Source organism: Scyliorhinus canicula, chromosome 3, assembly GCF_902713615.1.
Source record: "Scyliorhinus canicula chromosome 3, sScyCan1.1, whole genome shotgun sequence".
In the NCBI taxonomy this organism is placed as follows: Eukaryota; Metazoa; Chordata; class Chondrichthyes; order Carcharhiniformes; family Scyliorhinidae; genus Scyliorhinus; species Scyliorhinus canicula.
The window spans coordinates 257,534,840-258,512,339 of NC_052148.1; the positions used below are offsets into that span (position 1 = coordinate 257,534,840).

At 48.1% G+C, this 977,500-nt stretch overlaps 4 protein-coding genes, 1 long non-coding RNA gene and 1 pseudogene across 7 annotated transcripts in view; 4 read left to right on the plus strand and 2 right to left on the minus strand.

Moving 5' to 3' along the window:
• The window catches only part of LOC119963477 (chondroitin sulfate N-acetylgalactosaminyltransferase 1-like), a 232,650-nt gene extending 131,094 nt beyond the window's left edge, over positions 1-101,556 (plus strand). For both annotated transcript variants that reach the window (XM_038792649.1, XM_038792648.1), the window contains exons 3-8: positions 32,368-32,584; positions 73,879-73,980; positions 79,851-80,029; positions 95,573-95,667; positions 96,902-96,983; positions 99,814-101,556. In XM_038792649.1, coding sequence (XP_038648577.1) covers positions 32,368-32,584; positions 73,879-73,980; positions 79,851-80,029; positions 95,573-95,667; positions 96,902-96,983; positions 99,814-100,103 — 965 coding nt within the window. In that variant the 3' untranslated portion in view covers positions 100,104-101,556. The remainder of the gene's footprint in view (positions 1-32,367; positions 32,585-73,878; positions 73,981-79,850; positions 80,030-95,572; positions 95,668-96,901; positions 96,984-99,813) is intronic.
• A 7,947-nt stretch (positions 101,557-109,503) lies between these two features.
• On the minus strand, positions 109,504-160,522 carry sh2d4a (SH2 domain containing 4A). Its single transcript, XM_038792651.1, has 9 exons — positions 160,370-160,522; positions 155,347-155,643; positions 145,571-145,730; positions 137,521-137,677; positions 130,930-131,077; positions 120,689-120,890; positions 115,811-115,941; positions 114,932-115,152; positions 109,504-110,154 (listed from the first exon to the last, which is right to left on the minus strand). Exons 2-9 carry the CDS (start codon positions 155,510-155,512, stop codon positions 110,062-110,064), a joined length of 1,278 nt encoding a protein of 425 aa, XP_038648579.1. The 5' UTR covers positions 155,513-155,643; positions 160,370-160,522; the 3' UTR covers positions 109,504-110,061.
• On the plus strand, positions 112,423-112,644 carry LOC119963982 (annotated as a pseudogene).
• Positions 160,523-268,504: 107,982 nt separating the features above from the next.
• On the plus strand, positions 268,505-773,999 carry psd3l (pleckstrin and Sec7 domain containing 3, like). 2 transcript variants are annotated; one of them, XM_038792652.1, is made up of 16 exons: positions 268,505-269,162; positions 425,023-425,134; positions 524,748-525,696; positions 544,964-545,428; positions 611,491-611,688; positions 619,425-619,505; positions 622,558-622,670; positions 628,823-628,881; positions 644,258-644,347; positions 694,416-694,459; positions 726,422-726,615; positions 732,291-732,361; positions 750,648-750,805; positions 751,451-751,595; positions 755,297-755,440; positions 771,938-773,999. In XM_038792652.1, exons 1-16 carry the CDS (start codon positions 268,554-268,556, stop codon positions 772,142-772,144), a joined length of 3,639 nt encoding a protein of 1,212 aa, XP_038648580.1. In that variant the 5' UTR covers positions 268,505-268,553; the 3' UTR covers positions 772,145-773,999. The 2 variants fall into 2 exon arrangements, with proteins under 2 accessions (XP_038648580.1, XP_038648581.1); XM_038792653.1 differs by lacking the exons at positions 268,505-269,162; positions 425,023-425,134 and adding an exon at positions 491,892-492,068 and having other exon boundaries at positions 628,823-628,883; positions 644,257-644,347.
• Positions 345,847-346,606, plus strand: LOC119963480 (ubiquitin-conjugating enzyme E2 N-like). The gene has a single exon (XM_038792654.1). The coding sequence runs from the start codon at positions 345,891-345,893 to the stop codon at positions 346,344-346,346; it is 456 nt and encodes a 151-aa protein (XP_038648582.1). The 5' UTR covers positions 345,847-345,890; the 3' UTR covers positions 346,347-346,606.
• Positions 544,004-568,910, minus strand: LOC119963481. Its single transcript, XR_005460113.1, has 3 exons — positions 568,416-568,910; positions 553,542-553,635; positions 544,004-544,473 (listed from the first exon to the last, which is right to left on the minus strand). It is a non-coding gene; the product is annotated as an uncharacterized LOC119963481 (long non-coding RNA).
• Positions 774,000-977,500: the final 203,501 nt, after the last annotated feature.

Here is a 977,500-nt window from a genome sequence, read left to right on the forward strand (position 1 = left end):
TCTCCGACCCCCCGCAGTTGGGGAATCGCCCGGGCCGCCGTAAATCCCGCCCCCGCCGTAAATCCCGCCCCTACCGTGGCCGCAATTCTCCGCCACCCGGGAATCGGCGGGAGTGGGAATCACCCCTGCCGATCGGCGTGCCCCCAGCGGCGATTTTCTGGACCGCGTTGGGCCGAAGTCCCGCCACTGACAGGCCTCTCCCGCCGGTGGGAATTGGAGCACCTCTGGTGCCGGCGGGATTGGTGGCGCGAGCGGGCCCCCAGGATCCTGGGGGGGTCGCGGGGTTATTGGACCCTGGGGAGTGCCCCCACGGTGGCCTGGCCTGCAATAGGGGCCCACCGATCGGCGGGCAGGCCATGCCGTGGGGGCACTCTTTTTCTTCCGCCGCCGCCACGGCCTCCACCATGGCGCAGGCGGAAGAGACCCCCCCTACCTCGCATGAGTTGGTGGTGACATCAGCGGCCGCTGACGCACCGGCGCATGCGCGAACCGGTGAAGGCCTTTTGGCCAGCCCCGATGCCGGGCGGCGGGCGTCAAAGGCCGTTGGCGCCGGTTTTGGCCACACCTCCGCACCTTTGGGGAGGCCCGACGCCGGAGTGGTTTGCGCCACTCCGCTGCGCCGGGACCCCGTCCCGCCCGCAGGAGAGGATCCCGGCCATGGGGTTGAAGTTACAATCCAATCAGCCATGATCTTATTGAATGGCGGAGCAGGCGAGGGGCCGAGTGGCCTATTCCTGCTCATAATTCGTATGTACGTTGTAAGGAACTTTTTTTAAATTAACTTGGCCAACGGAGTAATGGAGACAAAAGTCTTGGAATCATGACTTAAAGCATTACATCGTTCAGTGGGGTAATGTTAGTTTCAGGCTGGATGCATGAATCTTCCTCATCTCTACTTTCTTGTAATTTGGTGGCATATTATGAGTTGCGTTGAAGCACAATCAATGAACAAATGTGGCCCTTTGTGCACTCAGCAAGATCGCTCAAATAGCTCCGAAAAATTATGACAAGTGAATTGAATTCAGGTGGTGTTGGTCAAGATGATAATGTTGGAGAGGATGCCAAGTGATCTCTTTGCTCTTTGAATGCAATATGAAAACATCAAATCTGGCAGTATAATTAATCAACCAAGCTGGGTTAATGCCATACCGAAAAAAAACAATTTGCCCAATATTGTTGCATTCACATTAGTTCTGCACTGTGCTACCAATCAGAATTTATGGGTTCAAGTTTTGGTGTGGGGTTTTAACCCATTAGAATTGAACTAGCATTAAATTGATGGTGGTGTCAAATAAGATGAGGATGTTTTGCCACCTACTTGGTATTGTACTTTGAGGTTTGCTTTAATACTGAAGCAATAGAACATAGAACATACAGAGCAGAAGTAGGCCATTCGGCCCATCGAGCTGCACCGACCACTTAAGCCCTCACTTCCACCCTATCCTCGTAACCCAATAACCCCTCCTAACCTTTTTTGGTCACTAGGGCAATTTATCGTGGCCAATCCACCTAACCTGCACGCCTTTGGACTGTTGCAAGAAACCGGAGCACTTGGAGGAAACCCACGCAGACACGGGGAGAACGTGCAGACAGTGGCCCAGCGGGGAATCGAACCTGGGGCCCTGGCGCTGTGAAGCCGCAGTGCTAATCACTTGTGCAACCGTGCTCCCCATATTTTTCACATGATACACCGACAACTTGAAACAGTGCTGCAGTATTTTATTTTCTGCAGCCAAGGATAGAGATTGAGTTCAAGGCTGTAGCTGAATTTCTCTGAGTAACTTTGATCAGAATATTCTGAACTTTTGACTCAAAAATATGCAAAAATAATCAGCGCATAGTGGAGTTTTTTTGCTGAATATTTGAGCCTGTTTAAAAACCTTGCTGAATTTGTAAGCCGAAAGCATGAATGGGTATCAATTCAATGGGATTCTCTCTCCCACCCTCTCCTCTGTACTCAGCAACCCATTTAACAGGATCAGTGTCAACCTGATAGAGTTTCCCTTTGACCTCAGCAGAAAGGACTGTTCTCAAGTCAATTTGACGAACATGTGCCTCATTAATGCCCAACCATCTCCAATTTTGCCTGAAGCCCTGATTAACTCTTATCAACTCTCTATCCCCATGTCGATGGAACAGCAGGATCTTTGCGCTTTGATTCCTCATTTGCCGTTTTCCTCACCATGGGCTGCAGCAGAAGGGTTGGGAAATTCAGCACATGCAGCTCCCTAAACCTAACCAATGATTGATGTCGGCCTGTCTCCCCCTGGAGAATGGGGCAGGGAGATCCAAAGGGGAAAGAGATGAAGAGGTGAAAAATAGCACTTGGAAGCGATGCAGCATTTCAACCAAAGATCAGTCCAAAGAACCATAGAAATGATACAGCACAGAAGGGAGCCATTCAGCTCAACTTGTCCATGCCGACCCAAAGACACATAGAGGCCCTTTCTAATCCCATCTTCCTGCACCAGGCCCATAAACCTGAAGCTTACAGAATTTTAGGGGCAGATCCAGGTTACCTTTTGAAAGAGTTTAGTGCCTCTGCCTCCTCCACCAACTCAGGGAGCAAATTCCAGACACCCCCACCCTCTGGATAAAAAGGTTTCTCCTCACATCCCTCAAATCCTTCTGCCACTTGGCTTGAATCGATGACCCCTGGCTTTTGAACTCCCAGGCATGAAAACAGGTTCTTCCTGTTCACTCAATCTCTACCACTCAATTTTGTATACCTCAATCATAAGACCATAAGATATAGGTGCCGATTCTCCAAAATGGAGCCCAAGTGTTCGCGCAGTCGTGAACGCTGTCGCATTTCACAACGGTGCGAAACGGGACGGCGACCGATTCTGACTCTCACAGGGGGCCAGCACGGCGCTGGAGCAATTCATGCCGCTCCAGCCTCCTTTCCTGGCGCCAAACGGGCGGCGCGCCAACCTGCGCATGCGCAGTTGGGCCGCTTAATCTGCGCATGCGCGGGGGACTTCTTCAGCGCGCCGGCACTAACTCAACATGGCGTTGGTGTTCAGCGGCCGGCCGCGCAAGGAAGTAGGCCCGGGGAGGAGAGGCCGGCCCGCCAATCGGTGGGCCCCGATCGCGGGCCAGACCCCATCAGAGGCCCCCTCCAGTGAAGGATCGCTTTTTGCCGCCCCCCCGACCCTTCGCGCAGAGTTCGCGCAGGGTGAACGGCGCCGGCGGGGCTCTGTCGTATCCGCTCCGCCCATGCGGGCCAGAAAATCGGCGGTCCCGGGAGCAGAATTAGGCCATTCGGCCCATCGAGTCTGCTCCGTTTTTCAATCATGGCTGATATTTTTACCATCCGTATTCTCCTGCCTTCTCCCCATAACCCCTGATCCCTTATTAAGCAAGAATCCATCTATCTCTGTCTTAAAGACACTCAGTGATTTGGCCTCCACAGCCTTCTGCGGCAAGATTCCACAGATTCACCACCCACTGGCTGAAGAGACTCCTCCTCATCTCTGTTTTAAAGGATCATCCCTTCAGTCTGAGGCTGTGCCCTCTGCTTCTAGTTTTTCCTACTCGTGGTAACATCCTCTACACGTCCACTCTATCCAGGCCTTGCAGTATCCTGTATGTTTTAATAAGATCCCCCCTCATTCTTCTAAACTCCAACGAATACAGACCCAGAGTCCTCAACCGTTCCTCATACGACAAGCTCTTCATTCCAGGGCGCATTCCTGTGAACCTCCTCTGGACCCTTTCCAAGGCATCACATCTTTCCTTAGATACGGGGCCCAGAACTGCTCACAATACTCCAAATGGGGTCTGGCCAGAGCCATTATATAGCCTCAGAAGTACATCCCTGCTCTTGTATTCCAGCCCTCTCAACAGGAATGCTATCATTGCATTTGCCTTCCTAACTGCCGACTGAACCTGCACGTTAACCTTAAGAGAATCTTGAACAAGGAGTCCCAAGTCCCTTTCCGCTTCTGATTTCCTAGGCATCTCCCCATTTAGAAAATAGTCTTTGCCTCCATTCCTCCTTCCAAAGTGCTTAACCTCACACTTTTCCAAATTGTATTCCTGCTGCCAGTTCTCAGCCTTCTCTGTTCCAAGGAAAACAACCCAGCCTCTCCAATCTCTCCTCATTGCTACAGTTCCCCAGTCTTCAAAACAATCTAGTAAATCTCCGCAATCTCTTCAGAGCAATTACATCCTTCCTGTAATGTAATGACCAGAACTGCGCACAATACCCAAGTTGTAGCCTCACCAGTGTCTGATAGCGTTCCATCATTGTATCCCTACTTCTGTATTCTGTACCTCTGCCAATGAAGGAGAGCATTTCATTCTTGGGATGTGGGCATTACTAGCAAGGCTGCCATTTGCTGACCATCCCGAGTTTGCCTGAGAAGATGGTGATGGATTTGTTCAGGGGCCTCATGGAGCTATATTAAGAACCAGTGATGTATGTATGGGACCAGAGTTATATGTAGATCAGACGATGTAAGGACAGCAGATTTTCTTGCATAAAATATGTTTGGTTTTTGCAATAAAAAATAATGCAACTTCATCATCGTAGTTTGCTGATAGTAGATTTTCAATTCACAGATTTAGATTTTAAAAAAGCTAAATTTAAATTCTCAAACAGCCATGATTCAAATTCACTTTCAAATTACTGGTCCAAGGACACAACCATTACACTGGCATGTTCTCATGTTATAAATGACGCAAGAGATAATTCTGAAAATGGCAAGTGATAAACCTACAGTCTCAATACGATGCAACGGGAAAGTTACAATTTTCAATCATTTTTGACAGCTTCTGATTTGAAACGTTTGATCTAGAACTAAAGGCTCGTTGAAAGAAGATCCATTGTGTTCCTCATGTATTATAGAACAGACCGAAGCAACCTTGTTGTATTTGAATATTCTACTACCTTTAAAGGTCATGGGCCTAATTTCCACCTGCTGGTGTTAAGGGGGGGTCAGGCCTGCTGCCCCTAGCAACCGTGCAGAGGCACCCACAATGTCAGATGCAGGCGCAGGTTGGTTAAAAGCCTGGCTTGGTGATCTGGAAGTAAAGCCAAAGCATTTGAGCACTTGCCCCTCATCCCACACACCTCCCCATCCATGCCAAATCATGCCACCTTAAGCCCCCCCCCCCCCCCACCTATCCCCATGGTTCCTCATTCCCTCTATGTCAACTTTTGCCTCCCTACCACCCCATGACCCCTCATGCCCTCCACACCAGCCTATGTTCTCTACCCATCTTCCCTAGCCACTCATACCTTCCATGCCAACCTAGGCCCCCCACTGCCCTGTGCCCTTACACATGTCATGTAAACTCACCCAGTAACCAGTATCAGGAACTATTTTAGACAAACACTTAAACATTATTTTGTTTTATTAGTAACTGCAGCATGAAACAAATATATTCTCATTGATAGCAACACATTCACTCAAGTTAAATTTCTTCAAGTACATGAAAATGCACATTTGTATTCATAATCACACAACAAAGACAAGGGGCGGGATTCTGCCGTAATCGGCGGGGCGGGCAACTCCGGCGGGACGGAGTAGCGTGAACCACTCCAGCATCGGGCCGCCGGGCCTTGGCGCCACGTCAACCGGTGCCAAAGGGACTCCGCCGGTCGGTGTGAGTTGGTGCATGCGCGGGAGCGCCAGCATGTGCTGGCGTCATCCCGGCGCATGCGTGGGAGGGTTCGTCTCCGCATCAGCCATCGCGGAGGACCACATTGGCCAATGCGGAGGAATAGAGTGCCCCCATGGCACAGGCCCACTCGCGGATCGGTGAGCCCCGATCGCAGGCCAGGCCACCGTAGGGGCACCCCCCGGGGCCAGATCCCCTCGCGCCCCCCCGGAACCGGAGGCCCTGCCGCGCCGCTAGGTCCCACCAGTGAGGACTACTCCAATTTATACCGGCGGGACTGGCAAAAATGGGTGGGACTTCAGCCCATCGCGGCTGGAGAATTTGGGCGGCCCCGGGGTCCATTGAGTCACGCCGGTTCCCGCCATTCTCCGAGGCGGCGGCGCAATTCACGCCGGGCCAATTTTTGGGAGCCAGAATTCGGAGGACTGCGGGGATGGGATCAAGCCAACCCCCGTTCTCCGACCCGGCGGATGGGGGGGGGGGGGGGGGTCGGAGAATCCATCCAAGGAGCTGTCCATCAAATTGTAAACTTACAGGTTTGGTAGGTTATGAAATCACTTTTTTAAAATAAATTGAGAGTGCCCAATTCTTTTTTCCAATTAAGGAGCAATTTAGCATCGCCAATCTACCTACCGGCAACTAGGGGATTTTCTCAGTAACTTCATTGCAGTGTTAATGTAAGCCTGCTTGTGACAATAATAAAGATTATTATTATTACCATGCACATCTTTTGGGTTGTGGGGTGTGACCTGCGCAGACATGGGGAGAATGCAAAATCCACACGGACAGTGACCGGGGCCGTGATTGTACCCAGGTTCACGGCACCATGATAGAACCCGGGACCTCGGCGTTGTGAGGCAGCAGTGCTAACCACGCCACCAATTTTTTAGGTTATGAAATCACTTATTCAGCACTAATCCTACAATGATACCCCTCATTGAAATTACAAATAGTCACAGCAGGCTGTTCTTTTTCATTGAAGCGATTTAAATGCCTTCATCGTTCTAATGGGTTTATTCCTACTTTAGACACATCCTTGTCTCCATTTTACAATCCTAAAGGGCCATTAGCCTCATCCAAAGGGTGCCCCTGAAAGGGGTCCCCGGGCCTACCCAAAAGGATACTTTACATCTCTGCAAGGAATCCTTCGAGAACCTTTGCTCAAATGTCTAAAATGCAGAAACTGTAGTTTTCACGTTCCACTAATGAGAAGTGGACCTGTTTGAAGGATGTCACATATGTGCATATGTGCATCGACCACAGATGAGTGAACTACAACCCCTTTCCCCCGTCAAAATAGTGGTTTCTGGGTTGGGGGGTGGGGATTTCTGGAATCGGGGTTGTGGTGTCTTTTTGGCAACGTCAGAGACCCTTTCTGTCCCTTTGAAAATTCAGGTGGCACAGTGGTTAGCACTGCTACCTCACAGCTCCAGGGTCCCAGGTTCGATTCCGGCTTTGGGTGACTGTGTGGAGTTTGCACTTTCTCCCCGTGTCTGTGTGGGTTTCCTCCGGGTGCTCCGGTTTCCTCCCACAGTCCAAAGATGTTCAGGTTAGGTGGATCGGCCTTGCTGAATTGTTCCGTAGTGTCCACAAGGATAGGTGGGGTTATGGGGATAGGTATAGGCGTCGGCTTTAGTAGGGTGCACTTTCCAAGGTCCAGTACAGGCTTGATGGGCCAAACAGCCTCCTGCACTGTAAATTCTATGATATGTATGTGAATGGGTATTTGCCTGTGTGTGCTATGTGGTTATATGTTTGTGTATACGGTGGAATTAAAGCCCTCCCTCCCATATCTTCCGATTGTTAAAAATCCAAAATTCCTGCATTGTGTATTTGCAGTTTTAACTATCAAAGGATTCCTTTCTATTGGGTGAATGTCAAATATAGGGGCGGGATTCTCTGATCCTGAGGCTAAGTGTTGACACCGTCGGAAGCGCCGTCATGTTTCTCGACAGCGTCAACACGGCCTCAAGATCAGCAAATCTGGTGCCTACAGGGGGTCAGCACGACACTGGAGCGATCCACGCCGCTCCAGCTGCTGATCCTGGCGTGAACTGGGCGGCGCTGGGTCCGCGCATGCGCAGTGGGGCCGTCGCCAACCCGCACCTGCGCCGTGGCACCGGCGCCAACGCGCACATGTGCGATATCTCCCTTCTCCGCGCCGGCCTTGGCACAACATGGCGCAGGGGTACAGAGGCCGGCGCGGAGGAACGGAACACCCAGCCAGTGAGGCCGGCCCGCTGATTGGTTGGACCGATCGCATGCCAGGCCACACCTGAGGCCCCCACCCCCCGGGTTGATCCCCCCCCCCCCTCCGCCCCCACAGGCCGTCGGAGCCGTCCCGTCGAGGCTGAGAGCAGGTTACAATGGCGCCGGCAGGACTCTGGCTTTTTGCAACGGCCTCTCGGCCCACTCCGGGCTGAGTATCTGCGGGGGGGGGGCATAGAGCGGAGAATCGCGTCCCGGCGTCGGGGCTGCATGGCACGATTTGCGCCGGTTGCGGGGATTCTCCTGCCCGGCCCCAGGGTGAGAGAATCCCGCCCAGGAGGTGAGAGCTGGATAGTAGTGCAAGTCCATTTACTGTGGCATGGTGGCATAGTGGCTGTCTATGTGGAGCTTGTGATGTGACCATCAATTCATTAAAGACACGATTGGAAGTAAACTGTGGTTTTAATAGTCTTACAACTGTGCCAGCCTGCGACCATGGAACTGAGAGCAGGCTTACCGCTGCAGCACTTTATACTTCTGGTAGTGGGAGGGCCATGGGCAGAGCCATGGGCGGAGCCAAGGGTGGAGCCCTGTACAGCTCCTCATCTCCCCCTATGGGCAGAGCCGTGGAACGGCTCACATACAGAGCCCACAAGGACATAATATAATGCAGTGGAATACAGTGTGAATTACCATACAGTATAATTCACCACAGCTTGCACGTTCTCCCTGTGTCTGCGTGGATTTCCTCCGGGTGCTCCGGTTTCCTCCCACAGTCCAAAGATGTGCAGGTTAGGTGGGATTATGGGGCTCAGGGCCGGCTCAAGGTACCGGCAACTCGGGCAGTCGCCCGGGCACCATGTGCTAGGGGCGCCAACACGAGTGCGTGACCGGCGTCAGAGACCTGCTGACAGAGAGACCGGCCCGCCGATCAGTGAGTCCCGATCATACCAGTCACTCCGGCCCGACCCCCCCCCCCGACCCGACCCCCCCCCGCCCCGACCCCGTCCCGACCACACCGACCCCCCCCCACCTCGACCCTCCCCCCGACCCCGAACCCCCTCGACCCCGACCCCCCCCGAACCCCCCCCGACCCCCCCAGATCCGACTCCGACCCCCCCGACCCGACCCGACCCCCCCGACCCCGACCCGACCCCCCCCCCCGACCCGACCCCCCCGTCCCGACCCGACCCCGACCCGACCCCCCCCGACCCCTACCCCACCCGACCACCCCGACCCCGACCCCCCCGACCCCGACCCCACCCACCCCCCACTACCCCGACCCGACCCGACCCCCCCCCGACCCACCCGACCCCCCCCCCCCCCCCCCCACCCGACCCCCCCGACCCCCCCCCCCCTACCCCCCCCCCGCCCCGCCCCCCCACCCCCCCGACCCACCCCCCGACCCGACCCTGACCCCCCTGACCCGACCCCCCCCCCCCCCGACCCGACCACCCCCCCGACCCCCCCGACCCCCCCCCGACCCTGACCCACCCCCCCCCCACCCCCCCCACCCCCCCCCGACCCCGACCCCACCCACCCCCCCGACCAACCCCCCCCGACCCCGACCCACCCCCCCGACCCCGACCGACCCGCCCCCCCCGCCCGCCCTGACCGACCCTACCCACCCCCCCGACCCCCGACCCGAAAAAAAACCTCGCCCCCCCGACCCCTACCCGATCCCTACCCCCCCTACCTCCGAACCCCCCTCCCCGCCCCCGACCCCCCCCATCCGACCCCCGACCCCCCCCCGACCCGACCCCCCCTACACCGACCCGACCCCCCGACTCCGACCCGACCGCCCCCCGAACCCTGACCCGACCCCCCCCGACCCCAAGACCCCGACCTTACTCTCACCCCGACCCGACCCGCCCCCGCCCCCCCCCGACCCCGACCCGACCCCGACCCCTACACCTACCCCTCCTACCCCTACCCTAACCCCCAGTACCCCGAACCGACTTCCGCCTACACACCCGCACCCACCCCCACCCCTACCCTACCCCACCCTTACCCCGACCTACACCCCCTACCCCGACCTCTACCCTACATACCCTACCGCGACCGACCCGACCCCCCTACTCCTACCCTTCCCCCCCGCCTACCCCCCTTACCCTACCACCCCCCCCTGTTACTACTCCCCCCCAGTACCACCCTCCCCCTTTACAACCGCCCCCCCCCTGACACCCCCCCCCCCGCCCCCCCCCCGGGACACCCCCCCCGCCCCCCGTCGGACACACACCCCCCGCCCCCCCCGGGGACACCCCCCCCCCGGACACCCCCCCGCCCCCCCCCCCGCAAGCCCGGCCCCCCTGGACACCCCCCCCATCCACACCCCCCCGTAGGGCGCCGAAGTTCAGCTTGGCCGGGGCGCCAGCAACCCTAGGGCCGGCGCTGATGGGGCTAGCGCGGGAGGGTGCACCTGATGGATGCAGACTCAATGGGCCGAATGACCTCCTTCACTAGACGGATTTTATGACATTACGAGAAATAACAACTTGTGATAGCCTCCAGATTGGCCAGTTTCTAACCCCTTGCAGCTCCTGCAACCCCTTTGCAGCGGCAGTAGGGGGTTGAGAGACTTAGGCCCAATCTATTACCAACATGGTCTGAAAATCAATATAAACAATAACTGAGTAATCCAGGAGAGGATTAGTACTGTCTTGATAATGGGAGTGCAGAGTATCCTCAGAGCCATGTGTGATTTACCCTCAGAAGTATCTGTCACAATGGATGCTGCCTAATTCTGACAGATATTTTCACTTACACAGGAGGGTTTACAAAGGTCATGTTGTGTGGCGCTGTGCAATTAACTAACCTTTCTGCTGTAATTTCAAAAGGATCTAATTGCATTATGCGTCATCCACTGTTGCTAAAACAAACCTTTGTAACAGCAATGCTGCTGCTAGTGGATAATAAAATCTGCCCAGCAGCTCCAGCTATGTTGCACACCGTGGGGCCGATGGAAGATTGACGGATGAGACATCTCTTGCAATTGCTTTTGTTAATGATGGCCTATTGATCGGCCCTGCCAAACTCTTCACCATGCCAACAATTTACTGGCAGCCTCAGTTAATGATACACTGCCCGTCCCAGAGAGGCTTTTTCATTCCGTCAGTTCTGAGGGCCTGACTGGGAGCTTGGGTATCCTAATGCATACTCTTCTCTGTATATTAATCTTGACTTGATGCACAATTGAGACAATGATGATGCTGGGAGGGGCAAGGGGGGATGATGGGGGTAGAGTGTGGTGAAGGTGGGGAGCGTCAAGAAGGAGAGACACAGAATGCAACTACAAACCGTCACGCTGTTCTTGCATGTGCTGGGGTGGGATTTATGAAGCCAGCCACGAAGCTGCTTTTTTTTAAAGCTGCAGGAATTGTATCAGTGAGGGAAATTGGATTAAAGATAAACCTTGCATTGATATAGTGCCTTCTACAACCCTGGGATGTCTCAAAGTGCTTTACAACCAATAAAATGCTTTATAGTGTAGTCACTTTTGGAATGTAGGAGCTGGCAATTTTCCCAACACAAGGCCCCCACTAACAGCAGAAAGATAATGGTCAGATCCTTTAGTCTTATTAGAGTGACGTTGTCGGAGGTAGTTGGCCAGGAGACCAGTATTCTTTAACACCCCTCCTGAGAGCAGGAGACAGAGCTTCAGTTGAGGCAGCCTTTCTGACAGTGTAGCACTCCCTCAGTGCTGAGTTCAGAGACTTGAACCCCCAACCTTATGCTTCGGAGGCAAGAGAGCTACCGAATGTACAACCTCAGCAAGTGATCGGTACATCATTCTCAGCTCTCTGAACTAGCAGCCTTTCCATTCAGATTAGCAGGAAAAAACGATTGTGTCAATTAATTATTTTCTTTTGAAAAAGATTTGTTAAGCCTCGCTCCTTACTTGTTGCCGTTTCTCTCTTTCCGGACGAGATTGGGTCCGACCTTCCTCTGCTGTCCTTCCTGAAATTCAGTTGACTCCGGCTCTAAGAAGTTCCCGCATTTCCCTCACTCCGTTGGTAGTGACCTTGCATTCAGTGGCCCAAGGCCCATACTTCAGATTCCTTTCCGAAATCCCATCTGCCTCTCGTCCTTAAAGAATTTCCTAAAATGGCACCATCTTGATCAAGCTTTGCTTGTCCCATCTGTTCTTTTGGGGGGGCTTGGTGTTTGTTTGCCATATTCCTCTGTTGAACTCCGTGGTTGTGTTACTACATTAAAAAAATCATGCAGTTGTTGTCAGTCATGTAAATGTTGTGGCTACAAGAGCAGGTCAGAGGTTGGGATTTCTGTCCAGGGTAACTCACTTCCTGACTCCCCAAAGCCTGTCCACCTCTAAAAGGCACAAGTCAGGAGTATGTTTGTGAATACTCTGCACTTACCTGGCTGAGTGCAGCTTGACCAGCACAATCGACACCATCTAGGACAAAGCAGTCTGCTGCTTGATCAACAACCCATCCAGTGTACTTCAGTAGAGCCCACAATTCCCATATGCTGAGATTGAGGTGACATTGCCCCCATGCACTAAAGGCTGCACTGGGCTGAAATGCTTCAGGAGAGTTGACAAAAAAAAACAAAAAAGAGTCTTCAAAACAAAAGCTAACAGAACAAATACTTCAGAAGAAAACAGAAAAAGGGTCGGAAATCTCAGTTAAACAGCAGCAAACTCTCATCTGAACTCCTAACAACTCACCCAGCCAATGCTTCAGCCAATGTTCTCATCCCACCCTTGGATGAGAAAAGTGAATAAACAAAATGGCTGCCTGCACGTGTTGTCCCTGCCACGACTGGTAAATCACATGGGCGTCGTAAAATTTCCTTCAATTGCCTTTAGTGGCTGATTCATTGTCAGTGGACATCCACTTTCCCAACTGCAATATAGTGCAAATAGGCGATGACATCAGGACGCATGCCCCATGTCTTATTGTGAGACTTTAGGCTCTTTCGGGTGAGATGGTGGCCATTACCATTGTGTAAAATGCTGGCCCTAGTTTATGACTGGAAAAGGAAGAGCAGAGATTTCTTTTTTTAAACTTATTTTTATTAAGGCATTTATAAATAAACATCAAACATGACCAGAACCAAGATCAAAAAGAAACAAATATAACAGACAGGAGATCACATCGTAACACAATGAGTAACCAACAACTGTAGCTCACCCACCCTACCATACCCCCCACCCTCTCTGCCTCCACTTTTTCTTGTTAATCCTAACCCCCCCCACCACCCTGCTGACTTAACTCCCCTGGAAGAAGTCAATGAACGGTTTCCATCTCCGGGCGAACCCTTCCATTAAATTTTCTCCAGCCTAAGGAAATCTGCGAGGTCACTCACCCACACTCCCGATTTTGGAGGCTCCGAGTCCCTCCATCCCAACAGGATCCGTCTCCGGGCTACCAGAGAAGTAAAGGCCACGTCGGCCTCTCTCACCCCTGGACTCCCGGATTTTCCGACACTCAAACACTGCCAATTTGGGATTCGGGACCATCTTCACCCTCAGTACCTCCGACATCATGTCAGCGAACCCCAACCAAAACCCCTGCAACTTCGGGCAGGCCCAAAACATGTCAACATGATTCCCACCCCCCCCACCACCCACCCTATCCTCCACCCCCCCAAAGAACCTACTCGTTCTAGCCACCATCATATGCGCCTATGGACTATCTTAAATTGAATGAGACTCAGCCTGGCGCACGAGGAGGACCCATTCACTCATCTCAAAGCTTCCTCCCATAGCTCAGCCTCCAGCTCACCCCCCAGCCCCTTCTCCCACTTTTGCATAACTACTCCTATCGGGGCGCTCTCCCAGTCCATCAATTCCTTATATACCTCTGACACCCTGCCCTCTCCAATGTCTGTTCTCAATGGCACCTTGTCCTACAACCTAGGGGGCAGTAGAGCAGGAAGGACCTGTTTTCTCACATAATTCCGCACCTGTAAGTATCGCAACCCGTTCCCACTGGGCAGCTCATACTTCTCTACCAGTCCTTCCAAGCTCGGGAAGCTGCCCCCCCATGAATAAAAGGAAGAGTAGAGATAACAAACTATAAAAAGAGAGAGAATCAACATAAGCCATCCCAATTACCCATCAGTAATCATCGTCAAATGGAAAGTGAACCACTGCTGAAATGTAACATTAACCAATCCAGCTGTCTCCTGAACAAATGTTAATGACCTCTTTTCTTGCAGATAAACCACATAATTGTTCCACTGTGGTGAATTATAAACCTAGTAATTCACACTGTGTTCTATTATATGTATTGTGTCCTTGTGGGCTCTGTATACGAGCCGTTGCGCGGCTCTGCCCATAGGGGGAGATGAGGAGTTTGTACTGGGCTCCACCCTCGGCTCCGCCCATGGCTCCGCCCATGGCTTTTCCCACTAACCGGAAGTATAAAGCTCTGCAGTTGTGAGCCTGCTGCCAGTTCATCTCGTCGCAGGCAGGCTCCGTTGTAATATTATTAAAATCACTGTTCACTTCCAATCACGTGTCTTGTGAATTGATGGTCACATCATCCACTAACTACATCATTTTGTTCATCAAGGTGCCAATTGAGTCCATCTCAACTGGAAGTTATTGCTAGCACAACAATACACTGTTTTTGAAGAGAACTATTTCATTTTGTATGCAAGAAATAGAGATCCACTGAGCAGATAAACTTTGTCCCATTAAGGGAGGCCTAAACGCATGTTTGTGGCAGTGGAGTGGGGACGACAGTACAGTGGTTATGTTACCAGAAAGATCAACATCACCTAATTGAACACTGAATTCATCTTTTTTAAATGGGAATTAAAAATTTGGCAACAGTAAGAGGAACCGTGAAGATGTTGGACAGTCATTAAAAACCCAACTTGTTCACCGATACAAGAGAAGACCATCTGCTGTCCTTACCCGTCTGGCACATACGTGACTCCAGTCCCAATCCCGAATGTTTGGCTCTTAGTGGCTGCTTGAAATGACTCAGTTGTAGCAAACTGTTTCGAGGAGAAGGCCCACCACCACCCTCCAAAATATAACTTTAAAACAAATTATTTCATGGGATGTGAGCATTGTGGGCAAGGGCGACATTTATTGTCCATCCCCAATTGTTCTCGAGAAGATGGTGCCAATTTGCCTTCTTGAACAGTCCATGTGGTTTATGTACATCCGCAGTGCACTAAGGAAGAAAGTCCCATTGGCTCAATGACAGTGAATAAACTGGGATATATTTCCAAGTCAGGATAGGTTTGTGACTGTAGAAGTTACAGGTTGTGGTGAGCCCATGTCCTTTGTCCTTCATAAGTGGGGGGGTTTGGAAGGTTCTGTCTAAGGAAACTAGACCGGCTGCTGCTCTACATTTTGCAAATATCACACTGTTGCCACTGTACATTGGTGGTAGATGGTGGCAGGAGGAAGAGGAGAATAAGGAAGAGGGCCAGGTGTTCCAGGTAGCGTTGCGGGGAGATATCTGAGAGGAAAGATGCAGGCACAGGGGCTGCAGAGACAGTGAGACAGACAACACCACAGAACACTCCACTATCCTACTGCCAGAGTGTACAGGCAGAAATCCAGCTACCTCAACATGTCTGAGGTCCAGTGCCTCAGGAAGCTCCGCCTCTCTAGGGACACCATGACATCATCATGTCACATGATTGGGCCGGAGATCACCTCCAACAGTGTGGGTGGGCACCCAATGCTACCGACTCTGAACGTAACAGACCTTTCCAGGGGTCAGTGAGGGATCTGTGTGGAGTGTCCCAATCAGCTGTCCAAAGCTGCGTCAAGCTCATCACTGTTGCTCTGTTCAGACAGGCCCTCACGTTCATTCATTACCAGATGGACCAAGTCAGCCAGGCTGTGCAAGGCAGAGGCTATTGCTGGGTTCGTCTGCATCCAGGGTACTATAGACTGCACTCATGTGGCCATCAAGGCCTGAGTCAACCTTTGTGAATAGGAAGGGTTGCCGCTGCATGAACGTGCCGATAGCATGTGACCACAAGAACCAGATTCTGCAAGTCTGCGCAAGGTATCCTGATAGCTCCCCACCAACCTCTAATTCTGTTACTAGAGATGTCTTCACATGAGAGTCATTGGAGGGCAGTGCAACCAATGCTACAGTCAGTGCAGTGCCCTAGCTCTTCATGGACTCCCACATGACGGAGACCATGTGATGCAGAGTCTCCGGGATCTCTGCCAGACCTTCCCATGCATCTCACTGGATATCTGGCATCTGCTGCCCGATGCACAACTCCTGAGGCTCAGCAGCTGCCTGAGACTCATCTTTGTCCTGGGTTTCTGCTGCACTCTGTGCACTCTCTGCCCCTGCCAGCTCCTCATGCCCTCCCACAGTCCACCACCATCTGAGCTGACAAACTAAACCCCACTTATGTGCCTGTGCCTGAGCTGGTGCCTGGTATTGAGAAAGGGTGTGACACGGGTGGATGCGTGCGTGTGATCTCGTCCGGTGTCAATGGAGGGTCCTCGGGGTCCTGGCAGCCTCTGGAGGGAGGAAGACAATATTTCAGTGGTATTAATCGTCACACATTGAATGTGCACCCTTGGCAACATAGTGAGACTGTGGACAACAAAATCCTGGTGGCACCATTACTGAAACACTTGAGACTCTTGTTTAGAATGTAAGCTTTTCAGTTGGGAGGACCCAAACATTGTTTGCAGTCTCCAACTGTCAACTCATCTCTTACCTTCCTCCGAAACGTCTGCCTCTCCGCGACCTAATGACCTTGTGCTCTGGGACATCCCCATCTCACATTTGCTCAGGAGAGGCAGGTTGGCCAACCCAGCATCCATTCTTGTGCCATCATGGGAAATATGGACTCCCTTCTCCGTTACTGACAAAGGTCCATTCTTAGCCCACCCCCACCCCCGTGAGCCAGGATGAAGTGCTGATCATATTTACTCACCTGACCCTTGTCCCTCCCTCAGCAGGCATGGGTATATATGCCTTTGTCACACAGAACCTTACAATCTGACACCCCTGAGAGCCACAAGAATGGCCACCCCTCTAAGGTTATCCTACAACAGCTAACCGGTTACCCAACTGCTATCCGGTTACCCAACACTATCCGGTTACCCAACAGCTAACCGGTTACCCAACAGCTATCCGGTTACCCACTGCTGTCCGGTTACCCAACAGCTATCCGGTTACCCACAGCTATCCGGGGTTACCCAACAACTATCCGGTTACCCAACTGCTGTCCCGGTTACCCAACTGCTGTCCGGTTACCCACTGCTGTCCGGTTACCCAACAGCTATCAGTTTACCCAACAGCTATCCGTTTACCCACGGCTATCCGTTACCCACGGCTATCCGGTTACCCAACTGCTATCCGTTCCCAACGCTATCCCGTTACCCAACACTATCCAGTTAACTAACAGCTATCCAGTTACTCACGGCTATCCGGTAACCCATGGCTATCCGGTTACCCAACGGCTATCCGGTTACCCAACAGCTAGCCGTTACCCCAACAGCTATCCGGTTACCCACAGCTATCCGGTTACCCAACGGCTATCCCGTTACCCAACGGCTATCCGGCTCCCCGAAGCCTATCCGGTTACACAACAGCTATCCAGTTACCCCACAGCTATCTGGTTACCCACGCTATCAGTTACCCACAGCTATCCAGTACCCAACGGCTATCCGTTACCCAACTGCTGTCTAGTTACCCAACTGCGACCTAGTTATCAACTGCTATCTAGTTACCGAACTGCTGTCCAGTTACCCAACTGCTGTCCAGTTACCCGACAGCTATCCGGTTACCCAACAGCTATCCGGTTTCCCAAAGCCTATCCGGTTACCCAACAGCTGTCCGGTTACCCAACAGCTATCCGGTTACCCAACTGCTGTCCGGTTACCCAACTGCTGTCCGGTTACCCAACAGCTAACCGGTTACCCAACGGCTATCCGGTTACCCAACGGCTATCCCGTTACCCAACGGCTATCCGGTTACCCAACAGCTATCCGGTTACCCAACAGCTATCCGGTTACCCAACAGCTATCCAGTTACCCAACAGCTGTCCGGTTACCCAACTCCTGTCCGGTTACCCAACAGCTGTCCGGTTACCCAACTCCTGTCCGGTTACCCAACTGCTGTCCAGTTACCCAACGGCTATCCGGTTACCCAACAGCTAACCGGTTACCCAACTGCTGTCCGGTTACCCAACAGCTAACCGGTTACCCAACGGCTATCCGGTTACCCAACAGCTAACCGGTTATCCCAACTGCTGTCCGGTTACCCAACGCTATCCGGGTACCAACAGCTATCCTGTTACCCAACAGCTGTCCAGTTACCCAAACAGCTTATCTGGTTACCCAACAGCTATCTGGTTTACACAACTGCTGTCCAGTTACCCAACAACTATCCGGTACCCAACGGCTATCCGGTTACCCAACTGCTGTCCGGTTACCCAACAGCTATCCGGTTATCCAACGGCTATCCGGTTACCCAACGGCTATCTGGTTACCCAACTGCTGTCCAGTTACCCAACAACTATCCGGTTTACCCACGGCTATCCGGTTACCCCCAACTGCTGTCCGGTTACCCAACAGCTATCCGGTTATCCAACGCTATCCGGTTACCCAACAAGCTATCTGGTTTCCCAACAGCTATCTGGTTTCCCAAAGCCTATCCGGTTACCCAACAGCTATCCGGTTACCCAACAACTATCCAGTTACCCACAGCTATCCGGTTACCCAACAGCTATCCGGTTACCCAACAGCCTATCCGGTTACCCAACGGCTATCCGGTTACCCAACTCCTGTCCGGTTACCCAACTCCTGTCCGGTTACCCAACAGCTGTCCAGTTACCCAACGGCAATCCGGTTACCCAATTAATTTCCAGTTACCCAACTACTATCCAGTTACCCAATTACTTTCCAGTTACCCAATTAGTTCTCTTTCCAACTGCTGTGGAATCCACATCACAGTGTTCATGGGGTAGATTCCTGATTGCTCGCACTGTGAGGCATTGTTGTTGATCTTGAAGTGCAATGTAAAGATGCTATCAATCAAACTCCATTGAATCTGCTGTTTGTGTTAAGAGGGAAAAGCTCTGTATTAATGTTCACAGCCCAGGACAATGGGAATGCTGCAATACAAGGGGAAGATGTATATAGGCACAGAAAACTTGGAAACCGTGAACACAAGGAAAGGAATATACATGCACAGGACATTAGGAAACTTGGTATACAAGAGGATAAATCGATAGGTGCAGGACTGTATGACCTATATGCTTCTGTATGCTTCACCCGATGTCGGTGTCTATGTATTTACATTGTGTACCTTGTGTTGCCCTATTATGTATTTTATTTTTATTTTATTTTATTTTCATGTACTAAATGAGCTGTTTGAGCTGCTCGCAGTACAATATTTTTCGCTGTATCTCGGTACACGTGACAATAAACAAATTCAACATATCCAACTTCGGGAAATCTTGCCTCTAACTGAGGAGCACTGTTTTCCAAAATTGTCCAGTATTTTCTGTTATGCTCTCTATTCTGCTTTACCTGGATGGCTCGGATGTGTAGTGTTGAATAAAGAACACAAAGCTTTGTTAACAAACAAAACTAGAAATTTATTACACCACTAGCTAAGATTCGTTCAGATTCTTAAAGTAGAAGGTTATTGTATAAATCTATGCTATCTCTAACTTACAGAACTCTCAAGTATACAACTGCTCTCTATGCCTGACCCTCTTCTAGGGGCTGGTTTAGCTCACAAGGCTAAATCGCTGGCTTTTAAAGCAGACCAAGCGGGTCAGCAGCACGGTTCGAACAGCCTCCCCGGACAGGCGCCGGAATGTGGCGACTAGGGGCTTTTCACAGTAACTTCATTGAAGCCTACTCGTGACAATAAGCGATTTTCATTTCATTCCAGCTCTCTACTAACTCTCAACTCTTAATCATCTAACCCCAGAATCCCCGAAGTCAGTTATATATATATATATAACTGCTCTGTGGTTCCCTCTAGTGGTAAGAAGCATTACCATTAACCCTTTACGTCCCAGTCAATATCCACATCATTACCTTTTCCTGTGTTGTTTTAAGCAGTTTACTTTGTACCAGGGCAATGTGAACTGCTAAATATAGACTTTGAAAGAAGAAAGTCACTTGGTCTATTTAGCTAAATAGTTATTATAGTTCATTTGTGTTGGAAATTCAGCGGTTATTCAATTGTTCAGTCCTCCTTTGTGGAGTGAGTGTATCACATCCAGCCATGCGGAATATCAACTTACACATTTATTAAATATTGGTTTTAGTTGCTTTCTGAAGCATTAACAGCTTGCTGTGAGATTTTTTGAAATTAATTGAATAGTGGCTTTATTGCCTTGCACATTCAGGTCTTTCATCCTTGTGATTTATTGATATCCTTGGCAATGGTTATCCGACAATATCTTCAATATAATTGTAGCGGTTTGTTCAATACTACCTGCAGAGTGTATTTTTTTAAAAAAGATATGAGTGCGGTGAAAGCTTTTTAATAAACCGTTCTGGCATCAAGAAAGCCTCGACCTTGGCTGTAAAAATATGATGAGGACTTTCTTGAATTATTTACTTTCCATTCAAACTTTAATCCTGATTCCGAGTTGTGTCAATCACTAGGTCAAGATTTTCGAGAAAGCGTTGTTTATCTTGCACCACCATAATGTCAAATCCAAATAGGGAAGCAGAGCCTTGTCATCTACCCCACAGCATGTGCCTGGGATTTACAATAGGAGTGTCAGTCTTGTAACGTTTTCAGCTAAAAGCCTGCACCAGGCACCTTGATGTGCTCTTAATGACTGATTTACTTTCTCGTACATCTCTTGAGTTGAAGGTGGATTATCTTTGATTCCTGTCTCATTCATGCTGTCTTCCCTTTGATTATATTTTCCCCACAGTGACTTGTGTCTCTGGGAGTTGGCTGCCAGCAATGATTTGGTTTGATCTATAATTCTGTTGGAGAATAAGCTTATTTCAGTGGAAATTAAATTGAAGTGCAATGATTGGAAAAAGCCCAGCCCACCTACCTTTGCTTAAACATGGTAATCATCTGGAAAACCGAGCAAGAGGACATTCCTTTTTGGTATGTTTCACTCAGACTTCCTCACTGCAATGGGTTTTGTTAAAAAAAAGAGACCAAAAGCTTGCCCCTTGACCCGTCGAAGATGCTTCTTCTGGGGCGTGTTCCAGAAGAGGTGATGTGTGGAATGTTCCTTTACTTGGATATCCCTGCTTGCCTCCACCTTGTCCAGTGAATTAAATGAATGGACAAATAGCTGGAAGATGGGGTTCATATCAAAATCAGCATTCCAAGGGTTATAAACAAAACTCAAAGGTAAATATCTAGTGTTAGAATTTGCCCTGCCCGATAGATGTTTGTAAAACAGGAAACAACAGGTAAATGCAAAGATCTCAGATTGTAAGGTTGATGTGCGTTTTGAACCCAAGGAGTCTGCATTAGAGCCACTTTTATGGCTACGATGTACAAAAATGATCTGGACTAATGAATCGAGGGGATGAAATGCTGGTGACACCAGATTGAGGCAAATTGTGATCTGTGCAGGTGGACCTAGGTATATCTAACAGGATGGGCAGAGAGCTGGCAAATACAGTTCAATGTAGAAAAATGTGAAATAATCCTGTTTGGGACTGGGAATAGATGAAGGAAGTGTACTTTAAATGAACAGAGTCCTCTTGCCGATCCTTCCTCTTGCTCAGAGATGCCAATACAAACTGACTAATTCCTCTATTCTAAGTTATGCCTCGATCGGGGGGGGGGGGGGGCGTGAGGCGTGGGGGTGGGGTGGTCACCTGCTCATCCGCACCTAACTGTTTTTGTGATTTCTTAACTCATACAAAATACTTAAACAAAAGCTCGCACTGGTGGAGTGCCTTTCACGACTCGCTAATGAAGTACTTTTCGAAGTGTAGGCACAGTTGTGATGTAGGAACCACTGCACTCTAGCACTATAATATTTCTGAAACCTTCTGTGAAGTAATTTTACATAATATTCAAAGAGCACAAGGCCTGCACTTCTGTGCTATTAGTATGAGCTGCATGATGAACACATACACACGTAGAGACATTCAGCAGACTTTGATCTTGACCGTTCGCAACTTTGCTACACCTTTTTTTTATCTGGGGAAATCCTGTTTCCTGAACTCTCTGAAGCATCTGCCGGAAATGTTCAGGTTTTGAAATTCTCCTGTTGTTTTCATGCGACCATTTCCTTGATCATTTTACCTCAGAAACTGAGAGTGTCCAGTTGCTTTCCTTGTGCCTACTCCAGTTGCCAGTAGAAATGACGGTGTTCCCCGAGTCACATCCGACTCCCATTCTCTTTTGAAAAGATAATCATAGATTCTAGTTCCTAGTGTCAACAAAAGTCGTATGAAGGGGTCAGTTACTCTTTTGAGAACTGGAAAATAAATTAAAGCTGCAGGTTGAAAAAGGGCCAGTACAGATTTGTGTAGCTTAGAGGGAGAATTTTGATGGACAGCATCCCAGCCCCACTCTTTGCCCCCCCCCCCCCCCCCCCCCACCTAGATTATACAATTTCAAAAGTTTTACCCTAAATCTTTCCCAGCGTTGCTCAAACATTGTATCTTATCTGGAGGATTGTTGTCATGTTTACATGTTACTGTGGCATGAATCTTTAAGGCCACATCACTGGCTAACCAAATCCTCTCATTAATTGTTGCGGTCAATCAGAGGGCAATTGTAACTGACTGTAAATTTCAGGCTTCAGTTCCAAGGGTTGAAGATTTATTTGTTGACAACTGGTCATCGACTTGGAATGTTTGGCTGAATTTTAGCCCCAGGTTCTGAGCCTGATACCGGGCTGAATTCCAGCCACCTCTGAGAACCTTGTTCAATTAAGGGCGGAAGGAGGGGGCTTCTGAAGCTGGGAGGATCAATGGGCGCGCCCGGCTCTGGGTGGCTGCTCGGAAATGATGGGTATTGCCACTGTTGGTGGGAGATCACAAGGCTTGAAGATGGAGGCGCCCTGTGAAGACTTGTAAATGATGCAAATGATATTGTGCCACAGCTGCCAAACCACCATAGTAGAGGAGGAATCCATGCCATCCATTGCATCTAGGCTGAACTGTTTTAGGTAATCTCTGGGGGGGCCCTTGCCCATCCGCCTCCCTCTCCACCGTGGCCTGCCACAACTAGGCTGCCAGAATTTCATCCGCGGCTGTATCTACATGGAAAATCAAGTTCCCAGCGGCATCCCATTGCTCCTGACCGGAAGTGGGAAGATTCCCACCTATTATTTTAAACGACTGCTGGACACTTCATGCCTCTTCACATTTCAGTACAGTTAGTTGAAATGCTCCTTACGGGTTTGAGATGAACACCAAATTGAACGGGCCCTTTGGAGTTAATGGCTAGCACACCGAAAGCCAATTGGTTAACTTTCAAACAATGCCCTTGAGTGAAGGAAAGCTGCCATCTTTACCCAACCAGGTCTTTATGTGATCTCAGTCCCACAACAATAATAATAATCTTTATTATCACAAGCAGGCTTACATTAACACTGCAATGTTGCTGTGAAAAGCCCCTAGTCGCCACATTCCGGCACCTGTTCAGGTACACTGAGGGAGAATTTAGAATGTCCAAATGACCTAATAGCACGTCTTTCGGGTCTTGTGGGAGGAAACCGGAGCACCCGGAGGAAACCCACGCAGACACGGGGAGAATGTGAAGACTCCGCACAGACAGTGACCCAAGCTGGGAATCGAACCTGGGACCCTGGCACTGTGCAGCCATAGTGCTAAGAACTATGCTACCGTGCTGCCCCATGTAGACTCTTCAACTGCTCTCAAAAGCAAGCCGCACGGTCGTATTAAACTGCTGTCTGCAGCGGTTCACAAAAAAGAGCCATCATCCATCAGAGAATTTGGGTATGGTCCATGGTTGCCCACATCCCGGGAAGTGTGTGTGTGTCTGTGCGTGTGTGTGTACATCTTCATTTTGTAGAGTTGGCTACATAGTGGCAGGTGACGCAATTCCTGAAGGATCCGGTGTAGGTTCTCCAGTCCTATGCTGCACATGTTGAGTAGTGAAGCTACAACACACGCTCATGCATCTGTGCTCCCCTCATACACAGCTCCCTGCTTAGACTATGGGATCAGTGAGTTTACTCTCAGATGCCGATTCATGTTACCTTTATAACTTAGTTTTGCTTGTGACTGGTCCCCTGGCTGTGCTTTCCTTTTTTTTAAAATAATTTTTATTGGAATTTTTTACAGAAAATATAAAATATAACAACAAACAATGAAATGCAACAAAATAACCCATAACAACTGTAACACCCCCCAAACCGTATCAACGCATGTATCACATCCCCCCCCCCCACCACCCCCAACCCCCAACAATTGAACTTAAAAATAAATTAAAATTAAACAAACAAACATAGTCATCGTCCCCCCCCCCCTTTCCCTCCCCCTTTCCCCCCCTCCCCCCCCGGGTTGCTGCTGCCACTTTCCCAGTACCCTATCGTTGAGCCAGAAAGTCGAGGAAAGGTTGCCACCGCCTAAAGAACCCTTGTACCGACCCTCTCAGGGCGAATTTGACCTTCTCTAGCTTAATGAAACCCGCCATGTCATTGATCCAGGTCTCCACGCTTGGGGGCCTCGCGTCCTTCCATTGTAGCAAAATCTTTCACCGGGCTACTAGGGACGCAAAGGCCAGCACACCGGCCTCTTTCGCCTCCTGCACTCCCGGCTCTACCCCAACCCCAAAGATCGCGAGTCCCCATTCTGGCTTGACCCTGGATCCCACCACCCTTGACACCGTCCTCGCCGCCCCCTTCCAGAACTCCTCCAGTGCCGGGCATGCCCAGAACATATGGGCATGGTTCGCTGGACTCCCCGAGCACCTGACACACCTGTCTTCACCCCCAAAGAACCTACTCATCCTCGTCCCAGTCATGTGGGCCCGGTGCAGCACCTTGAATTGGATGAGGCTAAGCCGCGCACACGAGTAGGAAGAATGAACCCTCTCCAGGGCATCAGCCCATGTCCCGTCTTCGATCTGTTCCCCCAGTTCCCACTCCCACTTAGTTTTTAGCTCCTCTACTGACGCCTCCTCCACCTCCTGCATAACCTTGTAGATATCAGATATCTTCCCCTCTCCGACCCAGACCCCCGAAAGCACCCTGTCACTCAACCCCTCGCGGGAAGCGAAGGGAATCCTTCCACCTGCCGTCTAGCAAATGCCTTTACCTGCAGATACCTGAACATGTTTCCCGGGGGGAGCCCAAATTTCTCCTCCAACTCCCCCAGGCTCGCAAACCTCCCATCAATAAACAGGTCCCTCAGCTGTCTGATGCCCACTCTGTGCCAACCCTGAAATCCCCCATCAATGTTCCCCGGGACGAACCTATGGTTCCCCCCTCCATCGAGCCCCCCACTTCTCCCCTATGTCGCCTTCACTGCCCTCAAATCTTGAGGGTAGCCGCCGCCACCGGACTCGTGGTATACCTCGTAGGAGGAAGCGGCCACGGCGCCGTTACCAGGGCCCCCAGGCTTGTATCTCCACAGGACGCCCTCTCCATCCATTTCCATGCTGCCCCCTCCCCCTCCATCACCCACTTGCGCACCATCGACACATTGGCCTCCCAGTAGTACCCCGAGAGATTGGGTAGCGCCAGCCCCCCCCCCCCCCCATCTCTACCCCGCTCCAAGAAGACCCTCTTCACCCTCGGGGTCTCATGCGCTCAGACAAAGCTCATGATGCTGCTGGTCACCCTTCTAAAAAAGGCCCTAGGGATAAAGATGGACAAACACTGGAAGAGGAACAAGAACCTTGGGAGAACCGTCATTTTGACGGACTGCACTCTACCCGCCAACGATAGCGGCACCATGTCCCACCTTTTAAATTCCTCCTCCATCTGCTCCACCAGCCTGGTAAAATTAAGCTTATGGAGAGTCCCCCAACTCCTGGCCACCTGCACCCCCAGGTATCTGAAACTCTTCACTGCCCTCTTAAACGGGAGCCTCCCACTTCCCTCCTCCTGATCTCCCGGGTGTACTACAAATACCTCGCTCTTGCCTAAATTTAACTTATAGCCCGAGAAGTCCCCAAATTCCGCTAACAGCTCCATCACCCCCGGCATTCCCCTTCTGGGTCCGCCACATACAACAGCAGGTCGTCCGCATACAGCGATACCCAATGTTCCTCCCCACCCCACACCCTCCATTTCCCTGACTCCCTCAACGCCATAGCCAGAGGTTCAATCGCCAGTGCAAAGAGCAAGGGGGACAGGGGGCACCCCTGCCTGGTCCCACGGTAGAGCCTAAAGTACTCCGATCTCCTTCCATTTGTGACTACACTCGCCATCGGAGCCGCGTACTGCAGCCTCACCCATTTGATGAATCCCTCCCCAAATCCAAACCTCTCCAGCACCTCCCACAGGTACCCCCACTCAACTCTGTCAAACGCTTTCTCTGCATCCAGCGCCACCACTATCTCCGCCTCCCCCTCCACTGCCGGCATCATGATAACATTTAGCAGTCTCCGCACATTCGTGTTGAGCTGCCGTCCCTTGACAAATCCTGTCTGATCTTCGTGTATCACCCCTGGCACACAATCCTCTATCCTGGTGGCCAGGATCTTCGCCAGCAACTTGGCGTCAACATTGAGGAGCGAGATAGGCCTGTATGATCCACACTGCAAGGGGTCCTTATCCCGCTTTAGGATCAGAGAGATCAGTGCCTGCGACATCGTCGGGGGCAAAGCCCCCCCCCTCCCATGCCTCATTGAAGGCTCGCACCAACAGGGGACCCACCAGATCCGCATACTTTTTATAAAATTCCACCGGGAACCCGTCCGGCCCCGGGGCCTTACCTGACTGCATTTGTCCAATCCCCCTGACTAGCTCCTCCAGCTCTATCGGCGCCCCCAGCCCATCTACAAGCTCCTCTTGAACCCTTGGGAAACATAGCCTGTTCATGAAGCTCTCCATCCCCCCTCTCCCCATCGGAGGTTCCGACCGGTACAGTTCCTCGTAGAAGTCCCTAAAGACCCCATTTACTTCTGTCCCCTTCTGCACTACATTCCCACCCCCATCCGTCACTCCACCAATTTCCCTAGCCGCATCTCGCCTACGGAGCTGATGCGCCAACATCCTGCTCGCCTTCTCCCCATACTCATATACCGCGCCCTGCAACCTCCTCCACTGTGTCTCCGCCTTTCTGGTGGTCAACAAGTCAAATTTGGCCTGCAAACTACGCCGTTCCCCCAGCAACCCCTCCTCCGGTGCCTCCGCGTATCTCCTGTCCACATCCAGGAGCTCCCCCACCAGTCTCTCCCTCTCCTTCCTCTCCCTCCTTTCCATATGGGCCCGGATGGAGATCAGCTCCCCCAGGATCACTGCTTTCAGAGCATCCCAGACCATCTCCACCCGGACCTCCCCCATGTCATTGGTATCAAGATACCCCTCAATGCTCTCCGGACCCTCCTACACACCTCCTCATCAGCCAGCATCCCCACATCCAGGCGCCAGAGCGGGCGCTGGTCCCGCGCCTCCCCCATCTCCAGATCAACCCAGTGCGGAGCATGGTCTGAAATCGCTATGGCCGAATACTCGGCATCCTGCACCCTCGGGATCAATCCCCTGCTCAGGACGAAAAAAATCTATTCGGGAATAAACCCTATGGACATGGGAGAAAAAGGAATACTCCCGTGCTCTCGGTTTCCCAAACCTCCAGGGATCCACCCCTCCCATCTGGTCCATAAACCCCCTCAGCACTTTGGCTGCCGCCGGTCTCCTACCCGTCCTTGAACTGGATTGGTCCAGCACTGTGTTAAAGTCTCCCCCATGATCAGGCCCCCTGCCTCCAGAATGCGGCCCAACAAGCGCCTCATAAAGCCAGCATCATCCCAATTCGGGGCATATACATTAACCAGCACCACCTTCTCTCCCTGCAGCCTACCCTTCACCATAATATATCTGCCCTCCTTGTCCGACACCACCTCAGCCGCCTCGAACACCACCCTCTTCCCCACCAGAATCGCCACCCCCCGGTTCTTCGCGTCCAATCCTGAGTGAAAAACCTGCCCCACCCACCCCTTCCTCAGACGAACCTGGTCCGCCACCTTCAAGTGGGTCTCCTGGAGCATAGCCACGTCCGCCTTCAACCCCTTCAGATGAGAAAATACCCTAGTTCTCTTAACCGGCCCATTCAGCCCCCTCACGTTCCAGGTAATCAGCCGGATCAGAGGGCAACCCGCCCCCCTCTCCCGCCGGCTAGCCATAGCTTATCGACTGCTCGCCCCAGGCCAGCTCGCCCCGTCCGACCCGTACCCCATGGCGTTAACGCCTCTCCTCTACCCCCCGGCCCACACCAGCTCCTTCCTGGCCATTCCAGCAGCAACCCAGTATCCCCCCCCCACCCCCCCCCCCCAGGCTAGGACCCCTCCTAGCCGCGACGCACCCTCCATGGTACTTCCGTGAGTCAGCTGACTTCTGCTGACCCCGGCAGCTCCCGCCAAAACCCATCCCCTCCCGGCATGGGGTCATCCCCCTCTTGCCACACCTCCTTGGCACCGCTTCAGCGCGGGAAAGAAAACCAGTAGAGGCCACGTCCCCACCTCCAGCTCCGCCCCCCTGCCCCACGGCGCGGGAAACCAGAGGAAAGCCCGCGCTTTCACACTGACACACCCCACCCGTCTGACGCAGCTCCCCAAAATCCAGTTTCACCCCAACCCCCAGCTCCGTACAGAAGAGAACATATTAAATACAAACCCCCAACATTCCCCACATACCCCACACCCATACCCAACAGACAGACCCACCCGGAAACAGAGCAAAAAGAAAACCAGCATAAAAAACACACATGTCAAAGTTGAAGAACAGCAACAGCGAAAACAGCAACGGCCATAGTATGTCCCCAGACCCTAGTTCGAGTCCAGCTTCTCCGCCTGTACAAAGGCCCACGCCTCCTCCGAGGACTCGAAGTAATGGTGCCGGTCCTTATATGTCACCCACAGGCGCGCAGGCTGCAGCATTCCAAATCTGACCTGCTTGGCATGCAGCACCGCCTTCGTCCGGTTGAACCCGGCCCGCCGCTTAGCCACCTCCGCACTCCAGTCCTGGTAGATTCTCACTACCAAATTCTCCCACTTGCTGCTCCTCTCTTTCTTGGCCCAGCGCAGCACACACTCCCAGTCGCTGAATCGACGGAACCGCACCAGCACCGCCCTCGGGGGCTCATTTGCCTTAGGCCTCCTGGCCAGCACTCTGTGAGCTCCCTCAAACTCCAGGGGCAAATGGAAGGACCCCGCCCCCATCAACGAGCTCAACATCGTGGTCACGTACCACAGGAGATCCGACCCCTCCAGCCCCTCCGCCAGGCCCAGGATCCTCAAATTCTTTCACCTCGTGCGAACGTCCAGCTCCTCCAAGCGGTCTTGCCACTTTTTGTGAAGTGCCTCGTGCAACTCCACTTTCCCCACGAGGACCACGGCCTCCTCCCTCTCAGCGGCCTGCTGCTGCAACTCCCGAATGGACGCCTCCTGGGCCTCCTGGGTCCCAAGCAGCTTGTTGGTAGTCGCATTCAGGGAGTCCAGCAGCTCAGCCTTCAGCTCCGCAAAACAGCGCAGAAGAGAGGCCTGCTGCTCCTGCGCCCACTTCCACCAGTCCTCGGGTGTTCCGCCGGCCGCCATTTTGTCCTTCTTCCCCCGCTTTTCTTGGGGAGCTGCTGCAGCTTTTTCCTTTGCCCCACTCCGGGTGAGCACCATAAATTATGGGGAATGCTCCTCTAGACACCTTCCCCCACCGGGTTTCGTCGAAACAGCGCCGTTTGGGGCCCTCAAATTGGCCCAAAAGTCCTTAAGTAGCGGGAGCTGCCGAACGTGTGGCTTAGCTCCGCATTGCCGCAACCGGAAGTCTCCTGGCTGTGCTTTCCTGATGCTACCTTAGACGGACGCTGATAATTATGTCGTCAAACACCTCTGAAGTGTTGCAGTCTCCTGACACCGACCAATAAAGAACAATCTGATAGAAAGTTTCTCCTTTTGGTGTCAAGGTTTGCCCTTGAATTTGATTGAGTTCTGTTGTGGTTCAATTCATGATTAGCACTGCACTGGGATCTGTCACTTCCATTGCTTGTGACGAAAAGGAAACTGCCACAAACATCAGTCTTTCCATCCAGATGCCTTGTCAAACATTTATCAGTTTTGCTGCAAACTTGTCATGTAGATTCAGAGGGACTGATACATCTGTCATGCAGAACAATGTCGAGTAGAACGGTGATGTTTTTAACAATTCTAATTTGTTGCTTTTTCTTGCTCTAAAGCAGTTTATGTGGGGGGATTGTTTGTGATTCTGTACATTGAGCAATGCCATGCTGTGTAATCATAGAATTACATAGAATTACGGTGCAGAAGGAGGCCATTCGGCACGTCAAGTCTGCATCGGCCCTTGGAAAGAGCACCCGACCTATCCCTGTAACCCATAAACCCCACCTAACCTTTTGGACACTAAGGGGCAATTTAGCATGGCCAATCCACTTAACCTGCACACCACTGGACTGTGGGAGGAAACCGGAGCACCCAGAGGAAACCCACGCAGACAAGGGGAGAAAGTGCAAACTGCACACAGACAGTCACCCGAGGCCGGAACTGAACCTGGGTCCCTGGAGCTGTGAGGCAGCAGTGCTAACCATTGTGCCACTGTGCCGCCAGAGGAGCAGGTGCAGGCCATTTGGCCCCTTGAGTCTGTTCTGCCACCCAGTTAGATCATGGCTGATTTGTATCGTAACTCCATTTTCAGTAACAATAAACAACAGTATCCTGCATTGATAGAGGAACTTTAACAAAGAAAAAAATGCCTCTGAGAGTTTACCAAGAGCGTTACCAAAAAAAAATTGTGACACAGGGATTGAAGGAGACATCAGGACATAAGAAAAATGTGGTCAAACTGGTAAGTTATAAGGAGCATCTTAACAGAGCCGATAATGGAGGGAATTCAAGCAATTGGGACTCAAGCAGCTTAAAGCACAATGGATGGAGCAATTAATATCAGGGTTACACAGGATGCTAGAGATGGAGACATTTGGAGATTGAAGTCTTGTGGGTTTGGAAGAGTTTGCAGAGGTAGGAAAGAGCAACGGTCTGCAGGGAAGGAAGCCAGTAGAGATCAGCAACTTCAGTGATGGGCGAGGCAATTTAAGATATGGGCAGCAGAGCTTTGGATAATGGGAGGTCAAGCAGAAGAGCAGGGGAATAATCAAGATCAGAAGTAAAACAGGCACGAGTGAGGGTTTCAGCAGTAGATGAGCTGAAGTAAGGGTCCTGTCTGCAAGGCTGCAGAGGTTGAAGTATGCAGTCTTGGTGGTGAAATGGATATATGGGCGGCACGGTAGCACAGTGGTTAGCACTGTTGCTTCACAGGCGACCAGCGCCGGCCCGAGGGTTGCTGGCGCCCCGGGCAAGCTGAACTTCGGCGCCCTTGCGGTGGGGGGGGGGTGGGGGGGGGGGCGAGAGGGGGGCGGGGCCGAGGGGAGGCGGACCCGGGGGGGGGGGCGGACCCGGGGGGGGGTACCCGAGGGGCGGGCGGGGGGAGCGGACCCGAGGGGGGGGGCGGGGCGGGGGGGCGGACCCGAGGGGGGGCGGGGTGGGGGGCGCGGACCCGAGGGGGGGGCGGGGGGACGGACCCGAGGCGGGGGGGGAGCGGACCGAGCCGGGGGGGGCGGACCGAGCGGGGGGGCGGACCGAGGGGGCGGACCGGGGGGGGGGGGCCGCCCTGGGGGAGTGCGGCCACACTGGGGGAGTGCGGCCACCGCGCATGCGCTGGTTGGCGCCGGCCCAACTGCGCATGCGCGGGACCCGAGTCTGGCGCCCCCTAGCACATGGCGCCCCGGGCGACAGCCCGAGTTGCCGGTGCCTTGAGCCGGCCCTGTTCACTGCACCAGGGACCCAGGTTCGATTCCTGGCTTGGGTCACTGTCTGTGCGGAGTCTGCACATTCTCTTTGTGTCTGCGTGGGTTTCCTCCCGCAAGTCCCGAAAGACGTGCTTGTTAGGTGAATTGGACATTCTGAATTCTCCCCCAGTGTACCTGACCAGGCGCCAGAGTGTGGTGACTAGGGAATTTTCACAGTAACTTAATTGCAGTGTTAATGTAAGCCTACTTGTGACACTAATAAAGATAAAGATTATTGTTATTATTATATGGTCAAAACACAGTGCAATCCACCTGCCTTAGTTTCCTAATTCTTAACACCTATGCCTGACAAAAATATATCGATCTCGGCATTAAAATTTCCAATTGACCAATTCTTTTATGGGGAAGAGAGCTCCGGTTTCCCCATGTCTGTGCGGAGAATTGCTTTGTGACAGTAACACGGAACAGCCTAGCTCCAACTTTGAGAGGTGGTGTCCCCTTTTGCTGGACAAGTGGGAACTGTGGTAGAGATTGGCACTCATCACGCTGTTCATGATGATCAGAGCGGTACCTCAAGCAAATTGTTTCTCCAGTGCTGCTGTGCATTTTTCTCTGTCGAGTCCCATTGCTGTCACACTGTTTTCAATTTGTTGTCATTCCTGCAGGTATTTATCGCACAGAGAAGGATAAAGGCACTTTGTACGAGCTGACATTCAAGGGGGATCGAGCTCATGAGTTCAAACGCCTAGTTTTATTTCGTCCCTTTGGCCCTGTCATAAAGTTGAAGAAAGCAAAGGTGGACACTTCCAACATGCTGATTAACATCATAGTGCCTCTGGCAAAAAGAGCCGATAAATTCCGACAATTTATGCACAATTTCAGGTAAATTATTAGTTTTATTTCCATTCGTGCAAAAGCTGTTTGAGGTAGAAGTTGTGGTGGTATGAATGGAGCACTGCCATTGGTGCAGAGCACTGGTTTCCCATTGGCTCTGGCTGGTCATGTGCCTCTCGGCTGATTGGCTGGGACTAGTCATGTGACTGCTCGCCAATTGGTCGAGAGGCAAGTAGACCCCGCCTCCGAGGCGGGGTATAAGTACCCAGAGTTCCCGGCGGTCGGCCTTTCTCCGTAGTCGACTACCGGGCTAACATCTAGCTGATTAAAGCCTAAGTTTGGACCTTCATCGTGTCTCGCGTCCAATTGATGGTACATCAGAAGTCTAGTCAAATAAGAGAAGTGATTTGCTCACCCCCAACTCCACAATGCATGATTCATGAAGAAATGGTAATATTGTTCCAAGCTCATTGGCTAATTAATGTGTTTCCTGTACCATGTGGTTTCTCAGCTTCTTAATGATTGGGGGAAATATCAATGGCCGGAGCATTGGCTGCTGCACCAGAAATAGGTGTCAGATGGAGTAAAATCCTAACGTGTTCAGATGTCCATCTCTGCTGCTTTCATTTCGCTGTAGAAACTGACTACAAATGGTTTCAAATTCCTAGGGGTGCACATCACCAAAAATCTGTCCTGGTCCACTCACGTCGACGCTATCACCAAGAAAGCACAACAGCGCCTATACTTCCTCAGGAAACTAAGGAAATTCGGCATGTTCACATTAACCCTGACCAACTTTTACAGATGCACCATAAAAAGCATCCCATTGGGCTGCATCACAGCCTGGTATGGCAACTGCTCAGCCCAAGACCGCAAGGAACTTCAGAGAGTCGTGAACACAGCCCAGTCTATCACACGAACCTGCCTCCCATCCATGGACTCCATCTACACCTCCCACTGCCGGGGGAAAGCGGGCAGCATAATCAAGGATCCCTCCCACCCGGCTTACTCACTTTTCCAACTTCTTCCATCGGGCAGGAGATTCAGAAGTCTGAGAACACGCACGAACAGACTGAAAAACAGCTTCTTCCCCACTGTCACCAGACTCCTAAATAACCCTCTTATTGACTGACCTCATTAACACTACACCCTGTATGCTTCATCCGATGCCAATGCTTATGTAGTTACATTGTATATCTTGTGTTGCCCTATTATGTATTTTCTTGTATTTTCTTGAATTTTGTTTAATTCCCTTTTCTTCCCATGTACTGAATGATCTGTTGAGGTGCTTGCAGAAAAATACTTTTCACTGTACCTCGGTACACGTGACAATAAACAAATCCAATCCAATCCAAGGACCATAGCCTTAAAAACAGTATACCTGGCCACTCTCATAGTGAAACACTAAAGCCCTGTCCTGGGTTCCGCAAATAGAGGAAGGAGAAATAAACTCAGAAAATGCTGGAATGACTCAGCAGGTCTGATAGCATCTGTGGAGAGAGAAACCGAGTCAACGTTTTGAGCCCTTGTGACACTTTTTCAGAACTGAAGAGGGGTAGAAATGTGATGGATTAAATGCAGTAAGAAGTCTTACAACACCAGGTTAAAGTCCAACAGGTGTGTTTCAAACACTAGCTTTCGGAGCACTGCTCCTTCCTCAGGTGAATGAAGAGGTATGGTCCAGAAACATATATATAGACAAATTCAAAGATGCCAGACAATGCTTAGAATGCGAGCATTTGCAGGTAATTGAATCTTTACAGATCCAGAGATAGGGGTAACCCCAGGTTAAAGTGGTGTGAATTGTCTCAAGCCAGGACAGTTGGTAGCATTTTGCAAGCCCAGGCCAGATGGTGGGGGATGAATGTATTGCGACATGAATCCCAGGTCCCGGTTGAGGCCGCACTCATGTGTGCGGAACTTGGCTATAAGTTTCTGCTCGGCGATTCTGCGTTGTCGCGTGTCCTGAAGGCCGTCTTGGAGAACGCTTACCCGGAGATCAGAGGCTGAATGCCCTTGACTGCTGAAGTGTTCCCCGACTGGAAGGGAACATTCCTGCCTGGTGATTGTCGCGCAATGTCCGTTCATTTGTTGTCGCAGCGTCTGCATGGTCTCGCCAATGTACCACGCTTCGGGACATCCTTTCCTGCAGCGTAGTGTAACACATTAAAGAAGCCATCCCCTATGGACAAGCCCTCTGTATATACAGGATCTGCTCAGACGAGGAGGAGCATAACAGACATCTACAGACGCTGAAAGATGCCCTCGTATGAACGGGATATGGCGCCCGATTTATCGATCGACAGTTCCAACGCGCCACAGCAAAAAACCGCACCGACCTCCTCAGAAGACAAACACAGGACACAACCGACAGAGTACCCTTCGTCGTCCAGTACTTTCCCGAAGCAGAGAAACTACGACATCTTCTTTGCAGCCTCCAACACGTCGTCGATGAAGATGAACATCTTGCCAAGGTCATCCCTAAACCTCCACTACTTGTCTTCAAACAACCGCGCAACCTCAAACAAACCATTGTTTGCAGCAAACTACCCAGCCTTCAGAACAGCGACCACAACACCACACAACCCTGCCATGGCAATCTCTGCAAGACACGCCAGATCATCGACATGGATACCACCATTACCGAACACCACCCACCAGGTACGCGGTACATACTCATGCGACTCGGCCAACGTTGTCTACTTCATACGCTGCAGGAAAGGATGTCCCGAAGCGTGGTACATTGGCGAGACCATGCAGACACTGCGACAACGAATGAATGGGCATCGTGCGACAATCACCAGGCAGGAATGTTTCCTTCCAGTCGGGGAACACTTCAGCAGTCAAGGGCAATCAGCCTCTGATCTCCGGGTAAGTGTTCTCCAAGCCGGCCTTCAGGACGAGCGACAACGCAGAATCGCCGAGCAGAAACTTATAGCCAAGTTCCGCACACATGAGTGCGGCCTCAACCGGGACCTGGGATTCATGTCACATTACATTCACCCCCCACCATCTGGCCTGGGCTTGCGAAATCCTACCAACTGCCCTGGCTTGAGACAATTCATACCTCTTTAACCTGGGGTTACCCCTCTCTCTGGATCTGTAAAGACTTGATTACCTGCAAATGCTCACATTCTAAGCATTGTCTGGCATCTTTGAATTTGTCTATATATATGTTTCTGGAACAAACCTCTTCATTCACCTGAGGAAGGAGCAGTGCTCCGAAAGCTCGTGTTTGAAACAAACCTGTTGGACTTTAACCTGGTGTTGTAAGGCTTCTTACTGTGCTCACCCCACTCCAACGCCGGCATCTCCACATCATGGATTAAATGGTTGGCAAGGGGGTGGGGAGAAGTTGAGCAGAGTAGAAGGTCACGGATAGGTGGGAGCTAAAGAGAGATTGACGAAGATGTCATGGGCACAAGGCAAAAGGAGTGCTAATGGTGATGATAGCAGAACACAGGTCAGCAGTATATGAAAGCAAAACAAGTTACAGATGGCCCTGTGTGTGTGTGTGTGTGGGGGGGGGGGGGGGGGGGGGGATTGAGATTTTTAGAAAAATCAACATGGGGATGATAGTTTATGTTCTGAGGTTGTTGGCCTCAATGTTAAGTCGCAAAGGCTGCACAGTCATTAATTGGAAAGTGAAAGAAAGCCTTGCAGCAACCTCCCCTCCTTCCGAGAATTACCTTCCAAAGCTTTCAAACTTGAAAGTCTTGTTTTTAAGCTTTGGAGTGTGGTGCTATTTTAAGCCCGCTTGTTAGTACTTCTGGTTTTGTGCTACAGTCACATGCCCCCTATAGGTGGGTGTAAAAGAGCAGCAGTATTTTTGAGATGAGCAAGGAAGACCACCCTCCCAGTTCTGGCCAATATTTATCCTTGAAGCTTGAAGCCTTTAGGGCAGCACGGTAGCATTGTGGATAGCACAATGGCTTCACAGCTCCAGGGTCCCAGGTTCGATTCCGGCTTGGGTCACTGTCTGTGCGGAGTCTGCACATCCTCCCCGTGTGTGCGTGGGTTTCCTCCGGATGCTCCGGTTTCCTCCCACAGTCCAAAGATGTGCGGGTTAGGTGGATTGGCCGTGATAAATTGCCCTTAGTGTCCAAAATTTCCCTTAGTGTTGGGTGGGGTTATTGGGTTATGGGGATAGGGTGGAGGTGTTAACCTTGGGTAGGGTGCTCTTTCCAGGAGCTGGTGCAGACTCGATGGGTCGAATGGCCTCCTTTTGCACTGTGCAAAATAGCTGCAGACCACAAGTGACTATTCATTTGAAATGATTTAACCGACTGTGAAGCACATCATGACGCCATGAATTTGTGAAAGCTGTTATGCAAATACTGCCTTTTCTTTCTTCCGCTTTTGCACTCTTATTCTGCACTTTCCATTGACAGGCTCCTACTTGAAGGGAGGGAAGTGAGTCTAGGTTAAGGTGAACATGAAGAGTCACCCTCAAGTATCACCTACTGAGGCTTCCAGGGGCTGGTTTAGCACAGTGAGCTAAACAGCTGGCTTGTAATGTAGAGCAATGCAGAACAATGCCAGCATTGTGCGTTCAATTCCCGTACCGGCCCCCCTGAACAGTCGCCAGAATGTAGTGACTCGGGGCTTTTCACAGTAACTTCATTGAAGCCTACTTGTGACAATAAGCTGTTATTATTATTCACTCAGAATCCTCTGTTGCATCAGCATCATCCAATTCAGTTAAGAACAGGAGATATTTTTTAGTCAACTGGGGATTTGAATTGACTGCCATACCGATCCATTAGTAGGAAGAGTCACTATCATTGGACTAGATACTGGTAATGGTGAAGTTCTTGGGGCGCGATTCTCCGCAAAGGCGGAGAGTCGTGAAGGCTGCCACGAAACCGGCCGTGTTTCACGGCAGCCTCCGCGCCCCCTCCCGGGACCCGATTCTGCTCCCCGGTCGGGGCTAGCATCGCGGCCCCGTGAACTCCGGCATCGCGGGCTTAACGAATTTCGCTAACCCCGCGCGCCAAAGTTAGCGACGGCTGACGCATATGGTGACGCCAGCCGCGCATGCGCGGATTGGACGACTCCAACCCACGCATGCGCAGATGACGTCATCCGCGCATATGCGTCAGACCCGCGCATGCGCGGTCCGTAATGCCCCTCAGCCGCCCCGCGGACTTATCCTGCAGGGCGGCGGAGGGAGAAAGAGTGCGTGGGAATCGGACCCGCTGCCCGCGATCGGTGCCCACCGATCTCGGGCCCATGCCACCCTTGGCACTGCCGTGGTGCGGCCGTGCCAATCGGTGGCATGGTTATGCAGAACGGCACTTTGCGGCCGTTTTCACGAACTGGTATAGCAGGTGTATTTAAATCGTGAAAACGGCCGTAAAGGCCTTGGAAATTGGCCCATCGGCCAGGGGAGAATCGCTGCTCGCCGTAAAAAAAAGGCGAGCAGCGATTCGTGTCGGGGGGCGGGCGTGGGGGGGGGGGGGGGGGGGAGGGGGGGAGGGGGGGGAGAATAGCGGGAGGGCATCGGACCAGTGTCGCCGTAAAAATTTGCGCCGCCCGCTATTCTCTGCCCCGTCGTGAGTGCGGTGAATCGCGCCCTTGATGTGGGATCTCTTTACAAGAGAGATTAGGGACCTCCGATCCCAAGAGAGTGGCCCAGAGTTTTCAGCTGCAAAGTGATGGCGCTGGATGCTAACCTCAAAAGAAAGCTGCCCTCAAAGATCCAGTCAGCCCCTCTGTGCTGTCTCGCTGATAACTTCATTTCGATGGCCCACAGGAGTGATGTCATCAGGCATAAGTGGCCAATCGCATTGACAAATTCTTAAAGATTGAGACATACGATTAAAGTTGAAACTGAAGTATCGCACACTTTAAAAAAAAATGTCTGCCGCTTGTTTTTTTAACATACTGGAGAATTTTGACATTCCAGAAATATGGGCCGGGATTCTCTGATCCCGCGCCGTGTCGGAGAATCGCCGGGGGGGGGCCCCAAGGCTCGAACCATGCCGCTCCGATGCCGGCCCGCCGATTAGAGAATTTGCGCCAATTGCGCCCACGCGGTCGCCACCGTGCCGGTCGGGGGCCATTGAAAGCACCCCCCGTGCCAATTCTCTGCGCTCGGCGGGCCAATTGCCCGCCAAGTTCGGCCGAGTCCCGCCGGCGTGGTTTACATATGGTTCCACCCAGCGGGACCTCGGTGTTCTGGCTGCAGGTGCCGTCCTGGTTTGGGGGGGGATCCAACTCCGGGGGAGGCGGTCCCACGGTGGCTTGGCCCGTGATCGGGGACTACCGATCGCCGGACGGGCTCATTCCGGGGGGGGGGGGCTATGTACCTCCGCACCAGGCACCTGTAGGGCTCCGCCATGTTGCCCAGGGGTCGGCGCAGAGACGGCAATCTACGCACATGCACCGGTGCAGAGACGGCCGTGGCACGCATGAGCGGACCTATGCCGGCCGTGTCGGGCCAGCTTGCGGCGCCAGAGCAACACACAGCACTCCGGCGCCGTACTAGCCCCCGAGGAAGGGGAGAATGACTGGGCCTGGAGGCCCGTTAATGCCAGCGCCGCTCACGCCGGTTTTGACTCTGGCGTCAACACTTGGCCGGGATTTCGGAGAATCCCGGCCATGAAGTTCGGTTTACAAGGCCAGGTGAGATGACTGCCCTTGACATCAAAGCAGCATTTGATCGAGTATGGCATCAAGGAGCCCTAGCTAAACTGAAGTCAATGGGAATCAGGGGGAAAACTCTCCACTGGTTGGAGTCATACCTGGCTGGTTGGAGTCATACCCGGCACAAAGGAGATGGTTGTGGTGGTTGGAGGTCAATCATCTCAGCTCCAGGACATCACTTCAGGAGTTCCTCAGGGTAGTGTCTTCGGCCTAACCATCTTCAGCTGCTTCATCAATGACCTGCCTTCCACCATAAGGTCAGAAGTAGAGATGTTTGCGGATGACTGCACAATGTTCAGCACCATTCATGACTCCTCAGATAATGAAACCGTCCATGTCCAAATGCAGCAAGACCTGGACAATATCCAGGCTTGGGCTGACAAGTGGCAAGTTACGTTTGCGCCACACAAGTGCCAGCCAATGACCATCTTTTACAAGGGAGGATCTAACCATCACCCCTTGACATTCAATGGCATTATCATCGCTCAATCCCCACAATCAACATCCTGGGGGTTACCATTGATCAAAAACTGAACTGGTCTAGCCACATTAATACTGTGGCTACCAGGGCAGGTCAAAGGCTAGAAATATTACGGTGAGTAACTCACCTCCTGACCCCAAAGCCTGCCCACCATCTACAAGGCACAAATCAGGAGTGTAATGGAATACTCTCCAGTTGCCTGGATGAGTGCAGCTCCAACAATACTCAAGAAGCTTGACATCATCGAGGAAAAAGCAGCCGCTTGATTGCTCCTCCTTACACAAACGTTCAATCCCTCCACCACCGACGAACATTGGCAGCCTTGTGTACCATCTACAAGATGCACGGCAGTAACTCACCAAGGTTCCTTAGACAGCATCTTCAAAAACAACCACTACCACCTAGAAGGACAAGAGCAGCAGATACCTGGGAACCCCACCACCTGGGGGTTCCCCTCCAAGTCACTCACCACCCTGACTTGGAAACATGTCGCCGTTCCTTCACTGTCGCTGGGTCAAAATCCTTTAACTCCCTTCCCTAACAGCATAGTAGGTGTACCGACACCTGAAGGACTGCAGCGGTTCAAGAAGGCAACTCATCACACCAGCTTTTAAAGGGCGACTAGGAATGGACAATAAATGCTGGCCTAACCAGTGACGGCCACATCCCGTAAATGAATAATAATAAAAATTTAGTAATTATGACTTTTTACACAGCTACACCTCATTCAACAAGTGTAGCATTGTGAAGTCCCTTTACAGAGGTTAACAGGTTAAAAAGTGGAAGTACATGCCAAATCAAGTGATTTTTACGATCTCCCGGTGGTGAATCACGTACAGCAACTTCTGAATTTCCACATGCGTGCGCCAGAAATTGCCGTCAATTTCCTGTTGAAATAACAGCAAGCCCGACAGTTTCTCCACCATTGCAATCGCAAAATCAAGCCAATATCTCAAGTGGAGGCAACCGTTGTAACCACAACTTTAAAGGGAAGTGTAGCAGATTGACGTTGGAGGTTATGGCTGCCTAATGGTTATAGCACTGGACAAACGACCTACAGGTTGTGTGTTCAAATCCCACCGTGGCAAGCTGTGGAATTGAGTTGGAAGAACCTGGTGATTGGTGGGGTGGTAATGAATGACAATGAAAGGCAGCAGATTGTTGTAAAAACTCAAGCTCTCCGTCTGGACGCACTCTGTTTCAGTAGCGAAGCAACAGAACAGATGCAACTATGGTGTCATAAGCCAAAGAGGCCTTGCTGGAATCCATCTGCTTCCTGACAGCTATGTCAGTGCCTTAGTCTGTTTGCAAAACACTTTGTAGCCTTCTGTTTCCTCCTGGCTTCACATATTTTTGCAAAAATAACTTGGCCGATAGAGAAGGAAGCAAAATCGTTCCAGCCTGCTGATGCATTTTTAAAAAAATTCTGGATGTGGATGTCACAGGCAAAGGTGAAAATTATTGCTCTTGTTTAGTTGTCCTGAGAAGGTTGAACTGCTGTCATCTATGATCCTTTGTAGCGGTTTGCTAGTTCACTTCAGCTATTGGATAGGTACATGGATTACGGTAGAATGATGGGGTGTAGATTAATTTGTTCTTAATCTAGGACAAAAGTTCGGCACAACATTGTGGGCCAAAGGGCCTGTTCTGTGCTGTATTTTTCTATGTTCTATATTCTATGATCAGGAACATAGGAATAAGGAGCAGAAGTAGGCCATTCAGCTCTTCGAGCCTGCTCCATCATTCAATCAAATCATGGCTGATCTCTTCCTGGTCTCAAATCCACCTCCCTACCTGTTCCCCGCATCCCTTTAACCCATTTTAAAAACCAGAAATATATCTATCTCCTTCTTGAAACCATTTAATGACTCAGACTCCACCGCACTGTGGGGCAACGAGTTCCACAAATTCACCACCCTCTGCGAGAAGTAGTTCCTCCTCATCTCAGTTCTAAATCTACCGCCTCTCAACCTATATCTCTGACCTCTCGTTCTAGAACTGTTCTAGACCTCTCGTTCAGAGGGCAATTATGAGTCAACCATGTTGATGTGGGACTGCAGTCACTTAGGTCAGACCTGCTAATGACAGACGGTTTCTGTCCCTGAAGGATTTTGGTGAACCAGTGAAGCTTTTGCAACAATCCAGCAGCTACATGGCTCCTATTGCTAACACTTCTCAAACTAGGATTTGCGCGGGCACTGCTTGGGTACTGCACGGTCATCACCCCCTCCACCCTGAGTGACGCACTCACCTGAGCTCCTCCAGCGGGTCTGCGCTCCATGTGCATGCCATGGGAGACCAATGATAATTCACGCTGGCATGCAATCTCACCCACATGAATGGATCATCTAACAGCAGAGGGATGATCAAATGTAGAGACTTGGTAATGACATGCAGATTTACTCTAATGGGTTCCTGACGTTGAACCCATTACGGTGGTGGTGTTGGGGGGGTGGGGGGGGGGGGGGGGGTGGAAACGGATGATGACAATTACGATGAGCTTCCTGTCACTGTAAAACATGGCTAGGGCCTTTTAAACCTAGAGCTAGACTAGTGAGTAGTGAGTAGGGAAGGGAAAGTGAAAGCGACAGGGAGCATGGAGTTAAATGGCAAGATACGCAGGAGGGTAACATGTAGGCAGGTGGATTTAAGCTTGAGGAAGACTAGGAATTCAACAAAAAGGAAGGATAACTTTGGACATCTTAGGACTTCCAATATCTGTAATGATAAGAAAGTTAGCATTAAGGCACTTTACCTGAATGCTCGTAGCATTTGTAACAAAGTCGACGAACTAATGGCACAGATCATCGTGAATGATTATGATGTGGTAGGCATCACAGAGACATGGCTGCAGGGGGTTCAGGACTGGCAGTTAAACATCCAAGGATATACAACCTATCGAAAAGACAGGGAGGTGGGCCGAGGGGGTGGGGTTGCCTTGTTAGTTAAGAACAAAATTAAATCTATGGCACTAAACGACATAGGGTCGGATGATGTGGAGTCTGTGTGGGTAGAATTGAGGAACCACAAAGGCAAAAAAACCATAATGGGAGTTATGTACAGACCTCCTAACAGTGGTCAGGACCAGGGGCGCAACATGTACCGGGAAATAGAAAAGGCATGTCAGAAAGGCAAGGTCACGGTGATCATGGGGGACTTCAATATGCAGGTGGATTGGGTAAATAACGTAGCCAGTGGATCCAAAGAAAAGGAATTCATGGAATGCTTACAAGATAGCTTTTTGGAACAGCTTGTCATGGATCCCACAAGGGAGCAGGCTATTCTGGACCTAGTGCTATGTAATTTAGATTTAGATTTAGATTTAGAACAGTACAGCACAGAACAGACCCTTCGGTCCTCGATGTTGTGCCGAGCAATGATCACCCTACTCAAACTCACGTATCCACCCTATACCCGTAACCCAACAACTCCCCCTTAACCTTACTTTTTAGAACACTACGGGCAATTTAGCATGGCCAATCCACCTAACCCGCACATCTTTGGACTGTGGGAGGAAACCGGAGCACCCGGAGGAAACCCACGCACACAGGGGGAGGACGTGCAGACTCCGCACAGACAGTGACCCAGGAATGAACCAGACTTTATAAAAGATCTTAAAGTAAAATCGACTGGAAGCAGACCCGAGTGGGGAAGACAGCAGAGCAAAAATGGCAGGAGTTTGTATGCATAATTGAGGACACTGTACAGAGGTTCATCCCCAAGAAAAGAAAGATTATCCGGGGAGGGATTAGACAGCCATTGCTGACAAAGGAGGTCAGGAAATGTATCAAAGAAAAAGAGAGATCCTATAAAGTGGCCAAAAGCACGGGGAAATCAGAAGATTGGGAAGGCTACAAAAACAAACAGAGGTTAACAAAGAGACAAATAAGGAAGGAGAGGATCAAATATGAAGGCAGGCTAGCCAGTAATATAAGAAATGATAGTAAAAGTTTCTTTCAATATATAAGAAACAAACGACAGGCCAAAGTAGACATTGGGCCATTTCAAACTGATTCCGGAAGGCTAGTGATGGGAGACAAGGAAATGGCTGGAGAACTTAATAAGTACTTTGCGTCTGTCTTCACAGTGGAAGACATGAGTAATATCCCAAAAATTATAGAGGGTCAGGGGGCTGAGTTGAGTATGGTTGCCATTACAAAAGAGATGGTGCTAAAAAAGCTAAAAGGTCTTAAAATTGACAAATCTCCTGGCCCCGATGGGCTACACCCTAGAGTTCTGAGGGAGGTGGCTGAAGAAATAGCGGAAGCGTTGGTTGAGATCTTTCAAAAATCACTGGAGTCAGGGAAAGTCCCGAACGATTGGAAGATCGCTGTTGTAACCCCCTTGTTCAAGAAAGGATCAAGACAAAAGATGGAAAATTATAGGTCAATTAGCCTAACCTCGGTTGTTGGTAAAATTCTAGAATCGATCGTTAAGGATGAGATTTCTAAATTCTTGGAAGAGCAGGGTCGGATTAGAACAAGTCAACATGGATTTAGTAAGGGGAGGTCGTGCCTGACGAACCTGTTAGAATTCTTTGAGGAGGTGACAAGTAGGTTAGACCAGAGAAACCCAGTGGATGTGGTCTATCTGGATTTCCAAAAGGCCTTTGATAAGGTGCCACACAGGAGGCTGCTGAGTAAGGTGAGGGCCCATGGTGTTTGAGGTGAGCTACTGGCATGGGTTGAGGATTGGCTGTCTGACAGAAGGCAGAGAGTTGGGATAAAAGGTTCTTTTTCGGAATGGCAGCCGGTGACCAGCGGTGTCCCACAGGGTTCAGTGTTGGGGCCGCAGCTGTTCACCATATATATTAATGATCTGGATGAAGGGACTGGGGGCATTCTAGCGAAGTTTGCCGATGATACAAAGTTAGGTGGTCAGGCAGGTAGTGCTGAGGAAGTGGGGAGGCTGCAGAAGGATCTAGACAGTTTGGGAGAGTGGTGCAGGAAATGGCTGATGCAATTCAACGTGAGAAAATGTGAGGTCTTGCACTTTGGAAAAAAGAATCCAAGCATAGACTACTTTCTAAACGGTGAGAAAATTCATAATGCCAAAGTACAAAGGGATCTGGGAGTGCTAGTCGAGAATTCCCTAAAGGTAAACATGCAGGTTGAATCTGTGATTAAGAAAGCGAATGCAATGTTGTCATTTATCTCAAGAGGGTTGGAATATAAAAGCAGCGATGTGCTACTGAGCCTTTATAAGGCTCTGGTTAGGCCCCATTTGGAGTACTGTATCCAGTTTTGGGCCCCACATCTCAGGAAGGACATACTGGCACTGGAGCGTGTCCAGCGGAGATTCACACGGATGATCCCTGGAATGGCGGGTCTAACATATGATGAACGGCTGAGGATCCTGGGATTGTATTCATTGGAGTTTAGAAGGTTAAGGGGAGATCTAATAGAAACTTACAAGATAATACATGGCTTAGAAAGGGTGGACGCAAAGAAACTGTTTCCGTTAGGTGAGGAGACAAGGACCCGTGGGCACAGCCTTAGAATTAGAGGGGGTAAATTCAGAACAGAAATGCGGAGACATTTCTTCAGCCAGAGAGTGGTGGGCCTGTGGAATTCATTGCCGCGGAGTGCAGTGGAGGCCAGGACGCTAAATGGCTTCAAGGCAGAGATAGATAAATTCTTGATGTCGCGAGGAATTAAGGGCTACGGGGAGAATGCTGGTAGGTGGAGTTGAAATGCCCATCAGCCATGATTGAATGGCGAGTGGACTCGATGGGCCGAATGGCCTTACTTCCACTCCTATGTCTTATGGTCTTATGGTCTTATAGTGAAATCGGAAAGGACCATTTCCACAAAGGGCAATCTGGAACTATTTCCTTTAAAATGTTGTAAATGTTGGGGGTCAATTGAAGTGTTCAAGCCTGAGGTCCATAGGATTTTGGCAAGAGTATCCAGGCGTATGGATCAAAGGTGGCTAAATGGCATTGGTCTAATTGAATAGCAGAGCAGGCTCAAGGGGCTGGATGGTCCCCTCCTGTATCCTGGGCGGGATTCTCCGCTGTATCATCAAGGGCCAAGCTCAATCAGGAGCCCACAAGATTTCTGGTGTGGCACGCTGGTGGGATTCTCCGTTTCGTCGACTGGCTAATGGGGTTTGCCATTGTGGGGCAGCCCCACGCCGTTGGGAAACCCCCGGGCTGCCGGCGCAACAGAGAATTCCGACGGCGGAGGATTCAGCCCCTTGTGTCCGAGTGAGCAAATCTTGCCCATGGCCAGTTGTTTCCTGGTTGCCCTGAAGTGCTTTAAATTCTGCCCACAGCGGGACATGTTTCAGAGAATGACGAAACAACAAGCAAAATTCTCCGCCTAGCAATGCCACAAGCATGAACCGCAATCGGCAGAGAATCAGGAATCCGGCCAAAATCAAAGTCAGCACCTGGCGCCAATTCAGGCGCCATGCTCCAGTCCCTCGCTAATGGCAATAATGAGGTTTGAGCCCCATGAGGTGGTGGCATGCAAAACCGGCATTTGCAGGCACTAAATATGATTAGAGGGTTGGACACAATATGCTCCGCCCTTCCACGATGCTCCACTCCTCTCAGGTGGAATATTACAAACGTGGACTGGGCACCATGGCTGTGGAGGGGGAGCTGGAGGCTAAAAAACACTGAAAACAGTGTTGAAAACAATCAGTGCTCCGAGATTATTGGTCGAATCATTTTGGAGCAGTATTTTTGCCTCCATGCTGACGCCTGACCATTTTATTATACTCCACAATATTTACTAGCGATAAGCACTCAATAAATTATCTCACATCCCTTCATACATGCGAAGATTTATTCATTTAAATCATTTTCTTTCTGGGGTGGGTTTAGAAGTAGATTCATTGACGTTTGCAGCATGAAAACAGACCCTTCGGCCCAACTTGTCGATGCCACCCAATTTGTGCCACGAAGCTGGTCCCAGTTGCCCACATTTGGCCATAACCCTCTGTACCCAGCTTTCCCATATAACTGTCTAAATGCTTTGTGAAAAACAGAATTATAGCCGCCTCTACTCCTGCCTCTTGCAGCTCATTCCAGACACTCACCACCTCTGCGTGAAAGAATTGCCCCTCTGGATCATTTTGTATCTCTCCCCTCTTACCTTAAGCCTATAACCTCTAGTTTTAGACTCCCCTACCTTTGGGAAATGATGTTGATTATCTTTCTTATCCATGCCCCTCATTATTTTTTAGATTTCTACAAGATTACCTCAAAGCCTCCTACGTTCCAGGGAAAATAGTCCCAGTCTATCCAGCCTCCCCTTATAACTCAAACCATCAAGTCCTGGTAGCATCCCAGTAACACCATTTTACAGAACATATCCAAGATCTCGCTGATATCTAAAATAAAATTTTAACTTTATCTTTAGTATACAATGAGACTTTCTTCCTGTTTGAATGCAGTGCCACTAGGAATTATCATTTCCTTTATGTTTTCTCTACTGAATGAAAAATAAGGGGCGGGATTCTCCCAGCCCTGCGCCGGGCCGGAGAATCCCCGCGAACGGGCCACGCTGCCCCGGCGCCAGCACGCGATTCACCGTAGTGTGGAGAATCGGCGGCATTGGCGCGGCGCTGGACGCGGGCCGCTCTACGCGGTCGGCCCGCCGATTCTCCAGCCCGGGTGGGCCGAGCGGCTGTAGGATAAGAGCCGAGTCCTACCGGCGCCATTCTAACCTGCTCTGGGCCGGTGGGACCTCGGCGTGTAAGGGTCGCGTGGCAGACTGGGGGGGGGGGGTCCGACCTTGGGTGGGGGGGGCCTCCGATGTGGCCTGGCCCGCGATTGGGACCCACCGATCGGCGGGTCAGCCTCTCTGGCTGGGGGCTTCCATTCCTACACTCAGCCCCTGTAGCCCTGCGCCATGTTGCGTCGGGGCCGGCGCATTGAAGGAGGCCACTGCGCATGTCCACCTTGGCGCCAGCGCACTGCGCATGCGCGGATCCCACGGTGCCCAGTTCGCGCCGGTATCTGCAGCACGGGCCAGAATTAGATGTGGGAGCGGCCCGTTCACGCCGTCTTAAAACGTGACAGCTTTTACGACGGCGTGGACACTCTGCCGCCGGATTGGAGAATCCCGTCCAAGGTTTTTAAATGGAGCCAAACGATAAATAAAATCTGTAAATAGTTTATAAGAAAATATCCAATTACTTCAAGATGGCTTTTGCTGGAGGGTGGCTTTATTCTCTTCTGGGCTAACATTAGTATCTGCGGGTTAGCTCAGGGGGCTGTGCTGAGAATTTTGGATTGTGTGGAGTGATAGGATGACTCCTGCCCCCCATTGCTCCATGGATGGGCGCTGCCAGTCACGCCAGGCTGTGCCATGTATAATGTGAAAGGTCTCATTCCAAAGCAGAGCCGCAGGCTGAGCAGATGGTTTCCCAAGTGGATTTCTAGACTTATTGTAAACAAGGGCTTCTTGAAACAGCCTGGATAATGAATAGAAGGGAAATGAGAGAAAACCCAGCATGTTACCTCCACACGAGAGGGAGAAATCTCCCTGCCAGGGAGCTGGTAATCTACACGTTGGTGTTTTGAAGACTGTACTGATGTGCTGTAATTTGTGATCTGTGAACGTTCATTTGGTATTTTTCCAGAACATGTCGTTTATTTGTCATTTTCTCTTGTGTTGAAAAGATTCAATGAACAAAAAGAAAGACTTGCATTTAGAATTTAGATTTAGATTTTTTGTCACGTGTACCATAGAATTATAGAATTTACAGTGCAGAAGGAGGCCATTCGGCCCATTGAGCCTGCACTGGCTCTTGGAAAGAGCACCTACTTAAGCCCACATCTCCACTCTATCCCCGTAAACCAGTAACCCCACCCAGCGCCGGCCCTAGGGTTGCTGGCGCCCCGGGCAAGCGGGGCCGGGGGGCGGGGCCGGGGGGGGGCGAGACCGAGGCCGTGGGGGGGGGGGGCGAGACCGAGGCCGAGGGGGCCGGGGGAGGGGGGGGGGGGGGGGGGGGGGCCGGGGGGGGGGCGGGACGGAGGGGGGTGGGGCCGGACGGAGGGGGGACGGGGGGGGGGGGGCGGGGGACGGAGGGGCGGCGGACAGAGGGGCGGCGGACGGAAGGGGCCGCCCTGGGGGAGGGCGGCCACCGCGCATGCGCTGGTTGGCACCGGCCCAACTGCGCATGCGCGGGACCCGAGTCTCTGGCGCCCCCTCGCACATGGCGCCCCGGGCGACTGCCCGAGTTGCCGGTACCTTGGGCCGGCCCTGACCCCACCTAACCAAAGGGAAATTTAGCATGGCCAATCAGCCTAACCTGCATATCTTTGGACTGTGGGAGGAAACCAGAGCATCCGGAGGAAACCCACGCAGACACGGGGAGAACGTACCGAGGTACAATGAAAAGTATTGTTCTGCGTACGGACCAGGCAGATCGTTCCATACATGAAAAACATGGGACATAGGATAAATAAACACTGTAAACACATAGAGCATGGTTAGAGATAGTATTGGTTTTAGAAATCAGCTTTAATTAAGTTTATAAAGATTATAAGAGTTGTAGGAAGAGGATCAGAATTAAGTTTTAAGAGCTTAGTACGGTTATAAGAGATGGAGGAAGAGGGTCTGTGGGGGAGAGCTCGTAGAGACGTGTCCCTCTCTGGGGCCATCTTGATGTCCTTTTTTGGAGCAGTATATATCGGGCTGGATTCTCCGCAGCCCCGTGCCGATATCATGTTCGGTGAGGGGGCAGAGAATGGCTGTTTACGAGGAAATCGGGACCGGCGCCGCTGAAGCGAATCTCCAGTCCCTGGAGATTCGCCCGCATGTGATCTATGCAGCGCAGCTAGGGGGCCATTGACACAGCCCCCCCCCCCCCCCCCCCCCTCCCGTGATTCTCCACACAAAGCTGGCCGAGTTCCCACCAGCGTGGTTCTAACCCACGTATCGGCCCTCAGGAACCTCGGGTGGCAGCTGCTGATTCAGTCCGTGGCCGCCCTGGTGCAGGTGGGGGGATCGATCACCGGGGCGGCCGGGGAGTGATCGGGAAGCACGGATCCACTTGCGCACGCGATCTCAGGGGAGGGCCGACATTTTGGATGACGGTCCGCGGTCCGAGTCTGCCATCGCACACAGCGCGGCCGCTGCAGGACCGTGTGTGCGCATGTGCGAACTCCCGACCAGAAGTGCAGGGCCCCGTATCCGCAACCAGAGCTGCGAGGAGCACTCCGGGGCCCTGCCAGCCCCCTACAGGTAGGGGAATCGCTGAGAACTTTCTTAAGGAAAGTCAAGAGTGAAACACCAGCGTGGGGACATAGCCCCATTTTTGGAGAATCCAGCTCCCATCTTTCTTTTTTTTTCTTTTCATAAATTTAGAGTACCCAATTCATTTTTTCCAATTAAGGGGCAATTTAGTGTGGCCAATCCACCTAGACTGCACGTCTTTGGGTTGGGGGGGTTGCGAAACCCACGCAAACAAGGGGAGAATATGCAAACTCCACACGGACAGTGACCCGGAGCTGGGATCAAACCTGGGACCTCAGCGCCGTGAGACTGCAGGGCAAACCCACTGCACCACCATCTTGCCCCAGCCCCCCATCTTTCATAATGTTCTAATACTTATTGAGTCAATAATGTTCTTTTGAAGTGCTGTAATTGTAGAAAATCTGGCAATCAATTTGCGCATGGTAAGGTCGCACAAACAACAATACGATAACGACAGGATTGTCTGTTTTAGTGACGTGGGTTGACGGAGAAATGGGGAACTCCCTTGTTGTTCCTCAGAATACTTCCATGAGATCCTTGATGCCAACCTGAGGCAAGAACTTGGTTTAACATGACAGAATCCTCTGACAGTCGAGCGCTCAGTACTGTGCAGGAGTGTCAGCCGAGATATTGTGCTCAAGTCTGTGGAATGGAACATAAAGCCACAATGTTCTGACTCAGAGACGAGAATGGGACTACCAGAACCACAGCTGCAATTAGGAGCACTAGACTGTTTGGTCTATGAATCACATTGACTCCTTTTAATAATGTGCACATGGTGTTTTTACAATGATATAAAGGCACTGATAACTTTTAAGGGATTGGATAGGCAAGTAATGGGTGCATTTATTAAGACCAGGTACCATAAGAACAGCTATACAAAAGGTAGAAATCAGCAGAAGTGCGGCATGGTGGTGCTGTGGTTAGCACTGCTGCCTCATGGCGCCGAGGACCTGGGTTCGATCGCGGCCCTGGGTTCGATCGCGGCCCTGGGTCACTGATCACGGGAAGTTTGCACATTCTCCCCATGTCTGCCTGCGTCTCACCCGCACAACCCAAAGATGTGCAAGGTAGGTGGATTAGCTACGCTAAATTGTCCCTTAATCGGAAAAAGGTAATTGGGTACTCTAAATTTAAAAAAAAGAAATCCGCAACAGAGCTGTGCGTGCTGTGTTCCGCTCGCTCATAGATCAAATTGAAAATGAGACTGGATCACAGGTTGCACTTTCCTTCTAATGCTGCTATCCTTTTAAGACATATTACAACAGTGCAGTGCTTTTTGGAAGAAGAGATTTGACCTCGCCATGAGGGTCAATAACTGCTGTAACGGTCTGTTAAGTGAGAGATATATCCTGTGGCACTGGGATGGAGCCCATTATTTTGGGTACAGTCCTGATGTACCCTTACATTTCCAACTGTGTACAACATTCTTCCAGGCTGCTCCCAGGAAGGGAAAGGGATCACGCAGAAAAGATGGGAACACAAAGGTTGCAACATGTTGGTGTGACACAGGAGTGACTGTTGCATTTCCATTAACGTTCCTGGCATTTGGAACAAAATAATGACCCACTCACCTTGTGCTGGTGCAGACGCTGTGGTGTATCTGATCAGAACTAGTTGAGGTACATATTATGTAAAAGTGAAGAATTTGAGTTTGTATGTGAGGTCAGTGTTGAATATGACATGCACTACTGCTCCGGTACTCAATTAGCGGAAAATATTTAAGAAAACAAAGAAACAGTATCCTGTTTTCTGATATAAGCACTGACTGCTCCTAAACCATTTGCTGCTGTCAATCCTAAATTTTCTCTTAACCTATTTATCTGTTCATCACGTTACCAACTGACAGATGAGTGATAGTGATTTCCAATTCTTCAGTTTACTTCAGTCTGGTTTTGACTCACTTTTTTCTGGTGAGGCCTGAAGTTACACACGGGCGGAATTCTCCATTGCCTGACGCGGATATCGTAGGCGGAGAATCCTTTTTGATGCCGAAATCAGGGGCGGCGCCTGTTTTCGGATGCTCCACCCCCTCCAAAACGGCGTCATCGGGGAGTACGCCGCACGTCGTTGGGACAGCCTCAGGACGTCAGCTGAAGGCCTTCCTCCGATGCTCTGCCCCTGATGAGCAGAGTTCCCGACGGCGCGGGACGTGTGTGCTCTGAGTTTTTGTCAACCTTGTGTGGCGGCTCCGAACCATGTCCAGCGCCGCCACAGTCGAGGAGGGAGCCGTTCCGTTGGCCGGGGTGGGGGGCTTCGGCGGGGGCTGGGTGGACTGCTGGGGGGGTGATCCGAGGGTTGCGTTGGAGGGTACGGGGGGGCACTATCTGGTAGGCCAGGCCCACGCGCAGCCTGCGCCATGTTGTACGGTGCGACCGCTGCAGGTTGCCGCTGTGCGTATGCGCGGCCACAGACCCGGCAATTCTACAGCCGTTAATGTCGGGAACGCTGGGAGATTTCCGTGGCACGGCTGCTAGCCCCCCGTCGGGCGGAACATCGGTGCGGGGGCGTCGTTGACTTTTTCATTGTAAAACTAGACACTTCCTCTGGACATAGCCTCAAAATCGGAGAATCCAGCCCTGTGTGTCTGTGCCCCTTGTTTCTACGGTGAAGTATTTGCTTAGAGCCCTTGCATCAGTCCAGCTCACATTTCTCTTGTCACCGTTGTCAAGCTATTTAGATTGAGGAGTAAAATTCATAATCTTACTTATAAAGTAATTTGCATGCAACTGGGCATCACAAACAGCAATGTGACGAGGAGCAGATAATCTGTGTTAGTGGTATTGCCTGAGCAATAAATATTGGCTCAGAGATTGGGGAGGACTCCCTCTATTCGATCACTGGAGTGTCAGTTTTGTATTCAAGTCTCTGGAGTAACATTGCTATTCACTGATCCACAGCAATCATATGGTACAAGCACGGAGCCAATGAGAAATACTGGGAGGGAATAACACAATATTAGAAAGAGTGAGGAGGTGGAGAACTGAGAACTAAAGTTCAGTAATGTTTAGGATTGTCGGGTGATACATTGGAATTTCTCTCGACTCACTTCCCCCTCAGGCCAACAGGGAGGTCCTGATAGGAGGCTCAGGTACTTTCTTGCAGAAGGGTAAAATGTGCGGTGTTATCCCTCTGAAGCACTGGTGTTTACTGGGGTCGGTTCCGACGGACTGGAAGCAGTCTGATCATACTGCTCAGCAACAACGTTAGCAGGGTTAGGCGGACTGGGATAATTTATGTTTAAATATGTAAAATTGAAAAAGACGATAATATTGGGGACCCAGATAAAAGTTTTCAAAAAAAGGAATGATTAGAAAGAAAAAAGATGAGCGGCACGGTTGCGCCATGGTTAGCACTGGTACCTCACAGCGCCGAGGACCCGGGTTCAATCCCGGCCCCGGGTCACTGTCCGTGTGGAGTTTGCACATTCTCCCTGTGTCTGCGTGGGTCTCACCCCCACAACCCAAAACAGCAACTCTGTACAATTGGCAATACACATAAGTAGGCATCTATTTGTGGGGGTTGCAGTGGGGGGGGGGGGGGGGGGGGGGGGGGGGGGGTGAAACTGGGGAGGTACATATACGTTTGGGTGTCAGAGAAGCAAATTACAGATGGCAATATGTGAATGGATCTGGTGTTGGTGTTGTCACTTGCTTCTCCCGGACGGATTTTGCTGCCGTTGTCGTCTCGTGTTCACCTCCGCTTCAGCCGTTCGTCCTGTCTTTCGCCCATATTCTCCCTCCCCCAGGTCTAGCTCTCCCTCTCACGACCTGGCTACTTTCCCGTGATTCTTGGCTACCTGGCTATTCTTCTGCTTGTTTGTTGGCCACAAACAGGTCCTGGAACAATTGGGTAAATGGCTCCCAAGTTCTGTGTAAGCCATCGTCTGACCCTTGGATGGCGAATTTGATTTTCTCCATTTGGAGAGATTCTGAGAGGTCGGACAGCCAATCTGCAGCTTTAGGTGGTGCTGCTGACTGCTGACTGCTGACTGCCAGCCGAACAGGATTCTCCGGCAAGCGATCAGGGAGGCAAAGGCAAGGGCATCCGCCCTCCTCCCCAGGAATAGATCTGGCTGGTCTGATAACTTGAAGACCCCCATTTTCGGGCCTGGCTCCACCCTCATCCCCACCACTTTGGACATTGCATCGAAGAAGGCTGTCCAGTACCCCGCGAGTCTGGGGCAAGACCAGAACATGTGGGCATGGTTGGCCGCGCCTCCTTGGCACCGTTCACATCTATCCTCCACCTCCGGGAAGAACCTACTCATACGGGTCCTTGTTAAGTGGGTTCTATGTACCACTTTTAGTTGCGTCAGGCTGAGCCTTGCGCATGTGGAGGTGGAGTTGACCCTATTCAGTGCTTCGCTCCAGAGTCCCCACCCTATTTCAGTCCCCAGGTCTTCCTCCAATTTCTTTCTTGTTGCGTCCAGTACAGTTTCAGCCCTTTCTACCAGTCGGTCAGACATGTCGCTACAGTTCCCTTTATCTAGGATGCTTGCGCCCAGTAACTCTTCCAGTCCTGTCTGTTGTGGGTACATCCTTGTTTCCTTTCGTAGGATGTTTTTGAGTTGCAGGTACCTTAGCTTGTTCCCCCTGACTAGTTGGAATTTTCCACAACACAAAGATGTGCCGGGTAGGTGGATTGGCCACAATAAATTGCCCCTTAATTGAAAAAAAAATAAATTGGGTACCCTAAATGTATAAAAAGAAAGAAAAACAAATGATGGTGAGAATGATAAATAAGAATAGACTGAGTCAAAGAAAGGGAAAGGTGAAAAGGCAAGTGCGCTGCAGGCTGAAATATTGGGGGAGGAATAAAAGGCTATGTTAGCTTTTCTTCAGCCATTCCAAAAGATCAGTAAGAAAGAATTTCTCGCTGTAGAGGTGGAACTGACAATTAATTAACTCAAGTGGCATTAATTTCTTCATTTTGGCCTTCCAGTGACACGCTGTCTTATCTCTGCCTTTGTCTTGTTGAAGTTGTATCAGAGCTTCCTCTTTCTCATTTGCTGTCAATATCTCTGGTGTGATTAGAAGGTTCTAGAGGGACTGGAGAGTTGCAAATCATTGTGTGTTTTTATTATTGAACAGTTAGGCATCCGGTATTAGTGGAAACCCAGCTCCAAAGTTTCCAAATAAACTACTGAGGAAACCGCACAGAGGATACGTTTCTGTTTGCCCAATCGAGATTGCACATTCCTTCCCCCTTGATGAAGCCCAGAGTGTTGAGACGATTAGCAATAAAAAAAAAACGAGCCTTTGGATCCTCCCACTGGGTAATGCTGGAGATTATCCAACTAAAACCATAACAGTACCAGCACAAGGGACACAATTAGCATTGCTGTAACTTAGTTGGTAGCACGCTTCCAAGTTGGAAGGTTATCGGTTCAAGTCCAGTTCAGAGACTTGAGCAAGTAATTTCGGCAATGTACTCCAGCAGGGATAGGTGCTATTTTTCAGATGAGGTCTTAAATTGGTGTCCCATGTACCCTCACAGGTGGATGTGGAAGATCAAATGGTGCTCTTTGAAGAACAAGAGAATTCTGGTGTCTGGACCAATATTTATCGTTCCCAAACATCACTAAGGCAGACTGCTGTTTGTGGTTGGCTGTACCTAAATTGGCAGTTGGATTTCCAACATTACAACAGTGAATACATTTCAAGAGCACTTCACGGACCAAAGCCCTTTGGGATATTCTGAGGTTGCAACAGTTTCCATATAAATCTAAACCGTGCTTTCCTTAATCATTCAGCAACAGAGAGAGCGGGTAAATGGAGTTGAAATCAACCATGATTGAATGGTGGAGTGGACTCGATGGGCCGAATGGCCTTACTTCCACTCCTATGTCTTATGGTCTTATGGTCTAACAGTGCCTGACCCTATTGCAGACCTGCCTGGCTCAGACCACAGATTAGCGAGCCAAGCCTCCAGAATTTGGTTATGACCCCTTGCCTTGGTGTGTGAGCAGTGTGTGTTGGCTCTAAGCTTATCAGCCCTGGTAAAAGCTAAAGCCTCCACCTTGACACCTCTGAATCAGCCAGTCATGGGCTCTCCCAACTTGAGAGTTCTCCAGCACGTAACCCAGGCTGGCATTGCAGAGCAGGACTGAGGGAATGCCGTACTGCTGGATGTTAACCAAAGGCCCCATCTACCCAACTGGATGTGCTCAGTGTCAATTGACTAAAAACAGAGGTAGTTCCCTCTTTATCTGAGTCACTATCAACCAACTATCAACCACTATCACTATCAACCACTATCCCTCAACCAACATCATTCTTTACAAGGAAGGGTGATCAGGTAATTTATCTCATTGCTGTCTCTGAGAGCTCGCTGTGTTCCTATTGGCTGTTGTGTTCTCTACCTAGCAGCGGAGATTACATTTCAAGTGTATTTGTTGGCTGTGAACCACTCTGATACATAGAATTGAATCCCTACAGTGCAGAAGGAGGCCATTTGGTCCATCGAGTCCGCACTGACCCTTCAAAAGACCACCCTACCTAGGCCGGATCCCCGGCCCTATTCCCGCAACCCCATTCTAAGGTAATTTATCATGGCCAACCCACCTAACCTGCACGTCTTTGGACTGTGGGAGGAAACCGGGTGCTCCGATTTCCTCCCACAGTCCAAGCAGGTGCAGGTTAGGTGGATTGGCCATGCTAAATTGCCCTTAGCGTCCAAAGGGGTTGGGTGGGGTTGCTGGGTTACGGGTAAGGGGCGGTGTTCTTTCCAGGGGCCTGTGCAAACTCGAAGGGCCGAATGGCCTCCATCTGCACTGTAAATTCTGTGTACATATATGGGCTGCAGACTTGTGTGGAGATGGTGGCACAGTGGTAATGTCACTGTAATCCCAGAGGCCCATGCAAATGATCTGGGGACATAGGATCGAATTCCACCACGGCAGCTGGTGGAATTTAAAGTCAATTAATAAATTTGGAATTAAAAGCTAGTCTCAGCAAAACATGGTGGGCGCGATTCTCCGCTCCGCACGCGGCGTGGGAGAATTGCAGGAGGACCCCCGACAAAATTCGCGCCCCCCGCGATTCTCCTCCCCCCCGCTCGGAAGAATCGCCGCTCACCGTTTTCCACGGCGAACGGCGATTCTCCGACCCAGATGGGCCGAGCGGCCTGCCGTTCACGGCCATTTCACGATGGCGGCAAATACACCTGGTCGCTGCCGTCGTGAAACGGGAGTGAGAAGCCCATTTAGAGCTTGTAGGTAGCCTAGAAAGAAAAGAGCCCCACGACTGTGCTTGGGAGGGGACAGGCCCGCGATCGGTGCCCACTGATCGCTGGGCCGGCGTCCAAATCGGACGCACTATTTCCCCTCCGCTGCCGCGCAAGATCAAGCATCTTGCCGGGGCGGCTGAGGGGAAAGACGGCCACCGCGCATGCGCGGGTTCGTGCCGTCAGCGTCAAGACGTCAGCCGCGCATGCGCAGGTTGGAGCCGGCCAACCTGCGCATGCGCGGCTGACGTCATTAGGCGCGCCAGCCGCGTCATTCTCGGCACGACGCCCCCGCGGCCGAGATTTACGGAGCGCCGCTCCTAGCCCCGCCTGGAGGGGAGAATAGGGGGTGAGGAGCAGCCTCCGAGGCCGTTGTGAAACTCGGCCGAGTTCACGACGGCCCTCCCGATTTTTCCCGGGAGCGGAGAATTCCGCCCACCAACTGTCATCACTTGTTGCTGAAAACCTGCCTGGCTCACTCATGTCCCTTGGGGCAGGAAATCTGCCATCCTTACCTGGTCTGGCCAACATGTGACTCCAGACCCACAGAATGTGCTTGACTTTTAAACTCCCTCTAAGATGGTGCAGCAAATCAGTAATTTCAGGGGGCAATTAGGGGCAACAAATGCTGATTTTGCCAGTGACGCCCATATTCCGCAAAAGAATTAAAAAAAGACTCCACAGTCAACGCTCGACATGTCAGTAGGTTAAAGAGCGAGAGCATGTTAGTACGGCTCAGTGTCTGGCGCCATTAACAAACAGCCATTGCATGTCAGCTTTGGTTGGATTAACAAGATACTGAAGAAGCTCATCTTTCTTCCTGAACCTGAAGTGCTTGTCAATACTCGATCAATACACGATGTAGCTGATTTAGCAACTGGCTGAGTTACGCAGCAGAGTGGTCTTACTATGAATAAAGAGAACATCATTACGGTATGCCCCTTTTGCCTTTGAAAATATAATGAGGTTTAAAAACCAAGCCAGTTTTGTCTTTGTTTGTGTTCCTACCCTTTTCCCAACACGACCTGTCTCGGATAAGGTTCCATTCAATACTGTGCCTTCTCTCACACCTCAGAAGTTAGGTTGGCCAGGAATTCACTGATTTTCCAGATATAAAACTTGAAGGAGAATTGATTCATGTAATCAGAACCAATAGCAGGAATCCAATTCATCGTACGGTGCATTTCATTTTGACCTACCACTCAAGATGTTTGCACATTGATTGATATTTCACCTAAAGCCTCTTGTACCATTTATTCCTAAAGTCCCCCTTCCCTCACATTTGTTCACCTAACATGGCTCTGTAAAACAGAGAGGTTAAAGGAGAATGTGTTAATCTCCCGCACCCTGCTGCATCTCCTAAACCATTTCCTTACCACTGTCGGCGAAAGACTAGGTTCAGACTGTGGCAAAGGTTGGAGCTACTCTATGCCCCACTAGCTTTTCCTGAGTTTTCTCTCTCTCTCCCTTCTTCCTCCCCCTGCCCCCCCACCCCACCACCATCATACACACACACACACACACACGTACACACTCCCATTCTCCCTGTCCCTCTCCCTATTGCCAAGAAACTTACACACACACACAGACACACACACACGCACACTCCCATTCTCCCTGTCCCTCTCTCTATTGCCAAGAAACCTACACACACACACACATACACACACACTCCCATTCTCCCTTACACACTTACACTTAAGAAACTTACACACACACACACACACACTCCCATTCTCCCTGTCCCTCTCTCTATTGCCAGGAAACTCAGGGTAGAATTACGGAGCGCTTTACCATGGAGTCCTGTAGGACAACGTCAATATTTTGTATCTCCACTATATTGTATTTGGCTACCTTTTCCCCATATTTCGTCATTCATCTGTCCTGGTAGGCGGCACGGGGGCACTGGTTAGCACTGCTGCCTCAAGGCGCCGAGGATGCAGGATCGATCCCAGCCCCGGGTCACTGTCGGTGTGGAGTTTGCACATTCTCCCCATGTCTGCATGGGTTTCACCCCCACAACCCAAAGATGTGCAGGGGAGGTGGATTGGCCATGCTAAATTGCCCCTTAATTGGAAAAAGAATAATTGGGCACTCTAAATTTTTTTTTCATTCATCTGCACTGGCGCAGTGCATTAGCGAGTGATTAAGCAGTCTGCTTGCAATCTCTTGCACACTAACAGGAGGCTCCCAATAGAGCCTCTGCCTTGCACTTGTTTCTTCCTCCTGCAGTCATCATTGCCAATTTTTGATTGATGTCTCTCAATTCAACATGGCTCAGCTCAGGAACTAAACTGCACCCCGCTGTGTGCTACTGAAAGCTTATGGGCGACAGTGTCACTGCTCCATTGTGGCGGGGTCCTTTTTGGGGACATTTTAAAACATAATTTCTAATTACTCGGAACAAATCTTAAACATATATTTAATTAGTGGAGAAATACTTGTCCTGGTGTATAAGTTTTCCTTTTAATTTTTTATCTTGAATTAATCAACCTGTAAACTTTCAGTTACCATCCAAGCTGATTCCCTATCCCAGCATGGCTGTAACCATGCTGGACACAGTAACACTTGTTTATTATATATTCTATCAGATCAAACGAGGAAGATTAAGAGTTAAACTGTAAAAAATTATGCTGACCTTATAAAAGCAAGGCCTCCAGGAAACTGCAAATGTAAAACTCTCCAATTATTCTTTGCAAATCTCTTTAAGATTACACGGTAAAGGGGCGGCACGGTGGCACAGTTAGCATTGCTGCCTACGGCGACGAGGACCCGGGTTCGAATCCCGGCCCTGGGTCACTGTCCGTGAGGGGTTTGCCCATTCTCCCCGTGTCTGCGTGGGTTTCACCCCCACAACCCAAAGATGTGCAGGCTAGGTGGATTGGCCACGTTAAATTGCCCCTTAATTAGAAAAAATGAATTGGATATTCTAAATTTATTTAAAAAAAGATTACATGGTAACAACAGTTAAAGGCAGCTAGGCCTACCCATAAAAGGCTGGCTGAAAATCACTGTTGAAAGCCTCTCTGCTTGTGTTAGTCAGGCAGGAATATAAAAACATTGGGTGCGATCTGACTATAAAAAAGAGTCCGTTCTGGGCAGGATTAACGGCACTGTTATTTTTCAGTGCCCTGGCAGGACCCTACCCCCAAGGCTGCACTCAGCATCATTCCTTGCACTGAGGACTCCATGCAGGAAGAGATCCGTCCCGGCCTCTCAGCATCCTGGCATGGGCCTCGGACCCCCTCAATGCCCCAACTCAGCTATAAGGAGTTCATCGAGCCCCTCCATGCCACACCTGACACAGACGGGGCCCGATCCCAGTACGAGCAAAATGCCAGCCTGGCACCATGGTGGCGGTGCCAAGCTGAAATTGTCAATGTGCCCAGGTGGCACCAGCACTGCCAGGGTGCTACCCTGCCTAGAGGCCATCACCCGGGGGCCTCCGATCTCCTGGGAGATGCTCCCAGGTACCTTACATCCTGGTCCCGTTTATGGGGACCTGTGCTGAACAGCGCCCAGCTGGGGCTTCCTCGGTGAGGCCGATAGACGACGGCTGGCAGTTAGATCTGGCGCGAGCACGGATAAGTGGGTTCTTAAACTCACTTAGCCATGCGAGACCGGGTCCTGCCATTGTGGACAGAACCCACATCACGATGCTGCGCAAGATCTAATTAGATCTAACCAGATCTCGCGAGGTGTAACGCCCATCAGGAATCCCAGGGGAAGCCTCTCCCTGGATCCACTGGCCGCGTCACGCCTCGGTTCTGATGGGACGCGGCCAGTCAATCATGGCCAATGTCTTAATTATTGTGGCTGCCTTAATGGAGGAGTTGCTGGGCCTTTGGTTGTTCAGCTGTCCAAAGGAACAATACCAGAAGAGTAAATGTGCACTTGAGCACTTGAGCCAAATTAATTCCAGATGCCTGTGCAGCCTTGACATGTTATATATACTTCCTGAAAGCTCAAGAACAGCTCCCGAGTAAATGTAAATTTACATACCCAACCTCATTGTAGAGCTGCCATAACGCTCTCTCTCTCTCTCTCTCTCCATAAGCGCCGGACATTGCATCTCAATTTAAGTACTCGGTGAAGACAATGCCATTTTTCTCTGACCTGTCAGAATTGCCTTCGCTATCCTGGTTACCTCTTGAAGCACAGATTGCTGGACAGTTCTGGCATCCACCAAGCTCCTTTGTACACTGGTATCCGAAGCATTCGTCTGAACTTGGCAGTAAGCTGAGCGTGCTTGAGGGCAGTCTGGACTTCCACCACAGTGGCCTCTGTTTGTGCTGTAATGGAAGATGAGACATTGGTCAACACGCACACGCACACGCTCCAAACTCTGGGCAATGCCACCATGCACATAAGCTTTGTCATTTGTATAGAAAGCTGGGCATTTACGCTGTCCTTGCTCTCTGCCCAGACTGGCCATTCATGCCCAGTGTTTCCTGCTATCCTTGAAATTATGAACTGTGTCAACATCTGGGCTGCTGGCTGTGAGTGTGAAATCGAGAGATGACATTTGTTCCTCATCACTGTTCTTCTTTCTCCACAACCTACTGTCCCTCCACCACTACCTCGCCAGAAGGCAGATCTTGGGGATTCGAAAGGCGAACATCACAGGTTATGATGCGGGGTGGTTTTTGGGGGGGGGGGGGCAGCTTCTCAGGATCACAGAATCCTGAAGGGAGGTCATTTGGCCCATTGAGTCTGCACTGACCCTCTGAAAGAGGCCCCTACTTCCTTGTACCCCTCGTCATGTCCTCCAGAGGCTTCTCCGGCCCTCAGCCATTGAGATCTCAGGGCAGGGATCACAACACCCAATGGAGATTCCGATTGCAACTCTGCAGTACGCCAGGAACCCACCCCTAGGGGTCCATCTTCAGGTGCATGGTGTGCACGTAACTTCATCCCATATATGGTTGTGGCGGGAAATCCAGCTGTCAGAAAGTCTGACATCATCTGGGAAATTCACACCAATCGATCCATTTGAATGGAACCGATTATCTTCTGATGTCTTGTTTACAGGGCAGGCCCAGATTTGCCCTGGCTGTCTGTCTCTGTCCAGTATATTCTTGGCTGTTCAAATTCCCATCAGGCTTGTCTGTGGTTCTGACTGTGAAATCTAAAAGATATCAGAGGACACCACCACATTAAGTAGTAAGCTTTCAATTGGCAGGTGACTAACAAGTTAGTTGCCATGGATCTAAAAGTATGGAAGAAAGATAGAAATATTTTCATGCCATGCGTTTTTAGAACGACAGCCAGATTTTGTCTTTTTTGTCATAGGGCAGCACTGTAGCACAGTGGTTGGCACGGTTGCTTCGGAGCTCCGGGGTCCCGGGTTTGGTTCCCGGCTTGGGTCGCTGTCTGTGCGGGGCCTGCGCGTTCTCCCCGTGTCGACATGGGTTTCCTCCAGGTGCTCCGGTTTCCTCCCAAAATCCTGAGGTGGGCAGGTTAGGTGGCCGTGCTAAATTGCCCTTAGTGTCCAAAAGGTTGGGTGGAGTTACTGGGTTATGGGGATAGGATGGAAGCTTGGGCTTAAGTAGGGTGCTCTTTCCGAGAGCCGGTGCAGACCCGATGGGCCGAATGGCCTCCTTCTGCACTGTAAATTCTATGGTTCTACGAACATGTCATTAAGGGCAGGCCCACATTGACAATGCTTTGGTAATTGTCTTCATCTGGCCACACGCTGCTCTCGCTTCTCCTGGGCCCTTGTAGTTGAATTGAATCTATACATTTACATAATTATCAAGGGCCTTGTATGGTAATAACCTTTCATAAGTCTTTGTATCGAGGCGTCTGGAGATGTCAAACTCCTGATTAAGTTTGTAATGAAATAAAAAGTTTGGGCTTCGCAGGCTGTAAGTAACATGATCTTAATCTTCTCCCCCCCGTCCCCAATTTTGTTTTCCTGGAAAATATACTGCAGACGTTCAACATATTGAACGCAATCTTCAGAGTTAGAATCATCACAACTCTAATTTGCCATAAAGAGGCATTTTGCTGACTCACTGGTTGTCGACTGGCCTGACCTGAATAATTTGGACACAATGTCTGTTTTCTCTTTTGTGTGGCAATTCAAAGGCACTTCCGATGATCCTCATTGTCACTGTGATCTCTGAGTGATTGACGGCCACCAAGTTTGAATAACGACAAACTATTAAAATAAGTAGAATGGAGCGCTCGGATGTACTACCGATTTCTTTTTTGAAACTAAGAGTACCCAATTTTATTTCCAATTAAGGGACTATTTAGCATGTCCAACCAGGCGCAATTTTTGGTTGTGGGGATGAAACTCACGCAGGCACGGGGAGAACATGCGAACTCCACATGGACAGTGACCGAGGGCCGAAAACGAAGCTGGGTCCTCAGCGCTGTTGGCAGCAGTGCTAACCACTGCGCCACCATGCCACCCATCCTACCGATTTCTACTACAGGATTGATTCTGCCGGGAAAGCCTGCGTTCAGCAACCCCCAGTTCTGACTGATTGGGTCACATGATCCTTTGAAACCCCGCCCTTTTAAGGGGCCCACTACTACAAAAAAAGCTTGGGGATTCTTGCTATTCCAGGCAGAGAAATGCATTTCTCAAATTAAAATACTAAATATTTCGGATCAGACCCTTTATCCATCTGCCATTGGGTCTTGAATATTGAAATTGAAAATTGAAATTGAAAATCGTTTATTGTCACGGGTAGGCTTCAATGAAGTTACTGTGAAAAGCCCCAAGTCGCCACATTCCGGCGCGGCTGGAACGGGAATCGAACCGTGCTGCTGGCCTCCTTTAAAAGCCAGTGATTTAGCCCAGTGAGCTAAACCAGCCCCTGGTAAGGACAAGACATCTGAAAACAAAATTGAACATTGTCATCTCCTTTTTGGTAATATGCTGCTCATTTCTTGGAAGTTTATGTTGAGAGTAAATCAGATCGGTCTACCGGAGAGTAGGATTTGTCGTCGTGGTTGGCTGACCCTTGATTGGTGGATGACTTATCGTGAGTTATGATCTGAGTAATCTGGGGGTCATGGGATTTTCATGGGAATGAACAGGCCGTCTCATCCCATCCCCTCATGGGCAGGATGTCCCCTCAGGTAATGGCATCCCGAGTGCAGGAGTTGCTTCCTTTTCTGCCCTTCTCTGCCATCATTCTTCTGCCTCATTGTGTTTTTTTTTAATTTAAATTGAGAGTACCCAATTCTTTTTTTTCCAATTAAGGGGCAATTTAGCGTGGTCAATTCACCTACCCTGCACATCTTTGGGTTGTGGGGGTGAAAACCACGCAGACACGGGGGAAATGTTCAAACTCCACACGGACAGTGATCCAGGGCCGGGATTCAAACCCGGGTCCTCAGTGCCGTGAGGCAGCAGTGCTAACCACTATGCCACGTGCCGCCCGTTCTGCCTCATTGTTAAGAGGGCTGTTGCTTGGTGGACAAGAAATCGCCATTTTGGACGATTGGTAGCAAGCGCCGTTAATGCGAACGCGGTTGCGCTTCGAGGAGAACTTCAGAGTGCCTTTGTCCCTCCCTGGGAGGATGGCCATTTGAGAGTTGAGAAAACAGCACCTGGCCTGAGGGGGGCGGGTGGGGGGGGAGGGGTGGGTGAACACCTTTCAGCCGTTTGGACATGGTGTCCAATCCAACGAGAACCGAACAGCATGCAAGAAGCTGAGGAGATTGTGTGGCTTTGAATTGAAATACCATGGAAGAATTTACAGGTAGCAGCAGCACCAAGAAATAAAACAGAAACTCCCTTTACTATTGGACAACGTTGCTTAGGCTGAGACTCAACAGTCCAAACCAAAACGCTCCTTGACCATTGAGGTGACAAAAATCTAGCTAGGCCTGCTGCCCAATCAAACCTATATACACAGCTCAGTTGAGGAGCACAGGACTGCCCATTAGGAGCAGAAATCCTGGCCTATTTTCCTTTTCTAACCCAAGGTCATTGAGGCCAATTGTAATTCTTCTACAGTTCCACTGAGTTCAGCAACAACAACTTGCATTTACATAGCACCTTGAATGGAGTAAAATGGCGCCAAGTGCATCACATGAGAGTTGTCAGGTAAAATCTAGCTGAGATACGTAAGGGGCTATGAGGAGAGGTGACCATAAGCTTGGTTAAAAGAGGCAGGGGAGAAACAGAAGAGTTATTGGAAGGAAATTCCAAGCATTGGGTCTGGACAGTTGAAGGGGCGGCCATTAGAGTTGAGTTATTAAAATCAGGGATTTGAGAGAGGCCAGAATTGGAGGTGCACAGAGATAGGACAAAGCAGCCCACTTGAATCGCATCCCATCCACTCACATTCACTCCCTTCACCGCTGATGCACAGTGGCAGCATCGGCAGCATGCACTGGAGGAACTCGCCAAGGCTCCTCAGGTGAACATTCCAGACCCACAACAGCAACTGTCTGGAAAGACAAAGCAACAGACACATGGGAACACCCACCACCTGGAAGTTCCCCTTCTATTCACTCACCATCCTGAGGGACTGCAGCGGTTCAAGAAGGCGGCGCACTAGCACCTTCTCAGCAGGGGCAATTAGGGATGGGCGTAATAAATACTGGTCTAGCCAGTGACGTCCTGGGCGGCATGGTGGCGCAGTGATTAGTACGGAGCTGAAGACCAGTGTTCCATCCCGGCCCTGTGTCACTGTCCATGTGGAGTTTGCACATTCTCCCCATGTCTGCGTGGGTTTCACCCCCACAACCCAAAGATGTGCAGCTTAGGTGGATTGGCCACGCTAAATTGCCCCTTAATCAGAAAACAATAATAATCGGGTACTCTAAATCTATATTAAAAAGAATAAAAATAACCAGCGACATCCACATGCCTTAAATGAATAAGAAGAAGTGAGGTCGTGGAAAGATTTGAAAGCAAGGATGAGAATTGTATTGCTGCAGGCAAGTAATCAGTTGATAGTCAGAAGATAAACTGCAAATGTGGAACTGAGTATTTGACCCACAGTTACAGAGTAATGGGCAGCATTACCTTGATGATTGTTACATTATTAATTATAGAGCTCGCTGCGAACCGATGGAGAGCTGCCCTCTTCCAGCAGAACATCTGCATGTTGGCATACTGTTCAATGTAAGTGAGCCCGGGCAGTGTTTACACTGATTATAATAACATGTCATGATTCTAACAGCTGTATCCATTCTGACTCTGACGTAATGTGGACATAGGCAGCTGTCAGGATCTGAGCATCACACATTGGTGGATTCTCCCCAGACCTGCATTCAGCCCATCCAGTTTCCTTTGACCTGACGTTGACTTGCGAGCCCTGACACATCCATCCTTTATCAAAATTGGCTTCTTTTTACAAGTGCGAGGATTCGCTGGCCTTTTACTTTACAATAAAATAAGCTTTGATAGTGGTCAGAACGGCTAAATGTCGTTGTCATTGAATTATTGTCGCTGCAGAATAGTAAAAAAGGCTTTATTTCAAAAACATGGCAAAGTGCCAATCCACAGCAGCAGCTCAGCCAGCTGTTTCAGCTGGGAAGTACGGCTTTAATTTGAGGCCTTGTTGTTTCTGGACATTTTATTTGGGAGGTTGAACTGATGCATATCCGCCTGCAATTTTGTAGCTTGGCACAGATGCATTTAATGGGTTAAGAGAAGGCTTGCGCTCCTTACTTATTTAATTACTTGCAGACATCCTGTGGCAAGGGCTTTGGATACACACAGGCATTTCTCTCTCTGTTCAAAGAGGGTTGAAGACAAAATTGGAGACTTGAATCTCGTGTGTTGGTGGAGGGATTTAAGGTCGCTAATGCTGCCTGACGGGGCAAGGCGTTATGAGCTGAGACAAATTTACTTCTGTCAGGTTTGACGAGGCTTCATCTGTCAGGCTACAAGTTACCGCCAGGGCCATGTTTTACAAGCCACTGAGCTTGCCTTCTAACCCAACATTCATCACTAGAGGCATAAAGGTCAGCTGTCACCGTGGTAAAATGTGTTCTGGGATGTGCAAGTCGGAAGAAGAGCTCATTCAGTCTCGCTTTGTTGCTGCTTGATCTGCTTTCAGCTTGTGACATTAAACTTCCAAAATACTGATCACCTGCAAAATACCTGATTGGTTGATTTATTGTCACATGTAATGAGGTACAGTGAAAAGTATTTTTCTGTGGCCAAGGGAAGATACACGGTAGACAAAAAGAATAATCGACAAAGTACATCAGCAAATAAGTAATTGGTTACAGGGCGGAACAAGGGACAAACAAAGCAAATACATGAGCAAGAACAGCACAGGGCATGGTGAATAGTGTCTGACAGGGAACAGATCAGTCCGAGGGGGAGTCGTTGAGGAGTCTAGTAGCTGTGGGGAAGAAGCTGTTCCTGTATCTGGATGTGCGGGTCTTCAGCCTTCTGTATCTTCTACCTGATGGAAGGGTCTGGAAGAGAGCAATGCCCTGGGTGGGAGGGAGGTCTCTGACAATGCTGTCTGCCTTCCTGAGGCAGTGGGAGGTACAGACAGAATCAATTCAAACCATTTCAGCTTATACAGAACTTTTGTGGTTCAGCTGTGTGAAGAGGTTGTGGACTCAAGTCCCACTCCAGTTATTAGAGCACATAATATAGTCAATATCATATTGTTGTTGGTGAGCGCCCTGTTTTTATATTTATATAAAGGCACTGATCACCTTACAAGGGATTGGGTAAACATATTGCGAGTTCTTTTATTAAGAATAGGCATATGGATATATTTATACAAGGTTAGAAAGCTTGAAGACATCAGCAGCAGAGCTGTGTGTCCTGTGTTCTGCTCACAGACCAAAGAGAAACTGAGACTGTGCATAAATTGACTTCTGTGTTTTGTACAATACAACAACACGTACGGCTTAAAAGCATTTCATTGACTGTAAAGTGCTGACGTCCTGAGGTTGCAAAAGGTGAATATATAAATAGTCTATTTTGTCTTTGCATGAAGTAATTGCACTCCTGTGAGGATATTCTGTTCGTGAATGTAAGATGTGGCCAATGTGCATGACAGTTAACTATTCAACTGTGTCGCGAAACCAAACAAAATGCAACTAGATGTTTCTTGGGCTGGATTCTCCGGTCCCCGAGCCACGTGTTTCTCGATGGTGCGCTGTTCCCTGGTGGCGGGATTCTATCTTCCCACCGTGTGTCAATGGGGTTTCCCATTGAAACCATCCCACGCCACCGGGAAACCTACGGGCGGGATTGCACTGCTGATGGGAAAAGAGAATCACGAGAGCCGGAAAATTCCGGCCTTTATCTTGTATTAGATATTGCATCTTGCAGTACAAATAAATCAGCTTTGCATCATGTTTTAGGAGTTGGTAAGCAGTTCCTGAGGGATTCGGGAGTAATTGCTATACTGATGAAAAGGTCACTGGGGTGATGGTATTGGTCCAATATCCTAACACTAAGGAAATAAATGCTACTGATTGCTATCCAGTGACCCTGTGGAAAAGGTCATATGGGGAAGATGGGTATTAGTGCCAGCTGTGATACCCCTGCTCTCAAAACTCACTGTCACTCAAAATAATTCTCCATCACCCTCCACAACCCACCTTCTCTCACAATAACACTCCATCACTCTCGATAATCTACCGCCATTCACAATACTGCTCCATCTCTCGCGGTAGCCGAGGGCGACATGGCGGCAAAGTGGGTAGCACTGCGGCTTCACTGCGCCAGGGACCCAGGTTCTGGTGACAGTTGTACATTCTAACCGTGTCTGCATCCAAAGATGTGCAGGTTCGGTGGTTTGGCCACGCTGAATTGCATTAGGGTGGGGTTGCAGGAATAGACGAGGGGTTGGGTTTAGGTAGGATGGCCTTTCAAAGTGCCGGTGCAGACTTGATGGGCCAAATTACTTCCTTCTGCAGTGCAGGGATTCTATGATTCGATGAACCCACCGCCACTCACAATAATGCTCCATCACTCTCGATAGCCCACCATGACTCATAATAATGCTCCATCACTCACAATAATGCTCCAATAACTCACTGTAGTACTTGAAAACCCATCATCGCTTAACACTCCATTAGTGCTAATAACTGTCCAGCATCCTTAATAACTCTCCAGCTTCCTTGCTAACCTGCGAATATTCTCACTAACCTGCCAACCCCCTTGATAATTTCATTTACTCACCCTGCACCATATCGCTTGATACTGTGACTGAACAGAAATTTATCAATCCTCAGTCTTAAAAATTGCACTTGACCCGAACTTCTGCAAACTTTTGGCCAGAGTTTCACCATCCGTTGTGTGACAGAGTGCTTCCTAATTTCAATGGGCTCTAATTTGGAATAGTATCTCCTTGTTTTAGTCTCCCCACGAGACGATCAAATTGTTTTTCTACTTTAAGCAGCTCTGTTAGATCCCCCTTCAGTCTTTGAAAATTTGGAATAATAGACAAGTTTATGCAACCTGTCCTCATAATGTACCCCTTTAGAGCTGGCAATACAAACAAATTGGGCTCCAGCAAGGAGTCAGAGCCTTTGGGAGAGGATTGGACTGAAATATTCAACTTCTATCAAATCTAACATGTGGTTCTTTCTTCTTTTGGTATTTTAGTTGTTAGTTAATTGAATATTGGGCTTTGCAAGCAGCAAGGCACTGCTGAATTTTAGAGCCCAATCTTCTCTTATCTTTCCTGTTTGAAGGAACATGTGATATTTTGAGGTAGGAAGCTGTTAATCACTGGTCGAGGTGGTTATTCCATTCCTCATGCTGTCTTGCTAGCTCTTTTTCTGTCCACCCCTCTTTCATTCCCTCTCCCTCACTTTCTCTCCATCTCTCTACTTCTTTCCCTCGCTCCCTTACATTCTCACTCGCTCCTCACTCTTGTCTTGTTCTCCCAGTTGCTTGCAGACATGGTGGAAATTTCCTTTGGATCTGTTGAATTAGTTGTTCGCTAATTGCGTCATGGCACCACTTAGGAAAGAAGGGGCGGATGCTTAAGACATTGTCGTAAAAATCCCTTGTCCATGGATACTTGCCACTGTGTGTGCCATAATTAAAGAACGTGTTTACCTACACGGGCGGCACAGTGGTCAGCACCTGCTGCGTCACAGCGCCAGGAACTCGGATGCATTTTGAAGCCTTGGGTCACTGCCTATTTGTGGTTCGCACTTTCTCCCCGTGTCTGCATGGGTTTCCTCTGGATGCTCCGGTTTCCTCCCACAGTCCAACGATGTGCAGGTTAGGTGGATTGGCCATGCTAAATTGCCCCTTACTGTCCAGGGATGTGCAGGTTAGGTGACGTTGTGAGGATAGGGTGGGGTAGTCGGCCAAGGTGGAGTGCTCTTTCGGGGGGTCGGTGCAGACTCGATGGGCCGAATACCTCCTTCGGCATTGTCGAAATTCTGCACATCCTTTAGCCATGTGTTACCTGAGAGGAAATGAATTGTTTCTTGGTGAAACAAAATAAGCCTGTCTAATTGTGGCTCTCCAACGCAGTCAGAATGTGAGACTCTGTTATAACTCCACCGTTTCAATCTGTTTGTTCCGAAATCAGCCTTCACTGCCAAATATTTAAAAGGTGACATCTGATCTCGGGCCAGATAGCGGCTCTGTTTCACACTGGTACCGAGACTACATCAAAGGGAAGCTGATACTCATCGCATGTGCACATCTTGAGTCACTCTTCATCCCTTCAGGCTGCTTTCACGTGGGGTCTGACGGACCCTGAAGAGATTCTGTTCACTGTTCCATTCAGTGATGTGACACAGAGAGTGATTAGAATGTGGAACTCGCTACCACACGGAGCCATTCAGGATAATAGCATGGATGTGTTTCAGGGGAATCTGGATAAACACTTGAGGAGAAAGAAACAAAAGGATATGTTGGGGAGGTTAGATGAATTAGGCTGGGGGACGCCACACATGTGGAACACAAATACCTGCATAGACACGTTGGTGGGAATACCCTGTGTCCGTGCTGTACGTTCCACACAATCTGATTTCCAAATATTTCCTCATTTCCTTTCTGCAACTGTTGGCATTATATCGTAATCCCATGTGATAATTCATGTCTGCAGTTTGCAAACATTATTTACCACAGTCTGATTACAAAGGTCACTTAACTGGAAACAGGCCTTTAGTGGTATTTCTAGTGGATCCGATGACCAAATTGTTTCAAATTGTATCATTTGATTTTTTTTTGGCTACTTGGATGAAATATTAAAAATTTGACAGAATTGTGGAGGTGGCTGAGTCACTCTAAATTTAAATATTATTTCATGATAAAAATGAAACACCATTCCAATAATATGAACATACAATGAGGGGAATGCATTGCCTGTTGTGACACATGACCAAAAGGTAGGTTAACGTCCCATAAAGAGACTTACCTCACAGATTCTGCTTCAGGTGAAGGATCCAAACACAAAATCAGTCACTTTGTCCCCTTTCCTTTCAAGTGCCGACCGACCTGCTGAGTGTGTCCACCATTTTCTGTTTCTACCTTGGGTTTAATGTCACAGGTTGGAATCTTGCACTCTCGCTGGGGGTGAGCCTGTAGGTGGGGAGGGCATTTATTTATGTGTGATGGTCGTTACCGAAGACCCACTACCTTCACACCTCTGCCAAAATTAATTACTAGGTGTTTAGGCCCATGGTTGACCTGCCCATCCCACACCAATTAAGGATCATCAGTGGCCAATTAATGACCGCCCAAGAGTCCGATTGCCTCTGCCGCTTGTATTAACCAAGCTGCAGGCAGGCTTGTCACCATGCGGCATGTGATTGGCCGGCAGCTCTCGGTAGGCGAGACCTCTGTCACAGGGGTCTTGAATCCAAAAGAAGGCCCATCATTGACCTCGCCAATGCCTGATTGGGGGGCAGTCGAGACTCTGATATGACCAACAAGATACTATCCCCGTCACAGTTTCAGGCAAGAGAAAACCCATGGCACATCCAGGTCACCTATCCACAACGTTCTATCGGCGACATTTTAAAACCCATTTGTTAACAAGAACTAGTTCCTTATTCGTCCATCACCAGTGTTAGTAATTGTTTACACACACTCGGCACCCTTTAATTGGTTTCCTTCATTTATAAATATGACCTCCTGTCCTTAAATTCTGACCATGGCAACAAAACCTTACTGGATCCAATTTATCCAAACCCTTCACAATTTTAAACATATCTCTCATATCCCCAGGGTAGTCACTCTTTCCCCATACGTCATTCCCTTAAATCCTAGGATCAGTCATGTGGACCTGCTTTGAACCCCGTCTAATAACTGAATGTCTTTCTCTATACCCCCACTTGTAATTGAGAATATGTGGCCAGTCTCTGGGAAATGCCACCTGTCTCTCCTTCAGAACACATCATGAAAAACATTTGACATGACCAAACATGTCAACTATTGCGAATACAGTGGAATTTACTCTATAGTGAAGGTGACTAAGGAACCTGCAGGCAAGTGTGGAATGTGCCTCCTTGCTGTAGTCAAGACCACACATACCTGGGCCTGGAAACTGCCCTGCACCTCAAAAAGGACAGGGCCAGAATTCTCCGGTCATCGGGATTCTCTGTTGCTGCTGGTAGCGCATCCCCGTCCTGGGTTTCCCAGTGGCGTCTTGTGTCTTCAACAGGAAATCCCATTTTGACAAGCGGTGGGAAGAGAGAATCCTGCCGTGAGCGAGCCGTGAGCTGGGGTACCGGAGAATCCAGCCCGTCAAAATTAGACGTGATTTGATTAGATAGAATTATAGTTAGCATTCGGAGTCCTGTGTAAGCTCTCTTGTTTTTAAATCACCACTCTTTCAGGTATGGGCTTCCGTTAGAAGGAAAGATTTGCATTTATATAGCACCTTTTTCGACCTCCGAATTCCAAATCACTTTACAACCAATGAAGATGGGAGGTACGGTGGCACAGTGGTTAGCGCTGCTGCCTCACAGCACCAGGGACCCGGGTTCGATTCCGACCTCAGGTGACTGCCTGTGTGGAGTTTGCACATTCTCCCCGTGTGTGCGTGGGTTTCCTCCGGGCACTCCAGTTTCCTCCCACAGTCCAAAGATGTGCAGGTTAGGTGGACTGGCCCTGCTAAATTGCCCCTAGGTGGGGTTATGGGAATAGGGTGAGGGATTGGGCCTAGGTGGTGTGCTCTTTCAGAGGGTTGGCGCAGACTTGATGGGCTGAATGGCCTCCTTCTTCATTGTAGAGATTGTATGGTTCTATGAAGTTCTGTCGGTGCAATTGCAGTGTGAACCCATTTTAGTGATTCAACAACGATTGAGGGTTAAGTATTAGGAGAGTATTCCAGGGCGAATTCCCACGCTGTTCTGCAGAGAGTTCCGTGCATATTTTTTATATCTCAAACTAAGAAGGCTCCTGGCTGCTATTTAGTATCTCATTTAAAAGTCAACACGCCCAGCCATGCTTTGCTGAAGTATCGGCCTGGAGTGGGGATCGGGCCTATAACCTCATGGACCAGAGGCAGATGACCAAGCAACCTAGCCAATCCTGGTGTATGACAATTGGTAGGTTCCATTTAGGTTCAGTTGCATGTTTTCCCTAACTGAAGAAGATGCTGGTCCTGATGAAGTGCCATCATCATCGACCCGAAACAATATTCCCTCCACAGATGCTGACAGACCCGCCGGTATTTACAGCATTTTCTGTTTTTATTTCAGATTGCAGATTTCATCACCTGCAGTATTTTGGATTTTGTATGTTATTTTTGGTATTTACAGTGCATTTTTATACTTTGCATGCAGCAGGGTGACTACAAACCATGTGTACGTTGGGCTGAAGGTGACTTCTTTCGGTGTTTGTATTGCAGGGAGGTGTGTGTTCGACTGGACGGCCGAGTTCACCTCACTGTGGTTTACTTTGGGTCAGAACAAATGACAGAAGTGAAATCCATACTTGAATATATGTCCAGGTGAGTGCGGTCTATTGGACGGTTAGGCATCAGTTACAATTCCTTGCGACACACCACACAATGAGTAACCCAACAATATTAGCAGCTGAGTGAACATGTTGAGAGTGGCCACTTGGGCACATTACAGCAGCAGAGCTGACACACTTACAATCACAGAATCCCTACAGTGCAGAAGAAGGCCATTTAGCCCATTGAGTCTGCACCAAACCCTGGGAAAGAGCATCCTACCTAGACCCACTCCCCCACTTTATCTCCGTAACTCCACCTAACCTGCACACCTTTGGACTGTGGGAGGAAACCGGAGGAAACCCACGCAGACACAGAGATAACATGTAAACTCCACACAGAGAGTTACCCAAGGTTGGAATCGAACCCGGGTCCCTGGCGCTATGAGGCAGCAGTGCTACTGAGCCACTTCTTGTGCCATTGTGCCCAACAAGGAGTCAAATGAACTTCAGGAGGGTGACACAGAGGTGTTTGGAGTAAAGTAATGGGAAAATATATTGACAGGGACAGATTTTGCTCTGGTAAGGAAATAGATTATTTTAACAGTGCTTTATATGTATGCAATGGGAGCATTCCATAAACTCTCTCAAAGCAGGAGTGTTAGCTCTCAGGCAACTAAATCCCTGCCTTAGTGCTTCAAGAATGGAGCTGTGTTTGATTTGTTGACAAAATTCCCTGGGCGCAATTCTCCGCTCTCCACGCCGGGTGGGAGAATCGCGGGAGGGGCCCCCGACTAATTTCACAACCCCCTGGCACCCCCCACGATTCTCCCACCCCCTGCTCGGAAGAATCGCCGCTGGAATCATAACTGGATCGGGGTTTTCTGTGGCAGTTTCCAATTTCAGGCTCTCAACACCGCCACGTCTTGCGGGGCGGCTGAGGGGAAAGACGGCTACCGCGCATGCGCGGGTTCGAGCTGTCAGCCGTTGTGATGTCAGCCACGCATGCGCGGGTTGGAGCCGGCCAACCTGCGCATGCGTGGCCGACGTCACATAGGTGCCGCTGTCGCGTCACTCTCGGCGGCCGAGAGTTACGGAGCGCCACTCCTAGCCCCGCCGGGAGGGGAGAATAGGGGGCGAGGATCGGCCTCCGAGTTTTCCCTTTCCCTTTCCCTAAGACCGGATTTTTAAGCCTGTCTCACAGCAAAACAAAGCTCACAGTTCCTCTGCTGGTTGCTGGATACTTCTTCAACTTAAGCAATAACCCCCTGAGTTTCACTCCTGCTGGTGTTTACAGAACAGTGTGCTGCTGTCTTACAACTCTCCCTGTCCAATGCCTTATTCAAAATGTGTCACAGTGTTGAGAGCCTGAAATTGGAAACTGCCACAGAAAACCCCGATCCAGTTATGATCCCAGACATGGTGGCACTCTCATTATTGCAAAATTTGATTGTTCACCCCTCGGAAAATTCAGGGACCTGAAGAAACAGTGCTCCCTCTTGGAAAATTGAGACGGACAAGTTTTTTCCAAAGCCATGTTAAACTCTCCAATGTCCTCAATGGACGACTGATTCCTTGTTCCAAACTGATAGCATTCAGCAATCTCCAATTAATTGGGAGTGTAGTGCAAGCTTAGACAAAATGTCTGACAGCGGTGTGTCTTTTAACTTAGCGGGAGGAGAGCAAATTCTTGAGAATTTCATATATTTCTATAGGCCTGCTTCCATTAAAATCTATCCCTTTTCCCCACTGCCTGATTACTAGCTAGATTATCAGGATCTTCAAGGATATTATTAGCAGTCAAAAACATCTCAAGCCATTCCGCATACACACTGAAAAACTCTTGGTCATGGCTGTACTCTCCCTGACACTCAATAATGCCTGTTGATCTTTGAAGGTTAGTCCACCCACATGTACAAACAACCCTTTCCCTGAGACCGGATTTTTAAGCCTATCTCACAGCAAAACAAAGCTCACAGTTCCTCTGCTGGTTGCTGGATACTTCTTCAACTTAAGCAATAACCTTTCCTTAATCATTTCAACTCAGTTCTACCTAAAAGCAAAATTTAAAAATAAAGCTGCAAATTCTAATCAGTAATTTTAGGAAATTCCAACGTGTTGGGAGCTCATCAAATCTACTCTGTGATCTATGTGGACAAATAGGCATTGTGTTGAAATAAAGTAAATTTACCAGAAGAATGGGGTGAGATGAAGGAACACTCTTTCTGAAGAAACTGTTCTGTCCAAAGTGAGTTGCACCTACTTTGTCATAGAAGCATAGAAAATGGGTGCAGGAGTAGAGCAGCACGATAGCACAAGTGGCTAGCACTGTGGCTTCACAGCGCCAGGGTCCCAGTTTCGATTCCCCGTTGGGTCACTGTCTGTGCGGAGTCTGCACATTCTCCCTGTGTCTGCATGGGTTTCCTCCGGGTGCTCCGGTTTCTTCCCACAGACCAAAGACATGCAGGTTAGGTGGATTGGCCATGATAAATCGCCCTTAGTATCCAAAAAGGTTAGGTGGGGTTATTGGGTTACGAGGATAGGGTGGAAGTGAGGGCTTAAGTGGGTCGGTGCAGACTCAATGGGCTGAATGGCCTCCTTCTGCACTGTATGTTCTATGGTCTATGAGTAGACCATTCGGCCTTTCAAGACTTCACCAGCATCCAATATGATGATGGCTGATCAAGCAAATTCAGTATCCCACTCCGGCTTTCTCTCCATAGGCCTTGTACCCTTTAGCCGTAAGGGCCATGCCCAACTCCCTCTTGAATATATCCAACGAACTGGCCCCAACAGCTTTCTGTAGTAGAGAATTCCATAAGCTCGCAACTCTCTGAGAGAAGAAGTTCTTCCTCATCTCAGTCCTCAATGGCTTACCCCTTATTCTTAGGCTGTGACCCTTAGATCTGGACATCCCCATCAGGAACATTCTTCCCGCATCTAGCCTGTCCAGTCCCATCAGGATTTTATATGTTTCTTTGAGATCCCTTCTCATTCTTCTGAACTCCAGTGTGGACAAGCCCAGTCGATCCAGTCCTTCTTCATATGTCAGTCCTGCCGTCCCGGGAATTAGTCTGGTGAACCTTCGCTGGACACCCTCAATAGCAAGAATGTCCTTCCTCAAACCAGGAGACCAAAACTCAAGGTGTGGCCTCACCAACATATAACTGCAGCAAGACATCCCTACTCCGATACTCAATTCCTCTGGCGAAGAAGGCCAGCATGCCATTAGCTTTCCTCACCGCCTGCTGGCCCTGCATGCCAACCTTCAGCGACTGTTCCACCATGACACCCAGGTCTCGTTGCACTTTCCCTTTTCCTAAACTGCCACCATCCAGATAATAATCTGCTTTCCTGTTTTTGCCACCAAAGTGGATAACCTCACATTTACCCACATTATATTGCATTTGCCAACTATTTACCCATTCAGCCAACCTGCCCAAGACACCCTGCAGCCTCTCTGCATCCTCCTCCCAGCACACACTGCCACCACTTAATGTCTGTAAATTTGGAAACACTGCATGAAATTCCTCCACCCAAATCATTAATGTATATAATGAACAGCTGGGGACCCAGTACTGAACCCTGTGAGACCCCATTTTAACTGCCTGCCACTCTTAAAGGGACCCGTTTATTCCCACTCTCTGCTTCCTGTCTGCTAACCAGTTCTGTATCCACGTCAATACATTATCTCCTATACCATGAGCTTTAATTTTGCTCACTAATCTCTTGTGTGAGACCTTGTCAAAAGCCTTTTGAAAGTCAGGGTACACAACATCTACTGTTTCATCCTTGTCCACTCTACTGGTCACATCCTCAAAAAATTTCAGAAGAAGGGCAGCACGGTAGCATGGTGGTTAGCATAAATGCTTCACAGCTCCAGGGTCCCAGGTTCGATTCCCGGCTGGGTCACTGTCTGTGTGGAGTCCGCACGTCCTCCCCGTGTGTGCGTCGGTTTCCTCCGGGTGCTCCGGTTTCCTCCCACAGTCCAAAGATGTGCGGGTTAGGTGGATTGGCCATGCTAAATTGCCCGTAGTGTAATAGTAAGGTTAAGGGGGGGGGGTTGTTGGATTACGGGTATAGGGTGGATACGTGGGTTTGAGTAGGGTGATCATGGCTCGGCACAACATCGAGGGCCGAAGGGCCTGTTCTGTGCTGTACTGTTCTATGTTCTATGTTCTATGTTCTATTTGTCAAGCATGATTTCCCTTTAGTGAATCCACGCTGACTTAGACCGATCCTGTCCCCACTTTCCAAATGCTCAGTTATTTCATCCTTAATAATTGACTCCAGCATTTTCCCCATGTCAGGCTAACCGGTCTATAATTCCCCATTTTCTCTCTCCCACACTTTTTTTTTTAAAAAGTGGGGTTACAGTAGCTACCCTCCAATCCATTGAAACTCTTCCAGAGTCTATAGAATGTTGGGAAATGATCACCAATGTATCCGCTATTTCTAGGGCCACTTTCTTAATTACTCCGGGATGCAGAGCATCAGGTCCTGGGGACTTATCGGGTTTTAATCCCATCAATTTCCCCAGTACAATTTCCTGACTAATAAGGATTTCCTTCAGTTCCTTATTAATTCTCAGGGTGCGGGGGTAACCGGCAAGGGTGGCATTTATTGTCCATCCCTAGTTTCCCTATAGAAGATGGACCTTCTTTTTGAACCACTGCAGACATTTGGTGATGATGCTGCCCAGAAGATGTTAGATAGGAAATGCAGCTTATTGAGCAGTGACAATAATGGATCAGGTAAGATAACCCAAGTCACGAAGGTGTGTGTATTGCAAAGGAATTTGGTGCTGATAAGTTCACATGACATTGCTGCTCTTGGCTGAAATGCTTTTTGCAATTTTTGGCAAAAATTGTTTTCTATTTTAAGTTTCCCTTCTTGCTCACAGCAGGCTCAAATCTAATGGCCGGGATTCTCCAACCCGACGGCGGGTCGGAGAATTCCCGGGGGAGGGGGGGGCCAGAATCGCACCCTGACGCTGGCTTCCCCATTCTCCGGTGCCGATTCAGTGGTGCCCGCGGGATTCCCGCCACGCTGGACGGGGGCTGTTGACAGCCGCCCCCCTGGCGATTCTCCAGTCTCCGATGGGCCAAGTGCCCGCCGAGGTTGGCCTGGTCCCGCTGGTATGGGTTACTCAGGTCCAGCGCCGGCCCTAGGGTTGCTGGCGCCCCGGGCAAGCTGAACTTCGGCGCCCTTGCGGGGGGGGGGGGGGGGGGGGGGGGGGGCCCGGGGGGGGGCGCCCTGGGGAGGGCGGCCACCGCGCATGCGCTGGTTGGCACCGGCCCAACTGCGCATGCGCGGGACCCGAGTCTCTGGCGCCCCCTAGCACATGGCGCCCCAGGCAACTGCCCGAGTTGCCGGTACCTTGGGCCGGCCCTGCTCAGGTCCCACGTGCCGGAACCTGGAAGGTGCGGGGGACGTCCTGGAGGGTGGGGTGGGGGCCACGGTGTCCTGGCCCGCGATCAGGGCCTACCGATCGGCGGGCGGACTGGTTCCGTGGGGACCTAATTTACTCCGCGCCGTCCCCCTGGAGGGCTCTGCCATATTGCCTGGGAGCCGGCGCGGAGAAGGGAACCCCCACGCATGCGCATAAATACGCCCGTCTTTCCGCACCAGCTGGAGCTGCGGGGACCACTCCGGCGCTAACCTAGTCCTCTAGGAATGGGAGCATTCCTCATTATCGAGGACCATTGACACCGGAGTGGTTGGCGCCGCTTTTCACGCCGGAGTGGGGACATAGCCCCATTATTGGAGAATCACGCCCATGATGTTTTATTATTCAGATAAGTTGTGATTCACATGCAGTTGTGACATCCTCTTCTTATTTCGGAACAATAACTGCTGAATATTTATGCCGGAGAAAGTAACAGTGCTGGAGTGAAATGTTCACGATTTATCTTTCGAATATAGAGAAGCAAATTACAGGAACTACACGTTCATCCCATTGAAAGAGGATTTCTCTCGTGGGAAAGGATTGGATGTAGGTGCTCGGGCTTGGAAGGGGAACAACGTCCTGCTGTTCTTCTGCGACGTGGATATTCACTTCACCGCGGAGTTCCTGAACACGTGCAGATTGAACGCCCAGCCAGGTATCTCACTCATTCCATAAGAGGGAATAAAACCCTAGCTCTGTCAAAAAGCCAGCATGGGAATGATGGGCTGAATGGCCTCCTTCTGGCTGTGAGATTCTATGGCCACAGCATTTGGTCATTAGCACCTGCATGTCAAGAAGTGTAGGTACCATTTTGTGTGCAAAATGGTGTCAGCGCCAAACACGGGCGTTTCCAGTGTGGGCTGCATGGACGGTATTTTGGTGAGGGTATTAATGCTGGAGTTAGAAGAGGGAGTGTTGGGAGTCGATCTGTAATGCTGATTTGAGGCCAGTAGTTGCTATTTTCGATCTTGATGCTTTAGTTCATGCCCTCTCTTATGCATGCACAATTGAACATTCATTCAGGAGCAGGAAGGACCCCCCACCAGAGCAATTTAAAGGGATCACCAACCCCTTTTGGGCCTGTTGCTGCTTGACTTCTATTGGGTGTGGCTGAGTTTGTGAAAGTGCAACTTAAAGTTGGTGAAGTCAACAGGAAGTGTTGCTGAACACGGTGAGAGACTTTCTTCTCTTCAAGGGTTCTGCTCAGACCACTTATTCCTCATCGTGGGTTCTGTTGTTAACAGCGGCATGACCAGGAAATTGAGCAGACGTAACACAGAGGAGGACAAGCTGCTTGAAGGGAGAGGGGGGAGAAAGTGGGAGACCATATTCATTTAGAGTCTTCATTTATCACATTGTTTGCCTGTAACTTCATTTTTTTTAAGGATACGCTCATTGAAAGTCCCACTGCAGAGCTGCAGTCTGAGAGTAAGATCCACTCCGTCAGTGGCTGTAAAGGTGGCTTTGGCCATGAACGTCTACATGTTGGGATCCTATCAGGGTGTGACAGGTGACATCATTAACATCTCAATTCGCAGTCCACTGCCGTATAAAGGAGGTCACTGATGCTCTGTAGGAGAGAGGAATATGGCCCATTTTCTTTTTGCAAAGTGAAACAGGTGGAATTTGATTCAGTTTTCCAGATGCAGCTTGCCACTGCTGAAGAAACGTTACATTGTGGGCACCGCTTCGAATTGGAGGGAGGTGCCCCAAACACAAAGAGATCCACTGCCTGACTATGCAGTTGGTGTGCGAATGCCTGTTATCCTGACAGCGGTCCTGATGACCTTATTTAGACCTCTGTATTGGAGCCACCAGAAGAGACCAAAGGGCAGCTCATGGTAGACAAGGGCTATTGAGACAATGTGGGTGTTGCTGGCTAGGCCAGCATTTATTACCCATCCCTTTTCGTCAGTATTCACTCAGGAAAAAGATAATATTGTGGAGGAGAATGCTGAGACCCAGGCTATTAGAATAGATGGCATTGAGGTGCGTAGGGAAGAAGTGTTGGCAATTCTGGACAAGGTGAAAATAGATAAGTCCCCGGGGCCTGATGGGATTTATCCTAGGATTCTCTGGGAAGCCAGGGAAGAGATTGCTGAGCCTTTGGCTTTGATTTTTATGTCATCATTGGCTACAGGAATAGTGCCAGAGGACTGGAGGATAGCAAATGTGGTCCTTTTGTTCAAGAAGGGGAGTAGAGATAACCCCAGTAACTATAGGCCGGTGAGCCAAACGTCTGTGGTGGGTAAAGTCTTGGAGAGGATTATAAAAGATACGATTTATAATCATCTAGATAGGAATAATATGATTAGGGATAGTCAGCATGGTTTTGTGAAGGGTAGGTCATGCCTCACAAACCTTATCGAGTTCTTTGAGAAGGTGACTGAACAGGTAGACGAGGGTAGAGCAGTTGATGTGGTGTATATGGATTTCAGTAAAGCGTTTGATAAGGTTCCCCACGGTCGGCTATTGCAGAAAATACGGAGGCTGGGGATTGAGGGTGATTTAGAGATGTGGATCAGAAATTGGCTAGTTGAAAGAAGACAGAGAGTGATAGTTAATGGGAAATGTTCAGAATGGAGTTCAGTTACGAGTGGCGTACCACAAGGATCTGTTCTGGGGCCGTTGCTGTTTGTCATTTTTATAAATGACCTAGAGGAGGGCGCAGAAGGATGGGTGAGTAAATTTGCAGACGACACTAAAGTCGGTGGAGTTGTAGACAGTGCGGAAGGATGTTGCAGGTTACAGAGGGACATAGATAAGCTGCAGAGCTGGGCTGAGAGGTGGCAAATGGAGTTTAATGTGGAGAAGTGTGAGGTGATTCACTTTGGAAAGAATAACAGGAATGCGGAATATTTGGCTAATGGTAAAATTCTTGTTAGTGTGGATGAGCAGAGGGATCTCGGTGTCCATGTACATAGATCCCTGAAAGTTGCCACCCAGGTTGATAGAGTTGTGAAGAAGGCCTATGGTGTGTTGGCCTTTATTGGTAGAGGGATTGAGTTCCGGAGCCATGAGGTCATGTTGCAGTTGTACAAAACTCTAGTCCGGCCGCATTTGGAGTATTGCGTACAGTTCTGGTCGCCTCATTATAGGAAGGACGTGGAAGCTTTGGAACGGGTGCAGAGGAGATTTACCAGGATGTTGCCTGGTATGGAAGGAAAATCTTATGAGGAAAGGCTGATGGACTTGAGGTTGTTTTTGTTAGAGAGAAGAAGGTTAAGAGGTGACTTAATAGAGGCATACAAAATGATCAGAGGGTTAGATAGGGTGGACAGCGAGAGCCTTCTCCCGCGGATGGAGGTGGCTAGCACGAGGGGACATAGCCTTAAATTGAGGGGTAATAGATATAGGACAGAGGTCAGAGGTGGGTTTTTTTTGCGAAGAGTGGTGAGGCCGTGGAATGCCCTACCTGCAACAGTAGTGAACTCGCCAACATTGGGGGCATTTAAAAGTTTATTGGATAAGCATATGGATGATAAGGGCATAGTGTAGGTTAGATGGCCTTTAGTTTTTTCCATGTCGGTGCAACATCGAGGGCCGAAGGGCCTGTACTGCGCTGTATCGTTCTATGTTCTATGTTCTATGTTCTATCCCTAATTGTCCTTGAGAAGGTGGAGGTGAGCCGCCCTCTTAAACCGTAGCAGTCCCTGTGGTGTAGGTACAGCACAATGCTGTTAGGGAGGGAGATCCAGGATTTTGACTCAACGACACGAAGGAATGGCAATATATTTCCAGGTCATTTTCATAGAATTTACAGTGCAGAAGGAGGCCATTCAGCCCATCGAGTCTGCACCGGCTCTTGGAAAGAGCACCCTACCCAAGGTCAACACCTCCACCCTATCCCCATAACCCAGTAACCCCACCCAACACTAAGGGCAATTTTGGACACTAAGGGCAATTTATCATGGCCAATCCACCCAACCTGCACATCTTTGGACTGTGGGAGGAAACCGGAGCACCCGGAGGAAACCCACGCACACACGGGGAGGATGTGCAGATTCTGCACAGACAGTGGCCCAAGCCGGAATCGAACCTGGGACCCTGGAGCTGTGAAGCGATTGTGCTATCCACAATGCTACCGTGCTGCCATGATGGCCAGTGGCTTGGACGGGAACTTCCAAATGGTGGTGTTCCCATTTATCTGCTGTCTTTGTCCTTGTACATGATCTGGAGATGCCGGTGTTGGACTGGGGTGGGCACAGTAAGAAGTCTTACAACACCAGGTTAAAGTCCAACATGTTTGTTTCAAACACTAGCTTTCGGAGCACTGCTCCTTCCTTAGGTCGTTCACCTGAGGAAGGAGCAGTGCTCAGAAAGCTAGTGTTTGAAACAAACATTTTGGACTTTACCCTGGTGTTGTAAGACTTTTGCATGATGGTGGTTGTGGGTTTGTAAGGTGCTGCCTCAGGAGCCTTGGTGCGTTGCTACAGTGCATCTTGTAGATGGTACAATTCAGAATGTCCAATTCACCTAACAAGCATGTCTTTCGGGACTTGTGGGAGGAAACCGGAATACCCGGAGGAAACACATGCAGACACGGGGAGAACGTGCAGATTCCGCACAGACAGTGACCCAAGCCAGGAATCGAACCTGAGACCCTGGCGCTGTGAAGCAACCGTGCCAACCCTATGCTACCGTCCCGCCCACGTGGCGGCGGTGGCGATCCCAGGACATTGATGCTCATGTCTTTCCCGATATGGGCCACAGGGGACAGAGCTGCTGTTGAATTAATCTTGGAGAGTTATTATAGTGCATTCAAAAAATATTACGTAACAGGGTTGTCCAACTTACAGCCCTTGGGGCAGAGTCTGACCCGACAATGTTTCCGATCGAACTTGCCAAACCTTTGTAACTTGTGCCGACTGGTGCACAAGAGGGTTTCTGAATTTTCTTTTTTGAACACAACTGCTGAGATTTTCCTTCTTATTAACGGCAAAATAATTTTGCTATCAGGGTGACTAACCAACTCCTTTGAGGTTGTCCTGCATTTAAATTCACTCTCTCATTTCCCGGGTCAAATGCTGCTGGGATTCTACTTTTCCCTTTTCCCTACTTTGGTCCTTTAAATGTTGCATGTACGCAATACCCACTCATCTGCTGGTGGTTGCGCTCTCACAGATCTGGCAGCGCCCCCCCCCCCCCCCCCCCCCTCCCCTCCCCTTCTCCCCCCATCCGCCCCCTGCTCTAATGGACCCTTAAAAGAGTCCCTTAATTTGCTATGCAAGTGTTGGCCACCAAGCTATAGTACTTATCGAAAAAAAGCTGGCGGTTTCCTTGATTGCAGGCAGGAACTTGACGTCAAGTCTTCAATTGGTTCTTCGACCATTTGTTCTTGAGCCTCACTCTGTCTGAAATGTCAAGAGAAGGTATCTGTTTTCGTGCAATAAAATATCAAGTGACGTTATTCTACAAAACATTCTGGCCAATTTGATAGCCTCATGAGTTAGGTGGGAATCAATTGAGTGAACTCACTGAAACAAAATGTTATTGGGCAACAATCTTCTTTCAAAGCTGTTCTGACTAAGATGTGTTTTGTTTCGAACATCTGAAGTAATAGCCAAGAGAGGAAACCGTTTTCTGATAGGGAATTTGTGAAGAATACTTGGACATGTTTACATCTCTGCCATGTCCTCATAAAAAGTAAATGGCAGTGAAATTAATGATTCACATCAGGCCATTGCTACAAGGGCTGATCACAGTAAGAAGTCTTACAACACCAGGTTAAAGTCCAACAGGTTTGTTTCAAACACGAGCTTTCGGAGCACGGCTCCTTCTTCAGGTGAAGAAGGAGCCGTGCTCCGAAAGCTCGTGTTTGAAACAAACCTGTTGGACTTTAACCTGGTGTTGTAAGACTTCTTACTGTGCTCACCCCAGTCCAACGCCGGCATCTCCACAACAAGGGCTGATGACCAAGCATCCAACATTCAGAATTCTCTGATCAAAAAATCTAATGTCTGTCAGTTTTACAATTTAGGGCTCAATGACGGCAGGGATGTGATTGTTATAGCGGAACTGGGAGTTATCATAGAATTTACAGTGCAGAAGGAGGCCATTCGGCCCATCGAGTCTGCACCGGCTCCTGGAAAGAGCACCCTACCCAAGGTCAACACCTCCACCCTATCCCCATAACCCAGTAACCCCATCCAACACTAAGGGCAATTTTGGACACTAAGGGCAATTTATCATCTCCAATCCACCTAACCTGCACATCTTTGGACTGTGGGAGGAAACCGGAGCACCTGGAGGAAACCCACGCAGACACGGGGAGGATGTGTAGACTCTGCACAGACAGTGACCCAGCGGGGAATTGAACCTGGGACCCTGGAGCTGTGAAGCAATTGTGCTATCCACAATGCTACCGTGCTGCCCTATCTATGTGCGAGGAGGCACCCAAACCTTCAAAGTCGATGAGGAACTCCTTGACCTATGTCCAATGAAAGGCACCACAAAAGGGCAAGATATTTTCAATTAAGTGAACGTGTCTTGTTGAAATTCAAACTTCTATTGGTTAGGCTTTGCGATCCAGCAAACTGATGGAGCTCCTGCACTGACGGGCACGCACAATGTATTTGTGGGTCTAATGTTTAAATCAGTGCCTCAGGAAAGCATTACCCATCACTGCATCATTCACCAACAACAGCTGTGTGCAAAGACCCTGGAGATGAGACATGTGATGGAAAGATTGTTTCTATAGTCGATTTCATGAGGCCCAAAGGAGCTCAATCACAGTCAGTTCAAAATCTTTCTTACAAAGGTAGGAACAGACCACGATGATGCCATTTACTTCAGCCGTGTTCGCTTCACCAGATTCTGGCCACAACTTGACAAAATTAAACACCTTCATGACAAACAAAGGAAGAGAGTCATAGATGATGATCAGCATTTGGCTTTCCTGGTTGACTTCACCAACTGTGTTCTAGTATCTACTAAGGAATTGGAATTGACGAGGAAAGATTTGGTCATGGAGAAAATTGTCCCTTTCGCAAAGCTCTCAGGAAGGCATGCCGAGATAGTAAACACGAGGATTATTCGGCACAGATCGGCAGACTGAGAAATGAATTCAAACAAGGATTTGAGGAACACTGTGATGAACCATTTGGAACTGATGTCATTGAGGCTCAGGCCTACATTCCAATGGGCACTAATTGAGAATCAAAGTGACAGTGACATGAAAAGAGCTTTTGCAGAGTATGACCTTCTGACATTTCCCAGTCAATATGTTCTCTCATAGTTGTATTCAAATCGATCAAAACATGCCTCTGATTCGTTTCACTGTTTGGCAGCACATTTTGAACAGCTTTTCTCAAGAATGAAAAATGTCAAAACAAATGCAAGATCACTCCCGGCTGATGAACAACTATCTGGAATATTCCACGTCGTTACATCATGTGTGTGGGCAGACATTGACTACTCGTACAAGCAAAAATGATGCCAGATATCTTACTAACTAAGTGTTCAATATAGTGATGAGAAAGCAAGCTAATAAATTAGTTTTCTCATTTGACACTTGCTCATAAAAATATTTTGATTGATAGGGACATGAATTTCTAATCACTCATCTTTCCGAAATTTACAGGTCCTGTGAGTGAGGAATAAATTGAAATGCGGCCCCTCACACAAAACATTCGGACACCACTGTTATACAGGTGCTGTTGAGGGAGGGGATGAATATGGAATTAATAGTCGAATGACCATGACTCCATTGTCAATTGTTGTAAAAACCCATCTGGTTCACTAATGCCCTTTAGAGAAGGAAATCTGCCGTCCTTACCTGGTCTGACCTACATGTGACTCCAGACCCACAGCAATGTGGTTGACTCTTAACTGACCCCTCAAGGGCAAAAAGAGATGGGCAATAAATTGTGGTGTTAGAAGTCACACATAGTTATAGAATTTACAGTGCAGAAGGAGGCCATTTGGCCCATCTAGTCTGCACCGACCCTTGGAAAGAGCACCCTACCTAAGCCCACACCTCCACCCTATCCCTGTAACTCAATAACCCCACCCAACCTTTTTGGATTCTAAGGGCAATTTAGCATGGCCACCTAATCCACCTAACCTGCACATCTTTGGACTGTGGGAGGAAACTGGAGCAGCCGGAGGGAACCCACGCAGACACGGTTTTTAATATCCTGGCTTCTTCCAATCAGCTAAGTGGTGAGATCGCCTGACACCCAAACCCCTCACTTGAGAGCTTAACAGAAGAAATGATCAGCTCCTTATCTACGCTGCACCTTGACTCCACCGTGCTATCATGTTGATGTGGCTTGTCGATTTCAACTTCTGGTCGTATCAAATTCAAAATAATGCAAGGGCTAAGACTCCGATTACCACGCTGCTTGCCATTTCCATATAACGTAGGCGACATCTGCACTGTCGTAGTCCTTCCTGAGACATTGCCACTTGGGGCAAGAACAGCCGCCAATTCCAACAGCACAGATTAATCCCACAAAAACCCTGCTTGTTTTACTGCAGGAGAAACTGCAGCAAGTCCCTTCTCTCCTTCCTCCCCATCATTTACATCAGCTTGCGGCCACGTAGCTGAACTAGAAGCGAAGTTAAGTCTGTCATGACCAGCGTTACATTACAAGATGCTTACACAGTGAATTCCAGTGTTAGGTGCAGAACAAGATTGCAATGCTGGGATCTGCTCAGTTTACCCACACATATAAAACACACCGGCCGACATTGCGACCCACACCGGCCGACCATCAGGACTAACGCCCGTCAACGATCCCGACCCACACCGGCCGACAATCGTGACCCACGCCGGCCGTCCATCACGGCCCACACCGACTGACAGTCGTGACCCACATCCCCTTAACTTCATAAACCCGCCATTTTCACTTACCTTTAATGCGACAGGTGAGCCTGCTTGGTCCTTGCGGTCTCACTTACTTTGTCATTCAGTGTTACATTTCTGCATAGGTTGTACATCAGAGATCCTGGAGCTCACACCACCACTGCTTTGTCCTGCTGTGGATTCTGCTGAGCCACTCTCTCCAGCAGGTTTAGTTGTGAGATCCCGGCCTGTTTGTGTCTCTGGTCCTCTCTTCCTTATTACAAAATGATCCATTTTAAGTTCTCCAGTCCTGTTGTTTGCTTGCTGCTAACAAACTGGAGAAATCGCAATTGCGCCCTCAACACGTGACGTCAGTGTTCGGGGCGCGTGACCTGCCCTCTGCTGCCGCTTGAATTAAAAATAAAATCTTCTGGGCCAGCGCACTGACGTGAGGAGGAGGCGGCCTTTCCCACTGGGCTCCAGGCCTACTCTCTGATGAATGGGCATGCATGTGTGGCACAGCTGGCATTCTGAAAGCCGGTCGTGGCCGTCATTTTTAAAAGCTGGCCATAGCCATTGGGCACTGCTTCCCGTGATCGGGAATAATGCAGCGCATGGCTCCGTTACCCTCCCGACACCCACCCGTGACCCACCTGCAGTCCGCGACCCCGACCTTGATGAAAATGACTGCTTTGGACAATTAATTGATATTGAATTCATTGGCACAACCCGCAACACCCCGAATCCCTGCTAGTTCGATGAGTGAGAATAGACACAAAGGGGGCACTTCTCGGTCCGCATTGCACCTGGTGCAAATCCTGCTATGTCGGGCGAATTTCAGGAGGACCCAAAATGGGATTTGCGCCAGGTGCCGAACAGTTTCCGATGCTCCCAGGCCCTCCCAATAGATGCGATTTGTTTCATGCCCTCGCTGGGAGTGAATCAGATTAGCATGTTTAAATAGTCATTAAAATATGCAGGATCTAATATAAGCCGTATTCTCCATGCTCCTGCAATTCTCCCACCCACGGGTGCTACGTTGGGTTGGAGAATCGCCGGGGGGGGCGGCGCAAATCCCGCCCCCGCCGGCTGCCGAATTCTCCGGCGCCGGGGATTTAGTGAGGGTGGGAATCGTGCTGCGCCGCTCACAGCGGCCCCCCCCAGCAATTCGCCAGCCCGTGATGGGCCGAGTGGCCCCCCCATTTTCGGCGGGTCCCGCCGGTGTACGTTACGACAGGTACTTACCGGTGGGGCCTAGCTCCACGGGCGGCCTCCTGGGTCCTGGGGGGGGGGGGGGGGGGGGGGGGGGGGCGCGCGGGGGGATCCGGCCCCAGGGGATGCCCCCATGGTGGCCTGGCCCACGATCAGAGCGCACCGATCCGCAGGTGGGCCTGTGCCATGGGGGCACTCTATTCCTCCGCACCGGCTGGTGTAATGGTCCGCGATGTCCGGCGCGGACATGAACCCCCCCCTGCGCATACACTGGGATAATGCCAGCACACGCTGGCCTTCCCGCGCATGCACCAACTCGTGTCGGCCGGCGGAGGCCCTTTGGCGCCAGTTGGCGTGGTGCCAAGCCCCTTCCGCGCCGGCTGGCATGGCGTAAACCACTCCAGCGCTGGCCTAGCCCCTGAAGGTGCAGAGGATTCCACACCTTTGGGGTGGCCTGACGCCGGAGTGGTTCACGCCACTCCTTCGTGCCAGAGTTGCCCGCCCCCCGCCAGTTTCCAAAGAATCCCGCCCATGGTCTCCACAAATGGAGACCAGACGTGATGACCACACCCAGGGGGTGGTGGGGCGGGGGGGGGGGGGCAATGAAGGCCATAGAAACCCTGGGGCATCAGGGACATGGCAGGGCAGTCCTCGACACTGCTAAGTTGACACTGCTAGGATGCCACAGGGCAATGCCAAGGGGTGGGAACTGAAGAGGGCAGGGCAGATGCCATAGCGGGATGTCACTTACCGGCGGAGGGGTGCAGATGCCGCTGGTACCGGCGATTGGGGTGGGTCTTTGCCAGCGGGATGGGGTGTTCTTTGGTGTTATTCTGAGATGGAGCCATCCCGATCTCTGAGGAGCCAGTCCTGTCGCTGCGTTCCGGCCCCACCCCTCTCAATTCAGCTGCAAATCTACGTGTGAATAGATTGCAACCTGGATTGCATCAACCCGCCCAACGGGAATCACACTGCATTTCCCGCCGGAGACCATACTTAGAAATCTTTCAGGAGAATAAAATCAATTGAAAACGTTACTGCTTCAGTACTCAAGGCTATGTGTCTCAAATCATCTGTAGAAATGGCAGCCAAGACATTGAAATGTAAATGTTTGATTCCAAAAGTAGGCCAAGCTTTGTCCAAAGATTTTTACTCTGCTACGCTGATTAATCATGGAACCCAGGCTCTAAGCTTATTGACGGTTCTGGTTTGTGACCAGCTTTAACCATTTCCTGGTTTTATCTACACACCCAGAATTCAGGACGTTACAGAGAAGTAGGATTACTTACTTTCCATCAGCTTTGTTCAATCCTGATTGTTTTTGTGGAGTTCTCTGTATTTTTGTTGTTGTTGTAGCCTGGCTTTTCACTGCGTTGTGTTGACTCAGGTGTCTTTTAAAAATGGTGAACGGGTACCAATTCTGATATTCCCAACCCCATTCCCAAAGCTGTCTGATCTTCGGGAGTACGGAAAGAGTGCGGCTGGTTCCTGTCAAAAACCTGCATCTGGCACTCTCAATCTGGCCAACTCCATTGAGGGGAAAGCTTGTCCTCCTCCTTTGGTTCATGCCCCTCAGAGGAGCCGTGAACCTTAGTCACCAAGAAGGGGCCTTTTAAATGGTTCGGTCAAAAGGACCTCCTCACGTCCCCGATACCAGGTTCTGACCTTCCGTCCACCCCTAAGGCCCCTTCTGTCCCCAGGACAAGCTCTGCCCTTCCATGGAATCCTTACAGCACAGAAGGAGGCCATTTGGTCCATCAGGTCTGCATTGAGCCTCCGAAAGAGCACTCTATCTAGGCCCACTCCCCTGTCCTAGCCCCATAACTCATGGCCAATCCACCAAAGCTGCACATATTTGGACACTAAGAGGCAATTTAGCATGGCTATTTCACCTAACCTGCACATCTTTGGACTGTGGGAGGAAACTGGAGCATCAAGAGGAAACCATGCAGACACGGGGAGAACGTGCAAACACATCGGGGGTCACCCAAGGCCAGAATCAAACCTTGGTCCCAGGTGCTGTGAGGCAGCAGTGCTAACCACTATGTCACTGTGCTGCCCACCCACTCCCTATGGCTCTCATGCTGCCTCTGCCTTGCTATGGCACTTCCATGCCCATACACTATCTAGAACCAATGAGACATTTTTGTAAAAGAAAAAGGTTTTACAAATAATTAATTCATAACTTTTTCCTGTGTTTGAAAAAAAGTGATTTCACTGCTAGCTAATAAATGTGTCAATCACCCAGACCCTTTGAAGTATCAATAACAAAAACCACAAACCTTTGAAACCATTTAACCTAAGTAAACAAACATTGTGAAATTGACAGCAGAGATCAGAGAGCAGGAGCAACTAATTTCGACTTTGGTGATCAACAACTGGACTCTCCATCCTTTCCGTCTAAGGGGCCACATTTCAAATGTTTTCTCACTCAAGTAGTCAGTGAGTAAATTTCGGAAAGATAAGGCATTATAAATTCATCTCAGTATTAATCAAACATTTCTATGGGCAAGGGCCAAATGCGAAAACTAATTTATTATCTTGCTTTCTCATCACTATATTGAATACTGGTTTAGTAAGATATCTGGCATCGTTTTTGCTTGCAAAGTTGTCAATGTCTGCCCGCACACATGACATAGCGATGTGGCGTATTCCAGATAGTTGTCCATCAGCTGGGAGTCTTCATAAATTTGTTTTGACATTTTTCAGTCGTGAAAAAAGCTGTTCGCAGCAATATGTGTGCCAAACAGTGCAACAAATCAGAGGCATGTTTTGATAGATGTGAATAGGAATCCGAGGGAACATATTGACTGTGATATGTCAGAAGGTCACACTGTGCAAAATCGCTCTTTCTTTCACTCTCATTTTGATTCTCAATTAATGTAAGGTGGAATATGTCATAAGCCTCCCGAAAGTGGATCTGCAAACAACTTCAGTTCACCCACTTTCCCGGAAATCCGCAAGACTTTGTTTGAATTTATCTCTCAGTCTGTTGATCAGTGCAGAATACATCTCATGACTTACTGCCTCAGCATGCCTTGTTTATAGCATTGTGAATTGGGACAATTTCCTCCATAGTCAGCTCTTTCTTAGTGAATTCTAACTTCTGAATGAATGCTTGGCCATTCTCGTTCACTTTGTTGACAAATTGGTCCTTTCCTTGCAGTTTCACACTCAAGTCTGCAAGATACTTGGTGATGCCAACCAGGAAGGAATGCTTGCTTGAATGATGAGCCATTCAAGCACTCATCATCATCCATGAAGCTGGCGCCTTTCCCATTGTTTGTCATGAAGGTTTTTATTTCTTTAAGCATTGGCCAGAATTTGGCAAGTCAGGCTACCCTGCTGAGCCAGCGCACATGGCTGAAATGAATGATATCATGGTCTGTTCCTACCAAGTAAGGTAGGCTTGGAACTGTCTGTGATTGAGCTCCTTTGGGCTAAATGAAATTGACTGTAGAAAATTTCACCAAGACACGTTTGCTTAGTTGAAAATGTCTTGGCCTGTGGTGCAGGTCATAGGTCAAACAGTTCCTCAGTGACTTAAAATGTTTTGGTGCCTCCTCGTACAATGATTGACAATTTGATCAGAGAATTTTGAATGTTAGCTGCTTGGTTGTCTACTCTTCTAGTAATTACCTGATGTGATAGGTGCGTTTTCTCTGCCATCAACCTTTTATAGGACATGCCAGAGAGGTAAACATGTCCAAGCACTCTTTCACAAGTTCCCCATCAGACAATAGTTCCCCTCCCTTGGTTATTGCTTCAGCTGTTTGGGGAAAAAAGGTTCTCAGTCGCTGCCTCATTGCTTTGGCTTGCAGCTTTGAAGGCCGATTGTTGCCCGATAATGTTTTTTTTCCCAGTAAGTTCACTCGATCGATTCTCGCTTGACCCATGGAGCTGTAGAATTTGCCACCACATTTTGTAGAAAACTGCCATTTAGTATTGTATTCCTTGAAAACAGCTTCACAGCGCCAGGGTCCCAGGTTCAATTACCAGCTTGGGTCACTGTCTGTGCGGAGTCTGTGCGTTCTCCCTGTGTCTGCCTGGGTTTCCTCCGGGTGCTCCGGTTTTCTCCCGCAAGTCCCAAAGACGTGCATGTTAGGTGAATTGGACATTCTGAATTCTCCCTCAGTGAACCTGAACAGGCGCCAGAGTGTGGCAACGAGGGGCTTTTCACAGTAACTTCATTGCAGTGTTAATGTAACTTGTGACAATAAGAAAGATTATTATCATACAATGCATTCACCCATTGTTATTGCTTCTCTTTCCACACCTAGTATTGCAGAAGGCAGACTTTCATCATCGTGAGCTTTTACCTGGAGCGAGTCGCTAGCCTACCTGTAGCTTGAGGGGTACCACTCCAAACCAAGCATGGCTGACCAGGAGTCTCCCCTATTCGTGCCATCTGCAATTGACGGGTTGGAAAGGTTTTGCAGTTTGATACTCAACCTGTTGGCCACATTATAAACACAACTTCATTGGCCATTAAGTCCTGGGGGGTGTGATTCAAACCCAGAGCTTCTGGCAGAGAGGCAGGGGTGTGACCACGGCACCAGTAATCAATGCTCCTGTTGTGCTCAATATGGATGTTTTGATAAGCATTAAGGGTGGTGGCCAAGTCGACCAATTATCCCTTATTTTACCAGATTGACCCATAGTTGAGTCTACTGTTTGTCCCATAATCTGGACCTTTAAATTTCACACGGTCACAGTACCCACTCCTTCTGCTTACGCTCTCCCATCTCTTGCAGTCCCCCCCCCCCCCCCCCCCCCCCCCCCCCGCCTCCAGCCCCCCCAATTCTCACATCTCTGGAAACAACCCCCGCTCTCACAGCTCTGGCAGCACCATGCCACCCCGCCCCGCACCTCCCACAACTCTCACGGGTCTGATACCTGCCCCACTGTACAAACCACCATGGCAGACCTGCCCGCTGATTGTGTTCGAGTGTTGGTCACTCTGGGCGCTGTTCAGGATAGGTACAAGGTACATATCAAAACTCGAATTTTGAAGTCGAGAGAATGGAAATCTTAGCAGTGGGGTTCAAAGAGAAAGAAGTAAACTCTGACACTCAGTTACCTTCCATTTTTCACTGCAGTCGAAGGTTGGTAGGCCAAATAGAAACCTTTTGGTGGACTGGACCCTGGCCTATGGGCTGTATGCTGGACAACACTAATATAAAATAACTCAATTAAAGATCTTTAGGCATTAAACCTTAATATCCCAGCAAGGCCAGGAAGACGGATAGAGAGCCAATGAAGAAAGGTGACGGTCTGATGCTGGAAAGGATTGATTCTTTCTTTCGCCTTTACATGCATAACTCCAGCTGTGCGATCTGGGATGCCACAACTGGAAAATACCTTGTCCGAGGTGATGGCCAGAGAGGATAAACATATGAGACGCATTGGAGCAATTAGAATGGCCCTTAATCAGATCTGTGGGGCATTCAGCAACCAAGAATACAAAACAATATCTACTTCACTAGCTGATTAGTGGATTAATTGGCAAGTTATCTAAGGCCTTCATCTCATATGGTGCAAATAATCGGCAGGATACTCTAAATTAGATGAACATAAAAACAAAATATTCTCTCCACATTGGCATGGTGTCACTTATGATCTTCTTCCAATTGACAGGGATTAATAAAACATGGTATAACAATCTCATTAGCCAAATGAAACTATGAGGCCACCTTAGTGAGTCCACAAGTAACTGTATTTTCCTGCCAAGGTGCCAAGTTCCTCTATTTCCTTTCACTTCTTACCTCCTTTACTCTCCTTTCTGATCGCTCATCTCATTTTTGTTCCCTTACTGCGTCAGATCAGTTACTTTGCCACAGAAATATTTACTCTGAGGACGGTGGTTCCAGATTTAGTGAAATGGTGTCTATCCATCCTGTACTGGCCACTCTGGCTCTTGGGCTCCTCTTAGTGCGCCAGTGAACTGAACCCATCCCTTTGTACATCATTGCTGCAACCACACATTTACCCTCGTCTCTGCTGGTTCCCTTCCCTCTCTCAACTCCTTTGGCACCCTATCGTATCCTTTAGCTTGCTACCTGAATGCCACTCTGCAATTTAGGCGCCACTATTGGAGTGAAACTAGATGGCCTTCTTTTGACCGAGGAAATGTAGCACCCTTTCAGCATCCTGCTAAGCATTTCTCAAAAAGTTTAACATTTTATTTCTGTCTTGCAGGAAAGAAAGTTTTCTATCCTGTCCTCTTCAGCCAATACAATCCTGCCATTATTTATGGTCATCATGACTCCATTCCATCCATTGAACAGCAGTTGGTAAGTATCGTCTTGAGGTGTACGGTATGTTGAGTTCCAGGGCTGCTGGTCACATAAACCCAGCCATACACTGTTGGAAGCAAGTTCTCTTTATGCCCTCCTTACTGTGGTGTGGGAATGTGTGGCTTCTTCATTTCTTGTCACTGGTGATTCACAATCAATGGGCAAGAAGTGCAGACATCAATGTGGCAAGTTAGTGAAAATAAAGTATCTTCTTCCTGCTTCTAAAGTATGGTTCACAGTCCTCAGTACACTCAAAGTGGCTCTGTCCATGTCTGGGGTGTACCTACACCTCAAGGACTGCAGTGGTTCAAGAAGGAACTCACTACCACCTTCTGAAGGGCAACTAGGGAGGGCAATAAATACTGGCCTAACTAGCAATGCGCACATCCCAGAAAAAAAAAACATGGGGCAGGAAGGCATCAGAGTTCCTGTTCTCCCTTGATACTGATGCACGTTATTGTTTTCAGAAAACACTGACCCTTGTTCTGCTCTTAACATATTCTGCTAAATAGCTTTCAGACAGGGCTGACCTTTATGACGCTATTAACAGCTGTTTTAGTTTTTAATAGTATCATTACCACTCCCTTTGCCTTTTGTCAATGACATCTTTGTCATTTAATCTCTCCTGACTGCCAAACTATTCCTGATCTTCTATTTTGCTCCTCTTGCCCCACACCACCTTTTCAACAGCATAAAACTCATCACATTTTTGCCTCTCTGCGGTGACTCTTCTTTTCTCTTCACAGTTGCCGCCAGTCCTGCTGTGTTTTTCCAGTATATCCTGTTTTTTTGAATTTCCTTTCCAGCAGGGATTGCTTGATTGTGATTAGGAGCAAGAATCCCGGCGGTCCCGATCCTTCTCTCACCTGTAGGTGCTGAAGGCAGCTGACCCCGTTCTGTTGTCAGCCGAAACGAGCTACTCAGCAGAGTCTGCGTTTCACAGCTTCCCGGTGTATTTGTGCCATTAAAGACGAGGATGAATGACTAAGAGCGAGAGTCCTTTTTAACAGTGTGTGCTACTGGCAACTAGCGATGTTCACAGGCACATGCAGGATGGGCAGAATGGCCTCCTTTGTTGTATTGTTGCATGATTTTAACTGGAATATTTTTTGAAGTATAAGTAAACTGATAAACATTACCTTCATGGTACTGTGAAAGGGAGCAGAGTAAGAAGAGGCTATCAAAAACATGAAGTATGAAAAGTTAACTTGGATTCTTTGTTTTGCTCAAGGTGATTAAGAAGGATTCAGGCTTCTGGAGGGACTTTGGCTTTGGAATGACTTGCCAGTATAGATCAGACTTTATCAACATCGGTAAGTGTACATACAAGTGGACTTGCTTTCGGGAGCGACGCCAGTAGAGTGCTTCTTCAACCAGTAGCAACACTGCCACCTACTGCATTGTTGCCATATTGCAGGATGTAATCTGGCATGGTTGGGGCTACAATATTGGGGTCTTGTGAAGAGTACACAGATCTCTGCTGAGCCACAACAAAGAGGCGTTTAATTTTTTGAGACCCAATGAATGCCATTTGGTCTCAAATCCTCCATCCCTGTTCAACCACATTTAACTCACAGGTACCCACAGAACCAATAGTTAGATAAAATATATTTGTCTTTCTCTGACCCATTTTCACCCATGGTGAACCCCCCTCCCCCATCTCCACCCCCCCCCCCCCCCCCCCCCCCCCCCATCACAACCTGATCCATTCTCACTTCCCTTACCAAACGGTCCACTAAACTGGTCGGACCTGCATTTACATAGCGAAAGGAAAAATGCTGGAAAATCTCAGCAAGTCTGGCAGCATCTGTAGGGAGAGAAAAGAGCTAACGTTTCGAGTCCAATGACTCTTTGTCAAAGCTCATTTACATAGCTCCTTTCACATCTTCAAGAATTCCTAAAGCACTTTGCAGCAAATTAAGTACTTTCAAAGTATAGTAAGAAGTCTTACAACACCAGGTTAAAGTCCAACAGGTTTGTTTCAAATCACTAGCTTTCGGAGCACTGCTCCTTCCTCAGGTGAAAGGAGGTGTGATAAAGTACCAGCAGAGGGGACTATGTGGTAGACACAGCACTGCCACCATGGCGCCCCATTTTATGCCATCCTTGCCTGTCAAGCTGCTCACTGGAATGGGGCAAAGAAAGTTGCGCCCCTTATTCCCATTCCCTCCCGCCAGTCTCATCCCATCTCCCTCACCCCCACCCCCGCCACATTCAGGTGCAGGCACCAAACCTGTGGAATGATGTGTTGGCAATGGGAGAGTTCCAGCACACACTTGCCAGACTGAAAACAAGGTGCAAAGGGTTAAATTGTGAGGCTGCAGGAACCTGGTTTGTATTCCTTGTGTAAAATCGATGTGTACTTTAACCGGGCGCGGGTGAGGGAGCGGGAGTTAAAACAATAAGTGTTTAACTGGTTTGTTCCACAGAAACTATTTTGTTTGGTTGGGGAACCTACAATAAAAGGGACACAATCTTAAAATTAGAGCCACGTTATTTAGGAGTGGAAGCTGGAAGAACTTCTCAAACACAGGGCAGTGGAAATCTGAAAATCTCTTTCGCAAAAGGCTGTGGATACGGTGGGTCAACTGGAATTTTCAGCACGGAGATGAGTCAAGAGATTTGAATTGCATCATTGAATCCTGGAATAGGGTCAAAGGTCGAAATGGCCTACAAAGTTAGGGTGGGATCTTCCTCCCCCTCCGTGGTGTGTCTCATGCCAGCGGGATCTTCTGGCCCCACCGTTGTCAACGAGGTTTCCTGTTAAAAGCTACCCTCACCACCATGAAACCCAAGAGGAGGTGCGCTGTCGGCGGCACTATAAGATCCTGCCAGTTCCAGATCCCAGGTTCAAATCCCGGCCCTGGGTCACTGTCCATGTGGAGTTTGCACATTCTCCCCGTGTCTGTGTGGGTTTCACCCACACAACCCAAAGATGTGGGTTGCACGTTCTCCCCGTGTGTGCGTGGGTTTCCTCCAGGTGCTCCGGTTTCCTCCCACAGTCCAAAGATGTGCAGGTTAGGTGAATTGGCCAGGCTAAATTTCCCTCAGGGTCCAAATTGCCCTTAGTGTTAGGTGGGGTTACTGGGTTATGGGGGATAGGGTGGAGGTATGGGCTTGGGTCAGGTGCTCTTTCCAAGAGCCGGTGCAGACTCGATGGGCCGAATGGCCTCCTTCTGCACTGTAAATTCTATGAAACTATGAAACTTCTATGTGCAGGGTAGGTGGATTGGCCACGCTAAATTGCCACATACTTGGAAAAGAAAAATAATTGAGTACTCTAAATTTATGAAAACAATATATATATTTCTCTGCCCTTTATATTTTAATTGTTTGCCTTAGGCCACATTTGGAATACCGTGTCCAATTCTGGTCACCGCGCTACCAGAAGGACATGGAGGCTTTGGAGAAAGTACAGAAAAGTTTTACCAGAAAATGAAAAATGAAAATCGCTTATTGTCACGAGTAGGCTTCAATTAAGTTACTGTGAAAAGCCCCTAGTCGCCACATTCCGGCGCCTGTCCAGGGAGGCTGGTACGGGAATCGAACCGTGCTGCTGGCCTGCTTGGTTTGCTTTAAAAGCCAGCGATTTAGCCGAGTGAGCTAAACCATGCTGCCCAGTATGGAGGGTATTAGCTATGAGAGGAGATTGAATAAACTGGGATTGTTCTCCTTAGAGAGACAGAGGCTAAGGGCCGACCTGATAGAAGTTTATAAAATTATTAGGGATATAGATAGAGTGAACAGTTGGAGGCTTTTTCCCAGGGTGGAAATGACAATTACAAGGGGGTACAAGTTCAAGGTCAGGGGGGAAAGATTCCGTGGAGATGTGCAGGGAAGTTTTTTACACAGAGGGTGGTGGTAGCCTAGAATACATTGCCAAGTGAGGTGGTTGAGGCAGATACATTAGCGACCTTTAAGACTTACCTGGATAGGCACATGAACAGACAGGGTATAGAAGGATACAGGCAGTTGGTCTAGCTAGGAGACCTGATTGGCACATGCTTGGAGGGCCAAAGGGTCTTTTCCTGTGCTGTTTTCTTTGTTTATAACCTATCTCACAACTTTTAATTGGAGTGCGGATTTTTGGTAATCTTTTTGGTCAATCATCAAGTGTCTGAACCTAAGTGTTTGCTCTTCCAGGTGGTTTCGACTTGGACATAAAAGGGTGGGGGGGTGAGGATGTTCACCTTTACCGCAAATACCTCCACAGCGACCTGATCGTGATTCGAACGCCAGTCCGCGGACTATTCCACCTGTGGCACGAGAAGCGGTGTGTGGACGAGCTGACTCCTGAACAGTACCGCATGTGCATGCAGTCCAAAGCCATGAACGAGGCCTCCCACGCCCAACTGGGAATGCTGGTCTTCAGGCACGAGATTGAAGCACATCTCCGCAAACAGCGACACAAGACCAGCGTGAAAAAAACATAAAGAGACGCCCAGGCCGCTTTGGCTTCAGCATCAAGAACCTGATACTGACGGTGAACGCACCACGGAAGCAAATTTCATTCAAGCCGTTTCCTGCAACGTGAAATACCTCTGTGACATGTGTCGTTCTCCTTCAACCTGAGGGAATGTCAGGCATATGCTACTGGTGGGATTTATGGTTTGGAATGTCCACAGCTTCAGGTTCAGTCAGAGGTTAATACAGGTCATTTCCACTGCTCACGTGAGACACTAAAGTGGATGGTGGCTCTTCCGATACTGACAATTACAGCACAGCAATGTGTGCATGTGTATAGTATTTATATATCCTCATTGAAAGACTGAGTTATTTTTATTAAGGCCTTGCTCTGAAAAGTGAATCAACAGTTCATGGTCTGAAGGGGTCAGTTAAGCCAATCATTGGGTAGATATGAAGGAGGAAGCCCATTTGGACAGTTCTAGCTTATTCACCACAAACCGCCGTAACCATTCCGGTCTCTGCCATCAAACTCCGACGTTCACCCCACCTGTTGATCACTCCTAAATGGGTCTTTACCTGTGACCCCCCCCAAGTCCCTTTCACAATTTAATTTACATTCTCTATTCTATTTGCCGTCTTGTATGTCTCTGTAAGAGCACCACAGTAACTTTTTTTTAATACTTGTTTAATGGATGTGGGGTGGCGCTGGCTGGACCAGCATTTATTGCCCATTCCTAATTGCCCGTGAAAAGTTGTGGTGACCTGCCTTCTTGAACCGTCACAGTTCATGTGGTGTAGGTACACCCACAGTGCTGTTAGGAAGCAAGCTCACGGATTTTGATCTAGCGACAGTGAAGGAACGGCGATATAGTTCCAAGTCAGGATGGTGAGTGGCTTGGAGGGATATTTGTAGGTGGCGGTGCACCCACGCATTTGCTGCCCTTGCCCTTGTTGGTGGTAGAGGTTGCGGGTTGATTTGTGCTGGGCCTCCTTTTAAGGCGGAAGAATGCACGTTTCTCAAGGCCTTCTTACGATAGGGATCAGCCTCCGGCTTCTGCTCTGCATTGTCTACAGCAGCTGCAGGACTCCCTGTGTCCCAGAGACCAGAACCAGATGTATGAGTCAAGGTGCGGTCTGACCACTGTACTGTAAAACAATTGTTTGCTATTATAAAGCGCCTTATTGCAGCTCTCCCATTGGCCCAAAGTGTTTCATGGACAATAATTGACTTTGAATAGGTGGTCAGTGAAGTATAGGTGGTCAGTGAGGAAGTGTGGCAGCGAACAGATTAATGAACAATTGACATGTTTTTGGAGGTAGTGGCTGAGGGAGGAATGTTGACTTGAATACTGGAAGATGCCTTTGCTTTCCTTTTAAAATCTGAAGAGTTTATGAATGACTTGTTCTCTACAGTTTTGTCAGTATTGTTGTTTATTGCTCCAGTGATTGGACCCATTAAAATGTCCAGTCTACGAAAAACCAATTAATCCACCTCATCCGTGGCCAATTTGATGCATCACTCATGAAGTACTCGTATTGCTAATTTTCTTCCTTCCGATGTGCAATATTCCATATTCAGTTTCATCTCCTGCCATTTGTGTGTGTTATCAAGCCTATTTTGTAGGCTGCGGTGTCCTCAGATAAAAGCAGACTGACTGTTTGGACCTGCTTCCTGGCAAAAGTAAAAAGTGCAGCAAACCATCAAAGTGTTGAGCTTAAACCCAAAGTGAAAGGATCAGAAGGCCTCGCAGATTCCAGGCTTAGCAAACTCCGTGTGTCCCACAGACTCAGCTGCCAGAAGTCGAGCAGCGAACCTATTCTCACCCATCCAGGACACGTTGGGGCTACTTTCAGTCCAATATATTCCATGTGGATTAACAACTCTGAAAAGGTTCCTCAAACCTTGAATTGCACTTTTCTGCTCATTCGCTTCATGATCTGTAGCAGCCTGCGATGTATGAAGTGGAAGCCTTACTAACAAAGCCTCCTTGTAGAGTGCAGTGAGACTATATATTAATTATACTGCCTTAGAAGTACTTTCTCAATCAGTCCAGTGGTATCTCCAGTGTACAAGTTACTTCACAAGATACACATCATAAGCACCTTTTGTTCTTGTCTTTCTACAATCGGGTAGAGCGGGAAATTGTTTCAGTAATCAACCATAGCATCGGTTACATTTCTACGGGAATCATGAAATTAATTCCGGAGTGGAAAACATTTAGATGTAGTCAGCCATTTTCTGCTGATGTGTTTGTATCAAGTCACGACTGTGTATGAAAAGTACTGTTGCAGTCCCACCTTATCATAGTTCTGAGGTAGACAAAGGAGATTACAAGTAGTACAGGAACTCAAAACAGGTTTGTTTATAAACGTTCATTCTTGGGCAACGCGATTCCTACTTGTCCTCGAGAAGCTGGTGGGGAGCTAGCTTCTCCCAGCGACACAGATGCTGTTACCTTCTTCACGTGATGAAGATACTGTTGAGTGGGAAATTTAAGGATTTTAACCTGACGACGACAATGAAAGAACGATGGAATATGTCCAGGTCAGGTTGATGTGTGACTTGGGAGGCAATGGCATTGCCGTGGCCTTGCTGCCCATCATTCTAGGTGGGTGGGGTTTATAGGTTGAGGATGTGCTGCAGAAGAAGCCTCGGTGAATAAATTTTTGTTTCATAAATTTAGAGTACCCAATTTTTTTTTTCCAATTAAGGGGCAATTTAGCATGTTCAATCCACCTAGCCTGCACATCTTTGGGTTGTGGGGGCGAAACCCACGCAAACACGGGGAGAATGTGCAAATTCCACATGGACAGTGACCCAGAGCCAGGATCGAGCCTGGGACCTCGGCGCCATGAGGCAGCAGGGCTAACCCACTGCGCCACCGTGCTGCCTCTTGGTGAATACATTTGAGTTGGCTTCAAGCAGCAAAGAAAAAATAAATGAATGTAACAACCGTTAAACTTAAGAATATGTCAAGGTTAGGACAGAAAATGTTGGGAAAGGCACAGCAGATTGAAGGACATTAGAAAGTGTTAACTACACTTCAACAGCAGATTTCCAGCATTTTTTTGTTTGTTGCACATTTGAAACTATGACAGTAGGCTTCTAGTGCTCAGTGGCACTGAATTAACCAATATCTGGCAGAAACTTTGGGCTGGATTCTCCGATTTTGAAGCTACGTCCGGAGGAAGTGTCTAGTTTTACGGTGAAAAAGTTGGTAGCGCCCCTGCACCTATGCTCCACCCGGTGGGGGGGCTAGCAGCCGCTCCACGTAAAACCCCTGGCATTCCAGACAGAAACGGCCAGAGAATTGCTGGGTCCGTGGCTGTGAATGCGCACGGCGGCGACCTGCAGCGGTCACGCCATACAACGTGGCGCCGGCTGCGCACGGACACGCCTGCCAGATAGTGTCCCCTGGTGCAACCCCGGGACCACCACCCTAGTCGCCTCAGCCCCCGCCGAAGCCCTCCCCCGACTTTTGCGGCATTGAAAACAGTTCGCAGCCGCCATGTGAGGTTGACAAAACCTCAGAGCATGTGTCCCATGTGCGGCGTACCCACAGATGATGCCGTTTGAGGGGCGGAGCATCCGCAAACAGGCACCGCCCCCGATTTCAGCATCAACAGGGATTCTCCGCCTAATTGCGGAATACGATTTTAGCATTGGCAAGCAGAGAACCCCGCCCATGGTATTGCTAAAGCTGAGAGGCCAGTTGTGTGCATGCATATAGGGACTATTTGGGTAGTGGCAGGCAATCAGAAGTTGCAACCCCGCCCCTCATGTCCAGATCACATTCACCAACCGCTGAAAGATTTTAGGTTTGAGATTTTCAGGAACAATAAAGCCTTAAGGATAGCAACCTTTCCTTAGGAACTATTATTTACAAGGACCATAGTACCTGTGCTCATACTCATTCTCAGGAGAAGGTGGGGTTGGGGTGGAAGACACACAAATTGAGTTACCAAAGGCTGTGTGATTGAAACCAGATCTCATTAAATCTAGTTTGCACTTTTACGATTGTAAAATCAATGCTTGTGAAAAATTAGAGCCTCGTATACTTCCAGGCAGAATGAGTATCTCTGATTTCTTAAGGCACAATAGTCAGCAATAGTGATTGACATGGAACCTGCGAGGGAAGGGTGTGATTACAATCTGTTCCCTTTATACCCTCATCGTAACCATGCTGACACCAATGCCCTCCCCCGCCCAGTAAAAATATCGACCCCCCACTAATCACAAAAACAGAGGCCAAGCTTTTCTTTTCCTGTCAGAATGAACTGCTCCATCGCATTTGCGAGTGTCAGAAAGAGAGGCGGAGAGGAGGAAATAGCAAGAGAGACGCTTTACCCTCGCGAAGAAAATCAGCATCACAAATTTGAGACATAGATCATAGAATTTACAGTGCAGAAGGAGGCCATTCAGCCCATCGAGTCTGCACCGGCTCCTGGAAAGAGCACCCTACCCAAGGCTAACACCTCCACCCTATCCCCATAACCCAGTAACCCCACCCAACACTAAGGGCAATTTTGGACACTAAGGGCAATTTATCATGGCCAATCCACCTAACCTGCACATCGTTGGACTGTGGGAGGAAACCGGAGCACCTGGAGGAAACCCACACACACACGGGGAGGATGTGCAGACTCCGCACAGACAGTGACCCAAGCCGGAATCGAACTAGGGACCCTGGAGCTGTGAAGCGATTGTGCTATCCACAATGCTACCGTGCTTTATGGATATCCAGGATATCTTTTGCAAAGTGAATTTTGTAAAATACATTGGACCAAACAAGTAAAATCTATGCAGCATTTGTACAGTCAATCTGTTGATTTCAGGTTTGTGGATGCTGTTAATTTTTAAAAATTGTTTATAGCTTCAGTGTTTGAAAAAAAAGTGTTGTGTTTACATTAACTGGATTTTATTAATGCTTAAAAGTAGGGTTGGGCATTCTCAACTTAACAAATATCATACCTAGATAAGAACCTATTCATCAAATAGACCACTGTGGTCACTTCCGCTCCAGTCCATTCCTACATACAAGGCTCATACATAGTACACTTCACAACTTAGAAAAGTATTGAATCATTGGCTTACGTAATAGGTGGGCCATTCGGTCCAGCCTGCAGGTGCTGGCTCTTTAAAAGGCGTATCCAATTAGTTCCACTCCCTTGCTCTGTCCCCATAACCCAACAAATTTTCCTTTTCAATCCAATTCCCTTTGGAAAGTTGCTATCGACTTGGCTTATAGACAGTGGTCCAGATCAAAATACAGTCCATAAAAAAATGTTCATTTCCCTTTTAGTTTTATTTTTAAGACTTGTGAAGGCTTCCCGAATCGAGATACGCATGAGGAAGACAAAGCCAGTGCTTGCATCCATTTTGATAACGTGCATTTGCGGCAACAGATCATTGGCTTGAAGCCCGAGTCTATATTGAGGGGTGTCACTCCATATCAAGCATGGCTAAAAGCATGTGTTGGGAAAAATTGCAGGTTGATAATCAACCCATTTGGCAGTGGCGGCACGGTCGCACAGTGGGCAGCAAGGTAGCACAGTGGTTAGCACTGCTGCTTCACAGCACCAGAGACCTGGGTTTGATTTCCGGCTTGGGTCTCTGTGAGCAGTCTGCACGTGCTCCCTGTGTCTACGTGGGTTTCCTCCGGGTGCTTCGGTTTCCTCACACAAGTCCCGAAAGAAGTGTTTGTAGAATTATTATAATAATCGCTTATTGTCATAAGTAGGCTACAATGAAATTACTGTGAAAAGCCCCTAGTCGCCACATTCCGGCACCTGTTCGGGGAGGCCAGTCCAATTTTAGAATTGAACCCGCGCTGCTGGCCTTGTTCTGCATTACAAGTCAGCGATTTAGCCCCCTGTGCTAAACCAGACCCTTGTGCTTGTTTGGTGAACTGGACATTCTGAATTCTCCCTCAGTGTACCCGAACAGGTGCAGGAGTGTGGCGACTAGGGGATTTTCACAGTAACTTCATTGATGTTAACGTAAGCCTACTACAGTAGTACAATAAAGATTACTATTGTTATTAATGCATCTTCTACGGTCATCTAGACCCGAGTGAGATTTGAACCAGAAACTCCTGGTTCAGGAGGAAGATACGCTATTCACTGCAGCACAAGACCTCCACCACATTCTTTTGCCAATTATATTAAATATTGCTCGTTGCCTGCTAGTTACTGACCTTGCTGCCAATAGAAAGTTTCTACCCAGCTACTCATTCTAAATCTTTCTTAGACCACACTCCACAGCCAAGCTAATTTCAATTTAAAGTGACACTCGAAAGCTTGCCTTGAGCAATGGCACAGCACTCAGATTGAATTTGTTCAAGATCATGCAGTGTGTTGAGAACACAAGCAGGAGGGTATGACTAAAGTTTCTATCTATCAACAGAATGTGACTCAACCAGATTATATAGTCAACTATGTGGCAAATGCAATCTTTTTTTGTATCCCTGTGTTAATGTGAAGGATAGGATTGTATTGCACCGATACCGAAACACACATGGCCTATAGAAGAGCCTCAATTCCGGCCTCAGGTCACTGTCTGTATGGAGTTTACACTTTCTCCCCGTGGGTTTCTTCCGGGTGCTCCGGTTTCGTCCCACAGTCCAAAGTGGGCAGCACGGTAGCATGGTAGTTAGCATAAATGCTTCACAGCTCCAGGGTCCCAGGTTCGGTTCCCGGCTGGGTCACTGTCTGTGCGGAGTCTGCACGTCCTCCCCGTGTGTGCGTGGGTTTCCTCCGGTTTCCTCCCACAGTCCAAAGATGTGTGGGTTAGGTGGATCGGCCATGCTAAATTGCCCGTAGTGTCCTAAAAAAAGTAAGTTTAAGGGGGGGTTGTTTGGGTTACGGGTATAGGGTGGATACGTGGGTTTGAATTGCTCAGCACAACATCGAGGGCTGAAGGGCCTGTTCTGTGCTGTACTGTTCTATGTTCTATGTGCAGGTTAGGTGGATTGGCTATGCTAAATTGCCCCAGAGTGTCCAAAAGGTTAAGTGGGGTTACGGGAGTAGGGTAGAGGATTGGGCTTAAACAGGGTGCTCTTTCCAAGGGCTGATGAAGACTCGATGGGCCAAATGGTGCACTGTCAATCCTATGATCAGGCTGGGTTGCTTTTTAAAAAAAAAAAATTGATGAATGCCATCAATGAAGATGTCAAAAATAGTACAGATCTTACCAAAGATTTATGGGATGTGTCAAATGGAATGCATAGAATATTCTTTACTTAAAATATGGGTGACAGAACAAAAGTATAAAGTCCCATTGTGAGTTTTAAAAATCAGCATCGACATAAGTTAATTTTAGTCGTTTGTTAGTACAGAACTGGAGCATCGCTGTAAACAGAAGGGAAAAACATCTATTTTTCAGGTCACAATTAGAAAGCCCATGTGTTGATGGAGATGGAAATATATATATAAGGGTGAAAACAAGCTCCAAGTGAAGCAGGAATTGTACACAAAAGCTTTCCGGCACAGCACTATGTTTGACCAGTGGCGCTTTTAAACCTGATACAGAATTACTGAATGGGATTGCCCAGCCCTACTGAATGGGATTGCCCAGCCCTATCAAACACATTGCTGAAGGGTTTGTGTGTGTGTGTGTGCGTGCGTGGCGAGTTGTAAAGTTTGAGGGTTCCTTTGCTGTTGTAGATTTCAATGCCTTTACTTTTTACATGTTGATAACGTAACGTCTCTGTACAATACTGTACAGTAACTGAGTTCAGGTAAACTGTGCTGGCTGGGGGAGCGTTGTTTTGTATAATTGCTGGACAACGAACAAATTTCACAATAAATGTATAAACCCCTTCTCCATGTTGGGAGTGTACTTTTCTTCTCCTGAAGTGGCATTTTCAGCCAAGGAAATATTTCATCCCCACCTGGTTTTCTTGATGGCGACAAATCAGGAATAAAGTTTTTAATGGCAAGAGGGACAATCCAGCGGGAATAAATACCATTAGTGCTGGATCACGCTTGGTAAACAAAGGGTACAGCCAATGTTGTGGATGCGGCGTGGCTTTTTAAAACCATTGCCAGGCATTGGGAGTCCTATAGTAGGATAACTTAAATACACCATATTACAGACAGTTTCAGAGAATTTACAGTGCAGGAGGTGGCCATTCAGCCCATGGTGTCTGTACCAGCCCTTGTGAAGAGCACCCTACTTGAGCTCACGCTGCCACCCTATCCCCATAACCCAACCTAACCTTTTTTGGACACTAAGGGCAATTTAGCATGGCCAATCCACCTAATCTGCACATCTTTGGACTGTGGGAAGAAACCGGAGGGCCCGGAGGAAACTCACGCACATGGGGTGAACAAGTAGATGCCGCACAGACAGTGACCCAAGCTGGGAATCGAACCTGGGACCCTGGAGCTGCGAAGCGACTGTGCTATCCATAATGCTACCGTGCTGTCCTTTATAAATATTTTTTAAAAATAACCCAGGAATCAAGCACCACCAAATCACTTTCTCCCTGGCTTTCAGTGCAAGGTGACACATTCAGTTAAGACCAGTCAAAAAGGGGCAGCACGGTGGCCTAGTGGTTAGCACAACCGCCTCACGGCGCTGAGGTCCCAGGTTCGATCCCGGCTCTGGGTCACTGTCCGTGTGGAGTTTGCACATTCTCCCCATGTCTGCGTGGGTTTCACCCCCACAACCCAAAAATGTGCAGAGTAGGTGGATTGGCCACGCTAAATTGCCCCTTAATTGGAAAAAATAATTGGGTAATCTAAATTTAAAAGAAAAAAAAAAAAAAGACCAGTCAAAAAGAATAAGGCCAGCCAGTTACCATACCTGCTGGTGTTGGTGAAAAATCACATGGTGATAATTCCACTTTATTAAATAGCAAGCCCAATGATGATCAGTGGGGCATTCCAAATGGCTTAAGTTTGGAACCTACTCGACTATCTGGAACAATGGTCCTCAAAATGGGATCCTCCGTGGAGGCCTGCCAGAGGATTTGCAACATGTGATCAGTCTTGCGTGCGGACGAGCGACCCGAGGGATCACCAAGGATGCAGGGGTCAAGGGTTGCCAAATGAGCGGTGGCTGGAGTTGTGCACCAGTGTTCCTGTTCTCCACATGGTCCCCGAGTGCTTTTCCAGCTCCCTGCTCTTAGTCAGCTTTCTGCTGTCCTTGAGCCTCCCTATTGTGTTCCGAACTCCTATCTTCTTCAGGCTCCTGCGAAGGATAAACAGACGCTGTGGCAGGGAGCATCGGACTGATATTTGAAAGTAAATACCTTGTTTTCATAAAACACACTTTTACATGCAGAATGTCCATGTTATGAGTATTATATAGTACAGGTATTAAAAACTTGGGTTGAGCAAGAGAGGGTGGGATCTGTGGTTACTAATCCATTTGAAAAGGGGTTCTTCAACCAAAACAGTTTGAGAACAGCTGATCTAGAATACAGGCATGGTTCTGGATAGATTTTATTTTTTAAAAATCAAGTAAATGTCACAGTTCATCTTCAAATTGGCAGTTGTATGAAAATACATTTCTTCCATTATATATGATTAAGAGGCGTACATCGCTATTACATTGTCAAAAACTTGGATATAACAGAAGCAAATCAACTTTACAATATATCCAGTATATATATTAGTAAAATAAGTGGACTTAACAGTTTGCATACTTCGCTCACACTACCTGCAAGGAATCCCAATCTACAATATACAAAAATGTGTCCCATAAGACCTTGTGAATGAATACCTCACGCCTCAAAAACAAAATGGCAACAGCTATAACCCTGAACGCAAATTCATTTGTTCTTAAATAAGTAGGTCAGGTAGAATATTGTCCACTTTTGAATGTGATCAATATTCTTCTTGCATAGTGAAGAATCTTCTCAAAGGATGTTTCATTTTATTGCTGGGCCTCAAGTTACCTTACTCCACTGTCCACGGAAGTGAACATTTTGAAGGAAGACTACAATAGACGTGGCAGCAGCTCCCGGTTTGAGACGCTCAGTTGAAGAGATGGGCATAGTCTGGGGGATCCTTGAACTGGCCACATGGTTCAAGTAAAAGTTCAGCACCCGCTAATGTGATTGGTTCCTCCTGCCAACAGCAAGACTGAGGTTTAGGAAACAGAGCAGTTGTATATATTGCTTACATGAGGACAATGTTTAGTAAATCAAAACATACAGTACACACCTTCATATCAAAGAACAGGCTTATTTTTTCTTCACATTTTCAATCAGGTGGTTTAACCTTTCACCCAAGCATTGGTTTGTTAATACCAGCACCCCTGCCCCCTGCCCCCCACCCCTCCCCGTTCTAAACCTCAGTCAGACACCAACAAAAGCATCTAACACAATCCAGTGGCAAACCAATATCATATTGAGTCACAAAAATAGCATGCTGCCATTATGATATTCCAAGGCCCTCTAGAGTGTTAACCCCCTGCCCCGCCCCGGCCACAAATCCCAGCCTCCCAATGCCCGTGCCAGGTCCTGCCAGCTTGATGCCCAGGGAGACAGAGTCACCTGCTGGACTGGATCCAGCGCAGCTTGCCTCCTTAAGCCCAAAGTGCAGTACCAGCACAGACCCCCGCTCCCAGCAACACTGCCAGTACTAGAAAGCTAATCAGACTCATCAGTAACTCTTATGAAGCAGGACTGCCTGATTCAGAAGGGCAAGAGTCCCACCCACAGCATATCAATGGCTAATTGGCGGATAAATGGTTGTAGATGAACTCTTGGCAGGCTCACCCCCGACTTTTCACCGAGGGAGTGGGGAATTCAGCACCCTGTATAATTCAGGTGATAATGTAGATAATTTGTAGAATGGGTTTGGTGAGCAGTTTTGCAGTTTTATGGTTTAGGAGCTTAAAAGTTCCTCACTTGACTTTTGCTGATGGTTTTAGAATACATTCTCGGAACAGTAATGGAAATTTGATTTGTTAAATAAATCTGGAACAAAATGTGTGACCGTGAAAACACTGAAATTTTGTTTAAAAAACCCCATCTGGTCCACTAATGGCCATACAGAAAGAAAACAGCTGTCCTTACTTGCTCTGCCTTAAATGTGACTCAGTTCCATATAAACGTGATCGACACTTAACTGCCCTGTGAAATGGCAAGTCACTCGAGTTGCACCAAACTGCTAAGCTGGCAAGACAGTAGTTCACCAACATCTAGGCGGTTTGGAATAAATGCAAGCCTTGCCAATGATGGCCACATTCCATGAAGGGTTTAAATAACATGTTCAATCAGATGGTTTGACCCTTCACCCAAGCATTGGTTTATTAATACCAGCACCCCTGCCCCCCCCCCCCCCCTCCCCGTTCTAAGACCTTCTGGCCTGAGCCCCTGGGCCACCAGACATTCCCATTCACTCTTAGTATATCCAAACAAAATTGTTTCCATCATAGAATTCACAGAGCAAAAGGAGGCTATTCGGCCCATTGAGACTGTACTGACCCTTGGAAAGAGCATCCTACCCGAGCACATACCTCCACCCTATCCGCTTAACCCCACCTAACCTTTTTTGGACACAGGGGAATTTGGCATGGCAATCTACCTGACCTGCACATCTTTGGACTGTGGGAGGAAACCGGAGCACCCGGAGGAAACCCACGCAGACACAGGGAGAACATGCAGACTCCGTACAGACAGTGACCCAAGCCGGGAATCGAACCTGGGACCCTGGAGCTGTGAAGCAACTGTGCTAATCACTGTGCTACCCATAAAAAGGACATTAGAGAACCAAGTGGGATTTTACTACAATCGTCTTATGGTCATTATTAATTCCAGATTTTTAAAAAAAATTTGAATTTCTTTATTGAATTCAAATTTCACCATCTGCAGTAGCAGGATTTGAACCAGGGACCCGAGAGTACTCCGGATTACTAGTCCAGTGACAATACCACTACGCCACTGCCACCCCATCATTAGGAAGTGTGGTGTTCCTTGTGTTGCTTATTTCAGGATGGTTGGCGTAGTGTTCACAAAGACCACAAAGTAGCTTTAACTTAAACAAAGCTATATATTTATTAACACTACTAATTTAGATTAGACACGTACTCCTAAAGAATACACGGTTGATTATTAACATTTAAACTACACTCACCTACAGCTAATCTTAATACTGATATAAACTATGATCTGCTCTCACTTACACTATTTGTACTTCTGACTCTCTCTAGCTAACGCCTGCACACACTCTCCCACAAGGCTTAGCATCACTGCCTTCTATACTTTTAAATATAGCTCTCTCTAGTGGCTTTTTAGACACTTCATAACCCTTGCAGTTCAGATAATACCACAGGAAGGACAGTCCGACTCTAACCACTTCCCAAAATCCACCAACAGGAATGCTCAGGGAATCGTTTCTTGGCCTTTTGGCTAATATCAAGTGTAGTATCTGTTCTTGAGCGCGAGGTCAGGTGTAATGCCTGCATCTGGTATGTCTCTCTTGTGGGGACCATGAATTGTATTCGATTTGAATTGTTTTTTGGAGCAGGCAAGGAGCTGGATTAGGGGTTTGCCCCTGTCCACACACTGAGCTTGGCTTTGTAACTCTGATAAAGTATTTTTTTAAAAAAAGGAATGCTCAGGTAAAAATAAAATTAAAAAATCCGCAGTATTTTGCTTTTATTTCTAGGTGGCACGGTGGCGCAGTGGTTAGCACTGCTGCCTCACGGCACCGAGGGCCCGGGTTTGATCCCGACCCTAGGTCACCGTCCGTGTGGAGTTTGCACATTTTCCGTGTCTGCGTGGGTCTCACCCCCAGAAACCAAAGATGTTCAAGGTAGGTGGATTGGCCACGCTAAATTGTCCCTTCGTTGGAAAAAGAAAAGAGCGTTGGGCACTCTAAATTTATATATTTTTCAAACAATTGCTTTTATTTCTTAAAATGTCCTCTGCTGTGAACAAGCTCTGCACAGAAGGGGATAATGAGCAGAGGTGGTGATAAGATTTCACTCCCTGTGCAAGTGTCACATATTCCATTTTCTCCTGTAACTTAGCGAATTGTAAAGCAATCCCTAGGAATGAGCTTGAAGTGGTATCTCGGTTACCAGCTGGGGTTTCATTTTGCTTTACTTCTCATGCTGACTATTAGACTAGTGAGACGCGCTAATCTGTGCCACATGGGTTTTATCGACCTTCACAGGGGCCTGTTAATCTTTCAGAATACCATTAAAATCTCAACCCAAATATTGACAGAACATTGCTGGTAACATATTTAATCCTGCGACTGACCCAGGTTGCAAAGTGTAAAAAGTGCTTGGGTCAGAGAAACACACACACAAAAAAAAAAGAAACACAAGTCAGGGTCATTTTAATCACACTTTGAGGAATTTCCCCAGTTATTCCATGGGCAAAGTCTTGTTGTAGCTGTTTGAAGTTGAATGTTTACCCAGTTACACTGATGTTACAGCTTTTCAATATAGTCACTTAGTCCCGGGGGGTTTTCCTGACAACAGGTTCCACCTGGGTGTAATTCTCTGCAAATTTGGATAAAAGTTGTTCAATGCGTATAGCAAAAATACACGGGAATGGCACAACAATTTCAACACATCTTGCATCACTAATAACACTGGTCCAACTACGAATGAAATCTCTTGGTTTTCACCTCCCCTGCCACCCCAAAAACAAAATTCTCCCCCTTTGCCGACGTCTGGTTCTCCCTTTATATCAGAAACCTCTGACCTGGTTCTGCAGAGCTGCCGCTAGGTTTTGCAATCAGCGAGTCATTCGGTATTGACCACTCTCCTTGCGTATAGAAACAAAGGCTAATGACCAAAAGTGGACAGGCTCCCTTGATAATAGCTTTGCCAAGTTGGAGGGCAGCAGAGCAGCCAATGCACCCAGCGAATGTCAAGACGTCTATCACTCGGGTTAACGGAGGCTACTGAACCAGAGAGGCCACTACAGTGGAATCTAAAACATCCTTCCTTCGCCCAACGCTCAAATGCGTGCGCACACTGCCAGTGAGATCTACTGGAAAGCAATCAGGAGCAGAATCCCCTCTCCAGCTTCCCTCCTCCCTTCCTTTGCTACAGGGGTTGACCTAGCGCATCAAAGAATAGACCGGATACCAAAAAAGAAGTCTTCCCTCGCCTGATGCAGATTGCATGGTGGCACAGTGGTTAGCACTGCTGCCACACAGCTCCAGGGACCTGGGTTCAATTCCGGCCTCGGGTGACTGTCTGTGTGGAGTATGCACTTTCTCCCAATGTCTGCATGGGTTTCCTCCGGGTGCTCCGGTTTCCTCACAGAGTCCAAAGATGTGCAGGTTAGGTAGATTTGCCATGCTAAATTTGCCCCTGAGTGTCTTAAGGTTAGATGGAGTTACTGGGATAGGATGGAGGCAGGAAGTTAAGTAGGGTGCTCCTTCCAAGGGCCGGTGCAGATTTGATTGGCCGAATGAACATAGAACATACAGTGCAGAAAGAGGCCATTCAGTCCATTGCGTCTGCACCGACCCACTTAAACCCTCACTTCCACCCTATCACCATAACCCAATAACCCCACCTAACCTTTTTTTGGACACTAAGGGCAATTTAGCATGGCCAATCCACCTAACCTGCACGTCTTTGGACTGTGTGAGGAAACCAGAGCACCTGGAGGAAACCCACGGAGACACGGGGAAAATGTGCAGACTATGCACAGACAGTGACCCAAGCCGGGAATCAAACCTGGGACTCTGGAGCTGTGATGCCACAGTGCTAGCTATTTGTGCTACTGTGCTGCCCAAGAGGAGGATGGTCCCCTTCTGCACTGGAAATTCTATGATATCTACCCCACACAGCCGGAAAAGGAGCAACTGACCAGCTACTCAAGAATCCCTTGAGCAACATAGGAATGGAGGGGAGAACCTTGTCATTTACCTTGTGATAGTCCACCAGGTCCACTAGCGTTGCGTGCTGTAACTGGTCTACACCAAAGAAGGTGTACGAGTCATTCGAGGAGTCGATCAGGAAGTGTTTAAACCCATCACTGCTTCGGTAAGACAAGCAATAACCAATTATCCGCTCACTGATACGGATTAGAAATGCCCCAGCCCCTTTCTTGCTCAGAAGCTCCTCTGTCTCTTGCCTGGTTATAACACCTGAAAATAAATCCCGGCAGTCAGTGAAAATAAACCGAGCAATATCTTACGGTTTGACAAATAAATGTCCCCATATAGTCAGAGGACGATAGGCTGCTCTCGCCTTTGGAGAGAGCTGACTGGTGGCGATGTAACCCCACTTTAGGCGAGGGACAAGGTTGAGAGGGGAAGGGATCTTCATGAATGACCTCAGCCAGTACGGGAATTGAACCTGCGCCGATGACATTGCCCGGCATCACGAACCAGCCGTCTAGCCAACTGCGCTAATTCGTACTGTATACAGTAAAGTGAGCTCCTGGCCAATCAGGCTAGCAGCTCTGCAGGATTGTAAATGTCACTGTCGGTACGACACCCCATCTACCATGAGGACCACCAACAGACAGAGGAGAGTGTGGGCAGTATGAGGGACCACCTACTTGCTCCCTTCCCGGTGCTGGGTCCCCCGCTCAGGCACAGAGCACCTGGGGTGCAGTGCCAAACCCCGAGATATCGCAGACCCTGTCCCACTGCAGGGTGTGCAGGATAGGGTGACACATAGATGGAGACGAGTGAGAAAGGGACAAAATAAGGACCACGGTGGAGGGAGGGGAGAGAAACATAAAAGTCAAAGTAATGAATGCCGCAATTTTTAAAAAGTGACAAAAATTTAACGGTTTACCATGAAACCAGGGCGCGATGAGGTCACAGTCTTTTTCATAACCTGCTCGGAGTGGCATTTGCTGCTCTCTGAACCATCTGATGGTTTTCTCCTGGCCGGTGTCGCTCGATTTCTGGGTTCGTCCATCTTTTCTATAAAGTCAATAGAAAAAGTCACATCATTGGTCACAAGCAAGGGCATCCTCCTCTTTCGTTGTGACTACACTTCAAAAGTTGGCTGTAAAGCACCTCAGAACATAGAGGTCTGAAAAGGTGCTATACAAATGCATCTTTCTTCCATTGTTTGATTTGGCCGATTGATGCATCTTTGAACGATGTCTGGACTCTTGTGCTTTCCAATTTCATCGAATCTCACAATCCCTACAGTGCAGAAGGCGGCCATTTGGCCCATTCGAGTCTGCGCTGACCGTTCAAATGTGCACTCTACCCATACCCACATCCTCCCTCTATTCCCGTAACCCCATAACCCAAGGTGCACACCCCTGGACACCAAGGGGCAATTTAACATTGCCGATCCACCTAACCTGCACATCTTTGGATTGTGGGAGGAAACCCACACAGACAGGGGGGAGAAGATTGCATAGAAAGTACAACGCAAACAGGCCATTCAGACCAAATGACCCATTTACGTCAGGCCATTTTCATTCATCATTTGCAAAATTAACAAGGCTCCAGATAGCGTTTTGGGGAGTGCAGCACTGTGCAGTTAGTCCATCCCTCTGAACCGTCACAATGGAAACAAAATATACTGCTGGCAATCTCCGCCCTCTTTCTCCCTCCACAAGCTGCTGCACCAGTTGAGTTAACAGGGAGAGTAAAAAGGTTGGGGGAGGAGCTGCAGTAAAGCTATATTTAATGCCTCATATAAAAGCAAAATACTGAGGATGCAGAAAATCTGAAATGAAAACAGAAAATGCTGCATAAACTCAGCAGGTCTGGCAGCGTCTGTGCAGCAAGTTAACATTTTGGATTGAAAATGATCCTTCTACAGAACGTTGTGTTGGCTCCTAATTCATATGTCCTCCCAATACCAGGCTGGGTGGAAGAAATTTAACAATGCACCCATAATAGCATGGGGACAGTTACTTCGCAAATTTTATTGGCACCTTAAGACGTGGCTTAGTTTACATTTTAAAATGCAACCCCCATGTTTGCTCTAATTCGGGAACAGATACATTAAAGTGAGACATCATCCACAACTCTCTGATAAAGGAAATGGGCAACAAACATTCCGTTGAAGACCTCCTGTCTCCTTTGTAATAACAAGAGGAAATAATGGTAAAAGTCTCACGTGACTTAGACGTCAAGCAAGCTCAATCCGTCACTTGACAATAAAAGCATTAAAAAGTTAACAGAATTGGGTCAAACTGGCCCAAAACTTGTGAAAACTCACTTGGGACAGACGATAACACAGAAAGTGTGCATATTGCACTGACCTGCAGGACATCCATTTGCACAGATGAGCCAAAATATGAAACGGTCAAATGTGTCCCTCCAGAGCATGAAGCAGATTTATTTAAAACAAAGCCAAAAGGAGCAGAGGTCATGGAATCCCTGCTCACAGAACCATCCCTCCAATCCATTTTGGATGGAAATTTCGCCCCCCTGAAGCTCCATTCCAATAGGATAAAACTATCAGAAATCCACAGAATGTAGACACAAACTTGGAAATTGCAACACCTCCCCTCCTTCCCCCAAAACAAACCTCGGATACTTAGTTACAGATCTATATGTAGCTATGTCGCATTCAACTGGGTAAAACATGCACTTAACAGCTCCAAAAGGGAGATGTCAGACAGAATGGGGCTGTGATATCTGCTGGCGAGTGGACAGCTGTAAGAGAGAAATTAAACGCAGACTCTCAGATGCTCAGAGGATCGATTCAATGCAGTGTTGCTCTTGGAGGGGAGAATTCGATGCAGCCAAATTAGTAGGCGGCACAGTGGGTTAGCACTGCTGCCTCTCAGCACCAGTGACTAGGGTTTGATTCTGGCCTTGGGTGACTGTGTGCGCTTTCTCCCAGTGCCTGCATGGGTTTCCTTCGGGTGCTCTGGTTTCCTCCCACAGTCCAAGATGTGCAGGTTAGGTGGATTGACTATGCTATATTGCCCCTTGGTGTCCAAAAGATGTGCAGGTTAACTGGGGTTACAGGGTTATGGAGATAGAGTGAGTGAGTGGGCGTAGGCAGGGTGCTCTTTCAGAGGATCGGTGCAGATTCGATGGGCCAAATGGCCTTCCTCTGCACTGTAGCGATTCTACGGATTGAATTAATGAGCTTGCTACTTTTTGTGCTCACCTTGTGACTTAACTTTATCTTTAAAGTCTAGGAAGGGTTGAAAACGTAGAAGCTGCATCCAGACGCTTTTATTTTGCTGGAACATGATCAGGAAATAAGAGCAGTATTGGAAAATAATTAATTAGCAGAAAGTACCTACCAATGGAAAAAAATCCTTGCCAACAATGTCATTGAGCTCTGCTTCCGAGCCTTTGGCCACAAGATTCAAAGCTATAATACTGGATATGCAATCAATGGTTAGGAATCAATAGGGAACTTTGCTCCAGTTCTAAAACTCAGTCTTTATTTCACTGCAATCCCAGAGTTTATAAATTCCCACAAATGTTTTTCTGAATCTGCCCAGTGAGCGAGACTGTGGCAAACCTGCTTTGCCATTCAAGCATTTCAGCACAGCTGCTTGCTTCATAGGCCCTGCTGTTTATCTTCGTGGTCCCTCACACTGCACCGTGTGACGGAAACTGGTGATTATTCATCGGCCTTTCAAACATATCCAAACATACACTGCATTCCTTTCCACTGAGCACACGACCGGTTATCTTTGCCCACTGGGCAAACAGCCCCATGGCTGGAGTGCTAATGTCCCAAGTGTACGGACTTGCCAATCTGTCCCAAGTGCAAAAGCAAAGAACTTGGGCTTTTACGTGGGCACAAGACGTTTAAGCTTTGTTTTGAAATATAGAACATAGAACTTACAGTGCAGAAGGAGGTCATTCGGCCCATCAAGTCTGCACCGAACCAGTTAAGCCCTCACTTCCACCCCATCCCCATAACCCAATAACTCCACCTAACCTTTTTTGTCCACTAAGGGCAATTTATCATGGCCAATCCACCTAACCTGCACGACTGTGGGAAGAAACCAGAGCACCCGGAGGAAACCCACGCAGACACGGGGAGACCATGCAGACTCCGCACAGACAGTGACCCAGCAGGGAATCGAACCTGGGACCCTGGCGCTGTGAAGCCACAGTGCTGATCACTTGTGCTACCGTGCTGCCCACAGTACAGTGGTGACATACAACGGTAAATAAAGTACTTCTGGACCAGGAAGATGTGACTGATATGGCTCGGTATGTTTGCATGTACACACACACACAGGCAAGTCAAAGGTATTTTGCAGCAGTTCCTAATTATCCAACTTGGGGGATATTAATAGAGAGGCTCCCAGCCAGCCCTCCCACCCCGACGAGCAACAACAAAAAAAAAAGATGGCACAAGTTGCTCCCTTCATAGGTTGATTTTAACCTTGACTTTGTCCCATCCTCTCTCTCTAATCGCCTCCAGCTCTACAACCCTTTGCAATCATCCCATTCTGGCATCTGGATAAACCCAGTTTTAAATCGGTCCACCACTGACGGATGTCAGTGGCTGCCTGAGCCCCAAGCTCTGGAATTTCATCTCTGAACCACGCATCTTTATTTCCTCTTTCAAGACATTCCTTAAAACATGCTACCTTTGACCAAACTGGTGTTCATCTCTCCTAATGGGCCAAATTGTCTGGCATCCGGATTGTTGGGAAACTGGATGTACTACTGAAGATGCCAACTTTTCCATCTCTATTTCGCTCCAATGGAGTCCCCCCCAAGACTCACCATGCCGCTCATTTCGCGAAAGCTGGGCTCGGAAAGAATGCACAGCAGCGTCGAGTTGGGAGAAGTTTCCCCGAGTGCAGCAACAGTTTGACTATCACTGGCATTGCTCGGAAGATCCAGAGGGCAGCACGGTAGCACAGAGGTTAGCACTGTTGCTTCACCACTCCAAGGTCCCAGGTTTGATTCCCGGCTTGGGGTCACTGTCTGTGTGGAGTCTGCATGTTCTCCCCGTGTCTTTGTGGGTTTCCTCCGGGTGCTCCGGTTTCCTCCCACAGTCCAAAGATGTGCAGGTTAGGTGGATTGGCGATGATAAATTGCCCTGAGTGTCCAAAAAGGTTGGGTGGGGTTGCTGGATTAAGAGGATGGGGTGGAAGTGTGGCCTTAAGTGGGGTGCTCTTTCCAAGTGTCGGTGCAGACTCGCTGGGCCGAATGGCCTCCTTCTGCACTGTAAATTCTACAAAAAAAAAATTCCATGAGAATTGTCTTCCTGCTTGGCTCAGTGCCAGACCTAGTCTGATAACAGTCCTGTGAAGAGGGTTGGGGCGTTTTACTATATTAAAGGTGCTATACAAATGCAAACGTTTGTTCACTCCAGAGAACTTGTGATTAAAAGGTTGATTCATGGTTAACACTGTCAGATACTGCAGTCATCCTTCCAAAGGGACAGAGCTAACCACTGAACATGGATATACCCACGCTGGACAATAACAAAAATAGGTTCTGCGTTGAGAGCATTTTAAGAACACTCGCAGAAGAAAAAGTTATTCGATCAACAGACAAGCTCCAGTGTTTATTTTTCCAAAATCACCACAGGGAATAGGTTTGAATCAAGATGAACCTACTGTTAACCCACTCTCCATCCTCAAATACTGAACACCAGCAACACTGGGAGAACTAAATGTCCTGCCAACTCGGTTGTGAACAACATGGCTTGGGATGTGTACAGCAAAAGGATCACTGTTAACCAATACTTGTGGCTTCAGAAACTGCTCACCTCACATGTTCCTCCTTTCGATGAATTGCATTTTTACGCTGGACGACAGTAGGTTTCACCAGAGGCGGGGAACTTTGGAAATTCTGTGTCATCGCACACACTTTCCCCCTCTCAATCGCCTTGAGAGAGTGGCGTTTATAGTCAGCTCGTGCCTGCTTAGCTATCGACCTCCGCCTTTCATCGGCTGCCTTGGATTTCCTTACTGTTGGAGAAGTACAGTTTGATTAGCAAGATTTGTTCTGCACTGTGAAGGTCAGTTGCCATAAGATTTCTCTCAGTCAGACATCACAGATAAAAAAGGTTTTCCACAACAGACAAAAGAAACCTCTTTGGTATGCCCAAACTCTTCAGATATCAAGACTAAAGATAAACCAAGTCATACCATGGGCAACTGGGAGAGTGGGTTTTAAGACTCACAAACAGCAATCACGGGTGGCATGGTGCCTCACAGCGCCAGGAACCCAGGTTCAATTCCTGCCTTGGGTGACTGTGCAGAGTTTGCACATGCTCCCAGTGTCTGCGTGGGTTTCCTCCAGACGCTCTGGTTTCCTCCCACAGTCCAAAGAGGTGCAGGTGGATTGGCCACGCTAAGTTGCCCTTAGTGTCCAAAAAGGTTAGGTGGGTTTACTGGGTTACAGGGATAGGTTGGACGTGTGGGCTTAAATGGGGTACTCTTTCCAAGAGCCGGTGCAGACTCGGTTAGCCGAATGGCCTCCTTCTGCACTGTAGATTCTATGATTCTATGAGACTCACTGTGGGGATTCTATTTTTAAAACAGCTAAAGAAAAACTGGGCGTGATTTGACTTGTGCAGCAGCCACTCCACTTTTAAACATGTTAAACTGCACAAATCAGATGGGCAATGGCAGCCTAGATGAAGACTTCATAGAATCTTTTTGGCATAATTTCTTAGAACAACACATTCTGAAGTTGGCCGATCTGCTTGTGCAACAAGATAGGATTAATTAACGCCCTCATTGTGAGGGAATCTCCAGGTCGCAGCGATATGATTGAAATTTACACTGGTTAGCACTGCTGCCTCAGGGCAACTAGGACCCACGTTCAATCCCGGCTCCGGGTCACTGTCCATGTGGAGTTTGCACATTCTCCCCGTGTTTGGGTGGGTCTCGCCCCCACAACCCAAAGATGTGCTGGGTAAGTGGATTGGTCACGCTAAATTGCCCCTTAATTGGAATAAAAAAAGAATTGGGTACTTTAGATTTATAGAAAAAAAAAAGGTTTTTACATTCAGTTTAAAGGAGAAAAGAGTGAGTTGAAGGCTAGTATTGTTAAACTTATATTGGGTAAATAGGAGTGCATGAAAGCTCAGCTAGTTAACATGAACCCGCAAATTAAGTATATGGGATTAGATCAATAGAGATGCAGTGGTAGACATTTAAAAAGGGATTTTTCAGAATACAGAGAAATAGATACATTCCAACGGTGAAAGACCCAATATCCGTGGTTAACGAAATAAGTTTGATGCGATCTTAAATTTTTAAGAAAGCGTATCTTTGCACAAGGACGAGCGGCAGGACAGAAGATTGAACAGAATATTAAAAAAGCAAAGAATGTGACTAAAAGATTAATAAGAACGCTATCTAGAAATATAGAGATCGCAAAAGTTTCTATAGATATTGAAAAAGAAGAATAAACAAAGTGTGCACTGGTTCTATAGAATGTGCATCTGGGGAATTAACAAATGGAAAACAAGGAGATAGTAGATTAATTGAGCAGGTATTTTGCAGCAGTCTTCACTAGAGATGACAAGTCACATCCCAGAAATAGCTATAAATCAGGATATGGAAAGGGAGGGAGGAACTGAAGAAGATTACAATCACCAAGGAACTTGTACGTAGTAAATTGAGGCGGCAGGCTGGCAAGTCCCCACGTCCTGATGGACTTCATCCGAGGGTTTTGAAAGGAATGGCTAGTGAGATAGTTGGTGTATTGGTTTTAATTTTCCAATTCGGGGAAGATTCCATTCGAGTGAAATTCCTTTATTCAAAAAAAAAAGGAAGTCGGCAGAAAGCAGGAAACTACAGGCCAGTTAGTTTAACATTTTGTTAGATGCTACTCCAGACGTTACAGCAGAGCACTGGGAAAATTCAGAGTAAATGGCTGAAATGGTTTTGTGAAACAGAACTCACGTTTAACCGATTTATTGAAGTTTTTTGAAGTAGTAACACGTGAGGTAGATAAAGGGGAAACGGCAGAAGCACTGTATTTAGATTTCTAGACTACATTTGCCTCACAACGCCAGGGCTCGATTCTGGGTGGCTGTCTGTGTGGAGTTTGCATCTTCTCCCCGTGTCTGCATGGGTTTCCTCCGGGTGCTCCGGTTTCCTCCCACAGTCCAAAGATGCGCAGATTAGATGGGGTTGCGGCCTGGGTAGAGTGCTCTTTCAGACCCAATGGACTGAGTGGCCTCCTTCTGCACTGCATGGATTCACAACAAAGGTCATTGAAGAAAATAAAAGCTCATGGTGTAGGGGTAACCTACTGGCATGGAGAGAAAATTGGCTAGCTGGCTGGAAATATTGGATATAAATGGGACATTCTCTAGTTGGCAGGACATAATGAGTGGTGTGCCACAGGGATCAATGGGGGGACCTCAACCTTTTTACCATTTAAACAATTTGAATTAAGGAACAGAAGGTATGGTTGCTAAATTTGTCCATGATATAAAGAGAGATAGGAAAGTATGTTGAGAAGAGGACATAAGGAGACTACAAAGGGATATAAATAGGTTAAGCAAGTAGGCAAATGTCTGCAATATGGAGTATAATGTGGGAAAATGTGAAAGTTCATTATGGCAGCAAGAATTAAAGCGTACGATCTAAATAGGGAGAGATTGCAAAGCTCAAGATGAAGAGGGATCTGGATGTCCAATGCATGAATCACTACCGATTAGCATACAGGGACAGCAAGTAATAGGGAAAGCTAATAGAATGTTTTCAATTATTGAATGCAAAAGTACGGAGGTTATGTTTCAGTTATACAGGGCCGGACCGGTGAGGCCACATTTGGAGTATTGTTTATAATATTGGTCTCATTAGTTAAGAAAGGATGTAAAGTGGGCAGCACGGTGGCCTAGTGGTTAGCACAGCTGCCTCGTGGCGTGAGGTCCCAGGTTCAATCCCAGCTCTGGGTCACGGTCCGTGTGGAGTTTGCACATTTTCCCCGTGTCTGCGTGGGTTTTGCCCCCACAACCCAAAGATGTGCAGGGTAGGTGGATTGGCCACACTAAATTGCCCCTTAATTGGGAAAAATAATTGGATAATCTAAATTTTTTTTAAAAAAGAAAGGATGTAAGGACATTGGAAGCATTTCAGAGAAGATTTACCAGACTAATACCAGGAATGAGAGATAGTCAGTATGAGGAAAGGTTTGTAGCCACTTTTAGAAGAGTAAAGAGGCAGCTAGATTGAAACATACAAAGGCCCAAGAGGTCTTGCAGGGTGGTGGTGGAGAGGATGTTTCCTCTCGTAGGAGAATCTAGAACTAGGAGGACACTTTAAAAAAAAAAGCTGTCATCCATTTAAGACAGAGATAAGAAGAATGTTTGAGGGTCATGGGCCTTTGGAACGTCCATCCTCAAAAGGCAGTGGAAGCAGAGTCTTTGAAAATATCTACGGCAGTACTAGATACATTCTGGATAAACTTTTATCAGAGTACATGGGAATTTGGAGATAAGCAAAGAGGCAAAACGTTATCAGTTGTAGGCAGGAATGTGGAGCTCAGATCAGCCACGATCCTACTGAATGGTGAAGCAGACACGAGGAACCAAGTGGCCAATTCCTGCTCCGAATTAGTGTGCTTGTAGAAACTGGAGGAGGAGAGGTCCCACCCCTGCTCGCCTTTCGACACAAAAAAAAGCTATAAAGGCAAACGAGAAACAAACGCTGCCGTGAACTTACAGAAGTCTTCTCCCCACAACAATCAGAGTTCAATTTAAATAACGAATGGACAATTTTAATTCTGGCCATTTCTTTTTTTTTAATGTATTTTATTAGAAACTTGTAGCAAAACAGGTTACAGCAGATAAACACCCTGGAAAACATACTTTTCAGCAATCAACTATGCAGTCTACAGATTTCTCCCCTTTTTCGCCCTCTTTCCCCCCCTCCTCCGTGACGATCAGCCTCTCAAACACCGGTCACAAACAGCCCCCACAATTTCTCAACCCCCTCCTTGCAGAGCCCCACTCATACTTTATCTTCTCTAACCGCAGGAAGTCTCACAGTTCACCCAACCAAGCCACTAGCCCCATGGCGATGCCGACCGCCACTCCAGTAAAATTTGCCGCTGTGCAATCAGAGAGGCGAAGACCACGACATCGGCCTACCTCCTCTCCATGAGCTCCGCCTTCTCTGAAACCCCCAAATATCGCCTCCAAAGGGTCTGGGTCCACCTCCCCCTCCACTATCCTGGCTAAGACTGCGAACACTCCCACCCAGAATCTGCCCAATTTTTCACAAGCCCAAAACATGTGCGTCTGATTTGCTGGCCTCCGCCCACACTCATCTGCTACCCCCTGAAAGAACCCACTCATTCTTGCTCGAGTCATATGCACCCTGAGAGTTCTGGCCATTTTTAAAGGATGTTTGGAAAAGTACATCTGCTCATTCACTGACTGAATAGCCCTGTTGTGACCATTCTTGATTTTCAACAGATATTTGCAAGGCAGCTTCTCCAAACAGAAACATACTTTTATTGATGTTCGACATGTCTCAAAATGCTTTGGCAAACTAGTGAAGTCAATGAAAGGAATGAATGTGTACAAGGGGACCCGCAAACCGAAATAAGGTAGTGAACAGAGGACAATCTGTTTTAGCAATGTTGGTCGAGGGCTACATATTGGCCCTGCTCTTCTGAATCGTGCTACGAGATCTTTCCCATCTACACAAGACCTCAGTTTTAATGTCTCATATGATGGACAACACCTCTGACCATACTGCACTTCATCAGTACTGCAATGAACTGCCAGCCTAGACAACGTGCTCAGTTCTTTGGAAGGGGGTGTTAAGGCCAGGACTGACTGGCCCAGAGGGAACAGCACTAATCATCAAGTCAAGAAAACCCCCCAACCGGTCCTTAGATTGCTTAAAGAAAGATGACACGCATGTGTGTCATGCTTTAACCTCACGCTCAGGCTATCTGTGAGCCACAAGGCCACGGTATAGTTGCACCCGGAGCATAGTTGACAAAAAGAGCAATTGTGTGATGATATTCAGGGCAGATTTGCTGATCAGTAACCATGGTAACACCACGAATTGGTAACAGAGCAAGCCTCACATCCCTTCAAGTTTTGCTTCTACTAATTTGGATAGCTTCCCACAATTCAGAATGCAACAAAGGACATTTTACAATCTGGTCTGAACCCTCATGAAAAGTCCACTTTGCTGCAAGAAAGGTCAGTTACAAATGTCTGGGACACTCTCGAGTTTTCTTGACCAACAAATCCCAGGTTTGGACTCCAAGCACTCGTGCATATCGTGTGGTTGACTATACCAACAAGTTTGATAAGTTTTAGTAAAATTAACCTTTAAGTTAAAAGTCTGTTCCTGCTCTAAAATTGGATAAAGGAGGGGAAAAAACACTTTATTGGCTGCTGTATTTTCCCATGTTGTAGCAAACATTTGTAAAAATAAACTTGATTGGCTGTAGAGACATCCTGAGGGTGCAAAGTGCTACATAAATACAACTTCTTTTCAAATAAATGAAAACAATTGTCGACAATTAATGACTGGACACTTGTGACTGATGCCATGTATTAATTCGCAGCAAAATCTGTTCTCCTATCACCCCTGTGCTTGCTGATCTCCATTGCCTCCTGGTCAAGCAAAATGTTTCATACAAAATCAAATCGTCCCCCTTAAATCAGAATTATTACGGTTCAGCATTCATGACCAGTTGTGGGACTTTGGAATATTTCATGCACTTTTTTGTGAATATGTCGTACACACCACGGCATTGCTGGGAAGGCACAAATTGAGAACGTGGGGTTTAAAGGTCCACTTGCTGCCCACAAACACCCAAGACTAGGAATTTAATGAGAACAATACCAAATCAATGCATGTATCAATGAACAAGTAAAACAAAAGGCAGAATATGTGCTGGTGGCAACATTACAACAGAAACAGGTCTAAAAGAAACTTGGGCAAAACGTTAGCTGCCAGATATATAGTATTTTCACAGATCAACGGATGAAATCAGAAAATAGCAAAGTTTTGGCTCTATTTAACTCTGACCCAGAGATCAAAACTTTGTTTCTGCCTCATTTGCATTGGTCTTTTTTTTTTAAATATAAATTTAGAGTATCCAATTCTTCTTTTCCCCCGCAATTAAGGGGCAATTTAGCATGGCCAATCCACCCATCCTGTACATCTTTTTGGGTTGTGGGGGGTGAGACCCATGCAGGCACGGGGAGAAGCTGTAAAGTCCACACCGATAGCGATCCGGAGTCAGGATCGAACCCAGGTCCTCGGCTTCGTGAGGCAGCAGAGCTAACCACAGCACTGCAGTGTGGCCCACATGGATTGGTCTTCACCATCAGGGAAGAACACTGCTGTAAATTCAGGTCTATGTTCAGCAAAGCTACATTGATACAAATCCCCAGCTACCTTTTAGTCATTCGTTGCTCTATAACTCCAGCTTCAAAATCCTTCTGGGGGACAGGTTTTGGACCTCGAACTTTTCAACTGAAGCTCCGCAGCCCAAAGTGAATATAATTCTAGAGCCATCTCTTGGGAAAATCCTGGAATTTTCTTGCCTGCTCCAAGGTGGCACCGCGGCACAGTGGTTAGCACTCCTGTCTCACAGCACCAGGGACCCGGGTTCAATTCCAGCCTTGGGTCACTGTCTAGGTGGAGTCTGCATGTCCTCCTCGTGTCTGCGTGGGTTTCCTCCGGATGCTTCGGTTTCCTCCCATGGTCCAAAGATGTGCAGGTTAGGTGGGGTTATGTTGATAAGGTGGAGAAGTGGTGTAGCCATCTCAGATGGCCACCTGCAAAGGACCATGGGAATTATGGCCAACCCAGGACTCAGACAGACTCAGAGCTTGTGGGTGTATTTGCAACCCAGATAGCTAGACGCGATCGATACCCCCACTCATTTGCATTCTAATGGCCCATTTCCCCAGAACAAAAGAACTGTACTCAGGTAACCGATACAGATACAGACTAATCGGCACCACTCTCTTTACTCAGGGAGCCCAAACAAGGTCAATGACCGCTAAACTACACACCCAGCCATCATGGCACCAACCCCTTTATTGGCCAAAAACAGAGGGATAAGAAAAAGACACAGCCATGTGCTCAGTCTCTCTTGGATCCGGCCGATGCCAACCCAAGTGCAGCATAACGACCAGACAGACAAGTTCAAGACCAACGATCGCTACCAGACGGATGAGCCCAGCAGAAACAGCCACTTCTTCCACCCAGCCACGCAAGATCCGGACAAAGGCCTTGTCCATCTGCATAGAGCCAGTTGCCCCGAGTTAGTATAGGTTATTATAGTTGTTAGGTGTAGTTTAACTTGTAGTGTTTTGTCTTGCATGTCAAAGTAATCCTCGTGTGTAAATATAATATTTTAGAACTTGAACTGACTAACTGGTTGTGTGGTCCTTTGATCGATATCCGGTAAAGCCTTGCGGTGGTATCATTTGATACCTGGCGACTGTAAAGTGCATCATTATTAATTGGCAACATTATTGGCGATTCCGGTGCCAATTGGCAACAGTGGGCCTGGAAAGTGTATCTTTCAGAGGATCAGTGCAGATTCAATGGGCCGAATGGCTTCCTTTTGCACTGCAAGGATTTTCTCTCTGGCTTTGGTCACCATCTGTGCGGAATCTGCACGATCTCCCCACGTCTACGTGAATTTCTTCCGGGTGCTCTGGTTTCCTCCAACAGGTCCTGAAAGACGTGTTTGTTAGGTGAATTGGACATTCTGAATTCTCCCCCCGTGCACCCGAACAGGCGCCGGAGCGTGGCGACTAGGAGATTTTCACAATAACTTCATTGCAGTGTTAATGTGAGCCGACTTGTGACACTAATAAAGATGATTATTATTATTAGTTGTCAGTGGGCCTCCACGTGCATCTTACGTGGAGGAGAAACACAAAGTACTGCCATGGTTACATGAGAAACCATCACCACCCACATAACCAGCGATGATATTAACCATAGAAAAGTATTACTGCTGTTTTGAACAGAAGATCAGGCAGAAGCTAGATGAACTTCAGTATTTTGTGTAAAAAAAAACGGATCAGGTAGAGATAAAAGATGCACCCTGGAAGGTTTAAATTCCAATTACTCCCTTTCGAAATGAGTCCGGTCTAGCCAGTGAACCACTGGGTCGCTTTTTCATACACCACAACCCTAAAGATCCTTCACGATAGAATATTGCAGCCATCTCCTTCAGTATGTACACTTAAGATAGTTGCAAATCTACCCTGTTCACATGCACTCAAAATTCCTTTTATTGCTGCGCTGTTTTTTCCCCTCACTAGATGACTGGTCAGTGGGTCACTGGTTTATACTGCTCTGGGCTCAACCAACAGGTGACCCCAAGTATCAGAAGACTGATGGAGGTTTAGGGTTTCCCCTCCGGACAGCAGACCTCCCCAGTCAATAGAGCCGCTACAAATATTAGCTGGTAGATATCAACGTGAATCAAGCCTCCAAATTCAGAGCCAATTTGAACCTGAAGACAATCTTCAAGTGGATTATTTTCAAATCAACAAGTTTACATTAAGACTCTCAAATCCCCGAGCAACCAGACAGCCCCACACGAGCAAGAATCTTAATTGCTGACATGCAGTGAGTGAAGGGAGAATCCTTTCCTGCTGCTTTCAGGAACAGTATGTTGTGATTTTGTGCACCTCGTGTGTCAAGGGAGTCCTGGCCAGGTGTTAACCCCCAGTGAACATCACAAAAAAACAGACTATCTTGTCATGAATATATTACTGCCTGTAAAACCTTACTGTGCACAAATCTGTTGCTGCGTTTCCTTCATTGTAACAGTGACAAACTTTCCAAAGTAAAGTTCTTTTGGACAACCCAAGGTTGCAAAATGTACAATTGTTAAGAATTGGAAAGATTAAGATTAAAATATGAAGGGGCGGCATGGTAGGGCAGTGGTTAGCACTGCTGCCTATAACACAGAGGACCCGGGTTCGATCCCAGCCCTGGGTCACTGTGTGGAGTTTGCACATTCTCCCAGTGTCTGCGTGGGTTTCATCCCCACAACGCAAAAGATGTGCAGCTTAGGTGGATTGGCCACGCTGAATTGCCCCTTAATTGGAAAAAAATAATTGGTCAATTGGATTAAGAAAAAGATTGAAATATGAATATGAAATTGGAATTGAAGCGTAGCTGAATGAAGAGATTTTGATATACCAATTAGCATATCAGTTAGAAATGGAAGGGACTACCTCTGTGACTAGGGGAAAACAATAGGGTATTGAAGAGGTAACATCAAAGTGGCGAGATAAGAGAATTGACACATATATGCTAAAAGCCAGGGCCAGGGTGGGCAACATCAAAGGGAAAGGAAGATATACCCCGAGCAAAATAACAGGAGAAGAACACAGTAGCAGCTACCATCACAGCCAGCTGCAGTACCAAACAGCCTCCCGGAAATAAGTTATTGCTGAACAGCAAGTCGGCTAAGCTCCAAAACTCAAGCAGAGAATATTTCACCTTCGCTGAAACTGAAGACGGTTTACCCCAAAGGTAGCCAAACAACTTGTACATGGCAATTATCTGCTGGACATGGCAATTATCTGCTGGATTTCGCTCAAAGTTATATAATATTTGATGTTGTTTGGGAGCTAAGGTGTCTCAAGAGTTCAGGAAATGTAGGTTTTTGGGGACCATGGGGTAACCTGGTCATACTGCATGTTTATTGCCATCGGTGTAATTCAGTGTAGTTGTGTATTATAGTCCTTGTCAGGTGTGTTTTAAGTTAATAAATATTTTTTATTAATTGATCACAATAACTGGATTATTCCTTCCTGGCTCGCATATCTTTTCTCAGACTTTGGTGGGATATTCTGGCCCTCCCCAAGTCTTCTCACACCTGATCCCTTTAGAATTTTAGAGCTTGGGAGCCATCTTATGACCTTGGTTCATGTGTTATTCTGGAGAAAGGCAAGAAAAACAATTGTGCAACAATGTAGGTCAATGGCAAGTTGGATTCCTGAATGACGTAGTGCTGGCGGTAATTTGTACTTACAGCTCTCACGCCATTCTGGATCTTCCTTTTCATTCCTTTGTACCATTTCTTGAGCTTCCTTCAAGTTAATGTACAGCTGTTGGGTTCTCTCCTCTTCCAGACGTTTGATCTCCTCCTCCTGTCTCTTGCGTTCCTCCTCCTCTTTCACCTTTACAACAGATACATTCCATTACTTATTGCGAACGTCCATAAATGAGCAGGAAATAATTCTGACAAAAGATTTTATTCAAGTAAATAAAGAATCAGAGGGGGGGGGGGGGGGGGGGGGGGGGGGGAACTGCTCTTTGCACCATGAAGCAGTGCAGAGTAAAGTAGCAAAAACTGTCCAGACATCCCAAAAATGTGCTAACCAAATAACCAATAACAAGCAGCAGGATAATTCTTTTTAAAAATTGAGTACCAAATTCATTTTTTTCCAATTAAGGGGCAATTTAGCGTGGCCAATCCACCTACCCTGCACATATTTTGAGTTGTGGGGGCAAAACCCACGCAAACACGGGGAGAATGTGCAAACTCCACACGGACAGTGACCCAGAGCCAGGATTGAACCTGGGACCTCAGCGCCCTGAGGCAGGGGCTGGTTTAGCTTACAAGGCTAAATCGCTGGCCTTTAAAGCAGGCCAGCAGCACGGTTCGATTCCCGTACCAGCCTCCCCGAACAGGCGCTGGAATGTGGCGACTAGGGGCTTTTCACAGTAACTTCATTGAAGCCTACTCGTGACAATAAGCGATTTTCATTTTTTCATTTTTCAGCAGTGCTAACCACTGTGCCACTGTGCTGCCCTGACATCATAGCATTTAATGCCAACTGTCCAATGACCACTTGCAGATCAGCTTCATAATCAAGATTTTTAATTCATTGCATTGAATCATGATTCGGCTATTCTAAAAAAAAAACTGGCAACCAACAGAGAACAGTTTACTGCTCAAGAAACTGTATAAAAACGGAAGAGTAGTGTGCTGAAATGAGGCAATTGTATAGAGAATTTGTTGCTGTACTTTGACTGAAGGACTTCCACAACTGTTGATTTGGAGGCAAACATTGTGATGTTAGGTTTTAAACTAAGATTTCCATTCAGAATTTCTCTCTTAAGGGCACGAGTGAGGGTTAGATTTCAATGCCTTGTCACGTAAAAATGGGCTTGGGTTCGATCCGGAAAAATAATAAAATTCAAAACTGAACCCTTGTCTAAATTTGCAACAACAGGCCTTTTGCAAAGTCCTGTCTGATACAATCCTCGCTACACTCCCCGCTACACCCTTCCAACATGCTCCTGAGCAAAAACAACATACCCACAATCTTTGTTGAAAGCAACTTAGTTCCCTAAGTAAACAGACTGTGTGTCAATATTTACAGTATCCACACTGGGGAATAATGGTGCAGGTTATTATACATCTCAAACCTCCGTACATATGAATGCAAATTTCACATTGGAATTGAAAACCTTGTCCACTTCCAGACAAACTTTCTGCTTCATTATTGGGAGGGGGGGGTGGGGGGGCGCTGACTCAACTAAGGGGGTTGGGGAAACAGAACTGACAGGAAGGTTATTTCACAAGTCCCCAATGTACTGGGGGTTAAATATTTATCCACTCAACAAGCAATTAAAAGGGAGCCATTGGGGCAGCTGGTATTCTGATCACTACTTTGGTTTGAGGGCCACATGTGGGATTTCATTCCCCTTTTGCGATGGTTATCCAGCAGAGCAGAAGAGGGTCACCTGGCTTTGAGGGACCAATTGGGGAGGAGAGTGGGTACTCATCCCAGTGGGTGGAGTCCTCTTTTAGGAGAAGACATGCAGGGACCAGGGCTGCTGGTCTCTGTACAGTTTTTCTTATTAATAAATACCATTCCTGTTTCCAATAAAGAAACGTGCGTCATTCATACTTTTGATGCTATGTTGTTAATACAATAATCGGGGTCAAAACATCCCCAGAGATTTTAGTCATTTTCTTATGGCTAGGTTTGAAAGATGTTCAGTAGGATGACAATCGAGGCCCATGGACTGAAAAAAAAAAAATGATCGCTGGCGGTGAAAGATTAATGGTTTGCTTGTGTTCAGATAAGCAAAGATGCATTCTGAACAAATTTAGGAAAATAAAAATAGTTTTCAATCTTATCAGGCCGAGACGCTGAAAATAAAAATAGTCCCAACCCAACAGTGAATTGCAATACACTATTAATCTGATTAATCTGTTATAGTAGAATTTGCAGTAACAAGCTTCATAGCAAACTTCATGCAAGGAAGTCAAAATTCACATGACATGAAATAAGTGTAAGATAGATACCTAATCGTCATTTACTTATGGTTTTTAATGAACAGAAATGCTTCTTGCACTGATGAAGGGGTAACTTTTTTTTAAATAGATTTAGAGTGCCCACTTATACATTTTTTCCAATTAAGGGGCAATTTAGCATGGCCAATCCACCGAGCCTGCACATCTTTTTGGGTTGTGGGGGCAAACCCACACAAACACGGGGAGAATGTGCGAACTCCATACGGACAGTGACCCAGAGCCGGGATCGAACCTCGGACCTCAGTGCCTTGAGGTAGCAGTGCTAACCACTGCGCCGCCATTGATGAAGGGGTAACTTAATGAAACCAGCAACGCAATGGCTTTCTAACTGAATAGTTAACTGATTAAACATTTAGGGCACGATCGACCGGCCGCATCGCACCCGAACGGGAGCGGGACGCGTCCGGTAGATGCCCACCCGTGGGCTTTGTGGCAGTTGGTATGCCTTTCAAGATCTACCCAGACCTTGCGAGGCATTGTGATAAGGATCCCGCCCACAACAGGCAGGACCAAGCCTCAGGTGCCTAAGTCGGTTTGAAACGCACTCAGGCATGCTCACCCGGGATCTACAGGGCTCCCGGCATCCTTTCAAAATGGTGGCCCGATTGGAGAGAAACTCCCCAGGGCCCACAATAGTGACTAAGTGTGGTTAGATAGCGGTGAGGAACTCAGCGACAGAGCCAGCAGGAAACTGCCAGTAAAACCCGCCACAAATGACACTTAGAAACCTTTCCGTTAGATCGCGCCCCAAGTCTATAATTTCTGGTTTTCGGCGATGGGAGAAGGGAGTCAGAGCATTAGGGGTTTGTTTCTGTGTGTGTGTGGGTGTGTGTGTGTGTGTGTGGGGGGGAGGTGCTTTAGGTAGATGCAGGTTTGAGATTTCACCAAGGAGATACAGAGCTTCCCGGTGGTGCGGCCTACACACTGTTGGAGGAGGTGCTGACGGCAGGGGGAATGGAGAAGGGAGTAGCGTCAGCGATTTATGGGCCAATTCCAGGAGAAGAGAAGGCCCCGCTGGAGGGGATTACAGCAAAGTGGGAGGAAGAGTTGGGAGAGAGCATGGAGGAGGGGTTGTGGTGTGAGATGCTCTGGAGGGTAAATGCCTCAACTTTATGCACGAGGTTGGGGCTGATACAGCTGAAGGTGGTATATAAGGCGCACCTCACAAAGGCGAGGATGAGCCGAATCTTTTGAGGGGTTAGAGAATGTTTGTGAATGTTGCGGACCCCGGCAAACCACGTTCATATGTTTTGGTCCTGTCCAAAGCTGGAGGAGCATTGGAGGCAGGTGTTCAGGGTAATTTTGAAGGTGGTACATGTGGGGCCCGAGCCGATCCTTTGGAGGCCATATTCAGTGTGTCTGATCGGCCGGGGTTGGAAGCGGGTGCGGAGGCAGATGTTTTAGCCTTCGCCTCGCTGATCGCCCGAAGGCGGATCCTGTTGGGGTGGAGGTCAGTTCCTCCACCCTGTGCCCTGGCGTGGCGGGATCTGTTGGAGTTTTTAAACGCTCGAGAAGGTAACGTTTGAGTTGAGGGAAGAATGGAAGGGCTCTACAATTCATGGGCTTTGTTTATTATGCACTTTCAAGAATTGAATGACATCGAACATTAGGTGGGAGTGGGGTGTGAACGGTTTATGTTCTTGGTGACTATGTATGTATGGGTGGATGGTGGATTCCGGAATCCTTTTCTTTGATGTTTGTATTTAATGTTTGTATTTAAAATGTTGAGGGTTATTTGGGGGTTGGAGGGAGGAATTACCGTTGATGGTTTGTTGGTGGGTGCACATTTGGATGAAAATATGAAAAAGGAGAATAAAAATTTTTTTCTTTAAAAAGTCTATCATTTCTGGACAATTATCTTAGAATCAAGGCTGCAAACATTTTTTTTTCTTTTTATAAATTTAGAGTACCCCATTATTTCTTCCAATTAAGGGGCAATTTAGCGTGGCCAATTCACCTAACCTGCACATCTTTTGGGTTGTGGGGGCGAAACCCACGCAGACACGGGGAGAATGTGCAAACTCCACACGGACAGTGACCCAGGGCTGGGATTCGAACCTGGGTCCTCAGCGCCGTGGGCAGCAATGCTAACCACTGTGCCACCGTGCTGCCCAAGGCTGCAAACATACAAATTACAAACTCATCAATAAAACCTGAAAATTGAAACCTGATAATCAGGGATTCTTTTGAAATGTAAAATTGCTAACACGTTTGTGAATCAACACATTCCGTTTGAAAATCACTTATTGTCACAAGTAGGCTTCAATGAAGTTACTGTGAAAAGCCCCTAGTAGCCACATTCCGGTGCCTGTTCAGGGAGGCCGGTACGGGAGTTGAACAAGCGCTGCTGGCCTGCTTTACAAGCCAACGATTTAGCCCTGTGCCGTTTGCTATATTAATTACATTTTTTGCAACACCTTTCAGAATATCCAGATTATTGAAGGGAACCCAAGCATGTTTTGACTAAGTGACAACTCTAATTTAGGAATTAAAGCACTTGTCAGGAGAAAGTTTGCGTTGACACATTAGCAAAAATAGTTGTTGGAAATGGAAACCCTTGAATCTGGCCTCATTCCCTGTGTGGCCTTCAATAACCAGGCCAGAAGCTAAAACCAAACCATAGCTGGTCATCACCACCTTCTTTCCCACAATATGGTGGCACAATGGCTCGCACTGCTGTGTGGGTTTCCTCCGGGTGGTCCGGTTTCCTCCCACAGTCCAAAGATGTGCAGGTTAGGTGGATTGGCCACGCTAAATTGCCCCTTAGTGTCCAAAGATTTGGTAGGGTTATGGGGGAATAGGGCAGGGGAGTGGGCCTAGTTCGGGTGCTCTTTCAAAGGGTCAGTGCAGACTCGGATGGGCCAAATGGCCTCCTTTTGCACTCTAAGGATTCTCTGAACACCACTGCAGAGAATGGGAACCCAGGATTTGATGAGCTGAAGGAATATTTTAGCACAGCCCTGGGAGATTGAGAGGAGCAGCAAAAATGGAGCCTCTGACCTGGCAATCTTAAAATCAAAACAACAGAAGTGTTTCTACTATTAGGACTTCCTGACCTCAAGTTAACCTGGAGTGAATCTTGCATAAGTGGACCGGAAGAGGCAGCAGCTCCTAGTGTGGCTCGTGTCTCTCCCTGGACCAAAACTGCCCCATTTCTCGGCTTCATGAATATGGAAGAGAAATGGGGAAACTAGATGCTGCAGATTATATCCTTGATATTCCAGAGATGGACAAATTCTGACTGGGGTTTGAGTGTGGGCAAAAAGCTTCTGATCGCTATCTAATAAGGGCAGCAGGTGGCACAGTGGTTAGCACTCACAGCGCCAGGGGCCTGGGTTCAATTCTGGCCTTGGGTGACTGAGTGAAGTTTGCATGGTCTCCACCCAGTGTGTCCGTGGGTTTCCTCCGGATGCTCCGATTTCCTCCCACAGTCTAAAGATGTGCAGGTTAGGCGGATTGTCCATGCTAAATTGCCCCATACCGTCCAAATATGTGCAGTTTAGGTTGGGTTGCAGGAATAGGGCAGGGGAGCGGGCCTGGGAAGGGTGCTCTTTGAGGGACGATGGCCTGCTCCTTCACTATTGGGATTCTATGGAAAATGTCATTATCTGGCAATGGTGATATCAGGAAGAGAAGCGACATCCTCCACATCCCCAGTCTTCACATACCCCCTGTCTTTATTCTCGCACGGCCGACATTCATTGCCCAAGCCAACATTCATTGCCCATTCCTAATTTCCCTCAAGCTGGTGGGGGATGAGCTGCCTTTTGGACTGCTGAGGTCCAGCTGCTTTAGATACACTTGCAGTGCCGTTAGGAAAGGAGTTCCAGGATTTAGACTCACCCACTATGAAGGAACAGTGATACTGCTCCACAGTTAGGATGATGTGTGCCTTGGTGGGACACTTGCAAATGCTGGCGTTTCCTGAAGTAGCGTAGTGGTATTGTCACTGGACTAGGAAGAGACGCAAGGTAATGCTCTGGGGATTAGAATCTCACCACGGCAGATGGTATGTTGGAATTCAATAAATATCTGGAATTTAAAAGTCTAATGATGACCATGAAACCATTGTCGATTGTTATAAAAACCCACCTGGTTCATGAGTGTCCTTTGGGGAAGGAAATCTGCCGTGCTTACCTGATCCGACCTACAAGTGACTCCAGAGCCACATCCACTAGGCCCTCTGAAATGGCCTAGGGAGCCACTTCTTTCAAGGGCAATTAGGGATGGGCACTAAATGCTGACCCAGCCAGCGACACGCCCACATGCCCTGAACAGATTTTTAAAAATTACCTTAAGTTCCATTTGGATTCGTTCATCTTCAGCGGCAGCCTTTGAGGCCTCGTCTGCTTCAGCTTTCTTTTCAACCTCTTTCTCTCTCTTGTTGCCCCTCTGCCCCAACTTAAGCGAGGTGGAGAATCTGCGAATCAACTCCTTTTCTTTCACCTTCCTGTCAAACAAAGAGATTAATAAAAATAAAGTTCAGTGCTGTTTTGACACTTAATTGTTCCTCTGCAATAGCTGAGTGCCTAGGCCATTAAGGGCAGAATGAATCTACCTTCAAACCGAAGTCAATTACAGGACAGCATTCCAGAGGTATCATTACTGATCTCAGCACCAATAATTCAGGCTGTGGAAAGATCAGCCAGGTTCCTGCTGCTTAACCGGACACTACTGCATATGCGCAGGTGAACATCAAGCAAGCACACAATACAATACCTGGTTTCCTTTATCCCAGAGGATTGTTCGTCCCTGTGCTTCCTTCACATAAAAAGGAGAGGCTTCAAACTGCCCCTACCCCTAACACAATCATCACCACCATTCCCAAAATAAACAATTCTGGATCCTTCGACTCTGGATCAAGGGAATCTCCGCCCCTTAAAGCTGTCCCTTTCAGAGCAGGTGGGGGCTGTGCCAGCCGATGTCTAGCCCAGAAGCATCTGCACAAGCTGGGGCCTGGAGCTGTAGTTCTGTTGGTGGTTCTTCTTGCAGGCCCCTCTTACTCTTTAGAAAAGGGCATCCACGGAATTAGCCGTCGATAAATTGCGAGCCATAATGAATTATTGCCCCAGGCAAGCCTGATAATTAGTTATTTCCTTTTGACACCCTACTGTTGTTTCAAGAACCATTACAGACTATTGTTGGCCAGACATGTAACAACTAGTTTTACAGAATGGATGAGGTAAGAGGAAGGAACAAGAACATAAATATGACTCGACAGCTATCAGGACTTAATCTTTGAATGCCGGTCCAACATATACAAGAAATGCTTTCATATTTCTCCCACCAACTTAAACTTCCATGCAACTCACTTCCAATGGAACAGCAAGAGACCAGACAGTTCCTGATTCTCCTCTCCCTCACCACTGCAAATATACTACGTGGGCGGGATTCTCCTTTCCGTGGACTAAATCCCCACGCCGGCGAGAAAACCAGCGCCAACGACTCCAGCGTCAATGGGCAACCAAGGTGAGGAATTCCCACCTGTCTCGGGGGCTAGATGGACGCCGGAGGGGTTGGCGCCACTCCAGACGGCTCCAAAGGGACGGCGCGAGTTCGCACATGCGGCAAGGACTCGCGCATGCGTGGAACCGCCGGCGTGTTTTGCCACATGCCCGGGGGTTCTCTTCTCCGCACCGGCCATGGCGGAGCCCTGCAAGGGCCGGCACGGAAGAAAGGAGTGCCCCCCCAGGTACAGGCCCCCTGATCGGTGGGCCCCGATCGCAGGCCTCGTATCTTTGAAAATAAAATATATTTATGCAGATCAGACTCAATGGCGTGCTGTCAATGCATCATTGAACCGGCGCCCGGGCTGCTGATTCTGTATGACGCTGATAAATTCCACTTGGAAATCAAGGCCAATCCTCCCTGCTCTAAATAAGGGAGCAGGGAGACGGGGAGCGATGGGGAAAGGATGCGAGAGTGGGGTGGGGGACACACATCCCCTATCTCACCAGGGGCGACACCACTCTTGACCACTGCTAGTCAAAAATCAAGGGTGCCTACCGTTCCATCCCCCGACCGCACTTTTCAGACCATAAGACTGTGCTCCTTCTCCCGGCATGCAAGCACAAACTCAAGCGGGAGAATCCAGCTGAGAAGGTTGTGCGGTGCTAGTCCAAGGAAACAGCAGAGCTCATCTGTGATGAGACAGTGGACTGGTCCATATTTAAGAACTCCGTGACCAACTTAAATGAGTATGCCACCACCGTCACAGACTTCATCAGCAAATGTGTGGACGACTGTGTGCCAAAGAAAGCAGTACAATAAATTCCCCAACTGGAAACCATGGTTCAATCGCATGATTGACTCCCTACTGAAGGACAGGTCTGAGGTATTCAAGTCAGACTACCCTGACCTATACAAGAAATCAAAGTACGACCTCCGCAAGGCCATCCAATATGCCAAGAGAGAATATCAGACCAAGCTAGATCACAGACTAGCATTACAGGCTCTTGGTGGTTGTGGCAAGGCCTAAACAACATAACGGGCTACAAAGCGAAGCGGAGCAGTATCTCCAGCAGCAGCACACCCTTCCCAGATGAACTCAATGCATTCTATGCTGGGTCCAAGAAGGAAACCAACGATCCACTGTTGAGTGCCCCAGCAGCTCACACCCACCATCACAGCATCGGCCTTCCTGAAAGTGAACCCTTGGAAGGTGACGGGTCCAGATGGGAGTCCTGGTCGTGAACTCAGAACCTGCGCGGACCAGTTGGCAGATGTATTCGCGGACATCCTTAACCTATCCCTACTCTGCTCCGTGGTCCCCACCTGCATCAAGAAGACCATCATCATACCGAATTAGCCCTCAATACCGAGGTCCCGCGAGGCTGCGTACTTAGCCCCCTGCTATACTCCCTGTACACACATGACAGCATGGCAAAATTTGGTTCAAACTCCATCTACACGTTTGCTGATGATACGACCAAAGTGGGCCAGATGTCGAATAAGGACGAATCAGAATACAGGAGGGAGATAGAGAACATCGAGTAGTGGTGCAGTGACAACAATCTCTCCCTCAATGCCAGCAAAGCTAAAGAGCTGGTCATTGACTTCAGGAAGCAAAGTACTGTACACACCCCTGTCAGCATCAACAGGGCCGAGGTGGAGATGGTTAGCAGTTTCAAATTCCATGAGGTACACATCTCCAAAAATCTGTCCTGGTCCACCCACATCAATTCTAGCACCAAGAAAGCACAACAGCGCATATACTTACTCAGGCAACTAAGGAAATCCGGCATGTCCACATTAACTCTTACCAACTTTTACAGATGCACCATGGAAAGAATCCTATCTGGCTGCATCACAGCCTGGTATGGCAACTGCTCGGCCCAGGACCGCAAGAAACGTCAGAGAGTCGTGAACTCTGCCCAGTCCATCACAGGAACCTGCCTCCCATCCACTGACTCCATCTGCACCTCCCGCTGCCTTGGGAATGTGGACAACATAATCAAAGACCCCCTCCCACGAGTCTTACTCACTCTTCCAACTTCTTCCATCGGGCAGGAGATACAAAAGTCTGAGAACACGCACAAACAGACTCAAAAACAGCTTCTTCCCCGCTGTTACCAGACTCCTAAATGACCCTCTTATGGACTGACCGCATTAACACTCCACCCCTGTATGCTTCACCCGATGCCGGTGTTTATGTAGTTACATTGCATACCCTGTGTTACCCTATTATGTATTTTCTTTTCTTTTCATGTATTTAATGATGATCTGTTGAGATGCTCACAGAAAAATACTTTTCACTGTACCTCGGCCCACGTGACAATAAATAAATCCAGAAAAGGGACGGCGAAGAGAAGAAACAAAGATAAAATGCAAGATTATTACTTTTATTTTTAAAAGCAACTACCCACAGGGAACAATAAAAGTCAAAACAGGAAACAGCAAGCATCTGAAATGTGGGAGAGGGAGCGGAGATCAAACGAAAAAAAGTTCCCCCAGCCCACTCCCGAAATGCCGAATTCGGCAGATACTGTGGACTAGATCACGATCGAATCGAAAATGAGATCTATAGATAACAGTTTTCAAAGACTAAGCTCAAAATCATCTCCTACGGTGATCACACGCTGACGAGTGTGTGATTGTCCACCTAAGAAACTGTGTGACGGGACAGGAGAGTTCTTGCATAGCTGATGAGTCAGATCCTGAAGCAACGTCTTCAACCGGACTCTTGGTAGGCGTTTCTGGGAGGTGGGAAATGTCCTTGCATTCTGGATCGCTGGTGTTCCTTTCTCCGGCTCCTTTTCTGGGCCTCCTCTTGCCATCAGGTGACCTTGAAGAATGGTGTCCCTTCGAGCAGGAGGTTACTCCAAGTAGGTCTCTTCTGAACAGGATTCTCCCAAGTGTTGATGTCTATGTTGCATTCTTGAGGCAAGCCTTCAGGCTGTCTTTGCGATGTTTCCTTTGCCCTCCTCTCATTCCGAAGCCTTCCTTGAGCTGGGGAAAGAAGATTTGCTTTGGCAGTCGGGTCTCTGACATCCTAAGCGCATGGCCAACCCAGCGGAGTTGGTGTCACATGATCATGGCCTCTTTGCTGATGCTCTTGGATCCTTCGTGAATGCTAATGTTAGTACACATGTCCTGCCAACTGATATGGAGAGCCTGTCTCAGACAACATTGAGGGTGCCTCTCCAGAGCTTAGAGGTGACGTCTGTATGTCGTCCAGGTTTTTGAGCCATGTAGAAGTGTTGGAAGGGTGACTGCCTTGTACACAAGGATCTTGGCTACCAGCATGGATGTCACGGTCAAAGACTCTGTTCTGAGGCATCCGAAGGAGTCACTTGTGGATTGGATACAATGTTGGATCTCTGCATCGATGAAAGGTGGCTCCCTAGCTAGAAGAAATGTTCTACGTTTGGTAGGGTGTCGTGAGGGGAGCCTGCTGATTTTCTCTAGGTAGACGCCTGTGCAGGACATCTTCAAATGTGGGTTGCACAATTTCAGACACACAGTCCTTGACAGAGGGTAGGTCCAGTTCCAGTGGCAAGGGAATCTCGAAGTCTGGGGATCTCCCTACTGCTGCAGCCTTCATCTGCCATTGCTGCTTTGATACCATACGAGTACCTTCCACCTGTTCCGCCATTGAGGACTGGTTTTGGATTACACTTTCTCCAGTTCCTCCCCTCTGACCTCACCATCATGGGTGACCCTGCCACGAGTTTAAGACTCCCGACAGTGTTGCTCTTGGCATCAGCTCAAAATGCATGAATTGGTAACCTCGTCGCCACATGTGTTAACAAATTTAATTACTTCACCATCAAATGCTGGTACCAGTCAAAAGCATAAATTGAAGTGCTTCAAGCTTCCATATCTTCACACCCTTCCCTTGGAGAAGAGAGAGAAATACTGGAACAATTTTCAGGTTGACTAACAGCCTGACAGGCCAGGACGTGACTGCTCCTTCCATAGTAATCTTTGTACTAATACAGGGAGGGAGTGTTTTATGGGTTATTACAGCCCAGACCAAATGGGGACAAGGGGACAGTCACCACACTCGTGGCATGAGCGCCCAATTGGATAACTAAGAACTCAAAGCTGCCTGGTCTCCAACTATTAAGACTGTTTGGAGTGGGGTTTGAACTGTCCACCTTCTGACTAAGACGCAGGAATGGTGCCAGTAGACCAAAGACTCACTCCAGATTATCAAGGAAGAACTACAGTGTAATTTGGCCAACAGCTTGAAATACTAACCAAACCATCAACAGCAGAGTGGGGGCAGCAATTGCACTCTCAATTGTAACAAATGCAGAATTGGGCTCAATTCATACAGGTACTGAGGCTCTACAAGTGAATGTCTTCGGATCTACAAGTGACCTCAACAGGACAATAATACAACGGGGAGGATTCGCCAGTCCGCCAGCCACGTTTTCCTGGATGGCGTGCCCTGGCAGGCAGTGGGATTCTCCGTTCCAGCCACCTGCCAATGGGATTTCCCATTGTGGCCACCTCACACTGCCGGTGAAACCAGGGGTGCGGGTGCACTATCACGCACCAGAGAATCCTGCTCAACATCTTTCAAAACGCCATTTTTCCATCTGCATCTGTGAAATTGCAAGAGAGTGAGTGCTTATTCTGGGGAAATGGATTCATACAAGATATCTTTTTTTTGAAAAGCCAAGTCGCTTTGATATGCCAAGATCTCAGCCGTAACAGGGCAGATGTTGGAGAATTAGAATTATTGACTTGCATCCAGGAATAAACTTGAAAAGGATTCAGAATTTGAGATTTTTCATGGTTTCATTTCTACAACAGTAAAAGTCAGGACTAGAATGCAAATCACCTCTTACAACAAATTATTTTTCTTCCCCCACACTCACCTCTTCAGGATTTTCCAAGCTACGCACCTATTACCTAGCTTAGATAGCAGGGATGTAGCCAGACAACAGGAATATTTGAGATAGGAGCCCGGAATTATTTTTTAAATAAATTTAGTGGACCCAATTAATTTTTTCCAATTAAGGCGCAATTTAGCCTGGCCAATCCACCTACCCTGCACATCTTTTGGCTTGTGGGGGCAAAACCCACACAAATACGGGGAGAATGTGCAAACTCCACACAGTGACCCAGAGCTGGGATCGAACCTGGGACCTTGGCACCATGAGGTTGCAGGGCTAACCCACTGCACCACCGTACTGCCCCTCGACAGGAGCCCAGAATGACCTCAGCCTTATATTTGAAACCATTCCCTTAAAGCTCCACAGCTAATGCTCAATAACACAGTCGGCTAGTTCTAGCAACAGTGACTCACCTAGTGTATCAATGTATCAGACTGCTGTGTTACTGGGCCACTGTCAGTATTCCATTTCAACATACGTATTGAATTAGTCGCTTTTAGATCCAAAAGCTCTCCCCCCAGCCCCCCCTCCCTCCCCCCCGCCTTGAAATACATGTATGAACCAAGTGTTAACATACTGAATTCACAATATCTTTCACCCAGATTAACACTGAATTTTCATTGCCTTTTCAAAGTCTGAGGCTCAAAATGTAACAGCTTAGTTTTCATCTTATGTCAAAATCTCCATGAGCATGGGAAGATTTTTGACATACAAAGACCAGTCGATACTCTCTACAGTATATATATTTTTTTAAATCCCAATTCTTTGTTCCAATTAAGGGGCAATTTAGCATGGCCAAGCCACCTAACCAGCACATCTTTGGGTTGTGGGGGTGAAATGCACGCAGACACGGGGAGAATGTGCAAACGTTTGGAGACTTGGGCGGCGAGATGGCAGATGGGGCTTAATCCGGACAAATGTGAGTTAATACATTTTGGAAGGTCTAATACAGGTAGGGAATATACAGTGAATGGTAGAACCCTCAAGAGTATTGACAGGCAGAGAGATCTTGGCGTACAGGTCCACAGGTCACTGAAAGGGGCAACACAGGTGGAGAAGGTAGTCATGAAGGCATACGGTATGCTTGCCTTCATTGGTCAGGGCATTGAGTATAAAAATGGGCAAGTCATGTTGCAGCTGTATAGAACCTTAGTTAGGCTACACTTGGAGTATAGTGTTCAATTCTGGTCGCCACACTACCAGAAGGATGTGGAGGTTTTAGAGAGGGTGCCGAAGAGATTTACCAGGATGTTGCCTGGTATGGAGGGCGTTAGCTATGACGAGAGGTTGAATAAACTCGGTTTGTTCTCACCAGGAACGAAGGAGGTTGAGGGGGCGACCTGATAGCGGTCTACAAAATTATGAGGGGCATAGACAGAATGGATAGTCAGAGACTTTTTCCAAGGGTAGAGGGGGCAATTACTAGGGGGCATAGGTTTAAGGTGCGAGGGGCAAGGTTTAGAGTAGATGTAAGAGGCAAGTTTTTTTTTTTTAAACACAGAGTAGTGGGTGCGTAGAACTCGTTGCTGCAGGAGGTGGTGGATGCAGGGACAATAGTGACGTTTAAGGGGCATCTTGACAAATACGTGAATAGGATGGGAATAGAGGGATACGGACCCCGGAAACGTAGAAGATTTTAGTTTAGACGGGCAGCATGGTCGGCATGGGCTTGGAGAGCCAAAGGGCCTGTTCCTGTGCTGTACTTTTTTGTTCTTTGTTCCATATGGACAGTGACCCAGGGCCTGGATTCAAACCCGTGTCCTCAGCGCCGTAGGCTGCACTGTTAACCACTGTGCCACGTACTGCGCTTTGGAAGATGGGAAGATTTTTGACCTACAAGGACCAGCTGATACTCCACAATATTTTGCCTTTTGAGGACAGTTCAAAAGGGCTTTCTGGTACTGTAGGTTTGATGTTTATATCTAGTCACAAAAGGCTGGAAATAAGAATGTCGTTGCTACACAAATGCTCAAAAGGGACAAGGGGGTATTTCGTACCTCAGTTCTCCTGCCTCTTTTTGAGCCTGTTGTCTTGCTCTCTCTGCAATTATTTCATCACAAACTTGGTCGTAGGGTTTGTCTCCAGGGCCCTCGCCCATTACCCAGACCCACACATCACTATCTGCTGCCAGCAACCAGCTCACGGACTTCCCATTCTCTGTAGATGAACAAAAAAAAAAGCTTGAAGGCCATTTTAAATATTTGCTAAAGGAAAGCAGAGAACTCTTTGAGCAATTGTGCGGCGAGGCTTTTCATTCTGCTGCCTCTCAAATACCACAGCTGAGAGGAGTGTACCAATGCAGAACGCAGCGAGCATGCCCGTGTACAGCATGTGCCAATGCGTCGGGCGAGTCACAAAGTGTACCGACAGTTTAAAGTAGCAAGAGATAACATGGGGTTTAGGAAGGGGTGGAATTGGGAACGGAGCCACTGAACATTGCAAGTCATGCTTTCCCCACTTGCCTCGAACCCCCCCGCCCCGGTTTCTCCGCAATCACAGTCCCGTTTTCATTTTCCCTTTCAGGTGGGAGGTGTGGCAAGGAAAGGGCCTGGGGGTGCTCTCGGCTGCCTTTGACAGTGGGGATGGATGTGGAAAATATATGACGTGCAGTCCTTGATGCCCCAAACAAAGATTCCCCATTCAGAAACCATCCATTGAAAAGCAACTGCTTCCGGGCATTTGTTACTTTGAATGGTTTAAAGGCCGTCTCAAAACTTTCCATTAAAGGGACAGTACTGTTTGCCACAAGTGCACAATAAGTCTATCATTCTCCATCATAGTGTCACCGCTATTTGTTGAGGGAAACCCGATCTGATCCTCGGTGAATTCACATTATAGATTTTGTAAAATCATCCCATCATAAACAGATCTTGGTGAAAGAATCATCTATACTGATGGGCTCACAATACCCATTTGAAAGTTTAATTAAAGGTTTCTTCCTGCAGTTCTATCCTCCCTGCCTCTCCTGGCAGTCGCAAACTGTACAGGCGTGTGGTCCCAGAGAATCCAACACACCTACAGCACAGAGCTGAACTGGCTGGCCTTTCCTACACCAGCTAGCCCCCTCCCAACCGCAAAGGACGTCACCGCATCTTCACCACATGTCATCCCCATGTGAGGGTTGATGAGTGATTAACAGGAACTGAGCCTCCATTTTGTGTTAGCCATGGCTCTGTAGATGGCTCGCTTGCCTAGGAGTCAGGAAGCTCAGAGTTCAAGTCCCACTCCAAAGGCTCAAGTTTAAAATCAAGGCTGATCGTCCAGTGAAGCATTGACGGAGTGATATAATGTCAGAGATGCCATCTTCCTGATGGTTGCGGCACTATTTTGAGGAGGTTTACGGATCTGCAGAGGAACTTTACAAGACAGAAACTGGCATTTTGACCCAACTGGTCTATGCTCCACACAAGCCTTTCTCCACCCAACTTGATCTCAGCTGATCAGCAATTTCCCTCGCCCTCATTTTCCCTTAAATGGATCAGTTCTGTTTAGAATTATACAGCACAGAAGAGGACCTTCAGCCCATCAAGTCTGCACTGACAAAAATTACTATTCTAATCTACACAAATCCCACTTCCCAGCACTTGGCCCATTGCCGTGAATGTTAGGACATTTCAAGTGCTCATCCGAGAACTTTGTAAAGATGGTGAGGTTCCCTGCCTCAACTACCCTACCAGGCAGCACATTCCAGACTCCCACCATCCTCTGCGCAAAATAATTGTTCCTCAAATCCCCTCGAAACCCTGCCTTTCACCTTAAAATTATGCCCCCTCATAATTGACCCTCCAATAATAATAATCTTTATCAGCAATAATAACCTTTAATGTCGCAAGTAGGCTTACATTAACACTGCAATGAAGTTACTGTGAAAAGCCCCTAGTTGCCACGCTCTAGCATCTGTTTGGGTACACAAGGGAGAATTCAGAATGTCCAATTCACCTAATAAGCACGTCTTTAGGTCTTGTGGGAGGAAACCAAAGCACCCGGAGGAAACCCACGGAGGCACGGGGAGAATGCGCAGACTCTGCTGGTGGTGGGCGTAACCAAGACCTGGACCTCAACCAATGGGGGAAGCACAATACTGAGCCCAGTCCCATTGATCTGGGAAAATGGGAATAAGAGTTGGCCATTCTGCCTCTGACACCTGCTTCACCCTCAATTAGGCCTTGACCGATGACACAAATCCATTCAGCCACCCTAACTCCACATTTCTTGAAATCCTTATCAAACAAAAAAAAAATCTATCAATCTTAGTCTCATAAGCTCTAATTAATGCCGAATCCCTAGCCTTTAGTTGGAGAGAACTCCAGATTTTTTTTAACCAGACAACATTAATCCCTCAACTGACATCACTTAAAATTGGATAAAAGCAAATTACTACGGATGCTGGAATCTGAAACAAAAGAGTAAATGCTGGAAAATCTCAGCAGGTCTGGCAGCATCTGTAGGGAGAGAAAAGAGCTAGTGTTGAGTCCAGATGACCCTTTGTCAAAGCTTTGACGAAGAGTCATTGGACTCGAAACGTTGGCTCTTTTCTCTCCCTACAGATGCTGCCAGACCTGCTGAGATTTGCCAGCATTTTCTCTTTCGTCACTTATAATTGATTTTCAGGACATCATTGCACTGTTGTTTGTGGCAACTTCTTGTGTATAATTTGGTTGCTGTGTTTACTGTAGTGCCTACACCCCGGAAGTGCTTAATTGGCTGTAAAGTGAATAACGAATGCCCCCACAGAAATCCAAGCACCTTCTTTACTTCAGCCCTCTGTTCTTCCATCAAAGTTTGAGGCCCCCCCACCCCCGAGATTGGTTAACTCAGCACTGATGGCTTAAACCTAGGGTTGACACATCAGTTTGCTGGGCTGACATGTTTATCTCTGGCAAATGAAAGCTTCACTTCTTCCCCGTCTGATATTTTCACACTGGTCTGGGCAATTTCAGTCCAAATGGAAAATTGCATAGCACTGCACCACAAGTCTCTATTTAACTTCAGTTCCTGATTAAATTACACACTGGGATAAGCAGCACCGTGTAAACCACACACACAAAAATGATAGCTTTGGCAGAGAAGATAAATTTTCCCTTTACAGCTTCCTTCAAATCAGGAGAGGGCGAGACGTTCGTCTTGACAAAGCAACAACAACTCTACCCCTCGAGCCTTTGCTTTTTCTGCAGCTTGATTTTCCAAGGAAACTCATTTTTGTTTAAATATATAAAGCACACAAAGTTTCCAATCACTCAAACTTCACCCTTTTTACTTCACCAGGCGACTCGAAAAAAGGGCTAACTATGGGATTACTTACTACATGTTCAAAGCTTTGCCTGAAACACCAACTGGAATCAAATCTAGTCATTGAACTAACTCCCCCCAATCCCTTCCCCATGCTGCACTTAGAAAAAACTAGCACAGGGCAGATTTGGAAGCTTCTGGCCACATAAACCAGCATTTCAATATTTATCGTCCAGTAGTTGAATGCAGAACAATGGGGAAAAGAGTAAAGGAGTGGGACTAATTGGGTAACTTTCAGACAGGTGGACCGGTATTTAAATTTGCTGCCAATTAAATGCTTTTGACATGTAGTCACCGTTATAATGTAGGAAACGCGAGAGCTAATTTGTGCACGGCATGCTCCCATAAACAGCAGTGTGACGATAACCAGATAATCTGCTTTACATAGAAAATATAAGTAGTAGGAGGCCATTTGGCCCTTCGAGCCTTCTCCGCTATTCATTATGGTCATGGCTGATCATCAAGTTCACTCCCTGTTCCAGCCTGCACCCCCTTTACTCCCAAGAGCCATATCTAACTCTTTCTTGAAAATCCACAGCGTTTTGGCCTCAACTACATTTTGTGTTAGTGAATTCCAGATTCACCATCTCTGGGTGAAGAAATTTCTCCTCACCTCAGTCATAGAATCATAGAATTTACAGTGCAGAAGGAGGCCATTTGGCCCATCGAGTCTGCACCAGCCCTTGGAAAGAGCACTCTGCCTAAGCCGACACCTGTACTCCATCCCCGTAACCCCACCCAACCTTTTTGGACGCTAGAGGCAATTTAGCATGGCCAATCCACCTAACCTGCACATCTAACCGGTTTACCCTTAAAAGGTTTACCCTTATCCTCAATCTATGACCGCTAGTTCTGGATTCCCCCACCATCGGGAACATTCTTTCTGAATCTACCCTAATCAATCCTATTAGAATTTTAATAAGTTTCTATGAGATCCCCTCTCGCTGCTCTAAACTACAGTGAATATAAACCCGACCGATTTAGTCTCAGTTAGGATTATTTTAATGATGCTGATTGAGGGATAAATATTGACATGGCATAACTCCCCAGCTCTTCTCTGAACTAGTGCCACAGGATCTTTTAAAACCACCCAAGCAAACAGGTGTGGCCTCAATTTAACAGCTCTTCTGAAAGAAGGCATCTCCAACAGTGCAGCACTTCTGCAGTATTGTACTGGAGTGATAGCCTTGATTTTAGTGCTCAAGTCCTAGGGTCCAACTTGAACCCAGAACCTTGTGACTCAGAAGCGAGTGTGCTACCAAATGGACCACGGCACACGCATGCTAGCGAATGGTCGACTTCAGTGTTTTATATTATAGTTGTAGTTACTGTACATACAAATGCATAGGCAGTCTACTTATAATAGGACCGTTTCCCTTTTCCAAAAACGCAATACCTACTGCCAACATGACAGAGCTCATCAAAATTCTTATTTGAGTCTCACTAAAGCGTTTATTGCCCATCCCTAGTTGCCCTTCAGAAGGTGGTGGTGAGTTGCCTTTGTGAATCGCTGCAGTCCTTGAGGTGTAGGTAAACCCACTGTGCTGTTAGGGAGGGAGTTCCAGGATTTTGACCCAGCAACAGTGAAGGGGCGGCAATATATTTGCAAAATAAATATTTCCTCATTGTTTTGTCGATTCAAATAGCTTCGATTAATTTTAAAATCTGGTTTGCTCTTCAGTCAATGTGGGAACACAGGGCGCAATTCTCCCATCGGGAGACTAAGTCCCGACACCGGAGCGAAACCCAGAGTGTTTCACTCCGGCGTTGGAGGCCGCTCCCAGCCCCCGGGGGGCTAGGAGTGGCGCCGCATCATTTGCACGCGCCGGGCCTTGGCGCCGCGTAAAAGCGGCGCCACGTAAATGACGTCACCCGCGCATGCATGGATTGGCCAGCACCAACCCACGCATGCGCGGTTGCCGTCCTTCCCGCGGCTGCCCCGCAAGAAGATGTCGGATGGACCTTGCGGGGTGGCGGAGGAAAGGAGGTCCTCCTTCAGAGACGCCGGCCCACCGATCGGTGGGCACCGATCGTGGGCCAGGCCCCTTTTGATGCCTCACCTGGTGCAAGAACCCCCCTCCCCCCAGCATTCCCACGCTGTTCCCGCCGGCACCGACCAGGTGTGGACAGCTCCGGCGGGAACCTGTCGTGTTGGGCAGGCCGCTCGCCCGTTACAAACGGCGAGCAGCAATTCTCCCAGCGGCCAGCCGTGAATCTCGCAGCGCTGGTTTTGGGGGGGGGGGGAAGAAGAGAATCGCGTGCCGGTGTGGCGTGGCGGGACTCGCTCGGCGCCCCGGCGATTCTCCCACCCAGCGTGGGGGGGGGGGGGGGGGGGGGGAAAGAGAGAGTATTCCGCCCACAATCTCTCCCCTCCAATTACAGTGCAGACTCCACTGATTTGAAATTTATTCTCAGTGTCTATATTCTGCCTGGCCACACCCAGTTTTCAAAACTCACAGGAAAAGCAAAGAATGCTGGAAATACTGAGTAGCTTTAGACAACATCTGGGGAGAGAAACATAGTTAACATTTCAAATCGAGATGACCCATTATCAGAACATATTTTTATTTTCAGGACTTCCAGCATTGGCAATATTTGGCTTTTGTATTAGGTGTTCAAAATCAGCGGCCAGGAGCAGCAAGTGAAACGAAAAGAGAGCAAGACATACTGCTTTAAAAAGCAATCTCACAGCATTGGAGCAGTGAAGCGTAAAAAAATGCATTTGCTCTAAAGGCACTCCGACGGAATAGATAAGAGAGAGAAAAGAATTCAGTCTACCCATAGCAGGTACACCAAGGTGAAAGCAAATTACTGCGGATGCTGGAATCTGAAACAAAAACAGAAAATGTTGCACAATCTCAGCAGGTCGGACAGCATTTGTGGAGAGAGAAGGAAGCTAATGTTGCGAATCTGGATGGTTCTTTAACAAAGCTGGAGGGAACTGGAAATAGGGTCAAATTTATACTGTTATGGGGGTCGGGGGCATAGAGCAGTGGGACTTGTTAGCGGGCCAGCAGTAGGTAGAGATAGACAAAGGTGTCATGGACAGAAAGATAAAAGAAAAAGTAATGATTAAGGCTAGGAAGGGTGCTGATAGTGGCACATGGAGATTAGAATGCGACAGAACAAAGGTGAGCATTGTCAAAGGGAAACGAGGAACAGTTTGCCCAAGTGGGGAGGGAATAATTGTGAGGGAAAAATAGATCAATGGAAGAAATGAAAATAAATTGATAGAAATAAAAATGGGGTGAAGGTGGAGGAGAGAGTTCACAGTCTGAAGTTGTTGAACTCAAATGTTAAGTCCATAAGGCTATAACGTGCCTAATCGGAAGATGAGATGCTGTTCCTCCAGTTTGCGCTGGGCTTCACTGGAACATTAGCTGATTAGAATGCACTTCATGCAGCCACAAGGAGCAGCTGAGGTTAATAGGATAGATTATTCAAGGAAAAGCTAAATAAACACACGAGGGAGAAAGGAATAGAATAGTGGGCAGATAAGGTTAGATGGAAGAAGTGGGAGGATGCTCGCGTGCAACATAAATACCGGCTTGTATCAGTTGCAGCGAATCTCACGTACCACACCAAAACAGGTCATGCAAGTCAAAAGGCAGCTCAGGTAAAATGGATATAGGGAGAGAGAGTATAGCAGGAGTCAGGACAGAGTCATTGCTCAAAATAACAGGGAAAAGTGCCTCGGTGTAGAAACTCAGCCAGGAGAGAAATCAGACAGCAGGAAAACGTAAGCAAGGATAAAACAACCCTCTATGTTTAACCCAAAGACATCTCCACATCATTACCCAAAGACAGCATAATCACTGGTTTATACGTAAATACTGCACTTTGTTTTTTTTTCCTGCTTGAGCCTTTTAGAAAAGGTTCATCTTTTTAAGAGAACATGCTGGGGGAAAAAAAGGCAAGGATCCAATAAAGCATAATTAATTTGGGACTGCGTGGCCCAGTGTACAAACACACCCTGGCTTTCTGACCTCAAAAGGCCCAGTTTAAATCCAGCCCAGATCACCAGAGTGAATCCACCCTCCCTGCTGCCCAAATGAGCAAAAGAATGAATGATTCAAATATTGATTTGCATCTGCTCATCATTCTATTGACTTAGTCCGAACAATATTTTTGTTCAACTGGTGAATACGAACAGGATATTAGCTTCAGGAAGTTTCAGAATTAATATTAAAAATCAGCAAATGCATGAAATTCAAAAATGTGCCTTCAATACTCAGTGCTGTCTGACTCAGTGATTAAAATATACAAATATTCCCTCCCAGACAGAGACCCTTCTTCCAAGTACCTGAATGCTTACCTGGAATCCAACAAAATGAGACACCACTGGCTTATTTTTCCCTTTAACAACCTGGATCAATGTTTCAAAACTCTAAAAGGCATGAAACAGCCTCAAAACCTACTCTCGGCCGTCACAAAACACATGGACCGCACGGTGGCAGAGTGGTTAGCCCTCTGCCTCACAGAGTCAGGGACCCGAGTTCAATTCCAGCCTTGGGTGTCTGTCTGTGTGGAGTTTGCACGTCCTCCCTGTGTCTATGTGGGTTTCCTCCGGGTGCGTTGGTTTCCTCCCACAGTCCAAACACGTGCAGGTGGGGTTAAAAGATTACGGGGTCAGGGCAGATGAACATTGCTCAGACGCCTATGGTTAGAGGTGACCTTTGGGTGGGGCACGGAGTCTGAGATACTTTTATTAGTCAGACCACCCATCTTGCTAAATACAGAAAAAAATGACAACTTATAAATTATACAAAGTCTTTAAAGTAGAAAAAAAACCCATTGTGATTTACAGGAGCTCATCAAGTACACATGAGGGGTTGTGAAGCTTATTTAAAGAAATGGGTTTTAAGGAGTATATTAAAAAGGGGGAACGGTCATGGGGTTAAGGGAGGGAATTTCACATTGTATGAACTTGATGGTTGAAGGATCAGCCACCAATAGTTGGGTGATACAGAAGAAGCCATAACTGGAGGTATGACGTCTGTGGGGGAGGGGGGGTTATTGTGATGGGGAGGGGAGGGGAGGGGGGGGGGGGCGCAAGGCCACATATAGGAGGGTGAGAATCTTAAATTGGAGGCGGTGGCTGACTGGCAGCAAATACAGGTCAGTGAGGACATGGATGACATGTGAGTTGGGCTTATAACAAATGTTAATTTATCAATTGTTCAATTATAGGCAGGTGGAAGCAGATGTAGAGAGACAATTACTGAGATGCATATGCTTGTAATGAATGTTAGGCTGAGTAAAGATCAGGCTCCAATTTTATCCTTTGATTGCTGGCTTTCTTCAATATAACATGCAGCAAAAAGAAATGGATGAGCTGAAGTTTATGGATGGCGGTGATAACAGCATTTGGGATAGACAGTCTGGTGATAATAAAGGAGGATGAGAATTTTGGGGGCAGATGGGCAGAGGTAGGGGCAGAGATGTGGATGGCGAGGGGTTGGAAGGTTGGCTTGGGGTGAAACATGCACACTTGAGGCTACAAGCGGTCAGCCAAGACCCCAAATAGTGCATCAAGACGGGAAGCCAGTAGTTGTCAAAATGCCATCACCCAGGAAACAGAGAAAAGGCTGTGATGCAATAAATCCAATGCAGCAGTCTGCAAAAGACCAGCAGAAATCTCTGTTCCTCAAATGGAGGTGTGCTTTCTGAGGACATCTCTGCTCCGAAGCAGAATATTGCCCACAGTAAATTTATTCCAGTCATTTCCTTATCCAGATTTGTCAGTGCACTAGAAAATGAATCTAAGGGGCAGTCTCACGGCGTCGAGGTCCCAGGTTCGATCCCGGCTCTGGGTCACTGTCCGGGTGGAGTTTGCACATCCCCCAGTGTTTGCGTGGCTTTCGCCTCCACAACCCAAAGATGTGCAGGTTAGGTGGATTGGCCACGCTAAATTGCCCCTTAATTGGAAAAAATGAATTGGGTACTCTAAATTTTAAAAATGAAAATGAATCTAACACTGCTGGTAGCTGTGAGCGATCAAGCACAAGAGGAGATTTGGAAGGCTAGTAATTCTAGAATCTTACAGCATAGAAAGAGGCCATTCAACCCCCAGTGTCAGTGACAGATATTTGAAAAAAAAACTAATTAGCTCAACTTGCCCACTTTTTGCCCATCGTTCTGCAAAGATTTCCTTTTCAAGGTTAGATCCAATACCCTCTTGAAAGCTACAACGGAATGTGCTTCCAACATCCTTTCAGGCAGTGCATTCCAGGTCAAAGCGACTTTACTGTGTCAAAAAAATTTGCCTCCTACATTAAATCTGTGTTCTCTCGCTACTAACCCATCTACATTGGAAACAGTTTTTACTGAAGTAACATCTTCATGATTTTCCATTCTGTGTTAAATCACTCATTAACCCCTTCCATTCCAGAGAGAACAACCTTTAAAAAATGCAATACATTTTACATAATTTTTCTCTAAAACATCTTTGGGCTCAAGTGATGAGCCAAAAAAAGGCGCTTACTTGTCGGGGGCTCTCGTTCCTTCGGTTCCTGTTTTTCTTCCTTCTCCTTCCACCTTCGAATCTGTTCCTGTCTCATTTTAAAAAACAGGATCTGCTTTTGCTCTTCGTTTAGTTCGGCCAGAAGCTCTGGTTCAATGCACATGGTCTCCAATATTTGCTGCAGCATTTTCAACGTGTTCGTTTAACAGCTCCTCCAATGCGAAAAAGAACAATCCCAAAGGTCACAGTCCGTTGGAAGGCTGGAGAAATCAGCCGGAGTAATCCAAAGCTAAAATTAGGCGTTTCTCTTCTGGTCAGCTAAAAGGTGAAAACAAAGCATTTTTCTTTTGTTAATCATTCACATTGACAAGGGCATTGCTGGTGAGGCCAACATTATGCCCATCTCCAATTGCCCTCGAGTACATGGTATCAGGGATACAACCAAGAGCCTTGCATTTGAGAGGGCAGTTAAGTGTAACTACATTTCTTTGGGTCTAGAATCATATACAGGTCACACCAGGTAGAGACGGCAGATTTCCTTCCCCAAAAGTACACTGTGAACCAGATGGATTTTTCATGCTCACAATTACTGATTGCTGTTTCTTTTCCTGCATCTCATGTCGCACAAGGCAGATATTCATCTTTTCCCCCACAGTGAGATTTTTCCCGGATCTGGTCGCCAGAGGCTTATAGCTGGAGAGGCACGATGCACGTCAAGCGTGGCTGACCAGGAGCCTCTCCTGCTTTTACCGCCAGCCATTGGCACATTGGAAGGATATTGAAGGTTTATTCTCATCCCGTTTGGCCGCATTATGAGCGCACCTTCCTTGGCCTTCAAGTCTGGGGTGGGACTCAAACCGTCCGACTCAGAGACAAGCACACCACCCACTGTGACACAAGACCCGCAATGCAATTACTGACGCCTGCTCTTTGAGATTCTATTTAATCAACTGAATTTAAGTTGCCGTGGTGAAGTTTGAACTCACAATCCAGGATCATCTGTCCAGCCCCTCTTATGCTACAGCCTAGCCATCCTGTCAAAATGCATGTTTTAAGGCTAACAATTTTGTTGTTCTTGCGCCAAGTTGAATTGGAGGAAAAAGACCCACCATAGGCAGTGCCTTTCAAGACATCTGGCTGTAAACTACATTGGGACAACCCATCAAGTACCTTTTGTGTAGCCACGGTTTTGAATTTGGGAAATGCAGCTGCCAATTTGCATACAGCAATGCAATAATGACCAGATAATCATTTGTTTCTGATGTTAATTGCCGGAGCACTGGGGATAACTCGCTCTCCTCAGAAGGAATGTCCACCTGAGGGGGCAGATGGGGTCTCAGCTTACATATCTCATCTGGAGCAATGCTACTTCAGAGTGCAGCACTCCCTCTTAACTGCACGAGTGTTAGCATTGATTTTTCTGCTCAAGTCTCTGGAGTGAGATTTAATGCACAGCCTTCTGACTCAGAGACGAGAGATGCTAACCCAGTGAGCTTGCATCAAGTAAAAACACTGTGGGTGGGGAGTAGGAGGTGGGAACGAGTCAAAGTAATATTCTAAACTCATGTGTGCAAACATTGCACAATCTGTTATTAAAAATCCAAGTGCAGTAAAACTGCAGAGTGTTGATGGGATTCGAGGAGCAAGGCTTAATATCTAGCAACTTGCACAACTGTCACGTAGGTGGGGAAGAATTATAGGGCAGTACCCCATTAGCTCATAGACACCTCCTAATAAAGGTGCGTAAAAGAGCTTCAGCAGACATGGGGTCAGTCACGGCTCTGCTGCAGTAATTGCATTCAGACATTCAGTACGGTAGAGAAGGAGTGTTGCACTGTCGGAGAAGCTATCTTTTGGCTGAGAGATTAGGCGATGGATGGCTGGCTCCTATTTTTATGTTACATAGAAAATGGGAGCAGGAGGCCATTCGCTCCTTCGAGCATGCTCCTACATTTATTATGAACATGGCTCATCATCCAACTCAATAACCTAATCCCACCTTCCCCTCATGTCCTTGGATCTCCTGCGCCCCAAGTACTGTAGTTGAACTGCTTCTTGAAAACATACAATGTTTTTGCTGAAACTACTTCCTGTGGTAACAAATTCCACAGCCGCACGACTCACTGGATGACCTCATTTTTGCTCATCTCTGTCCGAAACGGTCTACCCCTATCCTCAGACTGTAACCCTTGGTCCTGGACACACTCACCATCAGGACAATCCTTCTTGCATCTACCTTGTTTAGTCTTGTTCAAATTTGATAGATTTCTAAGAAATTTTCACCCCCCCACCCCCCTGATTCTTCTGAACTCCTGCGAATATAATCCTAACCGACTCAATGTCTCCTCATACATCAATCCTGCCATTCCAGGAATCTGTCTGGTAAACCTTTGCTGCACACCCACTGTATCAAGAACATCCTTCCTCGGATAAGGGGACCAAAACTACACACAATATTCCAGGTACGGCCTCACCAAGGCACTTTACAAAATGCAGCAAGACATCCCTGCTCCTGTACTCGAATCCTCTCACTATGAGGGCCAACATATTATTTGCCTTCTTTACCGCCTACTGCACATGCATGCTTACCTTCAGTGTCTGGTGTACGAGGATACCCAGGCCTCATTGCACATTCCCCTCTCCTAATTTGTGGCCATTCAGATGATAGTCTGTCTCCTTGCTACCAAAGTGGATGACCGGCATTGCATTTATCCAAATTATACTGTGTCTGCCATTCATTTGCCACTCACTTGTCAAAATCACATTGAAGGATCTCTGCATCCTCCTCACAGCTTACCCTCCCACCCAACTTTGTGTTATCGGCAAATCTGGCTATATTACATTTAGTTCCCTCATCTAAATCACGTTGTGAATAGGCGGGGTCCCAGAACCGGTCCTTGCAGTACCCAACTAATCACTGCTGCCAATTTGAAAAAGACTGGTAATTCCTACTCTTTGTTTCCTGTCTGTCAACCAGTTTTCTATTCATCGCAATACACTAGCCCTAATCCCATCCATTTCAATTTTACATCTCTTATGTGGGACTGTCAAAAACACTATCATTTACAATTACATAAATGCCCTACACAAATTCTTGCCAGACAACCACCCAAAATATCCAATGATTCATCAGAATAGAATGCATTAAGTTGCAGGACTCTCCAGTAACATCAAGCTTGATGATACCAAAAGTATAAGATGAAAAACACATGAAACAAATAGATGATCTTAAGGTTGTTAAAAACTCAAGAGATTCAGAGCAAAGCTAAATACTTTGATGTATCCTAAACTGCAAGAACAAAGGTTTTCACGTATTGAGTTACACCACAAGTGTGTAACTCATTCCTATGTTTTCACAATGCTAAATTCAATTGGAACTCTGTTAACTTGGCATGAGCCCTCTTAATGTGCAATCATATAATGGAACAACATTCTTCAGGGGGTCATCACTGCCAATGGAGTGTTCTTCATGAACAGTGTGAGTCATGGCTGCAAGGGGCCAGGGTGAAGAAAGTCACATGCTACATTCTGCTTTCACTCCCATTTAAAGAGAACATTTTCATGAAAATGTGACTAAGCCGAACAATTGTAATTGGAAACACACAGCACCATCAGGCCTCTGTAGTTTCTGCCAAAACTTCGATTTAAACTGCAAATTTTATTTAGCAATTTATTGAGTTTAAAAATTGAAATTCTTCCTCTGGCTGAACTGTAATGAACTCTCTGTAGCATTGTTGAGTTGTGGACGGGCAGATCAACCAGGCAAAATCATCTGAAACCTCAAACAAACCTATTCTCACCTTAACTCCTCTACCTGAGGAAGGAGCATGATTCACCTGAGGAAGGAGCAGTGCTCCGAAAGCTAGTGATTTGAAACAAACCTGTTGGACTTTAACCTGGTGTTGTAAGACTTCTTACTGTGCCCACCCCAGTCCAACACCAGCATCTCCACATCATGGCTACCTCTAATAACAGAAGATCAGCATTTCCCAAATGTTGTCAAACCTGTTGAGCATTCCCAACACGGTTTACATTAGTGCACTTTCAGTTCATTTTAAGCATTGTTCGGGGACTATAAAGCCAGCGCACTAAAACGATACATCAATTAGGTGATTGTAGTCTCGCATGTCACACTCCTGTTTATCTCACACACAGATTTAAAGTTATTTATAAACCCACCCACCCCTCTTGCCATCTGCAAGCGAACGAGCAATGCCACCGAATGGCCAGGAGGGGTTTAACTTGTCACAGGAGACACCCCAAGTGCCACCTCTCTGGAGGTGCGATGGTTTTACAACTTGTAGTTGGGAATGTGTGAACGCTCAAGGGCAGACAGTCCACGATTCAGTCGGGCAAGGAAAGAGCTTTCACGTTGCAAGGGAAGGGGGGGGGGGGGGGGGGGGTGGATTTCGCCAAATCCATCCCAGTGTAAAATCAAACACAAAATCGGACTCACAACGGGACTGAGAACAAACTCAGCACACCACACCTTGTGCAAACTCCCCCCTTCTCTCCCAAACTTCCTGCACTCCAGAAGATCAGGAAGTTCGATTAATCGCCAACCCCCTGGTCGATTTCAACCAGCACATGACACTGTGCAATATCGGTGCAGTCCCTGGGTATGATCAGGCGATGAGGACAGACGGTGCAGTCCGGGGTGCACAGGGAAGGGAGCAAAACTGACCCCCACCCACCACCCCGGGTGCACAGGGAATGGAGCAAACCTCACCCTCCCCCCCCACCCCCACCCCCCGGGTACACAGGGAAGGGGGCAAACCTCATCCCCCCACCCCGGGTGCACAGGGAATGGAGCAAACCTCATCCCCCCACCCCGGGTGCACAGGGAAGGAGGCAAACCTCACCCCCCGGTACACAGGGAAGGGGGAAAACCTCACCCCCACCGCCTGTGCTGCTGCAAATCTACTCTCCCCTGTGGCCAAAACTCTCAACAAGAGACTCCAAAAGTCTGTTTGATGGGAGGGCGACGCCTGCGAGAAATTATTTTAAAAGGCAAACGTGGCCGGGATCTACCCTACACACATACCGGCTGCCAGTGCAAACCTCCAATCCAGCCGGAGCCCGGGCATGCGGCGTGGCTACTCCCTCAATCACTGCGCCTTCCGATGGGGAAGCAGCTCTCCAGCAGCCCCGACCCCTCCAACAGCAACATTCCCCACATTCCAGCTAGCCGCCTCATTAGCATAGCCACGCCCCATTCCCCCCCCCATTGGCTGACCACTCAGACACCGGCCCCGCCCAACCCCTCCTCTTGTTACACCTTTACCTGCGAGCGGGGCGGGTTTCCCCCAGTCTCGTTCCTGAGTGGCCAGGCTGAGCTGATTGACAGCCCGCTGTAGCCAATGGGCCTGGCGACACGCTGTGTATCCAGTTGAGGTGTGTGTGTTTCTCCCCCCCCCCCACTCCCTGTTAAAAGCACACTGTGCCAGGCGGTGGGCACAATGTCAGGCAGCAGGAAAACTTGCCGGCAGCAGAGGAATCCCAATTTCCAGATTCTGCATCAAAGAGAGGCGAGGGAGGGACGGAAACCACACAGGGGCAAAGACAGAGGGTGATATCAGTGTTCAGTGAGCTCATGGAAAGTGCATTAAAATAATTACAGAAACAGAGAAGGTGTCAGTGACTGAGGTACAAGGTGGGGGAGGGGTGGCTCATAGGTTAGGTTTGAATTTTAAATAAATCATAAATAAAAAGTGGGGGAGGGGGACCTACCAGTTCCGAAAGAAAATGGAATAAACTATTGGAGAGAGCACTGTTCAGGTGGATGTTGGAGGAAGGCATGGTTCAGGTTCATGGGGGGTGGGGGGGGGGGGGGGGGTGTGGTGACGGTGCGCGGTGCAGTCCAGGTTAAATGAGGGCACAGTCTACATTGACGGGGACAACTTCTCAGTGGGATGTCCAATCCAATTCAGTCCAGGTTACTGTCTGGACACAGTCCAGGTTAATGGAGGTACGATAGAGGTTAATGTGGGCACCGCCCTGGTTAATGGGGGCACAGTCCAGGTTAATGTAGGTACAATAGAGGTTAATGTGGGCACAGCCCTGCTTAACGTGGGAACAATCCATATTAATTTGGGCAGAGTCCAGGTTAATTTGGGCACAGTCCATGCTAAAGTAGGTACAATCCAGGATACTGTAGGGACACTGTCCAGATTAATGTAGGTACAATCCAGGTTAATGTGGGAACAGTCCAGGTTAATTTGGGCACAGTTCAGGTTAATGTAGGTACAATAAAAGTTAATGTGCGCACAGCCCAGGTTAATGTGGACACAGTCCAGGTTAATGTCGGTACAATCCAGGTTAATATGGGTACAATCCAGGTTAATGTGGGCACAGCCCTGGTTAATGTGGGAATAGTTCAGGTTAATGTGGGCACAGTCCAGGTTAATGTAGGTACAATAGAGGTTAATGTGGCAACGGTCCATGGCAATGTGGGCAAAGTCCAGATTAATGTGGGCACAGTCCAGGTTAATGTAGGTACAATAGAGGTTAATGTGACAACGGTCCATGGCAATGTGGGCACAGTCCAGGTTAATGTGGGCACAGTCCAGGTTAATGTAGGTACAATAGAGGTTAATGTGGCAATGGTCCATGGCAATGTGGGCACAGTCCAGGTTAATGTAGGTACAATAGAGGTCAATGTGGCAACGGTCCATGGCAATGTGGGCAAAGTCCAGATTAATGTGGGCACAGTCCAGGTTAATGTAGGTACAATAGAGGTTAATGTGACAACGGTCCATGGCAATGTGGGCACAGTCCAGGTTAATGTAGAGTGATACAGATTAACATGGACACAGCCCAGGTTAATGTAGGTAGAAACCAGGTTAATGTAGTCACAATCCAGATTAATGTGGGCACGGCCCAGGTTAGTATTTGCACAATCCAGATTAATGTGGTGTTACGCCACCCTGATCAAGTGTGTGGTCAATTCCTGCCCCATGTGTCCTGGAGCCATAACACAAGTGAATTAACCAATACTTTTGATAAAGATTCCCCTAATCTTTGATGCTTGGCTGCCCAATAACTAAAGTCACCAGGTTTGGAAGTTGAAGCACAATTACTGTTTAATTCTAATCAGATTAATGGTGCAATATGTAGTGAATGCAACTGAATAATGGCAAACTAACCCCCTCCCCTCCCTTAATTGCCCACCCTCTACCCACACACACAAGACAGGAAAACACAGAGGGGGTGAAAATAATAAGAGTCAAGATCAAAAGATAAGAGTCATTTCTTCAAATGGTGGATTGCAGCATGCTTTCTTCACAGCATGCTATGTGATAAAATCCTCTGGTCTACAGGTGGTGATGGTCTTCCTGGTGGAGTCATTCACTCAGTACAGTACCTAGACGCAGTAGACCTTCTGGAAAATCACTTTAGTTTTTATAAATCTGGGCCTTGAGCTAAAATGTTCACTTTCTGGCCTATTTCTTTCCTAAGACACTATGGGTGGGATTCTCCATCTTGTGACACCAGAAGTGCTTTTCCCGAAGTGACGGAGAATCAGGCATCATGAGGAAATCGGGATCAGCGCCAATCCGAATGCAATGTTTCGACTCCCTGTTGGCGCCGGGATCAAGGTTCATGACCGCACACCAGTGGGAGGATGTAATGCGTGCAGATTGGTCTTAATGACCCATTTGCATACATTTAGAGCCCGGCACCAGAGTTTCCAGCCCTCCATGATTCTCTGGCACCCTGGGACAGGAATCTCATGAGCGCGGATCACTTCTGGCATTTACCAGCGTGGCCATGATGGTGGACCTGACAGAAGGCCAAGGATATAACCACGTAGGGGTGTTGTCCCCAAGATCCATCCGAGGGCCACCCTACCGCCACAATGCACTACCTGCCCACCCTTCTTCTACCAGACCCTTCCCCCATACCCTCCCCCCAGGAACCCCTTTAGTAGGGAGACCCCCTCAGGAACCCCATGAATAGGGAGATCCCCCCAAATGAAGGAACCCCACAGTGACCCTCTACCCTTTAGCTAGGGGGACCCCCCACAGAAACCCCCGACATAAAGGGACCCCCACAGAGACCCTCCTACCTAAAGGGACCCCCACAAGGACCCTGAACTAAAGGAACCCCCATCCTTCTGCAGGCCAACCCCCAAAAATGGGGCCCCTGTCTAGAAGCTAGAGCAGTCTAGACAGGCGCAATGAAAAAAAAATACAGCTGTACTGCTTAGCTGGAAGCCAAACATGTCGATCCCTTGAAAGAGGACAGGTGTGACCGATGTTTCAACCCCGCAGATCCATTATCTGCAAGCCATTCATAATGTTCTAGTAGTGGGCTGTGATTGACAGCTTCCAGAAATCAGCTGCAGCCTTGATTGATTCATCTTCCTTCATGGATCAGTGACTCTAAGTGGTAAAACCCCAATGTTTACAAACATTGACCACATCAAAGAGAGGTAGGTGTATTCCAAGCACTAAGTGCATTCCAATCACTCAAGCGAGTGGGGTGGGGCCTGCTTTACGGTGCACAGAGGGGTTCACGGTTGATTTGCGGTGTGGGGAGTGTTGGCTGGCATGGGACTTCACTATCGGGTCGCCTGCTATAAAATGGTGGCCCGATAGCAGGATTCCCTTGAGAATCCCTTATATTCTTCGCCATGCATAAATTTGGGGGAATACAGGGGGATTGTAAATCGATTGCAATTCTCCTCCATTGGGTGAACATAGGGCGGGATTCTCCATTGCCCGACGCCAAAATCGTAATCGGCGATCAGGCGGAGAATCGATTCCGACGCCAAAATCAGGGCCGGCGTCATTTTGACACTGCTATGCTCCACCCCCTCCAAACCAGCATCATCGTGACATGTGCAGTCGCAAGGCCATTGGTGCCTCATCAGCCGGCCCACACACGATGCTCCGCCCTCAATGAGCTGAGTTCCCGATGGTGCAGGACACATGCGGTCTGAGCTGGTGTGCCAGCTGGGGACTGTATCCAGCACCGCCACACGTGACCTGGATCCATGTCGCTGGCCGGGTGGGCGTCTGCTAGGGTTGGGGGGCATGGTGGGGGGGGGGGGGGGGGCAGGGGGTGGGCTGTGGGATCGCAGAGTGCGGGTTAGGTTGTGCGCATGGCTGGTGCCATGTTGTATGGCGCGACCGATGCAGGTCGTCAGCTGTGCGCATGAGCGGCCCGGGATCCAATCATTCTCCGGGCATTTCCAGCACGAACCGCAGGCGTTTCACGAGGCGCTGGCGCTAGCCCCTAACTGGTACTGGAATCGGTGAGGGGTTTTGGCTGAATTGCCGGTCGTGAAACACCATGGGACCCGCGCCAGCGTCGGCACTTAGCCGCAGAAACGGTAAATACCGCCCCATAGTCTCCCAAATGGAGAATTCACCCGTATATCTCACATCCAACCCTACGTCCAGCTCATGTTTGACCTCAAGGCTTTGTACCTTGACAAAATGGCACCCGGGGCGGGATTCTCCGATCGGCGATGCCGAAATTTCATTTGGCGATCAGCCGGAGAATCCCCGTTTACACCGGAATCAGAGGCGGAGCGTTTTTACGATGCTCCTCCCCCTCAAAAACAGCACACTCGGGGAGTCACCTGAGGCCCTCCCCCGATGCTCCGCCCCCGATGGGCTGAGCCCCTGATGGCGTGGGACTCGTATGCTCACACCTTTCGGGGACCTCGCGTGGCGGCTGTGGACTGAGTCCAGCGCCGCCACAGATGGTGGTGAGCCGTTCCATCGTCACGAGTCTCTTTGGTGGGGCTGGGAGCACTGGAGGAGGGTTGTCCGGGGGGGTAGTGAAGCTGACCACTGTGGGCGGTATTTGGTAGGATGGGTCCGCGTGCTTCCAGCGCCACGTTGCACGGCGCAGCCGCCCCAGACCGATGCCGTGCGCATGCGCAGCCATGGAGCCGGTCATTTTGCGGCCGTATCAGCAGGTAAAGGGGGCTTGACACTGCGTGGCTGCTAGCCACCCACCAGACAGAGGATCAGTGTGAGGGTGCCGCCGACTTTCTGGTTGTAATACCAGACCGATCCTCTGGACATAACCGCAGGATCGTAGAATCTAGCCTCCTGTCTTGCTGAAGGGAGAATCAGTCCTCACTGTTGCCCTTTGGAGAGAGTTTAGCTGGATCTTTTGGGACAGAATTAATTGAAATCCTCCACCCAGATGGCAGAACTAAAAGTGAAATTAAAATGGAACCTCGTGGCTCTGAGAAACATCCAGAAGGATAATATCCAATCACCACCTGTTACCAGGCAGATCACAGCCTTGTGGGCCAATTCATTGGCCACCAGCCACATCAATCAATCCAAGTCATTGTTGATGTCAGTCTGAAACAACACAGCCTTCTGGATTTTCCTGTTTGAATTAAAGGTGCAGGCTGCTTTGCCTTAAAGTCACAGGCCCATTAAACATCCATGGATCAAAAAAATGTAACAGCAGAAATAAAAGAATGGGGAGGCATGGCAGCTTAGTGGTTAGTACTGCTGCTTCACAGTGACAGAGACCCAGGTTCAATTCAGAGCTTGGGTATCTGTGTGAAGGTTGCACTTTCTCCCCGTGTCCACAGATTCACCACCCTCTGGCGGAAGAAATTCCTCCTCATCCTGTTTTAAAGGATCATCCCTTTAGTCTGAGATTGTGTCCTCTGCTTCACGTTTTTCCTACAAGTGGAAACATCCTCTCCATGTTCACTCTACCCAGGCCTCGCTGTATCCTGTAAGTTTCAATAAGATCCCCCCCTCATCCTTCTAAACTCCAACAAGTACAGGCCCAGAGTCCTCAACCATTCCTCATAAGACAAGCTCTTCATTCCTCACACTTTTCCACATTGTATTTCATTAGCCATTTCATTGCCCACTTTCCTAGCCTGTCAAATCCTTCTGCGGCACCCCTGCTTCCTCAATACTACCTGTCCCACTACAGATCTTTGTAACATCTTTTTTTTATCTGCAAACTTAGCAACAGTGCCTTCAGTTCCTCCTTCCAGATCATTAATGTATATTGTAAAAGGTTGTGGTCCCAGCACCGACCCCTGAGGTACACCACTAATCACCGGCTGCCATCCAGAAAAAGATCCCTTTATCCCCACTCTCTGCCTTCTGCCAGTCAGCCAATCCTCTATCCATGCCAGGATCTTACCCTGAACACCATGGGTTCTTAACTTATTTATCAGTCTCCCATGCGGAACCTTGTCAAAGGCCTTCTGGAAATCTAAATAAATCATGTCTAATGGTTCTCCTTTGTCTAACTTCCTTGTTACCTCCTCAAAGAACTGTAACAGATTTGTCAGACATGACCTCCCTTTGACGAAACTGTGCTGACTCAGTCCTATTTTATCATGCACTCACAAGTACTCCACAGTCTCATCTTTAATAATGGACTCTAAAATCTTGCCAATGACCGAAGTCAGGCTAACCGGCCTATAATTTCCCGTCTTCTGCCTCCCTCTCTTCTTCCACAGCGGTGTTACATTAGCCACTTTCCAGTCCTCTGGGACCCTTCTTGCCTCCAGTGATTCCGGAAAGATCAACACCAATGCTGCCACAATGTCCTCAGCAATCTCTTTTAGGACTCTGGGATGTAGTCCATCTGGTCCAGGTGATTTGTCCACCGTTAAAACTTTCAGTTTCCCCAGAAGCTTATTCTTAGTAATAGTCACTGCACTCACCTCTGCCCCCTGTTTCTCCTGGAGCTCTGGCGTCCCAATGGTGTCTTCCACCGTGAAGACTGATGCAAACTAACTAATCAGTTGATCTGCCATTTCTTTGTTTCGTATTATAACTTCTCCAGCCACATTTTCCAGTGGTCCATTGTCTATTTTTGCCTCTCTCTTACATTTTATATATTGAAAAAAAACGCTTCCTATCATCTTTTATATTACTAACTAGCTTGCACTCATATTTCATCCTCTCCCCCGTTTTTGCTTTTTTAGTTGTCCTGTGCTCGCTTTTCAAGGCTACCCAATCCTCTGGCTTGCATGGGTTTCGTCTGGGTGTTCCTGCTTCCTCCCACAGTCCAAAGATATGCAGATTAGATGGATTGGCCATGCTAAATTTCCCCTTAGTGTCTAAAGATGTGTAAGTTAGGTGCGGTTATGAGGATAGGGTGGAGGAGTGGACCTAGGCAGGGTGCACTTTCAGAGGGTCAGTGCAGACTCGATGGACCAAATGGCCTCCTTCTGCACTGCAAGCATTCTCTCATTCTAAGTAAGGGAATAAATAGGAACCAACGGGAAGTACCCTCACATACCTCCCCCCTCTCTCCCCCCATAAAATAATGAAACTTCAGAGCATGGGGATTTCATTGTAAGGTATTCAAGACATAAATCACAAAAACATACCCATCTAAACCACATAACCACATAAACCATCCCCTTCCCACTCTCCACATTGATAACTAATCAGCCTTTAAACATGCGACAGTGGGCAGCACGGTGGCTCAGTGGGTTAGCCCTGCTGCCTCATGGCACCGAGGTGCCAGGCTCGATCCCGGCTCTGGGTCACTGTCCTTGTGGAGTTTGTACATTCTTCCCGTGTTTGCATGGGTTTCGCCCCTCCAACCCAAAAGATGTGCAGTCTCGGTGGATTGGCCACGCTAAATTGCCCCTTAATTGGAAAAAATGAATTGGGCACTCTAAATTCATTTTTTAAAAATTAAACATGTGACAGAGCATCCATGATCACATTACCATATACAACTTCAACATTGAGCTGCTGCAATAATATATTCCAACAAAATAATCTTGCATTCTGGGCTTTAAACCTCTCTATAAACGTAAGTGGATTATTGTCTGTAAAAGTCCGGGCGGCCAGCACCGGTTCATCCCCCAACGTGACTGGCAATCTCCCGGACTACTTGCCGTTCTATGGACCACAGCGGTTTCATCTGATTCTGCAACATGTCCAACATGCATTGCATTTTAGTCTCCAGTTGAGCCAATTTTAGTGGTTTTAGTCGAGATGGTTGTGACTTGGTTGGTTCAGAGTTTCTTATGTCTGTACCATGGGTAGCTAACAGAGTGCCCCCTGGTGTTTCCCTATAATTCTGTCTGTGCTCTTTCAGTATCTCAGGTAATGCAGTCAATCTTCCTGATTATCCAATGAATACGTAATCAAATATCGAGGATCTTCTACAGTCAAAGTACAAGCAGTATTGTCAATGCTGAGGGAAAATTTGGTTCAGTTTTAACTAATAACGCCCTTTAACCCCTCCAGCTTTACATTCTCTCTTGTCCTTCACATAATTACCTTCAGCAACAATTACAGCCGAGGGTTCAATTCTCTCAGAGTTGATTGACTGCACATGCACCATTCTGCATTTTACAGCTTTTACCTCCTCTTTGGAGTTTTTGTAATCACAGCCCTTATCCCCATTTAGTAATACAGACAGAATCAACTTGTGCTTTCCAGATTTCAATTTTTCCTCTTCACTTTCAGAATCAGATAGGCTCCATGAACATTCTGTTTGTTGTTGACAGATATGGTGGTAGAACCACTTCATGGTTCTCCCATCTACCTTCTTCTTAAATTTTAAAAGGCATTGATTACTGACTGTCTCATCTTCTTTTCTGTTTGCTTCTTTTACCTCGAAGAGGCTCTGTGGACCTTTAGAAGGATGTGGGTGAACCAGCCGTTCGCATGGTGTCACTTCACAGTCCTTACTGTCCTAGTACTGACTAATTGATACCATGCCATCATGCATACCTTCCTTTGAAGCAGGCATGCTTTGGGAAATATTTGCACCTGAAGTGAATGGCAATGGATTTACCACAAGAGGCGGTAACAAATTACTTTTAGAACATTTCCAGTCACTCTTCTCCTGCTTAGCTGGCTTCTTTACGAGCTTTGGAAGAATTTCTTGCCACTTGGTCAAGTTAGTGACAGGTTTATTCGGCAGCAGTTGTTTATCATTACTTCATAATCAGAATGCAAATCAAATTCAGAACTCTCGTCCGAATCTTCAGCACCGTCACTACTATAATTTTGGACTCCTCTTCCTTATGATCACTTTTGGTTTTAGATTTCTCAGAATCTGGCTGTCTAATGGATTTGGGGCTGGATTCTCTGATTCTGTGGCTATGTCTGCAGGATCTGTCTGGTCTTACCACCAAAACACAGTGCCGCCCCCGCACCCAGGAAATTCTTAAACCCCTCTAAGAGAATGACTTCTCTTAGAGCCTCATAGGTAGTTGCAAATCTCAATGCTCATACCCACCGATCAAAATTGTTCTGATTAACCCTTTCAAATTCTGCATAAGTCTGTGCCGGCTGTCTCCAAATGTTCTGAAACCTTTGCCTTTCCTCCCCGGGAACCAATTCATATGCATCCATAATAACCTTTCTTATCATGTCCCAACCACTCCCCCTCTGATAGGGAAGCATAAATGTCCTGTGCCCGCCCAGCAGTACAGTCTGCATGGGTAATGCCCACTTTTCTCTTGGCCACTTCATTTGGGTTGCTATTTGCACAACACCTCTAAAAAATGTTTCTACCTCATTCTCATTGCATTTTGGGAGGGCCTGTGTAAATTAAAACTCACCGCCTACCCCCACTGGGTTCTGTTCTAGGATTGAGTTCCCCTCTACTTTGCGACAGCTTCCCACTCATTTGTGGTGCTTAAGCTGGACGTCTCTCTCTTTCTCCTCTCCCTCTTTTTATTTTTCCTCTCTTTCTTTTCCTTCTCTCTCTTTTTCTCTTTCCACTCTCTTTTACTTTGTCCTCTCTCCTCATTTCCGCCTCTATTTCTTCTTGCTTCATCTCCATTTCTTTCTCTTGATCTTTTGCCTCTGCTCCATTTCTTTCATTCTTTCCTTTTGCTTCACTTCCCTTTCCTTTTTCTGCATCTCCATTTCTATCCTTTTTAATTCCCTTTCATGCTCTAACTGCAACTGAGTTCCCTCCAGCTCAACAACCTCACCAGAAAACAGCCCTGATGCTGCACTACCTTGTGGGTTCCCCGGTGTTCCTAGCATCTCTATCAAATTTAAATGTTGAGCAATTGCTTCAATTATGTCTGCCTTCCGAGCTCCAGCTGGTAGCTCTATTTTTTAATTCACCTACCCATTCAACTAGCTTGTCTTTGAGAAACTTTTAAAAATTAAACCAGAATTAAGTTGTCCACCTGAAGAAAGAAGGAAGCCTTAGAAGCTTCTAAAGCCATCCTGTTATATTGCTGCAAACCTGATGTGTCCCTTAATTTACACTGTTCCCTAAATTCTCCATCTAGCTTTCCAAAAATCCCGGATGAGCCCCTAATTTATTTTACGCCACCCTGGTGTCATGAGAATATCGCTTTAAGAAATGTTTGGCTGCTCATGTTACTGCAGTGATGTCAGAGTGTGGGTGGAGCTGAGCTCTGGCTCTGCTTTTTAGTTTCACTTTGAGAAAAGCTTGGGTGTGTCTGTGTTTTTTTGGTTTCGTTTCAGTGTTGGAGCTGAAGCCAGACAAAGCAGCTGTACTGTTGTTCTCTCTGCCATGAAAAGACTATCTCTTGATCATTTGGTGAATTCAGAATTATACATGTTCTCAGTAGTGAATTTAAACCTGATGTGCTTCTGTTAAAAGGTGTTTCTTTTGTCTTCTGGATGTTGTATGGGAATTTATTAAGGATTACTTACTGTTGTATTCTTTGGGGGTTGTATTTGAATTAATGGTTGCTGAGATGTTCACTACGTTTTAAAAAAGGTTAACTTGAGTTCATAGAATAAACATTGTTTTGCTTTAAAAAATACTTTTTGATTTCTGCTGTACCACACCTGTAGAATGGGCCGTGTGCTCCCCATACCACAATCTATCAAAAGTTGTGGGTCAGATGAACTCCATGATGCACGTTGGGGTTCTCTAAACCCTGGCCCATAACACTGGGAAAGTGTGTGGTAAATTCTAGCCCCACCTCTCCCGGAGTCACAGCACAAGTGAATTAACCAATCATTCTTATAAAAATTCCCAAAGTCTTTGACCCTTGGCTGTCTAATAGTTACACTCACCAGGTTTGTAAGTTGAAACACGATTACTGTTTATTTGTAACAAGGTTAATGGTGCAATGGGCAGTGCATATAATTGAATAATGGCAAACTAAGCTACTAACTGTACCATCCTTTAACCCCCCCCCCCCCCCCCCAACACACACACAAGACAGACAAACACAGAGAGGGGAAGGGGTGAAAATAATAAGGGTGAAGGCCAAAAGATAAGATTCTTTGTTTCAAATGGTGGTTCGCAGAATGCTTTCTTCACAGCACAATGTTTAATCGAAGCCTCTGTTTTATAGCTAGTGATGGTCTTCTTGGCAGAGTCATTCATTCAGTACATCCGCACAGACAGCAGGCATTCTGGAGAGTTACTTTAGTTTTTAGGGGGGGGGGGCAGGAATCGCGCCACACCACTCTGACGCCGGGCCGCCGATTCTCTGGTCGCCAATCGTGCCCACTCAGTCCCCGCCGCAACGGTTGGGGGCCATTGAAAGCGGCCCCCAGGGCGATTCTCCACGCTCGACCATCCGAGTGTTCCGCTGAACCCCTCCGCCGTGGTTTACATATGGTCCCACCCGGCGGGACCTCGGTGTTCTGGCTGCAGGGAACGTCCTGGTGGGAGAGCGGGTGATCTGACTCCGGCAGGGGCTCCCGATAGGTGGGTGGGCCCATTCCGAGGGGGGGGGGGCTATGTTCCTCCGCGCCGAGCCCCTATAGGGCTCCGCCGTGTTGCAACCCACGCACATGAGTGGACCCGCGGCGGCCGTGTCGGGCTGGCTTTCGGCACCAGAGCAGCACACAGCACTCTGGTGCCATACTAGCCCCTGAAGAAGGGGAGACTGAATGGGCTTGGAGGCCCATTGACCCCGGCGTCGCTTGCGCCGGTTTTGACGCCGACGTCAACACTTGGCTGGGATTTCAGAGAATCCCGGCTCATATCTCACATCAAACCCGGCATCCAGCTCAGGGTTTGACTTCAAGCCTTTGCTGTCTTGAGAGAATAACAACCAGTCTTGCTGGAGAGAGAATCATCACTCACAGTGACCTCATCAATAGAGTTTAGCTGGATCCTTTGGGAGAGAATTAGTGGCAATCCTCCACCCAGACTGTAGAACCAAAAGTGAAACTGAAATGGAACCTCATGGCTCTGAAAACATTCCAGAAGGATAATATCCAATCACCACCTGTTACCAGGCAGATCACAGCTTTCTGGGCCAATTCATTGACCGCCAGCCACATCAATCAATCCGAATCATTGCTGATGTCAGTCTAAACCAACCGCAACCTTCTAGGTCTTCCTGTTTGAATTAAAGATGCAGGCTGCTTTGCCTTAAAGTCACAGACCCATTAAATATCCATAGATAAAAAATGTAACAGCGGGAATAAAATGAAGGGGCAATAAAGGAATAAACAGGAACAAACAGGAAGGACCCTTACAGTGGGCACAGTCCAGTTTAATGTGGGCACAGTCCAGGTTCATGTGGGCACAGCCCAAGTTAATGTCGGTACCATCCAGGTTAATGTGGGCACAGTTCAGTTTAATGTGGACAAAGTCCAGCTTAATGTGGGCAAACTCCAGGTTAGGGGGACGAGGGCAATCCCAGGTTGTACTCTGCGCTGACCACAGTTCTGGAGCTGAAACGTTGTCTATTGGTTCCAGTGAGATTCACAATGTTTCCTGGTGTAATTTGATGAATGGATCAGATGTTCCTGACACTCGGAACACCTGTTGGTTTTGTGATGTTTAGACAATGAGTACACACGCCCACCAGGGTGAATCTGTGAAAACTGATTCTTCCCCACCCCCCCACCCCCCGCCAACCTTTGTTGACTTCAGAAGCACAATTAGTGAGGAACTTCCAGCAGCTTCTCTTTCTTTTAAAAAAATGTATAAGGATATTTGCAAGTTTTTATAATAATTACGATAACAATGACATAAACATGGGATAATAAATATTTCCACCCCCATCCCAATCTTGACACACCCCAACCATAAAACAACAATCCGTCCCCCCCTTTGGAATACTGCATCTGCTGACATTTTCATTTTCCCCGAGAAAGTCGACGAATGGCTGCCACCTCCGGGTGAACCCGACCATTAACCCTCTTAAGGCGAACTTTATTTTCTCAGGACTGAGAAACCCAGCCATGTCACTAACCCAGGTTTCTACACTCGAGGGCTTCGAGTCCCTCCACATGAACAAGATCCATAGGGGCAGCATGGTGGTGCAGTGGTAGCACTGCAGTCTCACGGCACCGTGGTCCCAGGTTCGATCCCGACTCTGGGTCACTGTCCGTGTGGAGTTTACATATTCTCCCGTGTTTGCGTGGGTTTCGCCCCCACAACCCAAAGATGTGCAGGGTAGGTGGATTGGCCACGCTAAATTTCCCCTTAATTGGAAAAAATGAATTGGGTACTCTAAATTTAAAAAGATCAGTCTCCGGGCTACCAGGGAGGCAAAGGCCAAGACGTCGGCCTCTTTCGCCCCCTGAACTCCCAGCTCTTCCGACACTCCAAAGATCGCCACCTCCGGACTCGGCACCACCCGTGTTTTTAGCACCGTGGATATAGCCTTAGAAAAACCCTCGCACACCTGTCCTCTACCCTGCAAAACCTGCTGATCCAGGCCACTGTCATGTGTGCCCGATGGACTACCTTAAATTGTATCGGGCTAAGCCTGGCACATGATGAGGAGGTATTAACCCTGCTAAGGGCATCCGCCCACAGACCCGCCTCTATCTCTCCTCCTAGCTCGTCCTCCCACTTGCCCGTAAGCTCCTCCACTGGAGTTTCTTCCGCCTCCGAAAGCTCCTGGTAAATATCTGGGGCAAGATTCTCCGCAAATGCGGAGAATCGTAAAGGCTGCCATGGGACAGGCCGTGACCCATGGCAGCCTTCACGCCCACTTCTGGGGCCGATTCTCCCCCCTGGGCGGGGCTAGGAGCGCGGCCCCGTGCGTCACGGCGGCACAGCCTTGACGACAGTCGTCAAGGCCGCCCGTCAAGCACCACGGCGGCTGACGCCGCCGTTGACGTCAGCCGCGCATGCGCAGGTTGGACAACGCCAACCCGCACATGCGCAGTTGGCGTCTTTCTCCTCAGCCACCCAGCAAGACGTGGCAGCTTGATCTTGCCGGGCGGCGGAGGGGAAAGAGTGCGTCTGTTTTGGACGCTGGCCCGATGATCGATGGGCACCGATCGCGGGCCTGTCCCCTCCCGAGCACAGTCGTGGTGCTCCCGTGCCAATCGGGCCTCTAGATGCTCCAAACGGGCATCTGGCGCCCATTTCACGACGGCAGTGAGCAGGTGTGTTTGCTGCCGTGTTGAAACGGGCGTGAAGGCCCAGCCGCCCGGCCCATCGGTCTCGGAGAATCGCCGCTCACCGTAAAAAACGGCGTGCGGCGATTCGTGGCGTGGGTCGGGCGTTGGGGTGGGGGTGGGGGGGGGAGAATAGCGGGAGGGCGTGAAAAATGTCGGGAGGCCGTCCTGCTATTCTCCCACCCGGCGTGGGGGGCGGGGAATCACACCCCTGATACCTTCCCCTCTCCCACCCAAGTACTGGAGACTACTCTATCCTGTATCCCCCATGGCAGCAGCAGCAGAAAGGCCAGAACCTGCTTTCTCAAGAAGTCTTGCACCTGCAAATATCTAAACCCATTCCCTGTTGGCAATTCAAATTTATCCTCCAAGGCTTTCAAGCTGGGGAAGATCCCGTCTATAAATAGATCACCCATCCTTCTAATTCCTGACCTTTGCCATCTCCGGAACCCACCATCCAGCCTACCCGGTACAAACCAATGATTTATTATAAATCGGGGTCCAAACCGATGCTCCCTCCACTCTCTTATATCTCCTCCACTGCCCCCAGATTCTCAGAGCTGCCACCACCACCGGGCTTGTGGAGTGTCGGGCCGGCGGGAACAGAAGAGGTGCCTTTATCAGTGCTCCCAAACTTGTGTCTTTACATGACGCCGCCTCCATCCACTCCTATGCCGACCCCTCCCTCTCTACCCACTTCCTAATCATGGCTATATTAGCCACCCAGTAGTAGTTGCAGAAGTTCGGCAGCGCCAACCCACCCTCCCTCCCCCCGACTGTGCTCCAGCAGCACTTTCTTCACTCGCGGGGTTTTACCCGCCCATACAAAGCCCGAAATAACCTTATTCACCCGCTTGAAAAAGGCTCTCGGGATGAAGATGGGGAAGCACTGAAAGACAAGCAGAAATCTGGGGAGGACCATCATTTTGACGGTCTGTACCCTCCCCGCCAGTGATAGCGGGAGCATGTCCCATCTCTTAAAGTCCCCCTCCATTTGTTCTACGAGCCGGGATAGGTTTAACTTGTGCAGTGCCTCCCATTCCCGGGCCACCTGGATTCCCAAATACCGAAAGCTCTTTCCTACCATTCTAAGCGGCAGCTCCCCCAGTCTCTTCTCCTGCCCTCGTGCCTGGATCGCAAACTTCTCGCTTTTCCCCATGTTCAACTTATACCACAAAGAATTGTCAAATTCCTCCAGGATTCGCATAACTTCCCCCATCCCCTCCAATGGGTCTGAAATATACAAGAGCAGGCCATTTGCGTAAAGCGAGACCGGTGCTCCAGCCCCCCCACGCCCCGAACCAGCCCTTTCCAGTTCCTCGTTCCTAGAGGCTCTTAACGCCATGGCCAATGGCTCTATGGCCAGAGCAAACAGTAGAGGAGAGAGGGGGCACCCTTGCCTCGTCCCTCGGTGTAGTTTAAAATACCTCGACCTAAGCCGGTTCGTACACACTCACTACTGGTGCCTGATAGAAGCCCTCACCAAACCCAAACCTTCCCAGCGCCTCCCACAGGTAATCCCACTCCACCTGATCAAAAGCCTTCTCCGCAGCCATCGTGACCACCACCTCCATCTCCCCTCCTTCTGAGGGCATTATAATGACATTTAAAAGCCTTCGAACATTGGCCTTGAGTTGCCCGCCCTTTATACATCCCGTCTGGTCTTCCCCTATCACCCCCGGGACACAATCCTCTATCCTTGTGGCCAGTATCTTAGCCAGCAGTTTGTCATCCACATTCAGCAGAGAAATTGGCCTGTATAATCCGCATTGCTCCGGATCCTTCTCCCGTTTCAGGATCAGTGAAATCGAGGCCTGTGACATTGTTGGGGGGAGGACTCCCTTCTCTCTTTCTTCATTAAATGTCCTCACCAGCAGTGGGCTCAATATTTCTGAAAACGTCTTGTAGAATTCCGTCCGGCCCCGGGGCCTTGCCTGACTGCATGCCCTGCAGCCCCTCGATTATTTCCTCAATTTCAATTGGGGCTCCCAGTCCTTCCACGAGATCCTCATCAACCCTCGGGAACCTCAACTGATCCAAAAACTACCTCATCCCCTCCACCCCCGCCAGAGGTTCCGACTCATATAATTTACTGTAAAAGTTCTTAAACACCTCATTCACCCCCACTGGGTCCAGGACAGTATTCCCACCTCTACTCTTTACTCTCCCTATCTCCCTAGCCGCCTCCCTTTTTCTGAGCTGGCCCAGCAGCTACTCTTTAACAATTACTGTGACCTTTTGGATAGAATGAGTGTGTGGCTTTGCAGCAGCCACTCAGTAAGCGTTCAGTCTCCTTGTGACCACCTGAGGGAGCTCAGAGCCAGTTAACCAGCCGGTTCCTCCGAAATATCCAATAGCAGTTCATTTCCTCCGTGATAAACAATGCTTCTTGAAAGTGCACTTCTTAAACTTGAAAGCAAATGTAGTTCGTGGGACTGCTGGTCGGATAAAGAAAATGCAAGTCGCAAACTGAGTTCTTTCATACTGATAGTACTGAGGTATTGTACAACGTAAAACACTTGGCTGGCAACACCTTTCCCAATAAAATAGAATCAATTTCTGTGATTCTGCAGATGACAGATGACAACTCAGATTAGAAGTTCTGGAAAGAAGGGGTTTCAAACAATGTATCACATGTTGATGAATATGGTAAAGTCTCACGATTCTCGACACCATCCAGGACAAAGCAGCTCGCTTGACCAGCAACCCATCCACCAACTTAAAGATCCACTCCTTTCACCACTGGTACAGAGTAAGTCAAGTCAAGTCGCCATAGCCCCAGCCGACCATAGGCTGCTTTTTCCTTTGAGGGGGAAGAGGTGACTGGTGGTGATTTAACCTGAGGATCACCAAGCAAGGTTGAGAATAACCTCAGCCAGTACAGGAATTGAATGCTTCTAGCCTCGCTCTGCATCACGGGCCAGCTGTCTAGCCAACTAAGTGAAGCTACTGGCATACAGTGTCAATGACAGTAATGCATCCACCTACACGATGCAATGCAGCAACTCGCTCAGGATCCTTCCAAGCCCATGACCGTTACCACCGAGAAGGACAAGGTTGCACGGTAACACCGCTACCTTACCTCCAACATCCTGACTTGGAAATATATCACTGTTTCTTCACCGTCGCTGGGTCAAAATCATAGAATCCCTACAATGCAGAAAGAGGCCATTCGGCCCAGTTAGTCTGCACCGACCCTTTGAAAAAGCACCCTTCCTCGGCCCAATCCCTGTAACCCCACTTAAGAGTGGGGCACCAAAGGGGAATTTAGCACGGCCAATCCACCTAAGCTGCTCATTTTTAGATTGTGGGAGGAAACCGGAGCACCTGGAGGAAACCCAGGCATACACGGTGCGAATGTGCAAGCTCCAAAGAGGCAGTCACCCGAGGCCGGATTTGAACCTGGGTCCCTGGCGCTCTGAAGCAGCAGTGCCACCGTGCCACCGTGTCACCCCACTCCCTCCCTAATAGTACTGTGGGTGTACCTACACCATGTGAACTGCAGTGGTTCAAGAAGGTGACTCACCATCACCTTCTCAAGGGCAATAAATGCCAGTGATATTTACAATCCTCACATGAATAAAACAAATTCCCACCCCAGGAATGTTCATCCACTGGGCCCCGCCCCTGGAGTGTTCTTCCACTGGGCCCCGCCCCTGGAGTGTTCTTCCACTGGGCCCCGCCCCTGGAGTGTTCTTCCACTGGGCCCCGCCCCTGGATTGTTCCTACACTGGGCCCCGCCCCTGGAGTGTTCCTACACTGGATAATCTCCTCAAGAACATTCTTTCACTTGATCCCAATCCCCCGACTATTCAGTCGCTGGATTCCCCCCCCCCCCCCCCCCCTGGCATTTTCTTCCGCGGGATTTCCACCCTGGCGTGTTCTCCCACTGGACTGCCTGCTCAGAAGGAAGACAACTTAATTTGAATCTATTTCAGACCTGAAATGGTTGGCATGCTGGGAGCACGTGCCAGAAATTTAATTCTCGCGTCTCACACGAATTTGGCCTCAGGCTCCTGTTTAGAGCCGCAAGCTGTAAACCTCAAGGGACACCGTGAGCAGCTCGTCAATTCCATGAGGATAAAGTATGGCTCACCGCTTCCCCAGCATTCACTGCAGGTGGGTCTCGGGAGGGAAGGGGAGGGTGCTTGGGTGGCATTCGGCGTTTTAGCCAATTACTCACATTTACACAAATTCACTGTAATATTTTCTTCATTCATCAGTGCATGTACACAATAGAATTATCCCATCAGAACGGCTAAATGCATCGCGCGTAAAGTTGCCCACAATGATTTATTTCTGACAGTTTTGCTTAAGAACCATCATTCTTCGTGTGAGTAACAGTGGCTGACCATGAGCAAATGATCGCAGATTTTCATGGATTAAGTGTTCCAGCTTCATTCTTATGCCAGGTGTCAATTGCAAAATAGCATTAGCACAAAACAAGAAGACGTTGAGATGTCTTTAAGTCTGGTCCATGTGGAAGCTGCAGGCTAAATGCCCTTTTTGATCTCGAGGTAGCACAATGAGGTGAGCGACAACAAAGCTGGGACTGGAGTTCTGAGGTCTTACACCTTGAAGGCAATCTATCAAAGCAGCTACAAACCAACTGAGTGTCAGGGTACCTGTTTTCTGTGTCCATCATAGTCAGCTCTGTGTGATTCCTCAGATCCCATTACACCAATGTCCAGCCCAGCGAATTAGTCAGATGCAATTTTGTGAAACAAAAGTAACTTTTGGCAAACAAGTGGTGAGACCGGTTGGAAGGCGCTTGTTCTTTGCATTTCTGGCAAACACTTAAATCTTTTGTTGAAATAAGTTTTGAGTACCCAATTAATTCTTTTTCCAATTAAGGGACAATTTAGTGTGGCCAATCCACCTAGCCTGCACATCTTTTGGGTTGTGGGGGTGAGATCCACACAGACACGGGGAGAATGTGCAAACTCCACATGGACAGTGACCCGGAGCCGGGATCGAACCAGGGTCCTCGGCCCTGTGAGTCAGCACTGCTAACCACTACGCCACCATGCCTCCAGCAACCACTAAAACCTAAGGTGAAAACAAGCAAATCATTATTTAGCAACCCTGTCCTTTGCAAAGGAGGTTGAGCATTCTGATTGAAAAATTGCTTTCTCTCTGTGGTTCAGCTGCTACATACCTGTCATTGCATGCTGCTTGGCTGGGCCTGCCATTTCACAGAGTATAAAAGGGTCTGTCAGAAGGAGACACAACAAAGATAGGCCATCAGGTGGTATAAAGACAATGACCACTCAGCTTTTGACGACAACTTACTGTCATTTCTTTTTGTTTCCCCCTTTGCTGCTGAGTGGCTCAAAGTAACTGGGAGACTATCCTGGGTGAACAAGTCCGGCTTCCCTGGCATGACTTTGAGATTGCAGATGCTCGTTTGCAAGGCTTGCCATTTAAGCACCGTATTGTTTGAGCGGAACTCCACGAGAGGATGCTCTGCATGTAAAGTTAAAGAAAGATTTCCCTGATAAGTGACCATTCTAAACCGTCGTTCCAGCCGGAATCCTGGAGGAGTGAGCTCCATCAGGGGGAGGCGAGGGAGTGGCGAGGGGTGGGGGACAGGGTGGGTGGGCGGAGGTTGGGGTACCTTGCAAACGAGAAATTACAAACGTTGTCTCGGCCACTGTTGCAAAGAGGCGGAAGCCCAGCTCTGCTTTGTGGTTTTCCGAGGGTCCCTCTTGCTCCAGTTGGAAGGCCATTAGGCCTCGGTTCACTTAGGATACTGTCTCACTGATACTGTACCAGGCCGGAGAAATCCAGAAAAAACTGACCAAGTAGCTTTCGTCTGAAGATACAGATTTTTGAGGGTTTTTTGCATGCTCATCAAAGTGACGGGTGAATGAGGTGTGGATATTCATACCCCTGTAAAAGGCTTTTTGTATTAAACCTAATATTTTGTCTTATTTGCCAAATGCACATAGCAGATGCTATGAATTATTTGAGGTGAGGTAACTCACACCACTTCTATATTATTGTATCACTGCGGCCAATCTTTACCAGCTGCAGCTTCAGGACGTGCCCAGCATTGTGGTTGTGCAGATACTGGGTTGGTGGACAGAGATTATGAGCTATGTTAACTCAAGCACTGGTGTGACTACCTCCCAGAACAATTAGCGTGGCATTCCCGATGAGGTCCCGGATTGCAACAGAGTCCCGTTCGAGAGCATGGTCTTTCTCGGTGCTGAGTGCCAGGAAGTACCCGGCTTAACGTGCTCGACACGGGACTCTTGCAATTTGGTTAGATTGTGCCCTTTAACCTCTTTTGACTTCAGAGTATTCCTGGGACTTTCCTCTCTCCCCTTCCCTAGTTTCTAGGATGTGAGATTGGTTTTCTGTCCCTGTGCATTGTCCTGCGAATTTTAGCAGTTTCTATGGAATGTTTCTTGGCTCGGGGTTACCTGGTTCCAAACTGAAACTGGAGTGCTTCTGCGATTCACTATTGGCCTCTGGTTGTTAAGCAGCAGCTTAGTCTACCGTGGTTCCAAACTGAAACTGTAGTGCTTCTGCGATTCAGTATTGGCCTCTGGTTGTTAAGCAGCAGTTTAGTCTTTTCTTAAGAACCTGAAATTGCTTTTATATCATAGCACCTTCATTACAATGAAGGCAAAATTTAAAGTGAAACTAAACCTACAGACTTGCAGGCACCTTTGTTTAACATGGAGCTAAATTGAAGTTTGAACTCTTTCTTAGCACACGAATAAAGAGACATAAATTAAGCTTACTTAAGCATTTGCCTCATTCCTAATACACACAATACAACTATAAATTGCTTAAATAATCTCCGTGTGACTGATGGCAGTAAATACACAAATATGCAATACACAAAATTGTGTACACAATACACAAAATTCCTCCCTGCAGAATTAAAGTAAATGATGTGAGTAATAGACAGTGGAATAATATGGCAATCAAGCACTAACATATCTTTTCTCTCTCTGTCCTTGCAATCTACCGAAGTGGAGGAGCCGGACCCGGCGCAAAAGCAAAGCAGGAGACCCATGATTCACGAGGACCATGGGGGCTCCTCGGACTTTGGGGAAGGGGGGGGTGTAATGACTTAGGCCAGGCCTTTGAGATTGACCAATTAGAATACCAGTTCCCTGATTAGTGGCCCAATTAGGATACCCCTTTCTGTGTATATAACAGGGAGTGTCAGATCCTCTGCACTCTCGGTGTAGACAGCAGACTGAATGGTCATGGTTGCTCAGCTGTTGGGTTTGTAAATTAAAGGAATTCTGGTGACGGGACCTCTGCCTCCATGGACCTATTACATTTACCAAGTCTGCTTATATTTTCCTGGCAGTGCCCAGCTCAGACCCTGCTCATCTACTGAAACTCTCATCCCTGCATTTGTTACCTCTAGATTTGACTATTCCAATACTGTGCTGATCTCCCACCCTATGAAAAATTGGAGCTCACTCAAACACTGCTGCCCATAATCTTACCTCGCTCGAAAACACATTCATCCATCGCCCCTGGGCTTGCTAACCTTCACTGTCTCCAGCCTGAAAAAGTTTCAATTTAAACATCCTCATTTTAGTTCATGGCTTGGTCCCCTCCCTGTCTCCCCCACATTTCGGATCTCAACCGGCCAAGTTCTAGCCTCTTGCACATCTCTGATTTTAACTTCTCTACCATCATTGGCCAAGTTTTTAGTTGTCTTGGGCTTAAGTTTGATAATTTCCACTCTAAACCTCTTCACCTCATTGCCTCTCTCTTCTCCTTTAAGATGCTTCTTGAAACATATCTCCGAGCAGCATTTGGTCATCTGCTCTGATAGCTCTTTCTGTGGCTTTGTGTCAAAAATGTTTTCACAGATACAGTTAACTCTGTTAACTGACACCCTACCAATCAGAATTCTCCACAAACTAGAATTTCTGATGCTTCCCCTAATGCACATCATTACTGTGCCAATCAGACACAAATGCAAACTTATCCAGAACCTGGACCTCAATGCTGTCTTATTTTATACTTTAACTTAGTTATAATATACTGTTGAAAAATAGAAGTAAAGAAGAATATTGTTCTTCCTGAGTACATCATATTGGACGCGATCAAAAAGTCTTGCCACACCCGACTCAGTGACACAACGAGGATGTTGAATTACGACGTTCGGAATGCCTCGTGAGATTTATCGAGATCTCACATTTAGCAAAAGCAATGCAGTAAAATCGGGAAATGGGTGATGCCGGTTAATCATTAATAGTTTGGGATAGTTTTGGACAGGGATAGTGGGATGTATCTCAGCCCCTGCAGACCTAGAATGACCCCGCTATCAAATGGGACTCTGGTTTTCTTTGGTCTCGGCGGGGAACACCCTGCTAAGGCTGCAGTTACCTAACTTCCTGCACTGAGTGCTCAGCTAGTGTGAGCTCAGCTCATCTGTGCAAGAAGAGGTCAGGGCGCCATTATTAAATGCTACATCAATTTTGCAAACCGTCAGACTCCTCACCGCGGTCTCCAGACAGGAATGTGTCAGAATGAACCAGACGGTTCTCATCCTATTAGATCACTTTGATGCAGTTGATGTGGCAGGCATCATGTGACATTGGAGATGGTGAGAGTGTGGCCCTCGGACTGTGTTATTACTGTGCTGCTCCGTCAACTGCAGAGTCAATGAGTACAAGTGGAGGGCAATTAGCAACTCCCCATTGCATGCAGCACTGTGCGTAACGATGACTGATCTCCATGGGTTGTGAACGATGAATACACATATCAGGTTTAAACGTCAGAGCTTCCCTGCTTTACCACACTCATGTTATTCAGGCTCCATGCTGCAAAATGTCACCCTTTCACCTATAAATATCAGGCGTATTCCTTCAGAATTTTCCTTCCGTTCTCTATTCTTCAGAACTGGCCGCTTCTCTCATTCAGCCATGAATACCTCAGATGTGACGGTTGCTAAGAAACTTTCCCCAGGAGACTGCTTCTCATACTTTTGAAAGGAAGTGCACATGTCAAAGGAGTCCTTATTCTACCCTGCAGACTTTCCAGACAGTTCCACACATGAGTCGACGGGTCCACATTACCACTGGAGCAAACAGATAACTTCCTGAGAGCTGAAAAGCCAGAACTAATGCCAAATAAAAATGAAAGTTTGCCACTCAGGATTGCGGAGAATTTGAAAGGCAAAGAATTGATTTAGCCAAAGGCGAGAGCTAAATAAGCGAAATGTTCATTTATCATTTTTATGGCAGGAAAAGGAGGAAAATGGTTCAGAATTGCTGCGTGTTGTGAACTTAAAATTTGCCTTTTGCTTTGAGTCAATGAGCTGAAGAACTGCAGTTTTTACAGCACACACCCAGCCTAGCACTATCGATAGTATGGCAGACGGGCCGTGAATTGGACTGGAACCTGAGTAAGTCATGTTTTGATGCAACGCCAAGGCTCCTGGAATGGCCTTGTAGGGGTAGTGCTTTGGCCTACCCCAAACAAGGCCTACGGCTCAGGAGGTGCTAGGGTCAGTATGCAGGGCTGGGGAAGTGTTTAGTGCCAGAGTGGAACTGGGCCAGGGCCAGTGCTTTCAATACAGAGCTTGTCACGCCTCAGTTCCCAGAGGGATTGGCCGTATCATTGATAATGATGTGTTCAACGATGCCAGACTGTTGATTGGCAGTCACTGGTCCCACCTAGTGCAAGCTGGGACCATAACGTGGACACCCTCAAAAAATATTATTGTTTCACATTATTCATTCAGGAGGGTCCACTTGTAAAAGGGACCACGTGGCAACAGTTACCCTGGTGACAGAGCTAGAACCACCTCCGGCCCCAGCTGACCACTGTTCCACCATTGGGCCACTTTGATGGCCAGTGTATGTCTTGGTCACCAAAAACAGCCATGAAGAAATGGGGACATCCTTTGGTTCCACAAACATATGAAGGCCGGCACTGGAAGGACTGGGAAATGTGAGATGTAAGGCTGTAAGGCACCTCCCTGCTGTTGATTGTCTGCCCCACCATTTATCTGTTTACCGCTATCTGAGATCTCCAATCAGCCCCACCCTCAGAAGAGTGCTCCATGGTACCTCTTATTTTTAAACTGCAAAGATCTTCAGGGATACGTTGCTCAATTAGGGGTAGGTTTGAGCTATAACCCACAAACGCACACTCACAGACACACACATATACGCGGCACAGACACGATGGTCTGGATTTTCGTCCTCAAGTCAGGGAGGGAGAGTTAGAAAAATTCCAGTCTCAGACCTCTTACCTTGGGCGAAAGTGCCTGCAGAGGTGGGATCTTCACTGCTGGGGGCTGGGGAGGGGTGGAGGCAGGAAGACCCGTCTGGGTGCTGTGGGTGAAAAGAAAACACAGAGGCCCTCACACTGGCTTCACCCGCCAAACACTCCCCATGCTCCAGCCATGCCATCTCATGCCCCCCCGCCTACCCCTTATGTCCTCTCATGCCCCCATGCCATTCTCTGCTTCTTCCACCACTCCCTAATCCCCTCAGCATCCAATCCAAGTTTTGCCCTTTTACCTCCCCCCAAGTCCCCTCACGCCCCTATGCCAAGCTCTGCCTTGCCACCTAATCTCTATGGCCCCACATTTCTCCCATGCCCTGCTCTGCCCTTCCCCACCAACCCACCCCGCCCCCAGCACCTCATGCTCCTTATGCCAAGCTCTGCCTTCCACCTACCCACATGCCCACCCATGCCTCCATGCCAAGCTTTACAAAACAATAGGAAACTGTGGCCAGGGCTTTCCATTCCTGCCACCAATGGGCATCTTCATGGGCGGAATGGAAATATTTGGAGAGCTGTTGCCTTTTTAACAGCTCTCCTAAAATTCCTGGCCTGACCGTGACAATGCCTATCGGTGGCGGGGTGGGAAATCCTGCCCAGTACCTGTTATATGTTTATTGAGCAGTGTTAAATTTTCTCTTTGAACTTCCACGAAGTTGCAGAAAATGGCTCTGGACTTCAACAAGTTCTTCCTCTCTGACATCTGCTCAGAGTGGACTCAAATGCAGGGTTTTATATTAGTAGGGATCACGGCCTGGCTGTTGTTCAAACAGGACAGAGTTCTGCATAAAGACCTGATTTCCAATTGAAATTCACTGTCCTTCCAGTGAGTCTGAACTGTGATAGTGTTGTCTTAGTCAAAGGCAAAGTTGATTCTGTAGCATAAGGAACACTGACAAATGTGTTGAAGGCTGTGAAATAGTCCCTTCACTCTGGAAAAACTCTGTTTATAGACAAATAGCTCTTTCTGCTTCCTCTCGCAGAGGGGAAATAAAAAGATAGTGCAACTCAACTCTCGCTGCACAATCCTTAGTTCTACCACATGTTTCAAAAGTTATAAAGGGACCAAACACAGAGGGGTCAGGTTCATTAATGGCTTCATGAGAAACTGAAAACAGAGATACAACCTTACATTCACTCCCATAAATAGCAGTTGAAGCTAGACTGGTTGTTAATTTTAAATCTGAGATAGATAGGTTTTTGTTATACAAAGATATTAAGGAATGTGGGCCAATGGCAGGTATAAGGGGCTGGATTCTCCAATTGTGGAGCTATGTCCCCACGCCGGCGTGGAAATAGTGGGAAAACTGGCGCAAAATGGCCATCGATTCCCCGTTTTGCTGGGGGCTAGCAGGACAGCAGCATAGACCACCTGTGTCTAGCTGATACGCCCTGGAGAATTGCTGAGTCCGTGGCCGCGTATGCGCATGGCGGCAGCCTGCAGCGGCTATGCCGTGCAACATGGCAGAGGCCGCTCGCGGATGTGAAATAGTCCCCCCCTTCGGTCGGCTCGTGCATCCCGGACCACCCCCCACAGTGCCCCCAGCCCCAAATATGTCCCCCCCGCCCGCGGATCGGCCCTGCCCCGACTGTGGCAGCGCTGGACTGAGTCCGCAGCCGCTGCGCCGAGTTCGCGACGGGTGAGACCATGAGAGACCCACGCCATCGGGAACTCAGCCGGTCAGGGGCGGAGCATCAGGGGGGCAGGCCTCAGCCAATGGCCTGAGGCCGTTGATAAGTGGCGCAGGTGGAGCATCGGGAATTTGGATTCCACAGCCATTCACTGAGCACAATTTCAGCATCGGCGACCGGAGAATCCAGCACCTGGAGTTAGGCCATAGGTCAGCCATGATCTCAATGGATGATGGGACAGGGTCGAGGAGCTGAATGCCCTAATCCTGGGCAGGATTCTCTGATCCTGAGGCTAAGTGTTGACGCCGTCGTAAATGCCGCCGCATTTCCCGTGGCGTCAACGTGGCCTCAGGATCAGCAATTCTGGCCCCTACAGGGGGCCAGCACAGCACTGGAGTGACCCACGCCGCTCCAGCTGCTGATCCCGGCATCAACTGAGTGCTGCAGGGTCTCCGCATGCGCAGTGGCACCGGCGCCAATGTGCGCATGCGCAGTGGCTCTCTTCTCTGTGCCGGTCCCGATGCAACATGGCGTAGGGCTAGAAGGGCCGGCGCGGAAGAAAGGAGGCCCCCAGCCCGAGAGGCCGGCCCGCCAATCGGTGGGCCCTGATCGTGGGCCGGGCCATAGCGGAGGCCCCCCCCACCGGGGTTGGACCTCACCTCCCCCCCCACAGGCCGCCCCTGGACCCTTCCACGCAGAGGCCCCGCTGGGTAAGACCACAGGTGGACGGAGCCGGCGGGACTCGGGTTTTTCGTTACGACTGCTCGGCCCATCCCGGGCCGAGAATCGGCGGGGGTCATGTAGAACGGCCCCCGATCTGTGCTGCACCAACCACGCCGGCACCGGAGAATTGCGTCCCGCTGTCGGGGTGGCGTGGCGCGATTTTGCGCCTGTCGTGGTGATTCTCCAGCCCAGACCCAGGCTGAGAGAATCCCGCCCCCTGTTCCTTTGTTCCTACGTTAACATACTTTTTACCACTGCTATCAAATCAAACAGCAACTTCCCTATTTTTCAACTATTGCTATGCATTAGCAAAAAAAGCCAAAGAAAATATGGCATTTAACTGCAAGGTGAGGAATTCTCAAAGATTATAGATTGATGACTAAAGGAAGATGAGCAATTAGACATGACAAAGTAATCTTGTGTGATATAATGGTGCGTGTGACATTATAGGCAAGGGCTGGAATTTAGTCTGTGGTGTGCATCACATTGAGGGTGAATAATGCAGATGTGAGCATGGCTTCAGGGGGAATTTCAACAGAGGGTGGTTCCCACAGGAAGTTGTTTTGATGCATGGGAAGGCAGACTGTGAATGGTGTGCAGAAGTGGCGAGCTTTATCGACAAATAGCCCTTTTCTCATCCTACTCTTTCTTGTATCTGGGAAACCAATTGACAAACAAATGGAGCCTCACAATTCTAGATGTTGAGGAAACCATGGATGGAGACAGTTACTCTGGCCAGCATTTGATGTTCGTTCTCCGACTAAGATGGAACTTAAAGCCCTACAGCATAAAATGTGGCTCCTGGATGATAAAGGGACAGTTTTACATATTGTCTCATATTGTAACATGGAGGATTGAGCAACAGCCCAGTGGAAGTCAGAGAAATTGAGCAGTTAATTCGATTGAACTCCGACAATGTGTTTCAAGTCCTGAAATATAAATTTTGGAAGAACATTGCTCCCAAGTTTTCACTATGTTAACCTTTGTAACAGAAAATACACAATATGACTCAAGTCAATGCTTTACGCCACAACTTAAAATCTATCTCTGGAAGGATTCCAAATTGGATCTGTCATTTTGCTGGAAAGGGCAGTCAAACATTTAATGAAAAAGGAATTCTTATGAATACCAAAAGCGGCACTGAGGAAGTAAAAAGTGTTAAATGGTTCACAAAGTGCTGAAAGGTCACTTAACTTTGGCTACAGTTCAGCCGACCCGCACATTGTGAAAAATCAATGCATCTCACTGTGCCCGTTATGAGTAAAAAGAACATTGAAGTGTTTTATTCTGTTTTAAAATAAGGGAGAACGCTTTGATCTTTCTGAAGGAAGCTGACCTCAGGCTGTGGGCTCCAAAAACTGATTTGGACAAGGCAAGATAAGGGAGAAAGCTTTATCCTGATGATTCTGAAGTTACATTTTACTTGCAGGTAAAGCTGGAGGGCAGGATTCTCTGATCATTGAGTTTCCCGACGGCGTCAACATGACCCCAGGATCAGCAATTCTGGCCCCTACAGGGGGCCGGCAGGGAGCTGGAGTGGTTCACGCCGCTCCAGCTGCTGATCCGTGGAATGGGCGCCGGGGGATGCGCGCATGCGCAGTGGGTCCCGTGCAAACGCGCGCACGCGCAGTCCCACCGGTTAAATTTCTGCGCATGCGCGGTGTCTCCCTTGTCTGCGCCGGTTACGACCCAACATGGCGCAGGAGTACAGACGCCGGTGCGGAAGAAAGGAGGCCAGAAGACAGCGAGGCCGGCCCGCCGATCGGTAGGTCCCGATTGCAGGCCAGGCCACACTGGAGGCGCCCCCCCCCCCCACCCGGGGTCGGAACCCCCCTCCCCCCCACAGGCCGCCCCCGAACCCTTCAATGCCGAGGTCCCGCCGGCTCAGAGCAGGTTAGAACGGCGCCGGCGGGACTTGTTTTTTTTTACGGCCGCTCGGCCCAGTCCAGGCCGAGAATCACGCGGGGGGGGTGGGCCGCGTAGAGCGCCCCCCCACGACCGGCGCCGTGCCCACCACTCCGGCCCCAATGGCGCCGATTGTCCGCTCGGCGGAGAATCGCGTCCCGACGTCAGGGTGGCACAGCGCGCAGTCGGAGAGTCCCGTCGCAGTTTCTGTTTGGTTGATAATTTTGGTTTGTTTGATTGGACTGATGACACAGAGGTTCACAGACCAGAAGCACTCAAGGCCTTTCCTGCAGTAACTCAAGACTAACCCACAAAGCTAAGGGGCAGGATTCTCTGGCGTCCAACGCCGAAATCAGGAAAGGCGGTGAATCGGTCATGACGCCGAAATCGTGGTGGGCGTCGGGTTCACCCCAAATCGTGATTCTCCGGTGCCTCGACAGCGGCGTCAGTGCATTCCACTCCCCAAGAACAGTAAACGGCGTTCGCATATCATTAGCGTGACTGACCCTGTATTCTCCGGGGTCTCTATGATCCTCCGCCTCCGCTGAGGGGAATTCCTGACAGCGAGGTTCACTTGCGCTTTTAAAAATCAGTAAACAGAGGGCGGCATGTGGCGCAGTGGTTAGCACTGGACTGTGGCGCTGAGGACCCAGGTTCTAATCCCGGCTCTGGGTCACTGTTCCATCTGGAGTTTGCACATTCGCCCCATGTCTGCGTGGGTTTCATCCCCACATCCCAAAGATGTGCAGGTCAGGTGGATTGGCCACGCTACATTGCCTCTTAATTGAAAAAAAAATAGGGTACTCTTAAATTTATTTTTTAAAATCGGGAAACAGGCACCATGGCTGTTGAGGGATAGAGAGAAAAGTGTCCAACATCGCCTTAGTGTGTTGACAGTTGTGCCGCTGGCTGGGGGTGGGGGGGCCTCTGCCACGGCCGGGGGGAGTAGCTGGGTGGTGACTGTGGGGTCGGGATGGACGGGCATGGAACACCATTTCCGCAGCCTGAAAGGCAGCCATGCAGCTGTGCATGCCACTGACTGCACAGTGTCACAGGTCATATTGGTGTCCCCCCAGGCCACCCCCCTAGGTGTCCTCTGGCCCCAGCCGACCCATCAACAGGATGGGCTCGCTCCAGCGTAACCAATGTCATCTTGTTTGCTGGGATGAGTGTGTGTGGGAGTGGGGTGCTAATATGTGGCTGCAGCTTGTCAGCCTCTCAAGTGGCAATCCCGACACGGACGAATCCGACACAGTTCGTCATTGGAGTCGATCGTGTTCCACTTGGCACCAGTGCTAGCCCCTTAACGGTCAGTGAATTGGTCCAGATGTGGCGTCAATTTTGTTGTTGTAAACACCCACTAATCCTGCCCCGGTGACAACACTTAGGATTTTGCTGATGCCAAAATCGCATTCGGCGATTGGCCGGAGAATCAGTTTTGATGCTGAAATCGGGAGCGGCGCTGTTTTTAGAATGCCCCGCCCCCTCAAAAACGGCATAATCACTGAGTACACCACATGCCATTGGGACGGCCTCAGGACTCCACCTGAGGCCCTCCCCTGACGCTGCCTCCCCCTATGGGCCGACTTCCCGACGGCGTGGGACCTGGCCATTCTCCGGCCTTTTTCGCCGCGATCCGCGGGAGTTTCATGCTGCGCCGGTGCTAGACTCTCACCGGTACCAGAATCGGTGAGGGATTTGCGCTGATTTTCCTGTCATGAACCTCCCGCGGATTCTCCGTTCGCACCGGCACTTAGCCTCAGGAGAATCCAGCCTATGATCATTTTTACTAAACTTCCATCTTCATGCTTGGGCAGCACGGTGGCACAGTGGTTAAGACAGCTGCCTCAACATCTTCCTGTTTCAATTCTGGCCTCGGGTGACTGTGTGGAGTTTGTACTTTCTACCCGTGTCTGTGTGGGTTTGCTCCGGGTGCTCTGGTTTCCTCCCACAGTCCAAAGACGGGCAGGTTAAGTGGATTGGCCATGCTAAATTGCCCCTTCATGTCCAAAAAGTTAGGTTGTAAGGGGTAATTTAGCATGGCCAATCACCTGTGCAACGTTTGCACTTTCTCCCCGTGTCTGCGTGGGTTTCCTCTGGGTGCTCCGGTTTTCAAGGGCTGGTGCATACTCGATGGGCCAAATGGCCTCCTTCTGCACTGTAAATTTTATGATTTTATGAAAATAATCTACCTCTATTCGCCTATCCTTCACCATTTAAAAAACACCTTTCAAATCTCCTCTTAGCCTTCTCCACTTGAGTCCTAGTACCTCAAGTCTCTAGTATAACAATTTGATTTGACAAGGGAGAATGCCATGTTTTTGAGGTACAGCCAGACATTTGTCGAAGTTAAAACAATGCTCCCTGAGGTTGCTTTCACTGGACTTGCATGGTCCATATCAAAAATGGTGACAGAAACCTGGAAGATGCGGGTTCTTTCCCTCTCTTTTTATTTTACTATTTTACAACCTTTTCAATTTCCCAGCAGGTTTCCAAAGCTGGCTCCTTTTCTCCTCCCCGATCTTTAGCCCACTTCCTGCTCTGATTCCTTCCTGCTCTGTCACTTGACCCATTTCCTGGAGGGCCATTGGCTTCTGGTGTGGCCTTCATGCCCAGGATCGCCTTCACTGGCTGCTGAGGCAGATAAGGCTTCATTCTTTGCTTCCGTGATTCAATCGTCTCCCTCTTGTTTCCTCTCCAACCCAGCTGGTCATAGCCTCACCCTCTTTCTCCATCCAGCTCAACGCTAGGTTCCTGCTCCTTCAGGTGTAAAACAGCAGCATTTGAAAACTCATGCCCGAATTTTAATTCTGGGAATGTTGTGGATGAATGGATAGCGAGATGATCAGAAAGAGGGGCGAGAGAGGATCAAGATGGGGAGGGAAGGATCCAATGGGAGAGGGGAAAGAGGGAGGGTAGAGAGAATGAGGTAAGGCAAGAAAAGAAAGACTTGCATTTATATAGCGTTTTTCACAGCTACCAGGCATCTCAAAACACTTTGCAGCCAGTGAAGTTCTTTTTGAAGTGTAGTCGTTGCTGTAACATACAAAGCCATTCTGTACACAGCAAGCTCCCACCGTCTGGAGTATAACAAGCAGATCATCTATTTTTGTGATGTTAATTGAGCGATAAATATTGGCCAAGATACCAGGGGTAATCCATGTCGTCTTTGAAATAGTGCAGTAGGACCTCTTACATCCACCTGAACAATCAGGTAGGGCCTTGGCTTAATATTCTACTCAAATTACAGCATCTCTGACAATGCAGCAGTCCCTCGGTACCTTCATGTTCAAGGTTCTAGACTTAAACCTAGAACCTTGCGGCTTAAAAGTGATCTAACTGAGCCAAGATTGACAAGAAGGGGCAGGAAGGGGAGAAAGAGAGATGGGGAGGAGGGGCATGAGAAAGATGGAGAAAGGTGAGTGTAAATCCTGCTCGGGGCCTATGGAGTGGGAATGCTTGGTGTCCTCCTTGTGGATGACGAACTGCCCCGCGAGCGGGGGGGTATCTCAATTACCCAGAGCATATAAGGTCGGCCATCAAGGCACTGACCAGAGAGTTACCCTGTAATGGTCTAGCAGGGAGTGTAAATATATTGTATGTAAATAAAACTTTGTTCTTCCTTTTACTCGGTTTGGACTCCCGTGTCCTTGTTAAAGTGAGGGGAGGAGAAAGGATAGAGGAAAGAGGAAAGTAGGAGAGAGAGAGGGGTGATGGGACGGAGCGCAATCAAACCATATCTACAAGAACCACAAATAAAAGCTGCATTCTTTTTGAAGCAAAGCAGATCCCCAATATATCCAAGGCATTCCGCATCATTTACACTGACGTGGCAGTGGTTGAGAGGAGGTGGGTTTACATGATGTTGTCTCAATAGGGATGAATGACATACTGGAAGCCAAAGGAAACTGAGAATCTTTCCTGTGGTTACTCCACTAGGAAGCCAGGAAACAGCCTACATTTCACTGGGGATCTGAGTAAATGTCGGAGTCATTTATGGAGTGTGATTGTAATTTGTGTCAGATGATTGGTCATGGATGGAGGATTTACAGCAATGACCTAAGCTCTCAGCTAGCTTCTGCCAGGCACCCAGACTCCTGGAAAACAATTTTCATTTACCCTCATTTTTAACTGATTACAGGTCCAATTTTTAAGGACTGGGTTTGGAGCCTGCGTGCTTGTTACCAAATCTCATTTCAAATCTAGATGGCTGGACCTATAATTGCCGAATCTGACTGAGCATGTGTCGAGAGGGAACATGCCCGATCCGTGGTGATCCCCTCGTCCAGATCAGACCACTGGCTGGATTTGAAAGCTGAAGTGAAAGTGCCGGACGATTATGTGAATCAAAGCAAAAGGCGAGTGGTCATATTCATCGAGGTGGATGTTGAAAAGCTTAACTTCGCAGGAAATTGCCAAACTAAAGAATTAGTCACAAAATTTCAATTTAGGAATATAAGAGTTGCTCGATGACAAAAGGTCAAGACCCATCCAATTCACAATTCTGCTAGCCACATGATACAATGACAATGGAGTTTCTGACTAATCGTGGCAATCAATCTCTATTAATGAGTTTACAACGGGCCCAGACCGGAGGTTAAGAAAATCCCCAGTGGTGGAAAGCTTTAGGAACCATAGCCCTGCCAAACATGCTACATTTACCACATGATAGGCCTCGAATTGCTCATTACCAGGATCCCAAAATGTTATATTCTGAAACCTCTCATAAAAATGACCATTAAAACCGCCATCACTGATTACTATGAATTCCTATGTGCTGATAAAATTGAACCAGGGGCTCCAGTTTATTCATGGAGTGGTTCCCATAGGCAAAGCTGGTGTGATTTCCATATACTCTCCTCGACTGCTAACAGCTAGACCCAGTGCTGTAATTGTAGCTCAGCAGGGAGTGGGTCTGTAAGAGGCACAGTGCAGGGGGAGTCTTCATCCTGTTATAAATCAAGGAGATGGCTACATCCCATTAAGAAGCAGGGAACTCATTACTGCCAATCACACCGTGTTATATATCCTGCAGACGGGGTCCCAATTAATGTCAGAAGATTGTTTGTGATCAGTGAGGACCATTCCAGTCAGAGACCATCTGAATATTATTATGCTGTTCTATCATTTAGCGCTTTCTGTTCCTTAGGTTTGTAAAAACCTTTGCGCACATTTATTTTTCTCTTTTTTAAAAATTGGCCTACAACCATCCTTAGCTTTCTTTCTACGTTCATCCGACCCGATTTCTTTCTTATTTTTAATCATTATTATTTCTTACTTTCACAGGCTCAGTGCATTCGAAAGTACTTCTGAAGTGTCACGGTGTGGGGAAATGTGGCAGTCGGTTTATACACAGCAAGATCCCACAGACAGCAATGCGGTGAACGACCTGGAGAATCTTTTTAAAAAAAAATATAGTCACCTTGGTTGAGGACTAAATGTTGGAGAGGACACGGGGAGACATCCTCAGCTTTTCTCTGAGCGGCGAAAGGATTTGGATTGGTTTATTGTCACGTGTACCGAGGTTCAGTGAAAAGTATTTTTCTGAGTGCAGCTCAGACAGATCATTTATACATGAAAAGAAAATACGGGATAGGGCAACACAAGGTACACAGTGTAAATACATAGACACCGGCATCAGGTAAAGCATACAGGAGTGTAGTATTAATCAGATCAGTCCATAAGAGGGTCGTTTAGGAGTCCGGCAACAGCAGGGAAGAAGCTGATTTTGAATCTGTTTTTGTGTGTTCTCAGACTTTTGTGTCTCCTGCCCGATGGAAGAAGTTGGAAGAGTGAGTAAGCCGGGTTGGGGGGGGGGGGTGTCTTTGATTATGCTGCCCGCTTTCCCCATACAGCGGGAGGTGTAAATGGAGTCAATGGATGGGAGGCAGGTCTGTCTGATGGACAGGGCTGTGTTCACGACTCTCTGAAGTTTCTTGCGGTCTTGGGCAAAACAGTTACCATACCAGGCTGTGTCGCAGCCAGATAGGATGCTTTCGAATGTTCACCTGTGAAGGTTGGTAAGAATCAATGTGGACATGCCGAATTTCTTTAGCTTCCAGAGGAAGAGGATCCTTTACATGTGAAAAGGGCGAACAGGGGCCTTGGGTGAAAAGTCTCATCTGGGAGATGGTGCCTCCGACAGTAACAACACGCCCTCAATGTCGCACAGAGATGTCCACCTAGATCATGTGCTCAAGGCTCTGGCATAAGACTTGGACATGGGACATTTTGAACTGGGCAAGAGAGCTGCTAGTAAATCACAACTGATTCTCTGCATAGGAAGATTTCTCTGTTGAGTAGCTTTATCTTAACGTTTCTTTTGCCCTCTGTCCTGTCAACAAAGGTCTTTTTGCAACGTAAATGCTTTTACTCTCGTGTTTCTTTCTTTTCCTCTCATTCCAGATGGTGCCAGTATGAAAAGCATGATGAAGCTAGGAGAGGATAATCATGGAGGTGCTGCTGGATCTGCTTTTGTGTAATAAAATCCATTGCATAGTTCACTCTCTAATTTATCAATACATTCTGAGGTAAATATTATCAAAGAATGCTGAAATTTAGTATCGTGGAGCATTACCATTTTTTAGGGGCCATCCCCTCTCCTGACATGTGGATTTGTTCCCCTCTGCTTTTTGGTATTCATCATTCCAATGATCTTTTTGAGACAGGAGAGAAAATATTTGATTATTTGTTCCCGGTATCTGGGCAGAGCTTCTGAAACAACTTACCTTGAGGGCACTAAGTATGAATCGCACAGTTATGGGACTGGAATCATTTGTCAGCCCTATTCGAGGGAGAGGAGACAGATTCCATGCCCTGATGGACATTGATGACGCTGCCGGGTTTCTATAGAATCTGTCATTTTCCCTACTTGTCGGCCACAGATTACCACAAGTTTATTCACATTCATTTCAGAATTTATTAGGGTGGGGTTTGCATTCACAACCTCCAGTGTTGCCAGTCCAGAACCCTTTGGGAAAGCGTCAACACATCACCCATTTTCCTGAAATTCCTTCTTCGACAACTGAGTTTAGTTTCCATGTGCTAATGCCCCCCACCCCTAACGTAACAGGAACGCAGCCCAGAGGGAGACGGTATCAGTGAGATTTTGCTTGTACTCCCCAATGGAAGCTGCAGTTAAAATTGCCCAGATTACTGATTATCTTGAGGACCAACAGGAATTTACCATTCCGACTTTGACCCTGTTCCACTAAGCAAGGGGCAAAATCGCCCGTCCAAAACCAGCAGCACCTTCTTCACACATGCAGCATTTTAGGACCAATCAGCGCCATTGCAGTAATAATCATAATAATATTTATTAGTGTCACAAGTAGACTTACATTAACACTGCAATGAAGTTACTGTGAAAATCCCCTGGTCGCCACACTCCGGCGCCTGTTCGGGTACACGGAGGGAGAATTCAGAATGTCCAATTCACCTAACAAGCAGGTCTTTGGGGACTTGTGGGAGGAAACCGGAGCACCCGGAGGAAACCCACAGACACGGGGAGAACGTGCAGACTCCACACAGATAGTCACCCAAGCCGGGAATCGAACCCGAGTCCCTGGTGCTGTGAAGCAACAGTGCTAACCACTGTGCTACCATGCTGCCCATTGCACGTTCCAATTACAAGTGGTGACCTAAACGGTGACGATATCAAGAAGCAGAGCCAGGGCCAGAAGACAACCAAACAGATAAATGTTTTCACTTTCTTTGTGGGACCAAGGGATAATTTAAATTGATAACCCTCATCCTTATTCTCCCTGTAATCCCAAAGGAGGTTTATGCCGTTTCTCTGGAGTTGGTTGGTGCTGAGTTTCTGCCGATTTCCACCAATTTTGGGGACAGAGGTTTGGGAAAACGCCACAGAAATTGAACCTCAAATGGGGTTATAATTCTCAGCCAATAATTTGGTAGATTTGGCCCTGCAGTGTCACTTTAACTGCAATGTGTTCAATCCGTCATATGGTGAAATATGTGGAGGCAAATATGTTTATGTCTTTTTTTTAATTAGCCTTATGCCTTTTTTTTAATTAGCCAATTAGGGCATAAATATGGAATGGTTAATGACCAAAGCTGTTTGCTGTAAACACATGGCGATTTGAAAGGTCACATTTTCGATATAGTTGCTGTTATTTCACTGGACACTACTCTGCAATGCTTTGCATGAAGTCATTGTTAGTCTCCAGCATTCAGGAGTCTTCCAGAAGGATGTTATTTTTTTCTTTAACTTAGCTCCATTTATAGAATGACAGAATCTTGCAACTCAAAAGGAGACCATTCATCCCATTGTACCTGTGCTGGTTGTTTGAACTATCCAATGGTCTGAGTCCCCCCACCCTTTCCTCATAGCCCTGAAATTTTCTCCCATTCAAGTGCAGATCCAGTTAGCGTATCTTTGAAGAGTCACTATTGGATCTACTTCCACCACCCTTACAGACAGTGCATTCCAGATCCCACTTCTACCCCAACTATGTCTGTGGCGGGAAGGCCTCTGAGCAGTCTTCCCATCCTGCTACCAATTGATAAGCGGCAATTAATGCCACTTAAGGGCCTCTTCCTGCTTCCACTGGTATTAATACAAGAGCGGGCAGGGGCAGATCTGTTGCCATGCCGGAAGCATGACATGCAAAGCTGTGCCCTTTGCATCTGGTTTCCGAGTACAGCTCCTAGTTCACAGGCACTTATTCAAATGTCAGCTGAAAGCCACCCCCTGGCCTTGCTGCCGGCCTCCATACACCCCCTCCTCTGTTACCCTCTCCCCCACCCCTCGAGATGCTCTTCGACTGAAAGAGTTATGGAATTCTGGATACATGTTGCTGTGCACACATCTGCAGCACATAGGAATGGAACAGAAGAGATTAGAAATGTAAGTTGAATTTCTTATCGCATGAGCTACTTTCCTGAATAATCACTGCATTCTCATGTGTTGACTGTTCTTTCCAGCTTGCGCATGAGTGACAATTATTTCCTGATGTATCCGTTGTATTGAAGTGTTGTGAGGCTGGTTCCAAACATTTGTTTGTTGGAGGGGGGGGGGGGGGGGGGGGGGGGGGTGAAAAATCACAAGTCCTAAAATAGTTTCAGTTGTGTGTTAACAATCACTTGGAGATTGGGGGGAGGGAGCATGGGGTGTGGGAAGCGGTAGATTCTACAAGTAATCCGGTTTACATCAGATCAACTGAAACTGTATTAAGTGTAATGCCTTTGCCTTTAATAAAGATTGCAGAATCTCTCAAGCTGTTTACATTATTGAAATACATCATGCAAAGCATTGCACTCTATTCAGCTGCTCAGAGAGCTTTTATGACCTTCCAACAAAATACAATATAAACAATACAGATATTTTGTAAACTCATCTCAAGTGTCTGTGAAGAGTATATTATAACTGATTCATAGATCTCCATATCTTAATATTTATACCTATTAAAATTCACTAACGTTTTGTGACTAACATTTAAAAAAAACATGGGCGGGATTCTTCGAGAATGGCGATCGAGCGGAGAATGGCTCCCAATGCCGAAATCGGGGCAGGAGCCGGTTTGACGCTGGTTCAAGATTCTCCACTCCCTCCAAATCAGCATCATCAGGACACGTTCCGCTCGCAGTCGCAATCCCGCCGGAGCACCATCAGCTGGCCCACCTGCGATGCTCCGCCGACGATGGGGCAAGTTCTCACCGGCACGGGCTGCCACGTGTAGTTGCAGTGGTCGGGGGCCTGGCGTGCTGGCTGTGGACAGTGTCCAACGCTGCCACTCTCGGCCGAGATCCGTGCCTCTGGCACGGGAGGGCTTCTGCCGGGCTGGGGGGAGTGGTGGGTGGTGGCCAGGAGGTGGGCTGTGGGTTCAGGGTGGGCAGGTACGCAGTCCAGCTCGACCAGCGCCATGTTTTCCAGCGCGACAGGTGTATGCGCGGCTGCAGCTTGTCAACCCTGCGCATGTACGGACCGGGACCCGGCGATTCTCCGGCCGTTTTCCACGCGTTCCGCGGGTGTTTCATGTAGCGCTGGTGCTAGCCCCTCACCGGTACCAGAATCGGTGAGAGATCTGCGCCGCTTTTCCTGTCGTGAATTACCACGGATCCTCTGTTGGCGCTGGCACAGCCTCAGAAACGGAGACTCCATCCTCATATTTCTACAATTAAGAAGAACTTTGACGAGAAAGCAGAGTTTTTGTAGTTGCTTCTGTCTGAACCTATCCGATATCTCTCTCCCAATCCTCCGACCCTTTTCCCCAATTATTTTCCAGATCGATCCAACGTGGCTGTGGGTGCTGTACAATTTGGGATAAAGGTAATTAATGCTTGGCAGCACCAGTCCACCTTTTGATTGCCTGTTTTGCCAATCTTTGCCCAGAGCAAGGTGCCTTTTCCCTCAGACCTGTGTTGTGAGGAAGATGTACATTTATACAGCGGGTGGGATTCTCCGGTCTCCCAGCCGCTGTTTCTCGGAAAATCGCATTTCGCTGGTGGCAGGATTCTCTCTTCCCGTTGCTTGTCAATGTAATTTCCCATTGAAGCCGCCAGGAAACCCACAGGGTTTCCCACATTGCCAACGGGAAAGGAGAATCCTAAGGGCTGGAGAATTCTGACCAGCATCTTTTAGGATGTCAGCCAATTTTACAGCCAAGAAAGCACTTTGGAAGTGCTGTAGTGATAAGAAATGTGGCAGCCAATTTGTGCACAGCAAGCTCCCACAAGCAGTGTCTGCATGGTTCTCACCCCCATAACACAACGATGTGCAGATAGGTGGATTGGCCATGATAAATTGCCCTTTAATTGGATAAAAATGAATTGGGTACTCTAAATTTATTTTTTAATAGTGAGACTAAGGAACGGGTGGTTGTTTCATTCGGGGTTCAATAATATGGCTCGGGGGGGGGGGGGGGGGGGGTGGGTGTGGCGATATTGGTGGGGAAGAGGGTGTGTTTTTAGATGGAGAAGTTGGCGGCTGACCGGGGTGCAGGTACGTTATAGTGATGGGTGCTTTGGAGGGGAGGTTGGTGGCGTTGGTAAGCGTGTATGGCCCCAATGGGATGTTGCGGGGTTCGTGCAGAGAGCGCTCAGTGCCATCCCGGACCTGGATACCCGTGAGCTGATAGAAGAGGGAGATTGGAACATAATGGTGGAACCAAGGACGGACAGGTCCATGCTGTGCTCGCTGACCCAGTTATATGTGTCGGGGGTGGGGGGGGGATTGACCTTATTGTGGTGTGGTTGGCCGGAGTTAAGAGGTCAGAGTATTCGGTAATTGTGATCTCGGATCACGCACCGCGTTGGATGGAGGTGGTTTTGGGGAACGAGGCAACCCAGAGGCCGGGGTGGAGAATGGATGTAGGGTTACTGGCGGATCGGAGCTTCTGTGACAAGATAGGGAAGGTGATTGAGGAGTAGTTGAGGTTTAGTTGCACGGGGGAGGTCTTACTGTCAGTGGTCTGGGAGACTCTGAAGGCGGTGGAGAGGGTGGGCATGATTTGTGGATTGGGAGGAGAGAGAGGGATGCCAATGACGGATCGAAGAGATTTTGGAGGTAGATGGGAGATACACGGGGGACCCCGACTTGGGTCTCTTGGCAAAGAGGAGGGAGTTGCAGGCGTGGTTTGACCTATTGTCCACAGGGAAAGAGGTGCATCAATTGAGAAGGTCGACGGGGTAGTTTATGAGTACGGGGAGAAGGCAGGGCGTATGTTGGCAGGTCAGCTCCGTAGGGAGGCTGCGGAGAGGGAGATAGTTTGGGTGCCCGGGACAAGACGGGGGAATTGGTGGTGGCTCCAGAACACATTAATAAGGTGTTCAAAGAGTTCTATAGCGACCTGGATAGGTCAGAGCCACTGGAAAGGGAGCTGGAGCTAAGAGAGTTTTTCGGTGGGCGAGAGTGCCCGAGATTGGGGGAGGCGGAGAGGGCAGAGTTGGAGGAGCCGGTGAAGGAGGAGGAGGAGGTGAAGGTGGTGATTGAGAGAATACAGACAGGGAAGGCGGCAGGTCCCAACGGATTCTTGGCTGAATTTTATGAAAAATATAAGGATAGGTTGGTGCCATTGCTGGTGGGAATGTTTGAGGACACAATGGGCAGGGCGGTCTTGCTGACAATGATGAGGCAGGCCTTGCTCACATTTCTGCTTAAGAAGGATAAGGATCCGGTGGACTGTGGATCGTAGAGGCCCATATCTCTGCTGAATGTAGACGCCAAGATATTGGCAAAGGTGCAGGCGTTAAGGTTGGAAGGGTGCCTTCTAAAGGTGATTAGGGAGGATCAGACGGGGTTCGTGAAGGGAAGACAGTTGTGCTTGAATGTCGTATTGTCTCCAGCAGAGGGAAGGGAGATGGAGGAGGTCGTAGCGCCGGATTTGGAGAATGAGTTTGACCAGGTGGAGAGGAGTTATTTGATGGCGCTATTAGAGAAATTTGAGATTGGCCAAAGTTTGTGGCGGGGGTATAGCTCCTATACAAGGAGCCGATGAGGAGCGTGTGCACCAATAGTATGAACTCAGGGTATTTTACATTGTCTGGAGTACGAGACAGGGTTGCTCCATATCTCCCCTTCTGTTTGCACTGGCAATAGAATCCTTGGCCATTGCGCTGAGGAGCTCGGGGTTATGGAAGGGGATAGTGAGAGGGGGTGAGAGTGGAACATCGGGGGTTGGATTCTCTGATTGCCAATGCCGGAATCGCGTTTGACGATTGGTCGGAGAATCCGTTTTTACGTCGAAATTGGGGGCGGCGCCCTTTTCGGATGCTCCGTCCCCTTAAAAACGACGTCATCGCTGAGTACGCCACATACTGTTGGGACAGCCTCAGGACGGCACCTGAGGCCATTCCCCGACGTTCCGCCCCCAATGGGCCGACTTCTCGACGGCATGGGACATGTGTGCTCACAGTTTCCGGGGACCTCACGTGGCGGCTGCGGACTGCGTCCAGCCCCGCCACAGGTGGGGGGAGAAGCTGTTCAGCTGATCAGGGGGGCTTCGGCGGGGGCTGGGGGGACTGGTGGCAGATGGGTCAAGCCTCCCAAACTTGATGTGTTATTATTGGGCAGCAAATGCAGGGAGGAAGCAGGGAGGGGTGGGCTTTGTGGGTTAGGATTGAGGCGGGTTCTTGCAGGGGGGCGTGGTTGCAGGTGTTGGCAATGGCGCCGCATCCGATGGCCCCAGAATAACAGAATCACAGAAAAATACGGAGCAGAAAAGGACCCTTGGCCCATCGAGTCTGCACTGCCACAGGAAAGACACCTGATCTACCAATCCTAATCCCATTTCCCGGCACTTGGCCCATAGCCTCGAATTTTATGACGTGCCAAGTGTTCATCCAGGTACTCTTTAAAGGGCGTGAGGCAACCCGCCTCTACCACCCTCCCAGGCGGTATGTTCAGTGTATTCGGTGAGTCAGGTGGTGGTGGCCATCTTGAAGATCTGGATGCAGTTTAGTCAGCATTTTAGGTTGGGAGCTGGGTCAGGGGGGGGGATGGCAATTAGGGGGAATATGGTTTTGAGCTGGGAAGGATGGACGCAAAGTTCTGGGGATGGGAAGAGAGGGGACTTAAGAAAATGAAGGATCTGTTTCTGGGAGAACAATTTGTGAGTTTAGAGTTGGGACGAGAAGTCTTTGCTGGCGCGGGACGAAAGTTTTAGAACATAGAACATACAGTGCAGAAGGCGGCCATTCGGTACATCGAGTCTGCACTGACCCACTTAAGCCCTCACTTCCACCTTATCCCCGTAACCCCTCCGAACCTTTTTGGACACTAAGGGCAATTTAGCATGGCCAATCCACCTAACCTGCACGTCTTTGGACTATGGGAGGAAACTGGAGCACCCGGAGGAAACCCACGCGCACACGGTGAGAACGTGCAGACTCCGCACAGACAGTGACCCAGCGGGGAATCGAACCTGGGACCATGGCGCTGTGAAGTCACAGTGCTAGCCACGGTGCTACCGTGCAGGTGCGGGACTTTGTGCGGAAGGTCCTCCCAATCTTCCCGATGGTGCCTGCCTCCTCGTTACTGGAGACGGTGCTCTCAGCAAGGGAGGTTGGAGAGGGGGGAGGTCGTCTCGGCGCATTATGGGAGGATTTTGGAGGAGGACGGCGTGTCCATAGACGGGGTTAAGGTAAAGTCGGAGGAAGCGTTGGGGTGGTACGGGAGGAGGGTCTGTGGTGCGAGCTGCTGCGGAGGGTAAATACCTCAAATTTGTGTGTGAGGCTGCGCTGATACAGCTGAAGGTAGTGTACAGGGTGCACCTCACAAAGTCGAGGATGAGCCGGCTATGCGGGGGGTTGGAGGATCATAGAATCATAGAATTTACAGTGCAGAAGGAGCCCTTTTGGCCAATCGAGTCTGCACCGGCCCTTGGAAAGAGTACCTGACCTAATCCCACACCTCCACCCTATCCCCGTAACCCCACACAACTTTTTTTTTGGTTACTAAGGGCAATTTAGCTTAGTCAATCCACCTAACCTGCACATCTTTGGACTGTGGGAGGAAACCGGCACACCCGGAGGAAACCCACGTAGACACGTGGGGAACGTGCAGACTCCGCACAGATGGTGACCCAAGCCGGGAATCGAACATGGGACCCTGGGGTTGTTAAGCAACTGTGCTAACCACTGTGCTACCGTGCTGCTGAGGATGTCTGTGAGCAATGTGGGAGGGGGCCCCATTAACCATGTACATATGTTTTGGTCCTGCCCGAAGCTGGAATGGTTTCGGAGGATGGTGTTCAGCACCATTTTGGGGGTTTTACACGTTAATGTGGAGTCTGGTCCCCGGGAAACCATATTCAGGGTGTCGGACCGTCGGGAGCTGCAGTCGGACGCGGGGGCAGGTGTTTTAGCTTTAGCCTCGCTGATTGCTCGTAGGCGGGTCTTGTTGGGGTGGAGGTCAGCTTCTCCACCCTGTGCCTTGGCATGGCGGGGGGACCTGCTGGAGTTTCTGACCCCGGAGAAGGTGAAATTTGCTCCAAGGGGGGAGTGATCGGGTAGACAATCGTTTGGGTTTGTTTATTGTGCACTTTCGGGAGTTGGTTACCGTTGACTGTTGAGGGTGGAGGGCGGGAGATTTTGACGGGTTGTGGGGTTGTCGTGAATTGTAAAACTGTTGAACATTTGTTGAATAAAAATACTTTCAAAAATAAATATTCATACCTCGCCAACATGGCGTCACATCAGTGAGGTTTACAACAGGTGTGGACAGACATGAGGCAGTCGAGGGGATCCTTCCATGGGTGCAGAGGTACATAGAGCCCCCGGGGGCAGATGGACATGCCCAGGCAGTGCCCTGAGACCTGTCCAGGCAGTGCCCTGAACTGCCACCTGACACGTGTTGGCATAGCCAGGTTGGCACAGTGCCATCATGACAGTGCAAACCTATACCGGGGCAATGGATGGGGCGAACCTTTGTGGGAATTTCATTGGAGGGGTGCATTGATATGTGCTGATGTGGTCGGGGGGGGGGGGGGGGGGGGGGGGGGGGGGGGGGAGTGGACACTGAGGGTGGGGAGCCGGGGGCAGTGCCAGCTATATTTCCACAGCGATGGGGGAGGGGGTGGTGGGAGGGGAGTGGAATGCCTGCGATGAATGTGTGTGCCATAAGGATTGTCGGGGGGGGGGGGGGGGGGGGGTGAGCCCCCGAAAGCTCCATGATGGGGTCTGCGGGCTGTTAGAGGGGCAGCACGGTGGTGCAGTGGGTTAGCCCTGTTGCCTCATGGCGCCGAGGTCCCAGGTTTGATCCCGGCTCTGGGGCACTGTCTGCATGGCGTTTGCACATTCTCCCCGTGTCTGCATGGGTTTCACCCCCACAACCCAAATTTATAAAGAAAAAAAAATTATTGTCACATGTAGGCTTACATTAACGCTGCAATGAAGTTACCGTGAAAAGCCCCTAGTAGCCACACTCCGGCGCCTGTTCGGGTACACAGAGGGAGAATTCAGAACAACCAATTCACCTAACAGCACGTCTTTCGGGACTTGTGGGAGGAAACCGGAGCACCCGGAGGAAACCCACGCAGACATGGGGAGAATGTGCAGACTCCACACACACAGACCCAAGCGGGAATCAAACCTGGTACCCTGGCACTGTGAAGCAACAGTGCTAACCACTGTGTTATCATTAGCGGGCCTGACCCGGTATTATCCGGGACTTCTGCAATTCTCCACCTCCAATGGGCCAAGTTTCCGGCCGTGCGGTCCACTTGCGCTTTAAAAAATTGGGCAACTAGATTAGTGGCTGCTGAGGGAGAGAGAGAGGGGGTACGGAAAGTGACCAACCTCGCCATAGTTTGCTGACAGTTGTGCCACTGGCTGGGGGCTTCTGACAGGGCCGAGGGGGGTAGCGGGAGTGGCTCGGAGTTGGGTTGTGGGGTCGGGATGGGCGGACTTGGAACATCATTGCCGCAGTCAGAAAGGCAGCCACGCCGCTGACTGCCCATTGTGAAATTAGTGCCATGGGTCGTATGGGTCTCTCCCCAGGCCACCCCCCCTCAGGTGCCCTCTGATCCCAGTCAACCCATCAGCTGAATGGGTGCACTCCAGCACAACCAGTGCCATCTTGTTGGCTGGGATGAGTGTGAGTGGGGAGTGTAATGTGTATGTGCGGCTGCAGCTTCTCAGCCTCCTGAGTGTCAATCACCTACCCAGTGAACCCGTACCGTTTTCATTGGAATCGATTATGTTCCACGTGGCGCCAGTCGCCCCTCTACAGTCGCTGAACTTTACTGTGTGAACGACCACAAATTCTGCGTTGGCATTAACACTTAGGGCGGGATTCTCCGTTCCCCGACTCCGATTTCGTAATTGGCGACCAGGCGGAGAATCCCTTTTGATGCGGAAATCGGAGGCGGCGCCTGTTTGACGCAGGTTTCGTATGCTCCGCCCCATCCGAAATGGCATTATCGCATCACGCGCCGCACGCCATTGGGACGGCCCCAGCACATCACCAGAAGACCCTCCCCTGATGCTCCGCCCCCGGTGGACTGAGTTCCCGACAGTGCGGTTCACTTGTGGTCTCAGCCATGCGGGAACCCGCCATGGTGGCTGCGGACTGTGCCCAGCGCCGCCACAGTTGGGCGGGAGCTGTGCTGCTGGCTGGGGAGGGGGGGGGCTTTGCGAGGGCTGGAGGGACTGGTGGGGGGTGGCCAGGGGGTGGCACTACCTGGCAGGTCGAGTCTGCGCACGGCCTACGCCATGTTTTATGACGCGACTGCGCCGTGCGCATGCGCGGCCACGAACTCGGCCATTTTCCTACCGTTTATTTCGTGGAGGCCGGGTGTTCCTAAAAATAAATTTAGAGTACCCATTAATCTTTTCCAATTTAGGGGCAATTTAGCATGGCCAATCCACCTAACCAGCACATCTTTGGGTTGTGGGGGCGAAACCCATGCAAACACGGGGAGAATGTGCAAACTCCACACAGACAGTGACCCAGAGCTGGGATCGAACCTGGGACCTCGGCACCGTGAGGCAGCAGGGCTAACCCACTGTGCCACCGTGCTGCCCTAGGCCTTGAGTTTTATGTGGCGCGACTGCTAGCCCCTCACCGGTGGCATATTGGGGAAGGGGGTAGCGTCGCATTTTTCCACGTTAAAACCCCACTGATCCTCTGCACGTAGCCTCAGAATTGGAGAATCTGGCCCTATTAGTCTCAGAAATAGAGAATCCCGCCCTATGTTCTCCCCCTGTAGTTGAATTGGAACTGATTTGAGCTCGCTGGACAGCCGATTCTCCGGTCGATCGCGATCCACGTTGCCGGAGTTACGGGGTGGAGAATCCAGCCCAGTGTTAGATGGATTGAAGTGTATTTTAACTCCAATATGGACAAAGGAATGCACAATTGGGAGTGATTAGATGATGCTGCCGGGTAAAGAAGATGAATAAATAGAAAGTTTTTTTAAATTTAGAGTACCCAATAATTATTTTTTTCCAATTAATGTGCAGTTTAGCATGGCCAATCCACCTACCCTGCACATCTGTGGGTTGTGGGGGCGAAACCCACACAGACACGGGAAGAACATGCAAACTCCACACGGACAGTGACCCAGGGCCGGGATTCGAACCCGATTCCTCAGCGTTGCAGTCCCAGTGCTATCCACTGCGCCACATGCCATCCCATAAATAAAAAGGCTAATCCAAGCATTCCACATGGAACTGCTGCTGTTTTCAATGTTACGAGCTGTGGTGATCTACCACTGTATATATATATGTGTGCTTGTATTAGGAGATGTACGACAGTACCTGTATTACAGGTTTTCCGGTAAGCCCCTGCCGGCTAACTCCGCCCACAGGGAGCAGTATAAATATTCATCAGTTCCCCTGAGCTGCCATTCTACAGCTGCAGCCGAAGGAATAACATCTCACGGTAATAAAGCCTCTCTTGTACCAATTCGTGCCTTTGTATGCAATTGTTAGCGCATCAATATATATTACCGTGAGATTTTTCCAACATCATGGACATCAGAATTAAGCCTGATCGCCTGCAGCTGGATCCGCAGTCGCCACACGCCAGGAAATACTTTAACCACTGGCTGGCTGTTTTCGAGGCCTACATCACCTCAGCGGACCCTACACCATCGGAGGCTCAGAAAGTTCAGCTCCTATACTCAAGGTTGAGCTCAGCGTGTTCCTGCTGATACAGAATGCGCCTAACTATGCTCGAGCCATGGAACTTCTCAAAGAGAATTACGTCCAGTCGACGAACACTCTGTTTGCGAGACATGTACTCGCCACTCGCATCCAGCAACCGGGTGAGTCGATTGAGGACTCCTGGCGGGCTCTTATCCCTCTAGTACGGGACTGCGAGTGCCAGGCCGTCTCGGCTACGGAACATTCCAATCTCCTCATGTAGGATGCCTTTGTGATGGGTATTACATCAGACCCCATCCGGCAACGACTGCTGGAAGGGGCCGCTCTCGACCTTGCGCTCTCTATGATGGCCGCTTCCCGTAATGTGCAATTCTACCCTGCCCGCCGCGCGGCCCACCCACCCTACCCCTCGTGGACCCTGCAACCAACCTCCCCGACTGGGGCCGCTCCCGTGCAGTATGCCTGCGCTGCTCGCCGCACCGCGCACTCTGGGGGTCCCTGCTGCTACTTCTGCGGCCAGCAGAAGCAGCCCGCCAGCGCTGCCCGGCCTGCACCGCGACCTGCAAATCCTGTGGCAAGAAAGGCCACTTTGCAGCGGTGTGTCAGGCCGGCGCAGTTGCCGCTATCGCGCCCGAACTCGCCCCCTCGCCTCAGCCAATCGTGCAATGGGCCCCGCCGTCCACTGCTCCCGGGGCAACGTGTGGTCAGTGGGCGCCGCCATCTTCCTTCTCCGACTCCACGTGCAATCAGTGGGCGCCGCCATCTTGTCCCGCCCCCGCAACGTGCGCTCCACGGTCGCCGCCATCTTGCCCCACCCCCGCAGGTACTTCAGACGCCGCCATTTTGTCCTCCCCTCGGGACTGGACCACGGGACCCGGGTCGCTGCCGCTACTCATCTACAGACTCTTCGGACGATTATCCGCTACTCGCCTCCATGACACTCGACCAATCCCGTCCTCGCAACCTGGCCACAGCTTCTACGATGATGCTCGTCAACGGCCACGCGACCTCCTGCCTCATCGACTCCGGGAGCACAGACAGCTTCATCCATCCGGATACGGTAAGGCGCTGCTCCCTCGCGGTCCATCCCGCCAACCAGCGGATCTCCCTGGCCTCCGGATCCCACTCTGTCCCAATCCAGGGTTTCTGTCTGGTCAAACTCACCATACAAGGCGTTGAATTCAACCGTTTTCGCCTGTATGTTCTCCCCAACCTCTGTGCGACACTTTTACTGGGCCTGGACTTCCAATGTAACCTCCAGAGCCTCACCCTCAAATTCGGCGGACCCCTACCCCCACTCACCGTTTGCGGCCTCACGACCCTCAAGGTTGACCCTCCCTCCCTCTTTGCCAATCTGACTGCAGTTTGCAGGCCCGTCGCCACCAGGAGCAGACGGTACAGCACCCAGGACAAGACCTTCATCAGGTCCGAGGTCCAGCGGCTGCTTCGGGAGGGTATTATCGAGGCCAGCAACAGTCCCTGGAGAGCCCAAATGGTGGTGGTTAAAACTGGGGAGAAACACAGGATGGTCGTAGACTACAGACAGACCATCAATTGGTACACGCAGCTCGAAGCGTACCCCCTCCCTCGCATATCTGATATGGTCAATCAGATTGCACAGTACCGGGTCTTCTCAACAATTGACCTGAAATCCGCCTACCACCAGCTCCCCATCTGTAAATTGGACCGTCTCTACATTGCCTTCGAGGCGGACGGTCGACTCTATCAATTTCTTAGGGTTCCCTTCGGGGTCACTAACGAGGTCTCGGTATTTCAACGAGAAATGGACCGAATGGTTGACCGGTACGGACTGCGGGCCACGTTTCTGTACTTAGACAATGTCACCATCTACAGCCACGACCAGCAGGACCATGACACCAACCTTGCAAAATTTCTCCACACCGTATCTCTCCTCAACCTCACTTATAACAAGGAGAAATGCGTATTCAACACAGACCGCAATGCCATCCTCGGCTAGGTAGTCCAAAACGGACTACAGGGGCCCGATCCTGACCGCATGCGCCCCCTCATGGAGCTACCCCTCCCCCACTGCCCCAAGGCTCTCAGACGATGCCTGGGGTTCTTTTCTTACTACGCCCAGTGGGTCCCACAATACGCGGACAAGGCCCGCCCACTGATCCAGTGCACGCAATTTCCCCTCACGGCTGAGGCACAACAGGCCTTCGCCCGTATTCGCTCAGACATAGCCAAGGCCGGGATGCATGCAGTAAACGAGACACTGCCCTTCCAAGTAGAGAGCGACGCTTCAGATGTCGCCCTTGCCGCCACCCTAAACCAGGCAAGCAGACCCGTGGCATTCTTTTCCCGCACCCTCCATGCCTCCGAAATTCAACATTCCTCTGTTGAAAAGAAGGCCCAGGCAATCGTTGAAGCGGTGCGGCACTGGAGGCATTACCTGGCCGACAGTAGATTCACTCTCCTCACTGACCAACGGTCGGTAGCCTTCATGTTTAACAACATGCAGCGGGGCAAGATCAAAAACGACAAAATCTTGCGGTGGAGAATCGAGCTCTCCACCTATAATTACGAGATCTTGATTCGCCCCGGCAAGCTTAACGAGCCCCCAGACGCCCTCTCCCGAAGTACATGTGCCAGTGCACAAGTGAACCAGCTCCGTGCCTTGCACGAGAGCCTTTGCCATCCAGGGGTCACTCAGTTGTACCATCTGGTCAAAGCCCACAATCTGCCCTACTCCGTCAAGGAAGTACGGACGGTCACCAGAGAATGCCAGGTCTGTGCGGAGTGCAAGCCGCACTTCTACCGACCAGACAGCGCGCACTTGGTGAAAGCGTCCCGTCCCTTTGAACGCCTCAGCGTGGATTTCAAAGGGCCCCACCCCTCCACCGACCGCAACACTTACATCCTTAGTGCGGTCGATGAATTCTCTAGGTTCCCCTTCGCCATCCCATGCCCGGATATGACGTCTGCCACCGTCATCAAGGCCCTTGATTCCATATTCGCTCTGTTCGGTTTCCCCGACTATATCCACAGTGACAGGGGATCCTCATTCATGAGCGATGAGCTGCATCAGTTCCTGCTCAGCAGGGGTATCGCCTCCAGCAGGACGATCAGCTACAACCCCCGGGGAAACGGGCAGGTAGAGAGGGAGAACGGGGCGGTATGGAGGGCCGTCCAGCTGGCCCTACGGTCCAGGAACCTCCCAGCCGCTCGCTGGCAGCAGGTCCTCCCTGACGCGCTCCATTCCATTCGGTCACTGCTGTGCACCGCAACTAACAACACACCCCATGAACGTGTTTTTGCCTTCCCTAGGAAGTCTACATCCGGGGTGTCACTTCCGACGTGGCTCGCAGCTCCAGGGCCGGTCCTACTTCGTAGGCATGTCAGACTCCACAAGGCAGACCCTCTGGTGGACAAGGTACGCCTGCTCCACGCGAACCCCCAGTATGCCTACGTGGAGTTCCCCGACGGCCGCCAGGATACAGTCTCGCTCAGGGACCTGGCCGATCCCATGCCCACACACGTCCCTACCCACGCGCCACCCTCCTTTTCCCAGGCGCCCCCAACATCAGCCCCACCAGGTCCATCCTTCGTTCCCCTGCCCACACTAGAGGACATGGAAGATTTTGGCTCGCTCCTGGAGTCATCCAGCCACTGGCCAGCACCAACACCGCCAGCACCAACACCGCCAGCACCGACGCCGTCGATGGCGACACCGCTTGTGCAGACATCGCCACCAGTGCTCAGTCGCTCTCAACAAACCGTCTGACCGCCGGTTCGACTCAACCTGTGACGGGCACCGGGTTGCAAAATGGACACTTGATTTTTTTTCCCTTCCCCCTCTGTAAATAGATCACGGTTCTGTATTATAGTTTCACATCAACCCCGCCGGACTCATTTTTAACAGGAGGTAAATGTGGTGATCTACCACTGTATATATATGTGTGTGCTTGTATTAGGGGATGTACGACAGTGCCTGCATTACAGGTTTTCCGGTAAGCCCCTGCCGGCTAACTCCGCCCACAAGGAGCAGTATAAATATTCATAAATTCCCCTAAGCTGCCATTCTACAGCTGCAGCCGAAGGAATAACATCTCACGGTAATAAAGCCTCTCTTATACCAATTCGAGTCTTTGTGTGCAACTGCATCACGAGCCAATCTTTTCCTGTGGTATTGTTCATGCTTTATTTGAGACTTAAAATCAGGGAAAGCCCATTCTATTCACTTAGAAACGTTACTCTAGTGTTCTGGGAGCAATTGGAAAGCTGAATGATGAATGTTTATGTCAGTGGTAGAACTTTTTCCGCTAAGTCAGAAGCTTGTTACATGAAGTCCCACTCCAGAGACTTCCCCAGGCAGACACACCAGTGAAGTACTGAAGGACTGTTGCATATTCATCGATTCTGTCTGAATTTTCATCAAGATGGAGAGGGCCTCCGGCTAAGCCAAACTGGCGGAGGATACTTGATTCCTGAAGACCTCCGAGAACCCGGCACCGACCATTTTTGCCAAGGGACGGGTTGGAGTTTGCATATCTGCAATTTACAGAGGCAGCTGCACATGTAAATGTGTAGTTGCCTTCAAACAGATCCAATTTCTATGACTGGCATCTTCAAAATATGGCTTGTGAACTTTAGGGGCAGGATTCTCCCAGCCCAGGGCCAGGCCGGAGAATTCCCGCAACCGGGCCACTCCGTATCAACGCCAACACGTGATTCTCTGAGGAGTGGAGAATCGGCGCCATTGGCGCCGGCTCGTTTCGCGTAGCGCGGTCGCGGGCCGCTGTTCATGGCCGGGCCGCCGATTCTCGGCCCGTGATGGGCCGAGCGGCCGCTCTAAAAAGGCAGAGTGCCACCAGCACCATCCACACCTGGTCGAATGCCGGCGGGAACTCTGCGTGTAGGGTCGGGGGGGGGGGAGTGGGGGCCTGTGGAGGGTGGGGAGGGAGGCTCCGACCCCGGGGGGGGGGGGGGGGGGGGGGGGGGGGGGGGGGGGGGGGGAGGAGGGGGGGGGGGGAGGGGGGGGGGGCCTCCGATGGGGCCTGGCCATGAGTTTAGTTTTATTAATTGTTTTTTACAGCTGGAATGAAGTCCAAGACCACCGAGATGGGCCTTTCCAACAGCCGCCTTCCCCACCTGAGAACCACTGCGGCGGCCTCCACACCATCTCCAGGGTTGGCAGGTCTGGCCGCAACTGGAAAATCATGCAGCAAAGGGGCATGCCTGTAAAAGAGGCTTCGCTGACATTAGTTGTGCATTGGCGATCCACTGTCCTTGAGTGCAGGCCCTCGAAACTTTCGCCTCATTTTTCCTAAGGCGGTTTACTTAAATGTTTACATTGCTAGTAGCTGCTCTGAATGGGGCAGTATACACAAGATTAAATGAGCATGAAGACATTAAATGGACTTGAAGACATTTGTTGGGTTGGACGGTTTCTTTGAGGAGTTGAAAACGTTATGTTGACTTGAGGGTATTTACAGCCCAGAACCGCACTCGAGATTCAGGTTTATCCTGAGAGCCGGGGCAGAATAATATATCCTACAGAAATATGTGAGTAGGACACACTTTATAATGGAAGTATTGCCCAGTACAACGGCTCCTCTACCGCTGCCGCCGGCCAGACGGCTCCGCTACCGCTGCCGCCGGCTAGACGGCTCCTCTACCGCTGCCGCCGGCCAGACGGCTCCTCTACCGCTGCCGCCGGCCAGGTACTCCACCAGCCCGGTAGTGGTGGCGACCCTGCGGATATGGGGCCAGTGGAGGAGGCATGTAGGGGAGACGGGGGCGTCGGTTTGGGCGCCAATCTGCGGCAACCATCGGTTTGCCCCCGGGAGTATGGATGGGGGGTTTCGAGTATGGCGGCGGGCGGGGGTGGGAAGGGTGGGCGATATGTTCCTGGAAGGGAGCTTTGCGAGTTTGAGGAGCTTGGAAGAGAAATTTGGGCTGGTAAGGGGAAATGATTTTAGGTACCTACAGTTGCGGGAGTTTGTTCGTAGACAGGTCCCATCTTTCCCACGCCTCCCGCCAATGGGGATCCAAGACAGAATAGTCTCTAGGGGGGGAGAAGGGGAGGGTAGAGTCTCTGATATTTATAAGGTGCTCATGAGGGAGGAAGGGTCCCAGATGGATACACTGAAACTTAAATGGGAGGAGGAGCCAGGCGGGGAAATGGAGGACGGGCTGTCGCAGAGGCCCTGAGTAGGGTAAATTCGACCGCGATATGTGCCAGGCTTGGGCTGATCCAATTTAAGGTCGTTCACCGGGCACACATGACGGTGGCTCGGATGAGCAAATTCTTTGGGATAGAGAACAAATGCGCTAGGTGCGCGGGAGGACCAGCGAACCACGTTCACATGTTTTGGGCATGCCCTAAGCTTAGGGGGTACTGGGAGGGATTTGCGGGCGTCATGTCCCGGGTGCTAAAAACAAGGGTGGCGATGGGTCCAGGGGTAGCAAGTTTTGGGGTTTCAGAAGACCCGGGAGTCCAGGGGGAGAAAGAGGCCGATGTTTTGGCCTTTGCTTCCCTGATAGCCCGGCGACGAATACTATTGGCATGGAGGGACTCAAAGCCCCCGAAGACTGAGTTGTGGCTTGCGGACATGTCGAGTTTCCTGGGGATGGAAAAAATTAAGTTCGCCTTGAGGGGATCTGTACAGGGGTTCGCCCGGAGATGGCAACCATTTATTGACTTCTTTGCGGGAGAGTGAGCATCAGCAGGGGGTGGGGGTGGTGGGGGGGGTGGGGGGTGGGGGTGGGGGGGTAGGGGGGGGGGGGGGCCATGGTGGGAGAGAAACCATTTGGTTTTAATAAGGAGTTCTGTTGAAATGATCAGAATCAAATTTGTAAAAATTCTGACATTGCGAGTGAGTATTTTTAATAGGTTTGTTTCGACTCACTAGATTAATATTATTAAAACCGAGGTTAAAATGCTTACAGATAGTGGGCGGGATTCGCTGGTCCTGAGGCTAAGTGTTGATGCCGTCGTTAAACAGGCCCCCAGGAGCAGCGATTCTGAGCCCTTCAGGAGGCAGGCATGGCACTGGAGCGACCCACCGACTTCAGCTGCCGATACCGTTCTGTGCATGCGCACTGAGATTGGCATGGTTGCGCGCAAGTGTGGTGCCTCCCTTCTCTGCGCCGGCCCCGACGCAACATGGCGTAAGGCTACAGGGGCCGGCGCTGAGCAAAAGAGGCCCCCAGCCCGAGAGACCGGCCCCCCGATCGGTAGGCCCCAATCGCGGGCCAGGCCACAGTGGAGTGGAGTGGAGTGGAGTGGAGTGGAGTGGAGTGGAGCCCCCTCCCCCCCCCACCCCCCGGGATCGGACTACCCCTCCTCCCCCACCAGGCAGGCACCGGAAGGATGCACGGTGAGGTCCCGCTGGGTAAGACCAAACGTGGACGGCACCGGCGGGTCTCGGATTTTTTTTGCGGCCGCTTGGCCCATCCCTGGCGGAGATTCCCAGGGGGGGGGGGGTGGGGCTGCGTAGAGCGGCTCCCGACCGGCATTGCGTCGACCGCACCGGCGCCAATGGCACCGATTCTCTGCTCTCCGGAGAATCGGCAGACCGACGTTGGGGCAGCGTCGTGCGATTCGCGCCCGGCCCGGCGATTCTCCGGCCCAGCGTGGGCTGGAGAATTTCGCCCAGTACATCTGCTGGAGGTGCGATTAAATGTGAGGTAAGCAGTGATTTTTGTAGGCAAAGTGTTTGCTAATAGATATTAAAAACCATTTTACCTTTTTGCAAATAGGAACATAGGAACACAAAATAAGGAGCAGAAGTAGGTAATTCAGCCCTCTGAGCCTGCTCCGCCATTCAATCAGATCTTTGCTGATCACTTCCTGGTCTCAAATCCACCTCCCTACCTGTTCCCCGCATCCCTTTAACCTGGTTTTTAAATCAGAAAAATATCTATCTCCTACCTGATACTATTTAATGACTCAGACTCCACCGCACTAGGGAGCAGCAAGTTCCACAAATTCACCACCCTCTGCGAGAAGTAGTTCCTCCCCAACTCAGTTCTAAATCTACCGCCTCTCAACCTATATCTCTGACCTCTCGTTCTAGATTGCCCACAAGGGGGAACATTTGGTCTACATTTAATGTATCAATCCCTTTTATTACTTTATATATCTCAATCAGATCGCCTCTCATCCTTCTAAACGCCAGCGAGTATAAGCCCATGGGGGAAAAGCGGAGACAGCCACGATCGTAATGAATGGCAGAGCTGGCTCGAAGGGCCGAATGGCCTCCCCGTGCTCCCATTTTCTTTGTTTCTGATACCAGAAATGTGTGGGTATACATGTCAAGAAAGAATTGACAGACTAAGTCTCTTTTCTCTTGAAAACAATTAGGCTGAGGTTGACCTCTGGATTTATTTAGAATTATGATAGGTTTCGATAGAGTGGATACAGAGAGAATGGCCAGGATTTTCCAGTCCCAGTTGTGACGGCAATTCTTTCAGTGGGACGGAAACTTTGACGGATCAGCCAAAGGTCTGTTGACTACGGATGGGGATTTCTGGTCTGTCAGACGGGGAAATCCCGGTCAGTATCTCCTCCTGTGGGGATGAGCAGTAGAGGCCATCGATATAAGGTAGTCAGCAAGAAATCTGATAGAGGCGTGGAAGAAACCTCTGTACCCAAAGAGTGGTGAGAATGTAGAGGCCACTACTACAGGAAGTGGTTGAAGCAAATCATACGGAAGCATTAAATGGGAAGCTAGACAAGCATTTCAGGGAGAAGGAAATAGAGAGTTATGGTGGTACATTTAGACAGGAGATGCTGGGGGGGGGGGGGGGGGGGGGGGGGTGGATATACAAGTAAAGGATGAACAATGGCATTGACTGGTTTGGCTGAATAACCTGTTTCTGTCCCCTAGAACCAATGCAATCTTATTCATCCCTCTACAACAATATGGCCACACTAGTGAAGGTTGGAAAGTGGTGGAGGAAGCTGTTCTAATTTGCCGCCTTCTCCATCCCCCCAGGAAGTTACTTTGCTGCAGTGTATTCTCTGGCCGAATCCCTGTGAAATTGCATAACCTGGAAATTAGGGCCAATCCGTTTACCCAATGAATTAGCAGCCTTAATTAATAGGCCATGTTTTCTTCCAGGCCAGTGACGATCAGTTCAGTTGACGTGCTTGCTGCAGTAATCTCCTATTGTCTGCCATTAAACTGATCATGTGGAACAGTACCGCCTCTGCTCCTGGGCATCATTCTAACTCACCGACCTGGCTGGGCGGCAGAGAATTTTTTTTCACCTCGAATTTAGAGCACGGAAATAGGCCACTGATCAGAATAAGTCTCACTCCCCACAAGAGCCTCTTTCCACCCTCCTCCATCTCACACATCAACATTACCATCTACTCCTTCCTCCCTCATGCGTTTATCCAGCATCAATGCTATTACCCCCAACTGCACCATGTTATAGTGAGTTCCACATTCTAACCACTCTCTGAGTGAAGATCGCTCCTTAATGCTTTATTGGATTTATTGGTAACTACCTTATATTCATGGTCCCTAGTTTTAAACTCCTTGACAAATGAAGCACCTTTTCGACATCAATTGTGTCATCATTTTAAAAAGATTCATTACTGTATTCGTAGCCACCTAAGATGGACACTGGGCTACAAAATGGAGAACTGCTAAGGCTGCAGGGAGAAAACAGTCTTAGCAAGGACAAGCAGTTTGCAGAAGGCTAATTAGCATTCTGCACGTACAGAAACCAGTTTATGGCCAGGTGCAAAATCTCAGCTAAAGGTGTAAATGGCAACAACGATTTGCATAGTAATGAGGTGATCTAGATCCAGGCCCACACAATAGAAACATTTAGGTTTGAATGGATACTTTGAGTGGATGCCCAGACGAAACGGCACCATAAGTATCCATCACAAAGCACCATAGAGACCGCCCCACCCATCGAGAAGCGACCCTCAGATTGGGGGGTTTGGAAAATATCGATTGGGAGAAGACCCAATCGATATACAGCAGGTAGAGACCGCCCCGAAGAGGCACGGACTTTGGGGAGACCTATAAAAGTAGACCCCGCACATGGTCCGTTCTGTTGGCTCCGGCTCTGCTGTTGTTTTGGCTCCGGCTCTCTGCTGTCTTCATCGCTTGCTGATACATCGCATCCTGACTCCAGTTCCATCACCAGCCGTTAAGCCACCAGCCATCGAACTGTAAGTTTCACCACGACGCTCGCTACGTGAACCAGACTTGCTAGACCCTGACGACCTTTAACACTTTGAGAGTTGCAGACCAAGAACGGGACGAAGGCCTCGCTCCCTGACCTTGCCTGTTCCTGTTTAGATAAGTATTTTAGTCGTTTAGTTTAGAAGTAACTTAGTCTCTTTAGCGTATGCATGTGTATTTATTATATTTGTTATAATAAATATCAATCGTTTGAACTTACTAATCGGTGTACAGATTTATTACTTTGAACCTGACCTTGATATACTTGTGAGGTGTCTAAATACGGCACCTGGCGACTCCGAGCATAATTACATACACAGAGCTGTAGTAGTGTTAAGCACACGGCCTTTAAACGGAGGCATGTTAATACACTCCAATAAAAAGTGTAATACACTCAAGTAAAACGTGCAACAATTCAGGTTCCAGTGCAAGATGGCGGCGGAGCATGGCGACTCTGTGCTAGCTCTCCCGAATAGATCCTCTTTTTACATATCTTATAATCGTGCTAATCTTTTAAAATTTAATTCTAAGTCTAACATTATTACTAACCTTTCTCTTTTATCTTACCTTGCAGGTTTGAAGATCCTCCGCGACCCGTGGAAGAGACCTTTTAATATCATCATAGAATTTACAGTGCAGAAGGAGGCCATTCGGCCCATCGAGTCTGCACCGGCTCTTGGAAAGAGCACCCTACCCAAGGTCAACACCTCCACCCTATCCCCATAACACAGTAACCCCACCTAACACTAAGGGCAATTTTGGACACTAAGGGCAATTTATCATGGCCTATCCACCTAACCTGCACGTCTTTGGACTGTGGGAGGAAACCGGAGCACCGGGAGGAAACCCACGCACACACGGGGAGAACGTGCAGACTCCACACAGACAGTGACCCAGCGGGGAATCGAACCTGGGACCCTGGAGCTGTGAAGCAATTGCGCTATCCACAATGCTACCGTGCTGCCTTAAACAACAGCAATGAAAAGATCAATGGTATATAGGGCATGAATGGAGAAATGGAACCTGTGTGCTAAACCAGCCCCAGCGGATCTTTTTAAAAAAATATTTTATTAAGGCATATATAATTTTAAATAGAATTTTCAAGAGGAAAAACAACAGAACAAATAACACCCACCCAACCAATAAGCAAACCCAGCCAACATGGCTTACATACACAGTTCCCAAGTGATCGGACCACCTCCCTAGCAAGTGGTCACCCGGGCACTACCCAGTGCATCTATTTAAAAACAAGAAGCCAGCGTAATGACTGCTGTGGGGATCTGAGGAGGTGAGCAGCCATCTTCAAAATCGGGCAGTCAGCCTGGGGACACTAGGGCCGCTGTCCCAGCGTGCGAGGGGGTTGGGAGCCCCTGGGGGTGAAGGGCTCATCTGGGGGTGTGTGGGGCGGGTTGCCAACGGTGGTTGGGGTCACCCCTTGGCTGGGGGAGGGGCAGGTGGTCCAGCACCCGTGAGCCCGGCATGCCATCTCCTGGATCATGTATACCCCCGCCTATCTGGTAGAGCCTCAGAGGCCTGCTGAGCATTAAAAGGACACAGAGAGAACTCAGCAGTGTGAGCAGCCAGGAGCTGGTAAATAGCACAAAAGGGTGCGTTTAAAAGCAGCAATAGCGGTCTGAACCAGGCCACCCTGATCTTGAGGGTGCCAGGCCCATGGACTTGGCACTATATCACTACCCGCTACTGCCCCCCCCCCCTCCCCGATTCGGGAATCCACCCCCAGCAGGCATGACCATTTTCAATGGGTTTTCAGTGTTTTTATAGCCTCCACTCCCCCTCCGCAGCCATGGCGCCCAGTCCACATTTCTAAATATTTGTAATATTCACTCCGCGAAACTTCCACCTGAGAGGAGTGGAGCAAGCGGAAGGGCAGAGTATATTGTGTCCCTACTAATCATATTTAACTGCATGCAAATACTGCTTTTGCATGTTGCTGGCAGCGCGGGGCGCAAACCTCACTATCACCACCAGCGAAGGACCCGAATTGGCACCGAGCGTAGATATCGATTTTGGCCGGACACCTGATTCTCCGTCTGATCGCGGTTCGTGTTTGTGTTGTCACGGGGGGGGGGGGGACTTTCGCCCATAGACTTTGATTCCCCGTTCTTTTGCTCTGACGGAATTCTCCGTTCTTTCCTGCCAGCGGGATTCTCCATTCCTTCGTGCCGGCGGGATTCCCCGTTCCCGCTGCGGTGAATGGAGATTTGGCTGAGCACCAAATTCTTTGTCCTCGCCGGCAGTGGTAGCGAGACGGACTAGCAGCGGAGAATCCCGCTCATATAATCACCTTCGACACTTCTACGCAGTTTAGGAAAGTATTCGATTTCAAATTTGGGAGCTCCTACCCTGCCTCAAAACCTAATTCAAGTCCCATTGCAACAATACTTCGATCAAGTTCCATTTCCGTTTATTCCATCCCCAAGTAGAAAATGGTCCCTTAACTCTTCTTTCACAATTCCCTGGTGCCCTGTCATCAATTCACATCACCGTCCACACCAGGTCGTATGGAAGTAACTACCCTGTGTGATACTGAGCCATCAGGACAAGCACTGAAAGCAGGGCTGCAAAAAATGCTGGATACATCATTAGATTGGGCAACAAGAAGTGCCAGAGAGAATCAGTCTTTATCCCAGCCATTTAAATTATTGCAGCATGCTGATTGTAAAAAAACTAATTTTGCCGGCTGCATTTTGCATGAAGGAACATGCCCATCCTCACCACAATATCATTTTAAAAAAGATTTTAGCTTTGATTAGGGTATCATTCTGACTCATTAAGACCTGAGATCGAGCAATAAAAGATCTTTGTCTGCAACACACCCCTCGGGGGACCGGACAAGTTTACTTCAAGACAGACTAGTTGAGTAGTATGAAAGGCCTGGATTGATGGTATTTTCCAACGCGCTGAGTGGGTGACTGAACTTGTTTACTCAGCTTATCATCTTTATCAGAGCAAATAAATACTTGCCATTTTCTCGTATTTAGACTCATAAGTGGGGTGGCTCATAAATGAAGCTGCAGAAGAAAGTTTTGAAGATGTTGTGGGTTAAATGTGCTCGCTCATGATTGATCTGTGATAGCTGCAAATTCCTGGACGTTTTTAAGCCGAACCTAGATCAGCATCGAGCTTCAAAGGCTTCTGAAGCATTTGATAATTGAAAGAAGGCAGGAAACGTGAGGCAGTTATTCCCACGAACCAGTTCGATGGGAGAAATCTGTTTTCAATGTGGAAATGGCACTTAGCAAATATTATAATCAGTTTACAACTGAACAAAATAAAAATGCAAATGAATTAAATATCTTTTTAGGTGGATGCACTGAAAGCAGAAACACACATAAATGTTTCAGTCTTACATGGTATTGGAGGTAGTTTGGTATTTGTAAACCAGGAGTGTTAAATACTGTTTCACCTCCAGCAAATGGCAGGTACAACCCAATACTTTGAATACCTGACATGCAGAGTGATGTGTTTTTCTGTGTCTTTTTGAGTTTAAATACCATGCTATCTTTCTCTTCAGTTTCTTCCTTTGATGTGCTGAGCGACACAGTGGCAGGCATCTTTCCTTCTGGCTTTTCCCATGTCCATTACTCACCAGTCAATCAGAGCTACCACAAGAGTACTTCAGGCACACAGTCGCATAAAATAGCAGTGTGAAACAGGCCAGCCAATCTATGTTGTTGTTGAGCATTCACATGAGTACGGTTCCTAATCCTCAATGTTTCCTTTATCGCCCTTTTCCTCAACTAACACATCAAGTGTCAGCTTCGGCTCAGTGCCTTTGAGTTAAAAGGTAAGTCTGAGTCCAGTAATTTGAGCATTAATTCCAGATTGATACTCTGGTGCAGTCGTGAGAGAGTGCTACATTGTTGAACATGCCATCATTCAGGTGTGCGCCGGGATTGTCCATTTCAGAGACTATGGGCAGGATTCTCCGTTGCCCGATGAAGATATTGTAATTGGCGATTAGGTGGAGAATCGACTCTGACGCCCAAGTTGGGGCCGGCGCAAGTTTGACGCTGGTCAGCCATGCTCCGCCCCCTCAGAAATGTCATCATTGCGTTGCATGCAATGGCGTTGGCACATCATCGGCCGGCCCTTCCGTGATGCTCCGCCTCCGATGAGCCGAGTTCCCGACGGCGTTTGGTCTCAGCAGTCAGGAAACCAGCATGGCGGCTGCGGACTGTATCCAGCGCGCCACACTCGGCCGGGATCCGTGCGGCTGGCCATGGAGGCTTCCGCGAGGGCTGGGAGGACTGGTGGGGGTGGCCAGGGGGTGGCCTGTGGGATCGTGGATGGCGGGTCAGGTCTGCGAACAGCCAACACCATGTTGTACAGCGCAACCACTGCAGGCCATCAGCCATGCGCCTGTGCGGCGAGGGACCTGGCAATTCTCCGGCTGTTTCCAGCACCGCTGCTAGCCCCTCACTGGTCCTGGAATCGGTGGGGGGTTGGTGCCGGTTTTCCATCGTAAACCTCCGGCGGGGGTGGCATGGTGGCGAAGTGGTTAACACTGCTGCCTACAGCACTGAGGACCCAGGTTCGATCCTGACCCTGGGTCACTGTCCTTGTGGAGTTTGCACATTCTCCCCGTGTTTGCGTGGGTCTCACCCACCCTCTCCCAACCCAAAGATGTGCAGGGTAGGTGGATTGGCCACGCTAAAATTCCCTTTCATTGGAAAAATTAGAAAAACAAAACACTGGGATCTTGACGTCAGGAGCTGTGGACTTGTGTCTGGTTTCACTACATTCTGCTTTGGTGTTTTAATGCATTTTAGCCTGTGCAGGGAATGGTGTGATGCTACCCATTCCTATGCTCACATATGAATAAAGGCGATACTTAAGGTTCAGTGATGGCCACTAAGCCCACTCCAACAATGCACTCCTGACAGACAGCACAGAAGGAGGCCTTATTGATGGTTCCAGTTCCTTCAAAGCACTAGCCAATTGGATCCACTCCCCTCTTCTTTTCCCATGGCCCTGCATATTTTTCTTCAAGTATGCGTCAAATTCTCTTTCGAAAGTTACTTTTTAAAACATTATTTGCAGAATGTGGGCGTCACTGGAAAGGCCAACATTTAGCACTCATGCCTAATTGTCTTTGGGAACACGGTGGTGTTGAACCACTGCAGGTTTAGCAGTTGGGTACAACCAAATGGTTTGTTCAGCCGTTTCAGACGGCAGTTAAGGATCAACTACATACTGTGGGTTTGGAGTCACATATCGGCTGGACCAGGTAAGGACAGCAGATTTCCACCCCAGAAAGGACAATAGAAAACCAGATGGGTTTTTCAACAGTCTAGTAGTGTCAAGGTCACGATCACTGGTCACTGCCACTTTATCCCAGGTTTGTTTAATCGAGTGGATTTAAACTCCCATTTGCCATGGTGGCATTTGAACTCACCTCCCTGGATCATTTTTTCAGGCCTCTAGATCAGGCATTGTCAAACTCGGGTGCGCGACCCGCGGGTGGGTCGCGGGCGGGTGTCGGAAGGGTGGGCAGAGCCGTCCGTCGCAGCGCTCCCGATCGCGCAAATCTGCACACAACAGCCAGAGCAGCCGACTGTTAAAAACGCTGGCTGCAAGTGGCCTTCAAAATGGGCGCGAACATGTAAAGAAACTGTGGCCGCACTGCGCATGCATGCCAGATCACCGGCGCGTATGCGCAAAACTATGTGCATGTGTGCCGATGATCGGACACGCATGCGCAGTGCGGGCGCTTTTTTTTTTAAACGGTCGCAGCTTTTTGTTTTACAAGTTCGGGGAGGTTTTATTCATTGAATTTTTATTTTTTTCATTTCACTTATTCATTTTCGTTTTCTTTTTTTACAAGTTCGGGCGGAGGGTTTATTTGATAAAACTTTACCGAGAAAAAATGCAGAACTTTGGACCGATGGAGACTCCATACTTTCCGACACTGGAAGGCTTCACCTTCATCCAACAGGTTCCATTAGAGGAGCGTGTACGAGGGCCAAAGGGATCCAAAACCATTTCCTCCATTTTTGTCAGCAGCAAACAAGGTAAGAGAAAATGGTGGGTCGCGCAGGTCAGCCGGCGCGGGTCGCGAAGGTCGGCCGGGTTGGGTCCCGAAGGTCAGCCGGCGCGGGATGTGAAGGTCAGCTGGCGTGGGTCGCGAAGGTCGGCCAGTTGGTAAAAATGGGTCCCCGGAAAAAAAGTTTGAAGAACACTGATCTAGATTACTCGTCCAGCAATCTAACCGCTCTGCTACCATTTATCAAGTCTCCTCCCACCACCCTTTCAGGTGGTACGTTACAGATTATAACCCCATGTGTTAAAAAATTGCCTCAACTTGCCCGCTCGGGTCCTTTTGCAATGGTCATAAATTAGCTCCTCCTTGGGGTGGCACGGTGGCGCAGTGCTTAGCACTGCTGCCTTGTGGCGCTGAGGACGCGGGGTCAATCCCAGCCCTGGGTCATTATCCTTGTGGAATTTGCACATTCTCCCCATGTCTGCGCGGGTTTCATGTCCACAAACTTAAGGTGTGCAGGGTAAGTCGATTGGCCACACTAAATTGCCCCTTAATTGGGAAAAAAAAAGAATTGGGCACTAAATTTAATAAATAAATAAACAAATAGATAAATAAATATAGCTCCTCCGGTTATCAACCCAGATCCTGTCACTGGAAACAGGCTTTCCTTATTTACTCTTATCAAAACTCTTTCTAATCTTCAGGAACAAGACGGAGGGGGAAAAAGCTATTTAGTTAGGAGTCTTATTGGGCTATGGCTGAGAGATTAGTGAGTTAGTTAGTTTAATGTATTGAACCATGATAAAGAATTTAGAAGCAAGCGGTGCCATTTCAAAAACAAAACACTTGAAGCATGTTTGCACAGCGGAAATCCCAAATTATAGCTTGTGTTTCCGTTAGTCATCAACTAGTCGTCTGTCTGGGCACCACACTCTTGGCTGAGCCACTGCAAGTTGTTTACTTGCTGATCATTTTTGGTTGGGAGCCATGAGCCACTGTGTTGAGCTTTGAATCCCATCCATCCCATCAGGATTTTTGGGTGGGAGTCATATTGGACTTGAGGCATTGGTCGGAATTTTCCGGAAAAATGGCAAGGTGTCATTTTCGGTGTGGAAATCGGTGTGAACCCTGCCAGCCCCGGTGGCATGATGCGGATTGCAATCTATAGGCACTTTGAAGAAGTTTTTGCCCAAGGCACAAAGCGTCTGATTCGTCCGCCTCAAGGGTGATCTGAGCACTTCAATCCAGCGTGGGCTGCATTTAAACGGCTCCATAGCACTTGATCTCTTTCAAGCCTGGCGGACGGCAGCTATACATCAAACTCCCAGACTTTTGGAGGGGGCCCCCTTTCGATTGCTGGATGCCATGGAGGAGAGGCAGGCCTCAATTGACCCATGGGTTGGCAGGAGGCCCTCCAGCAAGGTGACGAGTCCCACCTGGGTCATGGTGGCAACACCGACTGGTCAATGTCAGCAGCATGACCAATAGGACGGGTGTGCAATGTAGGAAAAAGATAAATGACCTACATCCACCCTTGGTATGCCACCCATCAACACCCGGAATGTCACCTTGGACCCACATGCCACCACCTCTTAGGTCCCCAGCACTTAGCTTCCCTGCATTATCCTCAACTCCCACAACCGCCCCCCGCAACACTCCCCATCAGAGCCCCTCCCTTCTTAAGTGCAGTGCACATGACTGTTGTCCTCAACCCCTGCCCCATCAGGTGTCCAGCTCATTAGTCCCTTTTGAGTCACTGCCAGAGAAGATTGCCCACAACCACAGAGAAAGAAAGAGAAAGATTGTGGTTGGATTGGCCATGAGTGGCCCATGAAACCAGCAGTGGGGAGGGGGGACAAGGATTGGACCTGCACAGAGACCGAGGTAGGCCTGCGACAGAAAAGTGAGGATCGGGGCTTCCGGTGTGCACCATGGAGTAAGTGGTCACACAAAAGGCAGCTCCTGCCCAAGGTTACAGAAAAGAGCTCTTTTTTAAGCAATACGGGGTGGAATTTTGGTGAAAAGTCGTAGGTGAATATTGGAGGAGTATTTTTCCCCAGGCATGGTATGTTTCTTGGTTACCAGACCTGCAGAAACAGTGAAAGATTTGGCTGAAGCTACAGTAGAGACAAAAGCCTCTTCCAGCATGCAGGCGGGGGAAGGGTGAGCTTAAAGGCCTCAAGCTGACTTGAGGGTCTTTATGAAAGCTGAATTCTAGCAGCAGAGGGAACAACGGTAACAGGGAACAGGGAACAGGGCCTCACGGTAGCATGGTGGTTAGCATCAATGCTTCACAGCTCCAGGGTCCCTGGTTCGATTCCCGGCTGGGTCACTGTCTGTGTGGAGTCTGCACGTCCTCCCCGTGTGTGCGTGGGTTTCCTCCGGGTGCTCCGGTTTCCTCCCACAGTCCAAAGATGTGCAGGTTAGGTGGATTGGCCATGCTAAATTGCCCGTAGTGTAAGGTTAATGGGGGGGATTGTTGGGTTACGGGGTTACGGGTATACAGGTTGCGTGGGTTTAAGTAGGGTGATCATTGCTCGGCACAACATCGAGGGCCGAAGGGCCTGTTCTGTGCTGTACTGTTCTATGTTCTATGTTCTAACTGCGAAAAGATCTCACCAAGGCCATTGAAGAAGCGGTGACGGCTGACTTCCGGTGACGGCGGGCGGGAGGCAGCCGCGCGTTGGAGGGCTCCCATCCGGGAACGGCATTGTCGGGGATTGACGCCTGGTCCTAGGGGCAGCAAAGGCGGTGAAGGCCAGGAGAAAGTACAGGGAATGGATATGTCGAGGTCCAGTAAGAAAACGGCTGTGAAAACAGCTGAAAGTTCGTCGGGGAGTGGAAAGGTCACCGCGGGGTCACCAAGGAAAATGGAGGCTGGAGCATGGGGAGGCCGCATTGCTTACGGGTGAAGAAATAACGAAGGTGATGGCTGCGGAATTCGAAAGGCAGTTTACAAAATACATGGAGACAATGAGGAAGGCGATGAGGGAGGTTTTGAGTGTGCTGGTGGAGGAGGCAATTTCCCCGGTGGCGACGGTGGTGCGCGAGCGCAGTGGCAGAGGTGCGGGAGCAAGGGGAGACGCGGAAGGAAGTGGAGGAGATATTATTGCAGCACTCGATGGGGAAGGAGATGTGGAAGGTGATGGAGATTAACAAGGAACTGCAAGGAAAAATGGAAGACCTGGAAAAAAGGTCCAGGCGACAGAATTTGAGGATTGTGGGGCTGCCCGAAGGAGTTGAAGGGCCGAGACCGACTGAGTATTTTGCTGCGATGCTGGCGAAACTATTGGGGGAGGAGGAGGATCCCTCCCGATATGAACTGGGTCGGGCTCATTGGTCGTGGAGGCCTGCACCAAAGGCGAGTGAGCCGCCAAGGGTAGTGACTCTGTGCTTCCGTAGGTACAGTGTGAGGGAGAAGGTCCTGTGCTGGGCCAAGCAGAAGCGGGTGGTGCAGTGGGCTGGAGCTGGTATGCGTGTATACCAGGACTTGACGGTGGAGCTGGCGAGGAGGCGGGCTGCTTTCAACCGGGTGAAGAGGGCACTGTACATTAGCAAGGTGCAGTGCGGCATTGTATATCCAGCGAAGCTGAGGGTGACTTACAAGCTCAAGGACTTTTATTTTGGAACGGCGGAGGCAGCAGAGGAGTTTGCGAAGGCAGAAGGACTGTGGCAGAACTGAGAAATTGATAAGTAGCCATGTGCCGATGTAACCTCATGACTGTATTTTCTTTTTTTTTGTTTGTTTGTTTCACTGTGTCCGGGTGTATGGGGTACAGGAGCCAATGTTGTATATATTTGGACAAGGGAAGTGATGGGACTTTCACTCGAAGTGAGGGCTCTTTGGGGTGTAGGTGGATCTGTGGGGTTTGTGTGCTAAAAGAGGGATTTTTGGGCTTTCCTAGGGTCGGGCAAGGGGAAAAGGGACCCGGGCGGGGGCCTCCACGCTGGCCGGTCTATCTATGCCGGCCAGTGAACGGGTGTGAGGTGGGGGGAGGGGCTGCGGCCATCGGAGCCTGGCAGAACAGGGTCCGAGTGGTCTAGCCGGGGTGGAAAGTTGGGGGGAAGGAACCGAGGTTGAGGGGAGGAGTTTTACAAGAGGTAGTGGACGGGAGGAGTTGGGAAGAAGTGGGGGGGGGGGGGTTTACAACTCTTGGGTATCATGTACGGCACTCTTTCAGAGGTTGGACGGCGTTGAGTGTGTGTGTGTGTGTGTTGGGGGGGGGGGGGGGGGTGGACTCTATGGTGACCTGGGTGGTCCCGGACTCCATTTTTCTTTTTCTCCTTTGCTTTTTGTTTCCACTGTGGGAGGGTTTGTTTTATCGGATGCATATCTTGACAGGTGGGCCGTTGTTTGGGGTGGTGGGAGGATGGGATTGTTGTTATTGTTAAGGGGATTGATTTTGTATTTGTTACCGTTTACTGTCTGTGGGTGGGGTGTAAATTTTGGAGGGAAATGTGAAAATGGAGAATAAAAACATTTATAAAAAAAAAGAAAAGTGAGGATCCACTGCACCATCATCCAGATGGCCAATCTCAAATGAGTTCATTGTTGTCCAAACCCTTGACTAGGCCACGTACTAAACCCACGTCCCTTGCCTTGCAGGAACATCAATCAAGAAGCCTCGTTTGTCAACAAGAAGTGCCCCCGGCCATCCTTGACAGCGCCGAGGAAGAGATTTCCGAGGAGGACATGGATGACATGTCACAGCTGTTATGGGCCAGGGTTTAGAGAACCCCAAGGTGTATCATGGAGTTCGCCTGACCCTCAACTTTTACTAGATTGTGGTATGGGGAGCACACGGCCCACTCTACAGGTGTGGTACAGCAGAAATGGAAAAGTATTTTTTAAAAGCAAAACAATGTTTATTCTATGAACTCAAGTTAACCTTTTTAAAACATACAGTAAACATCTTAGCGACCATCAATTCAAATACAACCCCCAAATAATACAACACTAAGTAATCCTTTAAGCTTTCTTTTAACATCCATACAACTTAAAACACCTTTCAATAGAAGCACATTAGGTTTACATTCACTACTGAGAAAATTTATAATTCTGAATTCACCAAATGATCAAGAGATAGTCTTTTGATGGCAGAGAGAACAGCAGTACACCTGCTTGGTCTGGCTTCAGCTCCAACACTGAAAACAAAACTAAAACATACCCTGCAGCCTTCTCAAAATGACAGTAAAAAGCTGGCAGACAGCCCAGCTCCACCCACTCTCTGAGATCACTACAATAATAAACTAATTTATTGAAGGTGTGCTCACTACAGATATTTATATACACACACATTTATAAACACCCATTTCTTAAAGGTACTCTCACAATGCACAGCTATCACCCATATCATCCACCATCGCAGAGACAAGCGCTTCAGTGGGCAAACTTAACAGAGAGGCTTCTGAGTTACCATCTGGTAAACACCACACAACGTCTGATGCACGTCAGGCTGTTCTCTCTGCCATCAAAAGACTATCAATTGATTGTTTGTTGAATTCAGAATTATAAATGTCCACAGAATCGGACAGGTGGAGGCCTGTGACTGGGAAGCCGAATGGAGTCGCAAAGTCTTCAGTTGCAGGAGGTGTTGCCCGCATTGCGTGGCATCCAGGTCAGCTGCAAGGGTGGTGCCCGCAATGGAAAGCCTGGGGCAAGACTTCAGAGCCATGGCTGGAGAACTCTGAAGTATGGCTCAGTCCCTGATGACCATGGCTGAGCGATTTGATACGTCCAGGACTGGCGACGCCAGATGATGTTGAGTGTTCTGGTGCTCACTCCAGCTGCCCCTCCATTCCATGTAGATGCCCAGGGGCCCAGAGGGAGGAATAAGCACTGGAGCAAATTGCGGGGCTTTCCACCCAGGAGAACCTGGGAGTGACCAGCCCTTCTGAATCAATCCTTCCTAATACCTGCACATCTCAGGGGCAGTGAGCCGATCAGGGTGATGCAGCTACATCAGTGCCACCCAAACGTAGGCCGGGCCCCCTAAGTCCCGGACCTCCAAAGGACGCCTGCCAAGGCAAAAGGGCATAGAAAGTAGCAAACCGCCTCCACTTCAGATGTGCATTCTGGGAATACACCGAGGCAGAGTGGGATGGTTCGCAAGAATAAGGAGTTGCAAGGGCACAGAGTGAGTACAGGTGAAGTTAGGCACAGATAGTTGGGGGTCATAATTAAAAGTCAAAATTGTACTTCTGCACCTTTGGCAGACCAGCTTTGGTTCCAAAACCCGCAACCCTCTCACCCTGATGGGCCTTGTCCAGTTCAAAAGTAACGTAGTCTGATTGCCTGGCATGGAGAACATCTGTGACCTCCTGGATACATTTGACGCCTGTGGGATGCCACACAGGTCACCTGTTGAGCCCTGGAACAATCCCCTGGCATTGAAGTTTAGGGCTGCCATGACTTTCACAGCCACAGGGAGTGGGTGCTCCCCTCTTCAACATGGCGCCAAGTTGGCAAGAATGTCGCTCAGGTGCCACAGTGCCTCCCTGTTGAGGCGCAGTCTCCTGTGGCACATGTTGTCTGACAGCTCTATGAAGGACACTCGGGTCCTGAAAACTCTTGGCCTCCTTCTTCACCATCGAGCTCCCTGCTCGGCTTGTGCTGCATCCGGCCCTGAAGCCACCCATGTGGCCCCCTGACCTTTTGCCACTGTTTTTTCCCTGGATGCAGCTGCTTGTTGCTGCTGGAGTCTGTGCTACTCCAACGCTGTTATAAACGGAATTGCCTGCTCCACGGGCTCCACCCCAAAATTTCTCAGAAAGCTGAGAGGGGTGAGGGATAGAGAGAGGAAGAGAGTCAGGTTAAGTGTTCTTGCCGCTTACCTTCAACCCTCCCATCGCCCTTTGTCCTCCCTGGAAACAGCCATTCCTACACCTTATCTCGCGGCTAGCGCTCACTCACATATCTTGTGCCCTTCTGTCTTTATCATTTGACCGGCCCCCATCAATGCTTTCATCCCTTACGAGTCTCCTGTGGACTCCTGTCTGGTTGTTCCCTCCCTTAATATATACATCACTGGGGGTTCTGACAGGCTGTTTCAATGGCCGTCCATCCCTCATGGAAGGGTCACTAGCCGCTTATGTTTACCTTCAGGGCTAATGGATCCTCTATAACAGGCCCTGGGGTCCAGCAATCTGTATACACATTCCCTCTCGATCCTCGACACCCAACCCTTTATCCTAATAACATGAATTTTAACCCATAGCCTTGACTTTGAGAATGTGGACAGCTGACATTGTTCAGGATTAACTCCTGCTGGTGAATTATTTTGACGAGTATGGCTGGAATTGTCCGTCGTTGGGATTCACTTTTCCTCTTGGCAACGCAACCCCGCCCATGGATATCCCGGCGGCGTGGGTGGTCACAATGGGAAATCCCATTGACAAGTGGTGGGAAGATAGAATCCCGTCACTAGCCGATGGCACGCTGCAGAGAAACATGCGGCTGGGGAAGCGGAGAATCAGCTGCAAGAGTCTCAGGAATGTTAGAGGGTGCAGTAACTCTCTGCACCTGGGATAGGCAAGACTAAGAAGCACCATTCTTACTCAGGCTACATCATTCCGAAATCTCATTGATGTCAGGCCTTTACACTCAATACTGGACAAGAAAATTCAATGAGGTCTGAACATTAAACTTTAAACTTGCCAATTAGATGAAAATGCATTCAAATTCATTCATTCAAATCAGGGGAGTGAAGCTGATCACGTCATCGGGGAGAGCCTGGGAATATCGCAATCGGAAATCGCGTCGCCGCAAATTCTGCTTTTATTCAATTCTTGAAAGTGCATAATGAATAACGCCCATGAATTGTAGAACCCCTCCATTCTTCCCCTCAGTTCAAACTATACCCACGGCATACCAGAGGTCCTCGTATGCAATAATAACCCTTTACCAGTGATGCTCGATCAATGACTCCAGAAGCAAGATTGGATGAAAATTGAAGGCTTCATTGGACTAGATGTTTCCCCCAGCAGCGCAGGTACAGAATGCAGCAGCTGGGGAGACACAGACTCTTATACTCCGCCTTACTGGGCGGAACCAGCAGGCAGGCTTCACCAATGAACTTGCTGTCTCAGGTACCTCCCACACCAGTGGTCTTACATCATCAACATGGGTACCGTAATACCCCTAATACCGACTACCGCAACCAGTGGTAAATTTCAGGCAGTCATGAAGTCGAACGGCATTAAGCACATCTGAATGGTGCCACACCATCCATCGTCTACTGGCCGGATTGAATGGGCAATTCAAACATTCAAACAATTCAAACAAACGGCACCATCTTTCGGACGCGATCGGTGCGTGTGCGGGGGTGTAAGTGTACGTGCAGCTGCAGCTTGTCAGCCCTGCGCATGTCCAGCACGGACCCGCCGATTCTCCCACCATTTCCCCCGACTTCCGTGGGGAGTTTCACGCTGCGCTGGTGCTAACCCCTCACTGGTAGCAGAATCGGTGCGGGTGCGGTGCCGATTTTCCCATCATGGAATTCCTCGGATCCTTTGTTGGCGTCAGCACTCAGTCGCAGGAACAGAGAATCCGGCCCAGTGTATTTTGAATTTCATTTTGGTGGAGCAGTCCTCCCCACTTTTAAAGTTGCACATTTTGGTAATTCATTTCATTTTCTCTTCCTGTTTCCCGTCTATTAGAGGTGAGGGAAGGCAGCAAATTCACTCGGAGCACTGCTTGGAACTTTGAGAGTGCAAATCTAAACTGTGTCGCTTCTACATTCTGTATCCCAATTCTTTTTGCTTCTTGTTTCTCTCTCTCAATCTTTCTTTGTTTAAACTCACTACCTCTCTCCACAACCCAGATATAGTTGGGAAGGTTACTCAGGAGTGGGGTCAGGTCTCATGTGTGTGGCCCTGACAGTGTACCCTTAAAATGTGGCAAACATTTTAGAAGCAGAAGAGAAAAAGAATAAGCAGTGGTGTAAGCTGGTTCAGTGAAGCAAGCGCCACACCTGTGAAGCATCACTCCAGCAAAGCAAGGACTGTAAAGTCTATTGCCACAAAGATTTACGTCTGTGTAAACTGAGCATGACAAGCTGTTCCACATTTCCCTCCGTACTCATCTCCGGGGATCTGAATAATATTGCGTCTCTAATATACTGTGGCTCAATTAGGGCTGACCTGTTCAGAGAGCACCATCTGTGTCAGTGTTTGCTGTCAGGGAGAACTAAATAGATTTGGTGACATTGCTGATATGTGGGTCACGAGAGCTGTGGGGAAGGAGTTGTTCTGCCAGGCATCGGTGCCCTTTTTGTGTGCAAGACAGGGACAGATCGAGCTCCGTCCTCTTGACAATGACAAATAAGCTAGACAAGCTACTTTTCCTGTCTGAAATCCATGGCTCCTGCCTGCGCTGTCATCAGTTGAAATTCTACTGTAACACCAACTTATTTTACATTGAGCCTTCAACATAGCAAAACATCCGAAGTTCCTTCATAGGAGCATCATCAAACACAATTTAACACTGAGCCACATAAGACGATATAGAAGAACTAGGGACCACAAGCTTGATCAGAGGAATAGGTTTAAAGAAGCATCTTGAATTTGGAGAGTGGGCCGCAGAGGCAGAGAGGTTCAGGAAGGGAATTCGGAGCTTGGAGCCAAGGCAACTGACGATAGCTGGCATCCATCACCATGAAATTCCATCTGGTACTGAAAACTACCTGTCAAAGAAAATCTCAATCCAAAACTGAAGAAGGTCACTTTCATTAAAAAGGGATAAAAATTCAGGGCTTCACTTACATCACACTTTTCACCACCACCAGTATCTCAAAGTGCTTCACAGCCTGTGAAGTACTTCTGAAGTGTAATCACTGTCGTGCTCCCCACTTGAAAGACTGACTTTAAGGGTGTCAATTTGTGGTGGGACGTGAAGGTTGTTCACACAACCTCCTGCATGGATTAATCGGGATGGTGCAGGAAAGCAGTGTCATCCCTCCCTGGCACCCTTCCAGCTGATTAAATGCCCCCCCCCCCCCCCCCCCCCACCATCAACCCCCCCCTCCCTGTATTTGGGAGCAGCAGTAAATCACCCAGCATCTTGAGCCTGCTCCGCCATTGACTAAGATCATTACTGATCTGATTGTAACCTCCTGCCCGATAACCTTTTACCCCCTTGCTTTTTTTTAATAAACATTTTCTTGAGGTATTTATGGTTTTATAACAACAGAAGAAACAATGTACATACAAATATAAACATAGTGCAAAAGCCATCTTCCTCCCTCACAGGTCCCACTTTTTCTAACTCCCTTCTCTAATCTAAACTCACCCCCCAACCCCACCCCCTTCTGCTGATGGTTAATTTTCCCCAAAGAAGTCAACGACGGCTGCCACCTCCGGACGAACCCTAACATTGACCCTCTCAGGGCGAACTTGATTTTCTCCAGGCAGAGAAAGCTAGCCATGTCAGTAAGCCAGGCCTCCGACTTTGGGGGCTTTGAGTCCCTCCAAGCTAATAATATCTGTCTCCTGGATTCCCGGGTCTTCCGACACTCCGAAAATCGCCACCTCTGGGCACGGTGCCACCCTTGTTTTTAACACCTTCGACATGACATCCGCAAACCCCTGCCAGAATTCCCTAAGCTTCGGGCATGCCCAGAACATGTGGACATGGTTCGCTGACGCTCCCACACACCTTGCGCACCTGTCTTCTACCCCAAAGAACCTGCTCATCCGGGCCACTGTCATGTGAGCCTGGTGAACGCCCTTAAACTGTATCAGGCTGAGCCTGGCACATGTTGTGGACACGTTGACTCTACTCAACGCGTCCACCCAGAGACCATCCTCTATCTCTCCTCCTAACTCCTCTTCCCATTTGTGTTTCAGCTCCTCAGTCTGCGTTTCCTCTGACCCCATGAGCTCCTTGTAAATGTCCGAAACCCTCCCTTTTCCCACCCACACTCTGGAAGCTACCCTGTCCTGTATCCCCCTTGGTGGTAGGAGCGGGAAGGTTGAGACCTGAATGCGTAGGAAGTCCTGCGCCTGCAGGTACCGAAACTCATCCCCTCCCATCAATTCAAATTTCTCCTCCAACTCCCTCAGGCTGGGAAAGTTCCCCTCTATAAACATATCTCCCATCCTCTCGATCCCTGCTCTGCCATCTCCGGAACCCACCATCTGATGGAGCACCATGCTGGCGGGAATGGCAGAGACGCCATTACCAATGCCCCCAAACTAGTGCCCATGTATGATGCCCTCTCTACCCGCTCCCACATCGACCCCCTCACCACCCACTTCCTAATCATGGCTATATTTGCCTCCCAATAATAATTACTAAAGTTCGGCAGTGCCAGCCTGCCCTCCCCCTGGCTACACTCCAGCATCCCCTTTTTAACTCACGAGGTTTTACCTGCCCGTACAAAACCCAAGATCACCTTATTGATCTGTTTAAAGAAGGACGGTGGAATAAAGATGGGGAGACACTGAAACACACACAGGAATCTCGGGAGGACCATCATTTTCACTGTCTGTACTCTCCCAGCCAGTGACAATGGGAGCACGTCCCACCATTGAAATTCCTCCTTCAATTGGTCAACTAGTCGGGCCACATTTAACTTGTGCAGCCGTTCCCATTCCTGCACCACCTGAAGGCCTAGGTACCGAAAGCTTCCCCCTACCACTCTAAACGGCAGCTCCCCCAATCGCCTCTCCTGCCCCCTTGCCTGGATAGTGAACATCTCACTTTTCCCCATGTTCAATTTATAACCCGAAAACCGGACAAAATCCCCCAGAATCCTCATAATTTCTTCCATCCCTTCTCGTGGGTCTGAAACATATAGGAGCAGGCCGTCTGCGTATAGCGAGTCTCTGTGTTCCACCCCTCCCCAAACCAGCCCCTTCCAGCCCCCTGAGGCTCTCAACGCAATTGCCAGTAGTTCTATGGCCAGTGTGAACAACAGCAGGGAGAGGGGGCACCCCTTACCCTGTCCCCTGGTGCAGCCTAAAATAGCAGAATGTCAACCTGTTCGTCCGTACACTCACCACGGTAGCCTGATAGCAGTCTGACCCAGTCAATGAAGCTCCATCCAAATCCAAACTGCCCCAGTACCTCCCACAGATATTCCCATTCCACCCGATCAAATGCCTTCTGTGCGTCCATTGCGACCACTACCTCTACGTCCCTACCCTCTGGGGGCATTATGATCACGTTCAGCAACCTTCTTACGTTGACCGCCAACTGCCTCCCCTTAACAAATCCTGCCTGGTCCTCCCCAATCACCTCCGGAATGCAGTCTTCAATCCTAAAGGACAACTTTTGGCCAACAACTTGGCATCAACATTTAGTTGGGAGATCGGTCTGTAGGACCCGCATAGCTCCGGGTCCTTGTCCCGCTTCAGGATCAATGAGATAGTGGCCTGTGTCATCGTCGGGGGAAGCCCCCCTCTCTCTCTTGCCTCATTGAATGTCCTCATCAGCAGCGATCCCAGAGAACTTTTTATAAAACTCCACGGGGTACCCATCCGGACCCGGGGCTTTACCCGACTGCATGGCCTTCAGCCCATCTGCTATCTCTTCCAACCCGATCACAGCCCCCAGCCCTTCTACCAACCCTTCGTCCACCTTCAGGAACCCAGCCCCCCTAAGAATTGCCTCATCCCCTCCGGCCCAGCTGCGGGTTCCGACTATTACATTCTGCTGTAAAACACTTTGAATGCCTTATTGACCCCAGCTGAATCTCCGACCAGGTTCCCATCCCCATCCCTTACTTTCCCAATCTCCCTGGCTGCCTCCCTCTTTCTAAGCTGCTGTGCAAGCATTCTGCTGGCCTTCTCTCCATATTCATAATCACCCCCCTCGCCTTTCTCAGCTGCTCTAACGCCTTCCCTGCTGTTAACAAGCCAAACTCCACCTGTAGCCTCTGTCGTTCCCTTAAAAGCCCTGCCTCTGGGGTCTCCGCATACCTCCTGTCGATCTGTAGTATTTCCCTCAGTCGGTCCATCTCTGTTCTGTCTACCTTCTCCCTGTGGGCCCGTATCGAGATCAGCTCCCCTCTGACCACCGCCTTCAGCGCCTCCCAAACCATTGGCAGCCGAGACTTCCCCTGTGTCGTTAACTTCCAGATAGTTGTGGATACATTTCCTCACCCACCTCCTCATCCACTAAATTCCAATATCCAGCCTCCATTGCGGGCGCTGGCTACGTGCCTTATTCATCTGTAGGTCAACCCAGTCCGGGGCATGATCCAAGATCGTGATCGCTGGTACTCAGTGTCCATTACCACCGTCAGTAAAGCCCTGTTCAGGATAAAAAAGTCAACCCGGGAGTACACTTTATGTAAGTGTGAGTAGAAGGAGAACTCCTTCACTCTCGGCCGCCCAAATCTCCATGGGTCCACCCCCCCCCATCTGCTCCATAAACCCCTTTAGCTCCTTTGCAATTGCTGGCACCCTGTCTGTACTTGAGCTCGACCGGTCTAGCCCTGGGTCAATGACTGTGTTGAAATCCCCCCATGACCAACTTATTCGAATCCAGGTCCGGGATCTTCCCAACATCCTCCTTATGAACTCCACATCATCCCAATTCGGCGCGTACACATTCAGAAGCACCACTGGCAGCCCTTCCAGCTTCCCACTAACCATAATGTAACGGCCTCCCACATCTGCAACTATTCTTCCCGCCTCTAATGATACTCACTTGTTAATCAGGATTGCGACCCCTCTAGTCTTAGAGTCCAGCCCCGAGTGGAAAACCTGTCCCTTCCTTAATCTAATCTGGTCAGTTACTCTAAGGTGCGTCTCCTGCAACATTGCCACGTCCGCTTTCTGTCCCCTCAAATGCGCTAAACGCGTGCCCTCTTAACTGGCCCATTTAGCCGTGTTACGTTCCATGTGATCAGCCTGGTTGGGGGGCTTCTCGTACCCCCCCACCCATCACCTTTCTTGGGCCAGTCTCCAGCCCGCGCGTCCGCAGGCCCGCCGCCAGGCAGCCTCCGTCCCCGTACTCCTTTTTGTCCCACAGCAAAAGTCCCTCCCCGTCAGAAGAACATTTCCCCCCCTTCCCCCCTCCACCCCCCCCCCCCCCCGAGTAATAGCATTACGCAAACTACCCCCTTCAACAGGCACAACAGCTGCCCACCCCCCACTGCGCTTCTGTGAGCTGGCCCACCCAGCTAGCTTGGTGGCCCCCGCCCATGGTGCCAGACATTTCCCACCTATTGTTCCCTCCCCCCCCCCCCGCCCCCCCCCCCCCCCACCCCCTCGTTCGGACACAGATATGCAAAAAAAAAAAGCAATCCCAAACCAATTGCCCGAAAGAAACACTGGTTTAGCACAAGGATAAATAGCTGTCTTTTAAAACAGATCAAGGCAGGCCAGCAGCGCGGGTTCAATTCCCGTACAAGCCTCCCCAAACAGGTGCCGGAATGTGGCGACTTTAAATTTAACCAAAGCCTGCTTGGTCCTCACGATCTCACTCCAATTAGGTCCACAGGAGGAGAGGGCAATGCACATATCAGGTGCAGAGTTCAGCAAGTTCCTTTGTGAGGACAGAAAATCCAATCTCGCACATGCAGGACGCTGTGAAGGGCAGCAGCAACAAAATGCTTGTTTTATTCAGCACTGAATGCTCCTGGAAATGCTACTCTAGATAGCTGACAGCCTCATGGGCTATGGTGTGTTTTTAATGTGGTATTACAGGTCAGATACAACAGCGTTCTCTTTTCATTTGGGGTCAGCAGGACGTTAATAACTGACTCTGGGATCTTAACCTCAAAAGGGATTTTTCACCCACCACTTCTCTTTCAAACTCTGAAACTTCTCCTCTCATTTACCCTTGCTTCCATGCATATAAAACACATGGGTTTTGCATTCTTATTTGCATTGGCACAATTGACAAAAGTATAACTCAAGAATTAATCTTGATACTGCTTTGTTCCTGAGTGAAGTTTCTTCTTTGTAGGCTGCTAACCAAAGGCCCTTGGGCTCTGTACAGAGCTAACACCAGCTCTGCTCTTTCTTGCCTTGGACTCTCCTGTGCAACTTTCTCCAGCAGTTTCAGAAGTGAGATTCTGGCCAGTAGGCACACTGCCTATTTGTGTCACTGGTTATCTCTTACTTGTAAGAAAATGATTCAACTTCACAGTCCTCTTGCCTTGCAGTTAGCAAATGATAGAAGCTCTCTTCCGTGATTTGGCATCGAAAGCACATACATACAGGTTATTTAACTTGTATGTGTAGGGCGCATGGCCTGCTTACTGCTGCTGCCTCTGGCTGGAAGGCTGCACAAACTCATTTCCTTATTATTTAAAAGACGGAACCGGCTGCAGTTCTCAATAAAAAGGCCGATAGTGGCCATTGGGCACTTCTCCTCTGATCCAGACCATCGTGGGAACGCCGCCATGGATTACTCCGTGACCCTCCCGACACCCTTCCATGGCCTACACACGGGTCACGACCCGCACTTTGAAAACCCTGCTCTAGTGAATACAAATCTAACCTCTCCAACTTTTCCTCATAAGAAAACCCAACCATTCCTTATATTAGCCCAATAAACTTTCTCCAAACTGCTTCTTATGCATTTACATCTTCCTTAAATAAGGAGGCCAATACTTTACGCAATACCCCAGATGTGGTTTCTTCAATGTCCTGTACAAGTGAAACATTATGGGCGGGATTCTCAGTTGCTCGACACCGAAATTGTGGAATGGCGATCGGGCGGAGAGCAGCTCCTGCCGCTGAAATTGCGGCAGGCGCCAGCTTGCTGCCGAGTCGCGATGCTCCGCCCCCTCCAATTCGGTAGGGGCTGGTTTAGCACAGGGCTAAATAGCTGGCTTTTAAAGCAGACCAAGGCAGGCCAGCAGCACGGTTCAATTCCCGTACCATCCTCTCCGAATAGGCGCCGGAATGTGGCGACTCACGGCTTTTCACAGTAACTTCATTTGAAGCCTACTTGTGACATTAAACAATTTCTTTTCATTTCATTTTTTCATTTCAGTTGCGACCGCATTTACATCTCATTATCGGGTCCACCCCCAATGCTCCACTCGGCCGAGCTTCTGACGATGTGGGCCATGTGCTGTCTTAATAGTCGTGAGCCTGGCCTGGTGGCTGCGGAATGAGAGAGAGAGGGTGTACGGACAGTGTCCAGAACTGCCACATGTCGTCGACAGTCGTGCCACTGGCCGGGGGGGCTTCTGCCAGGGCTGGGGAAGTAGTGGGGAGTGGGCGGGAGGTGGGTTGTGGGTTTGGCGTGGGCGGGTAGGCGGTCCAGCACAACCAGCGCCATCTTTTCAGGCGCGATCGGTATGTCTGTGGGCGTTACAGCTATATGCGTGGCTGCAACTTGTCAGCCCTGTGTATCTCAGGCATGGACCCAGCGATTCCCCCACCGTTTCTCACGTGTTCTGCGGGTGTTTCACATGGCGCCCTGCGAGCCCCTCATCGGTACCGGACTCGGTACAGGTGTGGCTCCGAATTTTCTGCCGTGGAATTCCATGGATCCTCCTCGAGCACTTAGCCACAGGATCGGAGATTCCAGCCCTATGTACCTCTATGCCTAATAATTTGGAGGTGTCACTTATACTGGCACAATCTATAGTTTGCAGTCTAATCTACAGCACCAGCAAAAAGACTTATATTTATGTACAGCAGACCCTTTGCCAATTTTGAGAAATTCTAAAACACTTTACCGACAGTTAAGGACATTTGAAGTATAGTCACTATTGCCTAGGAAACACGGCACCCAATTTGCCCAAAACGAATTGTGATATTGAGCATATGATAAATTTTCAATTGTTCTCGAGGGGTAAATATTAGCTAAGGATGCAATCTCCTGCACTTCTGCTCATTATCATTATGCTATGGGAGCCTGGCCGTGAGACAGGATAGACCACTGATCATGCAAATTACAGGATCATCACAAATTGATGGGAGATATAAGTTATATTGCTAGATAACATTTTGACCTCTTTAGGAAAAGCTTTCAAAAATTACTTCTCAATATATGTCCAGAGGTGGCATGTTTGACATTTAGAACATAGAACATAGAACAGTACAGCACAGAACAGGCCCTTCGGCCCTCAATGTTGTGCCGAGCCATGATCACCCTACTCAAACCCACGTATCCACCCTATACCCGTAACACAACAACCTCCCCCTTAACCTTACTTTATTAGGACACTACGGGCAATTTAGCATGGCCAATCCACCTAACCCGCACATCTTTGGACTGTGGGAGGAAACCGGAGCACCCGGAGGAAACCCACGCACACAGGGGGAGGACGTGCAGACTCCACACAGACAGTGACCCAGCCGGGAATCGAACCTGGGACCCTGGAGCTGTGAAGCATTTATGCTAACCACCAAGCTACCCTGCTGCCCCAGGATATTCTTGAATATCCTGAGTATTAGGATATCGGACCAGACCCTAGTTTTTGTTTGGATGCAGGTGAGAAACATTTCACAATTTGTAAAATTGTGAGGAAAGGATACTTCACCCAATGAGTGATGACTCTGACTAGCAAGTAGTTTTTATGTTAAAGAAGCTTTAATTTAAGCATAGAATTAACCACATTAATGTCAAATAAAAATCTTTACAACTAACAGTCAAACAATTCTTAAATAAAAGGAAAAAATGGTAACTCACTATCTATAACTGCCACTATATATTTTCCAACTAAGCAATTCACTACTGTTCAAACTTCATTCATAAATAAAGTTAGCATACATGCATTGATACTGTCTTGGGGGTGTTACAGTTATTATGGTGTTTTATTGTTGCTTTTCATTGTTTGTTGTTATATTTTCTGTAAAAAATTCCAATAAAAATTATTTAAAAAAAATAAATAAATAAAGTTAGCAATCAGGATTACTTGCTATGCTTTGTGCAGAAAGATCCTTTGGAGAAAGATCCTTTCAGGAACAACCTGAAAATCCTTCTGTATTATCAGATTCAAATCCTGTAACAAACTGCCAAAAACTGCAGACAGGCCTGACTCCTCCCATTAATTACATCATCGGTATTCCACTAAGATGTCTCATGACCTGCCTAGCTAGGATAAAATACAACCCCTCAAATTATCTACACCCCAGGGAATCTCCTGCAATCAAAACAATGTTTTATTTGCCATCGCTCTGTAAACAAGTGAATAGTTAAAATGAAAGATTATCTCACCTTTTATGACTCCTTAATCACACTTTTAGTAGACACACTGGGCGCGATTCTTCGCAACCACGATGGGTGGGTGAATAGCGGGAGGTCCGCTCCCGCACCTCCCACTATTCTCCCACCCTCCCCAAAATGGCGTGTCCGGTTTTGCGACACGCCGCTCGGAGAAACGTGGGACGCCGTTTTTCACGGTGACTCGCGATTCTCCGGTTCGGATGGTCCGAGCGGCCTGCCGTTCCCGACCTGTTCACGACGGCGGCAACCACACCTGGTTGCTGCCATCGTGAACATGGCGCGCCAGGTAAGTGTGGGGCCTGTGGGGGGCAGATCGGGGATCGAGCACCATGACCGTGCTCGGGAGGGGACGGGCCCGCAATCGGTGCCCACCGATCATCGGGCCGGCGTCTCAAGGGGACACACTCTTTCCCCTCCGCCGCCCCACAAGATCGGGGCAGCTGAGGGGAAAGACAACAACCGCGCATGCGCGGGTTTGAGCTGTCCAACCCGTGCATGCGCGGCTGACATCGTTAGGCGCCGCGGCAGCATCATTCTTGGCGCGCCAGGCCTTGAAGCCAGGGACAAGGCCCGGCGGCCGGGTTTCCCGGTATGGCACTCCTATCCCCCCGGGGAGGGGAGAATAGGGGGCCGGGAGAGCCTTCCGGCGCCGTTGTGAACCTCTCCGGGTTTCCCGGTATGGCACTCCTATCCCCCCGGGGAGGGGAGAATAGGGGGCCGGGAGAGTCTTCCGACGCAATCGTGAACCTCTCCGGGTTTCACGACGGCGTCGGGCCTTGCGGAGAATTCCACCGACTGTGTGTATTTTGATCCAGAGTTTTAATAACATTACTGCCAGAAAAAAAAAAATACAATATATAACAATTTTTACATTCACCACATGTAATAAATGTAGGAATTTCCGGTACATTGTTCAATAGGTATTTGGTGAATGAAGGGTTAAAAGCCTGCATTAGAGTGTGTTTGACTGCTGAATGCTGAACTTTTAAGATTCTTAGGTTGAAAGGTGCAATTAACCATCGTAAAAGGCTGGATAGTGTAATTTTGTTTTGATTAATGGGATTCCCTGGGGAATTAAATAGTTTTTCAACTTTGTAAGATGACATCATTGCTAGGTGGAGCTAAAACATCCGGCTTTTTGAGAACGTTTTCTCAGTTCAGTTCTGGATGAAGCCGAGACCACAAGTCAGGTTTTGCTCTCTGCAGTTGAGTTAAAAAGCGCTCAACAGTCTTAAAAGCAGTGCAGAGCTGAGAACAAGCTGGGGTGGGGGGGGTGGGGGGGGGGGGGGGGGGGGGCTGAAACAAACCAGTTGAAACAGCTTTTGAATCTCCCCGTGTTTACATGGGTTTCACCCCCACAACCCAAAGATGTGCAGGGTAGGTGCATTGGACACGCTAAATTGCCCCTTAATTGGAAAAATTAAATTGGGTACTCTAAATTTATAGAATAAAAAAAAGAAAAAAGAAACAGCTTTTGAAGACAGAGTTTCTGCTTGGGTCTGACAGGAGTCAGATCTTTTCTGTAAAACAGTGTCAAGAGGTCTATCTCAAAGAATACTTGTAAAGCAAGTATTCCTCTTTGCCATGGATTGAGAGCGGAGCTGGTCATTTTCTTGGGAATAAAGATAGTAATTAAGGGTATTGAATTCACTGCATTGTGTAGTATTGTTTGACGGGTAATTTTAAGCTCTTTTCTGGAGTGATGTTAACAATTTTAATACTGTGATGGAATAAAGTTTGTTCTAATAAGCTATATCCCTATTTATTTGTGCAATCACTCCTGGGACGTAGTACCCTTTACTCAGAGACTAGCAAAATTAAAATATAATGTTGAGGTTTCTGTCCAGTATCCTAGCCATGTTGAGGTCTGGTCTGGGCTCGTAATATACAAGAGAAGGTGGTAGTGAGTGTTTCTGACGGTAGTGGATGTGGATGTGACAAGCAGGGCCCGCATTTCTTGCCCATCCTCAATTGCCCTGATTCTGAGTGGCATGTGTTATGACAGGGAGATGTTAGGAAATTGGATCGAAGATGTAGTGCGCAATTTAGGGGTCAACAGACTGAGAATAAAACTGCTAGCACCGAGTCAGTGATATACACCCACACCTGGCCTGAGTTCATTGTCCCATTCAGACTTAAACTTGTTAATGGGAATAAACAGGATATCCCTGTTCAGCCAGGCTGATTCACTCAAGATCCATTGTCCTCTGAGACACTCTGATTTGACCAACCATTATCCCAGAGTCTGATGTCCTCTTTTGTCCGTAAATTGGATGTTAATTGCATATTTACAGCATGACCCTTTTTTTTGTGTAAATGGGAGTGGGCAACCAAAAGCCCAGATAGTGATGATGAGTTCACGTTTGGTCACCCCAAGATGGAACCATTGTTTGAGGGGCTGTGTGGAGCTCAGAGAGAGAAAAAGAATCCTGTTCGAACAGGTGAGCGAGGATTTGGAAAACCACCGGGAGAGGTCATGAAAAGCTGCCACAGAGACAGGTTTTGAAAAGGGGGTCTGAAGGTGCTGCATTAACAGCAGGGATATGTTCTGTAAATGCGAGTATCAATTTTGCCTGCCTGCATGAGTGGAGTTGAGAACTGTATGTTCATCTTATGTGCTGTTAATGGGAAATTGTGTGTTAGGGTTAAGACATACATGTAATCTGTTCTTGTTAGGTTTGAGGTTTAAAAGTTGAAATATTGTTTTTCTTTTGTTTTAATAAAGTTTTGTTTGGAAAAATAACCAAGCCCTATTTCTTATGTAAACATCCCTGGAGCCAATTGCTCTTTCCGCACAGTCTTAACATTTTTTAAAAAATGTTGGGGTTCTGGTCAAGTATCTTAGCTACTGTTGGGATCTGACCAGGTGTCCGTAACACACGCTCGACAATTTCAGAGAGTCAACCACATTGCTGTGGATCTGGAGTCACATGGAGGCCATGCCAAGTGAGGATGTCAGATTTCCTTCCCTGAAGGATATTACCAGATGGGTTTTCACAACAATCCCAGGCACTATTACAGAAACTAGCTTTATATTCCAGATTTTATTAGATTAATTTAAATATTTCCAGCTGCTATGGTGGGATTTGAACCCACGTCCCGAGAGCATCAGCTCGGATCTCTGGATGTCTAGTTTAATGACATTAAGATGACACCACCATCTCCCCTGTTCTGGGGCTACCGAAGGTGACAATGCTCCCAAAGCAACAGAAGAGGTAGCTGGCTGAAATAATGAACTAACAATCCAAAAGAGTCTTTTGTACTTGGCTTTGATTAAGACCAATCAGGGTCGTAGCAAGTTGTGCTCCAGGTCAAAGTGCCTCATGCGGTGCCAGACAGGTCTTTGACCTTCTGGAATGAGTAATGGCTCAAGGACTGAAACGAGCAACGGATAATGACCTCAGGCACGCACCGCGGCCATAATATTAAAAGAAATAATGAATGCTGGCGTTTGTATATTAAAACAATGTATGCTCGAGTGACACCTTAGGTCAATCAGAATCTGAAGGATGACAATTAGCTTTACATATCAGATGGGACCTTTCAACAGCCTCATAGGCGCTCATTTGTATCTGATGCACTTTGGCAACTTTTTCTACCTTTGACGGTGAAGCAATTTTATTTTGAAAAGCGGGAAGCCTGCACATGGAAAGTCAGGTGCTGGTCTTTAATCTGAATGCTGACTTAAATGGGCTGTTTATATATTTATTATTGCGTGTGTGCATGTTCCAGGCATATTTCGTGAGAGCTCATTTTTATTGTAAAGATGCGGGGAGATCAGATGTGACTCTCTGTCAAATCTTGCTGCTCCCTTTTTAAAGTATCGTCGGGACCATGTGGCCTCTGCCTCTGCAGCCGTCATTCTGTTTAAAACCCTTTGTTTTGATAACTGACACAGGCTCCGGTATTAATTCACTTGGAAGTGTTTCAGCAAAGCATCGGTCATGGTGAATAATCACTTGAAGATTGCAACATAATGGCAAGATATTTGCACAGAATAAATGAGAGTAATGGAAGTGAACACTTTTAGGTGTAAATAGAGTTTATCCAGTGTTAATGTAATTGCAGGACCCGTTCTTTCCCATCGAGGGCTGTTCTATGTTCTATGTATGATTAGCAGGGCCTCAGGAAAGGAAACTGACTTCCTGTATTCAATTTGATCAGGCTGGATAGGGATCACAAGTTGGTACCTACAAAACACAGAGACTCTGTTCCACCCTTAAATTTGATCACATGCGGTTATAAAAGAACTTTGATCCAACTGCAAAGACTGCCCTTTATGTTGAATTGCCAGCCCCATCAAATGAGTGTCACAGCATCTGAACATTTTGTATTGTTAAATTTGCCTTTCTGCTTAATCTTTTCAGTGGTTCTATGTGAATTTTAATAACATAAAGAAAGTTCCCCTCTGCTCGTATCCTGAGCCTTTATTACGGTTTAAAGCAGCATCCCACAACCACCCTCTCCACCCCCACCGTATGGCTGGTTTAGCACCAAGGCTAAATAGCTGGCTTTTAAAACAAACCAAGGCAGGCCAGCAGTGTGGGATCAATTCCTGTGCCAGCCTCCCTGTACAGGCACCGGAATGTGGCGACTAGGGGCTTTTCACAGTAACTTCATTTGAAGCCTACTTGTGACAATAAGTGATTTTCATTTCATTTCATTCATGACTCTTCTCTGTTCACACCTCTCACTCTTTGGGGGCAGCACGGTAGCATGGTGGTTAGCATAAATGCTTCACAGCTCCAGGGTCCCAGGTTCGATTCCCGGCTGGGTCACTGTCTGTGCGGAGTCTGCACGTCCTCCCTGTGTCTGCGTGGGTTTCCTCCGGGTTCTCCGGTTTCCTCCCACAGTACAAAGATGTGCGGGTTAGGTGGATTGGCCATGCAAAATTGCCCGTAGTGTCCTAAAAAAGTAAGGTTAAGGGGGGGGGGGTTGTTGGGTTACGGGCATAGGGTGGATACGTGGGTTTGAGTAGGGTGATCATTGCTCGGCACAACATTGAAGGCCGAAGGGCCTGTTCTGTGCTGTGCTGTACTGTTCTATGTTCTATCCCACAACCACCCTCCCCTCCCCCCCACTGCCACCCCCACCACCCTCCCCCACCACATCCTACCACTACATTCTCCCCCACCACCAGCCTCCCCCTACCACCACCACATCCCCCCATCACCACCACCCTCTACCCACCACTGCCATTCTCTCCCAACCATCTACCCCCCTCCCCGCCTACCACCCTTCCCCATCACTGCATTCGACTCCCGCAGCCCTGCCCCCGTCACCACCACCCTCCGCCATCGCCACATCCCATCACCGTATCACCCCACCTCCACTTTGGCCGCAGGCGTCCGATTGCTGTTGCACCTCAATAATATTTTCTAGATGCTACTTTTTAAATGCACAAGTGTCTGCCCAACAATTTATGGCTCCACATGACTTTTTGGGCTGGATTTTCAACAGCCCTCAGGCCAAGGTTGGTTCTGGATGTACTTAGAAAGTTGTGCACTGGCTTAGCTCGCAAGTCTTCCGATTCCTCTGGGAGTTGCAGGAATGTTTAAAGGGGGGTTGGTGGTTGGGAACCAGCAAGCCGCCGCCTCCATTTAACTTGCTGTTATACTCATTGAAGAGCTTGTTAACAGGCTGGAGAGGAACAAAATCCAATGTGCAAAGTTAATAGTGGGAAGAGGGAATGTCTGGGGTATGTTACTGCGCAGCTGTCAGTACAGCTACAAGCTTTTGCTCATTGTGTCTGCTGATGAAAAAACATACACACACAAAAAGAGAACTATTCCAACCGAGGTGTTCATGCAGTGATGCCAAGTTGCCATCGGTAAGCAGGGCAGTTTGAGCACTTGAGGAGTGAGCATTCGGACACTGTGCGTAGACTGTGAGGCTGCTCACCCTCTGCTCTCCTGCCTAGTCCATTCCTCCCATCTGCTTTTTTCAATCTCCCTCCGTTATGCGGTCCCATATTCAGCCCAACCAGGACCTTCGGCTGTCCAAATTGTGTTGCGTTATTGGTGTGGTGGTCAGGAAAATCCCACCCCTTTTGTTTCTGCAGCAAAGGAGAGAGGAAGGACTTGCATATCTCTAGTGTATTTCACATCCTCAGGACACTCCGGAATGCTTTGTAGCCAATGAAACATTTTGGAGATGGAGCTGCTGTTGTGACTTGAGAAAACAAGGCATCCAATTTGTGCACAACAAACTCCCACAAACAGCAAGGTGGCAGTGATTGGACAATCTGGTTTGCGTAATATTGGTTGAGGGACCAAACGGGGTTCGTGAAGGGGAGGCATCTGGCGGCCAACATTAGGAGATTATTAAATATGATAATGATGCCACCCGAGGGACGGGATGTGGAGGGGGTTGGTCACCATGGACGTGGAAAAGGCCTTTGATCAGGTGCTGGGGGATTTGTGGGATGTTCTGGTGTGGTTTAGGTTTGGGCAGGGTTTCGTGGACTGGGATGAGCTGCTGTACCAGGCACCGGTGGCGAGTGTGCCGACAAACCAGGTGAGCTCAGATTATTTCAGGCTGCATCGGGGGACGAGGCAGGGATGCCCACTCTCCCCATTGCTCTTTGCCTTGGCTATAGAGCCATTGGCAATGGCATTGAGAACGTCGAGGGACTGGCAGGGGATAGTATGGCGGGCTGGAGCACAGGGTCTCTCTTTACGCGGATGATTTGTTGCTGTCCATTTCGGACCCGTTGGGAGGTATTGGGGGGATTATGGGGATCTTAGAGGAATTTGGTCGGTTTTCAGGGTATAAGTTGAACATGGGGGAGTGTGAGGACTTTCCAATCCAGGTGAGGCGGCAGGAGAAGAGAATGGGAGAGATGCCATTCCAGGTGGTGGGGGGGGGGGGGGGGGGGGGGGGGGCTTTCAGCACTTGGGCATTCAGGTGGCGCCGGGGGTGGGAGCAATTGCATAAGTTAAACTTGGCTCAGTTGGTATAGCAGATGAAGAGGGACTTTAGGAGGTGGGATGCGCTCCCATTGTCATTTGCGGGGAGGATTCAGACGATAAAGATGACGTTCCTCCCAAGGCTCTTGTTCGTATTTCAGAGCCTTCCAATTTTTATTCCCAAGGCGTGTTTTAGGAAGGTGAACACTGGGGCAGCAGGGTAGCATGGTGGTTAGCATAAATGCTTCACAGCTCCAGGGTCCCAGGTTCGATTCCCGGCTGGGTCACTGTCTGTGTGGAGTCTGCACGTCCTCCCCCTGTGTGCGTGGGTTTCCTCCGGGTGCTCCGGTTTCCTCCCACAGTCCAAAGATGTGCGGGTTAGGTGGATTGGCCATGCTAAATTGCCCGTAGTGTCCTACAAAAAGTAAGGTTAAGGGGGGGTTGTTGGGTTACGGGTATAGGGTGGATACGTGGGTTTGAGTAGGGTGATCATGGCTCGGCACAACATTGAGGGCCGAAGGGCCTGTTCTGTGCTGTACTGTTCTATGTTCTACAGTGATCTCAGGATTTGTGTGGGCGGGTAAAACCCCGCGGGTGAAGAAAGCGCTGCTGCAGTGGGGTCGGTGGGATGGGGCGGTCTGGCTCTTCCGAACTTTATAAATTACTACTGGGTGGTGAAAATTGTACTTGTCAGGAAATGGGTAGTGGGGAAGGGGTCGGTATGGGAGTGATGGAGGCGGCCTCATGTCGGGACACGGGTTTGGGGGCACTACTAACAGCACCTATGCCATTCTCGCGGCCAGCTACTACAAGCCTAGTAGTGGTAACGGCCCTGAGGGTGAGTGGACAGTAGCAGCAGCTCATGGGACTGGAGGGATCTTCGGTGTGGGCACCGATATGTGGCAACCACCGGTTTGCTCTGGGAGGGCTGAATGGGGGGGGGGGGGGGGAGTTCGGGGGTGGCAGCGGGTGGGGATCGAGCTGTTTGGGGATCTGTTTCTTGTGCTTGGAGGAGTTTGAGCTGCCCGGTTGAAATGGGTTCCACTATTTTCACGTGAGGGACTTTGTACGAAGGCAGGCATTGACCTTTCTGCACCTGTTGCCCCAGGGCTGACAGGATAAGGTGGTATTGAAAGCGGGAGTAGGGGAGAGGAAGGTATCGGAAATTTTTAAGGAGCTGATGGACTGGGAGGGAGTTTCAATAGAGGAGGTGAAGTGGAAATGGGAGGAAGAGTTGGGTAGGGAGCTGGAGGCTGGGTTGTGGGAGGATGCCCTGAGGAGAGTGCGCCAGGCTTTGCCGTGGACAATGTAAGGTGGTCCATAGGTCACATATGACTGTGGCCCAGAGGAGCAGCTTTTGGAAGGGGTGATGGGGTGGGCCTGCGAATTACATCCATGTGTTTTTTAAAAATAAATTTAGAGTACCCAATTCATTTTTTTCCAATTAAGGGGCAATTTAATGTGGCCAATTCACTTACCCTGCATATTTTTTTGCGTTGTGGGGACGAAACCCACGCAAACACAGGGAGAATGTGCAAACTCCACACGGCAGTGACCTAGAGCCAGGATCGAACCTGGGACCTCAGCGCAGTGAGACTGCAGCACTAACCACTGTGCCACTGTGCTGACCCACATCCATATGTTTTGAGCTTGTCCGAAGCTTGGGGGATTCTGGCAGGGGTTTATCGGCTTATGTCGGAGGTTCTGAAGGTAAGGATGGTCCCGAGTCCAAAGTTGGCGATTCTGGGTGTGTCAGAAGACCCGGGAGTCCAGCGGACGAGAGAGGCCGATGTTTTGGAATTTGCCTCCCTGGTAGTCCGGAGTCGGATGTTGCTAGAATGGAGGGACCTGGATTCCCCGAAGTCGGGGTATGGGTGAGTGATATGGCTGGGTTTCTCAGGCTTGAGAAAATTAAGTTCACCCTGAGGGGCTTGATGGAAGGATTTACTCGTAAGTGGCAGCCGTTTATCGACTTCTTTGGAAAGAATTAAACTGTCAGCGGGGGCAGGGGACAGTTAAAAAGGGGAGGCGGGGGAAGAGGACAAGATGGGGGCGGATTGGTGGGGAATTTATTGTTGGGGTGTTCGTTATGTTAGCCACGTTGGCTGGTTTTGGGGTATGTGGTTGCCCATTGTGTTAAAATTTATAATATAAATGCCTCAATAAAATTTTTTTTTTTTTTAAATTTGGTTGAGGGATAAATATTTACCAGGATCCTGGGAGAGATCCCGTGCTCTTCTTTGCGCCATGGGAACTTTTCTGTACATCCAAGAGAGGAAAACAGGCAGGGAAACAGTAAACGTTGGGCAATCTCAACGGGATTTATAGCATCTGTGGAGAAAGAAGGGGGCTGATGTTTTGAGTCTCAATGACTCTTTGTCAAAGCTGGAGATAACTGGAAATAGGGTCAGATTTGTACAGTCGTAGAGGGGTGGGGGCGGAACATGGAGCCGTGGGGCTGGACAGAGGGCCAGTGATAGGTGGAGGTTGACAAAGATATCATGGACAAAAGGGGATGTGAATGGTGGAGATAATGGCTAAGAAGGGTGCTGATAGTGGAACATTAAGAGATCTGAGTGTTAATGGCACAACAAACCTGAGAAGTGAGTGAAAGGACAACTAGGAACAGGGAACAGATGGCCCTGGTGGGGTGGGGTGGGAAGGGGGGAGACAGTTGTGAGGGAGAAATGGATCGATGGAAGAAATGAAAATGAATGGATAGAAATAAAAATGGGGTGAAGGTGGAGGAGCGAGTTCACAATCTGAAATTGTTGAACTCAATGTTGAAAAATCAAAAAAAATGAAAATCGCTTATTGTCACGAGTAGGCTTCAATGAAGTTACTGTGAAAAGCCCCTAGTCGCCACATTCCGGCGCCTGTCTGGGGAGGCTGGTACGGGAATCGAACCGTGCTGCTGGCCTGCTTGGTCTGCTTTAAAAGCCAGTGATTTAGCCCAGTGAGCTAAACCAGCCCCTGTTAAGTCCAGAAGGCTGTAATGTGCCTAATCGGAAGATAAGGTGCTGTTCCTCCAGTCTTCACTGGAACATTGCACCTGGCCCAGGACGGACATGTGGACATTAGAGCAGGAGGGCGGGTTAAAATAGCAAGCCACAGGAAGGTCTGGGTCCTTCTTATGGATGGGATGATGGTGTTCTGCAAAGTGGTCACCCTGTCTGCGTTTAGTCTCTCCAATGTAGAGGAGACCACATTGGGAACAGAGAATGCAATCGGCCAGACTGAAGCACTGCCTCACCTGAAAAAAGCATTTGGGTCCTTGGATAGTAAGGAGAAGTTAAAGGGGCAGGTGTTGCACCTTCTGCGATTGCATGCAAAGTTGCCGTGGGAAGAGGGTGAGGTGTTGAGGGTGATGGAGGAGTGGACCAGGATATCCCAGAGGGAATGATCCCTGTAGAATACTGACAGGGGAAGTGAAGGAAAGATGTGTTTGGTGATGGCATCATATTGGAGTTGGTGGAACTGGCGGAGGCTGATTCTTTGAATGAGGTAGCTGGTGGGGTGAATAGTGAGGACAAATGGGACCCCAGCCTTATTCTGGGAGGGAGGGGAAAGGGTCAGAGCAGCATTGTGGGAGATGGGTCGGGCACGGTTGAGACCCATGCCCACCACAGCTGGTGAGTAAGCACAAATAAGCAAGGTGGAAGATGGAAGGGGAAAACTGGCCTCACTTTAGCTTCTCAACTGAAAGCTGACACTTGCGACAGTGCAGCATTCCATCAATGCTGTGTTAAGTTAAGTGCTCAAATGTCTGAAATGGGCTTTTCATCCATAAGTCCCTCTCAGAGTGAGATTCCTACCAATAAACCAAAGCTGACATTTCTATAGGAACGTTTCTGCCTTTTGCCCATGATGGACTGTTATCCCAAACATAGAAACATGGGCTGGATTCTCCGATTTTCAGACTAATGCCGGAGAGGGAACAGTGGGGTTTTACTCCAGAACAAACGGCGCAAACGCTGCACCGATCCTTCCTGCGGTGGAAGGCTAGCAGCAGCGTAGCGTAAATCTCTCTGTTTACCTGTGGATACAGCCAGAGAATTGCCGGGTCTGTGGCCATGCATGCACACGGCGACAGCCTGTGGCGGCCGCTCCGTGCAACATGGCGACGGCCACACGCGGATGGAGCCTGCCAAATACTGTACGTCAGTAACCCCCCATGCCACCTCCGTACCACCCCCCATCAGTGCCCCCAGCCCCCACCAAAGGCCCCCCCTGCCCACAGAATGGCTCCCCCCGACTGTGGCGGTGCTAAACTCAGTCTGCGGCCACACACAGGGTCCACGAAAGAAAATAGCATGAGTGATCCACGCCATCGCAAAGTCGCCTCATCGGGGGTGGAGCCTCAGATGAGGGCCTCAGCTGACGTCCTGAAGCCGTCCATACGGCATGCAGATGTGGATGTTGTCTACATGGACTTCAGTAAAGCATTTGATAAGGTCCCTCATGGCAGGCTGGTGCAAAAGATTAAATCGCATGGAGTCAGGGGTGAACTGGCTGGATGGATTCAGAACTGGCTTGGCCATAGAAGATAGAGGGCAGCAGTGGAATGGTGTTTGTCCGAATGGCGATCTGTATATTGTGGTGTTCCACAGAGATCCATACTGGGACCTCTGCTCTTTGTAATATATGTAAATGACTTGGAAGTAAACATAGCGGGTCAGATTAGCAAGTTTGCGAATGTTACTGAGATTGCAGGAGTTGCGGACAATGATAAAGATTGTCAGAGAATACAGGATATAGATAGACTACAAAATTGGGCGGGGAAATGGCAGATGGAATATAACCCGGACAAATGCGAGGTGATGCATTTTGGTAGATCCAATTCAGGTGGGAGCTATAAAATAAATGGAAGAACTATCAGGAGCATAGAGACACAGAGAGATCTGGGCATGCAGGTCCACAGATCCTTAAAAGTGTCAGCAAAGGTGGAAATGGTGGTAAAGAAAGCAGATGGCATGCTTGCCTTCATAGGACGGGGTATTGAGTATAATAGCTCGAAAATTATATTAAAGTTATATAGAATGTTGGTTAGGCCACATTTGGAATACTGTGTCCAATTCTGGTCACCACATAGCAAAAGGACGTGGAGGCTTTGGAGAGAGTACAGAAAAGGTTTACCAGGATGTTGCCTGGTGTGGAGGGCATTAGCTATGAGGAGAGATTGAATAAACTGGGATTGTTCTCCCTAGAGAGACGGAGACTGAGGGGGCGACCTGATAGAAGTTTATAAATTTATTCGGGATATAGTGAGGGTGAACAGTTGGAGGCTTTTTCCCCAGGGCAGAATTGAAAATTACAAGGGGGCACAAGTTCAGGGTGAGGGGGAATAGGTTTGTGGAGATGTGCGAAGGACGTTTTTTACACAGAGAGTGGTGGTGGCCTGTAATGCACTGCGAAATGAGGTGGTTGAGGCAGATACGCTAGCAACCTTTAAGACTTACCTGGGTAGGCACATGAACAGACAGGGTATAGAAGGATACAGGTGGTTGGTCTAGTTGGACAGTGATCAACGCAGGCTTGGAGGGCCGAAGGGCCTGTTCCTGTGCTGTATTGTTCTTTGTTTTCTCTCTACCTCCCTTTTTGAACAGCAAGGTTATATTAGCTACCCTCCAATCTGTAGAAACCATTCCAGAGTCCAAAGGGTTTTGGAAAATGACCACCAATGGATCTACTATTTCTAGGACGACTTATTTAAGTGCATAGGGACGAAGGTTATCAGGCCCTGGAGATTTATCCATCTTCAGTCCTATTAATTTCCCGAAAACCATTTCTCCATACCAAACTAATACTAGTTTCCTTCAGCTCCTCACTAAAACTGGTGTTACACAGAACTTTGGTAAATTATTCATGTCTTCCTTTGTGAAGATAGGAGCAAAGTATGAGTTTAGTTCCTCAGCCATTTCTTTGTTCCCCGTTGTGCATTCCCTCATTTCTGATGTAAGGGGCCTACATTCATTTTTATCGATTTTTTTCTCTTTACATACCGATAAAAACTTTTACAGTCAGTTTTTATGTGCCCCGCTAGCTTACTTTCATATTGTATTTTCTCCTCTTAATCAATAACTTGGTCTGCTTTTGCTGAATTTTAAACTGTTCCCAATCCTGTTTTAACACATTTTAACTCGTTATATTAAATGGAGACTGCTTCCATTGAAAATAATTGAGAGAAATGTGAAACATCAACCGGCAGTGAATCCTGATTGTTCAGGCTTCATTCATTTAACCCACTCCTGAAGGTTTTCTTTCTCTGCTGAATCTTTTTCATGATTTTCTTTATGTAAAAAAAGAAATAAAGTATATGTTATTGTTTTAAAGATGACTGTCTCAGTGAAAAGTTATTCCCTTGTTCTTGGGTAAGCAATGGATCCTGAAACAGCTCAATAAAGTAATCCAGAAATGAAGGCTTAAACCGCGTGGGGTTGGGACGTGATGACATGAACACATGCTGATAAGCAAACGCTAGTTACGATGTGGGCATTTCAAAAGTGTCTTATAATTGTAACCCAAGATAAGAGGTATTGTTTAACTTGACGGATCAATGAGATCATTACCATGAAAATCTTGCCAAAATGCTCTTTTGTTTATAAATATGTTAAAAGAATTTCCATCTTCACAGAGTTCTTAAACTCCAACTCCCCATTGGCCATGCTAAATTGCCCTTTGTGTCCAAAAAAGGTTAGATGGGGTTATTGGGTTACGGGAATAGGATGGAAGTGAGGGCTTAAGTGGGTCAGTGCAGACTCGATGGGCCGAATAGCCTCCTTCTGCACTGTATGTTCTATGTTCTAACTCTGCATTCTTATTATTCTTACAAATATACATACAAACATGTGGATTAGGAGCAGGAGGAGGCCACTCAGGCCCTCGAGCCTGCTGTGCCATTCAAAGAAACATGGCTGATCTGACTTTACGTTTCCAGCAAGAATCGATTATGTTTTATTTATTCACGGATGTGGACATTGTTGGCTCGGCCAAGATTCATTGCCCATCCCTAATTGCCTTTGAGAAGTTGGTGCTGACCAGGAACCCCTGCAGTCCATGTGGTGTAGGTACACCCACAGTGCTGCTAGGGAGGTCGTTGCAGGATTCTGCCCCAGTGACAGTGAAGGAACGGCGATATGTTTCCAAGTCAGGATGATGAGTGACTTGAAGCAGAACTTCCAGGTGGTGGTGTTCCCATGTATCTGCTGTCCTTGTCCTTCTAGATGGTAGTGGTCATGGGTTTGGAAGAAGCTGCATCGGAACCTTGGTGAGTTCCTGAAGTGCATCTTATAGATGGTACACACTTCTGCCACTGTGCGTTGGTGATGGAGGGAGTGAATGTTTGTGGAAGGGATGCCAATCAAGTGGGCATGCTTTGTGCTGGATGGTGTCCAGTTTCTTGAGTGTTGTTGGAGCTGCACTCCTCCAGGCAAGGTGCGTGCATTCCATCACTCTCCGGACTTCTGCTTTGCAGATTGAGGATAGGCTTTGGAGAGTCAGGAGGTGAGTTAACCCATCCCCCCTCACCCCCCTTAGGATTCCTAGCCTCTGATTTGTTCTTGTACCTACAGTATTTACCTGGCTGGTCCAGTTTAGTTTCTAGTCAATGGCAAGCTCCAGGATAGCAAGGGATTCAGTGATGGTAATTCCACTGAATGTCAAGGGGCAATGGTTAGATTCTCTCTTGGAGGAGGTCACTATTCCCCAGCACTTGTGAGCCCAAGTTTGGATATTGCCCATGTCTTTCTGCATATGGACATGGTCTGCTTCAGTATCTGTGGAATCGTGAATAGTGCTGAACATTGTGCCATTATTAGCGAACATTGCCATGTCTGACCTTATGATGGAAGGAAGGTCATTGATGAGGCAGTTGAAGATGGTTGTGCCTAGGGCACTCCCATGAAGAACTCCTACAATGATTTCCTGGCGTTGATATTACTGGCCTCCAACGACCACAACCATCCTCCTTTATGCTGCTTATCATGCCAGCCAGTGAAGCGACTTCCCTGATTCCCATCGACTCCAGTTTTGTTATGTCTCTCTGATGCTGCACTCTGTCAAATGCAGCCTCGATGTCAAGGGCACTAATTCTCCCCTCAACTCTGGTGCTCAGCTCTTTTGTCCATGGTTGAACCAAGGCTGTAATGAGGTTAGGAGCTGGGTGGTCCTGGCAGAACCTAAACTGAACATTCATGAGCAGGTTATTGCTGAGTAAGTGCTGCCTGATTGCACTGTTGATGGCCCCTTCCAACACTTTACTGATGATTGAAAGTCGACTGATGGGGCAGGAATTGTCCATTGCCAGTGTTTTGGAGTCAGAGATCTACAGCACAGAAAAGGCCTTTTGGCCCATCACGTCTGTGCTGGTCAAAAACCAGCACCACATATTCTAATCCCATTTTCCAGCACTTGGCCCATAGCCTTGTATGCCTTTGTGCGCAAGTACACATCCCATTGTGAATGCAGTATCAATGATTAGCAGAATTCAGTACATCAACTCACCAAGTTTTCCTGTGACCTCAACCATCCAAAACACCAAGAGCACCCAATGTCAAGGGAACTCTCACACCTCAAACTTCTCCCACTGTTCCGGACACAAACATTCATCCCCATTCTGACATCTTCTCCTCGAATCGCTGACCTAACACCATCGGAAGGGCACCATGAGTTCAGCGATTCCTGGAAAAGGCCTGTCACCCTCTCCTCAGAATAAAATTTCAATTCAGCTGGCAGCACATTTCCCTCTGAGGCAGAACGTTGTGCCCTCGAACCCCTCTTCAGAGATGCTGAGTGTGAAAATCTAAGGGGCTGGGGCTGGATCACTGGGGCTGGATCTTCATTGGTCACTTGGTGTCTGTTGGGATGTCGAGGGAGTTAACAATCAATTGTGCTTCCCTTCATAATCCAGGCTGCCTCTTCAGTGCCCTCCGATGCAGCAATACTGGATGGCCTGAATTTGTGACAGGTGCTTTACAAATTCTTTTTTTTATAGCTAAATGAGGACAGGGAATAAAACAATCCTGCTAACATCGCTTATAAAAAGGACAGTCAAGATGAAGCAGAAAATATTCACCTCTCATCTGTTGAGAGCTTGAATGAGCCTTAACTTCACCTCCCTGCCTCTTCCTCCCTCCCCTCCCCCACTCGATGCCAGCATCTCTACCGCCACCTAATACTGTGCACCGAATTTACAGTCCCAGTCTCATTCAGATCAGACTGTTTGGTTTGAACTGCCCTCCCTATGAGAACTGCTTATACTATAAAGACACGCAGGCTCCTTTAATTACTGGGCGGGCAAACTTCAGTGAAGCAAATTAAAATTCCAGGAATATTGGAGACGGGAAAATAAGTGAGCAGCGAAGAACAGAAACATTTGTTAAATGCACCAGTGCATTTTAAACTCGATTCCCCTGCATTGTCAGCACATATCAAATGCTGTGATTTGTCAGCATTTTTAACTAAATAAAAAAGATCTGGCAGAAATCAAGTTTTTAAAAAGAAATGATTCCCTGCAAGACGCAGGTAGCTCTCTGAGGGGGTCTCCACACACAGTGTGGTTGATTTGAGCTGGTCAGTATGAATGAAGGAACTCTGGCGGCGGCGGGACAATGCGGTGGGGAGAATCTGCTGGAGTGTAAATGCTTACACTGCAGCCAGCCAGCTAATGCTTTTGGCTGCAGAGTGGCGACTCTATCGTTAATTCCGGTGTATTCTGTCTGGCTGGCACTGGTAGGTTCGCACAGGGAGAACGTGTAACCCTTGATGCTTTGGCCTGGCCTCAAGTGGAGGAGGAAGGGTTTGGGGAGGGGATGGGATGGGGAGGGGTGGGAGGCAGGCTGCTTTAAGGTAGAGCGACACTAGGGGCCGGGGGGTGGTCTCTGAGGCCTCAGGAAGAAACAGGGAAAGGTTTGACAAGGAGAGTCTTGTCAGAATGACTGAGGAAGGGGCCAGAACTGTGCAGCTGTAGTGAACTGTCCCTTGCTCTGCTCACCACTTGTCCTGGACGCTTCGCGGCTGTTTTGTTTTATTTGAATGGGAACTTCCAATTTATTGCACAGGAATAATCGAAGTTGCATGGGAGTCCTTTAAAACTGCTGTGCTGTGGACCAACAACAAAAGCAGTATTTGGCAAAAGGCTGCACTCCTCAGGGATATTTTTTCCTGGTTTGGGGGGGGGGGGGGGGGGCGAGAAGACGACTTTTTCTAACTTGGCTAAACCTTTCTCAACATGGTAAGTGTTTGTTTCATCACTGAGTCTTGCTGTCAAATTCACCTTATGGACCCGGGGGGCAGGAAACTGTCTTGAAATATGTTTGTTCACATTCATTGGGGACCATTGCATTAAGGAGGCAGAGAAATGATTGCACCCTCCAAATGTTGCTTTGTGACTCCTGGACCGTTTACTTAACTGTGCTGACACCTTTGAGCGGGAGTTGAGATGTAAACAAAATAGTGGTGGAAAACAACGTTAGGCTCACGTTTAAAACGTGTGTGGACGCCTCCATTATTATTATTGTGGGGAAATTATTTTCATTTTTCACTTGTATTTAAAAATGGCATTTATAAGGACGGATTTACATATCTGTGCAAAGTAACAAAAGGTTTACCTCATGACTGCGAGGACAGATTTAACCACATTGCAACCACAATTATCTGAGGGTTTAAGGTTTTTTGTGGTGGTGGTGGGTGGGGGTGGATCGAGCAGGCTTTAAACTCCAATTGTGTTCGTATTTCTGGCCGGGCTCTTTTGTCAATCTTTGTGTGAGGATTGCAGACACAGAGCGGGCGGGACTGTTGCTGTGAACTCTCAGGTTTACATTCCCCTAGGCTGCCTAATGGGCTTTTTCAGTGGACCACGAGGAGGGGGAAGAAAAACGTTATCCAGTCATCGAATAACAAAGTTTCCAGACTACTGCTGACACTGAGCTCCTGTCGGGGCAGAATCATTTCTGCTGCTTGTCTGTAAAGCTGGCCTGGAGATGTGAGGCTTCCGACTCCCCATTCCTATCCGAGCTCTTGCCTTCTTTAAAAAAAAACACACATTCGAGTTGTAATCAAAGGATGATGTATGTGTGAATGAGAAAAAGGTTTCAGTGGAAAGTTGGACAGAGGGACCCATTCATGGGGCACGACTGTCCATATGGGTGGGATGAATTAGGGTGGGAGGCAAGTGGAGCACAATCACCAGCATGCACCAGCTGGGCCGAATGGCCTGCACATTCTGTGTCATTCGATGTGAAGGAAACAGTTTTTCTTTCGATTAACAACAACTTTTTGTTCAGCCTTTACTTGGTCGGAATGTAAACTCAGTCCTAGCTCATGTTGCCTCCAGCACTTTTGCCTCGCTCAGCATTTGTGGTTTGCAGCAGGGGAGACTGCCGTTCGGCCCATTGTGTCTGTGCCAGCTCTTTGCTAGGAGAATCTAACACTCTAATTCCCATTGCCCTGCTCTCCTCATATCATCGCATCTTCCACTGCCTCAGATATTCATTCAACTTTCCCCTTAACAGTCGTTATGCTCTCTTAAACAACCACACCCATGGCAAAGCACCCCGCGCTCCAATAGCCCTTGATAGAAAGAAATCTTCCCCTATCCCTCTCCCTATTTTCTTGGTAACCATTTCAAATCAATGACATCTTGCCCTTTTCAACTCAAGACTTTTTAAAAACCTCTCAAACTTTCTCCTCACTTACTCTGCTCCAATGGAAACAGTCACAGGGTCTCATGCCTCTCCACTAGACCATATATTTCCCCTCCCTGGCGTTGTCCCTTGATGGATCTACACTTTCCAAACTCCTTATTCCAAGAAACCAAAGAAATATAATGCATAAATTCATGATCACTTCTTAAGTCTCATGTTCTGCAAGGTAGAAGTTCAGCTTTGACACCAAGATCGAATGGGTGGCATCACATTTTGTGTCCAATATTCCCATTAAGTCAATTGAATATCATGCAGGGCATCAAACTGCCGTGAAAGCAATACTGCCTATTTTGCATTTCCTCCCAAGATGACTGTCTACCCCTGCGTCTTTTTATAAAACCTAAATTACTCTTGGTCTTTTTCTGGTTTTACAGGTTTTTCCATTACCTTGTTTGCATTTTAAGAATTTAAAAATGTGTTTTGAAGACATCGAGAACACCAGCCCAAGCAGCAGGCATGGGGTAGAATGGTATTAAAGCCTACCTTGGACAAGTACCATTGAGGAGAGCCAATGGTGAAAGTGGGCACCTGTACCACTGTGGGTGAATTTCTGTTATTTGCCTGCCCTGTACAGCTGCCAAGTTCTGCCATTGGGGTGAGGTTGTCGGGGCCCATTACCCGAAACAATTGACTCATTTCCTCAATTTCCCTTGGGGGCTGATCTGATAATTTAAGAAAAATCCTATTTTTTACACAAGAAGACAGGAGTTGAAGCGTGGTCATATGGCCTCTTGAACCAGTAATGCCACTCAATAAGATCATGGCTGATCTTTCTCCAGGGGTCCCCTGACCTGAACTCAATGGTCCAGTTACATCTATCCTGCACTCGACCCTGAATGGGTTGGTGAGGTGGCAACTCCGAGTAGGGGGCATCACTACCTCATCCCTTATATTGTTGCCCTTTCCACCACCCCCTTATAAGGTTGACTGAACATTGCCAGAGTTGGCAGGGTTCTGTTCTGTTGGTGTGTGTCTGTCAGAAGCTCTGAGGAAATAGATGGCTGCTTCTGTTTTTAATCTTTTCATTTCATGTTCAAGCAACTGGGGGATGGAATATTTTTCCATTTCAAGAACCTGGTGTCTCTTTCAAATACTTCTGTTGCATGCTTAGCTGCAGAGCAAAACCTCCTCTGCTGTCCCCACAAATGTCCCTCAATCCAACCATCGGCACCAATCTGACCTTTCTTCCACTTTCCATTTTGCCAAATTCAGGATACCTTTCTGCCATGGGTTTGTGTTCACCAGGAGCTGTATCCTGATGCTTGAACCAATTCCATGTCTTACCCTTTCAGTCTAGAGCCGACATTTTCATCCATTTTGGGCTGGTTCCAGACATCAGTGTGTTAGCCCACAACTAGATACTCTTTATCTAATTTGCAGATACTTGTGAAGAGTTTCCTCTATTGATTAAAGTCATGGAAGTAGGATGTAGAGATGTCGGCGTTGGACTGGGGTGAGCACAGTAAGAATTCTTACAACATCAGGTTAAAGTCCAACAGGTTTGTTTCAAACACTAGCTTTCGGAGCACTGCTCCTTCACCTGAAGAAGGAGCAGTGCTCCGAAAGCTAGTGGTTGAAACAAACCTGTTGGACTTTAACCTGGTATTGTAAGACTTCTTACTGTGCTCATGGAAGTAGTTTTTGTTGCTGTAATATTAAAACCATCTCTGCTTTTATAAAGGCAGTGAGGCAATTCTCCAACAGGGGCAATCATACTAAGGACATCTACCCCAACAATGAGTTGGATAATCCATGTGCCCTTACAGATATTAAATTAAACAACTCAGAAATTGCAAAAACCTAAATTTTTGTCCCAAAGGCATTGACTCCTTTTGTAGTTCAATTTCATGAATGCCAGTTTCTCTCTGATACTTTGCTCAAGTGGACATTATTCTTTTTTCTTTTACAGTGCCCAATTCTATTTTTTTCCAATTAAGGGCCAATTTAGCGTGGCCAATTCACCTACCCTGCACATCTTTGGGTTGTGGGGGTGAGACCCACACAAACACGGGTAGAATATGCAAACTCCACATGGACAGTGACCCAGGGCCGGGATCGAACCCAGGTCCTTGGCGGCATGAAGCAGCAGTGCTAACCACGGCACCACTGTACCGCCTGGCTATTAGGTGGTTATAACTACATCAATCTCACATTCTGCACACTGGTCAAATAATTTTAATGTTCGATATTGATGTAAAATGGATGATATTGAAATAGCTGTCCATTATATCACAGGCCCTACCTTCCTCTTCATTACAGTCAATGGAAGAGAATACTGGGCAGGCACATAATGGCAACCAATTTAATGTGGTCACTGTTGCACTATTGCCCAATGATAGAATTACCCTCGAAATTTCCATGACCGACCTTGAAACTAACAAAATGAAGCAACAAAATTCTGAAAACATTGCAAACTGTAAAGTAATGATCCCATTAAGCAAAAAGAGTTGCAGACAGTGAGTTAAGCTTTACAAGGTAGGTGCCAATAGACTGGAAAGAGCGGTTGGCTGTATTTCACAAATGGCTTAAAGGTAATGGTAACTTCATGACATTCTCACAAAGTGTCTGAACCAATAACAGTTAATCTCCATTTTCCTCAGGAATTCACCAGTTCTTTATATAAGAGTGAACCGTGAAAATCTCTTTGCTCACCGAAATGTCTTCAATACAATTATCTACTTTTCCTAAGCAGGGATCTGCGAGATATATACTGAGGTTTCTTTTACAACAATCAATGATAAGTTTCACGATTACCACTATTAACTTATTAATTGCAAGTTTTATTGAGTGAATTTAAATTCCACCAGCTGCTGGATGGGATTTAAACCCTTGTCGCCTGAACTCGTTCAGCAACATTACAAATGTTTGATGAAATACATAAAAACATTTGTCTATGTTTTGAACTGGCATATTGGATTGAAGAGTGCAGCTAATGGAATTAAATGATGACTGGTTGCGCAGAATTTGTTTCTATCCTGATAAGTATAGAAATGAAAACTTAATCTATTTCAAGTGTTTAAGATGATTAAAACATTTAAGCGGCTATATGGAGAGATATTGGTGGAGGAGTCAAGAACAAGGAGAGTTTTAAAAAATATATAAATTTAGTGTCCCCAATTCTTTTTTTCCAATTAAGGGGAAATTTAGCGTGGCCAATTCACCTACCCTGAACAACTTTTTGAATTGTGGGGGTGAGACCCACGCAGACACGGGGAGAATGTGCAAACTCTGCATAGACAGTGAACTGGGGCCAGGATCGAATCCAGGTCCTCGGCACCGTGAGGCAGCAGTGCTAACCACTGTGCCACCATGCTGCCCTAGAAGAAGGGGAAATAAGCTTAAAGTTAAATATAGTCTTTCAAAAGTAATGTCGGGGACAAATATTCAGTGGAAATATGGAACTCTCTCCCTGATTCCCTCAAAAAAGCGGTTGAGGCTGAGGGTTAATTGAACATTTCAAGCTAAGATTGAGAGAACTTTGATCAACAAGGGTATTAAGGGTTGTGAACCATGAGGAGAATGGGTGGGGGGGATAATGGAGTTAAGATATAATAGACAGGCAACAATGGGACAGGCTCAAGGGGCTGACTGGCCTATTTCTGTTCCTACAATCCTGTAAGATGATAAAAGGTATTAACAAAGTAGACGTAGAGCGGATGCTTCCTCTTGCGGGGCAATCTAGACCAAGTGGTCTCAGATTTAGGATAAAAGGCACAAGATTTAAAACCGAGATGAGGAGAAATTACTTCTCTCAAAGGATCGTTAATCTGTGGAATTCACTACTCCAGAGTGTGGTGGATGCGGAGACATTGAGTAAATTTGAGGCGATAGACAGATTTTTAATCAGTAATGGGTTGAGGTTTATGGAGAATGGGCAGGAAAGTAGATTTGTGGCTTAGAGGAGATCAGCCATGATTGTATTAAATAGCGGCGCGGGCTCAATTGCCCACTTCTGCTCTGCGTTGTAATGTTCTTATTATATTTGCCTTGCTGGCCTACAATGAGCACGGTTAATTTTGTGAAAATAACTGAACCACAACGTGGTGACTTGAGGTTTTGTGGCATATGGAGCAGCTTTCAGTTGTTAAATCAGCTTCAGTAATCTACAATGGGTGGAATCCCGGCTTAGCTGACTGGGATTGCTGGCAGGCTCAAATCAAGCTTAGACCTTTCTCACTGCTCCCACCAGTTTTCTCTGATCCTGTGCGAGCTGCCTTCATGGGAGACATGTGATAAAGAAAGAAGAGAAGAAGCAACAAAGTGAAGTAGAGGTGGGAGAGATACAACAGAGAGCGTTGTTATGGGACAGAGTTTAGAGAACCTCAAAGTGTATCATGGAGTTCACCTGACCCACAACTTTTACTAGTTTGTGGTATGGGGAGCACACAGCCCACTCTACAGATGTGGTAGAGCAGAAATGGAAAAGTATTTTTAAAAACAAAACAATGTTTATTCTATGAACTCAAGTTAACCTTTTTAAAACATACAGTGAACATCTTAGCAACCCATCAATTCAAATACAACCCCCAAAGAATACAACACTAAGTAATCCTTAATAACTTCCCTATACATCCAGAAGACAAAAGAAACACCTTTTAACAGAAGCACATTAGGTTTACATTCACTACTGAGAACATTTATAATTCTGAATTCACCAAATGATCAAGAGATAGACTTTTCATGGCAGAGGGAACAGCAGTACACGTGCTCTGCTCTGCTCCAACACTGAAAACAAAACTAAAACACACCCTGCAGCAAAAAGCCTAAAACAAAAGTAAAAAGCTGACAGACAGCCAGCCCAGCTCCACCCACACTCTGACATTACTGATAAACACCCATTTCTTAAAGGTATATTTCTTAAACACCCATTTCTTAAAAGTACTCTCACATGACAGAGTGCAAAGAAAGTCGAAGAGAGTCAAACACACACAAGCAGAGAAATGCAGAAGCAGAGAAATACAGAAATAATAGTATAGCACTGTTAACATAACAAAGTGTCCTAAGACGCTTCACATACCAAATCCAAGATAGCATTAGTTGAATAGGTCACTAAAGATATTGGGGAAGACGTATGTTTTGAGGGACATCTTAAGGAAGAGGAGAGATAAAAAGGGCGTAAAAAGGGAGAGGGAAATTCTGGGCAGAAATCCTCTTGTGGTTGTTGAGGTTTTGAGCTAGTTCTGGAAAATACTGCATGTTTAAAGAGTCCTGTGTCTTTTCACCCCTGCCACCATGGTTCAAATTCACTTGATAATCCCCAACTTGTTGACACTGTTTCAATAGCATGATGAGGGTTACTTTGGTGAATCCTAGCACTTCATCATACCTGGGTTCAGCTGGTTGCTGTTGAGTTGCTGGAGCCATGACTGCTAAGATAAGTTTGATTGACCAGGAGCCATCTTTCAGAGAATTCATAGAATTTACAGTGCAGAAGGAGGCCATTCGGCCCATTGAATAGTTGTCAGTTGGATATGAAATTAAAACAATGTAACAGTGGCCTGGACTTTTTCTTGCAATACCGATAAATGCAAAGCAGTTGAACATTTGAGGTGGAATTATTTCCTTCCAATTGATGTAAATGCTGTACAAGTGAGAATGTGAGGCCCTATGACTGCAATGTGTCAGCTGTAGCTCAGGGGCAGCACCCTCACCTCCATAAGGTACTGAAAGAAAATCACACTGCCAGAGATGCTAGCGTTGGATGAGACTTTAAACCAAGACCTCATCTGCTGTATCTCGAGTTGTTGCTCAAATTGCTCTGACTTGATTTCTTCATGAGTTCTGGTCAACATTTATCCCTTAGCCAACACCTAAAAAAAAAGCAGATGATCTAGTCAATTATCTGATTGTTGTGGGAACTTGCTGTGCATAACTGCTACATTACAACAACAAATACACTTGAAGTGCTTCATTGGCATTTCAGTGCTATGGGATGTCCTGTAATTGTGATAGGCACTGAATAGATACAGCCTTTTTATTTATTTCTTGCAATGTAGAACTCCACGGAATTTTGCAAAATCTGCCAATTGCACAGCCCTCCCAGGCTGCAATTAGTTGACATGAGGAAAACGATGAAATTGCTTGCATGAGTAAACAAGGCTTTGTGCACTTCATTTTACATCGATGAGCAGCTGCTTGGCTTCAGTTGGCTGGAATGAAGCCGAAGCATAAAAGGGCCAGGGTTGACTTTAACAAGCACGGGCATTGCCACGCTGGTGGGATTTGGCTGCGAGTCAGCCTGGAGTAAGTGGTGCAGCTTTCCCAACTCATTCCCAATACTGTTCTCACACAGAAAATCCTTATCAGACCGTTCAAAACCTGAGCTCAATCTCAGGCATGTCCACCTTAATTTGCCCAATATAATTTAACCCCACTCTGAAACAGTACAAGACATGATCCAAATCTCACCCAACCCAATTTATACCCTTGCTCAAAAAGCACCCACCTCAATCTTAACCATCAGTCAGTACCTGATTTGACCCTAATCTCAGACAATCCCTTCAGGACCTACTATCAGGTATTACCTGACTGTGATAATGTTCTGATGCGTTACCTGACCTGACCTAATGGCGTTTGGTGTGTGGGAATCCGATTAACTGACCTTCTGGAGGACGACTTGGCAATATTTTGTTAAAGCATCTCAGGGAAGTTATTCATAATCTCGAATTATTTACTTAAATAGTCTCTCTTCTGATCAAATCAATATATGTATAAAACTATCTTAATAATAACTGATGTGTGAATTTAACTGCTTCAAATTTAACTTGGAGCTGTGCCTTGTCTTTACATTCTGGTCAACCACCAAATATGATTGACGCTGAGAGGAGCTGAACTCAGATCCCAAGCTAACAGAGGCTCGATTATGCCAAAAGTCATAAATTTGGCAGACTGTCCCTAAACACCCTTTCTGTAGAGGCTGCTTTCTACAAACCGTCTTGTAAGCAATCAGTAAATATTATTCATCAACCTCTTCCGCCCCCCACCCCCACCCACCCGCATGCCAGTTTGTCCCTGGAGATTATTTTATGGCTGTTCAGTTCAAACCAAAGCGGAGGCGCGTTCTCAATGAATGCCAGATGCAACCAGGCCTGTTGTACTGTGTGTGAGCTCTCTGTATGTAGCACCCCAGTCTTTCATATTTAGGCTGCAGACCCTGAACACACACACACACACACAAAAACTCCCTGGCCTGCAAAGTAAGTAAATTCACTTTTTACAAGTTGCACTAAACGGTGAGCAGCCCTTATTGTGTACCAGCCGCAGTAAAGCGACTCTTGTTTTGTGGGAGTGGATGTATTTTTTTTCCCTTTAAGGGGGAAACTTGCACCATCATCTTGGAAAGTGCTTACACTCTCCGCTCATGTCAGTTGCAAGGAGGTCTTTCCCAGAACAATTGCGAATGCACTTTATACTTAGCCCTTGTTCATTTCGTTCAGCCACGAAATCCACATCGGGTGGATTTCGCAAGGGGGTTTGTACCAAACGTTCTGGGCCATTCGGGGGGAAGGAGGGACAAGCAATGTGGCACAGTCCCGAGAGTGAGGGCTAATGGTTTCTAACCAGGTCTGGTCCCTACAATTGCAACCCTCTTATCTCCCTCTTATCTCCAAAGCGTTTCTTCAGGTCGCGACGGGCAGCTGTATTCACATCAAACTGAATTTGAGAATCAATGCGGAGGGACAAGGCAAGACCGAGATTGCAAATTTCGAGCATCAACCTCTATTCAAAGTTTTAAAAAAAAACTTTTAAAAGTTTTACGTCTGTTCTATTTTTGTTTTAATTTGAAGTTTCCAGGTCTCTCCGTTGACTAAACCTTTCTTTTTGTGTCTTTTTTCTCTCTCTCTCTCTAATTCTCTCCAGGAACTTTCCCCCCTTCGCCTGACTCTGGGGGCAACGACATGAGCAGGAAATGGCCGAGAGGCATCAGGTCAAGACTTCCTTCCTCTATGTGCGTCTGCAGCCTCCCACCCAGCCAGCTGGTCAAACAGAGCGGGCCACCTCTGCAAATGCTGCTGTGATTGACAGCGAGGGAGTTCCTGGCGGCTGCCATGGCAACCACAAACAGTTCTGCGGTGGCTGCCGGTGTAACAATGGGCAACGTGAGCGAGGGAGTGCCCGGTGCCCAAGCGGCTCAGGTCCCTGCCCCAGCATCGCTCCCGGGGACGGCTGCAGGGTCCTGGACCCCGGCCGTGGCAATGTGCCTCCCTGCGGCGGTGTAAACCTCCTGGATCCCCGCCAGGCAGCAGCGCCCCCGGCCACCGCCAACAACTGCTGCCCCTGTCCCTGCACAGCCAGCGCCCCCAGCTCCAGGAGGGACGGCGTCAGATGGAAAGTGCAAGTGAGCAAACCCAACGCGGTGGAGGCGCCCCTCCTCTGCCAAAACCCCCGCCCAGGGAGCCAGCGGTTTACCTCTAGGCTGGTGGACTGGTCGCCGATGCTGGCTGGCACACCGCAGGAGAGCAGGGCACCCCACTCTGGGACAAGCACCCCTCCAACAAGTCCAAACACACTGCAGAAGGTAAGGCTGTTAGCAACATGCTGTACTCTAACCTACTGTCAACGCTAGAGGACTTCTGAAAATGTGTTCCAGTGACACTGGGAAGATGTGTCTGTTTAAGACCATGTGCAATTTTGCACAGTTAACATCATCCCTGTTGATATTCTGTGTGCACAGTAAGAAGTATTACAACCCCAGGTTAAAGTCTAACATGTTTGTTTCAATCATTAGCTTTCGGAGCACTGCTCCTTCCTCAGGTGAACAAACCTCTTCATTCACCTGAGGAAGGAGCAGTGCTCCGAAAGCTAGTGATTCGAAACAAACCTGTTGGACTTTAACCTGGTGTTGTAAGACTTCTTACTGTGCTCACCCCAGTCCAACGCCGGCATCATGATATTCTGTGTATAAGCACACATTTTCAGTTACAACATCAAACTATGTACAGCACATTGCAGTCAGATTCCTTCAACACACTGTTAGAATATTGTTCACATGTAATTAGCTGCTGTGGAGTTCAATGCTGTGAATGTCAGGTAGAATTTATGGGGACAGTGTGACTACATTAATTTGAAACAACAATCTGTGGGGGTCTAAATCAGATTTTTTTTTTAACCTAACCCACCATGTGGGAACGATATGGCTTTAGGTCGTGTTCCCGATGTACCATCTGGAGCACAAAATCCGGCCTGCTCCTGACAAATGTCTCCGGTTAAAATCCGGGCTTCAATGTGCCAGTTGTTGCCCAGTGGTGTGACTGAATGGTATCAGAAGGAGATCAGTGCAGGTATCACAGAGCCACAGTGGAATGTACACCGTTCAGTTGTGGGCAAATACTGTGAATTGGCCGCTCCGAAGCCAAGTGTGAAAATGTGGGATTCGTAAGGCTGTGCGTCCAGTGCACTCAATAATTCAGACTCGTGTGTCGGCAGAGATGCTGCTTTGTGCAAGAAATCTTGTTCATTTAATCTTGGAGCAGAGTTGTTGTTACCTTTCCTGTATAGACGTCAATCTCATTTCTGTTTGTTCCGTGGTTTTATGGTATAGGGAACACATAGCCACAGATGCCTGAGTGATACAGTAAACTGGTCAAAGGGCAATAGATTGTGTTGCGCTAAAGTCATTGCTACAGTAAGATATGATTCTTATTTTGAAGTTTTGGCGGCATTGTGGGATAATGGGTGGTATGGTGGCTTTCCATCTGATTGGTTAGCACTGCTGTCTCACAGCATCAGGGACCCAGGTTCGATTCCAGCCTTGAGCTATCTGTGTGGAGTTTGCACATTCTCCCCGTGTCTGCGTGGGTTTCCTCTGGTTTCCTCCCACAGTCCAAAGATGTGCACGTTAGGTGGATTGGCCATGCTAAATTGCTCCTTAGTGTCAGCATAAACAAAGGCCCCTCCCATCCGGCTTACTCACTCTTCCAACTTCTTCCATCGGGCAGGAGATACAAAAGTCTGAGAGCACGTACAAGCAGATTCGAAAACAGCGTCTTCCCCGCTGTTACCAGACTCCTAAACGACTCTCTTATGGACTGATCTGATTAATACTACACTCCTGTATGCTTCACCCGATGCTGGTGTCTATGTATTTACATTTTGTACCTTGAGTTGCCCTATTACATGTTTTCTTTTCATGTACTGATTGATCTGTTTGAGCTGCACGCAGAAAAATACTTTTCACTTTACCTCGGTACACGTGACAATAAACAAAATCCAATCCAATCCAGGGATGTGTAGGTTAGGTTACGATGGGGTGGACTGAGTAGACCTGGGTGGGGTGCTCTTTCAGAGGATTGCTGCACTGTATGTGTCCTGAACTGTATGGAGGGTCTATCTAATGTGTAAATAAAATCATTTGTCGGAATTCTCCATTTGAGTGACTAAGTGCTGATGCCGAGACTGAATCGTGAGTGTTCTACGGCGGCGAAAACGGCGCTGGTCCCAGAGCAATTCAGGACACATTGCTGGGCCAGCACCGGTGACACGTGGAACTAGTGCAATTCCAACGCATGCCAGCATGTGATACAATGGGTTCGGGATCATCACTGGAGAGCCTGGCAAGCAGGGGCTTGTATAAGCACTCCACTCCCCACACACCTTCATCCCTGCAAAGAAGATGGCACTGGTTGCGCTGGAGTACGCTCATCCTGTCGGGGACCAGAGGGTACATAGTGGAGTGGCCTGGAGAGACACCCCAACCCCATGGCGCTAAGTTCACAGTGGCTGTCAGTAGCCTGCACAGCCGCATGGCTGCCTTGCAGGCTGCAGCAATGGTGGTCCGTGTCCGGCCACCCCAACCCCATGGCGCTAAGTTCACAGTGGGCTGTCAGTGGCGTGCACAGCCGCATGGCTGCCTTGCAGGCTGCAGCAATGGTGGTCCGTGTCCGGCCACCCCAACCCCATGGCCCACCTCTTGACTGATCCCCGCTACTCCCCCGGCCCTGGCAGACACCCCTGGCCAGCCCCCCAACTGTCAGCACACAGGGGGCAGCACAGTAGCATAGTGGTTAGTACTGTGTATTCACAGCGCCAGAGTCCCAGGTTCAATTTCCGGCTGGGTCACTGTCTGTGCGGAGTCTGCATGTTCTCCGCATGTCTGCGTGGGTTTCCTCCGGGTGCTCCGGTGTCCTCCCACAGTCCAAAGAAGTGCAAGTTAGGTGGATTGGCCATGATAAATTGCCCTCAGTGTCCAAAAAGGTTAGGAGGGGTTATTGGGTTAGGGTGGAAGTGAGGGCTTAAGTGCGTCGGTGCAGACTTGATGGGCCGAATGGCCTCCTTCTGCACTCTGTTCTATGTACAGCGATGTTAGACACTGTTCATAGAAACATGCATCGAAACATAGTAAAAAAGCAGGAGGACACCATTCGGCCCTTCGAGCCCGCTCCGCTATTCATTATGATCATCGAGATCAGTACGCTGATCCCACCTTCCCCCTCCATAGCTCTTGATCCCTTTAGCCCCAAGAACTATATCCAATTCATAGAACATAGAACATAGAACAGTACAGCACAGAACAGGCCCTTCGGCCCTCGATGTTGTGCCGAGCCATGATCACCCTACTCAAACCCACGTATCCACCCTATACCCGTAACCCAAACAACCCCCCTTAACCTTACTCTTTTTTTAGGACACTACGGGCAATTTAGCATGGCCAATCCACCTAACCCGCACATCTTTGGACTGTGGGAGGAAACCGGAGCACCCGGAGGAAACCCATGCACACACGGGGAGGACGTGCAGACTCCGCACAGACAGTGACCCAGCCGGGAATCAAACCTGGGACCCTGGAGCTGTGAAGCATTTATGCTAACCACCATGCTACTGTGCCTCCTTCTTGAAATTACACACTGTTGCACAATGTTTGTACCCCACCCCCTCTCCCTCAGCAAGCATAGCGCCTGATTCCCGATTCTCAATACTTCAAGTTAACCTCATCATCGGTAATTCCACCTGGAGGAGGCGGAGCTTCGCGTGCGGCCTGGAGATTGCCAGATCGGGCCGGTTAATGATATGTCAACGGCCTTTACTGTACAATGTGCATGCCCACGCTGGCGTGCGGTGTGGAACGCATTGGCACTAGAGCATGGCATGCTGTTGCGTACCCGGCGCCGGCCTCAATTTACGGCGAACACATGTTCCTCCGTCCAATCATGTTTTCGGCGTCGCTGGACAGAGAATCCCGCCCTATGTTTTTTGAAAGATAAGAGCACAAGAGTTAAATTCAATGCATTTGTGTACTTATTCCACTGCCAGTATTGTGGTTTAAGACTGGAATCTGCTCAATTTGAAGTTATAACAAGCACACCTACGTTTTACCTATAATTAACTTCTGGAGGGAAATGCCCATTGCAACTTCTGATGAGAAAAACAGAAGGAAAATGCATTTCACATTAGACGGGAACACAGTGTGACTACAATAAGCGAACATGAGAATTTACTGGAGCAAGAAGATTAAACAGAATTGTGGACTGGGAGATTGTAGTGTCACTGGGTTAGTAATCCATGGGTCCAAGCTAATGCTCTGGGGACACGGAGTCAAATCCCACCACGCCAGTTGGTGGAATTTAAATTGAATTAATAAAATCTGGAATTGAAAAGCTCGCCACAGTAACGATGACCCATCTGGTTCACTAATGTCCTTTCGGGAAAGGAAATCTGCCATCTTCACCTGGGCACCAAACACACAGCAATGCGGTTGACTCTTAACTGCCCTATGAAATGGGTTATTAAGCCACTCAGTTCAAGGGCAATAAATGCTGGCCTTGCCAGTGATAACCGCATCCCATGCAATAATAAATAAAAAAGTTCATTCGTTCCATGGGCTTTCGGGTGGCACAGTGGTTAGCACTGGGGCCTACAGCGCTGGGGACCCGGGTTCGATCCCGGCCCTGGGTCACTGACTGTGTGGAGTTTTAACATTGTCCCTGTGTCCATGTGGGTCTCACCCCCACAACCCAAAGATGTGCAGGTTAGGTGGATTGATCACACCAAATTGCCCCTTAATTAGGAAAAAATAATTGGGTACTCTAAATTTTATTTTTTAAAAGTTCCACCGGCTTTGAAAGAAGACATGTATTTTATGGCACTTCCATGCAGTTCTGTCACTGTCAGTTTCAAACCAATTGATACAACATTGGGAAAAGGTGTAAACTAGGCTGTTGACTCTCTATTGACTCTCTGTTGGCTGCTTTACACTATTTCACAAAGTCTATCAGAAGAGCGCTCGTACATCACAGTTCCAGAAAGCAGACTGCCCTCTTTGAACACTTTTCTTCTTCTCTATTCCCTTCACATACTGTCTTCCATTGGGTAATGTGTGGAAGTGTCGCTGCTGAAGCTGGCCACCGTGCGTAGGCATCAGGGAAAAGTGAGTCGCGTTTCTCAGCTGGAAGATTTATATTTCACTGGTGTGATGGGGCCGGCAAAACTGAGACCCACCATATCATTTAATCAGAGTCTCTCCTTCAAGCGCACCACAGATAATAATAATAATATTCTTTATTGTCACAAGTAGGCTTACATTAGCACTGCAATTAAGTTACTGTGAAAAGCCCCTGGTTGCCACACTCTGTTTGGTGCCTCCACACAGACAGTGATCCAAGTCAGTAATTGAACCTGGGACCCTGGTGCTGTGAAACAACAGTGCTAACCACTGTGCTAGCGTGCTGCACACAAGGGAAGGGGTCAGATCAGTCCAAACTGATACTTAGAGAGCATACTTATAAGATACAGAATTCTGATTAACACCAGCTTAATGTGTTCAATTCACATGCTGTGGTGTTCCTTGTTTGAAGAATACTTCTGGTCAACCAATATTTGCCTGCCAGTGTACCACGTTACCCTGAGCATGCTCAGAGGCACAGAACATTAGCAGGGATTTGGAGACATTTTTTCTGGGCTCGCATAAGTCAATTTAATTTTGGTTTTCAACTTCTCTGATATACTGACACACACTGGGGTACAGTCACAAACTGACACACACTGGGGTACTGTCACAATCTGACACATTGAAGTGTAGTCATACCCTGTTACACTAGGGTACGGTCACACTTTGACTCACGCTTTGGTAGAGTCGCACTCCGAAATATCAGGGTACAATTTCAAAATTACAGTGTCTCACCTGTACACACACTGGTTTTCAATCTAGCCTTGTCTGACTCTGGGGTACAGTTTCACCCTGACATATTGGGACACAGTCTCACTCGGGTACAGTCTCACCCAGACTTACACTGGGCTTTACTTCCATCCTAACAGACTGAATTATATTGGGATAACATTTTTCCCTTCCCAAGCCAGTTAACTGGTTATATGTCTGAGGCGATGATGGAAATGTTGGGTCGGATCCAAAGGAATGCAATTTCTTCCCTCATGTAACACAAACTATTTGGAGCAGGACCTCTTGAAAATGACCTCATGCAGAAACCTTGGCTGATCCTTTCCTCTAATTAACTTTGCAGTGTTAACATTGATTATACTTCCCTGTTGCTGCTCTCGCCTGACCCTGTTAACTCAGTGCAGACTAGTGCTTGAAACCTTGAACTCTCCGTCTCAGTGTGCCTCAGTTCCATCCTTGCAGGGGGGAAAAAATAAACTTCTATGATTATAATTATTTACATTAAATGCACAAGAGTTCAAGACATCCTTTTCCTCAGGAACTCCAAACCGCTTATTGGAATAAACTCTAGTCGACTGCTGTGCCTTCTCGAATAAACTGATATTGCAATGAATACTTGCAACATACCAAAACATTGCTGAGATCAAGAAAATTCAAACGACATTGACCTTCTCCCTGACATGTATTTGCTTGATATCAAGCAATCACCTCAAACGATTGGGATTAATAGAAATTGGCGGCATCATTGACAATTTCCAGCCCCTTCATCGCCGTCATGTGAACTGTCAAGGTCGGCCTTGATCTTTCTGGATTGTTAACCTATTGCCCGGAGCTTCGGAAAGACCGGAACTTCTATGACCAGCAAATATGATGAGAGATCAGATATCTCTCAATGACACAGGCAGCTGGTGAATAAAAAATAAGTCATCCAAACCTGCTTAAGACGGGGATACTGGAGAAAAATCCTTTCCTCCTTCCATCATTTATCATTTTGGCTCCTCCCTCCTTGACCCTTTGGCAAATCTTTCCTCTCATGATCAGATCAATAAGGGGTGGTTATTTAGATTGAGAAGAGGGGAATTCACTCAGAGTTCTAAATCTCTGGAATTCCCTACCCCAGGGGGTCGTGGGTGCTCCATCATTGAATATATTCAAGAGAGAGAGAGAGAGAGAGCGATTATATTGTTAGATACAAAGGGAATGGAGGGAATAGGGAAGGAAAATGGGGCAGAGGAAGAAGATCAGGCACGGTTATTGTCACTGGTGGAGCAGATGCATAGCACAGACTGGCCTGTTTGTTCCTGTACTGTTGTGGTGGGGCCAGTTAGCTCAGTTGGCTGGACGGCTGGTTTGTGATGCAGAGCATGGCCAACGGCTCAGGTTAGATTCCCATCCCGGCTGAGGTTATTCATGAAGGCCCTGTCTTCTCCACCTCGCCTGAGGTGTGGTTACCCTCACCACCAGTCAACCCTCCCCCTCAAAGGAAAAGCAGCCAACGGACTATCGTTACTTTGCTGTTGTAGTGCCTAAACTGCACCTTTAGTTAACTATTTTTCAGATGCCGCACAACTACTTTTAGGCACCAGTAAACCTCTCTGGGCTTCATCCTGTCCGGTGACATTTGCGTGCAAATGCAGCTGAGCAACTTCCAAAGTTATGACGATGAAGCGGGAGGAGGCCCAAGAAATTCTCGGTGAAAGATATTTCACAAAATGATCCTCTAGTTATCAGCCGGCCATTCTGATGTGTTGGGAACATTCTTAACGCGGGGCCATTAGGTAGCGATGAGGAGCTGGGGTCCTGGCTGACTTCCCGTTTCCTGTTGAACAATACTGATAATGTTATACTACTTCATTGCCACTAATCCTAATCAGACTAGAGATCACAGCTAATGAGTGTGCTTCAGTCCCGTACCTGGGATGAAATTCTCCGACCCCCAGCAGGGTCGGAGAATCTCCTCGGGCCGCCTAAAGTCCCGCCCCCGCCGTGGCAGAGATTCTCCGCCACCCAGGAAGTGGTGGGGGCAGGAATCTCGCCACTCCGATCGGAGCGGCCCCTGCGGCGATTCTCCGGCCCGGGTGGGCCAAGGTTCCGCCGCTGGGAGGCCTCTCCCGCCGCCGAGGTTTAAACCACCTCTGGAACGGCGGGATCAGCGGTGCGAGCAGGCCCTCGGGGGGCGGGGGGGGCGATCGAACCCCGGGGGGTGCCCCCACGGTGGCCTGGCCCACGATCGGGGCCCCCCGCTCAGACTCCGGGCCAGTGCCCTGGCTGCACTATTTTCCTACGCGGCCGACACGGCCTTCGCCATGGCGGAAACGGAGGAGAACCCCACATCGCGCATGCGCCGGCAGTGACGTCAGCGGCCAGCTGCCGCTGACATCACTGTCGGCGCATGCGCGGACCGGCGAAAGCCTTTCGGCCAGCCCCGCTGCCGGGGGCGCCGGTTTTTTGCGCCGGTCTTCTGGTGGCAACCGCTCCAGCTGGCCCCCAAAGGTAGGGAGAATTCCCCACCTTTGGGGAGGCGCGACCCCTGAGTGGTTGGCGCCACTCCCCTACTCCGGGACCCTCGGTCACGCCGGGTAGGGGAGAATGCCGCCCCTGATCCTGCATTTCCCCAGTTGGAAGTGTGTTCCATTCATTCTGTAGGCGGGAGCTTGTACAATAGTGCTCGGAAAGTAAATCATTAGTGGAAATCCTGATCAGCACATTGTGGATAGCAAATTCCTGGAATCTATGCTCTCTCCCTTTTAAATAAGCAAATTATCGAACTGAATAAGGGGCAAAACAAGGGTTATGAAAATATTGAATATTTCTACATTTAAAAATAAAATGTTTGACACCAACAGAAGGGTACAGTTTTGCTTAAATTTGCTGGATCCCCCAGAGTTTATTAGTCTTGGAAAGATATTGATGGGCAAATTCTTAATGCATTCAGGCGATTTTCCTCTGTTTGTTATTTTAGTGGCTCACTCATTTGTTTATTTAATATTCAACAGGAAAATATTCTTCCAATGTGTTGAGAGATCATCCACTAAGATTGCCAACTTTGATGCCATCCGTTGTATCTGCATTCTTAGTCATTTGCACTTTTTTAAGGGTGCTCGGTGTCTCTATCTGTATTGTGAATTAATCTGTTTCGATCAAATTTTCCTTAATGTACTAGTGTAACAATGTGCCTAGTGTACAAGTGGGGGGATTAAGGCACGCTGTGGGGATTAAGGCAAAACTGTATCCTCTTTCCCCTGGAGAGAGATCTTGTGGCATTGTGGGTAGCTTCCCTGCCTCTGTACAAGACGCTCTGGGCTCGGGTTCCATCAGACATAGGACAGAATTTGGCCATTCGGCCCATCGAGTCTTCTCCATCATTCAATTAGTGCTGAAATGTTTCTCATTCCCATTCTCCTGCCTTCTCCCCATAACTCTTGATCCCCTTATTTATCAAAAACCTATCTATCTCTGTCTTAAAGACACTCACTGATTTTGCCCTCCACAACCTTCTGCGGCAAAGAGTTCCACAGATGCATCACCCTCTGGCTGAAGAAATTCCTTCTCATCTCAGTTTTAAAGGATCATCCCTTCAGTCTGAGATTGTGTCCTCTGCTTCTAGTTTTTCCTACGAGTGCAAACATCCTCTCCATGTCCACTCTATCCAGGCCTCTCCGTATCCTGTAAGTTTCAATAAGATCCCCCCTCATCCTTCTAAACTCCAATGAGTACAGACCCAGAGTTCTCAAACGTTCCTCATATGACAAGCTCTTCATTCAAAGTATCATTCTTGTGAACCTCGTCTGGACCCTTTCCAAGGCCAGCACATCCTTCCTTAGATACGGGGCCCAAAACTGCTCACAAAAGCCTCACGGTAGCATGGTGGTTAGCATCAATGCTTCACAGCTCCAGGGTCCCAGGTTCGATTCCCGGCTGGGTCACTGTCTGTGTGGAGTCTGCACGTCCTCCCCGTTTGTGCGTGGGTTTCCTCCGGGTGCTCCGGTTTCCTCCCACAGTCCAAAGATGTGCGGGTTAGGTGGATTGGCCATGCTAAATTGCCCGTAGTGTAAGGTTAATGGGGGGGATTGTTGGGTTACGGGTATGCAGGTTACGTGGGTTTAAGTGGGGTGATCATTGCTCGGCACAACATCGAGGGCCGAAGGGCCTGTTCTGTGCTGTACTGTTCTATGTTCTATGTTCTAATACTCCAAATGGGGTCTGACCAGACTCTTGTACAGCCTCAGAAGTACATCCCTGCTCTTGTATTCTAGCCCTCTTGACATTAATGCTAACATTGTGTTTGCCTTCCTAACTACCGACTGAACCTGCATGTTAACCTTAAGAGAATGCTGAACTAGGACTCCTAAGTCCCTTTGTGCTTCAGATTTTCTGAACCTTTTCCAATTTAGAATAGTCTAATAGTTCCAGTCAGTGGCCATGGAAGGATGCATTCGTAATGTGGCTTAACAGGTTGACTATCAACATGCAGGCAGTAAGACTGGTCACAGCCATGATTGGTGTAGAGGGTTGCCCTTCAATCAATAGTCTCTGGCTTCAGGCTAGCAACTTGTGACTTGTTCCAGGAAAACCAAGCTACAAAAACAGACATAAGCATGTGTTTCATCTGCTTCATACATCTCTGGACATAGGATGTCTTATAAATATAAACCTTTCTCCCAAGGTACTGATGCCATGGGAGTGTCCCTTTAAGAAAGATTTTTGTCTTATCACATGGCTTCAGTGATGTCATTGTGTGGGTGGAGCTGGGCTGTGGCTGTGTGAGCTATTTTGAGTTTCACTTTCAGTTTTTGACTGCTGTGGGTTACAGACAGGAGAAAGAAGTGTTTTGGCCTGTGTCTCTCTATTTTCATTTTAACTATCTGTTCCAGAAGTAAACAGGTTGTGACTACCTGCTTTGGCAACTTAAAATATATATTCAGGGAAAGCCAGTCTCATAAAAGTGAGAATGCAGAGTGCTGGGCCACGCACTTGAATAGAGGTTTTTGATTTATGGGATTTTGTTTTTGAATTGGAACAGTTAAGGGGGAATTCATTCATTGTTATACATAGATTACTGTAGCTGTCTTTATGCTTGGGATTGACAAAAATTCTTGCTGTGTGTTTATATAAATGTTAACTAAGTTCTTAGAATAAAGCTTGTTTTCTTGTTTTGATTAAAGTGTCTAGGAAGACTGTTGAATCACGTCTCTTGTGTAATAATAAACTGAGCTGGCCTCCCAGTGGCTACCCAGCAGAGGGGGCTTCCTTCCTTCCCAGAGATGGCTTGTCCCATGGAAGGGCCTCCCAGTGGCAATGGCTATACCCATTGTCCTGATGCTGCCATTGGAGGATTCACCTCTCTGATCATGGGGGCTTGCTGCCTACCTGGCCTAAGCACATCAGAGGGCACCTCAACCTCTTAATTGGCCAACACCAGTAAGATTCCCTCTGCAGCCTTGACATCTACGTACCAGCCTCCCCGAACAGGTGCCGGAATGTGGCGACTAGGGGCTTTTCACAGTGATTTCATTTGAAGCCTACTTGTGACAATAAGCGATTTTCATTTCATTTCATTTCATTCATTTCGCTTGGTCTGGCTTGAGACTGCTATTTGGTCCCTGCAGCGGAAGTGTGTCGGTAAAACTCAGGTGATTGCATTAGAAAGTGGAGGACAAGTGCAAAAGACAGACAGTGCTTTGTCCTCATTCTTTCTCTCTTCCGCCATTTCCACAGGCATTGACTAATGCTCCAGTACAGTTCCATCCAGGGCATAGATTGCCCTGCAATATCTCCCCATTTCATTCATGCGTCTAACACAGAAGGTCATCGCAGCCAACAGCGGCTCTATCATTGGCCAACATTCATGGTTCGACATGTTGTGGCAGGAGTGGTTGGAAAATAATCCAGACCAGGAACCGTGGTTGCTTTTTCCTGACCCTCTCCCACACAGTAGGCATTGGAGTTAGCTATCACTCTCCTGCTTCTATCCCAGATGGGATCAGCTAAGTCAAACACAGAGCTCATCTGCAAGACTAAAGAGCATGCTTGGCAATTAATTGATCTGATAAGTCATTGGGGAATGGACATTCCCATCTTGCTTACCCTTCTATATTTTTACGATGTTGTGTTTTGCTGTTGAAGGCACAAAACATTCTACACTCAAGCACACAGAAGGGTAAGCCCTTCATCAGAGTGCCTGTTCTGAGAGTTCCTTGTGTGTTTGAGTGCAGAAGGTTTTGTGCCTTCAACGGCAAAACACCACATCGTAAGAATATAGAAAGTGGAGTAGGCCCCTCCGTTCAGCCCCTTGTGCCTGCCTGCATGTTCTGCCACATGAGTAGATCATGGCTGATCTGAAACTCAACTCTATTTACCCACCATGATTTCACTTTCCTTAACTTTTGAGCTGAACAAACATGTATAAATCTCAGTTTTGAAATTTTCATGTGGCCTCGTTTCAACAGGTTATTGGGGGGTGGGAATTCCAGATTTTCCCTTTCTGTGACAGTGTTTCCCAATATCGCCCCTGAGTGCCTGCCTGTAATTTTAATGTTATGCCACCTGACCAGAAGGAATGACCTCTCTCTATCTACCCCCCCATTAATCACCTTAAACACAACAATTAGATCACCCTTCAATCTTCTATGCTCAAGGGAAAGCAGGCCTCGTCTATCCAACTGTCGTTGTAATTTAATCTGGGTATCGTATCTGTTACACTTTCTTAGCAGCCAATCCATCCTTCTTGGACTGTGATGTCGAGAACTAAATGCAATACTCCAGTGCTGTACGGTGCAAAAACAAAATCCCACAGGAGGACGTTCTCAGGTGATGGTGATAGTCACGCAAATGGCTGTCAGGGGCACCGTATCGGCCATCATGGATCTGGCAGCAGATGGGTTAATTTGCTGCCGGAGTTCACCTTTCAGATCTTCCCCCAACAATCTAAGTGAGAAACAAAAAAATAAAATACTGGCCACTCTCAGCAGGTCAGGCAGCATCTTTAATTTGATTTGATTTATTATTGTCACATGTATTAGTATACAGTGAAAAGTATTGTTTCTTGCATGCTGTACAAACAATGCATATCGTACATAAGGAAGGAAGGAAGGAGAGACTGCAGAATATAATGCTACAGTTATAGCAAGGTGTAGAGAAAAGGTCAACTTAATACGAGGTAGATCCATTCAAAAGTCTGATGGCAGCAGGGAAGAAGCTGTTCTTGAGTCGGTTGGTACGTGACCTCAGACTTTGGTATCTTTTTCCTGATGGAACGAGGTGGAAGAGAGTATGTCTGGGGTGCGTGGGGTCCTTAATTATGCTGGCTGTCTTTCTGAGGCAGCGGGAGTTATAGATCGAGCCAATGGATGGGAGGCTGGTTTGCGTGATGGACTGGGCTACATTCATGACCTTTCGTAGTTTCCTGCGGTCTTGGGCAGAGCAGACTCCATACCAAGCTGTGATACAACCAGAAAGAATGCTTTCTATCGTGTATCTGTAGAAGTTGGTGAGGGTCGTAGCTGACATGCCAAATTTCCTCAGTCTTCTGAGAAAGTAGAGTCGTTGGTGGGCTTTCTTAACTATAGTGTCGGCATGGGGGGACCAGGACAGGCTGTTGGTGATCTGTACACCTAAAAACTTGAAGCTCTCGACCCTTTCTACTTTGTTACCATTGATGTAGACAGGGGCATGTTCTCCACTACGCTTCCTGAAGTCGATGATAATCTCCTTCGTTTTACTGACATTGAGGGAGAGATTATTGTCGTTGCACCAGTTCACCACATTCTCTATCTCATTCCTATACTCTGTCTCGTCATTGTTTAAAATCCGACCCACTACTGTGGTATCATCAGCAAATTTGAAAATCGAGTTGGAGGGGAATTTGGCCACACAGTCATAGGTGTATAAGGAGTATGGTAGAGGGCTGAGGATACAGCCTTGTGGGGCACCGGTGTTGAGGATGATCGCGGAGGAGGTGTTGTTGCCTATCCTTACTGATTGTGGCCTGTGGGTTAGAAAGTTCCGGATCCAGTCGCAGAGGGAGGAGCCGAGGCCAAGGCCACGGAGTTTGGAAATGAGTTTTGTAGGAATGATGGTGTTGAAGGCTGAGCTGTAGTCGATAAATAGGAGTCTGACATAGGTGTCTTTGTTATCTAGGTGTTCCAGGGCAGAGTGTAGGGCCATGGAGATGGCGTCTGCTGTGGACCTGTTGCAGCGGTAGGCGAACTGTAGTGGATCAAGGCAATCCGGGAGGCTAGAGTTGATTCATGCCATGACTAACCTTTCAAAGCACTTCATGATGATGGATGTCAGAGCCACTGGACGAAAGTCATTAAGGCACGCTGCTTGACATTTTTTTGGTACAAGGATGATGGTTGTCTTCTTGAAGCAGATAGGGACCTCAGATTGTCGTAAAGAGAGGTTGAAGATGTCAGCGAATACCCCCGCCAGCTGATCCGTGCAAGACCTGAGTGCTCGTCCGGGTACCCCATCCAGGCCAGTGACTTTCCGTGGGTTGACCTTCGAGAAGGCTGCTCTGACGTCTGCAGTGGTGATCTCAGATACAAGTTCATCCGCGGCTTCTGGGGTGGAGGGCTCGCTCTCGCTGACCTCTTGCTCAAAGCAGACATAGAATGCATTGAGCTCATCAGGGAGGGGTGCGTTGGAGCCGACGATTTTACATGCCTTCATCTTGTAGCCTTTGTCATCTTGTAGACTTTGACTCTTTGTCAAAGTCATTGAGACTCAAAACGTTAGCTCCCTTCTCTCTCCACAGATGCTGTCAGACCCGCTGAGATTACCCAGTATTTTCTGTTTTTGTTTCACATTCCAGCGTCTGCAGTCATTTGCTTTAATCTAAGTGAGAATCTGGCCAAAACCGTACAATACTAGGTTCGATTCCTGCTTGGGTCACTGTTTGCGCGGAGTCTGCACATTCTCCACGTGTCTGGGTGGGTTTCCTCCGGGTACTCCGGTTTCCTCCCACAAAGTCCCGAAAGACGTGCTGTTAGGCAAATTGGACATTCTGAATTCTCCCTCCGTGTACCCGAACAAGTGCTGGAGTGTGGCGACTCGGGGATTTTCACAGTAACTTCATTGCAGTGTTAATGTAAGCCTCCTTGTGACAATAATAAAGATTATGTATTTACTTAATTACTAACACCACCACCCTCTAACAACACCCCCCTTCCCCCCCATCCTTCCGCTATCATAGCTGAGATCAGTCAATCCTGAGGCATGTTAGCTTAACTCATATATAAGTCAAAATGAATGCTAAAATGTTAATAGCTAACCTTCTGCTGAAATGATAGCCTTGCCCTCTGACACAGAGTGATGAACCCAGTGCATTGTAGAACAGACTGATGTTCTGAAGTTGGTATTTAAAAGGTGTTCTAAAGTGAGGAATGCATTGGGTTTGAATGTAGGAACAGACATGTTGACCTTAATATTCAACTTCAGGGCTGAACTGAGGACGTTGCTCACAATCTGCTGCTTCAATGAGTATTGGAACCCCTATGTCAGAATAACGAGCCTCTGTAGGATTAATTGGCACATTGCCTCATGTCACAGCAGCACTTTGCATGCAGCATGTGAGAGGCATTGAAACATGGGTTGGCCTCTCATGATTTTGTGTGAATGGGAAGCTGGAAAACAAAGCAAACAGAAATCAGCATTTTAAACCAGGTGGTGCAGGAACAATGAGAATGCTCAGAACTGACTAGTCACACAGCTGCATTCAGAAGTTTGCCCAATCCCGTGCAATGCCGCTGCAGACTGAAATCCTGACTGAAAATTAAAACAAAGGTAAAAAGTGGCCAAAAAATATTATTGCACCACAAATAATGTAAAATGCCACAATCTAAACTGTTACTTAATGGCATGTTCTCGCCCTTTTCGAATCAGTGGCATATAATTCACTTTGGAAGATAATTCAGAACCAACCACTTGTTGTGGGGTCACGTGCAGGTCCAGATCAGGTCGGAGTTGATGTGTTAAGTGAGTTAGTTCAACGATGACTGCAACTGGATGCAGTGAAACTAGAAACAGGCTTCCGACATAGGAGATAGTCCAACACTGTTTTATTGAACTTGCTGATTGCTGTATGTAATCTGCTGTGGGTTGACACTCTATTAATCTAACTGATAACCTCTTACTGGCTTGACCAGACTCGCTCTCTACCACATGGAGATGATGCTCACTGGCTTGTGCACTCTAACTATCTCAGTAGCTGTGTCCTGTGAGAGAGGGAGAGTCTTAATGCCCTGTGGGCTTTCTAGTGGCGGTGTCCTGTCTGGTGATTGGTTGTTCTGTGTCGTGTGTGTTCATTGTTTATCCTGTGTGTCCATCACTGTCTGAGGTGGATACATGAGTGGATATTATGACAGGAGTGGCAGGTTTCCTGAGGATGTCTGTGAACCAGTTGGGCTTTCACAACTTCTCAGAGTAATTTAAAAGAAAAATGTTACACAGGGGGCTGGATTCTCCGTTTCAGAAGCTACGTGCCAGTTCGAACGGAGAATCCGCTGGAGGTTCCTGACAGGAAAATCGTTGCGAACCCCTCATCCATTCAGGTACTGGTGAAGGCTAGCACTGACACCGTGTGAAACTCCCGCGGATCACGGCGAAAATGGGCGTAGAATGGCCGAGTCCTGGGCTGTACATGCGCGGGCTGACGTTCTGCACGGGTCGTGCCCTAAAACATGGCGCCGGCTGTGCTCAAACCCTAACCTGCCAACCGCCACACCACAGCCCACCCACCAGTTCCCCCCAGCTCCAGCAGAAACCCCCACCAGCCAACGGCATGGATCCTGGACGATTGTGGTGGCACTGGAAACAGTCCGCAGCTGACACGCCGGGTTCCCGACCACTGGGACAACACGTGGCATGTGCCGTCACGAACCTGGCCCATCGGGGGTGGAGCATCTGGGTGGGCCGCTCGATGACACGCCAACGGCGGTTAAACGCGCGTGGTGTACGTCATGAATGCGCTGGTTTGGAGGGGGTGAAGCATGGCGGACCGGCGTCAAACCGGCGCCGGCCCCGATTCTGACGTTGGAATCCACTCTCCGCCTGATCGCCGATCACGATTTCTGAGTTGGGCTACGGAGAATCCAGCCCAGGATGTCTGCGTGCTGGTTCGGCCAGTATTTATAGGCCATCCCACAGGTGGAAGTGAGCCACCTTTATAAACCCCTGCAGTCCATGTGTTGGAGGTAGACCTACTTTTAGGGAGGGAATTCCAGGATGTTGCCCCAGCGACAGTGAAGGAACGCCGATATATTTCCAAGGCAGGGTGGTATGTGGTTTGGAGGGGAACCTCCAGGTGGTGGTGTTCCCATGCATCTGCTACCCATGTGCTTCTTGGTGGTAGAGGTCACAGGTTTAGAAGGCCCTGTCAAAGGAGCCTTGATGAGTTCCTGCAGTTCACCTTGTTGATGGTACACACTGCTGCCACTGTGTTTCTGTGGTGGTATCAACCTACAAACCAGCAGATTTATTCAATTCACTTTTATGATTGTGCAACGGTGGGCTTTGAACTCAACCACTGCCCCCCCCCCCCCCCCCCCCCCCCCCTCCCAGCCTCCAAGACTTTTAAAACAAGAGCTTAGCGAGTCTTCTAGACAAAATAAATTTCCAATTCGGTTGCAGAAAAGTTTCGCTTTCTAAGAGGAAACTCAAATCACCAAGAATTTGTCTTTCTGAGGCTGCCTTTTGCATTCAAACCTTGATTTGATTAAAATATATTGTATTCAGTGACAGCTACCATAACATTTCTTTTTCATGAATGCACACATTGATTTCTGGTGGGAAAGTGTTGACGCTCTCTGAGCTCCAGTAAAATATACCTGCTCTTAAAGCAGGAGTTTGTTTTAGATCCTATATCAGTATCTCATTGCAATGATGCCCCCTGGTGCTCAAAGTTAGATGTTGTCAGAAAATGGAAACCAATGTGTTTTAACGGGTGCAAAAATAGCAGACGCGATCAAATATATGCATTATTCTCAAATTAAAGCAGTGATCATTCTTTGTATTGATCCTTTTTTTTGCTATTGCACTGACTACGGTCCAATGAGTAATTGGTTCAGATAATTGATAATCTAGATTGTTTAAAGATCATCATAGTGGCATTAACCAAATTGTGATCACGTTACAAATGAACCTGGTAATCGGGGAGGCTGTGGGATAGTGGTATTGTCATTGGATTAGAAATCGAGAGACCCAGGGTAACGCTTTTCTCATCCCATCAGGGGCAGCCCAAGATTGTACATTCTCCCTTCTTCCTTCTCATTACCCAGCCTCTAAAACACTATCCCTCACCCAACTCCCTCACTCTCGCGAGAGTCGGCCAGGCAGACCTGTCCAAAATCCCTGGATTTACCTCATCTCCATGATCCCTGGCCGGGATTCTCCCTTCCGGGGACTGATTCCCCCCGCCAGCGGGAAAACCGGTGCCAACGACTCCGGTGTCAACGGGCCACCAAGGTGAGGAATTCTCACCTGTCTAGGGGGCTAGGTGGATGCCGGTGGTGTTGGCGCCGCTCCTGCCAGTGCCGAAGGGACTGCACGAGTTTGCACATGCACAGAACGGCCGTCGTGAAATCGCGCATGCGCGGAATCGCCGCCGTAATTCTGCACATGCGCAGACCGGCCCTCCTATTTTGGCGCATGCGCAGGGGGTTCTATTCGCCACGCCGGCCATGGCGGAGCCCTACAGGGGCCGGTGCGGAAGGAAGAAGTGCGCCCACGGAACAGGCCCGCCCGCAGATCGGTGGGCCCTGATCGCGGGCCAGGCCCATCGTTCTTGTGGGCCCCCGACCGGGGTTGGATGCCCCCGCGTCCCCCCGAGCACCGCCCACGCCGACTTACCTGACAGGTCCCGCCATGTGGGACCATGTGTAACCCAAGGCGGCGGGACTGGCCAACAACGGACGGCCGCTCGACCTATCAGACCCGGAGAATCGCCAGTGGGGGGGGGGGGGGCTGCCAAAGGCCCCCGACCGGCATGGCGTGAGTCCCGCCCACGCCTGAAAAACGGCGCCGGAGAGTACGGCAGCCATTGGCGGGGCGGGATTCGCGCCACGGTCCGTGCATGCGCAGTTGGGCCGGCGCCAACTAGCGCATGCGCAGTGGCCGCCTTCCCCGCGCCGACCCCGACGCCAAATGGCGCAGGGCTACAGGAGCCGGCATGGAGGAAAGGAGGCCGGGGGGGGGGGGGGGGGGGCAGAAAGGCCGGCCTGCCGATTGGTGGGCTCCAATCGCGGGCCAGGCCACTACGGAAGCCCCGCCCTGGGTTCGGACCCACCCCCCCCACAGGCCGCCCCCGACCCCTTCAATGCCGAGGGCGGAGAATCGGGGCACCGACCACGGCGGACCCAATGGCGCTGATTCTCCGCTCTGCGTCCCGACATTGGGGCGGCGTGGCGCGATTCATGGTGGGGGGGGGGGGGGGGGGGTGGTGTCGGAGAATTCCGCCCCAGATTTTCCATGAGGGGTAGAAGTCCCATTCTTAAGGTTTTCTCCAGTCTGTTCATCCAAGTAATTTGCATAAATTGTAAAAGTTGTGGCCCCAGCACTGATTCCTGTGGCACATCTCTTGTTAGATCTTGCCAATCAGAAAAAGACCCATTTATGCTGTTCCCAGTTAGCTCGCCAATCTTCTATCCATGCCAATACCTTACCCCCTACGCTGTGAGCTTTTATTTTCCACAATAACCTTTGATGTGGCACCTTCTCAAATTAATTTTGTAAATCTAAGTACAGTACAGCCACCAGTTCCCCTTTGTCCACAGCACATGTGACTCCTTCAAAGAACTCCAATAAATTGGTTAAAAGTGCTTTCCTTTCCACAAAATCAGTTGGGATTGGTTCAGCCACCGTGTTGCGCCTGGCGCCCATGGTGAATCCGGGCTCTGCGCCCGGCCAGTTGCGAGTCACCTGACTGGCTCTGTCCTTCGTGATCTGGTTCACGCCCTCACTGGGTTTGATCCAAATCAGCGTGCTGTTTTCACCCGTGGGGTCAACGGCCATGCCTGAGGGACCTCACCCCGGCGTCGTTTCGCCCTGGTTGCCACAAATGCGGACCAGACGCAATGGCACCTTGGGAGGTCCCGTATGTGACCAAGGGGATTTGGGGACAGGGCAGGGTGATACCCTGGCAAAGTGTCGGTGCATAGCGGTGTGAATCTCCGCCTCCAAGGAACACCCCGCCAAACGCACCCGAAAGCGGACTTTGTATCATGTCCGCTGAGCCGCGCCCGTTGACTCTGACTGATTACCTTGAACTTATTGAAGTGCCTTGCTGTAACATCTTTTAATAATAGTTTCTAACACTTTCCCGATGACAGATGTTAAGCTAGCTGGTGTGTAGTCTTCCTGCCTTCTGGAATAAAGGAGTTACACTTGTTATCATCAAATGGAACCTTCCCTGAATCTAGGGGATCTTGGAAAATTAAAACCAATGCATCAACTATCTCACTCGCCGTTTTTTTCAAGACCCCAGAATGAAGCCTATCTGGTCTCAGGGGCTTGTCAGCCTGCAGCCCCAATAATCTGCCCAGTACAATTTCCCTGAGATCCTCCCCCCCCCACCCCCCTCCCCCCCTTCCATTTCCTGATTTACAGCTATTTCTGGGATGTTACTTGTATCCTTGGCAGTGAAGACTGATGCAGAATACCTGTTTAATTCCTGCTTTCTATTAACAATTCCTCAGATGCACTTTCTATGGGACCAATGTTAATTTTGTTAATTTTTCTTATTTAAATACCTAGAGAAACTATCTGGGCGGAATTCTCCGCACTCACGACGGGGCGGAGAATAGCGGACGACGTAAATTTTTACGGCCACGCTGGTCCGACGCCCTCCCGCTATTCTCCCCCCACGCCCGCCTCCCGACACGAATTGCTGCCCGCCATTTTTTTACGGCGAGCAGCGATTCTCAGCTGGCCGATGGGCCGATTTCCAAGCCCTTTACGACCGTTTTTATGAACGTAAATTCACACCTGGGGCGTGATTCTCCGACCCCACGCAGGGTCGGAGAATTGGCGGGAAGCGGCGTGATTTCCGCTCCCGCAGGTCTCCTAATTCTCCCGCCGGTAAAAAACCGGCGTTGTGCAAATCCCGCCGGCAGCCTGTGAAAACAGCTGGCGCCGGCGGGATTTCTTTTTTTAACAACTAACCTTAAATCTCCGGCCCGGATGGGCCGAAGTCCCGCCGCTGGGAGGCCTTCTCCCGCCGCCGAGGTGTACACCACCTCGGAAACGGCGGACTCAGCGGCGCGAGCGGGCCCCCGGGGTCCTGGGGGGGGCGGGGGGCGATCGGACCCGGGGGGGGTGCCCCCACGGAGGCCTGGCCCGCGATCGGGGCCCCCCGCTCACTCCGCGGGGCAGTGCCGTGGGGGCACTCTTTCTCCTTCCGCGCCGCCACGGCCTCCGCCATGGCGGACGCGGAGGAGAACCCCGCATCGCGCATGCGCCGGCAGTGAGGTCAGCGGCCAGCTGCCGACATGCGCATGCGCCGACCGCCGAAAGCCTTTCGGCCAGCCCCGCTTCCGACTGCGCCGGGTGTTTGCGCCAGTCTACCGGTGCAAACTGCTCCGGCGCGGGGCTGGCCCCCAAAGGTGGGGAGAATTCCCCACCTTTGGAGGAGGCGCGACCCCTGAGTGGTTGGCGCCACTCCCCTACGCCGGCACCCTCCGTCACACCGGGTAGGGGAGAATCCCGCCCCTGGTCTGACCGTTCGTAAAAACGGCCATAAAGTCCCGATCTGGGGAACCATGGCACCGAATGGCACGGCTGTACTACGGCTGTGCCAAGGGTGCCATGGGCCCGCGATCGGTGCCCACCGATCGCGGGCAGCGGGTACTTACCCCGCGCACTCTTTCTCCTTCCGCCGCCCCGCTGCATCCATTCACGGGGCGGCTGAGGGGCATACCGGCCCGCGCATGCGCGGGTTTCACGCATATGCGTGATGGCGTCATCCGCGCATACGCGGGTTGGAGTCATCCAATCCGCGCATGCCCGGCTGACGTCATCTGGCGCATCAGCCGTCACTAACTCTGGCTTGCGGGCTTAACGAAATTCGTTAAGCCCGCTATGCCGGAGTTCACGGCCGCGCGATGCTACCCCCGACCGGGGAGCAGAATCGGTTCCTGGTTGGGGGGGGGGGGGGGGGGGGGGGGCGGAGGCTGGCGTCAAACCCGCCCGTTTTTGACGCCAGCCTCACGATTTTTCGCGGGTGCGGAGAATCACGCCCCCTGTCTTTATATTTCTAGCTAATTTACTCTCGTATTCTAATTTTTCTCTCCTTATTAATCTTTTTGTCATTCTTTGCTGTTCTTTGTAATCTCTCCAATCTCCTGACCTGTCACCCACCCGTCTTGCGCCTTTTCTTTCAGTTTGATACTGTTTTTAACTTCTTTAGTTAATCATGAATCTTCTCTTTGGAATTTTTCCTTCTCATCGGAACGTCTCTGTTCTGTATATTCTGAAATATCCCTTTACATATCTGTCTTTTCCTATCTTCCTCTCTTTACGAAGTGTCACATAGCTTTGAATATTCAGGTGCCAATCTATGTTATCTGGTAACCATGCCTCTGTAATGGTTATTGGATCACACTTATTCATTTCTATTTGCACTATCAGTTCATCTCTTTTATTTCAAAGGTTATGTGTGTTTATCATAGAATTCTTGAAGTACAGAACAAGGCCATTCGGCTCATTGAGTCTGCACCGACCCTCTGAAAGAGCACCCTAACTAGGCCCAAAAGCCCACCCTATCCCCGTAACCCACCTCGGGGCAATTTAGCATGGCCAGTCCACCTAACCTGCCGACCTTAGATACAGAGCTCATAGTTTTACCCTTTTTTTTTGTAGTGCCTTGCCTTATATGTTGATTTATTCTATCTCTTCTTTCTGTGCCTTCCTGTCAGGGTCTGTTTATCATCTCCCATCTTAGTACCAACCTTTCTTGCCTTGTTGCTCCTCTTTGGTTTACCACATCTTCAGAAATTTGATCCCTTGCCCCCACCTTTCAGTTTAAAACCCTCTCCTTTATTATGAGGCTCGCTGGAACACTCGCCCCAGCTTGGTTCAGGTACAAATCCCACTTTCCCCAACACAGCTGCCAGTGCCCACGAGCCACAACTTACTTCTGTCACACATGTGGCCTTTGAGCCACCCATTCATTCCTCTAATCCTATTTGTTTTATGCTAATATGCAAATGGCTTGGGTAATAATCCAGAAATTATTACCTTTAAAGTTCTGCTTAATTTGTTGCCTTGAACCCCTCATACTCACTATGCAGAGCTTCCTTCCTGTTCCTGCCTATGTTGCTGGTACCTATATAGACAATGGCCACTGGGCCCTTCCCCTCCCACTGTAGGTTCCTCTCCAGCCCTGAGCAAATGTCTCGAACCCTGGGGCCGGGCAGGCAACATAACCATCTGGACTCTTGTTCTTTGCTACAGAGAACAGTGCCAATCCCCTCACTATAATGTCTCCTACTAACGCTACATTCCTTTGTGCTCCTCCCTCTTGAATGGCTTCCTGTACCACAGTGCCATGGCCAGTTAACTCCTCCACCCTGCAGCCTCCACTCTCACCAAACAAGCGGAAAGAATCTCAAACCTGTCGGGCAATTGCAGAGGCAGACACTAGTGCTCGCTAGGTCCCCTTACCTGCCTCAGCTGCAGTCACACCTGCAGAGTCTGCAGCTCAGCCTACAGCTCAATGGCTCTTGAGCCGAAACTCTTCGAACCACAGATGTGTTTGCCTTGGATCACACTGGTATCCAGGAGCTACATCCTTCACATATCAACTGTCTTGCCATACCTATGTGCTTTAGTTAATTATTTAATTCAATTATTTATTTTCTTTTATATATTTAATGATCTCATCACAAATTCCTGTAATACTTTAAACCTTCGGAATGGAATAGGACTTGACCATTTACCGGATACTCACCAGATACTCACTAAACAGCTCACTTCTTGCCCTGTAGTAAAGCAAGAACCAATCCTACAGGGTGAAAAAGTTAGGAAAAGCAAAGCAGTACCTCCCTTCCCTCCTCATCGAACCCCCTCAGCTCAGCAACCTCTCACACTCTGTTGAGGTCTCACTTCATTGCTGGTTACACTGGGAATGTCTGAATCTATTTGTTCCAAACAGAGGGACTTGCCAAACCCAGGTGCAGCAAAGCCCAATTCAATCCAGTTTCCTTAATTAACTATTTCTCCTGCTGCCAGTCGATGGCTTCTATCTATCGCCTTGTTTCGCCCTCTGGATCTGACTCAGAATTTAAACAGTACTTGCAGTTAAATGTTAAATGTGGACAGTGTTACATTTGAGAAGGATATTTAAATTTCACTCAGCTCACAAAAGTCTTAGGGCGTGATTTTTGCACCACTTTACGTCTGATCCAGATGTGCCGTGTGCTTTGAGGGAGAGGCCCAAATCGGCCTTGGTGCGGGGCAAAGCCCTAAGTGAGTTAGCCGACCCACCCATGCTGGGTGTCATCCAGGTAATTATATTTAAATGATCGTTAGTCGGGGTCTGAGGGTGGCCAGGCCCATGGAAGGAGGGCTGAAGGGTGGGTGGGGGGAATGAAGGGGATATGAAGGAGCTTCATAAAGGCTGAGGGAGTGACGGGGGTGGGGGGTTCTGAAAAGGGTACTTGAACCAATGGGGCCTTCAGTGACCCCATAGCGGGCTGTGTTCACGTCTGTCTGTGTGTAAGTGTGGGGGGGTTTAAAAGCCATATATGAGGGGGTGGCATTGTCCATAGGTGGGGAGGTGGGGGACCCTCAGGTTCACTTAGAGACAGAGCATCCTTTCAAAATGGCGGCCCGTTCTCTGAGGACCCGGGCTTGCTGGTGAGTCCAGCTCCCCACTGCTGAAAATAATTTCTAAGTGCGGGTTGGACCAAGGAGAAACTCCCCAATACTCAAGAATGAAATTCTCCTGTTGTTGCGATTCACTTTTCCCGCTTGCAGTGCACTCCCCTAGGGGGTTTTTCCGGGCGGCGTGGGGTGGCTACAGTGGGAAATCCCCCCCCCCAAACTTGCCCAAAGGGACACCGAGTCGTTTGATTGGGTGAATCGCACTCTTACACTCAGTCGCGTACAACCTGAGCCAGGCGGTTAAATACTGAGCCGGGCGGTTAAATACTGAGCCGGGCGGTTAAACACTGAGCCGGGCGGTTAAACACTGAGCCGGGCGGTTAAATACTGAGCCGGGTGGTTAAATACTGAGCCGGGCGGTTAAACACTGAGCCGGGCGGTTAAACACTGAGCCAGGCGGTTAAACACTGAGCCGGGCGGTTAAATACTGAGCCGGGCGGTTAAATACTGAGCCAGGCGGTTAAACACTGAGCCAGGCGGTTAAACACTGAGCCAGGCGGTTAAATACTGAGCCGGGTGGTTAAATACTGAGCCGGGCGGTTAAACACTGAGCCGGGCGGTTAAACACTGAGCCGGGCGGTTAAATACTGAGCCGGGCGGTTAAATACTGAGCCGGGTGGTTAAATACTGAGCCGGGTGGTTAAACACTGAGCCGGGCGGTTAAATACTGAGCCGGGTGGTTAAATACTGAGCCGGGCGGTTAAACACTGAGCCGGGCGGTTAAACACTGAGCCGGGCGGTTAAATACTGAGCCGGGCGGTTAAATACTGAGCCGGGCGGTTAAACACCGAGCCGGGCGGTTAAACACCGAGCCGGGCGGTTAAATACTGAGCCGGGCGGTTAAACACTGAGCCGGGCGGTTAAACACTGAGCCGGGCGGTTAAACACTGAGCCGGGCGGTTAAACACTGAGCCGGGCGGTTAAATACTGAGCCAGGCGGTTAAATACTGAGCCAGGCGGTTAAATACTGAGCCAGGCGGTTAAACACTGAGCCGGGCGGTTAAATACTGAGCCAGGCGGTTAAATACTGAGCCAGGCGGTTAAATACTGAGCCGGGTGGTTAAACACTGAGCCGGGCGGTTAAACACTGAGCCAGGCGGTTAAATACTGAGCCAGGCGGTTAAACACTGAGCCGGGCGGTTAAACACTGAGCCAGGCGGTTAAATACTGAGCCAGGCGGTTAAATACTGAGCCAGGCGGTTAAATACTGAGCCAGGCGGTTAAATACTGAGCCGGGTGGTTAAACACTGAGCCGGGCGGTTAAACACTGAGCCAGGCGGTTAAACACTGAGCCGGGCGGTTAAATACTGAGCCAGGCGGTTAAACACTGAGCCAGGCGGTTAAATACTGAGCCAGGCGGTTAAACACTGAGCCGGGCGGTTAAATACTGAGCCAGGCGGTTAAATACTGAGCCAGGCGGTTAAATACTGAGCCAGGCGGTTAAATACTGAGCCAGGCGGTTAAACACTGAGCCAGGCGGTTAAACACTGAGCCGGGCGGTTAAACACTGAGCCAGGTGGTTAAACACTGAGCCAGGCGGTTAAACACTGAGCCGGGCGGTTAAATACTGAGCCAGGCGGTTAAATACTGAGCCAGGCGGTTAAATACTGAGCCGGGCGGTTAAATACTGAGCCAGGCGGTTAAATACTGAGCCAGGCGGTTAAATACTGAGCCGGGCGGTTAAATACTGAGCCGGGCGGTTAAATACTGAGCCGGGCGGTTAAATACTGAGCCAGGCGGTTAAATACTGAGCCAGGCGGTTAAACACTGAGCCAGGCGGTTAAACACTGAGCCGGGCGGTTAAATACTGAGCCGGGCGGTTAAATACCGAGCCGGGCGGTTAAATACTGAGCCGGGCGGTTAAACACTGAGCCAGGCGGTTAAATACTGAGCCGGGCGGTTAAACACTGAGCCAGGCGGTTAAACACTGAGCCGGGCGGTTAAATACTGAGCCAGGCGGTTAAATACTGAGCCGGGCGGTTAAATACTGAGCCAGGCGGTTAAACACTGAGCCGGGTGGTTAAATACTGAGCCGGGCGGTTAAACACTGAGCCAGGCGGTTAAACACTGAGCCGGGCGGTTAAACACTGAGCCAGGCGGTTAAATACTGAGCCAGGCGGTTAAATACTGAGCCGGGCGGTTAAACACTGAGCCGGGCGGTTAAATACTGAGCCGGGCGGTTAAACACTGAGCCAGGCGGTTAAACACTGAGCCAGGCGGTTAAACACTGAGCCGGGCGGTTAAATACTGAGCCGGGCGGTTAAATACTGAGCCGGGCGGTTAAACACTGAGCCAGGCGGTTAAACACTGAGCCGGGCGGTTAAATACTGAGCCGGGCGGTTAAATACTGAGCCGGGCGGTTAAACACTGAGCCGGGCGGTTAAACACTGAGCCAGGCGGTTAAATACTGAGCCGGGCGGTTAAATACTGAGCCGGGCGGTTAAATACTGAGCCAGGCGGTTAAATACTGAGCCGGGCGGTTAAATACTGAGCCGGGCGGTTAAATACTGAGCCGGGCGGTTAAATACTGAGCCAGGCGGTTAAATACTGAGCCGGGCGGTTAAATACTGAGCCGGGCGGTTAAATACTGAGCCAGGCGGTTAAATACTGAGCCAGGCGGTTAAATACTGAGCCAGGCGGTTAAATACTGAGCCAGGCGGTTAAACACTGAGCCGGGCGGTTAAACACTGAGCCAGGCGGTTAAATACTGAGCCGGGCGGTTAAATACTGAGCCGGGCGGTTAAACACCGAGCCGGGCGGTTAAATACTGAGCCGGGCGGTTAAACACCGAGCCGGGCGGTTAAACACCGAGCCGGGCGGTTAAACACTGAGCCGGGCGGTTAAATACTGAGCCGGGCGGTTAAACACCGAGCCGGGAGGTTAAATACCGAGCCGGGCGGTTAAACACTGAGCCGGGCGGTTAAATACTGAGCCGGGCGGTTAAACACCGAGCCGGGCGGTTAAACACCGAGCCGGGCGGTTAAACACCGAGCCGGGCGGTTAAACACTGAGCCGGGCGGTTAAACACCGAGCCGGGCGGTTAAACACCGAGCCGGGCGGTTAAACACCGAGCCGGGCGGTTAAATACTGAGCCGGGCGGTTAAACACCGAGCCGGGCGGTTAAACACCGAGCCGGGCGGTTAAATACTGAGCCAGGCGGTTAAATACTGAGCCGGGCGGTTAAACACTGAGCCGGGCGGTTAAACACCGAGCCGGGCGGTTGAACACCAAGCCGGGCGGTTAAACACCGAGCCACCGAGCCGGGCGGTTTAACACCGAGCCGGGCGGTTAAACACTGAGCCGGGCGGTTTAACACCGAGCCACCGAGCCGGGCGGTTTAACACCGAGCCGGGCGGTTAAACACCGAGCCGGGCGGTTGAACACCGAGCCGGGCGGTTGAACACCGAGCCGGGCGGTTAAACACCGAGCCGGGCGGTTTAACACCGAGCCGGGCGGTTAAACACCGAGCCGGGCGGTTGAACACCGAGCCGGGCGGTTTAACACCGAGCCGGGCGGTTTAACACCGAGCCGGGCGGTTGAAGACCGAGCCGGGCGGTTAAACACCGAGCCGGGCGGTTGAAGACCGAGCCGGGCGGTTGAACACCGAGCCGGGCGGTTGAACACCGAGCCGGGCGGTTAAACACCGAGCCGGGCGGTTAAACACCGAGCCACCGAGCCGGGCGGTTTAACACCGAGCCGGGCGGTTTAACACCGAGCCGGGCGGTTTAACACCGAGCCGGGTGGTTAAACACCGAGCCACCGAGAGCCGGGCGGTTTAACACCGAGCCGGGCGGTTAAACATTGTGCTAAAGCAATAAACTCTGAACTATGTGTTAAACTCCGAGAATTCACAGCAAAAGTATTGCAGACTGAACTTCTTATCCAGTGTCATTCCTTCCCTGTGGTCATTCTTCATGACACAAGATAGAATTACTAATCTTTTAAGAGGATTGCTCTCGACCTGGCTAGAAAAATTTATAAATCTGAGTAATTTAGACAGCTTAAAAGATGGAAGTGTAAAGAAGTGCCCACATCACTGTATAATTTCCCAAATCATTAAGTCAAAAAGGAAAGGCATTAACCGATCCAGCAGAATTATCATCTTCAATATGATTATGTTTTACTGCAGATGTCTTGGCTATGTTAAAAAAAGCTGGATGATAGTAGTAACAAGAGAAATATTGAACAGCACAGAATTCTGAAAGTAGAAAGTAAAAATTATTGGTTCTCTAGAATGTCGGCCTAATTAACAGAGACGTATAGAATATTATGGATTTTTGCAAAACCTGGAGTTATGAGGGTCTAATCTAGGGGTGTAATTTTTTTTTAAAGTGTGCCTCTTTCATTTGAATTGAGAATAATGATAAACTTACCTTAAGTTCATTTGATGCGTTTTACAAGGAATAGGAGTCGGCAGTTTAGCCTCTGGAGTCTGGGATCTGGGTGTTGATGGCTGAACTGTGACCTAATTCCACATACCTGCCTTTCCCCTTAATCCCATAATAGCTTTGGCTAACAGAAGTCTATCAATCTCAGTTTAAGAATTAACTACTGAGTCATCAAATATCACTTGCGGAAGAGAATTCCAAACGTGGAATCCATAGAATTCCGACAGTGCAGAATGAGGCCATTCGGCTCATGGAGTCTGCACCAACCCTCCGAAAAGGCACTCTCCCTACACCCACTCCCCTAGCCTATCCCCAGAACCCTGCGCATTAGAACATACAGTGCAGAAGGAGGCCATTCGGCCCATCGAGTCTGCACCGATCCACTTAAGCCCTCACTTCCACCCTATCTCCGTAACCCAATAACCCTTCCTAACCGTTTTGGACACTAAGGGGCAATTTATCATGGCCAATCCACCTAACCCGCACGTCTTTGGACTATGGGGTGAAACCGGAGCACCCGGAGGAAACCCAAGCAGACACTGGGAGAACGTGCAGACTCCGCACAGACAGTGATCGAGCGGGGAATTGAACCTGGGACCCTGGCGTTGTGAAGCCACAGTGCTATCCACTTGTGCTACCGTGCATTGATCATGGCCAACCCACCTAACCTGCACACCTTTGGACCTCTTAATTTGTGTTCTTAGTTTCACTCCTGAAACGTTTGGCTGCAATGTTTTTGACAATGTCCACCAGCCCTAGGCCCTCCAAGCACCGGAAATAGTTTCTATCTCGACCCTCTCCATTTGGCACAATATCTCGAAAACTTTGATCAAATCACCCTTACCCTTCTAAATACCAGGAATATAACCATGATTTATGTAATGTATCCTCATAGTTTAATGCTTTGTGTTCAGGTAGGGTTCTGGCTGCTTTCCCTCCGAGACCAATATGTCCTTCCAAGGTGTGGTCCGGGCGTGGGAATTAAAGGTAAATCTGCAGATCATTGAAAAACCAATGGGGACATCGGATTATTTTTCATAAAGCAGCTTTTGTTTATTAGTTTGAAAAAATCTTGATTAGGGTTGCGGCAAGCACTGTGGAGCAGTTGAAAGAGGAAAATAATGTTCAGCTAGAGTTGGCAATCCTAAAAGACTGCAGTGTTCCCTCCGCCCCCGCGCCTCCTAATCTGAGATCTGTTGTGGTTAACTTAGTGACCTGCCGTCTGATTTGTGATGTTAGGGTGTTGGTAATTTTTCTTCCTTGGACAGACAAACGTGCTCCACTTGCAACTGTAGATGGTCATGATGCCGTTCTCGGTCATCGCCATGGCAGCCAGTGAGGAAAAAAAAAAGCAGCTGGTCGCAGGGCTGCTTCAGTCAAGGCAAGGGAGCAGTTTGACAATTGCCTGTTCGTTGCTGCATTAGGGAGGGATTTTTATTTTCAAATTTCATAGGATGTGGGCATTTCTGGCCAGGCCGCGTCTGTTATCCATCGCTAATTGCCCTTGAGATGGTGCTGGTGAGCCACTTTCTTGAACCGCTGGAGTCCGTGTGGTGTAGGTGCACCCACAGCGCTGTTAGGGAGGGAGTTCCAGGATTATGACCCGGCGACAGTTAAGGAAATGGCAATATTGTTCCAAGTCAGGATGGTGTGGAATTGGGGAAAAAAGAATTGGGTACGTTAAATTCATTAAGAAAAAAGAAATGCAGGTTCTCCATTTATTTGGTAAGCCTCACTGCATTTCGGCTGAACAACACTTTTACTGACATTCTTTTAAACTCCAATATTTAATTTAGCACAGAAGTTAATTGGATGAGACATGCTGGGCGGGCTTCTGCAAACTAGTGTTGACGCCGACGCAGAACACGTGGGCTTTCACGACAGAAAAACTGGCACCAAACCTGGACCGATTCAGCAACTGAGGAGGGGCTAGCCCACCGGCGCCACGTGGCTCGTAGTGGGATTCGCAGGGTCATGATTGACACTCGGGAGGTTGACAAGCTGCAGCGCATATGAAATGAAATGAAAATCGCTTATTGTCGCAAGTAGGCTCCAATGAAGTTACTCTGAAAAGCCCTTAGTTGCCGCATTCCGGTGCCTGTTTGGGGAGCCTGGGATGGGAATTGAACCCGCGCTGTTTGGCCTGCTTTAAAAAGCCAGCTATTTAGCCCTGTGCTAAACAAGCCCCAATATACACATTAATACACATTGCATACATTGTACACAATATACACATTGTAATTATACACATTACACTCCCCTTACACACTCATCCCAGCCAACAAGATGGCACTGGTTGCACTGGACTGCACCCATACAGCTGATGGGTCAGCTGTGGCCAGCGGGCCCTTAGGAGGCTGGCCTAGGGGGACACCTATATGACCCATGTTCACAGTGGGCTGTTAGTGGCGTGCGCAGCTACATGCACGTCCACCCCGACCCCAAAGCCCACCTCCTGACCACCCCCCCCGCTACACCCGCCGGCTTTGGCAGAAGCCCCCCAGCCAGCGGCACAACTGTCAGCGAACTACGGCGATGTTGGACACTTTCCGTACCCCCCTCTCTCTCCCTCAGCAGCCATGACACCGGTTTCATGATTTTTAAAGCGTGGGAAAGCGTCTGGAATTCGGCCCATCGGAGGCGGAGCATCGCAGAGGCCCCGGCGAATAATGGGTTGAGCCTGCTAATGACATGCAAACAGTGTTTACTGTATGTGCGTTCCGGAACCCATTGAAGCTGCTGTCAAGGTGACAGAGAATAGCGATTTGGCGTCAAATTGGTGCCCGCCGCGATTTAACGTCGGAACCTATTCTCCGCCCAATCATGTTCTGCGATTTCAGCATCTGCTAACGGAGAATCCAGCCCGCTATTCCTTCTGACATTAAGAAAGAGATTCTGTTAGAACCCTACCATTCATCAGCTTAGTACTTTTGAGATATACCTTGTTATGTGATAGATTTATCGATTTGCTTTATTGAGTGTTTTATTTAAAATCACAGTTCTCAAATTGCTTTTGTCCCAGTACATGATATTGTTGTAAATAAAGAGACAGCTCATCAGATATCAATCAATAAGTTCCATTACAATCAATCCTCGTTTTATAGAAAAAACTGTGCTTTGTATTGCTTAGTGATCTCAGCCAGGCTGATGTTGGGCATGAAAGTCGATGGGCGCGATTCTCCGACCCCCACGCCGGGTGGGAGAATAGCGGGAGGGCCTCCCGACATTTTTCACGCCCTCCTGCTATTCTCCCCCCCCCCCCCCCCCCCCCCCCCCCCCACACCCGACCCACGCCACGAATCGCCGCTCGCCGGTTTTTACGGCGAGCGGCGATTCTCCGAGGCCGAGCGGCCGGGCCTTCACGCCCGTTTCAACACGGCAGCAAACACACCTGCTCGCTGCCGTTGTGAAACGGGCGGCAGATGCCCGTTTCGGGCATCTGGGGGCCCGATTGGCACGGCAGTACCACGGCCGTGCCAAGGAGGGCATAGGCCCGAGATCTTGCGGGGCGGCTGAGGGAAAAGATATCAACTGCGCATGCGTGGGTTGGCGTTGTCCAACCTGCGCATGCACGGCTGACGCCATCGGCCGCGTCAGCCGGCGTGACGCTTGACGTGCCCGTCAAGGCCGCACCGCCGTGACGCACGGGGCCGCGCTCCTAGCCCCGCCCGGGGGGGAGAATCGGCCCCGGAAGTGAGCGTGAAGGCTGCCGTGGGTCACGGCCTGTCCCACGGCAGCCTTTACGATTCTCCGCATTTGCGGAGAATCTCGCCCAATATGTCAATGTAATTTCATTTAAGTTTTAGGAATGTCCCAAAGCAGATGACAGCCAATGAGTTACTTTAAAGCATAATTGCATCTCTTTCAATTGGCAAATCTGGCAGTCAATTTGCGTACACCATGGGCGGGATCCTCTGATCCTGAGGCTAAGTGTTGACGCAACGCTGTTCCGTTTCTCGACGGTGTCAACACGGCCTCAGGATCAGCAATTCTGGGCCTTACAGGGGGCCAGCATGGCACTGGAGTGGCCCACGCCGCTCCAGCTGCTGATCCTGGCGTGAACTGGGCACTGCGGGGTCCGCGCATGCGCAGTGGGGCCGGCACCAACCCGCGCATGCGCAGTGGCACTGGCGCCAACGCGCACATGCGCGGTGTCTCCCTTCTCTGCGCCGGCCACGACGCAACATGGCGCAGGGCTACAGGGGCCGGCACGGAAGAAAGGAGGCCCCCCCCCCCCCCAACAGGCCGCCCCCCCTGATCCTTCCACGCTGAGTTCCCGTAGGCTGAGAGCAGGTGAAAACGATACCAGAAAAAACCTGGCACTCAGGTTTTTTGACACGGCCGTTCGGCCCATCCCGGGCCGAAAATCGGCGGGAGGTGCCCGTAGAGCGGCCCCCAGCCGGCGACGCGCCGACTGTGTCGGCACCAATGATGCCGATTCTCCGCTCTGCCGAGACTGGCGACGGGGCGGCGTTGCACGATTCGCACCGGTCATGGAGATTCTGCGGCCCGGCCCCGGGCTGAGAGAATCCCCCAAGTGGCACTCCAATAATAACTCAGACAAGTGGCTCGTTAATCTCTGCTGGTGATGTTGGTTGAGGGCTAAACATTGACTGAGACATTCCTGCTCTTTTCTGATCCAGGCCTTTTTTTTAGGCAGGGAGATGGGGCCTTATTTTAATTCCTCATCCAAAAGAAAAGACTCCTCCCAAGCAAAGCGGCACTCGCTCAGTACTGCTCCGGGAGTGTCAGCCCAGAATATGTACCAATGCCCCTGGAGTGTTTGAACCCACAGCATTCTGATTCCGCTGAGAGTGTCCAACCATTACCCTCGACAGCCCTCATCCGAGATGGAGAAGAATTAGGCAGGGTTCCCAATCCCCATCACAAGCCTGCTGGAAAGTGTGTAACCATCCAAATGGGTTGTGACATCTCCAATGTTGACTGTGCAGGATCATGCAGGAGGCTGACGACCCAGCATCTGAGTACGAGAGAGAAGGGAGGGGATAAATAGAAACCTGCGGGAAAAGCAAGAATCGGCTCCAGAGTTCTCATAGGAAATAAAGTTTTAATGATATGTCGCACATTCATTAGCTGACACCTCAGAGCTTCATGTTAGAATAGCATACTGCAGTGTACTGAAATACAAAAATCATCGCCTTTTGGATGAGAGAGTATTTTCAGGGAAATTGTGAAGCATGCGATGTGTTCCAATTATAGATACCGCGTGGAGAAAAATTGTCTATTTAAGTGCATCTCACTTTATTGTTCGTGGGGTGAGAGCATCGCGGGCAAAGTCAGCATTTCTCACCCTTCCCTGAAATAAATGCCATCAAATCAGGTCAGCCTCTCCTACCCTCCTTGTGGATCCAATGGAATCCTGCACGCTATTGCTGCTTTCACCCCGTAGCCATCTCAACCTCAGCTCATGTCCACACCATCACCACTGGTCTCATAACAGAGATCGGGAGAAAGAAGGTTGGAGAATTCTCCCCTCCTTAATCTGGGGCACCCGGCTCTTTCAACTCCCATTGCTACATTTCCTGAGACCCTCTTAGCACACAACATGGTGATTGAGCTTAATGCCTTGCTACTTGTGAAGATTATGAGGGATTTTGATGGAGTAAGTAAGGAAAAACAGATTCCACTTGAAGGAGCATCAGGGTGGGGAGAGGGGGAGGTGTCACGGTGGCACAGTGGCTAAGTGGTTATCACTGTTGTCTCACTGCGCCAGGACCCGGGTTTGATTCTGACCTCCGGTGACTCTCTGTGTGGAACTTGCACATTCTTCCCATGTCTGCGTGGGTTTCCTGTGGGTGCTCTGATTGCCTGACACAGTCCAAAGGTTTGCAGATTAGGTGGATTGGTCATGATAAATTGCCCCTTAGTGTCCAAAGATGTGGCAGGCTAGGTGGGGTTACAGAGATAGGGCAGGGATAGGTCCTCGGGCCGGTGCAGAGCCAATGGCCTGCTTCTGCATTGTTGGGATTCTATAGTGGTGGACATCCTGGTGGAGGGGGTGAGGGGATCTGACTCTGGGGGGGGGGGGGGGGGGGGGGTCTCCACGGGGTCCAGGCCTGCGATCAGGGGCTTCCGATCGGTGGGCGCTTGCGATCTGGAGGGGGCCTACCTCCTTCTACGCAGGCCCGCTGTAGGTCCACGCCATGTTGCGCGGAGACGGCATCCACGCACAAGCCGGAGCCGCGCAGGCCATGCAGGGCCGTTTCGGCGCCGGAGCAGCGCGCAGCACTCCGGCGCCGTGCTGGCCCCCTGAAGACCAGGGCCAGGAGGCCCATTGACGCCAGTGTACACCACTCCAGTGTTTACGCCGGCGTCAACACTTGGCCAGGATTTCAGAGAATCCCGGCCCATGAATCTATGCTTCCAAACCAGTCACAGACTTAAGATAACTGGCAAAAGGGAGAGATGATCAGAAATTTAGTTTACACAGCGACTTGTTATGTTCGGAGTGCTTTGCATAAAAATATGATGGAAGAAGGTTCAATATTAACTTTTAAAAGGAAGTAGAAAATGTATTTAAAGTGGAAACAAATGCAGGGCTATGGGAAAGAGGGGAATCTATAAAAGTAATGATCTGTATATTAAATAAGTACTTCAGCATTTGTATAGACTGATAGCAATAGTTTAATTTTTTTGGATTTCCATTTCTATTGATAATATGACCGCAGCTGAATAATCTGTGTGGTAATGTTCCAAGAATCTGCAGTCTGTATGGCTCATCAATCATTGACTAAACCCATTGAGAAGCTGACAAAATGGCTGCATGATGCCTTGGTTCTTTCATTTTTTCAGTGCCATCGATTATTTATGCACACAGATTGTTTTTTACCTTAGATATGGCACACCGATAACACACCTGGACTTCACCTCTTCTATATCAGAGCCTGTGTTTAACGAGCCACAAGATTAACAAAGAAGCAACTTAATCAGTCACATTTTTCTGCTTTCCCTCCCAGTGACAAATCGGATGCGTTCAGGCAATTCCCTACTCAATTCAAGGCCTGGAATTCAGATTGAATTTTAAATCCCAGGTAACTGCAGGAGGCAGATAATGTGCTTTAGCACTTAGGCATTTCAATTTGGGTTATTTCTTCAGTAAAGCGCTGTCAACATACGCCACAACATTGTCAGTCTCCACACTGCATCCGTGGCATTTTAAAGCCAAATTTAAACATAATTTTCATGAGCCTTTTAACGTTTGAATCTTCAGGACACGGTGTGTGTGTCAATCCTCCCTCGTTTACGCTGAGTCAGAATTTCCCTGGGTGACTCAATCGTTCTGCTCCATTGCCGCAGGCAGAGTCATAGGGTATTATAAACCTCGCTGGCCATGTGCCAGTTTTGCAGGTGTAAAATAGGCACCTAAGCATCCAATTTGGAAGATTGGATTAGATTTGTTTATTGTCACGTGTACCGAGGTACAGTGAAAAGTATTTTTCTGCGAGCAGCTCCAACAGATCATTAGTACATGAAAATAAAATAAAAAGAAAATACATAATAGGGCAACACAAGTTACACAATGTCAATGGCACAATGAAGATGGCATACAAGCACACATTTTGCCCAGAAAGTGCGACATCCACCGTATTGGCGCCCTATGAATACTGGTCGTAATGCCTGCTTTAGATGACCTCTCCAAATTTGCTTACTGACTGACTGTGGCATGCACCAAGCAAGCTGTGGTCAGCCAGGAAGATGGTTATGGTTGTTGGAGGTCACTCATCTCAGTTCCACGATATCACTGCAATGATTCCTCAAGGTAATGTCTGAGGCCCAACTAACTTAAGCTGCTTCATCAATGACCATCCCTCCATCACAAGGTCAAAAGGGGGGATGGTCACTGATGATTGCACAGTGTTCAGCACCATTCGACGACTCAGATATTGCTCAAGATGTCCATGTCCAAATACAGCAAGATCTGGACAATATCCATGCTTGGCTCTCAAGTGTCAAGTAACATTCGTGCCACACCGGTGCCACAAAGTAACCATCTGTGACACGAGAGAATCTAACCATTGCTTTTTGACATTCAATGACATTACCATTTCTGAGTCCGCCACTATCAACATCCTGGGGCTTACCATTGATCAGAATCTGAACTGGACTAGCCACATAAATACTGTAGACGACACGGTGGCACAGTAGTTAGAACCCCCATCCATCCTCGTCAGCATCACCCTCCCACCCCAAGTGAGCCCGCCATGTGGTCGCCACTGGTCAGGCCCCCTCTCCATGCTCTGCCCTCACACCCCCCTTAATGCTCCCCCCTTCATGCACTCTCTCAGTTCCTCCCCCCTCCCCCCTTTTATGGCCATGGCCCCTCTCAGGCCATGTCCCATGGTATCCTGGCAATGCTAATCTGGCACCGTGGCAGTTCCAATCTGGAATGCTGGATTCTTCGGCCCAATTGCGATCCATGTATCTGCCGTCACGGGGCGGAGAATCCAGGCCACTGCAATGCTTGGACTTCCAGATGGATTGAAGTCGAGCAAATGCATTGTGAGCCTTGCAGAACCTTGCCTTGATTTTCCTCTTGGCTCCACTTAAGGGCAGCACGGTAGCATTGTGGATAGCACAATTGCTTCACAGCTCCAGGGTCCCAAGTTCGATTTCGACTTGGGTCACTGTCTGTGTGGAGTCTGCACATCCTCCCCGTGTGTGCGTGGGTTTCCTCCGGGTACTCCGGTTTCCTCCCACAGTCCAAAGATGTGCAGGTTGGGTGGATTGGCCATGAAAAATTGCCCTTAGTGTCCAAAATTCTATGATTAACCTAGGACAAAAATTCGGCACAACATCGTGGGCCGAAGGGCCTGTTCTGTGCTGTATTTCTCTATCTCTATCTATCTCCACTGATGACATTTCCCAAGTAAGTAAAATCTTCTTCTGCCTCCAGAGGAGTTCCATTCACATTTACAGTTGTCGTAGTCTTGGCATTGATGGTCATTATCTGTGTCTTGGTGGTACCTATTTGTAGACCAGTCCTACAGCAAAGCTGACTAGACTGTCAGTCTTCTCCTGTAGATGAGTATGTCTGAATGACAGGACAGCTAGGTCATCAGCAAAGTCCTGAGGTCTTCTAGCTGGGGAAAAGGGTCCACTGGATGCCTCTGGATCTGTCTCAAGTGGTGTTTCTCATGATCCAGTCAAAGATGGTAAGAAAAAGGATTGGCAACATTACACAGCCCTGCTGAACTCCAGATTTTATGGGTAACCATTCAGATAGTGAGCTATTCACGATAACACTTCACTCAAAGTGTTGTTAGAATTTGCTGATTTGGATGACCATCTACAAAATGTGACACATCTTCTTACTGCTCTGAATCCTGAATTTGTTCTTGCTTCAGCCTGATGTCAATAGATTTATCAATCCTATTTAACAAGGTCTTGCAGAAAAGATTGCTGGGGATAGAAGGAATAGCCTTGGTCACTCTTCTTTGGCTGTTGAGACAATGAGGCCTTTAGTCCAGGCACCTGGGATGGTATCCTTGGTCCACACTGTCTTGAAGAGGTTGATGTGCATTTCAACAGTTAAGCGTTTATCATTTTCCTCATTGTGGAGGGATTTAGGGATGTTCCTCTGCTCCATATTAAATGTGCATGACGCTGCTGTCTTCACAACCGCAACACCCCCCTCCTCTTCCTGGCTTCTTGCACCGGCTGAAATTTGAGTGACCGGTCGTAACTCTTGCTGATGTCAGAGAGCTACCTGTGGGGCTGTGACTGGCACCTGTAACTCATTGGTAATAAACAATCAATGCCAATTAACCAATTTTATATGGTGCTTCCTTCGGCTGTCAGTGGAGACATGTAACAGCACGAGGATCATGGCCTGATTTGCGCACCACCCAATTTCTAGCCCTTTTGTTTCATATATTCTTTAAACCCGGCACGGTGGCACAGTGGTTAGCAGTGCTGCCTCACAGGATTGGGCCTGTACGGGGTGCTCTTTTGGAGGTCGGTGCGGAACCGATGAGCCGAGTGGCTTCCTTCTGCACGGTGGGGATTCTATGGTTAAAAGTAACTGTCACAAAATGGGAGTCAAGAATCCGTTCGGGTAATGAAGAGTAGGTTTACTTTCCAATAGGTGTGGGATGGCGTTGAGCAGTAAGAATGGCATGGCTGGTGGCCATTGGCGAGAGCATTGGGACAGAGGGTGGAAGCAGGAGGCCATGTGATGGCACCTTTCAGATGACGTCTGACCCGAGTTAGAAATGTTGTGAGGCATAGACCACTGAGACCGCACTTTCCAACTTTGCTGTGTGTCATAGATCATAGAATTTACAGTGCAGAAGGAGGCCATTCGGTCCATCGAGTCTGCACTGGCTCTTGTAAAGAGCACCCTACCCAAGGTCTACACCTCCATCCTATCCCCATAACCCAGTCACCCCACCCAACACTAAGGATAATTTTGGGCACTAAGGGCAATTTATCATGGCCAATCCACCTAACCTGCACATCTTTGTGACTGTGGGAGGAAACTGGAGCACCCGGAGGAAACCCACGCACACACGGGAAGGATGTGCAGACTCCGCACATACAGTGACCCAAGCCGGAATCGAACCTGGGACCCTGGAGCTGTGAAGCGATTGTGTTATCCATGCCGGCCAGATTTTAGCCACCTGACGATGTCACAACAACCTGCCCAACCGTCCCTTTAACGAGAGAGGGTTCCTGCTTACCGTGCAGTGACCCAGTTTAGTGTCAGGTTTATATTGAGGGAGCCCATGTTCAGTCTCACATCAGTCACACCCAGTGGCGTGCAGAGGGGGGGGGGGGGGGGCGATGGTGCGCTGGCCCCGGGCATCGATTGGATGGGGGCAGCAGCGTGAAGAGAACGGAGCGCGCACCGCGGTCGGCCGGAGCGCGCCTGCGCACCGCGGTCGGCCGGCCGGAGCGCGCCTGCGCACCGCGGTCGGCCGGAGCGCGCCTGCGCACCGCGGTCGCCGCTGGTGAAGAGGCGGCTTTGCACTCGGCGGCTGGAGCGTGAACAAGAAGGGCGCGAATTCTCCTGAATCGACGGCAATCAATGCCACCATGGGTGAGTTTTATTTATTCTTTATCTTTATCTTTTGATCCATTTTTAAACTCTTCTCTGCACCCTCTCTATAGTTGTCAACTTACTAAACTGTCGTGCCCAGAATTTGACATTTGGGCCAGGGGCACCCATTTGGGACAGAACCAGTATTTTATGAAGATTCATCATGGCCTCTTAACTTTTGCCCTCTTACCCTTTATACTTAAAGCCCAGGGTCCTGTAAATGGGAGATTCTCAGAGACAGGGGCAGCACGGTAGCATGGTGGTTAGCATAAATGCTTCACAGCTCCAGGGTCCCAGGTTCGGTTCCCGGCTGGGTCACTGTCTGTGCGGAGTCTGCACGTCCTCCCCGTGTGTGCGTGGGTTTCCTCCGGGTGCTCCGGTTTCCTCCCACAGTCCAAAGATGTGCGAGTTAGGTGGATTGGCCATGCTAAATTGCCCGTAGTGTCCTAAAAAGTAAGGTTGGGGGGGGGGGGGTTGTTGGGTTACGGGTATAGGGTGGATACGTGGGTTTGAGTAGGGTGATCATTGCTCGGCACAACATCGAGGGCTGAAGGGCCTGTTCTGTGCTGTACTGGTCTATGTTCTATGTTCTACTTGACTGCAAGCTGCTGGAGTTCGGATCTTGAACAGAGCTTTATATCTGGATTTGGGGACCCTTTATGCACTGGCATAGTGCACAAACAGGCCCCACATGACCAGGGTTTTGTGAAGAAGAAGGGATCTGGAAATGTGTCGACTGTGAAAATTATATTTGTGGAAATTGGGTGAAGTAATGCCGGTGTTTGATGAGACTTGGTGCTAAAGCTTTAGAGAAATGAAGATGGAATTTGATTTGAAGAAGTTCAACGTTTTGAAGGATATTGTGGCTGAAATGAATGCGATACGTGCTGAATGGGCTGACTGAGAAATGTGTGAGATATGTCTTTGTATCTGCTATGTGTAATTTATCGGTCATATTATTGCAATTTTCCTGTTAATTCATGTTTAATTTACGTTGATTTTGGTGTGATTGCTAATATAAAAGTGAAGTCTTGTATATTGGTCTTAGTTGGGTTGTTTGTAGTTTGTTTCCACAAGGGTCATAACAGTATTTCCATGACGTTGCTGCTCTTATCCTTCTCCATGGGGGTTGCAGAGGAGGGAGGCACAACTTTCGAGACATAACATCTCACCCATTGCTGCAAAGCAAAATGACTGAAGAAGAGAACAATATCCCTAGAATCCCAGCGCTAAGGGGAAATTGACTAACTCTTACAGCGCAATTTAACCTCAGGCAGCCGTCCTATACCTTAGAGATGACCTAGAGGCAGCTTGGGGCCTGTCGTGAAGGTGAGTGAGTGCCTTTAAATTTGCTTACCTTTCACCGGGAGCAGGGTTTGAGGGAATATCAGGTAAGCTCTTCGTTTCTTTTTCTTCTTCTTGTTTTTTTTTAAATCTAGAGGTGATGTCAGGGAAGGCAGTACAATGCTCCTCCTGCAGAATGTTTGAGGTGAGGGACGCCGTCAGTGTCCCTGCTGATTTCATCTGTGGGAAGTGCACCCAACTCCAGCTCCTCAAAAACCGTGTTAGGGACCTGGAGCATGAGCTGGATGAACTTCGGATCATTCGGGAGGCAGAGGGGGTCATAGATAGGAGCTTCAGGGAAGTAGTTACACCAACGACTGGAGATAGATGGGTAACTGTAAGAGGGACTGGGAAGAAGCAGTCAGTGCAGGGACCCCCTGCGGTCGTTCCCCTGAGTAACAAGTATACCGTTTTGGATACTTGTGGGGGGGACGACTTACCAGGGGTAAGCCATGGGGTACGGGCCTCTGGCACGGAGTCTGTCCCTGTTGCTCAGAAGGGAAGGGGGGAAAGGAGTAGAACATTAGTAATTGGGGACTCAATAGTCAGGGGCACAGATAGGAGATTTTGTGGGAGCGAGAGAGACTCACGTTTGGTATGTTGCCTCCCAGGTGCAAGGGTACGTGATGTCTCGGATCGTGTTTTCCGGGTCCTTAAGGGGGAGGGGGAGCAGCCCCAAGTCGTAGTCCACATTGGCACTAACGACATAGGTAGGAAAGGGGACAAGGATGTCAGGCAGGCCTTTAGGGAGCTAGGATGGAAGCTCAGAGCGAGAACAAACAGAGTTGTTATCTCTGGGTTGTTGCCCGTGCCACGTGATAGTGAGATGAGGAATAGGGAGAGAGAGCAATTAAACACGTGGCTACAGGGATGGTGCAGGCGGGAGGGATTCAGATTTCTGGATAACTGGGGCTCTTTCTGGGGAAGGTGGGACCTCTGTAGACAGGATGGTCTACATCTGAACCTGAGGGGCACCAATATCCTGGGGGGGAGATTTGTTAGTGCTCTTTGGGGGGGTTTAAACTAATTCAGCAGGAGCATGGGAACCTGGATTGTAGTTTTGGGGTACGGGAGATTGAGAGTATAGAGGTCAGGAGCACAGATTTGACTTCGCAGGAGGGTGCCAGTGTTCAGGTAGGTGGTTTGAAGTGTGTCTACTTCAATGCCAGGAGTATACGAAATAAGGTAGGCGAACTGGCAGCATGGGTTGGTACCTGGGACTTCGATGTTGTGGCCATTTCAGAGACATGGATAGAGCAGGGACAGGAATGGTTGTTGCGGGTTCCGGGGTTTAGGTGTTTTAGTAAGGTCAGAGAAGGGGGCAAAAGAGGGGGAGGTGTGGCGCTGCTTGTCAAGGACAGTATTACAGTGGCGGAAAGGATGCTAGATGGGGACTCTTCTTCCGAGGTAATATGGGCTGAGGTTAGAAACAGGAAAGGAGAGGTCACCCTGTTGGGAGTTTTCTATAGGCCACCTAATAGTTCTAGGGATGTAGATTGCAAAGATGATTCTGGAAAAGAGCGAAAGTAACAGGGTAGTTGTTATGGGAGACTTTAACTTTCCAAATATTGACTGGAAAAGATATAGTTTGAGTACATTAGATGGGTCGTTCTTTGTACAATGTGTGCAGGAGGGTTTCCTGACACAATATGCTGACAGGCGAACAAGAGGCGAGGCCACATTGGATTTGGTTTTGGGTAATGAACCAGGCCAGGTGTTAGATTTGGAGGTAGGTGAGCACTTTGGAAACAGTGACCACAATTCGGTGACCTTTACGTTAGTGATGGAAAGGGATAAGTATACCCCGCAGGGCAAGAGTTATAGCTGGGGGAAGGGCAATTATGATGCCATTAGACATGACTTAGGATGTGTAGGTTGGAGAAGTAGGCTGCAAGGGTTGGGCACACTGGATATGTGGAGCTTGTTCAAGGAACAGCTATTGCATGTTCTTGATAAGTACGTACCAGTCAGGCAGGGAGGAAGGGGTCGAGCAAGGGAACCGTGGTTTACCAAAGAAGTGGAATCTCTTGTTAAGAGGAAGAAGGAGGCCTATGTGAAGATGAGGCGTGAAGTTTCAGTTGGGGCGCTTGATAGTTACAAGGAAGCGAGGAAGGATCTAAAGAGAGAGCTAAGACGAGCAAGGAGGGGACATGAGAAGTCTTTGGCAGGTAGGATCAAGGAAAACCCAAAAGCTTTCTATAGGTATGTCAGGAATAAAAGAATGACTAGGGTAAGAGTAGGGCCAGTAAAGGACAGTGGTGGGAAGTTGTGTGTGGAGGCTGAGGAGATAAGCGAGATACTAAATGAATACTTTTCGTCAGTATTCACTCAGGAAAAAGATAATATTGTGGAGGAGAATGCTGAGACCCAGGCTATTAGAATAGATGGCATTGAGGTGCGTAGGGAAGAAGTGTTGGCAATTGTGGACAAGGTGAAAATAGATAAGTCCCCGGGGTCTGATGGGATTTATCCTAGGATTCTCTGGGAAGCCAGGGAAGAGATTGCTGAGCCTTTGGCTTTGATTTTTAGGTCATCATTGGCTACAGGAATAGTGCCAGAGGACTGGAGGATAGCAAATGTGGTCCCTTTGTTCAAGAAGGGGAGTAGAGATAACCCCGGTAACTATAGGCCGGTGAGCCTAACGTCTGTGGTGGGTAAAGTCTTGGAGAGGATTATAAAAGATACAATTTATAATCATCTAGATAGGAATAATATGATTAGGGATAGTCAGCATGGTTTTGTGAAGGGTAGGTCATGCCTCACAAACCTTATCGAGTTCTTTGAGAAGGTGACTGAACAGGTAGACGAGGGTAGAGCAGTTGATGTGGTGTATATGGATTTCAGTAAAGCGTTTGATAAGGTTCCCCACGGTCGGCTATTGCAGAAAATACGGAGGCTGGGGATTGAGGGTGATTTAGAGATGTGGATCAGAAATTGGCTAGTTGAAAGAAGACAGAGAGTGGTAGTTGATGGGAAATGTTCAGAATGGAGTTCAGTTACGAGTGGCGTACCACAAGGATCTGTTCTGGGGCCGTTGCTGTTTGTCATTTTTATAAATGACCTAGAGGAGGGCGCAGAAGGATGGGTGAGTAAATTTGCAGACGACACTAAAGTCGGTGGAGTTGTAGACAGTGCAGAAGGATGTTGCAGGTTACAGAGGGACATAGATAAGCTGCAGAGCTGGGCTGAGAGGTGGAAAATGGAGTTTAATGTGGAGAAGTGTGAGGTGATTCACTTTGGAAAGAATAACAGGAATGCGGAATATTTGGCTAATGGTAAAATTCTTGGTAGTGTGGATGAGCAGAGGGATCTCGGTGTCCATGTACATAGATCCCTGAAAGTTGCCACCCAAGTTGATAGGGTTGTGAAGAAGGCCTATGGTGTGTTGGCCTTTATTGGTAGAGGGATTGAGTTCCGGAGCCATGAGGTCATGTTGCAGTTGTACAAAACTCTAGTACGGCCGCATTTGGAGTATTGCGTACAGTTCTGGTCGCCTCATTATAGGAAGGATGTGGAAGCTTTGGAACGGGTGCAGAGGAGATTTACCAGGATGTTGCCTGGTATGGAGGGAAAATCTTATGAGGAAAGGCTGATGGACTTGAGGTTGTTTTCGTTAGAGAGAAGAAGGTTAAGAGGTGACTTAATAGAGGCATACAAAATGATCAGAGGGTTAGATAGGGTGGACAGCGAGAGCCTTCTCCCGCAGATGGAGGTGGCTAGCACGAGGGGACATAGCCTTAAATTGAGGGGTAATAGATATAGGACAGAGGTCAGAGGTGGGTTTTTTACGCAAAGAGTGGTGAGGCCGTGGAATGCCCTACCTGCAACAGTAGTGAACTCGCCAACATTGAGGGCATTTAAAAGTTTATTGGATAAGCATATGGATGATAAGGGCATAGTGTAGGTTAGATGGCCTTTAGTTTTTTTCCATGTCGGTGCAACATCGAGGGCCGAAGGGCCTGTACTGCGCTGTATCGTACTATGTTCTAAAGATAAAGAGGTCAGTGAATAGCTCTAGAACGGGTGCAACTACGTTTTCTATAGGTTTTTTGGTGATATTTAATGAAATATTTACGTGGGGCTTTGGGGCATAAAGATTTGCCCCGGGCATCACCAGATCTCTGCACGCCACTGGTTGCACCTTAAAATTACTGTCAAAACAAAGCCACATTGGATTGGATTGGATTTGTTTTTGTCACGTGTACCGAGGTACAGTAAAAAGTATTTGTCTGCGAGCAGCTCAACAGATCATTAAGTACATGGGAAGAAAAGGGAATTAAAAAAAATACATAATAGGGCAACACAAGGTACACAATGTAAAAGATTAGAACAAGTATAAGTTAAGTAAAAAGTAGATCTGTTGGGGAGAGCTCCGGCGCCATCTTCAGAAACATTCTACCTGAAGTTGCAGTCATCTGAGAGCTGAGTGACACAGTTGAGGTAACGTACAGTTTTAAAATTGTGTGCTGCGAGGAACTGCCAAGTGAAATCATTTTTGTCATAATTTGTTTTCCAAATGGAGCAGCGGCCAGGTGATGAATGCTGCAACTGATATTGGGTTCCTCCAGTCCCCATCTGCTGTTTCAGACTTGGTCATTGCAATCTCCTCTATTGCTTAACGGCAACGAGCAATCCTCATTAGCTGCAAAACATCTGAGGTGGGGAGCATTTATATGCATGAAATGTTGTAAAGGAACTAAAGCTTTGATTCTGGGAAGGGATTGAATGCAGTCTTTGTTCATGATTTTGAAGGTGCCTGCTGGAAGATTTCTGTCATTCACCGTTGCGCAAGTGTACAGACATATTCTTTATCTTTGTGTTTAAAATTTCAAAAGTGTCCAAAGAAAGCTCTCTTCCCCGTTGCGCTAATTTACAAAACCACGCTTAACTGTCGCTAGCTGATGAGAAACTTTGATATGCATGTGGAACAAAGTGGAACTGTGTTTGACTGTGTGGGCGAGACAGATATTTTGTTAAAAGGATTACGGTCTGATGTGTTGGGTACTCTGGATCAGTGGAGACAGCGTTTACCTCAGCAGTAACACATACAGGCTACCAACACTTGAAATAGTACAACACTATTTTATTAAGCTAGGAACTGTTGAACATACTTTCACTCTGGGTCGACACTATGTTAGATTAAACTAAAGACCTATGCCTATCCTCACCAGTCTAGACTATCAGCACATGGTGAAATGAAAATGAAATGAAATGAAAATCGTTTATTGTACCGAGTAGGCTTCAATGAAGTTACTGTGAAAAGCCCCTAGTCGCCACATTCCGGCGCCTGGCCGGGGAGGCTGGTATGGGAATCAAACCGTGCTGCTGGCCTGCTTAGTCTGCTTTAAAAGCCAGCGATTTAGCCTTGTGAGCTACAGGCAGAAGATCTGTGCTACAAGCTGTGAACTCCGTCCTTCTCAGAGGCTGCATCCCGAATGAGCGGGAAAACTAGTGCCCTCTGGCTTTATAGTGAGCATGCCCTAACTGGTGATTGGCTGCTGTGTTGTGTGTGTTAATTGGTCTTGCAGTGTGTCAGTCAGTGTGTGTCTGCACCGTTATATACTGGTGTATATTATGACACGCTCTTCAGTTTGCCAGAAATTTTGTCTTGGTTATTTGGGGAAAGAACAGTCACGTGGGATGTTCCAAGTCATTTATCAAACTTTTGGATGCCATGAAATGGAGGAGAGTAAAATGTGGAATGAATAAGGTAGAAGTGGATTGAAAGGTCTTCCTGATGGAATCAGTCAAAAAAAAATGATTTGCTCTACGACTCCTCTTTACTTTCTCCCAGTTTCCTTAACTTTTCTTGGTAATTTAAATTCCTGACACTCAATGATCGTCATCATTGCTCACTTCTGGGCAGCACGGTGGCGCAGTGGGTTAGCCCTGTTGCCTCACGCGGCTGAGGTCCCAGGTTCAATCGCGGCACTGTTTGTGTGGAGTTTGTACATTCTCCCCGTGTCTGTGTGGGTTTTGCCCCCACAACCCAAAGATGTGCAGGCTAGGTGGATTGGCCATGCTAAATTGCCCCTTAATTTGGAAAAAATTAATTGGGTACTCTAAAAATTTTTTTTTTTAAGTCTTTCTCACATCTGTCTCTTCCCAGAACCAATAATATCCGTCTCGTGGTTAGGAACCCAGAACTGCACACGCTGTTCCATATCAGGATCGAGGCTACAGGAGCAGCATAACCTCTTTAGTTTAGCCTTATCTGCTAATCCAACCAAAAACTCTATTTGCTTTTTCTTTAAACTGTAGCAAGGCACAATGTTAATATTTATCCTGTATTCCTTTACCTGAAGAAAGCAACGGCACTCATTGGTTGTGGACGAGTTTTCAGACTGCTTTCTGGAATTGTAAGGCTTCCTTTTTTCTGGGTTGATCTAGATATATTTCCTTTGTTTTTTTTTTCTTGGGATTTGCGTGAGATTGGCGAGGCTGGCATTTATTGTCCACCCCAAATTATCCTGAGAACACAATATTGACTGCTCGCCTTGAATTGCTGTGGTTCTTCGGTAATGGCGCTCCCATCACAGAGTTAGGTAGGGAATGTTCAAGATTTTAATTCGTCATCTATGAAGGAATTCTGCTATTTATGCAAGTCAAGGTGGTGTGTGCCTTTTGAGGGGAAGGTGGAGGTGGTGGCATTGCCATGTCATCGCTACTCATGCCTCTCAGACTGGTGATGATGGCATGACAAGCAGATAAGCTTCTCCCTTCTGAATGACATTGAGATTCTTTAAATGCTGTGGTCCCTGATGGCTGATGAATATGTTGCTTCACAGCTCCAGGGTCCCAGGTTCGATTCCCCGCTGGGTCACTGTCTGTGCAGAGTCTGCACGTTCTCCCCGTGCCTGCGTGGGTTTCCTCCGGGTGCTCTGGTTTCCTCCCACAAGTCCCGAATTGGACAATCTGAATTCTCGCTCCGTGTACCTGAACAGGCGCCGGAATGTGGCGACTAGGGGATTTTAACAGTAACTTCATTACAGTGTTAATGTAAGCCTACTTGTGACAATAAAGATTATTATTATTAGACATAATATTTATACATGTAAGATCAGTTGAACCTCTGTGGTATTGTTCACAGGGAACTTAGAGAAATTACAGTCTGCAGCTGAACCAGAGTTAAATGTTAATCGATAATGAACCAGAGTATACCAATCTAATTTAGTTCACATGTTGAAAACATATGCTTTGTCCTAGCTTTTAATTTTACATTATTTTATACAATTAAACACAATAGGACAATTTGAGAACCAGGGAGGCAGAGTTGATTCCAGTGTTGGAGTTTCTCTACAGTACAGGGTGAGAAACTACACATTGTAGGGTGCAATAATAGCATATGGGAGCTGGAAGACACCATACTCAGGGACTAGGAGGCCCATTACTATTTGGAGGGTATCTTTATAGCATGCCGCATTTACATTGGTAATTTCCATTATAAATCCGGACAGAAGAATTGATCACGGAAGTTTGATGGGACGTGCACACAAGCAGAAGGTGCAGAAGTCTGAAGACTCCACATCCAGACATAGGAACAGCTTCTTCTCCACAGCTACAAGACTCCTCAACGATTCCCCCTTGGACTGATTGCAGTGTTAATGTAAGCCTACATGTGACAATAAAGATTGTTATTCTTATTATATCCCACGACAGAATTGACTTCAATCTGGAAGGTGGTGGTGAAGCTGGAAGGGATCATGAGGCGAGTCACTGATTACAGAGTACCCAGTTTCTATCCTGCCCTTGTAACCACAGTGATGAAGCTTTAGGTCGGTGGTAACCAGCAAGATATTAGTCAAGTGAATTTGATGATAGTGATGCCATTAAAAGGCAGGAAGAGGTTGTTTTAAAAAAAAAATCTTATGTTGTCATTCCCTGGCATCTCCTCCTCCTTCGGTATCATGGCCCTAAGAACCATGGACTCCATTGAATTGATCCGTGATTATGCTTGGCAAAGTACTGCAGTGTTTTGCCTTTGCCTTCTATGCTATGGGTGATCAACACCTGCCAAGTCCTGCAGTTGAAGATGTGGCTCTAGGATTGGGCTCAGCAGCCACACACGGACCCATGAAACCCATGACCAGTAACATGGAGTTTCTTAGGTGGACAATTATACTCGTCAGCGAGTGATCGCCAAAGAAGATAGCTGACCACGGACCTCTCCCGCTCTTACCATCTGCCATCAGTCATATTGGAAGGATTGACCAGCTGATGATCAACCTGTTTGGCCTTGTTATCTATGCACCTTCTGTGGCCATCAAGTCCTGAAGTGGGACTTAAACCCTGAGCCTCTGTCCCGTAGGTAGGGGCGCTATCACTGCACCACAAAACCTTCCCCTGGCATCTCTACAGCACAAATACTACCTGCCATTGTGAGTTATCCAAGTCCTACTGTAGGTTGCAACGGATGGTCTGCTTCATTAATAGAGGAGTTATGAATGAAGATGAGCATTGGATTAATCAGAAAACAGCCTTGCTCAAATTATAAATGAGAGAAAAGTCATTTCTGAAGCAGCTACAGATAGTTGGATTGAGGATACTGTCCTGAGGAACTCTTAACAGCAATACCCCGAGGGTGTGAAAAATTATTTCTGACAACCACAGCCACCTTCCTTTGTCAGGCACAATGACAGCCACTGGAGAGCTTCCCATTGAATTCGGTTATGTTGAGGGTAATTACTTTCACCTTTTATCTGCTATTCAGCCCTTGCTTCCAGACCAAGATCACAGCAGTGATGAGGTTTGGAGCCAAGTGGATCTGGAAGAACCTAAACTGAGCTTTGGTGAGCAGGTTGTTTGCGAGCAGAAGCTGCTTGATGGACTATTGATGGTTCCTTCCATCATTTTCCAGATGATTGGAATGAGCAGATAGCATGGTGATTGCCTTGGTTAGATTAATCCAACTCTTTGTCAATAGAAAATATTTGCGCAACTTTCCACATTGCCAAGTAGTTGCCATTGTGTGAGCTACACAGTAACAAGTTTTTGGGGACAAATCTTCAGTACAACAGCCAGACTGCTGTCAGTGTATATAAGCTTTAATGTGTCATTTCCATTTAGCTGCTACCAGGGCCGGCCCAAGGCACCGGCAACTCGGGCAGTCGCCCGGGGCGCCATGTGCTGGGGGCGCCAGAGACTCGGGTCCCGCGCATGCGCAGTTGGGCCGGTGCCAACCAGCGCATGCGCGGTGGCCGCCCTCCCCCCCGCCCCCCCCCCCCCCCCCCCGCGCCTCGGTCCCGCCCACATACCCCCCCCCCCGCCTCGGTCCGCCCCCCCCCCCCCCCAAAGGGCGCCGAAGTTCAGCTTGCCCGGGGCGCCAGCAACCCTAGGGCCAGCGCTGGCTGCTACTTAATGTTGCAGGGAGTGGACCAAGTTGACTAAGACGCTGGGATCATTGGTGGTTTCTTACTTTTAATTAATTGACAATGGTAAACGTTGATGTATAGACTCACTGTTTTCACTTGAAAGACGGAGGATGAGGGGTGACCTGATAGAGGTCTACAAGATTATGAGGGGCCTGGTTAGAGTGATGGGCAGGCACTCCTTCCCAGGTTAGAGGGCCAGTCTCTAGGGGGCATAGGTTTAAGGTCCGTGGGGCAAAGTTCAGAGGAGATATGCGAGGCAGGTTTTTTTATGCAGAGGGTGGTAACTGCCTGGAAGGAGTTGACAGGGGAGATTGTGGAAGCAAATACATTAACGGCGTTCAAAAGGCATATTGACAAATACATGGATAGGATGGGAATAGAGGGATACAGCACAAGGACGTTCAGAGGGTTTTGACCAAGGTTGGTATCATGACCGGTATAGGCTTTTAGGGCCGTAGGGCCTGTTCCTGTGCTGTATTGTTGTTCTTTGTTCTATATATCATTACTAATCCAGTCCCCCAAAAGACCAACATCCTTGCAATACCCTTGCCTCATGGAACTGGAAGATTTTGCTTAAAATGCCCTTGGTCAAGTCATTAATTAAGTATATTGTACATTCCTGTAATGTCCTTGTAGTTTGAAAATCCTCCATTTCATGTCTTATGTTAGCTTTCAGTGTAACTCTACACTTTACCTGCTAATCTGCATTAGTCATTCATCACTGACACACAGCCTTGTCAAAAGTGTTCTGAAAATTCAATTCACTGACTTCATTTGTTCTTTTGTGAGTGATGAGGTGAATTCAGTTTCATTGTGTGGGTGGTCACCTTGCAGGGCACTAGCTTGCAGCAGATTGGATCACAGGCCCATTACAGAAGCCTGATCATTTTTATTTCATTGGTCTTACACATAATTGTGATAACAATCCAGCCCAGAAATTCAGTTGATTGGTGCCCAAGTCTAGGTCACTATTATGGTAAATGGCACATTTACAAAAAACTCAATGGAAAATAAAGAACTCATTTGAGACCGTGGTACAAAATTCCACTTTCCGTAGTAAAGAACAAAAGACATAGGGTGAGGCATTGTGATCAATCGCAAGCTTTACCAATGAGGATAGGCTTCTGTTTAGTTGTGATGGCTCATTCGGCTGAATGGTTATTGCCTCAGCTCACAAATTCTAAGAGGAGTCATTTGTTTCAGAGGAGGAGAGAAAGGAAGAAGATATAAATGACACAATCTTGTTGAGTCTAAACTCCCTGCTCGACTTAGTAAAGTGTCGTTGACTCCTTCTAGTCGACCCTGTACCACATGAACTATCATTGACTCTTTCCAAATGATTTAACTTTGTGAGGGAAGGCGTGTCATCACAGATTGAATTCAAAGAGGTTTCCCCCGGATTCTTGAGGATCATCAAGTGAAAACCTGTGGATGCCTGTTCAACATCTCGATCTACATTCCTCAACCCTGACCATCGATACCTCACAGTTGCCGTTTCTATGGTCCTAGCAGAACTGTAAACCAGAGTGTCTCATGCTTTCTTGAATTATTTTCATAGAATTTACAGTGCAGAAGGAGGCCACTCGGCCCATCGAGTCTGCACCGGCTCTTGGAAAGAGCACCCGACCCGAGGTCAACACCTCCACCCTATCCCCATAACCCAGTAACCCCACCCAATACTAAGGGCAATTTTGGAAACTAAGGGAATTAATTTTGTATCTACTTATTCTTGAGCCTGGGAGGCGGTGGTGTAGTGGTATTGTCACTGAGCTAGTAATCCAGACTCCCAGTGTAATGCTCTGGGGTCCCAGGATTGAATCTCACCACGGCAGATGGTGAAATTTGAATTCAAGGTAAAAGCAAATCTGAAATTAAAGTCTAATGATGACCATGAAACCATTGTCGATTGTCTTAAAACCCCATCCGGTTCACTAATATCCTTCAGGGAAAGAAAACTGCCACCCTTACCCTGGCCTACATGTGACTCCAGACCCAGGCAGCAATGCGGTTGACTCTGAACTGCCCCCCACTGAAATGGCCGAGCAAGCCACTCAGTTCAAGGGCAATTTAGGAATGGGCAACAAATGCTGGCCCAGCCAGCGATGCCCACACCCCAAAGAACGAATAAAAAAACCTCTGCTGCAAATCAAAAGAGTTAAGCGACAGACCATTGGATACTTTTGCAGAGCCGATTTGACACATTGGTTATTCTGTGGGAAGGAGAATTCTTCTAATCTCAAATTCTGTTGTGGTTTTTGTATTTAACCTCGTTCTAAATTGGTCTTCCCATATAGAGCATAGAACATACAGTGCAGAAGGAGGCCATTTGGCCCATCGAGTCTGCACCAACCCACTTAAGCCCTTACTTCCACCCTATCCCCGTAACCCAATAATCCCTCCTAACCTTTTTTGGACACTAAGGGCAATTTATCATGGCCAATCCACCTAACCTACACGTCTTTGGACTGTGGGAGGAAACCGGAGCACCTGGAGGAAACCCACACAGATACGGGGAGAACGTGCAGACTCCGCACAGACAGTGACCCAGCGGGGAATCGAACCTGGGACCCTGGCGTTGTGAAGCCACAGTGCTATCCACTTGTGCTACCGTGCTGTTAGTTATGATATACTTCTATCTACAATATTCAGGTATTTCAGTTTAAAGACCTTATTAATACATTATTAATTATAGGTTGCATATTTGGTCTTGCAACAGTAGTAGACTCGGCAACTTTAAGGGCATTTAAGTGGTCACTGGATAGACATATGGATGAAAATGGAATAGTGTTGGTCAGATAGGCTTCAGATGGTTTCACAGGTCGGCGCAACATCGAGGGCCGAAGGGCCCGTTCTGCGCTGTAATGTTCTAATGTTCTAATGGTCTTAAAATAGAAGCACCACGCTCAGCTAAGTGGCCAGGAGAGCACTCTGTATCCAGGCTCCTTCGATATCATTAGACCAACTGGTGGGATATGTGTGGAAATACGCAGGGACAGTTGGTCTTTTAATCTTTCCTCCTCTTGTGTGATGCCTGTCCATAATAGCCGAGAGAGGAAACTCAGCCGATGAAGCATGATGTCACAAAGCTGTGTTCCACCACAGCGTTTTGGCATTGGCACGACAGGTTCCTCGCTAGTGAAAATAATTTTGCTCTGTCACTGGTGTTGCATCAGGTTTCCTCAATGGTTCAGTTGGTTGAGACACTGAGTAGCTTTCCAGTTCATACTAGAAAAAGCCAACTTCTGTCCCTTGTCCGAGCTGTGTCGGGTAACGTGACTCACTACAGGATCCTCTGTGCCCTGAAAATCTGCCAGGGTTTCCTGGTCCCAATAATTATCCGAGGATTCCTGATGCATGTGAATGTTGGGCGGGGATGGAACCAGCCCTCAGTTATGATGCCTCTCATGGTCCGCCAATACCAGACTCGCACATGAAGAATGTATTTGGCCAAGATGTGCTCAGTACCTGTAGATCGGCAAGTAGTCAATGCCTTACGTGAAAGCAGAGGGAGTAAAATAAAACATTTATATAGCAATCGCCTTTATTGTTTGACAAAACATTTTAAAGGTCAGTTTAATTTATTTTGAATGTGACTTGTTTCGCCAGAACTTGTGCTCATACAGTTACATTTCAGTTTTCCTGACACAGCCAGACTGTGTAGTCATTAATGAAAAGTACAATGATCTAATTGTGCAAAGTTGCTTTTGGCAGACTGCGCTGTGCGGGGTCGAATGTCTGAAGTTGTGTCAGATAGCAGTGGGTTAGCACTCAAAATGTTTATGTAACTGAACCTTAATGCCTAGCGAATGTATTTTTTCCGCTTATTTTATCCTCCTTTGTTCTGAAGGTGCTGAGTATCAGCAAGAAATGGTTGTATGTAATCTTTCGGTTTTACGTTTATGTTTAATCCAGGCCAGCTGAGTTTTAACCCGAGAAAAAACAAGGTGAGCACTCTTTTCCTTTGTAAAAGATTAACATATTCAGCAACCTGTGTTTGCTCCCAGTGAAAGACGACGAGCCAAGATTGTAAGGAGGCAGACATGTGATCAAACACGAGCCCTGTGTCACATATGTGGCCCACTGTGGGAAAGAAGTGCAGCGCATCTTTAATGTTCTCGAAAGATACAGAAAGCTGTGAAGTTCACCTAAAGGAGAACTGTCTGCCCACATCTATGCTCAGAGGGGCAAAGAGCATAGCGGCCACAAAAATAATGTAAAAATCGCCACAAAATCTCAGATCCAGACATTTTCCAGCAAGGAAGCGACTCATCTTTGGCAATTTGTTGATAGATTTGGAAATTTATTAATTGAAGTTGAAAATTGAGTGTATTTTCCATCGCAATGACATATCCATAATGATCGAGTGCGGGCGAGATCTTCTGTCTGGTCCCACCGACAGCCCCCCCCCCACCCCCCCACCCCCCCATCACTGGATTCCAGTCGGTGTGGGGTGGATTCAGTGGAAATCCCATTAACAGCAGTGGGACCAGCCAGATGATCCCTCTGCCGGTCAGCGCCGTCCGCCTCCCACTGCCCAGAAACATACCTGCCTCGACAATATTTACACTCCACCAATGAAGGTACGGAGAATATAGCAGACACTTTCACAGGCTTGTCGACCTCTGCAATCTAGAAGAGGATTGAGGGCAGCAGGAACACTATCACCTCAAGGTTCCTCTCCCTAATCACACCATCAACTGTAAGGGGCTGGTTTAGCTCACTGGGCTAAATCGCTGGCTTTTAAAGCAGGCCAGCAGCACGGTTCGATTCCTGTACCAGCTTCCCCGGACAGGTGCCGGAATGTGGCAACTAGGGGCTTTCCACAGTAACTTCATTGAAGCCTACTCGTGACAATAAGTGATTTTCATTTCATGTCATCTTGACTTGAACATACTCGTTCCTTCACTGCCACAGAGTTCTGGAGCTTTCTACTTACCAGTGTGGGATGCAGTGGTTCAAGGATAAGGCTCACCTCCACTTTTCAGGAGCAGCTAATGCTGATACCCCAAGAATTATTAATTTAAAACACACATTAACACGTTTGAAAGGATTTCTTTTGTTGCTATGTTAAGACAAGCTTAGGCCTCCACTGGAATACTAAGAGTAAATTAAACGGAACAGGTTAATCCTTTGGCATCATTGACCTTACATTCTAGGCTGTAAATATTATTGAGCTATGACCGTACGCGATTAAATACCTGGTCAACTTGGCAACCTAATTGAGACATGAATTGACCTTTAAGATACATGATGAAAATCAGCATGACTGAGAAAACAGTAAGTTGAGATGACCTTTTGTAATAAATTCTGCATTTTAAGATCTTCCAGGCCATTGCTATAATGAAAAAACAACTCTCTTGGGGATAAATAAATGAGCTCTGTCACTGCCGTAAAATTCTGTCCCCTCTGTGTTTGATTCACCGGTGAAAGGTATGCTTTCCTTGTCTCACTGATGTCTGTGCAGTGACCTGTTTGATTAGTTCTCATTCGGCGCCTGTGGTTAGGATTTCTGAAACCATAAACTACTCAAATCACTTCTCTTCTTACGGTCCAATTATACTTTTTCCTGATTTGGCAAACTGCAGCTATTTTGTGGCCAAGTGCAATGGCTTCACAGCTCCAGGGTCCCAGGTTCGGTTCTGGCTCGGGTCACTGTCTGTGCGGAGTCTGCACATCCTCCCCGTGTGTGCGTGGGTTTCCTCCGGGTGCTCCGGTTTCCTCCCACAGTCCAAAGATGTGCTGGTTAGGTGGATTGGCCATGATAAATTGTCCTTGGTGTCCAAAATTGCCCTTAGTGTTGGGTGGGGTTACTGGGTTATTAGGATAGGGTGGAGGTGTTGACCTTGGGTAGTGTGCTCTTTCCAAGAGCCGGTGCAGACTCGATGGGCCCAATGGCCTCCTCCTGCACTGTAAATTCTATGAAAAAAGTGGCAGAGCCTGTGTTTTTCTCTCTTGCAGCCTTGGGCAGGGTCAACTTTCACACTCAGCTGCCCTCAGCTTTGACTTCTGGAGGCTCCTGTTGTTGCCAATGAATTGATCCTCTCCAGTGGATAAGAAGGTGACAGCTTGTCAATCCTGCAACAACCTGCCTCTTGCTGACTTAACCCAGTACCTGTAGTAATAATGGCCAGTGACAGTCATTTTCCTAGCAGGGGAGGCTTACCAGTGGCTGAGAAGAATAAGGGGAAAACAATCATAATGTTTTGGCTGTGTAACTGGTGGGATTTTCAGCACAGGTCGTGTTTTCAGCACAGTGCTTTGTGTAGTATCTTAATTATTTGCTTTGCTTTCTTTTCACCCAGTCTCTTTCTCATGGTGTATATAATGCGCTTCTATGAAATGATGCAGCCCCATTTCAGGCTGGGTAGGAAAGTTTCAGGTCTGGTTGACTTTGACCTTGAGAACTCTCAGAGGTATCATGCTTCCATTAGCAGCAGCCCCAGAGGCGAAGCTACAGTAGGTACAGACTGAGACCTTCCAGTGGGGAATGAAATCCAGGTTAACGGTGTTGTCAAGGGCTGTTCAGTGCTGATCACTGAAAGACAAGTGCTCCTAATGGGATTTTAAATCATCTCAGCTGCTGGAAAAACTGCTCCCCTTCCCCCTCTCCCCACCCCCTAACCCCCCCCCCCCCCTCCCCCCCCTCCCACAAACAGAGCTAGCGTAAAGCAGTCCTTTGTTTGAAAGCAAATAAAGGAGATTGCTGAGGGCAAGCGATATGTTCAGGCCATGAACAGCTCACTTGGTGTCTTTGCTATATTTGCCTACACCCAGTAGGGTTTATTCACAGAGAATTAAATTAACAAATAGCAACTTCTCCTTTCAGGCCAGATTGAGCCAGCTCTGTCACCGGGGCGGGGGGGGGGGGGCTTCTCCCTTCCCCATTTTAGAAGTTGTTTTCCCTTCATCGTCACCTCTGCCACCGTCTCCCCTCCCACGGTCCCAATGTACAAAGCAGCGGTTGCTGATTGAGAAGCTGTATGTATCTGTCAGCAATTGGTTTAGCGGAGGTACAGAAAAGCAAATTGTGTAGCTGCTGCTCACTGGCTCTGCACCTCTGAGGATCAAATTTTCTATGTTCTATGTTCTAACCTCAGGACACTGGCATAATAATAATCTTTATTAGTGTCACAAGTAGGCTTACATTAACACTGCAATGAGGTTACTGAGAAAAGACCCTAGTCGTCATATTCCGGCATCTGTTCGGGTACACGGAGGGAGAATTCAGATTGTCCAATTCACCTAACAAGTACATCTTTCAGGACTTGTGGGAGGAAACCCGAGTACCCGGAGGAAACCCACACAGACACGGGGATAACGTGCAGACTCCGCACAGACAGTGACCCAAGCCGGGAATCAAACCCGGATCCCTGGCGCTGTGAAATAACAGTGCTAACCACTGTGCTGCCCATAAACCACTTTGTGCTGTGTCCATCTAGAAGAGTGACAGAGTCAAACAAGGTCATTAATAATACAAACAGAAAATGCTGGCTAAACGCTGCAGGTCCAGCAGCGTCTGTGGAGAGAGAAACCTGTAGCCATCTAAGATGGCCACCTGCAATGGACCATGGGAATTATGGCCAACCCAGGTCTCAGACAGATACACAGATTATCTGTATCTAAAACACAGGTAACCAGACCTGATCAAATCCCCTGCTCATTTGCATTTTAATGGCCCATTCTCCCAGGAAAATAAAACTCCAATCAATACAGCCACAGACTGACCGGCACCACTCGCCTTACTCAGAAAGCACAACTGCCAAGGTCAGTGACCGCTAAGGACCCGTCCAGCTACCAAGGCACCCGCCCCTTATTGGCCGAAATCGAAGAGAGTGATCAGAGCCCCGTCGAACTATTGGGCCCAAAGTTAAAGGCTGCCCTAAAGAGCATGAAATCCCAGAGGGATAAAAGACAGCACAGCCATGTGTTCTGTCTCTTTTGGATCCAATCTGTGCCAGCCCAATTGCAACAGGAACAGCCAGCTAAAGTTCAAGACCAACAATCGTTACCTGACGGATGAGCCCAGCAGAGACAGAGCAACTTTCTTTGAACCAGCCAAGTGAAATCCAGATAAAGGCCTTATCCATTTGCACAGTGCCGGTCGCCCTGAAGTTAATTATAGGTTATTGTAGCTGATAGGTGTAGTTTAACTCGTAGTAGATACTGTGTTTGCATGTTGAGATAACTCTTGTGTATGTAAATAAACCATCTTTTGAACTAACTAACTGGTTGTGTGGTCATTTGATCGATATAAGGAAAGGCTTGTGGTTCACCGAGATAAATAGAAATACCCACAGTATTGGCGACGCTGTTGGGATTGAAAACAGAGCAACAAACCAAGTTAACATTTCAAGTCCATGGGCTGGATTCTCCGATTGCCGATGTCAAAATCGTCTTTGGCGATTGGCTGGAGAATCTGTCTTTACGCCAAAAACGGGGTCGCCGCCATTTTTCGAATGCCCCGCCTCCTCAAAAAGGCGTCATCGCTGAGTATGCTGCACGCCATTGAGATGGCCTCACGATGTCACCTGAGGCCCTCTCTTGATGCACCGCCCCCGATGGGGCGGCATCCCAACAGCATGGGACACGTGTGCTCACACCCCTCGGGGACCTCGCATGGCGGCTGTGGTCTGTATCCAGTGGCGCCACAGTCGGGGGGAGCCATTCCGCTGGCCAGGGGGCTTTGGCGGGGGCGGGGGAGACTGTGTTTCTTGCTCCACAGATGCCGAACTTGCTGAATTTATCCAGTGTTTTCTGTTTTTCTTCCAGATTTCCAGCACATGCAGTATTTTGCCTTTATTGAAGGTCATTACTAAACAAGGACAAAAGATTTGTTTATCGTTATGAGTGGCATGGACGGCACTGAAGCACAGTGGTTAGCACTGTTGCTTCACAGCGTCAGGGACCCAGGTTCGAATCCTGGCCTGGTGACTGTCTTTGCAGAGTCTGCACGTTCTCCCCGTGTCTGCGGAGTTTCCTCCCACAAAGACCCGGAAGACGTGCTTGTTAGGTGAATTGGACATTCTGAGCGATGACGCCTCCCTCAGTGTACCCAAACAGGCGCCGGAGTGTGGCGACTGGGGGATTTCACAGTAACTTCACTGCAGTGTGAATGTAAGTCTACTTGTGGCACAAATAAACATTATTCAAAAAATAATTGGGAAAACAAATATGGATATAAAAAAAGCAGTGCAGTTTTTAAGGTATGGACAAAAATGCTGTGATCACAGAAACATTGGCAGGATATGTTTGGCAGGTTCAGTGCGTGTTTGGATATTGGTTTCCCAGACAAAACTACTGAACATGAAAAAGTCTATTGTTCAAATTGAAATTTCACAATATGGTTTCAATGGAAACATTGTGACTTCTATTAACCTAACTGTTCAAATAAAGAAAGTGAAAAAAGCTGCTTGGTTCCAAAAACCCAAAAGTACAAAGTCTGTGCACCAGTTATATTTTGCAAGTATTTCAATGACTTCTTATCGACCCTTCATTCTTAATGTCCCACTGGACTATTAGAAAAACAAAAGACAAATTGGTTTTCAGTGATTGAATTATGGAACTGAATGGCTCTGTAAGAAGACCTCTTCTTCCTTAAGGCAGGTACTTGCAGGCCATTTGGCCCATCATGTTTGTGCTAACTGTTTGAAAAATCTATGCAATTCATCTGCCCTGCTCTTTCTCCACAGCCATGCAAATGTCCCCTCTTTCCCCAAACATTCAACTCCTTTTTAAAGTTACTGTTAAATCTGCCTCCACTACTCTTTTAGGCAACACATTCCGTGTTATCAATGGTAACAAATTGCTGTAATGTTCCATACATTGAGCAAAGAGGCACTGCCTCACTCTCTTACGTCTCTCTGGATTTTGTTGCCAGTTGTCTCAAACCAGTATCCTCTGGTTACTGAAACTTCTCCCTATCCTATCAAAGGTCCTCATCATTTGGAACAACTCTATTACCCTCCTCTGCTCGCTCTAAGAAGAGCAATTCTATCTTTCCTACAACTTCCTTCTATTTCTTTGTTGTTGTGCATGGTCCATTGATTTGAATCAATAGGGCACTCACCTGACGATGGAGTTGCGCTCTGAAAGCTAGTGTTTCGAGAAACAAACCTGTTGGACTTTAACCTGGTGTTGTAAGACTTCTTATTGATTTGAAGGCATGGGTGCTGTACATCATTTTGTGCAGCAGTACCTGTGTGGTCACTCAAAGGGGCTAACTTGTGCTTGGCCTGCGTGGGAACCTCTGGATTGCGGCATGGTCATGTGACTGTGCCACCAGGAGGGAATATTGCTTCTCTAGTCTCTCCGCCTAGCTGAAGTCCATCAGCCCAAGAGGGTGGTTCGAAATATAAAAACAGTCAATGATATTTCACGGGATTATTTGAAATAAAGAATTAAGTTTCCCTTTCGTCAGACTGATGTTCAGATACTCACTGAGGCGTAGTTCATAAAATCCCTGCAGCGCAGAAGGAGGCCATTCGGCCCATTGAGTCTGTACCAGCTCTCTGAAAGAGCACGCCACGTAGACCCAGTCCCGCGCCCTATCTCCGTAATGCCGCCTAACGTTTGGACACTAAGTGGCAATTTAATGTGGACAATCCACCTGACCGGCACATCTTTGGATTCCATCGCTTGTGCTTCCTCTTTACAGAAGTTGACTGACTGACCATCTATTTCAATATTTACTGATTTGCTTATTAGATTCCTAGCGTTTGCAGTTTTTTTTCTCTTTATATGAAGGTGCAATTTTAACTTCTTCATTGCGTGGCTCAAAGGCATTAAAACAACTTCTCCAGGATAAGAAGTCTATTTCAGCTGTGCTGTAAAACACTAACAGTATCTGTTTATGGCTGGACCAGAAGTTGATACTGTGCAAATTGTGTTCAACTAAAATAAAATCTCAGTCCTGGTGCAGATTTGAATTTGCTCTCAAAACCCTTGTTTCAGATTTTGTCGTTGATCGCTTCTGTGGGCATCAGCGGCTGCATTCACTCTTTTAAGTGGTCTGAGCATCTTTTACGAGAGTCGTCACACAGCTGCACATCCACTTCTGCATTAGCATAACTTGGGCGTGTAACAATAAAGCCGTCCTGTCACTTGGGCCACATATTCACGCCTTTCACATGTGTTCCTTTCCTCGCTTTCTAAAGGGCACATTAGCGAGCATTTTGTATGATAAGGCTTTCTACAATACATTAAGCTGCTTTATTTCATAGTGAGTGAATGGGCAGTGTTACAGTACCCTGGGTTAGTGCGCGGGCCAATTCCAGCCCCCCCCCGCCTTGACCCGGAGTCGCAACACAATTGAATTAACCAATAATTCTTTAAAAAAATAACCAGAGTCTTTGGCCTTTGGCTGCCCAATAATTACAATAACTACTTTAAATTTATACTATCATGAAATATGCAGCAAATACAGCTGGGTAACTATTATCTAATTCCGAATCCTCCCCCACTTCAACTTGCCCCACCCTCTACACACACACACATAAGAAGACATGCACAGAGGAGAGAAGAGGGTGTAAAATAATAAGTAAAGTAAAAAACATAAGTGATGAAAATCTCCATCCCGCCGTACCCATTTTCTGGTGCCCCCCCTCGGGCAGTGGGATTCTCCGTCCCGGCAGCTGGCCAATGGGGTTTCCCATTGTGGGCACCCCCACACAGTCGGGAAATCCGTGGGCGTGAGTGCGCTGCTGGCGAAGCAGAGGATCCTGCCGACGGAGCACTCCACCCAAGAGTCTTTGTTTCAGGTGGTTGTTTCCAGCACACCTTCCTTCAGGGGTGGCACGGTAGCACGGTGGTTAGCACTGTTGCTTCACGGTTCCCGGTTCGAATGGGTCACTGTCTGTGTGGAGTCTGCACATTCTCCCCGTGTTTGCGTGGGTTTCCTCCGGGTGCTCCGGTTTCCTCCCACAGTCCAAAGATGTGCGGGTTAGGTGGATTGGCCAGGCTAAATTGTCCAGTGCCCAAGGGTTAGTTGGGGTTACTGGGTTACGGGGACAGGGTGGAGGTGTGAGCTTAAGTGGGTTGCTCTTTCAGGACCCTGTGTAGACTTGATGGGCTGAATGGCCTCCTCCTGCGCTGTTAATTCCGTGAATTCAAGGCTTTCAGTTCAAGATTTCTGTTTCCAGTCTGTAATGTTTTGACTGTAGATTCATTCTGGTGTCTGTAGTTTCAGAAATACAGCAGCTTTCCTGGAGAAAACACGAGGGAGAGCAGGTTCCTTTTTTGCGAGTGTCCAGGTTTCCAACTAGTCACCTGTCTCTCTCTGAAAATCATCCCATTCAGACACGATCGGATCATACCTGTTACCCTGCAGAATATGGCCTTTTGGCCAATTCATGGGCCACCATTGAACCCAATCCCTCCGATCTCTCTTGGGGCCACAGTGATGGAGTTCTGCTTCCGAAGCTAGCAATGTTCTCTTTTGCAACTTTTCAATTTCTCACTTCCCCTGCTCAACTTAAAGGTATATGAGGTGGAAGGAAGTGGGGCTGGTCAAGGCGAGGGATTTGTATTTGGAGGAAGGGTTCGCCAGTCTGGAGGAGCTGAGGGAGAGGGTGGAGCTGCCGAGGGGCAGTGAGTTCAGGTATCTACAGGTTAGAGACTGCGCAAAAGGTCTGGAGGGGTTCCCTAGGTTGCCGGGATAAACCCACCTGGAACGACTGCTGCTTCCGGATGTGGAAGGGGAGGGAAGAATTGGGGATGTATACAAGTGGCTGGGGGAGCAGGGAGGCGAGCGGGTGGTGAAGATCAAGGAGAAATGGGAAGCGGAGTTAGGAATGGAAATCAATTGGGGAGTATGGAGTGAGGCACTGCGAAGAGTAAACGGGACCTCTTGTTGTGTAAGGATGAGCCTGATACGGTTTAAGGTGGTGCACGGGGTGCATATGACTTGGGCGAGAATGAGTGGGTTCTTTCAGGGGGTAGCAGATGAGTGTGAGAGGTGTGGGTGGGGCCAGCGGATCACGCGCACATGTTTTGGAGTTGAGAAAAATTGGGAAGATTCTGGGCGGGAGTGTTCGTGGTCTTAGCCAGGATAGTGGAGGGGGAGGTGGACCTGGACCCTTTGGTGGCGATATTTGGGGTTTCTGAGAAGCCGGAGTTCATGGAGAGGAGGAAGGCCGATGTCGTGGCCTTCGCCTCTCTGATTGCATGGTGGCAGATTTTACTGGAGTGGCGGTCGGGGGTAGCGGTTTGATTGGGTGGCCTGTATGACTTCCTGTGGTTGGAGAAGATAAAGTATGAGTTAAGGGGCTCAGCAAGGAGGGTTTGAGAAAAGGTGGGAATGTTTGTGACCAGGTTTGAGTCGCAGTGGGGTGGAGGGTGGGGGGAGGGGAGGGGAGGGGGGGAGGGTGAAAAAGGGGGAAAATCTGTACAGACTGTATAGTTGATTGATGGGAAGTATGCTTCCTGGGATGTTTATTTGCTCCAACCAGTTTTGATACATGTTTGTAATAAAATACATTATTTTTTAAATTAAAGAAAAATGTCCAACACGTATCCATGGATCAAATGATAACAGCAAAAATAAAGAAAGGGGAAATGAGGGAATCATCAGGAAGGATCCTTACAGTGGAATGTTACTGCCCCTTGCGCTGGCTGGATATTCCGCACGCCAAAGACAATGGACCTTTGAATGGCTCATCACATTTTGAAGCTAAGCCCCAGCACTGACAGGAATATAGGGCGGGATTCTGTGATCCTGAGGCTAAGTGTTGAGACCCTCGGAAACGCCATTGCGTTTCTCGACAGCGTCAGCACGGCCTCAGAATCAGCAATTCTGGCCCCTACAGGGGACCAGCACGGCACAGGAGCGGTTCATACTGTCCAGCTGCTGATCCCGGCGTCAACTGGGCGCCATGCGCAGTGGCTTCCTTCACCGCGCTGGCCCCGACGCAACATTGCGCAGGACTACAGGGGCCGGCGCGGAAGAAAGGAGGCCACCAGCCAGAGAAGCCAGCCCGCCGATCGGTGGGCCCCGATCGCGGGCCAGACCACATCGGAGGCCCTCCCGGGGGTCGGACCCCCACTCCCCGCCGACAGGTCGCCCTCCCGACCCTTCCACGGCGAGTTCCTGCCGGCTGAGAGCAGGTGTGGACAGCGCCGGCGGGACTTGGCTTTTTTACAATGGCCACTCGGCCCACCCCGGGCTGGGAATCGGCGGGCCGGCCGTGTAGGGCGGCCCTCGGGGCGACGTGGCGTGATTTGTGCCGGTAGCGGGGATTGCCCGGCACCGGGCTGAGAGACTCCCGCCCATAAAGTTCCACCCCATGCATCGATCAAATTAACGTAGTTAAATCAGCACAACTTGTCCTTGCAAAATAATGTAAAGATAATGTAAATGCTATGCTTGCCCACATCAATGGGTTTTCTTTTATTAATTAAATTTGTTTTTGTGAATATTCCAATCTGCCTTCCTACCTTTCACAACATCTGCTGCCTGCCTGCCTAACCAAAAAACCTGGCTGCTATTTTCTGAGTTTTGTTTCTGGCGGCACCGTTTTAATAACGACCAAATACTTTCCAATACAGTGGCTTTGCTGTATTTCTTTCCAAGTGGCAAGATGATCAAACAAATTGCTTGTTATAAAAGTCTAATAATATAAATGGAAGGGCAGCACGGTGGCCTAGTGGTTAGCACAACCGCCTCACGGCGCTGAGGTCCCAGGTTCGATCCCGGCTCTGGGTCACTGTCCGTGTGGAGTTTGCACGTTCTCCCCGTGTCTGCGTGGGTTTCGCCCCCACAACCCAAAAAAAAAATGTGCAGAGTAGGTGGATTGGCCACGCTAAATTGCCCCTTAATTGGAAAAAATAATTGGCTAATCTAAATTTATATAAAAAAAAAATAATATAAATGGTAACTTTTTAGTATCTTCTTAACTATCCTGTCTTCTCAACATTTTAAAAACATGCCGACATACACTGAACTTTCAAAATGCCTTAACGTGAGCTTTTTCTCCCCAAGTCCTTTCTGTGGTAAAATTATTTTTTCAAGTTCCCAAAACGTCTTCCAGAAGGACTCCGAGGATTTGAACCCCATGGGAAGACCGGAGGCTCCTTTTTCCATGTGACCCACGTGTACATCCTTAGACCCAGCCAGGGAGCAGCTTGCACCCTTCAGGGAGATTACTCAAACCGAGAATCCCTTGATTATTTATTTACCCAGACAATTAAACAATGTCAAAAACAAACTGCTACTTCTTGAAGATATCAAACTCAGGCAATGCATATTTACAGTGACAAATCTTCAAATATTGACCAGTTCTGAACCATTTGGCATCCGGCGCAGACATGGAGACAAATAAATCCTTCAGAAGAATAGCCACGATTGGCAAAAGACACAAATCAGCATAACAATGGGCTTCCATGCCTAATTGACAACCTATAACACAAATGGTCACTCGGCCAACAAACCTGAATGTTAATGTGGCAATTTGTTTCCAAAATATATATGTTTTCATATAAATTTAGAGTACCAAATTCATTTTTTCCAATTAAGGGGCAATTTAGTGTGGCCAATCCACCTATCCTGCACATTTTTGGGTTGGGGGGGAAACCCCACAAAGAACAAAAAAAAGTACAGCACAGGAACAGGCCCTTCGGCCCTCCAAGCCTGCGCTAACCATGCTGCCCGTCTGAACTAAAATCGTCGATACTTCTGGAGTCCGTATCCCTCTATTCCCATCCTATTCATGTATAAGATGCCCCTTAAACGTCACGATCGTCCCTGCTTCCATCACTTCCTCCGACAGCGAGTTCCAGGCACCCACTACCCTCTGTTTAAAAAAAACCAGTCGCACTTCTCCAGTCAGCGGCTTGTGTGGGGAGATGCAAAATCATTTGAATCACAGTCGCTGCAAACACAGGGAGAATGTGCAAACTCCACACGGGCAGTGACCGTCTGGCCCGTGAACAGGGCCCACCGATCGGCGGGCTGGCCTCTCCCACCCCCGGGCCTACTTTCTGGCGCGGCCGCCCCCTGAACACCGACACCACGTTGAGTCGGGGCCGGTGCGCTAAAGAAGTTCCCCGCGCATGTGCAGGTTGGCGTGGCCATCTGCGCATGCACGGGTTGGCACGGCGCCCATTTGGCGTGAACCGCTACAGCGCCGTGCTGGCCCCCGAATCGGTCGTACCTGGGTCCGGTTCGTGCCATCGTGAAGCGCGACGGCATTGACGACGGCGCGAACACGTGGCTCCATATCGGAGTATCGCCCCCCTCATTCTGAGATCTCCCCATCGCAAAGCGCGTCATGGTCACTTGCGAGAGTTTCTGGTCCTGATGGGATTTGCACCGGTGCCCAACGGGGCCGTTGGTGGGGGCGAGGGGGCTGCTGGTGTCTATCATCCCAACATGTACAAATTAAATGTTTACAAATCTCCTTTGCCGAGCAACAAATGAAATATCTTGGGCGAAATTCTCCGACCCCCACGACGGGTGGGAGAATAGCGGGAGGGCCTTCCCGACATTTTTGCCGCCCTCCCGCTATTCTCCCCCCCCCCCCCCCCCGCCGAGGTCCCGACCCGAATCGCTGCCGCCGTTTTTTTACGGCCGGCAGCGATTCTCAGCTGTTAGATGGGCCGAAGTCCCAGCCCTTTCCGCCGTTTTTATGAATGGCAAACACACCTGGTCTTGCCGTTCGTGAAAACGGCGTCACAAACTCGCTATTAATAACCATGGCACCGATTGGCACGGCAGTACCACGGCCGTGCCAAGGGTGCCATGGGCCCGCGATCGGTGGGCACCGATCGCGGGCAGCGGGCCCGATGCCCGCGCACTACTTGTCCTTCCGCCGCCCCGCAGTATCCATTCGCGGGGCAGCTGAGGGGCAACCCGGCCCGCGCATGCGTGGGTTTCGCGCAAAAACGTGATGACGTCACCCGCGCATTCGCGGGTTGGAGTCTTCCAAACTGCGCATGCGCGGCTGACGTCATATGACGCGTCAGCCGGCGCTAACTCCAGCAAGCGGGCTTAACGATTTTTGTTAAGCCCGTCTTGCCGGAGCCTACGGCGTCGGGCTGCTAGCCCCGACCGGGGACCAGAATCGGTCCCCGGTCGGGAAGGGGCGCGCTGCCGTAAAACCCGCCCGGGTTTTACGGCAGCTTTACGATTTCTCCCGTTTTGGGAGAATCTCGCCCCTTCTTTCCCCATCTTCCCATCTGCAAAATGACTATCGTATTGTCCACATTGCGGCAATGGCTCTACTTCAACAATGTTGTGAAACATTTCTTAGATGTTCTGCGGTTCTGTTAGGTGCTATATGAAGGTAAGTCTTTCGAGAGTTTTCTTTCTAAGTCAAACTAATTAACAATGGGCGAGATCTTCGGGCTCTTCGCACTGATGGCCCCCCCCCCCCCCCCCCCCCCCAACGTGTTTCCCGGCGGCGAGGGACGGAATCAATGGGAAATCCCATTGATAGTGGCGGGAACAGAAAGATCCTGTCACCGGCGCCTCCCGCCGCCAAGAAACATGCCGCGGGAAACCCAGAGAATCTCGCCCAATGTAATTTCATTGACTTTACACAAATTGGGGATTTTAAACAGCTAACAAACATACAGCCACAATCTCAGTCATTGTCTTGCTTTAGAAAGCGTATCAGGATGTTGCTCCTATGATCCAGAATGTAGCAAGTTCCAGACTTTAGTCACACCACCATTCCTTCTAAGCGGCGATCAGACACTTCCCAACGGTGCAACACTGCTTTTCCCCACGGTGGGAAGAAAACGGGCTTTAAGACCAAGAATTGGACGGGACCTCTTTACGGAAAACAATGAAAAGGAAAGGAAGAAAGGAAGCACAACTCCCCCTTCGCTCCAGCAACATCCCACAGATAGCAGGACACAAGTGGAGGTTCCGATAGATGTACATCGGACAGCAGCATGTCTACCGAAGGCTAGCAGTAACGGGGAGGTGGGCTACGAGCAGCTTCAAACTGCGTTTGTTACCCCAAACCAGGGTCTCGAACTCCCTTTTTCATTCCCCTGCAGATAAGTTCAATTATTTCCATGATGGAGACAGCTTTATCTAGACATTTGGTTAATAGCTTGCTCCTTGGAAATGTGCTCAGGTTCCATGTGGAATTGCTCCCCCCAGGTAGCACGGTGGCGCAGTGGTTAGCACGACTGCTTCACGGCACCGAGGTCCCAGGTTCGATCCCGGCCCTGGGTCACTGTCCGTGTGGAGTTTGCACATTCTCCCTGTGTTTACATGGGTTTCACCCCCACAACACAAAGATGTGCAGGGTAGGTAGATTGGTCACGGTAAATTGCCCCTTAATTGGGAAAAATTAATTGGGTACTCAAAAGTTTAAAAAAATGAATTGCTCCTCCGACTTGATGAGCAGATGCTCTAAGCTTTCTCGATACAGATGTTCCAAATGTTCCCAACAAAAGGATGGTTTATCCCACCCACTCCTGTGCACCAGCTGCTACTTCTGTTTGGTGCTAATGTTGTGTATTTAATTTATCTGGGAACTGTGCTGATCAAGGTTAGGAAGAAATAATTATAAATGTAAGATAACAGCCCTAGAATTGTGCCAGCCTGCATATCAGTATGTGTAAACCCCACTTTCCTCACTCCTCCCACCCTTACACACCCAAACGCTGACACTTCAGATGCTTGTTCTCTTCCTCCTTCCTTTCCTCATTCATTCTCTATCTCAAACTCTCACTGTCCCTCATCCTTTAACCCTCTCTTGTCTGGGGCTCTCTCTGTCTGACTCGCACCCTCTCTCTGGTCCAGAAAATCAAATCTCCTATTATTAGAGCAGACTCAATCCATTGGAATATCATGGCTGAGACACGCAGAATTTGTACTTTTAAAAAATTTGTCCAAGGGACTTGTGCGCCTGCAGGCTGTGCCAGCATTTATTTATCACCCCTGGTTGCCTTTGTGGGGGCAGTAAAGAGTCAACCACATTGCTGTGAGTTTGGAGTCACATGTAAGCCAGACCAGGTAAGAATGGCAGATTTCTTTCCCAAAAGACATTAGTGAACCAGATGTTTTTTTTTTACGACAATTGACAATGGTCTCACGGTCATCATTAGACTTTTAATTTAAGGTAATTTATTGAGTTTAAATTACATCACCTGTGGTAGTGGGATACGAACCCAGGTCCCCAGGTCATTATCCTTGGTCTCTGGATTACTCGTTCAGCGACGATAACACTATGCCACCGCCTTCCTGTGACCTATGGGATGGTATTATTTGAGGGTGATGACTGCCCACTAAATGGAGGACGATGCCACAGTGAAATTATCTGTCCTCTCAGATAAACATGAAAGATCCTGTGGCACCATTTGACGAAGAGGAAAGTTTGCCTGGCGCCCTGACCAATAGCTATCCTTCAGCAGCACCTTAAGTATCTGCCCATTTACCTCTGTGCTGCTTCTCAGACCTTTGTGTGCACATATTTGTTGCCATCCCCCACTCCCTTGTGCATTTTGATAGTAATTCACTACCATTGAGGCACAGCCCAAGATTATGCAAGGTGCAACGTAAATGAAAGTTATTTCTTTGTGTCGGTGAAAATGTACGTACTGTGAAAGCTGCAATGGGTGTTGAATTAGTTAAGCTTTTCACCCTGCCTCTCAAACTCAAACATCCTTCAATTCGGTCCAGACGTCAGGGCTGAGGAAATGTTCCCTGAGCTGCCTCAGAGAGCCAAGTGTTATATTCATCTACTGCTAACTCCCTGATGCAAAAAGCAGGCACAGTAAGCAGGGAGTAGCTGTCAGAGTGTCATAATTGGACATATCTTCAAAACCACTCGACCAAATGTTGCAGGAAAATTGTGCAAATATGAGCCCATAACAGTTAAATATTTATTATGTGCTCCCTATGACTGTTGACTTAACAGTTTACTGGGTTCGAAAGAGATGAATACTGATCCATTTTGACGGCGATGGAATATAAATTGCTACCAGGAGGTTTAATTCTCTCTATCTGTTATTCTTAATGCACCTCTTTAAGTGTTTGCGTTAATATCCTATCTCCGCTTTATTAATACGTTTGTTAACCTGTCTATGGCAACTACGAATAGCATGTGGATGGAATAACGCCCCCTTTGCCCCATTTAACTGTCAGTTAAAACCAGTATTAAAAATAAAATTGTGAGTTACAAAGCTCAAAGAAAGGCAAGGGTTGATAGCAATGGAAACCCAATCGTAGGCACGGGGTGGGATTCTCCCGTACCCGGCGGGGCGGGGGGTCCTGGCGCACCTCCAGGGGCTAAGCCGGCGCCAGAGTGGTTTGTGCCCTGCCGGCTGGCGTGGAAGGCCTTTCGCGCCACGCCAGCCGGGGACGAATGGACTCTGCCGGCCGGGTCCGCGCATACGTGGGAGCGTCAGCGGCTGCTGACGTCATCCCCGTGCATGTGCGGGGGGTTCACCTACGCGTCGGCCGTCGCGGAGGCTGACACGGCCGGCACGTAGGAAAAGAGTGCCCCACGGCATGGGCCATCTGCGGATCGGTGGACCCCGCCCCCCCAGGACCCCGGAGCCCGCCCGCACCGCCAGGTCCCGCCGGTACGGGACCTAGTCTAATCTATGCCGGCAGGACTGGCAAAGAACCAGCGGGACTTTGGCCCATCATGGGCTGGAGAATTGCCGGGGGGGGCGCTGTGAGCGGCTGCTGACCCGCTCGGCGCGATTTCCATCCCCGCCGAATCTCCGGTGCTGGAGAATTCGGCAGACGGCGGGAGCTGGATTCATGCCGCTCCCCGGCGATTCTCCGACCCGGTGGGGGGTCGGAGAATCCCACCCACAGTGTCAACATTTTAAGGTCAGCTATAGCACAGCCGAATGTAAAGGAAAGCTTCCCATTTGTTTGTGTCTTCGGAATATCACCCTCCACTGATGTTTCCAGTGAGCAGACTAGCCTTCCTCCCTGAGTGAAGCTGATAGTCACAGTTGTGCACTGGAGCCCCTGGAGCAATCTGCAGCCCCCAAACTGTCCACACTGTTTTTCTTGAGGACTTTAACTGGCAGTGGAGAACAAACATTTTTGTTCCACTATCTCGACTGGATTCAAACCCAAGACCCATGATAACAATAATCTTTATTTTTATTAGTGTCACAAGTAGGCTTACATTAACATTGCAATGAAGTTACTGTGAAAAGCCCCTAGTCGCCACACTTCAGTGCCTGTTGGGATTCACAGAGGGAGAATTCAGAATGTCCAATTCACCGAGCAAGCACGTCTTTTGGGACTTGTGGGAGGAAACCGGAGTGCCCGGAGAAGACCCACACAGCCACGGGGAGAATGTGCAGACTCCGCACAGACAGTGACCCAAGCTGCGAATCGAACCCGGGTCCCTGATGCAGCTATGAGTCACTGAACCCACTGAATGTGCCACCCAGCCCTCCACTTCTAGTTTAATACTTCTATTTCTGTGAAACTTTTCATGATGATGCTTATTTTACTTCTGTTTTCAATGTCGTTTTGCAGCAGTGCTGACCAACACATTTGTGTAGAGCCATTCTGATTGATATCAATTGTATATATACAGCGGGAGGCACCCCCCCATATGCATATATTATGTACAATATGTTACAAATATACATACTTACAAACATACATACTTTCATAAATATACATATTGTATTATACTATTGTTGTACCATCAATTGGACTCGAGTCGTGAAGTAGTTCCATATATCGGGCTTTAATCAACTAGTTGTGTGCCCGACAGTCGACTTACAGAGAAAGGCCGACAGCTGGGTCCTACGGGTTCTTATACCCCGCCTCATAGGCGGGACTACTTGCCTCCCGGTCAATGGGTGAGCAGTCACATGACTAGCCTCAACCAATCAGCAGAGAGGCACATGACCGACCTGAGCCAATGGTAGATAGGTACCGTAAACCTCCTAGTTATACCACCACAACTATATAATGGGTCAGCTCTGCTTCTGAGCCAGAGGTTGTGGATTCACATTATACTCCAGGACTCGAGCACACAAATTATGCCTGAACACTCTGCAGTACTGAGGGAGTGCTGCACTGTTGGAGGTGCTTTCTTTTGGATGAGGCATTAAACTGAGATCTGGGTTTACTGCTCCCACACCCCACCGCCTGCCACCCCTCTGCCTTGATGGGATCCCCTGCAGTGAGCCATTCAGATGTCCATTGACTTTGGCGGAACTGGAAGATTCCACCGGGGAGGGGGGAAGCCTGTTTGCTATGTCAGGGGAAAGATCACATGACACACGTTCGAAGCAGAGCAGGGTAGTTATCCTGCCCAATATTTATCTCTCAATCAAAATCACAAAAACAGATTATCTGCTCATTATCACGTTGCCGTTTGTTCGGAGTTTGCTGTGCAAATTGATTTCTGTGTTTCTTGCATTCCGTCAATGACTACGCTTCAGAAGTTTGTCATTGTGCATAAAGCTCACCCAGAGATGGTGAAAAGCACGATGTTAATGCAAGCTTTTCTTTCTTTACACAGATAGTCCCTACGTAATATTATTTCCTTGCTGCTGCTTTTTGTTATTTTCTTCCTGTCCTCCTTCCATGAGGCACAAAATCGGAAGTTGAAATTTTGCTTTCAGAAATCTTGAGGGAACAGACTCGAGTAAACGAGACCACACACGCTCCACAAGGAAACACATCAGGAAGTGCTATTAGGGAGCTTATCTTGAGTTGGTTGACCGAGTCAATTTGGTATCAGCAGAAAGTGGAGAACAACATGATGCCATTCTTCCAAATGACTCCAATCCTATTTAATTGTTTGGGAATGTCTGGATTGTGTGTACGATATAATTACTGCTGCTTGACTGGTAATCTGCTGACAGAATGAATACTTTGTAATTTGCAATCTGATTGCTTTAATGCCTGCCGTTTTAAAGATGTAAAGCAAGGAAATTATTGAAGCCAATTGGCCAAAGTGGAAGGGGGAAATGTTGAGAATCATTTTCACACAAACCATTATGATCTGGATGGAAAACCGCCTTGATGTACCATTAATGCACTGCAAGACGATGAGAGTGAGTGAACATAGGCTTTATTAACCAAGAACTTGCCTGCCTGTGTCTGCTGCACAAATGAACGCCGTCCCCAGGCGGCTGGTCTATATACTGTCCGAGGGGGGGCGGAGCCAAAGGCGGAGCCCACCAGGTTCCAGTACAATACCTGTAAGGAGATCACATTACCATTGGGTGACAGTACTACACAGACAGCTTATACTATGGTGAATACATTCACCACACGCCTGTTGATGCTCTGTACCCAACCTAAGTCAATATTTATTTCCCCAGGGGACCATTTTAACTCTGAACTCCTTATTAGTATCTCCATCTATTACCTATTTCCAGTTTTAAAAAAATTTAGTGTACCCAATTCATTCTGTTCCAATTAAGGGGCAATTTAGCATGTTCAATCCACCTACCCTGCACATCTTTGGGTTGTGGGGGTGAAACCCACGCAAACACGGGGAGAATGTGCAAACTCCACACGGACAGTGACCCAGAGCAGGGATCGAACCTGGGACCTCAGCGCTTTGAGACTGCAGTGCTACCTCTGTGCCACCGTGCTGCCCTCCAATTTCCAGTTTTTGTCATTTTTTTTACGTATCCTAATTTTTATATAACTGACCCTATGTGACTTGAGCTCTCCCTGCACGCACTCACATGCCCGTTTGGGCTCCAGCTTCAGACCTGAGACCATCACTCTGTTTGCACTTCACTTTGTTATTGTAAACTTTTTTCTCTCCACCGCTCCGAGACTCTATTCTGTCGTCATGCCTCCTTTCACTTCTCCTCTCTCAAGAACTCTGACCTCCCAATTCGCCACCCCAATCCTTCAGTACTATTTGATCTTGTTCTGTAGAAGGGTCATATGGACGTGAAATGTTAAGTCTGTTTCTCTCTCCACTGATGCCGCCAGACCTGCTGAGTTTTTCCAGCATTTTCTGTTTTCATCTCCTTGATCTTCCTGTTTTCATGCAACTGATTCAGGCTTGACTCCTGTTAAATGAGCCTCCAGCTTCCCTTGATGCCTATCCATGTGCAAAATGTGGGAGGAGGGGCTGGTTTAGCTCACTGAGCTAAATCGCTGGCTTTTAAAGCAGGCCAAGGCAGGCCAGCAGCACGGATCGATTTCCGTACCAGCCTCCCCAGACAGGCGCCGGAATGTGGCGACTAGGGGCTTTTCGCAGTAACTTCATTGAAGCCTACTTGTGACAATAAGCGATTTTCATTCATTTCATTTCATACAGGAAGCACAAAGGAAGTCATCTTTGACAAAGGGTCATCTGGACTCGAAACGTTGACTCTTCTCTCTCCCTACAGATGCAGTCAGACCTGCTGAGATTTTCCAGCATTTTCTTTTTGCCCTCTACAAAGACACTCAGCAAAGCTCATTACAGCAGCACGCCAGTTGCTCCTCCCCCCCATTCTCTTGCTGATCTTCCCTCCTACTGCACCTGCTAATCTTGCCAATCTTCTTTCTGTCGAAACTCACGCCTCCGGCTGCCGACCCTGTGGACTCTGCCAGCCAATCAGCTCTCACCGCCCCTTTCTGCTTCTCCCTCCAGAATATCCGTTCACTTGTGAACTCATTGAAGGTGATTGCAACGACATCATGGCCTTAACTGAAACTTGGCTGAGGGATAATGACATCTGTCCTCTTGATGAAGCCTCCCTGCCTGGCTACATCTTCGAACATTTGCCCCGTTATCCCAAGTTTGATAAAAATGCTATCACTGAGTTACCTTCACTGCTTTCCTCCCTCAGACTCTGCACCAAATTAATTTGCATCATCTGTGATTTCAACCTCCAGCTCAACTCACCATGCTCTCTTTCCTCGGATTCACTGTTCTCTCAATTTCTCAGTAACTTCATTGCAGTGTTCATGTAAACCTACTTGTGACACAAATACAGATTATTATTATTCATTTCTCTCTCTATATAAACACCTTGCCACATATTTACGACTGCCCCCTTGACCGTGTTATCTCACGTGGTTTGATAGCCCCAACATAACAGTTATAGATGAGGCCAACTCTGATGACGTCGTTGCATCGCTCACCACACAACCCGCATTCCATGCACCAACCCCACTTCCTTCTGTATCTGCCCCCGGAAAGAAAATATCCCCGATACACTTACAACGGCACTTTCAAAATCGCAAATATATGGAGGACAACTGGTTTAGCTTTTTGTCCGCTGCCAGATCAGGCTGGACCACTTCAACACGATTTGTTCCTTCTCTCATCTGCTTGAACTGCTCACCGTCCCAGGGATCTCTGACTTATTTTCTCTGTGGCGATGTGCATATGCATAGTAATGTATATAGTTAGATATACGACCTCCGACCAGCAGGTTGGGACGGTGTTCCACCATGTGACTCCACAGATTGGCAGTTGGTAGTAAGTCGCACTAGAGGACAGTCACATTAGAATTAGCTCCAGGAGAATTCACTTATTGTTATCGTTTTTATCATCGTTCATTAGTTATCTTTCCACGTGCCCATTTTGCCAATAAACTATCTTACTAGTAAAGAACTAGATGTTCTATGTGCATCTTTACAACGCCCACAACACAGAACATAACACCCTCCACCCTCAATTCCAACATTAAATGTAAGGAGCTCATGGAATTGTTTTTCTCCACATTTGAGACAATCCGATCAGTTGCCACTGGCATGTCTCTCGCTTCCATTGGCCCATTTAGCCAAAGTTCCCATAACTCTCCCCCCCTGCCCCAGCCCGGAACTTGCATTTTTCTCTTGTTTCTTTCCTAGCTTCCCCCATGCCTTTCTGATCACATATTGTCCATGAGTTCCACCTCCTTAACTCTATTCCACTAAACTCTGACTTCCTAATTACTCCGACTTGCCGCCACATTAATTGGCACATTAAATGGGTATTGTCCTCTTCTTTAAATTGCCTTTCATCATCCCTATTCTTAGAAAAAACAACCCTTGAGCCCTCCATCCTTGCAAACTTCCATCACGTCTCCAACCTAGATATAGAAGATATAGAATTTCTACAGTGAAAAAGCAGGCCATTTGGCTCATCGAGTCTGCATCGCCCCCGAGGGCCGGGCTCCCAGTCAGTGTCTGTCAGTCAGCTCCAACCGGGTGGACATGGCTGGGCTTCCGCGGCGCATTGTGAAGGAGACACAGCGACTGATGGCAGAGCAAGTGCCAGGAATCCAGGCTGAAGCCGATGAGGCCAACGTTCGATACTTCCACGTGGTGATTGCCAGGCCCCAGGACTCGCCCTTCGAAGGTGGCAATTTCAAACTGGAGCTCTTCCTGCCTGAGGAGTACCCCATGGCAGCCCCCAAAGTCCGCTTCGTCACCAAGATCTATCGCCCCAATGTGGACAAGCTGGGCAGTCTCTGCCTGGACATCCTGAAAGACGAGTGGTCTCCCGCTCTGCAGATCAGGACAGTCCTTCTCTCCATCCAAGCTTTACTCAGTGCGCCCAACCCTGATGACCCACTGGCCAATGACGTGGCGGAACAGTGGAAAAACAGCGAATCACAGGCAATAGAGATCGCCCGGGCATGGACTAAATTGTACGCGACGAGTGGTTAATGTGATGCTGCCTGTGAGATGTACTTTGGAATGTCACCTCGCCCTCCTCCTCCCAACTGCACTCCACCTGCCTCGGTGACCTTCGCTGCACCTCTCGCCATCTCTCCAGTTGTACAGTGGCCGCCGAGGTCCGGAACCTGTTCCCATTATTTATGACCCGGTTCTGTACGGAAACGCCGGCTCTCCCGTTTATCCGGAGATCGGCCTTCCACTCTGTATGATGTACATATCAATATATCATTGTAATGGTTAAAAAAAAAGTCTGCAACGACCCTCTGAAAGAGCATTTCACCCAGGCCCATGCCCCTGCCCCATCCCCGTAACTTCACCTGCGCAACTAACACCAAACCTGCACATTCCCAGGCCCCTAAGGGCAATATCAGCACAGCCAATCCACCTAACCTGCACCTCTTTGAACTGTGGGAGGAAACCAGAGCATCTGGAGGAAACCCACGCAGACACAGGGAGAACGTGCAGACTCCACACAGACAGTCACCTATGGCTAGAATTGAACCCGGGCCCCTGGCGCTGTGTGGCGCTGTGAGGCAGCAGTGCTAACCACTGTGCCACCGTGCTGCCCTCTCACGTGCCTTTTATCTCCAAAGTCCTTGAACATGTTGTCACCTCCCAAATCAGTTCTCTTTTCCTGGAACACCCATGTTTGATTGTCTCCAATCATTCCACTCTTGCCACAGTATTGCATCAGCTCTGATCAAAGTCACAAATGACGCCCAAAGTTATTGTGACCAAGGTAAACTTTCCCTCCTCATCCTTCTTGACCTGACTCCAGCCTTTGACACAGTTTACTGCACCATCCACCTCCAATGCCTGCCTCTCTGCTGTTGTCCAGCTGGGTGGGACTCCTCTCGCCTGGTTCCATTCTTACCTTTCCACTAGCCAGCCAATCACTTGCAAGGCTTCTCTTCCTGACCCTGAACTATTGCCTCTGATCTCCCAAAGAATCTGTCCTTTGGCCCCTACAATTTCTCATCTACATGCTGCCTCTCGGCATCATCATCTCAAAAGACAACACTAATTTTCATATGTACTCTGACAGTACACAGCCCTACCTCGCCAACACCGAAATCAAAGGCCCCACTGCTGCTAAATTACTAAATAGCCAGAGTTGGATGAGCAGAGATTTTCCTCAGTTAAATATTGGGATGACAGAAGCCATTATTTTTGGTCCATACTCCGACCTCTGTTCCCTAATTACTGACGATATCCCTCTCCTTGGCAACAGCCTGAGATTAAGCCAGTCTGGTGTCATAATTATCCCTGAGATGAGCTTCTGAACTCATATTTATACCATCTCCAAGATCACCTGTTTCTAGTTCTGCAGTGTGGCCTGAATTTTCCCATCCCAGCTCCTCTACTGCAGAAACCCTCATCCCTGCCTTCGCTATCTCCAGACTTGACTATTCCAACGCACTCCTGGCTGGCCTCCGACATTCTACCCTTCTTAAACTTGACACTTTGCTGCCCATGTCTTTACTTGCTCCAAGTTCCATTCCCCTATCACCGCTGCACTCGCTGACCTAGATTGGCTCCCCAGTCAAGCAACTCTCATCCATGTTTTCAGATTGCTCCATGGCCTGGCCACTCCCCATCTCTGTAATCTGCTCCAGCATCCAAAATCTCTGCGCTCCTCAAATTCTGGCCTCTTGTGCCCCCAAAGGAGGAAGTGAGAACACTGGTGAGGGTCTCTGTTGGTAGAAACATAGAAACCAGAAGCAGGAGGAGGCCATTTGGCCCTTCGAGTCTGCTCCACCATTCATTATGGTCATGGCTGATCACCACGTTCACTACCCTGATCTCGCCTTCCCCCCCATATTCCTTGATCCCATTAGCCCCAAGAGCTATATCTAATTCCTTCTTGAAATGACAAAAACTTCCACCCTATCTCTGGTGGGGTCTGTGTTATGGGAGGACTCTGGTATGGGAGGGGGGCAGTAGAGGAGTCTGGTGGGGGTGGAGTGGGAGGTTTTGCATTGTGGGGGGGGGGGGGAGAGGGAGCCTTTCGACAAACTTTGGGAGCAAGTCCATAAAAGAGTTACCCCCCTTGGCCCACCGCGAGATCCACCACACCAGGGCCATGCTGGGAAATACCTGCACCAATTTCCACCCACCGTGAGTTCTGGCCCAGAGGACCAGACATTCACGCAGGCTTGGAGAATCTGGTGCCCAGCCCGTTAATAGGATGCAAGTGAGTCAATTTGATATATTTCCATCCTCCCACTGTCGCGGAACGCAAACTTTGACACCACCGCCAGCAGGGCATCGGGGCATCGGCAGGGCACCAACCCGTTTTTGTACAACGCTAGATTCTTCGGAAGCTCTGCTACCGGCTGCTGGCGGTAGAGGATCCAGCCCAATATCAGTACACCCTGGGCGAAATTCTCCAACCACACACAGGGTCGGAGAATCGCCTGGGGGCGCCTAAAATCCAGCCCCCGCCGTGGCAGAGATTCTCCGCCACCCGGGAAGTGGCGGGGGCAGGAATCTCGCCCCGCCGATCGGAGAGGCCCCTGCGGCGATTCTCCGGCCAGGATGGGCCGAAGTCCTGCCGCTGGGAGGCCTCTACCGCTACCGAGGTTTAAACCACCTCTGGAACGGCGGACTCAGCGGTGCGAGCAGGCCCCCGGGGTCCTGGGGGGGGGGGGGCAGGGGGCGATCGAACCCCAGGGGGTGCCCCCACGGTGGCCTGGCCCGCGATCGGGGCCCCCCGCTCAGACTGCGGGCCAGTGCCCTGGCTGCACTCTTTCTCCTTCCGCGCCGCCACGGCCTCCGCCATGGCGGAAGCGGAAGAGAACCCCGCATCGCACATGCGCCGAGAGTGACGTCAGCGGCCAGCTACCGCTGACGTCACTGCCGGCGCATGCGCGGACCGGCGAAAGCCTTTCGGATGCCCCGCACCGGGGGCGCCGGTTTTTTGCGCCAATCTTCTGGTGCTAACCACTCCGGCGCGGGGCTGGCCCCCAAAGGTGGGGAGATGCGACCCCTGAGTGGTTGGCGCCACTCCCCTACTCCGGGACCCTCCGTCACGCCGGGTAGGGGAGAATGCCGCCCCTTGTTACTCCAGTAAATAGTTAATGGGGTATAAACCACAGTAAAGCTGTTTTGCAAAATAGCTTTCTGTTTGTTTGCCAAACACGTCACAATTTGTGCCAAAACTACATGGCCAAAACATTGACAAGACATTGGTTGTTCCAGCTCCTCTCCATGATACCGCACATATCGCCACAAAGGAGCTCCTTTTAAATAGAACTACAATGCAGCCACATAATGTGGAAAATCTTGATGCTGCATGTATTTCACATCCAATGGAACCAGTTGGACTTGATTTGACTTGGATCTTCATTTTCAGAATTTTAATTGCTGAAGTATTTCCCTAATTTGTGGATAGATAAGGAATGACAATGTATTTGTGGCCACTCCGAAGTGGCTTACATTACAGTTTCCCTTTGGCTGCCATCCAGACTCGGTCTTCATCCCTGAGGCAAACCTCAAGAATGTGTAACTGTTTAGCACACTGAATTAATTGGGCAACATTTCTCACTGGCTGCTAAAGCCGTAGAATAGCTGGTGCCTCTATCCTAGGGAAAAATTAGATGAGCATTGAATGGAAGCCCAGAAGCGAAAAGGCAGGAATAGGCCATATGGTTCATTGATCTGGTTCCACCATTCAATAAAACCATTGCTGATCTTTGACCAGAATTTCATTTTCCCAGCAATAGAGTTCCAAAATATATTTTTCTCTATCTACCCTTCAATATATTGCTTTCAATGACGAATCATCCGCAACCTTCTTCTGTGTGAAGAAATTCCTCCTCATCTTAGTCCTAACTGGTCGACAACCATGCCCTAAGATTGGGCCCCTGGTTCCAGACTCTCAAGCTAAGGAAATAGTCACTCTATACTGTACCCACCCTCTCGGGCCCTCTCAAAACCTTGGATTTTCAATAAGATCATCTGTCATTCTTTTCAACTCCAGGAAGTGCAGGCCCATTCTACACAACCTCTTCTCAAAAGATAACTTTCCTATCCCAGGAATCAATGCTGTATATCTTCATTGCACCCCTTTTCGGGAAACTACATTTTTCCTTATACACGGTGGCCAAAGCTATACACTGTACTGCAGGCAGTGATGGGCAACCTGTGGCCTGGGGGCCACGTGCGGCCCATCTGGGTTCTGAGTGCGGCTCACAAGACATTTAGTTGACTGTTGCCCACGTGTGGGGCTGCCACATTCCGTTGATTTCCGTCCATGAAGTTTTTTTCCGACCGGAATGACTGAAGTGATTTGCACGGAAAGCAAGGGCAGGTGAAGTGAGGTGTGTGCTGATTGCTCACAGCATTGATTGGGAGAGCCTTGCGCTCCCTCTGTGTCCAAAGTGTAAATATTTATTTTGTTTTCACTATTTGAAGCTGATGATAGTTCTATTACTGTATAAATGATTAAGCATTTTCTATAACCAATGAAATGTTTGGCGTGTATTAAATGTATTTGATCTTAATTTGGGGCAGCATGGTAGCACAGTAGTTAGCACAGTTGCTTCACAGCTCCAGGGTCCCATGTTCAATTCCCGGCTTGGGTCACTGTCTGTGCGGAGTCCGCATGTTCTCCCCGTGCCTGCGTGGGTTTCCTCCGGGCGCTCTGGTTTCCTCCCACGGTCCAAAGATGTGCAGGGGGCGGCAATAACACAGTGTTATGGAACAAGTCATAGGAAGGGGCTGCCCATTACTGGCCAGCTGGTCAGTATCACACAGGGCTGCTTATATCAGCGGAGTAACTGCAATGACAAGAATATATCATTAAAGACACACACTTTGTGTATGCATCAACCTTCCTTCTGGTGGGAACATACCTGTCATGAGCTTTTCCAACCTTTCGACCAAGAATGACAGGGAGTGGAATCCTCAAAATAAACAACTACCCTGTGCTACAATGTATAATCTTTCGCAGAAGCAGAAAAATTGCTGCTTGCCAATTCTGTGGGTTTTGGTATCAATTCGTATGAAGGAAAATATTCCAAGATGCAGTGTCAGGAAATAACAGGAAGACCTGGTTAAACTTAAGACTGGAGACATCCTTCCAGCTGATTGCAAAGCTCCCTTGACAACTGAGTAATTCCTTTTACTCCAACCCAAATTTTATCCAGATTTCTTTCCATTTTGGTCCAGCTGTCACTTGCAATGAATTCTAGCTCTCTCAATGTAGAGTGCTGACAATGTGGAAGGTCGGAAGGTGACAGGGAAAGTCTGTAGTTCCTGCATTATTGGATATTAATGGCACCAGTCTCAATAATTCATTCCATCTGTTGGCAATGTGAATTACAGTCTCTCATGCTCACTTTAACCCGGTTTATTCAGAGCCTTGGCATTCTGGTAGAATCCAGTTTCAAAACTGACGTTGAATTTACTGTCGATACATGGGACATTGCTAACACTGCTATCTCAGAAGAAAGATTTGGGTTTGAACAGCTCGAACACAATGAACATAGCATATTTTCCTTTCGTTGTGGGAGTGTCAGATTTAATTGGCCATACCTCTGGAGGTGTCATCACATGACCTCTCATCGCCAATTGCTCTGTCCTCATGCTCCCACCATTGTCATTCGTCATGTCTTCACTCATGGCGTCCATGCCAATTAACAAATGGACAAACATTTCATTGTCTGATGTTACAGTACTGGACCAGACTCCAAATTTATATTATGAAACTGGCAATTTTCCAATTTCTAAACTGTGAGGAAAGGATACTTCATCTTGCTAGTGATTCCACTGACAAATAGGGATTTTTTTTAGTATTTAAACAAACTTTATTATTAACACAGGGGGCCTCACGGTAGCATGGTGGTTAGCATCAATGCTTCACAGCTCCAGGGTCCCAGGTTCGATTCCCGGCTGGGTCACTGTCTGTGTGGAGTCTACACGTCCTCCCCGTGTGTGCGTGGGTTTCCTCCGGGTGCTCCGGTTTCCTCCCACAGTCCAAAGATGTGCGGGTTAGGTGGATTGGCCATGCTAAATTGCCCGTAGTGTAAGGTTAATGGGGGGATTGTTGGGTTATGGGTATACGGGTTACGTGGGTTTAAGTAGGGTGATCATTGTTCGGCACAACATCGAGGGCTGAAGGGCCTGTTCTGTGCTGTACTGTTCTAATTCTAATTCTAATTCTAATTAACCTCATTAATATTCAAGGAAAATAACAGCTTTCCAATTAACAGTTAAACATTTCTTAACATAAATTAAGAAAGGTCTTTGAGCTTACTTTCCCATCTACTTCTAAAATTTAACTTGAGCAAAATCTACATACAGGTCAAATGATACTTATTAATAAAGTTAGCACTAGTGGCTTCCAGATTTATTCACAAAGTCCTGGGAGAGAAGCTTTCAGAAGTCACTCGGACACACACAACTTCATTTCTCAGATCCCAGAGCTGAACTCTAAAATGAAACTAAAAACAGACCCAGCCCCCCTATGAGGGACATCAAAGCTTGCTTAGCTGTTAACCCCTTAATCACAGCTTTAGCAGACATATCGGGTGGGATTCTCTGTTGCCCGGCGCTTAAGGGCAGCACGGTAGCATGGTGGTTAGCATAAATGCTTCACAGCTCCAGGGTCCCAGGTTCGGTTCCCGGCTGGGTCACTGTCTGTGCGGAGTCTGCACGTCCTCCCCGTGTGTGCGTGAGTTTCCTCCGGGTGCTCCGGTTTCCTCCCACAGTCCAAAGATGTGCGGGTTAGGTGGATTGGCCATGCTAAATTGCCCGTAGTGTCCTAAAAAGTAAGGTGTGGGGGGGGGGGGGGGGGGTTGTTGGGTTACGGGTATAGGGTGGATACGTGGGTTTGAGTAGGGTGATCATTGCTCGGCACAACATCGAGGGCCGAAGGGCCTGTTCTGTGCTGTACTGTTCTATGTTCTATGTTCTATGAAATTGTGATCGGCGATCAGGCAGAGAATAGATTCCGACGTCAGAATTGGGTCTGGCGGCAGTTTGACACCGGTTTATGATTCTCCGCTCCCTCCAAACTGGCATCACCTTGATGCGCACCATGCGCAATCGCAAGGCCGTTGGCGCCTCATCGGCCGGCCCACCTGTGATGCTCCGTCCCCGATGGGCTGAGTTCCCGACGGCGCAAGACACCATTTGAAGCCAATTTGCCAATTATCTTATGTTTGTGTTCTCTAGTCACTGACCCTCCTGCCATTGCAAACAGATTTACTCCATCTATTCTCCCAAAACTCCTACTTATTTTGGGCACCTCTTTTGTGGATCACACAAAGATAGTTGTGTCATCCACGAGGTGGTTAACAGTGAGGCTGACAATCTTGGGTTACAGGAAGATATAGACGGGATGGTCAAATGGGCAGATAAGTGACAGATGGAATTTAATCCTGAAAAGTGTGAGGTTTTATAATTTGGAAGGAGCAATTTGACAAGGAAATAGTCAATGAATGGCACCATACTGGGAAGTCCTGAGGAACAAAGAGACCTTGGCGTGTTTGTAAATAGATCTCTGAAGGCCGAAGGGCCGGTTAATAGGGTGATGAAAAAGGCACATGGTAAACTTGCGTTCATCAATCGTGGCATAGATTACAAAAGCAAGGAAGTCATGTCGGAGTTGAATAGCACATTGGTGAGGCCACAGCTGGAGTACTGTGGGCAGTTCTAGTTGTCACATTATAGGAAGGATGTGATTGTACTGGAGGGGGTGCAGAGAAGATTCACCAGGATCTTACCTGGGATGGAACATTTAAGTTATGATGAGGTTGAATAGGCTTGGGTTGTTTTCGCTGGAGCAGAGAAGACTGAGGGGCGACCTGATCGAGGGGTACAGGATTATGAGGGGCATGGGCAGGGTAGATAGGGGACCAGCTGTTCCCCTTAGTTGAAGGGTCAGTTACGAGAGGACACAAGTTCAATGTGAGGGGCGGGAGGTTTAGGGGGGTTTGAGGAAAAACCCTTTTACCCAGAGGGTGGTGACGGTCTGGAATGCACTGCCTGGGGGGGAGGGGGGGGGGGGGGGGGGTGGGTGGTAGAGGCGGGTTGCCTCACATCCTTTAAAAACTACCTGTATGATCAATTTGGGATGTCTTAACATTCGAGGCTATGGGCCATGTGCTGGCAAATGGGATTAGGTAGGCAGATCACGTACCTTTCATGCGATGGTGCAGACTCGATGGGCTGAAAGGCCTTTTCTGCACCGTATTTTTGAGATTCTGTGATTCTAACAAATCTCCCCAGAATCATCTTTGCTCTGAGGAGAACGATCCCAGATTCTCTTGTCACTCCACATGCCTAAATACCCTCCTCCCTGTTACACAGTTCCTGGTGTATCTCTTCTGCACACTCCAAGACCTTGATACACTTTCTAAAGTGTGGTCTCCAGAACTGGACACAATACTCTAGTTGAGGTCTAACCAATGATAAAGATTTGTCACCATCCCGTTGCGATTGTACTCTATGCCCCTAGTTAGAATGTCAAGAGTGCCGTATGATATATTTTTAAATCTCTATATACTTCAAAGAACATAGAACATACAGTGCAGAAGGAGGCCATTCGGCCCATCGAGTCTGCACCGACCCACTTAAGCCCTCACTTCCACCCTATCCCCGTAACCCAATAACCCATCCTATCCTTTTTTGGTCACTGAGGGCAATTTAGCATGGCCAATCCACCTAACCTGCACATCTGGACTGTGGGAGGAAACCGGAGCACCCGGAGGAAACCCACGCACACACGGGGAGAACGTGCAGACTCCGCGCAGGCAGTGACCCAGCGGGTAATCGAACCTGGGACCCTGGCGTTGTGAAGACACAGTGCTAATCACTTGTGCTACAGTGCTGCCCTAAAGATTTGTGTAAGGCAACTCATCTCTGTTCCTCATCACGACCCTTTAAAATTGTACCGTTTATATTTCCCTTTTTATTCTCCTTCCACCTTCCAAAACATAAAATTTCACACTTCCCTGCATCACATTTAATCTGCCATGTCACCCCATTTCACTAGTTTACATCCTCCTGGAGTCTGCTCCTCACTATTTACTACATTTCCAAGCTTTGTGACTTCCCAGTCTCTTCCCCAGTATCTATATATATCTATCTATATATATATCTAAATAGATTAGAGCGAGAGGGAACTTCAGCCAGGATTCCTGCTCCTTGTCCTTACCCACTCACCTAGCCTATGCACACACAGTTTTAAGCAAGATAGCACAGTGGTTAGCACTGTTGCTTCACAGTGCCAGGGTCCCAGGTTCGATTCCCGGCTTGGGTTACTGTCAGTGCGGAGCCTGCACATTCTCTCCGTGTCTGCGTGGGTTTTCTCCGGGTGCTCTGGTTTCCTCCCACAAGTCCCGAGAGACGTGCTGATAGGTAATTTGGACATTCTGAATTCTCCCTCCGTGTACCCGAACAGGTGCTGGAATGTGGCGACTAGGGGCTTTTCACAGTAACTTCATTACAGTGTTAATGTAAGCCTACTTGTGACAATAAAGATTATTATTATTAGACATAATATTTATACATATAAGATCAGTTGAACCTATGTGGTATTGTTCACAGGGAACTAAGAGAAAGTACAGTCTGCAGCTGAACCAGAGTTAAATGTTAATAGATAATGAACCAGGGTATACCAATTTAATTTAGTTCACATGTTGAAAACATATGCTTTGTCCTGGCTTTTGATCTTACATTATTTTATACAATTAAACATAATAGGACAATTTGAGAGGCAGAGTTCATTCCAGTGTTGGAGTTTCTCTACAGTACAGGGTGAGAAACTACACATTGTAGGGTGCAATAATAGCATATAGGAGCTGGACGACACCATACTGAGGGACTAGGAGGCCCATTACTATTTGGAGGGTATCTTTATAGCATGCCGCATTTACATTGGTAATTTCCATTATAAATCCGGACAGAAGAATTGATCATAGAGGTTTGATGGGAAGTGCACACAAGCAGAAGATGCAGAAGTCTGAAGACTCGCACATCCAGACATAGGAACAGCTTCTTCCCCACAGCTACAAGACTCCTCAACAACTCCCCCTTGGACTGATCTGTTCCCTGTAAGAGCACTATTCACAATGCCCTATGCTGCTCTCGCTCATGTATTTGCTTTGTTTGGCCCCTTGTTCCACACTGTAACCAATCACTGTTTTTTTGATGTACCATTTGTCAATGTTCTCTGTTGATTATTCTTGTGTCTACTATCTACGTATTGTGTATGTTCCTCGGCCGCAGAAAAATACTTTTCACTGTACTTCGGTACATGTGACAATAAATCAAATCAAATCAAATGAGATTTCAAATGATCAAACCTGTAAGTATTTGAAGCTGAGAATATTCAGCAAACCTGTTTGTAGATTTGTCAGTTGGAGGTAGACGTCTGAAATTTAGTTTGCTACATCGAATGAAAAAGCTGTGGAATTCTCTACCAGGGCCAGTGGTTGAGGCAGAAACTATAAAGGTAGTTTCCATCGATGCGTCCGATGCTAAACCGATGGGATCAGGTGCGACCCTGCCAATGAATCACATCTCCATGGTGATCAACTGAGAATAATTGATGTGCTGAATAACTGGCATTCGGCCTGGTCCTGTGGTTTCCCACCCAGTGGCTTAGGTTAATGTGACCTGCCGTTTCACCACTCCAAGTTAGATTATGTGGGTGGATGATGGGATATGGATAAAGGGACGTAAGTGTGATTAGAACTATTTGATTATGTGGAGGTTGAATACTTGGCTAGGTCGAATGCCCGTTTCTTTGTTGTTATTTATCTGTACTTCCAGATCTCAGTAAATGGGCGACACGGTAGCACAGTGGTTAGCACAGTTGCCTCACAGCTCCAGGGTCCCAGGTTCGATTCCTGGCTTGGGTCACTGTCTGTGTGGAGTTTGCACGTTCTCCCCGTGCCTGCGTGGGTTTCCTGCGGGTGCTCCGGTTTCCTCCCACAGTCCAAAGATCTGCAGGTTAGGTGGATTGGCCATGCTAAATTCCTCTTAGTGTCCAAAAGAAAGGTTGGGTGGGGGAACTGGGTTACGGGGATAAGGTGGAGGTATGGGTTTTGGTAGGGTGCTCTTTCCAAGGGCCGGTGCAGATTCGACGGGCCGAATGGCCTCCTTCTGCACTGTAAATTCTATGATTCTATGATAAATGTACCATAAATCATATATTAAAAAGCACATGATAAAATAACTTAAACAAAACAGAAGCAACTTTACATCTCTTAGATTGCTCATTCTGCCAGGAATACTTTCACAGACTCGTTGAAGGGCATACATTTTCATTCCTCAGAGGAACGTCTGCTGGCAGTCAAATGACTGCAGAGCAAGGGAGCTGACTTAGTGAAGCAGTGGTTTCACAAACAGGAGATATATAGTCATCTCTATCCTTTGAGATCTCAGCATTATGAGGTGGTTGAGTGGTTTCGCCCCTAGGGTCAGAGAGTTCAATCAGCGAATAGCGAAGCTGTTCAGAGCAGGATGTTCCAAGTTTGAAGCGCTGGCCTTGTGTTGAATTAGCTGTGGAAGAATATGTAATTGGCTCCGGGCATCCCTGGGCTCGGGAGGGTACAGTTTCAGCTGGGTGCCCGTTTCTGATCACTGCCACCCGGTGCTCGCTTCTGCAGTTGAACAGCAATGATCAGAAATGGGCACCCAGCTGAAGCTTTACCCTCCCTCGCTCAGGCATAAACGATGATCAGATGAGGGAAGGCATTGGAGGGGTTTGCAGCCGGGAGCCTGTAGTTCACGGGGAAGAAAATTGGAGTGGATGGTATTAACGCTGGCCTTATGACAAAGAGGTTTGAATGTAAAAGTTTGATCAGGCTGCTGAGCAGATGGAATCGTACATTATGATTGGAGGCTTCAATTTGCTACACTCCTGGTCACAACACGACCAGAAGGATGAGGAAGCTTTGGGGAGAGTGCAAAGAAGGTTCATCAGGATGTTGCCTGGTCGCGAGCGTGTTGGTTATGAGGAGAGGTTGAATAAACTAGGATTCTATTCACTGGAAAGACAGAGGCAGATGGGAGACCTGATCGAGATCTACAAAATTATGAGAGGCATAGACAGGGTGCATAGCCAAATCCTAGGGTGGGAGTGTCAATTACAAGTGGGCACAGGTTGAAGGTGAGAGGGGTAAAGTTTAAGGGAGATGTGCGGGATAAGGTTTTCACGCAGTGGTGGGTACCTGGAACGCGCTGCCAGAGGATATGGTGGAAGCAGGCACATTAGCAACATTTTAGAGACATGGGGATGGGTACATGAATAGGTGGAAATAGAGGGATACGGACCTAGTAAGGGCAGAAGGTTTATTTAAAATTAGCACATCAAGATTGGCACAGGCTTGGAGGGTTAGGGTTAGCCTATACTTTTCTTTGTTCTTTGTTCTAAAGGCAACATTATATAAATCTGGTTTCATCTAGAAATTCTGGAAAAATGCTCCTTTAAATATTATGTCTCATGTATTTATCACAGATTATGTGTGTAATGGAGTTATACAGAAGTCTGGGGTATTGGTGTAAAGCAGTTTCTTTGACTGGAATTTATAGATTCTGCCACTATCAGTTAGAGCAGAGCATCTTACGTATGGGAGAATATAATGACACATATCGCATCAACTCCACAATTGGATTAACTGCATGTTGAAGGCAGTCTAGAAACTTCTGGAACTGAACCCCACTTTGGCTGCATTCCTGCATTCAATTTCCTTTGATTGGTAAGAACACTGGGGTTGTATGAAGTTGACCATTACTCAGTCAAGCACATTTCACAGTGGTACAAGAGAAGGTTCCGACAGACTGAGGTAAAGCCAAGAACACGAACCAAGTTGTTTCTGACATCAAGTCAATCTGTGGACACAGAGGAGGTGAAGTTGATCTTGAGCAGTCGTGCAAGGCAGGAATAAGGATGTATCCCCATTTCTAAGACAGGAGGAGGATTTAAAATCCCAACCTCTGTGCACTCAGACTCGTGGTGCGAAAAGTCACAAGGGATCCGCTCTTAAGAATATATGGGCTAAAGTACAATCTCTTCAAAAATTAATTTAAAAAACATCTTGGGCGGGATTCTCCCAACGGGAGACTAAGTGCCGATGCCGGAGTGAAATCCGGAGTGTTTCACTCCAGCGTCGGAGGCTGCTCCTCTTCCCCTATTCTCCCACCTCCGGGGGGGGTTGGTGCGGCGCCGCGTCATTTACGCGCGTCATTTGGGCAGGCCACCCGGATCATGCGGGCCGGAGAATTGTCGCTCGCCCGTTACAAACGGCGAGCGGCGATTCTCCGAGTGGCCTGCCGTAAATCTCAGCGCGCTGGTTTGGGGGGGGTGGGAGAATCGCGTGCGGGTGCCAGGGCGGCATGGCAGGACTCGCTCGGTGCCCCCGCGATTCTCCCACCCGGCGTGGGGGGGGGGGGGGAGAATTGCGCCCCTTAACTACTTAACTATAACCCTTATTAAGTACCGAATGCAACAATTTCCACACTGCCTTCTGCTGAATTGGTTTATTCTTCAAACAGTTACGACCCCACATATTTCTTACATCCATCACTGAATGTGTGTGAAGATAATGAGCGCGATTCAACAAATCCATTTCTTGTGTCATTTTGGGCGGGTTTAGTGGGGTGCTTTATGTGGGCCCCATTGGAGAGATCGCAGCCTGTAATCAACGGCACTTAGTGCCAAAAATAAACCCCCCACCCCCATGTATCTCGACATTAATGGCTCCGTCGCCGTCGGATTCACCCGACTCATGCCTCAGCTGCTTGCCGCTAACAAGGAGGAGCTGCTTTTAAACTCTCCCTCACCACTCTCTCCCAGTCACCTCACAAGCATGGCAACGTGCAGACCTGCTGCTTATTTTGGCGATACCGACCAGACCAGGTTTCTCGACACAGAGTTTGCGGGGCGGGGCATCCTGTTCCCCGGAGGGGGTCGGAGACCCAGCAGCCGAGTCAGCATTGCTACCTGGGAGGCAGTGGCAGCGCTGTCAGTGCCGGCAGCATGACCAGGAGGACCGCCGGTCAATGTAGGAAGACCAATGACCTCCAATGAGCTGCAAGGGTAAATTACCACCTCTCTCCTGGCATTAGTTCCACCTGCCACCCCTCAATTTTCCAACCCCCCCACAATTGGCTGGCTGTCCCCTTGCACCTTCCCAATATCCGATTTTCAAGCTTGATCCTCAGAAACCCTGGCACCCACCAGCACAACCCCTTCATGTCCAGGTGCAGTGCCCACACATGCCACCCCCCACCCATCAAGCGTGTGGCTCTATGTCCTCCCTTTTTCCTCACAGGAGAAGATAGCCCTAATAAGAGGCAAAGGGTGAAGACGGGGGAGGAGTCCTTGAGGAATGAGCCCTGGAGATTGTGGGGAGTTGCACAAGGAGAGAGCAGCGACCAACAACGAGGTTAGCCTTCGCCAGAAAGGTGACGATACACGGCCCCTCCACCCAGATGACCTGCCTCAAGTGAGTTGTTGATGTCCCAGAAAATGATCCTTCACTCTCACTGACCACAGGCTGGACTCTCCGACATCCGACGCCAAAATCGCATTCGGCGACAGGGCGGAGAATCCCTGAAGACGGTGAAATTGGGGGTGGCGCCACGTTTGCAATGCTCCGCCCCCTGAACAGCAGCATACTCGCAGAGAACACCACACGCTGTAATCATGGCCTCCATACGTTGGATGAGGCACGTCCCCCGATGCTCCGCACTATGACTGGCCAAGTTCCCTGCGGGGTGGGTCTCTCATCGTCTCACCCGTCGGGAACACAGCATGGCGGCTGCGGAGTCAGTCCAGCGTGGCCACAGTCGGGGGAGGGCTGATCCACGGGCAGGGATGGACATATTCGGGGCTGGGGGAACTGTGGTGGGGCGGTCCGGGGCGCGCGAGCCAGCCAAAGGGGGAACGATTTTGCGGGCCAGGTCCGCGAGTGGCATTCACCATGGGGCACGGCGCAGACTATGTGCTGAGGCCGGGCCTTCCGGAATTGTACCCCCCCCCCCCCCCCCCCCCCCCCACCGAAGTGACCACCTCAGAGGAGAGATAAGTCACCCTGGCGCCCTCCGACTCAAAGCCCTCCAGTGGACGTCTGCCAAGGGTATCAAAGGCAGAAAGCTGCAGGCAGCTTCTATCTCTGATGTGCATCCTGGGGACACACCTGGACATAGTACTAGACCACGAAAGATCAAGAAGAGAGAGGATCACTGAGTGGCACTGGTGAGGTCACTCTCTGTAGCTAGGGGAATGGAAATCTGTCGCAGTAAAATGTTCACTGTTAAAATATGTCACACCTTAAACATGTGAATCCTGTGTCACGTTAATCTTCACAGTGGGCCAGCCCCTTGTTACCCCCCCCCCCCCCCCCCCACTCCACCTCAGCAAAATGGTCCAAGATCAAAAGCCTCCGTCATGAGGATGGGTGTGAGTGCCCTGTCAGCAGAAAGACAGGAGTCACATTTTATGAGATCCTGAGGTGTGGCAGAGTTTTCCCTCACAGAGAGTGCTCATCATTGTATAATGACCCGCTGTCAGTGCCGACACCGGCCCACCCAGTGAGTGATTTTAGACAGATCCTTGAGGGGGGAACAAGGTGGTCGAGGAGGGGGCAGTGTGATTTGGGAGAGTGAAGGGGAGGGGTTGCGGGGGAAGAGGAATTGGGGGAAGTGGGAAATGCGGGGTGGTGTTGTGTTGATGGACAGAGCCTCATCCGAGGAGAATTTTGAGATGATGAGGGCCTGGAATGTCGGACACTCACCACAGCCTGTCCTTCATCCTCTGGCTCCTCCTCGGGCTTGTCCTCCAGCCCCCCTGGTCTACCTTCTCCTCAGACAATAATGCAAGCCCCTCCTCCTCCTCATCCAGCATGTTACCTTGCTGCTCTGCAAGACTGGAGGGCACAGCAGACCACCATAACGTGGCAGACCCTCTGGGGGTGGGGGGGGGGGGGGGGGGTGGTACAGCAGGGCACTGCCAGAGCTGTGAAGGCATCGGAACTGCATTTTTAGCATCTGATGTGCTGCTCAATGACAGCACGGGTGGTAATGTGGACCTCATTATACCGCGTCTCTGCCTCAGTGTCAGGCCGCGGCACCAGCGCCTAGCCTTCATCTCAGCAAATACCCCTTGTCCTCCACAAGCCAACCCTTCATCCTGGGGTGGTCCTTGTAGACACCAGGATGTAGCTGTCATGCATGTTCTCACGGTAGCAGACAAACATGTGCATGATTCTGAGGCGGTGGTTGCAGACGATCTGAACATTTAGGGCGTGGAACCCCTTCCTGTTAATATCGGGCACTCCCTCATGCCCCAGTGCTCGCAGGGTGACATGCGTGCCATTGATGGCCCCCTGGATTTGGGGCATCCCTGCGAAGGCAGCAAATCCTGCAGCCCGGGCACCTTGGTGGGCCTGCTCCAGATTGAAGGTGATTATTGTGTGATACACGGGCAAACACAGCATCTGTCAACTCCTGGATGCACCTGCTATACCACACAGATCCCAGCTCGAGCCCTGGAATGATCTGGTGGCACAGATGTTTAGGCCTGCAGTGACCTTCACGGCCACTAGGAGCAGATGTCCTCCTCCTCCACTGGGTGGCAAGTCCGCAAGGAATGGCAGAGATGCTGCACTGTCTCTCCGTTGAGATGGGGTCTTCTGTGGCATATGCTGCCTGTCAGTTCATGAACGTACCAATGGCGCCTGTACACCATGGGCCATTGCTGGTCACCCTTCTGTCCCCCGCCTCAGCCTGATGGCTGGCTGGGTCTTCAGGGTTTGCGATGGCATCCTGCACATGTGGTGCCGTGTCCAACCTATGTTGGCGCTGCTGCCTTCTCTGGCGTCTGCCCATCCCGGCTGCCAAAAACACAGCAAGAGCAGTCTCCGCGGGACCTACACCAGCGAACAATTTTCTCAATGGAAGGAATTAAAGGAAGGAGACCGACAATCAGTTAGGGCTTCCATCCCGGGACCCCCAAATCCCCAACAATCCCCATGACTGTCCCACCTTCTCTCGAGTGTTGTGCTGGCTAACCTCGCTCTGCACACTCCCCAGCCAGGGAACATTAGGGAGGCCGTGCTCGGCAACTCACCGTTCATCCAGACACTTAGCCTTTGACCACGAGAGTGCTGAAGCCCTGCTCTTTAGTGTTTGATTGTTGGCAGCTGCCTCTAGAACATAGAACAGTACAGCACAGAACAGGCCCTTCGGCCCTCGATGTTGTGCCGAGCAATGATCACCCTACTTAAACCCACGTAACCCGTAACCCAACAATCCCCCCATTAACCTTACACTATGGGCAATTTAGCATGGCCAATCCACCTAACCCGCACATCTTTGGACTGTGGGAGGAAACCGGAGCACCCGGAGGAAACCCACGCACACACGGGGAGGACGTGCAGACTCCACACAGACAGTGACCCAGCCGGGAATCGAACCTGGGACCCTGGAGCTGTGAAGCATTGATGCTAACCACCATGCTACCGTGAGGCCCCTATTCTTTTTAACAGTACAGCACAGAACAGGCCCTTCGGCCCTCGATGTTGTGCCGAGCAATGATCACCCTACTTAAACCCACGTAACCCGTATACCCGTAACCCAACAATCCCCCCATTAACCTTACACTACGGGCAATTTAGCATGGCCAATCCACCTAACCCGCACATCTATGGCGCTGACACTCCTAGAGTACAGACTCACTGTTCAGGCATCAAAGGTTGCTGGACATGCAGTGTGGTAATTATCCTCTGAGACATGTCAACATGGTCGTCATGAATCTACCTGACTCCTTTTCCATCGACTCATTGTCTTTATCATCCTCGTCTTCCCCCGAGGTGTTCTTCGCGTGGCGGGGGGGGGGTGTGTTTGTACTATCCCGCACAGGGCATACGGGACAGGCTTGATGATAGTCCCCGTGTGGCTCGAGGAGTATGCACTCCCCAGTTATCCATGGGACGGGGACTGCTGTATATAAGACTGGCCTGACTAGAACAGGCCTCCAGAGAGAATGGGCCGGTGAAGCCTTACCGGGTCACACAGGTTTCTGTTGTGAATAAACCAGTACTTTATTTTTACTCGAATTATTCAGTTGCCTTTACTAAAATATCAAGATTGTAAGCAATCTGACTTAGCCAGAGACAATGGCCAAGGGAGTCGCTGATTAGGCCCAGAGTTTGTGCTGGAGTCTAAAGTCAGTCACAGTCTGGAGAAAGTGACAGCGCACCGAAGGCTGGATGTTGGACCAGCAGTGTGACAGCAAACAAGCACCACACTCTGTTCTTGAAGGCCGTATCGAGAGTTCAAAGCACAAAGTCCATTTAGAAGCCTCCTCGAACCAGCAGTTGTAAAGTATTAAATACAGATAAGTGTGCGGTTAGCTCCACTTAATAAGATTTGGAAATTATGAGGTAATTCAGTTGATTACATTTCTCCTTTTCGGCCCATGATGTGACACAATGTGATTTTTATTTAGTGAGATGGTTGTTTTCACCCACTGGTTAATCGGGTATGTGACCCTATTAGCAAATGTTTCCTGGCAGAGAATTCAGTGCAGTATTGAATTACTTTATAAGCAGTAATATAAGCCTGGTGACAAGAGAAGCTTATTTGTGTTTATTGTATTAGATTAGGGGCCGATATTAAACATACATCTCTGGCGGAGGCTGATCAGTAAACAGGATTGGGTGTAAGACTGTTTACCAATGGCTATTTTCAGCACAGCAGTCCACATTTTCACTCTTTAAGCCCACCCACTCCTTTGTTTCCTGATATCTGTGAGAGTTCACTAACATTGTTACCTCCTGTCACCTGTTAGAATGGGTTCAGTGTAATCAAATGCTGCCCATCTCAGGGTGCAGTTCATTGAAAATCCTCGGGCTGGATTCTCCGTCGGCAGGATCCTCCGCTTCGCCGGCGGCGCACTCACGCCCGCGGATTTCCCAACGGCGTGGGGGTGCCCACAATGGTAAACCCCATTGGCCGGCTGCCAGGATGGAGAACCCCACTACTGGCGGGGGCGCGCCCTACCAGAAAACGGGTGCGGCGGGACGGAGAATCAATCTTCACAGATAAATCCTTCATGACCCTGCCTCATCTGACCTCTGACCATGACCTCTTGTCCATCTCAGGGTGGCAGTCGTGGCTGTCGCCTCTGAGACAGAAGGCCATGGGTTCGAGTCCTACTCTGGGAATTTGAGCTGGTGATTCGGGGCAGTTCTTCAATAGTCCTGCGCTGGAGGTGCTGTCTTTCGGGTGCGACTACAAGCTGACTCAGTCAGGCACATGTACAATATGCCCCCATTTGAAAATCAGGATAGGACTCGGATGAATGTCGTAACCAGTATTAATCCCACAACCAACAGCACCGATAATATTTGTCTGCTGATTTATCTTAATTCTGTCTGTGGGTCTAAGCTCAATGTCTAAGTCCTTCTGCATGGACTATGTGTATGCCTATGTTTCTTTATATTGCGACATAGATTAAACTTCAAAAGTACTTTGTTGAAGTGAGAGTCTTTGGGATGGTCGAAGGATTATGAAAAATGCTGCATCAATGCCTAGTTCTTCCTTCCTGGCTTGGTGGCAGAGATTTCACATCTGATTCCCAGCATCTTTCGAAAGAACTCTCCCATGCCATTTCCCTTGACACCTTCAAAAGCCTCAAAATCCTACCAATCGCCTCTGGTGGCCCCTCCTAATTCTCTAACTCACCATTCCATCCATTCTCTCGGACGTGACGCACTGTGGGATGCTTTATGCCCTTCAACATCTGTTGTCCCGAAATAAGCGAAAGGGTTTCAGAGTTTGGGCAAAGCTCTCTTCACTGCCCCATTATTTTTGGTCATGGTTTATTTCCTTTAGTTCCCTTTCTCTTCCCCATGTTTCAAAGCCTGGAATTGCCCCTGATGTCTTTCACCCTTTTCAATCTGGCTGCACTGTTATCACTTGGGTACGGAAACAGCAAGACCTAAATGATGCGTTGATATGCATATGCATAGCAATGCATGTAGTTATCTATTAATGTATGGCGTTATCTATACAACCTCCGACGAGCAGGTGATCCACCATGTGACTCCACAGAATCGGCAGTTGGTAGTAAGTTGTACCAGAGGACAGTCGCATTAGCTCCTGGAGAATTCAATTATTCGTTACCATTTGTTAGTTATCTTTCCACATGTTCATTTTGTTAATAAACTATCTTAGCAGTCAAAGAGCTAGATGCTCTGTGTGCATCCTTACCATGGCCACAACATAGAACATAACAAATGACAGTTTGTTCAACATTTCTTTCGGGCTGTGACCTTGGGTGGGATTCTCCGACCCCCCGCCGGGGTGGAGAATCCCCGGGGGGGGGGGGGGGGGGGGGGGGGCGCCGTGAATCCCGCCCCACAGCCCCTACACCGGCTGCCATATGCTCTGCCGTTGTTTTTTGGGTGGGGGCGGGATTCACACGACGCTCGCCGGGGGCCGTTGGCAGTGCCCCCCCCCCCCAGCAATTCTCTGGGCCCCGATGGGCTGAGCAGCCATCTGTTTTTGGCCAGTCCCACCGGCGTGAATCACTTAACTCGCGTACCAGCGGGGCCTGGCAGGTAGGTCGGCGGGGGCAGTCCTCAGGGGGACGAGGGGCATCCGACCCCGGGGGGGGAGGCCCACGCGGTGGCCTGGCCCGCGATCACGGCCCATCGATCTGCGGGCGGGCCTATTCCGTGGGGGCACTTCTTCCTTTAGCGTCGGCCGCTGTAGGGCTCCGCCTTGGCCGGCGCGGAGAAGAGAACGCCCTGCGCATGCGCCAAAATACGCCGGACGGTCTGCGCATGCACGAGATCACGCCGGCCCTTCGGCGCATGCGTGAGCTCGCACCGTCCCTTTGGCGCCTGCTGGAGCGGCGACAACCTCTCCGCCGTCCATCTCGCCGCCGATAGTGCAGAGAATTCCGCACTTTCGGGGGCTCTTGACGACGGAGTGGTTGGCGCAGGTTCTCCCGCTGGCGTGGGGACTGAGTCCTCAGAAGGGAGAATACCGGCCCTTATTTTAGAAAAAAATAAATTCAATATGACCTCCATCCACTCTAGTAGATATTACTCATATTTCACCTGGCTGATTAATTCAAATATCAAAATGGAGAATTCATAACCGTATCCATTTAAATGATCAGCAGACAAACATACAACATTGATTGTTACAACCAGCCCCGGGTGAGGTTCCCCATAAGCTGTTGATTCAGGTGAGACCCCTCAATGTGTCACCATCCAGCTGGGATACCCCCAAATTGTACAAACCCGGGTGAGGAGGAATGACTGGCTCCGACTCTTTATACAACCCACTCTCTGCTGGTAGCAACAATCTCGCAAGGTTCCCTTTCGCGTGGATATTTTTCACAGACCAAATAGTTATATTTAATAATAATATTCTTTATTAGTGTCACAAGTAGGCTTACATTAACACTGCAATGAAGTTACTGTGAAAATCCCCTAGTCGCCACACTCTGGTGCCTGTTTGGGTACACGGAGGGAGAATTCAGATTGTCCAATTCACCTAACAAGTCTGTGTTCTGGGAGTAAATTGGAGCACCCAGAGGAAATCAGTACCTGCTGCTCCTCTGCAGTGAGGGGCCACATTTCCAGTGGCCCTCCTCCAGTCTTCTCCCGCTCCTGGCCGTTGTGGGCCACCTTGTACTGGGGAGCGGGGCGGTGCGGAGAGACAGGAAGTGCACAGTGTGAGACAGTCACACTTGGGAAGCACAGGGGGTGGACAGCTAGTGGCCTTCGGGATCAGGACACCCAGCCATAGCGGCAGGCATGGGTGCTGCCATGTGGTGCAGTGTGGGGAGCGAGCATACTTTCGCATGGTGGGGTTCGGTCACCCTCTGGGTGCGGGATCATGTTATGGGTATGTGGGGCAGGGGCTGGTGTCAGGAGCACGGTGCTGTCTACTCACTTTGGCTGCCCTGGGGAGGTCGTGCAGCTTCTTCCTGCAATGCTGTCCGGTCCTGACGGTGGGACGCACGGCGCTCACGGCCTCTGCCACCTGCGCAAGGTTTATGGTGGAAGGTGGTAGCCTCCTTCCCAGCCCAGGGAACATGGTGGTCAGGCTCTCCTCCACGGCGCCCAGCAAGATCTCTAGCTCGGTGTCCGCAATCTGGGGTGCCGCTCTCCGTGCTACCATATTGTTGACTGGGATGAGTGTGTGTGGGGAGAGGATTGGTAATGTGTGGCTGCAGCTTGTCAGCCTCTCGAGTGACAATCCCGAACCCGGCGAATTAGACACCGCTGTTCATTGGAATCAATCGTGTACCATGTGGCGCCGCCCTTTAGCGGATTATGAATTGGTACGGCCCTGGTGCCAATTTAGTTGTCTTAGAAGTCCAAGATTCAGTCCCGGTGTCAACACTTAGGGCGCGATTCTCCGCTGCCCACGACGGGTCGGAGAATAGCGGGAGGGCTTCCCGACAATTTTCACGGCCTCCCGCTATTTCCCTCTCCCCACCCCCCCCCCCCCCCCCCACCCCCCCACCCCGGCCACCCCCCGACATGAATCGCTGCTCGCCGTTTTTTACGGCAAACAGCGATTCTCCGCAGGCCGATGGGCCGAATACCGCGGAGTTTACGGCCGTTTTCACGGCCGCGATCACACCTGCTTTCAACGTTCGTGAAAACGGCTGCAAAGTGCCGTCCCGGACAACCATGTCACTGATTGGCACGGCCGCACCACGGCCGTGCCAAGGGTGGCATGGGCCTGCGATCAGTGGGCACCGATCGCGGGCAGCGGGTCCAATACCCACGCACTATTTGTTCTTCCGCCGCCCCGCAGGATCAGTCCGCGGGGCGGCTGAGGGGCATGACGGCCCGCGCATGTGCGAGCTTGACGCGTCTGCGTGATGACGTCATCCGCGCATGCGCGGGTTGGAGCCGTCCAACCCGCGCATGCGCGGCTGATGTCATCGTGCGCGTCAGCCGTCGTGACGCTTGGCGCGCGGACCTAGCGACGGTCACTAAGGCCACGATGCCGTGCTTCACGGGCCCGCACTGCTAGCCCCGCCCGGCCAGTTTCACGGCAGCCTTTACGACTCGCCACGTTTGCGGAGAATCGTGCCCTTAGTGTCTGAAACTGATAACCCTGCCCAGTAGTTTTGCTCCTTACATTTCATTTCCTATATTTATCAAAGAGCGTGAAGGGAGCCAGGAGTTTAGAGTACAGCTGACTGGAAGCAGAGTCGGAGGGCGGAAGTCCAGTTGGTCCACGGGGCGGCTAATTCTGTAAAGTAAGAGGGGATGGAGGCTAGGGCAGTTGCATGCTCCTCCTGTAGGATGTGGGTGGTGAGGGATACCACTGGTGTCCCTGCTGACTATACCTGCGGGAAGTGCACCCAACTCCAGCTCCTCAGAGACCGTGTTAAGGGACTGGAGCTGGATCTGGATGAACTTTGGATCATCCGGGAGGCAGAGGGGGTTATCAAGATGAGTTACAGGGAGGTAGCCACACCCAAGGTACTGGACAAGAGTAGCTAGGTTACAGTCAGGGGAAAGAAAACTAACAGGCAGACAGTGCAGGGATCCCTCGTGGCCGTTCCCCTTCAAAACAAGTATACCGTTTTGGATGCTGTTGGGGGGATGACCTACCGGGGGAAGGCCCCAGCGGCCAGGTCTCTGGCACTGAGTCTGGCTCTGGGGCTCAGAAGGGAAGGGGGGAGTAGAAAAGCAATAGTAATAGGAGATTCAATGGTTAGGGGAATAGATAGGAGATTCTGTGGTCGCGAGCGAGACTCCCGAAAGGTATGTTGCCTCCCGGGTGCCAGGACCAGGGATGTCTCGGATCGTGTCTTCAGGATCCTGAAGGGGGAGGGTGAGCAGCCAGAAGTCGTGGTGCACATTGGTACCAACGACGTAGGTAGGAAAAAGGGTGTGGAGGTAATAAACAAGTTTAGAGAGTTAGGCTGGAAGTTAAAGGCCAGGACAGACAGAGTTGTCATCTCTGGTTTGTTGCCGGTGCCACGTGATAGCGAGGCTAGGAATAGGGAGAGAGTGCAGTTGAATACGTGGCTGCAGGAATGGTGTAGGAGGGAGGGCTTAAGGTATTTGGATAATTGGAGCACATTCTGGGGAAGGTGGGACCTGTACAAGCAGGACGGGTTGCATCTGAACCAGAGGGGCACCAATATCCTGGTGGGGGAGGTTTTCTAGTACTCTTTGGGAGGGTTTAAACTAATTTGGCAGGGGAATGGGAACCGGATTTGTAGTCCAGCAACTAAGGAAACCGATATTCAGGACGCCAAAGCACGTAGTGATGCAGTGGGGAAGGTAACACTGACAAAGGAGAGTACTTGCAGGCAAGGAGATCGGTTGAAGTGTGTATATTTTAATGCAAGAAGCATCAGGAATAAGGTGGGTGAACTTAAGGCATGGATCGGTACTTGGGACTACGATGTGGTGGCCATCACGGAAACTTGGATAGAAGAGGGGCAGAAATGGTTGTTGGAGGTCCCTGGTTATAGATGTTTCAACAAGGTTAGGGAGGATGGTAAAAGAGGTGGGGGGTGGCATTGTTAATTAGAGATAGTATAACAGCTGCAGAAAGGCAGTTCGAGGGGGATCTGCCTACTGAGGTAATATGGGTTGAAGTCAGAAATAGGAAAGGAGCAGTCACCTTGTTGGGAGTTTTCTATAGGCCCCCCAATAGCAGCAGAGATGTGGAGGAACAGATTGGGAAACATATTTTGGAAAGGTGCAGAAGTCACAGGGTAGTAGTCATGGGTGACTTCAACTTCCCAAACATTGAGTGGAAACTCTTTAGATCAAAGGATGGGGTAGTGTTTGTGCAGTGTGTCCAGGAAGTTTTTCTAACACAGTATGTAGATTGTCCGACCAGAGGAGAGGCCATATTGGATTTAGTACTTGGTAATGGACCAGGGCAGGTGATAGATTTGTTAGTGGGGGAGCATTTTGGAGGTAGTGACCGCAATTCTGTGACTTTCTCTTTAGTTATGGAGAGGGATAGGTGCGTGCAACAGGGCAAGGTTTACAATTGGGGGAAGGGTAAATGCAATGCTGTCAGACAAGAATTGAAGTGCAGAAGTTGGGAACATAGGCTGTCAGGGAAGGACACAAGTGAAATGTGGAACTTGTTCAAGGAACAGGCACTGCGTGTCTTTGATAAATATGTCCCTGTCAGGCAGGGAAGAGATGGTTGAGTGAGGGAACCATGGTTGACAAGAGAGGTTGAATGTCTTGTTAAGAGGAAGAAGGAGACTTATGTAAGGCTGAGGAAACAAGGTGCAGACAGGGCGCTGAAGGGATACACGATAGCCAGGAGAGAACTGAAGAAAGGGATTAGGAGAGCTAAGAGAGGGCATGAAAAATCTTTGGCAGGTAGGATCAAGGAAAACCCCAAGGCCTTTTACACATATGTGAGAAATATGAGAATGACTAGAGCGAGGGTAGGTCCGATCAAGGACAGTAGCGGGAGATTGTGTATTGAGTCTGAAGAGATAGGAGAGGTCTTGAACAAGTATTTTTCTTCAGTATTTACAAACGAGAGGGGCCATATTGTTGGAGAGGACAGCGTGAAGCATACTGATAAGCTTGAGGAGATACTTGTCAGGAAGGAAGATGTGTTGCGCGTTTTGAAAAACTTGAGGATAGACAAGTCCCCCAGGCCTGACGGGATATATCCAAGGATTCTATGGGAAGCAAGAAATGAAATTGCAGAGCCGTTGGCAATGATCTTTTCGTCCTTGCTGTCAACAGGGGTGGTACCAGAGGATTGGAGAGTGGCGAATGTTGTGCCCCTGTTCAAAAAAGGGAATAGGGATAACCCTGGGAATTACAGGCCAGTTAGTCTTCCTTCGGTGGTAGGCAAAGTAATGGAAATGGTACTGAGGGATAGGATTTCTGAGCATCTGGAAAGACACTGCTTGATTAGGGATAGTCAGCACGGATTTGTGAGGGGTAGGTCTTGCCTTACAAGTCTTATTGACTTCTTTGAGGAGATGACCAAGCATGTGGATGAAGATGAAGCAGTGGATGTAGTGTACATGGATTTTAGTAAGGCATTTGATAAGGCTCCCCATTGTAGGCTTGTGCAGAAAGTAAGGAGGCATGGGATGGTGGGAAATTTGGCCAGTTGGATAACAAACTGGCTAACCGATAGAAGACAGAGAGTGGTGGTGGATGGCAAATATTCAGCCGGGAGCCCAGTTATCAGTGGCGTACCGCAGGGATCAGTTCTGGGTCCTCTGCTGTTTGTGATTTTCATTAATGACTTGGATGAGGGAGTTGAAGGGTGGGTCAGTAAATTTGCAGATGATACGAAGATTGGTGGAGTTGTGGATAGTGAGGAGGGCTGTTGTCGGCTTCAAAGAGACATAGATAGGATGCAGAGCTGGGCTGAGAAGTGGCAGATGGAGTTTAACCCTGACAAGTGTGAGGTTGTCCATTTTGGAAGGACAAATATGAATGCGGAATACAGGGTTAACAGTAGGGTTCTTGGCAATGTGGAGGAGCAGAGAGATCTTGGGGTCTATGTTCATAGATCTTTGAAAGTTGGCACTCAAGTAGATAGAGCTGTGAAGAAGGCCTATGGTGTGCTAGCGTTCATTAGCAGAGGGATTGAATTTAAGAGCTGTGAGGTGATGATGTAGCTGTACAAAACCTTGGTCAGGCCACATTTGGAGTACTGTGTGCAGTTCTGGTTGCCTCATTTTAGGAAGGATGTGGAAGCTTTGGAAAAGGTGCAAAGCAGATTTACCAGGATGTTGCCTGGAATGGAGAGTAGGTCATACGAGGAAAGGTTGAGGGTGCTAGGCCTTTTCTCATTAGAACGGAGAAGGATGAGGGGCGACTTGATAGAGGTTTATAAGATGATCAGGGGAATAGATAGAGTAGACAGTCAGAGACTTTTTCCCTGGGTGGAACACACCATTACAAGGGGACATAAATTTGAGATAAGTGGTGGAAGATATAGAGGGGATGTCAGAGGTAGGTTCTTTATCCAGAGATTAGTGGGGCATGGAATGCACTGCCTGTGGAAGTAGTTGAGTCGGAAACGTTAGGGACCTTCAAGCGGCTATTGGATAGGTACATGGATTAGGGTAGAATATTGGAGTTTAGATTAACTTCTTAAGGGCAGCATGGTAGCATTGTGGATAGCACAATTGCTTCACAGCTCCAGGGTCCCAAGTTCGATTTCAACTTGGGTCACTGTCTGTGTGGAGTCTGCACATCCTCCCCGTGTGTGCGTGGGTTTCCTCTGGATACTCCGGTTCCCTCCCACAGTCCAAAGATGTGCAGGTTGGGTGGATTGGCGATGAAAACTTGCCCTTAGAGTCCAAAATTCTATGATTAACCTGGGACAAAAGTTCGGCACAACATCGTGGGCCGAAGGGCCTGTTCTGTGCTGTATTTCTCTATCTATCTCCCAGTATTACTGCATCTTCAAGTATTACTGACTCTCAGTATTGCTGAACCTCACAATATTGCTGAATCTCCCACTATTATTGAACCTCACAATATTGCTGAACATCATGGGCGGGATTCTCCGTAGCCCGACTCCGAAATTGGGATCGGCGAGCGGGCAGAGAATAGCTTCCGACGCCGGATTCGGGGCAGGCGCTGGTTTGACGACAGTTCGGGATGCTCTGCCCCCGATGGACCTGGTTCCCGATGGCGTGGGCCACGTGTGGTTTCAGTGGCCGGAAACCTGGCGTGCCGGCTGCAGGCAGTGTCCAGCGCTAGGATCCGTGCCGCTGGCCGGGGTGGCTGCGGCTAGGGCTGTGGGGGATTGGTGTGGTGTGGCCAGGGATTGGCCTGTCAGGTCGAGGTGGACGAGTTAGGTTTCCAGCATGGCCGCGCCATGTCTTCCGGCGCGACGGGAGCAGCTCATCATCCCTGCACAAGCGTGGCCCGAGACCTGGCAATTCTCCGGCCATTTTACCCACGATCGGCGGGTGTGCCACACGGCGCTGGTGCTAGCCCTCAGTGTTACCAGAATCGGTGAGGGGTTCCTGCCGATTTTCTCATCGTGAATCACCAGCGGATTCTCCGTTGGCGCCTCAGGAACGGAGAATTTCGCCCCACATTATTACGGAATCTCACAATATTACTGAATCTCCCAGTAGTATTACTCAACCTCGCAATATTCCCTAACCTTCCAATGTTACTGAATCTCCCAGGGTAAGAGGTGCTCGCTGAGTGGAGCACAGTGGTTAGCACTGTTGCTTCACAGCACCAGAGACCCGGGTTTGATTCACGGCTTGGGTCACTGTCTGTGCGGAGTCTGGACATTCTCCTCGTGTCTGCGTGGGTTTCCTCCGGGTGCTCCGGTTTCCTCCCGCAAGTCCCAAAGACGTGCTTGTTCGGTGAATTGGCCATTCTGAATTCTCCCTCAGTGTACCTGAACAGGCACTGCAATGTGGCGACTAGGGGATTTTCACAGTAACTTCATTGCAGTGTTGATGTAAGCCTACTTGTGACAATAATAAAGTTTATTATTATTACTTGCATGATGGAATCTCCCAGTATTACTGAATCTCCCGATAATACTGAAACTCCCGATATTTACTGAATCTCCTGATATTATTGAACGTCACAGTATTACTTAACTTCCAATATTACTGAATCTCCTGATATTATTGAACGTCACAGTATTACTTAACTTCCAATATTACTGAACCTCACAATTTAATTGAATCTCCCAGTGTTACTGAACATTCCAGTATTACTGAATCTCACCATTAATGTGACTACACCTTGGCGTTAATGAATCCGACATCATTCCTAACTCTCAGTGTTACTGAATCTCAGTATGACTGAATCTCAGTGTGACTGAATCTCAGTGTGACTGAATCTCAGTGTGACTGAATCTCGGTGTGACTGAATCTCAGTGTGACTGAATCACAGTGTGACTGAATCACGGTGTGACTGAATCTCAGTGTGACTGATTCTCAGTGTGACTGAATCTCAGTGTGACTGAATCTCAGTGTGACTGAATCTCAGTGTGACTGAATCTGTGTTACTGAATCTCAGGGTGACTGAATCTCAGTGTGACTGTATCTCAGTGTGACTGAATCTCAGTGTGACTGAATCTGTGTTACTGAATCTCAGGGTGACTGAATCTCAGTGTGACTGTATCTCAGTGTGACTGAATCTCAGTGTGACTGAATCTCAGTGTGACTGAATCTGTGTTACTGAATCTCAGGGTGACTGAATCTCAGTGTGACTGTATCTCAGTGTGACTGAATCTCAGTGTGACTGAATCTCAGTGTGACTGAATCTCAGTGTGACTGTATCTCAGTGTGACTGAATCTCAGTGAGACTGAATCACAGTGTGACTGAATCACAGTGTGACTGAATCACAGTGTTACTGAATCTCAGTGTTACTGAATCTCAGTGTGACTGAGTCAGTGTGACTGAATCACAGTGTTACTGAATCTCAGTGGGACTGATTCTCAGTGTGACTGAATCACAATGTGACTGAATCACAGTGTTACTGAATCTCAGTGTGACTAAATCACAGTGTGACTGAATCTCAGTGTGACTGAATCACAGTGTGACTGAATCACAGTATTACTGAATCTCAGTGTGACTGAATCACAGTGTGACTGAATCTCAGTGTGACTGATTCTCAGTGTGACTGATTCTCAGTGTGACTGAATCACAGTGTGACTGAATCACAGTGTTACTGAATCTCAGTGAGACTGAATCTCAGTGTGACTGAATCTCAGTGTGACTGATTCTCAGTGTGACTGAATCACAGTGTGACTGAATCACAGTGTTACTGAATCTCAGTGTGACTAAATCACAGTGTGACTGAATCTCAGTGTGACTTAATCTCAGTGTTACTGAATCTCAGTGTGACTGAATCACAGTATTACTGAATCTCAGTGTGACTGAATCACAGTGTGACTGAATCTCAGTGTGACTGAATCTCAGTGTTACTGAATCTCAGTGTGACTGAATCACAGTGTAACTGAATCTCAGTGTGACTGAATCTCAGTGTTACTGAATCACAGTGTTGCTGAATCTCAGTGTGACTAAATCACAGTGTAACTGAATCTCAGTGTGACTGAATCTCAGTGTTACTGAATCTCAGTGTGACTGAATCACAGTGTGACTGAATCACAGTGTGACTGAATCACAGTATTACTGAATCTCAGTGGGACTGAATCTCAGTGGGACTGAATCACAATGTTTACTGAATCCCGGTGTTGCTGAATCTCAGTATGACTGAATCTCAGTGTGACTGAATCTCAGTGTGACCGAATCTCAGTGTTGCTGAATCTCAGTGTTGCTGAATCTCAGTGTGACTGAATCTGTGTGACTGAATCTCAGTGTGACTGAATCCCAGTGTGACTGAATCTCAGTGTAACTAAATCTCAGTGTGACTGAATCACAGTGTGACTGAAGCACAGTGTGACTGGATCACAGTGTTGCTGATTCTCAGTGTGACTGAATCTCAGTGAGACTGAATCTCAGTATGACTGAATCTCAGTGTGACTGAATCTCAGTGTTGCTGAATCTCAGTGTGACTGAATCACAGTGTGACTGAATCACAGTGTTGCTGAATCTCAGTGTTGCTGAATCTCAGTGTGACTGAATGTCAGTGTTGCTGAATCTCAGTGCGACTGAATCTCAGTGTGACTGAATCTCAGTGTTGCTGAATCTCAGTGTGACTGAATCTCAGTGTGACTGAATCACAGTGTTGCTGAATCACAGTGTTACTGAATCTCAGTGTGACTGAATCTGTGTGACTGAATCTCAGTGTGACTGAATCTCAGTGTTACTGAATCTCAGTGAGACTGAATCTCAGTGTGACTGAATCTCAGTGTTGCTGAACCTCAGTGTGACTGAATCTCAGTGTTGCTGAATCTCAGTGTGACTGAATCTGTGTGACTGAATCTATATGACTGCATCTCAGTGTTGCTGAATCTCAGTGTGACTGAATCTCAGTGTTGCTGAATCTGCGTGACTGAATCTCAGTGTGACTGAATCTCAGTGTGACTGAATCTCAGTGTGACTGAATCTCAGTGTTGCTGAATCTCAGTGTGACTGAATCTCAGTGTGACTGAATCTCAGTGTGACTGAATCACAGTGTGGCTGAATCTGTGTGACTGAATCTCAGTGTGACTGAATCTCAGTGTGACTGAATCTCAGTGTGACTGAATCTCAGTGTTGCTGAATCTCAGTGTGACTGAATCTCAGTGTGACTGAATCTCAGTGTGACTGAATCACAGTGTGGCTGAATCTCAGTGTGACTGGATCACAGTGTTGCTGAATCTCAGTGTTACTGAATCTCTGTGAGACTGAATCTCAGTGTGACTGAATCTCAGTGGGACTGAATCACAATGTTGCTGAATCTCAGTATTACTGAATCACAGTGTTGCTGAATCTCAGTGTGACTGAATCTCTGTGTGACTGAATCTCAGTGTGACTGAATCTCAGTGTGACTGAATCTCAGTGTGACTGAATCTATGTGACTGAATCTCAGTGTGACTGAATCTCAGTGGGACTGAATCACAATGTTGCTGAATCTCAGTATTACTGAATCACAGTGTTGCTGAATCTCAGTGTGACTGAATCTCTGTGTGACTGAATCTCAGTGTGACTGAATCTCAGTGTGACTGAATCTCAGTGTGACTGAATCTATGTGACTGAATCTCAGTGTGACTGAATCTCAGTGTGACTGAATCTCAGTGTGACTGAATCTCAGTGTGACTGAATCTCAGTGTGACTGAATCTATGTGACTGAATCTCAGTGTGACTGAAGCTCAGTGTTGCTGAATCACAGTGTTGCTGAATCTCGGTGTTGCTGAATCTCAGTGTGACTGAATCTATGTGACTGAATCTCAGTGTGACTGAATCTCAGTGGGACTGAATCACAATGTTGCTGAATCTCAGTGTAACTGAATCACAGTGTTGCTGAATCTCAGTGTGACTGAATCACAGTGTTGCTGATTCTCAGTGTGACTGAATCTCAGTGAGACTGAATCTCAGTGTGACTGAATCTGTGTGACTGAATCTCAGTGTGACTGAATCTCAGTGTGACTGAATCTCAGTGTGACTGAATCTGTGTGACTGAATCTCAGTGTGACTGAATCTCAGTGTTGCTGAATCTCAGTGTGACTGAATCTCAGTGGGACTGAATCACAATGTTGCTGAATCTCAATGTGACTGAATCACAGTGTTGCTGAATCTGAATATGAAAATGAAATGAAAATCGCTTATTGTCACGAGTAGGCTTCAATGAAGTTACTGTGAAAAGCCCCTAGTCGCCACATTCCGGCGCCTGTCCGGGGAGGCTGGTACGGGAATCTCGGTGTGACTGAATCTCAGTGTGACTGAATCTATGTGACTGAATCTCAGTGTGACTGAATCTCAGTGTTACTGAATCACAGTGTTGCTGAATCTCAGTGTGACTGAATCACAGTGTTGCTGAATCTCAGTGTGACTGAATCTCAGTGTTACTGAATCACAGTGTTGCTGAATCTCAGTGTGACTGAATCACAGTGTTGCTGAATCTCAGTGTTACTGAATCACAGTGTTGCTGAATCACAGTGTTGCTGAATCACAGTGTTGCTGAATCTCAGTGTTGCTGAATCTCAGTGTGACTGAATCACAGTGTTACTGAATCTCAGTGTAACTGAATCTCAGTGTTACTGAATCACAGTGTTGCTAAATCTCAGTGTTGCTGAATCTCATTGTGACTGAATCACAGTGTTGCTGAATCTCGGTGTTGCTGAATCTCGGTGTTGCTGAATCTCAGTATGACTGAATCTATGTGACTGAATCTCAGTGTGACTGAATCTCAGTGTGACTGAATCTATGTGACTGAATCACAGTGTTGCTGAATCTCAGTGTTGCTGAATCTCAGTGTGACTGAATCACAGTGTTGCTGAATCTCGGTGTTGCTGAATCTCAGTGTTGCTGAATCTCAGTGTGACTGAATCACAGTGTTACTGAATCTCAGTGTGACTGAATCTCAGTGTTACTGAATCACAGTGTTGCTGAATCTCAGTGTTGCTGAATCTCAGTGTGACTGAATCACAGTGTTGCTGAATCTCGGTGTTGCTGAATCTCGGTGTTGCTGAATCTCAGTATGACTGAATCACAGTGTGACTGAATCTCAGTGTGACTGAATCTATGTGACTGAATCTCAGTGTTGCTGAATCTCAGTGTGACTGAATCACAGTGTTACTGAATCTCAGTGTTGCTGAATCTCAGTGTGACTGAATCACAGTGTTGCTGAATCTCGGTGTTGCTGAATCTCAGTGTTGCTGAATCTCAGTGTGACTGAATCACAGTGTTGCTGAATCTCGGTGTTGCTGAATCTCGGTGTTGCTGAATCTCAGTATGACTGAATCTATGTGACTGAATCTCAGTGGGCGGCATTCTCCCCTACACGGCGTGACGGAGGGTCCCGGAGTAGAGGAGTGGCGCCAACCACTCAGGGGTCGGGCCTCCCCAAAGGTGGGGAATTCTCCCTACCTTTAGGGGCCAGCCCCGTGCCGGAGCGGTTGACACCAGAAGACCGGCGCAAAAAACTGGCGTCCCCGGCAGCGGGGCTGGCCGAAAGGCTTTCACCGGTCCGCGCATGCGCCGGCAGTGACGTCAGCGGCAGCTGGCTGCTGACGTCACTGTCGGCGCATGCGCAATGCGGGGTTCTCTTCCGCCTCCGCCATGGCTGAGGCCGCGGCGGACGCAAAAGAAAATAGAGCAGCCAGGGCACTGGCCCGGACTCTGAGGGGGGCCCCGATCGCGGGCCAGGCCTCCGTGCGGGCACCTCCCAGGGTTCGATCGCCCCCGCCCCTCCAGGACCCCGGGGGCCTGCTCGCGCCGCTGAGCCCGCCGTTCCAGAGGTGGTTTAAACCTCGGCGGCGGGAGAGGCCTCCCAGCGGCGGGACCTCGCCCATCCGCTCCGATCGGAGTGGCGAGATTCCTGCCTCCGCCACTTCCCGGGTGGCTGAGAATCTCTGCCACGGCGGGGGCGGGATTTTAGGCGCCCCCAGGCGATTTTCCGACCCTGCTGGGGGTCGGAGAATTTCGCCCAGTGTTTCTGAATCTCAGTGTGACTGAATCACAGTGTTGCTGAATCTCAGTGTGACTGAATCTGTGTGACTGAATCTCAGTGTGACTGAATCTCAGTGAGACTGAATCTCAGTGTGACTGAATCTCAGTGTGACTGAATCTCAGTGTTGCTGAATCTCAGTGAGACTGAATCTGTGTGACTGAATCTCAGTGTGACTGAATCTATGTGACTGAATCTCAGTGAGACTGAATCTCAGTGTGACTGAATCTCAGTGAGACTGAATCTCAGTGTTGCTGAATCTCAGTGAGACTGAATCTCAGTGTTGCTGAATCTCAGTGAGACTGAATCTGTGTGACTGAATCTCAGTGTTGCTGAATCTCAGTGAGACTGAATCTGTGTGACTGAATCTCAGTGTGACTGAATCTCAGTGAGACTGAATCTGTGTGACTGAATCTCAGTGAGACTGAATCTCAGTGTTGCTGAATCTCAGTGAGACTGAATCTCAGTGTTGCTGAATCTCAGTGAGACTGAATCTGTGTGACTGAATCTCAGTGTGACTGAATCTGTGTGACTGAATCTCAGTGTGACTGAATCTATGTGACTGAATCTCAGTGTTGCTGAATCTCAGTGTGACTGTATCTCAGTGTGACTGAATCTATGTGACTGAATCTCAGTGTTGCTGAATTTCAGTCTGACTGAATCTCAGTGTTACCAAGTCTTCCTCGCTATCCTCCTGAGGGGGCTGGCCGGTGGGAGGGTGAGGGGGCTGGCAGGGGGCGGGTCAGGGATTGGTGGGCGGTGCGGTGGCTGGTGGGGGTGAGTGGGCTGGAAGGGGCAGGGTGAGGGGGCTGGTGGGGAGGGAGGGGGCAGACGAGGGGTCTGGGGGAGAGGGTGAGGGGCTGGTTGGTAGGGGGGTGAGGGGGCTGGCAGGGGGTAAGAGGGCTGGCAAGGGGGCTGGCAGGGGGGAGGGTGAGGGGGCTGCCTGGGGGGTGAGGGGGCTGGTTTTTTGGTGAGGGTGCTGGTGGGGGGTCAGGGGGCTGACGAGGGGGCTGATGGGGGGAGGGCATGGGGGCTGGTGGGCAGTGAGGAGGCTGGTGGGTGGGTTGAGAGGGCTGGCAAGGGGTTTGGCGGGGCGATGGGTGAGGGGGCTGGTTGGGGGGGGGGTGAGGGGGCTGGTTGGGGGGGGGGTGAGGGGGCTGGTGGTGGGAGGGCGTGGGACAGGCTCCTCTGAGCACCTTCCTTCCAGTGGCAGGGTCCCAGGCAGTGACATCCACTTATTAACACAGCCAGCCGGGTGCGGGGGGTTTGGGGGGGCTGGGGGGGGGGGGGGGGGGGGGGGGGGGACAAGAGTGAAACATTGCACAGAGAACCACAATGGCTCAATGTGGGCATCAACATACAGAACGCACAGGGGTAGGGAGAGACACACATGCGGTGTGGGTGTAGAGAGGAGGGGCTGAGTGTGAAGATGGGGGGGACTGGAGAGAGAGAGGGACTGTACAAATAGGGACACTGTCAGAAAGACACTCAGACTGGGAGAGAGAGAGAGGGGGAACTGTACAAATAGGGACTGATGCTCGCTCAATGACTCCAGAAGCAAGATTGGATGAAAATTGAAGGCTTTATTGGACTAGATGTTTCCCCCAGCAGCGCAGGTACAGAATGCAGCTGCTGGGGAGACACAGAAATGAAAATGAAAATCGCTTATTGTCACGAGTAGGCTTCAATGAAGTTACTGTGAAAAGCCCCTAGTCGCCACATTCCGGCGCCTGTCCTGGGAGGCTGGTACGGGAATCAAACCGTGCTGCTGGCCTGCTTGGTCTGCTTTTTAAAAGCCAGCGATTAGCCCTGTGAGCTAAACCAGCCCCTAAAACAGGCTCTTATACTCCGCCTTACTGGGCGGAACCAGCAGGCAGGCTTCACCAATGATGTTGCTGTCTCAGGTACCTCCCATACCAATGGTCTTACAGCATCAACCTGGGTACCGTAATACCCCTAATACCGATTACCACATTCAACCCCTGTTTAAAAAACGAGTCCAGAGGGGGTGGTGGTCTTGCGTTATACAGTGGTAGAGGTTGAGGTTATGGTGGTACCCAGTATACATTAGTACAATCTTTTGCCTCGTTACATGGCGCAACTATTTCCAGTATTTATTTACATTCAAAATGAAGCAATTAGTCGATTGGGGGCCCTGGTCGCCCTCTGCGATCGTCGCGGTTTCAGCGGTGATGCAGGCGCCGACTCGGGCATCCGTGGGAGCATGGCTTCGGCTTCTTCGGCAGCTTCATCACCCCTGGATGGGACCGGGACCGATCCACCTGGGAAGGGGGCGGCTGTGGGGTGCGCCAGTGGGAGGGAGGGTGGGGTGGTGGTGGGGTTGTGGGTGGGGATCCAGCGGGCGCCAGGTCCCGAAGGGAGACTGTATCCTGTCGGCAGTCGTGGTACGCCACGTAAGCGTATTGAGGGTTAGCGTGAAGGAGGTGGACCCTCTCGACGAATGGGTCCGACTTGTGCGCCCGCACGTGTTTGCGGAGCAGGATGGGTCCAGGAGCTGCCAGCCAGGTTGGGAGCGAGGTCCCGAAGGAGGATTTCATTGGAAAGGCAAGGAGACGTTCGTAAGGTGTTTGGTTGGTCGTGGTACACAGCAGTGATCAGATGGAGTGGAGAGCATCAGGAAGGACCTCCTGCCAGCGGGAGACTGGGAGATTCCTGGACCGTAGGGCCTGCGCTGCTGGGGGAAACATCTAGTCCAATAGATTGATGCTCGATCAATGACTCCAGAAGCACGATTGGATGAAAATTGAAGGCTTTATTGGAGTAGATGTTTCCCCCAGCAGCGCAGGTACAGAATGCAGCTGCTAGGGAGACACAGGTTCTTATACTCTGCCTTACTGGGCGGAACCAGCAGGCAGGCTTCACCAATGATATTGCTGTCTCAGATGTCTACAAATAGGGGCACTGTGCAGAGAGAGAGACACACAGACTGGGGTAGAGAGAGGGACTGTACAAATAGGGACACTGTGCAGAGAGAGACACTGAGACTGGGGGAGAGAGAGGGGCTGTACAAATAGGGACACTGTGCAGAGAGAGACTCGGTATACAGTTAGGGACACTGTGCAGAGAGACACAGACTGGGAGAGAGAGAGAGCCACTCAGACTGGGAGAAGGAGAGACACTCAGTGTACAGTTAGGGACACTGTGCAGAGAGACACAGACTGGGAGAGAGAGAGAGCCACTCAGACTGGGAGAAGGAGAGACACTCAGTGTACAGTTAGGGACACTGTGCAGAGAGACAGACTGGGAGAGAGAGAGAGAGACACAGACTGGGAGAGAGAGAGAGAGACTCAGACTGGGAGAGAGAGAGACTCAGTGTACAGTTAGGGGCACTGTGCAGAGACACAGACTGGGAGAGAGAGACACTCAGTGTACAGTTAGGGACACTGTGCAGAGAGACAGACTGGGAGAAGGAGAGAGAGACTCAGTGTACAGTTAGGGGCACTGTGCAGAGACACAGACTGGGAGAGAGAGAGAGACTCAGACTGGGAGGAGAGAGAGACACTCGGTGTACAGTTAGGGACACTGTGCAGAGACACAGACTGGGAGAAGGAGAGAGAGACACAGACTGGGAGAAGGAGAGAGAGACTCAGTGTACAGTTAGGGACACTGTGCAGAGACACAGACTGGGAGAGAGAGAGAGACTCAGTGTACAGTTAGGGACACTGTGCAGAGAGCCACTCAGACTGGGAGAAGGAGAGACACTCAGTGTACAGTTAGGGACACTGTGCAGAGACACAGACTGGGAGAAGGAGAGAGAGACACAGACTGGGAGGAGAGAGAGAGACACTCAGTGTACAGTTAGGGACACTGTGCAGAGAGACACAGACTGGGAGAGAGAGAGAGCCACTCAGACTGGGAGAAGGAGAGACACTCAGTGTACAGTTAGGGACACTGTGCAGAGAGACACAGACTGGGAGGAGAGCGAGACACTCAGCGTACAGTTAGGGACACTGTGCAGAGAGACAGACTGGGAGAGAGAGAGAGAGACTCAGACTGGGAGAGAGAGAGACTCAGTGTACAGTTAGGGGCACTGTGCAGAGAGACAGACTGGGAGAAGGAGAGAGAGACTCAGTGTACAGTTAGGGGCACTGTGCAGAGACACAGACTGGGAGAGAGAGAGAGACACAGACTGGGAGAGAGAGAGACTCAGTGTACAGTTAGGGACACTGTGCAGAGACACAGACTGGGAGAAGGAGAGAGAGACTCAGACTGGGAGAAGGAGAGAGAGACACTCAGTGTACAGTTAGGGACACTGTGCAGAGAGACACAGACTGGGAGAGAGAGAGAGAGACTCAGTGTACAGTTAGGGACACTGTGCAGAGACACAGACTGGGAGAGAGAGAGAGAGACACTCAGTGTACAGTTAGGGACACTGTGCAGAGACACAGACTGGGAGAGAGAGACACTCAGACTGGGAGGAGAGAGAGAGACTCAGTGTACAGTTAGGGACACTGTGCAGAGACACAGACTGGGAGAGAGAGACACTCAGACTGGGAGGAGAGAGAGAGACTCAGTGTACAGTTAGGGACACTGTGCAGAGAGACAGACTGGGAGAAGGAGAGAGAGACTCAGTGTACAGTTAGGGGCACTGTGCAGAGACACAGACTGGGAGAGAGAGAGAGAGAGACAGACTGGGAGAAGGAGAGAGACACTCAGTGTACAGTTAGGGGCACTGTGCAGAGACACAGACTGGGAGAGAGAGAGAGACACAGACTGGGAGAGAGAGAGACTCAGTGTACAGTTAGGGACACTGTGCAGAGACACAGACTGGGAGAAGGAGAGAGAGACACAGACTGGGAGAAGGAGAGAGAGACTCAGTGTACAGTTAGGGGCACTGTGCAGAGACACAGACTGGGAGAGAGAGAGAGACACAGACTGGGAGAGAGAGACACTCAGTGTACAGTTAGGGACACTGTGCAGAGAGACACAGACTGGGAGAGAGAGAGAGAGACACAGACTGGGAGGAGAGAGAGACACTCAGTGTACAGTTAGGGACACTGTGCAGAGACACAGACTGGGAGAGAGAGAGAGAGACAGACTGGGGGAAGGAGAGAGAGACACTCAGTGTACAGTGAGGGACACTGTGCAGAGACACAGACTGGGAGAGAGAGACACTCAGTGTACAGTGAGGGACACTGTGCAGAGACACAGACTGGGAGAGAGAGACACTCAGTGTACAGTGAGGGACACTGTGCAGAGACACAGACTGGGAGAAGGAGAGAGAGACTCAGTGTACAGTTAGGGGCACTGTGCAGAGACACAGACTGGGAGAGAGAGACACTCAGTGTACAGTGAGGGACACTGTGCAGAGAGAGACAGACTGGGAGAGAGAGAGAGAGACTCAGACTGGGAGGAGAGCGAGACACTCAGTGTACAGTGAGGGACACTGTGCAGAGAGACACAGACTGGGAGAGAGAGAGACTCAGACTGGGAGAGAGAGACTCAGACTGGGAGGAGAGCGAGACACTCAGTGTACAGTTAGGGGCACTGTGCAGAGAGACACAGACTGGGAGAGAGAGAGACCCAGTGTAGAGTTAGGGACACTGTGCAGAGACACAGACTGGGAGAGAGAGAGACTCAGACTGGGAGGAGAGCGAGACACTCAGTGTACAGTTAGGGACACTGTGCAGAGACACAGACTGGGAGAGAGAGAGACTCAGACTGGGAGAGAGAGAGACACTCAGTGTACAGTTAGGGACACTGTGCAGAGAGACTCAGATTGGGAGAGAGAGAGACTCAGACTGGGAGGAGAGAGAGAGACTCAGTGTACAGTTAGGGATACTGTGCAGAGACTCAGACTGGGAGAGAGAGAGACTCAGACTGGGAGGAGAGAGAGAGACTCAGTGTACAGTTAGGGATACTGTGCAGAGACTCAGACTGGGAGAGAGAGAGACACAGACTGGGAGAGAGAGAGAGACACAGACTGGGAGAAGGAGAGAGAGACACAGACTGGGAGAAGGAGAGAGAGACTCAGACTGGGAGAAGGAGAGAGAGACACTCAGTGTACAGTTAGGGACACTGTGCAGAGAGACACAGACTGGGAGAGAGAGAGAGAGAGAGACAGACTGGGAGAAGGAGAGACAGACACTCAGTGTACAGTTAGGGACACTGTGCAGAGAGACACAGACTGGGAGAGAGAGAGAGAGAGAGACAGACTGGGAGAAGGAGAGAGACACTCAGTGTACAGTTAGGGACACTGCACACACACTGCGTGCAGAGAAGGAGAGAGCGAGAACAACTGATTGTACAGAGACAGTGCTTGCAGAGACTTTGCTGAGAGACCGCGGACACGGAGCCATACCCGGAGCACGGAAGGGGACGGCACCGAGAGATCAGAGTGGTGAAGACGATGCCAGGGTAGGAGGCTGTGTGTACTCGCTCGATGCATTGTTTCTCACAACACCCCCCACTCCGGCAATCTGTGCCGGCCGCTTCCTTTCAGCTGCCAAGTGAGGCTCCACAAAGCTCTCTCTGTGTCTCCCCTGTTTGTGCTGTTGTTAGTGTGGCTATCTGGAACTCAGCACGGCTGGGGTATGTGTGTGTGAGCAGGGGGTACGTGTCAGGCCAGCCCCGGGGTTGAGGATCAGAGAGTGTATCAATCCATCTGTCACATTCTGGTGTGTGTGTGCAGATCAGTGTGTGTTGATCAGCTCCTTTTCAGAAGCAGCCCAGTCTGCCACCCTGGCTGCTTTTTCAGACTTGCTGCTTATTCAGCTCAATGGGACCACAATGCTGCCATCCCATTAAGTAGGTAAATGTGGGGGCCCTGGTCGCCTGGGTTCTAAACTACACAAGTGCCAGTGTAACTGCCCATGATCTATTGGAGTTGCCAGTCCAGCTCCTGCTCTCCGGTGTACTGCATGGTGAGTGGGGGGCACAGGAGGAGCTGATGAGTGCCAGTTTGCTTCGCCCCCAGTGCTGCTGGCTCAACGTGGAGCGACAAATACAAAGAATCCAACAGTTTTGACAAAGAGTCACCGGACTCGAACCGTTAGCTCTTTTCTCTCCCTATGCTGCCAGACTTGCTGAGATTTGCCAGCATTTTCTCTTTGGTTTCAGATTCCAGCATCCGCAGTAATTTGCTTTTATTAAATAATCCAAACTGCTGCTCTGCATTAACCGATGGCCAAATGGCCTCAGACAGAGGTGCCCCACAGAGTCAAATAGTCCGCTGACACTGCCTCAGCCCAACAGGGGTGTGTGTCAACCATGGATCTGTTGGCAGCACTTTCGCCTTTGAATCACAAGGTTCCTAGTTCAAGCCCCACTCCGGGGATTGAGCACAGGAATACAGGCTTCCACTCCAGTGTGGCAGTGAGGGCAGCCTGGCATCATTGTCTTTCGGGTGAAAGGTTAGACCTGGGCTAGTCAGTGGGCCACATCGGAGGCCTTCCTTGATCTCAGTGGGGCAGCAAGATTGAACTAACTATGACCCCATGAAAAAGCTTAAATACATTTAATACACGCCAAATATTTCATAAGTTATAGTAAATGCTTAATCATTTCCAGATCAATAGAACTGTCATCAACAAGTGGTAAAAACAAAATAAATATTTATACTTTGGGCCTAGAGGGAGTGCACGGCACTCAGTCAATGTTGTGAGCAATCAGCATGTACCCCACTTCACTTGCCCTTGCTTTACACTTGAATCACTTCATCATAACGGTCAGAAAAAATGACATGGATGGAAATCGGGAGTATGTGGCAACCTGATCTTGGGCACCGGTCAACAAAATGTCTCCTGGGCAGCACTCAGAACCCAGATGGGCAGCAGATGATCTGACCACTATGACATGGCTCTTTGTGGGGGCTTGCTATGCTGCGGTGTTTCCCACATAACAATAGTGTTTACACTTTACAATGTGTTTGATTGGCTGTGAAGCACTTTGAGATGACTGTTGGCCAGGGAAAATGCAAGTCTTTATTTTATCAATGTGAACAATGGTAACCTTGCTCGGATTCTGGAGACTATCCATTGATAATAGCTCAGTGCATTCAGACTGATACCTAGAAGACTTTCCACATCTGGAGACAAATGAGGCAGACACAACGTATGTTAATGACAGTTTTCTATAACTTGTTCTTCTGGAACCAGTCTGAAGCCAGAGGCTATAACTTGATGGGCCACCACTCTGCATTGCACATTAAGCGTGCCCGACTACTCCCATTCTTACCACCTGCCATTGGTGTGTTGGAAAGATTGACACTCACCCGGTTTAGGACCATGTCATGAAGGCACCTTCTGTGGCCATCAAGCCTTGGAGTGGGTCTCAAACCTCTGGCTCGGAGTTGGGGATATTATCCACTGCTCCACAAGACCACCCCTTTGTAAGGGGGGGGGGGGGGAGAGAAGATGACAAAATTGGGCAGAGGGAATCTGCAAATTCCGTATTATGAACTACGTGTCTCAGATGCACGACTGAGGAAAGATCTGTACTCTCTGTGCTGCACACCGGTATGTGCTGTCCTTTAACAAGGCACAGTCTATATTTTGTGCATTGCTCGTCTGAGACTCAAAATGAGCTTCAAAGACCATCACTGTGTCCCCAGTGCTCAGACACAGTAATAATCTTTATTAGCGTCACAAGTAGGCTTACATTAATACTGCAATTAAGTTACTGTGAAAAGCCCCTAGTCGCCACACTCTGGCGCCTGTTTGGGTACACTGAGGGAGAATTTAGAACGTCCAATTCACCGAAAAAGCGCATCTTTCGGAACTTGTGGGAGGAAACCAGAGCACCCGGAGGAATCCCACACAGACACGGGGGAACGTGCAGACCTCACACAGACAATGACCCAAGTCGGGTCATATGAAGGCAGAGATGGTGGTTTTACTGTTCCATGTCTCTTTGGCTAGATGCAAACCCTCCGGACACTTTGGGGAGATTCCATAAAGGGCACTGTTAGTCCTGAGAAAAATAGTGGAGAGGTAGAAAAATAATTTAAAAGGTTACTAGTGTCGGTATTTATCCCAAATGAGCTGAAATACTAAGTGTTGGAATTTATGGCATAGTACCTAAATATATTTAAATCTCTGGCAAGGCATTATTTAGAGTACTGCGATCAGTCTGTGCACTACACCCGAAGAAGGACATATTGGCCTTGGAGGGGTTGAAGAGCAGTTCCACCAGAATAAAACCTGATCTAAAAGGGTTAAATTATGAGGACGGGTTGAATTCTTTTGAGCAGAGAAGATTAAGGCGCGTTCTAATTTCGGTGTTTCAGATGATTAAATAACTTGAGCGAAAGAAACGACTTTAACTGAGGCTTACAAATGGAGCTAGGCCTTTTAGGGCGATGTCAGCACAAAGGCAGATGGAAATCTGGAACTACTCCTGTCTCCCAGAAAAAAAAAATAAGGCTAACTGAAACTGTGATTGAGAGATTTTTGTTAGAATAATCTTTTATTAGTGTTGCAAGTAGGCTTACATTAACACTCCAAATGAAGTTACGGTGGAAATCCCCTAGTCGCCACACTCTGGCGCCTGTTCGGGTACATGGAGCGAGAATTCAGAATGTCCAATTCACCTAAAAGCACATATTTTGGGACTTGTGGGAGGAAACCCACGCAGACACTGGGAGAACATGCAGACTCTCCACAGACAGTGACCCAAGCTGGGAATCGAACCTGGGTCCCCGGCGCTGTGAAGCAACAGTGCTGACCACTTTGCCACCGTGCTACCCCGTTAAGCAAGGGTATTGGGTGATGTGGAAACAAGGAGATAAGTTGCAGGTGGGGTACATGATTTATAATTGAATGGCCTATTCCAGTTTCTACGTTCCTGAATTAAATAATTAAGCCAGTCCAGTGCACAGACTGTTATAATGCGCAAGTCTATCTGATGAGAGATGCTCAACATTTTCTCAGTCGCCCATTCTCCAGAAGTTCATCCAAGTTGTTCTTCATGTTGAAACAAGACTTGCGGGGCAGCAAATCTGAGTGCACCGCCTTACTGTGAGAGGCAACTGGTTGAAACCATTTGAAATACATCAAACAAAGTGGGTTTGATCACTAATTGGCGAATGGCCATCTTTGATCAAACTGTGTCTTTTGCCAATTGAACATATGAGGCCACCTATTCCTTACGCCACAAACACATTTGGATGTTCAGTCAGAGGGGCAAATTGTCTAGTCGCTGTGACAGATTCAGACATGCGTGCTTTTCCAGTCAAGGTTTGTTGTTTCTCCTCTGAATACCTGAGTTCTGGATACTCTAATCATGAATATTAATCCTTGGTCTATATTAGCCTTGGATGAACTGCTGTATAATGATCTGCATCAATACACTTTGTAGCAAGCAGTCGGCTAATGATTTCCAAAAGTGAATGGAGTCCAGAGGTATTGTTGAGCCCTTTGTCACTGAGCATAAAGATCAGAAGATGGACGGACAATGTTTTTGATCATGGTTTTTGTAATGCTATTGACTTAAATAGTTCAAACCTTTTAGAAATAGTTCTTTGTATTGTTACTGATTGCGTTTCTTCTTTACATCAATGATGACAAATTGTGAGTTCAAGTTCTTTATTAATTGTGTGTGTGTTTGTGTGCCTATATACTTCTTTTGAAAATTACATTTAAAACATCTGTTTTGAAATCCCATAATTTCCCAGAATTGGACAGCTTCTTGCTCATCCTGCCTTTAATTACAATCCATTGCTGGAAAATATAAAAGTTGGTGACAGAAAATTGCTGTCAGCAGATTGATTGAAATCACTTAGACACGAGGTAATGCTGAGTAATCTTGAATTATTGCCATAGTATAATTGTTTTTATTTCCGACCACTCTTGTTTCCAGTCTTCCTCAACTGAAGGCACTTACTGACGTTGGTTCATGGATACTGGATCCCCTCAGGAACCCAACTAAATGGCCACTCTAGACCATAAATATTCATAGGCTATTTGGCCACAGGGCAACGCAGCTGATCCTCACCAGCATGGAGTTGCTGGGTGCTGGTCAGGAACAGGAACCGGGGCTGAATCAAGCCTCAGCTCGAAGGCTCGAGCACAGTTGTAGCTCACCTGCTGCTGCCTTGGCTGTTAGCAGCTTGAATTTGGGGGTCCTCCATGTGTGTGTATCGATCCTCAGCATGCCAGGCAGCATATTAAACTAACTGATCCAGCAGGTAACCATCTGCCATATTGGCGAGGAGAAGAGAGCATCATTTTATTCAAGTTAACATCACTGGGGCATTATACTGTGGCACCTTCACCACCTCCATTACATTGCACGTAGTGTGTAGCTCATAAATAAATCTTGAAGAAAGCTTAAACTGGTTAGCCTAGGCTGGTTTAGCTCAGTGGGCTAGACAGCTGGTTTGTGATGCAGAACAAGGCCAGCAGCGTGGGTTCAATTCCCGTACCAGCTGAGAATTCTGAATTCTCCCTCTGTGTACCTGAACAGGTGCCGGAGTGTGGCGACTAGGGGCTTTTCACAGTAACTTCGTTACAGTGTTAATGTAAGCCTACTTGTGACAATAAAGATTATTAATGGAACGATCTGACTGGACTGTACGCAGAACAATACTTTTCACTGTACCTCGGTACACGTGACAAATCAAATTCAATCCAATCCAACAAGATCTGGTTTCTTCATCCAATCCGATAGTAACTCTTACTCCTGAAAATGTTGATTGATTAAAAAAACTGTAAAATATACAAAAATGCTGCATCAGACACAAGCTTAAAACGTGTTCAGATGTATTAAATGTTTCCATGTCTGCTCTCATTAAAGGAAAAATCTGCACTGACGAGGAAAGGACAGAGGTGTGGGGCAAATTGGATAATTCTTTCCAAGAGCTGGCACAGGCACAATGGGCTGACTGGCCTCCTATGCTGTACGACTTGCTGATTCATAAAATATTTGCCAAATGAAACCCTTTCTGGATTAGTTTTGATTTAAATCACACAGTGGCATCCTCCATTTAACGAGACTGACTATTATTTTAGTCAACCCAGTTCAGTGACTTTGTATCAGGATAATGATTATTCCCTGAAATCTGAAGTAGGTTTCCACTGCGGCACACGGTTGAAATTTACTTGTGATGAAATGAGGTAGCAATGCTTCAGAGAGCATGTTGTCCTTCGCAGTCAGGGAAAAGAATGGTGTGTGTAAAGCACAAATTGAAGGTTGATTTGATCTCTGCTGTGAGATTCTGTCAATCTGACAGCCTGTACAATACCATTGTCGTCCAAATTGTACCCTGCACTGATTTTATTTCAGTACTGATCTTGCTAATGATTGATCTTGTGTCTCTGTTATTCAGTTGTTTTTCTGGGGGGGGGGGGGGGGGGGGGAGAGGAACTGACTTGTACGTATGTATTTGTCTTTTAATGACTTGTACATATATATATTTGTCTTTTATGACGCCTTGAATTACCTCATAGCCAATGAAATCCATTTGAAGTGTCGTCACTGTTGTACTGCCAAGAAATGCAGCAAGCAGTTTGCGAACAGCAATACCCCACAAACAGTAATGCGACAATATGGGCGGCACAGTGATTAGCACTGTTGCTTCACAGCGACAGGATCCCAGGTTCAATTCCTGGCTTGGGTCACTGTCTGTGCGGGGTCTGCAATTTCTTCCCATGTCTGCGTGGGTTTCCTCCGGGTGCTCCGGTTTCCTCCCACAAAGTCCCGAAAGACGTGCTTGTTAGGTGAATTGGACATTCTGAATTCTCCCTCTGTGCACCCGAACAGATGCCGGAATGTGGCGACTAGCGGCTTTTCACAGTAACTTCATTGCAGTGTTAATGTAAGCCTACTTGTGACACTAATAAAGATTATTTTAACTAGACGATGCTTCTCAGTGATTTTGGTTGAGGAATAAATATTGACTCATCATTCATAGAATTTAAAGTGCAGAAGGAGGCCATTCGGCCCATCGAGTCTGCACCGGCTCTTGGAAAGGGCACCCTACCCAAGGTCAACACCTCCACCCTATCCCCATAACCCCACCCACCACTAAGGGCAATTTTGGACACTAAGGGCAATTTATCATGGCCATGATGTGCATGGCCTAACCTGCACATCTTTGGACTGTGGGAGGAAACCGGAGCACCCGGAGGAAACCCACGCACACACGGGGAGGATGTGCAGACTCCGCACAGACAGTGACCCAAGCTGGGAATCGAACATAGGATCCTGGAGCTGTGAAACAATTGTGCTATCCATATTGCTACCATGATCGGAATAACGCCCTTGCTCTTTTGGAATTGTGCCGTGGAATCTTTAACATCCACCCGAGACTAAGGTCAGACATGAATGACGACACCTCCGACCGTGTGGCTCTCCCTCAGTACCGCACCAGACGGTGGTATTTGAACTCGCAACATTCTGCCACCAGGAGGCGAGACTGCCCCCCCCCCCCCCCAAGAGTCAAAGCTGAAACAGTTTTTGAGGGACTGTCGGTTTCTTTTATTGCAAGCTATCAGCGTCACTTGCATTTTCAAACAGCTACTAATATAGTTGGGCAGGAGTGTATCCATCTGTCGTGGTAATTGCTGCAAAATCTAAACTCTAAATTGGAAATGCCGCTGCAAGCTGAGAGAACCAATCTAAGATTTCCGATGTGACACATCATCCACACATTAGCCAACACACCAGCCAGCAGTGTCTGTTTTAGACATTAGTGTCACCTTGTGCCAAAAATAACCTCTGGCATTGTCTTACTAACTCAATTCTCTCTTATGTTGCTTAAGCTGCAAATACCACGGATTCACATTGTCTGTCTTAGCTCTCGTGTTTAACCTGGTGTTGTAAGACTTCTTACTTAGCTCTCGGGCCATGAGTACACTTCATTTGTGCACTTCCGTGCGACAGATCTAGTACTTGCTGAAATGAATTATTTGTTGAGCAAATGCATTGGTGCATTTAATGTGCAGCGCATTATGGACGCAGGCTGTATCCTTTGCAGCAGGTTCTATCGAAATGGTAGCAATGGAAAACTCTTCCTTCCCGGGAAACTCGAGGGGATTAGATTTGCAGTGAGATTACTGAATTCTTGTTCCTGCAGAAATTTAAGATGCGCTGTTGCAACACGTCCACCAGTAAGTTATGTGGAGGTTAATGATGCTCCCTTTGTCCCAGCAGAGTTCATCTTTACTCTGGGGAATGAATCCAATTAGTGGTGTTTTATTTAAAATATGCAAATAGTGTCTGTAAACCCTGCCAGTACTCCCAAAAGCAGATGATGATTTTGTATGGCAACTTTCTTTTGTGTTAGCAGTCTGGGCCTGAGCTCCTTCATGACGTGACGGTGGAAAGCGCCAAGTATTAACTAAGCAATTTCTTTCAAGGGTGGAAGGGACTGTGCCATTAACAGGGGAGACTATTTTCCAATCATTGCCATACGTTTACTCTGCTACTCCTATCGTTCAAAGTCTATAAATGCTGCATATCAAAGCTTCGTAATTCTGAATGTAAAGCTCGGTCTAAAGGACTTCCTGCATAGACCTGGTCTATGGCCAAGTTTGAGCTCACGCATATCTTGTGACTTTGCAAAGTCATTTCGAAAATCCCAGTACCTGTTACTGTGAGCCTGTTGGGGCCAATTTAAAGATCCCTCATGATAAAATGTGAGGAGTACTCTGCCACCTTCTCAAATGTGAGGGTGGGGGGTGTGTGGATGAGGGGTGGTGGTGGGTAGGTGTGATTCCCCTGTTGGTTTTACAGTCATCCGGTTTTGTCAGGAGGAACTTTGTCCTCCTTGTACTAATTTAGACAACACAGTCAGAATTACAGTGCCAGATTTTTGCCAAAATACAAAAGTCATGGGCAGGATTCTTTCTCTGTTGCCCGCGCCGATATCGTAATCGGCGATCGGGCGGAGAATCCCTTCCGACTCCAAAATTGGGGGTGGCGTTGGTTTGATGCCAGTTTTTGAGTCACCACCCCCTCCGAAATGGCGTCATAGCTTCGCATGCCGTTCCATGGCTCGGCACAACATTGAGGGCCGAAGGGCCTGTTCTGTGCTGTACTGTTCTATGTTCTATGTTCCAACGGCATTGCCGTGTCATCGTCAGGCACTCCCCCGATGCTCCACCCCTGATAGGCTGAGTTCCTGACTGCTCAGGCCACACGTCAACTGCGGACTGTGCCTGGGCAGCACGTTGGCACAGTGGTTAGCCCTGCTGCCTCACGGCGCCGAGGTCCCAGGTTTGATCCCGGCTCTGAGTCACTGTCCATGTGGAGTTTGCACAATCTCACCATGTTTTCATGGGTTTCCCCCCCCCCCCCAACACAAAGATGTGCAGGCTAGGTGGATTGGCCACGCTAAATTGCCCCTTAATTGGAAAAAAATAATTGGGTACTCTAAATTTAAAAATAAATTAAAAAAGAACAGACAAAACCTGCAGACTGTGTCCAACACCGCCACACTCGACCAGGATCTGTGCCACTGGCTTGGTAGGGAAGGGGGGGGGGCTTCCGTGAGGGCTGGGAGGACTGGTGAGGGGTGGCCAGTGGATGGCCTGTGGGGTCGTATTTGGCGGGCTGGGTTCACGCACGGCCGACGCCATGTTGTACGGCGGGCCGCTGCAGGTTGTCACCGTGCGCATGCGTGGCCACGGACCCGGCTATTCTCCGGTTGTTTTCGGCACGGGAGCCGGGAGTTTTACCCAGCGCTGCTAGCCCCTCACCGGTCTCGGAATCGGTGAGGGTTTGGCACCGATTTTGGCGTCGTAAAACGCCTGCAAATTCTCCGTCTCAGCAGGCACTTGGCCACTGAAACGGAGAATCCAGCCCCTTTCTCTAAACCATGAATGCTGCGATGAAGGAAACTAACTGCAATAGTTTGGCAGCGGTAATGGAATCTTGTGTGGATGATTCTTTGAATGATTAATCTGACCAAATGTGACACTATACATTCACACTTTCTGCCTTTGAAGGCACCGATTATTGCTGTGCTATAGTTTATTGAGTGATTGTTACTTTCTGCAACCTCTTGCAAGCTCTCATTCTTCATGGGTTTCCCCAGATATTGAAGAGTGCTGACCGACAGACAACTCAACCATAGTGGGGGTTGTGGGGTGGGGGGGGGGGGGGGGGGGGGGGGGAGGGTTCATAGCTTGATCCAAACTCTTGATCTGTTAACTTGGCTTATTTGGTTGCTCAGTTGCCCCTGAGCCTGAAATTGGCAGGTTTAAACTTCTGGAATTGAACACATAACCTAGGTTGACATGTCAGTCCAGTACTTGAGACAGAGGTGCATGATCGGATGTGCTGTCTTTCTGCTGAAATGTTAAACTAAGTCCGTGCTTCCCCATACCTTTTGATGAAGAATAGGCAGATATTCTGATTGATGTCACCTCTTTGTCTTCACTAGCAAAAGCTGATTAACTGAACATTCATCTCATTTACTCTTTGTTGGATTCTGCTGTGCAAAAGAATTAACTGTCGCCTCTTTCTACAAAGTAACAGTGACATCTCTGCAAAAGTAATTCGAAGGGCTGTAAGATGCTTCAAGATCTCCTCAACATGCGCCAGTATTGCTTCCAATGCTCCTTCCTCCCTTCTTTCAAGCACTCTCTAGCAGAGATTATTGTAGTGATATCTAGTATATTATCTTTGTATATATGAATGATCATGTAGAATAGTGTGTAATTACAGCATCCAGCCACTAGATGGTGTAAGAGCACATCTCACGTGCCACACGGTGGTCCACGTGATCTTGGGGAGTGAATTAGTAGAGAGGGTTGAAGACAGTCATGCTTTACAGTAGCTCTGTGTATTGTAATTATTTACTCTAATACTTAGCTTTTTTGGCACACTTATGAATTCACAATTCATAGTGGAGTGTAAATAAATTAGCTTTGATTTAGTACAAAGTCTGAAACACTACAACCTTAATAATATTAATATCCCTCAGTGTACCCAAACAGGTGCCAGTGTGGCGACTGGGGGATTTTCACAGTAACTTCATTGCAGTGTTAATGGAAACCAACTTGTGACAATAACAAAAATTATTATTATTATTTGAACAACCAAAGAACATCACAATTATTTGTAGCATCTCAGTATCAGAGACCAGCTAATTTGGCACTAATTAGGAATCAAGTCTGCAACCTTCCTGATCTCTAAAGCTCAGCTTCTTTCTGGATTCTGTTCTCCAGTGAGTACCTGGGAACAATGCACTCGTAGTAACCCTGGGATTCACTCTCAGCAGCGCATTCCAGACCCAAATCACTTGTTGTGTAAAAAGTTTTTTTTTTGTCATGTTGCTGATGGTTCTTTTGCCAGTCACCTTAAATTTGTGTCCCTCTGCTTCGGAACGTTTCCACCAATGGGAACAGTTTCAGTTCGTCTACTCTGCCTGGACCCCTCGTGATTTAAAAAAAAAAATTTTATTCAAGTTTTTCAACAACAAATTTTCTCCCCACAGTTAAAGTAAACAAGGTGTGGTTCTACACCGAAACAAGAAAAGAACTCAACCCCCTGCAAAACAGAATAATAAATAATAACAAACAACAATACAAGAAAGAAGTAAATAACAAGCCCACCGTCGCAAAAACAAACCCCCTTAACCAGCCCCGAACCCCCCCCCCCTCCGTACCTTGTCCCCCCCGCCCCCAGGTTGCTGCTGAGATTGACCACCCTCTACCCCTTCGCCAGGAAATCAAGAAAGGGCTGCCACCGCCGAAAGAACCCCTGTGTACTGACCCCCTCAGGGCAAACTTAACGTTCTCCAGCTTGATAAACCCAGCCATGTCGTTGGTCCAGGCCTCCGAACTCAGGGGCCGTGTGTCCCTCCACTGTAACAGAATCCTGCGCCGGGCTACTAGAGACGCAAAGGCCAGAATGCCGGCCTCTCTCGCCTCCTGCACTCCTGGCTCTGAAGCAACCCCAAAGATCGCGAGCCCCCAGCCCAGCCTGACCCTAGACCCAACCACTTCAGACAAAGTCCCCGCCACCCCCTTCCAAAACCCCTCCAAGGCCGGACAAGCCCAGAACATATGGGTGTGGTTCGCTGGGCCTCCCGAACTCCTCCCGCACCTGTCTTCCCCTCCAAAGAACCGGCTCATCCTGGCCCCTGTCATGTGCGCCCTATGCAGCACCTTCAGCTGAATTAAGCTGAGCCGTGCGCAAGAAGAGGACGAGTTCACCCTCTCCAGGGCATCCGACCTCGTTCCATCCTCAATCTCTTCCCCTAGCTCTTGACCCCTCGTGATTTTGAATACCTCTATCCAATCTCCTTTTAACCTTCTCTTGTCTAAGGCGAGCAGAATGAGGCTGGTGGTTATAAACTTTGAATCAGGTGGTTAGCACTGCGGCCTCACAGTGCCGAGGATCGGTGGTTCAATCCCGACCCCGGGTCACTGTCAGTGTGCAGTTTGCACATTCTCCCTGTGTCTGTGTGGGTCTCACCCACACAACCCAACGATGTGCAGGGTAGGTGGATTGACCATGCTAAATGAAAATGAAATGAAATTGCCCCTTAATTGGAAAATTTTTTAAAAGCCTTTGAATCAACCTCTGCACTAAGTCCTTTTGAATAGGTCTATGCCAAACAGATCGGAATTATCACTGACAGGCAGGTAAATTTACCAACTCCCACACATTGTAAAGGAGTTGAAAGGAGGCAGTTGAATATGTGGGATGTTTAGAGTTTAGAATGTGTCCTTTAGTTTCTCCTCTCGAAAGCATATTCCTCTCGATAATATTTTCACTATAAATCAAGTTGTAGTCTTCTTACTTCTTTGCACAGGAGCAAGAAATTTGCTAGTTTGAAAGTAGAAAATGAATGGATGTGATGGTTTGTCATTTATTGAAGATTAGCGAGAGGCCACATGGAGGCCGAGGAGTGATTCCAATAGTTTCAAAATAATTTACAGATGAAGATTTTCTTAGGGGCGGTGCAGTGGTTAGTATTGCCGCCTATGGAGCTGAGGACCCGGGTTCGAATCCTGGCCCTGGGTCACTGTCCGTGTGGAGTTTGCATGTTCTCCCCGTGTCTGCGTGGGTTTCACACCCACAACCCAAAGATGCGCAGGGTAGGTGGATTGGCCACACTCAAATGACCCTTAATTGGAAAAAAACAATTGGGTATTCTAAATTTATATAAAAAAAGATTTTCTCATCATGCTAATTAGCGAGAAGGAATACATTAGAAGAAATGAGAATAGATTGAAGAAGACGATGCCACACTGGGACAAATTGACAAGTTTGTCCCTGTAGATGGTAGATGCGATGACAAAGTCAGCAGAAGGAGAAAGACAGTCAGAAGTGGTTTTGTGAAGATGAAGGATCTGTTAACAAGATAACTCAAGCTTGTAACAAGGAAAAATCTCATGTGATGCTGCATTCTACCCACTTTCCTGTACAATAAATACAGGACAATAACCTGGGCAATAAGTAAAGATCTGGGGAAGCTGAGCTGTATACTTAAAATTCCATAGACAGACCAGAAAACAAATGAAGAGGTGCTTGAAATTGCTTGGCTTATATGAAGGCAGGACTGTCAACTCTTGATCATAAAGTTGCGGACAGGTGCGGGGGCAGATGTCTTGGCCTTCACGTCGCTGACTGCTCGTCGGCGGGTCCTCTTGCCGTAGAGGTCACCCTCAGAACGTTCAGTTTAATTCCTATTCCAGATTGTGTACAGGCTGTCACTTCTGAAAGAGTGCTGCACTGTTGCTTGATGAATCATTTGTTTGGGATATTGGGCGCAATAAAACAGCCACGCTGCGCCCGAAAAGCAACGCACAGTGGTGCAATGTGACCTGATAGAAGCCGGGAGATGCCGCTCCTGGTATCTACCCGGCTCGCAACGCACCACTGTGGGCAGAATCACTGCATATTAGATAGAGTGAGACAGCTAGCCTGACTCTGATATGCAGTTTCCTGAGGCACCCAAGGTGTTGGGATATTTCCCCTTTGCTGTGGAGACCTCGGGTGAGTGCCATACAGTGCTGGGCTTCACAATATGGGGACCAGATAGAATGTCACTCGTGGGGGTCTCCCAGGCCTTTTGGGCAGGGTGGTACCCTGGCACTGCTGGTGCCACCAGGGCACCCTGACATGCCAACTTGTCACCCTGGTATCAGCCTGGCATTGCCAAGGTGCCCAGCTGGCATGGGCACTGCCAGAGTATCAAGCTGCTACTGCCAAGGTGCCAAGCTGGCATTTTTCATGCCATGGTGATCAGGCTGTCTGGTTGTGGGACGGGTGCAGGGGGCCTCGGTCCCCCTCATAGTCAGTTGGGGCCAGGGGGCGTTGGTGGTCGCATCAGGGGCTCCAGAGATCGGGACGCATTTAAAACATTTTTTGAAAGTACTTTTATTCCACATTTTTAACATTTTTACAATTTACCACAATAACAAAACCCACCCAACCCTCCCTCTGCAGTCAGTGGTAACCAACTCTCCAAAACGCAAAATTAATAATCCCCAACTTTTGTAGAACCCATCACTTGCCCCACTGCCTTAGAGCAAATTTCACCTTCTCCAGGGCTAAAAACTCCCAACAAGTCCCCCTCCCGCCACGCCGAGGCACAGGGTGGCGATGCTGACCTCCAACAAAACCCGCCTACGAGAAATCAGTGAGGCGAAGGCTAAAACACCTGCCCCTGCACCCGCCTGCAGCTCGGGCCGATACGACACCCTGAATATGGCTTCCATGGGACTGGACATCAATATTTGATGCGCGCTGCGAGCGCGGGGAAACACACAGCTAAACGTGCTCACTATGGGACTTTGTTCCCATTTAGTTAAATCGCGTCCAGTAAATTTGGGATCCTGTCTTGAGGTGGACACCGAGGATCCCAAGGCATTGTTTCGAGCAATGCAGAGAGTTGTGCCAGGGGCCGAGCCAATATCTCTCCCTCCACCATAACAGATAGAACATAGAACAGTACAGAACAGGCCCTTTGGCCCTCAATGTTGTGCCAAGCTTTTTCCGAAACCAAGATCAAGCTATCCCACTCCCTGTCATTCTGGTGTGCTCCATGTGCCTATCCAATAACCGCTTGAAAGTTCCTAAAATGTCCGACTCCACTATCACAGCAGGCACACCCTAACCACTCTCTTGAGTAAAGAACCTACCTCGGACATCCCTCCTATATCTCCCACCCCGAACCTTATAGTTATGCCCCCTTGTAACAGCTACATCCACCCAAGGAAATAGTTTCTGAACGTCCACTCTATCGATTCCCCTCATCATCTTATAAACCTCTATTAAGTTGCCTCTCCTCCTCCTTCACCGAGTGCTCCAGTTTCCTCCTACAGTCCAAAGATGTGCAGGTTAAGTGGTGTGGTGGGGATTGGGCTCGGGTAAGTTGCGCTTTCGGAGGGTCGGTGCAGCTTGGATGGGTCAAATGGTCTCCTTCAGCACTATAGTGATTTTATGTGCTGTGGATTACATGTGTGTCTACATTGGAAATGTTTGGAACAGTAACGTGCCAGACTGGGTGGTGGTTGTGGTGGTGGGGCAGAGAGATAAGGAGGTCCCACGCAGCAGCTGAAACTGTTCTCTGGACTCAGGGAGCGGTCCCTTTAAGAGGACCCGCCTCACCCTGATTGACAGCCAGAGAGGAGCTATCAGACAATCAGAGGTTGGAGCTGGTCCTTCCTACCATTGTTATTAGTGGGAAGCTATTGATGCAGAACTCCTATTGCAATTGCCTAAGAAACAGATGAATAGTAATTCCATGTCATTGCAATGTTCTGATATGATGAGATGCTATATTGATGCAAATTATGATTTGTATCCCTGAGGTGAATTAGTACCTTGAAATCAATCGGGCACTATTCTTTCTTGAGTTTTAACTTTTTAACCTGTGGGAGCATTCATTGTTGAAATGGCTGATTTAAACAAACCTCAAGGTTAGCGATCTTAAGCCCCTCGCATGTGAAGAAGAATTTAGATGATTTGTGTCTGCTTTTTTCTTCTCCAACTTTGTCACAACCCCTGCTACACTGACCGGTGCAGTATGGATTGTCACAATTGCCACTCAGGGAATGGAGGAAGTTGATTACCGACTGGGTCTTGAAGCAATAATACTACAGAGGGAGAAAGCATGCAATTTTACATTCCAACGTTGAACATCAGGAATGTGCAGAGAGACACGTTTAGTAGATGTTTTGTGTGAAGAGAAAAGAAGAGAGTGGTGGGTTTGGAAGATTACATTTAGTACTCAGTGCAGCACAGAAGGAGCCATTTGGCCCATCATGCCCATGCTGGCCCTTTAAAAGTATCCTCCAATTAATACCGACCTCTGCTTTTTGCCCAGAGACCTGCAAATCTCTCTCTTGCAGCGTGTAAGAACACACTTCGACTGTTCAACTCTGGTGTTTACTGTAGTTGGAACCTAATCTTACTGGAAGTGACACAGATTGTAAGCACACATTGTCCCTTCCAAAAAATAATACATCATAAAATTCTGCCCAAGTACTTGACATAATGGTTCCGGTTTGACTTTATGTAAAGTTCAACTTCTTTCAGTTATGGTACATATACATCGAGGGATCCTGCTGCATTTATAACAGGTTATATTTGCAACATTCACTTCCTGTCAAACATGCTGTGGCATGTCCAGCCCAAGGGGCTTTCTGCAGCTTCCTACACCTTGATGCATCATGGCGGAAGGGTCTAAGATTGGTAAGCACACTGACCTATCGTTATCATAGTTATCATAGAACTTACAGAGCAGAAGGAATCCATTCGGCCCATCGAGTCTGCACCGGCTCTTGGAAAGAGTACCCTACTTAAGCCTACGCCTTCACCGTGTCCCTGTATCCCAATCTAACCTCAGGGCAATTTAGCATGGCCCAATCCACCTAACTCGCACATCTTTGGACTGTGCGAGGAAACCGGAGCACCCGGAGGAGACCCACGCAGACACGGGGAGAACGTGCAAACTCCTCACAGACAGTGACCCAAGCGGTAATTGATCCTGGGACCCTGGAGCTGTGAAGCCATAGTGCTGATCACTGTGCTACTGTGCTGCTCACAGTATGGGGCCTACTGTTTAAACTGATTTTAAAAAACCTTGGATAAAGGGTCACGGTCAAGGTGCGATCAAGAGCAAAAATAATAGGAATGGAAGATGAGATAAATCAGGAAGTATTGGTAAGGCAATAAACTTCATTCTAGCCAATACAAAGAACTCTAACCTTTCCTGTTCATAGAATCATAGAATTTACAGTGCAGAAGGAGGCCATTTGGCCCATCGAGTCTGCACCGGTCCTTGGAAAGAGCACCCCACTTAAGCTCACTTCTCCACCCACTCCCAGTAACTTCACCTAACCATTTTGGTCATTGAGGCCAATTTAGTGTGGCCAATCCAGCCAACCTGCATATCTTTAGACTGTGGGAGGAAACCGGAGCACCTGGAAGAAACCCCACGCAGACACGGGGAGAACACGCAGACTCCGCACAGACAGGGACCCAAGCCGGGAATCAAACCCAGGTCCCTGGCGCTGTGAAGTAACAGTGCAAACCACTGTGCTACTGTGCCACCCCTATTATACTGTTCTACTTATGCCAGCCTCGTGGACGTGCTTTAGTACTGCACTCATTACAGTACAGTTTGTTTACATGCAGGCAATGAAAATTCATTGTGCTGCGGTTCGACTACAATTATGCTGCAACAATGTCTGGAACTTTCTCATGTGCATGAAGTTCTTTGATGAATGTTGCAGTGTAATTTTTATAGTTTTCTCTGAATGTGTTATGCGTGCAATTCTGATTAGTCAAGAGCGAATAATTAGACTGTAATCAGCGGCAGGGATTCGGATGGTCAACCGCAGAGCTTGTTTAGAGCTTTAAATTTACCCTCATGACATCTCTCTAATTTTGTAATTTGCTGTTATCACAGTAAAATGGAGGGAGTGTTAATTGTAGACAGGAATGTAAAATAATGGTGTGCCACATTGATATGTAGCTATTTGCTCTGAGCAAATTGGGGTAATTATGTTGAACATGGTGAGGCTTGTAGTCGATGCTGGTGGGTTTCTGAATCTGAGTGAGCTGAGCTTGGAAGGAGGGGCCATGTGCAGGCGGCAAACAAGGAGTGGAGTACGCAAGGAATGGAGAACTATTGCTGAAATTACCAGAGGTTTCCACAAAAAAAGCTATATTGGAAAGTAACTGACGACTCGTTAATCTCCTGTGGCATTTCACATTGGGAGTCGAGACCAGGGAGGGTGATTTTCAGCCTCTCTCTCCATCCGTGACAAAGTTGATGCGGCCTCAAAATCCAGAGAGAAGCGAAAAACGTGATTCACGCTGGCTTGATTAGCTTTTGGAATCTTCACCCCACTCTCCAGTGGGGTAGTGCAAATCGTGCGGCTAAAACCCGGGAATCACGGGCGCAATTCTCACCCCCCACATGCTGGGTGGGAGAATCGCGAGTTCCGCCACACCGCCCCGGCACCTGCGATTCTCCCACCCCCGTCAAACCGGCGAGGCGAGATTTACGGCAGGCCGCTCGGAGAATCGCCGCTCGCCGTTTGTAACGGGCGAGCGGCGATTCTCCCGCCCGGATGGGCTGAGCGGCCTGCCCAATACGACGTGTTCATGCCGTCGCCAACCACACCTGGCCGCTGCCAGCGTGCACAGCGCGGGAACGCTGTGGGGGCGGCCTGTGGGGGGGGGGTTCGAGCACCGGGGGGGGCGCTCAAAAGGGGTCTGGCCCGCGATGCCCACGGATCGGCGGGCCTGCCTCTCTGACAGCTGCACTCCTTTCCTCTGCCGCCCCGCAAGATCACTCCTCCATTTCTTGCGGGGCGCCCGCGGGGAGGACGGCAACCGCGCATGCGCGGGTTGGTGCCGGCCATCCTGCGTATGCGCGGGTGACGTCATTTACGCGGCGCCAAGGCCCGGCGTGCGTAAATGACGCGGCGCCGCACCTAGTCCCCCGGGGGTGGGAGAATAGGGGGCTGGGAGCGGCCTCCGACGCCGGAGTGAAACACTCCGGTTTTCACTCCGACGTCGGCACTTATCTCCCGTTGGGAGAATCCCGCCCCTCATTTTTAATACATGAGCATGTCATTAGCGGGCATGCTGTCCAGACCCCCAAGTCTGGCCAGGCGTGAGGCAGTCGAGTTGTACCTCAGCAGTCGCCAATCCCTTCAGGAGAGTAGGGAAGAATAGGCGGATGGTGTGGGGATACATTAACCTTTGTTTTGTGACACTAAAGGCTGAATTTTTCACCCTACCTGCCGGTGGAATCTTCCGGTCCGGTCGATGGCGATGTCGATGGTGGGTTTCCTGGCGAACATCGCGAAACACCGGAGACATTCGTGGGACCAGAAGATTCCGCTGCCGGCCAATGTCGAGCCACCTCCGCCGTCAGAAAAACACGCTGCGGGGGGAGGCGGAAAATCCCACCTCAGAATTCTTCTTTCACTTGTTCCTTTTTCTTTTGGAATTCCTCATGCCACAACCCCTCGGAGAAATATGCAACCAACATGAGACATATTTCTGTCCCATTTTTTCTTCCGATCTGTCTTACCAACAACAGCGTATTTGAGATTACTTGCTGTGTACGGTTTGTCAACTGTCCAAATTTGCGAAGGGATATTTTCAGCGCCATGAGGAATGGGCAGGGGATTGGGATGAATTGGATAGTTCCCTCAGAGAGCCAGCATGGGATTGATGGGATGAATGGCCTACTTCAGTGATGTACTATTCCATGATTCTATGTGCAATCACATAAGGTTATTCTGTAGTAATATTAGTGCCTTAGGCCGTTGAAAATTGCTTTGTAGTAACCTTATTTCTCTTAACAGTGCAGATGTACTTCTGGAGACCAGGGCGGGGTTCTCCGACCTTCCACACCAAAATCGCGTTCGGTACGGGGGTGGAGAATGGGCAATCGCGTGGGAATTGTGGCTGGCGTGCGCGGTCTATTCGGCGTGGGTACCCCCCCCCCCCCCCCCCCCCCGGCAATTGACCGAGGGTAACTGGCCGAGTTCCCGATGGCATGGTTCTAACCACCCTGGTGGAGGGCGGTGGGATCCTTCACCGGTGGGGGTGTCATGGACGGCCAGGCAGGCCATCAGGCGGCACCTATCCGCGGGCGCGCGCAATCTCGGGGAGGACCCACTTCTTCCATCCAGGTCCGCGGTGCGAGTCCGCCATGTCGCATTGGGCGGCCGCTGACTTTCTTAAGCAAAGTCCAGAGTGAAACGGCAGCGGTTTGATGCTGGTGTGGGGGACATAGCCCCATTATTGGAGAATCCAGCCCCAGTTTTCCCAACCACTGTATAAAAGTTGATCTCGCAATCATGGGTCAAATACGACAGCGAATATATATTTGCCTTTAGCCTGGCTTGACTCCTTACATTTTTCTGGAGGCAACCCAGTTATTGAAATCATAACTCAACATTAATAGATACCCTGAAGAAAATTTCAAACGTGACCATTTACTAAGTTGTTCTCTTGCCTACAGCCTAAAGGCTGTTAACAAGAAATACCTTTTATTCTCATTCTTGGGATATATATCAATCTATATAATATATATATACACATGTATATACTCACACACACATGTATACATACATGTATATATAAACACAGACATACATGTTCATACACAAATACATACAAAGATGTATATACCTATCTATCTATCTCTCTATCCCTCTATAGATAGATAGATAGATAGAGAAATACAGCACAGAACAGGCCCTTCGGCCCACGATGTTGCGCCGAACTTTTGTCCTAGGTTAATCATAGAATTTTGGACAATTTTTCATGGCCAATCCACCCAACCTGCACATCTTTGGACTGTGGGAGGAAACCGGAGTACCCGGAGGAAACCCACGCAGTCACGGGGAGGATGTGCAGACTCCACACAGACAGTGACCCAAGTAGAAATCGAACTTGGGACCCTGGAGCTGTGAAGCAATTGTGCTTTCCACAATGCTACCGTGCTGCCCTTAAGAAGTTAACCTACACTCCATTATTCTACCCTAATCCAAGTACCTATCCAATAGCCGCTTGAAGGTCCCTAACTTTTCCGACTCAACTACTACCACAGGCAGTGCATTCCATGCCCCCACTACTCTCTGGGTAAAGAACCTACCTCTGACATCCCCTCTATATCTTCCACCATTTATCTTAAATTTATGTCCCCTTGTAATGGTGTGTTCCACCCGGGGAAAAAGTCTCTGACTGTCTACTCTATCTATTCCCCTGATCATCTTATAAACCTCTATCAAGTCGCCCCTCATCCTTCCCCGTTCTAATGAGAAAAGGCCTAGCACCCTCAACCTTTCCTCGTATGACCTACTCTCCATTCCAGGCAACATCCTGGTAAATCTCCTTTGCACCTTTTCCAAAGCTTCCACATCCTTCCTAAAATGAGGTGACCAGAACTGCACACAGTACTCCAAATGTGGCCTGACCAAGGTTTTGTACAGCTGCATCATCACCTCACGGCTCTTAAATTCAATCCCTCTGCTAATGAACGCTAGCACACCATAGGCCTTCTTCACAGCTCTATCCACTTGAGTGGCAACTTTCAAAGAACTATGAACATAGACCCCAAGATCTCTCTGCTCCTCCACATTGCCAAGAACCCTACCATTAACCCTGTATTCCGCATTCAGATTTGTCCTTCCAAAATGGACAACCTCACACTTGTCAGGGTTAAACTCCATCTGCCACTTCTCAGCCCAGCTCTGCATTCTATCTATGTCTCTTTGAAGCCGACAACAGCCCTCCTCACTATCCACAACTCCACCAATCTTCGTATCATCTGCAAATTTACTGACCCACCCTTCAACTCCCTCATCCAAGTCGTTAATGAAAATCACAAACAGCAGAGGACCCAGAACTGATCCCTGCGGTACGCCACTGATAACTGGGCTCCAGGCTGAATATTTGCCATCCACCACCACTCTCTGTCTTCTATCGGTTAGCCAGTTTGTTATCCAACTGGCCAAATTTCCCACTATCCCATGCCTCCTTACTTTCTGCATAAGCCTACCATGGGGAACCTTATCAAATGCCTTACTAAAATCCATGTACACTACATCCACTGCTTTACCTTCATCCACATGCTTGGTCACCTCCTCAAAGAATTCAATAAGACTTGTAAGGCAAGACCTACCCCTCACAAATCCGTGCTGACTATCCCTAATCAAGCAATGCCTTTCCAGATGCTCAGAAATCCTATCCCTCAGTACCCTTTCCATTACTTTGCCTACCACCGAAGTAAGACTAACTGGCCTGTAATTCCCAGGGTTATCCCTATTCCCTTTTTTGAACAGGGGCACGACATTCGCCACTCTCCAATCCTCTGGTACAACCCCTGTTGACAGCGAGGACGAAAAGATCATTGCCAACGGCTCTGCAATTTCATTTCTTGCTTCCCATAGAATCCTTGGATATATCCCGTCAGGCCCGGGGGACTTGTCTATCCTCAAGTTTTTCAAAACGCGCAACACATCTTCCTTCCTGACAAGTATCTCCTCAAGCTTATCAGTCTGCTTCACGCTGTCCTCTCCAACAATATGGCCCCTCTCGTTTGTAAATACTGAAGAAAAATACTTGTTCAAGACCTCTCCTATCTCTTCAGACTCAATACACAATCTCCCGCTACTGTCCTTGATCGGACCTATCCTCGCTCTAGTCATTCTCATATTTCTCACATATGTGTAAAAGGCCTTGGGGTTTTCCTTGATCCTACCCGCCAAAGATTTTTCATGCCCTCTCTTAGCTTTCCTAATCCCTTTCTTCAGTTCCCTCCTGGCTATCTTGTATCCCTCCAGCGCCCTGTCTGAACCTTGTTTCTTCAGCCTTACATAAGTCTCCTTCTTCCTCTTAACAAGACATTCAACCTCTCTTGTCAACCATGGTTCCCTCACTCGACCATCTCTTCCCTGCCTGACAGGGACATACATATCAAAGACACGCAGTACCTGTTCCTTGAAAAGGGAAAGGTTCCACATTTCACTTGTGTCCTTCCCTGACAGCCTATGTTCCCAACTTCTGCACTTCAATTCTTGTCTGACAGCATTGTATTTACCCTTCCCCCAATTATAAACCTTGCCCTGTTGCTCGCACCTATCCCTCTCCATTACTAAAGTGAAAGTCACAGAATTGTGGTCACTACCTCCAAAATGCTCCCCCACTAACAAATCTATCACCTGCCCTGGTTCATTACCAAGTACTAAATCCAATATGGCCTCCCCTCTGGTCGGACAATCTACATACTGTGTTAGAAAAGCTTCCTGGACACACTGCACAAACACTACCCCATCCAAACTATTTGATCTAAAGAGTTTCCACTCAATGTTTGGGAAGTTGAAGTCGCCCATGACTACTACCCTGTGACTTCTGCACCTTTCCAAAATCTGTTTCCCAATCTGTTCCTCCACATCTCTGCTGCTATTGGGGGGCCTATAGAAAACTCCCAACAAGGTGACTGCTCCTTTCCTATTTCTAACTTCAACCCATATTACCTCAGTCGGCAGATCCCCCTCGAACTGCCTTTCTGCAGCTGTTATACTATCTCTAATTAACAATGCCACCCCCCCACCTCTTTTACCATCCTCCCTAATCTTGTTGAAACATCTATAACCAGGGACCTCCAACAACCATTTCTGCCCCTCTTCTATCCAAGTTTCCGTGATGGCCACCACATCGTAGTCCCAAGTACAGATCCATGCCTTAAGTTCACCCACCTTATTACTGATGCTTCTTGCATTAAAGTATACACACTTCAACCCATCTCCTTGCCTGCAAGTACTCTCCTTTGTCATTGTTACCTTCCCCACTGCATCACTACGTGCTTTGGCGTCCTGACTCTCGTCTACCTTAGTTGCTGGACTACAGATCCGGTTCCCATTCCCCTGCCAAATTAGTTTAAACCCTCCCGAAGAGTACTAGAAAACCTCCCCCCCAGGATATTGGTGCCCCTCTGGTTCAGATGCAACCCGTCCTGCTTGTACAGGTCCCACCTTCCCCAGAATGCGCTCCAATTATCCAAATACCTGAAGCCCTCCCTCCTACACCATTCCTGCAGCCACGTGTTCAACTGCACTCTCTCCCTATTCCTAGCCTCGCTATCACGTGGCACCGGCAACAAACCAGAGATGACAACTCTGTCTGTCCTGGCCTTTAACTTCCAGCCTAACTCCCTAAACTTGTTTATTACCTCCACACCCTTTTTCCTACCTACATCGTTGGTACCAATGTGCACCACGACTTCTGGCTGCTCACCCTCCCCCTTCAGGATCCTGAAGACACGATCAGAGACATCCCTGGCCCTGGCACCCGGGAGGCAACATACCTTTCGGGAGTCTCGCTCGTGACCACAGAATCTCCTATCTATTCCCCTAACCATTGAATCTCCTATTACTATTGCTTTTCTATGCTCCCCCCTTCCCTTCTGTTCCCCAGAGCCAGACTCGGTGCCAGATCTCTCTATCTCTCTCTCTATCTATCATATACTCAAGTCAGCATGTGTTGAAAGAATGAGTGGGACTGTGAACAAGAAAGACCTTTTATTCTCATTCTTGGGATATAATATATAATGAAATGAAATGAAAATCACTTATTGTCACAAGTAGGCTTCAAATGAAGTTACTGTGAAAAGCCCCTAGTCGCCACATTCCGGCGTTAGTTCGGGGAGGCTGGTACGGGAATTGAACCCGCGCTGCTTGGCCTGCTTGGTCTACTTTAAAAATTAGCTCTTGAGCCCTGTGCTAAACCAGCCCCATACGTACATATACATGTATATACTCAAACACGCATGTATACACACACACACGTGCATATACACACATACACATAAATATTATATATATATATATACACATGTATACACACAGACTCAAATAGACATGTATTAAGCCTATATGCACATATATCATATATATTGTGTGTATATCTCAAACCAAGACCTTGCCGCCACAAATCCCGTTAAGGCCTCTAATGAGATTTAGCGGCCATAACAAGATTTGTGCCCGTGGCGAATCGGCCATGAGAATTGCGCCCTTTGTGTTTGTAAACCTGTACCGTTGCCATCCAATGGAGTTTGGACGGAATTTCAACACCATATATACCAGGGGTGGGCAAACTACGGCCCGCGGGCCGCATGCGGCTCGCCAAAGTTCTTTATGCGGCCCACCAAGATCAAGTCATTAAAAAAAATATATATATTTTTTAAAATTTAAGGTTAATGTGGGGGGACTGTTGGGTTACTGGTATAGGGTGGATATGTTGACTTGAGTAGGGTGATCATTGCTTGGCACAACATGTGTTTCATGTGAAGTTTCTACTTTAAAATATTAATTAATAAAAATTAATTGCTTTTTTTTCTTTAAACTGAGTTACTTTGTTTTTCAAATAAATGTGTTTCATGTAAAGTTTCTACTTAAACTATTAATTAATAAAAATTAATTGCTTTTTTTCTTTAAAAACCTTTTATTTTGGCTATTTTAAATATTAATTATTTTACTTAATATACTATGCGGCCCTTTAAAATTGTGAATTTCTGAATGTGGCCCTTGCACGGAAAAGTTTGCCCACCCCTGATATATACGCTTGTGTTGGCCAAACAGTTCCAGGGTTGGTTTCTGCCCTCCCCCTGGTCGTTGGTCTCAGCTGGGGTAGCTACAGTTATCGACACAGGGGAACAAAGTCATTTCTTTCTTTTATTCGCACATTCTTCCAGCAGTAAAAGGATGAATTGAATAAACAAGTCACGGTGGGTTTTGTATCTGTGAACAAAACTGTGTTGAGCATTTATGTTTCTTCTTGAGGACAGACGGGAGCGCGCCAAATTTCTGCCTTTGCCGTTTGTTACTTGCCAGCTATCTTTCTTGGCTTTCCAAATCTACTTATATGCTTTAACTCATTTACCTTTTTCTCAGAAGACAGAGACAGAAAATCTTATTCAATTTCCAATCACCTGAGCCTGATGTTCATTCTCTGCTACCATGTTAAAGTCATCACTCATACATTGAGGAAAGGACAAATCTGGAGGCAGTCTTTTCCTCAACACAGGTTTAATTACAAAATCACAGGAACAAACTTCTTTCTTCCCCTCACCAACCCTCCCTGTAAACCCAGCTCTTATATACGTAAGAAGAATTTCTTTATCGCCGCCCAATTATTAACAGCTGCCTTCCTTCAGAAATCAAAGCCCACACTTCATTGTAACAGGATTTCAATATGAACAGATTCCCTTCTTAAAGCAAAACAATTCACGATTTTTTTATTTCCACGATGAAAGAGAAATAAATCTCATAAATCTCACATTTTCTCCACTCGCATCACGTCATCCTTCTTCCAATAATTTCTCGCTCGATGAAACATGAGACAGAGCCTCTGGCAAGAATACATAAGAAGAAACCAAGCAACAGCAACTTCATAAACATGTGTACAATAGGTTGTCACTTTCCCTGTGACCCAGGTTCCCGTGCTTGCATTCTCTTATTTACATTTAGATTTACAATCAGTGCCAGAATTTTTTTACTTCATTTATATTGACAGTTGTTTTGATGAGGCGGGTTGAGGGGGGGCGGGGTTCTGTTCCCCCATTGGGTTTTGGAGGGAGGTTCGGATGGTCCGCCTCCTTGGTTTTCCATGTGTGGGAGGGGTCTGTGTCCCCTCTGGTGAGTGGCTTTCCTCCCTGTCTCTAATTGGCTGTACGTGAGCTCCCTTCCATTTCATACTCCCTTGCCCCTTCCCCCCTCCATGCCCTCCCTCCCCCTCTTCCAACACCCCCCCCCCCTCCCCCCCCCCCTCCCTAACCACCCCACCTAGTTAGTTGTTGGTCGCGAACAGGCCCTCAAAGAGGTCTGTGAACTTCTTCCATGTATCGTGGAATGTCTCCTGGGACCCTCTGATCGAGGATTTTATCTTCTTTAGTCTCAGAATTCGGCCAGGTCTGAGAGCCATTCCGATTTCCTGGGTGGCGCTGCCGACTTCCACCCTTGGTGAAGTGCCTGGAGATCAGTGAGGCGAAGGCCAGGACGTCCACTCCCCCTCCCGATTTAAAGCTTTCCTGTCCGCATCTAAGGCATTCAAGTGGGCAGGGAGAATAGAGCCAATGGTAATTCCTTTTAGCGCACCTGACATCACAGAGGCTATTTCGGATTCCGATCATATACCAATTGATACTGACCATATGCCCGCCTGACACCATTTGCCAAGGATCTTTTACCACGTACTGCCCTTGTCAGCTTCGTTTGCAACTTGCAGGTCAGTTGGTCAGCCAATATCTTACATTTCATAAATTATTATATAATTTCTCTCTCTTAAAACATTGCTGAAAAGGCTCTCAGTTGCAGTATTTAAGCCAGTAAGATTCATATTGACATACATGTCCCAGAATTTATCATTTGCGAATTCTCCCCCATTATCCATCAACATTTTTGTGCGTATTCCTCATCAGATTTTCCATGACCTTGCCTACAATGATCTGTTCGTCCTTGTCATTTATAGTAGATTAGTAGATAAAAGAAGATAAAGTAGATTTTCTGAATCCACAAAGTGCAGCAAAAACATCGATGCTTGTCCCATATCTATAGGTGCATTGCCACTACATCACTAAATTCCCTGGTCAGTGGAAGGCTTAGAACCAGATGTGTTGGTGTACTCTGGTATTTGATGCAAATGTTACATAGAGGCGTACCTCACTCAATAAGATTTTTATATCCCCTTTCAATCACTCCAGCACCCCACAGCAGAACCTTTCATTTCTGTGCCAAATGATGTGTGAATTGTCTGTAACTTATAAATACTTACTTTCTTCTTGACGAAACTCTCATACACTGAAGTCAACAATGTGGCCTGGCTTCAAGGAGTAATATCTGCCTTACTAACTTGTGTGTAGTAAGGTCCTAATTTTTAAAAAAATATTTTTATTCTCCTTTTTCACATTTTCTCCCAAATTTACACCCACCAACAATAAACAATAATCAGCAACAGATATGTCAATTCCCATATCAATAACAGCGATCCCATCCTCCCACCAACCCCCAAACATCAGCCCGCAAGTTTACATAAACAAATGACAAAAAGGAATCAAGGATTACTCATAGTCATCCTTAATATGCACAGCCCCACTCCCCTCCCACCCAGCCCCCCCCAACTAATATTCGATGTTATCCAATTCTTGAAAGTGCATAATAAATAATGCCCATGACTTGTAGAACCCCTCCGAGCTTCTCCTCAGTTCAAACTTCACCTTCTCAAGGGTCAAGTATTCCAACAGGTCCCCCCCCCACCACGCCAGGGCACAGGGTGGAGAGGCTGCTCTCCATCCCAGCAGGGTCCGCCTTCGGGCGATCAACGAGGCGAAGGCTATGATATCTGCCTCCGCACCCCTTTCCAACCCTGGCTGGTCCGACACCCCGAATATGGCTTCCCGGGGATCCGGGTCCAGTTTCACACGCACCACCTTGGAAATTACCCTAAAAACCAGTAATCTTCTAGCTTTGGACAGGTCCAAAATATATGAGTAATGTCCTCATTGAGTGACATGTAAATTCACAGCTTTCCTGAGTCCAAGTGCCGTGTCATTCTCCACATCTGTGCTTTTTGTCATTGAGGACTTGCTCCACAGTAAAGGTATCTCACTGGAGACCGCATCAAAACCAATGAAGAGACTTAACCCAGCTATCTTGCATGCGATGGCCACTCTTTTGAAAGATTTTAGCATATTGTCATCTCCAAAACACAAGCAGGTGGAGTTTTCATACTCTATAACCTTGCGCCAATCTTCCTTGTTAGGAGATTGCAATTCAGCCAATCCACCCCACACACTGTAGAATTGCAGCCGCCATTCAGCACTGCGCAGTTGAATGAAACAGCTGGACTCGAGCTTCCAGTAACCGATACAATTCGTTCAGGCCAGTCACCATCATCACTCTCAGCGTCAGAATTGTCTGTTTCATGCGCTAGCTGAGAGAGCCGATGGCTGGGATTTTCCGCTTCTGTTTGTGTCGGACGGGTCAGATGGCGGGAGTGGATAATATCGTTAGAACTGCAAAGTTGAAGGGCGGCACTGCAGCCTCACGGCGCCGAGGTCCCAGGTTCGATCCCGGCTCTGTGTCACTGCCCGTGTGGAGTTTGCACATGCTCCCCGTGTTTGCGTGGGTTTTGCCCCCACAACCAGGGTAAATGGATTGGCCGCTCTAAATTGCCCCTTAATTGGAAAAAATGAATTGGGTACTCTAACTTTATTTAAAAAAAGAAGAAAAAAAACCAGCAAAGTTGCGTTTTACGCCCACAAGAACCTTTTTTTTCCCGGAATTTGAATTCCCCCATTAATACCAGAAGTCTGCCGATATGTGAAATCTGTGCACAATCCAGTAATTTAAATGAAAGAACAGATTCCAGGATTTCTGGGTCAAACTTTATCAATCTCTTTCCAACCTATCAAAGTCCATGATATCCTGTTCTATGGACTGATCGTCTTCTGAAATTTATCTAAAGTTGACCATCTTTGGTCGACTTCCAACAAATTATCTTTCTGGTAAATCTTATCCATAAACTGTAACAGAAGAGTTAATCCCCCTTCGGTATCCAAATCACCCAGATCCAGCTCTGAAAATACTTGACTTCTAATCTTACTTTTTTCTGGTAATGACAAAGACAAAGTGATACCTTGCTTCTTCAGGGATAACGAGGTAACCCGAGTCTACATTTTCACCTCAGCTTTCTACTGCTCATATAGTTCCGCTGCAGAAAAACTGGTGAATAATCAAAGCTTGAGAATTTGCTCCGCGAATCAGCCATTCTGCAGCTGAGGTTGCCAGGTGTAATATATTTATTTATTTTCCTCAGAAGACCGAGAGAGACAGGAAAAAAAACCTCTTTTATTCAACTTCCTGTCACCAGAGTGTGATGTTCATTACACATAGGTCGAGGAAAGGACATATCTGAAGACAACCTTTTCCACAACACAGGTTTATTCACAAATAACACAGGTTTATTCACAAGGCACAGGCGCGCGCTTCTTCCTTCCATTCTGCGTGGGTTTCTTCCTGGTGCTCCGGTTTCCTCTCACAATCCAAAGATGAGCAGGTTAGGTGGATAGGCCATGCTAAATTGCCCCTTAGTGTCCAGGGATATGGAGGTTAGGCTATGGAGTTACAAGGATAGAGCGGGTTGGACAGGAGAGTGGACATAGAACATAGAACAGTACAGCACAGAACAGGCCCTTCGGCCCTCAATGTTGCGCCGAGCATCGTCCGAAACCAAGATCAAGCTATCCCACTCCCTGTCATTCTGGTGTGCTCCATGTGCCTATCCAATAACCACTTGAAAATTCCTAAAGTGTCTGACTCCACTATCACAGCAGGCAGTCCATTCCACACCCTAACCACTCTCTGAGTAAAAAACCTACCTCGGATATATCCCTTCTATATCTCCCACCCTGAATCTTATAGTTATGCCCCCTTGTAACAGCTACATCCACCCGAGGAAATAGTCTCTGAACGTGCACTCTATCTATCCCCCTCATCATCTTATAAACCTCTATTAAGTCGCCTCTCATCCTCCTCCGCTCCAAAGAGAAAAGCCCTAGTTCCCTCAACCTTTCCTCATAAGACCTATCCTGCAGCATCCTGGTCAAACTCCTTTGCACCCTTTCCAATTCTTCCACATCCTTCCAATAATGAGGTGACCAGAACTGCACACAATACTCCAAATGTGATCTCACCAGGGTCATGTATAGTTGCAGCATAACCCCGCGGCTCTTAAACTCAAGCCCCCTGTTAATAAATGCTAACACACTATAAGCTTTCTTCACAGCTCTATCCACTTGACTGGCAACCTTCAGAGATCTGTGGACATGAACCCCAAGATCTCTCTGTTCCTCCACATTCCTCAGAACCCTGCCGTTGACCCTGTAATCCGCATTCAAATTTTTTCTACCAAAATGAATCACCTCGCACTTATCAGGGTTAAACTCCATCTGCCATTTTTCAGCACAGCTCTTCATCCTATCAATATCTCTTTGAGCCTACAACAGCCCTCCACCTCTTCCACTACTCCACCAATCTTGGTTGCATCAGCAAATTTACTGACCCACCCTTCAGCCCCCTCCTCCAAGTCATTGATAAAAGTCACAAATAGCAGAGGACCCAGCACTGATCCCTGTGGTACACCACTGATAACTGGTCTCCAGTCTGAAAAATTTCCATCCACCACCACCCTCTGTCTTCTATGTGATAGCCAGTTACTTATCCAATTGGCCAAATTTCCCTCTATCCCACACCTCCTTACTTTCTCATGAGCCGACCATGGGGAACCTTATAAAACGCCTTACTAAAATCCATGTATACAACATCAACTGCTCTACCTTCATCTACATATTTCGTTACCTCCTCAAAAAATTCAATCAAATTTGTGAGGCAAGACTTACCCTTCACGAATCTGTGTTGACTATCCCGAATTAAGCTGCATCTTTCCAAATGGTCATAAATCCTATCCTTCAGCACCTTTTCCATTAACTTACCGTCCGCCGAGGTAAGACTAATTGGCCTATAATTACCAGGGTCATTCCTATTCCCTTTCTTGAACAGAGGAACAACATTTGCCACTCTCCAGTCCTCTGGCATTATCCCCGTGGACAGTGAGGACCCAACGATCAAAGCCAAAGGCTCTGCAATCTCATCCCTTGCCTCCCAAAGAATCCTAGGATATATCCCATCTGGCCCAGAGGATTTGTCGACCCTCAGGTTTTTCAAAATTGCTAATACATCCTTCCTCAGAACATCTACCTCCTCCAGCTTACCCGCCTGTATCACAGTCCCATCCTCAAAAACATGGCCCCTCTCCTTGGTGAACACTGAAGAAAAGTATTCATTCAACGCCTCTCCTATTTCTTCTGACTCCACGCACAGGTTGTTGTGGAGGTGTTGACCTTGGGTAGGGTGCTCTTTCCAAGAGCCGGTGCAGACTCGATGGGCCGAATGGCCTCCTTCTGCACTGTAAATTCTATAGTAAGAAGTCTTACAACACCAGGTTAAAGTCCAACAGGTTTGTTTCAAACACGAGCTTTCGGAGCACGGCTCCTTCTTCAGGTGAATGGAAAGGCTTGTTCCAGAAATGTTTATATAGACAAAGTCAGAGATGCCCCGGAATGCGAGCACCTGCAGGCAATCAAATCATCAAAGATGCAGAGAGAGAGGTAACTCCAGGTTAAAGAGGTGTGAATTGTCCCAAGCCAGTTCAGTCGGTAGGCCTCTGCAAGTCCAGGCTTGTTGGTGGGGGCCGAATGTAATGCGACATAAATCCCAGATCCCGGTTGAGTCCGCATTCATGCGTGCGGAACTTAGCTATAAGTTTTTGCTCAGCAATTTTGCGTTGTCGCGTCTCCTGAAGGCCTCCTTGTAGAATGCTGACCCGGAGATCAGAGGCTGAATGTCCTTGACTGCTGAAGTGTTCCCCAACTGGAAGGGAACAGTCCTGCCTGTTGATAGTCGCACGATGCCCGTTTATTCGTTGTCGTGGTACATTGGCGAGACCATGCAGACACTGCGACAACGAATAAACGGGCATCGTGCGACTATCAACAGGCAGGACTGTTCCCTTCCAGTTGGGGAACACTTCAGCAGTCAAGGACATTCAGCCTCTGATCTCCGGGTCAGCATTCTACAAGGAGGCCTTCAGGAGACGCGACAACGCAAAATTGCTGAGCAAAAACTTATAGCTAAGTTCCGCACGCATGAATGCGGACTCAACCGGGATCTGGGATTTATGTCGCATTACATTCGGCCCCCACCAACAAGCCTGGACTTGCAGAGGCCTACCGACTGAACTGGCTTGGGACAATTCACACCTCTTTAACCTGGAGTTACCTCTCTCTCTGCATCTTTGATGATTTGATTGCCTGCAGGTGCTCGCATTCCGGGGCATCTCTGACTGTGTCTATATAAACATTTCTGGAACAAGCCTTTCCATTCACCTGAAGAAGGAGCCGTGCTCCGAAAGCTCGTGTTTGAAACAAACCTGTTGGACTTTAACCTGGTGTTGTAAGACTTCTTACTGTGCTCACCCCAGTCCAACGCCGGCATCTCCACATCATGTAAATTCTATGATTAAGTTCCCACTACTGTCCTTGACCGGCCCTACCCTCACCCTGGTCATTCTTTTATTTCTCACCTAAGAGTAAAAAGCCTTGGGGTTTTCCTTGATCTGACCCGCCAAGGACTTCTCATGCCCCCTCCTAGCTCTCCTAAGCCCTTTTTATTAAGCTCATTCCTTGCTGCCTTATAACTCTCAAGCGACCCAACTGAACCTTGTTTTCTCATCCTTACATACTCTTCCTTTTTCCTCTTGACAAGACATTCAACCTCTTTTGTGAACCATGGTTCCCTCACACGGCCATTTCCTCCCTGCCTGACAGGGACATTCCTATCAGGGACACACAGTATTTGTTCCTTGAACAAGCTCCACTTTTCATTTGTGCCTTTCCCTGACAGTTTCTGTTCCCATCTTATGCTCCCTAATTCTTGCCTAATCGCATCATAATTACCCCTCCCCCAATTATAAACCTTGCCCTGCATATGGCCCTATCCCTCTCCATTGCAATAGTGAAGGACACCGAATTGTGGTCACTATCTCCAAAGTGCTCTCCCACAAACAAATCTAACACTTGGCCCGGTTCATTACCCAGTACCAAATCCAATGTGGCCCCCCCTCTTGTCGGCCTATCCACATATTGTGTCAGCAAATCCTCCTGCACACACTACAAAAACTGCCCCATCCAAACTGTTCGACCTATATAGGTTCCAATCAATATTTGGAAAGTTAAAGTCACTCATGACAACTACCCTAAGACCTCCACACCTATCCATAATCTGTTTTGCAGTTTCTTCCTCCACATCTCTATTACTATTTGGGGGCCTATAGAAAACTCCTAACAAAGTGACCGCTCCTTTCCTATTTCTAACTTCGGCCCATATTACCTCAGTAGGCAGATCCCCTTCAAACTGCCTTTCTGCAGCCGTTAAACTATTCTTGATTAACAATGCTACTCCTCCACCTCTTTTACCACCTTCCCAACTCTTACTGAAACATCTATACCCCAGAACGTCCAACAACCATTCCTGTCCCTGTTCTAACCATGTCTCCGTAATGGCGACAACATCGTAGTCCCAAGTACCAATCCACGCTCCAAGTTCACCTACCTTATTCCGGATGCTCCTTGCATTGAAGTAGACACACTTCAACCCACCTTTGTGTCTGCCGGTACACTCCTGCGACCTTGATGCCCTCCTCAGTACCTCACTACTCTCAACACTGGCTTCTGGACTACAGCTCGTTTTCCCAGCCCACATGGGCAGAGTGCTCATTTGAAGGGTCAGTGCAGACTCAATGGGTCGAATGGCCTCTTTTGGCACTGTAGGGATTCTATGATACACCAGTGTAAACCAAAGAACAAAGGAAAGTACAGCACAGGAACAGGCCCTTCGGCCCTCCAAGCCTGCGCCGACCATGCTGCGCATCTAAACTAAACCATTCTTATATACCTAAGAATAATTCCCCACTCTTTTCCACATTAGTAAAAGCTGCTCTCATTTACATAACAAAATATGTATTTCATTGAAACAGAACTCAAACATTAACACACTGTACACATTGAGTTGGTGCTTCTGTATTTATCTCTTGTAGCAATGATAAACTGACCTCTGTGCACAGAAATTTCTAAGTCAACCTCTAGTGGGCCTTTAGGCGAGATGGAGGCCCAGGATTACGAGACCTTGTACGAAAAAATCTATCATTGTTTCTTGCATAAGAATTGTCACTGCACTTCAACTCATTCATCGTATGAAGTGTTTCAGGACATTTCTGAGAAGCTTCCTTCCCATTTTTACTCTTCGTGTCAGTGCGATATATTTCTGGCCTTTGTTTAATTTTTAGTTCATTCTTGGAACACAGATAATGGCTACAAAACAATATTTATTGCTCACCCCTGGTTTCCGTGAACGTATTATCATAGATATCATAGAATTTACAGTGCAGAAGGAGGCCATTCGGCCCATCGAGTCTGCACCGGCTCTTGGAAAGAGCACCCTACCCAAGGTCAACACCTCCACCCTATCCCCACACCTCCACCCTATCCCCATAACCCAGTAACACCACCCAACACTAAGGGCAATTTTGGACATTAAGGGCAATTTATCATGGCCAATCCACCTAACCTGCACATCTTTGGACGGTGGGAGGAAACCGGAGCACCCGGAGGAAACCCACGCACGCACGGGGAGGATGTGCAGACTCCGCACAGACAGTGACCCAAGCCGGAATCGAACCTGGGACCCTGGAGCTGTGAAGCCATTGTGCTATCCACAATGCTACCGTGCTGCCCTATTAAGTCAATTGTCGGAGTCATGCAGGCCAGATTTCCTTCTGCAAATTATTTTGTTTTTTCCAACAGTTCTCATTGCTGTTTATCTGGCAATAGACCACAAATGAGCAGATTTATTGAAGTTACTTTAATTTCTCACCTTGCCACGGTGGGATTTGATCTTGCGCTCTCTCTCAGTTGCTAGTTTGGCACTATAACCATGAGGCTACTGTGTTCCTGGCAACTGACTATGCAAATCACAATGTGTATCCTTTCCCAGCCATTCAGATCCAGTGCAGAAGCCACTATCTCAACTGGTACCCGTGAGTATCAGCTGGGAGTGGGAACCATTTCTGGCTTCCCTCTTCCCCATCCCAGAGACAGCACTCAGTTGTAACATATCTCCTGCCACTTGGCCGTGTTCAACTGTTACAGCACAGATTACGGATTGGACTTGGAAGCTTTTTGGAAGAAGATTGCTTATCCCATAATTTTTGTGCTTGCTCTTTGAAAGAGCTGTCTAAATAGGCTCACTCCCTTGCTCTTCCCCCTTCGCCCTTCAAATATTACTTGAAGTAACTTTGAAAAGGAAATTAATCTGCTTCCATTGCTCTGTCAGACAGCGCTTTCCAGATGATCATGCCTCATTGCGTAAGACAATTTATCCTTATTTCCTTTTGCCCTTAGCTCTCTGGTTCTCATGCCAATTACCTTAAACTTTGGTGCTAGGGAAGCCATCGTAGATTGAGCCAACTCAGGAGCTAGGTGTCTCTCTAAGCTGCATGCCATCCTTTCCAGGAATCAGTGCTGAGATGCGAAGCACAGTTTTTACAGTTATAACCATCTCTGTTGTGCCCAACTTCACATGGGCTCATTGAGCAGCACGGTAGCATGGTGGTTAGCATAAATGCTTCACAGCTCCAGGGTCCCAGGTTCGATTCCCGGCTGGGTCACTGTCTGTGTGGAGTCTGCACGTCCTCTCCGAGTGTGCGTGGGTTTCCTCCGGGTGCTCCGGTTTCCTCCCACAGTCCAAAGATGTGCGGGTTAGGTGGATTGGCCATGCTAAATTGCCCGTAGTGTAAGGTTAATGGGGGGATTGTTGGGTTACGGGTATAGGGTGGATACGTGGGTTTGAGTAGGGTGATCATTGCTCGGCACAACATCGAGGGCTGAAGGGCCTGTTCTGTGCTGTACTGTTCTATGTTCTATGTTCCTCTGTGAGAAATAATAAATGTCCCTCTTTGCAGGGTGAAGAAGAAATTAAACATGCAGAGACTTAACTCAAAAACTTCTTGATAGCAACAATGAAGCATATTGTTGACCACATGGGAATCCCCATCATGGAGGCCACCATTTGCAACTCTTAATAACTTTACAATTATATAAATACATCGAATTTCAAATTGGTATGGTTTCTACCCTTGCGATATTGCAAATAGCTGAATTTCATGCTATAAATTAACCATTCACAAAAACAATATCATTACACAAAACAACTGGGCGCCACATGTGAGTGACATAAAATCAGATCCAGATGTTGCTGTGGCTCAAAGTTGGAATGTGGTATTGTTTTAAAGCAGCAGGGATTTTAAGATCACTTCCTCTTTTAGAATTGGCCCTTTGAGTATTTGGAGACCTTTTCAGTTGTTTAACCCATTTCCCTCTTCTCATTCCTTCAAAGCACTAACTCACGTTTGTGTGCAAATGCAGAGCATCCTCTGGGGGTTCCTCAAAGTGAACATTGCTTCAGCCCTTCCAGCATTGATCTTGCTTGACAAATTTCCTCCATTCATAGAATCATAGAATTTACAGTGCAGAAGGAGGCCAATCGGCCCATCGAGTCTGCAACGGCCCTTGGAAACAGCACCCTACTTAAGCTTAAACCCATGCCTCCACCCTATCCCCGTAACCCAGTAACCCCACCTAACCTTTTGGTTTCCCCCTAAAGGGAAATTTAGCATGGCCAATCCACCTAACCTGCACATCTTTGGACTGTGGGAGGAAACCGGAGCACCCGGAGGAAACCCACGCAGACACGGGGAGAAACTGCAAACTCCACACAGTCACCCGAGGCCGGAATTGAACCCGGAACCCTGGTGTTGTGAGGCAGCAGTGCGAACAACTGTGCCACCGTGCCACCCCATTCCTTAACCTACAGAGCCCTGACGACAACTGTAGCACTCACTGTCATACCAATTGAAAGTGGACAGGGTATTTGTAGTTCGGCTACGGGATTCTCCGTTGGCGGGATCCTCCCATTTCCTGACGGCATGGGGTGGCCCACAATGGGAAACCTGCCCCGGATATTTCTCCTCTGTTTCCCTCACCTTCTCCTGAGGTGCAGGTCGCCGTTGGTTGATTGAGAGAGATTGAAGAGATCCTGTCCGCCACATAAACTCTTGTTTATCATAGAATTTACAGTGCAGAAGGAGGCCATTCGGCCCATCGAGTCTGCACCAGCTCCTGGAAAGGTCAACACCTCCACCCTATCCCCATAACCCAGTAACCCCACCCAACACTAAGGGCAATTTTGGACACTAAGGGCAATTTATCATGGCCAATCCACCTAACCTGCACATCTTTGGACTGTGGGAGGAAACCGGAGCACCCGGAGGAAACCCACGCACACACGGGGAGGATGTGCAGACTCCACACAGACAGTGACCCAAGCCGGAATTGAACCTGGGACCCTGGAGCTGTGAATCAATTGTGCTATCCACAATGCTACCGTGCTGCCCGTTCTGTCATTCAGCAGAATAAAAATGTCCACTGCTGTATTTCACCTTTCTCAAAAACATTTTGCAATAAATATGCACTCGACAAAAGATTACATTTTTATTTGAGAAAAGATTTAGCGTTGACTGTTGAACAAACTGCCAGAAGTTTTCAATACTAGGTCGTCTTGAAAGAGGATTTCACTGGGATTTTGTGCCCTTTTCTCATACTTTATTTTCCTATGTTTCTATTTTTACCCTTTTGATAAGTGGAGATAATCTTCAGATTTCCAGAGAAGCAATAGTGGGTGGCAGCTGGGGTTTGGGGGGAGGGGTGGGGGCGATTGAACAGAAACATTGAAGGAAAAGCATGTTTGAGCAGTTCATCGATCTTTCGGGATCTGAGGCCTGTGTCTGTTAATAATCAGAAGCTAGAATCCGAAGATGTTGCAGTTTTAAAAAAACCTTCCAGTGCATGTCTGTGCCTGTGGTGTTAGCAAGTTGATTAAAATTGGTTAGAATTTCAGTGGGCCTGTGTGAAAGTGGCAAGTGAGATTTGCGGAGAGTTTTTTTTATTGATGTTTCCAACTCAATTATGTTGCTCCTTTCTCTCTCTCCACAGACTGAAACATTTGTTTGGCTCAATCGGACATCTCCACATGCGCAGAGTGTCGCAAAAGCTAAATATCAATTCTTATTTGGCACGCCTGCAGAAGACAACTCTTTGGACAGAGGTAAGATTCAAATCAAGAGCTGCTATGTCACAGAAGAAAGCCATTTGGCCCACTGAGTCCATGCTGACTCTCTTGAGAGCCATTCAGTCAGTCCCATTTCTCCATATTATTCCCGTAGCCCTGCAAGTTATTTCCTTGACGTTACTTTTCTCTTGAAATTATTAATTGTCTCCTACTCCTATCAGCCCCCTGAGCAGTGAACCTGATAACCAATTCCGGGGGAAAGACCACAGAAGCCTGTGTTTTAGGGGGGACGGAGGGGGTTACTGGCGAGTCGACAAGAGTGGGCACTGCTTGGGATGCTTGGACCCCTTCTCCTCCACAAATAAACATGTCTCCACAACCTGTCCGGATCCCATTCTACCTCACCAGGCCAACATGGAACAACTATCCCCACTCTCCCCCGGGCTGCACAAACGTCCTCTTCACGTCTGCCTGCAGCCCTCTTTTCCTTAGTCCTGTCCTGCCCACCCACAGTAGACCTGACAGAATCCCGTGGACCTGTAGTTAGGTCGTTGGGTGACCAGGGTTACCAGCTGCACATCATGCACGCCTGCGCCTGATACTCAGGCAGCATGCGTGACACTTACATCCTCACGCACTCTGATGTTCCTGGCACCAGCGAGGCGTTCCCTTGGGTGAGGGGTTGGCTATTGGGTGACATGGGTTACCTCTGAGGTCATGGCTAATGACACCCTTATGACGATGCCCATGCAACATCCAGGAGCGTCATTGAGCGGTGCATCGGCTTGCTCAAACTGCGATCCTGATGCCTGGACAGCTCTGGTGGAGCTGTCCAATATAGTCCCCAGAGGGTTTCGAACGTCATGGTGACCTGCATACAGAATCCCCCTTCCCTGGCCTCAGAGTACTGTCTCTGCCGGACCGGACCTTTCCGCACCCCACCCTTGCTCCCCCACCCCCTCAACCCCGCCACCAGACTCCTCCAACTACCTACCCACCAGTCCATCAACACTCAAAGGAGAGTGCGGGCCAGTGCTGCTGATCCCTGTGGCTGCGTCTGCACATGCACACCATGCTGGCTCAGTATGCATGTGCGCACAGTCTGAGCTCTTTCCTCACTCACTGTGGGCGGAAGCTGGGACAAATGGTATTCCAGGATGCAGGACACCAAGCCAAATTCCAGAACTATCCTGGAAATCCGGTTGGTTGCCCTGAGAGTTCCCGGGTGATTACCATTAGCTGTGTAAAAATATGTTTTTCCTTAAATCGCCTACCTTTCATTTCTCTAGCTCAATGCTAATGGCAACATGTTTATTTTGGTTATTCTGTGGAAATAATTTTTTTGGCAGATTCTCTGAGAGGAAATCATATGCAACCCTGGAACCTTGTTCTTGTTACATTGAAGGCACATTTGTAGCAGTATTGTTATTAATTGTTATTAAGATGTCGACCATCTGCATTTGAGATAATGGTGGTGGCCGCCATCTTGAACTCCTGCTCTCTGTGTGGTCAAGGTCCTTGATTCCCGTTCCGTTTGATAGAGTACCAGCATTTTAACTCCTTGACAATGAAGGAGCAGCAATATTTAGCCAAGATGTGATAGGTCGGGTTACTGGGTTACAGGGATAGGGTGGAAGCCTGGGCTTAAGTAGGGTGCTCTTCTCAAGGGCCAGTGCAGACTCGATGGCCTGAATGGCCTTCTTCTGCACTGTAAATTCTATAACTCTATGATTCAATGGGATGCTGTGTGATTTGGAGGGGAACATTGTCCCAAGCTCATTGATGTGAATCCCCCCATCAGTGCAAAATGAGGCGTGAAGTGTGTCGATGTTGGGTGAAAGTTGCGCAGCATGTTGGAATCGGATAACTGTCCAACTGACTGGGAAATGTTGCACTGTGAACTGCATTTTTTGAGCTGAACTGTGTGTTTGTGCCATCTTTATCTAGGTTTGATCCTTCACTCAGTAATTCAGTCTAAACAGAGACAGAACTCTGAGCAAACAGCTCGTGTTTTGTACAGAGTGCGTTGGTCTGTAAACTACTGATGTGGTCTCCAGGAGGTAGTTGATAGTTTGTGCAAAAGGAAACAGTGAAGAACTAATAAGCAGGGAGGTTAACAAGGATATGGGAAATGACTTGGGGAGTGATCGCAGAGAGAGGTAACTGAGGTTTTTGTTGGTTACATTATTCTCAACAGCATGAATGGAATTATATTTTACTTTTAGCATCTTCCAAGTTAGTTATTACATCGATATCAATGATAATAAATGGCAATTTTTAGTTAATAAAGTTAATGATGGATGCATGATTTTGGGGGATGTTGAAGTATTTCATTGGATGGTTACGGGGTGGGGTTGGGGGGGGGGGGGTGGTTGGGGGGTTTGGGGGGGGGGGGGGATGTGGAGGCGCAATCTGATCCGGCATGTTTGAGCCAGCTCTCTGTGAGAGTAACTTGGCTGGTCCCATTCCCCCAGCCTTTCTCTGCAGCCCTGCAGATCTTTTCTCTTTGGATAACTAAACAATTCTCTTTTCAGAGCCACGATTGAATTTACCTCACACACACTCAGGTAGTGCATTCCAGAGCCTTCTATTTCATTTTTATTTAATCTCTATTTAGCCAGGTGAGTCAATTGAGAACCCATTCTCATTTAGAAAAATGACCTTCCCAAGAGGCCAACGCCCGCAGCAACAGAACGTACACAACAGGACAATACACTAAAATTCAAATTCACAGTGAAAGAGAATTGACAGTTTATCAAGTACAGTCAACAGAGCCTTAACCCTTAATCCTGATCAGCCATTGAGTGAAAAAACGATTCCTCATGTCCAGTTCTTTCGACAACCGCTTTAAACCGGTGTCCCCCAGATCTATACCCTTCTGTCACTGGGAACAGTTTTTCCACTATTTCCTCTATCCAGATCTCTCAGGATTTTGATCACCTCGATGAAGACTCCCCTCAACCTTCTGTTTCCCAAGGAAAACATTCCCAGCTTTGCCAATGTGTCAAAGTGATTAAAATCCCTCATAAAATCCATACTTCGGCCCATCAAGTCTACACCGACCTTCCAAAAGAGCACCACACCTAGGCCGACTCCTCCACCCTATCCCGTAACTGCATCTGACCTGCACTCCTTTGGACTGTAGGAGGAAACCGGAGCACCCAGAGGAAACCCACGCAGATATGTGCAAGCTCCACACAGACAGTCACCCAAGGAACCATCTCTGGAACCATTCTCATAAATTCTTTCTGCACCATTCTCAATTCCTTCACATCCTTCCTAAAATGTGGTGGCCAGAATTTGGCACACAACCCCTGTTACTTAATTATTTCACCTGAGGCAACAGGTAATCCATTGACTCTACCATCAGATGTATGTTTCAAGTATGAATGCTTCCCTCACTTGGATCAGAATTTCATGTCAAGCATTGCTTTCGCAATTAAGTACTTTTAACCTTTGTGCTCTCGTCTTCTCCCAGGACTAATATAAACCATTGTGTTATTTTCAAAAGCTCCTTGATGTTTATTTTGGCAATCAAGCAGGTTTGTTAAAATATGAAAAGCAAAAATCAAAGCCAACAGGATTATGTTTAAGCAAACTGCAGATGTTGATAACCTGAAATAAAAGCAGAAAATGCTGGGAGATCTCAGTGTGTCTAGCAGCATCTGTGGAGAGAGAAACCGAGTTGATGTTCCAGGCTGATGAGCTATCCTCAGACCAGATCAGACTTTGTGTTGATGCGGAGAGCTTTCTGGTGTCTGTCGGTTGATGCTGTGGTTTCTCTCGGATAGGAAGGCACAGGTGCATGTTCCCTTTAATCACTAAAGGCTTGGATCCAGCTCAAACTGGAACCGTCGGCTGGAATACTCAGGAAAACGAGGCCATGCCGTCCGGGGACAGGGGAGGGGTGGGAGGTTTCAGGGATGGGGAATTCTGAGCATTTCGGGTGGGCAGGGCAATGTTGGGAAAGGGCGGCGGAGCTGCCGGGGGCCTGGCCTCCTAATTGGTAAATCGGTGGGTGATGAGGTTGTCCCGTTTGCGGCCGCCCTGGATTACATGGGCAGTCTGCAATTTGACTTTTTTTTAAAAATCTTTATTGTCATAAGTAGGCTTACATTCACACTGCAATGAAGTTACTGTGAAAAACCCCTAGTCGCCACATTCCGGCACCTGTTCGGGTACACGGAGGGAGAATTCACAATGTCCAATTCACCTAACAGCACGTCTTTCGGGACTTATGGGAGGAAACCGGAGCACCCGGAGGAAACCCACGCAGACACAGGAAGAACGTGCAGATGCCACACAGACAGTGACCCAAGCCGGGAATCGAACCTGGGACCCTGGCGCCGTGAAACAACAATGCTAACCACTGTGCTACCGACGTAGCAAAGTGATGGCACTAAGGTGAAAGGTTGATTGGAAACAACTTCCTGCATTCAGGCAGAGAACTCAGCAGTAGCTCCCGTCATTGTCTTCAAAATCAATATTGTACGAATTAGCACAGTGAAGTATTAAAGATGGTGAGCTATTCGAACGTATCAACGTTAGTCTTTTTTATAGCAGATATGTCTGAGGTGTTGACATCCACGGCACTAATTTGTTGAAGAGCAGAGGAGTTCTCCTCGGAGGCCTGGACAATATTTATCCCTCAAATAACTTTAAAAAACTGGTGACCTGGCTATTATCACATTGTTGTTTTGGGAGCTTCCTGTGTGCAAAGTGGCAGAAGCTTTTATGTGAGAACTGTGACTGTACTTGCAAATGACTTGATTCATTGTAAAGGCCTTTGGGCCACCTGTAAAGGTCATTAAAGATACGCTGCGGGATCCTCCAACCTCCCGCCGGGTCAGAGAATCCCCGGGGGGGGGGGGGGGCAGCGTGAATCCCACCCCACCGCTCCGACGCCGGCTGCCGTATTCTCCGGTGCCGATTTTCAGGCGGGGGCGGGGATCACGCCACGCCGGTCGGAGGCTGTTGGCAGGGCCCCCCCCTGGCAATTCTCCGGGCCCCATGGGCCGAGCGGCAGTCGGTTTCTGGCCAGTCCCGCCAGTGTGAAATGGACGTGGTCCCACATGGTGGGACCTGGCTGGTAGGCCGGCTGGTGGGGTCCTCGGGGGGAAGCGGGAGGATCCAGCCCCGGGGGGGGCGGGGGGCCACGGTGGCCTGGTCCGCGATCGGGGCCCACTGATCTGCGGGCGGGCCTGTGCCATGGGGGCACTCCTTCCTTCCACGCCGGCCTCTGTAGGGCTCCGCCATGGCCGGCGCGGAGTAGACACCCCCCCCCCCTGCGCATGCGCCAGAATATGCCGGCTGGTCTGCGCATGCGCGGAACCACACCGCCAGTTCTGCGCATGCGCTAACTCGCGCCGGCCCTTCGCCGCCGGTTGGCGCGGCGCCAACCCCTCCGGCGCCAGTGTAGCCCCCGGAAGTGCTGAGGATTATGCAACTTTCGATTGGCCTGACGCTGGAGTGGTTTGCGCCATTATTTTACACCGGCGTCGGGCCATTGGGAGATTCGGGAGAATCCCGCCTATCGGGCTGAATTCTCCATTTGGGAGACTAGACGGGATTCTCTGATTGCCAATGCCGAAATCGCGTTCGGCGATTGGCCGGAGAATCCGTTTTTATGCCGAAATTGGGTGTGGCACCGATGCTCCGCCCCCTCAAGAACACCGCACGCCTTTGGGTCGACTTTAGAACATCACCTGAGGCCCTCCCACGATGCTCCTACCCCGATGGGCCGACTTCCCGATGGCATGGGGTGCTTGACTTCTCAATTTTCGGGGACCTCGCATGGCAGCCGCGGACTGTGTCTAGCACCGCCGAGTCAGTTTGGGAGGCGGGGGGGTCCGGGGGCTGACGATAGGGCCCCAATCCCCTAGAGACTAAGTACACTCTGCCTGCCTTCATCTCCCTTACATACCATCATCTACCAAATCCCTACATATGTATTGGTCTCTTTTCCCAGGAGCCTTTCACATACATGCCACCAGCTACAGAACCTACCTCCCAGTGCCTCACTATGGGCGAGATTCTCCCAAAACGGGAGAAATCGTAAAGCTGCCGTAAAACCCGGGCGGGTTTTACGGCAGCGCGCCCCTTCCCGACGGGGGACCGATTCTGGTCCCCGGTCGGGGCTAGCAGCCCGACGCCGTAGGCTCCGGCAAGACGGGCTTAACGAAAATCGTTAAGCCCGTTTACCGGAGTTAGCGCCGGCTGACGCGTCATATGACGTCAGCCGCGCATGCGCAGTTTGGAAGACTCCAACCCGCGCATGCGCGGGTGACGTCATCGCGTTTTTGCGCGAAACCCGCGCATGCGCGGGCCGGGTTGCCCCTCAGCCGCCCCGCGAATGGATACTGCGGGGCGGCGGAAGGACAAGTAGTACGCGGGCATCGGGCCCGCTGCCCGCGATCGGTGGGCACCGATCGCGGGCCCATGGCACCCTTGGCACGGCCGTGGTACAGCCGTGCCAATCGGTGCCATGGTTATAAAAAGCGAGTTAGTGACGCCGTTTTTACGAACGGCAAGACCAGGTGTGTTTGCCGTTCGTGAAAACGGCGGAAAGGGCTGGGACTTCGGCCCATCTAACAGCTGAGAATCGCTGCCGGCCGTAAAAAAACGGCGGCAGCGATTCGGGTCGGGACTTCGGCGGGGGGGTGGGAGAATAGCGGGAGGGCGGCAAAAATGTCGGGAAGGCCCTCCCGCTATTCTCCCACCCGTCGTGGGGGGCGGAGAATTTCGCCCAAAGTCTTTTCTGAGTCCCCAATGAAAAAGCGGCGAATAATAGCCAGGACGCCAGAAGACAGGAGGGGGCATCCCAGACCTTCAAGTCCAGACCTCAGCTGAGGAGAAGGCCCTGCAATCTGCAGGTGAGGCTGAAGAGAGGGCAGTGGCAGTGAAGTTGCCGTAAAAATGCCAGGAACCTTAGAGTGTGGCAGGATGAAATCGTCATGGGTGCTGCTTGGATATTGGGAGCAGACATGTAAATGTACAGCTGGTGTTCTCACACTAACTGTACATTCAGGGAGTGGAACTTCATCCTACTGATGAAGGGCACCCCCTGTTGAACCTGTGCTCGGAGGGCAACTTGTGTGCCATTGATCATCAGGGCCTCCTGGACCTGGGGAATGCTGTGATGGTGGCAGATCCTGCTGCCAGGGCATCCTGCTGGGCCTGGTCCAGATTGAAGGTGATGCGGTCTGATGCCCAGGCACATGAGACATCTGTAATAGCGCGGATGCACCTGTGGGTAAACTTTTGCGAGATCCCTCACACGTCCTCCTCGAGCCCTAAAATGAGCAACAGGCATTAAAGTTCAGGACGACCGTCATCTTGATGGCCACCGGGAACGGGTGTCCTCCTGCAGACCCCCACGGTGCCAGGTGCGCCACCATCTGACACAGGTGGCACATGGTCTCCCTGGTGAGCCGGAATTGGTATCTGCACACGTGGCCTGCAGCTCCACGTTGGAGAAGGTGTCGGTGGTATACATGTGGCCTGTTGCGGCACCTCCTTCGCACCTCCTCCCCGGCCGGTTAGACGGCTGGCACTTGAGCCTCACAGACTGGCCCCTGCTCTTCTGGGGCAGGCTCCTCTTGTACACGGTCCTCCAGCCTTGGTGCATCTGCAAAGGTAGCAGAGGCCAGATAGACAGAGCTGTAATCTGAAACCCATGTCCCTGCGGAGGGTAGGGAGTGTAGCACACAGGATGTGACAGAGAACTGGTCAGGCTTCCTGGCCGGGGTGAAGGATGGATGGGAGCGGTGGCGGTGTGGCCAGCCAGTGCTTGTGATCCTGAGGGGTGGGTTGGCTGATAGTGTCACTGGTGAGACTTCTACTCAAAGGGGCTGTGTGCCAGGGCGGGTTCCAGCGAGCACGGAGTTTGTGCCCTTTGTTTAGGGTGAGACCTGCTATTCCCCTGCTTCCTCGATGGTAGTGCTGTGTTTCTGAGGAGTGCACTGAGGAGTACCAACACCTGGTGGGCCAGTGACTGAGCATAGACATGGCCATCCCTTTGATGATACCGCTGGGGTCCGAGGGTTTCCAGATTGGCCGGCTGGGTGGGTTCCCACATGACCAGCGACTCTCTGATACGTCATACAGTGAGCAGTCAGCCTGTAAGTTACAGCAAAGGAGTGGGTTTGAATGGCGGGTTGAACCAGGCCACCCTGATCTCAAAGGGGAGACCCTGAGTGCATGACCTTGCCACCACGCCGTTCCCCGTTACTCCCTGAGACCCAGGCAGACCACCCCCCTCCCCCCAACAAGGTCAAAGGGCTTTGAGAGTTTTCTTCCCTTCTTGCTCCCCCTCAATAGCGATGGTGCCCTGGTCCTCGCTCGTAAATACTTGCACCAATTCAGGCCCGTGTCACTCCTACCTGAAAGGGGTGGAGCATCGCGGAGGGTTAGAGCGTTCGGTATCCAATCCGTAATCCATGCAAATGATGGATTTGCATGGGGCTACTGCGTAGGGGGCGTGAACCTCACTGCCGCCACCAGGGGGTGGGGGACTGGAGCATCGCTTTGGCATCGGCGCCGGGCGCCAATCCCGTGTTTTGCTCCACACGACATTCTCCTCCCGATCGCGATTCTCGCCGTCAGCGTCGGCAGCGGAGAATCCAGCCCATGATATAAATGCGTGAAATTTTTTAAAAATGCAAGTGAACACGTGCGTACTGCTGATGACCAGCGCTTTAGGACAAATTGTGAAATGTTATCTGAAGTGTTGTGCGTGGGAGGCAGCAATGAAAGCATTTCAGAGTTGAGCCAAGGAGCCTCTGGAGGTCCTTGTGACATTTATTTGGGCCAGTCTATTGAGCCATGGGCCCAGAATAAATTTAATTTTACAAAAGAGCAGCACTCTTAAAATTGAATAAGTTGAGAGTGCTCCTTTTGGAAGAAAGATTGAGGCATGAAATTCAAGAGTTGCCATGGAAACACAGTCGAGTGGTTGTTGCTTTTCCAATTCGTTTGCCATAACTCTCGCGCAAAGAAAATTTGAAAAGCTGCTCATCAGGGCTGAAAAATTAATTGCGCCTCAACTTGCTTGAAAATGACCATGTTGGGAAAGTCTTCCTTTCGCCGCAGAGTTGGATATGCAGCAGGAAAGAACGCAGTTCTGGGGGAGGGTCCCTCTGCTCCCGCTGCGGTGAACGGAGCGCCAAACACTCCGCCCTCGCTGGTAGCGGTATAGCGAGGTCTGCCGCATCACAGCAGAGAATTCCGGCCCTGGCCAAATCACCGATAGCGAAGAATAAATCTGCTGGTGAGACTGGGGCAAAGTTTCTTTTTCTGAATGGAAAACAAAAGAGAAAGTAATTCTCACAATCTCTTTGCACGGAATGACAGCATTCATTCTATAATTGGACGTTGCTATTGCACACTGAGTTCCAGTTTCGGGAAGCATTTTGCGCCTTTGACCTTTGAAATAGAATTGAATAATTACCCGAGGAGAGAAAATTTGCAGGGCTACAGGGAGAAGGCAGGGCAGTGGAGCTGGCTGAGGTGCGGCTGCAGAGAGCTGGCAACGATGCGACAGGCTGAATGGCCTCTTGTGCTGTAACCATTCATTGATTCTATCTCGCAGGCTAATCTCGGTTAAGTCTCCATTCCAGCTCTCCCCGATTCCCTGCGCATTCTTTTTAAGCTAGGGACCCCGCCCTCCCGTGCCCCCCCAGCTCAACGAAAAAACTGCAAATCTTTCTCCTCAAATAATTAAATGCCCATCCTTCATGTGGACAGTTAATTGTTAAATACACTACAGATTTATTTATAGGGAAGCTAGATAAATATATCAGGGAGAAAGGAATAGAAGGATATGTTGGTGAGGGTTAAATGATTAGTCTGGGAGGAGATTTATGTGGAGAACATGGCTGGGTCTAACGCTGGGGAACCATGGCAGCCAAGCTCACTCCATCACAGGGGAGACGCCCCATTTCATTTCCCGGCAGAAGGAGTCTCCCCCTCCTTAATTGAGTAAGAGGGCAGGAAGACTGACACGGAATTCCTGGCTGCTGTCGGTAGGGTGTCTGTCAGGCTCGGTGATTGAGTCAGTTGACACCCATTATGCCTGATCCCACTGCAATTCAGTGGTGGCTCAGGAATTAAATCGGAGCTGCACATCTTCCCCGTGCCACCCAAGGACCGGGTTTGCCAGCAGCCTCCACGGGAGAAGGGTGGGTGACAGACGCTCTCCTTATTGGACACTCATTGCTGGATCGAGGAACTCGGAATTGGGAAGTGGAAGAACTACTGAAGCCCATATTCCAGCCCTTGCCTCTGATTCCAAACTACCCCCAACCCACCCTCACTCATCTTTTGACCTGGGTTTTCTCAAGGGTCATGAACATCCACTTGCTGCATTACCAGTAGCTGCCACAACTCCCAGTGGCGCAGACGAGCAATGGAGCAATGAATCCTGGGGTAGGCCCCGACAGTGACCACTTAAGTGCCCGAAGGACACTTAATACCGTTGATTCTCCCCCGTTGGAACTGACAGGAGGTCCCGCTGGAACACTGACCTATGAGCATGACCCCCCCCCCCCACTCCAGACTGACTAAATCTGGCCAATAGACACTGGATCTGATGGGCTGAATGGCCTGTTTCCCTGCTGTAAACCCTGTGTTGTTTTATTTAAATGCTTGAGAATTAATTTGCAATCAATCTCTTCATGAACAAAATAGATCAATAATATCACCAGGAATGCCCTTCGAAAGAAGAAGAATTTGGGGCCAATTCATGTTATTTTCCTTCAGCCAGGAACGAGTGTGCCCTTTTTGGCATCACAGTATTGAGTGGTTTGCTGGAAGGTGGTCTTGCGTTGACGTCAGGAAAAGACAGTGAGCTGGATTCTCCGGTCCCCCAGCCGTACGGTTCTCAGCCACGTGCCATTCGCTGGCAGCGGAATGCTATACTGGGAAAAGAGAATCCCAACGGCTAGAGAATTCCAGCCAGGATCGGGTAGCTTGTAGAGAACCCACTGTTCAGGAAAGGAGGAACTTGCATTTGTAATAGTATCTTTAATATCTTTGGGATATCTCAAAGGGGTTTACAGTCAATGAAGTACATCTTGAAGATTAGTTACTCATTATCAGCAAGCAAGGCAGCCAATTAGTGCACAGCAAGCTCCCACAGGAATAAGATGCCAGATCCAGATAATCTATTTTGGTAGTACCGGTTGATGAGGTGAAAGTTCCGTGTTGGCTCCATGGAAACTCACCCCATTAACCACACTGTCTTCAGGAGAGGAATGGAGAAAACTAGGCGGGGGGAAAAGAAATTCAACGCTTCAAACCTCAGGATAAGTGTCCCTGCCCTGAGATGTCAACAGGTGACAGGTGTGGCCTGATTACCTAGCCGGTGACTGAACTTTTAATCTGCCAGATATGTTTCTAGTATGAATGCTGGCAGAGAGGCTGGTAAAACGGATAGAGGTTAAGCTTGTCACAAAGGGTTTTATTGGTTGACTGTTCACATGAACTTTGGTTCTGACCCTGAGAAGTGTAAAGACCTGTGTGTTGGCTTACACTGTCATGGACAGTTTGTGCTTTTGGATTTTACCCAAAAGCAAAGGAATTTTAGATAAAATGATTTTCATTGGAATTAAACTGCTACTGTAAGCCAGAGAAATGCCTTGTGATTTTTTAATAATTAACCGGATATGAGGAGAGAGAGACATTCAGAGGAAGAATCCCCTGCCCCGGTAAAGCCCATCTCACCCACTGACGGCGCCGACTCCTTTTCGATACAGTTGAACGGGTACTTTTTCTTGCCGACTTTGATATCTCATGTAAGTGACTATTCTTCAGGCCTAAGCAGGGATAGGGAGAGCCAACAGCTTATCGGGCTGTGATGGCGGCCATGGTCGGAGACCCTTTTTTTCTATTCTGCCTGACGTCAGCTCCTCAGTTTTGTACCAGGTAACCCAACATCAGTGCGCATTTTAACCTAATTAGTTAAATTTTTTAATTGGGCCGTGCATTCACCAACTGAGCCATTACCAGAGTTATGGCCCGTGTTTAGATCAATATGCAGTGCTGGCTTAAGACAGCACATGGTGAATGAACTGGCTGTGCTTCACACAGTAGGTAAGTAGAACCCCTGTTATGGGTTATGGTTATAACCCACTCTCCTTGTCATAATAACATGCCAAAGTAACACTGGTGACTGGTGACTTTGGGAAGGATATTTCACCCTCGCCCCACCCCTCCTCCTGGTGGTGGAGGTGGCTTGCTACTGGTGGTTGGCAGGTTCACCTGCCCCCCCCCCCCCCCCCCGGGCCGGCCTCACATTCTTTTGCAGGCAAAACTGGTGTTGGTAGAAAACGTAAACTGTCGATGGTGCATAGGTCAGATGGTCAGTTAGCCTTTGGCCACGATTGGGTTGACCCCTGGGCCCTTCGAGTGGCTTTGCAGGAACTGCCCATTTGGGCGGTTGGTGCTTGCCTCTATAATTTGAGAAAAGTTCAGGAACAGCCATAATTACCTCGTTAATGGAATTGAAATTCTGATTTAATACGACCCTCTGACACACGTCGGGACACTTTATGTTAGGATTACAAAAAGAAAGTTCCACTCAGATGCAAGTATAGAACATAGAACATAGAACAGTACAGCACAGAACAGGCCCTTCGGCCCTCGATGTTGTGCCGAGCAATGATCACCCCACTCAAACCCACGCATCCACCCTATACCCGTAACCCAACAACCCCCCCCTTAACCTTACTTTGAAGACACTACGGGCAATTTAGCATGGCCAATCCACCTAACCCGCACATCTTTGGACTGTGGGAGGAAACCGGAGCACCCGGAGGAAACCCACGCACACACGGGGAGGACGTGCAGACTCCACACAGACAGTGACCCAGCCGGGAACCGAACCTGGGACCCTGGAGCTGTGAAGCATTTATGCTAACCACCATGCTACCGTGCTGACCCATTATGTTTCTAATTATGTTTCTAATGAACGGGCTAGTGGTCTCACCACTCAAAGTACATCACCCTCACTGTTGTTTTAATGACTTCAATCTGACACAAACAGAATAAGATATAGGTGCAGAATTATGCCATTTGGCTGTTATGTTTCCCATCCCCATTCTCCTTCCTTCTCCCCATAACCCCGATCCCCTTATTAATCAAAAACCAGTCTATCTCTGTCTTAAAGACACTCGGTGATCTGGCCTCCATAGCCTTCTGTGGCAAAGAGTTCCACAGATTCACCACCCTCTGGCTGAAGAAATTCCTCCTCATCTGTTTTAAAGGATCGTCCCTTCAGTCTGAGGCTGTGCCCTCGGGTTCTAGTTTCCCCTACTAGTGGAAACATCCTCCCCACGTTAATTATCCTTCTAAGCTCCATTGAGTACAAACCCAGAGTCATCAACCGTTCCACATACGACAAGGCCTTCATTCCGGGGATCATTCTTGTGAACCTCCTCTGTAACCTCTCTAAGGCTAGCACATCCGTCCAAAATAGCTCACGATATTCCAAATGGGGTCTGACCAGAGCCTTATACAGCCTTGGCAGAACATCCTGCTCTTGTATTCCAGCCCCCTTGACATGAATGCCAATATTGCATTTATCTTCCTAACTGCCAACTGAACCTACATGTTAACTTTAAGATAATTCTGAACTTGGACTCCTAAGTCCCTTTGAGCTTCTGATTTCTGAAGCATTTTTCCACTTAGAAAAATAATCTATGCCTCTATTCCTACCAAAGTGCAGAATTTCATACTTCTCCACATTGTGTATCTCCTAACCTGTCCAAGTCCTTCTGCAGCCTCCTGCTTCCTCAGCACTACCTGTCCCTCTACATATGTTTGTATCATCTGCAAACTTAGCAACAATTCCTTCAGTTTCTTCTTCCAGATTGTCCCCACACTGACCCCTGCGGAACACCACTAGTCACTGACTGCCATCCTGAAAAAGATCCCTTTATCCCTACTCTCTGCCATGTACCAGTCAGCCAGTCATCTATCCATGCCATTTCCCCTAACACCATGGGCTCTTACTTTATTTAGCAGTCTCCTGTACGGCACCTTGTCAAAGGCCTTCTGGAAATCCAAATAGATCACGTCCCCTGCTTCTCCTTTGTCTAACTTCCTCATTCCCTCCGCAAAGAATTCTAACAGATCTGTCAGGCATGACCTCCCCTTGACGAATCCGTGCTGACTCAGTCCTATTTTACCTTGCAGTTCTAAGTACTCCGTAATCTCATTCAATAATGGACTCCAAAATCTTACCAACAACCAAAGTCAGGCTAACCGTCCTATCATTTTCTGTCTTTTGCCTCCCTCTCTTCTTAAACAGCGGTGCTACATTAGCCATTTTTCAGTCCTCCCTGCTTCCAATGATTCCAGAAAGATCACCACCAATGTCTCCACTTTCTTTTTTTATTACCAGCTAGTTTAGAGTCATATTTCATCCTCGCCCCCTTACTGCTTGTTTAGTTGCCCTCTGCTCGCTTTTAAAGGCTTCCCAATCCTCTGGCCTCCCACTAATCCACGCCACTTTGTATGTTTTTGCCGTTGCTTTTATACTGTCCTTGGCTTCCTTTGTCAGCTATGCTCTGAGAATCTGGAAGGTCAAGAGCACAAAGAAATAGGCGCAGCAGAATTTTGATTTTTACCTATTTTCAAATTTAATGTAGTGTAATTTATTTTTGATATTTATTATTTATTTGTCTCAAATTCAACCAATTTTGATCATCCTGCTGATGGGAAATCTATTTTATCAAATTATACAGCAGGGAAGGAAGCCATTCGACACATTTTACCTATGCCAGCTCTTTTGAAAGAACTATCAAAATAGTTCCATTTCCCCTGCTATTGCCCCATGGCCCTGCAATGGTTTTCTTTTCCAAGTGAGTTCCAATTCCTTTTTGAAAGCAACTATTGAATCTGCCTTCACTGTCATTTCAGACAGCACATTCCTAATCATGAGAACCCACTGTCTAAAATAAATATCTCCTCTCTGCTTCCTTTCAAATTACCTTCAATCTTTGTTCTGTTTTTCGCAGACCGCAAAGAGACCCCTCGCTTTCTGTCCTATCAAAACTTTTCATAATATTTATTAAGCAATCACCCCCCCCCCCCCCCCCCCCCTCGGCCGACCTTCCCTGTTCTGAGGAGAATAACTCCAGCTTCTCTAGACACTCCACAAAACCGACGTCCCTCGTCCCTGCAAGAATTCCAGTAAATCTCCGCCTACTCACTCTCCAAGGCTTCATATTGACTAATTCGGTGGCTAAGTAACCTTCTCCAAAGAGGTGTTCAACAAGCCAGATCTCAGCATATTTACAACAGACAAACAGGACATTCGGCTCAACCTCTCCATTGAGGTATTTATGTTCCAGCATGAGTTTCTTCTCAACCTACGTCATCTGATCTGATCAGCATACCGTCCTATTCCACTCTTTCTCCAATAGGCGCCTAACTTCCCCTTAATGTATCAATGCTACTTACCTCAGCTACTCCATGTGGTAATGTTCCACTTCCTCAGCGAAGTAGTTGCTCCTGAATTCCCTGCTGAATTTATTAGTGACTGTCTTACTTATGTTCTATGCTTTTGTACTCCCCAGAAGTAGGAACATTTTCCCGACATCCAATTTGTCATGGACAGAATGTATTTGCTCTCTTACTGTCCGTTGATCGTTTTTTTTTGGTGGTGGAAAGAAATCAGTACTTTCTTACCCTTAGAGTATGCGTTGCAATTCAATAATTCAGCAGCAAGCTTTCATGAGTTCAAAATAAATAAAGATTATTTATTCTCACATACCTACCCCAAATTAACACACACACATATATACACACACACACACACACACACACATTGGATATAGATAAATATAGTGCATTTTTACAGATTACAGTTAATTCAGGTCTCCCAGATGTCAGACCTGTGGTTTCTTGAATGCATTTGACGATTAAGTTGAAGTGAAGGTCTTATGAAGCGATGTGTTTACAGCAAGTTGTGAGGTTTCTAGTCGTCAGATATCTACGGTGTTGGTTCTTAAATGAATTTTGAAACTGGAGCAGGTTGTGTGGTTTTTCTTCTGAATGACTTGCAGCTAGTTTCAAAATCTGGTTCTCGGACTGGCTGATGACTTATGGTTCTCAGAAAACAAAGACGATATTGCCTGTTCTTGCAGCTACTGTTTCTGTAGTGTTTTTTGTGGACTTCCCTGGTCTCTGTGTTAAGGTAAAACTTGCTATCATAAGCCGATTTCAATTGCATGACAATACAAGCATCGTCCAACAGGATGGTTTGGAAACTTTCAGTACACAATATAAAATAGATGGTGGTCTTTCACACTTAACATGTGGATAACTGGCCTCATCACCTTTCTTTTGTTAGATTGCAAACCTGGAAACATTGAGCCTAGGAGCCCATTGGTTCTGTGTTTTGAGTAAGTGTCGAACAAGCACAGGCGTGAATTCCACAGAGGGATGCTGTTTGGATGTGTCCATTCCAGAGATGCGTCACACACCCAGGGTGATTCAATTAGGCTATCAAGCTTCTGAAAGTTCCATGCTGAATTAGCAAAGGTCACATGACCCCTTGGCCGCCATCTTAACAATTCTTCAGTGTTCATTTTAAACAAATAAAAGACAGTTCCATACAAGTTATGTATAGGGCATGTCTTTACCCATTGGACATGAGAATATTATCAAACCACTTCGTAATGTGAAAGAAATTTCTTGGATAATGCCTCAGCCTTCTCTTTTCTAGAGAATATTTTCTAAGGACTGTTCAGTCTTTCATGATAGTTATTGCTACTCCACAAGCTCGCAGAAGAACTGTGCCTGAAACAATGTCAAAAGGGACTGGGATCTGAGAGCTGGGGCTGACGCAGTGGTTGGTCCATTGCATGTTGTGGAATTGGAGGAAGGGAGGTAAGCAGGAGGCCCATGATGACTGATTGAATGGCATCAGTTAGTGCATGGGGCTGAAATATTATGGTGCAACGTGAAGACCAATAGAAATGGTTTGGCCAGCTTTGAAGTAAGCGGCTCCATCCATTGTAAACTCGTAAACACATGGCCAGTCCACCAGCTACAATACACAGGTCACGAGTGTGATGGGTACTCTCCACTTGCCAATGACTGGATGGGTTCGACACCGACAACTATGAAGAAACTTTACACCACCCAGGATAAGGCAGACTGCTTAATTGGCCCCCATCAACCACCTTAAACATTCACTCCCTCCACCACCAATGCAGTGACAGTCATGTGCATCATATACTAAAAGCTTTCCACCAGCTCACCAAGGCTCCTGCAACAGCATTTTCCATACCCATGGGCCATAATTCTCCTTTCCCGCTCACAGCACACCCCGGGCCATGGGTTTCTCAGTGGTGTGGAGTGGCTTCAATGGGAAATTCCATTGACAGGCGGCGGGAAATAGAATCCCGCCGCCAGCAAGCAGCGCGCGGCAGAGAAACACTCGGCTGGTGAATCGGAACATCTAGCCCATAGGGCGGGATTCTCCGAACCCCCACTGGATGGGAGAATTGCAGGGGGTCGGCGTGAATCCTGCCCCCGCCGTCCTCCCAATTCTCCCGCCCCTCCAAAGCCGGCCCGGCGTGAGTCGTGCCGCCCGCCTCGGAGAATGGTGGGGTCCGGCGCGACACAATGGGCGCCGGGGCCGCCCGAATTCTCCGGCCCATGATGGGCCGAAGTCCCGCCCATCTGTAGCCGGTCCGGTCGGCGTAAGTTAGAGTAGGTCCCTTACCGGCAGGACCTGGCGGTGCGGGCGGGCTCCAGGGTTCCTAGGGGGGTCGCGTGGGGATCTGGCCCCAGGAGGTGCCCCCACAGTGGCCTGGCCCGCGATCAGGGTCCACTGATCCGCAGGCGGGCCTGTGCTGTGGGGATACTCTATTTCTCCTCATCGGCTGCTGTGGTCCTCCGCGATGGCCGATGCGGAGACGAATCCTCCCACGCATGCGCGGGGATGACGCCAGTGTGCGCTGGCGCTCTCACGCATACGCCGACTCGCGCCAGCCGGCGGAGGCCCTTCGGTGCCGGTTGACATGGCACCAAGCCCCTATCCCGCCGGCCGGCGGGGCACCAACCACTCCGGGGCGGGCCTAGCCCCTGAAGGTGCGGAGGATTCCGCACCATTGGGGCGACCCGAGGCCGGAGTGGTTCACGCCACTCCGTTCCGGCGGGACCCCCCGCCCCGCCGGGTATGGGAGAATCCCGCCCATGGTTTCTATCACCGAGAAGAACAAGGGCAGCAGATGCATGGGAACTCCGCCACCTGCAGGTTCAGATCCAAGTCGCACAGCGGCCGGGATTCTCCGGTCTGCAGACGGAGGTGTGCTCCCGGTGGGAAAAGAGAATCGCAATGGCCAGGGAATTCCAGCCGGCATCTTGACTTGGGAACACACCATTCCTTCAATGTCGCCATTCTGAAAAGCACCGAGGGTGTACCTACGCCACGCGGACTGCAGCTTTTCAAGAAGGCAGCTCATCGCCGTGTTTTCAAGGGCAATTAGGGGTGAGCTGTAAATGCTGGCTGAGCCAACAACGGTCACATCCTGTGAGAGAATTGAAAAAAAAAATGCGAGCCCTCAGTTAGAAAAATGTTGGAGTATGTTTAGCCTGTGGCGCGATTGGAGCTGCTAAAGAATGATAAATGGATGTGTCTATTGAGGGCGGAGAATTCACATTGTAATCCCAAGAAGATATTTGTAGACGAGAATTAGGACTTGTGATACAATCACCTTTATCCAGTGTGGGATGGAATTAAGTAATTATTGGTTTGATTTTCTGTCCTTAATATTTCTAGATCAATAATATACTGGTGCCAGCACAGCAAGGCTTTGTGTGAGTCTGTGACTACATCAGGGTGAGGCTGTTTCTATTTAAATCAACATTTGCATGTTTTCCAGCCACTACTGAGGCAGCCTTGTTCTGGGTAAATAGAGTTGGCATTAAGCAAATGATGGATTGGTGGCTTATGGGGGGGGGGGGGGGGGGGGCATCAGTAACTTCAGCAAAGGAAACAAAACAGTTGAAGGGGAAGGGGAGTTTGGGGTTGTGTACTTTCTCTTCAACGCACAGCTTCCATTTCAGTCATTTTCAAAACAACTAATTTTGGATGTGCAGCAATCCCTTCACAAAATATCACAATAGCAGAGCCCTGCGATTTTAATCCAGTTTACTCTTGAGCTGTCGCAGTGATGTATGCTGTGGTGAGTGACCCCGCTCACATCGTCGAGACCTGCCAGTTGAAGCCAGCCTCGGAGCTGGTCCTAATGGAGTTTGGCCTCGGATGACTGGCTGCGCACACCTGTAATTGTAGGGAGCCCTGTGCAAGGTTTGGGAGTTGTGCAGGTGTCTCTCAGTGGATTTACGAACCAGGTTTATGTTAATAATTCACTGATTATTTGGGTAGACATCAAAACAGAGCAATAATCACTGCTTGGGAGATCAGGAGAGGCTACTGGTCCATTTTGTACCCTGGCAATTGTTAAAGCACGCTGTGTTGCTAGTGTTAAATTGTCTGAGACTGTCCTGAGAGTGTATCCGGTTAACCCTTCACGTGGCAAATAAAATTTAAAGGGAAAGTTGAGTAAGGCGTAAGTACAGAGAATGGTGTTTACATATTCCTACGTAAGGCATATTTAATACATAATTAATGCTCTGTTGGTTTCTTTCCTAATTTAGTTTATCATAAAGTTGGTTCTGATACACAAAAGTGCTCCAGAAGCTGTGTATGCTGAACCAGATATAAATTTTGTAGGTCTAATCCCAGTCTGGGCTTGATATCTAACTTAGGTCGAGGTGATGTTGGCTTCAACGGCCCTGGTCCAGGCAGAAGGGGAAACCCATTCAGGAATATCTCTTGTTGTCTACCTCAACCCATTGTTGCACGCATTGCTTACGGGTGAGGGAAGGGTTGGGATAGGTTCTGCCTCTGCCCACAGTTTGATAGCCTGCTCCATGCCAAGACTGGCAGGTGAAGAGTTGTCTTCTGCGCAAAGAGGCGATTTGCCACCCCCTGCTGTGCAGTTTTCCCCAGGCTCAGACAGTTGTCTTCAGTAGAGGAGGAACTGGGGTAGGTAGAACGTTGCCAAATGTCGCTGCCTAAACTCAGATGAAGAATAGCTACCTGATCGCATTCCTACTGGGGAATTTGTACCTGTAGAACAGTCGGTCAGCAAGAGTGAGTGCTATTTGGATGTGATGTAGGGGAGGAAATTGAACTAATTCCTGGCTCTGGTAATTGCGAGTAAATAGCATTGTCCTCCTCAACCAAAACCACAAAAGAAACCAGAATGATACAGTACAGATAGATGGAAGCTCAATCATTGAGCATGTGCTACACAGATACCGATAGATTTCTGGACACGAATGATATCAAAGGATCTGGGGCTGGTGGGGAAAAATGGAGTTGAGGTAGATGTTTGAGTGCTCCAGCAGGCACGATGGGAGGAATGACCTGCTCCTATGTTCCTGGTCATGCAGCCCAACAGACATGAGCGGATTCTTTGAAGTTCCTTCAGTCTCTCCAAAGAACTGTGTTGCCTCATCCTTGGTGCCTTTCTGGTCCATTCTCCTTTGCAACCCCTGGAATGCCTTCTGCTTGACTTCCCCCTCACATTCTGTTGCATTGGAGTGTTACTATAGGTTAGCTGTCCGGATGAGAATTCAATATGAAAGCTTTGGCCCAGTTAGAACGGTTGAAGCATCTCTGGTCGGCGGGGGAGTGTTCTTCATTTTGAAAAAAGAAAGTGGGGACACAAATAAGTAACTTAATTGAAGCCTACTCGTGACAATAAGCGATTATTATTGAATAGATTTCGAGAAGTGGCTTTGTGCTTTGGGGAAGTGAGGAGCTGTGCTCGACCCTTAGAGAATGTTCCTTTCTAAGAAGTGATTGAAATGAAATGAAAATCGCTTATTGTCACGAGTAGGCTTCAAATGAAGTTACTGTGAAAAGCCCCTAGTCACCACATTCCGGCACCTGTTCGGGAAAGCTGGTACGAGAATTGAACCGTGCTGCTGGCCTGTCTTGGTCTGCTTTCAAAGCCAGTGATTTAGCCATGTGCTAAACCAGCCCCTAGATCCTGGCCCATTTAAAGGAGAGAGGAGTGGACGAGGGAGCCTAGGCCAGGTAATCCACAGGGGAGGTGTATGCAGGAGCAGGTGAGAAGGGTGAGGGTGGGCATTCCAGCGGGCCAGGTGGTGCTCTTAAAGCTCAGTCCTTTTCTTTAAGTGCTGTACTGCTCTGCCCTCCAGTATCAAGTCAATACAAAGTTGACTAGAAAACAATCTGTCTGGAGCTGAAATGTGTAGTCACAGTGAAAACTCCTCCGAGGCTTGCAAACTCTAATATCTATTGAAGCACGTTGACACTTTGAAGAAATTCAGTTAAAAGATTGATCGAAGACCCCAGGTGATGGCTTTAATGAAGATAAATGGTTGTGCTTTCAGAGGTGCCATTTATATATTTACTTGATGGGGCCGGCAATCGTACTTAACCCTTTCAATGCTGCTTGGCTTTCAGAGATACCTGGAGGGAAGAGGCCCTCTCAAAGAGTCATTGTGGCAGGGTTCCGGAAGAACAAATCATGGGAAAGCTCCCCATCTCTCGCTGGTGACTTAGAGTAGCCTGTGAATCAAAATCAAAGCATTTTGAAAAACTAAAGCATTATTTGCCATATTTGTTTCTCTCATGGCCGGGGAATCTGGACTCTGGGATCACAGGGCGGAATTCTCCGCTCCCGGGAAAAATCGGGAGGGCCGTCATGAACTCGGCGAGTTTCACGACGGCCTCGGAGGCCGCTCCTTGCCCCCTATTCTCCCCTCCTGGCGGGGCTAGGAGCGGCGCTCCGTAACTCGGCCGCGGGGGCGTCGCGCCACGAATAACGTGGCCGGTGCGCCTAATGACGTCAGCTGCGCATGCGCAGGTTGGCCGGCTCCAACCCGCGCATGCGTGGCTGATGTCATGACGCTGACGGCGCGAACCCGCGCATGTGTGGTGGCCGTCTTTCCCCTCAGCCGCCTCACAAGATGTGGAGGCTTGATCTTGCGGGGTGGCGGAGGGGAAATAGTGCGTCCGATTTGGACGCCAGCCCGACGATCGGTGGGCACCGATCGCGGGCCTGTCCGTTCCCGAGCACAGTCGTGGTGCTCTTTCCTTGCTAGGCCACCTACAAGTCCCAAACGGGCTTCTCCCGTTTCACGACGGCAGCGACCAGGTGTGTTTGCCGCCGTCGTGAAACAGCCGCGAACGGCAGGCCGCTCGGCCCATCCGGGTCGGAGAATCGCCGTTCGCCGTGAAAAACGGCGAGTGGCGGTTCTTCCGAGCCGGGGGGGGGGGGGGGGGGGGGATCGCAGGGGGTGCCAGGGAGGCATGAAATTTGTCAGGGGGCCCTCCCGCAATTCTCCCACCCAGCGTGGGGAGCGGAGAATCGCACCGACAGTATCCGAATAAGGGGTAGGCAATTGAGTTGAGACATTCCTTTGCTCACAGGGTTGTGATTCTTTGGATTTCCCCGCTTCGGAAAGCCGTGCATGATCAGTTGATGTGCACACTCGGGATTGAGTTTGATGGATTTTGGGTTCTTGTCGGATGGCCTGATTTATATTACAAGAACACTTGCAGCTAAAGCTATAAATGATTTATTAATATTAACTGTGGGTCAAACATATACAAAACAACAGATGAATGACAGTATGCACAAGCAAACACTCTACCAGCTCCCTGGTCAGTCTGAGGTCACCTGACTCTAGCATTCACTTATATACTAATGAGACTCTTAGTGGTCAGTCGGTGAATTACAACACACCCATGATATCAGTACATTGGGGTATTAAGGGAATTGATGGTGTGGGAAGGTGGATTTGAAGTAGGCGATCAGCCATGATCCTGTTGACTGGTGGAGCAGGCTTGAAAGGCCAAGAAGCTTACATCCTGCTCCTATTTCCAATGTGGTTACATTCTTGTTTCTGCATTTGGAAAAGGGCTGAGAGGGACTGGGGTGGAAGGGAGGATTCACATGAAAAGTGGCAGTGGGGTAAAGGGTAAAAGGGAAATTCAGATTGATCGGAGGAAGTTTTTTTTTCCAACGCACAGTGGGATCAACATGAAAAGGGAACAATTTGAGTCATTTAAGAAGTTGGAGGAGGAAATACAGTTCCTGTCAACGCGGCTGATACGCAATGGACCTAACCATGTCTATCTTGTGAGACACACCAGAGTTTTACGTCTGGTCTCTGAATCAGACAAAGACTTCCTTCCTCAATTTACTGGTCATTTTGTTTAATATTCAGTGAGCAGATCTTACTGGTATTGATAAAAGAATTGTCCTTTTAGCGAACATGTGGTCTTAATGCGTGCCCTGTTTTCTAGGAGCCTACGTTGTAGAAACACGACTTTGGAAGAATGGCTGATTTTCACTAATTTCAAATAATATATGGTTAATAAATCATTGTGAAAAACAAAAACATCCAAACATTTTAATGGGGTGGTGATGGAATGTGGTCATTAGCTCTCTCTAGTTTGTAAGGAGGTCATACGTGTGCTGTGCAACAAATACATTCCTTGCCAGATGATCTTTGCCAGCCCTCCAATTTTCGCCAATCCTACAATTCTCCAAGAACTTTGTATTCCCCTAAGAGTGGTCTGTAGTGGATCCTCTAGGTCTTCTCCAGCCTCCACTGTTCACAGCCCCCACCCCCACCCCGGCTCTAATTACATGTTGTCTTGGCTGCAAGCTCCCGAATTGCCCCCCAAAATTCTTTGCTTCTCCACCTTTGCCTCCTCTTCTTTTGAAACCTACCTCATCCTACCAACCTTTTTCCCACTGGTTTTAATGCACCCCCTTCAGCGTTGCCTTCAGTTTTAGGTTAATTATGCTCCTGTCACTGCATGCCCTCTAATGCCACGGCCCATCATTTGCAATCTTCCATAAAGACTATTATAACCTAGTAACTGTTAATTATCACCCAGTACATTTACAGTGATTACTCTATGATCCATTTATTCCACATTGTGAATAGCGACTTGATTAATGGCAGGAAGCACATTACCTGTTAGCATCTGGTACGACAGCTGCTGTTGCCCATAAAGGGGAAATTTAGTTGAATACACTTGAGCTCACACAGCCTCACAGGATGTGTGCTCTCTGAAAATAACCAATATCCTGAAGTGGCTGCATGGCAGTCCTCTGATTTGGGGTTCAAGTAACTCTGCTGAAACTTCATTTGTGGTTTGTGCTGTTCTGTGAATCTGAAATGAGGTGACTGCCTCATATTCATTCCTCAGTTTGCGTCTATGCTGCATGTACTGTCATCACATTGTTTTTGTAGCCCTTTCCATCTTAATATATAACCTTGAGCTTTGTATTATCTAATGCACAAATAATTGATGTGCCAAGGTATTCTGTACTGCCTTTTTTGTAATGTATTTTTGTCCTGGAACAGATTTTTCTGTGTGCATAAAGAACATTTTATTATCTAATTGAGACAAGTTGAGCACTGAGGAACCATTTCAGAATCTGCTGGGTATGTTGTAGGAGAGAAGCAAGCTAACTAGAACTGACGTGAGTGAGGGGCAGGATCAATTAATGGCTGCTTTACATTCTCCAACATTGACGGTCGGTCATTGTAGAGGACAATTTGAGGAAATGGCTTGTCCAACTTGAGTAATTTTTCAAAATGCTGCCAATCTCTCCGAACATCTTTTTTTCAAAAGGCAGATGACTCGAGGAAAAATAAAATTCTCACACAGCCTCTTGTGATTCAAGGCGTAGTGTCAAAGGAACGCTGTTCTTTGTTGGCAGGGCGGCGAAAAGAACTGGACATCATTTTGTTACGATTAGTTCAAAGCAGCAGCAGCGCAGTGAAGCTTTTGCAAACGAGCGGTGATGTTTCAGTAAGTTTAAGATCTGATGAAAGAATGAAACATAGAAGATAGGAGCAGGAAGAGGCCATTCGGCCCTTCAAGCCTGCTTCGCCATTCATCACGATCATGGCTGATCTTCCAACTCAATAGCCTAATTCTGCTTTCTCCCCATAACCCTTGATTCCAAAGATGAAGCTGCCAGAAACTTGGAAACTGAAACACAGAACAGTATGGACACAAAGACATGTCAGCATCCAAAGAAGGGAAATAGGTCTTGGGCTGACCGAGAGCTCTGGATACTGGTGGGCCTTTTTAAAAAAAAAAAATTTTTTATTAAGGTTTTCACAAAATATAAACAACAAATCAATATTAACAGAACAACCATGGTAAAAACCCAAGAACAACCCCCACCCCACTACAAAAGCAACTACTAAAACAAAAACAAAAAAATAAGCAAACAACAGAAAGGAAAGAGATAACACCCGCCACATCCAGCAAACCCATGTATGCACTTCTCCCTCCAACCAAACCCAATCCCCCCCCCCCAGGTTGCTGCTGCTGCCGGCCTATTTCCCTATCGTTCCGCCAGGAAGTCCAGGAAAGGCTGCCACCGCCTAAAGAACCCCTGTACTGATCCCCTCAGGGCAAATTTCACCTCCTCCAATATGATGAACCCCGCCATATCATTGATCCAGGCCTCCACGCTTGGGGGCCTTGCATCCTTCCATTGAAGCAAGATCCTCCGCCGGGCTACTAGGGACGCAAAGGCCAGGACACCGGCCTCTTTCGCCTCCTGCACTCCCGGCTCCACTGCAACCCCAAAAATTGCGAGTCCCCATCCTGACTTGACCCTGGATCCCACCACCCTCGACACCGTCCTTGCTACCCCTTTCCAAAACTCCCCCAGCGCTGGGCATGCCCTAAACATATGGGCGTGGTTCGCTGGGCTCCCCGAGCACCCAGCACAACTGTCTTCGCCCCCGAAAAACCTACTCATCCTCGTCCCAGTCATGTGGGCCCTATGCAGAACCTTGAACTGTATGAGGCTAAGCCTCGCCATGGAAGAGGAGGAATTCACCCTTTCAAGGGCATCCGCCCACGTCCCCTCCTCAATCTGATACTGGCCAGCCTTAACCCCCATTCTCAGGCAAGGTGGCATGTGTTCGGTAAACAGGAGGAGGTTTGTAAACTTGCGGCCAATACTATCAATGTGATGGCTCCTCATCACCTGGGGTAATTTGATACTGCCATTACTGCTCGGATATAACAAATAAGATGGTGCGCTGTAGCGTACCGTGTTTTTGCTGTTTGTACTCTCCCATCAAGGCTTCCCCAGTACCGCAGTGTAGAAACGCACTGTCTCTGTGGCACTGGGACTGAAGTTAGAATAGTGACTCTGGTTTGCAAGACTGCTTCAGGAAGGATGTCCAAACCATGGAGAGGATACAGAAGCGATTTGGTAATGAGAAGCAGAGACCAAGAAATAGAAATACACATGCATACTGTCCTTCACGGCCTCAGGATGTCCCAGAATACTTTACTAAAGTACTTATGAAGCACTGGTGGAATGCAGGAACAATGTCACTGAATGGCGATGGCTAAGAAAGAAGCTGATGGAGGTGTTAATGTTTATGGAGGGTTTTGCTCAGGTAAATTAGGGAGAAGCTCCTTTCCCTGCTGAATGAATCAGTCATTGGAGGGAATAAAGTTAAAATTAATAATAATAATAACCTTTTATTGTCAGAAGTATGAAGTTACTGTGAAAAGCCCCTGGTCACCACATTCCAGCGCCTGTTCGGGGGAGCTGGTACGGGAATTGAACCCGCGCTGCTGGCCTTGTTCTGCATCAGAAACCAGCTGTCTAGCCCACTGAGCTAAATCAGCCCTTATCACCAAAGCATTGAAGTGAGAGGTGAGGAGAAATTTGTTGAACCATGGACCATGTGACAAGAAACAGTTGAGGTAGAAGAATTCCTAATTTCTTATTTAAAGCATATTGACAAATATTTGAAAAATTGGAGTTTAAGAGTAAGGGATAAGGTTGTTCATTACCACCATCTCAAGGGCAGTTAGGGATGGACAACAAGTGTTGGCCTTCCTAATGACATTTACATCCCATAAAATAATTTTTTAAAGGGCTAGTTCTTTAAGAGACCAGATACAGGTGGCTTGACTGTTTTCATCATTATGGGTATTCAATGGGGCCGATCATGGTTTGGACTTAGGTAATGCTGGAGGCAAGGCTGTTGGTAAAAGGCACCCTTTATTGAACATGATCCTATCAATACGCAATGCAGACTCATCACGAGGCTCTACAGGGAACTATATTTCCATGTCCTGTTGTCATGTGATCTTATGTCAATGATGATGTTGGCTATATATTTACATGTTCACCCATTATACTACACCTCCCTTAAGTCTCTGACTCCCATAAATACCATTTATAGAATCCAGTATCTCCCCTTGAAGTCTCTGCCTTCATCTCGGGTTCACAGAGATCACTAATCTCCCAACCTGTTCTCTTTCAGCGATTGTATAGAGTTCACATTCTCCATGTTCTGTCTTGAATTCTGCGTGGCAAAGTGTAAATCTTCTAAGACTATGGTTCTCAATTCAGTTTGTCTTCTGGATCATATGGGTAGTTAGTCCATTCCATTGATGGTGGTCTTCTTGTAGGTAACTTCATATGTCTCTGTCTCTTCATTTATACACTGTCTGACCATAATGTTATCTGCACTAATGCCCATGGGATAGAGTAAGGTGCTGACCTGTTGCTTGCTAGTCTTCTCTGCTGGTCCTGAAGCTATTCTGTAGCTGGTAAACTGCACCAGTTTTGCTACTTCTCGACTTGTGGTCTTCTATGTGGTCAAAGCACTCTGGTAAAGGTAGGATTTTCTCTATGGCTTCCTAGCCTTTTCGGGGGTTCTGTTGAAGATTTTCCCAGGCCGTTCTTGTCCTTCAATCATCTTTCCTGCTGCTCTTACAACCACCGGGCTCGTCACTGGTTGCTTCTTTCATCGTGTATTCTGCTGCCACTGTCTGTTATCAGCATTGTGGATCTTAGGTGGGGTTGTTTATGATCAGGAGAACAGGTACGGCTGGAGGCCAGGTTGTTGATAAAGTCAACCTTTTGTTGAACATTATACTAACAGTATGCAATACAGACTCAGAACAAAGCTCTATATAGAGCTATCTCTCATGCTCTATTATTCTGTAATCTTATGGCAGCGATGATTTAGCCTATATATTTGCATATGTAACATTAACCCTTTATACTACATCTCCTCCCACGTTCCTGACTCCAGCAAATACTATTTACATTATCCTGCAACAGGGCGGCATGGTGGCGCAGTTGTTAGCACTGCTGTCTCACGGTGCCGAGGACCATGGTTTCAATCCTGGCTCTGGGTCACTGTCCATGTGGAGTTTGCACATTCTCCCCATGTCTGCGTGTGTCTCATCCCGCAACCTAAAGGATGTGCAGGGTAGGTGGATTGGCCACGCTAAATTGCCCCTTAATTGAAGAAAATATACATTATCCTGCAGCTTAGATCAAATGCCTCCTTAATTGTGAAAATGTATGATCCTAGAAATAGGGGGGGGGTGTCCGAGGTTTAATAGCTGATTGGTCCTGAGTTAATTGATCTCCTACGCAACACTGGAAAGCACTACAACTAGCTCCACTTAGCTGGCTGATGAGGGGAAGTAGTACCCAGATCGAAGCCCCTGATCACTGTCCAATGTGGACATGTGGATGGATATTAGTGTCAGGTTTTGAACGGCTTGTCAAATGTCACTGCCGAAGCTCGCCTGAAGAATGGGCTGCTTGATCATGCTCCTCCTGGACAGCTTGTACCTGTAGAACAGTCACTCAGCAGGAATTAATGCCTTTTGGATGTGATGTCGGGAGAAAATTGAACCTATTCCTGGCTCTGGTAATTGCGAGTAAATAGCATAACTCTTCTCCGGCAAAACCACAAAAGAAATCAGATTAGCCAGCTGTACGCCCGCCTTGTTTACTGTTTGTGGAATTATATACAATTTTCTGTCACATTTTTTCCTACAGAACAGTACCTGCACCTCACAAATAATTTCTTAGCACTGAAATATTTTGGATGTCCTCAAGATGCGATGAGGTGCTCCTTAAAGGGAACGTGTTTCTCTTTTTTCTAATGAGGCTTTCACACGGTGTTTCACAGTCAAAGGCTAATTTCTATGGGTCGTCTGAAAGCAAGGAGAGAGCGCCTCAATAAAACGTCTTTGGATTTTCTGCCGACATTGTCCTGGTTTTAGATAGTGTTTTTGTGTCCGATATAAACACTATTCGCTCCCCCTCCAATCAATGAACCATAACATTGCAGAAATTAGGACACATCATGTGGTGGTATGAATGGGAGCACTGCCATTGGTGCAGAGCACTGGTTTCCCATTGGCTCTGGCTGGTCATGTGCCTCTCGGCTGATTGGCTGGGACTAGTCATGTGACTGCTCACCAATTGGTCGAGAGGCTAGTAGACCCCGCCTCCGAGTTCCCGGCGGTCGGCCTTTCTCTGTAGTCGACCACCGGGCTAACATCTAGCTGATTAAAGCCTAAGTTTGGACCTTCATCGTATCTCGCGTCCAATTGATGGTACGAAAGAGAACAACTTAGTAAATGGTCACGTTTGAAATTTTCTTCAGGGTATCTATTAATGTTGAGTTATGATTTCAATAACTGGGTTGCCTCCAGAAAAATGTAAGGAGTCAAGCCAGGCTAAAGGCCAATATATCTTCGCTGTCGTATTTGACCCATGATTGCGAGATCAACTTTTATACAGTGGTTGGGAAAACTGGGGCTGGATTCTCCAATAATGGGGCTATGTCCCCCACACCAGCATCAAACCGCTGCCATTTCACTCTGGACTTTGCTTAAGAAAGTCAGCGGCCTCCCCATGCGACATGGCGGACTCGCACCGCGGACCTGGATGGAGGAAGTAGGTCCTCCCCGAGATTGCGCGCGCCCGCGGATAGGCGCCGCCTGATCGCTTGCCTGGCCGTCCATGACACCCCCAGCGGTGAAGGATCCCACCGCCCTCCACCAGGGTGGTTAGAACCACACCATCGGGAACTCGGCCAGTTACCCTCGGTCAATTGCCCGGGGATACCCACGCTGTGTAGACCGCGTGCGCCGGCCATGGTTCCCGCGCGATTGCCCATTCTCCGCCCCCGTACCAAACGCGATTTTGGTGGGGAAGCTCGGAGAATAAGCGATTTTCATTTTCATTTCATTTCATTTATTCACAAATAGCTGGCACATTGGCAGCAAGGTGTAAAAGTAAGGAATTGCCATCAGTCTAAAACCTACATTCTGCTGCCAGTTCATGAAGGATGAAACCATTGAAACCTTTCTTTTCCGACAAGTATGATTCAGAGAGAGCTCATCATAGAACCATAGGATAATGCAGCACTAGAGAGAGGCCACTCCTGTGCCACTCTGAAAATGCTATCTCCTCTTTCCCCTTAGCCTTTGCAATTTTTCCCTTCTAGGATTTATCCACTTTGTCTTTTAAAAGTTATTATCCTATCCAGGACTCCAACGTGGTCTTGATATCAGAGAAATCCAAGAAACATGTCAAGGCCAACAGGAACTCTTGTGTTAACATATCTAAAGTCAGCACTTCTCATTCCTCTATCAAGATCAAAGGCATACTCTAAAATTGGTTCATAACTTTTTTTTTAATGTGTTCATGGGACATGGGTGTCGCAGGCTGGGCCAGCATTTATTGCCCCTCCCTAATTGCCCTTGAGGGGGGAGTTAAGAGTCAACCACATTGCTGTGGGTCTGGAGTCACACGTAGGCCAGACCAGGAAGGAGAACAGATTTCCTTCCCTCAAGCACATTAGAGAACCAGATGGCTTTTTAAGACAATGGACAATGGTTTCATCATTAGACTTTTTTAAATTCCAGATTTGTACTGAATTCAAATTTAATCATCTGGAGTGGCAGGATTTGAACCTGGGCCCTCAGAGCTTTACTCTGGGTCTCTAGTTTACTAGCCCAGTGACAATACCACTACACCACCATCTCCCCTGTTCTGAAAAAGGCTTCAACAATTACACAAGTGAAACCTGTAAATTGGGCACACCTCAGGGACTTGCATCAAGTGTCCATGGGCAGCAGGGTGACACAGTGGTTAGCACTGCTGCCTCACAACGCCAGGGACCCGGGTTCGATTCCGAGCTCAGGTGACTATCTGTGTGGAGTTTGCACGTTCTCCCCGTGTCTGCCTGGGTTTCCTCCGGGTGCTCTGCTTTCCTCCCACAGCCCAAAGGTGTGCAGGTTAGTTGGATTAGCCATGCTAAATTGCCCCTTAGATTGCGGTTGCAGGAATCGGGCGGGGGATTTGACCAAGGTAGGGCGGTTTTTGACAGTTGGTGCAGAGTCGATGGGCCGAATGGCTTCTTTCTGCACTTTAGGGATTCTAGAATTCTTCATTGTATTCATCAACCTGACTACCAAAGCACTTGACACAATCACAAGGCGCACTGGAATCTGCACCAAGGGTTTGAATGTCCAAACAAAGGTCGACACGGTCCAGCAATTGCTTCAAGATGATATGCCTGTTTTGTGTAGGAGATCTGAAACAGAAGCCTTCAAAATCTGGATTGAGGTCAAGCAAGGTCGTGTGATAGCCCTCATTCTATTTACAATCGACCTGAGAGTGACTATTCACCTTGTCAGAGATTAACCTCCCTCTGGTGTCAGTATTAAACACCATTTAGATGGAAACCTCTTTAACCTCAGTTGCCTTCATGTCAAGCATAAATTGATCACCATAGTTACACACGGTCTACAATTTGCGGAGGTTTGCAGTATCATTATCAACTCTGTACCAGATTTACAAAACACACCTGATCTCTTCAGTTCTGCATACAAGAGACTCGCCCTGTCCATGAATGTTTCCAAAACTAAATTCATTTTTCAACCTGCACATGGTCAGCCATTCCAACTCCCGGATATGTTGAAGGAGACTGTGGAAAATGTTGAGCATTTCTCAGGCCGCTCCCTCAAAGGCCAACATGGAAGATGAGATCCAATACTGGATCAGATGTAACAGCTCAGCCTTCTGCAAGCTGTCGCAAAGAGTGTTTGACAACAAAGGTCTCTCTCTGCCCAGGACCACAGGAAACTACAAAAGGTCGTGCAGCCCAGTCCATCATGCAAACCAGCCTCCCATCCATTGACTCTGTCTATAATTCCCGCTGCCTCAGAAAGGCAACCAGCATAATTAAGGACTCCACGCACCCCGGACATACTCTCTTCCACCTTCTTAAGTCAGGAACAAGATACAAAAGTTTGAGGTCACGAACCAACCGACTCAAGAACAGCTTCTGCCCTACTGCCATCAGACTTTTGAATGGACCTACCTCATATTAAGTTGATCTTTTCTCTACACCCTAGCTATGACTTTAACATTACATTCTGTAGTCTCGCCTTCCTTCCCTGTGTACGGTATGCATTGTATGCATGCAAGAAACAATACTTTTCACAGTATACTAATACATGTGACAAAAGTAAATCAATTCAAATCTCCACAAGTCAACAAAGGTCCTAGCCACACCCCCCCCCCCCCCCCCCCCCCCCCCCAGTAAGATATTACCATCCCACTGAACTGAATGGAGATTTAAATTCTGACTGTACCTGCCGAGGGGTGGGTGGGGTTGGGGGGGGGGGGGGGGGGGGGTAGAGCAGTTGTCATCATCACACTCCTGTACGGCAGTGAGACCTGGACTGTGCATCAGCGACACATAAGAGCACAAGAGAAATTCCACCTTATAAACACCGAATTATAATAATAATCTTCATTGTCGCAAGTAGGCTCACATTAACACTGCAGTGAAGTTACTGTGAAAAGCCCCTAGTCGCCCCATTCCAACACCTGTTCAGGTACACGGAGGGAGAATTCAGAATCAGGAGCAGGAGTGGGTCATTTGGCCCCTCGATCCTGCTCTGCCATTCATACCTTTTATTCCCTTGTTATTCAAGAGCCTATCTATGCCTTAAAAAATATTCAATGACTCTGTCTCCACCAGAATCTGGGATTGGTCAGCTCAGTTGGCTGGACGGCTGGTTCGTGATGCAGAGCGGCACCAACAGCGCGGGCTGAATTCTGAATTCCCGTAGTGGCTGACGTTATCCATGAAGGCCCCGCCTTCTCAACTTTGCCTCTGGTCTCAGGTGTGGTGACCCTGGGGTTAAATCACCACCAGTCAGCCCTCCTGCGTAAAAGGGGAGAGCAGCCTTTGGTCCCCGGGACTTTCATTTCACCATTCTCTGGGGCAGAGTGTTCCACAGATTCACGATCCTGCAACAGAAAACATTCTATTTGTGGGGGGGGGGGCAGCATAATTTTCGCAGGCGGCATGCCATTGGACTTTTCCAGTCCCTCCGTTGTCAATGTGGTTTCGTGTTGTTTGCACCCTCTGCTGCTGGGGAACCACTGTTGGCAGGACTGGAAGATCCTACTGGCAGGAAGGGTTGGAAAATCCCTCCCCTAATCGCCATCATAAATGGGAGACCCCTTATTTCTAAATGATGGCCCCTAGTTCAAGTCTCTCCCACAAGGGAAATCATCCTTATGGCATTCATCCTGTCAAGTCCCATCAGGACCTAATGGGCGGGATTCTCCGACCCTCTGCGCCGGAAGCTCACCCAGCGCGGGGGCGGAGAATAGCCGTTCACGCCGGTAATCCGGCGAGACAGCGCTTCCGCAGACACGCCAGTCACCGCGCACGTGGTCCATGCGGCGTCAGTCGGGGGCCGTTGAAAGTGGCCCCCGCAGCAATTCTTTGTGCTCGACGGGCCAAGTGCCCATCGAGTGCCGCCGGCGTGGTTCACATGTGGTCCCACCCAGCGGGACCTCGCCGTTCTGGCTGCGGGGTCTGTCCTGGTGGGGAGGCAGGGGGGATCCGACTCTTTGGGGGGGGGCCTCCACTGTGGCCAGGCCCACGATCGTGGGCTACAGATCGGTGGGCGCGCTCATTCCGGGGGGCTATGTTCCGCCGCGCTAGGCCCCTGTAGGGCTACACCACGTTGCTCAGGGTCCGTCGCGGAAACGGCTGTCGCGTGCATGGCAGACCTGCGCTGGCCATGCAGGGCCGCCTTTCGGTGCCGGAGCAGCGCGCAGCTCTCCGGCGCCGTGCTAGCCCCCTGAGCAGCAGTGCATTGCTGGGCCAGCAGGCCCGTTAACACCAGCGTCCATCAGTCTGGTGTTTACGCCAGCATCAACACTTGTCCGGGATTTCGGAGAATCCCGGACAATATGTTTCAATAAGATCATCTCTAATTCTTCTCAACTCCAACGGTGGAGGTTCAATCTGTCCAATCTTTCCTCATCAGATAACAACCACTCCCCCCCCATCCCAGGGTGAACCTCCTCTGTGCTGCTTTTAATTCTTTGAATCCTTTCTTAAATAAGGAAATCAGCAATGCGTCCACTACATCCTCTAGATTTAATAGGAAGTGTGTTGGGTGTGTGTGTGTTTGACTGCATGTACGTGCTTGTGCTGTTTATGTGTGTGTGCATATATATGTTTATCTATGTTATTTGTCATTGTCCCATTGCCAGAAAGGAAAATAGATCCCGCTAATAACTGGCAGTGCTATTGCTCAAGATTTTTTTTGGGTGTGAAAGCATTCTTGGCAATCTGTCTCGATGAGTTTCACTGTGCAAATATCCAAACAATTCAATAAGGTAATGAGCTAACCATCTGTCAGGACCAATGAATGGGCAGCTGGACTCAAAGAGTAATTAAGGAAGGACTCTAGTGGGACATTGACACTTAGCAGCTTTACAATTAAAATATAAGCAAATCAAACTGCATTGTCCCCTTAAAATAGTTATTTATTCACTCAGGTGAGCTTGCTCCCAGAAGGCAGGCTGCTTTACAAAGAAAGACCAACTCATGCCTTTAGAAGAGTGTTGAAAGACAGCTCTTCCAAACTGAAGACCACAGTAAAGACAAAAATAAGCTGTGGACAAAATATTCATCTTTTCCATCTACAATAAAAAGGTGAAGTTCCATTAGCAGCGCATGCCTCCTAGCAATTGAAACAATTACTGCCTGTTGTACAGTAGTAATAGCATTTTGCACTGGAGAAAGATGGTAAGTACCAGCACTGGCGCGCTGAAGCATGCCATTGCGCATGCGTGCGTTTGTGCTGGCGCCACTGCGCATGTCCTCATTGGTGCCGGCGCAACTGTGCATGCGTAGATCCCGCCGTGCGAACCACTCCAGCACCGTGCTGGCCCCCTATAGGGGCCAGAATTAGACGTGGGAGTGGCCCGTTCACGCCGTCGTAAAACGCGACGGCGTTTACGATGGCGTGGACACTCTGCCGCGGGATTGGAGAATCCCGCCCCATATTCTCACTAATGTTCACGCTAAATCTGCGAGTTAGGTTTATTTTCAAGTTAAGATTGCCACAGAGAAGCAGTCGAGGCTCAAGGTTTAGCTCAGTTGGCTGAACAGCTGGTTTGAGATGTAGAGCGAGGCCAACAGAGCGGGTTCAATTTCCGTACTGGCTGAGGTTATTCATGAGGGCCCTGTCTTCTCAATCTTGCCCCTCGCCTGAAGTGTGGTGATCCTCAGATTAAATCACCACCAGTCAGCCCTCCCCTTGAAACTGGAAAGCAGCCTGTGATCATCTGGGACGATGGTGACTTTTACTATACCATCTTACTTAGTACTGGATTTGTCTATGTGCAGATGTTCTAGTGAAGAGCTTGAACCACAATTTATTTGACGCAAAAGCAGGAACTCTACCAACTGAACCAAGATGCAACTACAATAATGCATTGATAATTTAGTACATGGCAATTTTTGAATGCATACAGGGATTGCAGAACTAAACAGAGCGTTTATTAAGTTCCCATTTTGACTCAGTTGGGAGTAGGTCAAGCCGTGGAAATGGCAAATTATGTAGTTGGGAAAAGGGTTTTGCATAAGGTTAGCACAGCTTGGATTTTATAGTATGGAAAATGATTCAGGGACAGTCAGTGAATCAAGGGATAGGGTGGGGGGGGGGAGGGGGGGGCGGGTGGTGAGGGAGGAAAGGGGGGGGGATGGTGTTGAGGGAGGAAAGTGGAGTTGAGTTGGAAGAGGAGCCGTGATCTTATTGAATGGGAAGACTCGAGGAACCGGTGGCCTACTCCTGCTCCTATGTCTTTTATATTAAGAAAAAGTTGATGGGTGACTAAAACAAAGATGATTGAAGATGTAATTTGGTTCAAACACTGAGGTTTGACAACCTGATAATCTGTGGGTTGCAATTCTTAACCTCCGAATCCAACTGACCCTGTCAGAGTTTACAGGGTCACCTCCTTACCGTGCGACACTTCAGGAGCATCTCTGGCACCAGCATATGGAGACTGTGCCAGTGGGCCCAGCTGAACCTGAGGAGCTGGGTACTCGCAGCTGGAGGACTGCTCACATCTGGTTCCATCCCTTGTTGTTCCATCCTTGTAATGTGTGGGATAGAGGTCAAGTCCTGTATAACTGGCAAAAGGGACCACCACCCTTTGCTGAGGAGTTCCCATTGGTTTCCTGCAGCCAGAATTATGATGGGTGCTGGTAGAATCACTGAATTTCAGGGCCTGAGTGTTTTGAGCCAAAGATTCTTGGACGACAGCCACTGGAATAAGTGCTGGAAAAGCTTTCAATGTTAATAGGATCCAAAGATACCGGTTTCAGAAGCAGTGATGACTCTTCTTAGAAGCTCCTGTTACTGGGAGCTGAAGAGCTTGTTAATAATGTGGGACTTAATGGCCTTTCACAACTATGTCATAATGTACACATCAGTATATAACGGTGCAGACACACACTGACTGACACACTGCAAGACCAATCAACACACACAACACAGCAGCCAATCACCAGTTAGAGCATGCTCACTATAAAGCCAGAGGGCACTAGTTTTCCCGCTCATTTGGGATGCAGCCTCTGAGAAGGACAGAGCTCACCGCTTGTAGCACAGATCTTCACCATGTGCTGAGTGCATAGACTGGTTAGGATAGGCACAGGTCTTCAGCTTAATCTAACATAGTGTCGACCCATAGTGAAAGTATGTTCAACAGTTCCTAGCTTAATAAAATAGTGTTGTACTATTTCAACTGTTGGTAGCCTGTATGTGTTACTGCTGAGGTAAACGCAGTCTCCACAGATCCAGAGTACCCAACGCATCAAACTATAGCCAAACGTAGTGCTGAACTATGATCTGTCTGCAGTGGTTGTTTAACGTCTCTGACTCCCAATGCTGTGGATTACGCTGGTGGCGTTGCTGAGCAAGTTCCATTAACGCTGGCAGCAAATGCGAACCAAGTGTTCTCTGCGGGCGTGCACGTGTACAAATTGCCACGGACTTCAATTTCTAACCGCCAGGTTTTTGAGCTGCCCACACAGGCGAGCAATGTGCAAAACAACGCGGTGCTGCCCTGAGCCAGTGGGCTGGCACCTCAGGCTCACGTGGCTGGGAAACCTGGCAACCCAGAACCGACAGCAGCAACTCCTCCAGTGCAGCGTTGCCGGTGCTGTATTGCCGCACTGCAGTGTTAGTGCACCCATGGCGAAATGGGACTCCGCGCCATCCACTGCAAGAGTGAAGATACATTTATAACACAGTGAAGCCGCTGGAATCTGAGCCACCCTTGGACTGAGCACTAGAATGTCAATGCAGCATAAAGGCCCGTGCCAACAAATGGACTTCCATGTGATTGAGCTGCACACTGGACAAAAGTAGATGTGGAGGAAATGTCATTACGGTGCTTTCAGAGCAGTCATTCTTTTTTTTCCTGCCCTCTCTGCTTTTTGTATTGATCCTGCACTGTTCTACTGAATGCATTTAACAAGCTCTCTGTAGAATTAATTCAACATGTGTGTGCATTTTTAGATTTTACGCTGCACTCTGATCTTCTCCATTGCAAGTGCCCCCGTAATGTCTGCAGTTGGCAGAAGTCTGGGTGACTATCGATCGATGCACACAATTGTTACCTGGGACTGCAGCATTTGGAAACAAGTGCAAACAAAGGTCATTGGGACACTTATCCTTGTACAGCAATCTGTCATTTTGATCTGTGATTAGAGGATGCCTTTTTTTCTTATTTTCTCCTTTGATCGTAAGCCATTAAAAGCAAGATAATGATCTTCCCTCTATGATGTGCCAGAAGCCATGCAGTGCAGAGTGAAGAGAGGGACCCAATCGATAAGGAACTGAAATGAACCTGGTTTTGAAACTGGTTGAAGTGGGATTGGTGAGGGAGTGTGTGCCATCCCACTTACCATCAAAAAATACCCCAATTTTCCCGTGGGTCTCCACTTGCACGATTGATGCTACGTGGGTTTCGCACTGAACTTAAAAGAGTTTCCAAATGATGGGTGCCGCTGATGTGCCCTTGAGAGCAATGTGCTGCCTGTGGACCCTGAGCATGTGAATAACCTCAAAAAAAAGAACCTTGCCTTGGTTAAATGGAGACTAAGTCGCTCCAAGAAACCTCTGGTGGAAGATGCCTATCGCAATCTTGGGCCCAGGGTGTGCAATGATAACAGAAGGGCAGCACGTGGCGCAGTGGTTAGCACTGGCACTATGGCGCTGAGGACCCGGGTTTGAATCCCGCCCCTGGGTCACTGTCCGTGTGGAGTTTGCACATTCTCCCCGTGTCTGAGTGAGTTTCACCCCCGCAACTCAAAAGATGTGCAGGTTAGATGGATTGACCATGCTAAATTGCCCCTTAATTGGAAAAACAAATATTTGGGTACTCTAAATTTATAAAAAAGCAAAACAAAAAAAAAGTGGCACGGTAGCACAGTGCTTAGCACTGTTGCTTCACAGCACCAAGGACCTGGGTCCTATTCCCAGCTTGGGTCACTGTCTGTACGGAGTCTGCACGTTCTCCCCGTGTCTGCGTGGGTTTCCTCCGGGTGCTCCGGTCTCCTCCCACAGTCCAAAGATGTGCAGGTTAGGTGGATTGGCCATGCTAAATTGCCTTCAGTGTCCAAAAAGGTTAGGTGGGGTTACTGGGTTAAGGGGATAGGGTGGGCTTGAGTAGGGTGCTCTTTCCAAGGGCCAGCACAGGCTCAATGGGCCGAATGGCCTCCTCTGCACTGTAAATGCTATGATTCTAAAGTGGGACCGGTTCGGTTGCAGGCACTTTCAAAACCACCTTTCTAACATGGTGGGTACACCTATCCTGGGTCCTTATTGCAGTGTCTGACTTCTGCTTTAGTTGGGTTGGGATCATAGACTAATATTCTTTATATGATTAGCACTAGTTAAAGCAGACAGGAGCTGCTGGGATGGTAGCCCTGATAATGAAAACTTTTAAATGGAAATAATCCAAAGATGGATCTTGAAGATTTCCAGTGACGGTGCTGACTATTTCCTTTGGCAGCTTGTTCCATTGTGAGATTGACCGTGGGAAGAAAGTTTGTTGATACACAAGCTGGAATTTTCCACTCCCATTTGTGACAGGTGTCATAGCGGGTGGGGGTGTAAAATATTGTAATATTGCAAAAAACGGTTTCATCTCATCGTGAAAGCAGTTTGTGATTGGCCACTTCACTCGTGAATGGCGGGCCATGTTTCCACATCAGGAAGCTCATTTCATTCCATTAATGTCCTGCTCACTGAGATCGTTCCTCGCCCCCTCCCCACGCTGGATCATGAGATCACGCTGACATGGTTCACAACGGTACACTACTTGCCGATTTGTACTTCGCTCAGGAATATGAGGTTAGTTTGCCTGCCTTGTTTTGGGCAGTATGCATGGTCATCAACACCACATCACTTCTGAGGGGGGCTCACGACAAGTCTCCGCTTACCAGACCAGTGGTAAGGTGGGGGTGGCTTTTCAGTGGCTGCAGGGAAAGAGCTTGCTTGGGGAAAGGAGAGAAGTGGGCCTCCCTCAAGGGAAGACGAGACCCTGGGAGGGCTGTATTGGGGAAGGGGATGTATGGGGGCTCATGTTGACCCGTGCAAGTGGCTTCAAGATGGTGAGGGCTGAGGAGGCTATCTCCAAAGGAGATGAGGCAAGATAGGAATGTGAGGCTGCGTGTGAGAGAATGAGTAGCGATGTCCCTATATCTGGCTGTGAATGAGTGTGTGGGTTTAGAGTGATGAGGTGGTAGACTTTCCCTGATGGCACAGAGGTGATCATTCATCCTCCTTTTCCACTGGCTGGCCGACCTCTTTGTGACCACCACTGCCTCCCAAGCCAGAGTGGCGAGATTGCTGGACCTCCTGCGGCCGGAGTGAGGCTAGAGGACGTCACAGCGGACCTCTAAAAGGCTTTCCAGTGATCTCTTTCCTTTCAGGGTCATGTTTTCACTGGCGCAGTCCCAGGCTGCAGACATTGTGAACTGTGTGCTTGACTGCAGCTTAGATGTGGCAATAGAAATGGCGAGGTAATGGCACTGCGGCGATTCGGAGGTCACCTGCCTGCGACACGGCATGTTTTCTGTGGCTGCATACTAAATGAGGCGGGAAGTGGATGATTGAGTGCAAAAGCCAGCCTTTGCGGCTGGCGGTAAAAGAGATATTCACGTTTGCCATCGCTGGTAATGCAATTCAGGGAAAATTCCACCCACAGTCTTGGAAACAAGTAGTCTCTGTAGTTCTTTTTTGCCGAAGGGGACTTGGTACCAGTCCATTCCATATTTTGTAGAACATGGTCAGTTTGATTTTTCTCCCTGCTTTGCTGTAATGAATTCCAATCCCTGCACAGAAGCTAACACAGCAGAGGGCGTGATCAGTTCTGCTGAAATGATTCACTTTGGCTTTAATTTGAAGAAACATGTACTGGTGCTGGCAGGCAGGTTAAAGGTTATCAGAAGTATTAGCCCCCTTACTCGAGTCCCCAGTGATCAATTGCTCGCCTTGGTGGAATCGGTAGTGCAAGAATCCATAGAATGCCTACTGTGCAGAAGGAGGCCATTCGGCCCATCGGGTCTGCAACGACCCTCAGTACCCTACCTAGGCCCACTCCCCCACCCTATCCCCGGAACCCCACCTAATCTGCACATTTTTGCTCTGTGGGAGGAAACCTGAGCACCCGGAGGAAACCCACGCAGACACGTGGGGGAACACGCAAACTCCACAGTCACCAAAGGCTGTAATTGAATCCGCGTCCCTAATGCTGTGAGGCAGCAGTGCTAACCACTGTGTCACCGTGCCGCCCTATGTTGCCGGATTGTATATAGCTATTAAACGTTGAATATGTTGCATGTTAGTTTTATTCACCAGTTTGTGACCCAGGATGCTGAGTATTATATTTGTCCTATTGACATTTCATCTTTATGTTTCTGCATGCTTCTCTAGTATGATTCCAGCCCTGTCGTTTTGTTCAGGTAACATCCTGAACATGCAAGCCTCATTCTTCAATCCCTGCTGCATTTAAATTTTACTTGCACGTTGCAATATTAATGTAGAAGGGCATGATAGTTCATGTGCTGTGCATTGGAATGAGGTGCACCCGGAGTTACACACGGTCTGCAGGCCTGTTAGAATACAGTGTGCTGTCTGGCATGTGACTTTCCAGCTGTTTGGAGAGTGTCGTAATGCAGGGAGCGAGCTGTGTCATTTTAAAAAGCAGCATTAATATTTGAATAAACCCTGCATCACAGCAGCAGCTCTAGCCCAGAGGTAGGAAATGCTATTTCTGGCTGAGTGGCTAGCTCTGTGCGAGAAGGCAGAGCTGGCTTCCCTTGTTTTGGGCCGGAGGACGAGGTGGCTGCGAAAGTGGGAACTGGAACTGATTGCAGTCTTTTGCAGCATGGAGGTAGTTCTTCAGTTCCACTTTGCTGGTAGTTTCTGATCTATGATTAGCAGGGAGGGATAAGATCAATGAAGAGAGGCGAGTGCAACGGACTGCTGCCCTTTGCTACACTGCTGGCAATTAGTGATGGTAAAAGGACAGGTCTGAGACTGATGAATTTCTAAAAGATGCACAGTGTTTAAATCTACAGGACACAAGTGAGTGTAATATGCTTGTTTTTTATTGTTAACGGTCGATAATGATGTTGGTATTTGTTCAAGATTATTGAACGCTTGTTTAATGTGTAATGGGATTTGTGTATCATTGGGAGGTATGTGCTTATTCTGAATTGAAGGTCAAAATTGTCAGGTGGGATTAAAAGCAATAAATTGCAATATTTAAATTTTTTTTAAAACTTGTATTTTTGGTGTATTGCAATTCCTCGAAGGAAGAAAGCTCCCTTCATTCTTTCTGCCGAATGCAGCCTAAGAAAGATAAGAAGAGCAGTAGAAATGCATTATGCCTGTCGACATGTTGATGCCTTTTCAAGCACCGATAACTCTCTCCCTTACAGCTTGTAAGCAGAGATTTTTGTTTGATGGAACTGCTTTGGTTTATCCTGTTTTAAATTGACTCCTGGCTCTCTTTCCATTAAAATTACATATGAATGCTCAGACATGCTGGCTAACCACCAGAGATGGACTTGGAACGGTTATGACTTGTACTTGAGAATTTGTGACCATTGGCTGTTGACTTCTCAGTGTTAAATAAGTCGGGAGGTGGAAATACTGTGGGGGAGGCGATTGAACCTGTGGAGGTGATCTATGGGATGGTGTTGTGCATGCTTTGCATTCTCCTCTCTCTCGCTCTCTCCTTCTCTCTCTCTCTCTCTCTCTTTCCTTCTCTTTCGCTCTTCCCTTTCCCTGTGTGGAAAGCTCCTCTGCCTTCGTCCGCACTGCTCTCAAAGTAGCCTCACATGCACTGGGAGGAGTCTGCTTTAAGTGCAACGTCAACCCCAGTGACACATGCCTGAGATTGAGAATATACTTTACAATGTAAATTGTGGGCACAAAGCCCTGGTACTGAACACCAGTGAGACAGCATGGACATATTTGGTTGGACCCTCCACAAAGAATCTTTCTTCACTGATTTCTATTCTTTTCTTTAATTTAGAGTACCCAATTCATTTTTTCCAATTAAGGGGCAATTTAGCATGGCCAATCCGCCAACCCTGCACATCTTTCGGGTTGTGCGGGTGAAACCCACGCAGACACGGGGAGAATGTGCGAACTCCACACGGACAGTGACCCAGGGCCGGGATTCGAAACCGGGTCCCACTGCGCCACGTGCCCCCCCATTTCTATTCTGCCCTCACTGCCTCTCCTGTAGAGAGGCCAGTCTACGTTCTGGTATTATCCATGCACGCCAAGATGGACTTGGAACGGTTATGACTTGTACTTGGAGAATTTGTGACCATTGGCTGTTGACTTATCAGTGTTAAATAAGTTGTGAGGTGGAAATATTGTGGGGGAGGCGATTGAACTTGTGGAGGTGATCTATGGGAAGGTGTTGTGCATGCTTTGCGTGCTCTCTCTCTCTTTCTCTCTCTCTCTCTCCCTCTCCTCTCTCTCCTCTGTCCTCTCGGTCTCTCTGTCTTTCTCTCGGTCTCTCTTCTATCGGTCTCTCTCTCCTTCTCTCGGTCTCTCTCTCCTCTCGGTCTCTCTTTCCTTCTCTTGGTCTCTCTCTCTCCTCTCGGTCTCTCTCTTTCCTTCTCTTGGTCTCTCTCTCTCCTTCTCTTGGTCTCTCTCTCTCCTTCTCGGTCTCCCTCTCCTTCTCTCGGTCTCTCTCTCTTTCTCTCGGTCTCTCGCTCCTTCTCTCGGTCTCTCTCTCCTTCTCTCGGTCTCTCTCTCCTTCTCGGTCTCTCTCTCGTTCTCTCGGTCTCTCTCTCCTTCTCTCGGTCTCTCTCTCCTTCTCTCGGTCTCTCTCTCTCCTTCTCTCGGTCTCTCTCTCCTTCTCTCGGTCTCTCTCTCCTCTCGGTCTCTCTTTCCTTCTCGGTCTCTCTCTCTCCTTCTCTTGGTCTCTCCTTCTCTCGGTCTCTCGCTCCTTCTCTCGGTCTCTCCTTCGCTTTTCCCTTTCCATGTGTGGAGAGGTCCTCAGCCTCTATCCGCACTGCTCTCAAAGTAACCTCACGTAGCCTTGGAACTTCCTTGTGTGTACATTTTCCAAGTGTTTTGCCTGTCATCAGCTCGTTTGAAAAACACTTCCCTCCTGTGTCTCATGCCCAAAGTGAGAGAGCTCCCCTGATATCACTGCTCCTCTTAGCCCAAGTTTTCACAAGCATTCAGCAACTGGATAACACAGTAGCCCTGTGAATCACACCAGTATGTGGGCACTTGGACATGTAGTCTCTTTGATCTCCTGGTTGTTTGAAGATTAAGAACATGTCGCTCCACCGGTATTTCACTTTGATATCTAAACCAAACCTGCTGGGTATATTTTCTTTCACTGTTTAACACTATTCTCTCACTTTATGCTCACTCCTGATTTCTCATTAAAGTGAGCAAATGGAGGAAAATGTAGCTCTTAATTGCTGAAATGTGTTAATGTTGTGGACTCCCTGTTGGGTCAAGGTTAAGGGACATTCGTTGCAGTTGTCAGTTTGCCCTTTGAATGGAAAACAAGAGGTGGTAATAAACACTGGAAGCTGTGTAGAATATGAATTTGATTTGACGTTTATACTCTCTGAGCCTTAGTAATAACACAGGTGGCATCATCTGTTCCTAAAACAGGCTGACACAATAGTCAGTGTTAGAAACGTTCCTGCCAAAGACAGCTGGTAATTCTTTGTGTTGCAGGATACAAAGCGGGTGTTCTTCGGCCTACCTTCTGCTGCCCAATGGTGATTGGCCACTGAATAGCAACTCCTTTCGCATATTCGTAGAAACAGGAAGAACTGGAGGAGATTACTCAGCTCTTGAGGCAGTTCTGACATTCAGTTAGATCATGGCCGATCTGCATTTCAACTGAAATTACCTGCCTTTGTTCCATACACTTTAAAAAAAAATTTAGAGTGCCCAATTCATTTTTTTTCCAATTAAGGGGCAATTTAGCGTGGCCAATCCACCTACCCTGCACATCTTTGGGTTGTGGGGGCAAAACCCACGCAGGCACGGGGAGAATGTGCAAACTCCACACGGACAGTGACCCAGAGCCGGGATCGAACCTGGGACCTCGGCGCCGTGAGGCAGCAGGGCTAACCCACTGCGCCACCGTGCTGCCCTTTGTTCCATACACTTGATGAAAATCTACATGATGAAAATCTTACCTACCCTAGAATTGAAAGCGGCAATTGACGTGGCATCTGCAGCTTTTCGGTGGGGGGGGGGGGGGTTGGGTTTGACAGGGCTGGTCAGCCGTGCTGGATGCAGAGTGGTGTCCCTCTTGCTTCAAGCTAGCAAACTATTCCAGGAAATGCAAGCCATAGGAAGCGAGGCGTAAGCATGTGCTTTCTCTGTCTCATGTGACTCTGGACATGGGAAGTCTTCTAAGTGTAAGTCAAAATCTACCCCCAGCCATTTGTGTCCCAATCCTCTATCTTGTCCTTTCACATATGTGACGGTGTCTCTCTTCGCCACTGCCGATGTTACTGGTCACGGAATATCTTAAGGTGAATATATGTTGTGTCAGTTCCATTCTCCGTGCCTCCTGTTACTAAAGTGGGGATACGAAGAACCATTAAAAAAAGATCCAGACAACACTCTCGCAATTGTTCAAGTTAAATCTCATTGTCCGGTTTATTTTCAAGTATAATCAGTACGGGGAACCAGAAGAACCCTCAAGTAGCTAAAGTTACTCGAAGTATAATGCAGAGATCTTTGGGAATTTTTAACTGAGTCTATATTGAAATATTGTGTGAGCAAAAGCAATTGAGGCGAGGTTTGAAAGAGATGTGCAAGACTACGACAAGTGTAGATAATGTAGACAACAAAAAGCTCTTCTCATTAGCTGATTGTCCATCGATTAGGGGGGAAATATTTCAGGATTTGGGCAAGGATGTGAGGAGGAAATCTTTTACCCAACAAGTGGAAATAACCTAGAACATGTTCATGGGGGTGGGAGAAGTGGAGACCTTGCACAATTTTGAAACGTAATTGGATGGGAACATGAGGGAAATTATTATTTGTTCTTTATTTGTTCATGGGATGTGGGCATCGCTGGCTGGGCCAGCATTTATTACCCATCCCTGAGGGCATTTAAGAGTCAACCACATTGCTGTGGGTCTGGAGTCACATGTAGGCCAGACCGGGTAAGGACGGCAGATTTCCTTCCCGAAAGGACATGAGTGAACCAGATGGGGTTTTACAACAATCGACAATGGATTCATGGTCATCATTAGACTTTATCATTCCAGATTTTTATTGAATTCAAATTCCACCAACTGCCATGGTGGGATTCGAACCCGGGCCCCCAGAGCATTATCCTAGGTCTCTGGGTTATTAGTCCAGTGACTACCACTACGCCACTGCCTCCCCGAAACTTGCAGGCTACGGCGATTGAACGGAGAAATGGGACTGATCGGATTGCCCCATGTTGGGCCAGCATTGATTTTTATGGGCCGACTGGCCTCCTTCTTTGCCACAATTGTCAGGATTATATGCTGACTGTCGGCTCCTCGTACCTCATCGCTATTGTCGGGGGCAAGCCTGTCTCCGTTTGGTTGGGGCGTCCTACTTTAACTTTTTGGGCGATGACCTTTTAATTGGATTGGATTAGATTTGTTTATTGTCACGTACACTGAGGTACAGTGAAAAATATTGTTTTGCGTACAGTCCAGACAAATCATTCCACATTGAAAAAAAAATAGGGCAAACATAAATACACAATGTTAATACATAGATACAAGCATCAGGTGAAGCATACAGGAGTCTAGCAATACTCAGTAGAGAAGATGTGTGAAGAGATCAGATCAGTCCATAAGATGGTCATTCGGGAGTCTGGTAACAGCGGGGAAGAAGCTGATTTTGAATCTGTTCGTGCGTGTTCTCACTTTTTTGAAAATCTCCTGCCCAATGGAAGAAGTTGAAAGAGTGAATAAGGCAGGTGGGAGGGGTCTTTGATTATGCTGCCCATTTTCCCAAGGCAAGTGGGAGGTGTAGACAGAGTCAATGGATGGGAGGCGGGTTTGCGTGATGGACTGGACTCTGTTCAAGACTCTGTCGTTTCTTACAGTCTTGGGCTTGCAATTGCCATACCAGACTGTGATGCAGCCAGACAGGATGCTTTCTATGGTGCATCTGTAAAAGTTGGTAGAGTTAATGTGAACATGCCGAATAACCTTAGTTTCCTGCTGTGCTTTCTTGGTCGTAGGGTCTGCTACAAGATTTGGGGGGGGGGGGGGTTGCCCCGATCTCCAAGTGAGCTTTGAGGGTTGCCCACACTCCCCACCTGTGGGCAATGCCATCCCCTGCAGACATGGGCATTACTACCCCCCAAAACCTTTTAAAAATATATTTTGTATTCTCCTTTTTCACATTTTCTCCCAAATTTACACCCACCAACAATAAACAATAATCAGCAATAAATATGTCAATCTCCATGTCAATAAAAACGATCCCATCCTCCCACCAAACCCCAAACATTAACCCTCATGTTCACACAAACAAATGACAAAAAGGAATTAGGGATCACCCATAGTCGCCATTAACACACACAGCCCCCCCTCCCCCCCAACCCTCCCACACACACGCCCCAACTAATGTTCGATGTTATCCAGTTCTTGAAAGTGCATAATGAATAATGCCCATGAATCCCTCCATCCTTCCCCTCAGTTCAAACTTAACCTTCTCAAGAGTCAAGAATTCCAACAGGTCCCCTCGCCACGCCAGGGCACAGGGTGGAGAGGCTGCTCTCCGTCCCATCAGGATCCACCTTCGGGCGTTCAACGAGGCAAAGGCTACAACATCTGCCTCCGCACCCATTTCCAACCTAATTGTGTGTTTCATCATCTCTCAAGTTGTTCACCACTCCTGGTTACCATTAAAAATCTCCAACAACCAGTGTATCAATGTCGCGCAATGTGCTTTTCAGCAGTCAAGTACACACAGTGTGAAAAATACACTGAAGTGCTCATGCCAGGTAATGCATCAGAAAAATAGCACCTTGAGACAACACCTGTCATCTCGCACCAGTGGCCACACTGGTACCCCCGTCAACACTGACGGTGAGGACCAAGGCATGTTTCGGAGATTGCCTGGAGTGATCTGTTCCATTTCTAATCTGTCCATTATTATTGAGAACGCCCCAAAAACGTGTTTTTTTTTTTTGTTTTTTTTTTACCCCTTGAATAGATGTTGTGACTCCCAGACACTGTGCACCACTGACATGCAGAGAGCACAGACCTAGCTCTAGGGTGAACTTTCTGTTGTCTGTAGTTACATTAGTGTTGCTCGAGGAATGTTGAAAACCGCAACATATCCAGTCATGGTGATTTTGACACAGCATTCCATCCATTCTGTAGGGGATGGGGAATTCTGGACTTTGAGAGGACAGGGTTGTGGTTAATTGCATCACCTGTGCCAATACTGAGCGAACAGCTGTCCAGTGTGATCCGTTGGTTATACAGAGGTAGGAGATCTCAAGGACAGCTCTGTTGGGGATGCTGCAGTTGGTCTCGGTTGCCCTTGGAGATCAGGTAGCCTCTGCGTTCCTGATTTGCTAACTGGTAAATGTTGCACCTGGACAGCTTAAAGCCCTGCTCTGTTATCCTTCAAGGTGACTGGCCTGCTCAGCTGGCTTGAATTTGAAGAATGACCACTTTGGCGAAGTGACCTAAAGGTTGTTGGAGCCCGAGAAACAGGAGGCCCATCTCCTCGCCTGGAATATACAGAAGGGCTGCTTAACCTCAACAAACGTTCAGCCCGTAGTTCATTTCTGGTAACCTCAGCAGAACAGTGCTGCATTGTTAGTGCCCGTGAGGCGTAAATGTTTCAGAGTTTAACATTCCCCTTCTCTCCCAACCTTCACAGCAAGGTTCACACAGACACTGCAATGTGTAACCAGTCGCCCATTTCCCAAGCTTTCATTGAAGGTCAGGGCAATCACATTTGCTGAATTTTCACCTTCTTCCCTCGTGAAGACACTGAGAGCCCTGCAGTAACCCAAGTGATTTTCCTTATCTGTTAATCTAGATTACAAGTTCAACCTTCAAACCAACCATGAAAAGCAGAGCAGCTAGAAAAATATATGTTTAATAAAATCCTATTTATCTTTTTCCAAAGCAAAAAGTTATGAGAGCGAGCCAGTGTATGAGACGATTAACAGTTTGAAGCAGGACTGAGCGAGTTGAGAGGGTCAGTTTTTCTGATGAGAGATTAAACCGAGGCTCCACCTGCCTTGTGGGGAAAATAAATTCAGAGGGCTTTTCAAAAGCGTCCTGCCCAACATCGATTCCCCACGCAACACCAAACAAAAATAATTAACTGACGATTTACCTCATTGCTACTTGTGCGATATTGCTGTGCAGGAACGGTCAGCTGCATTTGTCTACAAAACAACAGTGACTACACTTTGAGAGTAATTCAGCATTGACTTCGAGCCTCTTTGGATGTCCTTTGGCCATGGCAGGTGCTGCATGATCCAAGCGAAGGTGGACTTGAGGTAAAAGTCAGAATTGGACGCCATTTGGTGCTCGCGATTGATGACCAGCGATCCTCGCATTTTAACCTGTTATCGGTAGCTGGCCTTTACCCCAGTGAACTCGGCTAACGGCCAATTTGTGTGTTTTTGCCACTTGTAAATAATGTTGTAATGGAATGCAGTAGAAAGCACTCTGGGTTATAACACTGCTGATTGCAATGAGAAAGTATTGACAGAACAAGATGAGGAACTTTTTCCATCTTCAGTTTGTTCATTCAAGCATCTCATTCAATACTGTTTATGGATAAATAAATACCACTAGGTGCATTAAACTTAATGCAGGTTCACAGCTTCGGGACTTTGGCCTGATTTTTAAAAGCAATCTTGTTTGTTGAACCGATGCCTCTACGCTTTCAAGGTCAATCCTTCCCCCCCCCTCCCAAACCGCCGACCAAACAGCTGAGGAAAGGGTTCACCCTCTGATCCATTGAGGAGCCAAACGAGTGAGGTGAACACGAATTGGCTGATGTCATGCATATTATTCTCAAAGTCCAGCTCTCTTTTCCCTCCGCCCTGCTGCCAGCTCCTGGTCTTGTGATTTCCCAGAATGTCAGCTACAGCTGCCCACAAGCATTTTGTGCAGAGGTGGTTGTGAGAATTGGCTCGGTTTGAAAGGTCGGTTCAGCACCTGTACAAAAACTCTGGCAACTTCAGAGATGGAGCACAGCTGGGATTCTACATAAACGGTAGAGTTTCATATTTAAATTTGTCACTATTCGAACTCTGCTTTAATAATTTATCTGTTGACAATCGTATTTGTGTTGAAATGTGTTGCCTTTTAACTGTGTTGCATGATAATTTAAAAAATTTCTTTCATGGAATGTGGCTGGCTAGGCCAGCATTTATTGCCCATTCCTAATTGCCCTTGAGCAGGCGGTAGTGAGCTGCCTTTTTGACCTGCTACAGTCCATGTGGTGTAGATACACCCACCGTGCAGTTAGGGAGTGAGTTCCGGGATTTTGACCGAGCGGCAGTGAAGGAACGGCGATATATTTCCGAGTCAGGATGGTAAGTGGCTTGGCGGGGAACCTCCAGATGGTGGAATATTCATACATCTGCTACCTTTGTCCTTCTAGGTGGTTGAGGCCTCGGGTTTGAAATGTTCTGTTCAAGGAGCCTTAGTGAGTTGCTGCAGGGCATCCTGTAGATGGTACACACTGCTACCATTGTATGCCAGTGGTGAAGGGAGTATTGTTCACTGTGGTGGATTGGGTTCTAATCAAGCGGGCTGCTTTGCCCTGGTTGGCGTTGAGCTTCTGGAGTGTAGTTGGAGCTGCACTCGTCCAGGCAAGTGGAGAATATTCCATCACACTCATGCATTGTGCCGTGTAGGCGGTGGTCAGGCTTTGGGGAGTCAGGAGGCGAGTTACACGCCACAGGATTCTCAGTCTTTGACCTGATCTTACAGCTGCATTATTTATATGGCTAGTCCAGTTCAGTTTCTGGTCAATGGTAACTCCCAGAATGTTGACAGTGGGGGATTCAGTAATGCCATTGAATGTCATGGGAAAATGGTTAGATTCCCTCAGTGGACATGGTTATTGCTTGGCACTTTTGTGACATGAATATTACTTGTCTCTGTCAGCCCTAGACGTGAACACAGCCCAGTCCATTGCGTGACATCACCTCACATCCATTGTCCCTGTCTACACCTCTCGCTGCCAAGAGAAAGCGGGCAGCATATTCAAAGACCCCTCCCACCCAGGTTGTTCTCTCTTGCAACCTCTTCCATTGGACAGGAGATACAAAAGTCAGAAAACGTGCACTAACAGATTCAAAAACCGCTTCCCGCAGTTACCATGCTCCTCAATGACCCTCTTATGGACTGAACTGATCTCTTCACACATCTTCTCTACTGAGTAGTACTACACTCCGTATGCTTCACCTGATGTCTATGCTTGTATATTTACATGGTGTATCTATTGTTTGTCCTATGTTTTTTCTTGTATGGAACCACCTCTCTGGACTGTACACAGAACAATACTTTTCACTGTACCTCAGTACACGTGACAATAAATCCAAATCCAATCCCAAGCCTGAATGTTGTCCAGGGCTTGCTGCATATGGGCCCAGACTGCTTCACTGTCTGAGGAGTTGTGTATGTTACTGAACATTGTGTAATCAGCGGCAAACATCCCCACGTTTGACCTTTATAATGGAAGAAAGGTAACTAATGATGCAGCTGAAGGTAGTGGGGCCTAGGACTCTAACTACCCCGAGGAACTCCTGCAGTAATGTGCTAGAACTGAGATTATTGACGTCCCAAAATATACAACCATCTCCCTTTGTGCCAGGTATGACTCCAACCACCGGAGAGTTTCTCTCCTGATTTCCATTTTACTGGGGTTCCTTGATGCTACAGTTGCTCAAATGTTGCCTTGATGTCAAGGGCAGTCATTCTCCCCTTTTGTCCATGTTTGAACCAATGCCGCAATGAGGTCAGGAGCTGAGCGGCCTTGGCAGAACCCAAACTAAGCGTTAGTGAGCAGGTTATTGCTGAGTAAATGCAGCTTGATGGCACTGTTGGTGACCTGTTCCATCACTTTACTGTTGATCAAGAGTGGACTGATGGGGTGGTAATTGGCCAGATTAATAGAACATAGAACAGTACAGCACAGTATAGGCCCTTTGGCCCACGATGTTGTGCTGACCACTTATCCTAATCTAAGATCAACCTAACCTACACCCCTTCAATTTACTGCTGTCCATGTGCCTGTCCAAGATTCGCTTAAATGTCCACAATGACTCTGACTCCAACACCTTTGCTGGCAGTGAATTCCACACGCCCACCACCCTCAGTCTGACATCTCCCCTATACCTTCCCCCCACCTTACAATTATGTCCCCTCATGACAGCCATTTCTGCCCTGGGGCAAAGTCTCTGGCTATCCACTCTATCCATGCCTCTCATCACCTTGTACACCTCTATCAAGTCACCTCTTTTCCTTCTTCTCTCCAGTGAGAAAAGCTCTACTCCCTCAACCTTTCTTCATAAGACATGCCCTCCAGTCCAGGCAGCATCCTGGTAAATCTCCTCTGCTCCCTCTCCAAAGCATCCACATCCTTCCTATAATGAGGCGACCAAGACACAATATTCCAAGTGTGGTCTAACCAGGGTTTTATAAAGCTGTTCGATTAGTCTTGCTCCAGGAGCTACTTCCAGATAATGTCCCAAATACAGTTTTTAAAAAAAAGCAGCTACAGTCGAATTGTTGGTTTGCACAAGTTAACTTTAATCAGCTGGATGTTGCTTGGTTTAAATGTATTCCGAGATACTCCTGACCCTTGAGCGAGACAACAGACTGGGATTTCCTTAGCTTTATGGCACCTGCGATAATACTATATAGAGATTCCTTTTGTACTGAATTTCTGTTTTTAAGAAGATATATGTCAGCACGTTGTCGGACACCAGCAAGGCGCAAAGGATAGAAGAAATCATAGATTATCATAGAATTTACAGTGCAGAAGGAGGCCACTCGGCCCATCGAGTCTGCACCGGCTCTTGGAAAGAGCACCCTACCCAAGGTCAACACCTCCACCCTATCCCCATAACCCAGTAACCCCACACAACACTAAGGGCAATTTTGGACACTAAGGGCAATTTATCATGGCCAATCCATCTAATCTGCACATTTTTGGACTGTGGGAGGAAACCGGAGCAGCCGGAGGAAACCCACGCACACACGGGAGGATGTGCAGACTCCGTACAGACAGTGACCCAAGCCGGAATCGAACCTGGGACCCTGGAGCTGTGAAGCAATTGTGCTAGCCACAGTGCTACCGTGCTGCCCTTATGAGGAGATTATTTTTAGAAGCCTAAAGCAAGTAGGCCAATGGAAAGCTAAGGGAGGTGAGATTTCATAGAATGTACAGTGCAGAAGGAGGCCATTCGGCCCATCGAGTCTGCACTGACCCAACTCAACCTCACGCCTCCACTCTATCCCCATAACCCAGTAACTGCACTTTCCCTTTTTGGACACTAAGGGGCAATTTATCATGGCTAATCCACCTAACAACACATCTTTGGACTGTGGGACGAAACCGGAGCACCCGGAGTAAACCCACGCAGACATGGGGAGAACGTGCAGACTCCGCACAGTCAGTGACCCAAGCCGGGAATAGAACCTGGGACCATGGAGCTGTGAAGCAACTGTGCTAACCAATGTGCTGCCCCTACTGTTCAAAGTTGGTGGAAACACATTGGAGGTGGCACAGGATAGCGGTAGTAACCATAGAATCATAGAATTTACAGTGCAGAAGGAGGCCATTCGGCCCATTGAGTCTGCATCGACCCTTGGAAAGAGCACACTACTTAAGCCTGTGCCTCCACCCTATCTCAGTAACCCCACCTAACCTTTTCGGACACTAAGGGGCAATTTAGCATGGCCAATCCACCTAACCTGCACATCCTTGGACTGTGGGAGGAAACCGGAGCACCCGGAGTAAACCCACGCAGATGCGGGGAGAAAGTGCGAACTCTACACACACACCTGAGGCCAGAATTGAACCCGGGTCCTTGGAGCTGTGAGGCAGCAGTGCTTCAAGAGGGTTATGGATAATTCTGGCAGTTAATAGTTTTCAACAGTTAAAGTTGTGTGCAATGGTGACAATTTGAAGCGTAGCTGCTGTCAGCTTTTTTTTTGGAGGAACTGAATGAATATTCACAAATTTCTAAGAATAGAAGGTTAACTTAGCAGTAAGAGGTCAAAGAATCTACACAGGCAATAGACGGAAGAATAGTGGGAACATCCCATGGGAAATGGGAGCTGGAGGCGGCCATTTGACCCCTCAAACCCTTTCTGCCAGTCATGGCAGATCTGATTCGGGCCTAATTTCACCTTGCTGCCGGTCCCCATACCCCTTGGTTCTCTTGTCAAACTAAAAGCTGTCCAACTCAACCTTGAATATATTAATTGACCTACATATTAATTGACCTAACCTCCTCTGCTTTTTGAAAAAGAGAATTTGAAACATGACCGACCCTCTGAGAGAAGAAATTTCTCCTCATCTCCATCTTCAAATGGTTGAAATTGTTTTGAAATTGTGCCCCAGAATTCTAGATTCCCCCATGAGGGGAAACATCCTTTTAGCATCTACCCTGTCAAACTCCCTCAGAATCTTGCATGTTTCCCTCAGGTCGTCTCTCATTCTTCTAAACTCCGACAAATATAGCGTGGATGGAATTGAGGTGCAGATTGGCCATGGTCTAGTTGAGGGGTAGATTGGAGGGGCTGACTGGTCTATTCCTGTTCCTATAGGACCAGAGGTCGGCTAGATATCCAGGTTGGGGAAGGATGCGCTGCACCTGAAGATAGTGTGACCCAACCGGATTGTTTTAAACAAAAGTGGTTCTGCTTGACTTGGCTGACAGTGGTCTGAAGTTTGTCCTGTTTTCATTACAAGGCACACTCTAGAGCCGTGGTGGGCAACCTGCGGCCGGGGGCCATACGCGGCCCATGATGCTTCAACCTGTGGCCGGGGGCCATACGCGGCCCATGATGCTTCAACCTGTGGCCGGGGGCCATACGCGGCCCATGATGCTTCAACCTGTGGCCGGGGGCCATACGCGGCCCATGATGCTTCAACCTGTGGCCGGCGGCCATACGCGGCCCATCAGTGCGGCCCACGAGACATTCTGTTGACCATTGTCCACACACAGGGTTGCAGATTCCCCTGGTTTCCGTCCACGTAGTTTTATTCCTACTGATATTACTAAAGTGACACACAGGTAAAGCAAAGGCGCCTGAGGTGAGGTGTGTGCTGATTGCATATAACATTGACTGTGAGGGTTGGGCACTCCCTCTGCGTCCAATCACAGTGCACCGAGTATGATGTAAGTAAGAGGAGTGTAAATATTTATTTCCTTTTTACCATTTGAAGTTGATCATAGTTCTATTAAATACGAATGATTAAGCATTTTCTATAAATGGTTATGAAATATTCACAGCATGTTAAATGTATTTGATCCTATAATTCCCAGGGTTATAGTTTGTGCACAAGTCCCATTTTAAACTTGCGGCCCGCAGAGATGAAGGAGGGCCAGGCCACTGACACAGCCCACTCACTAGCCTAGATTGCCCATCACTGTTCTCAAGCACCGACTGTGACCCCCTGTGACCCTATTATACTAGATAATATGAGCTGCTCGTGTCTAGTTGTTTCCAGCTTGAGTCTGGCTTGCAGTTTTATTTAAATTGCAGGCAGTGCATGATGCAAACTGTAACCCTAAACCATTTATAGAGAATAGAAGGCTTTACTTTTCCAAAAGGTAATTGAATATTAATGAGGCATTATTTACTCATGTTTCTCCTTCTACTCAGTACAACTTAACGAGGTTAGGTAAACACATCTATTTCTGCCCAAAATACGATGAAACATTTAAGACACAATAGCCAAGAACTTTAAATCGATGTTAACGCAAATGTATAATGATTATTGAAATTTGAGCAACAGGTGAAGCTAGCCATTTGACGCTGCGATTACGCAATGGCAACGTGAGTGGTATTCACCCCCACCCGGGGGGCAAGGAGCGGCGCTCCGTTATTCGCGGAGCGCCGGGCCTTGATGCTTGTGTCAAGGCGGCGCGCCGAGAATGACGCGACGGCGGCGCCTATGTGACGTCAGCCAGGCATGCGCAGGTTGGCCAGCTCCAACCCGCGCATGCGTGGCTGACGTCACGACGGCTGACAGCTTGAACCCGTGCATGTGCGGTGGCCGTCTTTCCCCTCAGCTGCCCCGCAAGACGTGGCGGCTTGATCTTGCGGGGCGGCAGAGGGGAAATAGTGCGTCCGATTGAGACGTCGGCCCGACGATCGGTGGGCACCGATCGCGGGCCTGTCCCCTCCCGAGCACAGTTGTGGTGTTCATTCCCCACCAGGCCCACTACAAGCCCTAAAACGTGCATCTCACGGTGATTTCACGATGGCAACGACCAGGTGTCGTTGCCGCCGTCGTGAAACAGTCGCGAACGGCAGGCCGCTAGGCCCATCCGGGTCGGAGAATCGGCGGTTGCTGTGAAAAACGGCGAGCGGCGATTCTTCCGAGTGGGGGTGGGAGAATCGCGGGAGGCACCAGGGGGTCGTGAAATTAGTCGGGGGGGGGGGGGCCCTCCCGCGATTCTCCCACCCGGCATGGGGAGCGGAGAATCGCGCCCTTTGTCTGCCACATAAATGACTAATGTGATCTACAGATTTTAGTGTCAGTGTGATGCCAGCTACATCGGCCATGAGTCACAACGACTGGTGGATTGTATCAAACAGACTGGCCCTTCAGCTTTTCGCAATAGGCAGATTGCTGACTGTACTCAACCAGCCCATGCTAGCAAAACTCAAATCATAATTTCTAACGTTACATGTGATTCTGTGATTAGACAGCACTTGCTGAACAATCCTTACTGTGCCAAGATTTACACTGACAACCAATTTAAGATTATCATTTGGACTTGCAAAGTTATGCTTGCTAGAAACTGCATATGTTCCTACACGGGGACGTGCCCTCTGCAGGCAAAATGAATATGTCCCAACACTGCGCCTTTTGAATTAAACAGAAAGCAGTTAGATAATTTGCCTTTCTGTTTTTCGGCCAAAATAGATAACCTCCCACGTATCTACATTAAACTCCATTTTAGCTCAATCTCCTAGCCTGTCTATATATATCTGTAAAATCTTTATATCTCCTCTTCATTGCCTACTTTCCCACCTATTTTACTATCATCAGCAAATTTTGCTATGTTACACTCTGTCGCTGCTTGCAGATCATTTATATAGATTGTAAACAGTTGAGGTCCGAGGACTGACCCTTGTGGCACCCCGCTAGTTACAGTTCGCCAGCCAGAGAAGGACCCATTTATCCCGACCCTCTGCTTTCTGTCAGTCAGTCAATCCAATCTAGTACTCGACCCTCAATTTCCTGCGGTCTCACTTTCTGGATTAGTCTTTTATGCGGCACATTGTCAAATGCCTCCTGGAAGTCTGGATATACCACATCCACAGGTTCCCAATTATCCACTTTGTTGGTGACATCCTCAAAGAATTCAAGCAAGTTTGTCAAGCATGACTTACCCTTCATAAAACATTGCTGACAATAGTAGATTGAGCTTTGTCTTTCCAAATGTTCAGTCATCCCCTCCTTAATGACTGATTCCAGCAACTTCCCCACCACAGGTCAAGATAACCGTTCTATAGTTTCCTACTATTCGCCTCTCTCCCTCTATGAATAGGGACATAACATTAGCGTCTTTCCAATCCAACAGGACCCTTCCAGAATCCAGGGAATTTTGAAATATCGTAACCAATGCTTCCACTATCCTTGCTGCCACCTCCTTTAATACCCCACGGTGCAGGCCATCAGGTACTGGAGACCTATCTGCCTTTAATTCCATCAGTTAATTCAATACCGTTTCATGAGTGATGGTTATTGCACCAAGTTCCTCGGCATTAATTGTAGTTTTTGGACACTTTTTATTATCCTTACTGTGAAGACCAAGGCAAAATATTGGTTCAGTGTCTCCATCATCTCTGTGTTCCCGATTATTACCTCACCAGTACTGTCCTCTAAAGGGCCAACATTTGCTTTAGCTATTCTCTTCCTCTTTATATAATTCTAGAACCTTTTGGTATTAGTGTTTCATGTTTTCTACTTGGCTCCTTTCATAGTTCATCTTATCTCTTTTGATTTTATTTTAAGTAGCCTTTTGCTGAACCTTAAAAGTTCTCCCAATCCTCCAGTTTACTGCTGGCTTTTGCAGTATGGTATGCCCGAGCTTTTACCTTTGTCTGCCTTGACTTCCTTTTTTTAGCCATGGAATGTTTTTCTCCCTTTTACAATTCCTCTTCCTCTCAGGAATGTATTCTAATTGAGAGGTGTTTAATTTCACCCTGAACGTTTGCCATTGTTACTTACCTGTCCTGCCCTCAGTTAATTGTGCCCAGGCTACTTGGGCCAACTCTTTCCTCAGGCCTGAATAATTACCTCTGCCCAACGCTAAACCTCTAGTATGGCACTCTGTCCTCTATCGCTCAATCTGAATTTGAAATTCAAACGTGCTGAGATCACTTATTCCAAGAGGATCCTTAATGACAAGACTATTTATCAACCCTGCTTCATTTCATAATACTAAATCTAAAATAGCCTGCTCCCTGGTTGGCTCCATGACATATTGCTCAAAGAAACAATCCCTCATTCACTCCATGAAATCTCCCTCGAGGCTATTCTTTCCAATTTAATTAATCCACTCAATATGCATATTAAAATCACCCATGATTACCATGGTGCCCTTCTCACAAACCTTCATTATTTCTTGGTTCGTATTATGTCCCACTTTAGAAGTATGGCATTTCAAACATATTGGTTTGCTTAATTGGAATTTAGTGGCAGGTTTAGAAAGTAAGTTAAAGTTTTCTTAAGAACTGTTCTAACTGTTAACTCTAAAACTGTTTCTTTGTTGCGAATATGGTTAATTCTGATTTAAATTAACATTTTTGAACATAAAAAAGATACCTATGGCCTATGGGACAGTGTTATCATGCCTGTGTGCAGTAATGTTTACTCACAGTTTTGAAAAGTTGCAAATAGTTGGGTTCCCAGCTGGGATCCTAACAGAGGTATAGAAGTCAGAGCTGAAGTTACAACTTGCTTCTAATGCATCACTCTATGGGGTTGGTGCAGTTGTTTAACACACAATGCCTTCAGGAGAGGATCGACCAGAAGCATTCAGACCTCAAACTCTTACTAGTGCATAAACAAGTTCTGCTCAGCAAGAAAAAGAGGCTTTTGAGTATTATTTACGGGGTAAGAAAGTTGCACAAATACGTTTTTATGTTTGCCATTTTACTCTTTTAATGGATCATCGACCCTTGACGACAATCTTTGGGCCGTATGAAGGTATTCCTTCTTGGCAGCTAGTAGGTTACAACGATGGTCTTCGATATTGTCGGCACATGCGTACGATATCCAGTATCGCAAGTCGGAGCAGCATGCAAAGACGGATGCGTCGTCAAGATGGACATTACAAGTCATGCATCAACCTGAAGAACATTTAGTCAACATGGGCAGCATGGTAGCACAGTGGGTAGCACTGTTACTCCACAGCTCCTGGGTCCCAGGTTCGATTCCCGGCTTGGGTCACTGTCTGTGCGGAGTCTGAAGGTTCTCCCTGTATCTGCGTGGGTTTCCTCCGGGTGCTCCGGTTTCCTCCCACAAGTCCCAAAAGACATGCTGTTAGGCGAATTAGACATTCTGAATTCTCCCTCAGTGTACCCGAACAGGTGGCGGAATGTGGCGACGAGGGGCTTTTCACAGTAACTTAATTGCAGTGTTAATGTAACCCTACTTGTGACAATAAAGATTGTTATTATTATCCTGTATTTCTCGCATGTGAATAATGTATCTGTGACTTCATCTCCAGTTCAAAGATAGACAGGAATTGACCCAGTGATGGGGAAGGTGATGGAATTGGTCCAAAAAGGAACGCTGCCAAACATTCATAGGAAAAATCCAGACCTCAAACCTTACATTGCACCAGGACTTGAGTTGACTGTTCAGAATGGAGTTTTATTGTGGGGAATCCATGTAATTATTCCTCAGTGTTTATGTAGAGTCCTTGACCAACTGCATGAGGGGCATCCTGTTACGGTGAGGATGAGGGAACTGGCACACAGTTGTGTTTAGTGGCCGGGATTAGATGCTCAAATTGAGGAGAAAATGGGGCAATGTCAATCCGGTGCAAAACTGAGAAACACAGCACCATTACATCCGTGCAAATGGCTGACACAACTATGGCAGAGAATATACATAGACTATGCTGATCCAGTGGAGGGTCACATGTTCTTCGTGATTGTGAATGTTTGCTTGAAATAGCCGGAGGTTGGGGTCATGAAATCCACGATGACAGAGCAGACCATTGAAAAACCAGACAAAATAGTCACAAGATTCGGAACACAGGAACAGATTGTAAGTGACAATTGTACTCCATTCACTTCGAAGGCGATCAAGGACACAGTTTGATTTGTTACTACCACTGATACTTCAGAGGTTGTCAAATGACAACTACAAGCATAGATTGAGTGGAGGGAGCAAAACTCTAAAAAGCGAGTATTCAATCAAGGAGAGCAAGTGCTGGCCAGAAGCTAGACCACCAAGGGAGAGATGGGTACTTGCGGTGATCCTAGTAAAAAGGGGTCCAATTTCATACACCGTACAGACGGGTGATGAAAGAGTTTGGCAACATAGAACATTGAACAAACAGTGCAGGCCATTCAGCCCATTTAACCCCCACTTCCACCTTGTCCCCATAACCCAATAACCCCACCTAACCATTTTGGTCACTAGGGGCAATTTATCATGGCCAATCCACCTAACTTGAATGTCTTTGGACTGTGGGAGGAAACCGGAGCACCCGGAGTAAATCCATGTTTTCCACTTGTGCTACCGTGCTGCCCAACATCATGCTGATCAGCTACTTGTTTCACAAAGTGAATTCGCCGAAACGTCTCAAGGGGTTCTTCCATTGGAAAATCGAGACAGTGATACTTCAGAACAGAGACCAGGCATAGAGACTAGTTAAGATTCTGCTTCTGAGGACTTTCCAACGCTATAGTGACAGATACTGGGGTAACTTCTAAGGGAGTACCACCTACTTAAGGAAATGAGGACACTTCCAAGGTCTTGAGTAGCCAGGTTCCAGAAAGCTGAATTGAACCCAACCGGAATAGATGACCACCTGTCTTATAGATTTGTATACATGTCTCGAGACAATGCAAAAGTGGACCTGTTATATAAATGAGTCATTGTTGCATTAATGAAATAAAGGGGATGGGTGTTCTGTATCAGAGAATACATCACTGCCGTTGAAGTGTCACGTGATGTGTAGTGAAGTCAGCAGAGTGTTTTCGCGGGCTGCAGTTCTCCATCTTAGATTGGATTTAATAAAATCTCATTGTTTTTGAAATAATCCAGAGAGGGGCTCCATACTTCATACTTTTTGTGGAGGGCAAAATATAACAGTACCCCAGAAGCCTGTTCACCATCAACAAGGCTAAATCAGAGTGAGATGGAATGTTCTCCACTCGCCTTGATGAGTACAGCTTCAACAACACTCAAGAAGCTTGGCACCAACCAGGGCAAGGCAGCCCATTTGATTGGCACCCCACCGACCACCTTCAACAGTCACTCCCTCCGCCACCGATGAAAGTGATCCATAGCATGTCTGGAGAATGAGGGAACGTGCCGATAATGAGATCATGTGACTGTCGGCAGAGAGGTTGTGATGGAAACCGAGACCAGATGGCGGTGAAGACACACCTGGTTTGGAAGGGTCAGTGAGCTCAGTTTTGTAGCTGTGAGTTGCCATAGCCCCTCTGGCAACCTTGCACGCTCCGGGCTCAATGATGTCCATGATCTGTAAAGTGTTCCCTCAAAGAGTAATAGGCCAAAAATAAAAGAACACATCTCCATATAAACAAAGTGAATCGGAACAACAGCTAAAGTAAATTGTCCTCTTTTTATTTTTTAAAGGTGTATTGATGGCACGATCCACTCATTAAGTCAACCAAAAAACTAATGAATCACAGATTGACTGAATAAGCAGTGATAAAGCTCTTCCAGGCAAGCGACTTCTGTTAAGGTTTAATTTGTGGTACTTCTGCTGCAGTTATTGAACACGGCTAATGGAATTAATAAAAGCTTTAATGGATTAAAGATGATGCTATCTAATCAGCCTGGATAGATCTTAATTGCTAATAGTTTGCTTGCTGGTAAGGAACCAAACATTGCAGTGGGAAGGGCGGCAATGATATTTTTGTAGATCCTTCAGGTTGATTTTTTTTGCTGCTTCATTCCTTGCATGTTTTTTGAATTTTCAGAGCCCTATGTTAGTCAAACCAAAACATATTAAAACCACACGTTTGAACCATTTGAATCATTGAGATTTACTTTGCACTGTCAATTTGCATGGGTTGCAAGTGCCATCTAGTGGCAATCAAAGTCTCGGACTTTGCTTGCATTTAGTTTATTAAATTGACACTTAACGTGTCTATGAAGAGCCCACTCAGAATGACATTGACAAGCGGCACTGAGGAGAGTGGGTGGCATTACTTGCTGGGCATAGACTGATGCACAGAGTGAGGAGCAATGTGGATGTTTCTTACCGTCTGTAGCATCATACAGCATGGTAGCACAGTGGTTAGCACAATGGCTTCACAGCTCCAGGGTCCCAGGTTCGATTCCCAGCTTGGGTCACTGTCTGTGCGGAGTCTGCACGTTCTGCCCGTGTGTGCGTGGGTTTCCTCCGGGTGCTCCGGTTTCCTCCCACAGTCCAAAGATGTGCAGGTTAGGTGGATTGGCCATGCTAACTTGCCCTTAGTGTCCAAAATTGCCCTTAGTGTTGGGTGGGGTTACTGGGTTATGGGGATAGGGTAGAGATGTGGGCCTGGGTAGGGTATTCTTTCCAAGAGCCGGTGCAGACTTGATGGGCCGAATGGCCTCCTTCTGTACTGTAAATTCTATGATTCTATGATATACTGGGAAGCGAGATTGTGTGAGGGCCCAACCAGTAGTAGAGAATGTACATTAGTGTTGGGAGTAAAATGGGGAGTGTTGAGAATGTGATCCACTTTGGCATTTGGGAATGTACTTCGCAGTGAGTGGCAGAATTACATTTCTCTAAGTTAATAGATAAATGTACCAATCTATACATAGAATTATTTTTTCAACTCTATTACCATCATGTGCGATTGACTTTGAAAACTAATTCTCTGTAGTCCAGGCAAAACAATCAGATGGAAATTATTTGCATCACTTTTTTTTTACTGAAGTGAAGCATCTTAATGAGCTTGTGTGTCTGCTTGTTAAACATTCTCTCATGGGATGTGGGCGTCACTGGGTGGGCCACAATTTATTGCCCATCCCTAATTGCCTTGAGAAAGTGGTGGTGAGGCGCTGCCTTGAACCGCTGCAGTCCAAGTGGTGTAGGTACACCCACTGTGCTGTTAGGGAGGGATTTTCAGGATTGTGACCCAGCGACAGTGAAGGAACGGTGATTATATTTACTGGCTTCTCTGCCTGTCTGCCTCTTTCTGCCTGTGTCAATCATTGGATGTGTGAATAATGGATTTGATATTTTTCTCGTTGAAGCGTGGCTGGAAGACCTGATTCATCCTCTGGTTCAAAGATAGCACCTCTTAGATTGAGTGCTTGTGCATGCCACACTGAAACCTATTAGGTGTTCTTCATTTTTGAAAAGTGCATCAATTAGTCTTTGTTGAAGTAGCTTCTGAGGCCAAATGTAGGAAGTTACTTCTTTTTACAGCTCAATGTTAATAGTGCCAGTAATATAACTTTGTAAATTTTGAGAGCGGACACGGAGTAATCACAAGGTAGCACATTGGTTAGCACTGTTGCTTCACAGTGCCAGAGTCCCGGGTTCGATTACCGCTTGGCTCACTGTTTGTGGGGAGTCTGCATGTTCTCCCTGTGCCTGCATGGGTTTCCTGGATACTCCGGTTTCCTTCCATAAGTCGCAAAAGACATGGGGCAGGATTCTGTGATCCTGAGGCTAGTGTTGACGCCGTCAGAAATGCCGCCGATCCAGCTGCCGATCCCGGCGTCAGCTGGGCGCCGCGGGATCTGCGCATGCGCAGTAGCACCAGCGCCAATGCGCGCATGCGCAGTGGCTTCCTTCAATGTGCCCGCCCCAACGCAACATGGCACAGGACTTTAGGGGCCGGGGCAGAGGAAAGGAGGCCCCCCGGCTATAGAGGCCGGCCCACCGATCGGTGGGCCCCAATCGCAGGCCAGGCCACATCGGAGGCCAACCCCCCTGACCCTTTCACGCCGAGTTTCCGCCGGCTGAGAGCAGGTGTGGATGGCGCCAGTGGGACTCGCCGTTTCTACGACGAGCCGACTGCATAGAGCGGCCCCCGACCTTTGCCGCGCCAACCACGCTGGCGGAGAATGGCGTGCTGGCGTCGGGGCAGCGTGGCGCAATTTGCACCGGTTGCGGGGATTCTCCGGCCCTGCCCCGGGCTGAGAGAATCCCGCCCATGAATTGGGCGTTCTGAATTCTCCCTCAGTGTACTCAAACAGGCGGAGTGTGGCGACTAGGGGCTTTTCACAGTAACTTCATTGCAGTGTTAACGTATGCCTACTTATGACAATAATAGATAATTTATAGGTCAAGGAAATTTGCAATAAGGCTTTGACTTTAAATTCACAGTTAATGTGCCTCCAGTTTTCATCCCTATTTTCAGTCAATTGGCAAAAGTGCCCTTCCAGCCATGGAGGATGTCTGATTTGACCTATAAATCTTGCCAATTCTATGTAAACTGAGCCTATTAGCTGTGGGGAAAACATATTCTAAGTAGAACCAAAATCTGCAAACCTTATTATGAATTCATAATTACCAAAGGGCTACGGTGACCTTGGTCGTCCTGGGAATGCTTGTGATACAGTGCAGCACAGCGGAGGATTGAACCTGGAGGAGTTTGCTTGATTATGTCTATGGTGAAATACAGGGATGTTTCTGAACAACGCAAACACCAATCGTTATCAGTCAATTGGGAATCTAGAACAAGAAGACAGAACCTTAAAAATGCTCATTTTCTCTGGGCACCTCCACAAGGAGTCAATAGTTTCTCTCCAACAACACTTCTGAATCCCTTCAATCATTTTACAAGCTGCAAACTTCCACTGAATTCACAATGATTCCATTGCCGCTTTAATATATTCCCTCGATGCCAGTACATCACTACTCCCAGAAGATCGGAATATCTACCGTAGAACAAAATCAGAATAGACAATATAGGGGAAAAAGTGAAAGACAGTAATTAAGAATAGTCTGGAGTCATTGGACCTTTCAAAACAGAGATACATCAACATGTCTAACGCACCCAGTCCCTGGGCAGGCCGTTTAGAAGGTAATCCCTGATAGTCAATCTGGATGGATTATGATGAAGCTGACAGCCTTCTTCAACCAAGATCTTGCTATTGCTTTCAACTATTTGATTCAAGAAAGCTAATTCTAAATCTTCAAGATAATCCAGAAATGCCAGCAATGCTAAACCCGATGCTCACTTGAAATTCTAGAACGTACTATCGAGATGGATGAAAGATGAGACAAAATTTGAAATGCTTAAAGCAGGGGTTTTGTTTTCTTGCAAAGTGACATTTACTTAATTTCATTAAATTTATGAAGCACAGCTTTGGGGGTTCTTGGTTATCATGACTATCACAATGATAGTTAACTAGAACACACCGTGACCTATTTTCATTCAAGGCTAGGTGGTCAATCATAACTCTCCTGTCAGTGATGTTGTGGCAACGCCCTGCCTTGGCAAGCTGTGTCGGTGTTTCCAAAATGAGTTTCCATTTATTGACGATCTATTAGGCAACGGGTATCTTTTGTCAACTTACAAACCAAGGGTTCCAGGCCAATCGGTTCAATCAAAGTTTGAAGACTGCACTGGTAACCATGATGTTGAAAGACACCTAGGCCACATCCTTTGTACCATCATCCGAGTAAATAGGGAGGGTGAGATAGTGGATTATTAGTTGAGGGAGCTCCTGATCGACAACAGAACATAATTAGCATCAGCCTTCTTGACCATGGCGTGAAACCCGGTGAGAATGTCCACTCCCGGTTGTTGTCCAGTGACTCCAAGTTGGACCACTGTGCACGCAGATATCTGATGAGGGAAATACTTGTGGATGAACAGATTGGAATAGACCCCAATCAATGGGAAGAACCAAATCATTGACAGGAGATGAACAAATCAGGCAACAAAACAAACTCTTTGATTGAAGCACCAGTGAATACTTCAAATGGTGCCCCAGGCCTCCTCCACAACACATTTTCCAGACATTTACAACATCATACAGGCAACTCCAGGAATACAAATAAGCATTTTGTTCTGAACGGTTTGATTTTAAAAAAAATTATAAGATTACAATTCTTCATTTTTCAAGTACATTTTCAGATAAAAGTTTGAAGAAAATTAGTTCCAGCCAGCTTCACCACAAGACATTGATTGGTTGGCTTCTGTTATTGTCCTTCAAATTCACTTTACTTCCAAAAAGGAACATGAGCAATTTGATTTCTCAGTTTTCTGCCAATCCTTCTTTAGCGATTAATTTCTGACTGAACCAGACTGCTGCCTTCACTGAGTTTATTTGACAATGCGATGTGTAAGGCTCCTCGTCAGCCAAGAGACACATGGCATGTGGTTTTCAGGTATCACGTGATTGATAACCAGGATATTTAATGATATAAAAGCTGACTGGATAGTTGGCCTGTTGATGGCGTGGTGAGAAAGTCTGTTCCGTGTTATCTCTCAGGCAAGCTTTCACATCCATAGCATTTTACCTCACTGCTACATCACAATACTATTATGACTTGGCTGTACCTTCCCAACTTTGGGCCAACATGCAGTCTGCTGTAGTTACATCATTGGTTCACTGTTCATTATTTGTAAATACATGTAATTCCAGCTTACTGATTTCAGTATTGGTTTACATCTTAAGAGTCATGTAAATCACCAGCGTCCTGTCTTAAGACTTCTCCAACTGAAGTCTTGTGTTTGGGAATGTTTAGGGTACGCTCGTGATCAGTGATGAAGTGCTTTCGCTGTTTAAAGCCCAGTAAGTATCATAATTCGTTTCCATAAGTGTTGGCTTTGTGTATGCACTGCAGTCCGCTTCCCACAACAGAGTTTCTGGTGTCCTGTGTCGAGAAATAAATTGATGCAAAAGACTACAGAGCCAGGCATCACTGATAGGTTACAGTTCAGGTTTTCAAAGAGGGTTCTTGTTGGGGTCTTTGGGAGGTACACATTGTCAATTTGCACCAGATTTTGATTTGGCACTAATTTGTTGAGTTAACAATTTTCTGTAGAGAGGAAATCCCAAGAAGTATCATTCTGTACATTCTATAATCTTGCATAGAAAATAAATGAAACTAAATTGACTAACGTGAAGAGCTACTTGAAATCATTGCATTGGAATATAGACCTGGATGGAGCATAGCAAGCTGGCTACTGGATTCCAGCACAGAGCTAGCAAACAAGTCCTTGGAATGGAGCACAGAGCTGGTGAACAGTCAATGGAACGGAGAAGCATCTTGTGCACCAGATGTTTACAGAGTGAATTGTCATTATTTGCTGCTCTTTTCGTAGTTTGCATCAGTGTGGGTTTTCGATAGAAATTGACTTTTGGTTAGATCCACTGAATCTGATGGAATTAAGTTTGAAACAGCTAAACGTTTAACCTGTGGACACAATGCTGAGCTGGATTAAATTAGCTGGGACAGGAGCACAAGGATTGAAGGTGAAACTGCTGAAATTGAGTCCAAAATAGAAACACCTGTTTGACATTTTTGGGAATAGGGTGGCTGGTGTTTTGATTCAGCATCATGGAACTTTACGCATTGACAATGAACTCCCCTGCTGCGACATCTCCATAACTGGTCGGCAATATGTGCCCATATGCTGGCAGGATGACAGGATTGTGCATTTGTCCCCACAGTCATTGCCCCAAGATTATAAAATGAGTCCCTTCTTCTACTCCTGCATGAATTCAGATACTTAACCTCCCACAAAACAAATGGGAATCAATTTTTAGATCCAGCAAACATGTAGACTTGCAAACACTGGCCAGGGACTGGCACAATAATGTGTAATAGTTTTAGAATTGTCAGTAATCTATAATACTTTATACCTTCTTACTCGATGGAGATTGTTTCTTTTTAAGTCATTTGGCACCATGTCGTATTAAAATGTCAACAGCACTCACTGCCTCTGCTATTTTGACCTAAACTGCATACTTGATGTCATTATATCCACGCTTGTTGAGTTATCCGATAATCCTATCTGGAAGCACATTTAGATCATTTATTTCAGGTCGGGGAGACGAGGGGGCAGATAGATTGAGAGTCCGCGTCCTGCGCTCCCAAGCCACCTCCACCTACCCAACTTTGGAGGGGCTCTCTTTCCAGTGCTAATGGCCCACAACTGAGGTTCAAACCTAATATACCCCCCAACACAAGAGGAAAGCAAAAGACTTTGCATTCTTGTTGAGGAGGAAGGCCAGTCTCAATCCGTTCCTCCTGTCGTTACTTTGGTGCGATGGAGACGCAGCCGCAACTGATAAGCCTTTGCATCCGTGCACAAGCACCAAACTCTCGATGATTGGAATCTATTTCCTCATTCTCAGAGACAACGAGAAAGAAGCAGAAAAGCACAAAGTCTAGGTTGTTGGCCTTGGAAAATCATCAAGCCGTTTTGGAAGATAGCATAACTGACCTTAAGAAGAGGATTTCTTTGCTTGAAAGAGCAGTCAGCATGCAGCGCCTTAGGTTGGTTAAGTTTGAAAATGAACCAAGATGGAGCAATCTGAGACCAATAGTTTCTGCAATCACTAAAGGTAACCCTGCTGATTTCTTTTTCAAAAGTGCATTTAGTTCTGGAGCTGCAGTTACCCATCCTGGGCCCCCAGCCAGGCTCGGCAGACATCTCCGAACGTTATTCCCAGTTTTCCTCCGATTACCTTGATGCCAACACTGGAACTGTTCTCTTCTAAGCACCTACCAAAGTGGTTGAGGCTGGACTGGTCTCCTTTTGAGATTTTATTTACTGAACTGATTTGTGGGACTCCAGTTAGCCCCACCCTCCCCTCTGTATCCTTTGCTCTGACTGCTGTACAAAACATTTTTGTTCTTTCTTGGATGACAGGATTGGATTTGTATCTGATGCCTTTCTCTCTGCTGATGTGCCTATGACACCCATTAAGAGTCCTCTCATGAAAAATCAGCATCTTTAATATTACGTTTTTCTTTTGAGCAGTTAGGATAGAGCTTAATTACGTTTCGGCCTTTCATGAATAGAAATTTAGGTAGGCAGGGAGCATTTAATTCCAGTGGTTACTTTGTGAGATCCGCCGTGGAGGCCACTCAAGGTGAATTAGTTTTGAGAACCAATGTGAACTTGCTGGTTTGATGGTCATTCAAGGTTCTCCTGCAGGACACTTTGGGCAGGATTCTCCATTTGGGAGAATATGTTCTCCCCCCCGGAGCTGAAGTGCACCAGTTTTACAATCCCCTTGTGGTCGTAAAGCAGGGTGCAGTTCAGTGTTCCACGCCAATGTAAATATATTCATGGTGTGGAATACGAGGGATTCTCAGGGAAACCCTCTATGGGGCCGGCATCTTGAGCGGACGCCCCGAAAGCGAAGTCCCTCAGCTGTCCATCACCCCCCACATCGCAAATTGACCCCCGCACCACAAATCTGCCCCGTCGACTGCACAGCAACCACCCCTCCCCCCACCCATGGATTGTAATCCGGCCCACCCAGGGACCACTGTAATTGGGAGACCCCCTCCCCACACACAAGCAGACCCCACTCCCCCAAAGTATCTCTTTGTAGCCAATGTTTACAAACATTGGGGTTTCACCACCGAGGCCACTGAGCCGTGAAGGGTTAAAAGCTGTAGATGGTTTTTACAAGCTGTTAATCACAGACCAATCACTACTGAAAAGCTATGAATGGCTTGCAGATAATAGATCTGTGGGAACCAGATGCTCTCTTTAAGGAATAGACTTGTGGAGTTGCAAGGTAAGTAATGCAACTGTAATGCTTCCCACTGCCCCTGTATGGATTGCCACTTTTCTTTGGGGGCAGGATCAGTGGAGGGTGTTCCTTTTGAGCAGGATCTCTTGGTGGGGTTGTCCCCATATAATGGGGGGGGGGTCCCATTATTACAAGGGGTCCCTGTGGTGTCCCTATTACAGGGTTCCCCCTCTTACAGGCATCTGTGAAGTGGGGGAGGCGTGGGCAGGCAGTGCATTGTTTGCGGAGGGATGTGGGGCGCTGGTCTGGCTCTCGGATGGCTTCTGACAGCGTGGCCCTAGTGTGGTGGACCTCGCGGTGGGATAAGGGAGCAACCATTGCCCCCTTGTCCCACCATTAGGTCAACCACATTAGAACCACGCTGGTAAAAACCATAAGTGATTCGGGCACACATGATTCCCGGCTACATGGACCGAAGAATCGCAGGCAGCTGGAGCATAGGGTGCTGGGCCCAGCAATAGCTGCAAATGGGTCATTAGATCCATTTGCATTTATTTACATCCCCCTGTTGGTGTGCATTGTGGACCTCCCAAGCTTTATAGTTGCATTACTTACCTTGCAACACCACAAGTCTACTCCTTAAAGAGAGCATCTGGTTCCCACAAATCTATTATCTGCAAGCCATTCATAGATTTCCAGTAGTGTGGTCATTGTTCACGCTGCCAACGCGGGCGGGAGGTCGGAGCATCGCATTTCGACTGGCACCCAACGCCCAATTTCTTGTGTCCCATCGAGGAACGCATGGCCCAGGATGGAGAAACCCGCCCTTTATTTTTGACTGTTCTCTATTCTGACTTGGATAGATGTAGAAGATGTATTCCATTTTCGTTACCGTAATGTTCAATACTGGTTTTGTCTCTCCACTGTACCCTGAACATTTGTCATCACTGGCTGATTGTACATTGAATAAATTTTGCCATCAGCTGGTTCTTCTTAACTGTGTGGGCAACATTGAGTGGCAGAACTTGTTTGGTGAAGTTTCTGTCACCTGAACATTTCGATCCAACGCTCAAATCTTAAAGAAGATACGGTAGGAAGAAGCACTGAGGAAAGTTGCTTGTGTTTCCTATTTTTGATTTGAAGCAAGGAGATTTTCCAAGATCCAGGAGATCAATTGGTCATATGGTGGATTGTAAAGCAGATTTAGTTCATTTGATGTGCTTCTGTAACCAGAGATTCTTGTGTTTATCAATCCTCCTAATTTTGGGGATCCTGTTTATTGTATCATTTTACATTCTGTCCATTTATCCATTGGGTTTAAAAGTTTAAAAAACATATATTTTGCTTTATATGTAATTATATTGGAATATTTAAGCAATAGGTTGTTACCCTTTATCAAAAGCAAGCTCACAAATTGCAGTGGGGTATGGCCACGGAATCGACCTGCTTCTAGCCTTCCTACTGTCTCAGAATATATTTTTCTGATGTACAACATCATTATCGCAAATGATTCTTTCCCTTCGGTTTTTCACAGCTGTTCAACACTTGTCTCAAAAGATCTATTATTAGACCCAAAGTTGAACTACACTTAAAAATTAATTTGGAGGAAATTTACAGCCCATCCCTCCCCCAATGTGGGTCTATTTGCAGGCTGGGGTCGTGGGACATTAATTGACACAAAACCCAACCTACTTAGGTCTTGCATCAAGAATTCAGGGAGCTAGGCAGCAGATTAAAAAGGCAGACCTCTAAGGTTGTAATCTTTGGATTACTCCTGATGCCACATGCTAGTGAGCATAGAAATTGGAAAATAGAGCAGATGAATGCGTTTCTCCAGAGTTGATGTAGGAGGGAGGGTTTTAGATTCTTGGAGCACTGGCACTGTTTCTGGGGAAGTTGGGACATGTACAAGAGGGATGGTCTGCCCCTGAACCACACTGGCACCGCCATCCTTGCAGGTAAGTTTGTTTGTGCTGTGGGCGGGAGTTTCAACTAGTTTCGCAAGGTGTGTGGACACAGTATTAGTAAAATAGAGACACATCATGCTCTAGCAAAGGGAGCAAGTGAGAGTGAGCTTGATTATGTTGAATGTCAAGAAAGTGGATGGTCTTTCGTTTAATGCTAGGAGTGTAATGGGTAAGACTGATGAGTTAAGGGCGGATTAAGACATGGAATTGTGACATTGTTGCCATCACATAGACATGGTTAAGGGACTGGTAGATTGGCAACTGAACATTCCTGGGTACAGGATCTTTAGGCACGACAGAGGAGGGTGTAAAAAAAGCTGGTGGTGTTGCACTATTAATTAAGGATTCAATTTGGGTGGCACAGTGATTAGCACTGCTGCCTCACAGTGCCAAGGACCCCGGTTCGATCCCAGCCCCGGGTCACTGTCCGTGTGGAGTTTGCACATTCTCCCTGTGTCTGTGTGGGTCTCACCCCCACAACCCAATGATGTGCAGGTTAGGTGGATTGGCCATGCTAAATTGCCCCTTAATTAGATAAAAATAATAATTGGGTACTCTAAATTTATTTTAATATAATTAAGGATTCAATTACTACAATGAGAGGCGATGATATCTTGGAAGGGTCTTCAAACGAGGCTCTGTGGGTAGAATTTAGGAATACAAAGGGGGCAGCCACATTACTGGGAGTGTCTTCTAGGCCCAAAGAGTCAGTGGGAAAAAGAGGAGCAGCTATGTAAACGGTTCACTGAACTGTGTAAGAATAATAATCAGGTAGTTATAATAGGGGATTTCAACTTCCCCAACATAAATTGGGATAGTCAAAGCCTAAAGGGTCTAGAAAGGACGGATTTCTTGAAATTTATTCAGGGGATTTTCTGTATCAATATGTAGAAGGACTAACTAGAGATGGATCTGGTTCTGGGGGACGGAGCCGGACCATTGTTCAATGTGGCAGTGGGGAAGCATTTTAGTGATAATGACTGCAACACAATATGAGTCAACATTGTTATGCACAAGGAAAAAGATGACCTGCAAAAGATGGTTTTGAATTGGGACAAGGCAGGTTTCACTAAAATAAGGCAGGATCTGGTCAGATTGGATCTGGTCAGTGGAGCAGTGGAGAGCATTCAAAAAGGAAATGGGGACAGTACCGGTCCAACATGTTCCTCACAGGGGAAAATGCAGGAGCAATAAGTTCAGGGACCCTGGATGACTAGGACAATCCAGGACTGGATTAGCAAGCCCAAAGGGAGAAATTCAATTGCGGCCCTAGAGGAATATTGGAAATGCAAGAGGGAACTTAAGAAAGCAATTAGAAGACTCAAAAGGGGGCATGAAAAAGGACTTGCAACTAAGATTAGGGTGAACCCTCCGATATTCTAGAGCTATATCAAGGAGAACAGGTTAGCCCGGGAAAGAATAGGGTCCATTTAGAGACCAAGGAGGCAATCTGTGTGTGAAGCTGTAGGATATTGCTCGGGTGTTAAATGAATACTTCTCATTGGCCTTCAGCCAGGAGAACGGGGACATAGGTAGAGAATTCAGAAATGGGACTGGTGAGGACTTTGAGCAGTTTGGCATAGAAAGTGAGGAGGTTTTGGAGGCTTTGATGGGCTTAAAAATATAGAACATAGAACATCGAACAGTACAGCACAGAACAGGCCCTTCGGCCCTCAATGTTGTGCCGAGCCATGATCACCCTACTCAAACCCACGTATCCACCCTATACCCGTAACCCAACAACCCTCCCCCCCCTTAACCTTACTTTTTAGGACACTATGGGCAATTTATCATGGCCAATCCACCTAACCCGCACATCTTTGGACTGTGGGAGGAAACCGGAGCACCCGGAGGAAACCCACGCACACAGGGGGAGGACGTGCAGACTCCACACAGACAGTGACCCAGCCGGGAATCGAACCTGGGACCCTGGAGCTGTGAAGCATTTATGCTAACCACCATGCTACCCTGCTGCCCCAAATTTAAATCCCCAGGCCCGGATGAATTGCATCCCAGGCTGCTGTGGGAGGCGAGGTGGGAAATTGCACGGTCTCTGATGCAAGTTTTTAAATTCCCCTCTGGCCATGGGGAGAGTGCCAGAGGACTGGAGAATAGTTAAAGTTCCACTTTTCAAGAAGAGTGGTAGAGCTAAACCATGGAATTACAAACCAGTGAGTCTCACACCAGTGGCTGGGAAACTATTGGACAAAATTCTGAAGGAGAGAATTAATTCTCATTGGAAAGGCATGGGTTGGTTAGGGATGGTCATCGTGGCTTTGTCAGAGGGAGATCGAAATCAAATTTGATAAAATAGTTTGATAAAGTGACCAAGTGTGGGGATGAAAGAAGAGCAGGTCATGTAGTTTATATGGATTTTAGCAAAGCCTTTGACGAGGTCCCACAAGGGAGACTGATTGAGAAGGTTGAAGCAAATAAATTCAAGGAAACTTGTCGATATAGATCCGAACCCCAGGGTAGCATGGTGGCACAGTGGGTTAGCCCTGCTGCCTCACGGCGCAGAGGTCCCAGGTTCGATCCCGGCTCTGGGTGACTGTCCGTGTGGAGTTTGCACATTCTCCCCGTGTTTGCCTGGGTTTAGCACCCACAACCCAAAGATGTGCAGGGCAGGTGGATTGGCCACGCTAAATTGCCCCTTAATTGGGAAAAATGAATTGGGTACTCTAAATTTAACTTACAAAAAAAAAGAGATAGATCCGAAACTGGCTTAGTAATAGGACACAAAGGGTGGTGGTAGAAGGCTGTTTGAGTAACTGGAGGCTGATATTCAGCAGCGTACCACAGGGATCAGTGATGGGTACCTTGTTGTTTGTCACATATATATAAACGATATATATAAATGATATAGATGAGAACGTAGGGGGAATAATTAGTAAGTTTGCAGATGACAGAAGATTGTTGGGATAGTTAACAGTGAAGAAGAGGGACAGAGGTTACAGGAAGATATGGATGGGTTGGTCAGATGGGCAGAGCAGTGGCAGATGATCTTTAACCCTGATTTGTGCGAAGTGATGCACTTTGGCGGAAGAAACAGGACAAGGGAGTTTGTAATGAATGGCAGGACAGGAGGAAGCTCGGAGGAACAGAGGGATACATGTTCACAGATCCCTGAAGGTGGCAGGACAGGTGACTAGCGTAACTAAGGCGTTTGGGATACTTGCTTTTACCAGTCATGGCATAGAATATAAGAGCAAAGAGGTTATGTTGAAGCTGTACAGAACATTGGTTAGGCCACAGCTGCTGTACAGGGTGCAGTTCTGGTCAGCTCACTATAGGAAGGAGGTGTTTGCACTGGAGGGGGTACAGAGGAGATTCGCCAGGATGTTGCCTGGGATGGAGCATCTGAGCTATAAGGAGAGACTGGATAGGCTTGGATTGTTTTCTGTAGAGCAGAGAAGGCTGAGGGGGATATGATTGAGGTTTTTATGATTGAGGGGTTTGGACAGGGTAACTAGGAAACAGCTGTTGAGGGGTCAATCACAAGGGGTCACGTCTTTATGTGAGGGGCTGGAGATTCCGAGGAGATTTGAGAAAAATAAACTTCACTCTGGAGGGTGGTGAGAATCTGGAATGCGTACCTTGGAAGGTAATGGAGGCCGGAAACCTCACAATCTTTAAAAAGCACTTAGATGAGCACTTGAAACACCATCACATTCAAGGATAAAGGGACAAGTGGTGGTAAGTGGGATTAGGGGTAGTTATTATTGGTGCAGTCTCAATAGGCCGAAGAGGCTTTTCTGTGCGGTACAACTGTGACTCTACTTCCTCCGAGCTGTTCCCCATAATACGGTGGCAGGGTAAGGCATCAATCAGCCAGTCTCCAAGCCCTGAAGGGCCTGTTTTTGATCCTGCCCAATAAAATGTGCAGCTGGGGAAGGTGGAATGAAGCAGGCCAGCCTGTTAGTTTGCCATCTCAGTTGAAAAGGTGGGACATTGGGGGGTGGGGGGGGGGGGGGGGGGGTGTCCTGTGCCCATTGGGGGCAGCCTCCCAAGATGTTATCCCCTTTTGTGACTCTTCCCCCTGGCCTATTGGCCTGTAAATACTGACCCACACACCCATCCTCCCTAGGGACCCCAATCCCCCCTTGACCAACAACCCTGGACTTATGAATCCTCTCTTCTGGACTGCTGGAAGTCCCAACAGCAACCACTATTGTGAGTTCTGGTGCTCCAGAGACTACTTACATATTGATGGATATCTGAGGCTAGGGCTTCCTGAGGGACAGAGTCCCACAATTCCAGCATGTTCGTGCTGTGGAGCAGCCTTCTCTTTAAAGTTATGTGCCCCCCTCCCCACCGGCCATATTGTAATATTCAGCATATTGATGTTTCATTCTTGTATTTAAATTCCTTCCTGGCCTCGCCCTTCCCTATTTCCATGACCACCTCCCTCCTACAATCCTCAGATAATTGTGCTGCTCCAGTTTAAATAATAAGCATCTTTATTATTGTCACAAGTAGGCTTACATTAACACTGCAATGAAGTTACTGTGAAAATCCCCTAGTCGCCACACTACGGTGCCTGTTCGGGTACACAGAGGGAGAATTCAGAATGTCCAATTCGCCTAACAATCACGTCTTTCGGGACTTGTGGGAGGAAACCGCAGCACCCGGAGGAAACCCACGCAGACACGGAGAACGTGCAGACTCCGTACAGACAGTGACCCAAGTGGGAATTGAACCTGGGACCTTGGCGCTGTGAAGCAACAAATGGCGCCCCAATCTCTCGCTGCACTGAGGAGTTTGGGTATGTGTGGCCGCACAATCCCCGCTTAGGCCCCTTATTTAACGCGGGTGGCGTTTTATAGCCATTTTACTGCCGGGTATTACACGGCTATGCACGCTCGTTATTGGACTTGATTCCTTTTCAGTTGAATTGGGCTCCCATATGTCGTATTTTTCTGATATTGGGCAGTGTAACTGATCCTACCAGAAAATTCCTGCCATTCTTTCTTCATATTTTTACATTTGATTTTGGAATTTTAAACCAAGCAGTTGGAAGCGATATTTTACGCATTTTAACGGTAAAGCTCAGCCAACAGCTCCTTCCAGCTTCTAGGTACTATTTTGAACACCATGAATGGTTTGTATTACACAGGAAAGCACTTTTCAACACCTCATTCAAAGTGCCTCGGATACTGTAAATGCTGAGAGATTTACAATGGTTTTTAAAATGCTATTTACAGTTTATTCACTGGGGCTATTTACAGCTTTATTCACGGGTTATTTACAGTTTTATTTGCCGGGCCATTTGCAGTTTATTTATGGCACTGTTTACAGCTCTGTTTATTGCTGAGATCTAAATTGCTATCTCTTCTGGCCACCAAAGGTTATCGGGCTGTTGAAGGATAGTGCCTGTGGAGGCACGGTTAATATATAAACCAAAGGAGTTAAATATAAATTAAGCTCCAAACTTGCCCACTTGAATAGTAAAAAAGAAAATGGTTGACGTTAATCATGTCACACAAGTACTGTAATGTGATGTATCTCTCTCATTATTCAATGGGCCATAACATGTCTTTGTTGATAAGAGTGTCAGTGCTGAATTGTTGCAGTGTAGTTTGGGTAATGATGTGCCGCGATTGATCAGTTATGACAGCTGCTACATCATCATTAGTTGGATATCGTCAAGAGATCCTGTAACTGATCCTCACACCTGTGAAGCCTAGGGACTGAAACCTGGGGGTGGGGTTGCTGTGTGTTAGACCGTCCATGGTCACTTTTTCAGTGACCTGTTCTGTACCGTGGCTGTAGCACATGTGCCGGCTGCGGATGCCGTGAATACTTCAAAGATTAGCTCCTCGATCATTTCCTCCATCACACATTCCGCTGCCCTCCCCCTGGTGCTCATTCGCCCAGAGCTGTTGACACTATCATGGGTTATTTAACCAGTCGCCGGTAACAGTGTTGTTGTGGTAGCAGGTTTTGACATTGGCTTGGTTCCATGCCATCTGTCTCGAAAGAGAAACACATCATTTAACAAAATCGTAATGATTCAACAGGAAAATACATCTTCCATTCCTATAGTGTCTTTTAGAACCACATCTATACCCAAGCCCATTCCAGTCAATTAAGTACCTTTTGAAGTGTATTCACTGTTGTAATGTTGGTATCCCACAAACAGCAATGTGATAATGACCAGAAGTCTATTTTAGTGATGTTGATTGAAGGTTAAATATTGGGTGGGACACCGGAGAAAGCTCCCCTGCCCATATTCGAACCGTGCCGTGCTCCGACCTGAGACGGAGATGCCGTTTAGCATCATAGCGGAAAGGCTGGACCTCTGACTGTGCTGCAGTCCCTCGGTTCTGAGTCAGAACACCAGACTAGAGTTTGGTGAGTGGGACTTGAACTCACAATTTTTCAAATGACTGTCGAGAGTGTTATCCACCTGAGCCAAGGTCGACACCTTTGAATAATCAAATGCTATAATTTCAGTAATATTCTGGCTTTTCTTTTGAGTTATCCTCCTGTGATTGCTGGCCCGTATTATTCTACACCGCCAAATTCGCAACAAGCTGTTACTGTTCAGCCAAAACAATTGTGTCAAATCTATTAATTGCAGAGATTGTTGTGTTTTACCTGGGAGAATGTGACAAAGGGAAGCTACTAAGCAAATAAGGAGAAAGGACTGACATAATATAATGTAAACCAATTTAGTGTTGCTGTTTTGGCAGATTTTAGTGACTTAATTTGTGAAGCTGGCTTTGAAGAATATGCAACCTGAGAAATATGCAGTGATTTGTAAGGCCCCAGGCAGAGTGTTTTTTAAAGTAATATTACTGATATTTAATATCCACCTCTTCAATCACTGCTGCACTTTGGCTGCAGTATGTGTACTGGAGCAACTCACCAAGGCCACTTCAATATCACCTGCCTCATTGCAACCACTATTACATCAGAGAACAAGAGCAACAACGTTGGGGAGGCAGCACGGTAGCATTGTGGATAGCACAATTGCTTCACAGCTCCAGGGTCCCAGGTTCGATTCCGGCTTGGGTCGCTGTCTGTGCGGAGTCTGCACGTCCTCCCCGTGTGTGCGTGGTTTCCTCCGGGTGCTCCGGTTTCCTCCCACAGTCCAAAGATATGCAGGTTAGGTGGATTGGCCGTGATAAATTGCCCTTAGTGTCCAAAATTGCCCTTAGTGTTAGGTGGGGTTACTGGGTTATGGGGATAGGGTGGAGGTGTGGGCTTGGGTAGGGTGCTCTTTCCAAGAGCCGGTGCAGACTCGCTGGGCCGAATGGCCTCCTTCTGCACTGTAAATTCTATGATAATTTATCTATGATAAATTTATCTATGATAATTTATCCATCGCCTCAATCCCCCCCTCTCCAAGTCTCACACAATCCTATCAGGGACATATATCACCGTTCTTCATCGCCACTGTGTCAATAAAACTCCAATTCCTTCTCCAAAGCCAATGTGGAAGCACGCTCACCACGGTCATGAAAGTGGTTCTAGAGGGTAGATCACCTCCACCTTCTCAGTGTGATCAGGGCTGGGCAGTAAACAAAAGCAAATTACCGCGGATGCTGGAATCTGAAACAAAAACAGAAAATACTGGACCATCTTAGCATTCTGAGAGCATCTGTGGAGAGAGAAGGGAGCAAACGTTTCGAGACTGGATGGCTTTGAGGACACCCAAAGACCGGGGAGAAATTAAGTTTGTGTTTTCTGTTTGAATAATACAAAGCTTTAAGGATATTCTTTTAATGAAAATGAAATGAAAATCGCTTATTGTCACGAGTAGGCTTCAATGAAGTTACTGTGAAAAGCCGCTAGTCGCCACATTCCGGCGCCTGCCCGGGGAGGCTGATACAGGAATCGAACCGTGCTGCTGGCCTGCTTGGTCTGCTTTAAAAGTCAGCGATTTAGCCTGGTGAGCTAAACCACAGCTTCTTGAAGATGCCTGGTTCAGTATTCATTGTAAGAGGGTAAAATTCAGTGTGATCGTGAATAAATGCAGTGTTTACAGGGAACGTTTTAATATATACCCCGGCAGTGCCACCTGGGTGCCATCGTGGCTCTGCCAGCTGGCATGGGCACTGCCAGGGTGCCCAGTTTGCACTGCCAAGCTATCATTTTATTTGCGAGCGATTGGGCCGGGGGTATCCTGCGTGAGTGTTGGGGGGGTTGTGGGTGGTAAGGACTCTCCCATAGTGCGTTTGAGCTGGGAGGAGGTTGGGGATCACTTCTGGGGGCCTCGGAGATCGTGGTGCCATTTAATAATGGCGTACCGCTCTCTCACTACTCTGGGAAGTTCCAACGTGCGGAGCTCCCCAGTGTTCAAAACAGGGCTATGTACAGCCTTGGCTTCCCCACTGAGGCACCTACAACGGGTCAGGTCGAATAGCCATGTGTTTCTCAGCACTACGAGCACCGGGATACTCGCAGCTAAATGCACTCGCTATAGGACTTTATCCCCATTTTGTTGAATCGTGCCCAGAATGTTTGTATATCATGACAATGTGTTTCGATATCTGTTTCCCACCGTGTATGCCGTGATGTAGCATTGTGACTTTCTTCGTGCACTCGTGCCATGTGTTTCTGTTTGTCCACCTGAAATCTCCCCAGTGCTCCCAAAGCTCCCTTGGTGCTTATTTCTCCAGTCGATTTCTTTTTGCTCACACTTTCCCTATCCGGGGCCTGATTTCTACCTTTATATTGTTTGCGTGCCGTGACTTTGTTTTGTTTATCCATGCACTGGCTGTGGGTGTCGCTGGCTCGGCCAGCATTTATTGCCCATCCCTAGTTGGACCAACAACGTAATGAGGCCAGGAGCAGGGTGGCCTTGGTGAGACCTGCGCATCAGTGAGCAAGTTATTGCTAAGTAAGTGCCGCTTCATAGCGCTTTTGATGATCCCTTCCATCACTTTGCTGATGATTGAGAATAGCCTGATGGGGCGGTAATTGGTTGGAATTGTCCTGTATCTGATGTGTAGGACACACCTGGACAATTTTTCACATTGTTGTTTAGATTTTTTAAAAATTAATTTACTAGATGTGGGCATCGCTGGTTAGGCCAGCGTGTATTGCCCACGCCTAGTTGCTCTCAGAAGTTAGTGGTGAGCTGCCTTATCGAACCACTGTAATCCTCGATGCCGGTATTGTAGCTGTACTGCAACAGTTTGGCTGGGGGAGTGGCTAGTTCTGTAGCACAGGTCTACAGTATTATTGCCGAAATATTGTCAGGGCCCGTAGCCTTTGAAGTATCCAGTGCCTTCAGCTGTTTCTTGATATCACGTGGAGTTGATTGAATTGGCTGAACACTGTGATGCTGGGGACCTCCGGAGGAGTCCAGGATGGGCCATGCACTCTCGATTTCTAGCTGTGAAGATAGCTGCAAATGCTTTAGCCATGTCTTTTGCACTGATGTGCTGGACTCCCCTATCTTTGAGGATTTGGATATTGGTGGAGCCTTCATGTTATATTTGTTTAATTTTCCACCCCCATTCATGGCTGAACCGTGGCAGGACTGAGTAACTTAGATTTGATCAGTTGGTTGTGAGATTGCTTAGCGCTGTCTGTTGCTTGCTACTTCCAACTGTGCTGTGTTCCAACTTCACCAGGTTGCTTGCTTTTCTCCTGACAAGCTCTCTTACACTTTTTGTTGAACCAGGATTTATTCCCCAGCTTGATGATGATGGAAGAGTGGATGCAATGTTGAGCCGTGAGGTTAAAGATTGTGGATGGGGCGGCACGGTGGTACAGTGGTTAGCACAGCTGCCACACAGAGCCAGGACCCAAGTTCAATTCCGGCCTTGGGTGACTGTGTAGCGTCTGCACCTTCTCCCCGTGCCTGCATGGGCTTCCTCCGGGTGCTCCGGTTTCCTCCTGCAGTCCATAGATGTGCATGTTTGGTGGATTGGCCATGATAAAAAAAATTGCCCTTGGTGTCCAGGGATGTGCAGGTTAGGTGTGGTTGTGGGAATAGGGCGGGGGACTGGGCCTGGGTAGGATGCTCTTTCAGAGGGTCAGTGCAGACTTGATGGACTGAATTGCTTCCTTCTGCACTGTTATGGAATCTATGGTACTAATTCTGCTGCTGTTGATGACCTATAACACCTCATGAATGCCCAGTTTTCAGTTCATAAATCTATTCAACATCTATCTCATTTAGCATGGCAGTAGTGCCACACAATGATGGAAGGTATCCTCAATGGGGAACATGGGATTTTGATTCTGCAAGGACAGTATGGTGGTCACTCCATCCAAGACTACAATAGACAGATGTATATCCGACAGGTAGATTTGGTGAGGACAAGGTCGAGTAGTGTTTTTCCCTCGCCACCTGTTGAAGATCCAGTCTAATGGCCATGTCTGTTAGAATTCAGCCAGCTAGGTCAGTAATGGTGTTACTGAGACACTCTCGTTGATGGAGATCAAAGTCCCCCAGCCAGCATACATTCTGTGCCCATACCACATTGGTATCAAATTGGTGGAGGAGGACCGATTCATCAGCTGAGGGAGAATGGTCGGAGGTTTCCTTGCCCATGTTTGCCACGATGCCATGAGCCTTCATGCAGTCCAAAGTCAATGCTGCATGTCGACTATATACCATGCACGCTGCCACCTATGGGACAGGATAGTGATGTCTGTGTTTATGACTATGTCAGGCTGTTGCTTGATCAGTCTGTGGGACACCTCTCCAATTTTAGCACCAGTCCCTTGTAGGGTTGACAGGGCCGTTATAATTTCCATTGCCTAGGTCCATCTGGTTTCATTTATGTTTGGAGGCTTTGTATTGGTTTGATGCAACTGAGTGGCTGGCCATTTCAGAGGCCATTTAATAGTCCAATTGCTGTGGGTCTGGCATCCCATGTAGGCTGGTCTAGGTAAGGGTGACAGTTCCTTTCCGAAAGGGCATTAGAAACTGATGGGTTTTTACAACAGTCAATTCACAGTCACTGTGATTAGTTTTTAATTGCAGAGTGTGGTGGGTGGGATTTGAACCCATGTTGACAGAGTATTCACCTGGGCCTCTGGATTACTAGCCCAGTGACATACCAATTGTGCCACCACCTATTTTGTCTTTGTAAACTGCTGATTTGTGTGTGGAGAAGAAAGTGGAAAGGAAATGATTGACTTCGGACACAGTTGGGGGTGGGAAATAAAATGGCAAGGGAGAGAATGGGAGGGTAGGGTGGGATTGAAAGGTGCACGTCCAGAAGGCATTTGATAAAGTTCCTCATAAGAACTAAAGCTGAAGCTCATAGCTGTAGGCAAATTATTGACCTGGTTAAGAAATTGGCCAAGGCGGTGGGAGTCGGAGACTAGGGGGATAATCGTACGTGTTCAAATTGGCACAATGTGACCAGCAGTGTCCTGCAAGGACTGATCTGAGGGCCTCAGTTATTTGATGTATTCATGAACAATTTCAATGATTGGATAGGAAACCACATATTCAAATTTGCTGATAACACAAAGATATTTGGAGGCGGTACATTACCAAGAGACATTAATAGATGAAGGGAAGAATAATTGATATCAGCATAGACAGCTGTGAGGTTATAGTCTTCCGACATTAGAAAGGTGGCAAAATGCTAATAATGGGTAAGGGTGCAAAAAGACTTTGGGGTCTATGTGCGCAGATCATTAAAATATCAAGAACAGGTGCAGAACATAATCAAAAGGCTAATGGAACTTTTTACATAGAGAAGTAGAATGAGAGAGAGAGAGAGCAGTGTCGATTTATTGGAATGATATCTGGACTGCAAAGGTTAAGCTACAAGGAGAGATTAAACAAACTAGGGCTGTATTCCCTGGAAGTTAGAAGGTGAATTTAATCAACATTTTCAAGGTCTTAAGGTGAGCAGATAGGTTAGATTGGAAAAGCTATTTCCAATTTGCTAGAGAGTTGAGGATCAGACTTTTGTTAACCAAAGGTATTAAGGGATACAGGGACTAGGTGGGATAGACAAGAGTTAGGATGCAAATAAGTCATGATGTCTTTGGGCTGAATGGCCTCCTCCTGTTTCTATGTTCCATTGGCGAGAAGGGAGGTACTGAGCCGCAGTGAAGGAGGGAAACATGACTGGGTATTTGGGAACGAGAAGGTGCTGGGCGGGGGGGGGGGGGGGGGGGGGGGGTGTTGGGACAAGAAATTAACAGAGTAAAAACCGAATAGCAGGTCGCTGCTTTTGAGAAACCAGGATTGTGGGGTTATTCTGTAGTGTTCACACATCTCAAGGCAGAGACCAGGGTAAGCAGCAAAGTGGGAGAAATTATGGAGAGCTTGTCAGCCACAAGTGGCAAAGAACAAAGATCAAACAATTGGAGAGGAAGAGGGGTATAGAAGAGAAATAGAGAATTGAATAGTGGGGGGGGGGGGGGGGGGGGGGGGCGGCGCACAAGACTGGATTGAGGGAGATACAGGATGAAAGAACAGGACTTGCAATCATTTAGCAGCTTTAACGACCACCAAATGTGTCACAGCACATTGACCACAGGCATTTGTGTACTTCTGGTGCATACACTCTGTTGTAATGTCAACCTGCACGTAGCAAACATCCCACAAATCCTCTTGAGTTCTTTACCCGAAGGCAGGTCCAATCCGCAGTGCCGCCACCCACCATGGATAGGGCAAGGTCTTGAATCCACCCCATTCAGAACAGAGACTGTACCCCCATGCTGTTAGCAACAATCAAATCTGCCCAGGCATTCCAGACAGCTGCCCCCACAAACCTCCACCCCCATTCAGAGTTGCTGCGGCAACCTGCATGCTCCAGACTCAAGTTATGGATAGTGATGGCAGAGGCTCCAAATGTGTTGGAAGGATTTACAAGTTTGGCTTGGGTTGGGGTGTCTGACTGAGTGGTGAGGATTCTAACCTGAGGCACAAGGCCCTCCCACAAATAGCAACGCGATAATGACCAGATCGGTTGATTTTTTTTTGCGCTGTTGATTGAGGGATTGGTGTTAGCCAGGAAACCGGAGATCTCTCCTTCAAAATAGTGCCGGCTGTTGCTTTTCTTCTTTACATAAGAGGTCTTGTGGTACGATGAGTAGCTGCCTCTGAGTCAGAAGCTCGTTCAGGTCCCACTCCAGGACTTATTGGCCACAGAAGCTGCCTTCGTACAAGGCCGAAGAGGTTGATCACAAACTTTGCAAACCGCACTGATGGCAGGCGGTCAGGGCGGGGGAGATTCCTGGTCGACCATGTTTATTGCAGCGTGGTGTCCCTCAACCCATAGTCTCTGGCTTCAGGCTTGTGACCTGTTACAGGAAAGCCTAGCTACGGAAAACAGAAGTGTGCACTCTTTGTCTGCCTCATGAATCTCTAGATGTTGGAAGAGAGTATTACGTTTTGTACGTCCACCGGAGAAGGCAGATGGGGCTTCAGTTCAACGTTGCATCTGAGAGATGGGACCTCTGACGGTGCAGCTGCCGCTCTGTGCTGCAGAGGAGTGTTCGCCTCGATTCTTGTGCTCATGTCTCTGCCGTGGACCTTGAACCCGCACCGTGTGTGTGTCAGAGGCCAGTTTACTCCCAACTGAGCTGCGGTTAACACTTTAACATTCTTAAAGGGGTAGGCCTCAATCGCTGTGAATTCAGTGAAATCCGTGAATTAATATCGAAGCAATGGGTTGTATTGACAAAATTAATGGCTCCAAAAACAACTTCATGGCATGGTGGCAGAGTGGTTAGCACTGCTGCCCCACAGCACCAGGGACCGGGTTCAATTCTGGCCTGGGTAACGGTCTGTGTGGCCTTTGCACGTTCTCCCTGTGTCCGTGGGGGTTTCTTCCGGGTGCTCCGGTTTTCTGCCTCTCAGTGTTGAAAGATGTGGGGGTTACGGGGTGACGGATAGGGCGGGGCAGTGGGCTAAGATAGGGTGTTCTTTCGGATGGTCGGTGCAGATTCAATGGGCCGAAGTACCTCCTTCTGCACTGTAGGAATTCTGTGGTTCTTTCGAGTCTGGATTTTGTTGAGAAGGCTGCCCAGTTGGACTGGACAGCAGTGCCACCTGCTGGAAAGCAATGGGAAATGCAGTGTGACCCAGTCACAGCAAGCACACATTCCCAATGCCTGTGAAGACAGGGCAGGCGTTGAAGAGAATACAATCACCTGATACCTCTTTTGCTAATTTTCACCAAACTCAATGAAATTATATGTCATGGTGAATTTGCACAATATTTTCAACTCAAAGCTCAAAGGGGAAGAACAGGTTAGCTCTGCTGCCTTATAACTCCAAGGACCTGGGTTCAAATCTGACCTTGAGTGACTGTGTGGAGATTGTACTTTCTCTCCAGGTCTGCGTGGGTTTCCTCCGGGTGCTCCAGTTTCCTCCCACAGTCCAAAGATGTGCCGGTTCGGTGGATTGGCCATCTAAATTGTCCCTTAGTGTCCAAAAAAGGTTAGGTGGATGATGAGACCATCAATTCACGCGACACGTGGTTAGAAGCGAACAGTAGTTTTAATCGTCTTACAACAGAGCCTGCCTGTGACGAGGTGAACTCGAGATGAACTGGCAGCAGGCTCACAGCACTGATCGTTATCCGGTTGGAGGAGCCATGGGGGGAGCCATGGGCGGAGCCAAGGGTGGAGCCCAGTACAAACTCCTCATCTCCCCCTATGGGCAGGGCCGCGCGATTACACACAATCCGGTACAGAGTACAGGCTCAATACATGTGGTACAATACAGTGTGAGTTATTGGGATCGGGTGGATGTGTGGGCCTAGGTAGGGTAGTCTTTCCTTGGGTCGGTGAAGACTCGATGGGCCGAATGGCTTCCTTCTGCACTGCAGGGGTTCTGCCTATAGATGAGGCAGAAAGTGCTGTAAATAAACATAGATGATGTCCTTGTTTCTTTTTAGAGTAAGCCACGGATATTAGGTTAGCTAGTGTTTAGCTACTGCCGATGGCCAGTTTGCCAAAACAGAAATAATTTTAGGAAGCAGTCATTATGAGAAGCAGATCATGAAAAATATGTTATGAATTGTCAGGAACAGAGTGGAAAGTTTATTATGATTTGAGGAAGGAAGGGACTGAGGAACTGGGTGGTAGGTGTGGTGAGGGAGTGAAGATTCAGAACGAGACCCAGGTGGAGGATGAGAGACAAAGGAGAGAAGTTGGGAGAGCCAAAGGCATCATTCGGGAGGAATTTTTAAAAAAACAACAAAATATGAAACAAAAAGAAGCCAGGCCTTTCGGGAAGGGAAAGTACAGAAATCTTTCACAACAACAGAAAAAGGAGAGAACTGAAAGATCAGAATCGTAAGATCGAGAGGGAAACAGCGGACTGTTTGGGGAAATGAATTAACATGAGGTGGTGGTGAGGGGGGTGTGTGGAGAAAGTTAGTGTTCCACTGTGTGGTGGTATGACTAGGAGGTTTACGGTACCTCAGAGTAGTGCTGCCATTGGTGCAGAGGACTCGCTGCCCATTGGCTCAGGCAGGTCATGTGTCTCTGCCAATTGGCTGAGGTCAGTCATGTGACTGCTCGCCTATTTGGCCGAGAGGCCAATAGCCCCTCCTACGAGGCGGGGTATAAGAACCCGTAGCAGCCGGCAGTCGGCCTTTCTCTGTAAGTCGACTGCGGGCACACAACTAGTTCATTAAAGCCTGATATTTGGAACTTCTTCACGACTCGAGTCCAATTAATGGTGCATCACACTGTCAATACAAAAGCAAAATACTGGAAACTCTCAGCTGGTTATGACAACATCAGTGGAGAGAGAGAAACAGGGGTGGGGCAGGATTTTACAGCATCTCCCACTTCCTGCTGAAGTCAAATGAGTTTTGAATGGCTCACAGCGGGGGTGATTCTCCGCACTCACGACGGTGCGGAGAATAGCGGGGGTCGTAAATTTTTACGGCCACGCTAGTCTGACGCCGTCCCGCTATTCTCCCCCCCCCCACGCCCGCCTCCTGACACGAATCGCTGCCCGCCGTTTTTTTACGGCGAGCAGCGATTCTCAGCTGGCCGATGGGCCGAAGTCCAAGCCCTTTACGACCGTTTTTAGGAACGTCAAACACACCTGGTCTGACCGTTCGTAAAAACGGCCGTAAAGTTGGGATCTTGGGAACCATGGCACCGATTGGCACGGCAGTACCACGGCCATGCCAAGGGTGCCATGGGCCCGCGATCGGTGGGCACCGATCGCGGGCAGCGGGTACTTACCCCGCGCACTCTTTGTCCTTCCGCCGCCCCGCTGTATCCATTCGTGGGGCGGCTGAGGGGAATCCCGGCCCGCGCATGCGCGGGTTTCGTGCAAATGCGCGATGACGTCATCCGCGCATGCGCGGGTTGGAGTCTTCCAATCCGCGCATGCGCGGCTGACGTCATCTGACGCGTCAGCCGTTGCAAACTCTGGCAAGCGGGCTTAACGAAATTCGTTAAGCCCGCGATGCCGGAGTTCACGGCCGCGGGATGCTAGCCCTGACCGGGGACCAGAATCGGTTCCCGGTCGGGGGGGCGGAGGCTGGCGTCAAACCCGCCCGTTTTTGACGCCAGCCTCACGATTTCTCCCGGTTTGGGAGAATTTCGCCCCGCATTTCTGGTCCCGCTCCGACGCCCCACCCTGGGTTAATGTTTCATACCTGTGGCCTTTCATCAGAATGGGGAAATGTTCAAAAGTGTGCACTTCCTATTTGTCCTGGTCCACCCCCACTGTGTTTTCCATTTCTAATGGTCACAGGCCTGAAACTTTTAAAAAAATACTCAATTCATTTTTTTTTTCCAATTAAGGGGCAATTTAGCGTGGCCAATCTACCTACCCTGCACATCTTTGGGTTGTGGGGGTGAGACCCAAGCAAACACTGGGAGAATGTGCAAACTTCACACGGACAGTGACCAAGAGCTAGGATTGAACCTGGGACCTCAGCGCCGATAGACAGCAGTGCTAACCACTGCGCCACCGTGCTGCCCATGGTCTGAAACTTTATCTCTCTCTCTCTCTGTCTGTCTTTCTCTCTGTCTGCCTGTCAGTGTCTCTCTCGCTCTCTCTCTCTCTCCAGAGATGCTGCCAAAACCTGAGCATTTCCAGCATTTTCTTTCAGATTTGCAAAATCTGCAGCATTCTGCTTGGCGATTGAGTGTTCAACTATTCAGATAAAAAGGAAGTAAAGTGGAGAAAGCCTGGACATTTTTTAAAAGTTATAAACTGGGTGAAAACCTTTTTCCTCACACATTACGTTATTTTCAATCTGTGCCCTCTCATTCTTGATGCTCTCCTGGGAGGGACAGTTTCTCACTTTTTACCCTGCCCATCCCCGTCCGGATCTCGGATACATCTATCAAGCCTCCGCTTGGCCTTCTTTTCTACAAGTGAACTTCCTGGGAGAGTGGTGGGGGCAGGTTGGGTCGAGGCATTCGAGAGGGAGTTGGATTGCTATTTGAAAAGAGAGAAAGTGCAAGGTCACAGCGATAAGGGGAGCGGGACTAGTTAGAATGCTCTGTCAGAGAACCAGTGCAGAGCCGATGGGCCGAATGGCCTCCATCTGCATTGTAAAGATTCTGTGAAGTGTTCCTGTCACATAGTGTGTGCCAGTAATACGTGTGCCATCTATTCAGAATGGGTTCTTGTTTCCGAGGCTTATTTTCTCCCTACAGCTTTACCCCAGGAGTGCAGTTGTTGGTTTCCTAACTGGGGGAGGAGGAGAGAGGGGGGAAGGGTCTGGTGGGGGAGGTGTGGAGGGACGGTGTGTCACCAAAACAGAGACCCTGTGCATCTGCCAGCTATGCATTGCACATCAGCAACTCTTCGCTGAATGTTTAACAAAATGAGACCACCAGGAGAGGGAGTGACTGGGTCAAATTTGTAATTGTGTTCTTGTTGGGAATTTGGTGAGCTCTCCGGTGATCAGTGTTCTGCCTGCTGTGGTTGGTGCAGTTGTTGTTTTCAATGTGGAAGTTAATACAGAAATAAATTCCTCATGTGTTCTTCTCTTCCTCTTTTTGTGCTTGACTCAGTCGAGAACCTGGAAGTCAATATCCACAAGCTTCCCTCTGACACAAAGAAAGAACTTGAATTTCTACAGCGAGTTCCATGACCTTTTACAGCCAATTAAATCTGTTTGAAGTGTAATCCGTGTTGTAATGTAGGAAACATGATCGGCAATTGCACACTGTGGGCTGGATTCTCCGGCCCCCGCCAGGTCGGAGAATCGGCGGGGGCCGGCATGAATCCCACGGACATTCGGCGGGGGCGGGAATCGCGCCGGTCGGCGCCCCCCCCCGCGATTCTCCGGCCCGCGATGGGCCAAAGTCCCGCTGCTGTAATCCCGGTCCCGCCGGCGTGAATCAAACCACCTCCTTTACCGGCGGGACTGGCGGCGCGGGCGGTCCTGGGGGGGGGGCGCAAGGCAATCTGGCCCAGGGAGGTGCCCCCACGGTGGCCTGGCCAGCAGCCACCGCGCTCCCGTGCATGCGCGGACTTCCGCCGGCCGGCGAAGTCCCTTCGGCCCCGGCTGGCGTGGCCCTAAAGGCCTTCCATGCCAGACGGGAACCACTCTGCACGGGCCTAGCCCCTCAAGGTGGGGGTTTAGCCCCTAAAGGTGCGGAGAAATCGACACCTTTGGGGCGGCCCGACGCCGGAGTGGTTCACGCCACGCCAACACGCCGGGACCTCCCGCCCTGCCGGGTAGGGGAGAATCCAGCCCTGTATCTCCCACCAATAGAAATGTGACAATGACGAGATCCACAGATTTTTTTTTATTGGTTTTGTTTGAGGGATGAATGTTGGCCAGGTCCTCCTGCTTTTCTCTGAGTAGTGACACATATCTGACTAAGCAGGCAGAAAGGGCCCAGTTAAAGGCCTCTATGATAAAGGCTGCACCTCCAACGGCACAACTCTCCCTCAGGACTGCACTCAAATCTCTGGAGTGAGACTTGAATCGACGCCATTCTGACTTGAGGTGAGGGTGCTACCATAGCGCTGCCGACAGTTAACAGATCTTAATTGGGAGACTGGAGGCGCAATACCTCGATCGAGCAGGCGGTTGCCCTTTAATCCGCAGCGATCGCACGAAGGGCTGGAATAGCTCACAAAGCCCAACCATTGAAGAGTGGACTGAAATACGTAAAAACAATAAAACACAAACCGTAAAACATTGCAAACAAAGCTATTTAGCAGCATCTTACATTTTTACTGAATCTTTGACACATCCCAGTTTGCTTATAGAATCATAAAGTCATAGAATGAGACAGCCTTCTGTGCGCACACTGACTCTTATTCAGTTATTACCATTCCCTTGCTCTCTCCCTGTAGCTCTGCAAACTTTACCACTTTAAATAATTATCCAATTCCGTAATGTTGACTCTGTTTCCACCACCCTTTTGGACAGGGTATCTGATGCTAGTGTTCGTAGAATCATAGAATTTACAGTGCTGAAGGAGGCCATTCGGCCCATCGAATCTGCACCGGCTCGTGGAAAGAGCACCCCACCCAAGGTCCACACCTCCACCCTATCCCCATAACCCAGTAACCCCACCCAACTCTAAGGGCAATTTTGGACACTCCGGACAATTTATCATGGCCAATCCACCTAACCGGCACATCTTTGGACTGTGGGAGGAAACCGGAGCACCCGGAGGAATCCCACGCACACACGGGGAGAACGTGCAGACTCCGCACAAGCAGTGACCCAAGCCGGGAATCGAACCTGGGTCCCTGGAGCTGTGAAGCAATTGTGCTAACCACAATGCTACCGTGCTGCCCTGTTACGACCCCCTGGGCTAGTGAGCGGTCAATTCCAGCCCCACTTGTCGCAGAGTCGTAACACAATTTAAATTTATAAATGTTTCTCAGAAAAAGACCCAAAAGTCTTTGGCCCTTAGCTGCCCAATAACTACAGTCGGCAGGTTTGTAAATTTACACACAATTCAGTAACTATAATTAAATATGCAACAAATACAACAGGGTAACTATTATCTAATTCCTTACCCCCCCCCCCCCCCCCCCCCCCCCCCCCCCCCACCCACATAAACTCACCCCACCCTCCACACTCGCACACAAGAGAGACAAATACAAGAGGGGAGAAGAGGGGTGTAACATAATTGATGTAAAAAGGATTAGAGTCTTTGTTTCAGATTGTTGTTTCCAGCACACCTTCCTTCCAGGCTTTCAGTCCCAGATTTCTGTTTCCAGTCTCTGATGGTTTTCACTGTCGATTCATTCAGGTCTCAGCAGTTTCAGACATACAGCAGCTTTTCCAGAGAAAAGACGGGAGAGAGAGCAGGCTCTTTTCTCTGAATGTCCAGGTCTCCAATGGCCTTTCCCTGGCTCTTTGAAAGTCACCCCACTTAGGCAGGACCCAACCGCTGCCTGTTACTGGGCAGAATGCGGTCTTTTGGTCAGTTCATTGCCCACCAGCCAACAAAGCGAACGGAGTCCCAATAATCTCTCGGGAGCCGATAAGTCTGGGTTCTGCTGTCCAAAAGCTAGCAGAGTGTCCTCTTTTGTAACTTCTGAATTCTTCATTTCCCCTGCTTGGCTTAAAGATATAGGGGCTGATTTAGCACAGTGGGCTAAGACAGCTGGCTTGTAATGCAGAACAAGACCAGTAGCGCGGGATCAATTCCCATTCCAGCTTCCCCGAACAGGTGCCGGAATGTGGCTTTTCACAGTAACTTCATTGAAGCCTACTTGTGACAATGAGTGATTATTATATCCACTTAGCATCTGTGGATCAAAATGATTCCAACAAAAATAAAGGGAAAACAGGGAATCAGCAGGAAGTGCTCTTGTACTAATCTGATCAAAGCTGAATGATGGAAATGACCATTTAAATGTATTATATTCCCAACGAGTACTTGTTACTCGCTGGATAGTTTCTGATGATGATAGGCATTGGTATTTCACTTTTACCACTGTGGTTGCCCAGCAACTTTAATGCCGGCACAGTTTACATTTGGTTGCCCTTGAAGTAGCAGTTCTAGTGTCCAATAGCTGGACAAGTTTCAGTTTTGTGTAATTGTTGCAGGCCCGTGACTGGTGAAGGAGATAGGAGTATTACAGACTCTGCGACCTTTGATCAGGCCTCTCCTTTTCCCTCCTGTCACCTGGTTGCTGATTGCACATTCAGCTGTTCTCTCCCGGGGCGCTTGCTGTTTGCCAGAGAAGGCAGTTGTGCTGCCTGTTGACTGTAAGTACTTCCAATGTCCTTCTGCTCACGGCCGACTTTTGTCCCAACTTGTGGCTACAGATCCGAAGAAGCGAAATGCAGCCACCTTCTGCTTCCCCACCTCAGCCTTTCCCTGTCAACCTATTTCAGTCACTAGTGGGGCGATTGTCCGTGCCCCGTGTCGGGCGGGAGAATCACCGCAACTGCGCCCCGACGGCGGCGTGTGATTCTCCGAGGTGCAGAGCATCGGCGCCATTGACACCGGCGCTTTTGGCGCGGGGGCCACCGATTCTCCGGCCTGGAGGTGCCGAGCGGCTGCCCTGATACGACAGAGTCCCGTCGGCACCGTTCACCCCTGGTCGCTGCTGGCGGGAACTCTGCGGGAACGCTTGGTGGGTGGCCTGTTTGGGGGGGGGAGGCTCCTTCACCGGGGGGGGGGGGCCTCCGATGGGGTCTGGCCCGCGATCGGGGCCCACCGATTGGCGGGCCAGCCTCTTCTCTTCCCCCCCCCCCCTTTCCGGCGTGGCCGGCTCCTGAACACTGACCCCATGTTGGGCCGGGGCCGGCGCGCATAAGAAGTTCCCCGCGCATGCGCAGGATGGCGCGGCCCAACTGCACATGCGCAATATTGAGCTGGCCCAACTGCGCATGCGCGGGTTGACGCGGTGTCCATTTGGCACCGCATAAGGAGGCTGGAGCGGCGTGAACCGCTCCACAGCCGTGCTGGCCCCCTGTGGGGGCCAGAATAGGTCGTGCTCACGATGGCGTTCACGACGGTACGAACACTTGGCCTCCAAATCGGAGAATCGCCCCCCAAGCTACCTATGGCCCATGTATGTTCACCCAGCCTTGCTTGTTGATTCACATTCATTGCGGTGTCCAGAGCTAAGGTCTTGTCTTTGGAAGAAAGAGAAGGACATGCTGCACTTTCAGGGTATGGATGTGGTGAGCATACCTTGCTCAAAATGTTCCTTCTGTTTTTACTCCATTCTCTCCACACTAGGGTTGGGGGGGGGAAGGAAGGGGGAAAGGGTGGCCGGTGTGCTGGGGAATGGGGGAGGGGCCTGGCTAGCAGGGAAACTCTACCAGTTGTAGTGGCTGTGCAGTAGGTGACGAAACGGGAGTGTTGCTCTGAAATGGTTGCAGTAGCCGGCGATTGTAGCATGATTGTAATCAGAGCCAGGGAAGAAGGACCTTTTCCTGGGCATTGGAGAAAAGCCCCAAGTTTCCTTGTGTGGCCCTGGAGTCAGCTGAGGCTCAAAAGAACAAGAACAAAGAAAATTACAGCACAGGAACAGGCCCTTCGGCCCTCCCAGCCTGCGCCGATCCAGATCCTTCATCTAAACCTGTTGTCTATTTTCCAAGGTCTACTTCTCTCTGTTCCCCACCCGTTCATATATCTGTCCAGATGCATCTTAAATGATGCTATCGTGCCCGCCTCTACCACCTCCGCTGGCAAAGCGTTCCAGGCACCCACCATCCTCTGCGTAAAACACTTTCCCGCACATCTCCCTTAAATTTTCCCCCTCTCACCTTGAAATTGTGACCCCTTGTAATTGACACCCCCACTCTTGGAAAAAGCTTGTTGCTATCCACCCTGTCCATACCTCTCATAATTTTGTAGACCTCAATCAGGTCTCCCCTCAACCTCCATATTTCCAATGAAAACAATCCTAATCTACTCAACCTTTCTTCATAGCTAGCACCCTCCATACCAGGCAACATCCTGGTGAACCTCCTCTGCACCCTCTCTAAAGCATCCACATCCTTCTGGTAATGTGGCAACCAGAACTGCACACAGTATTCCAAATGTGGCCTAACCAAAGTCCGTTACAACTGTAACATGACCTGCCGACTCTTGTACTCAATACCCCGTCCGATGAAAGCAAGCATGCTGTATGCCTTCTTGACCACTCTATCGACCTGCGTTGCCACCTTCAGGGTACAATGGACCTGAACTCCCAGATCCTTCTCCACATCTATTTTCCCCAGGACTCTTCCATTGACCTTATAGTCTGCTCTTGAGTTAGATCTTCCAAAATGCATCACCTCGCATTTGCCTCGATTGAACTCCATCTGCCATTTCTCTGCCCAACTCTTCAATCTATCTATATTTTGTTGTATTCTCTGACAGTCCTCCTCGCTATCTGCAACTCCACCAATCTTAGTATCATCTGCAAACTTGCCCATCAGACCACCTATACCTTCCTCCAGGTCATTTATGTGTATCACAAACAACAGTGGTCCGAGCACGGATCCCTGTGGAACACCACTAGTCACCTTTCTCCATTTTGAGACACTCCCTTCCACCACTACTCTCTGTCTCCTGTTGCCCAGCCAGTTCTTTATCCATCTAGCTAGTACATCCTGAACCCCATACGACTTCACTTTTTCCATCAACCTGCCATGGGAAACTTTATCAAATGCTTTACTGAAGTCCATGTATATGACATCTACAGCCCTTCCCTCATCAATTAACTTTGTCACTTCCTCAAATAATTCTATTAGGTTTGTAAGACATGACCTTCCCTGCACAAAACCATGCTGCCTATCACTGATAAGTCTATTTTCTTCCAAATGTGAATAGATCCTATCCCTCAGTATCTTCTCCAACAGTTTGCCTACCACTGACGTCAAGCTCACAGGTCTATAATTCCCTGGATTATCCCTGCTACCCTTCTTAAACAAAGGGACAACATTAGCAATTCAATTGCTTAGCACTCTCGCCTTCGAACCTGTAGGTTGTGGGTTCAGTTCGCACTTCAGGAACATATGCACGTAATCCAGGTTGATTATTCTCATGTAGCACTGAGGGAATGCTGCACTGTTGGAGGTGCCATCTTTCGGGTGACACTTTTTAAAATCAAATGAGACTCCTGCTGGAATGCTCCATCATCTGGATTCACTCTTCCCTCTGGCAGCGCACCCCTGCCCACGTGGGGTGGTTACAATGGGAAATTCCATTGCGAAGCAGCAGGAAGATAGAATCCCACCATCAGTGACTGGTGCGCTGCCGAGAAACACGCAGCTGGGGAAGCGAAGAATCCCCCTCTCTGCCCCCTCAGATAGATGTAACCAATCCCACAATAATAGTTGAAGGAAGAACAAGGGGATTTTGGCCTGATATTTACCCCTCGGGCAATTTTTCTAAATCTGATTGTTGATGATGATCAAATTGTTGTCTGCGGAACCTCGCTGTGCACTCTATATGTTACTCATTAAGCTGTAAAGGGCTTTGGGACATCCAGAGATTGTGAAATACATGATTTGAATGAAAAGTAGTTCGTTTGGATATTTTTTAATTTGCAAAGAAAAGGTTAAAACCTCCATTCTGCCTCGCAATTATCTCTGGGGTTCTGCAAGGCTCTCCCCTTGGTCTCTCCCTCTTGCTCATCTACGTGCGGCCTCTTGGCAAGAGCATCTACAGACAAGGAACTAGCAACTGCTTCTGTTGAACCCTGTGCTATCGACACGTTCGTGAGCGGCCATGGAGTGAGTAGTTGCACATTTTGGTGGCTCCTGCTCAAGGCACACTTTGGTCAGTCTTTTCCTGCCTGACGAGCAAGGTATTTTTTTATTTAAAAAACTTTTTTTTTTAGATTACCCAATTATCTTTTCCAATTAAGGGGCAATTTAGCGTGGCCAATCCACCTAGCCTGCACATCATTGGGTTGTGGGGGCGAAACCCACGCAGACACGGGAGAATGTGCAAACTCCACATGGACAGTGACCCAGAGCCGGGATCGAACCTGGGACCTCAGCGCCGTGAGGCAGTTGTGCTAACCACTAGGCCACCGTGCTGCCCACGGGCAAGGTATTTGAGCGCAAAAGTTACAGGAGTGCCTGGGGAAGGTCATACTCCTCCAGTGTGGCTAGTGGATGGATCCACAGACCAGGAGTGGTGCAAGGAAGAGAGAGCTGCTGGAGCAGGAGAGTCTTTGTGGTGCACCACAGGTAAAGATGGCAGCGGACAAAGGGACTGCCCGCTCAGTGGTTGACAAAGCAGTTGGTGGAGTTCTTGAATGATACGTTTCGGCAGCAGAGGAAAGAGGCCCTGGAAGACCTAGCCAAGGTGGTGGAACCGCTGAGACCTGGGATTGAGCGAGAGGAACAGAGGCTGGCATCTCAGGGCCTGGCAATTTAGAAAGTGGAGGAGGAGATGGGTGAGCACAAGGTGCAGTTGGCCTTGTTGATGGCTGAAGTGGGAGTCATGCGGGAGAGCCAGAAAAAGGGTGAGGGGGAGAAGGTGGCCGATTTGGAGAATCCAGAAGGCAAAACCTAAGGATCGTCGGGAGGATTGTCGGGATGCCTGAAGGCATTGAAGGTGTGGAGGCCGTGGTGAATGTGACAAGGATGCTGGAGAAATTGACGAGGGAGGGGAGCTTTGATTGGCCCCTAGAGATGGACCGAGCGCACAGGGCGCTGATGAACCGGCGAGGGCGATGGTGGTGCGGTTGCACTACTCTCTGGACAAGGAGAAGACCCTTTGATGAGCGAGGCAGACCAGGAAAGGTACCTGGGAAGGGAACGAGTTGCGGAGAAGGCGAGTTGGATGTTGGTCCATTAGTTGAGACAAGCAAGAGGTGGCGAGGGAGATTGGCAGAATTAGGGATGATAAGGGCAATGTGGTAAGGTACCTAGAGGGGGTGACTGGCATGTTCGAGACTTTACGAGTTGGAGCCCCCAGCAGGGGAGGAGGGGTTGCAACAGTTTCTGGATGGGGTAGTGTTTCCCAAAGTTATGGGGCTGTTCAGGGACCTGGGGCCCAAATTGGACTGAGGGAGGTGATGGAGAGTATGGGGATGCAGGCAGTGAAGGCCCCGGGGCCGGACAGGTTCCCTGTAGAGTTCTATAAAATGTTTGGGACAGACCAGGGGACACTGTTGGTGAGGGCGTATAATGAGGGAAGGGAGAGGGGGGGATCTCCCCCCTACATTGTCACAGGCTACCATCTCCTTGATTTTAAAAAAGGATAATGATCCAGAGCAGTGCGGGTGTTGACCCCCGATATAATTTTTGAACCTGGACGGCAAGTTGTTGGCGAAGGTGTTGGCGTCGCGAATTGTGGACTGTGTCCTGGGCGTGATAGACAAAGATAAAATGGGTTTTGTGAAGGGGAGGCAGTTGTTGGCGAATGTGAGGAGGCTACTCAATGTAATCATGATGCCTTTGGAGGGGCAGGAGGTGGAGGTAATAGTGGCGATGGCCGTGGTGAAGGTGTTTGATTGGGTGGAATGGGCGTATCTGTTGGAGGTTGTGGGTGGTTCGGGTTCGGGCAGAGATTTGTAGATTGAGACGGGTTGCTGTATAAGGCGCTGGTTGCGAGTGTGCGGATGAACCGGGTGAGTTCGGGGAACATCGGGCTGCATTGTGGAACGAGGCAGGGGTGCCAACCTCCAGCCTCTGCAAACTTTTAGTATGTCAAACAATCTCCACTGCCTGAATCCCATCCAGCATCAAGTTTTTCCCACCTAGTTACAAATCTTGCCATTGACCACCACCGTCCTTGCAACAGCTCCGATTTAAAATTCTCGTCCATGTCTTTAAATCGCTTCACGATCTTACCCCTATCTATCTCCTTGACCTCTTCCCAGTGCTGGAGCCCCACACCCTCTCCTTCTGTCGCTTTCTTGTTGTATGCGCATGACCCCTTCCCCTTCATTTCCTGCCCCCTTGGTGGTCCTGCTTCAACCATGGAGCCACTGTATCAGGGTCGGGTGTGGCACCTCTGCCACACAGCTCATCGAAACACCGAGGAAGAAATTATTATTTTTTTTTAGCGTATTTTGATTCCAATTGGATATACAATCCATTCTGATTGACTTCCCAGTGTTGGTATAGCACCCATTGATTTCAGTTCACAGAATCTCATAATTGTTGCAGCGCAGAAGGAGACTATTCGGCCCATCAAGTCTGCGCCGGCTCTGCGAAGAAGCATTACACCAAGTTCCACTCTCCTGTCTTCTCCCCGTAAATCCTGCCGATTATTTACTTTCAGAATAACCATCCAATTCCATCGTCAGCGCCTCTCTGGAATCTATCCACCAAGTCCCGAACCACTCACTGTGTGAAAACAGTTTTTCATCTGTGACTTTTGCTTCTTTGAGAAAGAAACTTTCTCAGCTTATGTACCTTTTCCTGAACAATATTATTCACTCTCATTGGTTACAGAGTTGTGTATTACTGAGCTGCACTGTTCATTGCTTAGCAACAAGAAAGGTACACGAACTGAGAGGATGCAAGAAATGTTCTAGAAGTTGGGGTTTATTCTCTAGAAATTCAAAGGCAGTGATGGTGATGACCAGGTTTAATAGGAGAGGCATCAAAAAAGACGTTTTCGCTTGTGGGGAATTCCAAAATTAGAGGTTATAGGTATACGATAGTAAAGAATTCGGACGAAACACCTTGTTGCAGAGAGTGGTTAGAATGTGGAAGTTGCTACCACAAAGAGTAGTTGAGGAGATTGGTATGGGTATATTTCAGGGGAAGCTTGTTAAGCTCGAGCGAGAAAGGAATAGAAGGGTTTGTTGATCAGTGAGATGAAGCACAAGTGACAGGAGCCTCTTGTCGGGATTAAGCACCAGTTTGGGCCAATACAGGGCTGACGAGCCAGTTTCTGTGCTGTGGACTTGATGTGACGTAAATGCTGTTTGCAGGCACTGAGTACAAATTAACCTTCTTTTCCTTTATTTCTATGTCCTCTGCAGGTTGCTTCCAGTCTCCCGCAGAAGAACGGTGCATGAACACCATATCACTTACAGAGCAGGCACTCAGACAGGAGGCTGACGAGGCCCAGCGGAGAAATTGGGACCTGCTGCCTCGGGAAGTTGTCGTGTGGGAGCCGGGCCAGATCAACAGGCCACAGGACATTGGGTACGAGCAGAAAAAGGCCAGGCCTGAATCCCAACCAGGATGCTCTGGCCCTTCCATCAGCGTGGGATGCATGGTGCCAGATTCCGACGGCGGATGCACAGTGACTGACACAGACGAGGACCGTTCAAGTGATCTCAGCGAAGACCTCTCGCCCAACCACCCTGAGAAGCAAACCGGTGTGCGGGAGTTTGCGACTGCACTTGTCAGCTCCCCGCAAGTAATGACGGCTCCTGCGTTCGCAATCGGCCAGGGCCAGCAAGCTGAGCTGCTTCACTGGGGTAAAGAGGTGGCTGCTTCCGGAGAGAACGAACTCTCACGAGCCGCATCAGACGAGAGGGTGCAGCAGGAGCTTGCTGCTGGCGACAGGGAAATGCCACAGAGTCCATTAGTGGCGCACAAAGACATTGGACTTGTCGTGCTGGAGGAGAGAAGCCCCGAGGCTGCTGACCGAATGTCAGAGAGGCACACAGGAGCTGCGGCAGAGAGGGACCCCGACAAGCAGAAGGCAAAAGAGAGTGAGAAAGGGCCGGCCCTGATTGAGCATGGGGCAATGAAGCAATCGAGTGCAAACTTAGACCAGTCCAGTGAGACGGAAAAGGAGCAAGATGGCCATGTTAAAAGCGATGAAAGCAGTGGAATGTCTCAGGATAGCGAGAAGAGGACGTCTTTAAGTACAGCTCAGTCCGACACCCGGAGTGATGAGGATGACGATGTCTTTGTGAGCGCGAGAGAAAGTGAAGCGAGCGTAACGAGCAAAAGTTCCCTGGGAACGAAATCAGCAAAGTAATTCTATGCCATTTATTGTTACTAGAATCTATTGGATTGCAATGTGTGCTTACGACAGACTGCAGTGAATTAAAGGAGCTTTAACTGTGTGATAGAAAGAGAAGATGTAAAAGCCGTCTCAGATTCCTGATTTTAGGAACATTAGTTTGAGCAACCAGTTCACGATCCGTCCCCCATTTCAAATGAATATCAGTCGATAACGTACCCCCATGGAGGTCAAAACAAGAATCATCATTATGGCAGAGAAGGAGGCCATTTGGCCCATCGAGTCTGTGCTGGCTGTCTGTAGAGCAACACACTCAATCCCATTCCCCCATCCTATCTTCATAGTTTGTTTCCCTCAAGTGTCCATCCAATTTACATTTGAAATCATGAATCGTCTCCACATGCACCATCCTTGTCGGCTGTGTTAACAATAGAATTAATCCCTCTTTTAAATTACTTCCCAGTAGTAATGTTGATCCAAGGATTTGTTGCATTTAAAATCCTGCAAGAAAAGGGGCACAGAAAGACATTCTTAAAATCCAGTGATAGTCAGAGAGAAACTCTGATGTCAATCTGGGGTGAAATTTGCCCTTTCAGGGCATTGGCAGCCTGATTTTCCCCAGTGCCCTTAAGATTAAAATGTTTTCCCGCAATGTTTCTGAAAGAGTAAATTGATAATAATGGCCGAGTGAGAGGAAGAGTCAACAGGCTAACTCCCTCAAAACAAAATCAGATTGAGGATTGAGAAATAAACACAAGGAGGGGAGTGAAGAAAAGGGGAGCAAATTCAATATCGAACCAGGGAGCAGAAGAGAAGCAAACAGGAAGGAACGATTAGATTGAGAGAGAAAGATACCAGAAAGGGAAAATAAGAAAAATCATTTCAGATTTACAATCTGACATTTTTAAAACCCCTCAAAAATATTCAAAACCTAAAGGAATTTAATGCCAGCAAGGCTTTTAATAATAATCTTTGTATTGTCACAAGTAGACTTACATTAACATTGCAATGAAGTTACAGTGAAAAGCCCCTAGTCGCCACACTCCGGCGCCTGCTCGGGTACACAGAAGGAGAATTCAGAATGTCCAATTCACCTGACAAGCACGTCTTTCGGGACTTGTGGGAGGGAACCGGAGCACCTGGAGGAAACCCACGCAGACGCTAGGGAGAACATGCAGACTTCGCACAGACAGTGACCTAAGCCGGGAATCGAACCTGGCACTGTGAAGCAACAGTGCTAACCACTGTGCTACTGTGTACACATACATAAACTTGGTGACATTCATTTCCTGTCTGTGGAGGGGCAGAGACAGCAAGGTACTCTTTTCAGGAATCTAACAGGAGAGTTGTGCAACTCGGACACAAACCTCTGGGTAATGACATTTTATTGCACATCAGCTCCTTGCCTGAATTGGCTGCAACATTTTCCCATGACTAGTGGAGAAGGCCATTAGTCTCACTGTTACTTTAATAGCAAGTTCTGGATCATTTTCTTGTGTTGGATATTGGAAGCACGCCATGATGGCACAGTGGTTAGTATTGCTGTTCACAGCACCAGGGACCCGGCCTTGGGTCACTTTGTGTGGAGCACCCGTGTCTGCGTGAGCTTCCGCCGGGTGCTCAGGTTTCCTTCCAAAGACGTGCAAGTTCGATGGATTGGCCATGCTAAGTTGCCCTTAGTGTCCAGGGATGTGCAGGTTAGGTTATGGGTTCAGGGGATAGGGTGGGGTGGACAGGGGAGTGGAAATGGGTGGAGTGCATTCGAAGGGCTGATGCAGACAATGGGCCAACTGGCCTCCTTCTGCAACGTACAGATTCTATGTTGACAGCTCAAGTATGAAGCTGACACATCGGGATGAGAGTTCCTGAGTGTCACTACAGTACCTGTCTCAAATCCAACTCGCGACAAACCAGAATTGCAAGAAAACTGGACATTTTTAGAATGTGCTGTGCATCAATTTTAATAGTGAAATATTTCTTTTAAAACATACCTGGACAATTTGGTGTTGGTGTGGTGTCCGAATGGTTACCTCCTTCACCAATTGCGCGCAGTTCTACTTCCACTCTCCGAGCAACCCGTGGTTATTTGTTACGTATCTAATCTAATTAAATCTAATCCAATCTAATTAAATTGGGGAGCAATTTCATTTCTTATGAGTTTATTATCAGTAATAAATTTCAGGTCACCATCTTTTGACAACATCTTGGGTCGCCCCATTCACACATTGCTCTAGGTCCTGCTCCGTGTCCATCAAATCCCTTTGATATCCCCATGACATCTATTCATCTCCTCTTTTATTTGAGGAGTACAGTACTCGTGTAAGCAGTTGGGGTTTAAAGTGTGTAACATGTCGCCTATAAGTACTTACTAATTAAAACTGTTGCTCATCCAGTGATTGCTCCCTCTCCATATGTGCAGATAGATTTACTGCCTGCCCATTGGCTGATTTATCTGAAGGGTGCCGATCAGTCCAATTTTCAGTTTTGTTAAAAAGCAGCCAATGAAAACCACAAATTTGAAAAAAAACACCCCACCTCCTCAGGAAAATCTCCCGTTCATAGAAAAGTTACCATCCAACAATGCTGAACATTTTTACAACTTTGAATAGCTACATTGCCCTTTTTAAAAAAAAACAAACAAAATCTTATTGGGATGAAGGGTAAACAAAGATATCGGGACTCTGGAGAAAAAAACAAGAGAATGGAATAAATTGGATACTTCTTTGAGCATTCAGAAAAAAATGGCCTCTCCCCTTTACTGTTTCATCAAATTTACATCAATAAATAATCAACAATAACAAATACAATGGCAATCCCTTGGCCAACAATCCCTTTATCCCACCCACCATCAAACAGTTCCCAACATTTTGAATACAGAACACCAATAAAAAAGAATCAGGAATCCACCATCAACCCATACTTGCTCACAAATAACTTGTACATTCCAACACCCCTCCCCCAACGTTCGACGTCATCCAATTCTTGAAAATGCATGATAAACCCATGAGTTGTGAAACCCTTCCATCCTTCCCCTCATCTCCAACTTCACTTTCTCGAGCGTTAAGAACTTCAGCAAGTCTCCCTCGCCACACCGAGGCACAGGGTGGAGAAGCCGACCTCCAGCCGAACAGAATCTGCCTTTGGTCAATCAGCGAGGCGAATGTTAAGACACCTACCCTATACTGTTATGTGATTTCATATGGGAAACACTGACAAGTCAGTGTTCATTCCTAGTTGCCCTGAGGGCATTAAGAACCAACTGCATAATCAGAGACGGAAGACACATGTAGGCCAGGTAAGGGTGGCAGGTTTCCTGAAGAAAGTTAGTGTAGCAACTGGGTTTGTACAACAATCCAATAGCTGTCGTGATAATTTTATCCGGTGCCGGTCTGTAGGTCATTGGGCTTAACAACTTGCCATGGTGGGATTTGAACTCATGGCCTCTCCGTTTCCAGTCTAGTACATTAACCAGCAGGCTACCATACCCATTAAGCCTTGACCATGACAGGTACCGTACCTAGTATAACAGACATGATGTAAAGGTTATAGATTCTGAGATTGTCAAAGAATTTAGTCTTCCCTTTACCCCGGGACTGCCTGCCCACCCCCAACTCGACAGAGGACCAAAGGCTCCTCGTTGAAAATGGAACCATTCTGCACAGAATGGACAATAGTACAGGATTGAAATAAATGGAAGGAGTAAAGGTGACCTCAAATAAAACCAAGGGAGCGTAAACAAAAATACCCAAAATGTCAAGAAAAGCAAAGGAAATGGGGAAGCTTAACAAGAACGCACAAAAGCAATGAGTAAAATGCACCTGAATTGTTTTAATTTTTTTTCCACTTTGAGCAATGTCCTGGGTGATCTGAATGCTATGTAAGTGAAATGGCTTTCTGAGCTACCGGCAGCGCGAGGGAGCAAATTTACCTCATAAATAGGCATGTTTTAATGATGTTGGGGCATGATCAAAAGGAAAGGTTTTGTGTCATTTGCGACAGCTTTTTGCTGGGAGTTTCTCCCTGGCCCCGTCGGTGAGTTCCTCTCTGCTATCTAATCACACTTGGTCCCCTTTTTTGGGCCCTGGGGAGTTTTTCACCAGTCAAGCTCACACTTAGAATTATTTTCATGACTGGGGAGCTGAAGTCGCTGGTCAGACCGGCTCCTCGGAGATTGGGCCACTGTTTTGAAAGGGTGCCCCGATCTTTTTTTAAGTGGGCTTGTGGTTCCTCAGCCCTCCCCCATGCATGGGCAATGTCATCCCTCCCCCCCCCCCCCACTCAACACACACATGGGCATTACTCCTCCCGCCACCCTCCCAAGTGATGATACGCTGCCTATGGGGTTGCTGAGGGTGCCCCTTTTCAGGCCTTCCCACACCCCATTTCGGGCTTCCCCACCCTTCACTCCCTCCAACCTTCTGGAGGCCCTTTCATATCTGCCCTGCACCGCCCTCCCTGCTATGCTTCAATACCCCCCTCCACCCTCCATTCATGGGCAGAGCCCTCCTCAGGCCATGGCCTTTTGCCGTGCCACCCTGGCACCGGCCCTGGCAGTGCTCCTGCCTGCTTTGCAGTGCCAGTTGGACACCTTGGCAGTGCTGGAGTGGGAGTGCCGAGTTGCCAGGCTGATAATGCCTGTGTTCAAGAAGGGGGCCAGGGGCCACCCTGCCCTGTACCTGATTGCCCATGGGCTTCTGATGGCCTGGGAGACCCCCCCCCCCTCCCCCGCTGTTGCCTCATTTCACATTTGTGTGGACCCAGTACTAAATGGCGCCAACTGGGGACTCCCTGGGGAGGTGGGTAGATGCCGGGAGAGTCCTGGTCAGCCCACCTAAGTGTTTTTAAAACCAACTTAGAGGAGTGTGAGGCTTGGTCCCGTGCATTGTGGTGGGGTCCTGATTGTGACGTCTCGTGAGACCTGGGTAGATCTTGTGAGGCGACCTGACTGTTGGGAAGCCTGGGGGAGCCCTCACCTGGCATCTGCCGGCCGTGTCGCGCTCCCTTTTGGGCGCAACGCCTGTTGTTTGAGAGATAGATCTTGGCTTGGACGCTTGCAGTCCTTTGAAATAATACCTTGAGGACTTCCGGTGGCGGCAATGAGGAGCTAAGTCGCACATTCGGCAGCTCCCGCTGAAAACGGACTTTGGGGCTCTTTTCAGGGCCCCCAAAGGAGCTGTGTCAGCAAATTCCGACGTGGGAAGAGGACAGGAGTCGACCCCAACGGTCCTATGGTCTGGACCAGGAGTGGGGTAAGGAGAAAACCGGAGAAAGCACTCCTGAAAAAGCGGGGGAAGGAAGACAAAATGGCGGCCGGCGGAGGCCTTGAGGAGCTGAGGCAGTGGGCTCAGGAGCAGCATGCGTCTCTGCTGCGCTGCTTCCAGGAGCTTAAGTTGGAGCTACTGGAGTCGCTGAAGGTAACCAACAGGGAGCTGATGGAGACCCAGACAGCCCAGGGGGCTGCGATCCGGGAGCTGCAGCAGCAGGCCTCTGAAAGGGAGGATGAGGTCGTGGCGGGGAAGGTGGAGATGCACGAGGCGCTCCATAAAAGATGGCAGGAGCGGTTCGAGGAGCTGGACAACCGGTTGAGGAGGAAGAATTTGTGGATCCTGGGCCTCACGGAGGGGCTGGAGGGGTCGGACCTAGCGGCCTATGTGGCGGCTATGTTAAACTCGCTGATGGGGGCTGGGTCCTTCCAGGGGCCCCTGAGTTAGAGGGGGCCCACAGAATTCTGGCTAGGAGGCCCAAGCCGAACGAGCCGCCGCGGGCGGTGTTGGTGCGGTTTCATCGGTTCGTGGATCGTGAGTGTGTGCTCCGGTGGGCCAAGAAGGAGCGGAGCAGCAAGTGGGAGAACACGGAGGTGCGGATCTTCCAGGACTAGAGTGCGGAGGTGGCGAGGCGGAGGGCCGGGTTTAACCGGACGAAGGCGGTGCTCCATAGACGGAGTGTGAAGTTCGGCATGTTGCAGCCGGCGCGTCTGTGGGTCACCTATAAAGATCGGCACCATTATTTTGAGTCCCCGGAGGAGGCGTGGGCCTTTGTGCAGGCCGAGAAATTGGACTCAAACTGAGGGTCTAAGATGGGGGATGCTGTATAATACTGTATTTGTATTTGCTTGGTTTAATGTAAGATGTGGGTTGGCCTTAGGGTGGGTGGGGTGATGTCGATTTGTCTTTTCTATATGGGTTTTTATGCAGGGGTCGGGTGGACGGGTTCGGGCAGAGGGGTAAACGGGGAGTTCGGGGAGCTGGTGGGGGGGGGACTGACAATGGGAGTAGCCCTGGAGGAGGCGGGGCCGGGCAGGGCGAAAGCGCGGGCTTTCTGCGGGTTTCCCGCGCTGGGAGATGGTGGGGGCGGGGTCAGGGCTGGGAAGGGCAGTTTTCTTTTCCCGCGCAAGAGCGGGGGGGGGGGGGGGGGGGGGGGGGGGGGAGGACCCGATGACGGGCACGATGGAGGAGGGGTAGTCCCACGTGGGGAGGAGTCGGAGGTAGGGCGGGAGTCGCCGGGGTCAGCAGAAGTTAGCTGGCTCACGGGAGTGCTATGGAGGGAGGGGCGTGGCTAGGAGGGGTCCTAGCCTTGGGGGGGGGGGGGGTACCGGGTTGCTGCTGAAACGGGCAGGAAGGAGCGGGGGGATGCAGGGGGGGCTGGGGGGGGGGGGTTGCCGCAGTGGGAAACTGGCAGAGCGTGGGACACTGGCCGGTGGTGGGCAAGCGATGGGGTACGGCTAATCGGCAGGGGAGCGGGGCAGGGCGCCCTCTGATCCGGCTGATACCCTGGAATGTGAGGGGGCTGAATGGGCCGGTCAAACGGGCCTGGGTATTTGCGCACCTGAAGGGGCTGAAGGCGGATGTGGCCATGCTCCAGGAGACACACCTGAGAGTGGTGGACCTGGTTCGGCTGAGGAAGGGATGGGTGGGCCAAGTATTTCACTCAGGGCTGGATGAGAAGAGTAGGGGGGGTGGCGATCCTGGTGGGGAAGAAGATGTCGTTTGAGGCGTTAAATGTGGTGGCTGACGGTGGTGGGAGATATGTGATGGTGAGTGGTAAGCTGCAGGGGGAGCGGGTGGTGTTGGTGAATGTTTACACCCCAAATTGGGACGATGCGGGGTTTATGCGACGTATGTTGGGCCGCATTCCAGACCTGGAGGTGGGGGGCCTGATCATGGGGGGGGGACTTCAACACGGTACTGGATCCCCCATTGGATCGATCCAAGTCCCGGACGGGTAGGAGGCCGGCGGCGGCTAAGGTGTTGAGGGGATTTATGGACCAGATGGGAGGGGGGTGGATCCCTGGAGGTTTGCGAGGCCAAGGGCCAGGGAATACTCATTTTTCTCCCACGTACATAAGGCCTACTCGAGGATTAATTTTTTTGTCCTGAGCAGGGGGTTGGTTTCGAGGGTGGAGGATGTGGAATACTCCGCCATTGCCATTTCAGATCATGCCCCGCACTGGGTGGACCTCGGGCTGGGGGAAGAGAGGGACCAACGTCCGCTTTGGCTCTTGGAGGTGGGGCTGCTGGCAGATGAGGAGGTGGCCGAGAGGGTTCGGGGGTGTATCGAGAGGTACCTTGAGGCCAATGACAACGGGGAGGTCCGAGTGGGGACGGTCTGGGAGGCATTGAAGGCGGTGATGAGGGGGGAATTGATCTCCATCCGAACCCATAGGGAGAGGGGGGAGCAGAGGGAGAGGAAGAGACTGATAGGGGAGATGGTGGGGGTGGATAGGAGATATGCGGAGGCTCCAGAGGAGGGATTGCTGGGGGAGAGGCGTAGCCTTCAGGCCAGATTCGACCTATTGACTACCAGAAAGGTGGAAGCTCAGTGGAGGAAAGCACAGGGGGCGGTGTATGAATATGGGGAGAAGGCGAGCAGGATGCTGGCACACCAGCTCCGAAAGCGGGACGCGGCCAGGGAGATTGGGGGAGTGACGGATAAGGCTGGGAAGGTGGTGCGGAGGGGAGTAGATGTTAATGGGGTCTTCAGAGACTTCTATGGGGAACTGTACCGGTCGGAACCCCCGGTGGAGGGGGGTGGAATGGGGCGCTTCTTGGACAAGCTGCGATTCCCGAGGGTGGAGGAGGAGCAGGTGGAGGGACTGGGGGCGCCGATCGAGCTGGAGGAGGTGGTCAAAGGGATAGGGAGCATGCAGTCGGGGAAGGCGCCGGGGCCGGATGGGTTTCCGGCGGAATTTTATAAAAGGCATTTGGACCTGTTGGGCCCCTTGTTGGTCCGGACCTTTAACGAGGCAAGGGAGGGGGGGGCTTTGCCCCCAACTATGTCACGGGCGCTGATTTCCTTGATCCTGAAGCGGGACAAGGACCCTCTGCAGTGTGGGTCATATAGACCGATTTTGCTGCTAAATGCTGATGCTAAGCTGCTGGCAAAGATCCTGGCCACTAGAATAGAGGATTGCGTGCCCGGGGTCATTCATGAGGACCAAACGGGGTTTGTGAAGGGAAGGCAGTTGAATACGAACGTGCGAAGGCTCCTCAATGTCATTATGATGCCGGCCATGGAAGGGGAGGCGGAGATAGTGGTGGCATTGGATGCGGAGAAAGCCTTTGATAGGATTGAGTGGGAGTATTTGTGGGAGGTGTTGGAGAGGTTTGGGTTTGGGGAGGGGTTTATCCGCTGGGTGAGGCTGCTCTACGAGGCCCCGATGGTGAGTGTAGCCACAAATAGGAGGAGGTCGGAGTACTTTCGGCTGTACCGGGGGACGAGACAGGGGTGCCCCCTGTCCCCCTTGCTCTTCACGTTGGCGATTGAGCCCCTGGGCATGGCATTGAGGGAGTCAGGGAACTGGAGGGGCCTGGTGCGGGGTGGGGAGGAGCATCGAGTGTCGCTGTATGCGGACGACCTGTTGCTGTATGTGGCGGACCCGGTGGGGGGGATGCCGGAGGTGATGAGGATTCTTAGTGAATTCGGGGGTTTCTCTGGGTATAAGTTGAACCTGGGCAAGAGTGAGTTGTCTGTGGTGCATCCGGGGGATCAAGAGGAGGGGATTGGTAGGCTCCCACTGAAGCAGGCAGGGAAGAGCTTCAGGTACCTAGGGGTCCAGGTGGCTGGGAGCTGGGGGGCCCTGCACAAGCTCAACCTCACAAGGTTGGTGGAGCAGATGGAGGAGGAGTTTAAGAGGTGGGATATGTTTCCGCTGTCACTGGCGGGGAGGGTGCAGTCCGTTAAGATGACGGTGCTCCCGAGGTTTTTGTTCCTGTTCCAGTGCCTCCCCATCCTTATCCCGAAGGCCTTTTTTAGGAGGGTCAACAGGAGTATCACGGGATTTGTGTGGGCGCATGGGACTCTGAGGGTGAGAAGGGTGTTCCTAGAACGGGGCAGGGATGGGGGGGGGCTGGCGTTGCCCAACCTCTGCGGGTACTATTGGGCTGCCAATGCAGCGATGGTGCGTAAGTGGGTAATGGACGAGGAAGGGGCAGCATGGAAGAGGATGGAGGCGGCGCCATGTGTGGGCACGAGCCTGGAGGCGCTGGTAACGGCGCCGTTGCCGCTCCCTCCAACGAGGTATACCACGAGCCCGGTGGTGGCGGCTACCCTCAAAATTTGGGGGCAATGGAGACAGCATAGGGGAGAAGTGGGGGGCTCGATGGAGGCCCCGATACGGGGGAACCATCAGTTTGTCCCAGGGAGCATTGATGGCTGGCACAGGGCAGGGGTTAGGAGGTTGAGGGACCTGTTTGTGGAGGGGAGGTTCGCGAGCTTGGGGGAGTTAGAGGGGAAGTTTGGGCTCCCCCCGGGGAACATGTTTAGGTACATGCAGGTGAGGGCGTTTGCCAGGCAGCAGGTGGAGGGGTTCCCCTTGCTGCCCCCACGAGGGGTGCGGGATCGGTTGCTCTCGGGGGTGTGGGTTGGAGGAGGGAGGATTTCGGACATATACCGGGTGATGCAGGAGGTAGAGGAACTGAAGGGTAAATGGGAAGAGGAGCTGGGTGAGGAGATTGAGGAGGAGACGTGGGCGGATGCCCTGGAGAGAGTGAATTCCTCCTCTTCCTGTGCGAGGCTTAGCCTCATACAGTTCAAGGTGCTGCATAGGGCCCACATGACTGGGACGAGGATGAGTAGGTTTTTCGGGGGCGAGGACAGGTGTGCTAGGTGCTCAGGGAGCCCAGCGAACCACGCCCATATGTTTTGGGCGTGCCCAGCGCTGGGGGAGTTTTGGAAGGGGGTAGCAAGGACGGTGTCGCAATTTTTGGGGTTGCAGTGGAGCCGGGAGTGCAGGAGGCGAAAGAGGCCGGTGTTCTGGCCTTTGCGTCCCTAGTAGCCCAGCGGAGGATCTTGCTCCAATGGAAGGATGCGAGGCCCCCAAGCGTGGAGGCCTGGATCAATGATATGGCGGGGTTCATTAAATTGGAGAAGGTGAAATTTGCCCTGAGGGGATCAGTACAAGGGTTCTTTAGGCGGTGGCAGCCTTTCCTGGCGGAACGGTAGGGAAATAGGCCGGCAGCAGCAGTAACCCGGAGGGGGGGTTTGGATCGGTGGGAGGGAGAACTGTGTACATGGGTTTGTGGGATGTGGCGGGTGTTATCTCTTTCCCTTTTGTTGTTTGGGTGTTCTTTTGGTTTTTTTTCTTTTGTTTGTAGTTGCTTTTGAAGTTGTGTGGGTATTGTTCTTGGGGTGTTACCGCGGTTGTTTTGTTAATAGAGTTGAGATGTTTATATTTTGTAAAAATTTCAATAAAAATTATTTTAAAAAAAAGAAATAATACCTTGAGATCTTTGGTATCCAAACAAAGAGGCAGATGGGGCCTTGGTTTAATTCTTGACCCTAAAGGCGGCTACTCTGGCTATACAATGAGGAAGTATAGTGGATATGTCATTAGACCAGTGAGCTCAATTAATGATCCAAAGAAGTGAGTTCAAACCTCACCATTGCAGCTGGAGAATCTTAAGTTCAATTGAGTTTAAAAAACAGGATAAAAAAGCTAATGTCAGAAATGGTGATCGGGAAGCTACTAATTTGTTGTTAACAATCCATCTGGTTCTCGAGGGAAGGAAATGTGTCATACTTGGTCTGGCCTGTATGTGAATGTAGATCCGCGGCAATGCCTAACTACCTACCGACTCCTAACTACCCTCTGGGTTAGCCTCTCAAACCTCTTGGTTACATTCAGGAAGATAGCTCACCTCTACCTTCACGAGGGTAATTAGCAACGGGCAATAAATGACACTGTCACATCCCATGAATTAATTTTTATAAATGCAGCACATCCTCAGCACTCCACTGGAGTGTCAGCCTGGATTATAGGCTTAAATCTGTGGAGCTGAATTTGAATTTATGATTATTTTGACTCCCAAGACAAGGGCTATACCTAGGGTGACAATTAAATTTTGGAACAGTTTGTCAGCAGAAAAGGACAGTTTGACAAATCAGATCCTGGCCTTTATTGACATCAAGGTCTCTAACCAAAGTATTAATCCTTTGGACTTGAAATTCCTGTTGAAGGTCAGGCACAACTGGGATGGATTATCACTGGAGGAATTGAAATTGGGATGGCAGTAGGCTGCTCTGGGATAATCACAGCCATGGAGCGGGCCATCGCTCAGATTCTCAGGAGGAGGTTCTATGCCAGAGGAGGAGCACTGCCAGGGCCAGTGCATAGTGTTCTCAGGAGGAGGTTCTATGCTACAAAGGGAACCTGGTCCTTCGTGTCCAACAGAGTTCATGGCAGCTATGACCCAAGTACAGCCAAGGGCTCCAGAACTTGCTGTAGAAATAAGATACTGGATTCAAGAGTGTTTGATTACCTCACTGGACCAGTGTTGGGGTTCCCCTTTTATGCACAAATCCATCCTGTTTAGGGGAGGGGTGGACATTGCTGGCTAGGCTAATATCCAGGACGATGGGTAGCCTGGGTGCTGGGGTTGTGTGCTCTGCCAGCAATATACTAGGAACCAAGGATATTGGCATTTTTATGTTCACCGCTGCTGTGAGACCTCCATATTCCCAGCATGCTTTCCTCTTCATTCTTTCATTGAACAAGTCAGTACTGTTGATCCCATCCCTTGGTAGGTCAGATGGATGATCCGTAACTTGTCTGACTTGGTGTGCTGCTTGGAACAGTAATTTGGATCAATCAGCACAAGTTGCCTTTCTATGGGAGAAGGGATTGAGGTGAGGAACATCCTGCAAAGGCGATTAGGTGAGTTACAGTCTATTCAAAAACGGAAGTTTGTTGAATTTTTATAAATGCAGCACATCCTCAGTACTTGGCGCAGCATGGTGGCACAGTGATTAACAGTGCTGCTCCAGTTCAATTCTGTGCGGAGTTTGCACTTTCTCTGTGTGGGTGTCCTCCCTCAGTCTAAAGATGTGCAGGTTAGGTGGATTGGCCATGCAAAATTGCCCCTTAGTGTCCAAAGGTTTAGGTGGGGTTACTGGGTTACGGGGACAGGTTGGAGGCATGGGCTTAAGTAGGGTGCTCTTTCCAAGGGCTGGTGCAGACTCGATGGGCCAAATGGCTTCCTTTTGCACTGTCGGGATTCTATGATTCTATGAATATTTTCCTCTCCTTAAAATTCAAACATTTATGTGCAACATAGAATCGTTGCTCAATGAGGTGAATCTGATGGTAATTGGTTTGTGTTGTGAATCAGAGGCTAGTTAGTAGGTGGTCTAGCTCGTGGTTGGCAGGTGTCAGGTGCGGGTTAGTGAATGACGTGAGTCGGGCACAGGTTAATGGATGGTTTGCCCATTTGGGTGTTAATTAGTTAATGGTGTGTCATTTTGAGTGCTGTTTGGTTGATGGCGTGTCCATTTGGCAGCTAATTAGTGAGCATAGTGGCAGTTTAGCTTCTAGCTCGTGGATGATTTGAAAATTTGATGCGTGTTAGTGGATAACATTGTGATTTAAGGAGTATCAATACTGTGTTAATTCAGCTGCTAGTTTAAGGATGATATGGTGATTCAAGTGGAAGTTGTGGATGGTATTACGATCAGATGCAAGGTAGTGCATGGCCCTGCAGTTCAATCACTAGTTAATGGATGAAGTCAGGTGCTAGTTAGCAGAGGTGCTGTGGAAATTTGAGCAGTGGTTCTTCAATCCAGGAAAGTGAATTGGTCACCATAAAATGTTTTTTACAACTGTAACAAAATTGTAATTCTTTGACCATTTTTCATTTAATTTTCTCCTCTTCGCGATTTGTCTTCCAATTTCTCTGGGCTGAGGGCACAGGACAGTGTCATGTGAGAGTGCCTTTAAAAAATAGGTGTTTATCAAATAGCCGGAGTGGGTGTACCTTTAAGAAATGGGTGTTTATCAAATAGCTGCAGTGATGTCAGAGTGTGGGTGGAGCTGGGTTTTGGTCTGTGACTTTTTACTTTCGCTTTGAGCAAAAAGTGTTTTATCTGTGTTTTAGTTTAGTTTTCAGAGTTGGAGCTGCATCCAGCCAAACAAGGTGCAATTTTGATCTCTCTCTGTATGAAAAGAATGTCTTCAGATCCTTGCTAATTTAAAAGTGATAGCTGCTCTCAGTAGAGAATTTAAACCTGCTGTCTTTGTTAAATAGGGTATTTGTCTTATGGATGTTGCTAGGAAAGATTTAGGGTTACTTATAGAGTACTGTATTCTTTGGGGGGGGGGAGTATTTGAGTTGATAGTTGCTAAGATGTTTACTGTGTGTTTATAAAATATTAACTGGATTCATAGAATAAACATTGTTTTGTTTTAAACATACTTTAGCTCTTTTGCATCACATCTATAAAGTGGGCCCTTGTGCTTCCCATAACCAAAATCTATTTAAAGTTGTGGGTCAGGTGAACTCCATGATATAGTTTGGGGTTCTCTAAACCCTGGCCCATAACAACAGAGATTTACTCCGAGGCCTCTGCCGTGATGTCCTGGAGAAAACTTCTGCCAGATTGTGGAAACAGCTGTGGCTGATCCCAATCTTCCCTCCATAGCTGTGTGTATGTGGGGGGAGGGGGCTCCCTAGTTTGGGGAGAGGGGGAGGGGCTCCGCTGTTCTATTAGCAGAGATAATGGGGGGGGGGGGTGATTCTCCAAACCGTCCTATTGACTCTTGTGTAGAACATACATCTGTTGGATTTTGGACAATCAGACAATTCAACTTGTGATGCCCTCCATGATCAAAAAGCTACTACCTGGACCAGTTGCCATTGGGTGGGATCCTCCAACCACACTGCACCGGTGCAGCATCTCGCCGTGGCACAGCATGCCAGAGAAAGCAGGGAGACCCCGCTCCCAGGATCTACCCAGCTCGCAGCGCCTCGCGAGTTTCAATGCAATCTTGCCAGACATTGCGAAAGGAATCCTGCCCACAATGGGTGGGTCAGTTTTTGGCCAGACTGCATATTAGAGCGAGGCAGTAAGCCTTACCCTAATGTGCAGATTCCCAAGGTATCTGAGGCTTTGGGATTCAATCCCTTTGCCCCATTTAGGCCCCTTATTCAAAGCGAGTCGTGTTGAATAGCCATGTGTTTCTCGGCACTGCGAGTGCCGGGAAACACGTGGCTAAAGCTGCTCTCTCGGAAACTTTGTTCCCTTTTGGGAAGATGCGCCCCTTGTAACCAGTCTTCAGTAAGTCAAGATTTCTAGACGAAAAATAAAGCCACATATCCAAAAGAAAGATCTTTTCATGTTTAAAAGTTTGAGGCAGAAGCTCCAAAAATGGATAAGTTGAGCCATGCATGGCCTGTCTTTACAACATATTTTGCAAAAATAAATATTGTTGGTAATTTTAAATATTCTCACATATGTAACTTGATAGTAGATAAAGCTTTCAGAATGTCCTCAGATGCCTAATGAAACAAAAGTGTAGTAACTGCACCTGTCGACAGACATGGTGATCTTCGTACCCACAGCAAGATCCCACAAATAGCACTGACATAAAAGCCGGGTCAACTTGAGTGTGCCGGCTAAGCGATGGATATTGGGAGAATCTCCTTCACCTTCTTGAAATAATTCAATGGGATCTACCCAATAACCCAATATTTGCTACTGTATAACAGTGTGTGAGGAATTCCGCAGTTTTTCTGTTTTCAAAAATACTTTAATTCAAGATTTAATACTTTAACATTTTAAACACATAGCATAGCAAAGAAAAAACAAACCAAAGCCTTGAACCCTCGCCCCCAGTAACCTCAACCAAACCCCCCATTTTGTTCCCTCCTCCCTCTTAAAAGCTGATGGCAACCAGCTCCTTGAAAAGTAAGACAAACAAACCCAATCTCTTGTGGAACCCCTCACTCACAATAGATTCTCTAGCCACACGCCGAGGCACAGGATGGAGCAACTGACATCCACCCCAGCAGTAACCTGCCTGTGAGCGATCCGCGAGGTAAAGGCTAAAACATCTGCACCCCCCCCCCCCCCCCAGCCCTGCTCCCGTCTGCAGCTCCGGCAAGTCTGACACCCCGAATCTGGTCTCCAGGGGACTGGGCTCCAAATCCACATACAGGACCGCCGACATGGTGCTGAAGAACAACCTCCAAAATTTCAACAACTTAGTGCTGGACCAGGTACGTGATTGGCTGGGCCCCTCCCACATCGCTCACAACTATCCCCCATGCCCTCAAACAACCGGCTCATCCTTGACTTCGTCAGGTGTGCTCTATGTATTACCTTTACCTGTGAATTCTGCCAGTTTTTTTAAACTCCCAAAGCAATGTGGTCTTTAATATTCCATCCCACCCTTTCCAGTGGTTGAGTTCAATGTCAATCACACCACCTTAATGAAATTGCCCATCTTCACTTGAAGTTCGCAATTGTGAATAGGTTAAGTACCAAACATAAATGTAACAAACTGCTGCAACGGAGAGGTTTTCTGGTTTTTCTCAATTCCCGGCCTTATTTAAACCCTGACTAATATATGAGCGTTGCTTGCTTGATTTTGCTTAGCACTCACCCTTATGTGACATCATAAAGATTGCTATTGGTGACATTGGGTTTGTGGTGGAACACTAGCGACTTACATTGAATTCATGTTGTGATGATCCCTGCACTTTTGTCGGTAACTTCATGATGCAACATTACTACACATGTATCTGTTTCTGTGATGCATCTAACCAAGCAGGTTTTATATCAAGGAGAATCAGTGGGGACAAGTGGATCAAAAGTTAGAGCATTAATAACTTAAAAAACTGCTCACAATTTCTGATTTTATTATTAAACTAATATGTGCTAGAACAGTGCAAGAAAAAAAACATTCATTCAGACTCTCAGTCTTGAAAGAATGGCCCCAAGTACTCTTGAAGTCCTCACAAAATACCAATTGGTTTTAGGAAATTGTCCAATTTAGTTCACACAAACTCCACAGCCATTTATATTGGCCCCAGGATAGGCAAAAAATTTCTGTTTGCAAAACAAATGAAACTTATCTTGGTCGAAAAACGAAAACGAGCTTTCATGTTTTCTTTGGACCATCTACATGTGCCAAGTATCTGATTTCCTCCCGCCCATTGTTTGTGAATTGAAATAAAAAACTTTTGCCATGTTGAGGACGAAGTGGCACAGTGGTATTATCCCGGGGCCAGTAGTAATCCAGAGACCCAGGGCAGGATCTGGGAACCCTGGTTCGAATCCCACCATGGCAGATGGTGAAATTTGAATTTAATAAATGAATCTGGAATTAAAAGACAAATGGTGACCATTAAACCATGTCTGGGCTGCAAGCAGAATAATACTTTTAACTGTGACAATAAACCAATCCAATCCAATCCAGATCCACAGCAATGTGGTTGACACTCCAATGTCTTCTGAAATGGAGGGCAGTTTGGGATGTACAATAAATGCTGGCCCAGCCAGCGATGCTCCCATACTGTAAAATGAATGAAAAAAGGTGAGTTGCGAGTATGGTACATCGATAAACCCCTGATATGGTTTATGCCATGGTTAAGCCGTGTATACTGCAGTCAGGCATATATAAGGTACAGAATCTAGCAGCTAAAATGAAACACCATCAGATTCGAAACCTTGACAGCTGAGGGGGAACTGCTAACTGAGCCTCAATTATGAGGGTAATGTACATCTTTTCCCCCCAGTTTTGTTGCCCCTCCCAGGAAATAACATGATGTGGAGATGCCGGCGTTGGACTGGGGTGAGCACAGTAAGAAGTCTGACAACACCAGGTTAAAGTCCAACAGGTTTGTTTCAAACACGAGCTTTCGGAGCACGGCTTCACCTGAAGAAGGAGCCGTGCTCCGAAAGCTCGTGTTTGAAACAAACCTGTTGGACTTTAACCTGGTGTTGTCAGACTTCTTACAGGAAATAACATGGCAGTGGGATGGTGGTGGTGATGTCACGAGTGTGCGTCAAACTGTCCAGCTGGACTTTTCCTGCCCTTGAACTTCGTACTTTGAAACCTGGTGGTAGATAGATCATTGATTTTTTTTTTAAATCACCATGGTAACAAATGTTAAATTGTGATGATGATACTCATGAAACAGGAATCATAATTCATAACACAGCTATAGTTAATCATTAAGATAAAAATTAAAAATTTACATATAAAAGGATTGCACATTCATGAAAATTTCAATATACAAATAATTACAATATGTGCGGTCTCATTAATTTACAGAATAAAAAATGAAAGATCAATTGCATTCTGCATTTTGTATTGAAGTGGAAAGATCATATGTTGTCAGGTTGAATCATTAAATTCCCAATGGTAAACACTATTTGAAAGTTTTAGAAAGTAGGGGATTGGGCTGTCGCCTAGCCTATGAAAGAATAAGAATTCCCGGTACTTTTGAAGACCATCGTTCTTGGTAATGTCGGTGAAATCAATCAGTGACATTAGGTGGAACAGTGGCTGTTGATAACAGACCCTCTCCCATTGATTATATCTAATAATCTTATTATTGTTACAAGTAGGCTTACACATTTACACTGCAATGAAGTTACTGTGAAAAGCCCCTAGTCGCCACATTCCGGAGCCTGTTCGGGTACACAGATGGAGAATTCAGAATGTCCAATTGACCTAACAGCACATTTTTCGGGACTTGTGTGAGGAAACCGGAGCACCCGGAGGAAACTCACGCAGACATGGGGAGAACGTGTAGACTTTGCATAGACCGTGACCTAAGTGGGAATCGAACGTGGGTCCCTGGTGCTGTGAAGCAACAGTGCTAACCGTCTTGCATGATTGATTGAGGTCTGCACATGAACCTTGTGGTTTAAGAAAATCCCTGGTTTTATCTGCACTGATAGTTAATAGAATTACATTTGTCCTCAAGCCCCTCTGCATTCCAGGGAAATAAATTGCCAATAGTCTCCGCTTTGATGGCAATTATGTGAACACTATTGGAGAGTATATCTTTGTGGATGTTGGGTGAAATAAGAGCAGATTTGGCTAGGAGTGACCCTGCCCTCCCCAACCCCACCAACCCCCCCAATGTGTAAATATAAATGATGATCATTTGTGCAGTGAACTGAGGTACTCCCAGCACACAGACAATATCCAAACAGGAGTGGGATGTCTTCCGGAGAGTAAAATGGTCAGGTGTTCCTGAGTGTTTGTACTTGGTCTGTGGTCTATGACTCCCAGTGAGTTCCTGATCCTAAGTGATGTCTTCTCAGCAGTCATGATATCCCAGATAGGGTTGAAAGGAAAACAAGAAGACCAATCAATTTTCTATCCGGTTGCTCATGATCTCCGTAAATGGCACTGACAATGCACTATTGGCAGAAGTGCACTGACCACACATTGGTCAGGGCTGAGCTGACCACTTAATGGTCCAGTCTGACCGTCCACTGGAATGACAGTTCTTGTGTTGACCACTCAGTAGCCTGGCCTGATCTGTGTGCAGAATGAGAACCTACAATGGAACAAAAGGAAATACAAAATGATCTTTTCTTAAAAATGAGAAAAAAAGCAAAGTTTTAGAGAAGGAAATCAATGTTCTAAAAAAAAAGCATCTTCTTCACAAGATCATAAAAATTAGGAGCAAGATTAGGCCATATTGGGCTCGGTGAGCCTACCTGCTATTTAATAAGATCATGGCTGCTCTGACCTTGTTCTCAATTCCACTTTTCTGCCTGCTCCCCAAAGCCCTCGACTCCCCTTTCGATCAAAACCTTGCCTATCTCAGGCTTGAACATATTCAATGGCCCAGCCTCCATTTAAGAAGGATGTACAGTATTTGTTGAATAAAATAGAACAGTGAAGTTCCAAACATAATGGGTACTACTGGGAGAAGGTAATAAGTGAGATGTAGATGATAATTTCTACAGCTGTATTATAGAGGAATGAAATGTGCTGGATTCCCCGTGTTGTCTTAACTGTTCTTCTGACTGTTATCTCCTCAGCCTCCTGCTATTGACAGTAACGAACAAGCCAGAATTTGAGTGTGCGTGGACTTCACCCAGTGAGGTGACTGATATCTTCAGCTCGCAGTTTGAACATATTATGGAGTGCCAGCGATTGAAAGGCACCTCGTACAACAGCCTGGACTCCCTGGACGTGATCTCTTCCACGGACGAGAGCGAATGTGGCTTCAGCTTTGAAATGCCCCTCACCCCCATGATTCAGCAGAGAATCAAAGAAAGCAGCCAGTTCATGGAACTTGGGATTGTGGAGACTGCCTCTGGCACTCGGGCATTGCAGCCCTGCATGGACACAAATGACTCTCTGGGCGGTGGGCTGGAGGAATCAGTGAGCAGCAGTACATCGGACCATTTATCTCATAAACCCTCTTTGTATGCTGTTGTAAACGGATCACCTCGGCTCTCGGAGTTGTTTCAGGAGGAGCAGAAAGAGCCCTCCACCTCCAGGTAAGAATGTTTTATTCATACCCCCACCCTCACCCCACTGTTGAACTGACAAGGAAATAGCCATGATACCAGATATCACAGATCTATATAGTGTATTCAAAAAATAGTTAACCCAAGTGTAAAATCGAGGACAGGATAAAGCCAAAATGAAATGAAATGAAAATCGCGTATTGTCACAAGTAGGCTTCAAATGAAATGAATGATTTTAAAAGAGAACCATCTTTTATCAGTTTGAGACTGCTCGTGGGTTGTTGATGATACACCAGCCGGGTTATCACCTCTGTTACAATGTGAATATATGCACAAAGACACCAAGTTTGCACTTTTTGTGTGCGGTTGATGCGCAGTTTGAGCTCTGAATTATCACATTGTGTAAAGCACACTATTATTCTGTTATTAGGTCTGTGTCTCTCCAAGGATGTTTCTGTTAAATGATTTGTGAACGAAGCACGATGATTCGGAGCTTAATTACAGATTAAGGAGTTCAAGATTTTGGCTTTGTCTTTTTTTAAATTGTTGCATCTTCATATAAATTAAGAGGCTGACGTTTTGCTTCCAATGTGATCATGGATAGTTTCTTTGAACATTCCACATAGTTTTTCCGTATTTTTGCTTTTAATTGTTGTCATGTGAGTATCTTTAAGAAATGGGTGTTTATAATTGGGTGTGTACATAAATATCTGCAGTGAGAGTACCTTTAAGAAATGGGTGTTTACTACTGCAGTGATATCAGAGAGTGGGTGGAGCTGGGTTGTCTGTTCGCTTTTTACTTTCGTTTTTGAGCAGGCTGTCAATTACCACAAAGACGAGAGTAGTGGAATAATCGAGGCTTTATTGAGCAAAGATGTTGTGCCTCCTGTAGCTGCCACCAGAATGGCTGCAGCACCGGCGAGCACACACATTTATACACCACCTACTGGGCGGAGCCAGCAGGCAGGGATTTACTCATGTACCTCTATTATACATGTCTTACCGTAATACACATAATACTGCTAGTGATGACTACCACAGGCTGCAGGGTGTGTTTTAGTTCAGTTTTCAGTGTTGGAGCTGAAGCCAGACCAAGCAGGCGTACTGCTGTTCTCTCTGCCATCAAAAGACTATCTCTTGATCATTTGGTGAATTCAGAATTATATATGTTTTCAGTAGTGACTTTAACCTGATGTGCTTTTGATAAAGGTTTTGTTTTTAAGTCGTATGGATGTTAAAAAGGAAAGCTTAAAGGTTTACTTTGTGTTGTAGTCTTTGGGGGTTGTATTTGAATTAATGGTTGCTAAGATGTTCACTGTTTGTTTTAAAAAGGCTATCTTGAATTCATAGAATAAACATTGTTTTGCTTTAAAAAATACTTTTCCATTTCTGCTGTACCACACCTGTAGAGTGGGCCGTGTGCTCCAGATACCACAATCTAGTAAAAATTGGGGTCAGGTGAACTCCATGATACACTTTGGGGTTCTCTAAACCTTGGCCCATAATATTGTGAACTTTGAAGTGTGGGAGGTAGTGTCTGAGCGCTCTAAGTGCCATTATTCGTTATTACTGGCAGGTCTCCCATGGTGTCATAATAATAATCTTTATTGTTACAAGTAGGCTTACATTAACACTGCAATGAAGTCACTGTGACAATCCCCTAGTCACCACATTCCGGTGCCTTTTCGGGTACACTAAGGGAGAATTCAGAATGTCCAAATTACCTAATAGCAGGTCTTTCGGGACTTGTGGGAGGAAACCGGAGCACCCGGAGGAAACCCACACAGACACAGACTGTGTAGACTCCGCACAAACTGTGACCCAAGCCGGGAATCGAACCTGGGACCCTGACACTGTGAAGCAACAATGCTACCCACTGTGCTACCGTGCCGCTCATATGGTGTTGCTCATATGTTGGTTGTTGCACTTTTGTTCGTTGGGCTATCGTACCATGCAATGGCAGAATGTTTTGGTCTTCTGACAGGGTAGAATCGGCAGTCCTGTGGTGCAGTGAGTAGAGTCACAGGCAATAAGCCAGAAGCTGTGGGTTCAACTCCTACTCCAGGATCTGATGGCCAAGGAAGATGCGTTCATAATGTGGCCAGAGTACCAACGTGGTGTTGGCCGTGTGTGGATCAGATTTGTGCCAACAGCATGGAGTTCGATCCCCATTCCGGCTGGGCTGCTGAGACCCTGTCCTTCCCATGGTGGAGGGCGTCGGGACGAGTCAGACCTGCCTTCATGCAGAGAACTCGAGAAGAAGAAAGATAAAATTAATTGCTTTTAAGGCCACGGAATTAGAATGGTGAAGCAAAACATGTCCCGCCCCCCCATCGTCATTGCTTAATCATTGTTTGGTTGGCGAACTTTGGAAATTGGAAAGTGGTTGGCAGTTGAAGCTTCCAGCGAAGAATTTTGAGTTTTTTATGATCGTTTCGTATGTAAGAAAATGTGACATTTTGTCAATTTAAATATATTACCACTGGATCTTCAGTGGCAATGCTGATGGTAATTCAGAGATTGTTTCCAGTAAAATAAATAAATCATAGATTTTCATATATTTTCTTTGCTGTTGGATAAACTAGTGAATAAATCTTGCTATGCACAATTGCTATCTTTAAATGTAAGAGTCTGCCTCTTCGGTGCTGAAAAGAAAGTTTCTCTAAGCCGATCAGGGTAGATCACACCGAACCAGGCTCCACTTGTATACAGGACGGCCTTGGGTCTATTGAATACAGCTCTCTTCTTTGGCAGTTCCGCACGCACATCTTGATAGAACCTGATGGGGCAGCCTGCCCTCCTTAAAGTCACAGTGTTCCTTCGCCCATCTTAGAACTCTCTCTTTCTCCTTAAACCTGTGAAACCTCACTAGCACCGTGCGTGGTGGATCCTCAGGACGAGGCCTCGTCCGGAGTGTACAATGGGCTCGATCTAACTCTGGAAGGGGTGTGAATCCACCCTCACCCACCATTTTACCGAACGTATCTGCCAAGCTCTCCGTGGGCATTGGGCCTTCCATCCCCCTGGCAGCCACTTTCGAATACCTTGCCTTCTGATCCTTCCTGTCCTCCAGGTGATTCATCTTGCAACGTAATTGGGGTGGCACTGTGGCGCAATGGCTAGCACTGCTGTCTCATGCCACCGAAGACTCGGGCTCGATCCCGGCTCTGTCTGTGTGGAGTTTTCAAATTCATCCCGTGTCTGCGTGACTCACGCCCTCACAACTCAAAAGTTGTGCAGGTTAGGTGGATTGGTCATGCTAAATTGCTCCTTAATTGGGGGAAAAAAAATTGGGTACTTTAAATTTACAAAACAAAACCCTGTCACTTGCTGTTCAATTAATGAAAATAATTAATCTTGATTACGGCGCGTGTGCTTCTGAATCAGGCCCGTTGACTGAAATGTCGCGCGAGGGGACGATGGCGTTGGGACACATGCTCAACGTCTCCTTGAGGGCTTTTTCGCACTTTCGTGTTGGGCACACTCCCACCTGAGCAATTTAAAATTCCGGCCAAGGTGTTAAGCAATGAGGATGGATTGACTGTCTTGGCTGACGTGAATGGCGCTGTTGGTGGACATAACAAGTCAGAAGGAGTTGGCAAAGTGATTTTGTCACCACTTTTTCTACTGAACGATAAAGAGGCGGATGATTTATTCTGAAGAGAACTGGTAACCGTGAGAAGGAAATGGCACGAAATGTGCCTGACGCAAAATGCATTCTAGCATGCAGTTGAGTATGCAGCAGCTTAGCATGTGGTGAGTAAGCCCAAATGGAATGCAATGGTGTGTGACTGAGGCAGTAAATTGCACGAGCGGAGGAGGGTAAAGTGGAGGCTTTTACCCCACAGGCAGAGCTGCCAGGTTTGGTGATTATGTCACTTCATGTTGTGGCTTTTTTCAGCAGTTTTCAGGCTTCGTGCTTTGTCAGCTAGTGAGCAGCGGGGGCTGCTGTCTGTGTAAGCAGGGTGAACATCAGGCACATGTCAGCCATCGCTCTCACCTCTGACTTAGAAGGTTGCAGGTTCAAGTCCCACTCCAGGACTTTTTACATAGAATTTACAGTGCAGAAGGAGGCCATTCGGCCCATCGAGTCTGCACCGGCTCCTGGAAAGAGCACCCTACCCATGGTTAACACCTCCACCCTATCCCCGTAACCCAGCAACCCCACCCAACACTAAGGGCAATTTTGGACACTAAGGGCAATTTATCATGGCCAATCCACCTAACCTGCACATCTTTGGACTGTGGGAGGAAACCGGAGCACCCGGAGGAAACCCATGGACACACGGGGAGGATGTGCAGACTCTGCACAGACAGTGACCCAAGCCGAAATCGAACCTGGGACCCTGGAGCTATGAAGCGATTGTGCTATCCACAATGCTACCGTGCTGCCCATTGAACCGAAAACTCAAGTCTGACACCCCAGTGCAGCACTGAGCGTGTGCTGCACTTTTGTGGGTGCAATAGTTTAAATCCTGGCTTCCACCTGCCCTGTCAGGTGGATGTAAATGATCCCATGGCACTATTTTGAAGAAGAGCAGGGGTGTTATCCCTAATGTCCTGGCCAATAAATCCCTCATTACAAACAAACAGATCAATTGGTCATTATCACATGGCTATTTGTACACATTTGCTGTGCACAATGAATCTGCCGTGTTTTCGACATTACAGCAGTGACTGTACTTCAGAATATTTTTCATTGGCTGTAAAGCAGTTTGAGAAATCTAACGGTGCATGATGTTATATGAGTGCAATTCCTTCCTTCAGTCCTGAAGAGACAAATGTTTTGGTTGAAGGCATCATTCCAGGCTGCATTCTGGCAGAAGGCTTTGTATCATTCATGAGTAGTGAAGGCCCTTGCCACCAATGTGAATGAACTTCTGTGATCTGATCACAAACAGGCCCTTATTGAACCGATTGAGTGAAGCTAGAAATGATCCCTGTGGGCTCTTCCACCAGCCATGTGAACAATGGGACCGTGGCACGGGAGCGGTAATTCAGCCTGTCGGGTGGTCCAACGTAGCAGGACATCTTTGCCCGAAGACCAGTGGAGCGGAGAGCGAGCCGCCACCAATTCGGGAAAGGCAAGGCGAGTCTTCAGATTGTTCTGAAAATCCTACTCAATGAAAATGGTTCGGGAGAGTCTTTCCTCACGAGGGCTGAAACCGCAGCAGAAACCAGCTCGGTCTGGGCCTAGCCGTGCAGGAGCACCGGAGATAATGAAATGTGAACTTGTAGTATAGAGTGTGTGCTGTTTTACAATTCCCCACTGCACAATGTTGTAGGCATTGTCCACCATTTTCATTCTTAAATTCAAGTGTTTTCTCTAAAGGTGGTGTGTGAGAACATTAGAACACAAGAGAAATCTGCCCTGTCGTAGTTATCACTGTTTCACTATTTTTCCCATAAGGTGTGCGATTTAACAGAGATGAAAGAGTCCCGTGTCGAGTGTATTTAGCTGGGTGTTTCCCAATGCTGGCAGTGCCAGGAATGACCCCGCTCTTAAATGGGACTCTGCTTCATTTCTGGGCCTCAGCGAGGAATGGCCCACCAAGGCCTGGCCCACCATGGCCTGGCCCACCAAGGCCTAGCCCACCAAGGCCTAGCCCACCAAGGCCTAGCCCACCAAGGCCTGGCCTACCAAGGCCTAGCCCACCAAGGCCTAGCCCACCAAGGCCTGGCCTACCAAGGCCTAGCCCACCAAGGCCTAGCCCATCAAGGCCGCACTAAGTCCCGATATCTAGAACCCCACCTCCACCCCCAACCGCTGCCTCTGGACCATCCCCAACTCAACTGTAAGGGGGCTATCGAGCCCCCTGCACCCACAAGAGCAGGGCACCACCAATGCCGAGCAAAACGCCACCCAGGCACTGTCACCTGGGGGATCCAAATCGCAATGTCTCATGCCCTTAGAGCACACGAGGCATGGTGAGCCAGGTAAAACCACTGCGTCATGTTCCGTGTCCGACGCCTGTTTCCCGATTTTTGAAACCACAAGTGAAACTCTCCAATCGGTAATTCCTCCCGGCGGAGGAAGAGAATCGTGGAGCTCCAGAGAATACCGGGTCAGGCCTACTAATTGTATGTGGACGGCATTTATTGTATTTGCGGAGTAGAACGCATTGAGGTCGCTGTCGAGGAACCGGAACATGGCATTCTGGCGGGCGCCCGGCATCGGCCACGATTTTGACCTCACGACCGATTCTCCGCCTATTCGCAATTCCGGCGTAGCCGACGGAGAATCCGGCCCCAAGTCTTTTTGTTTCTTCGTTCTTTGCTGAGAGTGTTTTTGTTCAGCCCAGCACCACACAGGAAGGAATATTGATAGTGTTTACAACAAACGCAATGGGAAAGGATTTGTTTGAACACCTCGTTGACCAAAGTTGCAGCCAGTGAGAGAAGTAGGGGCTCAGTAAAGATTGTGACCGGAATTTGGGCTTTTGCGTGGTTTGCCCGCCTCTCCGTTGGGGAACCTACTGCGAGGTGTCAACGTTGAGGGGACGGGAAGATCCCATTCTATGGATATGTAACACTTAGACCACACAATGACCATCTCCAACAAGAGAGACTCTGACTATCCCTCTTTGATGTTCGACAACATTACCGTCGCTGAATGTTACCATTGATACGGGGGTCACCATTGATCAGATATGGAACTGGACTAATCGTATAAATGCTGTGGCTACTTCACATCAACTGCAGTGGTTCAAAAAATTGGCCCACCAGCACCCTGCCAAGGGCAATCCAGGTTGGGAAATAAATGCTGGCATTGCCAGCAATGTCTACAAGTCAGGAATGAATTAAAAAAAAGTGAAAACTGAATTTTTAAAAATGAAAACCGCTGTGTTTTGAGCAAAGCTATCTATGGCAGACAGCCAGGGGTGTGTAGATAGTTTTGCAGAGAGCCTGGTTAAAAGCCAGCCTTTTGAATCTATGCAGTAGCTTTTCTTACTGCTCAAAGAACAAGAACCAATCATTTAAATCACTCTTGCTCCCAACCCAATTAGAAGTGGCCATCCTGTTCTCATGGAGAAGCTATAAATTGCTGTGTTTAAAAATAGGCAGATCCGTTACGTTCCATTTGAGTTGATTGTCGAATGCTGTGTCAAACTTCTGGAATATTCTGGAGAGGCAGAGAATTTGACATCATAATCTTAATATTTCTCCTGTTCACGCGTTCCAATTTGGCTTTTACTTTACACTCTGACTTGATGCTGACGAGAAATATATTCCAGTTTACCCATCCAGGACCCTCCAATTCGCCTCATCGTACAGTCTTCATGGTTTCTTAAAGATCAGGGCTTAAAGAGTGATGAAGAATACTTGTGTAAGATCAAGATTAGCATGCTTATTTTCCCACGAGTTTAGAAGTTGAAGAGTGAACTAACTGTGGTGTTGAAAATGATGAACGGATTTGATCGGGTAGATGAAGAGAGATTGTTTCTTCTGATGGGGAATTTCAGAACAATGGGACATAGGCCTGGATTTAACTGAGAACCCTTTGGAAATAGCAGCCTCTAAGAGATCCAAACCCCATTCCCAGGATTTCTGATTTCAGGCTGGTTCCGGTTATGAGCCTGCACCCTGGCATGTATGACTCCTCCACAATTATTATGGAGTACGGCCAGGTTTTCAAAGAATCGTGGTTCACGGCACCTCATGAGAGGGCCTTTTGAGAGGGAATTTCCAATGTCCATTGCCAAAAAATGCCCCACTCCAACAATCCCAGTGGCCATTCGTGCCCCCAGGGCAAGCTATGTGCCCCGATCAAGCTCTGTGGTCTGCTATGCCCCCCCCCCCCCCCCCCCCCCCCCCCCCCCCCCATAACCAACCCCTATGGCCTGTCATACCCACCATGAATAAATCCTATAGTGACAGTAGGATATGTAAAAAAAGCATTTAAAAAATCATTCATTCATCACTTTAAAAAATCCCTCCTTTTTACTACAATAAAAGTGTCAATCTTCCAGACCTTTTCAAGTTTCAATAGAGGGGAGAGGCATGGGGGAGAGGAGGGTCAGTTGAAAGTTTCAAGTCTGCGAGTCTCAGATGTTTATTTGATAATACAGCATTGTTACCACAATTTTACAGGGCCTTAGTGAGACCACACTTGGAGTACTATATGCAGTTTTGGTCATCTTACCTGTTTCTCCTAGAGAGCGTGCAACCAAGATTCAATAGACTGGTTCCTGAGGTTTGGAATGTGGAGAGCTTGAATAGACTCCGACATTTATTCCCTGGAATTTAGAAGGTGAGAAGTAATTTCATTGAAAATGGCTTGGCATAGTAAATGGGAAGATGTTTCCCTTGGCTGGGGAGTCCAGAACATGGGGCCATTTTCTTAGGCTAATCATAGAATGAAGTACAGAAGGAGGCCATTCAGCCCATCAAGTGTGCACCGGCCCTCTGAAAGAGCATGCTACCCTGGCGCACACCCCCGCCCAATTCCCGTAACCCCACCTAATCATCCTCAGACACTAAGTGGCAATTTATCATGGCCAATCCAACTAACCTGCGCACCTTTGGACTGTGGGAGGAAACCAGAGCACCGGAGGAAACCCACAAAGGCACGGGGAGAATGTGCAAACTCCACACAGACAGTCACCTAAGGCTGGACTAGAACCCGGGACCTTGGGTCTGTGAGGCAGCAGTGCTAACCACTGTGCCGCTTACAGAAAAGTCTCTGAAAAGGTCTTGGACGGGATTCTCCTGGGCCGGGCGAGAGATTCCCCGCCACCAGCGGGAATCGTGCCACGCCGCCCCGACACTGGGACGCGATTCTCCGCAAATCAGTGCCATTGGCGCCGGCATGGTCGCCGCCGGTCAGGGTCCGCTCTACGCGGCCCTCCCACCGATTCTCAGCCCGGGATGGGCCGAACGGCTGTAGCAAAAAACCTGAGTCCCGCCGGCGCTGTTCTATCCTGCTCTCAGCCAGCGGGATCTCGGCGTGGAATTGTCTGGGGGCGGCCTGGGGGGGATCGACCTCGGGGAGGCCCTTCGTTATGGCCTGGCCCGCGATCGGGGCCCACCAATCGACGGGCCGGCCTCTCAGGCAGGGGGCCTCCTTTCTTCTGTGCCGGCCCCCTGTACCCTTATGCCATGTTGCATCAGGGCTGGCATGGAGAAGGGAGCCACTGCGCATGCACGCGTTGGCGCTGCCCTGTTAATGCCGGGATCAGCAACTGGAGTTGCATGGGCCGCTGCAGTGCCTTGCTGGCCACCCTGTAGGGGCCAGAATTGCTGATCCCGAGACCATGTTGACGCTGTTGAGAAACGCGATGGCGTTTCCGACAGCGTCAACACTTAGCCTCAGGATGAGAGAATCCCACCCCTTGAATCCAACAATTCTGGAGGAGGTATCTGCCCAACTATCTTTCAGGCTCCAGTGAGGGGTGAATACTTTTTCCAATTTCTTCCTTGAGTTTCCGCTATATTCTAAGGAGTCAATTATTTATGGCATGAAGAGTAATTTCTTCACACAAAGCTTTGTCAATCTTTGAAATTCTTTATCTCGCACACCTGCGGATGCTCAGTATATTGAATATATTCAGCTCGAAGATTGATAGATTTTTTGAAAAATGGAGTTGAGGGATAGCATCAAGCATGATCTAATTGAATGGTGGAGTTGGATTGAACGGCAGAGTGGCCTTATCATTCTTTTGTTCCCATGGTCTTATGTAATCATACCAAAGGATATAGAGGAAAGGATGATGAATACTATTGAGTTACACACCAGCCATGATCTAGTTCATAGAATCCATAGAATCTTTGAAGTGCAGGAGTAGCCCATTCGGCCCATCAAGTCTGTAAACCTCCAAAAGAGCACCCGATCCAGGCTCACTCCCCCGCCCTACCCCCACAACCCCACCTAACTGGCACATCTTTTAATATTAAAATTAATTAATAAATAAAAACTAATTAATAATCGCTTATTGTCACAAGCACTGTGAAAAGTCGCTAGTCGCCACGTTCCGGCGCCTGTTCGGGGAGGCCAGTACGGGAATTGAACCCGCTCTGCTGGCCTTGTTCTGCATTACAAGCTAGCTATTTAGCCCACTGTGCTAAACCAGCCGTTTGGACTGTGGGAGGAAACCAGAGCACCCGGAGGAAACCCACACAGACACGGGGAGAATGTGCAAACACCACACTGTCGCACTAGGCCGGAATGAAACCCCAGCCCCGGATGATGTGAGGCGGCAGCAGTACTAACCACTGTGCCACCGTTCTGTTGAATGGCAGAGGAGGCTCGATTTGATTTTAATGGTCTATTCCAGTTCCCACGACAATATGATTCCAGGTTATTTGGCGAAAAGACCTGTATGTTCGGGCAGAAATAGTGTGGTTGCCAATGCCTGAGTAGTCCGGAGGAAAAACCATGGGGCAAGAACTTCCAGCTGCTCCCTCCGGTGGGATCTTCTCATCCTGCCGATGGCACATCAGTGTCATGGGTCTCCCAGAGTGGAGCAGAATCAATGAGAAATCCCATGACCAGCAAAGGGACCAAAGGATCGTGCCACCTCCCACATCCAAAGAAGGCCAGAGAATCTTGCCCATGATCTATTCTTGAGCTTTGCTGCTCCAGCTTTGCTGCTCTGTCCTTGCATATTGGAAGCTACACAGGGGTGGGCTCTCAGAGGTCTTCATCTGTACTTGAGGAATGCTACAGATTTTAGCTAGTCGAGTTTTGGAACTAGTTTCTTTTGCTGGAGTCTACTATTACAGCACATCACTTCATGGGAGCATGATCGAACATTATTTGACACTGAACCACATTGCAGGTATTAGGGCAGATGACCAAATGTTTGGACAAAGAGGTAGCTGTCATCATCAGAGTTTAGATAACCACTTGGGGCAGCACGGTGACGCAGTGGTTAGCACTGCTGCCTCATAGCGCTGAGGTCCCAGGTTCGATCCCGGCCCTGGGTCACTGTCCGTGTGGAGTTTGCACTTTCTCCCCGTGTTTGCATGGGTTTTGCCCCCTCAGCCCGAAGGTGTGCAGGGTAGGTGGATTGGCCATGCCAAATTGCCCCTTAATTGGAAAAAATGAATTGGGAACTCTAAATTTTAAGAAAAAAAATATAACCACGTGGGGTGTTTTAATCGATTTGTGTTGCTCAGTCCAAGTTATACATGGAACAAGTTCAATTAAAATTACCTTCAAATCACTGTGGTCCCCTGCTAGGGCGGCACGGTAGCACAGTGGTTAGCACTGTTGCTTCACAGCACCAGGGACCCGGGTTTGATTCCTGGCTTGGGTCACTGCAGAGTCTGCACGTTCTCCCCGTGTCTGCGTGGGTTTCCTTCGGGTGCTCCGGTTTCCTCCCACAAGTCCTGAAAGACGTGCTTGTTAGGTGAATTGAACCTTCTGAATTCTCCATCTGTGTACCCAAACAAGCGCCGGAGTGTGGCGACTAGGGGATTTTCACAGTAACTTCATTGCAGTGTTAATGTAAGCCTACTTGTGACACTAATAAAGATGATTATTACATCATGGGAGACCTGCCAGTAATAATGAATAATGGCTCTTGAAGTGCTCAGCTACTATTGTTATCAGGGATTCAATTTTTACAGGGGTTAAACAGGTTGTTTGCCCAGCAAGCTGACTGCGAGTTCACTGCCAGTGACTTCTCGGTTGATTGATGGTGCACGATTGTTTGCAATAAATCCCCAATTGTAAATTAAATCAGAATCTAAAAGGCTGAACCAACTGACAAGAATAACACTCTAAATGATAAATTCAGAAGATTTATTAGCTATTAGAATGAAGAAAGGCAATAAGTTAGAAAGATAGAAACCAAAGGGGCGGCAAGGTGGCACAGTGATTAGCATTGCTACCTCACAGCGCCAGGGACCGGGGTTCAATTCTGGCCTTGGGTGACTGTGTGGAGTTTGCACTTTCTCCCCGTAGCTGCGTGGGTTTCCTCCGGGTGCTTCAGTTTCCTTCCACAGTTCAAAGATGTACAGGTTAGGTGAATTGGTCATGATAAATTGGCCAACGTATCCAAAGATGTGCAGTTTAGCTGGAGTTACGGAGATAGAGCGGGGGATGGGCCTCAGTAGGGTGCTCTTTCACAGGGTCGGTGCAGACTCGATGGCCAAATGGCCTCTTTCTGCACTGTAGGAATTCTATTTTAGGATTTTTCAAAGTTTCAATTAACTTTAATTAACAGTAATTAGCAGTAGGAGGCGAAAGCTTAACTTTAACAACTAAACGTACTTTTCATAATTTTGCTCGGTTGAACAGTCTGAAGCCATGAAGTGATAACCCAAAACGTAGATAACATGTGAACAAAAATGACATCTAAAAACCTTTATTTTACACTTACAAGATGTTGTAGGCCCACCTTAGTCATGTTGTTGGAAATAGCTAATTGGTCTATAATTTGTGAAGGATAAGATGAGTAAACCCCATTGGTTCTAACCAATTTACACACATTGTCTTAGCCTTAGGACAATGTAGAGCGGCACGGTAGCACAGTGGTTAACACAATTGCTTCACAGCTCCAGGGACCCAGGTTCAGTTCCCGGCTTGGGTCACTGTCTGTGCGGAGTCTGCACGTTCTCCCCGTGTCTGCGTGGGTTTCCACCGAGTGCTCCGGTTTCCTCCCACAGTCCAAAGGTAGGCAGGTTAGGTGGATTGGTCATGATAAATTGCCCTTAGTGTCAAAAAGGTTGGTGGTTAGGTGGGGTTACTGGGATAGGGTGGAGATGTGGGCTTATGTGGGGTGCTCTTTTCAAGGGCTGATGCAGACTCGATGGGCCGAATGACCTCCTTCTGCACTGCAAATTCTATGATTCTATCTATGTCTTTAAACCATGTCTATTTTCTTGAGTTAGCCGAAGTATCAAACAATAATTGGTTAACTTAACCATCTGCTGATTTATAATTAGCTCCTGACATCTGCTGGCATCTTCTGATCTCTTAATACAAAGGCCGACTGAAGAATGAGACAGCCTGAATAAGACTGGAGAAGGGAGAATTTCCGCGCCCCCTACGGCTTGTTCCTCGGTCGCGGGATGCGCCCGCTGTTGGCCAGTGGTGGGATCTTCTGGTCCTGTCACTGTCAATGGGACTCCCCATTGAATCCATCCTCTGCTGTCGAGAAACTCGCGGTGGGTATTCCCCATCGGCGGGACAGGAAAATCCAACTGGCGGGAATGGCTGGAAAATCTCACCCCAAGTGTTAATTATGTGTAATGAAACATTGCAGACTTTGTGTTACAGGTTATATTACCAACACTTCTGATACATCTATTGATTAATTACTCATTCTTCAATTGCCTCACAATTAATGCTCTATATTTGATTAATCTGGCTGTTTTCCAATATGCTGTAACGGGTTTAGTTTAAAAATGTCTCCCAAACTTCTGACCATGTTAATTTACACTGCTATTGGTAACATATTGATTCAAACAACAATAATCGTTGTTATACTAAAACTATTGACTTTCAAACTATCAATACTGACACTTCAAACATTCCGAGTTCCACATCCTAACCGCTCCTTGGGTAAGCAGGTTTCTCTCAAGTTCTTAGCTCTTGCTGACCCCAGAAAGGGATGGAGCAAGATTGCCTTTGTGCCATCTTCTGGGGTTCGTCATCTTCCAACTCCTTTCGGATGGCGTAAAAAAATTACTGTTGGCTTCCCTGCTTAGGCCCGAGTTAAAATTGCAATCTAGCCCTGATGACATGCAAAGAGGATCTTGCTGTGTTTTTTTGGGTAAGTTCCTTTGCTTGCGCTGGGTGGGTATGGTTAATGTCAGCCTCCCAGAATAGAGAGAACGGCCAGAATTTTCCAGCCCCGCCACGGTGGGTTCTCCCATGGCGGAGGTGGTGAGCCATTCAGACGTGGTGGGCCTGGAAGATCCGGCTGGCAGGAGGGGCTGGAAAATGCCGGCCAACGTTAGTTAGCACCGAACTATTGCAGTTCCTGACGTACTGTCTGATGTGTTGGGTACTCTGGATCAGTGGAGACAGCGTTTACCTCAGCAGTAACACATACAGGCTACCAACACTTGAAATAGTACAACACTATTTTATTAAGCTAGAAACTGTTGAACATACTTTCACTCTGGGTCGACACTATGTTAGATTAAACTAAAGACCTATGCCTATCCTAACCAGTCTATGCACTCAGCACATGGTGAGGATCTGTGCTGTAAGCTGTGAGCTCTGTCCTTCTGAGAGGCTGCATCCCGAATGAGCGGGAAAACTGATGCCCTCTGTCTTTATAGTGACTGTGCTCTAACTGGCGATTGGCTGCGGTGTTGTGTGTGTTGATTGGTCTTGCTGTGTGTCAATCAGTGTGTGTCTGCACCATTATATACTGGTGTATATTATGACACTGTCTCTACTACAAACTGTGTTCCATATCCACTGATTCCATCCCTCTCTCTGACATCTGTCGGACACTAAACTAGTCTGTTTGCGACCTTGCTGATTTGACTCCAAGTTAGTTTTCTGGCCACATATTCAAACCTTCAGTAAGATTACCTTTCTCCATCTCTGTAACATTGCCAGACCCCACCCGCCCGTCTCAGCTCATCAACTACTGGACCCCTTATTCATGACTTTGCTACCTTTATTAGTACAATGCACCCCTTCGATCCACCCCCCTTCATATTCCACCCTCTCTAAACTTAAGATCATCCAAGAATCTGCCCTTCCTTGCAGCGAGTCTGGTTTACCTGTGCTCAGGTTTACCTGTGCTCACTGACCTACACAAGCTCTCGATCAAACAACACACCAATTTTTAAATTCTCACCGCTGATTTTAAATCTCTCCTTGACCTCTCGCCCCTTGCCAATCTCTGTAATCTCCTTCAGCCCCACAACCCTCTGAGATATCTGTGCTCACCTAATTCTGGTCCCCGCTTTTAATTGCACCACCTTTGATGGTCATGGCATCAAACTGCCCAGGCTCTTGGCTCTGGAATTCCCTCCTTATACCTTTCTCTCCTTCCTCCTCTCCTTAAAACCAAACTTTTGGCCATTTGTCCTAATGCAGTGATGGGCAATCTAGGCTTGTGAGTGGGCCGCAGGAGTGGCTCTCCTTCATCTCAATGGGCCGCAAGATTGATTATTGGGCTTGTTCAATAACCATGACCCTTGCATAAGATTGAATACATTTAATGGAAGCCGAATATTTCATGACGAGTTAAAGAAAATGCTTAAATCATTTTTATATTAATAGAACTAACATCAACTTCATGTGGTAAAATCAAAATAAATATGTACACTTTGGACACAGAGGGAGTGCATGGCTCTCGCAGTCAATGCAATCAGCACCCACTTCACTTCCCTTGCTTTATGTGCGAATCACTTCAGTCATACCGGTAGGAAAAGAAAACTACCCGGATAGAAACCAGTGGAATGTGGCAACCCTACGTTTGGGCAACGGTTAACAAAATGTCTGGTGGGCCACACTCCGAACCCGGATGCGCCGCATGTGACCCCCGGGCCACAGGTTGTCCACCGTTGCCCTGATATATCACCCTCTGCGGCTCTGTGGCAAACTTTACTTTAGCATCTTCCTGTGACGTGCCTTGAGAGGAGCAGTTATGTTAAAGACACTACACAAATACAAGTTGTTTCTTTTAGAGAGTTTGGTGTAACCAAAGTGGAAATGTGACCCACTCGCTCCTACATCGAACAACTTGGATGTGTGGCAGAATTTTTAAAAGGCAGGAAGTAAAGTTTTTGTTTTATTTTAATTTTTCCAATAAAGGGGCAATTTTAGCGTGGTCAATTCACCTACCCTACACATCTTTTTGGGTTGTGGGGATGAAGCCCACACAGACACGGGGGGAATGAGCAAACTCCACACGGACAGTGACCTGGGGCCGGGATCGAACCCGGGTCCTCGGTGCCGTGAGGCAGCAGTGCCATCCACTGCACCACTGTGCTCCCCTGGCAGCAAGTAAAGTTGATATTTTATGAGTGTGCTTCTTTTTATGTTTGAGACTTTAAAGTTACAGTTCGATAATTGAATTGAAAGTGATTTAAAAAAAAACATTTAGTGTACCCAATTATTTTTTTCCAATTAAGGGGCAATTTAGCACGGCCAATCCACCTAGCCTGCATATCTTTGGGTTGTGGGGGCGAAACCCACGCAAACACGGGGAGAATGTGCAAACTGCACACCGACAGTGACCCAGAGCCGGGATTGAACCTGGGACCTCGGCGCCGACATGCTGCCCGAAAGTGATTCTTTACTGGAATCTGAGATCTTGCTTTTGTTTGGAAAAGGAAGACCATTCAATTGTAAACAGTGTCCGGCATTTTCAAACTCTCACAAGCAAACCTGGTCAGGGAGAGCCAGACTGAACTGTGTCCGCTGCTAAAGAATCCTCTTAATCTCTGGGAGTTGAAGTGGCCAATCGTGGTTCGAATGCTGTAAGCGTGCAGTGGTTCTGTCTCCAGACCAGCAGGCAGGATTTAAGATCTGGTGCTGTCTGCAGCTTAGTAAACAGAATCCTGCTCGTGGTGGGTCAGGCTATAGAGCAGTCACATGGGTCCTGAATTTAGAAGTGCAGAGTGATTAGAGAATCCCCCCTGTCTGACTGCAATGGCCTGCTTTGTGTATGGTTGTTTCCCGCAGCCCAGGTTTTCTGCTGCCGAGAATGACCTGACTCAGTAAGTCTTGACCCTCGACTCTGCGATGACTTGATTTGTTTCTATGACGATGCTAGCTATTGGTATTCTGCGTGACAGCCACCTCGTCTTGTCGCTGTGCTTTATTGGGGATCATTGTAACCTGCTTTAAGCAATTTGCCGACAGTCACAAGCGGAACTGGTGCTTTCAAGGCTCAAACAGCAGACGAGCACCTCTTGTTTTGTAATTTGCTGAGGAGAGGAATCAGTTTATAGTTCACTGAGGATCTCTGCCCTGGCCAGGCAGGTGGATGAGACCTGGGTGCCACTAGCAAGCCTGGGTTAATTAACTCCAGACTCCTGATTCCACTGGGTGCCTGTTTGAAGTGACGGGACATGTGTGTAAAATCTGGGCTCGCTGTCTCCCTGTAGACCCTATTATCGAGGTCATAAATTGTAATTTTAGATTCTAACTATTGATCACTGGGAAAAGCCTTTGCCCAGAGTGGGGAGAGGAGATAAATTTGTATCGTCCTTAATTTATTAAAATTCAGTGTCTGAATTGCAGTTCAGTGCAATGTCTTCCAGAGGCGACTTATTAGTTTAACCGTATACTGTTGTATGTTTAATATACTTGCTACACAGAATACCAGAACTCTGCACCTTCAACCCAACTGTCGGGTTGTAGGCTATAAATGCATGGATCTTACTGCTGCACTTTGCAGTTCTAAATGAATTAAATTGTTTGCGAGAATCCCAATTACCTCAATCTCTTGTTACGAGTGACCTTAATTGAAAGGAGCAATAACTTGCAATTTTTTTTGTCACATACCTCACACGTTGCATTGGATGCTGTAAAATGTACAGCACAAATTCAGGCCACTCAGTCCATCTAGCCTATTTTGGCCAGTTTTATGTCACACGGGCATCCACCCACTCTGTAATTCCCCACTCCGTCCTGTATCCTGCTGTACCTTTCACTGTTTCAGTATCCCAGCTGGAAGGTGATCCTCCAAGAATCCAGGTGCAATGCCACTCCTCCTTGACAGGGAGAACTGTGAGTGGCCTGTTCAGCTTAGCTGGATGTGGAGATGCCGGAGTTGGACTGGGGTGGGCACAGTGAGAAGTCTCACAACACCAGGTTAAAGTCCAACAGGTTTATTTGAAATCGCTAGCTTTCGGAGTGAACCTGATGAAGGAGCCTGCTCTCAAATGCAGTCTTTTGCTTCAGTTTTGAGCTGCCTGGTGTACTTGGTGCACTGCTGTCAGAAGGTTACATCCTACTCTCGCTTCCTGCTGACCCTGTTGGTTAGGAGAATATCATAGTCCAATGATGTCCCCTCCCTCCCCCGAATGAGCTCTTTTTAAAAATTCATTTTTACGGATGTGGATGTCGCTGGCTAGGCCAGCATTTGTTGCCCATCCCTAATTGCCCTTGAGAAGGCGGTGGTGAGCTGCCTTCTTGAACCACTGCAGTCTATGTGGTGTAGGTACACCCACTGTGCTATTAGGGAGTTCCAGAATTTTGATCCAGCAACAGTGAAGAAATGACTAAATATGCAGGGGATGGTATAGCTCACTGGGCTAAATCGCTGGCTTTTAAAGCAGACCAAGGCAGGCCAGCAGCACAGTTCGATTCCCGTACCAGCCTCCCCAGACAGGCGCCGGAATGTGGCGACTAGGGGCTTTTCACAGTAACTTCATTGGAGCCTACTCGTGACAATAAGCGATTTTCATTTCATTTCATTTCAAGTCAGGGTGGTGAGTGACTTGGAGGGGATCTTCCAGGTGGTGGTGTTCCATGTACCTGCTGTGCCTGTCCTTCTAGATGACAGTGTCGTGGGTTTGGAAGGTGCTGCCTAAGGAACGTTGGAGAGTTACTGCAGTGCATCTTTGCTGCTACTGTGCATCAGTGGTTGAGGGAGTGAATGTTTGTGGAAGGGGTGCCAATCAAGCGGGTTGATTTGCCCTGGAAGGTGTCGAGCTTCCCGTGATGTTGGAGCTGCCCTCATCCAGGCAAGCAGAGAATATTCCATCACACTCCTGACTTGTGCCTTGTAGGTGATGAATAGGCTTTGGTGGGGTGGTCAGGAGGTGAGTTATTCATTTAAAAAAATTTATAATCTTTATTGTCACAAGTAGGCTCACATTAACACTGCAACAAAGTTACTGTGAAAATTTAATTCTCATTTCATTTTTCATTTTCAAAATCCCCTAGTCGCCACATTCCGGTCCCTGTTCGGGTACACAGAACATAGAAAACATAGAAAAATACAGCACAGAACAGGCCCTTCGACCCACGATGTTGTGCTGAACTTTTGCCCTAGATTAAGAACAAATTAATCTATACTCCATTATTCTACCGTAATCCATGTACCTACCCATTAGCCGCTTGAAGGTCCCTAATGTTTCCGACTCAACTACTTCCACAGGCAGTGCATTACATGCCCCCACTACTCTCTGGGTAAAGAACCTATCTCTGACATCCCCCCTATTTCTTCCACCATTCACCTTAAATTTATATCCCCTTGTGGTGGTATGACTAGGAGGTTTACGGTACCTCAGAGTAGTGCTGCCATTGGTGCAGAGGATTTGCTGCCCATTGGCTCAGGCAGGTCATGTGTCTCTCTGCCAATTGGCTGAGGCTAGTCATGTGACTGCTCGCCGATTGGCCGAGAGGCCGGTAGCCCCGCCTACGAGGTGGGGTATAAGAACCCGTAGCAGCCAGCAGTCGGCCTTTCTCTGTAAGTTGACTGCCGGGCACACAACTAGTTCATTAAAGCCTGATATTTGGAACTTCTTCACGACTCAAGTCCAATTGATGGTGCATCACCCCTTGTAATGGTTTGTTCCGCCCGGGGGAAAAGTCTCTGACTGTCTACTCTATCTATTCCCCTGATCATCTATCAAGTCGCCCCTTATCCTTCTCCGTTCTAATGAGAAAAGGCCGAGCACCTCAACCTTTCCTCGTAAGACCTACTCTCCATTCCAGGCAACATCCTGGTAAATCCCCTTTGCACCTTTTCCAAAGCCTCCACATCCTTCCTAAAATGAGGTGACCAGAACTGCACACAGTACCCCAAATGTAGAGGGAGAATTCAGAATATCCAATTCGCCTAACAGCATGTCTTTCGGGACTTGTGGGAGGAAACTGGAGCACCCGGAGGAAAGCCACGCAGACACGGGGAGAACGCACAGACTCCACACAGACAGTGACCCAAGCTGAGAATTGAACCTGGGACCCTGGAGCTGTGAAGCAACAGTGCTACCCACTATGCTACCAATCCACCCATGAAATCACAGGATTCCTAGCCTCTGACCTGCTTTTGGAGACACAGTATTTACATGGCTAGTCTAATTCAGTTTGTGGTCAATGGTAACACCCAGGATGTTGATTGTGGGGGACTCAGTGATGATTATCTCTTATAAGAGATGGCAATTGCCTGGCACTTGTGTGGCACAAATGTTACTTGCCACTTGTCAACCCAAGCTTGGGTATTATCCAAGTCTTGGTGCATTTGAACATGGTCTGCTTCAGTGTCTGAGGAGTCGTGAATGGTGCTGAACATTGTTCAATCCTCAACGAACATCCCTACATCTGACCTTAAGTTGGAAGGAAGATCATTGATGAAGCAGCTGAAGATGGTTGGGCCTAGGATACTACTCTGAGGAACTCCTGCAGTGATGTCCTGGGACTGAAATGACTGAATTCCAACCACCACAACCATCTTCCTTTGTGTCAGGTATGCCTCCTATCAATGGAGAGTTTCCCCCCTGATTCCCATTGACTCCAGTTTAGCTCGGGATCCTTGATGCCAGCTTGATCAAATGCTGCCTTGATGTCAAGGACAGTCACTCACACCTCACCTTTGGAGTTCAGCTTTTTTGTCCACGTTTGAAGAAAGGCTGTAATGAGGTCAGAAGCTGAGTGACCCTGGCGGAACCCAAACTGAGCATCAGTGAGCAGGTTAATGCAAAGTAAGTGCCGCTTGACAGAACGGTTGAAGATCTCTTCTATCGCTTTAATGATGATTGAGAATAGACGAAAAGGATGGTAATTGGCCAGGTCGGATTTGTCCTGCTTTTTGTGTACAGGACACACCTGGGCATTTTTCCACATTGCCTGGTAGATGTCAGTATTGTAGCTGTATTGGTCAGCTTGGCTAGGGGTGTAGTAAGTTCTCGAGCACAAGTCCGCAGTATTATTGCCATAATATTATCAGGACCCATAACCTTTGCAATATCCAGTGCCTTCAGCCATTTCTTGATATCATGTGGAGTGAATCGTATTGGCCAAAGACTGACATCTGTGATGCTGGGGACCTCTGGAGGAGACCGAGATGGATCATCCACTCAGAACTTCTGACTGAAGATTATTGCGAATGCTTTAGCCTTGTCTTTTGCACATGTGCGCTGAGCTCCTCCATCATTGAGAATGGGAATATTTGTGGCGCCTCCTCCTCCTCCAGTGAGTTGTTTAATTGTCCACCACCATTCACGGCTGGAAGTGGCAGGACTGCAGAGCTTAGATCTGATCTATTGGTCAGTATGCCGGGTGTTGCTCCTGGCATGCTGTCCTGCACTCTCCATTGAACCAGGGTTGATCGCCTGGGTTGGTGATAATGGTAGAGTGGGGGATATGCCGGGCCATGAGCTTGCAGATTGTGGCTGAGAACAATTCTCCTTTGCTGAAGGCTCACAGTGCCTCATGGATGCTGGATCTGTTCCGCATCTATCCCATTTACCACAATGGCAGTGCCACAAAACCTGATGGATGATATCCTCAAGTGCAGATGGGGCTTTGTCTCACAAGGACGGTGCAGTGGTCACTCCTAACAATACAGTCATGGACAGATGCATCTGCAGCAGGCATGTTGGTGAGGATGAGGTCTAGTATGCTTGTCCCTCTTGTTGGTTCCCTCGCAACCTGTCGCAGACCCAGTCTTGCAGTTATATCTTTTAGGACTCGACTGGCTGGGTCAGTCGTGATTCTACCGAGCCACTTTTGGTGATGGACATTGAAGCCCTCCCCCCCCCCCCCCCCCCCCCCCCCCCCCACCAGAGTACATTCTGTGCCGTTACCAACCTCAAGTGTTCACCATGGAGGAATACTGATTCATCAGCTGAGGGTGGATGATGCATGTTAATAAGCAGGAGGTTTCCTTGCCCATGTTTGACCAGAAGCCATGAGACTTCATTAGGTCCAGAGTCGATGCTGAGAACTCTCAGGGGGCGCAATTCCCTCCTGACTGCAAACCACTGTGCGTCTGACCTGCCGGTGGGACAATATATCCCAAGGGATGTGATAGTGGTGTCTGGGACATTGTGTGTATGGTATGATTCCATGATTCTGACTATGTCAGGCTGTTGTATGAATAGTCTGTGAAATAGTTCTCCCAATTTTAGCACAAGCCCCCAGACTTTTCAGGGTCTACAGGGCTATATTTGCCATTGTCATCTCCAGTACCCAGGTCCAGTTTCTTTCTTTGTAGCAGTTTAATACAACTGAGTGGCTTGCTATGCCATTTCAGAAGGCGTTTAAGTGTCAATCTGCAAGTGTCAAGTAGGCCAGACCAGGTAAGGATGGCAGATTTACTTTCCTATAAGACCATAAGACATAGGAGCGGAAGTAAGGCCATTCGGCCCATCGAGTCCACTCCACCATTCAATCATGGTTGATTTCAACTCCATTTACCCGCGCTCTCCCCATAGCCCTTAATTCCTCGAGAAATCAAGAATTTATCAATTTCTGTCTTAAAGACACTCAATGTCCCGGCCTCCACCGCCCTCTGTGGCAATGAATTCCACAGACCTACCACTCTCTGGCTGAAGAAATTTCTCCTCATATCTGTTCTAAAATGACTCCCTTTTATTCTAAGGCTGTGCCCCCGCGTCCTAGTCTCCCCTGCTAATGGAAACAACTTCCCTACGTCCATCCTATCCAAGCCATTCATTATCTTGTAAGTTTCTATTAGATCTCCCCTCAACCTCCTAAACTCCAATGAATATAATCCCACGATCCTCAGACGTTCATCGTATGTTTATCCTAAAGGACATTAGTAAACCAGCTTTTTTTTCTATGTCAATGGTTGATTAATTCCAGATATTCATTGGATTCAATTGGGTGGGATTTGATCCTGGATCCCCATTGTATTACCCTGGGTCTCTGGGTTACCAGTCTGATGACAATGCCACTATGCCGCTACCTTCCCTCGTGCTATTGAATCGATAGATTAAAAAGAAGGCTGTGATTTGATCAGGATTTCAACTGAATCTTCAAATGTTCAAAATAGAGCATCTTTCTATTGGACCCTTCAAATTGAAGTTCCTCACACTCCTGTCTGTTTCAGCCCATTAGCACAGGGTTAAACATTTTCAATATAATCTATTGCTTTCCTTCTACAAAATTGGAGAAATCGCCTACCTATTTATATTCGTTCTCACCAGGGACGTTGCTCAATTGGTAACAGTTAGGGACATGTTAGAATCCACGGGGATATTAGGTTCTTGGATTAGTTGGGTGCTTGACGAGGAACCAACCGAGTTGTAAAAAGTCGAAGCACGAGCTAAAAACTCAGCTGTTTCTGGGGTACGATTATGGGATGGCTTTCTTCACTTAGTTACGTCCACTGCAGACCATAGACCTGTATTCAGTCATAAAGGCACAAGAGGTCAGAGGGCAAATCACGTTCTCGAAGAAAGCGGCTCACAGAAAATTGTTCCGACTCAGTGCAGAATAGTGTATAACACAACACTCCTGTGGGCAACTCGAGGAGAATCATGTTTTCATCTGCATCGGACTGACGTGACCGAGACACAATCACGTATAGAGAAGCAGGAAAAGTGCTAATTTCACTTCATGTGGTGGATAGGTCATGTCATAGTTGGCTTTGTGACTCAGTGTATCTCCACTGGTAAAACCCTTGTAAGTTGAAATATACATTGTGAGGTATTTTGCTCAGCTGATGTGATGTCAGAGGAGGCCATTTTCTGGTGGATCTGTTTTCCAGTAGTGCTCAGCGATGCAGGTTCGCTCTGCTGCTGCCGCCAATTTTCTTCACTCTAATCTTTGAAAAGAGACAGGAAGGTGCAGTGAAACGTACAGATGCGTTTGTGAAAATATCAGCAGGCAACCATCAAAACTTAACAAACCAAATCCAAAACAATACTTGCATCGGCCGCATTCAAACCCACCATAATCCTCAACACAAGCTGCACAATTGTGTGTTGCCACTGAATTCCTCTTCAGTGACATGCATGTGTACGAAACAAATTCTTCAAAGTTTCACTGAGAATTGATTAGACCAGTTTGTTTGGCTCACTATCTTTCCTAACTAAAACTACTCTCAACTAACTTACCTAGTGATAGCACCGAGCTGGAACAATAGGTGGCCATCAGTGGATGCTGTGACTCATTAATGCAGTGCACAACCTAGTCTGCCACGGGCATGCCAGAAAACCAGCTCTTCTCAAATTGTACGGGATCCCATGTGATAAATGTAATCGATCACATTGCAGGCAGGAATCAGAAACCATTGGAGGGGTTTTCTTCGGCCTCTGCCCGGGTTCAGCTAACCTGGGAAAATTGGACACTTCCTCTGTGCTCTGACCCTTCTGCATGATCAGTGTTCTGGGCCTGCATGTTCAGAATCTTCCTGTTGTATCTCAGTAGGTCTCTTCCTTGTACGGTGCCGAGAACATCTCCTCTTCGGATCCTCCCGTCCCATTGTCGGTACATTCTGCTGCAACACCTTTGTTTTCCCGTGACGCAGACATGCCTGACGTGCTGTCCTCAGACTCTGACATGGAGACGCAAACACCTGGAATCTTCGAAGCTGACATCATGGTTCTTCCGTCCTCGGCCGATGATCAGCCCAGGCATTCTAGCGGTAAACATTGTTCAGCGGCAAGGTACATGCTGGCCGATCCTACTCCTCCGCTTGACACTGACCTGCCGGAGCTGAAACGTCTTCCTCATCCTGTGCCGCACTGGTTTCATAATTGTAATCTTTATTGGTGATGTACCATCAATTGGACGCGAGACACGATGAAGGTCCAAACATAGGCTTTAATCAGCTAGATGTTAGCCCGGTGGTCGACTACAGTGAAAGGCCGACCACCGGGTCCTCTAGGTACTTATACCCCGCCTTAGAGGCGGGGTCTACTTGCCTCTCAACCAATTGGTGAGCAGTCACATGACGAGTCTCAGCCAATCAGCCGAGAGGCACATGACCAGCCAGAGCCAATGGGAAACCGGTGCTCTGCACCAATGGCAGCGCTCCTAGTCATACCACCACATTCACCCCTTGTGGAGAAAGAAGCCGGGGGGGGTATGGGAAAAGAGGGGGAGGGCCGAGGACTGGTGGTATGAGTAGGGAAAATTGAGATAAAACGGTGGCTGCCCACTGGCTCGTGGCGAATGCGAACAGAATTAATCACAGTTGAATGCAAAGAAAATGGTACAATAGAGTCCGACAAAGTCCAATGGTGGCATCAGATGGACTCGATCAGCCTGTCGGGTGCCCATGGTGTTCTGGCAGACTGCTGTGGTGGAGCCGGTGACGTTGGGCTGGTGATTGTCCTTGACTCCGGGAGCGTCGGTCGTAGGTCTGTCTCCGTACCCCGGGCTGGTGGTGGAGACGCTGTGATCGGGGAAGGGGGGCCCTGTGCGCTAGTTCGTGGGGGCGCTGGGGGGAATCGGGATAGGGAGGGGGGTGACGATGTAGAGGGGGGAGGCCGCACGCCGGCGGGTGCCAGGTCCCGAAGCGAGATCGTATCCTGCCGACCGTCTGGATACTCCACGTACGCATACTGCGGGTTGGTGTGGAGTAACTGGACTCATTCAACCAACGGGCCGGACTTGTGCACCCGCACATGCTTCCGGAGCAAGATGGGCCAGGGGGTGGCCAGCCAGGTCGGGAGCGGGGATCCTGAGGACGACTTCCTGGGGAAAACAAGAAGACGTTCATGAGGTGTTTGGTTAGTGGTGGTACAGAGGAGAGACCGGATTGAATGGAGGGCGTCGGGGATGACCTCTTGCCATCGGGAAACTGGGAGATCTCTGGACCGTAGGGCCAGTAGGATGGTCTTCCAGATGGTGCCATTCTCCCGCTCGACCTGCCCGTTACCCCGAGGGTTATAACTGGTCGTCCTGCTAGAGGCGATGCCCCTGCTGAGCAGGAATTGTCGCAGTTCGTCACACATAAAGGAGGACCCCCGGTCGCTGTGGATGTACGCGGCGTAACCAAACAGGGAGAAAATAGACAGGAGGGCCTTGATGACGGTTGTCGTGATCATGTCGGGGCAGGGGATGGCGAAAGGGAAGCGGGAGTACTCGTCAATCACACTCAAAAAATATTTGTTGCGGTTGTTAGAGGGGAGGGGACCATGAAGTCTATACTGAGACGTTCGAAGGAGCGGGACGCCTTGATTAAATGCGCTGGGTCGGGGCGGTAGAAGTGCGGTTTGCACTCTGCGCAGATGTGGCAGTCCCTGGTGACAGCCCTGACTTCCTCAATGGAGTAAGGCAGGTTACGGGTCTTGATGAAGTGGTAGAAACGCGTTACCCCTGGATGGCAGAGGTCCGCGTGGAGGGCGCGAAGGCGGTCGACCTGTGCGCTGGCGCAGGTACCGCAGGACAGGGCATCAGGAGGCTCGTTGAGCTTCCCAGGACGATACAAGATATCATAGTTGTACGTGGACAACTTGATCCGCCACCGCAAAATCTTTTCGTTCTTGATCTTGCCCCTCTGTGCATTGTCAAACATGAAAGCTACTGACCGTTGGTCTGTGAGGAGGGTGAACCTCCTGTCGGCCAGATAGTGTCTCCAGTATCGCACAGCTTCAACTATGGCCTGTGCCTCCTTTTCCACCGAGGAATGGCGGAGTTCGGAAGCGTGGAGGGTCCGGGAGAAGAAGGCCACGGGTCTGCCTGCATGGTTCAGGGAGGCTGCCAGAGCTACGTCAGGCGCGTCGCACTCGACCTGGAATGAGAGGGACTCGTCGATAGCACGCATCGTGGCCTTTGCGATATCCGCTCTGATGCGGCTAAAGGCCTGGCGGGCCTCCATCGACAGGGAAAAGGAGGTGGATTGGATGAGGGGACGGGCTTTGTCGGCGTAGTTGGGGACCCACTGGGCATAATAGGAGAAGAAGCCCAGACAGCGTTTGAGGGATTTGAGAGTGTTGGGAAGGGGAAGTTCCATCAGGGGGCGCATGCGTTCGGGGTCGGGGCCTATCACTCCGTTACGCACTACGTGGCCAAGGATGGCTAGGCGGTCAGTGCTAAACACGCACTTATCCTTATTGTAGGTTAAGTTAAGGAGCTTTGCGGTTCGGAGGAATTTTGAAGGTTGGTGTCGTGGTCCTGCTGGTCATGGCCGCAGATGGTGACGTTATCGAGATACGGGAAGGTAGCCCGTAAACCGTGTTTGTCGACTATTCAGTCCATCTCCCGTTGGAAGACCGAGATCCCATTTGTGACACTGAATGGAACCCTTAGGAAGTGATAGAGGCGCCCATCTGCCTCAAACGCGGTGTACTTGCAGTCACTCGCGCGGATGGGGAGCTGGTGATAGGTGGACTTAAGGTCCACCGTGGAAAAGACTTTGTATTTCGTGATCCTGTTAACCAGGTCGGAAATGCGGGGGAGAGGATACGCGTCCAGCTGCGTAAACCTGTTGATGGTCTGACTGTAGTCAATGACCATCTGGTTTTTCTCCCCAGTCTGAACTACCAGCACTTGGGCTCGCCAGGGACTGTTGCTGGCCTCGATTACTCTTTCCTTAATGAGCCTCTGGACCTCGGACCCGATGAAGGTCCAGTCCTGGGCACTGTATTGTCTGCTCCTCGTGGCGACGGGTTTACAATCTGGGGTGAGATTCGCAAACAAGGAAGGGGGGTCCACTTTGAGGGACACGAGGCTGCAGACAGTAAGTGGGGGAATAGGGCCACCGAATTGGAAGGTCAAGCTCTGCAGGTTGCACTGGAAATCCAGTCCTAAGAGTGCCGGTGTGCAGAGACGGGGGAGGATGAGGAGTATGTAGTCTTGAAAACTCTCCCCTGGACCGTGAGGTCCGCTATGCAGCACCCGGTGATCTGGACGGAGTGCGAACCTGAGGCTAGCTCAATCTTATGTTTGACTGGATGGACGGGGAGCGCGCAGCGTCTTACCGTGTCGGGGTGGACGAAACTCTCTGTGCTCCCGGAGTCCAGCAGGCAACTTGCCTTGTGCCCGTTGAGCTGGATCTGCGTCATCGTCTTGGCGAGCTTGCGTGGTCGCGACTGGTCGAGGGTGATTGAAGCAAGTTGTGGCGAGAGTTCCTGGTCGTCATCGCTGGCAGAGTAGTCGCTGGCAGGGCCTTTGTGTCGGCCCAAAATGGCGGTGCCTGGGACCCGCACGTGGAGTCGGGCCCCAAGATGGCGGCACCCAGGGCCCGCACGTGGAGCCAGGGCCCCAAAATGGCGTGGCATGGGACCCACCTGCGGCGTCCAGGGCCCAGGATGCCGGCACCCGCGGGACCCTCGTGGCGGTTGGGGGCAGGGTCAGCGGTGTCTGCAGGCCAAACGGGGCAGCCTGGAGCGGGGGCAGGGTGCCCCGTGGGCTGGATGGCGGGGTGGAGAGAGCCTGTGTGTCGCGCTGGGCCCGGGGGGGGGGGGGGGGGGGGGGGGGGGGGGGGGCGATCCGCGGTCGCTGCGCGGGATAGCAGCGACCGACTTGGTCTGGCAGACCACAGCATAATGGCCCTTCTTCCCACAGCTCTTGCACAGAGCGGAGCGGGCCGGGCAGCGCGGGCGGGGATGTTTAGCTAGGCCGCAAAAATAACAGCGGGGCCCCGCAAGCTTGGCGGGGCGTCTCGCAGCGCAGGCCTGAGGGGGGTCGGGGTCAGCGGAGGACAGGGAGGGTGCGTGCCATGAAGCCCAAGGGGTTGCCGCGTGGTCGGGGGCGTTTGCGCGGGCGTTCAGGTCGGCGACCTCCAGGGAGGTTGCAAGGGTCCGTGCCTCAGCTAGGCTGAGGGCGTCCTTTTCCAGTAATCGCTGGCGGTTGGAGGAGGATTGCATGCCGGCAACGTAAGCGTCTCTGACTAAAAGTTCCATGTGCTCTGTCACAGAAACTTGGGGACAGGCGCAATTTCTCCCCAGAGCCGTGAGGGCCCGGTAAAACTCGTCGAGGGACTCACCAGGGAACTGTTGTCTAGTAGACAGGAGATGCTGTGCATATACTTCGTTGACCGGCCGGAGAAAGTGTCCTCTCAGGAGATCCATAGCCGCGTCATGAAAAATGAAAATGAAATCGCTTATTGTCACGAGTAGGCTTCAATGAAGTTACTGTGAAAAGCCCCTAGTCGCCACATTCCGGCGCCTGTCCGGGGAGGCTGGTACGGCAATCAAACCGTGCTGCTGGCCTGCTTGGTCTGCTTTAAAAGCCAGCGATTAGCCCTGTGAGCTAAACCAGCCCCTGTTCGTCATAGTCTTGTTCGTCCTCAATCATTGAGTATACCGCCGTGACCACGCACGACTGGAGGATGTGGAGTTTCTGCTCCTTGGTGGGCTTGTTAGCTGCAGTCGTCAGGTAACTATTGAAACACGACAGCCAATGTTTAAAGGTTGCAGGCGCGTTTGAAGCGTGCGGGCTGATGCGGAGGCAGTCAGGCTTGATGCGTAGCTCCATTTCAAAATTCTAGCTGATTAAATTGATGTACCATCAATTGGACGCGAGACACGATGAAGGTCCAGACTTAGGCTTTAATCAGCTAGATGTTAGCCCGGTGGTCGACTACAGTGAAAGGCCGACCGCCGGGACCTCTGGTAGGCGGGGTCTACTTGCCTCTCGACCAATTGGCGAGCAGTCACATGACTAGTCTCAGCCAATCAGCCAAGAGGCACATGACCAGCCAGAGCCAATGAGAAACTGGTGCTCTGCACCAATGGCAGCGCTCCTAGTCATACCACCACATTTGGTGTCACAAGTAGGCTTACATTAACACTGCAATGAAGTTACTGTGAAAAGACCCGATAGACTCCATCACCTGTTCGGCTGCACTGAGTGAAAATTCAGATTGTCGAATTCACCTAACAAGCACGTCATTTGGGATTTGTGGGAGGAAACTGGAGCACCCGGAGGAAACCCACGCAGACGCGGGAAGAATGTGCAGACTCCCCACAGTGACTCAACGGCAATCGAACCCAGGCCCCTGGCGCTGTGAAGCAACTGTGCTAACCATTGTGCTACCGTGCCACCCATATTCATCTTCTTCTTCGTCGTCTTCTCCTCATCATTGTCCTTTGAGGGGTCTTCCAACTTTGGGGGGGGGGGGGGGGGGAGGAATTTAATAGCCGGTACGGGACGTACGGTGTGGGGATGAATGTTTCCCCCGCACTCCTTGAGGAAAACGAGCTCCCCCACTCGGGGCGGGGTAGCTTACCCATACTTGTATAAAAGGTCGGCAGGTCTAGAATTGACCACCAGGAGAGCGAGTACCTGGTGAGGTTCTACTATTCATGTATATAACGGTTGTAAAATAAATGTTGTTTACTTTTGCTTACTTATTTCCCCGAGCATTTTCAAAGTTCCAACTGCTGTGAATGTTCCCTCTCTCTCTCTCTCTCTCTCTGGGCACTGCACCGGAAAGCAGCTTGCAGCGTGGCTGTTTAAAGCTGGGAGACCTTGCTCCCAGGATCTACCTCGCTCCCAGGATCTACCAAGCTTGCAACGCCTCGCGAGATTCAGTGCAATGTTGCGAGCCGTTTGCAAGGTGAATCCCGCCCACAATAGGCGGGATCACCTTTTGGCAAATTAGGGCGAGGCAGTAAGCCTGACTCTAATGTGCAGTTTCCTGAGGTACCTGAGGCTTTGAGATTCAATCCCTTCACTTGCGGGGGTCTCCAAGAGGATTCAGAGGCCCCGGCTGCATGCTCGTTGGGAAGGGACTGGCACTGCCAAGGCGCCCAGGTGGTACTGCCAGCTGACATGTGCAATGACAGGTAGAGACCCTTCCATATTTTGGGTGGCGGGGGTGGGGGTGGTGGGTGGAGGTCAGGGATTATTTTGGGGGCCTCAGCGATCGGGACGTCATTTAAACATGGCGTCCCGATCTCTCGCTACAACGGGAGTACCGGCGAGCGGAGCTCCCCATTGTAAAAAAAGGTGCGATATGTGGCCTCAGCCTCACGTTCCCTTATTCAAGGCGAGTGGTGTTGAATAGCCATGTTGTTCTCAACACTGAGAGTGCCGGTAAATACTCGGCTAAATGCCCCCCCCCCCCCCCCCCCCCCCCCCCCGGCACTCCGTTTTTATTTGCTGTTGGACATTGCTGCTGATTTTAGTACTTCCGAGGGGAGCAGGCAGTTCATATTTCCAAACTTACCTGCTGCTCTTCCCGAACAGGTGTGCTCTGCCAGGACCAGCAGGGACAGGCTGGGCCGAATGGCTTCCTTCTGTGCTGTTTTTCGAACCATTGTGTCATTCTGTGATATTCCTGCTTCTGGTGTTTAGCTGTGCATTGTTCGGGAAAAGAGGAATAACTGGCCCCATGGCCCAGATCTCTGCTTCCCTCCTGGCTGATTTTGAACTCCCACTCTGCAATCCCACTGATGGGAAGAACTCTGGGAATGTGGTGATACCTGCTTTTGCTGGTTGCACTGTCATCCCACCATAGTTCACTGCTCCAGCAAAACAATCTCCGCAGCATCGAAATACATTCTCTATATTTGTCTCCTTGCTTTCCGGTAATTTGAGTCCTCAGTACAGCGAGATGCATTAACCTTTCCATTGTGGCTCTGCTGGTGCTGTATTACAGTACTGCAGTGTAATTATATATCCCCCGCCAATCAGACCTAGTGTTTGGGCCTTCAGATTGAAGGTCAGAGACAAGATTCTGATTTGAGAATCTGAATGTTGCTTCATGTTCTCCTTTCTCTTGTACGTTATCTTGTTCAGTCAGTTTTACATGGAATTAGATAGAACATCCAGTGCACAAACAGGCAGTTCAACATGACCGGAGTTTATGCCTTTTTGTGCCTGATCTCGTGTCACCTCATCAGCGTCTCCTTCTCCTGATTTTCCCCTTGTGCCTTTGTCTAAAAGATCATAAGAAATTAGGAGCCGTTTGATCCCTCAAGCCATCACCACTATTCAATGAAACCATGGCTGAGCTGATCTCATTTTGGCCTCAACTCCACTTTCCTGCCTGATCTCCCCCCGAGGTGTAGGTACACCCACTGTACTGTTCCAAGATTTTGGTCCAGCGACAGTGAAGGAACGGCGATATATTTCCAAGCCAGGGTGCCAAGTGACTTGGAGGGGAACCTCCAGGTGGTGGGGTTCCCAGGTATCTGCTGCTCTTGACCTTCTAGATAGTAGTGGTCGTGGGTTTGGAAGGTGCTGTCTAAGGAACCTTGGCAAGTGCCTGCAGTGCATCTTGTAGATGGTACACATAGTTTCTACTGTTCGTCGATGGTGGATGGATTGAATATTTGTGGAAGGGGTAGCAATCAAGCGGGTTGCTTTGTCCTGGATGGTGTCAAGCTTCTTGAGTGTTGTTCGAGCTGCACTCATCCAGGCAAGTGGAGAGCATTCCATTATGCTCCTGACTTGCGCTTTTTAGGTAGTGGACAGGCTTTTGGGGGGGGGGGGGGGGGGGGGTCAGAAGGTGAGTTTCTTGCCCTGGTAGCCACAGTATTAATATGGCTCGCAGTTCAGTTTCTGATCAATGGTAATCCCCAGGATGTTGATTCAGCGATGGTAATGCCATTGAATGTCAAAGAGCGATGATTAGAACTTCTCTTCAGGAGAGAGTCATTGCCTGACTCTTGTGTGGCACAAATGCACTTGCCACTTGTCGCCCAAACCTGGATATTGTCCAGGTACTGCTACATTTGGACATGGACTGCTTCATTATCTGAGGAGATGTGAATGGTGCTGAACATTGCGCAGTCATCTGCAAACATCTCCACTTCTGACTTTATGATGGAATGGAGGTCATTGATGAAGCAGCTGAAGATGGTTGGGCCTAGGACACTACCCTGAGGAACACCTGCAGTGAGGTCTTGGAGCTGAGATGATTGACCTCCAACCACCGCAGCCATCTTCTTTTGTGCCAAATATGACTCCAACCAGCAGCGTTTTCCCCCTGATTCTCATTGACTCCAGTTTTGCTAGGGCTCCTTGTTTCCATACTTGGTCAAATGCTGCCTTGATGTCAAGGGCAGTCACTCTCACCTCACCTCAGGCACTCAGCTCTTTTGTCCATGTTTGAACCAAGGCTGTAATGAGGTCTGGAGCTGAGTGACCCTGGCGGAACCCAAACTGAGTGTCCATGAGCAGATTATTGCTGAGTAAGTACTGCTTGAAAGCACTGTTACTTTGCTGATGATGGAGAGTAGACTGATAGGACAGTAATTGGCTGGGTTGGATTTATCCTGTTTCTTGTGTACAGGACACACCTGGGCGATTTTCCACATTGGCGGGTAGATGCCAGTGTTGTAGCTGTACTGGAAAAGCTTGGCTATGGCTGCGGCAAGTTCTCGAGCACAAGTCTTCAGTACTAGTGCTGGAATATTGTCAAGGCCGATAGCCTTTGCAGTATCCAGTGCCTTCAGTCGTTTCTTGATATCAGGTGGAGTGAATCATATTGCCTGAAGACTGACATCTGTGATGCTGGGGACCACCAGAGAAGACCGAGCTGAATCATCCACTCGGCACTTCTAACTGAAGATTGTTGCGAATGCCTCAGCCTTGTCTTTTGCACATATGTGCTGGGCTCCTGCATTATTGGAGCTGGTTTAGCACAGTGGGCTAAACAGCTGGCTTGTAATGCAGAACAAGGCCAGCAGTGCGGGTTCAATTCCTGTACCGGCCTCCCCGAACAGGCGCCGGAATGTGGCGACAAGGGGCTTTTCACAGTAACTTCATTGAAGCCTACTTGTGACAATAAGCGATTATTATTATTATTATTATTGAGGATGGGGATACTTGTGGAGCCGTCTCCTCCAGTGAGGTTTTTAATTGTCCACCACCATTCACGGCTGGATGTGGCGGGACTGCAGAGCTTAGATCTGATGCGTTTGTTGTGGATCGCTTAGCTCTGTCTATTATTTGCTACTTATTCCGTTTGGCACACAAGTAGTGGTTGTAGCTTAACCAGATTGACAACTCAGTTTTTGGTATGCCAGATGCTGTTTTCCCTCTTGTTTCTCGGTACTCCCTCTACCATTTTAAAGGAAGCATGGACTTCATAGCATCCTTTTTCATTTGTTTTCATTTTTTGAAACAATCATGGATTGTGGTACTGCTCTGAGTACATGTACAGTGCAAACCCCGTAATGGCCACTAAATCTCGTGAGAAGGCCAAAAGAGGAATTGTGCTAGTGAGATCTAAGTTTGAGATCTCCCCTGGCCTCCGCTGGTGATGTGATCAGATTCATGCCCCAAAAGGGTGTGGACCTGATTTCCATACATCATAATAAATTAACACGTACTTACTGGCCTTGATGCCATAATGTCTACCCACACTTTATGTTCCCACCCAGTCTGTATGGTGCCATGCCGACACAAATCACTACTGGCTTTCAAAATGAAAACCCATGTGTGCTGGGGGAGGGGGGTTGGGAGAGAGAGAGGGGAGGGGGAGGGGGGAGTGAGCTCCGATGGCTGCGAGAGAGTGTGTGTGGACTGATGTTGGCTTTGTGGTGGTGGGGAGCAAATCCAACGTTGGCATTGTAATGGGGGGGGGGGGGCGAAGTTCTCCAATGTTGATGTGGTGGGGGGGGGGGCAGATAGTCTGATATTGGCATTGTGGAAGGGGCTTGCCCTGATATTGGTGTTGTGGTGGTGAGGGGGAATACCCCGATATTGGCATTGTGGTGGGAGAAGTAAAATACCCTGACGTTAGTGTTGTGATGGTGGGAGGTAATGCCCTGATGTTGGCTTTGTGGTGTGGGGGGAGGTGGGGGGGGGGCGATGTTGTCATTGTTCTGAGGAGGGGTGGGTGCCCTAATGTTGGTGTTGTGATGGGGGGGGGGGGGGGGAGGGTGGATGGATGACCCAATGTAGGTGTTGTGGGGAGGGTTAGGGGGTTGCCCCGATGCTTGGGGAGTGGTCCTGATTTCCCGGGGTGGGGGAGGTGGACCTTCAATTTAAGTCTGAGATCTTTGATCTTGGGATCCCTGGCCCCGCCCCTCCACCTGACTGTCTGAATCTTGCTTCAACTTTTAAAGTACACAGTGCTTTTCAATACGCTGGGAAAATCCAACAGTGCACCATGCCAGCTTCACACTGGTTTACTCGTCTGAGCCAACACTGCATTTTTGTAAAATTTCCCCCCATAGTCTCATTTCTGATGAAGGGGATTATTAGTCAGTAGTGTCAGCAGCCACAAGGACACCTGTAGCACTGGTTATTGAAGTACTGGGATTGTTTGAGAGGTTGATAAATGATGGCAGAGTCAGGTGCACAGACTGTGGATTTGTTTGATTCATTTCTTTCCACTTGGTTTAAACAAAAGAAAACAGATCACAGGGATATAATATAACTTTGACTTGGGCTTTGAGGAAAACTGTTGGTCCTGGCCAGTTATTAAATTAATTATGTTGTGCAATGATCATGCCCCGAATTGGAAGCCTTGTGGCACAGCGGATAGTGCCCCTACCTCTGGACCAGAAGCTTTGGGTTCAAGTCCAACTTGGGTTCAAGCAGCACTTTGTTGGCAACGGAAGGAGCGGGTTAATGGGCTGATAACTAGCTTGGGAATCTTTCTCCCAACATTCCCTAATGGGAAAAAGTTTGTTTGTGAAGATATGCTAAACAAAATGCCCTGAATGAATATATACATTAATATTTATAGGTGGGATAACATTGCCGGCAGCCAAGGTTGTAACCTATGAGGGGATAAAATGTTGCTTGAAATGTGAGAAAATGTTGCTTGAAATGTGAGCCTGAGGATCAAACCTGCATTTATTTAGTGCCTTTTGCATCCTCATGCTTTACAAAAAAACCGACTATTTTCTTGGAAGAAGTTTGGAAACCAAAGTGAACTCCAGTAAATTCCCACGAACAGCAATTGAGATAAATCTGTTTTGGCAATGCTGGTTGCGTTGTAACTTGGCCAGGACGTGAGGTGAACTCTCAGCTGCTCGTCTTTGAAAAGTGTTTTAAGATTTTCAGTTTCATCTGAACAGACAGATGTGCCTTTGCTTCAATGTCACAACCAAATGACGGTACACCAACAATGCAGAACTCCTTCGCTACTGCACTGGAGTGTCAACCTGGATTGTGCGCTCAGGTCTCTGGAGTGGGTTTTGGAAGCCACAATCTTTGACTCAGATGAGGTTGACAAATGGAGCCAAGCTGCCACTTTCCAATCTCACTTTAACGCCAAGATGTATTGCTGTCCAGAAGCAATTTCCAGAGTTCCTTATTTTCTTTTTAATAACCTGCACAAATTCAATATTGCTAACAGACCGCCAGCAGTTGGTAGCATTCTTGCTCTGAGGCAGAAGGTTGTGGATTCAAGTCCTCCTTCAGATACTTGAGCACAAAATCCAGGCCGACATTCTTATGATACACTGATGGAAGACTGTGCAATTGGCGGGTGTTAAACCGGGGTCCCATCTACTTTTTCAGGTGGATTCCCAGGATCTCATGACACTGTGGGCAGCATGGTAGCACAGTGGTTAGCAGTGTTGCTTCACAGCGCCAGGGTCCCAGGTTCGATTCCCGCTTGGGTCACTGTCTGTACGGAGTCTGCACATTCTCCCCGTGTTTGCGTGGGTTTCCTCCGGGTGCTCCGGTTTCCTCCCACAAGTCCCAAAAGACGTGCTTGTTAGGTGAATTGGACATTCAGAATTCTCCCTCTTGTGTACCCGAACATGCGCCGGAATGTGGCGACTAGGGGCTTTTCACAGTAACTTCATTCCAGTGTTAATGCACTTGTGACAATAATAAAGATTATTGTTTCACAAAGAACAGCGGGGCGGGGCGGGGGGGGGGGGCTCACTGGTGTCCTGCCAAATATTTGTCCCTCAACCAGCATTGCGAAAACAGATTATCTGTCTTTAGGACATTGCTATTTGTGGGATCTTGCTACGCACAGGGTGCAGCTGCCACTTTCGGATCCGGCAGCAGAGGTTGACATTTGAAGACCGTGGCGTATTTTTGAGGTAAATCTTTTGAGGTATTTTTGAGATGGAATAAGCAAAAATTACTCCATTGCACCATCAACGGCAGGGGCCCCTCACCCCCTCTGAAAGAAACGCCCTGGCTGTTTACCTCTTCACGGGTGCTGCCCGACTTGCTGAGTATTTCCAGCAATTTTCGTTTTTGATGATCTTATTTGTATCTTTAAATACCAAAAAAAGGGGCTGAAGTGAGATCATAACAGCTGCTGTGGCTGGGTGGCCAAGAGTTAACTGGATCCACCACTGCACTGCCTGGCCCTGCATGGATCGGTGACTCTACAATCAGCGTGTCAAGTCTGTGGGACAGCAAGTCAGTTTTGTTTCGAACCTATCAGCAGGGACAGGATGGGGTGATGGGGAGCCAGCTGTGAGCAGCCCTGGTACCAACGTGGCAGCTGATGAGGGGCAAGTGTGTGTGGGGTGGGGGGGGCAAGCCTGTCACTGCAGCAGCAACACGTGGACAGTAACAACTTCAACGGCCAGAGTGGCACTGACACACACAGCTGAGGAGTCAGCCAGGCAGTCAGTCAGCCAGTCAGTGAGCACTGACTGACATCTGAATGGCAACTTGTTGGCATCACTGAACCTTCCTTGCTGGCCTGGAATTTGACTGACTCTGGGGAGGGGAGGGCCTCTGTAGTGTTTTTTCTTTTCAACAAAAAGCCGAAAAGACAGCTGATGGGAGGTGCACAGCCTCGCAGGATTGTGGGAAAAGCCTCTGCCTGTCTGGATGTGCAGCAGCTGGATGGCAAGCGGCAGGATTTGGGAATGACAGGCTGATGATTCCGTTATGGGCTGTGTCTGCTTGGCCAAGGTACCGCTTCTCTTCTCTTCTCGACTGCACTCAGTGGGAAATGCTGGGACCTGAATCCAGATGAATCGGAGTTAGTCACTAGTTTAAAAGCGTTGACTTTTTTTATTTTTGAAGGGGGGAGGGAGGGTTGCTGGAATTTACGAGTGACCCTCTTTTTTTTTTGACTGAAAACGCCACGCTTTGACCCCCGCCCCTCCCTCTGTAAAAATGTGAGAGAGGCGCGGAGAGCCCGGGCGAGTGAACTTTGAAAAGAGTTGTGTTTCTGTCAGAAATGAGAAGGACTTCTGCTTTTTCCGTCCCTGTGGGATTTGTGGCAAGGGGCGTGTGTGTGTGTTTTTTTTATATATGTTTAGGAGTCTGTGCTGTTCAGGGTCATGCTGGCGGCGGGATTCTCGCCCGGGGCATTCCACGCCTTGTTTATCCTGGATGAATGGGCATGAATTCCAGTCCGAAAGGCTGTGGCTAAAGTTATGGCTTCGCTTCTGGGAATGTGATGAACGTGCATTCAGAGTGCAGAGCAAAAAGGGGTAAAGTACTTGAGATTTTAACGCGGGGTTTGAAAAGGGAAATGTCTATGCACTTGCCTGCCCTGCAAAAACTCCACGCTGCCTTGGCTGTAGTTTTCATTGGGTTGGATCGCTGTGGGCTGTGTGTGATTTTTTTCCTGCACTTTGTCGCATCCTCAAGGGTTTTTCATTCTGTTCCTGCTGCTGTCAGACACCCACTGGTGCAGGTGGTGCCCAGGGGCTGCACATACAGCCCCATTTTAATAATTTTTAAATGGGTTTTATTTCCACTCTGGCTTCTTTAAAAGCAGACTTTTCATCCCCTTCCTGATGATTTACAGAATGCCTGATCATCCTTCAGCACCTTTCTTTAAATAGCCAAACAGCTGTTCCTCACATCTGACCCTCCCCAGTGAGAGTAAGTGTGCTATTGAACCTTGGGAGGCATCGGCAGCCTGCCCAACTCTTGCCTGTACCTAGTGTGGGCACACCATCTAAGCAGGGATTTCAGCTGAGTAGCATTCTGGGGTTAGGTGCCTTGATTCTCGTCCCCTTCCACCCTGGACTGAACAGCTTTGAGTCATCACGGAGCAGAGATTGAACTCGTGTCTCTCTGGTGTGGCTGTGGGACAGGCTGCATCTCAGTTTTGGTTTGATTGTCCTCTAGTCATTCATTCCTTGTGCAGGAGCCATGGCTGCAGAGCGCTCTCTCGGAAATGTTGACACAAGTTTTTGGAAATTTTCAGGACCAAGGGGGGAGATTGATGGGTAGTTTGTGAGTTATTGTCCCTCTGCTTTTAGTCACTCAAATATTTGTTCCCCTGCATCCTTTAAAATTAGGTGAAAATGTTTTGCACCTGTTCAGTGGTAATTCTCCTTAAAGGTGAAAATAATGATCATGCAATGCATGAGGCCATTCAGCCCATCCACTCATTGAGATTAATTTAATGCTTCCCGCAATGGGTCTGAAGGCAGGGCGGGTGCTTGTAAAATGCAGATCATGGCCTGCATGTCGCCTACCTGCCAACCCTGACCTGTCTTCAATTTGACTGGGGCATTGTGGAGGCATAAGGTGGCCAAGCACCCTTGAGGCCCTTATATTTTTAATATTTTTTCCAATTAAGGGGCAATTTAGCATGGCCAATCCACCTACCCTGCACATCTTTGGGTTGCAGTGAGATCTACGCAGACACGTGGAGAATGTGCAAACTCCACACGGACATTGACCCGGGGCCGGGATCGAACATGGGTCCTCGGTGCCGTGAGGCAGCAGTTCCAAAACTGCGCCACAGTGCTGCCCCATTGAAGCCCTTATTATTAGCTGCTCAATGGCCCCATCTCACCTCCACTGCTATTTTGCCTCTGTCTCAAGTGGGTAACCCAGCTGTGTTGGCTGTTCAGCCTCGTACTAGGCAAGGCAGAGGGGAGACATCCCCTCATACACTCCCTTTAAGTCTCGCCTTAAGACAATTAATGCTGCTAAGTGTCAAATTGCTGTAGGGCAGTTGGCTTTATTGTGGTTGGGCTGACCCACCGACAGCTTATCCTAGTGGGGGGTGTGCCCTGTAAACTCCAGCCATTCTGAGCTGACTTTTTTTGGAAAAAGTTGACTAATCCGCCCCCTTTCCCTTCTGCACAGCCCTGCACAATTCTCCCCGACAAGCAAGTATCCAATTCCAACGTGAAAGTTACTGTTTCCATCATCCTCTCATGTTGTACACTCGAGATTATAGCAGCCGGTTTTCAAAATAATTCTCCTCATCTGCAGCCTGGTTCTTTTGGCAACTACCTTGAATTTGTAACCTCTCGGTATCAACCCTCCTGCCTGTAGAAACGCTTTCTCCCTGTGTAATCAAAATCCTTTCAGAGTTCGGGTGACCTTAATCAAAATGCTCCGTAACCTCCTCCACTCTAATGAGATCAATCCCAGTTTCTCTCGTCTCTCCACACAATTGAAGTCCCTCGTCAGTGGTACTATTCTAGTAAATCCCTTTTTACGCCCTCTGCAAGGCCTTCCTAATCTGTGGTGCTGGTGAAGGCTTGTCTGAGAAGACCTGACAGCTGTGTGATAGCACATTTGTATTACAGTTGTTGCTCCTGAGGTTATTAGCTGCAGTGTGGGCTGGCTCCGACTGGAACTCTCTGAGCTGTCTGCAAAAACCCGTCTTCCCAACAGCGAAAATCTGCAACATTTGCAGACTTCCCGCAGGAATGTTACTGCACAAAGGGAGGCCTTTCGGCCCATTGTTCCTGTGCTGGTGGAGCGATCCAATGAGCCCCACTCCCCTGCTCCTTCCACCCAGCCTTGTAAAATGTTTCCTCTGCGAATATTTATGCAATTTACTTTTGAAAGTTATAATTGAATCAGCTTCCCTTTTTAGTCAGTGCATTCCAGATCACAGCAACCCACTGTTTTGAAGAAGTTTTCTTTCTCCTGCCTTCACGGGCTCATTTCAGCTTAAATCTGTGTCCTCTGGTTTACTGACTCTTCCGTCAATTAAAGCCGTTTCTGTCAAAATCCTTCATGATTTCTTCTCTTCATCGAATTTTTTATATTCTTCATTCTAAGGAGAGCAGCTCCCAGCTTCTCTCATCTCTCCGCAGAATCGAAGCCTTTCAGCCCTGGTATCGTTCTCATAAATCTCTCTACACCCTCTACAAGGCCTTAACATCCTTAAGTGTGGCTCCAGAATTGAAGACAATACTCCAGCTGGGGCCTAACCAATGTGTTAGAAAGGTTTACCATAAGCTTCCTTGTATGTGTGCGTGTGTGTGTCCACTCACCCACCCACCCCCAGGTGCCTTTCCCTTACGGCACCCCCAACCCCCTTTTTAATAGTCTACAATTTGCTTTGTTACGTCTCCTCATTCCCGACTCCAAAATACATCACTTCACTGTTCTCTTCTGTTAAATTGTGCAATGTGTCTTCCCATTTAACCAGTGCTCTTGAAATCTGACACTATTCTCTTTGTTGCTTGCTGCATTCTCGAGTAGTATCGACGAGAGGGAAGTTTTTAATCAGCTGAAGGGAAATTTTAAATTGCAGTGAACATTTTTATATGTTGTAAGTTGCGTTTTGCTCCCTATTCTATGGAGCTTGCCAGTGTCCCAATCTGAATTTGGGCTCATTTTGTGTCCTGGCAGAAGCAGCTTATATTTCCTCCCACGTTCTGGCCTGGGATACTGACAGAGTAGTGGGGGAGGGGGGGGGGGGGGCGATGTTTGGGGAACAGGTGGGTGGGGGAATGAGGGATTTTCATTTATATTAGAGCCTTTCACAAGCTCAGGATATCTTTAGGACTTTACAGCCAAGAAAGTACCTTTTGATATGAATATACAACACGCAGCAGCCAAACTGGACGATCCTACAAACAGCAATGAGGTAATGTCCACGTCATCTGTTTTCAGTATTGGCTGATGGATTAAAAAGTGGTAAGGGGGGGAGAGAGCTCCCCTGCTCTTCTTCAGATGTTGCTGTTGGGGATCTTTTACATCTACCCGAGGGGGGCAACTGGAGCCTCGGTATAATGGGTCATCTGGGGAAAATGGCACCTTCAAAGGTTCAGCAGTCCCCTCAGTTCTGTATTGAATTGTCAGCCTAGATCCTGTGCTTCCTCCAATCTCTGGAGTTCAATCCCCAATCTCCTGACCAGGCGAGTGTATTACCTTTAGGGGACAGCTGACCCTGCAAAAGCAAAAGGAAAAATAGGAAAGTGTTTTTTGGGCCTGGGTAGTTCATTGGCTGTAAAGCATTTCTGGAATGCCCTGAGATACTGAAAAACCCTCCTCTTGTCAAGGCTCTTTAAACGCCTAATTTCCTTCTCGTATGTGGCAAAGTCACTTCAGCTTTGAATGGTGAATGGCTCCCTGTTGGTTGCAGTTATTGTGCTTGGAGGCCTCGCCTTATTGCAATATAATAATAATAATCTTTATTATCACAAGTAGGCTTATATTAACACTGCAATGAAGATACTGTGAAAATCCCCTCAGAGCCACATTCCGGCGCCCGTTCGGATTCACAGAGGGAGACTTGAGAATGTCCAATTCCCCTAACAAGCACATCTTTCGCGATTTGTGGGAGAAAACCGGAGCACCCGGAAGAAACCCACACAGACACGGGGAGAACATGCAAACTCCGAACAGACAGTGACCTAAGCGGGAATCGAACCGGTACCCTGGCGCTGTGAAGCGACAGTGCTAACCACTGTGCTACCGTGCCGCCCTACACTGGAGTGAAGAAAATGGGTCCAGGGTTCTGCTGGGGTCACAGTGGTAAAGTGTCCTTTGGTTAATGGCACTGGCACTGCAGCCCCACTATTGCCTCAGCTGAGACCACCCAACCTGGGGATCTAATGTTATTGTACATTTAGCCCATCCTGTGCCAACACACAATGTCTTCATCCACTGAACAATACTGCAAACACTGTTGAGAAAATACTACGCTGGTGTCCGAGGTTGAGGGAGTTTTGGAAGGGATTTCCGGACTTACTAATGTCAAAGATTTTGGGAGTAGAGGTAGCTCCGAGTCCGGAGGTGGCGATATTTGGCATGTCGGAGGACCCGGGAGTACAGGTGGGGAGAGAGGCCTTTGCCTCCCTGATAGTCCAGAGACGGATTTTGCTGCGTTGGGAGGACTTGGCGCCACCAAATTTGGCAGAGTTCCTGCATTTGGAAAAAATTTAAGATCGCCCTTCGAGGAGTGGAGGAGGGGTTCACCTCGAGATAGAAGCTGAGTACTGAGTCGTCGGGGTGGGGGTGGGGGGGGCGAAGGGGGGAGAGGGCTTACTTTTTGTTTGGGGTGAGAAGTTGGAAGACGGAGGCAGGTGCCAGGATGACAGCAAGATGAGTGGGGGCTGTTGCTGGAGGGGGGCTGGGGGCGGGGGGGTTCTAACCTGTTGCCGCGGTTGGCTTTTTTTATTTTGGTGATTATGTATATATTTAAAATGCCTCAATAGCAGCACGGTAGCATTGTGGATAGCACAATTGCTTCACAGCTCCAGGGTCCCTGGTTTGATTCCAGCTTGGGTCACTGTCTGTGCGGAGTCTGCACATCCTCCCCGTGTCTGCGTGGGTTTCCTCCGGGTGCTCCGGTTTCCTCCCACAGTCCAAAGATGTGCAGGTTAGGTGGATTGGCCATGCTAAATTGCCCTTAGTGTCCAAAATTGCCCTTCGTATTGGGTGGGGTTACTGGGTTATGGGGATTGCGTGGCGGTGTTGACCTTGGGTAGGGTGCTCTTTCCAGGAGCCGGTGCAGACTCGATGGGCCGAATGGCCTCCTTCTGCACTGTAAATTCTATGATAATCTATGAAAATCTTTTATGAAAAAAAAGGTAAAATACTAGAGTAACCCTTTCACATTGTTTCACGGAGCTGTCAGCAGATCATCAAATTTTAAATTGTAGGAATGAAATGATAAAGTGAACCACAGAATGTCTGACATGACGTGTCTTGATAGCTGAATGTTTTAACCAATCTACATAGTGTGCTTGACAATTGAGTAATGGTGTGCTGGGTGCTACTAATGTGCTCTGTTGCGCTTTAGGTTGCTGTCTTGAAGTTTTTGAATCTTCTTTCTCTATATACTGCGGTACAACCCTGATCAGTGGCTAACGTTAATGATCTGGGTGGCGGTGTTGACTCTATTTTTGGTGCGGAAACAGTTTGAACATGTTAAACTGATTCTTTACATAAAGCCCCCCTCCAAAAACATTTGAATCCCCATAAGTCACGAAAAAAGAAATTTTGTTTCTTAATAATTTATTCATTATTCCTGTAGAGCATGTTTCCCAATGGGGGGGGGGGGGGGGGGGGGGGGCTGTGCTTTTGCCTTTCACACGGAGAATTTAAACTGCGGTGGATCTAAAAGATTTCTTGTCACCATTCGAAGTAACCTAGGGGAGCTTGCACGGGCACTCTTTAAAGTTTTTCTCTTAAATCAACATCAATAAAACCGATATCTGGCCATTGCTGTTTGTGAGAGTGTGCATGTGTAAATTGGGCTGTTGTGTTTCATCTATTGCAAAAGTGATGACACTTTAAAAATACATAAATCACTTTCAGATATCCTCGGGTCATGAAGGACGCCATAAATTGCAATTTATTTCTTCTGTGAACAGGCAGCAAGTTTTACATTTTTAAAAATGCGTTCATTCTTGGGTTTGGGTGTCGCGAGCAAGGCTGGCATTTATTGTTTATCACTGGTTACCCTGAGAAGATGGTGAGTGATGGACTTTCTTCTTAAACTGCGGATGAAGGACTAATACAATTTAACGGCTTTCTCGGCCACTTCAGAAGCAGCTAAGAGTCAATGGGGAGTTGTGTCACCGGACACGTCACACAGAGGTCAAGGCTGATGCTCTGGGGTCGGGGTTCGAATCCCACCATGGCGGCTGCTGGAACTTAAGTTCAATTAATCAAGCTGAATTGAGAGCGAGCTAGTCTCATGAAACTATAATAGAGTGCCATAAGATTCAACCTAATTCACTGATGTTCTTGAGGTCTGGCCAACGTTTTGCTCCAGCCTTTTAACTGCCCTCCATGGCGCCAAACTGTCAAGAGGCAAAGGGACTGCAGTAGTTCCAGAAGCTGACTCACCCACCATCTTCCCTAGGGCAGTTGGGCATGGGAAATGTTTTCCTTGTCAGTGGTGCTGCCGTCACATAAAAGTGATTTAAAAAAAAACAAAATGCTGATGAGAGACTGAAGAGATTCCAAGTATGGATCAGATCGAGGAAAGTTCCCACCCCCAAAAAACTGATGTTTTTTTTATGATGGTTCAGCAAAGCAGCGGTCATTTCTACCAGCTCTAATTCCAGATTTATTTTCTTAAACTGAAATCAGATCCCCGAAATGCCGTGTTGGGATTTGAACCTGTGTTCTCTGGGCTATCAATCCAGTGCTCCGATGACGAATCTAGCAACCGCAATCACTATACTTCTCTCTGCTCACCTTGGGTGAGCTGTACTGGCAGAGGATTGAGTGTCATGTCTGAATTTCCATGGAGTGAAATGTGGAGGTGAGGCTGGGTGGATTGAAGTGGGCTGCCTATTGGGTATCTCCAACGGCGACAGCTCAAAAGACAATGTGAGGGAGGAGCTTGAGGGGAAAATGAGTCTGGGTGGTTCATTTGTTGATTGTCATTGTAGCCGTGGTGGGGCCGTTTTCATTATCTTAATGATTCTTTGGTTCCCTTTGAGCCTTCCTGAGTCTCCATCTCCTCAGTCTTATCCACCCATCCGATTTTTCTTCCTCCTCTGTTTTTGCCCTCAACTTTCCTTCAGTTGTTGCCAGAACAAGGCTTGTCACTTCTTCATTTCCAATCTCTGTTATTTGATGTTCTTTCTCGCTGTAACTGTACTTGGCAACCCATTTTGGTTCCTGAACTTTTTATCTCACCCACACATTTGTCTTCCTGCCCATTCAGCTGATTCTGACCATCCTCCTCCATCACCTACACTTCAAAACCTGTGTTTCCTCCTCATCCTCTTTCTTCAGAGTCCAACTCTCACATCTCGAGTGGTAGCGCAATTAAATTCCTAATGGATTCCTAAATGTTCCCAAGTAGCACGAGATCTCTGCCAAACCAAATAGGACGTTGACCAGAAATTATTCAGCTGAACTCTTTCAAACCTTGGCGATGAAGACGGATTCTTCAACGCAAATGTAAAGGCAGTAGTCATGCCAGCAGCATAAGGCCTTGCCATGCTGTGTGCTCTGTTTATTTGCTTTGTAGCACTTAAGACTCAGCAATGTTCTAAACCTTTTCAACTGGCGCCTGGTGGGAAGGAGGAGATTAGGACACAGAACAGCAGAGAGTGGAGGAACTTAATCTCCTTGCCTCCTTGCACAAGCCCTTCATCTGATCTGTCCTTTTGAAAATGCTAAGAGAACCTGTGACTGAATATGGACTGGATTCATCACTATTAATTTCACAATTTTGGATTTTTATTTGGACAAATGCAAGAATGCCAAATTTCAAGCAATCGCGTGCATTCATAAACAGGGGACATGTCCTCTGCGAACAAAGTACTATGATCAAGCCTTAATCTTTTTTTGATTTATCCAGGAGCCTATAGTTCCTCGTTGCCTCTTCCATGGCAAGGCCTCCGTCAGTTGACTTGCCAACCAATCAACATCCTTTCTCCTGTGTTATAAATTGTTGTGATTATTTGACATTTGGTATTCTTGTGTTTGCCCTGATGAGTGCAAGACAAAAAACTTTGGCAGCACTTTTCTCTCTCTTCAGCAATAAGATGAATTATAGTTTTTCCAACTCTTACTATTTTTCCACTCCCTTGTTGCTAAGTCTCTGACCTTGTAAATGTGTATAACATGACGATATTACAATGTTTTTAAAAAACTATTCCTTCTAAAATGGACCCATTAAATGTAAGATGGATGCTGGGGGTGGGGAGGGAACTTTTGCAATTTCAGCCTAGCATGAATCACAAAAGTATACCGGTTGTGAGGACCCTTTCTCATGATTCTCTTATTTCTCCTTCCTTTCTTTATGCTGTTATCATTTTTGATCTATGGACGCTGAATGGACAATCTTTAAGTCAAGCAGCAGGGAGAATGGAAAAATTCAAGAAGTTGCAACATAGTATATGGTGCTACTAGCTTTGGATAGGAAGACTCAGACATTTTGGCAGCTGAGGAAATGGGGGTGAGACTTGTTTCAATTGATTGGCTGGTGGCCAATGAATTGGCCAGAAGGCTGTATTCTGCCCGGTAACAGGTGGTGATTGAATCCTGCCTGTGTGGAATGATTTCAGAGACCCAAGGTGCTCAGTTTGACTTCTAGAAAGGTGGAGAAAAGGACCTGCACTCTCTCCTTCGTGCTTTCTCCAGAAATGCTGTGAGCTGCTGTATTTCTGAATCTGCTGAGATCTGAATGAATCAACAGTGAAACCATTACAGGCTGCAAACCGAGATCTGGATCTGAAAGCTTACTTTGAAGGAAGGTCTGCTTAAAGACAACCATCTGACTTTTTTGTTTCCTTTTATTTTTTTGTTTTCACCCCTCTCCTCCCCTCTGTGTGTGTGTGTGTGTGGTGGGTGGAGGCAAATTAAAGTGGGGGATTAGGAATTAGATAATAGTTGACCAGTTGTACTTGCTGCATATTTCATTATAGTTATTGTAATGGACCAGGGTATAGAAAACTATATTAAACAGGAGTTCACCTGACGTACAACTGTTTATTGATTTTGGTTTCGATGAGCACAAGGGCCTGCCTTTCAGGTGTTATTCAACAGAGGCCTTAAGCACTTTTAATCATAATCTATGAATTTAGTTAACATTTTTATCAACACACACAGTAAGCATTTTTATCAGCTACCAATATAAATATCCCACACAGTTACAATACTCTATGTATAACCCTTAATAAATTCCCCCTTTAGCTGTTGCAATTTAATAACAAGATCCCATAGACCAGAATACCCTTTTCAAAGGTGTGGCCCAGCACACAGCACTCAAAACCTGATATGGACGTTCCTGCTTCCTATCCAAAACAGCCGAAAAAAACCTTCTGTCAACCTGTGCAGATCAAAACCAGTTTAAACTCAAAGTAAAACCAACTCCCAGAGCCACAGCCCAGCTCCATCCACACAATGACATCAATAACACAATGAAGTCATGTGATAAGACAAAAACATTTCTTAAAGGGACACTCCCATGAGAAATGTGGCTGACTCTTAACTTCCTTCAAATGGTCGAGTAAGCCACTTGACTTGAAGACAATTAGAGTTGGACAACAAATACCGCTCTTGCTCACATCCCATGAAAGAATAAAGAAAGCACAACTCCATAGGCGCAAATCTCCAGCCCCGTTGAGCTCACGCTTGTGCGCTCTACCTGTGCGGGATCAGCGGCCTCCCCCGATTCCTCAGCCTCCGCAGTGAGGCTACAACCGAGCACCGATCAGTGCTGGTCCACACAAATCAGCCTTTACTTCAAAGGAACCATTCAGTTAATCTGGATTTGACTCCGGACTGGTGGAGGTGGGGTTAGAAGCGTGGGGGAGTGCAGGGTAGGTAAGTAGGGCCCACCGGGACCTTTGAGTTCAGCTCCCCAGTGCTTAAAAAAAAATTCTAAGTGCAGGCTAAATTGGTGAGAAACTCCCCAGGGCCCAAGAAAGTGACTAAGTGTCATTGAATAGCGGTGGGGAACTCGCCGGCAGAGTCAGCGGGAAACTCCCCGAAAAACCCGCCACAAATTAACTTTAGAAATGTTTTGGGAGAATCGGGCCCCTTGTTTGAATCCCTGGAATTCCACTATTGGTGACTTATAATTGGGAACGCACAGCAGCTTTATCAAAATTAAACGGCACTGATTATGGACAGAGAGCACTTGTGGATTTCAGTCCATCTCCCTCCCCTGTCCGTAACAGTTGTTCCAAGTAAGGCAGTTATTTACTAGTCATACATGTGTGGTTTTCCTGGGTGTCAGATTGCCAGTTTCTGTATTGACCTCGGGGGCTGTTTCTGTACATTGTAGCCGTGATACCGCTGATTGAGCTCAAGAACAGGATGTGAGGCTATTAACCAGAAAGAGCAGAGAAGGCTGCAGCATATAGGATACAATCAACAATTTTACTTTTTTTTAAAAAAAAAGAGCTGGTCCAAAAATGAGTATCACAGTGCTGTGAAACATAGTCGTGTTGTTTAAAATTTGGAACAGCGGATTATCATGGGAAATTCTGCAGCGGATTCTGTGTAAAATTGGGAAAATCCAATCCTTGGGCCAGATGTGCTCTGACTTACTGCATCCTTCAAATCACTGAGTCATTTGTTGGATGGCGAACTGCACTCTATTGGGTTAGGCAAAGAAATAGCACCCTAAACATTTTTTTTCTGAACCAAATATCGTCGTCGTTGGTGTACAGGTCCACAGGTCACTGAAAAGGGCAACACAGGTGGAGAAGATAGTCAAGAAGGCATACGGCATGCTTGCCTTCATTGGCCGGGGCATTGAGTATAAAAATTGGCAAGTCATGTTGCAGCTGTATAGAACCTTAGTTGGGCCACACTTGGAGTACAGTGTTCAATCTGGTTGCCACACTACCAGAAGGATGTGGAGGCTTTAGAGAGGGTGCAGAAGAGATTTACCAGGATGTTGCCTGGTATGGAGGGCATTAGCTATGAGGAGAGGTTGAATAAACTCAGTTTGTTCTCACTGGAACGACGGAGGTTGAGGGGCGACCTGATAGAGGTCTATAAAATTATGAGGGGCATAGACAGAGTGGATAGTCAGACTTTTTCCCAGGGTAGAGGGGTCAATTACTAGGGGGCATAGGTTTAAGGTGCGAGGGACAAGGTTTAGAGGAGATGTATGAGGTAAGTTTTTTTACACAGAGGGTAGTGGGTGCCTGGAACTTGCTGCCTGAGGAGGTGGTGGAAGCAGGGACGATAGTGACTTTTAAGGGGCATCTTGACAAATACATGAATAGGGTGGGAATAGAGGGATACGGACCCTGGAAGTGTAGAAGAGTTTAGTTTAGAAGGCAGCATGGGCGGCGCAGGCTTGGAGGGCCGAAGGGCCTGTTCCTGTGCTGTACTTTTCTTTGTTCTTTGTCCTGGCCCTCCCCCATCTCCAGCGTGAGCCCTGTCCCTCATTGGACCCCGCTCCCTCTTTATTTTTCTCATCCTAGTTTGCCCAGAGGTGGTGTAATATCTTTTAAAGTTACCCTTGAAACTCCTCTTGAACTCTTACAGACGCAGAATGGTCTGCATGTGCCTGAGGTTCACCTCTGCCTTGAGCCTCCATCACCACTGTGGTGAGCTGCAAGTGTTTGCATGGTGGTCTGGAATCGATGACCATAAGACATAGGAGCATAATTAGGGCACTCGGCCCATCGAGTCTGCTCCGCCATTCAATCAGGCTGATATTTTTCTCATCCCCATTCTCCTGCCTTCTTCCCATAACCCCTGATCCCTTTATTGCTCAAAAACCTATCTATCTCTGTTTTAAAGACACCCAGTGATTTGGCCTCCACAGCTTCTGCGGCAAGAGCTCCACAGATTCTCAACCCTCTGGTTGAAGAAATTCCTCCTCATGTCTGTTTTAAAGGATCGTCCCTTTAGCCTGAGATTGTGTCCTCTGCTTCTAGTTTTTCTTACAAGTGGAAACATTCTCTCCACGCCCACTCTATCAGGCCGTGCAGTATCCTGTAAGATTGAATCAGATCACCCCTCATCCTTCTAAACTCCAACGGGTACAGACCTAGAGCCCTCAACTGTTCCTCATACGACAAACTTTTCATTCCAGGGATCATTCTTGTGAACTTCCTCTGGACCCTTTCAAAGGCCAGCACATCCTTCCTTTGATACGAGGCCCAAAACTGCTCACAATACTCCAAATGGGGTGTGACCAGATCTTTTATAGCTTCAAAAGTACATCCCTCGTCTTGTATTCTAGCCCTCTCGACATGAATGCTAACATTGCATTTGTCTTCCTAACTGCCAACTGAACCTGCACGTTAACATTAAGAGAATCGCGAACAAGGACTCCCAAGTCCCTTTGAAAACAAAACGAAAATAGTTTATTGTCACAAGTAGGCTTCAAATGAAGTTATTGTGAAAAGTGCCTAGTTGCCACATTCCAGTGCCTGTTCGGGGAGGCTGGTACGGGAATTGAACCCATGCTGCTGGCCTGCCTTGGTCTGCTTTAAAAGCCAGCTATTTAGCCCTATGCTAAACCAACCCCTTTGTGCTTCTGATTTCTTGATTTGCTAAGCATCTTCCCATTTAGAAAATAGCCTATGCCTCCATTTCTGATTTCAAAGTGCATAGCCTCACACTTTTCCACATTGTATTCCATCTACCACTTCTTTGCCCACTCTCCTAGCCTGTCCAAGTCCTTCTGAAGCCCGCCTGCTTCCTCAATACTACCTGTCCCTCTATAGATCTACAGATCTTTGTGTCATCTGCAAACTTAACAACCATGCCTTCAGTTCCTTCCTCCAGATCATTTATGTATATTGTGAAAAGTTATGGTCCTAGCACAGACCCCTGAGGTACATCACTAGTCACCGGCTGCCATTCTGAAAAAGACCCCTTCATCCCCACTCTCTGCCTTCTGCCAGTCAGCCAATCCACTAGCCATGCCAGGATCTTTACCTGAACACCATGGGCTCTTAACGTATTTAACAGTCTCCTATGCGGCACCTTGTCAAAGGCTTTCTGGAAATCTAAATAAATCATGTCCACTGGTTCTCCTTTGACTAACTTCCTTGTTACTTCTTCAAAGAACTCTAACAGATTTGTCAGATATGACCTCCCCTTGACAAAGCCGTGCTGACTCAGTCCTATTTAATCTTGCACTTCCAAGTACTCCGCAATTTCATCTTTAATAATGGACTCTAAAATCTTATCAATAACCAAAGTCAGGCTAACCGGCCAGTAATTTCCCAACTTCTGCCTCCCTCCCATCTTAAACTGAGTGTTACATTAGCCACTTTCCAGTCCTCTGGGAACCTTCCTGCCTCCAGTGATTCATGACAGATCATCACTAATGCCTCCACAATTTCCTCAGCTATCTCTTTTAGAACCCTGGGGTGTAGTCCATCCAGTCCAGGTGATTTATCCACCTTCAGACCTTTCAGTTTCCCTAGAACCTTCTCCTTAGTAATGGTCACTGCACTCACCTCTGCCCCCAGGTTCTCCTGGAACTCTGGCATCCCACTGGTATCTTCCACCATGAAGACTGATGCAAAGTAACTATTCAGTTTGCCTGACATTTCTTTGTTTCCTATTATTACTTCTCCAGCCACATGTTCCAGTTGTCCAATGTCTATTTTTGTCTCTCTCTTACCTTTTATATATTGAAAAAAAACTTCCTATCTTCTTTTATATTACTAGCTAGCTTGCACTGTTATGTTAGAAAACCCCAAAGTGTATCATGGAGTTCACCTGACCCACAACCTTTAATAGATTGCGGTACGGGGAGCACAGGGCCCACTCTACAGGTGTGGCACAGTAGAAATGGAAAAGTATTTTTTTTAAAGTAAAACAATGTTTATTCTATGCACTCAAGTTAACCTTTTTAAAACATACAGTGAACATCTTAGCAGCCATCAATTAAAATACAACCCCCAAAGAATACAACATTAAATAATGCTTAAGCTGTCCTTTTAACATCCAGAAGACTTAAAAAATCTTTAAAACAGAAAGACATCAGGCTTAACTTGACTACTGAGAACAGTGACCACGTTGAAATCAGCAAATGAACATTCATAAGCTTGCAGAGATTCACACAGACATCCTGCTGTGATTGCAGCTTCTTCAAAACTAAAATGAAGCCAAACGCATCCTGCAGCAAACGCCTAAAATGAAAGTAAAAAGCTGACAGACAGCTCAGCTCCACACTCTTTGACATCACTGCAATAATAAACACCCATTTCTTAAAGGTACTCACTACAGATATTTATATACACCCCCATTTATAAACACCCATTTCTTAAAAGTACTCTCACATGACAGCACTCACACTTCATCTTCTCCCCCTTATTGCTTTTTTAGTTGTCCTCTGCTCGCTTTTAAAGGCTTCCCAATCCTCTGGCTTCCCAATAATCCTCGCCACTTTGTATGCTTATTCTTTAGCTTTTATGCTGTCCTTGACTTCCCTCATCAGCCTTGTCCTCCCCTTAGCATGTTTCTTCCTCCTTGGGATGAATTTCTGTTGTGCCTCCTGAATAACCCCCAAAAGCTCCTGGCATTGCTGTTCCACTGTCTTCCCTGCTAGGCAATCTTTCCAATCTTTCCAATCACCTCTGGCCAGCTCCTCCCTCATGTCTTTGTAGTTACTTATTTAATTGTAATACCGTTACATCTGATTGCAGCTTCTCCCTCCGAAACTGCCGGGTAAATTCTATCACATTGTGGTCACTACTCCCTAAGGGTTCCTTCAGTTTAAGTTCCCTAATCAAATCTGCCTCATTACACCCTTGGCTGGCTGTTCTGCCAGCGTGGGTCTCAGTTCAGGTTTGGGGGTGGGGTGCGGTAGACAAGACGAGGAAACAAAGCGGGTGAGCCGAAGCTGGAAACCATCCACAGTAATGAGCGGCCAACAACCTGAGTGGAGCAGCTCTCCGATCCATGCTGAATGGCGTACTAACCAATACCTGGATCCTGAACAGGCACTCGATTCAGCTCTTTGTGAATAAATGACAGGGTGGGGGGGTGGTGCTAATGCCATTTTTAAATGGCTACCAAGATTGAATTGGTCCAACCCAATACAGGAAGTCCGTGGGAGGTGGCCTGTGTTCTGTGCCTGACGAATGGGTCTGATTTCTAGGACAATAGGAATTGCTAAGTGAAAAAGACCAGAGTCTGGTGAGGACAGGTGTGTCAGGTGCTCGGGGAGTCCAGCGAACCATGCCCATATGTTCTGGGCATGCCCGGCACTGGAGGAGTTCTGGAAGGGGGTGGCGAGGACGGTGTCGAGGGTGGTGGGATCCAGGGTCAAGCCAGGATGGGGACTCGCGATTTTTGGGGTTGGGGTGGAGCCGGGAGTACAGGAGGCGAAAGAGGCCGGTGTGCTGGCCTTTGCGTCCCTAGTAGCCCGGCGAAGGATCTTGCTACAATGGAAGGATGCGAGGCCCCCAAGCGTGGAGACCTGGATCAATGACATGGCGGGTTTCATTAAGCTAGCGAAGGTCAAATTCGCCCTGAGAGGGTCGGTACAAGGGTTCTTTAGGCGGTGGCAGCCTTTTCTCGACTTTCTGGCTCAACGATAGGGTACGGGGACAGCAGCAGCAGCAACCCGGGGAGGGAAAAGGGGAGGGAAAAGGGGGGGGCCGACAATGACTATGTTTGTTTATTTAATTTTAATATTTTTTAAGTTCTTTTGTTGTTCATTAGGGTTGGGGGGGTGGGGGGATGTGATACATGCGCCGATACGGTCTGGGGGTGTCACAGTTATTATGGGTTATTTTGTTGCATTTCATTGTTTGTCGTTATGTTTTATATTTTCTGTAAAAAATTCCAATAAAAATTATATTAAAAAAAAAAGAAAAAGACCAGAGTCAGTCTTATCCGTAGCTATGTGATAAAAGAGTTCTCAGGCATTCTGTTCTGGGTTAACACTCACATCGTTACCTCTAGTCAATGCTTTTACACTTCCTCATCGTTGTAGTCTTTGGAAAAAAATGTTTATATATTTCAATTGTTAGTTTTGGGGCATTTGAGGAGCTGAGGCTCATTGAGAGGAAGCAACATCTCCCTGTACTTTCGGTCTTCCTGCTGTGTGTGTTTGTGTCACTTGTGAGGTGCTAAATAAAATAAGGAATTATAGTTAAATCCGAGCTCTTTTGTGTGCAGTCTACATCAAATGTAATTATTTGGTGTGTGTCTATGTGAGTGTATAATGAAATGAGCTTTTATCTGTTTTTTAGACATGGCAATTGATTCTCTTTCCTCTCCCTTGTGTGCATATGCACCCTTCTCTCTTCTCTCTCCCCTCCTCTCTCTTTCTTCCTCTCCTCCATCACTCTCTATGTCTATGTCTCTCTATCCTCTCTCGCTGTCTTTCTCTCTCTCTCTCCCTCTCTCTCTCCCCACATCTTTTCCTAATTGTTCTTTTTGATTTGAGTCATAGGGTTTATCGCACAGAAAGAGGCTCTTCGGCCCATCATGCCTGTGCCAGCCATCAAGCACCTATCTATTCTAATCCCATTTTTCAGCACTTGGTCCATCGTGCTTTGGCATTTCAAGTGCTTATCTAAATGTTTCTTAAATGTTGTGATTATCCCACTTCTACCATTCTTTCAGATACCCACCACCCTCTGGGTGAAAAGGTTTGTCCTAAAATTCTTTATAAATCTGCCCATTACCTTAAATCTATGCCCCCCCCCCCCCCCCAGGTTATTGACCCCTCAACTAAGGGGGGAAAGTTTCTTCCTATCTATGTCCTTCATAATTTTGTACCTTCAATCAGGTCCCCCCTCAGCCTTCCCTGCTCTAAGGAAAACAAGCACAGCCTCTTCATAGCTGAAACGCTCCAGCCTATTGTTTCTACACTTCTCTGAGATTTGCCTACGTATCTGCTCTTCTTTTCTCCCTGACCTTTTGGGGGCCTATAGTACTCTCCCAACAATGTGATTGCCCCTTCTTTTGTTTCTAAGTTCCACCCTTATGGCCTCAATTGAGGAGCCTGCTAACATATCATCCCTCCTCACTGCACTAATTGACTCCTTGATCAATATTGCGGCACCTGCTCTCTTACAGCCACCCCCTCTCCCCAACAGCAAAACCCCCCCACAAGGATACATTGGTTCAAGTCTGATTCAGGTGCAACCCATCCAACTTGTACAGGTCCCACCTTTCCCAGAAATGGACCGAGTGATCTTGGAAACTAGAGCACTCCCTCCTAAACCATCGCTTTAGCCACACATTCATCTGCTATATTCTCCGATTCCTTTACTCACTCGAACATGGCACCAGGAGTTGTCCAGGGATTAGAGCGTTTGTGGTCTGGCTTTTCACTCTGCTACATAGCTCCCTAAATTCTGACTGTACGAGCTCACCTGTCTTTCTGCCTATGTTGTTGGTACCAATGTGAACCACTACCTCTGGCTGTTCACCCTCCCCCTTCAAAATGCCCTGCAGCTGTTCAGTGACAAGGGCAGCACAGTAGCATTGTGGATAGCACAATGGCTTCACAGCTCCAGGGTCCCAGGTTCGATTCCGGCTTGGGTCGCCGTCTGTGCGGAGTCTGCACATCCTCCCCGTGTGTGCGTGGGTTTCCTCCGGGTGCTCCGGATTCCTCCCACAGTCCAAAGATGTGCAGGTTAGGTGGATTGGCCATGATAAATTGCCCTTAGTGTCCAAAGTTGCCCTTAGTGTTGGGTGGGGCTACTGGGTTATGGGGATAGGGTGGAGGTGTTGACCTTGGGTAGGGTGCTCTTTCCAGGAGCCGGTGCAGACTCGATGGGCCGAATGGCCTCCTTCTACACTGTAAATTCTATGATCTATGACATCCTGGCACCAGGGAGGCAACACACCATCCTGGAGTCACATCTGCAGCTGCAGGAATGCCTGTCTGCAGCCCTCACTCTCGTATCCCTCACTATTGAATTTCCTACCACTATTGCTGTTCCACTCTTGCTCCCCCGGCACATCTGAGCCACCAGCAGTAAACTTGGTCTTGGCCCCACTCCCTGGATGTACCGTCAGTCTCACCGTTTTCCAACATAGTAGAAGTGTGATGCACTCTGGACTTTCTTGACTGGATGAGGAAAAAATAAACACCATCAAAAGTTGGGCGGGAGCACAATGAGAGCACATGTTGAAGTTAGGGGTCAGAGACAGGATGGCGGCAGAGGGGGAGGATAATGCCTTTCCAATCACCGGATATCCCGGCGCTTTACAGCAAATGAAGCACTTTGAGTGTCGTCACCATTGTAGGAAATGGGGCAGCCATTCTGCGTACAAGAATTTCCCACAAACAGCACCGGGATAATGAGGGAACTTTTCTTTGTGATGTTGAGGGATAAATATTGCACACCCCAGGGATAATAACTCCGTGTATTGTTATGGAATCTTTTTGTGCCTACCTGAGAGGGCAGTTAAGCCCCAGTCTAACATTTCAAACCAAAGACACCTCCGACAGCGCAACACCCTCTTCTGTTTTGGAGTGTCAGCCTTAACTTGCCTCCTCAATCCTTGGAGTGTCTCCGAGGTGAGAATGGCACCAACTGAACCACAGATGACAATACACAGAGGACAATGGTATCTGTCTTAGAAAAGGGGTCAAGATTGTTCTTTTGGCCTGACCCGGTATAGTGGCATTTTCCATCCAGGGAAATGGCTGAGCGATGTGGAGAATGTAATCAGCGTAACAGCGGCCCAGTTTACTGGGCTTGGGCTTTCCCAGTTGATCACAGAATCCTCAGGCGTAAGTAAGTTGGTTTGTATCCAATATGCAGCAGTCTCCTCTGCCACCACCTGTGAATAATCCGTGCAGTTCACACCCGGTCTGTCAGTACAATCAGCAGCATCACATTCTGCAATGTGCATAAACAGGACTGAGGTCAGTAACAAAAATGGCAATCTGGCAACTATCTATCCTCCACCCATGAAGACCACACCTCCATGAGTAATGCCTTCACTGTCTTTGTTTTTGGAAAACAAGGGAGCAAACACCACTCTCTTCAGCTCCAAGTCATTGTCAAGAAGTGTAAAAAGAATGAACTGAGTAGAGTGTGTGTGAAGAGTGCTTGAAACAAGTGTGGTTTTTAACCATTATAAAATAACTCTCTGAGGATCAAGCTCCATTTACAAAACAACTTGCATCTAAATAGCGCTTTCACAGAAGTAAAACATCCTGTCGTGCTTCATGGAAGCCAAAGTTTGATACCGAGCCACATTAGGGGACACAAACAAAATGTCTTGTCCAAGAGTTGGGTTTTGAAGAGAGCCTTGAGGAAGGAGAGAGGTAGAGGTTAAGGAAGGAATGAAGACAACTGCAGCAGGGGTTGGCAGATTATTGTCATACTTTTTATGGCCTGGGTTACTGGAAGGGGTTTGTTGGAACTTGCACTTCATTTTTAAAGCCTTGGCTTGAGTCAGTTATAAGGGGGTTAGAACCAACCTTCCTGTAACAACTGTTGGATCCATTGGGGAAACGAGCCTTCACGTAGAAGTAGTCCAGCTCACAATACTCAAAAAGGTGACTCATTTTGGGAAACGTGAAGCGTTCTTTTGTTGACCCGAGATTAGGATTACGATACAGTTTTTTTTTGTTCCCGAACTACTAACTTCATTGCTCTCCCTGGCAACAGCCTGGGATTAAACTTGTTTGCAATTTTGGTGTTGATTTGATCGCAAGACAGGCTGCCAACCTTGTATTTGCACCACCACCAAGACGGCCTATTTTCACCTCCGTAGCATCGCTCAACTTCATCCCTGTTTCAGCTCATCTGCTATTGAAACTCCTACTCCTGTCTTCTTTCCCCTCTAGATTTCACTATTCCAGCACAATCATGGCTGATCTCCCACATTCTAGACTCTGTAAATTTAGGTAATTCAAAAAGCTGCAGCCTGCAGTCCCCCTCCCCCACCCACATTACCAAAAATAATAAACTCTTTTATGTGTAAGAGTTCAGTATTCTTGACTGCTATTGGGCAAGATCTGCCGGCCGTGCTATGCTGAAAGTCGGCACGTCGCAATGCGACAGGTAGATGCCGGGTGATCCCTCTTCCAGGATCTAATTAGCTTGCCACGCGGGCAAGACCTAACGCTATCTCGTGAGACTTTGTGATGTGAATCGTCCATTGTGGGCAGGATCGCTTTTTGGCAAATCTGCATATTAGAGTGAGACAGCTAGTCTAACATGCATTCCCATGATCTAACCAAGGCGTTGGGATCGAGCTCCCTTGCCTTGGAAATCTTGGGCGAGCGCCGTTCCGTGCTGGTCTCCACAAATAGGGATCAGGCGCAATGGCACTTGTGGAGGTCTCCCAAGTGATTGGAGGCCCCCAGGTGCTTGCTGTCTGGGCATGGTGGCACCCTGGCACTCGTGCCACATGGGCACCTTGGCCCTGAAACTTTGGCAGTGCCAGGTTGCCAGTGCCAGTGTGTCAACCTGCCCAGAGGGCACTGCCAAAGGTCACAGGTACCATTGCCAGCTGGTAAGGGCAATGCCAGTCAGGCTGGCATTTCCCATGTTGGATCCGACCTGGGGTGCCCTGTGTAGAGTGATGGGGGGTCTTGGGAACCCCGTTATCAATGGATTGGGCTTGTGGGAGCGGGGTTCGGGGGTCGCGTCGAAGGGTCGAGAGATCGGGACGCCATTTTTAGATGGTGTCCCGATCTCTCCCTGCACTGAGGAGGTCCGGCGAGCGGTGTTCCGGCGAGCAGAGCTCCTTCGTGCAGAATACAGGCCTAAGTGCAGCTTTGGCCGAGCAATCCCCTCTGAGGCGCCCAAACTACCCAAATGGCTGTTCGATAGCGTGGTGTTTATTGGCACTCCGAGTGCCGGGAAACACCTAGCTACTCGAGCTACGGGACTTTGTTCCCGTTTGGGTAGATCGCAGCCATTGTCCCTGTGCATATGATTCATTATATTGAATAATTTTAAGGCAGAGGTAGATAGTTTCTTGACTAACAAGGGAATCAAAGTTTATCAATGGGAGGCAGAATGTGGAGTTGTGGTCACAATCCGATCAGCCGTAACCTTATTGAATGGCGGAGAGGACTTGAGGGGCTGAATGGCCTACTTGTGCTCCTACTTAGTGTGTGTGTGTATGCATGTTGTTATTCTCCCTGCTTTGTTATTGCTATTGAGTTTAATCCCATTACTCCTTAACCTATCTGCAAAAATATTAGCACATAAAGTAATTCTAAGAGTTTCATTTTACGTGTAACACATAGCCAATACATTTCATCGAGTGCCTTTTCTGTGCTATTTTAGCATTTAACCTTACCACCACTAAACCTCCCATCATCACCAATCGCACCTTGGACCCATGGAATACCAGTTCTGTTCAGTGATTCATGCCACTGGCCTGTTTCTGTTTTAAAACTGCTGTCAAAGTACCAGGCTCCTAATCCTTTCCAAGGACTGTCCAGTTGTTTGTGTTGAGGTTACTAACATAGAAATGATCGGTTGTCATCTGAAAACATGCAGGCTATTTATTCCGCTCATGACGACATTTTAAACAGTTAATTTCTCCACTCACTTCACTGAAGAAACATCTGACCAACACTTGGTGCCACAAGATATTTATAAATGAGGAAGTTCATGTGGTCCACTTTCGTCCATTCATTCATCAAGAAATAACTTTCCCTTGCTCTCTATTAATGCAGATTTGAATAGTTTCTTCACTATCTATCAATCTATTCCACATGCTCATTATTCTGTGTGTGAAAGGAAACTTCCCTGCTGTTGGTCCTAAACTTGCCTTTTTACCAGTTTGAGCCGATATGTACTTGGGTCCTTGGTCCATTGTCAGGGTGAGGTGAAGAGTTTGTTTGCCTTGTTGAAGTCCAATTTCTCACTTCCCCTGCAATAACCTTGGGGGAGGGGGAATCTCTAGGCAAATATGGGAAGTCTCCGCTCGTCTCTAGACCTGTTTGCCTGGCTGTTGGTTTGAGTTCATTTTGAGATGGCAGCAACAACTTACTTTTATATTGTGCTAAATGTGCCTTTTAGCACAATGGAACCTCCCACTTCACGGGAGCATTATAAAACACAGTATGCTGCAGAGGCACATTAGAATTTACAGTGCAGAAGAGGCTATTCGGCCGATTGAGTCTGCACCAACCCTTGGAAAGAGCACCCTACTTAAGCTCACACCTCTACCCTATCCCCGTAATCCACTAAATCCACCTAACCTTTTTTTTTTGGAAACTAAGGTAATTTAGCATGGCCAATCCACCCAACCTGCACATCTTTGGACTGTGGGAGGAAACCAGTGCACCCGGAGGAAACCCACGCAGACACTGGGAGAGCGTGCAAACTCCACATGGTCACCCGAGGCCGGAATTGAAACCGGGTCCCTGGAGCTGTGAGGCAGCAGTGCTGACCACTGTGCCACCATGCCGCACACATAAAGAGAAATTAAGTCTTGGTCAAAGAGGTAGATTTTAAGGAGTGTCTTAAAGGAGGGAAGGGAGATAGAGAGATGTGGGAAGGGATTTCCAGAGCTTTGGGTGTAGGCAATTGAATGCACAGCCACCAATAGTGGAGTGATTAAGATCAGGAGTACACGAGACCAGAATTAGAGGAGCACAGATTTGTATAGAGCTGTGTGGGGCTGGAGGTGATTACAGAGATAGGCAGCACTCTGCCACATTCCTTTACTTTTCTAGAGATTATTTCAATTTATTGAAGTTTTACAGTTGCAGTTTAAGCTTTGTGACGCTATTGTCATAATGATTACTCCATTTGGCTCTGTATCATTCAGTGGTGCTGGGCAAAATTGGATAACCTTGATGCTGGACAGGAATATAAAAATTGAAGGAAGGAATTTGAAGAATTAAAGAGTGCTGGGCCTAGGTGGCTGAAACAATATCCACCGGTGGTGGAACGAAGGAAGTAGGGTAAGCACAAGAATATTTAATTTTTATTTTACTTGTGCAAGACTTATTAATTTAAATGTGTTCTTTAAATCTTGCCCCACAACGAATTAAAGAGCTGACTTGTCTTCATCCGGCATGGGAGCGCCAGGTTAGGGGCTATCTTTAACAAGAGTATTAGAGGAAAGTATATTCCATTAAAGGCTCAGAGAGCTAGATGCTAAGGTAGTGATGGACAAAGCCATGAAAGATTTCAAATATAAAGGTGAGATCTTCAAATATGATCCAATTTAGATCAATGAGTGGAGGGGTGATGGATTTGTTACGAGCTCGAATATAGACAGCAGCGTTTTGGCTGCACCAGTGTTTATGGAGGATGGAAGATAAGGAACCGGCCAGTGTAGCATTGGAGTAATTGAATAATCAAAGCTAGTGTGACAAAGGCATGGTTTCAACAGCTGTTGGACTTGAAGCAGTGTCTGAGGTGGGCGATGTTATGTGGGTGGAGGTAGGCAGTCTTTATGATGGAGCGGAAATAGAACCAATGCAATATAACTCACTTAGCAACACGGAATGAGGAATTATTGCATTATTTGTTGAACAGCAATGATTGACCTGTTGTGACATCATCAAATTGGAACAATGAATAACCTAAGGTTTTACCACAAGAAGTACAGTAAAAGTGTCGGATTGTGTTTAAGGCGAGCTTTCACCGTCCATAGCAGAGTTCAGAATGAAAAACATGAGGACACAAATTGTATGGGAGGGGATACAGAGGTGTCACTGATGACATTTAATGAGTAAGTGGAATTTAAGATGGACTTGATATTAATTATGATATTCTTGGTATTCATCACACCAATGATCTTTGCCATTCTCTGAGCTGACTAAACAGCACCAAAGTTTATAGTTTGCGGCAATTCTATCTTCTACTGGAGAAATTCACAATTTTCTTAAGTTTCCCTGACACATCACATACCGCAGGAGGTTAAATGAAATGAAAATGAAATGAAAATCGCTTATTGTCACGAGTAGGCTTCAATGAAGTTACTGTGAAAAGCCCCTAGTCGCCACATTCCGGCGCCTGTCCGGGGAGGCTGGTACAGGAATCGAACCGTGCTGCTGCCTGCTTGGTCTGCTTTAAAAGCCAGCGATTTAGCTGAGTGAGCTAAACCAGCCCCTTGTTTAGGGGCTTTGATCTTTTGATCAGTGATGATGTGAAGGTTGTCCAGTTTCTTGAAAGGGACGTGGGCTCAATGAACCAAATGTCTTTCTGTGTAAGAATTACTAGCCGAATAAAGAAAGTCCATCTGGCTTGCTTTTTACCATTGTATGATACAACAATGATCGAGTTGTCACTAATTATGGAAGTTGAATACCATTGGCTAGAAATACCAGCCATGTATGGGCTACAGCAGGGTCAGAAGCTGGGAATTCAGTGCTGAGTAACTCGCCTCCTGACTCCCCAAAGCCTATCCACCATCTACAAGGCACAAGTGAGGAGTGTGATGGAATACTCCCCACTTGCCTGGTTGAGTGCAGCTTCAGAAACACTCAAGAAGTTCGACACTATCCAGGGCAAAGCAGCCCGCATGATTGGGGTTCCAATTCCTCCACCACCAACATGCAGTAACAGAATTGGCTACCATCTACAAGCTGCACTGCAGCAACTCACCAATCAACTCTCATCCCAACAACACCGTGGTGCACTACACTAGATGGACTACAGTGGTTCAAGAAGGAGACTCCGAACCAATCTCTTGAGCAGTTAGTGATGGGTAATAAATGCTGACCTAATCAATGATACCCACATCCTGCGAAAGAATTCAGTCTGCCCAGCTGTGCTCCATGCCGTAACACTTCATGTTCCGTGAGATGATTTATCAGCTGCTATTTCATCATGTCTAGTAAGTATTTTATGCGGATGCAACTTCCTGGCTTCGTGGCTTTAACTTGGTCTTTGAATTGAAATATTGTCACGAGAACACTTAAGTTTTTCAGCAAGTATGTGTTTGCTAATCAAGATGATACCTTGTATAGAAGCAAAGTACTGTGAATGGTGGAAATCTGAAATACAACCAGAAAATGCTGGAGAAACTCAACAGGCTGGCAGTATCTGGGGAGGGATAAACAGTTAAAGTTGTCAAGTCCGTTTGAACTTATTCCTTGGAACCTCTGGGCTATCGCTAACGTAATGTCTAGCCAGCAGTTTTTTTTATTTTTTGTAGGTGTTGATCAATTGCTCCATTAGCTGTTTTTGATAATATGTCCATGTATGCAATGGCATGGATTGGAAAAACGGGAGAATATTAACCAATAATCTTGCTTCTTAATATTGGGTTTGAGTACGGCCGTGAATATTTAAATTAACAAACGTGTGTCCATTCCCCCCCCCCCCCCCCCCCCCCCCCCCCCCCCACACACACACACACACACAAAGGGGTTGTTGTAGTTCATCTTGTACATACTACACATACTGCAGCCATGGATGATCCGTGGTGGGGCGAATGAAAGCTGAAGGAGGTTGTTGGTGTACCAATCAACCGTGCTGCTTTGATCTGGATATTGTCGAGCTTCTTGTATTGTTGGAGCTGCATTCATCCAGGCAAGTGGGGCGTATTCCATCACGCTCTTGACTTGTGTTCAATAGATAGTGGTCAGATTTTGGGAAGTGAAGAGGTGTGCTCCGGTTTTCTCCCACAGTCCAAAGATGTGCAGGTTAGGTGGATTGGCCGTGATAAATTGTCCTTTGTGTCCAAAAAGGTTGGGTGAGGTTACTGGGTTATGGGGATAGGGTGGGGGCGTGGGCTTAAGTAGGGTGCTCTTTCCAAGAGCCGGTGTAGACTCGATGGGCCAAATGGCCTCCTTCAGCACTGTAAATTCTATGATTCTATGAGTTAGTCACCACGGAATTCCCAATCTCTGACCGCCTCTTCTCGCCACTCTGTTCGTGTTTCTGTTAAATGGTAAGTAACCCTCAGAATGTTGATGGAAGAATTCAGCAATGGTAATGTCATTGAGTGTTGAGGGGAGATGGTTAGTTTCTTCCTTTTTGGAAATGTAATTTCCCTGCTTTGTGTGACGTGAATGTTACCTGCCATTTGTCAGCTCTATCCTGTATGTTATTCAAATGTTGCTGCATTGGGGCACAAACTGCTTCATTATCGGAGGAGTTGCGCCATGTCCAGTCCCAGTGACCATTCCCGTTTCCGACCTTACGGTGGAGGGATGGTCATTGCTGACGTGAAATGCTTGGGTCCAGGACACTATCCCGAGGAACTCCTGTGGCGATTGTTCTGGCGCTGTAATAATTGGCCTCCAACAAGCATGACCATCTTCCGTTTTTCTAGTTATGTCTCCAACCAGGGGAGAGATTTCCCCCTGATTCCCATTGATTTCAGTTTTACTCGAGCTGACGGCGTCCAGCTCCATCTTATTTCCACCTCTCTCAACTCTTCACTTGTTGCTAAATTATCGGACTGCTTCTGTGAGACGCCGTACCAGATGAGCAGAAATTTCCTTGAATTAAATTTGATCCAAACCCCATTCCCTATCTATCGACTCCACCCATCCCCATGCAAACTGAGTGATGTACCATCAATTCGACTCAAGACACATTTAGGATCTGAACTGTGGCTTTAATCAGCTAGTTGTTAGCCAGGTGGTCGACTACAGAGAATGGCCGACCGCCAGGAACTCTGGGTACTTATACCCTGTCTCGGAGGCGGGGCCTACTTGCCTCTCGACCAATTGGAGAGTAGTCACATGACTAGTCCCAACCAATCGGACGAGAGGCACATGACCAGCCAGAGCCAATGGGAAGCCAGTACTCTGCACCAATGGCAAGCCAGTGCTCTGCACCAATGGCAGTGCTCGTATCCATACCACCACACTGAGACCAAACCAGCTTGTATGCAATCTTGGTGTCATATTTGACCCAGAGATTCCGACCAGATATTCGCACAATCACTAAGACCAACCTGATTCCACCTGATTTTGGCCCTATTCCAGTAACAAATGAGCTGGAACCTTCGTTCATGCCTTTCTTGCCTCTAGTCTCGACTATTTCAACACATTCCTGCCTGCTCTCCCACATTCTACCCTCCATAAACTTGAGATCACCCAAAGCCCTGCTGCCCGCATCTTAACTCACACCAAGTCACATTAATCTATTGCCCTCGTTGCACGCCGACTTACATTGGCACCTGTTCACAGCAAGATCTTGATTTTAAAACTCTATAATCTTTATTTTTTAGATTTCTCCATGACCTCACCGCACCTCGTGATCTCCAGCAGCCTCGCAACTCTCTGGGGTATCTATGCACCTCATTCTGACCCCAGATTTTAATCGCTTTGCCATTGGTGGCTGTGGTTGAGCTGTGTGAGCCTGAACCTGCCGGGTTCGGTCCCCACATCTCTCTGCCTCTCTACCTCACTTACCACCTTTAATACCCTGCTTAAAAACCAAAGGGTTTGGCCACCAGACCTAATGTCACCTTATGGGGCAAAGTGTCAAATTTAGTTTCCTAACGCTGATGTGAAGCGCTTTGGTGAATTTTATTATGTTAAAGGTGCTAAACAAATATAGGTGGTTTCCAGGTTCCTTCAAGCCATACTCTGTCAAATGTTGCCTTGGTCTTGAGGGCATTCACACTCACCTCACCTCTTAACCTCAACGGAGAGTAACATGAGGCGGGATGTATAACAACCGACCAATCTGCTACCTTCAGTTTTCTGACGGGCAGATCTGTTAAATTGGTTCCTTTTGTCAACTTTGTTACTCACCCAGGATGATGCCTGCGTTCATGGGTATTTCCAGCATTTTCTGCTTTTTACCTCCGTATCACAAGCTTGTCTCCACAGCTTTCCCACTGGTCATTGCATATTCTGCCCTTGTTTTGAGTGGTGTTAAAATGTCGATGATTTTGGAAGCAAACGTGATCACTTCGCCTCACCTCCACCTTTTTTCTTTTAATATCGCAGCGAGCGTGGCCTGAAGGAAATGCTTCCTGATGGGGACCTTGAAGTGGACAGCATGGAGCAGCTGGAACTCCATGGCAGCACTGAAGTGGTGACCAATGGCAATAAGAGTGACCTGGAGGCAGCCAGGAGGCTGGCCAAGCGGCTGTACAATCTCGAAGGGTTCAAGCGGTCTGACGTTGCACGGCACTTGGGGAAAAAGTAAGTCTGCGTGTCACTGTCTGTTGACCACGGTACCCAGCAAGCCTTTGCTGATCTGAATTTGATTTGATTCATTATACATATCCCTTGGACTTTTAGAAGACTACTGGATAGTCTAATTGTGGTGCTTAAGATGTTTGAAGGAGAGAGAAATTATTTCCTCAGGTAGCAAGGCCAAACAAGGAGACACTGCCGTAAAATTATAACAGAACTGTCCAGAGATGATGACAGAAAGTTGTGGAAATCTCCAACTCTGTCTCCCCCCAAATTGCTGTTGAGGTTTGGTCAATTAATTATTTCAAACTTGAGATGAATAGATTTTTCTTAGGTGAGGTTAACAAAGCTTCCATAGGTGGGTAGATAGAGTTACGATAAGGATCAGCCAAACCTTGATTGGCAGAAAAAGCTTGAGGGACTGAATGGCCCATTATCACTCCTATCTTCCGATAATAAGCCTGAGAGCTCAATGATCAGGGCTGCATTTCCTGTGAGAATTGGAACAGTCTTGTATAACAATGTAGCACCTCGCTCCCGGTACAGTCCTTGCTGGGAGAACTTGCCACACAAGGCCCTGTCCTGGGCCGGGGTTTATGTTCATTTGTAACGAGCTCCAGCTGGATGGCCTTTTCCTCCTATCTGGGAAGCTCGTATCCACGTGTCCTCCGGGGAGATGAACAATGGTTTCCCCCTGGCCCTGGTGAGGGTCAAGTGATGCTAAACCAGGCTTCATCCACCCCTTCATACCGTCAAACGACCCCATGACACAATTTGAATTGGAGCAGGAGAGTTCTTCTGGTGTTGTGTCAAATATTTATCCCTTAACCACCATCACTATTTTTTTTGGGTCATTACCTCATTGCTGTTTGTGGGATGTTGCTGTGTGCAAATTGACTCCTGAATTATAACAGTGACAGCAATTCAACAGTATCCAGTAGACTGTGGAGTACTCAGTCCTGAGGTCAGGAAAGATGCTTCATAAATAAAAGTCTTGACTTTTCCCCATTTTTTTCACCCCTAGTTTCCCTTGCCCTGTCTTCTTTCATAATCATCACCATTCAGGGACAAAACTCACAATGACTAAAAGATATATTCATTTTTTTCAAGCATTGTATGAAGAGAGCCTGAGGACATGGTTGTTCGCTTATAAAGGCCTGCATGACCCGCTCACTATTCCGTGACTGCTCGCATGGGATAAACAGTGGACGACTGCTTGCTTTCCCCTCCCATATCCTCTATTTGCTATCTGTGATCAAGAGTCCCAGACTTGCTTTCATGTTAAAGACGATCATAATTTATTTCCTTCTGTGACGCTCCCAAATCACGGTGCTTCCTGTTTCAAGAAAGCCTGTTATAACTCACTGTCACTTAGGAGTCATCCTTTGTACATCAAGGCTGAAGTTACTAAAATTGTAAAGGCCTTCTTGGTAACCAATAACCGTGCTTGCTTTCCTTTTCATATCTATTTATTTGTAATGACAGCTACTTCTATTTGATCTCAACTGGCTCCTTAATTGAAACCAGGGCAAGCCTGGTAACATTATGGCATTATTGTGTTGAAAAGTGAAACCTAAGACATTCAGGCCTTTTGATTTACTTTTAATCAACTTATACCTTTCAATTAAAAACATATGTCATACATTATTAGGGTTGCAGGATGGTTTGTTTCATTATCTCACATGGAACGACTGTTGTGCAGTTGTAAGCTGTGCACGGTAATTACTGCCTTGTCGTTTGGATTTATTACGTCCAAAATAGATTATAAACGCTTAGCAAAACCAGAGTTTTGGTGCAAATGTGTTGCCTGGGAAGAGAATGGGAATGAAGAATCTGTGTTTAAAGGAGTTCAGCACCTGGGCTGTACCTACGCACGGAGGATCGGATTGTACATTCCCTGATGTGATTCACTACACTGCTCTCACCATGCTATTCATTACCCAATGTCCCCCATACGGAGGCCCCTCCATCCGTTGGTTAATGAGGACAAAAAGTAAGCATTCTTCACTTGTCTGTCCCCCTCCCAGGCACCACCAATATGAAAAGCTGTTGAGGTTGGGAGATGGCCAGTGGGCACAATTGAAAGTTTCGAAACTGAGATTGATAGATTTTTGTTGGGCAAGGGGTATGGGGGATTGTGGAACAGAAATGGTCGAGAGACCAAGCAGTCATGATCTTACTGAGTGGCAGAGCAGAATCGAAGGGCTGAATGGCCTATCCCTGAATTCTTGTTGCTACAGTCCCAGAGAGACATAGGCTGCTCTCTCCTTCATTTGGAGAGGCAGGGATTAATCAAGAACGGTCAACATGGTTTTGTCAAGGGGAGGTCATGTCTGATCAAGTTGATTGAATTTTTTGAAGAGGTGACCAGATGTGTAGATGAGGGAAATGCATTTGATGTTGTCTACTTGGACTTCAGCAAGACTTTTGATAAGGTTCCACATGGGAGATTGATAGTGAAGGGAAGAGCACATGGGATCCAAGGAAATTTGGCAAATTGGATCCAGAATTGACTGAGTGGCAGGAAGCAGAGGGTGATGGCCGAGGGGAATTTTTCTGGCTGGAAGCCTGAATACAGTGGGGTCCCGCAGGGATCAGTATTGGGGCTTGTGCTGTTTGTGGTTTATATAAATGATTTAGATATGAATTTAGGAGGGCTGATCTGTAAATTTGAGATGATCCGAAAATTGGTGGGGTGGTAAATAGTGAGGAGGATAGACCTTAGACTTCAATTACAGGAGGATATAGACGGAATGGTCAGATGGGCTGATCAGTGGCAAATGGAATTCAATCCGAATATGTGTGAGATGATGCATTTGGGCAGGACAAACAAGGCAATGGAATACACGATAAATGGCAGGACCCTGGGAAGCACCGAGGATCAGAGGTACCTTGGTGTTGTATGTACACCGGTCCCTTAAGATAGCAGAGCAGGTGGAAATTGTAGTTAAGAAGGCATATGATATACTTGCCTTTATTAGCCGAGGCATAGAGTTTAAGAGCAGGGAGGTTATGCTGGAACTGTAAAATGTTGGTTAGGCTACAGCTAGAGTATTACGTGCAGTCCTGGAATTCGCATTATAGGAGAGCTGTGATAGCACAGGGAAAGTTGCAGAGGAGGTTTACCAGGATGTTGGAAAGGGTGCGCAGGAGGTTTACCAGGATGTTGGAAAGGGTGCGCAGGAGATTTACCAGGATGTTGGAAAGGGTGCACAGGAGGTTTACCAGGATGTTGGAAAGGGTGCACAGGAGATTTACCAGGATGTTGGAAAGGGTGCACAGGAGATTTACCAGGATGTTGGAAAGGGTGCACAGGAGATTTACCAGGATGTTGGAAAGGGTGCACAGGAGATTTACCAGGATGTTGGAAAGGGTGCACAGGAGATTTACCAGGATGTTGGAAAGGGTGCACAGGAGATTTACCAGGATGTTGCCTGGGCTGGAGAGTTTTAGTTATGGAGAGAAATTGGATAGATTTGGATTGTTTTCCTTGGAGCAGAGGAGACTGAGGGTGGACATGATTGAGATATATAAAATTCTGAAGGGGCATAGATAGAGTAGGAAGGAAGAAACGTTTCCCACTGGTGGAGGGATCAATGACCAGGGGGCATAGATTTAAGGTAAGGGAATTAGGTTCAGAGGGGATGTGAGGAATTTTACCCAGAGGGTGGTGGGAGCCTAGAACTCACTGCCTGAAAGGGTGGTGGAGGCAGAGACCCTTATATCATCAAAGAAGTACTTAGATGTGCACTTGCGATCACAAGACATACAAGGCTCTGGGCCAAGTGCTGGAAAATGGGCTTGGAATAGTTAGGTGGTTGTTTCTGACCGGCGCAGATGAGATGGGCTGAAGGGTCTTTTCTATGTTATGTGACTCTAGACAGGAATTGAACCCATGCAGTTGGCGTCACTCTGCAACATGAACCAGCTGACCAGCTAACTGAGTCCCCTTCTTAGGTCTCAGTTGGTATGGGGAAATAGGGAATAGTATAGTTGGGAGAGGCTGTGGGGGTTGATGGATCTCTGCAGCTGAGAATATGGGTCTAGACGGCTGTGTTGCCAGCCGGCTGACAGGCTTTGGGAACATCTGCTCCGGGTTGAGGAGGAACTTGCAGTGGGAGGGGAAGGATCCAGTTGTCGCAGTCGACGTGGGTATGAACATTATAGATGGGACTAAGAAAGAGTTTCTACTTCAGAGATTATGAGCAGCTAGGGGCTGAATTGAAAAGCAGAACCACAAAGGTGCTAATCTGGATGTCCACCTGAACCGCAAGCAATTGACTGAGGGTAAATAAGATGAGAGAATTGAACGTTTGGCTCTGAGATTGGCGTGGGAGAAATGGGTTTCGATTGATATACGGCACTATCACCAGTTTTGGAAATGTGGGAGCTGTATTGTTGGGATGGTCTTCACCTGAACTGTACTGAGACCATTGTTCCAACGAGTCGCATGACTAGGGTGATAGAGAGGGCTTTAAGATAAGTGGAAAGAAGAGATGAGATGAGGAGAGATGTGATAAATTAAAGAGAGAAAAACGGGCAAGAGAGCAGGATGCATAGGGGCAATGAAGATCAGTGTGACAGGAAGGGGCAGAGCCTATAAACTTAAAAGTTCTCCAATAGAAAAAGTCAGTGTTTGCAAGATGGGTGAGAAAAAAAGGCAGAATAATAATACTGTAGTAATCTTTATTAGTGTCACAAGTAGGCTTACATTGAAACTGCAGTGACGTTACCGTGAAAATCCCCTTGTTGCCACATTCCCCGCCTGTTCGGACACAGAGGGAAAATTCTGAATGTCCGATTCACCTAACAGCACGTTTCGGAACTTGTGGAAGGAAACAAGAGGAGAGCCACACATACACGGGGAGAATGTGCAGACTCCACACAGACAGTGACCCAAGCCGGGAATCGAACCCGATTCCCTTTGAAGCAACAGTGCTAACCAATGTGCTACCACGCCACCCTTAAGTAAAGGGCTCTGCATCTGAATGCATGCTGCATTTGTCACGAAACAGATGAATTGATGGCACCAATAGAAATAAATATGTATGACCAGGTAGCCCTTCCAGTGTTTGCAAGGTGATCAAGGCTAGAATTTAAATATGCAAGGGGAAACTCGGACAAGTTGTGGGGTTGTTGTATTTATTAGCAATGACATTCGTACAGTAGCCAGAGATCTTAGTTCATAAGATAAAAACATGATTTTGTGACAGGAAAGTCTTCTTTGATTAATTTCTAAGAGTTCTTTTAAGGAATTAACAAGCAAGGCAGGAGAAGGGAATCTGTGGATATGGTGTACTTGCATGTCCAAAAAGCATTGGATAAGGTGCTACATCAAAGGTTACTACTCAAAATAAGAGCTCATCGTATTGGGGGAGGGGGAGGGGGGGGGGGGGGGGGGGGAGGGGCGCACTCACGCCTGCAGATTTCCCAGCGATGTGGGGTGCCCACAATGGCCGGCTGGCAGGACGGAGGGTCCCGCTGCAGGCGGGGTTGCGCCGCACCAGAAAGCAAGTGCGGCGGGACGGAGTAGTCCGACCCATAACTTTCACTTTTCTTTAGAAACGTGGACGGCTCCTAATGAACAGAGTCCTGGGAATCTGCTGCTGATTTTTTAGCACAATTTTAAACATTTATTAAGCAGGAAATGATTAACTGTATTGCAATACTCCTTCACCCCTACTTCACAGATACAGGTGAACCAACTGGTTCCACAGAAACTCTGTGTTCACACAAGGATTTCCACTCTCTAAGAACTCGCCTAGAAATTTCACCTCAAACTGTGCTTTCTCTTGACATCTTCAGCAAGGAGCCACTGCTCCTTCTGATTTTCTGATCGCCACGTGCGTCCAAGCTTCACTTTCCCCACGCACACACACACTCAGCTACAGCCATACCATCACTACAGTGTCACAGGCCCGTAGAAAGGATATCCCGGGACATAATTCCAGGCTGCAGTATTACTCCTGGCCACTGCAGCGCTGTGCCTGGCCGGGTTAAGGCTTCTGGCCAATCTGATTGGCTGATTTGTGGGTGGGGCCTCCTTCCAAGTACAGACAGAAGTCCCGCCCACTGCCTGTCAACACTCAAGTGAGTATTAAATGGCAATGGGCTACCGAAAGTCGGCGGCAGCGTATTACATGCCAACTCTCGGGATGGTGCGTGCCGATCTCTCGCCATCCTTAAAGTTCTAAACTATGGTACAGAGCCATCTGGGTATCCGAGCACATGAACAGCAAAGGGTTAGTATGCAGGTACAGCAAGAGATTAAAAAGGCAGATAGAATGGGCAGCACGGTAGCATAGTGGTTAGCATCAATGCTTCACAGCTCCAGGGTCCCAGGTTCGGTTCCCGGCTGGGTCACTGTCTGTGCGGAGTCTGCACGTCCTCCCCGTGTGTGCGTGGGTTTCCTCCGGGTGCTCCGGTTTCCTCCCACAGTCCAAAGATGTGCGGGTTAGGTGGATTGGCCATGCTAAATTGCCCGTAGTGTCTTAAAAAGTAAGGTTAAGGGGGAGTTGTTGGGTTACGGGTATAGGGTGGATACGTGAGTTTGAGTAGGGTGATCATTGCTCGGCACAACATCGAGGGCCGAAGGGCCTGTTCTGTGCTGTACTGTTCTAATAATTCTAATATTGGCACTTATTGTAAGGGGAACCGCGTATAAAATAGGGAAGTGTTGTTGCAGCTGTATAGGGCCTCAGGGAGACAGCGTCCAGAGTACTGCGTACAGTTTGATCTGGTTATTTAAGAAAATATATCATTGTATTTGGAACAGTTCAGTGAAGGTTCACTTGACTGATTCCTGGGATGAAACGGTCATCACGTGAGGAAAGGTTGAACAGGTTGGGCCTATAACCATTGGAACTCGGATGAATGTTGTGATCTTATTGAAGCATATAAGAGCCTGAGGGAACCTGACTCGATGGACGCTGGGAGAATGTCTCCCTTTATGGGGAAGTCCAGAACTAGAGGACAGATTAAAAAATGAGATGGGCAGAAAGTTTTCTTCTCCTGAGGATTGTTGGTCTGCCTAATTCTCGTCCCCAGAGAGGACAGGCAGGATCGTTTAATATATTCAAGACCGGGTTAGATAAATTTTCGATCAATGATGGATCCATGGGTTAAAGGGGAACAGACAGAAAAGTGGAGTTATGGCCACAATCGAATAAGCCATGATCTTCTCAATTGGCGGATCAGGCTCAATGGGCCCTGTGGCCTACTCCTCCTGATTCTGAGTTCTTGTGTTCTTGTAACAGAGCTGCTGAGATCAAAAGACTCATGTTTAGTTCCTGGACTTGCTGAGATATTTCTTCTCCAGTTAACAGTAACAGTCCCAATAACAGTGGAGTTGGCTAATGATCTTGGCATTACTGCCATATGGCAAGAAATAATACTTGGGTCTTTTTACTGCTGATGTTTCCTGTAAGTTGCACAAATGTGGATATTGGACAAGGATGATTTTGAGCTGAACATCTGGATTGTCTATACTCTCTGATGAATGGATGCTTTAATGAGGTACCTGGCCTCGATCAGTGTTCGTGAAACTGTGTTCTTTGGAGTGGAGCGATAGCTTTTCACAGACAACTTGGGAAAGAACGCCATTTTCACATTGATTTAAGAAAAGCTATTTTGTATTTAGTTGCAAGTCTCCAGTTGAGGAATGTGGTGTTGTTCGCAGGGGACAGAGGCTCATTCTGACCATTACATATGATAAACTAATCAGCTCACTCTTCCCTTCACAGTAATGACTTCAGCAAGTTGGTGGCTGAAGAATACCTCAGATACTTTGACTTCACCGGTTTGACCTTGGACCAATCTCTAAGGTAAGCTGGAGGTTCTAACGCCTGGTTTTGTCTTGATAATTGACTACTGTGGGCATTCCCAAAGGCTAGGTCAATTCTATTCAGCCTTTCAAGAACAATGATGCTGTGCTACTATGCCTGACGTGCCTATCGAGTGCCATACTGGAGCCAGTATGAGAGAAGGTGCTGGATGTATTGCAAGATCAAGTATTTCACCGCTGGCTACCCAGCCTACCCCCACAACACAGGGGAGCGGCTTCAAGATCTACAGTGGGAGTCTTGCATTTATCTAGCACCTTTCACAACCTCTGGGTACCAGTAAAAGTGCTTCGCAGCCAAGTAAATCCTATTCTGAAGTGTGGCCACTGTTGCAGTGTAGGCAGTTCTTCCCCTTGCGCCCCACCACCAGATTTGTTCGCCACATAGTGGAACTGAATTCTTGCCCTTAGTTCTGGATTGCTTCAGATGGTGATAAGAGTTAATCCTCTTTGACACACAGGAATTTCAGAGTTACAGGATTGCAGCAAGGCTGACCAACACAACAGAAGGCTTTCATAAGTGACGATGGGAATTATAGCACTTAGAATTGTACATGATTTCTCTGCCACCCCCAGCCTCTCCTCGCCTATCCCACACTATCTGCCACTTGCCAGAAAGCAAACGGTACTCGTTGATTGAAGGGGCAATATCTTCCTTTCTTCTTCCTGTGGTGTGACTGTGCATTCTGAAAGCATTCATGCTGCCGACTCCAGTTCGTGCAGAGAGTCAGTTTGCTGTGAGAATGTGCAAGTTCTATTAGTAAGTCTGGAGGTGTGACATCTGAGAGATGTGACAGTGACAACTACTGGTCGCACATCAATACTACACCCCTTTTCGCAAGCTATCTCATCTCAATCCTTTCGATTCGTCCTTGGATCTGATTGGATGTTAGCCCGTTTTTGCGGTCACTTTGCTCTCCCTCTTTGGTGAAGGGGCAGGGATTGGCTTGACCCCTGACACCTCTGCAGATGCGACTAAATTCCTGCAATAAGTGACGGCTGGAAAGAGGCTGAAGCTTCATGGTGCGAGGTTCTCCATTGGCCGATGCCGGAATAGCGAAAGGGTGGAGAATCGGTTTTGATGCCAAGATCGCGGCCGGTAACGTGTTTCATGCCAAATTGCAATTCTCCATTGCCTCGACAGCGGTGTCAACACCTTCCACTCTGCACGTACAGTAAATGTGTTGGCATATCGGTAGCATTGTGGATAGCACAATTTCTTCACTGCTCCAGGATCCCAGGTTCGATTCCAGCTTGGGTCACTGTCTGTGCGGAGTCTGCACATCCTCCCCGCGTGTGCGTGGGTTTCCTCCGGGTGCTCCAGTTTCCTCCCACAGTCCAAAGATGTGCAGGTTAGGTGGATTGGCCATGATAAATTGCCCATAGTGTCCAAAATTGCCCTTAGTGTTGGGTGGGGTTACTGGGTTATGGGGATAGGGTGGAGGTGTTTCTCTTTCCAAGAGCCGGTGCAGACTCGATGGCCTGAATGGCCTCCTTCTGCACTGTAAATTCTATGAATATCGTTAGCAGGCCTGACCCGGTATTCTCCAGGACCTCCGCGATTCTCCCCCTCCCCTGGGACAAATTCCCGACGCCAGGGTTCACTTGTGCTTTTAAAAATCGTGAAACTGGCGCTATGGCTGCTAAAGGAGAGGGGGTATGGAAAGTGTCCAACGTCGGCATAGTTTGTTGACAGTTGTGCCACTGGAAGGGTGGGCATCTGCCAGGGCTGCGGGGGGGGGGGGGGGGGGGGGGGGGGGTTGGTCAGGAAGTGCGCTGTGGGATTGGCATGGACGGGCATGGAACACCATTGCTGCAGCCTGTAAGGCAACCATGCAGCTGCGCATGCCGCTGACAGCCCACTGTGAACTTCGGACCACGGGTCGTACAGGTGTCCCCTCAGGTGCCCTCTGGCCCCAGCTGACCCTGTATGGGCCCGCTCCAGCATAACCAGTGCTATCTTGTTGGCTGGGATGAGTGTGAGTGGGGATTGTAATGTGTATGTGCGGTTGCAGCTTGTCAGCATCCCGAGTGTCAATCATGGATCCTGCGAATCCCGCACTGTTTCCTATTGGAATCAATTGTGTTCCACGTGATGCAAGTGCTAGCCCCTCAACGATCGCTCAATTGGTCCAAATGCGGCGCCGGTTGGTGTCGTGGAAGTCCACGAATCCTGCTCCGGCGTCAATACTTACTCTCAGGAACAGAGAATTCAGCCGATGATGTTCTCTAAAATGTCCTTTGTTACTGCGTCATTATACAGCTGGATGGGAAATCCCTTCAGCTGCACGCAGGTAAATGATAAATGATAATATCTGCACGCAGGTGTTATTCATCCAGCTGCTATTAAGCAGCCAGGTGATTTATTTTTGCCTCAATAATATTGTAAGTTATACCATTTCAAGAGTAATGAGCTGGAATTTGAATCTACCACAGCTTCCTGAGATGGTTTAATGTCATAAAATAATTATAATTGGAATTTGAACACTGTGACCTGCAAAAAAGCATTACAACTTCCTTTGGTTAGAGTTGACTTCTCCAAGTTTGCTGCATGTTAATTGGGAGGCTTGGCACCACTGGGTGAGGTGCTAGAGCTCAGTCTGAGGGCACATACTGTGAACCTAATGCAAACAGTCCCCGATTACGCTATTTAGCACAGGGCTAAATCGCTGGCTTTGAAAGCAGACCAAGCAGGCCAGCAGCACGGTTCGATTCCCGTCACAGCCTCCCTGAACAGGCGCCGGAATGGGAGACTAGGGGCTTTTCACAGTAACTTCATTTGAGGCCTACTTGTGACAATAAGCGATTTTCATTTAATTTCATTTCATTACCTCAAGGTTAAAAACTTGTACCAGAATTGGTTTAGAAAAAAAGCCTCTGAGATTTGACGATTGTGCTTTGGGGAATCTGCTTAACTAGATTATATGATTAGCTCGTCTAGTCTCTGGTGTCTCATGTTAAAGTTGTGCCTCAAATATTTATCGAAGAGGTGCATCAATGCTTGTTCCTTTAATGCCTTTTTTGTTCTGTTTCAGATTTTTCTTGAAAGCGTTTGCACTAATGGGGGAGACTCAGGAGCGAGAGCGGGTTTTAATCCACTTCTCCGACCGATACTATCAGTGTAACATGGGCACTATTCCTTCTCAAGGTAGGCCCTCAGACCAGCGGAATGTGCAGGTGCAGGTCTGCGCCAGCACTCAAATACAGAAGTTGGAATAGTCAAAACGAGATTGGGTCAGGTGAACGGGTTTAAGCAAATATGATCAGTCCAGCCTGTCACGTTCCAAAGTAGTGCAACCTACTCGCCCCATCCGACATCGCCGCTCTGTATCCATGGGACCTGTCCCATACCCAACAGAACAACTGTGTGCATCAGCCAATGGTGAACACAGCACTGCCTCCGTGTGTAAGCATACCTGGGGCACGTTTTGTGCACAACAGCGCCATCTTCTGTTTTAAGAGGTCCAGTTCTAGCAAGGTCAATGTATCATTTTTTACACGCTGATTTTTAAATGATCAATAAAGCAATGAAAAGTTATGCCACTCAGCTATTTAAAAGCTCAGTTATAACCTGGGACTCAATCCAAATCTACGCTACAGCGATTCTTCAATGTCTCTGGCTCCTGCCACAGCTAGACATATCCCTCAGCCTCTTCACCAATGCCCCTTTAGAACATAGAACATACAGTGCAGAAGGAGGCCATTCGGCCCATCGATTCTGCACTGACCCACTTAAGCCCTCGCTTCCACCTTATCCCCGTAACCCAAAACCCCTCCTAAACATTTTGGTCACTAAGGGCAATTTATCATGGCCAATCGACCTAACCTGCGTGCCTTTGGACTGTGGGAAGAAACCGGAGCACCCGGAGGAAACCCACGCAGACACGGGGAGAACGTGCAGACTCCGCACAGACAATAACCCAGCGGGGATTCGAACCTGGGACCCTGGCGCTGTGAAGCCATAGTGGCTATCTACTTGTGTTGCCCGGTCAGTCTGACAGCAGAATACACTGCCAAATCTGAAAGAGACTTTTACTTGCAAGAGTTGTTAACCTTGCACTGATTTGAAATATTTCCCTGCAATAATTGATCTATCTTGGGACACATTTTTAAAAAATCGTTCATGGACGTGGACGTCGCAGGCTGTGCCAGCATTTATTGCCCATCCGTAATTGCCCTTGAGGGGGCAGTAAGAGTCAACCAGATTGCTGTGGGTCTGGGGGTCACATGTAGGCCAGACCAGGTAAGGACGGCAGATTTCCTTCCCTAAAGGACATTAGTGAACCAGCTATGTTTCTAAGACAATCAACAATGGCTTAATGTTCATCATTAGCCTTTTAACTCCAGATATTTTATTGAGTTTAAATTCCATCACAGCTGTGGTGGGATTTGAACCGGGTCCCCAGATCATTATCCTGGGTTTCTGGACTTCTATCTGTAACAGAATGGTTTTGAATGTATCCCATTTTTCCTCTAACCCACAGTCAGCATGAACCGAATCAGCTGCCATATTGCATATTTAAACTGGTACAGACATCACATCACATTCACTACTGCCTCGATTGAGCTGGTCAAGTTGAATCTAATCATATTGCCGTGATTGTTGCCCAAGTGTCACCCAACATGGAGAAGGGTGGTTTAAAGTTTATTTTCCAATCTAGCTATTGTATATTTTAATGCCCCTCAATTTAAAGAAAAATCATAATTAAATATCTCTATATTGCATATAAAACAAATGTAGATTTCTGTTTTAACTCTGGGAGTCTGCTAATGATAGAGAACAAGCATTGATGACCATAAAGAAAATGTACATTTACATTTATATGTATTTACCAGGTATTCTCAACCATTCAATGTTTGCATTGTTTCTTTTAATGTTCCTTTTAAAAAACAGACGAGGAGGAATTTCTTCCGAGGGTAGTGACTCTGTGGAATTCTTTACCACCGAGAGCTGTAGAGGCTGTGTTGTTAAGTATGTTCAAAGCTGAAATATTTAACGCGTCGTGGCTGGCATTGTTGCTTCACCAGCACCAGGGTCCCAGGTTCGACTCCATGCTTGGGCCACTGTCTGTGCGGAGTCTGCACATTCTCCCCGTGTCTGCGTGGATTTCTTCTGAGTGCTCCGGTTTCCTCCCACAAGTCCCGAAAGACGTGCTTGTTAGGTGAATTGGACATTCTGAATTCTCCCTCTGTGTACCCGGACAGGCGCCGGAATGTGGCGACTAGGGGATTTTCACAGTAACTTCATTGCAATGTAAGCCTACTTGTGACAATGATAAAGAGTGTTATTGTTTAATTAGTACGGGAATCGAGAGTTATGGGGATAAGGCGGGAAAGTGGAGTTGAGGATTGATGCAACATCAATTGGACTCGAGTCGTAGTGAAGTTCCAAACAACAGACTTTAATACGCTAGATGTGAGCCCGGCAGTGGTCGTACAGAGAAAGGCCGACTGCCAGCCAACACAAGCTCTTATATCCCTCCTTGTAGGCGGAGCTACCAACCCCTCAGCCAATCGGCGGGGAGTCACATGACCAGCCACAACCAATTGGCAGAGAGGCACATGACTTGCCTGGGCCAATGGGCAGCGAGGCTGCTGTACCAATGGCAGCCTGGTTCTCCGGTAATATGATCTCTCTAGCCATACTACCACAAGGATTATCACATCAGATCAGTCATGATCTCATTGAATGGCGGTGCAGATTCAATGGGCTTAACGGCTCCTACATTTTAAGTCCTATTTCCATGGGATCTGGCATCACCATATTTGTTGCCCGTCTCTCATTGCCCAACTTGGTTAAGAGTCAAGCAAATTGCTTTGGATCTGCAGTCACCCGTGGGCCAGACCAGCTAAGGACAGCAGATTTCCTTCCCCAAAGGGACACTAATGAGCCAGACGGGTTCTTACAACAATCGATTATGTGGTCAGCATTACTGAGACTAGCTTTCAATTCCAGATTTATTAATTCATTGAATTTGAATTCACCACCTACTGTGGTGGGATTTGAACCTCTGTCACTGGGGCATTATCCTGGGCCTCTGAATTACTAGTTGAGTGACATTCCGACTACGCCACCATCTCCCCCACTTAATGGCGTGACTTAAGGATATTGGAGACTCTCCTTGGACAGCTGTGGTCACCTTCACACAAGGACTAGATGCTGTAGGGCTATTGCTTTCCATTACATAGAACATAGAACGATACAGCGCAGTACAGGCCCTTCGGCCCACGATGTTGCACCGACATGGGAAGTCAAAAACTAAAGGCCATCTAACCTACACTATGCCATTATCATCCATATGCTTATCCAATAAACTTTTAAATGCCCTCAATGTTGGCGAGTTCACTACTGTTGCAGGTAGGGCATTCCATGGCCTCATCACTCTTTGCGTAAAAAACCTACCTCTGACATCTGTCCTATATCTATCACCCCTCAATTTAAGGCTATGTCCCCTCGTGCTAACCACCTCCATCCGCGGGAGAAGGCTCTCACTGTCCACCCTATCTAACCCTCTGATCATTTTGTATGCCTCTATTAAGTCACCTCTTAACCTTCTTCTCTCTAACGAAAACAACCTCAAGTCCATCAGCCTTTCCTCATAAGATTTTCCCTCCATACCAGGCAACATCCTGGTAAATCTCCTCTGCACCCGTTCCAAAGCTTCCACGTCCTTCCTATAATGAGGCGACCAGAACTGTACGCAATGCTCCAAATGCGGCCGTACCAGAGTTTTGTACAGCTGCAACATGACCTCATGGCTCCGGAACTCAATCCCTCTACCAATAAAGGCCAACACACCATAGGCCTTCTTCACAACCCTATCAACCTGGGTGGCAACTTTCAGGGATCTATGTACATGGACACCGAGATCCCTCTGCTCATCCACACTGCCAAGAATTTTACCATTAGCCAAATATTCCGCATTCCTGTTATTCTTTCCAAAGTGAATCACCTCACACTTCTCTACATTAAACTCCATTTGCCACCTCTCAGCCCAGCTCTGCAGCTTATCTATGTCCCTCTGTAACCTGCAACATCCTTCCACACTGTCTACAACTCCATCGACTTTAGTGTCGTCTGCAAATTTACTCACCCAACCTTCTGTGCCCTCCTCTAGGTCATTTATAAAATGACAAACAGCAACGGCCCCAGAACAGATCCTTGTGGTACGCCACTCGTAAATGAACTCCATTCTGAACGTTCACCATCAACCACCACCCTTTGTCTTCTTTCAACTAGCCAATTTCTGATCCACATCTCTAAATCACCCTCAATCCCCAGCCTCCGTATTTTCTGCAATAGACGACCGTGGGGAACCTTATCAAACGCTTTACTGAAATCCATATACACCACATCAACTGCTCTACCCTCGTCTACCTGTTCAGTCACCTTCTCAAAGAACTCGATAAGGTTTGTGAGGCATGACCTACCCTTCACAAAACCATGCTGACTATCCCTAATCATATTATTCCTATCTAGATGATTATAAATCGTATCTTTTATAATCCTCTCCAAGACTTTACCCACCACAGACATTAGGCTCACCGGCCTATAGTTACCGGTATTATCTCTACTCCCCTTCTTGAACAAAGAGACCACATTTGCTATCCTCCAGTCCTCTGGCACTATTCCTGTAGCCAATGATGACATAAAAATCAAAGCCAAAGGCTCAGCAATCTCTTCCCTGGCTTCCCAGAGAATCCTAGGATAAATCCCATCAGGCCCCCGGGGGCTTATCTATTTTCACCTTGTCCAGAATTGCCAACACTTCTTCCCTACGCACCTCAATGCCATCTATTCTAATAGCCTGGGTCTCAGCATTCTCCTCCACAACATTATCTTTTTCCTGAGTGAATACTGACGAAAAGTATTCATTTAGTATCTCGCTTATCTCCTCAGCCTCCACACACAACTTCCCACCACTGTCCTTGACTGGCCCTAATCTTACCCTAGTCAATCTTTTATTCCTGACATACCTATAGAAAGCTTTTGGTTTTCCTTGATCCTACCTGCCAAAGACTTCTCATGTCCCCTCCTTGTTCCCATTGTAGCTTAACTATTAATTCCAGGGAGACCGGCAAGGATTAAACACTTGACAACAAGATAATATTTTGGGAATGGCGTGTGAGTAATTTGAGATGCGATGCGTGCACGGGAGGAATATCTATGGTTCCCAAACGAAAGGGAAAATGCTGGAAAATCTCAGCAAGATTTTCCAGCGTTTTCCCTTTCGTTTCAGATTCCAGCATCCGCAGTAATTTGCTTTTATCTATGGTTCCCAAAGCTCTCTACCACTGTGGTTTTTGTTCCTCGCCTCCTTATCTGGGTCTGTTGTAAACCAGTTGATAGTGAATGACTCATGACGCTATTTAGTATTTTCTGTCTCGAATGTCACTCGTAGAATGGTGGAAGGCAGTCTTTGTGTCTGGCAAATTCCTTTGTTGCTATCCAGAGTAGGTATCATGCTCTCAATTTTTTTTAACCTGGTCCCGAGGGACATAAAGGGATTAAATTAATGATTATTTCCTCTTCAATAGAATCTCTTCCCCTCTGTGCAGTGTGGCGTGCTATTTTCCCACGATGGCAGTGGCTGAGATTTAGCCTTTTTCACAATTTATTACCGGTTTTCTCCAGGAAATTAGTAATTTAAAACAGGAAAGTGAACCGTCTGCTAGTCCCATCACTTTATTTAAATGACTATTGCCATCTAATTATTGCAGATTGCTGAATGGCGATTAATTTCTATCCAAAATAAATCGTACCGAGTTTTTTGGCATTACAGGATGAGTTAGACAACTTGGCATTAATGGGACCGTTTGCTCCGTAGCTTTTACAGCTGATCTTCCGTGGTATTGGTGTGTGTTTACCATTATTTTCTCAAGCGAATGTCAACCTAGTTGGGCAAATGCATCTCTGAGGAAATGGATTAAAGTCAAGTTGGCATGAAGTGGTTTGACTGGAATTTGTGACTGTGCTGTTGAGGATTGTTTTCCTTCATTGCGGTTCCAAGCTTTTTGCCAATGGCTGACTGGGAGCTGGGTCCTTTCAGCCCATCCTCGTCTGCTCATCCCTGAGTTCGGCGGTGAGAGTGGAGGGGACAGGAGACCTGCATAAACCCACTGACGATGCACTTTGCATCAGGCATTTTTAATCAGCGGTGCCGACCAATGTGAATGCCGGGTGATTGGCCCATAGACAGCCCGTCGCCTTGATCTGAAGTTGTCATGGCCGGCCAAGCCTTGTCGAATTGGGTGGTTTTGATGTTGGATGCTGGAATAAGCCTTTCTCTCCTTTTACAGATGGAGTCCATTGCCTTACTTGTGCGATGATGTTGTTGAATACAGATCTTCATGGCCATGTGAGTAATGGAACTCTTTGAAGAATAAACCGACTTTGTTAAATGGAACATGAAGCAGGTTTATATCGGGCATAATGTGTAGATCTGATAGGAAGGTGTAAAATATTTGCCACTCGTGAGATATAATCAGATCTGGTTCAGTAATGCAGTCTGTTGGGTATTTCAGTTTCTTAACAGTCAATTCAGTTCACTTGACTGAAATTAATTTGCAATCCACTGCAATCCAATCCATTGCAATCCCAAACTCCCAATGTTGCTGGATCGATGAACAGTTTATATTCTGAAGAATGCCAATGATGCACTTGTTTATTCAGATTGGGCAGACCCATCAGAATGGTTATCTGAGTGTATTATTAGCTGCCTGCACGTTCTCCACGTTAGTTGCCTCATGGTGCTACGGTTTCCTCCCACAGGTCCTGAAAGCTGTGCTTGTTGGGTGAATTGGACATTCTAAATTCTCCCTCTGTGTACCCGAACAGGCGCCGGAATGTGGCGACTAGGGGCTTTTCACAGTAACTTAATTGCAGTGTTAATGCAAGCCTATTTGTGACACAAATACAGATTATTATTATGAAATAAGTTTGTCTTCCAGTTCACTGATTCTGACTGAAAGTCATTGCTATCAATCTAGAACAAAGAAAATTACAGCACAGGAACAGGCCCTTCGGCCCTCCCAGCCTGCACCGATCCAGATCCTTTACCTAAACCTGTTGCCTATTTTCCAAGGTCTACTTCTCTCTGTTCCCCACTCATTCATATATCTGTCCAGATGCATCTTAAATGATGCTATCGTACCCGCCTCTACCACCTCCGCTGGCAAAGCATTCCAGGCACCCACCACCCTCTGCGTAAAAAGCTTTCCACGCACATCTCCCTTAAACTTTTCCCCTCTCATCTTGAAATCGTGACCCCTTGTAATTGACACCCCCACTCTTGGAAAAAGCTTGTTGCTATCCACCCTGTCCATACCTCTCATAATTTTGTAGACCTCAATCAGGTCTCCCTCAACCTCCGTCTTTCCAATGAAAACAATCCTAATCTACTCAACCTTTCTTCATAGCTAGCACCCTCCATACCAGGCAACATCCTGGTGAACCTCCTCTGCACCCTCTCTAAAGCACCCACATCCTTCTGGTAATGTGACGACCAGAACTGCATGCAGTATTCCAAATGTGGCCTAACCAAAGTCATATACAACTGTAACATGACCTGCCGACTCTTGTACTCAATACCCCGTCCGATGAAAGCAAGCATGCTGTATGCCTTCTTGACCACTCTATCGACCTGCGTTGCCACCTTCAGGGTACAATGGACCTGAACTCCCAGATCTCTATGTACATCAATTTTCCCCAGGACTCTTCCCTTAACCATAGAGTCTGCTCTTGAGTTAGATCTTCCAAAATGCATCACCTCGCATTTGCCTGGATTGAACTCCATCTGCCATTTCTCTGCCCGACTCTCCAATCTATCTATATTTTGCTGTATTCTCTGACACTCCGCCTCGCTATCTGCAACTCCACCAATCTTAGTATCATCTGAAAACTTGCTCATCAGACCACTTATACCTTCATCCAGATCATTTATGTATATCACAAACAACAGTGGTCCGAGCACGGATCCCTGTGGAACACCACTAGTCACCTTTCTCCATTTTGAGACACTCCCTTCCACCACTACTCTTTTTCTCTCCTGTAGCCCAGCCAGTTCTTTATCCATCTAGCTAGTACACCCTGAACCCCATACGACTTCACTTTTTCCATCAACCTGTCATGGGAAATTTTATCAAATGCTTTACTGAAGTCCATGTATATGACATCTACAGCCCTTCCCTCATCAATTAACTTTGCCACTTCCTCAAAGAATTCTATTAGGTTTGTAAGACATGACTTTCCCTGCACAAAACCATGCTGCCTATCACTGATAAGTCTATTTTCTTCCAAATGTGAATAGATCTTATCCCTCAGTATCTTCTCCAACAGTTTGCCTACCACTGACGTCACGCTCACAGGTCTATAATTCCCTGGAATATCCCTGCTACCCTTCTTAAACAAAGGGACAACATTAGCAATTCTCCAGTCCTCCGGGACCTCACCCGTGCTCAAGGATGCTGCAAAGATATCTGTTAAGGCCCCAGCTATTTCGTCCCTCGCTTCCCTCAGTAATCTGGGAAAGATCCCATCCGGTCCTGGGGACTTGTCCACCTTAATGCCTTTTAGAATACCCAAAACCTCCCCCTTCCTTTTGCCGACATGACCTAGAGTATTTAAACATCCATCCCTAGCCTCAACATCCATCATGTCCCTCTCCTTGGTGAATACCGATGCAAAGTACTCATTAGAATCTCACTCATTTCCTCTGACTCCACGCATAAATTCCCTCTTTTGTTTTTGAGTGGGTCAGTCCTTTCTCTAGTTACCCTCTTGCTCCTTATATACGAATAAAAGGCTTTGGGATGTTCCTTAACCCTGAAAAGATATTTCATGACCCCTTTTAGCCCTCTTTATTGCGCGTTTGAGATTTGTCCTACTTTCCCGATATTCCTCCAGAGCTTCATCAGTTTTGAGTCGCCTCGATCTTATGTATGCTTCCTTTTTCATTTTAGCTAGTCTCACAATTCCACCCGCCATCCATGGTTCCCTAATCTTGCCATTTCTATCTCTCATTTTCACAGGGACATGTCTGTCCTGCACTCTAATCAACCTTTCCTTAAAAGACTCCCACATTTCAAATGTGGATTTACCCTTAAACAGCTGCTCCCAATCCACATTCCTGAACTCCTGCCGAATTCTGTTATAGTTGGCCTTTCCCCAATTTAGCACTCTTCCTTTAGGACCACTCTCGTCATTGTCCATGAGTATTCTAAAACTTATGGAATTGTGATCGCTGTTCCCAAAGTAATCGCCGACTGAAACGGCAACCACCTGGCCGGGAGCATTCCCCAATACCAGGTCCAGTATGGCCGCTCTAAAAAACTCTCCTGGATGCTCCTCACAAATTCTGCTCCATCTACGCCTCCAACATTACATGAGTCCCATTCAATGGTGGGGAAGTTAAAATCTCCCATCACAACCACCCTATTGCTCCTGCATTGTTCTATAATCTGTCTACATATTTGTACCTCTACTTCACGCTCGCTTTTGGGAGGCCTATAGTAAAGTCCCAACAATGTTACTGCACCCTTCCTATTTCTTAGCTCTATCCATATTGCCTCAGTGCTCGAATCCTCCATCGTGCCCGCCTTAATCACAACTGTGATATCATCTCTGACCAGTAATGCAACTCCTCCACCCCTTTTATCTCTCTCTCTATCCCTCCTGAAGCATCTAAACCCTGAGATATTTAGTTGCCAGTCTTGCCCAACCCTCAACCAAGTCTCAGTAATACCAATAACATCATATTCCCAGGTACTAATCCAAGCCCTAAATTGATCTGCCTCACCTGCTTCACATCTCGCATTAAAACAAATGCACCTCAGACCACCTGTCCCTTTGCAATCATCATCTCTTCCCTGTCTACTCTTCCCCTTAGTCACATTGAGTTTATTATCCAGTACCTTACTGGCTTTAGTTGCTGCTTCTTTACTGACCTCTAACTTCCTAATCTGGTTCCCACCCCCTGCCACATTAGTTTAAAACCTCCCCAACAGTGTTAGCAAAAGCACCCCCGAGGACATTGGTTCCAGTCCTGCCCAGGTGTAGACCATCCGATTTGTAATGGTCCCACCGCCCCCAGAACCGGTTCCAATCTAGTTAGGTGTGAGCTTGATGTGTAAAACTTTAAAAATATAATTGGATTGGAGTTATTTTCACTACAAAAACCATTCATTCATTACTGTATTTGTGCCATGTTCTTTTGGCTATAATGCTCAGTGCTCACTTATGTACACCACATAGGTGCCCAGAACCATTCCCTTTTCCATCCTAGATTACTAGTAGCAATGTCACTGTTGATAATCTTTATTAGAGTCACAAGTAGGCTTACATTAACACTGCAATGAAGTTACTGTGAAAATCTCCCAGTCGCCACACTCGGGCACCTGTTCGGGTACACTGAGAGAGAATTCAGAATGTCCAATTCACCTAACCAGCATGTCTTTTGAAACTTGTGGAAGGAAACTGGAGCACCCGGAGGAAACCCACGCAGACATGGGGAGAATATGCAGACCCTGCACAGTGACCCAAGCCGGGAATCGAACTCGGGTCCCTGGGGCTGTGAAGCACCAGTGCTAACCACACTGCTACCGAAGTGACAAAGTGACCCTCTAGGTGTAGAAGGAACGTTAAATGGACCGTTTTCTCTTCCTCCCTCTTTCAAGAAATTAATTGTTGGGAATAATCAAACTCCTTTCTACGGCATTTGCTGCTTCAAGATGTGTTTCAACTAAAGTATCACTGGGTCACTCAGTGGCACCAAATTTGCTAGAACGTGGCATGTGCAGAGTGTACAAAGCAAACTTCACTTAAGGTTTGGTCCAGTGATAGTTGATGAGCTTGACAATATTGAGTTCTTTACCCATCAGTCTGGCCTCAATAAAACTCGAGATAGATTTGTAGGTATAATATTATTTATTTTGAACCAACTTGCAAGGCTGACTTGCTCCACAGAGGTTCAGAACACACACGCGGGCATCTGAAGCCCCAGAACCGAGTGAAATCGCAGACAAAGAAATCTCTGCAAATATCATTCAAATGGCATCAAGTTTCACATACAAGATTCCCATAGGTCATCCTATACACCTCCTGACCTGCCCATATATCCTGATTTGCTCACTTCGCATTCCTCAACCCTGGGCCTTTGTTACCCAGCATCCTTTTCCCCATCCTCCACAAGGCACCCCTCCCCCCCTTCCTGGCCATGCTTTCTGAATCCCTTTGTCCTTTGTTTGCGAGCTCACTACTATCAGACTGGCTCACATCTATATTATTCTAACTAATATTTTAACTAACTATTTTATATCACATTCGTTTGTTCAATTCCTCAAGCTTTTCCTTATTGAGTAACTTCAGAGTTCTGACCACAGGCCAGGAACGGAGAAGATGTTTCACAAGCAGGACCATCAATCTTCTGATAGACCGTTCGACAACTGTTTTCCATCTAAGTAGTAGTAGTAATAAGTAATTAACTGGAGTGGATGTAGGAGAACGAAAGAAGTCAAATAACCCCCAACTATGCCCGGCCTTGTTGCAATAAAGTATTTTCAGTCCACCAATTAGGAAGTTTGAGAAATGGAAGACAACTCATCTGTGTGAAATTCAGATTACAAGGGAGTCTTACTGCTACATCATCCCCAACTCCCTCATTATCCTTCTTAAAATCTTTCTTCAGGTCAGTGTTTGACAATGCCCATCCTCCCACCATCCACCGGGTGCATTCCCGCTTCATTAAGATCATCTTTCATTCTTCCGAACTCCAGTGGCTCTAGGTTCAACCCGTTCAACCATTTCTCACATCAGGAATCTCTGAACTGCTGCAATTTTGTCCTTTCTTAAGTTGAGGCCTTTCTTCAATGGAGGCATTGTTACATTAGATATTTTTCGATCTGCGGAGACCTTCTCGGAGAATCTAGGGAATTTTGGAAGATCACCTCCTATCTCTTCAACCCCTTTTAAGACCTGAGAATGCCGGCCCTCAGACCCCCGCGGACTTGTAAACCTTTGCTGTAATAATTGTCCCAGCACCTTTTCCCTTGTGATTGTGATTGTTTTAAATCCTTCACTTCTTAATTTTCCTAGTATTCTTTGGTTAGTTTTTGTATATTCTCCAGTGTAGACCGACACAATATACCCGTTCAACGCTTCTGCCCTTTGTTTGTTTTCCATTCATAATCAGACATATTGTCTCTGAATCTGTACTTAGTTCTAACTGGAAAAGGTAAAGATTAGTGTATTGCAATCAGTGCTCTCCTACAGCTTTAGCTGATTGCCGGCGGTGGAGTTTACTTGGGATAAGCCGTTTGATCAGTAGTGACAGATCGACTTCAGCCCCTAATCCAGCTCATTTCTTCAAAGATAAAGTTGATCTTGTCCCAATCAGCTGACAAAATAAGCAGCGGAAAGTGCCGTCAATCAGAGTTGTACCTGTAGGTGGCACACTACTTCCAAGTCTTTCAGTTATTTAGAAAAGGCTTTATGAAGCTCGATGTTTCCATAGCTGTTGTTGAGTGCAATTATTAACCTCGGGCAGGGGCTGGGGGAAGGGTCCGATGTGGCACAGCATATTTCTGTACCCGGGTGTTGCACCATGAGGTGCTACGCTGTGTTTTAATGAGTGGGAGACTGGTGAGGCTCGAGTTGCTCTTGGGCTTTCCCTGGCAGCAGGCGCAAAATTGGAACTAGTGAGAGCTTTGTAGAAGGTTACCCTTTTTTCTCATCGTTAGGAAGATGGGAGCTGGAGGAGGCTATTCGGCCCATCGAACCTGCTTCACCATTCATGGCTGATCACCTCCCTCAGTGCCATTTTCCTGCACCATCTCCATAACCCTTGATGCCATTAATGTATAGAGATCTATCACTTCTGTCGAGAACAAGCTCCGTGATTGCGTTTCCACAGCCTATGGGATCATCCTCTGAGTGAAGAAATTCCTTCTCAGCTGGGTGTGAAATGGCCTATCCCTTATTCTGAGATAGCCCTTTGGCTCACCAGCCAGGGGAAACATCCTATCTACATCTACCCTGTCGAGCCCTGTGAGAAGTTTGCAAATTTAAACAAGATCACCAACAATTCTTTTGAATATAGGCCCAATCTTCTCCATCTCGCCTCATTAGACAACCCTGCCATCCTAAGGATTAGACAGGTGAACATCCATTGCTCTCCCTTTCTGGCATGTATATCCTTCCTTGGGTAAGGAGACCAAAACTGTACACAATCATTCTTTGTGATTTGGAGATCACCGGCAAGGCCGGCGCTTGCTGTCCATCCCTGGTTGCCCTTGAGAAGTTGGTGAATCTCTGTCTTGAAGCCTGTGTGCTCATGACGCACTCCGTTTGGTATTAGGTCAGAGTTCCAGGATTTTGACTCGCTACCTGCAGCAAAAGGGTGATATGCATCTGTGTCTGGATGGTGTATGATGTGGAGGCGATGGTATTCCCATGCACATACTGCCCGTGCCCTGCTAGGTGGTTGAAATGCTGGAAAAGGGAGATGCCTTTAAATGAATGTTGGCAGCTTCTGTAGTGCAGCCTGTAGACAGCACCCACTTCATCACTAAACACACGTGGGGATCATAGGAAGGCCATCAACATTGTTGCCTGATCTAGAATCTCATACTCGCATTGAACAGCTTACAAGATCTGTGCATCGCTGGCAAATCCGACATTTATTGCCCATAGCTATAAAAGTAAGTCGTTTGCTAGGCCATAACAAAAGGTATCTAAGAGTCAACCGCATTGCTATGGGCAAAACTACTGGGATGTAAAAACCCACCTGATTCACTAATGTCCATCAGGGACTTTTTACAAAATTCCAGTATTTTCATGATAACCATTACGGACATTAGCTGTATTTATTCGATTTGTTCAATTAATTCAACTTAAATTTCTGAGCTGTCATGACGGCATGAGATCTCGTGCATCAGGATTATGGCTGTACTGAAGTGGTAATACAGTTAAAAGGTTTTACTCTTAACAGGGAACACCTCTGGCAACAAGGCTGAAATGTGGTGCACCAATTATCACTACCACCCTTATGGTAGAATGTCCCATTTGGCCCAACGCTTTGACTCCAACTCCTATTTTTTAACATTTTTAACAGCCCCTGGACTCCCGGATCTTCTGACACTCCAAATATCGCCACCTCGAGACCACATGACATCCGAGAGCCCCTGCCAGAACCCCCTCAGTCTTGAACACTCCCAGAACATGGGGACGTGATTTACGGGCCCCTCCACACACCACCTGCACTATCCTCTACCCCCTCAAAGAACCTACTCATCCTCGCCACCATCACCTGAGCCCTATGTACCATTTTGAACTGAATGAGGCTTCACCTCGTACACAACCAGGATGCTTTCACCCTCTTCAAGGCCTCTTCCCATCTCTCGGCCCCCACATCTCCTCCCAGCTCCTCCTCCCACTTGTGCTTAATGTCCCCACTAGGGCTCCCTCCCACTCCATCAACTCCTTATAGATATTTGACACCTTCCTCTCCCCTATTTCATGCTTCAGCCCCTTGTCCTGCAACCCCAGGGGTGACATCTCCTCCTCTCTTCCCCCCCCCCCCCCCCTCCACCACGTGTAATCTCATGTCCAGCCCCGCCAGTGCAAATCTATGGTTATTGCAGATCGGTGCCCACATCGAGGCACCTTCCAGCCCCAGGTGCTGCTTCCACTGCCGCGTGGCCTTTAGGGTCGACACCTCCACTGGGCTCATGGAGTACTTGGCTGGAGAGAATGGTATAGGCGCCAACAACAAAACCCTTAAACACGTACCCCTGCACAAGTCACCTCCATCCGTCCCCTACCGACCCATTTCATAACCATAGTGATATTTGCCGCCCAGTAGTCATTCGTCATATTCGGCAATGTCAGACCCATCCCCCACTCCATGAAACCTCTCCTAACCCACAGGGTCTTCCCCGTCCATGCAAATCCAGAGATGAGCGCTTTGGCCTTCTTAAAAAATGACTTGGGCACGAAGATTGGGAGGTTCGGGAACACAAACACAAACCTTGGCAGCACGGTCATTTTTACTGTCTGCACCCGCCCTGACAGCGGCAGGGCCGGCTCAAGGTACCGGCAACTCGGGCAGTCGCCCGGGGCGCCATGTGCTAGGGGGCGCCATCAACGAGTGCGTGACCGGCGTCAGAGACCTGCTGACAAAGAGACCGGCCCGCCGATCGGTGAGTCCCGATCATATACCAGGTCACTCCGGCCCCCCCGACCCGACCCCCCCCCCCCCCCGACCCGACCCCCCCCCCCCCCCCCCCGACCCGACCCCCCCCCCCCCGAACCGACCCCCCCCCCCCCCTGACCCGACCCCCAACCCAACCCCCCCCCCCGACCCGACCCCCCCCCCCCCCCCCCCCCCCCCCCCCCCCCGACCCGACCCGACCCCTCCCACCCCCCGAAGGGCGCCGAAGTTCAGCTTGCCCGGGGCGCCAGCAACCCTAGTACCGGCGCTGGACAGCGGCAGCACAACCCACCTCTTAAAAGACCGCCCTCAACAGCGGACCCGATCAACAAACCCCTGCCAGAAACGCCCCAGCACCTCCAACTGATCCTTTTCCTTGTCCATCACCACCATTCCCCCACCTCGCTTCCCCTTCACAAAACCCATTTTGTCTTCACCTATCACCCCCGGAAACAGTCCTCAATTTGCGATGCCAACACCTTCGCCAGTAGCTTGGCATCCATGTTTAATAATTATATTGGGCGGTAGGACCCGCACTACTCCAGATCCTTGTTCTTCTTTAAAGGGAGCTGGGAGCCTGTGAAAATGTAAGGTGGAGTTCCCCCTTCTCCCTTGCTTCATTATACGTTCTCACCAGCAGTGGCCCCAGGTCCGCCCCAAACATTTTATAGAACTCTACTGGGAACCTGTCCGGCCCTCTGGCTTTCCCAGCCTGCATCGTCTCCATACTCCCCAGTCCCCGAGCCAGCCCGTCTTCCACTTTAGAAAACTCTATCCCATCCAGGAACCATCGCATCCCCTCCCCCCCCCGGCTGGGGGCTCGAACTCATAGAGCCTTCTATAAAACACCTCGAACACCCCATTCACCCTCTCCGGGTCCATCACCACCTTGCTCTTATCATCCCTTACTCTGCTAATCTGCCTTGCAGCCTCTTGCTTCCTCAACTGATTGACCAACAATCTAATCTGCCTCTCCTTCAACATCCTGCCTCCGGCACCTCGGAAAATCTCCTGTTCACTGTCAAAATCTTGTCCACCAGTCTTGCCGTCTCCTCCCGTTCTGTTTTCACCCTATGCACTCGGATTGATATAAACCCCCCCCCCCCGATCAGTCACAATACTCCCCACTTCACTTCAAACACAACCCGTTTTGTAACCAACACCGCCACCTCCCCCGTCTTCATATCCAGCTCTGATTGAAACACCTGTCCCACGCATCCCTTTCTCAGCCTTGTCTGGTTCCATCTTTAGGTGCGTGTCCTGCAAAAAAGCCACATCCGCCTTCAAACTCTTCGGATGCGTGAAACCTCCCAGCCCCCTCCCCTGCTTTTTGAGCCAGCCCGAGTCATGCGACCCTCCAGGCTCACCCTCGGATGTCCACCGTCATCGATCTCTTCCCAATTGTGCCACACCGACCACACCCATGTCAGCGACTCCCCTCCCCCAATCCTCAAAGTAAAAACCAGCTCCTTCCCCCTTTCCCATGCTTTCCTCCTGGCAACCCCCCACTTCACCCCCATTAACTAACCTGCGAAAGGCCTCCAACCATCCTTCCTCCCTCACCCACCCCCACCAACCAACCCAACCACCTATCCCTCAAGAGTAACAAAAGGCACACTCGCTATCGTTGCTCTCCCGACAAAACATGTCCCCGAAAAACCCATCACCGACACTTTAAAGAGCACCCAGAACTCCTCCAAAGTTCAGCTGCCTCACACTCCTCCCAGTCCATTCAACGTCCTCACACTCCTCCAGTCCATTGTCCATCATAAATTCCATCGCCTCCTCTGGGGTGTCGAAATAAAACTCACTTCGGGAAAGCCACATACAGGCGGGCCAGATACAGTATCCCAAACATCACCCCTTTCTTGAAGAGGGCAGCCTTAAATCTGGTTAAACCCGGCCCTCATCTTCGCCAGCTCCGCACCCAAGTCCTGGTACACCTGCAGCTCGTTCCCTTCTCGGGAACATTTCCTGGTCTGCCTCGCCCATCAAAGGATCTTCTCCTTGCCCATGAAGTGGTGCAACTGCACCAGCATCGCCCTCGGCTTGCCCGCTTGCGGCCTTCTCCGCGCCCTGTGCGCTCGGTCCACCTGCAGGGGCCAATCAAATGCCCCCTCCCCCATCAATTTCTCCAGCAACCTTCCCACTGCACCTTCAATGCCTTCAGGCATCCCAACAATCCTTAGGTTTTGCCTTTTGGTTTTCCAAATCCTCCATTTTCTTCGTCAGCTTTTACTGGCTCTCCTGCATCACTCCATTCTCGGCAATCAACAAAGCCAATTGCTCCTCATGCTCCCCCACTCGCCCCTCCACCTTCAGGATCACCAGGTCCTGGGACTTCAGCCTCTGCTCAACCCGCTCGATCCCAGATTTCACGGCTCCACCGCCTTGGTCAGGTGCTCCAGGGCCGCCGCCTCTATTGCTGAAACTTGTTATTCAAAAACTATACCAGCTGCTCCGTTGACCACTGGACGGGCAGTGCACCCCCCTTGCCCTGTGCCATCTTTCCCTATGGCGAACCACAAAAACTCTCCTCCAACTACAATTTCTTTCTCATAAAGCTCCTCATCCACTGATCCATGCACCAGCCACACCAGAGGAGTATTGCCTTCCCTGGCACTCCTGTACCTTTTGCCCTCAAATACTTTGCCCTTTGAGCGGGGCAAAGACCAGAGAGAGTTCTAGATTTTTACTGCTCTATGTATGAAGAAATGCTTATTGATATCTCCGCATTCGGCCCGTCGAGTCTGCTTTGCCATTCATTATGATCATGGCTGATCATCAAGTTCAATACCCTGATCCCGCCTTCCCCATATCCCTTGATCGCTTTCACCCCAAGTGCTATATCTAATTCCTTCTTGAAATTACACAATGTTTTGGCCTCAACTACTTTTTATCCTAGTGAATTCCATGGGTTCACCACTCTCTCGGTGAAGAAATTTCTCTTCACCTCAGTCCTAAAATGTTTACCTCCTATCCTCAAACCATGATCCCTAGTTCAGGACTCCTCCACCATCGGGAACATTCTTTCTGAATCTACCCTGTCTCGTGCTGTTAGAATTTGATAAGCTTCTGTGAGATCTCCTCTCACTCTTCTAAACTCCCAATGAATATAATCCTAACCGATTTAGTCTCCTCATATGACAGTCCCGCCATCCGAAGAATCAGCCTGGTAAAGATTACTGCACTCCATCCATAGCAAGAAATGGGAGCATTGGACAGATGGGGTGATTACTAAGTAATGACACCAATGTTAACAATGACATTACCCCAAGTCTTTATGGAGAAAAGGCAGCGTTGCAGAATTCTAACTCTAAAACACTGATTTAAGGAGTCCACAAGCCTATATGTAAGTTTAAGGGATTTACTCTGTCATCTTAAAATAGTGGCCCTTATCTGAGCTGATTTAGGCTGAGTGGTGAAATCACTGCCCTCGATCTTGTCTGTTGTTCTGGTGATTTGTTGACATGAGGCTTGCCTTATTGTCCATAGCACTTCACCGGGTGGACAGTAACAGATTGCTCATTTAATTCTATTCTAGTGCGGCATAGTAGCGCAGCGGTTAGCACTGCTGCTTCACAGTACCAGGGTCGCAGGTTCGATTCCCGGCTTCGCTCATTGTCTGTGCGGAGTCTGCACTTTCACCCCGTGTCTGCGTGGGTTTCCTTGAGGTTTTCTCCCACAGATCCTGAAAGGCGTGCTGTTAGGTGAATTAGACATTTTGAATTCTCCCTCAGTGTACCTGAACAGGCGCCGTTGTGTGGCGGCTAGAGGCTTCTCACAGTAACTTCATTGCAGTGTCAATAATAAAGATTATTATTATTTACAATGAGTCGAGATCGTAGTGACTATTACAGGGAAACCATATTTAGATTACTTATGCTCTGGCTTTGTGTTTCTCAAATGCATGGCTTATTAAAGGAGACCTCTGCCACGTGCACAGTCTGTTGCATGTTCTTTTGGAATGAAGCAAGATAATTGCATGAAGTACTAACTAAATTTTGTACCTGTTTTCCTCTCCCTCTTCACAACCCCCCTCTCCCTGGACTTCTGCTTGTCTGCTTGTTTGCCTGGCTTGCTAGGTGGTAAGTTTTGCTTTAATCACGCTCTTTGACTTGCGTCTGGGTTAACCTGCATATCTTTTACCTTGCTGCAGCTGTGATTGTATCGACGTGTGCGTTTTGTGTCAGTATTGCCAGCCCCTGACACTTGTTCAGCCCTGCAGGAAACTTGCTGGATTTGATGATGATGCTGAAGGAAACGTGCTAGATTTGTTTTTTTTTTTAAAAAGTGGGTGGGAGAGAAATGAGGGGACCTTGTTTTATTTTTAAACCAGGGATTTTTGGTCGCCAAATTAGCTGATGGGGCAAGTCTGTCATTGAAGCTGGCCGCAGGAGACTGGACTTCAGGAGCTGGTGGTACTGTAGCAATCGGTGTGAAGCTGGAGACTATAATGCTGTAGCCATACTGCGATTGGGCCAGAGTTTGGCCTTTGTTTCTGAAGTTGTATGCTTAAGTTGCTGTTGGCCAAATTCACCAACCACGGTGCTGTTCCTAAGATTTGTGTGGCATTTGACTCTGGTACAAACAAGAAGGGATGGGAAAAGACTGATATGTCTCACACAATGATGACGCTTTGTGATCTCCCGGAAGAGACGCCAAACTATATTAACCAGTCTGGCCATAGAAGCTAGTCAAGGTGATCATTCCAGCACTGGTAATGTTAAGCAGGGTAGCTGTCCTTTATAGAGGCTGAGCTCTGCCCTAGCCCAAAAGAGTCCTGCTCTTGTCAGCATCTTACCACGTGCTATAATATGGCAAGTCGACACAGACAACACTGTTGCAAAGCGGAGTTGAAGCTGGTTGAAGTTGTGCTAAATTTTTCCAAACTTCCAAAGTTGTTGATGGGCACAGTGGTTAGCATTGTTGCTTCACAGCGCCGGGGACCCAGGTTCGATTCCCGGCTTGGGTCACTGTCTGTGTAGAGTATCATGTGAGAGTACCTTTAAGAAATGGGTGTTTACTACTGCAGTGATGTCAGAGAGTGGGTGGAGCTGGGCTGTCTGTCAGCTTTTTACTTTCGTTTTTGAGCAGGCTGCAGGGTGTGTTTTAGTTTCGTTTTCAGTGTTAGAGATCAAGCCAGACCAAGCAGGTGTACTGCTGTTCTCTCTGCCATCAAAGGACTATCTCTTGATCATTTGGTGAATTCAGAATTATAAATGTTTTCAGTAGTGACTGTAACCTGATGTGCTCCTGATAAAGGTTTTGTTTTTAAGTCGTATGGATGTTAAAAAGGAAAGCTTAAAGGTTTACTTAGTGTTGTAGTCTTTGGGGGTTGTATTTGAATTAATGGTTGCTAAGATGTTCACTATGTTTTAAAAAGGTTAACTTGAATTCATAGAATAAACATTGTTTTGCTTTAAAAAATACTTTTCCATTTCTGCTCTACCATACCTGTAGAGTGGGCCGTGTGCTCCCCATACCACAATCTAGTAAAAGTTGTGGGTCAGGTGACCTCCATGATACACTTCGGGGTTCTCTAAACCCTGGCCCATAACAGAGTCTGCACGTTCTCCCTGTGCCTGCGTGGGTTTCCTCCGGGTGCTCCAGTTTCCTCCCACATGTCCCAAAAGACGTGCTTGTTAGGTGCATTGGACATTCTGAATTCTCCCTCTGTGTACCCGAACAGGCGCCTGAGTGTGGCGACTAGGGGCTTTTCACAGTAACTTCATTGCAGTGTTAATGTAAGCCTACTTGTGACAATAAAGATTATTATTAAGTTGGGGGTCTCTGAAATCCTGGCAGTACCTACACAAAGCAGTAGCAGTAACTTGCAATTTTAATAAGCGTCGTCAATGCAAGTTAACTTTAATATATTGGATCAATCCAGTGAGAAGCTTGTCCTTGTCCTAATATTAAGCACCAATCTCTCTGATCTGAATTGAAAGGTTCACTAATTTTGAAAGAAAGCTCACACTTTGATCGGTGCATGGTTATCACAATTGAAGGCTTGTGTGGAAAACTGAAAAGCGAAAGATATTTCCATTCTCTTTCCAAACCAACATTAAATTTGTGGCAGAACCATTTTTTTTTCCGCCTAGAGAGAGGTGAAGCAGATGTAGTGCTTCTGACTATGGCCTTCAGGTGAGACACATCTGCAGTCGGATCCCGCAATCGCCTGCTTGTTCTTTTGTTTGTGGGCAGTTTTTATGGTGCTTGTGGGTTATTTTAGTTTTACTGCAATGCATTTGGGATCGTAACCTTTGTATGCTTTTCATAAATTGAAGATATATTGATTTTGTGACGAGTTTGTGCACTAATTCTGTGATCCGGGTGATTAGCACTGGGTTTGAATGAGCACTTCTATACTTCACTGGAAAGCTGTCCATTTGTATAACTTTGCAGTTTGCTTTCTGAGGTTTTGTTTTTGCTGTTTGTAATTTTACGATAAGCACCTACTTGTCAGATCGTCAATCCTGGCTCCACTGCATGTTGATGTTAAAATGAAATTCTTTCCACGTTGCAGAATATTGGGAAGAAGATGACCTGCCAAGACTTCATTAACAACTTGGATGGCTTGAACGGAGGGAAGGACTTTCCAAAAGATCTACTGAAGGTACGGGATATGGGACTGCTTATAGTTCATGGCAGTACTGAAAGGGACAGAAGTAAAACATTCCCTTCATCTTTCACCTGAGTAATTGTCTGAGATGCTGTCATAAGTTGGGGGTTCCAGTTGTGTTTTTGTGGAGGATGGTGACAGTGCTTGTACCTGTGACTTTAATTGTTATGCTTGTGCGCACATCTGATCACCAAAAGGATGGGCATGTGTTAGCATGAGGTGCCACAGCATTCTTTAACCAGTCTGCTGGGGTCATTACATATGGCAAAATGTCCAGACTACTGTGTGTTTGCATCCTTCCATCTGGTGAGATGTTTTCTCTTCCCTCACCACTGTCCTTCTTATTTTGAGAATATAAATTGACCAGGCAAATCCCTGCAGCCCTTTCCCACCACTCGGTACTCACAGTTTGCCTTTTGTCTCTGAGTCGAAGTTCTGCTTTGTCCTGACGAGCCTCACCTCTTCCATCCTCAGTAAATGTGAACTCACCCAAAGCGAGTATGCTAACTTGAACCAAAGTCCTGTGCATTCGGGGCAACACGGTAGCACAAGTGATTAGCGCTGTGGCTTCACAGCGCCAGGGTCCCAGGTTCTTATCCCTGCTGGGTCACTGTCTGTGCAGAGTCTGCACATTCTCCTCGTGTGTTTCCTCCAGGTCCTCCGGTTTCCTCCCACAGTCCAAAGACGTGCAGGTTAGGTGGATTGGCCATGATAAATTGCCCTTAGTGACCAAAAAAGGTTAGCAGGGGTTATTGGGTTATGGGGATAGGGTGGAAGTGAGGGCTTCAGTGGGTCGGTGCAGACTCAATGGGCTGAATGGCCGCCTTCTGCACTATATGTTCTAATTAACATCCCAGTGCTCGCTTACTGGCTCCAAGTCTGGCAATGCCTCCTTTTCCAAAAAAAACATAATTTGTTTTTCAAATCCCTTCATGACCTCACCTCTCCCTATCTCTGTAACCTCCTCCGTCCCCACAATCCTCTTGAGAACTCCTCTAATTCTGACCTCACCTGTGTCCCTGATTTTAATGGCTGCATTATTAGGTTGTGGAATTTCCTCACTAAGCCTCGTCATCTCTCTGCCTTCCTTTAAGGCGAAAACCTATCCCTTTGACCCCGATCTGACGTGTCTTGGTAGCTCAGTGTCAGATTTTGTTGCATAATTTTCCTATGTTAGTGCCTTTGGGATGTTTTTATTATTTTGGGGGTGCCATACATGTAAGTTATTGTTCAGCTTCCTTGTTTTCATCAGATGAAATAAAATGGCAAGGGAACATAATCCAGATCTTTGGATATTGAAGGTATTCAGCATGTTATTTAACTTTGATTGTGAGAGCAGAACAGGAAACACAGCTTCAAAATTAACAAGTTTCCAGTGAGATTGTGAAAAATGAAGAATTTTGTCTTCCCCGCCGGGTGTCAGATATATGTGAGACACACTCTCAGTTAAAGGAATTAATGGTATGTCAGTTAAAAAGGAACAGGGTGAATAATTTGGTCAGGAATGGGACTAAATATTATTGAATATGTGCGGCTTCATTTGTGAATGCTGTAGCCAGATTCTGACTATAAGAAACATTCGCACCTCGCGTGCACATGTCGCTATCCTAAAGAACCCACTGGCTTCCCTTCCATCCTGATCCGTGTGAGATTGAAGCGTATTTATTAAGGAGCGGGGCAGCATGAGTATGGGACTGATTTCAGAGCTGCCGCAATATGTAGAGCTGAACTTGGTGTCAAGTTCAGACAGAAAATGGAGAGAGACAGAGAGAGGGCAAGGGAGCTGGAGTTCACAGCTCCTGACTTCTGCACTCGGAGCTTCGGGGATCATTTAGATTTGACCATTGTTGTCAGACCCAAGTTCGTTTTAAGTGTAAAATGTCTATTAAATACCGAAATTTGTTCTGGGGTTTCTAGCAGCTAATAGCTTTTTAAAAAATTTGCTGCAACAGCTATGTTGGAAACAGCATAATGAGACCCAGGCCCAATGTGCCTTGTATGAAACTGGGCAGCTTTTGAGTTTCCTAAGGCAATAACAGCTAAGCACATGAATCATATTCATCTTGTGAAACCTCTGTGCTTTAAAAGGTGTAATGCCAATGCTGGGGCATCAAAATCTCATTCCACTCTCCCTTTGCATCACAAATATGCACAGGAACTCGCAGCTACTGTTCCCTAACCCTGCTCCCTCCATTGTGTTTGCCCCCTCTGCACTGCAGGCAGTGTGGCATTTGTGTTCTCCGTACTAGCTACAGTTGCAGCTTCTCGACCAGAAACTGTTGATGGCTGACTGATTGTGGACCGCTTTCATGCTTTGATCTTGTGCCCACTGGCCTGTCCATCAAGATGAGAAGATATAATTTCGCTGTATCCATCAAAGGATGGTTTGATCCCATTAGTTCGGGCTCCACAGCAGAAATTTTAAAAGGTCATGCTGCGATAGCTGTACTACACAGTCCCATCCTCACAGACATTCTCTTATTTTTGGTCGTGTGGAATGCTAAAACACACAACGAATGCTGGGCAGCAGGTTGGGCCCATTATCACTACAGTGGCAAAAGTGTGGTGAATGTATAATGCATAATTCACACTGTGTATCACTGTGAACCTGTGGGCTCCATCTGTGAGCCATTGCGCGGCTCTGCCCACAGGGGGAGATGAGGAGCTTGTTCAGCGCTCCACCCTTGGCTCCGCCCATGGCCCCTCCCACTACCGGAAGTATAAAGTGCTGCGGTTTGTGAGTCTGCCCTCAGTTCTTCTGGTCGCAGGCAGGCTCAGTTGTAAGTCGATTAAAGCCACAGTTTACTTCCTCTCGTGTCTTGAGTGAATTGATGGTCGCATCAAAGAGCCTTACAGTTTGTCCCGCACAGTAAACCATCATCGGCAAATTCATCCAAAACGGGTGTTCATTTTATTGTCACGTGACGTACTGACATCGGACCAACCAGCCCGTGCTGGTGCTTCGGCCCCACATGAGTTTCCTCCCCACCCATCCTCATCTGCTCGGCCAGCATTACCCTCGATTGCCTTCTCCCTCAGATGCTCATCTCCTTAAATAAATCTATTCACTTCAACCACTCCCTGAGGCAGCGAGTTCTACAACCTCGGCACTCTTTTTGGGTAAAGATCTTTCTTTCTGAATTCTGTTCGATTGAACCTGTCAGCCATTGAATCAGAGTGAATGTACCTTGGGGCTTGGTCTCAATACTCTGCTTGGAGGAACTCTTAGGCCACACTACTTCCTTCTCCTCCTCATCTCCCCCGCCCCATGCACCTCTTGTACAACACTTACTTACTCTTGAGCTGAAGGGTGAAACTTAAATTTGAACCGCAAGGTGATATAAGTTCTAGTTATACACGCTTGTGAGGGCGTGACCATTTTGATGCAATAGAGTTTATATTCCTTCTGCCAGTACAGAAACTATGCTGGTGTAAAAATCAGGATGAGAGGAAGAAAGCAGTTGTGTGGTGACTGGTGTCTATTTTCTTTGGAGTGCACCACAGAATAATTGAGGGAACAGCTACCGATAAATTTGCACAGGAATACATTTTCGTTACAGTTTAAGACCAGTCTCACATGTCCACAAGGAAAGTTGGACTGAGTTTGGCTGAAGATCAGTTTGTGGGTAAAAGCAATATTGGTTGCAAGGTTCACAGCTGTTCCTCTTTAAGTTGGGATGTCAAGCACTTGTTGGACCCGGACTGTTATCTTGTTCCCGCTGGTTCCTCTCGTCATTGAATACAATGAAGGAAAATGACAGCTGGACTGGAATCTGCCCTTCGAGTTAGATTGGATAGCTTCCACTTGGTACGTATGTGCATCATTGCCTTAGATGTTCTTTGCAAATCAATTTGTGAAGATTAATCTAACTCTACGGTATGCACTAAATCCAAAGCAATCCATGTAATCAAAGCTTACAATTTGGAACTTCAGTCTTTTTTTTTAAAGATCCCTTTCCCTCTAAAGCCCCTGATTATTTTTGGAACTGGCGTGTGTATTTGAGTGAGCGTGTGAGGGTCCTACCCTGTCAAGCTGCACACCACTCCATTGCGATAAGTCTCCTCTTTATTTTCTCAGAAAAGGCAGGTGCATCGAGTGTGTGCTCCTCGGTGGCACAATCGAGATCAAGAGGCGCAAGTGTAGGAAGATCTGAATATACGAGAACATGAAAGACCATGTTGTCCATTTAGCTGACCCCAGCTGGGGGAATAACAATAACTATTTGAAACGAAATGAAAATCACTTATTGTCACGAGCAGGCTTCAATGAAGTTACTGTGAAAAGCCCCTAGTCGCCACATTCCGGCGCCTGTTCGGGGAGGCTGGTACGGGAATTGAACCATGCTGCTGGCCAGCCTTGGTCTGCTTTAAAAGCCAGCGATTTAGTCCAGTGTGCTAAACCAGCCCTGCATTTCTAAAGGGCCTTTTAAAGCAGTAAAATATCCCAAGCTGTTTTGCAAGAGCACTATCAGTCACAATTTAAAGCAAAGCAATATAAAAGGGCAGCACGGCGGCACAGTGTTTAGCACTGCTGCCTCACAGCTCCAGAGTCCCGGGTTCAATTCCAGCCTTGAATGACTGTCTGTGTGGAGTTTTCACTTTCGCCCCGTGTCTCTCTCCGGGTGCTCTGGTTTCCTCTCACAGTCCAAAGATGTGCAGGTTAGGTGGATTGGCCATGCTAAATTTCCTTAATGTCAAAAAACGGTGAGGTGGGGTTACTGGGTTACGGGGATAGGGTGTAAGTGTGGGCTCCTTCCAAGGGCTGGTGCAGACACAATGGGCCGAATGGCCTCCTTCTGCACTATAAATTCTATGATTCTCTGAAAAGTTGTTGGGACAGCTGATCAATGCTGAGTTGTAGAAGTACGATTTATGGCGCATTGGTATGGAGAAGGGAGAGGTTTAGGCAGGGAATTCCAGAGCATAGGGCTCAAATAGCTAGAGGCACGGGAATGCAGGAGTATCATAGTCTTTGTACTCTATTGAATTTTGATCCCAGAAAATAGAAAACCTGCGCTTTGTGCGGGGGTGGATTTTGCCACCAGTGTACCGTTCCTGTTGGCGTAGCCAGCTGCTGCTTCCTCGCCTCTTTACCGTTCCTGTTGGCGTAGCCGGATGCTGCTTCCTCTCCTCTTTGCCATTCCTGTTGGCGTAGCCGGATGCTGCTTCCTCTCCTCTTTACCGTTCCTGTTGGTGTAGCCGGCTGCTGCTTCCTCTCCTCTTTGCCATTCCTGTTGGCGTAGCCGGATGCTGCTTCCTCTCCTCTTTGCCATTCCTGTTGGCGTAGCCGGATGCTGCTTCCTCGCCTCTTTACCGTTCCTGTTGGCGTAGCCGGCTGCTGCTTCCTCTCCTCTTTGCCATTCCTGTTGGCGTAGCCGGATGCTGCTTCCTCTCCTCTTTGCCATTCCTGTTGGCGTAGCCAGATGCTGCTTCCTCGCCTCTTTGCCATTCCTGTTGGCGTAGCCGGATGCTGCTTCCTCTCCTCTTTGCCATTCCTGTTGGCGTAGCCGGATGCTGCTTCCTCTCCTCTTTGCCATTCCTGTTGGTGTAGCCGGATGCTGCTTCCTCTCCTCTTTGCCATTCCTGTTGGCGTAGCCGGATGCTGCTTCCTCTCCTCTTTGCCATTCCTGTTGGTGTAGCCGGATGCTGCTTCCTCTCCTCTTTGCCATTCCTGTTGGTGTAGCCGGATGCTGCTTCCTCTCCTCTTTGCCATTCCTGTTGGTGTAGCCGGATGCTGCTTCCTCGCCTCTTTGTCATTCCTGTTGGCGTAGCCGGATGCTGCTTCCTCTCCTCTTTGCCATTCCTGTTGGCGTAGCCGGATGCTGCTTCCTCTCCTCTTTGCCATTTCCCTCGCGATTGCAATTAAGATTTAAGTTCCGGTGGTGTGTGCATGGGGCAAACATCTGATCGCACGGCGGGGGAAGCTTTTCAGTGTTGAAATCCGCCATTAGCTGACATATGTTGCAACTACAAGTGGGCTGTAAAGGAGAGCTTCGTGAGCAAACAGGGGAGCTCTGCATCACAGCCAAAACTCTTCTGTCCTACTTCATTTCCATAAACATAAGACTGGAAAAGGTGGCACAGGTGTTCATCAAAATATTTCACTTGTGTATATTTTGCACTACATTGGCATCACTTTATTCATGATGTGCATCGTCATTACTCATTGAGACCAGCTTAGAAATGAAAATGACAGGAAATGAAAATCGCTTATTATCACAAGTCGGCTTCAAATGAAGTTACTGTGAAAAGCCCCGCGTCGTCACATTCCGGTGCCTATTCGGGGAGGCTGGTACGGGCTTAGAGAACTGGCATGTATGAAAGGAACTACAATACTCTTGCGTGACTTTAATTCATGGGTAAGTCAGATGGGTAAAGGTAGCCTGGAAGAGGAGATCATAATCGGGACAATTTCTTAGAGCAGTGCCAACCAGGAAACAGGCTATTCCAGACCTGGTAATGTGCAATAAGAAAGGAGCCTCTGGGCGACTGTGATCATCATATGATAGCATTTCACATTGTGTTTGATAGTGAGAAGTGTGGGTCTAAGACTAGTGTTTTAAACCTAAATAAACTCAGGTAAGAAGGTTTTGTGATGCAGTGGGCCAGAAGGCCACGGTTCAAGTCCCACTCCAGGGCTTGATGGCCAAGGAAGGCGTGTTCATAATGTGGCCAAATGGTTATCAACTTGTAAATCCTACTAAAATACACCAATGGCAGGTGTAAAATCGGGAGCAATTCCTGGCTAGCCATGAGTTGGAATGAATTTGGAGCCTTGGCCATGGCTATCCATAGCTGCAGGCTACAACATGCATGTAAACGTGTATGGTGCCGCTGCAACCCCGGAACTCAGAAAGCTCCAGACCCCCACAATCCCCCACATCTCCCCTCTAACCTTTCTACCAATCACTTCAAATCCGTGCCCCCTAGTTACTGACGCCTCTGCTTAAGTAAATAGGCCCTCCCAGGAGGAAAAAATAAGCAGCAAAATGAGCAAATAAGGATACTGGTCTTGTATACTTTAAAATGGGACACCAGTAAAACCAGGAACTAAGATTACTGGTCTGAACTGTTTCTCTGCTTTAAGTAGGCCACTCACAATATTATGGGTGCTATCTACCCGAATGCTTCCGCATCCCCACAGCTGATGCACCTAGCCGGAGTCCCATAGAATGCGCGATTAGTCGGGTGTTTCCGGGCGCACAGAGCGCAGAGAAACATCACGCTATTAAATGGCCATTCGGGTAGGTTGGGGGCCTCACCGGGGAACACATGGCCAAGGCCACATTGAGCCCTGTTTTCTGCACTTTGGAGCTCAACGCGCTGGAAATCTGCAGTGCAGGGAGGAATGGGAACATCATTTTTAAATGGTGTCTCAATCTATTGACTCCCCCCGGCGTGACCCCTAAACTCACTCTCTCCCCCTCCCGCCCCACAAGCTTCAACTCTCCTATAAGTGGGTCTTCGGCATCCCTCCCACACCCGCGCAGCACACCCCGGGTCTGATCCCAGCTTGGCACCGCCAGCCTGGCAACCAACCTGGCAGTGTCCCTGGTAAGTGCCAGGCTGGCACCCACCTGGCAGTGCCCAGGTACCACCAGAGTGTCAGGCTGCCACCCTGCCCAGAGGGCATGCACCTGGGGGCCTCTGATCCCTGCGAGACCCCCATGAGTGCCATTCCATCTGGTCCCTGTTTGTGGAGACCAGCACTGAACGGCACTCGCATACATCTCCAAGGCGAGGGGGTTGGTTCTCACGCCTTGGTTAGATCTCAGAAATGCATACTAGAGTGAGACTAGCAGTCTCTCGGGGTTTGTGTGGGTGGGTGCAGGCGTAACACCATCACCCTCGACGGCTCGTTCCCCTGCGGCTTCCTCATTAGTGCCCTCTGTGCCCGGTCCACTTCCAAGGGTGTTGCAAATGCCCCCTCTCCCAGCATCTTCTCAAACATCCGAGCCACATGCGTGCCAGCGGGCCAGGCCCTCCAAATTCTCCTTCCTCTGCTGGCTGAACGTCTCGTTCAGGAAGCCCACCAACTGCTCCGTTGACCACTGGGCGGGTACGATCATTCCCTGACCCTCCACCATCTTCACCTGTGTCACAGGCACCACTCCAACCTTCACCGACTGTTCCCTTCTTTTTCGACCACTACTGGTCCACGAATCCATCCCCCGGTGGGACACTTTGTCCAACCACCCCTCCTGCCCCTTTTTCAGTCACAAAATCCACCCGTTAGCCGAGAAAAAGGTCTGAAAACTCCACCACATGCGAGAGCCGCCAAATGTGCAACCACTCACACCATGGCCGCTACGGGAAGTCACCCACATAACACAAAGTTGTGACATAACTAAAGTTTTTATAATTCCAACACAACCTCCCCGTGCCCTTTTATTCAATGCCTCGGCTGATAAATTAAAGGATTCCAGATTCCTTGTCGACCTGTCTTGCGACCTTCAGCGATCTGTGGCCGTTCACTGCAAGGTCCCTCATTTCCTCCACATCTCTCCATATTCTTTAATTTATTGTGTAATCCTTTGCCTGTTTCACCTCCCCAAATGCATCATCTCACACCTTTCTGGCTATTTAAAAAAATTCTTCCAATTAAGGGGCAATTTAGTGTGGCCAATCCATCTACTCTGCACATCTTTGGGTTAGGAACAAAGAACGGTACAGCACAGGAACGGGCCCTTTGGTCCTCCTGTCATATACCGGTCATTATACCAACCTTGGCCAAAACCTTCAGCACTTCCTCGACCCATATCCCTCCAAACCCATCCTAAATATGTATTTGTTGAGATGTCTTTTGAACATGGTTAATGTATCTGCTTCCACAAAATCCCTTTGGCAAAGTGTTCCAGGAACTCCCCACCCTCTGTATACAAAAACTCCTCTTAACTTTGGCCCAAGGACCTTAGACCAATGCCCCCTGGTGACTGACCCCTCCATCCTGGGAAAGAGTGCCTGCCCATCCACTCTATCCATGCATCTCATAATCTTGTAGACCTCTATCAGGTCGCCCATCAACCTCCGTCATTCTAATGAAAACAGTCTGAGTCTATTCAGCCTCTCCGCACAGCTAACACCCTCCAGACCAGGAAACCAGGTTGTGGGGGTGAGACCCATGCAGTCATGGGGAGAACGTGCAAACTCCACACAAACAGTGGGCCGGGATCGAACCCAAGTCCTCGGCGTTGTGAGACAGCAGTGCTAACCGCTGCACCACTGTGCGCCCCCGCCCCCCCCCCCCCTTTTCTGGGTTGAATTCCATTTGCACTTTTCTGCCCTTCTGACCAGTCCATTGATATCTTTCTGCAGTCTGCAGGAACCATCATCGTTATGTACCACATGGCCAATTTTTGTGTTGTTTGCAAACTTCTTGATCATTTACATTCAACTCATTAATACATACCACTAAATGCTGGGTACCTAGTACTACCAGTTGAAACAGCCTTCCAGGCCCCAAAATATTCACCATCAATTACCCTCTGTTCCTGCCACTGAGCTTCCTACATGATTAGTATTTTTTTAGCCTTGCTAAAATCCACATCAGTTGCACCAGCCTCATCAATCCTCCTTGTTACCTCCTCAACAAAATTCAATCAAATCAGTCAGACGTGACCTTGCCTCAGAAAATCCATGCTAAATGTCCTTGATTATTCCATGCCTTTCGAAGTGACAGCTTATTCTGTCCACCCCCCCAGAGTTGATTCCAATAATTTGCCCACTACCGAGGTCTGACTGACTGGCCTGTAATTATTCGGTCAGAAATAAAAGAACAGTGTTAGCAGATATTCAATCTGCCAGCACCTCGTCTTTATCCAGTGAGCGTCAAAAAAATTATGGTCAGATCCTCCTGACTTATTTCAACAGCCGGGAACTGTCCCATCTGGAGTACTGTGAACAGTTTTGGTCTCCTTATTTGAAAAGTTTAGAGAGGGTTCACCCAATTGGTTCTTGAGAAGAAGGACTTGTAACAATGAAGAAAAGTTGAACAGGTTGGGCCTTTACCCATTGGAGTGTAGAAGAATGAGAGATGATTTCATTGAAACTGATTCTGAAACAGGGCCTTGATAGGGCGGATATTAGGAAGATGCATATAGACCATATGTATATAGGTAAGGTGGCAAGCTCCTTAAAGGAGATTTGGGCAGTACGGTAGCACAGTGGTTAGCACTGTTGCTTCACTGCTCCAGGGTCCCAGGTTCGATTCCCAGCTTGGGTCACTGTCTGTGCGGAGTCTGCACGTTCTCCCCATGTCTGTGGGTTTCCTCCGGGTGCTCCGGTTTCCTCCCACAAGTTGCAAAATACATGTCTGTTAGGTACATTGGACATTCTGAATTCTCCCTCAGCGTACCCGAACAGGTGCCGGAGTGTAGCGACTAGGGGCTTTTCACAGTAACTTCATTGCAGTGTTAATGTAAGCCTACTTGTGAACTGATAAGGATTATAATTATTATTACTAGTGAACAGATGCGTTTTTACAACAATCAACAATACTTTCATGGTCACCATAAGACTTTTAACTCAAAATTTTTATTGAATTCAAATTTCACCACCTGCCGTAGTGGGATTCGAATCTGTGCCCCCAGAGCATTACCCTGGATCTTTGGATTACTAATCCAGTGACAATACCACTACGCCATCACCTCCCCCTTAGTGCAGAGTTTGGTTCAGGGCCGCGATTAGAGCTCGAACCAAAATGTCTGAAGGAAGCTTTGATCCTTAAATTCCTACAATTTGCATTCCTGGCATTCTCCCCGATTTTGTTTTTTCCCAGCCCCTGAAATCTTCAGGGGCAAGAGTAGATCAGAACCGGTGCTGATCCTGTTCTGCTATTCAATTGGATCATGGCTGATATGTGATTTCACTCCATATCTACCTTTGCCTTATATCCCTTATTAATGTTTTGCTCAACAGAAAACTATCAATCTCAGACTATGAAATTTTCTAACGATTGACTTTGCTTCAATTACCATTTGCGGAAAAGAGTTCCAAACCTCGACCATCCTTTGTGGCTTGAAGTATTTCCTCATTTCATTCCTACAAAGTTAGCTCTGATTTTTTGACTGTGTCTTAGCCTTTCCAACCGGTGGTAATAGTTTCTATCTATCCCATCAGTTCCCTTTAACATCTTGAAAATTTAATCATATAGCCTTTATTCTTCTAAATCCGAGGGAATACAATCTGCGTGTCTGTAATCCGTCTGTGTGATTTAATCCTTGGGAGTCCATGTGTCATTCAATTAAGTAAATCTTTGCTGCACTGCAGTATATCTTCTGATCTTCCCAAGAAGAGGATCTTCTTTGCAATTCCCAAATGGTTTGAGATCCTTGATTGCTTTGCATTTTGTTTGATAACTTTGGGAAATAAAGGGATCATTGCTTGAATCTTCAAATGGGTTGCTGAGAGATAATTAGCAGACGTAATTTGAGCTGCTCTTATTACAGAGGTGGCAAAGAAACCCCCGTTTGCTGTGGTTCAATTTGATACATGGTCAAGGAAGCATGAAGTATGGTGACTTTGAAGTTCAGAGTTTTTTTTTCTCTATTGGTGGGCTGGAACATGCAAAACCCCCATCCGATCTGTCTGAAGTTATAAATATTAGACTGACCGGTTTAACTCTTCAGCTATCTGTGTCTGTTACCAGGTAGCGTCAAAGTCCATCGCGTTCAGGATTAAGAGAAAAATGCTTTGGAGGTTTCTGTGAGCTTCTCCGAGCCAACACAATCAGAAAAGCACCGGGGCTTTGTTTTTCGAGACCCCCCCCCCCCCCCCCCCCCCCCCCAACCTTAATGGAAAACCAGGTTCTATACTGCGTTTTGAACAATGCGGTCAGAAATCTGGGTTACATGGAGTCGGTTGGTTCTATTAAGTTTAGAGGTCAGAATAATTCTCTAATTTGGATTAAACATAGAACATAGAACAGTACAGCACAGAACAGGCCCTTCGGCCCTCGATGTTGTGCCGAGCAATGATCACCCAACTCAAACCCATGTATCCACCCTATACCCATAACCCAACAACCCCCCCTTAACCTTACTTTTAGGACACTACGGGCAATTTAGCATGGCCAATCCACCTAACCCGCACATCTTTGGACTGTGGGAGGAAACCGGAGCACCCGGAGGAAACCCACGCACACACGGGGAGGACGTGCAGACTCCGCACAGACAGTGACCCAGCCGGGAACCGAACCTGGGACCCTGGAGCTGTGAAGCATTTATGCTAACCACCATGCTACCGTGCTGCCCATAAAACATTCACTGGAAACCAAATGCAATTTTTTTAACTTTGTAATTTCATTTACTTATTATTATTGGTGGGAGATTTAATGCTTCTCTCTTCTCTCACCCACTGAACAGGTGCAATTTATAACGTTTAAGGGGAAAGGCAATAAAAACCCATTGAATGCAATTGTTCACTTGACATTAAAGGAAAATTGCAAACTAATGAGAATGAAGTGGATTCTTAATCTTCAGTCAAGGACATTGAGTTGGCTGTCAGTCGACAGGTTGCTTAGCCATTGGGTAAAAGTATTTTTTAGTTAAGAGCTTAAAGGTCAAATTAAACCTTTATGTTGATGGCGTACTTTCCTGTGCTTTAATTTGCTGTCCGTTTGGAGCTGTGATTAGAGGTTGATATGGTTACATTGGTACATCACCCCCCAGAGCACATGGTAATTAAAGTGCTATTTAAGCTACCTAAAATTCAACAAAGCTATTTAAGATGTCATATGAGTGGAGGGAGCAAAGTGAAATTTAATCAACGTGCTATTCCCTACAGGTATATTGAGATTAAACCAACAGACCTGTGCTTTGATCTCTATTGTGTTAATCTGTTATCAGTGAGAGAGTTGTAGCATGCGAGTTGAGTGTGTCTTAATGTTTGATGCAGTGGCAGAACCATAAAAGGAAGAGAGATGTGCGTTAATATAGCACCTTTCACAACCTCAGGACATCCCCGAGCAATGATGGATTGTTTATGTGTATTTGCATTTGTAATGTAGGAAATAGGGCAGTCAATTTGCATACAGCAAGCTTCCACTATCAATAATGTGGTAATGACGTGATGATCTGTATTTTTACTGGTGTGAATTGGGGAATAAATATTGGCCAGTGTACTATTCCCTGGTTTCTTCTACATCCATGATATGGCAGACAGAGCCTCGGTTTAACGTCTCATTCAAAAAATGGCATCTCTGTCAGTGCAGCACCTCCTCAACCTTGATCTAGGAGCTGAGGTTGATTTCCTTAGGGCAGAGAGGCCTGAGGGGAGACCTGATGGAGGTGTACAACATTATGAAGGATATAGATAGGATAGTTGGGAAGAAACCGTTCCCTTTAGAGGAGGGGGTCTATAATCAGGGGGCATAGATTTACGGTAAGGGATAGGAGGTTGTGGGCATCTGCAACTCGCTGCCTGAAAAGGTGGGAGAGACACAAACCCTGACAACATTTAAGAAGCATCTAGTTGAGCACTTGAAACACCATAGGTCACAAGGCTACGGACCAAGTGCTGGAAAATGGGATTAGAATAGATAGGAGCTCGATGGTCAGCGCAGACATGATGGGCCGAAGGGCCTCTTACAGTGCTGTAATGCTCTGACTCTAGAACATTGGCCCACAACTTCCTGACACAGAGGCGACCAACTGAACTACTGCTAACACTAGTGAGCCTGTGAGGGGCAATTGGCGAAGTATCTAACTGGGAAATGCAGAGATCCAAATGTAACGGAAGGGCCTGCTACTGCTGTGCCTCACCAGCACACTGTGTTTGGGAGGTTGGTCTATTCCCAGGACTTCATTCAAAGCCTTCAGCTCAACGCTGTGATTTCACCTGAGGTTTTCTCATTGCAAATTTCTTTAAGTATTTAGCGACTGAACTTTGTGTGCACTTAAATTCAATGTGGAATTAGGTCCCAGCTGGCCAGTCTTGTTTCCATTCTTGCTGCTTTTTCAGTCTATAGACTGAGAAATATTTTTTTTGTAATTACTCAATAGAGTGTGGAAGGTCACTCTTGTCTTGCAGGATGATGGGGTGTTTCCCAGTTTCTTGAGCAGGAGCTTGCGGTCAAAGGGAATATTGGGGCATCGGTGAGAGAGGTGAAATAAGGATTCAGCAGACTAATGAGAGGGGAACTGGACTGTAACTCAAGCAGGGAAGGTAAAGTGAGGCTTCCCCTGGATTGCCCACCTGAGGATGTTGCTTAAGACTTGTGCTGCAGGCTTCTTGTTACATTGGACTTATTACAATTTGAAGTGTGCTGAATTCAGCTATATGTGTGACTATCATTGCCGGAATGATGCATCTTCTATTAACTGCACGGAAGAGAATGTGTGTAAAATTCACACCTTTCTTTTCAAAACCACAAGGCTTGGAGGAGGCACACCTCTGTTTAACATGCCAAGAGCAATCGCTTTCTCTCAATCCTGAAATGATGCAATTTAAACTAGTCATGCAAAACATTATGAAGGACTTGTTCCTTATGCCAAGGTGCAGGTCGCACAGGTCTTCAAAAGTGGAGTGTCAAGTAGCGGATGAGAGGTGAACAAGGTTTAAAATCGGGTGCCATTTTCTTATTATCATGGTTATGATTTAACTGAGACAGGTATATCAGGTATTGCTTGTCTAAATTGCTTCTGTGTTAAATGTACCTTAGACATGTGGCAGAGGAGGGAGCTTACCAGCGCAGCAAAGAGGCTCGCATCTCATTTCTGCGGTAGTAGCTTGTAGCCAAAGCTTAGCATGACCATTAAATCCACCTTGAGAGCACTGAGCTCCAGAGGTCATTATCCTACTAATTGACACGGTGCCAACCTTGGCTAAGGTCAGGGGTAGGCACAGTATTTGTTTCTCTGTCAAAAGGTAGGCTGACTTATATAGGCTGCTGTGGCCTCATTTGGACGGGCATTTTGTGATCTTTCCTTTATCTGCCTCGCTGTTGTGCAGGGAGTGAAAATGAATGAGCAGCAAAAAGTCAGAATCCGAATCCTCTTTGAGTAATACATTGCTGGTTCTGAAATGCTACTATCAATTTGTTTTAGATTAGTGAGGATGTGTGAGGATATTTCCCATTTTCAAAATCAAATTTTACCTCTGCATGCATTTCCTGTCCGAAAGCCCTTGCATTTTTCCATTTTTGTGGCATACTTTTGGCGCACACTTTTCTTTCAACAATATATTCTTGGCGTTGCAATTTTGTGGTTGTAATTCTAGTAAAAATTCTGATAGGATTCAGAAGGTACGAAAGAGGAACTGGCGTAAGTCATATGGCCCTCTCTGCCTGCTCTGATGTTCAGTGGTATTATACCTGATCTTCAACCTCTGTTTTCAACTGACCCCCCTCCTCAAGTCCCCGATTCCTTTAGAATGCAAATATCTATCATTCTCCGCCTTTAATATACTCAACAGTTGAGCCTCCAACAGTCCTCTCAGGGAGAGAAATTCAAATACTCGTAACCCACTGAGTGAAAAACATCTCTTCGTCACCATCTTAAATTGTAAGGGACTGGCAAATCTCCTGGGGGCCATGTATGAAATGCCCATTTCCATCATTTTCCTGGGGTTCCCACGATCTGGCCAACAGGCGGCACTTGAAAATACTTTTGGGAACCTTTTGTAATTTGAAAATTTTTGATCCACCATTTTTTCTCAGTACTGTAATGAAATTTCTGTTTGCTAACATAATGGCTTAATCGAGATAGAAATATAAAAAAAAATCACCTATTTCACAATCACATGGTGTCTTCTGTGTTTCTTGATGCCTCTGAGGCAGTTTTTCTTTTAAGGGGCAATTTGCCCTGGCTAATTCACCTTCCCTGCATATCTTTTGGGTTTTGGGGGGTGAGACCCACGTAGACATGGGGAGAACGTGCAAACTCCACACTGGCCGCGATCGAACCTGGGTTCTCGGGGCCATGAGGCAGCACTGCTAACCACTGTGTCACTGTGCCACCGTTCCTGATACTTCTTAACTGGGTGGTCATTGGCAATCGTGAAAGTCTTGGTCTAAACTTGAAATCTTTACACGGAACTGAGAGATATGGGCGGCATAGTAGCCTAGTGGTTAGCACTGCTTCACAACGCCAGGTTCGATTCCCGGCTGAGGTTGCTGTCTGTGCGGAGTCTGAACGTTCTCCCAGTGTCAGATGCTCCGGTTTCCTCCCACAAATCCCAAAAGCCACGCTGTTAGGTCATTTGGACATTCGGAATTCTTCCTCAGTGTACCCGAACAGGCACCGGAATGTGGCAACTAGGGGTTTTTCACAGTAACTTCATTGCGGTGTTAATGTAAGCCTACTTGTGACAGTAAAGATTATTTTTTAAATTTATTTTTAGATTGTAAACTGAGAATGTTGATTTTATTGCCTGCGCACTTGCCTAATTTCCCTGCAATATCAAAGGTTGTTGTGTTTTTTTTATGTGGAGTTTTCTTTTCTTGGTGTCTTTGGTCATTTGTTCAAAATATTTGAAGGAGGAAAAAAGAATTTTCAAAGCTTTATTTACATGCTGTGGTATTGTGTTTTCTTAAAAAAGCAATAGCCCAGAATATTTCTGTGAGGAGGAGTCAGAAAAGTATGACACTCCTGATTACCCATCTATTGTAGCTTTTATGTTATGTTCTTAAATTCCAGAAAGCTATTAAGCTGAGGGGGAAAATATATTTGCTTCTGTTAACGTTCCTTTTTTAGAATTAATTTGGAAGTCATCTTGCAAATGTTTTGATGATCGCACAGGTAAATGCTCACGTTGACTACCTGCTACATGTAGAAGCCGGTATGGTGCAGGAGCCCACTTTCTTTCTGACCTCTCTCTTTGTGTTGCCACTATCTCCACTTATCTCTGGGAATGCCACCAGAAGACAGCTGGATAGCCTCGGCATAATGGTGGAAAGGTCCCTTCCCTCCACCGATTTACTTCCCACCCGGCCCTCCCAAAGCTCACTGGACGGAGAGAGAAGACCAGATCCCTACCTATGGAAGGCCCAGCCCAGTACGATGTAAAAGGTTGTCCGACGTTACAGTCTTCGGGTTCCTGCTGGTGCCGTAGCTTCCACACCCAGCCAGGGTTAACTCCCTCATTGTCCTGGAGAGAAGCATAAAGTGAAAACAGAATGGAAACAGCAGAGGAGAAGGAGAGGGGGAGAAGAATGGTAACGGAGAGCAGAGGAAGGGTCAAGTGTGGTCTTCGTGTGAAGCAAGGCTGGTGGATCGGGTTCATTTTATAGTGCATTCTAAATTCCTGTGCGCATATTTATCATGGAAAGTGCCTATGTGAACATGTCACAGAGACGTGCAAACATCAAGAATTACCTGAAGAGGGCCTGTGGCTTCCTCCGGAGTTTGGGATGAAGGCCGCCAGTGACCCTGAAACACCACAGCAGTGGGTTGGGGGAATGGACCTACCAGGTGTATCATCCAGCATCAATGTCTTTGAGGAAGGCCATCTTCTAGCCTTGGAGTATTCCAAGAGATCCATCTCCTTTCTTCAGGAGATCCATCTCCTTTCTTCAACTGCAGCATAATTTGGATATGTGTGAGGTTATTCATTTTAGAAGCAAAAACAGGAAGGCAGATTATTACCTGAATGGTTGTAAATTGGGAGAGGGGAGTGTGCAGCAGGACCTGGGTGTCCTTGTGCACCATTCGCTGAAGGTAAGCATGCAGGTGCAGCAGGTGGTAAAGAAGGCTTAATAGTATGTTGGCCTTCATTGCAAGAGGTTAGACAGAATTTACAGTGCAGAAGGAGGCCATTCGGCCCATCGAGTCTGCACCGGCTCTTGGAAAGAGCACCCCACCCAATGTCCACACCTCCACCCTGTCCCCATAGCCCAGTAACCCCACCCAACACGAAGGGCAATTTTGGACATTAAGGGCAATTTAGCATGGCCAATCAACCTAACCTGCACATCTTTGGACTGTGGGAGGAAACCGGAGCACCCGGAGGAAACCCACGCACACATTGGGAGGATGTGCAGACTCCGCACAGACAGTGACCCAAGCCGGAATCGAACCTGGGACCCTGGAGCTGTGAAGCAATTGTGCTATCCACAATGCTACCGTGCTGTAGGGATGTGTTGCTGCAATTGTACAGGGCCTTAGTGAGGCCATATTTTGAGTATTGTGTGCAGTTTTGGTCTCCTTCTCTGAAGCAGGATGTTCTTGCTCTCGAGGGAGTGCAGTGAAGGTTTACCAGACTGATTCCAGGGATGGCGGGACTGTCATATGAGGAGAGATTGACTAGGTTGGGATTGTTCTCGCTGGAGTTCAGAAGAATGAGGGATATCTCATAGAGACTTAGAGGCGGGTGTGTCCAGAACCAGGGGTCACAGCCTGAGGATTCAGGGTAAACCATTTTGGACAGAGATGAGGAGACATTTCTTCACGCAAAGAGTGGTGAGCCTGTGGAATTCATTACCACAGGAAGTAGTTGATGCTAAAACTTTGAATATATTCAAGAGGCGGCTGGATATAGCACTTGGGGAGAATGGGATCAAAGGCTATGGGGAGAAAGCAGGATTAGGCTATTGGGTTGGATGATCAGCCATAATCCTGATGAATGGCGGAGCAGGCTCGAAGGGCCAAAAGGCCTCCTCCGGCTCCTATCTTCCATGTATCTATGTAACGGTAGGTCTGTGATGTCAGGACTTTTTAAATAAGATACCCAGATATGGCATGTACCATCTGGCCCACCCCACCATGGAAAACGGCACTATCTCCGGATACATAATGAATTACAGCGGAAGATATGCCATTATTTCTCATCGACCTCTGAAACAGGAAACACTCCCTGTCTCCGTCATGGGTTCTAGATGGGAGAATGCTGCCCAAGGTGTGGTTAATCCAGTGTGGCTAAATAACAGGCCACTCAGTGGATACTCTTAAATCACTTCTATACCTGTATTGTTAGACTTGTGTTTAAGTCCACGTGCTAAGAAACAGCGAGCTGTAGTAAAAAATATCTGTTGAACCATTGATCAAAAATGTTTGCTTTATTAGACTTTCTGCTGTTCAGGCTTAAACAATATGTGGCTACAAAGCAAAGTGAAGTAGAATTTTTTGCAACAGAGCACCCCTTCCTGATGAACTCCATGCATTCTATGCTCATTTTGCGCAGCAAGTCAACAAATCGATGCCACCTGCCCCAATAGCCTCGGACACACCTATACCTACCGTCACAGTCTCAGAAGACAGATCAGCCACCTTGAAAGTGAACCCGCGGAAAGCAACGGGTCCTGACGGAGTCCTTACTCATGCACTCAGATTCTGTGAGGGCCAGCTGGCGGGTGTTTTCGGGACATCTTTTATTTTCTTTTAAAAAAAATTTAGAGTACCCACGCAAACACTGGGAGAATGTGCAAACTCCACACAGACAGTGACCCAGGGCCGGGATCGAACCTGGGACCTCAGCGCCGTGAGACTGCAGTGCTAACCACTGAGCTGTGTTCTTATACATCTTTAACCGCTACCTACTGCGCTCTGAGGTTCCCACCTGCTTCAAGAAGACCACTATCATACTGGTGCCAAAGAAGAACCAGGCAATGTGCCTCGATGACTACCAATCGGTGGCCTGACATCTGTTATTATGAAGTGCTTTGAGAGGTTCGTCATGACACACATCAACTCCAACCTTCTAGATTGCCGTGATCCACTGCAATTCACCTACTGCCACAACTGCTCCACTGCAGACATCTCCATGACCTTGCACTCATCCCTGGAGCATCTCGACAACAAGGGCACCTATGTTGGACTCCAGTTCATTGACTACAGCTCCGCCTTCAACACCATAACCCCAGCCAAGCTCATATCCAAACTCCAAAACCGAGGACTTGACTCCTCCCTCTGCAACTGGATCCTTGACTTCCTGACCCACAGATCGCAATCAGTAAGGATAAACAACAACACCTCCTCCACCATAGTCCTCAATAAGGGGGCCCTGCAAGGCTACGTACTTAGCCCCCTACTATATTCCCTATACACACACGACCGTGTGACACAATTCAGTTACAACTCCATCTACAAGTTTGCTGATGACACGACCGTAGTTTGTTGGCTCTCAAACAATGACAGGAGGGAGATAAGAGAATCATGGTGCAATGACCACAATCTCTCCCTCAGTGTCAGCAAAACTAAGGAGCTGGTCATCGACTTCAGGAAGTGGAGTGTCGTCCATACCGCTGTCTGTATCAATGGTGCTGAGGTGGAGATGGTGGACACCTTCAGATTCCGAGGTGTGCACATCATCAACAATCCTGGTCCACCCACGTCAACACTACGACCAAGAAAGCACAACAGCGCCTATAGTTCCTCAGGAAATTAAGGAAATTTGGCTTGCTCACAATGACTCTTGCCAATTTCTATAGATGTACCATAGAAAGCATCCTATCTGGCTGCATCACAGCCTGGTATGGCAACTGCTCGACCGAAGATTGTAAGAAACTACGGAACACAGCTCAGTTTATCACGCGAACCCGCCTCCAATCTATTAACTCTGTCTACACCTCCCGCTGCCTTGCGAAAGCGGGCAGCAGAATCAAAGACCACCCGGGTTATTCTCTCTTCCAACCTCTTCGATCAGGCAGGAGATACAAAAGTCTGAGAACACGCACCAACAGATTCAAAAACTGCTTCTTCCCCGCTGTTACCAGACTCCTGAATGACCCTCTTAGGGTCTGAACTGATTTTATGGACTGAACTGATGTTTCTACACCTTCTCCACAGATGTTGCACTCTATACTGTATACTTCACCTGCTATGTTTATGTATTTTCATTATTTATCCTCATGCATAATCCTCCGCATTTTCACCAACTTCAGCATGATGCCACCACCAAACACATCTTCCCTTCACTCCCCTTTCAGCATTCCGCAGAGATCGTTCCCTCCGAGATAATCTGGTCCACTTCTCCACCGTACCCAGTATCTCTCCCATCACCCATGGCACCTTCCCATGCAATCGCAGAAGGTAAAACACCTGCCACGTTACCTCTTCCATGCTTAACATCCCAGGCCCAAAACACTCATTCCAGATTAAGCATCGTTTCACTGGAAACTCTTCCAATCTGGTCTATTGCATTCGCTGCTCCCAATGTGGTCTCCTCTATATCGGAGAGACCAAACGCAGACTGGGTGAAAGCTTTGCTGAGCATCTTCGGTCTGTGCACATTCAGGACCCGAACCTTCCCGTTGCTTGCCATTTTAACAAAAGGCCCTGCTCCCATGCCCACATGTCTGTTCTTGGCCTGCTGCAATGTTCCAGTGAAGCTCAATGCAAACTGGAGGAACAACATCTCATCTTCAGGTTAAGCACGCTACAACCTTCCGGTCTCCACATCGAATTCAACAACTTCAGATGATTAGCTCTACCCCACCCAGACCCATTTGTTTTCATCCCATTTCATTTCAACTGTCTCTTACCATTTCTTTCTTTCTTATCTTTCTTAATATATATTTAACCCTCCCTCCCATCTTATCCACATTTCCTTACTCCTTCTCCCCTTTGCTTCCCCCTTCCCCTCCCCCCACATCTCCATGTCACAGTTTATCCTCTGATGTTAGTTTCTCTGCTATTTGGCCTCTCACATCTTTTGTTCTCTCTGGGGACTGCCATTAGCACTCTTTTCCCTTGGTTTCTGTGGCTATTAGCACCCCGTTTCCCTGGGTTTCTGTGTCTATGACTCATCATTCATTCTCACTCCACAGTATAAATATTCCCCACATTCTCTGACTGTTAGCTTTGGCAAAGAGACATTGGACTCGAAATGTTAGCTCTTTTCTCTCCCAACAGATGCTGCCAGACCTGCTGAGATTTTCCAGCATTTTCTCTTTCCTTTCAGATTCCAGCATCCGCAGTAATTTGCTTTTATCTCATTTAGTTGTTGTATGTTCTATGTTTTCATGTACGGCATGATCCGTCTGGACTGTATGCAGAACAATACTTTTCGCTGTTCCTCGGTACACGTGACAAATCTAAATCTAATAATGAGCTGATTCTCCATTTTATCACATGAGGGAATAATAACTCTGCAGAGTTTGAGGAAAATGAGCTGCTTCATTTTTTTTTTAAATTTCAAACACCAGGTGGCAACATTGGTCCCAGAGTGAACCTGGATTCCGAGTGCCATAGCAACAGTGACAATGATGTATTAAAAAATGCTGGAACATTTATTAGCTCTGGTTCTTTCGTGTAACCTTTCCCACTCTCCCAGCAACAAAAGATGCAGGCCAAAATAGTGCAGTTTGTAAAATGTACTCCACTTACTGCCTCCAGTTCCATCTGAAACCTGTGGTCGCAGCTTCTTTCCAATATTAGTCTATCAGAACTTTTAACGTGAGGAATGAATCCCCAGAACCTCAAAAAGGAGCATTAAGCTCTTGGCAGGGATTATGATTCAATGGGAGATTGAAAATGGTAACAATTATAATAGGCAAGGTGGGGAAGAAAGGGAACCGTGCATTCTCCAGCTGAAGAGCCAGTTAGTTGTCTTCTGGACACTCCGTGCTGACACTTTGACCAGTCCAAAAACAGATTTAGAGCCGCAGTGTTTTATATTTTAAAAGAATAGCCTTTTGTGGGCATGAAACTGATCTCATCGTGTAGCTGCAGCCATCGAAAATAGACTTTTCCCGTTTGATTTGAATTTCTGGGCAAACTGGCTTGTGCAAAATATTAAAGGCGTTCCCTGTCTAATCTGGTGTCATGCCAGATAGATGAGTTCTGACACTCTGCACGCTTAATGGATGGGGAAGGATCCCCTGCCTGAAACTGCACTGAATTCGGTGTCTGAGTTGGAAGCAACCTTTATCGAATGTGTGAAGTACAGAATTTCACGTGAATGCACCCAACATTTCTATTGAAGGCAAAACGCCAGCAGTGTTCAGGTCTACCACATGGCAGCCTCCTCCGTAAGGGCCAGAGAATTGTGTATCAAGCAACAATTCATGCTCTTTGCCCTATTGTACCACAGGGTTGTGCTTCTGGAGGCATATGTTTCAGCATCTGTACAAATAGCAAACACAGTCTGAGAAGACTTTGAAACATTGAGGACTGTGAAACGTTTCCAGGATTTAGGATGGTTCAGTGTATGCTCTAAGACCATAAGACAGAGGAGCAGAATTAGGCCACTCAGCCTATCGAGTCTGCTCCGCCATTCAATCATGGCTGAGATTTTTTCATCCCCGTTCTCCTGCCTTCTCTCCAGAATCCCTGATCTCCTTATTATTCATGAACCTATCTATCTCTGTCTTAAAGACACTCAGTGACTTGGTCTCCACAGCCTTCTGCGGCAAAATGTTCCACAGGTTCACCACCCTCTGGCTGAAGAAATTCCTCCTCATCTCTGTTTTAAAGGATCTTCCCTTCAGTCTGAAGCTGTGCCATCTGGTTCTAGTTTTTCCTGCTAGTGGAAACATCCTCTCCATGTCCACTATACCCAGGCCTTGTAATATTCTGTAAGTTTCAATAAAATCGCCCCTCATCCTTCTAAACTCCCAACAAGTACAGACCCAAAGTCCTCAACTCCTCCTCCATATGACAAGTCCTTCATTCCAGGGATCATTCTTGTGAACCTCCTCTGGACCCTTTCCAAGGCCAGCACATCCTTCCTGAGATACGGGGCCTAAACTGCTCACAATACTCCAAATGGGGTCTCACCAGAGCTTTATACAGCCTCAGAAGTACATCCTTGCTCTTGTATTCTAGCCCTCTCAACATGGATGCTATCATTGCATTTGCCTTTCTAACTGCTGACTGAACCTGCAAGTTAACCTGAAGAGAATCTTGAACAAGGACTCCTAAGTCCCTTTGTGCTTCTGACTTCCTGAGCATTTCACCATTTGGAAAATAGTCTATGCCTCCATTCCTCCTTCCAAAACGTATAACCTCACACTTTTTTCCACATTGTATTCCATCTGCCACTTTTTTGCCCACTCTCCTAGCCTGTCCAAGTCCTTCTGCAGCCTCCATGTTTCCTCAATACTACCTGTCCCTCAACATATCTGCAAACTTAGCAACAGTGCCATCAGTTCCTTCTTCCAGATTGTTAATGTAAACAGAGTAGAGAAGAAACTACTCCCAACGGGTTGTGAATCTGTGCAATTTGCTACCCCAGAGTGTGGTGGATGCTGGGACAGTGAGTAAATTTAAGGAGAAGTTTTAAAAAAAATTTAGAGTACCCAATTATTTTTTCCAATAACGGGCAATTTTAGCATGGCCAATCGACCTACCCTGCACATCTTTTTTGGGTTGTGGGGGCGAGACCCACGCAGACACGAGGAGAATATGCAAACTCCACATGGACAGTGACCTGGGGCTGGGATCAAACCCGGGCCCTCGGCGCTGTGAGGCGGCAGTGCTGACCACCGCGCTGTCCTTGTATCTCTCGGAGCTCAATGTCCTGCCTCACTGGCAAGCAGGAGAGTGATGGAATTGATATGTGCAGCTATGACCAAGAGGTATAGGTTGTGAGCTTCGATTAAACTGGTTGAATGCACATAACTGGGTGTTAAGAGGAAGTGTAGTTTTTTGGCGAAATGGGGTGAGAGGGAAGGGTTGCTCAGATCCGGCCACATTGGAGTGAATCAACCCCCTAATAAATCACGCATTTTGCTATATTTTTATATTTCCGCTATAAATTGCTCTGTCCTTGTTTATAATGAAAAGTGCCTAAGTAAACTGGTCACTGTGGTTATATCCTCCCACCAGCAGTGGCACTGCAGCAAACAGCACCCGGGTTGAGGGAATGGTTGAATTAGAGTCTGCCAAGTTTACATTGTAAATACAGTTATACTAGGCAGAAAATACTTTATAGATTGACATTTTCACTTCCGTCAAGGGTGAAAGTCATGTTCAAGCTGAAAAGTGTACTTGGTGTGCCAATGCACAGTAACTTGGTATGATTGTGCATTCAAATCGCAATGTAGTCATTTACAAATTTGTATTCAGTTTAAAATTAGAAGTTGATATTGATAAATGTTACCATGATGAAGCTGTCAGATTGTCAGCTGGTTCACTAATATTCTTGGGGAAGGAAGCTGTCATTTCTGTGTCTGATCCTATATCTGACTTAGTCCCAGACCAACACAATTTAGCTGTCCTCTGAGATCGCCAGGCAGTCTGTTGGGTATCTGGTAACAAAGGAAGAGCAATAAATGTTGACCTTGCCAACAGCCCCTAAATCCCAGAATTTCTGATGACTATACTGTGCTGAGAGTGGGCCCGAGCTTGTGCATATCCAACCCTTGTGTGACTAATTGTCACATTATTGGGTGCATTTCTGCAACTCATCTGTTCCCGTGATGATGGTATGTGGCACAGATATACTTCACCGCAGTTGCGTGGATTACATAGAATTTAAAACGCAGAAACATTCGGCCCAACCTTTCTTTGTTCTCCACATTAGCCTTCACCCACCCTCCTTCTAATCCTGCCAAAATAACCTTTTCCTTTATCCCCCATTACTTATCCAACTTTCCCTTAATGGATCTATTCCACATGTGATAATTAATCTGTGGTGACGAGTTTCACTTACTAACCACTCTGGGTAAAGACATTTACATTAAATTCTCTATTGGAATTATTATTAGGTGTGTTATATTTAGGGCTCCTCGCTTTGGACTCTGTCACAAGTGCCAATGGTTTCTCTGCATAAACCCTATCAAACTCTCAATCTTAACACCCCCCATAGAGTCATCCCCTCAGACATTTTTCTGGAGGGAAAAGCCACAGCCTGTTCAGACTTTCTTGTCAGGTACCATTCCTCCATTCTGGAAAGGATGCGATGAATGTAAGGTTTACCTTAAATTCCAGAATTTAAATTTTCCATAATATTTTGGATGAGGGAAGGTTCAGTGACTCAAGTTACTGCAAACTGTCAGCTGGACTGGGTAACTCGGGAGGCCACATCTGTTGGAATTGACTATTGTGAACAAGGCTGGGCAAAGGCAATGGCTTTTACAGTGTAGGAAGATGCATCACTAGTGATCCTCTCTGCGATGAAAATAAAGACATTGATTAGTGTAATTCATGCTCCATACTTCCTTCGCCTGATCATCTCCTTTAATTCCTAGGTTTGACAATGCCTCAATAGGCAACATGAAGAAACGTGCTATTACTTTAAGTTGCTGCACTGATCCCTAACAAGAGCTCCTCTTTGGATTTGGCCAAGGAGATTTTACTCTTATTAGCTTGAGGCACTGTGTTTCAATATCCAATAAACCACAAGGCTCTCGGTTTTGTAATGTCCTTTATGTGCAGAACAAACCACTGATCTGATGACTACTTCGGATATGGCTCAAAGCAGTTCTCTCATTTAGTATTTTAATTGACTTGATGTCAATTGACAGCATTGCACTAGAAGTGGGATGCATTGATGTAGCATCAATCAGATCTCTCAAGTAGCTTGAAGCCCTTGCATACAGGGTAGGAGTTTATCACTGATTTGCCTATGACAAAGTTCCTCACCAGTAGCTTTTGTTCCAACCTCACTATGAAATTGGCGGACATTATTGAATTGGATCTGGCACTTCCTAACCAATAGAAGACAAAAGTGGTTTGTGAACATAGAACATACAGTGCAGAAGGAGGCCATTCGGCCCATCGAGTCTGCACCGACCCACTTCAGTCCTCACTTCCACCCTATCCCCGTAACCCAATAACCCCTCCTAAACTTTTTTGGTCACTAAGGGCAATTTATCAGGGCCAATCCTCCTAACCTGCACGTCTTTGGATTGTGGGAGGAAACCGGTGCACCCGGAGATGGGGAATCATTCTCTCCTCGCGATGTCCTGTCCAGAGCGCCTCGGAGAGCTGTGCTGGAACGTTTCATCTTAGCATACATAAACGATCGTCTGAAAAAGTTTCAAAACAAGGGAAAGTTATTTGCAAAGTGGTTTATGCTCAAATTTGTTGCAAGGTTATCCTCTGGAATTGCTAAAATAGCAGGATTCATTGGACGATGGTATTCAATGCCAAAAAATGTAATGCATGTCCATTATAGTAATAATAATCTTTATTAGTGTCACAAGTAGGCTCACATTAACACTGCAATGGTTACTGTGAAAATCCTCTAGTCGCCACCCCTCCATCCCATGGAGACCTCCTGGGCCCGGCGGGCACTGTCCAGGATGAGGGAGCGCTGGAGGCCATCCCGGTGCCTTCCACCAAGGAGACAGTGGTGGTCTACACCTCGCCCAAATTCCGCCTTCCTGACACCAGTGCGTCCGAAGCCTCTAACCGATCTCTATCCTGCTGTATCCTCTGAAGGTCCTCATCGTTATCCGCAATTCCACCAATCTTTGTGTCATTCACAAAGGAGAACCAGTGGACATGATTTCCAGAAGGCCTTTGACAAGGTGCCGTATAGGAGACTGTTAAATAAGTTAAGAGCCCATGGTGTCAAGGGTACGATCCTGACAGCTCTGTATAAAGGTGGCTGACCTCTAGCCCTGCCCCAGTTCGGGATCAGTTGCCAGCAGGTTCTCGTTTAGCTTATTAAAGCCACAGTTTTGTTCCACAACTCGTCTTTGTTATAATTGATGGCACATGATGAATCATGTGCTGTGCCTTCTTTTCAAAAGATTTCCCAGTTTGGGAGCAGTTCCTAACTGCGAGTGAACAGATTTCTGAGAGCAACTGCGTAAAACTTTGAGTGCTGTGGTTGCAGGGTGCTCTTGGTTGAACAGAGGAACAGTGTGTGAACCGTCTGCTTTCCTCCATGCACACGGAGAGCAGGTTAATCAGGGCTCCAGCATACGGAGCCCTTTTGCTCTGAAAGCCATCATTCATCTGAGGAGAAACCAGTGCCATGATAACGGGGAAAGGACCTATTTTGTACCTCTCGCAAGGCAAAGGATGGAGCTTCGGGGAACATTTTGTAGAAGAAAGAAGTTTGAAATCGCAGAGATGCGTGTAGATGTGCAGGTTTGATTAATCCAGATGCAAGGTTGATCTCCAAGCGCAGTGAAAATGGCCGCGCACAGTTGTCCTGTTGCTGTGGGCTTCCTAGATTTTGTAAGCACCTCATCTGCCATTTGGTAATTGCCCCTGGATCAAGCCCATTCTCGGTGAAAGCCGGCAGAATTTGGTAATTTCAAGACGGGATTTGCGTATGAGCGACATAGAGAGGAAGGGCAGGGCCTGCCACCCCATCTTGATATAGTTGCATTGTTCATCTTTAGATCTGAAAGGAAAACACAGTGAAACGTGTCCGAGCCCTAAAATGGAACTCCAGCCTTACTGATGCCAGTGTTCCTGGTTTTACTGGGATTTGAACATTTTGAACTGGATTTCCTTGCCGGCGTGAGCACTTGCTCAGAATCAGAGGGTCGGCTTCACCCAACCAGAGACTAAAGCACAGGTGATGGATGTTTCTGCCACGCTAACAGTTTATTGCTTATCTCCCTCAGAGGCATGCAGCAAAGCCTGTCTGATATATTTTATTTCCTGACAGCAGTCAAGCTGCAGCTTATGACTGATGTCTGCTCTGACACCCCCCCCCCCTCTTTCTTCGAAGCCAAAGCGATTCGAGGGTGATGAATAGTTCCTATCCTCTGTCAATAATTTGCCACTTTCTTAACCAACCTCATGAATGATTCAGGGCTGTGATTTAATTAAAAGGCTGCCGAGATAATTATGAAATGGCCTGAATGCCTTGAACCCTATTGTTCCTGTCGGCAAACCTTGCGTTTTGCATCACCCGCTTATTTATATCATCCTTGTCTGATGTTCTTTGGAGGATTAGCAAACTGTTACTTATCTTTTGAGTTTTATTGTAAGGACCCGTCATAGAATCATAGAATTTACAGTGCAGAAGAAGGCCATACGGCCGAAGGCATCGTCCAAACAATCACTGTATGCTAAGCACTGTATCACAGCACGCTCAGTGCAGATGGAGTGTGGCGGCTGCTTAAATCACAGATGCTGCTACATCCAGAACAGAATTGCTGAGATGCCATCTTCACCTGTGTATTTTCTTATTATTATTGGTCATTGGGTTGCAGGTGACAGCGGGATCTGTAAGAAATCCTGGGAAGGAGTTGACAAGTCCGCAAAGATGTGCTGTTAGATGAATTGGACATTCTGAATTCTCCCTCCGTGTACCCGAACAGGCGCCAGAGTGTGGAGACTAGGGGCTTTTCACAGTAACTTCATTGCAGTGTTAATGTAAGCCCACTTGTGACAATAAAGATTATTATTATTATTATTACAGTGGGTTTTCCCTCTGGAGTCAGTATTGCGGCCCACTGGTCATATGGGACTGGGTTCCAACAGAGCTCGGGTTGAGTAAAGGGTCCCCTTCACTGGACCCCTGCCAACGCACTGCTCTGTTGTAATAATAATAATCTTTATTATTGTCACAAGTAGGCTTACATTAACTGCCGGATTCTCACCTTTCTGTTTTCACCGTTTTCTGGTACCTCACCCAAATGTCCATCCTTCAATGTGGAATAGTTGCAGGATATTTGACTGCAGAGGACATCATAGGCCTGTTTTTTGCTGACTATTACCTGCACATAAGCTTTCCAGTTGCAGCCCCGAGCAGAGATGCTGACTGAATTGCTCCAACCCTAGGGTGCTGAAGCTAATTGAAGCATCCAGCTACCTGAGACAGGCCTGAACCCGGGGACATTCTTCTCTACATGGCTACAGTGGGTGGGGTGCTCACTGTGTCGGAGTTACCTTTTCACACGCCTTGGTCCTTTCTTGAGAATCAAAGTTGCACATGTGATGAAGCCTTCACCTCGCAAGGTTTCAGCTGCTTATCTTTAAAATCGACTCACTTTGTGAATTGGGCGCACAGTTGCGCGTGTTGATTGGATAGATGTTGCGTTAGATACCTGCCCTGATTATGAGTTGGTTGTTCTGCACCCTACTGCAATTTACACAATTTTGGACTGAGCTTAATGGGGAACCAACTCCTTTCTCACGAGATACCTGTACTGTCTAGGGACAAGAGTAGACCTGACATTATTGCCAACATTTGAATAATGTTCCATAGCTGGAACAGCTAAGGGCCAACCTGCCTTTTTATATGCAAAATCACCACTCCCAACAAATTGGCTCTGACTTAATATTGACTTTAGAGTATGTGATAGGTGTACATCATTAAGGGGGGTTTTATAGGCTTGCCCTTCCTCTCCACCCCCCTCCCCTAAAGAAAGAGCGCCTTGCATTTACATAGCTCTTTCATGACCACCAGATGTTCCAAAGTGCTTTACGACTAATAAAGTGTTGCCAACACAGCAGCTTGGCAAACTTGCAAACGCAGCAATGTGATAATGCCCAGATAATTTGCTAAATATTGATAAGGACACCAGGGATAACACCCCCCCCCCCCCCCCCCCCAATGCATTGCATAGATGTAGAGTAAAAGAAAGCCCTATTTGGATCGAACACTGTTACGTGATTGACGGCAAGAGCCTGTCAGATGTTAGATATTTATTTGGCTTACTGCTTCTTGATGATACCACCAGTTCCTCCTGCTCTCTGGGGAAGTGAGGACAGGATAGACAGTGGCTGTAATTGAATTTCTAGGAATTTAAGCATGTAACAGGATAGATATGACTCATCATAGTCCCAGAATTCATATTCATAGTAACCCTCAATAAACATTCTATAAATTCCATCCAGAAGATTAAACACCTTTTCCTTCCCTTTCTCTCAGACATATATATGAGCTGTCTGCTCTGCCTGAATGTGCATCAATTATAGGCACCAATCAATTGACATGATTTGTAAAGGTGGACTTTAACTCCATATTTTAAATTGTGTGGGCTTTTTTGTTTATTGTGGCAGGGAACAAGCCAAGGCTCTTTGAACAACAAAATGTAAATTATGTTTATTTACTCAAACCAGAATTAACGCAAGCCGTTTTATTTTGTGGTTTTATACTTATTAAATACAGAAAGTTTATGCTTCATAACCTGTTTTGTTCATATCACTTATAGCGTTTTGAGTTTCCACAATGGGAGGTCTGTGGCAATCTCTCTCTCTCTATCTCCCCTCCCTCTCTCTTTCTCCCTCCCACCCTCTCTCTCTCCTGCCTTCCTTTTCTTTCTTTCTTTCGTTCGTTCGTTCTTTCTTTTTCTTTTTCTTTCTTTATTTCTTTCTCCCTCTCTTTCTCTCTTTTTCTTTTTCTTTCTTTATTTTTTTCTTTTATATCTTTTTCTTCTTTATTTTTCTTTCTTTCTCTCTCTCTCTCTCTCTCTCTTCCCTTCCCCGTCCCTTGTTCTTCTCACCCTCCCCGTCCCTTGTCCCTCTCACCCTCTCCCATCCGTCCCTTCCCTTCCCCCACCCACCCTTGTCCCTCTCACCACCCACCCTTGTCCCTCTCACCCTCCCCCATCTCTGCCTTCCCTCTCTTCCACCCCAGCCTCTTCCCTCCCCCCTCCTTTCTTCCCTCCCCTCCCGCTCCAAGCTTCCCTCCCTTCCTCTCCCTCTCTCCCAGCATTTATGGAAATTTGCACATGATAAAAAATTAATAATCATGCATTTTTAAAGAACAAATAACTCAGGGTAAAATAAGTCTGAATGGAATGTTAACGTGTGTGAAATTTAACAGTAACCATGGATACTGCTGATAGAGTCACAGGCCTGTTCGATGTGGAAGATGATTTATGAGTGACAGCAAATGAGGACGCTGTAGCAAGCTATGATTCGGCATTGACTCGTGCAGGTTACTGGACAGCGATGCCAATATGCCATAACTGTGGAAATTCCCATTACCGTAGAAAATAATCAGCAAAAGGAAATGGGGTGTTGCTGTGGCAAAAGCTTTGGTTTGAGTTTCCTCAAACCACCACCATCTCAAGCCCCAGTGAGGCAGCTGCCTGCAAACCCCACCCTCCCACCCCACTCGTAACGCAGTCCAAAATCCCAGGACATGTTTTGAGGCATTGGAAGAGGTGATGAACATTTGAGTGGAAACTGCAGTGAGAGGAATATGGGCCCTTGTCCAGAAATGTTTGCAATATAAATATCCCAGGTAAAATATCCCAGTTTTCAGCAAGAACTGCCCGAAATGATGAGTGAAACTGGCCCCAGGAGAGTTTAGTGCCTATTTTGTGGCATACTTGAAGGTTGTGACATGGAGGAAAGCAGCACCAATTGCAAGGAGTCATTTTTTATAATGTAAATTTAAAAACCCACAGCTCACCACATGGGCTCTGGAGGCCGAAGTCAAGACAAAATGACAACTTGCAAAATGATTTTGAACAAGTTTCACATTTATAATGGCTTGTCAAATTTTAATAATCCTTCCATCCGAGATCACAATTCATTACTAGGTTCCCATGTAGCTTCATTATTGTGCATGTGTAGAGGTGTGGGAAGAGGTTAGTGTGCATGGTTAATGTGTATGGGAGGGCGCGGGTGAATGAGTGAGTGTACATATTTGTGTGAAGTTGGGTTCCAAGTGAAACTCCCGACATTTTTAAAAAAAATTTAGAGTGCACAATTACTTTTTTTCCAATTACGGGACAATTTAGCGTGGCCAATCCACCTACCCTGCAGATCTTTTGGGTTGTGGGGATGAAACCCACGCAGACATGAGGAGAATGTTCAAAATCCACATGGACAGTGACCCAGAGCCAGGAACGAACCTGGATCCTCACGTGTCAAAGGCAGCATTGTTTTTTTTTTTAAATTTAGAGTACCCAATTATTTTTTCCAATTAAGGGTTAATCAAGCGTGGCCAATCCACCTAACCTGCACATATTTTGGGTTGTGGGGGTGAAACCCACGCAGACATGGGGAGAATGTGCAAACTCCACACGGACAGTGACCCAGGGCCGGGATTCGAACCCGGGTCCTCAGCGGCCAGTGCTAACCACTGCGCCACATGCCGCCCTCCAGGCAGCAGTGCTAACCACTGCACCACCGTGCTGCCCTGAAACTCCCTACATTGAACTGTCCTGCAAGATCCTACTGTAGAACATAAAGTTTCCTCACCACAGCATCAGTAGCTCTTGCCACTGGTATCCTCTAATGACAGAATTCAAACAAAGCCAGAACTAGCTATACAAGCTCAGGAACAGACCACAGAAACACCAGCTTCAGGTAATGTCAAGTACAGAAAAGTCGCACTGTAGTTTCAAGTAACATGTTCAGTGAAGCCACAAAGAGCTATTGGCAGGATTGATGAAATATGCTATGCTTTTGTGCTATAATCGCCAAGTCCTGCTGTGCAACACTCCCTGTGTGGAATGGCCACATTATTAATTATAACTAAACTACAGGCATAACATGTAATTCTTATAATCCTGTTGTGTAATGCTAAGATTCTGGGTTGGAAGGTGCTATTTTATCTTGCTGTAGTCAGTGTTTGTGAATCTTTTTAAAGAGGGATCTTGCATTTCTATTTTTATTCCATCCCTGATGATTATTAAAGTGCAATTTCTCTGCCTTTATAGGTAAACGTGACAGCCAAGAGTAATGAGATAAATGACCAGATATTCTGTATAATATATGTTGGTTGAGGCCAGGACATCGGGAGAGCAACTCTGCTCCTTTTCAGATTGGTGTTGGATCCTTTCGAATTAGGTGTTTGGGGCCTTGATGTGGTGCCTCAGCAAAAAGATGGACCTCTGACTGTGGGATATTCAATATTCACTGAGGTTTTGTGCTCCAGTCTCTGGAGTGGAACTTGAACCTACCATCCCCTTACTGAAGTGCAAGTGGTATCACTGAGCCAGGCTGGTACCTTTTTAGCACACGGACATGTCTTTGAGAGCAGCAACATTCCGATTTAAATGCTAGTCTTGACCTGACTAGTTATACCAAAATGGAAGAGTTGGTAATTGGATTGGAAGTAAAGATGTGAGGAGGGAACAAAGAACAAAGAAAATTACGGCACAGGAACATGTCCTCTGCCCTCCCAGCCTGCGCCGATCCAGATCCTTTATCTAAACCCGTCGCCTATTTTTCAAGGATCTACTTCCCTCTGTTCCCCACCCGTTCATATATCTGTCCAGATGCATCTTAAATGATGCTATCGTACCCACCTCTGCAACCTCTGCTGGCAAAGCGTTCCAGGCTCCCACCACGCTCTGTGTAAAAGAACTTTCCACGCACATCTCCCTTAAACTTTCCCCCGCTCACTTTGAAATCGTGACCCCTTGTAATTGACACCCCGACTCTTGGAAAAAGCTTGTTGCTATCCACCCTGTCCATACCTCCCATAATTTTGTAGACCTCAATCAGGTCCCCCCCTCAACCTCCGTCTTTCCAACGAAAACAATCCCAATCTACTCAACCTTTCTTCATAGCTAGCACCCTCCATACCAGGCAACATCCTGGTGAACCTCCTCTGCATCCTCTCTAAAGCATCCACATCCTTCTGGTAAAGTGGTGACCATAACTGCACGCAGTATTCCAAAAGGTTTGGCCTGCCAGTCAAATATAATTCCCAGTTATTTTACAAAGCAGACCATACTTTCTTTTGATTCCTTTTACTTTTATTCTTTCATGGGATCTGGGCGTTGCTGGCAAAGCCAGCATTTGTTGCTCATCCCTAAATGCTGTTGAAACGGGAGGTTTGCTGGGCCATTTAAGAGTAAACCACATTGCTGTGGGTCTTGACCACGTGTAGGTCAGACCAGGTAAGGAGGGCAGATGTTCTTTCCCAGAGGACGTTAATGAACCAGATGGGTTTTTATGACAATCAACGATAGTTATCCTGCTTACCGAGACTGGCTTTATAATTCCAGATTTATTAATTGAATTTAAATTTCACCAGAATTTGAACCCATGGTTCCAGGCTTCTGGGCCACTGGTCCTGCGATATTATCACAATGCCACCATCTCCCCAAAGCCGTTAGCAACAAGGGAGTTGGCTGGTGGTTTTGGGAAGCAACATCGAAGAATGGCAAAAGCATTACCAGCAGTCCAACATTGGCCCTGGCAATAATCACTGAGTGAGGCATCAAAGGTTCAACTAATGATATCCAGCTGCACTCTCGGTGAGCATTCAAGACAGTGCCAATCTCCAGACACAATTCTACAACTCAGCTGCTTCATCCTGGATCACAACATCTTCCACTTCGACAACAAGTTCTTCATCCAGACAATCGGAACAGTCATGGGGACCAAATTCGCACTTCAATACACCAGCATCTTCATGCACAAGTTTGAATCGGTCCTTCAGCCGAAGCTATACACCAGATTCATCTATGACATTTTTTTCCTTTGGACCCATGGCGAAGAATCACTGAAATGACTACATAATGACATCGCACCATCAGCCTCACCATGGACTACTCTCCAGAATCGGTTGCATTCTGGGACACTCGCATCTCCATCAAGGACGGTCACCTCAGCACTTCACTTTACCGCAAGCCCATAGATAACCTTACGATGCTCCACTTCTCCAGCTTCCACCCTAATCACATTAAAGAAGCCATCCCCTATGGAAAAGCCCTCCATATTCATAGGACCTGCTCAGACGAGGAATGCAACCGACATCTACAGACGCTGAAAGACGCCCTCGTAAGAACGGGATATGGTGCTCGATTCACCGATCAACATTTCCAACATGCCACCGCAAAAAACCGCATCGACCGCCACAGAAGACAAACACAGGACAAAACCGACAAGAGTACCCTTCGTCGTCTAGTACTTTCCCAGAGCGGAGAAACTACGACATCTTCTTGGTAGCCTTCAACACGTCATCGATGAAGACCAACATCTTGCCAAGGCCATCACCACACCCCCACTACTTGCCTTCAAACAACCGTGCAACCTCAGTTTGCAGCAAACTACCCTACTTTCACAACAGCAACCACGACACCACACAACTCTGCCATGGCAACCTCTGCAAGACATGCCAGATCAACGATATGGGTATCACCATTACACGTGAGAACACCACCCACCAGGTACCCGGTACATACTCGTGCGACTCAGCCAACGTTGTCTACCTCATACGCTGCAGGAAAGGATGTCCCGAGGCGTGGAACATTGGCGAGACCATGCAGACGCTGCGACAATGGATGAATGGACATTGCGCGACAATCGGCAGGCAGGAATGTTCCCTTCCAGTCGGGGAACACTTCAGCAGTCAAGGGCATTCAGCCTCTGATCTCCGGGTAAGCGTTCTCCAAGGCGGCCTTCAGGACGCGCGACAATGCAGAATCACCGAGCAGAAACTTATAGCCAAGTTCCACACGCATGAATACGGCCTCAACCGGGACCTTGGATTCATGTCTCATTACATTCACCCCCCCACCATCTGGCTTGGGCTTGCGAAATCCTACCAACTGTCCTGGCTTGAGACAATTCGCACCTCTTTAACCTGTGATTATCACTCTCTCCAGTCGCACCGTCTGGACCTGTGAAGACTTAATTACCTGCAAAGACTCGCATTTAAAGTATCGTCTTACATCATAGACTTTGACTATATATGGCTTTATGGAACCCACCTCTTCACTCACCTAATGAAGGAGCAGCGCTCCAAAAGCTAGTGATTCCAAACAACCCTGTTGGACTTTAACCTGGTGTTGTAAGACTTTTTACTGTGCACAAGGAAAAAGATGGGGACAGCATTTAACTGAGCTATGGCCTGTTCGAAAATGCCATTTATTTCCAGTGTGATTTATGTCCTCTGAATAGGCATGTCACCGTGTAATTCAGGGTTCATGAATAGCAGCAATGTACTTTAATATTTTACAACACTTCCAGAGAAAAATTTGAAGAATGATTTGTAATGAGGAACAGAAATGATGAACGGTTGTGGTTACCAGTGACTAAGATGCCTAAAAATAGCTTCGTAGCTTGTTGAAATGTAGGGTGCAATTTAATTGAAAAAGTGTCACATCGGGCACAACTTCCTTGGTGTTTCCTGACAGCCGACTCTGGGAGGATGCGGCCCAGCCAGCACGCAAGCATGGCACCACACAGACCCGCTCTATGCTTCTGGGATGTCTACTTCGCCAGGCTGTTGGATGCTGTGGAGGCGAGACGGGGAGACCCTGTGGGAGGACCAGCAGCAGGGCTGCCAATGGGAGATGCTTGGGAGACTGTGGCAGTGGCTGTCAGTCCGCTCTGAATGACGAGAAGGAACGCACAACCCAATAGAACACCTTGGTGAGCTCGGAGGAGACCACCATTGAGGCATTACAGCTGTCATTCCCCCCCCCCACCCCTCCACCAGCGCAGAGAGACACACCTCGGTGGGTGATGTTGGTGGATAGGCTTTTGGGGCACAATCTGCTGAGCACCACAGAGATGCTGATGCACATCAGTTGGAGGCAGGAACATCCAAGGGGTCGGCTGGATCCCAGGACTCAGTTGAGTCCCAGTCGGATGCCGAGCCTCTGGACAAGGTTATCCTGGAGCTGATGCAGACGTTAGACACAGCCGTGAGATTCGGGAGGAGATGTCAGCAACACTCCGGTGACAGAATAACCGACTGCAGGAGTCCCAAAGGCTAAGGGCACAGGAGATGGCGCCGGCAATGTGTGGCACCGAGGCCAACACTGCTCGGGTGGCGACTGCAGTGGAAAGCCTGCAGCACATCATCAGCGTCATGAGTGCCGGTGTCCATGGCTGAGGGCCTTGACGTGTCCCAGTCACTGAGGGGCGTATCCTGAAAGCTGGTGGACATTGCCGAGTCACTGAAGAGCATGGCCCAGAAGTAGAGCACCCCGCAGCATGCCCCTTTCACGGGGAGCATCGCTGAGGGTGTCAACACCATGGTGGAGACAAAGGGGAGGCTCCAGGACCGGCAGAGCTGGGTGATGCATAGGCCTCTGGAGCACACTCCAGCTACCCCTCCATCCCATGGAGACCTCCTGGGCCCGGCGGGCACTGTCCGGGATGAGGGAGCGCTGGAGGCCATCCCGGTGCCTTCCACCAAGGAGACAGTGGTGGTCTCCACCTCACCCAAATTCCGCCTTCCTGACACCAGTGCATCCGAAGCCTCTAACCGATCTCTATCCTGCTGTATCCTCTGAAGGTCCTCATCGTTATCCGCAATTCCACCAATCTTTGTGTCATTCACAAAGGAGAACCAGTGGACATGATTTCCAGAAGGCCTTTGACAAGGTGCCGCATAGCAGACTGTTAAATAAGTTAAGAGCCCATGGTGTCAAGGGTACGATCCTGACATGAATAGAGTATTGGCTGACTGGCAGGAGGCAGAGAGTAGGGATAAAGTTGTCTTTTTCAGGATGGTTCGGGATTTGAACCTGGGTCCTCAACTCCGCATTCCCAGTGCTAAGCACTGCGCCACATGCCACCCTTGCAAATACAATGTTAGTATTCATGTCAAGAGAGCTAAAATACAAGACCAGGGATGTACTTCTGAGGCTATATAAACCTCTGGTCAGACCCCATTTGGAGTATTGTGAGCAGTTTAGGGCCCCGTATCTAAGGAAGGTTGTGCTGGCCTTGGAAAGGGTCCAGAGGAGGTTCACAAGAATGATCCCTGGAATGAAGATCTTGTCGTATGAGGACGGATTGAAGACTCTGGGTCTGTACTTTAGAAGGATGAGGCAGGGGAGATCTTATTGAAACTTAGAGGATACTGCGTGGCCTGGATAAAGTGGACATGGAGAGGATGTTTCCACTTGTAGGAAAAACTAGAAGCAGAGGACACCATCTCAGACTAAAGGGACGATCCTTTAAAACAGAGATGAGGAGGAATTTCTTCAGCTAGAGGGTGGTGAACCTGTGGAACACTTTGCCGAAGAAGACTATGGAGGTCAAATCACTCATTGTCTTTAATACATAGATAGATAGGTTCTTGATTAATAAGGGGATGAGGAGTTATGGGGAGAAGGCAGGAGAATGGTGATGAGAAAAATATCAGCCATGATTGAATGGTGGAGCAGACTTGATGGGCCGAGCGGCTCAATTCGGCTCCTATGTCTTATGGTCTTATCTGCAAACTTAGTAATCAACCAGTTACGTTTTCCTCTAAATCATTTATTGCAAACAGCAAAGGTTCCAGCACTGATCCCTGTGGAACACCACTAGTTACAGCCCTCCATTCAGAAATGCACCCTTTCCACTGCTACCATCTGTATCCATCTTGCAGGCTCACCTCTGATCCCATGAACGTCATCTTCTGTACCCGGGGCTGGTTTAGCACAGTGGGCAGAACAAGGCCAGCAGCGCAGGTTCAATTCCCATACCAGCCTCCCAGACAGACACCGGAATGTGGCAGCTAGGGGCTTTTCACACTGACTTCATTGAAGCCTCCTTGTGACAATAAGTGATTATTATTATTACCAGTCTGCCATGAGGGACATTGTCAAAGACCTTACTGAAGTCCATGTAGACGACATCCACTGCCCCACCCTCATCAATCATCTTCATTACTTCCTCGAAAACCTCAAGCAAGATAATGAGACACAACCTGCCCTTCACAAAACCATGTTAATCTCGCTAATACATTCACTTATTTCCAAGTGGGACTAAATCCTGTCTCGAAGAATCCTCTCCAATAATTTCCCTACCACTGACGGAAGGCTCACCGCCGTGTAATTACCTCGATTATTCTTGCTGATCATCTTAAATAAAGGATCAACATTTGCTATTCTCCAATCCTCTGGAACCTCTCCTGTAGCCAGTTAGGATACCGAGATTTCCTCCCTTGCATCTCTCAGTATTCTGGGGTATATCCCATCAGGCCCTGGGGACATGTCGGCCTTAATGTTTTTCAAGACCCCCAATATCTCCTCCTTTCTGATCTCAGTATGACCCAAACTATCGACACACCCTTCCCCAGACTCATCATCCAACAATTCCTTCTCTTTTAGAATACTGATGCAATTTAATACCTCATCCATTTCCTCTGGCTCCACACACAGATTCCCTCCCCTGCCCTTGAGTGGGCCAACCCCCTCCCTGGCTACCCTCTATATATGTAAACACGCCTTGGAATTATCCTTAAGCCTGCTGGCCAATGACTTTTGTGACCTTTTAGCCCTCCTGACACCTTGCGTTCCTTGTACAGCACATTTGCTTTGTGTGTTCCTAGCCTTGACGGGATGCTTCCTTTTTCTTTTTGACTTGGTTCACAATATCTCTCGTTATCCATGGTTCCCGAAACTTGCCATACTTATCCTTCATCTTTAAAGGAACTTGCTGGCCCTGAATTTCTATCAACTTACACTTGAAAGCCTCCCACATGCCAGATGCTGATTTGCCCTCAAACACCTGTCCCCAATCTACATTCGTCGGTTCCTGCCTAATATTGTTGTAATTATCCTTCCCCCAATTTAGCACATTCACCTGAGGTCTATCTTTATCCATCAGTACCTTAAAGCTTACTGAATTGTGGTCACTGTTCCCGAACTGCTTCCCTACTGACACTTCTACCACCTGGCCAGGCTCATTCCCCAATACCAGGTCCAGTACGGCTCCTTCCCTAGTTGGACTATCTATATATTGTTTCAAGAAGCCCTCCTGGATGCTCTTTACAAGCTCTGCCCCATCCATGCCCCACGCACTAAGTGAGTCCCAGTCAATATAGCACCCACCTCAACAACCATGTTACTTTTACATCTTACCAAAATCTGCCTGCATACCTGCTCCTCTATCTCCCGCTGGCTGTTGGAAGGCCTGTAGTAGACCCCCAACATTGTGACTGCACCCTTCCTATTCCTAAGCTCTGCTCATATTGCCTCGCTGCATGAGCGCTCCGAGGTGCCCTCCCGCGGTACATCTCTGATATTCTCCTTAACCAGTAGTGCAATGCCCCCACCCCTTTTACATCCCCCTCTATCCCATCTGAAACATCTGTATCCTGGAACGTTAAGCCTGCCAATCCTGTCCTTCCCTTAACCAAGTTTCTGTAATGGCAACAACATTATAGTTCCAAGTACTATTCCAAGCTCTTAAGTTTATCTACCTTACCTGTTACACTTCTCACATTGAAGCAAATGCACTTTAGTCCACCAGATCCTCTTTGATCAGCACCCACACCCTACCTGCTCTCCCTCTGAGTCTCACTGGCCCTACTCTCTAGTTCCCCTTCAGTTAATTCACTTTGCTTTGGTTCCCAACCCTCTGCCAAACTAGTTTAAATCTTCCTGTGTGACACGAGCAAGCCTCCCGGCCAGGATATTTATGCCCTTCCAGTTTAGATACAACCGGTCCTTATACAGGTCCCACCTGCCCCAGAAGAGATCCCAGTGGTCCAGATATCTGAAGCCCTCCCTCCTGAACCAGCTGTTTAGCTACATGTTGAGCTGTACTATCTTCCTAGAAGATTGAAGATCACAGAGCGGACACACGGGGGGGGGGCTGTAAAAACATAGAACATACAGTGCAGAAGAAGGCCATTCGGCCCATCGGGTCTGCACTAACCCACTTAAGCCCTCACTTCCCCCCTATCCCTGTAACCCAATAACCCCCCTAACCTTTTTGGACACTAAGGGCAATTTAGCGTAGCCAATCCACCAACCGGCACGTCTTTGGACCGTGGGAGGAAACCGGAGCACCCGGAGGAAACCCACGCAGACACTGGGAGAACGTGCAGACTCTGCACAGACAGTGACCCAGTGGGGAATCGAACCTGGGACCTGGCGCTGTGAAGCCACAGTGTGCTACCGTGCTGCCCGCATGGGTGTGTGTGTATGTGGGGTGGGGGCACCATTTGTAGCTAGGGGGAATGGGAATGTCCAGAGCTTAGCTCACAGTGAGTGATCATCACTTTCCTGCCTTGTATATTGACCCGCTTACAGCGCCAAAACAGGTCCACCACCTTGGAGTGATGTTACACAGACCTTTGGAGGGTGGAATAGGGTAGTCAGTGAATGGATGTGGGGTTGGTCAGTGGGGAGAGCGGTCAGTTGGGGATAGGAATAGGGGTGCAATGAGGTGAGCTGATATTGAAAGCCTCGTCCTATGAGAAGTGGGCGAGGATAGGGGTCTCCAATATATCTTTGTCAAAGCTTTGACAAAGAGTCATCGGACTCGAAACGTTAGTTCTTTTCTCTCCCTACAGATGTTGCCAGACCTGCTGAGATTTTCCAGCATTTTCTCTTTTGTTTCAGATTCCAGTATCCACAGTAATTTGCTTTTACCAAGAGCAGGTCTCTGACCTGGAGGTGTTTGGTAGGATAGACAGGCAGCAGCTGTAGCTTCCCCTGTTATGGGTATACACCGTATTGTAGGATGGCCTGTAGGCCCCTATGACATCCAGCCCCGTGACCTGGCCAATCCCCCAACCCGAGGGGTCCTTCACCCTTGTGCCCCTGGGCTGCATGCCAGGGAATGCAAATGACCACTCACCTCCTCAGCCACCCCTCAGCAGTGACAGTTTCCCATTTTTAAAAAGGAGTACTAAATGATGCCCATGTGACCTCTCACTGGGGAACTAGTTAGTTCCCAGGAGGCCGTTAGTTTTGACTTCCATCTCGCTAATGAGATGGAGATTGGTCTCAAATAGTGTCTTGCCACGTCTGGGCGGGAATCTAGAACCAGCCACCGGGTGCGGGCTGGTTAGATCGCAAACCGGTTCGGGTGTGGATCCTGATTTTGGCTGCTCCCGCTATTTAACCGGCACGCCCGGATCCACCACGCCCGGATCCGCATCGGGCACAACACGGCCTTTAAATGGCGCCCCTAATTTACGTTGTCAACTTGCTATCAGGATTAATAATTATTTTTGCCAACGATCTTAGTTTGGATTTAAAATTATTATTCGTTCTCCTATCGAGTGGAGACTGCACAGGGATGGGAACACTGTGTGTTGGAGAGCAATCCGGACCCTTGGACACACGGTGCCAGTTGGTTACGGATAGCAGAGAGAGAAAAACTACATTCTTATACAATATTGTTAGCAATCACATGGGTGTGCGTGTACACGTACATGTGGGTGGTATGTATGTATACATTTGTGTGCGCATTTATGTGTGTGTGTGTTTATAAGGTTTCCTGTTATTGATGATGCAGGTTTGGGCGGTATTTCTATTTTGGGTAGAATGCATGGATTGCCTATTTAATGTGCTTGAAGCTTAAGCCCCAATTTCTTCATGGGTGGCTCCTACAAAACTGGAGTTGTCAGGTTCACCATAAGTAGCAAAGGTTGGCTGAAAAGCAAACCAAGCACTAGGTTTTATACCTCGAGGGATATCAATGAAAAGTAGGGTTATACCAAACCCATATCAAACCTTGGTTCGACCACACTGGAGAGTACTGCGTGCAATTCTGATTGCCATGTTATAAAAAGGATATAGTAGCATTGAAGAGGGTGCAGAGAAGATTTACAAGGATGATACCAGAAATATGTTGGCATTTGTATCAGGAAAGAATTGGCAGGCTGGGCCTCTGGTTGGGGAGTGAGCTAACAGAAAATTAAAATTATGAAAGGTTTTGATGGAATGGATACCGAGAGAATGTTTCCTCTTGTGGGGAAAAGCATAATTAGAGACCATCTATATAAGATATTCACCAAGAAATTTAATAGGGAATTCCGAAGAAACATCCTTACCCAGTGAGTGGTGAGAATGGCAAACTGGTTACTACAAGGAGCAGTTTATGCAAATAAGATGGATGCATTTAAGGGGTGGCGAGGCAAGCATTTGAGGGGGAAGGGAGTAGAGGGTTGTGTCATGGGAATGTCATTTTAAGAAATGTTTGGCTTCTCAAGTGGCTGCAGTGATGCCATTGTGTGGGGTGAGCTGGGCTCTGGCTCTGCTTTTTACTTTCATTTTGAGCTAGAAGCGGTTTTTGGCTCTGAGTTTTACTTTTGGTTTTCAGTTCGGGAACGGCATCTAAATCAAGCAGGTGTATTTTAGTCTCTCTCTCTCTGCATGCTAAAGAATGCCTCCAGATCACTTGATAATTTCAAAGTAATACCTGTTTCTGTAAGGAATGCAAACCTACTGTTTTTGTAGGAAAAAAGGGTGTTTGGCTTATGGATGTTGTGAGGAAAGTTATTAAGAGTATAGAGTACTGTATCTTTGGGGAGGGGGCGTATCTGTGTTGGTCGTTGATAAGATGTTTACTCTGTTTTTATAAAATGTTAACTGGATTCATAGAATAAACATTGTTTTGTTTAAAAATACTTCACATCTTTGTTGCATCACACCTGTAAAGTGGGCCCTTGGACTCCTCGTAACCAAAATCTATTAAAAGTTGTCGGTCAGGCAAACTCCATGATATGCTTTGATGTTCTCTAAACCCTGGCTCATAAGAGTTGTAATCATCGATTTAGATGAGGAACATTGGGACAGTTGTATTGATAAACACTGGCGCAGTTGTATTGATGTTGAATAAACCTTTCATAGGCTACACCATCAGTAGAACGACCTGACTGAGCTGGTAAACCACTTCCAGCCAGGGTGGCACGGTGGCCCATTGGTTAGCACTGCTGCCTCACAGCGCCGTGCACCTGGGTTCGATCCCGACTCCTGGTCCCAAACCGAGTGGAGTTTGCACATTCTTCCTGTCTCTGCGTGGGTATCGCCCCCACACCCCAAAGATGTGCAGGCTAGGTGGATTGGCCACGTTAAATTGCCCCTTAATCAAAAAACACTCCAGCATCCCAGTGGTGACAGCCACCCTCCAATCCTGGAACCAACTGCGGCAGCAATTTGGCCTGGCCAAAATGTCGGACAAGGCTCCCATCTGCAACAACCATAGGTTCACACCAGCACTGACTGACGCCACCTTCAAAAGGTGGAGGCAGGACGGAGGGACACTGACAGTTAGGGACCTATACACGGACGGCAGGATCACAACACTGGACAAACTGACAGAGAAAGTTCGGCTAGCCAGGGGGAATGAGCTACGGTATCTGCAGCTCAAAAACTTCTTACGAAAGGAGACAAGGACGTACCCACAACTGCCACGACAGACACTACTGGAAGACCTACTGGACGCAATCATCCTAGATAAAGGGAACTGGAGCGATATGTATGACCGACTGGTAGAAAGGGCCGACACCGTACTGGACGCAACAAGAAATAAATGGGAAGAGGACCTGGGGATTGAGATAGGGTGGGGACTCTGGAGCGAGGCAGGGAAGCAGGAGCCGGAGGGAGGACACGGGATGCCAAAACGTGCATGACATCTCCAGGAGCGGGGAACGAGGAAACGAGCTGGAGGAGCGGCAGAAGCGGGGGCGAGGTGGGATGGCAGCAAGACCCGTCCGGGAAGAGCGGGCGACAGCAACACACAGCACAGCCAAATGCCGCATGCTGTGATTTTCTCCCCGGCGCCCAAAGGTGTGCTTGCCCCCCCCAGTCCCCACCCCCCCCCCCCCCCCCCCCCCCCCCCCCCCGCAGGCAGTTGCCTACTTATGTGGGGTGGGTAATTTTGCCAGATGTACAGAGATGCTGCTGTCGAGCTGGTGCACAATACCCCACCAGTTATTCCATTTCATATGTTATTGTATTTTTTTTATGTTGGGTGTGCCCTTCTCTTCTAAATGTGTGTGTATGTATATATATATATGTTTCTTTATTCTGTGTGCATAACAGTAATTATACCTTGCTCAAAAAAAAACAATAAAAACATTTACAAAAAAAATAAAAATAAATATTGCCCCTTAATTGGAAAAAAAATTTGGATACTCTAAATTTAAAAAAAAACAACCTCTAGCCATTAATTGTTGTGGCAGAAGTGATGTGTTATCTTCACATTAGTGTAATTTATTCAAATTCTTTGTGTGCATAAACTCTGCAGGCCATGCACTAAATTAATGGAAAAACATGAGGGATTAATGAGCTTCAAAGGAAGGTGTCCATGTATTCTCCCCACCATCCAACCTGCCCCACCTTTATGTGCTATTAAACATTATAGCAAAGGGAAACTCTTGCCCTTTGGATCCACAATTTTCCTGGCATTGAACTGTTTAAAATGCTCTTTGTTGGCTCAGTGATGCCTCAGTGGGGCTACGGTGGCTTGGAGGAGTTGATGAACACGACTGCACAAGAACACCGTGCATAAACCACTGAAGCATTCTGGGCTACTGACCGTCTCAAACTAATGTTCATTTATTTGCCTTGCGTTGTCAGACTCGGCAAACCCGCCCTTCCATGGATCATCTTGTCAGGACTTGCAGTTTTGTAATAAAAATGATTTAAAGAAAAAATGATCAAGTAAAAATCAGTCACCTTTTCAGGTTATTAAAATTCTTCGTGACAATTTGATTTTCAAATGTGTTACTGATATAAGTTAAAATTCTCATTGGGATGTGGACATCACTGGTTAGGCCAGCCTTTGTTGCCCATCCCAAATGTCCTTGAACTGAGTGGTTTGTTAGGCTGGGCTTTTGTTTCTAAGGTCATTTAAGAGTGGTTCTGAAGTCACATGTAGGGCAGATTTCCTTCCCCTAAAGGACATGAACCAGATGGATTTTTATCACATTCAACAATGGTTTCGTGGTCACCATTAGATTATTAGAATTTAAATTCCAGATTTATACGGAATTCAAATATTACCATCTGCCACGGTAGGATTCGAACCCTGGGACTACAAGTCCAGTGACAATATCACTGCACGATGACCTGACCTGGACGACCGGATTCAGGTTCGCACAGTGCTGTCGTTGCCAAAATAAAAACCGTGATGAGACTCGCCTTTCTCAAGGCTCATGGATTTTTGCTTCATTCAGGTTGCTATCTAAGCACATTAACATGCTTGAATGAAATTCCTTCCTTTCACTAATTAAATCGAGATGTAGAGGGTCAACGTTTATCTGATTGCACTAGGAATTGGTTCACTAGTGATCCACACTCAACATTTTGGAGTTATGGTATTGCTCTTAAAGGTAGCGTGCCTGTCGTATCAGCAGCAAGTGATGGGGTTTAGTTACAAAATCATTGAATCGTGTTTCCAACACCTTTGGGTTATCGAGCCCTTGCTGGTTAGCCAGTTCCACTACCCAGGCTCTTCCACCATAGCTTGGCAAACTTGTTTCCACTTCAATTCCCCTTTAAAAGCCATGGCTGAATCTGCCTCTCATCATATTCCAGATGGTAACACACACTCGCCAGGGGATCCATGTGTGTAGAACACGTGGACATGACAGACAGGAAAAGACCATTTGCTCCATCAAGCCTGCCCAGCACCACACCAACTACACTTCTCCACTCCCCCCCCCCCCCCCCCCCCCCCCCACCCCCGTTCCCTATCCCCTGCTGTGTGCTCCCTTGGGTGAGACAGACAAACAATTAGTAAGGGAGGTTGGGGGAGAAGGCAAGAGAAAAGATCTCTGTGGGTTGGGGGGGGGATCTCTTGAACTACTTGTTTAAAAAAAAACTTGATGCACCAAAATCTGTTATTGAATAAAATACCCAACGTGGTCAGACCATAAGAAAATCCACTTTTCATTTGTGGAAAGGGAGGCAGGATAATAACCTATTCAGTGATAATCACTTACTCATAAAGGAAAGTGAAGATTAAAATGGACAATAACCATCGATCTATGGGACCCACAATGGTGGTTTCAGTCAGCAGATTTCTCTGCGCTGAGTGCAGTGAACAAACAGCTTTTTTTTCGTTTTTAAATAAGCAGCTGAAATATGGTCATAATCACTTCAAGAATGTACCTTAACTATGATCAGAATGTCAGATTGATACATGATTCATGTTTTTTTACTTGCATCCTTTTTTTCCTAATTCAGGCTCAATTTAGTTCCCCAAAATGTAGCTGATGGACTATTATCTTTTCTTAGTTGTATCTCATTGCCTACCTTTAATGAGCTTGCAGTTCATGGACCGAGAAACAATCATGTTGCTATTTAGAATATAAATGAACTGCTTGCCTGGCCCCTTGCCATTGGCTCGGACCATTCAGGGGATGGTTTTTTGTGTGTGTGTGTGACTTGCAACCCCTGATGTGAGCCTACCCTGAAATGATCAGTCCAAATCCAAACAGTGTTAAAAAATTGCAAGCAAAGGCAGGCACACTTCTCCTGTGAAGCTGGAAGCCTCCCATGCTGCTGAGGCTGCCTCTCGATCAGATGCTGATTGCTGAGCTTGTGATTTAAGACAGCCACTCGGTCCCCTCCTGATTCCCCTTCGTCCGTCAGACCACCGAGAACGGAGCAAGTGCCTTCGAGGAAATGATTGGCGTGAACAGTGTGCAAGGGACCGGCAAGGTCCGGATGCAGAGCGGAGGGTCAGTGAGGTATCAGCGGGATGAGTTGAGACACCAGCCTCGCCGATCCAAGTCACTGAAGACCTCCTACTCTTCCGAATTTTCAACTGCCCACCCTCCGTCCAGCAAGGTACCCGAGAGAAAATACAAATATCATCCCACTTACTGGGAAATGCATGCGCAGGCATTGAAGGCGGTGAATTGTTTTTACTTAACTGTTTCCTACTGTGATGGGAACATGATTAGTGTATTTGTCAATGGTATCTATTCATATCTAGGCAGCATTTTTGATCTATTATTTCCATTTCTTGACTGTGGCGTGCATCTGTTATTTTCTCTGCTCGGCTTTCTCCGAAGCTCCACTGTGACAAAACACAGCCCTCTCAGTCTGATTTAACAGCTTTCCTAACTAACTGCCACATTTAATTTCAGGCAGAAAGATGCTAGAGGTCTAATATTTAAGAGCTCTTATTTTCTGGTTGACAATGAAAGAGGCAGCACTCGTAATTTGTGGCATAGGAAGGGAATATTCAATTTCTTTGAAACATGAAGCACCTACATCTTTGTTTAAAAATTGCTCCGTAGAGTAATCCAGGGCATAAAGCAATGCAGCTGTGCCTCGTATAACAAAGAATTGATTCTCAATAATTGCAAATTTAAATTTCCCCTCCATAAACCGAACTGACTGCAGAGAAATGTTAACTGGAGATTCTGGTTCAGGTAGTTTGCTGTGCATTTAATTTTTGGGCATGAATGCTTTGCTGTTTGGCAAATGAACCTTTTTTCTGAATAATGCTTTCGGGGAAGGGCTTTAGACTTGGGCCTGATTCTTTAGCCCACTTAAAAAGCTGATGGTTTTATTCTTTCGATTACTTATAACTTAGCTTTACAGCTCAGACTGAGCCTCCCAGAGGTGAGCACGTCACCTGTGCAATCTCTCGGCCGAATTTTTCTTCTCGACTTTTCAGCCATGTCCCGGTTTCAGTCCTCTTGTCTGGGTTTATAGGGAGGAATGCTTGCATTCACCGGAATCAGCAAGTAAATCTCCAGAAGTCTCTTGGCACTTCACCTTCCTGGTGGCTAGGCAATCTGGTTAACATTTGCCCAAGCTAAATCGTGTTAGTTCTGCAAGAATGCTAAATGAGCAAAGCGCGTTGGAGGGAGGATGACATGAAGTGTGTCTAATCGACGCAGATTGTTTAATGTCACAGAAAAGATAGGGATTTGCAGGAATAAATCTTTTGCTTATAGCTGACCTCAAATCCCCCACACCTATTTTGTTTGCTCCCCTTCCTTCTCATTTAGATTTTTGCCGGGATTTGGCTACATCCCAAAATTGTGCTTGGAATGTTGCTGCTTCAAAGTGCAGACACCAGGAGTAAAATTGGCATGCTTTAGGCAGTTCATGAGTTAACTGGTAACAGATTCAGTCGAAGTTAGCAAAAATGGGTCTGCAACAAGCCTATCCCAGTCAGAGTCTTCATAGCGACTTTCTGAAATGTCTTCAAAAGGTCTTCGATCTTCGCAGACAAAAATACAGCAATCTCGCAGCGGAGGATAATTGTTGCTTTCACGACATGTCCAATCTTGTTCTCAAAATGTGCTTTCCCCTTTTTTTTCAGTCGCTAAAAGCAAAACTTCAAATGAATATTTCTTTTCACAAAGTGGTCTTGGGGAAATGCAAGACTTTCATTTCTTGTGTCCTGTGGCCGAGTATAACTGTGTAATGTTCTCGGAAGTGTTGATAAAAGAAATTGAGTCTTTCAGATGAGTTGTAACAGGACAGAGGAAATCCACTTGTTTCAGTAACAGTGGGTAGTTATACATTATCACTTGCACCTACCACCTGAGGAGAGCTTTTTTAAAAAAAAAACATCTTTCCCGCTTAGTATATTAATCTAGTTATTGCCATGATTTAATTTGAGTGTGTGTTACAGCACAGTGCAGTAATTGATAGCTCCTCAAACAACAAACACAATTAAATGACTTCCATCTTCTGTTTACATTGCAGGCATTGTACAATTCAATCAAAAACGAAAAGTTGGAATGGGCAATGTAAGTACCGAAGATATCATTTTTTGCAGATGTGTCATTTTAGAGCTGTGCATTCTGAACATGCCCGTCACCCTTTTTAAACAAAAAAAAATGTGGGGTAAATTACATTTTACTTGTGGTATTAACCTCTATGTACCTGGATAAGCTATAGTTATTCAACCTGTTTTATTTCCATGCAGACAGAGGCATTTTCTGCCGAGCGCTGACTGAACACCATTGCCTTCATTTTTGCTTGTACTGGGGGAACAATGAGTTGAGGAATGAAGCTTTTGTACTTCACGTTGGTCCTTGCATTGAGCGTTAGTTGGGGCGTGAACCAAGCCACACACTCGTACATCATCCTGATGGAGTGCCGACATTCTGATTTTGCAGAGCACAGCTCGCTGCACCGGTCTTTTCTCTGGTTTTGAAAGGACTTTTCAAAAAGTGAATGTTAAGTAGCCTGTCAGTGAAAGTGCTAAATTGGTACCAATTGAGCTGAGCGCATTTCACTTAAGACACTCTGCATATGCAGGCAGTTATGGAAACCTGCTGTGAGAGGGTGAATGCTTTAACCCTCTAAGCGGCGTCTCGCATTTTCATTTCATTTTTCTCTTCCCTGTTCCTGGAACTTCGAAGGTTGAAGCGTATTTTTGCCATTTTGTTCACATGATTTGTCTTTTATCATTTGAATGTTGGCTTGCCAGCCAGATATCTTTAGATAGGAAACCTCCATTGGACTTTGGTTTCTGTGTCAGTTTCCTCCGGTTGGTGGCACCTTTTTAACGCTGACACTGGGTTTGTACTAACTTTGTGCTGTGTGACCCCCCCCCCCCCCCCTTACTTCCTCTTTATCTACTTGCTGCATTTGATGTGCTAAACCCCATTAAAGCCATTACTGGCTCTTTCATATACCCTGGACTTGCCTCATCACTGCTCCCTTAAGTCCAAGGGACACCGACTTGATGGATATGGCAGACAACAGGCTTTGGCCCTTCATTACAGAACTGGCTGAACCACATAGAATACAAATAGGCCCCGTTCTCGTCTGCCAACACTCTTCACTATTCTAGGATTATCCTGGAGTTCAAAGATAACCCCGGAGTGCTTTTCTTTCTCTACTCCAAGCAGTTGTCTTAAACCCTTCTCCTGTCTCCACCCTCACCTCCAACAATACGTGCGTCGAGCTCCTGGACTTAATGTCACTAAGATTGAGACCGTTTGATTATCTGCCTCTGCCGCATCCCTCCTTTCACTTAGCCCATTAGGCCAATCTTCCTATCTGGCTACTCCCAGCCCTAGTACTGGACTGGAACTTTTCTCTAATTTCTCTCCTCTTTTATCTCTTGCCCCCTCCAAGCTCATCTTGCTCATGATTCCACCTCCTGCTCTCAACCTCAGTCCCACTCAATCACTGACCATCCAACTTTGTTCATTGGCTCCCATGTTCTTCATGATTCTCTCTCCCGGGGTACCGTCCCTCTCCTACAAATCTGCGGTCATCTCCTCTCAAAAAAGAATGCAACCTTTGATCCCTGCATCCTTGCAAACGAAAGGCCCATGTCCAACCTATCTCTCTTTCTCACCCCCACCCCCACACACAATTCCCCCAAACGTTCTTGGAGATGTTGGGTGAAATTCTCTGACCCCCGGCAGGGTCGGAGAATTGCCCGGGGCCGGCGAAAATCCCGCCCCCGCCGTGGCAGAAATGCTCCGCAACCCGGGAACTGGCGTGGGCGGGAATCACGCCCCGCTGATCGGCGTGCCCTCCGCACCGATCGGTGAGCCCCCTGCGGTGATTCTCCGGCCCGCGATGGACCGAAGTCCCGACGCTGAGAGGCCAATCCCGCCGCCGTGGTTTGAACCACCTCTGGTGGCGGCGGGATCGGCGGCGCGAGCAGGCCCCCGGGGACCGGGGGGGGCGCGGGGCGATCGGACCCCGGGGGGTGCCCTCACGGTGGCAAGGCCCGCGATCGGGGCACACCGATCGGCGGGCGGGCCAGTGCCGTGGGGGCACTCTTTTTCATCCGCCGCCACCACGGCCTCCACCATGGCGGAGGCGGAAGAGAATCCCCCAGCGTGCCTGCGCCGGTGGTGACGTCAGCGGTAGCTGACGCACCGGTGCATGCGCGTACCGGCGAAGGCCTTTCGGCCATCCCCGGCGGCGGGCATCAAAGGCTTTGGGGGCCGGTTTTGGTGCCAGTCGGCGTGGTGCCAAACACTCCGGCACGGGCCTAGCCCCTCAATGTGAGGGCTTGGCCCCTAAAGGTGTGGAGAATTCCGCACCTTTGGGGAGGCCCGACGCCGGAGTGGTTGGCACCACTCCGCTACGCCGGGACCCCCCGCCCCGCCGGGTAGGGGAGAATCCCGCCCGTTGTTGCCTCCCAAATTTGTGCTTATCTTTCCAGAACTCCCATGTTTGATTTCCTTCAATCAGGTTTCTGCTTCCAACATAGTACTGAAATGGCTCCTAAGAAACTCAAAATGGCATCTTGTGTGACTCTGTCTAAGATAATCTCTCCTTCCCTGTTTTCCTCGATCTGTCTGAGGCCTTTAGCACAGTTCATCACACCATCCTCATTCAATTACTCTCCACCATCTTCCAGCTCAATGTACTGTTTCCATTCTTAGCTCTCTAATTATAGCCAGAGAATCAATTATAGTGATTTCTCTTCCCATTCTCATAGCATCACCTCTGGTGTTTTCCAAGGGTCTATCTTTGGGGCCCTTCTAAATCACACTCCTCAGTGATATCATCTAGAAACATCAAACACAATAATGCCGCTTGTCTGCTGATGGGACAAAGCTCTAACTCACCACTGCCTCATTGCTATCTCTAAATTGTCAGATTGGGTGTCTTATTTCCTCTACAGAATGAGCAGAAATTTTCTCCACTTAAATCGCTGAAGGACTGAAGCTATAGGACGGAATTTACCGGCTGTTCACGCCGGTGGGATATTCCAGTCCCACGCCGGCGCTCGAGTTTCTCGGCAGTGAGGGGTGCAGTCGCCAGGAAATCCCGTTGACAACAGCGGAGTCGGTAAATCCGCTACCCCCGCGGCTGAAAAACAGGCAGTGGGTTGGTAGCTATCCTTCATAAGCTTGATGCCATCCAAATTCTGCTGCCCATTACCTGACTCGCATCAAGCCCCGTTCACCTTGCTGCTTGTCCACTTACATTGGTAGCAGAGTGGTTAGCAGTGCTGCCTCGCAGTGCCAGGGACTTGGGTTCAAATGCGGCTTCAGATGACTGTCTTTGTGGAGCTTGCACGTTCTCCCCCTGTGTGTGTGGGTTTCTTCTGGATGCTCCGGTTTCCTCCCAAAATCCAAAGAAGTGCAGGTTAGGTGGATTGGCCATGGTACGAATTGTCCCTTAGTGCCTATGGATGTGCAGGTTGGGTGGAGTTATGGGAATAGAGCGGCGGAGTGGGTCTAGGTAAGGTGCTCTTTCAGAGGGTTGGCGCAGACGTGATGGGCTGAATGGCCTCCTTCTACACTGATGAGATCTACCATGCGGAATTGCTGAGGTCTTGCGACACTAAAACTCAGTAGAAATTTGAGTTAAATTTCTCGGATGCAAACAAGAGTCTTTATTGCCTCTATTTGATCACAATTAGGAGAAACATACATCTATTCTCAATAAAGTCCGGCTAGCAAAAGGACTTAAAGAGAAGTAACTTGTACACAATTTAACTTTCAAAATATATGGCAAAACAGCTTGCATTTACTTCAAGAGTTAGAATGCAAAAGTGAAAATATGAAAAATAGAGATAGCAAATAGGTCAAAGTATAGGATGATCCCAGAATAAAGATGGCCATACGGACCAACATAAGTTCTGAATGTTTCATGTTTGAATATTTGTGTACGTTATGGAATGCGATTCTGTGCAATAATCAAGACGAGTTTCTACTGGTTTTCTGCTGACTTCGCTTTATCCACATTATGAACAATAGTGCCTTCATGTTGCTATGGTGCCTGCTTCGTCCTTAATCAGATTACTGGTACAGCTCATGTCTTAATGTCAAACTGTCTTTGAAAATATGTTTGTTAGAACAATAGCTTTTTCATCTTTGCTTAGTAAAAATGTTGTTTTAATTTCCAATGAGTTTATGCATGTGTCAGTCTTGCTGTGTCCCTGTTGAAGCTATGTGTTTTATCATGACCTCCGGTTATGTGCTGAAATCCTCAGTTTAAAATGGGTATTAAAACTGGGGCTTAATATTTACACTAAATAGCCTTTTACCTATCAGATCTATCAGGAAATAGTCGATTCCTATCATACACTGTAGGGATTCTGGGGTTGTCTGCTTCAACATTGGCACCTGGTTGAGCAAGGCTTCGATCTTAAAATTCTCACCTCTGTTTTCAAATCACATCATGGCCTTTCCCCTTCCAAATTTCCCAACCTCTCCAGCTCCACAAGCTTCAGGGATATCGCCACTCCTCCAATTCGGTGCTGTTGAGCATACCTGATTTTAATCACCCTACCGGTGGTGACTGCCATCAGCAGCCTGGGCTGCAAGTTTTTGTATTTATTCCCCAAAACACTTGGCATCCGTACCTTGCTTTCTACCTTGAAAGGTAGAATGTGGGGGACCAGCTGGGAATACATTGGACAAATCAAGTCCGGAGGCAATAAAGGGCATCATGGGGAGTTTCGGTAGCTATTCTTTTTTTTAAATTTAGAGTACCCAATTAATTTTTTCCAATTAAGGAGCAATTTAGCGTGTTCAATCCACCTACCTTGCACATCTCTGGGTTGTGGGGGCGAAACCCACGCAAACACGGGTAGAATGTGCAAACTCCACACGGACAGTGACCCAGAGCCGGGATCAAACCTGGGACCTCAGCGCCGTGAGACTGCAGTGCTACCACTGCGCCACTGTGCTGCCCTTTCAGTAGCTATTCTGCTAAGGTGGGGAGAAATCAGGTGAGGAATTGGAGATGGGAATAAGTGGTCTATGGTGAGAATGTGGGGTCAGAAGCTCATATTGAAGTCATATATAACACCAAGGTTGTCGGCAGTCTGTTGCAGCCAGGGAGGGGATGGAGTTGGTGGGAAAGGAGCAGAGTTTGCAGTGAGGACTGAAAACAAAACTGGCTGCAGACGTTGTGAAATCTAGATCTAAATAGAATCATAGAATTTACAGAGCAGAAGGAGGCCATTTGGCCCATCGAGTTTCAGTGTAAGGCCTCAGTGTAAGGTAACATCCCAAACCCAGGGCGCAATTCTCCGCACTCACGACGGTGCGGAGAATAGCAGGGGTCGTAAATTTTTACGGCCACGCTAGTCCGACGCCCTGCCGCTATTCTCCACCCCCCCACGCCCAACTCCCGACACGAATCGCTGCCGCCGTTTTTTTACGGCCAGCAGCGATTCTCAGCTGGCCGATGGGCCAAATTCCAAGCCCTTTACGGCCGTTTTTACGAACGGCAAACACACCTGGTCTGGCCGTTCGTAAAAACGGCCGTAAAGTCCAGATCTTGGCAACCATGGCACCGATTGGCACGGCAGTACCACGGCCGTGCCAAGGATACCATGGGCCCGCGATTGGTGGGCACCGATCGCGGGCAGCGGGTCCGATTCCCGCGCACTCTTTGTCCTTCCGCCGCCCCGCTGTATCACTTCGCGGGGCTGCTGAGGGGCATCCCGGCCCGCGCATGCGCGGGTTGGAGTCTTCCAATCCGCGCATGCGCGGCTGACGTCATGTGACGCGTCAGCCGGCGCAAACTCTGGCAGCTGGTCCCCCTTAACGAAATTCGTTAAGCCCGCGATGCCGGAGTTCACGGCCGCGGCACACTAGCCCCGACCGGGGACCAGAATCGGGTCCCGGTCGGGGAGGGGGAGGCTGGCGTCAAACCCGCCCGTTTTTGACGCCAGCCTTACGATTTCTCCCTGTTTGGGAGAATCGCGCCCCCAATGTGTGACAAATACCTTTTGCACTGTGCTAAGAACATAGAACAGTACAGCACAGAAACAGGCCCTTCAGCCCTCGATGTTGTGCCGAGCAAATGATCACCCTACTCAAACCCACGTATCCACCCTATACCCGTAACCCAACAAACCCCCCCCCCTTAACCTTACTTTTTAGGACACTACGGGCAATTTAGCATGGCCAATCCACCTAACCCGCACATCTTTGGACTGTGGGAGGAAACCGGAGCACCCGGAGGAAACCCACGCACACACAGGGAGGACGTGCAGACTCCGCACAGACAGTGACCCAGCCGGGAACCGAACCTGGGACCCTGGAGCTGTGAAGCATTTATGCTAACCACCATGCTACCGTGCTGCCCCAAAGGTTGAGCTTGAGCTTACAATCTGCTGACCCAGCAGTCACAGTGCACCAGTGTACTGAAGAAAGCTGGTAGTTTAACCATTATACCCTGTCCATCACTGAGACTAATTACTCCCAACTTTCCCCGCCTCCTCTTTTTGTTCAGCCACTCCACCACCCAAACCTTTGCTACCCGCACACCTGAACACTCCAGGCTGCCCTTGCTGACACTCTCTGTCCTCCACTCTCTGTAAACTCCAACTTGTAGTCAGCTCTGCTACTGTGCCCTGACCCAAAATAAGTTGCACTCGCCATCATCCTGGTCTTCATTGGTTCCTCTTTTATTTATCCTTTTGTGGAATGTGAGCATCGCTAGCGAGGCCCGACATTTGTTGCCCATTCCTAATTTCCCTTGAACTGAGTGGCTTGCTGGACCATTTCGGAGGGCCTGGAGTCACTTGTAGGCCGCACCACTTCGGCACAGCAGATCTCCGTCCCCAGAGAACATTAGTGAACCAGATGGATTTGATAGCTTCATGGTCACCATTACCGAGACGAGCTTTTAATTCCAGATGATTAATTTGAATTCCAACAGCCACCATGTGGGATTTGAACCCGGGCCTCCAGATCACTAGACCAGTGACATTACCACCGCACCATCATCACTACACTACTCCCTTGACCCCACCATAGTGCCGTCCCTCAATCACTCCTCTCCTCAAAATCCACCTCCTTAGCCTAACTCTCTTTACATATGGACGATAAGGGAATAGTGTAGATGGGCTTCAGAGGGGTTTCACAGGTCGGTGCAACATCGAGGGCCGAAGGGCCTGTACTGCGCTGTAATGTTCTATGTTCTCTGTCCCACTCTCTCATTTAGACCTGGAGTCCATTTCACAAAACTCTATATGTAAGGCATGGTTTGGATGGTTCGTTAAGCTAAAGATGTCATCTTTGCAGGGTTTTGTTAATGTTGTAGGCTCCAGATGTACATATCTCTCACAGGCCTGAAGTAATTCTGATGGATTTACTTTGGCTGACGACTGGGGAAGACCTGGGACGGGATTCTCCGAGCCTCCGCATTGAAATCACGCTTGGCGCAGGGGCGGAGAATCGCCGCCAGTCGCGCCTTGGCGGTCGACGGGGCGCCGGTCAGGGGCCGTTGAAAGAGGCTTCCGCAGCGATTCTCCGCCGACAACTGGCCGAGTTCCCGCCGGCGTGGTTCACTCATGGTTCCACACGGCGGGAGCTGGGAGTGGCGACTGCAGACCCAAACTGCGGCCGCCCTAGTGGGGGGTGCAGGGATCCGTCACGGGGGGGGGGGCCTCCAGGACGGCCAGGCACTTGATCGGGGGCCACTGATTGGCGGGCGCACGTGATCTGAGGGGGGGGCCTATATTTACAGGGCTGGCCCGGTGTGTGGATCCGCCATGATGCGCGGGCTGCTGCCGCCACAGGCGGCCGCCACGTGCTTACACGGACCCGCAGCCGGAAGTGCAGGGCCCCGTATCGGCAGGAGCTGCGAGGACTACTCCGGGTCCCTGCTAACCCCCTTCAAAACAGAGAATCACTCTGGACTTTCTCCACGAAAGCCCAGAGTGATTCGCGCCTGTTTTCTCGTGGACGTGGGGTTTTAGCCCCATCATCAGAGAATTCCGCCCCCCGGTTTCTACAGAATGACACTAATGTGGCCTCAATCTGGTAAAACAAAACATCTTGGATAAAGTTTCTGGTCCCCCCCTGCCGCGGGAATCATTGCAGCCGGTACGGGATATTTGGCGGAGCATTTAAAGGTCTGTTGCCCTCGGGTGGGAATTTCTGGCCTCTGGGTGGACCCGACTGGAAAGTCCTGCCCCTTGAGTCAGAATGTTATGGGTTGAAGTCCAAATCCAACATACAACACAAAATGGGCGGCTAACTCTCATTGTCAGCATGTTAAATTAATTAATTAATTTCTTTATGGGCTGTTTCTGAAGGATATCATGAGACGTTGCATAAATCCAATTTCTTTTTGTCTTTTCCAAAATGGACAACGGTCTAATCCCTAATTCATACCCACTTGTCCATGTTGTTAATGTAGAAATTATTGCTTTCCCAAAGCTGTGGGGCGCGATTCTCCACCCCCCACGCCGGGTGGGAGAATAGCGGGAGGGCCTCCTGACATTTTTCACGCCCTCCCGCTATTCTCCCCCCAACACACCCGACCCACACCACGAATCCTCGAATTCTCCGAGGCCGAGCGGCCGGGCCTTCACGCCCGTTTCAACACGGCAGCAAACACACCTGCTCGCTGCCGTCGTGAAACGGGCGCCATATGCCCGTTTGGGGCATCTGGGGGCCCGATTGGCACGGCAGTACCACCGATTGCAGGCCATGCGTTCGTAATGGACGCACTCTTTTCCCTCCGCCGCTCCGCAAGATCAAGCCGCCACGTCTTGCGGGGCGGCTGAGGGAAAAGACGCCAACTGCGCATGCGCGTGTTGGCGTTGTCCAACCTGCGCATGCGTGGCCGACGTCATCTGCCCCGTCAGCCGCCGTGACGCACGGGGCCGCGCTCCTAGCCCCGCTCGGGGGGGAGAATCGGCCCCGGAGGTGGGCGTGAAGGCTGCTGTGGGTCATGGCTTGTCCCACTGCAGCCTTTATGATTCTCCGCATTTGCGGAGAATTTCGCCCTTGATCTGATACTTTGATCAGACGTGAGGTGACGTCTGACATGATGGGAACAATTATTCTCCATTAATACACTATCCTTGATCACTAAACTGCTTATTAATTTTTAACAGACTCAAAACCTCAACGCCTGCACAGTGAAAAGCCACATTTGTCAGTTCTAATGCGTTATTGAATTTTGCAAAATCTGACGCAATCACATCCGATTCTGTATTAATTTTCCAGCAAGTGCGTTTCCAATTTGTGTGTTACAGAAAACACTTGATCATTAGCTTGTCGTCTTAAAAAATCTTAAAACCCTTGATTGAATTTTCACTATGTTTGATCACAACATGTTCTGAACGATGTCCAAAGAAAGTACTCGTGGGGCAGTACTTGCCACCCAAGTGTAAAATTTGTCGGCATGTACAGATTTGTCACACCGCATTCTTTAGCTTTCACCAAATCTGGTGTCACTTCTTTTATTAAACTCACTGGGTTTCCGAAATTAATCTTGAGCAGGGCCTAGTCTTGTTGCACTTTTTGAGTGACTGATCCTCGTCCATTTCTCAATTGTACATATCGGCAGCAGGCTTGTGCACCTCAGCAAGATGGACTGTGTATCTTAGACAGTGGAATGGGTTTGATGGTGGCCCCAAGGAATCTTGTCCTCCCCTCATCCCATAGCACCATTCACGAAGAAGACACACTCTCCATTTTTCCTTGCCGTGCAGCATCGCTTCACATTAGTCTGCGCTAAATTGCATTTGCTGTTCTGCCATGATTTGTTTTGCTTGCTCTTGCTCCAGTTCCTCAGCTGCTACATTCATATTCCAGTCCTTTCCTGGTACGGTATCATCTGCCAATGCTACCAATTTTATTGCATTGCCGAGTCCAAATTATTGATGTAAATTACCATCATGGACATTCCAGTCACTAAGCTGTCCCTTCCCTATCTGAACATTACTTCCTGAGCCCTTTCTACCCTTCAGTCGATTTCTTAGTCATTGTGGTCATGTTGTGCCATTGTAACTAATGCAGGGACTTTCTCGAAGGTCTTGGGATTATGTGTGTACGTTATGAATTCATTACTCAGATCAGTGAATCCGGTATCTGTATTTACACTTTCAATCCCAAGTAATGTTAAATTTACAGCATCTAATCCATTGCACAGATCACTCACTGTTCTGTTGCCATGGAAATCTCCATAGCGATTAAGCAAACGTTAACCAGTGAATTTTATGCTCTCTGTCTTCAGGCATTAGTGTTTGGGAAGCTTTGATATTTTCGCTGAACGTGCGTTGCTTTCTCTCCTAACTGACGGGAGAATTGTTTCAAGTACATCCACCCAAGTATGAAGCGCCACCTCAGTAATTCAACAACTTTCAGATTTTTATTGATCTGGGAAAGTAAATCTTGCTGGTCACCTGGGAAACATGTTCAAGGTTTCAGCCTGGTTTCACAAAGCTTCTCTAATCTGATTCTTAGCCAGATCCCTTTCAAAAGTCAACATACTGTGTGCCATCTGTGTGCCAATCTGCACATATGTAGAAACCCGTGTGAAATAACAACCTTTGTCTCTGTGAATTAGATGTGGAGAGAGTATATGTCCCTGTGAACCAGGCCAGGGGTCGGGAGCTGGACATGAGGGATTATCTGTTAAGGTCATTTTTGGGAGAGTTGGCTGATTACAAATTCAAATTTCACTTTTGATTTTCAATCTTGGGGGGAAAGAAAACGAAAGTCAAACTAATGCAACCAGGCTCAGTCATTTGCACTTCAGCAGTTGGGAGATTGTTCGGCTAAACCCACTGCCAAGGATTTGAACACATAGTCTCGGCAGCCACTTGAATTCAGCGCTGAGGGAGTGCTACTGTCTTTTCAGTTCAGCCAAGTCTCCATCTGCCTGTGCAGGTAAACAGTAAAGATCCCGTGGACTATTTGAACAACAGGAAGTTCTCCCCATGGCTTGGATCATATTTTCTCCCAGTGTCCTGGCTCACTAAGCTAATATTGCCAAAACAGATTAACTGATTGTTCATCTGTTTGTTGCTTGTGGGAAATTTCTGATTGATAATTGTTTACCCACCTATTGAGAATGATTATACTTCAACATCAAAATGCATTGATTGTGATGTGTGATGGAATGTTTACAGTGAAAAACATTGTACAAATGCAGCCCTTTTCTTTTTTCCACGAGAAATGCCCCACTAATTTGGGATTTTCCCTTTTAGACTTACAAGTACTTGATTTTTTTTCCTCCTGCGCTGTTGGACCTACCGCTTAAAGTGCAAATGCCCCTTAACTACATGTTTGTGTTTGCCATCAACTTACAATCAGCACCAACTTTCAAGGTCAGAAGCTGTAGGTCAGCTCTTGTCAGTTTGTTTAGCTTTGGCATGTTTCAGTGGTGCTTCGTAGATCATTGAATCTCTACAGTGCAGAAGGAGGCCATTTGGCCAATCAGGTCCGCACTGACCCTATCCCCATAACCCCACTTAACCGTTGGACACTAAGGGGCAATTTAGCATGGCCAAACTACCTAACCTGCACATCGTGGACTGTGGGAGGAAACCGGAGCATCCGGAGGAAACCCATGCAGGCACAGCGAGAAAGTGCAAACTCCACACAGATGTCACCCAAGGCCGGAATTGAACCTGGGTCCCTGGCACTGTGAGGCACTGTGCCACTGTGCCGTTCACGCCATTCCTGCTGATAGATGAAGTAGAAGGACTCTAATTGGATGTTCAGGTCGAAGTGATTATTGACTGTAATTCAGAGTGGCAACTGCAGTCGGACACAAAGGCAAACTAACAAACTCTGCTGAAGAAGGACATGGATGTGCACACCCAATCTCCACCTGTTCCACTTACCACACAGGGGCTCTGAGGTGAGTAGAGCCTCTGGGTGGCGAGGGATATGACCGGGCAATGCTCTGGCACAGCCCCCTGGTATAGCCAGGAGGTGGGACCAGCCAGTTTCCAGTTTTCTATGTGTCTTGTTGAACCCTGGCAACTTCCCCTCTGCCTGCCTGGAAAATATGACTTAAGGTGATACACAAACTCCTGTCCACGTCATTTAGGTGCTCGTGTCTGTTTTGCCCCCAGAGAGGCACATCATGTGTTGAAAGCTTGGAGTACCATCATTAATGATGAGTGAAGCTGGTCAGTCTACCAAAGGGTGGAGGATTATTAAGGTGAGGGGGGCGGTATCAAGGTGGAAACTGACCCTCACTCGACGCCAGTTGCCTTTATCTCTGCGGAGCAAATTCTGTCCAATTCCTTAACCCAGGTGCACTGAGGCCAATAGTACACCTCCCAGTGCAAGTGTAGTACAGTTTGAGATTGAATAACTGACCACAAAACAAGGTTTGGAAACTGGTGGGGGCAATTAACTATCCCTGATTGCCACAGACATGAATCCCTTTATGGCCACTAACTCTCGCAAGAAGGTCATTATGGCATTTGCACAGAGGAGATCGCGGAATGCCCCCCGCCAGCAACATAATCAGATTAGTGCCCAGGGAGGGTGTGATGGTGATTGGCATCAATTGAAATTGACACCTTACTTTCAGGCTCGGCGTATGTTCGCCGCCAGTATGACGGTCATGCTGACGGGAATTACCACTGGTTTCCAGAAACTGAAACCAGTCGTGATGACCGCACAGGGGCTCTGAGGTGAGTAGAGCCTCCGGATGGTGAGGGATATGACTGGGCAGTGCTATGGCAGAGCCCCCTGGTATAGCCAGGAGATGGGGCCTTGAGGGAACCCCTTTGGGGGATTCCATTATGTGGGGCGGGAGGATTGTGCCTGCATTGTTTGGGAGGGGGGGGGGGGGTGCTGGGAGAGATGACGGTGAGGATCCAGGGGGGGCGGTGTTGGGTCACCATTCCGACTGTGTGATATGGAGGGGGGTGACCTGACCATTGGGTGTTGGGGGTGAGGTTGGCCCTCTGTGTTGGAGGGTTGGGGGTCTTCCCCTTGTCTCCTAGAGTTCCCGATGTTGGGGGGGGGGGGGGGGGGGGGGCTACCTTCATTCAGAGGTTTGCCTGATCCAGCACACTGTAATTTTTGGAAAGTTTTGAAGTTTTGCCCAGTGTGGTCTGACTGAAATGTTACGATGATTAGTAGCTGAGCCTTGAAAAAATCTACAGGAGTCCACATAAGTAGTTATAAATATTTCTTCTTAACACATGGAATGTCCTGTTGGTGAAATGTTCTCTCTTAAAAGCACACAACGGGCGCGTATTTGACAAAAGGGCAGGAGTGCTGATCATGTCTTGCACCCAATTTTATTTTCATTCGCTTTAATCTGTTCTGGGGTATGAGCTGAACAAAGTAAAATCTGGCACAGTTCACCTTATGCTATGATTGAAGTCACCCAGACCGCACAAACAAACCAGAGGTCATGCGTTCACGTCCCAACGTGGCATGTCCAGTAATTTAGTTCAATAAATCAGGCCATTAAGTGACTGTGGAAGCAGCAAGACTGTCATTAAACCTAACTTGTTCACCAATCTCCATCAGGGAAAGGAACCTGCACCCCACTGCATGTGGATCCAGTCCCATATTATAGTTAATTCCTTCTATGCTTGGGGCAATGACAGTTGGGCATTAAACAGGCTTTGCCACTATTACCATCCCAGACCAGGCCCCAACAGTGGCTAATACTGGACAGAAACCCCGATAGTTTACTTTAATTTTGTAATTAAAGGATACCTTTCTCCAGGAGTGATTACACAAAGAAATAGGGATATGGTATATTCAAACAAACTTTATTACTAACACGGTATTAAAATATCCTTAACATTACAACAATACTACTCAAAACAATGAATACAATACCCTTAAATGCTGTCTTCATTCCCACTTAAACAACAAGGGAAAAAAAACATCTCGGACTGGATTCTCCGTCGGTGGGTTGCTCTGTTTTGCTGGCTGCCCTGGGGTTTCCCGATCGCGTGTGGCTGGCCCACATTGGGAAACCCCATTGGCAAGCCGGCATAGCAGAGCAGAAATGTGGTGCGGCGGGGCGGAGAATCCAGCCCCTCTGCTCTCAATCCACTGTCAAACCATTAGCACTCATGAATGCTTGTTCGTTGTTCTTTGAGAAATAAAGATCTTTTGACACTGCTTTAAAGACAAGACCTGACTGCTGTCAGACCCATGCAGAAACTCTGGTTGTATTTTGTCAGAAGTTGGTTCAGCTCCCCTTGTTCTTAGACAAGTCTGCATTGCTTTAAATACTGTTAATCTTTCTGAACTGAACCGCAGCGAGAGCTAATTGCTTCACTTCTGGTCACAGCTTCAGTCAGCTCACAACTGAATTGCTTTCTGCAAAAATGCCTGATGTCTTAGATCCACCTAACAATGACATGATCTTACCAAGCTGAAATCTAATTACCTCCACAGGGAATCCCCATAATCCAAGCAAAACTGCATTATCCCAAGCTTCTTGCGATGGTTTAATTGAACAATGAATCCCAAAATATACTTGCCTTTCAAACAAGGATTTATTTGAAAACATGATTGCAGCAGTCACGCACACTGACCCAGGCTTTTAACCCGTACTTCACCAAATACCTATAAAACAATATACCTGAAATTCCTACCTTCATCACAGCCATATTCCAAGCACAAGGTTCATATTATACTTATGTTGTTCGCTTGCTCCCTTGGCTTTCAAATCTGACGATCTCTCCAAAGCCCAAGGGAGTTATATCTCTGGTGAAGTTGCTAGGTAAGCATTTCTTGCTAGATCCTCCTAAATAGCACAAGACTGCAGTGTGATTGTTTCCATCAGAGTGATGGTTTATCTTGGAAAATATGAATTTAATTATTGTTTGCTGACCGACAATGGCTTCACTGGACCCTTTACCTCAGGAAGGTGAATTATTAAATATTGCATGGTAAAATTTAATTCCTCATATTCTGCACTGAAAAGTGCACCAGTAGAGTAAAAATTAGCCTAATGGAATTTGTGTTTTTTTGTGGGGGGGGGGTCTCTTTATTTAATTTATCACTGATGTTGAAGAAGCATTCATTGTGCCTGAGCACTTCAGGCTCTTTGTATATACTTTTGGACATGAGGCTGTGTTTAAAAACCACATTGATTAATAAGCAAGCCTCATAAATCCAGAGGGCTGTTAAAATGTTCTTCAAATTCAGTTCTGTGATGTTATTCACAGACAAAATAAAACATATGCCTCTTGGAACTGTCTCTTTTCATTCCAGTCTTTAATCATTGTGTCCTTCTTAAGTGTGTGTGCCCCGCTCGCTGTCTCTCCACCTGTTTGCATTCATTCTCTCATGCTTTCTCGTTGGGTCTCTGAAATCATTTTTTGCTCTCTCTTGCTGGGGAATGAGTTAGAGACCTCTACACAGAGTGGAGGTGGAAGCTGGAGCATTTGGGGTGGTGAAGAGGAAGTCATGCCAGGATGCATGGGTAATATGCCATGGGTGCATACTTGACAGGAAATGAGGGGGTAACTGAGAATTGTTGTGGCATTGAATTTTTCCCAAGAAAATGATTCATGGGGTGATATTTTGAAGACCAGTGAGTAGCAGCATTGCAGATTCACTCTAGACTGGAACCATAAAAAGTTAATCCCCCCCCCCCCCCAACATTAGCACACTTGGAATTGAGATAAGTTGTGGAGAAAATGAGTTGGAGGACTCCCTTCACCTGAACACCAGGTTGAATCGGGAGAGCACATGGGAAACTAAATCAGACAACGTTACAAAGTCATAAATATATGTCAGAGTGTAATTGCACCCTCCCCATCAAAGGTGACTTTATAGCACCACTCTTGCAGGGAACATTTAAATCCAATGTGGCAAGTTTACATAGGGAGTTTCCATTTAAATATGGACACAGGAAGTTGTCATGGAAGAGTTGTTAGGAAGCATAAGATGAGATGCAAATAGGTGGCATCCTGGAGATAAAATTAGTTTTGTTTTATTTCTGGTCCGATACAGAAATGAGTGCTGATGTCAGTCTCTTAACTGCAGTTGAGCATGTTGGCTGAGATATAATGGAGTATGGCCCCAATTGTCTTGTTGCGTATTGTTTACCGGTGCTAGGATTGAGGTTTCACATTGGTTTCAACAACATCTGTGCAGAGCAGATTGAGGAGATAGCAGTACATAGCAGATCAAAATTAACCTTGAAGCAAAGGGTTCCAGAATCAGAGAGTGTCTGCAACCAGAAAAGATCCAACCAGGAGAGAGAAAATGCTGGAAAATCTCAGCCGGTCTGCCAGCATTTGTAGGGAGAGAAAAGAGCTAATGTACTGAGTCTTTTTTTTACTCTTTGTCAAAACTCTGTCCAACCAGCACCCTTTGATATTCAATGGCATTGCCATTAACATTCAGGGTGTCACTATTGACCAGAAGCTTAACTGCAACAGCCTTATAAATAGCATGGCTACAAGACCAGGTCAGACATTGGGTCTTCTAGAGTGAGTGATTAAACCTCCTGACTCCGCGAAGCCTGTCCAGCATCTTCAATGCTTAAGTTTGGAGTGTTGTGGGATACTCTCCACTTGTCTGGATGAATGCAGCTCCAACAACACTCCAGAGGTTTGCCACCATTCAGAAGAAGGCAGCCCTCTTGATTGGCACTTCACCCACTACCATAAATAGCCAGTCCCTCCGCCACTAATGCAAAGCGGCAGCGGTGTGCACCAACGAGGCGTTGCAGCAACTGGCCACGGTTCCTTCCACAGCACTTTCCGAACCCGTGAACTCCCCACCCTCTCACCCAGAAGAGCCAGAGTGCCAGTCACCTGGGAATACCAGCATTTACATGTTCTCCTCCAAGTCGTGCACCACCTTCTTGTGGAATTATGTCACTGTTTCTTCATCTGGGGGTGGGAACCTCTGATGAAACATAACTGCTGCCCTTGCCAGCGGCGTCATGAACCAATGTAAAGAAAATATCGTTATAAATATAATCTTCTTTCACATGATGTATTTAATTTAGTCAGTTTTAGAAAATAATGAATATTGCCTGTTCATGTCTGAATTAAAAGCATGCAGAGCAGGACAAACCTCTTTCGTATAGTCAACTTATTTAAGCAATCACGGCGTAGTGATTTTAAAAATGTAACAGTAGCATAGTGGTTAGCACAGTTGCTTCACAGCTCCAGAGTCCCAGGTTCGATTCCCGGATTGGGTCACTATCCGTGTGGAGTCTGCACGTTCTCCCCGTGTGTGCGTGGGTTTCCTCTGGGTGCTCCGGTTTCCTCCCACAGTGCAAAGGTGGGTTGGCCATGCTAAATTGCCCTTCATGTCCAAAAGGGCTAAGGGGGTGTGCTTGAGTGGGGTGCTCTTTCCAAGGGCTGGTGCGAACTCGATGGGCCGAAAGGCCTCCTTCCGCACTGTAAATTCTCTGATAATTCTGTGATTTAAATGAAGAAAGACATTTGATTGCCATGAAAATGGGTTCGATGGATCAAGGTCAGTTAGATATAGCACTTAGGGCGAAGGGGATCAAAGGATATCGGGGGAAAGAGGGATGAGTTGTTGAGTTGTATGATCATCCATGATCGTAATGAATGGAGGAGCAGGCTTGAAGGGCCAAATGGCCTCCTCTTGCTCCTATTTTTTATGTTTCCCGGAGCTGCACATGAATCTTAATGAGTCGCATGCAATCTGGAACCACAGGTAGCAGACCCTTGATGCATTCAATTAACACACTGGCCACTCTCCTCTAGGGCCTGATGGTGTAGTGGGTTCCCTGATGGAGCGGACCACTCACACATTAAAGAACCTAGTCACTCGGCATTCTATTGAAATCAGAGGCTAGAACCCTCTCTGTCCAGCAGCAATGAGGACACTGTCCTGTCTTTTAGAGAACTTGGAACTTTGTGAAGTATAGATATTTATACCATCATAAACATGCATATGAATGCCCGTAAATACTCTCATTGCACACTGAATTCACCTGTATATAGACATGTGCGCAGCCACACATGTGTACATAAACGTACACACACATGCAACCACAACTTGCTGCTAATACTGTGACTGTCTTGCTAAAAGGCATGATGTGCTCGGTTTGAGGTGACTCATTCATCGGACCAAGTAAGATATCTGATCCATTCAATCTTAATAGATGAGCAAACGTCAAACTTAAGCTTCACTTTGAGGTGGGAACACTGGAGTCATTAGACATAAAAATGTTTACAATCCATGGTATGGGTATGAAAATAGGTGTTTATTAAGATTTTTCCTCTTATATTTAGTTTGTTACAAGTTGGAATAAGTAGAATATAAGGCACTGTCTGCCACCACCAGTGCATTGCTCGTGTTATACAGATGACCTTGTCTTGTGCGTCTATCTAGTAGTTTTGTATTTCAGAGCTGCTTGTCATTGAATTTGTAGACATAGTTACAGCACAGAAGGTGGCCGTTTGGCCCATCGTGTCTGTGCTGGCTGTGCAAAAGCAGCTTGGCTCGGCCCACTCCCCCCATTGGCCTGCTATTTTGTTCTCTTCAGGTGCTTATCCGATTCCCATTTGAAAGCTGCGATTGACGCTGTTTTCGCCACGCTTTCCCTGCATTCTAATCACTTAAAACATTTGTCCTCAGGACACCTTCACTTCTTTTGCCGGTCATCTTGTGTCTCCTGGGTCTTGGCCCTGCCAATGGAAACGGCTTCTCTCTATCCACTTTGTACAGACCCCTCATGATTTAGAGCACTTCAATCAAATCTCCTGTCAACCTTCTCTTCTCCTGCGGTGAACAGTCCCAAATTCTCATGCACCTATCCATGGGGCTGAATTCACCCATCCCTGGAGCCATACTTGTAAATCTTTCGCTGGACCCTCCCTACAATCTTCAGATTCTTCCTAAAGCCTGGTACCCAGAAATTGGAGGCCAAAGCAGTGTTATATAAAGGTTCATTTTAAATAGGAACGTAAGAATTGCTGGATGAAGATAAACCAATGTCCATCTGGCTCAGCCTGTGCTATCCAGGCAGTCACATGATGCAACAGAACAGGAGGTGCTGCCTCATCATACCAACAGACCCAGCTGTGAGGTGTGGAAAAGGTGGAGGAGAGCTTTGGGAAATTATAGGTCCAATTCCTTCCCAGCACATCATTTCATATTATTTTCAGATTTAAATCTGTGTAATTTGAATTTGATTGAATCAATACCCCTGTCTTCCTCTCTCTCCCCATGGAGCCTGTTTCATGGATTTATCTATTTGCATCTGTCAAAAATTATTTCAATGTGGATGTGTTCAGATGAGCTCGGGAGAAACATCAGAGCTTTTCAATTGTCACACCTCTTGATGAGCTTTTGACAGAAAACATTGGGAAAATTTCACATGAAATGCCTGTACTTTTTACATCTACTGCGGAATCTCCAGTGGCTTGGCTGATGTTTGTCAGGCGATACTGTCACTTGTTTGACCAAACGCTCGTGCGATAGGGTCAATTGTACTATGCTCGACAGCAACCCAGTGAATCTGTACTGTATCTTCTTTAAAGCTCCAATATATTGGCTATAATGTGGAGTCCAATAATGCACTGAATCTGTATCGCACCCTTGAGCTCATATTATGGTTTTATATAGACTCCTCGTTACTTCTTCCAGTTTTCTATGCATTTATTAATAAAACATAAGAGTGCCACATTTTTTAAAAACTGCTTTATTAACCTTCAACTCAGAGAGGGTTTCCAGTTTTAATAGTCTGGAAATAAAAAGCTGGTGTCAGTACAAGTGCCGTGGAGATGTGAGATTGCCCATTGGTTCACTAATGTGCTTTAGGGAAAGAAACCTACTCATCTTTCTTGATCTGGAACGTGATTCCAGTCCCACACCAGCAAGGCTGACTCTTAACTGCCCTCTGACGTCAACTAGCAGTTCTATTAAAGAGGGCAGCTAGATTTTGGTAATAAATGCCAGCTGCCCCCATCTCCTGTGAGTGAATGCTAACTTGCTGCCTTTAAAGTCCCGCTTAATGCTTGCGTGCGCACACCCTCTCCATACTTGCACAGCAATAAGCCAGCTTCCATTCAAAGTATATGTAGTAATCCACAGGAGGTAGGAGTACCGTCACCACACCAATATTTATTTACAATAACGATATTACAGGAGCAGCTACAAACAGTGCTGCTAGCAGTCCAGTCAACTGCTGGCTCACAAAGCCTACACAGGTGCTTATTTGGGCCCCCTCAATGAGCTATCATTGAGGGAGCTCATACTCCAATTGTCCAACCAATAAAGCCAATTGGAGTTCGTTACAGTATATTTGCTGTGTGTTTTTTAAACCGCAATGTATCGCCTTGCACTTACTGTCATGGAATTCCATCCCATATGCCATCTTTGATTCCTTTCGTCATATAAGGCAGTGTTTTTCAACCTTTTTTTCCCCAGCACCCACTTTCACCAACTGGCCGACCTTGGGGACCCACGCCACCCGACCTGGGGGTCCCATGCCAGCTGGCCTTTGCAACGCTTGATTTTCATTTACCTTTAATGCGACAATGGCATTACCATTGCTGAATCCCCCGCAATCAACATCCTGGGGGTTACCATTGATCAGAAACTGTACTGGACTAGCCACATGTAATACTGTGGCTTACCAAAGGCAAGGAATCCTACAGTGAGTAATTCACCTCCTGACCCCCCCCCCCCCCCCCCCCCCCCCCCACCTGTCCACCATCTACAAGGCACAAGTCAGGAGTGTAATGGAATATTCTCCACTTGTGTGGATGAGTGCAGTTCCAACAACATCCAAGAAGCTCAACACCATCCAGGACGAAGCAGTGGCAGCCTTGTGTACCATCTACAAAATGCACTGCAATAACTCACCATGGTTCCTTAGACAGCACCTTCCAAACCCACGACCACTACCATCTAGAAGGACATGAGCAACAGTTACCTGGGAACGCCATCACCTGGATTGGAAATATGTCACCGTTCCTTCACTGTCGCTGGGTCAAAATCCTGGAACTCTCTCCCTAACAGCACTGTGGGTGTACCTACACCTGAAGGACTGCAACGGTTCAAGAAGGCAACTCACCACCACCTTCTGAAGCGCAACTAGGGATGGGCAATAATTGCTGGCCTAGCCAGCGATGCCCTCATCCTGTAAATTAATTTTTAAAAAGTGAGCCTGCTGGGTCCTCACGAACTCACTTGCTTTGTCATTCAGTGTTACATTTACGCCAAGGAGTTCAACAGATGGTTTAAATTCTCGCTGCATCCTTTGAAAAAAATCAAGAGGTTTGTCACCATGCTTAGTCTTCAAATACCTTTGAAGTTTTGAGGGTACTAAACTATAATTTGCCAGTACTTCCCTGCATATGCCACACATGGGCTTTGCATCCTGATTTGCATTGGTACAATTGACAAAGCCATACCTCAAGAAATCATCTTTACCCTGCCTTGTTCCTCATTTCAGTTTTTTCATGTTTAAAACGATCCATCTTCAGCTGTTCACAGTCCTGTAACTTGCTTGCGCACAGGCAGAAAATGGATGAATCTCTCCTCCGTGCGTTTGCCCCGAAAACACGGATGTACAGGGCGCGTGATGTCAGTGTATGTGCAGGGCGCGTGACCTGCTCTCCGCCACCGCTTCCGGCTGGAAGATTGCATCATGCTGTTTAAAAGCCGTTTGGATCCGGCATTCTCAATTTAAAAGCCGGTCGTGGCCATTGGGCGCTTCTGCCGCAATCGGGAACAATGTGACTGATCACTCTGAAACCTTTCAGACGACCCCCCCCCCCCCCCCCCCCCCCCTTAACCCAACCGTGGGTCACAACACATAGTTCGAAAAACACTGATAGAAGGAACAACTATATATCCTATTTCAATTGTTTAATTTGTCGACCTTTGGCACGTTAACATTATTCATCCTAAACATTAATTAACACCAATTAAATAGTAAATACACCATTTGCCTTCCTTCCTAACACCCTGGACCCAGGATGATGTCAGCTTGTGTTATATAATGTGCTTCATGGCATTCTGCCATTGAAAATAATGAGAGTGCATTCAATGATTACTCAGCTAAAATGTTTGTTGGCGCTCCTGGATGCTTCAGTGAGTCAAAAAACGATTTTCACAATACCTAGAGGTTTATTAATTTGAAAACAAGAAAAAAGAACATTAAAAGCTGTGCGTTTTTACATAGTCTTTTTATGAAATCATGAGCTGCCTGTGAAATTTCAAGACCTTATTGAAATGTGCCTCATAATCCTTCTGGCAACATGGAATGTGGTACAGACATCAGCAAGGCCCAGTTCTGTTCAGCCCTGGAGCATTATTCAATCTACCATATCACAATGTGCTGTGCTAATCAGTAAACATTGTCAATCCAAATAAATGTATCCTCTGTTGATGTGGATGACTCTTTCCCGTGTAAGTTTATGATTTCTACACCCAGTTTAAACTTGTCACACTATGGCGGCCACTGCAGAGAAAGAAGAAACAAAACTTGCATTTATATAGCGCACAACCTCAGGATGTCCAGTGTGACACGATTACATATGAAGTTTCCATTATGACAACATAAAATATGGATAGAATGTACAACTTGAAAATGGAAATTCAGTTTTGTTTGCTCGCCTCTGTCAATTATCCTCTGCTCTTCCATTCCCCCCCCCCCCCCCCCCCCCCCAAAAAACCTGATCTTCCCTCCCCGTGTGCAGAGTCACGGATCATTGGCTGGTGTGCAGACAGATATATGAAAGGCAAATGCTACCCAAGTAAGCCTGCTTTTTAATGAGAAAATCAATTTTACCTGAGGGAAAGATCATTGATAAATGTGCAGCTTAAGCCACAGCTCTAAATAGTTCTTAATTTCCCATTGAGTTAGGCATGTTTACTGTCTGCAGAATGTTGAAGTCGGTTCAGCCTGTTCTATCTGATATTGGAATCAAAGGGTCAGAGTAGATCTGAGGGCGCATGCATTAATAATGCAAACCTGCCAATCTTTCAGCTGCTTGGGAAATCATAGAATCCCTACTGTGCAGAAGGAGGCCATTTGGCCCATTGAGTTTTGGGTTGTGACTAGTGGTGTTCCACAGGGATCAGTGCTGGGACCTTTGTTGTTTGTAGTATATATAAATGATTTGGAGGAAAATGTAACTGGTCTGATTAGTAAGTTTGCAGACGACACAAAGGTTGGTGGAATTGCGGATAGCGATGAGGACTGTCAGAGGACACAGCAGGATTTAGATCGTTTGGAGTCTTGGGCGGAGAGATGGCGGATGGAGTTTAATCCGGACAAATGTGAGGTAATGCATTTTGGAAGGTCTAATGCAGGTAGGGAATATACAGTGAATGGTAGAACCCTCAAGAGTATTGAAAGTCAGAGAGATCTAGGTGTACAGATCCATGGGTCACTGAAAGGGACAACACAGGTGGAGAAGGTAGTCAAGAAGGCTTACGGCATGCTTGCCTTCATTGGCCGGGGCATTGAGTATAAGAATTGGCAAGTCATGTTGCAGCTGTATAGAACCTTAGTGAGGTCACACTTGGAGTATAGTGTTCAATTCTGGTCGCCACACTACCAGAAAGATGTGGAGGCATTAGAGAGGGTGCAGAAGAGATTTACCAGGATGTTGCCTGGTATGGAGGGCATTAGCTATGAGGAGCGGTTGAATAAACTTTGTTCTCACTGGAACGACGGAGGTTGAGGGGCGACCTGATAGAGGTTTACAAAATTATGAGGGGCATAGACAGAGTGGATAGTCAGAGGCTTTTTCCCAGGGTAGAGGGGTCAATTACTAGGGGGCATAGGTTTAAGGTGCGAGGGGCAAGGTTTAGAGTAGATGTACTAGGTAAGTTTTTTTACACAGAGGGTAGTGGGTGCCTGGAACTCGCTGATGGAGGAGGTGGTGGAAGCAGCGACGATAGTGACATTCAAGGGGCATCTTGACAAATACATGAATAGAGGGATTAGGACTTTGGAAGTGTAGAAGAGTGTAGTTTAGTCGGGCAGCACGGGCTTGGAGGGCCGAAGGGCCTGTTCCTGAGCTGTACTTTTCTTTGTTCTTTGTTGAGTCTGCACCGACCCTCTGAAAGAGCACCCGATCTAGGCCCACTCCCCCACCCTATCCCTGTAACCCCACTTGACCTTCGGGGTTTTCGGGACAGTTTGGCCAATTCACCTCTTACGCTGGGAATTGGGATGCAGTAGACTGGAAATGGATCATTTGACATCTGGGGCTGAGGGCCGAACCCAGCCCCACATTGGATGTGGATGTCTCCTCCCTGCTTTCGCTGAGGGGACTTAAGTGAAAATTATAGATGCTTTAAATCTGAAGTGTGGCACCTATGATTCTGCAGAGGCACAGTGTTGCACGAGAGCTGTGGTCTATGCATCTCACTAGTTACCTTTGCACTGTTGTCAGTGCTGTGTTGACGAAGCCTAATGATGAAGCTATTGGTAAAAATAATATTTGTTTAGTAGTTCGGAGCTTGAGTACGGCTGCAAAAAGAGACATGCTGCTGTAGCATGGCCAGATTCGCACAAATACCAAATTGCATGGTAGCACTGTTGGTTTACAGTGGCATGGTCCCAGGTTCAATTTTGATTTGAACTTGATTTGGTGATCTATTGTTACATGTCCCGAAGTACAGCGAAAAGTATTTTTCTGCGGCCAAGGAACGTACACGGTACATATCAGTACTGTGCACATAATGGACACTAGAGTAATCAACAGGGAACATTGACAAATGGTACATCGACAAAACAGTGATTGGTTGCAGTGTGGAACAAGGGGCCAAACAAAGCAAATATATGAGCAAGAGCAGCATCAGGCTTCGTGAATAGTGTTCTTACAGGGAACAGATCAGTCAGAGGGGGAGTCATTGAGGAGTCTTCGTAGCTGTGGGGAAGAAGCTGTCCCTATGTCTGGATGTGCGAATCTTCAGACTTCTGCACCTTCTGCCTGATGGAAGGGTCTGGAAGAAGGCAATGCCCTGGGTGGGAGGGGTCTCTGATAATGCTGTCTGCCTTCCTGAGGCAGCGAGAGGTGTATACAGAATCAATGTGAGAGTGGCAAGCTTGTGTGATGCGTTGGGCTGAGTTCACCACACTCTGCAGTCTCTTGCGATCTTGGACCGAGCAGTTGTCATACCAAGCTGTAATGCAGCCGGATAGGATGCTCTCTATGGCACATCTGTAGAAGATTGTGAGAGTCGATGCAGACATGCCGAATTTCTTTAGCTTCCGCAGGAAGTAGAGACGTTGTTGGGCTTTCTTGACTGTTGCATCAACGTGAGTGGACCAGAACAGACCGTTGGTGGTGGTGACCCCAGGAACTTAAAGCTATCGACCATCTCCTCTTCGAAGCCATTGATGCAGATGGGAGTGTGTGTCATGCTACGCTTCCTGAAGTTGATGATCAGTTCCTTGGTCTTTCCAACATTTCGAGAGAGGTTGTTTTCAGTGCACCATGCAACCAAGTGATTTATCTTACTCCTGTAGTCTGATTCGCCGTTGTTTGAGATGTGGCCCACCACAGTCGTATCCGCAAACTTATAGATTGAGTTGGAGTTAAATGTTGCCACACAGTCATGGGTGTATAGGGAGTACAGTTGAGGACGGAGCACACATCCTTGCGGGGCTCCGGTGTTGAGGACTATTGTGGTGGTGGTACTGTTGCCTATCCTGACAGATTGCGGTCTGTTGGTGGGGAAGTCGAGGTTCCAGCTGCACAGGGAAGGGTCAAGTCCAAGTATGCGGAGTTTCGTTATTAGTCTTGTTGGGATAATGTTGTTGAAGGCGGAGCTGTAGTCGATGAACAGCTGTCTTACATAGGTGTCCTTGTTGTCGAGGTGTTTGAGTGTTGATTGCAGAGTCAGTGAGATAGCGTCTGCTGTGGACCGGTTGCGGTGATAGGCAAACTGCAGTGGATCGAGACCGTTTGGGAGGCTGGCAGTGATCCATCTCATGACTAGCCGCTCAAAGCATTTCATGAAATCGGACGTTAGGGCCACCGGTCGGTAGTCGTTGAGACAGGCTACCTTGTTCTTCTTTGGTACTGGTATTATGGTGGCCTTCTTGAAGGAGGTGGGGACCTCAGAGCAGAGGAGTGAGGTGGTGACGATATCTGCGAATACACTCGCCAGCTGGTTTGCGCAGGCTCTGAGTGCTCACCCAGGGACTCCGTCGGGGCCCGTCGCTTTCCACGGCGGGCCACTGTCAGTGCGGAAATCGGAGGTCCCGGAGGAAACCCACGCAGACACGACACCTTCCTTTGTAGGCATTCGAAAGTGGCTGGGAAGAAGTGAATACAGATGGACAGCATTTGGGGTGACTTTGAGGTATCTGGGTCTGGTTCCATGAGTGTACAGGCTGTAAGAGTGGGACACCCGTTAGTGGATTGCAACCCTGCTTCATGAGGCATGAAAACCCTCTCACTGGGGGGAAACGATTGCAGTCTGAGTTGTCCCACGCTCAGCCAGGACTTTGAGGACAAAGCGCTTAAGTTGCATGGAAGTTCAAATCCACTTGTCAGGGAAATTTGACTGTCAGGGATTAGTGTTGGGCTGGATGGCTGTGGCTGAACATTACGCGGATGAAACTGATGTGTACCCCATCAAGGCATGATGGTGATGTCACTCACCCCGTTCAAGGTCATCTCTGAGGATGCAGACGCTGGTCCCATGCATCCACTCAACGGCCCTTTCACCTAACGCTGAGGCGGGTGGGTGGGGGTAGTGGTGGAGGGTGGAGAATGGGTGGGGTTAGGGCCCACTGGATTCTCGAGGGCCCATGCGCCTCATCTAAGTGGAGATGAGAGGGGCAACTGGGGAAATGGCTATAGTGTGAGAGGGGAGGATGTGAGGCTCAGTGGAGAGGCACTATCTGAGGGGGAAGCACGTGGGCGGAAGTCCCAGAGATGTGGAGGACGGAGGGTCAGGCAGGAATCCTCACCACTCATGTTGGTGTTCTCATCTTTTCAGTGATTGATTCTGGAAAATAGTGGAACCAGTTGAATTAGCTATTCTACTCATTGTGATCGAGTACCAGCAGAGATGTTGACGTGCCGCTGTATGTGGCCAGGACTAGGTGCCCTGCAGTGGAGGTGGAGGCTGGGCCATTGCTGTTCCGGGAGCAGCACCACAGATGGTGGATCATCGTCAGAGACACTACCGGCAAAGGGTCTTGTGTCATCGAACATCGAGGGCGGCATGGTGGCACAGTACTTAGCACTGCTGCCTCACAGTGCCAGGGACCCGGGTTCAATTCCGGCCTCGGGTGACTGTCTATGTGGAGTTTGTACTTTCTCCCTGCGTGGGTTTCCTCCAGGTGCTTCTGTTTCCTCCCACCGTCCAAAGATGTGAGGGTTAGGTATGTAAATTGCCCCTAAGTGTCCAGGGATGTGTAGGTTGGGTGGGAATTGAAGCTCCAACACCTGCAGGTAGGATCATAGAACCCCTGCAGTGCATCAGGAGGCCATTTGGTCCATCAATTCTACACCGACCCTCTGAAAGAGCACTCTATCCATGCCCACCACCCTGAGGGTAGAGTGCTCCTTCAGAGCACCATCTCCTCAGACAGAAGTCAGTAGGACTCCTACAATTGGCCATGCAATTCGAGAAGGGATACTTGCATCCCTTTGTTAAAAATACTTTTATTCAGGACATTTTCATTTTATATACAAAACACAACATTCCATCCAACAATGTATATTCCTCATTACAAACCCCCTCCACTATATCACCCCAATCCACACCCGCTGACACTTACCAACTTTTAAAGAGGAGATGAACAACCTCCACCTCGAGTAGAACCCCTCCTCTGACCCCCGAATGGTAAACTTTATCTTCATCAAATGTAAAAATTCTGCCTGATCACTCACCACCCTGTTGCCCTGGCGATTCTGGAGCCCGCCACCCTAACAGGATCCTCCTCTGCATTGTCAGGGAGGCAAAGGCAAACACGTCGGCCTCTTTCATCCTGCACTCCCTGATCTTCCGATATCCCACATATCGCCATCCACATGCTCGGAGCCACCTTTACCCCCAAGATCTCCGACATTATCCCCGATGTCTCTCGGGGCTAAAGGGATAGGGAGGGGAAGGCAAGATCAGGGTGCTGAACTTGATGACCAGCCATGCTTATAATGAATGGCGGAGCAGGCTCGAAGGGTCAAATGGCCTCCTCATGCTTCTATTTTCCATATATGTTTCTGTGTATGGGAAGGACTCCCAAAATCCCACCAATTTCAGACATGAGTGTGTAGTTTGCCCGCCCCTTAAACACCGCTCGCATCTATCCTCCACCTCCGGAAAGCATCCACTCATTTGTGCCTTCGGCATATGTGCTCCACTTTAAATTGAATTAAACTCAATCTCGCACATGAGGAGGTTGAGTTAATCCTATGCAAGGTCTCACTCCAAACCTCCCCCCTCTCAAATGCACCACCAAACTCCCCCTCCCATTTCCCCTTTATCTCCTCCATCGAAGCTTTCTCCCTCTCCATTAACCCCCCATAGATATCAGAGATCTTGCCCGCTCATATCTCTTCCTCAGACACTATCTTCTCTCGCAATGAAGGGGGCAGTAACCGCAGAAACGTGGGCAGCTCCTTCTTCACAAAATTCCTAATCTGCAAGTAGCGTAACCCATTCCCCCCATTGGGAGCTGAAATGTTTCTACCAGCTCCCCCAACTCTGCAAATCTACCTTCCATGAACAAGCCCCTAAACCTCTCTACCCTCTCCCGTTCCCAAACCCTGTATGTCAAATCCAACCCCGCTGGAATAAATCTATGATTTCCACAAATTGGCGTCCACAGCGACATGCCCTCCAGTTTAAAATGTTGCTTAAACTGATCCCAAACTCTTAATGAAGCAACCACTACCGGACTCGTGGAGTATTTGGCCAGCGAGATCAGACGCGGAGCCATCATCAGTGCCCTCAACTTGTCCGTATACACGCAGTCTCCTCCAACTACTCCCAGACTGACCCTTCCCGCATGACCCATTTCCAAACTTTCTCCACATTTGCCACCCAACAATGATTCATCAAACGCGGCAACGCCAACACCCGCCTCTGAACACCTGTCCATCTGTAGAACTATTGTCCGAATTCATGGCCCCTTACCTGCCCATATAAAGGCCAAAATTATCCAATGTATCCTCACAAGAAAAGAGTTAGGCAGGAAAATGGGAATATTCTGGAAAATAACTAAAAACTTCGGAAGGATTGTCGTTTTCATGGGTTGGACCTGCCCTACCAGTGATAGCGAAAGAACAACCCACCTCTTTAAATCCTCCTTCACTCCTTTTACCAAGTTGGCCACACTCAACTTGTGCAACAGAACCCAATTATGTGCCACTGTATTCCCAGATACTGGAAACTCGGTCTGACCAGCTGAAACTGCAACTTCTCCTGTCCCCTTCCTTGTACCTGGGAACTTACCAGGAACATCTCACTTTTTTCCACATTTAATTTATACCTCAAGAATGAGACAAATTTAGTCAACATCTCCATGATCTTACTCCTACTAGAAATCGGGTCCGTCACATATAACAGCAAGCCATCTGCATACAGAGATGTTCCATGTCCTCCCTTTCTATTCCCCTCCATTCTGTCGATGTCCTAAGTGCTACCGGCAGCGGTTCGAACTCCAAGGCAAAAAACAACGGGGCAAGTGGACAACCCTGCCTCGTTCCCCTGTGTAAACAGAAATACCCCAAACTTGTTGCATTATACTAATAATCTTTATAGTGTGACAAGTAGGCTTACATTAACACTGCAATGAAGTTACTGTGAAAATCCCCTAGTCGCCACACTCCGGTGCCTGTTCGGGTACACAGAGGGAGAATTCAGAATGTCCAATTCATCTAAGCACGTCTTTTGGGACATGTGGGAGGAAACTGGAGCACTCGAAGGAAACCCACGCAGACACGGAGAGAACGCCTTAGCCTTCAACTTATTTTGTCCCTCCAACATCATCAATGTTTCTGCCTCCAAAGAGGCATCCCAATCCTCCTGGTCAGCAACCATCTCCTCCACTGACGCACTCTGTGTCTCAGGACACTGTTCTTCCCTCTCGAGGGCAACCCGAATTGGCTCTGCCACTTTTGACAAGTCCTCCATGACCGCCAGCCTTTGTTTTTGAAATTCGGCCGAAAGGAACTTGACCAATGTCTCCATCGACCACTGTGCGGGCAGCGGCACCACGGGTCCTTCCACCATCTTTTCCCCCCCTGTACCAGGTTCAAAGAATCCCCATTGCTCAACACACTCCTCATCTGTTAACTCTTCGACATCTCCCACCGGAGGAGAAATCCTTGTTGTACAATATTATCACTTTTCCACCTGAACCGTCCCATAAAATTGGGCAAATAGAGCCAAAGAACCAGCCCTCGGGCAGGAGCCACCTTATGTGCAACCACTCACTCCATGTCCACCATTGGAAGATCTTACATCCCTTCCTGATGCCCACAACTCTGCCTTTGTAGCTCCAGCAGCTCGAGTCTGACCGGAGCAAGGGGCTTGTCATTGTCTATGAGCTCAGCAGAGTCCTCGGCTCTGGTATCCTTCCCGAGTGCCAGTTCCACCTGCTGAGGATCTTCAATTCTGAGATACTCACCAGTGAGTGACCCAGAAGTCTGCCTACCGAGGGTTGCGGGGGGGGGGGGGGGGGGGGATGGGATGTGGTGGTGGGTGCAGGTGACAGATGTGATGCCTCTTCTATGTGTGTTTACGAGAGTTGTCTCCCTTGGAACTGTTCATGGCTGTGGTGTCCAGATGCTCCTGGCTGCTTGACCAAGTGACCTCCAAGGGAAGGGCGATGGCATTAGTGCATCACAGGGGACAACTGAAGGGACCATGTTTACTCACGTGAGGTTTGAGAAATGACTGCAGTGAGAGTTTCCACTTTGCCTGCTGCCCCCACTTCACCCTCTCCACAGGTGCGGCCTTGCTCCTCATCGTCCAGCTCGAGGGCTCTCTCCTTGAAGGATGTGAGGCATCTGAAATCACATATGATTCCGGCTGGCTCTGCCCACTCACTCCTATTATGCTCGAGTTTGTCCTAAAATGAGGCAGATGGGGGAGGGTGGAGGCAGGAGTCCTGCCAGCTCCGATGATGAGGAGGGGGGTGGCATGCGTGGGAGTTGAGTGGGAGCAGGGATGTGAGGAGCAGAGTAGCTACTGCAGGGGGCCATGGGATTGGATGGAGGGGGGATGTGCTTCATAGGTGTTAGCAACCCGCAAGGTGCCTGGTTAAGAGATCACCTTGGAGATGCGCGGGGTACAGCGGGAGACTGGAGGAGGCAGGTTTACCTTTGCCGTGAAAAGAAGGTCATTCATCTTCTTGAGGCACTGCCTCAAGCTGGCACTGACTAAGGCTGCCAAGGCCTCTCGGATGGGGGTAGTGATCTTACTGGAAGGATGTCTGCTGGAATGTGGGTAGAGGAGGCCCCGCCTCTGCTGCACATAATCCAGTAGTTTGGTGAAGGCCCATTGGGAGAATCTAGATCCAGGCCCTCTGCACAGCCTACCCCCCAACCCCTCATGTGGCGACCACCTCCCCCCCGACCGGATCTGGAACAAGTGCTGGGGAAGAGTTAAGATGGAACTCTCCACTGACTGCAGACATTGTTGTCCCAGGGCAGGAGGCCGCCACAAGCACGGCGCGATTCACGTGGGGGGAACAAAGAAGCTTGTAAAAGAAGCTCAAAATTCCGTGAGATTTTCCGTCGCCACCACCTGCGGGATTCGCACCAGTTTTCTCACCGGATGATTCCGCCCATCCTCTCTTTCCCCAAGCCCCAGGGATTGGACATTTGAATAATAGTAATAATCTTTATTATTGTCACAAGTAGGCTTACATTAACACTGCAGTGAAGTTATTGTGAAAAGCCCCTAGTCGCCACACTCCGGCACCTGTTCGGGTACACAGTGGGAGAATTCAGAATGTCCAAATTACTTACCGTCTCAGACCACTGTGATTTCTCTCTCAGCAGGTTGTTGCAATGCAATTAAAACAATGTGAATGTGAAAAAAACAATGTTATAATCCCCATCATGTGACATTTTATTTTCTGCCTCCCCTTCTTTTTCCCTCCAGAAATGAAGAAGAGTTGAGGAAATCACTCTCCGAGCTTGCTAATGACAAAACAGATCATGCTGGATCCAAGGCCAACAATCGGATTGGATCTGGTACTAATCCATTCCTCGACATTCCGCAGGATCCCAATGCTAAAACGTACAAAACTGGCTTCCTCTCACGAAAGCTTCATGCAGATATGGATGGAAAGAAAAGTGAGTCTTGAACAATGGACGTTTCCCTCTTTGTCGTTCGCCTCTCTCTTTAAACCAGTGTTTAGCTGTTACCGGTTGACTTCCTTTCTTCCTTGAGTGGGAAGTTGATGAAGGAATGGAGTCGAAGGTTGTTTAGCCTGTGAACTCCAAAGCCCCGGCAGGACTGTTCCGTGCTTTCCCAAGAAGACGGTAATTTTTGTGAGAATTGTAAAAGAAGGCCCTTCAGCCCACTCTGCCCGTGCCAGCACTTTGAAGGAGCTATCCAATTAGTCCCAACTCCTCTGCTATATCACCGAAGCCCCAAAAGGTTTTTCACTTCAAATATTTAGCACATTTCCTTTGTAGAAAATTCCGATTGAATTTGTTCCCATCGCTCAGTTACGGCCTTGCCTTCAGAATCATTATAATTCATTGTGAAGAAGAATTTTTCCTTGCCTCTCTTTTTTTAGGTTACCAACCCTCCTAGGCTTATACGGTTTTGATGTTTTCCAATAGGAAACAGGTTACTGCAATGATCAACAGTCCTAGTTCAGTTAGCCATCCCAGCCTAAAAGGGAAAGTCCTGTTTAAAGAAAATTTGAAACGTTACGCTTGTGCTATGCAATAGTAGTTTAGTGCTTTCCCCATAAATCATCGAGGCTTAGCATATTTTAAAATAAGCCCTTTGTGATCTACAAGCAATAAATTGCTTCACATTTTATGAATAACTAATTTCTCCCACTGTTTGCTGTAACATAGACATTTATGATTGAATTTAACACTCCCGTTAAAGCATAAAATTTTAATACACTGTCTTGGTTTCGATTACAAGATTCTCCACAGTCATTGTTATCCTTTGAGATCCAATCTAAAAATGGAGAGAGTTTATTGTGAGGTTCGGGCTCGGCTTATTATCCTCGAAGGTTACTTGCTAAACCTTAAATTGCCTTTGCAGTGTTCTCTGGCAAAGACTAATTTTGGCTGAAGATGTGGCAAGGATAAAAGGGATTTGGTTTTGAAGGAGCTGTCCCCAGTAATAATACAATTCCACAAGAAACAAAATTGACGTTCTGTTGTACGTGTTACATATTGATAATTGGTAAAATTTTGGAAATTGGTACAATATATGTCACGAGAGGATCTGACTCGGCTCTAGAGGGTTACAAGGTAGCCAGAAAGGAACTCAAAAATGGACTGAGGAGAGCTAGAAGGGGGCATGAAAAAGCTCTGGTGGGAAGGATTAGTGAAAACCCCAAGGCGTTCTACACTTAGGTGAGAAATAAGAGGATGATCAGAGTGAGAGCAGGGATAGTGGAGGGAACTTGTGCCTGGAGTCTGAAGAGATGGGGGAGGCCCAAAATGAATACTTTGCTTCAGAATTCACTAGAGAGAGCGACCTTGTTGCCCATGAGATCAGTGTGAACCAGGTTAACAGACTCAAACAGGTTGATATTAAGAAGGAGGATTTGCTGGAAATTTTGAAAAGCTTCAGGATAGATAAGTCCCCTGGGCCTGACGGGATATACCCACGGTTACTGTGGGAAGCGAGGGAGGAGATTGCTGCGCTGTTGGCGATGATCTTTGCGTCCTAACTCTCCACTGGAGTAGTACCGGATGATTGGAGGGAGGAGAATGTTGTTCCCCTGTTCAAGAAAGGGAATAGGGAAATCCCTGGGAATTACAGACCCATCAATCTTACGTCTGTGGTGAGCAAAATACTGGAAAGGATTCTGAGAGATAGGATTTATGATTATTTAGAAAAACATAGTTTGATTAAAGATAGTCAGCATGACTTGGTATGGGGCAGGTCATGCCTCACAAGCCTGATTAAATTCTTTGAGGGTGTGATGATGTGATGAAGGTCGGGCAGTGGATCTGGTATATATGAATTTCACGCACTGCGCTGTTAGGGAGAGAGTTCCAGGATTTTGCCCCGGCGACAGCGAAGGAACGACAATATATTTCCAAGGTTTTCCATGGTAGGTTAATTCAGAAAGTTATGGGGCATGGGATACAGGGAAATGTGGCTATCTGGATACAGAATTGGCTGGCCGAAAAAAGGCAGCAAGTGGTACTGGATGGAAAATATTCCGCCTGGAGGTCGGTGACCAGTTGTGTCCCGCAAGGATCTGTTCTGGGACCTCTGCTTTTTGTGGTTTTTATCAATGACTTGGATGAGGAAGTGGAAGGGTGGGTTAGTAAGTTTGCCGATGACACGTAGGTTGGGGGAGTTGTAGATAGTGTTGAGGGTTGTTGCAGGTTTCAACAGGACATTTACAGGATGCAGAGCTGGGCTGAGAAGTGACAGATGGAGTTCAACCTTGATAAATGTGAAGTGATTCATTTTGGAAGGTCGAATTTGAATGCTTGAATAGAGGGTTAAAGGCAGGATTCTTGGAAGTGTGGAGGAACAGAGGGATCTTGGGGTCCACGTACATAGATCCCTCGATGTTGCCACCCAGGTTGATACGGTTGTATGGTGTGTTGGCTTTCATTAACAGGGGGATTGAGTTAAAGACCCGTGAAATTTTGCTGCAGCTTTATAAAACTCTAGTTTGACCACACTTGGAATATTGTAACCAGTTCTGGTTGCCTCATTGTAGGTAGGATGTGGATGCTTTGGAGAGGGTACAGAGGAGATTCATCAGGATGCTGCCTGGACTTGAGGGCATGTCAAATGAAGAAAGGTTGAGGGAGCTAGGGCTTTTCTCACTGGAGCGAAGAAGGCAGAGAGGTGACTTGATAGAGGTGTACAAGGTGATGAGAGGCATGGATGGAGTGGATAGCCAGAGACTTTTCCCCAGGGTGGAAATGGCTGTCACGAGGGGACATAATTTTAAGGTGATTGGAGGAAGGTATAGGGGAGAGGTCGGAGGTAGGTTCTTTACATAGAGAGTGGTGTGTGTGTGGAATGCACTGCCAGCAGAGGTGCTGGAGTCAGAGTCATTAGGGACATTTAAGGGGCTCTTAGACAGGCACATGGACACCAGTAAATTGAAGGGGTGTAGGTTAGGCTGGCCTTGGATTAGGATAAATGATCGGCACAACATCGTGGGCTGAAGGGCCTGTACTGTGCTGTACTGTTCAATGTTCTATGTATACAATGCCAAGAATTGGGGCATATGAATGTGGATTTAGCAGAGAGGATCTTTCAGCATAAAACCAGAGCTTTAGGTTAATTCGCTGGGGTCATGGGTTCAAATCCTACCATGGTAACTTTAAATTTTACTAATGAATATGAATATAAAGCTAGTCTCAGTAGTGGTGCTGTCTCAGTAATGGTGACCGTAAAACTATTGCTGATTGTTGTAAAAACTCATCTGGTTCTAGATTTTAGGGAAGGAAATCTGTCAGCCGTATTCATTCTGGCCTACTTGTGACTCAGATCCACAGTCGTGTGGTTGACTCTTGACCCTCTGAAATGGCCGAGCAAACCATTCATTTCGGAGGCAATTAAGGGTGGGGAAACGAATGCTGACCTTGCCAGTGATGGACACATCCTGTGAAAGAATGTATATTTTTAAAACCTTCGGCTCTGGGAAAGATTTCACTCATCTTGAGAAGGGAAATTTATATGTTTCTACATTTGGTTTCTCTCAGTTTCAAGGTTCCCTCCAAGTCACTCACCACCCTGACTTGGAAATATATCGCTGTCGCCGGGGGCAAAATCCTGGAACTCTCTCCCTAACAGCACGGTCCGTGTACCTACCCCGCAAGGACTGCAACGGTTCAAGAAGGCAACTCACCACCACCTTCTGAAGGGCAAATAGGGATAGGCAATAAATGCTGGCTAACCAGCGACTCACATCCCCTAAATTATTATTTTTTTAAATGAACACACAAGCAAAGAATGCCAGTCAGCCCATGATTCAAGAGAATGCTTTTCCCCACAGTCAACGGACAATCCCCATTAGTCAATTTTCCTTCCATCCCAGCATTTTCCCGCCCCTTCCCCACTTCCACCTACACTCCGCTTCCACCCATAATGCTCTGCTTTGGGCAGACAAAATTGTTCCATTTTGTTTGAGAAGAAGCCATTTTATCTTAGAATTGAATTGGAATGAAAAGCTGCTCCTGCAAAGTCTGAACTAATAAATTTCAGGGCCACCCTCCTCAAGTCATGGGTCGGTTACACCAGCCACTGACTGACCGATCAGATGTCCAATGTTCAGCACTGGCCTGCAGAATGGACAGTCCTCCTCACAGCCAGTGTCTTGAGGCAGTGCTTGATACATGTGGCAGATAACTTTGCTGTTAATCCATTCTGTGATTTTTAATGTGTTGCTGATGAGAAACCAGTATTTTGTGTTACTGTCGTCAGATCAAACCCCAAAAGCTCTACACGCGGCCTTACCGACGTGGGGTCACCTCATTGGAGACAACTTTTGGCCATTTAAATGCTTAGCGATTGACATTCTGGGTGCATGGAGGTGGCAGCCCCTATTGTCCAAAGAACCTTTTGGAGCGCCGTCGATTGCCTTTAAAGGGAAACTGTCCATTAAATTTTGAAATATAGCAGTAGTGATCTACAGATGCAGAAAAGCACTAGTTCATGGGCTGTCTTGGAAGGATTTTTTGCAGAAGGACCTTAATGTTGTGCATACATCAGCTAGACTTCAAAATTCTTAATTGGAAGTGAAATGCTTTGAGATGTCCCAAAAACATTTGGAGGTCAGGATCATCCTGTCGTCACACCTGCCCATCTCTATTTCCTAAAATGATACCCTTGTGCTCTTACCCCAGAGTGTGGAAATTGACACCAGGTAATTCTGTTTGTGTTGAATATCAAATGTCTGCTCTTCTTTGTAAATTGCCCTTATTCTGTGCAATCAATTTTCCTGGAATTGGCAGTGGATATATAAAAACCTAGTCCCCGTTCCCCCCCCCCCCCCCCCCCCCCCCCCCCCCCCCCGAAAATGAAAGGTCAACTTTACAAAATGGATGAGTGGGGTTAATTTAGCGAATTGCATTTTTAATCCCTTGGTTAAGGATTTCAAGAGTGTGTTTAACTGTGCATATATACATTGGATTTGGAAATCAACTCAATAATTACAGCAAAGTGCCACCCACAAACACTTTTATCATTCACCTCTGATGGTGAAGTTTTTTTTTGCAGTTGCATGCCTCATTAGCTTTTTGTCGGCAGTGCAGTCATGAATGTACGCTTTCACAATGTGGGCGCCTTGTCCTAGAATGCTACTTTTAAATCATTCTCAAATCAGCCATTTTCTGTCCTCTGTTGGCTTGGCGGTAGTTTTGGGACGATTCATGAAAAGGACTGTCACCTACCTGAGCGCATCCTGTTGATGTTGACAAAGCTAAAGCATTAGGGTCAGTCGCTGGGGGGGCATAGGTTTAAGGTCGGTGGGGCAAAGTTTAAAGATGTGCGAGACAGGTTTTTTACGCAGAGGGTGGAGATTGCCTGGAACGCGCTGCCAGTGGAGGTTGTGGAAGCAGAAAAAATTAACAGCGTTCAAAAGGCATCTCAACAAATACATGGATAGGATGGGTATAGAGGGATACGGCACTAAGATGTGCTGAGGGCTTTGGCCAAGGGTGGCTGGTACAGGCTCAGGGGGCTGAAGGGCCTGTTCCTGTGCTATATTGTTCTTTGTTCTTTGATGTAATCCTTTTTTGATTGTGGAGCAGCCTCCGCTGTCTGACTCCTAACACCGATTTGATTTCTCTCGTTGCAGCTCCCAGGGGCAAAAGGGGTTGGAAGACATTTTATGCCGTGCTGAAAGGCATGATTCTTTACTTGCAGAAGGTAATTCAAGTGGCCGACTCTGCACCTTTCAATCCTGTAGCACCGCCGTTGCCTGAAGTTCAATTGCAGAATGTTACCATGTAAACGTGAGGTGACTTCATCACCTATGATTAAGCAGTCAATAAATTCACGGTAATGAACCGACCAGAAGGGCTATCCTGGTTCGTGGTATCTGTCTTGACATTGCTGGTGACAGAACAGAAAAGCAACAAAAAATCAAATAGAGCTGCCCCCTCCCAATTTCACGGTGTGTTAAAATAATAGATCATTAGAGCTAGTTCAGCATGATCAAATGGCGATTAGTTACTGCTCCATCACCACCTTTTGCGATCCTTATAACATACGATTTCTCTCCCTTGCACAATTAATACATCTCTAATGACGCCGAGCCATCGCCATAACGTTGTGCACATAATGCTTCTGAAGAGAATGTGGATGCTTCCAATACTTCATACTGTTGGTCTGCTTGAGTTTTTAACTTGGGGGGGGGGGTTAGAGCAACCAGAAACACCTTCATCTCTCATCCTTGATAGTTTGCGCAGTCTTCAACATATGCTCTGCACCAGTTTTATAAAGAGGTTAATGTCATCATAAATCAGTGATTGACTAGAAATTCTTCGGAGATAAAAGAAGCAGTTGACAATGGCACTTGTCAAATGGAAAGTAATGGTGCGTTGACAAAGAATAATCGCTGCTGCGGGCAATGCATCATGATTACTTTGAGCAGCGAGCCAATTTAAATAGGATTAGCTGAGAAGGGGGGAGCCTGTATCTGATGCATTGACATTATCTCCTGTATCTTGGAAATGTTTCAATTAAAATTTTGGGTTTGCAAAGATTAATTACCTGGACTGAGGCCATTCTCGGTCAAGCTATGTCAACTCAAACTTCAAAGTGGCACTATGGTACATAGCAGTTTCAGAATTTTCTGTTTGGGGAAAATCTTGTCCTTTTTGGTTTGAATAACTGAGAAGACAATTTTTCCCATTTTACCCCCTCCCCATCCTTTCTTGACATAGTAAGACCCTTCAACCAAGATATGCACGATCCTTCCCAAGGGATCGCTAAATCTTTTGTATTTCATGGAATCCCTACAGTACAGAAAGAGGCCGTTCAGCCCATCTAATCTGCACCAATCGTTCGAAAGACCACCCAATTTAAGCCCCATCCCCTGCCCTTTAACCTCACTGTAAGAGGCAATTCAGCTTCTCAAATCCACCTAATCTGCACATCTTTGGACTGTGGGAGGAAACTGGAGTACCTGGAGGAAACCCACGCAGACACGGGGAGAATGTGCAAACTCCACACAGACAGTCGCCCAAGGTGGGAATCGAATTCAGGTCCCTGGCGTGCGGGGTGAGGCAGCAGTGCTAACCACTCTGCCACCATGTCTTTAACCATATCCAGTGTCCAGTATTTGCAAAAATAATTAATACATACTAGCTAGATAATAAACTGCAATTCTGCAAAGGTAAAATTGGCCATGGTATGTCCAATCTTTGGGCCTAATACAGGAGCAAAGAAGGACCCAATTTTGTACCATTATCTCTCCTTGCAAAGTAGCAGCTCATAAACATCCAGCACCATATTGACTCGGGGCAGTACATGGGCATCTGTAGTGACCAGCTTAAACTGCTGTTGGGAGCCCTTTGCATTTGCTAATAAGGGGCCTGATATCAGTTCATGCCGTTGATCTGACATTCGTCATAACTCGGTAGAGAATGCACCAAGCACATTGTTCTCAGTCTCTTATGATCCTCTGCTGTCTAATCAGGAGGTCATGAATGGTGAAGTAGGTTCAGTGGACTGGATGGTGTAGTCCTGTTCCTAGTTTAGACAATCTACCGTGAAGTAATTGTCTGATGACAAGAATGATAATGTGAGCTAAGGGAATGACTTGCAAACAACACATTTAAATGCCCTTGGAGGCAACAACCAAAATGGTTTTTGATTTTTAACTTGACTTCATGTGGACCCAGTTGCTCAGCCACATTTCAGTAAGAGCACACTGTTTTATTTGGCCTTGTGTTCCTGTCATTGCACAACTTCTGATTCACCACGAATATCATACTGTTTTTACCGATGATAATGATAATCCAGCATCCATCCATATAAAGTCATCATTGGGTTAAGAATTAAGAATTTCATGAACTTGCCTTGTATTCCCTTGAGTACAAGACCCTTAATGTGGCCCGACAAGATATTCAATATGACGCAAATAATTTGATAAGATAACTACAGGTGAATGATCTCCTTTGACGGAGGATTCCAGAACATAGGGACACGAGCTTAAAATTAGAGCTGGCCATTTAAGATTGGAAACTGGGGATGCTTTTTTCGTCACATTGGGAATCTGAAACACTCTCTAAAAAGTATGTAGATTCTGCACTCAGCTGGAGGTTTCAACACGGGGGTCAATAGATTTTGGTAGGTAGAGTTATCAAGGGCTTTGGAAAGAATGTAGATAGGAGGCGCAAACTCGATCGGGCCGGTTAGATTACGGGAGAGTTCGAAATCGAGACCACGGCAGCCGCCGATCAGTTTCCGATCTATCCGGCCTATTCCCATTGGCAAGATCAGGATCCTGCCATGGCATGGCGAGAAACCTACAATCATCAACGAAGGCCAATGGAAGGATCCCCCATCTGATGTCCTCCCGTGATCTAAACAGCTCCCCAGTGAGCGGTAACGCAGGTTCCATTAGGCACACCGATTTAAAAACGTGAATCTAGCGAAACGGTTGCTATGGGGGTCTGAGGAGGTGAGTAGCCATCTTGGAAAATGAGCAGTCAGCCCAGGGGGTCAGCCCACACGGGTGGGGGGGGGGGGGGGGGGGGGGGCTGGAAGGGAGGGGGGTCATCCCTGGGCTTGGAGGGGTGAGAGTCTCATTGACAGCGGCTCGGACAAGCCCCCACCCCCCCATGTATATCCATACCGGGAGCATCTACAGCTTCTGCCTGTCCATCCCAGTGAACACCCCCAGGACTAGCCCCATCCGTGATAATATGGTGCAGGTCATCTTAACCCCATTAACCATGGTGGCCTCTGACCGCAGGGCTGAAGGCTATCGCTCATAGGGAAATGGCAGTGTTAATAATGTGAGCACTACACAGCTCCCAGCGGGTTCTCCTGGGTAGATGTGCCATGTTGCAGGCAGGTGTGACTGCCTAGCACCCCAAGCAGACTTTGCCGCTCGGACACTTTGCCTGAACACTGGAGGCGACACAACCACAGGGGCAGCAGCCAACAACCATACATCCTAGAGCCGGGCCTCAGTGTCGGGGCACCCCATCGTGACCAGAGCGCGGGTGTGTGTGTGTATCATGGTTGGGGGGGGCGGGGTTACCAACTCGGTCCCAGCTCCATTCCCGTCTAGGGTCTGGTCCAAGGTGTCCTCCATCGGTACGGCTTTAACATTCTCCTTAACCAGTAATGCTACTCCCCCACCCCTTTTACATCCCCCTCTATCTCTCCTAAAGCATATCCTCCAATATTCAGCTGCCAATCCTGGTGCAATGGTGCTGCCCTTCCCCCTCCAGTGCCTTCTCCTTGATCCTTAAACGTCTTAGCCTCCCATGCTCTGCCACTATGTGTAGGTGTGTCCCCGGGATGCACATCAGAGGTGAAGGCAGCCTGCTGCTTACCGCACTCTGTGTCCTTTGCTGCCCCTGGCAGGCGTCCTCTGGAGCACCTGGGGCCGGAGGACCCCTGTCGTCTTGGCAGTGGCACATGCCACCCTGTTCCTCCCACTGACCCCAAGACACGCCATTGTCAGGAGGGGGGGCATCTGGAAAGCTGGTCACCTCCCTCGTCTCCCCATAGGCGGCTTCAGGTCATTCATGTCGTTGCCCGCAGAGCCCTGGGGCTCAGCTTGGGACAGAAGGGCAGATGAATGGAGCTCCAGAGACTCCTGGTCCATTTGGCTCTGCCAGCCCTCACAGTTCCCCATTGTCTGCACCTTGATGTTGATGCCCTCAGCTGTGACCAGGCCATGACCTGCAGTGCCTCACCAACGTTCGACTGCATCTGGGACATGCCCCATAGCGCCCGGGCAAGGTCCACCTACGTCAGGAACATGTTTCCCCAGCGACCGGGACGTGCAGTTGAGGCTCTCCGTCATGGCCGTCATTGACTGAGCAATGCCTTGGACACCACCACTCATGGTGCTGGCGTCGTGCACCAGGCTCTCCACTGTTTGCCTCGGTGCCACGCATTGCCGGCACTACCTCCTGCGCCCATAACCTTTAGGAGTTTTGTAATTGGCTATGGAACCGCTGGAGTGTCGCTGACATCCCCCTCTGAATATCACGGTCGCACCCTAGCATCCGCGCCAGCTCCAGGGTGACCTGGTCCAGACGCTCAGCATCAGACTGGGACCCAGCTGGGCCCTAGGAACCAGTAGACCGACTGCTGTCCTCCCTGGACTTTACTGCTCCATGGGAAACTGTGCAGTGCTCACCAGATTGTGCCCCAGAAGCCTGTCCACTACTTTCACCCACCGAGGTGTGTGTCTCTGCTTTGGTGGAGGGTGGGGATAACAACCGTGACGCATAAATGATGGCACCTGGGGGGGGGGGGGGGGGGGGGGGGCACCATCGGTTGGAGATCCTGCAGGAGAATGGACATGTGGTCAGTCAGAGTGAAGGATTATTACGTCTGGCATGAACAACTCACGTGTAACATCTGGGTGGGGACCGATGGATACTCACCTCTGCGGCCTGGCCCATTGGGACGTCAGTGAGCGATCTGTCCTCGACCATCCCCGAGACCTCCAGGCCTGTTCTCATAGGGAGTGAGGACTCTGATGTCCAGCACCCCACCGCCTGTCTGGGCCCTTTCCCATCACTTGTGGGACAATTTCTCCTGCAGGGACAGAGAGAGGGACTTGTGAGCCGCACGCTTAATGCATCGCGGGGCGGGAGAGGCGCTATGGTGGGGCTTAGGTTTGGGCACCGCTACTGGGCAAAGGGTGGGGTATGCTGGTGGGTGCCAGGTTTGTCGGGGGCACAGACGCAGTAGTCTGGGGGGGGGGGAAGTGCCAACCGCAGAATCATCGGGCAGGGAGGATTTCTGGCAGGACCAGTGCCAGGGGACCGATACCAATTCATCCATGCGGCCCGGTGGAGGTCGTTGAGCTTCTTACGACACTGGATGATGGTCCTCCTGGTGGTACTCCCGCGATGATGGTGGCTGACCCTCTGACCCCCTCGGGGGAACGGGGTCCCCCGTCTTGACTCCGCGTCCAGCAGTCTGGCGAGGTCAGTATCTCCGAATCATGGGGCTGGTGTGCACAGTGGCGTGGCTGCATGTTGGCTGGGGCTTGCTCTGCTGGATCAGTTTAAGATCTCCCCCTCGTTAGTGGGGAACTGTCGAGCGTGGTGCTGGCAGGACGCTTTTCCAGCCTGTAGCCCATGGGCATCATCGTGTCCTAATTAATAGTAGAATAATCGGGTGACAGCATCACAGGGTCAGCCGTCGGGAAAACACCCGCCTGTTCCCGTTCGCTACCACCGTCAGAAACATGTCCATTAGATCATGCCCATGGAGTTGTTGTCATGATCTAACTAAATGGCCCTGGGCCTAGCTTTGTTTCTAATTTAGTGAAACGCACAAAGGAAACAAAGTTTCTGCTGACTGGAATGGTAGGTAATGAGCAAAGGATATCACCTGCATGTGAAACCGTAACCTGGAGATGTATGTACCCTACACTGTGTGGAAGTTTCTATTCCAGAGTCTCCTTTTGATGCCGGGAGGGGAAGTTGGAGTGATGTTCAATGTGGGGGGAATGGACGGCTGACCGCACACAATCTTGTGCTGACCCACTCGTTACCTATGTATCCAAGCGGGACACATGGCGGAGGCAGGCAGGAAATCGCTGTCACCCACCGCTTACCTTTTTGGGCTAAAATCTGGGCACCATATTCACAGGGCATCCCGGACAGCCAGTGCTACCCTTTCCACCTCTGCCTGGCCACTGCTCTGCCCACTCCACGCCAGCATAGGCTGGCATTTACAGACACTCCCCAAAGCGAGCAATGCAGTGGCAATTCTCTATTAGTCATGGAAGAAGCCAACCATGCCAGGGAGACCTGGATGTGCAGTCCAAAAAATTAATTTTCTTATTTCTCATTGGGGGGGAAACTTAGTTTAGAGGGGGTGCTTAATTCTGGTTGGTTGGCCTTTTTATGAGCGTGCATGATATGCTAATTCATGCAAAATGACTTGTCGGTCATAAAGCCTTTAAATTCTTTGAAGAGAGCATAATTACTAAAGTTCACCCTGCCTCGAGAAACTGGTTTTGGCTTTAACCAAATTAAGTTCCCGGACCACCAAGCTTCCCGTTGGTGACCGGACCAGGAGATTCCGGCCATTAATTTTTCCTCCATCCTATATTTTATCTCCCTTGTGTATTTTTAATGAAACAATCAAGAATTGTTTTCACGTAATTCTTTACCAAGAGGAGAGAAACCCACCCTGGAGTAGGGGAATAAACCAGAATGAATTTAAGAAGGAATCATTTGTGGAAATACAGTGTGGAGTGAGGGGAAATTTAATTGTTTCAGAACAAATAATTGCAATGTATTTTTCTTTTCCACCCGTCCAGTAACTTTCACAGGCCCAATCAGTGTGCTTGAGATTAATAAGAAGCTTAAGTATGCTAGCAGAATCATGGGGCTCAATGGACTATGCTGCCCCATTCAAATTCTCTTTCCATTAAAAAAAATCACCTCTCCCATTTGTTCCCTTCAGTTTCCTCTCTTGAGCACTTCCTATTAGGAGTACATATCAGAGGGCAGCACGGTGGCCTAGTGGTTAGCACAACCGTCTCATGGCGCTGAGGTCCCAGGTTTGATCCCGGCTCTGGGTCACTGTCCGTGTGGAGTTTGCACATTCTCCCCGTGTCTGCGTGGGTCTCACCCCCACAACCCAAAAGAATGTGCAGAGTAGGTGGATTGGCCACGCTAAATTGACCCTTAATTGGAAAAAATAATTGGGTACTCTAAATTTAAAAACAAAAGGAGTACATATCAGTCGGCTCTTCGAACAAGTGGGGCATCACCATGAAGTCCGGTCCTGCCCTCACCTATCATCCGCCCTTGCACATTCCAACAGGGTAGTGATCAGGAGCGGGAGAATCCCAATTGCTAATCCAGCACTGATCAGCAATAAATCAAGGGGCAATTTCAGCAGGCGGGACTCGCGAACTCGCCCACTGAGGTTCAGCGCAATCTGCAATTGCGTCTTTTGAAAATTCAACGCTTAGGTTGAAGCTAAGTTTTGAATAGCAACAAATCTTTCAAACCACAAGAGTTGATCAGTATATGCCACAAGTTAGCGGTGTGAACGCGAAGATAGCAAAGCTATTAAACGTTAAAAATCCAGTTATAGATACAAAGCATAACCTAAGTGTGCGATTCTGTTAATCCTGTTCTCCGTTGCTGCACTGAAATCAGTTTGGTGCTAGCTTTTGAATTCCTTTTAAACCCATTTATATATGAACTCAATATAAACAGTTTTTATTACGCACCGGGCAATCTTATACATGAATTCTAATGCTGCAGTTGGCTCTAGCAGTGGATGCCAGCATAATTTTACTAATCAAATCTGTACAAGACTTGATTGGATGTGTAGTACAGTGTTTGCCAGCATAGTAATGGTACAGCATGGTTCACTGGCATGGCAGGCTGTGCAGCAGATTGGTGGGCAGGCACGCAAGGTGCATGTTGGCACCCATGTCAAGTTTCAGCCTTCTGTAGGGAAGCAAAGCCACAGGGAGAAAATGTGAATCACTGATTCCAACGTTGCTTGCCAACCTATCCTGTTGCTCTGAATCACAGGATCAGAAATAGTCCATTCAGCCCCTCGAGCCTGCTCTGCTATTTAGATCTTGGCTGACCTATACCTCAGATCTATTTTTCCCCCTTCCACCTTATCCCTCCATTGTCCTTACAAAACGTTCATAGAGTCATAGATGTTTACATGCCGCCCAGTTTCTATCACTAAGCTGGTCCCACGTGCCCTCATTTGGCCCATATCCCTCTACCCACCCTGCCCATGTAAGTGTCTTAACTGGTCTTTAAAAGACAAAATTGTACCCGCCTCTACCACTGCCTTTGGCAGCCCATTCCCGACGCTCACCACCCTCTGTGTGAAGAGATTTCCCCTCTGAACTCTTTTGTATCTCTCCCCTCTCACTTTAACTTATGCCCTCTACCTTTGAAAAAATATGTCGACCATCGGCTTTATCCATGCTCCTCATTATTTTATAGACAATAGTTCATTGATCTTGGTCTCGAAAGTTCCAAATTGTCTTGGAATCTACAGCTTTGCCGGGGGAGAGAGTTCCAGATTTCATTACCTTCTGTCGTAGAAGTGCTCCATGATTTCAATTCTGATTAGTCTGATTTTACGATTATGCCGTCTTCTGGGTTTCCCCACCAGAGAAAATAGTAGGTAGGATTTTCCAATGGTGTTCCTGCCGTCCAAATAATATGGCCACAGCAGCTGGATCACCACCACACCTTGTCATAGGGTGGTTTATGACTGCAAATGTGCCCAGGTTGATATGGTGACTGCTGGAGGCATTGGGGGTTGGATGGGGGGGTTCCTTAGACTGGTGCTGACTTCAGCCCCTCTATGCCCTGGTCTGCCTCTGGGTGGCCAATTCCAGTCAACTGCTTTGCTGTTGACATAGTGGGTGCTTACAGACAAACTTGAAAATTCTAGTTAGCCTCTAATCAATGGCCTTGGTTAGCCCTGAATTTGCTTTAGCTGCCCACCGATTGTGGGCGGGTAGCCATTCCATGTCTGATCCGACTTCTCGGAAAATGGCTGGGATAGGGACCATAACGGGAATCAGACACACCAGCTGGTGTCGGGCAACACTGCATCTTCCCTTCCTAATCCCATCTCAGCACCAAATCCTTGCCCCGTTCCTTTTCATTTACCTCATCCAGCCCCTTTTTCTTTGAAACACCTCATTGATTCACAATTGCCTTCAACTCACCAGAGCTCCTTCAACAGCACTTCCAAATCCACGACCTCTACCACCGAGAAGAAGGGCAGCAGATGCATGGGAACACCCATCAACTGCACGTTCCTCTCCAAGCCGCAAACTATCCTGACTTGGAACTATATTGGCCGGTTCTTCACTGCCACTGGGTCAAAATCCTGGAATTCCCATCTATCAGCACTGTGGGTGTACCTACACCTCTGGTTCAAGGAAGTGGCTTGCCACCATCTTCTCAAAGGTAGTTATGGATGGACAATAGATGTTGGTTTGGCCCACATACTATGAAGAATCTTAAATAAAAAGCTTGAATCCTTCTGTTTGGGAAGAACAGTTTGGTACTCTATCCATTTTCTTCATTGCTGTACCAGTAATGTTGAGAATATGATAGTTTTTGATTTTGATTTGATTTATTACTGTCACATGTATTAGTATACCGTGAAAAGTATTGTTTCTTGCATGCTATACAGACAATGCATACTGTACATAGGGAAGGAAGGAGAGACTGCAGAATATAATGTTACAGTCATAGCTCGGGTATGAAGTGATCTCTATATGTGCATGTACACAAGGGGTTAATGTGTAATCAGTAGCACCACATGATCACTAGAGGGCCGGACTAACAGGGATATAAAAGGCAACCACATTGGGTCCCTGGCTCTCTCGGTGTGCACTTTGACCAGGGCAATAGCAGAGTGGTTCAGATGGCTAGTGGAGTTACGTATAGGTACTGTAGTTAGATCTTGTTAACCTTATCACTAGTATTAAAGTAAAGAACTCATGCACTTATTGTTATAGTTACTCAATAAACCTTTTGTTACTACTGGATGAGTTCGAGTCTTCTTCATCGAGATTCAGAAGACCTCTTCATTAGCCAAGGATTGAGTAGCACATGTTACCTACCGCACAGGTATCAAAACAGGGTGTAGAGAAAAGATCAACTTAATACGAGATAGGTCCATTCAAAAGTCTGATGGCAGCAGGGAAGAAAAGAGTTAGAATTAAGTTTTAGAAGCATAGAACGAGAGTAAAAGATAGAATTAGAGGGTATGCTCGGCCCAGCTTGCAAGACGTCGCCTCGCTCCGGCGCCATCTTGGAATTTGCTGCCCCACAAGGTACCCTTTGAACTTGGCTATTTCGACACCATTCGTGAATTATGTGCACTTTCCATTTTTTTCCCCACCTTGCAGTACTTGAAAGTTGTCCACATTAAATTTCATCTGCCAGAGTCCCATTTATACATTTCGGTTGATTGATTTTGCACTTTGAAGGCAGTCTCCTCAGACCCAATAGGCCATCTCAACTCGGTATTCCCTGCAACTTTGTCTGGTTATACACAGTTTCTCTGTGGCAAGTATTATAATGACAGGGACAGCAAGCAAACTCTGGGAAACTCCCCATCCTAATATAAACCCCACAAAATTTTAAATCTCCACTAAAGCGTTCCCTTCTCTGAGGTGAACAATCTCAGCTTCTCTCGTCTCTCCGGTCGCTCAATCCTGCTGCCATTCTAGTAAATCTCTGACCAAGGCCTCGATATCCTTCCTGGAGTGTAGTACCTAGAATTGGGCGTGTTACTCCTGCTGAGCTCTAACCAATTTATGAAAGTTTACCATAATGTTCTTGCCTTTCGACTCTATGCTTCTATAAAGCCAAGAATCGGCAATACTTCCTCACCAGTCTTACTGATTTATCGCACGATATGTATACCCAGAGAATTTTGTTCCTGCATCCACTTTATCATTATACCTCAGATGACAGCCCACATTGATATGAATCAAGGCGCAGTGAGGCTTCCTATGCAAGAAAAGAGAACCGCAGTATTAGTAGTACCTGGCAGTGTTGTAGATTATGCCAGTCTTTTACTATTGAAGGTGCGAATGTTGTATCTACCAACATTCAAAATCATTATTAAAAGATTCCGACTACCATTTAACTGTAGCAATAAGTTTGCCGTGTCAGTTGTTGAGCGATCCATTAACTGGCCAAGTCTTGCATTATCAAAACGGTTTTGGGTAAGCAATCGTACGCATTTATTTTTCTAATGGCCACGTGGGAATCAATATCACTTGCTATTGTGGAACTCGCTAGAGAAAGATGGTAGGGTAATGAAGTTGAACAGGGAATGTGGGAACACTTCAGTGGTAATTTATTAGCGTCAAGGTTGTAGATATATGATTGATTTTACAACGAGTTTTAAGTAAAAATCCAGATCGTTCTGGTGGCATCTGCTGTTTAAAAATTTCACTGCCTGGTCCCAGGGCAGGAATTGTTTTTCTTGTTGACGTTCAGGGCCATTTAAGTTGATTGAAACTGTTGTTCGCCAAACAGAAGATAGATAGCACAGTGCTTAAATGATGGTATTCCACTAACTGGACTGCGAGGGGAAAATATGACATTTATCATACAGAAGGATTTGTTCAAATCTTATTCATTATTTATCTTGCGTTCCACCATTGTGTTATTTTCTCTGGAGGGAAGAGAGCTGGCTGTATATTTTTGATACGTTATTTAGTCAGCTTGGCTGGGGTTGTTTTAGTACCACTGGCAAGTGTGAGTGAATTGGGATCGGACAGCATTAACGATGAATCCAAGACATTAGAATTGTTCTATTTTAATATATGTTGAGATGATATTGTAAAAGTAAGCTTTAACCATACAGTGTATGCCATGTAGGTCTATTGAAGAGGTTATTGTTTCTATAACTGCACATTAATAAACCTGACAACCGGTTTAAACTCTTACATTTTCATGAGGCACAGAGACTCACGGGTTTTATTAAAGTCTTTGACAAAGTACCGCACTGGGGGTTAGTGGTGCAGACTTGGTGATACAGAGGTAGGAGGAGGATAACGCACCTAATTACAAAATGTTTAGACGGGAGAAACCCGAAGAAACTTAGGGCAGTTTTGACGTCGAAATTGGAAGTGGGTAACAGTAACTGCAGGAGGTTCAAAAACTGCAGTTCTTGGGGCACTGAGCTTCCTGGTGTTTTATTAGCGATCTGGAAGGATCGGTGTTACAATGTCCAAGGAAGGTGCAAAATGGGCACTCTAGTTAATTCTTCAGAGGAGCAAAGAAAGCCGTGAAGGAACATTTATCAGCTGGGGAATGGGCTTAAAAAGTCTCATTCAGAATTTAATGTCAGTAAGTGCTGTTTGATATATTTTTTTTAAAAGTCTAAAACACAAAGCAGTAACAATATTGTGTTTGGATGCAGGCCCTGCTGTAGAAGAGGAAAGGGATTTGAGGGTACAGGTGCACAGGACATTAAATCCAACACCTCAGGTTTCTAAGACCATAAAAAAAAGTTCCTCGTCATAAGAGGTAATGATAAACCTATATAAAACTTTAATAGATTAGGGTTTTATGTGCATTTTTGGACTGCATACTATAAGGGTATTGAGGATTTAGAGAGGATACAATGCAAATACCTTAAAATGTTGACTGGTGTGTGAAAATACAGTTACCGCAGTGTGCAGCATGGAAGTTGATCCATTGTATAAGACTGGCTACTTTTCCAGCCCCCAAAATCATGTTTTTATATATTCTCGGCATATAAATGAATCCTCTTTTCCGCCAGTACATATTACACTCGCATTGGTGGTCCACGAATGCATGTTCTATTTACTGGTACCTTGGGCAGAATTTTCCACTCTGTGCACAGTGTGCTGGCTGAGACGGGGAAAACGGGCCTGCAGCCTCTCCAGCCGCACAGCCAAATTTTCTCTGCAGATTCTATGGCACTCCGTGCACAGGAAATCCGAGGGTTCGGTTTTGCCGTCACAGTGGCAAAGCGGGGCCTGATTGAGCCGGCTGCACGGAGATTGGGGTGTCCTTTAAAACAATTAAAACTACCTCAAGCACACGTACGCGCGCACACACACACACACGCTCCAGGCAAACCCCCCCCCCCCACCATGGATAAGGTGAGCCCTCCCCACCCAACAAGCAATGGGCAACCTCCTCACCACCACCACCACCGAATGTAACACAGGGAAGTGCAGAGTGATATTCAGAGGGTTACGAATGATGGACACAAACGTGAAAGTATCGGGGGGAGGCTGGACAGGTGCCTGCTAGATTTTTGTTCAAACGCTGGCCATTGCTCCAACTTACGATTAAGCTGGCAGGTCCCAAGTGGAAGGAGGTCAATGTAGGGGTGAGAGGAGTTTTGGTTATGACCCATGGGAGTACTTGATGATAATCTTGTTGCACAGCAGTTCTGGATGAAAGCCATGAATAACAGATGTGGCCGAGATTCGAGGCTCGTCATTAGCATGGGGCTCAGTAGGGGCCTGCCCCCCTGAGTGTGAGGTGGATTGGCTGGCACAGTCACCCTCAGCGGCTGGAGTATGAGTGCAATGTTATCACAGGACTGTGCCCCTGAATCTGTGACCCATGTGAATGTATCTGCGCCGGTGAAGGTTGTGGAAGACGATGGTGCATCCACTGGGTGAGTGGTGGAATTTTCCCGAGAGGTAGAATCTTCAGGCTCCTGCCATCGCTGTGACCTGTGTTTGGATTGTGCGGGCCTGTATTCATGTGCCTCCTGTGTGCCATATGCCACCCATCCACTTGGCTGCATTCTCGCCCTTATGTGCAGCCAATCCCTCCCTCGCCATCTGTGATGGCTCGGCCAATCTGCTCTCCTGCAATCTGCGGTGGCTCTTCCTCTGAAGGTGAGGAACTCCAGATCAAGCACCCCACCTCCGGTCATGCCCCCCCCCCCCCCCCTCCCCCCACACACACACACACATTGTGAGCCTGCTTCTCCTGCATGACAAAGTGCAGGAATAGCGACATATTGCGTGATGCCTAACCCCTTTTCTGCATCCATTCCCATACTGACCTGTGTGTTAGATCCAAGTGCTGACAAAAGTCAAATTGTCACACTCTTTGGCCTCACTTGCCAAGCAGTGCTGAGGCTGACTATGCATTCACCCACCTTGTCGAGTTGCCTGCTCAGTAAGATACATTATTTGGTGACCCTACAAGAGACCCTTCGATAACATGCGATCCTGGCACTCAACCTGCTGGGTCGGCGCAGGTTGCTGACTGCTTTCCTCCACGGTACCCAGCATCTTTGGAGGAACCCGGGCGGTTGTGCACCTCTTCTGCGGTTTCTGCCCTGAGTGCCTTGGTCAGACAGATATTACCATCTGTGGGAATGCACACCTCTCGCCATTCCCTGGCGGCCTGGAGGAGAATCTGCGAGTTGACCTCACTAAATCCTGGTGCTGGTCTCTAATATATGTGTAGTTAAAGAGGCTTGGATGTGACTGGGTTGGGATGGAAGTGTGGGTGGGGGGAGGGGGGGGGTGGGGGGGGGTGGCCAACGGCACAAAATAATAAATGGGGGAGTGATGAGGGGAAGCGTTTTGGGGGGGAGGGGGAATGAGGGTTTGCAACAAAAAATTGAACAAACTACTGATTGAGTGGAGGTGGACAGGAAGGTTGTGATCGGAATGCAGACAACCTTCCTGTATATCCGGGAGAACTTTTTCCAGCCCACTTGGATTGACCAATGAATACTCACCCCAAAGTATAATCTCATGTGTGCCCACCCCGGCCGTTTAAATTTTAATTGTAATCAGAGCGTAAAAAATAGTTTCTGCGGCAGCTCCCGATAAGCGAGTGGAAGTGGTGCCCACGTCTGGTTCCACTGATGTAACGCCAGGTTCTTCATATTAAATGCACCGGTTGTTTTCAGTTGTTGAGGGGTCTGGACTGACACTCCGTAGTGCACAGTAAAACGTAAGGCATCAAGAAGGGATTGTGGGAGAACGTCCTTCACATAGATGGTCATGGAGGCTGTTCAGGTTAATGGCTGGGGCAGGAATGATGTCAACATTTAAGATTCGGGGCTGGATTCTCCATTATTGGGACTATGTCCCCACGCCGGGGCAAACCATTGGAGTTTCACACCAGAAAAATTGGTGTGAAAGGGCCACAAATTTCTAGCCATGCAGGGGCTAGCGTAAATCTAGCAGCTTTTGCGACAGGTATGGGCCCCCGCACTTCCGAGTGGGAGGCCACGCATGCGCACGGCGGCGGCCTCCAGCGGCTGCGTTGTGCTCCATGGCGGACTCTGACCGCGGAACTGGACCCGAAAAATAAACAGCCCAACCGGCCACGCGCCCGACCCTGTCCACCCACATAAACATTTCCTGGCCAGGACGGCCGAGGACTGTGTTCGCAGCCGCCACATGAGTATCCTGATCAGCTGGACCACATTAGATCCGTCGGGGCTTGGGCCGGTCGGGGCAGGAGAATGGCGGAGCGAGCCTCTGGCAATGGCCCCAGGTAGGTCCTAAGCGGCGCGGAGTACGGCGCTGTTCGGGGCCCGCAGAATCAGGGAACCGCCGCAGGTCCCGATTCCTTGTGGGAAAATGGATTCCCCGCCCCCACACTGGCCGCGATTGTGACATCGGGGTGTGGAGAATCCAGCCCCTGATTGGGTGCAGGAAAAGGGAATACAGGGTTATGGGAACAGGATGAATTGTGTAGAGGGTAACTGCTAACGGTGACTAGTTTGGCCTTCCTCCTCTGGGTTTAACCTAACAAATTCCTATGTTCACTGTTCTTCAGATGAACGTGGCAAGATCATATTGCGCTATTATGTTAATATTTACTTCGCAAATACCCCCTTTTTTTTCTCAATTTCCTATCCACAGGGTTTTTTTTGTCTTTCCTGAAGATATTGTCTCACTTGAGTATATTCCAGAAGTCCTCTGGTGCCTCAGCCAAGTGGCTGTTATTCATGTGTGCACTCAGATAATGCTTATTAGTGGGCTGTTTGACCATGGAGGCCGTCACAGGCAAGCCTCGCGTTTCGCCCTGTCATGACAATGGGCCATTACTTACAGACATATTGAACGTTTAAGTAGGACATGTGTTTTTAAAAAAGGAATGCAAACCAAAGGTGGCTGAGGATGTAATTCAGCAACTGTACGGAAAGTTCCTGTGCGGATTATACTCGCACCTAGAGAGCACATGGAATGTCGCACCTGGAGAGTGTCGAGGAAATTCAGACAGAGACACTGGAACACGATGCAATGCAAAAACTGTGGTTGCAAAGATAATGGGCGCGATTTACCGGCAGGGTCCTGCCTGATCGAGACGGTACATGGCCAGTAGATTCTGAGAGAGGCCTCTGCAGATGGTCGTTACAGCTTGCGAGATCTAACAAGATCTTGCGTGACATTGCACTCCGACTCTCGTTCACAATAGGCGGGACCCAGACTCCTTTCAGCTAACCTGCAGAACCATACTCTTCCAACCAATTTAGCGTGACCCAACTTAACAGCTGCTAAGTTTCACCATCTACTCCGCACGAACAAGTCAAAGGCTGATTCGTATCACCGTTTTAACTTTTATTTTTGGACACACTTCTTATTTCCAACCTGTGAGTATATGTGTCATCTTCTCATGTTTTATTAACAAATAAACTCACTTTAATTCAAGAATGCTGGGTTAAATTGGTTCCTTTTAGAACAGGTGCAATTTAACCGAATCATAACTAGCTTGTTTGCCGGGTGTTTCCCAGCATTCGCTACTCCATGAAACACGACGCTACCTAGCGGGACTCTACTTCTATTCGGGGCCACAACAGGAAACCACCCCCCCATGAGGCCGCACTTAGTCCCGTTTCCTGCATCGAGTAGCTCCACTCACTGCAATTCCGCACTACAGGAGGAGATCGGTACAATATTTTTAAATGGCTCCCTGATCTCTCGATCCCCCCCAAAGCCCAACTCACATACGCACATGCGCAGGACACCCCCAGGCCTGATCTCTTTCGCATGAAAAATGCCAACTTGGCATTGTCAGCCGAGCAGCTGGCAGTGCCCCTGCCACCTGGGCACCTTGGCAGGACGGCACCCAGGTGCCTCTCCCAGGGTGCCTTGGTGACACCACCAGTACCAGAGTGCCACCCTGCCCAGAGGGCAAGGACCTGGGGCCCTGGGAGACTGCCACAAGTACCATTCCGTCTGTCCCCGTTTGTGGAGACGAACACTGAACAACACTCACCCGACCTCTCCAAGACGAAGGGGTTAGATCCAACGCCTCAGGTGGACCATGAGAGAGAGTCTCACCCTAATATGCAGATTTTCAAAGTACTGATTCCGCCCACAATAGGTGGGAACCAGATTGCGACATCTCGAACGATCGGGAGAAGTGGCGAGCCGGGTAGATCCCGGAAGAGAAATCTGGCATCTACCTTTCGGGCGCAAGGTGGCCGGTAGATCGCGGCCAAATACATTTGGACTGGGAAAAGGTATTCCAAAGAGGAGGGATCCTTTTCAAATTAACCTCGTCGTGATGAACAGAGGGGTTGAATAAAGAAGGGATCCAGCTCAATCCTCCTCACCCAGGAGCATACCAAACTGGGGCATCTCGTCCAGAATCATAATAAATTAGGGGACTTCACCTGACAATCGGTCGAAACACCCGTCATTCAAATACTGTTGTTCCACTGGGAACAACTTGCAACAGGAATTCTGGCTGATCTTTCCCTGACCCCTCAGCCTCTCATCTCCAGTCACAGGTATATCAAGGACAATATTTGCAACACCAGCGATGGCCACAAAATACAACATGGACTGGTGTTCCAATTGGACCTTACAGGCTCGTTCAATTCTGTGTTATTACATTCGCTGGCAAGCAAGCAGGAGCCTGTTGTTAGATATGTACAAATTTAACGTGCCATCATGGCAGGTGTTCCTATCTGCTCTCTATATAAACTCCAGCTTATGCAACACCACTTGTGATCCAAAGGAATGCAATTAATCATGAGTAAAATTCAAAGTGCTTTGGGATCATGGGGGTCCGTTTGAATGGGCAGTGCTGGAGTGTGAGCTGGGTAAATAGATTCAGTTGTTACACTGTCCGGGCTTGACCCCTCGCCAACTCTGCCATTTACCAGGCTGAGTCCCTGAGAAGGTGCGAGGGGCAAGGTTTAGAGGAGATGTATCAGGCAAGTTTTTTTTGCACAGAGGGTAGTGGGTGCCTGGAACTCGCTGCCGGAGGAGGTGGTGGAAGCAGGGACGATAGTGACGTTTAAGGGGCGTCCTGACAAATACATGAATAGGATGGGAATAGAAGGATGCGGACCCTGGAAATGTAGAAGATTTTAGTTTAGACGGGCAGCATGGTCGGTGCAGGCATGGAGGGCCGAAGGGCCTGTTCCTGTGCTGTACTTTTCTTTGTTCTTATCGACACGTACTAAATTACACTCAGTGACTTCCCCAAATGTTATGTTTCCTCCAAAGGATGAATATAAGCCAGAGAAAAATCTGTCTGAAGAGGATTTAAAAAATGCAATCAGCATACATCACGCAATGGCAATAAAAGCTACCGAGTATGAGAAGAAACCCAATGTCCTCAAGCTGAAAACAGCTGACTGGAGAGTCTTTCTTTTCCAAGCACAGTATGTATTCTTTGTGCATTATTGTGGGGGAAGAGAGGTTGGGGACGGGAGAGGGGGGGGATATTTAAAAGAGATGAGTATACATTAGGGGTAATTTTGAATTGCTGTAACAAAGAAGTAGCTCTGATTTAATGGGCTGAATGACCTGTGTATAACATTCTACGACTATGGACAATGAATGGAACTTGGGCTCGTTTTCCCCCCCTCTACTTGTTGGCCAAGGCCTGGTGAGAACAATCCTATAATGAGATTATCATTGTACTCGCCGCCAGACGTCCATCCATACCCTCCCTACTTGTTAACCCAGGCCTGGTGAGGACAATCCTATAATGAGATTATCTCTTATAATTACCGTCAGGCGTCCATCCTTATAAACCGGTAACTAATTCCAAAGTTCCTTTATTGCCAATGACTTGTAGTCACTCCCAAATATCCTGAAATTATTAACATCACGAGGAAAGGCATGCAACAATTTACTTAACCAGCAAGTGTGTGAGGGAAGAGAGGGAGGCTGGTGGGAAATTTTTAAAAGACACTACCGTGTTGTTTGGTAGTCGAGTTCTTCAAGTCGCATCCCGCCATCATGCACTCTCACCGTGGCCATTTTATTTTGCTTTAACCACCTGTCTGTTCACAAATTTTCAGAAGCCCTGAAGAAATGGAATCCTGGATAAATAAAATGAACTTAGTAGCAGCCATGTTTTCTGCCCCTCCATTTCCAGCTGCGATTGGCTCACAGAAGAGGTTTAGCCGCCCACTTTTGCCAGCTACCACCACCAAGATGACACAGGTAAGGGTTACACCAGTCTTTGTAAAGCCTTCTTCCATCTCTGCCTCACCCTCGCAGGGAGAGCTCCACTACGAATAAACCACATTGATAAGGTGATAGTTCACTTCCCTCAAAGCCCTTGCAAATATTTAACTGGACTTGCTTTGCCACATAAGGAAGCAAACATGTAAAAGGAATGTCTTCAACGTTGTGTTTGCCAGTGAAAGTAATTTGAAGGGCAAAACCATGTCCAGAGGACTGAAAGGAGCAGAAATTTCTTCACTCACTGCGAACATTGGAATTCTCTACCCCAGAAGGTTGCAGATACTCTATTGTTGAATATATTTATTCACAAGATAGACAGAAGTTTGATCTCTCAGCGAATCAATGCATGTGGGGAGTGAATGGGAAAGTGGAATTGAGTTAGTTGGCCAAGAGGATTGTATTGAATGGTGGGGCAGGGTCAATGGGCCATGTGGTCTATCCCTCCTATTTCTTATGTTCTTATGCCTATGATTACATCTCCATATATGAAAACAAACAAGACCATTGATGTACTAAAAAGCAGGAACAAAAAAAGATCGTATTTTACTTTTACTGTACTACTTGCCCTTCAGGCACTTGAGCCAATTGTAACCTTCGCTTCTTGGCGTCCCCACCTCTATGATGTGGGAGCATTGTAGAGAATGAACCAAATCTGGGGTTTTATGATGTTCACTTGAGTGTAACGTCAGTTTACTTGCCCACTGAGACTATTTAGGAACTTCCATTCTGATGCCCAGTATATGGCAGTGTGGACTGCATTAACATGTCCTTACTTTAGATGTGGAGATAGTTGGAGAAGTTTAGGTTGACTTCCTTGGAGAAAAGAAGGCAAAGAGGAGATCTGATGGAGGTATTTAAAATAATGGGGCATCTGAGACGGTAGGGAGAAAGTGTTCCCACTTGTGAAATGCTCAAGATGGCACAGATTTAAAGTAATTGGCAAAAGGAGCAAAAGTGATATGAGGAAATACTTTGTTACACAGTGAGTCGTCGAGGTCTGGATTACACTGCCTGGGAGAGTGGTGGAGTCTGGTTCACTCGAGGCATGCAAAAGGGAATTAGACTATATGCAGGGTTATGGGGAGAAGGCGGGAGAATGGCACTCAGAAATTGCTTATTTGGAGAGACGGTGCAGACATAATGGGCCAAATGATCTCTTTCTGCGCTATGAAAATTGTGATCGTATGGATCATCAGTAACATTTATATGTTTGGGTACAGACTTGGGTTGGAGAGGATTTGAAGAATGTTATGACTATCCAGGTACTCCTGCGATCCAACTTCTTCCCTTCACATTCCCTGATACGAACAAATATTGCAAATGATTCTATTACACAGCCGATTCTTCAAAGGGTCATTTTACCTTATTGTGACTCAGGGTAAACTGACAGGATCTGAATTTCCACTCCCAGTGGCGCTGTTGCCAGTTGAAATTCATGCCTCCAAATCTTTGATCAAAGCCTCTGGCCTACCAAACTAAAAACAGAAAATGTTGAAAATAGCATGGTGCCTCACAGCACCAGGGACCAGGGTTCAATTCCAGCCGAGGGCTACTGTCTGTGTGGAGTTTGCACCTTCTTCCTGTGTCTGCATGGGTTTCCTCCGGGTACTCTGGTTTCCTCCCACAGTCCAAAGACGTGCGGGTTAGATGAATTGGCCATGATAAATTGCCCCTTAGTGTCCAAAGATATGCAGGTTAGGTGAGGGTATGGGGTTAGGGTGGGGGAATCGGCCTAGGTAGAGCGCTCTTTCAGAGGGTCATTGCAGATTCAATGGGCCGAATGACCTCCACCTACACTGTAGGGATTCTGTGACTCTACTCAGCAGGTCAGGCAGAATCTGTGAAGAGAGAATAAACATTTCAAATTAGTGCCGTTTATCAGAGCTCAGTTTCCCTCCTATGATTTTCATAGACTCATAGAATTTACAGCGCAGAAGGAGGACATTCGGCCCAACGAGTCGACACCGACCCTTGAAAGAATACCCTACGAAAGCCCACAGCTCCACCCTGTTCCCGTAACCCAGTAACCCCACCTAGCCTTTGGACACGAAGGGGCAATTTAGCATGGCCAATCCACCTAACCTGCACATATTTGAACTGTGGGAGGAAACCGGCGCACCTGGAGGAAACCCAAGCAGACACAGGGAGAAAGTGCAAACTCCACACAGTCACCCAAGGCTGTAATTGAACCCGTGTCCCTGGAGGTGTGAGACAGCAGTGCTAACCGCTGTGCCACCATGCCACCCGCCACGTAGCTCCATTCATAATGATAGATTGTATGGTTTAATGTTTTCTGTTTTAGGTTGCCTTCCTGCTCTTCTGGTACTAACCCTCCCTTCAGAGAAGTGGTGGTGTTTTGCTGGAATCAGTGGTGTACACTGGAACTCAATCCATTCACAGTTTTCTCCTTGACTACATCCATTCCCATTACTGACACGAATGCTGGCATGTTGAGCTATCCTGCTGTATAAAGTGTTGATACCAATTGAGTTACTGTCTGTTCCCGACCTTCCTCCATGCCGTCGACATACGGCATTGCTATGGAAACATGTCTTTGACGTAGCAGTGAGAGAATTGTTCCAGCATTGCATAACAAACTGCGTTTGTTGCCCGATGCTACCTGGGCACCGAGAAGATAATGGGACTGATCTAATAATAAAACTCCTGTCTCTGCAGCAAAAATCCTGGCCCTGCCTTTCCATGTGCTATTTTTATACAGGCTCTTATTAATTTGCACCTTTATCTGAGCACACGGCAGCACCTGCTCCTGAGCTCATTGGTGATGTGTAGTGAGGATAACAAAGAGTTTTTATTTTACATAATTGAAGCACGAATGGCGGGGAGTGGGGATGAAAGGTGCAGGATGGTGGTGACAGAGGGCCCCTGAGCAGAACAATAAATGCTGAAAGGTACGCTTGCAGTTTGGTCTCCAGAACGTGGAGCGCAGGAAATGGAACCAGAAGCAAGCAGTGGCAATAAGTGTGCATCCCTTGGCCCAAGCTGCCTGCAGAATTTTGTTCGACTTCAAATAGACGCTTTGTTAACCAGCACACTGGAACATGTAACTGTACCTCCTCGTGATTCCACTAAACTGGAACGCCTCTTGCAAAAAGTTGAAGTTGAAAAACAGACCATCAAGGAAAATAAGGAGCCGTTCCTTAAAACCTCCATCTGTCGTTTTTGTGGTATCTTGTACAGCAGAAGGAGGCCATTCTGCCCCTCTTTTCTGTGCCAGCCCTTTTAGGGAGCTATCCAGTTAGTCTCACGGCCCCGCTGTTCACCCGCTCAATTAATTCTAAACCTGCTTATGCGCATGGCGTCACCATCTCTCACCGAAGGAAAATTACTTTCCTCAGGATAATGAGTTAAATGTGGGGGGATCGTGTTCAACTGAGAAAATCCAGTTGACTCAAATTTTCCATGACTTTTGAAACCGAGGAGAAGTCCGAAGACACCACAACATGCATGGCTCTGTATAACCTTCGTAGGGCATGGTGTTTATGGTGCAGAATTAAAAGGACTCCGCCAATATTGTGTCACTAATGCATCGACCGTCGCGCTGCTCAACCTTGTCGAACAGGCAGTTGCCAAACAGAAAGTAAACTGCCTGAGCTACAAGTTGTACAAGTGTTTTTTATTCCACTTTGTTTTAATGACGCACTTGAAACTCGTTTCAGGAGGATCAGCTGAAATCACACGAGGCCAAGCTGAAACAGATTTCCACTGAGCTCACAGAGCACCGTTCCTACCCCCCTGACAAGAAAGTCAAAGCTAAGGAGATTGATGAATACAGACTGAAGGAGCACTACCTGGAGTTTGAGGTAGGTCCGGGAGACAAGAAGCACATGCTTCTTCCACTGTAGACATGCACGATTGAGTTTAAAAACTGCAGAGGCAGCAGGTTAGAAAAGGAGCACCTTTAGGTGTGTGGCAATTCACAGTGTGTGGCTTTCAGATAAGGATGGAATGGATATGATTTTCAAAGAGGAATTTAGTTCCACTGGCACCCCTTGATTCAATTATCACTGTTCTCACCCCATATCACCTGAACATGATTCTTCCGGTGAGCAGTACCATTGGAATTGTATGTAATATCGATGCCAAAGAAACAATATTTTCTCACTGCAGCGCATTGTTCGAATAGCCAAACTGTCCACTTCAGTATCTTGCCTCTTCCCGATTATCCATGATCTTTCTGCCTCTGCTGTGCAAAGTTCTTCCAAACCGGAATCATTCTTCTAGTTATGTTTTTCTGAATATGCACTTTAAATGTGCATTGCACTCCAGTAAGGTCTTGATTTTGATTTGATTTATTGTCACATGTACCGAAGTACAGGGAACATACACAATACGTACATAGTAGATAAGGAGAATAATCAACAGAGAACATTGACAAATGGTACATTGACAAACAGTGATTGGTTACAATGCGGAACAAGGGGCCAAACAAAGCAAATATATGAGCAAGAACAGCATAGGGCGTTGTGAATAGTGTTCTTACAGGGAACAGATCAGTCCGAGGGGGAGTCGTTGAGGAGTCTTGTAGCTGTGGGGAAGAAGCTGTTCCTATATCTGGATGTGCGGGTCTTCAGACTTCTGTACCTTCTGCCTGATGGAAGGGTCTGGAAGAAGGCAATGCCTGGGTGGGAGGGGTCTCTGACAATGCTGTCTGCCTTCCTGTGGCAGCGGGAGGTGTATACAGAATCAATGTGAGAGTGGCAAGCTTGTGTGATGCGTTGGGCTAAGTTCACCACACGCTGCAGTCTCTTGCGATCTTGGACCGAGCAGTTGTCATACCCAAGCTGTGATAGGATGCTCTCTATCGCACATCTATAGAAGTTTTTGGGAGTCGATGCAGACATGCCAAATTTCTTTAGCTTCCGTAGGAAGTAGAGACGTTGTTGGGCTTTCTTGACTGTTACGTCAACGTGAGTGGATCAGGACAGACAGTTGGTGATGGTGACCCCCAGGAACTTAAAGCTATCGATCATCTCCACTTCAGAGCCATTGACGCAGACGGGAGTATGTGTCGTGCTGCGCTTCCTGAAGTTGATGATCAGCCCTTTGGTCTTTCCAACATTTAACGAGAGGTTGTTTTCGCTACACCATGCAACCAAGTGATTTATCTCCCTCCTGTAGTCTGTTCTCTTTTCCTGATATCCTAGCCTAGTTGGAAGCAATACTCAATGTTAACCTTATCCAAAAATTCAGTCCTGAGTTAAATATCCATCGGGGTGCTATGCCATGAAGAAGGCAGCTCACCACCAACTTCTCAAGGGCAACTAGTGATGGGCAATAAATTCCGTCCTAGTCAGCGACACCCACATCCTATAAATGAATTGTTGAAAAATCTAATCGGGGGGACGAGGTATTAAGGTTGAAAAATGTATGGGTACCCCATTCCCACTGGGTGTGGTGAGCTAGCTATTCTTACCTTCATTATTCACGCAACTTTGAAAAAGGTTGGAGGTGGATGAAGCTCAATGTATTTAACTAGAGTGACACTCGCTGGGAATCAGCAAGACCTGCCTGCTTTGTGCAGTCCTGGTAGTTTGGAGTAAATGTAAAGTCATTCGTGATGCAGGTACAAATCAAGAATGTTTTTTCCTCTTTAAACCACTTTCGTTAGGTTCTCATTGAAACCAGTTTCCTTTAACCATCCAATTTGTTTTATACGGAGGTGATATAATAGTTACTCAGCTCCTTTGTTGGTATTTTATCATAATTCCCTTTTGATTCCGGGTCACATAAGGTACACATGTTTCCTTTGGGAATCTATCTGTGTAATCTGAATGGTTTCTTTCGGGGGCTCCGGAACTAACGTAGAACAAGAGATTGTAGTGTAGACTTTCAGGTGATGAACCATCCCAAAAGTTTTGAATGGGCACATTTAGTTAAGTAATAAATGCAGCCTTACATTTGCACTGATATGATTTCTGTAGTACATTCTCGACAATAGCTGAAGCTTCCTCTTCTGGAGCTTTCTAAAACGAGAGGTCGTAATCTTAGAATAAGACACAGCATCCTAGAAAACATCCTATCGGGCTGCATCGCAGTCTCGTGTGGCAACTGCTTGGCCCAAGACTGCGAGAAACTTCAGAGAGTCGTGAACACAGCCAAGTCCATCACACAAACCTGCCTCCCATCCATTGACTCCATCTACACCTCCCGCTGCCTGGGGAAAGCGGGCAGCATAATCAAAGACCCCTCCCACCCAGCTTATTCATTCTTCCAACTTCTTCCATCAGGCAGGAGAAACAAAAGTCTGAGAACACGCACGAACAGACTCAAAAACAGCTTCTTCCCCGCTGTTACCAGACTCCTAAACGACCCTCTTATGGACTGATCTGATTAACACTACACCCGTGTCTGCTTCACCTGATGCTGGTGTTTATGTAGTTACATAGTGTACCTTGTGTTGCCCTACTTTGTATTTTCTTTTACTTCCTTTTCTCTTCATGTACTTAATGATCTGTTGAGCTGCTCGCAGATAAATACTTTTCACTGTACCTCGGTACACGTGACAATAAACAAAATCCAAATCCAGCAAATTTAAAACCAATTTGAGGAAAAACTACTTCTCCCAAAGGGTTGTGAATCTGTGGAATTCGCTGCCCCAGAGTGCAGTCGATGCAGGGACAGTGAGTAAATTTAAGGAGGAGTTTAGACAGATTTTTAATTGGTAATGTGTTGAAGGGTTATGGAGAATGGGCAGGACGGTGGAGTTGAGGCTTGGATGGGATCAGCCATGATCACATTGAGGGTGTTTAGGCTGAGGCTAAGTTGCCGACTCCTGCTCCGAGGTCATGCGTTCTAGGGAGGAGATGCTCTGGCTGATTTCACAATCCAGCTCTTGGTCTGTAATATTGTAGGTAGCAGATGAGGAACATTTCTGCCATGATAGAATGGCAGAGCAGACTCGATGGGCCGAATGGCCTAATTCTACTCCTATATTTTATGAGCTTATGAATAAATGTGAATATAAATTCTCTCAACGTAGAGAATACTTGTTTGCAGGAAAACTGGAAGCACCAAAATTCCGCATCCAGGCCATGTGGTGAGAGGCTGTCAGCTTGACCTTTGGCCAGGCCGCATCTGTCACACTTCCAGCAAAGTTACAGCAGAGGACCGGGAGCAACTCTGAATAAAACTCAGAGTTTGAGTTCTTCCGCTGGTTAAGTGGTTAAAGATACTGCTCAGTCTAACGTCAAACCATATTAACCAGAGGTTCCTGGTTTGGGGCGGCTGGGGGAGGGGGGTAATCATGTGTTCTTCATCACTGCGTAGTGAGTGCTGCTGCCGTGGGTGCAAGTACATGTGTGCGTACACGTACACGCTTTGCATCAGACTTCATCCACATCTAATTGTCCATGAATGGCCACTCGGACAAGGCACTACAGGATGGACAGAATCTGTGTACACTTAAGACAATTTATCATGGCCATTCCACCTAACCTGTGCATCTTTGGACTGTGGGAGAAAACCGGAGCACCCGGAAGAAACCCACACAGACACGGGGAAAACGTGACCACACAGACTGACCCAAGCCGGGAATCGAACCTGGGACCCTGGAGCGGTGAAGCAACTGTGCTAACCACTGTGCTACCGTGCTGCATCCTATGAAAGAATTTGTTTTAAATACCCTGACAGGCAGATGTTTCACCTCTTCTTAAACCTTGCCTAGCTTTTCTCCGAATTTCTTAAGCAGATGGTCATAAGAACATTCTGTGTAAATTATCAGCACCACGTTGCTTCTACAATTACACCAGATGTTACATGATGTTCGGTTTTAATTGAGGGAAGCTTACAGGAATCTATGGCTCTTTTTGCGAATGGTTCTGGGGAAGCAAAACCGAATGCCTTCTCAGCATCCCACCAGTGAACCCATAGTCCTTTAGATGATTAAAAATCTCAGCGATGTGAGGTTCTTAGAAAAATATACATAATTTTAATTTCTTTTGTGTGTGTTTTGAGCTCTGGAATTCTCTCTCTGTTTCCTCCTTAGGCACTTGGGGCAGCACGGTAGCATGGTGGTTAGCATAAATGCTTCACAGCTCCAGGGTCCGAGGTTCGGTTCCCGGCTGGGTCATTGTGCGGAGTCTGCACATCCTCCCCGTGTATGCGTGGGTTTCCTCCGGGTGCTCCGGTTTCCTCCCACAGTCCAAAGATGTGCGGGTTAGGTGGATTGGCCATGCTAAATTGCCTGTAGTGTCCTAAAAAGTAAGGTTAGAGAGGAGGGGGGGGGTTGTTGGGTTATGGGTATAGGGTGGATACATGGGTTTGAGTAGGGTGATCATTGCTCGGCACAACATCGAGGGCCGAAGGGCCTGTTCTGTGCTGTACTGTTCTATGTTCTATGTTCTAGGTACAGTCCTTCCTAAAGCCTACCTCTGTGTCCTGGCCTAATGGCTCCATATGTGGCTTGGTCTTCGGTTTTATTTTCTCTCGCTCCTGTGGGTTGTGTTACAAGTTTAAAGGTGTTACTTAAATGCAAGTTGTTGTTGCTTTAAAGCGGACATCTTCTCGCCAGCTTCCAAGATGTCTGTTGGATTCCCATCTGTATTGGGAAAATCCTGCTTAAAACCTGCAGGTAACGCTGTAAAGATTCACATCGGTCCAGATGCAAACATTCCTCCTCCTTAAATACAGGGACTCTCTTCCCGTAGGTGAAGCAGGCATGTGTCAGGAAGCTGGACAGGGTGGGAGAAAAAGTGGACGCGAGTGGAGAGGAAAGGCAGAGAGTGATTTCAAGTGGAGCTGAAAGCATGAACAAAGCATTTCAGGAGACATTTAGGATAGCAAGCCGGCCGACAAGTTGAAGGAGCAGAAACATTGGACTGTGAGCTGCTGGAAGGCTGGAGTTTGGTTAGGAATTCAGTTAGGAATTAACAGCCAAAGGTTACCTATGAAGCAGGTTCATGACTGAGCGAAGCAGTGAACACAAGCGCAGTGTTTCCATACTGTGTCAGCCTCTCCAAATCCTTGATACTACACTACAAGGTGTTTAGAGCAAACAAAATCGACAAAAGATTCATCAGGAGCTGCAATTTGCTCTCTTTAGGTTGATGATTTTACACTTGCTCTTCAGATATCAGAGGCTCCATAGCAGAATCTGAAATAGAAACTGTGCTTCATTCTGCCCCCTGCTCTTCTAATTGGAAATTAGCTTCAAGATGAGATGTTGATTTTGGAGTTTTTCCAGTGCCTCTTGGATCAGGCTGTCGGGTACCGAGAGAGTTTAACACCTTTACAATCCAAACACAAAAAATTGAGCTCATCGTATCGAGATCATGGGAAATAAATTTCAGCATTCAATTTGTACTTTAATCCATTTGCTCCAAACTTTTTCCAGAGAACAGCATCTGTGAATGAACACCCACCTGCTCCCAATTCTGGCAATCATCCATTCAAGTCAGGCACAAGGGCCAGAAATTTAAACGGACACGGCGTTAGTCACCTGCTCTCCATCATGACGTTGCTTTTTGTCACATTGTCAGTTTATGTGACTGTTGAAAGCTTAATTTTGGTCAGTGCACCAGATTCAAAGTTGTAAAAAGGTAACTGAGGCGAGAGAAAGTAACAGGTTCATTCGGAGGCACGCTGTACCCAGAATCAGTACACTATGTAGAAATGGGGAGGATGCTACTGTCAAGGCACAGATCTGAAAGTTGGAAAAAGTGCCATATTCTTCCTCCTCTACACTGTACCCAAAACAGCTATTCATCCCTCATTTCAGTTATCTGTCTCCAAGTTTCCCCCCAACTCGGCATGAGGTTTTTCAGCCTAAACTGTCTGCTCAACCGCCTCCTCAAATTAAATCCATTGTCACTTAGTTACAGAATGATGATGTGGGGATGCCGGCATTGGACTGGGGTGAGCACAGTAAGAAGTCTTACAACACCAGGTTAAAGTCCAACAGGTTTGTTTCAAACACTAGCTTTCGGAGCACTGCTCCTTCCTCAGGTGAATCATGCTCTTTCCTCAGGTGAATTTGGAGCAGTGCTCCAAAAGCAAGTGTTTGAAACAAACCTGTTGGACTTTAACCTGGTGTTGTAAGACTTCTTACTGAATTATGACTGAGGTTCAGTTTATCCCTTGAGTTTTCTTGTGTGCAAACTCTGTGGCCCTATTCTTGTTCTTCGCTGTGCTGTTGGCAACCTTCATTCATTACCTTCATTACCGTAAACTGCCAATTTACCCCCTCGCTGTCTCAGCTAATCTGGCTATTTTCTCCCATTTCTTTAACACCTCCCCCAACCCCACAACCAGGCTTGTGCCTCCTCCTGATGTTCTTCCATAACTCCCTGCCCCTTATCCTTCCCATCTTTCCTGGTTGATCCACTGTCCATTCATCATCCACCACCTCATCTGGAGCGTACATATTGAGGGCTTTATCATTGTAACTTGTGTGGGGGAAGAGTAGTTACACTGAAGTGATCTGTGTGTTCACTAAATTGTCAAAAAGTGAAACTAAATCAATTCTGTGGCGGGATTATTTCTTTTTTGGTGTCGGCCATCTGCATCATGAGGCGATTGTTTATGCCGTGGTACAATGCTAATAGATGAGAGAATGGCAACATCCAAAACCTGATGCTGATGGTCAAACCAACCTCTGTCTTACGCTTTACCTGGGGTGGCTCAGGAGCCCAATGCTGGCATGTCAGTCTCTGCCACATTCGCTGCTGAGGGAGACAGTGGGCTGAGAAGGTGAACTCTGGGCCCTCTTCTCGGCTATCCACTATCTTCACATCTCACATGTCCTTGTAGCAGAGGAATGGATGCAAGGAGATGGTGACCGAGTGGTCAATTCACCGCACAGATGGTCTTTGGGTGTGGCTGTCATCCATTTGATGCATGTGGCACGACCAGTGCCAATGTCATTGCTGAGCAATGAGTGTATGCTGTTGGAATTAGCAAGGCCCAGGACTTACAAGTTGGTGACCTTATCCTGCCAAGGATGCGTCACAGTCAATGAAAGTTTGAAAATGTCCAGACTTTTCTCCAGTCTGGCTTATATTGGCCAGGTTTCACCACTGAGGACACGGGCTCGGTAGACTCGCCGTTTGGTGTTCTCAGTCAGTTCTTCATTCTCTTACTCAACTTGGACAGAGCAGCTGCAGCTTTTGCAACGTGTGTGCTGATTGCAGCGTCAAGTAATAGTTTGCTGGTGATTGTGGAGCCTAGGTATGTGAAGCTATCAACAACCTCCAGCATCATCAATGCAGATAAATGGTGGTATGGCAACATCCAGGATCTGATGCTGATGGTCAAACCAAACTCTTTACAAGCATGAGAGACTCTATCCATTTGTTGCTGAAGGCATTCCTCAGTTTGGAATGTGTGTGTGGGATTGTCAGTACAGAGTAATTCTTCACATAGTTGAATACTTTGTGAGATTGATGAAGCTAATACACATTGGTGTCCTTTGCTCACGGCATTTATTTTGCAGCTGCTGGACTAAGATAATGTCATTTGTCAATCTTCCAGTTCTGAAACCCCACTGGGATTCGGAGTAGATGCAACATGAGCATGCCAGTCCCCCCAGCCCTCGCGGGAGCCCCCCTCCCCCCGCCCGACGAGCAGCACGGCTCCCAGTCGACTGTAGCGGTGCTGGGCACAGTTCGCAGCCACCGCCGCGTGTTCCCGACCGCTGAGACCACATGTCCCTAACACGATCAGTAACTCGGCCCATTGGGGGCTGAGCATCAGGGGAAGACCATCAGGTGACGCGCCAACGCCGTACCTGCGGCGTGCAACGCGATGATGCCATTTCAAAGCGGGCGGAGGATAGAAAACCGGCACCGCCCCCAATTTGGGCGTTGGAAGGGATTTTCCGCCCGATCGCTGATTACGATATCGGCGTCGGGCAATGGTGAATCCTGCCCAGAATCTTTGCATCACACACATTCTGCCCCCTCCCTCCAGCAGAGACAGAGAGGTTCGTGCGGAGGTGCAGTCGTGCTGGTTTCCCAGTCTTGATGGGTTCAGGCTGTATAACATCAGTACCTGGAGCTTTTTCCATGGCAAGTGAGTCAATAGCTTAATAATAATAATAATAATAATATTTTTATTGTCACAAGTAGTCTTACATTAACACTGCAAAGAAGTTACTGTGAAAAGCCCCCAGTCACCACATTCCAGCGACTGTTCAGGTACACGGAGGGAGAATTCAGAATTCTCAGCTGGTACAGGAATTGAACCCGCGCTGCTGGCCTTGTTCTGCATCACAAGCCAGCTGTCTATAAGTTCCTCCACTGTGGGTTCAAAATCAAGCTCTGCCATGACAGACAGGCTTTCCAGGGTGTGTAGAATTTCCTTGATGACGGTGTTCTCTCTAGAGTACAACTCAATGTAGTGTTCCAGTCATCACCAATTGTTTATTGGAGTCGGTGATTCTGTCCCTATACCCCTACCCCGGCCTTTGCGTTGAAAGGGGCAGTTTTCTTTGCTGATGGACATGTTGCTTTTTTGACCCTTTCATACGAACCCCGAACACTCTGTATCAAATGACAACTGGATATTCAGGCAAATGTAGCCAGAAGTCATTGGTGCATCGCCTAGAAGTTCACTGGACTTTACTTTAACTCTTCCCGTACCAGCCTCCCTGAACAGGTGCCGGAATGTGGCGACTAGGGGCTTTTTACAGTAACTTCATTTCAAGCCTACTGGTGACAATAAGCGATTTTCATTTCATTTTCTTTCATTTCTTCGTGCATTTTGAATCTTCTCGCAATGATGTCTCTTGCAATTAATGAACGCAGACCACTGGGCTTCAATGACCAGTTCCATTACCGTAATGTTAGCCTTGAACAGCCAGCATTTTTCCACTCTTGCTTCCTATATGTTGAGAGTGCGGTATTGTAGATAGTGTCTTGAAGATTGTTCCATGCCATTTCTGCACTATCTGCATGGGAATGCTAGAGAGCACCTGTTCAATTAAGTCGAGGAGCTGTTGTTTTTAAAAATCTGGCCAGGCAATATGGCTCACGTTGATTCAATGACAGCATTTCTGCTTTGAATGAAAAAGATTCAAGGCTTGCATCCTCACCCCAAGTACATGCCAGGAGTGATCTGTATCACAGTCAGCTCTGTGCTAGCTGTGTGTGTGCTGAGAATGCTGTTCAGCAAACCATGCCTGGTGATGATCTGATCTAGTTGGTGCTAATGTCCTGATCTTGGATGTCCCCAGGACACCTTGTGGCATGGTTTGTTCTGAAGGAAGGTGTTGTTGCACCAACTCCATTAGCAATAAAGCTCACGTGGTCTCTATCCATTCTCATTTATCTTTCCCAGAAGGTTTCATGGTCCATTTGTCCACTCTTGTATTGCAACACCTCAGTAGGTAAAGATGTCCTGACCTAAAGATTCTTCGGCTAGCAGTCTCAAGCTTCTCATACAACTGCTCTTTCACCTCTGTAGTGGAGCTCAGCGTTGGAGAATAGATACTAATCGGCTCTGTTTGAGTTAGAGGCAGTTAGAGAGAACACATTCTGAACCATTTGGGCGTAGGTGGGGGGGGTGAATTTCTATCATTAAGACTAGTAAATTCCTTACAGCAAACCTTACTCAAGGTATTTCCTCTGAACTCTCCTGCCAGATGAAGGTGTAATGTTCTTTTTTCAGTCATCAGTTCCTGGTGAGCCTGGCTTCCTGTTGTGAAGCCAGGTCAGTGTCCAGCCTATCAGGTTCCATGTTGATCACGGCTGTCTCTTGTGCGCATTGACGAGCTGGAAATCGTCAGTCCCGTGCACATAATCCTGACATTCCAGTTTGCTAATCAAAGAGTTGGCATCTTCTTTCTTTTAATTTGTTTTGCTTTGTTTGGCTGTTGCGATGGATTCTGTCCATTTGTTGAGCAGAGACTCTAAGCTTCGAGCACCCGTAGGAACTGATGGACTGCGTCGAGTCAGTGCCTTGCCAGTCGGGGACCACCTGACGAGGTGGGCAGTGGCTGACCAGTGGGACAACAGCACCTGTTCTCTATGCCAATCAGTTTGGGTTTATCATTTGTAACTATTATCTCCCATGTTGTGTTAACTCTCTGGAAGAATTCTCGAGAGTCTTCTCCAGGGTGCAAACCTGGGCAAAAAATATAGCGACCCAGGGCTGGGTCCGCCTCACAATCCTCCCGGTTGAGTCCAGAGGAATACATAGCGACTCCACATGGCATCGGTTTGGTTGCAGGAAAGTGGCATATTTGGACATCAGCCCGCCTTTGGACGTCTTGCCGATGGAGAAGCTGGGCACTGACGAGAGAGACACACATTTGACACTCTTTTTCACGTTGCTGCTGGCACGAGCTATAGGGAAACAATGAGAAGCAAACTAGCCCACAAAGCTGAATGTGTGCTTCACCCACACACCAGATGCAGCTCACCAACCCTTTGGACACATAGGAGGTTTCAGGTAAACCAGTTGAAGCAACGTGTGCCACACCTGAGAGGCAGCAGCTCCTGTGCAGCATCCATAGAACTACAGACAATTTATTGGCAAACCATACACTCCTTTTTGCCAAGGGTGGTATCATGACCGGTACAGGCTTGGAGGGCCGAATGGCCTGTTCTTGTGCTGTATTGTTCTTTGTTCTTTTTTGTCCAGAAGGCTATTTCCTGCCACTCTCCAGACGCTTAGCGCATGTTGCTTGGCTGCCCGCTCTTACACACTGGGCTCTGATACAGCTCTATTTCACACACCTTCTCTACACAAAGAAGAAGAGACATCACAAACTGAGTGTAGTTGCAACCTACATGCAACCTGTGGTGTGACGCAAGTCTTAAAATGTACAAAAAGCAACACATTTATGTTAAACAAAAAGGGTACAATAATAATAAGCTTTTATTGTCACAAATATGAAGTGACTGTGAAAAGCCCCTAGTCGCCACGTTCCGGCGCCTGTTCGAGTAAGCAGTGTGAACAGCCAGGAACCTGTTAGTAGTTCCAGAGGGGTGTGTTTAAATTCACATACTACAGCAATGACAGTCTGTGCCTGGCCACCCTGATCCTGAGGTGGACAGCCAGAGTCCAAGGACTTGGCACGGTCATTTCCAGCTACTCCCCTGGCCCAGGCAGCCACCCCCAGCAAACCCGACAATGTTGAAGAGTTTTGAATTTTTTTACCCTCTCGCTCCCCCTCAACAGCCATGGTGTCCAGGCCCTGCTTGTAAATACTTGCACCAATTTACGTCCGTGTGCCTTCCACCCGAGACGGGTGGAGCATTGTGGGGGGGATGGAGCATATGGTGCCCCACCCCACTAATGAGCTTTAATCCATGCAAATGAGGGTTATGCATGGGCCAGCCGATGCGGGACACAATCTTCACTAACGCCACCAGTGGGGGACCGTGACATGGCGTCAGAATCGGCACAAGGCACAAATTGCGATTTTTCCATTGCGCACTATTCTCCGCCTGATTGCAATTCTCGCCGGCGGTGTGAAGCAGAGAACACAGCCCATAACCTCACAACTTATACATTGTTCTTCCAATGCCAAGTATCATTTGTAAAATGAAACAATGAATTTGAGATTTCATCCGCCATCCTCTTGTGGTTGAGGTGACAATAACTTTTCAACTTTCCTCACCCCATTAGAAAGGAAATGCTTGATTTATTTCCTCGTTCTCTGACCTTCACCGCGATGGAGGATTGATGTGCGAAGGATGCACAGGGCCGCAGACCTCTTTGCAACTTGGGGAATTTCCATGCACCTCATCGACCAGCAACCAGATGTGCCCTCCGGGTGTACTGCAATGCATTTGTTTGCATGAAAACCTAATGACTGTCCTGTCGGGACTCCCACAGGGTTTACTCCACCATTTAATCAGAGCCTAAAGTACAAACAGCGCCATTAGTAATTATTTAACATTCATTTAGCAGCTCCTTAATTCAGTGTAACAGTAATTAAATTATTGACTGATGAGCTTGATAAAGGAATTGATGCATGAGGCCCTTTGGTAACATTATTTGTAATCAGTGTAATCGAGGACACTGCAATGTATACAATGTTTGTGGGTTTAAAGAGAAGGATGATGGCTGCATTCAGTCATTCACTTTCAGCAGTCTGTTCATTTCTGCCATAGCCTCTCACACTGAGTTTCGCTGATCAGAAAGGCGAAATCTAATGGCAATGAGGGGAACTCAGTTTGAAATTTGAAACTCCTTTAAGTACGCAACACGGTTTTATACAGTTGAGCCATCTTTTTTTTAAATAAGAATTTCCTGACAGCCTCTATTCTCAGAGTGTTGTCATTGTAATTTATAGATGTATGCCATTCAAGCACACTCTGCAGTTCTTAATGCACAGTTGCACTGACTCTCTGATCTGCTGTGCCTCTTCCATTGTTGGGATTGTTCCCCGCTGTATTTTAATCTCTTGTTTTATCCCATCACTGATGATGTTGTATCAGATGGGGAAAGAATTCATCCTGAAGAAACGAGGATCATGACTCCTATCATCATGCGGATATCATGCGAGTCATTTTTCTGCCCTGCTCTTTCAAAGCCACTTATATTCCTGGGCTACAGTCACGCAAGTCCCATCTCTTCCCCTGTCCGGCTGTCAAGGCCAAGAAGCCATTCCTCGCACGTGACCCTTGAGGGTAAGTGTTGGCAATTTATTCAGCCGTGGAGTGTATGGCCTGATCTTGCCCTTACCTCATGTGCTCACGCAGACATTTTCCAGTTGGATGGAACCTAGCCCTCACTTTTCCTCATCCAACATAATTGTTCATTCATCCTGAAGACAGGTGGTGAAGTGGGCAACCGGACAGCAATTCTTTTTTTCCAGTATTAAGTTTATTTACAGAGTGCAACATTACGTATGTTAGCTTCGTCCCGAAGCAATACCCAGTTCCCCAGAAGTCCTTCTGTGTACATTTAAAATAAACTGGTGAGCTGGTTGTTTGGGAGTACAGAACTTTGAGTTTTAAGAACTTTAAACTCTCCTGCGGATCAGATCATTGCTGGCTGTATTTTTAAAAATTCATTTACAGGATATGGCCATGGCTGGCAACGTCAGCATTTGTTGCCCAGCCCTTATTGCCCTTAGAAAGGTGGTGGTAAGCTGCCTTCTGGAACTGCTGCCGTCCACGTGATGTAGGCACACCTATATTGCTGTTAGGAAGTTCCAGGATTTTGACCCAGTAACAGTGAAGGAACGGCGATATATTTCCAAGTCAGGATGGTGAGTGGCTTGGAGGGCAAATTGGTGTTCTCAGGGACCTGTTGATTTTCTAGATGGTAGCTGTCCGTAGGTTTGGAAGATGCTGCCTAAGGAGCCTTGGTAAGTTCCTGCAGTTCATCCTGTAGAAGATATGCACAGCTGCTACTGCGCGTCAGCGGTGAAGGGAGTGAATGTTTGCGGAAGGGGTGCCAATCAAGCGGCCTCTTTTGTCCTGGATGGTGTCACGCTTCTTGAGTTTTTTGGAGCTACATTCATCCAGGCAAGTGGAGAGTATTCCATCATACTCCTGACTTGTTCCTTGCAAATGGTGGACAGGTTTTGGGGAGACAGGAGATGAGTTACTTGCTATAGGATTCCAAGCCTCTGACCTGCTCTTGTAGTCACAGTATTTATGTGGCCAGCCCAGTTCAGTTTCTGGTCAGTAGTGACCCCCAGGATGGTGATGTTGGGATTGATCGATTGTAACACCATTGAATGTCAAGGGGTGATGTATTCTCCCTTGTCGGAGATAGTCATTGCCTGGCACTTGTGTGGCATGAATGTTACTTACTACTTGTTAGCCCAAGATTGGATATTGTCGAGGTCTTGTTGCATTTCAACATGAACTGCTTGAGCGGTGAATGGTGCTGAACATTGTGCAATAACCAGCGAACATCCCCACTTCTGACTTTATGATGGAAGGAAAATCATTGGTCAAGCATCTGATAATGGTTGGGCCTAAGACACTACCTCGTTTAACTCCTGCAGTGATGTCATGGAACTGAGATAATTGACCTCCAACCACCACAACCATCTTCCTTTCAGATATGACTCCAACCAGCAGAGGATTTTCCGCTTGATTTTCAATGACTCCAGTTTAGCTAGGACCACTTGATGCCATACTCGGTCAAATGCTGCCTTGATGTCAAGGGCAGTCACCCTCGCCCTCGTTCTTTTGTCCATGTTTGAACCAAGGCTGCAATGAGGTCAGAGGCTGAGTGACTCTAGCAGAACCCAAACTGAGCGTCAATAAACTAGTTATTGCAAACAAATGCCACTTGTTAGCACTGTTCCCGATCCCTTCATCACTCGCTGATGATTGAGAGTATGCTGATGGGGTAGTGCTAATTGACCAGGTTGGAATTGTCGTGCATTTTGTGTACTGGATATACCTGAGCAAGTTTCAACATTGCTGGATGGATGCCAGTGTCATAGCTGTACTGGAACAACTTGGCTAGATCCGCGGCAAGTTCTGGAACAAAGTGTTCAGTACTATTGCCAGAATATTGTCAGAGGCCATAGCCTTTGCAGTATCCAATACCTTCAGCCATTTCTTCCTGGCTGCAGATGGGGCTCAGTGGTTAGCACTGCGGCCACACGGTGCCGAGGACCCGGGTTCGATCCTGGCCCCGGGTCACTGCCCATGAGGAATTTGTACATTCTTCCCGTGTCTGCATGGGTCTCATGCCCACAGCTCAAAAAAGGATGTACAGGATAGGCGAATTGGCCAGGCTTTATCGCCCCTTAATTGGGAAAAAAAAGAATTGGGTACTCTAAATTCATTTAAAGAAAAGAACCTGGCTGCGGAGAGCCTCAAATGTATCGATGGACACCTCATGTTCCCTCTCCAGGGACACCCATGCGCAGATGTAACCACGAACGAGAGGCAGTCCGGCCGAATGACACCCTAAATTACCCGCTGCCTGGACCAGTTTACGGAAGTCCTTCTTTATATGTGCACAAGGTACTTAAGCTAAGCCCTTCACCTATGCATCCGTAACCTTGACAATACAATTAACAAAACAAACAGATCAGCGAATCTGGGGATCTAACCTGTGTCTGTGCTGGTTTGTAAAGGTTAGTTCCACACAGGGTGGTCGATGTGATGACTGAGTCAGCATAGCTCTGACAACTTAATCAAGTTTTAAATCTGTTGAGTGGGTTGCTCCAAAGTGCTTTGTGCCTGAACTCAATGGCCTCACAAGTGGCAATGCATTGATTAGGGAGTCTTCTGTGTGAGCAGCAAAGGAGCACTTTTAATGACATGTTTGGTTCTAGGGCTGAGAAGTTCAACTGAAATTTAATTTAAAGAAAGTGTGCCCTTGCATTCATACAGCACAATTCACAACTTCAGGAGCTTTCACCCAATGAGCTGCTCTTGAAGAGTAGCTACTGTCGTAAACACAGCAGCCAATTCGCACATTGCACAGCTCCTCTCTGACTTCTTTCAGCAATCAAAACTACAGAGATTATGCTGGCCCCAATAATGTTACATCTTTGGTCCAAGGTGATATCTGTCACAGCCAGAAACAAGCCCAGCTCTCAGAATTTGAAAGAATTCAGTGAGTCGGCATCCAGTTTGTTTAAGGCTTCTTGATGCCATACTCAGTCAAATGTTGCCTTAATGTCAAGGGCAGTCACTTGCCTTACCTCTGGAATTCAGCTCTTTTGTCCATGTTTGAACCAAGACTGTAATGAGGTCAGGAGCCCAGTGACCTTGGCAGGACCTAAGCTGAGCAGTCAGCCTTCCAGATGTTCACCATTCTTTGGGAAAGAACCATTTCCTGGTATCTAAACTACATCTGGCCTGACCAAGCTTAACTTTAACCTCCACTCAAAGGGATCAAATATCCATTTTCGATGTCACAATGAAAATGATCAATTGGTATATCCAGAGTCATAATGGGTGTAAACTTCATCAACAAGAAGTGTTGATGAAGGCCTTAATCCTTCAGCCGTTCACTGACCGTGGGTTCTCTGGTCCCACTGGCAGCACACCCTCGCCCGCAGGTTTTCCGGTGAAAATGGGTGGCTTCATCGGGAATTCCATTGACAGCGGCGGGATTGAGAACCCGCTGCCGAGAAACACACTGGGAGGCCGGCAAATCCAGCCCGAGATCTATGTACTGGACATGTGTTGGCTCTCTGATAATCTGGTGCAGTCAAATAGAGGGGAGGGAAAAGAGAATGGGGGTTAGTTTGTATCTGGTCCTTAAAGGGGGAATGAGGTCTTAAAACATCTGTGTGCTCCGTGGCTTGTGGAAGCTTGAACTTGTGTTTACAATTGACCTTTGGCGTCAAGGATAATGCATCCTTCTCTGTTGAAAGTGCAGTGTTCTGTCCTTGTGCTGAATTGTTACAATGCTGACTTCTGTTACAGAAAAACAGATATGAGACTTATGTGAAGCTCTTGAAGGAAGGAGGACCAGATATGCTCGTGGAGACCGATGGCAACGGGATGAAAAAGTCGCACTCCAGCCCATCACTGAACCAAGAGATGTATCCTGTAAATGCGAAAATCAAACGCAATGTCTCCGAAAGGAAAGACTACAGGCCTGATACAGCCAACAACAAGCAGAAGACTTAATTCTTCAGCAGGAAATCATCTCCCAGCCCTCGGCCACCAAAACATAATCAAGTGACGCAATCTGTGACTTGTATATTTTTGTGTAAAATATTATTTAGATGCCAACTTTTGGTTACAGAAATTGTGAGAACATGACTGATATGGTAATCCTTTGTTTGCAGACACTCCTGTAGCTTTTATATATTTGTTTGGTTGTTGACTCAACTGTTTGTGGATTGACGTTTTTTTTTATATTGCCTTAAAGAGACAGACTCCTATTTGTTGGCCTGCTATTTTGAAAGCTATCGAAGGTCACTCAGTCGAAGGTTTACACAAGAGGTCCTAACAATGAGTGCCAAATGGATATGTGTCATTTCACAAACGGAGAATTGTCATTGGCTGAATTTCTGTGTACAAAATAGGGAGCAAGATAGCTGCTGACCTTTTCCTTCATTTTTTTTAATTCTTTAAATTATTTAAAACCAAACACTCTCAAAAGGAAGTTGAAGCCTAGTGAAATGAATGTTTCTGTGGATATGTTTTTCTTAAAGAAACAATGCTTTGTACAGTACAGCTTACTGGAGATTGACAAAATGAATATTCTTTCAAGAGCTATTGGGCTGAATGCCTGGTTGATTTTTCTTCATTGCTAATTAGCAAATAGTTCCTTTAACTTTCTCATTGTCTATTCCCCTCCTCCCCTCCCTTAATCATCCTGCCCGCTGCATTATTTTGCGTAGTGCATTTCAGTCTTTCCTTCAAGCAGATACGTTTGTGAGGGACCGCCACTCTAAGGTAACTCTGTTTTGACCTCTCTCTCTCCCTCCTCTGCATGCCGACCACTCAAGTGATAGTTCAACATTTAAGACACCATGTGCCAGTCACCCAACCTCCTTGCACACCCCACCCCAAGTCCATAGCTGCTACTGAGCCAGAAGGCTGTATTCTGTACAGTGTTGGAAGAAAAATATTTTAAAACACTTTTGTTTTTAAATGATCATGTGGCTCCATTTTAAGCTGACTGTAAATGCCAGACAAACGTGTTACCTGTGTATATGATGTTTCCTTGACAAGAATATAGCAAATATATAGAAGGTACCATCTGAACTCTTTGATTGTATCTTTAAAGATTAGTATTTATAGTGCACTTTAAACAGAATACATAAAGCTTGACCACCTTGTTTTTTTTAAGAATGTGTTTGTCTTCCATTTTTTTTGTATAATTCCAGGCACTTATTCTTGGGCAAGTTCTGTCATCTGTAAGACAGGTTAAAGAGACAGTATTGTAGGAGAATTACAATTGATCCAATGGAAGTTTTGTTTGTAGTAGGAAATTGCATTTTGCCTCTCGAGCCATTGCTGTTAGTTTCCATTGCAACGAGGCTGTAGTTTAACTCTCGCTGCACCAGTCAAGTAGGGGGTCTTGCACCTGAAGGAAGAGCACAAGGCTGTGCCTAATTGTGGACTCAATCTATTTTGTCAAGTGTGAAAATCTCATCTCTTTTCTATAAAGAAATCACGTCCCCCTTGCCTTGCGGAATGCCAGTCAAACCTTCTGCATCTGTGGATAATGAAAGGCTGTGATCAAATTTATAGTGAAAAGTGGTATCTGCTAAGTAATGTATTTTCAGGTGCAAATAGGTGTCTCTTTTCAGTGCCACTTGGTATTTCTCTGTGCGATTACGATATTTATTGACTTTGTTGCATCTTCACTCACTTCTATAGCCTAGTGGATCTATTTTTGTTGTCTGTATATAATAGATTTACTGTACAATAGTGTGCAGAAAGCCTTCTTTCTGCTACACATGTCCCTTGTTTTGCATGCTGTCCTCTCACAGAGACAAGAACTCACACCAATAAATTCAAATGGATGTTATAGTGATTCCTGAGTTTTGTTTAAAATGCAATGTGTTGTTGATTCTTTCATTTGGTGCAATGCACGATTCAAAGGTTTGTAGAATTCCTATTGGTGGAAGAGGAGGAGCAAGCACAAGTTGGGCACAAGTTGTCTTAGAAAATGTTCTACCTAATGCCATGACGGAAATGTGGTGTCCTCCCAGTTTCTGGAGATGTAGCCAGTCCAAAATCTAAGGGACATGAGTGTGCTCTCGTTACCTGCTTTTGAGATGCACAGTAAACTGAGTTCTGATGGCCTCAACTCAGGTACTGAACAAAATACACCTTCAGTAGGACATTACCTTGAGAAAGAGCGCAGAGATGGTTGGTGCCATAACAGAAAGAAGCTGCAGTATGGAGTTAATCCAATGGCGGGGTAAAGGTACTTGTTGGGGTTGAGTAGAGGGAATTCCACCCTGCAGGTGGAACATCTAAACCTGGGGCAGACATTTCTCCTTTCTTTTTTCTAAGTGTCAACTCGGGTGGGTAAAACTGTGTGTAGCCCGCTGGCTGCTGGCTTTTCCCACCAAATGGGGGGTGGGGGGGGGTGTTTGGTGTTGCAAAATAAACCCAGTAGGTTGGTCCCACAACATCATGCTGGCAGGGTGGCAACTTATGCTCCTGAGAGATAACTTCTTAACGGACGCCTTAGGTGCTGCCCCGGCATGACCCTCTTTCTCTGCCCCCCCCCCCCCCCCCATTCCTTCCAGGGGGTGTACTTACTTGTGCATTCCAGTGGGTTCGACTTACCAGTTGCCCATTTGAAAAACACTTGTTGCAAACCCTGCTGCCGTGATTTCCTGTTGCTGAATGGAGATGGGGACCTTTCCTCCGTGAGGGAACGTTACAGTCGGGAGACCCATTAATTGTTAATGCATTTGCGGGCGGGGACAATCGAGCAGGGAAATCACGCAAATGTCAAAGTAATTTTGAACCTCCATTCCCTTCCTCCGCTACCGTTCCCACCCACCCAAAACCGGGGCGGGAAACCCTCTTGTGTAAACATCAGGTGCAAAAAGTGGGAAGAATCTATTGTGGCACCTTGAATGGCAGACAGATATGTGCCTTTATAGAATAATAGAATTTACAGTGCAGAAGGAGGCCATTCAGCCCATCGAATCTGCACCAGCCCTTGGAAAGAGCACCCCACTTAAGCCCATACCTCCACCCCATCCCAGCAACCGCACCCAACCCTTTTGGACACTAAGGGCAATTTAGCATGGCCAATCCACCTAACCTGCACATTTGTGGACTATGGGAGGAAACCGGAGCAGCCGGCGGAAACCCACACAGACATGGGGAGAACGTGCAGACTCCACACTGTGAGCCACGCCGGGAATCGAACATGGGATCTTGGAGCTGTGAAGTGACAGTGCTAGCCACTGTGCTACCGTGCCGCCCCAAAATGTTGGCGACGTTGGGGTTCGTGGCTTTAGGCCTCTACAACAGTATGTTTAACATTCTTGTTGGATTAAAAAGACCCAATTGGACTCAACATGTTGGGAGGCCCCCACGGCTGGGCAACTTTTAAGTTTGTTCACATTTTTCCACCCGTCCTTTTTTGTTCCCCAATCACTGTGGTGAGCGATACAGGAATGTGTGATTGTGTATCACTGGATAAGGTCGGGACTAAAAAGCAATGGCAATTCAAATTCCGCAGCTGCAGTGTGAGCCTGTGAATTCAGAATATTATCAATCTACATCACTCAGGGGCACGTCAGTTAAGTGGATAAATTGTTTTTTTTCAAAATAACAAGTCAAATTCTCTCGTCAGAGTCTCCTGTGAAAACCACCTTGTTTTATGTGTTAATAATGAATAGTAATTAACTGCAAGAGCTTAGTTTACTGTATTTGCCTTCTCAACATTCTGGAAAGGTAATTTGTTGAGGCGCTATATCTTGGCCAGAGTGTCATTCACACTCTGAGCTGTTTTGTGTGGAATTTTCAACAGTTTTTTTTTTATTGCTTCCAAATCAAATATCTCCTGTAACCTAGCAACAGGAAGGCTCCTATGTAGATTCAGCCAAGCAACTATATTCGTTTTGATTCCGAACTTTTGGAATCGCAGATAACATAAAAGAGAAGACTGCTTGGCCCCTTGGTTCCTGTGCCAACGCCCTGGGCGACCTATTCAATTGACCCCACCCCACACTCTCATTCTCCTTATCCCTCAAATGGGTTTCTTTCAAGAATGTACCCCAAAACTCTCTTCAATGTTATGGTTACATCTGTTTCCAGCACCGAATTCAGGCAGTGAATTGCAGATCGCCGCCTGTGTTTTTTTTTTAAATCACCTCTAGTTCTTTTACATTATTTTGCCACCATTAAAAAGTATTGATTATTGGCCCTCCTGGCACGGGAACAGTTTTTCCTGAGTTACTATCAATTCCGTCCATTAATTTTGAACATCTCTACTAAATTGTTCCTTCATCTTCTCTGCTGAAAAGGTACAAGCCTAACTGCAGTCTCTTCACATAACTCAAGCCGTGCATCCCTGGAACCATTCTGGCACACCTCTTCTGCAACCTCTCTGGGGCCTTGCCGTTCAACACAAAGTGTGTCGCCCAGAATTTAATGCGGCGCTCCTGGTGATGTTTTGAAAGGGTTCAGCTTCAGCATTACCTCCTGACCTTTGTACTCTGTGCCTCTTACTAATAAAGCCAAGAATTCCATATGCTTTTACAGCAGCCTTCTCGACTTGTCCTGCCAATTTCAATGATCTATACACGCATGCCTCATTCCCCAAGTTACTGCACTCCTTTATAACTACCATGTTCACGTTGCCTCTTCTACCAAAATGTATCACGTCACCCTTCCCTGCACTAAATGTCATCTGCTACGTGTCTGCCCACCGCAGCCGTTCTGTCTAGTCTGTCGCTATCCTCATGCTTTTTAAACTTTTGATTGGTTTAGTCACGCAGATCCTATTTCTCTCACATGGTACTGCGTGATCATTTGTTCCAGGGTGTGATTTTTTATTCAATTTCCATCCACTAAAGAATAAACAATGGGCTATTGCACAAAGAAAATTGCGAATAGGTGGATAGCCAATCAAGAACTAATGTTTCCTCACAAAATTGTATTCTGGACAGTATCTAGTCTAATATTTGTGTCTTTACTCTCAATTTACTCCAGAAGGCCCTCACTCAGTGTCAACTCCACTCTGCTGGCAGTAGTCCCTAAGGCAAAAGTTAGTGGACTCAAGTCCCACACATCTGCCTTAATGCACGGAGCATTTGCAATAAAGTGGATGAACTAATCGCGCAGATAGATATAAATGGGTACGACATAATTGGGATTACAGGGACATGGCTGCAGGGTGACCAGGGATGGGAACTGAATGTCCTAGGGTTTTCAGTATTTAGGAAGGACAGGCTTAAAATAAAATGTGGTGGCGTGGCACTGCTGGTTAAAGAGGAAATTAACACAATAGTGGAAAAGGATATTAGCTCTGACAATGTGGAGTCTGTATGGGTAGCGTTGAGAAATGCCAAGGGGCAAAAAACATTGGTGGGTGTCATATATAGACGCCCAAACTGCAGTGCTGATGTTGGGAATGGCATTAAACACAAAATTAGAGGTGCCTGTAATAAGGGAATTTTGGTGATCATGGGTGATTTTAATCTTCACATAGATTGGGCAAATTAGCCACAGTGCCGTAGAGGAGGAATTCCTGGAGTGTATACGGGGTGGTTTTCTTGACCAGTACGTGGAGAAACCAACTAGAGAGCAGGCCATCTTAGACTGGGTATGTGTAATGAGAAGGGAGTCATTGCCGATCTGGCTGTGCGATACCCCTTGGGGATGAGTGACCATAAAATGATAGAATATTTTTGTCAAGAATGGAGAGTGAAGTAGTTGATTTGGAGACTAGGGTGCTGAATGTTAATAAAGGAAACTGAAGATATGAGGCATCAATTGGCCTTGATAGATTGGGGAGAGTTACTTAAAGGGATGACAGTGGCTAGGCAATGGCAAACAGTCAAGGAACACATGGGGGAACTGCAATAACTGTTCATTCCTGTCTAGCACAAAAGCAAAATGGGTAAGAGGGCCAATCCATGGCTTACAAAGGAAATTAGAAATAATATCCGATCCAAGGTAGAAGCACACAGATTGGCCAAGAAGAATTATAGGTCTGAGGATTGGGAGCAGTTATAAAATTCAGCAAAGAAGGACAAAGGGATTGATTAAGACAGGGGAAATACAGTACGAAAGGAAGCTTGCAGGGAACATAATGTGAAGAGAAAGAAATTGGTAAAGACAAATGTAGGCCCCCTATAGACAGAACCTGGGGAATGCATAATAAGGAACAAAGAAATGGCTGAGCAATTGAATACATACTTTGGTTCTGTCTCCACAAAGGAGGACACAAATCAGATACCAGAAATGTTGGAGAATGAAAGGTTTAGTGAGAGGGAAGAACTGAGGGAGATCAATATTAGTAGAGAAATGGCGCTGGGACAATTTATGGGATTGAAGGTGGATAAATCCCCTTGGCCTGAGTATCTGAATCCCAGAGTCCTTAAGGAGGTGGCTCTGGAAATAGTGGATGCATTGGTGGTCATTTTCCAGGATTCTATAGATTCTGGAGCAGTCCCTGCAGATTGGCAGGTAGCTCGTGTCATTCCAATATTCAGTCTCAATATATTCAATATAGAGAGTAAGCAGGGAATTATAGACTAGTAAGCCTAACATCAGTAGTGGGGAAAATTCTTGAAACCATCATCAAGGACCTTATAGCGGAACATTTAGAAAGCAATGACCGGATCAGTCAGAGTCAGCATCGATTTATTTATTTATTTATTTTTATTTTTTTAAAATTTAGATTACCCAATTATTTTTTCTAATTAAGGGGCAATTTAGCGTGGCCAATCCACCTACTCTGCACATTTTTGGGTTGTGGGGGCGAAACCCACGCAGACACGGGGAGAATGTGCAAACTCCACATGGACAGTGACCCAGAGCCAGGCTCGAACCTGGGACCTCAGCGCCGTGAGGCGGTTGTGCTAACCACTAGGCCACCGTGTTGCCCCCCAGAGTTGCCATTCTGGCCACTTTGCACCGGAGGCAGGTTCTGGTGGGCAGAGTAAGCACCAATGTTGCAAGTGCTAGGACCCCAACTGTTCACATTATATATTAATGATTTGGATGAGGGAACTAAACGTATTATCCCAGGAATGGTAGGCCTAACATACGATGAACGTCTGAGGATCGTGGGATTATATTCACTGGAGTTTAGGAGGTTGAGGGGAGATCTAATAGAAACTTACAAGATTATGAATGGCTTGGATAGGATGGACGTAGGGAAGTTGTTTCCATTAGCAGGGGAGACTAGGACGCGGGGGCACAGCCTTAGAATAAAAGGGAGTCACTTTAGAACAGAGATGAGGAGAAATTTCTTCAGCCAGAGAGTGGTAGGTTTGTGGAATTCATTGCCACAGAGGGCGGTGGAGGCCGGGACGTTGAGTGTCTTTAAGACAGAAATTGATAAATTCTTGATTTCTCGAGGAATTAAGGGCTATGGGGAGAGAGCGGGTAAATGGAGTTGAAATCAACCATGATTGAATGGTGGAGTGGACTCGATGGGCCGAATGGCCTTACTTCCGCTCCTATGTCTTATGGTCTTATGGTCTTATTATCTCCAAATTTGTAGATGATGCAAAGTTGGGTGGGAGGGTGAGCTGTGAGGGGGATGCAGAGATGCTTCAGCGGGATTTGGACAGGCTGAGAGTGGACACGTGGATAAATGTGAGGTTATCCACTTCGGTCGCAAAAATAGGAAGACAGATTATTATTTGAATGGGTGTACATTGAGAGAGGTGGATACTCAGCGAGACCTTGCTGTCCTCATACATCAGTCACTGAAAGTAAGCACGCAGGTACAGCAGGCAGTAAAGAAGGCAAATTGGGCAGCACGGTAGCACAAGTGATTAGCACTGTGGCTTCACAGCGCCAGGTTCCCAAGTTCGGTTCCCTGCTGGGTCACTATCTGTGCAGAGTCTGCACGTTCTCCCCGTGTCTGCGTGGGTTTCCTCCGGGTGCTCCGGTTTCTTCCCACAGTCCAAAGACGTGCAGGTTAGGTGGATTGGCCATGATAAATTGTCCTTAGTGACCAAAAAAGGTTAGATGGAGTTATTGGGTTACGGGGACAGGGTGGAAGTGAGGGCTTAAGTGGGTTGGTGCAGACTCGATGGGCTGAATGGCCTCCTTGTGCACTGTATGTTCTATGTTCTATATCTGTTGGCCTTCATAGCGAGAGGATTTGAGAATAGGAATAGAGATGTTTTACTGCAATTGTATAGGGCATTGGTGAGGCCGTACCTGGAGTATTGTGTGCAGTTTTGGTGTCCTTATCTGAGGAAGGATGTTCTTGGTATGGGGGGAGTGCAGCAAAGGTTTACCAGGCTGATTCCTGGGATGGCAGAACTGTCATACGAGGAGAGACTAAGTCGGTTAGGATTATATTCATTGGAGTTTAGAACAGTGAGAGGGGATCTCATAGAAACTTAGAACATTCTAACAGGATTGGTCAGGGTAGATTCAGAAAGAATGTTCCCAATGGCGGGGGAGTCCAGAGCTAGCGGTCATAGTTTGAGGAGAGGGGGTAAACCTTTTCGGACTGAGGTGAGGAGAAATTTCTTCATCCAGAGAGTGATGAATCTGTGGAATTCACTACCACAAAAAGGAGTTGAGGCCAAAACGTAGTGTAATTTCAAGAAGGAATTAGGTATAGCTGTTGGGGCTATGAGGATCGAGTGATATCAGGGGAAGGTGGGATCTGGGTATTGAACCTGATGACCAACCATTATCATAATGAATGGCGGAGCAGGCTTGGAGGGTCGAATAAACGCCTCCTGCTTCTATTTTCTATGTTTAATCTTAAACAGGCGAGCGCCTCATTAACAAATGAATTTGGGGCCTTGTCCCCACCATACACCATTTGCCATTCCGCAAGGAGGCAGTGTCACGTCCAGTGGATGGCGACTTCTAATTGGATTGCGAGTAAATAATTTCTGGTTGTGTGCCGAGTAAAGGCTGTAACTCGGTAAAGGGAGATGTATGTAGCTGAGTAACTTCAAGCTTTAACATTTGTCATCCATGCCTATCGCACTTTTTGGTTCATTTCTGGTAATTGAGAGCTTTTGTTAGATTCTGCTCCTCACCCAGTACCCAGCACCATAATTGTAACCAGAGAGTTTCTCTAATGGGAATCCTCCTGTCTTAGACATCGGAGAGAGAGAATGACCAACAGAAGCATGATGACTGCATGATGTCTGTTCCCTTGCTTTGCTGGCACAGTTACATCGGCAAACAGTTTGCCAGGCATTGATTGGTTAAATAGCAAGAGCAGGTGGAGACTCCTCTTCCTAAATCAAGCTGGGACAACAGGCACAATAACAATCCTACAACATATGAATGCCCGACTATCTGTGATTGGGAGCACAGAGTGTGGCACAGCCTGAATTTAATAAGCACACAGGGAGTTCACACCGAGTCAAATGAGGAAACAAAGTTTTTATTTACACAATATATCCACAGCCTGGTAGATCCTGACCGAGTTCCTTTCTGGTCGGTGCTTTACTGGCTGACCTTTCATACAGAGGTCGATAGAGATTCACTGGCCCCTAGGAGTGGAGCTCGAACTCCGCAAGGACCACGGAGAAGGTAATCATTCCCACTCCATAGGTCCTGTGCGGCTGTTGCAATCCTCGCCTTCCAAGTCCAAAGCTCCTTGAAGACCGATGAGGCAGAGAAGGAGGAGCAGGCGGAGGACATTGGATTCTTTTTGGCCCTGGCAATTCGTCAGACATTGAGCTGATGTGCCGGATCGGTTGGTATATACATCATCTGCGCCAGAAATGCGGAATGCCTTGGCTGGTGATCGGTGGGAGGTGGCTAATCGGCGTCCGAGTCCTCTGAGGTCTGCGTTTCCATTTCCAAACCAGAAGACCCCATGTCGGGCACATTGGCGTCGAGAGAAACCAGAGGTGTCACCAGAGGCGGGTTTGGCAATGGAGTTGGAGGATCCAGGACAGATTTCTTTCAAGTAACCTCACGAAGGAGCGACCTGTACGAGCGAATGTGATCCATTGCATCAGTTGCTCCCAGATCTGGTAAGAGATAAAGGGTCATCTGGACTCAAAACGTTCACTCTTTTCTCTCCCCACAGATGCTGCCAGACCTGCTGAAGTTTTCCAGCATTTTCTCTTTGGTTGAAGAGATTGGTCCTGTCTGGCAGACGACAATTCCAGAGAGCCAGCGAGTACCGTCGTTGAAGTTCCGATGTCAGGAATAATCAAGCTCAGTTGTGTACGAAGTCCACGACCCATAGCATCTCAGCGGGGGCCACCCCGGTTATTGCATGCAGCATGGTCCTGTATGAAAGCAAAACCTTTGCCAGCCTGGTGACTGTTTCTTCAACCTCTGTTTAACCATTTGGGGCAGTGAGGACATTGGTTTTCATAAAAGTGTCAAACACTTCGCTTGTGAAAGCGTTAACTGTCACAAGCACCCCAGGAATTCCATAGGCAGAAAAAGAAATTGCTCAACGGTTGCCCGGGAGGTGATCGTTGCCATTCTGTGGGCTGCCAGCCACTTTGAGTGGGCGTCCACCGGCACGAGGAAGATCGATCCCAGGAATGGACCAGCAAAATCGGCATGTACATGAGCTCAGGGGTGTCCTGGCCACTCCCAAGGGTGCAGGAGTGCCGCCGCAGGGAACTGCTGGTGCTCTTGACAGGGCAAACACTGTTGGGCCGTGCCTCAATATCCACAACCAAACCCGGCCACCAGACGCAGCTTCTCGCCAGCATCTTAATTTTGGACACTCCAAGGTGCCCGTTATGAAGGTCCTTCAATATGATCGTTTGCCCCTTTGTCGGAGCAACAACCCTCGTGCCCCGCAGGAGGATCCCATCTTCCACAGTCTGTTCCACGAGCTTGGAAGCTAAAGCTTTCATCTCCCTGGAAGCTGTTGATGCTGCCCACTGCATGGCACCAGATGCCGCACCTTGAGAAAGACGGGGTCGGTCTAAGTCCAATCACAAATGCACGATGCAGTGACAGGCAAGGAGTCCATAAAATTCAGGACCGCTGCGACTTTGTCCGATGCAGGGGGTTTGCGGATTCGGTCTGCAGGGGAAGACCACTCAGCGCATCAGCATGCGCAATCTAGGTCCCTGGGCAGTGCTTGAAAAAGTATCCGTAAGCAGTCTATAACTTATGGCGCAATTGGCAGGATTGCCTTGTTTTCAAGGAAAAAGGCCAAGAAATGGCTTGTGATCCGTGACACTTTAGAAATAGCAGCCATAAACGTATTGAAGAAACCGTTTAACCCTAAACACGCCCATCAGGCCTTCCTTCTCTATTTTGCATATTTTCTCTCAGCCGCAGCCAGCATCTGGGAGGCAAAGGTGATTGGACGATCATGGCCATCACTCATCCCATCAGAGAGGACTGCCCCAAACCTGTATGGCGAAGCATCGTACGTGACCTATAATGGTTTTGCAGCGTCAAAATGCGGCAACACCCCCAATGAGGATTCCTGCTGTTTCACCTTATTAAATGCCTCACCCTGAGCCTGGCTCCATTCCCATGGCTCGTGCTTCTTGAGGAACAAGTGAAAGGGGCCCAGGATGGTTGCCAGATTTGGAATAAACCGCCCATAGTCATTTACTAGATCAAGAAAAAGTGGAGCTCGGTGGCATCTCACTCAGCTCTTTATCTGAATGTACGTTGCATTTGTAACAAGTTGGACAAATTGGTAGTGCAAATATAAATAACTGAGTATATGACAGCCGGTACAGCGACATGATTGTAAAGTGACCATGGGCGGGATTCTCCGACCCCCGCCAGGTCGGAGAATCGCCCGGGGCCGGCGTCAATCACGCCCTCGCCATGTCCTGAATTCTCCACCATCAGAGATTCGGCGGGAGCGGCCCCCCCAAGACCCCGGTGCCTGCCCGCGCCGCCAATCCCACCAGTCAGGCAGGTGTTTTGATTCCCTCCGGCGGAGGAAGCTTGACAGCGGCGGGACTTCGGTCCATCGCGGGGGCGATCTGACCCCGGGGGGTGCCCCCACGGTGGCCTGCCCCGTGATCGGGGCCCACCTGTCGGCGGGCGGGCCTGTGCCATGGGGCATTCCTTTTCTTCCGCCTTCGCCGTGGTCTTCACCATGGCGGAGGCAGAAGAGACCCCCTCCCCTGCGCATGCGCCGGGATGACGTCAGCAGCTGCTGACACTCCGGCGCATGCGCGGACTTACGCCGGCCGGCGAAGTCCTTTCGGCCCCGGCTGGCGTGGCACCAAAGGCCGGTCACGCCAGCTGGCGGAGTGGGAACCACTCCGGCGCGGGCCTAGCCCCTCAATGTGAGTGTTTGGCTACTAAAGGTGCGGAGAATTCCGCACCTTTGGGACGGCCCAACGCCGGAGTTGTTCACGACACTCCATCACGCCGGGACCGCCCGCCCCACCGGGTAGGAAAGAATCCCGGCCCATATCTGGGAACTGAATGTTTAAAGGTATTTAGCATTTTGGAAGGACAGAAAAAATGGAAAGGAGGTGGAGTGACTCTGTTTATAAAGGATGAGATCAGCACAGTACAGAGAGATGACCTTGGTTTGGAAGAGGAATATGTAGAATCAGTTTGGGTGGAGATAAAACCCAGCAAAGGAAAGGATTCACTTGTGGGAGTGGTTGATAGGCCACCTTTTGACTTGCCAAATAATCAGCACCTTTTCCTCGTGCAGTATAAATTGTTACTCCCTTTAAAATTTGGCATCCTTGCATCTGACCTGGTGAGAGCCGAGCTAAAAGCTTCAACAGCATGGTTCCTTTTCAGCAATACTCCATCAATGTTACCCTGAGAAACGAATGAGTCTGCATTGACAGACAGCTACTATGGCCAGGTTAGGAATTAATTTCTGAACCAGCACTGGCGATCTATTTTAAAATTTATTTAAGGAGTGTTAGCCTTTTGGGTAGGAAAAGGATGTTATCAGTTAGCATTAAGAAAACAAGAAAGCATATTAAGATCACGTGAGAGAGAAGTGTTCCAAACCATAGCAACCATTTTGTGCTTATGGATCAAAGATCTGGGAAGGGACAAATTAAACAGTTGCTGAATGCCTTGGAGGATTATGCAAGATGACAAAGTCATGGCAGAGAGTTGAACAGATGTACTGCACATATTTTATTGTGAGTGGGTTTGATCTACCCTTTCGTAACAGATAAGAAAAAAAAAAAACCATAGGATTGTTTGCAGCTCTCAAGGGAAATGGAGCTTAGTTAGTTGAAAGGGTACAAGGTGGTAAGGGCAGAGGAACCTGATTTATTTTATCCTTGGGTAATGAAAAAAATTGGTAGAGGTTGTGGGTGATGCCCTGCCGAATATTTTTGATGGTTCTTTCATTAATTGCAGATGATGGGAGAAAAAGGCTACATCGTGCTCTTATTTCGAAAAAGGATTAAAGTCAGATCTGGGAAGCCAAACTCTGTAGTGACAAAGTTAATACCAACGATCAGTAGCAATTGTAATACATGATGTGTGATAGAGTGGCTTTGGAAAAGCTCCAGAGAAACAAACATACGAATAATTCCGAACTTAAATAACTTTGGCTACTTAGATAAGGTCTTGATCTATTTATTTCACAAGTGATAAGGTTTTTCACCTGTTTAAAGTGCTGGAAAGCATCCCTAATGAGAGCGTATTCCAGTTGAACAGAATGATAATGAGCAATGAAAATGAAAATCGTTTATTGTCACAAATAGGCTTCAAATGAAGTTACTATGAAAAGCCCCTAGTCGCCACATTCCGGCGCCTGTTCGGTGAGGCTGATATGGGATATAAACTATGCAACAATAGGAATAGGTTGGATATTAAACCATTCTTCTTTGCCTAGAAAACAGTGAATCTCTGGAAGGCTTTCCCAACGCAATGTGCAGGTTGATAGCAATCTCAACTGACTACTGTTTCACAAGTCCAATTCAGCAATTTATTGATATTTTGCTAGTTCCCCTCCATTGGGTGGATGTGTGGAGCATTGGGTTTACGGCACGGTAGCACAGGGCAGCACGGTAGCACAGTGGTCAGCACAGTTGCCTCACAGCCCCAGGGTCCCAGGTTTGATTCCTGGCTTGGGTCACTGTGCGGAATCTGCACGTTCTCCCCCATGTCTGTGTGGGTTTCTTCCGGGCGCTCCGGTTTCCTCCCACAGTCCAAAGGTGTGCAGGTTAGGTGGATTGGCTCTGCTAAAATTATCCTTAGTGTCCAAAAAAGGTTAGGTGGGGTGACTGGGTTACGGGGACAGCGTGGAGGTGTGGGATCTCTTTCCAAATGCCGGTGCAGACTCGATGGGCTGAATAGACTCCTTCTGCATTGTAAATTCTATGATTCTATGATACTCTTTCAATTTCATCCATCACTATTTCAATAACATTCATGAAATGTGCATGTTTCCTACAATCCTACCTGTATGCAATATTTTTACACATTCAATAATGGGATTAGAAACTTTAGGTCACTCCAGGGTATTGATTACTATGGTACATTTTAAATGTATGCTGTCGTTGTGTATGCCTGGTGTGGGGCGGTGCAGTGGCTAGCACTGCTGCCTCATAGCACCAGGGATCCGGGTTTGATTTTGGCCTTGGGTCACTGTCTGTGCGGAGTCTGCACGTTCTCCCCGTGTCTGTGTGGGTTTCCTCCGGGTGTTCCGGTTTCCTCCCACAGTCCAAAGATGTGCAGGCTAGGTGGATTGGCCATGATCAATATGTGGGTGAATAGGCCGAGGCAGAGTGCTCTTTCTGCACTGCAAGGATCCAATGGATGCCTTGCAGAGTGGATCTCTTTAGATCCACTTGCAACCTAAGATGTGCGGGGGATGTTTTTTACACAGAGGGTGGTGGTGGCCTTCGCTGACCATCTGTCCTATCTTTCCTTGCCAAGGGAGCTGGTATCACTCTTAACTGTAGCAGAGATTGCATTAAACAGTCATAAATCTTTACAGATAACAGTTGCTTCATGTCTAGTGAGGATTTTTCAGTCGCCATGGCTTTTGAGACAGACTTGCTGGGCCAGAGGTTTGTTCTGTGTAGAAAACAGAAACAGCCAACAGAAAGTCAGAAACGAAAATCGCTTATTGTCACAAGTAGGCTTCAAATGAAGTTACTGTGAAAAGCCCCTAGTCGCCACATTCCGGCACCTGTTCGGGGAGGCTGATACTGGAATTGAACCATGCTGCTGGCCTGCCTCTGCTTTCAAAGCCAGCGATTTAGCCCTGTGCTAAACAGCCCCGAAACAAAGGCCATGTAGAGGTATCCTGAATAGTAGATCAAAGATACCCAGTTAAGAATAAAGAACAATACAGCACAGGAACAGGCCCTTCGGCCCTCCAAGCCTGCGGCGATCACTTGTCCTATCTTGACCAACCGCCTGAATCCTTCTATACCCCGTCTGTTCATGTGCCTATCCAGATAATTCTTAAAGGTCGCTGACGTATCGGCCTCAACCACCTCATTTGGCAATGCATTCCAGACCACCACCACCCTCTGTGTAAAAAAACTTCCCCTGCATATCTTAGGTTGCAAGTGGATCTGAAGAGATTGAGAAACAGAATTCAAGATCAGCAAGTGGTTTTCAGTAAGCTGAGTGCAAGTAGAGAAAGAAAAAGGAGACTAGGAAGATAGCTTGAGAGGGTGAAAGGTTAAAGCTACCTCAGGGTAAGGAAGATGTTTGAGCACAGTGCCAGGCTCCTGCAAGCAACCAATAGGGTCGTGGGCTGTTACGCCTGATCTGTTCAATGCGAAACAAGATCCATGATTGAAAGACTATGTTGTATATTGCTTTGGGAAGAGCTTATTTGGAGCACTCACTACAGGTTAGATATCACACATCAGTAAGGTTAATATATGGATCTGGAGGACGTTTTCTTTATTCAGTCATGGAATGCGGGCATCGCTAGCACGCCAAGAATCTGTTCCTCATCCCTAATTGCCCTTGAGAAGATGGTAGTGAGCCGCCTTCTTGAACTGTTGCAATCCATTTGTCGTGGCTACCCACAGTGCTGTGAGGGAGTTCCAGGATATTGATCCAGGTACAGTACAGGAATGTTGATGTAGTTCTAAGTCAGTAGGGCGGGGGGAGCTAGGAGAGGAGGCTGCAGGGGGTGGCATTCCCATGCCTCTGCTGCCCTTGGCCTTTGAGATGGTAGAGGTCAGGGCTTGGAAGATGCTGGTCAAGGAGGTCTGGTGAGTTGCTGCGGAGCATCTTATATGTGGCATATTCGCTCTCACTGTATGCTTGTGATGGAGGGAGTAGATTTTTAGGTTGGTGTTTGCGATGCCAGTCAAGTGGGCTGCTTTGTCTTAGAGAGTGTCAAGTCCCTTGATTGTTGTTGGAGCTGCACTCATCCGGACAAGAACTATGACCTCTGGCCTAAGATAATTGAGCTATGGAGATTCAATTTTTATCTTTATAATCACCAGAGAGAATTTGATAGCATTGCGTAAATTTCAAAGAGGCATTTTTTAAAAATTCGTTCAGGGGATGTAGACATCCCTGGCTGGGCCAGCTTTTATTTCAAATCCTCACTTGCCCTTGAACTGAGTGGCTTGCTCGGCCATTTAGGAGGACATTTAAGAGTCAACCACACTGCTGTGGGTCTGGAGTCACACGTAGGCCAGACTAAGTAAGGTTGACAGATTTCCTTCCCTCAAGGACCTGAGTGAATCAGATGGGTTTTTAACGACAATGGTTTCATGGTCATCATTTGACTTTTAATTCCCGATTTTTATTGAATTCAAATTTCACCATTGGCCGTGGTGGGGTTTGAACCAGCGTTCGTAGAGCATTACCCTGGGTCTCGGGATTACTAGTCCAGTGACAATAGCACGACGCATTCACCTCAGGGCCGGCTCAAGGCACCGGCAACTTGGGCAGTCGCCCGGGGCGCCATGTGCTGGGGGCGCCAGAGACTCGGGTCCCGCGCATGCGCAGTTGGGCCGGTGCCAACCAGCGCATGCGCGGTGGCCGCCCTCCCCCGCGGTGGTCGCCCTCCCCCGCGGTCCGCCCCCTCGGTCCGCCCCCCCCCCCCCCTCGGTCCGCTCCCCCCCTCGGTCCGCTCCGCCCGCCCCCCCCCCTCGGTCCCCCCCCCCCCCCCCCCGCCGGTCCGCCCCCCCCTCGGGTCCCCCGCCCCCCCCTCTCGGGTCCGCCCCCCCCCCCCGCGGGTCCGCCCGCCCCGCCTCGGCCCCGCCCCCCCCTCGGCCCCCCCCCTCGCCCCCCCCGGCCCCCCCCCCCTCGCCCCCCCCCCTCCGCCCCCCCCCCGCCCCCCCCCCCCGCCCCCCCCCCCCACCCCCGCCCCCCCCCCCCCCCCCCCAAGGGCGCCAAAGTTCAGCTAGCCCGGGGCGCCAGCAACCCTAGGGCCGGCGCTGACTCACCTCCAGGCTGAACACTCTCTTTCTGTGCTGCAAGATTCAAAAACCGGGCGAGCAAGCTTTGATGGCTGTATCGAGACCGGACTACATAGCATGCAATGCACAGTATAACATAAAGGAGCATTTGTGGTTCACTAGTAGCCTCCATGCCTCTGGACCATGGGCTCTGGGTTCAAGTCCCACTTCAGGACTTGATGGTCATGGAAGGTGTGTTCACAACATGGCCAAACTGGTTGATTGCAAGCCTATAAATCCTTCCAATCTGCCTGATGGCGGGTGATAAGAGGGAGACAGTTCCTGGCCAGCCATACTGCAGAAGGCAAACTGCTGCAGTACTTTGTCGAGCCTCAACAAGGAACGATCCAATGGAAGTGCATGATCGCCAATGCTCTCTCAGGGGGAGAATAGCGTTAACACTGCATAAAACATAACATAACAGGCGTGGAAAATAATGAGTAGAGATTCCTGCCAGCCACTTGCAGTAATTAAGTAGAAAGGCCAGTGTCTAACAAATGTTGAAGAAATAAATACTCTTAAAATTAACAATTTGAAAATGCAAATATTTGTGATGGCAGATTTCATGATTTTGTCACAAGGATAAAGATCACGAGTCGCTTCCCAATAACATTACCATGACAGTGCCTGCCTTAAATGCATGCTGTAAACCTGGCTAATTTTAGAAAGTGGAACTAAATAGCAATTTGCGTTGCAGTGATCGGCATTCTGAGTGAGGAGCCAGTGATCGGAGACTGCTAACTTCTCATTTCCTGTGCAGGTGTGATTTTTGGAGCTCCGGTCCACAGATAATAAGATGATTATGAAATGTTAAGAATACCACGAGTTATTACTTTCACAGTCTGATGGCTATCACCTTGAATATTCTAAAATGTAAACTATTTGCATTATAATACACAACCAAGCAATAATTACATAGAATATACAGAGCAGAAGGAGGCCATTCAGCCCATCGAGTCAGCACTGACCCACTTAAGCCCTCACTTCCACCCTATCCCCAGAACCCAATAACCCTTCCTAACCTTTTTGGTCACTAAGGGCAATTTATCATGGCCAATCCACCGAACCTACACGCTTTGGACTGTGGGAGGAAACCAGAGCATCCGGAGGAAACCCACGCTGACACGGGGAGAATGTGCAGACTCCGCACAGACAGTGACCCAGCAGGGAATCGAACCTGGGACCCTGGCGTTGTGAAGCCACAGTGCTATCAACTTGTGCTACCGTGCTGCCCTAAATTCTAATTCTAATTACATGGAGAAATCTTTAGTCACTATGAAATATGGCTAACCAGATTCTCCGTTCCTGAAACTAAGTGTTGACGCGGGCGCAGGATTCGTGGACTTCTGTGACAACAAAACTAACGGCGCACCTGGACCAATTCGGCACCCGTTAGGGGGCTAGCACCGGCACCACGTGCCAGTTCTGGTGGCCCTCTGCGTGGAACACAATCGATTCCAATGGAAAACCCTGCCGGATTCGCTGAGTCTGTGATTGACACTCAGGCGGCTGATAAGCTGCAGCCGGATAAACACAGTTCACTCCCCACACACACCGTTCCAGCCACCAAGATGGCAGCGAGGAGAGTGGCACCCCGAAACGTTGAGCTCGAGACCCTGTTGGACGCCATGGAGGGGAAGGGGAAGGACCCTGTACCCTGGGCCGGGATATCGGCTGAGAGCCAGCGGCATTGCCCAGGCACTGGCCGATGTGGCGCAGACACAGAGGGATGTGAGCCATCCCAGAGGGAGGGGCGCAATCACTGGCTGGTATGGCACAGACCCAGAAGGTGGTGGCACAATCGCGGTGTGATGTGGCGCAGTTCGAGGCAGAGGTGGTTCACTCCCTGTGGTCCATGGCTGCGAGCATGCAGACCCTGGTCGAGATGGTAGAGAGCCGCCAGGACTGGCAGTGCCACATGATGGGGGGCCTCAGGGGTTAGCTCCGCTCAGATTCCTGTCCCTTGAAGTAGCCCGGGGGTCATTGGGCACCCCGAGGGAGGAGGAGGTGATGGGGCCCATGCCAGTGATACCCGAGGGGAGTTGTCGGAACACCACAGCACCTTAGACGCCCCCTGTTCCGTCCCTGGTGCATCTGGTGAGCAGCAGGCAGGCCCATCCAGGCCCAGTCACCCCAGAAGACGGCCGCCAACTGGGACCCAGGTCACAGGGTGAGAATCACAGCAGGCTGCTGATGTGTTGGGTATGCTGGGTCTGTGATGACTGCGTTTACTAGAGCAGCAAGAGAGACAGGCTACCAACACTTGTAGAAGTACAACTCTATTTTATTTAACTATGAGCTGTTAAACATACTTGCACTGTGGGTCGACACTATGTCAGGTTGACTGAAGACCTATGGCTAACCTGACCAGACTATACTGCTAGCATATGGCAGATGTTCGTGCTACTGATTACGGGCTCTGGCTCTCTCATAGGCTGCATCCTGAATGAGCGGGAAAACTAGTGCCCTCTGGCTTTATAGTGACCGTGCCCTGTCTGGTGATTAAACACATTAAACACCTGTGTACAATGTTACAACCTCCCTCGGTGCTCTGTCAGAATGGTATGAGGGGTGGGCTGGCTGGTGCTGACTGCAGGGGGATGGGGGGATTGACGGACTGGGAGACTGCAACTCAGCCGGCACCCACTGTTCCGGTGTTGCCCCCCCCCCCACCTCGTCCCCACCGCCATCACTCCTGGGATCCGAATGGGACCGTGTGATGGAATAGCCAGCTCGCATGCAGGTTGACAGTGGGAAGTGCTACCATGGGAAGGAGTCAGAAAAGGAGTCAGAAGTTGTCAAAGGATGTCATCATCCTCCATCCATTGACAACACCCACTTTTGCTGCCAACCCAGGGCCTACACCCTGCAGTTTGGCAGTATGCATGCTGGAGTGATTGCTGTGTGTGTGTGGCGGGGGGGGTGGGTGGAGTGGGAGGGGGGTGGGGGTTGTGATGCAGTGACCATGACCCTGGCCAGTCTCAACAGCATCCCATGCGCTTCGGCCCTGGCACGCACATTGCGTGGCCTCCCTTGCCAGCTTGGGAACATGTCCTGCCTACTCTCACCCTCCTCCACATCCTCCTTGTCTGACGAGGCCTGCCAGTCATCCTCCTCCTCCAGCACGTCACCCCCTCCGCTGCAAAATGTTGCGGAGGACACAGCAGGCTGCCACGATGTGAACGACCCTCCCTACGTCACACTGAAGGGCTTCTCCAGAGCGGTCCATGCACCTGAACCGCATCTTCAGGAAACCAAAGCACCCCCCGAGCACGCTCCTGGTTGCTGTATGGGCAGCGGTGTAGCGTGTCTTTGCATCGGTCTGTGGCCTCCAGGTGGGTGTCATCAGCCACCACCGCAGCAGATGACCCCTGTCACCCAGGAGCCAATCTCCCCAGCCGGGGCTGCGCCTTGAAGAGGCCAAGAACCGTCGAGTGTTCCAGGATGAAAGCGCCATGCACACTGCCCGGGTATCGGGCGCAGACGTGCATGATGTGCAGCTGATGGTCACACACCAGCTGCACCTTCATCGAGTGGAACCCCTTTTGGTTTGTGAAGATCAGCCTGTCATCTGCAGGTGCTCGTAGGGCGACATGCGTCCTGTGAATCACTACCTGGACATGGGGCATCTCGGCGATGGTGGTGAATCCCGCTGCCCAGGCATCCTGATGGGCTCAGTCCACATTGAAATGGATGCATTTTGCCTACTGGGCATATAGACCGTCCGTGAAGGTGCGAATGCCCCTGCGCACTGAGCTCTGGTTCGATTCCCGTAAGAGCCTCCCCGAACAGGCGCCGGAATGTGGCGACTAGGGGCTTTTCACAGTAACTTCATTGAAGCCTACTCGTGACAATAAGCGATTTTCATTTCATTTCATTTCAAACAGTTGGAAAGGAAAGGATGAGGTTCAGTTGAATTTGGAAACAATTCTAGGTGTGAAATTCTACTAACACCAAGTAAATCAAAGAAAATTGGAGACTATCAGTCTACGAGAAACATAATTTAAAGTCAAAATCAAAGACAAAGTTATGAGCAGGGGACAATTGGAAAATTAAACTATAGAAATGACAGAACCAAACCAAAATTCACACCTGTATTGAAACCAAAGGAACTTTGAACATCACAAAGGAAACAATGTAATCAGATCTGAGGGCTGAGGCCATGCCCAAAATGAATACTTAGTTGTATTAGAATGTTTAGATCAAAGATACTTTTTACAATCAAAATGGTAATAAGTTACTTTACAATAAGGTAATGAAAACTTAATAACTGTTAGAAAGAGAATATAAGCCCAGAGACCAGAGCAGGAACTAGCAGAAGCAGAGCAGAACCAGAACTCGGAGAGAAGGAACAAGAGATGCAAGCAGATCAGCTTACAGCCAGCTCGGTCATGGGTAAGATAAGACAAGCAGCCGAGTTAAAACAGCTAATACATCCAAGGAAGACTAGAATTTAAAGAGGAGTCAGAGTCAGCTCATTGATAGCCAGCAGAGCCAGCTCTTATAGCTCAGCACATGGGATCGACAAGACGCAGCAACCAAGCTAACCAGCGAATACATCTCAAGAAGACCAGACTTTAAAGAAGATTGATTGTCAAGGTGGGCCTGAAGGTCCCTTCAACCAACCAGAAGGATCCAGAAGCAAGATCTTTTTACCTTTCTGTAAAGAAAGTGATTGCAGCTTTTAAAAGAAAAAAATATAATAATAAAATAACTTAATTTAACCTGAAACAGTGGTTATTCCTAAAGTCTACTTTACGTACTTAGCAATGCAGGACCCAGGACATCGATGCTACTAAGTGATAAGTAGATAAAATATTTGATGAAGGTATGGGTTATACCGGGGGATAACTTGAAAATATAGTTTGACCTGAATAGCACCCACCGAAGCCTGCATCGGAGTCAGGGAGTGAGAATCCCTGTTCACCATTTATAATGCCGACCCTTTTTGGTATAGGGGGAATTCTAAGAATAATGGTGAGTTTTCAAAAACAGGGTGGTCAGTGGGGTGAGCAGCAAGATGGCTGCCTTGCCGGCCGCGGCAATGGCATTCCATTCCTGGACACCACCCCAAGCCCATGGGAGGTCACCCTGGCCCTGTTGGCCAGGACACTGGACCCCCCCCCCCCCCCCCCCTCCTGCTGTGGGATCATCTATGTCTGTCTGAGAGGGCGAATAATTTAAGATTTCATCTGAAAGATGGTACATACGCCCAGGCAGCACTTCCTCAGTACTGCACTGAAGTATCGGTCAAAATTGTGTTTTCGGACTTCCGAAATGGACTCTCCCTTTTGGGATCCCACAGTTGATAACGGATGACTTGTAATTTTAAAGGTGCATGAATAGCTTTTCAATAGCTTTGGGCACTTTCTCCCTCATTCTAAGGCTATGGTCATCGTAGTTTAGATGAAAGTGCTTTTGCCTTGGGATAAGAATATTTAGAGTTCAAATTCATTCGAGGACCTGAGTTATTCAGCCTCTCAGGGTAGTTGTCATTCATTTCATAGAATTTGCAGTGCAGAAGGAGGCCATTCAGCCCATCGAGTCTGCACCGGCTCTTGGAAAGAGCACCCTACCCAAGGTCAACACCTCCACCCTATCCCCATAACCCAGTAACCCCACCCAACACTAAGGGCAATTTTGGACACTATGGGCAATTTATCATGGCCAATCCACCTAACCTGCACATCTTTGTGACTGTGGGAGGAAACCGGAGCACCCGGAGGAAACACACGCACACACGGGGAGGATGTGCAGACTCCGCACAGACAGTGACCCAAGCCGGAATCGAACCTGGGACCCTGGAGCTGTGAAGCGATTGTGCTATCCACAATGCTATCATGCTGGGATATTGAACTGTAAGCAGTGCCTTCCTGTCTCAATGGTTCAGGTGGATGTTAAAGATCCCATGGCACTCTGAAGAAAAGCAAGGACTTCTTACGGACAGCATCTCCCCTCAATCACCAATGCCAGAAACATTTTGGATGAACACAATCAGAAGCCGATTAACTGGTGAATCATCTCATTGCCAGACTTAAAATGACTGCTGCTTTTTTCTCTATCTAGTAATAGTCAATGCAATTGAAAATACTTAATTGTAAATGAAATACTTTGAGAAGAAAAGGCCTTTTCTTCCCAGGTGAAAGTAGAATCTATCTTAATTATCCCTAAAAACAAGATGAACTTTAATACAAAAGCTCCAGATAATAGAAATCTGAATAATATACTTATTATGTTGAACGTATTTTAATGACGGCTCAACCATGTTAAACTGGGAAGAAGGGACATTAACAGATATTATTTGTCAGACAAAGGCAGCGTAACCAAAGAAAAACCTTGGGTTGCTAAGGGATCAGTATAATTACAGAGTTGAGATAAAATTGCCATTAAACTGCTAGAAACTATAAGAAATGCATGATGAAGTAACCGCTCTAAACTTGGAAACAACCACAAACAAGGAGGGTTATAGCATACCTGGAGGAACCAATCATTGAGATGCTCACTTGGGAATCACAGAAGGAAAGGAGACAACATCAAATTTTCTCACTGCGGTCCGCTAGCACAGACGGCCTCTAGCCTTATGGAGAGAAGACACCGAAAGATTCGACAAATTTTAAGTTTCATTGCTTTGGCTAAATGGCCACTTGAAGACACAAGAACAGGCCGAGTCGTAATTCTTATTTGCGTGTTGGAGGTTAAATCAGGATCATGCCCACGAGGAATCCACATGTTTGCAGTTAAGACAAATTCAATTCCGCTAACCCCATTCGAACATCCAATGTGGTGATTCAGAAGTCATCATGAAAATTGTTACAAGTTTTCTTTCTGCGTACAGGCAGGATGTGCTTCTAATAATGTACGTATCCTGCAATGGATTATATGGTACATATTGACCTTTCACCTCTGTGGCTTAGGTTGGAATCCAGGCCAGACTGATGAGAAAGTGTCTCCTCTTTCCACACGCCAGGTGTGAAGTGAAATTGGAATGGAACAATGGAATCATAGAATCAAGGAATTTACAGTGCAGAAGGAGACCATTCGGCTCATCGTGTCTGCACCGGCCGGCCCTTACAAAGAGTGCCCTACTGAAGCTCACGCATCTACCCTATCCCAGTAACTCCCACTTAACATTTTTAAAAAATTTTTTGGACACAAAGGGCAATTTATCATGGCCAATCCACCTAACCTGCACATCTTTGGGCTGTGGGAGGAAATCGAAGTACCCAGAGGAAACCCACGCACAAACAGGGAGGACGTGCAGACTCCACACAGACAGTGACCCAGCCGGGAATCGAACCTGGGACCCTGGAGCTGTGAAGCAAATGTACTAACCACTATGCTATCATGCTGCCCAATAGCATAAGTGTGGTTGGCCTGGCAAGGGATAAGTGGGACTGGGGAACAGTATTGCCCACAGTGTGATATAAAGGATCACATGTCAAGGGACTCAGGTCAGTCTAAGAGTATGCACAGACTTATGTAGAAGTAAGCATGGAGTTAGTTCACAGTCTGAGTTATACTTTGAACCCATGTAAATAGTTTGCAATAAACACCACTGTTCAAACTTAAGCCTTGGAAACTCTATGTGAGACCGACTGAACAAATCCAAATAACATGGTGGCAAGGCAACTCATGATTGAACCCAGAACTGAAGTACCTATTGAAGGACCTGGAAACCCTGACCTAACTGAAGTGTACCTCAACTGAAGACACAGCCAGCGATCACCTAAAAAGAAGTTCCATTGCCGACCTGGAGGCTGAAGGGTTGAGAAAAATCCTGTGTGGATCTAAAGGACTCCACCCGAGCATGTGGCAGTCCATTGTGAATCTCCATCGATTGCAGAGTCAAAGGACGTAGCCAGGGTGAGCAAAAATTCAGTTCTAAGCATTACAATCTCAGACCAATGACGAGGATAGTGGACCAAAACCCCAATATTTTAAGGCTGTGTGGAAAGAATGATACACTCCAGGAGTGAATATTATTGTTATGCATGCAAAAATGGTATTTCTATAACAAAACTATTATGAACACAGTATTAAACTTTTTAACTTCACATCCGAAAATAACTAGCTTACAATTACCCCTTAACACAACGATACAATTATCCATTAAACAACAAGAAAAGAAATATACAGCGCTTAATCCATCTTAAAAGTAGAGTAATACTTGGCGTATAGACAGATTCTAGCTCTTCATAGAATCATAGAATTTACAGTGCAGAAGGAGGCCATTCGGCCCATCGAGTCTGCACCGGCCTTTGGAAAGAGCACCCTGCCCAAGCCCACACCTCCACCCTATCCCGATAACCCAGTAACCCCAGTAACCTAACGTTTTTGGACACTAAGGGCAATTTAGCATGGCCAATCCATCTAACCTGCACAACTTTAGACTGTGGGAGGAAACCGGAGCACCCAGAGGAAACCCACACAGACACGGTGAGAACGTGCAGGCTCTGCACAGACAGTGACCCAAGCCAGGAATCAAACCTGGAGCTGTGAAGCAACAGTGATAACTGCTATGCTACCGTCCCGCCCAAACTCTTTCACACTCTGGCTGAATGTCTTCAAATAGCTGCTTCAACTGGGTTGTTTCAGCCTCTTCCTTGACTGCTCTGCTTTTAAAATATTATTACTCCTGTTTATTAAAATTATTTTTATTCAAGGCTTCTTACATATGTACATAAAAATATCAGAAGTCCAAAACACCAACATGAGCAGAAACCACCAGCCCCTAACCTCCACCTATACCAATACCCCACCACACCCAACGTTCCTATTTTTCCCACTTATCCCTCCCCCTCAACCTACCGATTCCCCCTCCCAGCTGACTCCTCAATCCACCTTGAAGAAATCAATGAATGATTTTGCGCCTCCTGGTGAACCCCTCCCCTGACCCCCGCAAAACGTAATTGACCTTCTCTCACCGTAGGAATTCTGCCAGGTCGCTCACCCAATCCCCCGCCTTCGGCAACTCTGAGTTCCAACAAAACCCATCTCCGGGCTATCAGGGAGGCAAAGGCCTCTCTCCCCACCTGGACTCCCGGATCTTCCAAAATACAGAATATAGGCACCTCAGGACTCAGGGTCACCCCACACTGAGAATCTCAGACATAACGTCCGAGAATCACTGCCAGAAGCCACGCAGCATTGGACACGCCCAAAACATGTGCATGTGATTCGCGGGCCCCTCACACACCGCCCTTCCACCACCTCAAAGAACTGGCTCATTCTCACCACCGTCATGTGAGCCCGGTGCTCCCCCTTAAACTGTATTTTATTACAAATATGTATCAAAACAGGTTACAGCAAATAAACACCCCGGGAAACATACTTCCCAACAATCAATTATACAGTCTGTAGAGATTTGTTCCCTTTTTTCACCCCCCCCCCCCCCCCCCCCGTCACCCCCCCCCCCCAACGACGAACAGCTCCTCATACACGGTCACAAACATCCCCCACCTTTTCTCAAACCTTCCTGCAGAGCCCCTTAACTCATACTTTATCTCCTCCAACCGTAGGCCTCAATGGTTGCTGTCATGCAACCTGCGATCACCATGGCAACAAAGCTGCAACTTCCAGCACAGCAGCAAGGTGATGGTGGGGCAGGAGAGTAGTAACCATCAACTCACCAGGGCGCATCCCAGCCAGGTACAACGGCGCTGTGATGAGGAAAGCCAAACTTCAGGTGGAGGTTCATGGTTGGGGAACATTCCAACGGAATGGAGATACATTGTCAACTCCCAGAAAGATCATGTTAGACCCCAGGGAAAAATAAAATCTGCTTTCAGACTACGAAGGAACAGAGTGAATACTCCCTCTGGAAAGAACGAAGGTGACTGAGAAAAGCAGATGGATTGGTGATCTGGAAAATTTCAACTCCAAGGAGCACAGAAGGTGAATCAGACGGAGGCAATAAAGTTCTGGGAACACAGAACATTGCGATTTCAACTCCAAGCCGACAAAAACTTGTCCAAAACAACCGAGCCTACCCCTTCTCCAGATGTGACGAGAATGAGATCTGGAAGAATGGTCAAGCCTCCAGGCTGAACTTATAAAATCAGAGACTTGAGGAGGTGGACGGGGGAGAAGGGGTATCATGTGAGGAAAGATTGCACTGTAAATATGTTGGGTGAAGACAACGGGGTGAGGTGCAGTATAAGGATATTTGGCACAGGGGAAGGATGATTGTGGGACTCGGGAACAGTGCTGCCCATGGTGTGATGTAAACGGTCACATGATAATGGATCCAAGTCACTTTAAGAGCATGCAGAGACCTGTGTAGAAGTAAGCATTGAGTTAGCTCACAGTCGGGTTATACTTCGTACAGATGTAAATTGATCTGTGTTCCCAAGAAACTCTGCTGTCCAACATTACAAGTCTCTGAACCTCTTAGTGAGACTTTCCCTTATGACAGGAATAATGGAAGAGCAGCTGCTGTCTCCCCTCCATCCAAATCCTATGACAAGCTTGTTTGTTTTCAGTCTCTTTAAAAACATTTTTCTTTAATTTCCCACAGCACGGTAGCATAGTGGTTAGTGATTCCTGGCACTTGGGTCACTGTCTGTGCGGAGTCTGCACGTTCTCCCCGTGTGTGCGTGGGTTTCCTCTGGGCGCTCCGGTTTCCTCCCACAGTCCAAAGATATGCCGGTTAGGTGGATTAGTGGTAGAGTTGAACATTAACTGTTTATTGATAAAACATAACTAGATACATATAGACAGGGTAGCCCAAGTTATGAGTTAACTTCATGCTTACCTTTACACATGATGTGGAGATGCCGGCGTTGGACTGGGGTGAGCACAGTAAGAAGTCTTACAACACCAGGTTAAAGTCCAACAGGTTTGTTTCAAACACGAGCTTTCGGAGCACTGCTCCTTGAGGAAGGAGCAGTGCTCCGAAAGCTCGTGTTTGAAACAAACCTGTTGGACTTTAACCTGGTGTTGTAAGACTTCTTACTGTACCTTTACACAGGTCTCTATTCAGTTCACAACTGACTCAGGTCATGCGTCTCTTTACATCGCACTGGGCAGTGCTGTCTCCTGGCCCCCACATTAATCTTTATTATGCCATATACCCTTGTACTACAGCTGCTAAAGTGGTCCTGTTCACATTTTCCCATATTATACCATAAAGTCCCGCCTTTTACAACTTCCGTGTTCACATTTTCTCTGACCTGAGCTTTATACGAGCTTTGTACTTTGTACAGCACATTGTCCATTGTGTGAGTAATCTTAACTTTTCCCTATTTGAAATGTCCAAATCTCTGCACTGATAAGTACAGTTTGAGCACAGTTCAAATGTGGGATTAATTCATTTGCTAAAAGATCTTTGAAAACCGAGGCAGAGAGACTCTGGCAAATTTCACACGGTGAGATGTAGCCTCCGGAGTATTGAAACATCAGTAAGGAACTCTGATGGATTGAAATGCTGTGGTAAAATGAAGGATACAGCAAGCAATTGTTGGGGTCAGTTACTCACGGAGCATACATACTGACATTTCTGTGAGGTTATTCAGTCCGTAACTGAACTATACAGACTGTGATAGTCTAAGGATCTGTATGGGGTCAGCTCCTCTCAACCCGGGCATTGATGACTTGCCACGATTGGCTGTACAAATCAGCTTCCTTGCTTCCACACATTATCCAGTAGCCCTGGTAGAAGTGCATGCGATTAGATATAGTGAGAACAATTTACTGCACACTAATTCCCCAAACCTATGTTGCCCTTAAATGGCCGGAACTTATCTAATTGAGTCATGTTCCTCGTTAGTAATTTCACTGCTGGTGAAGTCTTGCGGGAACGAAACCTGCGCAAATGGCGGGACTTTGCTGTATTTATCTACCAAATGTTTATCCGTTCAATTAACATATCGATATTCCTTTGTAGACTCTTTACCTCCTCTTGACAACTTACCTACCTATCTTGGTGTCGTCTGTAAATTTAGCTATCATACATTCAACCCCTCCTTCATCCAAGTCATTGATCTCGATTGTAAATAGTTGAGGTCCCACTCTTTGATGCTCCACTCGTTACAGCTTACCAGATGGAAAATGATCCATTTATCCTTACTCTCTGCTTCCTGTTGGTTAGCCAATTGTTTATCCACACCGATACGTTACCCCATACACCATGAGCTAATTTTGTGGAGTATTTTTTGAAGAATTGTACCCAAATATGTCACACAGATCCTCCCACCTGCGTGCCTCCCAATGGTTCTTCCTCATGATTTCCCACACACCCTCACAGTTTTACCTTTACCTGCAACTGGTTGCCTCCCTCTTTTGGTTGATTTAATAGGTTGGGTAGCGTCCAACTGTCTTTGGTACTGCTTCTGAATTATTTCTCAAAGGGAGCCTGCTATTCTATAGGTCACTGGGAACTCCATTTTAATTGAGGCGAGGAGGTCGGACTAGAGCCTGGTGGGATTTTCCCGTCGGTATGCAAAACCTCCCCCAACTGAGGCCAAAAACCCAGGCTATGAATGATGGCGGCCTCTCAGCGGCAGACAGAGGATGCTGGGGGGAGGGGTGGCTTCCAATCCACCTCTTCCAGATTCCAATAGGGCCTCATTTAACGTGTATAAAACAAGTCACCAATCCTATTGGACTTACATCAATACCTGTAATTATAGAGAGAACAAAGAACAAAGAACATGACTCATGGTTTGAGTCATCTGTCACAGTTTGATGCTACTAAACTTATGCCAGTTTGGAGAGTTAGAAATCAGCCTCTTACTGAACCGGAATGGACAAAGGCAACTGGTTTCCTTCACAACGAAGCTGCAAATTTTTACCTAATTTCCGCTTTTTCCCTGGAGAAGCATGGCTGGGTTTGACCTCAACCTTAATGTACAAAACTTACCCAGCCTGTTTTAACTATACACCTTTCTTCCCTATTAATATCTTTATGACAACCTTCAAGTACAAAGGGCGGAATTCTCCGCAAAGGGCCGAATTCGTGAAGGCCGTTGTGAACTCGGCCGAGCTTCACGACGGCCTTGGAGCCCGTTCCCCACACCTAATTCACCCCCACCCGGGGGGCGAGGAGAGGGCCTCCGTCTTTCTCGGCAGCGACCTCGTCACGCCGAGAATGTGAAGTCACCCACGCATGCGCGGGTTGCCGGTTCCAACCTGCGCATGCGCGGATGACTTCATCGCGCAGACGGTACGAACCCGCGCATGCGCGGTGACCATCTTTCTCCATCGCCGCCCGGCAAGACGTGACGGCTTGATCTTGCCGGGCGGCGGAGGGGAAAGAGTGCGTCCGTTTTGGACGCTGGCCCGACGATCGGTGGGCACCGATCGCAGGCCTGTCCCCTCCGGAGCACAGTCGTGGTGCTCCCATCTAAATCGGGCCTCTGGATGCCCCAAACGGGCATCCGGCACCGGTTTCACGAATGCAGCGACCAGGTGTAGTTGCTGCCGTGGTGAAAAGGGCGTGAAGGGCCGGCCACTCGGCCCATCGGGCTTGGAAAATCGCTGGGGGCGCTAGGGGGGGCATAAGAAATGTCGGGAGGCCCTCCCACGATTCTCCCACTCCACATGGGGAGTGGAGAATTCCGCCCCATGGGCGGTATTCTCTGCTAAGGCCAAAAATCGCGGAGGCCGTTGTGAACTCAGCCGTGGTTCATGACGGCCTCGGGGCCTGCTCCCTGCACCTAATTCACCCCCACCCGGGGGGCTAGGAGCGGGCCCCCGTCGTTCCCGGCCACGGCGTCGGCCGCCAGAAATGACGCGCGAACGGCACTTTTCATGATGTCATCCACGCATGCGCGGGTTGCTGGTTCCAACCCGCACATGCGCGGAAGACATCACCGCGCAGATGGCACGAACCCACGCATGCGCGGTGCTATCTTTCTCCACCGCCGGCCGGCAAGACGTGGCGGCTTGATCTTGCCGGGCGGTGGAGGGGAAAGAGTGCGTCCGTTTTGGACGCTGGCCCGACGATCGGTGGGCACCGATCGCGGGCCTGTCCTCTCCGGAGCACAGTCACGGTGCTCCCGTCCAAATCGGGCCCAATAATGCCCCAAACGGGCATCTGGCGCCCGTTTCACGAATGCAGCGACCAGGTGTGGTTGCTGCCGTGGTGAAATGGGCGTGAAGGGCCGGCCACTCTGCCCATTGGGCTCGGAGAATCACCGTTCGCCGTGAAAAACGGCGAGCGGTGATTTTTCCGAGAGGGGGGGAGAATCGCGGGGGCGCCAGGGGGGCGTAAAAAATGTTGGGAGGCCCTCCCGCGATTCTCCCAGGCCGCGGGGGGAGCGGAGAATTCCGCCCAAAGTGTCTCCTCGCTATTGACATGACTCAGACTCTCTGAAGAAAAGAACATCAATAAGCGTTCTCTTCACCATCTTGCTTCCTGCCTGGTTCATTTCTGTCCAAAGTTTGGTTTGGTCGCTGTTCTGACTTGGTCAGTCTGTGCCAGATCAATGCTGCTTGTGCTGTGCCTCAGTTTCCAATTTGGAACTGTGCCTTTGTGCTACCGGCAGTTCGTTTCAGCCGAAGGATTTAATAAGTAATTTACAATAAATTTTGACATTTGCAGACAACAGAATTCTTTCCTTTTGTGCCTAATTGGGTTAAAACAGAACTGTCGAGGACAAACAGTTTATTCAATGCAAGCAAATGGATGCTCTGCAAGTAATTTATTCTTTGTATAGCACCATGCGTTGGCAGCCTCGTGGGCTGCATTATTATTTTCTCAGTATGGCAATAGGAACACTGGTCTTTGTTCTGTACTTCTGTTCTGTTAGTGTTACACATTGCTGCCTTCATTCATACAGTACCTTGAGCAACATAAAACATCTCAAGGTGCTTTGCAGGAGAAATTATAAAACAACATTTATTTCACACTGGGCTACACAAAGAGATGTTGGGGAAAATTTGTTGAAAGATTTAGGTTTGAAGAAGTACTCTGAAGTGTGAGAGAGAGACAGAGAGAGGTGGAGAGGCAGATGGTTTTAGGGAAGAAATTCCAGAGTTCGTTGTCTTGGTAGTGTTATGGGCCAGGGTTTAGAGAACCCCAAAGTGAATCATGGAGTTCACCTGACCCACAACTTTTAATAGCTTGTGGCTATGGGGAGCACACGGCCCACTCTACAGGTGTGGTACAGCAGAAATGGAAAGGTATTTTTTAAAGCAAAACAATGTTTATTCTATGAACTCAAGTTGAACTTTTTAAAATATACAGTGAACATCTTAGCAACCATCAATTCAAATACAACCCCCAAAGAATACAACACCAAGTAATCCTTAATAAATCCCCAAACAACATCCAGAAGACAAAAGAAACACCATTTAACAGAAGCACATCAGGTTTAAATTCACTACTGACAACATTTATAATTCTGATTTCATCAAATGATCAAGAGATAGTCTTTTCATGGCAGAGAGAACAACAGTACACCTGCTTTGTCTGGTTTCAGCTCCAACACTGAAACAAAACCAAAAAAACACAGACACACCCAAGCTTTTCTCAAAGTGAAACTAAAAAGCAGAGCCAGAGCTCAGCTCCATCCACACTCTGACATCACTGCATTAACATGATGTGGTGAATGTATTGTCTTAACCATTCACCACTGTATTACACTGTATCACGCTGTTACCCATGTGGGCTCCACCTATGGACCATTGTACGATATTACACAGAATGTATCATGTTGGTGCCCTTGGTCCGCCCCCTTGAGGGGAGGTATAAAGAGCAGCTGCCCTGTAGGCGGCTCTCAGTGGCAGAGCAGTCGCAGGTAGGCACTGTTCTAGCTGATTAAAGCCACTGTTCACTTCAACTCTATCTCGCGTGTATTGATGGTCGCATCACATGAGCAGCCAAACATTTCTTAAGTCGACATTCTCATGACAGTAGCCAAAATCACAGCCACTGGCGATGGAACGTTTAAAATCAGGGATGATCAAGGGGGTAGAATTAGACGAGCATAGATATCTCAGAGGGCTGTGGGGCTGGAGGAGCAAGGTGCGTTTTTGGAAGAGTTTGGAAAACAACATAAGAACATAAGAACTAGGAGCAGGAGTAGGCCAACTGGCCCCTCGAGCCTGCTCCGCCATTCAATGAGATCATGGCTGATCTTTTGTGGACTCAGCTCCACTTTCCGGCCCGAACACTCTTAATCCCTTTATTTTTCAAAAAACTATCTATGTTTAGCTTAAAAACAGTTAATGAAGGAGCCTCAACTGCTTCACTGGGCAAGGAATTCCATAGATTCACAACCCTTTGGGTGAAGAAGTTCCTCCTCAACTCAGTCCTAAATCTACTTCCCCTTATTTTGAGGCTATGCCCCCTAGTTCTGCTTTCACCCGCCAGTGGAAACAACCGGCCCGCATCTATCTTATCTATTCCCTTCATAATTTTATATGTTTCTATAAGATCTCCCCTCATCCTTCTAAATTCTAATGAGTACAGTCCCAGTCTACTCAACCTCTCCTCGTAATCCAACCCCTTCAGCTCTGGGATTAACCTAGTGAATCTCCTCTGCACACCCTCCAGTGCCAGTACGTCCTTTCTCAAGTAATGAGACCAAAACTGAACACAATACTCCAGGTGTGGCCTCACTAACACCTTATTCAATTGCAGCATAACCTCCCTAGTCTTAAACTCCATCCCTCTAGCAATGAAGGACAAAATTCCATTTGCCTTCTTAATCACCTGTTGCACCTGTAAACCAACTTTTTGTGACTCATGCACTCGCACACCCAGGTCTCTCTGCACAGCAGCATGTTTTAATATTTTATCATTTAAATAATAATCCCGTTTGCTGTTATTCCTACCAAAATGGATAACCACACATTTGTCAACATTGTATTCCATCTGCCAGACCCTAGCCCATTCACTTAACCTATCCAAAACCCTCTGCAGACTTCCAGTATCCTCTGCACTTTTTGCTTTACCACTCATCTTAGTGTCGTCTGCAAACTTAGACACATTGCCCTTGGTCCCCAACTCCAAATCATCTATGGAACGGGTGAGAGTTTTAAATTTGGGGCACTGCGTAACTGGAAGCCAATGTAGGCCAGCGAGCACATGGGTGAATGGGACTTGGTCTGAGTTAGCATTGTATCAGTGAGGGTGTGGGGGTCACCTCAGGGTCAAATGTAACACCAGCCTTAGAGTGTGGCCGGAGAGAGGGATGGAGTCAGTGGCTCGAGAACGGATATAGAGAGACAAAGAGAATACCCTGTGCTGTCTCTGGTGCTGGAGTAAATGGTAATGCATGTTTTACTGTAATTGTTGTCACCAAATGTGGCCAATACTTTAGTTGGGGCTGCTGACTATACAGGATTGTCCTGTCTTCTTGAGCAATTAAAGATTTTTCACTATACCATCTTATCTGAGGTAAACTAGGCACTTTTCAGTACTGAATGTGGTTCGCTTAGGCCCATGGGTGAGTTTGTGTGATGTACAGCAAGCAATGATCTGATCAGGGTGGCCATTATCCTGCAGGATTGTTTTGATTGACCCTATTTCGTTTTTTAAAATAAATTTTAAGTACCCGATTAATTTTTTCCAATTAAGGAGCAATTTTAGCGTGGCCAATCCACCCAGCCTGCACATCTTTGGGTTGTGGGGGTGAAACCCAAGCAAACATGGGGAGAATGTGCAAACTCCACACAGACAGTGACCCAGAGCTGGGATTGAACCTGGGACCTCGGCGCCGTGAGGCAGCAGGGCTAACCACTGTGCCACCGTGCTGTGCTGTCGTTGATTCACCCTATTTCAGCATCAAGTTTGCATGGTGAGTTAAATAGTTTGGGCCCTATTTAGGAAGTTGCTGATAAGGCCAATCTTATAGCGTGTTGAATTGTGGGAATCCCAACACATATATTGACCTGTAAAGCTGGGATTACCACAGACAGTAGTAGAATACTCATTGACAAAATTCTCAGCTAGCACATTGACTGCTCAATTTTAAAGGTGACTTTGAGCGCAGGATAGAGCCCAATGAGGTGTGCAAGGAAATGCTTACTTGTGATTGCAGATCCAAATATAGCAAACATATCAGGCTGGATTCTCCATCCGCGCGATCCTACGCTTCGCCAGCAGCCCGCTCATTGCCCGGCTGGTGGGACGGAGGATCCCGCTGCCAGTGGGGGTGGGGAGGGTGGGTGCTGCATCAGAAAACTGGCACGGCGGGACAGAGAATCCTACTCATCATCTTCAGAATGCAAGGAATAGGAGGTTTGGCGTCATTCCATCAAAGATGTATTTCTCACGGAAACCAAAGATGTTTGCAAGAGCTGGGCTGAGAGAGGATCCCGTAGCGACACCATCTTGTATCATTAAAATTAAACTCACCTGCGTGAGTTGCTAAGTTCATGAGTTCAGTTAATACAGGTTCAGACAATAGAGGCAGATCTAAATCACAATGATATAGTAAGAAGTCTTACAAGACCAGGTTAAAGTACAACATGTTTGTTTCAAACACTAGCTTTCGGAGCACTGCTCCTTCCTCAGGTGAATGAAAAGGTTGGTTCCAGAAACACATATATAGACAAAGTCAAAAATGCAAGACGATACTTTGAATACGGGTCTTTGCAGGTAATTAAGTCTTTACAGGTCCAGGTGGAGCAGGTTAAAGAGGTGTGAATTGTCTCAAGCCAGGACAGTTGGGAGGATTTCGCAAGCCCAGGCCAGATGGGGGGTGAATATAATGCAACATGAATCCCAGGTCCCGGTTGAAGCCGTACTCATGTGTGCAGTACTTGGATATAAGTTTCTGCTCGGCGATTCTGCGTTGTCACGCGTCCTAAAGGCCGCCTTGGAGAACGCTTACCCGGAGATCAGAGGCTGAATGCCCTTGACTGCTTAAGTGTTCCCCGACTGGAAGGGAATATTCCTGCCAGGTGATTGTCATGCGATGTCCGTTCATCCGTTGTCACAGTGTCTGCATGGTCTCGCCAATGCACCATGCTTTGGGACATCCTTTCCTGCAGCGTATGAGGTAGACAACCTTGGCCGAGTCGCACGAGTATGTACCACGTACCTGGTGGCTGGTGTTCCCATGTCGATGATCTGGCATGTTTTGCAGAGATTGCCATGGCAGGGTTGGGTTGTGTGGTGTCGTGGTCGCCGTTCTGAAGGCTGGGTAGTTTGCTGCGGACAATGGATTGTTTGAGGTTGCGCGGTTGTTTGAAGACAAGTAGTGGGGGTGTGGGGATGACCTTGGCAAGATGTTCGTCTTCATCGATGACGTTTTGAAGGCTGCAAAGAAGATGTCGTAGTTTCTCTGCTCCGGGAAAGTACTGGACGACGAAGGGTACTCTGTCGCTTGTGTCCCGTGTTTGTCTTCTGAGGAGGTCGGTGCGGTGTTTTGCTGTAGCACGTTGGAGACCATGCAGATGCTACGACAATGGATGAACGGATATCGCGCAACAATCGCCAGGCAGGAACGTTCCCTTCCAATTGAGGAACACTTCAGCAGTCAAGGGAATTCAGCCTCTGACCTTCGGGTAAGTGTTCTCCAAGGCGGCCTTCAGGATGCGTGATAACGCAAAATTGCCGAGCGGAAACTTATAGCCATGTTCCGCGCACATGAGTACAGCCTCAACTGGGATCTTGGATTCATGTTGCATGACATTCACCCCCCACCATCTGGCCTGGGCTTGCGAAATCCTCCCAACTGTCCTGGTTTGAGACAATTCACATCTCTTTAAGCTGCTCCACCTGGACCTGTAAAGACTTAATTACCTGCAAAAGCTCGCATTCAAAGTATCGTCTTGCATTTTTGACTTTGTCTATATGTTTCTAGAACCTATCTCTTCATTCACCTGAGGAAGGAGCAGTGCTCCAAAAGCTAGTGATTCGAAACAAACCTGTTGTACTTTAACCTGGTGTTGTAAGACTTCTTACTGTGCTTACCCCAGTCCAACGCTGGCATCTCCACATCACAATGATATAGTGACATGGTGAAAACATTTTTTTCTTTCATTTCGGGGATTGCCGGCTTGATGATCATTTATTGCCTATCCCCAGTTGCCCTTCAGAAGGAGGTGCTGAGCTGCCATCTTGAACTGCTGCAGTACCTGAGGTGCAGGTACACCCACAGTACTGGTGTGGAGGGAATTCCAGGATTGTTTCTGTCTTCCATGAGCTGTAATGCAATGAAAGGCTAGTAATGCTGAACAAGCACAAGGACATAGCTTTGCTATTAATGCACAAGCCCTGTATGGTCTTCACAAAGGTGAAACAACCCTTCAGCGTGTGTGTGGAAAACCTGCTCAGAACTAGTTGTAGTAGCTCGCTGAGCCACAGAGGAAATCATGTTGTGTAGAACCAATAATAGATAAGATAGGGCATAAAGGGATATCACTTTTGTGGGTCTTGGGAAGCCCATACATAGGCAGGCACAGTGAACTATGGGGACAAATCCTATTGCATACACCACCAGGCAGCTTGTTACTCTTACACAAGTTCAGCTATCAGTTTTGTAACTAGCTTCCAAATTGATTGCTGTGCAGTCATGCTTAGTGGTAGGTCCAATGGATATGAATTTGGACTTGTGAACTTGTCATGAAAAATGGTGTCCATTTTGTCAATACAGTCAAGCTTTTTGAGGATGATTATTCCAGTCCCTTTGGCAGGCGTACACATATATATGACTGAGTTGACCTTGAGGCCTCGCAACGCTACCAGACATCCACATTGCGTGAGATCTGGTATCCTTGTGAATCTGTCCTGGTGAGGACAGACACGTCTCTTTTTTTCAGCAATCTTAAAGTTAAATAAATGCACCCAGAGACCCAGGGAAAGCAGCGACATGTTTATTAATGACTTGTACCAATTATCAGAAGATTGTGGGTGTGGTAATCTGGAGGAGGAGCTCATTTAAAACACATCTGTTGTTGTGGTAGTGATTATGCAAAATCAGATGACTTGCAGTACTGAGAAGATTTGCTGCTGGTGAAGGCGATTCAGCTAAGTAGAAAATCCAAGATCAGAGTCAAAAAAACAATTGAAAGTCAATAGCCGTGGGCAGCACAATAGCACAGTGTTGCTTCACAGTGCCACGATCCCAGGTTCGATTCCCGGCTTGGGTCACTGTCTGTGCGGAGTTTGCATGTTCTCCCCGTGTCTGCGTGGGTTTCCTCCGGGTGCTCCGGTTTCCTCCCACAAGTCCCGAAAGACGTGCTTGTTAGGTGAATTCTCCCTCTGTGCACCCGAACAGGCGTCGGAGTGTGGTTCACAGTAACTTAATGTAAGCCTACTTGTGACACTAATAAAGATTATTATTATTCGGAGAGAGAGAGAATCGGAACCTGGAGTGATAGGTACAGTTCCATTCGTCAGACAGGAAAAATGGAAAATAGAAAGAAGGAGAGCTGTGTGGCATAAAAAGGAATTAATGGCGGCAGCCCGTACTAGCTGTTACTGAACGAGTAGAGAAAGGCTCAGATACAGCGATAGTCCCAGCAAAAGTGTGCAATGCCAGAGGTGCAAAAAGATGCGGTATTTTCAGCCAGAGTGCTGCAGGAGAAAACATTGGCAGAACATGCAAAAAGAGAAAATTTAAGAAGGAAACAGAGTCCCTGAACATGAAGAGTCACAAAACATTACGTCATAACACCGTAGCTCTCTGGTGTCAGATTTGTACCCCAAAGTGGGTTCCCTCTCGGAGGTTCCCATATAAGCATTTGCACAGCAATTGCCCAGATGTGCTAACTGCCTCTGGACAATTGCATTGAAAATGGGAACCATTTGAAAATTCGATTTTAAATCGCAACTTTCAGAATGTTCTATCAGCTTTACACCAATAGTTACGCAGAAGAAATTAGAAATTACACCTCTTCTAACTTCTGGTAACTTTAGTTAAAACCCAGACTGACCCCCCCCCCTCATGACGACCCTCCCCCACGGCATTTTTCACCACCCTCGTCCTCCGCAAGAATTTCTCCCTCACGGGTCCGCACAACATCTGTGGAGAGAAAAAGGAGCAACATTTCGAGTGCGGATGACTCTTTGTCAAAGCTGTGGAAATGGGGTCAGATGTATGCTGTTGTGGTGGGGCAGGGGATGTAAGGCGATGGGCCAGTGACAGGATCTCTCCACAGATGCTGTCAGACCCGCTGAGATTGTCCAGTATTTTCTGTCTTTGTTTCAGATTCCAGCATCCGCAGCAATTTGCTTTTATAAAACTCACATTGTTCAACAATACATTCTCCTGGAGATCCACTAGGAACGTTATAAAAGCCGGGTGATTTGATATAATGATGTTCTTATTGAAGGAACGGAACTGACACTGTTTCTATTGACGGAAGAGTCTCGAAGCAGAGAACACCAAATTAATACGGTTGGCTAAAGAAACCACAGCGACTTAAAGAAAATCACAGCAAGTGGTCAGTGTCTGGAATGTACTATCTGAAAATCTGGAGGAGGCAGATTCAACTGAGGCCATCAAAGGATAATTGGATAGCCACTTGAAGAGAAAGAAATGTGTAGGGCTACAGTGAAAAGGCAGGGCAGTGAGATAAGGTGATTTGCTCTTGTAGAGTGTTGGCATGGATATGACAGGCTGAAGGGCCTTCTGTGCTGTAATTATTCTACGATTTTATTTATTCATTTATTTATTTAAAAAAATAAATTTAGATTATCCAATTATTTTTTCCAATTAAGGGGCAATTTAGTGTGGCCAATTCACCTACTCTGCACATTTTTGGGTTGTGGGGGCGAAACCCACGCAGACACGGGGAGAATGTGCAAACACCACATGGACAGTGGCCCAGAGCCGGGATCGAACCTGGGACCTCAGCGCATTCTACGATTTTATGACCCCCCCCCCCAAACCTCAGTGTGTCACCATTTATTTTTATTCTTCCTCCCAAAATGGGCAAGTCTACATCTGCCCACATTATACTCCATTTGCCAGATCTTTGCCCACTCATTTAACCATTCTATATCCCTTTGTAGCCTCCTTATGCCAGCCAACTATCAAATTCTGCCTACTGATAAATTTTAGTGCAGCCAGGGATAACACCAGGTTTCCTCATCCACATGTTTGTGGTGAGTGTGTCTTGAACAGGAAAGAGTGGGTGGGTATTAATATAACGTCCTCCCCACCAACAACCCCCCTGCTGGAGATATCCTTGATCCTCTTCTCAAGGAAACCAATTACCATTTGACATCTTTGACGTATGACATCTTTGGGATTATAGGCCTAGGCTTCCAGTAAGACCTATTTCTTCAATGAGAAGGAGCTGTCTCCTTTAATCTAATGTGCTGGAACCAGATAAATGCTTGGCTCTGGTTAAAAATACTCCGAACCGAGGAGCATCATGCTCTTGACCATACTCGCTCTGGTGCTGTTCGTTCCACCCAAACAGGTCCAGTGGAAAATACAGGACATAGATCAGAACTGAACACATACTGGAATCTGTTCTTAGAGAGTCTATGTTGCCATTGTTCCAACAGTGCCAGTAAACTGTGGCCTCTGAGATGCTGTTAAAACATTTCCAACGCGCCTTGGCCTCTTTTTGGGCCTGTGCATGGTGCTATTTAGTGAGGTTTTAAACAAAGGCCCTGTCTTCTGATCACCCATGATAGTATTGAATGGTGGAGCAAGTTCGACGGGCTGAATGGTCTACCCTTGTTCTGTGGTCCGAACAGGGGAGGTCTCCCTGATGTCTCGGCCAATAATTATCCGCCACCAATATCTGGCCATTATCACATTGCTGATGTGGGATCCTGCAGCGTAGGAATTGGCTCCCACATTTCTCATTACATCAATGACCGCACACTTCAAAAGTACTTAACTGATTCTGACGTGCTTTGTAACTTCTGAGGTTGTGTGGGGACAAAATAAATACAAGTTTTTAAAAAGCAATATCATCTGTGTCTTTCTCACTTGTTTCTCTGTTTCATTGCTGATACACATTGTGGCGAAGAATGTATTTTTTTGCTGTGTGCTATTTCTAATAGCAGAATATCCCACCTTAGAACATAGAATATAGAACATTACAGCGCAGTACAGGTCCTTCGGCCCACGATGTTGCGCCGACCTGTGAAACCCCTCTAAAGCCCATCTACACTATTCCCTTATCGTCCATATGCCTATCCAATGACCATTTGAATGCGTTTAGTGTTGGTGAGTCTACTACTGTTGCAGGCAGGGCATTCCATGCCCTTACTACTCTCTGAGTAAAGAATCTACCTCTGACATCTGTCCTATATCTATCTCCCCTCAATTTAAAGCTATGTCCCCTCGTGCTGGACAGCACCATCCGAGGAAATAGGCTCTCAATGTCCACCCTATCTAATCCTCTGATCATCTTGTATGCCTCAATTACGTCACCTCTTAACCTTCTTCTCTCTAACGAAAACAGCCTCAAGTCCCTCAGCCTTCCCTCGTAAGATCTTCCCTCCATACCAGGCAACATCCTTGTAAATCTGCTTTGTACCTTTCCAAAGCTTCCACATCCTTCCTATAATGCGGCGACCAGAACTGCACGCAATACTCCAAATGCAGCCGCACCAGAGTTTTGTACAACTGCAACATGACCTTGTGACTCCGAAACTCAATTCCTCTACCAATAAAAGCTAACACACCGTACACCTTCTTAACAACCCTCTCAACCTGGGTGGCAACTTTCAGAGATCTATGCACATGGACACCGAGATCTCTCTGCTCGTCCACACTACCAAGAATCTTACCATTAGCCCAGTACTCTGTCTTCCTGTTATTCCTTGCAAAATGAATCACCTCACACTTTTCTGCATTAAACTCCCTTTGCCACCTGTCAGCCCACCTCTGCAGCTTATCTATGTCCCTCTGTAACTTATAACATCCATTGCACTGTCCACCACTCCACCGACTTTAGTGTCATCTGCAAATTTACTCACCCATCCTTCTACGCCCCCCTCCAGGTCATTTATAAAAATGACAAACAGTAGCGGCCCCAAAAAAGATCCTTGTGGTACACCACTAGTAACTGGACACCAGTCAGAACATTTCCCATCAACCACCACCCTTTGTCTTCTATCAGCTAGCCAATTTCTGATCCAAATTGCTAAATCACCCTGAATCCCATGCCTCTGCAATAGCCTACCATGGGGAACCTTATCAAACGCTTTACTGAAATCCATATACACCACATCAACTGCTTTACCCTCATCCACCTGTTTGGTCACCTTCTTGAAAAACTCAATAAGGTTTGTGAGGCACGACCTACCCTTCACAAAACCATGTTGACTATCTCTAATCAAATTATTCCTTTCCAGATGATTATACATCCTATCTCTTATAAACCTTTCCAAGACTTTTCCCACAACAGAAGTAAGGCTCACTGGTCTATAGTTACCGGGTTGTCTCTACTCCCCTTCGTGAACAAGGGGACAACATTTGCTATCCTCCAGTCTTCTGGCACTAAGCGAATGTAAAACCACCAGGCCTGAGAAAGCTGCTTGGATTGGGCCGCGGTAGATGCACAAACAGATAATCAACGGGCAAAAAAGATAATCAAACAATAACTGTTACTTCCAGAACGAGCAAGTATCACAGTACAGAAGGAAAAAAAAAGAAGCAATCATAGAATCATAGAATTTACTGTGCAGAAGGAGGCTATTCGGGCCATCGAGTCTACACCGGCCCTTGGAAAGAGCACCCTACCCAAGCCCACACCATCAGTCTACCCCCGTAATCCAGTAACCCCACCCAATCCTTTTGGACACTAAGGGCAATTTATCACGGCCAATCCACCTAACCTGCACATCTTTGGACTATGGGAGGAAACCAGAGCACCCGGAGGAAACCCACACAGACACGGGGAGAACGTGCAGACTCTGCACAGACAGTGACCCAAGCCGGGAATCAAACTTGGGACCTTGGAGCTGTGAAGCAACTGTGCTAACCACTATGCTGCCGTGCTGCCCCTTGGACGCGATCTACCCAAATGGCGACAGAGTCCGGTAGTGTGATATTAGCCAGGTGTTTCCCAGTGCTCGAAGAACCAAGATACACCCCACTCCCTAACGCCCACCCGGGTAAATCAGGGGCTTCAGCGGGGGCATGGAGGACTGAGGGCGCACTTGGCCCCGTTTTCGAGCCCCTGATGTGACCCCTGAACCCCCCCCCCCCCAAGCCCCAACTCACTATAGGGGTGTCCCCATCAGCACCCCTGCCAGATCACCCACACTTGGGCAGAGCACCCCCGGTCTGATCACTGTCTCGCAGAGAATGACAGCTTGGCAGTGCCAGTCTGGCACCCCAGCAGTGCCCCTGCCAGTGCCATCTGGGGAGTGCCAGGCTGGAACTCAAGTGGCACTGCCAGGGTGCCATCATGCAGAAGGCAAGCAACTAGAGGCCTCCAATCCCCTGGGAGACCCCCCAGTGCGTGTTCTGGCTGGCTTGTGGGAACCAGTACTGAACGGTGTTCACCCAGGTTTCCAAGGTGTTGGATACCAACATCTCGGTTACCTCAGGGAACTGCATATTAGAGTGAGACTAGCTGCCTCATTCTAATATGCATATTTTCCAAAATGTGATCCTGCCCACAATGGGCAGGATTCACATCGCAATGTCTCGCGAGATCACATTAGATCATGTGAGGTGTAGCGATCCGGGTGGATCCCGGTAGTGGGGTCTCCTGGCATCTACCGGCCACATTACGCCATGGTGCGGTGACTTTCAGCTGCAATGCGACTAGTATATTGCGCCCATTGGTGACCCCACCCACCCAGAAAAATCAATTTCTGCATTAAAAAGAATATATTTCCTTGTGAAATGTAATTTTCCAGATCGGTAACATCTGTCTTTGTGATTCACTTTCAGTTATTCCTCAGGTCTGTTTGCCATGTAGATAATCACTTATTGGTATTGTCATGACTTATGCTCAATGTGAACCTCAACAATACTGACATACTGTTTATTGCAATCGTATTCTCTTGTCCTCTTGATTGATGGCCAATGTTTCACGGAGAATTTCCAAAGATGATTTCAAATACAGGGCATGGTTCAATTCAATTGCATTCAATTAATTCCTTCTAATATATTGTCTCACATCAAAGGTTACTATGCAACCTTCTCACTTGCTCTCCACAACCTCGAACACCTGATCCCTTCAGGGATAATGGCGTGTCTAAGGGAACGGACAATCTTCTAGCTGTTGGCACTTACTTCACCTGAAGTCTGTCGCATAGAAAGTTACCTGGTTTTCCAGTGAAAGCTGGAAATCTTCCAGCTTTCACAGTATAGGGATCAAACTAAATGCTGGTTCAATTGCCTTTGGGATGCCATGTCAATGGATCGGTTCAGTTCAGTATTTATTTAGTGTTCCTATATAAGCAATAGGGCGCAGGTCTCTGGCACAGAGTCTGTCCCTGTTGCTCAGACGGGAAGGGAGAAGAGGAACAGAGCACTTGTCATTGGGGACTCCATAGTTAGAGGAACAGACAGGAGGTTCTGTGGGAACGAAAGAGACTCACGGTTGGTATGTTGCCTCCCAGGTGCCAGGGTTCGTGATGTCTCTGATCGTGTTTTTGGGATCCTTAAGGGGGAGGGGGAGCAGCCCCAAGTCGTGGTCCACATAGGTACCAACGACATAGGTAGGAAGAGAGATGGGGATTTGAGACAGAAATTCAGGGAGCTAGGGTGGAAGCTGAGAGCTAGAACAAACAGAGTTGTTATCTCTGGGTTGTTACCCGTGCCACGTGCTAGCGAAGTGAGAAATAAGGAGAGAGAGGAGTTGAACACGTGGCTACAGGGATGGTGCAGGAGGGAGGGTTTTGGTTTCCTGGATAATTGGGGCTCATTCTGGGGTAGGTGGGACCTCTACAAACAGGATGGTCTTCACCTGAACCAGAGGGGTACCAATATCCTGGGGGGGAGATTTGCTAGTGCTCTTCGGGGGGGTTTAAACTAATTCAGCAGGGGGATGGGAACCTAAATTGTAGTCCCAGTGTACAGGATGTTGAGAGTAGTGAGGTCAGGGATAGGGTTAAAAGTTCGAAAGAGGGCACCGGCAAGCAGGACGCTGGTTTGAAGTGTGTCTACTTCAACGCCAGGAGCATCCGGAATAAGGTGGGTGAGCTTGCAGCATGGGTTGGTACCTGGGATCTCGATGTTGTGGCGATTTCGGAGACATGGGTAGAGCAGGGACAGGAATGGTTGTTGCAGGTTCCAGGATTTAGATGTTCTGTAAGAACAGAGAAGATGGTAAAAGAGGGGGGGGTGTGGCATTGTTAATCAAGGAAAGTATTACGGCGGTAGAAAGGACGCTTGAGGACTCGTCTACTGAGGCAGTATGGGCCGAGGTTAGGAACAGTAGAGGAGAGGTCACCCTGTTGGGAGTTGTCTATAGACCTCCGAATAGTCCCAGAGATGTCGAGGAAAGGATTGCAAAGATGATTCTTGACAGGAGCGAGAGTAACAGGGTAGTTGTTATGGGGGACTTTAACTTTCCAAATATTGACTGGAAATACTATAGTTCGAGTACTATAGATGGGTCAGTTTTTGTGCAGTGTGTGCAGGAGGGTTTTCTGACACAGTATGTAGACAGACCAACAAGGGGCGAGGCCACATTGGATTTGGTACTGGGTAATGAACCCGGCCAGGTGTTAGATTTAGATGTAGGTGAGCACTTTGGTGATAGTGATCACAACTCGGTTATGTTTACTTTAGCAATGGGCAGGTATAGGTATATACCGCAAGGCAAGAATTATAGCTGGGGGAAAGGCAATTATGATGTTATTCGGCAAGATTTAGGAGGTATAGGATGGGGAAGGAAACTGCAGGGGATGGGTACAATCGAAATGTGGAGCTTTTTCAAGGAACAGCTACTGCGTGTCCTTGATAAGTATGTACCTGTCAGGCAGGGAGGAAGTTGTCGAGCAAGGGAGCCGTGGTTTACTAAGGAAGTTGAAGCTCTTGTCAAGAGGAAGAAGAAGGCTTATGTTAGGATGAGACATGAAGGCTCAGTTAGGGCACTTGAGAGTTACAGGTTAGCCAGGAAGGACCTAAAGGGAGAGTTAAGAAGAGAGAGGAGAGGACACGAAAAGTCGTTGGCGGATAGGATCAAGGAAAACCCTAAGGCTTTCTATAGGTATATCAGGAACAAAAGAATGACTCGAGTAAGATTAGGGCCAATCAAGGATAGTAGTGGAAAGTTGTGTGTGGAATCAGAGGAGATAGGGGAAGCATTAAATGGATATTTTTCGTCAGTGTTTACACTGGAGAAAGACAATGTTGTCGAGGAGAACACTCAGGTTCAGTCGACCAGGCTAGATGGAATTGAGGTTCAAAAGGAGGAGGTGTTAGCAATTTTAGAAAATGTCAAAATAGATAAGTCCCCTGGGCCAGATGGGATTTATCCTAGGATTCTCTGGGAAGCCAGGGAGGAGATTGCAGAGCCTTTGTCCTTGATATTTATGTCGTCTTTGTCGACAGGAATAGTGCCGGAAGACTGGAGGATAGCAAATGTTGTCCCCTTGTTCAAGAAGGGGAGTAGAGACAACCCTGGTAATTATAGACCTGTGAGCCTTACTTCGGTTGTGGGTAAAATGTTGGAAAAGGTTATAAGAGATAGGGTTTATAATCATCTTGAAAAGAACAAGTTGATTAGCGATACTCAACACGGTTTTGTGAAGGGTAGGTCATGTCTCACAAACCTTATTGAGTTTTTTGAGAAGGTGACCAAACAGGTGGATCAGGGTAAAGCTGTTGATGTGGTGTATATGGATTTCAGTAAGGCGTTTGATAAGGTTCCCCACGGTAGGCTATTGCAGAAAATAAGGAAGTATGGAATTGAAGGTGATTTAGCGGTTTGGATCAGTAATTGGCTAGCTGAAAGAAGACAGAGGGTGGTGGTTGATGGCAAATGTTCATCCTGGAGTTCAGTTACTAGTGGTGTACCGCAAGGATCTGTTTTGGGGCCACTGCTGTTTGTCATTTTTATAAATGACCTGGAAGAGGGTGTAGAAGGATGGGTTAGTAAATTTGCAGATGACACGAAGGTCGGTGGAGTTGTGGATAGTGCTGAAGGATGTTATAGGATACAGAGGGACATAGATAAGCTGCAGAGCTGGGCTGAGAGGTGGCAGATGGAGTTTAATGCGGAAAAGTGTGAGGTGGTTCACTTTGGAAGGAGTAACAGGAACGCAGAGTACTGGGCTAATGGCAAGATTCTTGGTAGTGTAGATGAACAGAGAGATCTCGGCATCCAGGTACATAAATCCTTGAAAGTTGCCACCCAGGTTAATAGGGCTGTTAAGAAGGCATATGGTGTGCTAGCCTTTATAAGCAGGGGGATTGAGTTTCGGAACCACAGGGTCATGCTGCAGCTGTACATAACTCTGGTGCGGCCACACCTGGAGTACTGCGTGCAGTTCTGGTCACCACATTATAGGAAGGATGTGGAAGCTTTGGAAAGGGTTCAGAGGAGATTTACTAGGATGTTGCCTGGTATGGAGGGAAGGTCTTACGAGGAAAGGCTCAGGGAATTGAGGTTGTTTTCGTTAGAGAGGAGAAGGCTGAGAGGTGACTTAATAGAGACATATAAGATAGTCAGAGGGTTAGATAGGGTGGACAGTGAGAGTCTTTTTCCTCGGATGGTGATGACCAACACGAGGGGACATAGCTTTAAATTGAGGGGTGAGAGATATAGGACAGATGTCAGAGGCAGTTTCTTTACTCAGAGAGTAGTAGGGGTGTGGAACGCCCTGCCTGCAACAGTAGTAGACTCGCCAACTTTAAGGGCATTTAAGTGGTCACTGGATAGACATATGGATGAAAATGGAATAGTGTAGGTCAGATAGGCTTCAGATGGTTTCACGGGTCGGCGCAACATCGAGGGCCGAAGGGCCCGTACTGCGCTGTAGTGTTCTATGTTCTATGTTCTATTCCTTGTAGGGGGTCAAGGCAGTCAAAAGGTATCATTTTTTGAGAACTTTTTCGCCTGCATCAACCGTGGGCAGACCTCAGAAATGGTGATGTTTTCGCTGCAGGCATCATAGAAGCCAGTGCAGCAATTAGGTGTTGGGTTTGTATCAGTGGGCAGCTCTCTAAGTCCCAGTCCAGAGACCAGAGACCATCTAGGCTGAGAGTTCAGTGCTGCAATTGGAGGTGTAGCCTGTTGGATGAGATCTCTTCAGCTCTGAAGGAGTGCTACAGGGACTTGAAAAGTTAACTCTGTTTCTCTCTCCACAGATGCTGCCAGACCTGCTGAGATTCCCCCACAATTTTCTTTTTTTTTAAACTTCTTCCGCTATCCTGGTCAATATTTAACCGTCATCCACTATCACGAAAAGTGATCACCTGGACTTTATCGCGTTGCTCCAGAACCAAACACGGCAGACACTAGAAATTTGAAATAAAAGCAGAAAATGCTGGAATACTTAGCAGCGTCTGTGGCGAGGGAAGTGGATTTAACGTTTAGGGTTCTGACTCTTCATCAGAGCCAGTCTGTTTTTATATGTCATTATCACATTGTTGTTGGTGGGAGCTTGCTGTGTACAGACTGACTGTCACATATCCCACAAAGAGCTGGTCATTGACTTCAGGAAGCAAAGTGTCGTACACACCGCTGTCAGCATCAACGGGGCCGAGGTGGAGATGGTTGACAGCTTCAAATGCCTGGGTGTGCACATCACCAACAATCTGTCCTGATCCACCCACTTCGCACTACGGCCAAGAAAGCACAACAGCACCTACACTTCCTCAGGGCACTAAGGAAATTCAACATGTCCACATTGACTCTGACCAACTTTTACAGATGCACCGTAGCCAGCATCCTATCTGGCTGCATCACAGCCTGGTATGGCAACTGCTCAGACCCTAAGAAACAATCGAGAGTCGTGAACACAGCCCAGTCCGTCACGCAAACCTGCTTCCCATCCTTTGACTCTGTCTACACCTCCCAATGCCTTGGGAAAGCGGACAGCATAATCAAAGACCCCTCCCACCCGGCTCAGTCACTCTTCCAACTTCTTCCATCAGGTAGGGGATGCAAAAGTCTGAGAACACGCACCAACAGATTCAAAAACAGCTTCTTCCCCGCTGTTACCAGACTCCTGAATGACCCTCGTATGGACTGACCTGATCTCTTCATGCATCTTCCCTGCTGAGTACTGCTCGACTCCTGTATCCTTCAGCCGATGTCTATGTATTTACATTGTGTATTTATGGATGCCCTATGTTTTTTTTGTCATGTATGTAACTCGGTACACGTGATAATAAACAAATCTAATCCAATCCAATCCAATATGACAACAGTGTCAACACTCGAAAGGTACTTCAGTGGAAGCGCTTGACAACCTGGGGTCGTGAAAGATGAAAGTCACTCTGCCTTAACTCTTCCAAAACTAAATCTTCAATTAGCTGAATCATTTTTAAATTGTTTATATCTGACTGAAAGTGCATGGAGCACTTGCAGCATTAAAACAAAGCTGCAATGTACATTGTCATTGGAAACAGATTTTTCTTCCGATGTCACCTCTGTTGATTCTGATCATTGTTAATCTAATTAAATGAGTTTCACACATGTGCTGCAAATCACAGCAGTCCAGCAATCTCATTTGATCAGAACCTTGTACCTGATGCTTTAACAAATGATTTTTTTCCCCCATTATTAAGGTGCCATTTCCACAGTCTGTACAAAGATTTGAATACTGTGTGGGCAAATGCCAGGATTTCACACTATTCAATATCCATAGTTATATAAAGTGATTTTTTTTTGCCTCCAGTAAAAATGGAGCAGCATCATTAGATATTCATCAAGATGTTAGTAGCTGACATTTCTATCACATAATTGTAAAGCCTGTCACATTCAAGCAGCTCTGTCAGAGTTGAATAAAGTGTGTGGGTGTGTGGGTGTGTGGAAGGCTTTTAAATCTTGCTTTTCTTCAAATCTTTCCATTTATTTTCTCCCTCTTTTCGAAGGCGCTGGGTCATGATGGGCAATGGTCACCAGTTTACCTCAGTTAAGTGCTGAGAGTGTGCAAACACCAGGGGCTGTTCGACTTTGGGAGCCTAACAGTGAGCCCATTTCTTGTCATGTCCCTGCATCCAATGTGTGAACTTTCCAGCATGGCTGATTTCTCCTTATCTCTCCTTTCTACCTTATCCAGTCGTGCACTGCGGCACTCCATTGCTGCCCTCCATCCATGATGGGCTCCCTGGCCCTCACTGTCCCTCTCTCCTAAACACTGCTCTCCATTTCCAGGTCTTTGGTCACCTGCCCTAATATCTCCTTATGTGGCCCGCATCAACTTTTATTTGATGTAATTTGTGCAAAGCAGCTTCGGACATCTTACTATGTCAAAGGTGCTATATAAAAACAAGTCATTGTTAGCAGCAAACCTGGAGCAGACAAAAGACTTCAACTTTTAAAATGATTGAATTATACAGAGGTCATCTTGTCAATTAGTCCCAATCTCCCACTCCTTCCCTATAGACCTGCAATTCTGTGTTGCCAAGGAATTATTAAAGATTATTATTATGAATACTAGATCTCTCATGATGTTGCTCATGACCAAACGTATTGAGGATATCTTTGAATGAGAGAGTGTCGCTGCTCTTCCAGCAGGAGGCTGGGCCGGGTGAAGAAAGCCATTGTCACTTACACTCCTCAATGCATGAGTAATTCTATTTAACAACTGACGTTTCTTCCCCTCCTGTCTCTTGCATGTTATTTTCAGGCTTTTTTTTCCTCGTTACTCTCTGTCAATTTTTATCCTTCGAATCGTACGGCGCAGAAGGCCTTTTGATTGTAGCACCTAGGAGTCTGCCTTCCATTTGAAACCAGGCACCAAGGAACATGGAATTGATTGAATAACTCTGTACATATTTGTGAAGAACAGGGACCAAGGTATGCTGCTGAATTGTGACGTCTTTTGCACCTGTGACATTATTGATGTTTTCAATCCTCTCCAGGACGTTTATTGTTCTAGATCCATCCACAACAAGGCTACCTCCAAAAAGCATACTCTGCTGCCAGATAACCTCAGCAGGATGTTGTTCTTATTCTGCTTCTGGGTTTTCCTCATCCCCTGCAGTCACCATCCACCCCACACACCTCAAAATCAACAAGCGGTGTTGATCTGTTTATGATTGCAATGCGAAGACGATTAGTCTAAGGTGAATTTTACATGAGCCATGAAACCAGGGCTCTGTAAAACCCATGGTACCAAAGCAATGGAATCCCAGACATGCGTAAACAGCGGTAATGATGCCTCCCGCCATTGTCAGCACAACCTGCCTCATGATGGAGAGGGCAATGGGGTGGCGATGGTGCAGGTGATGGTACAGGTGATGGTGTGGGCGAGGGTGTGAGTGAAATTTTGTGTGACCTTGTGGGTGATGGTGTGGGTGATAGTGTGAGCGGTGGAGTGAGTGATAGTGTGGGCATCGGTATGGGGAACGGCGTGGGTGATCGTGTGGGCAACGGTGTGAGCGGCAGGGTGAGTGATAGTGTGGGCATCGGTATGGGTAACGGCGTGGGTGATGGTGTGGGCAATGGTGTGAGCGGCAGGGTGAGTGATAGTGTGGGCATCGGTATGGGTAACGGCGTGGGTGATGGTGTGGGCAATGGTGTGAGCGGCAGGGTGAGTGATAGTGTGGGCATCGGTATGGGTAACGGCGTGGGTGATGGTGTGGGCAATGGTCTGAGCGGCGGGGTGAGTGATAGTGTGGGCATCGGTATGGGTAACGGCGTGGGTGATGTTGTGGGCAATGGTGTGAGCGGCAGGGTGGTTGATGATGTGGACGATGGTGTGTCAGATGGTGCAGACGACGGTGTGAGCCGTGGGGTGGGTAATGGTGTGGATAACGTTTTGGGTGATGGTGCGGGTGACGATGTGGGCGGCAGAGTGTGCGATGGTGTGGGTGATGGCTTGAGCAGTGGAGTGGGTGGCAGTGTGGGTAATGGTGTTGGTGACGATTTGCGTGATGGTGTGGGTGACGATGTAGGCGGTGGAGTGAGTCATGGTCTTGGTGTCTGATAGTGTGGGTGACAATGCGGGTGACAGCGTGGGTGGCAGTGTGGGTGACAGTGTGGGTGGCAGTGCGGGTGTCAGTGTGGGTGGCAGTGCGGGTGACAGTGCAGGTGTCAGTGTGGGTGACAGTGCGGGTGTCAGTGCGGGTGACAGTGTAGGTGTCAGTGCGGGTGACAGTGTAGGTGTCAGTGCGGGTGACAGTGTGAGTGACACCGTGAGTGACAGTGCGGGTGACAGTGTGGGTGACAGTGCGGGTCACAGTGCAGGCGACAGTGTGGGTGACAGTGTGGGCAACAGTGTGGGCGACAGTGTGGATGACAGTGTGGGTGACAGTGTGGGTGTCAGTACGGGTGACAGTGTGGGTGACAGTGTGGGTGACAGTGTGGGTGACAGTGTGGGTGACACTGTGGGCGACACTGTGAGTGACCGTGTGGGTGACAGTGTGGGTGACAGTGCGGGTTGCAGTGTGGGTAACAGTGCGGGTGACAGTGTGGGTGACAGTGTGGGCGACAGTGTGGGTGATAGTTTAGGTGACTGTGTGGGTGACAGTGTGGGTGACAGTGCGGGTGACAGTGTGGCTGATAGTGTGGGTGACAGTGAGGGTGACAGTGTGGGTGACAGTGCGGGTGACAGTGCGGGTGACAGTGTGGGTGACAGTGTGGGTGACAGTGTGGGTGAAAGTGCGGGTGACAGTGCGGGTGACCGTGTGGGTGACAGTGTGGGTGACAGTGTGGGTGACAGTGTGGGTGACAGTGCGGGTTGCAGTGTGGGTAACAGTGCGGGTGACAGTGTGGGTGACAGTGCGGTTGACAGTGTGGGTGACAGTGCGGGTGACAGTGTGGGTGACAGTGTGGGCGACAGTGTGGGTGATAGTTTAGGTGACTGTGTGGGTGACAGTGTGGGTGACAGTGCGGGTGACAGTGTGGCTGATAGTGTGGGTGACAGTGAGGGTGACAGTGTGGGTGACAGTGTGGGTGACAGTGTGGGTGACAGTGCGGGTGACAGTGCGGGTGACAGTGTGGGTGACAGTGTGGGTGACAGTGTGGGTGACAGTGTGGGTGACAGTGTGGGTGACAGTGTGGGTGACAGTGTGGGTGACAGTGTGGGTGACAGTGTGGGTGACAGTGTGGGTGACAGTGCGGGTGACAGTGTGGGTGACAGTGTGGGTGACAGTGTGGGTGACAGTGCGGGTGACAGTGCGGGTGACCGTGTGGGTGACAGTGTGGGTGACAGTGTGGGTGACAGTGTGGGTGACAGTGTGGGTGACAGTGTGGGTGACAGTGTGGGTGAAAGTGCGGGTGACAGTGCGGGTGACCGTGTGGGTGACAGTGTGGGTGACAGTGTGGGTGACAGTGTGGGTGACAGTGTGGGTGACAGTGTGGGTGACAGTGTGGGTGACAGTGCGGGTGACAGTGCGGGTGACAGTGTGGGTGAAAGTGTGGATGACAGTGTGGGTGACAGTGTGGGTGACAGTGTGGGAGACAGTGTGGGTGACAGTGTGGGTGACAGTGTGGGAGACAGTGTGGTGACAGTGTGGGTGACAGTGAGGGTGACAGTGTGGGTGACAGTGTGGATGACAGTGTGGGTGACAGTGTGGGTGACAGTGTGGGTGATAGTGCGGGTGACAGTGCGGGTGACAGTGTGGGTGAAAGTGTGGATGACAGTGCGGTTGACAGTGTGGGTGACAGTGTGGGAGACAGTGTGGTGACAGTGTGGGTGACAGTGTGGGTGACAGTGTGGGTGATAGTGCGGGTGACAGTGCGGGTGACAGTGTGGGTGAAAGTGTGGATGACAGTGTGGGTGACAGTGTGGGTGACAGTGTGGGAGACAGTGTGGGTGACAGTGTGCGTGACAATGTGGCCGAAAGTGTGGGCGACAGTGTGGGTGACAGTGCGGGTGACAGTGTGGGTGACAGTGTGGGTGAAAGTGCGGGTGATAGTGCGGGTGACAATGTGGGTGACAGTGTTGGTGACAGTGTGGATGACAGTGTGCGTGACAATGTGGCCGAAAGTGTGGGCGACAGTGTGGGTGACAGTGCGGGTGACAGTGTGGGTGAAAGTGCGGGTGACAGTGCGGGTGACAGTGCGGGTGAAAGTGTGGGTGACAGTGTGGGTGACAGTGTGGGTGCCAGTGTGGGTGACAGAGCGGGTGACAGTGTGGGTGACAGTGTGGGTGACAGTGTGAGTGACAGTGTGGGTGGCAGTGTGGGTGACAGTGTGGGTGACAGAGTGGGTGACAGTGCGGGTGTCAGTGCGGGTGACAGTATGGGTGACAGTGTGGGTGACAGTGTGGGTGACAGTGCGTGTGACAGTGTGGGTGACAGTGTGGGTGACAGTGTGGGTGACAGTGTGGGTGACAGTGTGGGTGACAGTGCGGGTGACAGTGTGGGTGACAGTGTGGGTGACAGTGTGGTGACAGCGTGGGTGACAGTCTGGGTGACAGTGAGGGTGACAGTGCAGTTGACAGTGTGGGTGACAGTGTGGGTGACAGTGTGGGTAACAGTGTGGGTGACAATGTGAGTGACAGTGAGGGTGACAGTGCGGTTGACAGTGTGGGTGACAGTGTGGGTGACAGTGTGGGTGACAGTGAGGGTGACAGTGCGGTTGACAGTGAGGGTGACAGTGCGGTTGACAGTGTGGGTGACAGTGTGAGTGACAGTGTGGGTGACAGTGTGGGTGACAGTGAGGGTGACAGTGCGGTTGACAGTGTGGGTGACAGTGTGGGTGACAGTGTGAGTGACAGTGTGGGTGACAGTGTGGGTGACAGTGTGGGTGACAGTGTGGGTGGCAGTGTGGGTGACAGTGCGCGTGTCAGTGTGGGTGACAGTGTGGGTGACAGTGTGGGTGACAGTGTGGGTGACAGTGCGGGAGACAGTGTGGGTGACAGTGCGGGAGACCGTGTGGGTGACAGTGTGGGTGACCGTGTGGGTGGCAGTGAGGGTGACAGTGCGGGAGACCGTGTGGGTGACGGTGTGGGTGACCGTGTGGGTGGCAGTGAGGGTGACAGTGTGAGTGACAGTGTGGGTGACAATGTGGGTGACAGTGTGGGCGACAGTGCGGTCAGTCGTACCAAGTATGCATCAAAAGTGTCAGGAGAACGCACTCAGATCATGGTGTCAATCAGCCCTTCTGGCTGAATGGTTGATGTAAGGTTTTGGATCTGCAGGTGTATAGGCCCAGTGAACACCTGATGTTAATTATTCAGGGACATCCCCAACCCCACCTTGTGTCTTATTAGGGCCAGACATTCAAAGTCCAAAGGACTTGTTTTTGACCTTCTTCTGCTGTGGTGAAGTTTGTGGATCTCACGTGGATTGTTTTGGGAGTTGCCGTGAGTTTGGACATTAATTCAGGGAGGGAAGAGAGTTCGGTAATTTGCCCAAACCATGGGTGGGTTTTTCTGGTTGTGCCCTTCCCGAGACCAGAAATTCCCGCCTGAGGTTACCGGACATCTAAATGGCCCGTCAAACTTTCCACCCCGCCCATAACGATTCCAGCAGCAAACGGGATCGGAATATTTAACCCAAATACTGTGACAGGTATGGCGGCTGTAATTGTCGTGTCTGCAATGACTGACAAGTGGAGCAGAGTCTACAGAAGGGGGAAATCTGCAAACATGGAGGAGGATGCAAGCTCTCCAACTGAATGTCAGACATCCTTGGGCGTTTCGATATGGGAATAGAATGGCAGTTAACACGAAAAATAACCGAAAAACCTTCTACTGGCATGAAAGCAGTAAGTGGACAAAAGGGTGATATTTGCTTAGAAACGCAAGGCAAGACTAGAATACATAATGGTATATTGTATGGACGTTTACCAAAGAAAGGGGATGCTGACAAAAACTATTGGTAAAAGTGGAGCTGGTAGAGGTTTTAGATAGGATGAAGATTGATAGACAGGAGTGGGCGATAGTGAAAGGGCTTACCGGAATCTAAACTGCCCTAGATAGGGAGAGGAGCCAGAAGATGGGAGAGTGACAAATGTGACACCTTTGTTCAAGAAAGGATGTAAGAACGTTCCTAGTAACTACAAGCTGCTCAGTTTAACATTAGTGGCGGGTGATTTTTTTTAGTAAGAATAATCAGGGAAAACACCACCAGGGTCTTTGGAGAGGTTTGAGGTAATTATGGAAAGTCTATGCAGATTTGTAAAAGGCAAATCGTGCTTGACTAATCCAACTGAATGTTTTGATGAAGTAACAGGGAAGATCGATGAAAGGACTGCAATGGATGTTGCCTATATGAACTTGAAGAATGTAATTTGACAAAGTGTCACACAAAAGGCTGGTAAATAAAACTGAGACTCTCGGATACAATTTTACGAGGAACTTCCAGCCTATCATGGTGATAAAAGAGAAGATGATGAATGATTTCAAAGGGCTGGATTTCACGGTGAGAGGCGGGGAGATAGGTTGGGTCGTACCATTCACTCCCCCGTTACAAGAGACAGTCGCACTGAAATGAAGCTCCTGCTGCCGGCAGGCTTGACAAGCACAGAGTGGGCCTTCCACCTCCCAGCAGGAGGAAGCCCCACTCATTGAGAGCTGCCAGCCAACTCCAGCAGTCACAGCAGCGGCAGGACTCAGCAGTCAATGTTGCCGGGACGGTAGGTTGGCCCATGAGGAATGGCCTGAGTCAGGTAAATCCCGGGCAGGTTGTGGAGACCAGGCTGGGAGGAACAGAGAGCAAAGGTGGGGGGGGGGGGAATCATCTTGTTGGGAGGGAGGGGAGATGGGTGACACAGGGCACCCACTCCCCCCTCCAGCCCCACAACGAACATAAAAAACTTTCTTTCCACCTCTTAGCCAGTTTGCTTCAACAGAACAGCCTGCCCACTCCTGCCAGCCTGCCCATGCCAATCATATTGTAGCCTGGGCGGTTTGCTATCAACGTCAATTGGCTTGCAACAAGCTCAATTGACCCTACATTCTTCATTTTAAAATGGTGGGTGACTGTCAATTTTAGCACCCACCCACCCACCTGCAGCATTATGGGGACAGCCCGGGAGTGGGTGGGGAGGTGGTGGGCTTGCCACCCCTCATGTGATGGGTGCTCCCTGCTGGCGGAAACAGACCTGGCGGTGGGCGGTCAAATCCAACCCAAAATGAAATTACACGGTCACTTCAGGGAGCCTAAATTTGCAGGGCCGCACCAACAGAGTAGGAGAATGGAATATTGTTCTACTGAAGGTCAGGATGGATGTGATGGGCTGAATGGCTTCCTTCTGTGTCAAAATGAATAGACAGCATTTTAGGGTCCCCCACCAGAGGGGATAATGCCTAAAATTCCCCGAGTGTCCTCCTCTCAGGTCTTCTGCCTGCCCCCAAGCTATTCATAATTTTTGGTGTGGTGGATGAGACCAAAGGCTGTCTGCCTGCTCTCATCTCAATTCAGACCTTCCGATGGACAATTATTGCCATCTGAGGGCTGGGCCTCACCCAGCCTCAATTGAGTTCATGTGTGGAGCGTGGAGACTCAGCGGGACACCCTGCTTGGGCCTCCCTCAAGAACCCCCAACACCACCCAACCTCTGGTCCTGCAGGTGATCCTTTTCCTTCCACTCTATCAAATCTCCCACCCCTCCCCCACTCTTCAATGCCACCAACCCCCCCCCCCCCCCCCCCCCCCGCCCCCCCTCCACTTGCAAGGCCTCATTTCCTGTGACTCCCAACACATACCAGGTCCTGGGCTCCAGTATTGGGGCCTGCTTGTTGTCCCAGTCTGAGCCATTGTTGCCACTGGTGCTGCTGAGATGCAAACTACAATCGACATGGCCGACATCTATTTGAGCCGGGAATTCCCCTGAATGAGGGGTGGCTAACCTGTCTCCATGGCACTCTTGGTTGCAGGGTGACTGTAATCTTGGGGATGCGTTCCATGCCAAAGTTTCAAGTGGTGGGCAGGCAAGAAACAATGTCGCCTGGAAAATCCCGAGCTTTGCCTCTATGGCGATGATTTCTCCAACCTGCGCCTCATCCAAGAGAAATGTCTAAAGCTGCTCCATCAACAAGGAGGTGGCTACAGAGCTGTACTATCTCCTTCAAGGAGACCTGCAGTCTCACACCAGTGCAAGGGAAGCCATCAAGGTTACCATCGCGCTAAAGTTCAACATGGCTGGATCATTCCAGATGTAAAAAGGAAACAGAATAAGCATCTCCCAGTATGCCATCCATTGCTGGAGGCCCTGTGTGTAAAGGAAGGAGCTTTCATCATTTTCTCTCTAAGCCGAGAGAAGCAGAGTGAGTCCATGGTTTTGCCAGGATAATGGGATTCTCAATGATGCAAGGAACCATGGATGCACACACAGGACTCTGCGGGTTACCCCAGACAGACAAGGTGCAGTTGCTGTGCAGGCATTGACAAACTATTCTGTCAGTGAATGTCCGCCAGACTGACAGCAGCCATGAGCCTTCACTCCGAAGCAGTCGGCCAATCCTGATGTCTTTTGGAGCCAAGAAGACCCAGCGGGTGGCTGGTTCGTGACAAGTGATAACCCCTCTATAAATGGCTGATGATCCCCTCCCTCTTTGCTCCAGAGTCAGCCTTTATCACTAAGGCCTCCGTACATCTGGGAGCCCCCTCACTCCCCTGGTGTTCCATTGCTTCTGTTCACAGTGTCATTCCAACTCAGGCTGCCGACATCAGCTCTCTTGGAATGAATGCGGATTCCCTTGAGGAAAGGCAGGCTGCCTTTAAGAGGCAAGCTCCAATGCATGCTAGCCTTGCACTGCTGCATGCTTCCCTGCTGTGCGTTCGGCCAACCAGCAACGCAGGTTGCATTGGGTGAACACGGCGGCCGTGGACATGAAGGCAACTTCAAGTTTGTGGGCTGCCTGGCTCAGGCAGGCCATGGCAGATTGCGAATTGTTACTCCTGTAACTTAAAGCAGGGGCAGATGAGATTTAGCCGCATTTATCTTTTGAATCCAGAGGTATTGACCTTCAGGAGTACCAGGAATAGCAGCAGTACAATTACCAGTGCGTTGCCCCCCCCCCCCCCCCCCACCCCACCCCCCACCAGCTCGAAAAATACAGCTGCAATAATTCCTAGTACCGGTGCCAGAAAGTGGAGCAGAGCGTTTTTTGATTGACAAGCTTTCTTACTTTTTTTTTTGTTTACCAGCTCTAAAAGGAAGCCCAAAGTGTGTATAATCTTACTTGATTACTTTAAGTGAGCAGATTTCATGCAATACAATATTTTTGCTGAGATACATGCACCATTAAACGATTCAATGACGAAGAATTTGAATTCTTGTCATTTTTAGCTGACAAGTCACGCTTCCCACCACTCGAGATTCGAGAAGAACTGATCAACTGCTGTTCTTCAATTGACACGATCCAACTGATGTGCTTCAAGATGCCTCCATCTTGCTACTTGACAAAGTATCCAATTACACCTTGCAAGGACACGGATAGAGATTGGTTTCAATGTGCTTTTGATAGATTTTCCAGGTTTCATTGCACCAGTTATCTTCACCTGTAGAATAACAGAGTTTACAGTGCAGAAAGAGGCCATTCGGCCCATCGAGTCTGCACCGGCCCTTGGAAAGAGCACCCTACCCAAGCCCACACCTCCACCCTATCCCCATAATCCAGTAACCCCACCCCACCTCTTTGGACACTAAAGGCAATTTAGCATAGCCAATCCACCTAACCTGCACATCTTTGGACTGTGGGAGGAAACCGGAGCACCCGGAGGAAACCCACGCGTACATAGTGAGAAAGTGCAAACTTCACACAGTCAGTGACCCAAGCCGGGAATTGAATCTGGGACCCTGGAGCCATGAAGCAATTATGCTAACCACTTACTACCGTGCCCCCTAAATGTTTTATAAATTTAGAATACCCAATTCTTTTTTTCCAATTAAGGGGCAATTTAGCGTGGCCAATCCACCTGCACATCTTTGGGTTGTGGGGGTGAGACCCACGCAGACATGGAGAGAATGTGCAAACTCCACACGGACAATTATCTGGGGCTGGGTTTGAACCTTGGCGCCGTGAGGCAGCAGTGCTAACCATTGCGCCACCCATCATTGAATGATGGTAGTTGATACCGATTGTGAGTTTGGAAGGTGCTGTCAAAGGACATTTGGTGAGTTGCTGCAGTGCATCTTTTATCATCTCAATTTGTACAGCAGACTGAATACTACAGAGCCGTGCCGTACCTACTGTATTACACGTACAAAAATGTTTTCAACACAGGTCACAGTTCAAGCCACACTCCAGGACTATAGCCCATAATCTGGGCTGAGAGTTCACTGTACGTAGGATTGAAGGACTGCTGCATTTTCAGAGATGCTGTCATGTGGATGAGATCTTCAACCAAGATTCGATCTGCTGTTCAAGTGAATGTAAAAGTTCCCATAACACCTGCAGTGATCTCTGTATGAGCATGTACACAAGGGGTTAATGAGTAATCAGTAGCACCACATGATCACTAGAGGGCTGGACCAATGGGGGTATAAAAGGCACCACATTGGGTCTTGGGCAGTCTCTCTCTCTTGGGTGCACTGTGGTCATGGCAATATCAGAATAGTTCAGATAGTTAGTGGAGTTCCGTATAATCACTGTTGTTAGATCTTGTTAACCTCATCACTAGTATAGAGTAAAGAACTCATGCACTTGTTATTATAATTACTCAATAAACCTTTGTTGTTACTGGATGAGTTTGAGTCTTCTTCATCGAGATTCAGAAGACCTCACCATTAACCAAGGATTGAGTAGCACGAGTTACCTACCACACAGATACCAAGACAGCACCAATCATAGAGGTGCAGGGGAATCAGCAGGGTAGCCAATATAAATTCCGCGACTAAGACAAGCAAAACAGATTATCTAGTCATTTGTACACGTTTTGTGCTCCTGGCTAAATGAATACTGTGCGTGCGTATCATCCCTATGTTATGATGTGTTATGTACTCTGGGATAACACAGGCTGCAACTCGCTGCAGGTTTGACCAAAAGATACTCCAGACTTCGAAGTAAGTTCAATGTGATTTATTGAACCAATAGCACAGTTCTCTATGAGTTTGACTCTCCTACTAATCTTGCTATAGCAACTCAGTCTAACTAACCAGTCTGCTCTAAGCTACGTTGTGGGTGTGATGCTTCTGATCTGCCCCTGTCCTACACTCTAAGTGTCGCCTGTGGAAGGAGACAGAGCATGTGTGCCCTGTCCTTTTATATGGGTTGTGTAATGCCCCCTTGTGGTAGTGTCACCTCTGGGTGTCTTGACTGCTCATTGGTCGTGTCCTATTCTCTGTGTTCATCAGCTGTATGTCTGCATGTCATGACTTATCTGGTGCTCCCTCTAGTGTTTGCTTAGTCGTAGTGTATTTACATTAACCCCTTGTGTATTTGCAGTGATGCATAGCACCACATGTTACATTTTGAAGCAGGGTATCTATGGTGAGATACAGATAGAGAAAATGTCTGCTTGTGAACATGTCCTGTTTGTAACAATATCCTTTAAATGGCTGCACGGTGTTCAATAAGGGGCGGTTACATAAAAACATGAGAAATAGAAGCAGGAGTAGGCCATTCAGCCCTTTGAACCTACTCCGCCATTCAATACAATCATAGCTGATCTCCTACTGACTCTCCTGCCTGCTCCCCACATAGAAACATAGAAAATAGGAGAAGGAGGAGGCCATTCGGCCATTTGAGCCAGCCTGCTCCATCATTCGTTATGGTCATGGCTGATCATCCAAGTCAGCAACTGTTTCCGCTTTGCCCCTGTATACTTTAGTACCTTTCACCCAAGAGCTATATCTAACTTCTTCTTGAAAACATACAGGCCTAGCTGCGCTTTTGCTTGAGCGAGACGAGGCTGGTGAATAACGGGTGAGGCCGAAACGACCCCTTGTCCAACGGTGCTGATTAGTTCTCCTTTTGAAAAACGTGAACCTGGTGGAAGGGCTTCTGCAGAGAGCCGAGTAAGAACCCGGGGGTGCTGGTCTTGCCACCCCAGTGCTCAGCGGGGGGTGGTGGAACTTCGGCTGGGGGTGAAGGACCCTTGGCTAGGCGGTGTTATATTTTAAATAATGACTTATCTAAAATGTATATATTACTCTTGAATGCACCAGGATGATAAAATGACCAATAGTCTTCTTGTTGAAAGATGAACTATTTAATGAGTCATAAAATAATAAACTGAGTCCTTTTACTTAATACTAAACTAACAATAAAGAATCAAAGTACAATACAGATAACTATATAACTATACACCATTATAACAAAATAGTTCTAACTTCTCTCACTGTAGCTATTCTATGTCTTGCTTTTTCACTGTTCTAATGCCATCTGACTTAGAAAAGGCGGGAAATCAGTTATTATAGTATCTGACTATAGTGTTGCCATCTAGTGTTGAAATGACTGTACTACATCTACATACATTGATCATGAATATTGATAACAAAGAACAAAGAAAAGTACAGCACTGGAACAGGCCCTTCAGCCCTCCAAGCCCATGCTGACCATGTTGCCTGACTACTGAATATCACTACATCCCCCTTTCTTTTTAACATTTTCTTTGAAATATTTGAAAAGAAAATTTACATTAGAAACGCAGTGTAAACATTATACAGTAATCACTAGATTATTGAAAACATTCACAAATTCAGACGATTGGGTTTCCATCTCCTTGTTGATCTTCTCAACTTCAAAGGTGATGAAGAATTCTTCAGTTTGTTGTGAATCAGTACATTGGATTGTATTCTTATTTCAAGTTGTCTGGAAACAGCCTGGTTCAAATCAAGATCAGGAAAGATGTTGACAGTATCTTTGACTTGAAGTAGATCTCTTCTCTTTCACCTTAGAATGGTTCCATCAGAAGTTCTGATCAGGTAAGATCTTGGTAAGAATTGCCTAATTATGTGAGCTTTGTCAGACCAACCTCCTTCAGGAAGTCTGAATCTAATAATATCATCATCAGATAGAGTAGACAGTTTTTTCGAATGTTGATCAAAATATCTTTTCTGACTCATTTTCTGTTGTTGCATTCTTGTAACAGTTTGTTATCCTTGATCAGGAAAGTATAATTGAGGTAATGTTGTTCTCAACACTCTGTTGTACAACATTTGAGCTGGAGATAAACCTGTTGATGGAGGAGATGTTCTGTAATTGAGTAAAGCTAAGTAAAAATCAGAATCAGATTCTTTAGATTTGCTAAGTAGCTGTTTCATGATGTAACACCTTTCTCTGCTTTTCCATTGATTGCGGAAAGTGTGGGTTTGAAGTAACATGTTGAAAATTGTATTTCAATGAAAAATCATGCCATTCATGACTTGAGAAACAAAAGCCATTGTCAGACATTATGATACTGGGAATACCGGGCGGGATTCTCCGAACCCCCGACGGGTCGGAGAATCCCTGGGAGGGCGGCGCCAATCCCGCCCCGCTGCCCCGACTCTGGCTACCATATTCTTCGGTGCCGGTTTTTGGGCGGGGGCAGGGCTCACGCCACGCTGGTCAGTTGGCAGCGGCCCTCCCGTCAATTCTCTGGGCCCTGATGGGCCGAGCAGCCGTCGGTTTTTGGCCAGTCCTGCCGGCGTGGATTAGACATGGTCCCACACGGCGGGACCAGGCAGGTACGTCGGCTGGGGCAGGGGGGATCCGACCCCCGGGGGGGGCCCCCACGGTGGCCTGGCCCGCGATTGGGGCCCACCAATCTGCGGGCAGGACTGTGCAATGGGAGCACTCCTTCCATCCGCGCCGGCCCCTGTCGGGCTCCACCATGGCCGGCGCGGAGAAGACACCCCTCTGCGCATGCGCCAGAGTACGCCAGTGGTTCCGCGCATGTGCGGGATTATGCCGGCCCTTTGGCGCATGCGCGGACTCGCGCAGTCCCTTTGGCGCCAGCTGGCACGGCGCCAGCTGGCGAGGTGCCGGCTAGCGCGGCACCAACCCCTGTAGGGTCCACCGAGCCCCCGGAAGTGCGGAGGATTCCGTTACTTCTGGTCGGCCCAATGCCAGAGTAGTTCGCGCCATTTTTGATGGTGGCATCAGGCCATTGCGCCAATTGCGGAGCATCCCGCTTAACATGCCTTAATGACATTGTTGGATGTGATGTCATTCAGCTTCACTATCTCAAGAAAATTGGAAAAATAGTCAATGACTACAAGATAGTCTTTTCCAAAAAAGTGAAAAATATCAGCAGCAACATTGATCCATGGAAATGTTGCTCGATCATAGGGTTGCAGTGGTTCTTTGCATTGCTGACTATGATGGGATTGACATGTTGAACATGACAAGATCATGTTCGCAATATCATTGTCGATACCAGGCCAATAGATAGACTGTCTGGCACGTCTTCTACATTTTTCAATGCCTAGATGACCCTCATGTAATCTCAATAGCATTTCAGAACGCATGCTTTGTGGAATTACAACGCAATCTTGTCTCAGCAGTATACCATCTACAACAGTCAGCTCTGACTGAACGGATTGATATTGTGGACAATTGTCTTTGGGCCATCCTTCTTGAAGATGTTTCATAACTTTCATCAACGTGGTATCTTTCTGTGTTTCAATTAAAATTTGCTGGAATTTCACACTGATACAGGTGGTAATTCTTTGAATAGCTGCAAATGTGAACCAACATCATTGATAGATTCTTCTTGGAGAATGTCAGTGTTGACTGACCTAGATAAAGTATCAGAAATTACAAATGCTTTACCTGGTGTATACTTCAGTGTAAAATCGTATCTTCTCAATTTCATCATTAATCGTTGAAGTCTGGGAGTCATGTCATTTAAGTTTTGTTCTATGATGTGTACTGGTGGACAATGGTCAGTTTCCACTGTGAATTTGGGTAGACCATATATGTAGTCGTGGAATTTGGAAATCCCCGTGACTAACTCTGTCATAATATACATCTATGTATATAATGGAGTGCAGACAGGCAGTGATTGACACACAGGATGACCAGTAAACACACAGAACACAGCAGCCAATCACCAGACAGGACACGACCACTATAAAGCCAGAGGGCACCAGTTTTCCCGCTCTCTCGGGATCCAGCCTCTGAGACAGTCAGAGCTCATGAGCTAGCCGGTGCAAACACCATGCGGTAGCTAGTAAGTCAGGTCAGGCTAGTATCAGGTCTCCAGTCAAGTCAGCATAATGTCAACCCACAGTTGAACATGTGTAATAGTTTAGATGTTAAATAAAATCGTGTTGCATCTCAAGTTTTGGAAGTCTGTCTCTCGCTACGCTGCATCAAGTGCAGTCCACATCGATCCAGCCTGCCCAACACATCAAACCCTAGACATTCTTTTTCGATTTGGGCGTACCTGCACTCAGTGTCAGTCATCGATCGAGACGATAGGCAATAGGAACCCAATTATCAAAACGGTCTTGTTGCGGTAAAACAACAGCAATGCCATTTTTACTTGCATCAGTTGAAACTTTGGTTGGTTTTGTAGAATCAAAGAATGATAAGCATGGAGCTTGTATCAATTGTTGTTTCAAATCAGTCCATTCTGCAGTATGTTTGTCGGTCCAGCTGAATACTGTGTTCTTTCTGATCAATTGACGTAGAGCAGTTGTTCTCACGGATAGATTTGAAATGAACTTTCCTGGAAAGTTGAAAAATCCGAGAAAGCGTAAGACAGCCTTCTTATCTTTGGGAATTTGCATTGCCTTGATAGCTTGGACTTTGTCTTGATCTGGTTTAATGCCTTCAACCGTTATGTTGTCAACTAGGAATGTTAAAGATGAGTCTGCAAACATGCACTTGGCTTTGTTTAACTTTAAACCATAGTTGTCAATTCTTTGGAAAACCTCCTGACGACGCTTGATATGCTCTTCAGGTGTTGACCAGACGATTATGTCGTCAACGTAAACCCGAACTCCTATGTTCTCGGTCATCTGTTCCATTGTTCTGTGAAAAATTTCAGCAGCAGATATGATACCAAAAGACATCCTATTGAAACGGTACCTTCCAAAAGGTATATTAAAAGTACAAAGAAGTTTGCCGGAGTCTTCTAACTGCATCTGCCAAAATCCTTGAGACGCATCAAGCTTGGAAAATATTTTAGCATTTGCCATCTCAGCAGTGATATCTTCTTTCTTTGGTATTTGATAATGCTCTCTCTTGATACTTTTATTGAGATCTTTAGGGTCCATACAGATTCTTATTTCACCCGTAGGTTTCTTGACACACACTAGGGAGCTTACCCAGTCAATAGGTTGAGTAACCTTCGAGATTATTCCTTGAGTTTGAAGTCTTGACAATTCAGCTTTCAGTCGATCTTTAAGTGGCGCAGGAACACGTCTAGGTGGATGGATCACCGATTTGGCATTCTTTTTCAGTTGGATTTTGCACTGTAAAGGTAACATGCCCATACCTTGAAAAACAATTGGGTATTGCTGTAAGAGTTGCTGAACATCATCATTGAGTGCACTTGATTGACAGGTATTCATGAAGATTCGCTGTATGAGTTGCAAATCTTTGCATGTTTGTTCTCCAAGTAATGATGAACAAGTATCATTGACAATCTCCAGCCTTACTGTTGAATGTCTCTGTTTGTGGCACCTAGGTAGCAGAATCAATGTGAAAAAATGGGATTGCCATTGTAATCATGCAATGAGCATTCTGGAGGAATCATTTCATTATGACTCTTGATCTTGGGCAGGCCCTTGGAATTCAAAAGGTTCACCCAAGTGCCAGTATCCAATTTAAAAGTGATTGGAATTGTGTTAACATACACAGTAGTCATCCATTCATTGCTTACTATGTTGACTTTTTGTTCTTCCATTGCTTGAAGATTTTTCTCATACTCTCGATGAGGAAATGTCATTGTTTTACGATGATCCTTGCTTGCTTGTAGATCATGTTTGATGGACGAATCAACTACACCAACGGAGAAAGTACTTTCCAATGAGAAAATGCTGTCACCTTCCATGAAATCTTCTTGAGTGTTGATTTCTTCTGTTTTGTCCACAGCTCGTAGTTTGTGATACTTTTTGTGTGTAGGAGGAATGTATTTAGTAGTTGATTGATACTGTGAAGCATAATGGTTGAGTTTCTGACATTTTAAACATCGTTTGCCAAAAGCTGGACAATTCCCCTTAAAGTGGGCGTTACCACATCTGTGACACGTAGTTACGTTGACGTCATGACGTAATTGTGACATACACGCAGACTTCTTCTTGAACGTAGTGAGCATGTGCAGAGCTCGAAAATGCTTGCAGAGGATAGCTTCCTTTCTTTACAGATTTCTGCTTTGCTTGCAACTCCATTTGAATTTTCTCTGCCTCGTGGTAGAGATTAACGCTTTTTTCCTTTAGATAAAATGTTAGATATTGGCTTATGGTCAGTTCTGCTGCTGCACATTTGTCAATCACGATTTGTAGAGTTAAATCATTTTGACGAATTAATGCTTCTCTGATATTATTATCAAGTATACCATATACTATTTGGTCTCTTACAAGTGAATCATGCAGATTTTCATAGTTACACGTTTTAGCTAAGAGCTTGCGATCTGTGATAACATTATTCACAGGTTCACCAGTTTTTTTAATTCTCCGATGAAATTTCAGTCGGTCTAAAATTTAATTTGTCTGAATTTTACAATGTTCATCGAACTTCGCTATCACTTGATCAAATTTGGTTTTACCTTCACCACCACTACAATGAAATGAGTTGAATATTTTGATTGCTTGATGTCCTGCAAGGGATAGAAATAACGCGATCCTTCTAGCTTCTGGTGCTGGCACATAAATCACTAGCTTCTAGGTAAAGTTGAAATTGCTGCTTGAACAACTTCCAATTTAAATTTAAATCATCAGTGGTCTTCAGATGTCTTGATGCTTGAACGTGGTCCATTGATAGGTTGTTTGCGTCGAAGTTTTCAAAGTTGCGATGGTTGCTATAGTCGAATAGTTAAATCCGTTTGTGCTTTTTCCTTTCTTCTTTTCTGTGCTAAAACTTTGTTAGTCTTTCTTAAAAGATTTATAACTCGCTGGTATCATGTTATATTTTAAATAATGACTGATCTAAAATATATATATTACTCTTGAATCCACCAGGATGATAAAATGACCAATAGTCATCTACTTGAAAGATGAACTATTTAATGAGTAATAAAATAATAAACTGTGAGTCCTTTTACTCAATTATAAATGAACAATAAAGAATTACAGTACAATACAGATAACTATATAACTATACATTATTATGACAAACTAGTTCTAACTTCTCTCACTCTCGCTATTCTATATCTTGCTTCTTCACTGTTCTGAATCACATCATCATGTGACTTAGAAAATGCAGGAATCCAGTTCTTATAGTATCTAACTGTGAGCCATCTAGAGTTGAAATGACTGTACTACATTTACATACATTGATCATGTATATTGATATCTGAATATCACTACAGGGGGGAACCATTGGGTGGGGGGGAAACCCACGGTTGTGGGGGGGTAATCCTTGGCTGCGGTGGATTGCCATGGGAAGCTGGGGGGGGGGGGGGGGTGAGGCGCTGGGGGGGGGGGGCAACTTTGCACGGCACCACCATGTCAACTCCTGGATCATGTGCACCCATTCTGGGGGGCAACCCTTGTCCCTGGCCATGTGCCCCACTGACCACAAAATACCCCTCCACCGGCTGCTGAAGCCTCTGGTCGTGCGGCTGAAGGCTATCGCTAATAGGGAATTGTCAATTGTGATTAAGTGAGCACTTCACACATGCCAAATAGATTCCTGTGGATGGATCAGCCATGTAGCACGTGGGAGCCATTGCCCAGCATCCCAATCGGACTGCGATGCCCAGACAGTATACCTGAACACTGTGGGAGGCAACACCACACACGCAGCAGTCAACATCCAAACACCCAGGGGGTGGGACACAGCTACGGGGACATGTCCACGGCCAGAGGGTGGGTGAATACCACAGAGAGGGACCAGTGCATGGTCCAGGTGGCGTTATGAGTAGGTGTCTGGGGTACAGGATCTGGGGTCCGGTGAGGGGGGCCCGCTGAGGCAGGGAGTGTGTGGGCAGGGCATTCCAGGTGGGGAGGAAGGGGGGATCAATGGGGCAGTGGAGAGTGGGAGCCACTGCTGTTTGTCAGTCTAACACCCTCTCCCGATTACTTTCAGATATTGAATGGTATGGACGGTACGTTGGACCCTGCAGATCAGGACGTAGTGGTGCTGCTGGTAGTCTGGGTGGCCAGACGGCGGAGACAGTGGCAGCAGCAGCGTCTACAGACGCTCGAGGCGGCAGCCCACGTGCCGGACCCTACCCCACACCCTGAGGACCGGCCGCCCATCAGGTCAGTGAGGGACCCGGCGGGGGTGGTCCGCCATGGCCCAGGGTGTACAGGTGCCACTGGTCGTTCGAGCAGGTGACGGACAGCATCTGCTGCAGGAGACCCTGCCTCAACAAGGAGACAGTGCAGCATCTGTGCCATGTCCTTGTCGACCTGGCACCATATGGAGGAGGAGGACACCTGCTCCCGGTGGCCATCAAGGTCACTGCAGCCCTGAACCTTTATATCTTGGGATCATTCCAAGGCCCGAGCAGGGACCTGTGTGGCATCTGTCAGGCCACAGCCCATAGGTGTATCCAACAGGTCACAGATACCCTGTTTGCCCGGACGGTCCAAGCCCAACAGGATGCCCGGGCAGCAGGTTTCTCTGTCATTGTTGGGATGCCACAGGCCCAGAGGGTAGTGGATGGCACGTTGTTACTTTGCCCTGACCAGGCCAGCTGGGATTGCCCTACGTCAACAGGGCGGGGTTCCACTCCCTGAACATACAGTTTGTGTTTGACCACCTCATGAAGATCATGCATGTGTTTGCACGCTTCCCAGGGAGTGTCCACGACAGCTACATCCTGGAGAGGTCGGTCATCCCCACCCTCTTTGATGAGCACCCCAGGGTAGGTGGCTGACTCTTGGGGATGAGGGGTACCTGCTGAGGATCTGGCCAGTGACACCAGTATGGAGGCCGGAGACCGAAGCAGAGACCCGATACAATGAGGCCCATGTGGCCACCCAGGCTGTCATTGAGCGGTGTATCGGACTCCTCAAAATGGCGTTCCAATGCCTTCACCGCTCCGGTGGTGCCTTGCAGTACACCGCCCGGAGGGTCGCTCACTTTGTGGTGATCTGCTGTGTCCTCCACAACCTCGCACAGCCATGCTTCCGTGTCCTGTCTGCTGACTTCAAGATGCGGCCTCATCAGCGGGGTGGAACTCGGGGAAGCTAGTGGCCACCATCCCCACTCGATGGAACGGGTCCGGGTTGGCAGCCAGTGTCCCCTCCTCCCGGTCTGTGCCCATAGGGCCCGAGGGTCCACCTCCGGACGGAGCGACTTCCGGTTTGAGCCCCCCTGCCCCTGCATCGTCTGCCGCTGCCATCCCTGGCGCCTCCCCATTGTCCGCACATCGTGTTGACACCCTCAGCGATGCTCCTCAGTGATTGGGTCATGCCCTGCAGCGCCTCAGCAATGCCCATCTGTGATTGGGCCAAGCTCTGAAGCACCTCAGCCATTCCCATCTAAGAATGTCCCGCAGAACCACATCAAGGTGAGCCTGGTACTTGGTCACATCCCCCAGTGAGTTGGGCATTCTGCCGAGGCCCGAGGCCATGGCGGTCACCGGCTGTGCGATGGGTTGGACACATCCACTAATCGTGCCAACGTTGTGCACCAGTCTCATCACTGCGGTCGCCAAACTAGCAATGTTGGCGACATCTTCTGCGCCCAAAGCCTTTGGGACTCCTCCAATCGGCTATGGCCCGCAGAGTGTCGCTGACATCTCCCTCTGAATGTCCCGGCCTCTCCCTAGCTTCTGTATCAGCTCAGAGTATACCTGTTCCATAGGCTCAGCATCAGGCTGGGACCCAGCTGGGTCCTGGGATGCCGCTGTCTCACCTGGGCATTTCTACCTCCAGCTAATGTACAATGTAAACCCCCCCCCCCCCCCCCCCGCCGCTACAGACATGAACAACACCCACAACCCTCAATCCCCGAGTGGCAACCTCTCCCCCATCACTGAATGTTAGTGCGACCACCCCCCTCCCCCACCACCCAGGCAGGAGGGTGACCCTGCCCCACACCCAAGCATCCTTGTGGGCATCGATCCCCCCCCCCAAGTGAGCATACTCCACTATGGGGCTGCTGAGGGCCCCACACCTTTAGGGCCCCCCTTCAGTCACCCCCTTTCATTGGCATGGCCCCCTCAGGTCCCACCCTTTGGCAGTACCAGACTGGCACCCAGGGTATGCCCCTGTGACACCCACGCAGTGCCAACCTGGCATAGGGGCAGTGCCAAGCCACTGCACTGCCCTGTGCACAACCACCAGGGGGCTCTAATAGTCTCTGAGAACCCCGGAGTGGCCATTACACCTGTTCTCCTCTGTGGAGACCAGTACTAATGGACGCCCAGGTGAGCTTATTTAAATATGATTATCTGGATCACGCCCAGCGAGGGCCTGAATCCAGATCGCGCCGGGTGCCATGGATCGGGTGACTCACGAACGGTTTTGTGCCTGGCATGATGACCGTTCTGGGCCTCTCCCGTGATGCTCCCTGCACAACGGGACCGGCCCCCAGTGTGACACGGTGGGAAAAGCGTCTCCGTTATCTCTGTCTCTCTCCGCACAGATACTGCCAAACCTGCTGACTTTTTCTACCATTTTCATCCTTAATTCCGTTACTATTACCTGATCATATTTACCTTTATTTCAGTTTTATTACCCCCAACTTCATGAACCCTAATCTTTTGTGTGGCATCTGTTTGAATGCCTTTGGGAATCCAAATGTACTGTGATTCCCCGTTCCCTCTCGCTACCAGTTCCTCTCACAAAACCATGTTGGTGTTAGCTGCTCATCCCCAGATGCCCTAAGTACATTGGACAGCCTTTAAACTTGATTCCTGCATTTTCCCAATGACTGTGTCAGGCGAAACGGCCTGTTTCCCTCCTTTCTTGAATTGAGGTGTTACATTTGCCAACTTCCAATCCACTGGGACCATCCTAGAGTCCAGTGAATATTTGAAAATCAGAAGCAATGCATCCAAAATCCCTGCAGCTAACGTCTTTCAGATCCCCAGGAGCTAGCCTTCAGCTGTCGGGTTTTAGTCCCTTAAATTACTCCAATGTTTGTCTCTGCTGATATTAACTACCTTCTGTTCCGCAATCTTATTCGCCCTTTTGGGTTCCCTCTATTTGTGGCATGCAACTTGTATCTTCAACTGTGAAGACAGGCACAACTATATTTCTTCAATGTCATTTGCTCAAATCACCTTGATCATTTTTTCTGTCTCTCCATTAGTTACTTTCACTACTGCCCCCACCCTTTTATATACTCGTAAAATTCTTACAATCTGCTATTATATTGCTGGCTAGTTTACTCTCATGTTCCATGTTTTTCCTTTTTATCAATGTTTTAGTTGTTCTTTGTTGGTTTCCAAAACACTCCCAATCCTCAGTCTTGCTATTCTTTGCAACATTCTCACCCTGTTTGTTTCATTTAATACTACCCTTAATCTCCCTAATAAGTCAGAGGTGATATTTCTTGCTAGGTTTTTTTAATGGAATATATTTCTGCTGATCATTTTGAATTATTGCTTTGTCTGTTCCCCACAGTTTATCTACTGCGGTGCATTTTGGTCTGTTGACCCAGTCAACTGTATCCATCTCATACCTGCGCAATTGGTTTCATAGTATTTGACCAATTGAGGCATTCAGGAGCACTTGCAAAATTCAAGTCAATGAGAATCAGAGCGAAGACTCGCCAATAGCTGGAGTCTTGCCTAGCACAGAGGAAGATGGTTGTGGTTGATGGAGGTCAATCGTCTCAGTCTTGGGACATTGCTGGAGGAGTTAATCAGGGTAGTGTCCTCAGCCCAAGCATCATCAGATGATTCATCAATTACCTTTCACTTCATTGTTAGGTCAGAAGTGAAAATGTTCTCTGATGATTGCACATTGTTCAGTACCATTCATGGCTCTTCAGATACTGAGGCAATCTGTGTTCATATGCAGCAAGACCTGGGAATCATCCAGACTTCGGCTGGTCAATGGCAAATAACATTTGTGCCACACAAAAGCCAGACAATAACAATCTCCAACAAGAGAGAATCTACCCATCTACACTCGACATTCAACAGAATTACCATTGCTAAATCTCCTACTAGCAACATCCTGTGGGATACCCATTTTCCAGAACCTTAACAGCACTGGCCGTACAAATACTGTGGCTACAAGAGCAAGTCAGAAGTGAGAAACTCAACTACTTATTCCTCAAAGCCTGCCCAAACCTGGGTGGCACAGTAGCACAGTGGTCAGCACTGTTGCTTCACAGCACCAGGGTCCCAGGTTCGATTACCGGCTTGGGTCACTGTGCAGAGTCTGCACGTTCTCCCCGTGTCTGCGTGGGTTTCCTCCGGGCGCTCTGGTTTCCTCCCACAAGTCCCGAAAGACGTGCTTGTTAGGTGAATTGGCCATTCTGAATTCTCCCTATGTGTACCGGAACAGGCACCGGGATGTGGCAACTAGGGGCTTTTCACAGTAACTTCATCGCAATGTTAATGTAAGCCTATTTGTGACAATAAAGATTATTAATTGTTAATTAAATTATTATATATAAGGCAGAATTCAGGAGTGTGATATAATACTTCCCACTGCTGAGGTGAACACGGCTCCAACAATGCTCAAGTAATTCAATAGCAAAGCAGCCCAGTGCTGATTGGCTCCCCAATCACCATCTTAACCATTTATCACCTCCACCAATAATGTACAGAGGAACAGTGTGCATCATCTACATGATGCACTGCATCAACTCACCAAAGGCTTGCTCGATAGCAACTTCAGAATGTGAGACCTTCACCACCACATCGGAAAGAAAGGGGATAGCACGGTAGCATATTGGTTAGCACTGTGGCTTCACAGCGCCAGGGTCCCATGTTCGATTCCCTGCTGGGTCACTGTCTGTGCAGAGTCTGCACGTTCTCCCCGTGTCTGCGTAGGTTTCCTCTGGGTGCTCCGGTTTCCTCCCTCAGTCCAAAGACGTGCAGGTTAGGTGGATTGGCCATGCTACATTGCCCTTAGAAGGGGTTATTGGGTGAGGGGGATAGGGTGGAAGTGAGGACTTAAGTGGGTCGGTGCAGCCTCATCTGCACTGTATGTATGTTCTTTAACACCACTACCTGAAAGTGCCCCTCAAAGCCACACACCATCCTGACTTTGAACTATATCACTGTCACTGGGTCAGAATCCTGGAACTCCCTCCCTAACAACATGTGGGTGCACCTGTCCCAGGTGGACTGCAGTGGCACAAAAAGGCAGCTCACCTTCAAGAGCAATTAGTGATGAGCAATAAATGCTGGTTTTGCAACAATGCTCACGTCCTATGAAATAATTAAAAAACTATGCCATTGTCACTTTTTTACTTTTTTCCTGAGGACCATTTGTGATGAGATTACTAATTAAACCTGCCTCATTCAATCTAAAATAGTTTTATGCTTAGTTTGTTTCATTGCGTATTGTTTCAGGAAAACATCATACTAACTCATCTTTAAAACTACCGTTGCCAGTTTGAGATGTGCAGTTGAAATGAAAATTAAAGTCCCCACGATTATTATATTGGCTTTGTTACACCGCCAATTATTTACCACTTAACGCTCTGCTGAAAGCTACAGCTACACTATTTCTGACCATTGTTATTCCTAATCTCCAATCATTCTGATCTATTTCATTATCTTCTGAACCAAGTTCCTTTCTCACTACTATCCTTTCACTAGCTTTTATTATCAGGGCCTTTCCTCCTGTTTTTCCTGTCTTTTGTGTTAAACATTGTGAGCCGTGGAATATTTATTTCCCTACATTGATAAGCTTGAAACCATGTGTTGTATTTTGTGATCCCAAAACAGGACAAAATGGAGGTGGAATAGCAAGACAAAATGGCCACCAAGCTGGGCAGGTAGACCTCCTTCTCCTGCTTCTGCTAGTGGCCATTTTGCAAGGCATAGGAAAGGGCACAGGGCAGGAAGCCTATCCTGCCCTATCAAAAGGCCCAACGTCAGACCCATAAGATTTTCACCAAGGCTCCGGAAGCCGTCCAGGTCCCCATCGGAAAAGGAGAGATGGGATAGGCCATTAATACCGGACAGAAGGCCGGGAAACGTCTTGACAGGTCAGCTTGAGGGTTTTTAATGTGGCACTGGAGGCAAGTTAATATTGAGGGGGGTCAGAGAGGGAGGGGATAGACGAAGCAAAACAACTTCATAGAACAGCTAAATTTTGGATAGGCACCGGTTTTGATGGACTCTTTCGCAGAAGGCCCAGGAGACTCATGTCTGCATTTTTAGATATGGAGCTGGTGTACTCTCTTCCTTCCACCGTTTTGACACATGGCTGAGGGGGCATGACGGTCTGGATCTCCAGGGGTAGGGGTGGGGTTGGGGGATGGGGGGTGGAGGGTGGGTAGAGAATGTTGATGAACATGTGCTTGATGTAACAGTCAAGGACGTAATCTTGAAAGAATCATTCATGAAGGAGTTCATGATGCTCATGGCCTTGGGGGGGGGAGGGAGGGGGTGGGGGGGGGGAGATGGGGTGGGGGGAGGGGTGGAATTGGTGCATCTGCTTCATCACCTTGTAGATGCAAATGGAGCAGCCCTCCATTCTAGACCTCCTCCAGGTCCTAACGCCTTTTGCTGTCACCTCACTCCTGGTTTTATTTGTCTCTTTCTGCATTCTTCTTCTCAGGCAGCTTCAATCTCAATTGCGGACACTAAGGAAATGAAAGCTGGTTGGTGCCAACTTACATTTGTGGTTTGCTTCATTCTGAGCTGCAGTGAAATTCCCGACAGTATTGTTGTACGGCTGAAGACAGCCGATAACGTCAGAAGAAATACATTATTCAACATACTCCTCTGAAGTTCGCAAAATTGTTATAAATCTCTCTCTTCTCCATCCCAGGGTACACCCGTGGCAGGCAGATCATTTCTGTAAAATAAAACAATTTGGGCACTAAATGAAACCAATCTCTGAAACGTTTCTGGTTACATGGCTGTTGAGATCGAACTGATGCTTCTCGGTCAGAAGTGAACACTTGTCAGTGTCACTGTGCTCACCTTCCATATTTACAACAGACATCTGCTGCAAGGCAATAGCATTGGATCCAGCCAGGTTATGGGATTATCATATTGACGTATCCTTCCTCAGAGAATATTCATCATCAATGCCTGGGTGTGTTAACCTGATCAAGGGGGTCAGCCCACCTGTCACAGAACCGGTCACATTTTCATCCCATTTGTTTTTAGAAGGAATGAAAATCAGGTGGGTTTCTATAATGGGTGGATTTTGTGGATTACCAATCAAGCAGCGATGTTGTCCATGACAACATTGTGTTAAGCCACCATCTACAAAGCACAAGTCAGGAGTGTGATGTAATACTCTCCACCTGCCTCAACGAGTGCAGCTCTAATAGCACCGAAGAAGCTCAACACCATCGAGGACAAAGGAACACGCTTGAATAGCTCCCCATCCACAAACAATCAATCGCTCCACCACCGACGCAAAGTAGCAGACGTGTGGGCCATCTACAATATGCACTGCAGGAATTAACCAAGGGCTCCTTAGGCAGCACCTTCAAACCCATGACCACTACCACGTTACAGTATAAGGGCAACAGATATGTGGGAAAACCACCACATGGAAGTTCCCCTCCAAGTCACTCACCATCATGACTTGGAAATATATCGCCGTTCCTTCACTATCACCGGGTCAAAGTCCTGAAACTCCCTCCCTAACAGCACAGTGGGTGTACCTACACTTTCAGGGACCGTAGTGGTTCAAGTAGGCCACTCATCACTCAAGGGCAATTAGGCATGGGCAATAAATGCTCAGCGATGCCCACATCCTGTAAATCTATTTTTTGCCTTGATTTCGAATCTGTTGCATTTTCCACTAGTCTTTCCTCAATATTGTCCTTCCGTTTATCAAGACCTCAACCTTGTATTTCCTTCACCTTACCAATTGTCTTCCATATGACCCCATGGTCATTCATTTGAGAATGATTGGCAGCCCCTTCAACTCATTTGCTCCTTCTGACATATTTGCTGATTCCCTCCAGCTCTATTATTTTCTAACCTGACTTAAACTCTTTTAGTCTACAGGTCTGCCAACTTCATTGACGGGATTCTTTGTTTCAGAGACTAAATGCTGACGCCAGGACTGAATCGGTGGGCGTCCACGGTAACAAATTCAGACCAATTCCTCAACCGGCGCCACATGGAACATCATCGATTCCAATGGAAAACGGTGTTGGATTGGCACTTGAAAGGCTGACAAGCTGCAGCCACATGTTAGCACTCCACTCCCCACACAAATTCATCCCAGCCAAGAAGAGAGCACCTGCTGTGCTAGAGCGTGCTTATCCCATTGTTGGGTCGACTGGGAACAGAGTACCTGGGGGGGGGGGGGGGGGGGGGGGTGGCCCGGGGTGGGGGGGGGGGGCCATATGACCCATGGCACTAAGTTCACAGTGGGTAGTCATTGGCAAGCACAGCTGCACGGCTGTCCTTCTGACCCCCACGGCCCACCTCCTGGCTGCCCCCTTCTACTCCCCCCGGCCCTGGCAGAAGCCCTAGAGCCAGTGGCACACCTGTCGGCGCACACTATAACGATGTTGGGACACTTTCCGTACATCCTCTCTCTCCATGAGCAGCCACAGTGCCTGTTTCTCAATTTTTAAACCCGCAAGTGAAACTCGCCGTCGGTAATTCCTCCCTGCGGAAGTGAAGCATCGCGGAGGTCCCGAAGAATACTGGGTTGGGCACGCGAATGATTTGCCAATGGCGTTTACTGTACATGTAGAGTAGGCTGTAGTGACGCTGCTGATGAGGCACCAGAGCACGGCGGTCTGTCGGGCGCTCGGCGCCTGCACGGATTTTCACCTCACACGCAATTCTCCAGCCAATCGCCTTTCGCAAATCCGGCGTCGCTGGACGAAAATCCCGCCCCGTAACTCTCAAGACGTCTGGTGACTGAACTACGTACTGTGCATTCCCCAGATCTTCTGGTGCAATTTTTAAATTTCTCTTTGAAACTTTCACCATGTGAACATTTCCCATATCTAGCCTCGCTGAGAAAGTAACGCCAGACCCAAAATCCGCCACCATCATTTGGGCAGCACGGTAGCATTGTGGAGAGCACAATTGCTTCACAGCTCCAGGGTCACAGGTTCGATTCCGGCTTGGATCACTGGATTGGATTGGATTGGATTTGTTTATTGTCACGTGTACCGAGGTACAGTGAAAAGTATTTTCTGCAAGCAGCTCAACAGATCATTCAGTACATGGGAAGAAAAGGGAATTGAACAGAATTCAAGAAAATACATGAGAATACATAATAGGGCAACACAAGATATACAATGTAACTACATAAGCATTGGCATCGGATGAAGCAGACAGGGTGTAGTGTTAATGAGGACAGTCCATAAAAGGGTCATTTAGGAGTCTGGTGACAGTGGGGAAGAAGCTGTTTTTGAGTCTGTTCGTCCGTGTTCTCAGACTTCTGAATCTCCTGCCCGATGGAAGAAGTTGGAAAAGTGAGTAAGCCGGGTGGGAGGGATCCTTGATTATGCTGCCTGCTTTCCCCCGGCAGCGGGAGGTGTAGATGGAATCAATGGATGGGAGGCAGGTTCGTGTGATGGACTGGGCGGTATTCACGACTCTCTGAAGTTCCTTGCGGTCCTGGGCCGAGCAGTTGCCATACCAGGCTGTGATGCAGCCCGAGAGGATGCTCTCTATAGTGCATCTGTAAAAGTTGGTAAGGGTTAATGTGGACATGCCAAATTTCCTTAGTTTCCTGAGGAAGTAAAGGCGCTGTTGTGCTTTCTTGGTGATAGCGTCGACATGAGTGGACCAGGATAGAATTTTGGTGATGTGCACCCCTAGGAATTTGAAACTGCTCACCATCTCTACCTCGGCTCCGTTGATGCTGACAGGGGTGTGTACAGTACTATGCTTCCTGAAGTCGATGACCAGCTCTTTAGTTTTGCTGGCATTAAGGGAGAGATTGTTGTCATTGCACCACTCCACTAAGTTCTCTATCTCCCTCCTGTATTCAGACTCGTCGTTGTTCGAGATCCGGCCCACTATGGTTGTATCGTCAGCAAACTTGTAGATGGAGTTGGAACCAAGTTTTGTCATGCAGTCGTGTGTGTACAGGGAGTAGAGTAGGGGGCTAAGTACGCAGCCTTGCGGGGCACCGGTGTTGAGGACTATTGTGGAGGAGGTGTTGGTGTTCATTCTTACTGACTGTGGTCTGTTGGTCAGAAAGTCAAGGATCCAGTTGCAGAGTGGAGAGCCAAGTCCTAGGTTTTGGAGCTTTGATATGAGCTTGGCTGGGATTATGGTGTTGAAGGCGGAGCTGTAGTCAATAAATAAGAGTCTGATGTAGGAGTCCTTGTTTTCGAGATGCTCTAGGGATGAGTCTAGGGCCAGGGAAATGGCGTCCGATGTGGACCGGTTGCGACGGTATGCGAATTGAAGTGGGTCAAGGCGTTCCGGGAGTATGGAGGTGATGCGCTTCATGATCAGCCTCTCAAAGCACTTCATTACAACTGACGTCAGGGCCACCGGGCGGTAGTCATTGAGGCTGTCTGTGTGGAGTCTGCACATCCTCCCCGTGTGTGCATGGGTTTCCTCCGGTTTCCTCCCACATTCCAAAGATGTGCAGGTTAGGTGGATTGGCCATGACAAATTGCCCTTTGTGTCCAAAATTGGGTGGGGTTACTGGGTTATGGGGATAGGGTGGAGGTGTTGACCTTGGGTAGGGTGCTCTTTCCAAGAGCCGGTGCAGACTCGATGGGCCGAATGGCCTCCTTCTGCCCTGAAAATTCTATGATAATCATGAATGTAGACATTCACCTCTTTGGGTATATTGACACTTAACTGAAGAAGCAGATGAGGGGGTGAGGAGAATTTGTTTGTTTTGATGCAGCAAATGGTTATGATCTGGAATACACCGACTGAAAGGGTAGCTGAATCAGATTCAATTGTACCTTTCAAAAAGCAATTGGCTGAACACTGGAAAATAACAAGGGAAAAGGGTGGGAGAATGGGAGTCTTGTGCAGGGCCAGCACAGGCTGAGTGGGCTGAATGGCCTCCCTCTTCACCATATCATTCTATGATAATCATGAGTTCTTCCTTACATGATTGTACTCTCCCTTTAAGTCACAAAGAAAAACTGAAAAACTGCGGATGTAGTTTAAAAGAAACACAGCAAGTGTATGACAAACACGACAGCTGTAGACAAATAATTATAGATGTGCCAACTCCGCTTCAATTCCAGTTTATTCCACAAGGACATCTCATAAACTCAAAAATTATATATCTAGAATGTGACTCACCATCGGTGCAGGTGATTAGCGGGCTAATGGTTATATTGATATTGAAAATTAATATTTAGAAATGGCACGTCACAGCGAGTGAAGAATTCAGCCTTCTGGAGGTGGTCGTTTGGAGCTTGCCCTTTCAAACAATTGCTCGAGCAACTTATTGGCATTCAGCAACATTACCCGATGACAGGTTTTGGCATCCAGTCATGTTATTATAGTTTTTTTTTTCATTCCCCTCGCCTAATGAGTACTTGGTTCTTCAGTTGCTCTTTCAAATAATAAAATTTTGTCTAATTATATTTGAGGCGCGTACGAGCTTTACAGCGAAAGAACAAACAGGGACCAAGCTGCAAGATACAATGCACCTTGCCTGAAGGCTCAGGGCACGATGATGGGCAGGTCGAATAGAAAGTTGTCAAGAGCACGATCTGAAGGAAGAATGCATGTTTCAGGGCTATTGATGGAGTGAACAATAGACGGAGAGTGGAAAGTGGAGTCATGCTGCCCTTTTCACCAACTCTGAGAGCAAGTGACCACGACAATTTTCAAAATGTTCCTTTTCGAATTGCAAGCTTAATAAAGCACTTTGGTGAAAAGGCACCTGTTTGAGGTTTAAAACATTGCAATCTTTTGCCGTGAAATGGGGTCCAGAGTGCAGCTACTTGCTGCTGGCAATTGTTTTCCATTGCAAGACTGTTTTGTGGGAGAGGAATGTTGATGTGCTCGCTGACCCGCTTGAGCCACTGTTTCAGCAATGCCTCACTTGTACAATTCTCCTCCTTGTTTTTAAATGACGGCATGATCTTACTCCTCCCTTTCTCTCTAACCTCCTCCAGGGCTCTTCAAACGACGGTGCTTCTCCCATTCAGGACCTCTTGCGCATCCCCTACTTGAAGCACTTCACCGCTGGTGGCCTAGCCTTTAGCTGACTGGGCTTTAAGCTCCAGAATTCCCGCCCTAAAACTCTCCTCCTCTCTACATCTGGGCTGGGATATTACGAGGCGGGGGAGGAAGGGTCACTCTGGGGTGCATTAACGAGGGCCGAGAGGAGGAGGGGTGGGAGTCATGCCCTCTGGAACTACCAGCCAATCTGATTGGCCGACAGCTCCACCTGTCCTGTCAGCATTACGAAGGCGTCAGTAGCCGCTGCCTGGGTAGCAGCAGGAGGGGATAAATACGAACATCCAAACATGCAAAATGAGAGCAGGCCTCTCGAGCCTGCTCTGCCATTCAATAAGATCATGGCTGATGTGTTTGTGTGAATTTCACATTCCAATCTACCCTCAGTAACGTTTGATTCTCTTTCCTGACAAGAATCTATCCATCTCCATCTTAAAAATATTCAAAATCTTCAGTCACTCCCTTTCCACCACCTCAGAGAGTTCCGAAGTTGTAAAATCCTGAGAGAAAACAATTCTCCTCCTTTCTGTCCCCTAAGGGTGAGCGCTGATTTTAAAACAGCGCCCCCTAGTTCTGGACTCACACACAGGAGGAAACATCCTCTCAATGGCCATCTTGTCAACAACATTCAGGATCTTATATACTTCAATCATGTCACCCCTCACTCTTCCAAACTCCAGCAGGTACAAGTCCAGTCTGTCCAACCTTTCCTCATAAGACAACTCGATCCAGGTATCAACCTAATAAACTTCCTCGGAACAGCATCCAACACATTTACATCCTTCCTTGAATAAGGAGCCCAAAGCTGCACACAGTGAGCACGATTCTCTTGCCCCGTTGCGCTCTCTGTCAAGCGTAATGAGGCCGGTGATTAGTGGGAGAGGCCAAAACCGGGATCCATGCCGGGCGGCAAACAGTTTATGATGCAACCGGCCCCCTCCCGTAGGCAAAATCGAGATCTCACCGCAGTGTGGCAAGAAACCAATTATCACCATTTAAGCCCCATTTCCATACAATCAATGAGAGCGATCCCATATCCAATGGCCTCCCGTCATTCAGCAGCCTCCCAAGCAAGTGGTCACGCTGCCACAGGTTAGTACTCCTTTTGATAAATGGGCAAAGAGCCCGGGAATGCTGGGCTTGCTGCCTCTGTGCTCGGCAGGTGGGGTGGAGCTCGGCGGGGGGTGGGGCACCCTCCCCAGGGGTGGGCCGCCATGGGGGGGTGGGGGGTGGCGCTGGGCAGGCAACTGGGGGGCAACCATCGCAGCACCATCATGCCAACAGCTGGATCATGTGTAACCATTCAGGGGCTATTTAGCACGGGGCTAAATTACTGGCTTTGAAAGCAGGCCAGCAGCACGGTTCGATTCCCGTACCAGCCTCCCCGAACAGGTGCCGGAATGTGGCGACTAGGGGCTTTTCACAGTAACTTCATTTGAAGCCTACTTGTGACAATAAGCGATTTTCATTTCATTTCATTTCATTCAGGGGGCAACCCTTGTCCCTGCCCGTCTGCCCCACCGACCACCCACAACCCCCACCGAATGCTGAGGATTCTGGCTGCGTGGCTGAAGGTTATTGCTAATAGGGAATTGGCAATCGTGGTTAAGTGAGAACTTCACACTGTGCTTGAAAACTGTGGGAGGCAACATCACACACGCAACATCCGAACACCCAGGGGATGGGACACAGCTCCAGGGACATGTTCACAGCCGGAGGGTGGGTGAGTGCCATGGGAAGGGGGGGGCATGCCTGGAGAAATGGAGCAAGGATCCGGGGGTCAGCCCGCATTGCAGAAGGAAGTGACAGAGGCATCATAATGGATGTGCAAGAAGAAGTTTAATGTGCTGTATAATACCCAACTCCCGGTGGTGCCATCCCCTCCACCTCCAAATCCCCCCCCCCCCCCACCGCATCCCCCTCACTACCCCCCCCCCCCCCCCCCCCCCTCCTCTGGATCCTTCATTGGTCCTCAATGTGCTTGGCCATCCTAGCTCTACTGCTACGTCTAGGTGTTTCTCCAGGATGCACATCTGAGGTGGAGGCTGCAAGCTGCCGACCTTGTCCCGTGGCCTTCAATTCCCCGGGCGGGCATCCTCTGGGGGCTCTGGGGTAGGAGGGCCCCGGCTCACTATTCGGCGGCACATGCACAGCCGTGCCACCCTGTCCCATGTGCTGACCCCGAGACGCAGCCTCATCAGAGAGGTGGAAATCGGGGGAGCTGATGACCACTGTCACCACTCCATGGGACGGGTCCAGCCTGTCATCCAGCGCCCTCTCCACCCGCTTGGTGCCCATAGGGTCCTGGGGTTCACCTCAGTACGGAGGGGCAGCTGGTTCGGACCCCCGTTGCCTCTGCATCATCTAGCTCTGCCAGTCCTGGCAGTTCTCTGATGCCTGCACCATCATGTTGACGCCTTCGGCGATGCTGCTCAGCAACTGGGACAAGCTCCACAGCACCTCGACCATTCCCATCTGAGAGCAGGGCATGTCCCACAGAATCTCACCAAGGTTGGCCTGGTACTGGGTGACATCCCCCGGCGAGTCGGACATTCTGCGGAGTCCCTCAGCCATAGCCGTCACCGACTGTGCGACGCCTTGCATGCCTTCACTCATAGTGACGACGCCGTGCTCCAGGCTCTCCACTTCGGTCGCCACCCTAGCAGTGTTGGCCTTGATGCCACTCAATGCTGGCGCCATCTCCTGTGCCCCTAGCCTCTGGGACTCCTCCAATCGGCTATGGATCTGCTGGAGTGATGCTGACATCGCCCTCTGAATGTCCCAGTCGCTCCCTATTGTCTCGACCATCTCAGAGTACCTCTGTACCACAAGCTCAGCATCAGGCTGGGACCCAGCTGAGTCCTGGAATCCAGCAGACCTCCGACTGCTCTCTCACCTGGGGGTTCCTGCCTCCACCTGATGCAAATCATCAGCGGTGTGGTGCTCACCACATTGTGCCCCAGAAGCCTGTCCACTAGCACGTGCCACTGAGGTGTGTTAATCTGCACTGGGGGAGGGTGGGAATGACAACTGTGCCGCAAACCACAGTCGCATCCCCGGAGCTCCCCTCCAAGGTGTCCTCCTTGGAATCAGTGGAGGGTGACGCCCGGGAGGGCTGGCTCCCTTGGCTGGAGGACCTGCAGAGGAATGGACATGTGGTCAGTGGGAGGCATGGATCACTCAGTAAGGCAATAACAACTTGATGTGACCATCAATTCACAGGACACGTGGTTGGAAGTGAACAGTGGTTTTAATAGTCTTACAACTGAGCCTGCCGGCGACGAGATGAACTGGCAGCAGGCTCACAACTGCAGATCTTTATACTTCCAGTTAGTGGGAGGAGCCATAGGCGGAACCATGGGCGGAGCCAAGGGTGGAGCCCAGTACAAACTCCTCCTCTCCCCCAATGGGCAGAGCCGCGCAACTGCTCGTATACCGAGCTTACAGAGACACAACACATACAATATAACACAGTGTGAATTACTAGGATTGTGATTCACCGCACAACTCACGTTTGATAGGTCCTCCAGGTGGAGCCCAATGGTTCCTCATGTCTGTGGGGCCCACCAGCTTCCGCGTGGGTGACCGATCTGTCCTCGGCCACCCCCAGTCACCTCCAGGCCCGAACCTCGAAGAGAGGTGAGAATTCCTGGCCAGGATTCTCCAGTATCCGACGGGGCGGGTCGTACCGGCGCCAAGGAGTGGCGTGAACCACTTGGGTATCGGGCTGGAGTGGTTGGCGCCGCCCCAACTGGCTCCGATGGGCGTCCACCGGCCAGCACGAGTTGGCGCTTGCGCAGGAGCACCAACGTGTTCCCAGAACCGTTGCCGTGATTCTTGCGCATGCGCAGGGAGTTTCTTCTCCGCGCTGGCCATGGCGGAGCCTTACAGAGGCCGGTGCAGAGGGAAAGAGTGCCCCACGGCACAGGCCCGCCTGCAGATCGATGGGCCCCGATCGCGGGCCAGACCACCGTGGGGGCCCCCCTGGGGCCAGATCCTCCTGCGCCCCCCCCCGAGGACTCCACAGGCCGTCCCCAGAGCCAGGTTCCACCGGTACGGACCTGGTCTGATCCACGGCAGCGGGACTGACCGAGAATGGGCGGCCGCTCGGCCCATCGGGGACCGGAGATTCGCTGGGGGGTCCACTGCCAACGTTCCCCGACAGGCGCAACGTGATTCCCCACCCCCACCAAAAGAACGGCGCTGGAGAATTCAGCAGCCGGCGTCGGAGCGGCAGGGAGGTATTCACGCCGCCCCTGGCGATTCTCCAACCAAGCAGGGGGTCGGAGAATCCCGCCCCTTATGTCTAGGACCTCTACGCCAGTCTGGGCCTTCTCCCGCCGATTGTGGGAGACTTTTTCCTGCGGAGACACAGAGAGAGTATCATTCGCAAAATGCATGGCTCACAGTGGTGGGAGCAGGGGGTGAAGGCAGGATTGGGGGGGTTGTGGGTGGGGGAGGGAAGGCTGGGGTCGCATGAAGAGTTAGGTGGAGGATGCTCCCTTGGGGGAGTGAGGGCATTGGTGTGCACTCACTCGTGCTGCCCGGTGTAGGTCGTTGACCTTACTGCACTTCTGGCCAGTCCCCTTGGTCCTACTATTCGAGCTTATGGTGGCTGCCACCTCAAATCAGGCAACACTGGCTGTCTTGTGGCTCACCCTCCGAGACCCTCAGAGGAACAGGACAGCCCTCCTGGCCTCCACTGCATCTAGGAGCCTCCCCAGGACTGCATCTCCAAATCTTGGGACTGGTCGCCTGGGCATCATTTTTGCAAGCTGACTGAGCAAGTGCAGTTTAAGTGCAGCTTGATCTTGTTAGCGGGGCGCTGGTGAATGGTGTGCGGGTGAATCAGCTGGCGAGCCGTCATTTGCGGCTAGAAGCCTGTGAGGCCTCGTTAAGAGGACCAATTAACATTGAATTGCATTGCCGGACTCACTGGGCCGAGTGCCAGGAAGCTCGCGGCAAGTTCCCTCCCACACATGGAAATTTTCCTGGAGAATTGCTCCCTGAAGGCGGATTCTCCAGACGCTCTTCAGACATGAAATATCCTTACTTTTATGTTCAATTCCTCTCATAATAATGGATAAAATTCCATTAGCCTTCTTGATTACATGCTGCACCTGCATACTAACTTTTCGTGATTCATGCAAAAGAACATCTAGATCCCTCTGAACTTTGGGATTCTGTATTCATTCTCCATTTAAGTAATACTGTGCCTTTTTATTCTTCATGCCAGAGTGAACAACTTCACATTTTCCCATATTATCCTCCGTCTTACAGATTTTTGCCCACTCACTTAACCTACTTATGTACATCTGCAAACTTATGGCTTCTTCACAGCATACTTTCCCGCCTATCTTTGTGTCACCAAAAATTTAGCTACCATGCCTTCGCTCCCCATCTAAGCCATTGGTGTAAACAGCAAAAAGTTGAGGCCCCTGCGCAGACCCTTGTGGAACTCCACTTCTCACATGCTGCTAATCGGACAAAGACCTATTTATGTAGACTCTGTATGCCACCAGCCAGCCAATCTTCTATCCAGACTAATATGTTACCCACTACACCAGGAGCTTTTATTTTCAGCAATAACCTTTGTTGTTTCTTATCCAAGTACAGTACCTTATCCACCTTATCCAAGTACAGTACATCCACTGGGTCTGACACCCCGCCCCACATATCCTATTGTGGATTGTCGTAAAAACCCATCTGGTTCAATAATGTCCTTTGGGGAAGGAAATCTGCTGTCCTTACCTGGTCTGGCCTACATGTGACTCCAGACCCACAGCAATGTGGTTCACTCTTAAATGTCCTCTGAACTGACGTAGCAAGCCTCCATGTTGTATTCAACCACTACGAAATCACAAATAAATGGAATGAAATTGGACACATTGGGCGTACGTACACCTCAGGGACAGCAGCGGTTCCAGAAGGAAACTCACCACCAGCTTCTAAAGGGCAACTGGGAATGGATAATACATACTGGCCTGAGCAGCGACAGCTACACCCTGTAAATGAATAAAAATACTCATATGTGCGAGAGTGTACGGGGCCGCACCAGGTCTTGTACTGTGGTCGGTATTGTGTTACTCCCTTTTGTTTGGGATGTTCCCTCGTAGCCAGGATGTCCTGAGAGGCTGAGTGAGGTTCAAATGAACAGTCTTTTCCCTTCTTTGTCTCGTGATGAGGGGTGTGTGCTTGCGGACCATAAGCTCATGGCTGTGTCCTGGTCTCTTTTATCCTGTCATCCTCTGATCCTGGTAGTTTTCCTTTGTAATCCTGTCTCAGTTAGTGCATTGGGAGGCGCTGACCGTATTGTCTATAATCCGAATCAATTGTATGGATATTTGCTGGTCCTCTCTGTATAGATATGTGGAATGATGATCATTCTGCACTGTGCCAGAGGTTGGAGTTGTGTTGCGTCTGGTGGTTATGTGTAAAATATCCTTTTAGAGCCAGTCCCCTCGCAAATCTTTTCTGTAAATTTTATTTCTTGTTATTGTGGGGTTAAAGAATCCATGACTGGCTCCTGTAAGGATACAGACAGGTCTGATATCCGAGATGAGGGCATCACAGTGTGTTATTGCTGCCACTGGCGTGACTGGAGTTGAGGGAGATATGTTCTGGCGCGCACCCAAACATGTGCAAAGATCTTGGGCGAAATTCTCCCCTACCCGGCAGGGCGGGGGGTCCCGGCGTAGCGGAGTGGCGCCAACCACTCTGGCGTCGGGCCTCCCCAAAGGTGTGGAATTCTCCGCACCTTTAGGGGCTAGGCCCGTGCCGGAGTGGCTCCCACTCCGCCGACTGGTGACAAAACTGGCGCCAGTGGACTTTGGCGCCACATCACCCAGCGTCGGGGCTGGCCGAAAGGCCTTCGCTAGTCGGCATGGGTCCGCGCATGCGCCAGAGCGTCAGCGGCCGCTGACGTCACCACCAGCGCATGCGCGGTGGAGGGGTTCTCTTCCGCCTCCGCCATGGTGGAGGCCGTGGCGGCGGCGTAAGGAAAAGTGTGCCCCCACGGCACTGGCCCGCCCGCCGATCGGTGGGTCCCGATTGCGGGCTAGGCCACTGTGGGAGCACCCCCCTGGGGTCCAATCGCCCTGCGTCCCCCCCAGGACCCCGGGGGCCTGCTCGCGCCGCCAATCCCGGCGGCACAGAGGTGGTTTAAATCACATCGGTGGGAGAGGCCTGACAGCGGCAGGACTTCGGCCCATTGTGGGCCAGAGAATCGCCACGGGGGCACGCCGATTGGCGGGGCGCGATTCCCGCTCCCGCCTATTGCCGGGTGGTGGATAATTCCGGCCCCGGGCAATTCCGCGACCCTGCGGGGGGGTCGGAGAATTCCGCCCCTTAGTCCGAATTCTCATGGACATTGCGAACAATCACCACATGGGAAGGTGTGTACCATTTTACCATATTTTCATGGCCTATTCTCCTTGCTCTCGTTCTCTCGTGATTATTGTGATGAATGTAGGAATTCCAGATATATTGCATTATGTGCATTTAGTGCAGTAATGGTTAAAAGCCTGGGTTAGTGTGTGTATGACTGCTGCAGTCATGTTTTTGAAAATCGTCGTTTGAAAGGCAGCTAGGTCTTTGGAGACAGAGGTGCAATTGAAGCATCATAAAAGTAAGATTATAGTTTATTCCAACCAGGGATATTGTTCACTGAAGTTGGGATAATGGAATTTGTTTATATTAAGAAGGTCCCCTGAGGAGTAGATAATTACCAACATTGTGTTCAGCTTAGTAAGATAATATAGTTAATGGGAGGAGCGGTTTCTGGAGTTACAGTTCTGTGAACTAACTAGTAGCTGCTCTCCCGGAACTTTAGCTTTTACCTGTGAACAGACTCGAGGTTTCTGAAAAGGCTGGCAGTTTAAACAGTAGTTTGTCACTGGCACGAATCTGCAAGCTGTTTCCTGGAGGATCTCTCTCTCACAAAGTGGTTTATCCAAGACATCTCTTTACAGCAAGTATTCCTGGGTTGGCTAACTGTATTTAAAAGTAGATTTTGACCTGACATGGGTTTTGCTTGAGTGGAGATAAGACAATAGTTTGGAGTTAGTGGTTCATGTTATTGCTAAGCATTGATTATTTGGTCAGCTATTTGTCTTCAAGCTGTTAAATGTAACAACACTGTGTTAGAAATAAAGTTTGTTTTGATATGCCATATCCCTATTTGTGTATGGAATCACTGCTGGAGCGAGGTATCCTTTCCTCACAATGTTCAAAATTAAATAAAATATTGGGGTTTCTGTCTGGTATCCTAGCAACTGTAATAATATGGAGGCGCCAAGCTGAGTTTAGTGATTGCACTGAGTCAACTGGAATGTTGTTCTGTCCTCTTCTGTATTTCTGTATGCTGAGACATTTTTGCTGTGCTGTACCAATTCTGAGGTCTTGTTGCGTTATTTATTAAAATGGAAAAACTTCAATAAAATATATATTTTTTAAAAATCTGAATGCACTTTAACGGGCGGTATTTTCCTGCCAAAATTTATTTTTGCTTTCTGGTGACACGGCTAAAGTTTCAATGGTTACTTAGTGTTAGGACAGCGCCACAAACATTTCCTTTCATTCCCCTGATGGTTCCGAGCAGCAATAATGTCTTAATGAACTTTCCCTTGTGAATGCACTCCCTGTACGCCTTCATTTGGTTCTGATTTTTCAACCGTGTAAACAGTAGCTGTCACCAAAGTTCCCTCTAATTTCCCTTTGCTGAGTGCATTTGGTGCGCTGAGCAGTCGTTCTGAGATTACCGTGTACCAACACACACTCACATCTGACTTAAAGGATCCACACCTTGAGCATGGTCCTGTTTTCCCCTGAGTGATAGGGTCTGAACTGCTGCATGTACGTACACATAGCGAAGGACGCCTTCGCTGTCACATTTGCTTCTGATTCTACTAACCCTCAGTATGAAGATTTTTGAGCCTTTTAAAAAAAAGATTAATTAGCTTATTGTGCCCATGTGTCCAAGTACTGTTGCACGCACCCCTACCCCCCAACAAATTGGCTCATCAAGCTCGTAACTCGAACCGCCATTTAAAATTATCACTGCAGGCCAACGTCAAGCCTGGGTTTAAGGGTACGTGAGGGATGAGGGCTGGACCACTGTTTTTGGTTTTGTTCATTTTGTTCCATAATGACCAAAGTGCCAGTGCAGGCCTTCCACCAAGCCCACCTCTGTACCGGCAGCCTTCGCATTCTGGGGGGGGTGCCGGGCCTAACATCCAATGCAGCCTGCCACTCAGGCATGAAAATCCAGCCTCTCGGGCCTCTTTTTTTCGGGATCGAGGGACCGAGAAATGATCCGACTCTGTGCACCCGATCTGGGAGTGAAAATCCTGGCCGATGTTTTTGTGATGTTGACTGAGGGATAAATATTGACCGGGACATAAGGGATTACACCACGACTTTTCTCTTTTGCGTCCTCCTGAGAAGACAGGCAGGTCCCTGATTTAACATAAGGGAAAAAATACTGTGGATGCTGGGAATCCAAAATAAAAACGAAGAAATGCTGGAAACGCTCAGCAGGTCTGACAGCATCGACAGAGAGGGAAACAGAGTTAATGGGTGGAATCTTGTGTTTACAGCAGGCGTCTGACGTACTGCCTGAAAAAGTGGCAAGACACACGCGCTGACTCATAGAACATAGAACACACAATGCAGAAGGAGGCCATTCGGCCCATCGAGTCTGCACCGACCCACTTAAGCCCACTTAAACCGGAGCAACCGGAGGAAACCCACGCAGACACAGGGATAACGTGCAGACTCCTCACAGACAGTGACCCAGCGGGAAATCGAACCTGGAACCCTGGCGCTGTGAAGCCACAGTGCTAGCCACTTGTGCTACCGTGCTGCCCATACACTTGTCAGAGGAACACCCGTCATATCTTTTGCCCAGCAGGCACACGAAATAGGCGACCGTCCTTCTGACTGAGAGCCTCGAGATACGCCATCCTGCCATCTAGAGCTGCCAGCCAATCAGAGGCCAACACACCTTGCATCATCAGTGCCACAGAGAAGGCCAAAGCTGCTGCTGGAACAACAAACCCCCTCCCCCCATTCCTCCTGCTGAAGGCTCAGGATTGTGTAGAGACCCATGGAAATGATAAGTGCTCTTGGGGGAGGGCTGGGTGTAGGGGAGGCCCAGTATCTGGTGGGTTGGAGGTCTCGGAGAGAGGGTTGCCATGGGAATCTGCAGCAGCTGCAGGTGGTAACTGTCAGGGGCCATTCCCATGCCCACGTTCATACCCTCTGTAATATTTCAAGGTTACGCATGAATGAAGACACAGGCAATATTTAAAACTGCTAGTGACTGAAGTACTCTACTGCTTTTAACTATTATCATGTGGGAGCACATTTCTGGCATCCTCCCCCACATCCCATATCATTATTGTTGAACAGGTTGCTTGGCAATATGTAAATGAATGCACTTTCTACACCGTTGGGGGGGGGCGGGGGGGGGTGAAAGGGGTAACTTCCAAAATGGAATTGGATAAATAGCTGAAGGGGAAAATTTAGTTGCATTATAGGGGAAATGGCAGGGAAGTGACGCTAATTGGATAGTTTTTTCAAAAAGCCCAGCATATCCAAGGTGAGCCACACGGCCTCCTTCTGCTCTGTGTCATTCTCTGATTCTATGAAAACTGCTGAAGAAAATTGGTACATAATTGGTAATTACAGTCAGAGTGGTTAATAGGATGTATAGTATTGCAAACTTTAATTACATCTTGGGAGGCCATGGCTACGAGGCCTTTGAAGAAGAATTTCCCCAGGGAGCAATGTAGAAGTAATTTCATTCTGCAGTGACAACCCAACAGTGCCTTAATGCACTAACAAGTGCCCAGAATAGTAAAGCATTCATTCCCCAGCACTAACTATGCATTGTGTCACTCGACCGAGGAAAGCAAAAATGACCTAAAGTGTGAACTTTTGCAACGACACTGCATTTCAAAGTTTAACGTTCCAATTTTATCACTAAGTTAGATTTCTGCTACATCATACTTTCATCGCCGTCCCTTACAACACTGATAATTGTTGTCAAAAAAGATGGGAAAATGAAATATTCACTGAAGAGGAAAACATTGTATCATAAACCTTGAAATATCATTTTACAAATCATCCCTTTTGTATTCTCTCAGGGATGTATGCTTTCTGGGCTCTACTCTTTGTATTGCGCTCACATCATTACAGACTCACATCCACCTACCCTTAGCTTTCAAGTTACTTTTTTGACATCAGGTGGCAAACTGAATTGATGGAACAATTTTAGCTGTTTAAAATCAAATCATCACTGAAGGCCATAATGACAATGGAGCTTTGCAAAGAAGTTGCCAGACTCCTAGCAGTGGCACTTGTCTGGCCCACCTGAGTGTGCTTAAAGCACAGGAGCCGTAAAAAAAATAAAACCTCACTTGCATGACATTTTTCTTCATGCGCACCTCACTGAAATTGAAATCATAAAGGTTTTCTGTTCAGTTGACCGGAACTTTGAATAAAGTTCTTGGTGCTTAGTTAGATTTAGCTGGAGCTTGCTTTAGGGAAATGTTTTTAAGACTTGGGCCTGGATTCTCCGGTCTCCCAGCCGCGTGTTTCTCGGCAGCACACCGTTCGCTGGCGACGGGATTCTGTGTTCCCACCGCTTGTCAATGGGATTTCCCATCGAAGCCACCCCATGCTGCGAGGAAACCCACGTGCGGGGGTGTGCTGCGGCAGGATAACTGAATCGCGAAAGCCGGAGAAATCCAGCCATGGAAGCATGCCTACGCAATGACTTTCTTTTTGACACAGGCGCCCTTGATCCAGGCTTCCCTTCTGAGAAGCAGTGTTCGTTCTGATTCAAAAATTTGATGACGTGCACAGACCCAGCTATTGGTGCAAGACCTCACTGTGAACTCAGCAAAAACATCTCTCCTGCTGGCCATTGACATTCTGTGCTCTTGGTTTAAGTGCGGCCTGATTTTTATAGTCATACATCCAATGGGACAAGCCACACTGGCACAGTCTGTCATGAAATCTGTCTTTCTAGGCCAGTGGTTCTCAAAGTGTGGTCCGCCGAAGTCCTCAGGGTGACCTATGGGCAATGCCACAACCAAGGGCGTGATGAGGGAATGGGCCAGAATCTTAAACCCCTCCTCCAATCAGCTTGATGTCACATAATCAGCCCTGCGCCCACCTGTGCTGTGAGTCGAGCAGCAACAATCCAGTTTGATCAGCAAGATTTATGTTATTCTGGATTAATCCAATGTAAAATGAGCGATATTTTCTGAGCAGAAGATTATTATGATGATTTTATAACACATTAGAATTTTTTAAACAAACATGCTGCCTAAAGTATAATGTTTAGAACATAAAAATGTTCACACATTTGTTTCTGGCATAAATTAATAATTTACTTATGATAGCCAAGTGCAACAATTTATGTATGTAAGTTGATTGCATTTGATGATGAAAAAGCAGCACGACATCTATAGGCGGCACGGTAGCGCAGTGGTTAGCACTGTTGCTTCACAGCTCCAGGGGCCCAGGTTCGAATCCCGGCTTGGGTCACTGTCTGTGCGGAATCTGCCATGTCTGCGAAGGTTCCCTCCGGGTGCTCCGGTTTCCTCCCACAAGTCCCGAAAGACGTGCTTGTTGGGTGAACTGGACATTCTGAATTCTCTCTCTGTGTACCCGAACAGGTGCCGGAATGTGGCGACGAGGGGATTTTCACAGTAACTTCATTGCAGGGTTAATGTAAGCCTACTTGTGACACTAATAAATATTATTATTAGTTTCCATAGGTTTTGATTAATTCTGATGTGTATTTTTATGCTGGGAAACGTGTCTGGGGGAAAACTGATGGGTGGCCAGTGGTCCAAGGACAGAACAGTTTGAGAACCCACTGTTTTAGATGTTAATGGCAAATCATTTTCTAAATACCCAAATTTTATGATTTTCTTCCTTTTTATTCACCGTTATGGTCGCTTGTGTCATGAGGTCTGAGAGGAATGACAAGGCCACCTGGAAGCCTTGCCCCAATATCCTTAAGCAAGGGTGACCCAGGATCTGATTTCTGACAAAAGGTCACCATTCTCCCTGTTTCTTTCCCCACCAATGCTGCCTGTCCTAAAACTTGTCAGCTCACAACCTGACAGATTGCCACTGAGCTGACAAAGGCAATGCCGAATGGAAAAGTTTTAACTTGATTTTATTGTGGTTAACCATTGGCTACCTGCTTGTTCTAGTCAACTCATCAACAACCTCACTGCAGTTTGGAAGCCTTACAACACCAGGCTAAAGTCTCACCTGATGGAGGAGCAGCGCACCGAAAGCTAGTGATTCGAAACAAACCTGTTGGAATTTAACCTGGTGTTGTAAGACTTCTTACTGTGCTCACCCCAGTCCAATGGCGGTCTCTGGTGTTGTAAGACTTCTTACTGTGCTCACCCCAGTCCAATAGCGGCATCTCCACATCACAGTTTGGAAGTGTGTGAAAAGGCTTGTGAACTCCGTGCACTTCTGAATCCCCCCTCCCCAGTATCGTTCCCGAATCTCAACCTGTTTCAGGGTCTTTGCAATCCTCCGTAGAGAAGTGTTTCTATCAGGAGGTAAATCGGTTACATCCGGCAGCACTCATTAGCTGAGTCTCTACTCACAGAACCTGATCCTCATTCTCTGGCCAGGTGCCTGCCCCAATCTGGTTAGCTAATTTATAACTCGTCAAATCCTAATTAAGATTATGCGGCTAAATTGCACCCTCAAGCATACAGACCCACATTTCAATTCATTGAAATAAGGTGCACCTGCAAGATACTAATTCTATATCGCACCACAATCCGTTCTAAGGCCCATGCAGGTTCCCTCCTGTAGCCTAGTGGTATCGGTCACTGATGGGCAAACCACAGAACTAGAGAAATGCTCCATGGGGGTTCCAGAATCTCACCACAGTAGATGGTTAAATTTGAATTCTGAGCTAAATCTAAGACATATGGACAACCATTATCATCTAACAAGTCATGCCTCCCTCTCCGTGCAAAATATCAATGGAGCTAATATAAGCATTTGAGGTAATTTCAATCAGACAAATTATTCTATGTGTTCCACCCTGAGGGATGTTGATGTTTGATAATCTTTGATGAAAACTTGCTTTCCTAATGATAATGAGTGCTCCTTTATCACAGCAGCTTCTCTGTCATCACATAAATCTGTGCTCGATGCAAGCAGTTAGCCCTTTGGTAAAGACTGTGCATTTGTTCATTTTAATGAAGGCACTTATCTTTATGTTGAAAGTGCCTTCTAAAGATGTTCGCCGCGAATGTGCATCAAGAGAATTCCGTTTTTGCATCACTAGATCGAAGTGGCATCATAATTATTTTTTAATTAATCACTTGTTCCCAAAAAGCACAGGGACTCCATGGAAACAGATAATTCTCTGGTTGAGAGCATGTATTCTAACTCCTCTCCAGCTAATGATAAGATGAGAAAATGGTCTTTTCATTAGAACAAAGAAAATTGCACAGTGGCTTGATGGAGGCATTTTAAATTATATGGGATTTTGATGAGGTAAATTCTATTTCCATTGATTGGAAGTTGGTACTGGAGACACGTCTGCAACATCATCATCACCAAAAGTGTAAAGAAACAGGTTGGAGGCAATTTTCTGTGCAGCAGGTTGATTGGACACAAAATTGCCCCCCCCAGAAATAGGGGAGGAGAATCCATTGTAGTTTCTAAAAGGGATAAATATTTGACAAAGGGAACTTCACGCAAGTGTACGGAAAAATCAGAGGCATGGAACGAATTGCTTTTTCACTGGCCTAACACGGGCAGGGTAGGCCGAACGGAATGTTTTAATGCTGCAAAATGCAGAAGGGAAAGATTTTCCTGGATCTGCACCTTGACACAGAGGGCGGGTTCTCCGAGCCCCGCACCGGGCCGCCCTGACGCCAGCACGCAATTCTCCAAGGAGCGGAGAATTGGCCCCATTTGCGCCGGCGCGTTTGGTGCAATGCTGGTCGCGGGCTTCTGTCCGCGGCTGGGCCGTTGATTCTCCGGCCTTGATGGGCCGAGCGGCCGCGCGGAAATGGCAGAGTCCCGCCGGCACCGTCCACACCTGCTTGCAGCCGGCGGGAACTCTGCGCACAGTGTCAGGGGGTGACTGTTGGGGGGGCGGGAACTCTGCGCGCAGTGTCAGGGGGTGGTCTGTGGGGGGGGGCTCCTTCACCGGGAGGGGCCTCCGATGGGGTCTGGCCCGCGATCGGGGCCCATCGATCAGCGGGCCGGCCTCTCCTGCCCCGACCCTATTTTGTTATGCGGCCGGCCCCTGAACCCCCGCGCTATGTCGCGTCGGGACCGGCGCATTGAGGAAGTCCCCTGCACATGCGCAGGTTGGCGCGGCGCCCAGTTGTAGCCGGGAAGGGAGGCTGGAGTGGTGTGAACTGCTCCAGTACCGTGCTGGCCCCCTGTGGGGGCCAGAATCGGTAGTGCCCGCGCCCGTTTCGCGCCGTCATGAAACGCGATGGCTTTCACGACGGCGCGGACACTCTGCCTCCATTTCAGAGAATCCCGTCCAGAGCGTTTGAATGAATAGCAGGCAGGGATGTGGGGAGGCGGAGGACTTGGTAGGAAGTGGAGAGGGGGTGGGGTTAGTCAGTGCTCACTCCTGTTAAGAAACTTGCCAGAAATTTCTCATACGCACTGTGCCTAGATGGTCTGATGCATCAAGGGCAGCACGGTAGCATAGTTGTTAGCACACATGCTTCACAGCTCCAGGGTCCCAGGTTCGAATCCCGGCTTGGGTCACTGTCTGTGTGGAGTCTGCACGTTCTCCCCGTGTGTGCGTGGGTTTCCTCCGGGTGCTCCGGTTTCCTCCCACAGTCCAAAGATGTGCAGGTTAGGTGGATTGGCCATGCTAAATTGCCCTCAGGGTCCAAATTGCCCTTAGTGTTGGGTAGGGTTACTGGTTTATGGGGATAGGGTGAAGGTATGGGCTTGGGTAGGGTGCTCTTTCCAAGAGCCGGTGCAGACTCGATGGGCCGAATGGCCTCCTTCTGCACTGTAAATTCTATGAAATCTCTGAAATGAAGGCACCGAGCCCGAGATATTTCCCCTTATGATTATGTGGTGAGCAGTGTTGCGGGAATTTCTAATATTGAAATACGAAGCACGCCTTTGTACTTGGGACAAAAAGAATGCTGGATTCTGACTTGTAAAATATTGAAGTGTAACTTGCTTATCATGCTTGGAATCACTGTACAATGATTTTCAAACTTCTGTGTTATGGTCTTCGCTGAGGCGAATTGAGATAACGTACATCAATTTGCCTGTTCGCCGAATTTTGAAATGCCAGCGATTTTCTTTCAAGTAATCATTCTTTCTTTATCTACACAAAGCAGCTTTCTTAAAAAAAAATCCTTAGTTTGGTGCATTGACTTGGCCTTTCCAGAATATTGGGATGTAGGATGTTGCAGAACCCTAAGGTTTATTTTGGATTGCAAGTTGCGGCAGAATTCACTTTCCACCCCACAGATAATGGAAATAATGACAACACGAAACATTATTCAGAAGTGACCTGTGCAAACAAAAGATTCCGTAAGTGCCAGAAGCGTGTGATTGGACGATGCAGACAAAGCAGTCACTAGATCCGGAAGTGAGACTCATTTCTTATGAAATAGACTTGCTTCTATTCGTGCGCGTAGAACATAGATCATAGACAAATATAGCACAGAACAGTTACTAAGCACAAAGAAAATACCTTGGATTTTGCTCTGCTTTCTCACTCTAAATCGATTGCGATAGCAACAGAAACGATAGGAAATGGCTAACCTTGACCTAGAGTTTCCTCACTTCTGCCCCTGTTGGACCACCACCAACTACAGGCCAACTCCCTACGTTGTGGTGAAAGGCAGGAGTCCTGAGGCACCATTCTACGCATATGCATGCTCCTTAGGTTCGAGGCCCCATCAAAATCGTCCAAACTATTGTTGCCAAAACAATTCCCTGCTCAGCAAATGCCTCTCCCCCCCCCCCCCCCCACCCCCCCCCCCCCCGCTCCCCACCCTCCCACTCAACAGCTCTTTCCTCCTCGCACTCCCTCTCCTCCTCTCACTCTGGGGTCACACCAATGTGGCATTTGATGGAACCATCAATTCACTAGACACGTGCTTTAAGATATGAACAGTGGTTTTCATCTACTTACAACAGAGCCAGCCTGTTCCGCGTTGAACTCTCGATGAACTGAACGACTGGCTCTGAGCATTGGTATTTATACAGCAGTCCAGGGGGAGGAGTCTTGGGCGGAGCCAAGGGTGGAGCCCTGTACAAACTCCTAAGCATTCCCAGCACTACTCCCCCTAGTGGTCGGGCAATGCAACTGCGCTTACAAATGCATGGCCTCATGTATATACAATATAGTGTTAATTACGGAGTTACATTCACCACAGCATTAAAATGGGGTCATAGTAGGTTTGGGAACCAGGAGCTTTTTCTGTATCTGCACTATGCCCACTGCTCAGCCAAGGACGACCTAATTCTCCAGCCATTTTCCCCTTCACAGCCGAGATCTTCTCGCACCACAGTGGTAATCCTGCACGAGTGATTACTTCCTGCGATGCAGTCTTGATGGCATGATGTCCACTGTGGACGCAGTTTTCATGGCCAATTACACCGGGGTGGGCAAGCTGTGGGTTAGGTCCATCCACCACTGAACTGCCAGCGAGAAATTCCATCATCTGTGTTGTTTGGTTATTAGCATGTGACCAAAAACCCAGGTAGGATGGCTATCAACTTGGCATTAGACCCTCACCAGAACTTGGCTTCCAACAGCCGAAATGTGAAGTGGCTAAACAAGAGGTGGTGTTATCGCATTGGATAAAACAAGCCTTCTTTTGAACAGGTTATATTATCATAGAGGGGCCTCACGGTAGCATGGTGGTTAGCATCAATGCTTCACAGCTCCAGGGTCCCAGGTTCGATTCCCGGCTGGGTCACTGTCTGTGTGGAGTCTGCACGTCCTCCCCGTGTGTGCGTGGGTTTCCTCCGGGTGCTCCGGTTTCCTCCCACAGTCCAAAGATGTGCGGGTTAGGTGGATTGGCCATGCTAAATTGCCCGTAGTGTAAGGTTAATGGGGGGATTGTTGGGTTACGGGGTTACGTGGGTTTAAGTGGGGTGATCATGGCTCGGCACAACATTGAGGGCCGAAGGGCCTGTTCTGTGCTGTACTGTTCTATGTTCTATGTTCTATGTTCTATTATCATAGAATTTACAGTGCAGAAGGAGGCCACCCGGCCCATCGAGTTTGCACCGGCTCTTGGAAAGAGCACCCTACCCAACGTCAACACCGCCACCCTATCCCCATAACCCAGTAACCCCACCCAACACTAAGGGAAATTTTGGACACTAAGGGCAATTTACCATGGCCAATCTACCTAACCTGCCCATCTTTGGACTGTGGGAGGAAACCGGAGCACCCGGAGGAAACCCACGCACACACGGGGAGGATGTGCAGACTCCGCACAGGCAGTGACCCAAGCCGGAATCGAACCTGGGACCTGGGAACTGTGAAGCAATTGTGCTATCCACTATGCTACCATGCTGCCCCTATTCTGAGGAGCTAAGAATTAAATCGTCATGGATTTACTCTGTTGTAACCCCAATGGGAGAACAGTCATTGATCTCCCTATGGGTCTCGTGCAATGCGAGCTCCTTAGGGAGTGGAGGCCAACCACCTGGGGCTCGTTAGGAGCAAAATAATAAAGCAGGCCCAACTCATGGCCTGACAGAACAAATTCTCCCAGTTAGGATTGCAGTGGGAGTGAGATGCTTCACTAAGTATACTTGTGTAAATATGTAAATAAATTCACCTTCGTTAATGACAGCTTCGGAGCCAATAAATCCCTTCAGTTGCGCATCCCTGGACACCATGGTAGCTTTGTATTACAGTTTACTCAGGGAGTCTTGAATTGCTCTGGCAACGTGCACTTTTGAAAGCATGTTGAGGTCTGGGGCCATGGGTCCTGATGGTAGAGGCTCCAAAGTTATTTTCATTACTTGGTTGACCAGGAATATCTCCTGCTCTTACTGCCTGCCATTGATGTGCGTTGGAAGGATTTGTAGCGTGCTGCTCAACCTGCTTGGTAACATTATGAATGCCATCAAATCTGACTTGAATGCTTCAGAATTTCAGGTCCCGAGCCAGGGACAATATCCAGTGCCCCACAAGACCAATTCTTGGATGCTGTATTGACATGCAAAACCCTTTGATTAGGCCTGTACAGCTTTTGGAGCTTGGGCTGGTGAACGCCATAGGTTTGTGCACACACACATGAAAGATCACGTGGATTATAATGCTCGATACTGCGACAAATGTCAAATTTTCACATTTTTCTTGTGCTTGGTGCTGAATTTCCCATGGTCCTTAGCAAGCCAGTGCCAGGGATGTGCGTTCCCCTGGCAGCAGTGGGTGGTGACAGTGCAAATGTAGGTCTGAACGTTTAGTCTGTATTTCAGCTGAAATTGGATTTAGGAGCAGGAGTAGGCCATTGAGCCCTTTGAGCCTGTTCTGCCATTCGATAAGATCCTGGGTGATCTGATTATGACCACAACTCCACTTGTTTCTCTGCCCTCAACAACCCTTGACTCTCCTGTCAATCAAAAACAAATCTAACTCTGCCTGGAAAATGTTTAATGAGCCTCCATTGCCCTCTGGGCAAGAGAGTTCCACAGACTCACGACTATCTGAGAGAAAAAGATTCTCCTCACCTCTGTCTTGAAAGAGAGACCTCATATTCTTAAACTGTGTCTGCTAATTTTAGTCCCCCCTCCCCACCCCCAGCAAGAAGAAACATCCTCCCATCATCCACCCTGTCAAGTCCCCTCAGGATCTTATATATTTCAACAAGGTCCCCGCTTATTCTCCTGAACTCCAGTGGATTTCGCCTCAACCTCTTCATAACCTTTCTTCATAAAATAAAGCCCGTTCATCCCAGGACTCTTGACTGTTCATGGACTGTAAATCTAACACGAGTGTGAAATGATGTGATGGGGAATTGGAAACATTTTTTATCCTCCATTTGAGTTTCCTTTCCAGGTACAGGTGCAGTTACGGGTGGGATGGGAGTTGTATATTTTGTGATGCATGTATGGTACAAAAGGAAAAACAATTAAAATTTGGGCCTGAATCTTGTGCTTGCCAGTCGTGCACGATCAGTCGGCCCAGAGCTGGACCCGAATTACACTTCCGGCTGCAATCAGCCCCCGAATACGATATTGCGCTGGCTGGCCAGTTAACGGGCAGCCAGCTTGAATTGACCGCTCAGAAAGCCTCAACGTTGCCCGTTGATTGGGTGGATGGGCGGGGATGGAGATGATGTGGGCACCGAGAAAAGGGAGGATACGAACGGGCGCTTCTAACTAGCTCCATGAAGACTGATAGCTGCTACAGAGCTGTCTCAGAACCGTACAAACTAAGTGAGCTGAAAAAGATGCAGCAAACTGTGTCTATGCGCTCTATTCAAACACTTGACAGCAGGACTCGAAGAAACCTCAGTCTGCGGGCATCTTTTCAAAAGTATATTTCACCCCGGCCATTTCATTCCGCCCTGGATGGAGGTTCTAACGAAAACGCCATCCATCCATAAAAGTGGCCAGCCCACGTACAACCACATCAATTGACTCCTTCATGTGCTGAATCGCCCGCTTACTTGTTGGCAGGCGCACTTCCACCTGCCTCGCGGACCCACCGTGTGAACTATCACGCAAAAGGGGCGTCACGTGGTGCAGTGGTTAGCACTGGGACTACGGCGCTGAGGAGCCGGGTTCGAATCCCGGCCCTGGGTCACTGTCCGTGTGCAGTTTGCACATTCTCGCCGTGTCTGCGTGGGTTTCACCCCCACAACCCAAAGATGTGCAGGTTAGGTGGATTGGCCACGCTAAATTGCCCCTTAATTAGGAAAAAAAATAATTGGGTACTCTAAATTTAAAGAAGAAGAAATATCATGAAAATATGCGATATGTCAGGATATGCGCCCGATGTCTTCTCATGCGATATCGCACATTGTCAGGTTGGTCATGTGCCCACTCAATCAACGTTAAATTCTGCCCTCGAAAGTGTAAGGTACCAGCAAGACTGGGCCAAACTGGGGCACCATGGTGGCGCAGTGGTTAGCACTGCTCTCTCACGGAGCCGAGGTCCCAGGTTTGATCCCGGCCCTAGGTCACTGTCGTGTGGAGTTTGCACATTCTTCCTATATCCGCGTGCGTTTCGCCCCCACAACCCAGGAAAAGATGTGCAGCGTAGGTGGATTGGCCACGCTAAATTGCCGCTCAATTGGAAAAAATGGATCAGGTACTCTAAATCTATTGAAAAAAAAGACTGGTCCAAACTGATCTTGTATACCTTAAAATGGAACTCCAGTGTTACCGATGTCAGTATTACTGACTGACTGCGATCTGACAATTCAGGACTGGCTTTTTCTTTGGGAATCCTTTGTCTATCCACCATTCTTCATAAGTATGCGTATTCTTAAAATCGGTGGAGTGTAAATCTTGCTGCCGATTCCAGCTTGCTCTTGTTACTCAAGCCAAATTTCCCTCCGAAGGGGTTTAAAATTCATCTCAAGACAGTGACCAAAGGAAGCCTTCTTGTTCAGAATGTTATCAAGACACCACGATCAAAAGCAATCTTTATCCCCACCCCTATAATTTTGAACTGCATGTCTTAGCTATAATTCACAGAGGAATTCCACCCCTACGATGACTTGAGAGGACAAATCATTCTTTGAAACCACTAATCATTTACAGTTTCACCCCATCCCTTCACTGAAGGTTCCCTTCCCCTTGATTTCAGCAAATCTAACAGCAACCAAGTGCCATTTAATGTGCTTATGATTCATCATGGCAGAACATAAATGAGAGGTGCCATGGAAACAGAGTACTCTCTGGTTAAGAGTATTTGTCCCGGATACTCTTCTGGTCACGGAGAGTGCTTTTTAAAAATCAAAATGCAGAGCCATTCTCCCTTATTGCCGAGAGCTAGGACTCGACAGTGCTGCTGGTACATATACGTGGCCGCGTTCCTGACCGCTCATTAATGTTTTTACAGCAACAGGACTAACAGACCTCATTCTTTGGGTAATGTGCTGACTATATGTGGCAGAATTTTCATCTGACTTCCCTACGGGGAAAAGGGCAGGAGAATGGCACTCTGCCTTGATGCTCGTTCGGACAGCTAGTGCCGACACAATGGGCCAAATGGCCTGCTTCTGAGCTGTAACAGTGCTGCGATTGGCAACTTGAAGAAAAAAATGTTGGATCGTTAGTAGAACGTACTGAACAAGATACCTGGGGAGATGAATTCCTGTGTGACATAGCTTGTATTGTAACACTTGGGAAAATCTCCAAATGCTTTGCTAAACAACATTCATTAGTATTCATATATTTCCAAGTGTTCATACTATATTCCCCAAGAAGATCAGCTTTATCAATTGGTATACAGTTTCTTTGTACACCTTTGACTGTCTGAGAGCAGAAAATCTATTACCACCGCGGACCAGACCCCAACAGTTGCTAGGATACAAGACAGAAACTCCAATATTTAATTTCATTTGTAAGACCGTGAGGAAAGGATACTTCGCTCCAGGAGTGATTTCATGCACAAATAGGGATATGGTGTATTAAAACAAATTTATATTATGAACACAGTCTTAAAACTAACATTAGCATCATAAAGAAAATAGCTTATAATTACCAGTTAAACAATGCTTAACAATGAAATTAACACTATTTCCTAACTGCTATCTTTTATCTCCACTCAAGCAAAACTCATCTCAGGTCAAAATATACTTAGCAGACCCAGGAATGCTTGCTCTAAAGATACATCTCAGATAATCTGCTTTAGAGAGAGATCCTTCAGGAACCAGCTTGCAGATTCTTGCTTGTGTCAAACTATTGTTTAACTTGCCAGCTTTTTCAGAAACTGCTGTTTTGTTCACAGGCAAAATCTTTTAAAATAAACTGCTATGAGAAAAGCTGTACACGGTCAAATCTTTAACTGAACTGAAACCCAACACCTGACTACTTCAGCCCTTGGCTCCTCCCATTAACCACATCATCTTACTAAAACTGAACAATGTCTCTAATTATCTACTCCCCTGGAGAACATTCTTTATAAAAACGAAATTATATTAGGCCTATTTCAGGTAAACAATATATATGGTTGGAATGAATGATGATTTCCTTTTTATGATGCTTTAATTGCACCTTTGTAGCTAAAGCGTCTGCTAATCTTGTTCACCAGGATTTTTAAAAAACGTTACCACACAGTCATGCATACACTAACCCAAGCTTTTAACCCTTACTGCACAAAATACACTTAATACAGGGGGACAGTTTAGTTCAGTTGGCTGGACAGCTAGTTTGCGGTGCAGACGCAGGCCAACAACAAGGGTTCAATTCCAGCCTTCTCAACTTGCCTCTTGCCTAAGGTATGGTGATCCTCAGGTTAAATCACCACCATTCAGCTTTCTTCCTCAAAGAGGAAAGTAGCCTATGGTCAAGTGGGACTATGGCAAATGTAAAGTTCATCCCTACGTTCATCGCACATCTGAAACATGGGGATCAAAGATTAATCAAACGGTCAAAAGGTGGTAGTTCAAATTCCACAGAGACTTGAACATGTAATGCAGGCTCTTCTTCACTTCAATATACTATTGAGGGAGCATTGCATTGTCAGATATTTCCTCTTTTTAGGACAAGAAAATAAACTGAAGCCCCCTCCACCGTCTGAGGTGGGCAATCGAGGTCCTACAAGACTATTCAGAGAAGGGCAGGGAGTTCTCCCAGTGTCCTAGTCAATATTTACTCTTCAAACGACACCAAAATAGATCAACTGTTCAATATATCATGACTGTTTATGGGATGTTGCTGGAGCCAAGTTGACCGTCATGTTTCCCTCGATCACTATGTTGACTACATTTCAAAAGTACTTTGAGACATCTTGAGGTTGAAAGAGCTGCAATAAAAATGCAAAGGTGTCCTTTCAGCTGAACATATGGTCATCTGGGACTATGGCAACTTTACCTCGGGGTGTAGAACACTAAAAACACGGATCATGGAAGCTGCTTGTCAAAGCTGTCATTTAACCTTTTCGGGACAATTCACATGTCTCTGTTATAGCCCCCACTCCCTATTTTCACTTAAAAATAAGAGCCATTGGACCAAATTAGCATGACGTGTTTACAGCAGATGCCCACAGAATGAATGAAACACGGCTTTTACCAGGGTAACATTGACCCATATGATGCATTGCCCATGATCACACACCAAATGGATGTTGAGGGAGTGGAATCACATCCACTTCCAGTAATGACATGAGGCACATGCACAAAGCAATGTGTGAGCAGAGACAATGGCACCCTGACAAAATGAGGCCACCTGCAAACACTTGTGCTCACTTGCCTTCTTCTCTCTGGAAAACCTGAATTAAATGAACTTATCTCTCTTTGAATAGATGAGATTTCTACAACGCAACAGTACACTGCAAACTATGAGATGCTGCTAATGTCTGCAGAACCAGCCTGGAAAAAGTCTGATGCATAAAGATTCATCAACATGGTCAGCTTGATACCACTGGAAATGCAGTCTTTTACCCTGCTTCAAGGTTGTATTTGTAGCTGCAGCAGTTGGCAGGTTTCTGTGATGAAGTGACAACCTCCTGAGTGAATTGTAGACCTCTCAAACGTGGATTTTTGCTGAGCTTCAGGTTGGAGCATTCAAGACCTTGATGAAAATGGCCGCCCTCTGAGAGCCATTTCTGTCCGCCCCCCCCCCCCCCCCCCCCCCCCATCCACTTCCCTTTTCCAAAAACTTGACATGCCCCCAGCACTGTTTAATCCTACGATAAAGCCTATTTGTGTAGCCATGTCTGGGAACAATTGGTTGAAGTCTTTCAGCCTCTTACCGCACGGTAGCATTGTGGATAGCACAATCGCTTCACAGCTCCAGGGTCCCAGGTTCGATTCCGGCTTGGGTCACTGTCTGTGCGGAGTCTGCACATCCTCCCCGTGTGTGTGTGGGTTTCCTCCGGGTGCTCCGGTTTCCTCCCACAGTCCAAAGATGTGCAGGTTAGGTGGATTGGCCATGATAAATTGCCCTTAGTGTCCAAAATGGCCCTTAGTGTTGGGTGGGGTTACTGGGTTATGGGGATAGGGTGGAGGTGTTGACGTTGGGTAGGGTACTCTTTCCAAGAGCCGGTGCAGACTCGATGGGCCGAACGGCCTCCTTCTGCACTGTAAATTCTATGATCTCTGATCCACATCGCTCCCTTTGATACTTGAAGGAACTATAGATAGCACCGAAAATATGCAGAGTTCTGGCAGCGTCAAGAAAAAATAAACTAATGGCTCACCTCAAGCTAGTTGCTCTCCCTTTTATAGTATTGGTGGGGGTCTTGGGAGCAGGGTAGGGGGCTGTTGAGTTCTTCAATGTGTGTTCAGCTGTGTGAGGTTAAGGGGCATCAGCTGGAGTGCGGAGTCCAGTTTAGTACACTGACTGCTGTCACAATCTGCCTCCTCTGCATGCTTATGCTGGATGTTGGGTGAGTGAGCTAACTTTTTTGCCAAGGTGACATCTGCCCCATATATACTGCAGATGCCATTTTAGAATGCTGAGCCAAAGAACCATTACTATTGACCAATTTCTCCACTAAGCTTTCTGGAACTAACACTACTTTGAGTTGGCGTCATCTAACCTTTCCAACCATGGAATGATAGATAGCTTAATAACTTTCTTCAGTGATTCTGTGAAATGTTTAATTTCTATAATAAAAGAAGCTTTAATGATTGTGGCTATTAAATTTGCCAATTCGATAATGTATATTTCATAATGCGAGCATTAATGGCAAAGATCAGCATTTATTACCAATTCCTTTTTTTTTAGAAAATATTTTATTAAGGAATTTATGATTTTAACACTTTTAAACGGAAAGATTCAACAAAGACAAAAAACTCAAAATAACATAGCCCCTCCCCAAACATAGACCTCAACCAACATGGTCCATATATACACTCCGTCTCACAGTCCTGGAACTGGTTTTCCAACCCTTATTCGTCACTTCTGTGCCTCTTCCCTTTCTCTCCCCATCGTCTCCCCTCGCTGACAGATTAATGTTTCTGAAATTAAATGAAATGAAAATCGCTTATTGTCACGAGTAGGCTTCAATGAAGTTACTGTGAAAAGCCCCTAGTCGCCACATTCCGGCGCCTGTTCGGGGAGGCTGGTACGAGAATCGAACCGTGCTGCTGGCCTGCTTGGTCTGCTTTAAAAGCCAGAGATTTAGCCCAGTGCGCTAAACCAGCCCCTGTCGATGAACGGCTGCCACCTCCGAGCAAACCTAATGTTTATTGCCCATCCCTAGCTGCCGAAGAAGGTGGTGGTGAGCTGCCTTCTTTATTGCTGTGTTTTGCATGGTAATAGTACTTCCACCGTACTAGAGCCAAGCAATGAATAAGGAATGGTAAAATATGTCAAAGTCAGGATAGTGTGTAACTTGGAGGTTAATGGTGTTCACATCTGTGCCTGTTGCTCTTGTCCTTCTAGGTGGTAGAGGTATTGGATTTGGTATGTTCTGTTCAAAGCGCCTTGGCATGTTACTGATGCCCGTAGTGGAGGGAGCAAATGTTTAAGGTGGTGGATAGAGTGCCAATCAAATGGATTGTTCTATTCCGGATTAAATTGAGTTTCTTCAGTGTTAAACTTGCACGCATCCAGGTAAATGAAGAATATGCCATCACACTCCTGACTTGTGCTTTGCAGATGGGTGAAAGGGAGTAAGTAAGGGATTTACGATGGCAAAAAGCCCAGCCTCTGATTTGCTCTTGTAGCTACAGTATTTATATTGTGGGATTTGGACAGGCTGAGTGAGTGGACACATGCCTGACAGATGCTACATAATGTGGATAAATGTGAGGTTGTCCGCATGGGTAGGAAAAATAGGAAGGCAAATTATTATCTGAATGGGTGTAAATTGAGAGATGTAGATACTCAGCGAGACCTAGGTGTCCTCGTGCATCAGTCATTGAAAGTAAGCACGTAGGTAAAGCAGGCAGTACAGAAGGCAAATGGTATGTTGACCTTCATAGCGAGAGGATTTGAGTGTAGGAATAAGGATGTTTTACTGCAATTGTACAGGGCCTTGGTGAGGCCACACCTGGAGTATTGTGAGCAGTTCTGGTGTCCTTATCTGAGGAAGGATGTTCTTTCTATGGAGGGAGTGCAGCGAAGATTTACTCGGCTGATTCCTGGGTTGGCAGGACTGTCATATGAGGAGAAACTAAGTTTGCTCGAATTAGATTCATTGGACTTCAAAAGAGTGAGAGGGGGTCTCATAGAAACTTACAAAATTCTAACAGGATTAGTCAGGGCAGATTCATAAAGAAAGTTCCCGATGGTGAGGGAGTCCAGAACTAGGGGTCATAGTTTGAGGATAAGGGGTAAACCTTTTAGGACTGAGGTGAGGAGAAATTTCTTCACCCAGAAAGTGGTGAATTTGTGGAAATCACTGCCACAGAAAGTAGTTGAGGCCAAAACGTTATGTCATTTCAAGAAGGAATTAGATATAGCTCTTGGGGCTAAAGGGATATAGGAGGAAGGCGGGATCAGGGTATTAAACTTGGTGACCAGTCATAATGAGTGGTGGAGCAGGCTCGAAGGGCTGAATGGCCTCCTCCTGCTTCTATATCCTATGTTTCTATGGCTGGCGCAGTTCACTTTCCGGTCAACGGTAATGCCCATTATGCTGATAGCAGGGATTCTGCGATGGTTATGGATTGAATGTCAAGGTGAGATAGTTAGATTCTCTCTTGTTGGGGATGGTTATTGCCTGGCACTTGTGTAGCGTGAATGTTGTTTGATGCTGTCCAAATCTTGTTGCATGCTGTCATGCAACTGCAAATGGAGCTGAACAGCGCAATCACCATTCTGACCTTGTGATGGAGGGAAGGGTTATCGATGAAGAGCTGAAGATAATTGGGCATTTATCCTCAGGAAATCTTGGGGCGATATCCTGGGGTTGAGATGATTGGTCTCACCACAACTTTTCATAGACTTTACAGTGCAGAAGGAGGCCATTCGTCCCATCAGGTCTGCACCGGCACTTGGAAAGAGCACCCAACTTAAGTCCACGCCTCCACCCTGTACTCGAAACCCAGTCACCCAACCTAACCTTTTGGAAACTAAGGGGAAATTTAGCATGCCCAATCCACATAACCTGCACACCTTTGGACTGCGGGAGGAAACCGGAGCACCCTGAGGAAACCCCCGCAGATACAGGGAGAACGTAGAAACTCCACACACACAGTAACCTGAGGCTGGAATTGAACCCATGTCCCTGGAGTTGTGAGGCAGCAGTGCTAACCACTGTGCCACCGTGCTGCCAACATTTGTCGTCCTTAGTGCCAGGAGTGACTCCAGCCATTGAAAGGTTTTCATAAATGAAAAGGATAAAGAAGAGAAAAACAAGAGAGGTAAAAACCTCAGCCAGCAAAGTAAAAGGAAAAAAATGGCAGCAGAGATTATAATCTAAAATAATTGGACTCAATGTTGTGTCCAGGAGGATGTAATGTTCCCAGAAGAAAGATGAGATGATGTTGAACGTCAGTGGAACATTGCAAATGGCCATGTGTTCATGATTGTACCAAGGCAATAATTTTGCTTGGAACTGCGTGGGACTGTCATCACCCATTGGAGAGCAGAGTATTGGGGAACAAAATGCCACATGGTAACACCATAGATTGGGGGCGCGATTCTCCGCAGGAGCGGAGAATCGCGAACTCCGTCGTGAAATCGGCCGACTGTCACGACGGCCTCGGAGCCTGCTCCCCGCATCTAATTCACCCCCACCCGGGGGGCTAGGAGCGGAACTCCGTTTTTCTCGGCACGCGGCCTTGACGCTGGCGTCAAGGCGGCGCACCGAGAATGACACAACGGCGGCGCTTATATGACGTCAGCCGCGCATGCGCAGTTTGGCCGGCTCCAATCCGCGCATGCGCGGCTGACGTCATGACGCTGACGGCACGAACCCGCGCATGCGCGGTGGCTGTCTTTCCCCTCAGCCGCTCCGCAAGACGTGGCGGCCTGATCTTGCGTGTCGGCGGAGGGGAAATATTGCATCCGATTTGGACGCCGGCCCGACGATCGGTGGGCACTGATCGCGGGCCTGTCCCCTCCCGAGCACAGTCGTGGTGCTCTTTCCCCTGTAGGCGCACCACAAGCCCCAATCGGCATCTCCACACTCGTTTCACAACGGCAGCAACCAGGTGTGGTTGCCACCGTCGTGAAACGGTCGCGAATGGCAGGCCGCTCGGCCCATCGGGGTCGGAGAATCGCCGTTCGCCGTGAAAACCGGCGAGCGGCGATGCTTCCGAGCGGGGAGGGGACGGGGAGGGGAGGAGAATCGCGGGGGGCGTGAGGGGTGCGTGAAAGTCGTGGGGCCCTCCTGCGATTCTCCCACGCCGTGTGGGGAGCGGAGAATCGCGCCCTGGGAGTTAGATTTATCCTGCTTTTCTAGGCACGACATATCTGGGAAATGTTTCACACTTTTGGATAGATACGTCTATTGCAGGTGTACTTGGACAGCTTGTATAGTTCTGGAGCATAGGTCTTCAGCATTGCATCTGGGATGTTGTCAGGAACCGTAGTCTTTGCTCTATCTAGTGCTCTTTAAAGTATCCTGCTAAATGGTGCCACGGTGTGTTTAATAGAAACTACTGGAAGCAAGGCTTCCAGGAACCTCCAAACATCTATTAACCATGCAAAACCTATACACAGGGATAGGCAAGGATGAGGTTCCTTTCAGAACCATCTCTCTCTTTGAGTTTCCGTGACACATGATCTGACCCATGATGGACATTAGCTACTAGCATAATCTATTAAACCTTTTGATGCTCGCTCAATGACTCCAGAAGCGAGATTGGATGACAATTGAAGGCTTTATTGGACTAGATGTTTCCCCCAGCAGCGCAGGTACAGAATGCAGCTGCTAGAGAGCCTTACTGGGCGGAACCAGCATGCAGAATTCACCAATGATGTTGCTGTCTCAGGTACCTCCCACACCAGTGTTCTTACAGCATCAACCTGGGTACCGTAATACCCCTAATACCGACTACCACATTCACCCCCTGTTTAAAAAAAGAGTCCGGCGGGGGTCGTGGTCTCGCGTTATACAGTGGTAGAGGTTGAGGTTATGGTGGTACCCAGTATACATTAGTACAGTGTTTTGTCCTGTTACATGCCGCAACTATTTACAGTATTTATTTACATTCAAAATGAAGCAATTAGTCGATCGGGGCCCTGGTCATCCTCTGCGATCGTCGCAGTTTCGGCGGTGATGCAGGCGCCGACTCGGGCATCCGTGGCTCCGGAAGATTGGCTTTGGCTTCTTCAGCAGCTTCATCACCCCTGGATGGGACTGGTGGGAGGGCTGATCCACCTGGGAAGGGGGTGGCTGTGGGGTGCGCCGGTGGGAGGGACAGGGGTGGTGGTGGTGGGGGTGTGGGTGGGGATCCAGCGGGTGCCAGGTCCCGAAGGGAGACCGTATCCTGTCGGCTGTCGGGGTACGCCACGTAAGCGTATTGAGGGTTAGCGTGAAGGAGGTGGACCCTCTCGACCAATGGGTCCGACTTATGCGCCCGCACGTGTTTGCGGAGCAGGATGGGTCCAGGAGCTGCCAGTCAGTTTGGGAGTGAGGTCCCGGAGGAGGACTTCCTAGGGAAGACAAGGAGATGTTCGTGAGGTGTTTGGTTGGTCGTGGTACACAGCAGTGATCGGATGGAGTGGAGAACATCAGGAAGCATCAGAAGACTGGGAGATTCCTGGACCGTAGGGCCAGTAGGACGGTCTTCCAGACCGTTCCGTTCTCCCTCTCTACCTGTCCGTTTCCCCGGGGGTTGTAACTGGTCGTCCTGCTTGAGGCAATGCCCTTGCTGAGCAGGAATTGACGCAGTGCGTCGCTCAGAAAGGACGACCCCCTATCGCTGTGTATGTAGGCGGGGAAATCGAACACAGTAAAGATATTGTGGAGGGCTTTAATGATATTGGCTGCGGTCATGTCGGGGCAGGGGATGGCGAATGGGAACCGTGAGTCCTCGTCAATCACGTTCAGGAAGTATGTGTTGCGGTTGGTGGAGGGGAGGGGCCCTTTGAAGTCCATACTGAGGGTTTCAAAGGGACGGAAGCCTTTATCAGGTGCGCTTTCTCTGGCCTGTAGAAGTGCGGCTTGCACTCTGCGCAGATTTGGTAGTTCCTGGTGGCAGTCCTGACCTCCTCGATGGAGTAGGGCAGGTTATGGGTCTTGATGAAATGGAAGAATCGAGTGACCCCCGGGTGGCAGAGGTCCTCGTGGGGCCCGGAGTCGGTCCACATGTGCATTGGCACATGTGCCGCGGGATAGGGCATCAGGAGGCTCGTTGAGCTTCCTGGCATGATATAAGATCTGATAGTTGTAGATGGAGAGCTCGATCCTCCACCGTAAGATCTTATCGTTCTTTATCTTGCCCCGCTGTGCATTATCGAACATGAAAGCAACCGACAATTGGTCAGTGAGGAGAGTGAATCTCCTGCCGGCCAGGTAATGCCTCCAGTGCCGCACAGCTTCTACTGTTCTGGGCCTCCTTTTCAACTGAGGAATGACGGATTTCTGAAGCGTAGAGGGTGCGTGAGAAGAAGGCCACGGGTCTGCCCGCTTGGTTGACGGTGGCCGCCAGAGCTACGTCGGACGTGTCGCTCTCGACTTGGAAGGAAAGGGATTCATCGATTGCATGCATCGTGGCCTTTGCAATATCCACTTTGATGCGGCTAAAGGCCTGGCGGGCCTCTGCCGACAGGGGAAAAACTGCGGACTGGATTAGCGGGCGGACTTTGTCTGCATAGTTGGGGACCCACTGGGCATAATATGAAAAAAATCCCAGGCAGCGTTTCAGGGCCTTGGAGCAGTGTGGGAGTGGAAACTCCACGAGGGGGCGCATGCGTTAGGGATCTGGGCCTATAACTCCATCGTGCACTACGTAGCCGAGGATGGCTAGACGGTCGGTGCTGAACACGCATTTGTCCTTGTTGTAAGTTAGGTTAAGGATTTTTGCGGTATGGAGGAATTTACGGAGGTTGGTGTTGTGGTCCTGCTGGTCGCAGATGGTGACGTTATCGAGGTGCGGAAACGTGGCCCGCAAAACCTACCGGTCAACCATTCGGTCCATCTCCTGTTGGCAGACCGAGACTCCATTTGTGACACCGAAGGGAACCCTTAGGAAGTGGTAGAGCCGCCCATCCGCTTCGAATGCAGAGTATTTGCGGTCACTAGGGCGGATGGGGAGCTGATGGTAGGTGGATTTTAGATCCACCGTGGAAAATACCTTGTATTGTGCAATCTGATTGACCAGATCAGATATGCGGGAGAGAGGGTACACGTCGAGCTGTGTATACCTGTTGATGGTCTGACTATAATCGATGACCATCCTATGCTTCCCCCCGGTCTTTACAACCACTACTTGAGCTCTCCAGGGACTGTTACTAGCCTCGATAATACCTTCCTTCAGTAACCGCTGGACTTTCGACCTAATGAAGGTCCGGTCCTGGGCACTGTACCGTCTGCTTCTGGTGGCGACGGGCTTGCAATCCAGGGTGAGGTTCGCAAAAAGGGAAGGCGACTCGACCTTGAAGGTCGCGAGACTGCAGACAGTGAGGGGGGGTATAGGGCCGCCGAATTTAAAAGTTAAACTCTGGAGGTTACATTGGAAATCTAACTCTAGGAGCGTGGCAGCACAGAGGTGAGGGAGGACGTAGAGGCGGAATTTTTTTAATTCCCTTCCCTGGACCGTGAGGTTCGCTACGCAGAAAGAACCCTTTGATCACCACAGAGACACGGAGGCCAGGAAGATTCTTTGATTAACGAGGTGGATGGGGTGTATGAAGCTCTCTGTGCTCCCAGAGTCGATCTGGCAGGATGATTTCTGCCCATTGATGAGGACGGTCATCGTCGCGGTCGAGAGCGTTCGGGGCCGAGACTGGTCCAGGGTCACCGAGGCAAGTCGTGGCAAAGGCTGATGGTTTTCTTTGGGCGATGTGTGGTCATCCAACTCGGGGTCCTGAGATTCCAGCCAAGATGGCGGCACCCACTGGTCGCACATGGCAGGGGGTGTGCAAGATGGCGGCGCCCATCTGTCGCATGTGGTCCCTGGGGAACAAGATGGCGGCGCCCGGGGCCCGCACGTGGCTCTGGAAAAGGAAGATGGTGGCGCCCGCTTGCCGCACGTAGCTCGTGGAGAGGGTTGGGGTGGTGGTCTCGGTTCGCCCCCAGAGACTGTGGCAACCGCCTGGGCCTGGCATGCCGCCACAAAATGGCCCTTTTTGCCGCACCCTTTGCAGGTAGAGGAGCGGGCCGGGCAGCGCTGCCGGGGGTGCTTGGCTTGCCCGCAAAAATAGCAGCGGGGCCCCCCGGGGTTGCCTGGTAATCGCGCAGCACAAGCTTCTGGGGGGATGGGGGATGCATCGGAGTCGGCCGCAGGGGGGTTCCATGCTGCCCAAGGAGCTGCCGCGCAGTCGAGGATGTACGCACAGGCGTTTCGGGAGGCCACATCCAGGGAGCTAGCAAGGGCCCGTGCCTCCTTGAGGCCTAGTGTCTCTTTCTCTAGCAGCCGCTGACGGATTTGGGAGGACAGCATACCTGCAACGAATGCGTCTCGGATCAAACGTTCTGTGTGGTCGCTGGCTGAAACTTGTGGGCAGTCACAGTTCCTACCTAACACCAGGAGCACACAGTAGAATTTCTCCGCGATTCCCCGGGATTTGCCTCCTCATCGCTAGCAGATTTCGGGCATAGGCCTGGTTTACTGGGCGAATATAGCGTCCTTTCAACAGGGCCATCACGGCCTTGAAATCGTCCGCATCCTTGATGAGGGTGTAGATCTCTGGACTCACCCTCGAGTGAAGAACCTGCATCTTCTGGTCCTCCGTGGGTGTAGATGTGGCCGTCCTGTGGTACCGTTGAAGCACGCCAGCCAGTGTTTGAAGGTTGCCGCTGCGTTTGCCGCGTGGGGGCTGAGTTGCAGACACTCCAGCTTGATTCGGAGCTCCATTCTTTAAAAACTAGTCCAATAAATTGATGCTCGATCAATGACTCCAGAAGCGAGATTGGATGACAATTGAAGGCTTTATTGAACTAGATGTTTCCCCCAGCAGGTCAGGTATAGAATGCCACTGCTAGGGAGACACAGGCTCTTATACTCTGCCTTACTAGGCGGAACCAGCAGGCAGGCTTCACCAATGATCTTGCTGTCTCAGGTACCTCCCACACCAGTGGTCTTACAGCATCAACCTGGGTACCGTAATACCCCTAATACCGACTACCGCACCTTTATACTACACTCTTAACCTTTTCTTGATGCCATGTGGAGGCGGGTTTGCTGGTGCTGCTGAGAGGAGTTTAAACTAATTCAGCAGGGGGAGGGGACTGTTAGCAGAATAGGGATACAGCATAACACAGAAAAGCAATCAAGTCAGAGGGAATGCAGAGGTAATAAGTTTCAAGGGAGTAAGGCAAGGCTGGAAGTATTACGTGTAAAATGGATGAGTTAAAGGCCAGGATTGACATGTGGAATTTTGATACCAGTAGCCATCACAGAAACTTGGTGGAGGGAGGGGCAGGATTGACAGTCCAACATCCCAGGATATAGAACCTTCAGGTGAGACAGAGAAGGGGGTAGGTAATAAAAGGAGGAAGCATTGCATTATGAGTTAACAAGTCAGTTACTGCAGAAAGGAGAGATTATATCTTTGAGGAACGACAAATGAAGCTTTGTGGTAGAGCTCAGGAATAAAATAAGGGACACATTGCTAGGTGTTTATTATAGACCTCCAGATAGTCAGCGGGAAATTGAGGAGCAAATATGTATGCAGTTTCCAAAGATGTGCAAAAATAATAACAATTGGATAATTATATTCGGTGATTTCAACTTTTACAACATTAATTGGGATAGGCATAGTGGCCAGGGCTGAGGTGGAGTGGAGTTCGTAAAATGTATATGGGAGAACTTTTTAGTTCAATGTGCAGAGGGTTCAACAAGGGATGGTGCAGTGCTGGACTTAATTCTGGGGAATGAAGCCGGTCAGGTGGTTGAGGTGTTGGTGGGGAAGCATTTTAGTGATATCTTAAGCTTGTTTAGGACCCAGAAATGGACAAGTTCCGAAAAAAAGGTTTTGTACTGGGGGAGAGCGGATTTTAGTCAAATAAGGCAGGATCTTGCCAAGGTAAACTGGAAAGAGTTCCTTGTGGGGAAATCTACAGAAGAGCAGTGGGGGGGGGGGGGGGGGGGGGGGGGGGGCATCCAAAAAGGAAATGGGGAGAGTACAGGCCCAACATGTTCCCTCGAGAGTGATGGGAAGGAATAACAAGCTCTGGGAACTATGGATGACCAGAGATATTCAGGATATGATGAGAAGGAAAATAAAACGTTTTTAGCAAGTACAAGGGGAGCAAATCAACGGAGACATTAGTGGAGTACAGGAAGTGCAGGGTGGACCTTAAGAAAGCAATTAGGAGAGCAAAAAGGGGATATGAGAAAGCTCTGGCTGGTAAAAGTGGGGAAAATTCCAAGATATTCTGCAAGTATATCAAGGGGAAGAGGGTAACCCAAGAGTAGAGCCCATAAGGGGCCAAAGGGGCATTCTGTGGGTGGAGCCAGGGGACATTGGTAGGGTGTTGAATGAATACTTCACATCTGTCTTCAGCCAAGTGAATGAGGAGATAGGAATGGAAGTCAGGGAGAGACTGAGAGGTTTTTGAGCAAATTGATGTAGGATGTGGCAAGGTATAGGAGATGTTAGCACCTTTATTATTGTCACAAGTAGGCTTACATTAACACTGCAATGACGTTACTGTGAAAATCCCCTAGTCGCCACACTCCGGCGCCTGTTCGGGTACACAGAGAGAGAATTCAGAATGTCCAATTCACCAAACAGTACGTCTTTCGGGACTTGTGGAAGGTAACCGGAGCACCCGGAGGAAACCCACACAGGCACGGGGAGAACGTGCAGACTCCACATAGACAGTGACCCGAACGGGAGTCGAGCCCGAGACCTTGGCGCTGTGAATCAACAGTGTTAACCATTGTGCTACTGTGTCACCATGTGATTGCACTGGAGGGGGTACAGAGGAGATTCAGCAGGTTGTTGCCTGGGACAATTAAGTTATGAAAAGAAGTTGGATAGACTTGCGTTGTTTTCGTGGGGCAGAGAAGACTGAGGGACGACCTGATTGAGGTGTACAATATTCTGAGGGGCACGGACAGAGTGGATAGGGAGCAGCTGTTCCCCTTGGTTGAAGGGTCAGTCACGAGGGGACACAGGTTGAAGGTGAGGGGAAGGAGGTTTAGGGGGGATTTGAGGAAAAGCCTTTTTACCCAGAGGGTGGTGATGGTCTGGAACGCACTGCCTGGGAGAGTGGTCGAGGCGGGTTGCCTCACATCCTTTAAAAAATACCTGGATGAGTACTTGGGATGTCATAACATGAAAGGCTATGGGCCAGGTGCTGCCAAAGGGAATAGGTAGGTAGGTCAGGTGTTTTTCAATTGTCGGTGCAGATTCGATGCGACGCGAGGTGTGTATCTCTGGGATGGCGGAGGGTGTTGGTGACAGCTGTGATGGAACGTCGGTGTCGTCACCCGACTGATGCTCCAGGTTATCTCAGGCTAGTGTTTGTGGGATCGTTTCGCGTCCACTGTCTCCTCCTCGCTGGACATGTCCTGGGGTTGTGGTCGAGGGCAGGGGACACCAGAAGGGCCCACCTCGTTGTGAGGTATTCCTGCAAAGACATGACCCATGGTTGGATTGCGGGTTAGGGTATTGGTGTGGGGGAGTTGGGGTTTGGGGTGATGGGGTAGTGTGAGCGTAGTGAGGTTGGGGTGGTGTGGGGGAGGCTGGGGGTTGGGTGCTGGGGTAATGGGGCTGGGGTGGTGTGGGGTAGGTGGGGGGTTGGGGTGATGTGGGGGAGGTTGGGGGTTGGGTGCTGGGGCTGGGTTGTGTGGGGGGGGTGGTGTGGGGGTGGTGGGGCGTTGGGGTGGTGTGGGGGAGGTGGGGGGGTTGGGGTGGTGTGGGGGAGGTGGGGGGGTTGGGGTGGTGTGGGGGAGGTGGGGGGGTTGGGGTGGTGTGGAGGAGGTTGGAGGTTGGGTGCTGGGGTGCTGGGGCTGGGTTGTGTGGGGGAGGAGGGGGGTTGGGGTGGTGTGGGGGAGGAGGGGGGTTGGGTGCTGGGGTGCTGGGGCTGGGTTGTGTGGGGGAGGAGGGGGGTTGGGGTGGTGTGGGGGAGGTTGGGGGTTAGGTGGGTGCTGGGGTGCTGGGGCTGGGTTGTGTGGGGGAGGTGGGGGGTTGGGGTGGTGTGGGGGTGGTTGGGGGTTGGGTGCTGGGGTGCTGGGGCTGGGTTGTGTGGGGGAGGTGGGGGGTTGGGGTGGTGTGGGGGAGGTTGGGGGTTGGGTGCTGGGGTGCTGGGGCTGGGGTAGTGTGGGGTAGGTGGGAGGTTGGGGTGGTGTGGAGGAGGTGGGGGGTTGGGTGCTGGGGTGCTGGGGCTGGGTTGTGTGGGGGAGGTGGGGCTGGGTTGTATGGGGGAGGTGGGGGGTTGGGGTGGTGTGGGGGAGGTTGGGAGTTGGGCGGGTGCTGGGGTGCTGGGGTTGGGTTGTGTGGGGGAGGAGGGGGGTTGGGGTGGTGTGGGGGAGGTTGGGGTTGGGTGCTGGGGCTGGGTTGTGTGGGGGAGGTGGGGGGTTGGGGTGGTGTGGGGGATGTTGGGGGTTGGGTGCTGGGGTGCTGTGGCTGGGTTGTGTGGGGGAGGAGGGGGGTTGGGGTGGTGTGGGGGAGGTTGGGGGTTGGGTGCTGGGGTGCTGGGGCTGGGTTGTGTGGGGGAGGAGGGGGGTTGGGGTGGTGTGGGGGAGGTTGGGGGTTAGGTGGGTGCTGGGGTGCTGGGGCTGGGTTGTGTGGGGGAGGTGGGGGGTTGGGGTGGTGTGGGGGAGGTGGGGCATTGGGATGGCGGGGTGTTGCAGGGTGGTAGGGTGCTGGGGTTGGGGTGGTATTGGGGAGGTGGGGTAGTGTGGGGGAGGTGGAGGTTTGGGGTGTTGTGGGGGTTTTGCAAAGCATGTCGTAAGGACACCGCAAATCAGCGGGGGCTCACTTGAAATGAAATGAAAATCGCTTATTGTCACGAATAGGCTTCAATGAAGTTACTGTGAAAAGCCCCTAGTCACCACATTCCGGAGCCTGTTCGGGGAGGCTGTTATGGGAATTGAACCGTGCTGCTGGCCTGCTTGGTCTGCTTTCAAAGCCAGCAATTTAGCCCTGTGCTAAACAGCCCCAATGGGGAAACATTGGTTCCCCGATGCCAACCTCTGCCTTGGCGACTGCTCTTTTCCCAGCCCACCGACTAGGTCCAGTGCCCACTACTCTTTCAGGCTCATTTGCTATTGCTCCCAATAGCTACAACAACTTGCATCTGAAAATGACAAATGACAAAATATATCAGCCCAAGAAGCCTCTTGGAAGCATTATTGATTAAATCTGGTAATAACCATGTAAGATATTAGTGCAGGGCTTGGTAAAGGAATGTGGTTTGTAAGGAGTCTTTAAAGGAACAAAAGAGAAGAAGAGAGGGAGTAACATGCTCGTGTGCACTCCTCCGAGATTTCCAAGACATAAAGCTAGATTGGAAGTTTTGGAAGAGCTGGAGTTATTAATAGAACAGTGGGGGATATTATAGTTTGAATGTTTCCTGTTAAAGCACGGGCTGTCGTTAAAGTGGAACTTTCCCTGTCGCATGACTTCGCTTATGTTGCAAGTGTGATTCATGGTAAGAAAACGCTGCCAATAGGCATCAACCTTTGCTCAGTGGTGGCACTCCTGTCATAGGTTCAAGCCTCGCTCCATGGATTTGAGCAAATAATCCAGGTAAATAATGCAAGGGAGTGTACTGGCAGGGGTACCATCTTTCAGATAAGGCATTGTCCTCTCAGGTCACATGACGCTGTCCGAAAAAGAGCAGGGAAATTCTTCCAATACCCTGAGCAACATTTGTCCCGAAACAAACATCAGTAAGACAGTCTGCCTGGTCACACGTCACATTGCAATCTTTGGGATCTTCCTATGCCCACGATTCCTGTGCACAGAGGTCAAAATCTGACGGGTTTTATGCTGTTGAGAAAGGGTGGGGTGGGTGGAGCAGGTGGAGCAAAAGGGAAGGTCAGCGGAAGATTAGAGGGTGGGAGAGACTAAATGACAAAAATGCCACAAAATAAAGGCAATGGGAGTGATAATATATCGTCGTAAAGAAACAAAAGATTGGCCCAGAGTAGGTGTAAATAGCAGAATAAATATTTACGCTGGCTGTCTGAAAGCAAAAGATATGAGAACAAGGTTAGAACATTGGGAGAAATTTCAGGATGGATCAATTGCTGCCTTTTTATCTGTACCTTCAAGCTATAAGCGATGTGCTTTACTTTAGGATCACTTCCGCCATGTTTGTGAGCTGATGGATGTTTTCTGTTTTTTGTCTCAGTGCCTCTTGCGCAGTCTGTCTTGCTGTGCATCACTGTGCTCGTTGGCCCACCTCGAAAGTGGCAACCGCTAAATGTAAGAGCTACTGTTTCGAAATCCACAGCTATGGCTTCATTAGATGTGCGGGTTTTGCAGGCGATGTGCTAACTACCGGGCAGCGCCAAAGGTACAGATGAGCAATGTTGCTGAACCCGCTGGGCTGCAGGGGAATTGGCAGATTGTTGAGAACGGCAAGTATCGAGCCAGCTGGTGAAAGAGAGCTTAAAAAAATACAAATATATAGTTTACGAAAATGTGTGATTGCATGTTTATATATATCACAATCCAAATTTGAAAGCATGCTGTTCATTACTGATCTGCGCTCATTGAATTCTGCCACCGATGCCAACAAAAACATGGGTGGCAGCAGGTTTGAAAGGATGGAGTAGGCGATGCGTGAGTAAGCAGCCTGGTTTATTGTGATGGAGCTGAAATGGGAGAGATGTTGTTCAGGAGTAGCCATCCACTAAGGAAAAGATGGGGTTCACTGAACGCTATCCTGTGACCCCTGAGGTGAGGGCATGTTTGCATATGTTGAGGGGTGGGGCATGATTGGGCTCCGCAGTCAAACCCTCCTCCGTGAGGCCCTCTGCCCACATGCACGCTGCTGAGTAAGCTGGCCATGCCTCTGGTAACCTCTGGAGAGGACAGCACCAGATTGGAAAGATAAATATGATGAGAAAGCTACATATCTGGATGTCCACTGAAGTTCTGCCTTGGGTGAGACAGTTAATGAGTGATATATGTTGCAGGGGTGGGGAGCAGCAGGGCAGTGGGGGGGGGGGGGGGGGACTGGGTGCAGTGGTTGACGTGCTTTTTTGACACCACAGACTGAACAGAGCGGCCAAGTCAGAAATGCAGTTCCTCTTGTCTGAAGGTGGAATGTGACCGTGTAATTTTCATCCTACACCAGGCAGTTCTCGTGCCCCTTTGAGTTCCTTATTATTTCCTTGAGGAATTCTTTTGTCTGCTCACATTGCGGCAGTGGATCCAGCGCTGATGTGTTTACCTTCCGTTTGTTCATTAACACCCTAAACTGATTACGTAAATAACTTCTGGCAGTTCAGATTACAGGGTACGCGACACTTCATTGTGCCATGAAACACGTATCGTTTTCTGAGCTACACTTGACTCATCCGTGCAAAGGTGCAGAGCAAAGTTTTAATTAGGGGAGGATTGGACCTGGGAAATTAATTCTAGCCCCCTCCCCATGCTCCCCCCCCCCCCCCCCCCCGGCCATTCTGTTGTAAACATCTGGTTCGGATATTCCGACTTTCAGGTCCAGATTCCTGGGAAGCTCTGTTGGAGATTATGGAAGGTCATGGTTCCCGAAGTGCTCCGGCCCACGGGAGAATCATGCCAGAAGAAATGAGTGAAGGATTGATAATGTAGGATGCAAGGACAGGACTTGCATTTATCCTTTTTTTTAAAGTATTTCTATTCTAAATTTTTAACATTTAAAGCATTTAAAGCACACAATAGTGCCAAGTAAAACCAGCACAAAAACCCAAACACACCCCCCACACCCCAGCCAACCACCCCCCTTGTCACCTTCCTCCCAAATCCCCCCAAGAACTCTATTAAATCCACCAGCCACACCACAGCACAGGGTGGAGAAACTGATCTGCACCCCATCAGGACCCGCCTACAAGCGATCAATGAGGCGAAGGCTAAAACATCTGCCCCCCCGCTATCGTCTGCAACTCTGGCAAGTCCGACACCTCAAACATGGCCCCCAGGGGACTGGGCTCTAAATCCACGTGCAAGATCGCTGACATGGTGCTGAAGAACAACCTCCAAAATTTCTGCAACTTCGGGCAGTACCAGAACATATGTACGTGATTGGCTGGGCCCCTCCCACACCGCTCACAGCTACCCTCCACCCCCTCATACAACCGGCTCATCCCCGACTTCGTGAGATGCGCTCTATGCATTAACTTTAACTGTATCAAGCCCAGCCTCACGCACAAGGTTGAGATATTCACCCTCCACAACACCTCACACCACAGCCCCTCCTCCCCCCTCGGCCTTAACCCCCTCCAGAGACGCCATATCTTCCCCCAAAATCCTTCCTCAGGTCGGCAAGATGACCACCCCTCTAGTCCCATCGTCAACAGCACCCCCTCCAACAACGAGGAGAGCAGTGCCACATGAAAGATCGGAAAAGCCTTTCTAGCGAAATCCCGCACCAGCGTGAACCTGAAAACCTCCCGCCGCAGGATCCCAAACTTCTCCCCCTACTCCTCCAAACTCGCAAACTGCCCTTCTAAAAATAGGCCCTTCATTTCCATCACACCTCGCGACTCCCATCCCCGAAACCACTTTCGCTGGCTCAAACACATGGGGCGGGATTCTCTCATCCCACGGCAGAGTGTCCACGCCGTCGTAAACGCTGTTGCCTTTTATGACGGCGTGGACGGGCCGCTCCCACGACTAATTCTGGCCCCTACAGGGGGCCAGCACAGCGCTGGAGCAGTTCGCGCCGCTCCAGATCCCGGCGCAAACTGTGCTCCGCGGGATCCGCGCATGCGCAGTTGCGCCGGCGCCAACGTGGACATGCACAGTGACACCGGCGCCAACGCACGCATGCGCAGTGGCCTCCTTCAACGCGCCGGCCCCTTGGCAACATGGCGTAGGACTACAGGGGCTGGCGCGTAGGAAAGGAGGCCCCCAGCCACAGAGGCCGGCCCGCCGATCGGTGGGCCCCGATCGCGGGTCAGGCTACATCGCAGGCCCACTCCGAGGTCGGACACCCCCTTCTCCCCCAAAGGCCGCCACCTAACCCTTACACGCCGAGGTCCCGCAGGCCCAGAGCAGGTTAGAACGGCGCCGGCAAGACTCGGCTCTTTTCTTACGGCCACTCGGCCCATCCGGGCCGGGGAATCGGCGGGCCGGGCCGAGTAGAGTGGCCCGCAACTGGCGCTGCGCCAACCACACCGGTTCTCCGCGCAGAATCGCCATTGTTGGGGCAGCGTGGCGCGATTCGCACGGCCCGCTGGTGATTCTCCAACCTGCCGCAGGGTCGGAGAATCCCGCCCATGGTTCCCTCGGAGCAGCATCAACTTTCACCCCAAACTAAAGTGCTGCCGGAAATGCCTCCATATTTTCAGCATGGCCACCACCACCGGACTCCCCAAGTATTTCCCTGCGGCACACAGGCGCAGCACCATTGCCAGCGTCTGCAAACTGGACACATTACAAGAGCCTGTCTCCATCCTCACTCACTCCATCCTCACTAACAAAGCCTCCATGTCCCCACTCCAACCCCGCACCTTCTCAGCATTCGCTGCCCAGTAATAGTATAACAGGTCCGGAAGGGCCAGGCCCCCAGACTGTCACCTTCTCTGAAGCACTGTCCTCCTAATCCTTGCCACCTTGGCTGTCCACACAAATGACGAGACTATCCCCATAAAAAACTATTTTGGCACAAAGACCGGTAGGCACTGAAATAAAAATAAAAACCGTGGCAAAATGTTAATCCTGACCCCTGCACACAGCCTGCCAGCGATAGGGGAAGGCTATCCGACTATCCATAAATCCGCCTTAACACTACCCACCAGATTCGTAAAGTTCAATTTAAGGAGCCGAGCCCCATTCCGAGCCACCTGCACTCCCGGGTACCTAAAGGTAGTAGTTGCCGCCCGAAATGGCAATCGCCCGGGGCCCGCTCCCGCCACGAATCCCGCCCCTGGAGAAAACACCACAAAACATTTACTTTTACTCAATTTTAACTTCGAGCCTGAAAAATCCCCAATTCTCCGAAGCGGCCCCATTATATCCCCTGTTGAAGAGCCCGGTTTGGAGATATACAGTAACAGGGACATGGGCTCGCGTTTATATAGCAGCATTGACAACTTCAGGACATCCCAAAGCACTTTGCAGATGACGTGAAGCCAACATTAGAGTGTGATGTACATACGGTAACAAAACTACGTTCATCTAAAGATAAATGACGAGATAATGCCTTTTAGTGATAAACATTAGCTAGGATACCGGGCGGACTCCCCTGCTCTTCTTCAATAGTACTATATTGGATTAGATTTATTTATTGCCACGTGTACCGAGGTATAGTGAAAAGTATTTTTCTGCGAGCAGTACATGGGAAGTAAAGGGAATAAAAGAAAATACATAATAGGGCAACACCAAGATATACAATGTAACTACATAAGCACCGGCATCGGATGAAGCACACAGGGTGTAGTGTTAATGAGGTCAGTCCATAAGAGGGTCATTTAGGAGTCTGGTAACAGTAGGGAAGAAGCTGTTTTTGAGTCTGTGTTCGTGTGTGTTCTCAGACTTCTGTATCTCCTGCCCGATGGAAGAAGTTGGAAGAGTGAGTAAGCCGGGTGTGAGTGGTCGTTGATTATGCTGTCTGCTTTCCCCAGGCAGCGGGAGGTGTAGATGGAGTCAATGGATGGGAGGCAGGTTCGTGTGATGGATTGGGCTGTGTTCACGACTCTCTGAAGTTTCTTGCGGTCCTGGGCCGAGCAGTTGCATTACCATGCTTTGATGCAGCCCGATAGGATGCTTTCTATGGAGCATCTGTAAAAGTTGGTAAGGGTTAATGTGGACGAATTTTCTTAGTTTCCTGAGGAAGTATAGGCGTAGTTGTGCTTTCTTGGTGATAGCGTGGACGTGAGTGGACCAGGACAGATTTTTGGAGGTTTGGATATAGCGTGCGAAATTCTCCCAACGGGAGACAAAGCGCCGACGCCGGAGTGAAAACCGGAGTGTTTCACTCCGGCGTCGGAGGCCGCTCCTCGCCCTCTATTCTCCCACCCCCAGGGGGCAAGGAGCGGCACCACGTCAGTTTCGCGCGCCGGGCCTTGGCGCCGCTTCAAAGCGGCGGCGCATAAATGACGTGGCCGGCGGCGCTTAAATGACATCACCCGCGCATGCGCGGTTGCTGTCATCCCCGCGGGCGCCCCGCAAGACATGTCGGAGTGATGTTGCGGGGCGGCGAGGGAAAAGAGTGCGTCTTTTAGAGATGCCGGCCTGCCGATCAGTGGGCACCGATCGCGGGCCAAACCTCCACTGAGAACCCCCCTGGTGCTCGATCCTCCCTCCCCCCCCCCCCACAGGCCGCACACGCAGCGTTCGCGCGCTGTTCATGCCGGCAGCGACTAGGTGTGGTTGGCGCCGGCGTGAACCGGCCGGATTGGGCAGGCCACTCGGCCCATCTGGGCCGGAGAATCGCCGCTCGCCTGTTAGAAACGGCGAGCAGTGATTCTCCAAGCGGCCTGTCGTAAAACTCGGCACGCCCTTTTGGAGGGGGTGGGAGAATCGCGAGCGGGTGCCAGGGCGGCGTGGCGGGAATCGCCCGGCACTCCTACGATTCTCCCACCCGGTGTGGGGGTCAGAGAATCGCGCCCAAGCATTTTTAACCTCAGCCTGAAAGGGTAGACAATGTCCTCAATCAAGACTGACTGCCTTTATGGTAAAATGCAAGCATTGCAGAAACAGCGCACGTGACAAAAGCAACTAATTAAATCAATCAAACAGTTAATTCCTTACAGCAGCCAGATGGCTCACCCTCCATTCCCTAACTTTAATACAAATTTGTTCTGGGGACGTGGGGGACACTGCCAAGCCAACATTTATCCCACCTCCAGCTTGAGAAGCTGATGGGCTTCCTCATCAATGACGGCATTCCTTGATGATTACCCTGTTTAACGATTTACAGGATGTTGACCCAGAGATGATGAAGGAACAGGATCATAGTTCCAAGTCAGGGCGATGTGTGACTTAGCCATCATTGTGTTCCCATGATGCTCCTGCGTTTGTCCTCTTGGGGGTTGTAGTGGACAGATGGTGTGTTGCATCATAATTTAAGACTACCGCACTGAAGCAGGCCATTCGGCCTCCACCTGGATTGCTGTTGTTCACCCTGTAGATTGTACATACTGCAGCCATGGCTTGTCTGCCAGAGTGAGGTTGGCTGAGGAGGCCAAAAATAGGGTGTTGATCAACTGCTCTGTCCTGGATGGTAGCAGGCTTGTTAGGAGCGGCTGTGACTGAACGCATCCAGATGAATGGGAGTATTTTATCACACTCCAGTCTTGGGCTTTCTCATTATCTTTCCATAAATTAGATATGTAGTGTAATAAAGGAATTAAAAATACATAATGCTTCATGAACTTGACTATAAATGTACCGATTATATTTTTAAAATTCTTCATGCTGCACTCTCTGAGGTCCTTTCCCAGAGCTTAAGCTTCCTGCCTGGTTCTTCAACACTGAAGTTTTCTGAGTTTCAGACGCTCGCAAGGTCAATCACTGCCCTGTACTGAGTCCCTGCAGGACATCCTCATTTATAAGAATAGATAGTGTTATGGGCCAGGGTTTAGAAAACTACAAAGTATGTCATGGGGTTCCCCTGACCTACAACGGTTTATTAATTTTGGTTACGAGGATAACAAGTGTTAGACATATTAGATGCTGTGGTACAAAGAGACAAAAGTTCTGCTCCTTTTTCACCAACACACTTTTATTTCTTCCAACTGACTCTGCACAAAACTCTACACATCACCAATCCCAGAGGCCACCTGAAGCCCCTTTACATATCAGTGTCAATTATTGGATACTTAACAACAAGGGCCTACATTTCAGGTGTTATTGAAAAGAGGCATTAAGCACTTTTAATCAAAAACAAAGTTTATTCTACAAATTTAGTTAACATTTTTATAAACACACACAGTAGGCATTTTTATCAACTACAAATATAAATACCCCACACAGCTACAGTACTCTATATATAACCCTTAATAAATTTTCCCCTTCAGTTGTTCCAATTTAATAACAAGATCCCATAAACTAGAAAACCCTTTTTAAGGGTGTGGCACAACACACGGCACTCAAGACCTGGTAATAGTAATAATAATAATCATCACTTATTGTCACAAGTAGGCTTCAATGAAGTTACTGTGAAAAGCCACGAGTAGCTACATTCCAGTGCCTGTTTGGGGAGGCTGGTACGGGAATTGAACCCACGCTGCTGGTCTTGTTCTGCATTACAAGCCAGCTGTTTAGCCCACTGTGCTACTGTGGTTTCGATGCTCTTGTGTCCGTTCCAAAACAGCAGTTTTGAATTTCTTCCAGAAATCAATTATTTATTTTCAAGTTATCAAGTAATTTGGAAGCAGCTTTTAGAATGCAGAGAGAGAGACAACAAGACTTCACATTCTGAGTCCAGCAGCCAAATGTGAAAATGAAAACAAAAAAAACTCAGAGCCAGAAAACAAGCCCAAACCAAAACAAAAGTAAAACTCAGAGCCATAGCCCAGCTCCACCCACACAATGACATCACTGAAGCCATGTGATAAGACAAAACATTTCTTAAATGGACACTCCCATGACAATAGGGATAGGAAGAAACCAACTCCCACGTGGTCCTCCTCCTGTCAAAGTATGTTTTCCAACCTGAATTCTTGTGAATTAATGTTGTCAAGAAGGTAATGAAAGCCCAGCTATGGCGCTCCCAGTCCAAACAGTAGAAATCCCACTGGAAAATGAATTCTCTCAGGGGCAATAATGCTAAGGAACAGGACCAGTGACAAGAAGAGACCAGTGAGCTCTCTGATATGATTGTGGACATAATCACCCTGCAAGAAATGCACTTCACTTGGGCAGCATGGTGGCGCAGTGGTTAGCACTTTTGCCTCACAGTGCCGAGGACCCAGGTTTGATGCTGGCCGGGTCACTGTCCGTGTGGAGTTTGCACATTCTTCCCGTGTCTGCGTGGGTCTCACCCCCGCAACCCAAATAAATGCAGGATAGTTGGATTGACCGTGCTAAATTGCCCCTTATTAGAAAAATGTTTTAAAAACTAAATGCAATTCACGACCTTTGCAACCGTCAGGACCATATTCCCAATTACCAACTCATTGCAAGCAGGGGTAACAAGGCATACAAGGCATACAGCCTAACCACTCACGTCGAGGAAAACCTCATTAACGACGCAGAAGAATCATCGAATAGACTCCCGACAGTGCTGCAGGAGGCCATTCTGCCAATCTACTCTGCACCGACCCTCTGAAAGAGCACTCCACCTCGGCCCACTGCCCTGCAATCCCATAACCCCATCTAACCGTTGCATAGTAAGGAACAATTTATTATGGCCAATCCACTTAACCTGCGGACTGGAAGGAAGCTGGAGCACTCGGAGGAAACCCACGCAGACATTGGGAGAATGTGCGAACTCCACACAGTCACCCAAGGCCGGAATTGAAATCGGGTCCCTGGACTGTGAGGCAGCAGTGCTAACCATTGTGCCACCGTGCAGGCCCTAAGACCTAAAGTCAGATGACCCCCTACTCTATTTCCATCGAAAGAGGTACGCTGACCCATTACAAATGTTTACAAGCCAACAAATGACCTGCGGCCCAACTTCACAATACAGCTTGCAGCACGCCCAACCATCTACATTGGCAACTTTAAACAGCCAACATCACCCATTAGGCTACCTCAACAACAACACAATGAGAAACAACTGTCAGACTTCAGACTGAGTCTCCATGCAAGGTCTAAGACTTGTGTAAATGGAAAGCTTCTTTTTTTTAAATTTAGAATATCCAATCATTTTTTTTCCAATTAAGGGACAATTTAGCGTGGCCAATCCACTTACCCTGCACATCTTTGGGTTGTGGTGGTGAAACCCACGCAGACACGGGGAGAACGGCCAAACTCCACACAGACAGTGACTGTGGCTGGGATTGAACCCAGATCTTCAGTGCCAAAGGGAACAGTGCTAACCACTGCAAAACTGTGCCACCCCATGTAAATGCAAAGCTAATGGAGCATTCCATTCCACCAGTTGGAAGAAGGGTTACTCACCTGACCTTTGCTTCGTGCCCCACGGCAGCAAGAGCCAACAGTCGATGTGCTCCCGACAAGTGCTGCCCATCTCCCTGTAGAAGTCAATATTTTTCCTCCATCTGGACTGTGGTAGAAAGACTCAACAAAGTTAGTTTCGACAAAATGAGTAGTCTTTATTTACGAAAAGGCCGCATGCAGTATTAGCTGCAACTTGAGTTCAGAGAGCAGTTGGTACCCACTGCTTATTCCTCCTCAAGTCCGCGCTTACACAGAAAATCAGTTCAATATTTATACATTATCATTATCAAGATTGCGTTACTACAGCTTCGTCAGGAACTTGATCAGAGGTGGAAACATAAGCAATGTCCTAAAACATGGCACAACCTGCTGACCTCCTAGGACTCTTTGTCTCATCACTCATACCATTATCTTGTCCTTTGATAGAACAGTAAAAGGTCGGTTACTCCTTCCCTGACCTTAACTTGTCTTACTTATACAGCCCTGGCTCATGATGAGTTAACCTTATCAGAATTTACAGAGGTCAGGCATTTTGGAATAGCTTGACCTTCTCTGATCTTATTCATGCTTTAAGTTATGCGGAGTCAGCCTTATGGGCAGCACGGTAGCATTGTGGATAGCACAATCGCTTCACAGCTCCAGGGTCCCAGGTTCGATTCCGGCTTGGGTCACTGTCTGTGCGGAGTCTGCACGTCCTCACCGTGTGTGCATGGGTTTCCTCCTGGTGCTCCGGTTTCCTCCCACAGTCACAAAGATGTGCAGGTTAGACATAGAACATAGAACAGTACAGCACAGAACAGGCCCTTCGGCCCTCAATGTTGTGCCGAACAATGATCACCCTACTCATCCACCCTATACCCGTAACCCAGCAATCCCCCCCTTAACCTTACTTTTATTAGGACACTACGGGCAATTTAGCCTGGCCAATCCACCTAACCCGCACATCTTTGGACTGTGGGAGGAAACTGGAGCACCCGGAGGAAACCCACGCACACAGGGGGAGGACGTGCAGACTCCACACAGACAGTGACCCAGCCGGGAATCGAACCTGGGACCCTGGAGCTGTGACGCATTTATGCTAACCACCATGCTACCCTGCTGCCCCAAAGGTTAGATGGATTGGCCATGATAAATTGCCCTTAGTGTCCAAAATTGCCCTTAGTGTTGGGTGGGGTTACTGGGTTATGGAGATAGGGTGGAGGTGTTGACCTTGGGTAGGGTGCTCTTTCCAAGAGCCGGTGCAGACTCGATGGGCCGAATGGCCTCCTTCTGCACTGTAAATTCTATGAAATCTAATTATCAGTCTTACAGGGGCCTGGCATATTGGAATGACTAGGTCAGCTTTTCTTAAAAAGGGATCTGGTATATTGGAATGGCTCGGTTAGCTTTTCTTACTTTGTACCAAATAGTTGACCAGTTTTCCCATCATGCCATTACTTAATTCGGACAACATCACATACCGCCACTCCCAAATCTGCAGAAGACACTGAAGATACTTAGAAACAACCGTTAACCGGATCTCCCGCTCCCTGAGAACAACTGGACTTCTCAAACTGACCACCATCAAAATTGTTCCACAGGACTTCAGAAAAGCTTTCATCAGCTGCTGAGCCCTGGAAAATGGATGTCCCCTGGAAAAATGCAGGGAAAATGAAAACACTGAGGAGTCTTGGTGGAGTCGGAAGGGTAAAAGAGTGTGAGAAAGAGCAAGACGGAGAGCGGAGGATAAAAGAACGTGAGAAAGAATGAGACTGAGAGTGGAACCAAAACTAAATGTAATGGGCACAAACCTCCCAAACCATGACTAAGGAGCGACCCCGAAGTGCCATGCTATGGCACTTGGAATTTTGTTTGTTGCAGAATCGGCTTTTCTGTGATATTCCATGGCATACCGGGATCCGCACAGCAACTGAGAGGTTCGGGGCCTAATCACTCTGACAGGTCCCACACCTCTGAGATCAGAGGTGATCTTAAATAGCTGCTGCAGCCCACCTATGGATCGCTGGCAGGGCATCCCCCCCCCCCCCCCCCCCCCCCCACACTAGTCACTGGCCAGTGACCCTGCCAGGAGCATCCATCATCACCCTCCCAGGCCTGCCATTCAGTCCTGCCTCATTCCCCCTCATCGCCCCAGTCCCTGCCCATTCAGCCCCTCTCAGTAGAGATAGAGATAGAACGATACAGCGCAGTACAGGCCCTTCGGCCCTCGATGTTGCACCGACATGGAAAAAATCTAAAGGCCATCTAACCTACACTATGCCCTTATCATCCATATGCTTATCCAATAAATTTTTAAACGCCCTCAATGTTGGCGTGTTCACTACTGTTGCAGGTAGGGCATTCCACGGCCTCACCACTCTTTGCGTAAAAAACCCACCTCTGACCTCTGTCCTATATCTATTACCCCTCAATTTAAGGCTATGTCCCCTCGTGCTAGCCACCTCCATCCGCGGGAGAAGGCTCTCGCTGTCCACCCTATCTAACCCTCTGATCATTTTGTATGCCTCTATTAAGTCACCTCTTAACCTTCTTCTCTCTAACGAAAACAACCTCAAGTCCATCAGCCTTTCCTCATAAGATTTTCCCTCCATACCAGGCAACATCCTGGTAAATCTCCTCTGCACCCGTTCCAAAGCTTCCACGTCCTTCCTATAATGAGGCGACCAGAACTGTACGCAATACTCCAAATGCGGCCGTACTAGAGTTTTGTACAACTGCAACATGACCTCATGGCTCCGGAACTCAATCCCTCTACCAATAAAGGCCAACACACCATAGGCCTTCTTCACAACCCTATCAACCTGGGTGGCAACTTTCAGGGATCTATGTACATGGACACCGAGATCCCTCTGCTCATCCACACTACCAAGAATTTTACCATTAGCCAAATATTCCGCATTTCTGTTATTCTTTCCAAAGTGAATCACCTCACACTTCTCCACATTAAACTCCATTTGCCACCTCTCAGCCCAGCTCTGCAGCTTATCTATGTCCCTCTGTAACCTGCAACATCCTTCCGCACTGTCTACAACTCCACCGACTTTAGTGTCGTCTGCAAATTTACTCACCCATCCTTCTGCGCCCTCCTCTAGGTCATTTATAAAAATGACAAACAGCAACGGCCCCAGAACAGATCCTTGTGGTACGCCACTCGTAACTGAACTCCATTCTGAACATTTCCCATCAACTACCACTCGCTGTCTTCTTTCAACTAGCCAATTTCTGATCCACATCTCTAAATCACCCTCAATCCCCAGCCTCCGTATTTTCTGCAATAGACGACCGTGGGGAACCTTATCAAACGCTTTACTGAAATCCATATACACCACATCAACAGCTCTACCCTCGTCTACCTGTTCAGTCACCTTCTCAAAGAACTCGATAAGGTTTGTGAGGCATGACCTACCCTTCACAAAACCATGCTGACTATCCCTAATCATATTATTCCTATCTAGATGATTATAAATCGTATCTTTTATAATCCTCTCCAAGACTTTACCCACCACAGACGTTAGGCTCACCGGCCTATAGTTACCGGGGTTATCTCTACTCCCCTTCTTGAACAAAGGGACCACATTTGCTATCCTCCAGTCCTTTGGCACTATTCCTGTAGCCAATGATGACCTAAAAATCAAAGCCAAAGGCTCAGCAATCTCTTCCCTGGCTTCCCAGAGAATCCTAGGATAAATCCCATCCGGCCCCGGGGACTTATCTATTTTCACCTTGTCCAGAATTGCCAACACTTCTTCCCTACGCACCTCAATGCCATCTATTCTAATAGCCTGGGTCTCAGCATTCTCCTCCACAATATTATCTTTTTCTTGAGTGAATACTGACGAAAAGTATTCATTTAGTATCTCGCTTATCTCCTCAGCCTCCACACACAACTTCCCACCACTGTCCTTGACTGGCCCTACTCTTACCCTAGTCATTCTTTTATTCCTGACATACCTATAGAAAGCTTTTGGGTTTTCCTTGATCCTACCTGCCAAAGACTTCTCATGTCCCCTCCTTGCTCGTCTCAGCTCTCCCTTTAGATCCTTCCTCGCTTCCTTGTAAATATCAAGCGCCCCAACTGAAACTTCACGCCTCATCTTCACATCGGCCTCCTTCTTCCTCTTAATAAGAGATTCCACTTCTTTGGTAAACCACGGTTCCCTCGCTCGACCCCTTCCTCCCTGCCTGACTGGTACGTACTTATCAAGAACATGCAATAGCTGTTCCTTGAACAAGCTCCACATATCCAGTGTGCCCAACCCTTGCAGCCTACTTCTCCAACCAACACATCCTAAGTCAAGTCTAATGGCATCATAATTGCCCTTCCCCCAGCTATGACTCTTGCCCTGCGGGGTATACTTATCCCTTTCCATCACTAACGTAAAGGTCACCGAATTGTGGTCACTGTTTCCAAAGTGCTCACCTACCTCCAGATCTAACACCTGGCCTGGTTCATTACCCAAAACCAAATCCAATGTGGCCTCGCCTCTTGTTGGCCTGTCAACATATTGTGTCAGGAAACCCTTGTACAAAGAATGACCCATCTAATGTACTCGAACTATATCTTTTCCAGTCAATATTTGGAAAGTTAAAGTCTCCCATAACAACTACCTTGTTACTTTTGCTCTTTTCCAGAATCATCTTCGCCATCCTTTCCTCTACATCCCTAGAACTATTAGGTGGCCTATAGAAAACTCCCAACAGGGTGACCTCTCCTTTCCTGTTTCTAACCTCAGCCCATACTACCTCAGAAGAAGAGTCCCCATCTAGCATCCTTTCCGCCACCGTAATACTGTCCTTGACTAGCAGCACCACACCTCCCCCTCTTTTGCCCCCTTCTCTGAGCTTACTAAAACACCTAAACCCCGGAACCTGCAACAACCATTCCTGTCCCTGCTCTATCCATGTCTCTGAAATGGCCACAACATCGAAGTCCCAGGTACCAACCCATGCTGCCAGTTCCCCTACCTTATTTTGTATACTCCTGGCATTGAAGTAGACACACTTCAAACCACCTACCTGAACACTGGCACCCTCCTGCGAGGGTACTCCGCACCCTGCTCATTCTTCCTTCTCACCCCTCCATTTCCCCCTCAGTACCCCCTCAACTCCCACTCCCCTTCACCCCCCCTCCAACCAGTACCACCCTCCAGTGGCCCCCCTCAATTCCTCCCTTCAGGCCCAGCCCCTTGGTTGTGCCAATCTGGAATCTTGCAAGCAGAGGGGTGGCAAGGTAGTAAGTTCCCTTCCAACAATTGCAGTCAGGGTGCCGAGGGGGGGTCCTTCATGGGTGGGGTTGGGGGGCTTGTGCTGGGCTTGAGGGTCTCAGGTCAGGTGTATAGGGCTCATTTGGCTGCTCTCCCCATCTGCAGTCTTTAACCCGTTAAACATTCAGGCAGTATGTAAAGATTTTTCCTAATAAAGTGAATGTTCTCAACTGTACCCCTAGGCCATTTAAACAGTCACTTAATATCTCAGAAATACAGATCCCTCACAATAAAGTGAAAGTGTTCTCATCTGTCCCCCTACATAGTTTAAAAATTCTGTCAGCATGCCAAATTTAAAGGTCTGCGAGATGAAGTTAAAAGTAATCTCTTTAAAGTGGTGAAAACCTTTGTGGTGGTTTTAACGCAGTCAATTTCATTGGCCTTTCAAGTTAGAAGTCTGTCTGTATAGCTAGAAGGCTGAAAGCTTTGAACTGGATTGTTTACATTCAATTTCAGACCCATTGCCTGCTGAAAGCTTTTTGTTTGTCAAATTGAGGCAATTTCAAAGGGGAGAATCAGATTGTTTATTTTTATAGCTCTGCAGGGATCCATTAACTCAGGGGAGCAGGTAGTTTCCCAACCGCAGTTTTTTTAATGCACTTTCTAGGAAGCACTTGAGAACTAAAGAGACAGACTCCTAAACACAAACTACTATCATGTCAATAGATAATAGATATTATTAATTATGTCAATTTTCTGAGCCCTGAGGATGCAACTTTGGAGGTTGTGGGAGGGGTGTGGAAATTTAAACTGCAGCACATTGGGTCAGCTCCCCGAATTGTTCCTGTCTCCAACTGCTTCTCCCAGAGGTAGGTTCCCCCTCACAATGGTTACCTGTTCTGTAGCAGCCAATTGCCAAATGCAATTTTTAAAAGATCAATTAGCACCCTGTTTCTGTACTTCAATGAAATTTTACCAATAGTACGCGAGACCCCTCATGCTTCGTTGAGACAACTAAAGGTTTTACTCAGTGAATTAACAAGTCGTTGTGTTTTTGACAGGCCGATGGGGGTTTCACCCATTAGTTGGAGAACTGGCTGGGAACCTCCGTCAGTTCCATGTGGGAGGGCCAACAGAATCATGTGGCTTTCAGGCACTTAATTAGCCACCATCGCACCTTCCCCACGATTGAGGTTCCCAGCAGTGGAGGTCCTGCCCGCTGAGAGCTGCTGGCCAATCAGAGACTGGCAGCTTCTCATGCTGCTAGCTCCGGTGCTGGTGGTGACAGCTGGCAGCAATGCACCCACAAGAGGCCTAGGGTGACTGAGGGATTCCCGGCCAAGAGTGTGTGAAGGCGGGGTGGGGATTTTAGGGTGGGGATGAGTGTTGCAGGAGGAGAGGCTGAGGGTGGGACGGAGGGGGGGGGGGGGGGGTTATAATTTCTCTCAGCACCCTCACCTTCTGAATGCTGGATCCCTCAAACAGGCAAAGACTGCCTGACTACCCCCTCCCACCCCGCACAAAATACTGGGAGACTGCTGGAAAACCCGACAGCATTTACTTGGTAGCTTTCGGGAGGTGCAAGAAATCTGTGTGGCTCCCATTTAATCCTTGAGCCTCCGCTAAACAGTATGGGCTTGGAATAATGGATGTGAATTGGATGTGAAATGTGAATTGGGGCATTGAATTCTATAATCTGATTCCTGTATTAAACTGCATCCAAATGCTACACGGCCATATTAGACTTTGCTGGAAGAGGGGGTCTGGAACCTCTGTTTCTGCTGAAGGAATATTGCTGTTTTTGCTGTCATTCCATCTTTCCATACTTGTGTTGAACATAGTTATTGAATAAAATGTCTTGGGGTGTTCCTAAAGGCTGTGTGCATCTCTTATCTGAATGTGTTGTTGATCTGAGACTGGTAGCGAGGTGAGTTGTGTAGCGATCTCCCTCTCAGGGTATCTTGTTTTAGGCAGAATCTGGAGGAGGAAGAGAAGGTGCAGAAGATGGATTTGCATCTTAGACCCATTCTTATGCCTTTACTCATATTGGCCCAGGTATCTTATCTGTTGTTGTCTGAACACATCCGTGCACACAAACTAGGAATCCTGGCAGGTGACATTGAAGATTGTGCCTGTTTCTACACCTCAGATTGCACACTGGTTTCAGGTAAGGGTTGAGTGGCCTGGATGAGTTGTTGGCAAAAGGATTTACAACTGAATTGAACCTTCATTGAGACAACATCGCTCCAAACTATCAAAGATCTCTTTGGTTTCTCTGAACCAACACCAAGTGGATGCATTATTTGTCAGGGCTAGTGGCTTCATTGAACGTACCTTCCAAAGCATGCAGCGCCAAGAAAGGACACATCACATTAACTATGTGGCAATGGCATAGCTGACTATATTCACAAGACTATATTGGACACAGTTCCAGTGTTATACTGTTCCTGAATGGACTCTGTGCAGTGACTCTTTTTCCAAAGTCATTCTCAGGATGTGGGCATCATTGGCAAGGATGGCATTTAATGACCATCCTTAGTTGCCCTGACTGCCTTATTAGACCACCTCAGAAGTCACATACCAGCCAAAACAGAAGACTTTCTCCCCGAAAGACCGTAGAGAAACCATTGGATTTTTACAACATTACCTCATTGTCACTTTTGCTTTATTTCCAGGTTTTAAAAAACTGAATTCAAATGTGCATACTGCTACAGTGGGAATTGAAAATTCACCCTACTTGATGATTAGTTTAAGTCTCTAGACCAGGAACTAGACCAGTACGCTACAATACCCAACTGCAACCATAGTAACAGAGTTATGCACACCAATGCCTGTTACCATGGTAGTTTTCATGATTCTTTCATCCCATAGCATTCAAAGAACCACAGATCACAATACAGCACAGCAGGAGGCCATTTAGTTCATCATTTCTATGATGGCTGCTTGTCGGAACAAACCAAAGCTAACCCAACTCTCTCACTCTCTTCTCATCCAATCCCTCCACAGTCCTGTATTCTTTTCAGCCGCAAATTTTCTCTTCAAAGAGGCAAAGTTCTCTGCTGCAAACATTCCTTGTCGCAGAATGTCCCATTAACCTGTAGGAAAAATCCTTAGGCCAATCATTCTGAGGACCGAATTTCCATTCCTGATTCAACAGCGCAAAGTTATGAAAATTCTTGACTCCGCAATCCGATTTTGGGGGAAAGTGCCTCTGATCTTCAGGTTTTCATTCTAGGGGATGGGAGTGTGGGAGTTTGTGGGATTTGGTCCTGGTGGTCTGCTGCTCCCGGAGAGAAGATGGAGGCAGTGACAGGCTACAGGGTGTGGAGGTGAGCTGGTTTAAAGGTTCACCTCGGTGCTCGTGGACTTTGCCCCAGCAGTTAAATAACACAGTAAAACTAAAGTCAACCATCACACCCTCTCCCCCCTCCCCCTCACACACACACACTCCCCATGTCCCAATCATGTGAACCTGTGCCAGCTCATACCCACCTATATATTGCCATGCCAACTTATGCCCCTTTACCTACACCCCATGACCCCTCATATCCTCAATGGCAACTATTGCCCCTCTCCCCAGCTTTGGACCTTTAACCACCATGGCACTATATAGTCCCTATGCTAATTTAGTGCCAACTCATGTCAACCCATGACTCAGCCACCATGGCAAATTTCATGAATCATGTGAGATGAAATAAAGTAAAGTTCTCAGCGTCTACTGATGTCTTTAAAAAAACATTGTCATTCATAAAAATCCATTCAATAGGTTTAATTTGCTTCAAGTACTTAATCCCTAAGTAACACAACCATTTCCTTCAAGTACTTAAAACCTCATGAAAGCAAACATTAGTTTTCATAGCTCCCCTTCAAAGGCTTTATGATTGCTTGGAACTGTCAATCAGGCTGTAAACTTCTAGATGCTTGATTGTGATAAGGATAGCTTCTTGAATTAGTCAGGCAGTGCTAATCCTATAATGATGATCCCTGGTCTTATGTCAACAGACAGCACATCATTGTGATCTGCAGGGGGTGGGGGGTTGACAACAAGTTTAACCATGGCGTATGACCGCCTCCACAACCAGGTGCCATGGGCTACATGGCCGCCCTGGTTGGCAGCTTGTGCCCCAGCCACGCATGCCCCCCACCCCCGCCTGCACCCTTGGTGCCACGATTCCTTTTACCCGTACCTCCTGCCAGTGCCACCATTGTGGGCACTGCCCTCACCGGGAGCTGTGTGGGTGCGGCCCTGGACCTACCCACCGGTGGGTGCCGCCGGTGGGGAGGAGTGGCCCCTGGGGGGTCCGGCACCCATCCGCACGGCCGGGAGGTCTACACTCAGCCAGTGCCTGGGGTCGGTGCCCCCATCAGCCTGGCCGCTGTCATGGTGTCCGTGGCTTTGGCACAGCCCTGCCATGACGGGCCGTTCCCGGGCGCCGGGGCTGTCCTACCCACACCCAGACATGAACCTGGAGGGCCTCCCACCCTCACCCCTTCATACCCCAGCCATGGCTGTGCCTGTCCCGCCAGCCCGAGGTCCCCCCCCCCCCACGCCGGTCCCTACCTCCTGCTGCCGCATCGTCAGCCGACACGACTGGCTGACGATTTTTAGAACCACATTAGAACCGCACAGGTGTAATCTCAGGTCATGCCGTTTGGACTTTGGTCCATCCCGGCCGCAGTATCACAGGAAGCCTGGAGAATCGTTCATCGGACCACTTCAGGAGATTCTTTCTTGACCTTTCATGACCACGCTGTTTTCGCTTGTTCGGAGAATAGCGAAACGGCGTCGGACCGGCATCGCTCGACTTTCCATTGCGAACAGCGATTCTCCGAACCGACGCGGGCTCGGAGAATCCCACCCAAGGTCGCCGGCACCATTTTGACTACGGCCCTGCAAAAATTCAGGCCTTAGGAAGCATTTTAATTTGTGACCCAACATCACTGCACAAATATTATTTCTGCACTCACACAATGAAAACCATGTTAAAAGCCTCTTTTTAACTGACTCTATTCCATATTAAGTATTGCAACATCTAAGTATCTCTGTTGGTCCACGTTATCCAAGTATTTTCCATTCATTATATGTAGCCATTCCTTGAGGGTGACTCTCGGGGCCGTGAGCCCGAGCCGGGATTTCCGCTAGCCCATTGCCGGGTGTCAAACCCATCACGAGTTTCCTGGCCCGCTCCCAGAAATGGAGAGAACCCGATCAGAACTTAATAGCATCAATTTCAATCTCATTAACGAGATTCAAGTGTAATGCTGTGGCCTCCTGGGATACTCCCGCGCATCTCCCCCACCGCCAAACGGGAAGTCCCTTGCACGCGAATCACTACTGATCTCTAAAGACCATAAGACATAGGAGCAGAAGAAGGCCTTCAGCCCAATGAGATCATGGCTGATTTCATATCACCCTCAACTCCACTTATAGAATCATAGAATTTACAATACAGAAGGAGGCCATTCTGCCCATCGAGTCTGCACCGGCCCTTGGAAAGAGCACTCCACTTAAACCCATCCAACCTTTTTGGACACTAAGGGCAATTTTGCATGGTTCATCCTGCACATCTTTGGACTGTGGGAGGAAACCGGAGCACCCATAGGAAACCCACGCAGTCACGGGCGGAACGTGCAGACTCCGCACAGACAGTAACCCAAGCCGGGAATCGAACCCAAGACCATGGCGCTGTGAAGCAATAGTGCTAGCTACTGTTGCACTGTGCCGCCCACTGCTTTATTCCTGCTTTCTTGCCTGCTTTATTCCCATAACTTTTTATTCCCTTACTGATTAAAAATCTGTCTATCTCAGCCTTGAAAATACTGAATGATCCAGCCTCTAAAACTCTGTGATAAAGAACTTCACAGATTCACTACCCTCGGGGAGAAGAAATTCCTCCTCATCACTGTCTTAAATGGACGATCCCTTACTCTGAGATTGTGCCCTCTGGTTCTAGACTCTCCCACAAAAAGAAACATCCTCACAGCATTTACTCTGTTGAGCCCCCTGAGAATCCTATATGTCTCAATAAAAGTGGGAACCTGGTGCCAGGGGCATTGAGCGGGAACAAGAGGGTGAGTACCCTCTCTACACTTACCTCCAGAGTGCCAAGGGAGGTAATTCAAGGGAGGTGGGGGTTAGGTGGGCATGGGCTGTGCAGGATGGGAATTTCCTAGGATGTGGGCCGTGTGACACGTTTTATTGCTATACCCTTGAAAACCTTCAACCTCTCTCACAGGATTTCAATTTCCATGATCTGTCAGATGAAGGTAAAAGTCTTCCCTCTGTAGCCAACAAACCTTTGATGTCTCTCCCAGCATGTGAATATTAAGGACCTGACAGATAACGGTAAAAGTCTTCCTTCTATAGCCTACAAACGTTTGATGTTTCGCCCAGCATGCCAAGTTCAAAGATCAGTCCGATGAAGGTAAAAGCATTCCCTTTGACGTGTTGGAAACATTTGAAGTTCTTTTTTCATGTTCAATTACATTCACGTTTAACTTTTTTAAGCCTCTGGGCTTGCTGAAAAGCCTAAAAACTTTGAACTGCATTGTTTATTTACAATCTCACATACCATTACCTATCACAAGCCTCTTGATTGACATGTCCAGGCTATTTCAAAGAAGAGCTCAGTTTTGTTTGTTTTTATAGCTCTTCGCAGTCCAGTACCATTTACAAGCGTCTTGATTGACATGCCCAGACTATTTCAAAGGATGTATTTGCTTTGTTTTTTTATAGATCTTCATCATCCATTACCTTTTACAAACCATTTGAATGACAAGTCCAGGCTATTTCAAAGGAGGGTTTAGATTTGTTTGTTTTTATAGCTCTTCATGGTCCATTACATCTGAAGTGTTTCCTCTTTTGAATTGTTTCTAACAGCAGATCTTTCATAGAGGTTGTTTCTTTGTTCTGAAGTGCTTCCTAGAAAGAGGAGGTATTGTTTCTATTTGCAATTTTTTTCTGCTGTGGTTTCCTCTGTTCTTTTTTTTTAATTAAGGGGCAATTTAGCGTGGCGAATCCACCTAACCTGCACATCTTTTGGGCTGTGGGGGAGAAACCCTCGCAAACATGGGAGAAGGTGCAAACTCCATACGGACAGTGACCCAGAGCTGGGATCGAACCTGGGACCTCAATGCCGTGAGGCAGCAATTCTAACCTCTGTGCCACCGTGCTGCCCTTGGTTTCCTCTGTTCTGAAGTCCTTCCTATGTTTGTCTTTCTGAATGCCACTAATGACTTGAATTATAGCATTATTGAAAGGACCAATTGGGATGGTGTTTGGAATGCTGAGGGATACACTTTAGTCAGAGCTCCTGACAGCACTGCAATACCCATACTCAGCACTGGGGGGCGGTACAATGTGATTTCAGTGGAGTGCGCCTCGAGAATCCTCAAGCAGCAATTCTGACGTTTGGCAGCAAGAACCTTCAAGGGTATGTTGTATGGCTAGAAACGGGGTCATGTACACCAGCTGAGGAGCAGGCACCGCTCCTCAATGGATTTCAATATCTATTGAGCCCTCCTGCTGAGCTGAGACTTCTTCATAGACACTAATAATGTAGAGTTTACACCATTCTAATAATAACAATCTTTATTATTATCACAAGTAGGCTTACATTAACATTGCAATGAAGTTACTGTGAAAATCCCCTAGTCGTCGCACTCGGGTACACTGAGGAAGAATTCAGAAACTCTAATTCGGAACTCTAGGGTTGGAAGTGACTTTTCTGATTGGAGGTTGTCCAATTGACAGTGGCCATTTTGTCTCTAGTTGTTCTTTTGCTGTTGCCTAATCGTGCTTGGAGCTCATTGAGACTGTTGAGCTTGCGAATGATGTTATCAGCTTAATTATGGTCTCTTTGGCCTTACCTCAAGATTGCTCTAATGAACAGATTTGTTTTGTTCCAAAAGCCAACTGCATCATGAAACCATTTTTGTGCAACTTTTTGGATCATTTTTGATGGTTAGTGTTTATACTGGTGTCAGCAGCCAGCTAACCATTGTGGCAGTGGTCTGTATACATTTCTCCTGATGGTTTGACACATGGCATCATATTCATCTTAAATTATTGCATTTAAATTAATTTAACAATCCATTTAAACTCTCCCAATTGCAATAAAGAACATTAACTCATCCACATTGTGTTCCTATTGTACAAAATAGATGATGTATACATTAATTTCATACCTTGAATGACAAGTGGCCAAAAATATCCAAATGTTTGATAAATGTTCAATATATGGATATCCTGTTAAAAGAGTGAAATTTTTTAGGTAAGGTTAGGTATATCCTGACAATTCCAGCATCCTCTTGAAAAACCATCCTCCAACCATGTCACAAGTTTGACTCACTATTAACGATTTATTTTCTCCATCAATACACCAAACTAGGGCCCACCTATCCTCGGGGCCTGTTAAGGCTTTCCGGCAAAACCACATGAAAGTGCTTAGCAAGTGGGTCCGCTTTTCGGCTGAGCAGACTTCCCAGGGTTCTTTGCTCAAGAGGACTTGAGTGTGCAGTGGTTTTTGGTGGGTATGAGCCATTGAGTTGGAGTGGACTGCAGCCATCCCGTGCACAGCGCAGAGTGGCCTAGCTGATAGAAATGAGGTTATGACAGGTGAGGACCTTGAGAGGATTGTTATCAACAGTTGCAACAGTAGTGAACTCGCCAACATTGAGGGCATTTAAAAATTTATTGGATAAGCATATGGATGATAAGGGGATAGTGTAGGTTAGATGGCCTTTAGTTTTTTTTTCCATGTCGGTGCAACATCGAGGGCCGAAGGGCCTGTACTGCGCTGTATCGTTCTATGTTCTATGTTCTATGTTCTATGTTATCACTAAGAAGGTAGTGATGGGCAAGCTAATGGGGCTAAAGACAGCCAAGACTCCTGGCCCTGATGGAATGCATCCCAGGGTACAAACAGAGATGGCTAGGGAAATTGCACTAGTGATAATTTACCAAAATTCACTAGACTCGGGTGGTCCCGGCGGATTGGAAAATAGCAAACGTGACACCACTGTTTAAAAAAGGGAGGTAGGCGGAAAGCGAATAATTATAGGCCAGTTAGCTTAACTTCAGTAGTAGGGAAGATGCTGGAATCTATCATCAAGGAAGAAATTGCAGGCATCTGGATGGAAATTGTCCCATTGTACAGACGCAACATGGCTTCATAAAGGGCAGGTTGTGCCTAACTAACATAGTGGAATTTTTTGAGGACATTACCAGTGCGGTCAATGGATGTGGTAAATTTGGATTTCCAGAAAGCTTTTGACAAGATGCTGCACAAAAGTTTGCTGCATAAGATAAGGATGCATGGCATTAAGGGTAAAGTAGTAGCATAGATAAAGGATTGGTTAATTAATAGAAAGCAAAGAATGGGGATTAATGGCTGTTTCTCTGGTGGGCAATCAGTAGTGAGTGGTGTCCCTCAGGGATCAGTATTGGGCCCAGAATTGTTCACAATTTAGATAGATAATTTGGAGTGGGGACCAAGTGCATTGTGTCCAAGTTTGCAGACGACACTAGGATGAGTGGTAAAGCAAAAAGTGCAGAGCATACTGGAAGTCTGCAGAGGGATTTGGATAGTTAAGTGAATGGGCTAGGGTCTGGCAGATGGAATACAATGTTGACAAATGTGAGATTATCCATTTTTGTCAGAATAACAACAAAAAGGATTATTATTTAAATGATAAAATATTAAAACATGCTGCTGTGCAGAGGGACCTGGGTGTCCTAGTGCATGAGTCACAAAAAGTCGGTTTACAGGTGCAACAGGTGATTATGAAGGTGAATGGAGTTTTTTCCTTCATCGCTAGAGGGATGGAGTTTAAGACGAGGGAGGTTATGCTACAACTGTATAGGATGTTGGTGAGGCCACACCTGGAGTGTTGTGTTCAGTTTTGGTCTCCTTACCTGAGAAAGGACGTACTGGCGCTGGAGGGTGTGCAGAGGAGATTCGCTAGGTTAATCCCAGACCTGAGGGGGTTGGATTAAGAGGAGAGGTTGAGTAGACTGGGGCTATACTCGTTGGAATTTGGAAAGATGCGGGGGGATCTTATAGAAACATATAAAATTATGAAGGGAATAAATAGGATAGATGCGGGCAGGTTGTTTCCACTGGTGGGTAAAAGCAGAACTAGGGGGCATATCCTCAAAATAAGGGGAAGTAGATTTAGGACTGAGCTCAGGAGGATCTTCTTCATCCAAAGGGTTGCGAATCGATGGAATTCCCTGCCCAATGAAGCAACTGAACCTTCTTCAATGCATGTTTTCAAGATAAAGGTAGACAGTTTTTTGAAGAACAAAAGGTTATGGTGTTCAGGCCGGAAAGTGGAGCTGAGTCCACGAAAGATCAGCTATGATCTCATTGAATGGCAGAGGAGACTCGAAGGGCCAGATGACCTACTCCTGCTCCTAGTTCTTACGTTCTTATGTTTTTAAGTCTCACCTAGGAGGGAAACTTGGATACAGTGTGCTGGAAATAGTGCCAATTTAACCAGGTGGATCCACAGTTAAAGCTAGTGGTAGGCAGCAGGTGAGTTCAGTCTTGTTCAAGAGAGAGGAGCTTCTTGTTTAAGTATTTACCCAGGCCTCCAATTCTCCTAGGGCTGGAAGACAAGGTACAAGTCCCGCAAAGATGTGGACAATGATTTATGAATGCCGCTGTCAAGTGAAGGATAGACATGCTCTGTAATATGAAGCAGGGCCATCCATTCCGCTGATATCTTTAAGTAAATACCGGTCGCCGATGTCGAAATCGCGTTCGGTGTCCGGCCGACGAATCCGAGTTCCTGACCAAATTGGGGGCGGCACCGCTTTCGTGATGCTCCGCCCCCTCCAAAGCGGCATACTCTAGGAATACGCCATGCCACATATCAACGGTGTCAGGACATTGCCTGAGGCCCGCACCCTGATGTTCCGACCCCGACCGGCCGAGTTCCTGACAGCGTAGGACACGTTTGGTTTCATCTGGCAGGAACTTTTTTTTAATAAATGTTTTTTATTGGATTTTGGAACAAAGTATATTTACAATTATGTATACAGAATAAAATATATATATACAAGAGAAAAGAAAAAAAAGTGAAAAAAAGACCTGGTATGATATTGTGCACTAGCTTAAAAACAGCAACTCTGTACAGTTCGCAATATTATTTTTAACAAATAAGTAGGCACCTGTTTGTGGGGGGGGGGACTGGGGAGGTACATATACATTTGGGTGCCGGAGAAACAATTACATTAGTTATGTCCAATATAGAGAGGGCAATACGAGAACGGATCTGGTGTTAGTGTTGTTACTTGCTTCTCCCGGGTGGTTTTCGCTACCGTTGTCGTCGCGCGTTCACCTCCGCTTTGGCCGTTTGTCCCGTATTTCACCCATATTTATTTTGCTCTCTGTTACTGTATTTGCCAGGTTTGTTGTTGTTTCCTGTTCCCTCCTTCCGGCTATCATTCCTCCCCCCTCTCTGGTTCCCCTCTATTGTTCGGTCTCCTCCCTCTTCGCTCTTCCCCCCCCTCCCCCGTTCTGCCCCTCTTCCCCCCTCCCTTTCTCCTGTGGTTCGTTTCTCTTAGGTTTAGCTGTTCACCCCCCCCCCCCCAACCCCCCCCCACCCGCCACCCGGGTCTATCCCTCCCTCTCACACTTTGGCAACTTTCCCCTGATTCTTGGCTATTATTCTGCTTGTTTGCTGGCCACAAACAGGTCCCGGAACAATTGGGTGAATGGCTCCCACATTCTGTGGAAGCCATTGCCCGACCCTCGGATGGTGAATTAGATTTTCGCCATTTGGAGAGATTCTGAGAGGTCGGACAGCCAGTTTGCAGCTTTGGGTGGTGCTGCTGACTGCCAGCCGAACAGGATTCACCGGCGGGCGATCAGGGAGGCAAAGGCAAGGGCGTCCACCTTCCTCCCCAGGAGTAGAATCCGTTGGGAACTTAGCGTGGCGGCTGCGGACTCAGTCCAATGCCGCCACAGTTGGGGAGGGCCGATCCATGGGCAGGGTGGGACATTATTCGAGGCTGGGGGCACTGTTGGGGGGGGGGGGGGGTTGGTCCGGGGCGTGTGAGCCGGCTGAAGGGGGAGACTATTTTGCAGGCTGGGTCCGCGAGCGGCCGGCGCCATGTAGCACGGCGTGGCTGCTGCAGGCTGCCGCCAGGCGCTTGCGCGTTCAGGGACCCGGCAATTCTCCGGGGCGTATCGGCGGCTAGAGCCATGTGCTCTATGCTGCCTTCCTGCTAGTCCCCAGCAAAACTGGGAATCGGTGGAGGTTTTGCGCCATTTTCTCTGGCGTAAAACATCACTGTTCCCACAGTGGCGTGAGGTCATAGCCCAGAATCGGAGAATCCAGCCCCTGATTACTTAAAAGCATTCTCAATCCCTTTGAAAATCAAAGAAGTTTGAGAACCACTGCAATGCACATTCCAATGATCTGAGGAATCACTTTTCTATGTGTAGTGACTACATCTTCCTAATTCTGAGTGAAATAAGTTTTTGACAAGATTATTTGGATGCTCCCTTCCTTCAATCCGATTGATAATAAATGGCATTACGCAATGGTCTGCAGAAGCCCATTTCTACCCAGTAATTCCACTATCAACATCCTGGGGTTTAACATTGACTAGAAACTGGACCAGACCAGCCATACAAATACGTGGTGACCAGAGCAGGTCAGAGTTTCAGAATCCTGTGATACGTAACTCACACTCCTAATTCCTCGAAGCCGGTCCACCATCTACAAGGCACAAGTCAGGAGTGAAATTCTCTTCACTTGCCTGGATGAGTGCAGCTCCAACTACACTCCAGAAGTTTGACACCATCCAGGACAAAGCAGCCCAGTTGACTGGCACCCCATCCACCAACATTCACTACCTCCACACATATGCAAAGTGTGTACCATCGACAAGATGCATTGCAAGATCTCACCAAGGTTCCTTAGACTTTCCAAATCCGTGTCTGTTACCATGTCAGAAGACAAGGGCAACAGATACTTGGGAACACCAACACTAAAGTATCCCCTCCAAGATATACACCACCAAAACTTGGAAATATATAGGCGTTTCTTCGTTGTTGTTGGGTCAAAATCCTGGAGCTTCCTCCGGCACGGCGGCACAGTGGTTAGCACTGCTGCCTCACAGCACCGGGGACCCAGGCTCGATTCTGGCCTGTACGGAGCTTGCATGTTCTCCCCATGTCTGTGTGGGGTTTCTCCGAGTGTTCCTGTTTCCTCCCACTGTCCAAAGACTTGCAGGTTAGATGGATTGACCATGTTAAATTTCCCCTTAGTGTCCAAAGATGTGCAGGTTAGACGGGGTTGCAGGAACAGGGTGGGGGGTGGGCCCAGGTGGGGCGTTCTTTCTGAGGGTAAGTGTAGCCTCGGTGGGCCGAATGGCCTCCTTCTGCACTGTAGTGATTCTATGATTCTAACAGCATTGTGAGTGGACCTATGCCACATGGTCTGCAGCAGGTTGAGGAGGCATCTCACCACCACCTTCTCAAGGGTAGTTAGGGGTGGCAAATAAATGCTGGCCTAGCCAACGAAGCCCATGAATAGAAAAAAATACTTGTATGCACACAAACATTTCTCCTTATTGAAGACAATTAAAAACAGCGCCAACACAGTACATCATTGCGCCCTGAATATGTATGAAGGTTGTGTAGCTCATAATTAGGCTTGTAATCTGCTGCAGATAGGTTCCATTGTTTACTCTTGCAGTATCTCCGTGAACCACTGCTGAATACGTTTAATTTTAAGCAAGCAATTCGGGAGAAAAAATAAATTGGATTTGATATTGGGAAAGGCAATGAGGAGACTGAATGATCTGTCTTGTATGAAGGAGCCAACATTGTCTGTCCAAAAAGAAATGTTGGATTGCTTATCATGTATTTAAACTGCACTCAACAGAGGGGGGCACTGGTGCTCTGTGCTAAAATCAAAGTTTCACCTTGCAAAAGAAAGTTTATCAACAGCTTATGCAAACTACACTTCATAAACAGTGGGAAAAACAATTCCCCTGGCATCTCTCTTTACATGTTTGCCTCATGGGAAAAAAATTGTGACAAATAGATCTCGTTGACAAATGTCACGGCAGGCTGTCAAATTTTAGCGGTTTACAAATATTCCCTGGTACAGCCATTAACATTTACATCGAAACGATAAATTTCAATACTTTCAGGCCAGCTCCTCATTCTCTGTCGATGCAGTTAAGCTGAAAGGTCAGTTCAGCTTGCGGATTTGATACCTGACGTCAAGAAGGAATCAGGCATCAAGGAGCCATCACAGCAAGGATGCAACATTAAAATGCTGTCATTCCTACGTTTTTGACATTTAGGCTTCTCCTCCTCATCCAAAATGTAATCAGCCCAGGGAGGCAGGAAGATTGAGTGGCTACTCGATCCGCAAAACCATTTCGGTTTTCCACCTACATCTTTTGCACGGGTGGTTTACGAGGGGTTGCAGCCCCACTTCAGAGACTTGAGCACAAAATCTAGCCTGAAAACTGTGCTGGTGGAGGCCCCATCATTTCGATGAGACTTTTATTCAAGGCCCCTGACTACCCCATCAGGGTGAATGTCAACGTTCCCATGTTTGGACTCTGAAAGAGAGCAGGGGCATTTCTCCTCATTGGCTTGGCCAACGTCGATCCAATAATCAACACCCAAAGTGGATTATCTGGTCACTAATACGATGCTACTTGTGGGACTTGCAATCTGCCACTATGTTTCCCTGTACTACAGTAAGAAGTCTTACAACACCAGGTTAAAGTCCAACATGTTTGTTTCAAACACTAGCTTTCGGAGCACTGCTCCTCCTCAAGGGAATGAAGTGGTATGGTTCCAGAAACATATATGTAGACAAATTCAAAGATGCCAGACAATGCTTAGAATGCGAGCATTTGCAGGTAATTAAATCTTTACAGATCCAGAGATAGGGGTAGCCCCAGGTTAAAGAGGTGTGAATTGTCTCAAGCCAGGACAGTTGGTAGGATTTTGCAAGCCCAGGCCAGGTGGTGGGGGATGAATGTAATGCGACATGAATCCCAGGTCCCGGTTGAGGCCGCACTCATGTGTGCTGAACTTGGCTATACGTTTCTGCTCGGCGATTTTGCATTGTCGCGCGTCTGAAGGCTGCCTTGGAGAACGCTTACCCGGAGATCAGAGGCTGAATGCCCTTGACTGCTGAAGTGTTCCCCGACTGGAAGGGAACATTCCTGCCTGGTGATTGTCACGCGATGTCCGGACAGTCAAGGGCATTCAGCCTCTGATCTCCAAATCACGATCTGACCAAAATAAAACCTAGTCCGTTCTGGGCACAATTAGTGGGATTGTTCCAGCATTTGTCTCACTGGGAACAACCTCGCTATCTAACGGTATTCTGTCTTGTTTTCATGCCCCGGTGGTGAATGACCCCCGAAGCCAGACCGTTTTCCTACACTGAGCAGTTCATTTTAAATGGTGCCCTAATCTCTCGGCCCCCCGACCCAACGCCCAGTTTGCCCCAACACCCCAATTCACCTGTTGGGGCATCCTCGAGCCCCCCCCCCCCCGCACCCCAGCACGTATCAGCGGGGCATTCCCAGGCCCAATAACTGGCGTGGGCACAGTGCCTGCCTGGCAGCTTGGCACTGCCAGGTTGGTCATGCCACCTGGGCACCACAGGGTGCCAGGCTGGCAGTGCCAAGGTTCCTGGGTGGCACCAGCAGTGTCAGGGTGCCACCCTGCCCAGAAGCCGAGCACCTGGGGGCCTCCAATCACCTGTGAGACCCCCCCACCCTACAGGTATCCCTCCGCCTGGTCCCCATTTGTGGGGACCAGTACTGAACAGCGCCCAGCTGAGTTCTCCTCAGCGAGGCCGATAGATGCTGGGTGGCCGATCGATCCGGCGTCTGCACGGCTAAGTTCTTAAACTCGAGTATCCAAGCGAGACTGAATCCTGCCCATTGTGGATGGGGCACAGATCACGACATCTCACGAGATCGGGTTAGATCACATGAGGTGTAACTGCCGTCGGGAGTCCCGGGGGAGCCTTCTGGTTCCGGCAGAACGCAGTCGGTAGATCGCGTCCTAAGTGTGGGTGAATCTAGGTCTGGACCTCACCCAAAAAGCAGCGGGAAACACCCCGTCAATCTCGCTCAAAATTACACTTTTGGGAGAATTGGTCCCAACATGTCAAAAGTTCATCAATGAGATGCATTGAATTCATGAAAGACACTATATGAATGCAAATGGCGACCCAATAGCAGGACTCCCTGAGGAATCCCTCATAATCCTCCCCATGCATAAATATGCATGGCGAAGATCAGTGAACTGCTTCCTGATCTGCATTTCACCTCAGTAGCAATTCACCTTCGGCAGGAGAACCATAGTCTCCCAAACGGGATGGTCTACACCTGGACCAGAGAGGTACCAATATCCTCGGGGGGAAATTTGTGAATGCTCTTCGGGAGGGTTTAAACTAGTTCAGCAGGGGGTTGGGAACCTGAACTGTAGCTCCAGTATACAGGAGTTTGAGAGTAGTGAGGTCATGAGTAAGGTTTCTAAGTTGCAGGAGTGTACCGGCAGGCAGGAAAGTGTGGTTTAAAGTGTGTCTACTTCAATGCCAGGAGCATCCGGAATAAGGCGGGTGAACTTGCGGCATGGGTTGGTACCTGGGACTTCGATGTTGTGGCCATTTCGGAGACATGGATAGAGCAGGGACAGGAATGGTTGTTGCAGGTTCCGGGGTTTAGATATTTCAGTAAGCTCAGGGAAGGTGGTAAAAGAGGGGGAGGTGTGGCATTTTTAGTCAAGGACAGTATTACGGTGGCAGAAAGGATGTTTTTTTTTTTTATAAATGTTTTTATTCAGTTTTCATATTTTATATTGAACAAATTACAAATTGTTAGGAGAGAAAAAGAACAAAAAAAAAAAAACAACAAACAAACACGCAAAAATTAACATACATATTTACAGGTAAGCATCTTCGTAGTAGTAACTGCGCCCGCCCCCCCCCCCCCCCCCCCAACATGTTTATTTAGTTTGGTTTTGGGCCTTAGCTAGCCATCGAACCCCCGTACCGAACCTGTAGCCCCTCCCGCTACCTTCCCCCGACTATTCTTCCTCTTGTACATTGGCCACAAATAGGTCCCGGAACAGTTGCATGAATGGCTCCCACGTTCTGTGGAAGCCGTCGTCCGACCCTCGGATGGCAAATTTGATTTTCTCCATTTGGAGAGATTCCGAGAGGTCGGACAGCCAGTCCGCAGCTCTGGGCGGTGCTGCTGACCGCCAGCCAAACAGGATTCTACGGCGGGCGATCAGGGAGGCAAAGGCAAGGGCGTCCGCCCTCCTCCCCAGGAATAGATCTGGCTGTTCTGAAACCCCGAAGACCGCCACTATCGGGCATGGCTCCACCCTCACTCCCACCACTTTGGACATAACCTCGAAGAAGGCTGTCCAGTACTCCACGAGTCTGGGGCAAGACCAGAACATGTGGGCGTGGTTGGCCGGGCCTCTTTGGCACCGTTCACATCTGTCTTCCACCTCCGGGAAGAACCTACTCATACGGGTTCTTGTTAAGTGGGCTCTATGTACCACTTTTAGTTGCGTCAGGCTGAGCCTTGCGCACGTGGAGGTGGAGTTGACCCTATGCAGTGCTTCGCTCCAGAGTCCCCACCCTATCTCCATCCCCAGGTCGTCCTCCCATTTCCTTCTTGTTGCGTCCAGTACGGTGTCGTCCCTATCTACCAGTCGGTCATACATGTCACTACAGTTCCCTTTCTCTAGGATACTTGCGTCCAGTAGGTCTTCCAGTAGTGTCTGTCGTGGCGGTTGTGGGTACGTCCTTGTCTCCTTTCGTAGGAAGTTTTTGAGCTGCAGGTACCGTAGCTCGTTCCCCCCAGCTAGCTGAAACTTCTCTGTCAGTTCGTCCAGTGTTGCGATCCTGTCGTCCGTGTATAGGTCCCTGACTGTCAGTGTCCCCCCGTCCTGCCTCCACCTTTTGAAGGTGGCGTCAGTCAGTGCTGGTGTGAACCTATGGTTGTTGCAGATGGGAGCCCTGTTCGACATTTGGTCAGGCCAAGTTGCTGCCGCAGTTGGTTCCAGGATTGGAGGGTGGCTGTCACCACTGGGCTGCTGGAGTGTTTTTTGGGTGGGGATGGGAGTGCTGCCGTGGCGAGGGCCCGGAGGGAGGTTCCCATGCAGGAGGCCTCCTCCGCACGCACCCACTCAGCCTCTGGCTCCTGGATCCATCCCCTTACTCGCTCGGCTGTTGCTGCCCAGTGGTAGAATTGTAGATTCGGGAGGGCTAGCCCTCCCCTGGTTTTTGTTTTTTGTAAGACCTTCTTTGGGATCCTAGCATTTTTACCCCCCCATACGAACGCCATGATGAGTTTGTCCAGCGCTTTGAAAAAGGCCTTGGGGATGTAGATCGGAATGGATCTAAACAGGAAGAGGAACCTGGGCAGTACGTTCATTTTGATCGTCTGAACTCTCCCCGCGAGGGAGAGCGGGAGTGTGTTCCATCTTTGCAGGTCCTTTTTAACTTCCTCCGTCAGGCTGGTGAGGTTCCATTTGTGGATCCCTTTCCAGTCATGGGCTATTTGGATCCCCAGGTAGCGGAATTTATGTCGGGCTTGATTGAACGGCAGCCCCTTTAGTGCTGCCCCCCCCCCCCCCTTGCGGGTGTACTGGGAAGATCTCACTTTTGCTCATGTTGAGTTTGTAGCCCGAGAAGGCTCCAAACTCTTTCAGGAGCGCGATGATTCCGTCCATGCTGCTTTGTGGGTCCGAGATATAGAGGAGCAGATCATCCGCATAGAGTGAGACTCTGTGCTCTCTACCTCCCCTTCGGATCCCCCTCCAATTTTTTGCTGCCCTGAGCGCGATTGCTAGCGGTTCAATTGCTAGTGCGAACAGCAGCGGGGACAGTGGGCATCCTTGTCTGGTGCCCCTGTGCAGCTGGAAGTATTGGGAGTTGGTATTGTTGGTCTGTACACTCGCCATGGGAGCGTTGTACAGGAGCTTTACCCAAGCGGTGAACCCTGTTCCAAGCCCGAACCGCTCCAGTACCTCTATGAGGTATTTCCACTCGACTCTGTCGAAGGCCTTTTCTGCGTCCAGGGAGACGATCACCTCTTGTGTTCTCTCCCCGGAGGGGGTCATTATCACGTTCAGCAGGTGCCTGATGTTCGCGGTAAGCTGTCTACCTTTGACAAAGCCCGTCTGGTCCTCTGTGACCACCTCAGGTACACAGTCTTCTAGCCTCTTGGCTAGGATTTTGGCCAGTATTTTGGCGTCTGCATTCAGCAGAGATATGGGTCTGTATGACCCACATTCCGTTGGGTCTTTGTCTTTCTTAGGTATCAGCGAGATTGAGGCCTGTGCTAACGTGGGTGGCAATGTGCCCCTAGCTAGCGAGTCTGTGAACATCTCCCGCAGGTGCGGGGCCAGCGCTGTCGCAAATTTTTTGTAGAAGTCCGCCGGGAATCCGTCCGGTCCCGGCGCCTTCCCCGCCTGCATGGAGCTAATGCTGTCCATGATCTCTCCCAGTGCTAGTGGTGCTTCCAGATCCCGTTTTCTGCCCTCTCCCACAACTGGTATGTCCAGTCCGTCAAGAAACCGGTTCATCCCAGCCTTCCCCGTTGGGGGCTCTGAGGTGTACAGCTCTTGGTAGAAGGCCTTGAAGGTTTTGTTAATCCTCTCTGGTTCTGTTTCCAACGTGCCTCTGGTATCTCTGATTTGCGCAATTTCTCTGCTGGCTGCCTGCTTTCTCAGCTGGTGGGCCAACAGGCGGCTGGCTTTGTCTCCGTGTTCGTATAGGGCCCCGCGTGCCTGGCGGAGTTGGTGTACTGCTTTCCTGGTGGAGAGCAGGTCAAAGTTCCTTTGTAATTCTTTCCTCTCCGCCAGGAGTTCTACGGTCGGGGCCTCGGAGTATTTATGGTCTACCTCCAGTATGGAGTCGACCAGCTTCTGCCTAGCCACCCTTTCCTCCCTATCTCTTTGCGCTTTGTAGGCTATGATTTCCCCTCTTAGTACGGCCTTAAGCGCTTCCCAGAACGTGGAGGGTGAGACCTCCCCGTTTTGGTTGATCTCAGTGTACTCCGCTATGGCCCGCGCTATCCTTTCGCTGAAGGCCTTGTCAGCTAGTAAGGCACCGTCCAACCTCCATTTGGGGCGCTGGGCCCTTCCCGTCTCTAGCCGCACATCCATGTAGTGTGGGGCGTGGTCTGATATCACAATTGCGGAGTATTCCACCTTGTCTATCTCTGGAAGCACCGTTTTCCCCACCACAAAGAAGTCAATTCTGGTGTACACGTTGTGTACTGGGGAGAAGAAAGAGAATTCTTTCTCCCCCGGGTGGGCGAATCTCCAGGGGTCTACTGCTCCCATCTGCTCCATATAGTGACTGAGTTCCCTTGCCATGTTTGAGGTTTTCCCCGTTCTGGGGTTTGATCTGTCCGTCGTTGGGTCCTGTACACAGTTGAAGTCCCCCCCCATGATTAGTCGGTGCGTCGCTATGTCCGGGATTTCTGCCATGGTCTTTTGGATGAAGCTCGTGTCGTCCCAGTTGGGCGCATACACGTTAACTAGGACTACCGGCGCCCCATCCAGGGCCCCGCTGACCATGACATACCGTCCCCCTGGGTCCGTAACCGTCTTTGTCGCCCTAAACATTGTCCTCTTGCCAATCAGGATCGCCACCCCCCCTGGCCCTTGCCCCATAACAGGAATGATAGGTTTGTCCCACCCAGCCCTTTCTTACCCGCAGTTGGTCCTGCTCCCTCAAGTGCGTCTCTTGGAGGAAGACTATGTCGGCCCTCATGTTTCTAAGGTGGGTGAGGACTCTAGATCTCTTCACTGGGCCATTAAGTCCCCTTACGTTCCAGGTGACTATTCTGGTGGGGGGCTTCTGCCCCCTTGCTCCTGTGGGGTTAACCATATTTGTCCGGTGGACGCGCCCCTGCCCTCTGGGGTTTCCCTTTGTTAGGGGGCCGTCCAGGATGTCCACTATCACTGCTCTCCCCATGCGGTCGGGTCCCTGCGCTCCGGGGTTCCCCCTTGTCCCGGGGACACCCGCCATGGCCGTCCACTGTGTGTCCGCCACGCGGGTAGCCCCCCTGCACTCCGGGGGGCCCCTTCACCCACAGACCGTACTGGGTGGGTGTTTGCAGCAGTTCCCTGTTTCGAGCCCTTGTCTGTGGCACTTTGTGGCCCTATTCCCTTTCTGGCCTCTTTTGTCCCTTCGTCCCTGCATTTCCCCTCCCTGGTCTCTCGCCCCCCGAGGGCCCCCCCCCCCCCCGCTCTATCCCTTTCGGGGATACCCCTGTGTACCCCTCCATTGCCCCTCTCTCCCCCATTCCTGTCCCCATTTGCTCTCCCACCTTTGATGGGTGATCCCCCCCTCCCCTGCCTGGCGCCTTCCCCCCTGTTGGGGGTGCGCTGCGGCCCTGCTCTGTTGCGCGCCCCCTTCGCTAGCTTTCCTGCTAGCACGGTGGCTCCCCGCTCGGAGGTTGCTGTCCCCCTTCCCCTCTCCCCTCTCCAGTACTCCCGTTCCCTCGTGCCGGGGCCTGGCCTCCCACCTGGAGCGGGCCCTTGGGCATTGGGTTGTTTTTCCTGGGTGCTCCTGCCAGGGGGGAGGGGGCTGGCTTTGCCTCGCCCCTCCCCACCCCCCCGTCGGCATGACGTATCTCCTTGCCATGGGCCCCTCGTCCCTACTTCCCATGGCGTTTTTCCAGCCCGTGCTCCTCAACGAATCTATTCGCCTCGGCAGGGGCTGTAAAGAAATATTCCTTGTGTTGGTATGTGACCCAGAGTTTTGCTGGGTACAGCATACCAAAACGTACTTTGTTCTTATAGAGAGCTGCTTTCGCTCTGTTGAACTCCGCCCGTCTCTTAGCTATGTCCGCTCCAAAATCCTCGTAGATTCTGATGGCGTGCCCGTCCCAATTGCAGGCTCTATTCTCCTTGGCCCAGCGCAGGATTGTCTCCCTATCCCGGTACCGGTGCAGTCTGGCTATAACTGCTCTCGGTTTTTCCCCTTCCTTGGGCTTCGGGCGCAGTGACCGATGAGCTCTGTCCATTTCCGGTGGGGTGGGAAAAGTTTCCCGCCCCACTAAGGAGCCCAGCATCGCAGCCACGAATGTTGTGGGATTTCTACCCTCTATCCCCTCTGGCAGGCCCACTATCTTAATGTTTTGCCTTCTCGAGTTGATCTCCTGGTCGTCTACCCTGCCCTTCAGGCTCCCCTGTGTTGCACTCAGTTTCGCCATTTCCCTCTCCAGGGACATGACCCGGTCGCTCACGTCAGTCGCTGCCTTCTCCAGCTCTTTAATGGTTGCCCCTTGGGCTTCCAGTATCTTCCCTTGGGCTTCCAGTATCTTCCCTTGGGCATCCACTTTCTCCTCCATTCTGGTCAGAGCCTGCTGCACCCCTGACATGGCCCTGGTCATTGCTGCCTGTGCTGCGGCCTCTGTGTCTGCTTTTAACTCTGCCTTGATTGCCTGCAGCTGCTCCCTCACCACCTCGGCAATGGCTTCCTTCCAATTCACGCCCCCCTCTAACCCCAGGGGAGAGGTTGCCCGCCCGTCCAGCCCTTTTGGATGCGGCGATACATTCTTCCCGCTGCTTCGCGTGTTGACTCGTTCGCCCAAGCTGGTTTGCCCTTTGCCCCGTCCACCTCCGGTGCCCCCTTTCTCTTGGGTCCCTTCTGGCATTTTTTCTCCCCCTTCCCCTTCATCGTTTCTTCTCTCCTTGTTCTTCTTTTCCCCCTTTTCCGCACCCTATTTTAATTTTATTTATATATATATATATATATATAAAAATATATGTATATATTTTTTTTTTTTAAATGAAAAATTTATTTCCCCCCTTCTTTCCTTTACCCCTTTATTTCACCCCTTTTCTCTTTACCAGTTTTCTTTTGGGTTTTTATTTTAAAAAAAGAACAGAATATAAGTCTCTTTTTTCTTTTGTTTTCTCTCTCCACTCGCCCAGGAGAGAGAGAGAGAGTCCCCCTTTGTCCTTGCCACGTGGTGGTCACTGCAGTTGGGGGGAGGGGGAGGGGCGAGTGGGGCTGCTGGTTGGGGGGGGGGGGGGGGTTGGTGTCCCCGCTGCTGGTTGGGGGGGGGGGGTTGGTGTCCCCGCTGCTGGTTGGGGGGGGGGGGGTTGGTGTCCCCGCTGCGGGTTGGGGGTTGGGGGGGGGGGGGGGGTTGGTGTCCCCGCTGCTGGTTGGGGGGGGGGGGGGGGTTGGTGTCCCCGCTGCTGATTGGGGGGGGGAAGGTGGTGTCCCGCTGCTGGTTTGGGGGGGGGGGGGGGGGGGGGAAGAGGGCCCGCCGCTGCCGCACCGTTCCCGGCCCGCGTGGGGGGGGGGGGGGGAGAGAGGGGTTGGACCTGCCGCTGCTGGGCCTCCCTGTCGCCGTCGCTCCTCGCCTCCGCCTTCCGCCGCCGCCCGCTCCTCCTCAGCTGCCGCCCGCTCCTCCTCAGCTGCCGCCCGCTCCTCCTCCGCTTCTCCTCCGCTGCCGCCCGCCGCTGCCGCCCGCTGCTCCTCCGTTGTCGCCCGCTCCTCCGCCGTTGCCGCCCGCTCCTCCTCCGCCGTTGCCGCCCGCTCCTCCTCCGCCGTCCGGCCTGTCGGGGGGGTTCCTTCCTGGCGCTTGCGGGAGCCCCTCTCCCTGCGACCTCCTCGCTCGCCGCCCGGAAGTCGAGTCCAGAAAGGATGTTTGATATGGACTTGTCCACTGAGGTAGTATGGGCTGAGGTTAGAAACAGGAAAGGAGAGGTCACCCTGTTAGGAGTTTTCTATAGGCCTCCGAAAAGTTCCAGAGGTGTAGACGAAGGGATTGCAAAGATGATTCTGGATAGGAGCGAAAGTAACAGGGTAGTTGTTATGGGGGACTTTAACTTTCCAAATATTGACTGGAACGCTATAGTTCAAGTACTTTAGATGGGTCCGTTTTTGCCCAATGTGTGCAGGAGGGTTTCCTGATGCAGTATGTAGATAGGCCAACGAGAGGCAAGGCCATATTGGATTTGGTACTGGGTAATGAACCAGGACAGGTGTTAGATTTGGAGGTAGGTGAGCACTTTGGTGATAGTGACCACAATTCGATTATGTTTACTTTAGCGATGGAAAGGGATAGGTATATACCGCAGGGCAAGATTTATAGCTGGGGGAAAGGCAATTATGATGCAATGAGACAAGACTTAGGATGCATCGGATGGGGAGGGAAACTGCAGGGGATGGACACAATGGAAATGTGGAGCTTGTTCAAGGAACAGCTACTGCGTGTCCTTGATAAGTATGCACCTGTCAGGCACGGAGGAAGTGGTCGAGCGAGGGAACCGTGGTTTACTAAAGTAGTTGAATCACTTGTCAAGAGGAAGAAGGAAGCTTATGTAAAGATGAGACGTGAAGGTTCAGTTCGGGCGCTCGAGAGTTACAAGTTAGGAAGGCAGGACCTAAAGAGAGAGCTAAGAAGAGCCAGGAGGGGACATGAGAAGTCTTTGGCAGGTAGGATCAAGGATAACCCTAAAGCTTTCTATAGATATGTCAGGAAAATAAGAATGACTAGGGTAAGAGTAGGGACAGTCAAGGACAGTAGTGGGAAGTTGTGCGTGGAGTCCGAGGAGATAGGAGAGGTGCTAAATGAATATTTTTCGTCAGTATTCACACAGGATAAAGACAATGTTGTCGAGGAGAATACTGAGATACAGGCGACTAGACTAGAAGGGCTTGAGGTTCATAAGGAGGAGGTGTTAGCAATTCTGGAAAGTGTGAAAATAGATAAGTCCCCTGGGCCGGATGGGATTTATCCTAGGATTCTCTGGGAAGCTAGGGAGGAGATTGGTGAGCCTTTGGCTTTGATCTTTATGTCATCATTGTCTACAGGAATAGTGTCAGAGGACTGGAGGATAGCAAATGTTGTCCCCTTGTTCAAGAAGGGGAGTAGAGACAACCCCGGTAACTATAGACCAGTAAGCCTTACTTCTGTTGTGGGAAAAGTCTTGGAAAGGTTTAGAAGAGATAGGATGTATAATCATCTGGAAAGGAATAATTTGATTAGAGATAGTCAACATGGTTTTGTGAAGGGGAGGTCGTGCCTCACAAACCTTATTGAGTTCTTTGAGAAGGTGACCAAACAGGTGGACGAGGGTGAAGCAGTTGATGTGGTGTATATGGATTTCAGTAAAGCGTTTGATAAGGTTCCCCATGGTAGGCTATTGCAGAAAATACGGAGGCATGGGATTCAGAAATTGGCTAGCTGGAAGAAGACAAAGGGTGGTGGTTGATGGGAAATGTTCAGCCTGGAGTCCAGTTACTAGTGGGGTACCACAAGGATCTGTTTTGGGGCCACTGCTGTTTGTCATTTTTATAAATGACCTGGAGGAGGGCGTAGAAGGATGGGTGAGTAAATTTGCAGATGACACTAAAGTTGGTGGAGTTGTGGACAGTGCGGAAGGATGTTACAAGTTACAGAGGGACATAGATAAGCTGCAGAGCTGGGAGGAGAGGTGGCAAATGGAGTTTAATGCAGAAAAGTGTGAGGTGATTCATTTTGGAAGGAATAACAGGAAGACAGAGTACTGGGCTAATGGTAAGATTCTTAGTAGTGTGGATGAGCAGAGAGATCTCGGTGTCCATGTACATAGATCCCTGAAGGTTGCCACCCAGGTTGAGAGGGTTGTTAAGAAGGCGTACGGTGTGTCAGCTTTTATTGGTAGAGGGATTGAGTTTTGGAGCCATGAGGTCATGTTGCAGCTGTACAAAACTCTGGTGGGGCCGCATTTGGAGTAGTGTGTGCATTTCTGGTCGCCGCATTATAGGAAGGATGTGGAAGCATTGGAAAGGGTGCAGAGGAGATTTACCAGGATGTTGCCTGGTATGGAGGGAAGATCTTATGAGGGAAGGCTGAGGGACTTGAGGGTGTTTTTGTTAGAGAGAAGAAGGTTAAGAGGTGACTTAATTGAGGCATACAAGATGATCAGAGGATTAGATAGGGTGGACAGTGAGAGCCATTTTCCTTGGATGGCGATGTCTAGCACGAGGGGACATAGCTTTAAATTGAGGGGAAATAGATATAGGACAGATGTCAGAGGTAGGTTCTTTACTCAGAGAGTAGTAAGGGCGTGGAATGCCCTACCTGCAACAGTAGTGGACTCGCCAACATTAAGGGCATTTAAATGGTCATTGGATAAACATATGGATGTTAAGGGAATAGCGTAGATGGGCTTTAGAGTGGTTTCACAGTTCGGCGCAACATCGAGGGCCGAAGGGCCTGTACTGCGCTGTAATGTTCTATGTTCTAAACAGAGAACCCCGTCCCAGTTTTGGAATTCTGAAGTTATTTTGCAGCATAGAACACAATTGCGGCATTGTCAACCATACCATTATAAACAACAAACAATTTTGACAGGCAGGCCAGCCAAGAGGTGCAGAGAGGGACTGAGAGAATGGGAGAATCAAAACGTAAAGTATTAATTTAGATTTGATTGCAGAGGAAGACAGTGATTGAGATGACAGATGAGCATTGAAGGGCCTTGCTGTTCATTCACAGTTGCTCAATAATAACATATTGTGTTAACAGCTCTGTAGGTGCACCTACACCCACGTGACCTGCAGACGTTTAAGAAGGCGGCTCACCTTCCCAAGGGGCAATTAGGGATGGGCAACCACATCCCATGGAAGAATAATTTTAAAATGCTGGTGTTTGCAAACTTAATGGCAGAATTGGCTGCTTCTCCCAATACATGGCTAAAGCATTCTTGTACCAAAGAATAGAACCATATAACACAGCGGGAGGACACTCGGCCCATCATTTTTAATCCTTTCACGGGACATCCGCATCACTGGCTGGGCAAAAATGTATTGCCCATCGCTAAGCCCTTGAGAAAGTAGGTACACCCAAAATGCTGTTAGGAAGGGAGTTCCAGGATTTTGACCCATTGACAGTCAATGAGCAATGATATATTTCCAAGTCAGGCTGGTGAGTGGTTTGTGTCATGATATTCAGACATGCAGATAATGATATACAGACAGGCACTGAGAGGCAGCTAATGAACACAGAGAACAGGACATGACCAATGAGCAGGTAGGACACTCAGGGGTGGTATCTCACTATAAAAGGCACGAGGCACTCACACTCCGCCTCTTTCCACTGGTGAACATCCACAGAGTGAGTCAGGGTGTATTTACAGTATCGCACCTCCAGCACGTGGCTAAGAGCTAGTCTGATTCAGTCAGACAGAGTAACCACACATAGGTTAGCAGGGAGTCGAACTCATAGAGAACTGTGCTAACTGTGCTTCTGTTCAATAAATCAGATTGAACTAACTTCAAGGCCTGGAGTATCTTTTGGTTAAAGTTGCATCCAGTTGCAGCCTGTGTTATCCCAGAGTACATAACACAACAGTTTGGAGTGGAATTTGCGGGTGGAAGTGTTCCCACGTATCTGCTGCCCTTGTCCTTCTAGGCAGTAGTGGGCGCGGGTTTGGAAGGTGCTGTTGAAGGAGACTTGGTAAGCTGTATGTTTGTGTGTCCTCTCACTCTTTGAAAGAACTATCCAATTCCTTCCCATAGACCTACATTAAATTTCCTTTTCAAGTATTTACCCAATTCCCTTTTCGAAGTTACTTTTGAATCTGCTTCCACCGCCCTTTCAGGCAATGCAACCCAGGACATAATCAGCTGCAGCCCAACAAACAATTTCTCCTCACCTTCCTTTTGGATCGTTGGCGATTGTCTTAAGTCTGAGTCCTCTCCGATCTCCCGCCAGTCGAAATGGCTTCTCCCTATTTTCCCTATCAATGCCCCTCATGATTTTGAACAACTCTTTCAAATCTTGCCCAGAGTCTCTGCTTGAAGGATAACACTTTTATCTGCTCGCCACATAACTAAATTTTTTAACCCTGGGTAGCCTCTTGGTTTCACCTGATTGCAAAACTTTCACAGGCATGCAATTTAGTTTAATGAGGTGGTGAACACCATTCAGTATCCGACCTGACTTGAGGGCAGCAGCTTAAAAGGCTGGAGGAAAGAATCTTTGCATTTGTTTCCTAGTCCAGTTACCACACTTAAATATAATTCAGTTCAAATCTGCTGTAATCAGCGTGTTCCTTTAGTCATTAATGGGTATTTTTAAATTGCTACAAATCATTTCTCAAAGGTCATTCAGATGTTTTTGTTTCACATTTATGTTCCATCTTCTCTGGGTAGCTTCTACAGCTCTTATTCGACCTGCTGGTGAACAGATTGACGACAAAACAAGTAAATAAAATGCCTTCACTCAGCAATGTTTTCTTTTCAAAATCTCTCCGGGCGAACCAGCCGTCGGTTAAAGTCCTGTTGGGTTAAGTAAGTTGCTTTCAGCAGTTGACAGTTCCAGCAATGTTTTAGAAGTAATTAACCACACTGAACATTTATTTCAACCATTTAAACACTGGGGTAGGCAGCCAAACAGCAAGGGACTCGAGGGCTGATTCAGCCATGGTGGACTGATTAAATTGTATCCCTGGCTGCTCAACTTCAGGGCTGACAATTTTACTCGCTTTGAGGGACTTGTATTGTTCCCATTTCTTTTTGACTACATATGCCTCCCAAAGCACCTTTGAACAGGTCTGTCATGAAGAGGGCTTTGAATGATTATAATGGGCGGGATTCTCAGACCGTTCCTGCCAGCGGAATCCTCTGGTTCCGACAAGAACAACAGCCCCCCCCCCCCCCCCCCCCCCCCCACCTCCCCGGCATCGCCACAACTCCCACCTCCTGCCAGCTCTTATTCGTCTCTGTGTAATAATAATCTTTATTATTGTCACAAAAATGCTGACATTAACACTGCAGTGAAGTTACTGTGACAAGCCCCTAGTCGCCACACTCCGGCACCTGTTCGGACACTCTGAGGGAGAATTCAGAATGTCCAATTCACCTAACAGCACGCTTTATGGGATTTGTGGGAGGAAACCGGAGCACCCGGAGGAAACCCACACAGATACGGGGAGAACACGCAGACTCTGCACAGACAGTGACTCAAGCCGGGAATCGAATCTGGGACCCTGGCACTGTGAAGCAACAGTGCTAACCACTGTGCTGCCCATGCAACGCCTTCTGCTGGAATGGCCCCCGGATATAACCCTAACCCGCATAAAGACCTCTTCCTGGCCCCACCACCCGCCCCTGTGATTATTGGTAGGAAGAAACTCCCTTGCCCACCATCCCCTCCCCTTCCCCCGAGACAGAATGAGCGGGAGAGGGTCTTGTAATTGATAAGCCATTAATATCTCTCACTGTTGTGATCTGGTATGCACCACCTGAAAGGGTGGTGGGAGCAGATTCAACAATAATTTTCAAAAAGGGAATTTTGAAAAGAAAACATTTGAAAGAGTGGAGGAAGGTGATTTATGGGACAGCTCTGACAAAACGTTGGCACATGAATGATGGGCTGAATGGCCTCGCTCTGTGCTATGTTATTCACTGGTTCTATGATCCTAGAACATGTTAGCTGCACATTGTGAGCAGCGACCACTTCTGCAATTTAATTTGGTATGGGAAACTGATATTGTTTACAGGTTAAGAAGTAGCATTGTAGGAAGGCTCTACCCTCTGTCACCTCTATCCTTATTTTTAGAACAATTAAATGCTGGACAAAAAGAATCAAGCTGTCAAAGCTTTTCATCTTGCACTCATCAGGGTGGACTTGCAATAATACCTAATCTGAAGGGAACAACAATTTACATTGCATAAGAAGAGGGTGTTAATTAGTTGCCAAGGCAAATCAGTCTCATAAATAGGGCCGAGGGACTGCCCAAGCTTGATGTTGAAATAGACTACACCCAAGGAATCCTGTGGGATAATGGCTACTGTGATCAGATCATTTCTCATGCAAACTCAAGAATGGGCCAAGGCCCATTGTGCCCAATGCGCCCAATCTTCCTCAAAATGTCCCAAATATTTGGGCAACAGGTGAAGCTAGCTGTTTCACGCTGCTACTGTGCAGTAGCAATATGAGTGCTATTCTCCACTGACAGGATGCTGTGTCAAGCCAAAAATATATTTTTGCTGGACAACACTTGCTGAACAATCGTGAATGCGCTGAGAATTACACTGACAACCAATTTAAGATTGTCAGTCAGGCTCGCAGTGTGGCTCACTTGCGCATAGACGTAGAACAGTACAGCACAGAACAGGCCCTTCTGGCTTGATGTTGTGCCGAACATTGTCCGAAACCAAGATCAAGCTATCCCATTCCCTGTCATTCTAATGTGCTCCCTGTGACTATCCAATAACCGCTTGAAAGTTCCTAAAGTATCCGACTCCACTATCACAGCAGGCAGTCCATTCCACACCCTAACCACTCTCTGAGTAAAGTACCTACCTCGGACATCCCTCCTATATCTCCCACCCTGAATCTTATAGTTATGCCCCCTTGTGACAGCTACATCCACCCGAAGAAATAGTCTCTGAACGTCCACTCTATCTATCCCCCTCATCATCTTATAAACCTCTATTAAGTCGCCTCTCATCCTCCTCCGCTCTAAAGAGAAAAGCCCTAGCTCCCTGAACCTTTCTTCATAAGACCTATCCTGCAAACCAGGCAGCATCCTGGTAAATCTCCTTTGCACCCTTTCCAATGCTTCCACATCCTTCCTATAATGAGATGACCAGAACTACACACAATACTCCAAATGTGGTCTCACCAGGGTCATGTATAGTTGCAGCATAACCCCACGGCTCTTAAACTCAAGCCCCCTGTTAATAAATGCTAACACACTATAAGCCTTCTTCATGGCTCTATCCACTTGACTGGCAACCTTCGGAGATCTGTGGACATGAATCCCAAGATCTCTCTGTTCCTCCACATTACTCAGAACCCTGCCGTTGATCCTGTAATCCGCATTCACATTTTTCCTACCAAAATGAATCACCTCGCACTTATCAGGGTTAAACTCCATCTGCCATTTTTCGGCCCAGCTCTACATCCTGTCAATGTCTCTTTGCAGCCTACAACAGCCCTCCATCTCATCAACTACTCCACCAATCTTGGTGTCACAGCAAATTTACTGACCCACACTTCAGCCCCCTCCTCCAAGTCATTGGTAAAAATCACAAATAGCAGAGAACCCAGCACTGATCCCTGTGGTACACCGCTGATAACTGGTCTCCAGTCAGAACATTTTCCATCCACCGCCACCCTCTGTCTTCTATGTGACAGCCAGTTACTTATCCAATTGGCCAAATTTCCCTCTATTCCACACCTCCTTACTTTCTTCATGAGCCGACCATGGGAAACCTATCAAACGCCTTACTAAAATCCATGTATACAAAATCAACTGCTCTACCTTCATCTACACACTTAGTTACCACCTCAAAGAATTCAATCAAATTTGTGAGGTAAGACTTACTCTTCACGAATCCGCGTTGACTATCCCGGATTAAGCTGCATCTTTCCAAATGGTCATAAATCCTATCCTTCAGGACCTTTTCCATTAACTTACCGACCACCGAAATAAGACTAACTGGCCTGTAATTACCAGGGTCATTCCTATTCCCTTTCTTGAACAGAGGAACAACATTCACCACTCTCCAGTCCTCTGGCACTATCCCCATGGACAGTGAGGACCCAAAGATCAAAGACAAAGGCTCTGCAATCTCATCCCTTGCATTCCAAAGAATCATTAGATATATCCCACCTGGCCCAGGGGACTTGTCGACCCTCAGGTTTTTCAAAATTGCTAATACATCCTTCCTCAGAATATCTACCTCCTCCAGCCTATCTGCCAGTATCACACTCTCATCCTCAAAAACATGGCCCCTCTTCTTGGTGAACACTGAAGAAAAGTATTCATTCAACACCTCTCCTATTTCTTCTGACTCCATGCACAATGTCCCACGACTGTCCTTGATCAGCCCTACCCTCACGCTGGTCATTCTTTTATTTCTCACATAAGAGTAAAAAGCCTTGGGGTTTTCCTTGATCCGACCTGCCAGGGACTTCTCATGCCCCCTCCTAGTTCTCCTAAGCCGTTTTTTGTAGCTCATTCCTTGCTACCTTGTAACCCCCCAACTGAACCTTGTTTTCTCATCCTTACATACTCTTCCTTTTTCCTCTTGACAAGACATTCAGTCTCTTTTGTGAACCATGGTTCCCTCACATGGCCATTTCCTCCCTGCCTGACAGGGACATACCTATCAAGGACACGTAGTATTTGTTCCATGTACAAGCTTCACTTTTCATTTGTGCCTTTCCCTGACAGTTTCTGTTCCCATCTTATGCTCCCTAATTCTTGCCTGATCGCATCATAATTACCCCTCCCCCAATTATAAACCTTGCCTTGCCGTATGTCCCTATCCCTCTCCATTGCAATAGTGAAAGACACCGAATTGTAATCACTATCTCCAAAGTGCTCTCCCACAAACAAATCTAACACTTGGCCCGGTTCATTACCCAGTACCAAATCCAATGTGGCCCCCCTCTTGTCGGCCTATCCACATATTGTGTCAGGAAACCCTCCTGCGCACACTGTACAAAAACTGCCCCATCCAAACTGTTTGACCTATAGAGATTCCAATCAATATTTGGAAAGTTAAAGTCACCCATGACAACTACCCTGAGACCTCCACACCTATCCATATTCATAGGTAGATCCCCTTTGAACTGCTTTTCTGCAGCCGTTAAACTATCCTTGATTAACAATGCTACTCCTCCACCTCTTTTACCACCTTCCCTACTCTTACTGAAACATCTATACCCCAGAATGTCCAACAACCATTCCTGTCCCTGTTCTAACCATGTCTCCGTAATGGCGACAACATCGTAGTCCCAAGTACCGATCCACGCTCCAAGTTCACCTACCTTATTCCGGATGCTCCTTGCATTGAAGTAGACACACTTCAACCCTCCTTTCTGTCTGCCGGTACACTCCTGCGACCTTGATACCCTCCTCAGTACCTCACTACTCTCAACACTGGCTTCTAGACTACAGCTCGTTTCCCAGCCCTCTGATAAATTAGTTTAAACCCCCCCGAAGAGCCGTAGCAAATTTCCCTCCCAGGATATTGATGCCCCTCTGGTTCAGGTGCAAACCGTCCTGTCTGTACAGGTCCCACCTTCCCCAGAATGTGCTCCAATTATCCACGTACCGAAACCCTCCCTCCTACACCATCCCTGCAGCCACGTGTTTATCTACACTCTCTCCCTGTTCCTCACCTCACTAGCATGTGGCACCGGCAACAAACCAGAGATGACAACATGGTTTGTCCTGGCTCTCAGCTTCAACCCCAGCTCCTTAAATTCCTGTTTTAAATCCCCGTCCCTTCTCTTACCGATGTTGTTGGTTACCGATGTGTACCACGACTTGTGACTGTTCCCCCTCCCCCTTAAAGATTCTGAAAACACGTTCCGAGATGTCACGGACCCTGGCACCCGGGAGGCAACATACCATCCGTGAGTCTCTTTCGCTGCCACAGAACCGTCTATCTGTCCCTCTAACTATCGAGTCGCCAATAACTATTGCTCTCATGCTCTCCCTCCTTCCCTTTTGAGCCACAGAGACGGACTCAGTGCTGGAGATCTGTTCACTGTGGCTTACCCCTGGTAGGTCATCGCCCTCAACAGTATCCAAAACGGTATACTTTTGGATTGGATTGGATTTGTTTATTGTCACGTGTACCGAGGTACAGTGAAAAGTATTTTTCTGAAAGCAGCTCAACAGATCATTCAGTACATGGAAGAAAAGGGAATTAAACAAAATTCAAGAAAATACAAGAAAATACATGAGAATACAGAATAGGGCAACACAAGATATACAATGTAACTACATAAGCATTGGCATCGGTTGAAGCATACAGGGTGTAGTGTTAATGAGGTCAGTCAATAAGAGGGTCATTTAGGAGTCTGGTGACAGTGGGGAAGAAGCTGTTTTTGAGTCTGTTCGTGCGTGTTCTCAGACTTCTGTATCTCCTGCCCGATGGAAGAAGTTGGAAAAGTGAGTAAGCCGGGTGAGAGGGATCCTTGATTATGCTGCCCGCTTGTTACTGAGGGGAACAACCACAGAGGATCCCTGTACTGACTGCTTCTTCCCAGCCCCTCTCACCGTCACCCATCTATCTTGATTCTTTGGAGTAACTACATCCCTGAAGCTACTATCTACGACTACCTCTGCCTCCCGAATGATCCGAAGTTCATCCAACCCCAGCTCCAGTTCCCTAACGCGGTTTCTGAGGAGCTGGAGATGGGTGCACTTCCCACAGGTGAAGTCAGTAGGGACACTGGCGGTGTCTCTCACCTCAAACATTCAGCAGGAGGAACATTGCACTGCCTTCCAAGCCTTCCCAGCCATCCACTCTAGATAAAAAAAAGAAAAAGAAAGAAACTATGCTCAAAACTGTATATATTCACACACAGGGTCCTGCCTTTTTCAATTAAACAAAAGCTTTTTAGACAGCCATTCCCTGGTTCATTCCCCATGGCAATGAATTGACCAATCAGCGTGGGCCTACCTGATTTGACGTTAAAGAGATGCTTGGCAATGAATTGCTCCCTAGTGCATTCTCCGTGGAAAAGCTCTACCAGAGTTATTTTGACAACCATTCAAAACCCTCTCCTTATGCAGTACAAATTGTTGTTCCCTTTAGATTCGGCATTTTTGCAAATCTATCTTGAGACGGAAACCTATCGTAGCGTGCCTTGTTTTTCAGCAATACTCAAGTTCTGTACGATCAATAATAATAATCGCTAATTGTCACAAGTAGGTTTCAATTAAGTTACTGTGACAAGCCCCGGTCAAGTGACTATAATTGTAAATATACACATACAAAATGTACACACAAACACAAATAGGCAGGCACACACCGACACATGTATAATATACAAATACAGGGCACTGTTCTTGTCTGACTATTGTGCGATGTGACTTATTCGGTAATGCTTTGGCTTTCATGAAGTCTGTAATATAGAGCGTGCTCCGTGTCAAACCGTGGCCTGAGAAAGCAATTGAACATCTTACACATATCAGGTATAAAATGGAGACAGGGAAAAGGAATAATAGTGGAGTCAGAAAAAAATCTAGAAGATGCAAGAAAATTCATTAATGCAGGCATATTTTGAATGCTTGGGAAAATCTATTGAACAATTTAAGGAGAAATGTTGAATTGAAAGGAATAAAATTGATGTAGGAGTAGTACGTACCATGCATCCCTCAGAGTCTTAAACCTGGCCGGCCTAGGTCGTCAAAGTTTACGTGGTACATTATTTCCCCCAGCAATGCCAAATTCAGTACATATTCGCACAAAACTGAATAGCTTCGGTTAACCCTGTGACATTTCTACTCTCTCTTGCAGGTGTCGGACAGATCCTGAATATAATTCAACAGTGAGAGTTGAGTAGAAATCAGAATAGAATATATGGCCGGAGGTACAAAGGCTTCATTTGTGCACAGTAAGATTTACAATGATACTGAAAGAAGGCATGTTTAATAATGTAACCTTTTGCAAAGCCTCCCCCCCCCCCCCCCCCCCCCCCCCCGGTTTGACTCAGTTATCAGTTAGGATTTTGATTATGAATTTTAAAAGCAACGTAGGAAGACGATATTTAAGTCTAAATTAGCGAAACACAAAGAATGGGGATGAAAGGGAAGAGTGAGCGTTCATTTACATGACAGCTTCCACATCCTCACCAAGTCCAGAATGCTGTGCTGCCAATGGCTGATCCGTGAAGTGAGGTCACCGCTGTATTATAAGTAAATAAAGCAGCAAGTTTGCAAAAAACGCTATCCTAGACATGGTCAGACAATCAGTGTTGGCGGTGTTAATCGAATCAGCGCGAACAAGTCAGGAAAATACTAAATGATTCCTCTTGAAATCCTGTTCTTCTTCAGGGAGTGACTTGGGAGTTTTAATCCCTCCCCCCACCCAGCCCGAGAGGGCCTCGGTTCAATATCTGTTCCAAATAACGGCACCCCCAACAGTGCAACACCCTCTCAATACTGCATTGGACTGTCAGCCTAAATTATTGCTCACATCCTCAAGCGAGGCTTAAACCAATGGGATGCCAAATTTGATCCTTAGCATGTGGTCTTGTTGGGCATATGAAAACTGCAGTGAACATTTCTGCTGCCGTGTGCTTATTAAAAATATAATATTTTTATTCAAGGCTTTTCAACAAAAATATACAAAATATCAAAAGAACAACCAAAGAGCATCAGAAGAACAACACATCCACCCAATGAACAACCCCAACCCTCTAGCCCCCCCTAACACTGACCCCCAACCACGTCCCGCCTTCCCTGTTTTAACCCCCTCCCCCGCCCCCGCACTCCCGGGTCTTCCGACACACCAAATATTGCCACCAGAACCTTGGATATAAGATCCGAGAATCCCTGCCAGATCCCTCTCAATGTTGGACACCATCCTCGCACCACCCACATGCATCCTCCACCCCCTCAACAAACCTGCTCATCCTCGCCACCCTCATGTGGGCCCTGTGCACCACTCTGAACAGGACGAGGCTTAACCTCACACACGACGAGGATGCATTCACCCTCCGCAAAGTCTCAGCCCATGACCCAGCCCCCACCTCCTCTCCCAACGTTGTAAGCTTTTTTAAAGTCAGGCATTAGCACGCACGCAAGGAGCTACTCCCCAGTATCATACCGCGTAGGTAGATTGTGACACCAGTACGTGTAACGCTTGCTTGATGACGGCGCTGCCTTTTTGGAACACAGCAATTTATCTAATGTCTTCTCTTAACTTCACGCAGTTGCTACAACAACCAGTAGAAATTTTTGTTATCAGGATAACGTCCAGCATGCCCCCTCCCCTTTATGAGTTGCAGGCTGGCTTTAAGTCATGCAGACTAACTTTAACCCATGCTACGAAAATAGAATGTATTGGAAAAGCTCTGGCGGCATCTGGAGAGAGAGAAACAGAGTAACATTTTGAGTCCAAAATGACTTCGGAACCCTCCAGTATTGGCAGTATTTGCTTTTATTAAATCCAGCCTCTCGCATTTTGCGCCTCTTGCTAGGGCAGCCCTTCGCCAGCGTGTTTAGCCTTGGTTGCATGCTACAATCATGTAAACTAACGGGCAGCAAGGTCTTTGTGTATACTGCCTGCATTGATAGCAACAGACGTGAGGGCAATCACACCTCGTCATCCCCTTGCCTGCCTTTGGGCTCGATCCAATATTTAGGCCATGATCTTGTGAATATGTTCATGGTTTTTGACAAGATAGCAGAGAGACAATTTCAGGAATAGGTCAAATATTTGAAATCACTGATCTCAGGGCTGTCCAGCTCTTTCTTAATCCTACACCATTCGCTTCAATGTTTTTTTTTCTCCTGATTAATTTGTTACAAATGCCCAATCTTCATTTGTGAAATAGTCCTGTCTCAATGCTTCATTTTGTTTTGAAGCCGACATTTTGTCACGACTGCTTTTATCAAATGTTCCCATGGTTTTGAAATCTATCTCAAATTTTGTTCCTTTCTGTTAAGAAGTTTACTACCAATTCTTCATCATTTAATTCTTTTGTTGCACATAGGTCAAGAATAAGTGCACATTCTCAGTAGAACCCTGAATTTACACTGCTCACCCCCCGAAGAAAAAGGTCAGTCGGAAACCGACCGAAGGCTGCCTGCAGTGATAACAAAGTCAGGGGTGACACCTTAACATGCAGAGAGTGGGACTTCCACCCCTCAGTGGAAGGATGCCCCCCCCCCCCCCCACTCCCCCTTCGAGAGCTACCAAGCAATCTGGATGGCCGACAACTCCTGCAGCCCCAGCAACACCAAAACGCAGTAGTGAGCACTGCTGGGTTTACAAGGAGGCCCACGAGATAAAAGATGGACAACGGACCCAGGTAAGTTCCGGGCCTTTTGGATAGGGAGGGATGGGTCACCCGAAGGAGAGGGATATGGAGGGGGGGACAGGATTTGGAGGGCAGCAGGGGAGACAGAAAGTGGGTGGGAGGGGTGGGGGTACAATCTTAGAAAGGTGTCCCCTAAGGCTGTACACCCTCCCTTCCTTTTCACCTTTTTACTAACTTGACTGAAAAAAATGACTTTCCTTCCCATTCTCGCCTGTCTTCTACCTCCCAGAATTATGGCCCTAGAGTTGAATTGAGGGTCTTAAGTGGGATGATAATTAGCCACCTAAGGGCCTCAATGGCCTACGGGTGGGTGGGCTAGTGGGCATCATACCTGTGACGTTCTTGTTGCATGGCATTCTTTATTACAAGAACCCCACTTGTAGTTAAAGCTATAAATGATTTCTTAACATTAACTGTGAGTAAATTATATTCAAGAGACCAGATGAATAACAGTAGAATCATGCACAAGGAGCCTCTCTCTTCGACTTCCTCTAGCCAGTCTGAGGGGTCACCTGACTTTGATATTCACTTATATACTAGTGAGACTCCTAGTGGTTAGTCGGTGAATTTCATCACAACCATGACATCACTACATCCCCTTTCCTTTGAAATACTAAATTAATACATAATCATCAGTATATTTACATGTGATTGCATGAACCTATGAGTCTAACAGTATTCATATTTAATTCCCCCCCACCAATCTTACCCACCTTTCCTTAACCTTTCTCCTCTTTGCTTCCCCCTTCCCCTCCCCCCACATCTACAGTTCATCCTCTGATGTTAGTTTCCCTGCTGTTTGACCTTTCACATCTTTTGTTCTCTCTGGGGACTGCCATTAGCACTCCTTCCCTTGTTTTCTGTGGCCATTAGCACCCGGTTTCCCTAGGTTTCTTTGTCTATGACTCATCCTTTCATTCTCACTCCACAGTATAAATATCTCCCACTTTCTCTGCCTGTTAGCTTTGACAAAGAGTCATCGGACTCAAAATGTTAGCACTTTTCTCTCGCTTCAGATGCTGCTGAGATTTTCCAGCATTTTCTCTTTTGTCCCCTTATTACTCCTCTGAAACTACACCTAGCATCAGCCATTCACCTGTATGTCTTACTATCATCTGCAACCATCTGGTGCTGGCCGGATGTGTCTCCGCTTATGTGGGAGTGCCAGGTCACATGACCATGGTCTAAAGTCTGCATAGTGTGTCTGCACCGCCACCTGCTGGTTGGAGGTCACAAACCATCCATCCATGATATTGGCATATCACCACACCTAACTGTCAATATCAGGATATAACTTTGTCTCTCACCAGACATTAAAACTGAGATGACGACAGTGGCATCACGTGAATACGGCCAAAGAATCCAGGAGACGGGAGTTCAAATCACACCGGGTGGCAGTTTTAGAATTTTAATTCTTTTTTTTTGGAGATACTGTAAAATACTGTAATATGTGACATCTCAACTTGGAACAACTCCCATTCCCCTATCACCCCTCAGCTTGTTGACCCATATTAGCTCTTGGTTAAGCAACATCATAATTTTAAAACACTCCTCTTTTTTTCAAATCCCTCCGTGGCCTTCTGCTAGCGATATATTGGATTCTCCGGTTTGCAGACTAAGTGCTGACGCCGGCTTGGGGACAGCGGCATTTTATGCCCGAATAAATGCACAAAAGCTGCACCAATCCTCCGTCTGGTGCAGGGGTGGGCAAACTTTTCCGTGCAAGGGCCACATTCATAAATTCACAATTCACAAAGGGCCGCATAGTATATTAAGTAAAATAATTACTTCACCCGGTTATGATTCTGGGCGCCTCATATAGAACATAGAACAGTACAGCACAGAACAGGCCCTTCGGCCCTCGATGTTGTGCCGAGCAATGATCACCCTACTCAATTCAACATATCCACCCTATACCAGTAAGTAACCCAACAGCCCCCCCCCCATTAACCTTAAAAAAAAAATTAAAAAAAAAAAAAAAAAGTTTAAAAAAAAATTTTTTTTTTTTTTTTTAATGACTTGGTGGGCCGCAGAAATACCTTTGGCGGGCCGCATGCCAGGGTAGTTTGCCCACCCCTGGTCTGGTGGGAGACCAGAAGGAACGCAGTGTAAAGCTCCCGGCTTTACTTGTGGATAGGGTCGAAGAATTGCCGGGTCCGTGGCTGTGCATGCGCACAGTGGCAGCCTGCAGCAGCCGCACCGTACGACATGACGGCGGACCCGGCTTGCCACATACTGTTCTCCAGTAACCACCCTCACCACCCCCGGACCACCCCCACCAGTGCCCTCAGCCCCTGCTCAAGCCCCCCCCCCCCCCCGGCTAGCGGAACGGCTCCCCCCCGGTCCGCAGCCGCAGCCGCCACGCCGGGTTGATGAAAATAAAAAGGACAAGTGTTCCACGCCATCGGGAACTCGGCCCATCAGGGGCGGAGCATTGGGAGTGAAGTGTTGGCCAGTGTAGGCTTGAGAGATGAACAGACACTACCAATACAGATGAAGGTTCAACTCAATTTTATTAACTATTTCTAACTAACTAACACACGATGACTGTGGGTCTAAATGATGCTAACTTAAACTAGAGACCTAAGCCTTGTCCGAACCAGTTGATTCTCTCAGCACGTGGTGTAAGTCTGTGCTGGGCTGGATGAGTTCTTGTTACACTCAGAGGCAGCACCCAGAATGAGCGGGAACCGTGGTGCCCTCTGCCTTTATAGTGTGTGTATTCTAACTGGTGATTGGCTGCGGTGTTTGTACATGCTGATTGGTCCCTGTGTGTGTCCATCAGTGTGTGTCTGCACCATGATGTATTGGTGTATATTATGACAGGGAGAGGGTCTCAGGTGATGTTCTGAGGCCATCCCAATGGCATGCGGCGTACAGAGTATGCCATTTTCGAGGAGGGGGGAGCATTGCAAAAGCGGCACTGCCCCCGATTTCGGCGCAAACAGGGATTCTCCGGCTGATCGGCGAACGCAATTTCGGTGTCGGCCATCCGAGAATCCCGCCCCCTATCTCTGTAATGTCCTCCAGCTCCACAATCTCTGCAATCTCTCATTCTGGTCTTTGAAGCATCCTTGGTTTTAATTGCTCTACTATTGGTGGCTGTGACTTCCTTATGCCGCTCCAGCTCTCTATTCCACTTTTCTCCTTTAAGACACTACAAGATGGACTGCAGGAACTCATCAAGGTTCCTTAGACAGCACCTTCCAAACCCATGATCACTACTATCTAGTAGGACAACAGCAGCAGATACCTGGGAACCCCACCATCTGGAGGTTTCCCTCCAAGTCACTCACCACCCTGACTTGCAAATATATCGCCGTTAGCTTACTGTCGCTGGGGCAATATCCTGGGATTCCATCTCTAATAACAAAGTGGGTGTACCTACACCTCAAGGACTGCAGCGGTTAAAAAAGGAAACTCACCATCACCTTCAAAGGACAACTAGGGATGGGCAATAAATGCTGGCCTAACCAGCGACGCCCTCATCCCGTAAATTAATTTTTTAAAACTCTGTGAAAACTACCTCTTTGATCAATTTTTTGGTCATCTGACCCAATGTCTCCTTTTGTGGCTGGATGTCATATTTTGTTTTCTGATATTCCTGTGAAGTGCCTAGGGACATTAAAGGTGCTACATAAATACACACTGCCATTTGGTAGGACTGAACTTGAGTATTGCTGAAGAAAGATATTTTGTCAAAACTTTTCATCTTGCACTCAGGACAATCAGGTCTGATGAGTGCAAGATGAAAAGTTTTGACAGAACGTCTTTTTTATCAGCAATACTTAAATCTAAGTTGTTGAATCAGTAAAAGTGATCACGACCAAAAGTTGCATTGTTGTACAAATCCCACTGGTAACACCACTGTCCCTTGGGGAATAAAACCAGCTGTCCCAGGTTGGTCCGGCTTATGTGTGACTCCAGTTCCACCTCTGCACGGTTCATTCTCATGTCCTCTCTGAAGTGCAAGAACAGGCTGCTTGGTTGCACCAAAGCTGAGCAATAAAAGCCAGGCTGGCCAATAAATGCCAGCCTCGCCAGTCACAAGTCTGAGAACTGGTTTTCTTAAACCCTGGCCTGTCTGAATGTCAGCTTTCTCAGTCCAGCATTAAAAGCAAATCAGTATAATGTTACCCTTGCAGTGAAACAAAGGAATCAGATTAATTTGATGTGGTCTGTAAGACCCTGTGCGGCTACAGAGCGATTGTATTGTGCAAAAATCAGCACAGTAACAAATACATTGCGGCTCAGCAATGCTCACTTAGCTGTACAAAGGGGCTCATTTAAGGGAAATTACCACATAAATCAAATTCATTATGGTCTGCAAACCATTATGCCAATCACTAGACTGGATGCACTTAGTATAAGTGCACTTAGGAGATCCATCAATGGCAAAGCATTATAAACTGGGGCCTATTTACTTTGCACAAGTGGCTTTAATTGCTTTGCACAATGCAAGGTGCAAAACATGTTTGTAGTGACTTTAGGAGTGATTGATTTGAAAATATATATCACCCATCTGTGTGCTACAGCGACACCAGAGAAATATTTAAGCAGAGTGTGTATGAAGCCTAAATGAGTGCAAACATCAGCAATAAAACTATGTGTTATTTAGCCTTCACAAACCATGCTGAAGCTGGTATTATGATTTGAAATGAGAGCTGGGTCAAAGACAAAAGCAAGTCTACCCGGCGTGTATTTAAAAATGACAGGAATGGCTCTGGATGGGATTTGATACTGTTACGTTTTTAACAGAAACAAGGGATGAAATGTTTGCCACACCATAGCTTACTTAACCAGCTAGTCAGACTTTATTACAGAGATGTTGCTTGCTCATAGTCTAAGGTCAAAGAGAGGGAAAATCTCCCAAATGCCTCTGTTGATTTCACCATGTAATCGTGTGACACACTACGCGGAGTGTAGTGCATGGGTTTGCATTAAATAACATCCCTCCTCCTTTACTTCAGTGGTAGGACAACTAACGTGGTGGCTCGAGAAGCACTTTGGAGGCAACAAAGAGGTTTATTGACGAAAGGCAAAGGCTGATATTTATACAGACACAGAACACAATAGAATGGTTCTTGTCTCTTCAGCTTCAGGGTCCACACTGCCCAGGCTCCTGCTCCCAGGGCCCCGCACCAATCCGCTATTAGCCAGGCTTTATCCACTCCCACACAATTGGCCTTGAGGCCAATCACATGGTCCACCAGGCCACCCCACTTAAAAGGGCCACGTTACCACAATTAACATTAACTTTAACTCTTACTCACTATGAACCATAATTATTTTACCATGTATTATTATACACAGTTATGTGCAGATATACAATCAGTTTGAGAATCTTTTGGGTGGATGTCAGAATCCGTCGCTCGGAAGTCTTTGCTTTCAGGCTCTCGGTCGTCTGCTCATTGGTTCTTTATCAGCTTCTCCAGATGCTGTTGGTTCAACTGTTGTAGAGTCTGAATTTGACTCAGTGGTGATTACAGGTTCAGGAATTTCAAAACCGCAAGTGTCAGACGTTGGCCTTACAGATAGCGACTCTGAAAATTCTCTTTGTGAAGCGAGGATTTGATCAGCGTGTCTCCTCCAAACTCTCTCGTCATCGGTTTGCACCGTATAAGAAATAACCCCCTGCTTTGCGAGTATTGTGGCAGGTTGCCCACTTCTCACTTGAAGAGTAGTTTCCCACGAAAACTCTTCCTCCTTGATCAAGAATTCTTGATTTTGATGTTTGTTTCATGGCGAGTAACTTGGTTTTGTTGTTGTCGCTCTACAATGCTAGCTGTGTCCGGCGGTAAGGGCAAATCGAATTTGGTTCTCATCCTCCTTGTTGAAAACAATATTGCCAGCCAGTTTTGGATTGTCGAGTGGGAAGAAGGATATGGGAAATTTGGTTATTCTTTCAGCTAATTGCTCTTCTTCCTTTGGTGCTTTAATGGCATTCTCCAATGGCTGTACCAACCTCTCCGCCAATCTATTGGTAGAAGAATGATAAGGCGCAGTTTTTAAATGCTGTATGCCATTGTTTCTCAGGTATGCCATGAATCCCTTTGATGTGAACACAGTTCCGTTATTGCTAACTAATTGTTGGTGTTTGCCAAAACACGCAAATATTTTGGCTCGTCATTCGATTGTCTTTTCATTAGTTGTCGACTTCATCGTCATTATTTCGGGCTACTTGGAATGTGCATCCGCCAGAACAAGAAACAGATCTCCTGCAGTTGGCCCTGCAAAATCAATATCTACTCTCTGCCAAGGCTGAAGTGGTTGAAGCGGTCGAATATTTTGTATTCTAGCACAAGATTGACACTGACCTACTCTTTCTTCAAACTGTGAGTCTAGTCCTGGCCACCAGAAATAACTTCTTGCTGAGTTCTTTCATAAGTTCAATTCCTGGATGTCCATCAGGGAGTTGATCCAGTATCAGGTATACGACTCCGCAAGCATGGAGGAATGGTAAACCAGATTCCCCATAGCAGTATTCAATTTTTTAATGTTAATTCAAGCTCCCTTGATCAGTGCGGCTTGGAATTCCAGATATCTCCTGTGTTTATTCAGTGGTATACCTTTCAAAATCATGTCTATGCCTTCTCCATCATTGAATCTGACCTTGTGTGTCTTTGCATTTGAAATGCAGTGATAGGTACACTATTCACCTGGGAAAAGTACACATAGTTTACATAGTTCTCCTGTCATTCAGCTTTGTCCTGTATTGGTAAATGTGAAAGAGCCTTAGCATTCATATGTTGCTCCGATCTTCTGTACTTAATCTTCTAAGTGTGCACTGATAAGATGGGGCACCATCTCTGCAAATAACTCACAGCTAGAGACAATATTCCCTTGTATGAACCAAAGATTGTTATTAAAGGCCTGTGGTCTGGTAACAAGGTAAGACATCTTCCATACAGGTTGTGATGAAATCCTTTGACTCCAAAAATTATACATGGGCGATGCATCACATGCAAGTTGTATTTTTAAATTAGGGTCAAAATGAACTGAGACTTCCGATTTCTTCAGCCCATTTTTGACTTCATTAGATGCCTCTTCGCAGGCATCTGTCCAAGCCCATTGTTGGTTCGCACATAATAACATATGAAGTGGTTTTAATATGGTAGCAAGATTTGGAATAAATTTTCCTTAGTAATTGATGAGACCTAGATAAGATCTCAGTTGTGGCATATTCTGTCGTCTAGCTGCATCTAAAATCACAGTCATTTTCTTAGGTTCCTTGTGGAGCCCAGCCTTATCAATTACGTGACCTAGATAGTTTATTGACGACTGGGAAAATTCACATTTCACTCTCGCAACGTGAAGTTTATGTCTTTCAAGATAGAATCATAGAATCATAGAATTTACAGTGCAGAATGAGGCCATTCAGCCCATCGAGTCTGCACCAGCCCTTGGAAAGAGCACTCTACTCAAGCCCACTCCTCCACCCTATCCCCATAACATCACTTAACCTTTTGGACACTAAGGGCAATTTAGCATGTCCAATCCACCTAACCTGCATATCTTTGGATGGGGGAGGAAACTGGAGCACCCGGAGGAAACCCACGCAGACACGGGGAGAACGTGCAGACTCCACACAGTACTTGGCCCAAGCCAGGAATCGAACCTGGGATCCTGGAACTGTGAAGCAACTGTGCTAACCACTGTGCTACCATGCTGCCCATATGTTCCAATATGTTCTCTAAATTCTGTAGGTGCTCCTGTTCAGTCCTGCTAGTAATTAAGATGTTATTCATTTAATCTTTATTTAAGGTAAGGGGAAAGAAGTTGAGAGGGAATGTGAGCAAAACCTTTTTTACCCAGAGGGTGGTGGAAGTGTGGAATTCACTTCTGAAAGGGTGGTGGAGGCAGAAACCCTCATGTCATTGAAGAAGTACTTAGATGTGCTCTTGCGCTGCCATGGCACACAAGGCTATGGGTCAAGTGCTGGGAAATGGGATCAGAATAGTTAGCTGGTTGTTTTTGACCGGCGCAGATTTGATGGGCTGAATGGCCTTTTCTGTGCTATATAACTCTATGACTCTAAAACATTGAACACCGTTAAGGCTTCTCAGGGTTTGTTCATAAACTTTTGGAGTAAGGTCAGTCCTGACGTTACTCTGAATGGTAGGCACTTATACCTGAACAGTCCTTTGTGTGTTACAGTTGTTAGAAGAGGTTGCGACTCATCTGGAGATATGCTTGGGACAAATCTATCTTACTGAACTTCTGTTCACCCGACAATACAGCAAAGAAGTCCTCTCTTAATAGTAAGGGATACTGGTCAGCACACAACTAGATCCATTGTCATTTTAAAGTCACCGCAAATTCTTACTGAACATATTGGTTTGATAACTGGGACAATTGGGGTTGCCCAATCGGTTATCATCACACTCTCGATTACTCCATCTTTTATTCATTTTCCAAGTTCCAACTTAACTTTTTGTGTTATTGGATATGGCACAGTTCTTGCCTTTAAGTATTTTGGGATTCTATTGGGTTTTATCTTAAATCGACTCTGGTCATTTCTCACAAAGTGTTTCCGAATACCTTCTTATACCTTTTCTAAGAGTTTCTGTACTGTGTTATTTCCATCAATCAATTGGTTCACAGCTTGCCAATTTAGTTTGATTTTGTTCAATCATTCTCTTTTGAAAAGTGCTGGAAAATTTAATTTTACTACCTGAGCACATAAGAACTAGGGGCAGCAATAGGCCACCTGGCCCCTCGAGCCTGTTCCACCATTTAATAAGATCATGCCTGATCTTTTTGTGGACTAAACTCCACTTACCCGCTCACTAACCATAACCCTTAATTGTTCAAAAATCAATCTATCCTTGACTTAAAAACATTCAACGAGGTAGCCTCAACTGTTTCACTGGGCAGGGAATTACACAGATTCACAACCCTTTGGGTGAAGAAGTTCCTCCTCAACTCAGTCCAAAATCTGCTCCCTTTATTTTGAGGCTATGCCCCCTAGTTCTATTTTCACCTGCCACTGGAAACAGCTTCCTTGCTTCTATCTTTTCTATTCCCTTCATAATTTTATATGTTTCCATAAGACATAGGAGTGGAAGTAAGGCCATTCGGCCCATCGAGTCCACTCCGCCATTTAATCATGGCTGATGGGCATTTCAACTCCACCTACCAGCATTCTCCCCGTAGCCCTTAATTCCTTGCGACATCAAGAATTTATCTATCTCTGCCTTGAAGCCATTTAGCGTCCCGGCCTCCACTGCACTCCGCGGCAATGAATTCCACAGGCCCACCACTCTCTGGCTGAAGAAATGTCTCCGCATTTCTGTTCTGAATTTACCCCCTCTAATTCTAAGGTTCGTAATGTCTTCAAAGAATTCCAGTAAATTAGTTAAACATGACCTGTCTTCCATTCTGTGTCTGCCCAATGGGACAATTTCTATCCAGATGTCTCGCTATTACTTCCTTGATGATAGATTCAAGCATTTTCCCCACTACAGAAGTTTCTATAAGATCTCCCCTCATTCTTCTAAATTCCAATGAGTATAGTCCCAGTCTACTCAGTCTCTCCTCAGAAGCCAATCCTCTCAACTCCGGAATCAACCTAATGAATTGTCTCTGCACCCCCTCCAGTCCCAGTAGATTAGGCAGCAGGGTAGCATGGTGGTTAGCATCAATGCTTCACAGCTCCAGGGTCCCAGGTTCGATTCCCGGCTGGGTCACTGTCTGTGTGGAGTCTGCATGTCCTCCCCCTGTGTGCGTGGGTTTCCTCCGGGTGCTCCGGTTTCCTCCCACAGTCCAAAGATGTGCGGGTTAGGTGGATTGGCCATGCTAAATTGCCCGTAGTGTCCTAATAAAAGTAAGGTTAAGGGGGGGGGGGTTGTTGGGTTACGGGTATAGGGTGGATACGTGGGTTTGAGTAGGGTGATCATGGCTCGGCACAACATTGAGGGCCGAAGGGCCTGTTCTGTGCTGTACTGTTCTATGTTCTATGTTCTATTCTTTCTCAAATAAGGAGACCAAAATTGTGCACAGTACTCCAGGTGTGGCCTCACCAGCCCCTTTACAGCTGCAACATAACCTCCCTGTTTTTAAACTCCATCCCTTGAGCAATGAAGGACAAGATTCCATTTGCTTTCTTAATTTCCTACTGCGCTTGCAAACCAACTTTTTTGCGACACCCAGGTCCCTCTGCACAGCAGAATGCTGAAATTTTTTACCATTTAAATAATAGTCCATTTTGGTAGTCCATCCTACCAAAATGGATGACCTCACATTTAGCAACATTGTACTCCAGCTGCCAGACCTTGTACACTCACTTGAACTATCTATATCCCTCTGCAGACTTTCAGTGACCTCTGCACACTTTGCTCTACCACTCATCTTTGTGTCATCTGCAAACTTTAACATTACACTTGGCCCTCAACTCCAAATCATCTGTGTAAATTGTAAACAATTGTAGTTCCAACACTGATACCGGAGACCCATCACTGGCCACTGATCGCCAATCACAAAATCACCCATTTGTCCCCACTCTTCGCTTTCTGCTAGTTAACCAATTCTCCAGCCACGGTAATACCTTACCCGGAACGCCGTGCACCCCTATCTTCTTCAACAACCTTTTGTGTGGCACCTTGTCGAATGCCTTCTGGAAATCCAGATACACCACATCCACTAGTTCCCCGTTTTCCACCACGCTCGTAATGTCTTCAAAGAATTCCAGTAAATTAGTTAAACATGACCTGCCTTCCATGCTGTGTCTGCCCAATGGGACAATTTCTATCCAGATGTCTCGCTATTACTTCCTTGATGATAGATTCAAGCATTTTCCCCACTACAGAAGTTAAGCTGAATGGCCTAAAGTTACCCGCCTTTTGTGTACCTCATTTTTTAAACAATAGCGTCACATTTGCTGTTTTTCAATCATGTGATGGCAACTTTGCAGATGGACCATTTACTTCAACTTGCACCATGCATTGCCCATCACTGGAACCACCTCTTCTATGTAAGTTCTCAAGATTATATCAGAAGGTTTTAATGGTACATGCTTTTGTTGATATAAAGTCTCAGAGATGAGAGGTACATCAGCTCTCATATCTTCTTCCATTTTAATTTTGTTCTCATTCAGTTTTGGATAGACCAAACATTTCTGTGTACCACCTTGCATCGATACTACACCAAGTTTTAGTTCCTTGATCTCACCAGATTGTCCGTTCCTGAGGCTATGTGCCGACACCAACGGAGGATCCGTGGTGTTTCACAACGAGAAATTTGGCACAAAACCCTCACCGATTCTGGTACCGGTGAAAGGGCTAGCACCGGCACCGTGCAAAACACCCACGGAACACGCGGAAAACGGTCGGAGAATCGGCAGGTTCCGTGCTGCACATGCACAGGGCTGACAAGCTACAGCCATGCACACTTACACTCACCACACATGCACCGGTCACACCCTGACCTCACTGCCCACCTTCTGGCCCTCCCCACCACTCCCCCCAACCCTAGCAGAAGCCCCGTGGCCAGTGACACAGATAGCGGCTGAGTGTGGCGGTGCTGGACACTGTCCGCAGCTGGCACGCCAGGCCCCTGACTGCTGGGACCATGTGGCCTGCGCCATTAGGAACTAGGCCCATCGGAGGCGGAGCATCGCGCTGGGCCGGCTGATGACGCTCCAACGGCGTTGTGACTGCATGCGGTGTGTGACCCGATGATGGCGATTTGGAGGGGACGGACCATGGCGAACCGGTGTCAAACCGGCACCTGCACCGATTTCGGTGTCGGGAGCCATTCTTTGCCCAATCGCTGTTCTCAATTTCAGCGTCGGAGAATCCCGCCCTGTGTCTTCCTGCCCTCTTGCCTCCTTACCCTACGTGTGGTGGAGGTTATGATGCTGTGGGTTGGACCGACCTTCATAGAATCCATAGAATCATAGAATTTACAGTGTAGAAGGAGGCCGTTCAGCCCATCGAGTCTGCACCAGCCTTTGGAAAGAGCACCCTACTTAAGCCCTCACCTCCGCCCTATCCCTGTAACCCCACCTAACCTTTTGGGAATTTTCACTGTCTTCCGTCATTCCATAGATTATTTGTGTGGATTCCGGTGCGTTCTTTGCGTTTACTCATCTTCGATGTTTGAGAACTCTGTCTGGTCCAGCGCACCTTTGTTATGTGACCCCTCTTGCCACAATTATGAGATTTGTTTTCTCAACACCAACAATCCTGTGTAGAATACCCTGCTTGGGCACACCTATGGCATGCTTGAAGCCCAGTGAAAATTGGAAGAACAACACCTTGTCTTCTGGTTAGGCACGTGACAGCCTTCCAGACTTAACATTGAGTTCAACAACTTCAGACTGTGAACTCACTCTTCCACCTTCACCCCATTTTTATTTCTATCAATTTGTTTTCATTTCATCCATAGATCTATTTTTCCCTCATCACTGTCCATCCTACCCCCCCCCCCCCCCCCCCAAATCCCACTTGGGCCATCTTTTCCTAGCTGCCCTTTGACACGCTGCTCACCTTTGTTCTGTCATTCACACATTCTAATCTCTTTATGTGCCATTATCAGCTCCCTTCTTAGCCTTATCACCCCCATTTACATTTCTTCTGTTTTTCTCTCCATGACATCTTTATCTCTACCTATCGCTGGTCCTCTATCCAGTCCCACCACTCTATGGCAACAACCCCCCCCCAACCCCCCCACCCACCCACCCCACCCCCCCACCCCCCAACCCACCCCCCCCACCCTCCCACCCCACCCCCCCCACCCCACCCCCCCCACCCCCCCACCCCACCCCCCCCCCACCCCCCCCCCCCCACCCCACCCCCACCCCCCCCACCCCCCCCACCCCCCCACCCCCCCCCCACCCCCCCCACCCCCCCCCCCCCCACCCCCCCCCCCACCCCCCCCCACCCCACCCCACCCTCTTCTCCCTCTCCCCCCTCCAGTTCAGGAACGGAGTCCGTGGAGGCACAAAGCATGTCCTGAAAATAACAGCACCAGTCAGTGTACCGCTACAGCTCAGTTGGCTGGATGGTTGGTCTGTGATGCAGAGTGAGGCCAATAGCGTGGGTTAATTCCCACACTGGTTGAGGTTAATCATGAAGGCCCTGCCTTCTCAACCTGGACACTCAGGTTAAATCACCACCAATCAGCCCTCTCCCTCAAAGGGGAAAACAGCCTAAGGTCACCTGGGACTATGACGACCTTACTTTACTTCTAATTCTTCTGTGCGACCATGGTGGCACAGTGGTTTGCACTGCTGCCTCACATCTTCAGGGACCCGGATTCACTTCCGGCCTTGGGTGCGGTGTGGAGTTTGCACTTATCTCCGTGTCTACATAGGTTTCCTGCCACAGTCCAAAGATGTGCAGGTTAGGTGGATTGGCCATGATCAATTGCCCCTTAATTTCCAAAAGGTTAGATGGGGTTACAGGGATAGGGCGGGGGTGTGGGCTTAAGTAGGGTGCTCTTTCCAAAGGCCGGTGCAGACCTGATGGGCTGAATGGCCTCCTTCTGCACTGTAAATTCTATGATCCTATGGATTCTATGAAGGTAGGATCCAACCCACAGCATCATAACCTCCACCACACGTAGGGTAAGGAGGCAACTCCCTTGGGATGGAGGAAGATTTATTGGTATCCAGGACTAAAATCCCATTAACTGACAGTGCATATCTCGGAAGAGAGAAAGCCGCTGGAACTTGGAGTGTCTAATTGTGTATGTGTGGGTGGGTGCGCGCGCGCGTGTTTGAGCATGTGCGTGTCTCTCTCTCTCTCTTTACAGGGAGAAAAAAAGGGCCATTTGCAAGACGATCAGTTTGTCCTTGCACATCATTTCATCTTTCAGCTAACTGACACCACAAAGAAAAACTCTTGACAAGTTTGATTGAAAATCTATCCAAGACGGACGAGCCGACCTCACCCCACCTGACTGCACCCTGAAGGCTCAGAGTGAGCAAGCTCTAATGAAAGCAAGGCGGTGATGAATAGAAGCACGGGTGTTATTTGGACATGATAAATGGAATGAGAACCATATGAGAGGAGAACTTCACACAGGCACAGGAGCAAAACAAAACAAGAGACAAAGGGAAGCAAACATAACCAAAAGATAAACCACTGGTTGACTGATTAATCTGTCCCCTTTTTTGACAACCTGGATTACACTCTGTGCCATTTTTGAAGGATAGGCTTGCAGACCACAAATCCCACAGGTGGCTGGATTCTCCGTCAGTAAGATCCTCTGCTTCACTAGCAGTGCACCCACACCAGTGGATTGCCCGACGGGTTGGGGGTGCCTACAATGGGAAACCCCATTGGCCGGCTGCCGTGATGGAGAATCCCACTGCCGATGGGGGGGGCGCGCGCTGCACCAGAAAACGGATGCAGCGGATTGGGAATCCCACCCAAGAGCTTTATTGGACAGTTGTTTACTCCACACGCTACTAGGTAGACTGCCTGTTTGCCTGCGCAAACAGCCGATGGTGCCATCAATATGCCATGTGATCGGAGTCTTAAACTGATCTTGTTCCAACTGGGAATAAACATTTTTTTAAAAATAAATTTTGAGTACCCAATTCATTTTTTCCAATTAAGGGGCAATTTAGCCTGACCAATCCACCTAACCTGCACATTTTTGGGTTGTGGGGGCAAAACCTACGCAAACACGGGGAGAATGTGCAAACTCCACACGGACAGTGACCCAGAGCCGGGATTGAACCTGGGAACTCGGCACCGTGAGGCAACAGTGCTAACCACTGCGCCACCATGCTTCCCTAGGCACAAACATGAAGACACAACGCGCTCTAATCTGTCTTCATCAAATGTCATCAAAGGTATGAAGGACTTGCAGAGAATATCCCCCCCCACCCTGTCCTTTCTATTGTCCCCAAATTGTTTGTTCCAGTCATTTATGGAGAGTGTCACTGGAACATATACAAGAGAAGATCATCAGTGTTGTACCTCACTTTTCTTTCAAAGTGTATTTAGGAAATCCAATTCGCTATCACATGAAGTTACTGAGGCAAATAGCAGCAATGCATTGAAGGGGAATCTGGGTAAGCGTGTTCAGGAGAAAGGAATCTGTTGGTGGAGTGAAATGAACTCAGCTGGGCGGATGCTGCTGTGGAGTATAGACACCAGTACAGGCTCACTGGGATAATCGGCCCATTTCTGTGCTGTGTTCTAGGCATTTCCAAATGACAACCTAATTCTATAGAATTCATCTTTATTTTTTTAAATACCACTGATTGGTAATGAAGTTAAGTGTGATTACTGCCATTAATCTCTGTCAGTTGGGCTCTTTATGGTTCATTTTTAAAGAAAACTTTTATTTATTTGCCTCACCCCCCCCCCCCCCCTCCCCATGTTAGATTCCCTTGCACGGTGCACGGAAGCTGGGAATCTACTCCCGATTATCTATTTGCGTCTTTTGCCATTGCTGAGTTCGAGGATGCGACCAAACAGGAGCGTAAGGAGACAAAAGTACCATAGTCCCAGACAATTGGGCGGGATTCTCCGGCCGTGTTTGCCCAGCGACCAGAGAATCCTGCCCGAGGTCAATGGATTTTTCTGTCATCGGCACCTCGCCCGTGGCGTTCTTGCGGCGGGCGGGGTGAGAGAATCCAGCCCCCTATGGGCACTGGTCCCAGAAGGGACTACCGTGCCCAGCCCACACTTGGGCTGGGTGTTTTTAACATCCTGATTTACTCCCCTGCTGATGAGGAAGCTCCACCCCTCAGTGGGGGAGCACATATTCCACGAGGCTCAGGGAGGAGTCGAATTGGCTGTGGGTCTCGTGTAGGTTACAACACTCCTCCCCCCACCAAAGGAGGGCACAGAGGAAGAACCCTGCCGCTGGGGCGTCATTGGGGCAGGGTCAGGGGGCATATAGCAGCCAGGGGATGGACAATTTCCCATCAAGCACCTCAGTGGTACAATCCCAGATGGTTGGTCATCCGGAGACCTGTCCCCATCAATATCTGGTGGTAGAACCTCCATTTTGGAGTCTGAATCATCGGTGTCTGGCATCTCGGTATCGTGACTCGCATGGGACAGCACGGAGGCGAGGGCGGTGAGGAGACCAGGGGTCGCTGGGCCCTCCAAAAGGGCATCGCTTAACCCGTGCTTCTGCGACAATGGTGATTAAGATGTCTGTTGGATTCCTGGTCCCGCACGCGAATCTGGTATGATATGGCCGGGTCTGCTGAACGATAGTGCCTGGCACGTACTTCGCACAGCCTCTAAATTTTCGGATGCAGACCGTGTTACCCAGTGCAAACCATTGAGGTGGGGTGTGCCTGCGAGGGCCATGCTCCAGCCGTTCCTGTCCACGGCGTACCTTCCCACCTATATCAGGCAGCACGAGGCTGAGGTGAGTTTGAAGTCGATGACCCATGATGAGTTCCGCGGGGGCCATGGTGGTGGGGTACAGTAGCAGAATAGAAAATGCGCCAAACGCGTGTCGAGGGACCCCGTGGTACTGCTTGCCTCTCCCACGTTTTGAACGTCTGAACAGCACACTGGGTGAAACCATTGGGCGTGGGGTGATATGACGGTGCTGATGTGGCGTACCCCATTTGCCCTCATGTAAGCCCCAAATTCCGCACTGGTAAAAGGCATCCCGTTATCAGAAAGCAAGACCTCTGAAGTGCTGTGGATACTGAACAAGAGCCGAAGCTTCTCAACCGCCGCCCTAGAAGTCATCGATGACATCCGATGGACATCTAGCCACTTTGAGTGGGCCTTGATGTGGACGACGAACATGAACAACTGAAAAGGGCTGGCAAAATCGGCATGGAAGCTCACCCATGGGCGACCTGGCCACTCCCAGGTTGAAGTGTTTTTGCCGGCGGGAGCTTCTGCTGCTCCTGGCATACCGCACAGTGTTGGCGAATTGCTCAATCTCCGCATCCAAACCCGGCCACTACACGTACCAATGGGCAAACATCATCATTTTTGACACGCTAGGGTGCCCATCAGGATGCGGCCTTGCCCTTTACGTGGAACCACCACTCGCAAGCCCCAAAGGAGGAGCCCGTCCTCAATGCTGCTCAGCGATTTTCGTTGCAAATGTCTTTGCTTCGTTGTGAAGGACGGGGGCCCCATACACGACGATATGATGAACCGTGGACAGCAGGGGGTTGGTTTGGGTCCATGCACGTATCTGGGCCGCCATGACCTGCCATTTATTATAGAATTTACATGCAGAAGGAGGCCATTTGGCCCATCGAGTCTGCACCAGCCTTTAGAAAGAGCACCCTACCCAAGCCCAAACCTCCACCCTATCTCTGTAACCCAGTAACCCAACCTCACCTTTTTTGAACACTAAGGGGCAATTTAGCCTCGCCGATCCACCTAACCTGCACATCTTTGGACTGTGGGAGGAAACCGGAGCACCCGGAGGAAACCCACATAGACACAGGGAGAACGTACAGACTTTGCATAGACAGTGACCCAAGCCGGGAATCGAACCTGGCAACGGTGCTAACCATTGTGCTTCCATGCCACCCCCATGTATCCATGAAATGAATGGTAGTGATGACCTCATTGGCCCTGGGGAGCGGCAGCGGCCTTGTCTGGAGTGGGAGCCTACTCAAGGTGTCCACATGTGGGATTTGAGTCCCGGGCGGTGTTCCAACACGTTTTCCTATGCCGCCAGTATGAGGGCCCACCGCTGAACCCTGGTCTACGCCATGGGAAGAATGGCCCTGTCCTCCTTGAACAACCCCAGCAATGGCTTGTGATTGGTCAGTATTGTGAACCGACATATGTAGATGTACTGATGGAACTTTGTGATGACAAAGACTCTTCTCAATTTGGGCACAGTTGCACTTAGCTGCAGCAAGTGTCCTTGAAGCAAAACCTATTGGGTGCTCCTTGCAGACGTTCCTCTGGTGGGACAATACTGCCCCGATGCCATATGGCAAGACGTCACAGGTGACCAAGAGTCTCTTCACCAGGTCAAAGTGAGTGAGCAGCTGAGAAGAAGTGAGCTGCCTCTTCACCTCAGTGAACGCCAAGGCCACACCTGGCCCTTCTTGAGGAGACAGTGCAGGGGGCCAACATGGTTTCCAGGTCGGGGATGAATTTGGCGTAGTAATTAGCGAGCCCCAGGAACGAACGGAGTTTCTTCGCTCCGTCTGGGCTGGGGGCCTGTTGAATGGCCCGTGCCTTATCTTCAACTGGATGAAGACCAGCCCAGGGCAGTGGATACTCTGTTCTGAAGTCTGTGGTTGCTGGGCCACCTCAAATTTCCAGCTATTGTTAAGTAACTCCATCAGGCAACATGAAATAAAGACAGGGGGCGGGATTCCCCAATCCCACCGCAGAGTGTCCATGCCGTTGTAAACGCCGTCGCGTTTTACGACGGGCGTGAACGGGCCGCACCGGCGACTAATTCTGGCCCCTACAGGAGGCCAGCACGGCGCTGGAGCGGTTCACACCGCTCCAGCTGCAAATCCCGGCGTGAACTGTGCTCAGCGGGATCTGCGCATGTGCAGCTGCGCCGGCGCCAACTAGGACTTGCATAGTGGCGCTGGCGCCAATGCGCGCATGCGCAGTGGCCTCCTTCAACGCGCCGGCCCCTAGGCAACATGGTGCAGGACTACAGGGGCTGGCGCGTAGGAAAGGAGGCCCCCAGCCACTAGGCCGGCCCGTCGATTGGTGGGCCCTGATTGCGGGCCAGGCCACAGCGGAACCCCCTCCCCCCCCCCACCGGGGTCTGATCCCCCCCCCCGCCCACCACCTGGCCGCCCCCGGATGCATGCACGCCGGGTAATAGCACACGTGGACGGCGCCGGCAGGCATCCACCGCGCCAGCGCCAATGCCGCCGATTCTCCACTCTCTGGAGAATCGGCGGACCGGCGCGGGGCGGCGTCACGCGATTTGTGCCTGTTCCGGCGATTCTCCGGCCCGGCCTGGCCTGAGAGAGTCCCGCCCGGGATGTTCCTCTTGCCCCAAGTCTATTCTGTGCTCCAAGCCCCCAACTTGCCGGGAGTTACATTGCACTCCCCCCAAGGGGATTTTGCCGTCTGTCATTCAAGACAACTTCCCCCCATCTCTAGGTGGGTTAATGGCTCCACAATTATACGAGCAGTGATTGTGGCGCCTCATTTACAGGCGGTTGGAGGGGGTGTGGGTGTGGAGGAGGAGGGAGGGGCTGTAGACACATTCACTCAGTGTCCATCTGCCTCATGTCAGTAAAGATTCTGTCAGTCGCCAATCCGTGGACCAGGAAAGGGTGGATGATATGTGGGGGTGGGGGAGAGAGAGAGAGAGAGAGAGAGAGAGAGAGAGAGAAGACAGATGAATTCACTGCCTGAACAATCAAAGTAACTGGCAGGTTGGGGAAAATCCCCCGCTGTTTCTTAAAAGGAGTTAATGAAGTAAAAACTGAAAGTAGTGGTTGCCTTGACAGCCACTGATAAAGCTGTCTGCAGGTGATTGGCAGACCTGTGCAACATCTGGGTAATGGTCACCTTGGGGAATCGTATCCTCAGCATGCGGAATTCTCGGAACACTGAGCTCTGAGTGTCCAACCTGGAGGCATGGATGGTATCACAAGAGAAAATCCGAAACTATTTCCGAAGGGACCAAAACAGGGTCCTCCATACACCCATCCTAGAAACACAGAGGGCTGACCATCGTTACCACATAGAAAGCTCACAATGCAATCTCGCTGAGGGAACAAGCATGGATAGCAGATGGGGCTAGCTTTAAGAGACTTTCAGTAAGTTAGTTTGTTTGGAAATTCCAAAGCAACCAATCAGGTTGTCAGTCAGTCAATCAACAACAAAATAATATTGAAATAAGAGGAAACAAGCACAACAATGAACGACAACAAGTCAGACCGCTATGAACTGGCACCCCCCCAATATTTGTACGTAATGTTCATTCTTATAAAATAGAGTGTCATTGGTCAGTAATTAAAATAAATGCTCATCACAACACAGAATCATAGAATTTACAGTGCAGAAGGAAGCCATTCGGCCCATTGAGTCTGCACTGGCCCTTGGAAAGAGCATCCCATTTAAGCCCATGCCTCCACTCTATCCCCGCAACCCAGTAACCCAAGTTAACCCCACTAAGGACAATTTATTATGGCCAATCCACCTAACCTGCACATCTTTGGACTGTGGGAGGAAACCGGAGCACCCGTAGGAAACCCACGCAGACACGGGGAGGACCTGCAGACTCCACACAGACAGTGACCCAGCCGGGAATCGAACCTGGGACCCTGGAGCTGTGAAGCAAGTTATTTGGTCCAACCACACTGTGTTTGAGTTCAGAACAAATAGTTTGAATCATTTTTGCCCATCCTGTTCTCATATACGTAGAAATCGTACCAGCCTCCCCGAACAGGCACCGGAATGTGGCGACTAGGGGCTTTTCACAGTAACTTCATTTGAAGCCTACTTGTGACAATAAGCGATTTTCATTTCAATTTTTCATTTCATAGAAAATAGAAGCAGGAGGAGGCCATTCGGCCCCTCGAGCCTGCTCCGCCATTCATTATGATCATGGCTGATCACCAAGTTCAATAAACTGATCTCACCTTCCCCCATATCTCTTGATTCCTTTAGCCCCAAGAGCTGTATCTAATTCCTCCTTGACATTCCACAACATTTTGGCCTCAACTACTTTTTGTGGTCGTGAATTCCACAGGTTCACCTGTCTCTGGGTGAAGAGATTTCTCCTCACCTCAATCCTAAAAGGTTTACCCCTTATCCTCAAACTATGACCACTAATTCTGGACTCCCCCACCATCGAGAACATTCTTTATGAATCTGCCCTGACTAATCCTGTTAGAATTTTATAACTTTCAATGAGATCCCCTCTCACTCTTCTTAACTCCAATGAATAAAACCATAACCAACTTAATCTCTCCTCATGTGACAGTCCTGCCATCCCGGGAATCAGCCGGGTAAACCTTCGCTGCACTCCCTCCATAGCAAGAACATCCTTCCTTGGATAAGGACACCAGAACTGCTCACAATACTCCAGGTGTGGCCTCACCAATGCCCTATACAATTGCAGTAAAACATCCTTATTCCTACACTCAAATCCTCTCACTATGAAGACCAACATACATAGAACATAGAACAGTACAGCACAGAACAGGCCCTTCGGCCCTCAATGTTGTGTCGAGCAATGATCACCCTACTCAAACCCACGTATCCACCCTATACCTGTAACCCAACAACCCCCCCCTTAACCTTACTTTTTAGGACACTACGGGCAATTTAGCATGGCCAATCCACCTAACCCGCACATCTTTGGACTGTGGGAGGAAACCGGAGCACCCGGAGGAAACCCACACACACACGGGGAGGACGTGCAGACTCCGCACAGACAGTGACCCAGCCGGGAATCGAACCTGGGACCCTGGAGCTGTGAAGCATTTATGCTAACCACCATGCTACCGTGCTGCCCATTTGCCTTCTTTACTGCCTGCTGTACCTGCGCGCTTACTTTCAGCGACTGATGCACGAGGACTGAGTATTCGCCTCTCTCAATTTACACCCTTCCAAATAATAATCTACCTTCCTATTTTTGCTACCAAAGTGGATAACCTCACACTTATCCACATATACTGCATTTGCCCACTCAGTCAGCTTGTCCAAATCCTGCTGAAGCATCTCTGCATCCTCCCCACAGCTCACCCTCCCACCCAACTTTGTATCACCTGCAAATTTGGAGATGATGGGAGGTATTCTCCATCGGTTGATGCTGGAATCGAGAAACACGATAGAGCTGAGAATCGCACATCAGCTGAAAATCGTGGCTAGAACTAGGATCCAAACGGAATGCCACGCTCAGGTCCCTGACAGCGGTGTGAATGCGTTTTACACGCATGACGGTGTGGCCATGCAAATTGTACAGTAAACGCTTTGGCATATCATTAACGGGCAAGCCCTGGTATTCTCCAGGCCACCAGCGATGCTCCGCCTCCGCCAGGACGAATTACCATCGGCAAGATTCACTTGTGGTGTATAAAATCAGGAAGCAGGCGCCATGGCTGCTGAGTGAGAGGGAGGAGATAGGGCATGTTCCAAAAGACGCAGCCGTGGGCTGCCGGTGCCGCCGCTGGCTAAGGGGGGTACCTGCCAGCCCAGGTGACGTAGTAGTGAGGTTTGACCAGGGAAGGGGCCATGCGGCCGGGGTGACCCCTGGGACCGGGATGTCCAGGCACAGGATGCCATTGTTGTGGCCAGCAAGTCAGCCATCTTGCTGCACACCCCACTGATGACCTATGGTTGAGGAGAGTGACACCAAGGGTGCCACACCCACCCTCTCCCGCCCCCCCCACAACCAGGCACCATCCAGTTGGCGGGGCATTACGCGGCCTACTCAAGGAGGACTCCCACAGGAGAGCGCCAAACAGGGGCCACAGAGCGTACAGCTGGCATGAAAATGGCCAGCCACCGGTACTCCTGCCGGCAGAGATGGGGGGGGGGGCGCCTGGAGAACCAGAGCCTTCCCTAACGCTACTTCCAGCTGGTTCCCCAGACGGTGGTACATCAGGAGTGAAGGCGGCCTGCTGCGAATCCCATCATGTGACCTGGGTCCCCTTTGACAGGGGTCCTGGGGGAGAACGTGCAAACTCTACGCAGTACTGACTGGATGGGCCCGGCAGCCATTCGAGTGTCCCAGGTGGCGTGCTGCCACCCTGTTCTGCCCGCAGCCCACCGGATGCACCAGGGACAGGACGGGGGGATTCAGATGCACTGCCGTGTTCTGGCACTGCCCCTGTGGGAGTCAGTGGTACAGGACCCAGCACCTCCTCCTCCCTGGGGGTGCCCGATGGCCCCCAGGCCAATCCTGTTCCAGAGAAAGTGGATCAAAAATGTAACAGGAAAATTATAACGGAAAATAAGGGAATAATCAGCAACAAACAGGAAGGGCCCTTACACCAGTGATGGGGGTAGACTCAAGGGTTAGTGAGGGGAGAGTGAAGGTCACACTTGACCGGGGGGGGGGGGGGGGGGGGGATGATGGTAATGAGGGGCAGTTGGTTCTCGGAACTATGCATGCTGCTTCACTGTATTCTTGGGGGAGGTTGGTATCACCCTCAGCACGTAAGTCACAATTCCCCGCCCCCCCAACCCCCCCCCCCCCCCCCCCCACACACCCACACACCCCGTGGTCAATGTTTGTAAACATTGGAATTGTACCATTTAGGCCACTGAACTGTTCAGGGAGAACATAGAATCAGAGAATCACAGAAGGAGGCCATTTGGCCCATCGGGTCTATACCAACCCTCTGAAAGAGCACCCTACCTAGGCCCAAACCCCACACTGTCGCCGGAACTCCATCTAGGGCTAATTTAGCATGGCCAATCCGCCTAACCTGCACATCTATGGACTGTGGGAGGAAAGCGGAGCACCCGGAGGAAACCCACGCAGACACTGGGAGAACGTGAAAACTCCACTGTCACCTGAAGTCGGAATTGTACCTGGGTCCCTGGCTCTGTGAGGCAGCAGTGCTACTACTGTGTCACCATGGTGCATTTGAAAGACTGGGGGAGGGGCGGGTCCTGTGTGGGGCGGGGGGGTCTTTAGACAGTGGGTCCCATAGCAGGATCTCCCTATTACAGGGTTCCTGTGGGTGATCTCCCTGTTTCAGGTGTGCTGGGGGAGTGTCAGGGGGAATGTCAGACCTGGCAAAGCGGGTGTAGGCAGGCAGTGCATTGTGGGGGGGTGACCCTTTGTTGGGCTCAGATGGCCTCTATCAGCCTGGCCCTGGTGTGGTGGACCTCACGGTGGGCCAAGGGGGTAACTCTTGGGGGGGGGGAGGGGGGAGTAAACGCCTCTTGGTCCACTGCAGGTCCCCCAGGCAGGGCCACGCTGGTAAAGACCACGTGATATGCGCCCACATGATTCCCGGCCGTGGGGATCGGAGAATCACAGAGGGCCGGAGCACAGGATGCCGGGCCTGCTAAATGGATGCAAATGGTTAATTCAGACCATTTGCATTCAGTTACGTGCTCTCGCTGGCGTGCGACGTTTACCTCAATTCCACGGGTCGGAGCATCGTGTTCAGGTCAGCGCCCGTCGTCAATCCTGATTTTGCCCTGATGCCCAATTCTCCATCCCATTGGGGGAGGCGATCCGGGTGTCCTTGGATGGAGATCCCACCTGATGTTCCCATCTAGTTGCTCAAAATCTGAAGTGTAAATGGTCTTCCCCTTGACTGTGGCCCCGCTTCCATGTCAGCGGTCTGTTCTATCACATTCAGACCCAAATCCCCCTAGCTCAAGGGGACGATCCCTTAATATTCACATCCATCGCTGCGGCCACATCTCCTAATAGCAGAAAGTAAGGCATAAGATCCCAGGATTGGATGACTTTGAATTTTACCTTTTCCCAGCCATGCTCCCTAACCCTACACCCTCTCACACAAAGACGCCTTCATACACCAGAGTTATGTATTTACTCCTCAATTCTTCATCCTACACTTGGTAACAAGAGCTGTTCCCTGATGATGAGGTTATGCTGCATGCAATAGACCACCAAGAACCCCAACAGGTGCTCTGTGGGATAATCCCGGCCTCCTCCAGAGTGGTCCAGGCAGAGGAAGCACTATTTCAGCGTGCCAGAGGTCGTCTCTATCATGTTCATGACCTTTATCTTGCTCCGGTATGCCTGGGTCAGCCTTGCTGCCAGTGGATAACCCTCAGTTTGCTCCAGTGGCTATAATGCAGCTGGCAACGCAGCTGTTTGCTGCCAGAATTCTGAGCATTGACCTGCATGGTTGCCTGCATGGTCACACTCTGCCTGAACAGTAAATGGGCGGAATCATTTCAGTTCAGGTATAGGGCAAGTTTGACATGTGGCACCTGCAAAGCAATATATGTCCAGTCAATTGTAATCTTCACCATAGGATCTCTGCAATACTCGTGTCCAAAGGTCAGGTGGAGGTATGGTGTAACTGGGATAGGGCGGGGACCTAGGTAGGATGCTCTTTTGGAGGGTTGATGCCGACTCAATGGGCTGAATGGCCTCCTTCTGCACTGTAAGGAATCTATGATTCAATGAAACTGCATACTTACTCTTACTTTTCTCTGCCAAAAGAGAATGAAATGTAGTTACCCTTCATTTGGTAAGAGTGACTCAGTGACTTCCCTTAGACAGCAAGGGATAGCAGACTGTGCGCTGTTGAAAATATCTCCAACCAGGCAGGAGCCAGGCGCATAAAAGGTTCATCATCCTGGCAACCTTCACAGCCACTGACAATGCCGACCTTGCCTTATCATTGTGTCTGCAGCAGGTGACCGTTTTCAGTAAGGATTTTCTTTGTGGCCTAACGCAGTCATCCCAATCATTGGGTTAAATTTTCCTGAGGAGGAGTGGTGGGGGAGAGGGGAGCGGGTCAGGACCCCTACGTCAGAACCATGTGTCCTGAGCTTGTGCATGGACCCAGCACACCAAGCAGAGCCTCTTTAAGTGAGGAGGCATTAATTGGCCACCCCCGCGCTCGTCACCCAATTAAGGATGGCAGAGGGATTGCGGAAATGGGAGGCCCAACAGGAGGGTCGACAGCAATAGCTGGCCATCAGACCCATTGAGAGAGATGATCGCTGCTGGAGAAATGGATGACTGAGGAAAACCTCAAGATGGGGAGGTACTCCCTCTTCGGTGGGGAGAAGGATGACAAAATAATGTGAGGTGTGAACCAGAAAATTACCTGCTCTGAACCCCTGATGCTAACTATTAATTCAGCTATCTATAATCCGCTGACAAGGGCCACCTACCGGTGCCTCTATGCCTTTTGGCTGACTGGTTTGAGCAGAAGCCTTGAAGCCAGGAGAGTATCTTTCAGCATCTTCCACACCATACACTACTGGAGCTGCGACAGATATAGGGAACACCAAACATTGCAGCAATCCTCAGAAGAAGCCAACCAACAACCAATTAGTTAATTATCCCAGTAAATAGTACTGCTGAGGGGAGGTCCTTCCTACTGCTGAATATGCGCTCAATTGTTCGAAGTTAAGAGAGGACGATGGCTGAACATCAATGTTGCTAATGGCGTCAATCGTGTTGAATCTGCATTGCGTCACAAGCTGCCCGCTGCGCAAACGTTCACTGCAATGCGTTAATGCTTACACCAATGTGGCGTCCGACCCTATTCGCCTGTGCACATGCCACAGATGCCATTTTGGAATCCCTTAAGGGCCCATAATAACCCTGCTTTCTTGTCCTTTGACTCTGCCACAGCACCAATTAAACAGCCTACTCCATCTCCAGTTGTTCCTGTCTGTACTGTGAGAATAGCAAATTATATCACCAGATCAATGTGCTAGGAAATGGTCTGACAGGCAATCTGCTAGAGTGGGATTGATTTGTACAGAGCTCTGATAAACAATACAACAGGCTTTACAGAGAAAACTCCCTCAGCATGCCTGGCTGATTGATGTTCAAAGCAGGGCCTGCAGAGTGAATTAACATCTTGCAGGAATATCAAGGCTCAGTCTCATTGCAACGTTCAATTCCATGAAAGGCTAACGGAGGGAGAAGCTGGAATGACCCAAGGCAGGCCAAGTGATCCTCCATTTGCAGCCACCAGTCAGTTACTGGGAAAGTAATTACTTTGAAGGGGAGTGCCTCGTCAGAAAATGCACAGCTTTAAGCGAACCGTGTACGTTGGCATTGACCTTTTGTACCAGTATTTTGGTACTTGCTGGGAGAGCACTAAAAGTGCTGGCGGTTGGTAGTCAGGTGCCTTTCTGTGTGTTACAAGCACAAAGGGTTATGCAGTTGATGCTGACAGTAATAAGTCCCCAAGCTGGCATAGTAGTTAGCTCCTGATTTATTGTTAAGCACCACCACACTGTGCTGACAGATCCAGCCCCAGTATCCAACGCTTTGCCAGCTTAATGCAGCAGTTTCACTGATCCACAGCAGACAGAATGGACAGAAGCTGAAGTTAATTGGAAAGTGACACAATCACCAGAACATCCTTGTTGTTTTTCAGTCCTCTCAGGGAAGCGCGACTACATCCTGGGGTACAGTTCAACTAACCTCCCTCCCTGTCTCGCATTGCTCATGTCAGTGTTTCACTTGAGGGGTAACCAAAATATCCAGGATAGTCAGCCATGGGGGCATCACAGTTGAACCCAATTCACGAGTGTAGTCTTTATATCGCAGGCGACGGTTCGCGACCAAGAACAATAGCAAAAGTTGGCTTCCTTTACCCTACCTAGCTCTCACTTTTCCCTCGTCTCCCCACTGCCAATCTGATTCCATTTTTGATTCCCATTGTCTTGCCAGCGGGAAAAGTGTCATTTCGAAGTCGGGATTGCCTCTGGTATCTGGGATAGTGTAGAAGAGGTTTGAGTTCTTCTTTGCTTGTTTGGCCTCCGCAGGGAAGGTGAGAATATCCAGGGGGCGGAATTCTCCGCAAAGGCCGACGCCGTGGTGAAACCCGGAGTGTTTCACCACGGCGTCGGAGGCCGCTCCTCGCCCCCTATTCTCCCCCCCCCCACTCCAGGGGGCTAGGAGTGGCGTTCCGTAAATCTCGGCCGCTGGGCCTTGACGCTGGCGTCAAGGCGGCGCGCCGAGAATGATGTGGCCGGCGGCGCCTAATGATGTTAGCCGCGCATGCGCAGGTTGGATGGCTCCAACGCAGTTGCCGTCTTCCCCTCCGTTGCCCCGCAAGACGTGGCGGCTTGACCTTGCAGGGCGACCGAGGGGAAAGAGTGCGTCTCTTGGAGACGCCGGCCCGACGATCGGTGGGCACCGATCGCCGGCCAGTCCCCTCCCGAGCACGGCCGTGATGCTCGCTCCCCTCTCCGCCCCCCACAGGACCCATACTCACCTTTTGCACTGTGTTCACGCCGGCAGCGACCAGGTGTGGTTGCCGCCGGCGTGAACAGGTCGGGAACGGCAGGCCGCACGGCCCATCCAGGCCGGAGAATCGCAGGTCGCCGTGAAAAATGGCTACCCGCGATTCTCCGAGCGGCGTGCCGTAAAACGCGACACGCTATTTTGGGGGGCGTGGAGAATCGCGTGGGGTGCCAGAGCGGCCCTCCCGCGATTCTCCCACCGGGCATGGAAGCAGAGAATTGCGCCCAGGGTGTTTGCGAAGGTGCTGGCGCGGAACGTGGATGACTGTCAAGCTCGATGTGGGCCTGGAAGGTTCTGCTGCAAATCGGACAGAATACTGCAGTCAACTGAGTTTGGGGTGAGTTGTTGACTCGGGATTTCCTCTCTTTGCATTTTCTCTTTGCCTCCAACATGCGCTCGCTTTCGAAGGAGGCTGCACCATTTATGTTTGGTTGCACCACATGCAACAATCCTGGGCAAACCTTTCCCAGGACTCCTGTGTGAGGTCTTCAGAGTGTAAGGGTCCTTCCTGTCTATTTCCTGTTTATTCCCTTAGTTCCCTGTCTTTTGTTTTGCCATTCTTATTTTGATCCATGGATGATTAATGGACATGTCACTTCAAGGCTCGCAGCCTGAATCTTTCATTCAAGTGGAAGAATCCAGACGGTAAGGGGAGACAGTCTGCTGGTTTAAACTGGAATTGCACACTTTTTGACACCAGACAGAAATACGGGTTGGGATTTGGTTGATTAATTGGCTGGTGGCCAATGAATTGGTTTGAAAGGTTGTACTCTGCCTGGTAACAGGTGGTGATTTGATCCTTTCTCACTGTGATGCTTTTCATTGATTTTGATTTGATTTGATTTGATTTGATTTGATTTATTGTCACATGTACCAAAGTGCAGTGAAAAGTATTTTTCTGAGGCCAAGGGAACATACACAGTACGTACACAGTAGACAAAAAGAGTAATCAACAGAGAACATTGACAAATGGTACATCGACAAACAGTGATTGGTTACAGTGCGAAACAAGGGGCAAAACAAAGCAAATACATGAGCAAGAGCAGCATAGGGTGTTGTGAATAATGTTCTTACAGGGAACAGATCAGTCCGAGGGGGAATCATTGAGGAGTCTTATAGCTGTGGGGATGAAGCTGTTCCTATGTCTGGATGTGCAGGTCTTCAGACTTCTGTACCTTCTGCCTCATGGAAAGGTCTGGAAGAGGGAAAATCCTGGGTGTGATGGGTGCCAATGCTGTCTGCCTTTCTGAGGCAGCGGGAGATGTATACAGAATCAATGTGGATATGGCAAGCTTGTGTGATGCTTTGGGCTGAGTTCACCACACTCTGCAGCTTCTTGCGATCCTGGATTGAGCAGTTGCCATACCAGGCTGTGATGCAGCCGGATAGGATGCTCTCTATGGCACATCTGTAGAAATTTGTGAGAGTCAATGCAGACATGCCAAATTTCTTTAGCTTCCGTGGGAAGTAGAGACATTGTTGGGCTTTCCTGACTGTTGCATCAACGTGAGTGGACCAGGACAGACTGTTGGTGATGGTGACCCACCAGGAACTTAAAGCTATCGACAATTTCCAGTTCGGAGCCATTGATGCAGACGGGAGTGCATGTCGTGCTACACTTCCTGAAGTCGATGACCTGTTCCTTGGTCTTTCTGACATTTAGAGAGAGCAGTTTTGATTCTGGCAGCACAGAAGCATGTTCCAACTGACTCTTTCCAGAAAGGCCAGAGGCAAGACTCTGCTAACTCTCTTCAAAAAGGCTTGGGTGAGCCGAGTATCTCTCTCTCCAGGAAGCCTATGGGTGCATTATTTCTGAAACCACAGAGGTCTGGATACAAACCACGACCTGGAAGCAACGTTTGGACAGAAGTAAGGTCCCTCTCCAGAAAAGCCTGTGAACACTGCATTTCTAAACTACAGAGAACTCGAATGAATTAATTTAGAGAGCAGACTATTCCTGGCTGTAAACCAAAGACCTTAATCTGCAAGGTTGCTGTGAAGGAAAATGAGCTAAAAACCATCATCTGAAACAAAGACCCTTTCTTCCTTTCACTTACCATTTTTACCCTTTCCACCCCTCTGTGTTTGTTGGTTTTGTGTCTGTGTGTAGAGGGTGGGGGCAGGTTATAGTGGGGATTAGGAATTAGCTTATAGTTAACCAGTTGTATTTGTTGCATATTTCATTTTGGTTCTTGTTAGAAATAAACAGTAATTATGTTTACATTTACAAACCTTGTGACTGTAATTATTGGGCAGCCGAGGGCCAGGTACTTCGGAATTTTCTGTAAGATTTACTGGTTAATTCTCTTGTGTTGTGGCTCAGAGACACGTGTCCAGGGTGTCGTAACAAGAGGGTCCCGTAGCACTTCCTCTGACCACCATGAGAGCGCACCCGAGAATCAAGTTCATCATAGAAGATTTGCTTTGCTAGGCGAGTGTTAGGAATTCCGGTTACTTCACCATCTAACCCAGTTGTGACTGTCTCAGTATGGTGCGAAGGCTTGGCATGCTAGCTCAGCTCAACACCTAATATCTGGGGTGGGATTCTCTCATCCCAGGGCCGGGCCGGAGAATCCCCGTGACTGGCACGAATCGCGCCACGCCACCCTGCTGCCGGCACTTGATTCTCCGCAGAGCAGAGAATCGGTGCCATTGGCGCCGGCGTTGTTGGTGCAGCGCCAGTCGGGAGCCGCTCTACGGGCCCCCTCCCCGCCGATTCTTGGCCCAGGATGGGCCAAGCGGCTGTCGTAAAAACGTTTAGTCCTGCCAGCGCCGTCCACACCTGCTCTCAGCCGGCGGGAACTCGGCGTGGAAGGGTCTGGGGCAGCCTGTGGGGGGGTGACCCTGGTGGGGCCTGAGATGTGGCCTGGCCCGCGATCGGGGTCCACCAATGGAGGGCCGACCTCTCTGGCTGGCGGCTTCCTTTGTTCCGCGCCGGCCCCTGTAGTTCTGCGCCATGTTGCATTGGGGCCAGTGCGTTGAAGGAAGCCACTGCGCATGCGTGCGTTGGCCCGGGTGCCAATGCACATGCACGGATCCCGCGGCGCCCATTTCACGCCGGGAACAGCAGCTGGAGCAGCGTGAACCACTCCACTGCTGTGCTGGCCCGCTGTAGGGGCCAGAGTTGCTGATCCTGAGGCCGTGTTGACGACATTGAGAAACGCGACGGCGTTTCCGACGTCGCCAGACTTACCCTCAGGACCACAGAATCCCGCCCCTGGTATTTAGTTCTGCCATCTGATCTTCAGACGTTTCTGAAGGCAGCTCAGGTGAAAGTGGTTGAGGTTCTTCGCGTGATATTAGTATGCAGCCCAAGCCCTGAGGAAGGACTAAGGAGGGGGCTGAAGGGGGAGGTGGGTGGGGTACGGGGTTACTGACTGGGTGGGGATTGTAACAGGGAGCTGATGGGAGCTATTGTTGGGGGGGGGGGGGGGGGGTTGGGGTGGCCTTGCCAGCAGTTTGAGAGGTCTGCAACAATATTCTGAGAACGGGTGCCCGATCTCTGAGGACCGGGATCTGTCAGAGCGATTAGGCCCGGCCCTGATTCTAATTTTTAAATGATCTATGTGCCATTGAATGGCATGAAAACCCTGATTTTAAAAATTTGAATGGGACATCAACTTCGCACCCAGCGCCAGTGGGTATTGGTCCCAATTCTTAACTGGCAGGATCACTTGTGCCCAATGTGTGGGAGTAAATGTGTGCGCGAGTTGTATCTGTAAATGTGTGTGAATGTGAGTGTGTGTCCGTGGGAGTGTGCATATGTTTGAGTGAATGTGTTTATGTATGTGAATGTGTGTGCAGCTGTCTGTGGGAGTAAGAAGCTGTGTGAATGAGCGAGTGAATGGGTGTGTGTGGCCTTGGGCGTGAGAGAGAGTCTGTGTGTGTGGGAGGGAGTGAATGTGTAAGTGTTCTTGGGAGTGAGAATGTGCGTGTGCTTGTGGGAGGGAGTGAATGTGTGTGTGTGAGAGAGAGATTGAAAGTGTGTCTGTGTGTATGAGAGTTTGAAATTGCATGTGTGTGTCTTCAATAATCCTCTTCCTGCGTCACCCCAATCCCTTTCATCTTTCAAACCCCACCCCTCCAGTTCACCCCACCCTTTTCCTTCACCTCCAAACTCCCACCTTCACCCCCACAAATCCTCTGATACCACCCAATCTCCCTCCTTCACCTCACAATCCTAATCTTCACTCCCACCCACCCTCCTTCATCCCCCATTCCCCGTCCTTCATCCCATTTCACCCAGTCGGAAAAGCTGATTGACAGGTGTGCTTGTCAGTGTGAGGGAGTGTGTTGCGGTGATTGTAGGAATTTCAGATATATTAGGCTGCATTCTCTGCTCCCCGAAATCACGGCCAGCGCCAGTTCGCCCATTCTCCGGGCACCGAAAAGCGGCATCACCGGGGAGTGTGTCGTGCCGTCAGGGGCCATTACCAGAGGCCCGCTCAGTCTCAGACTCAGTCCGCGGCCGCCCTGGTCAAGAGCGGGATGATCAGAGACCAGGGCGGTCCTTATAGGCGCCGCATGCGTGGCCTCTGACCAGAAGTGCGGGGGCCTGTATCTGCAGC

Bases quoted from the DNA above. Each gene is read 5' to 3' on its own strand.
- LOC119963480 (XM_038792654.1), top strand. From the start codon at position 345,891: ATGGCTGGGCTTCCGCGGCGCATTGTGAAGGAGACACAGCGACTGATG.
- psd3l (XM_038792652.1), top strand. From the start codon at position 268,554: ATGGCCGAGAGGCATCAGGTCAAGACTTCCTTCCTCTATGTGCGTCTG. The intron at 750,806-751,450 runs GTATGTATTCTT...ACAAATTTTCAG, and splicing joins GTCTTTCTTTTCCAAGCACA to AAGCCCTGAAGAAATGGAAT. The intron at 751,596-755,296 runs GTAAGGGTTACA...AACTCGTTTCAG, and splicing joins CCACCACCAAGATGACACAG to GAGGATCAGCTGAAATCACA.
- sh2d4a (XM_038792651.1), bottom strand. From the start codon at position 155,512: ATGCTGCAGCAAATATTGGAGACCATGTGCATTGAACCAGAGCTTCTG. The intron at 115,942-120,688 runs GTGAGCAGTTTC...TTGACTTTATAG, and splicing joins CGAAAGGAGGAACATGTGAG to AAAAGATGGACGAACCCAGA. The intron at 115,153-115,810 runs GTAAACCGTTAA...ATTTATTTTCAG, and splicing joins CATCGCGCCCTGGTTTCATG to GTGTTATAACCAGGCAAGAG.